Below are 903,498 nucleotides of genomic sequence, written 5' to 3' on the forward strand. Positions count from 1 at the left end.
GGAACCTCTGCTATTCTTTCACCATCCTCGGGGTCATCAAGGCCACTAAACCACACGAGAGCACTTGAGCTGCTTTGGATGACCAACACAGGCACGGAGGGGCTATGCAGTCAGCCCTTGGCCGGAGAGTGTTCAAGGGGCCTCAGGATCTAGTCTTGCATTGACCACTTAAGCGCTGCTTCCTGCCTGCACCCCCGCCCCCAGGGCCCACACCCCAAGCCATAGTTCTCACCATGTCCTCTGCGCCACTTTCCACACTCCTGGCCACATCACTCCTGCTCAGGGGCCAAGTCCTCACCCCTGTGCCTCCTCTCAGAGGGCAGTCTTTCCTCACCCTTCCAGGAGAAGTCCTTATGCCCCCTCATCCTTGCTGCTCCCTGGGCCTCCCTGTGGATTAATGGCTTCGGAGTCTGGGGAAGCCCCTCTGAGCCCCAGGGCAGGTGAGGCCCGTCACGGGGCTGATCCTGTACACACAGGGCAGAGCAAGCAACAGCTACATCGTTTCAGCCCTGCCGTCCTGCTCAGGTCTTCCATGCACTACGTGATGTTTGAAAAGTCGCTCTCCCACTCTGAGCCTTGTCTCCTCTGTGAAACTGAGATTGTAATTGTACCAGCTTCCCAGGAGGCGCTAGTGGTAAAGAAACCTCCTGCCAATGCAGGCGGCATAAGAGACTCGGGTTCCATCCCTGGGTCAGGAAGATCCCCTGGAGAAGGAAATGGCAACCCACTCCAGTATTCTTGCCTGGAGAATCCGATGGACAGAGGAGCCTGGTGGTAACAGTCCATGGAGTTGCAAAGAGCTGGACATGACTGAAGCGACTTAGCATGCACACACACAGCACACACCCAGACAAGGTGAAATAGTGTGTGTAAATGTGTGTGTAATGCAAGTAAAGTTCAGATTATATGCAAACACGAGAGCGTTCAATAAATGGTCAAAACAACAAAACAAAATACAAAGAACAAAGAAAGGTAGAGGGAATGAGGGAAAAGGAGGCCATGGGGCCCTCCTTAGGGAAGGAAGAGGAAGTGCCCCAGGGTGATTCTGGCAGGGTTCCCTGGGCTTCAGGATTCAGGTGAGGCATCTTCAGGGTGGGGGGCGGAGGTCCGGAAGGCTCTGTGAATGGGGATAGGAGGCAGGGTGTTTGCATTAGCCCTTGGAATTTGCACTGGGATGGATGTAATTTCAAAATCAGTGTGAAGGGAGAGAAGCAGAAGGCATTTCAGAAAATGGATGGGGTTTAATGCAAACACAGAATCAGGAAGGTCCACGACATTGGAATGGTTCAGCCTGGAAGACATAGAGTCCAGGAGATGCACAGGGCTGGGTTTGAGCCTGACCTTGTCATTGATAGGCTCTGTATCCTTCTCGGAGACTTGGTTTCCTCATCTGAGAATGGAGATGATAACAGATCCCTGCTCCCAAGGTTGCAGGGGCATTTGATGAGAATGGTGGTGGGGCAAAAACACTTAATGTTCCCACTCTGAAGCCAAACTCTGTCAGTTCAGGCATTGCCTGTTACCAGTTGTGTGACTTTCGGCAGGTTATTTAGCCTATTCTTTCCTCAGTTTCCTCATCTGTAAAATGGGAATGAGAAGAATCCCTACTTCATAGCATTGAGTGAAGATTAAAATGGGGTAATAGAGAAAAGGCTTTTAGAAGTCCCGGGTGCCCAATGTGAGCACTTTGCTGGTGTTATTATTATTTCTGTGCAGATGGCTCCACCATGCGCCTCGCACATAGTAGGTGCTCACTCAGTGGCACCTACTTTACTGCCTCCTCCCCAGGCAGGTAGGAGACGAGGCCAGATGGTGCGGGGCTCAGTTTAGACTTGAGAGATGGTACTGGAGAGTCTCAGAAGGGTAAGGGGCACTGTCGGAGTAGTGCTGTGTGTGAGGCGAACAGAAGTAACGCCATGGCAGGCAGCTTAGATTAGGAGTAGGCCTTCCTACTTCTGGGTGGTAAGATTATCAGGCCACCTGGATACAACCAATCAGCTCAACACTGACCGCTATTTGCCAATTAGGAACGGGGCGGAAACCCCCAGGAAAGTCCCGCGCTCGCGCAAAAGTTTTCAGTGTGTTTGACCAATGAAATTGCTTTGCAAACTTGTAACCAATCCACTTAAACCAACTACCAACGGCGTGTGCTCACCCTATAAGTTTGTGTAACAGCTTGGGCTCGGGGCTCTCTGACCCCGCACCACTGCGTTGGATGCGGCAGGAGCCCTGACTCGAGTCAGCAATAAACTTCCCTTTTTGCGAGTTGCATTGTCTTGGAGGCCTTCTCTCTTCCCGCTCAGGGATTCGAACATCAGGCATAACACTGTGATGTACCTCTGGCATGGTGGGCATAGATAGCCTGCAGGGTGCAGGGCAAGAAGGAATCTCTGACCTGGCAGGGGTTATGGGAGTGCGGAGGTAGTGATGACAGAGGAATGAGAGGAGCCCAGAGAGATGTAGGAGGCCTTGCAAAGGCCCCTGTGAGGGGAGCAGAGGAAGGAGCTGGAGTGTGTGGCCTGGGAGGCTTCTGGCCTCAGGAGGGGCAGCTGGTCTGCAGGAATTCACCATGGCCGTGGCCCTGGGATCTGTGTTCAGGGGGCATGGCCCTTTTGCACGGCCCAAGGATTTTCTACTCTCTGGTTGCCTGGGACAGAGGCCGAGGAGGAAGCCATCCTGGGAAGCCCTTCTCCCAGGAATTCCCAGCCTCAAGAAGAGCTTGGAAGGCCCTTGGAGGAAGGTGGTGGCTGCAGGGCATCCTCCCTTGGGTGTCCTCAGCTGTGGCCAGGGCCTGAGGTCACAGGGAGGCAGTAACATGGCAGTTCAGAGCAGAGACCCTGGCCCAGACTTCCTGGGAAGAAGCCTGCTTTGCCACTTTGCTGAGCCTGTGAGCCTGGGCTTACTAGCTCTCTCTGTACCTGGGTCCCTCAGTTGTAAAGTGGACGTGGTAATGATGAAGTATCTGCTGCCCTGGACTGTTGTGAGAACTCAGTGAGTTAATATCCGCAGAGAGTTCAGAGCAGTGCCTAGGGTGTAGCAGATGCTGGTATCATTAATATTCCTCAGGGCCACCAGGGTGAAGAGAGGGAAGGAAGGCCTCCCACCTGGAGCTGGCCAGATGGTCCTGGGGAGCCCAGGAAGGGGGACAAGGGTGCACTAAGGCAGCGGGGGGGGGGGGGGGGGTTGGGTGGGTGGGCAGAATCAGCCCAGAAGGGGCACCGAGTGGCTCTTCTCTCCACCTGTCCCACCGCACTTCCACCTTTAGGAGAGAGCCCCTGTTCCTCCTCCCATCCTCCCCCATCCTCCCCTATTCTCCCCTCATCATCCCCCCAATTCCATCAGGAGCACAGAGACTCTGGCTCTGCAGCGGGGCCAGGCCCTGAGCTTAGCTTGGGGGTCAGATGGGTTTGGGTGCTCTGTGGCTTCCCAGCTCTGTGATCCCAGGCAACTCATTTCCATTCACAGCCTCACTCCTCTGATATGAAACAGAGCTTAATGAACCAACTCCACAGACAAGGAAACCAGGATAACGCCTAACTCAGGGGTCCAACCTACCCAGCTTCCTGGGAAGCTCTGCTGAAGCCTCCTGGGGATGAACAAATGGACGCCTGGCTCCGAGTGTAGGTGGAGAATCTTTATTCAGCAGCAGGGCTGTTCCAGGAACCAAACTCTTCTCCAACTGTGGGTCCAATTGCTTTGCACCAGTTCCACCTGTCGGGCCCTGGAGGAGGGGGGATGACTGTGGTGGTGGGGACCCCCAGAGCCTGGATGGGAATGGGGGCTCTGAAGGCAGTGGACTGGTGGGGGCAAGGTTCCTGGGTGAGCTCAGGGCACCCAGGCCATCTCAGCTGCAGCCGGTACAGGCAACATTCACACACAGCTCACAGTCGTCATTAGCAATGGTCCCTGGGTGGAGGAAAACACTTGTCAGCTGAACCTGAAACATCCGTGGTCCAGAGAGTCACTGACCAGGCAGCCAGAGAAGGCCTGCCTCTGAGAGGGTCTGAGGGAGGGGCCTGGTATCTGTGTCACAGGTTGAGAGCAGGAAAGTTTAAAAGCAGAGTGAGAGGCTTGGGCTCAAGTCCCATGTCCTGTCCTCCTAGCAGTGCCTGGGCGAGTCACTCAAACCCTGCCCGAGTTTTCCTGCTTGCTCAACAGACAGTGTCAGCCTGGCCAAGGGGTTGTGAGGATAGCAGGCAGGCAAAGGGGCTGACCCAGGTTCTGGTACTTAGTAAGTGCTCAGTAAATACTGGCTGCTTGAGATGATCATGCTAAGTGAAGAAAGTCAGGCTTCCCTGGTGGCTCAGAGGTAAAGAATCCCCCTGCCAATGCAGGAGATAAATGCTCAGTCCCTGGGTTGGGAAAATCCCCTGGAGAAGGAAATGGTAACCCAATCCAGTATTCTTGCCTGGGAAACCCCATGGACAGAGGACCCTGGTGGGCTACAGTCCACGGGGTTACAAAGTGTTGGACAGGACTAAGGGAATAGAAAATGGAACAACAGCCATCAGACAAAGACAATTACCACAGGCTGCCACTTCTATGTGGAATCTAATTTTAAAAAATGATACAAATGAACTTATTCACAAAACAGAAACAGACTTACAGATACCCAAAACAAACTTAGAGTTACCAGAGGGAGAACGAAGTGGGGAGGGATAAATCAGGAGCTTGGGATGAACACATACACACTAGTACATGTGCATGCGTGCTCGGTCACCTCAGTCGTGTCTGACTCTGTCACCCCGTGGACTGTAGCCCAACAGGCTCCTCCGTCCATGGGATTCTCCAGGCAAGAATACAGGAGTGTGCCATGTCCTCCTCCAGGGGATCTTCCCCACTCAGGGATTGAACCCATGTCCCCTGTGTCTCCTGCATTGCAGGTAGATTCTTTGCCGCTGAGCACCACTATATATAAGATAGATAACCAACAAGGACCTACTGTACAGCACAAAGAACTTTACTCGATATTCTGTGATAACCTATATGAGAATCTATAGGTTATAGATTAAGAGGTTATAGATTAACCTATATAGATATAGGTTATAGATTAAGGTTACAGAGAAAAGAATCCGGAAAAGAAAGAATGAATAGATGTATATGTACAGCTGAATCATTTTGTTGTATACCCAAAGCCAACACAACATTATAAATTAATGATACTCCAATAAAATCAAAAGAGAAAAATAAGTGCTAGCCAGTTCCTGCATTCTCCTGATCAGCTGTTTCATCCCTCACATTTCAGCTTAGATGTCACCCCCACTTGGAAAACTTTAAGATCCCCTTATGCCAGCCCAGACATGAGCCATCTCTCTCCTGTGTCCCCACTGTGCCTCCCTGGTCGCCCCATGTATTGCAGTCATTTTTATGGATCCGTTTCCAGTGTCCCTTCCCCCCACCTGTGAAGTCTTGGAGGCTGGCAGATTATCCCAGCCAGGCTGCTGGGGACTGAAGGGGTTCCTGGCATGACTGATTTCAGTGCCCCAGCCAGGAAGGCCAGGGGCTGAGTTTCTTCAATCTCCCTATTCTCAGCCACTAGGTGCTTAACAAACCACACAAGGTAGAGGACCTGGGGCGCAGGGAGGGGAGAACATGAGGGCCAGGGGGCTCTGTGGGGGAGGGGGACTCACTCAAGCCCTGGAAGATGCTAGCTGCATCCTTAGAGGCACAGATGGGCCGGAGGTCCAGCGGCAGGGCCGGGTGGTGGCACACAGAGGGCTGGGGACTCTGGTCTTGCAGGCCGGGGCTGGGCACCCATTGACCCACAAGGTCATTCAGCTTCTTCACCGATTTCAGCTGGACCTGGAAGCCTTGGTACTGGAGGAGGAAGGAGACCTCAGACATCACAGCCTGAGCAGGGAAGGGGGCAGGGTGCTGCCAGGAGATCAGGGAGTGCCCCTGTTCTCACGGAGTTGGAAAGTTGAGGCATGGAAGATCACCTGGCAGGTGGGAGGTGGTGCCTGACACTTCACACCCCCCTGTGCCACAGGCTAACAGGGAGATGAGGTTGAGCAAGGCTGTGATCATGGTGGTTCAGGCATGGGCTTTGGAGATGGTGGGGACTTTGATTCAAATTCCACTGGCTGCCCATCTCTTCCCCACTCTGAACCTCATCTGACAGAGACAGTCAAACTCCACTCCTCCTGGTGCCTGGTACCCAGGCCACCCCCACCCCCCATAACTGTGTGATTGCCCCTGAACCAACATGGCAAAATGTGGCAACACCTAGTCTAGCTGGCTGGGCTTCAAGGCCAAGGCTGCATGGGGAAGCTGACACCCCCCTCCTCAGGATTCCCTTATTCCTTCCCAAGGATGCCCAGTCGAACGTGCTACCCAGGAGCCCAGTGACAGCTTGCCCCACCGCAGGCAGGCTTTGCCTCCATCAACAGACTCCTTCCAGCTTCACAGCTGCCCTCTGAGGAGACCTGGACCACCTGCTGTCTTCTCTTGGGGCCTTTCTGTATGCTTGGGCCTTCCTTTGGAGCAGTATGCCTGAAGCAGTCCCAGTCTCTGTGCCTAGATACCTCCTGCTCATCCTGCAGTGTCAGCTCGAGTTAACTCTCCAAGCAAACTTCTCTGGTGGCCATCATCCCCTCTCCACCCACACGTGGGAGAATACAGAGAGTTGTGGGAGCATTAAAGGAGTTTCCCTCTCCTTCTGGGCTCTTCAAGGGCAGATACTATGTCTAATTCCCCATCTGACCTCTGACCGGGATGGGCGCTTGAGGAGAACAATGCAGAATGACCATCGTTTATTGTTATCATTACTGTCATCCTTGTCACTGGCGTTCCAGCGGCTTCCACCCACCTGCTCTTTTGGCCCCTGTGGTGTGATTGGGTGTTGGGCTGAGCCTTGGGTCCTGGACTGTCCTTAGTGAGTTTCCCAGCATTCCTTCTCCATCCCAGCCTCTCACCATGGGGACCTTCAGGACAAACCTGGATGTAGACTGACTGTGTGCCCTGCAGCAGCACGAGGAAGACCAGGGCAACCGCACACAGCAGGTACCCTGACACCGCCCTGCTGGCCATCTCGCTCTCTCTGGTCCCGCCGCCGTCCACCTGGCTCCCACCTGCTTCCTCATCTGGCAGCTTTTTATAGGCTGGCCTCCAGCACCCTGGTCACTCATTAACTGGTCAGCCCGGGCGGGGTTGACAGCTGGCTGGCACCCTGACAAGCCCAGAGCCCATTCCCAGGAAGGGGGTCGGGGGTGGTGGGGGTAGGGAGGCCCAGAGAACACAGGAGCGTGATGCTGGGGTAAGCACCTGCCTTGTGTGCAAGACATTGTGCAGGTGGAGTGAGGGGGGAGACCATCTCACAGCCAGGGAGAGCGAGGCTCCAGAGGTAGAGTACCTTGTCTCAGGTAACGGAGCCAGTCGATAGTAGAGTGGGGACTCGGGCATCTGACCCAGGTGAGCCTAGGGTTTTTCCTCAGGTCAAAAGGTGCAGGCAGACAGGTGGGCAGATATCAGGCTGACCTCAGGCTCTCCACATCCCTAGATCCTTGTGTCTCCCGCTTCCTCTCCCCAGTTTTATTGAAGGGCCACCCTTGTGATCAGTGCCTGCCCAGCCCCTCATCCTGCCTCTGCCTGCCATCTCCCAAGTGATGGGTATACCCAGGCTCGGTATAGTCCATCTCACCTGTTGATGCCTTTTAGAAGCCAAAAGCCTAACCCGGCCTGGAGGAAAGGGCACCTGCCTTGGGAACAGATTGACCAGGGTTCAAATCCTGATCCTGCTGCAGCTGAGTGACCTTGTCAAGTCGCATCAACTCTAACCAAGCTTAGTTTCCCCTTTCATCACAGAGGCATTGTGACAGGATCCACCACATGAGGCTGCATGAGAGTGATGAGGCTGGGTCCTCCTGAGCTTGTCCTTATCTGGGGGTAACGCATGCTGCTGAAGGCCTCTTGATCTCAGTTGCCATTTGAGGCAGTGTGTGACCTACCATCTCCGTGATTGAAGGTTGGGTCAAAGTCCGCAAGGGCGTCATCACCACTGCCAGCCGAGACAGCTGTCAACAGTGCCCATCCCTCGGCTCTGCCCTGCCAGGCACGGAGCCTGGCATGCAGTAGGTACTCCATGCTTAACACTGAATTGAAGCCTAGATAGCCCATCTGGGTATTCCGGGCCCACTCTCCAACTTGTGGCTGAAATCTGATATCACGGTGTTTCCTAAGGCTGATCTTTTTTGCAAAAGCTTAATCCCATCTCATGCTTTTGAGGCTGCTCCCCACCAGCCTGCATGCTCATCTCCTTCTTTCTTATCTTGGGATGAAATGGAAAAAGCTTGAGTGAACTTTGGTATTCCCATTGTCTTGCTTTGAATCCAGACTTTGGCCTACTCTTCTGAGTACGAAGAATTTGATAGACTCCTACATGACTTCTTATCTGTAAACTGAAATAACCGTCAGAAACAATAACTCTCTTCTCAAATACGCAGGTGCCATGCTGTTCTTTGAGCAGAATCCCCTTCAATCTGTTGCGACAGGTGTCACTGTTGTCTTCCATTTACAGATGAAGTTCATTTTACAGGCCCAGTGAGTTCAAGAATGTGGTGTGCGCAGCACGTTTTCTCTCTGGAATTCTTGTCTCTTCTCAGCTTATGGGAGAAAAAAGGAACACGGGCCTTAGAGGTAAGAAGATCCATGTTCAAACCCAGACCCCAGCACTTCTGAACTGTGTGACCTTGGGCAGCTTCTCCAAGTCTTCATCAGTAAGTGGAGGAAATAACGGACCACCCCCAGTGGCTATTGGGAGGAAAACCTGGACAGTCCCATCCCAAAGGAGCCCATGCCTCTGCCTTTCCCCAGAACGTGCATGGCCCTTGGGGACCACATTGTGAGTCGTGATTTTCCCACCTGCCTCTCCTTCCCCATGGTGGCCTCCCTGACAAGCCCCACCTTTGAACCTGCAGCTGCGACACATCTGATCTTCGAATCCCCCGTCCCCGCTCTCTCCATCAGGCAAGCTCAGCCTCCCTGGCCTGGCCCCAAGAGACAAGGGCCAAGCCTGTAGTGTTTAGAGGATCCTGTGTCTGTGGCCTTCTTCCCTTCTCTGTCTTCCTGCTCTGCCAGCCAGGGACCATCACGTGTCATTCTTTCCCTGGGAACAAGGTGCAACTTCCCCATCTGCCTAGTCTGACTCAGGTTCATATTTCAACCCCGTTCTTCCTAATCTCTTCACCAATCCATCATGCCACAGACGCACACCCCTGCCACTGCCGCCAGTCAGCCAGCATGTGTTGACGTTTCTCAGGGCAATGCCTTCTTGAGGGACATGGGAGGTGACTGTCAGGCCAGCTTGGACTCCAGTCCCTGTGTGGGAGCCTCGAACATGGAGACAAAGTGGGTGACAGTTTGCCTCTGTGTGCTTTGGGGCTGCTCCTCCCTCCACAAAGGATTCCCTGCCCAGTGCTCACGGCCACAGTCCTCCACGCCCCCAGACTGACCGTTTCCCAGCGGCATCTGTCACAGCTGACCATGCCATCTTTCTTGGAATAAAGCATCTTCTTGACTTGGCTTCTAGGACACACACTCTTCACTTTTTCTACCAATTTCACTGGCCCATCTTCTCAGTTTCCTCGGCTGTTTTTTTCTTCTCTTCTCGACCTCTAGAGCTTAGAATCTCCAGGGGCTCCAGAGCTCAGTCCTTGGATTACTGTCCTCTGCCTATAATCACCCCCTTGGGAATCTTCTCCAATCTTAAGGACTTTAATGCCATAAGTACCCTAGCCTGACCTCTCCCCTCAGCTCCAGACTCATTTTCCTACCTCCTCAGCATCTCCCAGAACAGGTGAGGGTACTATCATTCATCAAGTTGCTCAGGCCAAAAGTCTAGAGATCATCCTTGATGCCTGTTTTTGCTTTATTTACAAATTCAATCCATTAACCAATCCAGCTGATTCTATCTTTGAAATGTTTCTGGACCGCAACCTTGTCTCACCATCTCCATTGCTAATGCCAAAGTCCAAACTATCATCTTTGATCATTGGTCTCGTGGATTATTGCAAGTGCTTTGTGTTAAGATTCTCTAGAGAAACAGAACCAATTCTGTTAAATATTTATATATATTCTATTCTCTCTTCTTATCTATCTTCTATCTCTGCTTAGTTGCTCCACCATGCCTGACTCGCTTGTGACCCCATGGACTGTAGCCTGCCAGGCTCCTCTGTGCACTGGATTTTCTAGGCAAGAATAGTGGAGTGGGTTGCCATTTCCTTCTCCATCTTCTATCTCTACCTGTCTAGATTTTATTTACTTTTTAAAATTTTCATTAAAGAATGGTTGACTTGCAATGTTGTGTTAGTTTCAGGTGTACAACAAAATGAGTCAGTTGTACATATACACATATCTACACTTTTTTAGATTCTTTCCCCATAAAGGTTATTACAGGGTATTGAATAGAGTTACCTGTACTATACGGACTTCCCTTGTGGCTCAGCTGGTAAAGAATCCACCTGCAATGCAGGAGACCTGGGCTCGATCCCTGGGTTGGGAAGATCCCCTGGAGAAGGGAATGGCTACCCACTCCAGTATTCTGGCCTGGAGAATTCCATGGACTGTATAGTCCATGGAGTTGCAAAGAGTCAGACACGACTGAATGACTTTCATGCAGGTTCTTATTAGTTATCTACTTTATATGTAGTAATGTGTATACACTGGACTTCCCTGGTGACTCAGCAGTAAAGAACTCGCCTGTCAACGCAGGAGGCATAAGAGACTCGGGTTCGATCCCTGGGTAGGTAAGATCCCCTGGAGAAGAAAATGGCAACCCACTCCAGTATTCTTGCCCAAGAAATCTCACAGACAGAAGGGCTTGGTGGGCCACAGTCCACGGGGTTGCAAAGAGTCAGAAACAACTTAGCAACTAAACAGCCACAACAATGTATATATGTCAGTCCCAATTTCCCAATTTATCCCTCCCTCCCTTTAACCCCCTGGTAACCTAGATAGCATATTAAAAAGCAGAGACATTACTTTGCCAACAGAGATCCGTCTAGTCAAGGCTATGGTTTTTCCAGTGGTCATGTATGGATGTGAGAGTTGGACTGTGAAGAAAGCTGAGTGCCGAAAAATTGATGCTTTTGAACTGTGGTGTTGGAGAAGACTCTTGAGAGTCCCTTGGACTGCAAGGAGATCCAACCAGTCCATCCTAAAGGAGATCAGTCCTGGGTGTTCATTCGAAGGAGTGATGCTGAAGCTGAAACTCCAATACTTTGGCTACCTCATGCGAAGAGTTGACTCATTGGAAAAGACCCTGATGCTGGGAGGGGTTGGGGGCAGGAGGAGAAGGGGACGACAGAGGATGAGATGGCTGGATGGCATCACCGACTCGATGGGCATGAGTTTGGGTAAACTCCGGGAGTTGGTGATGGACAGGGAGGCCTGGCGTGCTGCGATTCATGGGGTTGCAAAGAGTCGGACACGACTGAGCGACTGAACTGAACTGAACTATAAGTTTGTTTTCTACTCCTGCAACTCTGCTTCTGTTTTGTAGGAAAACTGTGTAGATTTGTTTTAAAAGATTGGCTCAGCTGTGTGAAATCTGTAGGGCCGGTTGGCAGCTGGAAATTCAGATGCAGTGTGTGTCTAAATTTTGAAGGTCAAGCCAGCAGGTGGAAAATTCAGGCAGGGTTTCCAGGTTGCAATCCTGAGGCAGGATTCCTTCTTCTTTTTCGGGAAACCTCAGTCTTTCTAAGGTCTTCAGCTGATTAGATGAAGCCCACACACATTATTCACTTGAACTTTACTGACTGTAAACATTAATCACATATCTGACAAAAATATCTTCATACCAACATCTAGACTGATGGTTGACCAAACATCTGGGCACCACAACCTGGCCAAGAGCTCTCCAAACAGTTTTCTTTCCTGTCTTCAGGCCTCCTTGCAGCAGCTGCAGTGATCCTGTTGAAATCTAATTCAGACCACGTCTCTCCCCTGCTCATTGAGCTCACTAATGATTTTCCACTTTACTCAAGGTAAAATTCAAAGACTTCCACTGGTCCTGAAGGTCCCTTTGGCCCCCTTCACACCTCTGAACTCATTGCAAAATTCTGCCCTTCACCCTCTGGGTTCCAGTCACACTAGCTTCCTTGTTGTCACCTAAACATGCTAAAGGTAGCTTACCTTGGAAATCTGCTCTTCACCCACGCACTTATATGGCTCACCTGTCACTTCCTCCATGTCTGCTCAAATGCCACTTCCCCAAAGAGATCCCTCCTGACCATCCTACCTCAGAAAGCCTCCCCATCACTCTGGGTCCCCTTACTTTTATGTAGCACCTGTCATATATGAACATTTCATTTCTTGCATTTCTCTTGCCACTAGAAAGGCATTTGTCTGTTTTCCCCAAACAATATCTGGCACATGAAAGTGAAAGTGAAAGTCACTCAGTCATGTCTGACTCTTTGCCACCCCATACAGTCCACAGAATTTTCCTGGCCAGAATACTGGAGTGGGTGGCCATTCCCTTCACCAGGGGATCTTTCCAACCCAGGGATCAAATCTCCTGCATTGCAGGCAGATTCCTTACCAGCTGAGCCACAAGGGAAGCCCAAGAATACTGGAGTGGGTAGCAGATCTTCCAGACCCAGGAACTGAACCGGGGTCTCCTGCACTGCAGGCGGATTCTTTACCAACTGAGCTATCAGGGAAGTCTATAATTGGCACATATCTGGTACATAATTGGTGCTTAATAAATACCTAATAAGTTGAATAAATGAATAGGATTCAAAGATTAACTCCACCAACCACTAAATGTTTGGCCTTGGAAAATGTCCTACTTCTCTGAGCCCCATTCATCTTGTTAGCATCTTCCTGTCATATGTAAGGGGCCTGGTGACTGTTCAAAAAATGTGAAAACATTGTGAACTAGTGTTCTTAGCTGTGAAATCGTTTATCAAGAAACTAAATCCTTTTTGTGTCATATGTGCACTGCAAATTCCAGGGCATATAATAATTCAATCAGCACATAGTTACTGGTGGCCCATTATGTTCCAAGCACTATTCTAGGCACAATGGATACAGTCACCAACAAACCAGAATAAGCCACGGTCCACAGAGCAGTGCCAGTTGCTTGGATGGGGGGTCAGAATGGAGATGCTGAGAACAGGTTGGATTCTAGATATTCATTGATGTCAGAGCCCACAGGATTTTCTGTTCTTTTAAATGTGAAGGGTGAACGAAGAGAGGAGTCAAGGGCAGTTCTAAGGTTGACCCACATCAAATGGGGCTGCCACTCACCGAGATGGGAAGGAGGGATGAGCAGGTCAGATGAGGGTCTGGAGAGTTCAATTTGAACATGCTAAGTATGAAATGCCTATTTGACCCCTGAGTAGAGATGTGGGCCACTGACGTACATGCTGTGGTTCACCAGGGAGGATCTGATTCTTAGAGTCTTGGAACTGGACTGAGAGAGGAACTGGAAGGAGAAGAGGCCAGGTCCCAGAGCTGAGCTGTGGCAGAGTCCTGCAGCATTTGGAGGTAAAGCAGAGCACGAGGAACCAGCAAAGCAGATGGAGAAGGAGCCCCCAAAGAGAGTCCAGTCTTCAAAGACAAAGAGAGAAGTGTTTCAGGAACAAGAGCCTGCTCCGTGGGGTCAAGTGCTAGGTTAGCTCTGGTAAGATGAAGACAAAACTGCCACTGGATTTGACAACATGGAAGTGGCTTCTAACATGGAAGTGGAATGGATCCTTGACAGGATCAAGTTCAGGAAAGTAGTGGATGTAAACCTGATTGGAGTGGGATCGAGAGGGGAGAGGAGGACAGGAAGTGTACCCAGTGAGAATGGAGGTCTGGTTCTAGAGCCAGAGTTCTTAACACTGACCTTAAATTAAAGCGTGAAATGGAGAGATGACAAATTTAATGAAAAAAACAGTGTATTGGGTCTAGCAGAAGATCCTGTATGGTGAATTGTTTAAACCGAGGTGTGGTGGTTTTCCAGCAGTTTCCCAAATGAAATGTTGGTTTTTTCCTGAAGAATTAGGTGACATAGTGAATGGCTTCATTTTTCAGTCTGGTTAATGGAAGACTCAGAGTAAGTTTGTACCCCAACATTAGTAATGACACTAAGCTCATTCAACCCGTGGCTTCCCTTTTGATCTATTTATCTATTTCCCCGGTCTACCCATATTGTACTGATTTTGCCGCAGCGCCCCTCCACTTCTCCACCTCTTCCCCACCTCCACACACACAGCCCTTTAAGTCATTTTGTACTCTCCGCAGCTTCATTGTCTAGATGGACTGGGGGTTGGGTAATGGTTTTAAAAATGCAAATAAGTGGATCAGGGCTGCCCCCTGGTGACAGTCAAGGAACACTGCAGGCAGAGGAAGCCGACAGTCCTTGTTCCTTAGGGCATCATTCTCTCAGCCACCCCTTGAGAGGTAAAGGGTGAGGAAACAGACTCTCTGATTTGAGGGGCAGTGGGAAGCCCCAGTCGGCATGTCTATACCTGGCTGTGAGGGGTGTCTTGCAAACATGATTATGACAGTCTACGGAATGGGAAGCCTGTGAGGTCATCAGGAAAAAGTCCCTGCTTGCTAGCTGGTGTCTGAGTTCTGTGGTCTCTAGATAGTGGATGCTGAGGTGAACAAGAGGGCCGCAGTGGGGCGAGAGGGAGGAGAAAGTTCAGGCCATAGGCAGGACCCAGTACTGACAGCAGGGCTTGGGGGCAGCCAAGCGACTGCCCGAGGCAGCAAGAGAACCGTAGCGAAGCGGGGGACCCTGGGCCTCCAGGGTCTGGTGTGCTTGAGCTGCAGACAGAAGCTGGCTCAGACAGAAGACTTGGGTCTTTCCCTCTTGGGAGGGCACAGTGTGCTTCTGACCTTGGACTCTGCCGGCATCTCTGCCTTTCTCCCCTTGGGGTCAAAGGTGTGTGCGAACACGTGTGTGCATGCCTGGCAGCTGTGAACATGTGTATATGTGGGTTCTCTTTGTGTCTATGGGGAGCATGAGTGCGCACGTGTGGTAGGTGAGTGTGCATGTACATGTGCATGCGTGTGTGAAAGCACATGATCATGAGTAGGCTGTGCAGGCATCTGCATGTTGGTGTGGGTACATGTGCAGATGTAAGCGTGTAGGCATGTGCATATGAGCGTGCATGTGTGCTTACATCTGTGTGTAAGCGGCAGTGTCCAAGTGTGTCCCAGGTGCTGGAAGGGAGGCCTCTGTTGCCTGGATGTGCACAGGGGCTGGGTGGTGGCCAGAGTCCCATCTGAGACAGGCCTGGGCCCGGGAGTGGGGGTTCAGGGGTGGAGGGTGGAGGCCGGGGCTGGGGGAGCAGCCTTCACACAGCTGCGTGGAAGCTGGGAAACTAATGGAGGACCCGGGAAGGCGTCCAGCCCAGGGCAGCCAGATCGGACTGTTCTCGCTTCTTCAACTCCCCCAGCTCCCTCCAGCAGAAGCCCGGGTGCTGTGGCTTTGAAGTCGGGTAGAGCTGAGGTCACATGGCTGTGGACTCCTGGGCAAATGCTTCACTTCACTGAAGGCTAGTTCTCTCGATAGTGAGATGGAAAAGCACAGCTTGGTGACAGAAGTGGGGTGACGAGGGTGTAGAAAGGCCGGTGAGTGTTCACTGGGGGCTGACGATGAGCCAGCCCTGATCTAAGGGTCTTACAAGTACAAACATGTGGCTTTCTCACACAACCTTCGGTGGTAGAAAACTCTCCTTTTACAGAGAACACAAAAGCACAGAGAGGCTTATTAACTTTCTTGAGAACACACAGCTTGTATGTGGCAGAGTTCCTGAGCTGGTGTCACAAGCACTGTACTGACCTGTATGAGCGGTGAGTGGATATGAGGCATCCCTCAAAGTGCTGGGCACATTGCAGACCCTTGATAGCTGTCTCCTCGTCCCCTCTACCCTCTGTCCCTCCTAAGAGTTCAGGGCAACAACTGAAGGAAAGAGTGAGTCTTCTTCATGAATGCTACCTCACAGAAGTTCTGGGAGTTGTGGAATCCTGATGCATCAAAGAAATGACCCAGATGTTGGTTCCTGTAACCCCACCACCAGCAAGGTGATAATAGCAACATATTGTTATATATGCTGGTATGTAATGGTTAGCTGTAGTCTTTCATTCAATTGACATTTATTGAGCTTCAGGTCTTTGCTGGACATCAGGGCTCAGAAATAAGGGGCTCCTCAGTTGGCTCAGACAGTAAAGAATCTGCCTACAATGTGGAAGTCTTGAGGTTGAACCCTGGGTTGGGAAGATCCCCTCCTGGAGAAAGGGCTGACTACCTATTCCAGTATTCTAGCCTGCAGAATTCCATGGTCAGAGGTGCCTGGCAGGCTACAGTCCACAGGGTTGCAAAGAGTCTGACACGACTGAATGACTAACACTTTCACTTTCACACTTTCAGGGCTCAGAAATGGATAAGATGGTCCCTGATCTCAAAGGGCTCATCATGGTCGATGAGGACAGGTGAGGTCAATACCGTGTGGCAAACGTGGGGAGTGGGAAGGCTCAGGAGGTGGCAGGAACCCCAGGAAGGAACCACTGCTTCCAACGAGGAAGTGGGGGAGCTATCGGCCCCCTCCAGCCCTTTGTTCACATCTCAGGCCTGGGATGCTTCCCCAGTCCTCTCCCATGTCCGGCCTAGCACCCTTCTTCCAAGAAGCCAGCCCAGACCATGTCCTTCCTCTTCTTCTTGGGAATTCCTGCAGTCCTTGTGCCCCCTCCATGGAATCTAGCTTCTGCTACCTTGTTTCTGGTTTGGGTGCAAGGGACCCATCTCCACAGATAGACAGCATCCTCTCCAGGGCTCAGCCTTCATCTCACATTCCTCAGAGACCCGGTGCTCAGGTGGCCTCACACAAGCTCGGGGCACATCATTTTTACCGATGTTCCAGTTGGGGGTTCTTTGTTTGCAGCACCAGGGTTGAGCTGCTGAGGAAATCCTAACTGCTGAGTCAGGGGCCCCCGCTTTGCCAAGCAGGACTGAGTTTCATTAAGTGAGGATGAAATACAAATTCCCCGCAGCATTCATGGGATTGATGTCCAAGGCGCAGCTGCCATTTATGTTTTGAAATTTGCAGTTGGGGATCATTGTGAAACTTGATTGCTCTGTCTTGGGGACTTCTTAAAGTCCAACTCTCACAATAAGGCCAATCAGACTTCACCATCAAATGTCAAATAGGAGCTAATGAACCATTCACGGGCTGGGGAGAGAAATCAGGCAATCTCTTATTTCAGGATTATCCCTTCCAAATATTGAATCTGAACTGTAAGCAGAATTTGCTATAATTGCCTCCCCCTCCTCGCGGGTATGGGGGATCATTGGCATTCGCTTTGTGTCTCAGCTTGCTGGAGAGAGGCTTGACAAGCCGACCCGCTGCTGTCTGGAGGCACGTGCTCCTGGGGGCACCGTTTAGAGAGGGAGTGGGCAAGGCATGCTGGGAGTCTTCGGCTCCCTTGGCTGAGTCGGTGGAGCCTGATGTTGGCTGGGTGTCCCAAGTGCCTCTTTGTAGGAGAGAGTGGTCTCCGGCAAGAGAGGACACCCTCACATCGGTTCCCCTGGGAGCCTGGCGGTGGCTGCAGGAAAGTCACTCCAGCTCAGGGACAAAGGAATGTGTCTGTTGCACTGGGATCTGCAAAGACTACCTGCTTGGCTGCCACCCCTGTAGGCTGATGCCCAAATACGTATGTTGCTCTCTGATGCCCCTTTGAAACATGTGGCTGGTTGACTTGGGTTATAAGAGAGGGTTGCCATCACTTTGACCTGGGACAGTGCTGTGATACGGGAGGTGTTTCTTTTCCTCTTGATTCCTTTTGGAATGGAGGGTAGCACAGTGGTGTGGTGAGCCACTCCCTGTGGCAGAGGTGGCGGGCTGTCCATCACAGTGTCCTCTTCCCTGTCTTACTACACAGTCCTGGCTGGCTGGAAAGCAGCTGTCTGGCCAGCGATGTGCAATTAGGCTTAGTCACATAACTGGCTTTCATCACTAAAATGTGAGAGGAGGCAAGGTGGGCTACTTACAGGTTCAAGGATCTTAAGAGGCAGTGCACCTTGTCCACCCTGATTTCCCTCTTTTACTAAGTGGTGTTTCAGGTGATGACAAGGCTCAATGGGATGAGCTCACGGATGGGGGGAGCCAGAGCCCCTGAATCACCCACGTTCAGACTAGGCACCAGGAAGTGGAGTGCATTTAACGGTTCGTCCCTCCCCATAGCTGTTGTCATGTGAACTTAGAGCAACCCCTGTAAAGGTGGAGTGTATTGGTTAAATCAATGGCCTCACAGCTTGTGGGATCTTAGTTCAGCAACCAGTATCAGACCTGGGACCATAACAGTGAAAGCACAGGGTCCTAACCACTCTGGGAATCCCCTCATTATTTTCTTGAATCAGGTTTGCCACAAAATTAAGAGGAGATTTCCCCTGGCTCCACATGGGCATAGCCTGTCCCATGAACAGTGACACATCCTGATCACCCAAAGTCCACAGTTTACCTTAGGGTTCACTCTTGGTGTTGTGTATTCTGTGGGTTTGAACAAATGTATGACATCCATCCATCATTAGGATGCTGTACAGAGTGTCTTCACTGAATTATTTTGCTTTTCTTTCTTTTTTTAACCCCATCATGCTATGCTTGTGTGCTAAGTTGCTTCAGTTGCGTTTGACTTTGTAACCCTATGGACTGTAGCCCGCCAGGCTCCTCTGTCCACGGGATTTCCCAGGCAAGAGTACTAGAGCGGGTTACCATTTTCTCCTCCAGGGGATCTTCCCAACCCAGGGATCAAACCAGCATCTCTTATGTCGCCCACATTGGCAGGCAGGCAGGCTCTGTACCAGTAGCGCCGCCTGAGAAGCCCCCTTCATGCCGTGAATTCTTAGGACATGGGTTCCAGCGGCTCAGGCTCCTCTCCGTGGGTCTCACAAAGCCTGCCTCTCTGGTGGGAGCAGGCTGGCACTTCCACTAAACACAGCACCTTTCTCCTTGTCTCCTTTCTATCCTAGCTCTTAGCGTGCTTACTACATTCAACACATTCACTCCTTCTCTAGGCAAGTATCTTGTCCTTCACCTGTTTGTTTATAACAATGTCAGCAACACGCAGGCCCATGCCATAGACTCCTCCAGTTTTGCTGTGGCGACACTTACAGGGCATTCCCTTTGGAACAGTGTTGTTCCTGGATGTTGACGACATCACCTTCTCTGTAGAGTCACGTGTACATGGCCGAAGGAGAAGCTTCCTGTTTTCTAAAAGGCCTGGAGAACATTTAGTGGTTGCCTCTCCTCTTTCCCTTCATTACTGGAAGATGGTGGTTCTGGCTAACAGGCCATAAATGCTTTTTAAATGAATGAATGAAAAAAAGAAAGTCTTGAAAATAGTATTGGGAGAAAAAGATCGGAACGTATAGGCTGAAACAGCTGTTCAACAAGGTTCTACTGTACAGCACAGGAAACCATATTGAATATCCTTTGATAAACCATAATGAAAAAGACTATGAAAAACAATATAAATATCTGCATAACTGAATCATTTTGCCATACAGCAGAAATTAACACAACATTGTAAATCAACTATACTTCAATAAAATACAATGAAAAACAAAGAAGCAGCTGTTTAAATCCAGAGTTGGCTCCTGGTCCACATATGGCTTAAATCAGCACCGTTCTCACGATGTTTCACTGCAGCTTATGTGGACCTCAGTGGCACCCCAGCTTGGTCCCTGCCTTCCTTCCCTTGAAGGCTTACTGCTTTCTGAAGAAGTGGCACATGAATGACAGTGTTGCCTAAAATTTTCAAGCATCGTTGATTAGCACACCAGTCCGAGGTGGTACGGTTGAAGGGGCAGTGTTCTTCCATACATCTTTTGGCCTGTTTATTTAAAAATGCACCATGTTACTGAAGCATACATTGTTCCAGGTCCTCTTCCACCATGATTTGGAAGAAGACTTGGCAGCAAATCTGGATGATGGAATCCTTCTGGAAATTGTTGTCATCATATCGTCTGCAGCGGGGGCTGGGCACTTACTCTGAGCAGGCCGTGGTGAGCCCTTTAATCCTCTCAACTCCTCTGTGAGGGCTCACTTCCACTTTGTTGTTGTTTAGTCTCTTGGTCGTGTCCGACTCTTTGCGACCCCATGGACTGTAGTCCACCAGGCTCCTCTGTCCATGGGATTCTTCAGGCAAGAATACTGGAGTGAGGTGCCATGCCTTCCTCCAGGGAATCTTCCTGACTCAGGGAATGAACCCACATTTCCTGCATTGCAGGTGGATTCTTTACTGCTGAGCCACCTGGGAAGGCCCACGCCCACTTTAGAGATGGAGAAACTGAGGCTCTGGGAGATAAAGTCAGGTGCCAAGCTGGTACAGCAGGATCCAACTCCAGAGTACCATGTGGGGCAGGTGTGGTATCTTCTGTGGGCCACAGGTGTCTTATTGAAAAGTTTGGGCAGATGCTGCACCAGAAACCCTATGCATTGACACCCCATTGTTCCAGAAACGTTGGTTGAGTGTCTTCCCTGTGTGAGGAGGTTGCAGGGAGGCAGGCAAGGTGTCTAACAGTTGAAGCTGGAGAAGTGAAAGGCTTCCTGGGAGGCTGGGGCCTTCCTCTCACCTGAGCAGGGCCAAGTGACTGACCTGGTGATCCCCAAAGTTCCTTCCTTCCTGAGCCTATGGGCCGATGTCTGACTTGTATCCAAGTGACCCTTCAGTTGAGTTCAGTCGCTCAGTCATGTCTGACTCTTTGTGACCCCATGGACTGCAGCACGCCAGGCCTCCCTGTCCATCACCAACTCCCAGAGTTTACTCAAACTCATGTCCATTGCATCAGTGATGCCATCCAACCATGTCATCCTCTGTCATCCCCTTCTCCTCCTGTCTTCAATGTTTGCCAGCATCAGGGTCTTCTCAAATGAGTCAGTTCTTTGCATCAGTTCACTAATGTATTGGAGTTTCAGCTTCAGCATCAGTCCTTCCAATGAATATTCAGGACTGATTTCCTTTAGGATTGACTGGTTGGATCTCTTTGAAGTCCAAGGGACTCTCAAGAGTCTTCTCCAGCGCCACAGTTCAAAAGCATCAATTCTTCAAGTGACCCTTCAAACTGTGCCATTTCCACTCTAGAAAGGAGCCATGTCTGGAAGGGGCACCCACAGGGGCAGGCTGCTCGCCCTGAAATGGTCCTGGAGCTGGTTTGCTGTCCTGTAAGCAAGGTCGGCAGTGGAAGAGCCACATGAGTTTAGGAACAGCCTGCTCTACCACTAGGCAAGGAATCCTTTGGTTGATAGCGCAGGTTCGAGGCCCATCAGATCTGAGTTTGAATTTTAGCTTAGTTGTTCCCTAACGAGACTTGGTCCTCCTGTGTAAAATGGGGATAACAATTGTATCTCTTTCTCTGAGTTGTTATGATGGGTGAATGAGTAATGCGTTTAGTCCAAGACTGGCACAGAGATGAATATTTACCAAAACAACCAGAATTGTTCAGGTGTTTTGCCCAAAGTGGTGTCTTTGGCCTTTGTGGAAATCCTTAGCATGAAGTAATAATCTTGATAACATTTGTTTGGCACAGACTAGGTGCCAGACACTGCTGTAAGGGTTCTAGGTGGCCGCCTCGGCCACCGCGCAGCTGCCGGTCCACCTCCGCCACCGCTTAGCCGTGCTCAGAGCCCGGCCGAGGAGGATGCCGCCGCCGCCGCCAGGAGCCCGCAGCCCGCGCCCCGAGCCCGCCGCGCCGCCCTCCGAGGGCGCCCCAGGCCGCGCCATGGTGAAGGTGACGTTCAATTCGGCTCTGGCCCAGAAGGAGGCCAAGAAGGACGAGGCCAAGAGCGGCGAGGAGGCGCTCATCATCCCTCCGGACGCCGTTGCCGTGGACTGCAAGGACCCAGATGAAGTGGTTCCAGTTGGCCAAAGAAGAGCTTGGTGTTGGTGCATGTGCTTTGGACTGGCGTTTATGCTCGCGGGTGTCATTCTAGGGGGAGCGTACCTGTACAAATATTTTGCACTTCAACCAGATGACGTCTACTACTGTGGAATAAAGTACATCAAAGATGATGTCATCTTAAATGAGCCTTCTGCAGACGCCCCAGCCGCTCGCTACCAGACCATTGAGGAAAATATCAAGATCTTTGAGGAAGATGAGGTTGAATTCATCAGCGTGCCTGTCCCAGAGTTTGCAGATAGTGACCCTGCCAATACTGTTCATAACTTTAACAAGAAACTCACCGCCTATTTGGATCCTAACCTGGATAAGTGCTATGTGATTCCTCTGAACACTTCCATTGTCATGCCACCCAAAAACCTATTGGAGTTACTTATTAACATAAAGGCTGGGACCTACTTGCCTCAGTCATATCTGATTCATGAACACATGGTCATCACTGATCGCATTGAAAACATTGACCACTTGGGTTTCTATATTTATCGACAAGGAAACGTACAAACTGCAACGCAGAGAAACCATTAAAAGTATTCAGAAACGTGAAGCCAGCATCTGTGCTACGATTCGGCATTTTGAGAACAGACTCGACGTGGAAACTTTAATTTGCTCTTGAACAGTCAAGAAAAACATAATGGAGAGAAATTTAATACCACAGCATGACCCCACCCTTTGTATTTTGTGCAGTGATTATTTTTTAAAAAATCTTCTTTCATTTAAGTAGCACATAGGGCTTCACTATTTTTTCATCTCATTAACTCAATTAAAACTATTATCTTTAAAAATCTCTTTTTCTTTCCAAGTGTGGTGTCTTTTATCTTGAATTAGTTATATGAAGTCATAGGTAATAGCACATTTCATCATAGAGCTTAGGTATTAGGAAGTGTTTAGATTTCATTAATCCATGTACCCAGATTTTTGTGTTTTAATTATGCATTTTCAAGAAGAGAGGTTCTCTAATAATCACATAGATGCATACGTCAAATGGACCACAGGGACTTCCTTGTAGCTGTTGCCCTGCTACTTGGTTTGTTAGAGCATTTTAGCACACATTTTAATTTTCTCCTCTACTTAAAATGTGTAGTATTTTCAGTGTCATATTTCACTATTTAGAGTATGATTTCCACCTCGATGTTTTAATATTCTAGGCATCTGGTGTAATGATATTTTAGAAACTGTTTGGAATTTAAGGAATAACTTGTATTACTAATTTATATAATCTCTACCTGTGCAATGGAATATAAATATCACAAAGTTGTTTGACTAAAAAAAAAAAAAAGAGTTCTAGGTATATTAAGTCATTTAATTCCTATGTCAGCTTCATAAAATGAGTATTATTATTGTCTTCATTTCATAGATAAGGAAATCGAGGCACAAGAGGTCTGTCCTGGAAATCTCTGGGGAGGTTCCATAAGGCTATAGGCTACTCAACAGGAGGGTGGTTTGGTTTGAGATGGAGAACCCATTCTTAACATCTACCAGAGCAGTCTTTTAAAAACTCTATTATGTTTAAAAAATATTTTTTTTGGCTGCACCACATAGCATGTGGAATCTCAGTTCCCCAACCAGGGATCAAACCTGCGCCCTCTGTGTTGGAAGGTGGGAATCTTAACCACTGGACTGCCAGGGAAGTCCTAGCAAAACAGTCTTAATGATATCCCCAATATCTGTGAGACCACCTCACAGTAAAGTGAGTATTTTTTTAAGTTACAAATAAAGAACCCTTGTCCTTTGAAAGACACTGTTAAGAGAATGAAAGACATGTAACAGACTGGGAGAAAATATTTGCAAATCCTATATATGTTAAAATATTTGAATCCGGATTAAATAAACAACTTGTGAAAGGTCATAATAAGAAAACAGCTCAATTTTTTACAATGAACAAAAGATTTGAACAAATACTTCAACAAAGAAGATAAACAAATGGCAAGTGAACACATGAAAAAAATGTTTAACATCAGTTGGCATGGTTTTAGTGCAAATTAGGACGACACTGAGATATTACTTTACACCCCCTTAGAATAGCTAGAATTTAAAAGACTGACTACACTGTATGTTGGCAAGGTTGTGAAGCAACTGGAACTCTCAAACACTGCCGGCAGGAGTCTAAAATGGTACAATCCCTTTGGAAAACAGTTTGTCAATTTCTCAAAGAGTAAAATTCACACCTACCTTATGATTCCAGCCACTGCTAGATAACTACACCTAGGTATTTATGCAAGAGAAAGGGAAAGACAAATCTATGGAAAGACTTGTATCTCAATGTTCACAGCAGTTTTAGTTGCAACAGCTCATCAAATGATGGATCAACAACTTTGGTACATGCATGTTATGGAATACTCTCCAGCAAATACTATTCAATGTGGATGAATCTCAAAATAGTTAGGCTGAGTGAAAGAAGCCTGGTAAAAAACACAAGGAGATCTCTAAAGTCCCATTTATATAATTCCAGGGAATATAAATGAATCCATAATGACAGGAACCAGGCAAGTGGTTGCCTGGGGGTGAGGGGAGAGAGGGGTGGATTCCCAAGCTGGGAAGACATATTCCCAAGACATAGGCCCACAGGCTCAAGAAGGAACTTTGGGGGCCACCAGGTCAGCTGCTTGGCCCTCCTCAGGTGAGACGATTTCATTTCCTTAAAGAGGAAACTTTAAGGGAGGCGGACATATTTGCCATCTCAAGTCTGGGCGTGGTTTCACAGGTGTATATATTTGTCAAAACCTATCCAATTGTAAGCTTTAGCTATCTTCAGGTTTTAATGTTAATTATATCTCAATAAGGCTTCCCTGGTGGCTCAGCTGTTAAAGAATCTGCCTGCAATGTGGGAGACCCGGGTTCTAATCCCTGGGTTGGGAAGATCCCCTGGAGGAGGGAATGGCTACCCACTCCAGTATTCTGGCCTGGAGAATTTCATGGACTGTATAGTCTGTGGAATCACAAAGAGTCAGACATGACTGAGTGACTTTCACTTTATACCTCAATAAAACTGTTGAAAGTGAGTTCTGAGTGTGATGAATAAGGGGTTGAAGAATTACTAGATACCCTGACTGACTCAATTCAGGTCTGATGCTTTTAAGAAATTCCTTTTTTTTTTTTCAATTTTTAATTAAAAACTTTTTTTTGGCCATACCTGCGAGGCATGTGGGGATCCCCAAGCAGGGATCAAACCTGTGCCTCCTTGCATTGGTAGCACGAAGTCTTAACCACTGGACCACCAGCAAATTCCCTAGGGAATTATTTTTTTTTTAATTAAATCTCCAATGAAGGGCAGGCCCTGTACTAGGCACTTTTACTTTGTTCTCTCAGGACCTGGTCAGAGCGTATGCCAGCCAATGTCCCTCTAAGGGGTATGGGGTGGGGGTGGCTGCTCAGAGCTCACAAGGGGAAAGCTTGGGGAAATCCCATCAAATTTCCAGCTTTCCACTTTCCAAATGTGTAGTTTTGACTCTTTTAGGGCTGGTACTTCCATTGAACTCGGCACCTTTCCCCTTGGCTCACTGCTATCACTGTGGAGCTGTGTTCCTTAAACTTCCTCTTAGAACGATGGGAGGGAAAGGAAGGATCGGTGTGTTTCCAGGATGCTCTCAGTCGGCAGCACCAGCCTCCCAGCTCAGAGCTGAGTGAGGCGAGGAGGGCAGGGCCCTGGTGTCTTCTCTGCCCCAGGCTGCATGCTCATCCTTTTGAAACAGCCCTGGGGATGCTCAAGCATCTGTCTCATGCATATTCCAGCTGTCTCCTGAGGAGGTAGACTCTGCAGGCAGACCAGGAAAGGGAGGGACGGTGCATCTGTTCATGGTCTGGTGCTCTCGTTCTCCTTTCACAGACTCAAGTGAAGATTTTAAAAGATGCCCAGAGATGGTCTGCAATGGAAATCACTGCTGGATCCCACCCCCAGTGTCTTGGTGTGTGTGTGTGTGTGCGCGCGCGCGTGTGTGTGTATACAAACCCAAAGCAAATGCAACTTGGTTCCCCACCTCCTCCCATGATGCAGGTGTGAAAGCCCCTCCTCTCCTGGTTTGGCAGTCTGTTGGGAAGGACTTGCTGGACTGTTGGAAAAGGCTGGCTAACCAGGGATGGAGGCTGTGAATCTCAAACAGGCACAGCTGCGAGTGTAGACAGCAGGAGGAACAGGCTCTGGAGGGAACGAGAGGATGACCAGTGAATAACGCATGCACACAGTTGCAGAGTCCTTCACCTCACCCCGGTCGCTACTGGTGTCTTTGACTGAATTGTTCTTTATTGTGAGGCGCTGCGCTGTGCCTTGTGGAATATTTGGCAGCAAGCCTGGCCTCCACCCTAATATCCCACCTTGGGAAAGTCATGACAATCAGAACTGTCCCAGGCTGTCCCCTGGGGGAGAAATCACCCCTGGCTGAGAGCCATGGGACTAGCCACTTTGGATCTCAGTTACGCCACCTGCGGAATGGCCACACGACCTCCCTGAGGGCGGGAGATTGGACTAGATTTGCAACCTGTCCAATGCAGCGGTCACAAGTCACATGTGGTTTGAATACTTGAATGTGGCTAGTTTGAGATGTGCTGCGCCTGTGAAGCACAGGCTGAATTTTTAAGATTTAGGGCTTTCTCAGGTGGTGCTAGCGGAGCTAGTAGAAAAGAACCTGCCTGCCACTGCGAGAGACATAAGAGACACAGGTTTGATCCCTGGGTCAGGAAGATCCCCTGGAGGAGGGCATGGCAACCTACTCCAGTATTCCTGCCTGGAGAATCCCATAGATAGAGGAGACTGGCAGGCTACAATCCATAGGGTCACACAGAGCGGACACAACTAAAGCAGCTTAGCACAATAGCATGAGTAGAATAAAAATGAGGTCACATATCTCACTGATTTTTGTGTTGCTTACATGTTCAAACGATAATATTTTGGACATAGTGTGCAAAATAAAATATATTATTAAAATTAACTTCACCAGTTCCTTTTTACTTTTTAAAATGTGTCTCTGAGAAAATCTGAAACAACTCATGCTCCTCCCACCATTTCTATTAGACAGTGTTAGCATGGAGAAGTTGTTTAGTCACTAAGTCGAGTCCAAGTCTTTTGCAACCCCAGGGACTGCAGCCCACCAGGCTCCTCTGTCCAGGCAAGAATACTGGAGTGTGTTGCCATTTCCTTCTTCAGTGGATCTTTGCTACTGAAGGATCGAACCCACATCTCCTGCACTGACAGGCAGATTCTTTACCACTGAGCCGCCAGGGAAGCCCCAGTGTGGAGAAGGGACAAATGTTAATCAAAGGATCACTCAGCTGGTGTGAGGGTGCACTGATGAGGAAAGAGATATGGCGGATGACCATGGATTGGGGGATGCTCAAGGGTCAGGCAAGGCTCACCTGAGGCAGTGATGATAGCAGATCTGAGGGAAGAGGAGGGGGAGAAAAGGAGAAAAAGAAGAAGGAGAGTGAGGAGGAGGGGGAGAAAAGGAGAAAAAGAAGAAGGAGAGTGAGGAGGAGGGGAAGGGGAGGAAAAAAAGAGGGGCAGGAGAAGGAGAAAAAGCAATTCGTGCGGAGGAAACAGCTAGCACCAAGGCACACTGTGGTGGAGGGAGGGGCGCTGTGCTCAAGACCCAGCCAGCAGCCAGGATGGCGGAGCACAGGACAGGACTTTGTGGGCTGGATGAGGAGCTGGTCTCCATCCTTAGGGCAGTGGGAGACCATGGGAAGGATTTTAAGCAGTGGGGTGACACCATCTGATTTGCTTTTTAAAAAGCGTGCTTCATCTTTGATGTTTTATCTCCACTCTGAAGTATACATATATATATTTGTGGCTGCAAGGCTTTTAAGGTCTTAGTTCCCCTACCAGGGATCAAACTGGCGCCCTCAGCAGTGAGAGCTCAGAGTCTCAAACACTGGACTGCCAGGGATTTCCCATGTCTTGTATTTTTATGTTTCTCTTTCCCTTGAGCCTTTTTCCGCTGTTAGGAGGGAATCTCAGCTGTTGGAATTTTTGCCTTCTGTTCCTGGTTCTTGACACATGAAGGCCCAGAGAACATGAAGAAAGGAGTTGAGAGTCTGTCAAGAGACACAGGAAGAGGATGCCATTCACACAATTCCAGCTTCTCTCCAGTGGCAGGATCCATTACAGCTTCTCCCAGTGTTGCTTCCTTTTAAAGTCAGTCTGAAAAAGAGGTACTACCCCAGCAGGAAGGAAAAGAAAAGTGAGCTTCCCTTGGCTCCTGCCCATCAGAGAGCCCCAGCTGCTGGGCCAAGGTGGGGAGAAAGTACAGCTTTCACAACTTTATGCACATATTTGGAAAAGTCCTTGATTGTTGAGTTCTTTGACCACCTTCCAAGAACCCAGCAGTGCCTCCTCGGAGGGTGACCCCTGGGAGCCAAGACTGGTCTAAGATATGCTGCAAATTACCCAAAGGTTTATAGCAGCTTTGGCGCTGTGTCAGGTATACAGAGGAGCTAAAAACCTTGAAAATCCATCTGGGTACTGGGCTGGATAAATAAAACTAAGTTCTTCTGCAGCTCTACATTTTAATTCAACTTGAAGTTTCTTAACAGTGCTGGGTCAGGAGCCTGACCTGTCATCAGTGGACAGCTTTGATGACAATCCATTCAACTTGTCTCCTGGGAGGAGGGCGTGCTTGCGTGTGCAGTGAGGCAGGGAAGAGAGGCTCCTGCAGCCAAGACCCAGGAAGGCTGGGACTCGGCCATCCGTCTTCCTGCTCCCGACACAGTTAAGAGCTGAATTTGGTCCAGCTTTCTAAAGAACTTAGCTCACCCTGGGTTAAAGCTTGGGCTCTGGGCCCTTCAGGAATCCCAGGGGATTCTAGATCAACTTCATTCTCTCTAAGGTAGAGCCTAGGGGTAGTATGATCCAGTGTGTTTCTGAAGCTCCAGGCATCACATCCCCAATATGACAGTTTACCAAGTAGAAAGGAAGGGGCTATGGACAAACCTTCTCCTTGCTTGCTGTGATGTAGAAACAGACATATTTGTCTCTGTCTCTGATTCCTAGTACAGAGCACCTAAAAACCTGGTAATCACCTGAGTGATGGGAGACTAGGAGCATCTTTTGTTCTAATATTTGCTCTTTGACCCTAATTCTTGACATAGGACCTTCTAATACCCTTGAAATCTCCAGTGTGATGAGTGTCTTTTTGGACGCTAAGGTGATGACTTGTGACTGAGGGTCCCTTGATAGCTTTAGAAGTCACCAGAAAGATCAAGTCATGATGTGAAGCTTAGAATTTTCAGCCCTATCTCCCAAGTTCTAAGGAGGCTGGGGGACTGCAGGTTAAGTTAGTCATTGATTATACCTACATGATGAAGCCTCCATCAGCATCTCTAAACTACGGAGTTTGGAGAGCTTCTGGGTTGATGAATACACGGAGGTGGTTGGGAGGGTGGTGCACCCGGGGAGGGCATGGGAGCTCCAGTTCAATTCCACATTTACTGTCCTTTGAATGTCTTCATCTGTCTGTTCATCTGGATCCTTTGCAATACCCTTTATAATAAACAGTAAACATGAGTAAATGTTTCTCTAAGTTCTGTGAGATGTTCTAGAAAATTATTGATCCTGATGGAGGGAGTTGTGGGAACTCCTGATTTATAGCTGGCTTCCCTGGTGGTTCAGATGGTAAAGAAACTGCCTACAATGCAGAAGACGCAAGAGACCCAGGTTCTATCCCTGGGTTGGGAAGCTCCCCTGGAGAAGGAAATGACAATCCATGCTAGTATTCTTACCTGGAAAAATCCTATGGACAGAGGAACCTGGCAAGCTATAGTCCATGCGGCTGCAAAGAGCCAGATATGACTGAGCACTTGTCAGAAGGGTTAGAAGAACAGAGAGATTGAAATTGAGTCAGAAGTGGGATGTGGTCTTGTGGGACTGAGCCCTTAACCTGTGAGGTCTGCACTAATCACTGTCATTTAGGGTCAGAATTGAGTTAAGTTGTAGGGCATCCAATCAGTGCCCATTGTGAACTGTAACTGGAGAATTGCTTGGTATGGAAACCCCCACGGATTTGATGTCAAAAGTGTTCTGAGTAGAGGAAAACTTAGTTTTCTTTTACATGCTCTCTCTTATGTTGGAAGTTTTCCCCAAATCCCTGACACACCTCTCTTTCGGTCTTAGTGGAACTGTGTCACAAATCCACCCAAGTCACTAGTGTAGGGTTGCCGTGATTGGCTTAGACCAGCCATGGTTCACGCCCTGGGGCCAGGCAGGCACGCTGGGCTGTTGGCAAGGAAGAACTGAGCTGCAGCTGGGGAGGAGCTCAGCTGTCCTGCGGAGCCTTTATCCTGAGAGCAATGGGGAGCTATTGTAGAGCTTTAAGCAAGGGAGCGACATGATCAGATTTGTGTTTTTCAAAGACGCTCTGGCAGGAGAGTGGAGAATGAGTTGAAAAGAGGCAAGAATAGAAGTGAGGAGATTAGTTCCAAGCTGTCCAAGCTTGTATAACAATGAATCAAGTCAGATAGGATTTCATTCTATTTGCTATAAAGACTTTTTTTTTAAAGGCTTTAATATGTTGCAGGAAAATGCTTTGAAAAACCTCCTGATATATTTTCCCTTCTTAGTAATTTACTCTTTGCTCTCTCATTGCTCTTAAAGCTGAGCCAGAAGACCAAGTTCATTGCCCCAGGAGAGAGGAGGAAGGATGCTACCTAGGACAAAGAAGTCCTCGCAAGCTGTAAATTTCAAACTAGAATTTTTAAATCCACAGACAATAGTCTAGGACAGGAGTCAGCACACTACAGCCTTCGGACCAAACCTGGCGGTTGTTTTCAGTCAAGTTTTATTGGAGCAGAGCCGTGCTCGTTTGTGTACTAACTGTCTGTGGCTGATTGGCGCTTCAGCAGCAAAGCAGAGTGATGAGGACTGGGAAGTCTGAAATGTTTACCATCTGGTCCTTTGGAGAAAAAAGTTTGTCAACTCGAGTCTAGAAAGGCACAGTTTGGAAAGAGGACGTATTTTTAAAAATATATTAATTTTTGAAATTAATTATTTATTCGGCTATGCCGGGTCTTGGTTACGGCCCTCAGGATCTTTGATCTTCATTGCAGCAGGCGGGATCTTTTTTAGCTGCAGCATGTGGGATCTAGTTCCCTGACCAGGAACCAAACCTGGGCCTCCTGCATTGGGAATGTAGAGTCTTAGCCACTGGGCCATCAGGGAAGTCCTGAAAGCAGGCATTTTCTTGGAACGTCTGAAGCAAAATATTTCCTCTCAGGATCCAAAGCTTGGAAGACTCACTGTGAAGTGGGAAGAAAAAGGGTCTGCTGAGAGGGAAGTGTTGACCACATAGGACTGTGGAACCTCCTTCTAGTGCTGAGCAGGAAAGGCAGGGTGGACGTTAGATGTGACTGTCCTGGCTTCCCCTTAAGGTCAGGACTTCCAACTGTCCACGCTCACAGCATTGGGAACTTCGAGATACCCAGAAAAGTCTTGCATTTTCATGGTGCGGTGCCATCGTGGTTCAGTGACAGTGAGTTTTGGTTCTTAGAAAGGTGCCTGAGAGGCTTCCCTGGTGGTCCAGTGGCTAAGACTCCATACTCCCAGTGCAGGGGGCCTAGGTTTGATCCCCGGTCAGGGAACTAGACCCCGCGTGATGAAACTAAGAGTTGGCATGCCACATCTAAAGATCCCCCATGTGGCAAGGAAAAGCCTGAGTACCACAACTAAGGCAAATGCAATGCAGTAAAAAAAAAAAAAAAAAAAAAAAAAGGAAAGCAAAGAAAAAAGAACTTCAACTATTAAAAAAAAAAATGTTGCCCAAGAGCAGCCTCACCTGGTCTCCCACACTCTAGTCTCTGCTTGGACAACTTTGACCTTCCAGGAAAGTCTTGCCCATCTCAATGAAGCTAGCTCCTCCTTTTTTTGGGGGGTGGGGTGGCAAGAATACTGGAGTGGGTTGCCATTCCCTTCTCCAGCAGATCTTCCCGAGCCAGGGATCGAACCCGGGTCTCCTGCATTGTAGGCAGACACTTTACCATCTGAGCCATCAGGGAAGTCTAGCTCCTCCTTTTATATACTTACAGAGAACTCCAGACTTCCCCTTCCAGAACACTCACTATATCTGTAATTATTAATCCAGTATCTATTTAGCTGACCTGATCATTAATTCTTTTATTTTTTGATCATTAATTCTACAAGGTGGGGGCCATAACTATTTATAGCTCTAGTGTCATCATGTAACAGTGATTACACTGAGCAAAGTGGTGAGCAATGAATTAATGAATGAATGAATGAGCATGCACGCACGTTCAGTTGCCTCCGGCTCTTTGTGACCCTCGTGGACTGTAGCCCACCGGGCTCCTCTGTGCGTGGGATTATCCAGGCCAGAATACTGGAGTGGGTTGCCATTTCCTCCTCCAGGGGATCTTCCCTACCCAGGGATCCAAACAGCATCTCCTGCGTCTCCTGCCTTGGCAGGCAGATTCTTCACCGCTGAGCCACCTGGGAAGTCCCAAAGAATGAGGAAGTAACTCTAAAGACCACAGCCTAGCTCATCCTGTCTGGAATTTTATGGTCTAGTTGCTCTTGGCACCATCATTAGGCAAGGCAGGATCCCCATTTAAGAGAGGAGATGAGAAAACCATTAACTTTGTGGCTTCATTTGCAGGCAGCACTCAGAAACCACAGAAGGCCTCAGAGCTAAAATGTGCTCTTGACATTGAAGTGTCTGCATTGACATATACCCTGGATGCTCCAATACGCTCTTGTAGGTACCTGCAGGGAATAAGGCTTCTCTACTTCAGTTTCTAGGTTGGAGAAATGAAACCAACAGACCACCATCTAACTGAACCAATTAACCTAAGGTGTGACCACGGCACAGATGGTTGGAAACAGTATGTTGCAGGATAGATCAGGTGGCAGAGGTGTCCTTAGACTAACAGAAGTGGAGTAGGGGTGCTGCCAACTAATTCAAATAATGCTGTAATTTTACGTATACATGTTAGATTTCAATAACAAGTAAAAAAGTGAAAAAAAGAAAACAAATAATTTTGACAAGTTACTGCCCAAATCAATAATGCAGATAAAAGGCAACATTTGTTTCGCAGTCAACAAGGGTCAAATGCTCCACTAGGCACTTGACATGCCTTTTCCTGTTTAATCCTGATGACCACCCTATGTGATATTCATCATTTATCACAAAATTGGGTTCTGGGCACCTCCTTGTGCCAGGCATTGACCAGCTCCTGAGATAAAGTAGTAACAAGAGAGACAGGTCCCTGCCCTCATGGAGCTAATATTCTAGTTGATAGGGACCACTATTAGCCCCAACTTGTAATTTAAAGACTGAGATTCTGGAAAGTCCAGTCATTTGCCCAAATCCTGTGTCTAGCTGGTAGCTCAGCTGGTAAAGAATCCTCCTGCAATGCAGGAGACCCTGGTTCGATTCCTGGCTCGGGAAGATCCCCTGGAGAAGGGATAGGCTGCCCACCCCAGTATTCTTGGGCTTCCCTGGTGGCTCAGATGGTAAAGAATCCTCCTGCAATGCGGGAGACCTAGGTTCGAACTCTGAGTTAAGAAGATCCCTTGGAGAAGGGAACGGCTTACCCACTCCAGCATTCTGGCCTGGAGAATTCCATGGACTGTATAGTCCATGGGGTTGCAAAGAGTCGGACACAACTGAGTGACTTTCACTTTCATTTTCAGCAATTGATTAGGTCAACATTCAGTTGTCGATATCTCTGACTCCAAAACTCCTAACCATTTCACCATGCATTTTCTTCATGTTGATTCCTCCCAAAAGTTTGGGCAGATAGTCCTCTATACCTGCTCAGGATTTCTTCGGTACATTGTGATACAGACACATTCTTTTTTTTTTTTTTTTTAGTGCATGATACTTTATTGTTAACTCTGGGCACACGTTTCAGAGCACATTCCTGGGACTTATCCATCTTGTATAACTAGCTTTGTACACTTTGAACAATGTCCTATTTCCTCCTCCACCTCTGGGTACCATCATTATAGTGTATACTTCTATACATCTGACTATATTAGATGCCTCATATAAAAGGAATCATGCAGTATTTGTCTTTCTGTGAACAACTTATTTCACTTATGTCTTCAGTGTTGTTGAAAAGAGAAGGATCTCTTTCTGTTTTTAAGACAGAATAATATTCCATTTATGAATATACCACAATTTTCATATCCATTCATCTGCTAGTGCCTATTTGAGTTATTTCCATTTATTGGCTGTTGTGAATAAGGTTGCAATGTATGTGGGAGTGCAGATACCTCTTCAAGATCCTTAGTTTAGTTCAGTCCTAGAACTAAACTAAGTGGGATTGCTGGATTATCTGGCAGATCTATTTTTAATATTTTGAGGATGCTCCATATATTTTCCATAGTGGCTCTACCATTTTACATTCCCACCAAAAGTGTACAACAAAGATCCCAATTTCTTCATATCCATCCTCCCCAACCCTTATTTTTTTTTAATAACAAATTCTTTTTATTGATTTATTATTTTAATTTTAATTTTATTTATTCATTTATTCACTTTTGGCTACACTGAGTGGAAACAGTGACTGACTACTTTTTGGGGTTCCAAGATCACTGCAGATGGTGATTGCAGCCATGAAATTAAAAGACACTTCCTCCTTGGAAGGAAAGTTATGAACAACCTAGACAGCAAAGACATTTATTATAAAACAGAGACATTACTTTGTCAACAAAGGTCCGTCTAGTCAAGGCTATGGTTTTTTCAGTAGTCATGTATGGACATGAGAGTTGGACTATAAAGAAAGCTGAGTGCCTAAGAATTGATGATTTGAACTGTGGTGTTGGAGAAGACTCTTGTGAGTCCCTTGGACTGCAAGGAGATCCAATCAGTTCATCCTAAAGGAAATCAGCCCTGAGTGTTCATTGGAAGGACTGATGTTGAAGCCGAAACTCCAATACTTTGGCCATCTGATGTGAAGAACTGACTCCTTCCAAAAGACCCTGATGTTGGGAAAGATTGAAGGCAGGAGGAGAAGGGGACAACAGTGGATGAGATGGTTGGATGGCATCACTGATTCAATGGACATGAGTTTGGGGAAACTCTGGGAGTTGGTGACAAACAGGGAGGCCTGGCGTGCTGCAGTCCATGGAGTCTCAAAGAGTTGGACATGACTGAGCGACTGAACTGACTGACTGACACTGAGTCTTCATTGCAGTGCATGGGTTTCTGTTCGTGGTGGAGTCTTTTGTTGCAGAACACAGGCTCTAGGCACTAGGGCTTTAGTAGTTGTGGTGCACAAGCTTAGTTGTTTCTCGGCACGTGGGATCTTCCTGAACTAGGGATCAAACCCATGTCTCCTGCATTGGCAGGCAGAGTCTTATCCACTGTGCAATCAGCGAAGTCCTATTGAATAAAAATTCTTTATTTTTAAAGAAGAAAATGTTGGTGTGCTGGAAAGTGCAAGGGAGGCTGGATTGAGGTGCTCCAACATAGTCCCAAGGACAACCCAGGGCCAGCTTCCTACTCCAGCAGGACTCTGCATGGTGGGTGCATGATCACAAAGATGACCCTGGGGAGTGGCCATCCTGAGACGGTCACTGTGCCTCTCTCCTGGACTCTGGGAAATGCTGGGAAATGAAGTGACTGGCTGGGGCTTGTGCCTTTCTGAGAATTGCTCCCAAGGCTAAGGGTGTGGATATTCTTTTTATGACTATATATTATTTTGAGTATGCTATATATTCACATGGCACAAAGTTCAAGAAATTAAATAAAAGGTTTAAGAGAGAAAGGTGCCCCTCCCACCCTGTCCCCCAGACACCCAGGTTTTCTTCCTGGATCTCCTTGTTTCACATGTGTGCAGGTTGGGAAGATTCTAAAGTAAAGGGAGTGGAGTGGCCATGCTTAATAGATAAAGAGGTATGGAGAGACTTACTCTGAGGCTCCAAAGACTGTGCTGCCAAAATGTGAGGGGATCCTAAACTATCTCCTCAATTTGGACTGAACCACCTTTACTTGAGTCAGCTTCTTTCCGTGAGGCCTGCATTCCAGAACCTCTGGGAAGTCATGGTCAGTGACTAGGAAGAATAGTCCCCTCGGGAAACAGACTGATTCTGCACCACATTTTGGGGCCTTGTGAGTTGGTTTACTAAGTGCTACCTTGGGATTGGTGCCCAGGCAAGAGTGTCCACAATAGCGGACAGGACCCAGGGACGGAGTGATCACTTAAAACTGTTATGTCCTTTAAGCTCTTGTGGAAGCAAGTTCTCCTCTCTGTTGGTGTTGGCTTCTGTTCAACAAACAACTTTTCAAAACACTGGAATTCTCTGTAATCCAGTATTTATTCAGGTAAGAGACATTTGAAATATTGAGCTGTTGGTTTTTAAAAAAAGCCAAGGTAGTCCTAGTCAGAGCAACTAGGCAAGGAAAAGAAATAAAAGGCATTCAGATTGGAAAAGAAGAAGTAAAACTGTCACTATTTGTGGATGGCATGATTTTATATTATAGAAAACTCTAAGTTTCTAAGTAACTTGGAAACTCTAAGTAGTGGAAGTGTTAGTTGCCCAGTCATGTCCAAATCTCTGCAACCCCATGGACTGTAGTCCACCAGGCTCCTCTGTCCATGGATTCTCCAGGCAAGAATTTACAGAGTGAAGCTAGTCAGAAAGAAAAACACCAATACAGTATATTAATTAATGAATATGTACGGAATTTAGCAAGATGGTAAAGACAACCCTATATGCGAGACAGCAAAAAGAGACACAGATATAAAGAGCAGACTTTTGGACTCTGTGGGAGAAGGTGAGGGTGGGATGATTTGAGAGAAATAGCATTGAAACATGTGTATTACCATATGTGAAACAGATGACCAGTCAAAGTTCAATGCATGAGGCAGGGCACTCAAAGCTGGTGCACTGGGACAACCAGGGGGATGGGACGGGGAGGGCGGTGGGAGGGGGTGCAGGATGGGGACACATGTACAACCGTGGCTGATCCTTGTCAATGTAGGGCAAAAACCACTACAATATTGTAAAGTAATTATCCTCCAATTAAAATAAATAAATTATAATAATAAAAAAAGAATACTGGAGTGGGACACATTCCCTTCTCTGGGGGATCTTCCTGATCCAGGGATCAAAACTGGGTCTCGTGCATTGCAGGCAGATTTCTTACCATCTGAGCCAACAGTGAAGGCCAGAAAATTCTCAAGTCCACAAAAAAACTATTAGAAATAAAAATGAAATAGTAAAGTTGCAAAGTACAAGATCAACATGTAAAAATCTGTTGTGTTTCTATAGGCTAACAATGAGCTAGCCAAAAGAAAAATTAAGAAAACAATACCATTTATAATGACAACATAGGCAGAGGAGCTGAATATACACTTTTCCAAAGAAGACATACAGATGGCCAACAAGCACATGAAAAGATGTTTAACATCACTAGTTATTAGGGAAATGCAAATCAAAACCACAATGAAATATCACCTCAAGCCTGTTAGAATGGCAGTCATCAAAAGATCAAGAAATAACAAGTGTTGGAGAGGATGTGGAGAAAAGAGAATTCTCATGCACAGTTGGTGGGAATGTAAATTGGTGCTGCCGCTATGGAGAACACTATGGAAATTCCTAAAAAATTAATAGAACTACTATATGATCCAGCTGTCCTGCTTCGGGGAATTTATCCAGACTGTGACAAGACTGATTTGAAAAGATTTATGTACTCCTAGGTTCACTGAGGCATTGTTTGCAATAGCCAACATATGGAAGCAACCTAAGAGCCTATAAAGAAATGAATAAATAAAGCTGTGGCATATGTATATAATGGAATAATACTCAGCTATAAAAAGGTGAAATCTTGTCTTTTGTGACATCATAAATGGGCATTAAGGATATTACGCTAAGTGACATATCAGAAAGAGACAAATACTATATGATTTCACTCATATATGGAATATAAAAAACAAACAAAATAAGCGAACAAGCCAATCCAGGTAAATACAGAGAACAGAGTAGTAGTTACCAGAGTGGAAGGGGCAGAGGTGGAGAGTAAAGTGAATAAAGGGGATCAACCTTATGGTGAAGGATGGAAACTAACTTTTTGGTGGTCAGCACACTGCAGGGTATACAGAAATAGAAATATACATACGAAATTTATGTAATGTTATAAACCAATGTTACCTCAATTAAAAAAAATAGAGTAAAAACTGGAAAAGGGGGCAAAAAAGCCAAGGTACTCTGTCCTCTGAATCTTACATGTTAGAATATACAGATGGATTCCACTCACCAACAATAAGCCATCTTCTGGGATTGGGTGGGCTTGTGTGCATTCCACAAGCTCACGGATGGGGTTGATTTATGTTACTGTCAGGCCATTTGGCAGGACAAAGCAATTATTATTTTCAGCGTCTACTGAACTTATCTCTTTCTTCATTTCCAATAGGACTGAGAATATGTGTTGGGAACAGATATCCTTGACCATCCTTTTGAGATCATGCACAGTATTTTAACTCAAATGTATAATGAAATAAGAAACATTCAACTTTATAAAGTTGGCCTGCTGCTTTGTTTTATCTTTTATTTAAGTAGATGTTTTCCTTTGAAATGAAGTGTTCTGTGGACAATGACCATTTGGCTCTGTTTCCATACCCCCACCGAATTCTCCAGACTCTTGCTAACCCAGACCCAATATGAATAAATCATATATATACTGGTATTCTGTGGAAACTGGGCTCACAACAAAAGCTGCCCATTTTCCTCTCCTGCCAATCCTCGAAACACTCTCTGAGTTCTCTGGCTGTGGCTGCAAGCTATCAGCAAAGGACAAGTGGGTTTTTCCATAGCAAGAGTGGGTGACAGGTCAAGCAGTGACCTATTCTGGTGCTCACCAGGCAAGAAGGCTTCCCTTGTGGCTCAACTGGTAAATAATCCGCCTGCAGTGTGGGAGACCTGGGTTCGACCTCTGGGTTGGGAAGATCCTGTGGAGAAGGGAAAGGCTACCACCTCCAATATTCTGGCCTGAAGAATTCCGTGGACTGTATAGTCCATGGGGTTGCAAAGAGTTGGACACGACTGAGTGACATTTACTTTCACCAGGCAAGAATCAATGTCCAAGTTCAGAATTATTCAGAGACTGGCTGGAGATCTGGGGCTTTCACAGGGCCAGCTGAAAAGTGTTGGTGGTAATGGAAGACGATATCCAATGCTGGGTTAAGAGCTGAGGAACATAAAGATAACTGAAACATGGTCCTATGTTGAGCATCCTACAATTTTGGATGGGAGACAGACATTAACTTGAGAAATATTTATTGCACGTCTACTATGAGCCAGGCATTAGGTAAACAGAGGGAATAAAATGGGAGAAGGCTATTCACTTATAGCCTATAACTTGATGCAGAGACAGACATGTAAACGGAGAACTGTGATTTCAAATGAGAAGTGAACACTATTGTACACATATGCCACATCATCTTTGTTCATTCATTTCTTTATGGTTACTTAGGTTGCTTTCGTATCTTGGCTATTGTAAACAATGCCTCAGTGAACCTAAGGGTACACGTATTTTTTCAACTCAATGTTTTCATTTGTCCTTGTTGTTGCTGTTCAGTTGCTAAGTTGCGACCCCATGGACTGCAGCATGCCAGGCTCCTCTGTCCTCCAATATCTCCCAGAGATTGCTCAAATTCATGTCTATTGAGTTGGTGATGCCATCTAACCATCTCATCCTCTGTCATCCCCTTCTTCTTTTGCCTTCACTCTTTCCCAGCATCAGGGTCTTTTCCAATGAGTCAGCTCTTTGCATCAGGTGGCCAAAGTATTGGAGCTTCAGCTTCAGCATCAGTCCTTCCAGTGAGCATTCAGGACTGATTTCCTTTAAGATTGACTGGTTTGATCTCCTTGCTGTCCAAGGGATTCTCAAGAGTCTTTTCCAGCACGATGATTTGAAAGCATCAATTCTTCGGTGCTCAGCCTTTTTTATGGCTAGGGGCACACATGTATGTTTTTTTTCAAATCAGTGTTGTCATAGTCTGGATAAATTCCCAGAATCGAGACAATTGGATCATAGAGTAATATTTTTTAAGGAATTTCCATACTGTTGTCTATAGTAAAGGCATCAATTTACATTCCCAACAAATGTGCATGAGAATTCCCTTTTCTCTACATCCATGGCTGGATAGGAATTTGTCAGGAACATTAAACGGGAAGGACATTGGGGTGGGGCAGTTGGCAGGGAAAAACATAGAGCAACTGTAAGCTGGAGAGTTGGTGAATAACCGTACTAATGATAACACTAGTTCACACTTATGACTTCTGTAGCCCCATCCTCACACTGTTGTTAGATTTTAGGTTTATTGGCTCACTTCATCCTCACGACAGCCTTAGGTACAGATGAGACTGGGTCACTTACCCATGATCAATGTTTATTGGTGGCAGAGCTGGGATTCAAACCCTGGAAGGCTGGCTCTGAGTTTGTACTCTTCACCACCACACCGTATCTCTGTATGACACAGAGGTGGAGGGAAGCACCATAGATGTGATTGGTACATACGTTGGGCCTGGGTGGTGGAGAGCTTTGTCTGCCTGATTTGGAACTGAAACCTTACCCTTTAGCAAAGCATTCTGCTTAGGAGAGTTTGCAACCAGATCTGGTCTTTGGAAAAATCACCTTGGCAGCTGTGATGATGAACAAGGGCAGAAAGAGCTGGAGGCTGGCTTAAGGCTACTGCAATTGTCTAGGTCAGATTGGTGAGGCCTGAAGGGCAGGAGCCGTGGGCTGGAAAGGAGCAAAAGATTTAAGAGCTATTTAAGGAGTAAAATGACCAGGATTAGTAGAGCAGTTGGATACTGCACGGTGGGGTCAGTAGTGACCAGAATTGTCGATGCCCGAGGCTTGTAAATTGGGCACCATTTGCAGCTGCCAGCTCTGAACTTCTGTTCTGGGCTTGTGGAATGTGGGGATACATTCCTCTACTGAGATATTGCTACACCCGAGGCTGTCTCCATTGTGGACCAGTCAGTTCCCTCAGGGTTGCAGACAGGAGGCTGCAGAAATAACAAAGAAGCAATGCTGTGAATGTAACAGAGAGACACTATAGCACAGGACTGGGCGTGCCCTCACCTAGGGGTCTAAAGCTCTTCTTCTGCCTTGTGCTCAGAGGAATTTTCCAGGCAAGAATACTGGAGTGGGTTGCCATTTCTTCCTCCAGGGTATCAGGGTGTCGTCTGGACCCAGGGGCCTAACGTGAGTCTCCAGTGTCTCCTGTATTACTGGCAGATTCTTTACCTGCTGAGCCACCGGGAAAGCCCTTTCCTACTGCAGAGTCTGTTAAACCCAGAACCCTCCTTCTCCAAGTTCTGGGGCCCCAAATCCCCATTTATTCCCACACAAGAAAGGAAATATTTAGTTTGCATCATTATAAATTCTGCATCCAGGAATATTTTTCATTTGCTTGTAGTGCAGTTATCTCTTCCTTGTCTTGACCTTTCCTTCCAGGTTAATTTCTGGGCCTCACCTTTGCATACTCAAGAGGCTCATTAAAGCATTTTCCCAAACAAAAGAACAGTCTTCTCCCAAAGATGAATTTTGCTGCCACCACTAGAATGCAGAAACAGCTGCAGGCACCTTTGAAAATTGCAACGTTTTCATTCCTCCCATCATATTTAAATATTGCAAAAAGGCCAAGAATGAAGACCATTAAATTTATTCAGTGTCTCATTGAATAAATATTTATTGAGGGAGAGTGTTCACCTCTGGTAATAGAGGGTCAATCCTCTTGCTGAAGACAGAAGGAAAAACTAGAGATATTAAAATTAGCCTGTTGTATCTGAGAGCTAAACCAGCTCTTGCCTGGTTTCTGTAGCCCATCTCTAAGGCTCCAACAATCTCAGCTCCTGCAAGTGAGTTAAGGTGGGCCTGGATTCCAGGTACCCCTCCTCCCTCACCCCTGCACCTGGCGAAAGCAAACATAAATCTTCTTAGTGGAAGTTATCATCATCCAAAATCTTATATTATACTTACAAACAATATTTAGAATGCAACATTCGACATCAAAGGAGACCATCTTTTTTCATCTTGTTGCATTTTTTGCAAATTTCTGCATCTAGTACAGTGAACTAGAGGAGTATTTGGGAAAACCTGATCTAGTCTGGAGAGCAAAGGAAGGCTTTCCTAAGGAAGTGATGCTTGAAGTGAGATCTAGATGATGAAGATTGTTAAGTGAACAAAGAGAAAGATAGAGTGTCCCAGTTGTCCATGACTCACACTTGAGCAGAGAAAGTGAAGACGACAGAGGTGCTGAAAGAAATCAGGAGGCACTGCAAGAAGGTTTAAAACTAGATTAAGAAGGTGGACAAGGACTAGATCATGAAGGGGCACAATCTTTATTTCCTATTCTAACAAATAGAGACAGTACCTTTGATTCTCTTCTTTGTCAGATGAGGACATCAAGGTCTGTACTCTTCCCTCCAACCCCTTTCCCTCTTTCATACCCCACGTTCTGTCATTTATATACTTTAATGTTAATATTGTCAAAGTCACTGATGTCCATGGAAATTTCTTTGATTATAATAACAATGCTTTAGCTCTAGGTTGATTCTAGTTACTGAAGGTCAACAAACTGTTTACATATCAAGGCTTTATACTATTATGACAATGACCTTGTTCTCAGAACAGCTAAGTGATGTATTATAATTTAAATTTTCTCACCTGAATTTAAATATTAAAAATTGCCTTTCACTTTATCTTTTGAAACTATTTATAATAATAAACATACTATCAAGGAAAATGTTTCTCTAGAAAATTCCCTTCTGGGACCTCTGTCCCCTTTCTCCAATCTAGAGTGGTTTTCCTGATATCATTCTGAACTTCTCTTCAATGTATTTATGGGTTATATCATTATTTCTAGAAACTAATATTTCTTCTTGTTTTACTCCTACCTTGCTGAAGCATTTCTTCAAGAAACTTCCTAGACAGGGTTGTAGAAGGTGAATTTATTTTTGTTCATCAGTTCAGTTCAGTCACTCAGTCATGTCCGACTCTTTGTGACCCCATGGACTGCAGCACGGCGGGCCTCCCTGTCCATCACCAGCTCCCGGAGCCTACTCAAACTCACGTCCCTCATGTTGGTGACGCCATCCAACTGTCTCATCCTCTGTCCCTTCTCCTCCTGCCTTCAATCTTTCCCAGCATCAGGGTCTTTTCCAATGAGTCAGTTCTTCGTATCAGGTTGTCAAAGAATTGGAGTTTCAGCTTCAACATCAGTCCTTCCAATGAATATTAAGGACTGATTTCCTTTAGGATGGATGGGTTTGATCTCCTTTCAGTCCAAGGGACTCTCAAGAGTCTTCTCCAACACCACAGTTCAAAAGCATCAGTTCTTCAGCGCTCAGCTTTCTTAATGGTCTAACTCTCACATTCATACATGACCACTGGAAAAACCATAGACTCGACCAGATGGACCTTTGTTGGCAAAGTAATGACTCTGCTTTTTAATATGCTGTCTAAGTTTGTCATAGCTTGTCTTCCAAGGAACAAGCATCTTTTAATTTCATGGCTGTAGTCACCATCTGCAGTGATTTTGGAGCCCCCCCAAATAAAGTCTGTCACTGTTTCCATTGTTTCCCCACCTACTTGCAATTTTTGTTCATATATGTGTGAAAATATTTTTATAATACCCATACATTTGATAAATAACTTGTCTGATTGTAATAATGTAATAATCTGCATTGAAAATAATTATCTCTTAGCATTTTGAAGGTATCACTCTGTTGTATCCAGACTTGCTGGTGGAAAGTCTGATGCTACTCTTTTTTGGTTACTTAATATTATTTAGTATGGAATATAATGCACAAGAAAAAAAAGTACAGAATTTAGAGATTTAATGTAAAGATTTATCACTTGTGTAACTACTGGCTTTGTCAAGAAAACAAAACACCTCTAGTGTCCCCGGCCGCGTGCTCTCCCCAACCCACACCCTCACCAGGGGCTACTCCTTCACTGCTTCCCTGGTGGTTCACATGGTGATGAAACTGCCTGTTACTACAGGAGACCTGGGTTCAGCCCCTGGGTTGGGAAGATCCCCTGGAGAAAGGAATGGCTACCCACTCCAGTATTCTTGCCTGGAGAATTCCATGGACAGAGGAGCCTGGTGGGCTATAGTCCACGGGCTTTCAAAGAGTCAGACACGACTGTGCAACAAACACTTTCACACTTTTACTTTTTCCTTCCACCAAAGGTATCAATTATCTTGACTTTTATGGTAATCGTGTCTTCGTTTCCTTGTAACTTTACCACTTAAACTCATATCTCTAAATACTGTTGTTTAGTTTTGCCTAAGTAAAAAAAACTTAAATGTATAGAAGAAAAGAAAGTTTTCTTTGAGTCATAGCTTCTTTCACTCGGCATTGTATTTATGAGATTATCTATCTTGTATGTAGCGGTAATTTTTTTTTCGTTTTTCAGTACTGGGTAATATTTTATTGCTTGATTATACCCCAAATGCATTTATCCACTCTATTGTTGATGGAATTTAGGTTGTTTCCAGTTGTAGGTCCTTACAGGTAAAGCTGGCAGGAATACTGATTATATATATATATATATATATATATATATATATGTATATATAAATGTAAAATAACCATATATGTTTTCTGTTGGGTACATATCTAGGCAGAATAAACTTATTGAGTAACAGGGCTGATCAGTCAGTCAGTCAGTTGAGTCACTCAGTCGTGTCCGACTCTTTGCAACCCCATGAATCGCAGCACGCCAGGCCTCCCTGTCCATCACCAACTCCCGGAGTTTACCAAACTCATGTCCATTGAGTCAGTGATGCCATCCAGCCATCTCATCTTTTGTTGTCCCCTTCTCCTCCTGCCCCCAACCCCTCCCAGCATCAGGGTCTTTTCCAATGAGTTAACTCTGCATGAGGTGGCCAAAGTATTGGAGTTTCAGCTTCAGCATCAGTCCTTTCAGTGAACACCCAGGACTGATCTCCTTTAGGATGGACAGGTTGGATCTCCTTGCAGTCCAAGGGACTCTCAAGAGTCTTCTCCAACACCACAGTTCAAAGGCATCAATTCTTTGGTGCTCAGCTTTCTTTGCAGTCCAACTCTCACATCCATACATGACCACTGGAAAAACCATAGTCTTGACTAGACGGATCTTTGTTGGCAAAGTAATGTCTCTGCTTTTTAATATGCTGTCTAGGTTGGTCATAAGTTTCCTTCCAAGGAGTAAGCATCTTTTAATTTCATGGCATCACCATCCACAGTGATTTTGCAGCCCAGAAAAATAAAGTCTGACACTGTTTCCACTGTTTCCCCATCTATTTCCCATGAAGTGATGGGACCAGATGCCATGATCTTAGTTTTCTGAATGTTGAGCTTTAAGCCAACTTTTTCACTCTCCTCTTTCACTTTCATCAAGAGGCTTTTTAGTTCCTCTTCACTTTCTGTCATAAGGGTGGTGTCATCTGCATATCTCAGGTTATTGATATTTTTCCTGGAAATCTGGATTCCAGCTTGTGCTTCTTCCAGCCCAGCGTTTCTCATGATGTACTCTGCATATAAGTTAAATAAGCAGGGTGACAATATATAGCCTTGACATACTCCTTTTCCTATTTGGAGCCAGTCTGTTGTTCCATGTTCAGTTCTAACTGTTGCTTCCTGACCTATATACAGGTTTCTCAAGAGGCAGGTCAGGTGGTCTGGTATTCCCATCTCTTGAAGAATTTTCCACAGTTTATTGTGATCCACACAATCAAAGGCTTTGGTGTAGTCAATAAAGCAGAAATAGACATTTTTCTGGAACCCTCTTGCTTTTTCGATGATCCAGCAGTTGTTGGCAATTTGATCTCTGGCTCCTCTGCCTTTTCTAAAACCAGCTTGAACATCTGGAAGTTCTGGTAGGGACATCTTATTGCAATAATTTTCATTTTCCTGATTATCAATGATGTTCAGCACTGTTTCACATGTTATTGCTCATTTTTCCCATTTTGGGATGTGCCTGATAAATTTTGGGGGGTGCCATTTGTTGATTCTAGTTTTTTTCTTATTAATTTGTAGATGTTCTGGATGGAAGCCATTTGGCCACTGATACTGTTGCAAATAATTTCTCCCGTCTTGTTGTTTGCACTCTTAACTTTTCTAATGGTGTCCTTTGAGGATGTGGGGGAGCAAAACTTACCACCCTAAAATGTCTCCTCGGCATTCAGATTATTTTGAGCTACAAACAATCAAAACCCAAAAAACTCAGGGAGAAACTTTCACCTACCCCATAACTGCTTAAAAGAATTTAGATAGAGGGCCTGCCCTGGAATAGAGTTATAACCAGAGATACCTGCTTATCTCCAGGAATATGGGCTAGGTGTGGTGGTGAAAATTTTTAGAGATCAGAGTCCACTGCGTCCCATTGTCTCTGCATGGCCCGGCAAACATTTATTTACCAAACGTTTACTTTTCCACCTTCCTGTTAATTGCCTTCTTCCCTAATGACATCCCAAACCACTACCCCAAATATCCTCTTCTGTCTTTAGCTGGAGATAGTATTTAAAGTGAAGGTTTTGGACATTTTGACAAGTTACTCAGTTTTTCTGGATCTTTCCCGTGTATACATGTTACTAAACTTTTGTTTGATTTTCTCCTGCTGATCTGTCTCTTGTAAATTTAAGTCTTAGGTCAGCCAGAAGAGCCTCAAAGGGTAGAGGAAAATTTCTTCCTCCTCAACAAGGAAAATATGTTCCTAAACAAATGTAACCAAATTATAAATATTTTATTTATTCCTTCTTATGTCCTTTTTCTTAAGCTCTTCTCCACTCAGATATTATGCAGATCTCTTGTATCATCTTCTAAAAGTGCTATTGTTGCCTTTTGCATTTAGATCCACAATCCACCTGTAATACTTATTTTGTATACAATACGATGTAAAGATCAAGATGATTTTTTCCATATGCATATTCAATTAATTTACTTAAAAGCGATTCCTTTTCTAATTCTCTTCTATCATTGTTGCTGTAATTGTCATTAATCACTTGTGTGTGTGTGTGCCCGCGTGTGCACACACATTTGTAGGCATGTGTATTTCTGGGCTCTCTAATCTTTTCCATTGGTTTATCTAGTCTTGTACCAATATCACACTCTCTTCATTACCATAGGATTATAATAAACCCTGTAATCTCATAGAGTTAGTGTTCACAACTTTAAGTTAATGAAATAAGAGTTCTTCCCTTCTCAAACCCTGTCTTAGATTGCAAATTGTTTTAAGGAAAGAATGGTGTAATTAATATTTTACTTGAATTCCTGAAGTTGGACGCATAAGAGCATAAAGAATTTTTGTAGCTTGAGTACATGATGATAAGTTAAAGCTTTCTTGCAGCAAGGGGATGGTTTGACTGAGGTCATACTTTCAAGTAAGACCACTCAGAGGTATGGAATCACTGAATCAGAGGTAGAGAAGCTCTAAAGATGTCGGGGATGAGGGAAACAAGTTTGCATAAAGGCCCACCCTACTCCAAGTTGGTGCAAGGCTGCCGTGTAGTTTTTCATTGCTGTCTTGAGGGGCGTGAGGTGGTTCAGTTCACATACAGGAACACTGAGGTCCAAAGAGGGTCACTTACCCAAAGTTGCTCCTCTAGCGAATGGAAGAATCAGGATTTGAAAGCAGGTCTGAGCTTTTCCCAGGAGACTCATACTGGCCTTGAGTCTTTTGTAGATAAGGAGACTGAGGCCCAGAGAGATGGAAAGACTTGTCTAGGATCAGAGGAAAGAGAAAATCCGGGTGTGGTCACTCACCTCGGCAGTCTCTTAGTCATTTGTCAGAACTTACCTTTCATCCAATTTGCCTTAATTTTTTTTAAATTGTTTTTTATGTCTTCAAGTGCAATAGCACATTATGATTCAAATATTTGATAAATTCACCCCATAAAAAGAGAAAGTTCCCCTTAATTTCCCTTCTAAAGAAAGCCACCATCATCATGAAATAAATCTCCACGTTTTTGCTCTAGACACACTTACATGCACACAAGTCATACTATATGTATAATCTTGTAATCTGCTATTTATACTTCACAGTCTCTTTTGAGAATCTTTTTATGCCAACAAATGGTACAACCTCATTTTAATTGTTGCATTGTATTCCATATACAGATGTACAATGTACCATACTTTAAGAACTAATCTACTAGTGGACATTTACATTTCCTTTATTTTCCTTTTATTTTTTTTTCCATTTATTTTTATTAGTTGGAGGCTAATTACTTTACAATATTGTTGTGGTTTTTGTCATACATTGACATGAATCAGCCATGGATTTACATGTGTTCCCCATCCTGATCCCCTCTCCACCTCCCTCTCTACCTGATCCCTCTGGGTCTTCCCAGTGCACCAGGCCCGAGCACTTGTCTCATGCATCCAACCTGGGCTGGTGATCTGTTTCACCCTAGATAATATACATGTTTCGATGCTGTTCTCTCGAAGCATCCCACCCTCGCCTTCTCCCACAGAGTCCCAAAGTCTGTTCTGTACATCTGTGGCTCTTTTTCTGTTTTGCATATAGGGTTATCGTTACCATCTTTCTAAATTCCCCATATATGCGTTAGTATACTGTATTGGTCTTTATATTTCTGGCTTACTTCACTCTGTATAATGGGCTCCAGTTTCATCCATCTCATTAGAACTGATTCAAATGAATTCTTTTTAATGGCTGAGTAATATTCCATGGTGTATATGTACCACAGCTTCCTTATCCATTCATCTGCTGATGGGCATCTAGGTTGCTTCCAGGACATTTACATTTCTATAGACTTCCAAAATATGGAAATCTTGCTTTTATACATTTTTAAAAATTTGATTTTTGCCACCATGTAGACAAAGCCCATTTCCTCCTACTGTCCCCAATAACGTGTGTTACTGTGGGAAGAGAATTACGACTCTGGGATCAGCCTAAGGTCAGGAGAATCAGGGGACTCACGGGACTCAGGAGACTTGGCAGGGATGTGGGCAGTGCTGGGCAGGGCATTTGAGGCGGGTGTGAGAGCGAGGAGGTGCTGGGAGGCCATCTGGCTATCTTCCAGCCCTCACAGAAAGTGCCCCGCCTCTAACTTTTTCACACCACAGCTCCCAGCGCTCTCATGTTTATAACCCTGCAGGGACCTGTTACTTTGTTGAAAGACACTTTCCTGATAAGAGTCTACGAGGTCGTCTGGTGCAGCCTCTATCGCTCCATCCTTAACCTGCACACTCCTCCAGGCGCTCCCCACCTTTGTGTTTCTCAAAGGGGTGCACTGGGGACAGTTTGGTCATTTCCCACTCCCATCCCAGCGCTGTCATGGGCTCTGCCTTCTACACCTGCCCCAGCCTCTCTGGGAGCCAGGAACACCTCCCTGTGTTTGGGAGTTTGTGTGTGACCTGGGTTGTTGAGCATGGGGCAGCTCCAGTGACACAGCACTACTTTGGGACTGGGAGAGTGTCACTTTTCTGGTTCATCATGGGTGATCTGCAGGAACTGACAATGAGAGGTCCTCTCCAGAGAGTGGTGATGGCACTGCTTATGTGACCCCTCAGCTGGGGAGACACCTCCAGCCCTGGGGCTCCCTGGATGGTGGTCTCTGAGCATTGCTATGGCTTCCACATTGCCTCCTACTGTTGGAGAGAGGCATGCTCTTATCTCCTCCTCTCCTTGCTGTTCCCTTTGCCCAGGACGCTGTCAATTTTCTTTCTGGAGGATCGCTCATCCAATTTCCCCATCCAGTGCCCAGGGGAGGGTGTGTTTGATCTCTTCTATCCTCTGTCCATTTTGCAACTAAGGCTTAAATTCGACATCCTTTTCCTTTGGAGTCTAAAGAGATACTCCTTGTCTCTCTCAATGAAACCTAGTTCTATCAAATTCAAAACTTTGGCTTTCAAAACTATCATTTCTAACATGGGGTTCAACACAGAAGCCTATTTTAAGAAATTGAAAAATAGAACATTAAATATTTATCTTTGCATTCCTCATATGAAAATCCTAATTATGTTTGCAGCAACCCAAGATGCTTTTGACTGATTCTGAAACCTTTACAGGTAAGGACATATGCATAAGAAAAGAAGAAAGGCAACTGTGTTTTGAAGTTATCATGTGATAGGCAACTTTCTTCTCACCACAGGCCCTTTGCATACGCCTCAGCTTCTGGCTTGATCAGGTCTCTATCACTCTACATGATGATGCTTCCACCCAGTGATCGCTCCCTCGGGTAAGCTGACCCTGTCCCTACTCCAGCTGTGTGATCTCTAGGCACCATACACTGCCCCTCCTTAGCATTCATCACAGTTATAATTTTACATCTTCTCATAATTTTATGAGTGAATGTCTACCTCACCACTAGACTGTGAGTTCCAAGAGGATGAGGACCAAGTTTCCTTTTCCTTCCTATTTATCCTCAGTATCTAGCACAATGACTGGCTTATAGTGAGGCTTCCCCAGTAGCTCAGTGGTAAAAGAATCTGCCTGCAATGCAGGAGCCGCAGGAGACACGTGCTTGATCCCTGGGTTCAGAAGATCCCCAGGAGGAGGGCATGATGACCCGCTCCAGTATTCTCACCTGGAGAATCCCCCTGGACAGAGGGACTTAGTAGGCTACAGTCCATAAGGTCGCAAAGAGTCAGACACAACTGAAGTGACCTAGCACAAATGCACGCCCTGGCTTATAGTAGGCACTTGATGTAAGAAAGAATAAATAAATAATAAGGTAGCAGAAACCTCATTATGGTATGTGCTGGAGCTGCTTCATACCTACTCATGGAGCCCATTATCCACAACTTCCCCTGTCTCTGAATTCAGTGATGTCACAATAACTTGAAATCAGCCCTGGTGGCAGCATTTCCACCACAGAAATCAGCAACTGCTCTGAGCCAGACCTCCTTTGCTCCCCTCCCCAGCCCCCACCTTGCCATCTGTCCTTAAGACATTGACCAGCTCTCCCTGGGTGATCTGATTTCTGAGAGTTTCTCCTTAACTTCTATATATTTCTTTCCACCCTTTTGATGCAATGTTATGTAAATTTAACTTATCGATGGTCAGTTCTTTGCCAGATTTTCTTCTTATTAGCATGCATTCTTTAGTTTATGCAGGCATGTAAGGTCAAATCAATAGGAGTTGAAGTGTGTGATATTTAAACTGCTATAACAGCATCTAAAGACTTTACTGCAGATCATTTCACCAAAGCTTTGGCAGGAGTGGTTTTGCTTCCTTTACTAAGAGATCGTGGAGGCACCGGAGAAAATGCACCTATTTGGTGACAAGAGAGAGGCTGTGATCAAGGATGCAGTGATCACTCCCTGTCTTGTTCCACCATGTAAGGGCTGTGCAGCTATAGAAAATCACCTAGACTCTCTGGTCCTTTTCCTCAAGTGATACATGAATGGGAGGAATTTAATGACTCAATGATAGGCTTTACTGAACAAGGTGGGGAGGAGATTAACCACGCAGCCTCCAGGTGGAGGAGAAAAGCTGATGATGGGTTTGGGCAGTTATACTGATGAAGCCACTCCTTCATTTCTGTTTACATCTGTCAGTGTATTTTGTCCTAGGGGAATACTTTGTATTTTGTCCCACTAGGGAGTATATTTTGTCGTTTGAGAGCAGGGGTCCACCTTAGGTATGCTTACTTTTTACATTTTGTGGTATTTTAGTGCATTCAAAGTCTAAGTTAAAGTGTTTGAGAAAAGGGTCCTGGGGCATGGAGGTGGGGTGAGGGAGGCTCCAGACGAAAACCCTAACCACAGTTAGCTCTTGAAGAGTCATGCTCATTCTACAGTGACTGTGATTACCTGTCATATGTGGTCTCAGCCATGTTATGGATTTCTTCCCCAATTTATGAGATTGTGCATGGGATCTGCTGAGCCCAGTTATAGCTATTATTGGCCTCAAAGCAACACAGGGTACATTTCTGCTTTTTGGGGATCATGGTTGATTCTATAATGCTGGTGAAGTATTTATCTTGATAAATTTAGGGGAGACATTTCTAAGTCGTGTAGGGAAGAGAGACGGAAGAGGTGTCACTGATATTTTTAATCATTCATCAATCTAAATACAAAGGAACTTTAAAAGACTTTGTTTTACAGTGAGGCACCTGTGGATGATGGGTGTTAGCTCATGAAGGCCCTGGGAGGTTTAGAGACATTTTAGAAAAAAATACAAATGACACACAAAGGCGTTTCTCATGATCTCTGTGAGTCCTTAGTTTAAAGTAAGAGTCCCTGAAACCTCTGACACTGTTGGCAGGAATGTAAATCAGTGCAGTTACTGTGGAGAACAGTATGGAGTTCCCTTAAAAAACTAAAAATAGAGCTATGGTGTGATCCAGGAATCCCACTCTAGAGCATATATCTGGAGAAAACCAGAATCTTATATATGTACCCCAGTGTTCACTGCGGCACTGTTTATGCTAGCCAAATAAGCAAATGAAATGTCCACCAACAGATGAACAGATAAAGAAGATGGGGTATATATACTCAGTGGAAAACTATTCAGTCATGAAAAGCATGAAATAATGTCATTTGCAGCAACACAAATGGACCTAGAGGTTATCATACTAAGTGAAATAAGTCGGCCAGAGAAAGACAAATATCATGTGGAATTGCTTATACGTGGAATCTAAAAACTGATACAAATGAACTAATTTACAAAGCAGAAATAGACTCACAGACACAGAGAACAGGTTTATGATTACCAAAGCATAAGCGGAGAGGGATAAATTAGGAGTTTGAAATTAATAGGTAAAATTATTATGTATGAAATAGATAAACAACAAGGTCCTACTGTATAGCACAGGGTACTTTACTCACTGTCTTATAATGGCCTACAATAGAACCCAAAAAAGAATACACACACACATACATCTGAGTCATTTTGCTGTATACCAGAAAGTAACACAATATTGTAAATCAACTATACTTCAATAAAAAAATTAAAGGTCCCTAGGTAACGCATGTGAAAGTGAAAGTATTGGTAGCTCAGTAGTGTCTGACTCTTTGCAATCCCAGGGACTCTACAGGGATGTGGAATTTTATGATTACAAGTGGCTATGGAAACCACACGTCCTGATCATTAGCAAGTGAGGCAAGCTCTTTGATAGTCTCCTTGAAAATGATCACCCAGTTCCTCCTTAAAAACGTCCAGCAAACTCACCACATTACAAGGGCAGCCTGTAAATTATCTGAAACTCTCAGAATGAGCTGAAGTCAACCTCCCAACAATTTGCATCAACTTTTTAACTGCTCTCACTCACTCAGCGCTCATTTTCCTCTAAGTTTTAGTAAATCAGCTTTCCTGAACTCACCCTGAACCCTTATTCCAGCTCTGAACCTTCCTGGCATTTACCATCAAGAGCTGTGACTTAGAATTTTTTAAGCTCCAGAAGATTCCAAATTACTTTCCCCAAATTCTGTGGATTCTTCTATCACAGCTGGTTTGTCTGTCTGGCAGCTGAGAGTTGACCAGGGCTTAGAAGAATCATCTCAAGAATGACTTAAGACATCAACATATGTGGTTGTTAGTGTTGTCCATCTCCCTTGGCTCTCCCCACCCCTTTACTTAGGAAACACATGCAAGCCCAAGTGTAGATAATACTAGTTTTACTGTAATGGTGCTCCCTGTCTAGTGAATCTTTAACTTAAACAATATACAACTCAGAGAAATCACACAAAATTCTATGAGACTTTTTAAACTGCATAAGGCACTGTGATTGTTATGCCGTACATTTTGACTACAGTTTTCTGTTTTTCCTTTGGTCTTGGTGCAGTGTTGCATAGTATCTGGACAACAGGTCATCTCTGAAAGTAAGACAGGGCTTCCCTGGTAGCTCAGCTGGTAAAGAGTCTGCCTGCAATGTGGGAGACGCCAGTTCTATTTCTGGGTGGGCAAGATCCCCTGGAGAAGGGATAAGCTACCCACTCCAGTATTCTTGTCTGGAGAATCCCCATGGACAGAGGTGCCTGACAGGTTACAGTCTGTGGGATGGCAAAAGGTTGGAAAGGACTGAAGACTATGCACAGTACAGGAGTAAGGCAAGTGTGTAAAGGTAGATTCTTTTCACTGTGACTGGCTAGAAAAATGGCAGGACACTTGTAATCAACCATTAAATAAGTAGTGAGATAAGGTCTTGCTCTCAAGGATCTTAAACCCAGCTGGGAAAAGAGGCTGGCAGGATTTCTGGGGGGAAAAGTCAATGTAAGCACATTTTTAAAAGTCTTTCCAATTCTTATCTCAAGTTTTGGGGCTGAAATAAAGAGGTCTTAAAATACAGTGGGGAGACTTTTTTCCTTTCTCATATAAAAACACAGCTGGATAGTCCAAAGCTAGTGTATGGTGATTCTGGAGCATCAAGGATGTGAGATATCAGCTATCATATTTTTTTGCATCCTCAACATTCAGATTCCATCTCATGGTCTAGGATGGCTGCCCCAGTTCCTGCCATTGCATCCATAATCAGCTGCACAGTCTTCTGTGTCCAACAGTCTAGCAAAAGGAGAAGGGGAGGGAATGCCCCTTTCCTTTAAAAGCACCACGTGGAAATCACACACTTCTCTTATGCCTATATCTGGCCATATGTATGGCCAGATCTCAGTGACATGGCTACACTCAGCCTCAAGAGACTCCAAGGAATATGTCTTTAGTTGGGTGAACAAATGCTCAGCTAGAAATTGTTGGAAGAGTGGATTAAAGGGATTGGATTCAGGAGGAGAACTGGCATTCTCTGATCCCCACTGACTTTAACAACAACAAAAATTGGAAAAAAAACCACCAGTTAGAGTGGTTAAAATTAAAGTGATATCATCTAATATGGGTGAGTGTGCAGGGCAACGGGCCCTTTGTACACTGTTGGTAGGAGTGTAAAGTAACCCAAGCATCTTAGGTGCAACTGGCAGCACCTAGCATTCCATCCAGATGGGCATACTCTGTGGTCCAGCCATCACACTGCCAGAAACTTCTCCCACAGAAGCACTGTACAACATGCTTTGATAGGATCTTCATGGAAACAGTGTCAGTGACAACTAATGACCCATCAAGAGGGAGCAAGTTTAAAAAATGATGAAGCATCTGTATAATAGAGTATCATGTCATCACTGAAAATAAAGTAGATCAATATGTATTGATGCAGAATATGTCCAAGGTGTATTTGTAAGTACAAAAGCAGGTTTGAGATGAGCATACATAGAAAGATCCGTTTTTGTGAAAAGTGTATATATGTATATATATATATATATATATATATATATATATATACCCATTACTGATGAGGGATCTTATAATACCTAAGAGTGGTCAGAATCTAAAGGAACAGTGGAAACAAAAATTCAGTTGCTTTGGACACAGATCCTGCTCGTTCAACACACTGTTACATAAAAAGCTTTCTACAAATGAGAGCTTTTTTTGCTCCTGGGTCCTAAGTGCCAAGAGCTCAGGGGTGACACCTGTTTTGCTCATTACTGCATATTCAACTCCTGATGCATGGTCTAGCATATGCCACATATTCCATACATATTTGTTGAATGAATCAATGAGTATTAATAAAGCAGAGCAGGCTTCAGTGTGAAGGGGTGAACTTCTTGTGATGAGAAGGATGGAAGCAGGTGGTCCCTGAGGTGGGCTGGCAGAGGGGCTGGCTCCACTTTCTTAGGAAGACCGGGCAGTTGGTGGCTGTGTTTCTTCCCTGACTCCAATTTCATGCTCTCAGCTTTGGCATGGCTTTTCCACCCTCCCAATAACAAATTAACACTAAGTCTAAGATAAACTCAGGGTTTTAGAAAGGATGTGTTTTTGTTTCTACTCTTGCTTTTTGGCAAAAATGAAATTATGAGCAAAGTGCAAATCTCTGTGCTTAGTGTTATCCTTATCTCTTATCCTTGGGACAAACCTGTAACGCAGGTATTATTTTTAATCCTTAACTTCTGTGAGGTTAAGTGATTCACTCAAGGCTACTACCCCAGCTAGTAAGTCATCAAGGTGGGATTCAAATAGAGGATGAATCTGCTTAGGAGATGAGGTGTGGGATCTGCAATAATCTCTCCCTATAAATGAGGTGGGAAGATTTTTCAGGCACATGGACCAAAAAGTTCAGATGGTTTGGGGGAAAATCATGTGTGATTTTAGGATTAGAAGAGGCAGATTTGGGAAAGCAAGAGGCCATACATTCAGAGAGATCTGGGGCAAGGAAAAGAAAGATATCAAATAACAAGCCCCTTATCTGCCTTTGCAGGTAGCTGTTGAGACACTCTGGACAATCGTACTCTTGGGGCACGATGCCCTCCAGGTCCATCCAAGTCCAGCTACTTGCTGCAAGTAGCAAAGTTTCATTCTTCTTTGCTGAGCAGTGTTCCACTGTGTATGTGCATCTATGTATGTATATGCGGTCACGCTTGCTCAGTTGTGTCTGACTCTTTGGGACCCCATAGACTGTATCCTGATGGTTCTTCTGTCCATGGGCTTTTCCAGGCAAGAGTACTGGATTGGACTGCCATTTCCTCCTTCAGGGGATCTTTCCAACACAGGGATTGAACCCACGTTTTCTGCGTCTCCTGCATTGTAGGCAGATTCTTTACAGCTGAGCCATATGCATATACATATACGTATGTATGTGTGTGTATATATATGTATATGTATGTATGTATATATATTTACATGGCTCAGACACAGCAGGGTACAGTCAATGGGGTCGCAAAGAGTCAGACATGGCTGAGTGACTAACACCTGCATCTACAGTCATATAAGTGATATTGGTCTATAATTTTCTCTTCTTATAATGTCTTTATCTGGCTGTGGTATTAGGGTAATGCTGGCTTCATAGAATGAGTTAGGAACTATTTCCTCTAGTTCACATGTTTTTGGGAATAGTTTGAGGAGGATTGGGATTAATTCCTCTTTAAACATTAGGTGGATTTAGCCAATCTGATCACAGGACCACAGTCGTGTCTAACTCAATGAAACTAAGCCATGCTGTGTGGGGCCACACAAACTGGTTGGGTCATGGTGGAGAGGTCTGACAGAATGTGGTCCACTGGAGAAGGGAATGGCAAACCACTTCAGTATTCTTGCCTTGAGAACCCCGTGAACATATGAGAAGGCAAAATGATAGGATACTGAAAGAGGAACTCCCCAGGTCGGTAGGTGCCCAATATGCTACTGGAGATCAGTGGAGAAATAACTCCAGAAAGAATGAAGGGATGGAGCCAAAGCAAAAACAATATCCAGTTGTGGATGGGACTGGTGATAGAAGCAAGGTCTGATGCTGTAAAGAGCAATATTGCATAGGAACCTGGAATGTTAGGTCCATGAATCAAGGCAAATTGGAGTGGTCAAACAGGAGATGGCAAGAGTGAATGTCGACATTCTAGGAATCAGCGAACTGAAATGGACTGGAATGGGTGAATTTAACTCAGATGACCATTATATCTACTACTGTGGGCAGGAATCCCTTAGAACAAATGGAGTAGCCATCATAGTCAACAAAAGAGTCTGAAATGCAGTACTTGGATGCAATCTCAAAAACGACAGAATGATCTCTGTTCATTTCCAAGGCAAACCATTCAATATCACGGTAATCCAAGCCTATGCTCCAGCTAGTAATACTGAATAAGCTGAAGTTGAATGGTTCTATGAAGACCTACAAGACCTTCTAGAACAAACACCCAAAAAAGATATTCTTTTCATTATAGAAATGGAATGCAAAAGTAGGAAGTCAAGAAACACCTGGAGTAACAGGCAAATTTGGCCTTGGAGTACAGAATGAAGCGGGGCAAAGGCTAAAAGAGTTCTGCCAAGAGAATGCACTGGGCATAGCAAACACCCTCTTCCAACAACACAAGAGAAGACTCTACACATGGACATCACCAGATGGTCAACACCGAAGTCAGATTGATTATATTCTTTGCAGCCGAAGATGGAGAAGCTCTATACAGTCAGCAAAAACAAGACTGGGAGCTGACTGTGGCTCAGATCATGAACTCCTTATTGCCAAATTCAGACTTAAACTGAAGAAAGTAGGGAAAACCACTAGACCATTCAGGTATGACCTAAATCAAATCCCTTATGACTATACAGTAGAAGTGAGAAATAGATTTAAGGGACTAGATCTGATAGACAGAGAGCCTGATGAACTATGGATGGAGGTTCTTGACATTGTACAGGAGTTAGGGATCAAGACCATCCCCATGGAAAAGAAATGCAAAAAGGCAAAATGGTTGTCTGAGGAGGCCTTACAAATAGCTGTGAAATGAAGAGAAGCAAAAAGCAAAGGAGAAAAGGAAAGATATGCCCATTTGAATGCAGAGTTCCAAAGAATAGCCAGGAGAGATAAGAAAGACTTCCTCAGCGATCAATGCAAAGAAATAGAGGAAAACAATAGAATGGGAAAGACTAGAGATCTCTTCAAGAAAATTAGAGATATCAAGGGAACATTTCAGGCAAAGATGTGTTTGATAAAGGACAGAAATGGTATGGACCTAACAGAAGCAGAAGATATTAAGAAGAGGTGGCAAGAATACACAGAAGAACTGTACAAAAAAGATCTTCATGAGCCAGATAATCACAATGGTGTGAACACTCACCTAGAGCCAGACATCCTGGAATGCAAAGTCAAGTGGGCCTTAGGAAGTATCACTACGAACAAAGGTAATGGAGGTGATAGAATTCCAGTCGAGCTATTTCAAATCCTGAAAGATGATGCTGTGAAAGTGCTGCACTCAATATGCCAGCAAATTTGGAAAACTCAGCAGTGGCCACAGGACTGGAGAAGATCAGTTTTCATTCCAATCCCAGAGAAAGGCAATGCCAAAGGATGCTCAAACTACCGCACAATTGCACTCATCTCACACTCTAGTAAGGTAATGCTCAAAATTCTCCAAGCCAGGCTTTAGCAATACATGAACCAAGAACTTCCAGATGTTCAAGCTGGTTTTAGAAAAGGCAGAGGAACCAAAGATCAAATTGCCCACAACCGCTGGATCATCAAAAAAGCAAGAGGGTTCCAGAAAAATGTCTATTTCTGCTTTATTGACTACACCAAAGCCTTTGACTGTGTGGATCACAATAAACTGTGGAAAATTCTTCAAGAGATGGGAATACCAGACCACCTGACCTGCCTCTTGAGAAACCTGTATGCAGGTCAGGAAGCAACAGTTAGAACTGGACATGGAACAACAGACTGTTTCCAAATAGCAAAAGGAGTATGTCAAGGCTGTATATTGTCTCCCTGCTTATTTAACTTATATGCAGAGTACATCATGAGAAACGCTGGGTTGGAAGAAGCACAAGCTGGAATCCAGATTGCCGGGAGAAATATCAATAACCTCAGATATGCAGATGACACCACCCTTATGACAGAGAGCGAAGAGGAACTGAAAAGCCTCTTGATGAAAGTGAAAGAGGAGAGTGAAAAAGTTGGATTAAAGCTTAACATTCAGAAAACTAAGATCATGGCATCTGGTCCCATCACCTCATGGGAAATAGATGAGGAGACAGTGGAAACAGTGTCAGACTTTATTTTTTTGGGCTCCAAAATCACTGCAGATGGTGACTGCAGCCATGAAATTAAAAGACACTTACTCCTTGGAAGGAAAGTTATGACCAACCTAGATAGCATATGAAAAAGCAGAGACATTACTTTGCCAACAAAGGTCCATCTAGTCAAGGCTATGGTTTTCCAGTGGTCATGTATAAATGTGAGAGTTGGACTGTGAAGAAAGCTGAGTGCCGAAAAATTGATGCTTTTGCACTGTGGTGTTGGAGAAGACTCTTGAGAGTCCCTTGGACTGCAAGGAGATCCAACCAGTCCATCCTAAAGGAGATCAGTCCTGGGTGTTCATTGGAAGGACTGATGCTGAAGCTGAAACTCCAATCCTTTGGCCACCTGATGCGAAAAGTTGACTCATTGGAAAAGACCCTGATGCTGGGAGGGATTGAGGGTGGGAGGAGAAGGGGATGACAGAGGATGAGATGGCTGGATGGCATCACTGACTCGATGGGCATGAGTTTGAGTAAACTCTGGGAGTTGGTGATGGACAGGGAGGCCTGGCGTGCTGTGATTCATGGGGTCGCAAAGAGTTGGACACGACTGAGCGACTGAACTGAACTGAACTGAACCAGTAAAATCAGTTGGGCCTGTGTTTTTCTTTGTGGGAAGTTGTCTTTTTTTAAAAAAATTATTATTACTAATTTAATGTCTTTACTTATAGGTTTATTCAGACCTTTTGTTTCTTCTTGTGTAAGTTTTGGTAGTTTGCATCTTTCTAGGAATTTGTCAATTTCATTTAGGTTATCCTCAAACTTAACTGATCCTTGATGTGATGGAGTTTTGAGCAGGCATTAACAATGATTCTGTAAACAAGTATTTAGTGAGAGGGAAAATGTTCACAGTAGATTGTTAAGTGAAAAAAATTAGGTTTAAAAATATGATTACATTCTGGTTCTGTTTTTGCAGAAAAAAAACATATATTATACATTTATATATGTTTAGGGGGGAAAGCAGTCCAAAAGAACAGGTTAATAGGGATTAGCAAGGGGTAATGAGATTATTGGTGCTTTGTTTTGTTTTTCTTCTTACAGGGTGATTTTTATAATCTTCTTTGAACCTCTCTGTATTTACTAAATTAAATATTTCTCAATTAAATATGCCACTTAAATAATGTGAAATAAACAGTATTTTTTTTAAAAGTTTTTAAAAAATTCAGCTGAAGTTTGTTCAGTTGGGTAAGACTCTGTATCTTCAGTGTATCTCATGATTTCAACCCATTTTTCAGGCTGTATCACCTTGACAGAACTCTAGTCTATTAGAAAACTAATGTCACCTTGAAAACAAGGAAGTGGGCCTTCTCGGTCCTAAGAGAACTAGAAAGAGCAGGTTGGTTTTGACCAGGTGAAATGGAAAGAACTGTGAGATGTGACTGTCGGGGGTGCTTGACCTTGGTAGTGTCTGGACAGTTAGCGATCAGGATAATGGGTGGGGAGGCAGCAGTTGGAAGCATTGAAAGACGGACTTTACCATTTGTTTATGGTGAGTCCGGATCATCAGTGCACATCCAGAATTTGTGGCGTGCCTGCTAAGTCTCTCAGTCATGTCTGACTCTTTACAGCCCCATGGATTGTAGCCCACCAGGCTCCTCTGTCCATGGGATTCTCCAGGCAAGAATACTGCAGTGGGTTGCCATTTTCTCCTCCAGGGGATCTTTCAGACCCAGGGATCAAACCTGTGTCTCTTGCATTTCCTGCATTGGCAGGCAGATTCTTTACCACTGTACCACCTGGGAAGCCTCTCAACTTCTAGTACCAATTCCAAAAACTTAGATACCTATGCTCACTATATTACTAAAAAGAAACATGAAATCCTTGTATTACCAATAGATGCTGGGAACTTCAGACTACATCCTCTAAGAGGCAGAACTCCATTTGCAAGAGGGCTGTCTAGTCCTTCCACCCTGAATGGATCAGCTCCCTCCTTGCCGTCATGGCTAAGAGCACAGGGGCCATGTGATGGGCTTTCTGAGCCACACACAGCACATGGTGGATCCTCAATACACACAAAGGAAACACGGCACACAGCAGCCCAAGCACCCAGGGAGGTGGAGGGGCCTGGGCTTGTAAAATTTTAGGATGCCCTCGTTAGGAAAAAGGACTTACAAATTAAGTACTAAAAGTACTTTAAAAATGCTAGGTATTTTCTTAGAAGTAAACAAAAATCAAGAAATTACTGGGCTCAGGAGTTCTAGGTCCCTTTCTTCTAAGAGTTCTGTAGGTAGTTGACCAGGGTTGTGTGCGTGCTAAGTCGCTACAGTCATGTCAGACTCTTTGCAACCCCAGGGACTGCAGCCTGTCAGACTCCTCTATCCGTGGGATTCTGCAGGCAAGAATGCTGGAGTGGGTTGCTGTGCCCTTCTCCAGGGGATCTTCTTGACACAGGGATCGAACCCGAGTCTCTTGTGTCTTCTGCATTGGCAGGCAGATTCTTTACTATTAGTACCACCAATACTTTTAAATTGTTTCTGATTATCACCTGGCTTCTGGAACCCTCTACCACTTTTAATACCTCCCAGCTCTCATGGGGATTTACCCATATCAGGGACCTTGAAGTTTAAGTCTCATCAGCTTTATGGTAACTAAGCTTGTGCTGATTTTCTTTCTCATTGCAAGTCTTTTCAGACTTTCTCCTGGTTAACCCTAGGTGATGAAACTCCAGGATGGTAATCCCTCTATGAATTCTTTTTTTAAATTGGAGTATAATTGCTTTGCAATCTTGTGTTAGTTTCTGCTGTACAATGGATTGAATCAGCTATATGTATACATATATTCACTGCCTCTTGGACCTCCCTCCCACACACCCCTTCCCACCCCTCTGGGTCATCACAGAGTATGGGGTTGAACAACCTGTGCTACCTCTCAGACTGTTGGTGGGAATGTAAATTGATACAGCTATGGAGAACAGCATGGAGGTTCCTTTAAAAACTAAAAATAGAGCTACCTTTTGACCCCCTATGAATTCCTGTCGGTGTAGCTTGCTTGTGGGCCCTTCATACCCCGGATGGTTCCACACTCTTAAAGCAGAGGCTTCTATTCCCTTCCTGCTTTCCCTGGAAGAAGAAGGAAAATGGAAACTAGCATTTGCTAGAGAGGAGGTCAGTGATTCTGTCTGAAACAAAAGCTCTGGAAAGTATGTACCTTCTACTAATTCATTATTTTCCCCTCCCTGATATGAATGTGGGTGATTCAGAGCTTATGGCAAGTGTCAAATCTCAATTTCGCAAGTGGCCAAATTTTAAGTCAAGGGGTCACACAGATAGGCCCAGAGTCCTAGTTCATATTTAGGTAAAATATGTAGCTGGGCATTCCAAGAGCTCAAGGAAGGTGTCACTGGAAAATATATTTCCTTGAATGGTGAATTTCCAAGTCAGACCGAGTATGATTTGTCATTTTTTTTTTTAATCTGAGAAATCCAACATGCATAGTAAACATCTATTACTTAAGCCTCTATCGCTTATGTGGGAAAGGTTCAGCAAACACTGTCTTGCTGCACAGGTGCAAAAAAATGGAAGTGTGATGAGGTTACAGGGATATACGTCGGGTCCCTGCAGTGAAGCTAGGAGACCTAGGATGCTCTGCCATTCACTTCCTCTTCTCCCTTCCTTGGCCCATTGCTCAGGGGAGAAAGTGTGAGGATGCTGTGTAACCAACTCCTTTGCCCACTTAAGTCAGGACACCTGGAGTCTTCCTGCTCTTGCTCTTCATGAACTGGAAAATTCAGTAGTGCTCTTTTGGTTGTAAAAAAAGAAAAAATCCAGTTGAGTAAGCATAACTGGGAAAGGGGGACTTTATTATAAATACAGAGGAGGGTTTCAAGGAACTGCTGAGTGGGCACACAGCCACCCAAGGGAGAACTGAAACCAGGCACTGGAAAGTCCAGGTTTCTCTCGGCCCACCCCTCATCTCTGTTTTAGTATTTATCACTGGAGAGCAGCTTTCTCTATTTCTTCCATTCTCTTTCAGCTATAGGCTGAGACTAATCTGCTGGTTTCTCTGGGCTGGTCAGGGAGAATCAGATTGCCCCAGAGACAGATGCTCACCCCTGGTTCAGTCTTACCCTGTCACATGCTACAAACAGGGCTGCCAGCAGCCTGCCCTGGGGGATCAGAGGCAGTTCTAAGACAAAGGGGATGGGGGATTAGGAGCTGGGCCAAACACTCCCAAAATGTTTATTTTAGATGGAAATTTTATGAGAGTGCTGTAGGCCTCATTAAGGGCTGCCTTGGGGACATCAATCTTCACTTTAATCAAAATAGCACAGCAGGCTCTTCCCTCAGAAGACTGCCCAGTCCTTGAGCTGCTTTCTAAATATTCACAATGTGTATATAGCATTAGTAGTAGCTATGCCTTTAAGTTGCCTGGACACCCTTTAAAAGAAGTGGTCCTGATCCTTCAAAGTTCAAGGTAAAACCGCCTTCAGCTATGATGGGACTGGAGAAGCTGGGCAAGATATTCTGAAAAACTTTATAATGCATTCAGAATTTAATTATTAATCCTTCTAATAAATACTGCTGAAGCACTGGGAATACAGTAATGGGTAAAATATCATCCCTGCCATCAAGGAACTCACAGTCTATTGGGGTAAAACAGATGCATAAACAGGAAATTAAAATACAGCATGGCAGGTGCTAGGATGGAAGGGTGTACCCTGGGGAGGGAAGGATTTAATGGGGACAACAGGAACGTCAAGGCACCCCACCAGACTCGGGGTGGGGAGCAGGATTTAGAGAGATGGGAGAGGTAGAGATTACAGGGCAGTCTCTAGGAAGTAAAAATATTTAAGCTGAGCCTTGAAAGGCACAAGGGATTTTTGAGTCCACGAGGAGAAATGAGAAGAGTAAGTCAGAGAAATAAGACTGATCCCATAGAAAGGCACATTCAGAGAGCTTCTACTCTAAGTAAATCTGTGCAGCATACTTAGGACATTTGCTGATATACACACCATTGAGTTCTCATATATGTGCCCACTGACATTTACTCAGCCAAGTTAGTAAAGGAAACTGGAATCAGGGCCAAGTTTCAGGAACCTGGAATGCTGGGGTTATTCTGATTGTACTTTTTAATGTAACTTAAGAGAAAGTGTGGTTGTCTCATCTAGTCCAGTTAAAAATAGTATGTGTGGTGGGTTTGATATTTTTGCAGTGATATTGTTTGTGCCGTGTGATAGTTAATTTCATGTGCTAACTTGGCTAGGCCACAGTACCCAGATAGTTGGGCAAATACCAGGCTGCCTGTGGCCACAAAAGGTTTTTTGTTTGTTTGCTTTTTAAATGAGATGAACATTTAAATCAATAGACTCTGAGTGAAGCAGTGGATAGGTCACATCCAACCAGTTGGAACCTTTCAGACAAAAAGACTTCCCAAAAGGAAGAGGGAATTCTGTGTCCAGATAGCTTTCAAATTCAAACTGAAGCAAACTTGGGCCTTAGCCTGTTGTCCTATCCTTCAGCTTTGGGACTCACTACTAGCCAGCTTCCACAACTGCATGAACCAATTCCTTAAAATTTCTCTCTAAAATATATATATGTTAGTTATAGATCCTATTGGCTCTGTTTCTATAGAGAAGTCTAATACAGTGTGTCTACTTTCATCCTCTAAATTAGTTTGTTTTTATTTATTATTTTAAAAGAGAACTTAATGCTGTCTACTATATTATCTCACTGCTTAGTCGCTCAGTCGTATCTGACTCTTTGCAACAACATGAACTATAGCCTGCCAGGCCCCTCTGCCCATGGGATTCTCCAGGCAAGAATACTGGAATGGGTTGCTGTGCCCTCCTCCAGGGGATCTTCCCAACCCACGGATCCAACCCAGGGATCGAACCCAAGTCTCCCCCATTGAAGGCAGATTCTTTACCGTTTGGGTCACCAGGGAAGCCCACTATACTACCTTCAGTTCAGTTTAGTCGCTCAGTCGTGTCCGACTCTTTGCGACCCCATGGACTGCAGCATGGCAGCCCTCCCTGTCCATCATCAACTCCCGGAACCTACTCAAACTCATGCCCATCAAGTCAGTGATGCCATCCAACCATCTCATCCTCTGTCGTCCCTTCTCCTCCCACCTTCAATCTTTCCCATCATCAGGTCTTTTCCAATGAATCAGTTCTTCATATTAGGTAGCCAAAGTATTGGAGTTTCAGCTTCAACATCAGTCCTTCCAATGAATACTCAAGACTGATTTCCTTTAGGATGGACTGGATCTCCTTGCAGTCCAAAGGACTCTCAAGAGTCTTCTCCAACACCACAGTTCAAAAGCATCAATTCTTCTGCTCTCAGCTTTCTTCACAGTCCAACTCTCACATCCATACATAACCACTGGAAAAGCCATAGCCTTGACTAGATGGAGCTTTGTTGACAAAGTAATGTCTCTGCTTTTTAATATGCTGTCTCGGTTGGGAAAAACTTTCCTTCCAAGGAGCAAGCGTCTTTTAATTTCATGGATGCAATCACCATCCGCAGTGATTTTGCAGCCCAGAAAAATAAAGTCTGACACTATTTCCACTGTTTCCCCATCTATTTGCCATGAAGTGATGGGGCCGGATGCCATGATCTTAGTTTTCTGAATGTTGAGCTTTAAGCCAACTTATTCACTCTCCTCTTTCACTTTCATCAAGTGGCTCTTTAGTTCTTCTTCACTTTCTGCCATAAGTGTGATGTCATCTGCATATCTGAGGCTATTGATATTTCTCCCGGCAATCTGGATTCCAGCTTGTGCTTCTTCCAGCCCAGCGTTTCTCATGATGTACTCTGCATATAATTTAAATAAACAGGGTGACAATATATAGCCTTGACGTACTCCTTTTCCTATTTGGAACCAGTCTGTTGTTCCATGTCCAGTTCTAACTGTTGCTTCCTGACCTGCATACAGGTTTCTCAAGAGGCAGGTCAGGTGGTCTGGTATTCCCATCTCTTGAAGAATTTTCCACAGTTTATTGTGATCCACACAGTCAAAGGCTTTGGTGTAGTCAATAAAGCAGAAATAGATGTTTTTCTGGAACCCTCTTGCTTTTTCGATGATCCAGCAGTTGTTGGCAATTTGATCTCTGGTTCCTCTGCCTTTTCTAAAACCAGCTTGAACATCTGGAAGTTCATGGTTCACATATTGCTGAAGCCTGGCTTGGAGAATTTTGAGCATTACTTTACTAGTGTGTGAGATGAGTGCAATTGTGTGGTAGTTTGAGCATTCTTTGGCATTGCCTTTCTTTGGGAATGGAACAAAAACTGATCTTTTCCAGTCCTGTGGCCACTGCTGAGTTTTTCAAATTTGGTCACATATTGAGTGCAGCACTTTCACAGCATCATCTTTTAGAATTTGAAATAGCTCAACTGGAATTCCATCGCCTCCACTAGCTTTGTTCGTAGTGATGCTTCCTAAGGCCCACCTGACTTCACATTCTAGGATGTCTGGCTCTAGGTGAGTGTGAGTGATCACACCTTCATGATTATCTGGGTTGTGAAGATCTTTTTTGTACAGTTCTTCTGTGTATTCTTGCCACCTCTTCTTAATATCTTCTGCTTCTGTTAGGTCCCTACCATTTCTGTCCTTTATTGAGCCCATCTTTGCATGAAATGTCCCCTTGGTATCTCTAATTTTCTTGAAGAGATCTCTAGTATTTCCCATTCTATTGACTACCTTATGTACAACTGAAGAGAAAGGATGGAAAATGGAACCTGATACCAGTCTCTGGTCATGGTGACATTAAGTGCTTTGATATGGGGGGCCATTCAGAGGAGGTTTTGGACTGAGCTTCTCCCACTCTGGGGGCATGTCTTCTTGCTCCCCCTACCCCCTTTTTTTGGTCTTTTTGCTTCCTTAATGGCCCTTTCATAACTTAATCACCCAAGTTGTCTGTAAGAATGGACTCTTTTTCCTTTTCTTGCTCCTTCTTCCTTCTCCCTTCCAACTTCCTCCTGCCCCCTCCGACCGACAGATAACTCATGTTAATGATCTGTTTATTTATAATTATATACACACATGCTATTTTTGTCTGTTGTTTTTATTATATAATCCCTACATCTTGCTTCCCACTTAGCAGTACCTTATGGAAATCTCTCCAACAAAGTAGGCAGAGAAGCAGCCCATTTTTTATCTGTTGCTCGTATTCCATAGCATGTGTGTGACAACACTTACTCACCCAGTCCCTAATGATAGCCTTTCACTCTATTTTGAGAATTTTTTTTCCTCTATAGTGTTGCAAAGAACATCCTTGTATATATGTCCCTGCAAGAGTTACTACCACTTAATTACTTACAAAATATGGCCCAATTAACCTACTTTGGTAGAAAAGACAAAATGTGTTGTGATTTTTTAAGAAAATTTAATTAATCACCCCCAAATGAACTGAATATTCATGATCTTATATTTAATTTCTCATGTTTTATTATTTTTCAACATGTTCCTTTTATACTTAAGGAAAGATACAGGGCCCCCCAGCACAGTGTTATCCTTAAAAAGTCAATCTTCAAGAAGTTTATTTATAATAATATAGATTGAAATGGCAACCCACTCCAGTACTCTTGCCTGGAAAATCCCATGGATGGAGGAGCCTGGTAGGCTGCAGTCCATGGGGTCGCTAAGAGTTGGACAGGACTGAGCGACTTCACTTTCACTTTTCACTTTCATGCACTGGAGAAGGAAATGGCAACCCACTCCAGTGTTCTTGCCTGGAGATCCGGGGGCAGGGGAGCCTAGTGGGCTGCCGTCTATGGGGTCGCACAGAGTCGGACACGACAGAAGTGACTTAGCAGCAGATTAAAAAGTAAAACCTTCCCATCTTGCCACCCAAATTTTGAACATAGTTTTAAGATGTGCAGATTTAAGGGTATGACCATGAAGTAAGAGTTATTCCTAATTACATAGATGGCATTTGAGATGATATTGTCCCAGATCACCTTTTAGAAAATTTTATAGGTAGGTTGAAAGAGGCACTTTTCAGTTTGTCTGTTTGCAGTAGACACAAAGATTAAGGCTAATCTTTTAGGAAAAAAACAATTAACCACAGAATTCCAGCTTGAGTCCAGGGCTCCATCAGCCACTCAGGGCCTTCAAACATTACCGTAGGGCAATGGAATCAGCAAGGTCACTTTGGGGAAGCAATTTATGGAAAGGATCGTGTTCTGTAACCTAGAAATTCCAGTTCTAAAATAATCCAAAATATATGCATAAAATACACTTAAAGGTGCATAAGCCTTTTATTTACATAAATATGAAATTGAAGGGAATCTACGTATTAAAAAATAGGACAAAAGTTAAATAATCATAGAAAGATTTGATGAACTATTATGTACATATTATAAAGGAAGTTTAGGAAGAGTAGGAAGACTATGTAGCAATATTGATCTGAGAGGATAACACAAGCTACAAAGTTATGTACGCAAACTAGTTACAACTGTATTAAAATATACACAGGGATAAAGGAATCTAGTGAGAGATAAACTTAAATCCTAATTGTTGTTTGTTGTTAAATCCTGACTAAGTCCTATGTGAAGTTTTGGGGAGAGGAGGATTTTGAGTGACTAAAAATTTTATTTCCTCAAATTTCTATAATTGTGTTATATTACTTCTATACTTTTTTTTAAAAGGAGAGAACCAATTTAAAAATTTGATTTCTTATGAGATTGAAAATTCACTTTTGTGAACCTGTGATAATTATCTGAATTGAAGTGACATAAATGAGGTGACAATACAGGTTTTTGTAGCAACAGCATTTTTTGCAAAGAATATTTGAGAACAGATAATACCAGGTAGATTTTATTTTGCTTAGAATCTTCAATTAGCTAATTCAGAATTGATATAAACAGACAACATCACAATCTACAAATAAATGAAAAGGGCAAGTGGACAGAGCTAATTGTGATGATGAAATCTGATGAAATCCAGAAAAGTATGGGAGTAACAGCAAACGCTTGTGTACCCTGAACCCAGTTTGTCAAAACCTAATATTTTCCTTTTTGGCATCTAATTAAAAATTAATTAAAGATTGAGTTGAAGACCCTGATAATCTGTTCTTATCCTTTTTCTGCTCTTCCTTGCTCAGAGATAATCAATAGTTTTGATTCATCATTTCTATGCATATTTTTATACTATTACTACATTTATATGTATTCACAAATTATTGATAATTTTCATCATATTTTATTGTGCCAGGATTATCATCCCAAGTTCCTCATCATACAACTTACTTTTGCATTCAGCATCATGTATTAAGATTTATCCACCTGAATGCATATAACTTTAGTTTCTCTACTTACTTTTGTAGAATAGTCCACTGAAAGAGCATGCCACAGTTTACTTATCATTTCTTCTATTTACGGACGTTTAGGTTGCTCCCATTTTATGCTTTCATTACAGTGCTGCAGTCATCATTCTTGTCTGTTTACATACATGTGTAAGTGTTTCTCTGCAGTGCCTACCTAGAACTGGAATTGCTGGGTTGGAGAGTAGCTCATCTTTACAAGATAAGGTCAAATTATTTTCCAGAGTGGTTGTACAAAGTTGTATTTTCTATACAGAGTTCAGAGTTCTTATAGCTACAAACAGACCCAGTGCTTGGTGTTATCAAAATTTTTAATTTTGACAATCTGTTGTTGCAAAATGCTATTTATAATTTTAACTTTCTGATTTTCCAGTGTGCACAAATATGTTTTCATTGAATTATGGTTCAGTCAAGTTTGCTCTTCTATGAATTGTCTGTTTAGGTCCCTTCTTCATGTTTTTATTGTATTGTTTGTCATTCTGTTATCAAACTGTAGACATGCTATCTGAATGAATACCGATCCTTTGTCAATTATTTGCATCATAAAAAATTTCCTCTCAGTTTGCATCTTATCTTTAACCTTGTTCATGAAAACTTTTGTTGGATATATCAAGTTAATTTTAAAAACAAAATAGCAATCTTTTACATAGTGGTTGGTACTTTTTGCTTCTTATTTAAGGAATCTTATTTTTCTGTCTCCATAACCCTAAAGATAGTTTATATTTTCTTTTGAAACCTTAAAGTTTTAATTTTAAATTTAACATTGACTCTTTGTGCCCTAGGGATTGAATTGTAAGTTTCCCTTTTGATTATGTCACAGCATAAATCATTAAACAACTCACCTTTGCTGAATTGATTATAATGCTGCCTCTGTCATATATTAATGTCATGTTTTCATACCGATGGTAGCCTGTTCCTGCATTCTCTGACCTGCTGTATTGATTCTTTTATTCCTAAGCCAATTTCACATTGTCTTAGTTATTGTGCCTCAGTTAAACGTAAATTTACTAGTAGGTAAGTCCTCCTACCTTCTTTTTCCAAATTATGTCAACTGTTAAGTTCTCTTTGCTCTTCCAAACAAATTTCAGGATCATCTTTATGTATTTGGGTTTTGACTGAATTCACTATCAGATTATTTTGGAGAGAATAGCCACCTTCACCATGCCAAGTCATCATTAGTCTTGAACATGTTATGCCTCTTCATGTACTGTGGTCTTTCTTTATATCTTTTAAAATGCTTTGTAAGAGTCTTCATAAAAACCATGCAATGTGCTAGATTTACCTCTAGATTCTTTATGCGTTTGTAGCTATTATAAGTGATAACTTTTTTCTATTACATATTCTAATTGACCATTACTGGTATTCAGGAAAATTATCATTAGTGTTTGTTATTCTTGTATTTAGAATCTTGTTGACCTCTCTTATTACTACTAAACATTTGTGATTCTCTTAGATGTTCTAAGGAATTAATAAATCAGCTGTAGTTTGTCATATTCAATCTTTCAAATTCATATACCTCTGATTCCTTTTCTCCCTTGTTCGTTGACTTTGACCTGTTGGATAGAAACATCCTAGCTTGTTGACAATTTTTATGCTTCTGTGGTTCACCATTGTATATGCTATTTACTTCAGGTTGAAAAGAATAACTTACTTGTTGGGTACAGAGCTGTATATATTTATAAGATCAGAGCTTTGTGAATTGCAGGTTACAGTCCATTCTTAGGTTGTGAAGTCAGTTTGTGGTTCCATCAACTCAGTGTTGACTGACTCTTTGTGACCCCATGGACTGCAGCACACCAGGCTTCCCGTCCTTCACCTTCACCCAGAGCTTGCTCAAACTCATGTCCACTGAGTCAGTGATGTCATCCAACCATCTTGTCCTCTATTGTCCCCTTCTCCTCCCACCTTCAATCTTTCCCAGCATCAGGGTCTTTTCTAATGAGTCAGTTCTTTGCATCAGGTGGCCAAATTATTGGAGCTTCAGCTTCAGCATTGGGCCTTCCAATATATATTCAGGGTTGACTTCCTTTATTGACTAGTTTGATCTCCTTCCAGTCCAAGGGACTCTCAAGTGTCTTTTCCAGTACCACAGTTCAGAAGCACCAGTTCTTTGGTGCTCAGCTTTCTTTATGGTCCAACTCTCACATCCATACATGACTACGGGAAAACCATAGCTTTGACTACACGAACCTTTGGTGGCAAAATAATGTCTCTGCTTTTTAACATGCTATCTAGGTTGGTCATAGCTTTTCTTCCAAGGAGCAAGTATCTTTTAATTTCAAGGCTGCAGTCACCATCTGCAGTGATTTCGGAGCCCAAGAAAATGAAGTCTTCTCACTGTTTCCATTTTTTCCCCATCTATTTGCCATGAAGTGATGGAACCAGCCACCATGATCTTAGTTTTCTGAATGTTGAGTTTTAAGCCAGCTTTTTCATTCTCCTCTTTCACTTTCATCAACTGGCTTTTTAGTTCCTGTTCACTTTCTGCCTTGCGGGTGATGTCATCTGCATATCTGAGGTTATTGGTATTTCTCCCAGGAATCTTGATTCCAGCTTGTCCTTCCTCCAGCCCAGCATTTTGCATGATGTACTCTTCAGAGAAGTTAAATAAGCAGAGTGACAATATACAACCTTGACATACTCCTTTCCTAATTTTGAACCAGTCTGTTGTTCCATGGCCGGTTCTAACTGTTGCTTCTTGACCTGCATACAGATCTCTCAGGAGACAGGTCAGGTGGTCTGGTATTCCCATCTCTTGAAGAATTTTCCACAGTTTGTTGTGATTCACACAGTCAAAGGCTTTGGTGTAGTCAATGAAGCAAAAGTAGATTTTTTTGGAATTATCTTGCTTTTTCGATGATCCAGCAGATGTTGGCAATTTGATCTCTGGTTCCTCTGCCTTTTCTGAATAAAGCTTGGACATCTGGAAGTTCATGGTTCACAAACTGTTGAAGCCTAGCTGGGAGGATTTTAAGCATTACTTTGCTAGTGTGTGAGATGAGTGCAATTATGTGGTAGTTTGAAAATTCTTTGGCATTGCCTTTCTTTGGAATTGGAATGAAAACTAACCTTTTCCAGTCCTGTGGCCACTGCTGAGTTTTCCAAATTCGCTGGCATATTGAGTGCAGCACTTTCACAGCATCATCTTTTAGGATTTGAAATAGCTCAACTGGAATTCCATCACCTCCACTAGCTTTGTTCATAATGATGCTTCCTAAGGCCCACTTGACTTTGCACTCCAGGATATCTGGCTCTAGGTGAGTGATCACACCATTATGGTTATCTGAGTCATAAAGATCTTTTTTGTATAGCTCTTCTAAGTATTCTTGCCACCTCTTCTTAATATCTTCTGCTTTGTTAGGTCCATACCTTTTCTGTCCCTTATTGTGCCCATCTTTGCATGAAAAGTTCCCTTGGTATCTCTAATTTTCTTGAAGAGATCTCTAGTCTTTCCCATTCTATTGTTTTCCTCTGTTTCTTTGTATTGTTCACTTAGGCTTTCTTATCTCTCCTTGCTATTCTTTGGAACTCTGCATTCAGATGGGTATATCTTTCCTTATCTCTTTGTCCCTCTCTTCTCTTCTTTTCTCAGCTATTTGTAAGGCCTCCTCAGACAACCATTTTGCCTTTTTGCATTTCTTTTTCTCGGCGATGGTTTTGATCACAGCCTCCTGTACAGTGTTACAAACCTCTGTCTATAGTTCTTCAGGCACTCTGTCTATCATATCTAATCCCTTGAATCTATTTGTCACTTCCACTGTATCATTGTAAGGGATTTGATTTAGGTCATACCTGAATAGCCTAGTGGTTTTTCCTACTTCCTTCAATTTAAGTCTGAAGTTTGCAATAAGGAGTTCATGATCTGTCAATTTAGTTGACTGCAACTCACATTTTTAAAAAAGAAATAGAGTAGAATGAAACAAATTGTATCAGAATACATCATTTGTACTAAAGGCAAATTGCTTATAAAATTCCCTCTGCCTCTCTTTTTGCATATATGTGCATTGATTTCTTAAAGGGACTACATTTTAGAAATTTGGAGATTCTGTATTATAATCATAGTTTAAAATTTGATTATTCAAGGGACTTCTCTGATGGTTCAGTGGTTAAGACTCTATGCTTCTGCTGCAGGGGTCATGGGATTGATCCCTGGTTGGGAACTAAGATTCCACATGCCACACAGCACAGCCAAAACAAACAGACAAAATTTTGTTCTTCAAATGTACTCTAACTTTACTAATGTTTTGCCTGCTTGATTTGTCTGATTCTAACTATGTGAGTAAGTGTTTGAAATTTTTGGAGTCTAATTTTGAGTTTGTCCTTTTCCTTGTAATTCTATTTTGTTTTACATATTTTGAAGCTATGTTTTTAGATGCATATAAATTCATGATTTTTATATCTTCCTGGTAGATTGTTTCTGTTATAGTTATGTAATTCCCCTCTTAATTCCTATTAACTTCTTGCATTAACAGCACCTTACTAATTTTATGTGGATACAACTTTTATCAACTCTTTACTTTCAGTCCATTCAATCCAGTATGTTAATCTCTGTTTTGTAATAAATTCATTTACTACAATTGCATTTATTGTGATTACTGACATACTTTAACTTATTTTCTGATTTCTTTTTGTTAGCATTTTCCTTGTGTTCTTTCTCACTCTCCATCCCAGTCCTTTTGGCCTTTTATTAGATTGGCATATTATTTTTCAAATAGTTATTTTACTTTATCCTCTGTTGCCTATAAATCTATTCTTTTAGAGGTTTTCCTAAAATTTTTAGCATATCCTGTAGGAATTTAAAATATTCTAACAAGCATACTGGTTTTTTTAATATTTCTATGCTTCTAAACAGAGCATATGCACAATTAATATTTAATTAATCCTAAAATATGTTTAATTAATTTTTTCTCACCATTATTTCACTGTTTCTTCTATTCTTTAGTAATTTCACATTTTTTTGTATTGAAATAAATGTTTCACTAAGTGTGTAAACATGGGATATATGTGGAAGGACTCATTCAATCTTTTTGCCTTTGAAAATGTCTCTTTTTTGCCCTCACTCTTAAATAATGACTTAACTGAATTTCAATTCTAGACTGACAGCTATTTGACTTTTGCATGTTAAGGATGTTACTACATTGTCTTTTGGCCACAACTGTTGCTGAAAATAAGCCATTGTCAGCCTTATCTTCTGGGTACCTTGCCTTTTCTCTTTGGTAGCTTTTAGGAGTTTCTTCTTATCACGAATGATCTCCACTTTCATACAACATGCTAGATTCTGTCCACAGAGTGTCCTTTCACCAGAGGACACATATCTTTTGCAATCATGAAAATTATCAGCTCTAAACTCTAAATATTACTCTTCCATCAATCCTTTCATTCTTTTCTTTTGGAATATTTCTCAGGTATGGGTTGGAGCCTCTCGGGTATCTTCCATGTCTGTTAACAGGCTACTATATTAAAAATAATCTCATTGTCACTCAAGACTAAATTTTGTGTATCCATCTCACAACTCATTCTTAGTTTACTGCTCTTTGGATCTAATCTGTAAGTTCTTATTTTGGTAACCAATTAATTTTTTTAGTTCCAATGTGTATACCTGGTTTTGTTTCATACATATCTCTCTTCTTTTTCAGAATTTCTTATTGTTAATGGACAAGATGCCTTTGCTTATGTCTTTGAACATTCTAGGCATACTTATTTTAAAGACTTTGTAAGACAATTTCATTAAATTCATTGTATCTCTAGGCATTTCATGCTTCACCGAACGATCCTGATGGCTTTGTAAGCTCTCTTCTTTAGTGTTCTCCTCTTTCATTTGTTCTGGCAGCCGCATTCTGAATGTGAGTGTGACTGTGTGTGTGTTTCCCTCATCTTGTTTGTCTAGCAGTTTGGGGGACTTGCATTTGCTTCCATCTAAGCCTCCTCCGTGTCCCCAGTACAGCATGAGGCAGCAGGTGGCTGGCTCATTTCCTGCCCAGGAAGTTATATCTACAGCCTGCTTTCCTCAGCCAAGAATTCCCTGTGAAACTGCAGTCTCAAGAAGTGAGCTGATAATTGCTTTCTCTCAGTAGACTTCTGTGGAGGGAAGAGCCCCATCTCAGCCTCTGGCTTTGAGCGGTGAGCCTGGTTTTGATTCACTATTGTGCATGCAGCGCATTTAGTTCCCATTCCATAGTAGCAGCCAAAATTTGGACTGTCACCATGTGCCTGCAGATTTGGAACAAAACAGACCTGTGCCTTCAAACCCACTCAACACTTGGTAATTCATTGCCAGGTTTGGTCAATGGAGATGTTTATCTTCCCCCACCTCTCTTGCTTTGTATTTGGAGGAAAGGGGGTGGATCAAAGCATTCATCTTGGATGCTTCATCTTGGCTGGAAGGCCAGCCTACACTGCAAACTTCTTTGTTTTGTTTGAAAATCCATTTAATTTTAGTTTCTGAAGGCTACATTATAGCTGTATAATGACATGCTTGAAGTAACATTTTATTAAATAATTTTACTTATATTTATTATAAAATTTTTCACAAATTTATGAGCACTTTCATTGCTTTAGTGAGGATAAAGCAACTTAAAATCTGTTGTTTTGATGGGGATTTCTCTGCTCTTCAGATTAGCATGGCACCTCCCCCAGCTAAACCATCTAGAAAATCTATGACTCCTGCAGAACTACATGGAGAAAATGCATGATCTACTTGTTGATGGAAGTCAGTCCAATGTAGTGGCTAAGAACCTTGGGAATCTCTGGGAATCCCTTAGTACTGGCCAGTGATTACTAGATGTATGATTTGGGCAGATTACAGAACATTTTAAGCGTTTTTCCCCTTCTTCAACGTTTTGGTGATAATAGAAACTCATAGAACTGTTTCCTGAGGATCAAATGACATAACACACGTGATGTGTTTCCACACAGCACTTGGCACATAGTCAGCGCCCCATTGCTATCATTATGATAAAATCACATGTGTCAGTTAGTTTTGTGAAATAAAACAACCAAATCGTGAAGCTAGGGCATAACTGGAAAATTCACCTAAAAAAAATAACAGCAAAATAAGCTCACTCTTTTACAGCGGATTCTGGATTCCAAACAGTGAAAAAACACATCAATCTCCCCTTGAAAAATAAAATTACATCAAATGATAGTAATGAATTTTAGGAAGAAAGTTTGACTAAATTGAGTTTTCCAGACTAGTAATTTTAATCAAATATTTATGTCCTAGCCTCTAATGACCAAACTATCACTTTCAAATTTTCCATGGCTCTGAATCAAACCCTTGCCAGGGGAGAATTTAAAAAGTTAAGCATCTCAACAATTTTCTACTCTTCTGTTTTTATCAGTAGTTTCTATTAATGAAGAGATCTTCTTTATTTCATCCTTCCTGAGTTAAAAAAAAAAAAAGATCCCAACAAACTGAAGGATGATCTCAGTCTGAGAAGAGCAGTTCAACTATGCGATGATGCAATGCCTATAAATATTGTCCTATTAGACAAGGGCTCGGTGGCTTAAGTGGCCTAGTTAAACAATTAAAGCTAACCTGCTTGGTCTCTCGGGCTCACAATACTAAGAACCTAGGGACTCAGTACAATCCCAGGAGACTCAGCTTTAAAGGCACCTTATTTAACTTGCTTTTAAAAATAGCACACCATATTTTCATGTGTTTCACTTGGCAGACGCACTGACTGGGGGCGGGGTTGGTCTGTCTGCCTGGTTTAGCATCAGCACAACACCTTTTGTTAATGGATGTAAGCGGGAAGTATGCTAAAACAGGCATTGGTGCATGTGTGAAAGCTTGTCACTTGTTAGCAGAGGAGTGAGACAACTGTAGGGGAAAGGAGAGGTCAAGAGCATGGTTTCTGATGAGGAGAAAAAGAGTTGTGTCTCTAGGGCTAAATTCGTACAATACTTGGAATGAGCGTCAATGTTTGAACACAAAACATCTCTTTCTCTGGGACCTGGATAGGAGCCTTGACATACTGGGATTTTAAGGGCATGTTCAGAGGCTTATATATGTTCAGCTTTAAAACTGGCAGCATGGTTACCAGTTCACCATTACTTGTGTCTCCAATGTGAACTCCATTGAAGAGTAGGCATACTCTCCTCTCCTTGTGCTTCAAGTTGGAAGGAATGTACCAACCACCATGGTACATGGGAGACTGGAGTTATTGACCTTCTGGTCTTGTTACTAACAAGAAAGCATATCAGGGAAAAATTAGAGATGTTGTATTTTTTTTTTTTTTTTTGGTATACTTTTGACCATTTAGATGTCTGCTTTGGAGAAATCAAGTCCTGAGCCCATTCAAAAAATTGGGCTACTAGTTTTTTTGCTGTTGAGTTGTAGGAGTTACTTACATATTTTGGAGATTAAACCCTAATCAAATGTATGGTTTTCAAATATTTTCTCTCATTCCACAAGTAACGTTTTCACTCTGACGATAACTTCCTTTATGGAAAAAATGCTTAACATCACTAATCATCAGTGAAATGCAAATCTAAAGCACAATGAAATAGCACCTCACACGTCAGGGTAGCTATTATCACGAACCAAAATACAAGTGTTGGTGAGAGTGTGGATAAATTGGAATACTATGCACTGTTGATGGGAAGGCAAAATGGTACAGTGCTATGGATAACAGTATGGAGGCTCCTCAAAAGATTAAAAATAAAACCATGAAATGATCTAGTAATCCCACTTCTGGGTATTTATCCAAAAGAAGTAAAATCAGCGTCTTGAAGAGATATTAGCACTCCTGTGTTCACTGTAACTGTACAATAGCTAAAGACATTTAGGAAACAGCCTGAATGTCCATTGACAGATAAATGGATGAGGAAAATGTGGTGTATGTGTATACAATGGAGCACCATCAGCCCTAACAAAAATGGACTTCTGCAATATACAACAACATGGATGAACCTTGAAGACATTATTCCAAATGAAATAAACTAGTCACAACAGGACAAATGCTGCATGCTTCCACTTGTATGAGGTATCTAAAATAGTCATATTCATAGAGTCAAGGAGAGGAATGGTGGTTGCCAGGGATTGGGGGAGGGAAGGAGGAAGAGTTATTAATCAGGGGACACAAAGTTTCAGTTAAGAAAGATGAATAAGTTCTAGAGATTTCTACACAGCACTGGACCTAAAGTCAACAATACTGGATTGTAACTGGAAAACTTGTTAAGAGGATTAACAATTCAATTTCTTAAGGTCTCATGTTAAATATTCTTACCAAAATAAAAATAAAATAAGAGAAAATGAAGAAAGGATCCAAAGAGAAAAGCTTGGTGAACTAGAGAACTACCTAAGTTTGGTAGTTGGGTAACTACATTTACCTAAGTTTGTAAATGTGAAAAACAAATCTTTTTATTGTCTGGCATTCCTAACCTTGATGTCTCTGCTCAGACTCTTTCCTCATCTTTGGATTTCTTACCACCGTCTTTAAATGTTGGTCTCCCTGTGTCTCGGATAGAAGTAATCCTTCTCAGCATGATATCTGCCCCTCTTTATTGGTACTGATTTCTGTCTCCTTCATGTTAAGTTATTTGTACCATCACATATATGTATCAGGAGAGTGAAAGAGCTGGCTTAAAACTCCGCATTCAAAAAAACCAAGATCATGGCAACTTGTCCCATCGCTATTTGCAAATAGAAGGGGAAAGCACCGAAGAATTGATGCCTTTGAATTATGGTGTTGGACAAGACTCTTGAGAGTCCCTTGGACTGCAAGGAGATCTAACCAGTCCATCCTAAAGATCAGTCCTGGGTGTTCATTGGAAGGACTGATGTTGAAGCTGAAACTCCAATACTTTGGCCACCTGATGGGAAGAGCTAACTCATTGGAAAAGACCCTGATGCTGGAAAGATTGAGGGCAGGAGGAGAAAGGGACGACAGAGGATGAGATGGTTGGATAGCATCACCGACTCAATGGAAGTGGGTTGGGTGGACTCCGGGAGTTGGTGATGGACAGGGAGGCCTGGCATGCTGCTGCTCATGGGATTGCAAAGAGTTGGACATGACTGAGCGACTGAACTGAACTGAACTGAAAGTGGAAACAGTGACAGATTTTATTTTCTTGGGCTCCAAAATCACTGGAAAAATGCTTGCTTCTTGCAAGGAAAGCTATGACAAACCTAGACAGTGTATTAAAAAGAAAAGACATCATTTTGCTGACAAAAGTCCATATAGTCAAAGCTATGGTTTTTCCAGTAGTCATGTATGGATGTGAGAGGTGGACTGTGAAGAAGGTTGAGCGCCGAAGAACTGATGTTTTCAAATTATGGTGCTGGAGAAAGCTCTAGAGAGTCCCTTAGGCAGCAAGGAGATCAAACCAGTCAATCCTAAAGGAAATCAACAATTAATATTCATTGGAAGGACTGATGCTGAAGCTGAAGTTCCAATACTTTGGCCACCTGATGCCAAGAACTGACTCATTGGAAAATACCCTGATGCTGGGAAAGACTGAAGGAGGGAGGAGAAGGGGGCAGTAGAGGATGAGATGGTTGGATGGCATCACCGACTCAATGGACGTGAGTTTGAGCAAACCCTGGGAGACAGTGAATGACAGGGAAGCCTGGTGTGCTGCAATCCATGGGGTCACAAGGAGTTGGACACGACTTAGCAACTGAACAGTGACAACACTAACAACATATGTGTCAGGGTGTGTGATTTCTAGTGGCCAGGAAACTCAACTTCCTGTTCTGTAGTCCAGATCCTGGCAGCTTGCTTCCTGAAGAGGATGATGCTAGTGAGGAAGAAGATGAAGATCATGATGATGATGGTGTTGCATCAGAGTAGATGTGCAGCTTTGCAAGTAGACCATCCTTGGTTTGAATTTAACTCTGCCATATGCTAATTGTGTAGCACTTGGTAAATTTCTCAACTTAGCTGAACAGTTATTTTGAGAATTAAATAAGTTAACCTACACTTATATATGCTCTATTCTAGGGCACACAATAGATGCTCCAGAAATAGTCAATTCTGTTTTCTTCTCTATACCCAGTACACAATGATTCCTAGTTTATAAAGAAGGTCTATCTTTAATGTACTTGTTAGGATCGTTTCAGTTGCAAGTGACAGAAACTCAGCCTGAGTAAATTAAAAAACAGAACATTCTGCTAGCTTGAAATATGGCTCAAGTGATGTGCTCGGAGCCCAGTTTGTCTTTCTTCACTTGCTAGCTGTGCTTCCTCTGTGATTGTTCACTTCTCAGGCAGGCTCTGCGCCTCATGGCAGACGGCCACCAAAGCTTTGGTTTATGTCCCTAGCAACCTCAGAGGCAGAAAAGCATCCTTTTCCCTAGCTGCCCCAGGCAAATTCCCAGAATTTCATCCTAGTGGTTTTCATTGGCCTGGCTTAGATCCCATGCCCATCCCTGAACCAACAACGGGGCCTGAGGTAGGTGATGTTCTGAGTGGCCAAGCTAGGATCTCTATTTCTTCTGAGCTGAGGGTGAGAACAGCCCCACCCAATCACATGTTCCAAGAGAAGGGATGAGATGGCTTCTCAAGGAAAATCAGGGGACTGTGACCCTAGAAAGGGGGCCAGTGACAGGCAGGCAAAACAACAGGTATTGACTACTTCTACATGACTTTGGTGAGTCTGGACACTTCAAGGGAAAATGTCTCTTCTGCTTGACGGGATTCCTAAAAACTCTGAGAAGTCGTATAGATGCCTCCATACCTCAGTGGTTTGGGGCTTCCCTGTGCTATGCGTGTGTGTGTGTGTGTGTGTGTTCATAGTGAGCTAAGCGACATCTTAGGAATGTGGTGATTTTCTCAGTGTCCTGGAAGCAAGGAGATGGCTCACTCTAAGGGGTTGAGCAAAAGGGATCATTTAGATGTGGGCAGGGTTAGCCAGGGTAGGGTAGTGAGGTTCCCAGGGCTAGCCTGGAGCAGCAAGAAGAAGGTATGGGCTTACCAAAGTCCAGTGAGAGCTGGACCACAGTCTTATGGGGAGCACAGCCACTGCCTGAGCTCCAGCAAGCAAGGAAGGAAAATGAGGAGTAATTACTCCAGCCTCTCTCTGTTCCCAGCCTCCCTTTTCATGCTGCCGCCTCTCATTGGCCAAACCCAAACAGAAGCCAGGGTGGAGGAAAACCCAGGTGAGCAGGGCAAAGAGTGGAGAACTACTTGCTGGCTGGAAGGTTTATTATTTGGAAGGAAATTGTAGTGTGTCAGACACTTAGTGGATGAAAAGTGCAGCTGGGGGGAGGGGGTGTGTAGTCAGCGTCTGGCTAAATTCTGATTTATTCTCTTTGCTTTTGGAAATGTAATAATCTCTCCATCAAAGCTCCATCTATCTGCCAAAATAATGCATGTCCTTTTGTACAAATGAAAGAATTACTGCTATTATGCAAACACTGAAAGGGTACCACATTTGCATGCAAAGGGGAAAAAAAGAAAAATCCTATTTGCAATAAAATTAATTATACCAATGTGGCAAAGAGACACATGAGTATCCATTTAACATTTGGACAGGAGCAGAACTAACTTTCCTTGCCAACCCTGATGAAATAATGGAAGCCAAAAAAAAAAAAAAAAAAACCCTCTGAAAATAGAGGCCCAGGGAGGATATACAGGAATTGGGAATTTCTGGCCACTTTAAGACTTCCCCCCTCAACAGAAAAAAAAGATCGAAATAAAGGCTTTTTACAAATACTAACCATGAATATTAATGTTCTATAGTGATGCCTGAACCGGGCTCCTCATTAAAATGGCCTTTGGGTAGAGGAGTGTTAGCATGCAGAGTTTGTGACTGGTGCAAGATGCTTGGGAGAATATTCCTTGTATCTGAAACCAGAAGGAAGGTAGATGCATTAGGGTTAGGATTTGTCAGATGTTTCTTACCTGATTGAGTTTGATCATCAGGAAATAGGAACTATGAAAAGAAGACAAAGGAATCACTTATTCTGGAGCATGAAATTTGAGGGGCATTCAACTCATAAAATGCCCCCCTGTGTTCCAGGATTCTCATGTTATATAGATGCTGTTGGTTTGCTTGTCTGTCTGCACCAACCAGATGGAGAGCTTCCTGGGCTTAGGGACAGTATCTACCTAGGTCTTATCCACCCTGTATCTCCAGTGCTTGGCACAGAGGAAGTACTCAGTAAATGTTGACTTGAGAAGTATATTAATGAATGAACCACAGAATCTTACTCTGAGCTCAAAGTAGTTTCAGAGATCATTAATTCCAATGGTTCTGAAAGAATAAATGTATTTGGGGTGAGATTTTGGGCAGTGGTGGATGGCAAGGGGGCAGGATAAGGAAGATGAAATACATTTGGGAGAGAATTTTTAAAACTTGAATTGTTTTTTTCTTCCAGTTTTATTGAGATAAAATTGACATGTAGCACTGTATAAGTTTAAGATGTACAGCATAATGATTTGACCTGCATATATATGAAATGATTATCACAATAAGTTTAGTGAACATCCATCCTCTTATAGAGACACAAGATTAAAGAAATAGAGAAAAATTTTTCCTTGGGATGAGAACTCTTAGGATTGACTCTCAACAACTTTCATGTATAACATGCAGCAGTATTAGTTATATTTATCAAGTTGTACACCACATCCCTAGTACTTATTAGTCTTGTAACTGGAAGTTGATACCTTTCATGCAACAGAGTTTTTGAAGCATGTGTCGCTCAAGTTCACTTACCACTTCAGCCTCCACTCAGATATCAGAATCCAATGAGAGTGAACACTGTATTTTGAGAAGCTCCATTAGATGACTCTTAGCCCAACAAGGCTGAGAACCACTGGCTCCTATTCATCACCACCCCGCTCCCGGTGACCCCTCCAGCCCTCTCTGCTTCCAGGGTTCAGCTTAGCGCTGCCACAAACAGATGCCATCAATAGTTGTTGAGTGAATGAGTGTCACAGAGAGACTAGAGAAGCCTTGATCGTTTTCCCAAAGCCACACATGGTCAGAACTTGGTGATTCAGATATTTCATCAACATGGAGGATCACTGCAGAGGGAGACCATCTCTTTTCAACACCTTCCCCTCTGTCCCCAAAGTCAGGATTAAAGTTGAAAGCTTCCAAATGTGAAAGGGGATGTAGGTCAGAACTTTCTGAAGATAGGATGTTGTTAAAAGGTGGGACCAGCCCTCAGAGGAAGTGTTCTCTTGCTAGATCCTCCACTGAAATGTTAAAGTGTGATGAAAACCCATCTTTTGAGATTTATTAAGATTAGATGCAGCCGGGGTTTCCCTGGTGGCTCAGTGGTAAAGAATCTGTCTGCCAATGCAGGAGACATGGGTTTGATCCCTGGGACCATCTCATATGCTGCGAAGCAACGGAGCCTGTGGGCCACAGCTACTGAGCCGGTGCTCTAGAGCCTGGAACTCACAATGACTGCACCAGGCACTGAAGCTTGCGCGCCCTGGAGCCGGGGCTCTGCAACAAGATAGGCCACTGCTATTAGAAGTCCTCACATGACATCTAGAGAGCAGCCGCCACTCACTGCAACTAGAGAGAAGCCCACACAGCCATGAAGACCCAGCACAGCCAGAAGATAAATAAAGTCATCAAAAAAGGGTAGATGCTGCCTTTGTGGAGGCAGAGTGGATTAGAAGTAGAAGCTACCTGATACCATGAATCACACCACAGCTCTGAAACTGTCACTGGGAAATTACATTGCTACCAACAAATTTAGGGAGTGGATGAAAGCATGGACTGCTGCATCTCATAGTCTCTCAGTCTCTAGAACTGAAGGCAAATTGGGTTTGTTTACTTGATGACATATATCGCTTTTAAAAATTAAAATATAGTTAATTTACAATGTTGTGTTAGTTTCAAATGTATAGCAAAGCAATTCAGTTATATGGACACATATGTATCTATCCTTCCTCTTCTACTGTAGGTTATTACTAGATCTTGAGTTTGTTTCTTTGGGCTACACAGTAAATCCTTGTTGTTTACCTATTTTGTATATATTAATGTGTATCTGTTAACCCCAAGCTCCTAATTTATGCCTCCCCACTTACCGCTTTGGTAACCATGTTTGTTTTCTATGAATGTGAGTCTATTTCTGTTTTACAAATAAGTTCATTTGTATCATTGTTTTAGATTCCATACATAAGTGATATCATATACTTGTTTTTCTCTGGTTTACTTCACTTAATATGATAATCTCTAGGTCCATCCATGTTGCTACAAGTGGCATTATTTCATTCTTTTTTTTATGGCTTAGTAATATGACATATATAGTTTTGGCAATATAGTGTCACATTAAAAGCACGGATTCGATTAGTGTACTAAATGCCATTGAATTGTACACCTTGAAATGGCTAAAATGGTGAATTTTGTGTTATGTGTATTTTAACACACACACACACACACACACACACACACACACAGAGCAGTTGGATTCTGGAGCCAGAAGCTTTGAGTTTCAATCCTGGTTCTGTAACTGACTAGCTGTGTGGACCCTGGGCAAATTACCTAACGTCTGTGCCTCTGCTACTTTATCTGTAAAATAGCATTTCCTCCATGGGGTTATCATAGGGATAAGCTCCACGTGAGAACGCTCACTAGTACGATTACTGCAGATGGTCTGCCCCACAGGGAGATGAGACTTTTGTTAACTTCTATTGCTTGTCTGCAAGCCCGTGCCTCATTTAATAGATGAAGTCAAGATTGACAACTGAGGTTGTCTTCACTGTATGACACTGACTCAGATGGAACCTCTTTGTGAGAAAGAATACTTTGTTTTCCCAGGCACACTGCTAATATAAACGATTTCCTTTGCATTTCCTGAATCACAGAATCTTAAGTACTGGAGAAGGGCTCACAAATCACGTCCGCCCGCATAAAGAAGAAGCCTGAGGATGCGTTACTAGTGTGGCATGGTCTTCTAATTGCTAGAGCAATGCTCTTTCTGCCCATCACCATAGTTACAGGCCTGGAAATGCATTTTGTTTTCATATCTGTAATGTTTAAAGTGAAATACACACACTCCTACATACACACACAACAATCAAGGTGCAGAGAGCACTTCGGTTTTGCAAGAAGCCGTCTGCATTTAATTGGGATGCACCATGTTTTCAGTCTGGGAGGGAGGCAGTAAGGCAACATCCATGTTCCAGGGTCCTTAGTTACAAGTAGCAGAAACAAGTCCTGGCTAACTGCAGCAGTCAAGGATTTATTGGAAGGGTGTCAGGTAGCTTGAGAATTGAAGGGAGGCTGGCAAACAAGTCTTGGAAGATAACCATGATGAGAGGGCAGGCCGTGGCTGCCACAGTCAAGGTCACCCTCAAGGTCAGTGTGGTGGAGATGCTGCTAGGTGCAGATGCCCCTGGACTTCAATGCCAAAGCCCCACACTCAGCCCATTGCTGCCACCAATGAATTCTCATCCTTGAGCTTGGTGGTGTGAGTCTCCTACTTTTGTGTCTTTGCATCACTCTCCACGATTTGAAGTTCCAGAAGGAATAGTCCATCAACTGAGCTGAATCAGATGTCTGAGGTTCAGCATGGTTAGCAGGGGTATGGGGCTTTGAGGAAAAGTTTCTGGCCTTCTCAGACTGAGGACTAGGAGGAAGGTCCCTGCCTCTGGCCAAGATTTACAAAGGAGGAGTCCACCACCCACCTCCTGCTTGCTTGGCTTGAATTCTTGCCAGATAAGGAGGTGACAGAATGCTGAGGAATCACAAACAAACAAATGAACAAAAACAACAGAAAATTCTTGACATTAGGAGAATCCAGAAAAGGTACCAGATGTCTGCTCTTCTCCCCTTTCTGGAGTCAGCATCCTCTACTCATCCTGTTCTCTCCCTAACTCTCATTCATCCCTATGTTCAAGGGAACAGATGATCCAAGAAGGACTCCAAGGTCAAATAATTCTCTTACAGCTCTGTTTACTTTGGTCTCCATCAGAGTCACCCTGGAACTCTTGAGTGTCTTCTCTGTCCAATTAAAGGCCAGTAGCCTGTTATTTTTATTGTTGTAAAATTCATGTAACATGAAATGCACCATTTTAGCCATTTTAAAAGTATACAATTCAGTGGCATTTAGTACACTCACAATGTTGTGCAACTATCACCGCTGTCTAGTTCTGGAACATTTTACCACCCTCCCACCCATGAAGCAGTCACTCCCCATCCCTGCCTCCCTGGAGCCCCTGGAAACCGTTCGTCGGCAGGCATTCTTTCTCTTTCCAAAATTGATCTATTTTGGAAATTGCATATAAATGAAATCATATGCTATGCAAACACCTTCCTATTCATCTTCACCTCCTTCTGCTACAGGTTCTTCATGACCTGTCTCCCCACTACCTCTGAAACCTCATCTCAGCACAGGACAGGGAACTAGGACTGGTTACTCAGCTTTTCCCCGACAAAGCCACAGAAGGGAGAGAGAGGATGATGTATCTGAGAAACCATCAGAAAGATAGTGAGACTCCTCTAGGGAAACAGAACATAGTTGGGTGCCTCTGTAGGATTAACAACCATACAGAACTGAGGAGGGCTAGGTAGGAGGCTGGAGTAGGTGAGGAGAAAGCCTTTTAGCTGAGTTGAATTCTTTCTCTCTCTCTGGGCAGATTATTGCCCACCCCTTCATCTGTTCAAGACAGAGAAAGAGCAGGACCCCCGTAGTGCTGGCTGAGAATGGAGAGTCAGTGGACCAGATGGGGCAGGAGTGAGTCAGAGCAGGTTCAAGCAGTCCTACCACCACCTGAGTGTCCCAGTCTTCCCTCCGACATTGAGGGGAAACATCTGAGCAACAGCAGTGCCTGCAACTGAAGCCCAGGGGAGGTTTGCTGAGGCATAGCATTGCCCTGTGGGGAATGTACAGCAAACAGGTGATTTGAACATGGGTTATAGTGTCAGAGGCTCTCCTCTTTCCAAACTCCCTGCCCCGTACCTGCCCCCCCATCACCGCCACCCCTGCAATGCAATCAAAAAGAGCACAAGCTGGGGCCGTGCTAACAGCCATGATTGCTATCTTAGAGCCAAAGTGACCCTCTCTCCCCTGCCCCACAAGGAGAATGGCTTAAAGAACATAGGCATGCATTTCTTTCATATACAATAATTCTGAAATCTGCAGGCAACTCTGCTCCATATTGTCATACAGGAAAAAAGACTGACAGCATCTCTGTCATCTTCAATATAGGGCTTCTGAGGTGTCTGTAGCGAAGGGCCAGAAAGCTATCTGGGATGTGATCCCATGCAAGGCTTGAGCTTACCTGTAGGATGCAGTGTAGGCTTTATATCAGCAGTCAATAGCTGGTGCTGTCACCATAGCAACAAAAAACACATGGGCTAGCAACCAAAAGGGAAGGGTTAGGAGTGGTCCTTCTAAGAATTACAAGGAACACTCTCCTTAATAGAACTTCTTTCTCCATGATCTTGGACTTCACCGGTTTGGGGTGTTGGTTCCAAGAGAAAAGTATTCCCACCATGGAATGCAGCCTCGGTTCTGATGGATTGGAAGCTGAGTTTGTCCTTGACCACGTGGGGACTCCCCATGCCACGGAATCAACAGGAAAAGAAGTGGATCACTGTCCTGACTGTGAAGAGGAAATCAGGTTTCTGCTATGTGCTAGGGCTGAAAAAACTGCTTGGAACCCAAAGGGTTCATGGGGTCACTTTATAGAATCTTTTCCAGTAATAAAGTTCAGTGGGAAACTGGCAACCCAGCTCAGAGAGGATTAGTAAGGGTTCAGTTACTTTGAGATGAAGATTGGGTCTCTTTAACAGATGAGCTGCTGGTACAGGGTAAGATGAACACAGAACGGATAATTGAAGAAGGAAGTCATGATTTATTATGAGCTCTGGCTTCAAGACAAACTACAGAAGTGCTGACTCTAATTGTCATATTTATGTTACTTTATTCCTTTTTTCTCTTCCTCCTTCCCAACTACTTTATATGAAGAATACTGGTGGTACCTAACCACAAAATTCAGATTTCAGGTGGGAGTACACTTGACATCACCAATGATAATACAGTGGCTGATGACACTTGTGTTTCCTTGTGTTTGGGATGAGATTTTCATCACTCAAATGAAAAGCAGAAATGGAAGCTGGATGGTAATTGGGGTAGAGTGAACCGATTATTCTGTATTTATGCTGCTATATCCATTCTCTTGGCTTCCCTGGTGGCTCACTGGTAAAGAATCTGCCTGCCAATGCAGGAGATGCAGGTTTGATCCCTAGCTTAGGAAGACCCCCTGGAGAAGGAAATGGCAACCCAGTCCAGTATCTCCAGTACTCTTGCCTGGGAAATCCCATGGACGGAGGAGCCTGGCGGGCTACAGTCCATGGGGCTGCAGAAGAGCAACAAGACTTAGGGACTAAATAACATCACTATCCAGCTTCTCTGCTTATTCTTTCCCCGGGAGGCTGATCCCTATAAACTGTGTCACCTGGACTCCCTTGCTGATGGGTTTTCTGTTCAGATGAGCCGGTGCTGTAACCTGTCTGATCCAGTGGCCATTTCCTGCCCGAGTTCCTGAGCTCCTGGAGGATAGGAACATAGTCTTAGTCGTCTCAGTATACAAAGGTGATCTAGTCATAAAATGTTAAAGGAATCAATCAGAATTGTGCTGAGGACCTTTCCCCATGAATCTTGAAAAGCCAGAACAAAGGACAAACTTCACTAGCAGCATGCTCTTAATTTCCATCCCAGGAAAGCAACCTGGATTCTTTCCATATCGCCTCTTCCTGAGGTTCCCAGTGCCTTTAGCCCCAGTGCCATACCTAATAAGCACCCAGACAATGCTTTTTCAAATTAGGATGTTGACTACAATTGCATGTCCAAATGCATTATTGTAAATGAGCTACATATCCCGTAAGTGAAACCTTTCACACACAACTGCTGGTGCATTGTACCAAACAATTGGCTCAACACTTTGGGCTTCTAAGGTGCTTGATCTTTTATTAAGTGATTCTCCTCCATTAAATAACCATCCCATCCCAGTCTCCTTCCTCTAGGTCCTGTTTCTACAAATAAATGAATCTGTGCTCTGGAATTGTTGGTTAATATATCACCACTTCCGGCTGATTGAAGGTGGTCAGGCCTGGGAATGCAGAAGTGAGGGAAGGCTGGCAAGTGAAAAATATGACTCAGAGGTCAGATCTGGAGAGGGAGAGAAGGCAAATGGAAGGGTTCGGGTCAAAGAGTTCAAGTAGAAGAGGTTAGAATCTGAACAAGGGTTCCAAGGCCATGGGCGTCACCAACAAGAATCCAAGGTCTCGTAAAGCAGGGCCACCTAGGTGCTTTCTTTCCAGATCACCCCTTCTTCAATAGGTATTCTCAGAGTATAGGAAGAAGTGGCTGAAGTATAGTGGGAGAGGGTGGAGATCAGGGTAACCCTTGGCATAGGTTAAAGGTTAAGGATTTTTGTTTGCATTTTTAGTCTCAGCTATCTTTTGTTGGGTTGAATTAGAAAGTCTTAATTTCCTTAGTGCTTACTAGGAAATTATAATGTACTTACATCTTGATAAATATATTAACCCTTTGGAGACTCAGGATGTGAGAGTTGGCAAATTCCTAGAAATTATTCATATTACCTTTATTTTATTTATGAGAATATGGAGACCCACAGAGGTTGTTAAGTGTTATTATTAGGACAACTTATGTTATAGACAGAGAACCAAACTCCAACAATGTAGGGAATTTATTGACTCATGTAACTGGAAAGTTTGGGCTAACCAGGTGTGGCTTGGTCTAGCTGCTCTCTACTCAACAATGTAGCTGAGGTTTTGTTTATTTTCCATTTTCCTATTATGCATTTCTCAATACTCATCCACTGTCTGGGAATCTAGTCTCCATCCTTGTCGTCACATGTGGTTGCATTAATTCTAGACCTTATATAATTGATAGGAGCTACAGCAGGAGAGGAATCTTCTCTTTTTCAGAAGTCCTTGAAATGGTCTTCTCAAATCTCATTGCTTTGACTGAATTTCATGTCTGCCTTTGAACTACTTTCTGTAGCTAAATGATGTGTAACGATAGATTTAAGTCCCTGGAGTTTGGGGTCAGCTTGTGTGTGCATAGTCCCTTAGTTGTGTCCAACTCTTTGCGACCCCATGGACTGTAGCCCTCCAGGCTGCTCTGTCCATGGGGATTTTCCAGGCAAGAATGCTGGAGTGGGTTGCCATGCTCTCCTCCAGGGGATCTTCCCAACCCAGGGGTCGAACCCACGTCTCCCACATTGCAGGCGGATTCTTTACCGTCTGAGCCACCAGGGAAGCCTGGGTCAGGTTAGGTGGGATCATACGGATTTGAATGGAGAAAAAGTGGTTTTCCAAAGAAATTTTGTGGGTCTGGTGATGGGACAACGGAGGAATAGATACAGGAGAGACTGACTGCAAGCAGCCAAGAGCAATGACTTACCCAAGATCAAGTAGATGGTCATGGCTAAGTTGAAACTAGAACCCAGCTCTCCTCACTCAACAGTTGCATATGGCTGGTTCTATAATTCCTCTTAAGGTAGTACATGTTTCACAGTAGACATCAAGATAGAACTATGGATTTGCTTTTCATGTTGTTTATTCTTCAGCTATGATTACAAAAAACACACCTTGCTATTTAGTCACAATAATGAATACAATTGTCTAAGTTACTTAATTTTGCATCTCATTAAGCCATGAAGGCTTTCAGGAGAAATTGAGTAGATTTTAGAGATGAGAGCTGTATCATTTAAATAAATACCCTTTAACCGAAATGATATTTTAGCCATCTTCTGGAACATTTTTTGGAGTTGGAATACAGTTTGGGGGCAATGGTATGAGGTGCTTTAGGCCTGAATTTCTGCTTTTCATGTCTCTGGGGAAAATGCTTGTTAATGTCCCTAGCGAGATCCATTTCACTTATTCAGCAATTACAGAGGCAAAGAAGAAGAAAGGAAAGGTCTGAGCACCTGCCACATGCCAGGCACTGTGCTAAGCACGAAGGATACGACAGAGGAGGGTATAGCCCTTAGGAATGTGAAGTTTAGTGGTACAGGAAGATAGAAATGGGTAAGTAAAATACTACAGCATGAAGTATAGGAACAGCTGAAAGAATAGGGTGTGTGAGGACATGGAGGAAGCAGAATACTGGGAGTAGGGAAGGCTTTCTGAAGGAGAACTCCTTAAAGAATGGTTGAAGTTAGCTGGGGGAAAAGAGGGAAGGCTCTTCCACAGAGGGCACTCAAAAATGTTGAGGCCTGCAAAGAACTAAACAGACATTTCTCCAAAGAAGACATACAGATGGCTAACAAACACATGAAAAGATGCTCAACATCACTCATTATCAGAGAAATGCAAATCAAAACCACAATGAGGTACCATTACACGCCAGTCAGGATGGCTGCTATCCAAAAGTCTACAAGCAATAAATGCTGGAGGGTGTGGAGAAAAGGGAACCCTTTTACACTGTTGGTGGGAATGCAAACTAGTATAGCCACTATGGAGAACAGTGTGGAGATTTCTTAAAAAGCTGGAAATAAAAAATTAAAAAAAAAAAAAAAGCTGGAAATAGAACTGCCATATGACTTAGCAATCCCAGTTCTGGGCATGCACACCGAGGAAACCAGATCTGAAAGAGACACGTGCACCCCAATGTTCATTGCAGCACTGTTTATAATAGCCAGGACATGGAAGCAACCTAAATGCCCATTAGCAGACAAATGGATAAGGAAGCTGTGGTACATATACACCATGGAATATTACTCAGCCATTAAAAAGAATTCATTTGAATCAGTTCTAATGAGATGGATGAAACTGGAGCCCATTATACAGAGTGAAGTAAGCCAGAAAGATAAACACCGATACAGTATACTAACACATATATATGGAATTTAGAAAGATGGTAATGATAACCCTATATGCAAAACAGAAAGAGAGACACAGATGTACAGAACAGACTTTTGGACTCTGTGGGAGAAGGTGAGGGTGGGATGCTTCGAGAGAACAGCATCGAAACATGTATATTATCTAGGGTGAAACAGATCATCAGCCCAGGTTGGATGCATGAGACAAGTGCTCGGGCCTGGTGCACTGGGAAGACCCAGAGGGATCGGGTAGAGAGGGAGGTGGAAGAGGGGATTGGGATGGAGAGTACATGTAAATCCATGGCTGATTCATGTCAATGTATGACAAAAACCACTACAATATTGTAAAGTAATTAGCCTCCAACTAATAAAAATAAATGAAAAAAAAATGTTGAGGCCTGAAGCCTTATAGCAAATTTTTAAGAAATTCCAATAATTCAGAAGGGTCTGGCAGGGAGCAGAGAAAGAAGACATGGGAAGGGCAGGCAGGGATTGGGTCAAGAAGCTTGGAGTCTATCCCATGGGGATAGGATGCCTCTAGACAATTTTAGGTAGGGAAAGGCATGGTTTGTGTCTTAAACATATTACTGTATACCTTGGGTTCTATGGCTGCAGGCAACTCTGATTAACTTCCAAAAATGGAATTCATTGGAGAGCTATGGGATTTATTCAGAAAACTGAAGGAAAAGCTACAGCACCCAGGCTCTGAAAGGACTTCCCAGGACAGAATTATTAGGAATCAACTGGCAGGCTCCTTGGTCAGGGAAAATCAGGTGCAAACACCTTCATTTTTTTTTTTTACTATTATTTTATTCAAACTTTAGAAGAAGGATGCTGTATTCTCAAGGGCACATCCAGCCAGAACCAGGTAAAGTTGGCATCTTGATTGGCAGTCTCACCAAGGGAGGGGAAGGGTGAGTTCTTAAAGCAAAATCAGAGTATTACCATCATAAGAGGGCTTTCCTGGTGGCTCAGATGGTAAAGAATCTGCCTGTAATGCAGGAGGCCCAGGTTCGAACCCTGGGTCTGTAAGATGCTCTGGAGAAGGGAATGGCAATCCACTCCAGTATACTTGCCTGGAGAATTCCATGGACAGAGGTGCCTGGCAGGCTACAGTCCATGGGGTTGCAAAGAGCTGGACATGACTGAGTGACTAACCACCATCGTAAGAAACAGGAACGCTCACTATGTCAGCTAAAGCAGTGGGCAACTACCTTAACAGCTGTTTGGGAGCTGGATTTGAAGGAGACAAAAGATGAAGAGAATTAAATTATGAGGGAATGTGGACCAGTGCTGTGGTAATAGCAACAGAGAAGAACAGTGGGATTTAAGGACATCTACTGGATAAAGACTGGTGGTTGACTATAGAAGAATGAGGGAAGAATCCAGGATGATTTCCAGGTCCCAGCATGCAGTGATAGATATCACTATTGGAAAGACAGTAGCGTGGGGGATTGGGAGTTGGGGGTTGTCCTAAATTACTAGGATACATGGAGTTTGAGAAACTTGTGGGACATCAGATGGGTGTACAGATTTGAAGCACAGCGACTGAACTCATGGACGTGCATGGTAGAACATAGGAGGGATTTTGTGATGAGCCATGGAAAACATCAATATTTAAAATAGATTTGCCAAGGAAAGGAAGATCAAAAGATAGAATGGAGAGAAGGGGGAGAACTGGGAATGTTCAGAGTCATAGAAAGCTGCAGGATTTAGGGAGAGAGCAGCTTTGAGCTCTAGTGCAGGCAGAAGCCACATTCTATGGAATTAATATAAATGGGAGAAAACGAAGTAGGAACAAAAACATGCAGACCACCCGTGCACGAATCTTGGATGAGAAAGGCTGGGAGAGTGCATGATAACTGGGAGGCGTACAGCCTCAAGGTAGTTAGATGTGGATTTTTTTTTTTTTAAACTGTAGTTCAGTTTTTTAAAAAATTGAGATAATTCACATACCATAACATTCATTCTTTTAAAATGTATTATTCAGTGGTTTTTAATATATTCACAAAATTGTGCCATCATCACTCTTAACTCCAGATCATTTTCATTACCCCAGAAGAAACTCCATGCCCATTTGCAATCACTCTCCATTTTCCCTTCCCCCAGCCTTTGGCAACCACCAACCTATTTCCTGTCTATAGATTTGCCTATTCTGGCTACTTCATACAGGTGGACTTATATACAATCTGATCTTTTGTGCCCGGCTTCTTTCACTTCGTTTTCAGGTTCCTCCAAATTATAGCAGGGATCAGTACTTCAGTTCTTTTCATAGCCCAGAGAAATTCCATTGTATGGATAAATCATAATTTGTTTATCTAGTCATCAAACAACGGGCGTTCGAGTGTTTGACTTTTGGGTTATTACGAATATGGTTTTGGGTCATTACGAATATGCTTTTGGGTCATTATGACATTTCTGTACAAGTTATTGGGTAGATATAAGTTTTCAATTCCCTTGAGTAGTACTTAGGAGTGGAATGGCTGGGTCAAAATTGATTCTTGTTGAGAGAGACTTGGTCTTGTTTACAGGCTGAGGGTGGCACAGAGGGAGCGGTGACAGATACAGGGAGGGGCTGGGGAGAAGAAAGCTGGCGCTGGAGAAGGGCTACCTTCTTCAGCGTCCCTCACTTTCTCTGTTGGCACAATCTTAATGCCCTAACCTCGCTTCATAACTGCTGGACCCTCCGCACAAACATCATACTTGTTGACCAGGGATAGAATCCAGCGCGTGAATAAAGCACCCCCGGACCTGGCGCAGATGCATCCGGGCCAGTGGTACGTTTTTTTTGCAGCAGTTTCTAGTTTGGGTGTCTCCTTTGGTTAGAGTCTGGCCCATTCTGTTTTATTTCCCGTAGATTCCTTCATAGGTGAATAAAGACAATTCACCGTGGAGCTTGAGTCTGACTTCTGGTTCCTCAGGTTACCCACGGCTCCTAGTAGTGCCGGATAAAGTAAGATGCCCAGCACAAGAGGTGGGGGACCAACTACGCCAGCACTCAGCGCTATGCTTTGCCCATCGTAGCCACTGCGCACGCGCCGGTTCGAGCCAAGGATGGGGCGGTGGAGTGGGCGGGGCGGTTACCTTCCGGACCAATCGGAAGCGAAAGTCCCCGCCCCCCCGGGCTGGTGGACCGAGCTTGACCCCGGCGGTGGGCGGAGAAGGCGGGGCCAGCTGCGCGGCCGCGGAGGGGGCGGGGCCCAGGGCCTGGAGGCGGGGCTTGGTGCTGTCAGTCCCGAGCCCGCCGCTGCCGCCGCGGTTCCTTACATGCCGTGGCCCGGTGGCTGCCGGCGCTGCTGACCGCCGTCCGCTGCCTCGGCATCCCGAACCGCCTTCCGCCGTGCCGGGCCGGCGCGCAGGTAAGGCCGGCCGCACTGCCGAGCCATCGCGTCCCCAAGCTCGGCAGCTGTCCGCCGCGCGGGCGCCCCCTCCGGGCTGTGTCAGCTCCGCGGCTCCCCTTGCCTGCCGGGGGCGGTCCCGGGGGGCGGGACGACCGTCTTCCCCATCCCCCTCACACCTCCCGGCGCCGCGCCTGCAGACGGGTCCCCGGGCCGCGCCTCCGCATCCCGGCGTGGGGCTGGTCCCGAGAACCCCCTTCTCAGGTCGATTACACAATCGCTGGGGCTGGGGGCGGGGGTCCCTTCCTGAGCCTCGGCCCCACACCTGTCCCCGCGTCGCGCTCCCAGGCAAAGGACAGACACCCAGCGCGACAGCGGGGGCCCGGAAAGTTTCACTTTGTGGTCCGGGTTTGTTGACATCTGAGCGATGCGGGGAGATGGAGACTGCACCGCGAGGATGCGCCTCTCCAGCAGCTTTGCCTTTGCCCCGGGTGGCCCTGGTCCAGATTTCCTTTCCAGAAGTCCTGCTGAGAGCCCTGCTCTGGGCTGGAGGCTGCTGCAGGGCACACGGGTCTCTCCGCCTTCACGTTAGCTGGCCCTTGGCTTGCAGCATTCTGGGGACAGCTGAGCCTCTAGCTCTTCCCCCTTTCCTAATTGAGCGTTGATAAAACATGTAGGTGAATTTACTTAGCATTTCCCTGACACTTTATATTTGTGAGGCGCTTTGCCATCCCTGATTAGTTAATTAACAAGGTGGGAAAGCAAAATAGATCCTGAAACGCATGGCTGATGCCTTTAGTCTAGCAACTCTTTTAAGAACCACTGAGAGCTTTAAGCTGTTTGCGGTGAGAGATGCTTTTGGCCGAGGTGCTGCCGTGAGAGCTCTTGAGTGTCTTCTGGTTGCCTGAGAAGGCTTTGGTGATCATGGCAAGGCTTTCTCTGCCCCTCCCTGCTTATACTGTTTATTAAGGGTCGCCAATCTATGGTGGGTTATTTGGATCTCTTCACTTAAGCAAAGGAGCAATTAGAAGTGTTGCTGACAAAGCAGTTAAAAAACAAACAAAAATCCTGAGATTCAAAAAAGTTGGATGGTTGTGTGCTTTACCAGGTTACCTCTCTTGCCTCTTCCTGATCTCTCCCCATCTTCTGGGGAGATCTTCCTTGCTGCCTGTGGTTTGTAGACCTGCCTAGGGACATCCTCTAAGAGTGGGCTTAATTAGCACTTTTATCTGCCCATTAAGCAATATAGCTTGAAATCTCTTGTAATCAGGCACTGTTGTAGTGTTGAATCTTTAATAATACCTAATTCATTTTAATAGTGTTTCTTTAATAATCTTTCTATTAGTATGCCAGTTCTGCAACACCAGTACTTTTAGTATAGAAGCAGCAATTTACTCGAAATATTATCATGGCAAAAACAATTCTCCAACAGATTTGCAGTCCACTTTACTTAGATAATTACTGCTAGAGGCTGTTAAGGTTTTTTATTCTTTGGCATGGTAGATATTACAATGCGTTTGATCTATGAGGTCATTATGAGGTCATTCCTCTTTGTAGAAATGATTTCAGTCACTGTATCACTTAAATTTTTGTGGACTAATAAGCATATGAGTTTTTCCCCCATGCTAATTTCTTTTTGAACAAGGAACAAAGTAAACAAGATTTAATTTTGACTTTCCAGACTTAATTTTAAGAAGGATGATATTTACTGTATTTTCTGGGCTATATTAGAACTATAATGCTGATTTTATTAGCATGGGTAGCAGGCATTGTTTTGGGTGCTTTATAGGTATTAGCTTATCTAATTCTCACAACAACCCTGTAAAGGAGGTACTCTCATTACCCCAGTTTCAGACAGTGAAGTTGAGGCCCAGTTGATTGACTCAGGTCACATAGTTAAGTAAATTTTGCAACCCCGTGGACTGTAGCCCGCCAGACTCCTCTGTCCATGGAATTCTCCAGGCAAGAATACTGGAGTGGGTTGCCATTCCCTTCTCCAGAGGATCTTCCTGACCCAGGAATCGAACTCCCGTTCTCCTGCACTGCAGGGGGAGTCTTTACTGTCTGAGCCCCCAGTTAAGCCCCAAGTAAATGACAGCTACCTCCTAATGACAGCAACCTGAGTTCAGAGTCCAAGTACTTAACCACTGTGCTCTCCTGCCTCTGTAGGTTATTTTTCCCCCAAGTATTTATTTCTACTTGCTTCCTGAACGTGCTCTGCGCTTTGTGGAGAAGAGCACTTACAGTGTAATAATGAACACTGAAATAGGAGTTGTTATTCTGATCTTAACTCTGTTCCCAACTAATCTGTGATTTTGAGGTGGGTACCTGATCTCCCTGCCTCCCATTTCCTCACTGGTGGGATAATTGCAATTGAAGCAGATGAACTAACCAGGCTTAACCTCTTGGGGAGCTAGAGAGATGAGTCAATGCATGCAAGAATTAAATCTTTTCCTCCCTAAGGCACACTATAAGATCAAGTATCAAACAAGTGGGGTGTGTATCTGTGTGTGTATGTGTTATGGAAGAGGGTTGGAGGGCACATGTCGTACGCTTGGAAGTAGTCAGCATGGGAGTGCAGTCGTTGAGACACTTCGTCTTAAAATATTTCAGGACTGTTTTATTCTGTTACCCCCAAAACCATTCCTTTGTAATTAAAAAAAAAAAAAAAGACAAGCAGAAAAGAAGTTATCTTATGGAAGTGGGGTACCATGTGCTGGACTACTTCAGGAGCATTCATGGATGATCATTTAGTATCACATTGCAGGAGGCTTGGGGTCAGATGGCAGGACCTGAATGGCAGATCCAGAAGTTCCCAGCATCATGGCAAGTCAGGATTAAAAGGAAACTTTAAGGTCCTTGCATCTAACACCCTCTTCCTTTCCTCCCTTCACCACCTATCCAGTGGATGAATCCCCCATGGGTGCACACCTGTTTCACTCAGTGCTCATCCTGCTCCTGTTTGGACACCTCCTGGGCCATCCATTTGTTGTGCTTCGCAAATGTGCGCCAGAGAAGCTGGGATTGTATCCAGTGATAGGGAGCGAGAAACGGCAGAAGGATTCTGGCCTCTTCTGGCTTGTGCCCTTGAAAGATCATTGTCCGTGTGAAACCTGGGTTTGAAGGGAAACTCTCAACCAGGGAGATCAGTTAGGAGGCCTTGGCCAGAATCTAGGATTGAGGGGATCCAGGCTGAGACAGGCAGTGAAGTGGGATTGTGGGAGGAATGGAGCCCAAAAGACAGAATCCCCTGCGCCCAGCACCTGCCTGTCCATAGCATCAGAGAGGAGGAACATATTAACATCTCTGTGGGGTCAGGAGACACAGCTTTGTATGTAAATCTTCCGAAGCTGAATAATAGACTGACTAGTGTAAGACCTGTGCAGAATATAGAGCAGAGAGCAGATTTTCTTTCTTCTTAGCGGGGGAGTGTACCACGGGAAACTCCCTCTGTGTAATGAAGAAATAGAATAGTATTTCCCCTTGGGTGTTGTCGCCTCGCATGCTGCTTGCTTAGCCTTTTGTTTTGCTTCTTGGCCATGATGGCAATCTATTGGTATTTGAAGCTCTACCGGGAGGATGTGTTCCGGGCACTTTCTTCTGATTTCTTGGGGAAATCTTCTCTGGGGGCTACTGTTCTTCAGTGACACCTGTCAACTAGTGCTGGAAGGCCAGCACACCTCACAGGGAGTGCTCAGAGGGGCATTAGGAGTTTCCCCTCCCAACACTTCAGGGAGGACTTGCCATGAAATGATGTCTGCATTGGCTTGAAAACAGAATAATCTGGAGGAAACAAATAAGATTTACACAGGAAGCCACAAAGACAGAAGAAATAGTTGCAAGCATTATGAGTTCATTTTTCTCTTGTTCCTTTATGTGTTTCTGACTTGGGATGTGATATTTCTTCAGTGTTCTTATTTATAAATATATACTTTGAAATATGTTATCTAATAGTGTATGTGGAAATAAACTGTATATCTCAATTTCTTTCTTTTTTTTTGCCAGGACACTATTGATCTTGGTTTTTCACTATCTTTTGGTCCAGTGGTTTTCAACCAGGGGCGATTTCACCCCCTAAGGAACTCTTGGCAATGTCTTGAGACATTTTTGGTTGTGGCAGCTGGTGACAGTGTACATGCTATGGGCATCCAGTGGGCAGAGACCAGGGAAGCTGCTGAACACCTCACAATGCACAGGCTGGCCCCCCAAACAGGAAACGCTGAGATGCTCATAGGGTTGGGGTTTAAAAACTCCACTTTAAATAGTGAAAACAGTTTCTTATTAGGAGCAAATTGAGGTTAGAAGGAAGAGGAAGAAGAAAATATAAAGTGTTCCTTGGCTTCTTGAAAGTGATAACAGCACCCTTGCTTCTGACTTGCAGGAGGGAGAAGCAGCTTAACAGGCGCTCGTCTGCCACCAGGAGCTATTTCAATAACTGGATTGCTCAACACGGTAGTCTGGAACAGGATGTAGAGGCCCTTGGAGTGGTTGAGGTTGTCAGGGTAATTTGTGGAGGCACAAGGGTTTATAGGCCAAGAAGGGAAGCTGGGTCTTGCCAGAATAATTCTGAAAAGTTCTAGGGAATTTTTCAAAGGTGGTTTGTTGAGGACACTGAGTGTAGTGCCTCGAAGATACGGTCTCTGTCCTGGGAGTGCCAGAACCCTGGAGGCTGTCGATCTGAGCACTTTCCAGATTCTTCTGTGTCCAGATACTGCATGGGGAGGGTTGAGCACCTGATTTTGTTTTCAGGTTGTAGCTGTGTTCTCCTGAAACCTTTGTTTCAAAACTTCTATGTTATGGAAGATTTGAAACATACCCCAAAATGGAAAAAAAAAAAAGAGTATAATGAGCTTCTATTTGCCCAATGCTCAGCTTCAACAATTGCCAATTCCTGTCTATCTTGATCTGTACTCCACCCATGTTAGACTACCCCCCACCCCCACCGTTTAAATCTAGAAAATAGCTTAAATAATTACTGATGGGCTGCCTATCAGGGGAGGCTTGACAGTGAAGGAGATAAGTGATTTTCTGGTGCTTGGTACTCCCTGGAGGAAAGCTGATAATGGACGTGCATGATTATAACAGCCATGAGGGCCTGAGGGGTAGGAATAGGCCCAGGCCGATCTGGGATGGGGGAGGCAGGTTTCCTTGGGAAGCACAGCCAATCAGAGACAGAACTCTTTTTAAACCTCATGGAGGGGGAAACCTGTTTAGAGTCCCCTGCCAGGAGAAAGGTGTTTCTGATTTCTGCAGTCCAGGGTGCTCAGTTCTTGCAGTGAGCTTAATTTACATGTTTCATTTTAGGATGACCGCTTTCCTGGTTCGTGACCCTTTGGGTGTGTGCTGTGCCGCCTTCCAGCCTGAACCTGGCTCCTTCCTGGAGAGCGCAGGGCAGGGTGGACGAGAGAGGCGTTCCTCCTGATGACCTTGGGTTCTCTCCCATAGCAGTTGCTCCCCTGCATTTGATGGTGGATGTTGGATAGTCCCGCTCCAGCACCCTGGCAGCCCACACCAGATGGAGTCAGCACTGCCCTTTACACCTGGCCAACAGGTTTTTTTTTTCCTCCTGGTTATGTCTTCTTGAGCTACAGGATTAAATTTTTTAGGCCGTTGGAGAATTGGCATGCATCTACTTGACTCAATGTTGTGTTGTAAATGCATACAAAACCTGGCTTCAAAAGTTGAGAGAGTTCTTGAATAATAAGATAATTGATGTCTATGAATTTTAATTAGTGCTGGTTTCTGCAAATGTATTCACTCTGAACTAGGTTCACCAGTATTTCCATTCGTGTGAAGACCTGGGCCCTTGCATGACTGTATTTCTCATCTGCATTTTATTTATTAAATGTATCTTTTCCTTCTACTTACCCCACAAAAAGATTTAGGTGATATGAGCTTCTGAACATCCTGTATCACAACTGTAGATTTTCAGCTATCATGCCTTTCTGTGGGAAGACTGGCTCCTACTCTAGAATAAAAGTTTCCTATTCTGTGCCTCTATTATGTACCAGGCACTTTGTTTATATTAATTTCATTCCTTAGAATGCTTCTAGGTAGGAATTAGTATTCTCAGGTTGCAGATGAGAAAACTGAATTTTAGAAAAGTTAAGGAAAGCTAGGAGGTAACACTGGGTTTTAACCCACTTTATTTGATTCCAAGGCTGTAGTTCTTTCCACTAAGCCATGTCTCTCATGGGTAAAAGTTAGTGGGCATTTGTATCAGGACTGGCAGAGAAGATAGGGCAGGTGCTGGAAAAGGGGACCTAGAGTTCTGGTTACTCCAGCTAATGAAATCTTCACATTGAACCCCTTGGGAAACATTGCTCTTGAGTGTGATAAATTACCTGTGTCCTATTTTTGAGCTGACTGTATAAAACAGAATTGCTCACGAGTAGCCCTGAGCCAAATTTGATCAGCAGATGTGTTTTATTTGGTCTGCACGGTGTTTTGTTTTTCAAAAATTGGATTAGTTGTCATCATTTTTTAAAGTGGGAGATTTCACACTACAATTTCCAGATTTCCAAATTTCTTGGCTTCTCTTGAACCATCAGAAGATCTGGCAACTCCAGACCCACATTCCTCCTTGGCAGGAGTTAGTTCTTGTAGCTGCACCTCTCTGGATGTAGCAGAGACTCCTGAGTTTGCCATCTTTACCACCTTGCCCTCTTTACTCACTTATATTACTCGCAGGACTCTGAAGACACTTGTTAGAGGCACCCTTGTATCAATAGAATTCACATACATTCTCTCTGCCAGTGTCAAGGATGTGTTAGTGGAGGCTTGTTCTGCATCTGAATTAAAGATTGCCAGCATTTCCCCCATTTTTAGAGAGTTTTGAGAAGGTGACTCTACTTGGCATGTGAGTAGACATGTCTACCCCCACCCCCAGCCCCCACCTGTTCCTCAACAGTGGCTAATTGGATTCTGGATGGGTTCTTGGACTAAGGCAGACCAGTCAGATATTTGGGATTTAGGCACTGCGCTGAGGAACCTCAGGTGGGAAAGACTTGTAGGCTCAGGCTGAAAGTGAGGTTGCTGGGGGTGGCTGATAAGCAGAGAAGCTGGACGGCAAATAGTGAGAGACAGCGTGGCAGCAGAGATGCAGGAGCTGTGCAATTTCTGCTTTCACTGTACTTCTTGCAATTGGGTTCCTTGGTAGCATAGCATTCATTCAGTGGCATTTATTGGGTGCTTACTATGGCTCCAGGTACCGTTTACATGCTTGTGATACATCAGTGAACAAAAACAGACAGAGGCCCTGTTCTCATAGAGCTTATATTTTGGTTGTAGAAAACAACTCCAAACAAAAAAGCAAGTAAGTATAAGAAAAATAAGGTGGTGATAAGTGCCAAGAAGAGAAACAAACCAGGTAAGGAGACGTGGAGTGGATGTGTGGCGTAGTGATGTGTGAGAGCAGTTGTTCAAGGAAGACCTCCTGCCTAGTTATATTTGAGCAGAGATGTGAAAGAAGTGAGAAGGAGTGAACCTTGAGGGAAATAAGGTTGTAGCAATTTAGCAAGTGCAAAGGTCCTGAGGTAGGTATACGCTTGACCTGTTTGGAGAACAGCAAGGAGGATATTGTGGCTGGAATGCAACAATAATGGGAGAGGAGAGAAAGGAGAGAGGGGATTAGGGCCTCACAGCTATGTTAAATACTTTGAATTTTATTCTAATGAGATAGGAAGCCATTGGAAGATTTTGAGACTAGGTGGCATGATTTGGCTTATGTCTTAAAAAATGTAAATGTTGCTATTTATAGTGGCCAAGACATGGAAGCAATCTAAATGTCCAATAGATGAATGGATAAAGAAGATTTGGTATATAGACATACAGTGGAATATTAGTCATAAAGAAGAATGAAATAATGCCATTTGCAGCAACATGGATGGACCTAGAAACTATCGTACTAAATGAATGAAGTCAGACAGAGGAAGATGAATACCATATGATATCTCTTATATATGGAGTTTAAAAAATAATATGCATGAATTTATTTATAAAACATAAACAGACTCATAAATGTAGAAAATAAACTTAGGGTTACCAAAGGGAAACAGAGTGAGGGGAGGGATAAATTAGGAGTTTGGGATTAGCAGATTCAAACTGCTGTATAGAAAATAGGTTAGCAAGGACTATATACACAGGCAACTAAATTCAATATTTTATAATAACCTACAATGAAAAAAGAATCTGAAATAGGGCATATATGTATTCTCAGTATAACCAAATCACTTTGATGGATGCCTGAAACTAATGCAACATTGTGAATCAACTATAGTTCAATTAAAAAATTTAAAAATGTAAATACCTTATGGAGAATAGACAACAAAGCAACTAAAGTGTATGTAGGACAGCTAGTTAGGAGGCTATGCAATAAACCAGATAAAATACAATGGTGACTTGGACTAGGGTAGAGATGGAGGAGGTCAAAATGAACAAGTTATGAATATATCTCAAAGATTAAGTTGACAGGACTTAATGATGTATTTTTATACTAGATATGAGATACAGGAATCAAGATGATTCTGACCTTTGAGTATAAACATTATTTCAGTAGTTAGCATTTTCCCCTGTCTCCCTTGAAAACATTCAAAAACAACAAGAAAGGTGAAAAAGTAATAATGAAAATCTTGGAAACTCTATTTCCAAATGAAAATCTTGGAAACTCCATTTCCAGCTCAACTAGGAGAGAAATTTAATCTATAGACTTCAAAATGTGTGTAAAGACTGTCCCAAATAGATGAGATCAGGGGGAAGCCAGGTGGGAAGAAGTTAAGGGAGGCAGTACAGAGACAGAGAGAGAGCAGCAACAAAGATCAGATCTTAATAAGTACCATAAACATCACATTCTTTAAGGTGAGAAGTGTACCATGACGTGTAAAAGCTATATCCCTTGCTTGCAGTAATTTTTGTGGAAACTGGATGTATAGTTGGTAGGAGCAGTATCCTGACATAGTTTGATTCAAAGAGGAAGAAGAAGAATGATTGTTAAAGAATCACATAGGAAAGTAGCCATATCTGTAGGAGGTATTCTGTCTCTGTGGTAGCAAGGAGGAAGAGAGGCTTTGGGTTGTGAAAACAGGTAATTTGAAAGGGTATCCTGGTCGTCCTCCCCTCTCCTGCCAAGAGGAGCCTCTTGCAAATACTGTAGCTGTTAAGGAAAACGAATTCAGTGATCATGAAAAAAGGAAATGGTAGACATTTGTTTCTGATAATGATAGGTAAGGTTATTTGGACCGCAGTGCCCTTTGAAAAATATTAAAATGTTGGAGATATTTTTTAAAATTTAAAATTAAGACAAAGACTCTAAAGAGCTGAGAAGAGAAAAAAAAAACTGTCAGGCCAACATGTATGATCAAGTGAAATCAGAGAGAGAGATGTACAAATCACTAGAGCACTTAAGTAGCTTTTATCCTGAGAAGTTGAACGGTTCTGTAAAGACCTACAAGACCTTCTAGAACTAACACCCGAAAAAGATGTCCTTTTCATTATAGGAATAGAATGCAAAAGTAGGAAGTCAAGAAACACCTGGAGTAACAGGCACATTTGGCCTTGGAGTACAGAATGAAGCAGGGCAAAGGCTAATAGAGTTCTGCCAAGAGAATGCACTGGGCATAGCAAACACCCTCTTCCAAAAACACAAGAGAAGACTCTACACATGGACATCACCAGATGGTCAACACTGAAATCAGATTGATTATATTCTTTGCAGCCAAAGATGGAGAAGCTCTATGCAGTCAGCAAAAACAAGACTGGGAGCGGACTGTGGCTCAGATTGTGAACTCCTTATTGCCAAATTCAGACTGAAATTGAAGAAAGTGGGAAAAACCACTAGACCATTCAGGTATGACCTAAATCAAATCCCTTATGACTATACAGTGGAAGTGAGAAATAGATTTAAGGGACTAGATCTGATAGACAGAGTGCCTGATGAACTAGGGACAGAGGTTCGTGACATTGTACATGAGACAGGAATTGAGACCATCCCCAAGAAAAAGAAATGCAGAAAAGCAAAATGGCTGGCTGAGGAGGCCTTACAAATAGCTGTGAAAAGAAGGGAAGCGAAAAGCAAAGGAGAAAAGGAAAGATACACCCATTTTAATGCAGAGTTCCAAAGAATAGTAAGGAGAGATAAGCAAGCCTTCCTCAGCGATCAATGCAAAGAAATAGAGCGAAACACCAGAATGGGAAAGACTAGAGATCTCTTCAAGAAAATTAGAGATACCAAGGGAACATTTCATGCAAAGATGGGCTCCATAAAGGACAGAAATGGCAGGGACCTAACAGAAGCAGAAGATACTAAGAAGAGGCAAGAATACACAGAAAAATTGTACAAGAAAGATCTTCACGACCCAGATAATCTCAATGATGTGATCACTCACTAGAGCCAGACATCCTGGAATGTAAAGTCAAGTGGGCCTTAGGAAGTATCACTACGAACAAAGGTAGTGGAGGTGATGGAATTCCAGTTGAGCTATTATAAATCCTGAAAGATGATGCTGTGGAAGTGCTGCACTCAATATGCCAGCAAATCTGGAAAACTGAGCAGTGGCCACAGGACTGGAAAAGATCAGTTTTCATTCCAATCTCAAAGAAAGGCAATACCAAAGAATGCTCAAACTACCGCACAATTGCACTCATCTCACACGCTAGTAAAGTAATGCTTGAAATTCTCCAAGCCAGGCTTCAGCAATACGTGAACCGTGAACTTCCAGATGTTCAAGCTGGTTTTGGAAAAGGCAGAGGAACCAGAGATCAAATTGCCAACATCTGCTGGATCATCAAAAAAGCAAGGAAGTTCCAGAAAAACATCTGTTTCTGCTTTATTGACTACACCAAAGCCTTTGACTGTGTGGATCACAATAAACTGTGGAAAATTCTGAAAGAGATGGAAATACCAGACCACCTGACCTGCCTCTTGAGAAACCTGTATGCAGGTCAGGAAGCAACAGTTAGAACTGGACGTGGTACAACAGACTGGTTCCAAATAGGAAAAGGAGTACGTCAAGGCTGTATACTGTCACTCTGCTTATTTAACATATGCAGAGTAGATCATGAGAAATGCTGGGCTGGAGGAAGCACAAGCTGGAATCAAGATTGCTGGGAGAAATATCAATAACCTCAAATATGCAGATGATACCACCCTTATGGCAGAAAGTGAAGAAGAACTAAAAAGCCTCTTGATGAAAGTGAAAGAGGAGAGTGAAAAAGTTGGCTTAAAGCTCAACGTTCAAGAAGAATGGAACTGGAGGAATCAACCTGCCTGACTTCAGGCTCTATTACAAAGCCATTGTCATCAAGACAGTATGGTACTGGCACAAAGACAGAAATATAGATCAATGGAACAGAATAGAAAGCCCAGAGATAAATCCACGTACCTATGGACACCTTATCTTCAACAAAGGAGGCAAGGATATACAATGGAAAAAAGACAACCTCTTTAACAAGTGGTGCTGGGAAAACTGTCAACCACTTGTAAAAGAAAGAAACTTGAACACTTTCTAACACCATACACAAAAATAAACTCAAAATGGATTAAAGATCTAAATGTAAGACCAGAAACTATAAAAGTCCTAGAGGAGAACATAGGCAAAACATTCTCCGACACAAATCACAGCAGGATCCTCTATAATCCACCTACCAGAATATTGGAAATAAAAGCAAAAATAAACAAATGGGACCTAATGAAACTTAAAAGCTTTTGCACAACAAAGGAGACTATAAGCAAGGTGAAAAGACAGCCCTCAGATTGGGAGAAAATAATAGCAAATGAAGAAACAGGCAAAGGATTAATCTCAAATATATACAAGCAACTCCTGCAGCTCAATTCCAGAAAAATAAATGACCCAATCAAAAAATGGGCCAAAGAACTCAACAGACATTTCTCCAAAGAAGACATACAGATGGCTAACAAGCACATGAAAAGATGCTCAACATCACTCATTATCAGAGAAATGCAAATCAAAACCACAATGAGGTACCATTACATGCCAGTCAGAATGACTGCTATCCAAAAGTCTACAAGCAATACATGCTGGAGGGTGTGGAGAAAAAGGAACCCTCTTACACTGTTGGTGGGAATGCAAACTAGTACAGCCACTATGGAGAAAAGTGTGGAGATTTCTTAAAAAACTGGAAATAGAACTGCCATATGACCCAGCAGTCTCACTCCTGGGCATACACACAGAGGAAACCAGAACTGAAAGAGACACGTGCACCCCAATGTTCATCGCAGCACTGTTTATAAGAGCCAGGACATGGAAGCAACCTAGATGCCCATCAGCAGACGAATGGATAAGGAAGCTGTGGTACATATACACCATGGAATATTACTCAGCCATTAAAAAGAATTCATTTGAATCAGTTCTAATGAGATGGATGAAACTGGAGCCCATTATACAGGGTGAAGTAAGCCAGAAAGATAAACACCAATACAGTATACTAGCACATATATATGGAATTTTAAAAGATGGTAGTGATAACCCTATATGCAAAACAGAAAAAGAGACACAGATATACAGAACAGACTTTTGGACTCTATGGGAGAAGGCAAGGGTGGGAGGTTCTGAGAGAATAGCACTGAAACAAGTATACTATCAAGGGTGAAACAGATCACTAGCCCAGTGGATACATGAGACAAGTGCTCAGGGCTGGTCCACTGGGAAGACCCAGAGGGATGGGATGAGGAGGGAGGTGGGAGGGGGGGATCGGAATGGGGAACACATGTAAATCCATAGCTGATTCATGTCAATGTATGGCAAAAACCACTACAATATTTTAAAGTAATTAGCCTCCAACTAATAAAAATAAATGAAAAAAAAAAAAAAAAGCTCAACATTCAGAAAACTAAGATCATGGCATCAGGGCCCATCACTTCATGGCAAATAGATGGGAAAACAAGTGGCTGACTTATTTTTCTGGGCTCCAAAATAACTGTAGATGGTGATTACAGACATGAAATTAAGAGACGCTTGCTCCTTGGATGGAAAGTTATGACCAACCTAGACAGCATGTTAAAAAGCAGAAACATTACTTTGTCAACAAAGGTCCATCTAGTCAAGGCTATGGTTTTTCCAGTGGTCATGTATGGATGTGAGAGTTGGACTGTGAAGAAAGCTGAGCACCGAAGAATTGATGCTTTTGAACTGTGGTGTTGGAGAAGACTCTTGAGAGTCCCTTGGACTGCAAGGAGATCCAACCAGTCCATCCTAAAGGAGATCAATCCTGGGTGTTCATTGGAAGGACTGATGTTGAAGCTGAAACTCCAATAGTTTGGCCACCTGATGCAGAGTTGACTCATTTGAAAAGACCCTGATGTTGGGAAAGATTGAGGGCAGGAGGAGAAGGGGATGACAGAGGATGAGATGGTTGGATGGCATCACCAACTTGATGGACATGGGTTTGGGTGGACTCTGGGAGTTGGTGATGGACAGGGAGGCCTGGTGTGTTGTGGTTCATGGGGTTGCAAAGAGTTGGACACGACTGAGTGACTGAACTGAACTGATCCTGAGAAGATTTTTTGATCCTAATAAATATAGGCTTTGGTTTTGACGGCCTTGAAGACAAGGAATTTAGCACTCAAAGTTCAGGGGTTGCTCAAGGTGGATAGTCTCATAGGAGACTGTCTCCAAACAAAGCTGGAACTATTCAGGGTAAAGGTGAACCAGAAGTAAAACCATGTCTCCCCATCCTAAGTGACAACAGGGAAGGTGCTCAGGTACTGAGAAGAGTGAGAGAAAAAAGAAAAGGTAGGTTGCAGTCATTGGCTGGCCTTTGTACAGATTTTGAGGATGGTTTTATATCACCTTGATTCAGAGAACTTCAAACCATGAATTAGCTTTAAGATTGTTCCAGGTTGTTAGTGTTCCCTTCCCCTACAGTCCCCTAATCTGGCAGAAGATGAATCTTCTCTAAAGGAAGTAATCTTTCTAGTTTTCCAGGGCCAGTGAGCAGTAACAGTCAGAAACAAAACATGATGTGTGAACAAAAAGACTCCTAAATTTTTTATGTATTGAATTATCAGGGACAAATAAATAACTATGCTTATTATGTCCATAATAATTAAAGCAAACTTATAAATGTGTTCAGAGAATGATTAGTAGTTAAAAGTTACTTAACAGGTTAGGAAAAGACCAAATTGAACTTCTAGAAATAGAAATACACAACTGAAATCTAAAAACTGAATGGATTACCATTAGACAACATATTAGATCAAAGCAAAGAGAGATAGTGAATTGGATGCTGTATTATAAGAAATTACCCAAAATGCTGCACAGGGAGACAGAAAGACAGAAAATATGGAAGAGATGTTAAAGGACATCTAGAGGATAGATCAACTATACTTCAATAAAATTAAAAAAGAGACATGGAGGATAAAGCGAGGAGTTCTAATGTACTTTTAACTGAGGTTCCAAAAGGAAAGGGTGAATGGATCAGAAGCAACTATTTGAGGAGATAATGACTGACATTTTCCCAGAATTAATAAAATATATCAAGCCAAAAGTTCACAAGAAGAGCACCAAAGGCAAAGCGAAAATTCTAAAAATATCCAGAGAAAAAGACAATTTCCCTTGAAAAGAGTGATTTGCACACTTCCCAACAATGGAAGAAAGAAAGCAGTGGAATGTTTTCTGTAATGAAGTAGCTGATAACCTAGAATTCTATGCACAGAGAAACTATCTTTCAAGATGACAGTATAAAGACATTTCTATGTAAAGAAAATGTAGTTTGCTACCACTTTATGAGTTTGCCTCCCACAAACTTCACTGATTTTTTTCCTTTAGACAGAATGAAAGTGATTCCAGTGGTAAAAGATGAGAGATAGTAAAGAGGTAAACTATGTAAGTAAACATAAGAAAAATGAAATATAAAATAGAATTTTAATATCTTATGCATTAAAACATGGAAAATTGAATATAAGACAATAATGGCATATAAGTTAAGAAAGCATTCTAAGGCCCTGGTATTTCCTTTAAGGAGAGTAAAGATTAATAATTATTCTTAGACTGATAAGTTAACAATGTATGTTGCATTTTCTAGAATAACCAGGGAAAGAATAGAAACAAAGTGTATGATATCCCAGCAATTTGAGAAAGACTTATCTGTAACTTAAAACTATACAAAGAATGAAAGGGAAAGAATGGTAAAATGTATACTGTCAAACAATAAGCACAATATCAAGTGAACCAGATATTATGGTTAAAAACATCACTAGGGATAAAAAGTTATTTTTACAAGGCAAAATATCAGTTTGAAATATTAAATGTATGGTAATAACATAGCATAATATATAAAGAAAAGGATGACAGAACTATAAGGAGCAATAGAAATATCTGCAATCATAACTAAAACATTTTGAAGAAGAACTAGGTCAGAGGACTTGCTCTATGGATATCAAGTCTTATTATAAAGCTGTAGTAATATCAAAAGAGTGGAATTGATTCAAAGATAGCTTATCAATTAGCACAAGGTAGGGTGCCCAGAAACAAAACTGTGCACTTATGGACTTTTTATGTATTGCAAAGTACACTTTACAGGTTAGCATTGAATATTCTGGTAAGTGGTATTCGACCCATGGATATGCATATGGAGAAACACAATCTGACTCTCACTGCATACAATATGTAAAAATAAATTTGAAGGAGATTTAGAAGATCAAACATGAAGGGAAAAACTATAAACATTTTGATAAACGAGAGAATGCCTTCATAATCTCTGCATGGGAAGGACTTCTTAAATAAGATGCAAAGAGTGTTAAATTTAAGAAAGGATTAAGAAAATTGATTAGATTAAAAGTAAGAATTTATTTTAATTAAAGCTATTATGAATAGAATGTAATAATTAATTGTAGCACTGGAAAAGAAATTTTTGAGCTTTATGAGGACAGGCACTATGTCTATATTATTCATCACTATACTCCAGCACCTTGCATGGTATCTAAAACCAAAACTTCAGCATCCAGGGTGCTATGTACCAAGTACCTGCAACCATTCCCAAATGATGAGGTTCACCTGCAGAGCAGAATCCACATCGTAAACCACATGCATTATTTATTACGTTCTTCTATTGCTTTTCTTTCTTTCTAAAGGAAGAGGAGAAAAAATAGGGGTGATAGCTTAACCAGCCCATGGTTTAAAAATATTCAGTGTAGAAACTATGTGTTTAGGGTTGGGCAGATTGCTGAGAAGCCTATATAGAAATATGAAAATAAGGATTTCCTGCTGGATGAATTTATAGTCTAGCTGGGAGATTGACAAATAGGAAAAGATACTTGACAAATCTGGATCATTAAAAAAGTGTTTTTTATGCTACTAAGTACATAGGAAGACAGAGATAACAATATCAGATGTGGTAATTGAGAAAGATATCACAGAGGGGGGAGATTTGATCTGTGTATTGACAGAGGGTCAACTTGTGGTTAGGAAGAGAGAAAAGGAGAAGGTATTCTAAGGGAGGGATGAGGATGAAGCATGCTTGTAGGCAAAAAAGTTTAAGGTGCTTTGGGGAAGCAGGCCCCTATGACAAGAGTGGAAGGAGACAGATGAGAAGTATAGATTCTCTCAGAATAAATATGAGTGAATAGCTGGAAAATTTTTTTTAAAGAACCAGTGATATTAACTTAAAAACTTTACTAGTTATTAAAGGTGTATCCATAGGTAAAGTAAGTAAACCCCTTTGGTGTTGGCAGAGGAATTGTAATTGTGGTGGACATCTGTGGACTCTGTACCCAGCAGAATTCACTCTTTTCCTGCTCATGGGACTCCAGCTCTGTCATCATTACGTGAAACCAAGGATGAGGCCCCCATGGGGGAGAGCATAGCAGACATTATTGGAGTCACACTTGGTTTTTCTTTCATTGCTGATATAAATTTGAGTTGCGTTGTCGTTATTTGGAATTAAAAGAATGAAAACCAGCACAGGAACAGACAAAAAGATCAGGAGAACAGAGTAGAGAGTTCAGAAAGGCTCAGAATACACATGAGAATTTCACCCTACTGGATGCTTCTCTGTCTTCTTTGTTATAGATCCTCTCTTCCTGGTTTCTGAAGCTGGAGTATCCCAGGGTGAAATGTTGAAAGTTTTCTCCTTGGGACATCTGCTATCACCACTTTTATTTAATTTGTATTAGAAGTCCTAGCTATTGCAGCATGGGCAGAGAAAGAAATGAGAGGCATTGGAAAGTAAGAAATAAAACTGTGATTATTAGGAGTAACATGACTGTGTATTTAGAAAAACCTAAGATAAACTGTTAGAATTTATAAGTTTAGCAAGGCTGCTGAATATGAGGTAAATATATAACAATCAATTGTACTCTACGTTTTAGTAACAAAAATAGAAAATGAAAATTAAAAAATGATACCACTCATCCCCCCACATACATTACATTTATAGGAATAAATGTAGTAACGATGTACAAGATCTCTACACTGAATACAAGAAGACATATTGAGAGAAATTAAATGAGACTTAAAGAAATGTAGAGATATACCATGTTCATAGAATGGATGACTCAATGTTGTAAAGATGTCAGTTTCCTTCAAATCAATCTATGAATTACATGCACCATTCAGAATTCCAGTAGGCTTTTAAAATGGGCATTGGCAAACTGATTATAAAATTTGTGTGGAAAGGAAAGGGGCCAAAACAGACATGAAGGAAAAGAACAAAGTTGAGAGAACTATCAGATATGTAGACTAATTATAAAACTATAGTAATTAAGACTGTGATATATATACCAGAATAGACAAATGGCACAATGGAACATGGTGGAGGTTTTAGGAAGAAATTCTCATGGGCTCACTGATTTACAGCAAAGCTGATGCTGAAATGTAGTAGAGAAAGTATATGTTTTCAATAAATTAGTCCTGGTTCAAATTTAATAGCCATGTAGGAAAAATGAATCTTGATCCCCTTCTTCAAGCCATTCATAGAATTCAATTCCAGATACATTGTAGATCTAAATATGGTAGTAAGATAATAAAGCTCTTAGAAGAAAATGTAAAAGAATGTCTGCAACCTTAGAATGGGCAAACATCTCCTGGGTAAGACACCAAAGCACTAACTATAAAGGAAAATATTGATAAACTAGATTAGATTGAAATTAGGAACTCATCATCAAAAAACATCATTAAGAGAATGACAGAACAAGCCACAGAGTTGTAGCTGCTGCTACTGCTGCTAAGTCACTTCAGTCGTGTCTGACTCTGTGTGACCCCATAGACGGCAGCCCACCAGGCTCCCCTGTCCCTGGTATTCTCTAGGCAAGAACACTGGAATGGGTTGTCATTTCCTTCTCCAATGTGTGAAAGTGAAAAGTGAAAGTGAAGTCGCTCAGTCGTGTCCAACTCTCAGCGACCCCATGGACTGCAGCCCACCAGGCTCCTCCGGCCATGGGATTTTCCAGGCAAGAGTACTGGAGTGGGGTGCCATTGCCTTCTCCAACAGAGTAGAAGATACTGCAAAGAACTTCAAATCAATAAGAGAAAGGTAAGTAATCCAGACTAAATAGAAAAATGGACAAAAACCTTTACACAGCAGATGTTCAAATGGTCAGTAAAAAGTACCCAACATCACTAATTCTCAAGGAAATGTAAATTAAAGCTACAATAAGTATCTCTTGGTATGCACCAAAATAGCTAAAATTAAAAAGTCAGGCAATTTCGAGTGTTGAAAAGAATGTGGAACAATTGGAATCTCATGTATTGGTGGTGCCTTTTCCTACTGTTCATGGGGTTCTCCTGGCAAGAATACTGGAGTGGTTTGCTATTCCTTTCTCCACTCTAATGGCAGAAAATGAAGAGGAACTAAAGAGTTTCTTGATGAGGGTGAAAGAGGAGAGTGAAAAGCTGGTTTAAAACTCAACATTCCAAAAACTAAGATCATGGCAGCCTGTCCCATCACTTCATGGCAAATAGAAGGGGGAAAAGTGGAAGCAGTGACAGATTTTATTTTCTTGGGTTCCAAAATCACTGCAGATGGTGACTGCAGCCATGAAATTAAAAGATGCTTGCTCCTTGGAAGGAAAACTATGACAAACCTAGACAGTGTATTAAAAATCAAGGACATCACTTTGCTGACCAAGGTCCATATAATCAAAGCTATGGTTTTTCCAATAGTCATGTACAGATGTGAGAGTTGGACCATAAAGAAGACTGAGTGCCGAAGAATTGATGCTTTCGAACTGTGGTGCTGGAGAAGACTCTTGAAAAAGCCTTGGACAGCTAGGAGATCAAAGCAGTCAATCCTAAAGGAAATCAACCCTGAATATTCACTGGAAGGACTGATGCTGAAGCTCAAATATTTTGGCCACCTGATGCAGTGAGCCATCTCACTGGAAAAGACTCTGATGCTGGGAAAGATTGAAGGCAAACAACGAAGAGTATGGCAGAGAATGAGATAGTTAGACAGCATCACTGAGTTAATGGGCATGAATTTGAGCAAGCTCCAGGAGATGGTGAAGGACAGGAAGCCTAGCGTGCCGCAGTCAAGGGGGTCACAAAGAGTCGGAGACAACTCAGTGGCCAAACAACAAGAACATTATTGGTAGGAGTGTAAACTGATACAACTACTTTGGAAAACTGTTTGGTAGTATATACTAAGGCTGAACACTCTATACCCTACCCTAAAATTCGTTCCTAGCTATGTGCCCAACAAAGATGTGTGTGTGTGTATGTATATATATATGATTACCAAAAACATGTATAAGAATGTTCATAGCATTCATATTATTCACAATAGCTTCAAACTAGAAGCAAGTCAAATGCCCAAAGACTATAGAAAGGATAAATAAATAGTAGTATATTCATACTCTAGCAATATATGTAGAAATGAGAATAAGTAATTTAAGCTACATGTAAAAACTCGATGAATCTTGCAAGTATAATGCTGAGAAAAAGAAGCCAGACACCAAAACAGGCAGAACTAATACCTGGGTATATAAACCAGGATAATGGCTGGCCAGAGGTGATAATGACTGGAAAGAGAAACGAGGGGACTTCTGAGGTGTGGATTGTGTTCCGTCTCTTGAACTGGATGGTGTGGTACATGGGGGAGTTTACTTGTGAAAATTCATCAACCTGTACATTTATGTGTTGCACACTTCTCTGTATGTATCTTGTATTGCATTAAAATTTTTACTGAAAGCAACCTGCATCTTTGCTTCATTTCTTAAACTGAAGGAAATTGTAGCTAGATTCAATATTTAAATATAAAACAAAAGTCACACAATTAAAAATACATGAATGTTTTTACAATCTTGGAACCATAAATTGGGCTGCATACAATTAAAGTTTTCTTTGTAAAGCAAAATTAAAATTATAATAATACCAAAAGTAAGTGTCAGCCTGAGAAAAGCATTTGTAAAATAATCATATGTGTTGCCAATCATATTACATATTAAAAGATCGATAATAGCGAGTATTGCTGACATTTGGCTACTCTGTTATTGGAAATGTCTATTTCCGTAGCATTTTTCGAGGAGTTTGACAACATCCTTTAACATTTAAAATCTGCTTCCTATTTGACCTAACAATTCATTTCTAGGAATTTTATCTTAGGAAATATTTTCATAACTGCATGGAATTATAAATATATATTTATCCATATGTACACACATACATACATATAAGAATATTCATTAAAGCATTTTTTGTAATAGTTAAACCTGGAAATGTTTTAAATGTCTATCAATGGGCACTAGTTAAATAAGATACATCCCATGTAATAAAACATACTATGTCTGGTAGAAAAACTGAGGTTGATCTCTATCAACTGAAGAAATCAGATGACTGGGGGAGATTGATTGTGAAATGGAAAGAGTAAGTTGGTGGACATTTGTGCAGTGTATTCCTGTTTCAATAAACATCTATTTCATTGGAAAAGTCTGGGAAAATCTATACCAAACTATTAACTATGATGATGAGATTATGGGAAATTTCACTTTCTAAGGTATCTGTTTGAGTTTTTTTTAATAATGATGAGAATAATATTTTTGTAATCAGTAAACAATGTAAATAAAAATCACACAAAAGCAAAATAATTACTTATACAGAGTGACCCCATAAAAGTAAAAATATTCAAGTACATGTATTCAAGTTGGTAGAAAATATACCAAAATGAAATCAACATTGGCTATTTCTTGGGAATGAGATCACTAATTATTTTCATATTCCTTTGTATTTTCCAAATCCCCTGCAGTAAGTGTGTGTTAATTTAATAATCAAAAGATACTAATTAGGGCCATCAAATTCTCTCTGTATTTTACCAGCTTCACAATAATGATCAAACTCCTTGTGAAGGCATTTCTTTTCATCTTTCCTGCCTGTCTATCCATCTTTATCTGCCATTCATCTTCCACATGCATCCCGCTTTTCATTTTTCTACAGAACACAGATTCTTTCTCTTTGGAAATAATGTAAAGAAAATAAAGCATACAGAGAAAAAGCCTGGAACTTCCTTTCCCAATTCCGCTGCCCTCCCAAGATCTTTTTCTGTAGCTTTGCTCACGTATGCATGTCCATGTACAAATACAGGCCTTTTTTAAAGCCTGAAGGAGATCCTTGCCCTCGACTTCTTAACCATGTTCTATTGCTTGTTGTCCCTTGAACTGTTCCTGCTGTTTTCCCCGGGCAAGACTAGCCAAATGCCGCCTTTGCCGTTTCGTCTAGCTCCTGTGCAAACAGCAATGACAACACCTAATTGCTTTGATGCTTTCACTAAGGACTTTGAATGGGAGAAGAACAAAGCATGAAAGGAAAGCAGACAGAGCCCTAGCCATGTGGACAGCTGAAGGACGATGGGGAAGGTGGCAGGATACTATTCAAGTTATTCACTGAGGTTTTTGTCCCTCTGGTTTCTCTTAGTCATGGCACATCCCCCTGCCTAGGCAGCTAGGGCATTTCACATTCATTGCCTCAGGGGACAAGTGACATAGTGGAATTTAGAAATCAATGCCTGACTCTTGCTCTTCCAAAGCCTGGTCCTCTTGGGGGCACCAAAGAACTCAGCACGTAGACAACAGATTTCGAAGGATGCCTGATGTGTAAGAGAAGTGCTCCTCAGACATCCCCCCTCCTAGTGGGTTAATTATGCCCTTGGTGAGGGGTGGGGGTGGTGGAGAGGAAGGAGTAGAGGACGATGTTTATGGCCCTTGAAGAGGCAGGCTGTGTCCTGTGTCTAGGATGAGTCCTAAAGGACAGTGAGTACCAGATGCTCACAAGCTTGGGGAACCAGAGTGCAGTGGAAACCCATGCCCCTGTGTTTAGGCAAAGTCTGGAGAGGAGGTATGACTCCAGTTCCCATCACCAATGTGGCCCTGGAGGATTCAAGTAGAAATGGCTTCACATCTTAGGGAGGCAGAGAAGTCCCCCAGCACTTCCCAGGGCCCTTGCTCAGTGCAGGGAAAGGGGCATGGAAGGCTTGGAGGTCGGCTTAGATAGTGGCAGAGAAAGCCCTGTGGTTAGGAGACAAGGTCTCCGTGGTACCCAGAGAGGACCAGTGATCCCACCCTCTGTAAACAGATGGGAGTGGGGGATAAGTTGCAGGACCAGGCACCTCTCTGCCTCTAGCACCTTGGCACACAATAAGGAAGGCCATGGAGTTTGGACGTTACCCTTGGAAGATGGGGTTGGGTAGAGACTTTGAATTGCGTACAATTACCAAATGGAGAATTTCAAAGTACATCAGATTATTAGAGAACAGCAAAGTTGCATTCCTTACACACCTGATTCTGAGAACTGAGAATTGTCGCCATTATAAATAGAAGAGGTTCAGTTTTATTTCTTTGCTTTCGTTTTGGTGCTGTTGGGTTTTGATGTAATTGGCCATGATCCCAGGGATTTCCTGAAGTATGGCCTGGGGAGGCTGTCTCACTTTTTGTCCTGATCTGCTGATTTTAGTGGGGGGAGCTGCCATGGACCTTCGGAGGCAGACACTGATTTGACAGTCACAGATGTCTTTTCTGTCACATCTGTACATGAGCAAATCAGGGAAAGATGAAATCAGTGGAATGGGACTTTTTACGGCAAGAGTATAAAGGAACCCAGCTTGGAACATACTCAAAGCACTTGCTGAATAATCTAAGAGATGCAAATGAAAACCAACAAGGAATCATTTCTTAACTTAGAGAATGTGAAGGACAGTGCTTGTCACAGACTTAACATTAATTCAAGGGTTGGTTGAGTAATTTTCAGAATTACACTTAGCACTGATTCATAGAATTTAATTTTGGAAACCACCTGGCAACTTCAGCATCATCAGTGCCCAGAATCTTCACTCAAGTAGATGTCACAAGACAACAAGCTAATGGAAATAAGACAGAATAGCACCACTGGACACACAGTGGAGGAAATTGTCCCTCACTGTACCCTGCAACTTGTGGGATCTTAGTTCCCCAACCAGGGATTGAACCCATGCCCTTGGCAGGCAGTGAAAGCTGGAGTCCTAACCACTGGACTGCTAGGGAATTCCCAAGGAAGTTGTTTCTTCATAGCAGTTCTGGGCACTCTCTGAGTTCAGGCCGAGGATGTTTTTGCTTGACTCAGCTGCCCCACTACCATTTCAGACTTTGCTGACCTTTGCCACAAAGTCTAATCTACTCAACCCTTCTTCCCGGGCCCTTTCTGCCTTCTTGCATGTGCTTTGCACACTCTGCTGACTTTGCTTTGTGCTGGGCTTTGATTTTTCTTCTCCTTCCTGAACTCTTACCCCATTTGCCCCTGGCCCCTCTGTCCCCTGGTTGGTCCCATTCTTTCCCTGTGATCTACGCATCCTTGCTCAAGAGCAGCTCCATTGTTAATTTGGTGGCTGGCCTTTTTCTCTTCACCTCGCAGACTCTTCCCCCAGCTGGGGAGAAACATGTATCTGCTCTTCAGGAAATGCTGTCCTTTGGTGGAAAAGGACTGGCTTCCTGGCAGTACCAGCATGAAGCTCCTTCTCCACTGGAAACAAACAAAACCCCTTTATCTGTGGAACTTCCTATTTCCTCCACTGAAAGCTGTGCTTTTCAAACATGGGGCATTAAGCCAGGGGCATGTGGAATCATAGGATAAACTGGGCACATCTTCCTGGATGTCACTTGAAACTTTGAGGGAAAATAGTTTTGCATTTTTCTTCCTCATAAAAACAATTGCCACATATGAGTTGAAGAATATTCTGGAGGGCAACATAAAACTCCAATGGCATTTAAAGATTAAACTGAAGATACAAAAATTTCTTACTTGAGTAAGCTGCTTTGGGTTATGTCTTGAAGATTCTTGGGGGTATCTTTCCACTCCTCTACTGTTAAGAAGGACTTCTGTCAAGAATTTTGAGCAGCGCATAAAGCAGTCCCTGGAAGTAGCAGTAGTGAATTTGGCACCTAGGCCTGATTTAATGAAGTTGGGGAAATTTTTGAAATATTAATAGAGATTTCTTTTCTTCCCACCCCTTAAAGTTCCTATGTCCTGCTTATTCTGTTATTAATTTATTGTTTGGGGAGCACTTGAATTGTTATGGGGCTTCCCTGGTAGCTCAGCTAGTAAAGAATTCATCTGCAGTGCAGGAGACCCCTATTTGATTCCTGGCTTGGAAAGATCCCCTGGAGAAGGGATAGGCTACCCACTCCAGTATTCTTGGGCTTCCCTGGTGGCTTAGCTGGTAAAGAATCCTCCTGCAACGTGGGAAGCCTGGGTTCGATCCTTGGGTTGGGAAGATCTCCTGGAGAAGGGAAATGGTACCCACTCCAGTATTCTGACCTGGAAAATTCCATGAACTGTATAGTACATGGAGTCTCAAAGAGTCGGACATGACTGAATGACTTTAACTTTGGATTGTTATGGCAGGAATGTAAGCATAAAGAGACAATCAGAGATCCTATTGAGGTTTATAAATAAATAAGTGTGAATTCATAATGACTTCTGATTTGTAAGAGTTGGCATTTGAACATCAAAAGCAAATCTTTGAAAGAATCATCATGGTTTAAATTCATATGTCTTAACTCCTAGTACCTGAGAATATGACCTTATCTGAAAATAGAGTATTTATAGAAGTATTCAAGTTAAAATGAGATCTTTAGGATTGGCTCTAACCCAATAAGCCTGGTGTCTTTATAAAAGGGGAATTTTGGATACAGAGATGCTCACAGAAGGAAGGTGATGTGAAGGGACATAGAGATAAGGCCGTCTATAAGCCAAAGAGAGAGGCTGAAACAGATCTCTTCCTAATTCCTCAGAAGGAACCCCCTTACTGATACCTTAATCTTGAACTTTAGCTTCCAGAACTGTACAGTTAAGTCACTCATTCGTGTCTGACTCTTTGCGACCCCATGAACTGTAGCACACCAGGCTTCCCTGTCCATCACCAACTCTCTGAGCTTGCTCAAACTCATGTCCACCGAGTCGGTGATGCCATACAACCATCTCATCCTCTGTCATCCCCTTCTCCTCCTGCCTTCAACCTTTCCCAGCATCAGGGTCTTTCCCAATGAGTCAGTTCTTTGCATCAGGTGGCCAAAGTATTGGAGTTTCAGCTTCAGCATCAGTTCTTCCAATGAATATTTGGACTGATTTCCATTAGGATTGACTGGTTTGATCTTGCAGTCCAAGAGACTCTCAAGAGTCTTCTCCAACATCACAGTTCAAAAGCATCAATTCTTCGGCGCTCGGCTTTCTTTACAGTCCAACTCTCACAACCATACATGACTACTGGAAAAACCATAGCTTTGACTAGACAGACCTTTGTCAGCAAAGTAATGTCTTTGCTTTTTAATATGCTATCTAGGTTGGTCATAGTTTTTTTCTCAAGGAGCAAGCGTCTTTTAATTTCATGACTGCAATCACCATCTGCAGTGATTTTGGAGTCCCCAAAAATAAAGTCTGTCATTGTTTCCATTGTTTCCCTATCTATTTGCCATGAAGTGATGGGACTGGATGCCATGATCTTCGTTTTCTGAATGTTGAGTGTTAAGCCAACTTTTTCACTCTCACTTTCATCAAGAGGCTCTTTATGTATTTATTTATTTTTTGGCCCTTCATTGACTTTATTTATTTATTTATATTGTAGTGGGTTTTGTCATACATTGACGTGAATCAGCCATGGATTTACATGTGTTTCCCATCCCGATCCCCCCTCCCACCTCCCTCTCCGCCGGATTCCTCTGGGTCTTCCCAGTGCACCAGGTCCGAGCACTTGTCTCATGCATCCAACCTGGGCTGGTGATCTGTTTCACCCTAGATAATATACATGTTTTGATGCTGTTCTCTTGAAACATCCCACCCTCGCCTTCTCCCACAGAGTCCAAAAGTCTGTTCTATACATCTGTGTCTCTTTTTCTGTTTTGCATATAGGGTTATCGTTACCAAGAGGCTCTTTAGTTCTTCTTTGCTTTCTGCCATAAGGGTGGTGTCATCTACATATCTGAGGTTATTGATATTTCTCCCAGCAATCTTGATTCCAGCTGTGCTTCATCCAGCCCAGCATTTCGCATGATGTACTCTGCATATAAGTTAAATAAGCCGGGTGACAATATACAGCCTTGATGTACTGCTTTCCCAATGTGGAACCAGTCTTTTGTTCCATGTCTGGTTCTAACTGTTGGTTCTTGACCTGCATCCAAATTTCTCAGGAGGCAGGTAAGGTGGTCTGTCATTCCCACCTCTTGAAGAATTTTCCACAGTTTGTTGTGATCCACACAGTCAAAGCCTTTGACGTAGTCAATAAAGCAGAAGTGGATGTTTTTTTGGAATTCTCTTGCTTTTCCTATGAACTGTAAACTACAGTTTTTCCAGATCGTTGGCAGTAACTTTCTGTTGTTTGGGATAGTTTATGGGAACCCTAGCAATTTAAGACAAAAGATGTTATAGTTATACTAGAAGCAACAGATTGGAAATTTCATGTTTCATTGAAGTTAAGATGTCTTCAGTTGGAGGAGCTGTGATAGAGCTTTTCTTGCCATGGATTCAAGGAAGGAGGTCCAGTGTCCTACCTTGATGCAGTAAGGCTGAGCCTTGAAGGTGGCTTGAGGTGAATCCAAGAGCAAGACTATTACTACCGTACTTCCCATTCTGGCTGTTTCCCAGGTAAAAGCCCTGTAGAGAAGTTCTTTGTATCATCACGGTATAGGACCAGCAAGTTACAAAATCCAGCGTGGGATGTTTAAGTCTGACATGAGAATGTAGCTCACAATAGCATCCAAAACTCCTGGTCTTCAAGGTAGTTTTGAAGTAGCAAACAGAGCTGTGGATGGAGTGAGTGAGCCAGTGAACCTGTGAACCTGAAATTTGTGATTGAGATGAAAAGAATGCAGATAACCCCTCTGACCTGATGCTTAGAGGCTAATGTGAAGACCAGATATTAGTGAAGGATTTGGTGAGGAGAGAGACCAGTACCCAAAGATCAGGTGGAAGGAGGTCAGTGTGATGGAGGCCAGAGCAGGCACCATGTTCCCAAATGCTTGAGCCATGCTGGACAGAACCCTGGCAAGAAGGATGATTATGGTGTGATATTTTGAATTGACAAGTAGTAGCTTGAAAGGCTTATTTTTACCCAGAAGTGACTGGGTTTACCTGGAAATAACCTAGATTAAATTTCTGTCTTTGGAGGGAATTGGAGAGAGGTATCTCAAGACAAATTAATTCTGGTTAAAATTTATTTGAGAAAAACATATTTGGCTTTATACATTTGAATCTAGATGAAATTTTTTTTACACAGAACATTAATTTTGCTTCTAACCCGTTACCTCCCACATTATATAAATTTCACTTGCACCAAAAACACTCAGTTGTTTGTCTTATCCATTTCCTCTTGGTTTCCTAATCTGTTTTGGATTACAGGCCACTGAGAATGTGATGAAAACTGAGTGCTTTCCCTAGAAAAATGCACATATGCATGTACATATCAAATTTGGCATACAATTTCAGGGACTTCCCAGATACTCTGAAACCTCTCACATTGTCAGAAATGGGAATAAAACATTGGTTTGTGTTAATAGAAATATATTAATAGTTCTGGTTTAAGATGATAGACTTGAGTGCATTCATTTTCTTTCCCTGCCTTTCTAGGACCCACTGAAATGACAATTAAAGAAATGTAGAAAAAAATGAACCCATGACAGCTCTGAAAATAGGAATGTGTGCCATGGGTAGATAAGAAATTTCGTCAAATTTCTGGTAGACAGAAGTGAGATGGGGTTGCATTCTGTTATTTCACGTGTGCCATGTATAATAGGAATCCATGGCCTAGATCACAAGTGGGAAATTGTGTTGGAGTGGGAGCCTTTCTTCAAAGAGTTAATAGAATTGTTACATGTAGAGGATGAGTAAACTTTGAGGCAGCATCTGGGTGGTTAACTAGAAGGATATCCTCAGGACATTTTGGCTAAGTAGCTCCTTCCTTTCTTAGGTGTACATAGAGCAATTTGAATTCTAAGAATTGTTTTCTGAACTTGTAAAAGATTTGCAAAAGGACAGTCCAAGTAATGAAGTTGGAACAAGGCAGCAAGGCAGGCTGCTATTTGAAGGAGATCCATGGGATAAAATGGAAATTCTGGGGAAGAGCTAGAAGGTTAGAGAAGAAAGTCATCTCAGACGAGGAAGGAACTGCAGTTAAGTGCCCCCTTTTCTTTGACAGTGTTGGGGTTTCCAAATCCATCTGCTTGTTTCCTACTGAGATACACTGAAAAGAAGGACCTCTCTCTATACAAAGGTTCAGTCTGCCTTCACAGTCAGAACAAACAGACCTTCTTAACTACAAAAGGAAGTCAGGCATGTTACTCACACTAGCCCACAAGGTCCTTCACCAGTAAATATAAATGGTTAACTAAGGACCACCAAATGTCTCAGGGAGATCAACATCATAAAAGACAAGGATGAAAATAAACAAGTCACCTGAGAGAATATGAACTTGTAAAAAACAATTCAGGGATTTCACCTAGATGAAACAATGACATAGGAGACAAGAAAAAATGCTCAGAAATTAAAAATATGGTTATTGAAAATTTGAAAGCACAGTAAAAATATCTGAATAATAGAAAGGACACTGATAATTTCCAAATGAATGAACAGGAAGATAAAGTTAAGAAAATCTTTCAGAATCTAGAGCAAAAAAAAGTGGCAAGATTAAGAGATATGAAAAAAAGACAATAGTTATAGTTTGAGAAGGTCTAACATCTATATAATTGATACAAAAATAAATGTTCTCTGAAGAATCAAATTCTTCAATTAAAAGGGGTCATTGGGTATTAAGGGAGAAAAGATCCAAACCAAGACACATTCTGATGAAATTTCACTACTCTGAGAATGAAGGCAAACACTATAGAAGCCCAGAAAGGGGAAAAATCAGATTATTCACAAGGAAATGAGAAACAGATTTGCATATCATTTCAGTAATCAGTGGTAGATGCTAGTATATAATAGAATAATGCTTCCAAAATTCTAAAGGAGAGTGAACCAAGAATTCTCTACCCAGCTGTATTAATCAGGGTGTTTTTGACTGTAAGGAACAGAAATAAAACCTTGAATGGCTTAAACAAGAAGGAAATGTATTATATTACATTATAGGAAATTCAGAGATAGGACAACACCAGGGTTGGTAAATTAATCAGCTTCATAATGGCAAATAACAATCAAGATTCCTGATTCTTCTCATTCTACTGTGTCATCCTTAGCTTGTTAGCTTTGTACTCAGGCTGGTTCCTCTCTGTTGACAAGATGTCCAGTCATTCCAAGCATCACATCCAGAAATAACAATCTCCAGAGGAAGATGAGAATGTTTCTTATTTAGAAGCTCCAACAGACTTTCCTTCATGTTTTGACCAAAATTTAATCACACACTTATTCTAAAACTAATCATTAGGTAATAGGATAGCCATAATTGATTTAGACCAGTCAGGAAGTACCCTTGGTGGATACATGGAGAAGGAGGATACCCTGCATAAGAGAAGAGTCTATTATGAAAAGTGTGGGAGTGGAAGCTTGTGAATACTGTGAGATGCCCTAGTGCATCAGATCTTGGTTTCCAGACTAAAATACATTATAGAAAATTTATTTATTATGGTTTGATCATTTGAAGCAAATGGGGAATGGAAAGACTATGGAAACATCTAGCAATGATCCAATGATCTTTCCTAGTTGGTAAACTTTCACTTTTACCCTGTGGTGACCTTAAAGCTATCTGAGTAGAATAATTTTATAGAAAAATTATTTTCTATAGATCTGGAAATTCCTAGAAAAATCATAAAAAATAAGTTACTTATGAAAGACGATACCCTACGTCCAAATCATTCCTGTTGAACCAGCCAAGAAAAGATCATAGGCATTTGGCACTGTGTCACATTTCCCACTTTAAGCTAGAAGCAAGAGCGTTGAATTTCAGTTAACTCTGATGATTGTGCAATTTAACTAATAGTCTTAACTTTTAAATACTGGAGAATGCTTTGAGAGAAAGTTTTGTCAGATGCATGGTGCATTCAATTGATGGCAAAGCTTTCTACACTCAACACCTCAACTACTGATTCATAGTGTGCTTCCAACAATTCACTCTTTCTTAATATTGGCTGAAAAATCAGAAAGATGACCTTCAGAAAGATACACTGTGGCAGCAACACTGGGACCTCAGGTGAGGTGCGACAGTACCAGTCCTCCAGTCTTCCATGGGAATTAGAAACCTCTTGCATTCATAAAGGTAGCCCCTCACTTGAATCTTTACAAAATAAAAGAAGGCTGTGCACCCCTAAGGTTTTTGCTGGGATTTGCTTGACTTATCATTCAAGAAATATATGAGGGTCTACTATGTGCCTGACACTATTCCAGGCTCTCCTAATAGATAAAACAAACTATAGTCGTGCAACTTACTTTTTAGAGAGTGTATTAAAAGGCAGAGACATTGCTTTGCCTACAAGGTCCATATAGTGAAAGCTATGGTTTCTCTAGTATTCATGTACAGATGTGAGAGCTAGACAATAAAAAAGGTTGAGCGCTGAAAAACTGATGCCTTTGAACTGTGGAGAAGACCCTTGAGAGTCTCTTGGGCAGCAAGGAGATCAAACTAGTCAATCCTACAGGAAATCAAGCCTGAATATTCATTGGAAGGACTGATGCTGAAGCTGAAGCTCTAGTACTTTGGCCACCTGATGCAAAGAGCTGACTCATTGGGAAAGACCCTGATGCTGGGAAAGATTGAAGGTGGGAAGAGAAGGGACGACAGAGGATGAGATTGTTGGATGGCATCACTGACTCAATGGGCATGAGTTTGAGCAAACTCTGGGAAATGGTGAAGGACAGGGAAGACTGGTGTGCTGCAGTCCGTGGACACAACTGAGCAACTGAAAAACAACATACAGAAAACCCTATATAGTAATAAGGAAATTTTTTGTTCTTTGGAAGCAGGTAAGAACTTTGGGACAAGTAGAGCAGGGTGAGGAGAATCAGAGGTCCAGGGGAGGCCTCACTGAGACGGTGACACTGGAGTCAAGTCCTGTGGGGGTTGGGTGGAGAGGGCAGTTCTCCAGCAAAGGGAATGGCCAGGAGAAAGGCCCTAAGGTGGGAGCATCCAGAAGAGCAAGGAGGACTGTTGTGAGGAGGTTTCTCTTCCTCCCTAAAACAGATACTGTTGGAGGTAAAGACTTTAGAACTCTATATGACAGACATGCTTGCAGATAAAGCTAACACTTGAAACAAATGGGTTTCTCAGGTGGCACTAGTGGTAAAGAACCTGTCTGCCAATACAAGATATGAGAGACAGGTTTGATCCCTGGGTTGGGAAGATTCCCCTGGAGGAGGGCATGACAACCCACTTCAGTATTCTTGCCTGGAGAATTCCTTGGACAGAGGAGCCTTGCGGGCTACAGTCTATAAGGTTGCAAAGAGTCGGATGTGCCTGAAGTAACTTAGCACATTGCACATGTTTGCTAAGTGAATCACTATATCAGTGCATCAGGAATCACAGATTACTGGGCTCCATCCCAAGGTTTATGAGCCAGTGGGTCTGGGTGGAGGGCTCCAGAATTTGCCTTTCTAGAAAGTTCCTGGGTGTGCTGGTGCTGCTTCTTTGGTCACTGTTCTTAGAGAACCACTGCTCCATGGACAATGGGATTTCTCTAATAGTGGAGTCTGCAGTATGTTTTAGGTATCACCTCTTGATGATATATTTAGGGATATGTCTTTCACATGAATAAAGTCAATACCTCAGTAGTGTGTACAGTGATATGTTGTGAAACTCAACGGGTCATCTGGCCAAACCATTTTGGGCAATCATTCTTACCATTTTAGGGCATCCCAGGTGGCACATGTTGAAGAACCCATCTGCCAGTGCAGGAGATGCAAAGAGACGTGAGTTCAGTCCCTGGGTCGGGAAGATCCTCTGGAGTAGGAAATGGCAACCGGGACTCCAGTATTTGCGCCTGGAAACTTCCATGGACAGAGGAGGCTGGCAGACTACCGTCTATAGGGTTGCAAAGTGTTGGACACAACTGAGCATGATAACACCACAACCCCATTTTTACTAATGAGGCAGTCAGGACCCAGAGAGGTTATGGCTTGCCCAAGTCACGTACTTAAGATAGAAGTTGCTTATGCAAAAGTAATGAAAATTAAAGTCCCCCCTCTGCCTTGTTTCTAGAACCAGGAGATGCAAACCTACTTAAGGTTTGCTTTGTAGTTGGAGAAGGGACACATTTTGGTTTTAATGGAGAAAGCCACAGTTCCGAAACCCCTGCTCTCTCTTTGCCACATTTTTAGACCTGGAATGCACTTCAGGCTCTGCTGGTTTGGAGCTCACATTCTTCTGGATTTCTCCCTTGGTCCTCGGATTCATTTCCCAGGTTTACTTCTCTCTCCTCCTTGGTTACGCCCTGGGACCCGTCCCCTCACTTGCTTGTCGTCCTTTCTGTGAAGGATGTCCTCTAGGTAGGAGGGGTGGCCAGGCTGTATCCTATGACTGACCTTGTCAGCATTCACAGTATGGAGAGGAAGCCTGCCACACAGGATGCCTTGTCACTCTGCCCAGCCTAGGGTATTGGCATTGATTTGTCCCTTTTTTGGGTGGCAAGATTTGTGAGACAGAAAAATCACATATTTAACAGCAGTTTCAGCTGAGTTCAGTTCAGTCACTCAGTCGTGTCCGACTCTTTGTGACCCCATGAACTGCAGCAAGCCAGGCCTCCCTGTCCATCACCAACTCCTGGAATCCACCCAAACTCATGTCCATTGAGTTGGTGATGCCATCCAACCATCTCATCCTCTCTTGTCCCCTTCTCTTCCTGCCTTCAGTCTTTTCCAGCATCAGGGTCTTTTCAAATGAGTCAGCTCTTTGCATCAGGTGGCCAAAATATTGGAGTTTCAGCTTTAACATCAGTCCTTTGAGTGAACACCCAGGACTGATCTCCTTTAGGATGGACTGGTTGGATCTCCTTGCAGTCCAAGGGACTCTCAAGAGTCTTCTCCAATACCACAGTTCAAAAGCATCAATTCTTCGGCTCTCAGCTTTCTTTATAGTCCAACTCTCACATCCATACATGACTACTGGAAGAACCATTGCCTTGACTAGACGGACCTTTGTTGACAAAGTAATATCTCTGCTTTTTAATATGCTGTCTAGGTTGGTCATAACTTTCTTTCCAAGGAGTAAGTGCCTTTTAATTTCATGGCTGCAATCACCATCTGCAGTGATTTTGGAGCCCCCAAAAATAAAGTCAGCCACTGTTTCCACTGTTTCCCCATCTATTTGCCATGAAGTGATGGGATCAGATGCCATGATCTTAGTTTTCTGAATGTTGAGCTTTAAGCCAACTTATTCACTCTCCTCTTTCAGTTTCATCAAGAGGCTCTTTAGTTCTTCTTCACTTTCTGCCATAAGGGTGGTGTCATCTGCATATCTGAGGTTATTGATATTTCTCCCAGCAATCTTGATTCCAGCTTGTGCTTCCTCCAGCCCAGCGTTTCTCATGATGTACTCTGCATATAAGTTAAATAAGCAGGGTGACATTACATGGCCTTGACATACTCCTTTTCCTATTTGGAACCAGTCTGTTATTCCATATTCAGTTCTAACTTTTGCTTCCTGACCTGCATACAGGTTTCTCAAGAGGCAGGTCAGGTTGTCTGGTATTCCCATCTCTTTCAGAATTTTCCACAGTTTATTGTGATCCACACAGTCAAAGGCTTTGACATAGTCAATAAAGCAGAAATAGATGTTTTTCTGGAACTTCCTCACTTTTTTGATGATCCAGTGGTTGTTGGCAATTTGATCTCTGGTTCCTCTGCCTTTTCTAAAACAGCAGTTTAATTTAACTGAAATCTCAAGTTCACGTCTGCATAATGCACAACAGGTTTTTCTCTCTCCTGTGCTCTTGAGGTACTAAAGGTGACATTTTTTGCCCTAAAAAGACATTTGCCCATTGAATCAGTCTCTTTGCTTCCTTGAACCTTAGGTTCCTCGTCAACAAAGCAAGAAACATGATCTTTCTTTAGAAAGGAGACCTTTGAAGGTTCTGGGGCACCATGGCTTGGTTCCCTGCCAATCTGGGCAGCCTCAGGGGAGGGGCAAAGTTTCAGGATCTGTGCCAGGAAGGAGTGCCTGAAAGACTCACTTCCCAGAGCAGGTTCTCTTCCATCGCCTTGGCCCTGTCTTTGGATCCATTGGCATCAGGGTGTGTCAACAAGGAGCCCTTTGCTGAATTAAGCACAGCGTGCTTGGCAGAGGAGCTCAGAAGACAACAAGGACTCATTTATACTATGTGTTCTTTTCTCCCCTTTTGTATCACATTATCTTTGAGAAGCCTTTTATTTATTTACTTTTATTAATGTATAGTTGATGTACAATATTATGTTTCTGGTGTACAATTGAATGATTTACAAGTTTTAGAGGTTATCCTTTGTTTGTAGTTATTATAAAACATTGGTTATGTTCCCTGTGCTGTACAATATATTTTTATAGCTTATTTATTTTATACATACTAGGTGGCACTTCTTTTTTATTCAGTTCAGTTCAGTTGCTCAGTCTTGTCTGACTCTTTGCGACTCCATGGACTGCAGCACACCAGGCTTCCCTGTCCATCACCAACTCCCAGAGCTTGCTCAGACTCGTGTCCATCAAGTAGGTGATGCCACCCAACCAACTCATCCTCTGTCATCCCCTTCTCCTTCTGCCTTCAATTTAAAAAAAATATATTTTTAGCTGCACTGGGTCTTTGTTGTTGCACATAGGCTTTGTCTAGCTGCAGGGTGAGTGGGGCCTACTCTTCATTGCTGTGTGCAGGCTTTGTGATGGCTTCTCTTGCGTGGGCTGTAGGTCGCATGGGCTTCAGTAGGTGCAGCTCATGAGCTTAGTAGTCTTGGTTCACGGGCGTAGTTGCCCTGAGGCATGTGGGGTCTTCCCGGACCAGGGATTGAACCTGTGTCCCTTGCACTGGCAGGCAGATTCGCAACCTCTGGACCACCAGGGGAGTCCCTAGCTGGTACTTCTCAATCTCCTACCTCTGTCTTGTTCCTCCCTCTCTACATTGTTAATGGTTAGTTTATTCTCTATATCTGTAAGCCTGTTTAGATGCCAACTATAATTTCTGTATAGGTCACTAACATTAAAAAATTAAAGTATTAGTTGGTGGTTAGGGAAAACAGCTCCAAATCCCTGGAAGGCAACAATGAATGATACCTTTAAAATCTGCCATCTCCTCACCCATGATAAGGGCTTCCCAGGTGGTGGTGGTGGTAAAGAGTCTGCCTGTCAATACAGGAGACATAAAAGACATGGGTTTGATCCCTGGGTGGGGAAGATCACCTGGAGGAGGGCATGGCAACCCACTCCAGTATTCTTGCCTATCAGGCTGCAGTCCGTAAGGTCACAAAGGGTTGGATGCAAATGATGTGACTTAGCATGTACTCGTACCCATGATAAAAATCTCTTACAAATTAGCAATAAATGGGAATTTCCTGTTCTTGTAAAAAGTATCTACTAAAACCCTCTAGCAAACATTTTCCTTAGTGATGGGATCAGAAATGTTACAAGATTCAAATGAATTCTTTTTAATGGCTGAGTAGTATTCCATGGTGTATATGTACCACAGCTTCCTCATCCATTCGTCTGCTGATGGGCATCTGGGTTGCTTCCATGTCCTGGCTATTATAAACAGTGCTGCGATGAACATTGGGGTGCATGTGGCTCTTTCAGATCTGGTTTCCTTGGTGTGTATGCCCAGAAGTGGGATTGCTGGGTCATATGGCAGTTCTATTTCCAGCTTTTTAAGAAATCTCCACACTGTTTTCCATAGTGGCTGTACTAATTTGCATTCCCACCAACAGTGTAAGAGGGTTCCCTTTTCTCCACACCCTCTCCAGCATTTATTGCTTGTAGACTTTTGGATAGCAGCCATCCTGACTGGCGTATAATGGTACCTCATTGTGGTTTTGATTTGCATTTCTCTGATAATGAGTGATGTTGAGCATCTTTTCATGTGTTTGTTAGCCATCTGTATGTCTTCCTTGGAGAAATGTCTGTTTAGTTCTTTGGCCCATTTTTTGATTGGGTCATTTATTTTTCTGGAGTTGAGCTGGAGGAGTTGCTTGTATATTTTTGAGATTAATCCTTTGTCTGTTGCTTCATTTGCTATTATTTTCTCCCAATCTGAGGGCTGTCTTTTCACCTTGCTTATAGTTTCCTTTGTTGTGCAAAAGCTTTTAAGTTTCATTAGGTCCCATTTGTTTATTTTTGCTTTTATTTCTGAAATTCTGGATGTGGGTCATAGAGGATCCTGCTGTGATTTATGTCGGAGAGTGTTTTGCCTATTTCTCCTCTGGCTTTTGATAGTTTTCTCTGGTCTTTTTTGATACTTTGTCTATCCAGTGAGTTATCTTTTGGTATGGTGTGCAAGGTTTTAGATGCTTCTTTCGTGGTCTGTACCATTTCAGCATCACGTTCAATGAGCTTATATCTTTTTTCATTGGCATAGTTGCTGAAGCATTGTGAAGGTCACTTCTCGGACATGGATTGAAACTGTGCCCTTGCACTGCAGGCAGATTCGCAACCTCGGAAAGATGGACCATGTACTCTATACTCACCTCTGTCTTGACCCTTTAGTACATTGATGGTATTTATCTATACAAGAAAGCCTGCTATCCACCAATTCTTTTCAACATTTTACTGGAGGGCCTAGCCAGTAAGATAAAGCAAGGAAAAGAATTAGGGACTCCCCATGGTCCAGTGGTTAAGACCCTGCACTTGGAATGCAGGGGCCATGGGTTGGATCCCTGATTGGGAAATTAAGATCCCATATGCTGCATGGCATCACCAAAAAATAAAATAAATAAAAAGAAAAAAGTTAAAAGAAAAAGAATTAAAAGGCATGAATATTGAAAGGAAGCATAAAGACCACCATTATTTCCAGATAATATAATAATCGTATATTTAGATAATTCAAAAGAATTGTAGACCTTTATCAAAGTTACTGACAAGGATAATATTTTAAAAATCAATTATATTTCTGTATGCAAGCCTCAAATAAGTATTGAATTTAAAAAACAGTATCATTTACAATGGTATCAAAACCATAATGTAGTTGGCCATAAATCTAATAAAAGATATATGAAATCTCTATATGAAATTACTGTAAGCATTATTGAAATAAAGAAAACCTAGATAAATGGAGGGTTATACCATGTTCACAGATTATAAAGTCAGTATTTTAAAGATGTCAACTCCACATTGATCTACCGGTTTTTGTTGTTTGTTGTTTAGTTGCTGAGTTCTGTCCGACTCTTTTGCGACCCTGGGAATTGTAGCCTTTCCGGCTCCTCTGTCCATGGGATCTCCCAGGCAGGAATACTGGAGTGGGTTGCCATTTTCTCCTTTAGGGGATCTTCCCAACCCAGGGATGGAACCCACCTCTCTGCACTGGTAGGAGGATTCTTTACCACTGAGTCACCAGGAAAGCCATCTATAGGTTTAGTGCAGTTATACTTTTTAAAAAGAGCTGCATTTTTTAATAGAAATTGACAGGTTTATTCTAATATTTATATAAAAGTAGCCAAGGCAGTCTTGAAGAAGAACAAAATTGGAGTAATTACACTGCTAGATATTGTGCATGCCTGCATGCTAAGTTGTTTCAGTTGTGTCCGACTCTTTGTGACCCTATAGACCATAGCCTGCCAGGTTCCTCTGTCTGTGGCATTGATTCTCCAAACAAGAATACTGGAGTAGGCTGACATGCCCTCCTCCAGGGGATATTCCCAACCCCTGGATCGAACCCGAGTCTCTTAGGTCTTCTACATTGTCAGATGGGGTCTTTACCACTAGCACAGCCTGTGAAGTCCTGTGCTAGGTATCAAGATCTATTTGAAAGCTATCATATGGCACTAGAAAAGACACCCAGACCATTGAAACAGAATATAGTTCAGAGCTAGACTGACACACAAATGATCACCTGCCTTTTTGACAAAGGTGACACTTAACTGCAGTAGGGAATGAGTTTTTTCAATAAATGGTTCTAGGTCACTCACAATCCACTTGGTATCTATCTATCTAGATGGTTGATCTCTACTATGACAATCTAGATTAATTTCAGATCTAAATATGAAAGGCAAAGGAAAACATCTTTATGACCTTACAGTAAGCAAAGATAAGTAAACAGAACACAAAATATACTAACCATGATAGGAAATGTTGACTTCATTAAGAGTATGAAAATATGTTCATTAAAAGATACCATTAAGAGAATGAAAATATAATCCTCAGAGTAGGAGAAGATAACATATATTTGACAAAGAATTTGCATCAAAGATATATAAAGAACTACAAATCAGTATAGAAAGATAGAAAACAGTGGAAATATGGCCAAAATTATTGAACAAGAACTTCAAAATAAGGGCTGTCCCCATGGCCAGTAGACATTAAGAAAGGTGCTCAACGGTATTAGTCAGGAAATTCAAATACCCATGTACCCACTAATGTTTAAAATTTTAAAAAGACAAATAACAGCAAGTATTGGCAAAGATGCAGTCCATGTAGAACTCTAATATACCATTGGTGGGAGCATATAATAAACTGGTACAGCCATTTTGAAAATCCCTTTGGTGATATCTACCAAAACTTAATATATGCATATTATTCTATGACCAAGCAATCACATCCCTAAATACATATCCAACAGAAGTGTGGACATCTGTTCAACAAAATATAAGTACAAGAAGATTTTTAGTAGCTCCAAACTGGAAGCCACCCAAATTTCCATAAACATTAGGATGGATAAATAATTTGTGGCACAAAAATTTTGCACTCTCTTCTTAGGATCTGAATAAATGTCTCTCTTGTTTTCACTGTCCTGCCACCATGTGTGAGCAAAATGTCAGAATCAGGTAGCCTCCAGACCTTGACCAGGCAGAAGGAGGGCACTTCTCATGGCCCATGGCTCAATCTGCTGCATGAGTGCATGGGCAGGATGGGCGGAGAAGACCTGCAGCCAGAATGACACCTGAACACTTTCTATCTGGACTGCAGGCTTGTCTGTAGGAAAGGGGAATTCTTGGGGTATAACTGATCCATGGAGTCAGTTCACAGGTCTGGAGCTCCCTACACCACAGTAGGTCCCAGTGGATTGGTGGTCAACAGGGTGGTGCCCAGCTGTGGCCTGGCCTCTATATTTAAAGCACCTTTAGTTGATTTTATGGACTTTCCTGGTGGCTCAAACAGTAAAGAATCCACCTGCAATTCACGAGACCTGGGTTCAATCCCTGGAAGATCCCTTGGAAGAGGGAATGTCTCCCCACTCCAGTATTCTTGCCTGGAGAGTTCCATGGACAGAGGAGCCTGGAGGGCTACATGGGGTTGCAAAGAGTCACATACAACTGAGCGACTAACACACATGAACACAGGTGATTTTAAGGGGCAGCCAGAACTGATAGCATAGTAATAACAGGGAACCTGACTGCCTTTTGCAGACCTCTCTTAGGGCCAGTCTTCATCTTTCCTGGCACTGGGCAGGTAGGGGGATATCCCAGTGAGTGAGGCTGTCCTGTGAACCGGCAGGTAAAACTCCCTGACAGGTGTGATTTGCATTCCTTTGTGATTGATGTAGCCAGTAGGAGTCTGAGCTGTGAGAGGCCGCTCTGGTTACCTTGACTGCTGGGCCATCTGGGTCTGGCTCACCGAGGTCTCTGTTCTGAAGGTGTCTGTTGAGAGGAGCTGCAGTGGGTGGCCTGGGCGGAGGAGGTAATTTGGTCTCATCTTGGCAAGACGTTCTCTGAATCAACAGGCAGTACTCAGTTGCTGATTGTCACATTGTGTGTCAGATGCTTTTCGTTGTTTTTTTTTTTTTTTCTTTTTAAACATAAAGAACTACTGTTTCTAAAGAGAACTGGCAGTCAACCAGAAAAGTGTGAGTTTAAAGCTTGTCTAGAGGGGGGTGTCTAGAGCTTGTCTAGACACTTTTTGCAATTTGGCTGTTTTTAGTGCATATGAGCAGAGGCATGGGTACCCACCGATCACACTGCATGAAGATCACGTGGTGGAGAGCATCCTGGAGACCCCTGCCTGGCCTGGGTTAGTCCTCTGGCTAATGGATTGTGAGAATATTTCCAGGGGGTCCTGGAAAGGAGGCCAGGTTATGGTGTGCAATGGTGGGGCAGTTAAGAGATTTAGGTAATGGCTATTTACTAAACAGTGAAAAATATTTGGGCTTCCCTAGTGCTTCAGTGGTAAAGAATCTGCCTACAATTCAGGAGATGCAGGTTTGATCCCTGGGTGGGGAAGATCCCCTGAAGAAGGAAATGGCAACCCACACCATTCTTGCCTGGGAAATCCCATGGACAGAGGAGCCTGGTGGGCTACAGTCCATGGGGTTGCAAAGAGTTGGATACAACTTAGTGACTAAACAACAGTAACAAATTCAGTATTTTACCAACTGTATGCCTGTCAGGTGCATACTGTCCAGATCCCAGGTCTGCTTGCAAAAGATGCTAGAAACTCTAGTTAACCTCAGCTAGAATGTGAAGCAAATCAGGGCTAGGTGGAAAGTATTGTGAGGGTGTGGCTGTATCTGTCTGGTCATTGTCCTATGTCCTCAGAACCTAGTCCATGGCTGGCACATAATAGGTGCTCAGTAAATACATACTTGATCCCAGAACCTAGTCTTTCTGCCTTTGTGACTCTCCTAATAATAGGTGCCACAATATTAAGGAGCACTATTACACATGGATGAGCTGCCTTGGGTCCTGTGTAAAAAGGTTATCCCTACATGCGAAGCTGCCTCTGTGGGCCCAGCATCTGCGGCAGGGAGAGGATGTTTTCATGCCTTTGGTGTAGGAGGAGCCCTTAATCTGGATTAGTTAAAGCAGATTGCTTCCAGCTTCTCGTGACAGTGTGTCCTGCTGTCCTAGCCAGCGCTGGGACTGTGCCCGTAGGTTCATGCTGTGGAGCTGACAGTTCTGTGTCTAGATTATGTTATTACATCTGCTTGCTTGTTCTCTTGTAGATTACTTCTTTCAGTGTAGTATTCATCACTGTTTTGTTTTTTCTGTCCCCTGGATCTTCATTTTTACCTTATGATTTGTCTTGAGTGGGGGTGACTCCAGGGTTGGGATTAATAGCACGGACTCTGGAGTTGGACTGCCTGGGCTCATATCCAGGTGTGTGTGAGTGTGGCCTCTCTCTGGTTTGGCTTCCCCATCCATGATGGAAATAATAATAGATCCTGCCTCATGGATCATTGAAAGTATTACTGTATATACACACTTAGGACAGGGCCTGGCACATATGAAGGGACGTGTTGAGACAGGCTGGGACCTGAGACCAGGGACCCTTTCCTGCAGTGCTGCAATGCTTGCATCAGGACAAATGTCTCCTCTAGCAACAAAATATAAACTATAAGGAACTAAAAAAATTGGGTGCCCTGTGTAGTTGGGGAAAATTATGGATGACATGTTACAAAAAGACCAAAAAGACTTCAGCTGCCACGTCTGAAGAGCCAGGAGCAAAACCAGGGTGTCAGGAGGAAAAGCAGGGGTCTATGCATGCCTGCTGCACTCAACACCATATAAGCGTGGGCACATCACCTAAGCCAGCCCTCTGGCCTGACCCCTGATACACTGCTACTTTTACCCCATTTAAGGAACCAGCTCGCCCTGACTCAGGGAGCCAGCAAGCAAGGGAAACTGCTACTTGTTTTCATTCCCCACTGCTGTAGCAGAAGCCCCAAGAAACCCTTGCCTGTATTTCTTATCTGGCCTCTTATCAATTTCTGTTGATTGGGGAAGGCCAGGAACCCTGGTTAGTAACAATATGAATGCTTGTTCAATCTCTGATCTGATTTAAATGACCGTATTTTAAATATTCTAACTGAAGACACAAGAGCTGGCCTTAGATATCTCTTATACTTGGAGGTGTGGTTAGGGAGTGATTGGATCCTTTGGGTCTCCAATTTGCAGTTCAGTGAAGCTTTCCGTTTTGAGTGTTTCGTGAAAATCTTTGCCAGGGGAGTTGTTTGGGTGCTAGCTTGAGTGTGTCTTTCACCAGACTTCCCTGGTGGTTCAGATGGTAAAGCGTCTGCCTACAATGCGGGAGACCTGGGTTCAATTCCTGGGTTGGGAAGATCTCCTGGAGAAGGAAATGGCAATCCACTCCAGTCATCTTGCCTGGAAAATCCCATGAATGGAGGAACCTGGTAGGCTACAGCCCATGGGGTCGCAAAGAGTCCGACACAACTGAGCGACCTCACTTTGTTGAGTAGCATGTATTGTGGGAAGGCCACCATCACACTCAGGGAGGCACACTCACACTCAAGTCTGGGGGACTGTGAAGATTTTGAGAAGAAGAAATCCTCCCAAATATCTGGGAGATAGACTATGATGGTTAAAACTGCTATGTGCTAGACATACTCTCCCATCCTTCTCTTCTTCCATTGGGAAGCTGCTCCCTCACTTCATGTGGTCCTGGAGGGGCTGACTATTAAGGTGACATACACTGCCTCCTACTCTCACATGGGGCATGGGACCTGCAGTTGGCTGGGCTGACTGTAGTGTTATATATCATTTATATATGACATATATATATATATATATATATATATATATATATATATGTCGTAGTGGGTGATTTTAGGAATGGGTCACAAAGATGCCTCCCCAAGGCTCTTCTCCTAGATATAGGGAGGAAGACTGTTCTCTTCATTTGTGCCAGCAAGTGGTAAGGATGTTGGCCTGGGGCTGCTAGAAATTCTCTGTCCTGTGATATGGGAAGAGTCCATTTACAGCCATAAAGAATGGAGCTAGTCTGCAAAGAGAAGCAGAAACAAGCAGAGTAGAGAAAGACTGAAACATGAGCATCATATAAGCACCTAGATCAAGCTTTACCTGAACCAGTCAGCTCACTGAACTTCTCTATATGTGAGTTAATAAATTCCTATTTTTCGATAGTTTGAATTGAGTTTGTGTTAACTGCCTTTAAAATAACCCCATCTAGCACAGTTCAGAAATGTTTGAAGATGCTAGATTTTCTAGAGTGCCCTGACATGGACTGATAAGAAAACATTGAAGAAAAAAAAAAAAAAGGATGGATCAAATTGCTGTCTGGTTTGACTTCCTTGATGATTGAAGAGTAGGTCACCAAGGCATTTCTTCTGTGACTTGATCACTATCCTTACTGAATGTCACAAGTAAGTCTGTGCTTTCCATTGTGTTCCCTATCCTTTGGAGTGCGTTCCCTTAGACTTCTTAGCTTCTTAGCTAAGGTCATCATTCACAGGTCCACTCAAATGTTCTTTTTTGACACAGTTTCTGATCCTGCTAGTCAGATCCCTTTTCTTTCTTCTCTGAGTTCTAATTTTTCTCTATCTCAACTTGCATTATGTTTTAATGAATTTTTCACATGTCCCATTTGTCCTCTGGAATTTTCCTGGCTTTGAGATTCTGATGGTACTGGCTTGAATGCCCACTGATGTGGGGGAAATGCTGATAAGACCCTTGGGGTGGGATTGCTGGGGAGGTACTCATAAAAATCCACCCTCCAGCACTTTTATGAGTTAATTTTTATATTTACCTTTTTGCTCCAATTCTAATTTCTTTTGAATTCAGGGGCTTTAAAAATTATTATGGAGGATTTTTACTTTTTTATTTAGTTGGTTTATGTTTTCTAAATTTTCTACAATGAGCATGTGTTGCTTTTATAATTAGACAAGAGTATTAAAAACATGAAAAATGATTCCCAATTATGTAGATGAGATCAAAATAAGAGTGGCAAAATAGCCTGAGGGAAGTGCTAAGGACAGCTTGTTTGATCCTCTAGCAATCTTCTTGTACTACAGGAGTCATAAGAAAACCATTTATGAACTAATGCATGATTACTTCAAATATTTCAAGTGGTTTTGAATGGTCAGACCTCAGACAAGGGTTTATTTTCAACTATTAGCTTTGTCATCTAACACTCTCTAATGTAGATGCTCAACTTTACATTTGACAGAACTAAGCCATATACCAACTACTTAACTCTCAGGATGATTAATATCTGCTGAGTAGTATACAAACATTCACTTAAGGTAGAAGACAGAGGCCTATTTGCAATACTTAGCATTCTCAAAAATACATAAAATTGAGCAAAAACCATGAAGTCATGAGGGTATACATTTTGCTTGATCTCCCCTTCTCATTTGTGTGAAATAGCCAGGATCAAAAGTGGAAGGAAACAGTGATATTCCATTTAATGGGGCAAAATTCAGTGTCCAGTCTCCTGAAGCTACAATAGTGAGACAAAAATGATTGAATTCCATACTTAATTTAGAGAAAATTAAGACAGAATAAAGACTTTTTTTGATATGAAATGTGAATTAAATGTATTATGTTCATTTTTTATGGTATACTGACTTTCCTTTTAAACATTAGTCTTATATTTTACCCCATTGCTAATCCTTATTTTTAATAGGCAGGCTTTTAACACCCTAAGGAGCATTTTGTTCACTGAAGTTAAGCCAGAGGACCTTAGGATATTTTACAAACACATCCACTGAAATTGCTGACTTCTCCAGTTTTGACAATTTACTAAACTGTTACAACAGGTAGTTCAATTTAACTGCTGTAAGGAGAGCAATTGTTTAGCACAGTTTGATATTTAACACTGCAGCTTAACCATAAAAAATACAATTTATGCTAATATGTTCTATTCAGGCCTGTTTCCAACAAAGCCTACAATTTAGCCACTTCGAGTTCTCACAACTGCTGTTTACTAATAATGCTTGATTTCAACAGCAAAAAACATTCCTTCAATTCAAACAGCATGGGAAACTCGTATTTTGAAGGAAGATAATCATTTGGTGATTCTTTAATCCTTATGCTGAAAGTTGCTTATAATTTTCACATCTCTGTTTTCTTTCTTATTGTCATATTATGTTTTGAACCCTCACAGAATCAAAACAAGTACAGCATGTTCAGAGTTTATGTAAGGGATGCATTCTGAAAGCACTCACATCATTCAAAACTCACACAGTTCAAGTCTGATTCTCACAGAGGAGTACATTTAAACTAGGATTTGCTTGACTGTGCATAAAGAGCAGAGGGGTTAATTGTTTTATATGATGCTGTTTAAAATTAGCCCAAACTGCAACTGCACTGTGTATCTTTTGCCTTCTGTCGCATGCATGTGGAATCGTTATATTGTCCATCTCTTTGCTGCTGCTGAGTGAAGAAAGAAATGGAGCTCCTCCCTGCCCAGGAAGCACGGAGCAGCCACACAAGGGTGGTGGTGGGCTGTTAAAAACATGCCATAGAGTCATTGGCACTCTCTCCATTGAGAGGCTGGTCTGTGCCCCTTCCTCTTGAATCGGGACCAGCTGTGGCTGCTTTGATTACTAGGGTAGAGCAGGAGTGACACAGTGTGACTTCCAATGTTTAGTAGTATAGTAATAGGTAGGATAATGCCCTTCCTCCATCCCTTTGTTGATGTTCACGTCCTAATTAATCCCTAGAATCTCTGAATATGTTGCCTTAGTCACAGAATGGGCTTTGTCAATGTGAGGAAGATTTTGAGATTATCCTGGTGGACCCAGTGTAATCACAAGGGTCCTTATGAGAGGGAGGCAAGAGTGTTGGAGGTAAAAAGAGATTTGAAGATGCTACGCTGCTGGCTTTGAAGATGGTGGAAGGGGCCATGGACCAAGGAGTGCAGGTGGTCTCTAGAAGGTGAAAGAGGCAAGGGAATAAATTCTCCCCTAGAGTCTTCAGAAGAAATTTAGCTCTTCCAGAACCTCAGTTTTAGCTCAGTGAGATCCATTTGCGACTTCTGACCTCTGAAACCATAACCCAACAATTATAATCTCTCTCATCTTTCATTAAATCCATCTCCGTCCTTCATTTTGCTTAAGATAAAGCATATTTCCATATTTTGAATGATGTATATGTTTGCTCTTGTGTGTGTATTTATCTATATCTATATATTGATATCAAGTTTCATTTGGTATTTGAATTATATATTATTATATATCTTTTCCAAGTTTCTTTTTAATTATTTTGCAAATGGCATACATACAGCAGGATTTTTTTGTGTTCGGTCCGACAGTCCGGTTTTTAGCTGGAATATTCAGCTCATTCATATTTAATTTTACCTCAGATCTGTTTAGGTTTACATCTCTTATTTGGGCTTGCTGTTTTTTCTACCTATTTCTATATTTTGTTTTCTTTCCTTTCGTGCCTCATTTTGGTTAGTGGCTCAGATGATAAAGAATCTGTCTGCAGTTCAGGAGACCCAGGTGCGATCCCTGGGTCGGGATATCACCTGGAGAAGGGAATGGCAGTCCACTCCAGTATTCTTGCCTGGATAATCCCATGGACAGAGGAGCCTGGTGGGCTACAGTCCATGGGGTCCCAAAGAGTCAGACACGACTGAGTGACTAGCACTTTCACTTTCACATCATTCCATTTTTTTTCCCCTTCCTGGTTCTGAATATAGGCACTCCATTTATTAGTGATTCCTCATGAAGTTACAACATACATGTTTCACTCATCAAAGTCTAAAATTGATTAATAAATTTGTTTATTCTCTTGAATGGTGCACTGACCTCAGAACCCTTCAATTTCATTTACCTCCCTCCTGATTATAAATCATGTTATCATGCATTTTTTTCCTTAAAAAAAAAAAACCTCACAAGAAATTTTTTAGTTGTAGGCAAATGGTGTTAATTTAGATTTATTTACATCTTTGTTACTTTTTCTGCTCTTCTTCCTTCTTGTAGCTCAGATCTTTTACCTGGGATTACCTTTCTTCTCAAAAAACATCATTTAGAATTTCTTTTAGGGAGTAATTCTTCATAGCAAATTCTCTCAGTCCTTGTTTGAAAATGCCTTTATTTTGTTCCCATTTTATTATTTTACTTATTTATCAGTTTTTGGCTGTGCTGGATCCTTGTTGCTGCATATGGGCTTTCTCTAGCTCAGTGAGCAGGTGCTCCTCTCTAGTTGTGGTGCGAGGGCTTCTCACTGCCCTGGCTTCTCTTGTCGCAGAGCAGACTCTAGGGCGTGGGCTCAGTAGTTGGGGCACACAGGCTTATTTGCTCTCTGTGGAATCTTCCCAGAGCCAGGGATCGAACCCATGTTCTCTGCATCGGCAGGTGGATTCCTATCCGCTGTACCACTAGGCAAGTCCACTCCTATTTTAAAAGGTGTTTTCAATGAGGCTATATTTCTAGATGGGCAATTGTTTTCTCTTAATGCACTGAAGATGTCATTCCATTGTCTTTGACCCCCATGGTTGTTACTGGGAAGACAATTGCCAGTCTTTTAAAGTAATCTGTTTTTTTACCCCTGGTTATATTTAAGAGATGGCTGGATGGCATCACCGACTCGATGGGCATGTGTTTGAGTAAACTCCGGGAGTTTGTGATGGACAGGGAGGCCTGGCATGCGGCAATTCATGGGGTCTCAAAGAGTCGGACACGACTGAGCGACTGAACTGAACTGATGTTTAAGATGTTTTCTTTGTCTTAATCTTGCGAAGTTTCACTATGATGTGTCTGGTAGTGGGTTTCTTTTCAGATTGTATTTCACTGAACCCTTTGAATCTGTGATTGTTCATTTGTTCTGCAAAATTCTCAGTGATTCTCTTAAAATATTGCTTTTACCCCATTCTCTCTTCTCTACCTGGGACTTGAAATGAATTCATGTGGGACTGTATCCTCTCTCTATTTTAATATGTTCTCTGTATTTGTTCTGGTATTTTCTCTCTTTGAAGTATTTTGGGCAGTTTCTTTGGACTTTTTCACTAATTCTCTCTCCAACAATGTCTAATCTATTGTTAAACCCAGACATTGATCTTTTGTGCTTGTTTTTTTTTTATTCTGGAGATTCTCTTTGGTATTTTACAAATCTTTCATGTCATTTCCAGATTCTCGTTCCCTGCAGATATTGTCAGACTTGTGCTTTATTTCTTTAAACAAAGTAAGCATGATTGTTGTATACTTTGCATTTCATAATTACAATAATGGTAGTCTTGGCTTATGTGTTTCTGCTGATATTGTCTGCTTATAATATATCATTTACTAGGGTGCTTAGGTGGATTTTTTTTTAATTTCTCATTGTCCTTTAAAAAATAGTTTGTGGGAGTTCTTTGAGGTGAAGATGCTCTTCTCCAGAGATATTTTTTTGTTTGTTTGTTTCTATCAGGTCCCTAGGATTATTCCTGCTCCAATATAATTTTAAAATAAATTTACAGCTTGATTTTTTTTGGGATAGGGTCCTACACAGGGGAAATACATTTAGGCAGTGAATTCTTGCAAGTACTGCTCTTTTTTCTTTCTCTAGTTCTCCTTTCCACTCATTTCTTAACTCTCCACAGATCTCTGCTCAAATATCACATCAGTGGAGCCTTCCCTAACCACTCAATATAAAATAACTATCCTTGGGACTTCCCTGGTGGTCTAGTGGCTAAGACTTCATGCTCTCAAGGCAAGGGACCACAATTCAATCCCTGGTCAGGGAACTAGATCCCACATGCCTCAACTAAAGATCCCACATGTCACAGTGAAGACTGAAGATCCCGTGAGCTGCAACTAAGGCCCCGTGCAACGAAATAAATAAATAAAAATAATAAAATATAAAAAAATTAGGTTGGTGCAAAAATAATTGCAGTTTTTACATTATTGAAATTTGCCTTTGATATTGGAGTACATTCTGAAATAAATGTGGTTATGTTATATATCATTTTAATGCACATTTCTTGCTTTATGTTTTTTTTGCTAATGAGTTATTACTTATATTTGTTTTAGACTATGGAAATGATGTTAGACAAAAAGCAAATTCAAGCGACTTTCTTATTCGAGTTCAAAATGGGTCATAAAGCAGCGGAGGCAACTTGCAACATCAACAAGGCATTTGGCCCTGGAACTGCTAACGAATGTACAGTGCAGTGCTGGTTCAAGTTTTGCAAAGAGATGAGAACCTTGAAGATGAGGAACATAGTGGCTGGCCTTTGGAAGTTGACAACAAATTTAGAGGCTCTAGAAGCTGATCCTCTTACAATTACACAAGAGGTTGCTGAAGAACTCAATGTCAATCATTCTATGGTTATTTGGCATTTGAAGTAAATTGGAAAGGTGAAAAAGTTCAATAAGAGGGTGCCTCCTGAGTTGACCACAAATCAAAAAATTTGTCATTTTGAAGTGTCATCTTCTCTTATTCTGTACAACAACAATGAACAATTTCTTGATCAGATTGTGACATGTGATGAAAAGTGGATTTTATATGATAGTCAGTGACAACCATCTCAACGGTTGGACTGAGAATAAGCTCCAAAACACCTTCTAAAGCCAAACTTGCACCCAAAAAAGGTCATGGTCACTGTTTGGTGGTCTTCTGCCTGTTCGATCTGCTATAGCTTTCTGAATCCCAGTGAAATCATTACATCTGAGAAGTGTGCTCAGCAGATTGATGAGATGCATCGAAAACTGCTATACCTGCAACAGGCATCGGTCAACAGAAAGGGCCTAATTCTTCTCCATGACAATACCTGAACACGTCGTGCAACCAACTCTTCAAAAGTTGAATGAATTGGGCTATGAAGTTTTGCCTCATCCGCCACATTCACCTGACCTCTTGCCAACTGACTACCACTTATTCAAGCATCGCGACAACTTTTTGCAGGGAAAACGCTTCCACAACCAGCAGGAGGCAGAAAATGCTTTCCAAAAGTTCATCGAATTCCGAAGCACGGATTTTTATGTTACAGGAATAAACAAACATATTTCTCATTGGCAAAAAAATCTGTTGATTGTAATGGTTCCTATTTTGATTAATAAAGATGAGTTTGAGCCTAGTTATAATGATTTACAATTCACAGTCCAAAACTGCAGTTGTGTTTGCACCAACCTAATACTATCCCTGGATAGTGCTACTCTCTATCCCACCTTAGTTTATTCATGGTACTCTTTGCCATAGAGAATGCTTTGGAATTACTCATTTATGTGTTTGTTGAGACTCTCCTTTCCCTATCACGTATGAGTGAATAAACATTCAGATATTCAGAATCTTTTAGACTTGATTTAGTATAATACTGCATGCCTGTGTGCATGCAAAGTCGCTTCAGCCATGTCCAGCTCTTCACAACCCCATGGACTGTAGCCTGCCAGACTCCTCTGTCCATAGGATTCTCTAGGCAAGAATACTGGAGTTGGGTTGCTGTGCCTTCCTCCAGGCCTCCAGGGGATCTTCCTGACACAAGGATCAAACCCGTGTCTGTTATGTCTCCTGCATGGGCAGGTGGGTTTTTTTTTTTTTTAAACCACTAATGCTACCCGGGGAAGCCCATAACATAGCAGACAGAAAAAAAAAAAATAATACAGCAGACAGACTTTTTTAATCAAATAGCATGTGTAATAATGTATTGCCATTTATAGATCTGCTAAGTTAAAAAATAAAGCCTCTTTATCTCCCCACTACTAACTCAGTTTTTAAAGCATTACATTTTAAATATAATTGAATAGTTTGCATTGAATACTCTGCCAGAAGTTGAGTGCATATACTAAAGAATAGTTTGTTAAATGGACAATGGTTAATAAATATATTTGTGCTAAAATTTTCCTATTCATCATAGGAAAGCTATGTCACTAGTTCAACAAATATAGAGCCTCTGTGTTATACATGGAAGACTTGCTATTGTGGAAATTAACATGCTAATGTTTTTGTTAAAATAATATTCAGTATCTTGTGCAAGGAAAAGCCTGAGCAGATTATTTCAGTTTGGCATTAAAATTATCCCCCACTTCTGAACTGTCAGCAATAAGCTGTTTATATATAAGTGGGCTCTCCTCTCTCAGAGATTTCCCGTTTTAAATTCTAAAGGGGGCTTAGAGAACAGGTTGTTCTCTCTCCCCCAGGCTTTACAGATGAGGAAACTGAGGCATAGGTAGTATGACATGAGTGAGGTCATGCTTAAGAGAGGATATTAAGATATAGAAATGGTATAGTCCAGCAACAGAGAAGAGAGAGCAAGACTGGGATAAAGGATCCAGGTCTCAGCTCAGCAGACTTCCCATCTGCTATGGCTGCCTCCTCTTCTATGAAGATCTGAACTTTGAACTAGAGAGACTATGTCTGTGACAAGTTTAGCATGAATAGATTGATTAAAATAAGTAGTTATTGGAGTATAGTTGCTTTACAATATTGTGTTAGTTTCTGTTATGCAGAAAAGTGGATCAGCCATACATATATCCCCTCTCTGTTGGATTTTCTTCCCCATTAGGTCACCACAGAGCACTGAATAAAGTTCCCTGTGCTATACAGTAGGTTCTCATTAGTTACCAGTTGTATACATGGTTGGTGGTGGGTTAGTCATTAAATTGTGTCCAACTCTTGAGACCCCATGGTCTGTAGCCCACCAGGCTCCTCCATGGGGTTTCCCAAGCAGGAATACCAGAGTGGGTTGCCATTTCCTCCTCCAGGGGATCTTCCTGACCCAGGGATCAAGCTCGAGTCTCCTTCATTGGCAGGGGGATTCTTTACCACGGAGCCACCAGGGAAGGCCCGTATATGTCAGGCTCAATCTTATGTGTCAGTCCCAATCTCCCAGTTCCCCGCCCTCCTCTCCCCCTCAGTGTTCATACATTTGTTCTCTACATCTGTTGTCTCCGTTTCTGCTTTGCAAATAGATTCATCTGCACCAGTTTTCTAGATTCCACATATATGTGTAAATATATTTGTTTTATCTTTCTGACTTACTCTGTATGACAGTCTCTAGGTCCAGAATGTATTGCTTTTTAAATTCACTTTTGTATTCACAGAAGTGATTTGATACCTTAGCCCTGGGCTGAACGTTTTGCTAGTGTGACAGTGAAAGTCATTCAGTCATGTCTGACTCTTTGTGACCCCATGAACTGTAGCCTGCCAGGCTTCTCTGTTCATGGAATTCTCCAGGCCAGAATACTGGAGTTGGTAGCCGTTCCCTTCTTCAGGGGATCTTCCCAACCCAGGAATCGAACCCAGGTCTCCCACATTGCAGGCAGATTCTTCACCAGCTGAGCCACAGGGAAGCCCAAGAATACTGGAGTGGGTAGCTTATCCCTTCTCCAGGGGATCTTCCCGACCCAGGAACTGAACTGGGGTCTCCTGTGTTGCAGGTGGATTCTTTACCAGCTGAGCAACCAGGGAAGCCGCTAGTGTTATTAGGAGGCAAATTTACAGCCAACTGTGTCTGACACAGGCAAATGGGCAAACGTCTAACAGGTCCCTTTGAGCCACTATCTTTGGTGGCTAGGTGGATGAGACAGAATCCGCTCCTTCTGCCTATTGCTCATCTCCTGATCCAATAAGCAGGGGAACTCAGCATTTCTCAGAACAGACATTAAGGAGACTGTTCAAGTTCTTTACAGTGGCCTCCAAGATTCCATGTGACTGGGGCTTCCCTGGTGGTCCACTGGTTAAGACTGTGTACTTCCAATGCAGTCGGCCTGGGTTGGATCCTTGGTCGGGGAACTGGATCCCACATGCCACGGCTGAAGATCCCTCATGATGCAATGAAGATTGAAGATCCCATGTGCCACAATTAAGACCTGGTGCAGCCAAATAAATAAATAAATGCTAAAAAAACCCAAACAAACCCCAAAGATTCCATATGACCCGGCCCCTGCCTGTTATTGTTTCATCACTAAGTCATGTCTGATTCTTTGCTGCCCCATGGACTGTAGCCTGCCAGTTCTCTGTCCATGTGATTTCCCAGGCAAGTTTACTGGAGTGGGTTGCCATTTCCTTCTCCAGGGGATCTTCCCAACCCAGGGATTGAACCCACTATCCTGCATTGGCAGATGCGTTCTTTACCGCTGATTCACCAGGGAAGTCTGGCCCCTGCATACTTCTTGCATGTTAACTTAACACTACTACAATCTAACTACAATCTAGCTCCTCCTGGAATTCACCTTGCTTCTCATAGTTCGTAGCCTGGCATTAGCTTTCCATTCTTCCCAGGCCTGGCTCCTTCTCATCCTTCATTTCCCAGCTTAAAGTTGTCTCCTTAGAAGGATCCTCCCTGCTGCTCTGTCAAAAGCAGGCTCTTTTTTGTTTGTTTGTTTGTTTTCTGTCTCAGCACCTTGTTTGTTTCTTACCTGTGATAGTTTGTAATCATTTTATTTATTTATTATTCGTTCATGAATTTATTAATTCTCTGCTCCCTTACTAGATGATGTGCCCCAGGAGGACTGGAACCTCTTGTGTTTGATTTAGAGAGCCTATGGGCTCCTTGCATATAAAAAGCAACCAGTAAACACCTACTGAATGAATGAATATATAATTAAATGACCTCAGTTAGAGTTACCTCTGAACTCTCTGTCCTGTGGCTTGCAGGGAACTTTCCCCGAAGCAAAATCAGATTGATTTGTTAGAGTGAATATACTTTTTCACAATAAACAAAACTTATATGCCATCTTGTCCTCTGTAGTTTCTCTACTTCCTTTATCTCTTTATCCATCTCCTCTGCCTTTCAGGTGATATTTTTTTTCTTTCCTCTGAAGCCAGGCTCCTTACCATAGATTTAATTTTCTGCAATGTTAATTCTGCTTCTGGATGTTTCTCCAGCATTTTTTCAGTTCTGAATTCATATTGCTTTTTCCTTCATTTTTCATTAGCTCTAGCATGTCAACTTTGATTCTACAGCATTGATATCTTTGTTTTTCTTTTCCACTAAGATGTGTGCATGCCAGGTCACTTCTGACTCTATGGACTGTAGCCCTCCAGGCTCCTCTGTCCATGGGATTCTCCAGGAAAGAATACTAGAGTGGGTTGCATGCCCTCCTCCAGGGTATCTTCCCAACCCAGGGATCAAACCTACTGTTCTTATGTCTCCTGCATTGGCAGGTGGGTTCTTTATCATTAGCACCACCTGGGAAGCCTCTCCACTTAGGTGATACTCCTTTTAAATTTCCTTAAGAGAACAAAACATTATTTAAATTCTTTCTTATAGTTTTTCTTGTAGTTCTGAAGAGCCCTTATTTATTGTCTGCTTATTCTTTTTTTTTTTTTTCTTAACCAAAGAGAATTCTACCAAGACCTACCATTTAGTCCAAAAAATAGTTTGAAGTTTTTTTCTTGATTCCTCTACTTCCTTACCTGGCTATGCTGGAGTACTCTACTCGGCATGTGAGAGTCTGTATATTTTTGTTAAGTCCTTCCACTGCCCATGGAAAGTGGGTAGAGGGCTGAGCCTTTAGGTAGGGTAGTCACCATCAGTAAACTATGCTTCTATTTTTCTCTCTTTCTAGTTAAAAATAAAGCTTCCCCCTGCCCCAAACAAAATAAAACCTCCAGGAGCTACTCAGTCACTCAGAGGGAGGTGAATCATGGTGTCCTAGAGATTCTCTTTAGCTCTGATGTCCTGTCTGTCCTGCATGGGGGTGAGCTAGCCACTTAGGAGTATGGAACTTATGTTTCCAGGGCTTGGCTTGGTGTGGCTGTATTTTTTTCTCCACCCAGCTGCACCTCTGTTTGCTGTTGCTGTTTTCCACTGAGACTGTTAATTTTTGTTGGTTATTCTCTCATCCCTTTCCTTCCTTCTCATTCACTTTCCAGATGGGGGTGTATCTATCTATCCATGTGTCTATACTTAAGGAAAAGGATAGCAGTGTGCACCAAGTTTTGAACTATTGAGTGTGTTCCCTACTATACAGTATTTGCATACTATATTAATTTATTGATACATGTGCATTTTTGTTATCTAGATCTTGCTTTTGGTGGGTTATGGTTACATTGTTATAAGAAATTTTACATTGAGTTTTAAATGCATCATAGGGGACATCCCTAACAGAAGCAGAAGGTTAAGAAGAGGTGGCAAGAATACACAGAAGAACTGTACAAAAAAGATCTTAATGACTCAGACAACCATCATGGTGTGATCATTCATCTAGAGCCAGACATCCTGGAGTGTGAAGTCAAGTGGGCCTTAGGAAGCATCACTACGAACAAAGGTAGTGGAGGTGATGGAATTCCAGTTGAGCTATTTGAAATCCTAAAAGATGATGATGTGAAAGTGCTGCACTCAGTATGGCAGCAAATTTGGAAAACTCAGCAGTGGCCACAGGACTGGAAAAGGTCAGTTTTCATTCCAATCTCAAAGAAGGGCAATGCTAAAGAATTTTAAGACTACCACACAATTGCACTCATCTCACATGCTAGCAAAGAAATGCTCAAAATTCTTCAAGCTAGGTTTCAAATAGTACATGAACCTAGAACTTCCAGGTGTTCAAACTGTATTTAGAAAAGGCATAGGAACCAGAGATCGAATTGCCAACATCCATTGGATCATAGAAAAAGTGAGAGAATTCCAGAAAAATGTCTACTTCTGCTTCATTGACTATGCTAAAGCCTTGGACTATGTGGATCACAACAAAATGTGGAAAATTCTTCAAGAGATGGAAATGCCAGACCACCTGACCGGCCTCCTGAGAAATCTGTCAGATCAAGAAGCAGCAGTTATAACCATACATGGAACAACAGACTGGTTCCAGGTTGGAAAAGGAGTATGTCAAGGCTGTATATTTAACTGTATATATAATGCTGCTTGCTTATTTAACTTACATGCAGAGTACTTCATGTGAAATGCCAGGCTGGGTGAAGCACAAGCTGGAATCAAGATTGCTGGGAGAAATATCAATAACCTCAGATACGCAGATGACACCACCCTTATGGCAGAAAGAGAAGAGGAACTAAAAAGCCTCTTGATGAAGGTGAAAGAGGAGAGTGAAAAAGCTGGCTTAAAACTCAACATTCAGAAAATGAAGATCATGGCATCTGGTCCCATCACTTCGTGGAAAATAGTTGGGGAAGCAATGGAAACAGTGACATACTTAATTTTCTTGGGCTGCAAAATCACTACAGATGGTGACTGCAGCCATGAAATTAAAAGACACTTGCTCCTTGGAAGGAAAGCTATGACAAACCTAGACAGCATATTAAAAAGTAGAGACCTTACTTTCCTGACAAAGGTCTGTCTACTCAAAGGTATGTTTTTTCCAGTAGTCATGTATGGATGTGAGAGTTGGACCATAAAGAAAGCTGAGTGCCAAAGAAGTGATGCTTTTGAACTGTGGTGTTGGAGAAGACTCTTGAGAGTCTCTTGGACTGCAAGGAGATCAAACCAGTCAATCCTAAAGGAAATCAATCCTGAATATTCATTGGAATATTTAGCTGAAACTAAAGCTCCAATACTTTGGCCACCTGATTCGAGAACTGACTCATTAGAAAAGACCCCGATTCTGGAAAAGATTGAAGGTGGAGAAGGGGATGACAGAGGATGAGATGGTTGGATGCCATCACCAACACAATGGATATGAATTCAAGCATGCTCAGGGAGTTGGTGATGGACAGAGAAGCCTAGCATGCTGAAGTCCATGGGGTTGCAAAGAGTCAGATACGACTGAGTGACTGAACTGAATTGAGGGGATTTCCCTAGTGGTCTAGTGGTTAAGACTTTACCTTCCAGTGCGGGGGGTGCAGGTTTGATCCTTGGTCAGGGAGCAAAGATCCTGCATGCCTTGTGACAAAAACAAAAGCAAAAAAAACCCAAACATAAAACAGAAGCAGTGTTGTAACATATTCATAAAGACTTCAAAAATGGTCCAAAAGTTAAAAAAAAAAAAAAATTTAAATACCTGCATGGTGGAAAGTGAAAGTGAAAGTCACTCAGTTGTGTCCAGCTCTTTCTGACTCCATGGACTATACAGTCCATGGAATTCTCTAGGCCAGAATACTGAAGTGGGTAGCCTTTCCTCTCTCCAGGGGACCTTCCCAACCCAGGGATTGAACCCAGGTCTCTCACACTGCAGGTGGATTATTTACCAGGTGAGCCACAAATGCATGGTAGTATTTATGAAAACTTAAAGAGTATCATTTCCTCCTTCAGGGAATCACTCATGTTGGTCTTTTGTTTTGTTGGCATTTATTCAACTCAGCCAACATCTATTGGACACCTGCTTTATACCAAGCAGAGCTCTGGACATACCAAATGGTACCTCTTTGTTTTCCAGTTTATTAACACCTATTTTTATTTTAACTATTTTTTTTCTAAATTGACATGTTTAATGATATACCTCCAATTCTATCACCTATTCTGTCAGCAAGTAATTAATGAAAATGTTAAATAGTACTGGGCAAGAACTGACCCTTGTAGAACTACATTTGTTAAATTCCCTCAAGCTGACATTTACACTGACCTGTTAATCAATTTTGCGTTCACTGGATACATAAATTATAGTTTCCCAGTTTCATAATGGGTAGGTCAAAAGAGATAAAACCTTCAACATTAACTAAATTTCTCTCCTTGAAGGACAAGAATTATCAGATTTATTCTCAAGACTATGTTAATTTTCACTCTAGCTGGAGCTGTTTATTAAAGTAAGTAAGAGTCAGTTTTCCTTTTTTCCAGACTTTGAGCGCTATAATAGGCAAGGAATTAGTTCCATTAATGCCTTTCACTGTTGATATTTATAATGAGGATTTTGTTTTCTTTGAATTCCTTTTAAAACTTCCGTTCTGAAAACTTTAGTAGTAGTTATCATTCAAGTCAATACTGACCTTTACAGCCCCTTTGACGTGAATGACATGTTAGGCTCCAATTTCAGTGCTGTGCATTTGTTGTTAATTAGAAATAAGCAAACTAGGAAAGCTTGTAAAATACTACCATGAGGTGATTCACTTTGGAGGTACATGCTTTGATGTATGTGTGGGGGTACTCACAAGAGGAGTAAATAAATTCCCATCCCCTTATCCTTTAGTCCCCAAAGCATTTCTTGACTTTCAGAAATACCTGCTCCTCCCTCTGTTTAAATTTTAGGTAAGAGGCACCTTTGTCATATTCTCCTACAGCTGCTAATTGCTAGAATTTTATGCCCTAAAGTTGGGAGGGAACTCTTTGTTGATCTTGGACCTCCATGCATTTGCCACGTGGAATTAAAGTCATGGTTTACAGTAAAGAGGCCTCCTGGGAGTCTTCCAAAATTAAGATGTTTAAGTTTTAAGTATGCAGTCTCAGCAGGGAATGGGTTCTGTAGCCAGGGACTGTGCTAAGCCAGTTGAGATAGGCATACTCTCTGAAGAAATACCAAGTGTTCAAGATGTGTTGCAGCCCCACACAGTGGGCTTTACCCTCCCTGGACTGTTGGCGAAAGAGTCTTGACTCTTCCTCCAGGGTGGTTGATGTTACTGGACCACTTGCTTCATGCTTACTTTTCCAGCCGTTCCTGGATCTTGGTTCACGATAGTCTGGGAAATATGATATTTTCTTTCCTCTTTTCCTTTCTTTTCCATTGCCTTTAAGGGGATATAGAGGAATGGGAGTCGCAGCATGATGAATCCAGCAGTGGAACTGTGAAAGACTCTCTATTTTCCTTAAGATACAGTGCCCTTTTCTTTCAGTGCCTTACATTCCCTTGTTAATTCTTGCAAAAACTTTTTGTAGTGGATAAAATTTCCATGCACATCTGAGGAGATGATGGAGAATGGGCCCCAATGGCCCTGTAAGTTGGGGAAGGTCTCAGAATGAGTCAGGTGTGTAGGAGGATGCATGGTGGCCATTTGAGTCCCGTTTCCTCTCTCCACATCCAGCCCAGCAGGCCTGACTCAGCCCAGCCTCTGCCTTCTCCTCTCCCCTTCCTCCCCTCTCCCCATAGTCCACGGTCCTGCAATCTTTTGACTTTATTTTCTGATGAGGCTCCCATGAGCTTTCTCCAGGTATTTTTTCAACATCTTACCCACCCCAAGAGAAGTCTGAGGTGGTGCCAAGCTCCTGGAAAGAGCTTGCTGCCTTGGGGGCCACAAGCTTCCTGTCACTTGCTGTTTGCTCTCCACCGTCCTGGCTGCTCCTGTGGGGGAAGTGCTTCCCTTCTCCCCTCACTCTTGGGCCCTGCCTGCCAGGGCTCACCTGCACGTTGTGATCACCGGGTGCCTCCCCTTTTCCAGACAGTGGATCCTGGCTGTGCTTCTCACCCAGGCTTCTCCAAGACTCGCTCAGCTCAGTTGTGCGGTGTGAACCTGGCTGGGCACGGCTCGCCCTGGACTGAGGCTCCAGCAGGCCCGTCCCTACCTTGCTTGTGTTTGTTCTGGAATATTTGCTCAGCCGCAGAGCTTCTGCTTCCGTGGAACTGTCTCCCCCAGGTTATCTTTCAAGGCATTTATCAGAGAAGAAAATGATGACAGCCTTTCCTCTCCCTGGGGCTTACCTGTGTGTTAGCGTTAATATGCCTTAGTTGTACCAAGTCCAACAGCTCACGCCTGTGCACCTCAAGTGTCCCACTGACAGCGCCCTTTGTAAAAACAGCTTTATCAAGATGCAATTTGCATGCCATAAGATTCACCGGATTCAAATGTGCAACATAATGATTTCATCAATTGCGCAGCTATCACTCTTACTAGTTTTAGATTACTTCCATCACCCACAAAAATCTGTTGTGCCCAGTTACACTTAATCTCCATCCCATTCCCCACAAAGTATAATCTACTTTGTGTCTGTGCAGAGGTGCTTTTTCTGGACATTTCCTATAAATGGAATCATACAGTGTATATTCTTTTTCAGCTGGCTTCCTTGAATAAGCATGTGGTTTTTGAAATTTGTCCATGTTGTATCCTGTATCGGTAGGCTGTTTCTTTTTATTGCTGAATGGCGTTCCTCTGTATGACTAGCTGACATTTTGTTTATCTGCTCACCAGCTGATGGACATTTGGGCTGTTTCCACCTTTTGGCAATTGTGAATAATGCTGCTGTGAACATTCATGCACACATCTTTATATGGACACGTCCTCATTTCTCTTGGGTAGATACTTAAGAGGGGGAGTGGCTGGGGTCATAGGATAAGTTTATGTTTAGCTTTTTAAGAAATCACCCAACTGTTTTCCCAAGTGGTTGCACCAGTTTATGTTACTATCAGCAATATAGGAAGGGTTCTGTTTCTCCCTGTCCTTGCCAATATGTTCCCTTGTGTTATAAACTCAGACACATTTTGAAAGCCTGCTACTCAGTCTGTTCCTTTTCTAGGCATTGTTCCCTTGCTGGACTAAAGGTTTATTCATTTGGGCATTTCTGCTCCCTGAAAGCAAGTCTAAAATGGCCAGGGATAATTCCCAACATTTTTATTCTTGCTTCCCTAACTAGTAGTGGATTCTGTTTAGTTTTTTTTTTCTTTATGGTATTTTAATGTTTTTTTTTTTCATTTTTCTCCTGTAAAGAAGGGAAGAGTATCCCATTTTCCTGAATAGTATAGTGAACTTAGTAATATACTGTGCATGAGAAAGGACGTTTTCATATTGAATTTTAGATGAGCATTCTGAGTGTGTAGACATCAATCAGAGTTACTTTCAAAATGCAGACATGGCTAAACCAAGGAAAGGTGAGCTCAATCTCCTTAGGTCACTTGGAATCTGACTGTAGGGTGCTGCAAGAGCCTAAAAAAGAAAGGAAAAGAAGAAAGAAATTTACTGATAGTAATAGGAAGAGAGAACAGGATGGTGAAAGGCCTGAGGAAATGCTTACATTCTGGCCCTTGCATTGGTACCCTGACTGTGAGTCTTTTAGAAAGGAGGAGGCTTCCTTGAACCCCAGTTTCTTCTTCAGGACCTTGGAGTGACTGTATCCACCTTGTGGGCCCTGACAGTGTGGGGCCACTGTTCAGAGTGCCTTGCACAGAGCCTGGCCCTCGGGAAAAGGACTGCGGAGGAGGCAGTAAGGCTGGGTTCTGGGTCAAGGTGAACGCTGTGGAGTGTGGACCAGGGGTTCCCAAACTTCCATGTGCCTAATGATCACCTGGAGGCTTAGGTGGCACCCCTAGTGTTTATGATCTAGGCGGTCAGGGCGGGGCCCGAAAATGGGCATTTCTAGTAAGCTTCCAGTGCCACTGAGGTCATTGTGCACACGCTGCTTTGAGAGCCACAGGTGCGGAGGGGAGGAGCTGCTGGGAACCAGGTCCCTGTTCCCAGGGAAGACAGGGTGCCTCCTGATGCCTTCTACATCCCAGACTGTTTAAAAAGGTGAGGCAGACACAGTCCCTGTCCTCCACCTGCCAGCCTAGTGCTGTGATTTTTTATTAGAGTATAGTTGATTTACAGTATTGTGTTACTTTCATTATACTGCAGAGTGATTCAGTTATATACATCTATGTATATATCTGTATTCTGTTTTTCCACTGTACTTTATTATAAGATATTGAATATAGTTTCCCTGTGCTATACAGTCAGTCCTTGTTATTTATGTGCCTTGATTCTCGGGGGCTGGAGGGAGGACTGTTAAGGTAGTTCCTGATGTCCGTATTAGATCTTTCATGGGGACCCTTCCAAACTCCACCTGTCCACATCTCCCTCCCCTACAGCTTTGTCTCTTTTGTTCCCTGCTGAATTTTGGTAATCAGAAGATTGCCTGGCACCTAGTAGGTGCTCCTTAAATATTTGTTGAATAGATGAATGAAGGTTGAGAATTACCACTTGTTGTTTGTTTACTAGGCTTGCTGTCACAAAATACCACAGAATATGGGGCTCAAGCAACAGAAATTAATTTATTTTCTCACCTTTCTGGAGCCTGGAAGTCTAAGATCAAGGTGCCAGTAAGTTTGGTTTCTCATGAAGCTTGTCTCCTTGCCTGGTAGATAGCCACTTTGTCGCCACTGTGTCCTCACATGGCCTCTCCTCTGTGTGTGCATCACTGCTGTCTCATCCTCTTCTTATAAGGACACCAGTTCTGTTGGATTAGGGCCCCATCCTTATGATCTATTTAACCCAATTATCTCTTTTAAGGCTTCCCTGTGGCTTAGCTTGTAAAGAATGCACCTGTAATGTGGGAGACCAGGGTTCGATCCCTGGGTTGGGAAGATCCCCTGGAGAATGGAAAGGCTATCCACTGCAGTATTCTGGCCTGGATAATTCCATGGACTGCATAGTCCATGGGGTCACAAACAGTTGGACACGACTGAGCAACTTTCACTTCACTTCTCCAAATACAGTCACATTAGGGGATAGGGCTTCAACATGAATTTCAGGGGGACAGAAGTTAGTCCATATCATCATGAACCACAGCTGCAGACTGGAGGAGTCATATTTCTAGCTTGAGGTTCCATAAAGGTTGAGAACCTCCAATCTAGTAGTTTCCTTTGTTTCTTACCAAAATGCTGAGTAGAGACATAAACTTAGGTTTTATTTGAAAAAAAGAAAAGTACCAACAGACAAAGTTTTGGTGGGGAACCACTCATTTAAAAAAAATTATTTATTTTTGACTGCACTGGATCTTTGTTGCTGCATATGGGCTTTCTCTAGTTGTGGATAGCGGGGGCTACTCTTTGTTGCAATGTGCAGATTTCTTGTTGGACTGGCTTCTCTTGGTGCAGAGTGTGAGTTCTAGGGTGTATGGGCTTCAGCAGGTGCAGCTTGTGGGCTCCAGGGCTCAGGCTCCGTAGTTGTGGTGCCCGAGCTTAGTTGGCCCCCCACATGTGGGATCTTCCTGAACTAGGGATTGAACCAGTGGGATCGAATCCCCTGCATTGCAAGGTGGATTCTTAACCACTGGACCACTAGGGCAGCCCCAAACCACTCATTTTTTAAATTCCAGAGCCGTTGCCTATAGGCAGTATAATTCATTTTTCTTGACTATACAGCGTGAGACTGTGAGATGATTCCTCAGCTACACATTGTCACAACCGCAAATCTTCCTGTGCTTCTAACATTTGACGGTAGAGCTAAAGCACTAAGGAGAAGAGTCTTGCCCTGAATGTGGTCAGGGAAAGCCGGCTTCCTGGAGGAATCAGACGATGGGTAGACACAGCAGGGAGTCTTATTGTTTTGCCTTTGGGTGGGGGGAGGAAATGTGGAATTTGTCACTTAAGCTTTTAGTCTTTCAGCATCTAGTCTCCCTACAGCATAGTCCCTGAACATTGCAGGTTTTTATCAAATCCATTAAACTGGAGGCCTCTAGTTTATTTGCAAATGTTATGATTAATGACTTTGGTATCTCTGGGGTGACAGGCTGATGTTTCCGGAACCGCCTGCTCTCCCTCCCTTGTTCATGCTCTGGTAGGAGCATCAGTCCATCTGGGAGCTACAGGAGGGACAGTGCTCACTTCTTTGCAGGCACCTGCTTCCTCCCCAGACTGGCAGATTGGGACCTCCTGAGGCCAAGAGAGGAAGGCAGGCAGGCAGGCAGCTGGGAGGTGGGAGAACTGGGGGTTGCTTCGCTCTCCTAGCGTGGTTATTTCCCTCACTTGGTGGTAGCAGCAGGTGCCAGCTAGGACCAGCTGGCGCCTCTGGATTGTACATTTGCAGGAGCCAAGGACGATGATCGTTCTCATACCGTCCCTGCCAGGCCCTGTCCCGAATGCCCCTCTTTGATTTCTGTTTTTGCCCTGCCTCTTTCTCTCTCCTTTTTCACTTGAGTCAACTCACCCTACTTTACAGACTCCACCTGCCCAAGCTCCCTCTTCCCAGCTTTCAGCTCACCTACTTCCTTGATCCTTGAGTTCTAAACAGGTAGCTCTGAGCACCGTCAGGGTTTTAAAGTTGTAACTTTGACACTCTGTACTATGGTCGTATTCTTTTGCTAGAGCTGCTGGAACAAAGTGCCACAAATGGGGTGGCTGAGCTTTTTAGAACAACAAAAATTTATTGTCTCTCATTTCTTGATTTCAGAAGCCTGAAATCAAGGTGTTGGCAGGGCCATTCTCCCACTGACAGCACTAGGGAAGGATCTGTTCAGGCCTCTCTCGAAGCTTCTGTAATTCCTTGGCTTGTGGTAGTGTGACTCCGCTCTTCACATGGCGTGGGTGTGTGTGTGTCTGTGTTCAAATTTCTTCTTTATTAATGTTTTTAATTTTTATTTTTTAATTCAAGTATGAATGGTTTACAATCTTGTGTTAGTTTCAGTGCATGTCAAAGTGACTCAGTTATATAGTCTATATATTTTTTTTTCAGATTTTTTTTCCCTTATAGTTTACTGCAAATACTGAGTATAGTTCCTTGTGCTATCCACTAGGTCCTTGTTGGTTATCTGTTTTATATATAGTATTGTGTTTATGTGTATCTCAAACTCCTAATTTATCCCCCTCCCCACCTTTCCCCTTTGGTAACCATAGTTTGTTTTCTATGTCTATCAGTCTGTTTTTGTTTTGTAAATAAATTCATCTGTACCATTTTTTTTGGACTCTACATGTAAGTAATATCATATGATTTTTGTCTTTCTCTATCTGACTGACTTAGTTTGATAATCTCTAGGTCCATTCATGTTCCTGCATGATGGTTTAGTCGCTAAATTGTGTCTGACTCTTTGTGGCCCCATGAACTGGGGAAACCCCTCTTGTGGCTGCAGATGGCATTGTTTCTTCTACTTGTGGTTGAGTAATATTCCATTATCTATCTATCTCTATATATCTCTCACATCTTCTTTATCCATTCATCTGTTGATGCCCATTGGTTGCTTCCATGTCTTGGCTATTGTAAATAGTTAAATTTCCCCTTTTTTATAAGGACAGCAGTCATATTGAATTAGAGGCTCACTCTGCTCCAGCATAATCTCATCTTAATTTAACAAACTACATTGTCAATGACCCTATATTCACAGCAGTTTTGATTTACTATGAGAAATAACTTTAGCTAGGCTGAGTCAGGGTTTCTAAGAATATGCTTGTAAATAAGCCTCCTACATGTTTATATCATCCTTACTTTTAAGATAGTAAGAGATGGAAGTTACATCTTATTTACATTAGGAAGCAGAGAAAGGGGCAGTGACATTTGCAGGTGTGACATCTTGGAGACAGAATTAGAACAGATGATTTCAGGGGATGGAATAACAGTGTCTTGGAGAGGAGCAACAGGAAGGAATGTGTTATGTGTTCAGGAGATCCTCCCCCAAGATAAGAGTCATCTAAAGCTCAGAGAGGATAGCAGTTGCCTCAGGTGGAGGCATTTGAAACCAGAAACCCAATTGGGAGCTCCCAATTCATAGCCAGACTTGATGGGCTTGCTTGTTCCAGAATGCTACCCTGAAACAGGCAGCTAAGGGACCACTCAGTCTCTGGTCTGTTCTAATTCTGCTTTCAAGAAGTCACACCTGCAAATGTCACTGCCCTTTTCTTTGCTTCCTAACTGATCTCCCCAACTCCAAACACACTCTCTGCTTCCAGTCCCTCCTACACAGTACTGTGTAATCTCTCTGTAGAGGAACTCTGCTCCTGTCACCCCTGTACCCCTCAAACTGTCATGGGATCCCCACTGCCTAGTAAAATACAAGTTCCCCTCACTGGTATTCAGGAGTCTGCATGGTATGTGCCATCTCAGACAGACATAAGATGCCCCCGGTGATCCCTGTCTCCTCCTTCCCTATGCTGACTGGACCTAGTGACTTGCTTCCAATGAATAGAACAGGGCAAAGTGATGGGTGTTACTTCCATTATTAGGTTACAAAAGACTGTAGCTTCTGTCTTGCTAGCAGACTCTCTTTCTCTCTATCTTGTTTCTCTGATGAAGTCAGCTGTTAGAGAGGCCCATGTGGCAAGAAACTGAGGATGACCTCTGGCCGATAGCCAGCAAGGCGCTGAATCCTGCCAACAGCCTGTGAGTGCCAACAACTTCTGAGTGAACTTGGACGCAGATCACACCCCGGCTGAGCCTTGAGAAGACTAGGGCCCCAGCAAATGCCTTGATGGTGGCCTCATGAGAGACCCAGTGTGAGGACCTTGATTGCAGCCTGAAGAGACCCTACAGCTGATAATGAAGACCCAGCTAAACCTGCCCTAGATTCTTGACCCACAGAAGCAGAAATAATAAATGTGTATTGTTGTAAATTTCTCAGGCTGGGGGGGGGGTGATTTCTTATTCAACAATTGATAACTAATGTATGCTCTAATGTCTCTGTCCTTTCCCAAGGCCTCATACATCTTTGGAAGTAGAGTCCATGCTGTTTGCTTTCTTGCCTCCATGATTTTCCTGTGGACTTTACTTAGAAGGCTTTCATCTGTCTTCTTCACCTGAAAAATTCTTGTTTGTCTTTATGTCTTAAGCACTTAGATCTCATTAGTTATGTGTCACCCGCTTAAGGCACTCTTCTCTGACTCTCAAAATAGATCAGGTCTACTTGTTAGATGCATTCATTGATTTGGAAACATGCCCCTCTGTTGTAATTAAATAATTAATTGTGTGAGTGAAAGTTTAATACCCATCATCCCTCTTGGACTGTGGGCTCCAGGAGGCCAGGGACCCTCCCTCTCCTCATTCATCCTTGAATCTTGACGACTGTCTGGTCCCATGCCTTGCCTCTCATAGGAGGCTAATAAATATTTGCTGGATCACTGTTGACCCAGTTTGCCCTGGACCACGGAAGACCACATTCTGGGTGGGGCGGCTCCAATGGCAGTCCAGCATGACGGCAAGAGCCTTGACGTAGGTCTTGGTTCTGGGTGCAGCGGGGGTCGGGGGACGGCAGAGTTGAGGTATGAAAGACATCAGAGGTGAAATGGTCATTGAACTGGGTTTTGAAGTAGAAACAGCAGTTTGTGAGGTGGAGGAAGGTGGGTTCACTGAGAGTTAGGGCTTTCCTACGTGGGAACAAAGGCAGGGACGATCCTGGTGTATTAGAGCAGAACTTCCCAGCACGATGTGAGTGTGGTGCCCCGGGGTGCCTTGCAGAGGGACAGGTCTGCTTCCTTATTGACCTTTGTCTATTTATCCCCGTGTACCCTCAAAGATTATTATTTTCTGAGTGTGCCTTGACCTGGAAAAGCTTGGGAGGCACTGGATCAGCTTCAGATGAAGCAGAGCAGGCAGGGTATAGGATTTGGCAAAGACGAGCCTAGAAGGCTGTGGGCAGACGGCTAAGTGCGTCCATTCGCTGCTCATGAGTTTGGGTATTGCACCGTGGCAAGTGGTGAGACAGTAGTAGTTGGATTTTCTCTCTTCCAGTCTCCTCCTCAGTCTTCTTAAGATTATTCCTAGACTTTGTATACGTGTTGTAGATTTTAAACTAATGTGGCCAAAATGAATAACTGTTACAAGTTCTACCTCTGAATTCTCAGGGGCACAACACCAAAATCCTGTGCTGTGGCAAATTTCACTCTCGTGTGGTGACACGTTGGTACGTTGGATCGGCTATGATTGCATTATTAACCCAAGTATTGTGTTAGCCAAAAAGTTTGTTTGGGTTTTTCCATAAAGCGATACAGAACTTTTGGCCAACCCAATAATTTACTGCAACGAGTAAAACATTGTTGATGTTTTCACAATATGCCATAATTTTTTTTAAAAGGCTTAATTTTTTCTGGAGCATTTTTAGGTTTACATCAAAATTGAGAGGAAGGTACACAGAGATTTTCCACGTACTCCTTGCCTCCTTTATCAACATCTCCCACCAGAGAGGTACCTTTGTTACCAAGGATGAACTACACTGACACAGCATAATTACCCAAAGTTCATGGTGTACCTTAGGGTTCACTCTTGTACATTCTGTGGCTTTGGACAAACGCATGATGAAACATATTCATCATTATACTGTCATGCAAAGTATTTTCAGTGCCCTAAGAATCCTCCCTGCTCTGCCTATTCATCTCCCCTCCCTTGACTCCTGGCAACCACTTATCTTTTCACTGTCTCCATAGTTTTGCATTTTCTAGGAGAATGTCATATTGTTGGAATCATACAGTATGTAGCCTTTTCAGATTGGCTTCTCTCACCTACCAATATGCATTTAATGTTCTTCCATGTCTTTTCATGACTTAATAACTCTTTTTTTTTAGTTCTGAAAAATATTTTTTTGTTTGGCTATACCACCATTTATCCACTCATCTACCAAAAGACATCTTGGTTATTTCCACATTTTGACAATTATTAATAAGGTTACTGTAAACAACTTTGTGCAGGTTTTCATGTGGAAGTCACTAAATTTTAAAAATTAAGTCAGGTTTAAAATTTTTCCTAGATCAAATCATGTTAGTTTCCTAGGGCTGCTGTGGTTAAGTATCACAAACCGAGTGGCTTATAACAACAGAAATGTATTGTTTCAAAGTTCTGGAGGCTAAAAGTCCAAAATCAAGGTGTCGAGAGGGTCATGCTCCCTCTGAAACCTGTAGAGTCGTATTCTGTTATATGTACGTATGTATGTATGTGTATGTATATGTATATATATATCTCACATCTTTTTGGGTTTTTTTGGCTATACCACATGGCTTGCAGGATTTCAGTTCTCCAACCAGGGATTGAACCTGCACCCTTGACAGTGACAGCAGGAAGTCCTAACCACTAGACAACTAGAGAAGCCATGTTCTTTATCCATTCATCTGCTGATGGACATTAAAATTGTTTCGGCTATTGTCAGTAGTGCTGATATGAACACTGAGGTGTATGTACCTTTTCAAATTAGGGCTTCCTCTGCATATATGCCCAGGAGTGGAATTGCTGTTAATAGGTCATATGGCAACTCTATTTTTAGTTGTTTAAAGAAAACCTCCATAAGGTTTCTTAAAAACCTTCATACTGTTTTCCATAGTGGCCACCCTAATTTACACTCCCACCAACAATGTAGAAGGGTTCTGCTTTCTTCACACCCTTTATAGCATTTATTATGTGCAGGTTTTTTGATGACAGCCATTCTGACTGGTATGAGGTGATACATCATTGTAGCTTTGACTTGCATTTCTCTGATAATTAGTGATGTTGAGCATCTATTCATGAGCCTATTGGCCATCTATATCCACATATCATTTTTTTTTTGAGAGATACTGTTCAATCCATGGAAACAAAATTTTTTTTACCAATTTGCATTTTAATATTCTTTTTTAGTCAGAATAAACTGGTAGAGTTTTGCATTTCACCTAGTCATAGTATGTCAGAATCTGAATATGTCTGAAAGTGTTACACTTGTGAATTTGAATCTATCAGGCAGACAAAAAATTTTGAGAACCAGTGCTGTAATATAACCTTGTCTAACTGATTATGCCCTTAAATCTCAAAGACTTTTTGCTTCTCTTTCATCCATGGGAAGCTGGCCCTTTATGGCTAGGCCACACTGAGACATTGGTCATCAACTGGAGAAATTTTGCCCGACAGGGGATATTTGGCAATGTTTGGAGGCATTTTTGGCTGTGACAACCAGTGGCTGGGGTGAAGGGCTACTGGTGTCTAATTGGTAGATGCCAAGGATACTAGCAAATAAACATCATGCAGTGCACAGGAAAGACCCCCACAATGAAGAGTTGTTTGGTCCAGAATGTCAGTTGTGCTAGTATTGAGAAATCCTGAAACGGTGGGTTTTGTGGGCCTCCACATCTAGGGTGGTCGTAATAAAATGCTTGATCTGAATTAGATCAGGCTCTGGTGATTCCTTCTCTTAGAAATGTTTCAAGGCTGACTTTCTAGGAGACTCTGATAGTATCAATACATTTGCCAGTCTGGTTAGTGTGATGAAGTGAGTTTGAATGTAGACTCAAGTCAGTATCCCAGAGTCAGTGTCTAAAGTTGTTCAAAAATGAGTAAGAGTTTCAGTGTCCCATCTGGTCCCACTTTATGGACTAGAGAAGGATACACAATTATTTTCATATACTCATGGTCCAGTGAAGCCCCAGGGATACTCAGGAAATACAGTTTTGATTAATGACAAGGCTAACGTGAAATTAACATTAACACCAACACATGAGTTGTTGAATAATTTGATATGAAATTTTCTTTCCCAATCAATTTATATTTCATTTTGAAAAGGCATTAGATAATGATTATTCTTTGTATACTGTGAATTATCTTCAAATATTCATTTAGATCACTGGACCCAGGAAAGCTGAGCCCTTTTGGCCAAGACTGACCCTGAATAAGCCCCAGACGTCTGCTTTCATCTGGACACCTGGCCCCTGGTTCCTTTTCTTGTTTTGCATGGCTCTTCACTTTGGTCCTAATCATGTATGGGTAAATATCTATAATCCTTTCTCTTTTAGGTTTATTTTCTATATTCCTGGCTTAAATGAATCATTGGTGCTTTTTACTTATGACAATAATATGCTTCTTGGATGGATCACTATCTGTCCCTTTTTGAAGGGATTTCTGATCTCTTATCTCAAGGGACTTATAAATTAACTTTTGGCTTCTGTTGCCTCTCATTCTAGTTAATTGTTGCTGAGGAGATTTTCTGTCTATCCATTGTCCTCTTTTTGAGGCACTCAGGGCACCTGACAACATTTCATTCTATAGAGGCTGATTAATGAAAGCCCATGAGGTCATTTGTTACATGTCTTTAGGGCCTTAGAAAAGGGACCTATATCACTAATTGGGCTTAGTTGAAATGAAAGGGGAGGAATACTGAAATTTCAGGATAAATGTGTTATTGGAAAACGCTGCTATTTTCACTTTTATATTGATAATCATCATGAAGCCCCTTTAATTATAAATTATGAAGTATCCTGTTCTTGGGAACAGGGAATGCTTTCCTATTTGCTCTTGGATCAGTTATTGCCATCATGCTATATAACAACAACAATAGCAACAACAAAAATCCCACAAAATCTCAGTGGCCTAGAGCTATAAGCATTTATTTCTCATTCATGCATCTGCAAGTCAGTTTGGCTAAAGTTAAACTAATCTGGACTGGCTCCAGGTTGCATGTTTTGTTTATGTCTGCTACACACACCTCTCACTTTTCTTGTATCTGTGGCTTGCTTGCACCCAAGACATGCTCTTCTGATGATGATGGCAGAAGTACAAGATGCAAAATCCCATTGGCCAAAACAAGTGATGTGACTAAACTCAGTATCAGTAGGTATCCTGGTTACTATTGCTATGGAAAAAATTTCCCTAAACCTTAGGGGCTTAAGTAGTAACAATCATTTTATTGTTTCTCATGGTTCCTCTGGGTCAGGAATTCAGGAGCGACTCCACTGGGTGATCCTGGCTCAGGGTCACCAGTATAGTTGCAGTCTCAAGATGCTTGGGGTTGGCATAACAGGGGGCTGGCCAATATTCTTAGGCTTTTCCACATGATCTTCCTCCATGGGCTAGCTCGGCCTTTCTCAGCTTGGTGACTGAAGGGCTGTCAGACAGCTCACAAGGAGGCTTAGAACTCTAGCACAATTGTTCTGGAGAACCAAGTGGAAGCTACGTTGTTCTTTTTGACCAGACTTGGAAGTCACATAGCATCACTTCTGCCACTCTTGTTTGGTTAAAACGGTCACAAAAGCCTGCCCACATTCAAGGGTAAGAGACACAGTTCCCAACTCTTGATTCAAGCAGTGTTAAGGTTACATTGTAAGAAGCACTTGAGGGATGGGAGACAGTGTTGCAGCTATTTTGGGAAAATATAGTCTGCTGCATCGGAGCAGATGGGATTCTCTGCCCACAGTGGAGGAGAGAAAAGTAGATATTTGCTAAACACAGACCTAGACTATCTTATGTCTTTAGGACTTTATGTGGAATGCACAGGGCTTCCCAGGTGTCACTAGTGGTTAAGAACCTGTCTGCCAATGCAGGAGACAAAAGAGATGCAGGTTCGATCCCTGACTTGGGAAGATTCTCTGGAGGACCGCATGGCAACCCACTCCAGTATTCTCGCCTGGAGAATCCCATGGATAGAGGAGCCTGGAGGGCTGCAGTCCATAGGGTCACAGAGAACTGGACACGACTAAAGTGACTTAGCCCGCAAGCATGTGGGATGATGCACAGAAATGTACACTGGATAGCTCTACTAGGTTGAGTACCCAGAAGCATGGTGAGATAGGAGCATGTGCAAGGGATTTATTGAGGGATTGCTCTTATGAAACTCCTAATGGGGTGAGAGAAGCAGTGTAGGACAGGAAGGAACTAGTGGTGGCTTTAGAAGAAGTCTGGCTTCAGCTTATGTTAAGGACTGAAAGTTTGTGTTCCCCCAGTTCATATGTTGAAATCCTAACCCTTAATGTGATGATATTAGGAATGGGGCTTTGGGAAGGGGGTTAATTTAACCATCATCATAATGGTTGGGAATGCATTTATAATGAGATTCCAGAGAGCGTTCTGGCTTTTTGTCCCACCATATGAAGATGTAGGAAGAAAGCAGTCTATAACTTGTAAGGGAGTTACAAGTTGTGTTTCATCAGAACACAACCATGTAGCACCCTGATCTTGGACTTCCAGAGATGTGAGAAATCAATTTCTGTAGTTTGTAAGTTATCAGTCTGTGGGAGCTTGTTATATCAGCCTGAACTAACAGCCTAATTCCATGAGGAAGGAACTCTAGAAAGTGAATTGTACTATAGCGTGTTTACTAGCTTGAGGCAAACGGGTTGAACTTTTACTTCCCTGCATTATTCAGTCACAGGTATCCCTTCGGGGAGCAGGGAAATGCATTTCTAGAAATGGCATCTCCCATTAGCTAAGAAGAATCCCCTAGAGAGGGGTACAGGTGTGAGTCATAAGCAGCCAACACCTGTAGCAGGAGCATGGGGAGACCTGCTGGTGAATGGGGATCTGAGTGGAACACCAATAGCATCTGCTGCACTGTACCATTCAGATCCTTGTACCTTGTACCATTCAGATCCACTGGTTTCTAACTTTAAGTTTTCTCTGTCATCTCACAACTTGTTCAGGATTCTTCTTGGTCAGAATTTTGGGTTAGTGGGATAAACTACAGCTTCCACTGTTGTAGTGGGTCCTGAGACTATAACTTGGACCCACCATCTCCCTTGTCTACTGTCCTTTCTAGAATTTCCTCCCTAGCACATCTGCTGATTAAGGTGGCTTGTCTGGTAAAGTGAGTCAGATTTTCATTCTTGAGGGGTCTGAGCCCCTGGTTACCATGCCCTTATCAGGCTGTAGTTGATGTACTTGATGATGTACAGTTAAGGTTGGGCATTGAAGTACCAAGACACACCCTGTGGATCACCTGTCAGGCTATAACATGTCATCTGTATTCCTTTCTGTCCTGTTATGTGGCAGCATCACTACTTTCTTATGATGGTCATGGTCAAACCCCCTCGCCAGTAAGTTCTTTCTCTGCTATTGGAATGCATAGCCAAGAGTAACCAGGCAGGCAGCAGCTATAGCTTTGTTTATAGCTTTAATTTTAGCAAAAACTGTGTCCCATGATGGAAACATCTGTAAGACCCACAAAGCCTAAACTGTTAAATATCAGAAACAGATTCACAAGTGCCACTGGGAGTTTTATGAGTAGGGTTACTATCACCCTACCTCTCTTGGCTCCCAGACCTATGTATTCTGTTTATTGGGAACAAGCCCCATATTATGGCTCTTATTTAAAGTGTATGTTGTTCAGTTGCTCAGTTGCGTCCTACTGTTTGCTATCCCATGGACTGCAGCACACTGGTCCTCCCTGTCTCCCAGGGTTTGCTCAAGCTCATGTCCATTGAGTCAGTGATGCCATCCAACCATCTCATCCGCTGTCACCCCCTTCTCCCTCTGCCCTCAATTTTTCCCAGCATCAGAGTCTTTTCCAGTGAGTTGACTCTTCACATCAGGTGGCCAAAGAATTGAATCTTCAGCTTCAGCATCAGTCCTTTCAATGAGTATTCAGGGTTGATTTCCTTTAGGATTGACCGGTTTGATCTCCTTGATATCCAAGGGACTCTCAAGAGTCTTCTCCAGCACCATAATTCAAAAGCATCAATTCTTCAGTGCTCAGCCTTCTTTATGGTCCATAACATAACATAACTACTGGAAAAACCATAGCTTTGACTCTATGCATCTCTGCCGGCCAAGCAAAGTCTCTGCTTTTTAATATGGTGTCTAGGTTTGTCATAGCTTTTCTTCCAAGGAGCAAGTGTCTCTTTATTTCATGTCTCCTGTCACATCCACAGTGATTTTGGAGCCCAGGAAAATAAAATCTGCCACCGTATGCTGCCTCCCCCAAAATAGTGTCTCACTTGTGCGGGTATAATGTCTAAGCTTACACCTTAGCTGTGCTTTCAAGGTTACTGCAGTGTTCTATCAAGCCAGCAGTTCTGAAGGATTGCCAAGTAGTAGGACCAGTGGATCACACAGTCCTGTGCCCATGTGCACCTTCTTTGCGGCAGAGTGAGTTTCTTTGTCCAAAGTGAATTTATGCAGGATCAGGCTTTCAACGTAGCAGTCAGTCGGACACTGTGTGAGCCCTTGGATGATGGGGATGGCTGAGGCCTACAGGCAGGAAAGATAAATTCATATCTAGGATATTTTATGATCTGATAGTTGAAATATTACCCTTTTCAAGATAGAAGCGAATCAACTCATTGCCAACTAGCCAGTTGGTCTCCTCTAAGGACGTACCCTGTTGGGGGCCCAGTATCGACCTTAATGTCTGGCAGGTTGAACATTTAGCAGCAGAATAACTAGAGAAGGCTTGGAGAGTGGGAGCCTATATGTTGGACACATGTGTAGCCTATGTCCCTGTCATCCTGGCGGCTCCACTCATGAAACTGCCCCAGCACATTCTTGGGCAACTCTCAAAACTAGCAGCCTTCTATGCCACCCATTATACAGATGAGAAATGTATGTCCAGAGAAGTTAAATAATTTTTCAAGGTCTCGGAGCCAGTGCATGGTGGTTCAGGAGTTTATAGGTGCCATTTTTGCTGCACCGTGTTGCCTCTTCTGTGCTTTCAGACTGATTTCCACACTATCTATGAATAGAAGAAAAAGTCACCTGTGGTTGATTGCATGTGGGTAAATTGGCTTGCCCTTGAAATGCCAGATGTAGATCAGTTTTAGCTTTTCAAAATAGGCTCTGACTCAGGTAACTGTACTGTTCAAGGACAGGGGCGGGTGTTGTGTCCTGCCCTGACTCAGGGAGTGATTCAGACCATGAGCTGGCTAAATCTGGGAGGATTTTTTCATTGTATTATAACCTTTTAGGTATTCATCTTATCCCTTAGCTAAAAATAGATCTGGACCATGAACAAGCCCTTCTGAAATCCTTCTCCTCCACTACCCTTCTGAGTTTTCTTTCTGTGTCCAATCTAGACAATAGGGATGACTGCATCTTGAACTTTTCTCTCTTTGCCCAGTTTGTCCTTGAATGGTGAGTTCTCCCAGGTAATTCCAGATGGACTGGAACATTAAGGGCATGGTTGACTCAGAGAGGTTCATTCACTTGTCTGAGCTGTTTGTATGTGAGAACCAGGACTTGACCCCAAATGGCTTGGCTCCAGAGCCCATCCTTTGTTCCGCTGTATCAGACTAGGGCTGTGCAAAATATATTTTATATTTACTGGCAACTATGGATGAGAAACTCCTACCTACTTGTTTAGCAGTGTTTTATAGAATTAATGACTTTGGGGATTGGATCAAGATTAGTATAGTACAATTTTGGATAGTATTCCACTTGCTTTGATGGAATGGACTTTTAGTTACCTGCATAAAGATTTTTATGGCAAAAATTTAGTTTTTCTTGGGATGTAGGACTGTTTTTTTAACTTTCGTTTATAGTGGCTTACGGATTATTGGGAGGCAAATTTTTAGAAAGGATGGTAAAAACATAAATGATTTCCCTTAGTTTATTGAGTAAAGAAAAATAAATCACTGGATCCTTCCATGCTAATATAATTAATTTCACAGTAAGTTTACCTTCTAAGTGTGTGTGTGTGTGTGTGTGTGTGTGTGTGTGTGTGTGTATACACACATACATGTTTTATTTTTCTTTTAAAAAATGGATATAGGTTTCTTTTGACTAAAAGAAAATTTCAGGCTCCTTCCCTACCCCTTGTAAGGCTTTTTGACTATCTGAGGGATTCACTTCCTGTCAACCTGAACACAGAGAAAGCCATTTGGAAAATGTATGTAAATGAAAAGACACAAAAGCAAGAGGACCTTCCCTTTCCTTCACAGCTGATATTATAGCTTTAGTAATTTGTTTCCAGTACCACTTAAAAACTGTGTCACTTTATAATCAAACAAAAATAAAAATGACTTTCCAACTCTATACATACCTTTTGGGCCCATATCTCTTTTTATTACCATTAGTGGAAATACTTTTGAGTTGTTCTTGCCCCTCCACCTTGCCAAAGCAATTGCTCTGTGTTCTAGAAGAAAAAATAGGGTAGCCTTGACCCTCTATGATCGCCAAGCACACTTGGATGGGAGCAAGACACTAGATATCATATTTAGATCGTTTGATGTTTGGCATGAATTTGTACCGCTTGTGTATTAGCATAGCCGACCTGGAGTGGCTGCAGTTACAGAATCTCCTGGAATAGATTCAAAGGTAGAACCTGCTTTCTGTTGCTTTCATTTTAGAGATCCTGCACAAGGAGTCTTAGAGTTCTTGTTTCGGATCAGCCCACATTTCTCCTAAGACCTCATAGCCCCCTGGACTATTCTGTCTCATCCTGACCATACAGAAATAGATCTTTGGCTGCAGACTAGTGCGTATACTTCTGCCAACTACCACAGCCCAGCCTCCTTCTCCTAAAGGCAGAGCATGGTCATCTTGCCTGGTCTCTCTCCCCAGCCAGGCCTCCACAGATACAGAATATTTCTAGGTTTGAGCTCAAGAGAGAAAAATCCAGTGTGATGCTGCCTTAGCTTTTCACATTCTCCTAACTTATAATTTCCCGCAGGATATTTACACCAGGGAAGTAATTGTTGCTACAGCCTTGTGCTGTTAGCACCAAAGGGATAATGACTCCCTTGGTGAATTCAGTCTTTGCTATTTTCAACTTCTGCTGGAAGTGACTCCTGGCTACCAATCTAGATCATCTGAGGAGGGAAGGAAGGGGTCCCGGCTGGCTCCTCTGTCTCTTCTGAGTGTGGAAGGGTTCCAGAATTTTCCTTTCATTTCCAGATCGTCATCAGAAATAATTTAAGTCCCAGAGGCCCTTTTCTAACCAGCCTAACCCCTGAGTCATTCCTGTGTGCTCCCCATCTCCTGCAATGATTGTATTCCTCTGTCCATTCATAATTTTAATTATGCATTTACTCAATGGGCTTCCCTTCTGGTGAACTTCTCCTGGTAACTCATTAAACCTCTGAGTCACACATTCATTATTAAAGAGGGGGTGAGGTGGGGAAATGAAAGAACGGAAAGGAGCTGTGCCCTGGGAGGAACTTGGGGAGGATCTCTGCAGTTGAGTGTAGTTGAGTCTCTGGAGGCCTCAGTTAGCTCTTCCCCGTTTCGGATGTATTCTGCACTGCAGGGCACTGTACCGACTGTAGGGCGGTCATTGGTCAGGTTGGTTTTATTTTTATTCTTATTTTTTTTTTCATTTATTTTTATTAGTTGGAGGCTAATTACTTTACAATATTGTAGTGATTTTTGTCATACATTGACATGAATCAGCCATGGATTTTCATGTATTCCCCATCCCGATCCCCCCTCCCACCTCCCTCTCTACCCGATCCCTCTGGGTCTTCCCAGTGCACCAGGCCCGAGCACTTGTCTCATGCATCCAACCTGGGCTGGTGATCTGTTTCACTCTAGATAATATACACGTTTCGATGCTGTCCTCTCGAAACATCCCATCCTCGCCTTCTCCCACAGAGTCCAAAAGTGTGTTCTGTACATCTGTGTCTCTTTTTCTGTCTTGCATATAGGGTTATCATTACCATCTTTCTAAATTCCATATATAGGTGTTAGTATACTGTAATGGTCTTTATCTTTCTGGCTTACTTCACTCTGTATAATGGGCTCCAGCTTCATCCATCTCATTAGAACTGATTCAAATGAATTCTTTTTAATGGCTGAGTAATATTCCATGGTGTATATGTACCACAGCTTCCTTATCCATTTGTCTGCTGATGGGCATCTAGGTTGATTCCATGTCCTGGCTGTTATAAACAGTGCTGCGATGAACATTGGGGTGCACGTGTCTCTTTCAGATCTGGTTTCCTTGGTGTGTATGCCCAGAAGTGGGATTGCTGGGTCATATGGCAGTTCTATTTCCAGTTTTTTAAGAAATCGCCACACTGTTCTCCATAGCGGCTGTACTAGTTTGCATTCCCACCAACAGTGTAAGAGGGTTCCCTTTTCTCCACATCCTCTCCAGTATTTATTGCTTGTAGACTTTTGGATAGCAGCCATCTGGTCAGGTTGGTTTTATTTTATTTTATTTTTTTTTATTAGTTGGAGGCTAATTACTTTACATCATTACAGTAGTTTTTGTTATACATTGATATGAATTAGCCATGGATTTACATGTATTCCCCATCCCAGTCCCCCCTCCCACCTCCCTCTCCACCCGATCCCTCTGGGTCTTCCCAGTGCACCAGGCCCGAGCACTTGTCTCATGTACCCAACCTGAGCTGGTTATCCGTTTCACCCTAGATAATACACATGTTTCAATGCTGTTCTCCTGAAACATCCCACCCTCGCCTTCTCCCAGAGTCCACAAGTCTGTTCCATACATCTGAGTCTCTTTTTCTGTTTTGCATATAGGGTTATCATTACCATCTTTCTAAAGTCCATATATATGTGTTAGTATACTGTAATGGTCTTTATCTTTCTGGCTTACTTCGCTCTGTATAATGGGCTCCAGTTTCATCCATCTCATTAAAAGTGATTCAAATGAATTCTTTTTAATGGCTGAGTAATATTCCATGGTGTATATGTACCACAGCTTCCTCATCCATTCGTCTGCTGATGGGCATCTGGGTTGCTTCCATGTCCTGGCTATTATAAACAGTGCTGCGATGAACATTGGGGTGCATGTGGCTCTTTCAGATCTGGTTTCTTTGGTGTGTATTCCCAGAAGTGGGATTGCTGGGTCATATGGCAGTTCTATTTCCAGCTTTTTAAGAAATCTCCACACTGTTTTCCATAGTGGCTGTACTAATTTGCATTCCCACCAACAGTGTAAGAGGGTTCCCTTTTCTCCACACCCTCTCCAGCATTTATTGCTTGTAGATTTTTGGATAGCAGCCATCCTGACTGGCGTATAATGATACCTCATTGTGGTTTTGATTTGCATTTCTCTGATAATGAGTGATGTTGAGCATCTTTTCATGTGTTTGTTAGCCATCTGTATGTCTTCCTTGGAGAAATGTCTGTTGAGTTCTTTGGCCCATTTGTTGATTGGGTCATTTATTTTTCTGGAGTTGAGCTGGAGGAGTTGCTTGTATATTTTTGAGATTAATCCTTTGTCTGTTGCTTCATTTGCTATTATTTTCTCCCAATCTGAGGGCTGTCTTTTCACCTTGCTTATAGTTTCCTTTGTTGTGCAAAAGCTTTTAAGTTTCATTAGGTCCCATTTGTTTATTTTTGCTTTTATTTCTGAAATTCTGGGATGTGGGTCATAGAGGATCCTGCTGTGATTTGTGTCGGAGAGTGTTTTGCCTATGTTCTCCTCTAGGAGTTTGATAGTTTCTGGTCTTACATTTAGATCTTTAATCCATTTTGAGTTTATTTTTGTGTATGGTGTTAGAAAGTGTTCTAGTTTCATTCTTTTACAGGTGGTTGACCAGTTTTCCCAGCACCACTTGTTAAAGAGGTTATCTTTTTTCCATTGTATATCCTTGCCTCCTTTGTCGAAGATAAGGTGACCATAGGTTCGTGGATTTATCTCTGGGCTTTCTATTCTGTTCCATCGATCTATATTTCTGTCTTTGTGCCAGTACCATACTGTCTTGATGACTGTGGCTTTGTAGTAGAGTCTGAAGTCAGGCAGATTGATTCCTCCAGTTCCATTCTTCTTTCTCAGGATTACTTTGGCTATTCGAGGTTTTTTGTATTTCCATACAAATTGTGAGATTATTTGTTCTAGTTCTGTGAAAAATACTGTTGGTAGTTTGATAGGGATTGCATTGAATCTATAGATTACTTTGGGTAGTATAGCCATTTTGACAATATTGATTCTTCCAATCCATGAACATGGTATATTTCTCCATCTATTTGTGTCCTCTTTGATTTCTTTCATCAGTGTTTTATAGTTTTCTATGTATAGGTCTTTTTCAGGTTGGTTTTAAATTGAGTTTTAACCATGGAAGGAGTCTGCTTACAGTTTTGGTGAAAGTCCTTCCCTCCTGCTTAACTCTGCCCTTTGGACTTAGGTGGTCTCAAAACAACGATGGAGCCACTAATTAAAAACGAATTCCAGTCTTAACTTGTGACTCTGAAAGAACATGAAAGGGAACTGATTCATAACCCACAGAGGCACTTCTTAATATTCCCTTTCCTTTCCACTACCATTTTTTAAAGAACCATTCCAACCTCCCTGCCCACTACCAGTCAGCCAGGAGAACTACCTCCTATCTCACCCTCTCCTCAAGGTGAGTAATTTCACACCCTTGGGCCTCTTACACCCCTCCGTAAAATGGGGTCCATGGTAGTACTTGGATGATATATTGTTGTGAGGATTAACCCAGAGAAAATATGGAAATGTCACCTATACAGTGCCTGGAACGTTATCAACACTCCTAATGGTTTGCTATTATTATTTTCATTTCCCATTCTGCATCCTCAGCCTCAGATTTGACTTTCTCTCTCAGTGGAAGCACTGGAGGAAAAAATCTGGAGGCTGAGAAAAAGATTCCTAAATAATAGTAACGATAGGTGTCATTTAGCGAGTGTACCCTGTGTTCAAGTGCTGTCCTGCATCCTTTCTATGCATTATCTGTTTAATCCTCACCACCACCCTCGAGGGTGAATGCTATTATTATCCCCATTTCACAAATGAGGAAACTCAGATTTAGAGAGATGAGGCAACTTGCCCCAGGGCCACATAGCTAGTAAGTGGTAGAGCTGGAATTCAAACTCAGGCCTGACTGCCTTCCAAGTCCACGGCTTAATGGTTTTGCAAAAATCTGCAAGCCAGTGGTGCTGCCAGCCACTAGGAAGGCATGTGTTCTCTCTGTGGGTTTTGACCCCTGAGGACTGTGACCCCTGGCTCAGAGACTCCAGGCCTCTGGTGATGAGTGAACTGCCCTTAAGAACAGCTGTTGGGGTGGAACTGGCCCCCACTCCTGGCATGAAATCATCAGGCCTCAGCCAGGGTAAAGGCCCTGAAGGCCTCTTTGATACTCAGTCAGAGACAGAGAGAAATGTATTTTTTCTGCAAAGGTTGGCATTTATTTCTTAATAATCAATTAAAAATTTATATAGTCTCCCTAATCAGAAAAACAAAGGCTTTCTATGCTTTTATGTGTGCTAGAAACCACCTTTGAGTTCTTGGGGATTTATCACTGAATCTGGAATAGAAGTTCAGTTCAGTTCTGTTTAGTTGCTCCGTCATGTCCGACTCTTTGTGACCTCATGAACTGCAGTACGCCAGGCCTCCCTGTCCATCACCAAGTGCCGGAGTCCACCCAAACCCATGTCCATTGAGTCGGTGATGCAATCCAACCATCTCATCCTCTGTCATCCCCTTCTCTTCCTGCCCTCAATCTTTCCCAACATTAGGGTCTTTTCAAATGAGTCAACTCTGCATCAGGTGGCCAAACTATTGGAGTTTCAGCTTCAACATCAGTCCTTCCAATGAACACCCAGGACTGATCTCCTTTAGGATGGACTGGTTGGATCTCCTTGCAGTCCAAGGGACTCAAGAGTCTTCTCCAACACCACAGTTCAAAAGCATCAATTTTTCGGCACTCAGCTTTCTGCACAGTCCAACTCTCACATCCATACATGACCACTGGAAAAACCATAGCCTTGACTAGACGGACCTTTGTTGACCAAGTAATGTCTCTACTTTTTAATATGCTGTTTAGGTTGGTCATAACTTTGCTTCCAAGGAGTAAGGGTCTTTTAATTTCATGGCTGCAACCACCATCTGCAGTGATTTTGGAGCCCCAAAAAATAAAGTCAGCCACTGTTTCCACTGTTTCCCCATCTATTTCCCATGAAGTGATGGGGCCAGATGCCATGAGCTAAGTGACAAGATCACCTCATTTAGTCTTAGAATTACTCTGAGTGGAGTTCTAGTTTTTTATCCTTTTATCCCTGAGGCTGGGGCAAAGACAGATTAAATAATTGACTGAAGTTACATACCTGGCAAGTCAGAGATCTGACTTGAACTCAGGTAGTCTGACTTCAGAGTTAGCATTAACGCTGCTTCCCACATAGTTACAGCATGTTGTGACAGGTGTCATGTAAGTAGAGTCTAGTAGAAGTGTGATTTTTAACCTGTCCTTGAAAGGTGTTTAAGGATGGAGTGTTTAAGAATGAAGAGGGAAGGGCACTGTGGACATTGGGAATGGTGTGACTAGAGACTGTGCTGACCAGAAACAGGGTGGCTCAGAACTTCTGCATCCACAGGCCATGACCACTGTCCCTTAGGGAGTGGAATAACTTGATCCCTTCTAAGAAGAGAGGAAAATGATCAGATTTGTGTACTAAAGAGAGATATATCATTTCAAAAGTTATAAATAAAATGGTCACATTATTAAAAATCTTTGAGTATTAAAAATATGAATGATGGAATATGAATGATATTCCTCTATATATTTTCCAAATTTTCTTTAATGAGCTTCTGTTGCTTATTTAAACAGTGTGTATGTATTTTACCAATGTGCCCATATTTACATGTATATTGTAGAAGGGTGTTATAAGTTGGTGGCAGTGCAGAGGGAAGATTGAATTGAGGAGGAAGCTTGTTGGTGAGACTGTGTAGAAAGTCTCATCTATGTAGGAAGCAATTAGAGTCCAGGTGAATTTGGTAAAGTTGCAGGTTACAAAATTAGTGCACTGAAATCTGTTGCATATGTATACACTAACAATGAAAGATCAGAAAGAGAAATTCAAGAAACACTTCCATTTACCATGGCATCAAAAAAAATATATGCCTGGGAATAAACCTACCTAAGGAAATAGAAGACTGGTACTCTGAAAACTATAAGATGTTGATGAAAGAAATTGAAAAAGACACAAACAGATGGAAATATATACCATGTTTGTAGACCGGAAGAATCAGTATTGTCAAAATGACTGTACTACTCAAACCAATCTACAGACTCAGTGCAATCCCTATCAAATTATCAGTGGTATTTTTCACAGAACTGGAACAAAAAAAAAACTCAAAATTTGTGTGGAGACACAAGAGACCCTGAATAGGCAAAACTATCTTGAGAAAGAAAAACAGAGCTGAAGGAATCAGGCTCCCTGACTTCATACTATACTACAAAGCTACAGTCATCAAAGCAGCATGGTACTGGAAGAAAAAGAGAAATATAGATCAGTGGAGCAGGATGGAAACCCAGAAATAAACCCATGCATCTATGGACAATTAATCTATGACAAAGGAGGTAGACTATACAAGGTTGAAAGGAATCTCTAAAACAAATGGTGCTGGGAAAACTGGACAGCTACATGTGAAAAATGAAATTAAATCATTCTTTAACATCATGCACAAAAATAAGCTCAAAGTGGGTTAAAGACCTAAACATGAGCCTGAACACTATAAAACTCCTAGAGGGAAACATAGGCCAGGACACTCTCTGACAAAAATTTTAGCGATATCTTTCTCAATTCATCTCCCAGCATAATGGAAATAAAAATAAACAAATGGAACCTACTTAAACTCAAAAACTTTTGCACAGCAAAGGAAACAATAAACAAAATGACAGCTGACAGATTGGGAGAAAATACTTGCATATGATGTGATTGACAAAAGATTAGTCTCCAAAATTTATAAATACCTTCTGATGCTTAAGAACATCAAAACAAACAACCAAATCAACAAACGGGCAGAAAACCTAAATAGATACTTCTGAAAGAAAACGTACAAATGGCCAATATGCATGTGAAAAGATGTTGAACATTGCTAATTATTAGGGAAATGCAAATCAAAACTATAACGAGATATCACCTCACATGAGCCAGAATCAGTTAGTCAGTTCAGTCATTCAGTTGTATCCAACTCTTTGCCACCCCATGGACTGCAGAATGCCAGGCTTCCCTGTCTATCACCAGTTCCCAGAGCTTGCTCAGACTTGTGTCCATCAAGTCGGTGATGCCATCCAACCTTCTCATCCTCTGTCATTCCCTTCTCCTTCTGCCTTCAGTTTTTCCCAGCATCAGGGTCTTTTCACATGAGTCAGTTCTTCGCATCAGATGGCCAAAATATTGGAACTTCAGCTTCAGCATCAGTCCTTCCAATGAATATTCAGGACTGATTTCCTTTAGGATGGACTGGTTGGATCTCCTTGCAGTCCAAGGGACTCTCAAGAGTCTTCTCCAACACCACAGTTCAAAAGCATCAGTTCTTAGGTGCTCAGCTTTCTTTATGGTCCAACTCTCACATCCATACATAACTACTGGAAAAACCATAACTTATGGATCCTTGTCAGCCAAGTAATGTCTCTGCTTTTTAATATGTTACCTAGGTTGATCGTAGCTTTTCTTCCAAGGAGCAAGCATCTTTTATTTCATGGCTGCAGTCACCATCTGGAGTGGTTTTGAAGCCCAAGAAATTAAAGTCTGTGACTGTTTCTATTGTTTCCCCCTATATTTGCCATGAAGTGATGGGACTGCATGTCATGATCTTTATTTTTTGAATGTTGAGTTTCAAGCTAGCTTTTCTACTCTCCTGTTTCACTTTCATCAAGAGGTTCTTTAGTTCCTCTTCGCTTTCTGCCATAAGGGTGGTGTCATCTGCATATCTGAGGTTATTAATATTTCTCCTGGCAGTCTTGATTCCAGCTTGTGCTTCATCCAGCCTGGCATTTTGCATGATGTACTCTGCATATAAATTAAGTAAGCAGAGTGACAATATACAGCCTTGACATACTCCTTTCCCATTTTGGAACCAGTCCGTTGTTCCATGTCTAGTTCTAACTGTTGCTTCTTGACCTGCATACGGATTTCTTAGGAGGTGGGTAAGGTGGTCTGGTATCCCCATCTCTTGAAGAACTTTCCACAGTTTATTGTGATCCACACAGTCAAAGGTTTTAGTGTAGTCAGTGAAATGGAAGTAGATGTTTTTCTGGAATTCTCTTGTTTTTTCTATGGTCCAACAGATGTTGGCAATTTGATCTCTGGTTCCTCTGCCTTTTCTAAATGCAGCTTGAAGTTCTCCATTGATGTACTGTTGAAGCCTGGCTTGGAGAATTTTGGGTATTCCTTTGCTAGTGTGTGAGATGAGTGCAATTGTGCGGTAGTTTGAGTATTCTTTGGCATTGCCTTTCTTTGGTATTAGAATGAAAACTGACCTTTTCCAGTCCTGTGGCCACTGCTGAGTTTTCCAAATTTGCTGCCATACTGAGTGCAGCACTTTCACAGCATCATCTTTTAGGATTTGAAATAGCTCAACTGGAATTCCATCACCTCCACTAGCTTTGTTCATAGTGATGCTTCCTAAGGTCCATTTGACTTCACACTGCAGGATGTCTGGTTCTAGGTGAGTGATCACACCATCCTGGTTATCTGGGTCATTAAGATCTTTTTTGTGTAGTTCTTCTGTGGATTCTTGCCACCTTTTCTTAATTTCTTTTCTTTAATATCCCCAACCAAAATGGCTTTCATCAAAAAATCCACAAAAAATAAATGCTGGAAAAGGTGTGGAGAGACAGGAACTCTCCTACACTGTTGGTGGGAATGTAAATTGGTACAGCCACTATGAAGAACTGTATGTATATTCCTTAAAATAAAAATACAGCTGTCATATGACCCTGCAATCCCATTCCTAGACATATATCTGGAGAAAAAGGTGAGCCAAAAGGATACATGCACCCTGATGTTCATTGCAACACTGTTTACAATAGCCAAGACATGGAAGCACCCTAAATGTCCATTGACAGAGGACTGGATAAAGAAGATGTGGTGTATATATATATATATATATATATATATAGGACTATTACTCTGCCAATTAAAAGAATGAAATAATGTCATTTGCAGCAACATGAATGGATATAGAGACTATCATTCCAAATGAAGTCAGTCAGTCAGAGAAGGAGAAACACTGTGAAATCCTAATATGTGAAATCTAAATAGAAATGACACAAATGAACTTACTAAACAGGAAGAGACTCACAAACTTAGAGAATGAACTTATGATTACTGCCAGAGGGGAAGGATGGTTGAAGGGATAGTTATGGAGTTTGTGATGGACATGTACACACTGCTATGTTTGGAATGGATAACAAACAAGGATTTACTGTACTGCACTCAATGTTATGTGACAGTCTGGATGGGAGAAAAGTTTGGGGGAGAGTGGATACAGGTAGGTATATGTATGGCTGAATTCCTTCACTGTTAACTTGAACCTATCACAATATTGTGTGTTAAGTGACTATACCCCAGTACCAAATAGAAAGTTAAAAAAAAAGAAAGTCAAGGGCTTTGGTTAATGGAGACCATGTCTGACTTGTCTCCACAATCATCAGCACCTCTCAAAGGGACCAGAATGCTCTCCACATTTCACAAATACACAGTAGGTCAATGAATGAATGAATGGACAAAAGAGGAAAAATGAAAGCAATGTGGCTGGAGAAGAGGGCAGGGACTTGAGGAAGGCTTCTGAGGGAGAGCCTCTAGAAACTGCATAATGCTGCCCCGGGGATGAGGCTTCTATTAGGTTGGTGCAAATATAATTGCAATTTTGGACCTTAAATTTTAAATAATTATAACTAGCCTCAAACACATCTTTATTAATCAAAATGGGAACTATTACAATCAACACATTTTCACCAAGAAATACATTTGTTTATTCCTGTAGTGTAAAAATCTGTGCTTCAGGATTCAGTGAACTCTGGGAAAGCATTTTCTGCCTGCTGGTGGTTGTGGAAGCATTTTCCCTGCAAAAAGTTATCAAGATGCTTGAAGAAATGATAGCAGTTGATGAGAGGTCAGGTGAGCATGGCAGATGAGGCAAAACCTTGTAGCCCAATTCATTCAACTTTTGAAGCATTGAAGTTGTGCAATGTACAGTTGGGTGTTGTCATGGAGAAGAGTTGGGCCCTTTCTGTTGACCAGTGCTGTATGCACGCATTGCAGTTTTTGGTGCATCTGGTCAATTTGCTGAGCATACTTCTCACAGGTAACGGTTTCACTGGAATTAAGAAAACTGTAGAGGACCAGACTGGCAGCAGACTGCCAAGCAGTGATCCTGACTCTTTTTGGTGCAAGTTTGGCTTCGGCAAGTGCTTTGGAGCTTCTTCTCAGTCCAGGCACTAAACTGTCGTATAAAATTCTCTTTTTGTCACATGTCACAATCTGGTGGAGAAATGGTTCATTGTCATTGCATAGAATAAGAGAAGATGACACTTCAAAAAGACAATTTTTTTTACTTGCGGTCAGCTTACAAGCACTCACTTATCAAGCTTTTTCATCTTTCCAGTTTGCTTCAAATGCTGAATGACTGCAGAATGGTCAACGTTGAGTTCTTCAGCAACTTCTTGTGTAGTTGTTAAGAGGTTTGATGATTGCTCTCAATTGGTCATCAACTTCTGATGGGCAGCCACTACGCTCCTCATCTTCAAGACTCTTGTCTCCTTTACACAACTTTTTGAACCACCATTGCACTACGTTCATTAGCAGTTTCTGGGCCAAATGCATTGTTGATGTTGTCAGTTGTCTCTGCTGCTTTTTAACACATTTTGAACTCTAATGAGAAAATTGCTCGAATTTGCTTTTTGTCTAACATCATTCAGTTCAGTTCAGTTCAGTCGCTCAGTCGTGTCCACCTCTTTGCAACCCCATGAACTGGAGCATGCCAGGACTCCTTGTCCGTCACCAACTCCCAGAGTCTATCCAAACCCATGTCCATCGATTCAGTAATGCCATCCAACCTCTCATCCTCTGTTGTCCCCTTCTCCTCCTGCCCCCAATCCCTCCCAGCATCAGGGTCTTTTCCAATGAGTCAGCTCTTCCCATCAGGTGGCCAAAGTATTGGAGTTTCAGCTTCAACATCAGTCCTTCCAATGAACACCCAGGACTGATCTCCTTTAGGATGGACTGGTTGGATCTCCTTGCAGTCCAAGGGACTCTCAAGAGCCTTCTCCAATACCACAGTTCAAAAGCATCAATTCTTCGGTGCTCAGCTTTCTTCACAGTCCAACTCTCACATCCATACATGACCACTGGAAAAACCATAGCCTTGACTAGATGGACCTTTGTTGACAAAGTAATGTCTCTACTTTTTAATATGCTGTCTAGGTTGGTCATAACTTTGCTTCCAAGGAGTAAGCATCTTTTAATTTCATGGCTGCAATCACCATCTGCAGTGATTTTGGAGCCCAGAAAAATAAAGTCAGCCACTGTTTCCACTGTTTCCCCATCTATTTCCCATGAAGTGATGGGCCCGGATGCCATGATCTTAGTTTTCATCATTTCCGTAGTCTAAAATAAATATACCCTTAGACTGACACTGCTATAAAGACTCTGAGGCTTGAGACTAGCAAGAGGGGGAGGCCCAATGCCCCTCACCATCCCAGCTCAGAAGTAGCCAGAAGTACAGGAAGTAGCCAGAGAGACCTCAATTCCCCTATTCCCAAAGAACTGGGTCTCCCATCTCTTGAGGGGGAATATTTGGTAGACAGAATAGAAAAAGGAGTCCAAAATGGCAGCTGCTAAAGACAGAGAAAGAAAGGGGAAAAGCCCATGAAGAGGAAACAAAAGAGACTCAGATGTATAGAACAGACTTGTGGACTCTGGGAGAAGGCGAGGGTGGGATGTTTCAAGAGAACAGCATTGAAACATGTATATTATCTAGGGTGAAACAGATAACCAGCCCAGGTTGGGTACATGAGACAAGTGCTCGGGCCTGGTGCACTGGGAAGACCCAGAGGGATCGGGTGGAGAGGGAGGTGGGAGGGGGGAATGGGATGGGGAATACATGTAAATCCATGGCTAATTCATTTCAATGTATAACAAAAACTACTGTAATGATGTAAAGTAATTAGCCTCCAACTAATAAAAATAAATGGAAAAAAAAGAAAAAAGAAAAATCCCAGGGCCGGAATGGGAACCTCAGGTGAAAAAAAAAAAGGAAGAAAAAGCAAACACGCCTCCTTCCTGACGGATGATGGGTAGGGGTACTAGCCTTAATGTGCATAGAGTAGGCTATGGGGTGGAGGAGTGGAGGGGAAAGAGACAAAAAGCATAAAAAGAGGGAGCCGAGATGGTTGAGGCTACTCCTTTGAAGTCAACCCACCCTCACACCTTGGGGGTGTACTATCCTTTGTTGTTATTGTTCAGTGCCTCAGTTGTGTCCGACTCTTTGTGATCCCACGGACTGCAGCATGCCAGCCTTCTCTGTCTTCCACTATCTCCCAGAGTTTGCACAAGCTTATGTCCATTGAGTCGATAATGCAATCCAACCATCTCATCCTCTATCATCCCCTTCTCCTGTCCTCAATCTTCCCCAGCATCAGAGTCTTTTCCAATGAGTCAGCTCTTGTTTACCAAATAAAATTCTGAGCTGTAACCGAAAAAAATAAATAAACAGCAAGTAATAAGTCATTAGCAAAAAAAAACCATAAAGCTGTAAGTAAGTACACATTAAAAATTATGTATAACATAACCATCTTTATTTAAGAATGTATTCCAATGTGTGTTAGTTGCTCAGTCGTGTCTGACTCTTTGTGACCCCAGGACTGTAGGCCACCAGGCTCCTCTGTCCCTGGAATTCTCTAGACAAGAATACTGGAGTGAGTTGCCATTCCCTTCTTCAGGGGATCTTCCCAACCCAGGGATCGAACCCAGGTCTCCCACATTGCAGGCAGATTCTTTACCATCTGAGCCACCAGGGAAGCCCTGTTTTCTTATAGAGAACATCTTAGGTGATACCAAGCATTTTCATTAATATTTTCAGATACTTTTAATTTTTTTCTAGTAATTGATGTCTTAGTATCTTTTATATAAATAAACTTGCTTCACTTAGCTTAAATTGGAGCAGCTTTAGAATCTTAAGTTACCAAACATTTGGAAAGATCATTTTAAGTAGACTAAAACATGATTACTTTAAAGCTTTTATCCAAAAGTCTTTATCTCATTTACCTGGAAGTTTCATCATGTCCAGTTATTTTCTTGCAAGAGGTTAGTAAGGTCTCATTTATTCAAATGACAAAGGTCAACAATGCAAGACCGCAATTACTTTTATACCAACCAAATACCTTCATCAACAGGAAGCTGACGATCCTCACATTTGTGATAGAGACTATGGGAAGGAATGCATGAAGGGAGAAATGATAAATGGTGAAGAGTTTAATCTTGAATATGTTAACTTTGGGGTTAAATTGTTAAAAAATTTAACCACTTGCTGCAAATCCAAATTGGATGTGGAAGACAGGGACCAAAGAGAGAGAGAGGTAAGATAGCTCCAAAGGGAGCTGCTATGAGTGAATCACAATTGAACATTGTATCCAGAGCCTTGTAGTCCAGGCACCCTTTGCCTCGTTGTTATGGAATGTTTGCTGCTACTTCAGTCGTGTCCAACTCTGTGCGACCCCATAGATGGCAGCCCACCAGGCTCCTCCGTCCCTGGGATTCTCCAGGCAAGAATACTGGAGTAGGTTGCCATTTCCTTCTCCAATGCATGAAAGTGAAAAATGAAAGTGAGGTCGCTCACTAAGAGGTCCGACTCTTAGCGACCCCATGGACTGCAGCCCACCAGGCTCCTCCGTCCATGGGATTTTCCAGGCAAGAGTACTGGAGTGGGGTGCCATTGCCTTCTCCGATGGAATGTTTAGTTGTCCAGATAATTTATATTTCTAACTACTGTGAGTGTTTTGGTTACCCTCTGTTTAGGTGCATTATACCTACACAAATCTTAGGTATACAGTTTGTAGTATTCAGTTCACAAAATGAACATACTTCTCCACTATCCACCCAAAAGAAGACTAGAATATTCTGATATCAGAAATCTTGCTTATGCCTTCTCTCAGTCATTATCTGCTTCCATTGAATATCACCACTCTCCTGGGTCATATTCAGTTCAGTTCAGTCGCTCAGTCATGTCTACCTCTTTGCGACCCCATGTACTGCAGCACGCCAGGCCTCCCTGTCCATCACCAACTCCTGGAGTTTATTCAAACTCATGTCCATCGAGTCAGTGATGCCATCCAACCGTCTCATCCTCTGTCATCCCCTTCTCCTCCTGCCCCCAATCCCTCCCAGCATCAGGGTCTTTTTCAATGAGTCAACTCTTCGCATGAGGTGGCCAAAGTACTGGAGTTTCAGCTTCAGCATCAGTCCTTCCAATGAACACCCAGGACTGATCTCCTTTAGGATGGACTGGTTGGATCTCCTTGCAGTCCAAGGGACTCTCAAGAGTCTCCTCCAACACCATAGTTCAAAAGCATCAATTCTTCGGCACTTAGCTTTCTTCACAGTCCAACTCTCACATTCATGCATGACCACTGGAAAAACCATAGCCTTGACTAGACAGACCTTTGTTGACAAAGTAATGTCTCTGCTTTTTAATATGCTATCTAGGTTGGTCATAACTTTCCTTCCAAGGAGTAAGCGTCTTTCAATTTCATGGCTGCAATCACCATCTGCAGTGATTTTGGAGCCCCAAAAAATAAAGTCAGCCACTGTTTCCACTGTTTCCCCATCTATTTCCCATGAAGTGATGGGACCAGATGCTATGATCTTAGTTTTCTGAATGTTGAGCTGTAAGCCAACTTTTTCATTCTCCTCGTTCACTTTCATCAAGAGGCTTCTTAGTTCTTATTCACTTTCTGCCATATGGGTGGTGTCATCTGCATGTCTGAGGTTATTGATATTTCTCCTGGCAATCTTGATTCCAGCTTGTGCTTATATTTATATTTATACCTTATATTTATAAGCTTTATCATCATGGGTTGGGTGAATGAAGTTTGTTCTTTTTCATTTTCTTATATTATTGCATTGGATGTAGTGGAAGAGGCCGTCCTGCTGTTGGTGGACATTTGGGCCATTTGCACTTTGTACACGTGTTCAGTCCTTAAGTCGTGTCTGATTCTTTGCAGTCCAGGGACTGTAGCCCACCAGGTTCCTCTGTCTATAGGATTTCCTGGGCAAGAATACTGGAGCAGTTTGCCATTTCCTCCTCCAGAGGATCTTCCTGGCCCAGGGATTGAGCCTGTGTCTCCTGCATTGCAGGCAGGTTCTTTACCACTGAGTGACCTAGGAAGTCCATATTTGCAATTTAGACTATTATAAATAAGGTGTTTATGAATATTCATATCTATTATCTTTCAGTTGATATAAATACTCATTTTTTTGTTATGTGTATACCCAGGAATGGACTACTGGAACACAGGGTCGATGTATGTTTAGCTTCTGTAACTTCTACATAACAACATTTCAAATATTTGCATCAATTTACATTTACACCAGCAGTTTTTGCAGTGCAAATTAATTTATGTCCTTATCAATACTTACGTATTTTTTAAACAAATCTGGAAGATTTGTAGTGTTATCTCGTGATTACTAATGATACTGTGTTTCTTTTCATATACTTATTGGCCCTTAAAGTATTCTCTTTTTCTTGTGAAGTATTGGTTTAAGTATTTAGGCAGTTAGTGGAAAACCCAAGTCTGGTAACTCCAGGATATGGATCACCTTTGAATCAGTTTATTCTGTCTATTTTTTCTCTTGGTTTTCAGTCATTTGGTTCTGTTTTAACTGAAATGTTTGGTATTTTTCTTTGACTGCTGGACATTATATATGAAAAATTGTAGAGTCTCTGCATAACATCTTCCTTAGTGAAGTGAAGTCACTCAGTCGTGTCCGACTCTTTGCGACCCCATGGACTGACTATAGCCCACCAGGCTCCTCCGTCCATGGGATTTTGCAGGCAAGAATACTGGAGTGGCTTGCCATTTCCTTCTCCAGGAGATCTTCCTGACTCAGGGATTGAACCCGGGTCTCCCGCATTGTAGGCAAACGCTTTACCCTCTGAGCCATCAGGGGGAAGCAAGATATGTTCTTTAGAGGGAGTTTAATTTTCTCAGATAGAGCATGGGAAAATCACCTTGAGCCGGTTGAGGCTGGTCTATTTCTAGATTTTTCTTAGTCATAGGTCATGGCTCTTCTAGAGTCTCAGTTGAAAGCCTCCTGTTTAATGACCCCCTTACTCCTCAGTGGTCCATAAATCCCAGGTGTTATCTTTGTAGCCCAGTGATACTGCACAGTCTCTAGGCTGCTAATTTCTGACCTCCATGCTTTGCACTGTATAGTATTAAATGTCCTGAGGGAAAAATGTGGCTCTTCGAAAGGGTTCCCTTCAGGGAGCATTTCTGCTCTTTGGGATCTTTGTCCCTCTAGTATTGGCTGTTTTACTTGTTCTTCCTTATCTTCAAGCAGTTGGGTGTGTGTGTGTGTGTGTGTGTGTGTGTGATATTTCCCCCAGCTTTTATAGATGTTCTTAGCAGGAAGATTAGTCTGATACCAGTTACGCCATCATAGCTGAAAGTGTAAGCTTGTTATCTACATTTTAAATAACTCTTAGAAGGGCATTTCAATAACTTATTCCTTCCAGTATTTAATTGCCTCTAAAGTCAAGGATTTCAACATGTCTGTTTATATTCTGTAAATGGCAAGAGAAAAGGAAAGCCATGAGTTGGAAATGTGGAGTTTCCAATGCAGACAGGAGCAGAAATTATGGGGTTATAACTTGGGGATTGCATTCTTACAACTTTTCCGTTTTTTCCTTTCCTAATGTTCAAATATATTTCAAAAAATGGCTGACTAGCAAAATATTGCTTAATTTATGGCCAGATATATTGCATATTAAAGGAGAATGCATTTCCTTATTAAGAAAGCATCATTTTACTTACATGGATCAATATGATTATTTGCTATACCAACAGCTCAGGGAACTTAAGATGCAGAGCTCTAGTTTTTCAATTAACAGGCTATGTTTTTAGAGCAGTTTTAGTTTTACAAAAAATTGATTGAAAAGTGCAGAACCTTCCCACATACCTCTTATCCGGCCCCCAACAATGTCCCCTATTATTTGCATTTTGTATAAGTGTGGTGCAAGATGCAGAGTTTTACCTTGTGAAGGTAAATTCTTCCCAAGGGGTTTCTCAACCTCAGCAGTAACTCACTGTTCAGTGATTTTTTTCTGTGGGAATGGAAAGGAAGGATAGAGCATTCCTCTACTCAGAAGCATCAAAGCAAATGTTATGGATCAATGCCAATACAAAGCTTTGATTAGAAACAACTATCAGAGTCTTAGAAACACCTTTTAAAGTAATCAGCTATGTGTAACTTCTGGTTATACAAAGCCCAGGGGGTAAAGCAGTCCACAAGCAGGATGTTTCTGTTGGAAATACTCTTCTAAGGGAGAACATGGTACCGAGTTTAAAGTTGCAAAAAGCCAACTTTCTCTTCCCTGGGTAATCTTTAATGGCCCTGGAGGAGATCAGTTCAGTTCAGTTCAGTCGCTCAGTCATGTCCGACGGTTTGTGGCCCCATGGACTGCAGCACACCAAACCTCCCTGTCTATCACCAACTCCCGGAGTTTACTCAAACTCATGCCCATTGAGTCGGTGATGCCATCCAGTCATCTCATCCTCTGTCATCCCCTTCTCCTCCTGCCTTCAATCTTTCCCAACATCAAGGTCTTTTCAAACGAATCAGTTCTTTGCGTCAGGTTGCCAGAGTATTGGAGTTTCAGCTTCAGCATCAGTCCTTCCAATGAATATTCAGGACTGATTTCCTTTGGAAATTTGGTTAAATTGTTTTTATATTAATATAAGGTATTAAAGGGCTTCCCAGAAGGCACTAGTGGTAAAGAATCAACCTGCCACTGCAGGAGACATAAGAGACGTGGGTTAAATCCCTGGGAGGAGGAGGACGTGGAAACCCACTCCAGTATTCTTTCTTGGAGAATGCCATGGACAGAGGAGCCTGGTGGACTACAGTCCATAGAGTTGCAAAGAGTCAGACACGACTGAAGCGACTTAGCTTGCACCCATGCACAAGGTATTAAGAGGTCACCATTAAAATGTTTTCTCATGGCTCATGTTCTTTGCTTAAAAAAATTTTTTTTTAATTGTGATAAAACATACATAACATAAAATTTACTGTTTTGGCTATTTTTAAGTATACAGTTTAGTCGCATTAGGTATATTCACTTTGTGCAACCATCACCACTATCCATCTCCAGAAGTTTTTCCATTTTGGAAAATTGAAGTTCTGTACCCATTAAATAATATTTCCCTACTGCCTGCTACTCCAAGCTTCTGGCAACTACCATGCTTCTTTCTGTTACTATGAATTTGACTACTCTGGAAACCTCTTACATGTGAATTCATATTGTAGTTGTCCTTTTGAGACCTATTTCACTTAGCATAATGTCTTCAAGGTCCTTCTGTGTTGTGGGAGGTGTCAGAATTTCCTTCCTTTCTAAGACTGAATAATCATCCTTTGTATGGATATACCACATTTTTATCCATTCACCCATAGGACTGTTGGGTTGCTTCCATTGTCTTTGTTTTGTAACTAGAAAGTTACACTTTAGCCAGATATTTGATATACTATTAATATCAAGGAGCTGTGGCTTCCTTGGGTTCTCCAAAATGAATACAAAATTTCCAGCCAATAGCTTTCAGATGCCAGAATTATCACCAATTTATGTTACCATGTGATAATTCTAGAGATTGAACACTAAAGGTTTCCAAAATGGATCAGAAGTGGGTTTCATTTTCAAGAGGTTTATGATCTAACTGGGGAAATAAACTGGGTACTTGGATGTTAGTGGTTAGTATGTGAGTATGTGATGCCAGCGGTGGGCAGGGTAGGAGACATCAGAAAGTAAGATGGGAATGCCTGGCTGGATCAGCCTCAGAGCACTGAGACAAGATTGAGGAGTTTGGACCTAGTGGGTAGGTAGTGGGAAGCCACTGAAGATTTCAGATTGTTTGATGTTTATTGATTGCTTTGTGTTTTTTCTATTTAATTTTATGTTTTGATTATATAAGACATTTTAGTGCTTTCAAAGTAAAAACTATAAAATACGGCACATAACTTCCATGCCTATCCCCTCCTCCTTGTTCTTTCCTTTCTGTTATAGGTAATCCTTTTTTTTAAGGTTTTGATTTATCCTTACATTTCTTCTTTTTGAAAACATAAGGAAATATGTATAAGTATTACTATTCTTTCTCTTCTTAATTTAAAAAGCAAATACTATGTATGCTCTTCTGCATTTTGCATTTTTACATACATTCTTTCCTATCAGTATGTAGGGAGTTTTCTCATTCCTTTTTATGTCTGCATAATATTCCATCATATGAACATATTGTAACTTATTCAGCAGTCCCTTGTTGATGGACATTGAGGGTTGTTTTGAATCATTGGTCATTATAAATCGTGCTACAGTGAATGGGCATGTGTACATAATATTTTATGTGTTGCCAATGTGTCTTTAGGATAGATTCCTAGGTCAGAAGTCAAGGTGTAGGTAATTGTGCTGTATTATTGCAAAAATCCACTCCATAAGCATGTGCCATCTTTAATTCTCAGGAGTAATGCATGTCGGCGAAGGCAATGACAACCCACTCCAGTACTCTTGCCTGGAAAATCCCATGGACGGAGGAGCCTGGTAGGCTGCAGTCCATGGGGTCTCTAAGAGTCAGACACAACTGGGCGACTTCCCTTTCACTTTTCACTTTCACGCATTGGAGAAGGAAATGGCAACCCACTCCAGTGTTCTTGCCTGGAGAATCCCAGGGACGAGGAACCTGGTGGGCTGCCGTCTATGGGGTTGCACAGAGTCGGACACGACTGAAGCGACTTAGCAGCAGCAGCAGCAATGCATGTAAGTCTCTGTTTGTAACAATGATGCTAGCAGAGTATGTTGTCAAACTTTTGGATTTTTGCCTATCAGCTAAAGGGGAAGTAGTATCTTGGTGTAGTTCTAATTTGCATTCACTGAAGTTACTAATACTTTAGGAATAAATCAATGGGTCTTAACAACTTCTTAAATGTGGAAGCCAGAGAGTAAGAAGAAACAACACATTGAAAGATCAAGGAGAAGCAAATATTGAGGGCAATTTGTTGTTTTAATTGCTGGTGGGACACTTACATGGATGTGTCCATTAGGCCTTTGGAGCCAAGAAAGGAGTCATCATATCCACATAAAGACGGCGATTGTAGCTGTGAGATTGTATGATGTTGCCAAGCCTGGAAATGTAGAGGAGAAGAGAGGCAAGAAAAGGTATTTCCAGTACAGACACTCCTCCATCTTCTCCATGCTTCCCTGCTTTTTAGTTATTATCATTTTAATTTAACTTTTTTGTTATTTTGAGACTTAGAGGTGACAGACCTGCTCTCTACTTAAGTGCTTGAGAAGAAAATGACAAAGGAATGGGCTGTAGTCCCTTGTTACTCAAAGTGTGACTTGGTGATCCAGTTGTAGGGGCATCACCTGCAAGCTTGTTAGAAACCCAGAAGCTCAGGCTCTACCCTGGGTCTACAACTCAGAATCTCACAATGCACAGGTGACTTTTGGCTTCTCCATGTAGCTGAACTTTGCTGGAGTAAATAAGAATAGAGTTGACTGATTGTGCCTTAAATTTGTAATCCCGAATCATAGCTGGATGCTCTGCACTTCCTACCATGTTTCTCTGGAGGGATTTCTTCTTTCACACTCCGAAGGGATTATTTCATATCTATTCCTGCCTCTGCCAATTTCTCACTCACCCTCCTTCCTTATTCTCAAACGGTGACCTCCCTTATGTTAGGTAGAAAATAGAAGGCGTTAAATGGGAACTCCCTCATTATTCCACCACCAAATTTATCACCATGTTTTCCTTCTTGTTTATGGGACGATGGAAGAATTGTCCCTCTTTAGATCAACTCTCCATCCCACCGTCCTTTCTTCTTTCCTTCCTTCTTTTCTTCCCTCCTTCCTTTCTCTCTCTCCCCTCCCTCCTTCTCTTTCTCCCCCACTCTTTCTCCCTCACCTTCTCTCCCCTTCTTCCTCCTTCTCTCCCTTCCTCCCTTCCTCTCTTTCTTCCTCCTTCCCTTTGTCTCTCTCTCCCCCTTCCTGCCTCTTCCTCCCCATCTCTCCCTTCACCTCTCCCTCTTTCCTACTCCCTCTCCATCTCTCTGCCTGGATTTCATTCTCCTTCTCTAGGATTTGGTCGATTTGCCTTCTTTGCCCATCTCTTTCTAGCACCATCAATACCTTCATCTTTCCCAGATTATTCCAATCAGTAGGCAAACTTGATCTGATATTAACTGTCTTTTTGTCTTTCATTTTTTATTGTGGTAGAGTGTACATAACATAAAAATTACCATTTGACAATTTTAAGTGTGAAGTTTAGTGGAATTAAATACGTTCAAAATGTTGTGCAACTCTCACCACCATCCATCTCTATAACTCTTTGTATTTATAAAACTGAAACTCTGGCCCTATTAAACAATAGCACATCATTCTCCGCCCCCGCCCCCCCAATCTCCTGGAAACCGCCATTTTACTTTTTGTCTCTATGATTTTGACTACTCTCAGTATCTCATATAATTCGAATCATACTGTATTTGTCTTTTTGTGATTGGTTTATTTCACTTAGCACAATAGGCCCAGGATTCATCCATATGGTAATATAGGTCAGTATTTTCTTCCTTTTTTAAGGCTGAATAATGTTGTATTGTAGGTATTTACCACATTTGGCTTATCCATTCATCCATCAGTGGACACTGGTTGCTTCTACACTGTAACTATTGTGAATAGTGCTTCTATGAAATATGGATGTACAAACATTTTCTTAGATACCTTGCTTTCATTTATTTTGGGTATATATCCTGAAGTGGAATTGCCAGTCATGTGATATTTCTATTTTAAAGTTTTTGAAGAGCTGCTGTTCTGTTTTCCATAGTGGCTGCACCATCCATTTTACATTCCCTTCAATGGTACACAAGTTTTCCATTTTCACCACATCCCTTCCAATATTTTTTATTTTCTGTTTTTTTTAATAGTAGCCATCCTAAAGTGTCTGATGTAGTACTTCAATGTATTTTTAAATTTGCTTTTCCCTAATGATTAATGATGTTGAGCATCATTTCATGTGTTTATTGGCATTTGTTAATATCAACTATCTTTTAAAAACCACCTTACTTGATTACTTGTCCCACTTTAATGATTGCACTTTAATGATTGCCTGATTTCTTTGCTCCCTTCAGAGTAAAACTTCTTAAAAGAGTTGCCTTCATGTTACCTCTATTTTTCTGTTTTCTATCTGCTTTTCTTTTTTTTTTAAGAACAGATCATTTATTAATTGGCTGTCCATCTCACCTTCCTATAATTTTTTTTTCCATTTATTTTTATTTGTTGGAGGCTAATTACTTTACATCATTACAGTAGTTTTTGTTATACATTGAAATGAATTAGCCATGGATTTACATGTATTCCCCATCCCAGTCCCCCCTCCCACCTCCCTCTCTACCCGATCCCTCTGGGTCTTCCCAGTGCACCAGGCCCGAGCACTTGTCTCATGTACCCAACCTGGGCTGGTTATCTGTTTCACCCTAGATAATATACATGTTTCAATGCTGTTCTCCTGAAACATCCCACCCTCGCCTTCTCCCAGAGTCCACAAGTCTGTTCTATACATCTGAGTCTCTTTTTCTGTTTTGCATATAGGGTTATCGTTACCATCTTTCTAAAGTCCATATATATGTGTTAGTATACTGTAATGGTCTTTATCTTTCTGGCTTACTTCACTCTGTATAATGGGCTCCAGTTTCATCCATCTCATTAGAACTGATTCAAATGAATTCTTTTTAATGGCTGAGTAATATTCCATGGTGTATATGTACCACAGCTTCCTCATCCATTCGTCTGCTGATGGGCATCTGGGTTGCTTCCATGTCCTGGCTATTATAAACAGTGCTGCGATGAACATTGGGGTGCACGTGTCTCTTTCAGATCTGGTTTCCTCAGTGTGTATGCCCAGAAGTGGGATTGCTGGGTCATATGGCAGTTCTATTTCCAGCTTTTTAAGAAATCTCCACACTGTTTTCCATAGTGGCTGTACTAATTTGCATTCCCACCAACAGTGTAAGAGGGTTCCCTTTTCTCCACACCCTCTCCAGCATTTATTGCTTGTAGACTTTTGGATAGCAGCCATCCTGACTGGCATATAATGGTACCTCATTGTGGTTTTGATTTGCATTTCTCTGATAATGAGTGATGTTGAGCATCTTTTCATGTGTTTTTAGCCATCTGTATGTCTTCCTTGGAGAAATGTCTGTTGAGTTCTTTGGCCCATTTTTTGATTGGGTCATTTATTTTTCTGGAGTTGAGCTGGAGGAGTTGCTTGTATATTTTTGAGATTAATCCTTTGTCTGTTGCTTCATTTGCTATTATTTTCTCCCAATCTGAGGGCTGTCTTTTCACCTTGCTTATAGTTTCCTTTGTTGTGCAAAAGCTTTTAAGTTTCATTAGGTCCCATTTGTTTATTTTTGCTTTTATTTCTGAAATTCTGGGATGTGGGTCATAGAGGATCCTGCTGTGATTTATGTCGGAGAGTGTTTTGCCTATGTTCTCCTCTAGGAGTTTTATAGTTTCTGGTCTTACATTTAGATCTTTAATCCATTTTGAGTTTATTTTTGTGTATGGTGTTAGAAAGTGTTCTAGTTTCATTCTTTTACAGGTGGTTGACCAGTTTTCCCAGCACCACTTGTTAAAGAGGTTATCATTTTTCCATTTCTATCTGCTTTTCAAAGCGTTTCAGCCTGGTCTGCAGCTCCACCACAGTGCTGAAACTCCTCTTGTCAAGGGTACCAGTGAACTCAGTGTTGTCAGATCCAGTAGATGCTATCAGCAAAATTTGACACAGTTAACCTTCTACTCCATCTTGAAACATTTACACCTTGTGGCTTTTGGGACACCTTGCTTTCCTGGCTTTTCTCCTATCACAGTGGTCTCCCTCTACCTACCTCCTCTATGTGACCTCTCAGGGTTGAAATTCCGGAGTTCCTCAAGGCACAGTCCTGGTCCTTTCCTCTCCTTTCTCTCCCCTCCTCTCTCCCTCCGCACTCTTCTCCCCACCACTCCATCTCTCTCTGCTTCCTCCTATCCTCGCATTCTATATCTTCTCTTTTTTCACTCTTTCTCCTAAAATAAAGAATAACATTCTCTTCTTCACTGCTTGTTGCCTTAAATGCATGAAACAAGCATTTACATTGTCTGCTTGGCTTCTGTATATTGTAGTTATTTAGGTAAACATGTCCATCTATCTGTTGATTTTATGTTCTCTAAGAGTTGTTTCCGTATCTGCTCTATTCTTAACAGTGCCTACCAAAATGCCTGGAGAATAATAGAAGTAAAATTATATGTTGAATATGATAAATAAACAAATGAATAAATAAAGGGATTCTTAAAAAATCTTAAATTGAAAACATTTTTATCCTGAAGAAGATATATATCTGGAACAGTGTTGGCCACCTGATAGTCATTCAAAATGTTTGGTTAACTAATTAAAAAGTAGCAAGGTAGGTTCCTGGTGTGGCAAAAAACTTAATGATTATCATCTTCACCTTATAAAAGTATGCTAAAGTATCTTTATTTTTGAAGATTCAGCTCAATTTTGTGTTTCATTTGAAGTAGAAATAAGATCGAAGAATGTAAGGATGTAAAAAAAGTATGACAGAATATTCATTGACTTTTTATTGAAAGCAGAAATGCTGTTATGAATAAGATAAAATGTTTTGCATTGACATGAATATATATCCCCTTTTTATATACCACTCAAAAGTTATTTTTTATTAATATTGCTAAGTGAAAATGCTGATACTTGGTTCAGGCCAGGTGCCTTAGACTAAAGTAAGATGGTCAATAATGTGACCAAATTTTTAGTAATGAAAATCTATCAATGATGGAAATTGAATAATAGGAAATAAAAATAATGATTTGGAGACTAAAGACATGTGTTTAGCTGCATAACTTTGTCAAGTCCTATACCTGGGTTTTCTCAGCTATAAAATGAGAAGATTGGATTTAATTATCTTTAAAATATTTTCCAGCTATCAAATCTGTATATTTATGTAATAAATAAATGGTTACCAGCTCTATGATCCTGATGTTTGCTTTCCTAGTGCATATCTGATTTTATTAAGAAAAAATACCTAGTAAACCCTAATGAAAGCCAACTGTTAGAAAGGGGAGGAGACAGAATTGCAGGGCTTTGTACCTGCTTCTTCTATAAGTAGATTCCCTGGTCCTTCCAGCAGAGAAAGGAGGTATGTAATTTTAAAAAGTTGAGAAGAGAAAGAGAGAAAGAAGAGGAACACTTCTTTTTTCCTCTAAGAGATGGTAGCTCTCCCACCTTCCTGAAGACTCATCAGCACCTACAGGATGGACAGCACCAAATCTCTTCCAAAGTTCTCACCCCTCTAATCTAAGCCTAGGTTCCTGCAGTTCACTGATTAAGTGGTTTGCATTATTTCAAAAAATATATGAAACCAGGGAGGGCCATACAGAGGACTTCAAAGGTAGTAGTCTAGATCTTAAATTGGGTGCTTGGTTTAAGAACGTCATTTTTCTCTTGTGATTATATCATAACATTACATGAATTCTGTTGTGTCTATCAATTTTCCATAATAAAAGTAATGCATTAAAAATATGGCTCAAAAAATATGGCTCAGGAAACTCAAACAGGGACTCTGTATCAACTTAGAGGGGTGGGATGGGAAGGGAAATGGGAGGCAGGTTCAAAAGGGAGGGGATTGGCTGATTCATGTTGAAGTTTGACAGAAAACAACAAAATTCTGTAAAGCAATTATCCTTCAATAAAAAGTAAATTTAAAAAAATGTATCTCATTAAAGCAAAATGAAGAGACATTCTCATTTAGAGAGATCTCATATCCAAAGGAATAATTAAGAGGCTTATATATCAATCTTAAAGAGTTTCAGTAACTAACCATCCTCCTTCCCTGACAAGTAAAGTAAGGTGAGTAAACCAAGCAAGGTAGATCCCATGGGAGAACAAGAATGTGGACAGAAAAAGAGCAGATATTTCCTACTTTTATGGGCCCAAAAAGGCTGGTTGGGATATGGCCAGGTCAGCATTTCAACCAGGCTCATGAGAAGTTCCACAAGCAGAGGTCAAGAGTGTGATCTCGTCCTTAGAGCAGAGTCAGATGAGAGCTGTTAGAGTAGACCCTAGATCCTTCCATATTTTTGCAGTCAGGTTATAAAAAGGAGCCTAAGAAGCACATTGTCTCTAACACAGAACAAAACCCTAGGTAGAATTTTTATTGTGTGAAGTTCAGGAATGCTTTGTACTGCAAACTACCTTTTGAGTCTCTGATCATTTACTTTTATGCTTAGGGGAAGGTCCAGGGAGCTATTAACTGTTGAAATTCTTCCAGACCTGTTGTTCCTTTGTCGGTTCTCATCCTTACTTTCTTTATGGTTCCACTAGACAGCCTGAATCATAAAGAAACTTTGCTTAGCTTGGTTATACTGGATTATCTAGGCTCCCTTACCACACTGTTTCACCTTCACCTGGCCTTCCTGTTTCTCCTGCTCCCTTTAACATTCATGCCTGGACTTCAGAAAATGTTCATTGAGCACCTAGTATGTGTCCAGGTGCTAGGGATGACAAGAACCACATAGCCATGACATGCCCTAATTCAGGTTATAGTATAATAGGGAGGGGCAAAGTAGATGTCAAACAGACATCTAAGAAATTAACATATATTTTTCCATACACATATAGAGAAGGTGAGGTGTTGTGAGAGGCAAGAACAGGGTATATTCTCTAAATTGAATGACCAGGGAACTTACCTTTGAGGAGATGGCAACTAAATTGCAACCTGAGGGAGCAGGCAAATGAGAGGACAGCATGTTCCAGGCAGAAGGGAAAGTTTGTGCAAAGGCCCAAGACAAAAAAGAGCATTGATGCTGGGGGACCTGAAAGAAAGCTGGTGCCATACACTGGGCACATCCAGTGGTGTTCACAGAAAAAAATGGCTGACTGGTCCACATATGGAAAGCTTTGTGCACAGAAATGCCCATGATCTTCATTCAGTGAAGAGTGGCATCCTGGAGACTACTGGGGTAAGTAGTAGGGTCGGTCCAGTGGTTTAAAACTCTGTGCTTCCGTGCAGGGGATATGGGTTCAATCCCTGGTTGGGGAACTAGGATCCCACAAGCCATGTGGTATGGAAAAAAAGAAGTTTCCTGAATGTGCAGTATGTTTCTTCATATGACTATGCATTATCAGTTAAGACTTTCAAGGGCAAGTCCTAGAAAGCCTAATCAAAACTTACTTAAGCTAAATAATATGCATTAGTTCATATAGCTGAAAAATTCATGGATAGGGTTACCACTAGGCCTGGCTTTATCAGGAATTCAAATATTTTAGATCAGCACTGTTTAGTAGTTCACTATGAGCCACATGCATCATCACTTCATCATGTAATCAACAAAAATTATTAGTGAGATATTTTATGTTCTTTTTTCCTATTGTCTTTGAAGCCCAGTGTGCCTTGTACAGTTACATCATGTCTCAATTTGTACTAGTTGCATTCCAAGGGACTAGTTGGACATGTAATGCGCATGTAAAGCTCAGTCATTCCATGTGGCTAGTGGCTACCATCTTGGACAATGCAAGTCAAGGCCTTAGATTCTTTCAGTTTCAATACCTGTGAGAGTGAGCTAGAGAATGAGTCTTCAACGAAGCCCAGGTAAAAGTTTCTTTGTATCTCATTGGCTCTAAAAGAATTCTGTGACCATATTGAACCATACAGTTGAATCAACTGTATGCCCAGGGAAAAAAGTGATTCACCCAATGGTTTAGACCTCAAATCACCCAAATCATATTCTGAACCCCAGAAGTCCAGGAAAGGGGTAGGTCCTGTCTGAACTCAGTGTATGGGCTAGACATTTTCTATTTTTGGCCATTTGGTACTCATTCATCTAGTCTCAGATAGTAGTGTTTGGGAATTCTGTCCTCTCCATGTGGAGGAGGACTGGAAGACAGACTGTTAGTGAAAGTTATATCTGAGGATGAGATTCTAGGGGTTGTAAAGAGCACACTTTTTATTTTCTGTTTTATATATTTCATTTTTTACTTTCTTGCTATTATTTTTATTTTTATTTTTTTTTTTATTTTTTTATTTTTTTTAATTTTTATTAGTTGGAGGCTAATTACTTTACATCATTACAGTAGTTTTTGTTATACATTGATATGAATTAGCCCTGGATTTACATGTATTCCCCATCCCAGTCCCCCCTCCCACCTCCCTCTCCACCCGATCCCTCTGGGTCTTCCCAGTGCACCAGGCCCGAGCACTTGTCTCATGTACCCAACCTGAGCTGGTTATCCGTTTCACCCTAGATAATATACATGTTTCAATGCTGTTCTCCTGAAACATCCCACCCTCTCCTTCTCCCAGAGTCCACAAGTCTGTTCCATACATCTGAATCTCTTTTTCTGTTTTGCATATAGGGTTATCGTTACCATCTTTCTAAAGTCCATATATATGTGTTAGTATATTGTAATGGTCTTTATCTTTCTGGCTTACTTCACTCTGTATAATGGGCTCCAGTTTCATCCATCTCATTAGAACTGATTATTTTTATTTTTAAAGAGGAAGATAGGTAAACTTAGGTTTCCTTGTTCTAATATGGGAATGTGGTCTCATACCTGAGTGACCAAGTGTTTTGGCTACTTAGGAGTTGTTGTTGTTTAGCCACGAAGTCATGTCTGACTCTTTTGCAACCGTATGGACTGTTATCTACCAGGCTTCTCCATCCATGTGACTCTCCAGGCAAGAACACTGGAGTGGGTTGCCATTTCCTTCTCCAGGGGATCTTCCCAACCCAGGGATCAAACCTGTGTCTCCTGAATTGGCAGGAGGATTCTTTACCACTGAGCCACCTGGGAAGCCTAGGAGAGTCCTGGCTTATTCTTGTTATTACAGAGTAATTACTAATAGAACGCTCTTTACCTCTAAAAGGTCCCAGCATTCCAGCATTGAAGCATATGGTCATTCAATCTAATGCTTTAACTCCGTGGTGAGTACTGATAAAGTTGATTCAGATTTTAAAACAATATTTTGAGATAGTAGGCTGTTTTGACAGACAGCTTAATAAAAGGCAAAGTATTCATATCTGGTGGTTCTGCATCCTCAGGGAGGGACGCATTCCAAGAGTTAATTTTTTTCATAACTGAAAAAAATGCTTGAACATTAACCTCTTTTGATGAAAATATTGCTCTGATGTGTTATATATTCTCCTGACTTTTTAAATAGAGTAACTCAAACATGATTGGAGTACCTGCTGACACATGTTATTGCAGAGCTTCCCTTGGTGGGCAGCCCACTCACTGGTGTGTTGTGAATGGATTACAGATATGTGGAGATGTGATCTCCTCCTCACCCCCCACCATCTTCATCTCTCAGGGAAGCCAGGTGGAGCTTGGGGTGACAGAGGCCCCTGAATCAGTTGCCTCTGGCTGTTTCCCCAATGTGTTGTCTAAATAGACTCATTTTCCATGCATGCATGCATGCAAATTCGCTTCAGTTGTGTCTGATTCTTTGCAGTCCTACAGACTATAGCCCTCCAGGCTCCTTTGTTCATGGGATTCTCCAGGCAAGAATACTGGAGTGGGTTGCCATGCCCTTCTCCAGAGGATCTTCCCAACTGAGGGATCGAACCTGTGTCTCTTACATCTCCTGGACTGGCAAGCAGATTCTTTACCACTAGCACCACCCGGGAAGCCTCATTTTCCATGTGTGTCTTGTGAAAGATCAGGAAGAGCCAGTTACTGCTTTGTGTTGTCACTCAGATTCTGGGAGGGCCACCTGGTGAAGTTCTCCATCGTGGGTGAAATTCCCCTGATGGCTACTGCTCTTTGGTTTTTGGAGGGGAACTCTTCCTCTTTCCTTGTCTGGTGATTGTCACTACTTCTTACTGTTTTGTTTTTTTTTTTTTTGTATTTCACTTGCTATCTTCTTTTACACACGCTTATTAGGTAAAGATGAACTATGCTTGTGTGGAGCTTGCTTCTTCCAGCTGAAGATTTAGTGGTGGCTGTTTGCATTATTATCTTTGTAACTAACTCATTTCTGTGCTGATGCTGTACTCCATATGTCTAAGATAAGTTTAGGATGTCATGTTAGGCCTCCTCATTAGCGATGGTAGATGTCCCGTAAAGAGTCCTTTATTCTTTATTTTTTTATACATTTTAAAAATAATCTACTTATTTTATTTTTTGACTGTGGTGGACTTCGTTGTTGCATTCAGGCTTTCTCCAGAGGTGAGCAGGGGCTCCACTTCTTTGTGATGTTCAGGCTTTTGGTTGTGGTGGCTTTTCTTGTTGCGGAGCACAGGCTCCAGGCATGCAGGCTTCGGTTGTTGCAGCATGTGGCTCAGTAGCTGTGGCTTGCAGGCTCTGGAGCGTGGGCTCAGTAGTTGTGGAACATGGGCTTAGTTGCTCTGTGTCATGTGGGTCTTCCCAGACCAGGGATTGAAAGGGTGTCCCTTGCCTTGCAAGAGGGATTCTTAGCCACTGGACCACCAGGGAAGCCACTTTATTCTTTATTTTTATTATTGAATGAACCAATTGATTTTTAGTTAAAATTTTTATATATTTTATTTGTTTTTGAACTCTTTATTCTTAAGAGATAGTTTTGGTTGAGATAGATAAATATAATTTTAAGAAGACTGTAAGTAAATTACTGATGACAGCATTGTAATGCAGTGTTATGTGGAAGAGAAGAATATTACACACACACACACACACACACACACACACACACACACACACAAATAAGGAGATGGCCAGAGAGAAATTAAAAAAACGTGGAGGACAATTATACCCTCCTTTCAAACTAACCTCATAAAGGTCAGTTGTCATCTTCTCTCAACTGGTCCTTTATTACCATTTCAAAACTGAATAGCTTTCTGATTGGACAACCGCTGTTAGCCTGTATGACATTTCTGATGCTTTTGTGTTTTTATGCAAGGGTGGACCTCTTCCAACCTTTTCCTTGAGAAGGAAATACTCAATTGGCCACACAAAATCTTAACTAGTACCATTCTAAGGCAGTCTCACTCAGAAGCTAAAAACAAGATCTTTGAAGACTGATCTGGGTTTGAATTCTGGTTCTAGCACATATTAGCCCTGTGTAATGGACAACTTTCTTAATCCCTCTGAGTTCTATTTTGCTCATTGAGTTTTTGTGATGATGAAATGAGAAAGAGTTTGTAATATCTCTGGCTTGTCATAAGTGATCACTAAATCATATTGTTCCATTGCCATCATTGTTAATAATAATAATTTGGAGTTAATGGTTAATGGAATGACTCACCTTTGGAGAAAAAATAATAAATAATAAACAAGGTGTGACATTTTTGTCATTGGCCTCATTTTGAGTAATTAGTCACCTGTCATATTTCTCAGTGAATAGTGACATGTATGAAAAATTCCAAAATTGGCTTAGTTGGCTAGAAATCATTTTGAGTTACTTTATTCTTAGATATTCATGCAGTTTGTTGTATACCATCATATTCTTTGCCAGACAATTGCAGACTGCTAGATGCTTTCAGCCAGGCAGTTGTCCTGCATTACTGCTGACTGATCTATAGTTTATACTTCATGAAGAATCAGTACATCATTTGTGTTTTACTTAACCACTATGGGATATGTTCCTACACCTTACATTTCTCAAAAAACAGGAAGTGTTTCTGGGACATATGCCATTTCTAAAGTCCTTTAGGAAAGTTACCAAAAGGATGATGATTTACCCTGACTACCAGCTATATCTTCCCCTGCTTGCTATTGCAGAAGATGCATAAGAACTTCATTAAACAAAGCAGGATTTTGGTTTCTACTCAAAGATGTAGAGAGCTAGAAAGAGAATTACTTCCAAACTTACAATGAAAAAAAAAAATGAGCCAACAGCAGATTCACATCCTTTCCTGAACATATTGAAGTATTGAGGTTGCTGGGAAACCAGAATTTAGGAAGAGACAGGTATCTGCAGGGAGAAATAAGATACGAGCCTTGATTTACCTATACTAGAACCAGCTCAACCCTTGTAAGAATTCAGCTAGGGTTGAGTAGGTGGAGTCTGGCTGAGTGCACACTGGCAAGAGAATATGACTCTAGGGGTCACAAATAAAGGGGGGGCATGCCTTCTTGTAGGCATTTTTCCATGAATCCCACCATGAGCTCCCTGAAGTGACTTGGAACATCTACAGAAAGTCTCCCTTGGGCTGCACAGGGAACGAAGCTGCTGTGGGAGGAAAAGAAAACTCTGCCTGGACCCTTCTTTTCTGTGAACAAAAGCCTTAAATTGTGGTGTATGTGTGTATAAGGGGATGGACACTATTACCCTTAGGGTACTGATGAAGTCTTGTCATTTCTGGAGCAAGGGCACAGGAAAACATCTCTTGACCCCTGGAAAAAGAGCAGATATAAATGCTGGATTCAGAAGTAACCCAGAGGAGGGGTGGGATCACTGAGAAGGCTCAGTGATGCAGTGTTTGTCTAAGACTAAGTCTTAATCAGAACAACAGGCAGTGTTTCCTCCCTTATTCCACCCTTAAACCAGGCAAATAAAAGAATGCAGAAAAAGAAAAGAAGAAAGAACAGATAAAAGAAAGAAAGAAACAACAAAATTAGTAGGTTTTTATCCAACCATATAAAAAATCATTATGAGTATGAATGGTGTAAACATACTTGTTAGAAGACAGAAATTATCAAATTGGATAAAAAACGCAAGAACAAACTATACACTGTCTATAAGAAACTCACTTCAAATATAAAGACAGGTTAAAAGTAAGAGTATAGAAAAGGATGCTGTGCAAATGCTAACTAAAATAAAGCTGGAGTTGTTCCAGTAATATCAGACAAAATAGACTTCAGAACAAGGACTATTCTCAGGGATAAAAAGGGACATTAAATAATTGTAAAGGCCCCAATTTTCCAAGAAGTAGTAACCCTAAATATACATGTACTTTACAACAGAGTTCTGAAACACATAATGAGAAAGCTGATAGAATCAAAAAGCAAATTAGACAAGTTCACAGTTAAACGTGAAAACTTCAGTGCTTTTTTCCTTAGTTAATTATGGAATAAATGGGAAGAATATCAATAAAAGTATATTGATCTATGTCGGAGAGTGTTTTGCCTATGTTCTCCTCTAGGAGTCTTATAGTTTCTGGTCTTACATTTAGATCTTTAATCCATTTTGAGTTTATTTTTGTGTATGGTGTTAGAAAGTGTTCTAGTTTCATTCTTTTACAGGTGGTTGACCAGTTTTCCCAGCACCACTTGTTAAAGAGGTTATCTTTTTTCCATTGTATATCCTTGCCTCCTTTGTCGAAGATAAGGTGACCATAGGTTCGTGGACTTATCTCTGGGCTTTCTATTCTGTTCCATTGATCTATATTTCTGTCTTTGTGCCAGTACCATACTGTCTTGATGACTGTGGCTTTGTAGTAGAGTCTGAAGTCAGGCAGATTGATTCCTCCAGTTCCATTCTTCTTTCTCAGGATTACTTTGGCTATTCGAGGTTTTTTGTATTTCCATACAAATCGTGAAATTATTTGATCTAGTATAACAAAAACTACTGTAATGATGTAAAGTAATTAGCCTCCAACTAATAAAAATTTAAAAAAAAAAAAAAAAAGTATATTGATCTGAACAGCATTATCAAGCAACTTTACCTAATTGGCATTTATATAACACTACCCAACGACACATCTTTCTGTAGCGCACATGGGGTATTCACCACTGGATACTGTATTTTGGGTCATGAAACAAACCTCAACAACTTTAAAAGAATAGTAATTTCAGAAAGTATGTTTATGAACCATAGTGGAATTAAACCAGAAATCAAAATATAAATATGTCTGGAAAATCCCCAAATATATGAAAAACAAACAACGTTGGTCTAAATATCCTATGTATCAAAGAAGAAGAATTAAAAATATTTTGAACTGAATGAAAAGAAAATATAACTTGTCAAATTTGTGAGATGCAGCTAAACAATGCTTAGGTGGGAAATGATAGTATTAAGTGATTTATATTAGAAAAGAAGACAGGTCTCCAATTAGTATCTGTCTTAAAAAAAAGCAATACTAGAGAAATAAGAAAAAATTAAAACTAAAGCCATCAGAAGGAAGGAAATAATAAAAATAAGTTCAGCAATCAATGAATTGAAAACAGAAAAGCAATTCAGAACTATTAATCAGACCAAAAGCTGGTTCTTTGAAAAGATAAATGAAATTAATAAACCTCTAGCCAGACTGACAACCACTAAGATGGCCTAGAAACAGTGCATTCTGGTAGCAGTGAGCACACTCAGTGCTTCAGTCTCGGTTTCTAAATGCCATTATCCAAGAAGAGGAACCAGGAATTCTTGGAAAAATAAACTCCAGGACTGAGCAGGCAAAATACAAGATGATTGTGGAGCATCTTGTGGTGCTAATCAACAGCAAAATAACCCACAGCAGGATTGTGTCAAATACAGGAACCAACATAAAACAGCTCCCAATGGCCAAAGTTGAGACAATTTTAGCTGAAATAAATTTTAAAAATTTGGTCATAACTCAGAGAATAAAATAACTATCCATGAGTCCATATTTGATAAAAATAAAAGTTGAATGAACTTGTTATTTTATATGTAGAAAGGATAACTTTTCCTTACAGAAGAATTCCAGTTAAGTACAGAGGGATGAGGGAAATAGAAAATCACATTAGGATACCGTAGGCATAACTGTTGTAGATAGCTCACCCGAAGGATGCTAAAATTAATGGGTGACAGTTTTAAGGAGTAGCAAGACCATTTCCAAAGTTTTAAAGTACCCTCTCGCTGTGTTTATTAACTACAAAGGGAAAAACATTAACTTTACAGTGGAGATACCTGGCAGATGCTACTTTACCAAAGGATCATGGTTAACATCACTGGTAATAAGACATATTGACATTATGCCTCCTTTCCCCAGTTTGATGTACTGAGAAGGCATATCACTTCTATGGTACTCTGGCAAAAACCCTGTAACTCCAGTCTAAACATGAGAAAACATCAGACAAACCTACTTTGAGAGCCTACAAAATACCTGATTGGTGCTCTTCAAGTGTCAAGGGAAAGAAAGACAAGAAAAGACTAGGAATAGTCACAGATCAGAGGAAATCAGAGAGAAACGACAACCAAATGTAGTGTCAGATCCTGGATTGAACCCTGGAACAGAAAATAGGCATTAGTGGAAAAACTGGCAAAATTAGAGAAAACTCTGCATTCTAGTTAATAGTATCATATCCATTTTCTGGTTTTGATCATGATACTATGGTTATGTAAGATGTTAACATCAGGGAAAGCTGGGTGAGGGGTATGTGGGGATTCTTTATGTAATTGTCACAACTCTCCTATAAGTCTAAAATTATTTCAAAATAATAAAAACCAAAAGTTTGGAGAGCTTTTGATGAAATAACCCGAGGAGTAAAGGCTCCTTTATGTTATAAGAAAGTAGTATTGAGACAGTGTAACTCAGATTGATACTTGAAGCCATTGGTCAAGACTCAAACCCAGCCAAAACCCAGATTGGGACTTGAACCCATAGTCTTTTTTTTTTTCTTTTAAATTTATTTATTTTTAGTTGAAGGATGATTGCTTTACAATAGTGAACCCACAGTCTTTTAACTGAGATCATACACCTGGTTTCAGGACTTGGTGAAGCTCAGATTCTTAATGTCTTATCTCAGAAAGGGTTCAATAAGAGACAAAGTGATAGGTAAGAAGTGGGTTCATTTAGAGAGAAATACATTCCACAAACAGAGTGTGGGTCAGCTCAGAAGGTGAGTATGGCCCCAAAATATGACACGGTTAGTTTTTATGGACTGGATAATTTCATAGGCTAATGAGTGGGAGGATTATTCCAACTATTTTGTGAGAAGGAGTGGAAATTTCCAGGAATTGGGCTACCACTCACCTTTTGGTCTTTGATGGTCAGTCTTGGAACTGTCATGGTGCTGGCAGCTGTGTCATTTAGCTTGCTGATGTCTTATGAAGAGTGCATCCTGAGGGTTCAAGGTCTGGTGGAAGTTGACTTGTCCGCCATCTTGAACTTATTTTGTTCTAATCAGTTTTTTTTTTTTTTTCTAATCAGTTTTTAGCATGTCCTTGGGCTATGTCATTCCTTGTGCTCTGCTCCTTTTCCTTCTGTTTCAGTGTGGAGACACCTTTAGACTGTAAATGAGACTTGTAGATGAACATCTTTCATTGCTATGTTGGCCCCCAGGTGATTCACTGAACTGTTAGTCTGAGAGTTGCTGATCAGACCATCTAACTCAACTCATCTGGAGACATTCAGTTTTGAGGGGTGTTCTTTAACTCTTTCTATATCTTACTTTGGCTTTTTATCCAGTCTTAACTAGGTCTTGGAAGTGATGATGACCTAAAAATCTCTTTTAGAAAACTGCTTTGTGAGAAAAGCTAATTTTCTTTATCCTTCTACGGAGGGATGAAAATTTTTTCCTTCTCTTCTTTCTTTTACTGACTTGATCATTGTGGGGAGGGGCTGCAAACCAGCAGTCCATCTTCTGATGTCAATGCTAGCCTACATGCCCTTTGTCTATTTATATTGAAGTTGGATTTGCAAGGAAGCCTGATCTCTTATTACCGCACTGTTTCACACACTTATGTTGTTTGCTGGGCCCCTGAAGGCATGTGAGTTTTTCACCCCAGGTGAATGTAATAAGTTGCATATAATTTCTGGTATTTACTCATGATCTGTGCTAGTCAGAGTTCTTTCCAGTCTAAACAAAATATCTCATCCTGCTCCTATAGTTGGTTAGATTCCTTTGTGTAGTTGTAGACTCTGACTTGCTTTTTATTATGACTTTCTCTTGTTTGTTCTTGCAGCATTCTTAGGTGGGCTGTGAGTTGCTGAAAGACAGCCTTTCCCCCACCCTGTACCCTGTACACACACGTAGAGTTGATGTTGCCAGGATATGCAAACAGAAGGCAGGTGGTCACAGGGAATGGGAGCTGTGAGGTCTGTCTCAGTGCTGAGTTGGCACTCAGAGTACCCGTTTGGGGCCCCTGGATGCCTTGCCACTGGCTGCCCGCAGTAGGGTCTCACCAGGTCTGAGAAGTTTGTTTTGTGCTATACTACACTCCTTTTGCACTAGAAACTTTTCCGGTATTATTCCCTGGTTACTGAGGCCCTAGATAGTGTCTTTCATATCTTAGGTGTAAGAGGTAAAAGAAAGGTTAAGAACCAGTACCCTAAGGTTTTGTTTGTTTTGCCTGTGTGTTTCTTTAGATTCTGAAAAATGCACTTTTAGGTAACCAGAAGCGAGGAAGAAGATGCACGTTGACCTTGGCTGGTTTTTTATGTATTGGAAACCACCCTACCAAGATCCCCAGACAGGGTGAATGATTGTAAAAAGGGAGTGGGTCTTGAGCCAGCACTTTGTTTTTTAAACACCATTCTAGGGTGTTGTTCCACTCTAAGCAATGAAAGCTCTGAAGGAATTTAGAAGAAAACCCCCATTATCCTCAGTTGTCTCTCATCTCAGTACCACATTAAGAGTTTTCTGACCTTCCCTCTGGTGGGAAGGTCATCTTTTTCAGCATGATTCAGTAACTTTATTTTCTATCTTTCTCTTTGATCATATGGGCACGAGGTGGGAACCAAAAGGACCTAAGGTTTAAGCCTCATGCTGACATTTTACTGGATGATTACCTTTGGACAAGGACATATTCATGATCATATTCATCATCTGCAAAAAAGGGGGTGGAAATCTGCCTTGGAGATTGTTTGGTAAGAATAACATGTCCCTATTTTGCAGATAAGGAAACCTGAGGCAGGAAAGGATTAAGCAGTTGGCTCAAACCCAGAGGGTTTGAATCCATATAGTCTGACATTACTCAGAGCCTGCACACTCTCTTTCTGCCATCCTGCTTTGCAGAAGGCCAGCGTGTACTTACTTCTCACCTGTCTTAAAATTGTAGAGGTTTCTGAAAATACTGTCCACTGTTCTACACTGAACAGTTCCTGAGTTTTGTGCTTGGGGTATTTTTATCTTTGACTCTAAATCTTGCAAAGAAAGCCAGCAATAAACCCTTTAGGTGTGCAAAGACAGGGTAGGTGCCCATGGTCTTAGATAAAGAGAGGTTTGGATGGGCTCTGTTTTCATCAGTGTTTATGGATAATAGTTTTCTGCCTCATCTGGGGTATTTGTAGTTACTGTTTCAAAAAATTAAAATTAGTACTTTAAAAATGAATGAGTGAATGAATGAATCAGTGAAATATTTAATAAATAACACTGAGGAAGTTCACAGAAGAGTGCCTGGAACACAGTAAGCTCCTCATAGCTGCTTGTCTCCATCCTCCACACCTTCTCCTTCATTGGACCTTAGTTTAATCTGTTATTTTCTTCCCCCACAAACTGAGGTCACAGTCTTCTCCATTATATTATACTTAACAATGATCAGGTACTTTGATAAGCATTGTGTTTAGTTAGAGTGCCACACCTAAAGTGCTTCTTGAAAAATGACATGAAATTAGACAGGACAGTAGCTACTTTGGATGACAGAATTGGGTCCCAAGTGTCAGGGTGAAATGATAGACTGATTCTTACAAGGTCAATGCAGGGTCTTGTGATGGTGTCCAGAAAATTAACTGCATGATTGCAGAATGGAGGAGATGTGTGTGTTAGCGGCCACAAATATAAAAAATACTCGGGAGTTAAAATTGATAGTTGTATTGGTTAGGGCATAGATTCACTTACTGTCACAAAGACCTAAAATAACAATGGCTTAAGTAAACTACAAGTTTATTTCCATTGGGTAAAATGGTAGCGCCAGAGACCCTTGATCTTCTCTGTTGTTGCTCTGCTACCCTTCATCACAGGACTGTCAGATCCACATTCCACCCAATGGCGAATGGGAAAGGGAAGGGCATGGTCCTCCCCTTTAAGTGCAGGACTAGAAGATCACACTAGTCAAGTCTGGTTACATCCCATTGGCTAGCACTTTGCCTCCTGGCCACACCTTATGACAAGGGAGACTGGGAAATGTAGTATTAAACTGGTAGCCATATTCCTAGCTAAGATTTTTATTACTAGGTAAGAAGGGGAGAGAGAATGGGTACTGACTGAACAATTAGTAGCTTTACAGTTAAGTTGGTATGATACAGGAGTGCAAAAGACATTTTTGTTTGCACAAATGTCTTGGGTAATCTTACACTGTATTGATAGATGTATAGGATCTTCTAGAACAGGAATTGGTAAACTTTTTCTGAAAAAGGCCACATAATAAATATTTTCAACTTTGCAGGCCATATATAGTTTATATTGAAAATTTTCTTTTTTTTTTTTTTTTACAATCCTTAAAAAATGTAAAAACCATTCTTAACTCATAGACTGTTAAAAAATATAACCTGCATGGAGGGCTAGTTTGCCAACTGCTGTTCTAGAACAAGAATGGTGATAAGTCTGGGATCTTATCTAAAGATATACAAGATATCTTGTATATAAAGATATACGAGAATATGTCCAGATGAGAACATATGTCTAGATGAGAAAGGAACTTTGATGAATTCACAAGAGCAGTGATTGAAGGCATTAGTTACTTTCAGTCTGGAGAAGCTGAGACTCTTAAAAAATTTTTTTTAAAAATTTATTTACTTGGCTGTACCAGGACTTAGTTGTGGCACACAGGATCTTCAGTCTTTGTTGTGGCATGCGAGGTCTTTTAGTTGTGGCATGTGGGATCTAGTTAGTTCCCTGACCATGGACCGAACATGGGCCCCCTGAATTGGGAGTGTGGACCACCAGGGAAGTTCCCAAAGCTGAGACTCTTAATGAAATGATCATTATCTTTAGATATTTGATTGATAGTCAGGTGGTTTGGAGAGACCTTTGTTCTATAAGTATCCAAAGGGAAGAACTAGAATCAATGAGAGATGCTCTGGGAGACAGACTGCTGCCCGGCATAAGGAAGAACTTTCTCATTATTAATTATTATTTGTGGAGTCTTTATTGCCAGGCAGTGTTCTAAGACCTTTACATATATAGTTTCACTTTATCTTCAACAACCCGACAGTTAGGTACCACCTCTACTTTATGGATGAGACAAAGCAGCATTAGAAGGTTATATAGTTTTCCCAGGTGTACATGCTACTAAGTGGTGGAGCCATATTAACTACAACTCTCTATTGCCACCTTGCATGCAAATTAAATGAGATTAGATTTGTATATAATTTAGCAATGCCAGGCACACAGTAAGTATTGTTGCTGGTAATAATTATTATAATCTCTAGGAAGTACTGTCTCTCATCATGGTGAATGTGTTAGTTTCCTATCACTCCTATAACAAATGACCACAGACTTTGGGGCTTAAAACAATATTTTATTTCCTTAGAATTCTGGAGTCCAGAAATATGAAATCAGTTTCACTGGGCTAAGATCAAGGTGTCAGCATGGCTGTGCTTCCTCCAGAGCCTCTAAGGGGGGGATCTGTTCCTTGCCTCTTTCAGTTTCTGGTGCTTCTGGGTTTCCTTGGTTTGTAGCTGTATCATGCCAATCTTGGCCCCGGTGGTCACATTTCCTTCTCCTCTTTTTCTTTTTCTTTTTTAATTATTCATGTGCTTTATGTATGTTTCAAACTTTAAACTTTTAATGTTATATTGTGTGTGTGTGCACTTAGTCAGTTGTGTCTGACTCTTTGCGACCCCATGGACTGGTAGCCCACCAGACTCCTCTGTCCATGGGGATTCTCCAGGCAAGAATGCTGGAGTAGGTTGCCATACCCTCCTCCAGGGGATCTTCCCAACCCAGGAACTGAACCCAGGTCTCCCGCATTGCAGGTGAATTCTTTACTCTCTGAGCCACTAGGGGAGCCCATGTTATATTGAAGTATAGCCAATTAACAATGTTGTGGTAGTTTCACGTGAACAGCCAAGAAACTCAGCCATACATAGACGAGTATCCATTCTCCCTCAAACTCCCCTCCCATCCAGACTGTCCCATAACATTGAGCAGAGTTCCATTGTTCCATGCGCTATACAGTAGGCCCTTTTGGGTTATCCATTTTGAATATAGCACTGTGTACATGTCCATCCCAAATTCCCTAACTATCCTCCCCACCCAGAAACCATAAGTTCGTTTTCTAAGTCTGTGAGTCTCTTTTCTGTTTTGCAAGTAAATTCATTTGTATCATTTCTTTTTAGATTCCATATATAAGGAATGTCATATATTTTTCCTTCTCTTCCTGACTTACTTCATACAGTATGACACTCTGTAGGTCCATCCATGTTGCTGCAGTTGGCATTATTTCATCCTTTTTATTGGTTGAGTAATATCCCGTTGTGTATATGTACCACATCTTTATCCATTCCTCTGTTGATGGACACTTAAGTTGCTTTCAGGTCTTGGCTATTGTAAGGAGTGCTGCAGTGAATATTGGGGTGCGTGTATCCTTTCTGATCATGCTTTTTTCTGTATATATGCTCAGGAGTGGGATTGAGAAATGTCTATTCAATTCTTCTGCCCATTTTTTGAGTGGGCTGTTTGTTTTGATGCTGTTAAGTGTCATGAACTGTATGTAGATTTTGGAAACTAATCGCTTATTGGTCATGACATTTGGAAACATTTCTTCCCCATCTGTGGGTTGTCTTTTTGTTTTGATTATTGTTTCCTTTTTCTGCCTCCCCCTTATAAGGCTACTCATATTATATTTAGTACCTTCCCAGATAATCCAGGATAACTTTCCCATCTCAAGAGCCTTCAGTTAGACACATCTTTCACCATAGGTAATATTTACTTTCCATAAGTGAATGTCTTTGGGGGGCCGTTATGTAGCCTATCACAATGGTATTTAAATAGACTGAATAACCACTATTTTTCTATTCTTTCCACTATTAGGAAAAAAAAAAAAACCCCAGCAACTTTATAACATTCTATGATTTATTGGTCAGTCATAGCACCTGTTTTTCCTTGCAGTATTGTTGTGTGTGTGTATGTGTGGAAACAGAATATATTTTGTATAAGGTATGAGTTAGAAGCAATACTGAACACCACACTGACACTGTTTATTGAACAATACATTTTTTCCTCCTGTTGATTTAAAATTCAGTTTTTATCACCTATCACATAGCAAACACTATACTTGAAGCTGTTTCTTTATTCAATTCCATCATCCATTTCTAGGTTTCTGCAATTGTGCTATATTATTTTATCTATTGTAGCATTTAAGTAGATACTCATAGCTGATAAATTCAGTTCCTCTCTATTCTTCTTTTTCAATTTTCTTGGCTAATGGCTCTTCTACTGTTTTCTTTCTCATTGTGTATTTGAACTTAAAAATTCTTTATTACATTTTAATGTGGTCTTGGGAAGAGAGGTGATAAATGGAGTTGTAATTGCCTTCCATAATGATCCTCCCACCCTATTTTTTTATTCTAGCGATTTTACTTACCCATCTCCATTGAGATTTTCAGTTTTTTGGATGAAATCATATGGAAATTTGATTCCAGATTTCTTGATTTCTTTCTCTAGTCCTCTCTTTATTTCTACCTATCTTATGTTAACAATTAAACTTTACTACCACATTATCAATTGTATTTGTACTTAACCATACATTTTATTGGCTTTATTCATTACATTTTCTTATATAATATCTTTTTTCTTGAGTTTATTATTCTGGCTTATTTTTTCCATTGGCTGGAACAGATATTCAAGTAATCTTTTTTCTTTAATTTAATAAAGGATATTTCTGTGTCTTTGAACGTGCCTTTCTTTTGTCATCACATGTGAGAGAAATTATAATTTGGCAGATGGTTGAATTTTTGAGTTACAATAAGATTTCCTGAGAATTTTATAAAAATCGTGCCACTGTCTTTTAGCCTAGTGTTGCAGATGTGAAGTATGTTGTCAGTCTGATTTTATTTCCTTCTAAGCAACCTGATTTTTCTCCTCTGTCAGGAAGCCTGTAGTTGTTTCTTTTTGTTCTTAGAGTCAGAGACTGCATCTAGAATTGTGTATTCTTTCAGTAATCCTGCTACTCAGCACTCGATAGACCCATATGATCTAAGGCCTCCAGTCTCATCAGCTCGAGGAAATGGTCTTCTATTTCTCCCTTGATTGTTGCTGTTCCCCTTTCTTAATGATGTCATCTCCTTCCAGTATTTCTATTAGACTAATATAGGCTGTTCTGGATTTCTCTGTTATGACTTGTGTCTTATTTGATTATAAATATTTTTCTTCTGTTTTTTTGTCTTCTTCATCATTGTGTGTGTGTGTGTGTGTGCGTGCGTGTATGTGTAGGATACCTAAATAAAATGGGGTGCTGTCTCTATTCAGACTTTGACTTTTTCCTATATTAGGGACAAACTTCCCACTTTCCAAAGATGTTAGGGAATAATTGCTGTTCTGTGTGGAGAGAATCTTCCTAGTTCCTAATGTCCTCTGAGCTGATGTCTGTGACCCTCATGTGACCTTTGATCCTCTGAGCTTGGGGTTTTCCAGGACCCTTTTCTGGCAGTCTGTGCACATTCTTCTTAAGGGGCCTAGGCAGAATCATGCGTGGACTTATCAGCACTAATCAGCCTTTCCTAACAGATCTCTCATCGACTTCATATCTTCCCCATATTCTTCAAAATTTTGGCTTTGTTGATGGCATCTTTCTCTGGGTCCCAGCACTGCCACTATTGTTTCAGTCATGTACATATGGGGTTTTGTTTTGGTTTGGGGTTTTTTTTGGAGGAGAAGGAAGGAGTAAATATCTAAGCCCAATTTTCTCTCCCCCAAACGCAAAACTCCAGAGTAGAAACAGCCGACAGGAGTGAAGCATCACGTGCATGGCTTAGTGGAATAACCTTTGAACTACATCAGCTCTGGGAGGCTTGTCTCTGAAGTCTAAAGAATAAAGCAGCATAATTAAAGGTTTGAGAAACAACTTTTACACCACAGTCCAGAGAGATGGGATTTAATTTTAGCCAGGAGAACAGAGTGAGGTGAGACTGAAATGGTGAGTCACACTGAACCTGCTAAAGATACAGCCAGAGAGACTATGCTTCAATTACAGTCAAAATGATTCAGGTTGGTCACTACAAAGACCAGTTAACTCTGAAACACTTGGGTGGCATCACAAAGCATTGGGTAGCCAAGTCAGGAAGCCTCTTTTTCTGGGGAGTTTTCTTGGAGGGTTAAGAGCTGTTCTATTTAAGGGAAGAAGATGGACTAATTTGTCTTCCGGTTTCCCTTGGGATATTATGGTTATGATACCTTAGTGCCTGTGATATTAGATGGGGGATAAAGAGCAGCAACAGATAAACTGCTGAGGAAAAACAATTTTGTTTTCCCCAAGCCTTACTGATAGTTTTTATTTTTCAGTGTGAGGAGAGATGGTTTTGTATCAGGAACACTTTCTCCAAATCTTTAAAACCGAATGGAGACATCTTCCTGCTGGGAAGAACAGGAATTTCAGTGGTTCCCTTCCTCCCTGCAGTTGGAGGCAGTTCAGCCCCTAGCCTGGCTGGAGACTGGATCCACATCCCCTGGCGATCCCCTCCCCCAAGGCGGGGTAGGGAGACCAGCGGGGAGGAGAGTGACGAGCTCCCGGCGGCAGGTCTTCGCCTTGTCACAGAGCCTCCTGGGCTCAGGTCTGGGGTGGCCGCGGGAGAGTCAGTTCCAAGCTGTGTGGCTATTGACATTTCCGGCTGCCGGTGCCCAGCCAATCAGTGAAAGGCCCAGCGAGCTTGGGTGATGACACATGAAATATGATAATTTTCTGCTAAAGAGCCCTGGAAGCTGGGAGAGAAGGGAGTGTGTGTGTGTGTGTCTGGGAGAGGGCAGTGCAGGCAGTGGCTGTGATGAGGTGAGAGGGTGACAGTGCATTGGTTTTAGTGCTTTGCCCAGGGAGGGTGGGCTCTGAGACCAGGGCTAGAGGGACTGCCCAGGAGTGGCTGTGGGGACATCGGGGTGGCTTTTCAGGTAAGCTACTAGTGTTGCTGCTGCTGGGCGGGAGCCAGGGGACCAACAGTCAGTGCTATTCTGAAGCCCTGGGGTTCTTGGGGTGAAAAAGAAACTGTAAAAGGCATTTTCCTTCCTTCCAAACATACATGAGGTGGGGAGTTTTGGTTTCTTCTCAGTGCTGCTTCTTTAAAAGCCAAAACAAAACTGGACTAATAAACACCAGCTGGGTGGCTAAAGTACTTAATTAAAAAAAAAAATTAGGGCAGGGTGGGGGTTGTTTATCCTCAATCCCCAGCCCCCATTTTTCTACCTTAATTCTTAATCTAGCCCTGGTGGGGGAAAAAAAAAAGAAAAAAACCCCAACAACCAAACAAAACCCTGTTAACAAAATCTTGAAGAAGGACCTAAGTCTGGATCTTAGAGATGGTGAAGGTTCAGGCGGTAGTTTTGATTCCAGATTCTGGTTGGAAAAAAAAAGTGTGTTGGAACAAGATCTGGTTCTAGATTACGTTATAAGTAGTGCTAGAGGATTCTTTAATTTGAGGACATGGCAGTGCCCTGTGGTTAATTTTGAGCTGGCAGGGCCCCCCACTTCCTTCAGCTGCCCTGCTAGGCTTCCTGGTCTTTTATCAGCAGGTAGGGGCTTCTGAGGGGTGACACTCATGCTGACAAGTGTCCCTGGCATTGTCTGACCCCATGAACATGTGTGTTCCGAAGTGAAGGATGGTAGCGTTTACATAACATGCTGATTAGTCACTGAGGAACTCCTCACTGCAATAAATATGTGTCTAGTTTTATGGCTTGCCTTTGCTAGTTCTCTCTCTGTATATATATATATATGTTTGTATGTTTGTAAAAAGGCACCAATGAATGAAATCATTATCTCTGAGTGCAAGCCTGCCCTGTGGCTTTAGGCTTGGGACTGGCTTCCTGCTCTTGGAGTGACAGCTATTCAGAAGTGATAATTGGTGTACTGTATCTTTAAAAGGTTAAAACCCCTTTCAAAAAAGGTCTGAACTCGTAGTGGAAAAGACAGGGTAGGCAGGGGTTGGCTCTGGATTCAGAAAACAGCTGCTGATTAGATGCCGTGTCTCCGGGCTGCGTTTATTCCATGTTTTTCAGCAGCAGGAATTCAAGAGGGATGCTGCTGTTTGGGTTTCTGATCGTGATTTATATTTATTCAGAGGAATAACAGAGGGTGGATCTGTTCCCGGCGCGAGCATGCTCACAACCAGCCGACTCTCCCATTATCCAACTGCCTAGTTTGGTGCTTCAATGTACATGTATATTTCGTGTGCATATGTGTGTATACAAACACGCATGCATGCCTGGATGGACATATGTGTGCACAGCTTATTTTTTAAGGACAGTTCTTTCAATAAGGTCTTTACCCCTTACTTGAAACAGGTGTTCAGGAAAAAAATGCACAAAATCCTGACTGACCGGAATAATTCATGAAGAAGGGGCTGGATCCGTGGGTCAGAGAACACAGGACCAGTGTGCCATCCCAAGGCCGAAGGTAGGGGACTCTGGATTTTTATTCGGCTGATGGTTGCCTCGCATTTTATTTATTGTTTTTTGCCGGCGGCCGCCACGGGCAAGTGAGATAGCGAGCTGCGATTCCATGTTGTCTTGGCCCTTCTTGGGCGAGGTGTCCGCGGGCAGAGGCACGGGGAACGACCGGGTGGGCGGCCGCGGGGCGTGCGTTGCCCTCGGTGGGCTGAGCGGGCTGCCCGGCCGGGTGCCGGGGGAGCGGCTGGAGCCTCAAGTGACCCCCGCGCGTCAATCACGGCGGCGGCGGCGGCGGCGGCAGTAACCCTGTGCGCGCCGCGCGCTCCCAGCTCCTGGCGGCCCCGCTGCACCCGCGCACTGGCGGCTGGCTCTGCTCTGAACCTCAGCGGTCAGGCGGATGCCTAGTCCGCCGCAGAACCTGCAGTTTCTTCAGCTGCCCTGGCTGCGGCTCCAGGATTGTTCAGCAACCCCCACCCCCACCCCCAGGCCCCTGCGAGCCCTATCTGTTGCCGAAAATGAAATCCGATCGGAGGATGCTAGGTGCCCAGGCAGATGGGAGATCTTCTCCAACTCCATGAAATCCTAGCGCCCCTCTGCAAATGTTCCCAAAGCAAAATCACAACCTCGCGCCCACCCCAAGAAAACCAAAGCAAACCCAAACTCTTCGTCTGTTGGGGAGTCTTGCCTTACTGCTAGCAAAGCAAGTACCCCCTCTCCCAGTTGTGTCCCACATTTTACCATCCTTCAAAATTAGAAACACCGCTGGTGTTGAGTGGCTCCCGCTGAGACGGTAGGAGCTGCTGGAGGACTCTTTTCCTGAGTGTGTCAGACAATCTGAACTCGCCGGGACTTGGAAGGAAGTTGTGGCAAGGCGCTGGGGGCCAGGCTTAGGTTTGGTTGGTCGCAACTTCTTTGGTTCATGTTTCAGCTTCGCAGGTCTGGATGACTTCTTTGGGGGTCGAGGATGCAGGCAGGAGGGTCTTCGGGGTCTGGTTGCTGGGTGAGCGGCCCCTGGGCCCTCTTTCTGCTATGCACCTCAAGTTTCGGGCCACCATTGGAATTGTAACCTCAGCAGTCGGCTGCTCGCCACCCCCCAGCCATGTCTGGTGCTTCGGTTGTGGTTATGTTAAAACTTGCTTGCTTTCGGGCTGTTGGGGAAGGGGAAGAGGGGCGAGTGAGGTGTGCGCTAAACTGATCTCCATCTGAGCAGTTCTCCAGCCCTTGTTTGCATGATTATGTAATTTCAACTAATGATCAGACCGTGCACCCCAGCAGCTCCCACCATCTCCTGGTCCTCCCCCAGACTGAAGAAGTTGGGTCCTATGTTTAAGATGCTTTTATGTAACTGTGTGTATTAGGGGGCAGGGAGAGTGTGGGAAAGAGAGAGAACTATTTGAGCAATTTATGTGAGGAACCGGAGTGGGGTGGGAGGCAAAAATCACGTGTCCATTGGGATGAGTTTGGAATTGGCTTTGGGTTGGTGTTGATCTAAAAATCCTCCCACATCCCTTTTGGCCAGTCACTGGTTGTCTGGACTTTCATGTGGTCATTTCACCCCTGCTTGAACCAGGGAGAAGGTTGACCGTCATCCCTGCAAGAACCCTGGGTGACTAGCTCGATGCACAACCGGAATCCTGAATCCAGGGTGACCACCAGGTTCATTTGTTTTAGGTCCCAGCTGTTTCTCATGCTTCCTGCTAAGGGAAAGAGTTTCTGCCATTCTTAGAGTTTCAGTTTTGCTCTAGGGTTGGACCACAGTGTGTGGCTGAATAGCAGAACCCAGATGCTGGCTGAGCTGCTTGACATATGCTCTTTAAAGTTCTGATAACTTGCAGATGCTGGAGGCCCTGTACATTCTTGCATTAAATACTGTGGGATTATTACTAGTTTTTGCAAGGTAGGAGAACAACTGTCCCACGGAGATATCTGCAGGCAAAGGGGGAAAGGTGGGTATGACACTTAGCTCTCTCTCCTTCCATCTGTTTAGCTAAGGCACTCACAGGACACAGAACTGTTGCAAGTTCTTATCACACCCCTTAGTGCCTCGGCCTAGGGCTCCTGGGCAGACATTAATTTCATGGGAAGTCTGGCCCCTTCAGGGGCTTCCCAGGTGGCACAGTTGGTAAAGAATCCACCTGCCAATGCAGGAGACTCGGGTTTGATCCTTGAGTTGGGAAGATTCCTTTGAAGGAGGAAGGAAATGGCAACCCACTCCAGTATTCTTGCCTGGGCTATGTACAGAGGAACCTGGCAGGCTACAGTCCATGGGGTCACAAAGGGTCGGACATGACTGAGCATGCACATACACACACACATGCACGCGCGCACACACACACGCGCGCGCGCACACACACACACACACACACACACACACACACAGGCCTCTTCAGCCTCAGATGGTTTTACTGTCCTCAACCCCTGCTGTATCTGCTCTAAGGGCCCATGACAAAGGGCGTGCATTTGGCAGTGGATGATGTGCCCCACGGGCGCTGTTATTGAACTGTCTCCACCCACCGTTACAGTGGCAGCCACCCTCCTTAGAGTGGAGAAGCATGTGCTGCCTTTGGGTTCTTGCCAAGTGAACCATTGAGGCACTCAATGTGTGAAAAATACCGGCAAGCAGAAATCCTGGCAGATTCCAGGCCCCGACTTGATGGAAGATAATGTTAAGAAAGCTGTGTGACAACTGGATAGCTTTTAACTTGTCTCTAACTTGCCCTGTGAGTTCCCTGATGCCTTTCAGGTCCTTTTCTGCTCTCCAAGCTGCCCATCAAGGAAGTTCAGACATGTTGTTCTTCATTCTCTTTCTGATGAAATCAAAGCATATTTATAAATCAGCAGATACACTGGGCAAGCAGGGCAGGAAATACTGGCTATATGAATAGACAGCACTGGTCTTTCAGACCAGACTTAGACAAAGCCCTTGACCAAAGTCATTCTTCATTCTGTAAAGTGGGTGTCACCATCATAGCCTTACCAAATGCACTGAAATATCTTGAGAAGAAAATGAGTTGGGCTAAAAAGAAACATGTCTCCCTATAGTTGCTGGGTGTTAGGATGATACCATGACCATCTGGAATGCACATTGACAGAGTGTCACTTTTCCAGTTGGGACCTAAGTGATAAAGCAAGAGAGATATTGTAAGTCATGAGCTCAGGTCATGTATTATAGCCATTGGAAAATTTCATATCCTCTTTCAGGATTCATTTATCCAAAGTTCTAAGAGGCTCTGTGATTAGTTTGCAAATACACCCAGCAAATTGGATAAGATTGATAAAGTAGTGTATAAGGTTCCTTATATAGCTCTTTTGTAAAATATCACTAAGAAGTATTAGTAATGTAAGACAGAAATACTAAACAAGTTTAAAATAAAATTTAAAAGGCATGGGAATTCAAAGCATGGAATTTAATATAAGTATTTAATGGGAGCAATTCAGTGAAATTTTATGCATTTTGATGGGTCTTCAGAACTCTGTTTTGTAGCTTAAAAACTGATGCTTACAGTGACCTTTATGCACGAAGAGGAGTTTAAATGACTTTTTGTATGCCAGTTTCAAAAAGCCTAAGAATTTGAAGTATACCCCAAATGACTTTTTTCAACATGATGCTAAAAGAAAAAACTTCATTTATGCAGGACAACAGAATACCTGAGTTTTCTGGACAGCCAAGGACTTACTGATCAAAATTATGTTATAACTATAAGCACCAACACCCCCACTGAAATTAATTGAGAACTGTATGATATTTTGCTGAAATTTGGCAGGGAACTATTATGCTAGAATTAGTAGTGCTTATGTTCTCACATTTGAAGTTGTAGAAAATTCTAAGAAGAAGGCATGGGAGCCTCAGCCTGTCTTGTTGTGACCAGAGACACACTTAGAACCTTCTAACTTGGCAACTTTAATGCTAAATAATTGGAAGAGTCTGGATAGTGGAAAAGATGAGGTAGGAGAGGTATGTGTTTCTTAGGTCAGTGTAGGGAGTGTGGACTCCCCCCACCAGTGTGCTGTTGAAAAAGTTCAAGGTGGCATGACAACTCCCTCATGTTAAACTGTGGTGTTGGCTCAATGCAGACATGGTGCTCAAAACTGGAAGGATGTGTGAGGTACACAAGCAATGCTAAGCTTTGTCCAACCCTCTGCCAATTTGCTTAGTTACAACGTGTTCCAAGACAAAGGCAACAGGAAAAACACAAGTAGAAGAAAATGAATGCTGACACTTTTTAAAGAGTACTGTTTTTAAAGTTTAATGCATATGTTGAAAATGTGAAGACCCTAATTAAAAGGACCAGAAGAATCTCACTCAGTTTCTAGACACACAGAATTTCATCATTTTGGTAAATTATTTGAAAAAAGTTTTGAACTTGATAAAAGAGACTGTCGGTAGCAGGCCTTTGAATATGATCAGAAATGTTCAGAACTATCCAAAGTTTCTATGTATATTAGCAAAAGGATACTGATGTAGAAAGATGGATAAAAGACTATTCTCTGAAATTCCAAGGGGCTTGAAAGGCAGAGGAGGTAAGAGTTGATTGTGGTTGGTGGTGGTGGGGTAACTGAATCACTGTCTCCAAGGGGCTGCCCCTTTCGGAGGATCACATTTGGGAACTGGGCTTGGGCTATTGATCTGGTCTGTCCGTGAAAAACATGCATGCATGAGTGATGTGATTCCTCTATTTTTTACTTTTACAAAATACCAGGTGTGGCTGGCCACCATCTGAAAAAAAAAGGAGAAGGGTGGAGCTTTACATCTAGATGTTCAGTAGAGGTGAACTGAGACTACATCTTAGATTTAAGTAGCCAAAGCCAGGGAAAAGCCTACAGAAGCCAATCTCAAGAATCTTGGAGCTCTCTGGATGTCCATGGGTCCTTGAATTGGAGGTCAGGGCCAACGTTAAAAAAAAAAAAGAGTACTATACATGACTGGGATCCAAAGAAAAACTGGTAAACAAATAGTAGAGATGGAAAAAAAGAAAAACAGTGTTATTAATACATGGGATGCTCTGCTGAGCCTCTGTTACCAAACTTGGTCTGTTCAGGACTTGCAGGCTCAGTGTTAGATGCTGAAGCTGTCTTTAAATCAGAGGAGCCCTGATAAAAATGAACCAACAATTTTATTAGAAGAAGAATTCTGAAAATCTCCTCAATCAAGATTCTATACAGTGGATTCTTGACATTCTTGATGGATGCACCTCAGACCCTTTTCAAACTCCCAAATTTTCAAATGCAGAAAAATTTACATAGGCTCTTGACTTCCTTCTGAATCAGGTTTCTGTCCAGAGAGGAGAGGTTCCCATAATTATTCACAGCCCTCCAATGATTTGCCTTTTCAGCTTGCACTCAAGGAACTAATTTCACATCCATAGAGTTTCTGTTTCCCTGGTGGTGTGTTGGGAAGGGGAGCTTTGACAAGACTCCCTCTCTGACTAAGTATCTTGCTCTTGTGCTATGTAGTTTTTCTACACAGTTCACATTTGTGCTTTAGAAAAAAGAGAGTTGCCATGTGGTGTGGCTCTTAGGAGTGGTTCACAAATAACTGAAAATAGCGAATGGTGAGTCTACAGATGCCAAGCAGCTGTTGGAGTTGCTAAAAAATCACACATGTCTGCAACCTCCCAAACATACTCTTTGGCCCTCGATATAGATTTAATACACTCTTAGAAAGTTCCCCTGATTGTCAGCGTATTTCAGGAGGAGAACTGGGGCATCACACAGCTGAAGCGTGTGGTGAAAGACAAAATGAGAGCATCACCATTTGAAATCTAAGCAAGAGAGACAGAATGTAGTCATTTGCACCATGCCCTCATTTGAAAGATTTCAAAATTTGAGAAGATTCCAGGAGATTAAAAAAAACAAAACTCACTATGCTTATGATTATATTAAGTAAAAGAGCCAGAGCAAGATGTACTCTGGAGGTTGGACTTTGCTGCTTCTTATTGAAGGGATTCTTACAAGAATGTTTGTGGAGTGATTTGGGGAGAAGCTCATAGAATTTTCAGTGGGTTTAAGAGTTCCACCAATTACTATTACAATTGAGGAGATCATTTTTGCCAAGTCCCTAGAAGAGTTATGGCAGGAACCATAGAGATATGGTATGAGAGTTTCTTATTAAATTTTTCCTAATGAATTCCTTTTAAATAATTTTAATGAAATAACCACTGAATACAAAAGAAAACTTGTATACTATATATAAAGGTATAAAGAATAATCATTCTTTATATTATATTAGGACCAACACTCATGTCCTTGCCAGTCAATTTAAGAAAAAAAAGACTGTTACTTTTCCATTGGAAGAGTGGTACCTTTCTCCATCCCATCCTACTTCTCCCTTTTTAGGGATAGTCATTTTCTGGACACGTTTGTATCCTTTCCCCATGCTTTTCTTTATTGTCTCACCCTTTATATTTGCATCTCTAGACCAGATCTTTAGTTGTATTTGTTTTTAAACATTACATCAGTGGAATCATACTGTTTATATACTTGTGTTTCTAGTTAGCCCATGCATACCAGAGGCTGCACTGGGTGGCAAATAACAGAAATACTGAAATATTTCCATGTTAGTTGGTGGGGAATTGCTGCTTACCTGAGGACTCCCATGAGACTTCAAGTCCCTTCACCTTCCTAAAAGGATTACACCTGGCACAGCAGTGGGTGTTGGTCATCTCTAATATTATGTTTGGAGTCCCTTCTGACTATCAATCCCTGTGCCAACTAGTTGTTACATATTTCACTCCTAGATTTGTCCATATTGTTTTTTGTTTGTTTGCTTGTTTTGTTTTATTTTGTTTTTCCATTTATTTTTATTTGTTGGAGGCTAATTACTTTACAATATTGTAGTGGTTTTTGCCATACATTGACATGAATCAGCCATGGATTTACATGTGTTCCCCATTCCGTTCCCCCCTCCCGCCTCCCTCTCTATCTGATCCCTCTGGGTCTTCCCAGTGCACCAGCCCTGAGCACCCGTCTCATGCATCCAACCTGGGCTGGTGGTCTGTTTCACCCTTGATAGTATACTTATTTCAATGCTGTTCTCTCTGAACATCCCACCCTCGCCTTTTCCCACAGAGTCTAAAAGGTGGGTGTAACTCATTTGTTCATTTTGCTGAACTGTAATTCCATGGAATGAATCTAGTATGGTTTATGTATCTATTCTGTTATCAATGAACACAAATTTTTATTATTTCCAGTTTTTTGCTGCTGTAAATGGTACTGCTGTGAACTTCCCCCTGTGAGCATATATATAAGTTGACTTAGGGAATATACACAGGAGTAGAATTACTAGTCTCAATTATGGACATCTTCAAAGCTTCCAGAATAATTGAAAATTAATTTCCATCATGTTATGTGAATGTCACCTTGATAAAAAATTTCTTATCAGTTTCTCAGCTTGTGAATCATTTTAAAAGATGTTTTTTCTGTTATCTAGTTTTCTTAGTTGTTTTCAGTAGAGCTGGCTATATACTTGACCCACCATAGTACTGAAAATAGAAGTCTACAGTTTTCTCAAATACCACAGTAAACCTTAACTCTTGTTAATTATGAAAGACAATGCTGAGCCTTTTTACAGGATGTATATATTTACACATGTAGACCCCCTGAAGAAGAGAATGGCAACCCATTCCAGTAATCTTGCCTGGAGAATCCCATGGACAGAGGAGTCTGGTGGGCTACAGTCCATGGGTTCACAAAGAGTCAGACATGACTAAGCAACTAACACTTTATTGCAATGATTTGTTCAGTTTATTCCATGATTCATTCCAAGAATAGGATGGTGTGTGCTTAGTAGTGTAACTTGGACAGGTTTCTTCCAGGTTTTTTTTCCTAAGGTAGAAGATGAGTTGGTGCTAGTGGACTGAGTGTGAATATTCTAAACCTGCCAGTAAGAGTCTGGCAAAGTAGAAATGAGTGATATCGAAGAGATGACAGATTAGTCCTGTAAATGCAGAAGCACATCAGCTACTAGGGACTTCTTTCTTCTTTCTTGGTCACCTGGGGGAGCTGATGGGTTTTTGGTTGCTTTCCAGTTCCATGCTGTGACAGTCCTGTTTTGATAGAACAGTTCCCTGAGATCCAGTTCTGTTCCAAACCTAGAACAGAGTGAATTAGGGTTAGAGACTGTCTCTTTCTTCTTTCATTTACTAAGAACTAGGTGCCTAGAGTCACTCACCTCTTCTCTGGATGCCTGTTTGTGTGTGTGTGTTTTCCCCATGTGTTGGGCTGGAGTTCTACCTTCATGCCACCCTTATCTCTTTATTCTTAGCTTGTTGTTGAATGATAGGTTTCACCACCTGGAGACCAACACTCTTTGGGGAAAAATAAAAGTGCTGTCATTTTATTCTCTAAGACTGGCTCGCTCCATTTCCAGCAAAAGGCTCAGATGGCAGCTGGCATCCCCTGCCCCTCCCACTGCCCGTGTGGCTGGTTGTGCTTCGCTGAACTCAACTTTCAGGCCTTTTGGCCAAAGGCTTTCATAGCTCTCTCTTGCTGTGAGGGGTTCGTCCAAGAGTCCTGATGGATGATTGAGATGTGATTCACCCTAGGCCGGTGGGCCCTGCTTCTCACTTCCTGGAGTGACTTCTGAGCAAAGGGCCTTCAGGTCATCACTGTCCCCTTCCCTTCCTGGGAGGCTGCTAGTGACAGGGCACAGCAGATGGGCGTTCCGGCTGCCTCAAGCCTCCTGCGGGCCCGGGGAAGGGACCCGTGCCAGTCTCGTGTTTTGTTCCCATGCCCGCTGCCTGCCTGTGCTGTCGATGTCTTGGGTCCTTTCTCGTCCAGCCTGGGGAAGGGGTACCCTGATGTGGTCCTGCCTTACTTAGGGAGCCAGGTGAGAACGGGGTGCGGGCAGCTTTCCTCCTCTACCTCCATCCTTTTCAGGGTTTTGGATGCTAAGAGCTCATCTTGTTGCCACTTCAGAGCAGTATGACCCTCTCCCTTGCTGCATCCCCTCAGCCCTGCCCCCAACCCTGAATGTTCTGGAGAGAACAATTCAAGGGTGAGTGAACATTTTTTCTTGGACAGAGACAAATGATCTCCCTCCCTCCCCAGGCCAAGTGAGTCTTGGAAAGGTGCTTCCTCTTTTTCATCTAACATATGCATAGTTTCTAGCTGGGAGGCCAGAGTCACAGAGGAGCCCAAGGAGGGCCTCGTGGGCTTGCCAGCCTTCTCTGTGGGTCACTGGCCAGTTTTGCTGAACATCTGCCCCTCTGAGGTCAGCTGCGAATCAGTCTGCCTGGGTGTCTGATCGCTTCTACTAATTTGTAATGGCAGCCCTGGGGATGCTCAGAACTCAGCAACCTGCCGCGAGGCTCGGCTTGGAAAGGGCTCTAGAGAGTAAGCTTTCAGGAGAGAGAGGAAGGAAGGAGAGGAGGAAGGATGGAAGGAAGCAAAGGTGGGGAGAAGGAGGGAAGGAGAGAGGCAAGGGGAAGGGGAGGGAAGAAGGAAGGAAGGGAGGGGGAGGAAGGAGGGGAGAGAGGAAGGAAAGTGGGAAAGAAAGAAAAGAAAAGAAAGAAGTGAAGGAAGCAGAACATATACACACTCCTAGCACCTCAGAGGGGGCTGTATCACATCAGATCTCTTTTTAAAATTGAGTATAATGTACATAGAATAAAATTTGCTCTCTTATGTGTCCAATTCAGTGAGTTTTGAAAAATGTCTTAACACCCATGTAGCCACATCACAATTAAGATATAGAACATTTTCATCATCTCCCCAAGTTCTCTTGGACCCCTTTCATTCATTTCTTCCCTCCTCCTGTCTACCATTGGCAAGCACTGATCTGTTTCCTGAAACTGGAATTTGCCTTTTCTAGGACTCCATAAATGGAGATGGGAATGGCAACCCACTCCAGTATTCTTGCCTGGAAAATTCCATGGACAGAGGAGTCTGGTGGCTACAGTCCATGGGGTCACAATGAATTGGACATGACTGAGTGATTAACACACACAGAACTCCATATATAGATGGAATCATAAAATAAAGCCATTTTTTTTGCTCTTAATTTTGTTCCCTACATGGAATCATAAAATAAAGCCCTCCCCCCTTTTTTTGCTTTTGATTTTGTTCCCTCAGCCCAAGGCTTTGAGATTCATTCATGATGGGAGCATCAGCTATTCATCTTCTATGTAGCCAAGTAGTGTTCTGTTGAATGGATATACTGCAAATTGTTGATCCATTCATCTCTCGATTGAAACTCAGGTTGCTTCCAATTTTTGGCTACTGTAAAAAGAACTGCTGCAAACAATCACATAAGATCTTTTTGTGTACATATATTTTCATTTCTCTTGGGTGACTCAAGTTTCTTTTCTTCTTTATCTCTCTAGCAATTGGAAGGTTCATTTCAGCTGCCTTTGTGACTGTCAGGCTGTCACCAGGTGGCTCCTTCCATTTTCTTTCTTATGAGTGAGCATTAAATAATGGAATTTTGGACACCATCACCTATGCTCATCCTTAGTATATCCTGTAGACATGTTATTCTGTTTGTCTGTTGACACCCTTACTAGGCTAGAAACAATGTGGCATAGGGGTTGAGAGCACAGGCATTGGAGCCAGGCTGCCAGGTTCATATTCCAGGGTTTATATTTCACTCTGTCACATGTTAGCCGTATGACCTTGGACAAATTACTTAACCTCTACATGCCTCAGCTTCCTCATCTTCAAAGTAAGGTAATCAGAGTACTTATTGAATGGGGCTGTGAAATATTGATCAGTTGATAGATAGATAGATGGATATGCTTGCTGCTGCTGCTGCTAAGTTGCTTCAGTCGTGTCCGACTCTGTGCGACCCCATAGACGGCAGCCCACCAGGTTCTGCCGTCCCTGGGATTCTCCAGGCAAGAACACTGGAGTGTGTTGCCATTTCCTTCTCCAATGCATGAAAGTGAAAAGTGAAACTGAAGTCTCTCAGTCATGTCCAACTCTTCGTGACCCCATGGACTGCAGCCTACCCTGCTCCTCTGCCCATGGGATTTTCCAGGCAAGAGTACTGGAGTGGGTTGCCATTGCCTTCTCACATGGATATGCTTAGCCTATAGTAAATACAGTGTTCAAAATTCCCCAATGTACAATGGTTTGAACTCCATGCTTTCACTACTGAGGGCTGAGGTTCGATTCCTGGTTGGGGAGCTATGATCCCACAAACCATGCGGCCAAATAAAATAAAATAATAAATAAATACTGTGTTGTTGCATGGTTTGACAAAAAGGGATCTCAGAATCTGGGACACACATGATCAGATCTCTTTTTTTTTTTTTCAACTTATGGTCAGATTGGAACAGTCTCCATCAAGCTCTGTTGCCTGGCACCCTGGCATCCTAGCTCACATTGAACCACAAACACTGTCTCTCCATCATTGGGCAGCACTGTTTTCCCTTGTCACCCACCGGATCTTCTTCCAGCTAGGATGCTGGCTACCCTTTTTCACTCCTTGAATTGGAGCTCTGTTCATTTCTCCCAAATGTTTATTACAAAAAAACGTAACTGTGTAACTACTGAGTTCCTTTTCTGGACACATCAGTAAGGTAGGAAATACCGCCTGGAAGGGAAAGGCCCCTGCTACACTCTGAAATTCTCACACCCAGGTTTGCACACATCTTCATTTACAAGGTTTGAAGTCCTTGTGTTGATGAATGATATGGCAGGGGAGCCACAGGCCCAGAACTGTTTTTCCTACAACTCTATTAAGGATGTAACTGTACAGGCAGCCTCCAGGGCAGCCAGGGCTGTGGATGCCCATCCCTGGGCCCTGTCACCCTGTAAGCCAAGGACTCAGGCTTCCTTTGGCTGGTGACTCTCTTATTAGGTTGAGGGACAAGAGGCCATTGAGTGCGTAATTGGAAATGAGGACTTAGCTTCACAACCTTACATCCAGAGAAACTCTTTCTGGGTCTGACTTTTTTTTATCTCTTGAAGAATAAGATGATTCAGGGCCAGGATGATCAAAGAACTAGAGATATCAAAATGTGGGTTTGATCCTTGATCCTTGCCAAAGTGAGGCATCTGAACAGAAGTTTCCTGTGGAAAGAATGAAGCTCCCAGAGTATGATCCTCTGTGGGTCTGTGCAGAGAACTCTGAGTGGTATGATGTGTTAACCATCTTTGCTCAGACACTGTGTAAAACACGGTATTAAACATTTCCATGATTAATCTCAGTTGATTCATTCCGATGGGTAGATGATGACCATTTGCCCTTCAACGATGTTTTCCATCTTGGGAATTCTGACTTTATTGGTCTGGGGTAAGTCCTGGGCATTTGGACTTTTAAACACTCCTGCAGTGATTTTAAAGTGCAGCCAAGTCTGGGAACTGTTTTACGGACTAGGGACTCAAGCCTCCAGTGGTCAAAGTCACTGGCCCGAGGTCACACAGCTGGAGTGGAGGTGCAGGATGGGAACACATGTGTGATTGCATCGCTTGGGCCTGAACGACCCATTCTGTTGCTGATCAGGAACCTGTCAGCACTGGCTCCCAGGTGCTGGGCAGGAAAGCATTGATAAGAATATAAAGATGCTGATGACTTTCCCAGTGCTTCCTTGCTGACCCAATGCTCTCTAGAGTCTGAGCATGTGTTTCACGTCTGATAGGCTCCCAGGATGGAAAGCCACTGGCCTCCACCCCAGGCCAGCCCAGGAGAGGTGCATGCCATGTCCCAACTCTTGATCCTTGCTTAGTTTTCACTTGTGTCCAGGAAAACAAGGATGGATGTTTCTCTTATTAAATTAATTTATTTCTTAATTGAAGGATAATTGCTTTACAGAATTTTGTTGCTTTCTGTCAAACCTCAACATGAATCATCCACAAGTATACATATATCCCCCTCCCTTTTGAACCTCCCTCCCATCTTCCTCCCCAAGAAATGGATTTATTTTTAAATTTACTTTTAATTGGAGGATAATTGTTTTACAGTTGTGTTGGTTTCTTCAGGGCAACAATGTGAATCAGCCACAAGTATACATATATCTCCTTCCTCTCGAGCCTCATTCATTTCTTGATTTCTTGTCTGGTATGGCCCCTAGCCAGACATAAATGTCTGGGTCCTTCTTGAACAGAGCCAGATATAAGACAAGTCAGGTAATTTTTCCATTCCTCACCTCTGATAATGCCTGCAGCAGTGACACTCCCAAGGACTGAGTGCTCACTGTATGCATAAGGCATTGCTCTAAGGGCTTTACACAAATGACTTCATTTTACTCTCAATAGAATCTTGGGAAGGAAGTACTATTATTACTCCATTCTGCAGATTGGAAAACTGAGGCAGAAATTCAAGTACTCCCAAGCAGTCTGACTCTGAGGCCCCACTTTTAACCATCAAACTCCATTGTCTCCCACCCATCCTATCTTGCCTTGGTCTTCATTTCAGGAATATCACCTGCTCCCTGGCCTGATGATGATCTTCTAGCTCAGAAGTCATTTTTCCACATCACCTTTTCTGACACGGAGCTGGATGTAGAGCAGGTGTTCAGTAAATATTAGTTTACTAATATTTACTAATATTTGGTTGATTTATCTTATTTTATTTCAATTGATTTTATTTCTGAGGATGCCACAATATCACATTCTGTGATAATAGTAAATATGTCCCCGGATTATAATACAGGTTCTACAGTTTCCTCCTTTTCGACTTTTAAGTATTTCTGAACAGTCTACATACTTTCTTGAGAATTACACATCACATTCAGTATTAATAGCAGGACTGATTCACGCCCTTATCATTTTTAAAGAAGAGCACTTTTGTGTGCTCTAGCAGCCTTGATAAGGGCTTCTTGGTGGCTCAGTGGTAAAGAATCCACCTTCAATGCAGGAGACGCGGGTTCAATCCCTGGGTCAGGAAGATCCCCTGGAGAAGGAAATGGCAATCCATTCCAGTATTCTTGCCTGGGAAATCTGATAGACCGAGGAGTCTGGCGGGGTTTCAAAGAGTCAGATATGAATATGACTTAGGACTAACAAGAACAGCAACAGCAGCCTTTATATCTTTCTTTGTAGGATTGTTTTCCAGAACAAAAGTGATTCTAACCGGTAACTAGCCCTGTGCCCTCCAGCCTCCTGGAATGAAGTTGGTTGTTGGGTGGATCTTCTGGGGTGATTAGGACAGATTTAATAGACATTGTTGGTGCTCTGCCTGGATACCCTGGGGTCACTTTGACCAGTTTTGTGCTCCCACCCCACAGCTTTATGGCCTTTGCTGCCCCTTTAAAGAACTAACATCTTGACATCTCGGTATCGCGTTAGCCAGTATTAACTGGTGTGGGAATGAGAAACTCAGCTGCCTCTGCTTGGGGAGGAGGCAGCAGATTCAGGAGGAGGCGAAGTTTGTACCCCAGGAGTCTCCTGGGGTCAGGCTGAGGCTGGGACTTCACCTGAGGTCAGACTGGCTTGGCTTCTCCCCCCACTCTTTTCCTGAGTCTCTTGGGAGCATTTCTTTAATGAATCACCTGCCCAGGAATCTTTGTCCTACTCTGGGGGAACATGTTCTCAGGCCAGAGCTATGGGTTAGATGTCATTTAGACCCGAAAGATACCTCTCAGTCTCTGTTTTAACTCTCGGGTAGCTGAGAGTGAACGCAAGGTACTGTCTCCCTACACCTGGTACCCCACCGTCTCAGGGTCACCCATCCATCTCTTTTCTCCTCACCGAAGTCTCATGCCATCAGTAGCCTCTGCTTGCAGCCCACTCATTTTCCAGATGCCCCTCTCACTTTTTATTTACCAAACTATCAACTACTGTCTGTTTCTATCTCAGTCTTTCAATATTCAAGAAGTATTTCTCGAGTCCCTGTTTTGCACCAAGCATTCTGCTAGGTATTGGGGATACAACTGTGCAGAAAACTAAGTACTTGTCCTAACAGAACTTACCCTTCTGGGAGGGAAGAAAACAGCAAGCAAGTAAACAAATCAATAAGCAGGATAATCACACATTAAGATCAAGGATGGGAGGGAGATGCTGAGCGGTGCTGAAGAAGGGTAATGTTGGGAGCAGCTGCCTCAGGTCTGAGTGCCTGTCTCCCCTCCCACTCCCTCTTCAGCCTCTGTGTGAATCACACCTGCTCCTCATAAGAAGACCTCTGACCTGCACGCACATCACGACCGGTGGAGTTCAGACTTCATCTTTCTTACTTTCTGAGCAGCATCTTATTAAGTTTCATTAAAATTCTGCATCTTTTTTCTGCCCTTGACTTCTGAGCCACCATCCCCTCCTGGTTTCTGTCCCATTTTCCTGGCTCACTCTGCCTGGTCTCTTTTGCCGTGGCTCACACCCCCTCTGCTTGGCCATTAAGGGCCGAAGTAGCCCAGGACCTCTTCTTCCTGTGGACTCCCCGCTGGGTTCAGTTTCCGTACATTCCATCTGGACCACTCTTTGGAACACCTGACTATCTATACAACTGTCTTCTTGACATCTCTGTTTGCATAGCACGTGTGCACGGCATGGCTCAGTATCTGCTCACACCCACTCCCCCACCCTGTCAGCCCCACCCTCAGCCTTTGAGTCTCTCCTCTTTGACGTCCCCCTATCAGGAAGGTGCACTCCAGCCGCTTGAGTCAGAAACCAGACTTCCTCCTCTTGTCTTCACTGCTTATCACACCTATCACCACGTCCTCTCCATTCCTCTTCTTGAGTCCATGGGTTTGATCCATCCACTTGTCCATTCTGACTTCCACCCCTTTGTCCAGGCTTGGCTTTGGCAAAAGCTTCCTAACTGGTCCCCCAAGCCCTACCTCAATCCTTCCAGACTGTTCTTTGCCCTGGCCCTGATCCTGTCTGTGGTTTCTTGCTGAATGAAAGATGATGGAAAATTCTTAATACGAGCTACACAGCCCTAGAAGGTCGACCACTGACTATTTCCCCAGCCCAGTCCCTCCTTTCCCACCCGCCCCCCTACCCTGTCACCACCAGCCTTCCTAACCAGCATGTTCTTTCTCAGTGATGAGCTTAGCTTTGCATGTGTGTCTCCCTCTTCCTGGATAGCATTTCAGGGAGGCCCTCTGTGGACAGGCTCACATGTATATGAAGGATCTGCTCTCTTTATCCCTGAAGTGCTAGGATCACCATGGTGGGTGGGGGATATGGCCACTGTCTCTCTATTCCCTCTCTGGGGAAACTGGAAGCCATCTAGGCTGTGGCATGTGTCCGGTGGGGAAGGAACTTGGAGAGGGAGGGAGGGGATGGGAGGAAATCTCCCACAGGTGCAGGCAAGAAGGAGGTACATTGTCTGTAGAGAATTTAAAAGCAATAATAAAACCCATTAAAAGTCTGTTTGCTTTTTACTCTTACCATGCACCAGAAATTCTAAAAAGTGCTGATGACAAAATGCTCTCCCCCACTGAAGAGGGCTGCTCTCCTCTTCCCTCAGGTGGATCTAGAAATAAATCCGGGACTCCACCAAGAAATAATAGCAATGATTGCATCGTTTACCAACCAGCATGTGCCAGGCATCTTGTCAGATGTGGAAGGATTCCTAAGACACTGACTCTTCCTGGCGGCCCTGTAGGACAGGCATGATCGTGTGTTTAAAGGCAGGCACACTGAGACAGAAAAGGCGAAGTCGATAAAGGCCCCTCTGGGACTGCTGGTGAGGAAGCCCTGAGCAGGGGCAGTTGGTCCTGAAGCAGGTGGCTGCAAAGTAGGCTTCCTGATCTTGTTCTGTTCTTTCTTCTCATGGGTCTCACAAGGCCTGCGCTTCCAAGAAATCTGCTCTAGGGAAGGGCTTTGTAATTCAGAACTAACCCAGAAATACTCCTGACACGGCCCAGCCTTGCCAGGATGCCAAGGTTCTGTTGACCGGGCAGAGGACTATGGTCTGGAAGCTTTCTGGTACAGGGACAAGACCCTAGATTTGGAGAAACTTGGGCTGGATTAGAATTCCAACCCTACCGCTTTACAGGACCTTGGGAAGACTGTTCTTAGAGCCTCACTTTCCTCATCTGTAAAATAGGGATAATAATAAAATTTACTTCATAGAGCTCTTGGGAGAGCCAAATGGCTCAGTGAGGGTGAAGCCTTTACCACTGTGCTCATTAGATTTTAGACTCTATTGTGTACGTCAAGCTCAGGGTAGAGTAAATGATGTGTAAGGGGCGTGGGACATACATGTTTTCCTTCCACACAGAGGTCATCAGGAGGAGTTTCAACATCCATATTCCTAGGAAGACACCCCCTTCTCAGTGGGGCCGTGAAACAGGCAGGAGGGGACTAAAAATGCCCAAAGATGCACAAACCCCATCAAACAAGCAAGCAGATTTCTGGTTGAAGCAGTCTCCTGGTGGAGAGAGGGCCTTTCTGTAGGAACAATCAGTAAACAGATGTGTTCCCTGAACATAGCACTGTTAAAAAAGGAACTCATTGATGCAAATGAAGACATCATGGCAGAGGTTTGATTTTGCCCAGTTTTTATTTGTATCCCCTCGCCAGTGATACAAGGAAACATCCACAATGACAGGAGCTGTGTGCTCACCGTCCCAGTCTTGAGAGGTCTCTGTGGCGAGGACGCCACCCCACGGGATTGCCTGGCCCTGCGTCTCTGCAAAGAGAGCATGGCTGCTATATTAATTAAACAGTGGGTATTTAATGCTTGTTGAATGAATAGATCTGGTTTGTCTTCCAGCCTGGGAACCAGGGCTCTTAGATTTTATGTTATTTTCCCCAAACTGTCAATTCTTACAGCACTCCAGTGAGAAAACAAAGCCTCTGTTTGCTCCAGCTGGAAGGCAGCTTCATTTGTGCCTCTTCTTACCTGTGGAGACAGTTACTTTCAGAGTCAGACATACACACAGCTCTGTGCACCCCTGCTGATGGTGGTCCAGTGCCTTTGTAAATTCTTAGAGTGGTTCTGTTGCTTCTCTTGTGCATCTTCAGCATGCAGAGATGTGTGTGTGTGTACGCATGTGCATATGTGCATGTGGGCTTGATTGTGTGGGCAGGCTGACCTGAAGACACAACTTAACCCTGGATCCCAGAGGGTTCTCCTCTGAGCCCAGTCTAGGATGTGGGGGAGAATGTCAGAAATCCTGTGAACAGTTCTGAGCCTTTGCTCTAGGGCCGTGGAAAGGCACTAAGCTGAGACAGGTGCAAGGCGATGCTTTTTGCTGACATGGTGTCAGCAGTTCTGGGGTGGAACTCCAGATCACTCCTTCCTCTCGCTCCCCCTACCCCACCCCCTGCACCACTCCACTGCAGAGAAAGACCTTCTGGGGAGGAGAGGCCTTTTCTCTGCCCCCTTCGCTTGTGTCCATTGACATTAACTCACTGGAAACCACATTTTTCTTTCTTATGTTGGATTAGAAGAGCCTGAATTAGTTTGGTATCCATACAGTGAAAACTTTGATTCCACTGTGAACCAAGAAGGAAACAAATAAACATGAAAGCAAAGGATGAAACCAACCTGACCTTAGGATGCTGGGAGGCAGAATGACTGCTTTATCCTATACAGGAGTTGAACCATGTTAAAAGCAAAATTGTGTCCCTGCCGATGGAAGCACTTAGGCTCGATCTTTCCCCCAGGGCTACACCCCTTCCCCCCATGGCCATGCCCTCCCCCCTTCTTCCACACCCCCTCCTTCCCAGCCCCTGTGTCCTCCTTCTCCCAGCACAAAAGTGGCTCATTCAAAGACTCATTAAGAACGTGGGCCTCATTCGCAAGCACACTGTTCTGGAGGCAGGGCCTGACAAAGATTCTCTTGGTGACCAAACTTTAGGCAGGCCCTTCTTTTTCAATTAGTTTTTGCCTTTCGAGCCTCTGTGTTTGTTTCTGCATTGTCCAGTTTTAGCCAGAGTCCTGCTAAGTCAGAATCCTCCATTCTGCATGCCTGATCACCCTCAATATCTGATCAGGCTCCTTTTCCTCCATCCCCTTCCCCTGGTGATATCACCCCAGCCTGTCTTCAGCAGGAACCTGTTGGGTTGGCTTAGTCAGAACATCCCTGACCCTTGATGTTTCCTCTTAGTAATTCTCCATCCACTAACCCATGCCTTGCCCTGTGGTTATAACTTTCCCCTTTTCTCTGTTGTACTCAGAGTTGAGCCCCACCTCTCTCACTACTGCAAAACCCCATGACAGTCATCCCTACATCTCTCATGATGGCCCTCTAATAAAAATTTGCCTTTTATGCTTTAACAGGTGTCATTAAATAGTTTTTATCCAACAGGCCCTGCAAGGGTGCTGTCTGGATCATCTGTTTGAGGGACCTTGGACAGAACAGTAAAATGTAACTAAGAGGCCTGACTTTTGTAGGAGTATTCAGAGGACTTGAAAGTGAGACTGGAGGGGAACTCAGGTCTAGCAGAATAGATATCAGAGGAACAGTGAGCCAAGCAACTGATATGATTGCCACCACAGACAGACAGACAGGAAAGGCTGTGTCTCTGGATGTAACCCAAGCTCACCATGATCAACGAAGAACAAGCTAATTCAGCACTAACTTGAGAAGAAAAGGAATCGTCATAAACTGGTTGACACCCCATGTCTTTCGCTCATCTATTTTAATCCTAAGGCTTTTTTAAAATAAAAGCTAACATTTATGGACTTCCCTGATGGCTCAATGGTAAAGAATCTGCCGGGCCAATGCAGGAGACATGGGTTTGATCCCTGGTCCAGGAAGATCCCGCATGCCTGGGAATAACTAAGCCTGTGTGCCACAACTCCTGAAGCCCACTCGCCCTAGCGCCCACGCTTTACAACAAGGAAAGCGTCAACATAGCAACTAGAGAGTAGCTCCTGCTCACTGTAATTAGAGAAAGCTCACTCATAGCAACAAAGACCTAGCACAGCCCCCCAAAATAGCTAATGTTTACTGAGAGTTCACTTTGAGACGGGCATTGTTCTTGTCTCCATTTTACAGAGGGCAAAAGTGCTGCACAGAGAAGTTGAAGAACTGGCCAAATGTCACACAGCTGGAGTGTTGCAGAGTTGGAATTTGTATCCAGGAAGCCTGGTTCCAGAACAAGCCTCCTCTTTTGCCACACTTTATTTTCAAATATGTTCAAATATATTAATAGTTACAGGAAGCAACTTTTGACATTCAGTGTATAATGAACTATATAGTCAATGTTCACTGGGGCAGTGCTATGATTAGTGGTATGCTGTATATTAACAATTAAGGGTACATTTTGACCAATGAACAGTCTTTCCTTCGGAATGTTTGCCTGTTGCTGTCCTTGACTTCTGGAAAAATCACTCCAGAATTGGGAGTGGTTTTCTAAGGATCTGCTACAGGCTTTCTTGTCTTTCTCATTTTACCCAAACCCAGTCTATCTTTAGCCCTTTTTCTTGCCCCAGCACTTCCATTTCCCTGCCCACCATGTCCTCATTCTCCTAATCTAAGACACAGTACATGTTTATCAGTCACATGCAGTGTCCCTTGAGGATGGTCGCAGCCACACCCTGTCCCGTTGTCTGACTTTCTATGCCCAGAACTTCCTCAGCCTTGACTTCCACCCCCTCCTTACCATTGGCCAGAACAACCTTTCCTTGAGGCCACTGGCTGCTCATGAGGCCCCCAGGGGGTGGGATCAGCAGTCACACTCAGCTGGCTGGCCCCTTCAGCATCCCAGGACACTATCATTTGTCAGTGGGCAAGGGTAGCAGCCCCTCATCCAGTATGTAAACCACCAAGAACCACGTTGTTATTCTAGCCTTTTCTGTATCCCAGAATGAAAGATTCTCATCCAGTTGTACTTCTAAACCAATTTCAATCTTCCAAGTCATTTTAAAAAAGAGTATATTTTGATTTAATCAGAGATATGCCTTTCTGCCAGTCAGCACTGCTGATTGGCCTGAGCTGGCCTGTGCTAGCATGCAGTGGTTGCCAACAGTCCAACCCTGAGTATTGATTCCTGTGAACATCTTCATCACAGGTAAAGGTTGGGCCATGTGAAATATTCAGAATAACTACTGGACCTTCAGTTCGGTTCAGTTCAATAACTCAGTTGTGTCAGACTCTTTGCGACCCCATGGACTGCAGCATGCCAGTTTTCCCTGTCCATCACCAATTCCTAGAGCTTGCTCAAACTCATGTCCATTGAGTTGGTGATGCCATCCAACCATCTCATCCTCTGTCATCCCCTTCTCCTCCCGTCTTCAGTCTTTCCCAACATCAGAGTCTTTTCCAGTGAATCAGTTCTTCACATCAAGTGACCAAAGTATTGGAGCTTCAGCTTCAGCATCAGCCCTTCCAATGAATATTTAGGGCTGATTTCCTTTATGACTGACTAATTTGATATCGTTGCAGTCCAAGGGACTCTCAAGAGTCTTCTCCAACACCACAGTTCAAAATCATCAATTCTTTGGCATTCAGCTTTCTTTATGGTCCAACTCTCACATTCATACATAACACTGGAAAAACCATAACTATTTAACTTTGACTAGGCAGACCTTTGTTGGCAAAGTAAAATCTCTGCTTTTTAATATGCTGTCTAGGTTGGTCATAGCTTTTCTTCCAAGGAGCAAGCGTCTTTTAATTTCATGGCTGCAGTCACCATCTGCAGTGATTTTGGAGCCCAAGAAAATAAAGCCTGTCACTGTTTTCATTGTTTCCCCATCTATTTGCCATGGAGTGATGGGACCGGATGCCATGATCTTATTTTTTTTGAATGTTGGGTTTTTCAGTCTCCTCTTGCACTTTCACCAAGAGGCTCTTTAGTTCCTCTTTGCTTTCTGCCATAGGGTGGTGTCATCTGCATATCTGATTAATAATATTTCTCCGGGCAATCTTGATTTCAGCTTGTGCTTCATCCATCCTGGCATTTTGCATGATGTACTCTACATATAAGTTAAATAAGCAGGGTGACAATATACAGCCTTAATGTACTCCTTTCCCAATTTGGAACCAGTCCATTGTTACATGTCCAGTCCTAACTGTTACATCTTGACCTGCATACAGATTTCTTAGGAGGCAGGTAAGGTGGTCTGGTATTTTCCAGTTTGTTGTGATCCACACAGTCAAAGGCTTTAGCAGAGTCAATGAAGCAGAGTAGTTGTTTTTCTGGAATTCTCTTGCTTTTTCTATGATCCAACGGATGTTGGCAATTTGATCTCTGGTTCCTCTGCCTTTTCTAAATCCAGCTTGAACATCTGGAAGTTCTTGGTTCACGTATTGCTGAAGCCTGCCTCGGAGAATTTGAGCATTACTTTACTAGCTTGTGAGATGAGTGCGACTGTGTGGTAGTTTGAGCATTCTTTGACATTGCCTTTCCTTGGGACTGGAATAAAACTGACCTTTTCCAGTCCTGTGGCCACTGCTGAGTTTTCCAAATTTGCTGGCATTATTGAGTGCAGCACTTTCACAGCATCATCTTTTAAGATTGGACCTTACAGATCTAAATAGTGTGGGAACTGTTCTAATGAAAGGGGGTAGAATGAAGGCTTGGACTAGATTTGGGATGTGTGTGTGTGTGGGGGGGAGAGTAAGAGAAGATGGAAGGAAAGCCAGATGTGGAGGAGAAGGAGGTAGAGTCCCGGAGCATCCTTCCCATGGCTTAGAGCTGGGGAGAGGAGAGCCTTCGTGGGAGGGGTCTGTGGGGGCGGGGGGACCCTGTGCTCCTTTCCCACATGAATCAGCTGAAACTGTCTGTCCTCTCCTAAAAGTATCCACTTGTCCAATGTTTGGCTTGGCTAATTACTCATTTGCTGTGCTTCCAGACCTGGCCATACTCAGACTTGTTCTGGGTTTTTTTTGTCGCAACTTGCTGTTGCAAGCTAAATTTCTGCTTTTGTGTAGTGGCTGGCCTGGGTGCCCTGACAGTGTGCTCCTGAGAGCATATTTTTCAGATTGTTAAGGAAGGACTGCTTGTCTGTTAAATATAGATGGCACCTGACAATGTGTTTCCAAAGAGGCACACTTGGGACCTTCTGAGGCCAACGTGTGGTGGAACCAGGGGGCTGGCAGAGAGCAGTGTCATGTCTGGGATGTCGTTCTCAGTGACCCTGCAGTGCTGACCCTCCTGGAGCCATGACAATGTTTGGGAACATTGTGTTGGAGTGTGTTAATGCCAGCCTGGCTAGAGCTCAGTTTGCATTTCTGAATAAACATCTTGGTGTTGCTGGCGTTGGGGAAATGGGAGTGTTTGAATGTTTGCCATTTTTTAGATGCTGGAAGGGAAAGAGAAAAAGCAAGTGTCATGATCCTTGGTGTCAGTGTTGAAGACAGTACAAACAACATGGAGGAAATGCTGAAGGAGGGCTGGGAAGCCCTGCTTGCTGAATGTCTTTGTACCAGGGACTAAGTTAGATGAGCTCTAATCTATAAGGCAACCTAAGAGTGGAGTAATGTGAGAGTGTAGGCTGTGCCTCCACATTGTGAATCCTGGTTCTTTCACCAACTAGTTGAGTGATCCTGGCTTCAGTCTCCTCATCTGTAAAATGGGGATAAGGATGGTATTGTGGCATGGAGTGGTTAGGAAGATTAAATGAGTTCTGATGTGCAAAGTGCTTTGAACAGTGCCTGGCATTTAAAAATTTCTACATAAGATTTATTAAATATATATGGTACTGGGGCTCTGAGAGGAGAAGCAACTTGTCCAAGACCTCTGAACTAGTAAGTAGTGGAGTTGATATTTGAACCCAGGGCTCACTGGCCCTACAGCAGGGCTTCTCAACCTCAGCGCATTGGACCAGATTACCCTTTCTTGTGGGGGCTGGCCTGTGCATCTTAGGGCAAATAGCAGCATCTCTGGCGTCTGCCCCCTAAACACCAGTAGCAGGAGCCTGACCCTAGTTATGACAACTGTAACTGTCTCCAGATTCACTCCTGGCTGAGAGGTGCTGGGTGTGAGGGTCTAATGCCCCAGAGGGAGCAGCAACAGTCTGATCTCTCAGTTAAAAGTCCAATTCCCAGCTATCATTTTTTTTTTTTTTAAATAGACCAGTGGTGGGAGAAGGCGTGGGACCCTGATGGCTGGTGTCTACACACTGCAGCCACGAAGCTCCTGCATCCAGGCCCAACCAGCAGCTTCTCTGGCATGTTTTTGAGACGTTTGCTGTTCTTTTGGCTATATGTGTCTGCACCAGACCGCAGGGTAGGCTGAGCCATGCTGCTGGTTTGAGTTTCTCTCGGCGGCTGTCAGCGCCAGTGTCTGTGCTGGCAGACTGCTGGAGGCAGGCGCTCCTCGGAAGCACAGCTGGTGGGTTTAATTGGAGTCCGTGTGCAGGTTCCAGAGGGGAGAGGGCCAGCGGACGAGGAGAGGAGAGCTGACGTCCATTCCTGCCGTCCTGAAGCCACCCCACCCCGCTCCGGCACGTGCTTCTCCCTGTGTCGTTTTCTGCACCCCCCCCACCTTCTCTTTCAGTTTCACAAACTTGAACGTGTGGCGGGGATGGGCTATGCTTCAGAGTGTCAGGGCAGATGCGGGCTGTGAGTGGGGCTGTCGCGTTCTTGGCACACAGCTGCTGATTCCGCTCTCTGAGCCTCATTTGCAAGAAATACGTTGGCCAGCCACTCGGGGTCTCTGACCAGCTTCTTAGAAAACTCTGACTTAGCAGTGTGTGTGGCTTTTGGCGGGTGCAGGGGAGGCCTGGGGGGGAGGGCAGATGGGGAACAGATAATTTTTTTTTGTTTGTTTAAGTAAAGCTCTAGTGTTTGGGCCACTTAAAGAGAACTCTGCTGGGTCCTATTCAAATACTTGTTATTGTAGGTTGATGGTTTTACATCAGTATTCATAGCTTGGATGGCCAACATTTTTTGTGCTGATCCAGATCTTGCTTGCCCCTCATTTTAATGCAAGCTATCTCCCCAGCCTGCTCTTGACCTGTCAGTGGAAGGACGATGTTTGCCCTTGTGTTGAATTGCGGTTGGGAGGCAGGCAGTCCTCAAGCGTTGACAGGTCTGGAGGTGCCATTCCCTTGAAAATCCCTCTCCAACACTGGCTTCTTATGAGTTTGACTGCTCCTCTTTTCCCATCGGAACCCGTTGCTTTTTACAAGCTATGAAATCAGGATGCAGGAAGACTTCACTGCGGGCTGGACTGTGGAAGACAGCTCCACAGTAGACACAATTAACCCTTGGTCTTCTCTAGGGGGGAGGGGGCACCTTTTGAGTGAGCTTGTAGGCTAAACCAGCCCACAGGGATGCTCAGAACAGAGAGAGAAAGTGAATTACCAAGGACTTCTGGAGGGTTCTGTGAGCAAGAGCTTCCCTCTCTACCTGGAGGAAGACTCATTTGTCAGACTGCCAGGTAATATTTGCTGAGTCCCAGCTGGACACTGTGCTGGGGGCACACCCAGGACAGCTTGCAGGAGCTCCTGGGCCTAGGGACCCAAGTGGAGTGAGTGCCCAGAGCAGGAAGAGGGCAGAGCCAGGCAGTCGGTGTAGGCACACACAGCATCATGGTTTCTGTCCCCTTGATGTCATCTTTTGGGGTTGGGATGCACAGTTAGGGGAAATGAGTTTTGTGTTTTGATGACATTTAATTAACACTCTCGGTCCCTCTGCTTGAATGTAAACTCTCGTCTGTGAGTAGAAATAAAAGTGAAATGCAGGGTTGGGATTTACATTCGGGGCTCTGAGTGTATGGCCTGCCTACTGTTTCTTTGGTTTTCTCTGTGATTCTGAGCCTTTCCTGAAATTCTTGTCTCTGTTAGCCCAGGGTTGAAGTTGGGACACATAAATCAGATAGCAGGCGAGTCTCCTGGAAACGGACCAGGTTGGGTCTAAAGCGGGGGCCCTTCTTCTGGCTAAATGCTGCTGTGAGGTAGGGTGGTGTGCAGTCTGGGGAGCCTGGAGCCTCCGGGTGAAGAAAGTGTACATGTCAGCCCACGTTTCCAACTCACCTGCGCTTTTCAGGGCTCCCCCACTCTCTGGTTAGAACAGAGCTGTGGGCAACAGATAGGTCTCCAGGCTGGCTAATAATTCAAACCTCCTCCTTACAGATTATTCAGTAATTACATAGTGAGGAGCAGGAGATGTGCGAGAGTGGACTGTTTATTTCCAGGTGAGGGCACTGACTTTTTGGGCCCATATAGGACCACTGGGCGGAGAAGGCAATGGCACCCCACTCCAGTACTCTTGCCTGGAAAATCCCGTGGATGGAGGAGCCTGGTAGGCTGCGGTCCATGGGGTCGCTAAGAGTCGGACACGACTGAGCGACTTCACTTTCACTTTTCACTTTCACACATTGGAGAAGGAAATGGCAGCCCACTCCAGTGTTCTTGCCTGGAGAATCCCCGTGGACAGAAGAGCCTGGTGGGCTGCCGTCTGTGGGGTTGCAAAGGGTCGGACACGACTGAGCGACTAAGCACAGCACAGCATGGCACAGGGCCCACTAACATTTCATTTTGTACCGGCCAGTGTTAACTAGCCCCATAGTTCTCATCTCTCCCACCCTGTACTGCTCTAGCGCCCCTTAGAGAGCTGTCCTACAGGCAGCTGCCTGGCTGCTCCCCACGCTGAACATGGACTTGAATCCTGGTTCCATCACTTACCAGCTGGGTGACGGTGGGGAAGTGCCTTAACTTCTTGGAGCCTCACGCTCTTTGTCAAACGGGCCAAGTATTCAATGAGAAACTGTGTTAAAAGGGCCTGGAACAGTGGCTGTCTGTAGTCCTTTGACACTTAACAGAGTTGTTGCTTTGCCCAGAAATCAGGCCGTTTCTGGCTTCAGGGTTCCTCCTTTGTGCCCCCAATCACCCTTTGCCCACTAGTCCTTGTTCATCTTTCTCTTAAACTGCAAGTTCCTCGAAGGCAAGTACTGTGTTTAGCTGTCTTCCTGTTGCCAGTGCCTGGAACATGGCAGCAAACACTTCAGGGGTGCTTATCCCACTCCAGGCTCAGTTCTCTGGACTTCAGGGTGCTTATCCCACTCCAGGCTCAGTTCTCTGGACTTTACATGTATACACTTAATCCACACAGCAACCCATGAGGTAGGTGCTGCGATTTTGACTCCCATTTCACAGACAAGGAAACTGAGGTTTGAAGTAAATGAATAACACGCCTAGTGGCACACAGCTAGCAATTGGCAGAGCCAGAATTTGAACCCACCGTGCAAGCTATCTCTTAGGAGTTGTTTGTTGGGAAGTGAATGGCTGAGCAATACTATGAGGAGGAACTGGGCTGATGATTGGCAAATAAATGTTGCCACCGTATCCCAGGCGTGGCGAACTGCTGCTTTTGCAGTGCCACCATGGAAATGAGAGCTCTTTCCTTTTGAGAGCTCCATCTGAGAGTTGCTCACGAGGGCACAGTTTGTTACCATCATCCTTCTCAGGACTTATCTGCATCTCCATCCCCGCACCCTGACATAGTGGAGAAATGTGGGTCCCACACTCTGCCAGGCCCTCTTGCTCTAGAGTTCATTGCACATGTGCCCCTGGCAGCCAGTGAGAGGAAGTGGGGGCCCCCAAGCTGTCCTTTCATCTCAGAAATAATGGGAGACTGGACGTAGGATTTATTCCCTGCGTCCAACCCAGCAGAAAAATTGAAGTAAGGGATCCCTTCAGCCTCAGGAGAAAGGGGTGCCACACCTCAAATCTCTGCCGAGGCCTGGAGTTGGCTGCAGCTCTTTGGGGAGTGGGGTGGCGCTGGAGGGAGAGGCCTGAGGCATAGGATGATGTCCTGCCAGTAACCCTGCGGTTCACGCCTGTAGATGTTCCAACTGCACAAAGCTGTCTGAGTCCCCAGTAAAGGCTCTCTGTGCTAAGTACACTCTAGAAAGTGTGTGTGTGTGTGTGTGTGTGTGTGTGTGTGTGTAAAGAGAAAAATAACCATGATCCTGGAGCTAATAATAATTTCCACTTCTTACTCTTTCTCGGTTGCGGTTTGAGTCATTTTCCTGGCGCATGTATCTACTGATGCCATCCTCTGTTAGAGTCTGCACACCTCGGCTGCTCTGGGTTGCCTCTCCTCTCTGACTCTTCCGTGGCCCTTCTCTGCAAACAAGCTGCCCCACTTTGCTTTTCTTTGTGAAGAGACTTTCCTCACATGTCTGCCACACTTACCTGAAAACACCCTCTGCTTAAGAAGGAGCCCTTAAATTGTCTTGGTAATGAAGATTTAAAGCAGTTGAGCAGACAGTAGGACTTATGGGGGCGATGGAAGCAGTCCATCTCTGAACTGTCCAATACAGTCCCCACTAGTTACGTAAGGCTGCTGGGTACTTCAAGTGCAGCCACTGCAACTAAGACAGATTTTTTATTCTATTTCATTTTAATTAAATTTAAAGAACCACACGTGGCTAGTGGCTGCCATTTTAGTACATATCTAGGGAATACGACACCTAGAAGAGTCAAATCATGTTCAATGAGGCGGTGTAGGAATTCGGAATTATTTATCCTTAATCTGGGTGCTTGGTTCTAAAAGAGTCAGATTGCACACTCAAGTCCTCAAAATGCCTCTTGCCCTTGCCTGCCTACCCAGGTGAAGTAGAAACTTTGTGTATTGGGTATGGTAATAAGGGTTTCCCAGTGGCTCAACAGTAGAGAATCTGCCTGCAATGAAGTGGGTTCGATCCCTGAGTAGGGAAGATTTATATTTGCAATTAACAAATACAAACTTAGATATGATCACATAAATTTCCTTAAAATGAGAGAAGAAATCACATCCAACATGAGCCTTAAAAGCCTGATATATGTCACAAATTTTACAAAATCCAGAAAAATAAAATATTTTTATTAGTTATTTGTCTATAAAACCTCTATACTTTTTCCCCCGTAACATCTTTTGGCTGAAAACTCATTGATCATCTCTTCATGCAATAATGATTTTGTAATTTTTCTAAATGGAAGCTGAAAAGATCATTTAATTTTCTTCTGGCATGGTTGATGAAATTGTTTTTTTTTTTTTTTATTACTGATAGCCTTAATGCATAAAACATGACTTTGTACACAGATTCACTTTTTTTGTTGTACAGCTATGGGTTTGGGTCCTGTAGTACATAAATTTTGATAAAACTTGTTTCATAATTCCCATCAAAAAGGAAGAAGTGTCTAGTATGTTTATAACCATATTTGATGTATTATCAAATGTATTTCTGACAGGAGAAAACTTCCCTTTTTGAGTAGGCATCACTGAGTGACAACTAAATTCTCCTACAATTCCACATGTCTGATGAATGGGAGAAATGTCCACTGACTAGCTTCTGGCTCTGTATATTTCAGTCTTCATCTTTCCTCCACTTTGCACATATCTCAGGTACCAGATGGTGCACCTTCGAGTTTCCATGACAGTGAGTGGGCCCAGTAGGTGGATTCCTGGAAGCCATGGGGACAGCTGCAGAGGCAGCTAGCAATAACCTGCCCCTGTATTAAAGTGACTAAACCGCAGACCTCAAGCCCACTGCTCCCAGACTAAATTTATCCCCAAGTCGACTTCCACTTGGCTGGATCCCCAGTGCCTGTAGCTGCCTTAATATCACTTGACTTGTAGGGAAATGCAACAGGAAGAGACATCAGAATGGAAAGAGACAGTGCTCCTAATAAATTGCAGCTAAAATACCTTAATTTTATAAATTAAAAAAAAGATTATATGATTTTGCAAATACATTGCTAGGTTCTTGGAAGAAACCCATCCAAGAGAGGCCTAAAGCTTTCCTCATTCACCTCCCAGTAAATCTGCATCTGTTCATTGCTCTGAGCCACAAAGTTTTCATCTTTAAAATGGGGAGAATGAGGCCCATTTCATAGTCATACTGAGTATTAAATGAGTTGTATTTGAAAACCCATTAAGACATGTTCAGTGTGGAAGAATGAATGAATGCATGAATGAATGACAGAACTAATGTTTGTTAGCATCTGTTGCAAGTCTAGTGGCCTGCTTTATTATTTTTTGTAATTATTTATTAATTTTACTTTACAACATTGTACTGGTTTTGCCATACATTGACTTGAATCCGTAGTGGCATGCTTTGATTCACAGTGTGCCCCAGACTGCTGAGCAGTCCTAGGCGAGCCCTCACTCCAACCAGAAATGGGAGTGGAGAGGCAGAAGCTGAAACCAAACTCTCGTGAGTGGAAATACTCAAGGTATTTTTTAAGTGGGCAGAGTTTGATGATTTTTCCTCAGCCAAGTCTTGCTGTTCATAACTCTTCCATGTGTTGTGGTTCGGGGGCACTGTGCCTGCATTATCACATTAAGGCTGGAGAACAGTCTTAAACAGCATGAGACTGGAATATGGTTCTTAGCTGGTTCAGAGCCTCCTTTGTATAAAGGCTGTTTGGCCAACAATGTGGGGACCTGATGTTTTTGGAATTCAATAGCCTTGGCCAGGACACTCCCCAGCAAAGTTCTATGGCCAGACTTTGATACCCTTGGATCTGAAAATTGGTTGTTGGATCAAGAGCTGTGGTGATGATATTGAGAAACGTTTGAAATTTGAAAGGTGTTTCCTGGGGCCTTGATCCCCACCTGGGCCTGCCCTAGGTAGCTGCTGCCCTCTGTCAAGCCTGGCAGGCCGCGAGGGGAGGGAGGCTGGTGAACAGAACCCAGGCACAGATGGCAGGCCTGGGGGACCCTGAGTATGCTGAGGAGGCATCATGAGAATCCAGCTGAGGCCAGATTTGTCTTGACTCTGGTTTCCTTATTTACAAGTGAGGAAATTAGTCCAGCTAGCCTCTAAAATTTCTTCCTCTGCTAACCTTTTAGGATTAAAAAATATTCAGGTATGTTGGAATTGACCCACCTCCAGGTGGTACTCGTCTGAGATTGGCAAGATGGCTAATATCAGCAGAAACACATTTTCAATCCTTGGCACCCTGACTCCATTTCCCCATCCTTCTTCTGTACCAGTGCCACTTGCTGTCATCCTCTGGTGGTCAGTGGCAGCCACAGAGAACTGTAGGTCAAGGGCCTGCAGGGACACCCGTGTATCTTTTCAGGTGGCAGAGTCATATGTGGTCGTGCTTGGCTGCATAAGAGAAGCAGGCCTCTGAACAGTCCAGTGTAAGGCTGTTGATAGGAAAACTATATCTTTGTCTATGTGCATAGAAAAATGCCAGAAAGAATTAATCCAAAATGTTAGCTGTGCTTCTCTCTATGTGGTAAAATGATTAGTCACTTAATTTAAAAAAAATTTATATTTACAGCTATCTATAATTTTTAAATGGATTTCTTGATTTTTCAGATTTGGAAACTCAGATAAGAGTTGAATAAAGAAAAATTATTTGATGTGGACTCTGATTTAAAAATATTAAATCTTTTTGTAACATTAAAAAAAATAACCTGGATGGGTAAAGAACTTGAAAAAGAATAGATACATGTATATGCATAGCTGGATCACTTTGCTGTATACCTAAAACTAAGACAACATTGTTAATCAACTATACTACAAGGTAAAATAAAAATTAAAAAAAATTAATTAAATATATTCCCCCAAGTTTTCTCTTAAGTATGTACTCTTATAATTTTGGAGATGGGGGATGAATGGAAGGTGTTCATGGGGACTGGGGTTGGGAGACCCCAGGACAGAGCCGCTTCCATGTTAGCTGGCATAAGGATCATACAGGGAACTTGTTATGGTGGCATGTTCCTGGCCCCACTTCTAGAGATTGTGACTCTGTGGGTGTGGGGTGGGGCCCAAAATCTGCCAGTTACACAACCATCCCAGAGACTGCTCTTTGGGGAACACTGGTCTAGGGACTCATCCTTTATGTGGAACTGGGTTAACAGAAGTGTCGGGAGAGATCTAGCTAGAAGCAGGCAGGTGAGCTGAACATCCAGTAAATCAAGCTGAGACTCCAATAAGATGATGTCTCCAGATAGAGGTGACTCTGGGACAGAGGTCAGGACAGGCCTGCCAAGTTCTCCAAGGAGCAGGCTGTGCCAGCAGCATCTTGCTGTCAAGTTCTCCACCCCATCAGGCTGCCTCTGAGGCTGGGAGGGCAGGCTGGATCCCGTGGGGCCAGAGGTTCTCTTTTGATCCTGGCTAAAATGAAGAGTTCTGGTTCTGCCGCTTCCCAGTTGTGTGCCTGTAGGTGAGTTACAGTTCTCAGCTGAGTTTTGTGTAAAGTCAGTGATGCCACCAACTGCACAGGCATTTCATGGGAGAAGGAAGTGGTCCATAGCAGGAGGTCATGAACATTCGTTGTCTATCCTTTCTTATTCGCCATCTGCTTGGGAGAAGGAAGTACCAGAGACCTCTTAGTCAAGGGGAAGGACCCAGCCCTGCCAATAGTGTGCTGTGGTCAGATTGTCTGCCCGGGTCATTTTCACAACAGCTCCTTCATTACAAGGCACAAAATTCCTGGAGAATATTTACTGGCAGGACGACTAAGTAGCTGGCCCAGCCTGACCCAACAGCTCCCTTCTGGCTCTATCCTAGTCTGTCTGTCTCTGTGCATCCTCAGAGCTCCTAGGTGGTCTGGACACTGTCCCTACTATTGTCTGTGTGCCTCAGGGTCCCCTTGGATGGTCTCCCTCAGACCACCTCCATTAGGACTTTGCTTTACCCTCCATGCCCGCTAAGCAGCCAGCTGGCTCCTTTCTCCCAGACAGTTCCTTATTTTAATCAGAAACTTCCAGCAAGCCAGTTCAGCTCTGCTCCTCTTTGGTATTTTTCAAAGTCTGCCTTATTTATTTAACCCTGCTTACATGACAAACCAGAGCTGCAATATAGGGAGTCTTATCCAGTGCCAAGCATTTAGCAAGAGACTTTCCAAATGGAAAGTCATGTTCTTTCATTCCTTCTGTTTCAGTCATTCAACAGATATTTCTTGAGGGCACACCGTAACAATGAGAATTATGTATTATGCTATATTTAAAATGGATAACCAACAAGGTCCTACTATATAGCACAGGGAACTCCGCTCATTGTCATGTGGTAGCCTGGATGGGAGGAAAGTTTGGGGGAGAATGGATACATGGATATATATGGCTAAATCCCTTTGCTGTCTACCTGAAATGATCACATTATTGTTAATCGGCTATACTCCAATATAAAATAAAAAGTTAAAAAAAAGAATTATCTTGTATTGGGTATCAATGCAGGGGACTTGGGTTTGATCCCTGAATTGGGAAAATGCCCTGGAGTAGGAAATGGCAATTCACTCCAGTATTCTTGCCTGGAACATTCTATGACAGAGGAGTCTGATGGGCTCCTCTGTGACCCCCTTTCCATGGGGTCACAAAGAGGTGGACACGACTGAGCCTGCACGCAACAGAGGCTGTTTATGTGCCCAGGATGGGTAGTCCCTGACTTGTAGAAGATCACCTTCTGCTGAGAATACAGACAGGCAGGTGGTTATTTACAGGATGGTGAGTGGTGTGAGAAGGAAAGAATGGGCTGCCTTGGAGCAAGTAAAGATGGCCACTCTTTCCCACCCTCTAGCCCCACTCCTCCGGAGCCTGACTATTGTGTAATATAGCTAATTGCACAACGATCTCTTTTCTAAGTGAAGTCTACCTCTCCTGCAACTCCCAGTTTAGTCATCCTCTCACCTGCCTACCTAAAGCACAGAAGACCCGTGAGGCCGCCATCAAGAGTTGGGGTGTTGGAGCCCCAGCCCCCGCAGGTCCTGGGATTGGCCTGTCTGCATAGGTGTAGACTGCCTTCTTCCTTTTCAGTTTAAACAGAAAAACAGAAGTGCCAGGCAAACACAGGGACAGTCCTGTGGTTCCTTTTCCCCCTGTAAGGCAGCAGGCGGTTGTTTATCGCAGAGAAACAGGTTTGCCCAGTGGAACGTTTATTTGGTTTCTTTGGCTGATCCTGGGAACACACCTGCCACTTTGCAACTTCCTGAGAATCAAGCAGTTTCTTAGAAAAGAGACACATTCCTTAAAATATATTGTGTGGTTTGGGGGTATGATATGGTTTCTTGGATTTTTATGATTTAATGTGTCTGCAAAAACATTAAGCCACAGATAAAAATACATTGACTGCTCTTTATGAGAAATTGGACTTTCCTTAGCATTAGGGGACTGGTCATTTTAGCTTTTATGCTGGCTTTTTTTTGTTTGTAAGTTTTCATTTGCTCCTCCTCCTGCTTCTCAACACTTCTTTTAGACACATTATGAGGGGGCAATCATTGGTACAGTTCACTGTTGTGAAACTTCTACTGATCAACCAAAATAATTTGGGCTGAACTTTTACAAGAGAAAGGCAAATCATGAAATCAGTTTTCTTAGATATATTTTTTAACATGCTATGAGGATGCTCTGAAAGTGGGATATTAAAAAATAGGATATAATATAAATTGTAAAAAATGAGATATGATATAAATTATAAAAAGATGTGAGTTATAAAAATAAGATATACAACAAATATATGAAACAATATTTTAAAAATATATTTTATATACTATTATATAGACTTTTCTTGGAGTTTCATCTTGATAAAGCCATCATAATGTGAAGATATTATACCTTGAAAATATATTTAATATACCTAACCGACTGAACATCATAGCTTAGCCTGGCCTATTTTAAACATGTTTAGAACCCTCACATTGGTCTATGGTTTGGCACAATCATCTAACTTAAAATCTACTTTATCATAAAGTGTTGAATATCTCATGTAAATGATTGAACACTGTACTGAAAGTAAAAAACAGAATGGTTGTTAATGTATTGGTTTTCTACCCTTGTGATTGTGTGACTGACTGGGAGCTGCCGCTGCCCAGCATCATAAGAGGATTGGTCAGCATATCATAGCCCCAGGCAAAGATCAAAATTCAAATTTTGAGATATGGTTTCTACTGAATGCATATTGCTTTTGCACCACTGTAAGTCAAACCATTATAAGTCAGATACCATGTGTATGTATTATATATATATACACACATACATATATATATGTGTATGCGCCTGCACGCACATATATTTATACATACATATATTTATACATACATACATATGTACAAATATATGTGCGTGCATGTGTGCTAAGTCACTCCAGTCATGTCTGACTCTTTGTGACCCTGAAGACTGAGGTCTGCCAGGCTCCATTCTCCATAGGTTTCTCCAGGCAAGAATTACTGAAGTGGGTAGCCGCTCCCGTCTTCAGAGGATCTTCCCTACCCAGGGATCAAACCCAGGTCTCCTGCATTGCAGGCAGATTCTTGACGGTCTGAGCCACCAGGGAAGCCCATATCTGAAATACTGTACAGTCAGACCTGGTTGTTATGGCAAATAGCAAGGAGATAGCCCTGAATGTATCTATTCGTAAAGTACAAGTACATTTATATTTAGTATACTATACTCGTTAAGGCAGGAAAGAGGACCATGAATGTTGTGGAACATTTTTCAAATGAGTATTTAGAACTGATTGCACATATATTTACCAGAAAATGTGAGTAATCAGCATACCCTGTTTCCAGAAATTTCTACAGTAAGTTTTTTTTGTAGAAAGACAGCCAAACATTAGATAAGAATGTGAAATTATAGAGGCAGCTTGGCCCAGGTTCATATTGTGATTCCAATCATGACACCTTGATTTCTAGGACCTCTCTCATCTGATTCCTCATCTTTTTTTTTTTTCAAACAATAATTTTATTTTATTTTTTTTGAATTATGTTCTTTTTGGTTTTTTTTTATTTTTCATTTATTTTTATTAGTTGGAGGCTAATTACTTCACAACATTGCAGTGAGTTTTGTCATACATTGACATGAATCAGCCATGGAGTTGCATGTATTCCCCATCCCGATCCCCCTTCCCACCTCCCTCTCCACCCGATTCCTCTGTGTCTTCCCAGTGCACCAGGCCTGAGCACTTGTCTCATGCATCCCACCTGGGCTGGTGATCTGTCTCACTGTAGATAATATACATGTTTCAATGCTGTTTTCTTAAAACATCCCACCCTTGCCTTCTCCCACAGAGTCCAAAAGTCTGTTCTGTATATCTGTGTCTCTTTTTCTGTTTTGCATGTAGGGTTATCATTACCATCTTTCTAAATTCCATATATAGTATGCTGTAATGTTCTTTTATCTTTCTGGCTTACACCTGCTCCAGTTTCATCCATCTCATTAGAACTGATTCAAATGAATTCTTTTTAATGTCTGAGTAATATTCCATGGTGTATATGTACCACAGCTTCCTTATCCATTCGTCTGCTGATGGGCATCTAGGTTGCTTCCATGTCCTGGCTATTATAAACAGTGCTGCGATGAACATTGGGGTACACATGTCTCTTTCAGATCTGGTTTCCTCAGTGTGTATGCCCAGAAGTGGTATTGCTGGGTCATATGGCAGTTCTGTTTCCAGTTTTTTAAGAATGCAAACTAGTACAGCCACTATGGAGAACAGTGTGGAGATTCCTCATCTTTAAAATGGGTGTTGTGACAGTATCTGCCTCTCATGGTTGCTCTGAAGATTGAGACAGTGCAAGAAGAGTCCTCAGCACAGTTTCTGACCCATATTAGATGTGGCACTGATGCTGGCTCTCATGATTGTGGCTGCCACTGTCTTCTCCATCATCACCATTGCCAGCACCTTTTCCATGATCGTCCTCCACCTGTCAGGGCCTTTGCCGCAGTCACTTCCTTTCTCCAAAGGGGCCTGGGTTTGCGGCACTTGCATTGCTCAATGTTATGATTCAGTGTTTCTAGGAAGTTGGGATAGGATAACAAGCAAGTTTCTGAGTCTTAGATAGAACTTCTAGAAATAGTTAATTGACCTTGTGTGTCTTAGCTTGGTTATCAGTCCATTTAGATGGATGCCACCGTGTTAGCACTCGGCAATGTGACGTCAGCGGTCACAGCCTTCCAAGGCCTAATGGCACTGATACTTGATCCGAGATGAGCAAGATTTTGGCTCCTCAGCTTTCCTATTCTCTGTCAGATCTGAAAGCAGCGTCTTGAGAGCAAGGAAGCCACTCAGAGGTCAGATTCCTGTCATGCTTCCCCTTTCAGATGACCGCCTCATGTCTGGAGACCTTGAAAACCTATCTTGAAATCCAGGGCTGGATCTGTTCAGTGTTGGTTTCTTTTTAATTAAAATAGGATCTTTCAAGGGCAGAAGTCTCTTCCCGGTTCTCACCCTGAGAAACCCTGCTCTTCCTGAAGGTGACATGTAAATACATACAAATGTAGCTTATCTATAGGGCTTGTGAGGTGTTCATAGAAGTTAATGCTGCATTTAATGGGGCATAAAAGTGCCTTTGTTGTCAGGCCAACAGCATCCCCTTCCTGGTGAGCTGCACCACCAAGATGGATGACAAAGGTTCAAATCCTGGCTCCGCCAACTATTAATTGGATGACTCTAGGCAAGTTAATTTCTCATAACCTCTTTGAGAGGTCTCATTTTCATTACCTCTAAAATGGGGATAATAAATAAGACTGCCTCATAGGGCTGCAGTGAGTTTTAGTGGTTAGTATATGTAAAACACTTGGAACCCTACCAGGCACATAAACAAGGCTATGTGAGAGTTTGCTGTTGTAGCTGATTTCACTTTTACCAAATAACTACTTAGGCTGTGACCTTCCCTAATTTTCTAAAAACTTCAAATACAAGCTGTAGAAAAGGAAATAGAAGCAGAGATTTCGCATGGTGGTACTCCTTGGTCTGAAGGATGTAAAATATATCAGATGTACTCTTTCAAGTTGGGGGAAACAAGAATTTGACAGGGAGCAGTGGGCTGGGGAGACCAAGAGGGGACCCTTTGCCAGAGTCCTGGAAATGAAGGGAGATTGGTCTGAGAGGCTGTGGTCCGGAGACCAGAGTGCTTCTGCTTTATTTAAGGCATGCTGTCAAGGGCTCCAGGGTATGTTAAAACAGAATTGGTTTTCATATACTTCAGTTGAGAAAGCCATGATATTATCACAGGAAGAGGGGAAGAAAAGGTTGTAGGTAACAAGCAGCCCCAAGCTGACAGATGTGATGGAGGGTTGGGGTCTGTGTATTGTGTGGTCCATGAAGCTGTTAGGTAGTTAGAATAGGGAAAAGGAGTCCAAAATGGCAGTGGCTAAAAGACAAGGAAGGGAAAAGCCCGAGAAAATAGAACAAAGGAAGGTCAAAGAAAGGTCCGAGGAGAGAGAGAGAAAAGAGAGAGAGAGAGAGAGAGAGAGAGAACATATAAAAGGAGGAGCCAGGTTCTCTCTCTCTCTCTCTCTCATGCATACGCTCTTTCTCTCTCTCCACCCGCCTCCCGCCCCATGTGCTGGCGCGCTCCTCCACTCCCTTCTCTTCTTCGAGGATGGATTCTCCTGCTATCTTCTAAATAAAATAGAGCTGTAACACTGATTTGTCTAAGAGCTATGACACGGTTTGTCCAAGACCCGAGAGCTGTGATGCGCCGAGGGCTTTAATGTCCATCACTCCAAATCATTGTTGTGACGAGACAAAGAACCGAGGAGCATACACTCGCCTGACAGAGGGAGACAAGCCTTACAGGGCTTGAGAATCTTACTTGAAACTTGGCCCATCAATGGGATGCCCAGGCTTCCTGTGGTGAATGGTGCATCCTGTCCAGTTAGGAGAGGCAGCCCTTCTTGCCAGGGTAACTGGTAAAGGGGAGGACTCCCCTAGAAAACTTCCAACACATGGAATAGAGCATGTGAGCAAACTATGATCCCCCATTGAACCCAGAGTGCTTTTTCTCCCACTGAGCTGCTCATCCCCCGAGGACTTGAGAACAGATAGAGTCTGGGCCTTCTCCATCTCTGGATTTCCAGGAGGGCTCAAGAAATGCTTAGGGGCTTGTGTTATGCATGAATTACACATTTGGGATAACCTCAGAAGGAAAACTTTCAAGTGGGATAGATGCTGGTAGAGGCATTCCCAACCTTAGAAGTTCAGTCACTTGCATTCTCGCACAATCTACCCCCTTGTTACTTGAAGCAGGGTGAGTGTGAGGTGTTTCCACAGTCACCTGACCTTATTGATGGACTAGAAAAGGTAAGACACAAAGAAAGGGGGGAAAGACTGAAGGTAGCAAGGAAGGGAGGGAGGAGGAGGGGAGGGAGGGAAAAAGGAAGCAAGGAAGAGGGAGGGAGGGAGGCAGAGAGGAAGAAATGAAGGCAGAGAAAGGAGGGGGGGAGGGAGTCTTGTGCACACATTCAGCTTGGACCAGTTCTGTGTTCACCTCTGCTTGTTCAGTTTGGGTCCTGTGATGTGTGTGCATCTTATGTGTGTGTTTGTGATGGATGTGTGTTGTTTTCCTTTCCCACCCTCTCCCCATCAGTCAGTTTAAATCTCATCACTTGCAAAAGTGGTTGTAAAGTAAAACAAAATGACCACTATCACACATTCAAATTTATGCTAATAGAGTGATTGTTCAGAGCTAATCTCACCCATTTTACTTCTGAAATGGTGTCCTTCAGAGCCTTAACCCTTTGGTTCCATTGAAACACAGCAGGACGCTGATGCACTTTGCGGGAGAATGAAGATGAATCCCTACAGAATAGAATGTCCTTAAAATTGGTAGTTGGGGCCACTGTTTTCTTGTATTGTAGGGTAAAGTTTCACAAATTGATTACTCTGTGAGGGCAGAGACCTAAATTCTCCACAGTGCCAACTAACTGGTGATGCTTAATTCATATTTGTGCATTGCTCGATGTGCAGTTAATTAAAAAACACTCTTAGTTGCTAGATTCCACAGGAACTTGCCTGGATTCCCTGGTGTATTTTACAAATGAAATTAGGCTTTGTGGGAGTTGTAAAATTATAGATGTATGTATATTTCTTTTGATCTCAAATGCAAGAATATTATTTCGGAAGCCAGTTCTGCTTCCTGCCTTTGGTTTATGCTTTTATCTTTTCTCTGTAGCAGTGCTGTTTATTTGTATGTATTCTCCAGGACTTGTTTAGAAATGAGGAAATTTTGTTGACTCTAGTCAGAAAGTTTATTGATTTGGTTTTCAGGTTCTATATAATGAACACCATTAAAAAATTACAAAGACTCTTCTATTTTCTCATCTTTTTATCTTAGCCTTATTAATACCTACTTAACAATATTATTTGATTTAATACAGGCCCTCTTTAACATGAGGCATTGGCTGTATACCCATGTGCATTTGCGTATTTGGGATGTGGGTGTGTGATATTATTGAGGGTGGGAAGAAGGGTTCTGAGCCTCAGAAAGTCAAAATTCTGAGTAAGAATTCAGTGGAATTGACTCTGCCAATCAAATGCTAGAATCCATTCACAAATATGGTTTTCGTATCTTCAAATGGCCTTGTGTTGAAAGGAAATAGAATTCAGTTAAAATTGCTTGAGTCAGAGTGTAAATGGCTGTGAGGAAGAATGGTGTCTTTGTCTAAGGCTAAATTCAGAAATATCACAGCTTCAAAAGCCAATCCTGGCCTCAGGAGCAGCCTGCGGGCGACTTGCCCTGTAGGTCATGTGAATACCCCCCAGAGAAGAATTCCCTCTGCCCAGAGTGTGAGGAGTTGGTGCCCCCTGACATATTAACCCCACTCTTCTAGGCAGGGGCTTGAGTGTTTGACAGATCTTTAGGAAGAGACAATTCTGCCAGGAGACCTACATTAAGGTGTTAGGTGAATTATAATATAGATGCATTATGATATAATTAACCAAAAAAGAAAGGAGTGTTTGAGGAGCTTGCAGTGTGTGCACCTGACTCATTAGGACCACAGTGAGCTCTCAGCACATGTGACCTTCCCACTAGCAGACAAGGGGAGTGAAGCTCAGCGTGTTGAGTGAGGACAGAGGGCTGCACTGGGGCTGCAGGGCCTCAGGCCTGTGGTGTTTTCATTGTGCTGTTTCTGGGATCTGTAGCACCATTCCTTTTTGTGATGATGCTCGTTTCATCAAAATTGGTTACGAAGTAAGAAAGAATGATATGTTTTACAAATGTGTTATTAAGGTGGGCACTTAGATATCCAGAAGATCTGGTTGGCTGGAATACGGTAGTTTTCTAAGTGCGAATTTTGACCTGACATTTAGGGGTGGTTAGATAACAGTGGGGCAATGGCACCCCACTCCAGTACTCTTGCCTGGAGAATCCCATGGACGGAGGAGCCTGGTCGGCTGCAGTCCACGGGGTAGCTAAGAGTCAGACACGACTGAGCGACTTTACTTTCACTTTCACTTTCATGCATTGGAGAAGGAAATGGCAACCCACTCCAGTGTTCTTGCCCGGAGAATCCCAGGGATGGCGGAGCCTGGTGGGCTGCCGTCTATGGGGTCGCACAGAGTCAGACACGACTAAAGTGACTTAGCAGCAGCAGATAACAGTTGAAGAGAAAATGTTGGGAGATAACATTTTAAAGAGATAACAGTCCTGGTGGGGGATTTAGAAGACCTGGTTTGATGATGATGATGATGGTGATGATAGTGAGGGTGATGGTGATGATGGTGATGATGATGATAGTGATGACGATGGTGATGGTAGTGATGATTATAATGATGCTGCTGGTGGTGGTGGTAATGATGATGGTGGTGGTAATGAGCATGGTGGTGGTGGTGATGATGGTGATGGTGGTAGCACTAATATTTGCTGAGCATTTTTGTGCTACAAATTTTTTGTTCAACATTGATTGAACAGCCCAGTGCCAGGCACCATTCTAAGAACTTCACAAGTATTAATTCATTTAATTCTCACAAAAATCCTCTGAAGTAGATTCTATTATCCCTATTTTACAGAAAAGAAAACCAAAACACATAGCAGTTAAATAATTTGCTCAGAGTTTTTTTTTTTTTTCATTTATTTTTATTAGTTGGAGGCTAATTACTTTACATCATTGCAGTGGTTTTTGTCATACATTGAAATGAATTAGCCATGGATTTACATGTATTCCCCATCCCGGTCCCCCCTCCCACCTCCCTCTCCACCCTATCCCTCTGGGTCTTCCCAGTGCACCAGGCCCGAGCACTTGTCTCATGCACCCAACCTGGGCTGGTGATCTGTTTCACCCTAGGTAATATACATGTTTCGATGCTGTTCTCTTGAAACATCCCACCCTCGCCTTCTCCCAGAGTCCACAAGTCTGTTCTATACATCTGAGTCTCTTTTTCTGTTTTGCATATAGGGTTATCGTTACCATCTTTCTAAATTCCACATATAGGTGTTAGTATACTGTAATGGTCTTTATCTTTCTGGCTTACTTCGCTCTGTATAATGGGCTCCAGTTTCATCCATCTCATTAGAACTGATTCAAATGAATTCTTTTTAATGGCTGAGTAATATTCCATGGTGTATATGTACCACAGCTTCCTCATCCATTCGTCTGCTGATGGGCATCTAGGTTGCTTCCATGTCCTGGCTATGATAAACAGTGTTGCGATGAACATTGGGGTGCCTCATTGTGGTTTTGATTTGCATTTCTCTGATAATGAGTGATGTTGAGCATCTTTTCATGTGTTTGTTAGCCATCTGTATGTCTTCCTCGGAGAAATGTCTGTTTAGTTCTTTGGCCCATTTTTTGATTGGGTCATTATTTTTCTGGAGTTGAATAATTTGCTCAGAGTTTTACAGCTAGCAAATGAGAGTGGGGACTTGAACTCTAACCCTGAGTCTGACTGCAGAGCCTACCTCTTCTCCGTCACTCAGTTTGCCTCTCAGGGACCCAGCACTGTGACCTTTGAAACTTTGCTTGATCTGGGATAGCATACGTTGTTGTTTAGTCGTTAAGTCATATCCAACTCTTTTGTGACCCCATGGACTGTAGCCCATCAGGTTTCTCTGTCCATGGGGTTTTACAGGCAAGAATATTGAAGTGGGTTGCCTTTTCCTTCTTCCTGGGATCTTCTCAACTCAGGGATCAAACCTGCATCTCCTGCATTGGCAGATGAATTCTTTGCCACTGTGCCACCTGGGAAGTCCATGGGATATCATAGACTCATAAAATTTCAAAAATATTTTGAGACAACTTATATAAGGTTGCCATTTAATATTTTTGATAACTGTCATATATTTTTACAGTCATATCATGAAAGAAAGGACCATATTAACAACCTGTCAGCAAAGTAAGGATATAATCTCACTTTAAAGGACAGTCCTTCCATTTATTGAAACATGCACTGAGTTGTCCATCTGGCACATGTGCCTGGAGTACCTCTTCTGGGTGAGGAGCAGGGTTTGAAAGGCCGACCTAGTACCCACCCATGTGGAACTTCTGTTGTTAGGGTAGGGGAGTTAGTCATTTTAAAAGTAAACAAAAAAATTACATAATCCAGCATTTATGAATTTGTTAAGCTCTGGAAGGATGTGAGCACAGCTCAGGGACAGAGAATAAAATGCAAGATGTTCGCTGTTAAGGAAGACCTCTTCCAGGAGATGAGGAGACAGTGGGGGCGGGGGGGGGGGGCAGGTGGCAGAGTGGCAAACATCAGGCTATCAGGCAGAGGGACCAGAAGGTATTAAGTCTTAGTGCTGGAAAACGCCTGTAGTAGAAGGAAGGAGAGGAAGCCTTGCGGCTGCTCAGGGTTCATGAGGAGACTGCTCAGAACAGCCTGGGTCTGGTGTGCCCTTCAAAGTCAGGGGAAGAGGTTTGATTCTACTGGGGGCCACGGTGGAAATCATTGCGAGGTTTGCAGGTGTATGACGTGATTTGATTTACATTTCATTGATAACTCGGCCTGCTCCAGGGAAGAACAGTTGAGGAGGGGCCAGGAGGAAAGCTGGGAGCCTATTCAGGAGGCTTTTGTAGCCATCCAGCCTGAAGAGGCCAGGGCTGGAATAAGGTTAGATGGGGACATGGAGGGGGTCCCATTTAGGTGGGAACAGGAAACAGCCTTCTCATAGGAGAACCGTTCAGGAAGGACCGTCTACGAAGGCAAGACCGTGGGGGAACCACAGGGATGATGCTGGGCTGGTAGGATGGAACTGTTATTGTGGAGGCCTGAAGGACCAGAGAGAGGGGGAAATTACTGGAATCCTGAAAGAGGGGCTGCCTTGAAGGAAGCAGCGGCCGTCAGGGGAAGGTCGAGCCAGGCCAGTGTCTGACTCTCCCTCGCAGGCAGGGAGATGGGGAATTAATCCACTGGCCTCCCTCCACCTCCTGTGATCTCCTGTGGGGCCGCCCCATTGGCTACGAGCCAGACTGCAGAGGTTGCCCATTGATATGGTCCTCCCACGTCAGCCCATGGGCTGAGAGCAGAGAAGAGAGGGAAGAAGGCAGATCTGGTGGGAAGCAGGACATAGCCAGCACCAAGATGACTTCCAGACCTGTGTCTGAACAGGCAGGTGGAGGGAAGGCCCTCTCCTGCGGTGGAAAGATTGGGAAAGGCAGTCAGGGAGAGGAGTCAAGGTGTCCTGTCCCCGTGGAGGGCTGAATCCCTCCAGGGCTCTGAGCTCTCTGTAAAAGCAGTCACTGGACTGAATAACTGGACAGTCCTTCCAGCTATCTTCCTAGAGGACCCTACAAGGTCTCTCTGAGCATTTTTATTATAGGGAGTCTCTCTGAGTCTCCAGAATCCAGCCCTCCTCGCCCTCTACCCATCACCCAGAGAAAGGTCAGGGAGGACAGTGATGGGGAGTCTGGGCCTGGCTTTCTGTCAGAGCAGAAGAACATTTGGCAGCAGCCTGACTCGGGAAGCCTCATGTCAAGTCTGTTGCCGTGTGTGGCCGTCCTGCTGGTAGAAACCACATCTCTGAGGCTCTGCGTGGTCAATACAAAAGCCAAGGAAGAGAAAGACTTTTGTCATTACAGATTATGTGCAAGTCAGCCAAGCCCAACTCAGGCAGAATTCTCTGAGTGAGAGGGAATTAGTGGGAAATCTTCCGCCTTTATTTTGTTTTCCAAATGAACAGCCCATGAAATCCCAGCAAGTATTGGGTTGGCCAAAAATTTCATTTGGGTTTTTCCATAACATCTTACATGGGCTCAGTGGTAAAGAATCTGCCTGCACTGTAGGAGACCCAGTTTCAATGCCTGGATTGGGAAGATCCCCGGGAGGACAGCATGGCACCCCACTCTAGTATTCTTGCCTGGAGAATCCCATGAACAGAGGAGCCTGGTGGCCTATAGTCCATAGGATCACAGAGTTGGACACAACCAAAGCGACTGAGAACAGCACAGCATATTCTCTTCCATTATACACACACACTCTCTCCCATTATAGGTTTTGAATATTGTTCCCTGTGCTATGTATTAGGTTCTTGTTGGTTATTTATTTTATACATGGTAGTGTGTATATTTTAATACCAAACTCCTAATTTATCCTTCTCCTGCCTCTCCTTTGGTAATCACAAGTTTGTTTTCTTTGTCTGTGATTCTCTTTCTATTTTGTAAATAAGTTCATTTGTACCTTTTTTTAGATTCCACTTATAAGCAATATTATACAATACTTGTCTTTCCTTTGTCTTACTTCACTTAGTATGATAATCTTCAGATCCATCCATGTTGCTGCAAATGGCATTATTTCATTCTTTTTTATGGCTGAGTAATATTCCATTGTATGTATGTAACATATCTTCTTTATCCATTTCTCTGTTGATGGACATTTAGGTTGCTTCCTTGTCTTGGCTGTTGTAAACAGTGCTGCAATGAACATTGGGATGCATATATCTTTTCAAATTATGTTTTTCTTTGGGTATATTTGGCTCCCTTTTAAAAACAGTGAATAAGATGAAAATTGCAAATAGGCACTTTGCAATCTGCTCATTTCAGGGACAAGGGAATTTTAAGGCACCTTAACTACATTTCTGGTTACTTAGCAAGGCAAGAAAGATCGGCTTTGGTGAAGCCAGGGGGAGTCTGCTGTACAAATAGTTGTTACAGGCTCAGGAGGAGGTGAGTTGGGGAAGGGGTAGCAGAAGGGAGGGGAGGATGGGAAAGGGGTTCCTGACCCCAGCAAAAGGCCAATATGAGGCCTCCAGAGCCAGCAGCTCTGAGAAGCTTTTTTACATTCCAAGGGGTCTTGGATCTGCAATTGATCTCTTTGATCCCTGAGTATCCTGACTTTTCAAGCTTCAAAGCTCCAAGGCTCCCTGCCTTTGGGAAATTACAACCCACCCCCTTATCATTTTCTCTTCTTTCTTCCTTTCTGAAGGTGATGGGAGTTCTGGTAGGATTTTAAGAGGAGTTTATTATCTCTTAGAAAACAAGATAAAGCCTGTGTGAAAAATATATGTCAGTGAACAAATAGAAAACCTACAGTTATCAAATTTCAGTTTGGTGTCTTTGGAAGTTATCTTGTATAGCAGAATGAATGCCTCTGAAATAATGAAAACAGGCACCTGATTGTTAACATATAGGTGTTTGTAGTTCAGATGCAATTTTTGTAACATGACATTAAATGAGACATTTTCGGGCCTGTCTAGGGACAGTAGTTGTTGGGATCCCACATGTTCTCAAGAACATGCTAGGTTGTGGGCAGCCCTCGCTGACAGGTGGCCCATGCTGATTTCAGGCAGCAGGAAGTGCTGGAGTCGCCACTGTGAGCTTTGCCTGGCCCCTCTCAGAGGGGGAGAAGTGGGGGAATACCCCTTGCATATGCCCAAGACTAATGAGAGGGCTCCATGGCCTGATGCCATTATAGCAGTGGAGCCGGGTAGGAGTTCCTGGGTGAGCTGATCTGATGGCCCCTTCAAGTCCTGACTCTCCTAGAAGACTCTGTCAGTGACATACCAATCAGGACTTCCCCTGAAGACAGAGTGAAGAGACAACGCTGAGGGGGAACACATGTCCATTGAAAGTGGGGCAAAATTAGCCTTTGTCCTGGGGTGAAGTGGGCACAGGGGAGGTGGCCAGTAGAGGTGTCCAGAGAAGACCCTGCCAGCTCCCCCAGCAAAGCAGCTGAATTTGTTTCTGGATGCTCTTCTTGGCCTTCCCTACTCTAGATTCCTCTCTTATTTTTTGTGTCCAACTATTTGCGACCCCATGAACTGTAGCCTGCCAGGCTCCTCTGTCCATGGAATTCTCCAGGCAAGAGTGGGTAGCCATTCCCTTCTCCAAAATCTCTTTAATTAGAGCTTTAAAGAATACATTTGAATCAGTTCTAATGAGATCGATGAAACTGGAGCCCATTATACAGAGTGAAGTAAGCCAGAAAGATAAAGACCATTACAGTATACTAACACATATATATGGAATTTAGAAAGATGGTAACGATAACCCTATATACAAGGCAGAAAAAGAGACACAGATGTATAGAACAGACTTTTGGACTCTATGGGAGAAGGCGAGGGTGGAATGATCTGAGAAAACAGCATCGAAACATGTATACTATCATAGTGTGAAACAGATTGCCAGTCCAGGTTGGATGCATGAGACAAGTGCTCAGGGCTGGTGCACTGGGATGACCCAGAGGGATGGGATGGGGAGGGAGGTGGGAGGGGGGTTCAGGATGGGGAACACATGTAAATCCATGGCTGATTCATGTCAATGTATGGCAAAAACCACTATAATATTGTAAAGTAATTAGCCTTCAACTAATAAAAATAAATGGAAAAAAAAAAAGAAACCATAGGTTAAAAAAAAAAAAAAGCGTGAATCTATTGATGATTTCTGTTACTCAGGATAAATTTGGCATTTTCCTATGAAGTTAAACAGCTAACAGCTCATGGCCCAGCAATTTTTCACCTAGGTATTTACCCAAGAGAAATTTATGTTGGCAAAAAGACTGGTACATGGATGTTCATAATAGCTTTATTCACAATAATCCAAAATTGGAACACCCATCAACTAGAGAAATGTATAAGCAACTTACTATACACTCACATGCAGGAATAAAAGGAATAAACTGTGGATACAGGCAAGGACAGGCATGGGTTTTCTTTTTGTTTAAAAAGCTGATATAAAAGAGTATATATTGCATAATTCTAGTTATATGAAATCTCATAATAGTCAAAACTACTCTGTGAGGGGAAAGTGGAAGAATGGTTGTCCTGGTGTAGGGTGGGGGAGATAGGACCAGGGGCTCACCAGGAAGGGCTATCAGGGAACTTTCTGGGATTATGGAAATTTCTGCATCTTGATTGCAGATAATGGTTTCCCCAGTGTATGCATTTGTCAAAAACATCCAACTGTTCACTTGAAATATATAGATTGTATTATGTGTAAGTTATGCCTCAGTAAAGTTGATTTTTATGAAAAGACCCAATAAGTATAATATAAAAGTTTTCTTTAAAAGTTTTTTAGTGTATAGAGATTTGCTGTTGATAGTCTGGGTTCACTGATTTGCCTGGGTTTTGCCATATTAACAGTTGAGGATTTTGAGCTTCTTGACTTTGAGTCTCTCCTGTCTGTTTACAATATTTTCTCCTATCAACCCATTGAAGTTGTTCTGAAATCATTGATAAGACTATTATTTTGTTGCTTGAGTTGTCAGATAATGCACAGATTCCAGAACAATATTTCATAGAAATGGTAAAGTCATTCCACTGAAAGCTGGTTATTTCAGAAGGTGAGACTGATGCTGTTCTCTGTGGGATTGTGTTCATCATTGGATTAATGTCTGAAGATCTCAGAGATAATTATGTATAGTTAGCTTCAGTTTCATCAAGCAGCTCTTCCTCACTACTGCATTTTGTTCTCCTGGGAGTGTGTGTGTGTGTGTATCTATACACACACCCACATATACATATATGGTGAACAATAAGATGTATAGACTTTGGAAGGTACACAGTTTTCTCAGCCTTAAATAGTGTTCATTATAGATTAATTCAGTGAGTATTTCCTAAACTTTAAACATTTGCTTGTCATTGTACTGGGCACCTTGGGATGTACAAAATAAAATCTTAGACTCTAGGTCTAAAAACACCTTGAGGAGGTTATTTGGTTCAGCTCTTATTTTATATTTAAAAAAAAATTTTTTTTTCATTTATTTTTATTAGTTGGAGGCTAATTATTTCACAATATTGTAGTGGTTTTTGCCATACATTGACATGAATCAGCCATGGATTTACATGTGTTCCCTATCCTGAACCCCCCCTCCCATCTCCCTCCCCATCCCATCCCTCTGGGTCATCCCAGTGCACCAGCCCCGAGCACTTGTCTCATGCATCCAACCTGGACTGGCGATCTGTTTCACATATGATAATATACATGTTTCAATGCTGTCCTCTCAGATCATTCCACCCTCGCCTTCTCCCATAGAGTCCAAAAGTCTGTTCTATACATCTGTGTCTCTATTTCTGTCTTGCATATAGGGTTATCATTACCATCTTTCTAAATTCCATATATATGCATTAGTATACTGTATTGGTGTTTATCTTTCTGGCCTACTTCACTCTGTATAATGGGCTTCAGTTTTATCCATCTCATTAGAACTGATTCAAATGTATTCTTCTTAATGGCTGAGTAATACTCCATTGTGTATATGTACCACAGCTTTCTTATCCATTCGTCTGCTGATGGGCATCTAGGTTGCTTCCATGTCCTGGCTATTATAAGCAGTGCTGCAATGAACACTGGGGTGCACATGTCTCTTTCAGATCTGGTTTCCTCGGTGTGTATGCCCAGGAGTGGGATTGCTGGATCATGTGGCAGTTCTATTTCCAGTTTTTAAAGGAATCTCCACACTGTTCTCCATAGTGGCTGTACTAGTTTGCATTCCCACCAACAGTGTAAGAGGGTTCCCTTTTCTCCACACCCTCTTCAGCATTTATTGCTTGTATATTTTTGGATAGCAGCCACCTTGACTGGCGTGTAATGGTACCTCATTGTGGTTTTGATTTGCATTTCTCTGATAATGAGTGATGTTGAGCATCTTTTCATGTGTTTGTTAGTCATCTGTATGTCTTCTTTGGAGAAATGTCTGTTTAGATCTTTGGCCCATTTTTTGATTGGGTCATTTATTTTTCTGTAATTGAGCTGCAGGAGATGCTTGTATATTTTGAGATTAATCCTTTGTCTGTAGGTTCAGCTCTTATTTTAGATGAGCATAGCATTCTTAGGGCTTCCCCGATGGCTCAGTGGGTAAAGAATCTGCCCACAGTGACATGGTTTCAATCCGTGGGTTGGGAAGATCCCCTGGAGGAGGAAATGGTGACCTGCTCCAGTATTCTTGCCTGAAAAATCCCTCGAACAGAGGAGCCTGGTGGGCTGCAACCCAAAGGGTCTCAAAGAGCCGGACATGACTGAGTGACTAAGCACACACAAACACACATGTGGCATTCTTACCATTTCAGCTGTTATGGATTAGATTATGCCCTCCTCTCAAGTTCTTGTGCTGAAGCCTTAACCTCTGTGTGACCGTATTTGGATATAGGGCTTTGAAAGAGGTAATTAAGGTTACATTAGGTCATGAGGGGGAGGGGACTAGTCAAATAGGATTGATGTTCTTAAGAGGAAGGGACAGCAGGGCTGCAGCGCTCAAAGGAAAGGCCACATGAGGACACAGTGAGAAGGTGGCTGTCTGCAAGCTGAGGAGAGAGGCTTCAGAACAAATCAAACCTGCTTGCACCTTGATCTTGGACTTTCAGCTTCCAGAACTGTGAGAAAATAAACATCTGTTGTTTAAGCCACTCAGCCTGTGGTATTTTATTATGATAGCTTGACTATGACTGCAACTGAGGCTGGAAAGTTGAAGTAAATAAACCATCACTTGCCCTTGACTTACTTAAGCAATAGGGTATCTTGGAGATTTGTTCTGAGTGGTTTGCAGACTTAATGAAAGCACATCAAACTCATTGGTTTTAACCTAGCTTTCTGCTCATTCTTCAAAAGCATAAAAATAACTAACATTGTATGTACTTAGCATGTGCAAGGCACTGTTCTAAGCAGTATATGTTCAAACCCGTTTCATTATTAATTCAGTTATCTGAAGATAATATTCTTATTATTTCCAATTTCCAGTTTGGAAACTGGAAGACAGAGAGGTTCCATGGCTTGCCCAGAGTCATACAGTTAGTCAGTGGTGGGGTTAAGACCCTATCCCAGGCAGTCTGGCTCTTTCCATCTTACCCTTAACCATTACTCTTCACTACCTCTCCCAATCCCAGGAGAACACCTATAGTCCTGTTTTCTAGTCTTTCACATGGGGCTGCCTATCAGGGAAAATAACCTTCCACCAGTTGCTATAGATCCTATTGTTTTCCTTTATTCCTAAATTTATACATAAATTAACCTCTTTTAGTAAATTTGAAAGTCCTGCAAAAGCAGTTCTGAGGGGGAGGTTCATAGCAATACAAACCTACCTCAAGAAATGAAGAAAAACATCAAATAAACAACCTAACCTTACACCTACAACAACTAGAAAAATAACAAAAGAAAAACCCCAAAATTAGTAGAAAGAAAAAAAATTGTTAAGATCATAGCAGAAATAAATGAAAAAGAAATAAAGGAAACAATAGAAAAGATAATAAAACTAAAAGCTGATTCTTTGAGAAGATAAACAAAATTGACAGACCACTAGCCAGAATCATCAAGAAAAAAAGGTAGAAGACTCAAATCAATAAAATTATAAATGAAAATGAAGAGGTTACAACAGACAACACAGAAATACAAAGGATCATAAGAGACTACTAAGAGCAACTCTATACCAATAAAATGGACAACCTGGAAGCAATGGATAAGTTTTTAGAAAAGTGCAACCTTCAAAAACTGAACCAAGAAGAAACTGAAATCATGAACAAACAGCAAAATTGAAACCATGATCAAAAATATTCCAACAAATGAAAGCCCAGGGCCAGATGGCTTCTCAAATGAATTCTATCAAATGTTTAGAGAAGAACTAACACCTATCCTCAAACTCTTGTAAAAAATTGCAGAGGGAGGAACACTCCCAAACACATTCTATGAGGCCACTATTATCTGATACCAAAATCAGTCAAAGATACCACAAAAAAGAAAATTACAGGCCAGTATCACTGATGAATATAGGCACAAAAATCCTCAACAAAATACTAGTAAACAGAATCCAACAAAACATTAGAAGGATCACACACCATGATCAAGTGGAGTTTATCCTCGGGATGCAAAGGTTCTTCAATATGCACAAATCAAATAATGTGATATGCCATATAAACAAATTAAAAGATAAAAACCAAATGATAATCTCAATAGATACAGAAAAAGCTTTTGCCAAAATTCAACACCCATTTATGATAAAAACTCTCCAGAAAATGGTCATGGACGGAACCTACCTAACATAATAAAGGCCATATATGACAAATCCTCAGCAAATATATTTTCAGTGGTGAAAAACTGGAAGCCATATATGATAAATCCACTGCAAACATTATTCTCAATGGTGAAAAACTGAAAGCATTTCTTCTCAGTTCAGGAGTAAGATAAGGGTGCCCACTCTCACCACTACTATTCAACATAGTTTTGTAAGTCCTAGCCACAACAGAGAAGAAAAAGAAATAAAATGAATCTATATGGGAAAAGAAGCAGTTAAATTCTCACTGTTTGCAGATGACTTGATACTATACATAGAGAATCCTAAAGATGCCACCAGAAAGTTACTAGAGTTAATCAATGAATTTAGTAAAGTTTCAGGATACAAAATTAATACACAGAAATCCCTGGCATCCCTATACACTATCAATGAAAAATCTGAAAGAGAAATTAAGGAAACAATCCCATTCATCATTGGAACAAAAAGAATAAAATACCTAGGTATAAACCTACCCAGGGAGACAAAAGACCTGTATACAGAAAACTATAAGACACTAATGAAGGATATTAAAGAGAACACAAACAGATGGAGAGATGTATCATGTTCTTGGATTGGCAGAATCAATATTGTGAAAATGACTATACTACCCAAAGCAATCTACAGTTTCAATGTAATCCCCATCAAATTACCAATGGCATTTTTATAGAATTATAAAACAATAGAATTAAAAACAATTTCACAGTCTGTATGGAAACATAAAAGACCCCAAATAGCCAAAGGAATCTTGAGAAAGAAAAATGGAGCTGGAGGAATCAACTTTCCTTACTTCAGACTATACTACAAAGCTACAGTAATCAAGACAGTATGGTACTGGCACAATGCCAGAAATATAGATCAGTGGAGCAGGAATGAAAGTCCAGAGATAAACTCATACACCTATGGGCACCTTATCTTTGACAAAGGAGGCAAAAATATGCAATGGAGAAAAGACAATCTCTTCAGTAAGTGGTGCTGAGAAAACCAGACAGCTGTATGTAAAAGAATGAAATTAAAACACTTCCTAACACCATATACAAAGATAAAGTCAAAATGAATTAAAGACCTAAATGTAAGGCCATAAACTATAAAACTCTTAAGAGGAAAATATAGACAAAAACAGTCTTTGACATAAATCACAGCAATATCCTCTTTGACCCACCTCCTGCTGCTGCTGCTGCTAAGTCACTTCAGTCGTGTCTGACTCTGTGCAACCTCATAGACAGAAGCCCACCAGGCTCCCCCATCCCTGCGATGCTCCAGGCAAGAACACTGGAGTGGGTTGCCATTTCCTTCTCCAATGCATGAAAGTGAAAAGAAAGTGAAGTCTCTCAGTCATGTCCAACTCCTAGCGACCCCATGGACTGCAGCCTACCAGGCTCCTCCATCCATGGGATTTTCCAGGCAAGAGTACTGGAGTGGGATGCCATTGCCTTCTCCAGACCCACCTCCTAGAGTAATGGAAATAAAAACAAAAATAAATAAGTGGGATTTAATTAAACTGAAAAGCTTTTGCACAGCAAAAGAAACTATGAACAAGATGAAAAAACAACCCTCAGAATGGGAGAAAATAATTGCAAATGAAACAACTGACAAAGGATTAATCTCCAAAATATGTAAGTAGCCCATGCAGCTCAATACCAGAAAAACAAACAACCAACCCAATCAAAAAGTGGGAGAAGACCTAAACAGACATTTCTACAAAGAAGGCATACAGATGGCCAACAAACACGTGAAAAGATGCTCAACATTGCTTATTATTAGAAAAGTAGAAAGTATTAGTCACTCAGTCGTGTCCAGCTCTTTGGACACCAGGCTTCTCTGTCCATGAGATTCTCCAGGTAAGAATACTGGAGTAGGTTACCATGAACTTCTCCAGGGGATCTTCCTGACCCAGGGATTGAACCCAGCTCTCCCACACTGCAGACAGATTCTTTACTATCTGAGCCACCAGGGAAATCCATTCATTATTAGAGAAATGTGAATCAAAACTACAATGAGGTATTACCTCACTCTGGTCAGAATGGCTATTGTCAAAAAATGTACAAACAGTAAATGCTGGAAAGGATATGGAAAACAGAGAACCCTCTTGTACTGTTGGTGGGAATGCAAATGGATACAGCCACTATGGAGAACAGTATGGAGAATCTTTAAGAAATTAGGAATAAAACTACCATGTGACCCAGCAATCTCACAAATGAGCATATACCCTGAGAAAACCATAATTGAAAAAGACACATATACCAAATGTTCATAGCAGCCCTATTTACAATAGCTAGGGCATGGAAGCAACCCAGATGTCTATCAACAGATGAATGAATAAAGAAGCTGTGGTACACATATCCAATGGAATATTACTCAGTCATAAAAAGGAACTTTTTGCATTTGAGTTGGTTCTAGTGAAGTGGATGAGCCTAGAGCCTGTTATACAGAATGAATAAGTCAGAAAGAGAAAACCAAATTTCATAAATAAAAGCATATATATATGAAATCTAGAAAATGGTAATGATTAACCTATTGGCAGTGCAGGAATAGAGACACAAACATAGAGAATAAACTTTGGCTACAACAGGGGAAGGAGAGACTGGGATGACTTGAGAGAGTAGCATTGAAACATATACATTTGGACTTTCGACTCACATCATAAGCAAAGCTTTCTTGTTTTACTGTCACCCATACTCATGTTCTACTTCTTTTCAAAGCTGTTTAGATGTTGTTTGGGCTGTCTCCTCATTAATTGTTCTCTAAATTTCTTACCTAAAATGTCTATTCCTTAATAATTCACGTTGTCATAACATCTGAGGCCAATTGTCTTTTTCTCCAGAAGGAACACATTTTCAAATTTATGATCATGGCACTAGTACAGTATAAAAATTTACTTTATAGGTAGGGTTGTGGAATTTTTTCCAGTAGTGATGTATGAATGTGAGAGTTGGACTATAAAGAAAGCTGAGCGCCAAAGAATTGATGTTTTTGAACTGTGGTGTTGAAGACTCTTGAGAGTCCCTTGGACTGCAAGGAGATCCAAACAGTCCATCTTAAAGGAAATCAGTCCTGAATATTCATTGGAAGGACTAATGGTGAAGCTGAAGCTCCAATACTTTGGCTACCTGGTACGAAGAACTGACTCACTGGAAAAGACCCTGATGCAGGGAAAGATTGAAGGCAGGAGAAGGGAATAACAGAGGATGAGATGGTTGGAAAGTGTTGCTGACTCAATGGACATGAGTTTGAGCAAACTCTGGGAGATGGTGGAGGACAGAAGAGCCTGGCATGCCACAGTCCATGGGGTTGCAAAGAGTCAGACCTGACTTGCCAACTGAACAGTGATAACAACAACATCTCCATTTAGCAGATGAGAAAACTGAGGCCTGGATAGCTTGGTACTGCCTCCAGAATCAGACCACTTGTACAGGCAACTCTAGGATTTGAAATCTAAGCTGCCACCAAAACCAGAGCTCCCCTTGCTCTTTCTGGGCCTGCTGCATGGTTATGGTGAGTGAGGAAGAACCACGAGCAGGTGTGTTCTAAACCTTGAAGCAATCATTTGTTTTTTCCTGTGGATAGTTGGTTAGTCTGGCTGAAATCTGAGTTTGTTGCTGCTTTAGGATTGAATATAAACAGTTTGAGACTGCTGGCTCCAGGGTGGATCTGTTTTCATTGTTTTGTCCTGAGGGGGCTTCAGAGCCAGATGTTTATTTGCATAAAGGTATCCAAGTGCAGATGAATACATAGTGTCATGGCAATGCTGCCATCTCTCCGCCATCAGCAGGGGACCTGTCCCCTAGCATTCTACAGATATTTGTGTATTTGTGGAGCCCCTATTCTGGGGTGGACACTTTGCCCTAGGGTACCACATTGCAGAAGTTAAACCTCTTGCTGATGGAGCTTATATTCTAGTGAGAAAAGCAAAAAGTAAGACCAAAGAGGGAAAAAAAAACATGAAAAATTATGTGAACGGTTGGTGATCAGTGCTAAGAGGAAAAAGAAAACCTGGGTAAGGAAGGAGGCCAGTATGGTTAGAGTTGGCATTAGCCAGGAGGAGATGGAAGGTGAGGCCAGGCAGGTATCCATGCAGACCCAGGGGACTTAGTGGGCCAGTGGAAGGACCTCAGCGTTATTTTCACTGTTCATGTGTGCAAGCTAAGTCACCTCAGTCGTGTCTGACTCTTTGCGACCCTGTGGACTGTAGTCCACCAGGCTCCTCTGTCCTTGGGATTCTCCAGGCAAGAACACTGGAGTGGGCACCATGCCCTTCTCCATGGGATCTTCTGGACCCAAGGATTGAACCCACATCTCTTATGTCTCCTGCCCTGGCAAGCAGGTTCTTTAACACTAGTGCCACCTGGGAAGTGCCTTCATTGTTGATAGGCATTGACTTTTACTCTGAATGAGATGGGAAACCCTTGAAGGCTTTAAGCAAGGGGGAGGGAGAAGGGCAGGGATGGAAGGAGTGGGCTTAGATGGAAGCTTGGTCTGGGGAGCAGTGGTGTGGCCTAGGTAACAGCAGTGGACACGAGGAAAGTGATGGATCCTGACCTTGTTCTGAGATGGAACTGGTGGGATTTGCCATCCTCTGGGTCTGCCTGTCCTATACTGTATAGGAGGCAGAGTAGAATGGACCCAAGTTAAGTCATTTACTAGACGGCACCACCGTGGCAGGGAGACAGATGAACATGGGTGATCAGGTGAGGCCGCACAGTGCAGGATGGGGCTGCCTGGGCCTTCAGCATCTTGGTGTTAACCACGCGGAGGACAGAAGAGCTTACCATCTGCATCTGTACAGTGTGCTTTCTCAGTGAAATGTGTGCTGCAGAGAGGCTGCCCTAGGTCTGAGCACAGATGCCAGGTGCAGCTGGAGCAGTGTTGGGGCAGTCCCTCAGCTTGGGGGAGGGTCTAGAGACATCAGGGCAGGGAGGGAAGGTGGCAAGGGGCTGCTGGGTGGAGACCAGTAAAAAAAATGTTGCAGCTTCTTCCTGTTTGCCAGGGGTCTACAGACTGCAGCCTGCCTGTGGGCCAGATCTGCCTACCGCCCACTTTTGCTCAGTCCCTCAAGCTAAGAATGGTTCTTACATTTTTCAAAGAGTTGTTGTTTTTTTTAAAGACCCTGAAGGAATAGAGTATGCAGTAGAAGTGGCATATGACCCTGCCAAGTCTAAAGCATTTCCTATTGGCCTTTTACAGGAAAAGCTTTTTGTAGGCAGATGATGGCTTGGAGAAGTTGGGATCAAGACAAGAATGCCCCATTTATTCCACTTCTTGCAGCTTCTAGGAAGATAGTGTTCCAGGATGCTGGGGGGGGGGCATCTGGTCCAGGAATACCCAATACAGAACAATGTGCTCCCTGGGGTCTCCGCTGAGCACCCCTCTCTAAGAGGGAACATCTTCAGTAGCCATTTAAAGACTGAATGATTCCCTGGTGGTCCAGTGATTAAAAATCCACCTGCCACTGCAGGGCACACAGGTTTGATCCCTGGTCCGAGAAGGTCCCATAGGCCATGGGGCAACTAAGCTCATGTGCCATGACTACTGAAGCCTGCGCCCTAGAGCTTGTGTTCCACAGCAAGAGAAACCACCTCAACGAAAACCCCGAGCACCGCAATGAAGAGTAGTCCCCCCCAGCTGCAACTAGAGAAAGCCCAGGAGCAGCAAGGAAGCCCCAGTGCATCCAAAAATAAATAAATTAAAAAGACTGAGTGATTAGAAAAACCTGTCCTCGCTGTCCGTCAGGGTGGCTGTGAGGAATCGAATCTGGAGGGAGATAGTGTTGGAGAAACTCTGCAGGTCACAGTTTTGCCCATTGTGTTTGAAATATTCAGAGGTTGCCCTTCCTGTCATAGGTCTCCCAGCAGTGATCACCCTTGAGAGAGAGCCTGCCTTTAAGGCAGGACGTATATGGTGAGTCAGGACTTTTAGGGTCTTGTCCAGCTCTTCAAGTGACCTCTGAACGACCGTAGCACATCAGGAACTCACTGTGCTGCTGACTGTCCAGGGGTGGTTAGTTAGCTGGGGGAAAAGACCAGCTTCCTGCCTCTCCGAGTGCCTTATGCATCAGCTGTGTTCCTCCAATAAATACCCAGCACCCCAGAGGTCAGTCAAAGTCAGAGAGAAACTGATCGAGAAGAAGGCTGATTTGGAGCTGAAAAGGTAGTGGGGGAGGGAAAAGTTAGGAGACAGGGGTTATCTTGTTGAACCTACTTGACCTTCTACCTCAGGCAAGACAGACGGGTTCTGGGTCCAGACCCAGTGAATCCCACAAGGAGTGACTGCTTGGCAAGTAGCCTGCCATTGGGACCAGCCGTGCTTCAGAGGCCAGGAGGCAGGCCAGGCAGCAGTCGGTCTGGGTTGGACCCAGAGCTACAGACCCGCCTGTCCTCTTTGGTGTCCTGCTCTGGATCGAGAAGGGAGGGTCTTTTGTACCTACTACTGCTGAGGCAGTGGCACCAGTGGTTTCTGTTTGTTTGTTTTTATTGGAGTCTATTTGCTTTCCAAGGTTGTGTTACTTTCTGTTGTACAATGAAGTGAACTGGCTATATGTATACCCATATTCCCTCCCTCTGGAGCCTCCATCCCACCCTCTCACCCCGCCCCTCTAGGTCATCACAGAGCAAGAACTGATCTTCCTGTGCTATTCAGCAGGTTCCCACTAGCGATCTATTTTACACATGATAGTGTGTATATGTTAATGCTACTCTCTCAATTTGTCCCGCCCTCCCCTTCCCCTCCCCGTGTCCACATTTGCATTCTCTACGTCCACATCTCTATTCCTGCTCTGCAGGTAGGCTCATCTGTACCATTTTTTTAACTTCCATATATATGTGTTAATATATGATACTTGTTTTTCTCTTTCTGACTTACGTCACTCTGTAGGACAGACTCTAGGTCCATCCACATCTCTACAAATGACCCAATTTCATTCTTTTTTTTGGCTTGGTAATAGTCCATTGTATATATGCACCACATCTTCTTTATCCATTCCTCTGGTGATGGATATTTAGGTTGCTTCCATGTCTTGGCTATTGTAAATAGTGCTGCGGTGAACACTGGGATACGTGAGTCTTTTGAATTATGGTTTTCTCAGGGTATATGCCCATGACCCCCAGCCCTGAGGACTGGCCAGAAAACAAGCCTCTGAAGAGCAGTGGCCTAGATGAAAGGGCTGGGATCTTCATCCCCTCCCCTGACCAAGACATGCTCACCCCCCATTCCCCCAGTTCATTGTCCACAGACTTAGGGCATCTGCACCCCATACTCTGAGAACTGTCGGTATTAGTGGGACTGAAGATTCCTAGAAAGTTGGCCTTGTATCTTCCTCTGATGGTGAACTTTGACTGAGCTGGGTAGCTATCCGTCTTCCTGTCTGTTCACAGGCAGCAGGGCTGAGATGCCAGCTGCAGTCACAGCAGGGAGGCGGGCAGGCACAGAGGGGCTCAGATTCTGACTATCTTTTCTACCACAGAAGCCTTTGTTAGCTGACTTGTCAGCTCCTTCAGACCTATGTGAGCCCGAAGTTCTGTGTTATGTTTCCCCCCACATCTTGAAGTGACATGTGATAGGTACTGTCAGCATCGGCAGTCACCATAGTAAAAGCTCTGCCTCTGCTCATCCACCTCCTTCTTGCCCCAGCTGTAACTTTTCATTTTTAAGACTATTTTCTCCTAGCACATATAAGGTTCTACCAACTACTCAAGACTGATTTTACTCCTGTCTGATAATCCACAAGGGCTTCCCAGGTGGCACAGTGATAAAGAATCTACCTGCAGTGCAGGAGACAGGAATGTGGAATCAATCCCTGGGTCAGGAAGATCTCCTAGAGGAGGAAACAGCAACTCACTCCAGTATTCTTGCCTGGAAAATGCCATAGACGGAGGAGCTTGGCAGGCTACAGTCCATGGGGTTGCAGTCAGACAACTGAAGCGACTGAGCACACATACAATAATTTACAAACTGAATTCAAATCTAAAGTTTCCTGGTCATGTCTTACTCTGCTTTGAAATAACTCCCATCTCTCCAGAGTACAATCCAGAAAATGTTCCCCGGATCATTTCTAACAGGGAACACAGCACCCAGAGTTGCTCTATTTTAAAGGCAATTGGAGGAGACAGCGTCAATGCCCAGAGCAGATCATTCCTGCGGTTTAGGGTGTGGCAACTCTGCAGAGCATCCTCTGAGGGCAGGGCCCAGGTGACAGGTGTTGGCTGCACTTCTATGAGGCCATAGGATTCTGGGTTCCAGCCCCAGCTTCCCTACTACCACTGCCTAAGAGGGCATAGCCAGAGAGCTTTTGGTGGGAGGGTTGCAAGGCAGGTCTAACTCATTGGTTGTACCCTTGGTCCCACCAGATCTCTTCTCTGTCACTGTCCTTCCTACCATCTTGGCTGCTAATCTTTGTTGGTGTCCAGGAGGGTATGAACCAGGGCTTTAATTTCCCTGGATACCAAGGAAAAAGTGGATTTTAAAAATAGATCCAAGTGTTTAAATGGAAAAGATACTTGACCTCACCTCTCGTGGAGTCAAGTCCAGAGGTGAGGAAGTCTGGCACCTATGACACATCCTTTCCCTTCTGCTGTTTAACTGCCCCAGCTTCCAGAGCTGGCAGGAGGCACACTGCTCTCATTAATCTCTGCAAGACTTCTCTGGGAACCCAGATTAAGTAGCTCTGTGAAGGGAATCTGCTTATCAAAATACTGATGAATGGTCTGGGTCAAGGGTGAGAGTCAGAGGCAGCCAGCACTGAAGCATAAACCCCTTGGATTAGTGTGAGTTGTTCTATCTTTATGCCTGTGTTAGCTGCTAAAGCAATTTGCAATCTGGATCTGATGCTCCTTTGATAGTTTTTCTTATATGGAGTTTTTCCAGGGATCAGCTGCCACTCAGCTATGTCCGAGGGTAGCTGCTATCAAGACATCTTCTGGGAATTCCTTCCCATCCTGACAGAAGCCATTGCTCCATCCTGTATATCTGAACTCTCTTCCCACGTCTCAAAGTCCTTCTGCGAACAGAGTCAGGTGAGCTGCATAGTCACCTGGATATGCTTCAGTGCCTATTCATGGTTGATCCAGTCCCTTTGTCCAGAGGTCACCCGTTTGTGGAGTAAGAGATGCAACTCACTGTGAGAGGACCAGCCTGAGGTTAGCCAGAGGCTGCTTCATTGTTCTGTTCTTTTGGGGTGGGGGGGCTTTAGAAATGGTAAGAAGTGATACCACTTTTCTGGGCCTTCATTTTCTTATCCATAAGAAAGGTGATAGGGATATTGGCTGGCTGGTTCTCACATCCTCAAAGTCTTTGCAACCATCCAGTTCTCTCTGGATGCTGTCTGCACCCAAGCATGAATCATTTTTCTCCTCCCTTCCTGGGACGAGCCCTGCTGCAGGCACCTGGACATCACAAACCCAGAGGGAGTTTGAAAGCAAGGGAAGAGAACTGTGTGCCCCAGCCTGAGGCCACTAGGGAATTTCAGGAGGAAGAGGTTAAGAGAGCCTGTAGGGGCAGGTGATACTGTAAAGGGAGTGATTGTTGGCCTCTTTCCTTGATGTGGAGGATGGCATCTTCACCTCTATCCACATTTGGTTCCAGGATGGATGATTTTGGAGGAGTTTTCTGCAGGCAGCAAATCTCATTCATAAGTTCTTCTTAGCTTTGATTGATGATCGTGGTGCTTCTTAATCTGAATGTACTGTGTGCTTCTTGCCACAACCAGCTCTTACAATTATAAATTTTATAGCCATGTGACACTTAGATGCTGGCTTCTTAGTTTCAGTTTGACAGATGGGGAACTTTGGACCACAGAAGGTTAAATGACTCATCCAAGGTCACATAATCAGTTAATTGGGAGAGCCAGATTTACTGGTATCTAAGGAATGTAGAAAAGACCCTGATGCAAAAAAAAAGAAAAAAGAAGAAAAAAAAGAAAAGACCCTGATGCTGGGAAAGATTGAAGGCAGGAGGAGAAGGGGATGACAAAGGATGAGATGGTTGGATGGCATCACCGACTCAATGGACATGAGTTTGAGCAAGCTCCAGGAGATGGCGAAGGACAGGGAGGGAAGCCCGGCATGCTGCAGTCCATGGGGTGGCAAAGAGTCAGACATGACTGAGCAACTGAACAATAATAACACGGAATGTACAGTGAAATGTACAGATCAGTTTGGACAAATCTATGCACCTGTGTAATCTACACTCTCAGCAGCAAACTAGAATTAGAATCATTCTGTTGGCCACAAATGTAGGAATACTAAAAGCATGAACCTGATGGGAATTCAGTTTCCCTTTAGGAAAACCTCCCGCTCTCTGCTTGTCCCCATTCCCTGAAGTGGCATGTGGCATCATCTTCTTGCCTTTCTTATTTTGTCCCTTTCCCAGGACCTGTATTATTCTCTGAGCAGGAGTTCCAATTTCTACCTGGTTTAGGCAAAGTTGTCTAGTAAACTAGAAATAACAGCAGGTTCCAGGCTGTGCAGTTCAAGTGATGCTTGGCCCCTTCAGAACAATGTCAGACCAGCCTTCTCTGCTTTTTCTACTGCACTCAGCTCACCTGCCCTCAGGTCCCTGGAATCATCCCCACGTGGCCTAGTTTGTTTTCAACGCCCCAGTGGCAGTGGATCTGTCCCTCCAGCTGAATTTACAAGGAGGCGGTGGCTGGTAGCTCTCGATGCTGGGTGACCTGGGGACGGATGAGTCTGTGTCTGGGAATGTGTGTGACGAGCGGAGGAGGAAAGCCTGTGAAATTAAGCGTCTGCTTGACTCATCTTTGTTTTCCAGGAACTGGAGGAGGTGTGCATTTCAGACTGTTCCACCTTAAGCATTGCCCTTTTTTTGCATTCATTGTTTCCTTCCCTCCCAGTGTCTTTCAGAGCAACTGCAGCAGTGAGCACTGTGCTTGGGGTTAGCTCCCTGAAAGGGTGCTGCTTATCCCCCATCTGTATCTGTGGAGTGAGAAAACTTGTCTACGTCAGCAGAGCTGGGTCATCGTGAGCCCCCTGGTCCCTAAGGATCTTTATCTGATTCCCTTGCTTGACTCCCCAAACTCAAGTCTCCTGACTTGTCTCAATGCTCTTTTCACAACAAGCTGCCTGTCTTTGTTGAAATCTGCGGTTCTCTGTCCTGTCGAATCTGGAGTTCATCTCCTACTAGACTCCCAGAATTTCTAAAGAAGAAGACAAGCTTGGAGGGGATGGGAGGTGCACAGGGTCACAAAGCAAAGTGGTGCAGAAAGCCATCTGCAGGGACATTAGCAGGGGTTTAGGGGGTGGAGGAGGAGGTGGTGGTACTGGTGGGCGGGGAAGAGGGAGCCGAGAGGGGAAGGGAAAAGGAAGAAGTGACTCAGTACTTACACATTGAGCTGAAAGCATGTGCCTAAGTGTGAAAATATGGCATGTCCTCATCTACTGGAGGCATAGGCTGAACTTTTCTTTCTGATGTAATGTGGCATCCTTATGCAGAGGCTTCTGGTGGAAGTTTAGGTATTAAATCTATCCTGGGAAAGCATGGGGACCACTGATCTCAGAGGGGTTTGTCAGCAGAAGAGAGGATTAGAAATCTGGATTTCTGCATTTTCTAGGTCCTGTTCTCTAAGCCCGATCACTGCTTCTAGTCTGAGAAACAGTCTGGGGAGGCTTGCGGGCAGGAGAGGCAGAAAGAGTGTGCAGAATCCGTACCAACTGGTTATTTGTTTGGACAGACAGCTGTTTTATTGACACTGGATAAAACTTCAGTGATATTTTTAATTCCCTTGAACAGAAATTACAAAGCATTATCTATGGCCTCCTGCTTCCAGTTTTGCTGCCTGTCTTTTGGATGTTTGGGCCTTTTTAAGTTCTTGTAAGACGGCTGTTACTGTCAGAGCTGAATCCATCACTTCTTACCTCCTCAGCTGCAACCTGTTTCTTTGCCTTTGACAAGGCTACCTCTACTTCACAGCTACCAAGTTGCAAAATTCACAACTGCCTCTGACTCATCCTTAAGCCCTCTTGCCAGACTCTTCTCCCTTAGAGATTTACTTTGTGGTACCTTTCAGATCTCTTTCTCTCCCATGGTCCAGCTCCATCACAGCCACTGTGAAAAAATTTCTAGCATGCTCCTTACCCTAGCCTGTTCTGCAGCCCCACAGAAAGCTTGAAGCCTTTAAGATTCTCCTTTAAGTGTGTTAATCTGCTATTCACACGTCTCCAACTGCTCCCTACTGCTTATTGGATAAAGCCCAGACTTCTCTGTGTGGGATTCAGACCTCTCTGAAATCTGGCCTCCTCCCCACCTATCAAATTCTCTGTGTCTGCCTTGCAGGAACCCTCCTCCAAGGGCGGGGAATGCAGGCAGCTTGTGCCTGTGCTCAGCTGCTCTCCCAGTCTGCGCTCTCCCCCACAAACCAGCTCACTTCTTATCAGCTGGCCTAAACTCCACCCCGCCAGCAGTCCAAGGTGAAAGCACCCGCTTTTGCAGAAGGGCCAGGCAGCCTCCTCCTGAGTCTGCCAGCTTCCCTCAGGGGTGTTTAGTGGCACCCACTGCTGGGATCTCTTTCTGGCACCTGACTTGCGAGCTACTGCTACGAACATCATCTCCTTGGTGAAATCACAAACCTTTAGAGCGACTTGATTTCTTATCAGCCCCAGCGCTTGGCCCAGTGTAGCGCATTCGCCGCCGGATATGGCTTTGGTGGATTAGCATGCATTGCTCAAGCAAGCTACCAAGTGACTGTATCCTCTGCTACAATGTGATCCCAGACTGAGGATGGACAGGGGTCTTCTTTGGGGTCATCAGCCAGTCTGCCCATCTCCGAAGGTCACATGCACAGCACCCAGCTCCCCCAACCCTGTCCCCCTCCAAGGGGTGTGCTAAGTAAGAGGCTGGCAAGAAGCACTCCCCTCCAAGTTTGGGGTTTCACGCATGTTGCCAAGAACCTAGTCCTGGCTTTGCCTCCATTGGATTCCACCTCGCTCCTGGAAGATGGTCCTCTTTTTGCTTTATGTTGGCTGCTGATTTTACTACTCTGCAGCTTTCAGGTTTGTGGGCTTACCATGTGCCCGCAGGAAAATTCACCAGGGTTCTCACCCCACACATGACTCCTTCTGCACGTCAGTCATTTAAGAGATGCGAGTGTTCTGTTTCCAATTGCCATTAGGCCAGTGGGGCCAAACCCAGCAAGAAACTCCAACTGTGACAGAAGAAATGGGGGAGGTTTTACAGGAGGAAAGTCCCCTTGGTGAAAATGAAGACGTCCTCTGAAAACAGTGCAGAATTCTGGCTGGAGGAGTCAGATACTTTCAGGCCCATTTCTAATCCAAGAACAGTAATGCTCTAAGAGCAGACAACTAGCAAATCTGGGTCCAGGTGTCTGCTTACTGCAAACACAGTAGACTCTCCAAGTCTGGTGGAGTTTTGGCCAGCTTAGGAGAAAATTGCTGTGTAAATATTAATACCTGTTGGTGGGGTGAGATATGGAGGCAGTTTTATGTCAAATTATTGTCCCAAAGCCAATACAGAACAACAAGGAAAATTATACAGATATGGCTTGAGATAAGCAGGCCACAGCCACACCTTGGAAATCTCGTGTTCCATCAACCTGGAGTGTGAAGGTGTGTGTTGTAGCAAGGTTTGGTCTGTGGCCCTCAAAGTTTTCCATCTTGGCAAGGGGGAGAGTTAGGGCGTTTTCCCCACTGTGGCGTGTCCTCATCTGCTCGAGGCATAGCCTCATCACCTGAACTTTTCTTTCTGATATAATGTGGGCATCCTTATGCAGAGGCTCCTGGTGGAAGTTTAGCTATTAAATCTATCCTGGGAAAGCATGGCGACCACTGGTCTCAGAGGGGCCTAGAGTCCAGCTGTTGATTTGCAGGGATTTTTTTCCTATCAGGCTTGGTGACTCCCCTTGCTGGTTTGAGCCAGAGTTAAATCTCAGGGTTAGGGAGGACTGCGGAGCTCACCTAGTTCGGCTCTCCACAAGATAAAGAGATGTGAAACTTCCATAGTATACAACCATCTGGCTCAGTGTGACTGTTCCCTGTAGCAGGGAATTCACTTTAAGCCACCTATTCTGCTGCTTCTAATTACTAGAATGGACTTTCATTTTAAACATTAGCAGGCAATTCACAAGAGAAGCAACACAAATGAAAACTGTTCCACATTTCTGGTAATTTAAAAAAAGGGAAATTAAAACAATAAAATGTCCTTCTTTCCCCCAACAAATTGGCAAAGATTTTCTTAAAGGTTAGTACTTAGCATAGATGAAAATTTGAGGAAATTTGTCCCCATACTCGTATTTTGAGGACAGTTTGGCAGTTGTGTTAAAAGCCTGAAAATCTGTATCACCTTTGATTTAGTAATGCCATTTCTAGTGCTTTCTTTTGAGAAGAGAAATCCTGTTTACGTTATAAGAGTTTAGCTATAAGGATATTTCTAGTATGATGTTTATTATAAAACCTGAGAAGTAGTCATGCTTCTAACAAGAGGGGATTGGTTAAATCAGTGGTGCCACAGTCCAAGAAGTACTTAGGCATTTTGTATCAACTCAATTTTCATGATACTACTACAAGGTTGGCCGGTTATTAGGCGGTTTTACAGATAAAAATAACTGAGCCATGAAGAGTGCAAGTAACTTCAGTGAAGTGATATAGATGGCCAATGATGGGGGCAGGATGTACAGTACATCTCGGCAGTCTCTCTAGAGCCCACACATTCTTAACCCATATGATCTACTACCTCTCATATCAACATATGAAGCAGAAAATACATCTTAAGTGGTGTGTAGAATATGCTTCTATATTTGTTTCAGATATCAAAGACTCACAGAATATACATGACATTATTTTTATAATTAGAAAAAAGTTTAGTTAAAACAAAATCTGTCTTTTGTATTCAGCCAAGGTCTGATATTCTATAGCCTTTATCCATTTTTCAACTCATTCATTTAGTAAATTTTCATTGAGCTCTTTCAATTGGCAAAGCAAGATGACAGCTGCTCTGGATCAGCAGAGTAGAAGACTGTGCCCAACTGGTACAGAACTTCCATGCTATGGGGAGATCAATGTTAAAGAAGTGAACAGATACCAAAGACTGCCATTTATTGACATAAACTGTGTGCTGTGCATGCTTCTAATTGATATTGATGTTTCATATGTTTATTCTTTTCGTCTTTTACCTGTGTGTATTAGCCACTCAATCATGTCTGACTCTTTGCAACCCATGGACTGTGGCCCACCAGGCTCCTCTGTTCATGGAATTCTCCAAGCAAGAATACTGAAATGGGTAGCCATTCCCTTCTCTAGAGGATATTCCTGACCCAGGGATTGATTGAGCCTGGGTCACCTGCATTGCAGGCAGATTCTTGATGGTCTGAGCCACCAGGAAGCCTATCTTTTACAGAACTCCTTTTATAACCCTGAGCAGCTTGCGGCATTAATCTCTAAGTTCACTCAGTTAGTGGGCATTGTGGCTAGGATTTGTCTCTGGCAGGGACTTCCCACCCTTAGCTTCTAACTTCTCCAGCCTCTCCTACTACACTCATACTTTGAACTCCTACTACAAACTCATTATAGTCCAGCCACACTGGCCTCCTCTCCTGCCCTAGGACCTTGCACTTGACATTCTCTCTGCCCAGGGCACTTACTCTCCAAGTAGACCTTAGCATGGTGATCTCCTCATCATGCAACTCACAGAGATCTTCCTCGAGGTCCCTATGTGGCTTCCCTCTCACTCCCACAGTCACTCACTATCGTTTTCTATCACATAACCTTGTTTTATTTTCTTTGTGCCAGTTATCAGTAGCTAACATTACCTGACATTGTTTCATGGACTGCATTGTAAGCTCCATGGAAAACAAGCTCCTTGTCCTTTTTTTTTTTTTTCTTTTTTGATATGAGAGGTCTCATTTTATTTATTTATTAAAATGTATTTATCAATGTTACATATTTAATACCATGTATTACAATATAGTACATGGCAACCCACTCTAGTGTTCTTGCCTGGGGAATCCTGATGACAGAGGTGGGCTACAGTCCATGGGGTCATCAAAAGAGTCAGTCACAACTTAGCGATTAAACAACAGCCTGGTGTTATTAGTGTTCCTTGACAGTGTGAGCATGAGGTGTTGTCAAGGCAACATGTAGAGGGATTACCTAACTTGTCTTGGGAGATTGAATAATTGTGAATAGTTGACATTTTCAAAAGTTGTTTTGTTAATATTAGTAATGATTGTTTTTAAGTCTTTATTGAATTTGTTACAGTATTGCTTCTGTTTTATGTTTTGGTGATTTGGCCATAAGGCATGTGATATCTTAGCTCCCCAACCAGGGGTTGAACTCACACCCCCTGCATTGGAAGGTGAAGTCTTAACCACTAGACCACTGAGGAAGTCTCAGTAATTATTGTTTCTAAAATTATTCAAGAATACATAAGCTCTTAGTTCTAGACCATTAAAGCAACATGGTCAGTTGCAGAGTCAGACATGACTGAATGACTAAACAGCAGCAGAGCAACAAGTGGGCCTTATGGTCATTTTCCTAATAGATGGCGGGAGAGTGACCGCCTAAGAGTTCACAGTTGACTAACTAGAGCGAGTAGTTTTCAAGGAGTTTAAATATAGCAGTGGATGAGTGGGGTTAAATATCCAAGTTGTCCTTGCTTTCTGAGCTGCAAAATTAACCTGAAGAATAGAAAAATAAACATGGCTTCAGACTCTGGTCCCCCAGTTAGAGAGGCAACAGGGCATTGCAGTGGAAGAATGTGGGCTTTGGAGTCTGGCAAACTTGGGCTGGAATCTTTCCTTCTGTATGACTTCAAGTAAGTCTCTTTTCTTGGGTCACTCATCTACAAAATGGACACAGAGATGCCTGCCTCCGAGACACCATGCTGTGAAGATCAAACAGAATAATGAGCAAGTAGGACCCAGCATAGTGCTTGGCACATGGTGGGTCTCCCTGAATATCAGTTCCTTCCTAGTTCCTCTGTTTAAAGAGAAAGTGCCATGCACTTAGAAAGGACTTCTCCATTCTTTCAAACACCACCAAGAACATACTTTTTTCTTTTTGTACTTGATTAAACTGAGTCATGCTTGAATATGTTCTTCTTTAAATAATTTAAGTTGACTTCATGTAAACCACAGCCATCCTTCCTGGGGCTGTATTGACCTTTGATATTTTGCTGGTGATGCTATCAGGCTAACATTCTTTTCCTTCCTGGGCTGAAGTTTGGATGCTGCAGCAGCTGAGCTTCTGTACAGCAAATAACTCCTGTCTTCTGAGCATGGAGGACTGCTGTTGGCTTGAAGCAGAGTAAACAGGGAGAAGCTGGGACCTTGGCCTGGAAACCACCTGTGTCCAGGCGGCGAGGCCTCTTGTGGAGTGGGGGTGGGGGGCTGAGTGGCCTGTTTGGAGGAGAGGAATTGGATCGGGAAGGGGAGGACTGAGTCGGGCAGAACTCAGCAGATTCCTTGGCATGCACTGCAGAAGGATTCCCTGAAGGGCTGCACAGAAAAGAAATGTGCTGTGTGTTTGGCAGGCCAGAAACCACAGAGAACCTGGCAGTGCTTCTGGAGGATTTGGGAGCAGAAAAGCAGCCTCCCTGGGTGGTTATTTATAGAGCCGGCAGCAGTAATGATCGGTTAGAAAAAATAAATTATAACTCAGTTGAACCTGAAATAACTTTTCTCTTGCAGCCCCAGGCATTCCACCCGGGCAGCGTGCACACCACTCCCTCCTGATAGAGTTCCTGGAGGCTGAGGGTCCACGCCAGGCTCACGCATGGCCACCCCCACCCAAGGCTTCAGTGCGGTCCACAGGAGCAGAGAAGGAGTTTCTAGCTAGAGACAGAATTCTGGCTGGATGACTCTTTTCTTTCCGCCTTGCTCCCCTCAAATTGCAAAATCATCTCTTCTTTCTTCCCTTGGCAGAAGGTGGATGTCTCTGGGATTGTGGAATCTGTGGCATGCCTGAGCCTCCACTTTTGCACACCTTGTACAAGTGAGTGTGCGCACACCAGTTTGTTTGCTGTGTCTGTGTTTTGCCTGCAGTGAGAGTATCTTAGCATAGTGCCTTCTGAGAGCTGGATGCTGACTCTGAGTTCACAGGCTCCGAGTCTCTCATGCCTGCCCCCCAACCCCAGTCAGCCAGCAAGACCACCATGATGTTCACACTGACAGCTTGGCACTGGGGTCACCTTGAACTGCCCGACCTGCCACTTGGCATCTTGACTCTTGGGCATCCATCCTGTTTCCCCTCTCCCAGCCATCTGCTCCTTCTTTTCTATTCATTCATTCGTTTGCTCATTTGCGTTTCAATCAACAAGCATTTATTGAGCGTCTATGATGTGCCAGGCACTGGCAATATACAAAAAATCTAGAGGCTGCAAATGGGTGGCACTCAAGTCAGTCTGGCCTGCAGATGCATTCATTTGGCTCACAATGTGGTGTCTTAAATTTGAATTTACTGCTGACACTAAAGATGTGGTGATTTCACATGAGAATGCTGATACTTTCTTCTCCCTGAAAATCTGAAGTTCTGGCAATATACACCTACACCCCCACATGGTAGTGTTTTCAAGGAGAGCAGCTACCCCTTTAGGTGAGGCAGGTCCCCTCCCCCATTCATCACAGATCTTAAGACTCCCAATTTTCTGGTCCACACCAGGATAAATACCATCCTGGTCCCATAAATGAACTGCATCACCCATTTATGGGATCGGCCTGGCTGCCTGTGCATTTGAATCTGATGTGGACCCTCATCCAAGGGATTTTTTCTGGTCCAGTGGGGGAGATAGCCAGATCCACAGGTAATTTTAGGAGATGAAGAGTGTTATAAGAACTGTGTCCTTTGGGAGAACGTGGAAAGGAAAGATTGTTATTGATGAAAAGAGTCAGGGACTTGATGGGGAGAGTGAGTTTAGACCCTGACTTCAGGCTTTCCTGGTGCCTCCAATGGTAAAGAATCTGCCCGAAGTGCAGGAGACCTACCTGGTTTCGATCTCTGGGTCAGGAAGATCCCCTGGAGAAGGGAATGGCAACCACTCCAGTGTTCTTGCCTGGGAGAATCCCATGGACAGTGCATGGCAGGCTACTGTCCATGGGGTCACAAAGAGTCAGACACGACTGAGTGACTTTCACTTTGAAAATACAGTAAGAGTATGCCAAGATGTAGCTGTGAAGGGCCCCCCCCACCCCCGACACAAGGATTGGTCTGTATAGCAGCTCAGAGAACGAAGGAGCATAGAAGTCCAGTGTGGGATGCTCCTCAGCCAACCCTGCCTAACCCCAAACCAGAGACCCCAGGGCCCTTCACACCTGTTTCTGACTAGCAGACACCTCTCCTCCAGCACCTGTCCCAGACAGCTGGGTGACCTGTGAGCAGGTCCCAACCTGCCCGCCAAAATTTGGAGTAAGAGTGGTGCTGTTTCTCTCCACCCCAGACCAGAACTCAGGGAGGGGAGGGAGAGAAGGAGAGAATAAGGCAGGCCTGTTTCCACCTTCAGGGGCAGTGGATGGCCCCGGGTACAGGCCCAGGAAGTGGACAGGCTGACTCAGCCTCCATGGTCCCCTCCTTCTCTGGCACCTTTTCTCCTCATCCCTTGAAAGCCAGAGATCCTCAACACGCGCATTCCGCTGGTCCTGCCTTGGCACTCCCACATTCATCATCACTTATAGTAGTCTGGTGTCTCCCCAGCTGGCATCCTCAACCTAGAGTGGGGAGGGGTGGGGGAGACTTGTATCAATAGCTTCTGTAGATTCTCCTCAGAGAGTTCATAAGAGCCTCTCATTCTACTAGCTTTCACCCCTCCACATCCCAGTCCTGACTTGGCCCTGGGCACACTCTTTGCCCCATCTTTGCTTTGCTCACCTCCCTCTGCCTGGACCTCCCTTTCTCACCATTTTGACTTGTTGAAATCTTTCCTTCTTTAAGCCCCTTGATGCATGATGCCTCCCTGAACATCTCTGATTTGGGATCCACCAGCATCAATCACTTCATAACATTGCCAGAAATAAAAGAACTCACCTGTAATCCAGATGACCCAATCAGTGCAGCATTTCAGAGCCAGAAGAGGACTCAGCCACTGAAGATGACCCCCGGCTTTATTCCCCATCCTGTGTGGTTTTTCCTGGTGAGGAACATAGGGGTTCACAGTGAGGGTAACGAATTCTGTGCCTCCAACCAGGTCATGTAGTGCTCCAAGGTGGGAGCTGGCTGTTGTGTATGTTTTCCCGAAGATGTACTTACTGCTATGTGACGACTGTGCCCAGTTGTATGTGGTTGGTAGCCAGTTGCCCCATGAATTGTATTCTTGGTAGAAGGGATGAGAAATTACTCTTTGCATGCAGATTTGTCATTAAGGTAATCACTGGAGGAAGAATGATTAATGATTTGGGAGTGACTGGGTCAGAGGAGGTGACAAGTGTAATGTGAGGGCACCTTGTGGCCAAGAACTTCTTTGCCTGCAGTGTGAAAATTTGACTCTGTAATGATCTGTATGGGGAAATAATCTAGGAAAAAAGTGGATATATGTATATGTATAACTGATTCAATCTGCTATACACTTGAAACTAACACAACATTGTAAATCAACTATTTTCCAATAAAATTTTTTTTTAAAAATTGGCTTATGGGAAATTGGTTCACGTAGCACCCAGGTTACTCTAGGGTTGGGGGAAGGGAAGGAGTGCAGACCCTGTACCCACCCAATCCCACCCTCCACCAAGGATGTCGAGAAATCAGGGTGATAAGCGGGAATCTTGGCTACTCTGAAGTCACCAGCTATGGGACTCTAGGTTATCCAGAGATTTTGGCCAGGGATCTCAGACTATTTTCTACCACTTGCCCTGGTTCAGTTCCACTGACGGTTTCCCCAGGCTCCTCTGCGGCTTCCCACAGTGGTCTTCTCCTGGGCCTCCTTCTGGCCGCACCATCTGTGGCTGTGATGCTGCTGGCAGCTGCACCAGGGCTTTGAGTGGCCTGTGCCAGCACCCCAAGGCGGCTACTGTTGGGCCAGGGTTTCCACCCAGCAGCCTGAGACCTGGAAGTGCTGGGGAGAACTATGAGGGGGCAGAGCAGGAACCAGTGGACATTCCTGCCCTGATACGTTTCATCAGCTTGGATCCCTCCAGAGACTACCTGGTCTTATTACTGATTAGCGAACAGCAAGTTATAGTCTTTTACTGTTTACAGAGAGTTTTATTTATGCTAATTTCCTTGAAACTCACAAGTACCCCATGTCTTGGGTATTTTTTATTTATTAAAAAATTTGAAAAAAAATTTTTGGCTGTACCATGCAACATGTGGAATCTTAGTTCACCAACTAGGGATCGAACCTGTACTCCCTGCATTGGAAGCACAAAGTCTTAACCACTGGACCATGAGAAAAGTCCTGTCTTGGGTATTTTTACTATTCCTATTTAACAGATGAAGAAACTAATGAAGCTCAGAGAGATTGAAATGACTTGCTTCGGGTTGGAGCCCAAAGCCCTTGACTCTAACGTGTCTCATCCTTCCGTTACATCTTTTACCTCCCCAATCCTGTGCCCAGACGGACCTGACTCACCAGCATCCCTTCTGTGTGAAGGGGCACTGGCACTGGGAAGTGATTCAGTACCACTCCGATCCCTGGAATTTCCCGTCTTTTTGCTCTTGTCATCGAGGACACCAGCCTAAGGGGACATTTTCTCCTTCCACATCCTGTTGAAGCACAAGGGGTCCAACTCCTGCTGTGCAAAGGGAGAGAAAAGGAAAATCTCAGATTCCAACTTTGGGAACCACTTGGGAAGAAGATGCTCCTGGTGCTTTAGGGTCTTTTTTCTCTGTGCACTTATTTAACAGATATGTATAAAGAACTGGCTCTGTGCTAGGCACAGTTGCAGGAGCTGGGATCACAGTGGTAAGTGGGACAGGACAAGTCCCTGCCCGCTTGGAGCTCACGTGCTAGTGAATGATGAATACAATGTTTCACACCATGCTGGGGCCTGTAAAGAAAAGAGAAGGTGATGGGATAGGAAGAGTGGGAGTGATATCTGCTTGGATTAGTTTCTCAGGAGTGACTCTTGAAGAAGAAACATAAAAACTAGACTTGGGTGACAGGAGGAGCCGGGCATGAGAAAAGCAGGCCAGGAAGAGGGACCAGGAAGGGCAAAGACCCATGTGGGAGTTCAGAGTGAGATTTTAAGGAAATCATATTCCTCATGGTGTTAGATCACTGTGGTTCAGTAATACTGTGCCTACTGGGAGGAGTTGTCCCCAGGCCCTACGCATGTAATAAGGGGATTTCTGTGAGAAAACCAGTCTAAGTGCCAGACAGTGAACTCATGGTTGACCTTGGAGACCCAGGAACTGCTTCTATCATAGGTTTACTGAGAAATGACCATGGCATGGAATGAGTGCTTTGTTGGAGAGGACAGGAAGAAAGCCCAAATTCACCGATTGTAGAAACTCTTGATCCTTGTCGTCTAGGTTTTCTAAGACTCCATGTTTATGATTTGACCTTATGCTGTGGGGCTTTGGGTTCTGCTATCGATTATCTGTGTTTTATTGTTTTGTGGGTGAGTCATTTAATCTCCTTAAACTTAGAACTATTAAATTAAGTGAGGGAGAGAGATGAAATGAACTCTAAGGTACTTCTTTCCCTTTTAATGCCTTAAAATGAATACATTGACCAGCAGTTAGTTTTCTCTTTGTCGCAGGCGTTTCTGTGCCTCTGCTTTGAGTGAGGTTAGCGTACTAAGTCTGAGTCATTTGTGATGGTAGTGATTCCTTAACATAAGCCGGGTGCTACTGTTGATTTCTCTTGGTATAGACCAGTGGCTCCCAAAATATAGTCCCTGGATCATCGGCCCCTGGGAATTTGTTAGAAATACAGATTCTCAGCCTCCACTCCAGACCTACTGAATCAGAAACCCTGGGTGTGTCACCCCGACATCTAGATTTAACAAGGCCTCCAGTTGATTCTGATGTATGGTAACGTCTGGTATAAAGTGTGTACTCTAAGATTTGGGAGCTACCAGTGATGGATTCTTATATTTCAGTCATTCTGGTGGCCACAGGAAATGCTTGCATTTGTAAGATGTTTATCCAACTTGGCTTAGCAAACAGTCCTGTGGCTGAAAGGCAGAAGGAAAGCTCATGGCTTTTGCTGGGCTTGGGTCCAAGGTCTTCTGTTGGCATTGTGTCCTGTCCACTACTCCAGGCAAGGGCCTGCTAAGAGGAGGGTGTTGGCAAGGGGGCATGCTCATCCTAGAGGAAGCCTTGGCAGAGGGACTGCTGGACCTGCTTCCATGGAGGCTGATTCAAACTGAGCTGGTTGTTGATTACATTAGTGTTCACATGGTTTTAAAGCATGAAACTGTCCTGCTTGCACCTGTGAAGATCCATGGTGATGAAAGGTCTTGGGTGCCAAGTAAAAAGTACGGGGTGACCCCGTACACTGCTGTACACTGGATCTAGAATGCTGATCCCCCTTAGTCTCCTTGTCTAAATGTCTACTCGTAAAACTAGAATGAGGTGACCAGATGGTCCAGATCACCCAGGACTGTCCCATGTTTCCCCTTCCTGTCCTCTCAGTCTGGTGTCTCGGATTTGACCCCGCGTTGCCCACTCCTGCTGGATCTTGTCCTGTTGAGGGACAGAACGTGCTGACGCCCTCCTGAAGAATGAGAAGAGAGGAGATTTTGAAAGCACAGATTGCAATACTCTGCCAGAGGCCAAGGAAACCGATGCCTGGAGGGATTGCCTCCACAGAAAGAGGAGCATCAAGGATACTGGAGCTGGAGGCACACAGGCCCAAGAAGGGCAGAAGTAAGTTTATTTTCCTGGTAGGGCATAGAGGAGGGTTAGTACTAGGTAGGGGTTGGGAGTGGGGCTGGGATGGCCTCTACCGACCAGAAGGCAAGGAATGGGAGGCAGATGGGCAAAGCAGGAGGTGACAAGGGCATGGCAAGGAGTATGATGAGCCTTCCAGCCCAAGCTGGCCTTGCCTCTCTCCTCCTGCCTTCTGCCCCTCTTCCTGATCCTCCTGCCTTCTGCCCCTCTTCCTGCGTTCTTTCATCTCTGACCATGTCATTCCATCCTGGGTCCTTCCTTCCTCCTGCTATCCTGGCAGCCCTGGCACCCTTGTTAACCTCCTGCCCAACCCCCTCCCCAGGCTCTTGCTGTACCCTGCCCACTGCCCACTCCATCCTCCTTGTCCTGCTCCTGTGCATCATTGACGTGATGGAAATGGGAGAATGGTGGAGTCCCATCGTGATAAGCACTCTCCCTGTTCACAGATGCCAGCAATGACCAAGGGCCACCCATAACAGTTCCCTGGCTGTCTACCCAGGACCCACCGAATGGAGGACACGTAGTGACTCTCACTTTACAACCACAAAAGCTGGAACAAAGGCCAGAGAAGCCGAAGAAGCAGCAGGAGTCCAGAAGCTTTCAGGAATAACCCCGAGAAAAGTATCTATTGACTTACAACCAGTTGTGTGGATGGATAGTATGAGAAGAGATCTTCCCTCCACCGCTTGGTTCCACCCTACCTGGATGCCCTTCTTTATGGACTTTGATCTCCCATCTACCCTGAAGCATGCGGTTCCTGCTTCAGCTGTGGTAGTTCTGGTTAACCATCTCTATGAGAATATGTTAATTTTTTTTCCCCTCCCTCCACATTCTGGATTGAACTGTCTTCTTACCTGAAACTGGGTTATTTTAGGTGAGAAGCACCTCTGGCCATTCATTCCTGTTTCTCAGAAGTTGCCAAGTGCATGTCACAGTTGTTTCATTTGTGAACAGGGGTCCCTTTCTGACAGATATTGGCTGGTCTGGGCAATGTGTCTCCTGTCAGTTCCCTGGTACCTTTCTCCCCTCCCCGGCCCTGTCCCAAGGGAGACTCAAGTGATCCTGCCACTCTTGGTGAGGACCACATGTGTGGTAGATGTGCTTTGACTTGAGGTGTGAGGGCAAGTGTGGTTTGGTGGAACTGCTATCTTTGTAAATTTGGAGGTGACTGGAGCGGGGCTTTATCTCTGGGAGAAGGCAGCTTCAGTGAGGCTGGCTCTTATTTCCATGTTCCTCTTAACTCTTACTCTCACCTTTTAGTGTCTTTCTTAATCCAGGGTGTTGTTCTTTTCTTTTTTCAATTAGAAGTGACTTTGGTTGTTGTTTTTTATTGTTGCAAAGCAGCACATGCTTATTACAAAGGCACCAGAAATGTAAGACAAATGAAAGAAGGAAAAATCAGGCCCAAATCCTATTTACCCCAAAGACAACCATTGAGCTTTCTAGATCCCTCTCTAGACATATAGTATCATATATATTAATATATATCATATATCAATATGACTTCTCATATTGTGATATCATGATACCACATATATTCTTTAATAATATATATTGTCATTTAATGTCTTATCATGAACAGTGTTTCTGTGTCAGTGAACTTTTTTTTTTAATGATTAAGTAATGCCTTTAATTACAGAAGAGAAAATGTAGGCCAAAATGTAAAGTAATTTACAAAAAAATGAGACTATTAAGTCATTTGGTATCAGGGAATAAAACCAAGCAGATACAGCTCAAAGAATGCACACCGCCAGTTTTTGGGCTGTGAATTATATGAGTCTATAGCAATTGTAATGTGAGAGTACTCAATTATAGAGTTATCCTAATATTTATTTACTTAATCTCATATAGTTTCATGTTTAGGTTATTTCCAGCTTTTCTCTATTTTAAAATGTTCTTTAATGAACATGGTTCTGGTTTAATCTATATATAGTTATTTCCTTGAGGTGAATGCCCAGAAAGAGATCAAAGGACAGTTAGTGAAAGTTACTAAAACCTCCAAGCATGAAACCAGCATTAACTGCTTGGCATCCAATTACATTAAAGGCTGGGCCACTAGAAGGCTGCACACACACTTTCTTAGAGGATGTCACATACCCATGCTTGAGTAGCTCTGGCTTCCTTTACCTTGCCCAGAACAGAACTCGCCCATGAATGATGGCGAAAGTGAACAGATGGTGAACAGAGAGTAGGCACTGGCTCTTCAGGTTAGGTACTGGGGTATGTCTTGCAGTTCCTCACTGGGAGCTGAGAGATAGTCATTCATTCATTCATTATCCAGTTATGGAGTAGCCACTGTTGCAAAGTGCCAAGTTGGAGTCTGAGAACACAAAGATGAGTTAAACATTCTCAGGAAGGTCACAGCCTAGAGACCTTGTTTCCATGTTCCTCTATTAACTGGTACTCTCACCTTTTAGTGTCTTTCTTGATCCAGGGTACCTGTTCTTTTCTTTTTAAAATTAGAAGTAACTTTGGTTGTTACTTTTCATCTCAGCTCACAGCCTAGAGAAGGTCAATGATGAATAACATATATTTACTCCACAGTATATGCTTTCCTGGGAAGCTTAAATGGTAAAGAATCTGCTTGCAGTGTGGGAGACGTGGGTTCAATCCTTGGGTCGGGAAGATCCCCTGAAGAAGGACATGGCAACCCTCTCCAGTATTCTTGCCTGGAGAATTCCACGGATAAAGTAGCCTGGTGGGCTACCATCCATGGCACCCGCAAAGAGTTGGATACAATTGAGGGACTAACACTTTCACTTTCACTCCACAGTATAGTAAGGGAGAAAAGTTGTAAGTTCAGTTGTACATCTCAGGGCAGAACATTTGGAACAATTCGAAAATCCCAAAGGGAAAACATGAAAATTGCACATAATCCACTGGCCTATTCATGACAGCTGTCCTTTTCAAGTGTGTCCTTTGAATCTTGCTTGCTTGTGATTGTCCTCACTGGGTGAAACCTCCATGACGGCATTGTCTGTTCTTCATCTGCACCTCCAGAGACTCTGGCACCGTCTTAGGCAACTTATTCAGAAATCTGTTCATGTGAAATCCAAATGGGAGGAAACGAAATTAAAGGTAAAGGGATTCATGAATTGAAACAGAGTCTCAATGTTTTATGTATGCAGAGAAATTTGCATTAATTCATATCCTTCTGTTGATGAAAACTTTTTCAAATATTTCATTATAAAAGTAACAATCTCATTTAAGAAAATATGGGAACTAGAGAAAAGGACCACTTTCCACCCTGTCTCACCATCCTAACCCATGGCTGGTGGTGTTCGGGTCAGCTTCACCCCAAAAAATGTGTATTAAGATGGTATTGAGGATAAGAGTGGAGGAATATGTGAGGGTTTTTATTTTTTTAGTTTTTTTAATTATTTTAATTTGTAATTTAATATGTTTAAAAGTTAATTATATTCATGTAGTTTAAAGTTCAAATAATACAGAAGTATAGGGAATGATAAGTCTATGCCCCAGCCACCTAGGTTCCTGGAGAGACCCAAGAGTATCAGTTTCTTACATATCCTTCTAGAGTTTTTTCATGCATACAAAACCATGTGAGTGTGTGTGCTCAGTTGTTCAGATGTGTCTGACTCTTTGTGACACTATGGACTGTAGCCTGCCAGGCTCATCTGTCCATGGGATTTTCTCAGCAAGGATACTGGAGTGGGTTGCCATTTACTCCTCCAGGGGGATCTTCCCAACCCAGAGATCAAACCCACATTTCCTGCATTACAGGCAGATTCCTTACCCCTGAGTCAGTGGGAAGTCCATACAAAATGATATATCCATATAAAATATGAATTTCTAATGAAGGACTTGGTAATATTAGTATCTTTACTGACTGTTGTAATTTAGTCTAAACTATCCTGTGGCTCTTAGTGACAGGCCTGAGATATAGCTGGCAAAGAAGAGAAAGGGGTGGACTGGGTTATGTGTGTGTGTGTGTGTATGTGTGTGTGTGTGTGAGGGAGAGAGAGAGAGTGTGTGTGAGGGGAGTAGGTGGTTGTTGCTAAAGGAGAAAGGGAAGGGACAAGGAGCAGAGGGAAAGAGTGAGCATTCTTTCATTTATTCAACCAGTATTTATTGAGCATCTACTATATGACAGATACTATTCTAGACCCAGGGGAATCAGGAGTGAACCAAAAGACAAAATTCCTTTTCCTCATGCATATTTATTAAAAATGGAAGGTGGTAGATAATAAACATAATAAATACATAAGTTGTATAGCCTGGTTAGAATGTGAAATTACTATGCGAAAAATTAAGTAGGGTTCAGAAGATTGGGAGTATCAGGGAACAATTTAAAAGTGAGTAGTCAGGGTGGGCTTGAGAAGGCAGCTTTTGAGTACAGACTTGAAGGAGGCAAGAGAGTGAGCCCTGTGGATATCTAGGGAAGGAGCACCTGTAGAGGGAAGAGGCAGTGCAAAGGCCCTGAGGCAGAAGAGTGAGTCCTGGCAGTTGTCAGCAGCATTCACTCCCAGGCTGTTCCTGGGGACCTCTGCCCTAATGCTGGGTTCCCTCAGGTCCTGAAGAAGCAAAAGTCAGACTTGTGGGTTCTGTCTGCAGTGCTGAGATTATTGTATACTGGATGTTGGCTTTTCCTTTATCTAAATTTTGATCCTAATGTTTAATTTTACCCCTTTCAAGATAATTCTGTGGTTTGGGTGTTAATTTAGTCCAATAAAGAAAGAAGGGGAACAGCATCATTGTAGTAGAAAAAGCAAGGTTAAGACTCCCAGGGTCCTAGGTTATATAAACAGATCCTGCCACATAGTTAAAAGCCTTTGGGACACACTTCTCTCTCTCTCTGATCCTCGGTTTCCTCATTTAGAAATTGAAAGGGGCATACTTAGATGGCTTTAGGGCTGTCCTCAGACACTGTACAGTTAAGATAGGAAATGGTGTTGGGTGATGTCTAGTGATACTGCAGGAGAGGCGGTGGGGGCTTCTGCCTGCGGAGGACTCTGTGCATGTGCTAGTGTGTGCTGCCACCCGATTTTCCATCTTGGACTAGAAGAGCTCAACTTCACCCTTAAAATAGAATATTCCATCTGAGTAAGTCCAGAATCCCTGACGATAACAGGGGAGATACAGCAACATTGCTAATTGCATTCCTCTCCTTGTTTCCTCTGTGCCCTTGAAGGGTTGCTTTTCCCTGTGCCTCTGAGCTGCACTGGGTCTCCGTCTGCAGTGGACGTGACCGTGGCAGGGTCTGGGGCTCCTTCTTTTGTTCTTTCTGACCTCAGAGGTCCCCTCTCCATCTCACTCTCATCAGTTTGGATGCCTGGAGTCTTTCGTCTGTGCTGCTGAATTAGGCAGTGGGGAGGAGAGGGAGTGTGTCATTGACATCACCGTTGTTCCATGTGGAGCAAAATCGCTGTGAATTTCAAAGTGGGAATGTGTGTTAAAGGTTGTGGGGGCAGAGCTGGAGTCTTTAGCAATTTTAGGAGCAATCTTTCCTCCTCACTTAGGAGGAAAAATGTTAAACATGAATAGGAGCCTTTTCTCTTTCACTCTTAAAATGTGAGTCACCTTGGTCATAGTTCCTTCCTTGCTTATTCTTCAGTGCTACCTGTGGTTTTTCTTAAACTGCCCATCTTTATTAGCATCCTTGGCTGCTGTTAAACAGAGCCACAGAAGAGTGGCTTCCAAAACTGGGTTTCTCTTCTCTTGTGCGTGTGTGTGCTAAGTCTCTTCAGTTGTGTCCAACTCTTTGTGACCCTATGAACTGTAGCATCCCAGGCTCCTCTGTCCATGGGATTCTCTAGTTAAGGATATTAGAGTGGGTTGCCATGCCCTCCTCCAGGGGATCTTCCCAACCCAGGGATTGAACCCACATTTCTTATTGGCAGGTGGATTCTTTACCACTAGTAAACCCATTGGCAGGTGGGTTCTTTACTAGTGCCACCTGGATTTTTTTTTTAAGAGGGAGGACTGTGTTCCCTCCTCATTGTGTGAGAAATACCCACGTGCCTTTCATTGAGGATGGATTCTGAGATTGTTTAATTTGTTGAACTTCGGATTTATGCTATTTTCCCAATGCCTGTTTAAGATATATATGTATGTATGTATACACATACACACACATAAATACAAAAATCCCTCTGTCACTTCTTACATTTCCTGTGATGCCCTTTGTCTCTATCAACTGTCGTGGAGAGAAATTTTATTTGGAATATTCATAACAAGTCTATCGCTAATTATCACTTTAACAATGTGTTATGGAGTGTATCCATGCAGTCATCTGGAAAGGCACATATGCCATGAAATTTGGGATTTGCTGTGTAGCGCGTGTGCCTCCTCTTAGTGTTTCACCAGCTCTTTGGTCTGGGAGGAAGTCGAGGTGCTTTGTGAGTGAGAACAGAGTCCTGACTTTGTAGCTGAACGCACGCATCCTCCCTTCCTGTTCTCATAGCAACAATTTCCAGGGCGAATCGTTTTCCAGTGTAAGAAAAGCCTTAGCTTTCTTGCACCTAAGTCCCATTCTGGAGAGCCACAGAGATCAGGTCTGAGGTCACCACCCAGGATCAATGCTGGGCGGACTGATCCCAGCTGTAGTTCCTATTGCAGGTGAAGGAGAGGTTACTGGCCTTAATACCTTCTTGATGCTCTGGCAAGAAGGATGGTGCCAAAATCCCCATTCAGTTAGCAGACCTCAGAAGCAAATGCAAAGGAACATTACCCTCTCAGGAAAGGACAAGAATGAATGCTCCTCTTTTTTCTCTCTTTCCTCTTGGGAAGAATGAACTCATGCTGGGTTGCTTCCTCAGGATCCTTAGTGGGTCTGAGCCTTGGGAATTGAGAATTATATTATCACGGGGCGCATGGAACTCTTCCCACCAAGACTTCCTGATGGAAGTGGATGAAGCCCCAGAGGCTGCCTGCAAACGAGGCTGAGAGTAATGGAGCGTAATGGACCTGAGCTCCTGGTCGAAGAACTCAGTCCTAGTGTGGTAATAAATCAAGTGGCCGGTATGAGGGGCCGGTAATGGGACGGTAGGGAGCGATCTGCCAAACCTGGCTTCCTGAGACTCTGTGGATCTTTGCGGGTCCTGCTTTTAACATGAGTGGGAGATTCAGTCTCAGTCTTTTCGGGGTATACTTGGAACGTTTTTAGGGATGTAATTTAGATGGTTGCTGAGTTGAATCTGTTATAATGAGCTTTTTATTGCACTTGGAGCCTGGCTTTGCTAGATGTTACTTTAGAAATAATAATAGTAATTATTGTTTTTGCTGAGTACTTACTGTATGCTGGGCACATTATTCATCAAAATCATTAACAAGCAACATTAATGGAGCATTTATGATGTAGCAAACTTAGGCACTTTAGATACTTACCTTCCTAGGTATTCCTAGAAGGAAGGTCCCATGGGAGTCATCATTTCCATGGGAAGAGTCTGAGACACCAAGCCTTTGATCAACTATCCAGACCAGCAGTGCTAGTAAGCTCCAGGAAGGAAAACAGTGGTTCCAGGCCTGTCTGTTCAGAGCAGGGCCCTTCTTTTCCATTTTAAAGCAGTGGGGAAAAGCGCTCCAGAGAATAGCCACAAGAAGTTAGGGTGAGGGGCAGAAAGAGCCAGGGGTGTTTCCTGGCCCCGTGTGGTCAGAGGGCGATGCTGGATCAGGGCTCGGCTTACCCATGCTGCCCAGCATTGGGCTCTGGGGGCCTTGCACCTGTTTACAATGTGTTGTAAAAACTTAGGGCTGGCTGCTTCCTTAAAGGATGAATTCAATAAACCCTGGATTTCTGGATGTTTGGTCTCTTTGTGTTTGTTTGGGGTCATGGAAGAGTTGGGTGGGAGTGTATTTGAGAGCGATAATTCTGGGTGTATTTAAAAAGCAAGCCAAAGCAAACAGAGTCTGCTGCAGCCTTCACAGGCAGGGGGCTGTGGCAGGTGGAGGGTTTGTAGGTGGAAATGCAGGCCGGCTTTGTTGTGGTCCGGCCTAAGCCCAGTCGGGTCACATCCATTAACCACGGCAACCCCACGCTAATAGGTGGGTGATTCAGCTCCTTCCTGAGTTTTATTACCGGACAGAGACTCTAACAGCCCTTTGATTTAGCAAGTTAATAAAGTAAGCTATCAGGCTCCACTGTTTAACCACCGACTGGATCGCCTGGGGCTTTTTGCTTTCTGGGAACCTTGTGATATTGTTTTAGAATGGAAAAGAGTGAGCGTGTGGGATTTGCAGGCTTTGCAGGAGTCTCCTGGCTCCTTCTTGGGCAGCTCCTGCCAGTCCCACCAGCCCGCGCCCCTCCAGTGCCAGGCTTCCTCACCTTGTGCAGCGACTGGCTGGCTGGAGTGGTGGAGGAAATGTTTGACTCTGTGGGTGTCATGTCTCGAGGTTAATATCCGAAGGAGCCAGTGGTCTGAGATGTCTGGGAAGGAAGGAGAGTTGTATGAGAATGTGGAGGTCTCCAGGGAGAGTCCAGTGTTAGCTTCCCGTGGCTGCTGTAATAAATTACTGCAAACTGGGTGGCTTTAAACAAGGAGTTGATTCTCTCACAGTTCTGGAGGCTGAAAGTCCAAGGTCAAGGGTGTCAGGAGAAGCATAGTCTCTTCCTAGCTTCTGGTGGCTGCAGGCAATGCTTGGCTTTCCTTGTAGATATGTCCTCCAGTTTCTGCCTCTGTCATCACATGGCCTTCTCCTGCTCTGTCTCTTCTTCTTATAAGTCCTCTTGGATTTGGGGCCCATTCTAATCCACTGTGACCTCATCTTAACTGGTTACATCTGCAAAGACCCTCTTCCAGAATAAGGTCATAGTTTGGGTGAACATGAATTTAGTGGGGCACCATTCACCCTAGTCCAAGCCCTTTAGGAACAAGTGGTAAAGATGTGGGGACCATGGTGGTGACGGAGTCATAGGAAGAAATCTGGAGAGGGCTGAGCTCAGGCAGCACTATCCAGATGAACTTTGGGTGATGATGGAAATGTTCTATAACTGTCTACTAGGGTAGCCACAATTGAAATAGGCCTAATGCAACTGGGGAACTGGATTTTAAATTGTATTTAATTTAAAATAATTTAAAATGACAAGTGGCTACCCTAACAGACTTGGGCAGTCATTTGCATTTGCATCTGAGCAAGATGGACTGTTTCTTCTTTGCCCCCCTGGATTAGGAAAGGGTGTCACACAAAGTCCTCTGCTGTGACTATGTCACCAAGTAAGCCATGCTACAATTCACGTGGGGTCCTCTCACCCCCAGTGGTGCCATTAGTCAGGGCTGGTTGGCCCCTTTCGGGTATTGACACACACAGAGCATCCCCATCACCTTGCTGTTGGGGTGCTCAGGCTCTGGGCATTGAGATTCCTTAGTTCTACCCCTGGAATGCTCCAGTGGGCAAGTTATTGCCATGCATGTGGCCACAACTTCTTTATCCATTTATCTGTCGATGGACATCTAGGATGCTTCCATGTTCTAGCTATTGTAAATAGTGCTGCAGTGAATGATGGGATACATGTGTCTCTTTCAATTTTGTCTTCGTCAGGGTATATGCTTAGGAGTGGGATTGCTGGGTCATATGGTGGTTTTATTCCTTGTTTTTAAGGAGTCTCCACACTGTCTTCCATAGTAGCTGTATCAATTTACATTCCCACCAATAGTGCAAGAGTGTTCCCTTTTATCTATACCCTTTCCAGCAATTATTGTTTGTAGACTTTTTTTATGAGGGCCATTCTGACCGATGTGAGGTGATATCTCATTGTAGTTTTGAATTGCATTTCTCTACTAATGAGTGATGTTGAGTATCTTTTCATGTGTTTGCTAGCCATCTGTATGTCTTCTTTGGAGAAATGTCTGTTTAGGTCCTTTTCCCACTTTTTGATTGGGTTGTTTGTTTTTCTGGTATTGAGTTGTATGAGATGATTGTATATTTTAGAAATTAATACTTGTTCAGTTGTTTCATTTGCTATTATTTTCTCGCATTCTGAGGGTTGTCTTCTCACCTTGCTTATAGTTTCCTTTGCTGTGCAAAAGCTTGTAAGTTTAATTAGGTCCCACTTGTTTAATTTTGTTTTTATTTCCGTTACTTTAGGAGGTGGGTCACAGATGATCTTGCTTTGATTTATGTCATCGAGTGTTCTGCCTATGTTTTCCTCTAAGAGTTTTGTAGTTTCTGGTCTTCCGTTTAGGTCTTTAATCCATTTTGGGTTTATCTTTGTGATGGTGTTAGGAAGTATGTTCTAATTTCATTCTTTTACATGTAGCTGTCCAGTTTTCCCAGCACCATTTTTTGAAGAGGCTGTCTTTGCCCCGTTGTATATTCTTGCCTCCTTTGTAAAAAATAAGGTACCCACAGGTGCATGGGTTTATTTCTGGGCTTTCTATCTTGTTCCATTGGTCTATAGTTCTGTTTTTTTGTGCCAGTACCATACTGTCTTGATGACTGTAGCTTTGTAGTGTAATCTGAAGTCAGGAAGGCTGATTCCTCCAGTTCCATTCTTCTTTCTCAAGACTGCTTTGGCTATTAGGGGTCTTTTGTGTTTCCATGTGAATTGTGAAATTTGTTGTTCTAGTTCTGTGAAAAATGCCATTGGTAATTTAATAGGGATCTCATTAAATCTGTAGATTGCATTTGGTAGTATAGTCATTTTCATAATATTGATTCTTCCTACCCAGGAACATGGACTATCTCTCCATCTGTTTATTTCATCTTTTCATCTTTCATTAGTGTCTTATAATTTTCTGTATACAGTTCTTTCATCTCCTTAGGTAAGTTTATTCCTAGATATTTAATTCTTTTTGTTTTAATTGTAAATAGGATTGATTCCTTAATTGCTCTGTCTGATTTTTCATTGTTAGTATATAGAAATGTAAGTGATTTCTGTGTATTGATTTTGTATCCTGCAACTTTACATAATGTCACTGATTAGCTCGAATAATTTTCTGATACTATCTTTAGGGTTTTCTTTGTACAGTATCATGTCATCTGCAAACAGTGACATGATAACTTCTTCTTTTCCAATCTGGATTCCTTTTATTTCTTTTTCTTCTCTGATTGCTGTAGCTAGGACTTCCAGAACTATGTTGAATAATATCGGTGAAAATGGACACCCTTGTCTTGTTCCTGATCTTAGGGGGAAAGCTTTCAGTTTTTCACCATTGAGAAAAATGTTTGCTATAGGCTTATCATATATGGCCTTTACTATGTTGAGGTAGGTTCCTTCTATGCCCATTTTTTTGAAGAGTTTTAATCATAAATGGGTGCTTTGACAAAATGAATTTTGTCAAAGGCTTTTTCTGCATCTATTGAGATGATCATACAGTTTTTATCTTTCAATTTGTTAATATGGTGTATCACATTGATTGATTTGCATGTATTGAAGAATCCTTGCATCCCTGGAATAAACCCAACTTGATGATGGTGTATGAGCTTTTTGATGTGTTGCTGAATTCTGTTTGCTAAGATTTTGTTGAGGATCTTTGCATCTATGTTCATCAGTGATATTTGCCTGTAGTTTTGTTTTTTTGTGTTGTCTTTGATTTTGGTATCAGGGTGATGGTGGCCTTGTGGAATGAGTTTGGAAGTGTTCTTTCCTCTGCAATTTTTTGAAAGAGTTTTAGAAGCACAGACATTAACTCTTCTCTAAATGTTTGATAGATTCCTCCTGTGAAGCCACCTGGTCCTGGGCTTTTGTTTTTTGGGAGATTTTTGATCACAGCTTCAGTTTCAGTGCTTGTAATTGAGTTGTTCAAAATTTCTATTTCTTCCTGGTTCAGACTTGGAAGATTGAACTCTTCTAAGAATCTGTCCATTTCTTCCAGGTTATCTATTTTATTGCCATATAGTTGTTCATAATAGTCTCTTATAATCCTTTCTATTTCGGCATTGTCTGTTGTAACCTCTCCTTTCTCATTTCTAATTTTGTTGATTTGATTCTTGTCTTTTTCTTGATGAGTCTGGCTAAGGGTTTGTCAGTTTTGTTTATCTTCTCAAAGAATTAGCTTTTAGTTTTATTAATCTTTACTATTGTTTCTTTCATTTCTATTAAATTTATTTTTGCTTGAATATTTATGATTTCTTTCCCTCTACTAATTTTTGGGTTTTTTTCCTTCTTCTTTTTCAGTTGCTTTAAGTGTAAAGTTAGGTTGTCTATTCAGTGTTTTTCTTGTTTCTTGAGGTAGGATTGTATTGCTATAAACTTCCCTCTTAGAACTGCTTTTGCTGCATCCCATAGGTTTTAAGTTGTCATGTTTTCATTGTCATTTGTTACTAGAAATTTTTTTATTTCCCTTTTGATTTCTTCAGTAACCTGTTGATTATTTAGAAACGTGTTGTTTAATCTCCATGTGTTTGTGTTTCTTACAGTTTTTTTCTTGTAGTTGATATCTAGTCTCAGTGTTGTGGTTGGAGAAGATGCTTGATATGATTTCAGTTTTCTTAAATTTACTGAGGTTTGATTTGTGACCCAAGATGTGGTCTATCCTGGAGAATGTTCCATGTGCACTTGAAAAGAAGGTATTCTGCATTTGGATGGAATGTCCTGAAGATATCGATGAGATCCATCTCATCTAATGTATCATTTTAGACTTGTGTTTCCTTATTAATTTTCTGTTTTGATGATCTGTCCATTGGTGTACTATTACTGTGTTACTGTCAATTTCTCCTTTTATGTCTGTTAGTGTTTGTCTTATGTATTGAGGTGCTTCTATGTTGGGGGCATGGAAATTTACAATTGTTATGTGTTCCTCTTGGATTGATCCCTTGATCATTTTGTAGTGTCCTTCCTTATCTCTTGTAATCTTTATTTTAAGGTCTATTTTGTCTGATATGAGGATTGCTACTCCAGTTTTCTTTTGCTTCCTATTTACCTGGAATGTATTTTTCCATCCTCTCACTTTCAGTCTATATGTGTCTTGAGGTCTGAAGTGGGTTTCTTGTAGACAGCATATATATGGGTTTTGTTTTTGTATCCATTCAGCCAGTCTGTGTCTTTTGGTTGGAGCATTTAATCCATTTACATTTAAAGTAATTATTGATATATATGTTCCTATTGCCATTTTCTAAATGTTTGGGGTTGATTTTGTAGATCTTTTCCTTGTGTTGTATTTGTTAACTATATAAGTCTGTTTAACATTTGTTGTAAACCTGGTTTGCTGGTATTGAATTCTCTTAACTTTTGCTTGTCTGAAAAACTTCTTATTTCTCCATCAATTTTGAATGAGATCCTTGCTGGGTACAGTAATCTTGGTTGTAGATTTTTTCCCTTTCAGTATTTTAAATATATTCTGCCATTCCCTTCTGGCCTGCAGAGTTTCTGCTGAAAGATCATCTGTTAAGCTTATGGGGTTTCCCTTGTATGTTACTTGTTGCTTCTCCCTTGCTGCTTTTAATATTCTCTCTTTGTGTTTAGTCTTTGTGAGTTTGATTAGTATGTGTCTTGGCATGTTTCTCCTTGGGTTTATCCTGTATGGGACTCTTTGTGCCTCTTGGACTTGATTGGCTATTTCCTTTTCCATGTTGGGGAAATTTTCAACTATAATTGCTTCAAAAAATTTCTCATACCCTTTCTTTTTCTCTTCTTCTTCTGGGATCCCTATAGTTCGAATGTTGTTGCATTTTATATGGTCCCAGAGATCTCTGAGACTGTCCTAAACTCTTTTCATTCTTTTTACTTTATTCTGCTCTTCAGAAGTTATTTCCACCACTTTATCTTCCAGCTCACCGATTCGTTCTTCTGCTTCAGATATTCTGCTATTGAGTCCTTCTAGAGTATTTTTAATTCAGTAATGTGTTGTTTGTCTCTGTATGCTTATTCTTTAATTCTTCTAGGTCTTTGTTAATTGATTCTTGCATTTCCTCCATTTTGTTTTCAAGGTTTTCGATCATCTTTACTATCATTATTCTGAATTCTTTTTCCAGTGATTTTCCTATTTCCTCTTTATTTTCGATCATCTTTACTATCATTATTCTGAATTCTTTTTCCAGTGATTTTTCCTATTTCCTCTTTATTTATTTGGACTTCTGTGTTTCTAGTTTCTTCCTTCATTTGTGTAGTATTTCTCTGCCTTTTTTAAGTTATTGTGTTTGAGGTCTCCTTTTCCCAGGCTTCAAGGAAAGTTGAATTCTTTCCTTGAAGGTTGAATTCTTTCTTCCTTTTGGTTTTTGCCCTCCTAAGATTGGTCCAGTGGTTTGTGTGAGCTTTGTATAGGATGAGATTTGTGCTGAGCTTTCGCTTGTTTGTTTGTTTTCCCTCTGATGGGCAAAGCTGAGTGAGGTGGTACCTCTGTCTGCTGATGATTGGGTTTGTATTTTTGTTTTGTTTGTTGTTTAGATGAGGCGTCCTGCACAGGGTGCTACGGGTGATTGGGTGATGCCAGGTCTTGTATTCAAGTGGTTTCCTCTGTGTGAGTTCTCACTATTTGATGCTCCCCAGGGTCAGTTCTCTGCAGTCTAGGGTCTTGGAGTCAGTGCTCCCATTCCAAAGGCTCAGGGTTTGATCTCTGGTCAGGAATGAAGATTCCACAAGTGGTTTGTTATGGCATTGAGGGAGAGTAAAACAAATATTCAAAAACAAGAAATCAAAGATGAACCCCAGGCCAATGGCCGTTACAAAATCAGGCAAATAATAATTAAAATAATGGAATATACACATATACATATACACCCATGAGCAAAGTGAAAACACTCCAACAAAAATAAAGTACAGTAGATTGATCTGGCAAACAAAGGAAATCAAAAATTATATTTACCAGTTAAGAACAAAACTAACTTAAGCACAAACTGGAAAACAAAACTAAGGCAAGGTGCCAAGTCGGGAAAAGAGCAATGAAAACAAAACTAACAAATATGTTGAAAGGAAAGGAAAGACAGGAAAGAAAGAATAGATATGCAAAGGTAAATAGAGGTAAATGAGGAAGATTTATATACATTAAAGATTAACTGCAAGGAGAAAAGAACAGTAGGAAAGGCAAATGAAGGAATAAATGTAGAAAAAATATAATAGGTTTAAAAAATTAAAAATACAAAAAGAGAAAAAAACAGAAGAAGAAAGAAAAAAGGGGGAGAAAAGGAAAACTCCACAGAACTGCAGAAACCCAATGTAGAGGCAGAGGTTTATAACAACAATAGGAAGTGTGACTGAATATACACATATACATATACACTCATAAGCAAAATCAAAACAATCCAACAAAAATTACATACAATAGATTGACCTGGTGAACAAAGGAAATCAAAAATTATATCTACCAGAGTAAAACTGATTAAAGCACAAACTGGAAAACAAAACTAAATCAAGGTGCCAACTGGGGAATAAATCAGTGAAAATAAAGCTAACAAATAGTTGAGAGGAAAGGAGAGAAAGAAAGGAAAGAACAGATATGCAGAATTAGATAGAGGTAGATAAAGGAGATTTATATATGCTAAAGATTAACTGCAAGGAGAAAAGAGCAGTAGGAAAAGCAAACAAAGGAATAAATGTAGAAAAATAAATGTAGAAAAATAGGTTTAAAAAATTAAAAATTAAAATTAAAAAAAGAGAAAAGAAAAAAAAAAAGAGGAGAACTCCGCAGAACTAACACATAGGTTCAGTAATAGAAGGCTGCTTCAGGTTGGTGGGGGAGGGGAGGAGGGGACCAGAGTCCTTCGTAGGACCCTGCTTCATCCTCCCCGGTGGACTCTGAAGCACAGGCTGAGGAAACGACAGGTCAAGGCTGGCGTTCCCCTGTGGCAGACCAAGAAGTGGAGGTTCAGAAAAGTAGCGAAACTTGACAAAGGCACACAGCAAGTTGGGTGATGAATGTTATTTATTGGTAGATTTCTAATAATCCATTCCTTTCCAAAATCTTGAATACCCTTTTTGAGAGAAGATAACTTAGCCCAATTTTCAGCTATGGTGTGTAAACTGTAGGAATTCTGCACCAGGACAATCCTTTCTGACTTTAGTCCCATCAGGAAATGATGTTCTGTATAGTTGCTATTTCTGTTTTGCAGACTGGCTGAGATTTGTAAGTGTAATTTGTAAGTTACATATTTACAAATATGTAAATATTTGTGCCCCTCCCACCTACCAGGCATTAAACGCCCACTGTGTGCTAGGTAATGGGAAGTTCCTTCCTTATATCATTTAATCTCCATGGTTCAGTCATTTAATCTCCATGGTCCAAGGAGGTTGATATTACTGACCCCATTGTACAGATGGGGAAACTGAGGCTGAAAGAAGTGGAGACAGTATTCAAAGTTCCTGCTTTTTATACAGAGATATACTGTCCACCCAGGAAGATGGAGATACATGTGAAATACCCTGAATACAGTAGAAAGAAGTTGCTAAAAAAAAATCAGAGTGCCATTTAAGGGTGAAGATTGGACAGTGTGACTCAGGAGGAAGAGGGGGCCAGACCTGAGGCTGACCACAAGCGGATGCGAGACAGCCAGCATCCAGCAGCAATGACGTGGGGTCTGAAAGTGTGGTAAGAACACCAGGAGTGAAATGACAAAATTACAGAAAAAGGGACCTTGAGTGGTTGTCAGAGTCAGAGAGGGCAGTGGTTGTGTTCTGAAAGGGCCGCCTGAGCAACTGTGTGGTGACAGATAGGCTCCATATCGTGCAGTATTGATGACAATATCCAGACACTGAGATATTATGATGTAGCTTTGCAGGATGTTACCACTGGGGGAAACTTGGTGAAGCGGATGTGGGATCTCTTTGTGTTATTTCTTTAAGCTCCCTGTGAATCTACATTGATCTCAACATGTTTAATTAAAAATGTATCTACTCAATACTCTTGTGATGACATACACGGGGAAAGAAAAAGAATGGGTATATGTAATGTATAAATGATTCACTTTGTTGTACACCTGAAACTAACACAATATTGTAAATCAATTATATGCCAATAAAAGTTATTTTTTTTAATATCTATAAATCCTGGAACAAAGAAAGCAAGGAGTTCATGGGGCCATCTGTGTCAAAGGAGCAGAATCCTGATGCCTTTCATGCCCCGGCAGCAAAACCTGATCATTGTGTTCTGCAGCAGAGACGTCTTCACATGTCTGTACCAGAGGCATTAAGGCTTGGTTTGGGTGCTGCAAAGCCAATGGAGCCACCCCTGAGTGGAAGCTGTCATGACCCAAAGAAGTGAATAAGACAGTGATGAAGGCCGCTCATAACCCCCAGCAGTGGTGGGATGTTTGGTTAATACCAGTAAGGCAGGTAACTAGCCCTCACTGAGTACCTTCTGAGGCATCAGGCCCTGTTCCAGAGCTGGTGACTCAGCAGTCAGAAAACCAGCATGCCTCTCTGTAATTCTTATATTGTAGAATGGGAGAGAGGCACTAAACACAGAAAAAGTAAATCCAGCTTGTCAGCTGCTGACAGGTGCTTTGAGGAAGATGGAAAAGCAAAGTGTGACTAAGTGACTGAGGAGCTGCTTTAGCTAGAGTGGTCAGGGCAGGCTCCTCGGAGGAGGGGACATTTGAGGGGAGACCTGAATGAAGAGGTTGAAGAGATGGGCAAGGGCCACATCCTGAGGTTCTTGTAGGCTGGGCTAAGGAGTTGGTATTGGGAAGCCCCTGGAAGTTTCTAAGTATATGAGGGACATGCTCTGCCACGTGGGGATGGATTTCAGAGGAGCAAGAGTAGAAAAAAGGAGAACATGCTATGCTACTGGAGTAGTCCAGGCAAGATGGTGATTGTGTGATAGGGCTTTGGCAGTGGAAATGGAAAGAGGTGTCGGTTTGAGGATACTCTGGAAGTAAGGCCATCAGAGCTTTCCTGGTAGTCTGAACATGGGTGGAGTGGAAACAGAAGACTCCAGGGTGACCTCCTAGTTATGCCAGTCACATACACAGTGGACTCCAGGGACCTGGTCGTATTCTCCTGGATCTTATGAGTTGCCGTCAGGGCACAGCACAGGAGGAAGATGAGGATCAGCTGAGAGACTCAGTAAGTTTGCAGTGGTGTGGGGATCTCTGCCACCAGTTTCACTGGTCTCGGTTCTTAGGCTCATTCTTGCTGCAGAGAACAGAAAACGCACTCAGAGTGTCTTGTTGATGGGGTTAATTGTAACGACCGTGAGGTTTACTGAAAACATCCTGGCAGCTGCCCCTTGAGCACCAAGGAGAATTATAGCACATTTCTCATCACCTAGGGCCATCAGCAGCTCTCCAGACCAGGGCATCTCTGCACGATGGCTCCTGGGAGCATCTGCTTGGCTTGGCTGGTGTACCACAGGGCGTGTCTGTAGGGCAGAGGGCTCAGGCAGCTGGAGTCCTTGAATTTCTCCTGAAGGTCATTGTCTATGGCTTCTTCACATGTTCTTGGCCGAGTCCTGGGTAGAGGGGAGTATGGTACATGAAACATGGCAGCGTGGGTGCCAAGGTCCAGCTCTGACCCTGTGAGGACATGCAGGCACCAGTGTTTGTAGACTCACTGGGTCATGGATTATCCTATGTACAAACATACAATCCAGAGAGACAAGTGTCAGGTGGATGAGAAGGAGTTAACATGGCAGGTTAGGTTAAAGCATTTTTGTAGAAAGTATGAGGGACACAAAATCACCTTTTATTTGCATACTCTATCTCTAGGGACTTGGAATTAGCTTTATTTTTGGTGCTGCTTCTTAGTGTGGCCCAGGGAGAGTTGTAGTCATCCGCCATCCATCAGTCCATTGAGGGTGCTGGTTAACATGTACTTTCCCTGGGCTCTTGTCTGTGCTTCTGAATTAGAACCACCCCAAGGTAGAGAACTGCCGCCCTGGGGTTACTGCAGAGATCTGCTTCCTTTCTCTCTGTATTTGGCTGACTCTGACTTTAGCATTGATTTTCTCCATCAGCTCTTCTGAAGCTAACCAGGAAGGAGCAGAAAGGATTTTTTTTCCTTCTAGTTCTTTAGGAGTACAGTTGCCATGGGCTGAATTGTGTACTCCTCAACTCCCATTGTGACTGTATTGGAAATAGGATCTTCAGGAGGTAATTATGGCTAAATGAGGTTCTAAGGGTGGGGCCCCGATCTGATAGGATTAGCATCCTTAAGAAATACCAGACAGGTTGCTTTCTCTCTCTCTCTCACCCACTGGAGTGCATGCACTGAGGAAAGGCCATGTGAGGACACGGTGAGAAGGCCACCATCTGCTCTCAGCAGAAACCAAATTGGCTGGCACCTTGATCTTGGACCTTTCGACATCCAGAACCATGAAAAATTAATTTCTGTTGTTTAAGTCACTCAGTCTGTTATGTTTTGTTATGACAGCCTAAGCAGACAGTGACAATTTATTTTCAAAACAAATTGCTTTCTGTATAAGGGTTCCTCTAATGTCTCTAGATGTCCTTGGAGCTCACACGGGAGATCAGTTATTCTGGTCCCCAAACCTTGTGGATCGGGTAGTATCAGTGCTGTGCTCAGAGTTCTCCAGTATCTCCCATGGTGCTTAGAGTAAAATCCAGAGACCTTACCAGGGCCAGTATAATCCTGCCTGCTGCTCCAGCTTCACTTCCCAACCCTTCAACTTTTATCACTGCTTTCTGGCTCCAAGAGCATTCCCACCTCAGGGCCCTTTGCACTTGCTTTTCTCTCTGCCTGGAATACCTTCTCTGGCCATCCCATTTCAAATAGCATTCCTTAAAACTCTTTATTCTCATGTGTGCCTAGTCACTCAGTCATGTCTGACTCTTTGCGACCCCATGGACTGAAGCCTACCAGGTTCCTCTGTCCATGGGGATTCTCCAGGCAAGGATACTAGAGTGGGTTGCCATGCCCTCCTCCAGGGCATCTTGGCAACCCAGGGACTGAACCCTGGTTTCCTGCATTGCAGATGGATTCTTTACCATCTGAGCCACAGTATCACTTTATTACCTTTACTACCTTCCTTTGTTATCTTTTCAGAGCATTTGTCACTACCTGACACTATATAACATCTTTGTCTGTCTCTTCCACTAGAATGTAAGTGCCATGAAGATGAGGACTGGTGTCTGTTTTGTAGGTTGCCAAGTCCCCACATAGTGCCTGCTCGTAGTATATGATCAGTAAGTACTTTGCACGCCCCCGGTAGAATTCTCGCCTGGCTTTGTGAAGGAGCTCCAGCATCATTGTCTTGTGCTGTTAAGACTGGAGAACTGTTCCTTCGCCAGTGTTCTCCTGAGTCAGACTCTTCACACTGTTGCTGTCATTGAGCCAGCACTTACTGAGCACTTGTGCCAGAGAATGAATACACTAGGTGCTGATGAAAGCTGCATTTCGTTCTCTGTATTTTATAGGGTAAAGAGGTAAGGGGCAGCCAGGCAGAGCCCACAGAACATTGGCAGTGACACGGCCCTCCGGGGAAGGGGCCAGGGAGCTGTCGACTCAGTGCAGGGCCGTGGGGGTGTTGGTGAAGAGTCCCCATCTCTGCCGAGAGCCGAGCAAGGAGCAGCTGGTTCTAGGTAGAACAAGAGAGGGTTCTGATAATATCAGAAGGCTGACAGGGTCCCAGATGGCCACCACTCAGCCTGTCCTCCATGGCTTCAGGCTTTTCTGACCCATTTGTGAGAAGGGTTAAATGAGGGGACATGTTATGTAAGGTCCTAGGGCTTCCCTGGTAGCTCAGCTGGTAAAGAATCCACCTGCAATGCAGGAGACCCTGGTTCAATTCCTGGATCCAGAAGATCCCCTGGAGAAGGGATAGGCTACCCACTCCAGTATTCTTGGGCTTCCCTGGTGGCTTAGATGATAAAGAATCTGTCAGCAGTGTGGAAGACCTGGATTTGATCCCTGGGTTGGGAAGATCACATGAAGAAGGGAACAGCTATCCACTCCAGTATTCCAGCCTGGAGAATTCCATGGACAGAGAAGCCTGGTTGGGCTACAGTCCATGGGGTTGCAAAGAGTTGGCACGACTGAGCAACTTTCACTTTTCACTCTTTGTAAGGTCCAGACACAGGCCCAGAGGAACAGGGTCAGCTGGTCTCATGACCTTCCAGACTCTTAACCTTTCTTATTCTGTGATTGTACTGGGCCTGCTGGCCATACCTCTGACACAGAGGACAGCAGACCCCCAGGAGCAGGGTTCTTTCTGGGGTGAGATCACTGCTTCCCACTCCCACTGTTGTGTCTCCATCTGGGGCTTATGGCCCCACCGGTTCATGCGCTGGACGCTCCCACACTGAACGGGTTTGGCAGCATCTCCTCTGAAGTGATTTCCTTTGAGGGTTCATCAGGTCTTGGACTTCTCTCTGTGGCCAGCTTGTGTTTAGTCATTGTCCATAGGTGCTGAGGGCCACCAGCAAAAGGAGTCATAAAAGTGGAAGCACCTTTTCACTGTGGCCGCAGGTGAGGCACTGGTCACCATTATGCTTGAAGCCTGCAGTGTTTGGGGGAGCCTCTAGAGCCCCACCCAGCTCTTGCCTGGGCTCTGGGGTCCTACTGCTCTTTTACAGATAGAGGGAGACAGAGGAAAGGACATAGACTTTGGAGTCATGTGGTCCTGGATTCAAGTCTCACCTCTACCATTCATCCCTTTGTGCTTTGGACTAAACTCCTTAGCTTCTCCGAGCATCCATTCCCTGCCTCTAAGATAAGGATGGGAATGGCTGCCCATTGCAGTATTCTTGCCTGGAGATTTCCACAGACAGACGAGCCTGGTGGGCTACAGTCTTTTGGGGTCACAAAGAGCCGGACGTGACTGAATGACTTTCACTTTCACACACACAAAAAATAAGGATAATGTCATCCTCTCATATTACTTTCTTCCTCCCTTAAGCCACTGGGCCTCAAATATATTTGGTTAGTGGATGATTGGCCTCAAAAACCAGGCTTCCCTTGTGGCCTTGTCTTGTGTGGGAAGCTGGACTCAGTGACCTCTACATTTCCTGCCAGAGCCAGAGCTTTATATCAGTGTCAAGGACAAATATTGTGGACATTGGGCCCATCAGGAGACCTTGATGGACCCCACTTTAAGAACAACTGTTTCAAGCATTTGCTCCTTTTAACCATTTAACTTGTTAAACTCTCACAGTCTGGACACTGACTTTTGGGGTCCCTGACAATAAGAAGCCTTTGACTTGGTTTCTCATTGCATAATACTTAAAGAGTTTATTTTAACCAGATAATTATTCCATGCCTTCTCCAACCCCTAAAATGAAAAGCCTCAACTTGTATTTGTAGGATCTGTCCCCAGGCCAGAGCCCACCGTTTAGGGTCCTCATTTATTCTAAGTGCCCAAGTGACTTAGACGGCAGAAGTAAAATCTGACTGACAGGGGCAGAAGTAAAATCTGGGTCCATTGGGAGAGCTCAGCCAAGCCTCTCAGCTAAAGGAGTAATAGGAGTGAGGGTGTAAACCGCCTTGGTATAGGAACCAGGAAGACCTCAGTTTGAATCCAGGGTTCAGCATTTGATGGCATGGATGGTTTAGGGTGTGGTCAGTAATGTCTGTTTCCTTATCTGTAAAATGGGCATCAAAGATGGTTGGGAGATTAAATTAGATAATCTCTTAAAGTGCTTGGCTCTTTGATTGAACACTAATTACCTACTATGTACCAGGCACTCTGCTGGTGATCCCTCAAGGACCTGTGTCCTAGGGGACTAGAGACTAGTGGACAAGCACATTCTTGCCCCTAGCTTATTCTTATGAGTTTTCTGGTTTATGATGTGCTTACACACACAGACACACACACACATACACACACACACACAAACACACCCTATGCTTTGGTCACCAGGAGCATCTTGGGCTGTAGGTGCAAAGGTGAGTTCATCTCTGCATTGTAGGCAAGGATTCTGAGTCCCAGAGAGGTGAGGTGCTTCCTGGCTATGGTCTCATCACCAGGGTTTGCCTGGGCTGGGCCAGCAGCTAGTCTCTGACTTTTAGAAGGAGTTCCTTCTTCTACACCTTTGCTACTCAAAGTCTGGTGCCAGTGGCATGAGGGGCACCTGGAAACAGTTAGGAATGCAGGTTTCAGTCCCCAAATCTTCTGACTTGGAACCTTCCTTTTGAGAAGATCACTCAGCTGATTCGTGTGCACATAAATGTTTGAGAAAGTTGTCTCTAGAACAGACCCATTACCCGTAGTTGAGAGTCAGGTGGTGACTTATCTCCAGGCCAGGATTCCCATCATTAAAGAAGAGAATAAGCCTCCTGTGGCTGACAGCATTGTTCTGGTGCTAAATGGCAAAGCTCTGGACCCAGACTGTCCAGGTTCGAACCCTGGCCCCACTGCTTAGAGGCTGTATGACATGGATGACCGTGCTTCAGGCTCTGTAACTCCAGGGTGCCTAATAAGAGTCCCTGCCTCGACGTGAGTGTTGTTTGCCTTCAGAGAACTAGCCTTTGAGAGCCAACATCCCTTGAGGGCTTGCTCCGGGCCAGGCGCTGCTCCTAGGGCCTCTTGTGAGCACAGATTCCCACTGGCTCTCAGGCAGCCTCCCGCACTGTTTTCTTTTTGCCACTGCCTCGTAGGACTTGAGAAAGAGACTTCACACTTTTCCTGGTGTTTATGGAAAGAGGAAAATAGTTATTTCCTGGTGTTTAATGCTTTGATGACCCATATGTTAAGTATATTGTTTAATGCAGGGTCTCCCATGGAAGTTTCTCTAGCACTTATATATAAAACCATGAAATTGGCATTTGAAAGCACATAGTCATCAGATATGGTGAAATGCTCTGGGAAGCTCCTTTCCAGCTAAAACATTCTATGATTCCCATGTAATTTATAGACAGAGTAATTCCAAGTTGCATAATCATATAAAATTATAGCATGCTAGAGCTGCCAGAACCCCCAGTGATTACCACATTCGGCCAGTTTATTCTACAGATGAGACTGTTGGGTTTCAGAGAGGTCAAGGCACTTGACTAAAGTCACACAGGTGGTTAATGGCAGAAACAGAGCTGAAGGTAAGGGCTCCTCACTCTCAGCCCAGTGCTTTCCACTGTGAATGTGTATACATCTTCTCATTCATTCATTCATGCAGCAAATATTTATTAATGGTTTACATTGTGCTGGGTGTAGCTTAGAAGTTGGGCGTGTGCTGGTGAGCAGCCTGGCAAGGTTTCTGTCCTCTGGAGCTTACATCTGGCAGGAGAGCAGGGGAAAGACCATGGTCAAGTAAGAAAGCCAAGAGTAAGAACAAGGCAATTTCAGATGTGATGACTGTAGGGGAGATAAAGTGGGATAATGTGCTAACAATTGATTTGAGTAGGGGAGCATTAGACGGGATGTCAGAGAAGTCTTTCTGAGATGGTGCATCTGAGATGAGCCATGAATAAAGTGAGGCAGTCAGTCCTGTGAGTATGGGGATGAGAAACTTCCCGTAAGAGCCAACCTGCTCCCACCTCCTAGCTCTTAACCCTGGTACCAACTGTCACAGGCCATGCTCCCCAGGAAGCAGACTTGGAGATGAAGATCTGTGTGCAGAAGGCTTGCTGGGAGTGAGGGAGCAGGGTTAGGCCAAGGGAAAAGTTAGACTGTGATGCATTTGCAACAAAGGTCAATTCTATACAGTTCGTTCTGGAGCTGAAACGGAACTTCACAGAGTTGGTCCATGTGGAGGACAAGGGGCCAAGCTTTGTCCCTGTGCAACTGACCGGTCACTGGATTCAGGCTGCTCGTGGGGGAGGGTTGTGGTGGGTCATTTTAGGTAATGCAGTTCCCTTTGGTGAAGGCAGTTCCTGGGGAGAGGTTCAATTGTGAGCTGTCAGCTGGCAACACTCCTGGCATCTGAGAGAATGAGTACCTTTATCTTTAAGGGGCATCTGAGCAGTGTCACAGCCTGTCACTCAGGCGCCAAGGCTAATTGCTGGCAAGATGATCCCACAAACCAAAATAAAGAATCTTTATCTTGATTTATATCTGCCTAGTCTGAATGTTCGTTTCTGTATCTCAACATTAGCGCTGTTTAAGGACTTCCAACTTTGGGGCTGGACACTGAAGGTGCAGAAAGGAATGAGGCACATTTCCCATCCTGGAGTTTATGGGCGTTTATGGGGAGAGAGAAAAGTAGACAGAGAGAGAGAGTTAAACAAGTATCTCCATGTAGCTCTTCCAACCAGTGAATTGTACACAAATGCTTCTTCTGCAATAGACATTATAGTCACTTAAACATTGAAACCTGTGAGTTCAACAAGAACTTTGCCCAAAGTGTGCCACCTCTGAACGTGTTCACCTTTACTTAATGGACAGAAGTCATGGGCATTCCATAGACCCATTTGATCAGCTTCTTTTGGTCAACGGAGGGAGAAAAGGGAGAGCTGCGTTGCCTTGGATACCTGAATAATAACAATAATTGCAGAGAGTAATTGAGCCCTTTACTCTGTCCCAGTGCTCTTTTCACTGTTGCATATGCATTAACTCCTTCAGTTCTCTCAACATTTCTGCACAACAGATACCATTCTTATTCCATTGTACATGGAAAACATGTCAAATGTGAGCACAGATTCCCACTGGCACTCAGGCTTGAGTCATTATTTTTTTTTAATTAGGAACATAAAGGCAACATTTTTGAAAGAGGCTAATTAACAAATCTTAAAATTATGTGGATCCCTCAAATTTCCTTCTGACTTTTGTTGAATGTATATGAATATGTTTCATGGTTTCTATCTGTATGTTTGAGATTACATGCTGCCCCTTGATATCCTTATTATATGTTGGAATCGCATTTTCTCTTTTAATTCTGCATCTCTGAGGATTATTCTGAAAAGCAATAGGACCAATGCTTCCTATGCTCATGGGTTTCTATTTTGACTGTCTAGTGGCCACTGATCTGGATTTACATCCAGACCATTTTCAGGATGTGGTTAAGCAATAGAGTTAGATGGAGACAGAGAGGGAAGGATTTTTCTAACTCAAGTTAAGGTGCATGAAAGTAGTTTGAGAATGATAAAACACTCTTGTCAGTGTGGTATTTTCCTTCTGTCATTATAATCTAAATTTCTGTGTATCGGGTCTCATTCCCATTTCTTTAGGTAAAAGCAAAGACTGATTTTTCCAGAAATCATGAAGTGTCTAAGATATCTTCCCATTTTGTGAAGCGTCACCTCTGTTCATGATATCAAGCAGGGGTCACAAAAGTGGATGTGACATGAACAGACTTGTCAAATCAACGGCCGTGCAGGGTGGGGAGAGGGTAGCCTTCAGAGAGCCTCAAGGAGTGGGGGAAGCGTCCGTGGAAGGGCCCCTGCAAGCCAGCAACAGGTGAGCTCTGCCTTGTGGGAGTGCTGCATGGCGGTGGCCTCAAATCCAGAGTTTTAACGTAAAATCTTTTTATTCTGAGCCAACGAATTCAGACTTTTATAAAAACCATGAATGTCAGATAAAACAGATGCACAGACTAGATTGCCCAGGTGCACTGGATATAAACTCTGGTACTGTGGCTGGGATCCTGGTTTGGGATTAGGAGATTGACCAGGGTATAGGTGCTCAACAGATACCCCTGAAGGAGCCTCAGTTGGCACGTTTAGTTCTGAGATCTTGGGCAAGTCATCTATTCTTGATCAGCTTCTACGAGGAGGGCTTTGCAAATTCAAAGAATTCATAACATGCAAGTAGGCATCTAATACCACCAGAGTGGGGTACCCTGCTTGTGTGTTTACAGTCCCAGTTCTAAACAGCAGTTCCCCAACTTGGCTACACATTAGAATCACCTAGGGAGTGAAAATACCTCCATCATACAGTGCCCCAAATTTCTTACACCAGAGTCTCTGGGAGTAAGATTTTGGACCTTTTTTTTTTTTCAATCTTCCCAGTTGGGCCAATGGTGGCCAAGGTGGAGAGTCACTGCCTTAATTACCTCCCAGAAATGCCTTCAGAGTCTATGGTTCATTCCTAGGATTCCCCAGGGAAGGCCATTCTATATCTTTTAAGTAGAGGTCATGTTCTGGAAATCGTTGAAAGGTAAAAGTCCATCAAATTGGTAAAGCTCTTTGGATTGTTTCAAAACATGAGTTAGGAATTCTTCTAAATAAGGAGAGTCAGTCCCTGGTGTGGTTAAGAGTTAGCTCTGATGAAGACAGTTCCTTCCAAAGACCTTTGTGAGCATCTGTGGATTGCAGGCCTGATGGAGCATCAATGAGGGGCCTTGAGGAGTCCCCCAGTCCAGTGGAGAGCATGGTCTATACCCACCCAGTGGGTGCCCTAACCTCCAGAAAACCCTCTGAGCTCCAGAACATACCAGCTGCCTTTATCAGAGTCCAGAGTGCACTTGAAAGAATTAAAAGCATTCTTTCCTGTTATGTACAGTGGGGTGAGAGGTCTGGGATATAGAGAAATTCTGTGAAGTGGAAAGAGCTTTATGAAAAGGGAGTGTGATCTCAAGGAGGGCATTATGCGGACAGGGTGAGTTTTGGGTAGAGATCACCCCCCTGCATTCATTTGCCCCCGCTTCCCATCCTTTCTCACTAGCTTTACAGCCTGGGACTTCTGCCCCTCCTGGGTCTCAGCAGTCTTGCCAGATGGTTGGGTTGGACCAGGCAGGATCACATGTTAGTGAGGACTCCCTCTTCAGAACTGTTGTCTGGATGGAGCTGCCTGTTTTCCCCTGCACTTCTAGTCAACACTACTTCCAAGAGGACCATAGAGCCCAGTAGTGTTTCTGAGACACACAAACTGGCTGGATGGGAGTGGCTGAATAAATTATGAATCTGGAAAATGCTATTCCTGCAGTTCAGTCACGAAGACGTGTCCGACTCTTTGAGACCTCATGGACTGTAGCCTGCCAGACTCTTCTGTCCATGGGATTCTCCAGGCAAGAATACTGGAATGGATTGCCATTTCCTTCTCTAGGGTATCTTCCTGACCTGACCCAGGGATCTCCTGGATTGCAGGCAGTCTCTTGTATTACAGGTGGATTCTCTACTAATTGAACCAGGAGGGAAGCCCTATTCCTGTGGGAATCACTTTTTTTTTTTTGGAGCAGTTCCTGTTATTGCTCTTCTTTTTAAAATTTTTGCACATTTTAAGCTTTCTTTTTCTTTTTATTATGGATTTGTGAGAGTTCTAATTTGGGGATCACTTTTTAAATTTTATTTCAATGTGGTAAGAACACTTAACACGAGATCTGCCCTTTTAACACTTTTTTGGTACACTATAGAGTGTTGGTGATTATAGATACTGTGTTCTGCAGGAGATCCCTAGAGCTTACTCATCTTCACTGAAGCTTTGTTCCCATTGAACCACAACACCCTGTACCCCGCTCCCCAAGTTCCTGGCAACCAACATTCCATCCTTTGAGTCTATGAATTTGACTATTTTATATGTCTCATATAAGTGAAATCATCATCATCATAATAATCATAATAATGTTTGTCCTTCTGTGACTGGCTTATTGCCCCTTAGCAAAATGTCCTCAAAGTTCACCCATGTTGCCGCATAGGGGAGGATTTTCTTTTTTTAAGGCTAAATAGTAGTCCACTGTGTGTATATATCACATTTTGCTTATCTATTCATCCACTGATGGACATGTAAGTTCTTTCTACCTCTTGGCTATTGTGATTAATGCTGCAATGAATGTGAGTATGTGTATATCTCTTTGAGATCCTGTTTTCAATTCTTTAGGATAGATATCCAGAAGTAGGATCACTGGGTCATATGGTAGTTCTATCTTTAATTTTTCTGAGGAAACTACATACTGTTTTCCTTAGCAGTCATACCACTTTGCATTCCCACTGATGGAGTGCAGGCTTCTGATTTTACATGGGTCACTTCTAATTGCTCCACCAACTTCCTCTTCACTCTTCTGGTGACAGTCAGCCTGTGCTGGGGAACCAAAGGGTCATTGGCTAGAACACTCTCAGTCTTCTTTGTGAGTACAGGCACAGGGTCAGGCATTACTTGAGGGGCTGCCCATGTATATATTCAATCCATTCATTCATGCAACAACATGTATGGAGCACCTACCAGGTGCAAGTTCCTGTTGCATGACATCCCTGCCTTCTTGTGAGGGAAAATAGGCAATAAAGAAACAAGATCATATATAACTTATCATATGGTGATGGGTGCTGTGGAGATAAATAAAGGTAAGGAGGCCAGTCAGTCCCCCCAACCACCCTCTGATACATGGCATTATACCCATTTTATAGGTAATGGAGCTGAGGCTCTGGGGGGTTAAGCAACATTCTAAGGTCCCAACCCAGTGAGTAACTGAGCCCAGACTAAAAAACGGGACTGTCTGACTGCAGGAAAACTGTGTGGCCAGGTGTCAGGCCTGGATCTGGGCTTGGAATGCAGAGATGACAAGGAGGACTCATGTTCTCAAGGGGACTTCAGTCTAGCATGGAGGAGGCATCCAGCTAACTGTGACCATTTCCAGTGGGGTTTGCACAGGGAGCTGGCTCCCAGGGGGTTGGGGCTGGGGCTGGGAGGGAGGATCTGAGCCAGGTGAGGTCTGAGCAGTTTACAGGCTGAACCAGTGTAGAAAGGGCTTCCTAGGCAGAGGAAATAGCACCTACAAAGGCAGAGAGGCCAGAGTCATGGCTTTTTGAGAAATTACAAATAAAAATTATGGACCTTCTTAAAAGTGCTCTTTGATAGCAGTGTTTGAAGAAGCTCTCCTAGGTCCCTGACTTCCCTCCTGTCCCCTCCCTCTTTTCTCCTCTCTCCTTCCTGGTCCTCTCCACCCTCCCCCTCGTTTTACTCACCTGCCATCCCCCATGGGCTTCCCAGGTGGCGCAGTGGTAAAGAATCAACCTGCAGGAGATATGGAAGACGTGGATTCAATCCCTGGGGTGGGAAGATCCCCCGGAGGAAGAAATGGCAGCCCACTCCAGTATCCTTGCTGGGAAAATTCCACAGACAGAGGAGCCTAGCGAGCTACAGTCCATGAGGTCCCAGAGAATCAGACACGACATGCACGCACACACCCATCCCTCCTACCCCCCACACACTTTCCCCAATAAGCCTTTAGAAAGGGTAGGCCTTGCTGTAATTGTCCAGTGAATTAGAATCAATGAGGTTTAAGTGCAACCTTGAAAAGAACCATCCTTATGTTCTGTACTGTGATTTAGTTTTACAGGAATAGTCTTATTACTGGAGTGTTTACTGTATCTATTAATGATCTAGACCTGTATGTAGCCTCTGATCACTCTCAGGTCCCTTTTGCAAACAAAACCCAGTATTCTCCCAAAGATGGATATTGGCGGCTCTGCTTGGGTGGGGGAGGGGAGAGCAGGCCCAGGCTGGGCCTTGTGTCACTGTCCCCAGTCCATACCTTCCCAGCGGTGCCTTGGATGTCCTATGTGGGACCTGCATGGTACCCTGAAACAATGTAAAAAATGGCTTACCTAGGATTAGGCAAAAGTGGGTATTTGTTTGCAGGTGATGGTAAATTCATAAAGTTGGCAACAGCAACGAGGAAGAGGTGTTACAAAGCCAGCCAAGAGGGAAAGGCATGGACACTGATTCAGGAAAAAAAAAAATCGAGTTGTTCTTAGGTTTTAGGTGTTGTCAGTGAGGACATGCAGTGAAGTGCTCCTAGTCAAAAAGCTAGTGGGGGACTTCCCTCGTGGTCCAGTGGTTAAGACTCCACACTCCCAATGCAGGGAGCCTGGGTTTAATCCCTGGTCATGGAGCTAGATGCCACAGCTAAGAGTTTGCGTGCACAACTGAAAAGATCCCATGTGCTGCAATGGAGATCAGAGATCACATGTTGCAACTAAGATCTGTGGCAGCCAAATAAATGAATAAATAAAATATTCTTTAAAAAGCTGGTGGAAAAGCTGAATGTCATGTGGATTTTGTCTGAGACAAGACAGCACTTCTACATCCATCCAGGCTCATGTCTCTTACTTATTTCTGGAAGAATTCCCTAATCTTTGCTGTCAGCAGCACCTGAGCTTTGGGGCACCTTCACTGGTGACACTTCTCCTTGCTAAAGTGATACATATTCACCATAGAATATTTGAAAAAGATACACATGAGTAAAGAAGAAAAATTTCCCCATTGTCCAACCACCTAGTGACAGCTGCTGTTAGTGTTTTGGTGCATTTCTTTCTACTGTTTCTTGTGTGTATCCACACATATACTTATAAATAACTTTTTACTATATATAGTTTTAGATTCTTGTATCACAAACATTTTCCCATGTCACAATCATCTTGAAAATCAGAGTATTAGTGACCACATGATTATTTGGATCCACCGTAATTTACTTGGCCATTTCCCCAGTGGTCATTTAAGATGTTCCTTATTTTTTTTGCCATTCTCAATTATAGTTAATAACAATATCAATGATTAATGTTGTAATGAATTTCCCTCTACATATTTAGGCCAGTCTCATTATTTTATTGGAGTAAATTGCAAGGAGTATATTACTGCGTCAAAAGGAAAATACGACTCCTGCTATTTGTTGCCAAACAGAAAGCTTGCGTCAGTTCACACCTCTGAGCTGGGTTTTGAAGGAGGAGCCGTTTTTGGAGTTACGTTTCCTCCCCTGTAAAATGTGGACAGTGGTATGAACTAGGCAGTGTTTCCTTTGGTGTTGAATGGTTTTGAATGGCACATGGGTAGTGAAGTCCCTCTCCTGGTGCCTTCTCCCTCTGTCTTCTCTAATGCTCAGCCCAATTATTGTGTGAGATAAACCACACTGTAATTACGTGTTCCTTAAAAGCCTAGGACAACTCATACCTGTGCACACATACTGAGTAAGAGATGCTACACATCCAAGGCCATGCACTCTGTTTAGAATCTCCTATTTCTTCAAGTCCCTAAATTCCCCATTCATTCTTTCCCAGGGGGAGTGAACCCTCATTGCTGTGATGATGACTCCTGGGAAAGCAACTGCAAAAGGGAAATAAGGCTGTTACAAAATATTTATTAATGAATGATAAAATATGCAGATGGCTCACAGACTGGGAAAGAAGGGAAGCAGCCTCATTTGTGGGAGAGAAGGCCTAAAGTAAGCCCTATACCAGGGCAAGGAGGGTAACAATGGCATAGGCCAGCAGGGTGATCATGTCCAGTTGTACAGGCTGTGCACTGCATGACAAGGTGAATCATTCACATTACAGTCCATCACTCTTTTAAGGTTTCAGGAAGGTGAAACTGCTATAGGACCAAGGGGCCTCTGGAGGTCACACCAAAACTAGTGAGATTTAAATGTTATTACATGTCAAGCATTTGAAACAGGGGACACAGAATCTGGTGATCACCAATAATACATGTTAACTCTGATTTGTGTGAGTTACTGTTCCTCATGTTCATGAGAAGGACTAGCTTGTTGCAAACAATATAGACTGGTGCAAAAGGTCTTTTCTAGTTGGTTAGGTGTGAATGGACTTCCCTGGTGGTAAGGTGTCTGCCTACAATGTGGGAGACCTGGGTTCAATCCCTGGGTCAGGAAGATCTCCTGGAGAAGGAAATGACAACCCACTCCAGTATTCTTGCCTGGAAAATCCCATGGATAGGGGAGCCTGGTAGGCTACAGTCCATGAGGTCACAAAGAGTCGGACATGACTGACTGACTTCACTCAGGTATGAGAGGGTTTTTAATGAAGGTTGGGGGTTGCTGAGGTTAATCGGAAGGTGGGTTGTATGGATTGCACGGGAAAATGGCAGGACTAGAGTCTAGGCCACTTATAACATTAGCTGTGTGATCTTGGCCTCAATTGAAAAGGGGGTATTACTTTTGCTTTATTGACTATGCCAAAGCCTTTGACTGTGTAGATCACAACAAACTGTGGAAAATTCTTCAAGAGATGGGAATACCAGACCACCTTACCTGCCTCCTGAGAAATCTATATGCAGGTCAAGAAGTAACAGTTAAAACTGGACATGAAACAATGAACTGGTTCCAAATTGGGAAAGGAATAGGTCAAGGCTGTATAATGTCATCCTGCTTATTTAACTTATATACAAAGTACATCATGCAAAATGCCAGTTTGAATGAAGCCCAAGCTGGAACCAAGATTGCCAGGAGAAATATCAATAACCTCAGATACACAGATGACACCACCCTTATGGCAGAAAGTAAAGAGGACTTGAGTAGCCTCTTGATGAAAGTGAAAGAGGAGAGTGAAAACTCTGGTGTAAAACTCAACATTCAAAAAAAACTAAGATCTTGGCATCAGATCCCATCATGGCAAATAGATGGAGAAACAATGGAAACATTGACAGACTTTATTTTCTTGGGCCCCAAAATCACTACAGATGGTGACTACAGCCATGAAATTAAAAGATACTTGCTCCTTGGAAGAAAAACTATGACCAACCTAGACAGCATATTAAAAAGCAGAGACATAACTTTGCTGACAAAGGTCCATCTAGTCAAAGCTAAATTTTTTCCAGTAGTCATGTATGGATGTGAGAGTTGGACCATAAAGAAATCTGAGTGCCAAGGAATTGATGCTTTTGAACTGTGGTGTTGGAGAAGACTTTTTGAGATTCCCTTGGACAGCAAGGAGATCAAACCAGTCAATCCTAAAGGAAATCAGTCCTGAATGTTCATTGGAAGGACTGATGCTGAAGCTGAAGCTCCAATACTTTGGCTACCTGATATGAAGAACTGACTCACTGGAAAAGACCCTGATGCTGGGAAGGATTGAGGGCAGGAAGAAAAGGGGACGACAGAGGATGAGATGGTTTGATGGCATTACCTACTTGATGGCCAGGAGTTTGAGCAAACTCTGGGGGTTGGTGATGGACAAGGAAGTCAGGTGCAGTCGACCATGGGGTGGCAAAGAGTCGGACACAACTAAGTGACTAAACTGAACTGAACTGATGATGAAGTTACAAGATGGTAGGTGGTAGCTTTGATAAAGCAAGATGATTAGTGGAAAGTAGTAGAGATTTCTATTTGAAGTAGTTAGGAAACAGGTGATGACCATCTCAATGTTAGAGCCTTCTGAGATGGAAAGAGGGTTGCACTCTGAATGAGAGGCTCTGGGGTGGATTCATGGTGCTTTCTTGGGCTATTAATAGCTTCTTACTTCCTATGTCTTCATTTCCTCACCTATGAAATGGGGATCATAATACTCATACTCACCCGACTCATGCCTGATGTGAGCATAAAGCTCAGTTGGTATAAACATGCCCTGAATACTGAAAAGTCTTGTATAATGGTGGTTTTTACTGTAGATTAAATCTGTCACTAGAACTCACAAACCACCTTCTTTGCTTCTGCTGCCTACTTTGAAATAGCAAGTAACTAGACTTTTATGTGCCAAAAGAGAAATAAATGGATCTTAAAAATATTTGGTTCCAGGGCTTTTGAATCACTGACATGAGTGTGTATGCTGGTGTCCTAGCACCCTCTTGGAATGACCAGGAACTAGAAAGAAGCTGTGTGTGTACTTCCCCAGAAGGGAAGACAAAAGCTGCTGTCTCCCCGCCCACTTACATACTCCGTGCTAATTGGGCTTCTTTGTTGCCTTCCCCAGAGGCTGGGAAGGAATGTGCCGCCCAAGCAGAATTCCTCTTCTCTCTGTCCCCCCAAGGTCAATACTCTGGGATGGCCTGTGCCTAAGAAGAGGGTAGAATGCAGCAGAGGGCAGGGCCAGGAGCAACCAGCCTCCAGCCGCACAAGTCCAGGGCTCCACCTCCTTCCCCAAACTACAAGTTACCAGGAGATGCACTGGAGGCCAGAAGGTGACGCTTGAGTCTTGGGACCAGGCTTTCTGGGTTCTGATCTGTCACTCACCGGGTGACCTTGGTCAACTTACAGTAGTTAAAAACAGGTCTCATTTCTCATCTGTGAGATGTGATACCTGTCTCGTTGGGTCCCTGTGAGGAGATTTAAGCCGCTGATGCAGTGTTGTAGTCTGCTCAAGCTGACTTAACAAAATACCACAGACTGGGTGGCTTAAACAGCAGACATTTTCTTCCTAGAAGTTAGGGAAGCTGGAAGTCCAATGTTGGAGTGCTGTCATGGTCGAATTCTGGGGCGAGCTCTCTTTCTGGCTGGTAGACAGCTGTTTCACATGATGGAGAGAGAAAGATGTCTTTCACTTCCTCTCCTAGGAATACCACCAGTCCTACTGAATTAGGGCCCCACCCTTCTGACCTGGGTTTCCCTGGTGGCTCAGACGGTAAAGAATCCAGCTGTAAGACGGAGACCTGGTTTCCATCCCTGGGTTGTGAAGATCTCCTGGAAGAGGGCACGGCAACCCACTCCGGTATTCTAGCCTGGAGAATCCCTATGGACAGAGGAGCCTGGTGGGCTATACAGTTAATGGGGTTGCAAAGAGTCAGACACGACTGAACAACTAAGCATGGCACTTCTGACCTCATTTAACCTTAATTACTTCCTAAAGACCCTATCTCCATATACAGTCCCATTGGGGGTTAGGGTTGTTTTTATTTTTTTTATGAATTTTCGTGTGTGTGGGTAGACCATTTTATTAAGTCTTTATTGAACTTGTTACAATATTGTTTCTGTTTTGTGTTTTGTTTTTTTGGCCACAACGTATGTGGGATCTTGGTTCCCCAACTGGGGATTGAACCTTCACCCCTTGCATTGAAAGGTGAAGTCTTAACCATTGGACCACCAGGGAAGTCCCAGTGGTTAGGGTTTTAACACATTGATTTGAGGGACATAAATCAGTCCTTAGCATCAGGGAAAGTGAAACTGGACAAAATCATCAAAAGGATGTGAAAATGGCGAAGAATAGAATATAAATGCTTGAACTAAAGGCAAGTCTCTACTGCATTCTGCAAACATTAGCAGGCCTCTTTCAGGCTCAGAGCAGTGTGGACCAAACAGTAGGAAGATGCTTGGGTTGATGGAGAGCTTGCTCTTCCACAAAAAGCAGTTTTGTGTGATGAAAAGTAAGTGCAGGAAATTTTGAGAAAACCCCACTGTTACTCCCAAATATGGGGACTCTGGTGGTGTAGCTGAACTGGGAAAAATGCAGAGCAGCCTTCTTGGAGCTCCTCCTCCAGTTAATATTAGCATCCTAAGGCCTAGGCCAGGTGAACCTCTAACCACACCATTATTTGCTTTGTCCCATGCAAAGGGTGGGAAGTAATCTCTAAGGAGTTAGCAAGGAGTATGAACCGAAGGCCAGCACTAATTCTAGCTGGCTGTCCACACTTCCTCCCAGCCCCCTATGTACCATCCAGAAGCCAGTCCTATGAATCCTGACTGGCCTTGTGACGTGCTTTGCTCAATTGGATGTGGTAGAAGTGAGGCCTGGCAACTTCTACCTTTGTTTCCTCAGGACTCACCTGCAAGGTGAAGAAATCCAGGCCCTCTTGCTAGAGAGAAAGGCCTTGGAGGAGAAGAAACCCCATAGAGAGAGAGGCCACACAGAGGAGAATCCCGGGGCCCAGGGTTTGTGGAAAGGGCTCATCAACAGGAAATGCTGCTGCTTGCTCGGCTGCTGCTGCTCATCGCTCAGTTATATCCGACTCTTTGCGGCCCCATGGACCCCACCAGGCTCCTCTGTCTGTGGAATTTTACCTGCAAGAATACTGGAGTGGGTTGCCATTTCCTCCTCCAGGGGACTGAGCCCACATCTCTTGCTCTCCTGCATTGAAAGCGGATTCTGTACCACTGAGCCACCGGGAAAGGCAATAGGAAATGAGAAACTTAATTCCATTCATCAAGTATGTATGGAGCTCCAAGCACTGTGTGGTGCTCGGGGGATACCAAGAAAAATGATTTGGAGCCAGAGCCTGTCTTCATGAATTGTGTTGATATTAAACATGATTATAGTACCCACTGAGTGTTACTGTGGGAAATAGACAAGGTGCTCTGGAAACACATTGTAGGGAGAGATTGGGGAGATGGCCAAGTCTCGAGGTCAGGGAGCATTTCCTCCCTACCCCACCCCCATGAACACCCCTCCTGTCCATTTGCAGTTCATCTTTGTTCCTACCCCCAGCCCCAGGCAACCACTAACCTACTTTCTGGCTCTATAAATCTGCCTTTTTTGAATATTTTGTTTAAATGGGTGCATGCAGTACATGCTCTCTGGGCTGGCTTCTTTTAGTTAACATAGTGTGTTTGGGTCATTTTCATTCTTAAAGGATATTTTCACTTAATACAGAGTTCTGAGTTTAATTTTTTTTTTCCTTCAGTATTTTAAGGATGCTGTTCCATTATCTGGCTGCCATTTCACATTTTTCTAATGAACAGTTACCTGAAATTTGAAGTTTGACCCTCTGTATGAGATATGCCATTTTTCTCTGGCTCCTTTTAAGATTTTCTATCTTTGGTTTTCAGCAGGTATTCTATGAACTAGGCATCATTTCCTTCATATTCTACCTACCTGAAGTTCTGCCTGAGGTTCCTAAGTCTAAAATGTATGTCTTTTACAAAATTTGAGAGTTGTTTAAGCCAATAATTTTTCAAATTTTTTTTTCCTACCCTGATTCTTTCACTTCTGTCCTTCCTGGACTCCAAATATATATATGTAAATCTTTTCATATTGTCCCTCTAGCCCGTGAGGCTCTCCTTTTTTGGCATTTCTTTTATTAAATTTTTTTAAAATTTCAGCTGACCATGGTGGAATTTTTTAGCTGATTTAATTAACATATTATATTTGTTTTAGGAGTACAACATAATAATTTGTTGTATGTATACACTGTGAAATAATTATCACAATAAGTTTAGCCAGCAGTTAGTTACAATTTTTTCCCTTGTGTTGAGAACCTTTAGGTCTACTCTCTTCGCAACTTTCAAATAAACAATGGAGTATTGTTAACTATAGTCACAATGCTGTACATTTCATTCTCAGGATTTATTCATCTTATAATTGAAAGTTTGTACTTTTTTGACCACCTTCACTCATTTCATCACCACCACCACCACACCCCCACACCCCCACCCTATGGAAACCAATCTATTCTATCTGTGAGCTTGATTTTTTTTTTTTTAGGTTCCACGTGTAAGTGATGTCATACAGTATTTGTCTTTCTAAATCTGACTTATTTCCGTTAACATAATGCCTTCCATTTTTATCCATGTTGTTGTGAATGGCAGGATTTCCATCTTTTCTGTGACTGAATAATATCGCATTGTATATATTCACCACATTTTCTTTATCCACTCATTCTTTAATGAGCACGTAGGTTGCTTCCATGTCCTGGCTATTGTAAATAATGCTGCAATGAACATGGGATATAGATACCTTTTTAAGACAGTGATTTCATTTCCTTTGGATAAATACCCAGAAGTAAAACACTGGATCATATGATAGTTTTTTTGTTAATTTTCTGAGGAAACTCCATACTGTTTTCTGTAGTGGCTGCACCAGTTTGCATCCTCACCAACAGTGCGCAGAGTCTGCCTTGTCTCCACATCTTTACCAACACTTGTTATTTCTTAATGTTTTGATAATGGTTTGATTAGCGTTTCCCTAATGATTAGTGATGCTGCACACCTTTTCATGCACCTGTTGGCCACTTGTATGTCTTTATTATAGAAATGTCTATTCAGATCCTCTACTTATTTTTAAATCAAATTGTTTAATTTTGCTATTGTGTTGTATGAGTTCTTTTTATATTTTAGATATTAACCTCTTATCAGATATATGACTCGTAAATATTTTCTTCCACTAAGCAGGTTACCTTTTCATTTTGCTGATGATTTTTTTTTGCCCTACAGAAAACTTTTTAGTTTCATGTAGTCCCACTTGTTTAGTTTTACTTTTGTTTTTGGTATCAAATGCAAAATATATATATATATATATATATACACGGCCAAGTCTGATGTCAAGGAACTTACCCACTAAAATTTTCTTGGAGTTTTATGGTTTCAAGTTCTTATATTCAAGTCTTTAATTCATTTTCACTTGATTTTTGTGTATAATGTAAGAGAGTAGCCCAGATAAGTTTTTATTGCATGTAGCTGTCCAGTTTTCCCATTCAGTTCAGTTCAGTTGCTCAGTCGTGTCTGACTCTTTGCGACCCCATGAATCACAGCACACCAGGCCTCCCTGTCCTTCACGAACTCCCGGAGTTTACTCAAACACAGGTCCATCGATTCAGTGATGCCATCCAGCCATCTCATCCTCTATTGTCCCCTTCTCCTCCAGCCCCCAATCCCTCCCAGCATCAGGGTCTTTTCCAATGAGTCAACTCTTCACATGAGGTGGCCAAAGTACTGGAGTTTCAGCTTCAGCATCAGTCCTTCCAGTGAACACCCAGGACTGATCTTCTTCAGGATGGACTGGTTGGATCTCCTTGCAGTCCAAGGGACTCTCAAGAGTCTTCTCCAACACCACAGTTCAAAAGCATCAATTTTTCGGCGCTCAGCTTTCTTCACACTCCAACTCTCACATCCATACATGACCACTGGAAAAACCATAGCCTTGACTAGATGGACCTTTGTTGGCAAAGTAATGTCTCTGCTTTTTAATATGCTGTCCAGGTTGGTCATAACTTTCCTTCCAAGGAGTAAGCGTCTTTTAATTTCATGGCTGCAATCACTATCTGCAGTGATTTTGGAGCCCCAAGAAATAAAGTCTGACACTGTTTCCACTGTTTTCCCATCTATTTCCCATGAAGTGATGTGACCAGATGCCATGATCTTAGTTTTCTGAATGTTGAGCTTTAAGCCAACTTTTTCACTCTCCTCTTTCACTTTCATCAAGAGGCTTTTTAGTTCTTCTTCACTTTCTGCCACAAGGGTGGTGTCATCTGCATATCTGAGGTTATTGATATTTCTCCCAGCAATCTTGAATCCAGCTTGTGCTTCTTCCAGCCCAGCATTTCTCATGATGTACTCTGCATAGAAGTTAAATAAGCAGGGTGACAACATACAGCCGTGATGTACTCCTTTCCCAACTTGGAACCAGTCTGTTGTTCCACGTCTGATTATAACTGTTGCTTCTTGACCTGCATACAGGTTTCTCAAGAGGCAGGTCAGGTGGTCTGGTATTCCCATCTCTTTCAGAATTTTCCACAGTTTCTTGTGATCCACACAGTCAAAGGCTTTGGCATAGTCAATAAAGCAGAAATAGATGTTTTTCTGAAAGTTTCTTGCTTTTTCCCATTACTATGTATTAATACTATCCTTTCCCCTAGTGTATATTTTTGGCTCTTGTGTCATAAATTAATTGACCATATGTATATGAGCTTATTTCTGAGATCCCTAACCAATCTTTGTGTCTGATTGTTCTATCAGTTTTGATGCCAGTACCATATTGTTTTGATTATTATAGCTTTGTAATATAGTTTGAAAGCAGGTAGTATGGTGCCTTCAGCTTAGCTGCTTTTTCTAAGACTGCACTGGCTATTCAAAGTCTTCTGTGATTCCATACAACTATTAGGATTATTTTTTTCTATTTCTGTGAAAAATGTCACTGGCATTTTGATAAGGATTGTATTGAATCTGCAGATTGCTTTAGGTATGGATATTAATTCTCCCAGTTCATGGGCATGACTATCTTTCCATTTCTTTGAACCTTCATTTTCTTTTATCAGTGTCTTGGAGTTTTCAGGTATTTTTGCTCCTTGGTCAAATTTATTCCTAGATATTTTATTCACTTTTGATGCAATTGTAAGTGGATTGCTCCTTAAATTTTTCTTTCTGATAGTTTGGTAGTAATGTATAAATGCACATCTGATTTTTGTATATTGAATTTTTATCTTACAACTTTACCAAATTCATTTATTAGTTCACTCTATTCATTAAAAAAATCTTTTTCTCTTTATTCTTGAGATTTGAATATTTTCTGTTGATCTGTCTTTGAATTCACTGTCTCTTCTGTCATCTCCATATGCTGCCAAGTTTAGACAATGAATTTTTATTGTAGATATTGTGTTTTACAGTTCTAGAGTTTTCATTTTATCCTTCTTTTATAGCTCATGTTTCTTCAGTGATGTTCCCTATATTCTTCACTGTGATTGCATTTTCTTTTACATTATCAAATGTAGTTATAAAAGCTGCTTGAAAATTCTTGTCTGCTGGTTCCAGCATCTTGTTTATCTTGATGTTGATCTTGTTGATTGCCTTTTCTCTTGAAAATGGATCATTTTTTCCTGCTTTCATATATCAGGTAATTCTGAACAAGTATCAAGAATCCTAAACACTGTTAATGTTTTACAGACTTGGCCTTTCCATATTCTTCCAAAAAGTGTGTCAATTTTATTTGTTTGTTGGGTGGTTTTAGCAGGCAGTTAGCTTGGTTGGATCCAAGCTAAAAACTTAATATCTTGGGTTGCAGTTTACATATCCATCTTTTGAATATCTGGCAGAAGAATAGAGCTAACTTAAGTCTTTTTGTGCATAAAAAATCTTAATTTATTATGAGGTACTTAGAATACTCAAATTCATAAACTCAGAAAGTACTTTGGTAGGTGCCAGGGGCTGATATGGCAGGATGAGGGTGGGTGGGATGTCGACTTAGAGTTTAATGGGGACAGAGTTTCAGTTTAGGAAAGTGAAAAATTTGGGAGATGGATGATGGTGAGGGTTGCACAACAATGTAACCACTAAAATGTACAGTTAAATATGGTTAAAATAGTATGTCTTATATCATGTGACTTTTACCACAATAAGAAAACATTTTAAAAATCTTAAGATAAACAATAAAAAAAGGCATTAGGAAGTACAACTCAAATAGAATGTTAAATGGAAGTTTTGACAGAGGCACCAAGATGTAATAATCTGCTTCTTTCAAAACAAGGTGCTTGATCCAGATGAAGAATTTCCAATGGAAACATTGATCCCCCATTCCATAACTCTGAGACCCAAGAACAAGACCCAGGATTCACCCAGAGGGTGAAGATTTAGAAGCGGAAATCTTGTGAGGCAACTTTGAAGTCCATCCCCTAAGGACCAATTCAACCTGAGTATCTTTGGTGCTGGAATGGGGTTGGGGCGGAGACTTCAACCAGACAATCAGAGAGTCTGACTTTGTCTCTTGCAGGTGGGAGGCACCTGCTCTGATGTCTGACATTGGACTGAGACACCAAAATAGAGTTTGGCAACTCCAGAGAGTGTAGAGGATTGCATTTGGGAAGAACTTCCCTGGTGGCTTAGAGGATAAAGCATCTGCCTGCAATGCAGGAGACCCGGGTTCGATCCCTGGGTTGGAAAGATCCCCTGGAGAAGGAAATGGCAACCAACTCCAGGCAACTACTCTTGCCTGGAGAATCCCGTGGACAGAGGAGCCTGGCGGGCTACAGTCCACGGGGTCGCAAGAGTCAGACACAACTGAGTGACTTCACTCACAAGACACTACTACAGGGCTGAGGATGGCTTCCACGGATGAGATACAGATCATGCAGAGAGATGGGAGTCTTAACATTTAAGACCCACTGGAAAAGACAGAGTGAGATCCTGTGACAGGGACCTCTGGAGGCCTGGGGGCAGAGGGGTGGGGCAGTCAGAGGGACGGGATGCAGCCCCCACCTCAGGGGACTTGCAGCCAGAGGAACCCAGCTGTAACTTCTGCTGGACTCAGAGAGTTTCAAGTCTCTCGGACCACCTAGTAGCCAAGTAAGAGATTCACTGCCCCTACTTCTCCCCTCGGCACCCTACTCCTGAGACTTAAAGCCCTGCTTAATAGACTAGGGGCAAGAGGGTGAGAGGAAATAGGAGCTCATCATACTTTCCTTCCCTGGTTCCAAATTCCCACCTGTCACAGGCCCTGTTTAGGGAAGGGAGAAGTTACCTTTAATCAGCCAATCTGGGGACAGAAGAGCTCTTACTTTGAAATGGAGATTCAAGAGTTCAGTCTTGCAATAAATATGTATTGAGTGCCTATTCTGTGCCAGGTATTGCTCAACACTGGGGATTTCTTAATGAACAAGATACATAAAAATATCTTCCTTCATGGAGCTAACAATTTAATGGATTAATATCTAGGACTAGAAATTTTAACGTTGATACTTGATGTTGTGATTTAAAGTGACCACAAAACTCTGTTACCCACAACAAAATAGAAATTTGAGGGGGGTAAGTAAATATAAAATAAACATTTGAATTTTAATGGATGGTTATTTACCAGACAAATACTGCCAAAAGAAAGTATATTATGATCAGAAAACAGTCTGTAAACAAAGAATGTTGTTAAGGACTTTTTAAAAAGTTCATGAAGCTAAAACAATTCTAAACTTGTTTGTACCTAATAACATAATTTCAGCATACATAAAGCAAAAATTTGCAGAATGACAAGGAGAAATGAACAGATCCAGTATAATAAAGGGATATTTAAATATCACTCATAACTCTGTAACTGACAGAGTAAACAGACAAAAAATTTATTAGAGTTGGTTACAGAATATTTTAACACACATCTGACAAGCTTGATCTAAAGTAAAGATTGACAAATTATGACCCGTGGGCAAATTTCAGCCCATTGCCTGTTCCTATAAATAAAGTTTTATTGGAAGAAGCCTTGTTCATCTATTTAGTATTGACAACACCTGCTTTTGTGTTACAATGGCAGTGTCAAATAGCTGTGACAGACAGTATTTGCAAAACTGAAAATATTTACTAGCTGGCCCTTTACCGAACATTTGTTGACCTCTGATAGAAAACATTTAACAAAATCCTGCCTCTAACAATTGAAGAATACATGCTCTTTTCAAGCATGCATGAACATTTGTAAAAATTGATGATGTAGCAAATATTGACTAATAAAAAAGTGGCATATATATCTCTAACCACAGAAAAAAAGCCAGTATCATATATATCTCTGATTACAAAACAATTAAATCTGATAATGAAAAGATAACCTACCCTGTCAAGTTAGAAATTTTCAAAAATTTTCTAAATAGTGAATCAAAGAAGAAATAATAATAGAAATTATATGTTTAAACTGAATGATTGTGAAAATGCTGTGTTTTGAAAGTGAGTGGGAATGGCTGAAACAATTCTGAGAGGAAAAAGTAGAACTATCATTATTTATATTTGAAAAGAAGAATCCAAGTCCAAAAGTAAGGAAAAGAACAGAAGAGCAAACTCAAAGAAAGAGGAAAGGAAATGTTAAAGACTGAATTAATAAAATAGAAAATAAAGAACCAATAGAAAAGATCCAGTAAATCAGAAAACAAAAGATAAAGAATCCTTCAGTAAGACAGACCAAGTTGGGGGGGGGGGGGTGAAAAAAAGACAAGAACAAATAAACACTATTGAGAATGAAACTCTTTGTAGTCAAATGGCTGTGGACTGGCTAGACCCAGGAGATAGGCACAATGTATTCTTTTTATTAGTCTCTGTACATTTCTGTATGTTTGAGAGGTTTCCTTATACACATGCACACACATAAAATGTGTAAACAAAGAGAGTGCGGAGGCTCTGGATTCAAACTGCCTGAGCTTTAAGACCAGTTCTAGAATTTCATAGTGAATGCCTTGGGGCAAGTTACTTAAATCCTGTCCATCCTCTCCTGTTTCCTGTCTGTAAAATGGAGATAATCCCAACATCGGCTCACATGCCCTGCTTGAGATACTGGAATCTCATGCCAAGGTTACACTGACATTGATTTTCAAAACTCTTTCTCTAGTCTTAAGCTTGCCCCAGAATCACTTAACCCATCTCCCTCACCTCGAGACAAGAATGTTTAAACTACTGTGGAGACTTTAGGAAGCTCTCTTGTGCTCGACCTGACCTGGGAGGAAGGGAAGGGCTTGTCAAGGGAGGCTGTAGAAGGAGAACCAGAGCTGGGAAGTTGCCAAGAGCTTAGCTGCTCAGTCGTGTCCGACTTTTTGTGACCCCATGAACTGTAGCCTGCCAGGCTCCTCTGACCATGGGGTTCTCCAGGCAAGAATGCTGTGGGTTGCCATGCCCCCTCCAGGGGATCTTCCTAACCCAAGGATTGAATCCGGGTCTCCCACACTGCAGGCGAATTCTTTACCATCTGAGCCACCAAGGAAGCCCAAGAATACTGGAGTGGGTAGCCTATTCCTTCTCCAGGGGAACTTCCGGACCCAGGAATCGGACCAGGGTCTCCTGCATTGCAGGCGGATTCTTTACCAGTTAAACTACCAGAGAAGTCCAGGTGAAGAAGCAGTATTTACTAAATCCCCACAGTGCATCAGCTGGTGTGCTAGATGTGAACACCTACTTCCTTCTATGAAAGGTGATAACTGTGTTATCTACCACCGGCTGTATTTGTTTTCGTCGGCATTACTCATCAAGTTATCTCTGTGCAGCCATGCATCTAGTTAGGGCCTCTAATGACTGTGTGATACTTCAGTGGTGAGCCAGATCCCGCCACAACCTCTTCTTACCCTTTCCCTTCTACCCTTTCCCTTAGTCTCAGGAACCTAGACTGCCTTTAATTCCTGGCCACAAGAAACAATACTTGGGAATTTCTTCATGGATTACCTCTTATGGAACCCTGGGTCACAAGAAAGATAAACACTGACTTAAACTAAGAATTTTCATGTTGTTTTCCAGAATGTCAGCAGGGGACACGAGCATCTGCAGATATGGGTATCCTCAGGGTGTCCTGCAACCAAGACCCCACAGATACTGAGGGCTGATATTGCATTGCCAATAAGTGCTGTAGGGATGGATGTTGTTAGTTGTTTGACTAAAAATTTGCCTCTAGGGTTTGTCTGAAGTAAGAGAAATGCTGGACTCCTGTCTCACCAGGTTTGGGTGGCCTGCTTTCACGTACCCACCCCAACTGTACATAAGGAATGTGCTATATAAGACTTCACTTTGGATTCAGTGTTGTGATTCCTTTTTTCTTATTATCTTTACATGTGTTCCACGTCTAAACTTTACATGGGAGCCTGGAGCAGAGAAAGACTCAAGACTTTGGAGTCAGGCTGATGGGAGGTCAAATGATGGGTGTGTCACTTTCTATTAAACTTACCAGTTCTGACTCTGCCTCCAAGGCCACCTTGATTAGTTTGGGGTGCTTTGCAGTTCTTTGAGTGCTCACTGCAGGAACCAACAGGTGGCTGGTTACATCAATTATGTGCAGGTTTTATGGTTTAATTCTGAAGATGATTTTATTCCTTAATTCCAGGGGCACATGCTGCATTTAACTAAAAGAAAGGCCAAGCCTCTTCCCTTGGCCCAGAGTCTTATGTGAATGAGCCTACCTCAGCTTCCACTGCTTTCTCTGAGCTCTCCAAGTCCCATTATCACTGGCCAAGATCATTGCTGCCTCAGGGATTCTGTGCTTACTGTTCCTTCTGCCTAGAACTTTCTTTCACCTGATTTTTATAGGATTTGCTTCTTCTCCATTATCAGTTCAAATGTCATCCCTTGCTGCCCCCTGGTCACCTGTTTTTATTGTAGCATTACTACCTGAAATCATCTTATTTATTTATTTACTTGTCTACTCTGCTAGAATGTAAGTTCTGCCTAAGCAGGGATCTTATCTGTCTTGATCACTATTATATCCCCAGAACAGTGCTGTGTACACACTATACATTCAATAAATGCATAAAATTTGAATGCGTGGGTGATGGAGTAAATAGACTTACTGAAAGAAGAAGCAACTGTCCATTTAAAACATATGGAAACTAACTTCTTCAGTGCCTATCAATATCTGTGGAATTGAAACAAATATTTGTGGAACTGAAACACATTAATGCTTAATAAAGCTTTTGGTTGAGAGCACCATGGAGAGTGATCATAAATGAGTAATAATTACCAGATTAGCATGCTGTGGGAGGCACTGGGGTTTGAGCCTAGCATATTTTAGGACAACTCTTGATTCTGAAATAGAGTTTGAGAAAGTGTTTCAGCCAGGTTATATAAGCTCCGTGGCTGCAATGTGGTGGGAGGCACTGGCCTTGGAGAAGAAGGGCCGAGTTGAAGTTCTACTTCTGTATCTTCTTAGCTGTATGGCTTTGAGCATTTCCCTGCAGCTTTGGGGGCCTATATTTTCTCATCTGTGAAATGGGAGCATTCTAATTTGAATTTCTGCCAAATTCAGAATTTGACATTCTGAACAAAGTGATGGATATGGTGCATGTGAAACAAACATAGGGAGGGAACAGGGATTGTGATCACATGACCCTGCTCTGGGCAGCTCTGGCCCTGGCAGTGTGAGCTCAGAGGTCATGCCAGAGAAGTGTCTGCTGAGTGCTGGCTGAGGGCAGTCTTATCTAACCTCTGAGGTCAGAAGCCAGCTTTCCACAACCTCATAGACATGACATCTTGGGGCTTGAATTTTATTCATGGCTGAAAAAACAATCCAGGTCAAGAAGGCTCTTGCTGTGTCTTCTGGGGATTTTTCTGAGAACAAGGTTGTCAAGAAATGAAGCGCCACCCCCCCCCCCCCCCCCCCCCCCCCCGCCATGGGAGGATGAGCTGAGTGTGGATCAGCAGGGGGCTGCCATGGGTTGCTGCAGGAAGGCACAGGAGCCCCAAACACCCCTTAAGTGGGGAGGCCCAGGTCACCATCCAAATGGTTAAGGAATCTGGGAAACAGATACTGACGGTTCTTTTCTATTTGTGCCTCTTTTGCGGGACAGAGGTAGGGGCTGACTAGGAAAGACCCAGTGTTCAGATCTGCTGCTTTGACATAGAATTAAAGGGAAGGTGTTAAGTGGCCTGATGTCAGCTTTCCAGTTTTAATATCATCTCTCATGTGTTAGAATTACTTGTTGGACATCATGCACGGAATTGGAGGGCACTTGCCGACTTCTGACAGCCATTCCTATTTGATGGCTCTGTAACTCTAAGCATTTCCTTTTGGCCTAGAAGATACGTTCTTTAGGGTCAGCAGCAAAGAAGAGATTTCCATAGCAGTTTCTGTTCACCATGGTCCTGGGGAGAGAAATAGCAGCTCGGTTCATGGCGAGAGGGAGATAGCTGGGAGAGCATCTCTGAAGCTCCTCCGGGTCACTGAGTCTTGCCTGCAGTGTTCGGGAGGAGGACCGGCTGGTGGTGACTGCCCGGCAGATGTGTGAGTCACTCTTTGGGGATGCCATGGCAGTGCTGCTTCTGGGTCACCAGAGAGACAAGATGTGCTTGACATATAGTGGCTGCCCCTGCCGGTAGAGGCTACAGGCCAGACGTTAAGAAAGTGCTAGGTGGGGGTCTCAATGACTGAATTCCAGTCCCACCTCTGTCTCTTACTGTCTGTGGGGTCTGAGACCTCAGAGTCCTCATCTCTGGAATAAGGACGTTGGACTAGGACCTGGACACCCTGAAGGCTTGTGGTTCCTCTAACAGTCTCTGAGGCCCTGCAGAACACAGGCTCATGTGCATGGCCAGGCTGATTCAGGTCCAGAAAAATGCTGCTGGGGATACCCTTCTCCTCTGCCCCCATCCTAACAGGCTGCATCTGTACTGCAGAGAGCCTTGTTCTGTCTCATCTGTCTGAGGTTGGGGGGTGGGGGCGTAGGCGCATAGGGGTGGGCAGGGATGCCTCTCATTCTCAGATGGGGCACTGGGTTCCTAGGCCAGTGGTTTGCCTTCTCTGAGCTGAGGAACCACAAGTCCTCCCAGCAGCCCTGGTATTTGCTAATTTCCCTTCCTGGGGACACTCATCACTATCACTCCTGAAATGAGGTGTCCAGATGGGAACACAATACAGATGTAACCCAGCTATTACCGAGGCGATGCTCGAAAGCTGCTGAGCGGCGTCTGGAATTGAGACATTTCCCCAGCTGGCCTTATCCTCTGTTTGTGCCAAATCCAGGGCATCCTATTAGACATCTGCCCATTTCAGGCTGAGACAGTTCTCCGTTTGTGTTTCTTACGTTTGTTAAGTGTGTGTGAAGGCTCCACTTAGAGACTAGAACTGACTCTGGCTCCCCCTGGAGGACAGCTGGCTGCGATTAGGATAGGTAGCCTCACACACTGCCTTGGCCCTGCACTGTCTGTCCTAAGGCAGCAGATATTTTTATGACCTGGGTTGTTTTGTTTATTAAAATATCATCTTGGGGGTTCTTTATACCCTCATAAGGCAGGTTTGACTGAGTATCTATCTGTCTTCTTAAGCAGGTGCCTCTGGGTCTTTCTCTTTGTAACTTGGCACTTAGGAGCTTCTCTGGGCCTCTGCTTACCCAGCTTTAAAATAAGGCAATTTGTCTAGCTCTAAATTATATGATGCTCGGGGAGTTAGATAGGATCTGCGTTTATAACCACAGTAGCTGCTATTTTTTTGGACTATTATTTCTCTTGGTAGAATTTACTGTGACCCTAAGAAAAAGAAAAAGGCTTCCCTGGTGGTCAGATGGCAAAGAATTTGCCTGCAATGGGGGAAAACTGAGTTCAATGGGTATGGCTACCCACTCCAGTATTCTTGCCTGGAAAATTCCATGTATAAAGGAGTGTGGAGGGCTACAGCCCATGGGGTCCCAAAGAGTTGGACACTCCTGAGCAGCTAACACTGAGAAAAAGAACTCACCCTTTCCCTAACTTTCTACCTGTTTATCACCTCCTCCTGATGGTTTGCCACTTCGCACCCCCCTGACCTGAAGATGCTCTGAGCTTATCAGGAAGAGAAACACAGCACAGTGGTTAAGGACAGTGTCTCTGGAGGGGTCCAGCCTGGATGTATGGTCTGGGTCCATCACTGACCATCTGGGTGACCTGGGGTGCATCACATAATCTTCCTGTGTCTACTCTGTCATCTTTTTAAAAAAAGCGGTGTGGGTGGGGACTGTGGATAACGCCAGCACCTTATAAACAAATGCATGTAAAGTGCTTAGAATAGTATTCCAAACATCCATTTGTTGTGATTTTGTCGTGGCTGCTTTCTTATGGGGTGAAATGGGAAGTGTAACCCCAGGTCACTATCAGCCTCTTTTTGTCTAGAATATACAACAAACAAACAAGCAAATAAACAGAAAACGTGGACCCTGAAGTTTTCAGTGATGCCTGTTCTGAGTGCAAAACCAATACAGGCCACTGTCCCCACCATAAGGAGAGCCCAGCTGTCTGGTCAGCAGAATGGGCCACAGAGAGCAGGTCAAGACAAGGGCTTAAGAGATGGGGTCACAGCCAGGAGGTTATTCATTATCTGTCTATAAGGCAGTAAGCACTAACTGAGGATCCTGAGGAGCGCTCCCTACAGTGGGGATGAATAAGCATCTGGTCATTGAAAGACTCAAACCAGTGGAAGAGATAAATGGAGTGCCCTTAAAGGGCTGAAAGCAGCATCCTAGGAATTTGGAGTTCCTAGGGAGGGGGTGCAAAGTAGCCAAGGCCAAGATAATAGAACAGGCAAGATCCAAAAGAGTGAAAGCTTGGTGAAATCAAAGGCAAATTGCTCAAGGCAATTTTAGGCAAACCCATGGTCCACATGCCACATGGGCCTCCTGGCTTCAAAAAAAGACCCACACTATAAATGGAAGATAAAAAATTAGAAAGCTACTTCTCAAAGTGATAAGAATATATCTTTTATTCCCACTATGAGACACACAGGGCTTCCCTGGTTGCTCAGCTGGTAAAGAATTTACCTGCAATGCAGGAGACCCCAGTTCGATTCCTGGGTTGGGAAGAGCCGCTGGAGAAGGGATAAGGCTACACAAGTGTGGGTGCTCAGTTGTGCCCGACTCTTCATGACCCCATGGACTATGGCATGCCAGACTCCTCTGTCCATGCAATTTTCTAGGCAAGAATGTGGAGCAGGTTGCCTTTTCCTACTCCAGGGGATCTTCCTGACCCAGGGATCAAACCTGCATCTCTTACATCTCCTGCATTGGCAGGTGGATTCTTTACCACTGTACCACCTGGGAAGCCCATGAGACACAAATAGGACAGCAATTAAGCTAAATTTATCTTAAATTGATTCCTTTTTAAAATAATATAATCATTTAATTGTACTTCACCTTATTGCATTTAGCAGATTCTGTGATTTTTACAAATTGAAAGTGTATGGCAACCCTGGATTGTCAGATGATGGTTAGCATTTTTTAGCAATAAAGTAATTTTTAATTAAGGTATATACTTTTTTTTTAGACATAATCTTATTTCACATTCAACAGACTACAGTGTAAACATAACTTTTATATGTAGTGGGAAAACAAAAATTCACTTCACTTGCTTTACTGAAATATTTGCTTTACTGCAGTGATCTGTAACCAAACCCATAATGTATCCAAAGTGTACCTGTATATTACATAAACTTTGAACAACCATTGTTCACCAGGGCATGGGTTTTAGGGGCCCAGCCAGGAATGAGGGTCAGTACCTTGGAGAGTTCCAAGGGGGTTCCAAATAGCTGAGGAAGACAACTTAGTTCAGCATGAGGCAGAACCCTGCTGTTGGACCGCCTAGGTACTGTGGGCATTGATTTGTGAAGGCTGGTGCTTCTCTAGGTGGAGACCCCAGAGCCGGGATGGTGGCAGATGGGGAGCAAGATGGGGTTTGAGCATCTGCCCTCTTCCTGGTTGCAGTCTTCCTGTTCCCAGGAGAGATCATTGCCCTGCCTGGGGTCAGCTGTTAGTGCCTGTCACTAAGGTGTTTGTAGCATTTTGCTGGCTTAAAGGCAGCTGGTAGCATTTCTCCTCTAATGGAGGTGACTTGGTTATTTGACATAAGAAATTGAAAGGATTGTTGCCCCCTGAAGGCAGAACCAAAGAACTGGGACAAGCTCAGCGGTAGTTGTGCTGTTTCAGTCTCATGGATATGTGGATTTCTCCAATGAATCCATTCACTTCTCGTGGGTGGCCGGGACTGTCTGCGAGATGCAGGGTGGAGCTAAGCTTTCACACGTTGTGATTGACTGCTGGCCCTGAACAGTGGAGCCTGATTAAGTTTGGTATAAAGCTTGGCTGACTGCAGTTTGGGAAGATGCACCCACACGCATCTGTTGTATGTGTGCAGATGGGCGTGCGGTTTGGATATTTCTCTTCTGAAACAAGGTGTTAAAATATAATTTATAGGTTCAGTCCACAGCCAGGTGTGGACCCTGGTGAGATGGTGATGTCCACGGATTTTATCCTCACGGTTCCTCCACTTCCTCTTCTCAGTTGGTTTCCCCTTCACTTTTCCCTGGGCATTTATTGTCTTTTCTGCACAAGGCTGAGGTATGCACCCATGGTCACCTGTGGCAGCCATATGACCTAGATTTTCAGGGACATTTCTGGTTACGGGTACTTTCATTCTGTTCATTAAAAGTGATTTGCTAAGTGTATAACTGAATGTGATTTCATTTTATGCTTTTATAAAACATAAATGAATTAATAAATCAGGAAAATAACCTTCAGTCAAACCACACATCCGAATTTTGCATGTAGGAAATATGGTCACCATATGTCGTAGACTGAGAGGAAAATTAAGTTTCATCTCCTGGGTCAGTTCAATACACTGGAGGGATCACCTGTGTTGAGAAGGAGCCTGAAGCTCTACTGGGAAAGAGGGTCGTGATTGATTAGTGATGTCTACATCATATGGCCTCTGGGAAAGAGGGTCATGATTGATTAGTGATGTCTACATCATATGGCCTCTGGTGTTGTCTTTGGCACCAGGCATTTGTGTTCCAAGGTCCTCCTGCTCTCAGGCTGTTTCAAGTCTCTCTTGTCAACAGAAAAAAGCTGGCTTAGTCATCAGTGGTGAGGAATTATTACCTTAATGTGTAACCACAACCAGAGGATGGAAGAGACTCATGTCTCAACTGAGCCTCCAGAGATAGACTTGGAGAATGGGATATTTTGTAGCTTCTCAGCGCTCATTGCCAAGCACATAGCCAGCCCTGTTCTGAATCCTAAACTGCGTTCTTACCTCGAGACCACTTAGTTTGGAAGCACACAGACTTGGCTGTAAATGTTCCAGGTATGCTGTATGACCCTAAAAAGATGACTTAACTTTTCTGGGGCCTTCCCAGGTGGTGCAGTGGTAAAGAATCTGCCTGCCAATGCAGGAGACACCAGAGATGCATGTTCAATCCCTGGGTCAGGAAATCCCCTGGAATAGGAAATGGCAACCCACTCCAGTATTCTGGCCTGGAAAATTCTATGAACAGAGGAGCCTAGCGGGCTACAGTCTGTGGGATCGCAAGGAGTCGGATAGGACTGAGCATGCACACACACACACACACACACACACACCACTTTTCTGGTTTTCAGCTCATTCTTCTCAAAGAAGGAAATAATCTGTATTATGATCTTATTATTATAAGAATTAAATCATATAACAAATTTAAAGCACCTATAGTGGTTCCTGGCACAGAGTAGGTACTCCTTAAATAGGAGCCCTTCTAACAAACTGTAAGGACCCTGGACTGTATCATTTGCTCCTGATTGGCTAGTTGAATAAACCTGTTTTAAATAATGGATGTCACTTGTACTTTGGTTTCACTGCTACTCCCAAATCCGAAAAATAAATAAAGGAAATGACCTTTACTAAGTGATTTGGAATTTCAGCGGAAGGTTCTATAATTGCTAGTTAACAGGCCCGGGAAACCGGCTCTTGCGCAGTAATTGGAGGTGTGCAGGTTGGGACATTTAATTACGGCCTGGCCTCCTGGAATAGAAACCTTGCCACCATGACAACACCTTTCTGCATCTGCCTGATTAAGTCAACAAATTGTTGGTTCCCAGCCCCAACCAGACAGTGACAAGGGCTTTCTGCTGCTGGAATCTTCAGGTCTGGACATGCCAGTCAAATTCCTTTAGGAAGACCAGACTCTGTCAGGGGAGAGAGCCAGGAGGAGGCGGAGACACAGCGCCTGCTGCAGAGGTGCCTGCAGCCTGGGTGGATGAGACTAGCAGAGATGGACCTGTCAGGGAGAGGGAAGGCAGGGCAGGACTGTGGAGGCAGCAAGGCAGCGTGGTCCACAGAGCTGCCTGCTGGAGCCTGCTGGTCAGTCCAAATCTGGCCCCACCACTCACAGGGGCGTGTGCCTTGGACCTTACGTAGCCTCTTTGGCTCAGTTTCTTTTCTTTAAAAAACATCAGTTTTATTTATTTATCCAACTGCTCCAGGTCTTAGCTGCAGCATGCAGGATCTTTGATCTTCACTGTGGCATGCAGATCTTTAGTTGCAGTATGTGAATTCTTAGTGGCAGCATGTGGAATCTAGTTCCCTCACCAGGGACCTGACCCCCTGCACTGGGAGCTTGGAGTCCTAGCCACTGGACCATCAGGGGAGCCTCAGGGCCCAGTTTTTTTTTTTTAAATCTGTAAAGTGGGGAAAATCATCACACTTAACCTTTGAGTTACTGTGAGAATTAAACAGGATGGTGTTGATTAAGTGCTGAAGACCGTGTCTAGCAGATGGTGTACATATTTGATATTATTATTATTGGAGTTATAGCTCTAATGATCTGAAAACAGAATGGCTTCTGGGTTCCAGGTGAGCAGGGAAGACAGCAGGGAACGCTGGAGGCCTCCTCCACCATCTTGCCCTGGGCTGCAGCCCTCACTGCTGGCCACCTCTGGGCCTCTGCTTCTGCTGTTTGCCCTTTTGATCTCCTGACCTTTTCCCAGGCATGCAGCCTTCAAGACCCAGGCCAAACATCAGGACTGTCATGAAATCCTTCGGGTCCTCTGCCTCCCCCCATAGGGCTTGTCCACCCATCTCCAAACTCTCCAAGCACCTCTCACCTGCACTGTGAACCCCTTCACTCCTGCCCCAGTAATATGCTCCTCTTGTGTATCCATCAGCCACCACATTGGAGGCAGTAGACCTGGATGTGCATTCTGACTCCCAGCTCGTTAGGGGTGAGACACTGGGCACCTACCTACCCCCCACCCCTGTGTCTTTGCAGGTGGGCGCAGCCACCTGGCAGGCTGTGTGGAGACTGTGTCTGGACCATCACTGAGCCCCTTCCCTCCCTCCCTTCTCACCTTGGTCTCCCTGACCTAGCAAGAGCCCACACACGCTGGTTTCTAAGCATCCTTCCCCTTCTATGCTCTGGGCTTCTGGGGTCCATCTCCAGGTCTAAAGCATGAGGGGTGAACTATCTTTGTATTTTTTCCCTTCTCCCCTCATTTCATGTCTTCATTCTCTTGTTTGTGTGTGCTTGGTCATGTCTGACTCTTGGTGGCACCATGGACTGTAGCTGAATTTCCCAGGCAGAATACTGGATTGGGTTGTCATTTCCTATTCCAGGTGATCTTCCCGACCCAGGCATCAAACCCGTGTCTCTTGAGCCTCCTGCTTTGGCAAGCAGATGCTTTACCTCTGTGCCATCTGGGAAGCTCTCATTCTCTAGCATCGGGCTATCAAATAGTGGGGAGGGGGCCCTCAGTGTGAGGGTGAGGAGTGGGGGAAACAGAGGCCAAGCAGCAGGGGGAGAGTTCTGGGGGCCAGGCCCAGACCCTGTGCTTGGCTGAGCCTTGCTCTACAGTGGGGAGAATTAAATGCCCTCTACTTTTAATTTTGAAGCATTTCAATGGGCATGATCCCTCCCACATCACAGCACAGGAAAGGGACAGGGGTTGAGAGTGGGAGGGGAGCTGGGGGGTCCGATACATCAGGAGGAAGAGAGGAAATTGAGCCCCAGTAGCCTGAGCTGCTGGCTCAGTCACCAGGTGACCCGGGGGTGACTCATCCTGAACTCTTGGGGGTGTAGGGGGTGTGGGGGTGGGAGGTGGGTTGAGAGTGGGGGTGGTGAGCATATCACAGTCTAGATTCTGTCGGGTTGACCTTTCTTGGGCAAAGTAGCAAAGGCGCTGAGCTGGGAGTCCCCCACCCCTGGGTTCCCCTCGAGACTCTCCTTCCCTCCAGCATCTGAGTCAGGCCTGAGCCATCCTGCTGGCCCCGTCCCTGCCCCTTCTTCAGAAGGGAAGCCCAGACGTGTCCCTTCCTGCTCAGCTTTTACTCAGAACCATGCTGTGATGGAAGCCGCCGCGCGCTGGCCTTGGCTGCGTGCCAGGCGCAGCGTAAGCATTTCACATTCTCACCACAACCCTTGGGGGCAGGGGCCCTCCAGCCCCACCTAACATGTGAGGAAACAGAGGCTTGCGGGGGTGAACTCATTTGCCCCAGTTCTGAAAGGGCCTTGACATAGTGGGGACTCATTCCTGAGTCTGTGGGCCCCCAGCGCAGTTAAGCACCATGACACTCTCTGAAACTGATGGGGCTGGGCAGTGATGAGGGGAGCAGAGGAAGGGATACATCGGAAGATCCTGGGTCATTTGTCCTCCCGTGTGATCAGATTGGTCACCATGGCTGGGTTTCCTGAGGGGATGGCACCCAAGGCTATCAATAAGAATTGGGGAGACCTGAGTGGGGCAGATCAGTCCTGAATATTCATTGGAAGGACTGATGCTGAAGCTGAAACTCCAATATTTTGGCCACCTGATGCAAAGAGCTGACTCATTTGAAAAGACTCTGATGCTGGGAAAGCTTGAAGGCAGGAGGAGAAGGGGACAACAGAGGATGAGATGGTTGGATGGCATCACCGACTCAGTGGGCATGAGTTTGAGTAAACTCCAGGAGTTGGTGATGGACAGGGAGGCCTGGCGTGCTGCAGTCCATGGGTTCGAAAAGCAGACATGACTGAGAGACTGAACTGAACTGAGTGGGGCAGATGTGGGAAGTACAGCTGATCTGGGCTGAAACAGCTGTGGGACAGTGAGGGAGCTAGCCCAGAAAACAGAGGGGAGCAGTCTGAGGCCCCAGAACCTTCAGGAAGGGGGGGAGTGGGCAGGTGCCCGGGCCCTATCTGGTAGGGAGGAGAGAAAACTGACATCTGTTGAAGATGCCTGCCATGTGCCGAGCTATGTGCTGGGAGCCGGGCACCCAAATCAGGATATATTTCAGCCTGAGGAAGCTCAGTGGAGTGGGGGAGGCAGGCGATGGTCCATAGCATTGGGGTAATACAAGATGCACTACCAGAGACAGACATGTATAAGATGGACTGGTAGCACAGAGGGGTGGTGGGTGTGGGCTGGGAAGGATGTAGGAATGGCGAAGAAGGGTGCCTATTTGAGCTGAATTTTGAATGGCGAGCAGTAGTTCACCAGGCAGCATGGAGAAGCTGCTTGGAGGTGGGGACGGCACCTGGGCAAAGAGGAGGAGGAAGACAGACAGGCTGGGCCTCTGGAAGGAGCAGCAGAGGGTTAGGGTTAGAGTCCAGTGGGGAACCACCACAGCGTTCATCCCGTGGCTCACGCATCAGTGGAGTGTGAAGCTGAGGAGTGACTGAGATAAACCCTTGATAGGTATCCGAGAAGTGACTCTGGCAGTCAGTGTGGGAGATGGACAAGTGTGGGGGCTGGGACTGATGGGGAGGCTGGGAGATCCTGTCCTGAGGATGACAGATGGAGCGCCCTGCCAACAGTTACACCTGATGCCCAGCCCACCACGTGGAATCTGGGCATCTCAAATGGGCCAGGTGGCACCCCCCGGCTGCCTGATCCTGGGTGCTGACCAAGGGAAAGGTGAAGCTGGGTGGCCCAGGATCCTGCAGATGGAGGCAGGAGGACACAGGCCAAACTGGACTTGTCAAGGGCACGCTTTGTGCCAGACACTAGGCTGGGCGCTTTGCTTGCCAGGCAGATGTCTTATGCTCACACTTAAGATGAAAAGCTGGAGGGTCAGAGAGAGTGAGTAAGCTACCCCCAGGGCACCTGGCAGATGAGCTGAAACTGCACACTGAGCCCCTCTGACCTTAGAGCTTTTGGACTCTGCCAGGCTTGTGGTTTTCCCCAGCTCTGAGATAGCTGCTGCTCTCATCGATTCACTCAGCAAATAATGATCTCAATCGCGTGCCAGATGCTGGGGGTGGGGGTGGGGGGCTCTGGGTGAATTAGGCATGGCAGCTGGGTGCATAGACTCCACAGTTCCACACAGGAGAGGCACTACACACACGCACGCGTGCGTGCACGCACATGCACACACACACACACACACACAAGATATAAAATGGCCCAAGGGAAAAACAAACATAACCCTTGGAAGAGACAGTCTCCACTGGGACTTGGAATGCTGCTACAGAAAAAGTGGCTCAGAAACCCTTTTCCTCCCTGTCTATGCACATCTTATGCCGTATTCCCTTCTCTTTCCAACTTTGCTCTCACTTTAAAACAAGGGAACACAGGGTCTGAAAAGAGGCTCCCCATTCTTGCTTGCATATCTTTTGCCTGGAATGCAGTGATAATTCCCCACTGTGCTAGCCCATCCTCTCTTTGGTCCTGGGAGGCAGTACTATTCTCATTCCCTCGAAAGTGAAAGTGTTAGTTGCTCAGTCGTGTCCGACTCTATGACCGCATGGACTGTAGCCTGCCAGGCTCCTCTGTCCGTGAAATTCTCCGGGCAAGAATACTGGAGTAGGTTGCCATCCCCTTCTCCAGGGGATCTTCCCAACCTGAGGATCAAACCCGGGTTCTCCAATATGGCTGGCATATTCTTTACCGTCTGAGCCTGCAGCTTAGAGGGAGGAACCTGGAGTTGTACAGGTTCATTTGGACCCAGACCCAGGCAGCCTTCTGCCTTTCTGCCTCCCAAGTTGAATGAAAATGCACTGGTCTATGTAGTAGGCATTTTAATTTAAAATCATCAGACCAATTAGGTTCCCAACTGGAACATTAACTATTTAAAATTCTTTCATAGAGTTTAGTTACAGTCTGGCCACTGTAGAACTGAGGAGTGAATGGCCTCATGGTTCATGTGCACCTACTCATCAGGAAAGTTGGCCTCACTTTCTTCTGGAAGCTTCTTGCAGAATTAGCTCTTGCTTCTGGTTTCATTTTATTCTGTAACCACTTCCCAGAATTTAAAAATGTGTGTGTATGTTTTGAGGGGTGTAGTAAGGATGCGGATGCTCGAAAACAGTCAAGCATGTGATTAAATTCTCTAATCTATTTGTTCTAAGCAGCCTATGGGAGGGTAAGCATGAGGAAACCACAATTAAATGCATGTAAAATTTTCCAGACAGTTGTAGAGAATGGATTTTTATAATCCAAGCCATATTTTAAATGGTTCAAGTGGTGTGGATGAGTTCGGCGTCCATAGTAAATTATTTAATAACCTAAGGAAATCTAATTTCCTTCCCTCTTTCTCTTTTCTCTCTCTCTTTCTTATTTTATTTTATGTAAGGTTCTTCTTCATATGTTGGGTCAACTTAGGGAAATGAACCCAAGACGAGGTTAGAACACCACCGTTTGGTGTCAGTTCTGCCAGTCAGTGGCCTTGCCTAAGCATCTTGTGTTGCTGACTCTTGGTTTCTTCAGTTGTAGAATGGGCACAACCTTCCCTATCTGGCAGGTTTATCTTAAGGAGTAAACAAGCTGACGTATATGGAGTACTGGGTACCAGATCTGGCAGAAGGTAAGCTCTCAGGTTTTACATCCAAGAACCTTCTAATCTGGTGGTGGTGAGAATGGGGAAAACAAGAAGTACAGAACTGTGGCTGAGTGCCAGTCCAGGGAAGTCCACACAGAGACTACGGGGTCCCTGGGGAGGGGAGCCCCACTTTCATGGAGTGGTTAGGGAGAAGTCAGAGTTAGGGACATTCTAGGTGGGTTTTGCAAAGTAACTAGGGGCTGTTTAATTGGTTATTTATGTATCCTCTACCTTATTCCAGTGCTTCCCTGGTGGCTCAGAGGTAAAGAATCTGCCTGTAATGCAGACGACTCAAGACACCCAGGTTTGATCCCTGGGTCGGGAAGATCCCCTGGAGGAGGGCATGGAACCCACTGCAGTGTTCTTGCCTGGAGTTGGATATGACTGAAGCAACTGAGCATGCATGCACACACATCTTATTCCATATAAAGATTTTAAATGATGTACAGATATTCTACATGAGAGTAAAATAAGGTAAATGAGGAAATGGGGTACAAGGGAAATAAGGAGAAAGAACTAAAAAACCATGGGGTAGGTTAAGACATAAAACTGATGGAAGTGATTAACACATTTGGAACTAAGCTTCTTAGCCATGGAAACAGAAAAGGAACACGATCAGGTTGGCAGTTCTTAATCACTGTGTTCACAGAAGAGAAACAGATCAAGAGCCCAGGATGTGCACAGCTTTCCAGAGGCCAAGGACGGAGACTCTTTCCCCTCAGGACCACTGGATAAAGGAACGCTGTGTGATACAATGTCATTGTTGTTGTTTCGTCACTAAGTCATGTCCGACTCTTTGCAGCCCCACGGACTGTGGTCAGCCAGGCTCCCCTGTCCATGGGATTCTCCAGGCAAGAGTACCGGAGCCATTCCCTTCTCCAGGGGATCTTCCTGACCCAGGGATTGAACCCAAATCTCCTGTGTTGGCAGGCAGATTTTTTACTGCTGGGCCATCTGGGAAGCCCAGTCCTTGGTGATATTACTGCAGCAATCGAGTCATCATTCCAATGTGAATGTTTCTGAGGGGGAGTGTATCAGGCCGGGAATAGTGTTCTTGGCAGTGGGAACAGCGTGAGCCCAACTCCATGGCTTTATGGGTCTTTGGAGGGAATGTCTTCTGGCCAATTCTCAGCATGGTTCTCAGATGGGGTGACCCAGTGGGGCCTCCGGGTACCTGTGGAAGAAGTGGGTGGATGGGATTGCATGGGAGGATGCACAGGAGGTGCACTGCTGGAGTGTGGGGACCTACTTGGACAAGATGGGGATCTGGGCTTCTCTGGCCCTCTGGTCTGACCATTTACAATCATGTAGGAGACTCGGAAGGCGGGGCCTTGGCGATGGCGCAAGAAGCCTGATTGCCTGGGCTGCCTCCTGGCTTGGGCCCCCAGAGGTTAGCTGCCTTTATAAAGACATTGCAACGCTTTTCTCGGATGAAATTTAAAAAAAAAAGAAACACATTCTGCAGGCTGTCAGGAAGCAGTGTGAGAAACCTGAGCTGCCCCGCTGTCGGAGCCTCATATTTTGGGGTTTTTGTCTGTTCTATTTTTGAGGCTGGTAAACTGGTTTCCTGTTTGTTGCAAAATGGGTGGTTGTCACTGTCTGTGCCTGGCCTGGAGGGAGGTGGCCTCACCCACTGAGGCCTTCATTCTCCCTCGAGCCAGTTACCTTCTGAGCAAGAGCCAAAGAGGAACCCAGGATTGTGGGAGCAAGGGGCCGGGGCACCCTGCCAGCTACTTCCTGGGACACCCAGAGGTTTGAGGTCACCACGCTCAGTTCTGCAGGGTCCCTCTCTGGGAAGACTAGCTCTGTTTTACAAAAGGGGAGGCAGTTCAAATGAGAGACTCAGAAAGAGAGTGAGGGTGGGACTTGGAAGAAAGAGCAGCTATCATTAGAAGGATCAGGGAGGAAGAGAGAAAAACTAACGTTAATTGTGGGAGTCTGTCATTTTCACAACTCCTCTCTCACTTGTTACATTTGATTCCCATTTGTAGGTAAGAAGACTAAGGCTCAGAAACATTCTGTTGACTAGAGTCACTTACTCAGGAGCTGGCAGTCTGACCTCCTTGGGAAGCAAGTTCAATATTCTCTCCTATTCCCACCTTCTCCCATCCCTTCTTACTGAAGTTTCAAGGGGCAAAAAAAAAAAAAAAAAAAAACCCACACAACCACCTCGTAGAAACTCACATAGCTAGTTAGTAGCAGAATCATAAAGTTAATTCATGATTTCTAGACTACTGGTTTTCTAGACTGCCTAAGATACTTTCTACACTGACAGGGAAATGATGCTAGTTTGACCTGGAACAGAGTTGGAACTCCTAGCGAGGCACCCAGACCAGCCTGTGTGTGCGTGAGGGGTGCCTTTGTGAATATTGCCTCTCAAAGCAGCTTGATGGTGACAGACCTGGAGGGGATAGGGTTCTGTTTCTCCCTGCCCCTCCCCCCACTCCTTCACATGTCATCCCAGACCCTGCAACTCCGCCGCTGTCTTTTGGGGTAAAATAAGGATGGTCCTTTTAAAAGTGTGTGTGTGTGTGTGTGTGTGTGTGTGTGTGTGTGTGTGTGTGTGTGTATGTGTGTGTATGTTAGTCCCTCAGTCTTCTCCAACTCTTTGAGACCCCATGGACTGTAGCCCACCAGGCTCCTCTGTTCATGGGATTCTCCAGGCAAGAATACTGGAGTGGATAGCCGCCGTTTCCTTCTCCAGGGGATCTTCCTCACCCAGGGATCAGACCCACGTCTCCTGCATTGCAGGCAGATTTACCTGTTGAGCAACCAGGGAATCCCTTTGAAAGTGTGGGTCTGTTTTATTTGCTGGCTGTTTTCCTTTTACTGGTTTTTTGGTTTTTTTTCAACTTCCCTCTTGACTCCTGGGGGCATTATTGTAAAGAGGATTGAAAGCTATTTTCACAGGTATATTTTCTCAAACAACAGATGCTAACAGTTACCCCCGATTTCTTGAAGGAATTCTTAAATTCCCAAAACTAGAACCAGTACCTGGGGGCATTCTCAGATTCTTCTCAAATGCTTAGTTTTCCAGATTAACTCAGCCCAGAGCTGGGCACAGGGTGGGGTGGAGGCAGAGTAAAATCCATCAGCGGAGAGGGCATTGCCTGGAGGGGTGTTGGAGAGGGAAGAAGGGAGACTAGCTTGGGGGGACGAATGACCTGGCAGTGTCCCCTACTTTTCTGCCTTTTTCCCGCTCCCTCTGCCTTGGATAATGTCCTGTCTCTGAGACCATGTAACTCAGGTTGGGACTTGAACCTAGAGACTTTTAACTAAGATCACACACCTGGTCTCAGGAAGCTCAGGTTCTTGATGATTCATCACAGAAAGAATTCAGTGAGAGACAAAGTGATAGGCAAGAAGTGGATTTGTTTAGAGAGAAGCACACCCCATAGGGACTTCCCTGGTGGCTCAGAAGGTAAAGAATCTGCCTGCCATGCAGGACACCTGGGTTTGATCCTTGGGTTGGGAAGATCCCCTGGAGAAGGGAATGCAACCCACTCCAGTATTCTTGCCTGGAGAATCCCATGGACAGAGGAGATGGGTGGGCTAGAGTCCATGGAGTCACAAAAATTTGAACACGACTAAATGACAAACGCTTTCACTTTCACACTCCACAGTCAAGAGTGTGGGCCATGTCAGGAGGCAAGAGTGGCACAGGGTATGGGGTTGTCAGTTTTTATAGGGGTGGGTGATTTCATAAGCTAATGAGTGGGAGGAGTATTCCAGCTATTTGGGGGAAGGGATAGGGATTTCTGTGGGCCACCGCCCACTTTTTGACCTTCATTTTCAGCCATGGAACTGTCCTAGCACCTGTAGGTGTGTCATTTAGCTTGCTGATGTGTTGTTGTTCATTGTTCAGCCGCTAAGTCGTGTCTGACTCTTTGCAACCCCATAGACTGCAGCACACCAGACTTCCCTGTCCTTCACTATCTCCCAGAGTTTGCTCAGATTCATGTCCATTGAGTTAATGATACCATCTAACCATCTCATCCTCTGTCGCCCCCTTCTCCTCCTGTCCTCAATCTTCAGGGGCTTTTCCAAGGAATCAGCTCTTCGCATCAGGTGGCCAAAGTATTGGAGCTTCAGCATCAGTCCTTCCAATGAATATTCAGGATTGATTTCTTTTGGGATTGACTGGTTTCATCTCCTTGCCGTCCCAGGGACTCTCACGAGTCTTCTCCAGCATATACTGAGGCTCAAGACCTAGTGGAAGTTGACTCATCCTATACCTTGGACCTTTTTGGTTCTAATAAGTTTATGTCATGTCCTCAGGCTGTGTCATTCTTTTAAAGGTCGTGCCCTGCCACCTTCCCTCCTGTTTCATCTCCATCTCTTCCCTGAGATGAGTTTTCCCTTCCTTCCATGCTTAGAACAGAGGGAAGATGCCTTCTATCTTCTCTTTCCTCCAAATCCTGCTAAGCCTTTGGTTATACTGCCTCTCTTCTGACCTGCCTTCATTGTATTTACTTTTAAGTTATTTGTGACTTTAACTCCACTTGGCAATTGTAGCTCCTTGCATGTAAAGGTGTTCTAATTAGAGTTTATTCTCTCCACATCATGGTTCAGACCCTGAGAATGTAGCAAAAAGGGCGACAGAGCATTTAGGCAGGTAGGTAATTCATTCCTCCTTTGCCTCAGGGTAAACTCTGGCTGGAACATTATGGGAGAGGCAGAGATGGACAGGTCAAGGTCAAGGTCAAGCCCTTCTTCCACATCTGGGCCTGTCCTCTCTCTCTTTGGGGAGGCAGTCTTGTCATTTGGGTTTCTGATACCTCGATTCTGTGAAAAAGGCGCACCTACCTTGCTTTTGCATCTTCTCCCCTATGGTTGGCCACACTTGTGCTCCATCCTTCCTCCTGAACCTTCCTTCCATTTTTTGCTATCTATTGCTGCCTAACAAACTACCCCAACACTTAGTAGCTTGGGGCAGTGATTTCTTATTCTCACAGCTGTGGGTGGGCCGTTCTCCCCTGGGCTTGGCGGGGCTCACTCCTGTAGCTGCGCTCAGCTCACGGTGGGGTAGGGAGGGCCGAGAGAGCCTCACCTCCATGCTTAGGGTCTCGGTGCTGGCGGTTCTCCTCCATGTGGCCTCTCACCCTCCAGGAGGCCATATCTGGCTTCTTCACAGTGCAATGGCCTCAGGGTTCCCAGAGTTGTGAAGGCAAAGCTGCTAGGCTTCTGAAGGCCTAGGCCAAAACTGACGCAGCAGCACTTCCGCCACATTCTTTGGGTTAAAGCAAAAATCAAGAGTGGCCATATTCAAGGGGAGGGGAAATAGACCCACCCTTTACTGAAAGGAGCAGCAAAATCACAAAGACTCGGGGAGTGTTTAGCAATGATCCACTGTACCCCGCTTCGTTTGCTTTGAAAGATAAAATCCCCCTTTTGGAAACCTTTGTGAAATGATTTCTAGGGGAGCATTCTGAATATGGCATGGCAGGTTTAGGAACTGATGCTCTGGTCTCTGCCTGCTGCAAAGCTCTGCAAGAGTCTATTTGCATAGTGGAGCTGGGGATGGCCGCTTCTAAGGAATGTGGGCACCCACCTTCTTGATTAACAGGAGCAGCATCTTAGGTCACATCCCCCCCACCCCACCCCCAACCTGCACTGGACAAAGGGCTTTCTCAGGATAAGAGTCACAGTGGGGACCTCGGTCACCACTCAGATCATGCTGAATTTTCCCTGGAGTCCTGTGAGCATTAATCCCCCTGTGAAAATAGACCTGAATTTTTTTTTTTTTTTTTTTTTTTTTTGCCATTTTCAATATCTGTTTCTTGAGCTCAATATATTTTAAAATTCTTCTTCCTGGATATAGAAGTTAGTTTTGCTTTTTTGTTTGTTTTTTGTTTTTAAATCATAAGCAACAGAACTAATTCTCACTAACTTGAAAAAAGGGAGTGTATTAAAGTGGAATGGGGTCTCATGGAATTGGAGAGAGGCTGAAGAATTGGGCCAGGAGAGAGCAAGAAGCAAAGCAGAGGACTGATAGGTTCACTTCAGTCACTCATTCATGCCCAACTCATTGTGACCCCATGGACTGCAGCATGCCAGGCCTCCCTGTCCATCACCAACTCCCGGAGCTTGCTCAAACTCATGTCCATTAAGTTGGTGATGCCACCCAACCATTTTATCCTCTGTCGTCCCCTTCTCCTCCTGCCTTCAGTCTGTCCCAGCATCAGGGTCTTTTCCAATGAGTCAGTTTGGAAATATACATATACAATCTGAGGGCATGCTCACAGGGGGCCAGCAGATAGCTGCTGGAACATCAGGGCTGGTATGTCTATGTCAGCCTGAGGGAGCTGGGGGCATTTCACAGAATGAGCAGTGTCGACCTCAGAGGACAAGCAAGGAAAAGGATTTAAGAAAAGCATTTCAGGCTGGTGGAATAGCATATGCAAAGGCACTGAACCTTGAAGCAGGGTGATCTTGTTTAGGGACTTGCAGGTAGTTCATGGGTGAGTGGCAGGAAAAATATAGGATAGAAACAGAGGATGAGCCTGGAATGGGAGGTGCTCACCAGATAGGGGAAGGCCTTTAGTAACTATTAAGGAATTGGTATTATATCCTGGAGGCCAGTTTTCCACACTGGATTTCTGGAACCATAGTGACCTGAGAGATGCTAATAGATACTCCTTGAATAAAGGATTCCATGAACACATAAGTTTGGGAAACCTATATATCATTATGTGTTAATATTTCTCTCTTGGCTTGATCATCAAGATACTAAAAAACAAATACAAAAACACAGGAGGAGACTAGCTGAGAGGCTGAAGTGGTGCTCCAGGTGAGAAATGCTAAGTGCTCTCCGTCCACAAGCTAGGAAGGAGGCCGTTTTCCCTCCCTACCCTTGTCCTGTGGGATGGTACAAGAGCAAAGCACTTTCATTCTTTTGAAAATGGAAGGGGCAGCAGAGGGGAACTTGGTTGTAAATCCATTCGAAAGGGATAAAGCTCATGTGGAGTGTGAACCCTCTGACCAAATGCTTTTTTTTTTTTAAACGAACTGAGTATTTCCAGATTTGTTTTCATGACAAGCTTTCAGTTCCCTTTGGCTTTTGCTGAAAACAATGCATTTTCTCTGACTTGCAACCCTTGCTGGTTGAACATTTCTGCATTCTCGGTTCTAAAAATTCAGAATATTTCCTCTCCTTTCGGGTGATTCTCTTTCATTTTTTTTTAAATAAAAAAAAGGTATAGAAATTAAAATACTCTTTCTTCCCTCCTCTTGGACGAAAGGAAGGGAGAAGTTTCCCAGAGGAATTCATTGAGGGTAGAAAGAGAAATAAGGACATGTCACCCGGAGGTTGGGTACTTTGCTGTGTTTGCTTGGAGTCTGCAAACCCTGTGACCCATAGTCTTCCAGTGCTGATTCAGGAGAGTGATGGCAGCTGAACCCTGGCTTCAGATGAACAGAGGAGCCTGGAGTTTTAACCACAGGCATGGGCCTTGGGAGTGGACCCTCTATGTCCTCAAGAGTATTCCTACCAGAGACCTCCACCATGGGAGTGCAGTGATAGGAGGATTCCATGTGATGAAGAAAGGGGCTCATTTAATTATGATCATCCCTGCTCAAACCTGGAGAAAAGGAGAGGAAGACTTTTTTCATCCATTTCACAACATAGCATCTGGAAAGATCAGCCAAGATAAGAAAGAAAATGGCAGCCAACACCTATTAAATGTCTACTTTATGCCAAGAACTTGCAGCTCATGTGTTTTCATCCACACATGCATACTGTCCTCAGTGCAAACCTTTGAAAAGCTTATTAATATTAATTGTAGGGAAAAGTGTGAGCGATGCTAAAAAATAATTGTTTTTTAATTGTTTTCTCTTATTGTTTATAAAACATATTTGTTTTAGACAATTTAGAATTACCAGGAAGGAAACAGCAAGTGCTGAGACCTGGAAAGAGTATTTCACCTGCCCATGTGAGTAAGTGATGGAGTGTGGATTTGAACCAGAGAGAGGCCACAGCATGTGCCCAAATCTACTCATTCACTCAACTGCCAGTGATCAAGCACTTTCTGTATATCATAGAAAACATTATCTAATTTAATTTCACAAGAAAAGAATCTGTCAGGATATAAAATTAATGGTAGGGCTGGGATCTTTTTTTTTTTTTTTTTTTGAGCATAAGTACTTAGTTGTGTCTGACTCTTTTCGACCCCATGGACTGTAGCCCACCAGGCTTCTCTGTCCATGGGATTTCCCAGGCAAGACCACTGGAATGGGTTACCACTTCCTACTCCAGGGGATCTTCCTGACTGATGGATCACGTCTCCTGTGTCTCCCTCATTGGTTGCAAATTCTTTACCACTGTGCCACCTGGGATATATTTTTAATGTAGAAGGCTGAGTGCTGAAGAATTGATGCTTTCAAACTGTGGTGCTGTTTCCTTGGACAGCAAGGAAATCAAACCAGTCATTCCTAAAGGAAACCAGTCCTGAATATTCATTGGAAGGACTGATTGAAGAGCCCACTCACTGGAAAAGCCCCTGATGCTGGGAAAGATTGAAGGCAAAAGGAGAAAGGGGCAGCAAAGGATGAGATGGTTAGATGTCATCACTGACTCAATGGACATGAGTTTGAGCAAAGTCTGGGAGATAGTGGAGGACAGTGAAGCCTGGCATGCTTCATGCGACTCCATGGAGTCGCCAAGAATTAGACACGACTTAGTGACTGAACAACAACAAAACACAGAAATAAATAGAGATGTGTGTTTATGCTTGGGTTAGGACACACATACCCACTCCAGTGTTCTTGCCTGGAGAATCCCAGGGATGGAGGAGCCTGGTGGGCTGCTGTCTATGGGGTCGCACAGAGTTGGACACGACTGATGAGACTTAGCAGCAGCAGCAGGACACACATTTTTTTTTTCCTAGCTTTGACTGTTAGTAATGATACTCCAGTTAGAAATGAGCACACTCCACTAACAGAGCTTAGTTTCTGAGTACCATTCTCCAGTGAAAGGAACCAGAGCTCTTTGGAGAAATGGCTGATTCTGGAGTTGGGCAGGGAAAATACACGAGCCGGAAACATCTTATAGTTCTAGAAAGTAAGACAGTTCTTAAAACCAAAACTAAACCAAACAAAAAATACAAATATGTCTAAAGGACTTACAGGCCAACTAGAAAGAACTCTCAATGACCAAAGCCGAGCAATTGAAGCAATAAAATAAATAATAATAGTATCGAATTGTAACCAAAAGAATCCTTGAATCCATGTGTTACAGATAAACAAGTGAATAAATAAATAAGTAGGGAAGAAAGCGCAAATCTTCTTTTTGAGAATTTCAATTAATTTATGCTACTCCCCTTCCAGTAGATGGAGCTTAATTCCTTTCCCCTTGTGGGTAAGCTAGACTTAGTGACTCATTTCCAAAGAATAGATTGTGGAGAGAAAATAGTAACTCACGGTTGATGAGCCTGGTAGACACCACCTTAAGCAAGTGACTAAGGTTAGCATCCTCAGTTCTAAGTCATGTTGCTATCACGTGACCCCAGAACTGATGTAAGGAGGAGGGCACATTGCTTCTGTGGTATTCCTCTCAAAGGCTTATAACCCAAATCCAACCGTGAGGAAACATCAGACAGACCTACACTGAGGGACATTCTACAAAATACTACACCAGTGCTCTTCAAAAATAGTATGGGCATGAAAAATAAGGAAAGCTGAAAAACCATCACAGATTTTGTCACATGAGTGGGGAGGTATGACAGCTATATTATAATGTAGGATTCTGTATCAGATATTGGAACAGCAAAAGGACATTAGTGGAAAAAACTGGTCAAATCCAAACAGAGTCTGGAGTTCAGTAAATAGTATTGTATTGAAGTTAATTTTTCAGTATTGACAACATATAGCTATGGAAGATGTTGACATTATGAGAGCTGGGTGAAGGGTATAGGGGAATGTTCTGTACCATTTTTGCAATTTTCCTGTATATCTAAGATTATTTCAAAATAAGTTTTGAAAATTCTTCCCTTATAAAATAGGTGGTGCACAAAAGAAATATAAAAGCCCAATAAACAGAGAAAAAGTTGAGTTTACCTAATAATAAAAAGGTGCAAGTTACAATAATGAGAGATAGATTTTATCTGTCACATTGGCCAATTTTTTGTTATAAATCCTAAACACTCATAGTGCTGTGTAGGGTACAAGGTACCTGGGCATTGTTGCCAACCACTTGTAAGGGTGCAAACTTCCACAAGCCCACAGCTGATATCATGCTCAGTGGTGAAAAGTTGAAAGTGCTTCCTCTAAGATCAGGAAAGAGACAAAGATGCCAGCTCTTGCTACTTTTTTTCAACATAGTAATTGAAAGTCCTAATCAGACCAGTTAAGCAAGAATCAACGATAAAAGATCAAATTGGAAAAGAATAAGTAAAACTCTCTTTTTGCAAATGACATGATATTATACATAAAAAGCCCTAAAGACTCCACCAAAAAAAAAGAAAATAATAATGTTAGAACTAATGAACAGAGTCAGTAAAGTTGCGGGATACAAAACTAATATAAACTGTCTGTTGCTTTTCCGTGCTCCTGGGCAGTAGGTAGCCCCAGGAGGGTAGATTTCAAGAATCTGGGTGTTTTCCCCTTCACGTCTTGAGCCTCCTGCCTTGGAGGGTGAGTGTCTGCAGCAGAGAAGGAACGGGGGAGAGGCAGATGGTGACAGGCAGGGCCACCAAAGGTAGAAGTCAGAGCTCTAGACAAAGTTTCTGTGAGCACCAGAGAAACTGGAAGGGAGGTTGAGCTGCAAATTCATTCATCCTCTCAGCACACATTTTTGGGGTCTTGTGCTGGAGACCTGGCCCTGTTGCCCAGCAGGGACCCCCATTCTCCCCCAAGGACACAACTCTGCCCCTGAGCCCACATCCCAGGCTTGAAGTGATGAATCCTGTTTTGGAGAACGTTCCTTGAACAACTTCATTTATGCCTGGTGTTGCCAGGTCCTGGGCTAGATGCCAGAGACAAAGATAGATGATGTGGCTTCTGCTTCAAGCAATCCAGGACCTGGGATGGACAAGAAAATGATGACATGGTAGAGGTACCATAGTGGTGATTTGGGAGCATACAGACAGAGGAAGTGCGTACTTCTGCCCAGCTAGGGTGTGGCAAGCTTTTCTCGGCAGGCTTCGTGGAAGAGGTGTCCCTTGAGCTGGGTCTGGAAGGCTGAGGGACAAGTAGCTGGAGGAGGGGCATTGAAGAAAGGGCAGATGGTGTGGTACCTGAGAAAAGCATGATGCTGGAGAAAACTAAAAATAAATAAGTAGGTTTACACCAGGGAAGGGAAATGTGTGTCTGGAGAGAGGGGCTTCCTGGAGAGAGGAATAGGAGCCAAATCAGGAAATGGCTTGTATGGCTGTTGTATTGAATAAGATTAGATTTTCTGCATATAAAACAATGATAAGAAACTAAAATGACAGTGGTTTAAGCACATAGGGTTTATTTTTCCTTTCTCATAAAAGAACCAAAGGTAGCCAGCCTAGGCTTCCTGTATGGTGACTCCACAATATAAACAGAATCCAAGCTCCTCTCTTTCAGGCTTTCCATCCACAGAGCCTGGCTTCCATCCTGAAGGCCACCTCATGTTCTAAGATGGGTACTGAAGTGCCAGCCATCACATCCATTTTATTTAAATGAACAAGAGAAAGGCAGAAGGGTCACGAAGTCATCTGTGCTCCTTTCAAAGAAACTTCTTAGAGATTTGCACCTACATCTTATTGACGAGGGGTTAGTTACCTAGCTACAAAAAATGAGGGGAGGTGGGAGTTTGTAGAACAGAAAACTTCAAATTTCAGCAAGGTGTTCAAAGGTCAGTAGGAATTTGCCCATCAGAGAAAGGGAATAAGGTGTTCCAGGAAGAAGCAGCAGCAGGTGCAAAGACGTGCACATATAAAGGAGCATACGCTTTTGGAAGACAGTGGATAGGTATGACCGGCTTGAGGGTAGACTGTGTGTGCGTGTCTACACAAAATGTGTATGTACATGTGTGTCTGTACATATTTGTGTCATATATGTGGGGAAGGATTAGGAGGGGTTCTGAGAGGGAGGATAGGGCAACTATGAGGGACTGGAGGGAGTTTGGACTTGATTCTGCAGGAAAGGGCAAATGATATAGACTTTCAGAGGGTATGTTAACCACATATGGGTTTTAGGAAGGTCAGTCTGAGCACTCAGGACAGGGAAAGAAAGCGGGGGATGGGAGTACTGGTGTCAGAATGCATGCCTCTTATTCAAGGGGCAGTGAGGGAGCGTGAGACGAACTAGGATGGGTGCTGGGGTCAGGGGAGTGAAGCTGGCTTGGAGGGAAGGGTCCATGTTGTCGAGCCCAGAGACCTGCTGTGGTAAGCAACAGGGAGCCACTACAGGTTTGGGAGGAGGATTTTCCAACTAGTGGGGACACGTCTTCAGCAGGGGTGCTTGCTCTGGCTTTTGGGGGAAAGAAAAAAGGAAACTCCCTTTTTTTTTTTAACCAAGTATTCTGTCTCCTGGGCTTCCCTGGTGCCTCGGTGGTAAAGAATCCACCTGCCAATGCAGGAGACGTAAGTTGGATTACTGTGTCAGGAGGAGCTCCTGGAGTAGGAAATGGCAACTCACTCTAGTAATCTTGCCTGGGAAATCGCGCGGACAGAGGAGCTTGGAGGACTACAGTCTCTGGGGTCTCTAAAGAGTCAGCCATGACTGAGTGACCAAACAACTCTCTCTACTAGGCTTACTGCCTCTTAGCTCCTTTTGCAGGTCTTCAAATGAAAACACAGGGAGGCTAAGCAACAAATCCATAGTCACACAGCTAGGAAGTGGCCGAACCAGAGAAGCCAGTTCTGCACCTACCTCTGACCCTGGAGGAACCTGATTCTGTATCACGGATGGGTGGCTTTTACTCTGCGGGGTTATTTTGTTTTACATGACATGGGATTTGACCCACATGTCATCTGTGATCCAATCTGGTGACAAGCCTTGTATTCAGAGCTTCCTTTACATACACTTATTCAGGTGAGCGCAGGTGAGTCTCCTGTTGAGGCAGTGTGACCTGGAAGACCCGGGGGGGGGGGGGTGGGGGGGGGACAGTCTGGTTCCAGCCTGTGACTACATGGGTGGCCTAGGAGCCAGCTTCCTGCTCCGAGTATCCTTTCCAGTAAACTAGAGGGTTCAGACTAGAAGAATATTTCCCAAATTGTCTGTGTTTTCCACCATCACAATTCATGTCGCATTAGCTTGTCCCCTACACTGTTTTTTAAATTCTTCTTTGAATATATTTACATTGATTTTTTTTTTTTCCCATCCAGTTTTGACCTAAACATGGGTCTGTAAAGGGCTTCCCTGGTAGCTCAGACAGTAAAGCGTCTGCCTGCAAAGGGGAAGACCTGGGTGTGATCCCTGGGTTGGGAAGATCCCGTGGAGAAGGAAATGGCAACTCACTCTAGTACTTTTGCCTAGAAAATTCCATGGATGGAGGATCCCAGTAGGCTACAGTCCATGGGGTCGCAAAGAATTGGACATGACTGAGCAACTTCACTTTCTTTCTTTTCTTTTGGGTCTGTAAAATCATGGGTTTATTTTGATTTGATTTTCTCTGAGTAACATTAAAGTAAACTCATAACTATAAATAAAACACAAAAGTTTGCCTTCCTAACAACCTGACTCTTTGCAACTGCATGGACTGTAGCCCTCAAGACTCCTCTGTCCGTGGAATTTTACAAGCAAGAATACTGGAGTGGGTAGCCATTCCCTTCTCCAGGGGTTCTTCCCTATCCAGAGATCGAACCCAGGTCTCCCGAATCGCGGGCAGATTCTGTAGCATCTGAGTCACCAGGGAAGCCCAATAGTAACAATAACAGCTAAGAAAAGTTGAGCTGCACTCGCCTAAGCAGAGTAATCTGTTAGCTCAGTTTGTCTTCAGTTTATCTTCAAAATAACTCTGTGAGGTCAGTAACTTTTTAGTCCCATTTCACAGATGAGGAAACTGATACACAGAGTGACTGTGTAATGTACCGAAGATCACATAGCTAGATCAACCTCAGATAATCTTATAATTGGCCAACAGTACCTGATCCCCATCTTAGGAAGCTCAAGGCAAGGTCTGGCTCTGTCTGAGGAGCCACAATACTACAATAGATTTTGCTGCAGTGGGATTAGTGATGTGTATGTGAAGTGAGCAAGCCCTCTGTGACCACAGTCCAGGAAAGGAGGCGGTACCTTAAGAGGCAAGGAGCGGAAGGATGACGAGGGACAGGGAGCAGAGAGGTGAGGTGGCTCCAGGGTTTTGCTCTGGTGTCCTTCTGAGAGGAAAAGACTGGATTGGCAGAAGATAGGGGACTCTGCTGACATGAGAAGGCCGGGCTCAGCTGCAGAGCGAGTTGAGGTGAAGGACAGAGAAGCAGCTGATTGACATTCCCTCCTTTCCACGGGCACGTTTATAGGCACTTACTTGGAGTTTTCCTTATGCCATTAGCCATCCATTGCTAGCAGAATGATTTACACCATTCCAAGCTTTTTCACATTTCACTTCCATGGATGAGATATAATATGGAGAAACCCTTGTGCCCAGGGCACTAATTACCTGGACCACGTCCCAGGACACCGTTGCAAGCAGGAGGCCTGGTGAGTCACCTGTGCTTCCCTGTAACAAGTGGACCTGGCCGGGCCCCAGAGCGCATCAGAGCTGCAGGACCCACTGCACTTTGTCACCAGCTGGGAAGGGGAACCACCTGGTCGTCCCGCTCAGGCTTCTCTATCCCTCGTCCCCACGGGGTCCCTGGCTCCTGACCTGTGAGGGGTCACTGGCTGGGTTACTCTGCCTCTCGGGGTCAGTGCTCATCTGGTAGCAGCACGAACAGTCTCCTAGTGATTTTGAGGCGTTCTCCAAGGGGTCTCCCATATACCCACCCTGCTCATCAGCTGTGGTCCCCATAGGCATCTGTTCCCTTCCTCCCTTCCTGCTCCGGCTCCCACTTACGCACATCTACCCTCCTTGAAGCTGCTCAGAGAAACTTCATTCTTGCCTCCACCTAGCAGGTGGCGGCCACATGTTGCCAGGGAGCTTGGTCTGGACAGTCCCAAGGCCTCCAGTCCTCAGACACAGGACAACCAGGACATTGGACAGAGATAAGAGGCTAGGGAGAGAGAGAGGTGGCACTTTATCCCCTGAGTCCCAAAGTAGTGTTGCTTGGGCCCAGAGTCACAGGAAACCTCTCTCGAGTAGTTCTGTTGTCTTCTGTCTCTGACCTCTCTCTCTGCAGGAGCTCAGAACTGGCCAGAGGACCTAGGGGCATCCACTCTGCCCCTTACTTATTTCTCTCACTACCTCTGCTCTGATCCTCACCCCAAATCCTCCTTTCCCAGCTTGAAAATCCCCTTGCATACGGGTGGAACCGCACACGAAGTGGTGTGCTGTGTCTGTGGAAGGGTCGTAAGCATATGTGGGGAGAGGTTACTGTCCAGGTCTGTGCTGTCCAGTATGGTAATCCCTTGAAATGTAACTAGGGCAACCATGGGACTGGATTTTTAAGAAACTTTCATTTACATTTGAATTTAGAAAAGAGAGCAGCATAGGAAGTTCCCTGATGGTCTGGTGGTTAAGAATCTGCTTTCCAATGCAGGGGATGCTGGTTCCATTGCTGGTTGGGAAACTAAGATGCCACATGCCAAGGGGCAGCTAAGCCCATGAGCTGCAACAGAGAGCCTGTGTGCCTCAACTAAGACCCAATGCAGCCAAAAATATATAAATAAATAAATATTTGAGAAGGAAAAGAAGAAAAGAAAGCAGCATAGAACACTTTCTTGTGAAATACAACTTTATTATTTTTGAAGTATTACAGTTCACTTTTTAACCTCCGGTAAGATATTACTATTGTGTACAGTGCATATGTCAGATGCCAGAATTGCTTCTGGTGCCTCATTAATCATTTTTTTATTTCTCAATGAAATGAGAATATTTTGGATATGTGAGTTCAATGAAATATATCACTAACATTAGTTTCACCTTGTTTCTTTTCCCTTTTTTAACATGTCTGTGAGACATTTACTTGTATCACTCATATTGTATTTTTATTGGACAGTGTGGATCTGGAGCAGAAATTGGCATGCTTTTCCCATAAAAGGCCAGATAGTAAATATTTTGGGCTTTGTGGGACATCTGGTCTCTGGCACAGTTACTCAGCTCTGCTGTTGTAATGCTAAAGCAGCCATAAACAATACAGAAGTGAATGAATAAGCTGTGTTCCAATAAAGCTTTATTTATAAAAGTAGGTGGCAGGTTGAATTTTACCTGGAGGCTCTCACCTGCAGACACCAGCTCTAGAGTCATAGTAGGCAATAGGAAGTGAAGTGTAAATGTGAAACTGGAACTGGTAAGGGTTAAAGGAGCATCCTAAAGAATGGGCTGAGAAGGAAGGACAGGCCCTGAGCAGAGGATGGAGTAAGAAAAGTCCTCCTGAAAGATAATGCGGGAAAGGAAACTCACAGCTGCTGAGTGCCAAGCGTGTGCTGGGCATTTTTCACATATTTACTTGTATTGACTACGTTAATCCTCTCAACAAAACTGTAGGGTGGATTTTTATTGTTTTCAGTTGCTAAATCTTGTCCAACCCTTTGTGAACCCATGGACTGCAGCATACCAGGCTCCTCTGTCCTCCAGTGTCTTCCAGAGTTTGACCAAATTCATGTTCATCAAGTCAGTAATGCTATCTAACCATCTTATCCTTTGCTGCCCCCTTCTGCTTTTGCCTTCAGTCCTTCTCAACATCAAGGTCTTTTTCAATGACTCAACTCTTCATATCAGGTGGCCAAAGTATTGACGCTTCAGCTTCAGCATCAGTCCTTCAAATGAATATTCAGTATTGATTTCCTTTAGGATTGACTGGTTGATCTCCTTGCTGTCCGAGACTCTCAAGAGTCTTCTCCAGCACCACAATTCAAAACCATCAATTCTTTGGCACTCAGCCTTCTTTATGGTCCAACTCTCACATCTGTACTTGACTACTGAAAAAAATCATAACTTTGACTCCTCAGACCTTTGTGAACAGAGTGATGTCTCTGCTTTTAAATATGCTGTCTAGGTTTGTCATAGCTTTCCTTCCAAAGAATAAGCATCTTTTAATTTTACTCACCATCCTCAGTGATTTTGAAGCCCAAGAAAATAAAATCTGTCACTGCTTCCACTTTTTCCCCTTCTCTTTGCCATGAAGTGATGGAACTAGATGCCATGGTCTTAGTTTTTTTAATGTTAAGTTTCTAGTCAGCTGTTTCACTCTCCTCTTTCACCCTCATCAAGAAGCTCTTACCAGTACCATAATTAGTTTTCTAGATGAGGCACCAGGATGCATGCCCAGGCAGCCTGGCTCAGAGCCTGTGCTCTCTCCTGCTTCTTATGTGCTGTGTCCTTTCCTCACTGCATCTCCCAACATTCTTTTTTTTTTTTTTTTAATTATTTATTTATTTTGGCTGCATTGGGCCTTCGTTGCTTAGTGTGGGCTTTCTCTAGTTATGGTGAGCAGGGGCTGCTCTTTATTGGGGTTCATGGACTTCTCATTGTGGTTTCTCTTGTTGTGGAGCACAGTCTCTAGGCATGCAGGCTTCAGTAGTTGCAGCACTTGGGCTCAGAAGTTGTGGTTCACAGGCTCTAGAGTGCAGGCTCAGCGGTTGTGATGCACAGGCTCAGTTGCTCCGCAGCATGTGGGGTCTTTCCAGACCAGGGATGGAACCTGTGTCCCTTGCATTGGCAGGCAGATTCTTATCCACTGTGCCACCAGGGAAGTCCTTCCAAACACTCTTATGAGGTGGGTGTTAGGAACCTAATTTCAGATGAGCACCTGGGACTGAGTGGGGACCAGAACTTGCCTGACCTCCGCATCTGTACCTGAGCCTACCCTTGGTCCTAGGTCACCTGCCTTCCAGGTGTCCATACTCCTTCTGATGTGTGTCTCCTTGCAAGGAATGCTCTTGTCTGTGAAGCCAGGTCTTCATGCCTCCTTGTTCAGGGCTTTGAATTCCTGGCCCATGTGATGAAGGTGATGTCTTTTGGTGGGGGTCAGATGCTCTTCCTGCTCCTGCTGGATGCTGGTGGGAGCCCCTGGGGGATTGGGACCTGGCTGGGCTCCTTGTCACCTCCTGTCCTCATCATTGGCCAAAGAAAGGAAGGTCGCACCTTGATAACCCACTTGAAAAAGTCCCTTGACTTTATGCTTTTCAGTTTTCTCCTGGATTCTTACTGATTCAAAGAAGCCACAAAGAGCCTGGAATACATGACACCAGAGAAGCATTTTTCAATATACATATATAAGTCAAACAAAATTGGTATCACAGTTTGTATACAGCTTTAGATTCTAGTTTTTTGTCTCATTTAATGTTATCAGGGGCAATTTCCCACACCAATAAATATTTTCAAAAACAGAAGTTTTCTCATCCTCTTAGTATTCCAGTTTGTAGAGTTTTTATCATTTACTTAACCACGACTCCTTGGTGGATATTTAGGTTGTTTCCAGTTTTTTGCTGTTATAAATAATACTGTGGTCTCTGTCTTTGAACCCGAATCGTTGATCTCTTCTGCTGTTGATCCATTTTAGATGCCTAGGAATGGAATTGCCTAACGGATGCAAAATTCTGAATCTGGAGCCCCGTCTCCTCAGTCATTCCTTACTTCCTCAGTCAGTCGTAGGGCCCCTTGGCTGATCAGATAATGGCAGATGACATGCTGGCGAAGAGAAAGCAGCAGAAGGAGCTGAACTGCTCTTTATGCAGAAGGGTCTGGAGGTGCGGCAAGAAAAGAGAGGTCCCAGAGGAAAGACGAGCTGAGAAGAGCTCGACTAGAAGGAGGGGGACTGAAGAAGAGTTGGCAGGTGTAGGACACAGGAGGGAGCCACCTGAGCGGCTGCCCCATGGAACGATCCTTGCACACGAGAGAAGGAGGGCTGCAGGTGTGGAAGAAACTTGGCTGTGACTCATGCTGGGCAATTTCCATTTGCTGCTTTCTTGGGAGAGCTCAGTCAAGAATGAAGAATACTTCTCAAAACTTGGGGAGCTCAGTTTGCACTTCTTTTGGATGGAACACCATGCCGAGATGGGCATTCAGATCCAGTTTTATTTAAGTTACAGGGCTTTGATAGAGATTATTGAATTACCAGCTCTCCCCCCAAAATTGTAAAAACTTGAGCTCTAATCAGGAGCCTGTTTCATGACACCCTCCTTAAAATGACGAATAATTTCTCAAGAGCAGTTTCTGTGTAAACTAGGATGTGATGGTAAGAAGACTACACTAGAATTTATGAAGCTTAATTGTAAGCCAAGATCTGATTAATTTACTTGAGCAAGTCATGGAATCACTCAGGTCTCTGTCCCATTATTTATGTCAGCAGCTGGCCTAACCTAGCCTTTCTCAGTGTGGGGTGCTGCTACTGCACCCCTCAGCATCCCCAGACTGCCCCCACCCAGCCAGTGTTAAGACAGTAAGTCTGGAGTGATCTCTCTGCCTATTCTGTGTCCAAGGATTCTTTCAGAGTGGCGCCAACTGATGGAAACATGATGTGAGCCTCCAGTGGGAATCACACATATCATTTAAAGATTTCTGGTCACCACATTAAAAAAAGTAAACGGAAACAGTTGAAATCAATTTTAATAATACATTTTCTTTAACACAACATATCCAAAATGGTATCATTTCAACATCATCAATATTAAAAAGTTAATACGCTATTTGACAGTCTTTTTTTTTTTTAATACTATCTCTTCAGATGCCAGTGTGTTTTTTACATTTAGAGCAAATTGCAATGTGGACCAGCCATGTTTCAATAGCCACAGGTGGTTTGTGGCTTCCATATCAGGCAACATAGCCCTACAGCCTGGAGTTCACCCTCCCCAGTAACAGCCCAAGGTGGGGGCGGGGGGGCAGGCATGGGGGGTGGGATCCGGGGCTTCCTGATAGAATGATGCTCTCCAGAAGCACCGCTGCCTCTGCAGGCTTCAGGTTGCCCGGGGCAACTCAGTCTGATTTGATCACGTGTCTCTCGGCCCCTCTGCAGACCCAAAATCCCCATCCTTCCTCTGCAGGAACATGCAGACCCAGGCAGCTTTTCACTCTTAAGCCCTGGAAGCCAAAGGATCAGATTCTATGCCCTTCCCCAGGTAATGGGCTACTTGCCACATCCTGCACCTCTGTTTGCAAAGAGCTTCCTTCCAGAATTCTGGCCATGCCCATTTACCTGATTGACAAATGCAAGGACAGTGATCTTCATCAATTCTGGAGGGACTTACATCCCCTCACCCCCCCCATTTTAAAGGGATCTCTGTCCTCAATGGATGATTTTCATTTTTTTTATGTATGTGTTTATTGGCTGCTCTGGGTCTTTGATGCTGTGCTCAGGCTTTCTCTAGTTTTGGGGAGAGGTGGTTACTCTCTAGTTGTGGTGCACAGGCTTCTCCTGTTGTGGAGCACAGGCTGTGATGGGCGGGCTCAATAATTGTGGCTCAAGGGTTCTAGAGCAGTAGAACCCTGTGGCTCACTAGTTGTGGTGCACAGGCATGGTTGCTCCGAGGCACATGGGATCTTCTCAGACCAGGGATAGAACTGGTGTCCCTTGCACTGCAAGGCAAATCCTTCAGTCGCTGGACCACCTGAGAAGCCCTCAGTGGATGATTTTCTGGTCCTGTCATTCTGAAGAACAACCATAAACACCACCTCCAGCAAGGCAGCCTGCTATATTTACAAAACAGGGCTGAAGCCGATGACCTTGAGGGTCTCCTCCATCCCTAGCCATCCTTATGCTGTTATTCTCATGACCCCCATGCTCTCAGGAAGCTTGGGGGAAAGATGATCCTGTATTTTTTTGTTTCCTTTGCGTTAAAGAACAGTGACTGGAGAGTGTCCTGAACATGCCTGGTGGCTGCAGGATTGACCCCCATCAGCATATATTGCTCTGCAAGCCCCTCACCCTGCAGTGCCCAGCCGTCCTCCTTCCCACTCTCCTTTTGTCATGTGGCACACGGAGATATTATTTATTGTAGCATTCTGACAAATAAAAGCCATTCTTCTGATTTACAACCCTGCAGCCTCCTCTCTTTGAGTCAGTGTGTGATTCATCTCTTTAATGCGATACTTCCGAAGTGTGCGGCTCACCCAGGGGATGAGTGTGGAGTGAGCCCTTCCTGCCAGCAGCCTGCCCCCTCAGGCTCCTCTCCGCTCTCCTGACCCCAGCACCCACGCCACACAAACACCCAGCCCGGGGCAGCTGCTGCCAAAGCGCTTAAGTTTTCCTGCCTTGATTCTGCCCTGCGTGTTATTCTATGCTGGGTCCTAGGAGGAGGTGGCAGGTCCCTGAGAACAAACACTGATTCACATCCAGCTGCAGCCCCAAAAGTTCAACTTGGTTTGGGAAGTCTAGGTTTAAAAACTGTGTCCTGGGCACTGGGAAGACCCCTTGCTGGAAGAGACAGTGTTAGAGAGGAGGCCACCCTTGTCCCCCACCAATGTCTAGGCTTTTCATTCTGACCTGGTTACATAATCCCCTAAGTGCTTTGTGGGGGCTCAAATGATTTCCCTTGGTTAATTACTCATTCACTCACTGATTCACTCAATAAACAGTCATTAAATTTCTCTCTATGCTCACATTGCTCTTTTTTAAAATTGTGATGAAATATATATAACCTAAAATGTATCCTTTTAACCACACTGAAGTGTACAGATCAGTGGCATTAACTAGATTCCCACTGATGGACAGCCACACCACTGTTCATTTCCGGAATGGTTTTCATCTTGCATAACCAAACTCTGTCCCCATGGAACACTGCCTCTCCCTCCTCCACATCCCTTCAGCCTCTGGCATCCACCATCCTACCTTCTGCCTCTATGTAGGACTTTAGGTATCTCACATAAGTGGAATCACACCATATCTGTCCTTTTTGACTGACTTATTTCACTTAGCACAGTGGCCTCGTGGTTTATCCATGTTGTAGCAGGTTTCAGAATTTCCTTCATTTTTAAGGCTGTACACTATTCCATTGTATGGCTCTGCCACAGTTTGTTTATCTATTCACCCGTCGATGGACACTTGGGTTGCTTGCACCTTTTGGCTGTTGTGTCACACGGTTCTTGATACTGGCTGTGTCTAGATGCACAGATATTCTTTGCCCTTGATGGGTTTCCACGGTAGGGGAGGAAGGCTGAACACTCATGGAACAGGAAATGGCTGCAGCAGAGAACATCATGGGGCCAGAGGAGAGGGCTGAGCTAAAACACAGCAGGAAGGCAGATGATAGCAGGAAAAGACCAGAGAACTGAGATTTAAAGGGAGACAGAAGGACATTGCAGCAAAAGGAAGAGCATGTGCAAATGTTCAGAGGCAAGAAAATCTGGATTTCTTCCAAACTTGCCAGTTGTGGGGCCTGGCTTCAGGCAAGGAGGAATGGGGAGCAGCAAAGGAGACTGGGGTCGTGGGTGGAAGGGGAGCCCATCACTAGGGGCTGGCATACTTTCCTGTGTCCCATTGACCTTGAGAAACCATGGGAGGGTTGTCAGGAGCCCTGAGGAGGTGGAAGCGTCCATCCTATGGCTGGTGGAAGATGGCCTTCGTGTGAAAAAGACCTTGGAGGCTGGAGAAAAAAATTGCTACCATAGTCTGGTGAAAAAAAAAGAGTGTGGAATGGAAGCAGTTAAGTGGGGAGGATGGGGCAGCCTCTCTTTAGGAGGAAGAGGTGGAAACAGGAGTCACTGGATGGGTTCTCCTTTCAGGTCAACAGCATTTATTGAGCTGGGTGAAATGGCATTTATGGTTTAGTGTGGAATGGGCAGGAGAGTGGAACCGAGAGTGAGTTGGTATCTGACTTGGATCATCCATTGTCATGAGGGTAACTCTCCCTGCCTGGTTGCAGGGACTCCCTGGCTATCAGGGACCTTAGGCATGGTATGGCTCAAGTTCTGGTTTTTTTTTTTTTTTTTTTTTTTAATTTTTATTAGTTGGAGGCTAATTACTTTACATCATTACAGTAGTTTTTGTTATACATTGATATGAATTAGCCCTGGATTTACATGTATTCCCCATCCCAGTCCCCCCTCCCACCTCCCTCTCCACCCGATCCCTCTGGGTCTTCCCAGTGCACCAGGCCCGAGCACTTGTCTCATGTACCCAACCTGAGCTGGTTATCCGTTTCACCCTAGATAATATACATGTTTCAATGCTGTTCTCCTGAAACATCCCACCCTCTCCTTCTCCCAGAGTCCACAAGTCTGTTCCATACATCTGAGTCTCTTTTTCTGTTTTGCATATAGGGTTATCGTTACCATCTTTCTAAAGTCCATATATATGTGTTAGTATATTGTAATGGTCTTTATCTTTCTGGCTTACTTCGCTCTGTATAATGGGCTCCAGTTTCATCCATCTCATTAGAACTGATCAAGTTCTGGTTTTACAAAAAAGAGAAGAAAAGCTCAAAGAGGTGTCTGATCTACCCAAATGCGCACAGCCAGCCCATCTCCTCCCTCAGTTCAGCTCTAAAGCCACATGAAATGGCTCTCTCCACTACACACCCCTTCTGTTTTAAGAGCTTTTTATTGCCAGTAACCCCTGGGAGGTCCAAAGTCTTTAGCAAAATTACAAACAATGGGGAAGCAAGAACTTGTAATTAAAATTCTCAGTTTTGTTATCCTTGCTCTTCATTAAACCTTGGTGGATCTCAGCCAGCCAGCACACTTTTCTTGCACAGGCACTTGCCTTGGTTATCTCTGGGGAGAAGGCCCCTGCTTCTGTCTTGAGAATCAACCCCATGCTATCTTTTTCTGCCTTACTTAACCCAGAGCTACTCCTGACTCATGGGAAGCCCTCGGTGTGTGTTCTGGCACTGTGGTTGCTGATTCAGGCTGTTCAGACCCCAGGGACCCAACAGGATCAGGTTGATCTCTCTGGGGTCAAGTGACACCTCCAGCTCCTTTCTTTTTATCATTATTATTTTTGTTTATTTTAAAATTTTATTGGAGTATAGCTGATTTAACACCGGAGGAGGGCATGGCAACTCACTCCAGTATTCTTGCCTGGTGAATCCCCATGGACAGAGGAGCCTGATGTGCTACAGTCCATGGGGTCGCAGAGTCAGACACGACTGAGCGACTAAGCAGAGCGCAGCTGAGTTACAATGTGTTAGCTTCAGGGATACGGCATTGTTGTTCAGTTGCTCAGTTGTGTCCAACCCTTTGCAACCACATGGACTGCAGCACGCCAAGCTTCCCTGTCCTTCACCATCTCCCAGAGCTTGCTCAAACTCATGTCCATTGAGTCAGTGATGCGGTTCAACCATCTCGTCCTCTGTCATCCCCTTCTCCTCCCTTTCCTCCTCTATACAGCATAGTGATTCAGTTACGTTGTTGTTGAGTCACTAAGTCATGCCTGACTCTTTGTGACCCCATGGACTGTAGCCTTCCAGGTTCTTCCGTCCATGGGATTTCCCAGGCAAGAGTACTGGAGTGGGTTGCCATTTCCTTCTCCAGGAGATCTTCCTGACCCAGGGATCCAACTCGTTTCTCCTGAATTGGCAGGTGGATTCTTTATTGCTGAGTTCCTCCAAGGAACGGAGTCAAGTATATATTCACATATATTCATTCTTTTTCAGATTCTTTTCCCATAAAGGAATCCAGCTCCTCTCTGCATCTGCACCTGCTCTCTGCTCTGGTTTGATTTTGGGTGGGAGGAAGATCTCCATACTTCCCCCAGCACCTCCTGCAGGGGTATCAAAGGGACATGCTTTGATACAGACTGTTAGACTATTATATTGACGCCTGATTTCACTACTTTAAGAAAGACACAGAAGAGCCCCAGAGTCAGTCTCAGACCTGCCCTGGCCCCCTGGCCCTCACCTGGTTTGACTCTCACCTGGCTAAGTTGTGGCTTGTCTGGGTCCCTCCGTAGGTGCCCTGTTTCCTGGGATTCCTAGTGGCTGCCGCTCCCCCTTGGCATTGGCCTTTGGCACCTGGTCCTTTTGGCACATGCCTCCACTTGGCAGACGGTGACCTGGCCCGGCCTCATCCACCTCCCCGTCACCCCAGGTCCTGTGACTGGCCTGGCTCTCTCTGCCACTCGGGGGAGCCTCTCTGCACAGTGTGAGCTGGTTGCCGTCTCCTTGGGCCCCTCCGTCGAGATTCACGGCTGCTGCTTCTGCAGTCTGGTTCTCTCTGTCCTGATGGTTCTGAAACCTCGTCACTGGCTCCAGAGTCAGGCTGGTTCTCCATCAGGAAACTGTCCTGAGTGTGTCTCTGGGCCCACTATGTCATTTCACTTACTCTTTTCCAAGACCATTATCTCCATATTAAGATGAGGAAAAAGACTCAGAGAGGGTGTGTCATTTGCCCAAGAGCACCAGCAGGGGCTCAAACCTACATCTGTCTGACCCCAAACCTGGGCCATTTTCATTTCCTCTCCATGCAGCAAGCAGAGGAGAAAGTAGGAGAAAAGACTTCCTTACGTTAGTAATTTTCCACTAATACTTGCTGAGCATTACTCCATGTGCTCTTTGCACGTGTAATTCATTTGCTGTCACAGCAGCCCCTGTGATAGATACCACTGTATCTCCATTTCCCAGTAAAAGACACCAAGTCACAAAGAGCCATTTGCCCAGGCTTCCCAGGTAGGAAATAGTGGAGCTAAAATTCGAATCCAAGCAGTCTGACTCCAAAGCCAGCAAGCCCCTCTCCTTGGCACTAGGAGGACATGGGGATGTGGGGAAGAGTCAGATGCATCTGGGCGACCCATGCCCTTCGGGAAGATCCCAGCAGGTGGGGGTGGGAGGAAGGCCAGCCAGGCAGCAGGGTCAGGGCTGTGACTGGAGTGACCCTGGCAGGTGGGCATCATCTGGTGTCGGGGAGTCTGAAGCAGGGCACAGCAGCCCAGGCGCAGGTGGGAGTTGACGGGCTCAGCTGTCAATATGGGCGTATTCCTCGATAGACCAAGCACCCTTCTGCCTTGGGTCACGTGCCTGTCCTGTTCCTTCTTCCTGTGATGCTCTTCCCCCAGACATACACCTGGCCTGCTCCCTGTCACCCTTTCTGTGTCTTCTCAGGAGTCTCCTTCTCCAAGAGGTCTTTCTTACCACACTGACATGGGGCTTCCATCACATTCCATCCCCTTTCCTGTTGTGTTTGTCTTCTCACCACTCACCACCCATTGACATTTATTCATTTGTCTCTTTCACTAGAATATAAACTCTCTAAGGGCAGGAGCCTATTTTTGCCCCCTAGGGTATGCCCAGTCCCTAGAGTAGTGCCCAGCTCCTATTCCCGCTCAGGCAATATTTCTTTTCTTTTTTTGAAAAAAGAGCCATTTTCCAGGCTTCTTCCCATGTAGGAAATGAGGTCCTACCTTGACCTCTGGCCCTGATTTACAATATTGTGTTAGTTTCAGAGTACGGCAAACTACATATGTATATCTCTATATTTTTTCTTTCCGATTCTTTTCCATTATAATCACAAGGTATTGAATATAGTTCTCTCTGCTGTACAGTAAATTGGGCAGTATTTCTTGTACGAGTGAATGAATGAATGAGTGAATAAGACAAGTCCCTAGAACTGAGATCGAGTGTCAGAGCAGGACCTGTTGTCAGCTGACCTGCCTCACCCCGAGCAATGTGGTTAGATTCCTGAGCCGGGAGCAAGGCTGAGCCCATATCTGGGGATTGGGGGGCTCAGCTACACTGTCACTTCAGAGGTGCTTTCACCAGTGACCCTCAGCAGCCAGGCCAGTGTGAGCTCAAGAGGCTGGGTGGTGGGCATCTGGGACTCCCCACAGGGCCTGCAAGGCCGCCTGCGCCTCACTGCGTATCTGGAACAGTACCAAAGGGAAGTGTGTTCTCCAATAGGCTGAGACTGGCCAATCAGGGGGAGCTCTGGTCACTATGGGGGCGGAACAACCCCAGTCCGCTCAAACTCCAGGGAATGACAAGCACCCCCTTGGCTCTGCTCCTTTACTGGACTAGTTATGGGAGATGAGGGAAAAGTCATCTTTTGTGTCACTGCCTGACTGACAGCATCATCTGCCATCTCTGAGCCTTTGCTGAATGTTCTGGAATGTGAGCTTTAGGGGGATAGGGATTCTGTGGGCTGTGTACAGTGACTGACATGCAGTGGCTGCTCTGGAACCACCTGTCAAATGAATGGGTTGTTGAATGGTGACGTGGTCCTCAATGAGGCTCTCAGTAACCCTGGCGCCCACTGCTTTTGTGGGGCCACTTTCTACCCATGCCCAGCATCTCCGGGTTCTTCACAGAGGGTGAGGGAAGATGCACGTGGTGTGTAGTACAATGTCTGACATGGAGGAGTCCTCAGCAGACTCTTGTGATGAGCTCCTGCTCCCATTTGGAGGATAATGACATTGAACTTGGTGAGGTCTATAAGTGACCTGCATTGACCTCTAGCCCAAAGCTCTTTCCCCTGCATGTCCAGAAAGTGCACACATTTGAGTGGTGACCTGTCATTTGAGCTTACTTGATCAATCCCCAATGGAATGTTCGGCTACATAATATTAATAGTGAACTATCAGGGACCAGGGATCCGGCTTCCCTTGGTGATGGGTTTGGGGATTAACAAGCAGGCTTGTGGCTTTGTTGGCCTGTCCCACTGGGCCTGGAGTCGGGGGTGAGGGGCCGGAGAGAGTCCTGGGCACACAGCCGCGATTCTGCAAGCAGACAAACACCCAGTGTTCCTGCAGACAGGCCACAGAGATGGAGCTGCGTGGCCAGAACAGCTGGGCGGAGGCTGGTGGCAGGAGGCAGTGTGAGGCCCCGCTTTGTTCCTGGAAGGTCATGGGGACTATCAGAGACATAGAGAAGCCCCTTTCCTTTCCCTCTGGGCTGCAGCCCAGGATTCAGAGCTTCCTGCTTGCCGGCCAGGGAGAGCCACCGGGAGAGCCCAGCTCAGCTTTTGCACCGAGACTGGCAGGCGACCAGCAGCCCGGACTGCCCAGCCTGAGTCAGGGCCTCTTCACTCCCACAGCCCTCCAGAGGGCTCAGGGGTGGCTGCAGGGCAGAGAACCCGAACCAGGAGTCTGAGTCCCCAGCTGTGGTCCTTGTGCTGCTGCTCAAAGTGATGTGGCCTTGGGTGGGTCACCTTCCTTCTGCCCCCTGGGTGTCCTCCCAGAGCTGCCCTGGAGCTCAGAGAAGGACTTAGTTCCACATCTGCCACCTTGTGTACGTGCCACACACAATAAGGTTTCGGGTTAAGAAAGAAAGAGGGGAGTGAATAGCATGCGCTCCCTAATTATGTGAAGCAGCTGGGGGGCTTTCCAGAAAGATGGCAGAGTGAGTGCCTGATGGTCTCTGAATGAACAAGAGTCAGAAATGGAGACGGAAATACCTAATACCAAGCAGATGACAGCCTCATGCCCCAACCCTAGAGGCTATCTTGAAGCAATGGAATCTGGGCGAAGTGACAAGGCCACCGAAAGCCAGCACCCACCTGAATGACAGTCACAGCCTCACCTGCACCCTCATCTCTTCAGCTGCTAAGGACAGGTCACCTTTCAGAAACACACAGGCAGAAAGACTCAAAGACGGGCCCCGGTCCCCCAGGGCCAGCAGTGGGAGGGGACTACCTCTGGTTCAGATCAGCCTGGCTGGTCCCCCAGCATGTGCTCACACACCCACGAGGGCACACCCGTTGCCCTCAACTCTGGCTCAAGTGGGGACACAGCCCAGTGATGCCTAGCGCAAAGGGCCTGCTCAGGAAATGTCCGCACACCTGAACTCATCACCTCTCAAGGCTCTGACCTTTTCTCCATGGACATGTGGCAGGTGTTCTGGGTCCCCAGCATCAATGACAGGAGAGTTCTTGTCCTTGGAAAACTCTAGAGTCCATTAGATTTTTCTTTGGTGAACCATGTGGGCAGAGCCTGATTGGGCAGCCTCTTTTCTTTTGTCCACATTCTGACTGAAGACTTTGTTTAAATGCCAAGGGGCTCATCCCTTTTTCGTTGTTACTGCGACTGCAAGAAGCCTAAACATGTAGACTTCCCCTGGCACCACATCCTCTGTGATCTGTTCATCACTGACAATGAACACTTGGCACTGGGTGCAGGACACACGGGACACAGGTAACTGTGTCCCCACGTAACTCCTGGGACAGTTCCAGGAACTCTCCAAGACCAGGCAGGCAGAGTCTGGGGATGTCAGGTTATTTGCAGAGCAACCTGCTGGTCCTTCTGGTGGTTTGACGTCAGGAGCAATGTGGCTTATTTTGCCACACTGCAGATCCATGAAATCATGAAATGTCCATGTTGGAAGCTCAGGTATCAAAATTGCTCCCTTCGTTCCCTTGGAGTCCTCAAGTGATCTGAAAGAGTGCCAGTTTCTGGTAACTTAGATTCTGAAGCCAACAACTCTGCCTGAAAGAACAATATAATGTCTAAATCTCCTCGTATGGGAATCTGTCTTAACTCAGGTTTATATGCTCCGCAGAAATTTCTTCTCCCACAATGACAACTAATGAGAGGGGTTTGATGTTTGTCTTGTATTAAGACCACTATGGTTGGCTGGCTGGCTAGCTGACTGGGTGGGTAGGTGGGTGGATAGAGAGAGAGAAAAGCAGTGAGTGAGTGTTTCAAAGTTTTTATGCTTCAACACCTGAAAACAGAATGTGCTTTAGTTATTCTATTTACCAAAAATAAGTAATTGTGAAACTTAACTATGGGAAAATTCACACATGATCTGAGTTGGATGCAGTGCTCCTAAGATCCCATCTCTAAAATATATTCTTTTATCATTCTCTGAATTGAATCATTCCTTTTATTAGGCAAAAAGTGTTTTTTCCCCCTATTTCTGAATAATCTACCCAGAAACTCTGGAGTCCATAATATATACAGTCCATGGTTTATCAATTATAAGACTTTTTGAAAACTTTATATAAAAATATTTCAGGAAAATCCAAATAGCTGCTAAGTAAGTGTCCATTATGTGCCTGAATTCTTTCTCAGAAATGGTGTTTAACTGGAAGTAACAGACCTTTAAAATCTAAGACTCAATTCGTTTTTATTCTTAAAATTTTCAAAGCATTCTTTCTCCTAGTGTATCAGTCAGTTTATACTGCAGTGACAAGCATCCCAATATATCGACATACAAAAGTAAACATTCATTTCTTGTTCCCTTTACATGAAGACTGTGGCACCTCTGGGCCCTGAGGCCCTTCAGGGCGTATCTTCGTGTCCTGGGACCTGAGTTGAAGGAACAGCAGAACCTGAGACATCCTGTTTTCCTGCTGCAGAGAGCAGAGAGGCCCGCTCATTTGAAAAGTTTCTGCTTAGTCCCAGAAAACGTCACATTCCCAGTCATCTCGGTGACAAGTCATGTCACAGGACCAAGCCAATGAGGCAGAAATGTATGTTTCTAGAACACTCAGGCAGGTCACATGACAATGGGCAGAGATGTAAAACCTGGAGGGAGTGCATTGTGGGGAATATTAGTTGCATCCTCTACAGTTGCTTGTGTATGTAATATGTTCTTGATCTTTCAATTAAGTCTCAGACCTAATGAAGCTTTGCCAATAGCACTGAATTTATTACCTAACAAGTCTCTTTCAAAAAGACTCATCCATAATCTGTGACATTTTCTAATTTAATCTATTTTTTTTTAAATTTAACTCTACATAGTGTAAAATTTTCTAGTTGAGTGACTAAAGGCCATATAATACAGAAAGAACTTGACCAGGAGTCCAAGGATTTAGGCTTAGGCTTGGCTCAACTCTTAACTAGCTAGCCAGCCTTCTCTGGCCTTAGTTTTCTCATCTCTGCACATCAGAGGTATTGACCACAGAAGTACTTAGGACAGAAAGAGCATCAAAGAAACAATTAGCCAAGGCTGATACAGGCCATGGCACCAGAGCAGCATCCCAGAGACCCCCCTTCACTCTTTAGAATCTGGATTGTGGGGTATGTCTTGGCAAAAAGAGATGGGGTGGCATTTGAGGATGCTCAGAGCAAGGTTGGTCATCAACTGATACAGAGGGATGTCAGCCTTTTAGCAACTGGCAGAGCCATTTCAGTGCACCTCAGCTGCATGTGAGCCCTGTGTGATGTTTTTTCCACATTCCTGCAGATGAAGCAAGGCAGGATTGCCATGCAGAAAGAGTATTAAACTAGGAGTCACAAGTTCTGTGCTCTAAGCTTAACTCTACCAGTTACTTGGCAGATTATTTAACCCTTATGTGCCCAGTTTCTCTGGAATATAGGAAACAATCTCTACCTGACATAGTTGGCATAAGGATGAATGGGGTAGTGTGAGTGATGTGCCTGGCACAGCATCTGGATCACCAGTAGGTGTCTGAATCTGCACCTAAACCTGATTAGACCATGACCTGAATCTGGGTCCCAAATCTACCACTTCATTGTTTCTGTGAACCCATGTTCCTATAAACACCATAAAATGTGTCCATTTATGGGACAAATGAGCGGTGCTTATAAAGTGTTAAGAACAGCTCCTTGTATGTAGTGAGCACACAAAGAAATCCTGTTTTTATTCTCTGTTGCGCTGAGCTCTGTACTAGTTTGCTGAAACCATCCCCATTTGTCTCTGTCATTTCTGATATCTTTTGCTCCTGATGGCTACCATCTTCCTTTTTCTTTTCTTTTATTCTTTTCCTTTTTATGTCTTCTGTACAGAGTAAGACTGGCTTTGAGAACAGTGATATGTTTGACTGCAGATAACAGAAACCCCCTTTAGCTGGCTTTGCTAACATGGAAATAGGACACGTTACACAGAAGGGAGTAAGGGGTGTCATGGTCCAACCAGTCAGAAAGGCTCTGTTTCCTCCAGTCTTTCCTCTCCTGTCAGTAGGACTGCCCTTATAATTAGAAGAAGGAGGATGCCATTTCGCAACTAGGATTAAGTGTTCCAGGTGTGGCTAGATATTGGCAGACAAAGAAGGCACAAGCCAGATCCCAAGAATGTGGCCTAGAGGAGTGAGCATGGAGAACCAGGTGGTCACACATGGCGTCACTCGTAGCTGGGGTCTGCAGGAAACACATGGGGGTCTCTGAAGAATCTAAATCAGCCCAAGAGAGGAAGAGTCAGCTTAAATATCTGCCAAGCCCAGAAGCTCAGATGGTAAAGCGTCTGCCTGCAATGTGAGAGGCCAGGGTTTGATCCCTGAGTTGGGAAGGTCCCCTGGAGAAGAAAAGGGCAACCCACTCCAGTACTGTTGCCTGGAAAATCCTGTGGACAGAGGAACCTGGCCGACTACGGTCCATGGGGTTGCAAAGAGTTAGATACAACTTAGTGACTAACACTGTTAAGCCCAGAGAAAGGCACCATCAGCTCTGAGAGCATGGGGCAAACAACCTTTCCTCCCCTTACCTTGTCCACCGACCCCCACCCAAACCAAGAAGGGGCCAGAGACAGCCAGCAAGGAGGGAAAATAGACACATTGGGCAAAGAGGAAAGCAGATGGCAACCAAATGGCTTGCCCATCGCCTGTGGCTATCTTGAAGCAGGCCTGAACTGGGGAGAGGAGAAGCTCCAATTTGGTTTAAAATTATTTATTTTTATTATTATTGGCTTTATTAATTACCTAATTGAAACTGTTTTATGTGTACAAGTGACCAGAGGATGGATAGATGATCTATCTATCTATCGTGGTAAGGACCTCGCAGACCTACTATTAGTAACATTTAAAAAATATTTTGAAATATTCTTACATTTACAGAAGAGTTGCAAAGATAGTACCTCTAGAGTAGAATTTATCAACCTTCTTTTTCGTTTTTTAAAAGATTTTGAATTGAGGTACAATGGACATATAGCATTATGTTAGTTTCAGGTATACAACATAATGGTTCAATACTTGTGCATATCTTGTGAAAGGATCACCACCATAAGTCTAGTTGGCATCCATCACTGTACATAGTTACAGTTTTTTTTCTTGTGATGAGAACTTTTAAGATTCAACCTCTTTCTTCATTATCACCCTACCCCACCCCAGGAGCCTTTGTAGATCTTCATTTCTGTAATTGTTCCCTCATGAAATTTTAATACCACAAGTGTGTTGTGTATCTATGTATGTGCTGTGCCTTTTAGAGGGCCACCAACCATGGTAATAGCTAAATTTTTTTTTCTGTACAACAACCAATTTTCACCCTTTGAGAGCACTCCTTCCATTGCAAATGCATGCTCTGGAGAGTTTCAGCACACTCTTCACCCAACACCTCTGACGTTAGTATGTTACATAACTATAGTATGTTTGTCAAGCCTGCAAGACTAGCATTGGTGCAACACCATTAACTAAACTACAGAGTATATCTTGATTTCTCCAGTTTTCACAAAAGTCCTTTTTCTGATCAAAGATCCCATCCAGGACGCATATTGCATTTTGTCATTGTGTCTCCTTCAGTTTCCTCCATTCTCAAGCTTTTCTAGACAATATCTCAAGCTTTTCTTGTCTTTCATGATCTTGACACTTTTGAACATTAGTACTGATCTGGTATACTGTTGAATTTCCTCAATTTGGGTTTGTCCAAGGTTTTCTCATGATTAGACTGTGGTTATGGATTTTTGGGGAAATACCATATGGGGGGAATGCCCACTTCTCATTGCATCATATTGGGGGTACATGACAGCAACATAGCTTATTGCTTGTTAACCTCAGTCCCTTGGCTAAGGTGGTGTCTGACAGCTTTCTCCACTGTAAACTTACCTTTCGCTTTCCACACTCCCTTGATGAGAAGCAAGTCCCTGAATCCAGCTCAAACTCAAGGAGAGGGTATTGAAGCCCCAACTTAAAGGAAGGAGGAATATCAAAGAATCTGTGGACCTCTTTTAAAGTCACCACAGTAATTTAAAAATAATTGGGGGGAGATTCTTTGAGGCTATGCCAATGTCCTGCTTCTCCTTTGAGTTTTACCTACCAGTTTTAGCATTCATAAGGTGGATCTTGCCTGCAGCAGTTATTACTGTGGTGTCTAACAGTGATTTTTATTTTTCTCATTTGTTCATTTGTTATTTGGAATCCTTTTGTGAAAAAGAAATAGCCCTTCTATTTGTTTATTCAGTAAATTATTTATATTAGCATGGGCTCCTGGATTTTTTTTTTTTTTTAGTTTTAATACAATACTATCATTATTTGTTTTGTTATTCATATTGTTCTAGCTTTGGTCATTGGAAGCTTTTTCATATTGGCTCCTCTGTCCTTCTGACATGCCTCCAATCCTTCCTTTCTTCCTTTCTTTTAAAAATCACTTTCTTACTTTCTGGCACTACAAAATGTTGCAGGCTCAACTTGTATTTTCTGTACCCCAGCCCTAGCATCAGACATTTCTCCAAGGAATCCTGGTTCCTAGAAACTTTTTTAAAATATATTTATTGTTTATTTATTTATTTGGCTGTGTCGGGTCTTAGTTGTGGCACGTGGGATCTTTCATTGTGGTGCACAGACTCTCTAGTTGTGGCACGTGGACTTCAGTAGTTGTGGTCCCAGGGCCCAGTTGCTCCACAGCATGTAGGATCTCAGCTCCCCGGTCAGGGATCGAATCCATGTCCCCTGTGTTGCAGGGCAGATTCCTAACCACTGGAACATGAAGAAGTCTCCCTAGAAACTTTTAATTACCCAAGAGTGACCAGAAAAATCATGGAATATGCTCTAGATTTCTTTCAAAGGTCAAAGAATAACCAGCTCTTCAGGACAGGTTTGATAGGACAGTGGGAGATAAAAATGAAGTTGCTTCTTAATTGTATGCTGCATACTCCCTTGCCCAATTTAACAGTAACCCTGAGTCACTGTCCCTCCTAGGGTTGACCAGTTGGACTGATGGATGTGACATGCTTTGGAGCGTGGACAACACTTAACAAGTGCAAAAGCTGAGACATCTGGTCAGCTTTGGATACTCCATTGTGTCAGGGCCTGAGGTCTCTGAATATCAAGTAGAAGAAAGGATTCTTGCTACAAAAGGGAACCGCTTGCTGTGTTATTTGGCCTCTTGGGGTCATGGTGCTGAGAGGTGCTAATCAGAAAGGGCTGGCATTGCAACACCCTGGCCAAGTGCTTCAGCAGCAGAATGGACATGAGGTCAACGGGACTTCCTAACATCACGAGACTGCTCTTCATGTAAGAGCCAGAACAAAGAGTCTTTAGGGGAGATCTGGTGGACACCTGGCCATGACACTGGCCCGTAGCCCTAAGGAAAAGCCCTGCGCTCAGAGATCAAGTTTCCCTGTCACCTCTTTGCTCAGGCGCAGCAAAGCCGATAGGAGAGGTTTTAGACTTCCAGTGAACTGTCTCAGTTGTGTTTGTAATGGCGTAAACAGAACCCGCCACCCCCACCCAGCTTCCTGTCTGATGACCAGAAGCAGCAGCTCTTTGTCTGAGATGAGACAAAGACAGTTCCTTCTTCTGAACTGGTGGGTTTCCTCCTGGCCCCCCAGAGGAGTTCCTCTCATCCCTGAGAAGAGGATTTTCCACTTCACAAGAAGGGAAGCTGATTAACAAGGGTCTGTACATCAAAGAAGACAGATGATTTGACTGTGAAGATTAATTCCAGCACCCATGTTTTATGATTCTGCCAATGTACAGATTGGTAGCATTGCCCAGTTGGTCTCCGTGGGAAGTTTACATGAGACAAAAGCAGTGTGAGAGGACAGAGAGAAGCGTGGCTCAGAGTCGGGCCTAGTGGGCAGGTTGTTTTAGTCTTTTGACCTCAGTGTCTCTGTCTTCAAAGTGAGAATAAGTGGAGCGGTGTTTGCTATTTTCTACTTGACTTACCCTCGTGAGGAAATTCAAGAACATATGTTGAGCTAAGAAGAAGTAATAATGAATCCTGAGCAAACTTTGTCTGAAGCTTCCTGCTTATTGCCTGACAAACATAATTTAGTGAAAAGAGACTTCACTAAGGTTGGGAAAATTGAGACTGGATGAACAAAAGTCTTACCAGCTCAGGGAATCTGTGATCCTGGCTGTTCTTGGGTTCCTGACACACACCAGGCACTCAATGAAGATGTGTCAACTGCCTGAAGGAAGTGAGAGGGGAGCCAGTAAAGCCGTATTTGAAAGGGAGATTCCTTCAGTTCTGGGAAGGTCAGCAGACAACACTGGCTGAGATGCCACAGGTCCTGAGGCCGAGTCTAGGGACAGCCAGGCTCACTAGACAAAAGACAGGGAAACAGAGCCTGGAATGGAATTCTGCAATATCAGAACTAGTAGGTCCACCCCTCCCCGCAGTTCTTCACAATTTGGGGAACAAATGTAAAGTGTCCCCCCTCTGGGAAGCCTGTACTATGTACAGACCCACACTGCTCTCTGCGCCCATCCCTCTAGGAGGGCAGGGAAGGACTCACAGTTCCCTAGTCCCTTTGTTGCCTCTTGTGTGTGTGCATGCGGTGGGGGTGGGATATGTCTGCTTTGTCTGTGTGTGTCTTCAACACTCAGCACACAGCTTCCTTCCTAGTGAAGGCTCAGTAGAACTTTGTGGAGCTGAGCATAAAATCTGGAAGGAAATCGAGTCTGGAAGGAGCTTAAAAAGGAGAGGGATCAGAGTGTATAAGGATGCCCTGATGAAGCACTTAATATCGTGTGGGTGTCAGGCCAGAGGTCAAGGGGCTTGAATGAGAGCCATCATCGACCCCAGATGGCTGGTGTGGAGGAGGTGGGATCTGGAGCTGAGTAGGACTGAGGCTGGGATCTCAGCCAGGTGTAAAAGCTGCAGCCACAATTAAAGCTGGTGGGTGGGTTGGTACAGAGTGTCCATTGTCAGAATGACTTGGGGGAGCCTTTTGTACCTCTGGGGGGTTGGTTGAGGGCAAAACTTGGCAGCAGGAGGGAAACCACAGGTAACCCAAAGTCAGCAGATGGGAGCTCCATAACAATTCCAAGAGACTGTTCATCCTGACATGGCCCTAGCAAGGCTGAAGGTGTATGGAGATTCCTCAGAGTCAATTAAGCAGATCTGGCAGGACTTCAGAGGATGGAGTTTTGGGCAGGAAAACCAGAGTAAATGTCCTGCCCCACCCTATTCTGAGCCAATACAATGGAGAAGGAGTTGGGAGCACCAAGATACAAATGCTCCAGGTATGCCCAGGTTGGCACTTAAGAGCATGACCAGTTCAAATCCTGGCTCCACCATTCACTAGCTGGGAATTGCTGTGCAAGTGACTTCACCTTAGGTGTCTCTGTTTCCTCATCTATGCAACAGGAAACCACCAAGCCTGTCTAACCTGATGGTGGTGAGTGTAAATGAGAAAGTGCATGTAAAGTGCTTAGCACAGCCCCTCACACACAGTACGTGCTCAATGAATGTCAAGTCTTGTTTTTTAAATTGCCATTGCCCACAGTTTCCCAGCCTTGCACTATTGACATGCTGGGCAGGATAAGTCTTTGGTGTGGGGGATGTCCAATGCATTGTAAGATGTTTAGCAGCAGCATCCCTGGCCTCTACCCACTAGATACCAGTAGAAAATTTCAGTTATGAAAATAAAAAATGTCTCCAGACATTATCAGACTTTCTGATGTCTGGAGCAAAAAAAAAAAAAAAAAAAATCCCTGGTTTGGAACTACCACGCAAACTCTGGACCTGCCAGGTGCTGGTCTACAGATGGTATTTTTCTGATGGGGCTACAGTAGTGAGTATAGACCACACGTGTCCTGGTCAAGATTGCTCAGATCCTAGGGTCTCCTTGATCTGGCTGAGGGACTCATCACAGGAGGCCACAGGTGCAGCTGTGGCCACGCCACACTAGTGGTAAGTGTAGAAGCGAACTGTCACCAGTCCAGGAGGTGCATCTCAGCTACCATGGATCAATGCAGGTTCAGAAGGATACTTGGAAAGAAAGAAGCAACAGGCACTGCCCAGGCAAGGGCATTCCCCCAAAGGAGAAGCCATAACATGGGTCCTCACTGCCAAACAGGTGAGGAAAGGCAATGGGATGAAAAAAGGGAAGGGGTTGTCATTATGAGCACCCACTGTATGCCAGGCATTGTACCAGGCATTATCTCACTGACTTTTCAGATAGCCCCATGACACCCATTTATTTAGTCACCAATAAATGTTTACTGAATGGCTGTGACACGGGGAACTGTCCGAGGTGCTGAGGATACAGCAGGAAACAAACTCCCTGCCCTCATGCAGCTTACATTCTAGGGAGAGAACCTGACAACACCAGGAAGAAAATGAGTCTGATGTACAGCCTGCCATATGAGATAAGAGCCCTAGGGAAGATGGGGAAGGGAACTGGGGAGCTGTGGGGTTGTGATAGTATATACGTGTTCAGCAAGAGCCTTGAGATCTAGTGCTAAAGGTTCAATTTCAGTTTTCTCATTGCTTAAAATTTATTGGCAGAGCATTTGAGACTCAATAACAAAATGAATCAACACTAAATTTTAACTCCCCAGCAAACAATATGGTGGAGAACTGTATTGTTCTTAAGGGTACTGAGGCTCAGAGACCCACCCAAAGATACTCAGCTACCAGGTGGAGAAGCCAGGTGTTGACTGATATCCAACTGACTCAGAAGCTTAGGCCCTTCCCACAGGGCTAAGTTTCAGGGCTTGTCATAGTTTAAGCAACATGGGATGATCCAAGGGTTGGATGATGGGGATCTCCCTCTCTGGGGAGAACTTACAGCAGGAAAACTCAAGAGTGAGAAAGGAACAAAGGTGTTGACTGAGGGAAGAAGGGTTTATAAACATCTGGGAGGATGAGGAAGGCTGAAAAAAAAAAAAAAAAAAGAAACAAGGCTGTCAGGACCAGGGAGGGAAAATAAACAATTAATTAAAGCAAGCCAAACTGCTCAGACATACTTTTTCAGTCCTTAGAAGCCTGGAATCTTCCTCCCCTGAAATTTCCAGGTACTCCCTAATCCAGAAACAAACAGGGATGTCCAAGAAGCCTGAGAGACAAGAGTGGAGGAGGACTGTAAAATCCAAAAGCCATGGCACTGCACACTCTGAGGCTGGCTTACTTGGCAGAGGGTGACACAGTTGACATCATGGTTCCTCTGAAAAATGCAAGGTCATGGGCACCCAGCACCCATGCCAACTCAGTCACTGCCCCCTGCCACCCACACCTGTGATGATGGTCTAAAAACTGATTATGCTGATGACCCTGAGTCATGAAGAAAGGCTGAGGTTGTTCTCAGGACATGACTGTCTACTGAGCCAAACACAAGTGTAAAAGGCCACCTCTGTACAACCTCTTCAGGCCTCATGTTAGAGCCCTCAGCCAACTGCTTGTCAAAGACTTCTTCATGTGGTTGTCTCCCTACAGAGCTGGGGATCTTTGAGGACAGGAACAGAATTTCTGCTTCCTCTCTCTGTCCTTCCTGCCCAGCACAGGGTCGTTCCCGTAGGAGGGATGCAAAGGTATTTATAGAATGAAGATGGAAACCTAGTCCCATCAAAAAGGTGCATATGAAAGCTTTAGCCCTTGTAGAATTCATCTTCTGCATACAAACCACCAACTCAGACCTTGTAACCTGAGAATTGTCCTCCAAGACAACAGAGGCTATCCTGCACCCGAATTTTCTCTCAAGAGCACCCCCTACTGTCATCCCTCTGGTTTACTCTGCACTGAATGTTGAGTCATCTCTTGCCTTTCCTGTCCTCACTTCACTCCCACCTTGTTATGTGTTCAGTTGAATTGGCTTCTCTGGTATTTCTGACACTTGACTCCTTCTTTCCTATCTCTGTTCTCCCAGTTTAGTTCAGGCCCTCTGGGTCGGGTGTGATGCTCACCTTACATCTTCCAGTTGTTATCTAGTCTCCTCAAACAATCTTTACATTCCCCTTCCATTCAAATTCCAAAGCCCAGTAGGATCGCATCTCTTCTCTTCTTGGAGCCTCCATGGGTTCCCTCCTGTTGTCTCCGTTTCAGTACATTCCCCCAGTCCCTGCACATCCCTCCTATTCCGAGCGCCTTCTCTGTCATCTGCCCGGACCACCCTCCATCTCATCTCCTACTGCTTCTCCTGTGTGTCCCCTGGACACTCAGGTCTGGGCACAGCGCCCGCTCTGTGCTGTCCAGCTCCTGGGCCTTTGTTCCTGCAGTGTCCTCTGCTGGGCATGCCCTTCCTTCCCGTGGCCACAGGTCTCATCCTGTCCTTCAACACTCAGCCCCAAAGCCACCCCTCCTAAGAAGCCCTCCTGCCTTCTCCTGGTAGTGATCACGTCCCTCCTGAATGTCCACAGCATCTAACTTTCACCCTTGTTGTGACATTGGTCACCAAACACCAAATTATAGCTGTTGTTGTTCAGTTGCTAAGTTGTGTCTGACAATCTTTGCGACCCCATGGACTGCAGCATGCCAGGCTTCTCTGTTCTTCACCATCTCCCAGAATTTTCCCAAACTCATATCCATTGAGTCAGTGATGCCCTCCAACCATCTCATCCTCTGTTGTCCCCTTTTCCTCCGGCCCTCAATCTTTCCCAGCATCAAGGCCTTTTCTAATGAGTCAGCTCTTTGCATCAGGTGACCAAAGTATTGGAGCTTCAACTTCAGCATCCGTCCTTCCAATGAATATTCAGTGTTGATATCATTGTGTATATGTTACCTCCTCTAAAGTAGTCTCCAAACTTTATTGATTTTCTTACTCCACTAGTAAAAGTTTGAGAATGCACACCAACATGTACATTCTTTATTTACTTATAAATTGGACCATTGTGCTAATATATTTTGTACAACCTGAAACACAATAGGAATAGGAATTTATGGAAGGGTGTGATAAAAATAGTTGATAGAGAAGCCTGGTGTCTTCTCCCTGTGCCCCCAGAACTCTGGTGTGCTGCACTTTGGAGACCACTGGTCTAGTGGGGGAAGGACTCAGACTGCAGAGGCATGAAGTCGAGGCTGTTCATGGGGTGAAGCATCCAGTGGGGAGGAGAAGCAGGTGGGAGAGCCAAGCAGTTCTGGGAGAGGAGAGGTGCTCTCTGGATGGGTGCTCCTGCCCACTGGCTTCAGGAAAAGGCTCAGCAAAGCGTGGCAACCCAACCAAGCGTGGCAGTTGGAAGCAGATGAAGAGGATCTCCGGGCAGGAGAGGAACAGCAGCTGGGCAAAGTGGCTGCCTGGGAATTCCAGGCTCTCTTTAGATGCCAGGCCATGTCCTTGGGGAATAGAGGCCTCAGAGGAATGGAGCAGGCTGTCAGCACTGTGTCCCCTTGAAACTTGCATCTCAACCAATAATGGCAGCTCTAAGCAGAGATGCTAACACAGTGTGACTCCCATGGTATTTGATGGACAGGAAACTAGAGCCCAAGGGAAGGTGCCCAAGGTGACCGTGGCGCTGATGATGTGTGAACTCTCTTCACACTTGGCCTCTAGTTTGTGTGTTAGCCTTCACACTCTCGTGGAGGCACCCCTGTCACCATCGACAGGCCTGCAGCCCCAGCTGCTCAGACCAAGCTGCTTCTGCAAAATGGAGCTGGTTGGGCTTCGAGAACAAGAGACAGCTTCTGCTAATGCCCTGGCCCTAAACACACCCATGATCACACACACACACACCAGGTGGGACCTCTCTCTATTAGTACACCTTCAGCAATGTTTTTTTCCAAGTGTCCCTATAATGCCCCCTGCCCTGTCCCTTCCCCCATCAGAGTGGCTTCAGTGCCTCTATGTCTGGTATGTACACAGCCTCTCAGAGCATCTTTTATCTTCAACAAAAAGCATGACCTTCCCTCTCAAAGGGAGGTAACGGGGAGGCAGATGCAGCAGGGCTGAGGGTGGGGGAGGAGGGCCCCTGCCCGCTCCTCACCATCTTCTGAGCCACAGGAGAGCTGAGGAAGGTCGGGGGGACAGTTGGCTCGGCCTTGTCACTGGTCTGCTCTGCGTGTCCTCCGCCCATGACTTTGACTATGCTGTTTGCCAGGTTGCGAGACTGGGGAGAGGCATTGTGGCAGGATTCTGGCGCATTCCTGGTCCAGCTGCGGAAGAGAACCCCCAAGCCTCCGGTCCCCTTGCCGTGACCAGCCCCTGGGGCCAATGCCTCAATGGAAAGGAAATCCATTCTTTCCTTTATTCAATCAACAAGCATATGATATGTACCTACCATATAATAAGCCTTTGAGAAGATGCACAAAAAGAATAAGCTAGAGTCTACACTCACATTGAATGTAGCAATGTTTGTTAGGGGGAGGATTAATCTAGGATTAATTAATCTATGTGCACCACCTTGTCCATTGGGAGAGAAAGGTCCCAGCAGAGACGCCTAGAGAGAGAAGAAAATAAGGGGAAGAGGGGGGAGAATGAATGGGTTCAGACAGAGAAAGTGAGTGCACACCCCTCCCTACCAGTATTGCTAAGTGGTGGCAGCATTTTATCACAGCAGCTAAACTGGTATGGCTTTGTAGCTAATGTTTTACTTGAATTGACTAATTTAATACAACAGTCCTATGAGGTAGGTACTCTTATTCACTTGCCCCATTTTTTGGATGGTGAGACTGAGGCTCAGAGGGGCTAAGTAGATCCTGCCGAGGATTTACAATGCCTGAGTGACAGGGCCAGGTAACTCTCATCTCCACTGCTCTGACACGTTGCCTCATTGCCTCTCCTCTCATCTGCAGTCTCAGTTAATGTGATGACCCTGTTCAGAGCACCCTATGAGATTGTACACAAAGAACTGAATGACCAGCACAGAGTCTCACAGCTCTTAGGTGGTCACAGTCTGACCTACACCCAGGTCTCCTAATTCCCCCACATACTTTTTAAATTCTGTCACAGTCTCCCAGGTTGCCAGGGCACAGGCTAGGATGCCAGGTGCCTTATAAGAGAGAGTAAGGGTGGAAAAGAGTTTGGAGGTTCGTGAATACGTTAAACATAGAGTTATCATGTGATCTAGCATTTCCTCTCCTAGACATAGACCCCAAATATTGGAAAACAGGTGTTCAAACAAAAATGTGTACATCAATATTCAAAGCAGCTAAAAGGTAGAACCAGCCCAAATAGCTATTAACAGATGAGCAGATAAACAAAAAGCAGTATACAATGGAATATTATTCAGCCATAAAAAGGGATGGGATTCTGACACATGCTACATGTTGTAGCATGGATGTAGCATAGATGAACTTTGAATACATGATACTCAGTGGGAGAAGTGAGACATCAAAAGGTTATATATAGTATGATTCCAGTCCATATGAATTCATGTTCCATATGAAATATTATTCATATTCTATATGAAATATCCTGAACAGGTAAATCCATAGAGATAGAAAGCAGACTGGTGGTTAACAGGGACTGGGCAAAGGGGAGAATAGGACATGACTGCTAATGATTACAGGGAACTAGATAGTGGTGACGCTTGCTCAACACTATGAGTGTACTTAATGCCACTGAATTGTACACTTTAAAATGGTTAAAACTTGTATGTTGTGTGTGTTTTGCCACAATAAACAAAGAGGGAGCTCTTAGAATCACCAGGGACTTCTTTCTGAGAAAGCAGAGGGTCATAGTACAAAGAGGAGCGATGGAGACAGTAGCCCAGGTTCTCTTAAAGCAGAGGTGTCTACACCTCAGAGGATGCCCTTAAAATTCCCTGAGCTCTTTAGAGAAAAGGCTTCTTAAAATCAGTAATCATTAGGTCCCAGGTCACTTCATCACAGATGGCATTACAACTAACCATTTGTCCAGGGTGATTCTGTTTTGGATTTCTGCCCCCAGCCTGGAGTTTCCCAGACTCCACTGTGCATCACAGTCACTAAGGAAATTTTGTGAAATGACAGATTCCTGGGCCTCATTCCCAAAGACTCGGGTTCAGCGGGCTGAGGTCAGGAAACTATGTTTTACGAAGCTTCCTGGAAATTGTGGTGCAGCCTGTTTTCAGTGGGTATTTGAGACCCACCGTCCTGACCCACTGAAGTGCACAGCGCCATGCCCGAACAAGACGCTGCTGGAGAGATGTGTTCTCAAGTTGCCATCCTGCATCCACCCTCAGCCTTCTGGAGAGCAGACTTGCCCGTGGACCCCATATCCAGCATTGGTCCTGCTTTGAATGTCATCCCATCAACTCTCTGGCTCTTAGGGTCTTCCCTGTTGTTCAAATGTCTTATGAGGGTCCTCACTTTACACACAGTGTCCCCCCAGTCCTTGGGAATGGTCCTGGGGCCTCACACAGCCTGTGCATTCTTGGGCAGGCAGCCCTGGCTGGAGCTGGCCCAGTTGCATCCACACCAGGTTTGTCCACTTCAGACTGGAGGGCCTCACAGGACATTCTACACTTTGTTTACTTTAAAAAAATTTATTTCATGAACAATACATAATTGTTATTAAAGATAAGAATATATAAATAAGTGAAAGGGGATTTAATTAGTTATTCCTAATCCCTCTACTCCCACTATTAGTATCTTCTTGTATAACTTTCTAAACTTTTTCCTATACAAATGTGTGTGTGTGTGTGTGTGTGGGTGTGGGTCATTATGTGCTCTATGTGTTTATTCAATAAATATTTATGGATTGCCTACTCTGTCAGATACTGTACTGGGAGCTAAGAATAGTGGTCAAATGATACACACAAAAATCCCTGCCTTTAAGGAGTTTGCAGTATATACATTTGTTTAAATGTAAAAAAGAAAAAAGAACTGTATGCAACTTTTAAGGGATCTTTTTTTCCTTACAAGTATATTGCAAATATCTTTCCATATTTTATCAATGAATGTAGATTGATATCATCATTGTAATGATCATACACTATTCCATTTGGCTATATTTATAATATTTAGCCAATTATACATAAAGTGACTTGGTCTAGTTTCTCACTGTTATAAACCATTTTGAGATGATCATGTTTGTCTAATGATCTTTGATGCCTTTAGACATTATTAGATATTACTATTTACTTAGCATAAATTCATAAAAATGGAATTTTGAGGTCAAAGGGCATGTACTTCTTTTTCTGTTTTCAGGACAGTTAAGACTTTTCATTTTGAAATATAAATACAGATTCACAGGAAGTTGCAAAGATGGTGCAGAGAGGTTCCATGTACCACTCATCCAGTTTCCCCAGTGGTTGCATCTTGCGTAACTATAGTACAATGTTAAAACCAGAAATTTACATTGTGACAATGTGTGCATGTTGTTCTATGTGATTTTTATTACATGTTGATTCCTATAATCACTGCAAATCACCCTACAGACTATTCCATCACTCAAAGTCCTCCCTCATGCTAATCCTTTATAGTCATTCTCATCTCTCTTTCTTCAACCTTCCCAGATGCTGACAACCACTAATTTGTTCTCCATCTCTAATTCAGTCATTTTGAGAATGTTTTGTAAATTGATCATACATATGATCTTTTGAGAAACTTTTTACTCAGCATAGTGCCCTTGAGAGCCATACAAGTTGTTATGTGTATCAATAGTCTCTTCCTTTTTATTGCTGAGTAGTATTCTGTGGTATGGATGTACCACTGTTTTAACTCTTCACCTATTGAAAAGCAGTTGTTGGCGTTTTAAAAATAAAGCTGCTATGAATATTTGCATACAGGTTATGTAGCTAAAAGTTTGCATTTCTCTGAGATAAATGCCCAGGAACACTATTGTTGGATCCTATGTTAAGTGTATGTTTAGTTTTTAGAAACTGCCAAACTTTTTCACAGTGAGTCTTCCATTTTACATTCCTACCAGCAATGTCTGAAAGACCAGTTTCTCCACATCCTTGTCCGCATTTGGCATTATCACTATTTGTTATTTCAGCTGTCTCAGTAGTTGTGTAGGGATATTTCATTGAGGTTTTACTTTGCATCTGGATAATGGATAATGATATTGAGTATCTTTTCATGTGCTTGTTTACCTTCTGTATATCCTCTTTGGTGAAATGTTCATTCATATCTTTTGCCTGTTTTTAATTGGATTGTTTATTTATTTGTTTTTACTGCTGGATTTTGAGAGTTCTTTATATGTTTTCTAGTCCTTTGTCAAATATGTGGTTTGCGAATATTTTCTCCTGGTCTGTAGCTTGTCTTCTCATCTTCCTAATAGAGTCTCTTGCAGAAGATAAGTTTTTCATTTTGAAGAAGTCCAGTGTATTGATTTTTTTTCTTTTATGGATCATGCTTTTGATGTTATATCTAAGAATTCTTCACTGAGCTCTAGGTTTTGAAGATTTTTCTCCTATGCCATCTCTAAAAAGATTTATAGTTTTACAATTTATTTTTAAATCTGTGACCCACTTGGGGTCAAATTTTGTATAAAATGTATGGTTTGTGTTGAGTTCCACAGTTTTTGCCTATGGCTAGTCAATTGTTCCAATGTCACTTGCTGAAAAGACTGTCCTTTCTTCACTGAATTGCATTTTATCCTTCATCAAATGTCTGTTCTCGTGTGGAACTATTTCTAGGTTTGCTCCTCCATTCCAGTGATGTATGTTCTGCCAATATCACACAGTCTTAATGACTCTAATTATGTAATAAGCCTTAAAAATCAGGTAGAGTGATTTCTCGCACCATAATTTTTCTCAAAATTGTCTTAGCTGTTCTAGTCCCTTTGGCATGTACTTTTGAAGGCCCTTGATAACATATTGCCCAAGTGCCCCCAAAAGGTGGTGCTCATTTAAACTTCCGCTAGCAGTGTGGGGAGGTGCTGTTTCCATACACCCACACCAGCCCTGGCTGTTATCATTCTTTTTAAATCTTGGCCTATCTGATAACTGAAAAATTATATCACATCCTTATTTTCAATTGCATTTCTTTGGTTACCTTTCAATCTAGGAAGGCAGCCAGGGCCCCCAGATCTTAGGTATAAACATTTGGTATCTTTGTGACGTGAAGCTTCATGTGGAAGATTTCAGACAAGTCCATCAGAGAAAGCAGACGGGTTTGTGTGGCATCCATTGGTGACGCCGTTTCCTTCAATGAAGGCATTTCACACCCTCTTCCTAGCTTGTTCTTGTTCTTCTAACTTCTGGAGAGGAAATCATCTGTTGAGGCAACCATACATGTTCATCTTCAGGCAGGCTTCCCTCTACTGAAAAGCCCAAATGTCCCTTCAAACCAGTCAGAAGTTGACCATGTATTGATGTAGAGCAGAAGCTAACAACATTGTAAAGCAACTATACCCCAGTAAAAATCAATCAGCTAATAAATGAATCATAAAGTAACCCCCCCCCAAAAAAAAAGTTTACCATGTCTCACCTCCGTCATTCCTGCTGTGGTTCATATGCTGCCATCTCTAGCGTGGATGATTGCCAATAGTCTTCCAACCGTGTCCTGACTTCTACACTTGTCCCCCAGCATCTGTTCGCAACCCAGAAGCCAGAGGGCTGTCTAAAATACAGATCTCTCCTATGGTCAACCCTCTCTTCTCCCCCAGGGTAAAGCCAAAGTTCCCAGATGACCTGCCCACTCACCGTGCCCCACCCCCTCCATAACCTCTGCTGGGTCCCTCTGCTTTAACCACCACGGTGTCCCTGCTGTTTCTCAAACACCCAAACATGCTCACATACAGTCATGATTATTTCCTCAGGATTAATTTCGAAAATCCAATTGCTGGGTTGGAGGATGTACATTTGTAAAAGCTTTTGGCAGTTGTTTCTGCAGGGAGGCAGTATCCATTTCCACACTTACCAGAAATGTGTGAGTGTGCCTCTTCCCCTACTCACCACCACGGGGTGTTGTCATTTTTAGAAAGCCTTTGCCAAGTTGTTTGTTGCTACTGTATTCTCCGTGTGAGTTTTAAAGAAAGAGTTTTGTATGACTGGATCAAAACCCGCTCTTTTACAGCAATTCAGAGACAGTCTTCATATGGAGGTTTCTTGTAACCATCCTTGGTATCAGCCAAGGGCAAGAGCCTAGAGATGTAACCAGTGGAAGCGAGACAAGCTGTCCAGACACAGAGGTTTGCAGGAATCTGACACATTGTAAAGGGGGCACTTAGGAGTCTGGAGGAGAGGATGGGTGTCATATATTTTACATGCCATTTTTCTGAATTGTGGCGTTTCCCAGCCAAGCTCTGGACAGGACCTAGAGAGCCGACATTTCAAACTTCTGCTGTTCTTCCAAAGGCCTGCCTCAGACCAGTGGTTCTCAAACTGAGACAGTCTCAGAATCACCTGCGTCAAACAGAGACCACCAATTTAATAGGTCTGGGATGAGGCCCAAGAGCTTGCATTTCTAAGAAGTCCCAGATAATGTTGATGCTGCCAGTCCAGGAACCATACTCTGAGAATTGCTGGCCTAGAGTTTATTTTATCTTTTTCTGCTGGTTCTTTTCCCTTCAGGCTAGATAACCACCAGCCCCATGGCACCCCCATTATGGCATGGACCACATTATAAGGCTATGCAGTCTTTCCTGGGTCTTTCTCCCCTATTTGGAGATGGACCCTAGAATGGGGGCCATATTTTAACTCAGCCTCTCTGGGGCTTGTTGAACTTCTCAGCACAGAGGCCTCATTGAAATTTCCCAACAAGAATGAAGAGGGACCGAGTGATCTCTGCAGGTGATTATGTAAGAATCCTGTGTGCTGGTCAGTAAAGAGGCGAAGGGTGGAGGTCCCCCTGTGGTGCGAAAGTTGGAGAATTATCCCAGGATTCCGTCTCACTTCCTCTGACAGTCAGATTCTGATGTCATCAAGAAGATACTCAGACATGAAACAGAAAACGAGGACAGTGGACTTGTTTTACAAGTGAGGTCATGAAGACCCCTAGAGGGGAGCAACTAACTCAAGGTCACAATCCTGAGTGATGACACAGGTGAGACTTGAGCCCCTGACTTCCCCAACGGCCCCCTGTAGAGGAGGTAGGGTGGGAAGGGAAGGGTGGTCTGAACTCGGAGAATGAACTTGGAAACTGGCCAGGGTTCCCCACCCATCACAGGCTTCTTACACCTCCCTGCAGCCCTCTGGGCCTCGACTTGCTCACCTGTAGCCTGAGTATGAGGCCATGCCAGTGATGCCTTGGCCAACTATTGTGAATGAACCTAGCACTGTACCTGCCACATAGAGGGCGTCTGAGACTTCCCTGCCTCAAGGAACTTCTGCTGGAATTTCCAGAGGCCCCTCACCCTCGCTCAGTGCCGTAATTCTAAAGGGCAGTGTGGTCTTTGGCTGCACTTTGACCCTGTGAGTGTTTTGCTCCATGAAGGGGACAGGGGAGAAGCTGAAGAACCTTTCCAGTTCCTTCCAGGAAGAACACACACCTGAAGGTGCAGATGGGACCTCATGTGATGTCAGCCCCCGATCACATTTTGTCAACTTCCCTTCCCGCCTCACCACATCCTCCTGGGGTTTTCGGTGTCAGAGCTCAAGTGGAAGGTGCAGGCAGAAGTTAAATATAGAAAGGCACCTACTCATGGTGAAATGCGTGGGCCGAGCCTCGGGTGAGGGGGCGTAAGCACATGCTAAATTTAGAGGCCTGACTTCCTCTTCTGGCCCCTTACAAGCCATTATGCAAACACCGATGCTTGTCAGTTTCCCGCTGAGGAGGACTTCAAGGGCTGAAGACGAGAACTTGGCAATGAAGCCTGCCGGTTAATCATGGCCCTCCGCCCCTCAATGGTCCCATCTGTTATCACTTTTTACCCTCCTGGCAGTTGTGAGAGCTGGGCACGGAGGGTGTTGCTGATCTCAGTTCGCAAATGAACAGGCTGGGGGACTTGCCCAACATCGTGGCCCGGCAGAGCCCAGACGTAAACTCAGGGTTTCACCCTGACTCCCCTCTCAGTTCCTGAGAGCCCAGCTCAAGAGTGCTCTGGGCTTGGTGGTCCAGCGGCTGATAAACGGCATCCCAGTCTGCAGATGTTCCCCAGGGCCCTGAGCAGTTTGGTAACTACGGGTGGAAAGCCTGCACACTGGAGTATGTCCAGGGATGGACCAAAGCCTTGCTCCTCAAAGTCTGGCCTGTAGCCCCGCAGTGTTGGCCTCACCTAGGAGCTCAGACCCCAGACCTGCTGAATCAGAGGCTGTGTGTGTTTTAATAAAGTTCCCAGGGCACTCGTGTACGTATTTAGGCTTATGAAGCTCTAGCCTAGTACTTTGGGTGGTGCCCACTTAAAAAATTCATGGGATTTTCAGACTCTAGAAATGTGTTCTTTTACTGTCTCATTTATTCAGGGGCCATTTATTGATTAGCTTCCACATTTGAGGCCCTGTGTTAGAATCTGGGGGCTTCCCTAGAAGCTCAGAGGATAAAGAATGTGCTTGCAGTGCAGGAGACCTGAGTAGCTGCTAACCCTTATGATTACTTGCTGTGTGTTTGGAGAGCTGTTTTGATTTTTTGTTTGTTTTTAATTGAGATATAATTGACACATAACATTGTATTAGTTTCAGCCATAAGACATGATTCAATATTTGTATATGTTGCAAAATGATCACCACAGTAAGTCTAGTTAACATCCATCATCACGCATGGTTACAATTTTTTTTTCCTTGTGATGAGAACCTCTAACAACTTATTGACCAGAGACATATTAATACATCTTATGTTACTTGAACATTATTGACCAGAGATGTATCAATATTCACTTACATAACAAATTGCCAGCCACAGGCATTAGTTTCTGCAAAAATCGTTAATATCTTAAGATCTACTCTCTTAGCAACTTTCAAGAATACAATATAGTATCATTAACTATAGTCACTTTGCTGTACATTATATCCCTAGGACTTATTTATTTTATAACTGGATGTTTGTATCTTTTGACCACTTTCACCCATTTTGCCTGTCCCTCTATCACCTGCCTCTGATAATCACTGATCTGTTTTCTGAATATATTAGTACCATTTGAGTTGTTTTCTGTCTTTTTGATTCCACATGTAAGTGACATCATGTGGTATTTGTTTTTCTCTGTCTGGATTATTTCACTTTGCATAATGCTCTCAAAGTCCATCCCTGCTGTCGAAAATGGTATCATTTCCTTCTCTTTGAAATATTCTGAATAATATCCCATTGTATATATCACACTTTATTTATCCATTTATTTATTGATGTATACTTATATTGCTTCCCTGTCTTGTTTGTTTTGAATAATGCTGCAGTGAACATGGGGGTACATTATCTTTTCGAGTTATTGTTTTCATTTCCATTGAATAAATACTCAGAAGTGGAGTTGCTAGATCATATGGAGGGTCTATTTTTAATATTTTGGGTAACCTCCATACTGTTTTCCGTAGTGGCTGCACTAATTTACATCCTCACAAACAATGCATAAGGGTTTCTTTTTCTCTACATCCTCATCAACACTTGTTGTCTCTTGTATGAGTTTATTTAATCATCACAGTGGCCTATGAGGTAGGTGTGTACAGCTCGTAGATGGGCGGCAGAGACTTTAGGCAACATGCTTGATGGTGCTTAGTAGGTAGCAGAGCCAGTATCCACTTGGGCATCTAGCTCTTAACCAAGAGGCCTCTCCACATCTATGGATTAAAGAAGACTCAGAGCAGCATGGCCCAGCCAGAGCCCAGATTCAAAGTCAGGAAGGACCTGAGCAGTCAGCTGTGCTGGGGCTTTCACTGAATTTTGGCTTTAAGCTACAGAGCCAGTTACTTGAGTAACCTCTCCTGCAGGTTCTATGAGAGATGGAGCTGCTCTGATTGGGTGGGGGTGGCCCCCAAGTCATGCCTCTCTTCCTCCCAGGCCACCACCCTTGCCTGTGCCCTCTGGAGTGCCACAGAGTGCATGGTAAAAGCTGCTCATGGCCCAACTTCTTCATTTTGTAGATGCAGGAACAGGAGCAAGAGAGACAAGATGCCTTGTCCAATCGCATAGCTAATAGAGACAAAGTGAGCCAGGGCCTGGTGGGGTAAAGGTGAGCTCTGTTCCACACAAGGGCCAATCTGTTTCAGAGAGCACGTGGCTGACTTCTGTTGGAGCATTTCTGAATTGCATTAGAAATTAAGGAACCCTAATGAGATCATTAGACGTAAATCAAATCCCTTATGACTATACAGTGGAAGTGAGAAATAGATTTAAGGGACTAGATCTGATAGACAGAGAGCCTGATGAACTATGGATGGAGGTTCGTGACATTGTATAGAAGACAGGGATCAAGACCATCCCCATGGAAAAGAAATGCAAAGAGCAAAATAATGGTTGTCTGAGGAGGCATTACAAATAGCTGTGAAATGAAGAGAAGCAAAAAGCAAAGGAGAAAAGGAAAGATAGTCCCATTTTAATTCAGAGTTCCAAAGAATAGCCAGGAGAGATAAGAAAGCCTTCCTCAGCGATCAATGCAAAGAAATAGAGGAAAACAACAGAATGGGAAAGACTAGAGATCTCTTCAAAAAAATTAGAGATACCAAGGGAACATTTCATCCAAAGATGTGTTCAATAAAGGACAGAAATGGTATGGACCTAACAGAAGCAGAAGATATTAAGAAGAGGTGGCAAGAAAACACAGAAGAACTGTACAAAAAAGATCTTCACGAGCCAGATAATCATGATGGTGTGATCACTCACCTAGAGCCAGACATCCTGGAATGTGAAGTCAAGTGGGCCTTAGAAAGCATCACTATGAACAAAGCTAGTGGATGTGATGGAATTCCAGTTGAGCTATTTCAAATCCTGAAAGATGATGCTGTGAAAGTGCTGCACTCAATATGCCAGCAAATTTGGAAAACTCAGCAGTGGCCACAGGACTGGAAAAGATCAGTTTTCATTCCAGTCCCTAAGAAAGGCAATGGCAAAGAGTGCTCAAAGTATCACACAATTGCACTCATCTCACATGCTAGTAAAGTAATGCTCAAAATTCTCCAAGCCAGGCTTCAGCAATATGTGAACCGAGAACTTCCAGATGTTTAAGCTGGTTTTAGAAAAGGCAGAGGAACCAGAGATCAAATTGCCAATATCCACTGGATCATTGAAAAAGCAAGAGAGTTCCAGAAAAACATTTATTTCTGCTTTATTGACTATGCCAAAGCCTTCAACTGTGTGGATCACAATAAACTGTGGAAAATTCTGAAAGAGATGGGAATCCCAGACGACCTGACCTGCCTCTTGAGAAACCTGTATGCAGGTCAGGAAGCAACAGTTAGAACTAGACATGGAACAACAGACTCGTTCCAAATAGGAAAAGGAGTACGTCAAGGCTGTATATTGTCACCCTGCTTATTTAACTTATATGCAGAGTACATCATGAGAAACGCTGGGCTGGAAGAAGCACAAGCTGGAATAAAGATTGCTGGGAGAAATATCATAACCTCAGATATGCAGATGACACCACCCTTATGGCAGAAAGTGAAGAAGAACTAAAAAGCCTCTTGATGAAAGTGAAAGAGGAGAGTGAAAAATTTGGCTTAAAGCTTAAAATTCAGAAAACTAAGATCATGGCATCTGGTCCCATCACTTCATGGGAAATAGATGGGGAAACAGTGGAAACAGTGTCAGACTTTATTTTTGGGGGCTCCAAAATCACTGCAGATAGTGATTGCAGCCATGAAATTAAAAGACGCTTACTCCTTGGAAGGAAAGTTATGACCAACCTAGATAGCATATTAAAAAGCAGAGACATTACTATGCCAACAAAGTCCATCTAGTCAAGGCTATGGTTTTTCCAGCAGTCATGTATGGATGTGAGAGTTGAACAGTGAAGAAAGCTGAGCACTGAAAAATTGATGCTTTTGAACTGTGGTGTTGGAAAAGACTCTTGAGAGTCCCTTGGACTGCAAGGAGATCCAACCAGTCCATCCTAAAGGGAATCAGTCCTGGGTGTTCATTGGAAGGACTGATGCTGAAGCTGAAACTCCAGTACTTTGGCCACCTCATGCGAAGAGTTGACTCATTGGAAAAGACCCTGATGCTGAGAGGGATTGGGGGCAGGAGGAGAAGGGGATGACAGAGGATGAGATGGCTGGATGGTATCACCGACTCGATGGGCATGAGTTTGAGTAAACTCCAGGAGTTTGTGATGGACAGGGAGGCCTGGCGTGCTGCGATTCATGGGGTAGCAGAGTCGGACACGACTGAGCGACTGAACTGAACTGAACTGAATGAGATCATGCTGACCACTACAGGCCCTTCTCCCAGAATTATTCTGTCTGTCTGTCTCTCTCTCACACACACACACACACGCACACATGAGATATATCTTAAGAGTAAGAATGTTCAGAGAGCCCCTTAAGCCCAGAAGCAACCCGGAACTCTAGGGTCAAGAATCTTTATCTGGGGTTTTTGTCTTCGCTGAAACCTGTGCAGAGGGACATGAGAGGGGCTCAAACAGGCACAGGGTGAAGGGCCAGCCATGGATCTGGAGGGCGGCTAACACCCCAACCACCTAATAGCGCCAAGTGGAAAGTCACATTTCCAACAAACCTCTTTTTGCACCCACACCTCCCAGATGATGCCATTCCTTGCCTCAGACTTGTTGGAAGGTTGGAAGGAGAGCCCTGCGGGCCTGAAAATAGAACCCTCATTCCGTCTCTGGCCTGAGTGGAAGAGAGAAGGGCCACGTGTGTTGACTGGAGCACATCGCCTTCGCACGAACATCAGGTTTTGCTAAAGCAGGCAGCCCTCTTTACTGAGCCCATCATGGGTTCTCTGCTGGGAGAAGAAGCAGCTGCTCTGTGCAGGTTGAGGGCTAAGCAATGATCCCCCCACCCCCGCCTGGGATGCTCCTATGCACATCAGCCCACAGAGAGTCCTCACCGATCAGTATCCATGAATTACAGATAGAGAAATTTAAGTCTCAAAGAGGCTGAATCAACAGCCCAGAGGAGCCAGCTGGTAGGTGGCAGAGGGCATGTGGCATTCGGATTAGTGGCCCTGGCAGACACCGGGTGTAGACCCCAGTGATGCAGCCAACCAGCTGTTGGGTCAGCTATGTGACCTCTCGCTTCATGTCTTCATCATCCATGCCATGTAATAGCATCAATGCCAGAGACCTAGCATGAAGATTAACATAGCCAAAACACTTAGAACAGTACCTGGTGAGTAACAAAAATGTTAACAGCCTTTACTAAGGCTGCTGTGATGATGAGGCTGATTCTGTTACTTTAAAGTCTATACAGGTGGTCCCTGACTTAGGATGGTTCAACTTAATGATTTTTTGGCTTTACAGTGAAACAAAGAAATATTCAATAAACACTGTTTTTCTCATTTTGAATTTTGATCTTTTCCCAGGCTAGCATACATAGCACATGCTCTCTCATGATGCTGGGCAGGGACAGCCACAGCTCCTAGTCAGCCATGTGATCACCAGGGCAAACAACAGATACACTGCAGATGACCATTCTGTTTTTCACTTTCAATCCAGTATTCAGTAAATTACATGAGATATTAAACATTTTATAATAACGGGCTTTGTGTTACATGACTTTACTCTAGGCTCATGTAAGTATTCTGAGTATGTCTTAGGTAAGCTAGGCTAAGGAATGACGTTCAGGAGAATAGGCTTATTAATTGCATTTCAATTTACAGTATTTTCAGTTTACAGTGGGTTTATCAGGACATAATCCCATTGTAAGTTGAGGAAGATCTGTCTTCAAATGTTACCTTCCTGATGGCTTTTTGTAGGTAGGTGGACCACAGTTTCCCATTCAGCAGTTGAAGGAAGTGGGGCAGGGAGAGGGGGAATGACTTCTCAATGATCAGGGACAAAACAAGGATGTATTTGGTTTTACTGTGTTATTTTTCCATAAAGCCAGGGCTTCTGGTCACCTGCTTGGCCTTTATTGCTCTCCTTGAGACTAAAGGCCCCTTGGGACCTTAGACCAGTATATCTTGGTCTTGCTGTTATGTGAACTTTTGCAAAGACTCAGACTTTTAACTAGGTGCCTCCCTTGCATTTGAAACCAATCTCACACTTTATTCCAAATCCATTAAGTGCCAACTCTATGTCAGGCACTCAAGGCAAGAATACACATGATATTTACATAGAAGCCCTGTTCCTACTCTGGCCCTATCCTCAAGAATGGTATATCCTTCTATTGCTGCATTGCTCCCCATGTTGATAATGTGCTTGGTTTTCCAGGTCTTCTGGCAAAGGGTTCTCTGTGCCAGAAGCCTTCTCTCATCTGATTACCTCCTTAAGATGGGCAGACACTTCTGAGTGGAATCATTGGATCAAAGGAAATGATATCTTTTTAAGAGTTTTGATCCATGTTCTTAATTGGCCCCTAGAAAGACAGCATCTTAAAGATGTTTGTTCCAGTGTTGTTTGCTGTGCACCCAGCAATAGTCGATCAGTAAGGGGTTATTTGCATTAAGTGTGATCAATCTACACGATAACACAGAGCTGTTGAAGGGGGGTGGACATATTGAAGACACAGGTTGGACATTCAGTGACTTCAAAAGGCGCTGACATGGATAAATAAATGATAAGTCTAATAGACAAAAAGTAAACCCAAACTGCACCAGGCATAGAAAAGAGCATATCAAGAAGGACACCAAGTATGAACCGTGATGATCAGATCTCTAGGGTAGGATTATAAGTCATTTTAATCTTCTTTTTATACTTTCTGAGATACAATATGTACTGTTTTGATAATTAAGAAAAGATGGATTCCATCCCTTTTCCTAATCCGCTTGCCATTTCTCCATGGGTGGGAGTTGCCAGTGGCCTTGGTGGCAGGCAGCTGACTGATGAGTCTTCGGTAAGCGGTACCGACATGGGTACTTGGTGGAAGCTCGTGAGCTCAGACTGGGGTTGGGGTGCCCTGCACAGTGCCTTCTGGGTCCCAGCTAGCCTATGTGTCCTGGGATCAAACGTTTTGCCCGCTCAGGGTTTCCTCCTGACTGGCCCTGATTCTGGTGAGCAGGGCTGGCACCTGAGGAGCTGCCCAGGTCTTCCTCCTCACTTAATCTTCCCTCCTCCTGCTAACCCTGAGGTCTGCACTTTGCCTTTCACTGCTCATCCTGGTCTGCGTTGCCCCTGGCCCATGGTTATGCCATTGCACCAGGTCACGTGCTGGCCCTGCATGACCTTCTCATTACCTGGTCTGAGGGTCTGTGAGGGAGCCGGGGTATTTGTCCCCTGCATCCATCAGCCAATAGACAGAAGCTGGCCCCTGGGTGGGAACGCACCAGCTCCAGGCCCTTCAGCCCGCAGTGCAGGTGGGAAAGTGAGATCCAGAGACTGAGGCGCAGTGCTGGCTGTGGAGGTCGGGCTGGTGTGCAAGGAAGTGACCAGGGGGCCAAGTAGGATGGACAGAGCCCTGATAGCATCTGCTGCTGGTGGGCATGGCCCAGTGCATCACCCCCATGGAACATGGCCCCCCTACATGAGATTCCCTGGGTTACAGCAACCTAGGGACAGGTACCCTGAGTCTGGAGCCAGTGCAGCCCGACTAGGACCTGCCACTTCCATGCATAGCTTCCTTGGACAGCTTCTGTGCCCCATGTTCATGGGCTTAAATAGTACTAAGTCCCTTAGACTCTTCTTATCAGGAGGACCATGACCAGGAGGCTGGAATGGGAAGGGGAGCCAGTTCCATTGCCTTGCTTCCCACAGAGGACAGACTGAGGACTTCACTGCCAGTTCTGGGCTCGGTTTCCTCAGCAAACATGCCACCTCGTGAAGTCCCTGATTTCTAACCTCAAAATGGTGTTGATGACAGGTTGGTGTGAAAAATAACTGGATAATGGATGTGAGGAGATTAGCAGAGGCCCAGGCATTTGGTACCCATTATTACTGTTGTTTTTATGGAAGGTGATTTTTGTCTAAATATAATTAGTGGTTTATAATCTATTGCTCTTTTTACTACTGCATTAGCCACAGAGAGAAACCATGGGGCCGGCAGGCAGTACATCAAATTACTTATTTAGAGTGGGGACAGGAGGGGTGGTATGGCCACCTCAAATATGCTATTTAGGGCCAGAAAGGATTAGCATCATCTAGGCTGGCAGGAGTCCCTAGTTCTTTGCGATGTAGCTATTTATTCATTCATTCACCATTCATTCATCCATCCATTCAACAAATGTTGATTAAGGATTATTATGTGTAAGGACTATGCTAGGTACCAGATCTCTTAGAAGCTACTGGCAGATGTTGATCCCCAGCTAGGAGGCCTTTGACACAGGTTCTACATCCCCCTTCTTAGGGGGTTTAGTATGTTCCTTCTGGTGGAGAGGGGAGAGCCTCTGGCCAGAACATTCTTCCCAGATCCCCATTCTTGCACCCGCACCTCTAGCTCAGGTTTTTGGTCGTCCACCTCATGCTTCCCTCCACTGGGATCCTTGGCATCATGAGCTGCCTGGAAAGGTGGAACCGAGAGCCGCAACAGCCCCTCTCTTTGTTCAAGCAACGACACACAGTGTGTTCATTGCAAGTGACGATTAGAACCCGAGGCCAGGCTTCCCTGCTTTGTGCTTCTCAATTCTGGGTGCCCATGTCCCTAGAGTCTATGCGGGATGCCGAGGCCCGGGGAATCACATGTAAACTTAGCTCATCTTTCAGGAGAAGGATTGGGTGCAGTCATATTTCATCACATGGAGAGACACACGCATAGGTCATGAAGCAGAACTGTATATGTGCATTTTAAGGATAAACAAGAGACTAAAGGCATTTTGGCTTGTGGGACCTGCTTTGGCCCATGTCGCTGGACCTCCCCAGGGGAAGGTGTCCTTCCCTTCTTAGGGTTTCTCTGATGGAAAGATTTGAGAACTTCACCAGGGTGACATTCAGGTGATGGTGACCCTGTGCTCCACCTCCTTGTTGGGGTAAGCATGGAAGGAGAGTGCCAGACTTGTGAGAGGATGGAAGGGAATCAATGTCTAGGGCTCATTTGGGCTGAAAGTCCACAGAGAGGAGACACAGGAAAAATATCCATCTTCTTTGGTGCTGAGGCTTCCCAGGTGGCGCTAGAGGTAAAGAACCCTCCTGCCAATTCAGAAGATGTGAGAGACACAGGTTCGATCCCTGGGTCAGAAAGATCCCCTGGAGAAGAGTATGGCAACCCACTCCAGTATTCTTGCCTGGAGAGTCTCATGGACAGAGGAGCCTGGTGGGCTATGGTTCATGGAGTTGCAAAGGGTCGGACATGACTGAAGCAACTTAACATGCAGCATGCATCCATGGAGCTCCCAGCTTTTGACCAGAGCCCAGTACCTCCCAAAACTAGGACTCACAAGACTCTGGCTGATGTTGAAGCTCTTCTGAGATCTATGCTGCTGGCTCCTTCTCTTTCTTCAGGCCCCTGCTCACATGGCACCTGATCAGAGAGGGCCTCCCTGGCCACCCTTCCCCCTTCACCCTGCCCCGCTGCCATCTTCCCCATTATCCTCAAACAGAGCTTCTGGCACTTGGCAGGACCTGACAGGTTAGGTAGGCATGTGTTGGGATTTGAGCTCAGGAGGGCATGGACTATCTTCTTGTTCACTCACTGAGCGAACATACCCTATAAAACCAGGATTATCCAGGATCTTACTGATCAATACCATCTATTAAACAGAATTTGCAGAAAACCAAAATCAAAATGAACAAGAAAAACACAACTAAATGCAAGGACTTAAGTGCCTATTAAACTTTCTACCCATAAAGCATACCTTCCAAGCAGTGTCAGGGACTCATTTGACATAATCTCCCAGAGCTTCTCCATCCTGCCTGTCTGGCCAGCACATTCAGATCATGGCTTTCTTGGCATCTGGCTGTCTCCCTAAAGACTGGGAACCTACAATATCAGGGACCTCTTTCCACTGCATCAACAGGCACTTAGCAAAAGCTCATTGGCCTCTGAGCTCCACATGATAGGGAAGGAATCTATTTGTTACCAAGGAGGAGAGGGTACTAAGGATGGGAAAATGTTTGATGGGAGTTTTCTGGTTAATCCATCTCTGCTTAGAATATTCAGTGGCTCCCTCCTCTCATCTCTACCCCTTCCATTTCCTAAGGACTCTGCTTGATCAGGTGTGTCCACGTTAATGTGATGATGCCTGATTGCACACATGCAGGGAAGAGAAGAAAAATGCAACTGCTCAGATATCTGCCAAGCCTTACTTAGGATTAGGTCCTCTGTGCCCCGGAAGAGAGGAAAGTAAGGAGGGCCCTACTCCACATTCTGGTTGGGGAGAAGGCAGGAGCCTTTGTGAGCAGACAGTATTCACCAGTGAAAGGCAGCTGCCAGCCCTCCACGGACCATCTCTAGCAGGCTCAGGCCTCGAAGGAGGCTGGGAGAAGATGTGCAGGGAGGGGCAGCTGTTCCTCCACCACCTCCCCTTTTCCTGTGGTCTGGAGCTGCTCTGAAAACACAAATTGTGATTGGAATTGATGTGTTTCACCAACCGGCCACTCACCAGTTATTGATCGAATGCATACCATTCCTTCGTTCGTTCATCCGGTGTCTGCCATATGTTGGGCCCTGTCCTAAGTGCTGAAGATTTGGCAACATGGAAGGAGACAGACCAGGTCCTTCCCTGCTCTCACAGAGCTTCCACGGCAGGGGACAGTAAACAAGTCATAGCTCACATCGTGGTGATGGCTACCATGAACTTCCCATACAGAGTTTCTCAGTGGGGTGCAGCTGGCACTTTTCAGGGCAGTTGTTTCTTTGTTCAGGCTGACTAGCATGTTGCAAGCTTTAGTATTTCTTGTTCTGTGCCCTACTGTCAGTGACACTCTTCCCCATGCCCCACTCCAGTCATTGGAACACCCAAGTACCACTCACAATTAAATATGCCTTATCAGGATGTGATCCTGCCCCCCAGTGGAAATATGACATGATCTCATTTCATCCTCACAACAACGTCATGGAAAGTGCTGTTACTGATCCCCATTTTTACAGGTAGTGAGACCGAGGCACAGGGATGCTCAGCAACTTCTTCAGGGTCACACAGTTGGAGGGATGGATTCGAGACCCAGGAGCCTGGCTTCAGAACTGTACTCTTGACTACTCTATCACATAGCCTCTCAAATAAGCACAGAAACTGGAGATCCTAAGCTGGGAGGGAGGCTATGCTGAAAATAAATGAAGATGATATAATAGCAGGATGGAGTGTTTCCTCTGTGAAGCATTATTTTAGCCCAGTGGGGTGATAAGGAGGAGTAATGAGAACCAGCGGCGGGCCCCTGACTGTGCTTTGCACACAGGTACTCTGGATATACCACTGAAAATTGGGAACTGGTAGGTTTATGTGGTGTGTGTGCGCATGCATAGTGATGTTTATTTTAGTGAAACCCTCTCCCTTACAGGGAATATCCTGCTCACTGAGAAATAATTATTCACGTGAAAGACACTTAACAGGAGACTCACATGTGGAACAGAAGAAAGGCCATGTTGAGCAAGCCAGATACTGGGAAAGGAGGCAGTCCTTTTTCTGTCTCCATATCCAATCAGTGGAAAAGTAATTATTGAGTGTCCTATGGTGTGGGTCTGAGCCAACAGTAATGGGGAAGCTTTGGAAGCTCCTTTTTATAGCCTCCACTGTGACTGGCATGTAGTAGGTATTCAAATGTTGGGTGGATGGATGAGTGGACAAACAGATGGGAAGATGGATGGACAAATAAATGGGTAGATGTAAGAATGGGTGATGGATGGATGGGTGGGTAAGTGGGTGGATGTGTGGACAGGTAGTTAGATTGATGGTCAGACAGTTGGATAGATTAAATTTGGTGCCTGTACAGAACTTCTGATTTCAGAGGCCAGATGTGTTCAGGGACCAATTCAAGATGATTTAGAATTAAGAGCTAAGTTACAAATCAAGATCAGTTCTAAAAAGTGTTTGTTTATCTTTTCTCAAATAAAATCAAGCATAAGGAGAGCATTTTTCTATCACTTTCCTTGGATGGCCAATGTAAATGAATGCCTAGACCCCACAGTCCTTTTAGTACATCTCAGGCAGTTGAAGGAAAGATGTAAGACTTGCTGAGGACATGCTATGTGTCTGTCATTTAACAGACATCGTGGCTATTAGTTTTCAAAGTAGCCCTGCATTTGACATATTAGGAGTTTGAGGCTGCTCAGACAGCCCAAGCAATGGATGCAAGGTCACACCATCAGGTTGAGCTGCAAATCAAAACCAGGGTTGTCCATTTCTACAGCCTCACCCCCTCCCCCAGCATGCACAGGAAAGCAGACAAATAAGGCAACGTTTCTTCAAGCAGCAGACCCGTGTGGTGTGGTTGCAGCCTCTTGTGACTCACCTGTATTGTGGGTTATCTCCTAGCGCAATGCAGGGCCTTGCCAGAGACCCAAGGTCAAGGAGATGGGGGTGAAGATTAAAGAGGAAGGAAGACGCTTGGGTTTGTTTCCACTGGGGAGCCCAGAGAGGGTGGCTTTGTCAGCCCCAGGGCTGGTTAGTCACTGAGGCAGGGGTGGGTGGGAGGCTGTGGGGGTGAGCAGACTCCCCCCACGGAAAGCCAGTCGGGGACCCAGATTCTGCTTGGAGAGTGCAGGGGCGGCGGATAGGTGGGTTCCCTTCTGGTTACTCCCCTGCTCCTCCAGTTCTGTCTAACACAGTTTAGCTTTAGAGAGGGAAGAGGGGGAGGGCTGGGGGACAAGGAAGAAGGAAAGAGAAGAGGCGGCTTACATTCTTTCTTTGAAGGCGAACAGACCTGTATTCCTACTGCAGCCCCTCCCTGTCCTAGCTGTGTGATCTGGGGCAAGTCACTTTCCCTCTCTGAGCCTCAGTTTGGGTCTCCCTGGGTTATCTTAGTAACTAGACAAGATACTCTGTGAAAATGCTTGGCTAGGGCTGACTACCCAGGGTAGTCCCAAAAGTTGGTTCCTCTTTCTCCTCTCCCTTCTCTGGCTGAGTCTGATGAAGAGAGAAAAGTGCAGTCTTTGGCTGGGCTCGGGGAGAATGAGCCCTCTCTCCGGCCGGCTGGCCCTGTTCCTTCTTTCCTTCTCATGGGCCTGGCTGTCCTCACCAAGGATGCTTCTGCCCACCTAAGGGCAGAGACCACGAGTCATGACAGGTGACATCTGAGAAGGGGCTACTTCATGCACTCTGAAGGTGAGCCTTCCAGAAGCCTCAGAGATGAGACCATGGCCCCATGAGGGCACAAGATGTATGTGGATCACACAGCTAGCAATGAGTGGCAGAGCCAGGCCAGCCCCAGGACCACATATGCCTCCCTCCTGCAGCACTTGCTTCCCAAGTTTCCCCCCCCGTCTGCCTTCTCAGCTTCTGTGCGGTGGGAGGTTTCCTTGGTGCTGCTTGCAGGAATCAATGAAGGAGGAAATGTGAGAGCTCCTAGCCCAGGGTGTTTATTAATATGTGTAGAATAAATGAATGAATAAAAAGGATACCTCATCCAGAGCTGAGCTCTCTGTCCATTTTAATTTTTGTCCTTCCCCACCCCCTGCCCCCTAAAATGCCGTTGGGGTGTCACCCTGCGGGAATGGAGAGACAAGTGGGCAGTGTCACTCCAGAACCTTGTTGAACATCCGAAAGTCTCTTCCCGGTTCTCTGGGTGTGGCTACCTGTGGGCGACAGCCAAGCTGCAGAGGACAGGGAGTGTTGTCGATGGTCCTGCCCACCTGAGTGTCTTTGCAGGCTCCCTAGTTGCCCTGCCTCCGCAGGTCTTGCGGAAGTTGCTTTCTGGATGACCTTGGGGATAGCGGCTCCAGACCGTGGGGCCTGGGAGAACAGGGGACTGGGGCCACACTGTCACCAGTGTCCATGTCCTCATCCCACTAGTATGAAGATGGCCAGGAGTATGGTTTGGTGCACAGAGGATGGGGGATCTGGATGATGTAGGTTTGAGTCCCAGTTGTTGTTGTTCAGTTGTTAAGTTGTGTCCGACTCTGCAACCTTGTGAACTGCAGCATGCCAGGCTTCCCTGTCCTTCACCATCTCCTGGAGTTTGCTCAAATTCATGTTCATTGAGTTAGTGATGCCATCCAACCATCTCATCCTCTGTCATCCCCTTCTCCTTCTGCCCACAATCTTTCCCGGCATCAAGGTCTTTCCCGGCATCAAGGTCTTTCCCGGCATCAAGGTCTTTCCCGATGAGTTGACTCTTCACAGCAGGTGGCCAAAGTATTGCAGCTTCAGCATTAGTCCTTCCGATGAATATTCAGGGTTGATTTCCTTTAGAATTGACTGGTTTGATCTCCTTGCAGTCTCAATTCTTGTCCAGGGACTCTCAAGAGTCTTGCCCAGCACCACAGTTCTTAAGCATCAATTCTCAAGCACTCAGCCTTCTTTATGGTCCAGCTCTCACATCCATACATGACTACTGGAAAAACCATAGCTTTGACTATACAGACTTTTGTTGGCAAAGTGACGTCTCTGCTTTTTAATATGCTGTCTAGGTTTGTCATAGCTTTACTTTCAAACAGCAAGTATCTTTTAACTTCATGGCTGCAGTCACCGTCTGCAGTGATTTTGGAGCCCAAGAAAACTAGACCTATCGCTTTTTAGTTGTGTGACCTTTGGTAAGTCATTGTAACTCTCTGATCCTTTTTGTCATCTTTACTATGGGAACAATTTCATACTTACATGGGGATTGTGGATCAGAAAGGGCCGTCCATGACTAGATGTTGGGATGGCTGTGAAAACACTTTAGAAACATTTGAGTCATGGTCATGTGGGAAAGTGGCTTTGCTGCCATCGTGCTCTTGCTCGTGGCCCCTCTTCTGAAGTGACCTGGGTGGCTGGACTAGACAGCCCGAACTTGAATTTTGGCCTTAAACAAGTCACAGAGTCCCTGAGAACCTCAGGTTTTCTCATCTATCAAGTGGACATGATAACCCTGTCTGCCTTCCCAGGGTCATCTGTAACCATGTGAGATAAGATTGGGCATCTGTGGTTGAGAAGTACTTTCTAAAATAGTAGCTGGAAAAAAATTAAAAAATAATAAATAAAATAGTAGCTGGATTTCGGCACAGTTGTGGAAGAGTCTGAAGAAGCCTGGACTTCCTTCTGAGAAAGGCAGATGGAGGAAGGGGGAACCCTGACTCTTTCCCTCAGAGCTGGTTAACTCCTGAGGTTCCATTACTCACGCACCCCGAGCCTCCCTGTTCCCATCTGACAAGACGGGGCACTTACGGGTGCCCAGTGCTCAGGAGGGCGGTCTCTAGGACAGCCTGTCGTGCTTGCCTGGAAGTCCTGGAAGGAGTGGCTGGCTGACTCTGGGCTGGCCTCTCTGGCCACCACCACCCAGACAGCAGAGCTTTTCTGACCTCACTCAGCTCTTGCTAAAGTGCTCCCTCAGCCTGGTTTTCAGGAGTTCCCTGGTCACGACCGATGCTCTGCTCATGTGATCTCCAGCTCAAGATGTCGAAACCCTACCCCAGGCTCCCCGGAAACCCCCTGTCGGCTGGGCCAATGGCACAGGGGCCGTGAGCACTCCTTGGGTATTGCCACATGGGGCATCTCTGTGGATACTGTAATCAGAAGTTCCTGTTTCCCCCACCAGGAGAAGTGGACAGATGGCTGAGGGAACTCAGGTTTCCGGTGGCTCTGAGATTATTCCGAGCACAATATCATCCTAGGGAGGCTGTATCTGGGGACCCACACGGAATGCTGTGGTGTGATGGTGCCACAGTCCATTACAAATGGAGGCAAGATGCCGGAATCCACCTTCTTGGGCTGATGCCTGCACTTTTCTGCTCACAAGTTTCCTTACATTGTTCACAGGGACAAAGGAGGACAGGGAGGCTGGCTGTTTGAGGCGAGACTATGAATCCTTACAGGGTTAGCACACATGCCCCTGTGGCCCCACTTTACTGATGAGGAGACTGAGGCATGGGGGAGAGAATTGACCAAGCCCAGGCAGGACAGTTCATAAGCAGCATCACCCTGCCTGGAATCCAGGGCTCTCTGGCCACAGATCCACAGGGCTCAGTGGGGGCTTGTTTTTCAGGTCCTTGTCCAGGTTCTGGGAAAGAACTGGCTCTGTGACTTTGAGCCCATCACCTGACATCTCTGGGCTCCGATTTCCTTCTCTGTCTCATGTGAAGATTGGAGTAACTCAGTATTTCTCAAGCTTTTCCACAGAGAAGGTTAAAATGAATTTCTTGGAAGTTTTGTGTTTTCCCATAAGCATTCTCATGTTTTGTGTTTTTTGCCCTGATTTTATGAGTTGTTTTAATTTTTTAAGATCTTGTGTTTGTTTCTTCGCTAAATGGCCATGTCGACATGGTGCTCTGAGATGCATCATATGCTCTGGGCACAATGCCAAGGTTCCCTTTGGGGTTGACCAACTTCTTCTCCTAGAGGGAAAGGCCTGAGGCAGATCTGCTCCACTGGGCATCCCAGCCATCAGCAGTACAGGACTCAGGCCTGGGCCAGAGTGGGATGGGAGAGGACCCCATATGAGTGTCAGTGTTACCAGTTTTGAGGTAGTAGTAGTGTTAGCTGCTCAGTCATGACTGACTCTTTGTGACCCCATAGACTGTAGCCTAGAAGGCTCCTCTGTCCATGGAAATTTCTAGGCAAGAATACTGGAGTGGGTAGCCTTTTCCTTCTCCAGGGGATCTTCCTGACCCAGGGACTAAACCCGGGTCTCCTGCATTGCAGGCATATTCTTTACTGTCTGAGCTACCAGCTATGACCTTGGGCAAATCACATGCACAAACTTCCTGGTCCTCTGTAGATATGCTCATCGATCCAGAGCCTTCGTCACAGGATTACAGTGACACAGAAGAGAGCAGGGGTGTGAGAGGTCCCATCACGGCCTGGCATGAAGTGATGTGCCAGGACAGGTTAGGATGCCCATTGTATTTTAGGACTGCAGAGTCCCACAAATCTGTAAACCCTTCCCCCATAAAAAGCCCCTTTTTCAAAAACATCTCCCTCCCCAGTTCTGTCAACAGTCTGGGATTCTTGGGGTCACTGAGGCCTTGGGTTAAGGCCTGGACAGCTCTTGTTAAAATGCAATCGTGACAAAGAAATGCTGGGGCCGAGTTCCATGCCCTGCTGTCCTTGTGATTAACCAGGTGACCTTGGCAAGTCATTCCCTCCTCTGAACCTCTGCCTCTTCATCCATAAGCCGAAGGTACTAGAGCTAACAAGCCACTATAAACTAGGCTGTTTTCAAGATGCCCAGAGATTAGGGGCCAATGGATGAGTCTAGGCTGCTGCAGCCCGGGACAGAAACTCCAATGAGAGGAAGTCCAGGGGTATGTCATGGGCCCTTTGGGGACACAGAGATGTACCAACCAGGCTTGAAGACTCAGAGACCTTTCAGAGCTGAGATGGGGTCTCCTCTGAGATGGGTAGGATGGCAGGAGGCAGCCAACTGAAACAGGGCTTTGGGACATGGCAGACAGGGGACACAGAGGAAGTTAAGCTGAGGCACCGCGCTAAGCTCTGCCTTATGCACACAGCATCTTAGTTAAGGCTGCAGACAACCCACCAGTAGTTACTTGCATATGAGAAAACTGGGCTGAGATCCATGAAGCAGCTTGCTTGAGTCCACCTCGCCTGTGAGCGACTCCAGTGGGCTTCAGAGCAGACCACTCAGATCCCAGATGCTCCAGAGTGGGGGGCCCCTGCGAGCTGGGGAGAAGGGACTCGGATTTCTCAGCAGATAAAGGAAAATGTGAAGAAGGCCTCACTCGGTACTTGGTGCCGAGAGTGGGGAGAGTGCCTGAGGTCTGAGAAGCAGAGGGTGGCTGCAGACTGGAGGGGCTGGCCCTGGGGGGACAGAGGGCCTCAGGCCGCCACGTTGGCCTCTCTGTGTAGAGAAAGAACCGGAACTCCTTCTGGCCCTTCACTGCTCCCCTCAAGGCCTCACCTCTGACGGGCTGTTGTGTCTGAACTGCTAAAGTACACATGTGTGGTCCCCACTGTGTCTTACCCATGTGCCTCCAGGGCAGTCAATGAATGTTTCATGAAGGAAGCCACAGGTGTGTGCAGTGGTTTCCAGCACTGCCTTTGCCTGTGGTGAATGCTCACAAAATTGGGGGGTGGGGGGTGTGGCAGGGCATGGAAGGATGGCATGTCGGTGGTTCATCCCTTACCTTTCACAGGTGAGAAAACTGGGGTCCAGAGAGATGAATGTTTGTTCCCGGGGGTCACGCTGCTTCCCTGGCGGGGAGAAGGAGCTGCGTGAGCAGTGGAACCACCTTCTTCCTCTTGAAGCCAGGGTGCCTTGTTATCCCAGGACCCCACCCCTTCCAGGAGGAGCTGAACGTCTGGCACTTTGCCCAGGGAGCTTGGCCTGGTCTCACCCGTGGGAGATGCATCTCCTGAGGTTCTGTAGGAGATCTAGGCTCTGGGTACCATGGGGGTGGGGGCAGCCCAGAACTGGACAGTTCTAAGGCATTGAGCCTGGGAGCTCCTTACTTCTAAGCAGGATGGGAACAGAATGGGGGAACCCTCGGTTTGCCCCCTATATGGGAGCATGGGGGCTGGTGTGATAACCACGGGCTCCCAGACACTCTGGGCAGGCACTGGCTGTGGTGCTGCCTCATTGATCAGGGAAAGGTAGGTCCTTGGAGGCAGCATCTCCCCCGCACAGCCTACAAATCATTTTTAATGAGTTGTCACTTGGACAATGGGGCTGAGTCTTGGCCCTGATTCAGTGTTGTTGCCTTTCTCCCGCCTCCTTTCTAGATTTTTTTTCTTCTTCTTCCTTCTCCTGCTTGCTTTCTTCTCTCTCCAGCCTCCACTTACTGGAAATGAAATCTCTCAGCCCATGAATGGCAGGGAGGGAGGGAGGCGCCAGGACAAAGAGAAGGCTTTGTCTGGCAGTGAATTTAGATAGCACGTGGGTGGCGGGGAGCGCGCAGACTTCCTTCAGCCGCCTGTCACCGAGCTTGCCTAGTGTTGGTGGAGAAGGGGAGATGGGTTTGATCCTCTGGCGAAGCCTGGGTCCCCAGGTATGGGGCTGGGAAGAGAAGGCCCCAGCAGGCAGCCCCTGGTGAGAGCAGGGCACGGTGGGAGCAGGCTGCTGGTTGTGGGAGGGGATGCTCCTATTTTTGAGCAGGGAGCAAGCCCCAAAGATGATGCTGGTCCGGGCTATCTGAGCTCACCTCCTCACGATCCATGATCTCACATGCCTTTGCTGCTCTTTCCTCATAGTTAGGGGGCCCTCACCCCTCTCCCTCACAGGATTAAATCAAATGGAAGAAGAGAATTCTCAGCTCTCCCCCATCAGCACTGTCTTCTTCTTCACCATCATCATCTTCGTCTTCTTCACCATCATCATCCCCAACATGGCAAGCATTTATAGATCACCTACTGTGTGCCAGACACTGTTAAAGTCCTTATAAAATGAAAGGATTTCCCATACAGTAGGTGCTCAGTAGAAATTATTTGTAACGGACTCCAGTTTTCTGCTTGGTCAGTAACTTATTGGGCAAGGTCACATCACCTCTCTGGGCCTTGAGTTTCTCATCTGTCAAATGGAGATAATAATAGTGCTTTTGGCAAAGAGTTATTGGAGGTTAAAATGTGTTGAAACACATAGAATGCTTGAAAGAAGTCAGAGAGCTGACGAACTATTCACTGGTATCAGAGCCTGTTGGTGAGGCAGTCACTTGAACTGGAGAAGGAATGCATTATTTGGTGTCACAAACATTGTGCCCGCAGGCCAAAACTCACCCTGAATGGCCCAGGAACATCCTGTTAACACTCCCAGTGCCAAACACACCGTTGCATCATTTTTGCTGCCCACAGCCCTCAATTTGCTTTTCTTCTACATTCTGCATCGCACCTGGCAGTATCTGCAGCCACCCAGGTCAATGGATATTCTCCTCTCTGCTACCCTCGACCCATCCCAGACCAAGGGGCCCAGGTACCGTTGCTGCAAAGAATCTGCCTGCAATGTGGGAGGCCCAGGTTCAATCCCTGGGTTGGGAAGATCTCCTGGAGAAGGAAATGGCAACCCACTCCAGTATTCTTGCTTGGAGAATCCCATGGACAGAGGAGCCTGATGGTCTAGGGTCCACAGGGTCACAAAGAGTCAGACACAGTGGCTTTGCATGCGTGCATGACCAGCTGCCAGGCAGGGAGGAGTCAGGGTAAAAGCATGAGCTGAAGGGGGGGTGCTGTAGATTCTGTACCCACCAAAAGCCAGGATCAGGATGGAGGGGGAAGCTGGAAATGATGAGGATAAGTGTACTTGTGGGACACCGGCTTGGTGGCCAAGTAGGATGTGACAGGATAGTAAAGAGACAAAGAGAGTGAGGTGCCACAGAGGTCTCTCCACCCTTCCCCACTTCCGTGTCCTCTGTGAAGCATCCCTCACAGCCACTGTCCTTCTTCTTCTTTCATTGGCTGCATAAACTCACCTCTTGGAAAGCCTTCCAGCTGTTGCTCAATCGCTCAGCCATGTCTGACTCTGCACCCCCATGGACTGCAGCATTCCAGGTTTCCCTGTCCATCACCAACTCCCGGAGTTTGCCCAAACTCATGTCCATCGAGTTGGTGATGCCATCCAACCATCTCATCCTCTGTCATCCCCTTCTTCTCCTGCCTTCAATCTTTCCCAGCATCAGGGTCTTTTCCAATGAGTTAGCTCTTTGCATCAGGTGTCCCAAGTATTGGGGCTTCAACCCTCTCTGCACGCACAAGCAGCCCTGTATCACTTACCCTGTAGTGGCCAGACTCTCTGGGCACAGGCTTGCCTCCATGCTGGGGCTGAGGCCGAGTCATAGGTCCCAGTTCCTGGCTCCATCTATGTTTGCTGGGTGTAGACAGGAGACAGGAGTTCCAGCTTTCACATCTGGCTCCACCACCAATTCTCACATGATCTTTGAGAGCCTCTGCCCTGGCAGGGCCTCAGTTTCCTCTTGAGTTCAGAGAGAGCTGGGTGGTCTGGCCCAGAGGGCCCTTCCCACCAGCACAAGGCCTGTGATGTTAAAGCAGGGGCTGGGGGACACAGAGTAAGGCATTCTAGTCCACTGTTCACTGTCAAGCTCCTGGCTTTTTACAGTAGTGACCACTTAGTACCTTGGTGTCAGGCAACTGGCTGTTAGTATTGGGGTTTCAGAATCAAAGGACATCCCATCCCTTGGCTCCTCCTTGGCTATGTTCTCATCCTCCACATTCCCACCCCCACCACTTGGTCTCAGCATGGCCCGTATGGCCTGTTGCCCCATGCAGCCAGGAAGATACCAGTGGTCCCTGGGGGAGATGACAAAAGAGACTTGGATCACCAGGGTTCAACATGAAAATGCATTGCCACGGCATTTCCTCCCTGTAATTTCCCAGAATGCTCCGAACACCTGAACTCGGCCAGCTGGAGCGCTCTCACTTTCTATGGGGGCTGAAAACCTGGGTGTCCTGTGCTCTCCTGCCCATCCCAGGACCTAGCTTCATCTAACCCCCCAGCAGGGGCTCTTTGGTGAAGACAGGGCTCTGGACAGTGTCTCTGGCTTTGTATGTTTGTGGTTCTGTTGAGGGGCAACCAGGCCTGAACTGGGGGCCAGTCCTAGAGGGTGGAGCTTCCTGGTCCAGCAGCTGGATGATGGGGACTGGGCGGAGCTTGAAGAGGCCTGTTCAGCCTTGGCATAAAGCTCCGCAGGAACAAATGGTGGACATCCTCCAGAGAAGTGGGGCTCAGCCCGCAGGCGAGGGTGTGCTTGGGGACAAGGCCACCCCGCCCTTGGTTCCTCACCCATCTGTTCATGGCTGCAAAGCTCACAGGGGTCATGGGGCCCTGCGTGGGCTCAGGGCTTCTGGTAGGGATTTTGCTGCTGCGGTCGGCCAGAAAACTGGCCAGGTTGTTGGCCTAGATTTACTTGAGGACAAAGAGGACCCTCAGGAATGGGACTCAGGACCCCTGTCTCTCTCGTCAGATTTTACCCGGCTTCCTGGCTCAGTCAATCAATATCTAGTGGCACTTGCGCCCGGACTGAAGTGTACAACGGTCTCTGTTTCCACAGTCAGACCTGCTCAGAGATAGGCTGTGTGATGTTCTTGGAGGTAGTGAGTGTCCTGGGCCTAGGGGTATGCAAGCACGGGCTGCAGAGCTACTGGGCAGAGGGGCCACCAGGGGGAGATTCTGGCAGGGCTGCCCTCAGCCCTGATCTCTAAGACTCCTCCCTCTCTTTGTGACCTGTGCACAGAGGTTGGGCTCCTTCCTCCTCTTCATGAACAGCCTCCTGTGGGAAGCCTCAGCTCACCCCCTTTGATCTTCTGAATGGAGCTATGGGCTGTGGAAGCTGCCCTCTTACACCCCCCGCCTCCCACCTGTAGGATCTAAGTGCCCGGAATCCTGGCTTCCCGCCCATGCTGCCCACATTCCACTTGGGAGCCTTCCCCACATAATCAGGACCATTAGGAGCCTCCTAATGCCACCTGACCTCAGGCCTGTGATGGACCCACGCCGGCTGTGCATGCATTATTAATGTGCAGAGAGCAGAGAGAACCACGTGCATGTATTACACCCTGGCGTCCCCCGTGCATTAGTTTGCAGCATTGGTAGCATCCTTTTGGTGGTCCAGCAATGCCCCCTTCCTAGATTGGCCCCAGGAGTGAGTGCTGATGGGGGAACTAGCTTTCTGGGTACCCAGTACCTGCAGCAGCAGGAGCTGGGATCATTGACACCAGGGATTGCAGCCTGGGCAGGCCTGGCACATCCAGATCTGCAAGGGGAGCAAGTTGAAGGGTCAGCTCATCTACTCCTCACCTCTGCAGGGAAGGAGGGCAGAGGCTCCAGGAGGGAAGCAGTCTGTCCAAAGTCTGGCAAGGTGGGGTAGAAGCCAGCCTCCTGGCGCCTTTCCCACACTAAGCCTTCCTTGAGCAGAGCCTTGTCAACTTCCGAGCCTTAGACCAGGCCTCCTCAAGTGGACAAAGGGGAATTTTGGGCAGGAGTGGGGGGCTTCCTCCTCTCCATATGAAGAGGTAAGATGAAAGCACCTTACTCTGCCATTGGATTTTCTAAGGTTAAAACCAACTGGCTGTAGGACCTTGGCCTAATCACTCTCCCTCTCTTGGCTTTAGTGTCCTCATCTGGAAAATGGGCTCAATAATTCCTGCCTCCCTCCTCGGGCTGGTGTGAGGCTCAGGAGTGGTGAGACTGGAGGCTCATGTAACATATGATTACACATCAAAAGCAAGAACACATCTTCTCTTTCTTGGTCTCCAGCGCCTTGTACCTTTCAATGCAGAATCAACTGATGGGCTAGTTGGCTTATAGTTGAACTGAAATGACAAGAGGAGTAGGCACAATGGCTGTGAGTCTACAAGGACTGTAATATTTGTGAGGCCTTGGTCTCAAGTGCAGACCTGCTATTTACAAGCCACCGACCCCAGTCACAGCCTTTTTTCTCCCCCTCTTCTCAGTTTCTCCTTTTGTGAAAGGGGTCTGGAGTTGGGAGGGAGATTAGAGTCCTTCTAAAAATATTCCAATTTAAAAGGTACTGGAGGCTTATTTAGACTAAAAGGTAAGTGACTAACATCAGGTCCTTTTCTAACAGCAAGTTTGGGAAGGGGGATCAGAGTCCTGGGAAGCACCTGGTTCCTGTGGAAGTAGAAGGAGGGGTTGAAGGGATGAGCTTTCCAACTGTCTGTTTTTGCCTGAGGACCTGTTGCTCAGTCTCTTCTCTACTTTACAGGTGAATAAACTGCTAAATAGACAATGGACATATAGTTGCCTCAAGTCACAGAGTTGGAGCGAGGGAGAGAATGGGCCTGGGTCTGGCCAGTCCCTCTAATGTGGTGGAGGAAGTAGATGGGGGAGAAAGGGAGGGGGCCCCCAGTGACTGATCCCCTCTCTGGGTTCTCTGCAAAGTGCATTTCCTTCAAGACCTCTTTTCATTCCTACAACCCTCCTGGGAGGTAGGTCTGGTTATTATCTCCATCTCACAGATGGAGACCCTGATGCTTGGGCAAGTGAGCAGAAGGGTGAAGAGCCAGTGGTCTGATTTCTGGTTGTTCCTGGATGGCTGTGTGGAAGGCCACATGGCCAAGGCAGCCTGAGTAACCCCAGGCCTTCAGTGGGGGCTGTGACAGAGCGAGAATGTGGTTATATGGAGGCAGGTGATGTGACCCCAGAGGGGCAGCTGTCCTCTATGCAAACAAGGCCTGGAGCACTGAGCAAGGGCATGGCTGAGAAAGCCCCTCCTTCTCCTCCCCATGACCCCAGCCTTGTGACACCTTCACCACAGCAGCTGCCCTCATTCTTGGCCTTGAATCTCAGGCCAGACCAGTTCACAAGAGCCATGTGCACCCCCTGGGGAATTCCCCGGGTCCATCTGGAGGCAGTCACAGCCCGAGCAAACGTCTGGCTGGATGAACCAGCCCTAGAAGCCTCTCTGACCAGAGCATCCCCAGCTGCATGTCTGTTTCACTTCTGGGGCTGGTCTGGGCACTGTCGGAGAGCCTTGGATTAGAGAGCTTCTCACCTTGGACAAACCCAGCCTCATCTATCACCGCTCTGCCCAAACGCTTCACCTTCTGCCTGGCCTCCAGGCCTTTGCTTCTGCTGTTCCCTTTGCTGGACCCTTTCGCCCAGCCAGCTCCATCTCATCTCTGTCCATTCTGACACCTTGGCAGAGCCGCGCATCCCTGCCCAGCCGTGAGTGCTCCAGCCCTCCGTGGTACCTGCCGTTACAGTGCTGTCCCTGCATAGGACCCCGCTCCCCACTGGGCTGGGCATGGCCCCACTGAGGCTGATGGACTGTGGCTGGCTCTGGACTAAGTGCTTTCTGAGTCTCACTGAATCCTCACCACCTAGTAGGTAGGTAGGCTTCTCATTCTTGCTTTACAGATGAGGACGGGTGCTCAGAGAAGTCAAGTCACTTGCCTGAGGTGGCACAGATAACAAGGGGCAGAGTCGGGAGAAGGAGCTGGGAGTCCCTCTGCAGAGCCTGTATTTGGGAATAGACTCACCCTTCTCAGCCTTTTACTCCCAGAGCCAACAGCGCGTGGAGAGATTAAGGACCCATAGGCGTCCAATAGATAAATGTTCAAAAATGAGACAGTGGATCCTCCCTCCACAGCGCCCCCTCCATGCGCTCCTCCCAGGAGCACCGATGCACATCCTGCCACCCCTGTCTCCTGTGTGCTCCGCCAGGCGTCAGCAGGACCCCCCCGCCTCCGCCCCCCGCCCGGTGCCATTCTCCTTGCTCCGGGCTGTGGCTCAGTGAGCCCTCCTGGCCATGTTGTGGGCTTAGGAGGCTGTACCCGCTTTATAGAGAGGAGGCAGGCCCGGTGAGGTCTAATCAGTGTCTCAGAAGCGGCCAACAGGACGTGGTCAGTCCAGCCCCTGCCTGGGGCTCTGGGCTTGGTGTTGCTGCCCTGTCTCTGGGCTGGCGGGAGAAGGCCTTCCTTTCCAAAGCTGCCTGGCAGCCTCTGACCCAAGGTGTCGCGGTGACAGCACCGTTGGCCAGCTGCCCCCCCACCCCCAGTCTCTGAGAAGAGAGGAAACACCAGGCAGTGGGGGATTCCTCTGGCGGCGCCACGCCCCCTGGCCACTTCCTCTGGACACTCTCGTTTTCTTTGTCACTTGTTTTAGTTTCTGCTTTTCTTCCCTCCTTCCTTTTTTTCGAGGCCACTTTCATTTCCGTCTGGCAGTGTCTCCCCACCCCACCCCCATCCATCCTTTCTGCTCGGCAAACCCTCCCCACCAACCCTCCTACCACCATGGGATCCCCAGTGGGAACACCGAGGTGGCTCTCGGGTGCCCTGGGCCCCCCAGGCTCTCTGCTCAGCCTCCCTGGGCCTCAGGCTCCTCTTCCGTGTGATGAGAGTAAGAATATCAACCTCGGAAGATGTGAGGAGAAAAGGAGGTGACACATGTAACGCTCAAATAACTAGTACTTAGAAAAACTCAGTAAATACCAGTTCTGTGTCTCCAAGGTCTGCCTCTGAGTTCACTCCCCTGTGTCTGTGGTCATCTCTCCCACAAACACGTCTTCACTGGGGCCCCACATCTGGCCAGAGGCAGAAATTACCATCTGTGCCTTCTGTATGAGCTACTGAGGCCTGCGCAGAGGAAAAGTCTGGGAAAGGAAGAGGTATTATCAGTTTTGACCTCTAAGTACAGCCCTCTTTCCAGTTCAGGAATTCCCTCCACCCTGCCCAGCACACAGGCCTCCTTCCTTGCCAACTGCCTATGGCAAGGAGCTTGGTCCTGCCCTGGGCAGCCCATCCACTGCCAGACAGCTCTGCTGTTAGAAAGTTCTTCCTTCCAGTGAGCAGAGACCTGCCTGCCTTTACTTCCATCTCCAATTTTGGCCATCCCCAAGAGACCACTCCCTTCTCCCCTCACTGTTCCAGATGTTTGAATGTTGCCCTTGGGCTGCTTCAGTCTTGCCCTCAAATCCCCCTGCCCCAGCCTGAGACACAGTGTGGTAGCGTAGTTAAGATCTTGAACTCTAGAGCCTGGCTCTCCCAGTTCAGATCCCAGCATGGCCCCTTGCTACCCATGTGGCACTGTGAATGTCTACGCCCCAAAGAGACAGCTGTGAGACTCCATCCTCTGGTCATCGTCTCCCATCTGCAGAGTGACTGTTCTTCAATGGGCAGTTTTATTCACTTTGTGTGTTAGTCGTTCAGTCATGTCCCACTCCTTGCGACCCCATGGACTGTAGCCCACCAGGTTCCTCTGCCCATGGAATTCTCCAGGCAAGAACACTGGAGTGGGTTGCCATTCCCTTCTCCAGGGGATCTTCCCCACCCAGGGATGGAACCTGGGTCTCCTGCAATGCAGGAAGATTCTGAGCCACCAGGGAAGACCTCATTCACTTTAGTTGGCAGCAGTTGTACCTCATGAAGAAAAACAGCCCATTCTTTTGTTCATTCAGTCCTAGACCTTACATGTGAAGGCAGCCTCTTTCTCCCAGGGGGAACCAGTCTCCCCCTGCCCCAGCAGCTGTTCTCAGAGGAAGATCTTGCAGGCAGAGTTCTGGTGGAAGTGAGAGCATATTGATTTATCTTGAAGCTGCATTTGCAGAGTCAGCACACTTTTTAACCTAGATTTTGTGTTTGTTCCATAGGTTGAATGTGTTCCCCCAAATTCCTATGTTGAAACCTAATAAATGTGATGGTATTAGGAGGTGGGGCCTTTGGGAGGTGCTAAGGTCATAAGAGTAGAACCCTCATGAGCAGGATTGTTATTGTTTAGTTGCTAAGTCATGTCTGAGTCTGCAATCCCATGGGCTGTAGGTCCTCCAGGCCCCTCTGTCCATGGGATTTCCCAGGCAAGAATACAAGGGTGGGTTGCTATTTCCTTCTCCAGGGCATCTTCCCAACCCAAGAATCAAACATGAGTCTCCTGCGTCTCCTGCAGTGGCAGGAGGAATCTTTACTGCTGAGCCACAGGGAAGCCCCGTGAGCTGGATTAGTGCCCTTATGAAAAAGATCCAAAGAACTCCCTTGTCCCTTTCACCATGTGAGGACATAGCAAGAAGGCTGCTTTCTGTGAATCAAGAAGTAGGTCCCCACCAAACACTGAATCTGCAAGCTTTTCCATCTTGGACTTCCCAGTCTCCAGAACTGTGAAAAATAAATTTCTGTTGTTTATATGCCACCTGGTCTGTAGGTTTCTGTTACAGTGGTCTGGATGAACCGAGACAGTTTGCTTTCTTGGAGTAACTTTGGAAGATGACAGTGGTGATGGAATGGAAGCGAAAGTCCTCCCCAAGACATTATTTGATGCTACCCCTGCAAACTTGGAAAGGAAGGTTCATGTTGGGGCTGCCCTGAGGGTGCTGTAATCCCAGGAGAAACTAAAGGCTGTGTTCTCTGGGTGGACAGGCCGATGATGGCATTAGAAGAAGTGGGGAAAGCTACTTGCCCTCCATCCCTTAACCAAGCTGCTAGTACCTCCAGGAGGGGTCTGGGTACCGTGCTGGTCATTCATTCTTCAGCATGAACTACTTAATCAGATTGCTATCCCATGCTGACCAGGAGAAACCTACAGGAGGGCTTCACCTCATGCTCTGAAAACTGTGCTGAGGTGTTCCACTACTAAAGTAAATTAATATCTGTCTGTTCCCAGTTTGCATTAAAGAACAAAACTACTACTTAGAATTATCTCAATTATCTCAATTTTTCGGTTTTCTCCTGTTGGTTTTTCTTAAGCTCCTGGCACCTGCTTGACAGCTAATGAGTGCTCACAGGAAGTAAAATGAAATGTACAAATAGCAAACAAATATTAGTGGGAATTATCAGAATCAGCCAGTTCTGCTGAGTTTCACAGCATATTTTTATGGTGTATGTGCATATGTGGGTTATGATTTTACAGTGTGGGTACATTTTCTGCTGGTAAAATTGTTCCCAGTTCATGGGAGGGAGCACATGTTTGGTGCTTTATGGAGTTCCCCCAAGAATTCCATGACTTCTGGTTTGGGCAACGGGATGAGGATAGACATAGTGGCGAAGAGAAGATGGGGCCCCCAGAAGGGATGGGGTTCTCCAAACTCAGGACTTCACCTGACACACTCTCTGCCCCATCCAAGGCTGTCTGGGCCTGATGACTCGAGATCTTTCAGGTCTATCCCCTCCCTCCATCTCCTACTTCTAACAACCTTGTCTTACCGAGATTTCTGTAACTGTTTCTATCACCACCACTGTGCCCCTCCAGTCTTTTCTCCACAGCACACCAGGGGAATCTTTCAAAAACACCAATCTGGTTAAATTGTCCCTTGTATAAAATCTTTTTTTAATTTAATTTTTATTTTATCTTGGAATATAGTTGATTATTAATATTGTGTTAGTTTTAGGTATACAGCAAAGTGATTCCGTTGCAAAATAGAAACAGATTCACTAACTATGAAAACAAAGTTATGGTTCCCAAAGGGGAAAGGAAGGGGAGGGAGATAAATTAAGAGTTGGGGATTAACATATACATTCTATAATGTATAAAATAGATCATCAACAAGGACCTACTGTATAGCACAGGGAACTCTATACTCAGTACTCTGTAATTGCCTATATGGGAAAAGTATCTGAAAAAGAATGAATATACGCCTAAAATCTTTTAGTAGCTCCCTGTGGCCTCCAGGGTTAAACACCAGATTCCTTTTTAGTGTGATTTGCAAGGGCCATTGGGATCTTATCCCACTGTTTCCTCTCCCTCTCCACCTCTGTGCTATACCCACCCAAAATGTGATGCCACTGTGTCTCAGGGCTTTTGCAAATATGATTCCCTCTTCCTAGAAATTTCTGGGCTTAGCCACTCCCCCCATCTGGCATGCATTGCATGTGTGTGTGCATACACACACACACACACACACACACACACACACACATGCACACACACAGGCACTTAGACTAATTCCTATGGGTCTCAGTTAAGATGCCCAGTGGCTTGACTGCCTCCCAACACCTGACATTGCCCATCCAGTGTCCTCCTATGCCCTCTGGACTCCCTCATGCCAGAACTAGTCACACTACCATTGTCTTTTGCTGGTCTCTCTTCTCCACTGGACTGTGAGTACCTGGAGAATAGGACTGTCTTGCCATATCCCAGCTGCTTCATGTAGTGGATACTCAACAAATACCTCTTAAAAGGAAGGAAAAAAGAAAGAGGAATTCAACTTTATTTGGCTAATCTCACAGTCCAGTCAGGGCCAGCCTGGTCATTTGTAAGAAATTCATGTCAGTTCAACTTATAGTTCACAAGCACCAGCTACATCCCAGGTCTGTGCTGGGTGCTGGAGGAGGGAGAAGGGTGTGGGACAAGGGGTCTGCTCTGGAGGGATTTGAGACAAACTTACAGCTACAGCAAAGCAGACTATGTCTATGCTGCAAACTACACACACCAAGAGCCTTGGGAATTTGCATCTGGAGGAAGGGGACCCAACGTCAGGGTGGGGACGGTGGGGATTGAGGGAGCAGAGGCTCCTCCTGCACTCACGTGTCTCTGCTGGCTCCATTAGTCTTCAGAGCTGATGGGGTTCTGTTGAGAGTCCTGATCAGGCATCACTCCCTGGATGGAATCATTCATGCATGCCTCTATACTGCCCAATGCATAGCCCTGTTTGGGAATATATACTTACCAAGCCACTGCCCAGTGTAGGGCTAGGAGCATGGCCTTGGAGTCGACTGCCTGTGTTCCGATCCCAGCTCTACACCTGAAAGCAGAGTAATTGTGATGATGGGCATGTTCCTCAACCTCTTGATGCCTCAGTTTCCTCATCTGTACAATAGAGATGATAGTAATCCATTCTTCATGGTATCATTGCCAGCGTTAAATGAGTTAATACAGATAAAAACTCAGAACTATGCCTGGCACAGGATACAGATCATATAAATCTTTGCCACCAGCATTATTAATTACATATAAATCTCTTGTTCTAGTTTGTGAGCTTTGTTTTTCACTGTCGTAAGAGCTCTGCGTGCATATGCTCAGTCATTCAGACTGACTCTTTGCGACCCCACGGACTGTAGCCCACAAGGCTCCTCTGTCCTTGGGATCTTCCAAGCAGGAACACTGAAGTGCATTGCTGTTTCCTCTTCTAGGGGATCTTCCTGACCCAGGGATCAACCCCGCTTCTCTTGTGTCCCCTACATTGGAGTTGGATTCTTTACCACTGCACCATTGGGAAGTCCTCATAAGAACATTTAGTACATTTAACAAAATTTTATGCATGCAACACATTACCATTTACTACAGGCATGATGTTGTCCAACAGATCCCTAGAGCTTATTCACCTTGTTGAACCAAAACTTTATACTTGTTGAATGGCAGCTCCCCCACTTCTCCCCTCCCCCTCCTCCTGGCAACCACCATTCTGTTCTCTGCTTCTGAGTTTGACTATTTTAGTACCCTGTGGAAGTGGAATCCTAAATATTTGTCTACTTGTGACTGGCTTTTTTCTCTTAGCATGATGTCCTCCATGTTGTTGCATATGGCAGGATTTCCTTTCTTTTTAGGGCTGAATACTATTCCATCGTATGTAGATACCACCTATTTGTTATCCATTCACCTATCTGTGGACCCTTAGTTGTTTCTGCATCTTGGCTGTTGTGAATAATGGTGCAGTGAACATGAGAGTGAGATACCACTTTGAGATCCTGATTTCAGTATTCCTGGGATAAATACTCACGTGGAATTGCTGGATCATATGGTAGTTCTATTTTTATTTTTTTCATGAACTGCCAATCTGTTTTCTGTAGTGGCCATGCCATTTCACATTCCCACCACCAGTGTACAAGGGTTCCAGTTTCCCTACTGATGAACTTCTTGGCATCAGAGCCTGATTCTGGTTCTGCTTGCAGGTCCTTCAACACCTGGCATAGGAATTGCACATAATATGCTTTGGAAAGGTAGAATAGTAATAATAATAATTCAGTGCTTGAATTGGGTGAGCCAGGACTGAATGAACACAATTTTTCTAGATGGACTCAAAGCTATTCTGTGTGTGTCCAGATGGAATCAATCTATGAACGAACCATCCTATTTGTGGGATGGTCCCAGTGAAGAAAACTGCAGCATCTCCCTTCCTCTTGGCCTTCAAGAGTTTCTGTCTGGAACCTGGAAGTGGCCCCAGGGGACTGCACAGAGGTGATGTTTCGAGTGCATGGGGTTTAGCAAGCTGCTCTGGGAATGGAATTTCCTGGCTTCTCTGGAGACTTTTCAGCATCTGGGCCATAGAGGAGGGTCTGGGAGGATGAATGAGGGTGGACAGGTGCAGCACTGGAGGGTCCACGGTGGCTTGGAAAGGACACTTGACTGAAAGCAGGGCCAGAGTCCGCCGTCTCAGAGAGGCTGGGCCTCCAGCATGGCAGGTGTGGCTGGGCCCGTCAGCCTGCAAAGTCCAAGTCTTGTGTGACTCAGAATAAATTGCTTCCTTCCTTAGCTTCTCCTCTAAGGGAGAAGGGATGCTTGGGTATAGATATGGGGCTACTCTGTCTGTACGTGGTGGGTGCCCCCAACCTGGGCAGCTTAAGGCAAGAGACAGCCTGATATGATGGAAAGGACTTGGGGGCTGGGAGTCACATTGTCCTGGGTTCTTCGGTTCCTGACTCTGCCACTTAGCTGGGTGGAAGACCCAGGCGAGACATGGAGCTTCTCCAAGATTCCATTCCCCAGTGTGGTACAAATGTAAGTCGTTGTCCCAACTGGGGCTGCATAAGGTTGAGATGAAGCTCAGGAAGGATTCTGTGTCCCCCTGAGTCTGAGCACTGCCTCATCCTTCTCTGATATGTGGCTTTTGCTCCAGGAAGATGGATGTTGCAGCTAGTCCAGAGCTTTCAGATGAGCTAAGACTTCCAGTAGGGACTTCGCTGCAGGCCTCCTGAACAGTGTGGGCTGGTGAGGTCCGTCCTTTGGTCAGGAACAAGTGCCCTAGGGCAGTCTCCCTCCCAGGACAAGGACACGCCCATTTGGGAGATGGAAACACTGAGGAACCGGAAGGAACAATGACTCACTTAGACTGCCTCAACTCTTTCTAGGTAGGTGAGTTACTCACATGAATGAAAGAACTACTGTTCACTCAAGATAAAGGTGAAAATTAGGGGCAAAAGGTCTTCTTACTCCACCTTCCCCCTCACATTTCACTTCCAACTTAGAAAAAGTCTAGGTTGTCAATGGAGCCTCACTGTTGTTCTCTGCCCTGAAATTTCCAGCCTCTGTGCTTCTGTACTTTTGTCTAATTTCATTTTGTTTTCTGCTTATGACCCTGTTTTCCATATTGAGCAGCGAAGTCTGTTTAGCCAAATCCTCCCCATTCTTTAAAGCTCAAACAAAACCCTCTCCTTTTCCTCCTCCTCCAGGAAGTCCTCTGGATTTAGGCCTGATTGCCCTTATGCAGCTACTTTCCATGGCTGCTGCAGCACATTCCGAGCCTTCTGTTGCAGCTGTCTGGCCTTGGTCTCTCACCATGCCAAGGGTATGTTTCTTATCAGTTCACTTAGTTATATGCTCTTGCCCTCCCAATCTTTGGATAGGTCCTAGTACTATCAAGGCTAGTTTCAGCATAGTCAAGAGGGAGGGTTGGAACACGCACCTAAATCCCTAACTAGAATCCACTGGAAGCTTCTTTGCTTCCCTTTGGTCTCAGCTCCCACTGTCCTAGGGTGGGTCAAGGTCTATGGTTATAATTGCAGCACATGCATCTGTGTGTGGGGGGGTGAGAGGTAGAGTGGAGGGGAGAAAGAGATACAGAGAAACACAGAGACAGAGGAGAGAGTGGAAAGAGAGGGAGGGGAGGGACTGGAACAGTGGAGCAGGGAGCAGGCTGGTGCCAGGTCACACACACCATGTTTCTGTTTCGAGGTGAGAGTGAAGCAATTCTTCTTCTCCATCAGCTAACGCGCCCTGCAGGTCCTCTGTGGGATGCTAAGTTTGTGAGCTGAAGCAGGCCAGCCATTCTGATTCCAGCAGGGTCCAATCTCTGTCACCTATAAAGACAAATACCAGTGTCCTTAAAGGTTCACTAATAATTATAACAACAGCTGCAAGCATCCAGGGCATTTACCATGCTAAGCACTTTACATGTGTTATTTTAATTTTTTCAAGATCTATTTGAGGTAGATGCCCTGTTAGTCTGATTTTTCAGATGAGGAAGTCAGGGTTCAGAAAGATTCCATGCCACAGCAAGCAAAGGGTTCAGACCCACAGTAGTCTGTGTGCCCACCAAGTCTATGCTCATCGCCATTGCCCAAAAGAATCCTGTGGCTCAGGAGGCTGGACTCCTAGGCTTGAGGTCCTGGCTTTCCCACCAGTCTCTATCTGTGGAACAGTCTCTGCACCAGGCCTCAGTTTCTCCCACCTTAAAATGAACCAAATGCTACTGAAGGGCCCTGCCAACTGTCACATGCTGAGAAGCTGATTCTGAATTCTTGATGCTAAGATGCAGTCATTTTCATTCTGTGATTCGTGGATTCTGGCCGTAGACTTTAAGATCCTGGAATCCTGTGATCCCCGTATCCTTCAATGTTTGTTAGAATATAGGTTCCATGAGGACATTAACTTCTGTCCATCCATACATGCCCTGCTACAAGTCAGGGTCCAGCACAGCCAGCACTCGACATCAATCAATATTGGCTGAATGACTGACCCTCTCCCAGTTCTGCCTCCGCCTATGATCAGTAGTCCATGCCCACACTCTGGCTGGAGTCTATATCCTGAAATGTGGCCAGTTAACCAGTAATGCACTAACTCTGGACCAGCAGGCAACAAATTTGCCCTCTAGCCCTGATTGGCCACTAACCAGCAACATGACTCCAGGCAAGTAACCTAACCTCTCTAAGCATCTCTTTCCCCCATGAAGTCTAGACGAAGAGTCAGAGAAACACACCAAGCTCATTCCTGCCTCAGGACCTTTGCATGTACCACTCCCTCTGCCTGAAATACTCTTCCCCATATTCATTTACTGTTGTCTGTTTCCCCTATTGGAATCTGGACTCCAAGATTGGTTTTGTTTACCTGATTCAGTGCCTAGAAGAGTGCCTGACACATAATAGGTGCTCAACAATATTTGTTGAGGGAAGGAGAAAAGGCAGAGACCAAGATTTGTGGAGTTGCCCTGGCCCTGAGACCTCTGCCCAAGTTCTGGTCCCCAGATGCTGAGCCACTTGGGACAGCTCTCTGCCCAGGGGCCAACTTAGCCTGAACTCCCATGAGGCCCGGGTAGAAAATATACCCATTTTTTTATGGTGTGTTGCTTGAGGTCTGGTGTCTGTTGCTGTTGCTTACATAGCCAGAGAAGAAGGAGGATCCTATATTTGAGAGTCAGGAGAGTAAGGAGGAATAAGATGTCTGACCCTGCTGGGCTTCCTGAAACTGCTTTGCTCACATCTTCTCATCCTGCCCCAACTCTTCTCAGCTCCACGCAAGTCTTCACTGCCCATAGGAGAATGCAGACTCAACCTGGACTTCATGGCTCTCTGTGACCTAACCCTGCTGTGATCGCCAATCTGATTTTTCCCAGCTCTCCTAGGAGAGGTCTCAGCTGTAGTGGGGTCCAAGAGATACTTTCCCCAGTGCACTAGACCAGTCCTCTCTCCAAACTCTACTTATTTGTGCCATATTGTCTGCCCAGAATGCTCTCCACTGCTCCTCCTCCAGGAAGCCCTCCCTGACCACACCCACCCAGAGACCTATCCCTTGTCTGGGCTTCTCCAGCTCTCCTGGACTTGCTTGCTTCTAGAGAATGCTTGAGACTCAATATGTAGCTATCCCCTACATGGTGGGTGCCCCTCCCCTGTGGGAAGCCCCATAGGGCAGGAAGGGGAAAGGACTTGTTCCCTCTGTTCATCCTGGGCTTGATCAAATGAGGTCATGGGTGCACCTTGTAAACTGTAAAATCCTGTCCCACCTTGGCCCAGGCCCCTTTATCTCTTGCCTTAGCTCTTCCACCAGCATCTCTGTGGGCCTCCCTGCCTCCAGTTCACCTGGCCCATCTAGCATCCCTGCTGAGCTAGACACGGGGCCCTTCTGGAACATAAATCTGATCATTTCCCTTCTCTAGTGACTCTCTTTGCCAGTAGCTTCCAGCCCCATGAGCTTGTCCCCTGCTCTCAGACCCTCCTCCTTGCCTTTGTTCAAGTCATCCGTCTGCCCAGAATGTCTTTCCTTCTCCCTCTCCTCCTTGCTCTATGAGACCATCCCCTTCCTCCAGAATTTCCTGACCCTCCAGGCACATCCAGCCACTCTGAGGGCCTCCATGACCATCTCTGTGTGATCGCACCTCCCCAGCTGTGCCTCATTCCTCATTCATTCGCACAGATGCCTCCATGGTCTTCAGAGTTGGCTTGAAGAGAGAAGTGCTAAAGTAAGAGTTTCTCCTGGTGGGAGGTGTGATCCACTGAAGATATTCTGTGAGCCAGGCCTGGTGCTGTATAAACTCTAGTTTACTTAGGCCCACCTGCTGTCCTGAAAAAAAGAAATCACTGTCTTTTTACCTACGGCAGGACTGAGGTCCAGAGATCCTGAGGGCCTGGCTCGAGGTCACACAGCAGATGTGGCACAGGGACCCTGGTTGACTGATTTCACAGTTCCCTCCAAAGTGCGTGATTGTGATAGAGGTAAAAACAATAGATCTCTTTCCAAAACGTGACTGTTAATGAACTGCCCTGGGGATTTGGGCTGTCTCGTTCCTCCATGTCTCCCATGGGCGCGTCCATCTCAGCCCTGACAAGCATCTGGCTGATGTACAAGGGGCCACAGTCCCCGTCCACCTTCCTGTCCTTGGTCAGGCTTGCTCTGGGACCCTCCAGGTCACCTGGGCCCAGGCTCCAGACCAAGGTTAGACCTAGGGTTTCTCTGCAGGACTCCTCAGAGAGCCAGGGCCACCCTGTGCCCACATCTGCCCAAGCCTGACATCCATGTTGCAGATCAATAAATCTGTCTCTTGCTCTTCTCTCCCGAAGAGAGACCATCTGTTCTCCCTGGTGGTCCCCAGGGAGTCTGCCAGGCTGGCTGCTATCTCTCAGGTTGGAGGGAAGAAGCTATTTTGGGGCCATCTGTTTGAGAGGTGCCTCCGGCTGGGGTTCCACAGCTGAGGGAAGCTGCCCAGGCAGTGGGGGGCTGTCACGAGGGGACAGCAATCTGGGAATGAGAACCACCTTTATCTTTAGGCTCGGGGCCAGGCCGTGCCAGCTCTTCTTGACTCGGGCAGACCAGTGAGATCCCAGGCCTGGCTGCATCTTGGACATCTCGTGGGGGCAGCTGGTGCCAAAGGGAGTGGTGAAGACAGTGTAAATGCTGTCTCCCCTCTCCTCCCCACCCCCTCCCTCTTTTAAAACACATACACACACCCTTAAAATTGGGTTGCCAGTGACAACCTGGCATATCATCTTCTTTTTATATTATTCTTAGCCCCTCTGTTGCCATAGCAACCGAACAATGCTTTTAAATATAGCAGTTAATTTTTTCAGCTCTAGAAACAAAGTTCTGGTGCTGTCCAGAAGGCCGACGCCTGGTTTCTCTCCTTGGGACAGGGTCCTTCGGACTCATCTCACCAGCTGTCAGCCCCAGAGTATAAGCTGGGGCTGGCTGTCCTCTAGCTGGCAGGGACCATCACTCTGTGTTCCCTCACCTGGTGACACTCCAGAGTCAAGGTGTAGCAGACAGAACCCAGGTTCTTTCTATAGCCCCTCAACCCCTGAAACCCTCACACTTCCTCTTTATGCCTCAGTTTCTTGATCTGGGTAATGGGGATGATGGTATATGCTTCCCAGATTTCAGTGGGGCTTAGAAGGAGCTAAAGGAGGTGAAAATGGCTCTGGGAGACACTCATTAAATCATCTGTGCTTCTTTTCCTTTCTCCTTCCCTTCCCCCATCCCTTTTCTTCCTTTCTCTGTTTCTGTCCTTACCTCCCTCTCTCTTTTGCATTTTTCTCAACCCCTACTCTCCACTGCTTTGAATTATTGATGTTAAATTCCCAGCCAGTAACATCAGAGGGTTAAAATCCATAACCAGCCTTCCTTTGGCCTTCCCTCCGATCGACCCTCCCTCCGTGGGCTGGTGAGCTCATCAGAGTCATTAATCATACATCATGGCTTGAGAACCCAGGGCCCTGTGGTCCAGCCGCTAAACAATCCCAGGCAGGAGGCAGTCCAGGCAGGATGTCTTATAGAAGGGGTGGGGTGGCTCTGAAGCCTTGGGCAGAGAAAGACACTGTTAGTGGGAGTTTACCTGGGAAGGGGAGCTGACCTCCGGTGGAGGGGCTACATGAGAGAGTGCTCCCTGGCCCAGTAGCAGGAAGTATTATTTCCAGGTGCCCTTGACTCCTGACTCGCTCCCACCATCATCTCGAACCTCTCCCCAGACCCTCCCCCAGGCTTGCTCACCACCCACTCACCTCTCTGTATTCCAGAGCTCAGTATGGCAGGGCTTTGAACAACAGGAATCAATGTTTCTGATGCTCAGAAGCAGTCAAAATATGGTAGGGACTGCCCACCAGGGAGTAAGTTCCCCATCATTGGAGAGGTCAACTAGAAGAGGTTACCCAGGCGGCAGGACGTTGTAGAAAGGATTGTAGTACCAGGTTACAAGTAGAATAAACTCTGGCCTCAACCTATAATCCTATAGTGAAAACAATAATATTAAAATCACCATATAATTTTGCAGAACCTTGAGCACTGATTATTATCCTCATTCGTAATAAAAAAAAAATTGACTTGCCCAGTGTCATTAGGCTGATAAGAAGCTGACTCTGAATCTGCTTGTCTATCTTCGTCATGATTCTTCAAGTTCAGTTTTCCGGGCTGGAAGCTGCATGGTGGGGGAGCAGCTGAGTGTGGCTTTAAGCTGAGTCCCCAGCCGGTGCCTTGGAGACATGCAGGAGCCAGAGGCTGATCCGGGTGCTGGAGATGTTTTTCTCCAGCTGCGACCAACAGCAGACACAGGAAGAGACCATGAGTGCTCTCAGGGTTGTGGGAGCCTTGACGAGGGAGAGGTGCTCTGGGACGCAGCCCAGGCACAGGTCGTGAGGGGGCAAGTGCAGGAAGGGAAGGTGGCCGCCCTCTCTAGCCCCCGTGGGCCACAGATTCTTGCGGACACTCAGCACCTCACTTTATTTAACCCCCCTCTGCTCTGTGAGTGCAGCACAACACCCAGTTTTGACAGATTCTCTGCTGAATTTGTCAAGGTCATACAACTCAGAAGGGAGGCCCCGTGTGTGTCTGACACCAGGGCACCACTGACGTCAGAGGGAGGTGACGGGGGAGGGACAAGCCGACGACGTCTGGATGGCCCAGGGTCTGGCTGCCAGTCTTCATTGTCTCAGATGTGGGCGACTGGTGAGGCAGGAGGCGGCGACTGGAGGGGCCTGGCCCCCACCCAGCAGAGCTGCATGGTGCTTTCCCCAACCCCAGGGGAGGATAGAGGTGGGGAAAGCAGTTGTGGGCACAGCGTGTGCCATGCCCTGGAGAGGAGACCTGGGGCAGTTTCTGAGTCCATGGCTGGTCCTCTGTGACCCCTGAGGCAGGTCATCTCCGGCCTTGGTTCCCCTCTTCACTCCGAAGGCAGTGTTCACTACCCTGCGTATGTCTTGTGCTCAAGCCCATTTTTCATGGTCAGCATCAGTCTGACTGTCTCTACCTGAAACATCAGCAGGTGCTTACTGCTCCCTTATCCTAGGGTTGTTTACTCTGTAGCACCCTGACATTCTATCATATTCCTCTTCATTTATCTGTGACTACCTTTCTCTGCCATGAAACTGTGCATCCCACGAGGGCTGGGACTGAACTTTATTCAGGGCTGTGTCTCCAGCACCTAAGCAGCGCCTGGTGCAGACAAGCCCCCGGCACATAGCGAATGAATGAACGAATGCTTGACCACGTGATGAGGGTGGCGTCCCTCCTTCCTGCTTTGCCGGCTCTGTCCGTGCCTCCTCGCGCAGTTGTCACAAGGCACTGGGTTTGCACGTGTGCCTTCTGTCTCCCCTACGCTGTCGGGTTCCTGGGGCTGAGCACAGAGCCAAGCCTAAAAGCAGTGCTCGATCAATGTTCGTGGAAGCGGTGAATGGAAGCCTCCCCCCAGCCCAGGCGTCAGTTTCCCTATTTGTAGACTGTGAGGGTGCTCAGAGGCCTTTTAGGCGCCCTCCCTTGGTGACAGTCTGGGATTTGTCACCTGTTGGCTGGCATTTCTGCACCTGCCCCTGGGTGTGTTTGCTGCCCCAGTGCTTGTCCTGACCCTCCAGGGTTGGTCACTGGCCAGAGCCTGACTTCCCCCTGATGAGCAATTAAAACCCCAGAATAGCCCTTTGTTCAGAAACAGGTGCCTGGACCCTGTATTTATCTCCAGCGTGCATGCCCAGTGTTCTCGGGGCGCTGCCAGCCATATGGTGGGCATTGCTGGGACCACGCGGACTTCTCAGCCCCAAGAGGCCACCCCTGGCATCAGCAGACAGCCAGGGCCAAGAGGAGCGGGCGCCCCTGAGAGCCAGGCGCTTGTGGAAGGCATCTCACATCTCTCAGGAAGGCCTCGCAAGGTCGGTGTCATCAGCCTCATGTCACAGACGGGGGTCGGACGCTGAGAGCGGCACCCTCCCTGTGGATGCGCCTCAAGCTCGCAGAACACGAAGGGGCAGGACTGGGGTCCAAACACAGGGCCGTCAAGCTTTTTCACTGTCCTGCTCAGCTTTCCCTGGTTGGTGGGTGCCATCAACACCCTGAAGCTATAGCCCAGCGACTACAGGTGAGTGGGTGAGAGAGGGGACCAGCTCATGGATATACTCGTGGCATCTACATTTGCAAGTAACCAGACATGATTTTTGGTCTCACCTCTCGCCCCACCTCCATGCTTTCTGTGTGTTCTTCCAGGTCCTGTGAAATCTCACGTCCTCTCTGAAGGACATGACAGCAGTCTAAAATGCTGGGGAGAGAGAGGCCAGGAACTCTAGATCAACCACACGCATGGGGCGGGGCAGGCACTCAAGACCAGCCCAGGGGGTGGCAGAGGGAAAACCCTGTCCAGGCCCAAAGCTGGGACCAGAGAAACCGCCGACGTGGGCTGTCAGGGGGATATCCGGGCACTGCCACTTACCAGCCAGGTGACGTTTGCTAAGCTGACCTTCATCTCCCTTTTCTATAAAATGGGAGGAATGATAGCAACTGCCAGACGTGGCCCTCTTTGGGGACTTGAAAAAGTGATCCCTGCAAAATGCTCAGATGAGCACCTGGCAGGGAGCACATGCTTTACCACCACTGCCAGCCGCCGCTGTCTCCCCACCCTGCTGAGCAGTCTCAGCACTGGGTTCGTGGGGCTGCAGCTGGGAGCTGAGCCAAGGCTGGGAAGTAAGGTGTGTCGGATCTTGGGAGCGAGGCGGAGACAGTTTCAGAAACAGTGCCCAGTATTAGGGCGGGAAAGTCTGAGCCGGGGGTTCCTTAGATGATACTCATGATGGGGTGGAACAAGGGGTGGGACTAAGCTTTCAGGTGTTGCTGGGGACCCAGCTGTCGGAGGAGGAGAGATGGGGGGCGGAGAGTCAGCCCTCACTCCCGGCTGAGGTAGGGGCCATTCTATCTGACTCTGAAGAGTTAAGTTACTATTTCACACGTGCTTGTCCTTTTGAAGCTGAACCATGGAATGTGCAGGCTGGCAATGTCGTTGACCACCCAGGGTCACAGAGCAGGTTAAGAGCACGCCCCTGTTCTCTGTACTTCTGTTTCCCCTTTGGCACTCCAGATGACCTTTTTAGGATTTTTGCAGCTGGGAAAATGGCCCCTAAAGACTTTCTGTGGTTTGTTCAGTGCTGGGTCGGGGTGGTGGGAGCTCTGAAGAAGCAGATGAGGATGCAGCGGGGGGAAGCACCTGATCCCTGACTGATGCATGAGGAACAGGATGGAGGGAGGAGCATGGTCCAGCTGCTGGGCCTTCAGACTAGAATAGGGTTGGCTCTCCGAGGCACGGAGAGCTTACACACTGTCAGACGCAGAGTGGCATAAGCTGGACCTCTCGCTGGGGCTCTCCCAGCTCCTGATGGAAGTTGCTTCCTGAATTCAGCCTCTGTTAGTCCCTGACTCCCCGCTTCTCCTAGGTGCCATCCCTCCAAGGTGCCAGTCCAATGCCTGAGCCAAAGCCAGTAGGAGTGCCCAGGGGGCTGGCCTGGAATTGGCATGGTTTCCTTGAGCTCTGCATCTGGCGTTCCTGTGGGTGGAGGTGGTGAAGGGGGAGTGTTCACGGAGTTTCAGCCTCCACTAAACTCTGCCCTGCTGGTGACTCTACATAACTGGGTGTGTTTTTTACTGCCTCTGCTTCCCTGTCTTAACCTTCAATTCCCTGCAAGGCTCAAAGCCCCATATTAACTTCATACCATGAGATTCTGGCTAGTTCTTACTATTCCACCCAAACCATACGTTGGGTTGGATCTTATTCATTCTGTCCTCAAGCTTCTGGTTGGGTTCTTACCCCCAACAAAGAAGATGGCCAGGAAATGGCACTGCCATTCTTTTAACTTTAGAGACTATCACTGCCAGAGGCTACCCATATCTGCGCATGAGTGGCCCTCCTTGGACCTACCCACCCTCTGGATACTCCCTTTCCCAGGCTTCTTTCTGCCACTGGTCCTTGATGCTACAACCCCAGCCCTCTGGTAGGTACATGCTCCCAGATCTGAAGCTCTAGCTGGGTACAAGGATGCTCTGGGCTGCAGATAACAGAAACCCAACTGCAGGTGGCTACCAGGGAAGCCCTGGCTTACTAAAAGGGTTTATTAACTCCAGAAGCCTAGAGGTGGGGGCAGTTCCAGATTTGAATAACCCAGAAACCCAGTGATGACACGGGCCCATCCTTTTCCAGCTTTCCCTGCTCTGCCCACCTTCCTACCGACTCAGCATTCTCTCACCCAGGTCATAAGATGTTCCCAGGGGCCATTTGCAGGCACAATGGTGGATGGTGCAGAAGAGAATCATCTTTTCCAAAATCTGTTTCTTATCCCAGAGATCCTTCATTTAGCTATAAAATGGGAATAAAAGGCCCCATTAGCCAGAATTGAATCACATCAGTTCAGTTCAGTTCAGTAGCTCAGTCGTGTCTGACTCTGCGACCCCATGAATCGCAGCACGCCAGGCCTCCCTGTCCATCACCAACTCCCAGAATTTACTCAAACTCATGTCCATCGAGACGGTGATGCCATCCAGCCATCTCATTCTCTGCCATCCCCTTCTTCTCTTGCCCTCAATTCCTCCCAGCATCAGGGTCTTTTCCAATGAGTCAACTCTTCGCATGAGGTGGCCAAAGTACTGGAGTTTCAGCTTCAGCATCAGTCCTTCCAATGAACACCCAGGACTGATCTCCTTCAGGATGGACTGGTTGGATCTCCTTGCAGTCCAAGGGACTCTCAAGAGTCTTCTCCAACACCACAGTTCAAAAGCATCAATTTTTTGGCACTCAGCTTTCTTCACACTCCAACTCTCACATCCATACATGACCACTGGAAAAACCATAGCCTTGACTAGACAGACTTTGTTGGCAAAGCAATGTCTCTGCTTTTTAATATGCTGTCTAGGTTGGTCATAACTTTCCTTCCAAGAAGTAAACGTCTTTTAATTTCATGGCTGCAATCACCATCTGCAGTGATTTTGGAGCCCCAAAAAATAAAGTTTGACACTGTTTCCACTGTTTCCCCATCTATTTCCCGTGAAGTGATGGGACCAGATGCCATGATCTTAGTTTTCTGAATGTTGAGCTTTAAGCCAACTTTTTCACTCTCGTCTTTCACTTTCATCAAGAGAGCTTTTAGTTCCTCTTCACTTTCTGCCATAAGGGTGGTGTCATCTGCATATCTGAGGTTATTGATATTTCTCCCGGCAATCTTGATTCCAGCTTGTGTTTCTTCCAGCCCAGCGTTTCTCATGATGTACTCTGCATAGAAGTTAAATAAGCAGGGTGACAATATACAGCCTTGACGTACTACTTTTCCTATTTGGAACCAGTTTGTTGTTCCATGTCTAGTTCTAACTGTTGCTTCCTGACCTGCATGTAGGTTTCTCAAGAGGCAGGTCAGGTGGTCTGGCATTCCCATCTCCTTCAGAATTTTCCACAGTTTATTGTGATCCACACAGTCAAAGGCTTTGGCATAGTCAATAAAGCAGATATAGATGTTTTTCTGGAACTCTCTTGCTTTTTCCATGATCCAGTGGATGTTGGCAATTTGATCTCTGGTTCCTCTGCCTTTCCTAAAACCAGCTTGAACATCTGGAAGTTCTCAGTTCACATATTGCTGAAGCCTGGCTTGGAGAATTTTGAGCATTACTTTACTAGCATGTGAGATGAATGCAACTGTGCAGTAGTTTGTACATTCTTTGGGACTGCCTTTCTTTGTCACATGCCTATGCCTAAACTGGTCACTAGAAAGTGAAATGAAACTACCATTACAGGATTGGACTAATGGTTTACCCTGTGGGCATGGGGAGGGGCTGGCCCCAACAAAGGAAGGTTTCTGTATTCCACTTGAACTTTTCCTGTTTGTATTTGGTGCCAGAGCCCCTGGTCACAACCCTTTGTAGCCAGGGAAGCCATTTTGACATCTTCCTCTCTGCATCTTTTAGGGCTCATAGGTGTAAGTGACAGAAGCTGACCTTAAACACCTCAAGTGAAAAGGGGTTAAGTTGGAAGGATAGTGAGACTCTCACAGAATTTGTAGGAAGGCTGGAGAACCAGGCTCAGAAAAGGATCCAGGGCCCCTCAGAGGAGCAGAAAACAGGAACAAATCACTGGCAGTCCTGTCCTGGCTGCAGAGATGGAAGATTCAGAGGCGTGGGAGGAGCATACAAAATAACCTAGCTCAGCCTCAAGGCATCCCTTGGGCTGCAGGGAGCCTTGCCTAACTGTCCATCAACAGTGGGAGAGCTCATTCCTCCAAAATGAAATCACAGTGCTAGTGCAGAAGTAGGGAGTGGGGGAGTTGAGTGGCCAAAACCCAGCAAATGTCCACAGTAGCCTGTGATGCCTGACCCAAAGCCAGTGCAGAGATGGCATGCTTCATGTCCCTCGTGTGGAGTAAAAGCTGCAGGACCTCAACTGCATGGGAATGGCCACTCAGAGTAGGAGACACATGAGCACCCCGTCAGGTCCCCACAAAGGCAGCCCCCTCTGACGTCACGCTGACAAGCAGAGGATTCTGTCAAGTCATTCTAGAGGCAACCTGAGACACTCACCTGAGGGATGGCTGCTCCTGGCTCCTCCCAGCTGCTGTCCAAATTCTTCTACTCATCAATTACAGGGAACTGGTGACAGCCCCAAAACATCCCTGAAGCTTTCCTCAAGACTGCATGAATCAGAGGTCCATGCCCGGGTTGACCATACCCTGGGAAGGATGGGTTACAGGCTTGGCCAGGCCCCTTGGGCCAAATAGCAAACCGTTATGAAGCATCTACCATGGGGCAGGTAAGGCGGTAAGCACTTGGCAGATAGTATTTCATTTAATCCTCGCAACCGTTCTATCATATGGCTACCATTTTCCTTTTCTGCAGGTGAGGAAACTGAGGCTTGGGAAGAGTTGATTATTTTCCCATGGGCAAGTAGTCAGTAGCAGAGGAGGATTCAAATCTGATCCAGAGCCCCCTCTCAACCACTTCACTGTACTGTCCCACATCCCATTGCTAACTATGTCTTGTTCTTCAGGCTTCAAACAGAAATGAGACTGTAATCTTGGTTTGGATATTTGTCCTCTAGGCTTATCCACCCACCAAAGGCCCTTCTCCTCTTGGGCATCAGCCTGCCACCTGTCAGAGCCTCAGATGGCCCCAGAACTGCCTTTCCAGAATGCCAAGTCCTTTCCTACCCAACCCAACGCCCTTCATAAAAGCACAGTTATGACCTGTACTTTTCAACATCCACAGTGAAACCTTGTCTTTGCCCTCATAGTTGTATCTTCCACAGGACATGGCTCTGCCTTCTGTGAGCACAGAACATCCTTTCTGCTGCTCTCACCAGTGCCCTCAACCTGGCAAAGGACCAGAGACTCTATAGGTCTCCAAGGGTTGGTCGAATGGAGCCATTTGCCAGCTGGGCTCCAAGAACACCTCGAGGTGACACAGAACCCCATTCAGGGGCAGTCCTGGAGAAAGTTGTGAGGGTGACCTAAAACATGCCCTACTCAACGTGTGCCAAGGCACCTCATCTTTATCTATTTTACACACTGGTCTTCAATGTAAGTTTTGTTTTCTGAGAAAAAATTCTCTGCAGAAAGCGTATGGGTTTATTGGATACATTGATGCTTTTCCCCACAAGATTCCACAAGTTTTTCCTTGAGCTATAAACTCCTTTATCACCCTGGCCACTAGAATTGTCTTATGGAATCATAACTTAATATTTTCTCTTTGACATCATTCGAAGGTCAATACTTGAACAGTAGTCATATATGCATGGAATACCTCAGTGCATTAGTAAAGAGTTAAGTTGTGCGCTGTGTTTTTTGATACCCTTGAAGCAAAGACCATGGTGACCAAGTCTTTCAGAAGTCTGGGCCAGGAGGATTGCATTTCTGTAGTTCTCTGGCTCTTTCTTAACCACTGACAATAAAACCCATCTTGTTTCACTCCTTACCTTGGCTCCTAGGATGTCCAGAGCTGAGATGTTCAACTATGCATCTCTCTTTTTAAAACATGATTTTTCAATTGTATAATACTTGTTTGTTTCCTAAGAATTAGAAAGTAAAGACAAGTACAAGGAAATAAAAAGCATAAATCATTACTGTGTTTCTATCCCCCCCCCAAACTGTTAATACTTTCGTCTATTTTTCTGAGTTTTTTACGTTCAGTTTTCATGTGGTTTTGTATATAGAGTTCTTTTTACATAGGCAAAATCATCCAGTATATAAAACTGTAGCTTGCTTTTATCAACCTGAAATATAAAGATAATCATGTTTTTAAAGGATGCAGAATATTTCATCGAATAGGTCAGTTCAATTCTCAGTGGCTGTTGGCAATTTAATCTCTGGTTCCTCTGCCTTTTCTAAATCCAGCTTGAGCATCTGGAAGTTCTCAGTTCATATACTATTGAAGCCTAGCTTGGAGAATTTTGAGCATTATTTTGCTAGCGTGTGAGATGAGTACAGTTATGCGATAGTTTGAACATTCTTTGGTATTGCCTTTCTTTGGGATTGGAATGAAAATTGACCTTTTCCAGTCCTGTGGCCACTGCTGAGTTTTCCAAATTTTCTTGCATATTGAGTGCAGTACTTTCAAAGCATCATCTTTTAGGATTTTAAATAACTCAGCTGGAATTCCATCACCTCCACTAGCTTTGTTTGTTGTGATGCTTCCTAAGGCCCACTCCCCTTTGCATTCCAGGATGTCTGGCTCTAGGTGAATGATCACACTATCATGGTTATCTGGGTTTGAAGATCTTATTTGTATAATTCTTCTGTGTATTCTTGCCACCTTTTCTTAATATCTTCTGCTTCTGTTAGGTCCATACCATTTCTGTCCTTTATTGTGCCCATCTTTGAATAAAATGTTCCCTTGGTATCTAATTTTCTTGAGGAAATCTCTGGTCTTTCCCATTCAGTTATTTTCCTCTATTTCTTTGCATTGATCACTGAGAAAGGCTTTCTCCTTGCTATTCTTTGGAACTCTGCATTCAAATGGGTATATCTTTCCTTTTCTCCTTTGCCTTTAACTTCTCTTCTTTTCTCAGCTCTTTTTAAGGCCTCCTCAGACAACCATTTTGATTTTTTGCATTTCTTTTTCTTGGGGATGGTCTTGATCACTGCCCATTGTACAATGTCACAAACCTCCGTCTGTAGTTCTTCAGGCACTCTGTCTATCAGATCTAATCCCTTGAGTCTATTTGTCACTTCCACTGTATAATCGTAAGGGATTTGATTTAGGTCATGTCTGAATGGTCTAGTGATTTCCCCTACTTTCTTCAATTTAAGTCTGAATTTGGCAATAAGGAGTTCGTAATCTGAGCCACAGTCAGCTCCCAGTCTTGTTTTTGTTGACTGTGTAGTGCTTCTCCATCTTTGGCTGCAAAGAATATAATCAATCTGATTTCAGTGTTGACCATCTGGTGATGTCCATGTGCAGAGTCTTCTCTTGTGTTGCTGGAAGAGTATGTTTGCTCTGACCAGTGCGTTCTCTTGGCAAAACTCTGTTAGCCTTTGACCTGCTTCGTTTTTGTACTCCAAGGCCAAATTTACCTGTTACTCCAGGTATCTCTTGACTTCCTACTTTTGTATTCTAGTCTCCCTATAATGAAAAAGACATCTTTTGGGGATGTTAGTTCTAGAAGGCCTTGTAGGTTTTCATAGAACTGTTCAACTTCAGCTTCTTTGGCATTAGTGGTCGGGGCATAGACTTGGATTATTGTGATATTGAATGTTTTGCCTTGGAAACAAACAGAATTCACTCTGTCGTGTTTGAGATTGCACCTAAGTACTGCATTTCGGATTCTTTTGTTGACTATGAGGGCTACTCCATTTCTTCTAAGGGATTCTTGCCCACAGTAGTAGATATGATGGTCATCTGAGTTAGAGTCACCCATTCCAGTCCATTTTAGTTCACTGGTTCCTAGAATGTCAGTGTTCACTCTTGCCATCTCCTGTTTGACCACTTCTAATTTGCCTTGAATCATGGACCTAAGATTCCAGGTTCCTAGGCAATATTGCTCTTTATTGCATCAGACTTTACTTCCATCACCAGTCACATTCACAAATGGGTGTTGTTTTTGCTTTGGCTCCATCTCTTCATTCTTTCTGGAGTTATTTCTCCACTGATCTCCCATGGCATACTGGGCACCTACCCACTGGGGAGTTCATCTTTCAGTGTCCTAGCTTTTTGCCTTTTCATGCTGTTCATGGGGTTCTCAAGGCAAGAACACTGAAGTGGTTTGCCATTCCCTTCTCCAGTGGACCACGTTTTGTTGTAACTGTCCACCATGACCTGGCCATCTCGGGTGGCCCTACACAGTATGGCTCATAGTTTCATTAAGTTAGACAAGGCTGTGGTCCATGTTGCCTGCTTCAGTTCAGTTCAGTTCAGTTCAGTTCAGTTCAGTTCAGTCGCTCAGTCGTGTGCGACTCTTTGCGACCCCATGAATCACAGCACGCCAGGCCTCCCTGTCCATCACCAACTCCAAGAATTTACTCAAACTCATGCGCATCGAGTCGGTGATGCCATCCAGCCATCTCATCCTCTGTCGTCCCCTTCTCCTCTTGCCCTCAATTCCTCCCAGCATCAGGGTCTTTTCCAATGAGTCAACTCTTCGCATGAGGTGGCCAAAGTACTGGAGTTTCAGCTTCAGCATCAGTCCTTCCAATGAACACCCAGGACTGATCTCCTTTAGGATGGACTGGTTGGATCTCCTTGCAGTCCAAGGGACTCTCAAGAGTCTTCTCCAACACCACAGTTCAAAAGCATCGATTTTTTGGCGCTCAGCTTTCTTCACAGTCCAACTCTCACATCCATACATGACTGCTGGAAAAACCATAGCCTTGACCAGATGGACCTTTGTTGGCAAAGTAATGTCTCTGCTTCTGTTAGGTCCATACTATTTTTGCCCTTTATTGTGCCCATCTTTACATGAAATTGTTCCCTTGGTATCCCTAATCTTCTTGAATAGATCTCTAGTCTTTCCCATTCTATTGTTTTCCTCTATTTCTTTGCATTGTCACTTAGGAAGACTTTCTTATCTCTCCTAGCTCTTCTTTGAAACTTTGCATTCAGATGGATATATCCTTCCTTTTCTCCTTTTCCTTTCATTTCTCTTCTTTTCTCAGCTATTTGTCAGGCCTCCTCAGACAACCATTTTGCCTTTTTGCATTTCTTCTTTTGGGGGATAGATTTGATCACTGCCTCCTGTACAATGTCATGAACCTCTGTCTGTAGTTCTTCAGGCACGCTATCAGATCTAATCCCTTGAATCTATTTGTCACTTCAAGTAGATCAGAGGTCAGCAAACTTGTTTTATAAAGGGCCAGATAGTAAATAACTTAGTCTTTGGGGGTTTAACTGTTTCTGTGCCACTGCATCATGAATATTTTTTATTTCTTATTTATTTTAGTCAAACTCTAAGTGGTTCTATTTTATTATTTCTTTAAAAAAATCTACAAAAACTGAAATAAAGAACAAGCAAAAACTTTATTAGAACCTATCAATATAATTTTATTTAAAGATAAAAAATATATTGATTTCTGTTGAATCACTGTGGTTTTAGAAAATTAAAAATATAGTTTCAGTATAATATCATAATACAATCTATGAATGCTTAAGAGAGGTAGTTTGGATCCAGCGCATAGTACTGGGTGTGCCTTCAAAACAGAATTGATAATGAATGAATGGATGGATGGAACTGTGAAGTCATACTGCTCCAGCTTCATCACTTGTTAGTTATATGACCTTGAACAGAGCACCTCCCTTCCTGCAGTGCTTCAACATCCTTCTCTGCAAAATGGGTTTATTGCATAAGGATATTTGCCTAGTGCTCACAGATGAGGAAACAGAGGCATGGATGATTGAGTAGTTTGTTCAGGGTTTTGTAGCTAGTCCATAGAGACCTCCAGGTGCCCACCTGCAGGCTTGCTGTGAGGATTACATGAAACCAAGATTGTAAAGTTTCTGGCTCAACAAATGTTCATTCCTTCCCATAAGCAGGCCAATTGGTGAGTCTGGGGGTCTTGAATAGGGAAGCTGAGCACAGCAGGGTCTGCACCCCCCATAGGGACTGGGACTGCTCTGGAGGCTTTTGCATGGTGACTGTGAGATGCTTGCACTGGTGCTTGGGAGGGACGTCCCAGTTGGATTCTTTGGAGACCACCATTCCCAGGGGGACAGTTTCCCAAGGAGCCATGTCACCTCCTTGGAGTCCAATCTTTGCTGGGGCCAAATAGAGAATTTGCCTTTTCTCAGCAGCCTTTTGGCCAAGGGTGCAGCTTAGGCATTTCTAACATGTCACAGCCTTAGCAGAGGAACGCAAAGCCCACATGAGGGAGAGCATGGTAAGAAAAGCACTTGGCATAGGATGAACTGGCCCATGGGACGAGTTCCATCATGGCCAGCTGCTGTTGACCTTGTTAGGCTTGTCATCAGTATTTCTATGAACCAGGGCTGGGTATAGGAGGGTTTACCTCCTCCATAGGATATCTGATCACCCAACTTTCCTTCAAGGTAGGCATCCCCATTTTATAGATAAGGAAACTGAGGCGCTATTAGGAAGTAAGTATACAACTAGTAGTAACAGAGAGTGAGGACTTGAATTTAAGTTTCTGACTCTAGAGCCCATATTCTTAACTATTATTCATCATATTTACTGCTCTTCATAAGAGGTTCCCTGGTGGTACACCAGTAAAGAATCCACCTGTCAATGCAGGAGACTCCGGTTCAATCCCTGGGTCCGAAAGATCCCCTGGAGGAGGAAATGGCAACCCACTCCAGTATTCTTGCCTAAAAATTGCATGGACAGCGGAGCCTGGTGGCCTACAGTCCACGGGGTCGCAAAGAGTCGGACACGACTGAGCAGCTGAGCGCACAGCACGTGCACAGCCTGACATGCACTGGACATAAAACCTCCTGAACCAACCTCCTTCCTCCTGGTTTTGTCTGACCTAGAAACTCGGGGACCCTAGGCTCTCTGAGACCAGAACTCCAGCTCCCTTTGTGATGGACTCATCTACACTGGAGGCACAGCTGCCGACCTCTTTTCAGGGAGTATTTCATGCATTAAACCATCCAACAAATGTTTTTTAGGGATCTTCTCTGTGCCAGGCCTTGTTCGAGGTGCAGAGCATGCATCACAAATAATAATGATTACAGGACTTCCCTGGTGATACAGTAGTTAAGAATCCACCTGCCAGTGCAGGGGACATGGGTTCGATCCTTGGTCTGGGAAGATTCTACATACTGTGAGGCAACTAAGCCCACATGCCACAACTACTGAAGCCCACACACCTAGAGCCAGTGTCCTGCAACAAGAGAAGCCACTGCAATGAGAAGCCTACGCACTGCAACTAGAGATTAGCCCCTACTCACCACAACTAGAGAAAGCTCGTGCACAGCAACAAAGACTCAGTGCCATCATAAATAAATACATAAATAATTTAAAATATTAATATGTAAATATGTATAACATAAAAAGTATTAAAAAAAAAATAATGATTACAACTAACCCTTTCTATGTACCAGGTACTATTCTAGATACTGCAGATAAATTAGTTCGTTTAACTGTCACAGTCCCGCAGAGAGCTGGAAAGAGTTTTCCTTATAGATGAAGAAATCAAGGCACAGAGAGCTTAAGTGCTCTGTCCAGTGTCCCACAGCTAATGAATGTCAGAGTCAGGATTTGAACCCAGGCCATCTGGGGTCAGCACCCATTCATTTAATTGCCCCTACACTGTTGTGGTTCTCATAATCCCTTGACTCATGGAACTTCTCGTCTTTCTTTTCCAACAGGCATGTTAAAATAGCACCAAAATAACTTAATTCAGTTTTGTTTGCTGAGAAGCAAAGTGGGCAGTGGGAATGAGCGATTCCAGATTTGTAAAGTGCTTGACATCATGGGGCCAGTGGGAAGGAGTCAGTGTCATGAATGGGACCATGCTCTACTTTCCACTGTGGCCTTGACTGTTATGGCCCTTTGGCAAGTTTCATCACCTCTCTGAGTCTCTAGTTCTTTATTTACAAAATGGGTTGTTCGTACCTGTTCTAACTGCCTCCAAGCATTTCTGTGAAGACCAACTGGTGTGCCAGATGGAAGCAAGATTTAAAATAGGGGGAAAAAGGCACTGGGCAAGGATTTGTTATTGAACCAAATGAGATCTTGGTCAGCTTGATGAATGAATGAATGGCTGAAGGTCCTAGCAGATCTGCAGATTGGCTCCCCGGGTAACAAATGGCTCCCTTCAGGAGGTCTGTTGGAAGTTTTCAGAGTCTCATCAGGGCTCTATCTTTCTCCCTCCTTGACCATGTTCCATGCTCCTGTCCCTTGAGTTATTTTGCATCTGATTTTGTGTAAGCCTCCAAGACTGTTTTAGCAAACATTCATTAGTGTCTGTTGGGAGAAAAGCCTTGTGCTAGACTCTGTGGGGAGACTGAGATGAATTTGGCATGGTCTCTGCTCTCAGGGGCTCAGAGGCTAGGAGAAGTGTAATAATAACAGTAATAATGACCAGCAATTATTAAGCATTTACCACATCCCAGATATTGTGTTGAGTTTTTATATGCATTTACATTGCAACAATTCCATGAGTTACTAATCCTTGTCCCATTTTTACATGCAGAAACAGATTAAGACAGGTTAAGTACTTTACCCAGTTTCACACCGCTCTGAAATTATAGAGCAGGGCATGACTTTGAGAAAGAAAATGTGCATACACATGACTCTATTTTAAGGTGGAGACTACAGTGTATCCTACTGGAGGGGCAAGGACAGGCCTCTTGGGGTTCAGCAAGAGACGGGAAGAACGATGTGGCGGTGGCAGTAGTGGTGATCTGACGATGAGGGTATTCACAGCGATGGTGGTGGTGGTGATAATAATGACAATAATGATGATGAGGGTGATGGTCAATGATGATGAAGATCCTCTGGTGCCCATTTGTTGAGCTTCTGCTTTATGCCAGGCTCTAACCTGGGTGCTTTCTATCTCATTTCATCCTATTATGACTTTCCAGTGTCAGGGTGATCATCTCCACTTTACCGTTAAGGATTTTGGGCTAGAGAGAGGCCAAGTGGCCTGCTGAGGGCTCCCTACCAGTCTATGCTGGGTTGGAGCCTAAACACCCCACCATGCAGAGCCACTGCTCTTTCCCCTACCTGGGCCCTGAACCTCTGACCCCAGGGCCAGGCATCCCAGAGATGCCCCTTAAATACCCATTGAACAAATATTGAATGAATGGATCTCCAAGGGGTCAAAGCCTTAAACATGGAAGACAGAAATAACAATGTGTCCAATGTGTATAAACATTATTTAACTAGATGTAGTGGTGCTGTGATCACTAAAATACAAGTTAATTGTAAAACATTATGTTCTTGTAGGGCTTTCCAGGCGGTGCCAGTGGTAAAAACCCACCTGCCAATGCAGGAGACATAAGAGATGCAGGTTCGGAAGATACCCTGGAGGATGACATAGCAACCCACTCCAATATTCTTGCCTGGAGAATCCCATGGACAGAGAAGCCTGGCAGGCTACAGTCCATAGTGTCTCAAAGAATCGGACATTACTGGAACAACTTAGCACATTCCTGTAGCTTTTGTATTTTTTTCAAAGAAAAGCTGCTAAGTGCGCAGTGGGGGGCAGTTCTGAGGAATACTTTCGAATGAAAAGGAGTCCTCATGCTAAAATCGATGGAAGCATCCTGTGGTCCTGCGTGGAGTGTAAGGGCTTTGCCCAATGTCTAGCACAGAGATCAGTTGGAGAGGGGAGCCCAGCAGGCTGGGGATTGGGAGCTGGGCATTGGCCCTGGGTATACAGGGACCTGGGCTGTCCCTTTCCGTGACTGCTTCCATAAGACCTGACAGCAGCACCTAAGAGATTTCCCAAGTAGCTAGGGAATGCTGGCATGAATGAATGGATAATGGAAGAAAGAATGAATGAATTACAATGATTCGTGCTCTGGGAGCCTATGGGGGAGGTTTTTCTTAAGGAGTGCTTGAAAGTGAGAGTTCCTCCACTGGGAAGCAGAAATAGAACACAGAAGCTCCAGCGGGGGCTGTTGACTCCGGACTTCCAGCTCTGGGAGTGGGGTCAGGAGGCTACGATGGCACCCCCGGGGAGTCTGATCTTGACCCTGGGATGACCCTGTTGGAAAAGGGGTGGTAGCTGGAGCTCAGCTGTGAGGCTCTTCTCAGTGAGGCTGTGCTCACCATGTGGGGGTGCGTTTTTCAAACTCAAGTGCAAGTTGACAGATGGCGGTGGTATAATATTCTCACATTCTCTGCTTCCCACAGGCCTCCCTCCAGCACAGCCCTGCAAGCTCTTAAAAAACTCTGACATATCTCGACCATGAGACCACGGCTGGCCCTTAGCAGGTAAGCTCCCCATCACTCCCTCCCAGCATGGGACGTGGAGCCATTTCAGCACAACCCTAAGACCATGGGCGCGTGTATGGCTAGGAGGGAGGTTGGGCTGCCTCCAGCCTTGGCAGGAGAGTGGAACCCTGCACTCTACCAAGACTTCAGGAAGACACTGCCAAATGTCCAGAGTCCCGCAGCTGGCATTTCTACCCATGGCAGCATATGGCGCTAGGAATGTGTCCTGGGAGAGGAGCCAGGGAACTGGTTCTAACACCATGTCAGCCTTCACTACTCAGGAAAATCTCAGACAGGAACCTGCCTTTCTTTGTTTCTGTGTGAATGTGAGGGAATAGGATTCAGTGAATGGGGCAGGCCAGAAGTCAGCTCTTCCAGGCTCTGATCAAGGCCTTGGGCTGGGAGGAGGGACCAAGGGCACAGCAGTTGTCTGCCACCTCCTATTTGATGGTTCCATGGACCTTCCGTCCACGGAGAGCCTGGATTGGGCTTTGTGTGTGCCCTGTGTGTGCATGTGTGCATTGGGGGCCAGGACCTGTGTCCCTTCCAGCCAACTGTACTTGAAGTCGAATTCAAACATGGACAGTTGCCTTGCATGGGCCCTGTCATGGCTGCATAGCACACCACGGTCACTGTAGACTGCAGTGCCCAGATGGGAAGGGCAAAGGTGGCCCACACATGCTGAGAGCATGGGCAGGCCCGCAGCAGAGTGTGGGTGTGAAGATCTAGCTGGGTAAAAGGAAACAAAGGGTGGGAGAGCAGGTTAACCTAAGAGCAGGGCCTTTCTTTGCGTGGGAGTGAGTGCAGGGCCAAAGCTTATCAGCTGATCTGCGAGGAAGCCCAGGAGAGCTGCGCAGGAGATGAGACCAGAGGGCGCTGAGGTTCAGAGAAGAATAAAGCACATCGTTGCTCTGAAAAAGTTGCCCATCTGAAGGAGGAGGCGATGTGTAAATAGCCACAGTAGAGGAAACCTGTGAAAGTGGGAGGGGTCCATCCTGTCTGGGTTTGGTTGTGGCGGTGGTTCAGGGAAGACCATTGGAAAGTGAAACTTAAACTGGGCTTTGAAGGATGAATAGGAATTCACTGGGCAAAATAGGAAGAAGGGCCTTCTAGGCTAAGAGGACAGCATGTGCAAAGGTGGAATAAGTAGGATTAGTAGGTGCAGAGAAAGAGTGGATAGAAGTGAGCCTGAGAGAAGCAGGTGGGGCTTTGAATGCTAGGTTAAGGAGCCTGGGTTGGGCCCTATATGATTGAGGAAGGAAGGCAGATGGTCAGTCTGGGATGCCAGGAGAAGACTCTGGGCCCCAGGGAGAGGCTGAGAGCAGCACGGAGATGCTTGTGTCAGAACCTTGAACATCAGTCATGGGAGGCCCAGGGCAGGAACCCCTCATTGAGCTATCTGTGCCCCACTGGGGCCCTTCAGATCTCCTAGTTAAGGGCAGCCACAAGGCACCCTGGGGGCCTCTCTGGTGGAGGGCTGCTGGACTTGCCATCAGAACCTCTCTTCCCACCCGACCCGGTTCCCCTCCTCCCCGGCCCCTGAAGAACGCTGGGCCACCTCCCCCCAGACAGCAGTCCTGGAAAAATGCAGTGTTGGGGCTTCCCTGGTGGCCCAATAGTTAAGACTCCCTAAGTCCAATCCAAGGGGTGCTGGCTCGATCCCTGGTTGGGGAACTAAGATCCCGCATGCCATGCGATGCGGCCAAAAATATAAAAAGCAAAAATTTTAAAAATGCAAAAAAGAACTGTTTGTTTAAAAAAAGAATTCAGGGACTTCCCTGGCGCTCCAGTGGTTAAGAATCTGCCTTGTAATGCAGGGGACGTGGATTTGATCCCCGGTCCAGGTAGTAAGATCCTACAGGCTGTGGGGTAGCCAAGCCCACAAGCCATACCTAGAGAGTCCATGTGCCAAAACAAAGAACCCCACGCAGCCAAATAAATGAATAAATATTTAAAAGAAAGGAAGAGAGAAAGGATGCAGTACTGTTACTAAAGCCCTTCTTCCTCAGCCCTCCCGCTCCACTACACACCCAGGTGGCTCCCGCCCTAGAGTCGTTTTCTGTGTGGCGGGTAACACTCTGCAATTGTGTAGTTTTGCAGTTTCCTCTCTTGGCAGGACTCAAAACGCCTTCACATCTGTTGTCTCCTGGGACAGACGGAAGAGTAGGCTCTGGGGGCCAGAGCGCTGGACTCCAGCCCTGTCTTGTCACTCCCTCGGGGAGCAGTGTAACCACCTCTGCCTGGGGGTCTTCATCTCCCACATACCCACCTCCTCGGGTGGTTCCAGAATCAGGGGCCAGAGCTCCGTGAAAGGCCAGCCCACTGCCCGTCACACAGGACGCTTACGTTCCCGCCTGCTCCCCCTGCTCCTGTCCCAGCGATGGAGCAGGTGTCCTGGGAAGGCCTGTGGGTTTTCTTGGTCCAAGTGTGGCAGTTCGCACCTGTGCCTTCATGGGCAGACAGACCAATGGACTAGACTTTCATTTGAAAATTTAGGTTGGCAGAACTGTCCTGACAACTCCTCTGTTCCAGGCACTGGCAGACCCTGGGGGCCCCGACAGGAATAAGAAGGTCCCTTCTCCAGAAGGGATGTGTAAACAAATAACAACACACTGTAAGAAAGGGAAAGCACTGTGAAAGAGGGGGTGTGGAAGGATCAGTAGGAGTTCGTCAGATCAGGAGGACTGTGAAAGGCAAAGAGTGCGCTCTAGGCAAAGGGACCAGTAGGTAAGACATCACCATGGGAGAGATCCCGATTGGTGGGGCGTCTGTGTTGGTGTTTGGGATGACCTGCCCTGCAGAGCTCCCCAGCTCCCCAGCACAGAGAAGCATTCTAGGAAGCCTAGGACCTGCTCCCTTGTCAGCTCAGGAGGGTGGGATCCAGGTCAGGCTTCACAGTTAGAGGAACATCAGTGAGCTCTGAGATAGGGCCAGCTGCGGCTCCTCTAGGGCCCAGGGAGCGAGGAGCTTCTGAGACTTTTCTTGGTTGGAGTTGAGGGCACGTGTTACCCACCAACTTGACAGTAGTCCTGGAGACACTGTTGCTGGGTTTGTGCCAGGACCTGGGATAGAGATGAATAAATATGGTCCCTGCACCACATACAGGAATATGAGGACAAATAGTCCTCAAAGGCCCGTATCACACAGCTACTGATGCTCTAAGGGACTGTAGAGGAGGGGCAGCTAGAAGGCAGGAGCAGGGGCCATCATAAGGAGGGAGTCTGAGAAATATGCTAATACTAAGAAGAAGAATTATAATAATGAATGATTATTGAGCACTTACTATGTGCCAGGCACTGCTCTAAGAATATTTTTAAGAGGTAATCCAAGTTTATTTTTTATATTAATTAATTTATTTTAATTGGAGGATAATTACTTTACAAGATAGTGATGGTTTTTTCATTGACATGAAACAGCCACGGGTGCACATGTCCCCCCATCCTGAGCCCCCCTCCCACCTCCCCCCCACCCCCCGTCCCATCCCTCTGGGTTGTCCCAGAGCACCAGCTTTGAGTGCCCTGCTTCATGCATCGAACTTGCACTGGTCATTTATTTTACATATGGTAATGTACACGTTTCAGTGGCATTCTCTCAAATCTTCCCACCCTCGCCTTCTCCCACAGAGTCCAAAAGTCTGTTCTTTACATCTGTGTCTCCTTTGCTGCCTTGCATATAGAATTGTCATTTTCATCTTTCTAAATTCCATATACATGCATTAATATACAGTATTGGTGTTTCTCTTTCTGACTTACTTCATTCTGTATAATGGGTTCTAAGAATTTTATATGGATTTACACTCCACCTACACAACAGTGCTATGAGGCAGGTAGTTATCATCCTCTTTTACAGATGAGAACTGATGCTGAGAGGCCGAGTGACTGTCTTGGGCACACACAGCTGGAAAGTGGCCAAGCCAAGCTAAACCTGGGCAGTCTGACCTAGAGCCCTCACTTGAATGACCTGGTGCAGCCTGAACACTAAGCCCTTTCTAAGAACTCAGGGCACCAGCAGGATTGGGACTCTGTCTGTCTTGCTCTAATGCATAGTATCAGTGTTAGTCGCTCAGTTGTGTCTGACTCTTTGCCCCATGGACAGTAGCCCACCAGGATCCTCTGTCCATGAAATTCTCCAGGCAAGAATACTGGAGTGGGTTGCCATTTCCAGTAGGCACTCAGTGAAAATGTGTTTGCTAACAAGAATGCATAAATGCAGGGATGTGTTGAGCTCTGAAAGAGCAGGGACAGTATATAGACAGGGACAGGCATTGCAGACAGACATTGTAGCTGGAGCAGAAGGCTCAGAATCTAGCACTTGCAGTGGCTTCCAGATTTTTCCAGAGCTGGAGCACTGGAAGGCTGGAGGGGGCCAGTTAAGGAAGGCAGAGCTTGAGAGTCAGCTTCCCTGGCTGATTCTTCCTGTTCCGAAGATCTGGCACCTGCCTGCTTCCCCTGCAAACCTTCCCCACCCAACCTGATCCACATGGAGAAAGTGGGGGCACCATGACCTTTGTGTCCTCACACCATTCTTTGCACTTGTTCCTTCAAAGGCTCCCAGAGGCAAAGAGGGCCTGCACCACCCAAAAGATCTCAGGAAAGACGGTCAAAACATGTTTCTGTGTGGGGTGGCTTACTGAATACTTGAGGCTTCAGGGAGCTAGTTTTTTTTTTTTTTTTTAATTTTTATTAGAGTATAGTTGCTTTATGATGTTGTGTTAGTTTCTACTGATACAGCAAAGTGAATCAGCTATATGTCTACATACATCCCCTCTTTTTGGACCTTAAATCCTTCCCACCTAGGTCACCACAGAGCACTGAGGAGAGCTCCCTGTGCTATACAGTAGATTCTCATTAGTTATCTATTTTACACGTAGTCCTGTATATCGGTCAATCCCAATCTCCCAATTCATCCCACCCTCCCTCATTTCCCCCTTGGCATCCACACATTTGTTCTCTACCTCTGTAAGTATGCAAATATGCATATTTGCTTTGCAAATATATTTATCTGTACCATTTTTCTAGACTCCACATAGTTGCATTAATGTACCATATTTATTTTTCTCTTTCTGACTTACTTCACTCTGTATGACAGGCTCTGGGTCTATCCACATCTTGGCAAATGGCATAATGCCATTCCTTTTTATGACTGAGTAATATTCCATTGTATATATCGACCACACCTTCCTCTAATGATGGACATAAAGCTTCTTTCCATGTCCTTACCGGTCAGAATGGCCATCAACAATAAATCTGCAAACAATAAATGCTGGAGAGGGTGGGGAGAAAAGGGAACCCTCTTACACTGTTAGTGAGAATGTAGATTGGTCCAGCCACTATGGAGAACAGTGTGGAGGTTCCTTAAAAAACTAAAAATATGGAGAAACAGGCATAGAGAATAGACTTACGGACATGGGGAAAGGGGAGGAGAGGGTGAGATGTACGGAAAGAGTAACATGGAAACTTATATCACCATGTGTAAAATAGATAGCAAACAGGAATTTGCTGTATGGCTCAGGAAACTCAAACAGGGGCTCTGTATTAATCTAGAGGGGTGGGATGGGGCGGGAGATGGGAGGGAGGTTCAAAAGGGAGGGGATATATATATGTATACCTATATTGCTGATTCATGTTGAGGTTTGACAGAAAACAAAAAAATTCTGTAAAGCAATTATCCTTCAATAAAAAAAGTTTTTTTTTTTAAGAAAAACTAAAAATAGAACTACCATATGACCCAGCAATCCTAATCCTGGGAGGAAATCATAATTCCAAACACATGCACCCCAGCATTCATTGCAGCTCTACTTACAGTAGGGAGCCAGTGTTTTCCACAGGTCCTTCCTTCCAGCTCCCTGGGTTCTGGATAGGAAACCAGGGCTGAGACTTCACTCTGTGGCTCCCTAGCTGGGTACTGTGAGGTGAATCAATTCTGTGCCTCAGTTTCCCTCTACATAGAGTGGGAGTAAAAACAACAACAGAATTAAAGTGGGCAAGATTTGGGGAAACTCCTATCAGAATGAAGATCAGTGAAAAGTAATTTCTCAGCATCCTGCTTTGCTTCTGGGACTTCAGTTTCTTCCATAAAAGGAAGACTTGGAGAATGTTTCTCGTTAATGCCAGTCAGGCTTGATATTCTGGAATTCAAAGCGATGAACATCAGTGGACTAGATATCTAAACACATTTACGTACACATATATGCTATATGACTATGTGTGTGTGTGTGTTAGTCACTCAGTCATGTCTGACTCTCTGTGACCCATAGACTGTAGCCCACCAGGTTCCTCTGTCCATGGGATTCTCCAGGCAAGAATACTAGAGTGGGTTGCCATGCCCTTCACCAGGGGATCTTCCTGACCCAGGGATTGAACCCGGGTCTCCTTCATTGCAGGCAGATTCTTTATAGTCTGAGCCACCAGGGAAGCCCTCGCTATATGACTATAAATGTACACAATTTAATCACTTTTATCAATTTAAGATATATGCAAAATTATATTTAACATATATAATGGATGGCATCTTTTATTGTGTTTTCTTTTTAAAAAATTTTATGTATTTATTTATTTATTTTTTGGCTGCACTGATTCTTCGTTGCTGTGCGTGGGCTTTCTCTAGTTGTGACAAGTGGGGGCTACTCTCTAGTTGTGATGCACGGGCTTCAGTAGCTGTGATGCACGGGCTTAGTGGACCAGGGATCAAACCTGTGTCCCCTGCATTGGCAGGTGGATCCCTAACCACTGGACCACCAGGGAAGTCCAGTTGTGTTTTCTTCTGATTGAAAAAGTAGTATATATTTGTTGAGAATGTTTTGGAAAGTACGAGAAAAGAAAAAAATTTAGCCACTATTCCATATTTGATACTGCCTCTTGGATATTTAGTGAATTCCTCTCCCACCTTTTTTTCCTATGAATGTACACAATTTTTTTTTTTTAAAAAAAACATGTTTGGGATTGTACTCTGCATCCTATTTTTCAACTCAAGCCAAGCTGTGGAACCAGGACTCTGGGCAGGGCTGTCGTCCCCATGCCCGAGAGGAAGCCGAGGCCGATGCTGCCACAGCTGTTCCGTGCCCGCTCCCCGGCTCCTGCCCGGGTGGCTGGCTGCAGGCATCTGACCTTCGGATGTTCTATGTCTCTGGCGGGTACGCATTTTTGCACTAATTTTAGCCTAGCCTCTCAGGCCCACTGGCCTTAGGGGCAGCACATAATGGATGCCTTATGTAGACAGCTGCCAACGGTGCAGGAGGAAGCGTCCCACCTTAAAATGTTCCTCCTTGCCGGCCAGTCTTCTGCTCTCGGAGAACAAGCCGGCTCCCTGTTCCTTCCCTCACCAGGAAGGGGCCGATGTTGACGTTCCCAGCCCAGCAGGCCGGACCTGGCGGGCAGGTGGCCCACCGAACACATGAACGATTGCTTCTCTGGACAGGGCCATGTTTTCACAGGACAGGCTTGAGTTTGAGCTGAAACAGCTGAGAGAGAGACTTCTCGAGAAATGGATGGTGGTAAGTTTGTAGCAGGGTATCTGAAACGTCCATGGGCATGTAGAGAGAGACTTCCAGAGCCTTACTTTACTGTTTTACCTTTGTCAAATGTGTACAAACGTACAATGTCCTCTGACATCCCATTTTGTCCTGATGGCAGCCTTGTGGATGAGGTGAGAGAATTCCCATTTTATAGGCAAAGGAACTGAGGTTGAGATGAGGAAGTAATTTTGCTCAAGGTAATCCAGCATGTCAGCGGCAGGAGCTTGAATGTGAACTGTAAGTCCAGGGTTCTTTCCATTCCCAGGCACCATATGGGTCACCGGTTCATCTGGGTTCATAACCATCTGCTCTATGTTCTCTTAGGTTTGGTATTATTTTTACAAAATGGAGATGCTTTAATTTTCACCTTAAAAACTATACATGTTTGTTGAAAATAAAGATCAAGTGTAGAGGCATATACAAAAATCCAGCTGTCTTTAAGACATTACCAAAATATAAAATAATATATAAATATAAAATAATGCCACTCTCTAAAGTTTTGTTAGAAAATATAATTGTTTTAATTTAAAATAGGTAATTTATGTTAAAAAGGAATCTACACACACACACACACACACACACACACACACACACACATATATATGCACACACACACATGTACCTGGTTGGTGTGTTTCTGAAGCACAAAGCTGTTTGTGGGAGGCTCTTGCTTCAAAATATGGGACGGCTCCCTTTGTCCACAAGGTGAGGTCCACGTGCCATAGCCTGACATCTAACCTTCACAGCTTGGTACCTGCTGAACAGTCTCCCCACTCTCTCCCCATCTAGGCTCCCCCAGCACTTAGATATCTCTACCGTGGCACCAAGGTGGGGCTAGAAACTTTCCGCACACTCTGCCTCATGAGCAGAATGGAGCCACAAGGGAGGAAGTCAGTGGCTTACTCATCTCCACGTCCCTAGGGCCCACATGGGGTCAGACACAGTACCAAGACAGTTGAATGTATCGATCCCCAACCCACGGTCCTTCATGAGAAACCGGAGCCTTGATCCAGGCTTAGAAGTGAGCTGAGACTGGCCCAGCAGCTGCCAGCCCCATAAGGAAGTGGCTGCTTGGCTGAACTCCCAGGAGGGGCCTGCAGGGCCAAGTCGAGAAACACCAGCCCTGGGCAGACTGGGAGGAGGGAAACGGAAGGGCGTCCCCATAGATGTGTGCTGGAGACCAGCCCCTTCCCCCGTGGCGAATCTTCCACCTCCATCCCAGCTCCCCTCCCCAGTCCCAGGGTGACAATAGAGCTGGTGTAACACATCCCCAGCCTGGACACCGGCTCTTAGACTGGAGTTCAGTGCTCTTCAGGCACAGCCCATGGGCATCACTGCTGCTCTGGAGGAAAAAAGTGAAGGCAGGACCCTGTCTCTCCAGCCCCATGTGGGACTCTTCTCTGGGCCCCTTAGCCTCTCAGACTCTGGGCTTTGGACATTATTGTGGGAGACGCCAGGCTTCCAGGTCAGAGTTCCACAGCTTCATCTCCTGCCAGTCTTGTCAGTTACTAGATCAGGGCTCCATCCCTCTGAGCCTCAGTTTCTCCATCCACAAAATGGGACTAGTGATACCAACCTTTCAGAAGTTTTGTATCTTCCAGGAAAGTGCAAGCAGGCACTTCATGAATGCCTGTGCTCCTCCTTCTGGAAAGTCCTCAAGGCCTTGAGAGCCTCCCTGAGAAGTGCCTAGGCTGCTCGGCAAGGGTGGAAGTCTCTGGGGAGAGGTGCTGGGGCAGGCTGCACTTGGCATAACACCCTAGCAGCCACCACTTCTCTGATTCTGGCATGGTCTCAGGAATTTAGCTGAAGACAAAGCTTCTGTTTTCTAATGAAAGTCTATGGAAAAGTAGATTTTTTTTCGATAGAAAATCTACTTCACTTTCAGTTTTCTAGGAATATGTCTTTCCTTCATTTGTTTTTTTAAGAATAATTTTGTTTATTTGTATTTGGCTGCATGGAGTCTTCAGTGCTTTGTGTGGGCTTTTCTCTAGTTGTGGTGAATGGGGGCTACTCCCTAGTTGCCTTGCACGGGCTTCTCATTACGGTGGTTTCTTTATGGTGGCTTCTCTTGTTGCAGAGCAAAAGCTCTAGATACACAATAGCTGCAGCACACAGGCTCAGTCGTTGCGACATGTGGGCTTACTTGCTCTCCAGCATATAGAATCTTCCTGGACCAGGGATCAAACCGGTGTTCCCTGCATTGGCAGGTAGAATCCTGTCCACTGCACCACCAGGGGAGTCCTCATTCACTTATTGATTCATTCATTTACTCATTCTGCAAATACCTCCATGGTCTTGACCATCTACCAACATATGGCGATAGGTGCACAAACAGGCCATGCAGGGACCCTGCCTCCCAAGAGCCTGCTGTCTCACTAATAATTGTCATTCGGGGTGAAAACATAAGAATGACATGGGAAATGTTGGGGGACAGAGTGGTTGCTTCCTGCAGGGTTGGCTGGAACAGGGTCCTTGAAGAAGGTGGCATCAGAATGAGCCAGCTGGGAAAAGCATGGAGGGAAAAGACTCCAGTCTCCAAAGACACAGAATTCCAGGAATAAACTTGGGAAGGCATTGTGAATTAGTCTATAAGTTAAATGAAATTCCAATTCTAATAAAGTGTTTCCATTAAATGATTATAAAGTATATCTGAAAAGATAAACTTAGAATAAATAACCTAGAAAAAAAATCAGTGTTGGTAAAGGAATAGGCTTGTGGATCGATGGACAAGAACAGAGCACCCAAAAGGAGATGTAAGTGAGCATGGTGTTTAAAATTAGAGACAAAAAGGCAAATGATTCCTAACATACTATAAGATAACAAGTTAGCTGTTTTAGGAGAAAAATAAAAGAATAAAACTAGATCCAAATCTCAGTCCTTGCATCAAAGTACTTCCAAGCTAAAGAAAAAGCATGAAACCAGAAAGGTATTAGAAGAAAAACAGTGAGGGAATATTTATACCCTGTTGGGATAGAGAATGCCTCCTTAAGTAGAAAAATAAATCCAGAAATCATGAAATAAAATATCAATAATTAAAGACCCATGGGCAAAAAAAATCCCACAATAATCAGGGTTAAAGAATAAAAATGAACTAAGGAAAGTGTGTATGATGGGTGAACATGTGTATGATGGGTGAAGGGTTAATAGCACTAAGACAGAAGAGCTGATAAATCGGGTAAAGACAGATCAGTAGAAAAATGGGCAGGGATATGAATAAGCAGTTTGCAAAAGACAAAACACAGGGCATGGCAAGCATATGAAGGGTAGCCACCCGTAGTCAAAGGATGTGCATTGAAGAGTCAAGATGGACTTCTGGTTGCCTATTTCAAAGTGTGAGACTACCTAGGGAAGTGAGCAGTAGGACACAGGGGCACGGGAGGACTGTTGGTGGATTGTGAATTGAACTTAATATGTATCAACATTTTCAAATGTGCATAGCCTTCAACTCATCAGTCCGCTTCTAAACAGATATCCTAAGGAAACAGTCAAAAAGTGCCTGGAATCGTATGTATAAGAAGGAAGCAGAGCGTGCTGGTTAATAAAGAGGCATCAGAGGTCAGAGAGACCTGGTTTTAAGCCCTGTGATCCTGTAAAGTTACTTAACTTCTCTAAGCATCAGATCCCTTATCTGTTAAGTGGTTATAATAATAAGACCACCTTCATAGCCTTGTTGTGAGATAATAATCAATGAGATAATACTTATAAAAATCATAGATATAATTTATATATGTATATGTAAATTTATGTGTATACTTATTATAAATAAAATTCAATGACATAATACTTATAAAACTCATAGCAGAGTGCTGGGCCCAGAGTAAGCACTGAATAAATGTTGGCTATTTTATTATTACCAATAAGACTGTTTATCATAGTGTTGTTTATAACAGTGAATAGTCAGAAGCAATCAATTCGTCCATCAGTAGGTTAGTAAGTAAAAGAATGCCCATGGAGATGCAGCCATCTAGAGACCTGTATGTCTTTATGGGTTCAGAAAGCTGGGTTTTCACATAATAGGATGTGGTTTTTACATTTTATTTATTTATTTATTTTCGGCTACGCTGCGTGTTCACTGCTGCGTGCAGCCTTTCTTGAGTTGCATCGGGTGGGGCTCCTCTCTGTTGCAGTGCCTGGGCTTCTCACTGGGGCGTCTGCTCCTGTTATGGAGCACAGGCTCCAGAGCACACAGGCTTCGATTGTTGAGGTGTGTGGGTTCAGTAGTTGCGTCTTGAGGGCTTAGTTGCCCTGCAGCATGTGGAATCTTCCCAGACCAGGAATCGAACCTGTGTCCCCTGCATTGGCAGGTTGATTCTTCACCACTGGATCACCGGGGATGTCCTGATTACTATTTTTTTTTTAAGATGGTCAAAATCATGTGGAAAGTATGGTCCAAATGGTATACATCTGTGCATCTAGAAAAGTTCTATTGATTCTTGTTATTCACAGTTGTTAAGTTCTATAAAATTCCACAAACACTGGCTCAGTGAGCACTGAACCATCACTCCTAGGGGAAATATAACATTAGGTGCCTGGGAGCCTCTGGACATTTTTGTCAACCTGTCAATACATAACCTTGTTTTATGTGTATTTCTATCAAATACACCTTATTTTATATATATATTTCAACTATATATATATATAAACATTGAACTCATGGCAAATAGCCCTGTAAGTCTTGCCTGGAGGAAGCTTATCTAACACACGTGTTGTCTCTGTAAGGCACATCACAGTGAGATCACTGACAAAAAGCATAAAAATGGCACTAAATAGACTGTAAAAAGGACACTTGTTGACACAGGGGAGCTGAAACAGGCAGTGTCACCTTTCTGACCTCAGCTGGGAACATGCACGTGGAGAGGCTCAAATCTGTGTGTGTCTTGTTCTGTGTGCATCTGCAAATGCACAAAAGCACTGTGAGTGTTGATTTCGAGGTTATAAACCAACTTCAGTGAGTCAGTGAATTTGCAAATGCAGAGTCCTTGAATAATGACGATCAACTGTATCTTAAAAAGTTAGTCATGTTTTAAGAAAATATTTATGTATTTATTTGGCTGTGTCATGTCTTAGGTGCAGCATGTGGGATCTTTTGTTTCGGCACATGGGAATCTTTCGCTGTGATACTGGGGCTTTATCTAGTTGTCGCAAGTGGTTTACTTGCCTGAGACATGTAGATCTTAGTTCCCCTATCAGGGATCAAACCGGAGCCCCCGACATTGGAAGGTGGATTCTCAACCACTGGACCACCAGGGAAGTCCCTAGATAGTCATGTTAATGACAGTTATCTGCGGGTTAGCATGAAAGATAGTTTCCCTCTTTCTTCCTTGTACTTATAACGCTTCAAATTTTATGGTAGACATGTGTAAGTAAAATCAGGCAAAGCAGGAAACTTATTTTTATTTTGGAAAGAAATCCTCTTCCCTGATGGCTTTCCATTGTCAAGATAAAAGCCAGATTCGGTAGAATAATAAAAACAGCTGATAATTTTAGATGTTTCTTACCTGGCACCCCATAGAATTCTAAGCCCTTTACATATATTAATTCATGTACTTCCCACCAAAAGAGATAGGTACTGTTATTATCCTCATTTTAAGGTGAGAAAACTGAGGCAAAGAGAGGCTGATAACATGCCCAAGGTCAGAGCTAGTGAGAAGCAGAGCTCAGATCAGAACCCAGGCAGTCTGGTTCCAGAATCCATGTTTTCAACCAAAATTCTGGGCATTTGCTCAGTGCCTAGCCCGGCTCTGGGTTGCATAGATGACCAGGAGAATCTGTCCAAGGGACATCCGGTCTGGATTGAGGGCAGTAACAGGGGTGTGCCAGCGCTGTAGGCTCAGAAGGGAGCCTTCCTGGCCCAGCCGGGGGCTCAGAGACAGTGGCATGCTTTAGCTTAGCACTCTAGGCCCCCACAGTCTTGCTCCCCTTTCTTTCTCGCCTTCTTACAGGCACACCCTCCCTCCCACCCAGAACTATATCCAACCATCCCCCCCACCAAGCCATCAGGAAGAAGTAAGGGCCCCTTCTTTCAGTCACCCCTCTATTTAGGAACCACAAGGCCGTCGTCCCCACTCACCTGTCCATCTACCCCTCAAATGAACTTGTCTCATTTCATCTACCCATAGAAGTGTGTTAAAGGAATAAATGAACAAATACAGGCCAACTGGATTGTAGCACGGTTGTGGTTGAAGGCTGCCAAGGCTCTGAAGGACTCTGGAGGGCTGAGCTCTCTGGCCTGGAGCCTCCGTGACCGCAGGATCGGGAGGCAGAGCTGACAGGGCTGCTAGACCAACATTAGCCCAGGTGTTGTTTCTGCGGCTTCTGAAAAACCCCCACCCCAGTGGGAAAGACTAAGAAAGGTCCCATTCAGCTCCTCTTGGCATTTCCAAGGGAAAGGATGGGGTTTGGATTGGCTGGGCTGGGCACATCTTTTCTAAAATAGCTTCATGCATATTCAACTGCTCCCTGAAATAGTCGGGTGGCTATTTTAAGCAGCTTCTACTTAGATGCCCACACATAATGGCATCTACCTTGAGCGTGTAAACCAGCAAGAAGCAAAGAAAAGAGTATGAGAGGACAATGCTAGGACGCCTTTGATGGATTCCTACCATTCCTCCCCCACCGCTTGGTGTGTTTTCCTCTCAGGGACTCGCTTGCATGAAATTGAAAGTCATAGTTACTATGACAACTGACTGGAGGAGTTTTCCCATCCAGTGACCTCACCCACTGGGTCTCAGAAGGCACAACTACACCAGAATGGCCATCACTTAAGGCACAATAACCGAAGTCCATGACAGAAGTCCATCAGATTCCCCCTAAGAGAATCCCTTAGTACCTGTTTCCTCGTGGTTTGCACACAGTTCTAACAAGTTCCCAGCAGAGTGGAAATGGAGGCAGTGGGAGGGCAGGAGGTTGAGATTACAACAGACAACCCAGCTCTTAGGGTAAAGAGAGAACAACTTACAAAGGACACATTTATTAACAAATATGTACTGAAGCATCACTGTGTACCCTGTGCTGTTTGCTGGGGAAATAAAGATAAATAAGACACAGGTCACAGGATGAACAGGTAAACAGTTGTGTTTATCCAAGCTCTCCCTTTGTTTCCCCTGAAAAAGTTTCAAAACAGAGGTTGGAAAGACATTGTTAGAAGGGCTGAGTTCAGAAATACAATGTCACAGGCGCCACGGTTGAGGTAAGGACCCTGGATTTGCAAAGGAAGGAAACAGATCTTCTGAGGAGGTTGGGAAGGTGAGGCTTGCGCAGAGGGATGGGAGCTCTTGGAAGACTAGCAGGTGGTGGCCTCCGTGTGAGGTGGCAGGCACCGCGCAGGCAAAGGAAGAGCTGGGAAACAGCGGGTTTGTTTGGGGACTTCCCAGCTTCAGGTGGCCAGAGCCTGGTGCTCAGGGGTGGGGTGGGGTGGGGGGAAGAGGAGGGCGGAGAGGGAGACCTATGAGAGAAGCAGTGGGAGGCGCCTCAGAGCTCTGTCTCTGGGGCCTTGGAGACTCTGCTCTAGCACAAGAGCTCTCTGGGGCTATTGCCAGTCACATCTGAAGGTCTCCCTCTGTCATAACATAGTACAGTGAGTGGAAGAAAAGGAGATTATGTTAAAAGCCTCACAGGGAGAGGTGCAGCTCTTAAGAATGAGTTGAAAGTTCATTCCAGCATCTCAGGACATGTATCAGAAAAATAAAATGAAGAGGGAGGCTGGAAGCCTGGGTCCCAGCAGGAGGGTGATGATGGGGAAGGACTGACTTGGGGCTCCAGGTCTCAGCTGGCTCAGCTGTATATCAGGAAGAAGAAATGGCTTACCTATACGTGTCTGAATTTATGCTTACCCTGTTGCCCCGTAGTTACCCAGAAGAGATTCTGCTTTGTGTAGGGCACCCTGGGAGTGGAAGGAAAGTGTGTGATACCTTTGAGAAAGATGGTCACTCAGAAGGGCTGGATGAGAGTGATAGGTAAAATTTAAGGAAAAGAGTCCATGCTGCAGGCCATGGGGTTGCAAAGTGTCAGACAACACGACTCAGCGACTGAACAACAAAGGAAATGAGGTGCTCTCTCTGGAGGACACCTATCCAGTAAAAATTCACCACATGCTATTAATACATCTCAGTTGGCTTCTTTGAAGCCTATAGGAACCATCAGCAAGAATCCAGCTGTCCAGAGGTGCTGCATGTCTGTCCTTGTCCTGCCTTGAGTTCCTCCAAGCGCATGCAAACTCTTTATTCTTCACTTGTTCATTCATTGCATCACTCATTGATTCTCTTGGCACTGCAGACTGAGAACCTGTCAGCATAGACGTTAGTTTCATTGCTGAATTTTCAGGGATCTGTGAAAGTTCTGAAGTCACAAGAGAATGAATGCATATTCTGTGTTCATTTTCTGAAGAGACAGCGCATAGCTTTCAGCAGATTCTCAAAGGGGCAGGTGACCCACAAAAGGTTAAGAACTGCTGATAGAGATGGGAATTGTTTCATTTTAGAACAATTGATTTCACCTTTTGGTAAACAAACAGGGCAAGGAAGTACTAAATGAAATTCCTAGTTCTGTGCCGAGCTGTCTCAGATGATGAAGTGACAATGGGGATTCCGCCAGTGTCCCCCGCATCACTGGGCACCCAATGTGTGTGCTTACTGAAGCCAAACCAGGCCCAGAGGCATTCCAAACACCGAAGGAGAGCAGGATCCCCTGCTTAAGGCTTCTCTCTGTTTCTCTCTCTTTCCACCTACAGTCTCTCTGCAAGGCCCCTTTCCAGCCCACATTTGGCAGAACGTGCAGAGGTCCTCCTGGTTCAGGTCGATTTAGAAAGCTAGAAGAATGTGAGAAAGGAGAAAGCCTATGAGCTGGAGTGGCAGAGGTCTGAGTATTGAATAAGGCTTTGAAGGGAAGATGCGGCAGAAAGGTATTGCTCAGTTATAAGAGTCAGGTTGTGTCAACCTGGAAAGCCTCCAGTGACTTCCTTTCTCTGAGTAAAAGCCAGAGGTCTTATAAATGCCTCCACAGCCCCAGTGATGCAGCCACCAATAACTTCCGATACCCCATATCTTCTGGCCCCTATAACTGCTCTTCAGACTGGCCTCAGGGCCTTTGCACTTGCTGTATCCTCTGCTGGGAAAAATGTGCACAGGGTTCACTCCCTCATTTCCTTCAGGGCTTTACTAAAATGTGTCCATGGTAAAAACTTCTCTGGCCCCTATTTAAAATGGCCATGCCTCCTGCTGCCCCCATCCTATTCCCTGCTTTGCTTGTCTTAGTGCACTCACAACGGCATTGTCTGTATATTATTTCTGGTGCCAGGAATAGCACGTGGCCCATGCATGCATGCTAAGTCACTTCAGCCCTGTCTGACTCTTTGCTACCCTATGGAGCCCACTAGGATCCTCTGTCCATGGGATTCTCCAGGCAAGAATACTGGAGTGGGTTGCCATGCCCTCCTCCAGGGGATCTTCCCAACCCAGGGATCAAACCTGCATCTCTTCCTCCTGCATTGGCAAGCAGGTTTTTTACTAGCACCACCTGGGAAGCCCACCTGGCCCATAGTAGATGCTAAATTAATGTTTGTGGAATGTCTAAATTGATGCTTACTGTGCTCTGAGCTAGTTGTTTGAACTTCCTATCATCTCCTACTGGTCCTGTAGAAACTCTGCAGGAAGGGTTTGAGTTTCCCTCTTCCCAGGTGAAAACCAGAGACTCTTAGAAGCTTGGAACCACTTCCTGGCTCTGGGGTCTAAGAAACTCCTGCTCTCTGCTTGGTCTTCCCATCCCCCACCCCTGGAAGCCTTTGATACTGCTTTTCCCAGAGTTCCTTGAGTCAGACAAGAAGCAGGGTCTGTGCATGGTACAGTCAGTGGTTAAAAGGCCACAGCAAACTCTCATAATCCAGCTGTATGCAGGTCAGACAGTGTTTGGTATGTCCTAGAAGTGGCCAGTCATTCTTCTCAGAAGCAAAATAAAAGAGAAAAGAAAACTTTATAGGGCTTTTGATGAATCCCTACTCCTTGTTGTTTAATTGCTAAGTCATGACTGACTCTTGTGATCCCATGGGCTGTAGCCCACCAGGCTCCTCTGTCCATGGGATTCTCCAGGCAAGAGTACTGGAGTGGGTTGCCATTTCCTTCTCCAGGTATCTTCCTGATGCAGGGACTGAACCTGCATCTCCTGCATTGGCAAGAAGATCCTTTACCACTAAGCCACCAGGGAAGCCCCTACTCCTTATTGCCATCCCATAATGGATCTTTAATATCAGCTCACTTTTCTGCAAAAGATTACTTAAACAGGACTTTGCTCCTTGAAAATATAGCCCAGAACCCAAAAGTAAGCCCAGAATGTGTCAAGATAGATATATATAAGCCATCTCTTTTGCTAGTAGTGGAATCTATCAGTATCTGTTTTATTCATCATTCTGATACATGCCCAGCCTGTGGGAGTTGGGGGTATGGGAAGATGGTGAAACAGGACACAGGCTGCGTGGATGAAGGGAGAACCACACCACAAACCCCCACAGCCACCCTGTGCTGGGCTTTGAGAATTATAAGTATGACACAGAATGAGCCTTCAAGAGACTTGCAATCCAGCAAGAGAAACAGATGGAAAACAATTAAGTTTAGTGTATTTATTTATTCACATCCTCCCCTTGCTCCAACAAGAATTCTAGGTTGAAATATGCTGCAGTTAAGGTGGGGACGGGGGCTCACAACGGAGGGGATGCTGTCTTCTGCCTGGGGAGTCAGGGGATCTTAGAGGTGGTGGTGATGGCCTGCTTGGTGACCCAGCAGGTGGCCCATGTGGCTGGAGCTTGGGGGCAGACAGTCCTGCATCCAACATCCAAGGCCTGTACTGTGAGCTGGTCCTGCCCCTTGGGGAACTTCTAGTCCAGTGAAGCAGAGAGACTTGTGATGTATCTACAATCTGTTCCTCCTTGTTCTCGGAGGCCTGTTCTCAGCACATGGAAAGCCCCCAGGCTAAAGAAGCTGTGGTATTTTCTGTTGGTGACCAAGATAGACTCTTCTCGAGGCTTGGTCTTCCTGAACCCCCAGCTTCAGGCTGCACTGATCACAGTTCTAGTAGTTGTTCTGGTTGCAGGAATAACACTGTGCGTTCAGACACCATGGTTTGCAAGCTTGGGGCATTTCATTTGCTCCTGTGTGAAGAGGGCCAGGAGAGAGCCAATTTCCAGGCAGTGGATGGGACCACAGAGGCTCGGAGACTCCCAGTCTCACTCTTAGGAAGTGGCAGAGCCAAGACTCTAGTCCTACGGGAGGGGACAGAGGTCCTGCCCACACAAGCCTGTAGCCAGGAGTGCAGATACCAGCAAAGGACACCTAACATCAAGAGAAGGTGCTGTAACTGGTGGGGAAACACTCGGGCCCTGGAATCAGATTGCACCAGATTCAAATTTTATCTCCACCAGCCTTGAGGTAGGTGCCCACTCCTCCCTGAGCTTCGGGTGTCTCTCCAGGTAACTGAGAATAATTTATCTACTTCTCAGGCTTGCCATGGGAATTAAATGAGATGATGTGTGGCAATCTACCTAGCAAAGGCAGCAATGACAGGGGCTTCCATGAATGGTTTAGTTTATGGTAGGCTTCATATGTAAGATCTCAGCTAATCCTCCAAGAAACTGACAAAGTAGGTGGGATCACTTTTTCTTAACAGATTTACAAAGAAACTGAGTTAACCAAAGCACCCAGAGGCAGCAGCCGATGAGCCCAGGATACTGGCTCCAGAGCTCCAGTTACGAAACCCGAGGCTGTAATTCCTCCTGGTTTCATTTCATTCATGAGCCTTTGACCCACACAGGCTCGGCCACTTGCCAAGTTTGTGGAAGTGACCCCCTGACCTAGCAGAGGGAAGCACCACGGGAGTCCCTGGAGACCCCAGAGAGGTCAAGTGAGTCTCACCCTGGAGGAAATGGTCAGCAGCTGTGGCCTTGGGAAGGAAGGGCTAAAAGGTCACGGACACCAGGCAGAGCCACATGGCCAAGGTGGTTGGTGGCTTTGGACTAACAGAGTGGTGACCTGGAATCCAGCGGGCTGGGCTTCCCTTTCCCACTTCCTTCCTGTGCCGACTGTCTTGCTGAGTCACCTCCAGGAAGTCGGGGTGGCGAGGTAGAGAGTGAGGAGCCCTGGGTCCTCCTGCACCCTCACAGTCTCCTCACCGCGTGACCCTTAGGCAACCACTTCCCCTTCCCTGGGCTCAGTTTCCACATCTGTCACACAGGAGGCCTGATTGGGTCTCCGGAGTCAGGAAAAAGGCTTTTTCAGAGGGCATTGCCTCCTGGAAGACGTTTTAGGACAAAGGGTCACTCAGCTGGTGATCAGTTAAGGATTGGATAGGGATTGGATAATCACTGTCTGATTTAAAAAAAAAAAAATGTGTATGTGTGCGTATAACTGAATCAGTTTGCTGTATGCCTGAAACTAACACAACATTGTAAATCAACTATACTTCCATTTTTTAAAAAGAGGAACTTCCCTGGTGGTCCAGTGGCTAAGACTTCACCTTTCAAGCCAGGGGTGTGAGTTCGAGCCTTGATCGAGGAGGTAAGATCCCACATGCCTCATGGCCAAAAAAAGCCAAAACATGAAACAGAAGCGATATTGTAACAAAGTCAGTAAAGACTTTTTAACAATGACCCACATTAAAGGTAAGTAAATAAAATAGAAAAAGGAAAAAGGAGCCACGGGGCCTCATGGAAACAGTCCTTTGTTCGCATACAATTTGCTGGGTTCTGCCATGGGTCCCAAGTGTCACCATCAGGTGCTGGGGCCAGGAGGGCAGTAGTGGGCAGCCCCTCCAAAAGCTGGGATGGCCACAAAGCTACCGAAGCCTCTTCTTCCTTAGCTCCATCCCTTGCCAGCCTTCCGTGGTTCATGCTTCTGAGTTTTTACTGAGTCCTGGAGCCTGGTAAAGGTCCAAGTAGTTCCTCCAGGATTCTTGTGTAGGCACAATCTTGTAGGGAAATGCACGGCCAAAGTGGGCCTGCTTTCAGCTCCAAACAGTATCCCCTTGGAGCTCTGGTCCATGCAGTAACCCTTTCATTCGCTCCGACCCAAGAGAAGCTGCTTTGGCTAAAGTTCCAAACCTGTTGATGAGGGCTTATCCCTAGCCTTCCCTGGTGGCTCAGATGGTAAAGAATCCGCCTGCAATGCAGGAGACCTGGGTTCAATCCCTGGGTTGGGAAGACCCCCTGGAGAAGAGAATGGCTAACCACTCCAGTATTCTTGCCTGGAGAATCCCAGGGACAGGGGAGCCTGACAGGCTTATCCCTAAGAACACATATTCTGAAGTCAACTCAGGTCTCCAAGTAGCAATTCTTAGCATAGCACAGCTCCTCCAGCATCTATGATGCAAGGCTCTTGTGTGGCCAAGAAGAGGGCCTGTGAGTTGAGAAGAGCTTATTCCAGGGCCCTGAGAGACTGCTTGGGTAAATGACCGAGTAAGGTTATAGCATCCTACCTCACTGGAGACGGTGGAAGGACAAAGGAAGGGGGATTGCGGGGCACATGGACTCCAGAGATAAGGCTTTTTACCTGCAAACTGGAGTCCAGTTGGATGAGCGTGGCTTTCGAACCCCTCTTGATTTGGCCTTGACCCCTGTGCCAGCCTCCGAGCGCAGGTTCCCTCTGTACTGAGGGCTTCAGCCTCACTGCTGGGCTTGCGCAGTTCCCCATCCTGCTGTCTCATTTTGTGTTTCTGTGTCTTTGCACATTTCTCTCTCACTGGACTGCCACTTCCTCTCCTCTCTCTCATCTCCAACTGAGTCCTCCTCGTCAATTCTCATGTAAAACTCAAATTGGATGTCACTTCTTCTAAGATGTCTCTCCTGACCTCTTGCACCCCCCCCCCCGGGTGGTCCCTCTATGAATTTCTGTTACTTCCTTTTCACCCGACTTTGCAGATCTTTAGGTACATGTCTGCGCAGCAACCTGAGCACCAGACTGGGCCTTGGTGGCGTTTGTGTCCCAGGTTGAGCCCAGGATGGTGGATTCATTGCTGAGGAGATGAATCCCCCAGAGCCTGTTATCAAGGTTCAAGGGCAGCATGGTAGTACGGAGAAGCCTGGGGAGAGCTGGGTCGAGTCCCTGGCTCTGCCACGAACAGGTGGCACCCTTCCCCAGCTGGGCTTCGGTTTCTGAAGGTGGATCGATTTCTCAATTTCTCTAGAGCTGACGTTATATGGTGCTTCTGAGAAGTCTGTAAGGCTGCTTTTACAGTGCTTCCCAAGCCACCTACTACAGGGCATCCTTCTCTTCATTCACTGACCCCTTCATCCACTTCCCCAGTGCCCACTCAGGACCAGATTCAGGTGCTGGGGGCACAGCGAGGAATCTGACTTGGCCCCCTCCCTGGAGAGGTCATAGCCTCCTTAGGCAGACAGATGCAGCCACGGGGAGCACACAGTGCTATGGGAGCCAGGAGGAGACCAGCCGTGAGCCAGTGGTCAGAGAGGACTTCCTGGTGCGAGTGGGCCTGAATGACCCAGGGCATCGTATTTCACCATGAGCACAAAGCATGTTAGCTACTGGGCATGGCCGATTGCGTGGACAGAAGATGTGGCCTCGGCTGCTCCAGGGTGCCTGGGTGTGCCTGTGTGTGTGTGAGAGAGAGAGAGACCACAGTGGGGGTTGAGATGTAGGAAGGCCTGGGCTGGCACAAGTTTCCCCAACGCCCTTGGGAAAGAGCTTTCCAATTAAAGACCCGGTGGGTGGGGGCTGGGCTCCCCTGATTATGTAATAGCTCGGGAAATAGTGTCTGGGAGAGCCTGAGAGGGAGAACTGATGTGTCTGAGCAGGGCTCCCCCGTTCCCAGAGGTGAGCTGGGAGCAGATTCATAAATGAACCAGATTTGCAGATAGTCAGAATATGCAAGCTGGGGCAGCCAGACCATGTCAAGAAGAGCATACTCATCAGCCACAGGTTGTGACAATGGGATTCGCATGGAGTGGGACACAGGATCTCTCTCTTGGTTCATCCTTCTTCAGGTGCCCCAGCCAGCTGGAGCCTCTGCGCATCCCATTAGGGTGGTCTCTGGGAACAGTGGGTGGGGAGAGGCCAACTCAGCACCAGGCTGGCCCAGAAGATGTGTGCTCAGCGAGCTGTGTCTGTGGCAGAAGGCAGTGCAAGGATGCCTATGTCCTGTGGCTCCTAACCTGAGCCCAGGGTCGAGTGGGCAGGAGGCCTGAAGCAGGTGCATGCTGGCTGAGCACTTCTGCTTTGCTTGCTGGGGGAGAGCACATCACGATTTAGCATCATCACTTTGAATCACCACCCGGTTTCCAAGAAACAGCTCCTGAAGGCCACTGATAAAACACACAGTTTAGTGCTTGCTCCTGGGGGGTGGGCAGGACTTCACAGTTTTAAATATGGACTCTGAGCTTTGTTTTCCTCACCTGTAAAGTGGGAATAATATTAGTACTGCTTCCTGGGATTATTATTGTGAGGGTTCAATACAGGTGAAATTTTGGTGTGGAGCTTGGCATATAGTAAAGTGAAAGTGAAGGTGAAGTCGCTCAGTCGGATCTGACTCTTTGCGACCCCATGGACTGTAGCCCACCAGGCTCCTCCATCCATGGGATTCTCCAGGCAAGGATACTGGAGTGGGTTGCCATTTCCTTCCCTATAGTGTTCCCTAATTGGTGCAGTGATTATTTCCATAAAAGGCAAGCTTCCATGAGGGGTTTGTCCTTTTTGACTTACACTCTGCATACTGACATACTGTTTTAAAAAACTGGGGTGGGGGTAAGTAACCAACCTAACAGTGAGGTTGCACAAAGCCATTTCTGGGCAGAAGGGCAAGTTGTACCTCCTGGACCAGCAGAAAAGACAGGCTGGGACTCAGACAGCCCAGCAGTCAGCTCAAAGAGAAATAAGATGGAACATGGCCTTGACCTATAGGCTGAGCCAGACCAGGTGGCTAGGCTCAGACCCTGTACATTAGATGCCTGGGTGTAGCTCAGTGCCCCACTGTTTCCACCGTGTTGCCGCTCTGAGTGACACCTTGCTGCAGTTAGAGTTTGGAAGGTGGGAATTAGAGTGCGGGGCCAAGGCCAAGGCCAGAGTGACCCCTTTGTCGCTGCAGACCTGCTCAACACTGAGGAGACCCGGTGGGGAGGGGGGTCTCCCCCTCCCCAGGCCAGAGAGGCATGGCCTGGTCTCTGGCCTGCTCCCCAAGATGGCCTGCAGAGAAATGCTGGGGTCACAGCCATGGCTGTCAGGCCTGTATGTGTTCTTCGGGTGTGACAGGCAGTGCCTGTTAGGAGGGGACTCAGCAGTCCTGGCCCCTCTCCCTTCACGGCAGCGTCCAGACCTCATCGCCATGAATATGAGGCCCAGGTGCCAGCCTCTCGTGAAGTGAGCTGGACTCAAGTTGTGATGAGGGCAGCAGGACCAGTCTCAGGTCAGACCCCCAAGGCGCTAAAAAAAGACCATGACAGGTGAGCCGAGGCAAGCCCAGGGCACTCACAGGGCATGTGGCTTATGGTGAGAAAATTAATTCTAGCCCTCAGTGGAACTGGGTTTCCCACATCCTCCCAGGCTGGGGCAGGATGAGCTCAGCGAGGGGCGGGGCTGGACCTTCAGGTGCTGAGCCCGGAGCCTGGGGCTGAGTGGTGCTGGCGGGGAAGAAGTGACATTCCTCGTCTGCACAGCGCCAGCGGAGCATCAGTGCCCTGTGGGCTGGTCAGCTCCCTGCCGTTCCAGGGGTGCAGACTGCCCCTGCACCCACCAGCCCCCTTCTTAAATGCCTGTAGCTGGTCTCTGGGCCACTAGGAGAAGGTGGGGAGAGACCAGCAACTTTCACTGCAAGTACAGGCACAAAAGAGTCCCAAGGCACCCAGCTGGGGAGACAGACTCTGTCTTTTCTCTGTTTGACAGCAGCCATGGTACCCTGGCAGGAGTCCTGGTCTAGGGGTTCTGATAAATGAGTCCAAATCCAGGTTCTGCCTCATGCTACTCTGGGACCCTGGGCGTAAACTTTGGTTTCTGGAAGCTTCAGCTTCTCAACCACAAAATGAGGTGGAGTTCTAAAAGGTCCATATCACAGTAACTCTTGGATCATCCAGAAATGGATGCATGTCAAAGGAATTGGGGAGTGGCTTTGGAGAGGTAAAAAAATTAGAGGGAGAAAAAACAATATCCACCTAGCTTCAAGGATGCCTCCACCACAAGGGTCTTTAACATTCCAAATGCCTAGTCCTGGCATGAGGTCCCCTCACCAGGATCCTCATGGTCCATCTCTGGTGGAGCATCTTCTCCCTGAGTCCCGCGTACTGCAAACGCCTTACTTCATGCCCCGAAATGTCCCTTCCCCCCATTTTTGTTGCTTCTCTCTCTTGATTGCCAGACACTGATCCTACGAATTCCTCTCTCCCCAGAAATCCAGCCCCAGCAGGAGCAGGGAGCAGGCCCTAGGGTAAGCTGGCACAGAAGCGGGCCTGGTGCCTCCACTTTTACTTACCTGCTCTTTGCAATTAAAGATGACTTCTTGGCTGGAGGACTTCGTGATCTGAGCTGGCAGAAACAGGGCATGCAGAGTCTCAGCAGCCCTAGGAACCTGGCCTCGGAGGGGTAGGATAGTTGTCACAGTCACTGTAACCAAGAGACATGGTATGTTCTGGCCCCTTGGGGATGGATTTTCTCTCAAGAGGCCTCAGATGGGTGGGGGATGGGTGGGAGACAGTGGCCTTGCTCAGACTGCTCGGTGCCTGCTCTGTGGTTGTGGCTCCAGGGAAGAGGTGAGTGGGTGGAGAGGAGCAGGAGCAGGAGGCCACCCTGGGAAGAGGAAATGGACGAGGCCACATCTCTAGGCCCGCAGGAATTCCAAGCCCCTGGCCCAGAGCAGCTCAGCTAATTACAGTTTCCCCCTAGTTGGTGGGAACGAGGCTCCTAGGAGAGCACCAGCCTTGGCCAGCACTGGCAAAGGAGGGCAAGGTGGAACCGGAAGGTAGGGAGGGTCTGGTGGCTGGTGCCTAGGGCATCTTTGTAATTTGACCCCCAGGAAGGACCAGCCGGTACAGCCTCTGTGAGGAGGAGTGTCCAGGTCCCAGCGGCCCAGGAGTGCAGCAGACACAGCTGCTTGCCAGGAACCAGCCGTGGGGATCTCGGGGAGTAAACAACTGAAGAGAATTGCCTTGCAAACCACATTCAATGGAAATCTCCCCCACAGTCACATCGCAAAATGCAACCAAAATATTTATTCTGAGCAGCAGTTTTCAGAATTGCTCTTTGGAAGGAGACACAGATTGTCCAGCTTCCCAGACAGCCCAGCCCAAAGGGGCATATACCCTACCCTCACTCCAATAAAGCCGACAACCCATTAGATGGGCAATCAGGGTCAATCCAGCCTTTGCAGAGCCCTGGACCATCTTTTTCCACCATCCAGAGAAATGGAAGCAGCTTAGACCCATGTGGAAGCCATAAACAGGCTCCTTGCCTTGGCGACCGGTCCCCTCTCAGCTGGAGCTGCCACCACTATGGACACATCTGAGCGCCCAGCATGTGAGGAAGGAGACCCATCGGCCAACCTTGTGTCCCCACACAACTGACAGCCAGTGGCCAATGTCAGACGTTCACCAGATATTGAACTCTAGCTGGGAGGGTCTCACACATTTCTTTCCTCTTTGACCCACGGCCAACACTATTTCTTATAAGTGAAACATATAGAGCTATCCTTCTAGAAACGACTTCTGGATTTGCCAGGCTCAGCTAATGTGTATGAAGGCTCTCCTAGTCAGAAAGGCTGCTTGTTTGTTTTGTCTCTCATCATTCCTCACGGCAGCTATTCACACAGGCATTGCTACCTATTGGGGAGTAAAGGTAAACTCAGAGAGTTTAAGAAACCAGCTCAGCATCACACAGTTAGTGCCTGCCAAAGCCAAGATTAGAGCTGAGGTCTTTAACACCCTGTTCTAGTGTTCCTAATGCCCATCACACCATTGTGTTTCTCTGTTACTGTGTATGCTTATTGTGAAGATTACACAGGATGACACACATGAGGCATGTTAGAGTGGTACAAGGTTCTTCATGCATGCTCGTCTTTGCTACTACCGTCCTTATCAGAGAGTGTTTGTTTAGTACTATGGGATGACTTTGGACCTGGGTGTATTAGGCAGCGTTCTTTCAAATGTAATAGAAACAGAATTCCATCTGCCTAGAAAATACAGAGTTGGGAGAGAGGAGGAAAGAGATTCATTATGCCTCACCGTCTCATTTTACTGGATGGATGAGTGGGTGGACATCAGGCATGGCTGGATCCAGGAAGTGATACAAAGTCATCAGTTCATCAGACTCCTATTTTCCCTACGTTTCTCATATTTACTCTTTCTCATGCTGACCTCAGTCATATCTGCTGCCGCTGGGCTTCTTCCACATAGCGTGACACAGTGGGAGGCAATGAAGGGTGATAGGCTTCTGGCATTCACTATCCCAGCCGGTGACCCCAGATAGAAACATGACCTTTCCTCTGAGTGGTTACAGGTGGAATCCCAGGGAGGTGCTCTGACTGGCCCTGCTTAGGTCATCTGACTTCTGGTCTAGCGGACAATAGTGTTTGGCCAAGTAGATAGGCTGCTGCCTGCCATGGACAGGGTGGTGGGGTCCTGTGATGGGGACCCCTGCCAGAATCACGACTAAAGTTGAGGAAGACAGTTCCCTGAGGAGCTCTTAGCGGGAGAAAGGGAAGAGGGGAATACTAGACAGATACCCAGCAGTGGGCCTCTTCCCCTGGGACTGGAAGAAAGAGCTGAATTAATAATGTGATATAAAAATGGGAGTCATTCCCCACTGGCACATCCTTTCAATCTTGCCGATTAGGAAATAGGCTCAGAAGCATTCTGTGACCTTGTCAGTCTCTCGTGGTGAATTTCTGAGACACCTCAAGGCTGGAGTCTGGGTCCCCTATTCTTCCACCTCACCCAGCACGGGGAGAAGACTGAGGTCACTGTGACCCTCTCACCATCCCTTGCTGCCCTCAGGCCATGCTGGGAAAATCTGTGGGCCAGCAGCTACTGGGGCAGGTTCTGGGGATTTAGTGATGAGCAGAGTACACACATCACCCAAATCATGGCACTTATATTTCAGAGAGGGAACTGGTCATCAGACAAAAACTTACAAAAATAAAAAGAAGTTACAAATGTTGATACTTGTTGGGCTCTGAAGAGGAAGCATGTGATGTTGAGCAAGTGTGTGCAGGGTATGAGAGTATACAGGTGTACTGGATGGACACGTGGGTGAACATTAGGCATGGCTAGATCCAGGAAGTGATAGTTTGTAATGAGGGTGTATACTCGAACATAGGGTCAGGGAGAGTTTCCCTGGGGAGCTGATGTGCAAGGTGAAATTGGAAGTTTGGAGAGGAGTTAACTGGTAAAGAAGGGATGTTCAGGAAGAACATCCCATGCCATGGACATGACATGTGCAAAGGCCTTGAGGCAAAGGAGACTGAAAGAATACCCCTATGCCTTGAGTAAAGTAAGGGGGAGATGAGGCAGCAAAGGCAGGTGGAGTCCCTGAAGGAAGGAATGTAGTCTTGGTCTCAAGAGCAAAAGGAAGCCACTGAGAAGATTTAAGCAAGACAGGCCTGGGGGCCATGAGGGATGTGGATTAAAACCTGGAAGAGAGAACATTTGGGGTTTTGGTGGGAGAACAGGGATGCCCGTGGGAAGATGGATCTCAGAGGGGCCTTCTAGGCAACTCGTGCCCAGAATTGCCAGAACCCTATGTGCTTAAAAATCAGGTGCAGAGGATAGAACCTCTGGTAGGGGGAAGAGGAATCTTTGTTCTTTTCTAATAAGAGTGGATTAAAGATGAGCTGTTTTCTTTACCTGCTCCCTTCTGGATTTTCATCTGTCAGTGGGTGTACACTGGGAATCTCCAGGAGGTCTGTGTAATAATCAGTTTTATCATGTTTCCCCAACATATTTGACCATGAGAAGGGCTGAGGGCAAAGATAGTCCCCAGAGGTACTTGGAAAGTGACTGATCTGATCCCAAGAGGAGGACACAACCCTTGTGGCCTGTGGCCAGGTCAGCCTGAGATGAGACAAGTTATAAAGATACCTGGTAACAAGCCATTATAAGAAACCCATCAATAAACAGACCTTTCTGCAGACTTTCCAGAGAGTGCTGGGTATAGGAGAGTGAGGAAGCTCCAAAGTGGAGAGTTGTACCCTCTCTGCCCCATCCGTGTGCCCTTTCTCGTTTTCTCCCTGGTTCCTGCCCTGAGAATTTATTCCACATCCTTAGAATATCCTAAGCTTAAAATCAGCACCCCCAGAGCTCTGGACAGGATGTTAAATATGTGTCCCATTGACGAGGCTGAAGTGTCACCTGAATAAATACATCAGTGTGAAGGCCTTCACCTGTATCCACATAACAACGGTGTGAGTGAGGGATGGAGAAAAGAGAAGGGGGGAGGATCCCTCCTTCCTCTCCACCCACTGATATGTTTAATGCTCATTTAACAAGCATTAGGAGCTATTTTTTAACTTATATGCAGAGTACATCATGAGAAACGCTGGGCTGGAAGAAGCACAAGCTGGAATCAAGATTGCCGGGAGAAATATCAATAACCTCAGATATGCAGATGACACCACCTTTATGGCAGAAAGTGAAGAGGAACTAAAAAGCCTCTTGATGAAAGTGAAAGACGAGAGTGAAAAAGTTGGCTTAAACCTTAACATTCAGAAAACTAAGATCATGGCATCTGGTCCCATCACCTCATGGGAAATAGATGGGGAGACAGTGGAAACAGTGTCAGACTTTATTTTTTGGGGCTCCAAAATCACTGCAGATAGTGATTGCAGCCATGAAATTAAAAGACGCTTACTCCTTGGAAGGAAAGTTATGACCAACCTAGACAGCATATTAAAAAGCAGAGACATTACTTTGCCAACAAAGGTCCATCTAGTCAAGGCTATGGTTTTTCCAGTGGTCATGTATGAATGTGAGAGTTGGACTGTGAAGAAAGCTGAGCACCAAAAAATTGATGCTTTTGAACTATGGTGTTGGAGAAGACTCTTGAGAGTCCCTTGGACTGCAAGGAGATCCAACCAGTCCATCCTAAAGGAGATAAGTCCTGGGTGTTCATTGGAAGGACTGACGCTGAAGCTGAAATTACAGTGCTTTGGCCACCTCATGCGAAGAGCTGACTCATTGGAAAAGACCCTAATGCTGGGAGGGATTGGGGGCAGGAGGAGAAGGGGCCGACAGAGGATGAGATGGCTGGATGGCATCACCGACTTGATGGGCAGAGTTTGAGTAAACTCCAGGAGTTGGTGATGGACAGGGAGGCCTGGCGTGCTGTGATTCATGGGGTCGCAAAGAGTCGGACACGACTGAGTGATTGAACTGAGGCGCGAGCCTGGACACATGGGACCTGGCCGTGCACGAGACAGACTCGGTGCCAGCCCTCTTGATGCTGGGCCGGGCTTGTGTCTGTGTAGCATTTAATTCTCCTGACAAGCCTGCTTCTGGTTAAGCCCTGGCTGGTTTGGGGGAGGTAAGAGGAAGAGTTTAGGACAAGGGCATTGGCCTACTGTGGGAGGGGCCTGGGTTAGGAATGCAGCGGTGTACTCTTGGGAGCCTTACCTCGACTCTCTGCACTTGGGTGTCCTTCTCTGGGGAAGAAAATCAACTCTGCCTTCTAGACAGGGTGAGGGTCCAGGGAGGTGCCACGCTCCTGGCATCCACCACAGTGTGCAGTGGCTTTCCTTCTCATCCTCTTTCTTCTCCCCTAGAACCAGACCTGGCATTTTCTGATGGTCTAATTTTTCCCCACTTGAGCATCACAGACCCTCTCCCCCCCAGCTCAACACCACGTGCAATTTAGAGTCACAACCAAACCTGATATATTTGTATCTGGGGAGTCCCCCAAAACACCCTTCAACTTTAAGCAGCTGACACAATCAGGGTTTGCTTTTTTTTTTAGCTTTCAGAGTTAAACTGGACCCAGGCGCCCGTTTTTGGTTTGCTTCAAGCAGCGAGGTGCAGTGGGACCAGCCCTGGGTGTGTGACAAGGAACTCCAGGCTGCGGTCTGGTTTCCTGCCTGCCAGCTGCGTGGGGCACCCAGCCCTTCCGAGCCTCAGTTTCCCCTCCTGTGAAGTGGAGGTGGGAGAACTGAGTGAGATACAGAAGCATTTACGAACGGAAACCTCACCTCAGAGTGCCTGACTCCCCGGCGCTTCACAGCGTCTTCTCAGAAAGCACTTACAGTTTTCCCTCTTGGGAAACTGGCAACCCCTCTGCCTCCTGCCACCTGTGACCACCCATCTGGTCTCTGGGAGACCCCAGCCGCTCCCGGCCCAGCTGCTTGGCACCAACTGTCCTGTGGTTAGACCAACAGGCTGGCTGTTCTGGGAAGCCTCTTTCTCGGGCTGGGACCCTAGGGCAGGACTGAGCCCTGTTTGGGCGGGGAAGACAGAAGCTGGGGAGGGCAGGCGGGGAGGTCCAGCTGGGGAGCTGTTAGGTGAGCGCTGTGTAATGTTTTGCAAATACCTCCAGGTCCACAAAGCTAAAAATGTGGTCTGGCCTTACATATTGTGTGTGTGTGTGTGTATGTGTTCCTAGTACATTTCCTTCTAATTTTTAAAACCATACGTAACGTCAGGGACATTTAATCCATATGGTTCTGATTCCTTAACACTTAAATCATCCAAATGTTGTTTTGTAGATTCTATTTGCAAATCTCTTTACATAAGCTCTTAACTCCTTCTTTCTCAAGGGCATCAAGGTAGGATCTCTGAGAGAGGCTTCCTTTAATGCCAGCTTTCCATTCTCCACCCAAGTTGGCCAGAGGTCTTGTGACCGCCTATGCTCTGGGTACCGGCTGCCCAGGTCCTGCCCTCAGGGCTGGGAGGAGGTTGGTGGGAAAGGAAGAAGGACAGACTGGGATCTGTCCCCACCTCCCCCACTTCCTGGCTATGTGATCAGCTGCTAGTTCACCTCATCAAAGCTTTTCTTCCTCACCTACAAAAAGGGATATGTAATAAACATCTGAAAGGGTTGTTAGAGGACTTAAACAAGGAAATGTACAATGCCCATAGCCTAGAGAGCATGGTTTGCCTTCCCCTGCCACATCGCATTGCTGAGGTTAGAGCAGGCCATGTCAGACTGCAGGGTCCTGTAGGAATCTCAGATGGCAGCACTGGGTGGCAAAGCTGAGTCCAGAGAAGCCAAGGGACTTGGGGGTAGAGGCAAGGATGGAACAATGACCATAGTGGCTGGGGAATGGAGGAGGTAAATGATGCCTGGAGACACTCAGCCCAGCGCTCAGGTGGGAGTCTGGGAGGGGAGTAGGCATGCTGAGCATTCCCTGCATTTGCTGTGTGGAGGGGGGAGGTGGTAGGGGAGGACCCTATAAGCCGTAACAAAAGGGGACAAGGAACACGGCCCTCCCAGATTCGAAGGCCCTGGGTTTCACCCCTGGAAGATACCACACTCATCTGTTGGAGCCCAGGCTCCAGAAGCCCCTTCCAAGTCTCTTCCACATGCTCCACATGCAGGCACCAGCCCAGTTCCTCAGCCTGGAGTTCAGTCCAGGGTCCCCAACATGCCTGGAATCCCCACTTTCCCCTCCCTCTCTCCCTTGGGTCATTCCCAAACATTCAATGCTCTTTTGAGCTTTTTTTCTTCACCTATTTCCCCTGTTGTGGTGGCCTTTTCTCCTGATAAACACCTACCCATTCTTCAAAGTCCAACTCAAAAATCACCTCCTCTGAGAAGCCTTTCTGGGAAGATTTGCAAAACAATAGCACCTTCCTTAGTGCTTTTCCTGGTCTTGATCTTCCTAGGCTGTACCTACTTGGGATGAACTCTTGAGGGGGCTGGGAGCAGGTGGTGGAGAATGGCCAGGAGGCCTCAGGAGGTCGGCAGACTCCACACTTGATGCACCTGCTGGGAGGCAGACTGGAAATCCAAGATGGCACTCACAGGACTCCACGGCTGTCGGTGTGTGATGTGAGACCAGCAGGAGGACAGAGATGCCCTGGTGTGGCATAGCTCCTGGGGCCTCCCCATGGCAAGGGCCCATTGGCCAGCTCTGATCTGGACGCCACCCATGTCTGCACCTATGGAACAGAATTTGTTTCTCTGGCAATTCCAGACGGAGTGAATCCCAGACAGAGCTGAGTCTCTGGGACAGAAGAGCAGATGCTCCGTCTAAAATTAGGCTGCTGACTGCGACTCCCATCTAGGCTGCATGCATGGATCTGCTTCTTACATCTGTCATTGTGTAGTGGAGGCAAAGCGGAGCCCCTGCCTCCCTGTCGAGGCTGAGTGGCGATGTGACAGCCAGCCAGGGGCCAGCATTGTAAGTCTACCCAGAGTGCTTCCTGCCCCTTCGCGGGTTAACTTCTCACACATCCCCTGAGAGGGCTGTGTCCCTTCGCAGACAGCCCTCAGAAGCTGGGTTCTCTCTGACTTTGGTTCTGAATGCTTCCCCTAGGAGGTTAACCTGTCCAGTACCATCCCCACCAGGGAGGGTCCAAGCTGCTCTGGAACCCAACATCAAATTCCAGCAGCAAGAAAATAAGGCCCATAGGAATGATGCAAGTAAAGTCACTAGCTGTCTGGCTGAAGCCGAGGAAGGTGATAATCAAGGAAAAGCTCTTTGGGCCTCTTCTTCGTTGTTCCCTCCTCCTTACAGACATCCTCAAACTCTTTCATTGCCATCCTAAGCTGGGTCCTGCTCTCTGGGAAGAGGGGTACCCATTGGAAACCTGCTGAGGGGGCCCAGTCCCCAGCCCTAGCCTTTATTTCTCCAAAAGCTATGGTTCTCACAATGGCCTACAAGGCCTCTTATATGCCTGACACTCTCTCACCTCAGGGTCTTTGCATTGGCTGTTCTCTTTGCCTGTAAAGATCTTCCGCCAATATGTACAGGACTCAGTCTTCACCTGCTTCAAGTCATTGTTCAAATGCCACCATCTCAATGAGGCTTACTTTAACTACCCTATTTAAATCCGTGACCCATCTCCCACCCCTCCATTCCTGATTCCCTAACTCTGTTCTACCTTGTACTTTCCACAGTATATACTTCCTGCTAACATGTTATATGATTCACTTATGTATTCAGTTTCTTTACTGTCTGGCTCTTCCTTCTAGAATGTAAGCTGTACAGAGCAGGGATTTTCGTCCGTTTTGTTCACCGAGGTACTTATTCTTAAGTCCCCAGAATAGGGCCTCGCCTGTATGAGGTGTTCACTGAGCATCCGTTAGAGGCTGCGTGTGTTCAGATGAGGTCCCACCTGGACCCAGGGCTGCATCCTTCCTTGGCCCCTCTACTGTTGGGGCTACCTCTAGGCCCTCTTTGGGCCTCCATTTGCCCATCTGGCAACAGGGATTGATGGTCCCTCTCCTGCGTCTCGTAGAGCCTTGGCGATGACATGAAGGACCAGGTGTGATTGTGCCCAAATCTATCAAAAGTTACCCAACAGACGCTGATCCTGGGAAAGATTGAAGGCAGGAGGAGAAGGGGATGACAGAGGATGAGATGGTTGGATGGCATCACCGACTCGATGGACATGAGTTTGAGCAAGCTCTGGGAGTTTATGATGGACAGGGAAGCCTGACGTGCTACAGTCCATGGGGTCACAAAGAGTTGGACATGACTGAGCAACTGAACTGAACTGACCCAAATCAGTATAAGGTGTCTGTTTTGTTCAGCTAGCACACGAAGAACCCATCGGGCTCTAGGCCCGTACTGAGTGCTGGGGGTCCCCAGAGGAGTGACAGCTTGTGTCCCCAGCTGCAAGGAGGCTCTCCTAGGATAATTAGGCCAACTCCAATGTGAGGAAGGTAGGAAATGCCCATTTATTAGAGGGTTGTCGGACAAAGAGAAGCAAATGTGGGACCCTCCTGAGATTTGGGAAATTTATATCTTCACCTTCTGTATTAGTTAGAGTTCACATAAGATATACACACATATACACATATATATCAGAAATAATGTGGTTCAAAGGATAAAGAATCTTCCTGCAATGCAGGAGACTGGGTTCAATCCCTGGGTCAGGAAGATCCCCTGGAGAAGGAAATGGCAACCCACTCCAGTTCTTTTGCCTGGAGAGTTCCATCAACAGAGGAGCCTGGCAGGCTACAGTCCATTGGATCACAAAGAATCGGACACAAACAACTGAGGGAATGCCTTTCTTTCATATAAAGTACAGGCACACACTAGAGAGAGACTGAGACTTATTATAAGGATTGACTGTGTGATTACGGACACTGAGGAGTTCCCGAGATCTGCTGTTGGCAACTTGGAGACCCAGGAGAGCCGCTGGTATAAGTTTCAGTCTGAAAGCCTCTAGGCTGGAGACTCAAAAAGAGCTGATGTTTCAGTCTAAGTCCAAAGGCTGGAGGAAACCAGTGTCCCAGTTCAGTCAGTCAGGCAGCCAAGGAGTTCCCTCTTCCTCAGCCTTTTTGTTCTATTCAGATTTTCAGTGGATTGAATGAGGCCCCCCACAATGGAGAGGGCAATCTGCTCCATCCAGTCTGTCAAATTGAATGTTAATCTCATCCAGAAACAGCCTCATAGAAACACCCTGATGTTCAGCCAAATTCTGGGCACCCCAGAATTTGATGGCCCAGCCAATCTAACACATAAAATTAACCATAACATCATCCTCCCCACTTCCAGATTGCTGTTGACCCCACCAAATCCACGTGCCCACCTTTCCCTCCCCATGTCCCCAGTACTTCTGCTCTGCCACCCTTGAAGACATTGCCTCGCTCCCACACTCCGCAGACTCAGCTCCTTCTATGTGGTACCCACTAGGTGCCCCAGGATACTCTGGGATTCTCATCCAGTCAGATTCAGGGTAGGGTTGAGGGCGGACTGCACAAAGTCAACAGGAAGTCCTGGGGGAGACAGTCCTCAGAGGGCTCGTTTTCAGGCTAGCAGGAGCATGGTTGATTGCTTTAAAAGTCTGGAGCTCCCAAGGGATCAACAGGGCTCCGTCCACACACCCAGGCAGAATAGAAGATGCTGCCATGTTCCCCAGTTCTGGGAGGTATGGGAGGAAGCTGTCCAGGTGCTCTATATATCAGGCATTTCCAGGCACAGACCCCTGGAGCTCTCCCAACCTAGTGGGGGCGTGAGACACAAATGCTTTGTTATTATATGATAGATGCTCTGATGATGTGTGCAAAGCAAGTTACAGGAACAATTGAGGGAGGTGTTCTTTTAATTCTACTGAGGGTAGGAGCTGGTCAGGAAAAAAATTAAAAAATAGAATATTCGAAGGAGGCCTTATAGGAGGAGTTCACTAAATAGTCAAGGAGAGTTAATAGGAGAGCTGAAGGGGAAGGGTGGATGGCAGTCTAGGGGAAGAAGGAAGGGCATTTCAGGTAGAGGGAACAGTATGAGCAAAGGCATGGAATGTGAAAATTCCTGTTGCATTTAGGGAACTAGTGAATGATCTAGATCGGACCAGACCCTCCTTGTAGGAGGACTCCAAAACCAATGGATGGAGGTTTGGGGTTCTCACCACCTGCCCTGAGAGATCAGAAAGACCACAATGGGAGGGAGCCTGAACAGGGGTGGAGCGAGACCATTTCTAGATTTCTTTATTGTTGTTAGACGGAGACTTTCATCTAACAAAAATTAGCTTTCAGGACAGGCCCCAGGCTTTCTCATACATATCTCTCTTTCTCATCCCTTCTGCATCATCCATTGCTTTTATTCACTGTTATTACAATTATTTTCTGAGTGTGCAAGTCCTCTCGGGAACCAGACTGGCAGAGGCACAGGCCCCATCAGGCTTGACCACCCCCTGCCCATACCCAGGCCCTCAGATTCTGCTGGCCATATAGGTTGGATAAAAGTCACACAAGGGGAGATGTTTTTATGACCATCCCAGAACTTTCCTATTCTTCTTGCTGCTCTTGAAACTTTTTCTTGTCAGACCTGCTACAAGTTATCTTGTCTTAATGTTTATGGGGCCTGATTAAATTCTCATTTCCTTCCTTCCCTCACTTTATGAGCTACTATCAATGACTGAGTCTCATGCATCAGGATAACCTCCAAAGAGCTTGAATGGAGGTGGGGGGAGGGGCTCCCTTTACTGAGCATCTACTACAGGCCAGCTGCTTGATACTCACAATACACTGACTCTAATTTCATCAGCTCTCATTTGCTCTTCATCATCCTTCCCTGAGATGCGTTATCCTCCCCATTTTACAGCTGTGAAAACTGAGACTCAGGGGAGTTAAGCAGCTAGTAAGTGTCAGAGCCAGGACTTGCACACAGACTGTCTTAATCCAAGCCTCAGAAGCTGATGTACCTCCCATTGGCAGACATGAAGCCATACTCAGAGTAAATAGTACCTGTTATTGATGATCTTGCAAGTCGGCCCCTAGGCTTGGGGAAAACCTGTTCTCACCGCTGCCAGGGGGAGTGACTAATCTGATTTCCTGGAACCAAAGGCCCCACCCTCCCCACCTGGGATTCAATGGGCCCGGCGGGAGTCCCCGGGAAATGCTGGTAGAAAGCCAGAATGAGGCAGACCTGGGGTTCAGGTTGAGTCAAAGCCTCAGTCTGAAGTGTAGGAAAAGAGGACATTTTTGTCACCTGGGGAAGACCAGTCAGTGGCCTCTTGTAGTTGCCTACTGGATAGGAGGGCCAGTGGCACATAAGTCTATCCTGGGTGTGCTCTGCGTACCTGAGACGTTCCTGGCACTGAATAAGAAGTGGTTGTGCATGGAGCTGCAGAAACTAAAGGGGCAAGAGATACATCATTGAAATGACTGCATATAATGGGGCACAAGCCAGAACATCTGTTCCACATGCTGGAGGTTCATGGAGAAGGAAGCAGCCAGTGCCAGCTCGGGGACCCAGGAGGCTTTCACAAGGGAAGTGGCCTCTGAGCTGGCCTGGAAGGCTGCATGGGAGCCAGCCAAGCAATATGAATGAGGGGAACATTACTGAGGACTGCATGCGCAAAATGCACTCGGCAGGTTTAGAAACAGTGAGCAGTTCTGTATGATGGGAGCATGGGGGGTGTGCAGAGAGAGGTAGGCTTGGGTAGGTGAACTGAAGCTGTTAAAAGAGGCACTAATAGGGTAAGTTAGCTGAACAGGTACCCACTTGAATTTGTCTTAGAGAGTTCTGCCTATGTGGAGAATGGATACAGGGGGCAGGGGGAGGGCAGGAGATGGGCAGGGGGACCAGGCAGAAGGCTGTTGCAGCTGGGAGGTGATGGTGGCCTGGACTGGGGCAGCAAGAATGGAGAAGGGATTCTGGTTCAGGCTTGGGATGATGGGTGTCCCCACTAGTGAGGATAAACAATAAGATAATAAAAAAAAAAAAAGGAGCAGGATTCTGGGTGACAATATAAAGCAACCATTACTTCCATTTATTGAGCACCAACTAGGTGCTGGATACTCCATCAAGGGCTCTATTGTGGTTTCTTGTCACATCTTCACAGCAGTTCTTAGGATAAGGAAGTCAAGATCAGTGACATCAGGTAAACATACCCAAGATCACACAGTAAGTGTGGCTGGGAGCTGAAGCCAGATCCACGTGTCTCCGAGGCCCATGCTGTCACCCACAGCATCAGATGAAGGATGAAGTGAGTACCTGACTGAGACAGAAAGCCGGAAACACAGCTCTCAGGCTGGGAAGGGAGGTTGGGGCTGAGTCCTCTGGGACCCCTGGAGGTGATCTCCATAAACTGTAAGAGTCCCTCAGCCTCTGTCCCAGGAGAGAGATGACTACCTCTGTGAGAAGTGAGGACTGATGTAACAGATCTATCAAGAGAGCACCCAGCAAACACACACACACACCAGCAAACAGTAAAACAACACAAAGCACGCGAGTCCAGGGAATCAGAGCCATGGAGGAAAGGAGGTGGAGAAGGGGTGGCTGGTAAGTAAGTACAAAACTCAAACATAAAGTACCTGGAGAGCCTGCTGGGCAGGTTGCTTAGCTCCACCCTGAAAGCTCTCCCAAGACCACGGCAGTCCCCAACCTTTCAGAATCGTGGTGTGTTCCAAAACTGTGTCTGTAATTTGGTTGTTAGGAGTTGGAAAGAAAATTTCACAGAGACAGCCTCTTAGACGACAGATCCAATGCCAACCATCTCCTCTGCTCCAATCTCTTTTAGTCTATAAATTCTCTACAGCGTGATATTGGCTTCACAGCAGAACCAAGCCCAGTGTGTGTGTGTGTGTGTGTGTGTGTGTGTGTGTGTGTAGTGTACTGTTTCTATGGAAACAAGCATTCAGCAATCTAGCCTGGGACACCTGGACCACAATCTCCCTGAATTGTAGCCCCAGAAGTAGAATAAATCTTATCTCTCACCTCATGTGCCCCTGCTCTGCCCCAGGCTTGGCAAACAGCGCTGTAGCATTTAGCAAGTTGCACTGGGATGATCTGTTTACCTGCTAGTCTCCATCCTTGGATGGAGCTCCTAGCACACAGGTTTGTGTGTGTGTTGCACGTTCCCAGAACAGAGAAGGAGCCTGATTCATGTTTGAGGAATGAAGGAATGTAGGAAAGCCCCCAGGGCCAGGCTCTGGGAATTTCTCAAGACCTGGCCCAGCTATATGCAGGGGAAGCGCTGATAGGAAGGAATTGGCACCTGGCACCACCTGCCTTCTCACCTGGGGCCCATCCAGCTGCAAGGTGGGAGAGGTGCCTGGGGCCCCAGGGCAGGGGAGGTGGCTCACGGAGCAGAGTTGGGCTCAGGCTTCTTACCTTGAAGCAGGGCTGCCTGCCTGCATCCCATATCCCTGAGCTCTGAGGCTGGAGTCTTGCAGACCCTGGCCTTTGGTGAGAACTGGCACCAGAACTGGGATGGAGACTGAATCTCGAGACAGGAGACTGGGAGCTTTGATTGAAGGAGAAGCTGAGTGAAGGCTTCTCGGTTGACACTCCTGGCCTGGAGGATGGCTACCAGCTGGGAAGTGTGACTTGAGGGGTAAAAAGCAGGGTCTTTGGGGGGAGTTTCAGAAAATCCAGAGTGACTGTGTCTGGCATGATGAAAGTACTCAATAAAACACCTTTCTCATGCCTTCTTTTCTACTTCGCTATAGCCAGTCTGGACTATATATTTGAAGGTTGGGATGGGAATGTCCCAGCCTGCCTCGATAGGGTGGCACAGAAGTTTATCAAGAGAAGGGAGGGGGAAGACAAATCCCAAGCCACAGAAAACCGGAACAAAGGAGCAGTCCAAGGAAAGGGCCTTGTCAGGGCAGCCTCTGCAGGGCTGGCCCACTGGCCCAGTTTCCAAGCATCCAGTCCAGTTGAGAACCCACCTTCCACCCCAGGCCCCTAGCCAGGGCCCCTGAACCTCAGTTGCAGCTCTGAATTGGATCATTCTGCCACTCCTATGGTTAGTTTATCTTTCCATTTGCTCCCCTCGGCCCCCCAGAATCATTCATTCACTTAACAAACATTTGTAGACTTCTCAGTCTTGGCGGGAGAGAAGAACGAAGATGGAAAGTTCCTGGCAGCTTCCAGACTGGAAAGAAGGGAGGTCTCTCAGCTGACTGCAGCTTGGGGTGATGGGCACGTTTCTAGAGGCAGGAAGCATTGAGCTGTCAGTGGCAACAAAGGAGGGTGACTAAATCCACTGGGAGCTTGCAGTGGGGTCAGGGCCATCTCTCAAAGATGGAGAGGGTACTCATCCTGGGGTAGGAACAAGCCTGTTACCTGAGCCTTTCTGCCTGTTACAAAATGTCACCCCTCCAGGCATATGAATTATAATGAGACACCCTCTTGTTCCCACCTGGAGCTGCTCCCAACCAGGGACAGTAAGCAGGGCAGAGAGGGAAGGACAGGAGTGAAGTGAGGGGCAAGGTCTTGTTCCATGGGGTACCTTGTCTCACTTGCTCTCATTAAGAGGAAAGTGAAGTCGCTCAGTCGTTTCTGACTCTTTGCGGCCCTGTAGACTGTAGCCTACTAGGCTCCTTCAACCATGGGATTCTCCAGGCAAGAATACTGGAGTGGGTTGCTATTTCCTTCTCCAGGGGATCTTCCTGACCCAGGGATCAAACCCAGGTCTCTCTCATTGCAGGCAGGTGCTTTACCCTCTGAGCCACCAGGGAAGCCCATTAAGAGGAAGACTGTGTCAAAGGCAGGCTTGATTCAGGGTGTGAAGGACACAGGATGGGTAGAGAGGGCATTTCAGACAAAGGAAAATCTATGCAAAGACCCCCCAAAAGTGAATGCTGGTGGAAGGTTGGACAGAGTGTTGGAAAAGGACATGGAGGGTTAAACCACGGGAGATGCAGCTGGTTGAGGGGGCCTTGCGTGCCAGATCAGAGTGTGGTCCTTCGCTTTGGAGCTTTGTCAGAAAGAGGATGACCCAATTGGAGCTGAGATGGAGCTCTGGGCACTACTGGAAGATGCGGGGGGCGGGGGGTGGGGTGGTGGCTGAAGTGGTGGTGATCAACAGAACAGCTGGGAGCCTTGGCAACTGGCCAGCCGGTGTGCGGTTGTGTGCATGAGTGCGCAGGCACAGTGAGTGTCCAGCTGTGATCACACCTCCCTCTACCCCCTGCAGGCCATGGAGCTGTGGTTTCCTCCTGCAGGCACCTAGGAGTGAGGTTCCCCTGTGGAAGCTGCCGTTCCTCTGTTAAAGCTGGTGGTCTGGGAGGGGCTTGTTTGCTCTACCCTGGCTTTGGAGAGAGGGAAGAGACTCTGCTGAAAGCTGTTGTATGAAGAAGGCACAGAAATCCCCAGGGCCACTAGCTTGTCCCCTGGGCCTAGAGGAAGCCCACTCCCTGTGACAGGCAGGGCCTTGAATTTAGGCCATCACTTCGGTGCCAGAGGAAGCCTGGGGCCTCAAGGCCTTTTGGAAGCCCTGGTCAGCTTTGCCCAGGTCAGCTTGTCAGTCACCCTGTGGGTCCTTGAACTTCTGTGACCTGGAGAGGGAGTGCCTCTTCAGCTGGCACTCTAGGCACTCAGTTCGCCTGACTCTTGTCCTAACTTTGGTCCCCGGCCCCACAACCTTTTGAGGCTATTCCAGGGCAGCAAAGGCCAGGCCTGGAGTCAGCCAAACCCAGGGTGAGTCCAGGTTCAGCAGAGTTAACCTCCGGCAAGTCACCTGACGAGTCAGAACCTCAGTGTGCTGCAGCAGTAAAATACAGATCCTGGTGGCCGTTCTGCTCCCTCGGGAAGCAGGCCAGCGGGGGCCCTGGTGGGCGCTGGCGCAAAGGTGGGCCAGTGTGACTCAGGTCCCAAGCCTTGGGATCCGGTAGCTTCTGGCAAAGTCAGGCCACTGGGAAGCCCCGGGGAGCCCTCATCCCCACCCCCACCCCCAGGCGAGAGCCCAGGGAGCCCGGCCAGGCCCGCCCCGCCCAGCACTAGAGAAGGCATATTCCCGCCTTGGGAGGCACGGGCTTCCCGGAGCGGGGCTGGCACCCGGGAGCAAGGCGGGGACCCGGCACTTTGGGGACGGCAATGGACGCCCGCCAGGCCGGGTGCAGCCGAGACGGGGCCCCGAGGGGCACGGCCCCGGCGGCGGCGACGACCGGGGTTCCCTGACTGCCCTTCCCGGAGGGCCTGGGAGGAAATGACAGCGCGGGAGCCGGGGCGGGCGCGGAGGGAGGGGCGGCGCCCGGAGTGACACGGCCTGTCACCGCTGAGGCCGCTGCACAGACCCTCCCCGCGGCCGCTGGGAGCCGGGGATTCCCCAGACGCAGACCCTCCCGGGCGGCAGCCTGCCCGACCGCCCTCCTGGGCCCGGCCACGCCGGGACCCCCAAGCGGCCGACGGCGAAGCCGGGTACGCTAGGGCCAAGCCGGCCGGAGAGGCGCCTGCTGCGGGCGCCGGGGTCCCCCGAGCTCGGCGACAGGAAACTCTGGGGAGTGAATGGAAAGAAGTGGGTGGTCCGGCCCCTGCGACTTCCCCTGACATCACTGCCCAAATAAGGAGCTTCCAAGCGGCCGCAGGGCGGCCCAGAGCCGCGCCCGCCGCCGGCGCCCGCCCGCCAGCCCGCCCCGCGCCCACCCCGCGCCGCGTGGGCCGCCAGCGAGAGCCCCGGGCACCGCCGGGCGGAGCCGAGCCGGGCGGAGCCGAGCGAGCGGGCGCTGCCGAGCCGCGCGGAGGCCGGGCGCGCAGCCCAGCGCAGCCCAGACCAGCCCAGCGCAGCGCAGCCCGGAGCCGCGGAGTCGCGGCCGCCCGCAGGTAAGCAGCGAGCGCCTGCGCCCCGCGCCCCGCCGCGGCCTGGCAGCCGGGAGCCGGGCACCCCCAAGCGCGTCAGCAGCCCGACCGGCCCGCAGCGGGGCCACCCTCGGGAGAGGAGCGGTGAGAGAGGGCTGGACGAGGGCGCGTGCAGGAGCGCGTCGGGCCAACTCCCTGGACCTCCGGGACTCCTCCGCAGCCTGGGGTTGCCTGGTGCACGCGCTCTCCGCCTGCGTTTCCCAGACGCTACTTCTGTCACCAACCCGGGGTGACACCAGCGTTCCCGCGTTCACACTTCTCTCGCACACCAGCGCCTGGCACAGCCTCACTCGGCCCCTGTGCCCGGAGCAGCCCCGCAGCCCGCCCCGCCTCTCGGGTGTCTCACTGCCGGACAAGGCGGGACAAGGCACCCCGGTGTGAACCGCTGAATGGCTTTGGCCGTCCTGGCCACGCTTCCCCCTGGAGGCGCTGGCAGTTTCAGACTGTCAGAGCAGATCGGACTTGGGCTCCTCCGGCTTATTGGGAGTGAGTGAAACTAGCGTTGATCTGGCTCTTCTTGCCCTCTTGCAGAGTGGCACCTGGCGCGGGGGGTACAGCCCTGAGGGGAATGTACCTGGCAATCGGGAGGGTGTGGCCACCGGCAGGGAGTGACTCCCGGCCTCCCAGCCTGGGTGTTTCCAGAGTGGCTCTCATTCCTTGGGCTTTTCTCTGAGCGCCCTCCCCTCCCCTCTCAACGGGGGCCGCGGCCGGGGATCCTGGACAGCAGCGGTGGCTGCCGCAGAACAGGTGTGGTGTGTCAGCCTCGGCTCTGGCAGGGGGCTCTGCAAAGTGGCTACAATCGCTTACCTATGAAATATAGAATGGATTGATTGACAGCTTGATTAAGGTCATAGGGAAAATTGATAAAGGCAAGTACTGGGTCCATCATTTAGTGGCTCTGGGCAGATTCCTTAATCTCTTTTGGGCTGCATTTTATCATCTGGAAAATGGGGATGAAGGTTCTCAGCAGAATGTTGTCAGGGAAGACTGAGATCATATAAGTGAAAATGTTCTGTAGATATAAAACCTTGTGTACAAGCCAGTTGCTGTGGTTTGGATGATTCTAGGCTGATATTTGCCATGGCTGTGCTCTCTGATTTAGGGATACTAAACACCATTTCTGTTCCGTCATCTGCAAGAAAGGGGGCATTGAGAAATGTCCCATGTGCCTACTAGCAGATCCCCCAAAGTAGGTTCTGTGGAACATTAGTTCTAAAAGTTGTGCCACGGGTTAGATTTCCCTGTGCTGGTAAGTCTGGCAAATTCTGCAAGCTTTCTATAACCCTTCTAGCCAGTCACAATTCATATTGGCAAGTTAAAGGCTCTGAGAAGTGCTGCAATAAAAGAACCTGTTTAACTTTGTCAGACCCAGCATTTCTCTGGTTGATCCTGTTGCTCTTTTTTGGTCACACATGCTCTCCCAGGAAGCAGTGCTTCAGTAGCTACCAGTAGACATGATGTGTTTTCATCCAGTCGCTGAGTTCTACTTGCCTTCTTGAGTGAAGAGTAAACAGAGGCCCAGAGGAGCTGAGTGCCTTACCTGAGATCACAGCTGAACAGTGACCCAAGATTACCCAGGAGTTAGCAGCAGAGCAGGGAACAAAACCCAGACTCCTCATCCAGTGCTCTCATTCCATTCAGTTATGTCCAGAAGTTGACTCTTCTCTTCTGGAACCAGTCTTGCTGCTTTATGTGGACACCCTGTGGAACATATTTGGCAAACATAAAGACTTAAATGGATTCAATGATGATCGGGTCCCTACCATGTGCCATTTGCGGGGTGGAGGGGAGATCTTGAGCAGGTAAAGTTCTACCAGATGTGGAAGCTGTGCTGAAGAGTAGTGGCCCCAGAGTCCACACGTGCACACACACACATACACGCACACACATGCACACACGTGCATGTGCGCACACACACATGCATGTGTACTCCCACATCAACCCGCCCACACACTTACACACTCGACCCCATATACTCACACATGTGCCACTGCACATGAATACACACTCCTACACATGCATACACACCCTCACTCGCTGGTCTCACCTCCCTCACACCCACTCCTGTCCGTGCTCTCATGCCTAGCTGTCCTGCTGTGTTCCAGGCTGCAGCCAGGAGGCACTTGCGGAGATGGGCGTGTGCCCTTGTCCTCATGTCCCCAGAGCTGGGGTGGTGGGGGGTGCCTGGCACCAGCTCCCCAAGATGAGTACTGTATCGAGCATGTGGGAGGCCCTAGCAGGGCCAGTCTATTTGCATTTCCCCAGTGTTTTCTCATTTCTCCCGTTTTCTGCCATACTTCTCCCCCAACTTTCTTTTGGTCAACTGTCATCTGGTCACACATGATGTGACCAAAATAGCTCTGGTTTCTATTGTGTTGATTGTTTTAATCAACTGTCAAAGCTTGATTAGGGCAAGGGCTTTGTCTCAGCTGGATTGGAATCCCCAGCTCCTAGGAAAATGCCTGGCACAGAGGAGACATTCAATAAGCATTTATTGAATGAGTGAGTAAGTGAGTGAGTGAGCAAGCGAGTGAAGGACTGCTGGCTGCTAGAATGCCCGTGACCCAGGCTGATATCCAGGGGGACTCGCTGAGCATGTTTGCTAAGTGCCTGCTGGAACCTAGGCACCATTCTGGGGACTAAGACAATGAAAGTGAGTGAATCCTCTGTTCATGGAGCTTGCATTCCAGTGGGAAGAGAGAATGAATAGTAATGGACAAGATAATACTCACCGGTGATACACACCGTGAAGACACCATGAAGACAAGGCCGTGTGGTGGGAAGTGTCAGGGAGGACCTGGGAAAGTCAAAGCTAGGGTCTAGGGCATCCTCTCTGAGGAGCTGACTTTTATCCTGAGACCTGAATCATCAACATGTGATAGCCGTGTCAAGATCTGGGACAAGAGTACTCCAAGCAGAGGAACAACAGGTACAAAGGCCCTGCAGCTGGGTTGATAGTCAGTGGAGAGGCCCCACTTACAGCCACTGCTGATTCGCTTACCAGCACTCTTCGGAGTGGTCAAGTGCTGGTGTCAGATTATCTTGGTGGTCAGTCACAAAAGCCAAACTCGGAACACCCTGGACTTTGGGATGCAGGGCTGCCTCATCTGTCTCAGAGGGCTGCCCTCCCATCTTGCCCACTCCCCACCCCTAAAAACGAGGAAAAGATTGGACTCCTAAGACCCCTCCCAGCTCTGCCATGACAGAATCTGATGCTCTGTGTGTGGGAGGTTTGCAACAACTCAGGTGGCCCCTCTGCAGGGCTGGCGAATTTGTCGTGCCTCTTCCATTATTAATAACCATGATGTCATACATCTGTGCGGTTCCTGATGGACTGAAGAGCATTCTCTCCTGTTATTCACTCACTCTGTGGACTCATCTGCCAAGTGGAGAATGGTTACGAAGGGGGGCAGTGGTGGTGGTGGGCGGAGAGACCACAGATAGCGCCGCACGCTGCTGTAGGATCACCCCAAGCCACTTCACCCGTGAATCCCTGCTTCCTCACCTGCAGAGCAGGATACAGGACAACCTGCTTCCTGAGGCCCTGGGGCTGTGAGTGAGAACCCATCAGCATGTGGGGGCCTGCACGCCGTCATATACACTTGGGAGCTGTTGGTTCCCATTTTACAGATGAGGAGCTCAGCGCTAAGAGCATTATGTCTTTTCTGGTCCACTCCTGTGTCTTCATTATTTCAGCCCAGAGCCTTGAATAACTATTTTGTTGAACTGATTTGCCTAAGGCTGCCTGGCCAGTAAAGGGCAGAGCTAGGACTCAAACTCAAGGCTCTGGGCTCCCAAGTCCTTTTTGTCAGCATCACACTCTTTGGGAATAATTGTCGTGGTTGACAAAGATCTTCACACCCCATCTGTGGATGATCAGAATTATTGTTGCTTTGTTGAGAATTCTAGAATTGTAAGGTCTTGGGTTCTGAGTCATGATATCCTTTGTAAATAATGCAATGAACAACTTAAGAATCATGTTGGAACCCTCTGGAAGAGCATGTAGATGTGAAAGCATGACCCCCTGAGAACTGAAAGCAGTGGTTTAACTATGGGTGTCTTTTCCTGTCACCCGAGGGCTTGTCACATAAGAATTCCTAGCTATACCCGCGCTGTCTGATTGAGAGGTTCTAAGGGTGGTTTCTGGGCATATGGAGAAGCCCCCGGGCGCTCGAAGTTCAGCCTGGGGATGAGAAGCCTGGCCAGCTGTGTGTCTGGGAGCCCTGGCAGGCCCTGCGTCTGCCTCCCCAGCTATGGCGCTAGCCCCCCAGTCCCCAGCTCACATCAGCCACGTGGGAGGAGCACGTGCTATGGCGCCCACAGGCCTGAGTTTGCATCTCCTGTCTTCTAGTATGTACCTTGGCCAAGTTCCTTTACCTCTCCCAAGCATCAGTGTCCTCATCTGTAATATGGGAATCCTCACCCTTCCCTACAGGGTGGCTGAATGGGTTACTGGGGACCATTTACGTCAGATATCTTATGAGATATCTATGCCTGGCACATAGTAGGTGAACAGGAAATAGTTTCAGTTTTTATTATGATAAATGAATTATAGTAATAAAAACAATTGCAGTATTTGTGAATTGGTTGCTACTAAAGGGTTCACTTGGCTTCCCCGGTGGCTTGGTGGTAAAGAACCCACCTGCCAATGCAGGAGACACAGGTTCCATTCCTAGGTTGGAAAGATTCTCTGGAGAAGGAAATGGCAACCCATTCCAGTATTCTTGCCTGGGAAATCCTATGGACAGAGGAGCCTAGCGGGCTACAGTCCATGGGGTCACAAAAAGAGTCGGACATGACTCAGCGACTAAACAACAACAATAGAAAGTTTCACTAAAATTAGACCAATTTACTCCAAATACCAGACTTTTGAGAAGAGGGTCCAGTCCATGTTGTAAACACCAGTCCTTGGGCCAAAGAATGACCAGTTCGGCTGTCTTCCCACCCCGCTTTATGGCTCAGTTCCAGTTCTGGTGGGGAGCTGCAGTCTGCATGGGAACCAGCACCAGCATCACTAACCATGCCTCTGATAGATCCGTGGGTTCAGACAGGGGTACGTGGGGTTTGAAAGTCATTGTTGAGTTCAGGTGGCGCTTGCCTACATCAGCCTGGTCTTGAGCTCCTGAGGTCACAGTTGAGGGGCAAGCACATGGCATGTGGGAGTCACAGAACGCTGTGCTTCTAACCAACTCTGTCATTCATTCATGTATTCACAGACAGTAGGCGGAATCCTTCCATGGGCTCAGCGCAGGCCTAAACTCTAGAAGTGTGCCTGCATCCACCCGAAACTCAGAGTCTAGCTGATCCAACCACTCCCTAGCCACGTGGCCACAGACAAGTTGTATTTCCTCTCCAGATCTCAATTTCCTCATCTCCAGAATGGGATTGCTCTGGCTACTTCACCAGGGGCATAGCTGGCTATTTTGAGGCCCTGCCCCTCTCTGGAGTGCTGTCTAGGTTTTCAGGGTCTCTCCTAGAGCTGGCGGGCGAGGGACAGGGCTTCGGAACTAAGAAGACCTCCACTCTGCTTCTGGTTCTGCCATGTGCTTGCTGTGCAGTTCGCTGCCCTGTTCAACTTCTCTGTTTCCTTTTCCCTGCTTATCTCATGTGGTTATGACACTTTTGTCGCAGGGCACTGTGAGAATGAGGTGAGACGATGATAAAGAGGACCTGGCTCTCAGCAAATGTGATCCCCATTTCCTTTCTGTCTGGCTGTTGACTGTCTTGTGCTTTGCTGCTTCTGGAACATAACCTCCACCCACTGCTGCCCATGCTCATCAGGTCCCCAGGGTCAGGCAGGGGCAGGCAGACAGCCAACCTTGGTGCTCAAGGAAATAAGTACCTGCCCCTCGTGGTGATTGGGGAGGTGGTTCCAGCCCAAGAGGAAGCAGGACCAGGATGCAAAGCCAGGAGTCCTGGCTTCTGTCTGGAACCTGCCACAAGGTCACACTGTGTGTCAATTTCCAGTTCCCCCCTCCTCGCTGAATCTCATTGTCTCCACTGAGCCCAGCCTTCCAGATCCCCTGGCATCTCCCTGCCCTGACAAGCCTGTGGGCCTTTGATGTGCATGCTGAATAGCCTCAATAATGGAGCACCACAGCGGGCTGTGGGGGTTTCACCAGCTTCTTCCAGCCTGGGCTCCACAGGAATTGATTGTGTGGAGAAGCCAGCAGACAGACTCTGGACAAGGAAGAGACTGTGGTTTCTAATTGGCAGAACTGCTCATGGAGGGGGAGGTAGGTGAAGGGACATTAATGGCATGAAATTATATTAAAGGAAGGGCATTACTCCTTTTTTTCCCCCTTAAAGAAGACCCAGAAGGCTCTAAGCCACCTGCTTCCCAAATAGCTTTTCTCCCATTTGAATTCAACAGTGTGTTCGGATGGGGACCAGTTTGTTTACAGATGATCGGGATGGAGGCAAAATGTTGCAAGGTAACCCTGGAGATCCAGTCATTTACTGAATATCTGTCAAACGCTTCCCAAGTCCTCAGACCAGGGATGAAGCAGTGATCAAAACAGATGACGGTCAGTGCTCTCCTGGAGCTTATAGACTAGCAGAGGGAGGCATACCATGAACAAAGGAGTGCACGAATGTGTAATATGTCACATGGGATAAGTGCCGTGAAGGAGAAACCAATAGGTTAAGAAGAAAGAGAATGCCAAGGGAAGGATACCAGGATGTATGTAGGATGGTTGGAGAAGTTATCACTACGGTGACATTTGAGCACAGCTGTGAAGGAAGTATAGAAATGAGTAGACTAATTTAAGCAGAATTGTCTTTCTTTATGATGTACCTGAGAGCCTATGGAAAGATCTCATTTGTAGCTGAAATGGTCAGCTCAGCCAGGCAGCTCAGACTCTGGACCATCCTGCTTTAGATACAGGATACCAAGCCTAATTCATGATCCCCGCATCAATGATCACAACAGTAGGCTGGATAGGACTCTAAGTGAATTGGGCTTTAAACCTTCAAAACACCTGTCTACATAGACTGTCAGCCTTCTAACAAGGAAAAGGTTCCATCTCCATGTTGCAGCTGTGGTTCGAGAACTCTGTATATGGAGTGACAAGACCAGGATCATTCCCCAGGTGAGGGATAAAGTGGGCACTCAAATCTAGACATTGCTGCCCGGCAGATCTGTGTTTCTCCTGACAGGGCATTTGGGCACCTTGCATACCACCTTGCATGTGGTAGAGAATGATATTTGTTTTTTTGAAAACAAAAGCAAATCCATAGACTAAGAAGGTATGATGACTAAATGCAATTTGGGATCCTGAATTGGATCCTGGAACAGAAAAGGAACATTAGCCAAAAAACTGGTGAAATATGAATAAAGTCTGTAGCTGAGTTAATAGTAATTTATGAGTATCAGTTTCCACTTGACAAATCTACATTGGTTATGTAAGATGTGAATGTTAAAGGAAGCTGGGTGAAGGGTGTATGGGGACTCTCTCTGTCTTTGCAAATTTTTGGTCAATATAGGATTATTCCAAAGTGAAAAATGTATAGAAAAAAAAGTGAGTAAATCCACATATACTCCAACTAGCTGGCCTCCTCAAGGTTAATGAGGAGAGGCGTAAAGGGTCATCGGGTAATTGAATCCCTAAGGCCACTCTCATCCCTAGAGTTGTGTGTGTGAGAAGGAGCAAAATTATAAACCAATGCAAATAACCATGATGAAGGAGGAATTTTCCCTGGGAGGTATCTCCCCTGGAGACTGTTCCCAGGTGAACGTCTCCTGTACCACATAAGATATATTTTAGGCTTTACCAAGTATGCCCTTTACATGTGGTGAAAGTTCACTAACTCATTTTCAATTGATGCTGTAGCAGACAGATGGAAACCTAGTTTTATTTGTAGGGCTACCTCACGTGATTTTATGAATCGGAGTGACTAATGGCAGTGAAGGAGTGTGTGAGGCAGTGAGAATAGAATCGGAGAGGGAAGGGGTAATCCTAAGCTAGTTTTCTCTCATGGGAGAAAACATCAGGGCCAAGGAACAGTGTCTTTTGGAATGAAGGAAAGAGACCAGGGTCAAGAGCTTCCTTTCAGTGATTTTGCACTCACAAAGCAAGCAACCTAACTTAGATGAGTCTCTGGGGATCCTCCAGCTGAAAACCACTGAGTCCAGAACAAGCGACTGGGCTAGCTTCTCTATGCAACTGCTTGGGAGACACAGCTTAGCCTGTCTGGGTGACCTGATCTCCTTACAGTTTCTGGAGGGCCTGTGCCTTGGCATGTGGGCATTTGGTGTTGCCCTGAAATATAGGAAAGGCAGAAGATGCTCAAATGAACAGGAAACCATCACCATGAGTCTGTTAGAAAGTATCTAATGTTCAAAAGGGTGGGGCAGTCACTCCAAGATAGACTCTTTATTTTAAGCAGGCTCCAATCTTGTGAAGTAAAGTCTGGTGTTTCCTGTAGTGTGTTTTCTAGAACACAAGTGCCATGGATGGAAAGAAATAAAAGTGCTCTAGCCAAATCAATAGACCCTTATATACTGCAGGACTTCTGAGTCTTTAATATGTGACAGAGCATTGAAAATCTCCCAAAAAGTGTGTGTGTGTATGTGTGTTTGTAGAGGTAGATATTGTGTGCAGTTTTCCAAGCTTGATTAATCAAAGAACTCATATATATACGAGTATGTGTGTGCATGTTCAGTCACGCCTGACTGTGACCCCATGGACAGTAGCCCGCCAGTCTCCGCTGTCTGTGGAATTTTCCAGGCAAGAATACTGGAGTGGTTGCCATTTCCTACTCCAGGGCATCTTCCCGAAACAGGGATTGAACCCATGTCTCTTGTATCTCCTGCACTGGCAGGTGGATTCTTTACCACTGCACCCCCTGGGAAGCCCATACATATGAGTATATATACGGTTTTTTTATATGTACTTATATCAGTACATATAAGGGATAGATTTTATCTGTTTGTGTGTATATAAGGAAGATGTACACATACATAATATTGCTGAACTAGAGTCTGATACAAAAATATTTTGGGAACGATAAAGTTATCTGAGGTCAAAGCTGAACAACAGTAACAATAACAACAAAAAAAGAATGCTAATTTGTGCCTCTAAAACTTGTTTCTGCATGTTGGTTTTAGCAAGTCAGTTTCCCACATTTTTTCCTATTTCGTTAACTTAATTTCTCTTTTCTCAGAAGAAAAATGGCAAATGGCATGCAAATGATCCTTCTCTCTCCACTATGTGTTGTGTCCAAGGAAGTCAAAAGTATTGCGTGTGTTCCTGAGATGAGGGTAGCCAAGCCATGTGACAGCTTGGTGGTAGGTCTCTAACCCAGAAACCCACATGCAACATTGGTGTTTTGGGAGCTGAAAAAGAACCTCATTAAAAGTGCCACTAAAACCCAAAATTCTGCCTCTGTCAAGTGTGGATTTCACACAAGGGATCCCCAGCACTTCCACATACACAGGTATGTCTGTCACCCTGAAATATGAGCATCTTTACTGTTCCGAGTGCCAGGTCACTGGCCGTGCTGGGCTGGGTGAGATGGCCCTTTGATTAGGTGATGAGTTCTAGCTAAGCTAATCTCACCCTATTCCCTGGTCCCAGACTTCCTCACCCTATGTTGCCCCCGGGGGAGAGTCCTGGAAACTGCCTGCCTGCCCTTTGAAGTCCTTCACAGAAGGGGGTCCTGCCTCAACCTCCACCTCCCCTGATACTTAGCCCTATGCATAAATCCTGACCCCACCCAAATCCTGCTCCTCACTTCAGGCTTGTTCTCAACATTTCCCTGTCCCACCTGAGGTACATGGTCCAATTCCATGTTGTTATTGCCTCTGTTAGAAAGTGAACTTCAGTTTCCTACCTGGAATAGTAAATCAATATGCACTTAGATTCCACAGATAAAGTGAAGAACAAATAACAGAAAGAGGGAAAATTTAAGGAGGGAATTTTCTTTCTCTGTAGGTTAGGTAGCAGCTTTTCAAATATCTCGTTTGAGGATGAAATGGTTGGTTCAGCTAGTTCCTCAGACTGGCCTGTCCCTCATTGGACGTGCATGACCTCAGACGTCATTTGAAGTCTCCGAGCGTCTCTTTCCCCCGCCGTAAACATGGACTGACGCTACCACTTCCCTATTGGAGTTTTGATTCAATGCTGTGAAGCTTGCAGAAAGCCTAGAGCAGTGCTGGGTGCATAGAAAGTGTTAGTTGTTATTCTTATGATGAGAATTCCATAATCAACTAAAAATACAGCCAAGTTTAAAAAAATGTGCAAAGATGTAAACAGGTAGTTCAGAGAAGTGAAAATAGCTCATAAACATATGATTGATGCTCTACCTACTAAAAAACAAAGGCTTATAAATTAAAATGGTTAGAGATGGCAAAAATGTGAAAAAATAGAGATAAGCTAGTGCTGGCAACGGTCAAGGGCACTTTGAGCCTAATTTGGTGTCAATGAAAATGATAAAGGCACGTATTCAGGTTTGATTCCTGAGTTGGGAAGTTCCCCTGGAGAAGGAAATGGCAACCCACTCCAGTCTTCTTGCCTGGAAAATCCCATGGATGGAAGAGTCTGGTGGGCTATGGTCCATGGGGTCACAAAGAGTCAGACACGACTGAACACACATGTGTATATGTGTATATGTATATACATACACACACACACACATATATAAAGGGTGTTCCCTTGCACGTTGTTTGCAATAGAGAGAACTTGGAAATGACCTCAATGTCCAGCATTGGCAATGCTTAAGAAAATTATGGTGAATTTGCACCACGGAATACTTTTCAGCCATTTAAAAAGTGAATCTGTAGGTCCTGACATGGGAGGACATTTACAATATATTCTTAACTGGAAAAAGGGTTTTCTGCGTGATATGTGTTACCTGATCCCATTTTAATGCAGAACTTGTTAAACGTTGTATATGTGTGTGCATGTGTAGATGAGATTCTGTGTTCATGGAAACAACATGGGAAAATACCAGGGAACTCTTAGTGGTACTTTTATCTGGGGAGGAGAAATTGGGAGGATAAAAGGTGACTGGTCCATGTTTTACTTTATGTACTTCTGTATTTTTTTTAAAGTTATTTTTGAACAAAGAGAGCAAAAAAGAAAGCCCAGGAAAATAAAGAGCAAAGACTAATCTTTATAGCACAGGATTATTGAGAAGATGAAATGAGGTCATGCTTGGCAAACGTCTACCATGGTGTCTGATGCTTACTAAGTACCCAATAAATGCTTCTATCCTCTTGGCCCTCCCTGCATAGACTCTGTGCCACCCCTGCCCGTCCAAGTCCATCTTGGTGTTTTCTGCAAACCATGAGCTCAGTTAACACACAATGGTGATCACAGGTTGCACAGCACACAGGGTGCTGTGTGCACCACCCCGGTGCCTACCCTCCTGGGACCCCTGGTCTGGGGAACCCAGCCTGTCTTGTTTCCTAGCCATTCCCTGGGTCCTTTCTTCTTGGTCTTCTTGTGAAAGGCTGCTTGCCTTTACTGGTTGCTACCGGCCATGCCTTCTGTCTCCTAGAAGGAGCCTCTCACCACCTCGCAGGATGGGGCTGGCTTTGTCACCGAGCACATTCCAAGGGTGAATCTAATCATCTGAGTCAGGTCTGCTCCCAGGTTTGTTTCTTTTCTATTTCCTCTCACTGCCAGGCTTTCCCACCCTAAGGTGGATGTGTGGGCTTTCCTGGGTCCCTTCCCCCACTAGCTTCCACCTGGCTCTGATGAATTCCATCATGTCTGCTTAAAATCATTTTACTTCCAATTTGCTAATTTAATTCTAGTCTTACAGAATTTTGGCAACCCTGCCAAATTGGGTGCCAGATGCAGATTTAATGAGCATATTTTCAGTTCTTTCTTTCCTGTCTGCATGGAGGTGCTGAAGAGACCGGGCTGTGGAATGAGTCCCTTGGGGGCCCCCGGGATCACCCCTCCCTACTTTTGACCCTGAGCATCCCCCCAACCCCCGCCTACCCCTACTCCACCCCAGCCTGACTCTCCAGCCAGGTCTCTCCCGTCTGACAGGAAGCACTCAAGTCTGCTCCTCGGGGAAGGGAGTTATTGCGTCATCTTCTCAGTCCTAGAATCCTCAACCTAGTTCCCATCATTTGGGCTTCACAGGAAGTGTATTTGGAGAAAATTACTTATTTCCTCCAGCCCATGTCTTCCAGCAGCCATGTGCAGCTCAACAGATGTTCTGTTGAGATTACTGTCTTCTACAAACACACACTGAGCACTTTCTAGACCGATTTCTCCAGTGGAGAAAAACCTGCAGTGGAATTACTGTAGGGGTGGAGGGGGCGGGGAAATGCATATTCCTGGGCCCTGCCCCACAGCTGTAGCATCACCGGCCGGCATTCCACCACCAAGGGAACGCATGTACCTCCAGCATTACCACATGTTGTCTCATTTCAAACTCCTACCGACCCCTTACCTAGACACTGTCGTCTCCAAGAGTTAAGACTCAGCAAAGTCCGTCTTCTCTGTGTGGGTGGCTCAGTAGCCACAGTGGCGAGTATCAAAGCTGGGACTTGGCTTGAGGCTTTTGGTTCAAAGTGAAGCAGCCAAGAGCTGCTTCTCCATCATGATGGGTTCACCGCAGGCCTGCGCCTGCCCTCGTGCTTCCACACACGCCCTGCTTCCCAGAAGAGGGAACGGAGACCACGCTCTCACCACCCAGCCAGCAAGTCTGCCACGTTGTCAAAGCAGGGGCCATGACCCACACCACATCTGGTTGTAAATTCTGTGCCAGGAGGGCGGGGGGCTGAGGGGAAGAAAATGGATGATCCCCCCCAGGATGGGGAGAAACGTGGACCTCTCTGGCTTCAGTTCGGAGGCCTGCCTTGCTTCTGGGCAAGTCGCCGCTGCTCCTGAGCCTTGGGCTGGCCATCACTATGGGACAGGGTTGGCTACAGTCAATGATTTCCCATGGCACCTCCCTCACCCTCACTTCTTCATGGCCCCAATAAAATCTTATTGAATATGTACAGAGAGACAAAACTGGAGCTGCCAGGAGTGGCTCAGAGCTTTCTAGGAGGCAGTCTGGGACATCTCATGTAGCCTTAGCGTGCATCATCTGGGTGCTTCCTCTGCTCACCCCACCCCTCGATATGACAAGTGGCTACATTCTAGGTTTGAGGTCTGACACCTTGGGCTCAGACTGGGCCCTACCACTTTCTGGCTTTGTGACCCTGGCAAATTGTTTCCCATCTTTGAGCCCCAGTTGCTTCCCTGTAAAGTGGGGGTGATAGTAATTGAGTTGAGGTGAGGATAAAATGAACTGGCGCACACAGATTGCTTAGCACCATGCCTTGCAGGTAGAAGGTATGGTGACTTTTGTTTTCCTTTGACAGGATAGGACCTAACACATGAGAAATTAACCAGCATGGCCGAGAATTCCCAGGGCCCTAAAAATACCATGTCGTATGAGTGAGTGGTGTGGATGCTGAGGCCTGAATATTTGCGGGTCTGTATATTTCAGCAAAATGTTGAGCCCGTGCAGGGGGTGAGCTCTTCTTAGAGGGGAAACTCCCTGGGGGTTGAGGCATTGGGTTTCGATCAAGATTCCCAGGTGGGAGTTGCGGAGCAGGAATGCAGAGCAGCCTGGCGGGGCTCGCCCTGGAGCAGAGGCCAGGCTGGTGTAAGTAGCCACTTGCCTCTGTGGACCCGGCTATCTTGGGGCAGGGCCCAGCACCGTCCCGGAGGCCTGAGGACGGGGCCAGATCAGAGCACCATGGGCTTCAGGCCCAAGGGGGTGCCCAGTGGCTCGTGGTCACAGGTCAGAGAAGGAAAGATTGGGACGCTGCAGGGAGGGGCCTGCTGGAACCTCCTGTGCCCATGGTGCCGCGGGGTGGGGAGTGAGTATGAGAGAGCAAGTGGCTCTAAGGGGATGTTTTCCATCTCAGTGGGGCTATTTCTGGCTCTGCTTCTGCAGTCACTGTGGAAACTGCACGTGCCCGGTTCAGTGTAGAAACATGACGAGTTTTTCAAGGGTGATGTACACTAACCAGCCGGCCAGGAAGCTGCCGCCACCGCTGCTGGCAGGGTGTGAGTGTGTGTCTGCCCGCCTCTTCCCTCCCCCATCTCCTTTTCTCTCGGTCTCTCGGCCGGGGCTGCCTTTCTTCTGGAGCTGTATTTAGGGGAGATGTGTTCCTTGCAGCGTGATAGGTAGACAGAATAATGGCCTTCAGAGGATGTCCGCATCCTCATCTCTGTGCACGTGTGTGCTCAGTCATGTCCGACTCTTTGCAACCCCATGGACTTTAGCCCACCAGGCTCCTCTGTCCATGGGATTCTTCAGGCAAGAATACTGGAGGGGATACTGGAGTGGGTTGCCATTTCCTCTTCCAGGGATCGAAACCACATCTTCTGCAGCTCCTGCATTGTCAGGTGGATTCTTTACCACTGAGCCGCCCTGGGAAGCCCGTCCTCATCCTAGAACCTGTGGATGCATCACTCTACCTGGCAAGGAGGATTTAAGATTGCACATGGAAATACAACTGCTAATTAGCTGCATTTTGGGTACAGAGATTATCCTGGCTTCCCTGGTAGTTCAGATGGTAAAGAATCTGCCTGCAATGTGGCAGAACCCAGGTTCGATCCTTGGGTCAGAAAGATCCCCTGGGGAAGCGAATGGCTGCCCACTCCACTATTCTTGCCTGGAAAATTTCATGGGCAGAGGAGCCTGGTAGGCACAGTCCATGGGGTTGCAAAGAGTCGGACACGACTGAGTGACTAACACACACACTCCACCTGAGCCCAGTGTTATCACAAAGGGCTTTAGGTGTGGAAAGGGAAACCAGAGGCTCAGTGTCGGATGTGATGGGAGGAAGGCTCCACTGCCCTGGCTGGCTTTGAGGGTGGAGGAGGCGGCTGTGAGCCCAGGAGTACAGGCAGACCCCAGAAGCTGGAAAGGGTGAGGAAGTGGACTCTTCCAAGAAGCTCCAAAAGAAACAGAGCCTTGCTAGCACCTTGACTATAACCCAGTGATCCATTTTGGACTTGTGACCTCCGGAACTGGAAGAGCAGACACTGGCGCTTTTTAAGCCACTGATGGGCACATGTTATGGTGGCTGCAGGCAGTGACCTGGGAAGCTGACTGAGCCTATCATGGGGAGAGGTCCTCAGAGAGAAAAGCTGCAGGCATGATCTTTTGTTTTCTTGGGGTCTGATCATTGCCTGTTGCCTCACTCTAGATGCAGGTCCCCTCTGACTAGCTTGCTCTCTGAGGGGAAAGTGACTGTCCCCTCAGTAAGCACCCAGCTCTTCAGACCCCAGAGTAAGGTCTCCTGCAAGCAGCCTGTGCAGATGCCCATCTGTTCAGTCTGGAATGCCACCCCCATGTCCCTCCATAAGCCCTCCAGTTCCTGAAGGCCCCCTATCCTGTCTTCTCTAACTGACTTCTCCTTCCTCTGACATTAGTGCCACTCATGGGCTTTCCTGGTGGCTCAGATGGTAAAGAATCCATATGCAATGCAGGAGACCAGGTTCAGCCCCTGGGTCGGGACAATCCCCTGGCGATGGAAATGGCAACCCACTCCAGTATTCTTGCCTGGAGAATTCCAAGGACAGAGGAGCCTGGCAGGCTACAGTCCATGAGGTTGCGAAGGGTCAGACACAACTGAGCAACTAACACACTTTAGAATTATGTTACTCACTTGAGGACCTTGCATTGTCTGTTTTAACCACCAGCAGGCTGCTGCCCCTCCCACCCTCTACCCTCCCCTCTCCCCGCCACCACCCATGCCCCACGACAGCCACAGGCCTAGGGCATCGCTAGAACCTAGGTGAAGAATAAGTGACTTCTAGCCGAGTTTCAATGTTACATGGAAGCTTGGATGGGAGGGGAGTTTGAGGGAGAATGGATCCATGTGTATGTGTGGCTGAGTCCTTTTGCTGTTTACCTGAAACTATCAGAAACTGTCACAACAGTGTTCATCAGCTATACTCCAATACAAAATAGAAAGTTTTGAAAAAAAAAAAGTGAGTGACTTCTGCCTGTTGAAATCAGTTGTGCCCCCTACTGGTAGAAGCTGTGTTCTGTGCCACGTGCTGAAAGGGCCCAGACTTGAACACAAGATGCCCGGGGTCTGGTCCTGGTTGTGGCGCCTGGTACCTTCTGCCCTGGTCAGGTTACTTCCCTCCTTCCTCACAGACGGGCTGCGGGCAAGCAGGGCTGGTGGGAAAGCCTTTGATAACACTGCTGTCTCGGTGTGTGGCTATCCATGTTGCTTTTCTGTCCCAGGCAAAGTCCAGTGGGAATAGCTCCACTCCCCACTGTGGCATCTGTCTCCACCCTGCCTGGAGCCCTTGTCCCCTAAATTTAGACATTTCTTGCACTCCCGGACCTGGGGGAGCCCACGCAAAACATAGAGAACCAGGATCAGGACGTAGGTGAGGCGAGTGAGGTGCCCAGGGTGCGAAATTTCCAGAGATCCTCACCTTCAGTATCAGGCGAATGTGGCAGAGACATCTAACCCCACCCTCCCTTAATAGACAAGGAAACTGAGGCCTCACTCAAGGGCACATGGGGGCCAGTGGTAGAGCTGGGACCAGAACGCAATTCTCTCACTTGCAGCTCCAAGGCAGGTCTACTCTTCTTCTAATTAAATATACCAGCGAGTGGCTGAGTGACTTGATTACTCCAGTACCTATCTATGGAGAACTTACTCTGTGTTAATAGGATGCTAGGGTCTGAGCTTCAGCTTGGGAACAAGACAAACAGAGTCTGGTCCTTCCCTGAGAATGTATATTCTGTGAGGAAAGAATAAGTAATGAGGGAGTTAGGTCTTTAATTATAATGATGATGAATGCTATGCAGGGACTGATTGGAAGTTGTGAGCTGTGGACGGTTGTGCAGGTTGTATACTGCACAACTGCACATAGCAGTCCTTCCATGGGGCCTCCAATAGGGAGTTTATAATTTGGAAGACCAGACCAGTATATCCTTAAAGCACCAGTACAAGATCATGGATGACAAATGGGAACAGGCTGGAAGAAGGGACCAGAACTGCCGCACTTGTTCCTTCTTCCCTAGGACTCTAGGCCCCCACATTTTCCCCTGCCCTGTTTGATAATCAGATCACATGCAGTCAAGCTCTCACTGGAAGTCTCAGGTGAGGAGCCCTGCATCCAAAGGGCCCGGAAGACCAGGAGGAATGAGGTGTTGCCCGATCTTGGGGGGCATAGATTCTGTTGTCCTGGACAGGGTTCAAAGGCATGGAGGCCTGTGATAGCAGGTGGGACTGGAATCTTCAGAAACAAAGGCTTTTCTGCTTGGAAGAGCTGTCTGACCAGCTCTCAGCATCATCTGTTTTCTAGAATAGTGGGTATGGAAGGAACCTGGCTGCTAGACATTCGGTGTCTTCCTCCCACCAGCGTTCTGCGTGGCCTTGTACTCCACACATCTTTGAACGTGTCCACATGTATGAAGAAAGCACGTGGAAAAGCATGGGCAGCTGGGTGTTGCTTTTCTAGACTGTCCTGCCTGTCGGGCGAGGCCAGCTCCCTGGCAGCCGTGCTGTGAGGTCCCGGGGGCCAGTGCCACCCCTCCCCCACACAAGTTGGGGAACTTTAACCATCCCCTCACCTCTCTGAGCCTCACTTTATCTGTTAGATGAGAGTAAGAAAGATCCATCTCACCAAACTGTTAAATTCAAAGGGAAGGACCGATGTGTGCAAGGGCGTTATAAGTACCTGGTTTATATGGACATTGAAATTGCCACCCAGTGAGGGCTTTCCTTCAAGAATCAGAAGACCATATAACATATTTCCAGAGTGAGAGGTCCATCCTGGCTTACAGGAGAAGCAGAGAAAGACACATGGTTTTCTCTGCTTATTTTCCTCTAATTGGGAAGAGTTATTCTGACTAGTAAATACATCAACTCCTTGGCAGGGAGTTGAAACAGAAGGGGACCTCAGAGGTGGGCCTGTTCTAATCTTTGACAGAGGGGGAAACTGGGGGCTCGGGGGGTACATGACTTCTCCTCGGTCACATGGCCAGTTAAAGGCAGAGCTGAGGTCCTGCCCTCCTCCTGTGCGCCCCACACCCTCCCCTATATTCTGGGAGTTTAGCTGTTTAGAGAATGGGTAGGTAGACTCAGTCTGGCAGGGATGGCCCCTGTGAGGAGTAAGAGGACTAGAAGGTGGGCACAGTCTGGACAGGAGTGCTCAGGCTGGGCAGGAGGGACGCAACAGTGTGGAAAGTCTTGGTTCCGAGTAGCCAGAGGCAGAACACACTTTAGATTCTCCTCCTGGAACTGCCCCAAAGCCTCAACCCATCTCCAGGTTCTCAGGATATGCAGCTGCCACAAAGGCAAGCCTCAGGCTGTCCAGGGCCTGGGGCTGCAGCAGAGATGGGGATGTTGGGGTCCCCAGGAAAGCCCTTTGGCCTCGGTGGACCCTGAGCCTGCCGCTTGGGCAGAGTCACCTGTTGCTTGTCCTGGAGAGGGAGTTCCTGAATGTGATGATGTCAGGGGCCACACCCTGGCAGGCAGGCCAGGAGGGGTTGTTTACTGGCTGTTACTCATCACTCATTCACCCCGCACACCAAGCGCTGTGCTAACAGGCACGGAGGTACAGATGGTACACGTTGTTCTTGCCCTGAAGGCACTCGCTGTCTGCAGGGAAGACGGACTCACAGGAAGATAATATCACAGTGTAATGGGGTCAGTCTTGCACCACAGCTCTGGGTGGAGGGTCAGTGGCAAGAGAGAAAGAGGTTCCAGCCCAGTGCCTGCATGTTGGAAGGGCTAGGGGAAAAGAAGGAATTGCCAGGGCTGAGCTTTCAAAGGGTGGGTGGGAGTGTGCCTGGCGGACAGAGGAGGGAGGACCTTCCTGAACAGAGCTTGGAACCTGGGTAGAAGGTGGCATGTCCAGGTATTAGGTAGCTGAAGGGTAAGGAGTGAGCAAGAGTGTCATGTGATGAGTGAGGCTGGAAGGCCATGGTGACCATATGGAGAAGAGGGTCCGACACTTTCTTAAGGAATCTGGATTTCTAAGGGTGGTCAGCAAGCATCAGAAGTGGTTATGGCACAGTGTGATACCCACTTACTCTGCAGTGTGGGAACACCATTCTGCATGGCGTGGAGACTGGAGCCAGGGGCAGTGGGTGCGCAGGAGCCCAGGGGCTTGAGAGACTCTTACGGAGTGAATTCACTGCGAACCTGGGGGAAATCGGGGATGTGGAAAAGGAAGAAGTCAGCCCCGGCTCCTGGACTTCTCAGGATGCCTTGTGGGGTCCCTGTGCCGAGGTTCAGTGTCCCGTCCAGGACTATGGGCTGCTTACTTGGGACTCAGCAGTGGAACTAGGGCTGGGCTGGAGCTGTGAGCCCATGGAGGTCCTGACTGACAGCGCGTCAGCTGTTTCCCTCAAGAAGAACATGTGGATGTTGTGGCGCTGTTGATTCATCTTCACCAGCACACCTACACCCAGGGGCGGTCAAGTGAGAGAACTCAGAGTATCTCTTCTCATTCATTTTCATGAATGATGCTCAAAGCTCTGTGTGTGATACAAAGATGAATCACACACATTCTCGTCCTGTCCCCAAAGGTCGTGTGGTTTATGTGTGATGCTGACAAACATTTGTATAAGTATTATATTCCACAAACACAAGGGAAGAAAGGGAAAGGTCACAGGAAAGGGACCACTTGCTGTAAATGAGAAGTCATTTCTGGTCAGAGAGGGAAGGTCATGGAGGGCTCCATGGAGGAGGTGGCATACGAGCTGGGCTCAGTTGGGTGATTGTGATTGTATTTGGCCACAGTGAAATGGAGAAGAGCGTTCCAGACAGACAGCTGTACGAAAACAGACAAACTGTGAGCATAGTAGTTTGGCTGGAGCAGGGAGAGCATTGATGTCAGGGGCAGCCAGGCTATTAGTGGAGGAGATCCCAAGTATAGACTTTATAAGAAGAACCATTGAGAACTTTGGGACAGGAAAGAGCATGGTCAGAGCTGAGTGTTGGGACAATTTATCTGACCTTATGGAGAGGGTGACAGTTCAGAAGCTGCTATGTATTGGTCCAGAGGAGGGGATGACCACTGAGGTCTTTACAGGGTGATGGAAAAAGAGGACTCTATCCATATTTATTGACTTCCATTGAGGCTTTAGGCTGGGCATTGTTCTAAGCACTTTATGTGGATAAACTGAGTCTCCCCTTAGTACAGTCATGCAGGCGCTACAGTTTTTCCCGTTTTACACATTAGTTCACCGAGACTCAGAGATGTTAGGTAAGTAACCTATCCCTAGGAAGGTCACACAGCGAGGAAATGGAGGAGACAGAGATTCGAACTCGGGGCCTGTCCTCTTAAATTCCACCTTAGAAATAGCTTCCCAAGGGGACTGAGCCATGAAAGGTGACCCAGCTGGGGCTGAGACAGGTCCTCCCACCTGTCAGGCCCCCAACCCCAGACCAGTGGGGGTCTCCGGCTCTGAGGGCTGACCCTGGTGCTCCCCATCCCTCTGTGGGGGGCAGGGCAGAGCCTGGGCTTGGGCGTGATTTGGTTCACCGATTTGAAACAGCCTACGTATATAGGTGGTGACAATGTAAATAACTGATGCAATGGAAACTTTCTATGGAAAAAGGTACCCGCTCAAACAGCCACAAAGTCCAAAAAAAGGAAGAACAGCAGAGCAGACCCAGAGGGCTCTGTAGCAAACAGCTTCCTTTGGCACAGCCTTTTTTCTGTCGGCCTGAGCTCCTGAGCTGGTGGGGGGAGGGGATCAGCAGCACTGGGCAGGTGGAGAGCTGGACCAGAGGCTCGGCCCGATCCCTGGAGGATCTGGGGTCATCAGGCTTCCCCTCTTAGCTTGGGAGGCAGCCATGTGGATGCAGAAAGCAATAATTCCTCCAAATACACACCCTGGTTCTCATTGCTGCCCCGAGGGCCTTGATTGTGATGCCTTCCCACTGTGGGCCAGTGGTTGGGGTGTTGCAGTCCCCAGGTCTCCCAGGGCCTCAACCTGCTTTTCTTTTACCCCTCCTGTGCCATCCCTGTCAATAAGTTGCAGTAGTCTTGGAATCTGAAATCTTAATTTAGCACACAAAGTTTTGTCAATATAAGTAAAGCTAAAAGATCAGTAATAACCGAAAGAGGAAGAAGAGAAGGTCATTTTTTGGAAAGTTGACTCGGTATTATTCAGCTCTTACACCCACCCGGGCTATGCACTATTGCCCCCATTTTAGAGATGAGAACACTAAGACCTGAAGTGTTAAGTGACCTTCCTGAAGCCGCACAGCAGCAGAGACCAGTGGTGCCTGGTTTTAATCTAACACCAAAGCCTAGGACTCTCCTTCTGCTGCGCAGGACTGTCCACATGCCTGTGTTTCCTCAGCTGTCAGATGGTAGCATCAGTGAGACGATAAGGTAATAGGACTAATGCCGGCCCATGGTAGGCATTCATCAAATGTGAGTTTCCTTCCCTGCGCCTTTTTTCTGTCTCTGCCAACTAGAAGTATGTAATGGGCCTTCCGGGTGGGGAAGGGGTAGGAAACAGCCCGAGTTTGGGGCTCCCTGGGAGAAAGGGTGGTAATCACTGATTTTCTTGCCCATCTTCCCTACTGGTTGGAGAATACTCTGTGGCAGGGGCCAGTCCTTCTTCACCTTTGCACCCTAGGGTCTAGCCCAATGACAGGGAGTGTCTTGTCCGAGGTGGCTGGATGCAGCTGGCCCTTGAGTATGGACCAGTCCAGTGGGCTATCTGTTGTACCCAGCTGCAGGAGACTTAAGAGGGCCGCCACTAGGTGTGGCCTGGTATGGCAGGAAACGAGTCCTTTACCCCTCTACCCCTGGCAGCTCTCAACACCTCAACCTCACGTGCAGTCCCTGGGGTTTCATCTGCACCTCCTCTTCCTGCCACTTTTTATTCTCTGAGACTCCTGGGCTGAGTGTCCTCCAGGTGCATTCATTCAGTGTCTCTCTCTCTCCCCCTCCCTGCAGTGTCTGAAAACCATGGGTGTTTCTCCTGCCTAATCTCCATATACTTTGTGGGACCAGATAGTCTCACCTATCACTAAACGGACTCCATTACCCTGCACTTGAAGTTCCTCTTTTTCTATCCTCAATACAAGTGGAAACATATCACCATCCTCTATTTTTATAAACTCTGCTTTTACTGGAAAACATTTCCCAGGTCTTCTCAAAGTATGTCCTGTCTATCTCAAAGGCTCTGAGCTCCCTGCCTTTCTGCTCATTTTCCTTGTTTGGGTCACCTCGTTACTCCATGAGAGAGAGAAGCTTCTTGTCTGGAGAATGGGGTCAGGAACCAGGAAGGATCCAGGGGTGGTCCCGTGCATGTGGCAGTGTTCTCAGACTGGAATGCAGGTGTTTGAAGCAAAGGCGTGTGCCTCAGCAAAGGGAGCTGAGCCTGAAGCCTGTCGGCCTAAAGCCTGAAGCCTGACCGCAGGGAAGGAGGCAGGAAAGCTTGCAGAGCCCATCCCAAAACAGGATCCAGAACGAGGAGAGGTGGACACCAGGGAGGACGGCTTGGAAGGTCCCCCAGTGTAACTGAAGAAGAGCACAGGCGTTAACCGAGTGCCTCTCGTAAGCCGGGTCCACACTACATCTCTCACACTTTGTCTCGTCCAGTCTTCACAACAAACAGGGGGCGGGGGGAGATGTTCTTCAATTTTTTAATGACGAGGAAAGAGGCTCAGAGAGGTTAAGTAATTTAGCCGAGGTTGCACAGCTATTAATGAGTGAAACCAGGGTCTGTCTGAAACCAAGCTCCTCTGATATCACGGCTGGCTCTCTGGGCTTTTCCTGTGCCACTTCTCCGGTGTTAGGTAAATGAGGCAGTAATTCTCTCCATTTCCCCTCCCAGTTGCTAAGTAGCCCTTCATGATCTCCCAAGATTATTCCATGGGATTCTGCATGTGTGTCCCAGTGTCCTAGATTTTGGGGTTTTCTTATTGATTTACAGACCACCATAACAGAAATAAAAATAAAAATGAGAAAGATCCATCCTGCAGTTCCCTGCCCCAAGCAGATCAGACTCAGCTTATCCATGTGCCGGCCCTGTCTGCAGATTCACAGTGGAGGACAGGCTATGTGTCAGGAGGGTAGCTGAGGCTTCAGAGCTGGCCTTATCTACTTCCTCTGGGATTGGGGTCTGAGGCCCCTTGCTGGAATCCCAGGCCCCCAGGCTTCCCTGCCAGCCCTTAGAAAGTGGCTTTGTTGTGATCTAGTGAGGCTGGCCCCTGTGGGCATCCGGGGTTTTTCTTTAACTCTTCATCAGCTGAACTTCCCCTGCAGGGATGCACCTCCAGTGCCCAGGCCGGATGTGGGGCGCCTTCCACCTGCCAGCAAAGGCCATGCTCTGATGCTTTGGTTCCACAAGGAGGGTGGGGAGGGGAGAGGATGGGCCTCCCTCCTTGTGGTTTTTGGGTGGGGCCGGCAGAAGAGCTGGCCCTGGTCGTTCCTGCCCTGGGTGGATGCCACCTTGCAGATGGGCCCCTCTTGCCTTAGTAAGACCTGCCCTGTTCAGCTGCTTTCTAAAAAGAAAACAGTTTTATATCATCTTAAAATTACAATTTTTAAATTCTAAAAGCCATATGTGATTTGTTTTTTAAAAAAAGGAAAAGAGTATAGGAATATGTAAGGAAGAAAATGCACGCTCTGAGCCCCATTCATGCAGTCTCACCCCTAGGATGTGCTGACAACTTCATCCTGCAGGTCCTCTGTAGCATTAACAGCTACACAGATATGTGTGTGTCTGTGATGCTGCTTTCCCCCTTTTTGCACACCATCCTGTTGGTGCAGTCGTAAAGAATCTGCCTGATGATGCAGAAGACATAGGAGATGCAGGTTCAGTCTCTGGGTAGGGAAGATCCCCTGGAGTGGGAAACGGCAACCAGCTCCAGTATTCACATCTGGAAAATTCAATGGACAAAGAAGTCTGATGAACTATTGTCCATGGGGTCGCAAAGAGTTGGGCACAGCTGAGCATGCACACACACACTCATTGAGGGAAAGTGTGTGTAGCAGCTAAGTGTGTAGGCTCTGGAGTGAGACAGGAACCAAGGTTCACACCTGTCAGGTCTCATTTCCTCACTAAGTCTCATGTGGAAAGTGGGACCAGCAATAGTGCCTTCCATCCAGCAGGCTGTGAAAAGTAAGGGAGGTCACCCAATACTCAACACATAAAGTCACGATGAATCTCTATTATCAGTCAGAGTATGTGTTTATTTTTAATTAGGAAAAAATATTGTCCCATTATTATACCATTGGTGGATTTATCATCATTTGCTTATAGACCAACTCCTTGCTGATGGATATTAAGGTCGTTTCCATGTTCACTGATAAAAATGGTGCTGCCGCCATCGTGTGTGCATCTGTGTAAGATGATTTGTGTATTTGTGTGTGTGCAGTCGTGAAGCTGCTGGGTCTACATAAGTTGTGATCACTGCTTTTCTCCAACACTGGATGGTGGCGGTCATTTTCCTCTTTGCCTGTCAAATGGACGAAAGGTGATATTGATTTTTAATTTATGTCTTTTGATTATTAATGAGGCCAAGCATCTTGGCATATATTTATTACACATTTTAATTTCTTGAATAATGATCTGTTTATTTCCTCTCTCCATTTCATTAGCTGTTCATCTTATTGTTTTATGGGTGCTCTTTACGTATTATAGATATTGACCCTGTTTTATATATGTTGCAGACATTGTCTGTCATTTACTTGGTATCTGTCAGCAGGGTCCTCTGTTATATGTAGTGCTTAATTTTTTTGTGTGTAGTCAGTTTTGTTAATCTCCACCTTTAAGAGCACTGAGATCTGCTTCAGGCTTTGAATGTTATTTTCCCACACTAAATTATACAAATATTCTAATAGTTTTGGTGTTTTCATGGATTTGCTTATATATTTTGTTTTTATCTTTAATTCTATTGTAAGTGTGTTGCATGTACTCTATTTAAAATAGAATTCTCTGTCCTCCCTCACTCTGTATCCCACTTTGTTGTCATACCTTTTATTTTACCTACATGTTTGTTTCCTGCTCATCTTCCCTGGCTAGACCCTCAGCTCCTCCAAAGGCAGAGACCTTTACTGTTTTGTTCATGCTGCGGTGCCAGAATAATGCCTAACATATAGTAGGCACTAAGTAAATATTTGTCAAATGAATATACAACCAGCCAGTTGTCACCATTTTCTTATTTAAATATTCCATTCTTTCTCACTAATTTGGAATTCCATCTTTGGTAGCCTTTCCTGTTTCTTCAATTGTTACTGGCCTTTCCAGATTTCCTCCCTCTTCTTTAGTTATACAATTAATAATTTTCTAAGAAGTAACCAGTTTTCAAATTCATTGGCATCAAATTATGTATTTAAACTTAAAATAATTTCTCTTAAATTCCCTTAAATTTAAACCCATATTAATATACATGTTAATAATGTCTTTCTTGATGCTTATTTGTGATTTACTGTTCACTGCTAGTCAGATTAACCTGTGGTTTGTCCGTGTTGTTTGTCTCAGAAAACCAATTTCTTTCATTGTGGTTGCTGTACTTTTCTCATTCATTCGTTTTTGCTTTCAACTTTATTCATTTCTTCCTTCTAGATTATTTTGCTTTATTTTATTATTTTTCAGCTTCTTGGATTAGATGCTTGATTCATTTAGTTTCAGTCTTCTTTTATTGTGAAAGTATTTAAGGTTTAAATGCAGCTCTGGTTACATTCCACAGGTTTTTTAAGTAGGATTCTCAGTCTTGTATTTTTATAAATATTCTGCACTTTCAGTTTTGCTGTCCTCTTCGACTCAGATTTAGTTAGCAAAGCATTTTAAAGTTGTCCTGTGTAATTTGCTTTTTTATTTGCTACTTGTTAGTTTCTAATTCTATTGTATTGAGAACTGAGTTTGTGATATCTATTTTGGAATTTGAAATTTTCTTGTAGTCTAGTACAAGAACATTTAAGAAAAAAGTGTTTTGTTTCTTGAGTATATATGAAGTTAAGCTTACTATCTGAAAATCCTCTGTATTTTCTTACATAAGGTTACTTGTACCATTAAATCTTGAGTCATGAGCTTGTTTTGTTTTGTTTTTGTTTTGCCTTCTCTTTGTAGTGCTAAGAATGTGTTATTTCATATACTTTATGGTTCTGTTGTCCATGGTGAAGGTAAAGGTTCATGATTTTTATTTCTTCTTGGAGACTCATTAGCAATATAAGATGCCCCATTTTATTCTAACATATTCACGTTTTGTCAGATATTAATACTGACTTAACTGAATTCTTTTTGCTACTATTTTGCCTATTCATGTCTTTTTGCTGTTTCTTTGATTTCAACCTTTATTGATTTGTATAAATAGCATATGGCCAGATTTTTTTACCCAACGTAATCTCTTGTCTTAAAGTAATTTAATTTGTTTGCATTCTTGTATTTATGATATTTTGTCTTACTTTATATCTTTTGTTTATTATACTTTTCCTTTCTTGTTTTCTTTTCCCTTTCCCAACTCTTGCTGGATTAATTGAATTTATCTCCCCTCCCCCACAGTGGTTTAAAAAGGTCTGTATCTTATCTTCCTTCTAAAAATAGTTACCCTTAAATAAAAAACTAAAACCCTTGTTTCTATGTCAATGTCAAGAATTAAATGAAATCTAATTTCCAACAAAATGAGACCATTATTACCCACATTTGTTTAGATTCAACTGTACATTTTTCTACTCTTACTGTTCATCATTGTTTCCTACATATCCTGCCTTGACCTTTCTTGAATTACTTATTCTGATACAGTTTTTATTTTGTTGGAGTAATTCCTTGAGTAATTTTTTTTTTTTAAAGAAAAGATAAGTGGGTGGCATACTATTTTTAGTGCTTCTCTGTTTGGCTTTGAGACTAGGCTGAGTAACAGTTCTCAGGGTTTTAACTGTTTTCCCTCAGATCTCTGTAGTCTTGACTCTGTTGCCCTCTAGCAGTTAATGATGTAGATGTCAAGCCCAAAGTCACTTTGATTCTCAAAATTTGTATAGACACTGTCAGAGAGGAAGCTGAGTTCATCGCTCACTGGGTAAGGGGGAACTTCACTTCTATAGTGTCTTGGCATGTCTGGAGGAAAGAGGCAAGATCTGGATTTGTTGATGGTTAGAAGTCTCTAAAACAGGTATGTCAATGTAGGGCTTGACTAGGATCATGTAAGGAATACAATACAGTAGTCCCAGACCGGTGGAAACAGTGAGGAGGAATTTTGAGATGAGGCAAGAGAATCAGAGAAGAGCTGATGGAGCCTTCAGCACGTTTCTGTAATGAACAGTCAATCCATCTGCCAGGGCTGGAGTCTCGTGGAAGTAAATCATGCTCACGGAGGCAGTAAGGTGTCTGGGCTGATGGTTTCTGTCCCCTGCCCTGTGCCCCAACTTTGGTGTTTCTGGCAACCAGAGGCATTCACTCATTATCTTTGGCTCTCAGGAATCCCATCCTTCCCGCCCTGTCCTGGCTCCGCTGCCTCTGTGCCAGTTTCCTGGGTGCTAGGCAGGTGGGCCGTCCCTTGTCCATGCTGGGTGAGACTGACTGAGCTCTGATTAGATTCTCTGTCCTTCCTTCTCATCTGCTTTTCCTCAGACTTGCTGGCCAGCTAATGCTGCTATGGATCTGTTCTTTCTTGTACATGTCTCTTTTCATCCCAGTGGTGTTTGAGGGAGAGGAGGTAGATGGATGAGCCTGGTTTGCCATGTAGAACCTCAGGCATGTGTGACATTCCCGGTGACCCGGATGCAGGTGTGTCCACCTGGCTCTCCCACCGGCCACCAGAAGCCAGAGTGGCATTGAGGTGATGCTGAATGAGGGAGAGGAGAGCTGTGGCTCAGTCCTCCTGCCTCCTCCCGTCTTCTCTTCCAGCCACACCCTTGGGCCTGACTGCATTACCTCACTGACTAAAACAGTTCAGTGACCTCACTCCCCTACAAGATTAAGGCCAGACTATCATATATACCAAGTTCCTTCCCTCCCAACTCTCCCCTCGTGAGTTATCACTGCCCCTCACCTCTAACCAGAGGGACAGAGTGCAATTTCTCGAACATTCGGTCAGTGTCGGGGCACGCCCTGTGTTTGAAACGCCCTCTCTCTTTCTCACACATTCGACACCGTCAGAACTGACTGCTTCCTTTACACCTTTACCACACAGCAGCTTAGAACCAGGGATGCTATAACGCATTCCTTTGATTTCTTGCCCCTCCCCACGTCCTCACCCCCAACTGTGATCCCCTTGAAAGGAGAGACCGAATCTTTGCTGTCTTTAATCTCCAGGATCTGCTCCCCAGCCTGGCCCCAAGTAGGCACTGAATGCACATCAGTTAAATGAAGGAACAGCCAAGTTAGGTTCTAAAGAGAATTGTTCTGTGCTGACTGTGTGTGACACACCATGCCAGCTCTAGGGGTAGGGGGATGAGTCTGATGACCCGCCCCAGGTGTATGCTGTGTGTGTGTGTGTGTGTGTGTGTGTGTGTGTGTGTGTGTGTATGCTGTGTGTGTGTGTCAGTACTGTCCAACTCTCTGACTCCATGGACTATAGTCTGCCAGGCTCCTCTGTCCGTGGGATTTTTCAGGCAAGAATACTGGAGTGGGTTGGCATGCCCCCCTCCAGGGGGGTCTTCCCGACCCAGGGATTGAACCTACATCTCCTGTGACTACTGCATTGGCAGGCAGGTTCTTTACCACTGTGCTGCCTGGGAAGCCCTACCAAGGCTTTAAGACTCCTGGAATCTGTGGGCATAGAGGGTGCTGTTACATATTCTGAGAGGCCAGCAAATGTGCTGTGGGTATTCTGGGGTGAGTCCAGTTTGGGGTGAGCTAGCTGAGCTTTCTGAGAAAGGTGGGTAGGATTTGGCCAAGTAGACATGCTTATAGGGGAGGGGAGTAGATGTGAACAAGGTTCAGAGTTGGGAAAGCATGGGCTATGTTTATAGGATAACATGTTTGGAGACCTTGGTGTTTCTATACTGGGAGGGATAGAGATAACTCTTTTTATTAATAATTTGAGATCTATTGGAGGCTGTGAGGTCGGATCTGGGGATGGTAGAAAAATGTGAAGTTGTGACAAGTTTGGATGACTTGGACAACAGAATCAGGTAAGAATAGACAGGAGCCTCGGAGCAAGTTCCATTACACTGCTGTGTGGTGCTATGATGCTGCTCTGGAGTGTGGGATGGGGTTGACTGGATTTGAGAACAGTGGGTAAAGCAGAGGGACTTTGGTTAGCTGTGCCTTCATAGGAATCAGCAGTAAGATGTAGTTGCCAAAACATGAACTATTCCAAAGCTGGGTCAATAAAAACATGGTGCCCGAAAGAAGGAAGGTGACAGTGCCCCAGACCTGCATGCGGGTTACCCCAGACCTAGATTACTAGAATAATGAAACAGTATCCATAGTATGACATGGGCCGAGCCACGTGCCAGGCATTGGTCCAGACCTTTTAGGTGTATGGAATCATTAAACCCCTGGGAGGTACTTGTCATTCTTAGCCCCTCTTATTAGGCACAGCAAGGCTCAGCAACTTTGCAAAGTGGAGGTAATGAGGAGAAGGCCTTAAGTAGAACCCAGGTATCCTGGCCCTAGGAGCCAGGACACCCATTCTCAGTCGCCACTCCACATTGCCTCCAGCAGACACACCAGAGTACAGAGTGGTGACTCTAGATTCAACTAGAATGCCTAGGCTTTCTTGATCATGAAACACGTTCCTCTGCATATTCTTGTTTGATTCTTAAATCAGCCTGGTAAGTTGGTTATTAAAAACTGATGCAGTAAACGTTGCCTCCCTTGGCCCTCAGTGCTCTGTTTTGTTTAGAGATTTGGGGAATACAGTGAGCTCTTATGTCTATTATTGTGTTTAATTCTCACCCAGGCCCCACTATGAGTCACTTCTGCAGGTTGTCTTGGTTTTCTCTTGCTGTGTAACAAATTACCTCCAAGCCAGTGGCCAAAAACAAGCCTCCTTTGTAAGCTCGAAGTCCTATAGTTCTGAAGTCTGGCACAGAGTGGCTGGGTTCTCTGCTCAGGGCTGCAATCAGGGTATTTATAGCCTGAGTTCTCATCTGGAGGCTCAGAGGGAAATTTCACTTTTCCAGACTCATTCACTTGTTTGAATCCATGTCCTAGGGAGTTGCTGGGGTTCAGCAGGGGCTTGTTCTCAGCTCCAAGAGGCTGCCCTCAGGTCCTTACCAGATGGCCTCCTCCATCTGCAAGTCAGCAAGTGCATGGCGAATCCTTCCCCTGATTCTAAGCCCTATGACTTCCTCTTTTTGTGACCAACCAGAGACAACTCTGCTTTTAAAGGATTTTCTCAATTAGGTCAAGCCCATGGAATAATCGGACAAGGCAATGGCAGCCCACTCCAGTACTCTTGCCTGGGAAATCCCATGGACAGAGGAGCCTGATAGGCTGCAGTCCATGGGTTGTGAAGAGTCAGGCACAACTGAGCGACTTCACTTTCACTTTTCATTTTCGTGCACTGGAGAAGGAAATGGCAAACCACTCCAGTATTCTTGCCTGGAGAATCCCAGGGACGGGGGAGCCTGGTGGGCTGCCGTCTTTGGGGTCGCACAGAGTCAGACACGACTGATGCGACTTAGCAGCAGCAGCAGCAGCAGCAGCATGAAATAATCTCCCTATTTTAAGGTCAAGTGTGCCTATAACATAACCTAATTGTAAGAGTAAGATCCATCATATTCACAGTCCTGAGGATCATGCATTATGTGTTCACCAGGGAAACAGGAAACCTAAGCGTCATCTTAGAATTCTACCTGCTTGCTGATAAAGAAATAGAGGCTCAGAGAAGTTCAGTGTCTGATAAAAGGTAGAACATGGTAGGCACCCGGGCCACCACACCACACTGTCTCCCCAGGCCACTTGGGAATCTGTCCCTGCCCCAAGACAAGCAGCCTGGGAGGAGCTGGGGGCCTGGGCCATCTGGGACCAGGCGGACATTGTTCTATGTGTAAAGAAGTTGACCAGGCAAACTCTCTGATCACGTTTCTTGACCATCCCCTGCAGGATTCAAAGCACGAACCCAGCAGCCTCCAACTAGTTCATGGAGGAGCCTCAAGAGATACTGGCCAGGCGAGCTCTCCCTTGCAGAGGGAAGAACACAGTGTGAGAGGAGGCAGCTGCCACAGCAGTGGACATGAACACTGGTTTTCAAAGAGAACAGCGTTTTAGTTTTGGTCATCGCAAGTGGTGCCTTCAACACAGGTAGGAAATGCGTGGTCCTCAAATACGCTTGCTGGGGGCTCCACCTGGTCTTTCTTGCCTGAGCTTGCTAGAGTCCTTCCTCTTTATAATGGATGATGGTGATGATGGTGGTGATGATGATGATAAAATGGATGATGATGGTGATGAGGTTTGATAATGATGCCTTCCTTGAGCCTCTGTGAAAGCTGGACCTCCTCGGGACTTCCTTGGTCGGGAGTACAGTAGAAACCTTGAAAATCAATACTCTTTTACTGCCGCACACTGTCTCCCCTCAGATGTAGTTTTGTCTCTCCAGTCCCTCAGTTTCCAGCCTGTCCTTGGCAACAACTCTTCTTAAGGGACCACAGTCTCCCTGCAGACCAGCCTCACTGTATCTCCTGCTGGCCAGAGCTCCACCCACTTCTCTGTGCTCCCCTGCCCCGTGATGGTTCTTGCCTAAAAAGCCCCCTCCCTAGTCAGAGGATCACAACAGAGCAGCATCTTTCTGGGTCCTCCTGGATGTGAAGAAATGAAAGGATATTGGGTTCTCGGTTTGGCCTGCATATTAGAATCACCTGGAGTTTTAAAAAATTCCAGTGGCAGGGCCCCACCTTCAGAGAGACTGACTAAATGGGCCTGGGAAAGGCCCCAGTATGGCTAATCACACGCTCTCTCTCTCTCTCTCTCTCTCTCTCTCTCTCTCTCTCTATGTATATATATATATATGTATATATCCATTTAATTCATTTTTAGCTCTTCAGGTATGAGTTGTGGTTTCAGGTTATAAGTTCAGGCTGTGGTTCAGTTTAGGTGTGTAGCGTTAGAAGCTCTTTGGGTCAGGAATATAAATCTTTGGATGCTTTGTCTGGCCATGGAGTATATCAGAATCATCCAGGGATAATGAGAGGGAGGGAGGGAGTGCCTGGGTTTAAAAAAAAAAGGAAGAAAATAGATTTCTTGGCCCACCCAGACATGCTCTCTGCATCAGGCTTTTGGGGGCTGAGGACACAGGGATCTGTATTTTTATGTTGGTCTAGCCAAGGTCTGGGTGCCTGGGGCTTCTCTCTGGGGCCCCTGGAGATGCCTGTCCTGTATCTGAGTCTGTGGGCTCAGCTGTGAGTCTCAGCGGGTGCTTCCCAGCCTGGCGTGCCATGCACGGTGCTCTTTGTCTTCCTCTGGGCAGAAGCTTTCTCACCTACAGAGAGGAGGATAGGGCCTCTGGCAACGCTCAGAGACGGCCTCTCTGTAGCTGCCTGAACTGTGGGGGGCCTGGGCCTGGGCCTCTGCGCAGCTCAGCAGTGCCACGTGGACCCCCTGAGACCCAGGCTATGATCAGGGTTCTCCAGTAGAGGTGGAAGAATCACCCCCTGGACTCTAAGGAAGGGTGCCCTGGCATTTGAACCTCAGTTTGAGGGGATGTGTAAATGTGGAACTTAATAGTAGAGCCTCTGGATCTTCCCAAGTTCAAATCCCAGCTTCAGCATTTACTGGTTTGGGAGGCAGGTTGCTTGGTTTCTGCCTCGTGTTTCTTGCTTGGAAAATAGGAGAGTCGAGGCCCTTGCCACACAGGGCTGCTGGGGAGGTACCAGTGAGGCCCTGGAGTGTTGCCAGACACCTAGCCAGGGCTCCCCAAAATGGGCAGCCCTCCTGCAAGCAGGCTGGCTGCCGCTGCTCCCTCCTCACTGCCGCCCTATGTGTCAGCCAGGCTCTGCTGCCTGGTCCCAGTGCCTGAGCTCCTCAGAGAGAGTCAGGGCGAAATTAAGGGCCGATGCTGCACACAGGGCCTGGGCACACTGCAGACAAGATTCGTCCTGCGGAAACCCCAGCGAGGCTGGTCCTATTGCCTCTTTTGTACAGATAAGGAAACTGCGCACAAAGAGGTCCAGTAGTTTAAAGACAGTCACACATCTAACAAGGAGCTGAGCCTCTGGCTACAAAAGATCCAGTACTTTCTTCTCCACTAACATGCTTCCTGAAGAATGGCAGTAACAGCTGCAAGGATGACTCCTGCTCCAGGGATGTCCGTGTTTTAACAGAAATCAGTAGTACCATAATACATATGAATGGGTCCCCCTTCCTCGGCATCCTGGGATACCTTGTGGTGCCCTGATTTAGCATTTGTCTCTTTCATACCCATCGCAGTTAGCTGTACATGGTCTGCTCCGCTGGCAGTATCAGGGCAGGGTCTGGATTTAGGCAGCTTGGTGTACAGGAGATATCTGAAGTAAGCTGAAAATAGAAACTTCTGAGGGTTGCAGGCAGAGACATGGGACACTGTCGTGGGGAATCAGATGGAGAATCCTCCCCAGACCTGGCACTAGCCCTCTCTTACTTTATTCTCACAGTCTCTTTTTCTGTCCACGGAGTCCCTGCCAGCTGCATGGAAGAATCTAGGAGATGGGACTGACCCAGAGGCAAACGAGCTATCAGTTTCAGCGAGAAATCTGGTCCCCACCCCTTCCCGTGCTCCCTCGGGGGAATACAAGCATATGTGACTAATGGGGTGCTGACTCAGCGCTTCTGGAGTGCCCAGACTCACAGGGCCCACTGCTGGCACAGCTTGCCCCAGTCACCGGCGGGGAAGCTGGAATACCTGGCATCTGAGTGAGGTGGAGGGCTCAGGCCCAGGCTGGCAGGGGTGCCAGGCAAGAGCCAACCATGTGCCAGCCTTCAGTGGCCTTGCAGAATCCCTCATGCTGGCGGCGGGGGTAGGGGGTATGGGGAGTGGTAATTAGCACCATTTGAGGCTTGGAAATGAATATGTTGGATTATGTATTTGTGGAGTCGTGGCCCCTCACATTTAGTATGGTCCTGGACTGGGGCTCTCTCCAGAATAAATGTGATTTCTGAATGAGTGATTAGAGGGGGGATCTAATTTGGAAATGGGTATGAAAGCATTTTCTCAGAAGCAAAGCTTTCTGCTAGTAGTTTTCAAGCTTTTAGAGTTTTAGGAGCCATTTAAAAAAGTCAAATCCTGCACTTTGCCAAGTTAAAGTGGTAGTTTATTAACACCCATTTATTTTCTAAGTTCAAATTTTTTACATCTATTTATTATGAGCATCCATTAACAGAGCAATGATTCAGCTTTGATGCATAAAAACATTAGAAGCTCAGGGTCTAGATCAGGCATCAGCAAACTACAGCCTATGGGCCTAACCCAGGCTGCTGCCCGATTTGTGTAAATGAAATCTTTTTGGAACACCGCCATGTCATTCGTTTAAACATTATTTATGGCGACTTTCCCACTCTAATGGCAGAGTTGAGGAGTTGTGACAGAGACTGTCTGTCCCACAAAGCCAAAAATATTTACTCTTTGGCCCTGTATAGAAGAAGTTTGCTGGTGTCTGTTCTAGATGGTCGTTGAATCAGTATATCAGCTGTAACATCCAGGATCACTTTGTCTTTTTTTTTGTTTTGTTTGGCTTGGTTGCATGGTATTAAGAAAGTTCTAAATTGTATCAATAAAATGATGTGAATTGGTAACAGATTTCTCACAGCTGACTGTGCAGCCCAGGATGGGCCTTTAGTTTAATGTTGTGTGGACATTTGGGGAGGAGGAGACAGGGATTCTGGTCTGCATCACTAACAGTATCAAACATTTGCTTGAATTCCTTCTTCTTACAGGAAGCATACAGTCATTTGTGACATCTTTGTGGTAATTCATGTAATCCATTCTCATATCACTGAAAGCTTCAGCATGTACTTGTTTGTGTGGTTTTACAGAAGTGTGTATTGTCCTGAACTTCAAAAACAACAACATAAAGATGCCCTGTAAAGAGCTCCGATCTTTCTAGTTGAAGACACTTTTCAATCCTGAAGTTTCAGATCCACCAAGATCTGCACAAACCACAGCTGGCCACACCCGTTGTGAAGTGTGCCATCAAACACCTTTGAATGTGCAGGTCCGTTTTCCCTAACAGTTTTAACAGGCGTCAAACTATATTTTTAGGATAAAATTCTCACATGACATTTGAAGAACCTCTGAAACACCTCTGCGGAACATGATTTGGAAACCGGTCCTTCAGCAAACATTGGTGGTTCTCTTTTCTGTGCTCAAGGACAATGGTGGAGCCAAGGATGCTGAGGGTTGGGGTTGGGAGGCTCAGGAGAAAGTAGTGAAAGATGGCAGAGGACAGAAGCGAGGTGATGCTGTCAGTGGCGGAGAGGCTCATGGGGCAGGGGAGGGGCATCAGTAATGGAAAAAGTACTTGGGAAGCACAGAGAAGTCCCAGGAGCCCCTGCTGAAGCTGGGAGGTGTCTCCTAACACTTGATGACCTAGCACAATTCCCCAGGGCTCCTCTAACAGCGTCCAGCCATAGGCTCGGAAGAAAAGGTCCAAAAGATTAAAATATACTGAAAAATGGTAGGGGAGGATGTGGAAGGCACATACAAATCGCTTCTAGTCATCATGCTGAAGACCTTTGAGGCCAGTCAGCAGATCAAGACAGGGGAAGGGGGCAAGGGAGATGAGAAGGGGTGACAGAGGGGTCCTCTGGGTCAGCTCACTAAATCAGTTCACGCAGGAGGCGGAGCATGAGCATGGGCGATACTTGCCAGTGACCTGAATGGGGACAGATGTCAAGGCCCCAAGGAGGGGTTGACTGGGGTTGGACAGTGGCTTTGGGCATTCGAGGCAAAGCCCACACAGCCAGGAATAAAACCCAGGAGTCCCAGCTCCCGGGCCCCCTGCCTTCCCTTGGTGGGCTGGAGACGGGAGGGGCAGGCCGGTGGCTTCGAGAGGCTGTGGGCTGGAGAAGGCCTCTCACAGATAAAAAAGCATGAGTTCTTTCTGAGGTTTTTGCTGCTCACCCCATAGAAAAAGAACATTTTTAGATTTTAAAAGGATGACCTCATTTTTTTTTCTTATTTACATAGCCCTGTTTGTTTATATAGCCCTTTAAAAATAGCCAGCGTGTGCTAAGCTTAGTACTCCCTCCCACCACCAGCGGCAGAGCCACTGTGTGGTGAGAAACACCTTTTCATCTAAGAGAGGGGCAGCCTTGTTTCAGAGGACAGATGGGAGCAAAACGGGACAGGTAGGAAGTTTCGTGGTTTTTCGTGTCGCTCTTCCAAAATAGCCACACGCCTGCCTCCCACTTCCTGCCTGACTCGACTCAGATCGATTTTCTCCTGCCGAGGACTTGTGTTCTCAGCTAAGCTTGAAGGGATCCGTCAACCAGCAAACAGGCTGGAGCCCAGAGACCTTGAGCTTGGCATTTTGCATCCCAACTCTGCTGCTTCCCAGCTGTGTGACTTTGGGCAAGCTGCTTCACCTCTCTGTGTCCCATCTGTGAGATGGGGATAACAACACTACCTGCATTGGCTGTGCAGATTAAATGAGGGAGTACATGTGAAAGGCTTAACCTGAGGCGGGCACGCAGCAAGTCTTAATAACCCTCCTAATCAGCAACAGCAATTGTGAAAGCCACCCCCTCACCTGGACAGTTTGTTACAGCAGCTTCCCAGCCGTTTTCCCTTCCTGTCGGCTTAACAGCTCCAGCCCATCGCTGTGCTGGCCCAGAGTAATACAAAGATGAAGCACCAATCTGACCATGCTGTCTCTTGCTTAAAATCCACCCACAGTTTTCAGCCACTATGGCCGGGATCTGCAGAACTTTCTCAAAATGGCCAGATGTAAATCTTTTAAGCTTGGCCGCCTGTACAGTAGCCTTTTGCTACTGTACATTGTACAGTGAAAGTACACATTGTACATCTTCGCCATTGTAACGTGAAAGCAGCCATGAACAATGTGTAGCAGAATGGGCGTGCCTGAATGCCAGTAAAACTTAGTGGACAAAACAGGCAGCGGGTTGGTTTTGCCAACCTCTGACCTACAGGACGAGTCTAACTCCCTCGCTCAGCATTCCCAGCCCAGCGGTTCCTGTCTTCTCCATCCCTCTTACTCCTCCTCCCAGCTCTGGGGGAACTCCTCATGCTTGACCCCTTGCACATTCTTTCTGGACTTTCCTCCTCTGCCTCCAGGGTGACCCTCCCCCATGGCATTAGGAACCTTTGCTCTGGGATTCTGTGGCCCCCTGTCTTCACTTCCACACTGTTTTTACTGTTAGAGAGGTATCCCCAGGCAGGGACTCTGCCTTCCTCCTTCCTATGACACAGCAGTGAAGCTTTGGGCTTTGTAGATGCTCAATAAGCATTTGTGTTTGAACACAAATATCTGTGAGACAGATGGGTACTCTCGGGGAGCTTACGGGCTGGTTAGGAAGCTGGAATGTGAGCTGGTGAAAAGCCAGCCAGGGTACCGATTACAAATCAGAAGAAGGAGAAGGCATTTGAGTTGGACCCTACAGTGTAGACAAAAGACTATCAGAGATAGGGAGGTCAGGAAGGCTTTCTGTGCTGGGGAAATGGCAGGAGAAGATCAGACCCAGATTTGGGCTCAGGGTGATGAATGGACAGACCAGTAGGGTGAGGGTCTGATCAGGGGCTGGGGTGGATCACGAGGGAGTTTGGACTTTCTCCTGTGAGCCAGAATTTCCCTAAACATGATCCACAGCTCTTTCTCTACTCCAACAGAATTTCCTGGGCTGTTACTTTAAAATGCATCTTCTGGGATTCTGTCTCAGACTGGAGTCTAGGAGCTACAGGGAGTGGGGGGGGGGTGTCTATAAGAGGCTGTAACATGTTTGGGGGTGATGGTCATAAACTGATGATCTTCGCATGAACATCACCTGCGGGTATCACCGCCAGGCTGAGGAGAGGCAAGGTAGGAATTCTTATCTTCTCCCAAAGCAGAGGAGGACACCCAAGCTCAGAAACAGCAATTGACTTGCCCGAGGTCACACTGCAAATTACTTGAAGATATGGGCCTGACTAGTTTTGGGACATGGTCTGGGGTGGTCCTAGAGGTTTCACAGAGGGAGGAGGACTCATGGGGACTGTCCCCAGTGCCAAGTCAGTGAGAAAGTGAAAGTATTAGCCACTCAGTTGTGCCCCACTCTATGTGACCCCATGGACCAGCCAGCCTCCTCTGTCCATGAAATTCTCCAGGCAGGAATACTGGAGTAGGTACCATTCCCTTCTCCAGAGGATTTTCCCAACACAGGGATTGAACCTGGGTCTCCTGCATTGGAGGCAAATCCTTTACCATCTGAGCCACCACGGAAGCCCCCAGATGTTGAACAAATGAGGGAATGGGTGGGGCGGGTGGATGGATGGACAATATAGGGGCAGAGGAAAATGGAATTCTGAGGTAGTTCTGATGTTGTAAGCCTGGAGGTTTAGGAGAATGGTAATACCAGAGGCAGAGGAGGAGAAAAGATGAGTTGGTGCTAAGCATATTGAGTTTGAGAGGTCAGCAGGATGCCAAGCCAAGATGTTGGCGGCTGGAAATGCAGGGTTGGGGAGTTCCAGGAAGAGGGCTGGTGATCTACTCAGCTGTGGAAGCTGCTGGTGGGATAAGGTGAGAAATGCCGAGAGAGACAAGTAGGTATTAAGGACCAAAGCCTGAGCAATGAGCACAGGCATCCAGGAAGAAAAGGCTCGGGTGAAAGAGTCAGAGAAGAAGTGCTCAGAGGGCCAGGAGCAGAGTCAGGATGGGCCAGGACAGACAAAGAAAAGAGAGATTTCAACAGTCAATCACCTGGGTAGCTCAGCTTGGGCCCCTCTTTAGAATAAAACCAGCCAACCTCAGAGAAACTGTGCCATAGGTAAATAAAAATGTCAATCCAAATGAAACCAAAATCACGAGTTTCTGTTTGCTTGGGATTTATGCTCCCGGCCAGCGGAGCTGCAGGTATGGGCGAGCGAGTGAATCCTGGGCCCGCCTGTCCCACCTGTCAGGACAAGCCCTGCCCTTTGGGCTCTGCCCGGTTCTGGTTGGCATGCTTCCTGGGGATTCCTTTGTTGCTCGGAGCCTTCACCTTCTTCTCCTATGCCAAACTACTCCCCTTCCCTTCCACTTCCCTCTTTATTCATTCAACAGATTTTTCTTTGGGGGAATAGAGCTCTGTGCAGGGGATCTTAGCTGAGGCCCCCAACCCCAGTGGGACCTAACCACTCACCCACTGGAGAGCTTCAGGAAACAGAAAGATTCCTGGGTTTGCAGATTCAAGTTGCCTCAAAGCAGGGAGGAGCCAGTCATGCCTGGGCTCTCACACCCCTGTCTGGGCAGCCTCTGTGCGGCCGCCTCTGTGAATGAGCCATTCTGGGTCAGCTCTGCCTGGGCTGGGTTGGGGAAGCACTGAGGCCCGGGTGTCTGGGTGTTTCCCCCATAAGTCCCTGTAAATATAGCATCTGGGCAGTCTCCCAGCTGGCCTCCCGGGAGCCTTCAGAGTCTCTCATTTCGCTGATCCTGCATGTGCCCCTAAACTCATCCCCTCCCCCGACTCCTAACACGCGCACACACTCACACACGCTATGCCACAAGGACACCAGGACCTCCATCACCGTTATCCACCCTAACAGGGGTATATCAAACTTAAAACCCACCCTGCCTGGACAGAAGTTGCCACGTACGGTTCTAAGAGTCACCTAGTCATTAAGACACACACAGAATTGGACATTACTGAGAGACTGGACCAGAACAACAGCAACAACCATTTAAGGTGACAAAACACACCAATGCCTGCCTCTTGCAGGGGGAAAATAGACAAATACATTGTCACCTTATCACACACTGTTTTATGAGATATTAAAGATAAGAATCTATTATCTATATAAGAAGTGTAAAGATATTATCTTTTACTTATATAAAGTGTGTGGTGGCAGTGACAAGATGGCATCAGGAAAGGAATCAGGTGGTCAGGATGGACCTGCCTGAGAAGTGGCATCTGAGCAAAGACCTGGGCATGAACAGAGGAACCTGGCAGGCTACAGTCCCTGGGGTTCCAAAGGAGTTGGACATGACTTAGTGACTGAACAACAAACAATAGCAAAGGAGCGAGGGAGTGAGCCCTGGGGCATCTGGGGAAGAGTGTTCTGGGCAGAGATGGGAACCTGCCAGGTGGGAACAGCAAGGAGGCCAGTGTGACTGGAGGGGTAGGGGTAGGGGAAGAGGAGGAACAGAGGCTGGAGAGGTGATGGCAAAGGGTGAATGTGTGCAGGTAATTGAGAAGCTACTGGAGGTCCAAGCCCTGGAGTGGCCTGGCCTGCTGGATATTCTAGAAAGGTCACCTGGCTATGTGTGAAGACCACACTGCATGCAGGAAGCCAGGGTAGCATGGCAGGCTGGTGCTATCATCAAGAGGTGATGATGTGGCCAGGGTGGCAGCCTTGGGAAGTGGTTGGATTCTGCACGCAGTCTGAAGGCAGAGCCAACGTGATCCACCAACAGATGGGAGGTGTAGTGTGAAAAAAAGAAATTAGGCAGGAGAGCCCTGCTGGTGCTCACATTTGCTCACACTGCTCTCAGGCTTCTCTAAGCCTCAGTTTCCTCATCTGGAAAATGGGGCCATCGGATCGATGACTTCCAGGTCTCTTCTGATTTGAAAACTCACAACTTCAGCTTAAGTCACTAGTGGCTAGGGTGATCAGGGAAGGCTTTGAGAATGTGAGGTAGGACTTGAGCGTTAAAAGAGGGACTTAAACTAGACACAACTGACTGAAAAAGAGAAAGGGGAGGGGAGTTCCAGGCAGAAGAAATGACCGGAGCACAGACTAGTAGGCATGGTCATGAGGCCAGAGAGTGGTGCTGGGGCCCAGGACCACGTGAGGAGGATTCCAGGGCTACGGGGATGGGCAAGCTATGCCCTCTGGAATAAACCAGCAGGTTCAGGGCCCAAGCTTTTTCTGCAAACACTGAGGCCCTCAATTTTGAGCCTGTTCAGATGGATACACTCAGGCAGGAAGCAACAAGGCTTGGCTGCTGTCCGGGGAGAGTTCACCTCCTGGCCCGGCATTGCATAACCGCAGAGTCTGCTGAGCGCAAGGAGACTCTTCTGTGTGGCAGCCAGAGTGGCAAGCCTGGTGGCTCCGGGCTCTGGCACCGACCCGTAGCGGAACAAACAGCCTCCCTTCCCAGATAATGGCCCTCATTGAGCATTGTGTCCATGGCCAGCACCCAGCGCAGGGCAACTCAGCCTGGGTAAGTTTCCTCTCTTGGCTGCTTAGCAAAATATTTACACTATGCCTTTCTAGTAAGACGGTTCCTAGGAACCAGCAGGCAGACAAGCTAGAGAAAAGTGCCCCCCAGTGACCTTGTTCCTGGCTCAGAGAGATGCTTTTGCACACCCATTGTGTGAACCTGGGTTGGTCATTGCCCTCCAGGGCTCTTTCATAAAATAAGGTATTGAGCTGGAAGATATGTGAAGTTCTATCTGGCTCCAAAATTATTGGCATTTTCTTTAAGCGAAGAATAAATCCATTTTCTCCTTGGGTGGGGGTAGAATTGGTCTGTTCTTTAATGTTTCACAAAGGGCCTCTTTCTCAGGAAGGCATGTGTGTGATTTGGGGGAAACTGAAATAAGAACTCTGAACCCCCACTGACTTGAATCTCTCCTCCTGCACTGTTCACACCAGCAAAAATGCTGCCCCTCTGTGTGTTTGTGTTTTCAGAGGGGAGGAGGTCATCCTAGAGGATGCTGCACTTTCAGAGGTATCTGGACCAGCCATAGGGGACAACCAACCATGTGATCAGAGGGACGCTTGGGAGAGCTGGGAAAGAGGACTGTCATCAACCATCCCAGGGGTCATCTTGGAAAAGAGAGGTCAGAGGTGTGAGGTGGGCACAGAGCATTAAATTAGCAGAGAGAAGACACATTTGCTATAAGGCTGCTGCTGCTGCTAAGTCACTTCAGTCGTGTCTGACTGTCTGTGACCCCATGGACCGCAGCCCACCAGGCTCCTCCATCCATGGGATTCTCCAGGCAAGAGTACTGGAGTCCTGGATTTAGTACTGCCATTTAGTACTGGATTTATTGATGTATCAATATTTAACAAATATATTTAATTTTTAAAAAATATTTCAAACAACAGCAAAGCACACAATAGGAAAAACAGCAGTAAACCCATCATCCCACTTAAAAAGACTTCCGCAAACACAGCAGAAGGTACTGCATACCTCTTCGCAATTGCAGACCCTTCCCTGCCCAAACCCCCTAGAGAAGACGACCATGCAGACCTTGGTGTTAACATCTCAGGGTTGTTCCCTGAGCACTTACTATGTGCCCAGCAGACTTCACCATGGGGAACAAAACAGACACAGGGCTTGCTGTGGAGTTGGGTGAGACCCTGGTCCCTCTTATAGAGGCCTTCAGTGAGAATCAGTCTTTGGTTATGTAAATGGTCACCTGTCCATCTGAGGCAATGATAAAGGTGAGGCTGGAAGAAGTCCTGACAACTGCTGTCACCAGCCTTGTGATCGGGGGCAACTCTTCTGCTCCCTGGGCCCCTGCATGTCTGTCTGTCACACATGGGCTCATAATAGGATTACACTCTTGGGTCCTTCCAGCTCTATATTTATGGGATGTGATGGGGGAACCTAAACCACATCTGCCTGGGGACTGGCTCCATCACTGTGGAAGGCAGAGGGGGTAATGGGCAGCTTTGCTTTTCATGAAAGGGGTGCACCCCAGTGCATTGGGAGTGTAAAGGGGGGAGGGGCTCTTGTGCAGGACACAAATCATTAGTAGAACGTGAGGTGGTTTTAGGGAAACACATGTGGAATCCTTATTTTTTTAAAATTTTTATTGGAGTACAGTAGATTTGCAGTGTTATGTTAGTTTCTCAGTTCAGTTCAGTTCAGTCAGTCAGTCTTGTCTGGCCCTTTGTAACCCCGTGGACTGCAGCACACCAAGCTTCCCTGTCCATCACCAACTCCCGGGGCTTGCTCAAACTCATGTCCATTGAGTCGGTGATGCCATCCAACCATCTCATCCTCTGTCGTCCCCTTCTCTTCTTGCCTTCAATCTTTCCCAGCATCAAGGTCTTTTCCAATGAGTCAGTTATTCGTGTCAGGTGGCCAGAGTACTGGAATTTCAGCTTCAGCATCAGTGCTTCCAATGAATATTCAGGACTTATTTCCTTTAGGATTGACTGGTTTGATCTCCTTTCAGTCCAAGGGACTCTCCAGAGTCTTCTTCAACACCACAGTTCAAAAACATCAATTCTTCAGCACTCAGCTTTCTTTATAGTCCATCCATACATGACTACTGGAAAAACCATAGCTTTGACTAGATGGTCCTTTGTCGGCAAAGTAATATCTCTGCTTTCTAATATGCTGTCTAGGTTGGTCATAGCTTTTCTTCCAAGGAGCAAGTGTGTTTTAATTTCATGGCTGCAGTCACCATCTGCAGTGCTTTTGGAGCCTAAGAAAATAAAGTCTCTCACTGTTTCCACTGTTTCCCCATCTATTTGCCATGACGTGATGGGACTGGATGCCATGATCTTAGTTTTTTGAATGTTGAGTTTTAAACCAACTTTTTCACTCTCCTCTTTCACTTTCATCAAGAGACTCTTCAGTTCCTCTTCACTTTCTGCCATAAGGGTGGTGTATGAAACAGTATGAACAGTACTGTTCCTACTGAACAGTATGAAAAGGCAAAAAGATATGACACTGAAAGTTGAACTCCCCAGTTCGGTAGGTGCCCAATATGCTACTGTAGAAGAGTGGAGAAATAGCTCCAGAAGGAATGAAGAGATGGAGCCAAAGCAAGAACAACACCCAGTTGTGGATGTGACTGGTGATGGAAGTAAAGTCTGATGCTATAAAGAGCAATATTGCATAGGAATCTGGAATATTAGGTCCATGAATCAAGGCAAATTAGAAGTGGTGAAACAGGAAATGGCGAGAGTGAACATCAACATTTTAGCAATCGGTGAACTAAAATGGACTGGAATTAATGCAGATGGCCATTATATCTACTACTGAAGGCAAGAATCTCTTTGAAGAAATTGAGCAGCCCTCATAGTCAACAAAAGAGTCCAAATGCAGTTCTTGGGTGCAATCTCAAAAATGACACAATGATCTCTGTTAATTTCCAAGGCAAACCATTCAATATCACAATAATCCAAGTCTATGCCAACCACTAATGCTGAAGAAGCTGAAGTTGAACAGTTCTATGAAGACCTATAAGACCTTCTAGAACTGACAACCAAAAAAGATGTCCTTTTCATCATAGAGGATTGAAATGCAAAAGTAAGAAGTCAAGAGATACCTGGCGTAACAGACAAATTTGGCTTTGGAGTACAAAATGAAGCAGGGCAAAGGCTAACAGAGTTTTGCCAAGAGAATGCACTGGTCATAGCAAACACGCTCATTCAACAACACAAGAGAAGACTCTACACATGGACATCACCAGATGGTCAATACCGAAATCCTATTGATTCTATTCTTTGTAGCCGAAGATGGAGAAGTTCTATACAGTCAGTTTCTGTTAGTTTCTGGTATACAGCAAAGTAAATCAGTTATACATATACATATATCCACTCTTATTTTTTTAATTCTTTTCCCATATGGGTTATTGCAGAGTATTGAGTGGAATTCCCTGTGCTATACAGCAGGTCCTTATTAGTTATGTATTTTACATATAGTAGTATGTATATCGGAGAAGGCAATGGCATCCCACTCCAGTACTCTTGCCTGGAAAATCCCATGGATGGAGGAGCCCCGTAGGTTGCAGTCCATGGGGTCGCTAAGAGTTGGACATGACTGAGCGACTTCACTTTCACTTTTCACTTTCATGCATTGGAGAAGGAAATGGCATCCCACTCCAGTGTTCTTGCCTGGAGAATCCTAGGGACAGGGGAGCCTGGTGGGCTGCCGGCTATGGGCCCACACAGAGTCAGAAACGACTGAAGCGACTTAGCAGCAGCAGCAGCAATATGTATATATCAGTCCCAGTCTTCCAATGTATCCCGCCCCACCATCCTTTGGTAACCATAAGTTTATTTTCTACATCTGTGCCTCTACTTCTGTTTGGTAAATAAGTTCATTTGTACCCTTTTTTTAAGATTCCACATATAAGCAGTATCATGTTATTTGTCCTTCTCTGTCTGACTTACTTCACTCAGAATGACAATCTCTAGGTCCATCCATGTTGCTGCAAATGGCATTATTTTGTTCTTTTTATTACTAATACTCCATTGTGTATATATACCACATTTTCCTTATTTATTCATCTGTTGATGGACATTTAGGTTGCTTCCATCTCCTGGCTATTGTAAATAATGCTGCAGTGAACATTGGGGTGCATGTATCTTTTTGAAGTATGGTTTTCTCCAAGTGTATACCCAGGAGTGGGATTGCTGGGTCACATGGTAGTTCTATTTTAAGTTTTCTAAGAAACCTCCATACTGTCCTCCATAGTGGCTGTACCAGTTTACATTCCCACCAACAGTGTAAGAAGGTTTCCTTTTCTCCACACCCTCTCCAGCATTTCTTATCTGTAGATTTTTGATGATGGCCATTCTGACTCGTATGAGCTGATACCTCATTGTAGTTTTGATTTGTATTTCTCTAATAATTAGTGATGTTGAGCATCTTTTCATGTGTTTTTTGTTCATCTGTATGTCTTCTTTGGACAAACTTCTGTTTAGATCTTCTGTCCATTTTTTTTTTGATTGGGTTATTTGATTTTTGGATATTAAACTGCATGAGCTGCTTTTATATCTTGGAGATTAATCCTTTTTGATTGCCTTTGCCAGTACTTTCTCCCATTCTGAGGGTTGTCTGTTTGTTTTGTTTATGGTTTCCTTTGCTGTGCAAAACTTTTAAGCTTCATTAGATCCCATTTGTCTATTTTTGTTTTTATTTTCATTATTCTAGGAGGTGGATCAAAAAAGATCTTGCTGTGATTTATGTCAAAGTGTATTCTGCCTAAATAGATCTTTAATACATTTTGAGTTTATTTTTGTTTATGGTGTTAGAGAGTATTCTAATTTCATTATTTTACATGTATTAATAGCTTTCCAATTTTCCCAACACCTCTTATTGAAGAGGCTGTCTTTTCTCCATTTTTCATAGATCATGTGGCCACAGGTGTGTGGGTTTATCTCTATCTATCTTATTCCATTGATCTATATTTCTGGTTTTGTGCCAGTAATATACTGTTTTCATTACTGTAGCTTTTGTGCCAGTAACATGCTGTTTTGATTACTGTAGCTTTGTAATATAGTCCAAACTCAGGGAGCCTGATTCCTCCAGCTCTGTTTTGTCTTTCTCAAGATTGTTGTGGCTATCCAGGGTCTTTTGTGTTTCCATACAAATTGTAAAAATTTTTGTTCTAATATTGTGAAAATTGCAACTGGTAATTTGATAATGATTGCATTGAATCTGTAGATTGCTTTGGGCAGTATAGTAATTTTGATTCTTGCAATATTGATTCTTCTAATACAAGAACATGATATATCTCTCCGTCTGTTTGTGTTGTCTTTGATTTCTTTCATCAGAGTCTTATAGTTTTCTGTGTATGGGTCTTTTGCCTCCTTGGGTAGGTTTATCTATTCCTAGGTATTTTATTCTTTTTGATATAATAGTAAATAAGATTTTTTCCTTAATTTCTCTTTCTGATCATTCATTGTCAGTGTATAGGAATGCCAGGGATTTCTGTGTGTTAACTTTGTATCCTGTGAGTTTACCAAATTGTTTAATGAGCTCTAGCAGTTTTCTGGTAGCATTCTTAGGATTTTCTGTGTATAGTGTCATGTCATCTGTAAACAGTGACAGTTTTACTTCTTTTTCAATTTGGAGTCCTTGTGTTTCTTTTTCTTTTCTGATTGCGTGGCCTGACTTCCAAAACTGTGTTGGATAATAGTGATGAGAGTGCACATCCTTCTTGTTCCTGAGCTTAGAGGAAGTGCTTCTAGTTTTTCATCATTGAGAATGATATTTCCTGACATTTATTGGGTATAGCCTGTACTCTGTTGAGGTGGGTTTCCTCTATGCACAGTTTCTGGGGAGTTTTTAATCATTAATGGGTGTAGAATTTTGTCAGAAGCTTTTTCTGCATCTATTGAGATGATCATACAGTTTTTATATAATCTCCCAGGACTGACCAGGAAGAAATAGAAAATATGAACCAACCAATAATAAGTAATGAAATTGAAACTGTGATTAAAAAATCTTTCCAAGAAAAATCTTTCAACAAACAAAAGTCCAGGTCCAGATGGCTTCACAGGCAAATTCTATCAAATATTTAGAGAAGAGCAAATATCTACTCTTCTCAAACTCTTCCCAAAAAGTTCAGAGGAAGGAACACTCCCAAGCTTATCCTATGAGGCCACCACCCTGAAACCAAAACCAAACAAAGATATCACAAAAAAAGAAATTGCACTGATGAACACAGTTGCAAAAATCCTCAACAAAATACTAGCAAACAGAATCCACCAGCACATTAGACAAATCATACATCACAAAAATCCCTTATTTTTAAAAGTAATTTCTTACTATTATTAAAACAGTTCAGTAAAAACCTCGAGTTGGCAGTTACACCTATGATCCCTATTGCTATGATGAGGCTGTGTTTTAACAAGTCAGATTCAAGTCAATGTAAATTAAAGTTTTATGTAAATAACAGTACAGATGGTATGTGTTTCTGGAGAAATGTGGCACAGTGGACACCAAATGGCACAGAATTTCCCAAACAAGAGCTAATGATGTAAAGGGTGGGGCCCACCTGGCATCTTTAGAGACCAGCAGAGCCAGCCCGGAGCTGGCACGTCACACCCCAAGAAGTATTAGAGGAATGACTCCATGAATGGCTCCCTATTTGAAACAGCACGAGAGAAATTCCCTTCAGATCTTAATGCCAAGAAGGGCTGCGCTTTTTCTGAGAAACTCCTGTGCTTGTCGTCAGGACGCTGTAAGGTACAACTCACTGTGTTGTCCTTACTTCTTTTACTGCCAGGAAGCCCTGCCCTGACCTGGGGCCCAAACAGAGCCAGCACATGGGGCTCCTGTTTCTCATCTGTGTTCTTCACCCCTTCTGCTCTAGACCTTATATATCCCATTTTCCCTTAGTCCATGTGTCAGTTTTAACTTAAGCTCCAGTTTTGTTTGTGTAAACTACCTCAGGTCCTCTGTGAAATAAAGCAAGTTGAAACTGGGGGCAAGTTAAAGTTGAATGAAACAACTAATTAATGAATTAATCAATTCCTATACAAACTGCTTAAGACCAAATCACTGTTGGCTCTACCTAGTCTGTTGGGATTTCCTGCCAGGAGGCGCTGATTCCCAGCTATGCCTGGGTTACGCAGAGACAGTGGCCACTGCCAGTCCTGCACCCCTAGATCTGAACCAGCCAAGCCCCGGGGATTCACACCTTAAGGAGTTAAGCTTTGAAGCCACCTCAGAAGTGAGACTCTCCTTCCAGACCCAGGGCTGAACACCCCTCTTTCCCTACCAGGGAATGGAGTTTGCAGGCAACTGTTCCCTTTAGGCATCCCTGAGTACACTGCAGGGCTTCGAGCCCCCTGTGTAACTGGCTCTTTCCCACTGGTTCTGCTGCTGACCCCAGACTGTGCAGGCTGTGACACCATCTCCTGTCTGACTCCCACACTTCTGGTCTCCATAGATCTGTTGCCAGGCCCCATGCTGTCCTGATGTTCCACAGTGCCCCCTCCAAACTGCATAATCTCCCTGGCATTATGGCCTCAGAACTTCTGGGGGCCAGGATGTTCTGAGAAGCACCATGGACTACTAATATTTTTTAAGCAATTGGCTAAAAGCATTATGCTGGTGAAAGAAGCCAGACACAAATGACCACATACTGTATGGTTCCATTTATATGAAACAGAAAGTAGATAAATTAGCAGTTGCCAGGGAGTGGAGGGGAGGAGAATGTGGATTAACTGTTAAGGGGTATGAGCTTTCTTTTTGGAATGGTGAAAATGCTCTGAAATTGCACAATGATGGTTGCACAATCTCATGCATGTACTAAAAACCACTTAATCGTACATATTAAAGGGTGAAATTTACGGTATGTGAATTATACTAGACATCATCTGATAGAGTAGGTTCCAAAAAGCAAGTCCCAAATAGAGCATGTTCATGACGGAGACACTCAAAGTTTAGAAAATACTATTTATTAATAGATTAATATATTCTCTGGGCTTCCCAGGTGCTGCTAGTGATAAAGAACCCCCCCCCCCCCCTGTCAATGCAGGAGACATAAAAGACATGGGTTCTATCCCTGAGTTGTGAAGACCCCTGGAGGAGGGCGTGGCAACCCACTCCAATATTCTTACCTGGAGAATCCTATGGACAGATGGGCCTGACTATATTCTCTAGCCTTGAAAATGAATATACCCCCTTTTCCAGAAAGGAATCAAAGTGACTTCTGTAAACTATCCATTAGCTAAGGTTTTCCATGATTAAAACTTCATTCATTCATTCATTCTTTCTCTTATGAACACCCATAAGTGTCTACCATTGGGCAGGCACAGAGAACATCAAGGGGATTAAAACACAGCTCTGCTCTCTAAAATCTATAGCTGGGGATATGACATGTGAAACTATCAATACAGTGAGGGATACAACAGAAACTGTCTTGAGCCCAGCAATCAAGAATTGACAGCAGTATTTGCCATAGGCGAAGGGAGCTAGGAGTGACCTGGGCAGGGAGACAGGGGTATGATCCTGTTTGAGAAAAAGAAATCACTCACTTGTGCCAAAACCAATTATGAAACTCATCTGGAGAGGTTTGTGGCGCATTAGAAGGACTTGGAGTTCTTGGGAAGGGAATGGGGAGTCCCAGCAGGCCAGTGAGCTGGACTCTGTCTTGCCTGGAACCCTAGGAGGTGACTCAGCAGTCAGCGGTCCTGGCTGACCTCCACCACTCCCTCCCCAGGACACCCCTGTAGTTCCCCCTTCCAGGCACCCCAGAGCCTCTCGACCTGAGTCCTGGAAGGGGACACACTCTAAATCCTGCCAGACTCAAGGGAACAACAAACAGAAGTCGCCCTATTTCTGCATGACAAACAAGAAATGCCACTAGGTCTCCTGAAGTTCTGGGTGAAGGAAGAAGGGACCAGGATGTCCGACTCTGAAGGTTCCACCTTTGCCCATCTTCTCAAGGCATAAAGAGAAGGGAGGGAGTGGGGCTGGCATTATAGGGCTCTGGGGTGATTCTAGGCACTCATGAATTAATTTTTCACATCAACATACTGCTTCTGGTTCCCGAGTTCAGAACACCAGATCTTTGTCAGAGCTAAAGGGATGGGATAGGAATATGGGACTGAGTCAGATCCTGGGTGCATATCAGGGAGTAAGGTACCCTCGAGAAGTATTGGTCTGAAAAGGAGAAGCCTGGGCTCTGTATCCCTCCTGGTTACTTTCCAGCCCAGTGGTCTCACTTAACCTCTGTCTCCTCATCTGCAAAATGCGATGATAAGGCCCTAACCAGAGGGCGCTCTTGAGGAGCTCTTCCATTGTGATGTGATGCTCAGACATTGTGCTTACAGTCTAAGCTGGGAGAGGTAGCATAAACAGTAGGTCATCTCTGCAAGGAAGAACCTGGTAAAATCAGAAAACAGAATGACTATAAAAATCTTTACTGAGCTATAATCATGGCACCCATACAAGGGGGCATTATTCATATTATTATCTGAAGTAGAGGTGTAAGCACAACTCAGAGGAAGGGGGATTTGGTTGTGTCAGGGACCCTGGAGACCCCAGGGAGGAGCTGGCAAGTGACAAGTAAGATTTGACCGGACAAAGAAGGGAAGAAGGGGAACCAGCCAGCAGGATTGAGAGAGGGCCTTGAACCCAGCTAGGAGACAGAAAGAGTTGGGGGAGGGGGACGCAGGTGGGAGGGAGTGGAAGTAGGGGTTTGGGAAGCTGAAGAGGTGGAAGACATAGGGCTCAGGGTGGAGCATCATGGCCAGCAGGAGGGTCAGGTGCTGTAAAGAAGCTAAGTGTCCAGAAGGGGTGGGGCCTGGTCTCTATCCACACAGGTCTTGTCAGAAGGCTCGGGAAGGACCAGACTCAGACCTTCTGGGAGAGTGGGCCTCAGAGCAGCTGGCAGACCCAGGCTAGGGAGCAGAAGCATCCAGAATATCAGGGTGGGTAAGGTCCCCGAGCCCAGCTATAGTCTATATCCTCTTTTTCAAATATGGGAACAGATAGCACAGATATGGGATGACTTGCTCTGTTAGCTCAGAGAGATGGGGCAAAGCCGGGTCTCTCAATCCCCTGGCCTGAGCAGAATTCTATTTTTTCCTTATTTCCTCAATTAAATGTGCTGGTACCACATGTGAAACTTGGAGGTGGTTACAAGCAGAGCACACACTTGGGAGCCACCTGTCTGCCTGGACTCCCAGCCCACCCTTTGTTGAATATGTGCCTCTTACTTGCCTCATCTGTCAAATGGACTTAAAAGCATTCCTACCTCATGGAACTGTGTATTTCAAGTGCTTAGCAGAGTGCCTGGTACATAGCATTTAGTAACATCAGCTTTTGAAGTTATCCCAGTTGATCCCCAGTTTGTCTGTTTGTCACAAGATCTGATTCATCTTTTTTGAACCACCAATCCCTTTAATAAGATATCCAACTTATCTTTTCTTCTGTCTCTTTTCCTTTTTCCTGAGTTAAATGCTCTCGACCTGAACTTGTTTTATGGGGAGGAACTTGGGACATGTTATAATCCATTCAATTTGGCATCTTTCTGTTCTATACATTCACTTATTTGTTTGCACCTGATTCACTGAGGATCCAACAACCTGTGCTTGGACTTTGGGGAAGCACAGAGTCCAGATTCCCAAAGAATCCACCTCTGTCTTGCACACTCAGTCCATGATCTTCTGCCAGGTAGAATTTTCAAAATCATCTGGTGCAGATGGAGAAAAGGATGTATAGATTGCAAGAGCCTTTTTTTTCTGTAATGTGGTCTCAGAAAATTATACCTGACTACATCTTCTTGCTTGGTGAGGACAGAGCATGAGAAATCTAGGGGTGGGGCTCAGAGAAGGTTACCCTCCAGGACACAACAGTGCCCCTCCACCAGTGCTTGCCTGGTTCAGCTGTCGTAAAAAAAAGGAAGACTCAGATCAGGCCCCAAAGTGAGGATTCCTGCCCAGAGATTAAGTTTAGAATTCGTCAGTATTAAATTAAGCCGAGCTCCCTGGGACTGGAAAAGCTTGGCTGGTTGTATACTGGCATACAGAGTCCTCCCATAGGTTAAACTCATAGAGACCGTCATGATGACCTATGATGATGTATCTAAGAGTGGTGCTGTGAGCCTGGTTTTCAAACTAGTTATCTTGTCCCTCTCTGGCCCATCTTACAAGAGTCTGACCTGATTCCCTTATCCAGTAAGACTTCCACCTGCCTTGACCCTCTCTTGTTCTCACTAATTTACCCACACTTTGCCCAACATAGTTATTAAGAGCTATTTATTTGTATGCCTGCCGCTGTGCTAGGCACCAGGGATACAATGGTGAATGAGAAAGGCTCTTGGCCTAAAAGAAGTCTGTCTCTTAGGGGGAGAAAAGCTCATAAATAAATTACAACATGGTGTGAGAAGTATAAAAGTGTTTGACTGAATGCATGAGGGTCACAGAAAGCTTGCTGAAGGATTTGCTGTCTGGGGTGATGTATTAGTCAGACTTCTCCAGAGAAATAGAACCAATAGGACTTAAATATATATATAGAGAGGTTTACTTCAAGAAATCAGCTCATATGATTGTGGAGGCTTGGCAAGTCCCAGATCTGCAGGGTGGGCTGGAAGAGTGCAGACCCAGGGAGCTGCAGTTGGAGTCCTAAGACTGTCTGCTGGCAGAGTTCCTTCTTACTGGAGGAGGTCAGTCTTTGTTCTGGTTGGCCTTCAACTGACTGGATGAGGCTCACCCACATTACAGAGAAGGCAATGGCAACCCACTCCAGTATTCTTGCCTGGAAAATCCCATGGATGGAGGAGCCCCGTAGGCTGCAGTCCATGGGGTCGCTAAAAGTTGGACACAACTGAGCGACTTCACTTTCACTTTTCACTTTCATGCATTGGAGAAGGAAACGGCAACCCACTCCAGTGTTCTTACCTGGAGAATCCCAGGGACGGGGGAGCCTGGTGGGCTGCTGTCTATGGGGTCGCACAGAGTTGGACACAACTGAAGCAACGTAGCAGCAGCACCCACATTATGGAGAGTAACCTGCTTTATTCAAGGTCTATAGCTTTAAATGATAAGCTCATCTAAAAGAGACCTGCATCTAGAATAATGTTTGACCATACATCTGGGTACCATGGCCCAGCCAGGGCACCATTACAGTGGGTTTAGAGGACCTCTGAAGGAGTTTCTCACATCTAGAAGGGTCAGGGCATTTGGAGTGACAGAAAAGGCATGTGTTCTGAGAACTCTTCAGCTCCCTGTAGCCAGAATACATAAAGGAGAGAAGGAAGAGAAGAGGCTGGGGATGCAAGCAAGAGCCTGCTGAAGGGAAATTTGAAGCTTACATTTTATATAGAGTATCTCTTCCTAGGATGGGGGTTGGGCTTTCTGGTATTATCAGAAAGGCAAGAGAAAAAAGAATGGAATCACAGTTAGAACTCAACTGTTGTGTAAAGAATTTTGTAATCAGCCTTCCAGAAACGCCACATATAGTAGCTGACTTTGTAGAAGGAGGACCCAGAAAGAATTGATGCTTTTGAACTGTGGTGTTGGAGAAGACTCTTGAGAGACCCTTGGACTGCAAGGAGATAAGACCAGTCAATCTTAAAGGAAATCAGTCCCAAATATTCATTGGAAGGACTGATGCTGAAGCTCCAATACTTTGGCCACCTGATGCAAAGAACTGACTCATTGGAAAAGACACTGATGCAAGGAAAGATGGAAGGCAGGAGGAGAAGGGGACAAACAAGGATGAGATGGTTGGATGGCATCACTGACTTGATGAACATGAGTTTGAGCAAGCTCCAGGAGTTGGTGATGGACAGGGAAGCCTGGCAGTCTGCAGTCCAAGGGGTCACAAAGAGTCGGACATGACTGAGCAACTGAACTGACTGACTGACTGAACACATACACTATCTTCACAACACAATTCTTCATTTATAAATCTATATCTCAGGTAGTTCAGTGGTAAAGAATTTTTCTACCTATTCAGGAGACACAGGAGACAGGGATTTGATCTCTGGATCAGGAAGATCCCCTGGAGGAGGAAATGGCAACCCACCCCTGAAGGAGGAAATTCTTGCTTGGAGAATTCAATGGTCAGAGAATCCTAGAGGTCTACAGTCCTTAGGGTTGCAAAGAGTCAGACCAACTGAGCAACTAAGCATGTACAACCAAGGTCACCAAGCTTTGGAAGAAAACCAAGAAGAAAATGGAAAAAAGAAAAAAAAGGAGAGCTCACACCAAGGGAAACAGAGACTTTAAATGTAAGAGAAACCTAAAATAAATTATCATTGGTATCTCATCTCATTTAATAGAAAGGAATCAGTTGCTATGAAGATGGAGCAATCAGAGAAAAAGAAATAATTATTGAAAATTTAAAATACGACTTTTACAAAAACACAGTGGGTAAACTGACTCAATCAATATAGACGAATGTACTATACAATCCATGGACTTCTCCAGGCCAGAATACTGAAGTGGGTAGCCTTTCCCTTCTCCAGGAAATCTTCCCAACCCAGGATCGAACCCAGGTCTCCCACATTGGAGGTGGATTCTTTACCAGCTGAGCCACAAGGGAAGCCCATATAGAGGAATACCAAATTGATAATCTAGAAGTTCCAACTAGGGAAATATCCCGGAATGTAGAGCAAAACATCAAGGAGAAAAAGTTGGTGTGTGGATCCAGAATGTTCAGTATCCACTAAATAGGACATCTGGAAACACAGATGACAGACAATGACAGAGGGAGAAGAATGTTACAAAGATGTAACAAAAGAAAATTTCCCTGGGTTGAAGAAACATGCACAGATTTTTAAAATGGAAAAATCACATTGAATTCAGGACAGGAATCAGTGAAAAGGAACATTTAGACATTCAGTCTTTTTGACATTTTAGCACATCAAGGATGAAAAAACAAAAAGGTTCCAGAGAGAATCAAAACTTACATCAGAGTTTTTCATATAAAAAAAAATGCCCAAAGAGAGTCTACCAGTGCTTTCAAAATTCTGGAGGACAATGATTTTGAACTAAGAATCCTATCTCCTCAAACTCTGAAAGCAAAATAAAGACTTTTTATGTATAAGTGTTCAGAAAGTTGTTCACTCAGTCATCCGTATTACTGAAAGGAAAAAAGCTGAAGTTATTTCTGTCAATCAAAAAAGCAATCCAAAAAGATGATGTTGTGATTTCAAGAAGTGAAGGAAGGCATATATTACTGTGTAGGAGGATTGCTTTGTTCTTAACTTGTGGAAGACTTTTCTTCTTATGACAAAGTCTTAGTCATGTGGAATTACATTTCCTTCTCTGGGGACTGTTCATACTAAGTGGTTCCTCAGGAAATAATATCTTTGCAATTGTATTGTTTATTAGCTTCAATTTTTAGAATTAACCTGTTGTTGTTGTTGCTGAGTCATTTAGTCATCTCGAACTCTTTGCCCCATGGACTGCAGCATGCCAGGTTTCACTGTCCTTCACCATCTCCCAGAGTTCACTCAAACTCATGTCCATTGAGTCAGTGATGCTATCCAACTGTCTCATCCTCTGTCATCCCCTTCTCCTCCTGCCTTCAATCTTTCCCAGCATCAGGGTCTTTTCCAATGAGTCAGCTCTTCTCATCAGGTGGCCAAAGCATTGGAGCTTCAACATCAGTTCTTCCAATGAATATTCAGGGAAGGACTATAGGAATTAACCTATAGACTAGACTTAATCATAATATAGAGGAGAATGTAAATGTTATGAAACTTGACAACATAAGAATAATAACTTTTAAACTAACAGGAATTTAAAGGTGGACAGAAGAAAGCAGGTAGAAAGGAGGGATTATGCACAAATTTCTTCATTGTTCATAGAAATGAATAGATACTATCAAAAGTTGACAGACCAGGAAATAGCAATTTAAGTATATTGTTGGAAGATGTTAAAGGCAACTGCCAAAACAACCTAAAATATATAATTATCAAAAATGGCAAGATGGTGTGGAAGAAAGTTGGTGGAGAGGGTAAATCATAAAAAAATAATTCCTCAACATTCACAGCAGAGTCAGTACTATTAACTGAGTGATGATGTTTTCTAATTCTGGGACCTAGAAGATATTGAACTTCGGGGAAGTTAACAGTCTTAGAAGAAATGGGCTGCACAACTGCACCGGGGATGTATCTCATCACTACTTGTTGCCACGCAAACATGCCATGCCTGCTACCCCAGGCATCAGATGTGCTGTGCCTGTGGGAAGGCTCATTCATTCACTGATTCACTCAGCAAGTGTTTATGGGGAGCTCGTTTAAATAAACAAATCTGAAGACTAACTTGATTCATGTCCTCAGCTTCCTCTCCCACCACTAACGATGCTGTACACCCCCAACCCTCTAACCACACTGAGCTACCTTCTCACACACTCAAGGTTCCCCTCTCATCGTCCTGCCTTTGCTCACAACTACAACCCTTTTCTGCTTGGTGAAATCTCCTGTGTCCTTCAGAGCCTAGTGTACCTCCTCTAAAGACTCCCTGCAATGAGTCCTTCCTCCCCATCCCCAGCCCATACTCAGAAACTCTTTCTATCACAGCGCCTACCATACCTTATAATCCATTTTTATTTGTGTCTCTCTTTTCATAGACTTTGTATTTTTCAAGAGCAAAAGTCCATGTTTTTTTTAAATTGAGGCATAACATAACTCTGAACACATATTACAAGGTTACAACTCAAATAGATTTTACATATATTTTTGTTGTTCAGTTGCTAAGCCATGTCTGACTCTTTGCGACCCCGTGGACTGCAACATGCCAGGCTTTCCTGTCCTTCACTATCTCCTGGAGCTTGCTCAAACTCATGTCCTTTGAGTCGGTGATGCCATCCAACCATCTCATCCTCTGTCGTCACCTTCTCCTCCTGCTTTCAATCTTTCCCAGCATCAGCATCTTTTCCAGTGAGTAGGCTCTTTCCATCAGGTGGCCAAAGTATTGGAGCTTCAGCTTCAGCATCAGTCCTTCCAATGAATATTCAGGGTTGATTTCCTTTAAGATTGACTGGTTTGATCTCCTTGCAGTCCAAGGGTCTCTCAAGAGTCTTCTCCAACACCACAGTTAAAAAACATCAATTCTTCAGCACTCAGCTTTCTTTATGGTACAGCTCTCACATCCATACATGACTACTGGAAAAACCATAGCTTTGACTATATGGACCTTTGCTGAAAAAGGTCTGACTCATGTAATATATATAACCAAATCAGGATGTAGAACATTTCTATCACCCCCAAAAACTCCCATGTGCCTCTTCCTCATCAATACTTACCTGCCCCACCAGAACTAATCACTATTCTGATTTCTAGTACAATAAAATTAATTTTGCCAGTTCTTAAACTTAGTTAAATGGAATCATACTGTATATAGTTTATTGTATCTGAACTCCTTTGCTTATTATTTTATCTGTGAGAGCCATTTGTATTTTTGTCTGTAGCAGTACTTCATTCTTTTTAATTACTGTGTGATAATCCTTGTTTAAATATCCCTCAATTTATTTATCTACTCTGTTTGTTGTTGGCATTGGATTGGTTCCAGATTTTTGCTGCTTCATAACGTAAAGCTACTATGAGCATTCTTGTGTTTTTTTAGCAGATATATATATATATGCGTTTCTGTAGGAAATATTCTTAGGAGTGGGATTTTTAGGTCATGGGGTAGGTGTGTGTTTGCCATTGAAGATTTTGCCATTCAGGTGTCCAGATGGCTGCATCTACTTACCTTCCCGCCAACAATGTACGGGAAGAGGTCCATTTGCTCCACATTCTTCCTGACATTTCGTGTCATTTTGTTTCCTGTTAGTCATTCTGGTGAATGTGTGGTGGACTTGATGTGTATTTCCCTAATGAGTAATGGTGTCAATCACCTTTTCATATGCTTGTGGACCATTTAGATAACCTCTTTGTAAATTACTGTTGAGAAACTTGCCTGGTGGTCCAGGGGCTAAGACTTTGCCTTGCAGTGCAGGGAGTGTGTGTTAGATCCCTGGTCCGGAACATGCCTCATGGCCAAAAAAACAAACAAACAAACAAACAAAACAATACATAAAACAGAAGCAATATTGTAAAATACACAATAAAGACATTTTTTTAAAAATATGGCCCACATAAAAAATCTTTTTAAAAAAAGTGCCTGTTGAAAAAAAAAAAGTGCCTGTTGAAATCTTTTGCCATTTAAAAAAATTCTGGTAAAATACTCGTAACATAAAATTTACCATCTTAACCCTTTGTAGCTTCCCTTGTGGCTCAACTGGTAACGAATCTGCCTGCAATGTGGGAGACGAGGGTTCAATCCCTGGGTTGGGAAAATCCCCTGGAGAAGGGAACGGCTACCCACTTCAGTATTCTGGCCTAGAGAATTCCATGGACTGTATAGTCCATGGGATCGCAAAGAGTTGGACATGACTGAGCAACTTTCACTCAACCCTTTCTAAGCTCAGTAGTTTTAAGTATTTTTGCATGGTTGTGCAATATCAGTGAATCTCGAGAACTCTTTTCATCTTGCAAAACTGAAACTCTATACTTATTAAACAACAAATCTGCATTGCCCTTTCTCTGCCAACCACTGATAACCACCATTCTTTCTGTCTCTACAAATTTGACTCTTCTAGGTACTTCATATAAGTGGAATTGTTTACTATTTGTCTTTTTGTGACTGGTTTATTTCACTTAGCATAATGTCCTCAGGATTCATTCATATTGTAGCATGGGTCAAAATTTACTTCCCTTTTAGTCTATGCATGTATATACCACATTTTGCTTATCCATTCATTCATCAGTGGACACTTGGATTATTTCTACCTTTGGGCTACTGTGAATAACCCAAAGTTGTACAAGTATCTTTCTGAAAATCTATTTTGTAGTATGTATCTAGAAGTGGAATTGCTGGGTATTATGGTAATTGTATTTTTTTAAAAATTTTTGAGGGACCACCAGACTGCTTTCTGTAGAGGCTGCACCATTTTGGATTCCCATCAACAATGAATAAGGATTCCAGTTTCTCTATATCCTTGCCAATACTTATTATTTTCTGAGTTTCTTTAAAAATTTATAGTAACCCTTCTAATGTGTGTGAGGTGGTATCTCATAATTTTGACTTGCATTTATATCTACTACTGTGGGCAGGAATCCCTTAGAAGAAATGGAGTTGCCATCATGGTCAACAAAAGAGTCCGAAATGCAGTACTTGGGTGCAGTCTCAAAAATGACAGAATGATCTCTGTTTGTTTCCAAGGCAAACCATTCAATATCACAGTAATCCAAGCCTATGCCCCAACCAGTAATGCTGAAGAAGCTGAAGTTGAACGGTTCTATGAAGACCTACAAGACCTTTTAGAACTAACACCCAAAAAAGATGTCCTTTTCATTATAAGGGACTGGAATGCAAAAGTAGGAAGTCAAGAAACATCTGGAGTAACAGGCAAATTTGGCCTTGGAGTACAGAATGAAGCAGGGCAAAGCCTAATAGAGTTTTGCCAATAAAATGCACTGGTCATAGCAAACACCCTCTTCCAACAACACAAGAGAAGACTCTACACATGGACATCACCAGATGGTCAACACCGAAGTCAGATTGATTATATTCTTTGCAGCCAAAGATGGAGAAGCTCTATACAGTCAGCAAAAACAAGACCAGGAGCTGACTGTGGCTCAGATCATGAATTCCTTATTGCCAAATTCAGTCTTAAACTGAAGAAAGTAGGGAAAACCACTAGACCATTCAGGTATGATCTAAATCAAATCCCTTATGATTATACAGTGGAAGTGAGAAATAGATTTAAGGGACTAGATCTGATAGACAGAGAGCCTGATGAACTATGGACAGAGGTTCGTGACATTGTACAGGAGACAGGGATCAAGACCATCCCCATGGAAAATAAATGCAAAAAGGCAAGATGGTTGTCTGAGGAGGCCTTACAAATAGCTGTGAAAAGAAGAGAAGCAAAAAGTAAAGGAGAAAAGGAAAGATATTCCCATTTGAATGCAGAGTTCCAAAGAATAGCAAGGAGAGATAAGAAAGCCATCCTCAGAGATCAATGCAAAGAAATAGAGGAAAAGAACAGAATGGGAAAGACTAGAGATCTCTTCAAGAAAATTAGAGAAACCAAGGGAACATTTCATGCAAAAATGGGTTCGATAAAGGATAGAAATGCTACGGACCTAACAGAAGCAGAAGATATTAAGAAGAAGTAGCTAGAATACACAGAAGAACTGTACAAAAAAGATCTTCATGATCCAGATAATCACAATGGTGTGATCACTCACCTAGAGCCAGACATCCTGGAATGTGAAGTCAGTTGGGCCTTAGAAGGCATCACCACGAACAAAGCTAGTGGAAGTGATGGAATTCCAGCTGAGTTATTTAAAATCCTGAAATATGATGCTGTGAAAATGCTGCACTCAATATGCCAACAAATTTGGAAAACTCAGCAGTGACCACAGGACTGGAAAAGGTCAGTTTTCATTCCAATCCCAAAGAAGGGCAATCCCAAAGAATGCTCAAACTACCGCACAATTGCACTCATCTCACATGCTAGTAAAGTAATGCTCAAAATTCTCCAAGCCAGGCTTCAGCAATATATGAACCGTGAACTTCCAGATGTTCAAGCTGGTTTTAGAAAGGGCAGAGGAACCAGAGATCAAATTGCCAACTTCCGCTGGATCATCAAAAAAGTAAGAGAGTTCCAGAAAAACATCTATATCTGCTTTATTGACTATGCCAAAGCCTTCAACTGTGTGGATCATAATAAACTGTGGAAAATTCTGAAAGCAATGGGAATCCCAGACCACCTGACCCACCTCTTGAGAAACCTATATGCAGGTCAGGAAGCAACAGTTAGAACTGGACATGTAACAACAGACTGATTCCAAATAGGAAAAGTGATATGTCAAGGCTGTATATTGTCACCCTGCATATTTAACTTATATGCAGAGTACATCATGAGAAATGCTGGACTGGAAGAAGCACAAGCTGGAATCAAGATTGCCAGGAGAAATATCAATAACCTCAGATATGCAGATGACACCACCCTTATGGCAAAAAGTGAAGAGGAACTAAAAAGCCTCTTGATGAAAGTGAAAGAGGAGAGTGAAAAAGTTGGCTTAAACTCAACATTCAGAATACTAAGATCATGGCATCTGGTCCCATCACTTCATGGGAAATAAATGGGGAAACAGTGGCTGACTTTATTTTTCTGGGTTCCAAAATCACTGCAGATGGGATTGCAGCCATAAAATTAAAGGACTTTTACTCCTTGGAAGGAAAGTTATGACCAACATAGACAGCATATTAAAAAGCAGAGACATTACTTTGCCAACAAAGGTCCGTCTAGTCAAGGCTATGGTTTTTCCAGCAGTCATGTATGGATGTGAGAGTTGGACTGTGAAGAAAGCTGAGCACCAAAGAATTGATGCTTTTGAACTGTGGTGTTGGAGAAGACTCTTGAGAGTCCCTTGGACTGCAAGGAGATCCACCCAGTCCATCCTAAAGGAGATCAGTCCTGGGTGTTCATTGGCAGGACTGATGCTGAAGCTGAAACTCCAATACTTTGGCCACCTCATGTGAAGAGTTGACTCATTGGAAAAGACCCTGATGCTGGGAGGGATTGCGGGCAGGAGGAGAAGGGGATGACAGAGGATGAGATGGCTGGATGGCATCACCGACTCAATGGGCATGAGTTTGGGTAAACTCCGGGAGTTGGTGATGGACAGGGAGGCCTGGCGTGCTGCAATTCATGGGGTCGCAAAGAGTCGGACACGACTGAGCGACTGAGCTGAACTGAACTGAATGATTAGTGATGCTGAGCATCTTTTCATGTGCTTCTTGAACATTAGTTTATCTTCTTTGGAGGAGCTCAAGTTTTTTGCTTATTTTTCAATTTGGTAGTTTGTTTTTTTTATTTCCTTGAGTTGTAGGAGTTCTTTATATATTCTGGATATAACCCCTTATCACATATATGATTTGCAAATATTTTCTTCCATTCTGTAGACTGCCTTATCACTCTGGATTATGTCCTTTAGTACACAAAAGTTTTAAATTTTGACGAAATCCAGTTTATTTTCACATTGGTTGCCTGTGCTTTAGTCTCATAGCCAAGAAATTGTTGGTAAATTCAATGTTGTAAAGATTTTCCCCTATGTTTTCTTCTAAGAGTTGTATCATTTAGCTCTTATGTTTGGGGTTAACTTTGGCCATTTTTAATTGGGTTGTGTGCCCTCCTAAAATTAATTTTTAGGAATTTTTTTTTATTCTGGATGAGTCCTTTGTTGAATATGTATTGCAAATATCTTCTCCCAGTCTCTGGCTTGTCTTATTACTCTGTTTTTGTTATCTTCTGATGAGCAGACATTTTTCATTTTAATAAAGCCCAGTTTACCAATCCTTTCTTTTATGGTTATATGAGTTTGCTTTTTGTGAACTATGCAAGAAATCTTTGCTGGCCCCAAGTTCATGAAGATATGTTTTGTGTTTTCTTCTACAAGCTTCATTTTTTAATCTTTTGTATTCAGGCCAATCATCCTTTTCACATTAATTTTTTTATATGGTATGCTGCTGCTGCTGCTGCTGCGTCGCTTCAGTCGTGTCTGACTCTGTGCGACCCCATAGACGGCAGCCCATGAGGCTTCACCATCCCTGGGATTCTCCAGGCAAGACACTGGAGTGGGTTGCCATTTCCTTCTCCAGTGAATGAAAGTGAAAAGTGTATATGGTATAGCCAAGGTTTATTCTTTTCCATATAGATCCAATTGCACCAGCACCACTTACTGAAAAGACTAACATTTCCGTCGGCAAATGCAATCATATCTTAGTTATAAATCAGGTAACTGTGTATATTGGGGTCTGTTTTCTTACTCTGTTGTTTCCATTGATTGCGTTGTTGTTGTTCTCTCTCTTGTGCTGATACCACACTATCTTGATTACTGTAGCTTTATATGGATAGTGAGGTCTATAATTTATGTCTGTTTTCGTATTACTGGCCTGGCATTGAGAAGGTCCATATAATGTTGAGTAATGAATAAATGAGTTTCAAAGCAATCATTATAACTGCTTTATCATTACTAGTACTGTTATGGCCATCTTGCCATGTGGGCAGGAATGATGGAGACCATAGGTAGTCCCTATTTTGTCATTGTCCACTTTGGAATACACTATGTATATCACCCAGTCTCTCTGGTCATTTGTCCTTGTAGAATTTATTCTATAATGTGTATTATGTGTATTGTAGTGTGTTCTATATATTACCCTTTAGAGTGAACCAAAGGACCTTAACTACCTAGGAAGCTTGTAGGCAGGTGTTTGTTTTGTACCATGGACATCTGTGTAGAAACAAGAGGACGTCAAAGGAATAGCTAGACCTGCTGGACACCAATGAGATAGAGGTCACTGGGACAAATGTGGAGTGCAGGTGTTTCTTAGGCAGCATCCATGAGCGACTGGCAGGATGTGAATGGCTGGAAGGCAAGTCTGCCTGACTGTGCCCAGCTTTCATTTCAGGCTCTTTCACCCATACTTCCTGGACCATTTAAGATAAACAGGTCAAGTTAAGTTCAGAAGCTCACGAAGTTCTCACAGGTGTCCAGGAGGCTCTCTTAATCTTTACTGGAACAAGGAGGTTATAAATAAATAACAAGATAGGTGGGTGGATAGATAACTAGACTTTTGACAGTAGATATCTCCATAGATTAATTAACTACAATCAACTAGATTTCACTGGGCCCTTGTTGAGTTCAGGCTACTGTTCCTGACCTTAGTTCATTTTTAGTCTCAGTGGGAACAAGAGTTAAACACAGTAGATACTTTTTTTAAGTGAAAGGGGAGAAAAAAGCTCTTCTTAAGGCTAGTCCACAGGATGGGAGGGACTTGCTGGGAACACTGTCTGGTGACCTGAAGTGTTAGGAGTGATTCAATCTTGAGTCCTGTCCGCAAGGCTGGCTTGGCCCCAGCTGCCTTGAAGTTCTCCATGGCAGAGGTCACTGATGGCCGAGGCTCAGGTTCCAGTTCTGCCATTACCAACTTTGTGATTCTGTGCCTCAGTTTTCTCATCTGTAAAATGTAGATGATAATGATCCCTGCCTGATAAGAGTTATTGTGTAAAACACTAAGAATGGCCCTGACACATATTAAGAGTTCAGTTGTTTGGTTTAGATACAAGGCATTTGTTAGTACCATCTTGGCGTTACTTATCACAACCACAGATAATCAGCACTAAGTCTGGCCTTCCTGAGGTCTGGCAGAGTGGAGTTCTGACTGCACTGCTGTTTGGTCTTGACTGTCAAACCTGTTTCTCCTTTCCTGGGGATGTCTCTGGAGACCAGTGCCTCCCCCATGATGTTAATTCCCACTCAATCCCTGGGCTTTCTGACAGGAAGACAAACATTAGCCAGGTGTAACTCACCTGGAGTTACCTAGGTTTCTCTTTGCTATAAATAGAATTTGCTTCTCAACCAGTGTGCTTAAATTTCAAATCTCGTCTGGGTCTTGGAGTTGGAAGGGAGGAGGAGAAGGAAAAGTAGAAACACAGACAATCATCCAAGGGAAATGATTTAGGAGCTGCCCAGACAGTGAATAATCTACCACTCATAGCTGATAAAAAGCATGTATCAAGAAACTCAGCCCTGAGGTTAACAGGGTCATGCAGAGTGATTGCACATAGGGAGGAGACTTTTGGTGCAAGTGGAGATAGCTGTGGTTAACTGGGAAGACTTCCTGGAGGAACTGGAGTGCTGGGAAGGAAGGCAGAACCCACCTGGGCCCTTCTGACCGAGGTCAGCGCTCTTGGGGGTTTTCTAGGCTGTGGTCTAAACTCAAGGTTCATATCTTACCTCTGCCCTTTCTTGTATCATCTGAAGCAAATAGCTTCATCTCTCTGAGCCTCAGGCCTCTCCTCTGCAAAAGGGAACCTGTATGAGGATCAATATGTTAATGTTTAGTATAGCTTAGGCATGTAGCAGATACTCACTTAAGTATTTTTTAAGTATTTTAAATATTTTATTCAGGTCCAGTGCCCAGCACTGAAATACAAAAGTAAATAAGGCCCAGCCTTTGCCCAGTCCAGAGAGAGACAAATTTTCCAGGAAGGTGCTGATGAACTGGTTTAGACACAGGTCTGATCCAAGGCAGATGTCTCAGGCTTCTCAGGGAAGTAGCCTATTTGACCTGTTGGATTAGTGGAAAACTTTCTCTTCCTAGCACAGACAATCCATCAGACTCGAGGCAGTGCCTGTTTTTACATGAGTGAATCCAGGCCAGAGAGTTATTGTGAGGGACTGGAAACCTGATCCAGCCCAGCAACCTGCTCCTGGCCACCCCATAGGACCAGACTGTGCCTTCTACCTGCTTTCTAAGGGTCAGCACTCACCCCAGCTCAGTTGGAAGATCTGTTTGGCAGAACCAAGCTGCCATAGTTTGAGGCTTTTTCTTGTCATTCTAGGGCCTAGGAGGGAACTTGTGAAAACTTCTGCCCATGCCCTGAGCCCCACCTCTAGCATAGTGTGGGGCCCCTGCCTGCACACGTGGAGCCCCAAGCCTGGGAGGGAAGAGAGGCTGCAAACGCAACATTCCCTGTGACCACATCCCAGCCTCCTGAGCTCTGCAAGTGTTGTGCCTCCCTCTGAGACTAGAATTCTTTTCTTTCAAGTCTAACCATCAACACTGTCCCTATCTTTCAAGGCCCAGTTCAAGCACAGATTCTTTCAGGAAGCATTCCCTGACTTCTCTGTGGAATTAGCCTTCTAGGCTCCTTTCTCTGCCTGTTCTCTGGGGAACAACAATGTGATCAAGCAGAGAGGTCCAGAGCATGTGGGTTTGAGTTGATGCAAAGTCAAAGTGCAAGGTGGAGAGAGGAGGCTGGGAGGGGCCTGACTGTGATGAGGCTGAAACACCATTGGCTGCATCTCCCTGTGCTTGGGAGCTATTGAGAGTTCTTGACAGAGGGAGAGGCCTGGTGAGGTTGGCAATCAAAGAGATTTCGCTTTCTGCAATAAATGGTGGGGTAGAGTGGAAGAACATTGAGGACCTAGAGGCAAGGTGATTAGTTAGAGGAGATAATTAGAGGAGTTCCATCAGTTTCCCCAAATAGTAGACTGTAGAGAAGCTTATGTCAGATTTTTACATAGGGAGTTTTGTTAAAAATATAGATTCTGGGGCCCTTTTCCCATAATTACTGTTTCAGTGAATCTGAATGGGGCTGGAACCTGTGCTTTTAGATGCCCCAGGATATTTCAGCAGACTGAGGGTGGACTATTCAATAATACTCTTAGGACAACTGGTTAGCTATATTAAAAAAAAAAACTAAGCTTTATCTCTACTCACTCCTTACACAAAAATAAATGCCAGATGGAGCCACGATAGAAATGGAAAGGAAGGGAGGGAGGGAAGGATGGAGGGAGGAACAGAGGAACAAAGGGGTGGAGGGACAGAGAGAGAGGAAAGAAAAAATAAATCATAAACGGACTAGAAGAAAAGTGGGCGACATTCTAAAAAAATAATCTTGGACACAAAACCTAAAAGTCATAAAAGGAAAGATTGATGATGCATTTGACCACATAGAAACAAAATTTTCCTGTTCAGCAAAGTTAAAGACTAATGATAGGAGTATTTGCAGTTCATATCAAAAAGATTAATATCCCCAATATTGAAAGAGTTTGTATAAAGAAATAAATATATAATTCATTAGGAACATAAGCAAAGGATATGAAAAATAATTCCCTGAATGAAATAATTGCTTAATAAGCTTATGCAAAGTTCTAAGCCTCACTAGAGAACAAGAAATACAGATTTTAAAAATGCTGAGATATCACTGTGGTAAGCAGAATAATGATTCCCAAAGATGTCCAGATCCTAACCCCTGGAACCTATGAACATGTTCCCTTTCTTGGAAAAAGGCATGTTGTAGATGTGATTAAACCAAGGATGTGGAGGCGGTGAGATTTTTATAGATTATCTAATTCTCCAGGCCAGAATCCTGGAGTGGGCAGCCTTTCCCTTCTCCAAGGGATCTTCCCAACCCAGGGATCGAACCCAGGTCTCCCACACTGCAGGTGGATTCTTTACCAGCTGAGCCACAAAGAAAGCCCAAGAATACTGGAGTGGGTAACCTATCCCTTCTCCAGTGGATCTTCCTGACCCAGGAATCAAACCAGGGTCTCCTGCATTGCAGGCAGATTCTTTACCAACTGAGCTATCAGGGAAGCCCTATAGATTATCTAGGCAGGGCCCAACATAATCACAAGAGCCCTTATGGGTGAAAGAGAGGCAGGGCAGTCAGTGTTATTTAGTGTGAAAAGATGCAGCCAGCCACTGCTGACTTTGAAGATGGAAGGGGCCAGGTGCCAAGGAGTGCAGGCAACCTCTCGCAGGTGGACAAGGCAAGAAAATGCTGAGTTGTGTCAGGGGCTTCCCCTATGAGTAACGGGGTCCCATGGCAGACATATTGACTCTAGGCCTCTTCTTCTGCCCTTGCTGGAGGGAATTCACAGACCCAGAGAAAGGTGGGGAATATCTTGGGAAGCAAGCCAGCCATGGTGAAGAGTCCTGGTGTTCTGCCCCCTGGTTCTCTTCAGGTGCCCTAATTGCCATCCTCCCTGCAGCCCTGATCTGTCTGCCCCTGCGGAGCTCCCAGGGAAGCTTAATCAGTGTCAGGCCGTCCCTGCCATTCAGGGTGCCTGGCCCCAAACAGAAAATTGGAGGGTTCAGAAATTTTCTCCAGTTTGGCCCGAACACCTCCTAGCTGGCTCTCCATGAGCAGGTTATGTCTTTCCTCTGGGCCTCAGTTCCCTCCCAGAAGCAAATGAAGATGATGGGTACAAAATGCAGTGAGTCTGAAGACAGGATGTGCTTATGCAATTCATCCTTTTGACTGTAATGGAAGCCCAGGGTCAGGCACCTTGAGAGCTTCCCTGCCCTGGGCCTCACTGACCTGTCATCATTTCACAGGAAACCAGTGACCACGAGGTACACTGGAGCCTCCAAAATCTCCAGCCTCAGCAGGAGAACCATCTAGTGCAGCATAGAGGCAGGGGGATGGGCCAGCTAATCTGTGTGTCAAGATTGTAGTGACTTAATCCATGAGTGTCTTCAGTTCTAGCTTGAGCCCTCGGTTGATAGGAAAGGTTCAATCAGAAGGATCCCCTGGAGAAGGAAATGATAACCCACTCCAGTATTCTTGCCTGGAGAATCCCATGGACAGAGGAGCCTGGCAGGCTGTAGTCCATGGGATCGCAAGAGTCAGACACGACTAAACCACCACATGGTGTAATCTACTAAGTATGCAATAGCATTATGCCAAAAAAAAAAAATCCATGTATATAACTTGATTAAAATATACTTTATTGCTAAAAAATGCCAACCCTCTTCTGAGCCTTCAGTGAGTGATTCATAGTCTTTTGCTGGTGGAGGGTCTTGCCTCAATGTTGGTGGCTGCCAACTGATCAGGGTAGTGGTTGCTGAGGGATAGGGTGGCTGTGGCAGTTTATTAAAGTAAGACAGCAATGCCGTTTGTCACATTAATTTACTGCTTCCTTTCACAAACAATTTCTCTGTAACATGCAGTGCTCTTTGAAAGGAATTTACCCTCAATAGAGCTTATTTCAAAATTGGAGTCAGTCCCCTCAAACCCTGCTGCTGCTTTATCAGCTAGGTTTATGTAATATTCTAAATTTTTTATTGGTGTTTCAGCAGTCTTCACAAAATCTTCACCAAAAGTAGATTCCATCTCAAGAAACTACTTTCTTTGCTCATCCCTAGGAAGCAACTCCTCATCTGTTAAAGTTTTATCATGAGATTGCAGCAATTCAGTCACATCTTCAGTCTCCACTTTTAATTCTAGTTCTCTTGCTATTTCTACCACATCTGCAGTTACTTTCTCCATAAAGTCTAAGCCATCCACGAGGATTGGAATTAACTTCTTCCAAACTCCTATTGATATTTTGACCCCTTCCTATGAATCACACATGTTCTTAATGGCATCTAGAATGGTGAATCCTTTCCGAAGGTTTTCAACTTACTTTGCCCAGATCCATTAGAGGAATCACTATGGAAGCTGTAGCCTTATGAAATATAGTCAGGTTCACCTCCACTACTGCCTCCAGGTTCCTTCCTGAGCAAATGAGGACATGGAGGGCAGACACTGTTCTTTCTGGCGTGACCTGCAAGCTACAGCTGTTGACCAGAACTAGCTGCAAAGGATGCTGCTAGATGCAACCTACATGGGTGACAAGAGACTCAGCTGATGCTCAGGGGCTTCAGTTGCTAAAACAAAATGGGGAGTGGCTAGTGGGAGATGTTTTCAGGCTGTGCCCTGTTCCCCATTACCAGCCAGAGCCCCACCAGTGGCTTTGGCCGCTCTCTGTCCAGACTTCCTTCTCTGGCTCTCTGACAACCTCTCCTGTTAGGCTCCAGACCCACATCTTCACACTTACTCTCTCTTGCCACCATCTGAGCCCCCAGTCACTTTCACTTTTATTTGCTGCATAAGAATTCTACCCCATATCGTACACACACAGACACAGTGTCATACACACAGATTCTCAGAAGGGCCACTCGTTTCATGCTGGGTTCTTAATTGAAAACACTACTTGCCTCCCATCTAGGCTATGGCCTTCTGTGCTGGGTTTCAGCTTCTGAAATAAGCAAAAGGTTTACTTTCCTGGTATTTTTAACATCAGTGTGTTTTATTACTTATAGTCAGTAAAATTTTTACCACATTTTGGCATATTGGTGTGCATGCATCCATGGGTACGTGTAACTAAATTATAAGAACTTTATGCCCCAGGTCTAGGATGGATTGACCTAATAGCCCTCTGAACTCCAGGCCCCTGTCCCTATCTTGCCTGAGTCTCATCTATCTTGGCTGGTGATTCAAGCTCCATAGTCTAGAGCTCATGCAAACTCAGGCTGGCCTCCTGCCAGGACTAGTGAAACTGACCACCTGATAGAGCCCACCTCCTATCTTCCCTCTGTGGGGGTCCACTCTGGGCAACGGCCTTCTCGTCCCCATGCCTTGGATCCAGAAGAGGTATCCAGTTGGTTGCAGAACTTCAGGCCTCAGCCCTGTTGCCTGCCCGTCATCCCCCTCCCCTGAGGCCTTCGTGGCTCTAGCCCCAGCACCCTACTCTCTTCCGTGTTGGGATATCCTACTAGCTAGACCTATGGAAGCTTCCAGAAGTGAGAGTCAAGTTGTCTGATATGTTAGCCAGCTGGCTTTTAAAACTCAGATTCTTCTCATGGTTCCAAGCTGGTTTCTAAGCCAGAGCTCTGAGGGCTGTGACCTTAGTAGCAGGCAAGGTGGACCCCAAGTCCATTTTGCCACCATCAGCTAAGGACATCCATCCTTCCCTGGCCTGAGGCTCAGACTCCTGTTGGCCCAGCTTCTGGGCCTGTAAAGAAAGCCCCCTGCCTCTGACCTCGTGTCACTGGTGATTTTTACAGGTATGCTCACCAGTTTTCTGCAGAGGCAACTTTTCCTTTTGTTACTTCTACCTAATATTAAAATTTTACACATACCTTCAGAAGTACAGAATGTAGAAAAGAGCCATTTTCTTAGCATCACTTGGTCACAGAGATTGGAAATGGTCCTTCTAAAGGAGTTAAAGAGTTAAGTAAAAGAATGTTGATGCCAGTGTGAATTGTGACCCATTCCAAGGCTGAAGCCTTCTTAGTTCTTGTAGGTTCTCCCCTGTTCTGCACCCAGTCCCAGCTGCCCCCTCCCAGTGCCTCTTGTATTAAGGACCTCTGACGTGTCACGGGGTGTGGAACAAGGCAGCAGAGAGCACTGGCCCAGGAGTCTGAGCACCTGTGTTCTCTGGGCCCGTCATTGTCTCTCGCAGCTCAGGGGCCCTGTGTGCAGAGTGAAGGGGTGGGCCTTTCGGCTCTCGGGCCTCCCTGACTCCATGATCTGGGCGGCCGATGGTGCTGATGTGTCCTGCCTGCTCCTGCCCCAGAGGCTGCCAGCAGGAGGGCCCTCTCCAGAGAAGTGCCAGGCCCTGCTCACAGGTACAGCCTGGGTGCTGACCCCAGGCAGGTGGTGCTGGCCCAGTGAGTCACCTAATGACACAGCAGTCACCTGACTGTCTCCCTCATCCTCCCCGCCCTCCTGCCTGGCCAAGGAATTGCTCCAAGCCCCAGCCTCTGGGCGCTTCCCTGCCCGCCTTTGTGGCTCAGTGAAGAGAGAAGCACCATGTAGGGTTCTCCTTGGCCAACTGTCACTCAGACTGATCACTCCCCACTCAGTCTTTCATCCATCGGGAGAAACAAAGCTCACCACTAGCTAGTATTTTGGGGGTACATTGAGACCCTTGCCTGAAAGGGTCAGTAGACATAGTAAGTAGAGTCAATGCTTTATTATCCACCCACAGCACCCAGGGGCCTCCTCCCCTCACACAGGTACAGCCAAGTCCAGGAGTCACAGACCAGCCCGAGCACAGTTCTCTGTCTACCCTGCAGGTGCTGGCTGCCTCATCTGACTTTTCCATGACTCGGCGCCTCTGCCCACATTAGCTTGGATAAGCAAGGCCTGGGGTCATGCCACCAGGATGGACTCCCCAACCTCAGTCTTCTCCCCATTTCTCCCATCCAGCAGCCACAGCCAGGTTAGGACATAAGTTGAAAGGCCTCCGGTCACCGCAGTCATTCCTCGCCAGGGATACAGCCACCTCCTGTGGGACCAAGCCGGTGCCTTCACAGAACAGGGAGCCATAGACTATGGTGCCCGATGTGCCACAGAACCATAGGCTGTGGTGCCCAGTTATTCACAGAGACGGGGATGAACTCTGGCCAGCGAGCGGGTGGCACAGGGTGGTTTGCCTTGGCCACCATCACTCTGCAGTCTTTAGGGAAAATCACCTTATTTCTCTAGGCCTCAGTCTCCTCATTTGTCAAGTAAGGGGATGGGACTAGATGCCCAGTCTTTAAGGATCCATAGGAGACTATGGTGTCAGTTTGGTCCTCATAGCAGAGATCAAAGTTTATGCCAGACTCCCAGATATGGCGCTTGTGCCTGGTTTGAATCACAAGGTAAATATTGATTGGAAGAGTAACCATTCGTTCTGGTTTGCCTGAGATGACGTGGTTTATTCATGTTGCTCCTCCAGAATGGTTAGTTGTACCCCTTTCACACTCCAAAGTGCCCTAGTTTGGATGACATCTTACATGGCCACCCTATTTACAGTAATATGATGAAATGAAGTTTCCCTGCCTTTCCCAGTTTCATCCTGCTTTGGGAGGATGCTCTCTACCTAGGTCAGAGGAGGCCTTTGACCACTCAAAGAATAGCCTGTGCTGAGTTGTGACCTTCCACTGAGGAAACTCAATCATTGCATTTGCTCAGTTCAGTTCAGTTGCTCAGTCGTGTCTGACTCTTTGCGACCCTATGGACTACAGCACGCCAGGCTTCCCTGTCCATCACCAACTCCTGGAGCTTACTCAAACTCATGTCCATCAAGTCAGTGACCCATCCAACCATCTCATTCTCTGTCGTCCCCTTCTCCTCTTGCCTTTAATCTTTCCCAGCATCAAGGGCTTTTCCAGTGAGTTAGTTCTTCACATCAGGTGGCCAAAGTATTGGAGTTTCAGCGTCAGTGTCAGTACTTCCAATGAATATTCAGGACTGATTTCCTTTAAAATTGACTGGTCTGCTCTCCTTGCAGTCCAAGGGACTCTCAAGAGTCTTCTCCAACACCACAGTTAGAGAAAAAAAGCATCAATTCTTCGGCGCTCAGCTTTCTTTTTAGTCCAACTCTCACATCCATGCATGACTACTGGAAAAACCATAGCTTTGACTAGATGGACCTTTCTTGACAAAGCAATGTCTCTTCATTTCAATATGCTGTCTAGGTTGGTCATAGCATTTGCTAGAGGGATGTTATTGGAAGACATAGGTGATCTCATGCATCATCCTCTGCCCCTGTCTGAAGTACCACATGAAAAAGTTCTTTTCAAGTAATGCTTTGCCTCCTGTAAGGAATTTACGTATTTTCTTCTCTGGCTATAATGACTCTACAATGGACCATATCTCCCTTTTCTCCTTGGCTGCCCAGAGTCTCAGATATCAGTGTATAGCTGAACTGTGGAAGCACTGTAAGCCCTTGTGATTGTTATATCAGTGCTCTTTCCATCTCACCAGTCCTGACCTCCTGCCTTATCTACACTTTCCTTTGTTCTGATTTGTCATTCTTATTTACAGATTTTTTAATCTGGATTTATAGCTTGTCATTCTTTTAAAAATATTTATAAAATTTTATTATAGTGATATTGAAGTTTTTATAGAACCAAGATGAAAATGAAACAAAAAAGGAATAAATTTCTAGAATATACTTTTTAGCTAGTTGTTGAACTCCCTGCCCTTCCATGGCATGTCAATATGTCTGAGGTCCTGCCATTTGAGCAACCATTATTTGAGTCTTTCAGAGTATTCTGTGAAAGTAGAAAGTGGGAACTTTTTAAGACTGCATCAGCAAACACCCAGTGAAAATTAAGGTGAGGTCATGAAGGGTGCCTGCGATCAGTATGCCAGGGGCAGAGCACGCCTACAGGAGAGGGCTGGTCACTCTCTCAGACCCTCACCCAGGGTATGGACACCTGCGAGGTGGCTGGGGAATAAAATCTGGCAGTAGGGAGCCTGGATTCAAGTGCAGGCCCTATCTCTTAAGCACATAGGACCGTAACAGGCCACCCTCCCCCTGCAGTCCTTAGTTTCATCCACTGGAAAGTAAGATGGCTGGCGGGACAAAGTTCACAGTGACGTCCAGCTTTGAAGTCCTGTCTGTGCTCTTGGGGAAAAGGGCCCTGCAATGCCCTCAGAGCCCAGGAAGCCTTGGCTTCCCAACTTTCAGCTGACCCTGGCAGGGCAGACATACTTGGGGCTCCACTCTGACCAGCTTTGCCCCTCAGTTTGACAAAGACCTCTATTCTGAGCCCCTTCTAGGGTATCCCTAGGCCACTGACTGGACAAAAAAAGGCTGGAAAGTGGAGGAAGCTTCCAGAATGACCTTCCAGGTATTGCTTAGTGGCTCTGGTGGTCACCCTGTGTTAGACTGTGAACCACCGCAGGGATGGTGGTTTTAGCTTTTTCATTAAACACCAGGCTTGGGAGGTAGGTTAGCAACAGTTTGCAAAGCCATAAGCCTGGATACCTTCAGAATTCAGGGCCAGAGAGAGAGAAATACTAACCTGAGAACAGACCCTGTCATAGAAAGCTCATCTCCAGATAACCGACCAGCTCCAACTCTTGCACTGGCCACGGGACCAGCTGGCATTTATCCAGTGGCATCCATGTCCATTTTCATGTTGGATGCACTGCAGCTCGAGATGGAGCTGAGCCAGGAATTGCTATTATTTCATAGATATTATTTCACTTCATAGGTGATGCAACTGAGGCTTAGGGAGCTGAAACCATTCAGAGTGGCTCTCTGAGCAGAGACTGGAATCCAAGCCTGTCATCCCTGAGTGCCCCCATGGTTCCCAGAGTCTATTCTGCTCCTGACGCCCCACAGAGCCACAGTCTTCAGAACCACAGTGGACATTCAGAATCACCGGCACCTCTGGAAATGTGGGCAGAGGAGGTGCCAAGAGTGCTCTGGCGCACAGGGTCCGGGCTGTGGGTTTGGGTTGCGTCTCCCTGGTTAACCTTTAGGTATCACACCAGGTCTCATCGGAGCTGCATGAGCTGTGGATGAGTTGCAGTAACCCTCTCTTCTCTTCTCTTTGTGTGTGTATTTCTGTGTGTGCTTTGGTCAAGTAGAAGAGCGTGAATTCCTCTCCGTGACCATTCACCTCCAACACCAGACGAGAGGGCAGAAGAGTTGGAACGGAGCTGCCCACGGCATCCAGCGTGGCTTCTCTCGTGCCAGGACCAGGGATGCCTGGACCATGCTCACGGCCATCTCTAGCCGTCCACAGATCGCATAGCACACGGGGGACTTGTGGGGGGCCACTTGCCACTGCCAACTGAAACAATATGATGGCGACTCTGACATCCTTCATGACGTTTCCACAACAGACATTCAGGCAGAAAGTGCTGGTGCATTTTCTGTCTGTGAAGTAGAGGGCCATGCCTCACCAATGTGAATAGCCTGGGCCCTGATGACCTGACCTGAGTCCACTTGTAGCCAGTGACACTTGGAAAAAAAAATTTTAAAAACTCCCCAAACCACCTTGGGTTTGACTTCCGTAGCTCTTGACCAATGTTACCCAAGCCAGACGCCTCCTTGGGACGTTTGGATTATTCATAAATGTGGCCTGCTCTGACCCTCCCTGAATAGCATCTGAAGTCCTGTGGAGGTCATGGATCCTGAACAAAGTGTCAAGGGCACCAAGAAGGCTGAGGGAAGTCCCCGGAAGCGGCTGACCAAAGGAGAGGCCATTCAGACCAGTGTCTCATCCAGCGCCCCGTACCCTGGCAGCAGCACGGCCGCCACTCAAGAGGGCCCCCTCCAAGAGCTACTAGCCCCGCAGCCCTTCCCTGGCCCCTCGTCGGTTCTTAGGGAAGGCTCTCAGGAGAAGACAGGCCAGCCGCAGAAACCCCCCAAGAGGTCCTCCATCGAAGCCTCGGTCCACATCTCCCAGCTTCCGCAGCACCCTCTGACACCAGCATTCATGTCGCCCGGCAAACCCGAGCATCTCCTGGAGGGGTCCGCATGGCAGCTGGTCGACCCCATGAGACCTGGACCCTCAGGCTCTTTTGTGACCCCTGGGCTCCATCCTCAAAGCCAGCTCCTCCCTTCGCATGCTTCCATCATTCCTCCCGAGGACCTGCCTGGCGTCCCCAAAGTCTTTGTGCCCCGCCCCTCCCAGGTCTCCTTGAAGCCCACGGAAGAGGCGCACAAGAAGGAGAGGAAACCACAGAAGCCCGGCAAGTACATATGCCAGTACTGCAGCCGGCCCTGTGCCAAGCCCAGCGTGCTCCAGAAACACATCCGCTCACACACAGGCGAGAGGCCCTACCCCTGCGGCCCCTGTGGCTTCTCCTTCAAGACCAAGAGTAACCTCTACAAGCACAGAAAGTCCCATGCCCACCGCATCAAAGCCGGCCTGGCCTCGGGAATGGGTGGCGAGATGTATCCCCCAGGGCTGGAGATGGAGAGGATCCCTGGGGAAGAGTTTGAGGAGCCCACCGAGGGAGAAAGCACCGACTCGGAAGAGGAGACGGGCACCACGTCCACACACCCCACAGAGCTCTCCCCGAGGCCCAAGCACCCACTCCTGTCCAGCAGTTTGTACAGCTCCGGGAGCCAGGGCTCCAGCCACGAACGCTGTTCCTTGTCCCAGTCCAGCTCAGCCCCATCGCTCGAGGACCCCGCTCCCTTTGCGGAACCCTCATCTGAACACCCCCTGAGCCATAAACCTGAAGACACCCACACGATAAAGCAGAAGCTGGCCCTTCGCTTGAGTGAGAGGAAGAAGGTGATCGACGAGCAGGCGTTCCTGAGCCCGGGCAGCAAAGGCAGCACCGAATCTGGGTATTTCTCACGCTCTGAGAGTGCTGAACAGCAGGTCAGCCCCCCAAACACCAATGCCAGGTCCTACGCCGAGATCATCTTTGGCAAGTGCGGGAGGATCGGGCAGCGGACTGCCATGCTGACGGCCACCTCCACCCAGCCCCTCCTGCCCCTGTCCACCGAAGACAAGCCCAGCCTGGTGCCTCTGTCCGTGCCCCGGACGCAGGTGATTGAGCATATCACCAAACTCATCACCATCAATGAGGCCGTGGTGGACACCAGCGAGATAGACAGTGTGAAGCCCAGGAGGAGCTCGCTGTCGAGGCGGAGCAGCATGGAGTCACCCAAATCCAGCCTCTACCGGGAGCCACTGTCCTCCCACAGCGAGAAAGCGAAGCCCGAACAATCACTGCTGAGCCTCCAGCGCCCACCCAGCACCACCCCCCCTGTGCCTCTGCTGAGAAGCCACTCAATGCCTTCTGCCACCTGCACCCTCAGTACCCCCCACCACACCTTCCGAGGCAGCTACTCCTTCGACGACCACGTCGCCGACTCGGAAGCCCTGAGCCGCAGCAGTCAACTGTTTACCTCCCACCCCCGGATGCTCAAGCGCCAGCCGGCCATCGAACTACCTTTGGGCGGAGAGTACAGTTCTGAGGAGGCAGGGCCCAGCAGCAAAGACACAGCCTCCAAACCTGTAGATGAACCGGAACCCAGGGAAAGTGACCTCACCAAAAAGACCAAGAAGGGTTTGAAAACGAAAGGGGTGATCTATGAATGTAACATATGTGGTGCTCGGTACAAGAAAAGGGACAACTATGAGGCCCATAAAAAGTACTACTGCTCAGAGCTTCAGATGGCAAAGCCAGTCACCGTGGGTGCTCATGTGTCTCCGGAGGCCGAAAAGAGCCAGGTCGAGCATGAGCCCTGGTCCCAGATGATGCATTACAAACTGGGGACCACCTTGGAACTCACTCCACTGAGGAAAAGGAGGAAAGAGAAGAGCCTTGGGGATGAGGAGGAGCCGCCCGGCTTCGAGTCCACAAAGAGTCAGTTCGGCGGCCCTGGGCCTTCAGAGGCTGCTCGGAACCTTCCCTTGGAGTCCAGCAAGTCACCAGCAGAGCCGAGTAAGTCAGTGCCCTCCCTGGAGGGATCCACAGGCTTCCAGCCAAGGACTCCTAAGCCAGGGTCCAGTTCAGAATCAGGGAAGGAGAGGAGAACCACCTCCAAAGAAATTTCTGTCATCCAGCACACCAGCTCCTTTGAGAAATCTGACTCTCTGGAGCAGCCTGGCGGTTTGGAAGGGGAAGACAAGTCTGCGGCCCCCTTCTCATCACCCCCTCCCGCCCCACATGGACGCTCGGCCCACTCCCTGCAGCCCAGGTTGGTCCGCCAGCCCAACATTCAGGTTCCTGAAATCCTGGTGACCGAGGAGCCTGACCGGCCAGACACAGAGCCGGAGCCGCCCCCGAAGGAGCCGGAGAAGACAGAGGAGTTCCAGTGGCCCCAGCGCAGCCAGACGCTTGCCCAGCTCCCAGCTGAGAAGCTGCCACCCAAGAAGAAGAGACTGCGCCTGGCGGAGATGGCCCAGTCATCGGGGGAGTCCAGTTTTGAGTCCTCCGTGCCTCTGTCTCGCAGCCCGAGCCAGGAGAGCAGTGTCTCACTGAGCGGGTCCAGCCGCTCTGCCTCCTTCGAGAGAGATGACCATGGAAAAGCTGAAGCTGCCAGGCCCTCGTCAGACACACGCTCCAAACCCTTGGGCACCCACATGCTGACCGTCCCCAGCCACCACCCGCATGCCCGTGAGATGCGGAGGTCAGCCTCAGAACAGAGCCCCAACGTCTCCCACTCCACCCACATGACCGAGACACGCAGCAAATCCTTCGACTACGGCAGCTTGTCCTTGACAGGCCCTTCGGCACCAACTCCAGCGGCTCCAGTGGCCTCGGCAGCCCCACCAGAGAGAAGAAAATGCTTTTTGGTGAGACAGGCTTCTCTGAGCAGGCCTCCTGAAACCGAGCCAGAGGCCACCCCCAAGGGAAGACAGGAGAGTGAGGAAGCGAAACCCTCATCCAGTAAATCTTTGGCCAAAGGCGCATTGCCCCAAGTTTCCTCTGCGGCCACCTCGCACAGCGGGCACCCGGGAGGCAAGAGCCAGGTGCAGGAGAGACCAGCGCTGGGGGCCACTCCGCCCTACACAGAAGCACTGCAGGTGTTCCCCCACCCCATTGCTCAGCTCCCGTTGCAGGAGAAACCCTACCTGCCCCCGCCTGTCTCCCTTTTCTCCTTCCAGCACCTCCTACAGCATGAGCCAGGACAGTCTTCAGAGTTCTTCCCCACCCAGGCCATGTCCAGCCTGCTCTCCACACCATACTCCATGCCCCCCCTTCCTCCCTCCTTATTTCAAGCCCCCCCACTTCCTATCCAACCTACTGTTCTACACCCAGGCCAACTCCACGTCCCCCAGCTCATGCCTCACCCAGCCAACATCCCATTCCGACAACCCCCTTCATTTCTCCCCATGCCTTACCCTGCCTCCTCAGCACTTTCTTCTGGGTTTTTCCTGCCTCTGCAATCCCAGTTCACCCTTCAGCTTCCCGGTGAAGTGGAAAGCCACGTGCCCCAGATCAAAACTAGCCTGGCCACACTGGCAACAGGAACCCCTGGCCTCTCCCCCAGCACAGAGTACAGCAGTGACATCCAGCTGCCCACTGTGGCTCCCCCGTCCAGCTGCTCAGCACCCACATCAGCTCCTCCGCTGGCCCTGCCTGCCTGTCCAGACACCATGGTGTCTCTAGTTGTGCCCGTCCGCATCCAGACCAACATGCCGTCGTATGGGAGTGCCATGTACACCACGCTCTCCCAGATCCTGGTTACCCAGTCCCAAGGCAGCTCAGCAACTGTGGCTCTTCCCAAGTTCGAGGAGCCGTCATGCAAGGGGACGTCTGTATGTGGGGCAGATGTCTACAAGGTCGGGCCCAGACTGGCTGGAGTAAGTGAAGAGCAGAGCAGAGGTTTCCCAACTCCATTCCTGAGAGTGCCTGTGACATTACCTGAAAGAAAAGGCACTTCCCTGGCATCAGAAAGTGCCTTGAGCCTGGAGGGGAGTTCATCAACAGTGGGAGGAAGCAAACGTGTCCTTTCACCAGCTGGCAGCCTTGAACTTACCATGGAAACCCAGCAGCAAAAAAGAGTGAAGGAAGAGGAGGCTTCTAAGGCAGATGAAAAATTTGAACTTGTGAAACCATGTAGCGTGGTGCTTAGCAGCACCGAGGATAGCAAGAGATCAGAGAAGTCCCACTTGGGCAGCCAGGGCCAGGGCAGGAGGGAACTAGAAACACTCCCCAGCCTGTCCTCAGATCCATCTGACCCAAAGGAAATTCCTCCCCTTCCTCAGCCCTCATTGCCCCATGTGACAGCCTCAGGCTCAGAGGCTTTGAAGGAATATGCCCAACCATCTGGTAAACCTCACCGAAGAGGATTACTCCCATCAAGTGTGAAGAAAGAAGATTCCAAGGAACAAGCTGACCTCCCTCCACTGGCACCTCCCAGCTCACAACCTCTGTCAGAAACACCCCCCAGACCAGCCAAGTTGCAAGAAGGTACGGACTCAAAGAAGGTACTGCAGTTCCCCAGCCTCCACACAACCACTAATGTCAGTTGGTGCTATTTAAACTACATTAAGCCAAATCACATCCAGCATGCAGATAGGAGGTCCTCTGTTTACGCTGGTTGGTGCATAAGTTTGTACAACCCCAACCTTCCAGGGGTTTCCACTAAAGCTGCTTTGTCCCTCCTGAGGTCTAAGCAGAAGGTGAGCAAAGAGACATACACCATGGCCACAGCTCCACATCCGGAGACAGGAAGGCTTGTGCCATCCAGCTCCCGCAAGCCCCGCATGACAGAGGTGAGTTCAGTCTTGTTTTTCCTCTACTCACTGATTGTAAAAGCCTTTGCTGAGCTTTTAAAGCCACATTCTCCTCAAGGTCCATTTACAAAATGAGAGCCAGCCGAGTGGGCAGATTTCCTCTCTATCAGCTGTGACTGGCCACCTTATTTATTGGATTTCTTTGTCAGTGTCCCTCATATCACTGGACTAGATGCATTTCAATAAAGTGAACTTTAAAGTGACCCACTTTCCCATTAGCTTCTATTGAAATATCAAAGAAACAATCTCATCCAAAAGACTGAGCTGGAAAACCTTGCTGATGGGAATGCCTGCCACAGTTTGAGAATTTTATGCCACTCCAACATATATTTCTTCCTTATAGTGTTAGTCTTTTCCTGCTTTTCTTATTCTCCACATCTACTATTTCTGTTCTCTGGTGCCACTTGAGATTTTCTCAGAGAGTCTAGAGTTTGACAAAAAAGACTCCTGAAATATTCTTTTTTTCTTTTATGTGAGTAGACGAGCAAATAGAGCTTAACTGTAGTATCCCTCTTTACCAGTAGGTGACAGTTCCACAGCTTGACTCATCTATGCTGGTGGTGGTGCACAACACTGGCTATGCTCATGTTTTCTCCTCCATGGCCTCTGACTTGAGGCTGCATTATGAGGTATAAAATCTTGATCTCTGTAAGTTCAGGGAAATTGATATTTGATAATTCCAAGTTTGCTTCAGACTGGTGACACCTCCCTATCCTGGTGTCACCTTGTCAGGTGACAAGGCCAGCATAAGGATTCAGGCCATGATGTGCTATGCTGACTTGATATTTGTGGAATAACAGTTGGTCTTATTGGTTGAGTAGCCTCACTGTGCCAGGCATTGTTCTGGGCACTTGAATCCAGTTGATGTTCATCACCGCCTGTGAGGTAGCAGTACCATTTCCATTTTGTAGATGAGGGAACTGAGAGTCAGAAGGTGAGAGGGGTCCAGGGCACATGGCAAGTATTTGGCAAACCCAGAATTTGAACCCAGATGTGTCTGACTCCAGAGAGTCTATTTTCTTCTTTCAATTATTCGAGGAAAGAAGACTGTAAAAGTGACTACAAATTTAAAGATCTTTGTTAGTAAGTCTTTAGAACAGATCCTTTGACCAAATAAATCCCCCTAAACTAAATCCTGATTGTAGATAAATGAACAAACTATGTTCATTAACTTCTATATTTGCATCCTTCTCTTTTATTGAGTGATGCTTGTGCATTGACTTTCTCCTTAGCTCGCCTAAATATTCTTCACCAAACTGTTTCCCAAATTTATTCTCTAAATATCCTTGTCAGTCTACAGACATCCTTAAATGAGGTTTCCACTTTTGCTATAAACATCATGACTAATCAGTCTCCTATGTCTCTTACTGGCTGTGTCTACTCCCAAGATGCTGTGGTAATTATATTCATACTTAGAACTTATTGTGCACCTACTATGTACCAAGTACTATGCCCAACATGACTTTTTTCCTCACAACCACACTGATAGGGTTCTATATCATTATTTGATGGATAAAGAGACCAAAGCATAAAGAAGTAAGGTAACTTGCACAAGGTCCAAAACATAGTAAATGGCCTGGATTCAAAACTAGATCTCACTCTAAAGTTCTTTTGGATGATCTGAACTGCTCCTCTATTTTAATGACTGAACACTGAAAGGTGGTGTAAGAAAAACAAAGAATTAATTTGGCTTAACTGGGTTTGACAACCATTTGTTTAAAATGCTGCTTTCCTAAAATGCAACCTTTTCCTGGAATGTATCATTTGGTTCACTTGGATCAGCTGGTAAAGAATCTGCCTGCAATGCAGGAGACCTGGGGTTGATCCCTCGGTTGGGAAGATCCCCTGGAAAAGGGCATGGCAGCTTACTCCAGTATTCTGGCCTGGAGAATTACATAGACTGTATAGTCCATGGGGTCACAAAGAGTCAGATATGACTGAAGACTTTCACTTAAACACTTAAACTTACCATGTTTCCTACCAGAAGCTCACCAGTCTGGTACATTACTGTCACTGCATAGCTCACTGCTTGATGCCTTTGTACAATCATCCCTCTCTCTGATCTCTGCTTGCATATCTCCAGTAATGGGGTGCTCACCACCCCTTAGTACAACCCAACCCATCTTTGGATAGTGCTTTAAGAAAGTTCCCTATTATACTAACCTGACATTTGTCATCCCATAGCTTCCGTTCACTGTTAGTAGCTCTGGAAAAGCCCTTTGGGCAATATCAGCATTTCAAAGCTCTTCCTAACCATCTTTATGCAGGTCTAGGCCACCCAATCAGGTTTGAGTTTGGTCACATACATTTTTTTTTTTCATGTTTAAGTCATGGAAAATCCCAGGCTTATACAAGAGTTCACATTGCAGCCACATTTCATTCCCCAAGTTTCTCCTTCCTTTTTTCTCCTTGGAGATAATTTTTACAACTTCATGCACTGTTGCAACTTAATATAGACTTAGAACAAGGGCTTCAGTGCCAGATTGCCCAAATTTGAGTTCCCCAATCCAACCAGTCCATCCTAAAGGAGATCAGTCCTGGGTGTTCATTGGAAGGACTGATGCTGAAGCTGAAACTCCAATACTTTGGCCACCTCATGCGAAGAGTTGACTCATTGGAAAAGACCCTGATGCTGGGAGGGATTGGGGGCAGGAGGAGAAGGGGATGGCAGAGGATGAGATGGCTGGATGGCATCACCGACTCGATGGACATGAGTTTGAGTAAACTCCAGGAGTTGGTGATGGACAGGGAGGCCTGGCGTGCTGCGATTCATGGGGTCGCAAAGAGTCTGACACAACTGAGCGACTGAACTGAACTGAACTGAACTGATCTCACTTACTAATTGACTTTGGGTCAGTTACTTAGCCTCTCTGTGCCTTGCTTTCCTCATCAGTAAGACAGAGATAATAAGCTATAAGATACAAAATACTTAGCTCATAGGAATGCAGAGATAATTAAATGAGTTAAAATATGCAAGGTGTGTTTAGAACAGTGGTTGGCACGTTGGCACTTGATAATCACTATCTGTAGTTACTCACATTATTATCTTTAAAACTTAAAGTGGACCCCTGGTCCCCTGCTCAATTCCAACCACGTTTCCTGGTAGTGTCTGATGCCACCAACACCAGCCGCCTCCAGCTTGGCTCTGACATCACAGCTGGTTGTAAGACAGAAGGCATCCATCAACCTGAGGGAGGCCTCTTGGTCATTCCATGGATGGCCCAGATGGCAGGCTGAGATCGAAGTTAAAACAGCATGCTCTGAAAACCCATGAATATTGCATAAAATCAGATACCTTCTGCCAAAGCAGCAGACCATACCCTCACTTGGTTTCCACTCCCCATCTCCAATTCTGAAGAGATTGTTCAGGGTCACTGAATCATTGAAATTGACCCTGGAATGAATCTCTAAGATAGTCTAATCTTGACTCGGAGCCTCAGAGAGGTGAAGTAGTCCACCTAAGGTTGGCTCAGCATGCAGTGGCCTACATGATGCTAGAACTCAGATTCCTTGATTTCCAATCAGCTACTTTTCTGTTCAGCCTCTTGTAGGATCAGGTGTGGTGGCTGAAGCAGGGACTTCAGTCCTTAGGTTGTCCCAGCACCAGGAGACACAGTTGCTGCTCCTACTGGCTGTAAACAGGGCATTTCCTCCTGACCTTAATGAAATGGCATGAAGTAGGATGAGATTATCACTACCGGCCCCAGCCTCCAGCCCCCAGCCCAGCATCACTGCTCCCTATTAAAGGTGCACCCACCCCTGCCACCATCAGAGGATCTAGGGGACAGGTTATCCAGCCAGCTCTTAACACCAAGGCCTATAACGCATGGGGAGAATGGGTTTCCTAAAATGCTCACCTCCCCCAGACACATGCCCATCAGTGGGCAGCACAGCCTCTCTCTGTCCAACTCTGGCAACAGTGTGGGGTGGAGTCAGGACCTTCAGGAGACCTGCTTTCTGCTCCTAGAAATGCCCTTGACTTGCTCTGTGGCCTTGACATTCTGATGTATAAAGGAGAATTGGGTCAGTTAATCTTCAAAGGTGAAGCCTTCATTTCTGTATGCAGCATTCCTCACATGCCTTCTCTGAGGTTGGCATGACCCGGGAGACCAAGATGAGGACCTGTACCCAGAAGCCCCTAGACTAGTGTGAAAAAAGAGAGGAAACACAGCTCTCGTGGGAAGGCCTGGTCTTCCCCTGAGAAAGGCCTGGGAGAGTCCCGGTTCTGACTTCACCTCTGGGGATTCGTTTCCCTTCTTATGTAAAGTGGGGCTAGTAGCACCTCGTCAACGGGTAAGGGGAGGATGAAGTGAGCCACTGTGAAGCGTGGGCATCATTCCATGACGACGTGTTAACCAGCCGTGATTTTGTCTTTCCTGCGGTGGGCCAGGTTCGCCTCCCTTCGCTGGTTTCCCCGGAAGGACAGAAAGAGATAGCTAGAGTGGAGAAAGAAGAGGAGAAGAGAGGGAAGCCGGAGGAGGACGCTCCCGCCTCCAAGAGAGGGGAGCCTGCGAGGATCAAAATCTTCGAAGGAGGGTAAGAATTGTGTTTGGTTTGCAGTGTCTGCTCTCCATGCAGTAAGCGCTCGCGCCTGCGTTCAGAATGGTGGTCTGTGTTCAGAGGTGGTGAGCATCTCATTGGGCAAGGCTGTGCCCACAGGAGCCCTGGGCTTCCCGCCTTCCAGGAAGTGCCATCTTTGTGGGACTTGCTGTCCACCTCTGTTGAGGAACATTGGCTCCTTGGTGGGGGGGTGGGGGACATCAGGTGTATGCTGGGGACTGGAGCTGCCTGGGTTTTCCCCCAGCCCCTCTTGCCTCAGATGCTGGCTGGGTTCCTAGACCCCACATTGGGGTTGATAGTGACCCTCCCGGGTCCTATGCGGACTGCCGTCTGCCTTGGTGCGTGTTCTGCAGAAGTCACCTCTGTCCTGCCGAAGCAGCCACGGCGACAGGTCTGTGTCCCATGGGCTCTGCCAGCTGGGCTGTTTCCAGGGTTGATTGTACACTGCACTCATCGGTCTCTGGGTCTCTTCTCGGACTGGCCGGGTCCAGGGCTCACCAGTTGGTAAACATTTGCACTCATCGGTCTCTGGGTCTCTTCTCGGGCTGGCCGGGTCCAGGGCTCACCAGTTGGTAAACATTTAGAGTAACACTCCCGGTTTTTCACCTTTGGTGCTTTGTGTTTGCAAGCCTAATGACTGAGACGTCTCAGAACCCTCAGCTGTGGGGCTCTCAGGGCTCCCAGCAGGGTGCCTGCTTCCGGGCCTGCTCTGTGGACGTGTCGTGCGAGCTGTGTTCTGTGTGACCACGTGTGTGCTCCCTGGGCTGTGGGCGTCTGTACGCAGGTCCCGTGGTGTCTGTCTCAGGGTCCTTTGTCTGTGTCCCCCGTGTAACCAATGAAGTCCTCTTCCTACCCAGTCCTGAGGGATAACGGCATGGAGGAAAACCTGCCTCCCAGGGAGGAGGGTCCCCAGGAACCCATGTCCTCAGGAACATGCAATGTCACTGGGGCCTACAGTCCTCCAGCACTTGCAGGTGCCCAACTCACAAGGTCAAAGTGGGAGGTGCCAGGTTCCTCTGGAGCACTGGGAGAGGAGACAGTGCCCAGCTCCCGAGGTCACTGGAGGGCATCCTTTGCTACTGACCTGCAGGGTCTCCCAGGAGAAGGGGTGTTTGAAAACTGAACTTGGGGACTTGTGTTGTCACAGCAATAGGGAGGGGAGTCAGGGATGGCAAGCGTCCTGCAGTGGCAAGGACACGTCCCCAGAGGGGAGAAATATCTTGTCCAGAGTTCCCGTAACTGCTCCATTGAGAAACACTAGACCAGCGGGTTTTCAAAACACTGTCTTTCCACCTGGGGACTGGCAGGTTTCCTCTTCTGCTACTTGGTTAGAGCGCCCCCGTGTGTCTCTGTGTTCACACATCATCAGATCCTCCAAAGGCCACCTAAGACTTCACCCCAGGATTGGTGGATCAGTCACAGCCTTCTCCCCGCAACTTCAAGGACCATCTGTGGGGTCCCAAGGGCGGCTGAATGTCAGCTGGTGTGAACAAAGGGGTTTGCTTCTGCCGTGAGAGGCAACAGTTCCCAGACTGGAAATCTGGTTCCCCGAGGCTGCTCCCTGCTGCCCTTGTTCCCCCGGAAGCCTGCGCCCCGAAAAGGCAGCTGGCAGGAGCTTCTCCCCAGCCCAGTTAGTTCACAGCTCCAGTGGCCTCCCAGAGTCTCTGCCACACGGTCTACCTTCAGCTGAGAGGTGAAGGCCACGTCTGAGTCCTCTTCTGCTCTTCCTGCGGTCTGGCCAGGGGTCCCCACTCTAACCCGCCCCCACCATTCCATCCAGGTCATCAGTTAGTCCTGTCTGCTCTGTTCAGAATCCCCCTGTCTTGCCAGGTCCAGCATCCCTGCCCCAGAGTGGCTCTCCCACTAACCAGTTCCACTGGGACAGTCCCCTCACCTCTCTAGCTCTGCCTCCCATCTGCAAAAGGGGATAATTACATACTTTGTGGGTTGCTGGGGGATCCTGTGCTGCCCTGGGTAAAGACCAGCACAGTTCATGGTCCACAAATGGGTATCGGAGTATTTTTTCATTTTTGTGTCCATCGTTTTGATCCCCTCCAGGATAATCTCACCCTGTCGGCTGTGAAGAACATCACCCACGCTCTCTCCACTTGTCACATCTAATTTCAGCACTTTGGTAGGGGGAATGGGGTTATGTAATGCCACCAGTCAGGTCACCTTCTCCCACAGCCCCACTGTCCCATCTGGGCCCCCACTGTACCTCCCACCCTCGCTTCTGGTGACCCCTCAATATTTATGGTTCTTTGGGGGCTGGTGTCACCTCCAGGAGAGTTTGCAAATGTGAACTTGAAAGTGTGGGGTTGTCACAGAACTTATGAGTGCTCCATACCAGAAGATAACCAGAGCCAAGAGGGTCAATTGTGATCCTGCTTTCAAGGAGGCTGGCTCAGGGGTAGCAGAAGGCCTGGTGCCGAGGTATGGACCTTCAGTGTTCAGGTGCTCAGAGCAGGCAGGGACGCTTGGGCCCAGAGTAACCAGAGAGGGCTTCCTGGAGGAGGTAGGCTAGGCCTAGAGGGTGTGAGACCAGGACAGGCAGAGAGGAAAGGTGAGTCAGTCGGCAGTCTGGGTGTCCTAGTGACTCATGCTCCTGGTTAGTCGGACTAGTTTCCTGTGACCTTGAGTGGTCTCCCTGGCCAGTGTTGTCCGCCTCCTTGGCTAGACTTCGTCCCTGCACCAAGGCTACAAAATCTGAATCTCCAGCTAGGACCTTACTCCTGAACTGTAGACCATTGCTTCTGATGCCTCATGGGCACCTCTGCCTGCAAGACTAGGGCACCTCAAACTCAGTATGTGCTGACCAAGCTCTACAGTTACCACCAACAGCTTCTCCTTCCACCTTGGGAACCAGATCCTTAGGCCCGAAACAGCTCTGTCTCACCTCCATTAGTAAATCCTGTCAACTCACCCTGTGAAACCATATCCAGAAACTGCCCATTTCTCCCACGTCTCAGCTCAGACCACTGCTGAGTTTCATCTGGATCATCACAGTCTCCTGCTAGAATCTCCCTTCCATTCTCACCCACTATCATGTATTCTTAACCCAGCAGCCAGAGCGATCCCGTTCCTGCCACTCCCACTCTGCACCCTCCACAGCCCTCCAGTAGCCTGTGTGTGCTAGCCCCAGGTCCTCCCTGACCTCTGCCTGCCCCTCTACCCCTTGCTTCTCCTTTTTCTTTTAAATATGTCTTAAAATTTTTTTTTTATTTATGTATTTATGGACTGAGCTTGGTCTTCACATGAGCTTTCACTAGTTATAGCAAGCGGGGGCTACTCTCTAGTTGCAGTACTTAGGCTTCTCACTGTGGTGGCCTCTCTTGTTACGGCTCACGGGCTCTAGAGTGCAGGTTCAGTAGTTGTGGTGAACAGGCTGAGTTGCCTCAGCGCATGTGGAATCTTCCCAGACCAGGGACTGAACCTGTGTCCCGTGCATTGACAGGTTCCTACCCCTTGCTTCCTGTGCTCCAGCCAAGGATCTCTTTGTCTGACCTGCTGCTACCTTAGGGCCTTTGCACTTGCTGCACCCTCTGCCTTGAACACTTTTTTCAGAGTCCCACAGCTCGCTCACTTCCTTCAGTCACCCTTCAGAGAAGCCTTACCAGATCATCTTCCCCTGTGTACCCTCCTCCAGCATTTCTTATCCAGCTTCCCTTCCCTGCTTTATTTTTCCCCAGTCACTAGTTTCTTCTGTCTCCCCCTCCAGAACATACACCCTGTGAGAGGACAGGAATTGTGCTTTATTCATTGCTGTATCCCCAGTGCTGAAAATGGTGACTGGCATGAGGGCAGCGCTGGTGAATGTTTATTAACTAAAGGAATCTCCCTTTACCTGAGACCTCAGGTGAGGGGCTGTGTCCCTGAAGTCAGCAGCTCTTAGAATCCATGAGCAGTGGAGGCTCTGGGTCTCAGAAAGGAGGAAAGACAGAGTCAGGGCCAACCCACCAACCTGAAGTCAGACTTGGCCTGGGAAGGTGAAGTCAGGTGGTTTCGGCTATGGGGCAAGTACCTGGGGCTGGGAGCCAAGGTTGTCTGCTTGCTGTCCTGCCCTGCAGGTGTTAGAGATAAAAATGAAACAGGATTCCAAAAAGGGCTGGCTCATGGGTTACCAGCTCTTTGGCCAGTGCCTGCTCTGAGTAGATCCCTTGTGTGCTGGGGGCCAGAGAGGAGTGGTCCTGGGCACCCAACTCTGGAGACAGGCTGCTGTCCTTCCTGGGTGAGTCTAGGCTATCAGGACCATGTCTTCTTTCTGACTCAGTGCCTTGATCTCTCTTGAATTCTCAGGCTTCTCCCTGGAGTGTAGATATGCAGCTTTGAGTGTGGCCCCTGTGGGCCAGGAGCAAGTTGTCCAGCTCCTATCACATGTGCCCACACTGGGTTTTGTTCTATTTCTCCCAAACCCTGTTGTTCCATCTCTCCTAGGGAATATGACCTGGGCTTTTGTGGATGCAGAGGAGGGTGGGATATTGCAAAGTACAGGTGTGACATTCAATGGCCCAGACCAGGGAGATGGTGGTGGATATGGGGGTGGAGCTAGAGGATATCTGGTGAATTGAATACAAAGGGTGAAGATGAGAAGCTTGGAATGGAGAAAGACTGCCACGTTTCTGGCTCAAGGATATTTGAAGCCGCCATTTACGGAGATGGCCAGGGGTGGAAAGGAGACTAAGAATGAGGTTTGGGGAAGGAGAGACCAAAGCTTGGTGGACAGTGTTCACTTTGAGATGGCAGTCAGACATCCAAGTGTTCAGGAAGTCATGTGGCAATTGGATATCTGAACCTGGCCTTCAGAAGACAGGAAAGATACATTTGAGATATGCATAGATATATGTAGATATGCACATTTTTCAGTGCATAGATGCTATTTAGGATGATGTGACCGGATCGCAGATCTCTTAGGGAGATGGAGAGAAAAGAATAAGGCATCCAGGACGGAGCCAGGATATGCCAGAGGACAGGTAGAGCTGAAGCTCAAGAGTCTGAGAAGGAAAAGCCAAAAGAATAGAAGAGACCCGGCAGAGTGAGAAGTCCTGGAAGACAAGGGCAGAGGGAGTTCAAGGTCAGCTATGCTGAGGGCCATTTAAAGGCCAAAGACAGGGAGGCCAGGCAAGTGTCCATGGGATATAGCCACATGGGGGTCACTGGTGACCTTGATGGGAGCTCTTTTGGGAGATGGAGTTCTGAAGGTGGCACATGTAAACCTGGCCCAAGAGGCTGGTTGTGGAGGGAAGGAGGGAAACACAAGGAGGTGAGGGGCGGGACCTGGACATGTGTGTGTGAAGCTGAGCAGGCGGTATTTTGTGGAGAGATCTTCAGTAGGCTTGTGCTGCTAGGAATGATTGACAGTAGTGGTGGGCGGGGGAGGGCTTGGCAGATGATGATGCTGAGAGAGAAGGGGCTGAGGGCAGGCAGAGTCCTAGAGGAGGTGCACAGCGTGGGGCCTGATAAGGGGGTGCTTCTCCTAGAGTAATGGTGCCGGGCAGGGGGAGACAGATGCTGGCACACTGCAGGCAGAACTGATGGTTTGGGTGGGGGAAGAGGGGAGGGTTCTCTCGGCCCCCATCCAGACCTCTTCTCACTGTTCCTAGATACCTACAGTCTCAACAATAGATCTGTGAATGGCTGTTTTGAAAAAAAAAAAACCAAACAGAAAATGTCTGTTTCTAGGAAACCACTTAGATTCTTGGGAAAGTTATTCCTTTGTAAAGATTATCCTCCAAATAGATATCTCAGATGTTAAGCAGTCTAGTTAGATCAACTCTCCGTGCTGGCCTAGCATCTTTCTACTGAGCACTCACAGGACTTCCCAGGGAACACTCACTCCAGGCATTAGACAAAACTTATTATGTCACTGTGAAACCCAAGTCACCGACAGTTTAAAAAAAAAAAAATAGAAAAGAAAAGACATATTGATCAAGGGGCAGACTGAGTGTCTGAGTCTGCTGAGGCCAGAGTCTCCAGAGTCTTGAGGATGGTCAGGGAAGACCTAAATGCATCCTATTAAAATTTAAAGGAGAATCCATTTCTCAAGCTGATTTGGCCTCTGGTTGCTATACGGTCTAAGGCAGCAAGGGGCTTAGCGGAGGGGGTGGGGGTGGGGAAGTGGAGTCCCCAGCCCAGCATGCGATGGCCCCCGGCGGCTGCATTGAGAACCCGGCATCCCCTGGGCCTGGACCACATCTGCACGAGTCTCCACCTGCCTCCTCCCTGTCCTTGGGGATCCCCTCTCTCCTGTGGGGGAGGCAGCCTCTTAGCAAACAGTGGCACACCCTCTCCCTCTTTCTTTCAGTTTTTTTTTTTAATTTATTTTTTTAAAATTTATTTTTATTCATGTATTTATTTGGCTGTGCCAGGTTTTAGTTGTGGCATGCAAAATCTTCTGTCGTGGCCTATAAACTGTTAGTTGCCCCATGTGGGATCTAGTTCCCTGACTAGGAATCGAACCCAGACCCCCTGCACTGGGAGTGCTGAGTCTTAGCCACTGTGTTTATTTTTATCTAAATTTTAGATGCACAGAGTTGAAAAAGCCAAACGTCTCTATAAATTTTGTTATGGAAGATGATAGTACCCTTCTTTCCCCTGCAATTTCTGTCCTACCCCACCCCCACCCCCAGAAGCAATAACTTTCATCTCTTCTAGTTGTTTATCTTGGTTGACCTTTGTATTTCTGAAAAATGTGCCTGGGTTGCTACTCTTGGGCTTTTCAGCTTTAGGTGCTAGCTAGTGACTCACGAGCCTTTCCCCAGTCCACACATGACCCCTCATCCCCTATCCTCTCGTCAGAGTCGTACCATTTATGCTTCACAGCTATGTTACATGATACTTTTGCTTTCCTATCCAACTTTTATTTTCTCTAGGAATAAAAGTTGTATGTGTGTTAACTTCATTAGTTTTCCATATGCTGTGCTGTGCTTAGTCACTCAGACATGTCCAACTTTTTGCAAACCCCATGGCCTGTAGCCTCCTCTGTTCACGGGGATTCTCCAGGCAAAAATACTGGAGTGGGTTGCCATGCCCTTCTCCAGGGGATATTGCCAACCCGGTGATCAGACCCAGGTCTCCTGCATTGTAGGCAGATTCTTCACCAGCTGAGCTACCAGGGGAGCCCCAGTTTTCTATATATTTATTGTTAATTCAGCCCCCAAATTCTCACTTCACAACTCTCCCCTGAAGATGTTCAGATGCATCGGGTCCTCTGTAAATCATCTTGCGGACACAGTCCCTCCCTGAGGGATCCTGCGGGACGGACTGCCCCCTCAGCCTGGAACACAGCTGCCACCCCAGGGCTCCCTCACTCTCACCCGAGAGATTCTCTTGCCTCCTTTGCTGGATCGCCTCATAGCTGTACATCTTCCTTTTTCCTGGTTTACTTCCTCGCTTTCACAGAGACCATCCTTCAGCACGATCTTCTTGAGAAAGGGCCCGTGAGAGGTGAGCTTTTTCAATGCTTTGCATGATTGAATTGACCGAGGTGAGCTTTTTCAATGCTTTGCGTGATTGAATTGGCCGAATTGTTTTTATTGTGTTCCTCCGTTGACTCAAGTGTCAAATTCCCGTGTTGGAAGTCACTTTCCTTTAGAGTTTTGAAAGTATTGCACCCTCATCTTCAAGCTTCTGGGTTGTTCTCAAGAATTCCAGATCGGTCCTGATTCTTGTTCCATCCTCTGCGACTGTCTGAGGGTCTTCTCTTCCTCCTTAGAGTGGTGACTTCTCAAGCATGGGTCTCGGTGTGGAGCAGTTTTCATCACTCGCTGATGCTTTCAATCTGGCAAGTCAGGGACTTCTGCTTTAGGAAACTTTCCTGAACGGTTTCCTTGAGGATTTTCTCTCCTCTGGTTTTCTCTCTCCTCTCTGTGGTACTCCTGTTATTCAGGCATTGAATAAGTCCTGGCTCGTTCCTCTAATTTCTACACCTCTCTGCCGGAGTGCCCATCTCTTCATATTTTTGCTCTCCTTCCTGGGAACCTCTATTTTGTCTTCCAGCCATTCGTGTTCTCATTTCTGCTACCACATTTTTAATTTTCCGTGCATCTTCCTCTTACATTAATAGTATCCTATTCTTTTTTATTGAGAATATCTTCATTTATGTACTTTTGTTAGTTAAAATATTCTCTGTTTTTTAAGTTGAATGATGTTTTAAAATGTTTGTTGGAGTATAATTGATTTGCAGTGTTAGTTTCTGCCATACAGCAAAGTGAATCAATTATAGGTATACATATATCCGCTCTTTTTTAGATTCTTTTCCTATGTAGGCCTTTACAGAGTATGGAGAAGAGTTCCCTGTGCTATAAGTAGGTCCCTGTTAGCTACCTATTTTATACAGAGGAATGTGCATGTGTCGTCCCAGTCTCCCAATTTATCCCTCCTCCTCTTTGCCACCTTGGAAGCAATACGTTTGTTTTCTGCATCTGTGACTCTATTGTGTACATAAGTTCATTTGTACCAAGTATCCTATTCTTATTTGACTGATTTCAGGCCTCTCGGAGGCTATTAATGTTAGTTGTTTGGTCTTTAGTGTTCTTTTCCCCTTGATTTCTGTTTCCATTATGTTCCCTTCACCCTTGTCTTTGTTTAGTCTCTTCTCTCAGGTATCTGATAACCTCTGGTGTCTTCGCATGTTGAGAGCCGGAGGCTCAAAGATGGCTGGGCACCTGAGTGTGAGAGCAAGGCTTCCCCGAGACTAGGCTGTTCTACTGGGGAGGCTGCAGTGGCAGAGTCTATGTCTTTCTTCTTGGATGAAGACTCCAGTCTCCCACCTGAAGGTGGCAGGGTTCATTTCCTATAGTCTGAGAGCCACAGAAAGGAAAAAGGTGGGAGGAAGAGTGAAGGGGAATCTCAGCCTCCAGTGATGCATTCACCCCATCCCTTCATTTGTTTGCGATTCCCCTGTCCTGCCATCACCTGGCCTGAAGACCCCCTCAAAGGCCGTCCATCTCACCCTTTGCCGAGAATAAACCTCCAGGATTTTTCAGGAGTGATCTCCTGGCTGCTGGAGTTGAGGAAGGGGTGAGGTCTGACTGCTTCTAACAGGGCTTTCCACTAGTTGTCCTTATCCTGGTTCTCCCCGTATGCACCTCCAGAGTCCTTGAGGGACCCTGTGGCATAAGTCGAGTTTATTCTCATATAACCTGCTGTCAACTTAGATTCCATTCTGTTGAGTCTGCAAAGTCTTGTTCAGCCATCCATCTCTTTCCAGCCTCCAAAACTGCATTGCCAGTTTCCTCTCTTGCTCTTCTCTTCTTTGTGTGTTTATTACGCCGAGAGAGAGAAGGAAAGGGAAGGGAACCATAAATAAAGACGGTTTCCCTACCATCTTTAATAACAGACGACTAGTAGGGTTGTTTTTAAGTGTGTTTTAGGCACAGAACTCTTTCTTCCAAATAACTCTTCAGAGAAGGTCACCTTGCAGCCTGCCCCATAGGTCCCTGGGGCTCCTATGGCACTTCCCTGAACTTCTGGGCTCAAAGGAGCACAGGGGGGAAGTGTTGGTGTTCCAGAAAGTCTGAGAAATCTTTGGGCATTGGCCTAAGATAGAATGATTCTAGGCCCACCTCTGGCAATTACTGGCTAGTCCCTAAAGTAGGCTCCTTAGTGAGAACTAAATGTAAGATTTTATGGGCTCTTTACTATGAAGTGTAGGAAGTGCTTAGCAAAGGGGCCGCTGCCTTCCTTGCTTCCTTCCCCCTTCACTGTTCTTTCCTTCCTTCCATCTTCCTTTCCTCCCACCTCCTTCCCTCTCCAGCATGGCTGTGATCTTCCCCGGGCTCCGGTGGCCTTTCTCCTGAGGCACTAGAGAGCTGCTAAAGGTGTAAGCCAGGCTGTATCTCTAACGGCTGTGTGTGAACAGCATATCAGGAAGGTGAGAGTTGGAGACTAATCTGTGGACAATGAAAATGAAATCAAAAAAGAAAAATGACACATGGGTTGGACAGATGAAAAGTCTGACACTGGGTTGAGCATGGGTCCACCTGATTTTATTATCTGCAAATCATAGGAAATTTTACCTTTTCCATCTTTGGGCATTGTTTGAAATGAGGCCTCCAACAAGGAGGGAGGTAAGTGGGGTGAGTCCTGGAGCTGGAGACTTTGGGCAAATCATCTTTTCTCTCTGGATTGCACTCTTTCCCTTGGTAATTGGAGGATGTGGGAAAGGGCTGGGGTCTTGAGTCTGGGCCTGGGGGCTGCATCCTGACTCTGCCTTTACTAGCACTGTAGGCCTTTGCTGTTTGTGAGCCTGGCTTTCTCATCTGTAGCATGAGTGGTTGCCGTGTGGCTTGGGTCAACCATCTCTGGCTCTCATGACGTGATGTGTGGGATCTTTCCAGCTCTTGTCAGTCAATGAGCTGTTTCAGCTCTGCACTCAACACTTGAGGAAGATGTTGCTCAGAGACAGTTTACAGGGAGAGGTCTGAGGGAAGGGCCTATGCGGGCTGCTGCAAGTCCTTGTCCCTCCCTCAGAGAAGCTGCCTTCTCTAAAGGTCAGGAAATCTAAGCCGAGCTCATCTGCAGGGTGCCCTGCCTGGGCAGAAGCCCTTGACAGTGTGCCTCAGCCTGAGATGAGATGTCTGTTGGGAAAAATTTCCTCTTGGAGCCCAGAGTTGGGTGTTGTGTACTGCTTGCCTGGACACATACAGGTGAGGAGATGAGGGGGCCAATAGACATATCAAATCTCTAGGACCTGCCAGAAAAATGAGGAGCTTAGAAAAATTAAGACAGAGTTGGTCTGGAGTCTCTTGAAGGAGGGGTCCCTGCTGTGGTCTGTCCCCCAGAAGCATCAGCTGCTCCTTGCTGCCCACAGTGGGGAAGGCCCAGCCTCTGGGATACCCTCCAGAGGCCACATCCTGCCACCTGTGCCTGCCCACCTGGGTATCTTCAATCATGCTCTTCAGTGCCTCCCTGGAAGTGGAGGTACCTCTCTGTGCCACCGTGAATGTTAAATAGAATCAGACACGTTAAATAGAATCAGCTGTCCAGGGTCTGGCCCACCCCCTCCCGCTGAAGTGTCAATCAAAGGGGATGAGTGGAATCTTTCAGTCCCACCCTCTGAGCAGAGCCCTGTATCTCAGTTGAGCAGAACATGGTGACAAAAGCATAACTTTGGCATTAGCCAGACCTGGGTTCAAATCCTGTCTCTGCCACTGATTAGAAAATCACATAACATCTCTATGGCTCAGGTTTCTCATCTGAAAAATGGGAATAATAATAGTACCTGTTGAGCAAAGCTGCAACTTAAAGGAAATGATGTTTGTACATAAGGTACCCAGCATAGTGTTGGACCTCTTAGTCTGCCATGAATGATCAGTGTTTACTTATATGACGACGGCCTCTTCCAGTAAGGAGTCAGCTGGTGTCTCCCCCTTCTGCAAGCACACATGGTAGAGTGTGAACGCTGCAGCCAGACCCCCTGCGTGGGAACCCTAGCTCTGTCCCGGCGAGCAGTTGATCATAAGTGAGTTAGGTAATTGCTCTGTGCCTCAGCTTCCTCATCTGCAGGATGAAGACGGTAACAGCAATTACGTCTCAAAGAGTTCGTGTGAGGCTTAACTAAGATGCCACATGTAAAGAATTGACAGTGCTTGGTGCATAGTAAGTACTTAACCAAAGTCCACTGTTCTCATTATTTCTAAAGGGTCCCTAGAAATTATTTGACCCAAATTCCTGACTTTGCCAATGAGGAAACCACAGCCCAGGGAGGCATTAACACAGCATAGGAATAATGGAAGCCAGCCTCTTGGGCTTCACTCAGAACATACCAACGGGAAGAAGGGAGGAAGGCTGTGTGGTTGAGTGTGTATGAGGGCACAGGATCTGTGCCATGTCGCCGTGGCCATGCTGATGGCAGGGAGGTGGCATTGTGGTGAATCAGGCTGGGATTCTGACGCACTTTCAGCTCCCATGAAAAGAGACGTTTGACTCCAGAGAATCCCCCGTGTTCAAGAGCTAACAGGGTGGCCTGGTTGGGGGCCACACCCTAGTGGTTTAAGGAGGGCCTCCCCCCAACCATCGGGTGGACCCTACATGGAGAGTTAGAGCCCGACCAGACAGAGAGGCCTGATGTGGCCTTGGATAGAAGCAGCATACCCTGGAGAATTCAGGGCTGATGGTTCATGGGGTTGGCAATTTGCTCTTAAATAGTTCCGGAAAAAAAGAATTTTTTTAGAATTATACTTTCAACATGTTTGTGATTGTTTCAAAATAAAAACTTAAAAAAGAGAACGAACTAGTTTGGCTCAGAAGAAAGGAGACTAGGGAAGCCAGGAACTGAGGAAAGAGTTTAAAAGGGCAGAGGCTGTCAGGGGCCGCTGGGCCGATCTCTGATCAAGCGGAATCAACCTAGGCCAAGAAAGGAAGCTAAAGGCATCAGATCAGAGAAAGAGCCAGGCCTGAACTCCAAGCAGAATGTTGGATCTGTGCTGTGGATGGGCGTCCTCTGTCACCATGGGCGGCTTGCAGACCAAAGAAGGGCAGCCCAGCTGGTGGGAGGTGTGTCCCGAGGCATAGCAGCCAGCAGAAGGCAGACTGGTCTGAGCCTGGGTACCAGGGGGCAGGCGTGTTGGGCAGGCCGGTTCCCAGGAACACGGTGAGAGCAGACAGAATGGACACAGGAGGCAAAACAAACCTAAGGCAGTCAGGGAAAAGCCAGGCTGTGAGCGAGGCCTTATGACCCACTGGCAATGCAGCTGGCAGACTGGGGCCAGGAGGTGGCCAGCCAGGGGCCAGGCCAGGCTTCTGGGAACTGGAGCCGGGAGCAGATAGGGCCCTTCCCTGGGGAAGGCTGCGAGGAGTAGAGACGGCCAGCAGCGCAGAGGGTGGAGAGGCTGGTCCGCCGGCTGTGCTGTTCAGCTGGGCAGCAGGACCTTTAGGGGCCCAGGGGGACAATGTGTTCACCCAGCGGGTCCAGTTGGGCCCAGGCTGATTCAGAAAGAAGGGGAGCTGCCCCCTAGCAGAGAGGAGGAAACCAGTTGCCATCAACTTTCTAAACATCAGCAGATGCAGCAGTCAGGCTGTCTCTTGGAAGTGTCTGAGACTGCTTAACTCAGGAGCTCAGGCCCAGACTCTACAAACCACGGTTTTTCTGAGCTTTGTCACCTCCCATCATCTGCCCTCTGTGGGTTCTGATTTCCCCGAGAGTGGTAAACCCTTCCCGTGAGGAGGGCAGCTGAGGACATGTGTCCTCCTCCTCCTCGGTGGTCAGGGGTCGGGAGGGGGGAGTGGAGGGGCTGAGAGGAGGTGGTGGCTTGGATGGGTCTGCACCAGGGGACAGAGTGTCCCTGGGGAGCCAGCCATATGCTGAGTGGGGACTCAGGAGCTCCGGCGAGGCTGAAGGAGCCAGCGTGCTGTGGATTTATACAGGCTGGGCCGTCCCCCACCTGGACTCCAGCAGGGTGCCCGTGGGGTCTTGTTGCTGCAGGAAAGGGCCCAGCAGTGACCCACGGATGCCCCCACACTGGTCCAGGCTCTCTTTCTTCCCCCCTCTAGGGGCCAGAGTGCCTTTAGTCAGCCAGCCCTTACCTGAGGCGGGGGAGAGGCTATTGTGAATGCACTCGGGCCTCGCCTGGGGTCCGGAAGGACAGGGCATCCATCGTGTTTGCTCAAATCCTCACCAAAGAATCCTCACCTTTCACCCTCTTCCTTGGGTCTCCTCTGCCTGGTGTGCCAGGAAGGGCTGTCCCAGTGGAGACAACACACTAAAAGCAGCCAGCTGGGCTCCCCAGGTGTTGGACCTTCTCCCTAGTACAACCGCGAGACTCCTGAATGGAGTCAAGCACTGGGTTCCTGCAGGAAATAGTAAGGAGGAGGTTGGGGTTCCAGCAGGCTATGCACACAGGCCTGGCCATGCGCCTTGGGGAACCCTGTCTACACCCCACCTGCTGGGTGGGCCTAGGTGCCGTCCCTCTCCTCTCGAGGAATCAGGGTGCTTTCACCCACACCATGCTAGGAAGGTTGCTTCCGTCCTCCCAAGAATCCTTCATGTGTCTTGTCCCCTCCTTGGACTCTTGAGCCTTTGGCTCCCACCCACTTCGGCCCACTGCATAGCACCTATCCGGTGAGAACCTCCTGCAGGCTGTGATACAAACCGTCGGGGTGATTTCAGGCAGCTCCCACAAATGCTCCTTATTACATTTGTCATGTTTTATGCTAATGTGTGTTAGGAAGACGTAACCACGTAACCAGCATGTGAAACCTGTGATTTTGTGACTGTGAGCCCTTGGGGCAGGAACTTTGGGCTTCTGCTCAGGCAAGCCTGTCTCTGAGCTCAGATGCCTGGAGGGCCCGAGGCACCTGGCTCGGAGAAGCGTCACTGCAGGCCTTTATGCGATTCATGGGAAGATCACTTCCGGTGGGTGGGTCGGGTTGGGGGATAATTGGGAGGGAGGCTGGGCACACTGGTCTGGGTTGTCGTCTACAGTCTCGAGGAAGATCACTGCGCCTGGAGTCACCCTGGCTCTGCCCCGATGAGCTGTCTGATCTGGGATGAATTATTAGCCCACCTGTGCAACTGCTCCTCTTCTGGGGGGTGACTGGAACTCCGCTTCCTGGGGTTGAGGTGAGGATTAAATGAGAAAGCCTCGATCATGTGGCCCCAGTGGCATGGAACCAGTGTGTGTCTGGAGATGGAGTCTGGCATGCTTGGAAGGACGCTGGTCAGGCAGGACAGAGGCAGGGATGGCGGCGGCGGGGAGGAGTCAGGAGTGTGGCCTCTGAGGCTGGGTCCTTCTCCATCACTGCTGGGTGTGTGACCTGGCGCAGTCACTCAGTCCCTCAGTGCCCCCTTTCTCATCTGCTGAGTGGGGAGAGCTCTGCTGACACAGCCAAGGGCTGTTCTGAGGACTGAACACACAAACCTGGCAGCTCGGTGAGTCCCATTGCTCTGCTCTGGAGCCTCCTGGCTGGCCTTGCACACACAGCTGTTGACCAGGAGGCTGGGTGGTGCGCAGGAAGCACCTCTGAGGGTGCAGCGGTGAGCTGAGGACCAGGGGCGGGTAACAAAGGCAGGGGGCTGGAGAGGGAAGATTCTTCCAGATGAACGAACTGGCCCAAGGCTAGAGGCTTGTGGTGCTGGTGAGGCTGGAGGGGGACAGGAGGTGCAGCGAGTGGGAGATGAGTAAGCTGTGGAGGGGCCTGTGATGGGGTCATGGGGTCACAGGTGTCAGTGGGGGTGGAGAAGGACCTCTGTCACTTTTCCATTAAATGGAGAAGGCCATATTATGCATCCCAATTTTTTTGTTATGGGAATGCACAAATGAAAATAACTCTTAAATTTTATAGACACTTCATGCACTAGGGCTATTTTTAAATCCCCTGTTATTCCTATAACTCCACTAGACAACTGGCCAGAAAGCCTGGCTCAGCAAGAGCCCTGACTGGCTCCCCAGTTCCCTCCAGAGCACCCCATGTTTGAGAGCATTCCAGTGGCCCCAGACCACTTCCCTAGGTGCCTCTCTCTGCCCCAGCCCAACCTTCCAGACATCCCAGGCTTCCCTGCCTCTGCTGTTAATCTTGTTGTTCCCTCCGCGTGGGCCTCTCCTCTTCTTTAGCTCCACATCCCCACAGTGGACTGTCCTCAAAGCTTGGGTCAAATGGCCCTGTTCCATGGAGGCTCCCAGTCCTTTCCCCAGCCTGCTGCTGCCTGCCATACTTCACCTCCTCCGAAGCCCCCAGACCCGCTGTCTCACCTTATCTTGACTTGCATTATTTTCTGTTTGGTTCAGACAAATACATGTTCCCCTTCATGGCCAGCCTTAGAGCCCACAGGCAGGGGAAATCCTTTTCATAAAATGCACTTAGAGTTCACAACTGTACATTTTAAAATGTAGGCAGTGAGCTGATCAGCATGATCTTTGGCAGGCTGAGGGCAGATCTCTGCATCTCTGGTCTCAGTTCCTCCATCTCTGGAGCACAGACAGCCATCTCTGCCTCCCAGGCTGTTGTGAAGCCAGAAGGCTGGAGGACATGTGCGGTACCTGCCTCCGAGCTCAGCAGACACCGAGGAGAGCTGTGGGAAACCTTAGCAGGCTCCGTTCTCATCCAGCCGCTCTGAGCTGATTCTACATCTCATCCGGGTGTCATTCTAACCACAGGATTGCCTTCTTGGCGACGATTGCTCTGGAAGGCACTTCACCTGCTGTGAACGGCAGATGTAAGTGACGCTCCAGGGCCAGTGTGCTGAAGAGCTGTCCTCAGGCCTCCTGGAGAGGCTGTGCGCTGATTCAGCTCTCTACCTGCGTGAGGCCTGGTGCGGGGAGATGTGGACTCATGGGGATGGAGCAGCCTTTTCTGAGGAGCTCACACCCAGTCTCGTCAGCCCCAGCCCCACTTTGGAGTTGGGAGTCTCTGGCCGACATAGTCCTGGCTCCGCCGTCAATGTTAGTCACTCAGTTGTGTCCAACTCTTTGCCACCCCACAGACTGAAGTCTGCCAGGTTCCTCCGTTCGTGGGATTTCCCAGGCAAGAATACTGGAGTGGATTGCCATTTCCTTCTCTGGGGGATCTTCCTGACCCAGAGATAGAACCTCTGTCTCCTGAGTCTCCTGCTTGGCAGGCAGATTCTTTACCACTGAGCCACCTGGGAAGCCCTCTGCTGTTAATGCCTGTGTGAATTTGAGGCGGGGACCTCAGGCAACTTACTGACCTCTGGTGACCTCTGATTGAAATGCAGGATATGACCCCCTGGACTGAGCCCTGTCCCCTCCAACAGTCCCCTTGCAATCCTGTCCCTCCCCTGCACCCTCCTGCCCTCCCATCAACCTCTTCCACCCCCTCTGCAATAATAGCAGCCGTGGCCTATTGAGGGCTTGCTGTGCCCCAGGGACAGAACTCAGCACTAAGCCCTTCACAAATATAATTTCTAATCCCATCACCCCTTGCTGAATAGTGTACACACACACACACACACCCATTCTTCAGATGAGGGGGTTGAGGCTCAGAGAGGCAAAGGAACTTGACATGGTCACTTGGGTAGTGAGGAACAGAGCTGCAATTCAAATTCAAACCTCTGTGGCTCCAGATCCTGGGTTCTTCTCTTCACAGCCCCCTGCCACTCACTGGGGACCCTGCTTTGTGCATCTTCTGATTCTCAGTCACCTGCATGGCAAATCCCAGTTGAACCCTGTCCCTGCCCCTCCACATGCCCCTGGCCAGGCCCTGAGTGGACCCCACTGGATGTTTGTGGATAGAGATGATGGTGCTGGTGGTGGTAATGCTACCCCAGGGCCCGTGGTGATGGGTGGAGCTGGCAGGGGGAGGTATCCTCTCTCCTTGCATAAAGAAGACTCTTTGGAGGCTGTGTCAGAAGCTGTAATCTTTTGAGGCTTGCATCCCCAGGGTGAGCACTGGAATGAACAGAAGAAAGGAAACCAGCTCCCAAAGGTGAGGGCTGGGAGGGGCCGAGAAGAGTGGAACATGACGAAGGCCACAAGGAGATGGCCCACTGTGTGCTTGGGGTGTAGTTCCCAGTCCTTGAAAAATATCTTCAGGGAGGTTCAGAAGCTTCTACTTCCCTTTACATTAGATGATTCCAAAAGAGCCGTGTCCCTGGAGGCCAGCACCTCATGTTCATTCTCTGGGTTTGCTTTTTCACGTCCAGTGCCTGATCATGGCCAGGTTCACTGGACTGGAGGCAGATGGGATGTCCTCTGCTATCTGGTCAGCACATCTTTTAATTTCTGACAAGATTTCATAGACATGGCATTTCTGAAGGATAACTGAGCCAGTGGTGGCAACAGTCTGAACTAAATGTACGAGCTCTGGAAGATTTCAACAGCCACGTTGCTCACCCTGCCTCCCTCTATGCAAAGTGCCCATCTCTTCTATCATGCTAAGAACTATTCAAAGTATTCAAAGCTTTTAACCAAAGAGAGGATGAGATGTGATCAGCCAGCAGGAGCTCAAGCCGTCCAGGGACCATTCCTGCTTGTGGCTGTGCGAAGACCTCAGCCCCATCCTCCAGTAGTGAGGACCCTCATTTGGCTACAGCTTCGGTCAGTCATTTAAGGTGATGGGTTGGTGAAAGGCTACCTGTAAACATAAAGCTCACATGGTCCAGTCTGCCAGGCCTCCAGGGAAGCCTTGTTTTCTGTTTTTCAAGTGCAAATAACCAAATCTCTTTATTCTTAAACTCAGAATTTCTTCTAAAACTGTTGGCCATCTCGCACCTCTATCATTCTGATATAAATCTGACAGTTTGGTTAACTTCACTGAGGCTTTTATTGACCCTGCATTTTCTTTATTGGGTCTTGATCTTTCATCACACTGATTTCCATTTCAAAAGCTGTCTCTCATGGACTGCTGGAGTATAAGTGGTACAAACTCCCTGTCTGGTGGATCATGTGTTGTAGGAGGAACAAATGATGGCTTCAGCCATGTATTCAGTATCCAAGTGTGGATGCTGGAATGCTTCATGTTCCAAGTCAGCAATTCCATCTTCATCACTGGAATTTGGTCCTCACCATCATCCCCTTGCCTATAGTCTCAGAGGGCTTCCAAGGGCTTCAGCATCCTCATCAGCATGTTCTGAATTCCTTTGCAAATTTGCCTGTGGCCGGGGAGGAGGAGGGGATGATGGAATTTCAGCCCTACTGCTTCCTGTATCAGCTGGTTGGTATATGCCAGGGATTGACATTCCACTGGCATCTTAGCCCCAAACCATGGCTTCCCCTTTGAGTTGGGAGGGAAGGATGTTTCTATGCTTCACAGTCTATCAAAACTGGGGACACTCGTTTTCCTTACTTTTTTTTTTTAATCTTTTGTCCGTGCCACACAGCATGTGAGATCTTAGTTTCCTGACCAGAGATCAAACCCAGGCCCCCTGCATTGGCAGCACAGAGTCTTAAGCACTGGACCACCAGGGAAGTCCCTCCTTACATTGTTAAAAATTAAACCTAATTGTGATGAGCGCTCTCAAGGCAGAGTGCTAGACAGCAGATCAGATACAGATTGATCCCCTGCTATGTGCTAGGCACAGTTCTAAGCACATAACATAAACTAACAAAGTTAACCTCACAATAACCCTGTGAGTATATACTACTACTTTCAGTAGTTTTTAAAATTGAAACAGACCATACATACAAAAGCTGTCCACATCATAAAAGTACAGTCTATGAGCCATTACAAAATGATGTATAATTTTCTATAATTACACAAATTATGTCCAGTTACCCCCAAGTCAAGAAACAGTACATGATCCTCATTTTACAGATGAAGCAACTGAGGCACAGAGGGGTTAAGTAACCTGCCCAGGATCACACAGCTAAGGGGTTCAGCCAAGAGGTATAATAATAAAGCCATTCCACAGCCACAGTGAGCTGCTTTGAGTCATCAGCACCAACCCTGCCATGGGATAGCAGCATGCTCAGGGCCACACACCTGGTGGGAATGAGGCAGGATTTGAACCCCAGCAGTCTGACCCTACCAACCCCCCAACCCATGCCTAACCACTGCACTCTGCAGCATCCCAAACTAAGCAGGTGGATCCCAACTTCACCACGCTGTAGCTGTGCAACCTCAGACAGGTCCTTTCACCATCTGAGCCATGACCATATCCTTCCTTCCTGTTTTGTCACCCTATCCCCCTGCAGGCTGTTTGCGGCTGGAGCACCAGATTGGGTACTGTGTCCATTTAGATTCCAACTAGACCCACCTCAAATCCAGCCTCTCTCCCATAGGAATCTATTTTGCCCCAAACCTGACTTTTAGTCTGTGCTTACACACTATCCATGGTGGGGGCTCATTACCACTCAAGCTTGCTTTGCTCCAAGTTTGTAGCTCTGCGGTTAAAACATTCTTTTTTAAAATGAACCCAGATCTTCCTACCTGTCTTGGTTTTGCCTGTGGACTGAGCCACCTCCCAGGAGACTGGCATTGATTATACTTGTGACCCGAGGCATCTGTGGACAGATTTTCTATGAGCCTGGTTTCTCCTCTACTCCCAGCTGGTAGAGAGCAGATCTGCTCAGAGCAAGAGCCAAGAAGGTCCCTGCCATCATGGGACAACTAGAATGGAACTCTCTTCTCTTGCCCTGTAAGATCTGAGTCTGTAAGTCTGGGGCCCGAACACACAGCCTCCTTGTGGGTTCTGCAGGTTGAAGCAGCCAGTAATGCCAGCCGGCCCCTTCATGAAAAGAATCAGTAGCTACCCTGGTGCCTTCATGTATTTGGGAAAACCTTGCTGTCATTGCTGCGGCTGCTGCTAAGTCACTTTAGTCGTGTCCGACTCTGCGACCCCATAGACGCTGTCACGACCTCACAGCTGTTCCCCAGCACAGAGACACCCGGCGTTCATTGTGTGAATCTGACATAGTTCACAGCCTTTTCTTATTTGCATCTTGAGGCATACGTATCTCTGAGCATTGAGGAAACCCTGAGGTTCCCCAGGGCATGGTGGCACAGCGCCTCATAGCCACTGGCCTATAGGCATTGATCAGGCACCCAGTGTCTGCACATATTTCATCAGCTGCTATCATAGATGGCCTTGCCTTGGTCAGGCTCCCCTCAACTCACCCTTGCACGCCAGCCTCAGGGGGCACTTCCAGAGCACAGCTGTAACAGAACACCGTCCTCATCCCCTCTGCCTGCAAGACACAGGCCAGGCTTCTGTACCGGCCCCTGAGGTTTGTCCATGCCAAGGCTTGATTATAATTCCTATAATAAATGCCTACCACAGAGTAAACACCCCACAAATGCTAGCTGTTTCTTTTTCCCTGACAAAAGAAACACCTCTGATCCTGGCTGACTTTCTTTTTGTGCTTTTTAGTAAAGAGTAAAACATGGATCCAATCTCCAGGATCTGGTCACTTCCCCATTCTTGACCTGTTTCCTGTCTGGGGAACAAGGAAGTGAAGCTGGGAGAGCTAGCCAACCATAGTCCTGCGTCAGGCTGGACTGGCTCCAGTCACAACAGGGAGCCTCTGGGTGCTCTGGGGCATCCCATTTTAAGAGGGACAACCTGGAGGGGTTGGGAAGGTCTAGGGAGGAATCTGGAATCCATCTTGAGCACATCTGTTTGGGGCTTGGAGCAGAGGAATCTTGGGTGGAGCAGCATCCTTTAGGGACCATCATGTGCAAGAGGGCTTGCGCTGAACTGTGCTCAGACCACAGAAGGTCCGCTTTAGCTTAATTAAGGGGAGATCTGCCCGGAGTGGAAGGTGCTGCCTGGGACACCATGAGACCCCAGGTGCCAGAGGTGGATGTGCCCAAGAGGGGGTGTGGATGGGCCGCCCTAAGAATGACCTCATCAGAGGGGGCACGAGACCCCTCCCACCCAGGAAGTTGAAGATTTTTAGATCATTCCCAGCATGAATGTGCTTTCACAGTGATTTTCAAATTGATTTTAAATTCACGTAACTCTTTTTTACAAAGTTCAGTTTATATAGATTCCTATTCTGAAAAACAGCTGAATGTGATGGGGCACATGGGGGCCCAGAACCCTGCTGCTCAGCCTCCCCTTCCATAATCCTGAGCACAGTGTGAAAGGCCCTGCAGGTCAGGGCCTGTGAAAGGCTGGGGCACCCCCATGTAAATGGGCACCTTTAAGAAGTCCACTCCTTGTTGGCAGTTTCACTTCTCTGAACACGACAGGCCCAGCTTCTGGCATCCTGCCTCCTTCCCTAATGTCACCGTCTGGTCGGAAACAGGGCCTTGGCTGCATTCTTTGGGCCTGAGCTGGTTTCAACCCAGGCTGGGTGCCTGCTCTCGATAGTTCTTAGGCTTCTGCACTCAAGTCATTCACCGCACAGCGTCTCAAGTTACCGTATTGATTCCTTTGAATAAAAGCCACCTCCTCTCTTTAGACCTGAGTGCTGTGTGTCAGACACCTGAGCTGCTGTCTTCAGGGCAGCTGATGCTATTTGCTGATGTCCCCCTAGAATGAAAAATCACACCAGAAAAATCGAGAAAACAGCCCCAATGGCACAGATGCAAGCCTGCAAAATAGTCATGGCCTCCGTGGTGGGAGTGCTTCTAAAAAATGTAAAGGAAGGCTTCTTGACCTGCCCTCCCCTCCTGTCTCTGTTAGGCAGCATGGACTCCGGGAGTCTGTGTCCTCTTTCCTCTTACCCTTGCCTCTGCCCCGCCTTGGGCTCCATACAATTACAAAACCATCCCCCAGCTTCCAGGCCTCCCAGCGCACTCCATCCCCCACCCTGCACCAGATGGGGACTCCCAAAACAGGAGTCTCCCCAGTCAGATCCGATTCACCCACAAAAGTCACCTGAGACCCACCCGATCCTCCATGGCACTTTGTGAGTTGTCTGTGTTACGGGTTCTCTGTCTTTATTTTACCACCTTTTAAGTACCTGTTATTCATTCTGGAGACCAAGGTCAGAGTCTTATTTAGCTTTGCCTTTCTGGGCCAGGCTCAGACCAGGCCTTTGTAAGTATTATTGAGTAAATACACGGAATACTGCTTAAAATAGACCCTGCGCTGTCAGGCTCTGAGCCTATGCTTGTGTTACACATGTGCCGAGGAATTCTTGGCACAGCAGGTCTGTCCCTGCACCCCATGTTAAATGCCCCGACTCCTACTGGCTCAGTGGTAAAGGATCTGCCTGCCAATACAGGAGACCCTCAATCAATCCCTGGGTTAGGAAGATCCCCTGGAGAAGGAAATGGCAACCCACTCCGGTATTCTTGCCTGGGAAACCCCATGAACAGAAGAGCCTGGCAGTTTATAGTCCATGGGGTCGCAGAAGATTCGGACATGACTTAGCAACTAAACAGCAACAACCCCAGATGTCATGATGTGACAAGATTTCTGCAGAACCCTGACAAAATGAGAGTCTGTAATGTGCCCAGAACCATGTGAACTTCCCCCATGACCCACAGCTCAGCTTCCCTAGTATACTTGTCACCAAAGGGTGTGTTCCCAACCTCTTGGCAACAGAATATTTTTAGCAGATACACAGCTCAGTGCCACCTGGCACTTGCTTCTCTTTCCACAGACATCCCTTCCTTTCTGAGCCTCACCCAGAGAGCAACAAGTCACTGCAGACAAGCTGGTGGGCTCACTGTGGCCAGACCTCCAGGGGGCCAGTGACCACCGGGAACCAACCCTGAGCCTCGCTTCATGGGACACAGGCTGCCTGCAAGCGTGGGTTGCCTCAGAGGAACAGTGTGCACATTTCTGTTCGCATCTTCCTCTCCTTTTACATGATTATACCCAGGCTGTGTGCCCCTGGGGGAAAGTGTATTTGGCTACAAGATCATAATAAAATCAGAATTTTGACAAGACTTTAAAATGTCCAAATCTGGAGAAGAGTTGAGAATTTTTAGGATAAACTATTAACAATATATGAAAACGTCAATAATATACATTCAGAACAGCCTCCTCAGAGCTCAAATTAGGAAGGTCACACTGAGGTCATTGAATTTATCCCCCTCATTCAAGAGAAAAATGAAGTTTGGTGGAAAGAGAAGTCATGAGTTTAAAGGTCAAGACAGGTATCTACTAGCCACATGACCTTGGGGAATTTACTTTGAGCCACAAGTTTAGCTCTGGGCTAAATCTGCCTCTCCTATTTTGCTTGCCTGAAACTGTTTTTTTTTTTCCATTTATTTTTATTAGTTGGAGGCTAATTAGTTTACATCATTGCAGTGGTTTTTGTCATACACTGATGGGGAATACATGAAACTGTTTTTTTAAAGAGGAGATTTTAAGTCTTAGAATTTCATAGCAATTAAGTGCTTGAGCTTTGTAACATGTGACCTTGGTTCAAATTCTGATTCTGTTAACTTGCTGTCTATGTGACCTCAGGCAGGTTACCGAACCTCTCTGTGACTCTATTTTCTTATGGAGGATGATTAAATTCCCTGTGGCATGGGGCTACTTTGTGGTTTAAATGAGGAAAGGTATGCCAAGCATTTAAAATAGTGTTTGGTACCCAGTAAGAGCTATCTAAGGGTATGCTAATATTATTATTATTATTTTTAATCTGGATTTGTGGTTTTCTTGAAAGCCCAGAAGATCTGACAGCCTCATACAACACTTGGCTGGAAAGGTGTAGCCACTCTCCCTTCAGAGAGAGACTGTGCCCTGCCTTCTAGCTCACTTCAGTCCCAACCTCTCCCTCCTCCTTGTACCTCCTCCGTTTCACCCAGTCGTGTGGCCAGCTCACCGCTCCTCCCCAACACACTCCCACCCTTCTAGTGCCCTGAGCCCCCAGTGGTCAGGAATCAGTATTTCTGTTTATTGGATAAATTTAGAGGATAAACAGGGCTTCCCTGGTGGCTTAGACGGTGACGAATCTGCCTGCAATGCATATGACCCGGGTTCGATCCCTGGGTCAGGAAGATCCCCTGGAGTAGGGAATGGCAACCCACTCCAGTATTTTTGCCTGGAGACTCCCATGAACAGAGGAGCCTGGCAGGCTACAGGGGATCACAAAGACTTGGACACAACGGAGGGACTTTCGCTTCTTTTCAGAGGGTAAATATACCCATTTTACAGCCCTGAAAGCCCCTCTGTCTCTGAGCTGCCATAACCACTCATTCTCTCCTGCTACAGGGCCTCCCAGCCTGGCTTCTGGGTGAACAGCACTAGTCACAGGGCGCTCACCACCTCACAGGGCAGCTCCACTGCTGAGTCTTCATCTTATGCAGAGTCTAAGAACAACTCACCTATCACCTTGCCCAAGATGCCATTTAATTTCCTCCACACCCCCTCTTCTGGAATCCAGAGCAGAAGGGATATGCCATCTCCTTTCAGAGCTGTGCGCTGAGTTCCCAAGTGCTTGGGGAAAACTTCAGGTTTCAGAAATGCCTCCAAAAAGGCTGGAGCCACAACCCAAGGGGTCACGTGCTGAATGGCCAGAGTCAGGCAGCTCAGCATCTCCAGTGGCAGGACTGGAGGGGAAGCTGCTGAAGGCAGGGGGTCAGACTGTGTCATCCCTAAGAGCACTGGGGGTCAGAGCTGGGTTCCAGTTCCTGCTTCACCACTTTCGAGCTGCCTTTGTGACTTTGGGCAAGACACTCAACCTCTCTGTTTCTGTTTCCTTCTCTGTCAGATGAAAATAATAAGACTCTCCTGATGAAGGGACTGTGCAAGATTCTCTTTCTTTTCCTTTGAATCTGTGAGTCTCAGAGCTGTAGTATAAGAATGAAAACAGACCCAGAAGATTCTGGCAGTTCCACTCCCCTCCTGGCAGCCTCACTCCCCTCCTGACCCAGGGCAGTGGAACAGAAAAGCAGCTTCCAGGCGAGGGTTCGGGAGCCCCGGTGCTGAGTAGTGATCCCAGGCCCCCACAGCCCTGGGCCTCAGGCAGTTGAGCTCAAGGTCTCTCTAAGACATTTTGGAATCCACAGAAACAGCTTTTTTTTTTTTTTTTTTTTAAAGACAAAACCAAGCATTTTCCAGACTGGCTGACATCCCTGGCTCATCAGAGCAGCAGAAGACAGGCAGGTGGTAGGGATCAGACAGCCGTGAGTCAGCTATACCCAGGCAGTGAACTGTCTTGCAGGCTAGGCACAGGCAGGGGGCCGGGCGGGCACTTCCTCTGTGGTTGAAGGGCTGCCTCAGCTGGAGGATGGAGAGGCCAGCAGACCTGGGAAGCAGGACCATGCCCCTGGGCACCCCACCATGCATTTCTGGCTTCCTTCCCTGGCTCTTTGCAGGGCATTTTTCTGCAGCTGTCAACACCCTCAGTCCCACCCCGAGCTGGCAGCCTTTCAGGAAGACTGCAGGAGAGCAGTGCTGTTCTCCGCTGTCTGCGGTCTTACAGGCCCCTGGGCACCCCAGAGAAGGAAGGTGCTAAGGAAACCTTGGTCAGCATCACCTAAAAGCATCCAGGCAGCGTCTGTGCAGGGACAGGGGACGAAGTGGAAAAGTTGCTGATGGTGTGATCTTGGTCACATCACTTGAACTCCCTGGGCCTTGGTTCACATTTGTATAAATGGGAAGTGGCCAAGGGCTGGTGGGAGGACTGAATGACCTCAGGCCTGTGGCAGTGACTGGTGCATCTAAGGGCAAAGTTTGACTGTTTTCGCTGGAAGGGAAGTGATTTCACCAAGGTCGCCCAGCACGTTCACACAGGAGCCGGGACTCAGACTCGGTTCTCATGCTGACCTCGGAAATGGCAACCCACTCCAGTATTCTTGCTTGGAGAATCCCATGGACAGAGGAGCCTGGTGGGCTACAGTCCACAGGGTCGCAAAGAGTCGGACACAACTGAGCGACTACACTTTCTTTCACTTTCTCTATGCACAGAGGGGTTCCTACCAGAAAGTAGGGGGTGTTCTGCCAGCCAGTCCACCATAGTTGGGAGGGACTGCTCATGTGCCGCGTCCATGGGGAGCCCACAGTGTCAGACTGAACTTGTGCTCAGAGACTCGTGTTGTGGGAGCTTCTTGACTGAGGGTCTCTAGTAGACACGAGGAAAGAAGGCCCTGGCTTGGCTCCCATCTGTCCAGCAATGCCTACCGAGCACTTGCAGGGCATCAGGCTCTGTGCTAGGCCCCGGGGGATGCACCAGTGGATGAGGCAGACGTGTCCCCCCCCACACCCGTGGGGCTAACAGGGACTACCCTGTGAGAGTCCACGACAGGACACACAGCTTGACAGGTGCCGTGAAGGAGGAGTGAGTGGGACCCCCAGGCCCATGGGGGTGTGAGAGAGGGCTCTGAAGGAAGGGGCCTATTGGCAGATCCCTGAAGGAGACAGACAGACAGTAGCAGGTGGTGGCGGGGGTCGGGGGAGGGAGGGTAGGGGGAGGTGGAAGGCCAGAGGAAAGGGACTCGGAGGCAAGGGATGACATTTGGTGTGGTTGGTGGAGAAGTGCCGTGAAGGGAAGAGCTGGAGGGGTAGCTGGACCAGGAGGTGCGTGAGGCCTTCAGCACCCGCTGAGTGAGGGGCGGGGCTTTATGGAGCGCAGTGGGAGGAGCATTGAGTGGACCCTTGGGCTGGGAGGAGCCGCAGGATGGGCAGTGTTTGGGGAGAGTCCCCTCTGGCTGTCTTGAGAAGAAAGTATGCAGTGGTGCAGGAGAGAGGACTGTGGCTGCTGGGAGGTGGGCCTCCCTGGAACACATGTCGCATGTGGCGTTGACAGGCCGTGGTGATGGACTGACCGAGAAGACTGAAGCATGTGGAGGCACCAGGGACGCTGGCCTGGCCACCACCGGGTGTGCATGCTGTTTACTGACGCGGGGACCCAGGAGGCAGTGGTCCAGGTGCGGGGCGGGAAACAGGGTTCTGGGAATGTGGGCCGTGAGGTGCTTGGAGACCCCCGGGGAGACGCCAAGAGGGCAGCTGGATGTGCAGCAGAGTGGTCAGGGCTGGAGAGACAGAGGAGCCATGAGCATCCAGGGGGAAGGTCAGGTGTGTGTGGAGGAGCTCACCTGGAGGCAGGTGTGAGGGGAGAAGCGTGCAGGTTGGTACTGGCGGGGAGGGTGGGGGTGCAGAGAAGGAACTTGCCGAGGAGACCCAGTCACCAAGCCAGCAGGTATCTCCAGATGGCAGGCAACAGGGCTGACAAGATAAAGCTACTGTCACTCAGATTTAGCAGCCCGTGACATTGACAGGAACAGTCAGCAGGGGAGCTGGGCTGGGCTGGTGAGGAGGCGTGACTGCCAGCAGGACAAGGGAAGCAGGTGGAGCGGCGGCTGAGGTCTGGGGGGCGGGGGCTGCAGTTGCTGGGTACCAGGAGAACTGAGCTCGCATGCACAGTGGTGGGATGTGTCCAAAGGTGGAGGCCTGAAGCTGCTGGGGAAGGGGTGGGATCTCATAGGGAGATCCCTCTAAGGGACCATTCAGCCTCCAGCACAGACTGGAGGGACTAAGCCTGGGCTGGGAAGGGGAGGAGGGCCCAGCCCACCCCAGATAGCTGCCCCACACCTGTCCCTGGACTTGGTCCTTTGGGAACCAACAAGCTGCATGACCCCAGGACTGGCCTCTGAGGAGCAGAGAAGTCAGAGGCTCCAGGCTGGCCAACCAGAACTGCCCCCTCCCAGTCCTGGGACCCCAGGGGCCACCCTTCCCCTGATCTCCATCGCCTGGACCCTGTTGACTGCCTCCTCCTCTCACCTCTTTTCTCTGGCTCCCAAATCACATTTGCTCCTGGCTCCTTATCAGGATCTCTCTGCTTGGGGGTGGCTTTTGGCACCATCTTTCTACCCACCCTTACCTTTGGGTGCTTCCTGGGCCCTCTCACTGTCCTTTTTCTGTTTTCATACTCTCTTGAGTAGTCACCTGCCTCCTCAAAAAGCTACACGTCCCATCCTGAGTCCCATGGAATTCTGGTTGTGTGTGGACATGTCTTCAATTCTCTCATGAGCATCTCACATTCAGTAGTTAAGGACTAGAATCCTGTACCGTTTCTCTCTAAGCCCGTGGCTGGTACCACTTGAGCTAGCTAAGTTGAAATCTTTGTTACCCCTGCATGGTGCCCCCTGTATCATCCAGACAGCCACCAGGATCTATAGATTCTACATCCAGAAGGCTTCGAATCCCTGTCGTACAATACGTGTGTCTTGTACCCAGATTCTGTTTCTCCTCTTGCAGACCATTCCCCATGGCACCAAGGAAGTATCTTCTGTTGAGACTTTATGTTTACCTTTAAGACAACTTTAACCAAGTCTCGGCTTTTTGGCATGGCATTCAAGGCTGATGATGATCCAGTCTGCCCTGCCCACCAAACTCTCCAGGCATCTTAACACTTGTGCCTTTGTTGCTGGGGTCCCTGCCTGGGGTCCTGCCTTCTTGCCTCCATCTCTCAGCATCCTCTCTAGCCCCTCTCAACCCAGGCTCCTCCCTTGTGCTCCCCAGCAGGTTGTGCACCTTCCATGGAGTGTGACAAAGCGGTGTCCCGGGTTGCATACATGCCTTCTCACCCCACCCCCCGAGTCACGGCACCATCCTTGGAGGCTCGAGCAGAGTCCTTTCTCTGTGTACGTGTGTGTCTCCATTTGGGCACCCACCTGTGGTTTAAACTCGCTATTGAGGGAGAATGAAGGGGCTGAGAGTAGCCAATTTCGATGGACTGTCTGCCTCCTTCTGAGTTGTCTTATGTACAGAGGGAGGCACATATGCGGTAGAAATTGGGGCAGCTGTAGGCCTGGGTGGGAGGGGGTGAAAGACAGGGACCCAAAGGCTCCATCGTGGTTGGAAGTGAGAGGGGAGAGGCTGTCATGGAACCTGCAAGCAGGGCAGAGTGGAAGTGGTGTGGTGTGTGCTTGCGTCTGAGCGTGAGTGTTGGTGATCACTGTGCCTCTGCCCACCAGGTCCCTCCCTCAGAGTCCCCTCCTGCAGGCCCATCCTGGTGACATTCTCTCAGCTGTGAGCTGATGGTCCCAGCGGAGCAGGACTGAATCCCAGCCGCTGTCACTTCCTCACCTTCCCCTACCCCAAGTCCCCTCCCTGCCTCTCTGAACCCCCACCCAGAATCTGAGCGCCAAACCTCCTGGGTGGGAGGGAGATATACAGGTGAGTGTGGACACAGGCAGGCCTCCTGCTGGGCATTGGCGGCAGACTCTGCAGGCTGAGAAAGCCACACCTCTCCTAAGGTGCCTATGCCCTCGGATCCTGGGCCTCACAATCAGAAAGCTCTTCTCCTGGAATTATGCCAGGATTTCCTCCATGGGCCCTGCCACAGCCTTCTCATCCCTGTCAAGACACTCACACATCTACAGCATTAGGTCAACATGGCGTTCTGAGGAGGACGGTATCGAGTGAGCTTGTGGGACTCATGTATTCCTTCTAAGTGGAAATAAGAGCATTCTGATTCATGGCCAAGAGCACAGTGGCCCTGAGGCCCAGCAGGCAGGCCGGCCGCCCCAGGAGGCTCCTGCAGGCTGACGGTACTTCCTGCTAGGACCCCAGGTGATCCCCGGAGAGAGGCCAGGTGGCTGGAATCTGGGTCCTGAGAGCTTCCTGCTCGGCTCAAGACGGAAAAGACTGGAGAGAGTGCTTTGGGCCCCGGCTGTCTTGACTCTGAGGACCAGGAAATAAAGCGCCTTCCGCTCTCCCATCCCGTGCACGTCTGGCGGGCCTCTGAGCGGACTGTCTTGGTGCTGGTCGCCCCTCGTGGGGGATGGACAGGCTCTGGGGCAGGCAGATTCAGAAGTTCTGTCCCTTTCTAGCTGTGGAAGCCTCGGGCTCTCCGTGGTGGTTGTGACTGAACGTGGGCAGGTGTCCGGCAACAGGGTGAGCACTGGCTCAGTGGTGGCTGCCGGAGCTGTGGTTGTCATCTATTATAGTCTTTCTGTTACATGGTGGCCCGGAGCGGCTGCTCTTTGGAAGCAGAAGCTGGTGATGAGGCTGGATCTGGGCCAGAGACCCTCTGTGCTCCTGTGGCTTCCCTCCCGGCCAGGAACACCAGGGCCTGCTGCCTCTGAGGGACAGGAAGGGGGGTGCCCCCACCCCCCCGTCTGAGGACAGGGCAGGTGCAGGGCTCCATGGTGGATCCCCCACCCCTGGTTCTCTCTGCTCCGCGTCCCCCCTCCCCCCGCCCCTAAGAGCTGGATGAGGCCAGGAAGCGCGTGCATCTTCTGAGGTGGGAACCTGCCTCCTCTCCTCCTTTTTTGTTACTTTACCATGACGCCTGTTGCTCATAGGTACAAATCAAACGAAGAGTATGTATATGTGCGAGGCCGCGGCCGAGGGAAATATGTTTGTGAGGAGTGTGGAATTCGCTGCAAGAAGCCCAGCATGCTGAAGAAACACATCCGCACCCACACTGACGTCCGGCCCTATGTGTGCAAGCACTGTCACTTTGCTTTTAAAACCAAAGGTAAGAGACGGTCAGCGGAGCACTGGCCCTGCCCGCTGCAGGGAGCTCCCCTCTGGGAGCTCCAGCACAGAGCCCGGGGCCTGGACCTCTCTGCCTGGGGCCTGAGCAGCCCTGATTTCTGGGCTCCCCAGTTACAGAGCAGCCCGCTGCAGACGGGGCAGTGTCACCGTCGGCTGCCCAGCCTGTCCTCTTAGATCCCACACTGGCCCCATCCACCCTCCACCCATGCGATTCCCACCATGGCCAGGCGGTGGCACTCTAGCGCACAGCTCCTGGTTTTGTATTTGATCTCATCACCCCGCTTCCTTTTGCATGTCTCCTTAGCCCTTTATCCACCGACCTGATGAGTTCCAGCATCCACACTGGTCACTGCCACTCTTGAGTTTGGAAATCCATTCCACCCCGAGCCACTTAACACACTCGCATGGTCACTTCTCATGCCAGACTTTGCCTCCACCTCGCCTCACTACTCAGTCCGTGTTCCTGCTCTGCCCAGCTTCTCCGCAGCCCTCAGCACTGGGCTGGGCTCTCCCCTCACCCTGACTGGCAGCCCCTGTCATTCCTGCCCTGGCCACGCAGCACCTCAGGGTCAGCTCAGGCTCTGGCAGTCACCTGTGAGAGGAAGGCGGACTGGCCGGTGAGGGTGTGAATCCAAAGGGCTGTGTTGGATGATGCGGGCAGCCACGGCCGCTGCAGCCACCCAGGACCCAGGTGTGAACCAGTGAGGCTGAGTCCGTGAGACTTGGACCGAGCTATTCTCTGCTCCTTCCACGGGCTGCTCCTACAGGGCAGGAAAGGCATGGTGACCCACTTCTTCTTTCCTGGTAACCGAGCAGACCAAGGTGCCTCCAAGGAAGGCCTGGGCTCTCAGCAGCCCTGGTGGCTTCAGCCTCTTGTGCTTGGCAGATTTCTGGCTCAGGGTTTGAACACGAGGGTCCTGCCTTCTCCTTCGGGCAAGTTGGGGGCTTCCACGACAGCTCCCTCCAGGGCCACATGTTTTTTCAGTGGATGCAACTTGAGAGCAGGTTTGGCTTTGGTGCCCGTTAGCCTTCCTTCTGTGGGTATAGCTGCTCCCAGAGAGAGAGGCTGGGTGGCTTTGAGGAGGCCGCTCTGGCCTTTGAGTCTTCCTTCTTCCTCCTCCCGATCCCTTCCCTTCTTTCAGCACTAGGTTGGGGGCACTTTATCTCACCCCCTCGCTCACGGCCCCCTCTCCGACTAGGTGCTCGTCTCTGGTCTCCTGACCCCGTCAGCCTGTCCTCCTCTGTCCTCGGCACCATCATTCCCAACTGGAGCTCGAATTTTTCCGCCAAGGTTTTGATTTGGAAACAGGCGACCATCCTCCTTCCTTGCCCTGACCCTCTTCTTTCTTGGTGTCTCATCAACAACAGTTCAGAGGGCCCAGAGAGGACCGATAGGCCTGCAGCCCGGCTGTGTGCAGGACACTCACCTAGCAGGCCTCAGCTCTAGTCCTGGGCTCCATGCCCCACGTACCTGCCTCTGGCCTTAGGGGGCCATTTGGGACTTTCTGGAGGAGAGAAATGGAAATTCAATAATTGGATAGCCATTCACCAACAATTCAGATAATGGTCTTTGACTCTGAATGCCAAAAACCTTTTGTCCAAGCCCCCCCCATGAAAGTAAAGAAAATGAGTCTCCCCCTTCCTGCCCCGCAAGCCAGAAATGACTGTTAAAGCTGGAGCTATAGCTATCAGCTAGGACCCCTGCCTCTGGGGCATAACCCCGGCCACCTTCTTCTCTTCCCCTTGTCTGGAAGGACTGGCAAAATCAGGTGGCCAACCAGGTGGCCTCCAGAGTGGATCTCTGCTGACCCAACTCCCAGGCCATCCAGGGGACCACACCATCCTATCCTCAGTGTTAGGAGCCCAGTCCTGAGAGCACCCCCTAACCCCCCAGCCCAGGGCCACGCAGAGCTGCCCACCACCTCGGAGAGCCATCATCCTGCATGTGAGACTAGAAAGATCCACTGAGCCGAGTCCCTGGCCAGAGCAGTCTCCCAGAGCAATCTCTTTTCAATTCTCTCTGGGTTTATTGAGAGCAAAGGCCTAGTCTTTTTCCGGCAAGTCTGAGAGAGGTCTAGGTCCCTGACAGGAACACCCCTTTTCCAGGAGACTCCTGCATTGGAAGCCACACAGCTGAGCTATCTGCAGTCCCTTCCTGGGTCCCCCTGAGCCTTGGAGGGTCCAGAGCACATAACCTGCATGGAATGTCAGCAGGCCCTCTGAGTGCCAGAGGGCGGAGCCTGGGATGAAACCTGGGGGCGGAGCCCTGAAGGCCCCGCCCAGGAGGATTCCCTCTCACCCTGCGATGGGGCATGTGCTGAGCTCTGCCAAGGCTCCTAGAACCTCTGAAAGACAAAAACCTTCCAGAGCCAGAGCAGTGAGCGCATCTGAGATAGTGGAATCTCAGACTCTGGGAGGTAGAGAGCGGCTAGTATGGGCGGTGACAGATGGAAGCAGAGCCAGCTCACTCTTGGCTGTCTCTGCACGAAGCAGGAGAGTGAGGGAAGCCATGAGACACTGAAGCTCTCCTTACTCCCCGGACCCTTCAGCCATCAGCCCAGATACCAAAGGAGATAGCCTTCTCTCAGGGCTCCTGCCTCCATCCAGCTGCCTCCATCTCCTCCCTCCCCTCATCCTTGGGCTCAGGCTGCACGAGAGATGAAGCTGGGCCCGGCGGTCCTCAGGGCCCTCCGTCACCACTGCCTGGCTGCACCGGCTAGAGAGCCTTCCTGTCCGTCTCTGTCTGCCTGTCTGTGTCTCCGTCTCTGTGTCAGACGTTGTGACAGCAGCTCCGGTTCCTGGGTGCTCGCACCAGCTTGTCTCAGTGAGTGAGGCCGGGGAAGGCCCACTGGGATGTCCCTGTGGAGGTCTGGGGTCCTGTGTCCTCTTCTGAGAAGGTTCCCCGAGGCCAGCAGAAGGGCTGTGCTGGGTACAGGCCCTTGCGCCGATCGCCTGCGGACCGAGCTGGCAGTTTGGAGCAGCCCTCAGTGGCTGAGGGAGGGTGGTTGGTCAAAGCCCAAAGCCAAATGGGGTAGACACGGTCTTCAGCTGATGCTCTTGGTGGAGGATCCACCTGTGTTCCAGACGTCCATCATTTCCATCCGCTTGCCTTTCCTCCTTCATTCCAGGACTGTCAGGTTTGGGATGGGGGAGCTGGGACGATGGCAAAAAGTTGTGAACTCTGCTTGGATAGCTGAAGCTCTGACCCTTGACAAGGAAATGGTGTCCAGACCAAAAAAGGCACCTGCGGCCATTTGGTTCGCCTCCCTCAATTCGCAGAGGAGCAGGCAGGCCTACAGAGGGGATACTCAGGGAGGGTGCTGGGTAACACTTAGGGCTGCACATCCACCCCTGTGTCCCCATGGCCTATCCCAGCAGCCACTCAGACTCCCAGCTCTTCTCTACAGCCTCCGAGGCAGGGGCAGAGGAGAAGCTGGCATCCAGGGGCTGCCTGGCACCCTCTCCTGGGGTTGCTGAGCCCAGACAGACTGGTGAAAACATTTACATCACAGCCATCATCTCAGCATCTCTCTCTCTTCCACAGCCAGTGTGTGGCTGTGGCAGTCTCCCAGGTGCTCAATAAACACTGATTGTTGGAGGCGGGGGGTGGGGGAGCACACAGTATGGGAAGGAAGGAGGCTCCACGCAGTGGCATCTGCTCTCTGCCAGGCACGCTCTGCGGCCACTCTACCTGTGTTTGTTCGTCAGCTTCTCCCAGCATCCCCACGAGGTAGGTACAGCTTTACAGTTGCAGAAACTGGGGCTGAAAAGGCTAAGACACTTGCCCAAGAACACATAGCTAGCAAGCGACAGAGCCCAGAGTAAGACCCAAGGCCACCAAGCTCCTCCATGCCTTGGTCTGTTTCACCAGTATGGAGCACGCAAGGCACCTGCAGTCCTGAGACCTGGCTCCAGACAGGCTCTGCAGTAACTGGTCTCGTGGCTTTGGCTGTTTGCTTCTCCGTGATGGTGAGCAGGAGCTGTCCCAGAGCATCCCATCTCCTGAGACAGCTGATTATCTCATCCAGTGGCATCATAGCACCAGGGCCAGGAGTCAGAACAGAAGCAGGAAGACCCTGGGCCTGGTAGGGGGTGGGTTACATGGTCTGTGAGGTTCCTCCCAACACTTTACTTCTTTCCCACTTACGGTTACTATGCACCCATAGTGTGCTCAGCACCTGACTTGGTTAAGTAAGAGACCCAACCCTTCCAGACAGAACAGGTCCAACAATAATGTCATAGCCAAGATGAGCAGTGTGGCTAGTCCCCTGGGGTCTGGGGTAGTCAGGGAATGGCAGGCTGGTCTCAGAACCTCAGGGGACATTTGATCTCTCTGGCCTATGGAACACCCCCCGCTGCCTTGACCGCCCCTTGACATCCTGCTCAGGCTTTGCCTGCTCACAACAGTGGGGGCAGAGGCCCATGATGTTAGGCAGGGACGTTGGGGATCCTCTGGCCCTGGGATGACTCGAAGTTATGACTCTGCTCCCCATTTGGCCAGGAGTAGTCCTCTTGCCTGCAAAATCCCACGGACTGAGGAGCCTGGTGGGCTGCAGTCCATGGGGTCGCTACGAGTCAGACACGACTGAGCGACTTCACTTTCACTTTTCACTTTCACGCATTGGAGAAGGAAATGGCAACCCACTCCAGTGTTCTTGCCTGGAGAATCCCAGGGACAGGGGAGCCTGGTGGGCTGACGTTTATGGGGTCGCACAGAGTCGGGCACGACTGAAGCGACTTAGCAGCAGCAGTAGCAGCAGATCCAGGTTTCTGTCCAGTTAAAGGAAGAAAATCTGAGGGAAGGATGGAGTCACAGACTTAGGACTAGCAGGAGGGAAGGGGAAAGAAACAGCTTCTCTCCATCTCTGCTGCCCTTGACCTGCACACCTCAGGCAATCTCAGCTTAAGGCTCCTGTTACCTCTGAGCAAAACCCTAAGGTTCCTTAAAATTCTCCAAATAATTAAGAAAAACACTTTCATTCATGCATGGGTGCTCTCTCCCTAGTCACCCATCCATCCTCCCATTTATCCGTTTCTGCCATCTTCTCATCCTAAGAGTTTGTCTTCCTGTCCATTTGTTTTCCCATCTTCCCCTCTCATCTGCTTCTCCACCTCTCCCATTTGTCCTCCCACCAGTCCATCCTTCCATCCACCTTCCCATTCTTTTATCCTCCTGTCTGTTTGCCTTCCCATTTGTATGTGCTGCATCCATCCATCCATCCAACCAGCCCTTCTCCCACTTGCCCAGGTCTCCTTCTTTCCCATTCTCATCTTCTCATATGTTTAGTGATCTATTTTCCATCTATCCTTCTATTTATTTTTATCCTCCATCTGTCTGTCCATCTGCTTATCTGCTTGAATATCCCACCCATCTGTCTGGATCCTTCCTCTTCATCCTGTTTGTCACTCCATATTTCCTCTTACCCACTTCTCCATCCATCCATATATCTGTCCACCAATCTTTCTTCGCATCTGTTCCTGGAGTCCATTCTTCTGTCTTTCATCCATCTGTTCAAACCTGCTAATAAGATGAGTGAGACAGAATACCTGACTCAAGGGCCTTGTGATTTATTATATGAAGGACCACATGGAAACACAGCAATCTCTAGAGCAACAGTGAGCACATCACAGCTGGAGGCGATTGCTGAGCCCAAAGGAACATTCTGAGGCACCTGGCCTGCATCCTGCGGCGAGCGGGGGCTCCCCTGCTGGTCCTTCGTGAACGCTCCTGCTTATAGGGATTTGTGGCCTGTGAAGCGCCATGCACACAGTGGGGAGAATTGGTGTCGTGGTGTTTCTCCTGATTCCACACAGCTGCTGTCTCTGCCCTTCAGCCCACTGCGGACAGAGACAGCCACCCCCCGAGGGCTTTGTAGTCATGGGGAGGACGTAGGCTTTGCTCAGCCTTCCCCGTGTGCACCGCCCTTGGCCATGTCTGCATGGCAGTGACCTTGGAGGCCCAGGAAGGGGACGTGATTCTCTAAGAAAGTCAGGACTTGGACCCCAGCCTTGTGGCCCGCAGGTCCCTGTCTAGCAGACCTCGCTATGCCTTCTGCCCTTTCTCCATGTCTGTTAATAGCAGTAACTTTGTCCTGGTTCCTCCTCCCAAACCCTAAGATCCCTCCCTGTGGGCTGGCCCAGCAGACGGATATCCTCAGTACCCACTCCCGTGCTAGTTCATGGGCTGGCTCCCTGCTCTCATCCCAGCACTTGAGATGGTCAGCAATCCTGTCACCAGCTTCTGGGCCCAAAAGGCAGGAAAAAAACTATTGCATATGACTTGTCTTTTAATCTCCTTTTGTTTTTTTTTTAACCAGCATCTCACTTCCTCATTGTACTCTCTGTCCCCTCACAGCCCCTCACCCACCCTACCCTACTCCTCTGTACCATCGTGCACGGCGGCCATGGCTGCACCCCCACCTGAGCTCCTGGGCAGAGGGATGTCCTGGCACCTGCCCCGCCAGGCGCCACCCTGGCCCCCTGCCCTCCAGCCATGCCTGAGTCTTCTCATTCCTTTCCAGGGAATCTGACTAAGCATATGAAGTCGAAGGCCCACAGCAAAAAGTGCCAAGAGACGGGGGTGCTGGAGGAGCTGGAAGCCGAAGAAGGTAATGAATTGCCAACTCCCTTCTCCCCCTCCCCCTATCTTCCCCTCCCTCTCCTAGCCCCCTGGCCCTCCCCCTCATTTCTGTCCTCCTTGCCTCTGCTTCCCCTCCTCCTCTCCTTCCTCACCCTCTTCTCCAGTTTTCCCAAATACAAAGAGACAAAGGTTAAGTTCACAGAACAATGGCACCCACGCCCCTCCTTCTTATAGCACATGCCTGGAGCCAGAGCACTTGTGCATTGCTGTCTGTCACGCATTGGAGCACCCAGCACCCAGTGGGTGCTCAGTGAATGTATGGTGGTTACATTAATACTTGAGTAATTATAGTCAACATTGATTGAGCACCCACTCTGTCAGGCATACTCTAGACACGTGCTGTGGTTATCTTGGCAAATCCTTACAATGACACAGTGAGGTACATACTCTTATATGCTCCACACCCACACTCACACCTCCACACCATGGACATGGGCTTGATGCCCAGGTCTTTTAAAGCTAGGGGCTTTAAAAAGACTCGAAGCCAGGCAGACCTGACAGCCCCCCTGTCACCTCTCAATCCCATCCCATGTCCCAGCACCGCACTCCAGCCTCAGTCCCCCAGTAGCAATATTAGAGCCATATTAGGGCCAGTTTCTGTGAAGACAAGGCAGAGGGGAAGGCGAATCCAAGTCAGCATGTCTGGCTGGGCCCTGCCAGGCCTCAGCATCCAAGAAGGAGGCCAGTGCAGCAGCTTTGGGGGGTAAATAAGCAACCAGAGATGGTCCTTCCGCAGTGAGCAAACCTTTGACCAGATCCCCTAAAATCAGAGTCAAGAGAGTGTGAAAAGGAGAGGTGTGTGTTCCTGTGTCTTATTTCTTTCTGTTTATCTGATTTGGGAATGTATGTGCAGTCTTAAAAACAAGTTAGGTCATATTTCCTTTTAGGTGAAATGAATCAGCTTTATTGAACAGACAGTGAACTCGGAGCTGTGGCCTCCAAAATGAGAATGTGGGGTTACCAGGTTTATCAAGAAAGTACATCAAGCCATTTACAGATGTCTCATTAAGTCCTCATAACTGTGTTAGAAACTTGTGTCACTCCTTTTTAAATTGAAGACATTTAGTAAAGCTCAAACAGGTTATGGAATTTGCCTGAGGTCAGACAAAAACCCTGGGTCCATGCCACTCCAGTGCCTGGTGGGCTGGACAGGGGAGCTGCACCCAAGCCCAGAGCCCTGCGTGGGGGACCCTGAACTGTCTCTGCCCCTCTTTCAGCTTCATTTTCCCAATGAGGCCAAAAAAGATGACCTTATTTGAGAATACATGAAACCAGTGCAATCGTTCTAGAAATAATTCCTGCCAGCACCAGCCCTATTCTAAGTTCTACTCTAGGTGCTAGAGATTCTTCAATGAATGAAATATAGTTCCTGTCCTCAGAAAGCCTGCATTCTAGAGGGGAGCCGGGTAGTCAACAAATGTGGGATAGGGCAAGAGCCTTGAGTGTGAACCAAAGCACCCATGACAGGTAGGGAAGTGTGGGGAGCGGCCTCTCTGTTCAGGTGATGTGAGCCGCGAGCATGAGGCAGGGGTCAGGAAGCCATGTGGAGCCCGGGGAAGGGCTCTCCCTGCAGGTGGAACAGCAGGTGCAGAGCCCCTGAGGGCAAGAGTCAGAGAGCTGTGGCTGTGAAGGTCAAGGGATGGATTTAGCCGCGTGCTGGAGCAACTGCCCTGACTCTGTATGCAGAGGACGGCCGGTGTGGGGCGCGGCTGGAGGCGCTGATGCAGGCTGAGCACGTGTTGGACTGGGTGGGCGGAGGGAGGTGGAGAAACGTGCGGTCAGGTTTTGCTGGCACATCAGGGCGAGGGGCGGGGGGCGGAGGGTGAAAGCATGAGAATAAAAGAGCCAAGGATGATTTCCGAGGTTTATGACCTAGGAAACTGGAAGGACGGAGTTGCCATTTCCCGCGATGATGAAGATTCGGGGAGGAGTTTGTCTGTTAGACGCGAAGTGGTTGGGAGGTGGCCAGGCCGGCGACGCAGCCCCGCCCCTGAGGGTGAGGAGGTTGAGCACCAGCGCCACCGTGTGGCCAGACCCCACCAGCGCCCCGGAGCGCTTCGTTCCACCCATCCCAGGCCCCAGAGAGGCGGGACTTTGTGGAGATTGACAGTGAGGGGCATTAGGAATAGTCGATAGGCAGGGGCCTCCCGTAGAGCCCTGCAAGAGCCCAGATGTGGGGGGCCTGGCGAACCTTGTGCTGGGCAGGGGATTCTTGGCTTCCATCACTCCTGAGCTGGGTGCCTGGGGCAGGGCACCAGCCCTCTCTGTCCCTCAGCTTCTTCGTCTGTTACGAAGAGACTTGAGGATCTTTCCTGCTGAATATGAGGAGCCGCTGATCCTGACTCCCTGACTAGTAGCACTACCCTTCTGACCTTCAACTGCAGCGTGAGATGCTGGCTGTGCTGCCAGTGTGTTGAGGTTGTGGGGTACTTGGAGTGAGAAGAGCTGAGGTTTATTGGTTACTTCCTAGGTGTCAGACCCTCACAATCCTCCCAACAGCTTCATAAAGTGGCTTTTATTACTCTTACCCCCCCACCCCCCCCCCGCCATTTTACAGACAAGGAAACTGAACCCAGAAAGAAAAAGTAAATTATTCAACATTACACAGTAAGGAAGGGGTGGGACTGAGATTCAAACCCAGACCATTTCCTGCTTCTCGGTGCATAAAAACATTTTTAAACTGGCAGCGTAATGATGCAGGGGTTATAAACCTTAGGCCTGACTCAGCCATTACTTTCTGGGTGACCTTGGGGAAGCATTTGCCTGCTCTGAGCGTGGGTTTCCCCACAGTTGACAAGAGGTGAGGCTAGGTGAACTCCTGGGGCTAAAGTCTTAGGGCAAAGCTTTAAGGTATGTTTTGCTCCCCCCTCACGACCCCTGCTCTCTGGTCCCCAGCCCCTTCCCCCACTCTGGTCATTCTGCTCCCAGCTGCCAGGAGGTCATGCCCTTGGCTGCCCTTCACCTGACAGCTCCAGCTCCTCCACCCCATAGTTTTTGATCTACATCTTCTTAAATGCCGACTGTCATCCACTGTGTGCATCTTATTGATGAGTGCTGAGCTGTTTGAAAGTACAAATGCTGGGGTTTCTGGTCCCGGTGCAGCTTGGCATGGTGGGGTCCAGAATCGTGGTTGTACCAGTGCCCTGAGTCATCTCTCTTAGTAGTCGAGGGGGGCTGACATGAACTTAGTGTTGGGCCAGCAGGACCGAAACCCTCAGGAGCCTGCCAGGTGGGCTAGATGTTAGCAGAGCTCTCCCCAGAGTTCTGATTGCTGCCACCTTCAGAGATGCCCAAACTAGGCCTGTGTCCTGTTAGAGCTGACCCCGCTGGTGGGGCTGCCCCACCCGAAGTCGGACCAGGAGGCTGGTATTTCAGAGCTCCACTCTCCTCCCCAGCTGGGAGCACCAGGAGTTCTACAAGCACCTTCTCTGGACATGAGTGGTTGGGAAGAGGCCCTCTCTGCGGGCTGAGGTCAGCTTAGCCAAACCTTCCCAGATAACAGGGCCTGCCACCTGCTGTTGTATCAGGCATCAGTAGCCTGGTCACAGGGGCAGGTGTGTATGTAAAACTGACTGTGCCCAGTGCTGCTGGACCCGCCAGCAATGGCTGCTGTGTCCCAGAATAATAGATGTCTCCATGAACGCGTTGAGTGACTCCAGTTAATAGAGCCCTCGCTGTGTGCGGGCATGTGTCTCCTCCTCCCCGTAAGCCCTATGAGATGAGACTGCCATATTCATTTGACAAAGACGGAGACAGAGGCCCAGCAGAGTGACTTAACTTGCTCATGGTGAAGCCAGCACTGAATACTAACCAGAAAGAAAAAGAAAGAAAAGGGCTGTCTTGTTTGCTGTGGTTCGATACCAGCCCTACTACTTACTTTACCTGGGCAAGGTAAGGTAAACTCTGTCATCTTACTTCCCTGTCTGTAACATGAAGATAGGATTAGTGCTACCTGGCAGGATTATTTGTGGGTTAGGTGAATTAACGCACAGGCAGGTCCTAGAACTGAACCTGAACATGGTAGATCCAAGGTCATCTTTGCTGTCTTCACAAAGTGCTCCCATAGCCTCAGCCGCCTTGGCTGTCAGGTGGGGCCTGTGGCCCGAGCAGCAGGTGAGAGGCTGTGACCGCGGCTCTCCTGTGTCTGTCCCTCAGGAACCAGTGATGACCCATTCCAGGACTCGGAAGGGCGAGAGGGCGCAGAAGCCGTGGCCGAGCACCAGTTTTCAGACCTGGACGACTCGGACTCGGACTCGGACCTGGACGAAGACGAGGATGAGGACGAGGAGGAGAGCCAGGACGAGCCATCAGGCCCGTCCTCGGAGGCGCCCCCGCCTGGCCCGCCAGCCACGCTGCCGGCAGACTCCTCACCTGTTCAGGGCCCTCAGCCCACAGAGGCCACCCGGGGCAGCTCGGTCTCAGAAGCTGAGCGCTCGGCACCCGGCAGCTGCTCCACACCCAGCCAAAGCATCCTGTGCCTCCCCCGGCTGGCACCAGCCCCCCGGGGCCCCGTGGAGAAGGACACAGGCTTGGCCCTGAGCTCCCAGGCTGTGTCCCCGAGGAGGCCGTGGTCCCCAAGCAAAGAAGCAGGCAGCCACCTACCACTCATCCCAAAACACTCACTAACCAAAAGCGACTCGTCTCCCCAGCGACATTCACCGGCCCGAGAGCCACTGGCCTCAGCCCCGAGCCCGCCTGGCCCCCAGACGGGCCCCTTCCCCTGCGGGTCCCCTAGACTCGAGCTGTCTCCTCTTGCCCTCCACCACCTGGGAAGGGAACTGCCTCCTCGAGCACGCCTGCCCCCCGAACGCAAGGGCGCTGCAGACCCAGGCCCCCCCAGACACTCGCCCACCAGAAGATGGTCTCCAGGCCAGGCCGAGTCACCACCACGGTCAGCGCTGCCAGGGAAGTGGGCCTTGGTGGGGCCGGGCAGCCCCTCGGCAGCCGAGCGTGGCCCAGGCTCAGGGCTGGCCCCCCGGGCTCTCTACCCACCCGCGCCTCTACCTCACAAGCTTCTCGGCAGAAGCCCAGCGGAGACCTGTACCTCCACGTGGGTGAGTTCCTGTCCCCCAAGTGGCTGATGGGTGGGGGGCCGCGAGCTCACACCTCCCTGAGCGTCACACCCGGAGCTGCACCCCTGCCGGTTCAGCAGTTACCAGTAAGGCATGCATTGGGCGCCTGTTGCCCCAGGCACTGTGCTGAGTGCCTGAAGCCAGTTACTTATGTGTCAGAAGCAGCAGAGCATGGACTCGAGCTGGACTGAAAGAAAGTGAAAGTGGAAGTGTTAGTTGCACAGTCATGTCCAACTCTATGGACTGTAGCTGGCCAGGCTCCTCTGTCCATGGAATTCTTCAGGCAAGAATACTGAAATGGGTTGCCATGCCCTTCTCCAGGGGATCTTCCCAACCCTGGGATTGAATCCAGGTCTCCGGCATCACAGGCAGATTCTTTACCATCTGAGCCACCAGGGACGACCGGTGGTTTTTTAATTCTGGACTTCCCAGAATTAACTGCAGGTTCTGTCACTCACGAGCAGTGTGGCCTTAGATGTGGGTATAAATACTCATGCCACTTCCTCCCACCCCATTTCCACGTATTCTTTGAGCAGATGGCAGAGCCCAACCAAAATCTCCACATCGCCAACATGACTGCCACCAGCACCCTCCGAGTCACTTCAGCCAACTCCATCCCATCCTACCATCAGCACCATCACTGTCGCATCACCAGTGCCATCTGCCATCAGTACACTCCAGCCCCACCCCCACCCTCCACCCCCCCACCCCCCCCCGCCCCGCGCTTAAGTTTGATCACCGTTGTCACATCACTGTCACCACCACGGTCACGATCCCCAGCACTGACACTGTTATCATCATCGGCTTACTTTTCCCCTCCCAACACCTTTTCTGTCACTGGATTGTCAGCACCCAACACCTCTGCTCACTGCCAGCAGCATCAGCACCATCACTCAGAGATTCGAGCTCCAGGGGTAGCACCATCGAGGAATCTTGGTTTTTAATTTGGGGCTCAAGTTAAAATTCCTGGTGGTGAAAAAGTGAAAGTCGTTCAGTCATATCTGACTCTTTGTGACCCCATGGACTGTATAGAATTCTCCAGGCCAGAATACTGGAGTGAGTAGCCTTTCCCTTCTCCAGGGGATCTTCCCAACCCAGGGATCAAGCCCAGGTCTCCCACACTGCAGACGGATTCTTGGTGGTGGGAGGAGGTTAAGAGCCTGGGGTGGGAACTCACGTTCAAGGGTAAAGTTGGGTCAGTCTTGTCTGAGGAACAGGAGAGGCAGCAGAACCGACAGCGGCATGAGAGCCGACAGGGCATCCCCATTCTCTGAAGACCGGCCGGAAGCGTGGGGACCTTGGTTCCTGAGTGTGCCTGTGGTCACTGCAGGGCTGGGGACGGCCCATTCCAGAGAGGGCACCCACCCAGGGCGACACCATGGGCAAGGGTTGGGACTCGGTGGTGGCCTCGTTCAGCCAGGACCTGCTCTGTGATCTCACCAAGTCCCCTCCTCACTCTAGTCCTCAGGGTCTCCAGGTGCCCAGCAGGTAACCCTCGCCTCCCTCTGTCTTCTTTTCTGACCCTAGCAGAAGGCCGAGTCGCCAAGTCCGTCCTGTTCACCTGCCCCCGCTCCTCCTCTCTTCTCCCGACCCTTCTCGGCCCCCCACGACTTCCACGGCCACAGCCCGGCCCGGACGGAAAACATCTTCAGCCACCTGCCTCTGCACTCCCAGCGCTTGACCCGCGCCCCATGCCCCCTGATTCCCATCGGCGGGATCCAGATGGTGCAGGCCCGGCCGGGGGCCCACCCTGTCCTGCTGCCCGGGCCCCGCGAGGCCTGGATCAGCGGCTTCTCGGGGGGCGGAAGCGACCTGACCGGGTCCCGGGAGGCCCAGGAGCGAGGCCGCTGGAGCCCCACCGAGAGCTCGTCGGCCTCCGTGTCCCCCGTGGCCAAGGTCTCCAAATTCACACTCTCCTCGGAGCTGGAGACCAGGGACTACCCCAAGGAGAGGGGGAGGACGAGAGGGGGCCTGGGCAGACCTCCCGACTGGGAGCCCCATGCGTCCCAAGTGCCCACAGAGCCCGCGCCGACGCACAGCCCCCGCACCCCACCCGAGGCCTCACCCCGGGCACCCCCGGGCCGCCGGGCAGAGTCCCAGAGCCCCCACCTGGAGTCACCACGGGTGCCGGCCAACCCTGCGGCCTCCGCCACCCCGCCGCTGGACCGCAGCAGTTCTGTGGGCTGCCTGGCCGAGACCTCTGCTCGCTTCCCAGCCCGGAGGAGGAACCTCTCTGGGGAACCCAGGACAAGTCAGGGCTCCCCCCAGCCCTTGGGAAGTGGGGGGCCCGGGGCACCTCCACACCAGCCCAAGGACCAGGGGCCCCGGAGCACTTAGCCTCTCCCTGACCGCTTCAGCATCTGGCTTCTGGTGTTTGGCAACAGACATTTCCAGCCGACTTCCTCGAATCATCTTGCTGTCACGGGCTCCGTGTCCCATCTGTTGATCTTTCCAAGCAGCTTCTGCTCAGCGCCCCCGTCTGTCTTATCTTCCCACCTCGTATGCAGTTACCTGTGCCTTTTTCTATGACCTTTTGTTGCTTGAAACAAACAACACACACACAAACATAAAAAAAAAAAAAACCCACGAGGAGACTGAGGCTGTGAATATTTAGATGGGGCCTCACCCTGGGCCACTGCGATCAGCAGCCATCCACAAAGCTGGCAAGAGGCAGTCAGTTGCTGAAAGAAAGGGGATGCACTGAGGGAGAGACAGAGGGAAAAAAAAAAAGAAACTTTTAAAAATATATAAGTAAATGTAAAAGCAAGCACTCCTATGTACAGATGTTTATGGTTCCTATTTATTGCTGCTTCATCCCACCCCAGCTAAGTGGCTTCCCCTGGCTGCTAGCAGAAGGGTCAGCGGCCCAAGGCAGAGGGACAAGGCTGGGAGACTCCATGGGCAGGCCCAGAAAACTCCAACTTTCTTTTTCCAAAGAAAAAGGTAAATTTTCCTAGGAATTCAACACAAACTATTTGGAGCAAGTAGAAGGTAGTTGCTGGTTGGGTCCCCACGGCTCCCAGACACCCTGGTGGTCTGAATCGTGATCCCATTCTGGCATCTGACCCGTAGACAAGTCCCTCCACCCCAGCACCTCTACTCCACACCCCGCCCTCAACCTTTGGACTGGGAAAGGAGCCCTGACCACCCATCTCCCCTTTCCTAAGAACCTGACCTCAGCCTCGCTATCAGGGCCCCAGCCACTGCTGCGTCTTTGTTCTAGAAACTACCCACAAGGCTGAAGGGACAAGGCCTAACCCCTGGGGGTCAAGATCCAAGGTGCATTGCCTTGCCATTCCCAAGGCCAGGCTTGGGCTTCATTTCACATTTGGTCCCTGGGGTACAAAGGGCTCTATTTCCTCCATGACTGGGCTTTTCCGGTACTTGGCACTGGAAGTTTCCAAGGACTCATTTCTGGACCTCTTTGCAGCAGGATCGGTCCTCCTGTTTCTGTATCACACACTGTCAGGCCTCTAATATCCCCAGGAAGTTCCCAGAACCATGACTGGTGGGAACTGCCCAGGCCTCCTATTGGTTGGCTTAAATCTCTTTTAAAAAATAAAATTATATATGTATATATATACATATATATACATATATATATATGTAGAAAGAGAATGGTGTTTGATATTTCCCCTAGCCTCCTATTGTCCAAGGTCATTTCAGTTCTTCTCCAAAGCAATCAAGAATAACTAGTGCCTCATCCTCATCCCCATCTCCTCCTTTAAGAAGCTGCCCTGTATTTTCTGGGGCAAAAGCCTGCTTTGTAAAAAACAATAATAAATAATAATAATATGACTAAAAATTAAAATCCCAAGTTGAAATACGGAACTTGAACTCTAGCATGTTTACCCAGCCCTGGGATAGGTGGGGTTTCCCCAACCTCCAGAAATTATTTTATTTTGTTTCTACCAGGGGGAGAAAGCACAAGGACCTGGTCATAGCCCAGCCAGGCTAGGTGCTAATGCCGTGGAGCAGGGACCTCCTTGGCCCGTCCCCATTCCTCAGCCAGGCTGTATGAATCCTGTGGCCAGAGGGGGCTCCTGGGCTGTTGAAGTTATTTAGACAGGACACCATAAGGTGTAGAGAGCTACACCATGCAGAGGCACCTCTGTGGGCTCCTACCCTTGGGCATAATTCCCTCTTCCACCATTTCAGGACTTTCCCCTCCTTGGACTCTGCTGCCAGGACAAACTAGCCACAGTCAGCCTCCAGCCAGACCACCTGGTTCATTTCCCTCTGGCTAAGACAAAAAGGGAACAATAGGGAAGGGCTTCTTTAGGAGAGGCGATGGCTGGGCTCCAGGGTGCTGGGGCTAGGGGTTAGCCAGCACTTTCTGGCTGCCTGACCCAGGGTCTGAAGCTCTTGGTCCCCCTAGAAGAAGGCTAACAAGCCCAGCCTTGGCTATCCTGGCACTGGTGGGGCCTGGCAGAAAGCTGGAAGGAGCCCCGGGCCCCAGTCACAGCGTAAGCCAGAGGCTGGGTTTTTCCTCACCTTTGCTTTCCAACCTCACCCCAGGGCAGAGGTGAGGGGCATGGGAAGGTGGCTGCCTAAGGACCAGAGACTTCAAGGGCTGAGGCCTGGGAGCTGGATAAAGGGCAGTGCTTCAGCCCATGCTTGAAATCTTCCTGGGCAAGATCTTCCAGCTCCAGACCTACAGAGCAGCAAACAGGGGGCTCTGCTAGAGTAGCCCCTGACCTTGGGGGTAGCCAGGCCCCTCCTCCAAGCCCTGCCCCACAGCTCTCCCCTGACATCATTTCTTGGGTACTCAAGACAGCCCAACTACTAAGGTTTCCTTCCTGGAGCCCTAGTCAAGGCCGGTGGTGGCCAGCAGGGGAGAGTCAGGTATAGGCAGAGGGGATGGGGGCCAGGAGTCACCAGAGACCCATTTCTCAATGACAGACACAATGTCCAAGCAATCTGGCCAAAAGGTTGTTGCCCTACACAGGCACCCAGAGAAATGGAATTGATGCCACCCGCCTGGGCTATGTGTCCCTGGGCCTGGCTCTCACCCCCTCTGCCACACTCCACTCCTGGTCCCCCAAACACAGAGCTCCCAGCCCGCACGCACACCTGCATGATAAGGGAAAGACTCTCATGTCACACCCTCCTCTCCTCCTGCCCTGCTCCCAACCACTTGCACCTTCCCAGCTTGCCTGTGACACTGTTGTCCCTGTTAAGGGACACAGTGGAGAAAGCAGTGCTAATTATTGGCATAGACACCTGTCGCTTGTTCTGCTGAAATGTCCAGGACAGTCATTCCTGGGTACAGGCCGGCTCTGGTCCTCGGGTGTCGGCAGGCTTGGGGGCCAGAAACCAACTTGCTGGGGTTTCCAAGCCAGCCCTTGTCATGGGGATTCCAAGCCAGCCGGCCCCCAGGTCTATCCTCCAGGATGCCCTTCACCCTCCGGACAAGCTCAGGGTCATTCTGGGAACTAACCTGTTCCTCTCCAAGGCACCTTTTACAAGCCAACTCCCCCTGCCCCACCACCCCCCAAGCCCCCGACCACTAAGACCCTCCAGGAAGCCAACAGCAGCGAACTGCCCACTCTCCCATCTCCATCACCTCCAACTTCCAGACCCAGCAGTCCCTCCACCTCTCTCTGTGTTAACAGGTCTGAAAGATTTAATTTCTGGATCCCTGTAGCCCCTGCTCCATCCTCACCCAACACTTTTGAATAAGAATAAGCAAGATAACTGAGCTGAATTGCTTTCTAGTCCCTTCTCCAGACAAAACCTCTTCAAAGTAAAAGTCCTGTCTGGGCAGCCGTCCTTGGAGACAGATCTGCAGCACTGACCAAGGGGAGAAATTTCCCAATGACCTGTTCCACCAATTCTGCTCCTGAGTCGCGAATCCTGTCTGCTTTCCATCAGAAAACCGCTTCGGCACTTATGATCACTTTACTAAGCCTAGTGTTTAAAAAGGAAGAGAAAAGAAACAGAAAAAAAGAAATGTATAGGCAAATGTAAGATAACATGCTCTCTGTAAGATACAAATTTGCCTTTTTTTTTTTCCCCTAAAAGGTGTATGTATTCCGTATGTGAAATTGTCTGTAGAGAGTTTCTATGTTCTTATATGGCAATACATTCCAAAAATCGTACTGTAGATATGTACAGCAACCACACTGGGATGGGGTAGTTTTGCCTGTAATTTTATTTAAACTCCAGTTTCTCTACTTGCATCTTGCAATGTCGGTATGGTATATATATCAGTGCAAAAGGAAAAAACAAAACAAAAACTCCCACAGGTCTAAAGCACAGAGTCTGATGTACAAAAAGAAAATACTGCTCAGTATTGATGTGTGACCTTTGTTGTAAATTACATCTGTACTGTGAATGAGAAGTTTTTACAAGTATAATAATTGCCTTTATTATAGCTCTGGCTGAGTGTTCAGCCTGAGGATATTTTTTAAAAAAAAAAAAAGCACGTTGGAATAAATTTGAAAATCCCAACAGAGGCCTGCTTGCCCGGCTCATGATTTCACTTAGGGCTGTAGAATGTCAGAGCTGGAGGGACACTCAGAGCCCCAAGTGTTTCTTTTGCTCCAGAGGAATCAGGGCCAGGGAAGGCGAGTGGCCAGGCCATAGTCACACAGCCTGGGATTCCAAGGGCTGCTCCCTTCCAGGCTTGGCAGGAGGCACGGTACATGGCCATGTGGTTTGGGGTCTATACTCATTTCCTAGGGCTGCCGGAACAAATGAACAAACGAAATGGCTTAAAACAGCAGAAATGTATTCTCTCACATTTTTGGAGGCCAGAAGTCTGAAGCAAGGTTCCTTGGGAGGCTCTGAGGGAGGATCTGTCCCAGACCTCTGTCCTCACTTCTGGTGGCTGCAGGCCATCCTTGGCCTTTGGTTTGTCGTTGCATCACTCTTATCTCTGCCTCTGCCTTCATTCTCGCTACCTTCTCTGTGTGTCCCATCTCAGGATCCTCACCATTGGACTTGGGGAACACCCTCATTCAGTATGATCTCATCTCTAGATCTTTAACTTAAGTATATCTGCAAGCACTCCTTTTCCTTTTCGAAAGGAGGTCATGCTTACATGTTCCAGGGGTTAGCACATGGACTTACCTTTGAGGGGCCACCACTGAGCTCACTACAAGGTAAGACCTGGAATCTGATCGTGACAGTTATTCACTGCCTCTGTGACATTGGGCAAGTTACACAACCTCTCTGGGCTTATGTTTCTTATTCTGTAAAGTAAAAGTTTTCCTGTGAGGATTAAATGAGAGAGTCTATGTGCTAAGTGCTAAGTCACTTCAGTCGTTGAACCCTATGCAACCCTATGGACTGTAGCCCACCAGGCTCCACTCTCCATGGGGATCCTCCAGGAAAGAATACTGGAGTGGGCTGCTGTGCCCTCTTCCAGGGGATCTTCCTGACCCAGGGATCAAACCTGCGGCTCTTACGTCTCCTGCATTGGCAGGCAGATTCTTTACCACTAGCACCATCTGGGAAGTGTGTATACTGCATGGTTAACAGAATCTTGAACACAGTAAGGTTTCAACAAATACTCTCTGAGCAGGCCTCACACAGGGTGCTGTGGTTACAAGGATGAAAAAGACAGGTATAGGTCCCCACCTTTTGTATGCAACAATGACTTGCTCTGCACCAGTGAGGGACTAATCATCAGACACAACAGTGAGCAAAACAGACAGCCCTGCCCTCAAAGAACTTTCATTCTAATGGGAGAAGCCATCCTTAAGCAAATAATGACATCATTAATTCCTCAGTCGCAGTGGCCATAGTTATTGCTACAGGAGAGAACAAAGCTCTCATACAGAGTAAGTCCTAAAACTCCTATGGGCTCTGGAGCCTGGGTGGGTTGTCGGGAGGAGTGCAGGTGGAGGTGGAATGGAGGAGAAACCATGATAGGAGCAGCCAGAAAGAGGTACATGGACAGTCAAGAGAGGTCTTCGGGGTAAAATGCTGGGGTAAAGTGCTTCTGGGTAAAGTGCTATCACAAGTTTAGCACTAAAAACCTAAGAGGGCCTGCTTGTTTCAGCCACAGAAGGATCATTGCTGACTTGGGGAAAAGCCGGCCTAGTCCAGCGCCTGGCCTGCAGGCCCTTCGTAGACACTGCCAGTGCTGAATGAATTGTGGAGGCAGGGGGTGGTGGTTGGGGAGTAAGGAGAAGAGGGAAGTGGGGACGGCGGACCCAGACATCCTCCCCAGGACCTGGGGGGAGGGCAGGGGAGAGCTGGGGCAGCAGCTGGAGGGCGGCAAGGAGTCCAGGGAAGAAGGGAGTTGGGAATGAGGTGGTGAGACCCCAGCCTCCTTGATTAGGAGGAGATGTTAAGTACCAGATGCAGAAATTTCTCCCAGTGTGACCCAAGGGAAGGGGTGCAAGTGACAACAGAGACAGGAAGCTGAGAATGTTTCTGCCAAGGAATTTTCTCTGTTACCTGCTGAGAGGGGAAGAGGCAGCTCCAGTATGGGGTTGGGGGGCGGGGGGGGGGGGGGCGGCAGGGGTGTGGACCAAAGACTTGAGAAAGTGTGAATGGCCTGAGAAGGGAGCAGGAGAAAGCTGGCCAGGGAAAGAGAATCACCAGGGTGGCACTGCTCCTGCTAAATGGTGTCGTTTGTTCAGCAGTGCTCAAAGGCTTGACGAGGGCAGCCAGGAAGGTTCATTGCAGGTGGAGGTTTTACCCAGCCACGGGACAGAAGCGTGGAGTGTGGGAAGTGAGAGAACTGGCCAGGGAAGAGGTGAGGTTACAGAAAGTCCCGAATTCACAGGCTGGGAAGGATGCAAACAGGGGTGGCTGACACAGAAAAAGGCCAGTGGTCAAGTGACTGGATGAGATGAGAACAGAGAAGAAAAGGTCGGAAATTATCCTAGTTCATTATTCTAGAGGCAGGACAACTGTGGATGAAGGCAGCGTGGACCACACAGGCGTGGGTGCTGGGCACAAGAGATGAAAAGGCTGGGAAGTGAGTAGCCATGAAGCCAGTGACCTGTATGTTCATCTCTGTTGACTGCAGGGCTGGACTGGAGACCCAGGCTGTGAGCTAGGCTTTATAACCCAGGATATGGGCTGTCATGCTGCAGAAAGCAGCAACCCAGAAGCTCAGGAACTGAACACAGTGAAAGTTGAACTTTTCCCTTCTGCCATATGTCTGATGTGAGTCAGCAGCTGAATTGTACTCATCCTCGTCATTTGGAGACCTAGGCTGATGGATGCTTTATTCCCTGTTCCTGTGACCTCAGAGGCAGAAAAAAGGAGAGAGCTGTGAAATGTTGCATTGACAACTAAATGCTCTACATGGGAAAAGACATCTCTCCTTTCAAATTTCACCTGCCAAGGCCGGTCATATGGCTGTGCCTACTGACAGAGATGAGGAATATGTGTAACAGTCACACGAGGATATGACTTCTCAGTGTCAGAAACACCTAAGGGCTGAGCAGATGGGATGGGGGGAGGGACAGTGCCTCATGGCACCAGACTCAAAGGTGCTGGGTTTTTACAGGGAGTGAAAAAAGTAATGGTATGGAAGGAGGCCCGGAAGGAAACATGGCCCCTAGCATTTTGATCATGGGGTGTGGAAGGCAAGGAGCAGCTGTCTGGGAGCGAGTCCTTGCGGAGATCCTGAATTTCAGCCGAGACCAGTGGGAAAGTGGAATCCCACACAGGCCCAGAAGAAGAGCACAGAATGCAGCCAAGCCCCGCCTCCGGCATTTTACAGGCCCAATTCATAGTCCTTGGGCTTCCTTGGTGGCTCAGTGGTAAAGAAGCCCCCTGCCAATGCAGGAGAGATAGGTTCGATCCCTGGGCTGGGAGGAACGCTTGGAGGAGGAAATGCCAACCCACTCCAGTGTTCTTGCCTGGGAAATCCCATGGACACAGGAGCCTGGAGGGCTACAGTCCACGAGGTCTCAAAAGAGTCAGACATGACTGACTAAACAACAATTTATAGTCCCTAACGACAACCCAGGGAGATGAGAGTCACGGTCCGCATTTTCAGAGAAGAAAGTGGAAGTTCCAAACAGCCTCCACCAAGGATTTCCCTGGTGGTCTAGTTGCTAAGACTCTGTGCTCCCAATGCAAGGGGTCTCATATTTGATCCCTGTTCAGGGAACTAGATCCCACAAGTCCCAACTGAGAGTCTCCATGCCACAACTAAAGATTCCACATGGCAAAACTAAAGATCCGACAAGGTGCAAAGAAGATCCAAGATCCTGAGTGGGTCTTGGAAAGATCCACTTTTCAAGTTACAGCGAAGACTTGGTGCAGCCAAATGAATAAAAATAAATAAAGAAATACTAAAAACAAAAGGACCCCCACCAACCCAAGATGCAGGGCTGGTTAGAGGATATGTGAGACTGACTCGAGTCTGACTCCAGTGCAGTGCCTCTGGGAGCCCCGAGTTCATCCCTCTCATCTCCGCCCTGCACTCTGGCCCCAGGGGAGCCCTGGATCTCAGACTCTCCACCTCCTTCTGCCCAGGAACCCAAGGGAGGAGGTAGACCCAGGCCAAGGCTTCTTTCCAGCAGTTGCCTGGCTTCTCAGCAGCCATCCGGGGTAGCCCCGTGGGTCCCCATGTCTGAGGCTGAAGGTGCAGGGATGGAAAATCAGACACAGGGGCTGGGATTCCAGTGCTTGAGAGCATGCCAAGTGCATGAAAATTCCCTGAAGAAACTGACTCCCCAGCCTGCTGCTGGTGCCCAGTCCCACCTGTCACTCACACCAGGCCTCCCATGGCCTCTCTGGAATACACAAGGCAATTTCCCTTTTAGAGTGAGCGAGACAGGGCACCTACCTCCACTTCACAGCAGAATAGAGCCCAAGATTGCACCCTGGCAAGTGGCAGGGCCACTGACCCTGAACCTCAGGAAGGCTCAGGCCAAGCCTTGCCACTCCCCATCCGGGGCTGGGCCCTTTCCCTAGGCCTAGACCCTCTCTGGGCTTAGGACCTAGGGACCATGCTTACTCCTAGAGATTCCCAGGGACAAACCACGGCTGGAAGGATGGCCTCAGAAAGCAGGCCAGCCTGAGATGGGCTTGAGCAGGGAGAAACAGGAAGTAAGAAGAGTCAGGCGAGGATGGGGGCGACTGAGGAGGAAGCAGCCCGGGGCTGCCCTGCATGGGGCTCATCCCTGCCATCTGGTCCAGGGACAGACTTATCACCTTGTCACTTTGTAGAGGAGGAAGGCTGGGGCTCAAACAGGTGATGCTGCTCATAAGGCCACAGTGGTAAGGGGCAGAGCAGAGACTTAAAACCAGGCCCACACATTCCGGGAGTGGTTGGTACTATGGAAAGAGAATCTGGGCCTTTCAGCTACCTCGTCGTCCTAAAACCTGGGTCGAGGGACCCCAGCAGATATATCCTTTAATCCCATCACAGCCTCAGCCACTTTACAGAGACCCAGCTACCAACCTCCCCCTTTTATAAATGAGAAAGCTGATGTCCAGAGCCGGGAAGAGCTTGGCCCAAGGCCAGAGCTAGGATTCCCGAACCCTCAGCAGAGCCACCTGGACCACTCCGCCCACCCCTGCTTACCCCAGGCCCAGGTTCACCTGCCCAGCTCTGCCTTTTTAGGAAAGGAAAAGAGCAGCCCTGGTGGCGGGCAGGCGGGTGGGCAGGCGGCCATGCTAATCCACTAGCTCCCGGCGGCTCTGGTTACCGTGGTTTGGGGCCCGGGCAGCCCTGGCTGGGAGTGCCAGCCCAGCCAATCGGTGCTGCCGCTGAGCTACTCTGCCAGAGCCATACAAGGCTTTGCTGCAGCCCTATCTCGAGCCACCACAGGGCCGCCCCAGCGTCGGCAGCCACCCCGCCCGGGAGCCTGCCAGCCCGGCACGTCCTCGGACTCTGCCTAATCCAACCTGGAAGCAGGCAGGGCTGCGGTGCACGTGCACCTGGCCCAGGGTTCCCCAAGGTCAGGAAGGTAGCACCGCCAGGGCAGAGGCCAGAATCGGGGCAAAGACTTAGCCGGCCATCATCCTGGCTGGGGTCGGGGATGGAGCCCAGGTCTGGTCCAGGCTGAGCTATATCTCTCCGTAAGATGCTCTTCTGTTCCCATCATCCCTTTGGCCTGACTGACTGCTTGTCCTTCCCCATTCGGCGTGGATACGGGGTTCAACGCAGTAAGTATCTGGTTCCTTCTGAGGCCTTCTCAGGGTCCAAGTCCCAACTCATCTAATCCATCCGGGGTCTAAGGTTGCGTGCACCTCTCAGAATTGGGGCATCCATGACCAAGTGCATGTTGTGACAGTCAGGCACATACAGCCCCCCTTGTGGTCTTTTGTGGGTCCACTGTCACTGCCATGGATCTGGGCCTTGGATGGTGGAAGCAGGTGGGGACCGGTGACCCCTGCCCAGTGGAGCCCCTCCCATCTGTCAGTGCATAACACTTAAGTGTTATGAATTCACAGGACCCCTGAGGAGTGGAAACTATTGGCCCTGTTTGGCAAGCAAGGAAATCAAGTCCCAGAGAGGTTATTTGTCTGAAGCCAGAGTGCCAGGATTCAGCCCCAGAATGGTCTGACTCTAGACCTCTAGAAATTTAAGATCCTGGAGGGACCAGGGGCTGCCATTTACACTGAAGTGTGAATGGAGGAGAGAACATCATTGTCTGAGACAAGAGGACCCTTTCTTTAAAATATGTATCTTTTTATTCTTTATTTTTGGCTGTATTGGGTCTCCGTTGCTGTGCACAGGATTTCTCTGGTTGTGACGAGTGGGGGCTGCTCTTCGTTGTGGGGCACGGGCTTCCCATTGTGCTAGCTTCTCTTGTTGTGGAGCACGGGCTCTAGAGCACATGAATTTCAGTAGTTGTGGTGCCCAGGCCCAGCTGCCCTGCAGCATACAGAATCATCCCGGACCAGGGATCGAACCTGTGCCCCCTGCACTGGCAGGCAGATTCCCAACCACTGGACCACCAGGGAAGTCCAAGGGGGCCCTTTGTTCCTGAGTTGGGCAGGGCTTTCCCAGGCCCCCAGTGCACGGCCATTGCCCAGGCCCTGGTCAAGGTTGCCCACGCATGCAGTGGCCGCCGCAGAGCTTCCCAGGCCACTACTGTCAATTAGATTCATCACGGAAGTCACTGGGTTCCAACATCCTTGTGTGTCCTACGTGGGCCAAGACAAGCTCAACGCCAAGACTGCGGTACTCCCCAGGGCCACCCGGCAGGTGAGAGAAACGTGCCGGCCTGGGGGGTGGCAGGCCAGGCTGGCATCAGCCTCTGTTTGCTCACCCAAGAAAGGAAGAGATAAATATAGACACAGGATTACTCAGACACAGCCTGGGAAAACCGGCTCCGAACCTCGACTTCAGCCCTGGCCCGGTCTCACCTTTACCCGCCTGCCCCCTTCGTGTCTGCTGCCAGGCCTGCCCCACCTGTTCCCAGGACGCCCCGCCTGCAAACTTCAGGACAGCCCTTCCTGCCTGCCCTCTGGGGGCAGGGCAGAAACTGAGGCCCAGAGAGAGCAGGGCACCTGCCTCACATCCCACAGCAGGTTAGGAGCCGGTGACGCTAGGGCGGCACTGGGGGAGTCAATTTATCAGGCCCAGGCACTACACCAGCCCAGACTCAGTTTCCTTATTTGTGAGACAGGGACCTGGTACACCTGGCCCTCAACTCCCTTGAGCCTGCATGTAGGGTAGAGTTGGAGACCACCCAGCAGAAAGGGGACGAAGCTGGTACCTCAAGCACTAGGAAATGCTGGCCCAAGCCGCATATGTAGGGCTTCAGCACTGGGACTCTGGAGCCAAATTGCCTGGGCTCAATATCCCCCTCCACCATTTTCAGCCATGAGATTTGGGGTAAGTTTTTTAACATGTTGGCACCACAATTTCCTCACCTCTAATATTAGAATAATAAGAATTATTATTCTATATAATAAATATTATATACAGTATTATTTGGGCTTCCCTGGGTGGCTCAATGGTTAAGAATCCACCTGCTAATACACGAGACATGAGCTCGATCCCCGAGTCAGGAAGATCACCTGGAGAAGGAAATGGCAACCCGCTCCAGTATTCTTGTGCTTAGGCACTCATTTGTGTCCGACTCTTTGCAACCCTTTTGACTATAGTCCACCAGGCTCCTCTGTCCATGAAATTTTGGGGGCAAGAATACTGGAGTGGGTTGCCATTTCCTCCTCCAGGGGATCTTCCTGACCAAGGGATTGTATGTCTCTTGCGTTTCCTGCATTGGCAGGTAGGTTCTTTAGCACTACTGAGCAGCCAGGGAAGACCAAATAATACTGTCTATAATATTAAAATCCCATGGACAGAGAAGCCTAGTGGACTACAGTCGATGGAGTCACAAAGAGTTGAACACAAATATGATGTTATATGTATGTACATGTATATGTGTACATATATACATGTACATATATACATGTACATATTAATACACATGTACATGTAGAATGTGTGTCTACCCACATTTGGGTTTCCCAGGTGACGCTAGTGGTAAAGAATCCGTCTGCCAATGCAAGAGACATAAGAGATGCAGGTTTAGTTCCCTGGGTGGGGAAGATGCTCTGGAGGAGGGAATGGCAACCCACTCCAGTATTCTTGCTGGAGAATCCCATGGACAAAGGAGCCTGGTGGGCTATAGTCCATAGGGTCATAAAGAATCAGACACGACTGAAGTGACTTACCAGGCATAATCCCAAGGACAGTGGAGCTTGGCGAGCTACAGTCCACAGGGTCACAAAGAGCCGGAAACAACTTAGTGACTGAGCACACAGCCACATCGTATTATTTACATATAGTTATAACAATAATAGACTAATAATAATACCAGCCTCTCAGAGTGTTGGGGTGGGTTAGGTGAGATTAGTACAAAGCACTTACCCAGGGCCTGACACAGAGCAGTGACTTCACGTGCATACTTATTATGTTTCAGCCACTGGAGCAGGTGGGGGCCTGGGTACAAGAGGCATGGGTGGGCATCTCAAAGTCTACTGCCCTCCAAGGGAAGAGTTCAGCCCTGAGCTGTACGGTGCATTGGTCTCTCCTGTGCTATGACCCCTGCAGCAGCTCCCTGGCCTCCCTGCTCTGCCTGAAAGCGTCAAGAGTCAGGCAGACATGGATTTGAAGGTTGGCTCCACCACTTATGGGCTTCCCTTGTAGCTCAGCTGGTAAAGAATCTGCCTGCAATATGGGAGACCTGGGTTCGTAAGCCTGGGTTGGGAAGATCCCTTAGAGAGGGGAAGACTACCCACTCCAGCATTCTGGCCTGGAGAATTCCATGGGCTATAAGAGTTGGACACAACTGAGTGACATTCAGTTTTCCACCACTTACAGACTGTGTGACCTTGGGCAAGTAACTGGCCCTCTCCAAGCCTCAAACTCCACTTTCATCCCTCCTGGGATTGGTGTGCAGGTTAAATAGGGGAACTCTCAGCTCAGCCAGGCTAATAGACCCTACGCTTGAGCTCACCCTGAGCCCCTTCTCTTGTCTCCTCCAGTTTCTTTCAGTGGCTATGAGCTGAGCCCAGGAGAGGCCACTTCTGGGTGCATGACCCTCACACATGCAAGGGCTTTCACTTATGGGAAACACACACCAACCCCCACATCATGCATGAGCTCATGTCCCTGCCCATGGGTCCCTGAGGCCACCGGGGATCCGCAAGTTCCCCCTGAACTCCTCATGCACTCATGCATATCCACACAGGTGTCCGTGCCCCTTCTCCACATTCCTGCACACACACATGCATGCATACATGGACACACAGGGCACAGCTATGCACAAGCTCAGCGAGGCCGGTGCCCACAGGTGTGACCCTGCACACCTACCAGCACGCACGCTCCCACAGTCAGTGGTGTCCTAGCCCGGCCTGGCCCTGAAGTAGCCGTCTTCACAGCAGAGGAATGCAGACAGCTGGGGATGCTCTGCCAGCGGACGTGAGGGAGAGGCCCAGGGGAAACCACACGGGCAGGAATCCAGGCAGGCGTTCCAGGCCGAGGTGGAGCCCTAGGGTGCCAGGAAGTGTGGGGGGGCACGTGCAGACACTAACATGCTCCAGTCTCCTCTCTCATCACCCCGCATCCTCAGCCTCTGGGACCTGGAGGCCAAAGGGTTGCACAGACCACTGTTCTCCATCCAAGGCAGCTAGCCGGCTCTACCTGCACAGCCTTGCTGCCTGGCAGGGCACTGGGTCTCTGGGCTGCAGTGGCCTGGTCTCAGCTGGAAGGGGTCATTCTTGGCGTGGGGTCTTTCATCCTCACTGGGGAAGAATCTATGACCACAGAAGAATCTATGAGGAGAATCTATGACCCAGAAGAATCTATGACCTCAGAGATCAACAGGAAGGAGTGGAGTTTTTGTTTTGTTTTGTTTTTTCCTAATTTTTATTAACATATAGTTGCTTTACAATGTTATATTACTTTTTCCGCACAGCAAAGTGAATCAGCAATATGTATTCATATATCCCCTCTTTTTTGGACTTCCTTCCCATTTAGGTCACCACAGCGCACTGAGCAGGGCTCCCTACTCCCTCCTACTGACGAGTAGATTCCCATTCAGTTCAGTTCAGTTCAGTTCAGTCACTCAGTTGTGTCCACCTCTCTGAGACCCCATGGACTGCAGCACGCCAGGCCTCCCTGTCCATCACCAACTCCCAGAGTCTACTCAAACTCATGTTCATTGAGTCAGTGATGCCATCCAACCATCTCATCCTCTGTTGTCCCCTTCTCCTCCTGCCCTCAATCTTTCCCAACATCATGGTCTTTTCCAATGAGTCAGTTCTTCACATCAGATGGCCAAAGTATTGGAGTCTCAACTTCAACATCTGTCCTTCCAATGAACACCCAGGACTGATCTCCTTTAGGATGGACTGGCTGGATCTCCTTGCAGTCCAAGGGACTCTCAAGAGTCTTCTCCAACACCACAATTCAAAAGCATCAATTCTTCGGTGCTCAGCTTTCTTTATGGTCCAACTCTCACATCCATACATGACTACTGGAAAAACCATAGCTTTGACTAGATGAACCTTTGTTGGCAAAGTAATGTCTCTGATTTTTAATATGCTGTCTAGGTTGGTCATAACTTTCCCTCCAAGGAGTAAGCATCTTTTAATTTCATGGCTGCAGCCACCATCTGCAGTGATTTTGGAGCCCAAGAATAAAGTCTCTCACTGTTTATACTGTTTCCCCATCTGTTTACCATGAAGTGATGGGACTGGATGCCATGATCTTAGTTTCCTGAATGTTGAGCTTTAAGCCAACTTTTTCACTCTCCTCTTTCACTTTCATCAAGAGGCTCTTTAGCTCTTCTTTACTTTCTGCCATAAGTGTAGGGCCATCTGCATATCTGAGGTTATTGATATTTCTCCCGGCAATCTTGATTCCAGTTTGTGCTTCCTCCAGCCCAGCGTTTCTCATGATGTACTCTGCATTAGTTATCTATCTTATACATAGTATCAATAGTGTATATATGTCAGTCCCAATCACCCAATTCTTCCCCCAACTCTTTCCCCTTTTGGTGTCCATCTTTTGTTCTCTACATCTGTGTCTCTATTTCTGTTTTGTAGATGAGATCACCTACACCATTTTTTTTTTTTAGATTCCACATGTATGTGTTAATATACGATATTTGTTTTTCTGACTTCACTCTGTATGACAGCCTCTAGGCTCATAGTGTCATCATTGGCTCAAGTCAGAGATGACGGAGACAATGTGGAAGTCACTAGAACTCTTCAGGCAGGATTCATACTGACTCAGCAGCCAGTGTATATTAGGTAAGGCACTTGCTTCTAGCAACTCCCTGAGTGCTTACAAAAGGGCCCCTGCTCCCATATACAGATGGGGACTCTGAGGAGCAGAAGCGGCGTAACCTACCCAGGTCCCCTAGCTGGCTGACTCCAGACACCAGTACCTAACCACTAGGCCAAGCGGCCTCTGCCGAGGGGCACATCTCACACCCTGATGGAGAGGTTTGCAAATGAGGTTGAAACACTGCTGGAACAAGAAAACCACTGCCCCACATGCAGGGATCTCCAGCCCAGGTTGCAGAGAGGGCTCTCCCAGGTCACAGCTCCATAGAGACGGCAGGCGGAGGCTGAGAGCCATCCAGGCTTTGGGCCTCTTCTGGTAGCACCCATCCCTGGGGAACCAACTGAAGCTGGGGAACATGTCAGGGTTCCAAGAAATGGCAGGCATGAAGGTGGGACATGGCCTCTGCAAGTTCAGCCCTGGGGTGGAGAGAGGTCATTCTCCATCTTCAGATAGAAAACATGGCCTAAGAGGGACAGAGACCGAAGTGTTCCAGAAGAGACTGAGCAGGAAGAGGGGCTGGCAAGGGGCCCAGCGCAGACCTGCCTCCAGTTCCTGAGTCTCTGAGGCCAGGGTGACAAGTGGTGGCCTCCTGTGAAAGGCCCCCGAGCCAACTAGGTCCCTCACCCTCCAGCTCTGGCTATTTGCTGGGTGGAACTGCTGGGGAGGAGCAGGCTAGGCCCTGGTGCTCAGCACCTCATGGATGAGGGAAGGAAGAAGAGAGTCAGTGCTTGAAAAAAATCCATCTGGGGACCTTCCCTATACTCCACTGGCCACGCTGCCTGCCCCCTGCAGGTTCTGTTTACAGACTTGGCCATTTACTTGCTGGGGAGTGAAAATGGGAAGATGACAGTGCTGTCATGGGAGGACCAGGAGGCAAGTGGCATGCCCAAGGTCACAGAGGGCAGAAGGATTCTGACCCGTCACCACTGCTGCTTCTGGGACAGCCAGGCATGCACCTTCAAGGTGTCACACCACACTCACCAGGGCTGCCCCGTCAGAAACCTCGAGAGGCCTGGGGAGCCGAGCCTGCCCTCCAACTTTCAGGAAGAAGAGGGGCCCAGTCACACTGTCCCTGGGGCAGGTGACTGCGCCTCTCTGTGCCTCCAGTTCTTCAAACAGCAGTGCCTTCCACTCAAGGCTGTTCTCATCATCCGACAGCATTGCACTTAGATCAAAGCATGGCCTGGCACAAAAAGCCTCACGGGCGCCTCACGGGCACCCCCGGAAGTTTCCAAAGATTTCTCAAGGCCTCTGCTCTCCTTCCCAAGGCACATCTGGACTTGAGACCTCATTGTCCAGCACGGGACACAGGGGAGGAAAAAAAACAAGAAGCCAGCGTCACCCCACTTGTCAGCTGGACAGACCCAGGTCCAGAGAGGGGGAGTGACTTGGGGGAGACACAAAAGGAGGCAGGACTTCTCCCATACCAGCTTCATGCAGAGAACAGGCCCTGGACCCCAAGCAGCGTCCCCAGGGGACCCTGGGGGTCTCGCTGTAGCTAAGAGACCTCTCCTCCCATCCACCGACCCTGCCCCCAGGGGTTGCTGCCCTGTGCCCCACATAGGGAGCTCCGGCCACCAGGACCTTTTAGAGTCAGAGCCGCTGAGACTTGGGAAGGGGGCTGGCCTCTCTGAGGTCTCCTGGGGTCCCCAGTAGGGCAGCTAAGACCTGAGTCCCCGGCGGCACGTGGCGGCGCTGCCCGCTCGGTGATGTCAGGCCTGCCGCACCCGGGCCCCAGCACGTTCCTTCGCAGAGTCGGCAGAGCAGAGAACAAAGCGTCCTGCGCATTCCTGCGCGCTGACTCATCGCCTGCACGTAGCGCGCCGCAGCCACAGCCGCTGCTTTGCCCAAAATTGGTCGGGAGGCGGGGGCGGGCCAGACTCGGCCGCCTGCGATCCTCTGCTCACTCACCTGCTCCGCGCTCACCAGGGGCCCCCTGTCCCAGGATTTCCCGAAACAGGCAGGAAAGCAAGAGGCACTGGGGGGACACGTCGGTCCCCGCGATAGCCAGGGCCACCGCATGGGGGGTGGGCGCGTGATCGGGCACGGGTGGCAGGCTGGGGATACGGCGTAGATGCAGGCATTGCGTGTCTTTGAGCCTCAGTTTCCCCCTCTGCAAAATGGGGATGTGCCAGTTACCATTTTAAGTGTTAGATACAAGTTCTTTTCCCATATTCTTACACCAACCCTATGAGGAAATACTATTATCATCATCATTTTACAGGCAGGGAAACTAAGGCACAGACACTGATTTGCTTGAGGTCAGGTGCTAGTGGGCTTCCCTGGTGAATCAGTGGTAAAGAATCTGCCCACAGTGCAGGAGAGGCAGGAGACATGAGTTCAGTTTCTGTGTGGGGAGGATCTTCTGGAGGAGGGCATGGCAACCCACTCCAGTATTCTCACCTGGAGAATCCATGGACAGAGAGCCTGGTGGGCTACAGTCCATGGGGTTGCAAAGAGTCGGACACAACTGAGCATGCACCCAGGCACAAGTGCTGGCCAGCTGCAGAGCTATGAATATGAATTGTAAGGTTCCAGAATCTGCATGTATCCCCTATATGCTAAAGTGCGGATTGAAATGTGTGGTGCCCAGCGGGTGTTCTCACTGTGCCCTGACCCTTGGTGGTTGAGCCCAGGTCCCTCACTTCACCTCACTAAACCTCTAATCTCTCACCTGTAAGGTGGGGTGACTGTGAAGGACGCCCTCAAGGGATTGTCAGGGAAATTACACTGAAGGTTCAAGTGTGATCTGTGGAAGAAAAGGCAGATTTGGTTTACCAAGCCTTCAAACCACCTTTGGCCATCTAGGCCAATACCAAAGTACAGAGAGCCTGGGGTAACCAGCCAGGCCAAGCCACACTCGTCTGGGCCTCCCCAGGGGTCTGGGGAGCACGGAGTTGCCTGTACTCCTTGGGAAAGTGAGGGAGCAGGAGGGTCCCTGCCGTGTTCCCTTTGCCAGCCTGGCCTCTCTCCCCCAACAGCCTGATTTCAGGGAAGGTGGAGTTCTTTGGATCTGTCCTGTGTCAGGGTCAGAGGCTTGCCCTGACTCAGGCTTGCCCTGAGTGTGTAGGAATGAGGTGGCCACCAGGTGGCTTTGTTCTCAGGTTCCAAAATACACTGGGCAGCTCTTCCCCAGGTTGTGGTGTCTGCCATCTGAGGCTTGTCTGATAGTCCAGAGAAGCCCCTAGAAGGAATTCAACGCCCCCACCCCCACCCGAGCCAGGACTGATCTGAGTCCCGGTGGGTCGGGGACACCACAGCACAGATGCAAATGGCTCCCCTTTGTGTGCTGAGTTGCTCAGTTGTGTCCGACCCTGCGACCCCATGGACCGTATGTAGCCGTTCAGGCTCCTCTGTCCATAGACCTTTCCCGGTAAGATTACTGGAGTGGGATGCCATTTCCCACACCAGGTTATCTTCCCATCCAGAGATCGAACCCATGGCTCCTGAATCTCCTGCATTAACAGGAGGATTCTTTACCACTGCACCACCTGGGAAGCCAGGAGGTGACTCCACTTTCAACTCAGGAAGAGGTCAGCTCTGGCTGGGTGTGCAAGGCCTGTACGCTGGCCTCCAAACTCCTTTCATCTCTGGGTCCTTCACACTCTTCGCTCCAGCTCCTAGCACACGTCATGCTCTTTCAGGCCTCCCAGCCTTTCCCCACGCCATACCACTGGCCTGGAATGCCTTCTCCACCTTCATAGCCTCTTTTGGATGCCTCTTCTGCTGGAAAGCCATCCTGACCTTTCAGGCAGAGGCAGGCACTCACTCCTCTGGGGTCCTGTAGCTCTCTGTCTGTCCTCCCCTTTTGGCCAAAGCAAAGACTGACACAGAACACACACTGGCCCTTATCCCACAGACACTCCCAGGTCCCTATTCCAAGAAAATGCCTTCAAGGGCCCTCCCCTCAAATCGCAGCTGGGACGGAGACCCACAGACCCATCCCGGATCTTGCAGAGCAGGTTCAGTCTCTCTACTGCATGACGACCAAAGACCCAGCGTTGGGGCCTGAAGACCCTTCTCTTCTGCTTCCGGCTGTGTGGCCTTGGGCAACTTCTGCAGCTTCTCTGAACTTCTTCATTCCCAGGCCTTGCCTTGCCTGCTTCCCAGGCCTGTTCGGAAGATCAAATGAATGAAGGCAGAGAGAATGCTTGGCGCGTGGGCACAGCTCCCCATACAGCTGTCATTATCACCGAGTCATTATTACGGACCTGCCTTGTGCCTGGGGCCTGGGCTCCAAGGCTGGGCAGCAGGCGGGCAGGCAGGCGATGAACTCAGAAGCAGCCGCAGCCCCGGGCTGACTCAGGCTGAGGAGGCACTGGGAGAAGTGGGTGCTTTATGGTCAGCCTGAGCCAGCCCAGCTCTGGCCCTCTCCTCCTACCCCCAGGCGTCACCCAAATCTGAGGCCACAAGGCCTCCCAGGCCCATTCAGGGCCTCTTATCTGGGGAGATAAAGGCCCCCCCCCCCCGGGTGGTGGATCCATTCAGATGGCTTCTGTGTGACCTTGGCACCCCTCAGCCTCTCTGGACCAGCCTTGGGGAGTTCCGGGGTGGGGGGCAGGCAGTGACCTCACAAGGCTACAGGTGTGTCTTCCAGGGGCTTAGTGGGGGAACTCCCCCACTGCTTTGGGCCCCAGAGGAATGGTTCCTGTTCTTTCCCTCGCCGATACTGACCTAAGGTGGTGGAACTCCCAGTATCCTCCCTAGAGTCTAGGGTTATTTTTTTTATTTGACACATGAGGAAACTGAGGCCCAGAGATCAAAAGGCCCTCAACTAAGGCAGCACAGTCAATAGTCAGGACACAGGCGTGCAGCTCTCCCACCAGCATCTTCAGGGCCCCCTACTACAATCCTCCATTCTTCTGTGGCCTCCTGGCTGGTGATGGCTGTCTCTCTCTTTCCCACCCTGGTGGCTCAGAGGGTAAAGAATCGGCCTGCAACGCAGGAGACCTGGGTTCAATCCCTGGGTGGGGAAGGTCCCCTGGAGAAGGAAATGGCTACCCACTCCAGTATTCTTGCCCGGAAAATTCCATAGACAGAGGAGCCTGGTGAGCTACAATCTATGGAATCACAAGAGTTGGACACAAATGAGCTACTAACACTCTTTCCCTATACCCTAGGACACTAGCTCTGTGCCAGGGCTTGGACAACAGTCACCAGCTTATGAGATCTTCACATGAATGAAGACAGAGGAGGAAGTCAAAGCTCAGAGAGCTGGAATAGCTTGGCCTGGTCCCACAGCACAGTGGTGGTGTGAGGCTCAGTCTCCCATACCTCTGCCCTGTGCCCTGTAACAGCTGCTTCCCAGGATGGTAGGGGCTCTGGGTTCCAGCAATACCAGGCCTCAGGGAACCTGCAGGGCAGCCCTCTGGTTTCACAGACGCCCCCTGGCTATGGGTAGCCAAACAGGAAGGGTACCCATCCTGCCAAGATGGACCTACCAGGCCCACCTGGGCGCAATGCTCCTTACCAGGCTCAGATGAAAGCGTGAGGTCATTGGACCATCCCCGCTCCCTGTCGGCTCTCGCTGCTGTGACTCAGCCTTGCCTTCCCCAAACCTCCTCCTCCAGGGAACTCCAGCGATGGTCTGACCTGGCCGGGCTGCTCCCGCTACCTGCCTACCCTCTCAGGGCCTCCCACCCTGAGTCATCGCTCACCTCACCACTTGACACAGTGCTCACTGCATAAACAGACTATTCCCCTCCCCCAAGCTCCCAGGGTTCTGCTCCCTACGGCCCAGAAGCCAGGCTGAGGGATGGGGGCACTTTTCCTGCTGTCCCCAGACTTAAGCCCTGAGGTCGATCTCCAGAACCTGCCTTCAGGGACTCTCTGGTCTTGACAGGAAAATCTAGAATTGAGATTGAGGCCTCAGGCCAAGGGCTCAGACTGACCTGGGCTCCAATTCAAGCTCCTTCCTTGTTAGATGAGTGACCTTGGACAAGGTACCTCAGTTTTCCCATCTGAAGAAGGACAACAGTAAAACCAGCTTCATCCCATGAAGATTTCCTACAGCATCACCGAGGCCAGGATCCTGCTTAAAAATTCAGGTGGCTCTGGATTCAAATGGTTGTATGGCCTCGCATAAGCCGCTTCGCCTCTCTCAGCCTCAGGCTCCTTGCCTGTAAAATGGGAACAAGAAGAAGAAAGCCTTCCTGCTGTGGTGACTAAATGTCATAAGACATGTAAAAGGTCAAGCCGTGTCTGGCACCCGGGGACCAGACATGGGTAAATGTTTATGTGGATAAACAGTGAAAGTGAAAAGTGAAAGTCAAGTCGCTCCGTCGTGTCCAACTCTTAGCGACCCCGTGGACTCTAGCCCACCAGGCTCCTCCGTCCATGGGATTCTCCAGGCAAGAATACTGGAGTGGATTGCCATTTCCTTCTCCAGGGGATCTTCCCTACCCAGGGATTGAACCCAGGTGTCCCACATTGCAGGAAGACACTTTAACCTCTGAGCCACCAGGGAAGACGTGGATCAATTGTTTGTTTATGTGGATAAACAGTAGCTGTAGTTAAATCTTAAAGTGACCTGTGTATAACAGATAGCTCACGGGGAGCTCAGTTCAGTGCGTGGTAACCTAGATGGTGGGATGGAGCGGACAGGCAGAGGGAGAGCCAAGGAGGAGGGGATGTATGTATACATAGAGCTGATTCACTTCACTGTACAGCAGAAACTAGCATAAGATTGTAAAGCAATTATACCCCAATTTAAAAATTAAAAAAAAAAAAGAGTGCCAGGTGTTAAGTGATCCCAGGATGGTTTTCATGAATGATAGGGAGATGGGGAACAATGGTCTGGCTCTTCGTTGGATGATGGAGTAGCATCAGGGAAGGGCTTCCCAGGTTGGAAAGTTCCGGGGTCCCCTCTGCAGGCTGACCACCCCACTTCCCTCAGTGGGTCCAGAAGGCTCTCTGAAGAGGTCTTTCTGGCTGGGGCTGGCCTCACAGTTTACAGTTTCCAGGCCAGCCAAGAAGCACTTCATTTTACAGAGGACAAAGCTGATGCTCAGACAGGGAAGGGGCTTGTCTGCAGCCACCCAGCTGGAAGCTGAGCCCAAGCCTGCACCTCCGCGTCCCCCTCTTCCCAGCCTGGGAGCTGCCTCCTGAACTGCGGGTGTCCTCACCTCCCAGTCTCAGAGAGCACTCTGGGAGATTCTCAGAGCTTGTCTGAGCACTGGAGACTCTTTATCTTTGTCTCTGTCTTCCTCCGCAATGCTCGAGAGGCAGCTCCTTGGGCCATGGGGACCCGGCAAGCCTGGGCTGGGGCCAGTGGATGAGGAGCGGAGCCAGGAGAAAACTTCTGTGATCTCCTCATTTCCAATTCAACCAGTGATGTGTTGAGCATGTGATCTGAATGAAGGAAGAGAGGCTGGGGGAGGTCAAATAAGTGAAGGGTGAGGGGATAGAAATAGCACTGACCCTGGGATCAAACAGACCTGGATTCAAACCCCAACCATTACATGTCAAGCTCTCTAACTTCTCAGAGTCTGAAGTCAAATCTGAAAACAGATGCATTGACATGCCTCAAAGGGTTATGCTGTAAAGATGAAGTGAGAGCAAAAGTGTAACCAGGCTCTGTAAATAGTTATAGTCAGTAATAATGATGGCTACCACTGATAGAGCTCTCCCTCATTTAATCCTTACACAGCTGTGTTACTGTGATTATACCCATTGTACAGGTGAGTGAACTGGAGCTCAAAAAAGGAGGAAAGGGCATATGTGATGGGGAAGAGGGATTCTGACACCAGAATCAGAGCCCTTAGCTACTAGCCAGCCCTCAGAGACACAAAATAAAGCATAGCCAGAGGTGGTTATGTGCATGTGCTAAGTCGCTTCAGTCGTGTCCGATTCTTTGTGACACCATGGACTCCTCTGTCCATGGGATTCTCCAGGCAAAAATGCTAGAGTGGGCTGCCATGCCCTCCTCCAGGGGATTTTCCCAAGCCAGGGAATCGAACCTGCATCTCTTATGTCTCCTGAATTGGCAGGCGAATTCTTTACTACTAATGCCATCTGCAAAGGTAGCTATGGATGAGAATATTGTGGGTGTTCAGAGATGAGTTAGAGCTCATGTCTTGGATAGAGTTGGGAAGGCTGGCTACAGTCCACGGGGTCGCAAAGAGTCAGACATGACTGAGCATGCATGCACGCACCTGGGGGAGGCAACCTTTGTGATGGGCCTTGAGTTTGGGCAAAATAAATCAACTAAGAATGGGAGGAGGAGGAGAGGCCCGCCTTGCACAGAAGCTGGGAGGCAAGAAAGTGTGCAGTGTATTCAGGAAGTGACAAGCCTCTTGGGCTGGTAGGCTGTGGGCACCCTGGTCAGCATTGGTGGAAAAAGGAAGGAAAGATAGGTCCAAGTCAGGTCCCAAGCAGGCCTGATGCCAGGGTGGGCATTTGGAGTGAACGAGATGCTTCATGCTGACACCAGGCCAGATCCTGCCTCCAGAAGCCTGGTTTTCATAGGAAGGCAACATTGACCCAACTCTCAATACCCCTCATGTCTGTTGTGGCATCAGGTACTGTGCCAAGGCAAACGTGGGTGAGTGGAGAAGTCAGGCTGGCCTTGGGCACTTGGAGGGACTGTGTGACCCAGGGCAGTGGAAGGGAGGCTTATGGTGCAGCTGGCTCATGGTGTATGGATGCACACAGTTTCTACTAACATCCCTCCAACACACACATGCACACATCACTCTTTTGCAGGAGTGTGTCCACACCAAGATGCCCACACACACCCTACAGCCAGAGGTGAGGGAGGGAGGGATAGCAGAGGCTTGCTGACAGAAACCCCTATGCCAAGCAATGGGCTGAACCTTCCATGGGCTCCGCCACAAAGCCTCCTTGCAGCTATGATGTAGGATTTTTCTTCTTAGGAGCCTTGGATGGATGTGACCTCTGACACTCGGGAAAATTAAACAGTGCTATACCCTTAGTCACATGGTTGGTGAGCCCCAAAATGAGAGCACAGACTGGCAGCCCCAGCCCTGAGCTCCATTGGGCCCAACACAGTGCTGGGCACTGGGGGTAAGTGGGGGATTGGAGTCTGAGTCACAGGGCTTTGAAGCTGGCAGCCAGAGCAGTGGAGCCTCAGAGATTCCAGGGGTGGGCTGGCCCCTGACTCACCCCCACACCCTGAGCCCGCCCCAGGCAGTGGCTTCAGCTCCTGGCCGCCCTCCTGCCTGCCAGAGCCCAGCGAGGCCCCTCCTGGGTCTTTCATGGCTCAGGATTCCCAGGAGCTGGGCGGGCAGGGCCTAAGCCTTGAGGCAAGGAGGTATCCTAGGCACACCTCTGCTCAGGAATGTAGGCCTAGAGTCACAGTGGGAACCCCAGACCTCACCAGCCTGATGTCAGAGGCAGCTAGGCACTTGGGCTAGCTGTTAAATGAAGAATGAAATACTGTATTTCTGCATGGCCCGGCCTCCGGGTGGCTCACCCCTTCCCAGAGGGAAGACAGCCGCCTGGTGGGGCTCTGGGTGCGCCCTGCAAAGTATGGGTTCTAGGCAACAGGGTGGGTGTGACTGCAAAACCACCAGCTGCGTGTCTTGGCTGGTGGTAGTGGAGGGAGGAGAAGGCTCGGGTTCCAGCCCCTCCAAGTGCAGGGGCCTCAGAGAGGTGAATGCAGGCATTCTGGATCCCCAGGATCTCTGGTGGGCTGTTCCTTCTCTCTGGACCTCAGTTTCATCATCTAGGTATAGGCCAAGGGACTTTCCCTCTCTGGCTGCCTGTCTTTTGCTTTTAGAAATGATGTCCAAGCCTTCATCAATAGAGCATTTTGAAGATGTTATCAGGCAGAAAAGGGGACATAAATGTTCGTCGTAAGTGGTGTCCCTGCAAGGGCAGTTTTGTCTGATGAGATTAAGTCATCTTGTACATTCATTCCAGCTTTGGGCCTGGACCGTGTGCCCAGGCCTGTGTGCTAGGCCCTGGAGTTGGGATTCCAAAGAAGACTGTGTCTCAGTGATTTCATCATTTTGGGGGAGAGACACCTCTCCCCTGGAAATAACCAGATGTTTCCAGGACAAGTTTAACATGCCATTCAAAGCTCTTTGACCTTTCCAATATCTCTAGCCACATCTGTCATGACGGAGGGTGGATGGGTGAGAGATTGGTTGTATGGATGGAAGGATGGACAAAATGTCAGATAGTGGATAAATGGATGGACCAATAGTAGGAATGATGGATGGAAGGATGGATAGATGGCTGTGGACATGGGAGGTTGAATGGATGGATGGAAGGAGGGATGAATGGATGAGTAGGTGAATAGATGGTGGGGGGAGGCAGGAATCATTGATGTGTGATTTAGGTTCTTGGTCCCACAGCAAATGAGTATAAGGGAAAAGTGCCAGTCCTGCCTCTTGTTCATTGTGTGACCCTGAAGAGTTCACTTCTTTAGCTGTAGAGTGAGAATCTTGTCTGGAAAGACCTCACCAATCAAGTGAGAGCCATGAGCCCAGCCTGCATCCCAGGTCTGTTGTGGGTATCCTGTGAAAGTGGTATGGACTGCCCATGCCTACATAACGGTTGTGACTAGTCCTCAGTCAGTGGCCTTACAGGCACAGGCAACGTGAGGTGTTTTTGCTGTGGGAGAGACACCCCTCTGTGGATGCAGTATGTTCCTAGGCTTCCCACTTCCTCCAGGCTTCACAGAGTTCTCTGCCTGGTTAGGAGCAAAAGAGGTGACCTCTACAGAAGTGTTGCTGCCGGAGGCTCCCCAGATGCTGTACTTGTCAAGGAGTAATTGATGTGTCCTGTTTGTTATTCATCTTAGGGTAATTAGAATAGGCTCAGCAAGGGGACACCCGGGGCTCAGGATTAGGGCTTGGAGTTACACAAATCTGCCTTCCAGCCTTGGCTCTGCCACTTCCTAGCTGTCTGACATTGGACAAGGCATGAACCTCAGTTTCCCCATTTATAAAATAGGAATGAATTATAGTACCCACCCCTTAGGTAGGTTATAACAATTAATGGACGTAATGTATGTAACCACCTAACATAGAGCTCAGAATATATTAAATGCATGTGTACCCAAGTGCAGAATTGGGCCCTTAGCACTTTGAAGGAAAGTGCAAAACTTCAAGTCTAGAGACCTCCATCTTGAATGCTCAGTCCCTGGATTAGTTCTTATTTCAAAAAGTTCAGTGGGACTCACATTCTTCTTGACAAGTGTGCCTTGATTGAACAGTGTCTGGTTTTGGCTGCAATTCCAGCAGTTCCATGGGCCTCACTGACCCTGTTCTGATTACACTTAGGTTAATAGCAGACTGGGCACATGAATTATTCCTTTAAACGTAGTTCATGTGGGAGCTACAAATCTTTCCAATGGGCTGAGCTGGAGGGAGGAGGAGAATTTAGAAGAGGGTGTCCTCCCAGGGAAGCCGCGAAGACCAGGAGAGCTGGCCCCACAGGACCGAGGCTACTCTTGCAGAGACCCAGTGTGCGGACGATGCCGTGGGTGGTGACAGGCCCTGCTGGCTCAGGGTGATCTGCGGCCGATGGCAGGAGGCCCAGACCACCCACCAGAAAGAGGCCCTGAGGCTGAGTGGCCCTAGGCTTGAGTGGGGGCAGTCCTGACCCATAGTCCTGAGGACATAACTTGGGAACAGGTCATTATGGGAATGTCTAAGCTCCCTCAGTCCTGAAATCCCCAACTCAGGCTGGCTCAGGGGCCAAACCCTCCCCAGACCCCTATTCCTTGCGGGGTCCAGACATCCCCCATGGTCAGCCTCGTCTGCCCAGCTGCTCGCTCTGCTATGCTGCCTGCATGGTATGTGCCTGCGACTGAGACTCTGTGTCCCTTCCATTGGGGCTACAAACAAGAGAGCTTCCTGAAACCTGGTGGGGCCAGGTGACAACAGGGAAGTGACTGGTTTTCCGGAAAGTGAAAGAGCAAAGGGTTCCAGGCTGGGAGCAGGAATGATAGCAGTGAACTCACAGAGTCTGCAGAGCTTGCATTTTGGGAGCTGGAAACCCAGGGCAGGTTGATTATGCCTGTCACAGGCTATCTGAGCTGAGCAGGCCCCTCACAGTCGATGGGAAGAGAGGAAAGCTGTCCAGGGAAGCCAAGGAAGGGACAGGCCTTGCCCAAGGTCACACAACATGAATAGCAAAGCTGGGGACAAAGCTGCCCACTGCTACAACACCAGGTAGCTACTCTAGCCCATTCCTGCCCTGTTGGACGTCATCAGAAGGATGTTTAATCTTCACTCCTGTGCTTCCTCCATCCCATGCCACTGGACAACTATTCGATGGGACCAAATTTATCATTCGTACAGGGGTGATCAAAGAAGCTTTGGGGTCCCCAGGAAGGTGGCCTAGGCCCATCCCAGTGTCCCTGCCTTCTTGCTAGTGGGATCCTTCCTGACAGCCCTTCTCAAAGGGACCCATGGGGGCTCAGCTTGGACCCCTGGGAACTACACTGGTGTGCAGGAAAGGGCAGGTCTGGATTAGTATCCCAGAGAGCATGTCCAGCCCATCTCTGTCTTGAGCAAGTTGCTCCTCCTCTTGGACCTCAGTTATCTCATCGCCCAATGGAAGTGGAAACCAGAAAGAATTTCTAGAAGGCAGTTCCTAGCATGGGGTATTTCTTCACCCAAAAATACACCCCAACTGTCCTCTTTCGCCAGCCCGCCCTCCCCACAAATCTCTGCTTTTTGGATTAGGCTGGTGCCAAACCTAAGTGGAGCAAATTATTTTGTATGCAAAACAATTCCCCCAGCTTCTGACAGGGCGACCTCCCATGAATCCCTGCCCCTCAGTCTGCAGCCTTTACCAGCCCAGGCAGGGAGCGGGGCCAGGTGGGGTGAGGCTGTGGAGCAGAGCAGCTGGCGGGGGCCGTCGGTAGGAGCCAGAGCAACGGGGTTAAGGGGTCCAGCCAAGTCAGCCAGGAGGCATAGAGGTGACTGTCGGGGCCCAGGCCAAGAGACCTAGGAGGCTAGGGCTGGATATTCTTCTTGTTCTTGTTGTTGCTTAGTTGCTAAGTCATGTCCAACTCTTTTGTGACCCCATGGACTGAAGCCCGCCAGGCTCCTCTGTCCATGGGATTCTCCAGGCAAGAATACTGGAGTGGGTTGCCATTTCCTTCTCCAGGAGATCTTCCCAAACGAGGGATCGAGCCCATGTCTCCTGCACTGGCAGGCAGATTCTTTACCACTGAGCCATCTAGGAAGCCCACGGGCCAGGAGCTAAAGGAAATTCATGTGTGTATCGGAGCAGTTGGCTTGTGCAGACAAACCATGCTCATGTCAAAGGCAAGGGAAGACGGAATAAAGAAAACTGTTGTTTTTAACTCAGCTTAATTTCCTCCACCTGGAAACCAATCTTGCCAGTGAGGTAGTGCTGTTCCCGGAACACTTTCACCCGCTAAGACCTGGGCTCGCTCAGGTTCCCAGGTCCGGCGTCTCCATTTCACAGGAGCCCTGCTTGCCCAGCTCGAGCAGAGGGCAGGAAGGAGGGAAACTGGAGTCGGGCACAGCCCCTCGAGCTGACCCTGCAAGGCCCGGCTGTGGCCCCTGTCCTGTCGTCATCCTCCTTTCACAGCAGAGAGGGATCCTGTCTCCTGGTCTCTTTAATTCTTCTATTATGTTTCCCAGACTGGGAGCCTCTGGTTGCCTATTGTCCTGAGTAGGCACTTTGCATTTGTGTAAAGATTAGACAGGTTAGAACCTTCGCTCTCACTCCGATGGTCTTTCTCTTTTACTTTCTCAAATCCGAGTTCTTTCTTTCTCGCTGCGCTCTGCTTCCTTATTCTCTCTCTCCCTACCTGTCTTTATCAGCCTCCCTGTTTATTTTCTTCCCCTCCCCGACCCCCTCCTTCTCCCCGCTGACCTGCTTTTCCTCTGTCATCTCTTCACAGTTCAGTAGTTTGAATCCTCTTTCTCCCCCCTCCACCACCGCCACCACAACCCTAACCTTGCTTAATTCCGTATTTATATTCTCCTGGAGCCTCATAGAAATGACTGAAAGCATTGCTCACCTCATTCCAGAAATAACTCTTCTAAATTCTTAGAGAGGCAGCACACGGGGGAGGGTGTGAGCACTGGACGGGGAGTCACTATGGTTTACTGGAGAGAACAAGACCCAAGTTCCGCTGTGGACTCTTGCGTACACCAGCTGTGTGACCTTGACCCAGCTGGCCTCCGGTCAGAGTCTCTGTTTTCTCCTGGGCAGCCGTGGAGCTGGTACCCAGATGAGAACAGCTGCGAGCGAGGTTGTGAAGGAGAGAGGATGGTGCTGCCCTGCACACACATGCTCTGAAATGTTTTTCCTGCTTCCACTGCAGCCTGAGCCAGTCAGAGGGAAGGAAGGGGGTGCTAACCAATATCTCCCCCCTTGGTTCTTCTCTTCTCTACAAGGATCACACACACACACACACACACACACACACACACACACACACCCTGGGAAGAGACAATGCTGTTTCTTCACAATCATCTATTCCTCCCTCCCTAAATGTCTAATGATAAAATTCCAACTGAACACAGGAGGTAAAACTTAGGCTTTAGTGGGCTCCTGAATTTCTCCAGTTCAAATCCAGGCCTTCATTCTTTCACCACCCTCTCCCTCGGACAGCACTCACTCAGAGTCTCCTACTGTGTGCCAGATGGGCTCCAAGGCCGGCCTTCTCTGGAGTTCTGGACCTCGAGATTGTTGGGGAGATAAGCCCAATGTCATGAGTCAGGCATGAGAGCACGGGTTCTGGGAGTTCCGAGAAATGAGAGGTCCTTTCCTCTTATGCCTGGAGAGAGGGTCCCTGAGAAGAAGGGACTCTGAGCCAGCAGACGGGGAGGAGCAGGATGCTGAACCCCAGGGAGCCCCTCCATCACTATGCCTTTTTTTCAGAAGGTAAGCCAAGACATCCTGTCCTGGCCAAGATGAGAGGTCTTCCCAGGGGCCTTTGGTGTATATGGCCACAAGCCACCTTTCTGGAAAGGGCTCTGAAGGCCCCTTCTTAGCATCAGGGAAGTCTGTGGGCCACATAGGTTAAGAAGAAGGAAAGAAGGGCACTTCCTGAAGGAGGGGGGGAGGAGGCGGCTCCAGGCTGGTCAGAGGTCAGGGGTAAACTGTGTCCTTCACTGGGGAAAGCAGGCCCAGAGAAGGCTCTGATTCTCCCAAGTCCGCCCAACCTCCCACACAGGTAAATGACCTACCTCCCACACAGAAGAAGGGACACCCTCCACCTGGTTGGCAGTAGGCAGGCAGGAAAGCAGGGTCTCCTCCAAGGAAAGGGAGGGTTTTGCCCATGGGACCTCTCCCTCCCAAAGCTGAGTTCTGGGCAAGACCCACAGAGAGTCGGGGAGGGGCTCGGGCATTTGGAGGATGACCTGAGGGGGTCCAGTGGGACGGGGAGGGGTCCCTGGGGACAGCAGGGGAGCCTCAGGACTCCAGGAGGTGCTCCAGGCTCAGAGGGAGCATCCTCCCCCCTTTTTCCGCCCTCATCCTGCCCTCCTCCCTACCGCAGAGGCTGGGGCGGGCCGGGCGCCCTGGGAGGAGGCGGTGTCCCTGGCTCCCTGCCCACCGGTGCAGGGCTGGACGGGCAGGGGGCGGAGCCATGCCTGGCGTTATAAGAGGCAGCCAGGGCACCGAGGCAATGAGCTATCGCTCAGCTTGGCAGCAGGACGCTGGCAACAGGCACACTCCGCACTCCAGCCCAGCCTGCGCGCTCCCTCACCGCCATGGTCGCCATGCCCACCGCCTTGTGCTCCATCGCTCTGGCCCTGCTTGTGGCCCTGCACGAAGGTGAGCTCCCCCGGCCTCAGCAGCTGCAGCAGCCCCGAGGCTGTTTGTCTGTGTCTCCTGCTGGGGCTCCGTGCCCTCCAAGCCAGCCAGGGAGCCTTCAGGGGCAGGAGTCAGGCGGCTTGCGGGCTGCAGGAGGCTGTGCTGTCAGAGGTGCTGCCGTCCCAGGGCAGCCACCGGTCCTTCCAACCCAGAGCTGCTGGGGCTTCCCCAGGCTGGCCCAGGGCTCCTGAGCCCTGAGAATGCCAACTTCCTCAATTATGCGAGAGGAGGAGCCCGGCGGGTCCCCCATCCCAGCTGTGCCAGGCGTCCTGACCCACCTCTCCACTTTTCTCTCCCTCCTGTGCATGCAGGCAAGAGCCAGGCCGCTACCACCCCCACCCCAGAGCAACCAGCGCCTTTGCCCCGGGCCCGAGGCTCCCACCTGCGGACTCGACGTTGCTCCTGCAGCTCCTGGCTCGACAAGGAGTGCGTCTACTTTTGCCACCTGGACATCATCTGGGTGAACACTCCCGGGTGAGCTACTGGAGGGATCCAAGAGGGGTTGCAGGGGGCAGGGGTGGGGGATGCTGGCATGCTGGGGAACCCCTAGCACACTGCAGTTCTCCCTTGGAGTCGGGCTAATAACAATAGCAATCAGCTATTGCTTCAGTTCCCACATGGGGGCTGCCTGAGCAAGACAGAGGGCTGTCTCGTGAGAATCCTGACAAAAAGCCTGGTCAGAAAGTGTTGGCTCCATTTTCCAGATCAGGGTACTGAGGCTCAGAGAAGTTAGGTGCCTTTCCCAAGGTCACACAGTAAGGAGTAAGTGGTAGGTAGGAGGCTCCAGCCTAGGACTGCAGATGCCAGAGCGCACAGCGGCTCTGCCACGCTGCCTCTGCATAATCTTCCAAGAATAATATGATTAATGACAGCACCCATGTCTTGATTGTGCCAGGCCCTATGCCAAGCACTGCTGGTGTGTTATCACCTCGTGAACGCACCCCCATCCTCCCTGATGAAGCAGGGGCTGCTGCTGTCCCCAAATGACAGACAAGAAACCTGCCCCGTGTCACCCGGCAGAGCTGGGGTGGGGTCCCAGTGCTGTCTGTTCTGTCTGCACCCGCACTGCCTCCGGGCCACTGCATACTTCAGGTTGAAGTTTCTCTGTGTGTTTGTATTTTTTTTTTTTCTTCTCCAAATTGCAAAAGACAAGAGAAGCCCGGCACGTAAGCGTGTGTGGAGCTAATCCGCATCCAAACACTGGCTCAGGGCGGGAACCCTGCCAGTCCCTGCGTGCTGGGTCTACCTGGAGCCTCCGCAGCTTCAACCACACCGTCTAAAATTAGCTCGGGCGTCCGAGGTGCTGGTCCGACCAGCCACAGGGCCCTGCCCTTCGCCTGGCCCGCCTCAGATAGACTGAAACTGAAATCGATCTCAGCCGATCTAACAGGCCTGTATACACACACGCACACGTGCAGGTCAGGCACACTCACCATTTTAAAGTCAAAACTCCAAAAGACACTTGTGTCACCCTTCCAGGCAAGTGGTGATGGGATGGAGGCAGCTTAGCTGTGAGCTTGAGTGTTCATTTCTATGAGAGGGCACTCTCTCCCTTCCTTCCAGACTAGCTGGGGGTCTTCTTTGAGAACAGGGGGACCAGCCTGACTCCATCAGCTCAAATTGCTGCCTGGGAGTGGAGAGGGGCAGGGAGGACAGCTCCCACCCCTCCTCCCCATGCTGAGAGTCTTACTGAGCAGAACCGGGGTGGGGGGGTTGGGAGGGAAAGAGGTCCAGAGAGGGTAAGGGTCTTGCCCGAGGCTCCCTGGCACGTAAGGAGGAAACTGCAGTGGGAATTCTTGAGGGCAGGAGCTGGTTACTTTTGCTGCCACCCTGGCGGCATGGATGGCTGTCCCAGTGTGCCGTGTGGACAGTCCCAGCTTGCCAGTGCTCCTGGTTTATCTAATCCTCTCTCTGTCTCTCTCCACCCTACACCACTACCTTGCTGGCGGCCCGCCCACAGACAGACAGCTCCTTACGGCCTGGGAAACCCGCCAAGACGCCGGCGCCGCTCTCTGCCAAGACGCTGTGAATGCTACAGTGCCAGGGACCCCGCCTGTGCCACCTTCTGCCATCAAAGGCCCTGGTAAGTGGGCACCCAGCCTGCAAGGGGCCAGAGGTGACTTCTGGCCTGGACCTGCTCTGGAGGGCAGGGCGTCTGGGAGGCCAGCAGTAGTGTAGTGTTAGTCACCCAGTCATGTCCGACTCTTTGTGATCCCACGGACTGTAGCCTGCCAGGCTCCTCTGTCTATGGGATTCTCCAGGCAAGAATACTGGAGTGAATTGCCATTCCCTTCTCCAAGGTGTCCGGGAGGCCAGCAGAGACGTGGCTAAATGGTGGAGGGGGGCGAGGGGAGCAGGGTCCTGGGGGTCCAGAGGCTGCCCTGGATTGTGGGGCAGCCTCCCTTCCTGCAGGGAGCCAGTCACCCTTGAATATTGCCCCCGCCACTACCCCCAGCCCTGGGGGCTTCTGAAAGCATTGCGTCCCCACTCCTGAACAGGAGGAATTCTCCCTAGATGACGGCTGAGGCAGCACAGGCTCAGAGAGGAAACGGGACTTGTCCTATCAGGCCACACAGCTAGTCAGACAGAAAACTGGGCCTTCTGCCTTAGTCTCTGGGCTTTGGGTTCGGACCTGAGGCTCGGGGAACTCTAGAGCTTTCTCAGTGGAGAAGCAGTAACGAGTTAGGAGGCCATGGCACCATCCCCAAGATGTCACAAAGCCTTTGCCAGTCTCTGAGCTCTCCGGACCTTCCTCCCTCCACACGGAGCATTGGGAAAGCAAACAGTGACGTCACGCTCCCCTTTCCTCCCGTTCCCATGACGGTGCATGAGAAACTCCTCCCTGGAGACCCCAGCCGTGGCTGCAGCCCTGCCTGTTTCCCTGCCGAGGGCCCTGCTTGGCTGCAAGTGGCTAGATTCTGGGAAGGCCAGCCACCCCGCTGCCTCTTTCTGAGCCTGAGAACGCATTCCCAGTAGCTCAGTTTTCCTCAGGCCCCACCCCACCTGGGAAAAGAAGGATGCCAGATGCACAGGGTGGAAATGGATCTGCTCCTGAGGGCGGGTTGGGGTGGGGGGCTGGGTTGGGCCTGCAGCCAGGTGGCCTTGGGGCCCTGGACAGCCCCCCACTTGGGTCCTAATGATGTTCACTCAGGACTGAGGCGGTGGCAGTCCCAGTCAGCGGGTCCCCTGCAGCTGTGTTCCAAGATAGCAAGACTCGGGCCACGGCGGGAGAGCTCCTTCAGCGGCTGAGGTGAGGGGCGCCTACACCGACTGAGTGCCTTCTGTATGCCTTGCACATTTCCCTTATTCTCCATATGATACCTTGTGTCCTTATGGGGCAACCAATAGGAGCTCAGAGAGGTGAAGGTGTTTACCCAAGGTCACACAGCAAGCTATGGCATCTGGCTGACTTAAGAGCCTATGTTCTTAACCACTAGACTCTTTGTTACCACCAGGCCTGGAAGTGGACTTTTATTGAGGGTTTCAGGGTTTGCAATTGTGGAAGGTCCCCAGGTGTTCATTCCAGCTGTGTCTGAATCAAGCATCTCCCACACGCTGGGGTCCAAACGGACTCTACCCAGACTGTTCTCTCCCCGGGTCCCAGACTGGCCTGTCTCCCTGCCCTGGTAGCTACAGCATGGCTCATCTCAAGGCTTGGCACCCGGGAGGTGCCCATGAATGTTTGTCCAGCCAAACTGACTCAAGAACAGAAACCCACAGCCAGTCATGTGGCAGGGTGGCTGAAGGGGCAGCGTCTGAGCTAGAAAGTCCCAGCCCTGCCACGAGCAAGCTTTGTGACCTTGGTCTGTTCACTGACCTCTGTGCTTCTGGCTCCTGTCTGTGAGGCAGGGACAGCGGTGCTATCCATCGCATCGGCTCGTGGTAGGTTAGAGCAGTTGACATACATGAAGAGCCTCAAGAAAGCCCAGGCCCTATGGGAGCTCTGAAGGTTTTAGCCATCCCCAACTTTTGTCCCTGAAGGTTCCTCAGGGCTGCCCAGTGCTGGGGTGCAGCCTAGCCCCTCAAAGGTCCACATCTCTGTGAGGAGGCGGAAACATAGGCAAAAAGACAGGATGACGGGCAAGGCAGCACCCAGGATATACTGAGGAACTGTCTTAAAAAAAATAAATAAATAAAGTGAAAGTGTTAGTCACTCAGTCGTATCCAACTCTTCGCGACCCCATGGGCTATAGCTCACCAGACTTCTCTGTCCATGGAATTCTCCAGGCAAGAATACTGGAGTGGGTAGCCATTCCCTTCTCCAGGGAATCTTCCCGGATCCAGGGATCAAACCTAGGTCTCCCACATTGCAGGCAGATTCTTTATCATCTGAGCCACTAGGGGAGCCCAGGAAATGTCTTAAGATGAAAAAATTCAAGGTAAGGCTTTGCAAGTAGTTGGCATTCTATAATCAGCAAAGAGTGTTTTTGCCAGTCTGTACTCAGCCGCACACCATTTCAGGCCTGCGTTTATTTTACAGACCAAGAAAGGGGTTCAGAGAGGTTGAGACCCTTGCCCAAGTTCCCAAAGCTGGGAACCAGCCTCCCAGTTCCCAGGCTAGAATGCCTTAAGCCAGAGTGAGGCCACCTAGACGATGGCAGAGTCCCCACCAGGGTCTCAGCCAGATTCAAAGGACTGCTAGGATCCATACATATCTGGATTGCACCACCTTGATCTGGACCTTGAAGAATGGGAATTTTAGGACATGGAGTATGGAGTGAGCGGACGGCCATCAGCCTGAGGAGCTGCAGGGACAGAGGTGTGGAGGGGAGAGGGCAACCAGGGGAGGGCCACCGGGCTGCTCTTGGCCGTCCAGTCACCCTGGTAGCTCTTGATGTGGAACATCAGTTTTATCAAAGCTCCTCGTGGGCAGAAAAACTTCTAAACTGCCCCGGCCTCTCCTTGATGTTCAGACCTTGTTTTCAGGGTCAGCTGTGGCCACCCTCTGACCTCCTGGCCATGAATAAGGGATCCAGACCCTATGACCGATGCCTCTCACAGGCAACTCTCAAGTGATCTGTATCTCCAGAGATGCTCAATTGACCTCTTTCCATTCCAGGGTTATTTCTGCAACCAAGATCCACTTTGCTAGGCAACAGCAGAAGACGACGAAGGAGACCAGACCTACACACTCCAGGCAGAGGAAGAGATAGCTCTCGACTCTGGGAGAACTTTGGGAAGGAAGCCTGTGTGGATACAGGAGGAGAGGGGCATCCCAGAGCTGGGTTCCGACCTGTTTCCTAGGCCAGAAAACCCAGCTGCTGGAGCAGGCACAAGCTCTGGCCTCCTTGCCCTGGGGAGGGGGCCTCACTCAAGGCAGCTCCGTGACACCAGGAAAGCTATCAGGCCCCGGGCTGCAGCGTGGCCTCCCACACTGGCTCCGGTTCCAAGGCCCTGCAGAACGGAATGGCATGCGGAATGTGCTAACCTGGAGGTGTCCTGTCTGGTGGCTGCGAACCAGGAACAACGTGCAGTGGCGGGCACTCACACCTCAGCCAGCCCCAGAGGCCGAACAGGCCCTCCCAGGGTTGAAGTCCCGGCCGCCCCCCACCCCCCGCCCCCGGTCTGTCCCGTCCAGCCCTCCCTCTCCAGTGTCCTTATTCTCCACTCATACCCTCGGGACACTCTTGGTGAGAAGGGCCTGCACCGCTTCACCTGTCTGTATATAACTTATTTGCTCTAAGAAATTTGATGATTCTGATTATTTATTTTAACGTATTTTTTTAGACTCTCAATTATTTACCTGCAAACTTGTGTTTGTAATAAACAACAAAATGATGCTCTAGCATTTGGTCTTGGTTGAGCAGGAGGTGGGAGGCACTTTTCAGGAAGGGGCTGCTTAGAAGTGAAGGGTACAAAGGAACAGGGGGAAGAGAGCCTGAGGCAGGTGTGGAGCCCTGACTTCCACACCCCTGTGCCCGGCTGGGCACCGCTGGCTGCTGACCCACCCTCTCTGGACTTTTGCCTATCATGTGCATGGACAGCCACTTGCAGCTTTGATATCCAGGGTTCCAGGACCTGCATTTCTCTCAGGCCGGTAAGTGTTGGCCAGGCCTTTCCCCAGAGCATGTTTCATAGGAGCCAAGACTACAAGGACCCACTTCTGTTCTAGTTGCCACCCCTGAGATTCAGAGCAAACCCGTCCACTGAGGGCTGTGTGCTATTCCAAGGCTGTGTGCAGCCCTACTGGCCGGGGATGGCTGTTGTGATGGAGTCATAGGCTGGTCCTTGTCCCTCACCCTGGACTTGGACAGACCCTGCTGGGGGCGCTCAACACTTCTCTCACTAAAGAAGCCCAGGGCTCTAGCACTGGCTTGGCCGATCCTGCCAAGGCCCCAGGAAGCTGCTCACCTGAGTCCCAGGGACAGCCAGAAGCCAGGGCTAACCCCGCTGGCAGCTCCTGAGACCGACAGCCTCCACTGCTGCCAAATCCCCCTGCGAACAAGCTGTTCCCTTTCCCCTGGCCGGCCTCTGCTGGGAATGGTACGCTGTGGCCTGAGCCAGTTATTGAAAAATAATTATTTACACACTACTCTAAGCCTGCCTTGTCCATGGAGCCAGACTCCCTCCTGGGAGAAGAACATGTTGATGCATATTGGACTCCTACTGTTTACTGGCATTTTATGAAGATAAACTCCCTTCATCCTCACAACATGACAATCTCATGATATAGGTACTTTTATTATCCCCATTTTACAGATGAGGAAACTAATGCACAGAGAAGGCAACTAATTTTCCTGGGGTCACGCAAGTAAGTGGCAGCATCAGGATTTGAACTCGGAGTCTATAGTACACATGTCTGTATGTACCGACTAAATATTTGTTCATTGAATTCATGGATCCCCATTGTAGTATGACATTGAACAAATCTTCCTCTGTCTGAGCCTCAGCTTTTTTAATGTATAAAATGGGGAACAATAGTCTCCACCTTGTAGAGCTGGTTGTGAACCCTAAATGGATGAGTTATGGTGCTGGGCTCAGTCCTGGGCCTCACGAGAGGCAAAGGCCGAGTGTCAGGCCATTAGAAGTGATGATGTAACAAGAGGACAGCCACAAAGACGCAGGCCCTGAGTTTCGGGGAGCCTGGAGCTAGCTGGTGTGGAGAGACAGGGTCAGAGAAAGATGCATGACTCAGGTGTACTCCATGGCCTCAAAGAAAAGTGAGACTCACATCAGTAGAAAGAAAATGAAGAGGGAGCCCCAGACAGAGCAGACAGGAAGGATAAAAGATTGGCAATGGGAGTAACAAAGGCATTTCCCATGGAGGACCCCATGTGGCTGGAGCATGGTGCAGGGAGAGCAGCAGGAGATGAGACCAGGACTCCCTGGAGACCAAAGTAGGGAGCCTGGACTTTCTCTCATGGGTCATGGGGACCCTCGAAAGGTCTGTGGGCAGCAGGACCTGGTAAAGCTAGACTTTGAAAAAATACCACCAGAGGGCCACACAGGGGGCGCCTGAATGGGGAGACAGAAGGCAGGGAAGCAAGTCAACTGCTGGTCCTTAGGGATCCAGCCTGGGTGGCTGGGGTTGGTGATGGAGCCGCCCAGTCACTTCCTACCCAGGATTCCGGCATACCTCTCCAATCTCACTGAGTCTGACTCCAGGTGAATCTCACTCCCCAGCATCCTGTTCAAAATAACCCTGCCCGCATGGAACTCCCAAAGCAACAGTCAACTGGCAGGCTAGGCAGTGGTGTGGGGCAACCCCAGCACGGCAGGAGTGATCAAGACCAGGTAGAGGAATGTAGGTTGAAGGTGTGTCAGAGGCCCGGGGAATTAGGCATTCACTGCCCCGGTCAGAGTTCAGAGATCAGCGACCAAATGATTAAGTAAGAGATGATTAGAGGGAGGCCCAGAAGGCAGGTAAAGCCCAAGTGAGACCATAACCCCCAGGATCCTTGTCCTCAGGAAATGGGGGCCCCTGGTTTGGGCCACTCTAGCCCTCTAGCCCTCTGCCAGCCATATCTTTCTCCCCAGATGTGAAGTTTGCAGGGTGAGGGGTCATGAACATCTAAAGTCTGAGCCTGCTTCTAAACCACATTCCTGGTAGCCGGGGCCTCAGAAGTGTGGGGGAAAGTGGGATAGAGTTTGGAAGAAGCAGAGGAAAATTTATGAAGAACTGTTGCCAAATCAAACTGAACCCTGGGAAGAAAGGCGTCAACATTTTAGAAGGCGTATCTGGATTTTATGGGACAAAATTGTCCCTTTTTCCTGCCTTTTTCTGCCTTTTCCATAAATACTTACAGGTTTGGTAAGGCTTTCTGAGTTAAACTTGTGTTCCTTTTAACTGGAACACCAGGCAGAGATAGGCCAGAAGGGGGCACAGGGCGACCCAGATTTATTCGGGTCATGTGCGTGCATGGAAGCAGAGTCAGAGGGGAGTGGGGGTCCCACGTTCAGGACTATGCAGCCTGATGCATATCCAGGCTGCAGACTGGCCCTTTCCTGCCCCGGACTGCCTCTCCCTCCACTCTCTCAACAAAGAACCCCAAGGAATAGTTTCACTCTTGCCATCTCACTCTCTCTCTGAACCTCAGGGACTTCAATTGAGAAAAGTCATTTGTCTATCAGGGCAATGAATGATTGGAGTGTGGCCATCCCGGCGTTCAACAATTATGAACAATCACCGTTCAGAGACTCCTGTAAACAAGACAGACACAGCCCCTGCCCTCACAGGCCAAGAGGAGAGCCCTTCAGGAAAGCACTGTTACTATAAAGGTAGAAGTGAAAGCAGACATTCATTGAGTGCTCATCAAGTTCTTCTTGCACATGGATTCTTGCAGCAACCTTATGCAGCAGGTGTTATCATTGCTATTCCCATTTTAGAGAAGGTTAAGAGGTTAAGCAGCTCACCCAAAGTCTCATGGCTAGCATGTGGCTGAGTTGGGATTTAAATCTCAGGCTCTCAGTCTGCATGCTGTCCTGCTGCTCTAAGCAGGTAGGTCCACAGTGTGATTGAGCCCCTGGTGTGAGGGAGTCTGAGAGGCTTCCTGGAGGAAGTGACGGTGAGTCAAGTGAAGGAGGGGGTGGACAAGAGTGTTCAGGCAGGGGGAATAGTGTGTAGGAAGGGAGCTATTCTCTGTGCTTAGTCATTCAATCCCATCTGACTATTTGGGACCTCGTGGTCTGTAGCCCGCCAGGCTCCTCTGTCCATGGGATTCTCCAGGCAAGAATACTGGAGTGGGTAGCCATGCCCTTCTCCAGGGGATCTTGCCAACCCAGCAATTGAACCCACGTCTCCTGCATTGCAGGTGGATTCTTTACCAGATGAGCTACCCAGGAAGCCCATTCTCAGCCCCTATCAGGGAACAAAAGACAGAGGGGCATGGGGAAGGCTGGAGAGGGGCTGCTAGCAGAGGTGGGTGGGGGGCTACAAGCAGGGAAATCCACAGCTGCTGTCGCCCCTCCCCCAATCCCGCAACAGCCTCAGACAACGTCCCCCTGGAGAATATTGCCATGCCTGAAACATACCTTTGGATCAAACCATGCTTGCGCCCCTTGGGGTTTACCCAGGCTGGCAAGGAAGACAGCCAAGGCAAAGTGAGGGGACAGGAGGTGGGTAGGTTATGGGCTGCCCTTCCAGCTGTGTGCCCTTCCTGTCTCCCTGGGATCTCTGCTCATTTCATCCCAATGGTGTTGTGGGTTCACAGGGACAGCTTGGGAAAGGAGTAGGGTTTGCACACGCTGGGATGAGGGAAAGGGCCGGCGCATAGAAGAATCTGAAAAAAGGCAGCAAGCCTGATTGGCAAGGGCCAGGCTGGGAACAGCATCCAGTGCCAGGAATTTGAACTTGAGTGATGGGGAGCCAGTGAAGGTGGCTGATCAGGGGAGAGAGCCAGGACAGGAGCTGGCCTTGGGCAGCTGGCTTATCCTCAGCTCTTCCTGCCTCCCCGGCCAGTGCTTCCAGCTCAAGGGGGCCCTCTCAGCCCCTCGCAGGAGAGAGCAGAGTGTGGGCCTTGCCTCCGCCTGCCAGGGACCGGAGCCAAGAGCCCTCAGCAGCTCGGAAGGGGGCCATGTGCGGGCCCGCCAGGAACCCTGGAAGAGGAATGTGGCCTAATTAATTCTCCAAAGCTCAGAGGGCCTCGCCTTGTGGGAGCAGCTGCCAGGACAGGCCTGCCAGGACGCCACGGGCCCAACCCGTCTATCACTCAGAGCTCGGGGACAGCAGGCTGGAAGCCTGGAGACAGGGGCCCAGGGGGCCAGCCCCTTGCCTCCAGGTACACACGTGTCCTCCAGCCCCTTCACAACAAATAGTGCAATAATAGTAATAGTAATAGCCAACAGGCCTCGAGGGCTTAACGTGTGTCAGACTCTGTGCAAAGCCTTCACTTCTCATCTATTCACTACAAAGGCCCAGTGACAGGGGAACTGTTATGATCTCCATTTTGCAGATGAGGAAACTGAGGCTCAGATGGGTGAATTTCCCTGGCCGGGATCCTGCAATCAAAAAACATAAGCAGGGAAGCTAGGATTGGGATGTAGGCAGCCTGGGCCCCACAAGCATGTTGTCATAAGCACTGCTGAGCCAGCCCAGCATGGACATGGAGGCCCAGGGCAGAGTGACACCTTTCCCGGGGACAGCCGACTGAAAACAGGCCCTGGGACATTGATAGGGTAGGTACCTGCAGGAAGAAAGACCACACCCCTGTCCTCTGCTTGAATTGCCTCTTCCTGAGGTTTCTCATGAGAGAGGTTTTTTCCTCTCTCAGCCCGTAGGTCATCCTCAAAGACATGTGACTCGCTACTCCAGGCAGATGGGACTGGAGGAAGACATCCTGTCTCCCTGGGATCTCTGCTCATTTCATCCCAGTGGCGTTGTGATAGCACAGCCGGCTGGGCGACACGCTCTCACAGTTTCCTCCTAGCCTAGCCCTCCTATCCATCCTCTCCACTGGAGGACATCCCCTCCAAGGGAGGCTCAGAATGGTACAGGGGTGGCTGTACCAGGGCTTTCCAGCTAGAAAGGGCAGACCCAGGACAAGATGGGCACTCAGACTGGCCTGAAGCCAAGACTCTGCCCTTCCTCGGCAGCAGACCAGAAGAAGGGCAGTGCAGCCACACCCCATCCCCTCTCTGGGCCTCAGTTTCTCATCTGTTATATGGGGATAAGAGCACCAACTGTATAGTCTTATCCTGCATTCATGCATGCTAAGTTGCTTTAGTCGTGCCCGACTCTGTGTGACCCTGTGGACTGTAGCTCACCAGGCTCCTCAGTCCATGGGATGCTTCAGGCAAGAATACTGGAGTGGGTTGCCATTTCCTTCTCCAGGGGGTCTTCCCAACCCAGGGATCGAACATATGTTTCTTATGTCTCCTGCATTGGAAGGCAGGTTCTCCACCACTAGTGCCGCCTGAGAAGCCCCACAGTCATGTCCTGGAGTTCATTAATAACAGCTCTGACTATGGCCACCTCATGTGTCAGGTACTGTCCGAAGCAGTTTATTTAATTTTTAAAAATTTTCCAAAGCAAGGTTTTATTCATGGCTTTATAACATATCACCATAAGGCTGTACCATAAGCATCTGTTACTCTGTAGGTGTGTATTTTAGTTTGTCCCATTTCCCTTCAATGCAATAAACACTGTGTGCTACATTTATACACAAATTTTATATTCATTTCTAATTCTTTTTTGCTGCATACTTTTTATTGAGACATAATTTACACCCCATAAAATTCACTCCTTTAAAGTGTGCAATTCAGTGGGGTTTTTTGTTAATATATTCACAGTTATACAACCGTCACCACTATCTAATTCCAGAACATTTCCATTACCCCAAAAAGAAATACCTCACCCTTTAGTAGTTGCTCCCCAGATCTCAATTCCCTGGCCTCTGTACACCATGAATCTACTTTCTGTCACTATGGATTTGCCTGTTCTGGACATTTTATATTAATGGAATCATACATATGTGGCCTTTTGTGTCTGGCTTCTTTCACTTAGCACAATGTTCTCAAGGTTTGTCTATGTTGGAGCAGGTGTCGATACTTCATGCTTTTCCATGACTGAATAATATTCCCCTATAGAGACAGATCAGGCTTCTCAGGTGGCTCAGTGGTTGAGAATCTACCAGCCAATGCAGGAGATGCAGGTTCGATCCCTGGCTTGGGAAAGACCCCTGGAGAAGGAAATGGCAACCCATTCCAGTATTCTTGCCTGGGAAATCTCATGAACAGAGGAGCCTGGCAGACTACAGTCCATGGGATTGCAAAGAGATGGACATGACTTAGCAACTGAACACACACACACACACACACACACACACACACACAGAACACATCTGTCTGCATTGTTTCCACTTTTTTGGCTTAAGCACTTTACTTTAGCCTTCAGTGACCCTATGGGGAGGTGCTCTCTTATCATCATATAAACAACAAGACTGACGTCCAGAGAGGTCAAGTAACCCATGCCAGGTCACTTAGCTAATGAGCGGCAGTGGTAGGCTTTGACCCAAGAGTCTGGGTTCAGAGACAACAGCCTCAACCACTGAGCATCAGTCCCTCTTCAGTCAAAGTAAGATAGTGTAGGTCAGCACCCACAGCAACTGTGCCAAAGGTGGCACCCACAGGGCACTTAACAGAGGGTGGCTTTTCTCAGCAGCATTTCTGACAGTGGCAGAGCCAGGGTCTGCCAGGCAGGGCCTGAAGCTGGAACAAGAGTGTCTGGACACCCAGTGATAAAGAGTGACTATCTCAGCACACGGGTGGTTCTTCCAGCAATGGGGACATCTCTCCACACCTGGGGTGGGGGTGGGCACTGACCCCTCTGCTACACATCTCTGGCCTGCACCCCAGAGCCCATCTCTCCTTCCACTCCCACCTACAAAGTCATGGCTCCCCTCCTGGCCCCAAGGCCCTGACTGAGGCAGCATTCTTGGGTGAGGTCAAGGTCAGAGCTGCAGTGGAGACTGCATGGAACTTTGAATGGGTCTTTGCCTCCTCAGGCCTCCATCTACGAAATAATTAGATAAGAAATCTTAATACTTCCTTTTTAAATTACAAAACAATTTAAATAGGACAATATATACACAAAGGCTTGTGACTTTAAAATAATGAAAAGGCTATAGGGGCATCTGAAGTAAAACGTCTCCTCTGGGCCTCCCACTCCAAGGCAACTACTCTGAGAGTGGGGTAAATAGCCTTTTTCTATGTGTTCAGATAAATGTTTTCTATCTAAAGTTTTAGAGGTATTAAGTCTCTCTATTTTACAACCTTTTCTTCTCACACCAAAGGCATCTTTCCAGACCAATACAAGGCTTCTACCCCATCTTAATTTTAACAGCTCCACGTGGTCCTTGTTATGGACAGACAGTTGTTACTTGACCATCCACCCACTGAAGCCTTTTGGATGGCTTCCATTTCTTGTTTTCATAAGCACACTACAGTAAGAACCTTGTTTATACATCTTTGTCTGCAAAGGACAGATTTTTAGATGTGAAATTTCTAGGTCAAAGGATGAGCACATTTAAAATATTCTGCCAAGAATGTGATTCCAGTTTGCATTCCTGTCCCCACTGGGTATGAGTGCCGCTTTCCTCACAAGTCTTCCAGCAGTGGGTTTTATCTGTCTCTTATTGTTTGCTGCTCTGATAGCAAAGCCACTTCTTCATAAGGAATACGATGTGCAAAAGAGGTATGCTTGATGCCACCCAGGATGAGGAGGGTGAGGGGCCTGGAGATGCTCCAATGTCTCACTCTGTCCCCTGGTGCAAAGAACTCCTCTAGGGACTTCCAGCACTGCTCTCCAGTATTCTGTTTGGCTCTAGGCCCCCGTCTCTCAGTCCTACTCAGGGGTTGGCCCTCAGGGAGCTAAGAATGGAAGAGAGGCTGGCCAGTCTTCTTGCTCAGTTGACCCCAGCCTCCCCTAATAGATGTGTCTTTGAGTAGGCGCTCCTGAGGATAGTGTCATCATGGGAAAGCATTTGTCGGGGGGACTCTGGGCACCTGAACCTGCAGATGTTCCAAATGGGGGAGCCTAGGGCATCCTGGTTCCCTCTCAGCCTGCCATCCAAACTCACCTCTTGGAAAAGACTTGATCTTGATCTCGCCTCTGCCCAGGCCTAGCCGTGTAGACCCAGGCAGGTCACTGTTCTCTCGGGACTCCGGGCCCCCGGCTGCCAGGCTGGGGTAATCCCTTCACAGGGTAGATGCCGAATGTGCTCCCTCTGGAGACTCCACACGTGCCACACCATGCACATGAGTCACCCCCAAGTTGGCAGGCTGAAGGCAGGGGAGGGGCACGGAGGCAGGAGAAGGGAGGCTCCCTCCGGACGACTTTGCTGCCACATGGTGAGTCTGGCACAGTGGAGTCCTGCCTGGCTAATGTGAGACCGTGTGAGCACAGACACACAGGGCACATCGACGTGTAACATGTATTCGTGTATACCGACCGGGGATCCTCCTGCTTAAGTCCTGGCATTCAGGTTTGTATCTCAGGTGATGAGCGTCCGTACACAATCCATGTGTGTGCACGTTCTTGTGCATGTCGACACAGACAAGTACGTGTGCCTGAGTGCCCCTGAGCTTGTAAATCTTCACCTGGTTGTGGCTGCCTAGATGTGTTTGCATGAAAGTGTGAAAGTGTTAGTTGCTCAGCCATGTCCGACTCTTTGCGACCCCATGGACTGTAGCATGCCCGGCTCCTCTGTCCATGGGATTTCCCAGGCAAGAATATTGGAGTGGGTTGCCGTTTCCTTATCTGGGGGATCTTCCTGACCCAGGGATCGAATCCTTGTCTCCTGCATTGCAGGTGGATTCTCTGTCTGAGCCACCAGGGGAGCCCAGATGTGTGTGCACACATGTGCCTAAATCTGTGTGCATGCATGAGGGTGCAGGAGAGCCTGCAGGATGTGCACGCAGGTCTATGTTAGAGATTACGGGTGTGTGGGTGCACCAGAGACACAAGCACACACGCTAATGTGTGCATTTGTGTCTGAGCACTTGTCGAAACACATGCATAGAGTTAGTGAAGATGGAGTGCATCCACATGTATGGGTCTAGAAGGGCTTCAGTGTGCATATGGGCATACCTATGTATGGAACTATTACAGTGTAACTCTGTTGAGGTGAATACACATGTGTGTGCATTTGGACCCAGGAGGGGCCACTTCAGCAACTGCAAACCATGACTTCTCCTCCAGGGCCCATCCCACCTGGCCTGGACCTTTCCCCTCAACCCACACTGAGGAACCAACAGAAGGACAGTGTCATTGCTTTAATTACAGGAAGACTAATTATTTTAGTAATTAGTAAGTCATTATAAAGCTTACTGCTTTTAAGAACAAAAATGGCTATATCACAGATGCAAAACGCATATGGAATCTGAACAAGAAGCGTGAGAGTGCAGGATTTTCCACTCCAATCTGGGTGGGAGGGCTTGAATCCCGAGTACGCACAGGGCCCAGGAAGGCAGAGGAGGGAGAGGCCAGAGCAGAGAGCCCCTGCCCCTGTTTTCAAGGCTGTCCACCCCTGACCTCCATCCCTACCTCCATCCAGCAAGATATCGTTCTGGGCCCAGAGGCCCCCAACTCTGGCCTGAGTGGAAGTCAGGGTGTGAGGGTGTCGGACCAGCTCTGACAGCAACCAGTCAAGGCAAGGCCTTCTCAGCCTCCCTTCCACGGCCTATAACTCTAGGATGGTCATACCTTCCTGGGGTTTCTCAAAGAACCTCAGAATATAACCGGCGACATGTGCCTACCCCCTTCCTCCTCCCAGAACGATTTCTACTTCCCACCCCCAGCTCCTCTCCTCCTCTCTTGGCCTGCACTGCCTCCTTGCCACAGGCCTGACCCACAATCTTCTACCCATTTGTCGAAAACCATGCCTGTGTCATCACCCAGCTATACAATTGTCATTCCAGCTGGACTGTGAACTCCTGGGGTAGGGAAGGCTCAGGCATTCTTGGGTCCCCAGAGCCCACCCCAGCCTGGCACGGCTTAGATATCACTCACTATCTGATTTTAGAAACTGAGATAATAGGAGAAGGAAGGGAGAGCCCCTGGGCGCAGCAATGTTTGGTAAACACGGCAGGTCGTTGGGTGCCCCAAGACTGGGTGAGTCAGCCTGACCCTTGCCCTGGAGGAGGAAGGAAAAGCGTCATTTATCAGTCTCCACCTGGTGCCAGCATCAGCCACGCACTTCATCCCTACCACACACCTGAGAAGTAAGCAGTATTTTTATTCCCATTTTATAGATGCAGAAACTTACCCTCAGAGAAGGTGAATCAACAGCAGAGCTGGGACTCAAGCCTTCCTGACTCAGCACTTCCTACGGGCTCCTCCCCCCAGGGTCTTTCTCTCTGTCACAAGCCCTGCCCACATTCTTGGCACTTAGGAGTCTGTGGCTCTGTCCCAGGGGCTTGGAAGATGCCCTCAGAGCCTCCCTCAGGAGCAGCCCTTAATCTAAAGGATTGGGGTGGTGGGTAGATACGCCAGCTCACTTGCACCATGGGTAGGGCAACTCCAAGGCTGCTTCCACACCCTCTCCCGGAGGTCTCTGAAGGGGCTGAGTCCTGTTTCCACCTGCTGCTCATTAACTTGTCTGTGTTGGCTGCCCTTTCTGTCTCCCTTCCACATATTTTATGGGTTCCTAAAATCACCTCGAAAACAAACTCCAGGCCCTCGAATCTTAGTTCAGGTCTTCTCTGGGGACCCCAACCCAAGACCAAGGGGCAGCAGCCACTTGGACTGTGAGTCCTGGAAATCCAAGAGGACCTTCTTGCAAAGAGGCCTCGGCCACAGAGACACGTGCGGGTCCAGAGCCGTGGGAGGAGCCCGGGCAGGCGGGAGGCCAGCCTGACTGCAGTGCCAGCGCTGTGCACAGTGTCAGGCTGGCGCTTGAGGATGCGGGAGCAGCAGCATAAAGAGGGCACAGGTGTGAGCACAGCAGCTGATGGGAGCAGGGTTCATCTCAGGGCCCAAGACCACACCCACACCTCCCTCCCTTCTGCAGAAGTGGCCTGGAACACCCGTGCCCTGGCAAGCCCTAGGGTAGACCCCGGCTGGAAAAGCCCAGGGCCCCCGTCTGGTCTTCTCCTGCTCAGCACGTCCGGCCTGGGTCCTGGCAGAGCAGGGAGGTTGCCGGGGGGAGGTCCTAGACAGCAAATCTGTGCAACTCTGTGCCTCTTCGTCCTTCCCATTCAAGAAAACGCACAGGGCCCTGGTAGGGCTGAGGAAGTGAATGGAGGGATCCCAGCACCTCAGAGGGCCCCTGTTCTCTGACTCTGTCAGGAAATCGTTTGCACACAGAACATTAGATGTGACATATCTTGCTTCCCCATGCCTTTCAGAAGAGGGTGGGCTTCCCTGGTGGCACTAGTGTTAAGGAACCTGACTGCCAATGCAAGAGATGTAAGAGATGTGGGTTCAATCCCTGGGTCGGGAAGATCCCCTAGAGGAGGACATGGCAACCCACTCTAGTATTCTTGCCTGGAGAATCCCACGGACAGAGGAGCCTGGTGGGCTATAGTCCATGGGATCACAAAGAGTCGTACATGACTGAAGTGACTTAGTATGCACGCACACTACTTAAACCAGAGGAATCAGGTTCTAATGGCGGAAATTCAAGCATTGGAAAAGACATGGCTTGATTTTAGGAGTTGGTCCTCCCTCAAATCATACCATGTCAACTCTCAGACATCACAAAGCAGAAAAAGCACAGGCTTTAGAGCCAGACAGACTTGGGCTCAAATCCTTGGAGACAGAGAAGCCCCTCATCCTGAGCTTTGGCTTCACTGGCTGTGAAATAAGTTGACAAGGTCCACCGGCAGGAGACCTGGGTTCAATCCCTGGGTTGGGAAGATCCCTTGGAGAAGGGAAAGGCTACCCACTCCATTATTCTGACCTGGAGAATTCCATGGACTGTACAGTCCATGAGGTTGCAAAGAGTTGGACACAACTGAGCAACTTTCGCTTTCACTAGCTCCAGGTACGCATCTTCAATCTCCTTCAGTCCTCAGTCTGGTGAGGAAGTAACTCCAGAGATGAGCAGATGGGCACTAAGGAGGCCAACTCCTGCTCAGGTGGGTCCAGAGTGATTCAGGACCATGCTGCCCCCTGCCAGGGGCCCCTGAGGCTGGGCTGTGCCCTGTCCATTTCACCCTTCCCCTGTTTGGCCCAGCCCTGACCCGAGACTCACCCACTGCCCGGTTTCCACACCTGGCCCATGGGTTAGCCAGGGCTGGGTCTTCAGTATCAACATTCCTCTGGGATAAATACCTTTGGCCTCAGGAATGCTGGGAACTGGGCCAAGAGGTCAAAGGGCCTGGACTTTATCCTGAGAAGCTCTTAAAGCCTCATAGCACCTGGGCAAGGCAGGCATGGCCCAGCCACAAAGAGAAACTGAGAGCCACTGATTTCACCCAGGAAAAGAAACCAGGGGCCTCCTTAGTTATCCTCCATAAGAATCAGGACAGCAGAGGATGAAAAATGGACGCAAAGCAAGTAATGGACTGGCAACTCCACTTCTGGGTATTTATCCCAAAGTAATGCCTAGATATGCTCATCTAAAGAAATATACAAGGTTGTTCATAGCAGCACTATTTATAATAGTCTCAAACTAAGCGAAGTAAGTCACAAACAGAAAGACAGATATATGATATTTCTTATATAGGGTATAAGAAATACCCCACATATCACTTATACAAATGATAAAAATGTACTTATTTGATGAAAAAAAAAAGATAGAAATGAACTTATTTGCAAAATTGAAACAGATTCACAGACTTAGAGAACAAACTATGGTAACTGGTGGGGGGAATTTGAGATCAACATGTACACACTGCTGTCTTTAAAATAGATAACCAACAGGGACCTAGTGTATAGCACAAGGAATTCTGCTCAATACAGTAATAACCTAAATGAGAAAAGAATATGAGAAAGAATAGATACATGTATGTGGACAACTAAATCACTTTGCTATACACTTTAAACTAACACAACATTGTTAACTAACTATAGGTAGGGAGATTTAGTTGCTAAGTCGTGTCTGACTCTTGCCTGCCAGGCTCCTCCATCCATGGGATTCTCCAGGCAAGAATACTGGAGTGGGTTGCCATTTCCTTCTCCAGGGGATCTTCCCGACCCAGGAATTGAAACCGAGTCTCCTGCACTGCAGTCAGATTCTTTATCAACTAGCTATGAGGGAAGAAAACTCATTAACATAATTAACTATAGTTAATATAATTAGTGAGTGAAGTGAAAGTCGCTCAGTCATGTCCGACTCTTTGCCACCCCATGGACTATACAGTCCATGGAATTCTCCAGGCCAGAATACTGGAGTGGGTAGCCTTTCCCTTCTCCGGGGGATCTTCCCTTAACTACAAGTTAATTAACTATTTAGAAGTAAATATAATTAACTATACTAAAATATAAAATTTAAAAATTTGAATATATACTAGAATGTTCATAGCAGCACTGTTTGTAATAGTCTCAAACTGGAAACTATGCAAAAGGGCAGCAACAGTAGAACGAATGAGTAAATTGATCCCTGGTAGCTCAGATGGTAAAGAATCTGCCTGCAATGCAGGAGACCTGGGTTCAGATCCCCTGGAGAGGGGAATGGCAACAAACTAGTATTTTTGCCTGGAGAATTCCTTGGACAGAGGAGCCTGGTGGGGTCCTTGGGGGTTCCAAAGGGTTGGATACAGCTGAGCAACTAACACTTTCTTTCTTCAAATTGAACTACAACTAATAAAATCATATGGATGATCTTATAAACAAAATGTACAAAACAAGATTCCATCCTTTAAGTTTCCATATGTCTGTATCTATATCCATATATTATCTATATATCTCCAGTTTTAGTGGTGCCAGAATTCTGCAAGGTGGTTTCCCTTGGGGGAATGAGGGCAAGCAGTGACCAAAAGGGGACTGGGAGGGAGCCTCTGGAGTAGCAGTCATGTTCCATTTCTTCATCTAGCTACAGGCTGCATGGGTGTTCTTGTTTTGGGAAAGTTCTTCAAGTTGTACATTTATGATCTGTACACTTTTCTATATGAATATTATGCCCTTGAATCTTGCGTTGGGATCTTAGTGATATACCCTCTTCTGTGTATGGCCTCTTTTGTGCAACATTGTATTTCTGACATTCACCCATGTTGTGACAGGTAACAAGATTTCTTCTTTTTCACTGCTGTGTAGTATTCTACTACCTGAATAGACCACAATGTGTTCATCCATTCTACTGTTAGTGGAAGGTAGGTTGTTTACTGTCTAGGAGCTATTATAAATTAGTGCTGCTTTGACCATTTTTTGCACCTGAGTTTTGATGAACATATGTACATGTTTCTGCTGGGGGTATACCTAGGGGTGGGATGGCTAAGTCATAGGATATACACATCTTCAGCTTTATTAGACCCTAATGATTTTCCAAAATGTTTTACCATTTTGGGCTTCCATCAGCTGTATATGATGGCCTCATATTCTCACTAGCACCAGCAAAAGCATGCTTTGTCTTTTAGCCATTCGGGCAGGTGTGGAATAATTTGCATTTCCCTGCTGCCTAGTGAGGTTGAGCACCTGTCTTAGTTTGGGTTCCCTAGGAGGCGACCCTGAGACAAGATTTTGAGAGCAAGTAGTTTCGTTGGCAGGTGTGTTCATCTCCTAAGGCTGCCGTAACAAAATACCATAGACTGGTGTCAAAACAACAGACCTTTATTTTCTCACGGCTCTGGAGTCTGGAAGTCCAAGGTCAAGGTGCCATCCAAGTTCGTTTCTGGTGAGGCCTCTCTTCCTGACTTGCAGATGGTTACCTTCTCACCGAGTCCTCACGTGGTTGCTTCTCTGTGCATGTGTAGAGAGCGGGAGCAATATTTCTGGTGTGTCTTCCTCTTCCCTTCAATGTAAGGACACCATTAGGGCCTCGGGCTTATGACTTGGTTTAAACCTTAATTATGTCCCTAAAGGCCTGATCGCCAAATACAGTCACTTGGGAAGGTAGGGAGACACAATTTGGTCCATCACAGCAGGCGATCCTAGGAAAACTCATAAGGGAGTGAAGAAGTAACAGCGTGGGGAGGAGGCTCTAGAAGTGTGTGTCCACAGGCAAGCACCACCCTGGGCATCTCGAGTGGCATCCCACGGGGAGATTCTGAGAAACCACATGAACCACAGCCTCGAGAGTTATCCCACTCAGGGTGCCAGGGAGGTGGGCTTTTATACACTGACTCCTGTCAGTCATTGGTGGAGGCCTATTTCAAGGTATGGGGGTGGGGGGCGGTGGTGTTAACTCCCTCCTGCCTCCCAGGCTCACGGAAGCCCTGAGGCGCAGAGCTGCGAGTACACAGGCTACAGCACGTCCTCACATGCCAGTAACGGTCGAATCCTCACTTGAGTGAAGTGGTTACTCTTTTGAAGCTGAGTTTTGAAGGATGTGTACTGATGGAGCCGGCAGGAGAGGGCATTCCAGCAGAAGGAACAGTGTGGACAAAGGCCTGGAGAGAGAAACCGTACTGTCGAGTCTGCGGCTGTACGGGGAAGCAGAGGAGGATGAGCCTGAGGCAGGGTCAGCAGAGACTGTGCCCTGAAGGTCCAGTGAGAAGAGGCACCATCCATATGCATATCTGCTCAGACACCCAAGCTGGGCCGTGTCCTGAAGACCATCTCAGAATGCGGTCTTCCAGGGCCCCCAGTCCTCTGACTCTCCCAAATCCTGACAATGCACTGCAAGCACCACTGAATGCCAGGATGCCTCCTGTAGCCAGAGACATAGATGAGGTTCCCAGCAGAGAGGCTGCAAGCCAGGTTAGGGCCGGAGCAAGGACAAAGGGACCAGCGTTCCCAGGGCAACAGAGACCTAGGCCACAGGATGGGAATCAGAGGAGTCATGGCAGATCTCAAGGTTGACATTAACAAAGGACCTTGAGCTAAGGTATAGGGTCCTGAAGCCCTGAGAAGGGCCCACTTATACCTACCCTCATGCCTCCTGAATTCAGACTGTGCTGCTCCCCTGCAGTGCCCTCCCAGGTCAGAAAAGCTGTGAGTGTTTGCACTGCCCACAGAGCCTAAACCAGGAAGGCAGAGGGTCAGGGAGAGGTGGGGCCCATGGGTGTGGGCTTGGATGAGAACCCCCTAACCACCATTTTGACCTGAGGGGAACTGGGAAGTGGGAACCTAAGACAGGTCTGAGCAGGCTCTGACTGCTCTGCAGAGCTATCAGTTTGGGGTCCAACCACATCCAGTTCTGTATCCAAATAACAGGCATCTCATCTACAGAAGTGTAAGCTGACAGGGGCCAGGCATCATGAGCATCTGTTTGTCAGTCCAGCCATACTTTGGCAAGTCATATCTCCCCTACCAATCCTGGTTTGTGTGGCTTGGGTGGGGCAATCTCCCCACACCTGGGCGGGGGCACTTGTGAACCATGCCTGGCCAGCCATGTCCCCACCCCCAGGTGCCGTGATTGGCTCAAGGATAAACACATAACCCAAGCCAGGCCAATAGGAGTCTCCCCTGAGACTTTTACTAGAGATGTCTGGAAACTCTCTCATCTGCTGAGATCCTGAGCTGTAAAGAAGAGATGGGAACAGCTGGTAGACAGCTTGCAAGATAGAGAAAATCTGCCCAGAAAAAAAGAAAGGAAAAAAAAAAAAGTAGGCCTAGCTGGGAGATGGAGAGAGTCTTTGTGGTGTCAATTAAGCACCTGGGTGCAGCATGTCTGAAGTTCCTGGACTTCTCATTTGCATGAAACACATTTCCTGCTGTGTTTATGTTTCATCAGGGTTTCTGATGCTTGCAGTCTGAAAGGATCTGATGAAAATACTGGGTGAGAACACAACCAAGCCCTTTCTGCACATTCATATCTCAGAGATATGCATCGAGTTTCTTTAAAAAGGGCCTTTGCAATTGGAATGTTGCAATGAGGCCAAGATCCCTGTCCTGCTGCCCTTCTTTGCCAAATGACAACTGACTGACTCAAAGTGGAGTAAACACCCCCAGCAGCTTACATTCAAGAGTTCAGAATGCTACTCCCCCTGGAAGACCTGTCCTGGCAAGCCGGCCTCTGCCTGACTCCCCAGAGCACTTTTCTGCATTTTTTCAGAAAAAAGATGCATTTTGCTAACCAACAGTCAGTATTAATTACTTTTTCATTTGTTGAAATATGGGGGTCAGAGTTATATAGATTTAGGAGAGAGGGAAGAAAATAGTGCATTTTTGCAACTCCAGCCTGAGTGGGCAATATTGCACATTGCTCGACTTGATCTGTTTAATTCAATGAAGCTCGACAATCCACCCACATGTATTTAACCATAGGGGTTTGGTTAAATAAATTATAATACATGGATTTAAAAAGGAGTAAGGTAGCTCTAAAATATACCATCATAAATATATGTCTAATGTATGAAGTGTTAAATGCATTTTGCACAATCATACCTCAATAAAGTAATGTTTTTTAAAAATCAATTTGCAGAATAATATGTATAACATATGCCCATAATACCTGACAGTCCTATAACTTGCAAAAGTTTGTCATTAATATGATTAGGTGGGGGAGGTGGGCAGGAAGGAAAGGGAAAAATAAACTATTTGCAATTAAAGTAACTCACTCTCCTTGGGCAATCAATCCATGCAAACTTTAGTTCCCTATCAGAGCTATTTCCCCTTCACAAGCTCTTTCCCAAGAAGGGAAGAAGTACAAGCTTGGGAGTCTATGAACTAGAAACTTGGGGTCTAAGAACTAGAAGCTTGGGTGTCTTCAGGACCTCAGGGAAGAGCCCCTCCCTGGCCTCACGTCTCTCTTGTAAGAAAGTCTTATCCTATTGGTTCTGAGTCTCAGTTTTCATCCCAGATTCCATTGCCTGTACAGAGCCCAGGGCTGGTTTTAACCTGGCAAAGACTGCAGAAACTCCAGAAGAGGAGGGTTGATCAGGATGCCTGCAGTCTAGCTAGGACTTGGGGACATTGTGACCCTGTCCAGGGTCCTGACTGGCAAGTGACACACCAGAACTCTAAGTGGCTTTCTGTGTCCCCTGAGGGGCTGGGAAACCAAGGCAGCCCTTCCACATCACACAGGAGACGAGCGTGAGACTGGAGGGCACCATTCCTGGTCTTCTCTCTGCCTAAACACTCTGTAGTGGCTGGAGTGCTGACCCCTCAGAAGATACATCCACATCCGAACCCCTAGAACTTGTGAATGTGAACTGGCCAAAGGGTCTTTGCAGATATGAGGCTTCCCTGAAAGCTCAGTTACTAAAGAATCCACCTGCAATGCAGGAGATCCTGGTTCAATTCTTGGGTCGGGAAGATCTTCTGGAGATGGGATAGGCTATCCTGGGCTTCCCTTGTGGCTCAGCTGGTAAAGAATCTGCCTGCAATGCAGGAGACCTGGGTTTGATCCTTGGTTGGGAAGATCCCTAGAGAAAGGAAAGGCTACCCACTCCAGTATTCTGGTCTGGAGAATTCCATGGACTGTATAGTTCACGGGGTTGGAAAGAGTCACGCAGGACTAGCAACTTTCACTTTCACTTCCTTTGCAGATATAATTAAATTAGTTCTCAAGATGAGGTCATCCTGAATTATTGGTGGGGGGGCGGCCTCTAAACCCAATGGCAAGTAGCCTTTCAAGAGAAAATCCAAGGAAGATGTGACATAGAAGAGATGACTCAGCAGAGGAGAAGATCATGTGAAGACAGAGGCAAAGACTGGAGTGATGGAGCCACACAAAATGCCAACAACTACCAGAAGCCAGAAGAGGCAAGGAACAGACTGCCCCCTAGGGCCAGAGCATAGCCCTGCCAGTACTGAGATTTCAGGCTTTCTGCCTCCAGAATTGTGAAAGAATAAATTTCCGCTGTTTCAAACCACTTGTTACGGCAACCCAAGAAATTCATACACATTTCCTGCTCTCCTTTCTACTCTACTGTGGACATAGACCAAACAACCCTCCAGACAGCATCCTACAGAGTTTTAGAAGTGGGCAGAAGTCCCCTCTGGGGTTTCTAGCTTTTCTACAACCTCTCCCAGGCTGAGTCTCAGAAAGAAGGCTGAGGCACAAGCATCCTCTTGGCATCACTCTTTCCTCCTACAAATCTGTTTTTCCAGTTCTCTAATGGCTCCTCTGAGAAATGGAAGCACTGCCCACATTATCCTGAGCCAGGAAGGCATTTCACCCTGCACTGCACCATAAATTCTTTCTACCCATGCCTTACAGTAAAACTCTGTGTTCAGTCCTCTAAGTTTGCTCCTGCCAGCAGCAGAAAGTCCTGGGAACAGACAACTCTGCTTTATCTCTCTTATGGTAGGTGCTGCTGATTCTCTACCCACCTTCTGTTTCCTTCTCCATCTCTTTAAAATGTCCCAGTTTTGATTCTGGAGTCCATCTTGCCCTCACATTTCAGGTGAGGCTAACCCCAACCTCAGCTCTGGAGGCTGCTCTAACTGGTTTCATGGAATCTCTCCCATGCGGTCCAGAAACCCAAGCCTGAGTGCCAGTGCAGGGCGCATCTCTGGCCACAGGAACAGGCATTCAACACCAGCCATGATGCAAGGGGAAATATACTGAGAGCTGCTGGAAAAAGGCATTTCATTGCTGTTAGAAGGATCCACCAGAAGGGACATGTTCTCCTTTTCCCTTGGTGTTCTGGCGGTGAATGTGTGCCTCAACTATCTGGCAATTCTGAGGGAAGCCAACCCATGGATGAAGCCACCAGACAGAGCATAGCCAAGGGATTGCTGAGTACTGGGCCAGAGTTGCTGGACTAAGCCAGTCCTGAAGCCCACCCTATCTCTGGAATCTAATTATCTGAGCCAATACATCTCATTGTTGAAGCCACTGTGTGTTAGACTTACTGTTAATCTGTATCCCAAAGCATCTTACCAATATACCACTTGCCAAAACCAGTCTTTTAAGACTATTGTCTTGTTATGGATTTTGAGATCTTATTTTGGGAGTCAAAAGCTAACTAAGCATTGTTCTTTATTCCTCTTACATTACTATTCTAGCAATTTTTAATCTTCCCTAAGGCAGATGTATGCCTCTGGCTCAATAGGAGGAAAATCTCCCATAAGGAAGCTTGAGAAAAAATACACATTATTGTATTTCAAAGAAATTATCCACATTACCCTAACATTCATACAAAAAACCTGGGGGAAGAACTTCTAAACTATGAGCAGGAGTAGCTGAAGAGAACTTGGGGGATATGGGTCTCCCTTTCTAGGCTGGTATCACTGTAATGTTTGAATTTCTAGAGTAAGCATGTATTACATTTGTAATTTAAAATCCTGAGGATCAGAGTCATCCGAGGCATCCAGAATCCCCAGGTGCCTTCTATGGCCCAACTGTCAATCCTGCAGAAAGTTTATTTGTAGAACAAAGCAATGACTTAAGAAGAATAGTAACAATATTTCTTTACAATTTAAAATTTTGTTTGCAACAACTTACACTGATCTAGCAGAGTGAATATTCCCCACCACAGGAAACCCTTGCCAAATCTTTGCCAAGTGGTAGCTAGCAGGACTTTGGTGTTTCCTGGGGTCAGGAGAGGGGCTGCAGCTCTGAGTCAGCCAAGGCCTGGCCCTGCCCTTCCATCCCAGAATCTCTGGCACAAAGTGCCCATACTCTCTGAAGTCTGAAGGGCCTCCTTGCAAACTCCAAGTCTGGGCTTATGCTCCTCCTGCAAGAAGGATGCCACATCCTCCTTGGACAGAGATGAGGACCTTCAGTATCTCCAGAGGGGTCTACAGGTTCTGGGAATCAGAGACCACAGCCCAGACCCCAGTGCCCCAAGAGCCCCCTGATCTGCCCCAGGGTCCCCGTCCCTTCCTAGGAGTTCTTTTCTCGGCTTAGTCCTAATGCAACGTCCAAGCTCAACTGGCCTGTCTCTGGCATTTCTCCCAAGCTGGTGAAGCCGGGAACCTCAGAGTGAGTGGAAAGAGCCTCTGCCCTGGCCAGGAGAAACCCCAGGGCTGACCTCGTACCCACCAGTAAGAGCTGGAGAGGCTGGGCTCTGGGTTCAAAGCCTGGGGAGAGGAGGAAGAAAGATGAAAGAGCTGAAGAAGAGACAGTTTGCCAGCACCTGCTCACTCCTGTCCACCACCCTCTCTTCCCTGGATCTTGTCCCTGTGCTTGCGCCCTGAACTCCATCCCTCTCTAAAGCCTGTGGCTCCAGGATCAGAAAAAGCCTCAGTGCGAGCCTCAATTCTAGAATCTCAACTCTCAGAAAGGCTAGAATAGGGGACCTCAGCGCTCCCCTGTCCAGACGTGCCTGGGGTAGGTTTGGGATTCCCCCATGCTCACCTCCTCCGTGAAGGGCTGGGCACCCACCAGAAGACATTCTGTTCCCTATGGGTATCCAGACCCCTCAAATGCCCCAATCCTCCTTATCCACCCCAACCTCTGCCTGGATAGGCCACAGGTACCCTGAGTCTCTTGCCCAGTCGGACCCTTATGCCCCAGGCCCTGTGCTGGGCATCAAGTTCAGAGATGAGGCAGGTTCCTGCTGGGGACAGTTGGGGGAAGAGGACAGGGGGTGGGTGAATGCCCAGATGAAAGCAGCCACAGTAACTGCCATGGGTTGCACAGCTGCTCGGCCCAATGCCAGCTGGGGATGTGATATTGAATGCTCACCAGCCCCTTCCCCAACAAGCAGGTCAAGTTCCCAGCAGTGGTCTGTACAGATGTCCTCGCCAGATGCAGCATCGCTCAGAGAGGTCCTCCTTGCTCACAGGATTTAACAAGCAACCCCTGCTCCATGGCCCTATCGCCCTCTAGCATTACATGCTCGATTTGCTATTCCAGTCATTCGCTCCCGGCACTGGAGTATAAGCTCTTTGAGGGCAGTATCTGTGTCATTTGTACATCCCAGCCCCTGGGATGCTGTCTGGGCACTGACAGTGTATTTGTGGGTTCACTAGATGTGCATGAAATGTGGTTGTTGGATTCTTGTCCCTCCTTCTACCCTGTCAGTCCCCTAACAAAACCACCTCCAAGGCCTGCAGAAGGTGTCTCTTTTCCTGCTCTGTCATCTCTCCTCCTCGCCCTCCCCAAACTCTAAGCCCAGCCTCCCCAGCCCTTCCTTGGTATTTCTTAATCTCTAACTGCTGCTGCTGCTGCTAAGTTGCTTCAGTCGTGTCCGACTCTGTGAGACCCCATAGATGGCAGTCCACCAGGCCCCCCATCCCTGGGATTCTCCAGGCAAGAACACTGGAGTGCGTTGCCATTTCTTTCTCCAGTGCATGAAAGTGAAAAGTGAAAGTGAAGTCGCTCAGTCCTGTCCGACTCATAGCGACCCCATGGACTGCAGCCCACCAGGCTCCTCCGTCCATGGGATTCTCCAGGCAAGAGTGCTGGAGTGGCTTGCCATTGCCTTCTCCGCTTAATCTCTAAGGCCCAGTTCAAATGTCACCTCCTCTGTGAAGCCAGCTCAGATCCCTTTGTGGGCACATTGCCTATCATGTGATCTTACTGGGCGCTGCAGTCACGTGTTTATACATCTGTGGCCCCTGCTCCCACCACCACCTCCACCGCTGAACAGAAGATCTTCAGAGCTGGGCTGGGGCCCAGGTCTCTGTGTCCAGGGCTTCGACAGAGAGCAGGGCTGGGTATACTATCAGAGCTCAGGAACCGTCTGTCAGATGAATAAAGGAGTGAGTGGAGAAATGAATGGATGAGCTCGCCGTTAGTGAGGGATACGTGAAGGAGCAGGCGGATGCATGAATGAGCAAGGGAAGACGCTATCGAGTGAATGAGTCAGTGACTTGGGCTGGGGGGGAGGTGGAGTGAGCCTGTGAAGGAGAGAGAGCCGTGAGGGTTTCAGTCCGTTCCAACAGCCCTGGCAGCAGCCAACCCCCGCCACCCCTAGGCCTGAGCTCCGTGCCAACCAGACCTCCCGATGCCTCCTCCCAGAGCCAGCTGCCGTCAGCACCGCTCAGCACACGCTCCCGATGCTGGCCAGCCCCTGTGCTGGGCTGTGAATCAGACAGGGCACTGCCCCAGGGCTCCCGGGACCCAGGGCAGACAGACAGCCTCATAAATAAACCCAATGCCATGCTGGGCAGACATGTGTTCCAGCAGTGCAGTGAGCTCAGGGTTGGCTCTGGAGCCTGGGCTGGCAGGGCAGAGCCTGAAGGAGGGGCCTGAGAGGGCCTCAGGAAGAGGGACCTCAGGGCCAGGCCTGGAGCAGAAAGGGGCCCCGGGGCAGGAGGGCCGGCAGCAGTCAAGGCACAGCGGCTTCGATGGACGCAGAAGTGCAGGGGGAGGGCGTGGTGGAGCTGGGACCATGGGGAACGCAGGGCCTGGGTGGTGGAGTCGAGCGGTTGGGCTTGGCAGAGGCGGGGATGGGGACGCGGCAGGATGTAAGCAGAGTGGGGCGCAGGGACTGTGGGTTGGCAGCGCTGTGTGTTTCAGAAGGAAAGATGGGAGGCTACGGGGAACATGTCTGGGAGTTTCTAGGGTGCTCAGGGCTGTGTCCTGCTATAGCTGTTGCATGATTGAGCTTCTGGCTTCTCTCCACAAAGTCACCATCATTCTCCCAGCCCTAATACTCACCATCAGCAGCGTGAGGCTTTGGAGCACCCAAAGTAGGGAGGTTACTTTGGTGGGAACACTTCCAAGTGGGTGTTTTTAAGCCAAGATTGTTTTATAATGGTTCAGATCATGGGGGAGACCCTGGGGTTTCTGAAGCAAATCAGGGAATTTCAGAATTTGACAGGAAACCTCCCAACCAAATAGGTGGAGGCCACCCATTCAAAGATGCTGAGCATCCTAGAGTGCACAGGACAGCCCTTCACGACAAAGAATGACCTGGTCTAAAAGATCAATCATGCCACAGTGTTCGACTCTTTGCGACCCCATGGATTGTAACCCTCCAGGCTCCTCTGTCCATGGGATTCTCCAAGGAAGAATACTGGAGCAGGTTGCCATTCCCTCCTCCAAAGGATCTTCCCAACTCAGGGATCAAACCAGGTCTCCTGCATTGCAGGCAGACTCTTTACCACTGAGCCATTGGGAAAGCCCAGTGTCGAGGTTAAGCAACCTGCTTTTGCAGATGGGAGGACTAAGAATGTGAGGATGCTGGATCAAAAGGTGGTCTCCAATAATTCGAATAGCTCTTCATACATGCCAGGAGCTGTTCTGAGAACCTACCCCAATTCACTCACGTCATCTCTTCCTGCTTTGAGGATGAGGATTAAAGACATATGTGATTTTCCCAGGGTCACACAGCTGGTGGGTGGTGAAGGCAGGATTCCCACCCAGATTGTCTGGCTTTAAACGCTGTGTTCTTGATCATGACACCCCATGGTCTCCCACATCTCCCAGCGGCTGGGACAGAGCTGGGCTTGGACCCAGAGCCCCCCTCTCCAGGCAGATGCTCCTTCTACTCTGCTCTGGGCCCCAGGTCCATGTAGGAGTCTTGGACTCCTCCACCACCACAGACGTGGAGCTTAGCAACCGGGACTTCGGTTTGTGAGGGATGCAGTGGGCGGGCAGGAGGCAGATCCCAGGGACAGAGGGCCTTTGTCTGCCTGCAGATGGGCAGGGGCCAGTTGGGTGCAAACTCATTAGGCAGCTGTCGAGGCTGCCAAGGAGACGGGAGCAATTAGAGGGCTTGGCTGAAGCCAGGAAGTGGAAGCCGCTCTGTGAGAGCTGCTGAGCCTCCCTGCCCTCCACCAGGGCCCAGCTCCCTGGGAGTCAGCTGCCAAGTTTATGTTCAGTTTGATAATGGCAGCTCCAACCATCCTTACAGTTTGAACCTACTACGTGCTGGGCTAAGCACATTTCACATCTTGTCTTCTTTCATCCATAACCGCCCCCCACCCCAACGACCTTGGGAGGCTAGAATGACTAACTCCATTGCATCCACTTAGTCATCCCTCCATTCATTCAACAGGCATTTATTTATTGGGTACCTACTATGTGCCAGCGCTGTGCTAGATCCCAGAGATGCAGCAGCCGACACAGCAGGCAAAAATCCCCGCTCTAGTGGACCTTAAGTTCTGGAATAGGAAGACAGGCAACAAAAGAAGAAACAGACAGGTAACTGCAACTGCGAACAGTGCTACAGAGGAAGTGAAGGGGTGATGGGAGGAGGCTGGGGAGAAATGAATCAGGGAAGGTCTCTCTAAGGAAGTGACAGTTCACAGGGGAGGCACTTGGGCTCAGAGAGGAGAGGTGACTTTTCCAAGGTCACACAGCTGGAAAGCAGAGGAGCTAGGGCTTGGCCCAGCCCTGCTTGCCTCCAGCCTTGACCTGGGCACCTGTCTCCCAGAAGCCCCCACCGCCACCCCCCGGGCCACCATCCAACATGTGTGCCACACACCAGCACAGTGTCTGCACCCCTTCCTCATGGCGGCCTCATGAAGTTTGTGGGGTTATCACCTCCACCCTACAGGTGGCCCAGAGGGGGCCATCACAAGCCCAGGGCCCTGCAAAGGAATGATAGACAAGGGACTTGAACTTGAGTCTTTTGATCCCCAAACCTGTGTTCCTTCTGCCACAGCTCCATCCTTCCTGGCCAAGCACTTGACCTGCACTGAGCACTTAGTAGGCCAATAAGAAACAGATGGATGCGTGGACTATGGGGCCTTGGGCATCATCTCCTTTCAGTGCTTCCATTTCTCCACTAGAGAAAACGATAGGGTCCAGACCAGCTTCAAAATGCCCAAGTTCATTCTACTCAGGTGACATTCCTTGAGAAGCATAGTGCCTATGGAGAAAAAGATGAAGGGGACTCTACCCACCACAGACCATTCTGGGTGGAACAAATTGCAGGCAGCAGCATGGAGGTGGGAAAGGAAATGGCAAGGAGTCAGCAGGCATGTTTAGGACATGGAGAGCCACTCTTATCTAAGTGTCCCCTTCCTTTTCCCGAATTCCTACCACCTGCCACCTGCATAGGGTCTGAGGCATCACCTCCTCTCAATTCCAGCCCTGGCTTGAGTCCCAGAGAGCCTCCCAGGGAGGGGCCGAAGCAGACCCCAAACATGTCTGTGCCGCCAACTGTGCCTCCTGTGATCTTGGTCAGGCAGCTGGTCCCCTCCCTCAGCCTTGGCCTTCCTATTGAACTGGGGAAACAGTGATCAGAGCAATTCGGTAGCACAATAAAAGGTGAGGTTTATGAGCACATTCTCCATGTCAGGCAGTCATCTCTTGAGACAGGCAATTTTATTATCCCTGATGTACAGATAAGAGATCAGAGGCTTAGGGAGGTGAAGTCACTGGCCCAGGGCCACACACTAGGAAATGGCTCCCCCGGGGGATCCACACCCAGGTCCATCTGATGCCAGAGCTCTGCTCATAACAAAAAACTCATAAGAGGCATAAATGCCCTGCCCTTTGACCCATGCAACACTAACCCCCAGGACTTTACTTGTAGGAAATAATCCAAGAGGGCCGAAAACCTGTTCGCAGCGGGCCTATTTACAATATGGTGGATCACGGGAAGAAATCTGCGTGCCCAACGACAGGGCTCTGTTCACTTTAGAAATTAGGCAGCTTCAGATAGATTGTGGCTTACTGAGCATCAGCTCTTGCCAGTTACTCCACTGTAACCCCCACCCTAACCCTGCAAAGTGGATGTTGCTTTCTGCATCCTGAGTGAGGCCCCTAAGTGCAGAGTGTGAAGGATTGGCTGAGGGCTCACAGCCAGTGATGGGCCAGGGCGTGAGTGGTGTGGCCAGGCCTGTTCACAGCCACACCCCAGGTAGCTCTGTTCTACAAGAAAGGAAGCTAAGGCAAGTAAGTGACCCAGCACCACACAGCTGATAAACAGAGAACTGGAGTTTGACCACAGGAACTGGGACTCCACGCTCTGGGACCACTTCCCCCCACTGCTACCTACTGACTGGGAAACTGCAGGTGAGTCATTTACCATTCCCAAGCCTCCTGGGTGCCTCATCTGTAAAATGAAAATAAAATTGTCTGTTGCACATGATGTCACCACATAAGCAGTGGTAACAATAATAACAATGACAACACTAGTAATACTACTACTAATAGTTGATAGCACTGGGACAGCATTCTGCTGTGAAAGGAAACCTAGCCGGAATGTTAGAAGGACTGGCTGCAAATCTCAGCTAGGACACATCTTAATTCTCTCTGGGCCTCAGTTTCTCCATCTGTAAAATGGGGGAAGGGCACACTTGAAGATGTTTCTGGTTCTGGTGGTCTCTGAGTCCAGGAACACTGCTGTCTCAGGTTTTTCCCTGTGCAGGAAGCAACCTGGGGCTCTGCCTGCTGACCCCTCCTCACACACTGGTCTGGGGGGACACAGTGGGTCTGAGCTTGAGGACTCATGTACTGGAGGAGGACAAGGGGCCCTGGGGCAGGGAAACAGAGGTTAAGTCAGGAAGCCCCAACACTCAGTCCCCCAACACACAGCCCCTGCTCCTGGCCTAAGGGTCACTCAGGCAGCGTCTGCTCTGGGTTTCTTGTACCTCTGCGTGGGGCCTGCCTCTGCCCCATGGCCTCAGTCTCTCCCCTCCCTGCCAGCCCCTCAAGGAGATGTTGAACCTTGGTGAAGAGAAAGCAGCAGAAGGAAAGGAAGGAAAGGCTGGGAGGACCAGGAGAACAGGAGATAACACCCCAAGAAGGAGGGGTGAAGAGTATGGTTTTACATAGTGGATGGTGGGGGAAGGTGATGAGAACGAGGCTTGGGACAGGGTAGGGAGGAAGGAGAAGAGGTCAACAGAGGGGCTTAGGGGGTCTCTGACATTTTTCAGAGTCCCCTTTACCAACCCTGGTGACTTTCAAGTGCCCCCTCTTTGTGTCCTGTGACTGGATACACTGGGCGCCAGGCCTTTCGCAGAGGTCATGCCAGCCCTAAGGGCAGGTCTGCCACAACAGGGCCCCCATAGGTGGCCACACAGAAGGGCCAAGGGATGTTTGTGGGACAAAGGCCTTGGTTCACTCTCCCAAAGGCTCTGCGCTGAAAAGAATGTAAACATCATCCAATCCACCTTTCCTCACCTGCCGCCCCACCCCCACCCCCACCACGGGAGGAAGAACTTTCTCAGGGTTCCACGGTGGGGATGTCAGGGCCAGAATCGGAAGCAATGTCCCATGTCTCAGGCCTTTCTCCAGCCCAGCCCTGGAGGGTCCCTCCACCCCGAGCAGCAGGAGGAAGCCCTGCCTCTGGTTCTGGCTTAAGAACCAGCCCTGAGACGGGGCTCAGGGCCTGCGGCTCAGCTGCCAGTCTCCCCAGGTTGGAAGAGCATTAAATGGCCTCAGTGATGCACAGCTTTGACTCCTGAGCAGGTGAGGCTGGTGGCAGGGAATACAGATATGGCATCTGGGGGCTCCAAGGAGCCTGAGCCCAGGATAAGCCTCCACCAGGGTCTGAGGGACCTCAGGCTCTGCAGAGTCAGTGGCACAGAGGCCCACAGCATCCTTGGAATTGAGGCCTGGTGTGGCAGAAAGAGGAGAGGCCAAGTGACCCACCGAGATACCCCAGAGGCAGTGAAGCTGAGAGACACAGCCAGCTGCAGGTTAAGACCTTTCAAAAACTTTCAGCTACAGCCAAAGACAGATCAGTTTGTAAACAGACAACAAAATCCCACAACACCCTCAGACATGTCCTAACTCATCTCTCTGATGGGCTCAGAGCTGGAGCTGGCCTGCTCAGATTCCTCATCCCTTTCCAAGAAAGGGGCAGCTTAGCCTTGGACCTAGAGAGGCCAATGCCTTCCTCAGGCCAGTTCTTCTATTCCCTCCCCATCCAAATGCATCAACAAATCCCCTCTGGGCTTATTTTCTTCCCTCCTTCCTTGCAGGACTCCAGCCTCATCCCATCAGTTGTACTCACCCTTCCTCCCAAACCCTCCCTGGCTCCCCATGTCAACAAAGTGCCATTCAGACTACTTGACTTGACATTCAGCATCTCTGTGATCTGCTCTCTGACCTCAAACCCTGCTGCTCCTCTGCCACAACCGTGACTCTCAGTCTTGGGATGTTTTTACCACGGGAACTGCTCATTCCAATCTGGATTTGGTCTGTCAAGCCCAGTTTGGTCATTGCCCTTAGCAATGTGGTCAAGGAAAGAGTTCCAGGTAGTGGGCATGCTTTTCCTTTGAATGGCAGGCGACTCATGTGTCTGCCCCTATCAGTGGAGGCATGGTAGAGGGGAATCTCAACCCTACCACTTCCTGGAAGTGTGACCTTGGGGAAGGGAGTCTTGATTTCCTCATCTGTAAAATGGGAATGGCAATCCCTTCATGGGATTCAAAGATCTGGGCACAGTGCAGATCACAGAGCTATTATTAGCTATTATTTATCTATTATTGGATTCCCTGATAGCTCAGTTGATAAAGAATCCGCCTGCAATGCAGGAGACCCCAGTTCAATTCCTGGATCAGGAAGATCCGCTGCAGAAGGGATAAACTACCCACTCCAGTTTTCTTGGGTTTCCCTTATGGCTCAGCTGGTAAAGAATCCGCCTGCAATGCAGGAGACCTGGGTTTGATCCCTGGAGAAGATCCCATGGAAAATTCCATGGACTATATAGTCCATGGGGTCGCAAAGAGTCGGACACAACTGAATGACTTTCACTTTCACTTTATTATTTATCAGGATTAGTGCTCTTATTACTTCATGCAGTCCCACACAGCAAACATCCTAAGCACCAGGCCACTGGCAGGCCACAAGTCTGTCAAACCAACTTGACAAGATAATATTAGAAACACTCGCCTCCATCTCAACTCACATATGGGAAACTGAGGCCCAGGGGCCCAAAGCCCAGCTAACAGCAGAACAGACCAGAAGCCACATCTCCTGATTTCCAAGCCAGAACTCTTTCCCTACAAGCTGCCACTACTAAAAGCCAAGTTCAGATGCCAAACTTTAATTGTGATAGTCTCAGTGTATACACGAAGAAAAATCTTCACTCCATATAACAATCTTTATTATTTATTCTCACTTTTAATGTCCCCCCTTGAATACTCCTACGTACCTTCAGAGAACACCCCCGCCTCCTCCTGGGCAAAGCTCACTCCTCCAGCTGCTCTTTCTCCCCACCTCTTTTCCCTCTCCAGCCCTGGAGAGGCCTTTATCTGACCTTCCCTGGCGGAGCCAAAGGGCAAATGCTGGCTTGCCTTTTTGCTGCTCAGCTAAAAAGCTGACTGCCTTTTCTCGCTTTCTAGATTGTGTTGTTGTTCTTAGCCTCAAGGGTCTACTCTGTAAGAGAAAACCAGAACCTCCCTCTCAGCAGCCTTTATCTATTCCCAGTTCCTCCCATCTTAAAAAACAACCAAGGAGCAGACAAAGCAAACCTTCTTCCACCCTCTTCTTCAATCTGGCCCCGCTCCTTCTAGCCCCGTTCGTTGATGGTGACCTGTTATCTCCAGGCTCCATCTCCTTGGCTCCATTTCCCACTGGCCAACCCATGGGGCTGCCTCTGCTGTGTAGCCTGTTCAGGTCCGCAGTGACTCCATTTCCCCCAGGTCTGCTGGGCTCAGGGTAGCCTTCAATCTGCCTGATCTGTCTGCCTCAGTTTCGCCTCTGAGCGCTCTCTGCTGGGGGTTTTCTGACACTGTCTCCCCATGGCCCTGCCAGTAACTTCTCAATGCCCTTTGTTGGCTCCTCCTCCATCCAAACCTTGACGCTCTCTCTTGGGTCCTCGTGTCCTCCCCTGCTCCTTCCCTTGGCCTTCCTATAGGTTGAATTTCCATCTTTAGCCAATGATTGCTAGAGTCCGTCTCCAGCCCAAACTTGTCTCCTGAGCCCCAGGCCTGGGCACCCTATTGCCTCTACTAGATGTCTCTTGTCTTTTTAATGTTTACTTATTTGTTTATTTGACTGCATTGGGTCCTAGTTGAGGCATGTGAGCTCATAGTTGCAGCATGTGGGATCTAGTTCCCTGACCAGGGATCAAACCTAGATTGATTGATTGATTCAGGGATCAATGCAGGGATCAAACTCTCCATTGGGAGTGCAGAGTCTTAGTCCCTACTGGGTGTTTCTAAGGCAGCACCAACCGAGCACATCTCAAATCATCTCATGATCTTCTTTTGTGAAATCCACCTCCCCTCCCGAGCCCCTCTCTCTACATCCAGCCCCACCACCCACCCTGTCTTTGAAGTTGAACACCTGGGAGTCCCTGGTGTGTCCTCTTCCTCACCCCCACACCCAGTCTGTCACCACGTCCTGCTTAGTCCATCTTCCAGAAGTCTGTGCAACCTGTCCAGGCCTCCTGAGTCCACCACCTCGACCTACACCCACACACCCCACTTCTCCCCTAGTGGAGAGTCCTAGCGGGTCTCTCAAAGCCACGCATACCCTACACTGCATTCTCATAGCAGCCAGAGGGGTCTTTCTTGAACACAGATCTTTTTATGTCATTTCCCTGCATAAAACTCATCACCGTCTGCCAAGTGTTCTCCAGTGAAACCTCCAGATGTTTGGCGTCTGGTCGCGCCATCCCCATCCACCACCACCCCCCCTCCCCCCCACCCCCGCCAGCTCTCTGAGCGCAAACCACTCTGGCTTTTTAGCTTTTCTTTCAAATTGTTGTATTTCTTCCTGCCTCTGAGGCTTTGCTCTTCTGTTTTCTCTGTCCAGACTGTTTTTCCTTCAGCACCCCCACCAGCCCATCCTTAGGAGATGAGGCCAAGGGTTGCTTCCCACATTTCCCCCAGGGCCTCTAGGATTTCAGCAGCTGCCAGATTGTTTGCGCTCACCCTTGGGTGCTTGTGGTTGCTTGATTCATGTCTGTCTCGGCTCCTGGACTGCAAATCATGAAGGCCAGGGGCCATGTCTGTCTTGCTTATCCTAAAGCCACACTGTGCCGGGCCCACAGCATCCCAGAGCCCCACCTGCCCAAGCTACCCCCAGTCCACAAAGCCAGCACTGACTGGCCCAGAGACCAACTCCAGGCTGGAGTACAAGGCTTCACCCTTCCAAAACTCCCCATCCTTAACCCCTCACATATACCTTCCCCATCCACACTGGGGAGCCTCCCCTCTCCTCCCTTTGCTCCCCCCATTTTCCCCTCATCCTTCTTTCTCTAATGATACTCATCCAGTAACAGCCTCAAGTTCACCATTCTCCAATGATGCTTCTGTTCCCTGACCACACAGCCCATCTTCTTCTGGATTGACAGGCATCTTCCCTAGCTTCAGGATGAAATTGCAAGGCGCTTGAGGTTCTCCATAATCTGGCTCCAGCCTACACCCTCAGATCTCCACCGCCCACACAAGAGGAGTCTGGCACAAGAGGACTTAGCCTTTAACGGATTCTTGGCCTCCCTGGATTCAAGCGTTGCTTGCACTTCTTACAAACTTCAGGATCTTGAGTGAGTACTTTGCTAAACCCCAATTCCCTCACATGTAAGATGGGAACAATTAAGAGTCTCCACCTCATTGAATTTTGTAGGGATTAAAGAAGGAAATCCACAAGAAGTATTTAGCCCAGCACTTGGCACCAAGAAGCTCCAAGCTGCTTTCCTCTATCATGGCCCTAATTGGTTAAGAACCTGTCCTTCCCATGGGTCCTGTGTTCAGAGGGGAGCCTGGGTGCCTTTCATCTCTGTTTCTCCTTTGCCTAGCTCAGTGCCTGGTCCCAAGAAAACTCAATAAATGCTTATTAATGCATAGATAGACCACACACTTGGCACAAATCATCTCATTGTTCTTCACTTTCATGTGTATAAATCTTATCTCTCCTAACAGAGTTTGAGCTTCAGGGTATGGGGGAGGTGGTGCCGGGGGAAGGTGGTGAGGTGTCTTCATGTCAGAGCATCCAACACTGGGAGGGATCTCTGAGCTCTTGACACCCCTGTACCCCCCATGGTGCCCAGCCCGGAGCAGGGAGTCATGAAGGCCTTGTTGACAGATGGGCCTGTCATATTCCCCAAGAAGAAGGCAAGTCTCCCCCTCCGAGATACCGCCCTAATTACTCCCTGGTCCCTCCCCTCCACACACACATCGGCTTTCTCAGGCAAGAGCCTGCTTGACTTACACACATGGAGTTCTTTTGTCTGGTGGTTCTGAGCCAGCTCAGCCAGTTTCTTCGGAAACTGCAGCAGAAAGAGAGGAAAAGTTTTCTTAAAGCCGTAGGGCACAAAAGCAGGGCAAGGGATGGGTCAGTTCTCCCCAGCAAAAGGCCAGCAATGGGCCAGCTTTGGTCAGATCCTCTCAGCGCTGTCCCAAAGGCAAACCTGATGGCATAGTAGAAGGATTAAGTGTGCCGGGCTCTGCACTCAGATACTCTCAGGTTTATTCCAGGCTTTGGCCCTAACCCACTGGGTAACGCTGCATAATTGACTTACCCTTCAGAGTGGGGACAGTATTAGTACTAGGAGGATTTAATTAGACAAGATATCAAAGGGTTGGCTATCACTATGATTATGATGATTTTTGTTGTTATTATTATAATACCATTGAATATAAGATCCAGAAGGAACCTCAAAAGTCATTTGGGAGGAGAGAACACTGCAGCCAGCAGAAGTGGCCTGATTTTGCTAAAACATACAGCAGATCAGTGCTTTTTTCTTTATCACTTTCCCTGACATCTTTCAGAGAACCAAGAGGAGTTTGCTTACTAACCCTTGGCCTTAGAGATGGGCCCCTACCTTGACTTGAAGAACACAGATTTGGGGGCCTTGAAGCCAAGAATGACCCAAAAAATGGACATTTTTTTCACGAGTGGGCCCTCTCCAGTTGGGGGTGGCCCAGCCACTGCTGACACCATGCTACAGGGTGGAGCATGGCCTCTACTTGCTATCCATCCTCGAGGAAGGGACTGTGGGCTGGGTTCACTATGGGCACAGCCTGGAGTTGGGAGGCAAGACACTGTCTGCTCCCCTTTCTCCAGCTGAGTTCAGCACTCTGGCCTCTCCTTAGCCTGGCCCAGGGGCTCCGCCTGCCCACCTGCCTGCCAGATGGAATGCCCGCTTCCACCTGTCCCAGATGCCTCTTCCATGCTGCCCTCCCTCTCCCTGAGGCTGGGGAAGACCTGGCTGGTCCATCTGGAGGATGAACACTGCGCAGGGGGCAAGGCTCAGGGAGGTGTGGAAGGCTGCTGCACCGGGTCGAGAAGGCAGGTCTCCAGCAATCTTCACAGGAGGTGTGCTCTCAGGGCTGAAGGGGAGCCCAACAGCACTGGGAGAAAAACAAGAACAGGAACGCTTGCCATCCAGCAGGCAGCCACTCTCTCCTTGGCTCAAATCACACGTCATTCCAGGCAGTCTTGGCAAATCTCCTTCTCCACTGGGTGGTTTGTGAGGACGGAGTGGGGAGCTACATTCACACCAGAGTACCTGGAAAGAAGGAGCTTGTGTTAGGGGTGCACGGTGAGAGAGACTGCCAGCTAGTTCTCTGCTGAAGTACAAACAGAGGTGCCCATTAGAACAGACCTTCCTTGTCCAGGTACATGTCCCTTGGCCAGGGTGGAGGAAGCATGCTCCTCTTAACTCCCCAAACACAAAGCCAGGAGGCCCCCGTGGCCTGACGAAGGCTTCTACCACTCCCATTGGCTCACAGAGCTGGCCTCAGAAGCATCGGTGGGCAAATGTGCATAGGGCCCAAAAAGCTTCCATGATCAGGGCCTGTATGCAGCATGTGTGCTCAGGCACTTTAGTCGTGTCTCTTTGCGACCCTGTGGACTGCAGCCCGCCAGGCCCCTGTGTCCTTGGGATTCTCCAGGCAAGAATACTGGAGTGTGCTTCCATGCCCTCCTCCAAGGGGTCTTCCCGACCCAGGGGTCGAACCAATGTCTCCTGCTTTGCAGGCAGATTCTTTACCAATGAGCCATCAGGAAAGCCCTTCTTCGATCAGTACTGTGTCTTAAAAGCTGAGATAGCCCACTGTCTAGAAAAGACTCCAAATACCTGGCCCCCTCTCCATGAGGGAGGGGAGGGTCTGAAAGGATGACCTGACTCGGCACAAGGTCTGCGACATTGGTAGGAGAACTGGTTCTGGCTTCCCAAGTGGCTGAAGTAGAAGCCTCTCTTGGCCTGGCGTGGTGGTTTGCTTTCAGGCCAATGGCTAAGTAGGTTCTAATCTTGGGCCCAAAGTGTGATCGCAGGAGCACAGGCCCCACTGAAAAGGAGGACAAGGGTCCATGAAGCTGAGCAGAGCATGTCTTCTGCAGCGCCCCCATGTGTTAGCAGCAGAAGTTAGCACTGGTGGCCTGGTGAGAACTAGTTTCTCTCTTCCTGACAGAGTAGGAGTCTTCTCTTGGGACAGAGAAATCTTCTGGGTCCTTTCAGACAAGGGCCAGCAATGGCTTCAGTCAGAAGACACTGAATGCCCACTAAGTTGCACAGGCAGACATTTGAGCAATTAACTGGAAAATTAAAAGACTTGTGACCAGTCCTCCCAAACTAGTGAAGTGCATGGTTCTGGTTGCAGCATAGAACTTGACTATCTCGTTGGTTCCTTTTAACAACTCAACAAGTAGGCATAATTATACACATTAAATATATGAGAATATTGAGGTTCCAAGGAGTCAAAAATACGTGCAAGTTCACTCAGCTGGGAAGTGTTGGACCTGGGACTGGAATGATCTCGACTCAGTGCCCCACGAGATTGACACACCAGAGTCAGCCCTTCTCATGCGGACCTTTCCTATCTTTCTGATTACAGCTTAACCATCTCTACCTCAAAGAGGCCTCTGAGCTGCAGAACCTACACTGTGTTTCCCCCCATGACATCTATACATCTGGACAATATTTCTTCCTTTCTTAGAAAGTTATCATAATGATCATAACCTCATTTTTACTTGTAGTTTTAAAATTCCCTTGATCTGCTTCTCTCTGGAGAACATCTGCCCCACCAGACAGCACATAATGTGCAATGTGCACCACTGAGACCCAGGGCCCAGTACAGTGCCGAGCACATAGCGGAACCCAATACATATTGTTTGAAAGAATGACTGAGTAGATGGTTAACGGGTACTTGAAAGCATGTCCTCTTTGGATGGCATGAAAAGTCGAGATGATCATAAGAAAGAGGAGAAAATCCAGGAGAGACACAAGACCCCATCTCCAAATTCTAAAGGGCTGTCCTGTAACTATAGGAGCAGGTGGGGTGGGAGGCACAAAACTGGGGTTGCTGGAAAGCAGGACTCTCCATGGTTGGGGAGACGGAGATCCTTGCAAGGTGGCGAGCTCCCTGTCCTATATAAGCACACCCTGACCATCTATCCCTTCCTGCCCCACCTGGGCAGGACTCCAGCCACAGCTAAAGCAGGCTTGTCAGGCCTGAGTGGTGGCTGCTCAGGGACTCAGAGCAAAGCAGGTTGGAGGAGGGCAGGCTCCAAGGAAGAGGTGAGCTGCAGGGCTTCCTGGGGGATTATCAGGAGCAAGGATCTCTGGGCAGAGACATGGGTCTGTCTGCTGAAACTTGCTCAGAGCAGCTTCTGGGCTTCCTGGTCAGATAATTGCAAACAAAATAGACTGGGGACTGGGCAGCAGCTACAAACCCCTCCTATATAAGAGAAAGGCCTGGGATGGGGCGTGCAGGAGCAGGCAACAGGGCCCTGAGTCATACAAGGAACCAGTCCCATTCAGAACAGCTAAGATTTTGGCCTCAGAAGCTTTCTCAGTATGATGCTGATGGCTTTGCCTTTCTCTAGCTGCAGGCTTCCTATTTGCAGACTAAGAACCCACTGGACGTCCACTCTGTACCTGGCCAGCACTGGGGAGAAGGAGGCATCGACACGACCTCCCAGACACCCAGGAAGGAGGGCACGCTCTTCACCCAGTGGCGCCAACTGACACACGCTGGTTCAGACCCGGGGTCAGGGAAAGACAGTGGGGTTGGGGGGTCAGCAGAGTACTTCCAGAAAGAAGGTGGAGGATCCATGCTTTAAGCTCTTTCTCTGCCCCTGTTAAGGAAACTCTGACCACCCAGAAGAGACTGGAATGTGGCCAAAAAGGATCTAACCGCAACTGGCCAGCAGCACCTGGGACTCAGGTGCCTGGGTTTCCCAGGAGAAGTGCACATTTATGTTCATTTGTATTATGCTGCAATGTACATATATATATATGCAAATCACATGTTTGTGTGCTTGTGTATGTGAATCTCTATACTCCTCTGTGTGTGTTTGCTTTTAACTAGGTTTAATTCCAACTCTATGTGCCCATGCATATATGTGTGCCCTTGTGTGTGTGTGTTTTTAGGTATAGACAGGAGTCCAAGTGATTACGTAAGTTATACACATTTATTCATTCCAGATATTTATAGAGTGCCTATTATATGCTACGTGTTGTTCTGGGCTGAGAAAACAGAGTAAGAAATTCAAGGTCTCTTTCCTCATGTAGTTTACCTGCAGCATAAAAGATAAGCAATAAATGAGGGAATAAACAAATGAATAAATAATCTCAGATTGTGATCACTTACATGAAGGGGAAATAAAGCAGGATAATTAGAGAGTGACTTGACTTTACATAAAGAGGTTAGGAAAGACTGGTTGGAAATATAGAAACTCAGGCCTCAAACAAGACCTCCTAAATCAGCATCTGCATTTTAACAAGGTCCTTAGAGGATCTGCACGGACGTCAGATATTAAGAAACTCTCATTAACATATACATGACATGGAGGGACAAAGGGAATAGAGGCAAATGCCACAGATCTCCTTCTGCTACTTGTCACGAGATAACAGTTGGGATCAGTTGGGATCAGTTTCTTTCTTCCCTGGGCAGAATTCTTTACCCACAAAAATCACCCAAGGATCTGAAACCTTGGAGGCCCCACCCAATAAGGCTACTGCAGTCTTCAGTGTTGCTGTTCAGTCGTGTCCAGCTCTTTGTGATCCCATGGCCTTCAGTAAGCCAGGCTTCCCTGTCTTTCACTATCTCTTGGAGTTCTCTCAAACGCATGTCCATTGAATCAGTGATGTAGTCTTCAGTTAACTTTTAGCCTAAGACATTTTCCACCTCTGTTACTCACTGCCCCCACTGAGAATCAGAAGGCTGATTTCCCCATGACAGAATCAGTAACCCCCGTTGCACTGAAACCCCCTTTTCTAGTTGCTTGCCCAAAAACATAAGGAATTTTCAATGGCCAGCTGGCATTCTTAACTTTCACCTGAGTGCAAATATTCTTGCATCCTCTAGTGGAAACAGTCCTTCCTTGGGTACCAGAGCTTCTAAAGCCCACGTTTCAGGAGGGTCATTAGGTGGAGTTGTGAGCACTGCCACTGACGCTTCTGCTCCTCAGCCCCTGGCCACGTGCTCTAGCTCTGGGAGAAATGGTACCACGGATAGCCAGCTGATTAAGAGTGAATATAGCATCTTACAGGTTGCCCCCTCCCCACCACCAACATCACAGTGTCTTTTAATTCCCTTTGGCTCTGGAACCAAAATTTTCATTAGGTCATTTCATAATTTTATAGGTCCATTGATTTCTTGGTAATGGGGTACCTGGGATGACCAATGGATCCAATTATCTTCAGTCCATTGGCTTACTCCTCTCGCGGTAAAATGGATTTCTTGATCTACAGCAATGTTGTACGGGATATCAAGACAGTGGATGAGGTATTCACAGAGTCTGCAGATAGTTCTGCTGGAAGAATTACGGCAGGCAGGGGAAGCAAATCCAAATCCAGAGTAAGTAGCTGTTCCAGTGAAGAAAAATTGCTGTTCCTCCTATGAAGGAGAGAATCTGATGTCTCCCCACCACCACGTGACATCCACAGCTGCGTTGTCACTGAGTCCACTGAGCAAGCACTGGGGTGACCAGGAAAAGACACTAACAGGCATCCCCAAGGAGGTCATCTTGACCACCTGTTTCTTAAAGCCCTTTCTTCCAGGGACTTCAGGCTTCATTAGAGTGAGTGTTCCTATAGGACACAAGTAAACTCGTGATGTTGGATCCATTCTGAGGGTCCAATCACATGCCTTTTCCCCAAGTTTCTCTTTCACCGACCCTTCAATCTTGTCTCTTCCCAGTCCCTGTGCCTCTGACCAAATCATTAGCCACTTCCTATAAGTCACTGTAGAATGTAAAGTTCTGTTCTTCCAGGCCAAGACAGTGAGATGCACCAAAGTGCTGCTCGCTGGAGGGATTTCTCTATTCTGTCCTCCAGGGATACCTCTAAACGGGGCTATAATCACACGGCATCACACTCCACCAGCATAACATGCAGAGCCATTTGTTAACCAGGCTCAGAATGCTCTTTCCTCCATACATTGGCTGTAGGGAATTCCTGTGAGAGCATAAGTGTCGGCTAAGATATAGCATCCAGTAAGTGTGAGCCACCCCTTAGGCAACATGCGTGTGTTTTCAGGACCTGCTTGGGTCCAGACCACTTTACCATCTCCACTGAAGGAGGGAGTACTGTTGGGTGTGCTCAATTTAGCGGGTAGGTGGACCTGATAACACGGTAGTTCTCTTGGACTGAACAATTGCATCATAGTCCATGGTCAGGTGGTTAGCCTCTGTCAGTGCCAAGGGGCAAGCCAAGAGTTGTTTCTCAAAAGGTGAATATTTGCCAGAGAAGGCATAGTCTTGCTCCAAAAATGAAGCATTTCCAACCATGATGTTGCTCTCTGGTCTTGCCAAAAGACTCCATGCAGCATCTCAATCTGCCACAAACTTTCAGTACCTTTGAATCTAGTGTATTATAAAAACTTGGCTTGAAGTCTTAATCAGCTCACATCCCATTTAAAGCCAACAGCTTTTTTGCTCACTCAGGAGCTGGCTTGAAGTAGTAGACACAAGTGTGGTAGATGTTGCCTCTAAAATCAAAGTAGCCCACCAAGTGACAAGTCCCTTTCTTAGTGATCTGCAATGTAGAGTGTCACAGCCTATTCTTCACTTTGAAGGGGATATTCTGAATTCCCCAGGTTAATATTTTCCCAGAAGCTTAATTGAGTTCCCTGTATTTTCTCAGACTATTTTTCCTTCACCATGCCCCTCCAAATACAACTGTATTTCAAGATACTTGCAATCTTATGATCTCCATGTCCTATGAACAAGATAGCACCAGGACTTCTCTGGCAGTCCAGTGGTTAAGACTCTATGCTTCTACTGCAGAGGGTATGGGTTCCATCCCAGGTTAGGGAACTAAAATCCCACATGATGCACTGTGCAGCCAAAAAAATCACCAATGTTCTAGATGAGTGTTATGTCCTATGGAATAATGAATGATCAATGTCCCTATGAACTAACTTGTTAGAGGACCAGATATGAATTTAGAGAGTTGACATAGCACCATGGCAAAGTGAAAGGTGTACTGCTGTCCCTGCAGTGAGAAGTCTACAGACTTCTGATGTCCTCTGATTACTAGGACAGAGGGGTGAAAGTATTCTCTGAGTGTTAGGTATGCATTAATTCGTTATAGCCACAAAACCATATTTGACGCATCATGGAACTATAATTGGAGTTACCAATATATATTAATGATAATAATTCCACATTCATTTTTAAGACATATCTATCTTTTGCACTGGTCAAACTAGAAAATTAAGTGGAGTCACCATCCACACATCTTTCTTTGACCTTAGCTTTAAGCTTTGTGGTTCCACCAAAGAAGTATTATTGTGCTGACTTACTATTTTGATGTTGTTTGAAAACCTACAGTGACTTTCTCTTAGGCTCCATGGGTCAGGGAGCCAGTGTAGTAAATCTGCCAGTTCTGATGTTATCTATTCTAACAATACACTTAGAATCTGGGTAAATAACCACAGATAGTACTCCTGTGTGCTATGGAAGAGACTCAGATCAACATTCCATTTATCATCTAACCCAAATAAATCCCTAATCTAATCGGGTCAGTCTCAGGGGTAACTGATTTCTTTAGAAATCAGCACTCATTCAGGGCTCAGTTCAGTTCAGTTCAGTCTCTCAGTCCTGTCCGACTCTTTGCGACCCCATGAATCACAGCACGCCAGGTCTCCCTGTCCATCACAAACTCCTGGAGTTTACTCAAACCCATGCCCATCGAGTCGGTGATGCCATCCAGCCATCTCATCCTCTGTCGTCCCCTTCTCCTCCTGCCCCCAATCCCTCCCAGCATCAGGGTCTTTTCCAATGAGTCAACTCTTCGCATGAGGTGGCCGAAGTATTGGAATTTCAGCTTCAGCATCAGTCCTTCCAATGAACACCCAGGACTGATCTTCAGGATGGACTGGTTGGATCTCCTTGCAGTCCAAGGGACTCTCAAGAGTCTTCTCCAACACCACAGTTCAAAAGCATCAATTTTTTGGCGCTCAGCTTTCTTCACAGTCCAACTCTCACATCCATACATGACCACTGGAAAAACCATAGCCTTGACCAGATGGACCTTTGTTGGCAAAGTAATGTCTGCTTTTTAATATGCTATCTAGGTTGGTCATAATTTTCCTTCCAAGGAGTAAGCATCTTTTAATTTCATAGCTGCAATCACCATCTGCAGTGATTTTGGAGCCCCCAAAAAATAAAGTCTGACACTGTTTCCACTGTCTCCCCATCTATTTCCCATGAGGTGATGGGACCAGATGCCATGATCTTAGTTTCCTGAATGTTGAGCTTTAAGCCAACTTTTTCACTCTCCTCTTTCACTTTCATCAAAAGGCTTTTTAGTTCCTCTTCACTTTCTGCCATAACGGTGGTGTCATCTGCATATCTGAGGTTATTGATATTTCTCCCAGCAATCTTGAATCCAGCTTGTGCTTCTTCCAGCCCAGCGTTTCTCATGATGTACTCTGCATATAAGTTAAATAAGCAGGGTGACAATATACAGCCTTGACGTACTCCTTTTCCTATTTGGAACCAGTCTGTTGTCCCATGTCCAGTTCTAACTGTTGCTTCCTGACCTGCATACAGGTTTCTCAAGAGGCAGGTCAGGTAGTCTGGTATTCCCATCTCCTTCAGAATTTTCCACAGTTTATTGTGATCCACACAATCGAAGGCTTTGGTGTAGTCAATAAAGCAGAAATAGATGTTTTTCTGGAACTCTCTTGCTTTTTTGATGATCCAGTGGATATTGGCAATTTGATCTCTGGTTCCTCAGCCTTTTCTAAAACCAGCTTGAACATCTGGAAGTTCTCGGTTCACGTATTGCTGAAGCCTGGCTTGGAGAATTTTGAGCATTACTTTACTAGCGTGTGAGATGAGTGCAATTGTGCGGTAGTTTGAGTATTCTTTGGGATTGCCTTTCTTTGGGATTGGAATGAAAATTGACCTTTTCCAGTCCTATGGCCACTGCTGAGTTTTCCAAATTTGCTGGCTAGTATCTACTAATTCCCAGAATATCTAGGTCTTTGCCCATACTCTGTTACCTTGAAACATGACCACATATCCCTTTGGGGAAGGACAAGAGAAGTTTTAAGGAATTAAATTAATATCCAACATGTTATTACAGAGTGTTTCTTCAAGGGGGTCCCCTCCTCTTTTATACGACAGACTGTTTCTGCTTATTGACTAGGGGAGGTTCTGAAAATTTTTCATTGTGATAGTTCAACTTATTTTCTACTCATAAGATGCACATCTATTTTATTATATGAATCAATATAGGACTTTTAGGGCTCTCCACCTCTTCTGGCCTTAAACCCATGATCATTAACTATGTCCAAAAAACAAAAAAAGCCCGGTTGTTTGAACCATTCTAATTACCACGAGGCTCTGCTCACTATGATGGTCACCACACACCCAGCCTCTAACCTCTAAGTGCTATCACATGGCCTCGGCCACACTATGATCTTCCCATTTCCATTGACACCAGGGACCCATTAAGCTATGGCAGGCTCTGCCAGGATGCCTAGCTCACAGAGCACAGTCATTGGAGGAGTTTTTCAAAGGGGTTGGCACTTCCTTCATCAGTGTTTTTTCCCCCAAGGTCTTGCTAAAGGGAGTCCTAGGCTTTCTTAGGAGTCAAAGTTTAGAGTGGGAGGACTCTTCTTTCTTCTGAATTTCTTACATCAAGAAATTCTTTCAGCTCCTCAAACCAGAACATTGGATCCAGAGCTCAGCAACATCAGGAAATTCATCCAGATTGAGAATTCATCCCCACATATATTCCCTAGAAATTTGCCAAGATAAATTAGCAAAGTCTTATAATTCTGTCAGCGAGTAAACTCTCTCCACTAAGGTTTACCTTTATAATTTGTCCCCAGGAACATGCTGGAATCTGATCTAGTCATAAGCCTGGGGGACTGTGAGGAATGTTGGTTTCCCTTTGTAAAGTAACACCCTTAGGCAAGGAGTCTTTAACTACGGCCAGACAGTTTTGTCTACTGGGGAGCAGGGCCATTTAGGCCAACATGGTGGACTTCACGGGGTTTGGGAGTCTGGATTGTTGAGTCTGTCATTCTCAGGCTTAGCTCCATTTTGATTCTCAATTCTCACCTTTTTCAGATTAATTTTTTCAGTTTTATGGAAGAACCCTGCAAAGGTTGAGGATTCAACAATTAGACTTCAGGAATCTACCAGAACAAACCTTTCCAGGTGTGTGTATTCTCAGTCAGTTTACACATGTCCGACTCTTTGCAACCCTATGGACTGTGGCCCACCAGACTCCTTTGTCCGTGGGATTCTCCAAGCAAGAATACTAGAGTGGGTTCCCATGCCCTCCTCCAGGGTTATCTTCCCTACCCAGAGATCGAACCCACATCTTCTGTGTCTCCTGCATTGCAGGTGGATTCTTTACCCGGTGAGCCACTGGGGAAGCTCCTGTGGCTCAGAAGGTAAGAATCTGTCTGTAATGCAGGAGACGCAGGCTGCAGGTCAGGAAGATCCCTTGGAGAAGGGAATGGCCACTCACTCCAGTATTATTGCCTGGAGAATTCCATGGACAGCGGAGCCTGGCAGGCTCCAATCCTTGGGGTCACAAAGAGTCGGACACGACTGAGCAACCAACACTTTTCACTTTCACCAGAAGAGACCAGCCCTGCCTCGATAAAAGATGAGAATCTTTCTCAGTCATAGAAAGATAAAGACCATTACAGTATACTAACACATATATATGGAATTTAGAAAGATGGTAACGATAACCCTATATGCAAAACAGAAAAAGAGATTCAGATGTATAGAACAGACTTGTGGACTCTGGGAGAAGGCGAGGGTGGGATGTTTCAAGAGAACAGCATTGAAACATGTATATTATCTAGGGTGAAACAGATCACCAGTCCAGGTTGGGTGCATGAGACAAGTGCTCGGGCCTGGTGCACTGGGAAGACCCAGAGGGATCGGGTGGAGAGGGAGGTGGGAGGGGAGACCAGGATGGGGAATACATGTAAATCCATGGCTAATTCATTTCAATGTATGACAAAAACTACTGTAATGATGTAAAGTAATTAGCCTCCAACTAATAAAAATAAATGGGAAAAAAAAATAAATAAAAAAAATAAAAATCATTGTCAAGGAAAAAAAAAAAAAAAGAAAGTTCCTGAATTTCAGCCCATGCCTTCAACCACGGCTCTAGGGACTTTTGTTCATTATTTTCTTTCCTTAAGCTATCCGATACCATTAAAAACAAACATCCCACCCCACAGTCCTCAAATTCCTCCTGCCCTTTATTCTTCTCTGTGGCACAGGTCGTCCAAGCCCCTGATGGCTTGCCTTCCATGGGTACTGCATTTTAGATGACCACAAGGGACACTTTAATTAGCTGTTTCAGCACTGGGGACCATGGGCTTCTGGATCTCGTCCCTTTGTGCTAGCTGTTATCTCCCAGCCTTCAGCCCTAAGTAGGGCAGGAGCCAATCCCAGATTCCCAGGATTCCCTCGAGTCTGTGCCTGCACCCCAATTATGGCACCAAGATTTGTACTAATCAGGGTACTTGTTTGCAAACAACAGAGAGAAATTCTATTTGACATACACCGAAAATACACTTATCACACAGGCTTCAGGACATTCATCAAATCTGTGCAGAAGCTGGAAGACCAGCAGGATCCAGAGAGACACAGACGAGGTCTTGCCACAGGAATGATGCCACAGGAGCCGCTCCAGGGCTGTCGCCACCAGCCTCCTATCCCACCACAATGATCCCCAGTGACGCTGCACCTTAGGCCACTCTTTCTGTTGGGCAGTCAAGTGTGTGTGTGTGTGTGTGTGTGTGTGTGTGTGTGTGTTTGTGTGTGTGTGTGTGCAGGCGCATGCATGCAGGTAGGAAGCAGAGGAGGACCAGTGAGTAGCTCTCCTATGGGATTTGTGGGATAATTAGCACTAAATTATATGTGACCTATGCCTATCCCATCTCTACCATCAACTTGACCCAGTTGTGTGATCTTGAGCAAATCTCTGACCATCTCTGGATGGGCCTCAGTTTCATCATCTGGAAAATGGGAACAATATCCATTCTTCCAGCCTCACTGAAGTGTCGTGCTCCCACACCCTCCTTTTCTCGTGGATAGGACTTAGTTCAATGTATAGTGAGACTTTTATTTGTGAAGGTACTACTAATGTTCCTCCAGTAGATGGTAGGCTCTGTGAGGTCAAGGACTACATCTACCTGCTTAGTGCTGTTTCCCCAACATCTAGAAAATTGCATGAAATGTACCATGGGCCCAAGAAATATTTGAATGAAAGACTAAAGAAGGTAAGGGATCAGGAAGGGGCTTTGTAAGTCGTCAAGGGCCGACATGTGTGAGTGCTAGTGCTTTGGAGCCAGAGAGACCTTGAAAGTGAAAGTGAAAGTCGCTCAGCCATGTCCAACTCTTTGTGACCCCATAGACTACAGTTCATGGAATTCTCCAGGCCAGAATGCTGGAGTGGGTAGCCCTTCCCTTCTCCAGGGGATCTTCCCAACTCAGAGATAGAACCCAGGTCTCCTGCTTCGCCGTGGGATTCTTAACCGGCTGAGTCACAAGGAAAGCCCAAGAATACTGGAGTGGGTAGCCTATCCCTTCTCCAGTGGATCTTCCCAACACAGGAATTGAACTGGAAACAATATCCATTGCATTGCAGGCAGATTCTTTACCAACTGAGCTATCAGGGAAGCCCTAGAGAGACCATAATTATCACTATTATTGCTGTTGTTATAACCCTTGAATTATATGTATTCGGACAAAGAATAATTTTTTGGTGCAGTAAATGCACCGTTCTCTCTCTGTCCCTGCCTGAGACGCTCTCCCTTGCTCTCGTGTCTTCTTTGCCTCTACACTCGGGGCAAGTCGCCCAGCGTCCCCGTGAGTCCCCGCCATCACCTGCACACCAGCCTCGGCAGGGGCTCACCGCACTCAGACTGTCTGGGAGTCACCTGCCCACCCCCTCCCTCCAGCCGCTCCGGAATTACCCCAGGGTAGCAGTTATGCCTCCTGTCTGGAACCTCAGGACCTGACCCAAGGCCCAGCCTACAGTGGAGGTTTAGGAAACGAATGGATGAATGAATGACTATCTGTTTTCAAAATTATAAAACCAATCTCTGTCTTTGCTTGAGGACAGAGTCTGAAGAAATGACCTAAACCCACAGAAAGATGCACTAAAATTCAACCCTAACAGAAACTTCCCAGCCGTGTTATTTACTAAGTCCTACAGGGGAGAGACAGAGGGAGGCGGGAGGCTTTCCTTCCTCCTGGGGAGAAGCGAGGGGCTAGGGAGGGGAAGTAAGGCCCTTGGGAAAGTATACCTCCATTGACAGGGAGCTCATTACTTGTTGAAACGGCCTCCTCCATTACCAACTTCCTTCAGCAACCAGAGTCCACTCAGTCCTCATGTTTCTGACTCCCACCCCTCACCTCTCCCACCATCCCCTCTCTCAGGAGGGTGTGATTTTACAGAGTTGGCAGTCAGGAAGCCTGCCACCACTCCCAAAAGAAGATAGACCTTCCTAATGGCAGTGGAGCAGGCTAACTCAGTAGGGAATCAACTCCTCGGTGGTGGAAACACACACAGACCCGACAAGAGATCTGTCTTTGTGACACAGCTGCACTTATGCGAGAACTTTGAGGTGAACCTTCTCTCTTGTCCATTTGCGCTGGGTTTTGAAGCCATTTTTCCAGGTAAAAGCTGAAGGAAGGGCATTCAAGACAGAAGGAATGGCACATATGGAAGCGTAGAGATGGAAAACAGCCCCCATGTTTGCAAAAGGACAAATCATCTTGACTTTCAAGGCCAGAACGTGGGGCCCCAATATTTACTGAGCACAGACTCTGCACAGACGTGGGGGTAGGACCTGGAGAGATACTGCAAATAAGACAAACACACAATCCCCACTCTCATGGAATTTATAATCTAGTGGGGAAGCAGAGAAGAAACAGACAAACAAGTGTGGGCAGTCTTTATAGATGGTTCCACATGCTTTAAAAAAACCAGGTGACACAGTGGAGAATGACTGGTGGTTGGGGAGCACCTCTCTGAGCAAGTGACATGTGAGCTGAGATCTGAAAGTGGCAAAGAGATAGTCATGCAAAGAGCAGGCTGAAGAAGGTCCTAGATAGAGTAAACAGCAAGTGCAAAGGCCCTGAGGCAGGGACAAACTTGGAATTACAAAGAAACATAGGAGGCCAGTGTGGTTGAAGAGCAGGGGGAGAGGACCTGGTACTCTGCTGGTCTCACCTGCCAAAATCTCACCCTTCTGCTTGGACGCTGGGCCTCCAGGGCCAGCTGAGTGTTCAGAGCAAGAGCCTCACTCCCTGCTCCCCAGCCCCCACTGCTTCAGGATCCTGGTTCATTCTGGCAGCGAGTCTCTGCCCATCTCAGTCAGCTCTGCAAACTCAGCCTGCTGCATCCTGCATAAGCAGCCCAGCCTCTCAGCCCCTCCTCCCCCAGTCAAGACCCCAGCACCCACTCCAACCTCAACCCAGAAGCCAGGATTCTAGCCTGGTCCAAAGGGGCTCCAGTCACCAAGCTGGATTGCCCTTTAGACCCAAACCAACCGAGAAGCCAGTTCTGGGGGGACAGTGTGCGGGGCAGGGGGTGTCAGGAGCCGCACAGGGCACAGAGATGGCAGAGCCAGACACGAGATCCCAGACTAGATAGAGCTGCTGGGAACGAGGAGGGGGGCTGGGCTCGGCGTTCCTGGGCGGTGATGCCATCTCCCCGGGAGTGGAGGGCGGCAGGCAGGAGCCTCCCGTTCCCCCAGAGGACTCGTCCTCCCTGCTATCTGATGAGGGAGCTGTCGGTTACAGGAAGGCAAGACTGTTCACAGGACAGCTCCAGGGAGCAGGAAATTAACCCACCAGCCAGAGACAGGGGGAGGGGGGCTGGGTGGGGCAGGTAATTAAGGGGCCCTGCAATTACTGTGTCTTCAATCTGGGCCAGAGTTCTCAGGAAAGGGATGGAGATGCTGCTTAGTCGGAGGCCCCAGCTGACTCTGGCAGGGGTATCAACTCTGTCTCCCACTCTTCCTTCCGTTTCTACTCCTGTCTCCCCTGGGCCCCATCCCTATCTCTGTCCAACCACATGTGATTCACTCATTCTCATCTTTGCACAACTGTTCCTCCCACCGTGAAGGTCTTTCCCACTCACTTGATCCTGCCCTTCCATTGGCCCCTGCAAAGGACTGCTCTCCAAAAAGTCTTCCTGGACCAGTCACGTGGAAAGGGATTGCTCTGAGCTCGCACAACGCAGCACCTTTGTGTTACAGTAAGGAAACAGACTCAGAAAGGGCAAGGATTGGTCCAGGGTCACACAGCAGAATCAGGACTAGAACTTGAGACTCCTGCATCGAGGACTAGGTTTTTTAACACCATCCTGTGAGCTAATTAACCAATAACCAGTCCAGGCATCATCACATACCAAACCAGGGACACAGACTGAGGACCACAGAAGGGTCAAGGAGCCCCCATCGCATTTATCCAGCATCTTCATTGTTCCAGATTCAGGGTTGAGGACTAGGAATGCTGTGACCAGCAGACACAGACATGGCCCTGCCTTTAGGAAATTTACAGTCTCTGTGAGCCAAGGACCCTCCACAGGATCACCAAGATAAACCAAGAAGAACGTTCAAGAAAGAGGCCCCAGGCTGGTGAAACCTTGTGACAAAGACCTTTAACCCAACCTGGGACCCAGGACGGGCCTCTCTGGAGATGTTGGGCCTGGGCTGCAATCTGGAGAGTGGAAGACAGCAACTAGATGAAGTGGGGCAGGGAAGAACATTCCAGACAAGGTGTCTGGCATGGGCACAGTCCAGCAGAGGAAGTCCAGAATGGCTGGAGCTCTGAGTGAGGAGGTAGCCTGAGATCCAGCAGGGAGGCCATAGGGCCCCAGTGATGCAGGACTTCTGGCTTGGGCATTTGATCTTTATCCTAAAACCACTGCAAAGCCACAGTAGAGTTTTCAGCAAGGGAACTGTGTACATAGGGAATGCCACCGGCTGCAGTATGAGGAAAGGGTTAGAAGGGAGCCAGTATAAGTGGGGCCTGCCAAGAGGCTCCTCCATAGTCCAGGTGATGGTGGCAGGGACCAGCACTGTGCCAGCAGGCAGTCAAGGAAGAAGTGTTGAGAAAGGAATGTGTTGAGGATGGAATCTCCCAGAGCAGAGCTAGGACAGGGATGGGGGACAAGCTGGGGAAGGAGTTGAGGGAGAGGAAGGGGTCAAGGTAACCCCCTCCAGGCTTCTGGTTTGTGCAATGATATGGGGGTTAGCCACCAAGCTGGGGGCAGTGTCGGAGGAGGGGAAAAGGCTGCGCTGGAGATGCTTTTGAGAGACTGGAGTCCATTGGAACTAGAGACGCCACCTGGATTGTGTGGTGAATGCAAGTATGAAGCAGCTACTCTGAGCTACACCTTCTCTGTAGCTCCTTTAACATAACAGGTGCCACTGCTCCCACTTTCCAGAAGAGGAAATTAAGGCTCAGACTGGAAAACTGTTTACATAGAGTTCCACAGTGAGGACCTGGCAGAACCAAGATCTGCCCTCCCTGAGTTTTTCTCACTTCAAGCTGCCCCAGGATGCCTCTCTGGCTTGAACCTCGCCCAGGGGAGAAAGCTGAGCCACCCACATACACAGCTGGGACTACAGAAAGCTTGTAAGCATCTGACAGGCACTTGGTGGGAAGCTTCCCCTGCAGACGAGAAAAGGGCTAGGAAGGCAGCCTGGAGATGAGCAAGGGCCCCCCCCACGGTCAAGGCCACTAATCTTACGGCCCTCCTGTGCATTACACGAGCTTACTCTGCTGGGCCTTCATACCCCAGAGGGAGTGCTGTTGCTGTCCAGTCGCTCAGTCTGAACTGAGACCCCATGGACTGCAGTATGCCAGGCTTCCCTGTCCTTCACTATCTCCCAGTTTGCTGAAGTTCAGGTCCATTGCATCAGTGATGCTATCCAACCATCTCATCCTCCGCCACCCTCTTCTTCTTTTGCCTCCTGTCTTTCCCAGCATCAAGGTCTTTTCTAATGAGTCAGCACTTTGCATCACATCGCCAAAGTATTGCTACTGCCCCCATTTTACAGCTGGGGAAAGAGAGACCCAGAGAGAGGATAGTCAAGGTGAGTTCGTGGCAGAATGCAGAAATAAGCCACAGATGTCTGGCTCCAGGTTCCCAGCTCGCTCTCTCCAAGGACTGGAGGAGTTTAGTGAGCAGCTTGGGGAGGCAGAGAGTGAGAGGCCCTGGGCTCAAGGGCTACCCAGTCCCTCCTATCCCCTATCAACGCCTCAGTGGGCCCTGGGGACGCTGTGGTGCAGACCCGAGGGGATGGGGAGAAGGGATGGGATTGAGTCTGCCAGGAAGCTTATGAAAGCCTTTGTGGCCATCTGAGCATCCCCACTAGCATCTCTTCACTCTTCCACCTGCCCTTACCCCCAAAGCCAGGCAGCCTCTTGAGCCCAAGCAGTGGAAGGAAGAAGGCTAACAGAAGTCTTTCCCTACCCCTCATCACACCTGTCTATTCAGTTATCCTCCTGTCTTTGGGGGCAGTCCAGCCGGTGCTGGACCCTCTGGTCCCTTTGTTCAGAAGAGACCTGAACAAAGGGGATGGAGACCAAGAAGCAGCATCCAGTTCAGGTGGGGAGGGAACAGGAATCCTGTGGCCCATGGGAGGGTGATTGCTGGCCCAGCCTGGAGAAACTACACCCTGGAGAAGGCCAACCCTGTCCTGTGAACCTTGTGATTTGGGGGTGTGGTGGGAAGGCCCAACTGCACAGAAGCGGTTGCTTCCCTGCAGATCCCAAGGGATAGCAAGGAGAAGGCAGAGCTTAGAGGGTCAAATACGTGTGTGGGGGATGCTGGGGACAAGGACAAAGCAGAAGGGGTCCTGGCCAGCAGGGGGCGCCGGTGCAACAGAAATCCAAGCAGGTGGTTTGCAAGGCGCCTGCAGGCCTTGACACAGTCTGAAGGTTACCAAGGCTAGAACATGACCCTAGAGCAGGGAATGAAGAGGCACCCACTCGTCAGGCCTGGCTGTTGAGGCACGACCCCAGCACACGGGGCCCAGTATGGTGTCATAAATAAGAGCTCAGGCTTTGGAATCCACAAGGACAGAAGAGTTGGAATCCTGGTTGCTGATGGAGTCCTTTACCTTCCCATACAGGTTGGGGTGGGTACCCACTTCCTTCAGAGCCAGAGGGTGTTCAGTGCAGGAAGAAGGGGTCTCAGGGACAGAATGCCAGGCAAAGCACCAGGGATGGAGCTGGGATCTTGGCCACTCGCCAGGTTAGCTTCATTTGCTCAACAAATTTATAAGCCCCCTGGTAGGCTCTGTATCAGGCACAGAAGTTTCAGGAGAGAAGACACACAGACTCAGGCAGTGACACCTCCTGCTGACCCCAGGCAGGTGGGGCCAGGTTCTGCCTGTCCTGGGTTAGCACTAGTTGGACACAGCCTGGTGCCACTTGACCTACAAGGCCCCGCTATCACCACAGGTAAGATGACCTGCGACTCAGCAGTTAAAGGCTCCTGAAGGCTGGAGGTCAGGGAGTGGCCTGAAGGCAGAGGTGGGCATCTCCTGCTCTCATGCAATCTTCCCTGCAAAGGCCGCTGCTCACAGAGACTCTGCAGCTGACAAGGCTTGGTTTACATCCAGGCTTTCTACTTAATTCCTGGGGCCCCTGAGGAAGTCACTTTCTACCCTCTTAGCCCCAGATGCCTCACTCATAAACCCTTGGTCCACCTACTAGAATACAGGAAACACTTTAAATGATTTACTATATGATTTCTCTCTCTCTTTCATAAAGAAAGCTCCTCTGCTACAAACTAACCCTGTGAGGTTGGTATTGGTACCCAGCTACAGCAAAGGAAAGGCTCAGAGAGGTTAAGTGACTTGCACAAGATCACACAGTATAAATCAGGTCCATCAAACTTCAAAGCCTATATTCTTTCTAGAGCACATACTCCCTCAGGGCAGATTGATTGCTCCTTCTTGATAATAGGCTCATCTGAGACCAAAAGAGTCCTCAGTTCACAGAAAGCTGTCAGTGGTGAAGGACCCTTCTGGGGTCCTGATCCCCTCCATCAGAAGCCTAACGTCTTGGTTAATAACCCTGGCACTGCTGCAGACTGGATGACCTCAGGCAAGGTCAAGGTCTAAGGTGCATACCAAGCCCCAGGTTCCCTCTCCTTAAATGGGGGTGAGGGAGTTAAGCATCGGACACAGAGCATTCTGGGCCTTTCTCTGCTTCTCACCTCCACCTGCTCCATCGCAAAGACTGACCCCCACGCTTCCCTCTCCACGGAATCCATGCGACTAGCCCACACAAACACGGCAAGAAGCTGCTATGCTAAAGGGGGCTGTAATTTCTCAGAAGCACAGTCCCTGCCCGGAGCTGAGGCTGTGGGAGCTCAGCTGACAGGCCCTCCTGATGTATCTTGAGTTTCCCCTCAGGATTTCCTGCAGGTCCTTGAAGCAGACCTTCCAGCTGAGGAAGCTCTGCATCTGGGAACACAAGAGACCCTGCGTCTGTCTGGGCAGGCAGACACAGTGGGCTGAAGTCTTCCCTGGCCTGTTCTGGGCTATGTCTTGGTCTCTGGCACTGCTGGATTCCCCTGGCCACAGGGGAGGTCAGAGGCTCAGCTGAAATTGGAAGGGACTCCCAGACCTGAGATGCCCAAATTGTAATTAAATTCCCTGATCCAGCCATCAGATAAACTGGACTGCCTTCACAAGAGCACAGAATCAGCCAGCTATAATGCCAGACTCACGGCTCTCCTTCTCCAGCCTGCAGGATGATCCAGCAGGGGGAAGGTACTGTCATTAAAAAGGACTTTGGGGAGAGAACAAGAAGAGTCAGATGCAGAAGAGAACTGCCAGGATGCCCCACGGCCAAGCCTGAGGTAAGACCGCAAGTGCCGGGGAAGGAATTTCTGGCAAGCCTGTGTCCACATGTTTCACCAACACGTCCAGTGTGCCTCAGAGAAGGACAATATCAGTGACTAAACATCTCTCTGCCTGGTGGGGTTTGGCAGCTGGAAAACCTGTGCTGTCGCCAGAGTGGTGCCCTGGGTTCTTGTTTGCAACCGGAGCAGTTTTTGTTGCATAAACAGGAAGGTGTGCGTGTGTATGTGAGGGTGTATTTCCCCCTCAGTATAAAATTATTGCTGGTTAACAGAATACATTTGGAAAATGCAACTACAAAGCGAAACCACACAGCCCTGTCTCCCCTAACACTTTCTGCCTTCTAGTGACTTCCTTTTGTCCTCGGGCTTTAGAACACTCTCTGCTGTCTCCCTCAGCACAGTTAAGATTTCGTGAGCATTTTCCTCTTGCTCTGAGTCCTTCCTCTGCCCAAAGGCCGCTCCCTGGTTCACAGTTTTAAGGTTGCTTCCATCTCCTGCTATCTAACTACACCTACCATGAATGCCTGTGTGTGTGCCGGAAGCTCTTCCCACGTTCTGAACTATCCCCTTTGGATGAAGGCTCTCCATCTGAAGATCCTCTTTACAGGACGATTCTTGGAGCCTGTGAGAGGAGACCACGCCTCCCAACCTGGGGGTCCTCCACGTTCTTTGTCCCCGAAATGGCCAGAGGACATACCCGGGAGACTTTCCCTTCTGCTCAAGGCCCACAGGATGCGGGTGTCACCCCAATGGACCTGGAAAGAGGACTGAGACTCCTGAGCAGACAGAGGTCCACGTTTGCTTCATGTATGAAAAAGCAGCCCATCGGCTGGAGATTTCTCTTTGGGGTTCACAGTCAGACAGATGGGGGTCTTGTCGTCTCTATCACTGATTAGCTGTGTGACTTTGGGCAAGTTACTTCCCCTCTCTGAGCCTGTATTCTCATCTGGAGAGTGGAGATGATAATGGCACCTACTTTTCTCAAGTGGCTATACACATGAAGTGAAATGATGTATGTAAGGCCTTCAGCCCAGAGTTGGCTACAGCACTGTAAGTGGTTAATGCACTGGAACCGTTGTTGTTCAGTCGCTAAGTCGTGTCTGACTCTTTGTGACCCCACGAACTGTTGGTTGGAACCATGGATGGCTACTTTAGCTGCATAGCCCTTTCAGTCCAAAAGGGGTCCTCTGACTTCTCCGAGTCTTCATTTCTCCAGGGCTAAATGGGACTGAGGATGATTTCTGCCTCCCAGAGTTGCCAGGGAGCAAGTGAGCCCGCTGGGATGAGAAGGAACTCCTTGTCAACTGCAGAGGGCAAGGCAGTCATTTACTTTGCATGGTGTTGGAATCTTCTGGTGGGAACTCACTGTCTATGGATGGGGCCCCGGGGCAGCTCTGAGTGATACAGCCTCCTCTAGGAAGACAAAGCCTGTCTCTGGCTCTACACAACAAGCTGGCTCCAACTTCCACAGAAACCTCCCATCCCAACCCCCAGGATCTGGGTTCACACAGCACTGAGGTCCAGCCCTGGATTCATCACTCCCACTGGCCACTGGCCATTCTGTCCCTCAGCCTTCTCTCTGTAAAGTGGGGGCTCCCATTCTGCCTCGTGGACTTGTTACACAGAGCAAGTGAACTATGGTGCACCCGTGGGTGCTCATTCTACGTAAATTTCCTTTTCCCCGCAGATCCATAGCCCAGAGGGCCCCTTCTCCCAGCTGCCTGGGTGCATCCAAACTCACCAGGCACCTTCCTGGTGCTCTGCCCACCATGCCCGATGTGACCAGAGTCGGGGGACAGGCTGGTCTGTGAAGGTCAGAGGTGTGGATGGGCTAGGGATCCACAGAGAGGGGGAGAGCAAACGGGAACCCAGACATATGCTGGTGTGTCCAGGCCCTTCCCCAAGATGAAGGAGCAGCCTGGGGTGAGAGAGCTCTCAGGGGGGTGAGCAGGAGGTGGGACGCACAGCCCTGCCCTGTACAAGAGCTCTCATGGTGGAGTGGTTGTGGTGTGTGCGTGTGTGTGTGTGTGTGTGTGTGTGAGTGTAAATGCACCCAGTTCAGTCGCTCAATCATGAGCGCTCTGACTCTGCGACCCCATGGACTGCAGCACACCAGGCCTTCCTGTCCATCACCAACTCCCGGAGTTTACTCAAATTCATGTCCATTGAGTCGGTGATGCCATCCAACCATCTCGTTCTCTGTCGTCCCCTTCTCCTCCTGCCTTCAATCTTTCCCAGCACCAGGGTCTTTTCAAATGAGTCACCCACGTGCAATTATAAAACCAGATGCAGTCAGGAATGTTTCAGGGGTACTGGGGGGCTGTGGCACGGGTGTGGGCAGTTGCCTCTGGGGTCAGGGTGCGGAGGCAGAGGTGGCCTACTGGAGGAGGGCATACCTATCTATGGGAGCGGGTGTCTTCCTGGGCCCTGAGAAGCCCCTCCCAACACTCCCCTTGGTGGTGGCTGCACAGCTCCCTTCCAGAAGCCGGAAACTGACCGGAAGGGCTTAAGGCAGCCTAGACTCCCTCCCAAGGAGCCCGACTTGGCCTGCTCCTGTCTCCTGACCCTATGCCTATCACCTTACCAGAGCCTGGGGGGCCCTGGGAGTGTGGTCAGGGAGCTCTCCCCACACCCCAGGGCCAGGGACCACAGGGAGACCCCAGGCAAGACCCAAGCAGGCAGGTGTGGGTGAAAGTCAGGAACCCCAGGACCCAGGCTGCTAGGCAAGGCTCTTCATGGGCACCTCCTCCCGACTTGGCAACTACTATGACTGAAACCTCACAGCACCTTCCAAGGTCGGTGTTGTCATCACCCCCATTTTACAGAAGAGGAAACTGAGGCCCGCAAAAGTGACAGAACCATTCTTTCAAGCCAGCGCTGAGCCCTGAGCGCCATCTGTGTCACAGGGTGGCACACACAGCCCCTCACCACGACGCTGCTGTGGGCCAGCCTGTGGTTCGGTGAGCCCACCCCCCCCCCCCCCACTGGCCCTGTCAGGCTGGCGGGCTCAGTTCCCACTAAACAAACAGGAGCAAGACCCACCCCCTCCTCCCCAGGTGCACAGCCCTCTCAGAGTGGAGCTGGCTGTGGCAGGTAGGGACTCAGGGCTTTTATTGCCATTTCAGACACACAGGAATGTTGAAGCAGAGAGATGGGAACGGCCGCAGAGGGGCCTGGGGTCTTCCCCACTGGGATGTCTCAGCTTTGACCTCACCCATAATGAGAGCCGTGTGCCCCTTCTCAATCAGGAGGGCTGGCGTGGGAGGCCTCCAGGACGTGGGATGGGTCAGCAGACACCCACCTGGCCTGATGAGCAGGTCCGTCCAGGGTGGCCTCAGCCTGGCAGTCACAGCCCAGTGCCAACAGGAAGGCCTGGGCTCGCTGGCATTTCCGGAACTGCCGGGCACCAGGGTGGGGGCCGAGGGTTGGTACCCGTCACAGTTCTCAGCCAAAGGCTGAGATGTCAATCCACCCTCCAAAGCCGGTCCAAAATAACTTAATTAGCCTGAAAGAGCTGCTGGCAGCCTGCCGGGATGGGGTGGGGGAAGGGTAGCAGGAAGAGGGCCCCCCCACACTGCAGGGAGGGACCTTGACAGGAAGACCAGAGCACCCCAGTTCTGTGGACTGTACCCTTTCCTCATCACAGGGACTCCACCCTCCATGGCTCTGCCAGGTCCGGCCAACTGAGCCCGCTGGACAGATGAGGAAACTGAAGCTCAGAGGGGCCAGGATGCGCTCTGCTGTATTCATGGCAGATGGGCACTTGGAAAGTGGGGTGATGCTAGTTGGGGGTGGGGAGAGTTCAGCCCTTGAAAAGCTGGTGGGGTCTCTTAGGGAGAGAAATTAAGGTGCCAGCAACTTACCGTCTAGCCAGAGGGATCCCAAGATGACATCGGAAGGGACTTGAGGCTGCAGGAAAAGACCTGAGCCTAATCTGGAAGGACAGAGCAGGTGGCATGAGGCATAGAGGTATCCACCTTGAGAGTCCCAGCGCTGGGGGTCCTTGCCCCTCTGGCAGAGGGGCTTGGCCAGAGCCAAGTCTCTGATAGGGTGGCACCTAGGACCCCCTGCTCCCCGCAGCCCCCAGGACACTGGGAGCCCAGGCATAGAGGTGATTGGGGGCAATCAGGGTGAGACAGCACATAGTCACTGCTTTCCAGACCCTGATGCTGCCCTGTCAGTGCCAGGCTGGGCACCACCCCAGGAACACAGGCGAGGGATGGCTGTGTGTGCGGCAGCCCAGAGAGGGACATGGGACTCCCAGTGAGCTGGAGCTCTGCCCCTGTGTCTGCTCCAAGGCTGAGCTCACCACTGGTCTCATCGGCTTGCTCCTCCCACCTCAGAGAATACGCTCCATCAACCACCCAGGTTCCCAAGCCAGACACTGGCTGCCTCCCTCCTGCTCATCCCCTAGTCCTGCCCAAGTCACCTCCCGAACCTTTGTAACCTATCTGTCCTGTAACCCTGTCCCCCATCCCACCCAATCCAGGCCACCACTGCCCCTCTGGATCGCTGCCAAGTCCTTGTCACCCATTTCCCTGGTCTGCACACCACTCTCACACACACACATATGCATGTGCCCCATGAATTGTCAAGGGAATATTTCCAAAACTCAAGTTTGACCAGGTCAGCCCCATTGCCCTCCCCAACCTGGCCTTGGAGACTGGGGGGATTTTCCCACTCACCTCACTGAGGTTGGAACAGAGCAACTTAAACCCTGGCCTCCAGATCAGCCAGGTCTGGGTCTGCATCCTGGGTGGGCCGTTTGGTGACTGTGTGATCTTGGATGAGTCACACCACCTCCCTGAGCTCTTTCTTCATCTAGGAAGCAAGGCTGCCACGACCTTCACCCATGGGGCACCAGGGTGGGGCCACGCTGAGCGCCCGGCTCAGAGCAGCCGCAACATGTGGCACCGACTGGCACTGGCCAGCTCCCACCGCCTCTCAACACCCGCCTCACATGCTGCAGGCTGCCTGACCCGGCAGTGGGTCGTCCCTCTGGCTCCAATAACCCCGCAACACCTTGCTCTCCACCTGTCTGCTCTCTGGCCTGTCTCTACCTGTGAGCAGGAATAGAGCCTGGGACAGACTCGATTTACATTTGATGAATGAATGAGAGTACGAGTGTCTACAGAGGGACACGGTCACGTGGAGAAGCACGCGACACACACATGGCACCCTCTTAGCCATCTGTGGCTCAGATGCGCTGAGGGTCAGAGGGGAGCCCCTAAGTTGGTTCATCACTACACACCCCTCGGTGCAGCCCAACTCAGCTTGAGCCTAAGAAGAAAGCTCAGGACCTGTTTTCTAAGTTTCCAAGAGGGTGTGTGTCCTGCCTCCATCACGAGGCATCTGAGCCTAAGACACTCGGGACTGCAGGGAGCAGCCCAGGGGGCCACAGCACCCCCCTGGGCAGGGCTGCCTAAAGTGGGGGGCGGTGTGGAGTGTGGTGGCTGCCAGCTGGCAAGCGCCTGGGCCTGGCAGTGCCGCCGATCACCCACTCGCACCAGCTGTTGGTTTCCAGGGCCTGCCCACCAGCTAGCGCGTATGCTGGGCCCGGGCTGCCCTGGGGTGTCCTGCCAGGAAGAGGCAGCCTCTAGGAGGGTGGTCTGGGCAGAGGAGGGGCAGGGGAGGGTGAGGATGCCAGTCTGGAGGCGGCCAGGGCCACCCTCCGCTCAGAGAGTGGCCTGGAACAGGCTGCAGCACTTCCAGCGCCTCAGATGCCTCTTCCGGGCAGTCCACGCTGGGCGGGAGGTGGGGATGGTGCCCAGGGCTCCTTCCTCCGCTCAAAACACCCAGCCACAGGGATTCTGGACCCTCTGGAGGGGCGGCGCTCCGAGGTCTGCGGCCACAAGAGGGCGCCCGAGCTTCACCTTGCAGGGAGCCAAGGCCTGAGGCCCGCGGTGGGGCTGTGCCTGGGAGGGGGCCTGGGAGCTGGAACTGAATCCCGGGGCGTGGGATGCAGCTCCCTGCGTCCATCCCCAGGCAAGGACCCATCCACACTTCAGCTCTTTTTTCATCTGACGACAACACTACCTGCTTCAGTATACGTCTGCAGAGTAAGCACACGAATACACTAATTGAATGATAATGATGATGTATTTTACCGATGAAGAGAATGATTCAGAGAGGTTCAGTGATTTGCCTAAGTCACACAGCAGTAGGCATGGAGCAAGTTATTCCCTCTGGTGCTGGGTGCTGGCAGAGCTTTGGAATGTCCTGGCATCAACTCACAGGACATTAGTGGCACTCAAGCCCTCAGGGACCAAGCCTGGTTCTGGCTCCCCCAGGTCGCCCTCTGCCACGAAGGTCAGACCCTTCTCTGGGCAATCACAATAGTGAATAATAAGAGGGCCCAGCCGTGAGCCCTTTACACACCCATGGGGCATCCTCCTCCTCTGACTCACAGATGAAGGAGGAAGGCATGAGAGAGGTTAAGAACTTGCCAGAGGTCACAGAGCTTTGTTCCAGTATTTTGGCCTCAGAATCCACTCTCCCCTCACCACGCTATGTCCTGGGGAAACTGTTTTCCCCAAAGGAGCTTCTGGCCACTTCCTTCCCTCTCCTCTTCACCCAACAGCTTTCCCACCTGTTCAGTTGGGGCAGAGGTGACTTGGCACCAGGCCCAGCCCCATGGACCGACCTCCCCAAGGAGGTCTGTCTCAGACAAGGTGCACACGATTCATTCAGGGCAGGAGGGCCCCTAACCAGTCAGGGGGCATCAGGGTCTTCTGGGGGGAGGTAACGACTGAGCTGAGTCCCAAGGAAGATGCAGCACAGTGGCCCTTGCTGGCTTCCCATTCTGGGTCCAGGGGGAGCTCGTGAGTTGGGAGAAACTGGCCCCGTGTGGGTAGGAGGAGTGGGCGCCCTGTGGGCGAGTGCAGGCCGGTTCCCAGCACCCTGCAGCACCCGGTCATCACAAAGTCATGGAGGGGCCATCAAGGAATCCCACTGGGTTGTGGTGGGTTACGGGTGTTCGTGGAGCCAAGCCCTCCACCAGCCTTCCCACCCTTTTTCTCAGGATGGGTACCCCCAAGGGCTTCCTCGATTCTGTGGGGACAAGACACAGACCTCCCGGGGGCACCACCCTCCGGGCACACCGGGCGCAGACCGTTGGGCCACCCACCCAGCACCTGGAGCCCAGAGCTCAAGGACTGAGCAGGGCCTGGGTGGAGGGGCTGGGGGCACCAGCCAGGGTCCCAGCCTGCTGCCCTCTGCGTCGCCAGCCTGGAGCCCAGTGCAGGGCTGGCACCTGTGCCTCGGCACCTCGAGGACCTGCTGCGCCCCCCTGAGACCCTCTTCCCCTAATGGGGCAGTGAGAGGCCAGCCCCAGTGCTCCCCTGACCCTCCTGGCCTCTCGGGGCCCCTTGTGCGGTTCTAGAAGCAGGACTCAGGCCACGGCAGCCACCTCTCTCCACCAGCAGCCACTGAGAGCGGGGTGCAGAAGGGGCCTGGGGGCATGGAGGAGGCTTCTCCCCCACACTCGTGTCAGCAGTGGTGAGAATCAGACCTCCCCCAGGTAACGTTCTTCGTACCCCTGTGACCCAGCCACCCCCTGCCCCTCAGTTCTGGGGTCCATCAGCACCAACAGCCCTCTCCTCCTCCACACTCTCCCAGCCATCCCCACCCTGATCATTGCCTGCCCCCAGAAAAGCCCCCTGATATTTCCCCCCCTCCCACCAAGGACTGGCTTCTCTGTCCACTGTCCTCCACCCTTCCTGATAGGGCCAGCCTCACCCTCCTGACCCTGTTCTCTGACCTCATCTCACCCCCTTTCCTCCTCCTGGACTCCCTCCCTATCCAGCCTACACCCCAAGGGAACTTTCTGCACCCGGAGTCTTGAGCACACCGGCCCTCAAAAATCTCCCACCCCATTCTGCAAACGCCCAGCCTGGGGCAGACCCACAGCGCTCCTCCTAGAGGATCCCAGCTGTCCCCAGTCCCCAGGGTCCCCCTCCCTTGCCTCGTCTCTCCCCACTTCTTCCTTCCATCAACAAACACACTCACCTCTTGATAATGATCTTTCAAGCTACTCTCTTAGCCATGCATAGGGCTCCAAGTGGACCCCATTCCTTCTTCCCAGCCTGGTGGAGCCCTTCAATCATTACTTGTGTGCCCGTCTCTGCCTCCTCCGCCCCCTGCCCTCTGCACCACAGTCCACCAATACTCTTCTCATCCATCACTCATGCTACATCCTGAGAGCTTTGGGTTCCCAGCCCAGGCTGGGGCCAGGTAGCTGCGCCCTGCTCTCCCCCTCCTCCCTGCCCCCTGCTCCAGTCCACGGCCCCACGCCCTGGTGAAGGTCCTCCTGGCTGCTCCTTACACCCCCCACCCCCAGTAGGTGCCTCTGCCATCCTGTCCCACAGAGGACAGAGCTCTCTCCTAGCCCCACATGATCATCCCACACCACCCCCACCCCCAGGTACCAATGCTCTCCAACTCACCAAGGCCAATCTCCACACCCAGGGATCCAACTGCTTCTTCAGTGTGGGTCAACCCCATCCAAGTCACTTAATCATGACACAGTAACCCCACGAGGGAAGTACTATTATTATCCCCATTTTGCAGATAGGGCACCAAGGCACAGTGAGGATAAGTGAGTTGCCCAGGGTGAACAGCTGATCAGCCTCTGAGCCAAGATCTCCTTTCTGAAGATCCCACAAGAGCCTCAAATTCACCATAAACAGAACAAGCTCATGGGCTCTGCCCTGAATGTCTTCTTCCTGGCCAAGCTGGCCTTTGGACTGGACAGTGACAAGCATCTAGACCGTGGGAAATTTTACTTTCTGTCTGCAAAGTACTTAACCCAGAGCTCAATCACAGTAAGTGGCCAGTACAGGCCAGCTGCCATTGTCACCATGGCCCAAACCTCAGCTGCTTCTAGGAGATGGGACTATTGGAGGAATGTCCGGCCCCAGGGCCTGGCCACACAGGGGAGCAATACAGCCGTGGCCACTCAGCATGAGAGCCTTTTTGCAGTTAGTCAAAGCAGCATCGATTTTTAACACTTCACGTTTGGCATAAATGCACTATTTTTCTTAAGCCAAAATAAAGCTCCAATAAGCTGGAAAAGCCCTGGAGTTGGGAGGACTCTCTGCAGGGTCAATTAGGGTGAGTTAGAACCTGCAGCGGTGAACTCCTCAGCCACACATGGCAACCTGGGTGGGTACACTCCAGAATGCTAATGAAGGCAGCTGCTCAGGGTGGGGGAGCCAGCCTTGCCCTCGCTTCAGGCCCCAGGGAGAGGGAAAGCCGTGTGGGGTAAGACAGGACAGGACCTTGGCCACCCTGGGCCATGTGATCTGGGCCAAGCCGGGGCCCCACTCTGAGCTGCAGCTTCTTCCGATGGGGTTCTGAAGCATGACTCAGAAGAGGGAAGTTCAGGGCCTGGGGTGGGGACTTCGAATGATGTGTGCAGACAGTTTCATTCCTTGGGCAGAGATCTCAGGATTTGTAATAGTGTTACAGGAAAAATGGGATTAAATTCGCCAATATTTGCTTGTGTACGCCACCATTTCCATTAAGCAGGATTGTGCCCCATCTCAAAGGAAGCAACCCCAAAGTCCTTCTTGTTTGGGGCAGGCGAGCGTGTGGGAGGCTGGATCTGATCCCAAGCTCTGCCCTTTACCAATCACGGCCTCCCCAAGGGAGGGTTCCCCCTTGCTCATTCCACAGGTGAGGAGACTCAGACCTAACTCCAAAACGCAGCATCTTAACTTGTGTTTATGCATGTGACCCAGGTCCCAGTCTCTCTGACCTCTGGCTTGGTGAGGTCACACTTCTGCCCATGGCCCTGCACCTTCCCCCAATTCCCTAGTGCCCGGCAAAGAACACAGATCTTGAAACCCCAGGGCTCAGCTCTGCACGTATAGGTACACGATCAGGAACAAGCAGGTACCCTCTCTGTGGGCCTCCGTTTCCTCCTCTGAGCCTCAGCAAAATGAGGGTGATGACGGTAGCTACCCCAAATGGTTAAGATAATTCGTGTAAAACACAGCACGGTGCCTGGCACAGGATAAGTGCTCAATCAGCATTCAATCCATTCAGGAGATAGGATCTATGACTTGCGCTCTGAAGATAGGTAAACAGAGAATCCGAGAGGTTTGGCCGCTTGTCCAAGGTCACAGAACTCAGGAGCTGTGACGTCAGGGGAGGGTGTGAGGGGGGCACAAGCTGAGGCTCAAACCAGGTCTCCTTGCCCCCATGGGGTGCAGACGGAAGGGGAGTCACCTCACCGAGCCAAAGCCCCCAGGGCAGGGACAGGGCGAGAAGGGAAGGAGGAGAGAAAGGGGGAGGCTACCAGGACAGAGACAGGACCAGGAGCAAGCTACTGCCTGGGGCAGAGGGCCCAAGCCAGCCGGGGTCAGTGGGCACAGTGCCCGGGCTGGCAGCGTGCTCGCTCACCTTCATCGTGTTCTCTGGTGGCCGGTGACCTTGACAGCTCAACCTGCATCACTCACATCCTGGTGAGGTCCTAAAGGCAGATGTTTGGGGGTGACCCATCTACATGACAGCCTCCCACACCTTGGGCCAGAGCCAGGGTCCTGCCCCCTCCCCTGGAGTTCAGGAGCACCCTGCCCACCCAGGGGCTCCATTCTGGGCTGCAGGGGCAGGAGGTGAGCCGGAGCCCTGAGAAGCCAACAGCCCACCTACCTGAGGTGACCTCCAACCCACCTCAAGACCTAGGGCACCTGGAGGGTGGGGGGAGCCCCCATCCACGGCCGCCAGCCTCCGTGTGCCCACCCACAGACCTCACCCATCTCTCCCGAGGCCCCTGACAGCTGGGAATTCCTGCCGCATGACCCAGCCAGCCTCTCAGGGCTGGGATCCTGGCCCAGCTACCCAGACACGGTTATGGCTCAGGCCGTGAGCTACCCGTGAGGCCAGGGCAAGTGATTCCCATCTCTGGGACTCAGTTTCTCAGGTCAGGAGGGGTGAGCTGCGAGCTGAAACAACTCTTCCCACCCAGAGGATCTCGGGATCTGGAATCCCAGAAGCCAAGTGTTGGAAAGAATTTGGGGCTGTGATTTCCTAACACTGGCCTGCAGCCTGACAAAGTCAGGGTCCCCAGGGAGTCCTGTGACCATGTACAAGCGGGGGCTCCCTTCCACCCCCAGCAGATCAGCAGATGGGGAGCCAGGCATTCTGCAGATTTAGCAAGTGCCCTGAGTCTGTGTCTTCCTGCCACTGCTGACTTCTGGGGGGTGGGGGCGGGGGAAGGAAGGGGAGGGTGGGGCTGGGGGTTCTCCCCGAGACAAGGGGCCCAGGGATCCCTGAGCCTTCCCAAATCTTTACTGCTTCATCCCTTGAGTGTCCTCAGACTCCCTCCCCCAACCCAGGGCTGGAACAGGCCTTCACTCCCATCAGCAACTCCTCCGTGGAATTCTCCACCAGCTTCTCCCCGTCCCGGCCCTCTTCACCCAGGAGAGGCCGCAGCTACGGGCCCTTCCAGCTTCCCTCGCACTCAGAGCAGGGGCCTGCTTTTTGTTTTCTTCCTCTCAAGTCTGCATAAAGAACACCGGATTTATGTGAACAGCTCTATGCACAGGCCCTGTGTGGACCCCGGGTAACTGCCACCCTGTTAAGCTCCACAACATCTCCTTCACCCCAAAGAGCCCCCAGTCGAGCCCCCCACTCACTGCATCTCCCGGCCCCACGCAGCAGACCTCTAGCCCCACAGATTAGAAGGAGAGGCCTCTTTCTAAGCGGCTCTTCTGTGCTCATCAGGTTGGACTGAAAGCTCCTTGAGGACAGCAGCTGGGCTGTCCTGTTGGCACAGAGCGGATGTTCGGGAAGGGCTGTGGGAGGAAGGACAAGGTGGCTGGAGGTTGCACCCCTGCTCCAGCTGCTGCCGTAATAAGTCTCCTTGGCTCATCATTCCAGCTTCCTCCAATGTCTACCACACCCTCAGCCCCCAGTCCCCTGACACGTGGGCACGCAGGTGCAACACCCCCACCTCCCCTGGCCAGGCCTCTGTCAATGCTCAGATACCTCTTCCCTGCAGGGCTGCTGCCCCACCACCAAGCCTCAGCTCCCAGAATCCTGGAATCACAGGCACACAGGATTCCCGGATCTGCACTCTCTCCCCAGTGCCTCCAGCCCCTACCCACTGTGGCCTCACTTGTCCTGGAAGGCTGTCTTCTGTCCCTGTCCCAGCACCACCTCAGCCCCCACAGCAACCCAGAGCCTCCGCGCTGAGCTCTCAGCAGGAGGTCAGCTCTCCCTCATGCCCGCAGGCTCCCCCATGTGACCTGCGACGAGCACCCTCCCCTCTCCAAGCCTCAGCTCCTCCGGCTGGGCTGTAAGACAGCCCCATCAGGCTATGTGGATTCAGTGGACTCTTCTGGCTTTGCTGTTTCCTGCAGATCACTGCCCACGGTTAGTGTAAATAAAAATTTATTAGACAAATAACTAGCCCCAAAGAATGAGTCATCATTGATGGTGGAATGGTAGACATCAGCTGCAGGCCATTTAGAGGCAGAATTCCAAGAGTGGTGGTGAAAGCTGGAAACCTGAGTTGGAAACCCTGGTTCACGACTTCCTCATCTGTAAGATGGAGATCACAGTAGGGCAGGGTGAGGATGAAGTGAGGTAGTGCACAGAAGCAGCCAGAAGAGTGCCTGGCACTTAACCAGCGCTCAGGGGAGCTTAGCTCCCGTTGGTACCCCCAGCGCCACTGTCCCTCAGCAAGGCTCCAGAGTCCACATCAGCGACCTGCGGGTGGAGCCAAGCGTAGCAGCAGTGCCTGACTAGTGCCACCAGAGGGCGCCATGACGCAGCCAAAGCCGCCCAGCGGAGCCGAGGGTTCCCTGCTTCATCCTGAGCAGCAGTGCCAGCCAGCCGCCTGCCAGCCGGGAGGGCGAGGGTGGGGCCCGGATACCCGAGCAGTTCTTCCTGCAGGAGATGCCCGCACCACCTTGGCTTGATATTCTGCCCATCCTAGCACAGTCTGTGACCAACAGCAATCCAAATGATCCCTAATCCTTCCCTCCAGAGCCGTCAGACCCATTTAAAAGATGGGGAAACTGAGGCCTGAGAGAGGCCAGCTCCAGGTCATGAGATGAACTCTGGCCTTCCTGCTCAGACTGACCTCCTAGTACACCCCACTAAACCCCATGGGTGTGACGCCCACCCCCACAACCAAGGCTGGGAGCCAGCACCCCTGCCCATCCGACACTCCTTGGGCAAGCGGAGGGACACTAGGGGAAGAAGCACATCTAATGGTGGGGAGACCTCAAGGATGGGGGGCCTGGAGAAAGTGCTGGAGGTGAGAGAAAGAGACAAAGAAACATGAGGTGAAACAGGGTGGGGCGGGCACGGAAGACAGGAGGTGCAGGAGAGACATTTGAGAAAGTGAATGGGGTAGAAAGAGGCAGACAGGCGAAGGAGGCACAGAGACAGAGAATCCTGAGGGAGAAGGAAAAGAGAGAAGCAGAGGCAGAAGGATGGAGACAGAGGCAGAGAGAGTGATGGAGGAAAAGAGAGATGGGGATGGGGTCGGGGTGACAGAGAGAGACGGGAGAGAGACCCAGGAAGGAAGAACAGAGGGCAGGGGAGCAGACAGCCATCCTCCTCCAAGGCCACCGGAAGCGGCTTCACTCTGGTCTGGAGCCCCCATCCCCTCCTCCAGGGCACTCAGCCAGAGCTCTTGCCCTTGCATTTCTGTCACACCCCCTACCCCAGCAGGGCTTGCCAGACAGACACCCCCTCTTGGGGGGGGTGGTTGAGCTGGGTTCCCTAGGGCACCTAAGGCAGACAGGCGGGGTCCCCGGGGCCGTGTTGCTAAGAGATCCAGCCCAGGGCCCCAGCCTGTCTCCTGAGCCTCTCCTAGGGCAAGGCTCAACACTCACCTGGGGGCTCACCTGGGACCTGGATTCCCCCCAGCTTTCACCCCTCCTGGCCCTAGACAGCCTCTGCCCTGCATCCTCTTGGCAGAGGGAAGGCACACCTGGTGACCCAGCCAGTTGCCAGGCCTCCCTGGCTCCTGCCCCAAGGCCCCGGGGCCTGCTGTGTTCCTGAGACGCACTGGATTCCCAGGCTTGGGTGCAGGTGGCAGGGAGGTTGTTCAAATCTCAGCCTGCCTTTTACCAGCTGTGTGCCCCTGGGCAAGTCACACTCCCCCTCTGAGTCTCATCTTTAAACAAGGATAATAACAGTATCCATTGCATAGGGTCCCCTAGAGGAGGAAGCGCCATAATGAGGGCACAGCGGCCGGGATAGGAGACCGGTTTTACGCTCCATCCCTGAGCCACCCGGGCTGCAGCTGGGCGCATCTCCCTGCAGTCCCTGGCTCCCCTTTGCACCTCCTTGAGCAGTCTAGAGTCTGATTCACAGCAGCCTCAGGGGAAGGGGCTACCCAGAGTCCTCCCAGGGAACTCAGACACCAGGAGACATGAACACTAGGGGCCCAGGCAAAACCACACCCACATGGTTGTTCGGGCCTGTGTGCTGCTTTGGGGCCTTAGGTAAAAGCAACCTCAGGGCTTCCCAGGTTATGCTGGTGGTAAAAAAAACCCACCTGCCAATTCAGGAGACATAAGAGACGTGAGTTTGATCCCTGGGCTGGGAAGATCCCCTGGAGGAGGGCACGGCAACCCACTCCAGTATTCTTGCCTGGAGAATACCATGGACAGAAAAGCCTGGCAGGCTACGGTCCATAGGGTCACAAAGAGTCAGACATGACTGAAGCACCTTAGCAGGCATGCATGTAAAAGCAAATTAGCTTCCAGGCCCAGTTCCAGGCATCTTAGAAAACCCATTGACCCTCCCAAGGGCCCATGGGCAGGTCCAACCATTGTCTCCATTTTACATATGAAGAAACAGAGGCAAGAGTTTTGCTTCTGCCCAAGCTCTCACCAACAGGTCTGACGGAGCTGAGGCAAGTAGGTGGTTTCCAGAACCCATTTCTTAACTTCCAGCCCTGGTGTCAGGCTTCCCACGGGGAGAGAGAGGGAAGGCAGAAGACTTGGGCTCACCCCTGATGCCCCCATTCCCAGCTCCAGGGCCAGGCCAGTGAGGAAGTCCTGAAGGCTGCGGGCAGAGCCAGCTCAAGGCCAGGCTGCAGCTTGGGCCTCCCAGCTTTGATTTACTGCCTGTCTCTAGGCTGCGGCTCACCTCAGTCGTAAATCTGAGGCTGCAGTGCTGGCCAGGCCCCTGGCAGGCGGCAGGGGCAGCTCCAGGGAGCATTGGAGCACATCAGCAGGAGTCCCTTCCCCAGCCAGCTGGAGCTCCCGCTTGGGGGGGTCTAAGAACTCGGCCCCCAGTAAGGCGGGGCTTCACCAGGATATTCTGGGGTTCCAGGACCTACACACAGGCATCCAGCCCAAAGTCCCTGACCCGGGGCCTGTTCTCTGCCTGTGTTGCTTCATTGCCTCGGGCCTCAGCAGTGTCGGTCTGAGGTGGTGTGTGGGTTGGAGCGGGTGGGAGCATTTCTGGCTTCAGGCCTCCCAAGTCAGGCCCATGGTTTTGTGGAAATAGACGCTTGAAGTCAAGGCCAGCCCTCTCCCACCCTGGCCCCCTGAACCCTGCAAACTCCTTGACCTTTCACTTAAAAATGTAATGAGATGAAAGAGGCCAGCACCATGCCAGGCTGCCAGCAGGAACCCATCCACAGATGCCAGCTCCCTTCCATTCCCCCTCTCCCCCCCCATGGGCACTGTGCACAGAGTCAGGCTGGTCAGAAGCCTTCTGGATACTTTTCCAGGGACCTTGGGCCCTTGGCCGGAAGTGCCTTGCCTGGGCCTCAGGAGATGGGTCCTGGGAGCTGAAAGAGAACCAGAGGGGACCTTGGGTGGGATGGGAACAGGGGGGCCACCTGGAGTAGGGGGACACATGTTGTCAGCCACGTGTCTGGATGGCTTCCTGGTGAACTTTCTTTTTCTTTCTTTTTTTTCTGGGTGAACTTTCAACCAGCATCACCCACCCTCCTGCTCCCTGGCATGTGGGCCTCAGGGGCTCCTGATTCACCTTCCACTGCTTTCCCTCCCTGGCCCCCAGACAGGCACACTCTCAAAGTGAGCTCAAAGCCTGGCTCCAGCTCCTTCTAGCTATCGACATTGTGCAAGTCACAGGGCTGTGCCTGGGGCTGATGTAAGACAAAGGGGCATCTGAGATGCAGGTATGATCTGGAGACTGGTGTGGTCCTAGGTCTCAGGCTATCTGTGAGAGACCGTGGGAGAGTGTGGGAGGCCATGGGCAGGCCAGCTGGGGGAAGAGGGATGTGAGTATGCAAGTGTGAGTGCATGTTCTCACGTGTCTCTGTGCACACTTGTGTGTGGCATGCTTGTGTTGTGTGTGTTGCTCACATGTGTGCTCATACATGTGTGCACACGCACACATGTTGCATGTGTGTGCACACATACGTGTGTGGGCACACAGCATGTGTACATATGCTTGTATCCACGTCATATGAGTACACTCTGGGTGTGCTCTGTGCACACGTGTGTGAGTGCAAGCACACACATGGACGCGTGCAGGAACGTGTTGGGGGGCACCGCAGGTGGGTCTTCCTGGCTCCTCTGCATCCTTCTCCACCTTGATTCCTTGCCTCCTCCCTCCCTCCATCTTCCTCAGCCCCCACCGCGTCCTGCTTCCTTCCTTCCTCAGAAGGCCGAGCTGCCTGGTCTCCAGACAGTGGCCTGGGCGGCAGTGAGTGGGAGCTGATCACACTGTGTACTCACGAGGACCCTCCAATCCTCTTAGCTCCCACTGAACCCCCTGGCCCCTGGGTGGAGGCAGCCCCTGCCCACACTCAGCTGGCCTGGGGGCACCACAGCAGAGGCTCATGGGCCCCCAAGCCGGCCCTCAGCAGGTTAATTAGTAACTATGAGCCCCAAATCCTCACTGGGGCTTGAGAGGGACACTTCCCCATCAATAAGGCCCTTTCCTGCTGTGATCCCTTTTGATCCCAACAATCTCTTTTGAGGTGGGGATTTGAATTGCACATTTGATGGTGAAGGGCATTGAGGCCTTGGAGAGAGAGGGGGCCTTTCTGGAGATCACACGGCAGGTCAGTGGCAGAATTCACTCAACTCAGACCGCTCCCACACCTAAGGCCTCACGGAAAGCTCCTCCTGGAGCCCCAACGTCCCAAGGGGTCCCCGTTCCTTGCCTCCTGCCTCCACCCACCATCCCAGGTTTCCTGGAATCTGACTCTTGGGAGGCCTGCCTTGCCTCCATCCACCCCTTGGGACCACGGGTGCTGCTCAGAACCACCTGGGTATCAGTGCAGCCTGCACGCCAGTCCCCGTGTTGCCTTTCCAGAGCCCCTGTGGCTCGTTTGTTACACAGCAGTCAGACCTACATCCATCTGCTCTTGCAGTGGGAGCACAGAGAGCCGGCATCACCCCCAGCACCCCACACTCCCCCGCCCTCCCTGTCCACGTAAGCACCTTCTGCCTTCTCTTCACTCATGGCGCCCAGACCGCTCTTGGTCTCTTTCTGACTTCTCATCACTCCCACGGTTTTCTTCTTGTAAATTTTGCGCCCTCGGATCCCTGGGCGTGCAATGTCTGCTCCAGAAACTCTAGGCTGCCTGACCCCTCAGTTCTGGATCTCAGTGTCCCTGCCCCGGAGAACCTTCTCTGACTCCCAGTCTAAACTAAGCATCCCTGTTATTCGTCTCCAAGGCACGTTTCCCAGTTTGCCTGAACATAGCCCTTTATGTCTTTATTTGCCTCATATAAGTCTCCCCACTAAAGCAGAAGCTTCTTGCCTGAGGTCACAGAAACTCATATGTCCGTGTATGTCCAACACGGGTCAGAGAGATGCTAGGCACATAGTAGGCACATAGGGTAACTCCTTGGTGAATAAATGAAGGGTGGAGAGATGAACGAGCAGAATGTTCCTCCTACATGCCTGCATGAACGAAGAGCTATGGGGTAGAGAGTCAGGAGAGCTGCCAGGTCTGGCAGAAGTAGCCCTGGTTTATTGCTCATCCTCCAGGGGGAGGTGGGGGATGGGGGTTCACACACACACTCCCAACCATTTCTCAGAGAGGTCGCTTGGCCTCACGTCTCCACCCTCTGCCCCCGGCTCTGGGCTGGATGCGTGGCATCTGCCTCCTGAGGGCTCTCCTCCTTCCCCTGGGCACCCCCAGGGGACAAGGCCCCTTTCCCCTGGGCCTATGTAGACTCTGATTCTATCCCAGGCTGGGGTCCTTTCTTGTTGTGTGGCCCCAGGCAAGTCCATGTCCATCTCCACCTCAGCTTCCTCACCTGCACTGCAGGGAAGTTGAAAAGGATGATCTCTGGCTGGCTGGCTTCCAAGGAGGCCTCCAACTGTCACCTCCTGGTATTCACACCCCTGTGTAATCGCTGAAGAGACAGAATCAGTGTAAAAGATGGAGCGGCACGAATATGAGAGTAGGGCTCCTGAAGCACAGGACAGGGAGGCTACTGCTTCTCCTCTGATAGCAGTCTCTGGGGAACCCAGTCGCCATGTGGGAAGGACTCTCAGGCAGCCCAGTGGAGAGGAATGGAGGCTTCCCACCAACAAACAGTACCAACCATCCAGGTGAGGGAGTTAGGCACCTTAGAAGCAGATCCTTCATCCCCAGACAAATATGCAGACGACCCCAGCCCCTGACCCCAGCCCCAGCCAAGATCTTGGCTACATAAGAGACCCTGAGCCTGAACCACTCCGCTAAGCCAATCCCAGACTCCTGATCCCTAGAAGTTCTGTGAGATAATAAATGCTGGTTGTTCAAAGACACAAAGTTTTAAGGTTACTGGCTACACAGAGTAAAGTAATGAATATACGTCCACCTTCTGCTGCCTACCCCAAAGTTCTGGTCTGAATCACTGGTCTTTCAGAAGAGCCCCAGATTGGTGTCACCAATGTCAAACTCATAAGTTCATGGAGGAGCTCATCATATCACCCCCATTTATTTCCACAATTAGCCATTGCCAACTGACTTCCTCTAGAATCAAAGATAGACACGTGGTGTGTATCGCTGTTCAGTCCCTAAGTCATGTTCGACTCTGCAACCCCATAAACTGCAGCATGCCACGGTTCCCTGTCCTTCACCATCTCCCAGAGTTTGCTCAAACTCATGTCCATTGAGTCAGTGATGCCACCCAACCGTCTCATCCTCTGTCACCCCCTTCTCCTCTTGCCCTCAGTCTTTCCCAGCATTAAGGTCTTTTCTAACGAATCAGCTCTTTGCTCCAGGTGGCCAAAGGATTGGAGCTTCAGCTTCAGCATGAGTCCTTCCAATAAATATTCAGGGTTGATTTCCTTTAGGATTTATTGGTTTGATCTCTTGCTGTCCAAGGCTCTCAAGAGTCTTCTCTAGCACCACAGTTCGAAAGCATCAATTCTTCGCTGTTCAGCCCTTTCTGTGGTCCAATTCTCACAACCATACATGACTACTGGAAAAAACCATAACTTTGACTAGACAGACCTTTGTGGTGTGCATTATTGCCTTCCTTATCCCCGGCATCCAGCCACTGACAAACCTGGCCTCTCTTATCTCCTGCCCATCTCTAGAATCCTCCCTCTCTTTACCAAGCCCAGGTGCCCTGCCCCAGCTCAGGCCACACCCTCTCTTGCCAGTTCAGCAGCCGCTCTCTGTTTTCCCTGCCTCCATCCTTGCCGCTCCTACCACCCATCCATCCTCCACACTGGCCGCTAGAGGGAGGGACTTCCTAAAACATAGATCTGATCATGATGCTCACCTGCTCATTAATCTTCCATGGCTCCCCTGTTGCCTAAGGCCCAAACTCCTTGGCCTGTCTTTGAAGGCCTTTTATCATCTGCTCCTACCCCTTACCTCTCCAGCCTCATCTCTAGTTTTTCTTTGTCTCAATGTTCCACTGATACTGAGCCACCTGCAATTCTTAGAACACAAGAGTTTCATGCTTCCACATCTTTGCTCACACTGTTCTCTGCACCTGGATTCCCCTCCCCTTCTTTACCTGGAAAATTCCTACTAATCTGTCAATCCCTAGCCATCTGATTCTCCATGAGGAGCTGGTCTCTCACTGTATCTTATTGGACTACAACAAACTGTTTATGTGTCTGTTCGCCCACAAAGTGACAACCTCAAAAGCAGGATGTGTCTTTTTCATCTCTGTATTCCTAGTACCTTGCTCAGTTCCCAGCATATAGAATCCATAAAGTTCTTAAAATGGAAGACCTTTAGATTGAACTTTAAGGTCAACTCATTTAAAATCCACTTTGGATAGGAATATCTCTAAAAGGTATTACAGACTCCCCTACCTTTTTAAACTAGTTTATGGGACATGATTGGACCTTGTTGAATGTATGGTTTGTGTCTATACAGACCCAGGGTTTTTCAGAAGGAGCCTTGGAGGTCATCCAATAGAGGAAGGACCTCAGGTCTGGAAAGATCAAGTGACTTGCCCAAGCACTTTGCATGACGAACGCTAATGAACATCTGGGCTGCAAGACTGTGACCTCCTTGCTTTGCTGAAGGATTTCAAGCCCTTGCCTTGCCACAGCACTCAATGGCCCCTTTACTGAGTGTCCTTTGAGGTTTCTGTATATTTTACAATCATCCCATTTCAGCACTAGGCCAGTGTACCTGTCCCCCAGTTCACCCTTCTAGTTTGTTACTTCTGGTTCACAGGAGGCAGGAGGATCAGGTAACCAAACTTGATGGAATCACATGAAAAGGAAGAGTTACAGCCCTGGCCTAAGACCTGGGATCACTGTTCCCCGGGGGAGTGTGGCGGGACGATGGGACTTTGTGGCCCTCCTGCCTCTGCTGTGCCCCAGATATGACAGTTGTCATGAAGAGAGACTGAAGGGTTGGGGTGGTTCTGGTAGAGGGAAATGTCAGCATAACCAAGAGATCCTGCAGGCAATTCATGCCCAGGCAGATGAATCTGCAGGGGAGGACAAAGACATAGCTCCTGGACCCTGGGCTCCGTAAGCCCCCTTCCCACACTCCTCTGTTAGAGACAAAGTGCATGGTGTAAGACGCAACAGGAAGCAGGACCTTTGGGGTGGGGTGGGGAGAGGGGGACTGGATAGGTAGGAATAGCTCTGTTTACCTTATCCAGCGAGCAAAGAGATGAGGGTGGAATGGGGAGCAATGAACTAAGAGATGAGGATTCTGGTCCAGCTTCCACTACTAACTGGATGCATGTCAAGGGGCAACTCAACTAGTCAATTTAGGTGTCAGTTTCAGAATCTGTGAAATGGGGATGTGTGTGAATGTTTTAGGTGCTTAGTTGTGTCCAACTCTACACCACCCTATGGACTATACCCCACCAGGCTCCTCTGTCCATGGAATTCTCCAGGCAAGAATACTACGGTGGGTAGCCATTCCCTTCTCCAGGGATCTTCCCAACCCATGGATCATACCCACATCTCCCACACTGCAGGCAGATTCTTTACCATCTGAGCCACTGGGGAAGCCCTGAAATGTGGATAGTCCCTACATCATGGGGTTATAGTGGATTAACAAAATAATGTAAAAAGAATAGTGTAAAACAAGAACTTAGTTCTAAAGTGTGCCCAAAGGAACAGAGCCTTCATTCACTCATTGCACAAACACTTACTGCTTACCTACTACATCCCAGCTGTTCCAGGAACTGGGGCTGTGGCCATGAACATGACAAAGCCAGGTCCCGTGGAGCTGACTTTCTGGGGCGGGAGACACATAAATGAATAATAATGTACTAAGCGGTATCTCAGTCAGAATGGGCACAATTATGCTGCCATCAATGACTCTTAAAGCCGCTAAGAGTCATTTCTCACTCACACTGCATGTTCTTGGAGAAAATCCCTGTAAGCCCATTCCAAGCTGTCCCCATCTGGGGACCCAGGCTGAATCAGGCTCCATCCCGAACAAAAGGGCACATGGCAAATAGCACCAAAGTCCAAAAGCCCCGACCCTAGCCCTGAAAGTACACAGGACACAACTGTCCATTTCACTTCCCACCACCTAGTCACATGGTTACATTCATCTTCTGCAAGGGGTAGGGGAGTGCAGTCCTACTCTGTACCCAGAAGATGTATGTAAGTGAAGTGTATTTGGTAGAAAGCACTAATGCCCATTATGGATAGAATCTTGGCTAAGTACCATGAAAAAAAAAGAAATAGTGTAAAGATGTGTGGCTGGGGATGAGGGAGTCTGGGAAAGGCCTCCCGAGGAGGTCACATTCAAACAAATATGTAAACAAAATCTGGAGCAATCCCAGAGAAAGAGCACAGGAACACAAGGGAGGAGCTAATGTCCTGGGGCAGGTGGAGAGCAAGGAGGCCAGTGGGCTGGGGCAATGAGCCAAGGGCAGTGTTGGAAAGAGAGAGGCATTCAGAGAAGGAAGCAGACCATATGGCTACTGTGTCAGCCAGGCCTTGGCCTTTCCTGAGTGAGATGGGATGTTCTTACAGGGGCTGCAGATGAGCAGTACCTTTAGTAGATAAAAGACAAACAGTCCCTGGTGCCAGAATGCCTGTGGCCAAAGCCCAGCTTCATCCCCTACTAGCGCAAGACCTTGGGCAAGTTACTTGATCTCTCTGAAGTTCAGCTTCCTCTCCATAATAGCTGAGGTTAATGCAAAGACCTACTCCCAGGGTTATTGTGATGGTAAAATGCTTAAAACAGGGCCAGTGACAGGAACAGAGACTCAGACATAGAGCGGACTTATGGACATGGTTGGGGGGGTGGTACAGAACTGAGAGAGTAGCATTGAAAAATATACATTACCATAGGTAAAATGACTGTGGCTCAGATCATGAATTCCTTATTGCCAAATTCACACTTGATTGAAGAAAGTAGGGAAAACCACTAGACCATTTGTGTATGATCTAAATCAAATTCCTTATGATTATACAGTAGAAGTGACAAATAGATTCAAGGGATTAGATTTGATAGAGTGCCTGAAGAACTATGGACAGAGGTTCGTGACATTGCACAGGAAGTGGTGATCCAGACCATCTCCAAGAAAAAGAAATGCAAAAAGGCAAAATGGTTGTCTGAAGAGATCTTACAAATAGCTGAGAAAAGAAGAGAAGCTAAAGGCAAAGGAGAAAAGGACAGATATACCCATTTCAGTGCAGAGTTCCAAAGAATAGCAAGGAGAGATAAGAAAGCCTTCCTCAGTGATCAATGCAAAGAAATAGAGGAAAACAATAGAATGGGAAAGACTAGAGATCTCTTCAAGAAAATTAGAGATACCAAGGGAATATTTCATGCAAAGATGGGCACAATAAAGGACAGAAATGGTACAGACCTAACAGAAGCAGAAGATATTAAGATGAGGTGGCAAGAATACACAGAAGAACTATACAAAAAAAGATTTTAATGACGCAGATAACCACAATCATCGTGTGACCATTCACTTAGAGCCAGACATGCTGGAATTTGAAGTCAAGTGGGCCTTAGGAAGCATCACTACAAACAAAGTTAGTGGAGGTGATGGAATTCCAGCTGAGTTATTTCAGATCCTAAAAGATGATTCTGTGAAAGTGCTGCAGTCAATATGCCAATTGAAAAACTCAGCAGTGGTCATAGCACTGGAAAAGGTCAGTTTTCATTCCAATCCCAAGGAAGGGCAATGCCAAAGAATGTTCAAACCACCACACAATTGCACTCATCTCACATGCTAGCAAAGTAATGCTCAAAATTCTCCAAGCCAGGCTTCTACAGTATGTGAACTGTGAACTTCCAAACGTCCAAGCTGGATTTAGAAAACGCACAGGAACCAGAGATCAAATTGCCAACATCCGTTGGATCATAGAAAAAGCAAGAGAATTCCAGAAAAACATCTACTTCTGCCTTTTTAACTACTCCAAAGCCTTTGTCTATGTGGGTCACAACAAACTGTGGAAAATTATTCAAGAGATGGGAATACCAGACCACCTGAGAAATACCTGAGAATACCTGCCTCCTGAGAAATGTGTATGCAGGTCAAGAAGCAATAGTTAGAACTGGACATGGAACAATAGACTGGTTCCAAATTGGGAAAGAAGTACATTCACCCTGCTTATTTAACTTACATGCAGAGTACATCATGCAAAATGCCAGGCTGGATGAAGCACAAGCTGGAATCAAGATTGCTGGGAGAAATATCAATAACCTCATATACGCAGATGACACCACCCTTATGGCAGAAATCAAGGAAGAACTAAAGAGCTTCTTGATGAAAGTGAAAGAGGAAAGGGGAAAAGTTGGCTTAAAACTCAACATTCAGAACACTAAGATCACGGCATACGGTCCCATCACTTCATGGCAAATAGATGGGGAAACAATGGAAAGAGTGACAGACTTTATTTTGGGGGGCTCCAAAATCACTGCAGATGATGACTGAAGCCATGAAATTAAAAGATGCTTGCTCCTTGGAAGAAAACTATGACCAACCTAGACAGCATATTAAGAAACAAAGACATTACTTTGCTGACATAAGTCCATCTAGTCAAAGCTATGGTTTTTCCAGTAGTCATGTATGGATGTGAGAGGTGTACCAAAAAGAAAACTGAGCGCCAGAGAATTAATGCTTTTGAACTGTGGTGTTGGAGAAGACTCTTGAGAGTCCCTTGGACTCAAGGAGATCCAACCAGTCAATCCTAAAGAAAATCAGTCCTGAATATTCATTGGAAGGACTGATGCTGAAGCTGAAGCTCCAATACTTTGGGCACCTGATGTGAAGAACCAACACATTGGAACAGACCCTGTTGCTGGGAAAGATTGAAGGCAGGAGGAGAAGGGGATGACAGAGGATGAGATGGTTGGATGGCATCACTGACTTGATGGATATGAGTTTGAGCAAACACTGGGAGATGGTGAAGGACAGGGAACCCTGGTGTGCTGCAGTTTATGGCGTCACAAAGAGTCTGACATGATTGAACGACTGAACTGACAGGTAAAATGGAAAGTTGGTGTATAACACAAGAAGCTCTACCTGGTGCTCTGTGACAATCTAGAGGAATGGGAAACAGGAGGGAGGTTCAAGAGGGAGGGAACACGTGTATGTGCAGTGCTGTGCGTAGTCACTTAATCATGTCCTACTCTTTGTTACCCCAGGGACTGTATGTAGTCCAACAGGCTTCTCTGTCCATTAAATTTTCCAGGCAAAAATACTGGAGTGGGTTGCCACTTCCTCCTCCAGGGGATCTTCCCAACCCAGGGATCCAACTCGCATCTCCAATTCTGCATTTGCAGGTGGATTCTTTAGCACGGCACCACTTGGAAAGGGCCCCCACCAGGATCCAACTCCAACATGGATTTCATCTTCCCTCTCTTGAGGCCCAGAGCCTGCCAGACATGAGTCTTTCCCCACCTCTCCTCAGACTCCACATCTGCTAGGAGGGACCAACCCTCCCCAGCTGTCTAGGCAATGGAGCCCAGAGCTCCCTGGTGAGCACAGTCTCCCACCCTGCCCCGCGCAGCAGGTGGGTGCTCCTACACTGCAGGACAGATTCTTAATTGCCTGCACCTTCTGTCCTCTATCCCAGGATGGGGGGCTGGGGAGACTCTGGGCCCCTCCCTGACAGTCAGCCCCCAGCTTCGCTCTGGCAGCCAAGCTCTCTCTCGGGCAGGAGCTGGCACCTCACCCAGGAGGGGAGAACAGCTGCAGAGATGGTGGGAGAATTCCTCCCGCTGCTGGATTTGTAAAACAATTGATTAAAGACAATGCAATTAATTATTCCTTGATGAAATAGTGGAAATTACCCCAAGAAAATGAAGATTTCAGCAGCAGAACATTAAATCCCTCTAATTATGTCATTTCTAAAAAAGCAGGGAGGGGGATAAAAAGGGTTGAAATGGTGGGCCCGAGGGAGGAAAAAAGTGTAAAAATAGATGGGGTGACTCTGGGGTTCCTGCAGGGTGAGCAGGGGCAACGGAAGGGGTCACTGCCCTGGTCTGGACCACATTGTTTGAGAGGAAAGTCTGAGGTGACAGAGCTCTCGGCGGGGGACGGCAAGCAGCCTGGCAGGCCAGACACTGGGATACGTGCCTTGGGTGCATTAGCAAATTATCCTCACTCTGAATCCTGGTGCTTTATTCCCGTTGTACATAGGAGAGAATGAGACTCGGAAAGGGCACATGGCTTGTCCAAAGATGAACTACTAATTAGTAGAGACAGGCCGTGAACCTAGGTTTAACTCCAGAACCGGTGCTTTTTCGACCCCACCTGCTGGAGTCTGCCACTGCAGATGCGCTTGGCAGAAGCGGCTGTGACCACTAGCTCCCTGAGGGTCTCAGTGGCTCACTGAAGGGCTGGGTGTGGCAGGGAGAGTAGCTGCCAGGTGTTGACATCTCTGCCAATTGGAATTGGGCTTGAGCTCCCCTGGGAAGGAACTGTTCTAGCCCTTCATCCTCTCTGACCCCCCTGGGTATACTTTTGGAAGCCAGGGAGGGGTGGCAAGTGGGATCTGGCCTCTTCCTGGGAGACCCAGATGCTCCACTAGGGTGCTGATGGCCTAGATCCCAATCTGGCCCTGCTGGGGTTGCCATGTGGACTCGGGCAAGTTCCCTTGCTTTCCTGGACCCCAGTTTTCCTGTCTATATTAGGGGATATGAGATCAGTGGATGTATGGGTCCATTTGAGTGTACCGGATCCAGCCCTTCCTCAGCTCAGTTTAAAGAAGCCAGAATCGGCTCTAGAGTGAGCAAGGGGAGGAAACAGACAAGGAGAAGTTCGAGCGCCAGCAGAAGAAGAACTGTGGGTTCTAGCTTCTGGGGCTAGGCTAATAGGAACCAGGAGGAAGCCAGGAGGTCTGCAGGGGGCAGTGAGTGGGAAGCCGTCACAGGAGGGAACAGAGTTCTGAGTGGGAGGAGAGAAGAAGAGGGGCCTGGATTGAAGTTAGACCACTACCCCCCCCATTCCTGCCTCAGGACACCAATCAAGGGGACCGGTTGCCTGGGATGGCTGGGCCTGGCAGGCCCTAAAGCAGAGGATAATTGATTCTCGGCATTGCTGAGGTTCTTTTTAGAGCTTGCTTTGTTGTTTCCCTCCTCCTGGACCATATCTGAGCATATCCCATAATTTTTCTGGACACTCTCAGGCACTATCAGTCTCATTTTTATGAGTTAAAATTTCTAATCTAATCTAGCATCAAGACTTCAATTTCTCATTCAATCTAAAGATTTTCTCTTTCCCTCTCTAGCTCAGGCCCATCCCAGGCTAAGAAGCATTCAAAAGGGATGGAAGGCCTGGTCCTCCAGGAGATTGGGGCTACCAGATCCTCTCCGTGGAGCATTTTTGGTGGGACTTTGGAGTCCCCCTTGCTGGGATCCCTCAGCTAGTAATTCCCTGACATGTGCAACGATGCTCCTGCTTCTGGGGCTCATCCCACTCAGTCTCCAAGAGGTCACCTGGCCTTGACAGGCAGACCCTTCCTGCAGCATGCCTTGCTGTGGCCGCTCCGACCCACAGAAGAGCCTGGGCTTGCCAGACTCTCCCCCACCATCCTAGACAGCTCCAAGTCACCACCCCCTTCTAGACTCTTTGCAAGCCAGAGTCAGGCCTTGGCCACTGTGTCAACCCAATGCTTAGGGATACATCTCACCTTTTCCAAATGTTTCCCCTGAAGCTCCCACTGCTCACCCAATCAAGGAGAGGGTAGCAGGGCACACTCCTCACTGCCCATCTCCCCCTGCCTCCCCCTCCTCACTCTCACTTCCCTTTATGTAGCATGGAGGTGGGTACTGAGGGTCACAGAACCAACTTGGGGGCACCAACCTTGCAAGGCCTGAAGAGATCTACATCCCCATTTAAAATGTGGGAGTTCTGGGCACTAGTTACTCTCCAAGCACTCCAAGTACGCCGTGTCCCATTTGGACAGCCTATTATGAAAGCAAGCCCCTGCTCCTCCAGCTGGTTCTGACTCCTTCTTTGGCCACACCCCTGTCCTTGTCACCTACCCCAGGTCTGGCCCCAACCCTCTCCCTGTGGCAGGACCCTACAGCCTCATGTCCACTGTTGAGAAGCACATTCGCTCCAGCCATCCTGCAGTGCCTGGATGGAGACTGCGGCCCCAAGCAGGCTGGCTACAGAGCCAGGCCTCAAACCCGGGTGCCGATTCACAGGCCAATGCTCCTTCCAGCAGCTCAACCCTTGGCCATCCTCTGTCCAGGAGGGGTGAGCTGACTGATGGAGCAGCTGGGGCAGGGAAGAATCCTTTCCCCTCTTGACAGCAGCAGCAGTTCCTACAAGAGCAAAGTTGGGAGTTTGAATCCTGGTGCTCCTACTTTCCAGCTGGCTGATTAGAGGCAAGTTGCCTCATATCTCTGCAACTCAGTTTTCCCCCCTGTAAAATGGTTATGATAATACTGAACCCAGAGGGTTGCCAGGAAGGGTAAGGCAGATAAGGTCCTAGTCAAGCACCGGCACAAAGCAGGCTAGTCCCCTTAGGACTCCTCTCTTGCAGTCAGGACACCAGGGTTCTATACCAAACCCAGAGACCAATTTCCTGGCAGAACTGGGTCTTGAACTTCCCATTTGTGTCCAGGAAAGAAAGGCCACAGAGTGCTGAGGCGGAGGTGGGAGTCTGAGGGGTTAAGGAGGGGACCCTGGAAGAGAGTCTTTAGCATTAGGGGTGGTGGGGGCACAGCTCAGATGGGAAGGGCTGTTCCTCCCACCCATCTGCTCCCAGACCCCTCCCACCAGAGATGGCATTCTAGCCCCTCCCCCAGCTCCAGCACAGATGGCAGGAAGGAAATGCCAAGGCATGGAGGTAGGGAGGGGCCGCCCAGCCCCCGGAGGCTCCAGCCCTTGCCAAGTTTCCCACAGGAGGAGGAAGCAAAAGCCCCCTCCCTCGCTATGGCACTGCCCTCCAAGAGCCACAGCCCACTGATGCCCTGGTGCCTTGTATCCTGTTGCCATGGTAACCAGGACTAGCTGACGTGCCGACAGGCAGACCAGGAGCCGCTGCCACATGAATCACTTGAACTTGATGTGACAGACACAGGCGGGTGGCCTGCACAGAGGCAGAGGGATGTGGTGCCCTGTGGGCACGGACAGCTCAGGCAGAATCTCTCCAACTGTGACAGGTTTAGGGGCTCCAGAAGCTTATGAGACCCTAGAGGTCTCCACTGAAGGTGAGGCTGGCCCTTGAACCAGCCATGAGTTGCCTCCAAGCCCCTATTGCCTCATTTACAAAACTGGGAGAATAGATTGGATGATAAAGATCAAATAAAATAATGAGCAGGGACTTGCTTTGTAAATTCAAACCTGACACAAATGGATGTTTGGGAGAGCTTGAAGGCTCAGTTCTCACGCAGACTTGAGCTCCAGTCCCTCTCTGCTATTTGCTGGTTCCGTTCCAGCACCAACTTTCTATTCTGTACAATGGGGATAGTAGTGCCTCCCCCACTGAATTCAACTCTTCACTTAGCCATTTAATATTTATCAACTCCATTTTTGTTCCAAGCACCAAGTTAGGTCCTAGGGACACAAGAGTAAATGAGGCAGACCCGTTTCCTGCCCTCACTGAGCTTATGTTCTAGTGGGAGAAGCAGACCCAAAACAAGTACACAGACCAACAAAATACCTCAGGTTGTGATGAGGCTCTGACGAACACAGACAAGGAACTGGGCTGCAAAGCAACTGGGCCAGGGGCTTATTTTAGGAAGGATGACCAGGATGGATTTTCTGAGAAGGTGACATCTCAGCTGAGACCTAAGTGATGAGCAAGGGCTGAACTCTTAAATGAAAGAGAGAGTTCCAGGCCAGGGACAGCAAAAGAAGAATCCTGAGATGTGGCTGAAGCGCAGGAGGAGGACCACTGTGAAGACAGTAGGGCAGACAGGTTAAGTATGAACGGTGATTTTATCCCAAATGCAATGAACAGTGAAGTCAAGGAATTTTGAGTAAAGAAGCACCGTGATTTGGTTTCCGTGTACATGCTACAAAAGCTCTAGCTTCCCAGTGGAGAACGGGCCTTCTGCAGCCAGCCCAGGAAGAAGCCCACTGCTGAAGTCCAGAGCATAGAAGAGGATGCTGTGAATCCACGGATAATAACAGAGAAGGAGAGAAATAGCCATCTTCAAGAAAATTCTAGGAGATAGAAACCCCAGGACTTGTTTCTGGTCCATACAAGAGAGGTAAGGGAAAGGAGAGAAAGAAAGATAACATGTGGGCCTCTGGTTTGAGTTTATGGGTGGTTTGCTGTTGTTCAATGGCTAAGTTATGTCTGACTCTTTGCGACCCCATGGACTGCAGCACACCAGGCCTCCCTTCTCCTTCACTATCTTCTGGAGTTTGCTCAAAGTCATGCCCATTGAGTCAATGATGTCATCTAACCATCTCATCCTCTGTCACCCCCTTCTCCTCCTGCTCTCAATCTTTCCCAGCATCAGGGTCTTTTCCAATGAGTCGCCTCTTTGCATCAGGGTCTTTTCCAATGAGTCGCCTCTTTGCATCAGGTGTCCAAAGTGGATGGTTAGTGGTATCAATTTCCAAAATCAGGAGAACTGATTAGTTTGTAGATCATCTGTAAAGATGGGGCTTATGTTCATGAGACAAGTCCAAGGGGCTGAAGTCCTCTCTCCAGGGTAGAAACCTTCAGGATGAGCCACTTCCTCTCCACTGTTCCCAGGCAGTGCCTCAGCCTTTCCGGAAGAAGTGTTTGGAGAGGCTACACGGCCATGGCCCTCAGTGAGAACTCTGTTTTGAAAGTGACAGAAACATAACTTTGAATTTCATAGGCACAAAGGAGGATTTAGTGACTTGCAAAATGGGAGGAATTAACCCACGGGAATGGACCAGAGAGCAGCTGGGCCTGCCCTCTTCTCTGCCTCTCCCCACATCCCAGCTCTTCCATCCCAACCACAAACCAACTTCTTTCCCAAGGCAGGAAGCACTGAATCCTCAGGATTTTTAACAAAGAGAAATCAACTTTTAAAAAAATTGTTTTTCTCTTCAATAGATCACCTTTGGTCTAAAAATACTAAGAAATATGACAATGAAGTTTGTGAATGAAACTGCAACACAAGTGGAGTAGTTTGTATACTACTCCAAAAGTACATTTAGTAAAAACTTTCACTCTTCTAAAAATGATTCACATACAAAAGTAGTAAAATTAGTCTAAAACAGGAAAAATATAATGTGAAAAAATTTATAAAAGCATCCTCTCAATTTTTACATCCTGTAACTTCCAATGACTCTCATTTCCAGTTGAAAAACTTAGAGAAATTTAATTGGCTAGTGTTGAATTATATGCCACTATTGGGCCAATCAGCTTTGCCGGGGCGGGGGGGAGGTTTCTATAAGAACATGACAGCTCACACCATGTCCACAGGACAGCTCACACTATGTCCATAGCTCACACTAAGGAAGGGCTATGATGCCCAGGAGACAGAGATGAGTAGATAATGCTTTCAATGTCTTTTACATGGTATGGGTCAGCAGAATTCCAAGCCAAAGAGATGAAAGGGAACCATGAGAACAAGGAAAAATTTGCAAATTTTGGAGAACTGAGCAGTTGTTACTTGGAGTTCCAGGATGGACAGCCAAAGAAATGCCCACGCCCTCAAAGCTATCTACTGAGAGAGACGATAAAAATCATTGTCCTGATGGAGTTTGTCTGTGTGTGTGAGAAGTCAGAGGAGCAGTGTCCAGACTCAAACTGGTTGGGTCGGGTTCTAATGATGCACAACTGTAATATCTGGTAAACCCTTATCTAGCCCCAAGACACTGGCATTGCCAGGCAAAGAGCCTGCAGATGGAACCTGAATTGGCAAAGCAGACAAAAGTGGAAGGTAGTCAGTTGCCTTCTAGTGAGTGGGAGGCTCTCGAGCCCTTCACTAGCCAAGCAGTCTTGGACAAGTTAGATTTCACATCTCTGAGCCTCGGTTTGCTCTGGTTTTAAATGGTGAAAAAACCAAATGCTCTGGTTTTAGAGTGCAAAAATTAAAATAAAGAAAATGGCGAAAGTGTAAAATTAAATAATGTATGAAGGAGAGTGCCTCTCTCATACGGTCAAGTGAAGAGATGATTATATAATGCAAGGAAAATACCTGCTACAGAGCCTGGCACATAGTATGTGCTCAATAATATCATCTAATAGTTTCATCACTGCTAAGAGGTGGTATATGAAGTGGGTAGGTCTGAGAGCTTTCCGTTAACTTTTTTAAAAATATTTATTTATTGCTGTGGGTGAGCTTTCTCTAGTTGAAACAAGTGTGGGCTACTCTCTAGTTGTGGTGCGCAGGCTACTCATTGCAATGGCTTCTCTCATTGCTGAGCAAGGACCCTAGGGTGCACTGGCTTCAGTAGTTGTGGCCCACAGGCTTAGTTGCTTCGAGGCATATAGAATCTTCCCCGATCATGAATTAAACCCCTGTTCCCTGCACTGGCAGGCAGATTACCAGGGAAGTCCCTCCATTAACTTTTGAGTGCCTCCTAGAAGACAGTTTCAAAACAGGAGGCTTTCATTTCTGGCATTGACTCCACTCCACGCAATTGTAATAGCAACTTTACTCTCTGATTCACCTGCTAAGTGCCAGGCACTCGGCTAGGTACTTTACCTCTATTATCTCATTTTTGAGCATTATCAGCAATGACTTGTATCAGTTAGCTTTTGCTGCATAATAAACCACCCCCACACTCATAACTTGTAACAGCAACCCCTTACAAAGGTCATGATTCTATGGTTGGGACATTCAGCTGGGCTCCTCTGGTCTTGCCTGGGCCTGCTCATACATCTGCAGTCAGCTGCTAGTTAAGTGGCTCCACTTCTGGGAGTTGCCTGGCTGTCATCTGGGTGATGAGGATGATTGAGCCATGTGTCTTTCTTCATCCAGCAGAGTAGCCCAAGCTTTTTCACAGAGCAGCTGGGCAGGGTTCCAAGAGAACATATGAAAGTGTGCAAGATCTCTTGAGGCTTGGGCTCTGAACTGGCACTGGCACTTCTACCACATTCAGTTGGCCAGAGCAGGTCACAGGGACCTCCCAGATTTAAGCTGGTGGGGAGAAGCTTCAAGTTTAGATTGCATTGGGTGGGCTCAGAAAGGGGTGGAGAAATGTGGCTGATCTTGCAGTATCAGGCTTCCCTTGTGACTCAGCTGGTAAAGAATCTGCCTGCAATGCAGGAGACCTGAGTTCAATCCCTGGGTTGGGAAGATGTCCTGGAGAAGGGAAAAGCTACCCACTCCAGTATTCTGGCCTGAAGAATTCCAAGGACTGTTTAGTCCATGGGGTCGCAAAGAGCCAGACATGACTGAGCAACTTTCACTTTCCTTCCTTTGCAGTATACCACTGGTATAATACCAGATAGGCACTGGTATTACTGCCATTTCACACGTGAGAAAATTGAGACTCAAAGGGGTAAAAATGTCTTGCACCAGTGATGCTGCTAGTAAGCATGGCAGAAGCAGGATTTGAACTTGGCGGGGGGGTGGTCTCCACACTCGACTGCACTGTGACATGCAAACTCCATTCTCTCAAGGGAAGGGCCCTTGTCTGGCACAGTCCACAAGGGCCCAATCTAACAGGCACCAGAGGACTTGACTGAGATGAGGGCGGGGCGGGAGCAAATAAAGAGTTGAATTGGAAGAAGGACAGGAGCAGGGGATTCAGACAGAGCCCGTGGCCATGACAAGGATGCCAGCTTGGAGACATGGACTTCAGCCTGCCTCCTGAAGCCACAGAACTGGACAGGCCAGGCCAGGGCTGACCTTCTTCCAGGCAGAAACCCTGCCTGCACCTCATGCTGACAGTGCCCTGCGGTGAGCCTGCGGTGAGGGAGCTGCCTTTGCTGACTGCTACCGAGGTCCCAGACCATGGGTGGTGAGAGTGCCGGCTGGAAGATCAAAGAAGAGTCACAGGTGAAAGCAGAGATCTGTCCTCCTGGGAGCACTCGGAGCACTTGGAGCTGGTCTGTGTCTGTGCCGAGGCGAGCAGAGGGGCGCCGGGCTGGCCGTGAGGCCCACCCCCTCCCACCTCCCCTGTGACCGGCCCCTCCCCCACAGAGAAACCCACGCCAGGAGCACAGCTGTGCCCAGCCAAGCCGCCGGGTGCCAAGCCGGGCCTGGCGGGCTCCCTCTCATCTGTCTCTCTTTAGCAGGAACAAATGGGAATGAGGGAATCAATTAACAAGGCTCCTTAGCCAAATGACTGCTGCTCCCTCCTTCCCCAGCCTGTTAACCCTTCGCTGCCAGGGCCGGGAAGGGCTGCCCCGGCTGGCCGACCGCACTCAGCCCTGAGGCCCCCAGCTGGATGCCGGGCTCCTGCCTTGTCTGTGCCAAGTGCTGGCAGCAGCTGCCAAGCTGAGCAACCAGAGCCAGAAACACAGACACCTCCATTCAACCTCGGTGGAATCTGGGGTCAGGCTCAAAGGATCCTCAGGGCTTCTGGCCTGGCCCGCCCTTTTCTCTCCAGAGACCCGGGGCCCCCTCCTGAATCAAATACCACTGAGAAGAAGGTTCAGGCCAGGAGGGTGAGTCACAGCCAAACCTCCCCTGGGGCCCCCACTGGATCTAGGAAAGGGTAGGGGCCCAGGGGACAGGGCAGGACGCCTTGGGCCACACTCAGGAAGCCCTGACACCTTGAACATCAGAAGCAAGTCAGTCTAAGAATTCTCTCCAGGGAATTTGGATAGGCAACCTTGGGAGCCTGGTGGTCAGGAATCCTGGGTTCAAGTTTCGACTTAACAGCTGACATGGGGTCTGATGATATTTTGAATGATTAATCAATAGGCCACTCTTTCTCCCACCCACTCTCACCAAATGTCTTTACTTATCCTCCAAGGGTCTTTCGTCTTTCACCATTCCCACTATTCTCTTCCCCACCCCACCCCCACCCGCCAGCCCCGCCTCAGCAGTCAGGCTTTGGTTTGAGCCGCTGCATCACCCGATTCAGGACTGCCATGCATAGCCTGATCCACCATATGCTTCGGCACTGGGGTCACAGAGAAACAGGTGTGTGCTCTTGGCCTTTTTTATATTCAAAAGATACTCAGGTTCTAAGTTCAGATCAAAAAACTCAGATGCAGCTCACATGGAGAGAGCCACCCACACCCACCCCCTGGGTTGGAAAAAAGACTCTAAAGGCTAGAAGAGGGTGGCGAAAGGGACCAGAGAGGACAAGTCAGCAGGGAGGACTGCCTACCCAGCCCTGATACTGGAGAGTGAGCTCTGGGCCCAGCAAGGCCTGAGACACATTCATCCATCCATTCATTCCTTTCACAAATGGACAGTGACTGCTTTCTGTATGCCAGACACTGTTCTGGGCACAGTGGACGAGTGACAAGGACCCTGGCCTTGGGCAGAGTGAGGCTGAGGACATGAGAGTCACTCAGTGATGGCCCTCAGCCATTTATCCAGCAACTGTCCAGCAGAAGGGAGGCTGTTGGTGCCCTGAGTTTTGCCTCAGCAGGCCCCTAGGTCACCCAATGGGCACGGCACCATCCTGCCTAGCCTCTATCCCCAGGACACTTGTGAGCCACCTGGGTGGAGATGGACCCCTAGACAACTTGTGAGCCCCCCGGGTGAAGATGGGTGGGCCCCAGCCAAGCAGGGGACGATGGAGGAAGGGAGGAGAGGCCTGAGAGGAGACTGCCAGCAAGTCAAGGTCATGCTGAAGCCACAGGGCTGCCAAACTCCCTGCCCCTAACACAGTGGTCAGCCTCCCTTCTTTCTAAAACTTACCTTGGGCCCAAGTTCAAAACTCCAGCTGGCACTCCGACTGGCCATGTGAATCAGAAGTCCATCACTAAGCCAATCAGCGCTGCCCAGGAAGAAGTAGGGATCTATAAACAATGACAGCTCCCATTCCCAGAGCAGGGTGAGCATGGGCGGGAAATGGTTCCCTGAAGACAAAATCACCTAAGTCCACAACGCTGACCTTTGTTGGGCAGGTGGAGATAGGTTGAGCCTCGCTTTTCTGACCTGTAAAATGAAGCTCCTGAGAGTGCCAGCCTTACTGGGCTGTCTTGAGGATTAAAGGAGCCCATTCAGAGGAGAATGCTTTGCACACAACAGGTAGAGAAGGAATGCAAGTCAATTCTCTGGCCTCGGTCACTCCCCTCTCTAAAATGGGTGAGTGTCCTGATTCATCTCCCCAGCCCTGATGTCCCAGGATCCCACAGCCCCGAGCCTCCATGACAGACATGAGGGATCACAGACCCTCCTCTCAGAGGTCAAGATCCCCTTCTGTTCCTCGGGGCTGGGAAAATCTTCTGCCTGCTCTTCACCTTCCCCACTTCCCCTAGCCCCTGTGACTGTCCCCCCACTCCCCCCAAACCCTCTGAGTCTCTGCCTGGAGAAGAGGATGTGCCACTGTGCAGAGCTTGAACCAGAGTTCAGATCCCACTTCCGCTGCTGTCTTCAAGCCTGGGCGATCCTGCTCAGGCTCCTTCACTCCTCAGTGCCTCTGCTTCCTCATCCGTGACAGAGGGCTTGATCACAGTAGGCACTCCCCCGTGGGGATGCTGTTTCTGTGTCCGGCCCTATGCACTTGTGCTAAGTCACTTCAGTCAGGTCCAACTCTGCTACCTTATGGACCGTAGCCTGCCAGGCTTCTCTATCCGTGGAATTCTCCAGGCAAGATCACTGGAGTGGGTTGCCATGCCCTCCTCCAAGGGATCTTCCCAACCCAGCGATCAAAGCAGGGTCTCTTATGTCCGCTAGCATCACCTGGGAAGCCCATAGGGCCCTATAAGTATCTGCTATTCAGGTTCTCACCTCTGCTGGTTCCCAGACCACCCCACTGGGAAGTAGCTTGGATGGCAAGAGTAAGCCAAGCACTGGGGAGAGAGGGGTGCCCCAGACTGACTGCTGCCACCCTGGTCTCCTTGAGTTTCCCACCCGGTGGAGGCAGACACATCAGCAGGCAATCTCAGGGCAGGGAGACCAAGACCACTCTCTAGGGAAGCCAGGGGTGGAGGGGAAGTGTGCTCAGGACTGGCCCAACCCAAGGAGGGAGACCAAGGCCTGCTGCTGGGGCAGGTGACAACTGGAAGCTAGTACAAGTGGGCTGGGTGAAGGGGGGTTCAGGGTAGGGGTCCAAGGAGAGGGGGCAACTGTATAAGAAACTCAGCCATGAGGGCAGGCCAGGAGACTGCAGGGAGGACCCAGGGGTTTGGCGGCTGCACTCCAGGGCAGATGGTGGAGCCGCAGGGCCTGCCTTCCGCAGGACTGTGTGTCTGGGTGTGACTTCGTGTAACTGCCTGGGGCTGTGTGTGTATGTGTGTGGCTGTGTGGTGGATAGTGTGTTTGGGGATTTGTTTCTGTGAGGGACCGTGTGTGACCGTGTGAAATAGTGTGTTTTGAAGAGGGCGGAGCTTGGCATGCCTATCTGAGATGGTTTAGGGGTTGATCACTGTGGCTGAAAGTGTATGTGTGTGACTGTGTGTCCATGGGTGTCCCTAAGCTGTAGATAAGTAGGCGGCTGACTGTGAGCAGGAGTATCTGCATGTGTGGTATGTATAGGTAGCTACGTGTAAGTTGCATGTGTGCATATCTTTGTGTAGATGTGTGTGTGTGTGTGTGTGTGTGTGTAGACATGTGTGTACTGCTGTCTGTGGAGTCCAGGGCAATGAGAGCTGCTCCTCTTTCTTCCAGCCCTGCAGGCAGCACAAGACACACGCACGCAGACACACACACACACACACACACACACACACACACCCACCGCTCACGGGGCTGGGAGGGGTGGCTGCCCGTCGCTGCCACAGCCAGTCAGAACTTGCTAATTTGCATGTTAATGAAGCTCGGGAGCTCTCCAGCTCGAGACTGACAGGAGCCCCCGGCGCCCCCCCACATCCTTCCCTGACGGGCCTGGGAGGAGGGGAGTGGGGAGGGCTGAGAACCGGCAGAGGGAAGAAGAGGCGGAGGAGGCTCTCACTGAAGCTTCCCTCTCTCTCTCCCTTTCTCTCTCTCCCACCCCTGTGCCGGCCCCAGGCCTTACCACGTGTCTGCCTGCCCCTCAGCACCCCTGCACTCTCCCTCCTGGCCAAGCCTAGGGAGAGGGGCTGGGGCAAGGCCCCCGGGGCAATGGCAGAGGAGGCTGCCAAGGTTCCCCGTGAGGCGAGGCTGGGTTGCCTACCCTGCCTCTCAGGGAGCACCCAGCAAATCACCCATAGGCACCCACCCAGGAGCAGATACCCTGGGATGGGACATCTGAGAGTGGGTGGATGCCAACAGAGCCAACAGGCCCCCATCCTGTCCCCACCCCCAGCAAGCTTCAGTGTGACCAAGGGGGTCACTATGAACTCTTCTGCCTGCACCCCCAGAAAAAGGGTCAGTCCGTGTGAGATCAGAGTTCCTGCCCAGGAAGGGAGAGAGGAAGACAGGGCAGGGGTGTCGGGTAGGGATGAGTATGAGGACTCTGGAGATAAGATGTGGGGGTGGAGGGACTGGGGTACACATGGAGGGTGCCTCCCTTCCCGCAGGGCTGTGCTCTCGGGGAAGGAAGGCTGGGTGGGGTGGTGGGTAGGAGATGGGAGCCCTCACAGCTTTGATCAACAGGTCAGTCCTGGTTGCACGGCTGTCTCCTGCTCAGTCTTTCTCCTACCACATTCTTGTCTGGTCCCAGTCCTTCACCCCTCCCATCCCCCTACCACTCCTGCCCCATCCCCTCCTTCCTTTCTTAATCAGCCACATCCCACAGGAGGCTGAGCTCTCTGGGGAGCCCTTGGCAGCCGCCTCCTAGAAACACTGTCTGGTTTTGTCTCAGAGGTGTGTCCCCTGCCTTGGCAGAGAGCTGGTCTGGGCTGGGGGTCCTGGCTCCTGCCCCCTCAGCCTGGCTCCCAATGGGCATTTTCTCCTTCCCTTCCCCCACATTGCTCTGGGCACTGGGTCGGGCTCCCTGCCCCTCTGTCTCTCCCTGAGCCCAGGTCTCTGTCTCTCTCTCCTTTTCCCCAGATGCTCAAATATCCATCTTCTCTCCCCACCCCCAGTCTCTCTCTCTGCCTTGCCCTGTAGGTCTCTAAGCACCCACCCCTGCCGCTCCTCCCATCTGCCCCTGTCCCCCACGCCCCGGTGGCGGGCCTGGCCCCCAGGCGTGTCTCTGCCAGAGAAGGGAGGCAGAGAGGTGAGGCCCCCTCAGGCCCTGAATCTCTGCAGGTGAGAGGGGAGCTGGGCAGTTGCTGGTGTTAATTGCAGGGAGGATGTCTGGCAGAAATAAGGTGCTTTTTCTGCTTCAGTGACGACTGTTACAATCAAATTGTCCACAGACAATTAGCGGAGTGGGAGAAATAAGAATTAGATTTCTAATTATTTTCCCAGTAAAAGCCGCCCTGGACCCCGTGGGTGAGGGGGAAGGGCTTCTCGGTGGAGCCAACAGGCACTTTTGTGGGCCCCACTCCCTGGGGTGGGGGAGCCTCACAGGAGCTCGAAGGGGCTGGAAGGGGTAGAGACTCCGGACACTTGGATCTCAGAACCAGCCGCCATGGGACTTCCTGGCACTTCTCGTTTTTTGAGCCTTAGTTTTCTCATTCCAGAATGGGGGAATAACTGTTCCTAAGTAGAATTGATGTGAGGAGTCAAGGAGGTGAAGCAACCCCCAGTACAACTCACGACTCACACAGGCCTCTGTGGACTTGCAAGCTCACACACTCACACACTGGGGAGGTCTCTCCTTGCACCCCCTCTGCTGCTCTGGGTCTGAGTGTGATACAGGGTGGGGACTCAGGAAAGGGGGTCTGAACCCAAGTAGAGCCTCACTCAACAGCGTGTGTCTCCCTGATCTGTGAGCCTCCATCTCCACATCTCTCAAATGAGGTTACCGATGGTGCCTCCTGCCTGGGCTGAAATGAAGGTGCAGTGACACCCACCTTGGGGGCGAGCCTCAGACCTGGCCCCACGCCAGGTGCTCAGTAAAGTGAAAGTACTATCCAAGGGGGCCCGCCCAGGCCTGCAGGGCTGGACAAAGGGCTCTGTGCAGAGTGTTCTGGGCCCACCAGACTCAACCTTCCTCTGGGGCCTAGTCACTCAGAGAAGTGAACAGAAAACCAAGCAGAGAAGGACACACCCTATGGATCAGATAGTTCTGGGTTGTGTCTGGGCTATGCCCTTTCTAGCTAGTCAGGCAGTGTCTACATCCCCTCTCTGAACCTCAGTTTTCTCTTCTGTAAAGTGGGACGACAGCAGTGGCTTCCTCTAGGATTGTTCTGAGGCTGTGACATTAATTTGCTCCTGGTAGGTGCTTTAGTAGCCGGAGGAGCTATAGGCACAATCACCCTGACTAGAACACCATCCCCCACCCCCCACTCTTGTCGGGCACAGAATCAGGGACCAAGGGCGGGAGCCTCTGGGCTGCCCTGGGCCCAGGACTTACCCCCCATGGAGCAGAGGGAACACCCAGCTCACTAATGTCCTCAGGGCCACGGCCTAGTGACAGTCAACACTCCTGCACACAGAAGAGCCCATACAGGTGCCACACCTGATCACACTCTTGCCTTCATGCTTGTACGGGCATCTCACACGCTCACACACACACATACCCTTCCTGGTGAGGCCAGAATGTCCCCATGTGAACTGAGGGGGAGCTCATGACCGCACCCACCAGGGATGAGCTGGGGGAAGCAGCTGCAGGCCAGCTGTGGGGTCTGGAGTGGGCGAGGGGAGCTGCTTGGAGATCCAGCTGGGAGAAGGGCAGGATGGCTTCTAAGCTGTCTCTTGGCTTCAGGCCCCCTTCCTTCCTCTAGGGCCAGCTGGCACAGCTGGGCAGGGTGGAGGTCACCTGCCTGGAGGTGGCCAGAGCCTCTACCTGTATCTTTCCCCCTCCCCCTGCCCTTCATTCAGGAACAATGCCTGGGACCCCGCCCACCTTGTGCGCCATCTCCCCGCTCCCTTCCCGTCTCTCTGTCTCTGTCTCTCTGACTCCCTCCGTCTCTCCATGGGTCCCTGGATTTTTGTCTCTCTGGGCCTGGGTCTCCCCGCCCCGGTGCTGGGCTATGTAAATGTGGTATTTCCCGTGTCTCATCAGCAGGACTGCCTGCTTGGCTCACATTTAATTTGATCCGTGGCGGCGCCTCTGCGGAGCCACTCATCAAAGCGGGAAGACAATTAGGTGAATGTCAGGGTGGCCTAGGCCCCACGGGGTGACCAGGCCTGGGGCTGGGGCCATGAAGGGTGAGGGGCAGGGGCCTGACTGCCACCTTCATCTCCCTCGGGGCCTGTCCATACTTGGCCCAACGTCTGCGGGCTGGCCAGCCGCCTGGACAGCCTCTGTGAAGATCCAGCTCCTCTCTGCCCAGGACCTGCAGCCCCGAGGAACTGAGGGGCATGGCTGGTGCTCCTGGACTTGACAGAACCCCCTCCCCATCAGGTGGACTCCTGGGCTGGGCCCTCGTCAGGTCTGGTAGAGGGTCTGAGCTCTGAGCTAGCTCAGAGTCCCCTGAGAAGGGAATACATTCTTTCCGCTGGCCCCGCCTGGCGCGCCCATGCTGGCTCCAAGCCAGCGGTCCTCTCCTGAGCCTCAGCCTGGCCTTTTATCCTCCCTGCTCTGTGTTGCTTCCTCTCTGTCTGTCTTTCTTTCTCTGGCTGTTTTTGTGTCTCTTCCCTCTCTCTACCTCTTTCCTCTTCTCATTCCTTTATTCCCAGCCTCTCCTTTTCTGTAACTTACACCACACCCACCCACCCCATCGTGTCCTTGGTCTCCTGGGACCCTCTAGCCTCAGCTGTAATTCCTCATCCCTGTCCCTGGCTGATCCTGCCCCACCAGGCCACCTGAGGCTGACCTGGTAGGTAAATCCCAACTCCCTGCCCCAGCCTGACTTCCTCCCCACTTCCCCCCACCCTCAGGGATCCCCGAACCTCTGACATCTCCCTCCCTACTAGCTTCTTCATGTTAGCTGTCAACACATTCAAGTCTCTCCCTTTTAAAAAACGATAATAATAATAAAATGCATGTTAAAGAGATGCTCTCCTGATGACCCCACTGCTTCTTCCACAGCTCCTCTCTCCTCGCCCTCTAGGGAAGCTTCTGGGAGAGCAATCTACTCTTGCTTCTTGACCCCCTCCAAGCTGGCTTTGGTACCTCCCCTCAAGCCCTAGAAACAGTTCTCAGGAAGATCACCAGCAACCTTCTCATCATCGGATGCCCGGACAGTGTCAGAACAATTGACTTCTCCTCTCTTCTCGACTCTCCCTTATTCCCAAGATGCCTCCGGGTTTTACCTCCACCCCTTTGGCCTGTCCCTTCTTGGACCCCACCTCTGCCCTGGCCTCACATCTGCCCTCCAGAGCTGTCCCAGGTCCTCTTCTCCGTTCATCCTTCGCAAAACTCCTGAAGTAATTTAATCCATGCCCTGCTCCCCCGACCCAGGCTTCAGTCATGTGTGTGTCTACACCTCTGGCCTTCTGCTCTAGCCCAACTCTTTCTCCTGTGCTTAGGACGCAACTATTAACTGCCTTCTGGCCCCTCCCTGCATGATCCATGGCCCTCCCGAACCCAGAGCAGCCCAAACCCTGACCTTTCAACCATGTTTCTTCTTTTGGGTTCCTCAACTGGATGACTGGCACTTTCATCTCTCAGTTTCCCAAATCAGAAACCTGGAGGGCAAACCAGAGCCCTTTTCCCCCACCACTTCCACACAGTGGGTGATAACAGACGACAGAGTCTGCCGCCAAAATATTTCTCTTCTATAAGGCCTTGAAAGTCCACCCTCACTTTCCCCATCCTCCCTAGGCAGACCTGCTCAAGCCAAGATATTCTCATTGTTCCCTTGGAGACATCTTAATGCTTTTCCACCTGCAGGTGTTTACTACTCTTTATCCCCACATGGAATGCCCACTTTCTCTTCTTTGCCTAACCCATGCCAAATCCATCTTGCCCCTCTTCTTAACAGCCTAGCTCCAGCCCCCCGCAAGGAAGTCTCTTCCCTCTGCCCCAGCTGGCAGAAGCTTCTCCCACCCTAAGCTCCTGAACCTTTCTTGTCTGATGCCTGGACACACAGGATCATCTCCACTCTTCCTCCCACATCCATGGTCTCCTGCATTTCCCAGGCTCCTTGGTAAGTGGGCCATGTGACTGCTCCTGGCCAATGAGCTATAGATAAAGGTGAAATGGTCACTTCCCAGCTAAAGGATACAAGAGCTAGTGTGCCGTCTTCTAGCTGCTACAGCAACCAACCTCTTTTGAGATGGGGAGCCTCAAGATCAAAGCAGCATGGAAGCTGAGTCCCCTAACGAAGGACAAGAGCCCTCAGACGCCTGATCCTGCAGCAGACTTTGTATAAGCAAGAAATAAATTTCTGTTGTGTTCATCCACTGTGATTGAGGGGTTGTTGGTTACCGCAGCATAGCCTTTCCTATCCTGACTAATACAGCCCTTTTGGAGTGTTATTTTCCCATCTCTTGTCTGAGGATAACCTTCTGCTCCTTACAAGGTGGTAGTGAGAATTAAAGGATTAAAACATCCTCATTCAGCTTCTGAGTGCCTGTTGCATGTCAGACTCAGTGCAAGTACCTGACTATGAGATCTCCTAGCTGGAAAAGTATTATTAACTGAACTTTTGTGTCCCACCCCCGCCCCCCAAATTCATATGTTGAGACCCACTACTATGGTGTTTGAAGGTGGTGGACTTTTGGGAGATAATTAGGTTGATATGCAGTTGTAAGGGTGGAACCCTCCATGATAGTGTCCTCATGAGAAAAGGAAACCTTAAGGAAGCCATTGAAAGCCAGGAAGTGTTCTCACCAAAAATCAAATTTGTAAGCACCTTGATCTTGGACTTCCCAGCCTCCAGATGTGTGAGAAATAAATGTTTGTTGTTTGAGACACCCAATCTATGGTATTTTGTTACAGCAGCCCAAGCAGACTAAGACAGCAGGGCTCCATTTATCAGAGAGGAAGAAGATAGCTACATTCAGCTGCTCAGGTTGGGTACTGAACAATCCCAGCGGGGAGGGGCACTGTCAAAGATTATAATGTGGAAGTCACTCCCTGGAGCTGTGAACTGTAGTAACCCTGTTGTACTCCTAGTTATAGTGTTGTTTTAAATCACTGATAAACATTGACACTAATTTTGCAGTTATAAAGAGGAGGCATTGGGGGTGGGGAGGAGGCTTGAAAAAGGCACAGGAGAAACAGCAACAATGCTTATAATTTCATAGTATTAATAAAAAATAATAATGTCAGGAAAATTTCACATCATGCTGCTATGTGCCAGGTACTACTCCAAGCCTTTCATTTACATTTATTCATTCATTTCTCACAGCAGCCCTATGGGATAAACATCATCATCCCCCATCTTACAGATGAGGAAATTGAGTCAGAGATAAATTACCCAACAGCATGTGGCTTATAAATAGCAAAGCTAGGATTTGAACTGGGGCTTCCAAAGTGGTGCTAGTGGTAAAGAACCTGCCTGCCAATGCAGGAGACATAAAAGACGTGGATTCAATCCCTGGGTCGGGAAGATCCCCTGGAGGAGGTCATGGCAACCCACTCCAGTATTCTTGCCTGGAGAATCCCATGGACAGAGGAGCTTGGTGGGCTGCAGTCCATTGGGTCACAGAGTTGGACATGACTGCTAAGTGACTTAGCACACATCCACAGGATTTGAATTGGGGCGTTTTGGTTTCAGAATTGCTCTTAAGCTCTCTCCTGTTTGGGCTCCTAAAATGAGGATAATGTGCAATCCCTTCCCCACCTAGGACCTGGCCTGGATTTGAGCTTCCAGGGTTAGGATGAGGGCAAACGGTAAAGAAACTGATTTTATGGGGGTGTCTGAGAAGACATGCGCACAGCTCTCTGGGGCCCAGGGCACAAGGCACAGAGCCGAGAAGGAACTCAGCCCCCTTCACCACTTCCATTCTTGTAACCCCCACTTCCTGCTACCTTGGCCTTGGTACAGACCCCAGAAGCACTGTGGCATCCAAAGGGCAGGGCATTTGAAATATTCAGAGGCTACCCCTTTGGCCTGGCATTGATGGTAGGGACAGAAGGGAAGATTCTCTACCCATGTTGAAGGGTGGCAGATGGGCATAAATAGGAGTTTGGGCAGGACAATTCTGAGCCTGAATCCTTTGAGCATCATAATAAATGCAAATGTGACCTCTCACCTTCTCAAAGGTCCTTCAGCTTGACATATCATGCTACAGACAGAAACTCATTTAATTCTTATATCAACCCATTTCACAGATAAAGAAACAAAGCATCAGAGAACTTGAATGCCCAGAGTCATTTGGCCATTAGGTAGCAGAGTCTGGCAGATCCAGGGTTCACACAATGTCCACATCTCCAGCTGCCCCCAGAAGTGCCAGTCCTCTTGAGAGAATTCCCCATGTCCCCAAGGATACCTCCTACTGGGAACCAGGGTATCCAGGTCTCCGGCAGCCTGGCAAGGGTCTATCTACTAGGGTGAGCCTCTGCTTCACCCGCCCACCCGTGTGCTAGGGACAGAAGGGGGACTTTATGTGCAATCTGCCTGACTCTCCAGAAAGCACTTAGGTTTACGATGTGCATGAAATTGATCGCCAGTTGGCGCGGCCCCCGCGCGCTCAGTGCCAGCCCAGCGCTGGCAGGAGGCTGCCCCCCCACCCCCCTCTTTCAAGGAGCATCAAAGCCGCCTGCCAAGGCCCCTCGTGAGGGTCCTTCTCCACTAACAAGTGCTGAGTGGAGGGGGGAGCTGCGCCCAAAGACCTTTCCACAGCACACATACCCCCGCCCCACAGCAGTTAAATAGCTCCATGTTTTATGCCAATTTCTGCCTCTCCTCCTTCCTCTCTAACGAGCTGATGCTTTCAAAGGCCCCACTAATTGGTGTTTGCACCTCACACACCATGACACTTTGATAGTCACTTAGGACGTGGGTCCATCCATCACACCCTTGGTACACAGGGTGGCTCACCTCACTGTAGCAAGGTGCCCAGCCTGGGTGCTCCTGCTCCTGTGTGCACATGGGAGAGAGCCCGCGTGCCTTATTTTATATGTGGAGGACATGTCTGCACATATATGGGCACATGGGTATAAAAACTCCTTTGGAATATCTCTTGTATATCTTCCTGCTTGTATGTCAGTGCATGTGCATGGGTGAACACTACCATCTGTGCATGTGGGAGTACGCACTGTGTGCGTGTACATTTCCTTGGGCGTGTTTGTGTACCCACGTAATAGAGCTTGTATGTGTTTATGCATGCACTCGTATGCTTTGCATGTTTGTGTGTGGATATCTGCTTGCAGGGAGGCCAGTACATGTGAATTTTTGCAAGTTGACTAACAAAGTACATGTTCACGTATCCATGGGTGCATGGGTTTGCATGCCTAAGTGCAGGGGAGGGTAGACACGTGCATCTGTGTGCATGGAGGTAGGATGCAGGGATGAGGGAATCTCTGGTTGGGCGATCTACATGGCATGCATGTACTTGAGCATATGCTGTGTGAAGGAAAGGTGTAATACAAAAGTCAAGGGCCCACAGGCTTTGGGTTTGAGACCTGGCTCTGCCATTTTCTAGCTGTGTGACTTTGCAATGACCACTGAACCTCTCTAATCACCAGTCTGCTCATCTGTAAAATGGAGATGATAAAAGCATCTATCTCACATTGCTGTTCTGAGAATCAAATGAGATAATACACGTAGAGGGCTAGTCCGATCTTCCCTCACTGCTGGGGATACCCACAGTGTATAGACATACACACAACCCCGTCTGGCCTCAACACGGAGTTGACTGCCCAGGAGAGACCCTGCGGGCACTTGGGGAGAGAAATGGCCAGGCCCAAATCACAAAGTAACAGTTACAACCTCTGAGATATTCATCACATCCAAAGTGATTTCACACTTTTATTACCTACCTTTGACAGGTGGGAAACTGAGGTGCAGAAGTAGGTGGGAGTTGGTGGCAGAGCAGGAACTTGCTGTCAGAAGACAGCCTACTGCTCAGCTGCAGGAAGCTGGGACGTCCCTCATTTCCAAGGGAGAGGAGGCGGCTTCAGAAGGATGGAGTAACACACACATCCGTGCATCCTATGCACCAACACACGACTCAGAGCAAAGGGGTTTCCTTACCTGTCCCAGCCTGGGATGACTGCCTTGGGGGAGCATGCCTGCTGGGGACTCAGGCTGAGGACTGCCACCCCCAAGGTGCCCAGCCATGTCCCTTCTGTAAACCCAGCTCTAGTTGTGTTTGATCTGTGTCATCTTCTCACTGAGACACTGAGGCACAGAGAGGGGAAGAAGCTTGCTTAAGGACACAGGACAGGAAAGAACAGAAGCCCCCAGCAGGTAGGCCAGGGTTCCCATCTCTTGCTTTCCTCCTTCACCACACGGCCTCCACTGGCACTGACCAGGGCTGGGGCATCAGGGGTCGGGGCAAGTCCTTCCCACGGGCAGGTCATAGGGCCTTCAAACCCACCCGGAGGTCAGCCCCTGGGTCCACGGCGTCCCCATTTTGGGGAACATCCCCTCTAGATCTGGGCTCCTGCAACCACTATGTATTACTTCCCCCCCCCACCTCATATTTTGCAGGGTGATTTTTTATGCTACTTTTTAAATTTTAAAAACATGAAAACTTAAATAAAAAAGAAAAATCACAACCAGTAGCACAAGCAGCCCTCCTCCCTTGCCAGTCAACATTGCCTCTGTCATTAACGCTGCCTTCCCCCAGAGCCATCACCATCTTCAGCATCAATGACTGTGCCCCCACCACCAATTCCCACCCCTTACGCTGTGGTTACCCCCAGCCCTTCATTAGTGTCTCGGACTTGGCCCCAAAACCAAGCAGAAATGGTCTTCTGCCACCCTTTGCATTTCATTTCTCCTCCCACCCTCGGGGCTTATTCCAGGATCATCTGACCTGAAGCCTTTCCCAGATCTGTAACCCTCCCTGCTCCCCTGAGCCCCTGGCCTCGCCTGTCCTGCAGAAACTGCGGGCTGGGCTTTGGCCCTGAAGGCCTCACTGGGGGCTGGCAGCCAACAAGGGAGCCAGGAGGGGCAGGAGGGCCAAGCGGCCCCCTCCCCAGGCCTGGCGCCCCACCCACCCAGCCGGCGGCCTGTCTGCCTTCCTGAGCTCATTAACTGCAGGTCACCGTTCAGCAGGAAAGACAAGGCGTGGGTTCTGCGGGCGTTCATTAGCCGTGAGAGGAACAGTGTGTGTGAAATTAGCAGTCACCTGAGGACCTCGATAATTTCATAATTAGGAGGCCTAATGGCTCCAGCTCTGGATGCCAAATGACTTAACCCCTTGCCTGCTGGGTGCCTAACCCCCAGTCCAAGGCTGCAGTCCCCTCCCCTTGTGCCTCACTCCTGTCCATTTCTGCCACCACGGTGCCCAGCACCAGAGTTGGCACAAAGGGGCTGTGAGAGCAAAGTTGATGGAGCAAATGAATGAATGAATGAAGAAGCATCTGAATGGGAAAAGAGCTTCAGCCCCCACTGCAGGTGATCAAGGGAGGAATGACTCTCCAGTTGTAGGCATAGATGTGTGGTTGTGTGCGTGACTGTGTGTTTGTGTGCGTGACTGTGTGTTTGTGTGCATGCACGCACGCCTGTGTGGGCATAAGGGCACACACATGTGTGGATCTGTGCTGTCTGCTTCTAAGAACCTTGTGTGTGTCTGGGTGCACACTCACATCTATGATACTCATTCTGCTGCCTCCTCTGCTCTGCAGGTGCTCTGTGATGAGGCCCCACATGCCTCCTTGAAGGCAGCCTCCCTTGGCACCACCTAAATACTGGTGACTCCATAATTTCTATATGGGGCATTTGGTAGGAAAAGCAGGCCTCCGCAGCTTAACTTGGACCTGAATTTGCATAGCCAGTACACCATTTTTATTTAGACTGAATGTTCATTTGGGGGGCTGGGGCTAAAGCCATATCCTTTAGTATGGGGAGCTATCCTGACAGCCTCCAAAAGCCCCCAGCCTCTCTCAGCCTGCTCTTCTTCCTCCCAACCGTTCCGTGGCCCTCAAGAGGTGGGGGCTGAGGGGGAAGGCAGGTCACACTGGGGTCCAAAGCCTGGATCAGGCTCTCCCTAATCTGGGAGCCACTGATTCTGAGGCTCTGGTGACCCTGTCTCCCTCTGCAAACTGGGGAGTGATGGTTGGGGAAGAGGTGAGTGTGGGGAAAGAGGAGGGGAATGAGAAGAGGAAGAGGAAGAAGAGGTGTGGGGACAAGAAAGGGATGGAGAACAGAAGGGGAAGGGGGCAGAAAGGATGGGAAGTCCCAAGGAGGTGAGAGAGAAGAGAGGAGAGAGAAGAGAGGAGGGGCGAGGAGGAGAGGCAAGGAGGCTGAGAGCATTATCAGCACTTAAAAAGCGAGCAGCTCAGTTCTTCTTTGGCACAAATAATGGCTTTTTATGAATAAATCATGTGTCAGACGCCTCCCAGGGAGTGGGCATGGAGGGGGGTGCGTCTGCTGGGCTCCGAGGCTGGCGGGGAAGGGCCGGTTGCAGACCCCCAGCTACAGGGGTACTGCCCGCTTTCTCCTCATGGGGCCCAGCAGGACAGAGCTGTCTCTGGAATTACCACTGGCCTGAGCCAGGAGGAGCTCAACCCTTCCTCTGAAGTGGTCCCGCTGCTCCCCGCGCAGGAGTCCAGCCCATCCCAGGGCTGGGAGTGTCCCTCTGCTCCGCTCCCCTCCCACCGCAGAGCTGCCCAGAAGACGCTCCTGGCAGGGGACACCAGCTGTCATCCACCCAGAGAGAGGGGTGCACCGCCGAGACAGGCAGACACACCCAGAGAGAGAGGTGGGCAGTGCACACAACTCACACAGGCATGGTCTCTACCACCTGGGGCACACATGTGGGCACACTCGGAGATGGAAATACTGTCATTCCTACCACACACATACAAATGCTCAGACATGTGCACACTCAGATAGGGAGACCCCAACCATCACTCAGCGCACCCCCTCTCCCAGCACACTTTACACACACACACACACACACACACACGGGCCCACACCGACAGATGCATATGGGGCTTCATGGACACACACAGACCTGCACACCACAGCAGCCGCCCACCCTCCACCAGCCTAGGGTGGGGGCAGTTTTGCAACCCATATGGAGCCCAGACCCAGCTGGGCTGTCCCTGAGTCTGGGTGTGGGGTGGGGCTCGGGCATCAGTCCCTGGAGAGAGCTCTGTGGTCCCCACCCAGCAAGGATGACACCTACCACACCCCACAGGGAGGTCCTGCCTTCCTGAACCGAGACCAGAACCAGTACAGGTTCTGCTGGCTCCGATCTCCTTTACTCTCTGCTCACAGCCACTGCCACAGTCAGTGGGGGGTGGGGGTGGGGCACAGGACAGCCTGGGCAGCTCTGCCCCTTGCCAGGAGTTTGACCTCAGGAAATAATTCCAATTTCATATGCCCCTGAAAGCAAATCTAAGATAGGTGCTACTGCCCCATCTTCCAGACCTAGAAACTGAGGCTCCAAGAGTAAGCGCATTGGGCATTCCTTTCTAAGACCACGCCCTTTCACAAACTCTAGGAGCCCACAGTGTCCTGGTCTCCCTTCTCTCCCTGGGCTGCTCCTACCCAGCCAGTGCATTTCTCTCCCTGTGCCAAGGTGTTCTGAGGTGTTCATCTGAGCAGACCTGGGTAGCCAGCTCCTCCCACTCTGCACCATCCCCCAAGCCATTCCCAACACCTCCGTGACAGCCTCCATGCTCTTGCTTCTCTGACCTCCCTATCCAGCCCACACCTTCCCAGCTGGACATCACTGGGTCAGCATGTTGCCCAATGCCAGGGAATGCCATTTGCGCAGTACATACGTTCCCAAACATCCCCCCCAAATCTCAAGGGGTCCCCTAGGACGCACTGAAAAGTCAGCCAATGAGGCTGAGCCCACCGTCTTCCCCAGGACACTTCCTGCGTCAGAGTTCTCAGGGGAAGAGCCCTGTCTGCCCAAGTGCCCAACCAGAATCAGGCATCATTTGATCCTCATTCCCTATGTCCAACTCACAGCCAAGTCTCAATGACTCTAGAGCCAAAATATATATGTTAAATTATCCTTTCCCCTCCAGCCCCACTGCCCTCCCCAGTCCCTCCTGGTGTGAGTCACCGCCAGCACCTCTGGCCTGGCCACTGGCCCTCTCCCATTGTTGCCCCTTCTGGTCCACTTGCCTCCCCATCTTTGATCATCTTTCTATTTCTGAGCTCTGGCTATGCTAAACTGCTTTTTGTTCGGGAACCCAAATGATCTCTTGACTCTGGATCTCTGATCAAGCCATTCCCTCTGTCTGAATTCTTTCCTTTTCCAGTGACAACTCACCCTTTAAGGCCCAACTGAGACAGCACCCCCTCCAAGCACTTTCCCTGAGTCCTCAAGCCCAAGATGCATGCAGCTGTGTCATTCGATTCTTCTCCATTCATTACATCGCTGATCTAAAATTGCCCATTAACTCATCTCTGTCCCCCTCAAACCTCTAAGTTCCTTCAGAGCAGAGATTGTGCCTATGCTGCCCTCTATGGCAGCCCCAGTGATTGGTATAAGACCTGGCACATAGCAGGTGCTCACTAAATCTTCCATGGATGAATGGATGGATGAGTGGGCACAGGATCTGTGCTGCCACTTTACATATCTCTTCTCATTTACTGCTCACAAGGTATGCCAGCCAGGAAAGCAAGGTTACAGAGGTTGAAAACTTGCCCAAGGTCACACGACTGGAAAACAGTAGGGGATAAATTCAAACAGAAGTCTGTGTGCCTTCAAGGGCCTCCTTTCCACCATCCCAGCCTGCCTTGCCAGGCCATTTTCCTGCTCTGACCCTGTTTTCTCATCTGTACAATGGGAACAAAAATTACACCTAATCCAGGATCTGACACAGACATGCTCTCATTTAATATCTGTGCCTTCTCTTCCAACTCTAGCTTTTTTGGGACAGAATATCCCTAGACCAGAAACTTCCTGCAAGGCACATGTTCACAGAAACAGGTGCAGAGTCCACACAGGCACATCTCCAGCATCCAGAACTCAGTAGGCACTTAACCAATGTGTGTTGAGCAGACAGGCATCCGTGAATGCTGACACAGATGCAGACACAAAGTCACAATAGGCTCAGGCACAGGGACCCCCGCCTCCGCGATCCTTGCCAATTATCTGCCTCCGCCGCCGCTCTCCTACTAGCCCAAGGCGCGGGAAATATTTAAAACAATTTTATTCATGAAAATATGCTGTACAATGCACTCTACACGGCCTCGACACGGCACACACGCACACGCACACGCTGACGGCACGGCCACGGTACACTGCCTACGATATGCGCCGGGGACACCGCGCCCAAAGCCCGCCCCGACCGGACACTTATAAATATGGGAGAGAGGAGCCAGGACTAGCACGGAGAAAGGGGTGGTGGGTTGGGGGGCGGATCCAGAGCTGAGGCTAGCTGGAGAGGCTGAAACCAGTACTGGGGGATGGGCAAGGGTGGAATGGGAGAGGGACTTCCACCTGCGAGGGGAGAAACTAGGGCAGGCAGGATGGGTGGGAGGGGCTGAACCGTGGGGGTGGAGGTCGGAGGGTGGTTCAGGACTTGAAGGACAGCTCAAGGTGAACAGCCGATAGGTAGGTGTGGGTGTGTTTTTAGGAGAGGGGTTCCTGGCTTGGGGTGGGTGACGCAAAGACCAGTGGGAAAGTGTCAATAGGGAATCAGCTCCGAGTTTGGGTGGGCGATTAGCCACACGAGAGCCCTGCCAATGAAACTGAGGATTCGGAGACGCCCCCCTGTCGCATCTCCCAGTTGACTTCCCAGACCAGCGCGTCCCACCTCATTCCTCCCCACTCCCACCCGGCGGGGAACCCAGCTTCCACCCCCCAGGCTTCCCATCTTTGGGAGCAGGCAGAGCGGGCCTCTGGGGGTTGGGCAGGAATACTGGGGTGCTCCAGCGCCTCCCTACCACTTCCCTCAGCGGTCAGCTTCTGAGGGCTGTCTCTAGCTGGGTTGGGGCTGCCTCCTGGATCCCCCCGTGGAGCGGGAATGGGAGTGGGGACCCGGGGATCAGGATGGGAAGACAGAGGCCCCCGGGGGGGGGGGGGGGGGGCAGGGCACCTGGGGCGCGCGGCCGGCGGCCCTCAGCCTGGCACCCAGCTCTGGTTGGGGGGCGGGGCCCCGGCCAGGCCGGGCGGCGGCGGCGGCAGGGCCGAGTCGAAGTTGAAGTCCATCTCGTCGCTGTCCATGAAGTCGTTGAGGATGATGGACTCGACGTCGCACTCGAGGCTCCCGCTGAACATGTCTAGGTCCAGGTCGGCCGGGAAGCGGTCGGGCGCGGCACCCAGCGGCCCGGCGGCGGCGGCCGCGTACGGCCCAGGCAGCGCGTCCAGCAGGAGGCCGCCGGGGGGGCCCCCGAAGACGGCCGCGTGTCCCGGTGGCGCCAGGCCCGTCGCTCCCGCCTCGCCGGGCAGCGTCATAAGGCTGATGGGGTGGGCTAAGGCACTGCGCGAGGGCGCCGGCGGCGCGTACGGGGCCACTCCTTTGCCAGGGTAGGTGGCGGCAGCAGCGCCCGCCAGCGCCAGCTCCCCGGGTGCACCAAGCAAGGGGCCGGGCCTGGGTGCGGGTGGCGGCGGCGGCAACAGTGCGGGCAGCGCCCCCGGGCGGTAGGGCGCGGCAGCCGGCGCGAAGCTGGCCTGCTTGTTCTCTTGGATGGTCTGCATGGGCAGGCGGCGCAGAGCGCCTAGCGCCGGCGGCCCGAAACCCCCGCCCCCGCCGTAGGCACCGCCCTTGCAGCCGCCAAAGTAGGCGGGCGTCCCGGCGCGGGCCCGCGGCCCGTACGCGTCCTGCGAGCCGTCCAGCAGCGCCTCAGGCAGCCCTGCGCTGCCGCCGCCGCCGCCTCCACCGTGCAGGCCCAGCGGGCCCCCCAGCTCGGCCAGGCGGGGCAGCTCCCCCGGGCAGCGGGCACCCAGCGCGGGCGATAGCGCGCTCGCCGGGCTTGGGTACATAAGCGGCGACGACGGCGCCAGGGCCTCCAGGGCCTCGTCGTCTTCCAGTTCAGCTGCCTCCCCAAGCAGGGGTCTCCCACCGCCGCGGAAGTCGGCCCACGCCTCGTAGTCGTCGCTGGCGTGCGAGGCTGGGCTCGTGGCCCACTTGGCCGCGGCAGGCATGGGCCCTGGGGCTGGCGCGCCCGGGGGGCTGTCGTCGGGGCTTCGCTCGGGTGCCTGCAGCTGCTTCTTCTTGCTGGCCTTGCCCTTAATGCGCAGGAATTTGGCCCCGTTGTCCATGGACACGGCCCTGCGCCGCGGGGTCTTGCCCGTCTTTCCGCCCTCGGGGTTCAGCATCCACCAGGAGCTCTTGCCTGTGCCCTCGTTCTGCACGCGGATGAACCGGGTGTGCAGAGACAGGTTGTGCCGGATGGAGTTCTGTGGCCAGAGACAAGGACAGGGGTGGGGGAGTGGGCAGTGAGGGGTAAGTGACGGGAAGAGGAGGGGGAGAAAATCGAGGAGAGGAGGAGAAGGCGAGAAGAAACGCCAAAAAGCAGAAGGGGAAGAAAGAGGGAAGATGAAAGGGTAGAGCGGGGAAGAAGGGGGAACAGGTGTAAGTAGCAGGTAGGACAAACTCAGAATATCCATCCCCCACCCCAGAACTGCCCCACCCTCCCTGCTCCCAGCCATCACAGGCACTGTCTGTAGGGTAGGGCCGGAGCTTTGGGTCTAGCCCTGCCAGGGAGGCTACTCTTGAGGAGCCGCCTGCAGCAGGGGAGCAAGATCCCCCGTCTCCAACTCAGCCAAGCTTCACCAGGGGCTAGCCAGGCTGCTAGGGCCCCCCAACAGATTATGTAAGGGCTCATGCCGCTGCGGCTCATTTGTCCGCCCCCCCCCCCCCCCCAGCCTGGCGTGGCGCCAGGAGCCCGAAAACCCAGGGCTCCAGAAATCAATCTCGCGGTGACTGATTAAGCCCTGTTTAGAACTAATTGCTCTTTCGTGTGTGGGGAGAATAAATTACCTGCTTTAATTTCGTGTCTTTAAAATGCAACTGCAGGTAGAGAAGACTGTTAACCCTTTGCTTGGAGGGTCTGGCCAGGATAAGCAGAATCGGCTGGGGGTCCCCAAGGTGGGCAGAGGCCCAGATTTTCTCCCAACTTTTCGGAGCTTCTGCGAACTCCACAGAGGCCTCCGATCCCAGTAAGCCCCTCAAAGCACATCCATCGGCCGTGGAGACCTCAAACCCCACAGCTGCTCAGTACCCACCTTCTGGTCAGCCCAGTTCCTTTCCCTCCCCACCCACCTGATGCAAAGTAGCCTTGCCCTCAAGCCCCTTCCTGGTGGAAACTGCACAAAATCCTCACAAAGCAGGTGACATCATGTCCATTTACAGACAAGGAGACTGAGGCTCAGAGAGATGAAGTGGCTTGCTTGAGGCCCCAAAGCTCTCCTGCTGTCTCTGGTCCTTCCACAGGCTTCACCTTAGTCACACCTACACATATTCTCTTGTAAATTTCTGTTGGGCTCCATATCACTGCCTGCTTTTGCCAGGCCTGGCCTGGGGACAGAGGGAGGCAGGGGAGTCCACAGCTCCACTGACCTGGCTCCTCACAGAGAACGTAGAGGACTAGAACTACTGCAAAGCCTACCACGCCCCACCTCTGGGGCCTCCCTGCTGGTGGCCTGGACTTCCTGGTTCTGGCACTGTTGTGGAAATAGCAGGGGTTTGGGTATCTGAAGGGCTGGGCAGGATGCCTAGCTCTTTTCAGCCACTTAGCTATGTGACCATGGCTGTTGACTCAATCTCTAGGAGCGCATGCCTCAGTGAGCTGCTCTGAAAAAAATGGGCAACATACAGTAACCACCTCGGAAGGCTATTAGATCATTACCTGAGATAATGTTCGTGCTAAGAGTTTGGTGAACACACCAGGTGTTCATAATGTTGGTTAAATCCCTCACTCTGGCTAGAAGACCTCACTTCTCAGATCACTCCACAGGTTTACTCCTTCTCTACAATCCTTAATATCAGGCCCTGAGTGTACCTGCACTGGGCACAAACAACTCTGGGGAGCTGGCATTACCCCATCTCCTGTACCAGGGAATGGAGACTCAGAGGCATGATGTAACTTGCCCACGGTCCCACAGGCGGTCATGCCAGGTACCACTCCACGTCTGCCCAGCATAGGGACCTGCTATCATCCCCCCAGACCCAGAACCTCTGATCCATGAGGGCTCTCCCTCCTGCCTCCTTCCCACCTGATTCCAGAAGGAGGGATCCTCTCTGCTGCCCAGGGCACCCACTCACCCCTTACCCCCAGCGCCAGGTACACACCTGACTTCTTCAGGGCCCCAGGTTCCTTATCTCTGGCACTTTCTGGTCTTGGGAGACAACAGCTGGGGCCCCAAGGCCCCTCCCAGCATTGCCCTGCCCGGCTCCTCCTGGGGCCCCCTGAGAGGAGGGGAGCCGGACCCCCAGGGAGTGGTGCTCCCTGGAGTAGAAACCCCCTTTCCTGCTCCCGCCCCTGCACCTGGCTCCCCAGCCCCTCCCCCACACCTGCGTTCCAGGGCCTCTCAGGCCTCAGTTCTCAACCCCTGTGGGACTGACTGCTTAGCCAGAGGCTCCACCTCCCAGCCTCTCCAGCTGGAGGTCAGTCAGGCCTCATCTCTGTATCCTTGTCACTACATGCCAGCCCAGCTCTGAGCGCTGGAGGGTGGGGGGAGAAGGAAGGATATCACCAAGTAGGGCACCTCCTGAGTACCTGCCAGGTCAGCCCTGGCACTGGGAGTATTTGATCTCATTCTCAGTACTTTATGATCATTCTGTCAGTGTTCATACAACTCAGGGATTATGAGCCCTATCTCAAGATGTTCTAGGGAAGGGAAATGGCAACCCACTCCCGTATTCCTGCCTGGAGAATCCCACAGACAGAGGAGCCTGGTGGGCTACAGTCCATGGGGTTGCAAAGAGTCAGACACAACTTGACAACTAAAGCACCAACCATCTCAAGGTGAGGTGACTGAGGCTCAGAGAGGTTAAGCAAGTTGTCAAGATCACACAGTTTAAGTGGCAGAGCCAGGCACTGATTTCAAGTTAGACTCACTCTGAGTCTAAAGGACCTCACATTCCACCATGGGAGAGAGAACAAGTCAGAGAATTTCCAAAAAATCTTAGGAAACCAGTCCTCCATTTCTTCTCAAACTTTCCATGATGTAATCAACCCTAGAAGCTGGTAGCATGGGAAGCTGGGGGCATGTTAAAAGGTCAAAATTCCCTAAGAGTCTTGTACTTCCTTTTTAGAATTCAAGGGAATCTTGGCTTGTACTCCACGAGACTTCCAAATTTTCTGAATATCAATAAAAATGTTTTAGATCACGGTCAAGAACACACGTTCCAGGCCTATGAAGGTCTCTATCCTTCCCCACTCTGTTCCTTGCCCAGCTAGGTACCCCCGAGCCCCAGCCTGAAACCACAGCTGGTTGGACCCAGAGAGAGAAAAGGACTTGCCCTCCGTCACCCAGGACCTGGTGGCAGAGCCGGGATTCGAGCCCAGGCCTCCTGACCTGCAGCTCAGTGCTCCCCCCTGTCCTCCAGCAAGCCTGACCTGGGGCCAGTCCCTCTTCCTCTCTGGCCTGTTTCCCTCCCCAGAAATTGACAAGATGGGCCACTGCACTCTAGGCACCTTTGCAGTTGACAACGAAAAGTTCTTGGAATTGTTCAGTCCAGGGCTTTCAAACTTTTTTTTTTAAATAGTGGAACTCTTTTAGTAAATGGAATCTAACACAAAACATGAATTTTCCACACTCAAGCCACTGGGGCTGGGGGCGGGGGGGTGGTAACCTGGAACCCTTTCTGCTCAGCGCCCTCCCTTGGCGCTCACAGAAAATGGCCCTTGGCGAGGAATTTCTGCAGACCACCTGGATGGGGTTGAAGCTTAGAACGGTGCCATGCTTTGCCCAAGGTCACCCAGGGAGGTGGCCCAGAGCTAGGTGAGGACTTAGGCTCGGTCTGCTGAGCAGGGCTCTTCACCAGATGTGCACCAGGGCTGTGCCCCAGGAGGCCAGGCCAGGCCCTGCAGCTCAGCTCCTCAGGGCCCAGCCACCTGGTACCCGTCAGAGCTCCCGGCCAAGATCCTGTGGCAAGCACTGATCACATCTCACCCACAAGGCCTCCTGGGAGGCCAGAGGCCACGGAGGAGGTGAGGGAGGGAGGGCAGGGAGACGTCTCTGCCAGGTAGCAGTAACCAGGGTTCCCTCTCAGAGTTGCCTAGCAACCCGCCACCACAGCCAAGGCCCCGGCATGCCCAGGCTCCCCTGGTGCCCAAGTTGGGCTTCTGGGGCCTCACACCTCCCACATCTCCATGCGGGCCTGGGGCAGTTTCCCAGGGAAGATGGGACCTCCCTGACTTGGTGCCTCAGACAGATCATCGGGGGTGGGGGCAGAGGGAAGGGACAGGGGTTACATCCCAGCCCCTCCTACTGTCCCTCAGAACCTGGGTGAGAGGCCAGCCTCCCGGGGCCTCAGTCACCAGGGCGAGGAGGCTGATGCAGGACAAAGAGCAAGGGCTCTGATGCTGGATCCAGATTCCAGTCTTGGCTCCGATACCCACAAACAATCGAATGCTTTGAACTTCCACCACCTCAAACAGGTTACCTGCCTCCACTCTTGTTTCCCTCTAGCCTTCCACCAGGCAGCAGCCAAGGGATCCTATAAATAACCTGGATCATGGTCCAGTCCTGCCCAGAACACTCGGGTGCCCCCATCTCACTCAGAGCAAAGAACAAAGGCCTTACCATAGCCCGCAAGCCCCTCTGTGACCTCCTAGGCTCCTCTCCTGACACTGTCCTGCTTGATGCCTCCCATTCTTCAAACCTTCCAGGAACCTGCCAGGTACCATCCCACCTTGACCAGATACCCACATCCATCTCTCAGCTCCCTCAAGTCTCTGTTCAGATGTCACCTATGTAATGAGACCTATCCTGCCCGCTCTTAATAGATGTTCCTCTGCCTTGCCATTTCTTGGCTCCCTAACCCTGCTGTGAGTTTTTCTAAAACAATTAGTGCTTTCTAAAGTACTGTATAATTTATTTATATTATGTTCATTAATTTGTTATCTGGGTTCCCTTATATTAGAAACTAAGTTACATGAAGCATTTCTGTCCCTTTCATTTTCTTACCAGACCCCATGTGTTTGGTATATGCTGGGCATTTCATAAATGTTTGTTGAGCGAATGAATGAGAGACAGCAAAGGAGGGTAACATAGTCTTGCAGGGATAATGAATGAGATTGGCAGAGTGGCTTGCACAGAATAGGGGCTTCTCCAAACTGAGAGAACACAGAACAGAATGGGAGGCAAGCAGGGGGTGAGGAAAGGCAGGAGCATCCTGGGCCACAGAAGGAAGCAGAGAGAGGAGGAAGGGCTTCGGTGAGAGGGAAAGTAGGGCTCCCAGGGTGAACAAGGCAGCTGTCCACCCTGGCCTCCTACGCTGCTCGCTCCTGCTGCCCGAACAGATTTGGGTAACCCAGGGCTTGCTGCGGTCATGGTCTCTCGCAGCCTGGACCATCTGAGCCAGAAGATGCTCCAGGAGCCCCCAGGGGAGCAGAATAACCTCGTCCTTGCTGATGGTGCCTCCCCCATGGACAGGGTCTGAGCTGTTTGGTGGCAGCAGCTCATCCATCCAACAGGACACCCTCATCTATTCCCAGGACACCCTTCGCCCACGAGCAGTAATGCATTCATCTGACAACACAACCCTATTTATCCAGCACACCAGTCCCATTTATCCAGCAAGTACAACCTCATTTGCTAACAGCACTCCATTCACCTGACGGGCCCCCTTATTTATCCAGCAGGACACCCTCATTTATCCTCCAAGTCGGAGGCTCTCCTTCCTCCTGTGGTGTGGCTGTGTTCTCTGATGGTGCAACCCGCCTGATCCAGCAGGACGTCATCGCTCCTACAAGTACACTTCATCCCCTGATAGTACAACCTCATTTATCTAATAATGCAGCCTCACCTTGCCTCCAAGTACCACCTCATTCCCTGACAGTACAACCTCGTTTATCTTCCAGCTCAGCTTCATTTCTCCTCCCAGCACAGCTTCATTCCCTGATAGCTCAACCTCATCCAATCTTACTTCTCCAGCCAGAGCCCAACAGATCTCAGGGATGGGGAGTAGGGGGAAAAGAGGAGGGGTTTGGAGCAAGAAGAAGGGTCCCACCATTTGCTGTTTCCAGCCTATGGAGGGCTGCCTGGCACTATGACTGTATCCAATCTTCCCAGGCCCCTGGACTTTGAGTTCTAGGTTGCATGGTCCAGCTAGTGCTCCATCATTGCCCCCACCTCCTGTTTGGTCCCCTTGATGGCTAAAGAGAACCCACAGGATGGAATTTTTTTTTCCAGCTCTCCAGCAAGGAAAAAAACTCCACCTGATTGGATTTGTAGCATTTGCGGATTTCTGTGGCCTGGATATTCCCATCGTAGCCAATTTTAAGCTGGCAGCATGATGTCACTGAGAGCAGAACTGGGAAGAAGTTCTCCCTGATCAGCTCTCACGAGCCAGTGCAAGCCCACTCTTGCACACCACTGGCACACACTCACATACCAAGGCGGGAGAAGGGCAGCACCTACCACGAGCCAGATCTAAGCTAGGTTCTTTAGATATGTTTCTTCTGTGAATTCTAAAAACCATCCAAACTGTGGGTAGGTAATGCTATTTTACAAAGTGGGAGTAGGGGATGAACTAAGGCTCAAGTAGGTTAAATGACTCCTGAGACCACAAAGCTGGGAAGTGATGGAGCTAGGTCTGGGTCTCAGGGCTGCTGTATTCCAAAGCCAAGGTTCTTCTCACCCACATCCCTAATGAGGTGGGGAACGCTGCCCTGCTGCCCACCTCAGTGGCCATCCCTGCCTTGATTCTCAAGCCCAAGCTTCCTGACTTTCATCGAAGACAGGAGACCCAAGTGTTGTGCTCCTCACCCATAACAAGCCCTGTGCTACCCCGTGGCCTCTGGCACTGAGGGGATTCCAGGACCCTCCCAGTTCAGTCCTGGATCTCGTGTCCATCCATCCAACCTAAAACCAGGTATGGATGCCTCTCCAGGTTTCATTGCTGTCCAAGGTTCAGCGTGGCCCCACCCTCAGGAAGCTGACCCCACCTACTCAATGGGGATGGTGACCCAGCTTCTCCCTGTGGTGCCTCCCAGAGCAGAGATCACCTGTGGGGCTGCATGAGTGTTCTGATTCCCTCTGTGACTCCTGTTTCCTCTCTCCCTCCTTCCTTCCCTCCCTTCCTGCATGAAGAAGTACTGAGGGCTAGAGTTGGAATCCCAACCTCATCCATGTGACCTTGAGCATCTCCGGTAAAAGACAGTAACTATCCCAACATCCATGGGAAAGAGGGTGGGGCCAGGAACTGCACGACATCCCACATCTTATGGAGTCCCTGTCTCAGGCCCAGGAGCAACCCTTTACCACCCTAAATCCCCACCCACCTCTGGCCCAGGAACACACCTGACTGAGGAGTGTCACTTGCTCCGCTGCCTGGAGTACTCAGTCCAGACAGACTTCCTGGGAGGAGTGACCTAGATGACCTCAGGGCCCTGAGGCCACATGCAAACCCTTGGTACTAGGGTCTGCAGGGAAAGAGGGGTGGAAGGGCAGGCAGGGGCATCAGAGCCACAGGTGTTGACAGGTGAATGGCTTGGAGTCATTAGTGGAACAGAAGTGGGCAGCCTGGGGCCAGGAGGAACCACGTAGCCAAAGCAAGGCAGGAGGTCAAGAGACAGGCCCTGGCATCCCCCACCCCTGAGACAACAGAGCCCACACAGCCAGCCTGGACAGCAAACGAGCCAACAGCAGAAGTCCCAGCTCACCCCTACTCAAAGACCCATGGCTCCTCATCCCCCAGGGCTTGGGTCCAATTCCAGACTGACAATCCAGGGTCTCTGATGTTCTCCAGCCTCGTCACCTCCATTGCTTACACCTATCTGGAACTCCAGCCACCCTGGATATCTCACATTTCCTGCCTTCACACACTCTGTTCCCTGTGCCTTTCTCTCTCTCTCTGTGCAACTGGGTCCTGATCCATCAAGGCGAGCTTTGTGGCGTCTTCTCCCTCTGCAAGCCCCAAAGATAACTGTTTCCTCCCCATTTCTACTGCAAAAATCCACCTGTGCTCTAGAATGTAATTGTGGATGAGTCTGCCTCCCAACTTGAACTTTGTGGGCAATCCTTGGCTCACAGTAAGTCAACACATAGGTTGGAACTTTCAGCAGCCATGAACCACTCAGGCCTGGCAACTCTGTGCCATTTCTGTTCCACCAAACCTCAGGCTGAAGTTCCGGGTATTGGCTCCTCCTCCTCCTGGTTTTTCCTCCAGTTCCTGGTGCCTCTGCCACCTCCCCACTCTCTCTGCTGACTCCTTCAGAGACTTCAACAAGTGGAGAAGGAAAGACACTACGATTTGCTGAGCATTCATGCACATGCTGGCACTCAACAGTTTAAGTCTTACTGAGTATCTGTAACAAACCTCTGAGTTGGTTTACTATTCTCATTTTACAGAGGAGAAACTGAGGCGTCAGGAGACAACTGACCTGCTCCAAAGGGCGAGTGTTGAGGCAGGAATTCACACCAGGGTCTGTGCTCTTCCGCCTACCCTAAGACACCTCTCGGAAGGAGCCTAGGCCACACAGAAACTCTCCTGGGGAAAGGGCGCCAGGAGCTGTCACGCTGGCTCAGCAACCCCTGCACAGACCTCCTCTCTCTTCCAGGATTAAAGGGGATCCCCAATTGCCAAGCCATTCAGGCCTCTCCGAGCCCCTCCTCATTCTGATCCCCTCCCTCACTCTGCCGGCAGCACCTCCCACACCCCTGCCCCAGGCCTTGGGAGCAGCTGCAGTGACCTCACCCAGCCCTGCCCTGGGCCCGGCTCTGGGGAGGGCTCAGCAGCTGTGCCCCAGCCCTGCAGGCTGGCTGGGGGGTGGGAGGTGGAAAGGAAGAGTGGGCATGGTGCCAAGAGAACCATCTGCTCTCTGAAGGGGCATGGCCACCCGCACAGACACTGGCCTTACCCCCAGGGGCTGCCCTTGGCCCTCTGTCCCCATGCCAAGGGGCTCCAGGAGGCCTGAGCAGCCCACCCAGACTGGGACACCAGCCCTCATCTGCCATCTGTCTCCTCCCGGAGCCTGAGAGGTCTTTGCAGGGCATGTTGGAGCACGAATGTCCACCGAAAAATGAACAAGTGCTCGGGGTAAGTTCTCAGGGCAGAGGCCAGAGGCCAGGGCTGGGTGTGCTGAGCACTGCCCGCCCAACCCCAGCCTTGCCAAGCCAAGAGCAGGCAATCCCCTGGGGGATGGGGGCCTCCATCCCCTCACATCTGCTCAGCTGGCAGGTGCCGCTGGCAGAGGGCAAGCCCCTTCCCCCACAGCCCCAGCTCAGGTTACAAAAGGAGGCAAGGCCAGCTGAGGACAGGGGGAGGGGACAGAAGGGGTGGAGGCTTCCCAGCGTGTTGGGGGAGGGGAGCTCGGATCCCTAGATGGGACTTAGAGCCAGAGAGGGAAGTACCATATCCAAGGTCACACAGCCTGCCAGTGGGCAAAGAGGAGCCAGCATCTAGGGGCAGGCAGCCCTGAGTTCAAGGGTGACCTTGGGTAAATCACTGCCCTCATCTGTAAAAACACAGGGCCTGAAACCTGCCTGTTTGCCCTCAAGGCCTCAGGGAAAGCTCTGTAGGCTAGAGAGCAGCATATGGAACCTCCTGATTCCCTCACACCCCAGGGACAGAAAGGGAGGGACTAGAAGTCTCGCCCCCAGCCCCAACACACATACAAGTCAGTGTCTTTCAGGGATCAGGGCCCAGGACCCCCACCCTACACAGGGCATGGAGAGTTATCTCCTTTCCTTTGCCAGAGTGATGAACAACAGTAACAGTATTTGCTCAGATTTCACTGGGGACTTAACCTGTAACTCTCCTCAGATGTAATTCTCACAGCAAAGCTTGGACATGTCTTATTATTATCCCATTTTGCAGAAAGGGAAACTGAGGCTTGGATGCTCAAGGCTACACGAGGGTGGAAAACTAGGACTGCTCCTCCCTGTTTGCCTCAAGACTCTTACCCACACCTCTGAGATCCTCAAGGCACCAAAGGGTGCTGCCTGGCACTTCAGGCCTGGCATCTTGGAGTCTTGGAACCTCTACTTTCTCAGATTCATCTTCTCTCCTGGATCCCAGTATGAGGCCCACAGTGGACCCCTGAGCCAGTCTCTTCTCCGACCCCAACCCTCCATACCATCCTTTCCGCCCATGTCATCCTCATTCCCCACAGCTTGGAGTGCCAACTTCTTGGTGTGGCATTCAAGGCCACTCACCAGTCGGCCCCTGCTCGCTTCTCCAGCCTCAAGCCCTGCTGGGGTCTGGCTAACATAGCCAGACCCTGTGAGGCTCCCAAAGAATCCTGAGGCTTTAACTTTTTTGCCTCATTCTCTTTCCTCACCTCCAAATACACACAGCACATTATCTGTCCCTCCATCATGACCCTGGGTCATTTTTATCCTCATCTTCTTTCCCCAGCTGGACCTGCAGGCATTTCGAGGGCAGGGAGCCAGTCCAGTTCCTCTGAGCAGCACTGCACAGTGGGTGCCCAGTGGGTGTAGGCCTGAATTAAAGTGAGTGGAGGAAGTAGCCATCAGCCCTGGGGCCTGCAGATGGAGAGGGGGGCTGATGTCAGCTCCCTCCCTCTGGGAGCTCTGGGTTGGAGAAAGGGAGTCAGGATCGCAGAGCCAACACCCCAGACTGGAAGCCTCAGGGCCAAACTCCAAGGGAAATCAGAGAGACAATGTTGCTGGTGGAGGCCAGCCTGCACTAGCCTGGGTTAGGGAGGAATGGCCCAGGGGAGTTTCATTTCTGTCACTGCCAGTGGGATACTATGACAGCCTACTTTGTGTCTCTCGGCCTCACTTTCCTCATTTGCAAACTGAGGACAGTAGCGGTACCAGCTTCACCGTTTGCTGTGAAAATTAAATAGGAGCATGCCTGTCATGGCACATTGTGGTTGAATCTCCAGCTGGAAGAGTTCTGTGTGTGGCTGAAGCAAAGGTCAGAAGACGAGAGGGGTGAGTGATGTGGCTGGAGAGGTTGACTGGGGCCAGGAGGCCAAGACCTGGAGTGGCTAAGGCCCCAGGACTGGTCCCTGTAAGCAGAGAACACGTGGTCTCACCTCCCCCACCAGACAGAGCTAGCAGAGAGCAGGGACTGCGACTTTCCAGTTCCTCATGGGCCAGCGCCAAAGAGGCCTGCCGAGGATTCATGCCGATGACCATTCCCCTCCCTCCTGCAGCCAAACGCTCTGTGGCAGAGGACAAGAGACACGGAGGGTGGGTGAATGTGTTCCGGGGTGGGTGGCTGGGAGTGGTTTCAGTCCCTTGAAGCTGACTGCATGGGGCTCAATTCTCTGCAGGACCCAGACAGAGTGAGGAAGAGAGGTGTGGGCTCAATCTGGGCAGGCTGCTTGGAGGAGAAGGTGGTCCACCCTGGGAACAGAAGACGGGAGGGACAAGCAGGAGTCAAGGAAGATATCATCTAAGGCATCAGTTCAGAATCTGACCTGTCAGCCCACATCCAAACTTTAACAGACAGACCTGTTAAAATATAGATTTCAAAGCCCACCCGCTGGCAGTCTGACACAGAGGGTCTGAGACAGGGGCTGCTGACTGTACCACCTAAAAGCTTCGAGGTGACTCAGATCATCAGCCAGCTCTGCCAACAACTAAGGACTTAAGGCAGGATTCTCAGAAAGACACATTGGGTTTCAGAATCACCGAGTAGGTAGGTTTTTGTTCAAACTACCCAAGCACCCACCTAGTTTCTGAGGGGTGTCCCCAGGGATCAGCCCCTGAGAGTTGACAGCAGTCTTGGCAAGCAGGTGATAAGTCCAGTGTTAGGTATAAAGATGGCAGCGTGAGGGCAGCATGGGATCAGAGGCAGCAGGGAAAACGGGAGAGAGGGCAGGGCCTGGACAAGGACAACAGAGGGCCCAGGGGTTTGAACAGAGCAGTTTGGGCTTGGTTGGCTCCCAAGGGAACTGAGTAGCCCTGGAGGGTTCTGGAGTGAGCATGAGAGAGCCCTGGGGCAGGAGGACTAGTTGGGATGTGGGCTGACACTGCACTGGCATTGGGAGATGGTGACACATGGTAGAAACAGACAGGTCTGCAGCTAAACCCAAGCTCAGCCTCCTTCAGCTATGCTGCCTTGGCCAAGTGACTTCGTCTTTTCCTCAATTTCCTCAGCTGCAAAATGGGGCTATTATCACATACCTGGCAGGACCCAGAGAGGATGAAATGGGAAGATTTATGTGAAGTGCCAAACTGACTGCCTAGCACCCAGGAGTTAACTCCCTTAATTCTTGTTCCCCTTCCCACGAGAGGCAACCCTCTTAGAGACCAGAAAGGTTTCTCTGCAAAGACGGAGGCCCTGGGGGGGAAGGGTGTGGGAGGCCCCTCCCCCACATGCCACCTGGCCCCCCTCCCACCTCCACATATGGGTTGGAGGGTGGGGAGAGGCAGCAAACAGCCAAACCCTCCCAAACAGGAGTTGGTTTCCATGGTAACCAGGGTGCCAGGAGGAAGGGGGGTGCTCCAGATCCAGCTGTCCCCCCTGAGCACCCTACCCGGGCCCCAGAGCCTCTGCTGATGCCCACCTAACACCCTGGACCCCCATCTGTCTGCTCTGGGGGGACAGCTGGGAATGCCACGAGCACTCCCTTCACTGTGCTCAGAGTATGTCTGCCACCTGGGTACCGCCAGGGGCTGGGTAGGCAGCCCCAAGCAGAAGTCCCCAGTTCAAGTGCATCCACACTGTTACTCATCTACTTCCACCCGTGAGAAGCCCCATCAGCACTCTGCGCCCCCAGGCCCAACTAACCCATCACAGCTCCTAGAACCAGAGGGTTCGTCCAGTTACAGCCCCCAAAAGGGCCAGAGAGTGGGTGAGTTAAGGCCCTTTGGCTATGGAGGAGAACACAGAGGACCAGATCGGGAGAGAGCTTTGCTCCAGTTCAACACACTCAAGATCAGGGTCCCCTACAGGGGCTCTCCCCACCCCTCAGCCACTCCCAACTCCGTAGCTCCAACAGACCCTGAAGGGCTGAACTAGGACACCTGGAGCAATGCTCCAGAGAGATGGGTCATGGCCAGAGAGAAGGAAGAAAGGCCTAACAACCCAAAGGTCTGTCTAGCAACAGAATGGGCAGTGCTGGAGCTTGCAGCCTCCAGCACCTAGGAGTGTGTGAGAAAGGGAGTAATCTAGGAAGGAGGCTTGACAGCAGGTGATGGGTTCCATGACTCCCCGCCTCTCCTGGAGATGGAAGTCAGACTCGGATGTGAAAGGAGTAGGCACCAACGTGAACCTGTTTCTCGGGGACCCATCCAGAAGATGGCAGGCAGGCCACAGGCTCAGATAGGGGAGGGGTGCTGAGGAGTCAGCTGCAAGGTAAGGGAGACAGTTGGGGTGGGGTGCTCCCTGCTACAGCCATACCCCAGAAGCCCGCACCCCCGCCTGAAGCCCGCAACCACACCTGCACTCCTCACAAGACACAGAGGGGCTTCCATAGCTCTTTGGACCCCGTTTAGTGGCCACCACCAGCTGCCACTCAAAGATGAGAGAAGGTGGGCTACTAGAAACAAGCCTGCCCCCTTTCCAAACCCCTCCCCATCCCAGCCCTAATGGCACAGGAAGAAACACATGAGTTTGGGGTGTATAGGGGGTTCAGTTCCCAGGTCTGCCAGTTCTCAGGGAGGTGATCCTAAGACAAGTCACTTCTCCAGCTGGGAAAGTGGGATGCTAACACCAGCCTGGACCGGTGGGCGCTTGCTCCCCAGCCCTCTGAGCCCTTCCCCCTCTCTGGCAGAGCCCCTCCACTCCTCAGTCCTGAAGCTGGGTCCTCAGGGCCTGCAGGCAGGGGAGCCCCAACCCGCAGAAAGTGGGGGCTGGGGGGGCGCTGAACTTTCGAACCTGCACACCCCCCCTCCCCGCGCCGTTCATTACCTTAACAGGAGTTAAAAATAACCGTCTCATCTCTTTAAATTAGTCTGTCTGCAATTACCGCCTGGCACGGCGCTGCCCGCCATCGTCCCGCTGGAGCGGCGCCAGGTGGCAGGCGGGGGCCCTCACCCTGTCTGTCGGTCTGTCTGTCTGCCTCCGGGTCCGCCCCTCCTTCTCGCCGCATTGGTGCAGCTACCCCCGGGGCCTCCTGGCGGCCCTGCCTCTTGAGCTCCCCAAGTTGCTGGGGAGGGGCGGCCGGGGGGCCACGCACGCGGCTGGCAGAAGTGAGGGGCCTTCGTGGAGCAGAGGACTGGGAGGGGATGGGGGGGGCGAGGTAGCGGGGGAGGGGCGCCGGGAGGCCCGGGAAGCCGGAAGGGCCCGCCGCGCGCCAGCGCTCGTGGGTGGGTGTGAGCAGGTGGCCGTGGGAGTCTGCCGGGCGTGCCAGCAACTGTGCCAGGAGCGGCTGGCACGGGCTCGTGCCCAGGAGGCGGGCAGCTGCCAGCCCCCCGCTCGTGCAGCGCGGGGGGTGAGGACACCCCCCAACCCGGGCTCACACCGCCTCCTCCCACACCCCCACCAGCCCTCGGGGCTGGGGATCCCCGGAGGACAAAGGAGGAGGAGGGAGCCCTGCTGGAACGGGGAGCCCTGCAAGCAAACCACTGCTCAGCCGGGCTGTCTCAGGACCCTCCTCGTGGCCTCAAGGAGCAGCCCCTTCCTTCTAGACCCCACCCCACCTAGGACCTACTGGCCAGCCTGGGTGGTATGGGGGGGGGCACCACCCCTCCTGATCCCACCCCACAACAGCCAAGCTGCTCCAGGCACTGAGGGAGAAGGGGAGTCCCCCTCCACTGGGCTCCAACCCCACCTGTCCTGGGACAGGAATGGGAGGCACCCAGGCCTGGCCTGAAAGCTCCCAGGGGAGTTGGCAGCCAGGAAACACAAAAGCAGGCAGAACTCCAGGGGTGCTAAGTAGAAGGAGCACCAGGATCCAGAGCAGCCTGGAAGGCTTCCTGGAGGAGTCCAGCACTAGGGAAGGAGGGACAAGAGTATCTGAGAGGAAGTGGGAGACCCTACTTGGATGGTGAAGGACAGGGAGGCTTGGCACGCTACAGTCCATGGGGGTAGCAAAGAGTCGACATGACTTAGCGGCTGAACAACAGTAACAACCTGGATGTGGGACAGCCACACTTCCGGGCCCTGCGGAGGGAGGGAGACTTCCTGTCCAAGCCCTCACCCCGGACCTGGAGACTCTACGCCCTGACGGCAACTCTTCCAGCCTCTCCCACCAAGCCCAGTCTGTCTTCGGGCTTCAGCCTGCTGGGTGCCCTGCGCCTGCTGTTGATCTTGCCTCCTCCACTTCCTCTCTGCAACACCTCTGAACTGTCATCCCACAGCCCGGGTGGGGCCACAGGGCAAAGGTCAAGCCCTTCCTGATCTGGCCCGCTCGGCCTTTCCCATGACACAGCCCTGCCACCTCCAGGAGCTCTTAGTTCCAGCCTGGCACGCCCAACAGTCTCCCAAACCCAGCGTATGAATTCCACCTCCCTGCCTTTGCATACGCAGTCAGTATCCCTTGGAAGACTTTCCCCCAAATTCTACCCACCCTCCCCACCCAGTGAAGACAGACCAGATCGTGTGCCATCTTCTCTGGGAGGGCTTGCCTGGCTCCCCAGGGGATCTCCCCGCCTTCACCACACCCCTATCCCCCCCAGTGCCCACCCCCAAGCCCTTCCTGCCTATAGAACACAGGGCTTGGGTAACCCCGATGCATCCTGAAGGTAGGTTCAACGCCTCCCCCACTGGTCCCCCACTCCATCAGTCACAGGGTTCAGTACACCCCACGGGCTGAAGGGTAACACTTATGTGGGGGAGGGGAGGGAGGAAGGAACAGTGGGTCCCTGGCCCCAACCCTGGCACCTGAAGGGTCCCACAGGCTCTGTAACCAGAGGGTGGCTGGGAGTTGAGAATGGCCCCTCCACCCAGCCCCTGGAGGGACTGATTGGGAATGGGGGAACAGGTGGTGGGAGGGGTGGGAATGAGAGAGGGGAGGAGGCTCCCTGGGGAGCTGGATGTGGGTGGGATAGGAGGAGGACAGCCACTGAGGGGATGAGACCGGAAAAGCCAGAGGTCTCTCTGAACAGCCCTCCTCTGGTGCTGCAGGGGTCTCTGCCAGGTCTAGGTGAGGAGCCCATGCCTGAGGACCCCTCACTAATGCCCCAGCCCAGGGCAAGCCTTCCTGAACCCAGGGACAGGGAGAAGCAGTGTGTCCCCAGCAGTGTGGTGCAGAGGACACCGCATCCAAAGGGCAGGCGGGAGGCCTGGGCCATCATCCAGGGCCTGCTGCTGATGACCTGGGAAGAGTCCCATTCCCTGCCAGGGCCTCAGTCTCACAGTCTGCAAAATGAACTCATGGGACTATATTATCTCCAAGTACCTTCCCAATCCCACTCTCGGATTTAGATCCATCCCTGTTTGAAAGCTGTCAGTGTCCCCCTCCCACGCCCAGGGCAAGCAGGACACTATTCCAGAGGCTCTGGGTCCCTGGAGGGAGACACAGCTAGATTGGAATCCAGCTTTCCCATCTACTGGCTGTGACCTTGGGCAGTTTGCTTCTCCACTCTGTGCCTCAGTGCCCAGTTCTGTAAGTGATGACAGTAAAATCCACCTCAGGCAGTGCAGAGGGCATTAAAGGTGACACCTGGCACAGATGCCTGAAGCTGCCTGGCAGAGGGCTTGGCCCTGAGACCCTCAGTTCACTGTAGTTTTCTCTCGGGTTCAAGCTTTATGTTCCCTCTTGCCATCTTCCCCATCATCCCTAACCCTTCAACCCCATTTGGAGCTCCATCTCCTGCAGGAAACCCTCCTGGCTTGCTGTGACTCACAGTATCCTCCCTGGTTTCAGCACCCTCTGCACCATCCACTCACTTCTTTACTCTTTTACCAGACATGCACTGGTAGCTCCTGGTGCCAGGCGCTATGCTTGGTGTTGTGGGCACAGAGATTGAGCTAACACTGCCACTGTTTTCCAAAGGGGGTGGGGAAGGGAAATGAGACAGGACACAAAAGACTAAGACTTATGACAGGTAGGGAGAGGACCAGAGATGAGGGAATCCTGAGCTAGCTAAAAGGGGTTAGGGAAGGCTTCCTGGAAGAGGTGTCTGAACTCTATGCCCTTGAAGACAGGGACAATCTACAAGAAGTGAAGGGTGGGACAGTGCAGCAGGGGGAGGTGGGAGCAAAACACAGCACCCACTTAGGAGGAACAAGTGTTCTGCTGAGGGCTGAGCCCAGGGGGACCAGCTAAAGGATGCAGAGGAGGACCCAGGTCTGCTACTCCAGCCTGCATCCCCCACCCAGTAGTGGCCAGAGAAACAGAAGCGCTGCCAGCATAAAGCCTGAGAGCCATGGGCTCCCAGGTCAACGCACTGTGGCCCCTACAACGCAGCCGCTGGGCACCTTGTGCTGTTCACGTCCACAAGCCTCCCCTCCTCCACTGGCACACCTCCTTCCCTTGACCCTGCCTACCACCACCAATCGCAGCCCCTTCCCTCCATTTAGGCATGTCTCCCTCATAGAGACCCCCTCTTGCTGAAAGCTTACAGGCCCTAGGCCTGGCCCGACCACCCCACCCCCCCCAGCCTCCTCTCCTCCAAAGGCATCAACTATCCCCATTCCCCAACAAGTTAGCCAGGGGAGGGTCTGGAGGCCACAATCCAGTCAAGACCCCGTCCTTTCCCAAGATGGCTCCCCCCCCTTTCCAGTGGTTGGTACTGAGACCTCCCTGGGGTGCCCCTCCCCCTCCCCCCACCCCCAAATGCATCTGGGCTCAGAAAACCAGGGAAGTGGGAGACAGACAGCCTGGGGTGGGCACAGACAGATCCCCGGGTCTCAACACCCTGCCCTCACACCAGCAGGGGTCATCACCAGCCCACCGTGCTGATCCAGGCAAGGGGGGACAGCAGCTGCCCCATGGAGAACTCAGATCACCTGACCAGTTCCCCACCTCAGACTGGCTGGTGCCCTAGGGTGAACTCCTGGCACTACAGAAAGAACTGTGGGCCTAGGGTCGCATTCCTCACCCTGAGGCCAGCTTCAGGGAGGGCAGTGGGAAAGATTTGGGAGGAAAGCAGCCACTGGCCCCAAGTCATTATTTCAGCTCTTTAAGGAGGGTGCCCTGGTGGAGAGGGTAAAAAGAGAGTAACACAAAGCAGACCGGGGCGGGTAAGAGAGGGGTCCCCAGTGTCTGAGGCCTGAGCACAGGTTCTTCTGCTATGCCCCCAGGGATGGGGTGAGGCACCCTCAGGGGTGCTTCAAAGTGGCAGTCCCTTGTCACCCCACCAGACCTCCCACCCTGCATCCAGAGCATGCACACAGCTGCTCCCAGCACGCCCCCGCCTGTCTGCCGGCCGGCCCCACGCCCTGGGCACACACTCTGTGACCCCCGGGGGTGCCCCAGGGTCTCCCTCCAGACCGCCCACCGGGTGCCCAGAGGCATCTAGCAGCCCTTGGAAGCCCCAGCCGACGGCTCCAGCACCCCTCCCCAGCCCGACGCCCCCACCTTCCAGCCGGCCGAGCTGTTGCTGTCGCCTTTATCCTTGAAGTAGGGCACGTAACGGACCATCCAGTCGTAGATCTGCGAGAGCGTGAGCCGCTTGTCCGGGGCGCTCTCGATGGCTTTGGTGATGAGGTCGGCGTAGGACAGGTTCCCCCACGCGTTCCGCCGGGAGCTCTTCGCTTTCCGCAGCGGTCCGACCTCCGCGCCCAGCGGCGGCGCTGGGGCCATCGGCGGGGCCGTGGCCCGGCGCTCCGGCCCGCAGTCCTCGGCGCCCTCGGCCACCCCAGAACCCAGCGCTCCGTCCTCGTCGCCGACCAAGTCGGGCTGCGGCAGGGGCCAGGTACACGAGCGCGGCCGGCTCTGCGGCGCGAAGTCCGGGTCCACGTCCACCTGATGCGCTCGCAGCTTCGCAGCCATGGTCCCGCCCGGCTCGGGCGAGGAGGGGAGGGGGGCTCCGCGGAGGGTGGGCGGGCGGCTCCGGGATCTGCGCGCCCCTGGGAGGCCCGCGGGAGGGGTCCCTGGCGGCGCCCGCTCAACCGCGGGGCGCCATGGGCCAGGTCGCGGAGACAGGGGGCTGGACGCGCTGGGAAGCCCGAAGGGAGGAAAAGAGGGGGGCAGTGAGAGAGCGGCGGCCCCGGAGCCCAACGGGCACACACCTCGCCCAGCCCCGCTTCTAGCACCTGCCGCCTGCTTGTGCCTGCAGCCACCACCGCCACCGTCTCTGCCGCCGCTCCCCCGGCGCCGACCCCGCACGCGGGCCCCACTCTCCCGGGACTAAGCCGGACTGCACCATGCCGGAGCCCGAGCCCGTGCCGGAGCCCGCGTCGCCGCCGCCGCCGCCGCCCCGTGAATGCCGCCGCCGCCGCCGCTCCGGCTCCAGCGCCAGCTCCCGCGCCTGCCGCGCTCAGCGCCGGCTGCACCTCAGATGGGCGGGGGACAGGGAGGGGGGCGGGCCCGGCGCGGGAGAGGGCGGGGCGTGCCCGCCCGCGGCCGCGGAATCCTCTGGCGGGCCAGGTGCCCCGCCCGCGGGCTGGAGGCGGAGGCGCGGGGCTCCCGGCCGGGGGCGACCCCGCCGCAGCCCCTGCATGCAACAGCGCCGCCTACGGAGCAGGGAAGACGCGGCGAGCGCGACCCCGCCCCCTGCTTTGCTCTAGGGGCGGGGGCGCGGGGGCGGGGCCCGAGCACTCTCATTGGTCCGTAGCAGGGCTGTCCCGCCCACGGACTCGGCAGGATTCCTCCCCTAAGCGCGTCAGCGGGTTATTGTTACAACCCGGGGTTTCCCGGGGCAACAGAAATGAGGCGGGGCTCAGAGCACATGGCCCCTCCTTCTATTCCCGGGAGGAATGCCCCGCCCTCTGTTTCTAGACCCTTGGTATTTCCAAATCTTCGTTCCAGAAACCTGGTGGGGTGGATGATGGAGTTCTCTTCTTTCTGCCCTGGGCTGGGGGAAAGGAGAGGGTCAAGAACACCTGGGTTCTGAGTCAGGCTTGGCCACAATTTTGGCTTCTCCATCTGCAAGTTGTTTTTCGTAGGCATTCAGAGTGCCTGGTTTAACGTGTAGTAGAATCAACCTGGAGAGGTTGTTAAAACGTTTTACTGGGCTCCAGCCAGGTTAGTCTGGGTTGCGGCTTGAGACTTTGCATTTCTGACAAGTTCCCAGGTGATGCACCCTGGACCACACTTTGCAAATCACTATTTTAGAGTCTGTTGGAGGCTGTTGCCAGGGTCGTTGGAACAAACACTTGCCTCAAATTTCATCCTGTTTGGGGAGAAGTTTCTCGTTTCTCTTAACATATTTATTGAGCACCTTTGATGCATGTGCACTGTTCCGGATATTAAGGCAAGAGCAGCAACGGAGACAGATGAGGTCCCTACAGCATAGGCTGTGGAGAAGTCAGATGTTGTCAGATCACTGTATGGCCTCAGAAGGAAGAGAGGCCAGCTGAGCAGTTGGGCAGCCTATGATCTCATCCCACAGGGCCCTAGGCTAGGTTTCCAGCCAACACTCCACCTGCCAGCCTTTGCTTTGTGTATCCCCTCTGCCTAAAACACCCTTTCCCCAGCTCAGATGCTGTCATCAGAGATCCTCGCATCCCTCAAAACTCAGCTTAACTCATCCCTGATTCCTTCTTTAACCCAACTCTCAGCACTGTCCTTGTCCCTTGCTTGCACAGATCACTTTCTTCTCTGCCAGTAATTTCTGTGTTCCTCTAGGACAATATTTCTCTTTTGCCAATCAGGAAACTGAGGTCCAGAGTGGGCAAGTGAGTTGCCCAGATGGAATGGCCAGGATTAGACTCAGGCTCACCAGCCAGTACCACATTCCTGGAGAGGCTGGACACTGCAACTTGCAGAAAGTTCTCTGTGCAAGACTGGGCCCAAGCCACAGGAGACAGCCCTCTCCAAAATTCCTTCCTTTCAGCCTAGGTCCCAAGGAGTAGGGCCAAGGGTGAGGATGGGGGTGGGACTGGAGAGGCCCCTCCTCACCAACCCCCCCAGGGTGGGAGCAGGTCCAGCTTGCAAATGCCTGGCGTGGCATTTGCCTGAGTCACATTCCGAAGGCAAGGGTGGGCATGGGAACCATTGGCTGCCCCCCTTCTGCTTACGTATACACACCCTCCAGGTGGTTCAGTTTAGAGACACAAGGGCCCTGAAATCACTGTTGGACTCCCTCCCACAGTTCTCATATGCCCTCCGTGCCTGGCGAGCCCATGCTGGGGGCTGCCCCCTCAAGCTCCCTGGAAGCCAGGCAGGCCTCCTGCTAGTCTTCAGCTCTGGCTTAGCCTGCTCTGTGAGACGGGGCCTGCTGGGGGCCATACCAGAGCAGGGAGGATCCTTAGCTGGGGGCCCTGGCACAGGCTGCTGCGGGGCTGGGAAGCCAGTTTGGCAGAGATGCCCTAGAGGCTGACTCAGGCTCTGCTCTGGCCCCTGCCCTGCCCAGTGTCCACAGCTTCTGCCTGGACTCTAGTCTGGGTCCCACACTGGCACACTCAGTCCCCACTCCACATGACACACACACATCCCCACCGTGCACACAGACACTCATTTTTCTCTACTCACAACTTGGTTCCTGCTCACATGTTCATCGTGAGGTCGTCTAACATTACTGATTAAAGTATGGACAAGTTCCTTAACTGCCCAAATCCAAATAGATTATTTCCTAATCTATAAATGAGTATCATCATAGCACAAATTTCAGAGGCTATTTGGAGAATTCAGTAAAATCATGAATGTTAGCATTAGGCTCATAGTAAGTGCTCAATAATCCTAGCATTTTTTTATTACTGTTTGGTGTTACCTTCCCTCCCTGTTTGTCCCAGGTCACACTGTCCCACCTGCTGTCATCACACACACGATCGTGTCCATTCACACACTCGGGCTTGCTCGCAGGCACACCTGTCTCTGTCCCTCACACATGTGTCCCAATTACACAGACCCTCAAGTTCCTATGGTCCCAAACCCAGGTCTCTCTCCCACTCCCCTCCCCTCCCCCACACCTGCTCTCAAGCTCCCATTTACCTTCCCTACCACTCCCACATTCATTTCTGCTCACAGACAAGCCCCCACTTGCTCACGCTCGCTCTCCTCCCCCTTCTACACACAGGCACGTTTGCTGCTTCCCTTGGACTTAACTCACTTGCATTCCAGTGCACACACAGTCACACTCAGACGCCTGCTTTACCGGGTCAGCTCGTACTTGGATCACAAAACTTGTGTACATACACCAAATAATCCCAGGGCATGTCTTGTACCTCAGCGGGTCCATCCCTCCCAGCGATGAACACGTACTACCCAGCTCTCCCAAGGCACACTGCCCTTGGCAGACCCCTTCTCAGGCCACACAGTGACACTCCTGTCACCCCCACAGGGCCGTGTCTTCCCAGCTGCTTCCCCTCCTCCAGTCTCAGCTCCCCATGCCCTCCCAGCTCTCAGAATAGCCCCTGCGTCTGTGGCTACCGCCACCTCCACCGCTGCCACTGCTGAGCTGTCAGGGCCCGCCGGAGCCTGCTTCCCTAGCGCAGTGCCAGCTGTCCTGGCTCACTCGGGGCAAGTGAGGACAGAAGGACAGGCTTCGTTGAGGTCTGACAGGCATAGCTGCTCTGCGCCCCCGGAAACCCTCTTCCAGAACCCACCTAGAAGACAGTCAGCTCCCTGGAACCCACTGCCACTCACCCAGCACATTCCCAGTCCCTGAAGGGTTTTGCCTGTGTCCCCTTTTATCCTTAAAAGCCCAGAGAGGACTGCCTCCGCTTCGTGGCTCAGAGAAGCTGAGGTCTGGGGAGGAAGGAGTTTGGTCAAGGCAGAGCAGAGAGTTGGGAGCAGAGCCAGACCAGGACCAGCCCTTCCTAGCCCCTCCTGGGGGACCCCCTCCTAAACCACACAGTTATCAAGAACTGCCCCCCTGTCCCCGCCTGCTGGTGCTGAGCAGAGCCTGGTTGACATTTGATGCCGCAGTTGTCAGGAAAAGAGAATAGCACAGGGGTGATGTCTGGGGATGCCTCTGGAGGGGGTGGGGCTGGTGCCCAGCTGAAGCCTCCAGGGGTGGAAGGGGGAGCGTCTGCAGAAGCGAGAGGGGACATCAGGACAGCTGGGAGAGCCTCCAGGGCAGGCTCGGGCCTGGCCCAGGGACGGCGTCAGAGAGTGGGTGGGGCTGAGCTGAGGCTGTGTGGCTGAGGGGGACAGTGCAGCCGGGCAGGGCTCTGTGACAAGACCTGGGACAGAGAGTTCTGCTGGCTTTAGGGAGGCAGCTTAGACCAGCTCAATGCCCCAAAACATGAGCCTCCAACCAAGAGGACCTTGTGTCCTCCTGGACCAGGAGGCTGGACCACCACCGACAGTGGCAGAGAAGTAGTGCTGAAGTGAACTACTCTTAGAGGCCAAACCTGTCCCACCCACTGTCCCCCTTCAATCCTGTATCCTTATCCCCATCAATTTTTTTAAATTTATTTTTTTATTGAAGGATAATTGCTTTATAGAATTTTGTTGTTTTCTGTCAAACCTCAACATGAATCATCCATAGGTATATACATATATGAGTATCTGTGCCAGCCCCTGCAGAGACCCTGCCAAGCATGATAATCCTTGGGGGCGAGAACTCTGCCTATCTTGTTTGCAGCTGTACCCCCAGGACCCAGAGCAGGGGCTGGCACAGAGGCTTTCAATAAACATTTGTTGAATGACAGGATAAACTCATTTTATTCTCACAAGCACCTGAGAGGCAGACACTGTTATTCCCATTTTCTAGATGAAGAAAATGAGGCTCAGAGAAGGGAGGTGAGTAGCCTGCTTCCTTGGAACTCAAACTGGAGCCTGGATTTGCTCCTCATCATGCACTAGAGATAGGGGAAAAATGAGCTTTAAGGCAAATCATTTCCCTTCTCTGAGCCTCATTTTCCTCATCTGTGAAATGGGACTATATTTACATGTTGGGGATGATTAAGTCCATCTGTGTAAAGTCAAATGTCAGACAAATATATGCTCCTTTCATCCTTCTCCTCCTTGGGTTAGCCTTGATATACTAAACTTCTACACAACCACACCTGGGACCCATGATGATTGCAAGTCTCCCCGCTTTCTGTACAACAGGAAGGAGGTGCATTTGTTTGCTGGGGATGCTGCAACAAAGTGCCAAAGCAGCTTAAAAGAACAGAAATTTATTGTCTCACAGTTCTGGAGACTAGCAGTCTGAAATCAAAATGCTGGCAGGGCCACACTCTCTCTGAATGCTCTGGGGGTGAGTCCTTCTTCGCCTCTTCCTGTTTCTGGGGCTTGCTGGTGATCCTGGCAGTCCTTGTCATACAGACACATCACTCGAGTCTCTGCCTCTGTCTTCACACAGCAATCTTTCCCGTCCCTTCTCCCCATCTTCACATGGCGTTGTCCTCTCTGAGGCTGTCTCCTCCTTACGATGACACCAGTCACACTGGATTTAGGGTCCACCCTACTCCACTATGACCTAATCTTAACTAATTACATCTGCAAAGACTTTGTTTCCAAAAAAAAGAAAAAGATCCAAAGCTAAGGTTTCAGGAAGAGCGTAAACTTCAGGGTGGGGAGCACTATTCAACCCACTACAAGAGGTGTACTAGAAAAGGTGGGGGGTTCGGAGACCTGCAGGAACGGCTTCAGAGTCTGCCTCTTTCACCAGGAGGCTGGACTGTAGACTCCTCTGAGTCTTGTTTCTTACCATGTAGGGTGAGGACAGCAACTCTGACCTCCCAGGGATGTTGAAAGGAAAAGATGAAGTGAGGACTTGACGGCAGTGCCCGGCAGAAGACCCCAGCATCTAACGTGGCCTCACTGCCCCTCCTGCCCACGTGACCTTCCTCGGGACTGCCCTGACCTGGCCTGTCATCCTCCTGGTCCAGTGATCTGATCAGATCACTGGGCGACAGTGTTCTGCTCCTGGCCCTGCTAAGTCACTGCTCTGGTCCTCAGATCAAACAAGTGAGAGGCCTGGATCAGATGATCTCGAAGGTTCCATTGGAAGCCGATGTTCACAGTGCCCTGATATCTCCTCACAAAATACTAAAGTAGTCTGGAATTCTGTAGAGCCATGGCTGGTCAGAGGAGTCCTAGGGAAAGGAATGCGGTTTCTAGGAACTTCCAGCTGCCCCCTCTCACCAGGTCCCCTGAGGCCTACCAGGCCATGGAGGCAGCAGATTTCCCAAGCCAGTGAGCCTCTGCCTGTGAGGAGCCCCCAGACATTCACCCAGAGCCCCCTGGGTTGACTGCTTCTGACCTCGGCTGCAGCCCCAGCCCCAGCCTCGGAGGACAGGGAGCTGTGGTCACAAGCAGTGAATGCCAGCTCCATCATGGACTCCCTATGTGACCTGGACCTGGTCTCCTACCTCAGTTTCACCATCTGCAAAATGGCGATGCACCTACCTCGAGTGGGCAGGAGAATGAAAGAAGATGACATGGAGGAGGAACTGCGTAACCTCTGGGGCACTGTAACGAAGTCTCTCTCTCTGGCCTTCATCATGGCTTTGCCCTCTGTCTCCTGGGCCCATGGGGCCCTGGGCCCATCACTGCCTCCCCAGCCTTACTCTCAGACTGAGGCGCCTCTGGAATGAAGCATGCTGGGAAGAAAGGCCATGGACTCCCAGCAAATTAGAATAGTGAGAGCAACCAGTCCCACTGATGTGCCAGCTAATAGGAGGAGGGGGGAAGCTAAGTAACAGAAGGCCTCCTGTATGCCAGGCACACTGGGCCATGTGCACCTGCTCATTTCATCCTGATGGCCACAGTCTGGAGCCATTGGTGTTATTGCCATTTTACAGATGGGGACACTGAGGGCATCTGCTGAGGAAATTAAGGCAGTATCTGCTGGAGAAACCTTATGGGGTTGTTGTGAGTATGATAACAATAATAATATTTAATAAACATCACCATCATTATTATCAAGTGCTTCCTTATCTTATTTATCAAGTGTAGCCTCTATGCTAATTGATTCCATGGTTCTCTCTTGATCCTTACTTAATCCTAAGAGGTGGGCATTATTTTAGAGGGGGCAGCAGAGGCTCAGAGAAGTCAAATAACTTCCCCCAGGTCACAGAGGAAAGAGCTAAGCCAGAGTTTTCCAACCCCAAAGCTGATGCTTTCCCCACTGCAACTGTTTTCTCTCACCTGGTTGCTGGCTGCATAGATGAGTGATGTCACTGGGTGGTACAGACTGCCCAAGCTAAGTGTGGCCAACACGGCAGCAGATGGGATAAACCATCATCTGCATCCATGTTTTGTGAAACATGTTCAGTCCACACCCTTAATTTCTACTTATTTTTTGGCCATGCTCCATGCAGCATGTGGGATCTTAGTTCCCTGTTGAAGGTCAAACCCTGTGACCCATGTAGCAGAAATCTTAACCACTGGATCATCAGGGAAATTCTTTAATTTTTACTTTTTAATCATTGTAATGTGATACTTAGATAAGAGTAAGTGAGAACAAGTAAAAAATGTGATCCATGCAAATGATAAAGCTTTCCTAAGCTCTCATCACCCAGGTACCAAGAGATGGGCCCTTCAGGTGACCTGGCTGTACCATGCCCAGCACCCTGGGACCTGGTTTCAGCCCCATTCTGTCTTGCAACTTTGTCTGTACTGGTCCTCTGGGTACTCTGCACGGCCTGAGCATGGCCTACATGAAGTGGCTGTAACTGTGGCTATAGGCCGAGGCCAGCTGACTGTATCCATGTTCTCTACACCTGCCTTTCAGAGGCCTCCTCGCTCAGTAGAGGGACCTAATGCCATACACACTTGCCCCAGGCCTGGCTGCCTTCTGTGTACTTCTGAGCCTTCATTTTTTATCTCCTGGCCTCTCCTTTATAGCTCAGCATGAAAAGAGCACAAGAGCTGAGCCCAACAGTCCTGGGTTAGTGTCCCGGTGGTGACCTCAGGTGCTTCTCCCTGAGCCTCAGTTCCTCAGGGATAAGGCAAATTTGGCAACATCTACTTCACAGAACTACTGTGAGAATGGTGATAATAATGACAAAGATAATAATATTTATCAAGGGTCTGACAAGGGCTAGCTCCGTGCTAAGTGATTCCATGGCTGTCTTTGATCCTTCATCAACTGGAGAGGTTGCTTTTATTGTCATCCTCATCTCACAGGTGAAGACGTAATAACAGAAGTTTCTGGCACATAGGAGGCATTTGACAAGTACTAGCTCTGTCTCACAGCTTTGTGGGTTTTTTTTTAAACAGGTGAAATTCATAAACTAAAGCAGCTACACTCAAGTCATACCAGGGTTCACAGCCGTTGTTCCCACTTGGGATATCTATATGTCCAGCTTGCTGTATGATTCCTGCTTAGCAAACTTCAAGTCCAGGCTGCTGTCTTGCTCTGAAGTATACCATTCTCAGGCCAGCTTAGCTGAACCTGCGAAGAGGGTGTGCTGGGATCAGGAGACGTGGTCCCAGGGCCAGCCCTGCCAATGTTTATTTGAACTTTTCTGCACTTCAGTTGCTTTGTTTGTGTCTCAGAGGGGGGTAGGTGGAAAGGAGTGGCAGATAGTAGACACTCTGAAACTGTTGGTCCACAACCTCTCCATCCAGTTTAGTCATGTGGATGAGTCAGAGTTAAAGATCAATCCCAAATCCTGACCAGCCCAATATACAAGAGAATCATAAACACAGGGAACCAACCAAGGGTCAGGTGTGGAGAGGAGAGAACATAGGCTCTACTGATGGGGCTGGACAGGTCCCCTCTTGCCACAGTGCAGCAGGTACGACCCTCTTTGCCTGCCAGGAAGCATAGTTACCCCTTGTATTCTATTGCAGTAACTAACTAACCTCAGTCTAGGTTTATGGTTCATCTCTTCATCCATTTTATAGCAAAACTCTTACTCCTTTTCTTCAATTAATCATGCTGTTGTTGGCATATGAGCCATTTTATAAATATGGGGATATCCCCCAAGTCCCTTTTTTGGAATCAAGGTGATATGAATGGTGAATGAAAGAAGAACAGATGCAGGAAGTAAGTCACATGAAGGGTAAAGACAGCACCGGAGCATCATCTACACACACCTGACAAACTTCCAGCATCCCTTCTCTGAGAAGTCTCCCAGGCCCCTGAAGCCATATCAGTCCTTCCTTTCTGTTCCTGGTACCTGTTTGTTGTTCTATTCACCCTGGACTGTAATTATGAACATTTGTTCCCACATCTGTTTACCGGTCTGTGAGGTCCTCTAGCACTGGGTTTTATCCCACTCATGTCTCAGATCCTGCACAGGACCTGAATGGGGGACTGGACGGGGTGGGGAAAGAGGGCAAGAGAGGCTTCATGAAGGTCAAATGCTTGATCTGGGTCTCCTGATAACTTCCTGAGCATTTGTTAGATGCCAAGCGAGGTTTCCAAGAATGACATATTCAGAAAACATGTACCTAAAGGGCCTCCTACAGAGACAGGCACGTGACAGTCACTGAAGTGACAGCCATGGTTTTAATAGGGAAACACTGGAGGCCACCTGGAGGAGATTATGTTATGCCTCAACCATGCAGAGGAAAACTACGCAGCTCTTAAAAAGAGTAAATAGACCTCCGTGTGCTAACACAGAAAGGTGTCGATGATGTAACATTAAGTGAAAAGAGAAGTGACAGAAAAGTAGTAGTGCCTACAGCATGCTGGGCATTGTGTATAATATATGATTCTGCTTCTGTCAATGCCACACATGTGCATTATATTTGCATGTATGGATCCACGTATATAGAAGTCCTATACATATATATGTGTGTGTATATATGTATATGCATGCGTGTGTGTGTGTGTGTGTGTGTGTGTATGAAGGATTTCCCCAAACTGTTAAGATTAGTTAGTTCCAATCAAGAGCTAATAATGAAGGTTAGGGAGAGCCTCCTCTTTTACTTTATATAATTTTGTATGGTTGAATAACTTTACAACAAATGAAGAACAATAAAGTAAAAAAGAGGTAAATGCTGTCATGAGTAATGAGTGCCCTGGGAAGAGTTCAACTGACAAGTACAGTGACTCAGTAAAGCAGTCCAGCGACCTGGTCTCTTTGCCTCCATCACCCCAGGATAGGCCTGATGAGTGCACAGCCTAGGTAGACAGAGTCTGATGGGGAGACCCTTGGCAAAGTTTCCAGAAACCAGGAAAACCAGGTGACTTAGCCTCCACTGAGGAGGGATGACTGGTAACCCCTCTGGAGACATAGGGGTCATCTCCGATCCCTGAGTATTGGGACTGACCCTGTGCTGGAGCTGAGCCCCATTCTCTCTGTGGGCCTTGAGATGGAGTCTTGTGGACAAGACCCCATGCTCTCAGACCAGGAAGAGCCTTAGAAATCATCAAGCCCATTGCCGCCTCGTCCTCTTGGTCTGGGACTGGACGGGAACCAAGTCCCTGAGACATAGTGAGACATCTGGGTAGGGGCAGAGCTGGCCAGAATGCAGACATCATGATGCGAAGTGGGAGATTTTCCAGGCTCCCTCAGAGTCTCCCCAGTGGGAAGGTCATGGTGAGTAGAAAGAACATGGGTCTGAAAGACACACACACCTGGTTCTAGACCTAGATGCCCACCCTTGAGACCCTAGAGCCTCAACCACCTCCTCAGGAAAATGAAGACAATACTACCAAGCTGAGGGCAATTGTGAGAATTGAAGACTTGGTACAACAAGCCCCCAAGTTAAGTAGAACTTTATCTGTGGCATTCAGGCTGAGTGGTATCTTTAAGAAGATATGGGAATTTATGTATAGGGACAAGGGTAGTTGCAGATTTGGACTCTGGTCTTTAGGGCTTGTGGCTTTATATATCTCAGAGAGTGAACTTGACACCAGTCCAGGCAAAAAAAGGTGGAGGAAGGTAGCAGTTAAGAACTCAGGTCTGGAATAAGTTGCAGACACAAATTCCAATTTTCCTCATTTCTAATCATATGCCCTCTCTAGGCCTAACATTCTTCATCACAAAAATGAGGATAACAGTAATTCTAACCTTTCAGGATTATCATCAGGTTTCAATGAAATAATACAGGTAAATTACCTAGTACAGTGCCTGGCACTCTTTGGAGTTACAAGATAGAGGCATTCAAGGCCTTTTTACCTGTGAGAAAAGGATCCAGAGTTCCTAATGGACCTCAGGGTTATCACTGGGAGAAGAGATCATCAGAAAGAGGAGGTATGTGGCTTTGGCAACCACAATGTGGAGTGGAGCAGAGGGCCAAGCCATAAAAGTCAGACAGATCTGAGTTGAATACCAGCATCACTACCTTAGCTGTGTAACTTCAAACAAGTTATTGCATTTCTCCAAGCCTCAGTTTCCTTATCCCCCCAAATGGATTGGTATACCTATTCCTGCTCTACCAGAACATATTAAAGTAAACTTCCAGACTACTTTGCCTAAGGCTCCCTCTCTCCATCTGCTTCCTCCCCAGCTTCTCACTCCTGACCACCATCTCACAGTCTCCAGAACAGAGCACTGGACTTGGAGTCTCAAAGACTTTCCTTCCAGACCCAGAGCATCACCTGCCTGGGTCATCCCACATGTGGGCCTTTGAGCAAATCACTGTGCTTGGCAGAATCTCTTCCCATGTTTGGGTTAGGGAGATTCCTGCATCCTCACAAGATTGAAGCAATTTTGTGACAACTTAGTAACAACTAAGGCAATAAATGTGAACATATGTGAAGGAGCTTTATCCACTACTTTGAGTAAATTTCACTGACTGAATCTTAACAGTCTTTTTTTTTTTAATACCTACATTTAAAAGTCCTTTTAAGAACAAGTCAATCTTACTCTCCTTAACCAACTAATCACCTTGAAACTGAACATAGAAAGAGCACATATGTTGAGTCCAGGACCTGGTTTAGATTTTAGCTCTAACCCTGTAGCCTTGGGCAGGTCACTTCATCTCCCTGAGTCCCAGATCTCTTAGCTATAAAGAGGCATTGAATTTATCTGAGGGAAACCAAAGCACTGTTTTGAAAAGACATCTGCTCTCCCGGGGCTTCCCTTGTGGCTCAGCTGGTAAAGAATCCACCTACAGCGCAGGAGACCTGGGTTCGATCCCTGGGTTAGGAAGAGCCCCTGGAGAAGGGAAAGGCTACCCACTCCAGTATTCTGGCCTGGAGAATTCCATGGACTCTATAGTCCATGGGGTTGCAAAGAGTCAGACATGACTGAGCGACTTTCACTTCACTTCACTTCTGCTCCCTCATGTTCACTGCAGTATTATTTACAATAGCCTAGACATAGAAACAACCTTAGTGTCCATAGATCGATGAATGGATGAAGAAAAAATGAGACATACACAGAGTGGAATATTATTCATAAAAAGAAGGAAATCCTACCATTTGTGACTACATGGATGGATCTTGAGGGTATTATGCTAAATGAAATAAATCTGATAAAGACAGATACTGTGTGATCTCATTTACGTGTGGCACCTAAAAAACCTATCACAGATACATAGAACAAACTGGTGGTTGAGCACGTAAGGGTAGGCAAAATGGATAAAGGTGTTCAAAATGTACAAACTTCCAGTTATAAGATAAATAAGTCCTGCACATGTGATGTACAGTGTGGTGACTATAGCTAATACTACTGCTGTATATTTTTTAAGTTGCCAGGAGTAGATCTTAGCAAGTTGCTAAGAGTCAATCTGTCAGCAAAGAGATGTCACTTTGCTGACAAAGGTCCATAGAGTCAAAGCTATGATTTTTCCAGTAGTCATGTACAGGTGTGAGAGTTGGACCATAAAGAAGGCTGAGCGCCAAAGAACTGATGCTTTCAAACTGTAGTGCTGGAGAAGACTCTTGAGAGTCCCTTGGACAGCAGGGCAATCAAAGTAGTCAACTCTAAAGGAAATCAACCGTGAATATTCATTGGAGGGATTTATGCTGAAGCTGAAGCTCCAATAATTTGGCCACCTGATGCAAAGAGATGACTCATTGGAAAAGACCTTGATGCTGGTAAAGATTGAGGGCAGGAGAAGAAGAGGGTGATAGAGGATGAGATGGTTGCATGGTATCACTGACTCAATGGACATGAGTCTGAGCAAAATCCAGGAGATAGTGAAGGACAGCAAAGCCTGGCATGTTGCAGTCCAGGAGGGTGCAGAGTTAAAAATGACTGAGCAGCTGAACAACAACAACAGAGAGTAGATCTTAAAATTTCTCATCACAAGAAAAAAGTTGTCACTAGAGTGGTATGGATGGTAACTAAACTTCTTGCAGTAACCATTTTGCAATACACACAGATATCATATCATTATACTGTACACTTAAAACTAATATGTCAATTATATACTGTTTTTTCAAAAGAGGCATTAATAATACCTACTTCACAGGGTTATCATGTGAATGATAATGACAACAATAGTAACAGCAGACATAGGGGAGGACAGGGACCTGGCCCCACAATCACCCACCAGATAGACCCACTCTGGAGGGGTAGACCAGATACTCAGGCAAATGGAGTCACTTCCATCAAGCAGACTATCACCTGTAAACACACCTGAAAACATTGCCATCACCTGTGCCTTCGCTGTAACTTGAGGTGAGAAAGGGAACAGGCTTGGGGTCTGCCTGGCTAAAATTGGGTTCCTGGGTAACCTTATGCAGTCTCTTCACAGACCAAAGCTTCCACTTGAAGAAAGGTCTGGGGCTTTTCTGGGAGGATCTGTGGATGAGATATTTCGGGACAAGGAAGCAGCCCAGGCATGCAGTTTGCCAAGCTAGAATCACAGAGCAAGTTGGACATGTGAAGATGTCCCAGGTGGGAACAATGGCTATGTACCCCAGCATGGCTTGAGCATAGCTGGTTTAGTTTATGAACTTAGATGGCTGAAAAAACAAAAGCCGTGAAAAGGAACCAGCACTTGTCAAGTGCTTACTTTGTGCCAGAAACTCCTATTACTACATCTTCACCTGTGAAATGGGGATGACGATAAAATATTGGCAACCTCTCTCGGTTGATGAAGGATCAAGGAGAGCCATGGAATCACTTAGCATGGAGCCTACACTCTGTAAGCCCCTGATAAACAGAAGCCCATGTTTTCATAAAGCATAGCACAGCAGGGAGGGGGCTCACTGAGCCAGGGATCACAAGTAGGTGTGGGCACTTGAGAGGAAGGGATGGATTTTGGTTTGGAGGCACTGAGTTGGAGATGTCTGTAGGACAGCCAAGGAGGACATCTGCTTGGCAGACATTGATATGAAGTCCAAGGCTCTGAGAAGAGGTGTAGACAGGAAATGTGGTCTTGAATCCTTGGCACCAAGATGGAGAAACTATGGGAGCGGCTAAGACCCTGAGGTGATGGGTGATGTGGAGCAAGATGCGAAGAGAGCAGAGAGTCCAAGGGGGTGATGATGGACACGAGCACATTATGGGGAGCAGAGCATGGGCAGACTGCAAAGGATTGTGGGAACTTCAAAGGAGTCTGGGAAGGAGCAGCCAGGGAGTTAAGAAAAGGTGGACTCTGGAAAACCAAGAGAAAAGAGAGGTTAAAGAAGAAGGAACTGGTAAACAGTGTAGATATAGCACACAGGTCAAGAAAGCCAACTTAAAGCATGTCTGCAGTATATACTTTTTCAGACCAGGGCAGGCCAGAAAGCAAGGCAGCAACTACTCCCAGCATTCACCACCAGTCCGCAGCCAGAGCAAGGCTAACCTCTAAAGCTCACATAAGAAATCCTAGGCATTCAAGGACCTCAAAGTGGAGCCCAAAGGCCCTCTAGAGGCAGTGTAGACACAGGAGGGCTGAATCCCTCTGCATGAGGCCCCTCCACATCTCTAAACAGCCGTGAGCCTCCATTTCCTCATATGCGTAAGGGGGATAATACGCAAACTTTATATTCAGGGTTGTAAGAATTGGATGACATCATTTTACAAGAGACTTGGTAGAGCGTGGCCACTCAACATAAGTTTGTACTCTCACTCTTTATTTTAATATAAAAATGTCTATCCCTGATGATGATCCCAAATCAAGAAAAAGTTAAATTCAAGTCAAGTCTCCTCTTTTAGAGAACACAGGGAATACTTGAGAAAGATTCACACTGTCACACCTGTCTTACTTTTGAAGACTTGGTGATGGGCTACCCCAGGCATGACCTCCAAGATCCCCTTCAGCCCCCTCATCCCTTGTTCTTCCAAAAGAAGTGGCCATTCATATATGACCTCTCCATTCAGAGAAGAGTTGGGAGCCTGCCTGGCCAGGCCAAAAGGCCCAGTGGCTTGAGGGAGAGGGAAGAAAGCCATGCAGAGTATAACAGAGGCACTCAGGCGAGGACAAGTTTATGAAAGTGAGTTAAGTCATTCCTAAAATGACCTGTAAAGATTCGGTCACAATTAACATTTACATCTATTACTGAGAGAGACACATTACATATGTTATCTCAGCCATTACTCCCACCAACTCGGGAGGAAGGGACATGGAAACTGAAATTTTGTCCAAAAAAAAGTGATTTGTTCAAAGTCCCACAGATGACAGATGATAGTTCTAGGGTTGGAAGGTGAGTCTGTGGACAGGAAGGAGGAGCCAGCTGGATTTGAGAAGCTAGGAAGGCAGTGGATGAAGGGAGGGAGCCATGGGCCATGTGATGTCTGGGTTTTACCCTAATAAATCCTGGTGCAGCAGGAATAAGCACTGGGAGGGGCTGGGACCTGACCACACAGCCACCTACTGTTGGTGGGACAGCTCTGCAGAAACGGACCAGACATCAGAGCAGATGGAGGCTTTCCATCTAGCAGACCGCCACCTGCAAACACACCTCCAAACACTGCCATCACCTGTCCTTCGTCTGCTCCTTAGGGAGGGAGTCATGACAAGGAAGGAGGCAGGGTTGGGAGCTGCCTGCCTGAGACTGAGCCCTACTGGTATCTATGGTGGCTAGGAAGCCAGGAGCAACCAGCCCACCAGTCAGGTGGATACACAAGCTCTCCAGAGTGGGGAAGAGGTCAGAGCTCTCTGAGCTTCAGTTTCCTCACTAGGGAAACGGAGATAAGAAAACCTACACTGAGACTTCCCAGGAGCTCTAGTGGTTAAGACTTCTCCTTCCAGTGCAGAGGGTGCAGGTTTGATCCCTGGTCAGAGAGTTAAGATCCCACATCGCAGCCAAAAAATTAGGACACAAAACACAAACAATATTGTAAAAAATTCAATAAAGATTTTAAAAGTGATCCACATCAAAAAAATCTTTTAAAAATAATAATAATGAAAGTAAGAAAACTCACATCACAAAGGTTTTCCCAAGAACTATGTAAGAGAACACATAAAGGGCACCTGGAGACTTCCTGGCATAGAGCACATGATTCTCCTTCTTCTTACCTCATACTTGTCAGATGAGGAAACTGAGGCTCAGAGAGGGGCAATGACTTGTCCACAGTCACATATCAAGTGAGCTGGTGATATAGCCAAGACTAGAACCCAGATCTCCTGACAGCCAGAGGCCCTAGCCCTTGACCTTCTTTCCTCCTGGGTGGGGGTGATGCATTAGATACAACACCCAACCCATTCAAACCACATTAATAGAGGTGAAGTCTAGACCTGCCTCACACCTGTCTAACACCACAGCCACTAGTCACAGGCAGTTACTGAGTACTTGAAATATGACTTTTCCCAAATGGGATGTGCTTTAAGTGTGAAAACACCAGATTTTGAAGATTTCTTTAATTTTAAGAAAAATTTTAAGATATCTCACTAATGATTTTAATGCTGAATGGTTTATGTTGAAATAATACTTTGAATATATTAGGTTTAAAAAATATCATTTTAAGTTCATGTTACCTATACACATTACTTTTTTATTTGGTCTTGTGGCTTGCGGCATCTTAGTTCCCCAACCAGGGATTGAACCCTTTAGCAGTGGAAGTGAGGAAATGCAGAGTCCTAACAACCAGGGGACCTCCAGAGAATTCCCACCCTCTCCTTTTTAAGGTGGCTACTAGAAAATTTGCCCACCTTATACTGCTGTTGGACCACACAGGTCTCTAGTGTAGGAGGAGATGGGGTTGCTTCTCTCTGGGCAGAATTCTAGACTGCACATCTCAAGAGGCATGAAGGCAGGGAGGGGCATACCCAGAGAGAGCAGGGGCCACAGGAGAAGGCCACAGCTTTGCACAACCCCAGGGGCATTGCTGACGTCACAGTTTGGTGCGACTATATTCAGTGACTCCACAAAGTATGTCACAGAAGGGACAGTTGAAGGATCTGGACTGGTTCCACCTGGAGAGGACTTAGAGAGGGGATCTGATCCCTGTCTCCAAATAGCAAAGGACAGTCACGGGGCCAAGGGAGCAGATGTGCTCTGTGTGGCATGAAAGAGGAGAGCTGAGGTCTCAGGAAGAGCTCCAGGAACACAGACTTCTCCTCCCAGGCAGGCCAGGACTGTCCTCAACTGGGCTGGATGGCCTCTTCCAGGGATGCAGAGGGTGAAGGGAGCCTGGTGGATTTTCCTAGAAGCAATTTAGCATGCAAGGAAGAAATGTTCAGTGACCTACAAAGAAATGTGTCCTTGTACCTGGAGGCTCTGGGGCACCTCTGGGCTGGGTGGCAGCTCCAGAGAAATCAGGACAGAGGGGTTCCTGGGCTCCCAGCCTAATAAACATAGCACTACAATAACGGCTTACTGAGCATCTACTATGCACCAGGGTACTGTACACACGTTATTACTTTCCCTCTCACCCACCCTGATGAGGTGGCTACTACTTGCTCCATTAGGAGGGTAGGGAAGCTGAGGCTCAGAGAGGAGGAGTGGACAGGAGCCTTGTCCAAGGTTACATTGCCAGGGCGAGCTGGGATTTGAACCTGGTCTGGCTGACGGCAGTGCCCACCGGCATGGGGTGGCCTCCCTGGGGAGCCAGAGGGACAAGGGCCAGCGGAGCCGGGGGACCGGCTCCTCGTTCACGGGAAGCCAGGGCCCCACTGGGCTCTCCAATTAGTGAGAGCAGAGAAACCGAGACGCAGCAACAAGCTCTGCTAATGAGCTGCCACATTAAACAATGAGTCACACTTCCATACGGTGCCGCTCCAGCCCTAACCCGGAACAAACAAGCTGTGAGAAACAGTTTACAAAACAGCGAGGTGTGACTGTCTCCCTGCTGCCGCCCGCCGCTGCCACCACCACCGGCCGGGCAGCCACCGCCGAGCCCGCCGCCCACGGGCAGGCTCAGGCGCAGAGACGGGCCTGGGAGGGGCTCCCAGCCTGCCCTGGCTTCTGAGCTCGGGGGAGTCCCCGTCTCCGAATGGTCCCAGGGCACACCCCCAGGCCCGGCTTCCACCACCATTCTAGCTGTCTCCAGAAACACCAGGGGCTCTGTCATTGGCCCACTCTGTGACCTAAGGCAGAGGACGTAATCTCTCTGGGTCTCAGTTCCTTTTTCTGTATTTTGGGGGTAATAATAACATCCAGCTCATTTTCCAATTGTGGTGCTTCAATGTGATCATCACATGGACTGCCTGGCACCCAGTAGGTATGCAGTAAATCCTGGGTCCTTCCTCTCTCTTCTCTGTGTAGGGAATCCAGCTCAGAGCCAGCCTCACAGAAGTTAAGATGTTAAGTTGCTTGGTCATCTCTGACTCTGTGACCCCATGGACTGTAGCCTGCCAGGCTCCTCAGCCCATGGAATTTTCCAGGCAAGGATACTGGAGTGGGTTGCCATTTCCTTCTCCAGGGGATCTTCCCAACCCAGGGATTGAACCCGGTCTCCCACACTGCAGGCAGCCTCTTTACCATCTGACAAGCCCTTACATAACCTCACAGAAAGTTCCCGATAACAGTGACTGCTTTCCTTGTCCTACTCCATATTATACTTCTTTCTGTCCCTGGTCTACTCCCTCCTGAACTGTGGGGAGGAACTCCTCTGCTCATTTCCACACCCCCAGGTCCAGCACAGGTGAAGTTGAAGAGGTGAAGTTGAACAGGCTTTAGGGATAGATTAGGCCTCCGGCAGTTAATAGCTGTGAGGTCATGAGCAGCTATGGTAAGAACCATTCCTTGAACCCCACCCCGTGAAAGACAACGTGCCCAGTGCTGCCTGTGCATTTTCTCATTTCATGCAATGATGAGTATTATCCCATCTCACAGGTGAGGAACTTGACTCTCATAGAAGTTAAGTAAACAGCGTGAGGTGGTGGCTTTGCAATGCATCGACTTGCCTCAGCTGGACTACATTTCCCAGAATCCCCTTTCCTCTACAGTCCTGGTTAGAATCTTTTAATGGTTCTTTATTTGAACCCTGACTGATACACATGGCAAAGGTTCCATAGTATATAGCAATAGAGCTGGAATTCAAAATGTTTGTCTGTCACTCAGCTCTAGATTTTTAACTATTCTACTTGATAACAATAGCTTTAATGCTTACATAGTAACTATAAGCCAGTTTTATCTCATTTAATTCTCATAACAATACTATAAGGTAGCTTTTATTATTATCCATTGTTACAGGTGAGGAAACTGAGGCACAGAGAGGTTAAATCATTTGTCCAATATCACACAACTAATAACTGGGTAATCTGAGAGTCAAAGTCAGAAATTTGGTTACATAATCCATCTTTTTATCTATTATTCTATCTCTCAGCTCTACTATAACTCATTCTTTAAGTCCCAATTCTCCTCAATCTGTAAAATGGGGATAATCATACTTAATATATAACATTATAGTGATAATTAAATGTGAAAATGTAATTATAGGGCTTCTGGGAAGATGAAACAACAGGGAGTGGATTTACCCTCTGTCTCGAGCAACTGAAAAGATAGATAAAGTAAATAAAACCACAGTTTTCAGACACTGAACATCAGGCAGCACAAAATAGCAATCCCTGAGAGAGGAGAAACTAATGAGGTGAGCCCTACGATTGCCAGCTTCTGCCTGGGGAGTGTTTCCAGGCGGCAGCACAGGGAGCAGGGTCCCAGCTGTCTCCTTGCTTTGAGGAGGCAGAGCAAGGAGTCTGGGGAAGCCAAAGCAACCGAGGTCACAGGGCAGAGAACTGCAGAGAAGAGAGCTTCAACCATCTGTAGAGAGTGCCCCTCAAGCCTTCAGCTGAATACTTAATAGCACTTGTATGTGAAGAAACTACCTGAGTTTGAGGAAAGAACATCTCAAAGAAGCAAAGGAAACAATTTCCAAAGTACACACAAGACCTGGAATGGTTTGTATTCCTACCAACCAGAGTGGAAAGCCTCATAAATTGTGGGGCATCAAGTTGATTCCGCAGAAGAGTATTGCTTCAGTAGTGGAAAAAAAAGGTAATTGTCTTGCCTGATAAAGTTGAAAAGCAAGTCTCAGCAGAATTGAATTCTTTTTTAGTAACTTCACTGTATCCTAGAACAAAGCTCAGGAATACTAAATATACAATGCTAAAATGGCCAGCACACAACAAGGTAAAATTCACAACATCTGGCATCCAGCCGAAAACTACCATGCATGCTAAAAAGCAGGAAAATGCAACCTATGATGAGGAGAAAAGTTAATCAATAGAAACAGACCCACAAATAACAGGAGATAGAATTAGTATACAAGGACATTAAAACAATATAACTATATCCCACATGCTCAAGAAGCTAGAGATTGATCATGTTAAATAGACACTAGGAAAAACAGCCCAAATCAAACTTCTAGAGATGAAAAAATACAATGTTTGAAAAAATATATACACAGGATGGATTAACAGCAAATTTGATCACACACAAAAAAAAAAAAGATTAGTAAATTCATAGACATAGCAATAGGAAGTATCTAAAATGAAACAGAGAGAGGAAAAAACCTTTTTAATGGACAGATTATCAATGAACTGTGGAACAACTCCAAGAGGTGTTACATAACATGTTCCCTGATAGCTCACTTGGTAAAGAATCTGCCTGCAACGCAAGAGACCCTAGGTTGATCCCTGGGTCAGGAAGATCCCCTGAAGAAGAGATAAGCTACCACTCCAGTATTCTTGGGCTTCCCTTGTGGCTCAGCTGGTAAAGAATCTGCCTGCAATGCAGGAGACCTGGGTTCAATCCCTAGGTTGGGAAGATCCCCAAGAGAAGGGAAAGGCTACCCACACTAGTATTCTGGACAGGAGAATTCCATGGACTGTGTAGTTCATGGGGTCACAAAGAGTCGACCACAACTGAGTGACTTTCACTTTCATTTTTCAAAGGAGGAGGGGTGCAGGAGAATACTCAAGGAAATAATTTAAATTTTTCCAAATTTGATAAAAGCTATAAACCATGGATTCAAAAATCTCAATGAAAATCAAGCACAAGAAACATGAATAAAACTTTGTCAATGAAAGTTTATTATTATAACTTTATAATAATAGAGTTTCTTAAAACGAATGACAAAGAGAAAATCTGAAAAACAGTCAAAGAAAAAGACACATGATATACCAGGGAATAAAGATAAGAATGACAACAGACTTCCCATTGGAAAGAATTCGAGTCAGAAGACAGAGGTACAACTATCTTTATAATACAGAAAGTAAAATAACAAAATAAAACCAAATCCATTAATCTAGAATTCCATATCCAGTGAAAATGTATCTAAAAACAATGGTAAAATACTCTTTACAAAATGAAAAAAATGAAAAAAATTAATCACTAGTAGATCTGCACTGTAAGAAATATTATAGGAAGCCCTTGAAACAGAAGGGAAAATGATACCAGATGGAAATATGAATCTACACAAAAGAATAAAGACCTCTGTAAATGGTATGTGGGAAAATATCAAATACTTTTCTTATTTAAAATAAGAAAACATAATTTATTGGTTTAAATTTAAGCTAATACATAAACATAATTTATGGTTAAAACAAAGATATTTTTATATTATAAACCCAAAATACATAGAAATAAAATGTGTGACAAAAATAGCATAAAGGCTGGGAGATGGGAAATCTCATACTGTCATTAGATTCCTATTCCAAACATGAAGTGATATAATATTAACTGAAGGTAGAGTAGGATAAGTTAAAGATGTATACTATAAACCCCAAAGTAACCACTTTAAAAATACAGCTAATTAAGCCAGTAAGGGAAATGAAATGAAATTTTAAAAAAAACACCCAATCAGAAAAAGAACAAAAGGGATTGAAGAACATGAGACAAATAGAAAACAAATACTAGAAGACAGATTTAAATTCATCATATCAATAATCACACTAAATGTAAATGGTCTAAAAACCACAATTAAAAGGCCAAGATTATCAGACTGTTTATCTAAAGCAAGATCCAACCATGTATTGCCTGTATAAACCCATTTATAAATTTATATAAAATATAAACTTAAATTCTATAAAAGCTGGTAGAATTGCAAGGGAAATTGGGAAAATACACAATTATATTTGTAAATATTTCAATATCCCTTTCTCAATAAACAGTAGAACAAGGAGAGAGAAAATCAGTAAAGATACAATAAACTAAAACAACCAATTTAGCCTAATTGACATTTATAGAAACTTCACCCAACAACAGTAGAATACATATTTTTAAAGTGCATATAAAACATTTATCAAGATATGTCATATTCTGACCATAAAAAAAGTTTCAATAAATTTACTATTAGTCAAAGTATGTTTTCTGACCACAGTGGAATTAATTTAAAGATCAGACTTCCCTGCTGGCTCACTGGTAAAGAGTCCACCTGCCAATGCAGGAGATACAGTTTCAATCCCTGAGTCAGAAAGATTCCCTGGAGCAGAAAATGGCAACACACTCCAGTATTTTTGCCTAGGAAAATCCCATGGACAGAGGAGCCTGGGGGGGCTATGGTCCATGAGGTCACAAAAGAATTGGACCCACTTAGCGACTAAACAACAGCAAAAAGCACTTAACCAGATTCCTTCTGAGGTGCCTTCCTACAATATCTCATGTCTCTCATCAACCATTTAACGAGAGGAAATTAAAAGGGGCGTCCCAGGTGGTGCAACGGTAAAGAATCTGCCTGCTAATATAGGAGAGGCAGGAGACACAGGTTCAGTCCCTGGGTGAGGAAGATCCCCTGGAGTAGGAAATGGCAATCTGCTCCAGTAGTCTTGCCTGAAAATTCCACGGGCAGAGGAGTCTGGTAGGCTACAGGCCATGGGGTGTCAAAGAGCCAAGCACACATGCAATGAACAAATGCTGTTGGAAAAATAGTGGCTATGGACTTGCTTGATACAGCACTGCCACAAACCTCAAATTGTAAAGAAAAGTACACACATGCACAACAATTTATCTGGAAAATCCCCCCAATATATAGAAACTTCTTAAGATATACCTAAATAAGCCATTAGTCAAAGAAGAAATCAGAAGGGACATTCATATCATGAACTGAATGAAAATGAAAATGCAATATTTAAGATTTTGTGAAATCACAGTTAAACAGTAGTTAGGGGGAAATTTATAGGACTAAATACATATAATGAGAAAAAGAGAAAGATTTCAAATCAGTGTCATTATCTTCTACCTTAAGAATGATAGAGAGAAGGGTAAGTTAAACCCAAATCAGCAGAAGGAAAGGATAACAAAGAATAGACATAAATCAATGAAATAGAAGACAGAAATATAATAGAGAAAATCTATACAAGCAAGAGTTGTTGTTTTTAGAAGATCATTTTTTGAAATGATTGTTGAAAAAATACCAAATGAATAGGGTACAACAGAGCACAAGCTTTGGAGTCTGATAATCCAGATTTCACCTACAGTTAGGATATTATTAGTTATATGATCTGGGATTGTCCATATCACAGTATTATATACTTGAGGAGTAAAATAAAAGAGATAATAGCACTTGCCTTACATTTTCATGTCTAGGTATACCTTGATTTGTTGTGCTTTACATTCTTGCACTTTTCTTTACAATTTGAGGTTTGTGGCAGTGCTGTATCAAGCAAGTCCACAGCCACTATTTTTCCAACAGCATTTGTTCATTGCATGTCTCTGTCATATTTTGGTAATTTTCACAGTACTTCAAAGCCTCCACCAACAAAAAGGTTATAATTAGCTGAAGACTCAGATAATGGTGCAAAGAGTCAATTCATTGGAAAATACCCAATGCTGGGAAACACTGAAGGCAAAAGGAGAAGCGGACAGCAGAGAATGAGATGGTTAGACAGCATCACCTACTCAATGGGCATGAATTTGAGCAAACTCCAGGAGAGAGTGGACAAAGGAGCCTGGTATGCTTTTTATCACAAAGAGTCAGATAAAACTTAGCGACTCAACAGCAACAACAACAGATAATGGTTAGCATTTCTTAGCAATATTTTTAAATTAAGGCATGTACATTATTGTTTTGACATACTAATAAACTACATACTTAATAAACTACAGTAAAATGTAAAAAAAAAACTCATATGCACTGGGGAAACAAAAAAAATTCATATGATTTACTTTATTTCAATATTCACTTTATTGTGGTGATCTGGAACCAAAGCCATCATATCTCCAAGGTGCACCTGTATTGCTAGTGGTAGTCAAAAACGTAATATGGTTGGCTCTTCACAGCTTCCAATCCACAGATGAAACAAACTGCAGAGCCTGTTTATGTTTATGGTCTGTGATTGGTTGAATACACAGATGTGGAACCAGCAGGTAGGAGGGCCAACTATAGGACTTGAGCATCCTCAGATTTCCAGGTGGGTCCTAGAATCAATTCCCTGCTGATACTGAGGGACAACTGTAACCTCATAGAGCCAAATTAGTCAGTATTTATAAAAAAAAAAAACAAATGCATTTACCCTTTTGCCAACAATTCCAGTTCTGGAACTCTGTTTTTCAATGGGTTTTTTGAGGTGTGATTTCCTGTATCCCACAATCACCATTTAACATGTAAAATTCAATGACTTAGTTTATTCACAGAGTTGTGCAACCATTACCACAATTTATTTTGAAAGATTTCTACCTCCCCCCAAAGAAACTCTATGCTTATTAGGGTGTTCAGTGCTCAGTTAGGTCCATCTCTTTGTGACCCCATGGACTGTGGCCTGCCAGGTTCCTCTGTCTATGGGATTTCCCAGGCAAGAATACTGGACTGGGTTCCATGCCCTCCTCCAGGGGATCCTTCTGAGCCAGGGATTGAACCTGCATCTCTTGGGTCTCCTGCACTGGCAGGCAGATTTTTACCACTAGCGCCACCTGGGAAGCCCATGCCTATTAGTAGACACTCCCATTTCCTACCATTTCCCTCAGCCCTAGATAACCACTAGTCTAATTTCCCTATACATAGATTTTCCTATTCTGGACATTCCACATAGGTAGAATCATGTAATAGTTGAGCCTCTGTAACTGGCTTCTTTCAATTACCATGATACTTCCATGTTTCATCTATGTTGTAGCATGTATCAGTACTTTATTGCTATTTATTGCTGAATAATATTCCATTGTGTAGCTATATGACATGTTTATCCATTATCACTTGATGGACATTTGGATTATTTCTCTTTTGGGGCTATTAAGAACAATGTTTACTCTGTAATGGCCTATATGGGGGAAAAAATCTTTAAAAAAAAGAATTATTATTCAGTTGCTAAGTTGTGTCTGACTCTTTGATACCTCATGGTCTGCAGCATGCCAGGCTTCCCTGTCCATCACCAACTCCCACAGCCTACTCAAATTTATGTCCATTGAGTCGGTGATACCATTCAACCATTGCATACTCTGTCATCCCCTTCTCCTCCTGCCTTCAATCTTTCTCAGCATCAAGGTCTTTTCCAATGAGTTGGTTCTTCATATCAGGTGGCCAAAGTATTGGAGCTTCAGCTTTAGCATTAGTCCTTCCAATGAATATTCAGGATTGATTTCCTTTAGGATTGACTGGTTTGATCTCCTTGCAGTCCAAGGGACTCTCAAGAGTCTTCTCCAGCACCACAGTTCAAAAGCATCAATTCTTTGGCACTCAGCCTTCTTTATGGCCTAACTCTCACATCTGTACATGACTACTGGAAAAACCATACCTTTGACTAATATGAACCTTTGTTAACAAAGTGGTGTCTCTGCTTTTTAATGTAATGTCTAGGTTTGTTGTAGCTTTTCTTCCAAGGAGCAAGCGTCTTTTAATTTCATGGCCGTGGTCACCATCCGAGGTGCTTTTAGAGACCAAGAAAGTAAAATCTGTCATTGCTTCCACTGTTTCCCCTTCTATTTGCCATGAAGTGATAGGAATGGATGCCAAGATCTTAGTTTTTTGAATGTTCAATTTCAAGCCAGTTTTTCACTCTTCTCTTTCACCTTCATCAAGAGGCTCTTTAGTTCCTCTTCACTTTCTGCCATTAGTATGGTGTAATCTGAATATCTGAGGTTGTTGATGTTTCTCCCTGCAATCTTGATTCCAGCTTATGCTTCATCCAGCCCAGCATTTTGCATGATGTATTCTGCATATAAGTTAAATAAGCAGGGTGACAAAATGCAGCCTTGTCATACTTCTTTCCAAGTTTGAACCAGTCAGTTGTAACATGTCCAGTTCTAAATGTTGCTTCTTGATCCTCAAACAGGTTTCTCAGGAGACAGGTGAGGTGGTCTGGTACTACCATCTGTTCAAGAGCTTTCAACAGTTTGTTGTGATCCACACAGCCAAAGGTTTTAGAATAGTCACTGAAGCAGAAGTAGATGTTTTTCTGGTATTTCCTTGCTTCTTCATGATCCAACGAATGTTGGCAATTTGACATCTGGTTCCTCTGCCTCTTTGAAACCTGGCTTATACATCTAGAAGTTCTTGGTTAACATACTGCTGAAGCCTAACTTGAAGGATTTTGAACAAAACCTTGCTAGTATGTGAAATGAACACAATTGTATGGTAGTTTGAACATCCTTTGCCATTGCGCTTTTTTGGGATTGGAATGGAAACTGACCTTTGCCAGTCTTGTGGCCACTGCGGAGTTTTCCAAATTTGTTGACATATTGAGTGTAGCACTTTAACAAGCAGCATCTTTTAGGATTTGAAACAGCTCAGCTGGAATTCCATCACCTCCACTACCTTTGTTTGCAGTAATATTTCCTAAGGCCCACTTGACTTCACACTCCAGGATGTATGGCTCCAGCGGAGTGATCACACCATCATGGTTATCTGCGTCATTAAAACCTTTTTTGTGTAGTTCTGTGTATTTTTGCCACTTCTTAATTTCTTCTGCCTCTGTTAGGTCCTTACAATTTTGATACTTTATTGTGCCCATCTTTGCATGAAGTACCCCCTTCATATCTCCAATTTTCTTGAAGAGATCTCTAGTCTTTCCCATTCTGTTGTTTTCCTCTATTTCTTTGCACTGATCACTGAGGAAGGCTTTCTTATCTCTTCTTGCTGTTCTCTGGAACTCTGCATTCAGTTGGGTATCTTTTCCCTTTCTCTTCTCTCCTTTTCTAAACTACTTGAAAGGCCTCCTCAGACAACCACTTTGCCTTCTTGCATTTCTTTTTCTTGGGGATGTTTTGTCACCACCTCCTGTACAATGTCACAAACCTCCATCCATAGTTCTTCAGGCACTCTGTCTATCAGATATAATCCCTTGAATCTATTCATCATCTCCACTGTAAAATCATTAGGGATTTGATTTAGGTCATACCTGAATGGCCTAGTGGTTTTCCTTACTTTCTTCAATTTAAGCCTAAATTTTGCATTTAGGATCTGATGATCTGAGCTACAGTCAGCTCCAGGTCTTGTTTTTGCTGACTGTATAGAGCTTCTCCATCTTCAGCTCCAAAGAATATAATTCATCTGATTTCAGTATAGACCATCTGGTGATGTCTATGTGTGAAGTCATCTCTTGTGCTGTTGGAAGAGGATGTTTGCTATGACTAGTGCATTCTCTTGGAAAATCTCTCTTAGCCTTTGCCCTACTTAATTTTGTACTTCAAGGCGAAACTTGCCTGTTACTCCAAGTAGCTCTTGACTTCCTACTTTTGCATTCCAATCCCCTATGATGAAAAGGACATCTTTTTTGGTGTTAGCTCTAGGTCCTGTAGGTCTTCATAGAATGGTTCAATTTCAGCTTCTTCAGCATTAGTGGTTGGAACATTAACTTGGATTACTGTGATGCTGAATGAATTGCCTTTGAAATGAACTGATACCATTCTGTCATCTTTGAGACTGCACCCAAGTACTGATTTTGGACTCTTTTGTTGACTGTGAAGGCTACTCCATTTCTTCTAAGGGATTCTTACTCACAGTAGTAGATATAATGGTCATCTGAATTAAATTCACCCATTCCCATCCATTTTAATTCACTGATTCCTAAAATGTCAATGTTCACTCTTGCCATCTTAAAAAGGAGTGGATATATGTATATGTATAACTGATTCACTTTTCTGTATACCTGAAACTAACACAGCACTATAAATCAACTCTACTCCAATAACTATTTCAAAATAAAGCAAGTAAAAGCAAAAAAAAAGAGAATAATTCTGCCATAAACATCATATAACAAGCTTTTGTGTGGACATAATGTTTTCATTTCTCCTGAGTATATATAGCAGCAAAATTTATGGGTCAAATGATAATTCCATGTCTAGCACTTTGAAGACCTTCCAAACTGTTTTCCAAAGTGGTTGCACCATTTTACTTTTCCACCAGCAATGTATGAGAGGTCCAATTTCTCTACATTTTCACCAACTGTTAGGGATTGAATATTTGTCTCCCACCCCCACCCAACTCCAATTCCCAAGTTCATATGTTGAAGCCCTAAGCCCTGCCGCTGCTGCTGCTGCTAAGTCGTTTCAATCGTATCCGACTCTGTGCGACGCAAAGACGGCAGCGCACCAGGCTCCGCCGTCCCTGGGATTCTCCAGGCAAGAACACTGGAGTGGGTTGCCATTTCCCTCTCCAACGCATGAGAGTGAAAGCAGAAAGTGAAGTCGTTCAGTCGTGCCCAACTCTCAGAGACCCCATGGGCCGCATCCTACCAGGCTCCTCTGGCCATGGGATTCTCCAGGCAAGAGTACTGGAGTGGGGTGCCATTGCCTTCTCTGGCCCTAATCCCTAGTATGGCTATATTTGGAGACAGTCCTATAAGGAGGTGAAAGGTTAAATGTGGTCTTAGTGAAAAAGTGAAAGTTGCTCAGTCATGTCCAGCTCTTTGCAACCCCATGGACTATACAGTCCATGAAATTCTCTAAGTCAAGATACTGGAGTGGGTAGCTGTTCCTTTCTCCAGGGGATCTTCTCAACCCAGGGATTGGACCCAGGTCTTCGACGTTGCAGGCGGATTCTTTACCAGCTGAGCCATAAGGAAGCCCGAGGGTAGAAGACTAATTATTTAAGACTGCTAAGTATTCTTAGAAGAGACGGCAGCATTTTCTCTGTGTGTATGTCTATGCATATGTACAGAGCCCATGGGAGCACACATAAAAGACAGCAGCTATCTACAAGCCAGAAAGAGAGGCTCTCCAGAAATCAAATTGCCCAACACTTTGATCTTGGACTTCACAGCCTCTAGAACCCTGAGAAATAATGTCTATTGTTAAACCAACCAGTCTGTGATATTTTGTTAAAATAGCCAGAAGGACTAAAACACCAATGCTTGTTATTGTCTGTCTTTTTTTTATTATACTATCCTAGTGAATGTGAAGTGATAGCTCATTGTATTTTGATTTGATTTCTCTTATGGCTAGTAGTGGTAAACATCTTTTCATGTGCTTATCTGCCATTTGTATATCTTCTTTAGAAAAATGCCTATTCAAATACTTTGCCCATTTTTTAAATTTGGTTATCATTTTATTGTTAAGCCTACAGATACTCTTATATGAAATGATGCATACAAAACCTGTTTGTTGTAACAGTTTGGAAATAATCTTCGGTATTCATCATTGGGAATAGTGTAGTTCATTCACATTATGGAATATTATGCAGCTATAAAAAAGAGAGGGTCACAGAGTAATTCATGAACGGTACCCTAGGATATATTGTTAAGTTAAAATAAATGATATATATATATCTTAATAAATATATATATATATCTTATTTATATGTATATTCTTTTTTAAGAAAAAGGAAGAAATAATAATATATATATTCTTAGCTTATACTGCAATAAAGAACCACTGGAGAAAGATCAACTAGGAATTTTTTAAGTGATTACTAATATGGTGGAAGATGGGTAATGTGGTTGAAAGGAACAGGAATAAAACTGATACTTATTGTATAGTTTCTACATTATTTTGACTTTTGAAGGATTTAAGTGTGCTGCTTACACAAAACAGTAAAGATTGAAATACAAAAAGTTAAAAATTTCAGTATAGAATCTGGCCCTTAGCAGGTGTTTTCTTGTGATGTAGGCCTCATTCTGTTCCCTACAAATGGACGTCTTTTATAAATGGGAGGAGGGTGAGGCATGGCCACACAAAGTTCCTGGCTTATATCATTCTGGATTCTAGAAAAAATAGAAGCATGTTCTCACCTAGCATTTTTAGATAAAAAGCCAAAAACCTCAAAGAACGCTATTTGATTCGGCTTCAGTCACATGCTCATCCTGGTGGCAAGAAGCAGGAACTGCAATTTGATGTCCCATCAGAAAAACGAGTGGAGTTACAGTGGAAATGTCATTTTTTCAAAGATGCTTTTATCAAATGAGGCAAGGGACACTGTACAGATCAAAGCAACAGGCATCCACCTGAGCAGGGGAGACAAGCAACATAAAAGAACAATTCTTAGAGTGTGGTCCTTGCCGTGAGGTAGGCAGGCAGAGTGTGTTATGGGAGCCCAGAGGAGGCGGCAGTCTAGCCAGGAAGACTTCTTGGAGGTGGTTATCCTCTGGTCGAGTTTTAGATGATGAGTAGGATGTTTTCAGTGAGCGGAAGAAAGAATGTGAAGTGTTCCAGGCAGAGGGAAAGGCAATATGAGCAAAGACCAGCATAGGAGGAGAGTATTATGAGCTGAATTGTGTTTCCCCCAAATTTACATGTTGAAGCCTTAAAACTCAGTACCTCAGAATGTGGCTGTATTTTGGAGACAAGGCTTTTAACGAGGTAATTAAGTTAAAATGAAGCCATCAGGATGGGCCCCAATCCGACCTGACTGGTTTCTTATAAGAAGAGGAAATTTGGACTTACAAAGAAGCAGCAGGGATGGGTGGACACATGGAGGAAAGACCATTTGAGGACACAGAAAGAAGGCGACCGTCTGCAAGCCAAGGGGAGAGGCCTCAGGAGAAATCAAATCTGCTGACACCTAGTGCTTATCTTGGACTTCAAGCCTCTGGGACTGTGAGAAAATTAATTTCCAGTGTTAAGTTAGAAGCACAGCTTTGATCTGGGAAGCATATATTTAGTGGAATAAAAAGGACTCATGTTTCCTGTCTATTCTGCCAGACTTTGTGCTCAGTTCTTTACATGCATTCACTAGTTGAATTCTCCCCATAATCCTTTAAGAGCTATTATCAGCCCCTTGGTACAGTACAGAAAACTAAGGCACAGAGAGGTTAAGTGACTTGCCTAAGATCACACAGCTAACAAGTGATGAAGCTGTAACTGGGACCCAGGTTGGTCTGATTCCATCCCTAAGGAGCAAAGATATTTAGAATCTGGTGCCTGCCTGTAGTGGTGGATGGTAGAGGAGGATGTGGATCACGGCAGATTTTGAGCCATAGTGCCCAGCATATGGTAGTGTCCAGGCTTCCGAGACCTGGGAGGGAGTGGCTTGAGATTTGGGAAGTAGTATAATATGAATTTGGGAAACAGTATAATATGAATAGGTCAGTAGATCAAACTTAAAACCAAAACCCTGGGTTCAAATCCCAGCGCTGCTTCTACATGGGGCTTTGGGCAAGTGCCTTAGTCTTTCTGCACCTCAATTTCCTCATGTGGGAATCATCTAGTGTAAGCATGCTCAGTCATATCTGACTCTTTGTGACCCCATGGACTGTAGCCCTCCAGGCTCCTCTATCCATGGAATTTTCCAGGCAAGAAATACTGGAGTGGGTTGCCATTTCCTTCTCCAGGGATCTTCCCGACCCAGGGATCGAACTCAAGTCTCATGCATCTCCTGCCTTGGCAAGTGGATTCTTTACCACTTGTGCCACCTGGGGAGTGTGGGAATCACAGTGATGTTTATCTCAAAATACTCTATAAATGATATCTAACATTAGTGTTTTCTGAAAATTCACAATAATTGTAGCTACTGCTGCCATTACAACCACAGAGAGGGTGTAGGAGGTGATGTGCTCTCTTGGATGTGCATTTGACCTCCAGGAAGACTTGCTGCTTCCCCTCCCGCTCACTGTGGCAATCCTGTGCCTCAGGGCCCAGGCCTGCCTCCTCCAGGAAGCCCTCCCTCCCCCAGGAAGCCCTCCCCACTGCTGCTGCTCAGGGCCCTCTGACGTTTCAAAAACTTGTCTCCAATAACTGTTCTGCCCTGGTTGGTTACTGACGCAAGCGACAAGAGAGTCTCCATTCACGTCCACGGTCTCCCGCTCTCCCTCCGGCTCTTCCGTCCCTCCTGCTTGGTCACTCTTCCTCTAGAAACCCAAGGCATCCTTGCCATCAGGTCCTGCGAAGTGATCACCTGGGTGACAAGAAACCCCAGTCCTCACTTCTAAGCACAGCTGCTTTCCATGACAAGTTGCAGTGATGGGGAGCAGTGAGTGTTGGAGGTGGGCCACCAAGACTTGGTTGGGGCACAGAAGCCCTTCCCACACATGTACTGGCCCGATTAGCCATCTCAGCCTCAGTTCGGTCCCCTTCAGACCACTGCATCCTTCATTTCTGGGGCCTGACTCCTGCCCCAGAAGTCAGGGGCTCTCATTTCCTCCATGGGAGCTTTACAAAGTAAGGACCAGATGAGCCAATGAAGAGAAGGCTCCTAGGGTTTGCCTTGTCCTCTGAGTAACAGGGACTGATCAGGCACCCGTGGAATGCCCAGCCCTGTACTAAGCACAGCCAAGAGAAAAGAGAAGACCTGGGGAGACTACTCATTCTTGGGTGCTGAGGGTAGGGCAGGGAGGTGGGCTGAGAACCTGGGGAATAGCTCCTGACCTTCACACCCCTTACCTCCAACAGTCTCCAGAGGGTGAGAAGATGGAGGGCCCTCTGCTGGGGTCGGGGGAGGTGATATGCCACCAGGGCTTCCAGGCAGCAGCCTCCAGACCACCCATCCTTCTATGCCTGCCTCCCTCACCCTCTCTCACACGCTGTCACACTTATTAAATGAGATAATCTGAGCAAAGCACTTAGCATCCTGCCTGGTTAACACTGCGCCCTTGATAAATGCCTGTAGTCACACCCCTTCCCCCACACCCTTTCACACACAGTCTGTCCTGCACACACTTCATCCATCAGCACTTTCAGGGGCTTTAACACTGGTGTGCCATTTACTCTCTGGTACACCCCGCATCTTCCAACTATACACACACACACACATACACACAAGCACACACTCACATCTAAACACACCCTCCTGCCTCACCCCACCCAGAATTTCTTTTTGTCCTGAGCCCAGCAGGCTGCTGGGTGTGAGCCAAGAGGCCAAGTGGCCATTGCAGGGTGGTGGGGAGAAGCCTGTTCCCACGGCCCAGTCCCATCACAGAGGCCTGAGTCTGGAGAAGCCTGGAGAAGGGGCCCTGAAGCTGGCAGGAAGGGAGGGAGAGGAGGCAGGTGATGGGGAAGACTGGGCCAGGCCCACCACAGGCTTTTCAGGTGAGAAGTCTGGAGCCCCAGACCAGTCTCTGACAGCAACCCAGGGGGTGGGGGCGTAGGAGATGGCACAAGGCATACTGAGCCTCCACAGGACCAACCCAAGCTGGATGCACAGGTTTGGAAGGGCCATCCCTGATTCACAAGGCCTCGCCCGCCTCAGGCCAGAACCAAGACCCTGCGCCTGAGCGGTCTCAAGGCTGACAATGGCCTGGGAGGATGAGCAGGGGAGGGAATCAAGGATTTTGCCCTCTTCCCATCTCTACCTCCAAGTTTCATGTGCAAGAACTGTGACCCTAGGGCCAAGTGATCCCTAGGCCTGGGACAGACAGACAGTCTATGGAAATAAACAGGAATGGGGACTTCTCCGGCAGTCCGGTGGTTAAGACTCCATACTCCCAATGCAGGGGGCCCCGGTCCCGTCCCTGGTCAGGGAGCTAGATCCTGCATGCCACAACAAAGAGTTCACGTGCCACAACCAAATGTTCCATGTGCTGCAACTACAAGATCTCACAGAAGACCTGTACGCCACACTGGAGATTGAAGATACCACGTGTGGCAACTAGCCAAATAAATAAGTAAAAATAAATATTTTTAAAAAGGAAATAAATAACTAGCAGAATCATTTATGCTGGGCTTATAAATGAATAGAAGTGTGTTCCCCACTATTTTCTGAGTTTGTGTGCAATTGGTATCCCTTAGTCCTTAAATATTCGATTGAATTTATCAGTGAAACCATCTAGGTGGAAATTTTTTATATTATGAATTCAATTTCTTTAATAGATTTAGAGGTATCCAGATTTTCTGATTTTTCTTTAAAAAGAATGATCATTTTAAATGTCAATAAATAACATCACTTCCCTTATGGAAACCTCCAATGCCTTCTCCTTGCACTAAGAAGAAAATCCAAAGTCACTTTCATAATCTATAAGGCCCTTTAGGATCTGGTTCCTGCCTGATTTACAGATCTCACCTGGATCCACATTCCTGATACTTACTAGGATGATTCCTTAACGTCATTTAGATTTCAGCCCAGGTGTCACCTCCTTGTAGTAGTAGTTCAGTCGCTCAGTCGTGTCCGACTTTGCAACCCCATGGACTGCAGCATGCCAGGCCTCCCTGTCCATCACCAATTTCCAGAGTTTGCTCAACCTCATGTCCATCGAGTTGGTGATGCCATCCAACCATCTCACCCTCTGTCTTCCCCTTCTCCTCCTGCCTTCAATCTTCACAGCATCAGGGTCTTTTCAAATGAGTTAACTCTTCGCATCAGGTGGCCAAAGTATTGGAGTTTCAGCTTCAGCATCAGTCCTTCCAATGAATATTCAGGGCTGATTTCCTTTAGATTTAACTGGTTTGATCTCCTTGGAGTCCAAGGGACTCTCAAGAGTCTTCTCCAACATCACAGTTCAAAAGTGTCAATTCTTTGGCACTCAGGTTTCTTTATGGTCCAACTCTCACATCCATACATGACTACTGAAAAAAACATAGCTTTGACTAGACAGACCTATGTCAGCAAAGTAATGTCTCTGCTTTTTAATATGCTGTCTAGGTTGGTCATAGCTTTTCTTCCAAGGACTAAGCATCTTTTAATTTCATGGCTGCAGTCACCGCTGCAGTGATTTTGGAGCCCAAGAAAATAAGGTTTGTCACCATTTCTATTGTTTCCCCATCTATCTGCCATGTAGTGATAGGACCCAGATGCCATGATCTTCGTTTTCTGAATGTTGAGTTTTAAGCCAGCTTTTTCACTCTCCTCTTTCACTTTCATCAAGAGGCTCTTTAGTTCCTCTTCGCTTTCTACCTTAAGGGTGGTGTACCTAGAACTTCCAGATGTTCAAGCTGGATTTAGAAAAGATAGAGGAACCAGAAATCAAATCACCAACATCTGCTGGCATAGAGAAAGCAAGAGAATTCCAGAAAAACATCTACTTCTGCTTTATCGACTACACTAAAGCCTTTGATTGTGTGAATCACAACAAACTGGGAAAATTCTTCAAGAGATGGGAATACCAGATCACCTGACCTGCCTCCTGAGAAATCTGTATGCAGGTCAAGAACTGGACATGAAACAACAGACCGGTTCCAAATTGGGAAAGGAGTATGTCAAGGATGTATATTGTCACCGTGCTTATTTAACTTATATGCAGAGTACATATAAGGCAAAATGCCAGTCTGGATGAAGCACAAGCCAAAATCAAGATTGCCAGGAGAAATATCAACAACCTCAGATATGCAGATGACACTACTCTTGTGGTCACCTCCTTAGGGAGGTCTTTTTGCACAACAAATCAAAATAATCTCAATCATTCTATATTATCCATTAAAAATGTATAGCATTTATCACAATCTGACATTATCTTTATTATTAGTTAACTCATTATTTCTACCTGATATCTACCACGTAGAATTTCAGGTCTTTTGTGGCAGTGACCTTGTTGGACTTATTCACACCTGTGTCCTTAGAGAATACCTTGTCATAGATAATACATATACTAAATTGTTGATTTGTTGGCCTGGAATCCCTAGCCGTGACCTGAGTGTATGTGTTGAGAAATTTTTGGAAAAAGTGGTTTGGAGAATCTTGGCCTCTCCTCTGATTGGTCCCTGGGATTGGCCAGCATCAAATATAAGAACAGGTAATTTCCAGTGGCTACTCTTGCCCATGGGTTTTTTTTTCTCTCCTACCCAGGTCTGACTCCAGCCTAACTCCCTCTTCTATCACCAGCAGCTGGAAGGTAGCTGAGGGGTCAGCTACCTTAGAAGAAGTAATCCAGATCCAGGCCCTGGTATCAAAGAAGTATCTACTCATTCTAGGTAAGAAGCTCCTCAGTTTGTCTTTGAAAAATATCACTTCCTCCCTCTAACTTACACCTGACACATTGTAGATGCTCAATCATTCCTGAATATCAACAATCCATTCCATGCCTATGTTTCTACGATTCTATCTTGGCCCACGCCCTTGTTGCAGATGAGAAAACTGAGTCACAGGGAGGCTCTGTGGTCCTCCCACACCACAGAGAAAGTTCTTGCAGGTGCTGAAGCTCATAGATTCCTCCCCCCACCGATTTATGATCCTACCAACAAGGGCATCAATTTCAGAGATTAACAGCTGCAAATGATGGCATCAAGTAGGCTGCCCCAGCAGCTCTCCGAAGTGCATCTCCAATTCAGGTTTATCTTCATTAAGCAAGTAATTCATTACCGGGCGGCAAGCATTCACATCAGAGTGAGAATATTAAAAAAGTAATTATATTTTTCACAGTGCAGCTTTCTGGGTAAATTGTATGCAAATTGCTGTCTAAATCAGGCTGGCAGAACCCTGGTAGGTCTCGGCGCTCTTTGAGGGGATATTTTGGAGGCTGGACCAGTCACCTTCTGCTCACCTCAATGAGTGTCCAGTGTGGAATCTTGCATTGAGTCAAAGAAAGCTCAAATATAGTAGCAGTTATTATTTCTTAACTCCATTGAGACTCAGTTTCCTCATCTGTAAAATGGGGCTCCTAGCAGAACAAAATAAAGGAATGGGGAAGACAGTCTCTAGCATAGTATCTGCCTGGCGTGGACATGAGAGGCACACAACCTTAGGAAATGGTAAGATCACTTCAGGGAGGGCAAGTTGTATCCATGAGACACTAACATCTACAGTCCCAGACAGAGGGTGGGACACCACTGGGGAGGGGTCAGGAGGCCTACCTTCCTTCTCATCCTGGCTCTGCCATCAATTCCCTGTGTGATTTCAAATTCACCATTTCTCCCCACTGGTCTATACTTAATACCCAGATATAATTAAGCCCTGAGTAATGTTCACCCAGCTGGTGCACACGATCCCCCCAGATTGCACTGACCTCCAACCTCCAGCAGTGAGAAGTTTCATGCTGAAATAGGGCATTTGAAGTGCAAACACATCAACTCCCTCAGGTTACAATTGAGAAAAAGAGGCCCAGAGAAAAGTGTGAATGACCCAAGGTCACACATCAGGTAAGTGATGAAGTTATGACCAGAATCCCAGGCCAGGGCAGTTCTAACACATACTGTTAATACCCATCTGTCAAATGGGCACTTTAAGGCCTGCATTGAAAACTGCAAAGTGTAGTTTGCCCACTTTATTGCAGGGTTGGCATGCAATTCTGGTATTAGATCCCAGGGCAGATTACTTCCTGCCGAACCTCAGTTTCTCCATTTGTCAAATGAAGCTGTTGCAGAGATATTGCTATAGGCTCCTCCCATGAAACTCAAGAGGGAGGATTTTAATGACATCTTTTCCCATCTCTCTCTCCGAGAGAAGCCCTGGGACGTCCCAGGGATCTAGAGGCAGAAGTGGCTGGGCATGCCCAAGGGAGTCTTGGGGCCAGTTCCCAGCCTCCCCTGCCCACACACTGGAAACCTGCTGGCGGTGCGGTTTGGGAAGATGAATGGTACCCTTGTGATGGGGGACCACCTGCTGCAGACCCTAGCAGCCCAGAGCCCCAGGCCTCAGGGCTAAGGCTATCCCAGAGACAGTGTCAAACTGGGCCACACAATTCCATGTAAATGAGGCTGCAACTGGGTGCAATTCTATGTTGCATGCCAAGACACTTCCTGGTGGGTCTTGTAACACATAATTACAGTCAGACACATAGTCAGGCTGGTACTCACAGCTACATGCATGTGTGCTCAGACAGGAAGATATGGCAAGGTAACACCTTCACACACTGCTAGAGGCACCTAAAAATACTGGGCCACAACTAAGTCCTGGATAGTGGTCAGCCAGCAGGGCACATCCAAGCATATAATGGTATTGCAGTCATACTAGAATACCAGTGACATCTAGACACAGACCTCTCTGGGAGAACATATGGCTCCTCTCTGACCCAGCTCTTATTCAAAAACCCTTACCTGTGCAGACCCCCAATCCTATACCCACGAGCCTGCTGAAAAGTCTTACCGTCACCCCCAGACAGCAGGTTCCGGACCACAGAGGCGAGTGCCCATCTCTGCGCATGCCCAGATGTGTTGCTGCAGCCCGTCTCTGTGAGGTCCTTCTGTTCTCATGTCTTCCTCGAGCATAATTTCAGAGCATCCAGAATTTTCGAGAAAAGCAAATCATGGCTCCTGCCTCTTTCCCACCTTGACATCTCTGGCACACAGGCCAGGCAGCAACCAACCTCAGGCTGAACCAATCAGGCCTCCTACATCCTTCATGGAGGCTGCGGTTGGGTGGGTTTAGGGCTGGCATGGACTTTCAGAGCTTTCTTTGGGCTGTGAAAATCCTCACAGGCTTTGATAATTTCCTCACTGGCTGGAAATTAACTCATCTTTCTAGAAGAAACTCAAAACTGCCCCTGAAAGCCTTTTATGACCATTCCTGGAATGGTCAAGTCTCGACCCAAGAGTCAGGAGCCCCAGTCCCTAATTCTTGTTCTGGTGCTTAGGCTAAGACACCTTGGGCCCATCTCTTCTCTCTAGGCCTCAGTTTCTCCTACTGCACCATGAGGGTGGATGGGGTGGGGTGGGATGAGGAGGAAAGTGTGGAGCAGAGCTTAAAGCCCCCCTCTAGTCTCACGTTTCTTGGACTCTGCTTTGCCCCAGGGCCAGGGCTCGTGGCTGAGAACCCTAATCTCCTACCACCTGCTCTAAGTGTTCTTACTTCCACTCCAGGCTGGTGACCCCAGGCCCTCGGCAAAGGCAGAGCAGAAAGAGCAGTGATGTTTGAATGAGAAAGAGAAAGCTGTGGGCACACACCAAGTTCAAGGGCAGGGGTTTCCATTTGGATCTGAAGCATAGAGGATCTGGCACACAGGAGTCGCTTAACATACATTCGTGAAAACCAATCCAATCCACCCCTTCCTAGCTGTGTAGCCTTGGGCAGGCAACTTGGGGTCTCTGAGTTCTGTCTTCCATTGTAAGACCGGGATAACTGCTTGCTCCTGGTTGCAGGTAGTCATGAAGACCCTGCAAGGTCATGCATAAGAAGGGACAGCACTCACCCCAGGGGAGCCCCAGCAACAGGCATCCCCACCCCTTTGCCTTTCTGGCCTCTACTATGAGTGGGACTCCTTGGAGCCTGCCTGGCTTATGGAACAAGTCTAGCCACAGGAACTAGATGGGAGAGTGGTCAGGGGGGCGGAATGCACACCGGCATCCCGACAGAGCTGGGGCTGACCAGAGCAGCTTGCTCCTCATTCTTGCCACACTGAGGGTGCGGTGAAGTCCCGAGCAAGCAGTCGGCCTGGGGGAAAACGAGAGGGAGATACACACATGCACTGACTTACCCACAGATAACAGGGAAGCCAAGCCCTGGAGCTCATGAGCCATGAAGCATCCACCAAGGAAAGGGATGCTTTCCCTAGCAGCCCTGGCAGCATCCTCCAGAACAAGCTGCTCACTTCTTTCTTCTTTTATTTTCTTTTTGACTATGCCATGCGGCTTGTGGGATCTTAGTTCCTTCATCAGATAGTGAACAGGCACAGGGAAAGCGTGGAGTCTTAACCACTGGACTTCCAGGGAATCCCAGAACAAGGCTGCCTTTTCTGTGCCCTGGCACATGCTGAGCTAAGCCTACCTCCCTGGGGATTCCCTCTCTAGGTTCCAGCTCTGCCCTCCAAGTTGCATGAATGCCTCTGCTTTTCTTGCCTCATGACAGTCCCAGGACCTGCAGGCCAACCCAGTGCACCTCCTGGACCGTCTTTGCAGGACAGACAGCAATTCAGCTGTCGCATCTATAACAGAGATCTGAATACTCTCACCTGCTCAGACATGTCTCTCTGTATCTAGGCACGTGCTCACGTGTGCACTCACATATATGCATTCCCACTGGGCCCCCCTCCCCAGATATAGCTCAGCCCAGAAGGGCGCATCAACAGTCTTCAGCACAGAAACTGTTCCCCCTCCTCTCCCGATTCCCCACCTACTGTGGCTAGAACTGCCCTGGACGATGAGGAGCAAGGAGAGGTGAAGGCAGCCGGAGAGGACAGATCTCCCACTGGGAACACTTCCTCTCCCCCGCCATCCCCTGCCTTCTGCCACTTCCCTATGTCAGGGCCATGCTGATGACACCAGAGAATCCATCAAATGCCACCCCCGTGTCAGGTCATGTCACAACATAATTAAAGCATTAGATCTTCGTGATGAAGCCGTTGCCATCAATTCTGAGAGTGACTGATCCAATCTAGAGAAAGGGGGAATTTTTTTCCACCCGCCACAACTGCCACAGCTGTCTTCCCTCCCCAAGAAGGGAGATAGCATTGCTTGTGCTATTTAGGGCTCTAGACCTCAGGCTGGGAGTCAGGGACTGAGCTGCATGGGCAGAGAGTCTGGTCTGTTTGCCCATCCCGCCTGTGGGTCCACTGGGGACAGCAGAGCCTGGAGACCTGGGACCTCCTCCCGGCTCAGTCACTGAGTCACTCTGTGACTTTGGGAAAGACATTCCCCACCTCTGGATCTCCATGCCCTCTCCTGCAAATAGGCTGGGCTGGGCTGAAAGGACAGGGGAAAGGGTGACTCGATCTCTAAGGATTGTGGAGGGGAGCAGGCAGGAGCACTGGTGTCAGATAACTCAGGTTTAGCTTAAGTTTAGATCTGGGCCAGCTGTGCAGCTGTGGTCAAGTGAGTTCTCTTTCCTCCTTCTCCTCACCTCTGGGAAGCGGAAATTACTCATGCCTCACGGGATTGCTGAGATGCTTAAATGAGAGGAATGTAAGGGTCCCCTACCCCTGTGCTCTTGGATTCAAGCTATTGATCAAGGGACTGGATTAGGCCTGGTCTTTCTTTCCTCTGGCTGCTAAGTATGGGCACAGAAAGGCTGGGACCACAGTGCTAGAGTGCAGAGAGAAAAGATGGAGCAGGTGGGAACAGAAGGGTTCCATTTCAGCTTAGACGACGTCACCATCCAGCAGTTGGATACAGGAGGAATCTGAGTCAGGCTGATGGGAATGAGGGGTTGGGATGACACAGGGAGAGAGAGAGGTACTGGCGGGTCAAGGCCATAGCAGTATGATTGGCATGTCAGGAGAGGGGGTAGGTAACCAAGCAAGTGACCAAAGCCTTGGGAGTTGGCAGCAAAGACAGAAGCAGGGAAGCAAGTCTGAAGCCATTGCAGTGATCCAGGCAAGAGATGAGGGTGACTCGGACTGAGTTTGAGCAGGAGTCGAGGGGTGACTCCAAGGTCCTTGGTCTGAGCAACTGGAAGTGACCATTGATGGAGTTATCACTTGTCAAGTTCGAGTAACTGTCAGGGGAGAAGGTTGAAAGTGGTAAAGAGTAGATTGTTTAAAGTTGAAGATGCCAAATAGATGTCCAGGTTGAGCAATGCAGGTGGATACACAAGCCTGGAGTCCAAGGCAGAGATCTGGGCTGAAGAAATACACTGAGACTTGAGAGCTGTCAGCAGATAGATAAAGCCATGAGCTTGGAGGAGACCCCCTGGAAAAGAGAAGAGGTGCAGGGACTAAACTTGGAGCACAGCAATGTTAAGAAATTGAGGAGATGGAATAAGGGGACCAACACTGCAGAGTGAGCAGGGGAGTTCAGTCTAGAAGGAGGAAAGCCAGGCCCGCATGGTGCCCAAGAAGATGAGTGAGGAGAGTGTCAAGGAAGAGAAAGTGATCATCTGCATTAAGGGTAAGATGAGGCTTGAGAACTGGCCAATGACGATGTAGACTAAATACTTGTTGGATGAATAAATCAGGAATAAACTAGAGTGCTAGATGGGGTTCTGGGGTACAGACTGACCTCATGGAGAGTGAAGGAGTTGATGATGCCAATTCAGCAGTAGCCAAAGAGGCTTGGGGGTCAAGCCTCCAAAATCCAGGCTGGAGGCCCTAAACCCTTCCAGCCTCAGGTCAGGGAAACAGGAGGAGACCACTGCAGGTAAATCAGGTGATGGAAGCTATGGCAGGAGGAGGACTCAGAGGCCAGGCAGGGACTGAGAGTCAAGTCTAGACCACGGTTTCAGAGGCAGAGGCAGAATTCAAATGTCACAAAACCCTGCAGAGCATGTGTTCTCTGCCAAGCACTGTGCAAAGCACAGAGGGAAGAACCCAAAGCCATAAATCACAGTCTTTCCTGGAGATGCCCCCCATCTAATGGGGGAGACAAGTGGACAGATGACCCAGGTGCATGATAGATAGTGCCAATCTTTCATGACTCCTTTAAGGGCACAGACAAGCTCCTGGAACCCAGGGCCCTGAAAAGATCTTCCTTCTGAAGGGCTCCTCTGAGCCCTGGAGGTTTTGAGTCTCTGATTTTGGATGAACTTTACTTCTTTATTCTCTTGCTTTTGACCTCACCCTCTGAATACAACCAATAGGGTCTGTGTAAGCCATGACCTTTTGAGGCCATCATCCCTACAGGCTCCTAAAGGTGGGCTGCAGGCATCAGCAGAGCTCCTGGCCAGCCTCCCGGTCACAATGGCTTTGTTCTGAATCTGCTCACACATGAGTCCCATCTCAGTCATGCTTCCTTTGTGTGGGGCAGCTCAGGACCTTGGCTTTCTGGGTCACACACAAGCTCCTCCACTTCAGCCAGCTTCAGCTAATGGACCCCACGCTAGCCAAGCCCCTTCAGGCTCAATTCCCAGCCCCCACCGCCCCCCATCACACCATAATTGAATTTGACCATTGTTTTCCTAACTAGGCCTTTGAGTCTGTTCACCAAGGAGCTGATTCTCCTTCCTGTCCACTCAGCTCTGAGGCCTTCCTGGCCCCCACCCCTTTGAGCAGCATTCGTACTCTACTTAACCCCACCCCTTGGGTGGATGACAAATGGTACAAGAATAAAACTGTGGCTATAGGAGCATGGAACGGTGGCAGAATAGATTCTAGCCCAGGGCTTCTGAGACCTCTTCTTGAGTACGGTACATTCAGGCTGGGAGGGTGGGTCTGGGGCAAGTGCAGATATCACGGCAGGGTCTGGGAGAAGGCATCTCAGACAGAGGGTTGAGCATAAGCAAAATCACACAATATGAGGGAATGGTCTTCTCAGGGAGAAAGGTGTAGTGAGATGTCACCCAGGGTAGAGATGGGTGCCCAAGGAAAGGAGGCTGGAAGGGGAGTGGGCTATAGCCACTAGCTATAGTCTGGAGCCTGCCAAATGCGGCGTTACGCAGAGAGTCCTCTGATTTTTCTAGAGCCTGTCCTGAGGCTGGTCAGCTGCCCAAGATCCTCCTAGGTGCCCAGGTCTGGTGTTCCTGGCTCTGTGAACTCAGCTCCTTCCATCCAAAAGACACTCAAGTCAGGCTCAAAGGCCCTGCCGGGTCCCTTGGGATAAGATGAAGGTTGAGTATCTGAGTAATTCCCCACGTTACTGCACCTGCATCTCTCCTGGAGCCTTAAGTCAGGGTCTCAGAGGTTTAAAGAAAGAGGTTGAGATCATCAACTTACAGGTGATCTTGGAAGAGAAACCGTGTCAAGAGAGAGAAGCAGACAGTCCTATCTGGAGAGCTGGGCAGAGGAAGGGAGTCACTGATGGGACGGGGATTGGGAAAAGAAGACACACAGAAACTTGGGGGCACAGAATCAGGATTGGGCGGGACCTTCAGAGCATCCTTTTCATCACAGTACAATGCAGGAGTCCCTCCTCCTCATCCTTGCTGCCTGCACATGGCACCTCCACTGACAGAGCACGCACCACCTCCTGAAGTAGTCAATTTATCCTTGGACAGCTCTGAGTTTTCCTACGTCTAAATCCACAGTTCCACTCAAGGTCAGGGCTCTATATCTTAGGTGCCACAGAAATGATTCCACGTCTCCCTTCACGCTACGGCCTTGCAGGGATTGGAGAAGGCAGAACCTGGGGCCTGCCCCCTGAGCACTTTCTTGCTCAGGAGGCCACTGAACCAGCTCAGGAGGCAGCGCATGGCTTGTAGTCAAGGCTTCCATCCTGGGTCACTATCTGGAGCGTGCAGAGCAGTGTCTGCACCTGAGCGTGTGCCTGGATGTATACTTGACTTGTACTACGTATACTTGCAGCTGGGGGTTTGCAGGGGTGCAGACCAGCTCTGCATCTGCAGGTAAGGAAAAGCCTCCTTTCCTAGGTGCCCAGACTAGGGTCGTGTGCAAGCCCCTGACTGCGTGTGAGTATTTTGACCACGGCTGTATGCGGGTAGGAAGGCTCATGGCCATTGCCCATGTGTGTATGACTGATTCTGATCACAAGTGTGATTCTGCACGTGAAGAACTTGCTAGGGCTCTGCTCTGTGTGGAGGCATCCAGCCAGGTATGGGTTGGTCCGTGGCTCTGGTTAAATTGTCTCTGAGTGTGTAGTTGTGACTCTGTGTGTGCAGAGCGTGTGCGTGACAGATTGGAATTTAATGCATATGTGAGACTATGTTTGTGACAGATTGTAATTTAATGTGTGTGAGAGACTGACTGGGGCCATGAGTGTGTGAGACTGTTCCACGTGCGCCTGTGCGTAAGGATGTGGTTGTGTGCGTACGTGCCTGGATGCCTCCGTGGAGCTGTGTGTTGGTGTCAGTGGCTGCGTGTGCGACTGTGGCTCTGTGTGTGTGTGTGTGACACTGCAGTGTGTGTCTGTGAGTCTCTTCTGCTAGTCTGGGTGTGTCTGAATGGCCGTGGCTAAGTGCAAATGAAGGTGCCTCTGCGTGAGGGTGAAGGTGGGAAGGGTGAGGACAGTGCAGGATAAAAAGGGGACTTGCTCGAAAAGGTCTCCCCAACCCCATTTTAATCAGAAACGGAGCAGCTGTTAGTCTGAATAGACACTGCACAACGGCAGACGTCTTAATCTCTTCTGCATTGTGATTCACTCGGCGAAGCCCTATTACTCAGCTTTTGATAGGAGCTTACTTGTCTCAAGTGTTTTCATTATTGCCCTAATACTATCTATTAACATACTGGAGGGAGCTCGCTGCTGTCTGGAGCTGGCATCACTGGGCTTTTAAAGATTATGGGCCTTGCAAATACATAACATTTTACTGCCTTGCAGACGTAATTCACTGGGAAAAAAAAAAAGTCTCACGTAAATAGATAGGTAAATAGATAACCAAGTTGGGGAGAGATGGTGCTGGAGGGGGATGGAGAATGTATGATCCGAACATGCTGTCAGCTCCAGCTCAAATAATCACCTTTTGGTGGGGTGGGGGGAGGAGTCAGACAGACATCTGTCTCATTTGGGGCACCTCTAGGCTCAAATCCTTCATCTCTGGGTATTCTGGGGTGGAGGGACCTCCTGGGCTTCTCTTAGGGGTGCTCAGAGGTATAAATGGGGGCAAGATGCAGGGAAGTGTGTGGTGGAATGATTGTAGGTTAAGTGCCTGGGGGACCAAGTTCGAATCCCAGTTCTGCTTTTAAACTGTGGGACGACTTTTGTTCCCATCTCTGTGCCTTGTTTCTGTAACAGCAAAACAGCAGTCTGAATTATATCATTTAAAAAGCCAGAGGCAAGGTCTCAGTCCTAGTCCCAATAGGGCCTTGAATCACAACAATCAGCATTAACTCTTCAACCTCAATTACTGACAAAGACAAAGCTGAAGTATCTGCAGCATCTCAGAACTGTCAAAAGGCAAAATGGTCATGTATTCCAACCACCACTTCTCTTCCTGTCATGTGAATGCATACCCATAGTGACAGGAATCTCACTACTTTCTTTCCCTTTTTACAAAATGAATACACCTTGCAGGGTTTTACTTGTTCGTGTGACCCAAGATGGTTTTTGAAGCACATACTAATCCTCCCCTTTTTCTTCAAGTTCCATTGAAATAGTAGAAAGATATGCAAAAAGAATACATCCAATATCAACCTAAGAAAACTAGAAATTATGGCATCATAGGAGATCAAAAAAAAAAAATGGAACACTTTCTGGAAGATAAAAAGCAGATAGAATCAGATTTATGGAGAAAAAGAGAGTGATTAAATCAGTTGAGAAGAAATTGGCTAAAGAGATGTAAACTGTTCTTTCCAGCAGAGCCTTGGAGAGACTCCAAGTGCAGGGGGCAGGGAGCAGGCCACGGTGCAAACATCAGATAAAGAACTGTTGAATTAACAAATGGCTGGCCAGCCCCTTCCTCTCCCAACATAATATAGAATGATTTGCTGTGGATTTTGCCCCTGATAGGAAGTTTAGTGGACTGCTTTCTAAACAACATGAAAGATCTACCTTAGGAGGCATGATAAACTATTACCTTGGTGGCAGTGAAGCGTCCATCTCAGTAGTCATATCCTTGTGGAGTTCCCTACACACCGATTTTGGACTTGGCACTATAACTTGCTTTGACCAATAGGATATCAGCAAGCCTGATGCAATTTTGGGGGCTCCTCTGCTTAGAATGCTCCCTCTTGGACCCTGGCCACAATTCTGTAAGGAAGTCTATCCTATCCTCCTGGAAAGAGGCTCTGGAGGATTAAAAACCATGTAGAGAAAGAGGCCACCTGGTGGAGAAACTAGGTGCTTCAGCAGACAAGCAACGCAGCACCAAGGCCCCAGACACGAGACGGAGGTTTTCTGGGGCCTTCCAACCCAGCCTAGCTGCTGGCAGCCATGGGAGTGGATCCAACCAATGTCCTGTGAGTAGAAGAATGACCCAAAGCAACTCATGGAGTCATGAGAATTAACAAATCATTGTTGCTTTAAGGCACTGAGTTGTGCGGTGTTTTGTTATGTGGCACTAGATAACTGATACAGGAAGGATGACTATGTTGATATTGAGGCCAGAGAAGAAGAACAGAGTCAAATCTCTGCAGTGAACATGAGAAGGGGAAAGAAAAGACAATCAGGCAGCCATGCTCAGCAATAAAGTCTGTTAAAGTACTTTACACAGAGAATAATGTCTTCCTTACTTTGGTAACCACATGGTCACCAGCCTGTCTATGGTCTCCTCGCTCTTCCTAAAAGGAATTCAATAGTATGCAAGTCCCTCCCACTCTCTCACTTACACAGAACTGCAGAGAGTCTCCCTTCCAGGGAAGGCCTATCCTGGAAGCAAGACCACACAGCCAAAAGAAATTCATACCAGTTTCCTGAATATATTAGACAACCTAATTTTAAATTTACAAACCTGAAATGACCAACATGAATCACCATTGAGGCAAACCAAGAGTATGAGGGAGAAACAAAATGCATAATCAAAATAATTCATCCTGGAGGAACTGGAGATAATGTAGGAGACAGAGGGGAACTTGAAAAGAATTCCAACTCGTATCCTCATTTCATCGCTGATGCAATCCAACCATCTCATCCTCTGTTGTCTCCTTCTCCTCCGGTCTTCAATCTTTCCCAGCATCAGGGTCTTTTCAAATGAGTCGGTTCTTCCCATCAGGTGGCCAAAGTATTGGAGCTTCAGTTTCAGCATCAGCCCTTCCAATGAATATTCAGGACTGATTTCCTTTAGGATGGACTGGCTGGATCTCCTTGCAGTCCAAGGGACTCTCAAGAGTCTTCTCCAATACCACAGTTCAAAAGCATCAATTCTTCAGCACTCAGCTTTCTTTATGGTCCAATTCTCACATCAATACATGACTTCTGGAAAAATCATAGCTTTGACTTGACAGACTTCTGTTGGCAAAGTAATGTCTCTGCTTTTTAATATGCTGTCCAGATTGGTCATAGCTTTTCTTCCAAGGAACAAGCATCTTTTAATTTCATGGCTGCAGTCACTGTCTGCAGTGAATTTGGAACCCCCCAAAATAAAGTCTGTCACTGTTTCCATTGTTTCCCCATCTATTTGCCATGAAGTGATGGGACTGGATGCCATGATCTTAATTTTCTGAATGTTGAGTTTTAAACCAACTTTTTCCATCTCCTCTTTCACTTTCACCAGAGGCTCTTTAGTTCTTCGCTTTCTGCCATAAGAGTGGTATCATCTGCATAAGTGAGATTACTGAGATCTCTCCCAGATATCTTGATTCCAGCTTGTGCTTCATCTAACTTGGCATTTTGTAGGATGTATACTGCATATAAATTAAATAAGCAGGGTGACAATACACAGACTTGACATACTCCTTTCCTGATTTGGAACCAGTCTGCTGTTCCATGTCCAGTTCTAACTGTTGCTTCTTGACCTGCATACAGATTTCTCAGGAGGCAGGTCAGGTGGTCTGGTATTCTCATCTCTTCAAGAATTTTCCACAGTTTGTTGTGATGCACACAGTCAAAGGATTTGGCATAGTCAATAAAGCAGAAGTAGATGTTTTTCTGAAACTCTCTTGCTTTTTCAGTGATCCAAGGGATGTTGGCAATTTGATCTCTGGTTCCTCTGCCTTTTCTAAATCCACTTGAACATCTGGAAGTTCCTGGTTAGCGTACTGTTGAAGCCTGGGTTGGAGAATTTAGAGCATTACTTTACTAGCATGTGAGATGAGTGCAATTGTGTGGTACTTTGAGCATTGACATTGCCTTTGGGATTGGAATGAAAATTGACCCTTTCCAGTCCTGTGGCCACTGCTGAGTTTTCCAAATTTGCTGGCATTTTGAGTGCAGCACTTTCACAGCATCATCTTTTAGGATTTGAAATAGCTCAACTGGAATTCCATCACTTCCACTAGCTTTGTTCATAGTGATGCTTCCTAAGACCCACTTGACTTTGCATTCTAAAATGTCTGGCTCTAGGTGTTGTATCTCTGTTGGCTCTAGGTACTGTATCCTCAGAGATATCCAAAAGAATTTGCATTCAAGAAATAAGAGTAGATTTTATAGAAAAGAAGCAATCAAATAAAGAGAAATTATCCTTGAAAATTAAAAACATGAAGATAAAGTTAAGGAACTCCTAGAAACTAGAGTGAAAACACAAAGAGATAAAGAAAAATAAGAGACAATATTAAACCTTATATTTGTCTTATAAGAATTTTAAGACTGAGATAAAAGACTAGAGGTGATCTAATCATTAAAGATATGATTTTTAAATATTTTAAATTATAGGAAAATTGAGAGCTGAGTCCTCAAACTATAAAAGACCCAGCAAGTGGTAAGAAGAAAACATACATCCTAGTGACATTTCTAAATATTACAAAATTAAAAAGAAATTCTCTATGCTTATAGATTATCTAGAATGTGCAATTCTATACCAACAAAACTATCAAGCATTAAAGTAAATCTAACATATTTTCTGATAACAGAGGACAAAGGAAATTTACCACCCATTCGCTCCTTCTGAAAAAATAATTATATACTATGAAAGAACAACAAAAAAAGGAATTCAAAAAAGAAAAGTTAAATTTTTTTTTAATTTTAAAGAAGAGAAACCAGTAAATATCTAAGAGTCTGAATAAGTGAAAATGAATTTATAAAACATCATCCACTTTTTAAGAAATTATTTATTTTAAAAATGTAGAAATAAAATAAACTAATAACACTTGGAACTAAAGTTTCAACAAAATATAAAAGACAAGAGTAGGTTTAAGATACTATTGGAAGAAAAAGTCCTGAAATAAATTTATTAAAAATTTAGAACACTAGAATAATAGCAATAGTACTTATAGCTTGCAAAAAAAAAAGAAAAAAAAATAGAAATAAAGGAAACTTGATCAATCAAACAGAAAGCAGGGAAGAAATCCAAACATCAAAATTCACATTAGTAAATGTGAATGGGTTAAACTGCTCTATTAAATGACAGAGACTGTAAGAATGGGTGAAAGAAATCTCAACAACATACATAAATATACATACACACGTGTTCACACAATGCAATTATTTTAAAGAGTCGCATTTTTTAAAATATAATGCAAAAAAGACTAAAAATAAAATAATGGAAAATGAATAATGCTAATAAAACAAAAAATGAAGCCACAGAATTATTAGTATCTGATTAAATAGAAGTTTAAAGTACTCATAAAAACTATAATCTACCAAGAAGTTATGACAATCAAGTAAATTTTGTACTAAACAGCTGAGTTTGAAAATATAAAAAGAAAAAAATTTATAACTACAAAGAGAAATTGACAAACTTGTAATGATACTTGATTTTTACATGCATGTTCAAAAATTGATAGGTCAAGTAAAAATAAGAAAAGCTATAGGAGAATCTGAAGATTGTAATTTAAATTTTGGCTTAAGAGTTATATAAGAAAATTTACTGAAATGAGATTTTGATTTGAGAGTTATATAAGAAATTTTACTGAACTGAGAATACACATTTATACATTCTTTTTTAGTATCTGTGGTATATTTAGGGCTTCCCAGATGGCACTAGTGGTAGAGAATCCACCTGCTGATGCAAGAGACATAATGAGATGCTGGTTCGATCCCTGAGTCAGGAAGAGCCCATGGAGGAGGGCCTGGCAACCCACTCCAGTATTCCTTCCTGGAGAATCCTATGGACAGAGGAGCCTGGTGGGCTACAGTCCATGGGGTCGCAGAGTCGGACACAACTGAAGCGGTTTAGTGCACATGCAGGCGCGTGGTACATTTACAAAAATCGACCATCCCTTAAAATTAGCTTAGAAGCAAAATCTTAATTCCACAAAGCAGAAATCATTTGTGCTACATTTTCTGACTACAATGTTAAGAAAAAAAACAAAAACAAGAAACAGACAAAAGGACAACAAAGCAATATAGCAACAGCTCAGCAACTTGGAAATTTTAAAACACTGTTATATATAATTCCTGGGTTAAAGAGAAACTCAAAATTGAAATGGCTGATTAGTCATTAATGACACTGAGAGCATCATATAATGAAACAAATTCTCAAGGCCAATGCAGTATTTATAGAAAAATGTATAGCCTTGAACACATTTATCACAAAACTGGAAAGAGAACTGAATCCAAGCAGCTGGGAAAAGGAAAACTAGGAGGAACAAATTAAACCTCTATAGAAATAAGGAATTAATAGAGATAAAAGCAGAAATTAATGAGATGAGAAACAAATGTAGACTTAGTAAATAAAACCAAATGCTGCTTCTTTCATTTATTTCCTTAATGGCTCAAGAAGAGGTAAAAATGCTAATACCCATGGATGAAATCAGATCATCAAAGATATACTTCTAAAAATGGCATCAGGCCCAGAATGGATTTAACAGTGAGTTATATCCAACCTTCAAGGAATAAATAATTCCTGATATTTAAATGGTTATAAAGCATGAAACAAAGAAGGAAAACTTCCCAATCCATTTTGTTGGGTTTGCACAACAAATAGAGGAGGCATCTGTTATTTTGCTCCTCAGAGTTCATTCATCCTTCTAGTAACCACATCCTGATTTTCCTCAGAGGGAGCCTTCTCCACCCTACTCTAAATCCATGTATTTCCGGGGAAGGTGACATCATCCTTAGTTCCAGGCCCGTGCCCACATGTCATCAAGCTTTGTTTCTCCCTAATGGCTGAGACCCAACTAGTCCATCCTAAAGGAAATCAGTCCTGAATATTCATTGGAAGGACTGATGCTGAAGCTGAAACTCCAATACTTTGGCCACCTGATGCAAAGACTGACTCATTGGAAAAGACCCTGATGCTGGAAAAGACTGAAGGCGGGAGGAAAAGGGGATGACAGAGGGTGAGATGGTTGGATGGTATCACCGACTCAATGTACATGAGTTTGGGTAAGCTCCAGGAGTTGGTGATGGACAGGGAAGCCTGGTGTGCTGCAGTCCATGGGGATGCAAATAGTCGGACACAACTGAGCGACTGAGCTGAACTGAACTGAGTGGCTGAGAATGACTTGGGGATGGCCATATGACCCAGTCAAGGACAAGGAAACACAGGAGACTTTCAGTCACTTCTGGGAAGAGGTTGTCCTTGATGCTAAGTCTGCAGATCCTACAGCAATATGTGGACCCTGAGATTAAAGCTGACACAGGAAGAAAGTAGAACCAAGAGATGGAGAGAAAATAAGTATTGATTATCAAATTTAAGCCCTGAGTGCAGCCACACCTTCAGGTACATCTTCCCCCTGTACCCGTCAGCTCTTTGAACCAGTGTTTCAATCAGCTAGAGTTGAATTTTCTGTCATTTTCTGCAGAACTCATTAATCTTGACATACCAAAAGTGAAGGAAGACAACATACCCAAACAAGTATGCATGCCTGAGTCCTAAGTTGCTACAGTTGTGTACAACTCTTTGCAACCCTATGGACTGTAGCCCACCAGGCTCCTCTGTCCATGAGATTCTCCAGGCAAGAATACTGGAGTGAGTTGCCATGCCCTCCTGCAGGGATCTTCCTGACCCAGGATCCAACACCTCCTGCATTGGCAGGTGGGTTCTTTACCATTAGTGCCACCCAAGTAAGTATTAGTGCCAGCCCAACCACAATTATGTGATGTAAAACTCATAAAGAAAATGGGAACAAATTTAATCTTGCTATATATTACAGACCAATATATTATAAGAGCAATAAATCATGACCAAATAGGTTTTACCCCAAGAATCAAGCACAGATTTTAACATTACAAATTAAACTTTAGTTTTTAATTCACTTTAGTGGTACATTAAAGAAAGAAAGCTAAATGATCATCTCCATAATATAATAAAAATTTGTTGTAAGCTACCATAAGCTGCCTTAATCAGATAAAGAATCCTGCAATGGTCAGTTTTACTGGCCTGATTGGCTAGGCTATGGTCATTCCAATACTAATCTAGGTGTTGCTGCAAAGGTATTTTGCAGGATAACTAAAGTCCATAATCAAGTGACTTTAAGGTAGATTGTCCTAGACAATCTGAATGGAACTGATTCAATTACTTAAAAGTCTTTAAGAGCAGAACTGAAACTTTTCAGAAGAAACTCCACTTGTGCATACGGGTGTGCATTGAAATCATGTCCAAGAGTTCCAGCCTACCCTTCCTGACAGCCTTTCCTTTAGTCTTTGGCCTTGCCTCACCAGCTCCCACAATCACATAAACCAATTCCTTGCAATAAATCTCTTCATATGTATGTATCTCCTGGTAGTTCTGCTTTTCTGGTAGAACTCTGACTGATACAGGTTTCTAACCTCAGCAAACATACATATCTGTGGACCACAAGAAACATTCCTTCTCAAGCAGGGACAAGACAAGATGCCCACTATGTCCAACATTTCAAAAGGATGATCAGAGAGGGTCTTAGTGGGACGGTGCCATATGCAGAACAGTATCCCTTTCCCCATAAAGATATCCATGTCCTAACATCTGAACCTGTGAATATGTTAGGTTACATAGCAAAAGGGACTTTGTGATTATATTAAGGTTCTTGAGGGAGGAATGATTCTGGATTATTCAAGTGGGTCCAATATAATTTGAAGGATGCTTACAAGTAAGAATTGGTCCTGCCATATCAGTAAACAAGGATGTCACAGTCATCAGTGATTCCAGCCCTCCAGTGTGAGCTGGTGAGCCCTGAGGGAACTCGGGAAGATGAAGAATACCTGTGGTCTGGCAGCCATCAGGGCCGCAGCCACTCCCTACAGTGAGCCCCAATGGAGCTCAAGATGTGATCAACACAGGATACTGGCCCCAGATAGCTGAGATACATATAAAAGGAATGATTTCAGTGAGCCCAGACTCTTGCATCTTCCCATATATAGAAAAGCACTAAATTCCTTAACTTGGGATATCTGGTTTTCTTTAATTAACAATAATCTTTTGCTGTTAAGACTACCTGCCCTTTGTTGTAAAACTTCTATATAACCTGGTTCTTTGCCTTGCCTCCTCAGAGCAATTCTCTCGGGGTCACTTGAGATGCTCTCTCCTGGGCTTGAAGTCTTAAAAATTCCCACCAAATAAGACAGAACTCTCAACTTTCAGTTGTGACTATTTTTTAACTTGACAGATCTGAGGGAAGAGAGGAGGTTAAACAAGCATGTATCTGGGAGAACTGAGAACTGAGCAATAAATAGAGGGAAAGCAAGAGCGAAGACCCTGTGGTAGAATGCTAAAGGAACAGCAAAAAGCCAGAGTGTGTTGGGCAGCAGAAACCAGAGCTAGGGGACTAGGAGATGGGTCAGTGAGGAGTGGTTGGGCCTTGTATTGTAAGGACTTTAGCTTTTACTCTGACTGAGATGTAGACCCTCTTGAGCTCCCAGAGCAGTTGTTTAGTCACGAAGTCATGTCTGACTGTTTGCCATGGGCTGTAGCCCACCAGGATACATGGGATACACCAGGATACATGGGATTTCCCAAGCAAGAATACTGGAATGGGTAGACATTTTCTTCTCCAGTGGATCTTCCCAACCCAGGAATCAAACCCATGTCTCCTTCATTGCAGGCAGATTCTTCATCATCTTTACCACTTATTCTTTGAGCCAGCAGAGAAGTCATGATTCAACTTACAGTTCAAAATGACCACTCTCTCTGCTATTGGTGACCAGGAATGTGGTCAAGGTGATCTGCTTTATCATAAATGAAACTCAAACTTTAGAACTCTATACTTGCAACGGCCCCTGCCAAGACCCCAGCAATTCATCACAGGGTCATACGCTTTGCAAAATTACGTAAGTGAGATGCTGTAACCACAATCATGGTTAAGACCACTTGACCTCTTTCTTGATTTTACTACCATATCAATTCTCGGTGCTAGAATGGCCATGGGAATTTGGGGGAGCCAGCTAGGGAAATTTGGGTTGGCAGTACCTTTAGTTTGAGCTTAGCAGAATATGTTTGTGTGTTTCACAGTTCTTTTCATACTACTGGGAGTTATTGCCAGCTGTCCTGGGCGAGAATGGCTTCTAGGAATCAGACTACCACCCACTGTGTTAACTTACCAGGATCTTGACATTAGAGGTCTAACTGAGTATTGTCAGCTCACAGAATTTTTAAAAATTAGTCACTGCACAAAGAAAATTTGAAAGACTCGGAAATCTTAGAGTTCATATATAAAAGACATTTTATAGAGCTTTCTCTAATTTAACAATTCTAAAAATTTACTCTACCAATAACAAATTATGGAAAGTGGAGGAAGCTTTACTAAACTATTGATAACTTTAAAAAATAATCAGCTCTAGTAGAGAAGACTTATGTATTCTGTCTATGAAAACATCTTGTCACGTGAAAAGATATGACAAAGATTATGAAGCCAAAACATATAGCAGAAAAGATAATATACAAGTATGCCAGGCAATTAGTTAATAATCATATTGCTATTGTTTTCTGAATTATGTCAGATATTTGTGGTATTTATCTGCCTTTTAAAAATTTATACTTTAATGTAATTTTTTCATTTAAATAAAGATTTACTCTCATTCCTAATTTAGTGTATTTCATCTGTTAATTTTCTTCTTAATGAAAACCCCTAAATGTCTTTTGCTCCACAGGACCTGGATCTGTCCTGGGGGTGAAAAGGCAAAGGGGGCAGGCCTATGCTAGTCCTTTACATCTTTGTCTTATATCCATTTCTTGCCACTGCTCTGCTCTGCAGGGAAGAGCCCTACTGGCTGTTTCCAGGGATCCTGCATCAGCTGCCTTCTAGCAGGATCTAGCCTATGAGAGGTTTCAGTTCAGTTCAGTTCAGTCGCTCAGTCGTGTCCGACTCTTTGCGACCCCATGGACTACAGCACTCCAGGCCTCCCTGTCCATCACCAACTCCTGGGGTTCACTCAAACTTATGTCCATTGAGTTGGAGATGCCATCCAACCAACTCATCTCCTGTTGTCCCCTTCTCCTCCTGCCCTCAATCTTTCCCAGCATCAGGGTCTTTTCAAATGAGTCAGTTCTTTGCATCAGGTGGCCAAAGTATTAGAGCTTCTGCTTCAGCATCAGTCCTTCCAGTGAATATTCAGAACTGATTTCCTTTAGGATGGACTGGCTGGATCTCTTTGCAGTCCAAGGGACTCTCAAGAGTCTTCTCCATCAAAAGCATCAATTCTTCTGCACTCAGCTTTCTTTATAGTCCAACTCTCACATCCATACATGACTACTGGAAAAACCATAGCCTTGACTAGATGGACATTTTTTGGCAAAGTAATGTCTCTGGTTTTTAATAGCCTGTCTAGGTTGGTCATAACTTTCCTTCCAAGGCATAAGCGTCTTTTATTTCATGGCTGCAATCACCATCTGCAGTGATTTTGGAGCCCAAAAAAAGAAAGTCAGCCACTGTTTCCACTGTTTACCCATCTATTTCCCATGAGGTGATGGGACCAGATACCATGATCTTAGTTTTCTGAATGTTGAGCTTTAAGCCAACTTTTTCACTCTCCTCTTTCACTTTCATCAAGAGGTTCTTTAGTTCTTCATTGCTTTCCACCATAAGGGTCATGTCATCTGCATATCTGAGGTTATTGACATTTCTCCCGGCAATCTTGATACCAGCTTGTGCTTCATCCAGCCCAGCATTTCTCATGATGTACTCTGCATATAAGTTACATAAGCAGAGTGATAATATACACCCTTGATGTACTCCTTTTTCTATTTGGAACCAGTCTGTTGTTCCATGTCCAGTTCTAACTGTTGCTTTTCTGACCTGCATACAGATTTCTCAAGAGGCAGGTCAGGTGGTCTAGTATTCCCATCTCTTGAAGAATTTTCCAGAGTTTCTTGTAGTCCACGCAGTCAAAGGCTTTGGCATAGTCAATAAGGCAGAAGTAGATGTTTCTCTGGAACTCTCTTGCTTTTCCATGATCCAGTGGATGTTGGCAATTTGCTCTCTAGTTCCTCTGCCTTTTCTAAATCCAGCTTCAACATCTGGAAGTTCATGGTTCACATACTGTTGAAGACTGGCTTGGAGAATTTTGAGCATTACTTTACTAGTGTGTGAGATGAGTGCAATGGTGTGGTAGTTTGAGCATTCTTTGGGACTGGAATGAAGACTAACCTTTTCCAGTCCTGTGGCCACTGCTGAGTTTTCCAAATTTGCTGGCATATTGAGTGCAGCACTTCCACAGCATCATCTTTTAGGATTTGAAATAGCTCAACTGGAATTCCATCACCTCCACTAGCTTTGTTCATAGTAATGCTTCCTAAGGCCCACTTGACTTCACATTCCAGGATGTCTGGCTCTAGGTGATTGATCACACCATTGTGGTTATCTGGGTTGTGAAGATCTTTTTTGTACAGTTCTTCTGTGTATTCTTGCCACCTCTTCTTAATATCTTCTGCTTCTCTTAGGTCCATGCCATTTCTGTCCTTTATTGTGCCCATCTTTGCATGGAATTTTCCCTTGGTTATCTCTAATTTTCTTGAAGAGATCTCTAGCCTTTCCCATTCTATTGTTTTCCTCTTTTTCTTTGCACTGATAGCTGCAGAGACTTTCTTATCTCTCCTTGCTATTCTTTGGAACTCTGCATTCAAATGGGTATATCTTTCCTTTTCTCCTTTACCTTTCACCTCTCTTTTATTCACAACTATTTTTAAGGCCTCCTCAGACAGCCATTTTGCATTTTTTTCCTTGGGGATGGTCTTGATCCCTGCCTCCTGTACAAAGTCATGAACTTCCGTCCGTAGTTCATCAGGCACTCTGTCTATCAGACCTAGTCCCTTAAACGTATTTCTCACTTCCACTGTATAATCATAAGGGATTTGATTTAGATCATACCTGAATGGTCTAGTGGTTTTCCCTACTTTCTTTAGGGAAAGAAAGTTGTCTGAATTTGGCAACAAGGAGTTCATGGTCTGTGCCACAGTCAGCTCCCGGTCTTGTTTTTGCTGACTACGTAGAACTTCTCCATCTTTGGCTCCAAAGAGTATAATCAATCTGATTTTGGTATTGACCATCTGGTGATGTCCATGTATAGTGTCTTCTCTTGTGTTGTTGGAAGAGGGCGTTTGCTATGACCAGTGTGTTCTCTTGGCAAATCTCCATTAGCTTTTGCCCTGCTTCATTCTGGATGCCAAGGCCAAATTTGCCTGTTACTCCAGGTATTTCTTGACTTCCTATTTTTGCATTCCAGTCCCCTATAGTGAAAAGGACATCATTTTGGGGTGTCAGCTCTAGAAGGTCTCTAGGTCTTCATAGAAGCGTTCAACTTCAGCTTCTTCAGCATTACTGGTCAGGGCATAGAGTTGGATTATTGTGACATTGAAAGGTTTGCCTTGGAAATGAACAGAGATCATTCTGTCATTTTTGATATTGCATCCAAGTACTGCATTTCAGACTCTTTTGTTGACTATGATGGCTATTCCATTTCTTCTAAGGGATGAGAGTTCTGGTGGGAGATTAGAGAGCTGGAAGAAGGGAGAACCCAAGTCCTAGTCCCACCTTTGGAGGCATCATTAGCCTCTGCTGTGTACCTCTATCGCCTGACAAACAAGCTTACCTTGGCTGCAGCTTCTTTCAGAGCAATTCTGGCCCCTGGGTGCAGATATCACCATTTCCTGCTGTCTCTTACAGTCTATGGGTGATCACAGCTTCCTGCTGTTGACAGCCTCAGGGCTGCCTCCCAATGCCCTATCTGTCTTCTCAGCTCTTTTATCACCTGTGTAGCCAGTTTCTAGTATCACCTTTCTTCATAGAGTGGTTTCTGTTGTTCTGAGTAGATCTTGCCTGAAAGAAGGAGATAAGGACAGAAACAAGGAAACTTGTTTTGGGGCTAATGGAATCATTCAGTTGAGAAATGAAGGGGCTTTCTCCAGAGTAATAGTTTTGGAGGAAATGGAAAGCGATAGAGACAAATAATTTACTTATAGATGGGATTTGGAAGAGAAAAAGAGCAGTTGAAGATTACTGGGACATCTTAGATCTGAACACCTAGAATAGGATTATCTTTTCATTAGAATGTGCAGATTGAGGGGATGGGAAGAGACAGGGGATGTGTTAAGTTTGAGATTCCCACTAAACATCCTAGCAACTATATCAAATTGGCAGTTAGATATATGAAGCCTTTCAGGAAATAGACACAAGAGGCAGATATAAATGTGGGAATCATCAGTGTATAGGCAGAAAAAGCTGAGAAACCCATCAGTGAACACCAGTGGAGTGAATCTACATACAGAAGAGAAGAGTTCTATGAACTAAATCCAGGAGCACATCAGTGTTTAGAAGGAGATGAGGAGGGACTGCCAAAGGAGTCTGAGTGTTCAGAGAGGTCACAGAACCAGAAGCACAGTGTCCTGGAAGTGAGTTGAAGAAGATGTGCCTAAGAGGAAGATCATAGATGTCAAATTCTGCCTGCAGGTCAAGTACAATGAGGTCTAAGACTGACCATTGCATTTTGCTATATGATGTCACTGGTAACTCTAACAAGTGCAGCTGCAGGAGAATGTTGGGGTTAAAAACTTGGAGATCATAAACATTAAAAAAAACTTTTTTTTTTAGTTTTGCTAGAAGTATAGGAGATAAATTGTGTAAAAGTTGGAGATAAAAGTGGGGTCAAGGGAAGAATACATATACATTTGTACACATACAGATATATATATATATATATATATATATATGTATATATAAGTATACACACACACACACACACGCACAACACATGACAACTTTTTGTGAAAGTATAGATACATTAAAAGGGGCGTACAAATGATGAGTGTAAAACTCAGTAGGTATTCATAAGTTCATTGATCCACAGATTAGGAAAGAGAACACTGCCAGCACGTCAGAAGGTTCCTCATGCCCTGGGATTACTCACTCCTTCCTCTCTCAGGTAACCACTAATCTAACCATAAATTTGTTCTGCTGTTTTTAAATCTTATTTACTAGAATCACATAGTATGACTTCTTTCACTCAAATGGTTGCAAGATATTGAATGTAGCAACAGTCTATTCATTTCTATTGACATATAATAGGCCCTTTTATGACAGTTTCACAATTTCTATATCCATTCTATTCTTGATGAGTGGGCATTTGGATTGTTTACTGTTTGTGTTATTATATTAATGCTACTATGAAGATGCTTGGGCATGTCTTTTGGTGCACAAGTTTGAGCATTTCTCTTTGGTATACACAGTAGGTAGAGAATTGCTAGATCATAGTGTAAACTGTATGCTCAGCTTTAGTAGATATTGCCAAGTAGTTTTCCAAAGTGGTTGTATCAATTTTCACTCCCACCAGTAGGGCAATCCAATTGTCACATATCCTTGTCAATACCTGGTACTATCACGTGTCTTTTTAATTTGAGCCATTTTCATGAGTATGTCATGGTGTCCCATCAAAGGTGTAATCTTCATTCTCTTGATGACTTATATGACTGAGCACCTTTCCATACATTTAATGGTTATCTGGGCATTTTCTTTTATGAAGTGGCTATTCAAGTCTTTCGAAGAGAAATGAGAAGGTGTTAAATGGGAGAGAAAGAGAATGAATGGAGTAGGATGTTCACTGTCACCTGCAACACCAGAGTCCACTTGAGCTTAGTGTTCATGAATTGGAACTGAGAATGGCCAGCATGTCTTTGGTTTTTCTCCAGACTCATCTGTGGCACAGGGAAAACAGGGAGCACGAGGAGAACTGGAGTTTGTCAGGGTTGAGAGTTGCCTACGGAGGAGCAAGGGGGTTGAGAGGGTAATGATGATGAACCACAGGCTCTAAGCTGGGCAGGGTGGGAAGCAAAGACACTGAAGATTGTAGGTCCTGATGAGTTGTAGAATTGTTGAAGTAGAAGAACATGAAGTATGAGCTAGAAACCTTACAAGTGGTAATCAGAAAGGTGAATGGCTTAAGCTGGGTTATGGAGATGTCAGTTGTTGATCATGATTAGGTGTATGGCATGACCAGAGGCAGGAGTGGGTGAGGTAGGTGGAGTACTAGATCATAGCAGAAATCGAGGAACTGAGAGACTGATGTATTGGAAAAATGATTTAATGTTGAAGTCAACAAGGATTAGAACTGGGAAGGAGTTATTAGAATTTATCAGTAGAAAGTATTATCAGAGGAATAAAACTGCAGTGCAAAGGGCCTGATTGGAATTGAGAAACAGAACTGTTTGTACATGAGAATTTAGTATTTAAGTCAGATGATATTTCAAATTAGTACAGAAAAGATGGGTTATGCCATAAGTAGTATTGGGATAGCTATCTATCCAGTAAGGGGAAAAATAAAATTTTAGCCTTGCCTCAAACCGTCTGGTAGCTCAGTTGGTAAAGAATCTGCCTGCAATGCGGGAGACCCCAGTTTGATTCCTGGGTCAGGAAGATCCCCTGGAGAAGGGATAGGCTACCCACTCCAGTATTCTTGGCTTCCCTAGCAGCTCAGCTGGTAAAGAATCCGCCTGCAATGTGAGAGACCTGGGTTTGATCCCTGGGTTAGGAAGAACCCCTGGAGAAGGGAACGGCTACCCACTCTAGTATTCTGGCCTGGAGAATTCCATACAGTCCATGGAGTTGCAGAAAATTGGGCATGACTGAGCGACTTTCACTTTCAAACCATATAGGAAAGTAACTTTAAGAGGCCTAAACATTAAAAACTATATAACTGCTAGAAGAAAATAGAGTATTTCTGTAATAATGGGAAGAAGAGGCTTTTCTAAGTAAGATATGAGATTCCAAACAATGGTAATAATTAATATTTATTGCATGATATCCTGTGATGGTTACCATTCTAAGAACATTTAATACATGTTAATTCATTTAATCTTCACAACAACCTTATGCAGTAGGTACTCTTAGCCTCATTTTATATAGAAAGGCAAGGTAATTTGCCTAAGTCACACAGCTAAGATAACTCCAGACCAATATACAAATAAGTGACACATAAAACTTATGCATGACCAGGAGGGACTTCCCTGGTGATCCAGTGGCTAGGACTCTGAGTTCCCATTACAGGGAGCCCAGGTTCGATCGCTGGTCAGGGAACTAGATCCCATATGCCACAGTGAAGACTGTAGATTCCATGTGCCTCAACTAAAACCCAGCACAGCCCAATAAATGAATAAATATTTTTTGAAAACTTACATATGATCAAGAAAATAAAGTTGAAAGAAAAGAGGACAACTAGGAGAAAATATATTACTAATTATATAACTTTCTTTTTTAAACAGCTTTTTTGAGGTATGATTGACATACAATAAACTGCACATATTTAAAGTGTACAATTTGATGAGTTTTGACATAAGTATACACCTGTGAAACCATCACCACAATCAAGAATGAACATATCCATCACCATCAAAAGTTATTTATAACTTTCAAAATGGATTATCTCCATATCATACATATACAAGGAGTTCCTACAAACCAATAAGACAAAAACATATGAGCCCATAAAAATGGGCAAAGGATGAAACCAAGAATTCACAGTACAAAACAGACAAATAGCCAACAATTATATGAAAATATGCACAACCTCAGTAATGATGCAGGAAATGTAAATTTAAGTGATGAGAGAGCATGTTAATCTGTGTTGACAATAATAATTAATAAATAGTCAATAATAAGAATAAAAAAGAGTTTTATCTGAGCCAAAGTAAGGACGTTAGCCCAGAAGCCAGCTTCCCAAATTATTCTGTGAAACTGCTCTAGAGAAGCCTGGTTTTCAGCACAGTTTTATATCTTGTCAGGACAAAGAACATTAAACAAATCAGGGATACATTCCTTCAACGTTTAAAAAAAGAAAAGCCAGCACATACATACACAGTGAGTCACTATGGCCTCGGCACCTGGGAAGGGAGGCTTATCATTGAAAAGAGGACCAGTACTGGCATCCCAGGAAGGGAGGCATCTAATCTATGTTTTTAACACAGACATTCATTACTTCTGGTCAATGTGCCCTTTTCTTTAATAGTGAAAGCAGATGTATAATGTGTGTTTGACAGGCCACAAACAGGCTGTTTTAGTGAGAATAAAATTCAAGTTAAGTCATATATAAGCCAGAATGACTTCCCCATACCTCAATATGTGAAAATTTATTTTATCACCTGACTGGTGGAAATTGGCATGGTTGATGCTATCCAGGGTGGTTGCAGATGTGGGCAAGGGCTCGCTCATAGACTGTAGTGACAATATGTGCTTGCATGCATCTTTTTGGAACAGGGTAGACATTCCCTACATCTAAAATGCATACAGCTTCTCTCCCAACAGCTCAAATTTCTAGGAATCCATCCTCCAGCAATACTCACATATATGTGTTGCTGTATAATTCAGCGTTTTAAATAAGAAAATACTGAAATATGAAAAAGGGAAATCTTTACATGCCCATTTATGATTAAATAATATTTAAAATAGTATAATCATATTGTGGAGTATTATATGGCTACTAGAAAGAATAAATGCAATTTACATCTCCAATGAGGGAAAAAAACAGGACCTTATTTTTATTTTTAAAACTTTGTATACGGAAGACTTCCACCTTTTAGTCTATGTACTTTCATATTCTATTAATTCTTAACAAGTAGGTTAAAAATACATGAAACTGAAAAAAGGAGGGCATACTTTTGAAAAGACAAATTTATCGGGACTTCTCTGGTGGACCAGTGGTTATGAATATGCCCTCCAATGCAGAGGATGTGGTTTCAGTCCCTGATGGGGGAACTAAAATTCCACATGCTGCAGGGCAGCTAAGCAGCACATTGTAACTAAAGAGAAGCCAGTGCCGCCAGGAAGAGCCTGTGCACCTCAACAAAGGATCCTCCCACATGTGAAAACTAAGACTTGACACAGTCAAATGAACAGTAAATAAATAATTTGAGGAGACAAAAAAGGTTTATTGTTTTTTTTTTAAAAAAAGAAAGAAAAAATAAATTTGTGCAGCACAGAGCTAGGATGTGAAAACATTCTCCTCACGTTTATTAAATCTTGAAACAAACAAAGGTCTAACTATGCATCAGAGGAAAAAAAAACATTGTCCTTGTCCTTATAGAGCGTAACTTCTATTAAAAAAAGAAGAGCAAGTACATTATCTGCAGGTTAAAAGGATGCCTGATTTTGATGCGAGAAAGAGAAAGGCCTCTTTGGGAAACTGAGATTTAGTGGGAATCCTGAAGCATCAGAGTTATCCAGGCCATGAGAAGAGAAAAAAGCGTTCACAAAAAGACACAGAGATGGAAGATATGACCAGGGTGGAGTGCACAAGTGACTGAAAACAGGTTCAGGGAAGTGCTTGGGACTGATGGCAGGAGAAAGAAGAGTCTTGCATTTTCAAACTGCTAGCCTGCAAGATTTATGTTCAGGAAAATTCACACTTTTTACATTGGCAGTTGATGAATTTTGACTAATATGTACAGTTGTGTAACCACCACCAAATCAAGTCTTGGAACACTTCCATCACCCAACAAATTCCCTGGTACCCCTTTGTACTCCATCCCTTTCCCTCACTGCCAGCCCCTGGCAACACTAATCTGCTTTCTGTCACTATTAGTTTTGCCTTTTCCAGATTATCACAGTGGACTCACACAGTATATAGCCTCTCTGGCTACTTTCTTTTACTCAGCATAATGCTTTTAAAGATTCATCCATCAAGCTGTGTGTATCCATAGTTCACTATGTCTTATCAGATCCATTGTACACATGTACCACAATTAGTTTATTCAATCACTAGTTGATAGACACCTGGGTTTGGGTTTTTTCCCTGTTTTGAGGCTATTATGAATAAAGCTTCTGTGAAAATTTATGTACAGGTCTTTGTGCAGATGTATCTTTTCATTTTTCTAGGATAAATACCTGAGACTGAAGCTGCTAGATTCAAAACAATGTCTTTTAACTTCATAAGAAACTACCAAACTGTTTTCCACAGTGTCTATACCATTTTGCTTTCCCACCAGCAGTGTGTGAATTCCAGCTGGTCTCATTCTTGTTAGCACTTGATATTATCAGATTTTTAAAAATATTATTACTTAAGGCGTTTTAATAGGTGTGTGGTAATATCTCATGTGATTTTATTGTGCATTTCCCTAATGATTGATGCTGTTTAGCACATTTCCCTATGCTTATTTACCATCCATATCTCTTCTTTGGCAACTGAGTCTCAAAACTTTAAATTTACATTTAATTGTTTGCAAAAGTCCAAAATTCAGTTCAGTTCAGTCACTCAGTTGTGTCCGACTCTGTGACCCCATGAACCGCAGCACACCAGGCCTCCCTGTCCATCACCAACTGATGGAGTCCACCCAAACTCATGTCCATTGAGTCGGTGATGCCATCCAACCATCTCATTCTCTGTCGTCCCCTTCTTCTCCTGCCCTCAATCTTTCCCAGCATCGGGGTCTTTTCGAATGAGTCAGCTCTTCGCATCAGGTGGCCAAAGTATCGGAGTTTCAGCTTCAACATCAGTCCTTCCAATGAACATCCAGGACTGATCTCCTCTAGGATGGACTGGTTGGATCCCAAAATATTAAATGACAAAGATGAGATTCTAAAGCTGAGGGCATGGAATCCTAGTGGCTCGGTTTCCTTCACTGCTGCCACTCTTGTCCCCTCTCCCAATCCCTGACTTTCAAGAGGACTCCATGTTGCAATGTTCCTGCCTGGACTGGGATCCTGCTAATATGTCTCCCCAGTAAGACACCCTGCCCCAGTACCTAGCCCTTGTGTATGCCCCTCCCACACCCATTCTGGCTCCATAACCAAAAAGTGACGCCTCCTGACTTCTGTGGCTAGGTCAGAAGAAGCCATAAAGCTCCACCTGGGTCCTTTAGAACACTCATTCTTGGAAAAGCCATGTAAAAAATCTACCTATACCATTACCACTCTGCTATGAGAAAGCCCAAGATAGAGAGGCTACATGAAGAGAGAGATGCCTGTTGATTTCCCAGCTATTCCAGCCCTTCCAACCCAGACACCAGACATGTGAGTGAAGGAAGCTGTCTCAAATGTGCCATCTGGTCAGGCTTTGGAAGACTCCCACTCCTGCTGCCCTCTGACTACAATCCTCCCAAAGTCCACAAGTTAGAGCTACCTATCTGAGTCAACCCTCGGAGCCATGAGAGATCATTGTAAATTGTTGTTTTAAGTCATTTAGTATTAGAGTGGTTTGTTACACAGCAACAGCTAACTAAAACATGGATGATGCTCGGACAGGGGTCTGACTGACTTAGAAAGGCAGTGAGGTCATCCTTGAGTCAGGAAACAAGAGAGGGGGCTGCTGGTTGTTGTCGCGTTTCTTCTTTTTCCTTCTACATTCAAACTCCCTGGATGTCGTCTTATATCTCTATATGATCAGTGCCAGAATCGTGGGTGGCTACAAGAAAACGGAGACTGAGCAAGAAACAGGAACTGGGAAAGTCAGAGCAGATGCCAGGACCAGGAACGAGCCCAACTCCAACAAAATAATAAGAATAGTAATTCCTTACATGTTCACAGTTCTTTACGGTTTCGAAAGCACCCTAAAGTGTGTTATCTTGCTTGACCCTCACAACAGTTAGGTGAGGGGGCATTGTTAACACCTATTTAACCGGAAGAAGAAACAGAGGCTTAGGAAGGTCCAGCATAGTAGAGAGCACAGCTCTGGCACATCTCATGCGGAACCCCTTGTTGGGATGAGAAAGAGGACTAGGACTAAATCAGAACTGGTTTGGAATGGGGACTGGGGATAATAGATTATTTAAGAAGCTGGTAAAGGCAAAGTTAAGGCTTAATTATTTAGGGAGCACCTACTGGCACTCCAGGAGTTGGTAAGGGACAGGGAAATCTGGCGTGCTGCAGTCCATGGGGTCACAAAGAGTCAGATACAACTTAGAGACTGAACAACAACGACTGGCAGTAGACTAAGTTCTTGATACACCTCATCTTGTTCACCCTTTCTAATAACCCTGTAAAGCAGATAAAATTTCCCTCCTCATTTTGCACCAGGTCTTTGGCACCACGGTTCAGAACAGTAACCCACAACTGTAACCCACAACTCCAACCCTTCTTGTGTCTATAAGGTCATTACCAATTCTCTGGACAGTGGTACTGTGGCTAGAATCTTGTGTCTGGATGATGAGCTCAGGGCCCTGGCTGGCCTCCTTACCCATCCTGTGCACATCAGTGTCCTCCCTGCCCTTGAGCCCATGGAGATCTTGCTGTTTCTGTGCTCTGAAACCATCAGGAGTTTCCAGTAGACCAGGCTTCTTATCAGTACTCCACCCACCCACCCTGCCCAAAGTTCAGGATAATACTTAGTTGTAGGGATTCATTTGTTCATACATCCAATGAATATTTATCAAATGCCTACTTGTGGGCCAAGCACTGTGCTAGGGAAAAGAGCACAATATGATGGACACTTTCCTGGGCCACAAGGAGCCTGCAGTCTAGCAGTGTAGATGGACAAGCTCCCTAAGGGCACCAAAGAGGTTTGTAGGGAGTTATGGGAATATATAAAAAAGGAAATGACCTAAGCTAAGAGTAAAATGAAGGAAACAGGCAGTGAAAGGGGAAAAGTGGAGGGAGAGCAGCATGTGCAAAGGCCCTGAGGCAGAAAGGAACACTGTAAATGCAAAAAGAGGACAAGAACTCCATATGAGGCTTAAAAGGCAGAGATTAGATCATGTAGGACTTTTCCCTTATGAGGAATTTTGGTTTTGAAGTAGGCATGGGGTGTATTAGAGCAGAAATAGTGATGAGGAGGTTTTGAATAGTAGCTTGACCTGTCTGCTGATTCCATTTGGACACAAGGTGTCATCTGAAATAATCAGCCCCTAGATTGGTCTCTCATGTGAAACTCTTACCTTGACAACTGACTTGCAGCTCTGTCTGGTACCCATTATCCTTTGGAACTGGTGGAGGCCTGTTGGAACTGACATCATTGATTGCCTACTCAACATTCACTCCCTTGTTCCTAATTAAGCCTGTGTGTGCTCAAGGAATCCCCCTTCTTATATGGGGCCTGTGCTTCAGAGAAGTTGGTCCCAGGCCCAGGGGAGAATCCTGAGTGCCATGAGTCAGTTTTGGCCATCCCACTCCCCTGCTAGTGATCAGCTTAGGAACAGACATGTAAGGAGGAGCCTGATGGGAAAGGTTTCTCACTCAGAGACCCCCAGGAGAAGAATGTCTCTTCTTTCACTGGCCATTGTGGTGTCTGGATGAAGGGCCTGGATCTGGGGCAGCCCTTTTGTGACTATAAAGGGAGTCATTCTGAGGACAAAATGAACATGCTCAGGATAACAGCAAAAGATAGAAAGAACCCGAATCCTTGAACCACTGAACAAGAGCTCATCCTCCATCTCTGGAGGGGGTTCCTGTTATGTGAGATAATGGGTTTTCATGTCATTGCTGACTTTGAGGTCTTCTGTTACTAGTACCCCAAAACATGCTAAACCTCGGGTCACAGGCACCCCCTCTGTCTCTGAGGCTGACCCTTGTCGATGTGCACCTGTGCAGCTCCCTTACCTACTAGGACACCCCTTTGTTGGCAACCTGGTTATGGCACTATAGCCCTCTTTTCTTCCAGCCCCAGGAAGCCAGTTTTAGGCCTTATACCCTGTCCTAGACCTTGAACCCCTCAAATATAACTTGTACCCTTTTGCATTAAATCCACATCCTTATAACTGAGGCTTAACAGGCTCTTCCCATATTCTGGGTATTCTCTAGCTGAGCTGCCCTTTAACTGGTCCCCTGGCCTATTGCAGCAAAAGATCAGGCAGAACCTGTTAGAGGCGTTGAGACTGGCAAGGCTGTAATCAAGAAACTGAGTCCAGGTCAGAGCTTGGGATGATCAGGAAGCAGTGAGTAAGGGGAAAGAAAGCTGGTGGCTTAGGATCAAGAGCATAGGTGGCAGGTCATGAAGGAAGCAAGTGTTCAGAGGCCTGTCTGGACAAAAAAGAGTGCAAAGTGTGTAAGCAGATCTGCCAAGTTGAGAGTTGGGCAGGGCTGGGCACCCCCTTTAGCATCCTCCTCCTTGTCCGATCAGTCCTCACCCAGGGTCTTGTGTAGATTCCCCTGCAGTAAACTACTTGGACTTTCCCTAGATACAGTGGTTGAGGCTTTGACTCCAAGTCAACTCAACATTCCTACTCCTACACAGGGTGCTAGAAATACCATGATAAATATACAGCAACTCCTGCCATCCAGGAGCTCACTGTTATCAAAATCGTCTGCTGTCCCAGCCCCTAGTCTTGGAGAATGTGTCCCTAGGCCCCAGCCCTAAAGACAAAACATCTTTCATCTGCATTCCCTTTCCCTTATGATTTCGCTGAATAGTCTCCTTCACAAGGGTGTTTCCCCTGACTTTCACCACTAGGCACATTTTATGCCATTCCAGTGACCCTTGGAAATCTCCTATTGAACTCTGTCCAGCTGGGATTAACACAGTTAATCCTTTCGGCCTTGAGAGGTAGGGGTGTGTGTGTGTGTGCGTGTGTGTGTGTATGTGCATGTGAACTCAACTCATTCTAGCCAAAAAGCCACATCTCCCAAAGCACTGTCATCTGAAAATATTTGGAAGACAGCCTGAGCCAAGGCCCTCCTGCCCTTTACTCTCCCCTGAGCCTCAGTCCCGCTTTTCTAGAGGTTTCCCCTTGATGTTTTGCCAAGACTGCAGACTATTCACACCCAAAACCATCCTTTCCAACCTACTTTCCTTCCTGTTTCCCCATTCTAGGGCTGCAGCCCAATAAGCCACCCAGGCTCAGAGACTCAAGACCCCTGATTTGTCCCCCAGCAGCACCATCCGACAGCCACACACAAACTCGAAGATCCCACAGCTCCATGAGAGCTGCCTCCTTCTGAAGAGTCGCTCAGCCACATCACACAAAACTCCCACAAAATCTGGAGGCACAGTCAGTCACTCAAGAATAAAATCAGAACACCCAGAGGGGGACTTCCCTGGTGGTCCAGTGGTTGAGAATCCATCTTCCAACGTAGGAGACGAGGTTCGATCCCTGGCCAGGGAAGTCAGATCCCACATTTGGCGGGGCAACTGAGCCCTACTTAGTTGCGACTAAAGTGGCAATTACTGAGCCCACACCACTAGAGAGAAGCCCGCACCACAATGCAAGATCCTGCATGCCACGACTAAGACCCAATGCAGCCAAATAAATAAACATTTTTAAAAAGAGAGAACACACAGAGTTATGCAGAATCTCAAATCCTCCTGGGAGGTGACATCAAGTCATGTGTTATGATAAAGACATGCACACACTACGCAGACATGGTCTCAGGTGACAAGCATTTCACCAGGAGCATTCTGGAAAAATGGAATATTGTAAAGTCTAACCATCTTGAACCCAGACCCAGGTCCTGTGCCCATCAATCCTGCTGGGGGAGGAGGGCAGTTGTTGCTTTTCCCCAGACCTGACAGCCTCGTGATTTGTGCCTGCTCCGTGGGCCCTGGGGCCATAATTCACCCTCAGTGCCCACAATGTGACTGCCCAGCCTGGCATTTTGCCTGATACACTCCAGGCTTGCCTGTGCCTGTTCTCCTGGCCCCAGAGCTAAGTTGCATCTATGAGGTGTGGGAAGTGGAGGTCACAGAAAAGCTCTGTCTCTCAGACTACAAGATGTTTCTATCACCTCTGTGTCTTCCAGTATACCTGAGGCTGAGCAGTTGGCCAGGGGCTCCAGGACAAACATCTCTCTTCACCCAGACCAGAGTCAAATCTTACCTGCCTTAACAAATTGGCAAAGAGGACTCCAGCAGCCTGAACCTGGGGTATAGGCATCAGTGGTGAGAATCCAGGCTTCCTGCCATACCAGCAACCTGGAAGCTGCTGCTCCCATCACCGGCATTCCCTACTCCCTAGCCCCAAACACATACTCACACACACACACAGACACACACACACACACAGACTGCCCCAGGTCTGGGGCGATCTTCCTGAGGACAGGCAGTTCCTAAGCCACCCCTGAGGCTGATGCTCACTGCCAGGGCAGTGGCGGTATAGATGAAGAACACAGATGAATTACTTATATATTAGCATGGTAGTGATGAGGATCTGGGTAATGATGGGAGGAGAGGAACAGGAGGGGAGCCTGACAATGATCTGAAGCTATAAGACAACTTACTGTTAACTTCAAAACAAGAAAGATTTTTTTTCCTTGATTGCTGAGAGCTGGGAACAAGGCTGTCTTGCACATGTGGAGCCTTCTAGAAGGAGGTCTTTCTAATAGTGCAGGCTCTGGCTCCATCCCTCTAACATCCTGCCTGCCTCTGCCCATAAGGAGCAAGAAGGACCACAGTGAAGAGTATTCCCCAGGGATTAACTGCTAGCAGATTCTGGGGAATCCTGTCAGAACTGCTCTTTTGACCTATTGGCATCCCTTTCTGTCTTGGGAGATTATTTATTTACCCTTGTTCCCTCATGGGTCCTCATTGGGAGAAGGATAGAATAATCAAATTTTGCTAGGATAGCTGATCAACCATTTAGAAAACAATAGAGGTTGGAGTCATACTTCACTCTTTACACACAAATAAATTCGAAGGGAGAAAAACATAAAAGTGTAAAAAGTGAAATGACACAAATACTAAAGCAAAGTGAATATTTTTATTATGTAAAGAAAAGGTGGCCTCTCTATGAATGAAATAAAATACTGAAGTTATAAAGGAACAGCCTGGTAGACTTAACCACATAAAAATCAAGTACTTATGAAGGACAAAAAATAAATAAGATTGAAAGTCACGATGAAGTAGAAAAACATTCGGGATATAATCTCTAATATATATAAAGACTCCTACAATACAAAAAAATAACCATTCCAATAGAGAAATAAGCAAAGAACATAATGACAACCCACAAAAGAAATATGAATGCCCATTAAGAATTAAGTATATGTTTCAGTTTAATACTGATCAAAGACTTTCCAATGAAAAATAGGTATGAACTGTCACCTACAAGGTGGGCAAAAGTTTTCTATTTGTTTTTTTGTTGTTGTTGTTTAGAACTGACAAGAGGGTGTAAGGAAAGAGGCCATCTCTTATACTGTGTTCATGGATTGGAAGACCTAATATTGTTAAGATGTCAATACCAGCCAAAGTAATCTACAGATTCAGTGTAATCCAAATCAGATTCCAAATGATGTTTTTGAAGAAATAGAAAAAGCCATTGTAATCTCATGGGACCCCAAGTGGCCAAAACAATCCTGAAAAAAAGAACAAAACTGGAGGACTCAGACTTCCTGAATTCGAAACTTACTATAAAGGTTTAGTAATGAAAACAGAGTGGTACTGGCATAAAGACGGACATATAGACCAATGGAACAGAGTAGACAGACCAGAAATAAACCCTCATGGATAAGATCAAATGACCACCATGGTGCCAAAATGATTTAATGGGGAAAGAACAGTCTTTTCAACAAATCATGCTGGGAAAACTGGATATCTACATGCAGAAGAATGAAGGGAGACCCTTACCTAACATCATATACAAAAATTAACTCAACATGGGTCAAAGGCCTTAATATAAAATCTAAAACCTTTAAAACTCTTAGAAGAAAACATGGGGCAACATTTCATGACATTGCAATGGTTTGTTGGATATAACATAGGCCAAAAAGGAAAAAATAGATAATTCAGACTTCATGAAAATTTTAAAATTTTGTACATCAATAGACAATGTCAGCAGAGTAAAAAGGCAATCCACAGAATATGCAAAACCAAATATTTTCCAATTGTATATCTGATAAGAGATTAATATCCAGAATATGTAGAGGACTCCCAAAACTCAACAACAGAAAAACAAACAGCCCAATTCAAAAATGGACAAAGGACAAATAGACATTTCTATAAGGAACATACACAAATGGCCAATAAGCACATGAAAAGAGGCTCAATCTCATGAATCGTTAGGGAAATACAAGTCAAAACTACAGTGAGATACTTTCTCACACCTTTTAGTATGGTCACAATCAAGAAAGCAGAAAATGACAAGTGTTGGCAAGGATGTAGATAAACTGGAGCCCTTTGTCGCAGCTGATAGAAATGTAAACTGGTAGAGTGACTGTGGAAAACAGTAAGGTGGTTCCTCAAAAAATTAAAACTAGAATTACCATGTGATCCAGTAATTTTACTTCTGTGTATATACACAAAAGAATTGAAAGCAAGATCTCAAAAAGACATTTGTACACTAATGTTCACAGCAGCATTATTTACAACACCTAAAATGTGGAAGCAACCCAAGGGTTCATTTACCAATGAATGATAAGCAAAAAGTTGTATATACATACAAAATATATTATTCAGCCTTAAAAAAAGAAAATTCTGATATGTGAGGACATTCTACTAAGTGAAATAACCATTCACAAAAAAACAAATATTATATGATTGCACTTATATGAGGTACTTAGAATAGTCAAAATTATGACAATTGAAAGTAGAACGGTAGTTGTTGGAGCTGAGGGAAGGAGGGAGTCGGAGTTATTGTTTCAAGGGTATAGAGTTTCAGTTTTAAAGATCAAAAGCATTGTGGAGGTGGATGATGGTAATGGTTGTACAACAATATGAATGTACTTAATGCTATAGAACTGTACACTTAAAATGATAAAGATGATAAATTTCACCTATTTGTCATAATTTTTAAATTGAGAGAAAAATCTAAAAAAAACTTACCAGAGTGTCTATCATTGGCAGTGATATGAGAAAAGGAGGTTCCCCCTACACTGCTGGTAAGAGAGATGTGAACAATTTCAGAGTGTCTGGAGGCCAGAGAGACAATGCATCCATAGCAGTTGCTCATATATACAGCCCTTACTGCCAGGCACTGGGCTTTTCTGGTGGCTCAGACAGTAAAGATTCTGCCTGGAAAGCAGGAGGCCTGGGTTTGATCCCTGGGTTGGGAAGATCCCCTGGAGAATGGAGTGGCAACCCCCTCCAGTAATCTTGCCAGGAAAACCCCATGGACAGAGGAACCTGGTGGGCTACAATCCATAGGGTCACAGAGTTGGACATGATTGAGTGACTCAGCACAGCACACCAGGCATCATTCTAAGTGCTTTGCATTTAATAACTAATTTCCTCCAAACAGCACTCCTGCAAAGTAAATTGTATTATTCTTCCCATTTTACAGATGAGGAAACTGAAGCCCAGAAAGGTTAAATAGTTTACCCAAGATACCTTTACTAGGGAAGGGCAAAACTGACGTTGATATTAAATCCTAGGCATCTAAACTCTACTATGTCATACAAGAATAAAAATGCTAATCATACAAATCCTTTGTCCCAGAAATTTCACTCATGGGAATCAATCTTAAGGAGTTAATTAGGCAAGTACACAAAGATGAATATACAAGGATGTGGTTCTCTTTGTCAAACATATCAGAGGGAAAAAAATGGGAACAATATAAATGTCCATCAGTAGGAGATCTGTTGAATAGATTATGTTCCTTCCATAAAACAGAATGCTATGCAACCATTAAAAAGTATGATGTATATTTATATTCACTGATACAGAAAGATTTCGACAACATATTGTGGAGTGGAAAAGCAGGTTGCAAAACAGCATGCATAGTGGGATCCCATTTAGGTAAAATTATATATATATCACTCAAGATCTGAGAGGATGCTCACCATAAACGTTAAAGGTTATTATGTTGAGATGGTGGGGATTTCAGGGAATTTTTATCTTTTCCTTTCTTCCTTTCTTGTGTTGTTTGGATTTTGTACAGTGAGCATATATTATCTTTGTAAACAGAAAAGACAATTTTCAAAAATGAGCCTCCTGGAATTGGCATATCCTTATTTGTATCTCTCCATACTTCGTTCAGCCAACCTGTAATGAGAACCTATGAGTCATTAGGCTCCAGATTGGGAGGAAAAAGAGAGAAATGAACACTTAGAAGGTTTCAGGGGCAGAGATAAGGCCACAGTGCATAAGAGGGGGGACAGAGACATAGGCATTCTGCTTGACTGAGACAGAAACTGGCCAGAAGCTGAAAGGCACCAAGAAGAGAGGAGCTGGGTGAGGAGGGGAGCTGAGAAGGTGCAGACACGGGTACTTGGTATGGGCGCCATGTCTCGCTCCCAGGTTGGCTAATGCTGTCCTGTTAATGAAGTGAGTGATTAATAGCCAAGGGGATAGAGAGCTGGTATATGAGATTAATCCCAGTTAATGAATCCATTGTTAACAGCATTAAATAGCAATGGGGGGTGGCGAGGGGGGAGCCAGCCTCCTCTCAGCACAGCCAGGCCTGGGCTGGCTCTGAAGCCACCCAAGAGGGAGGCTTTGGCACGAGGCGGGGAGAGCGTGGAGAGAAGGACGGACAAGGAGAATGCGAATCTGGGGCTTTCCCCATGCTCTTTTCTCTTGTCCCCAAGCTGCCCTTGGCAGACAGCGTCAGCACCCCCGGTTCCCTGGCCGTGGAGATGACAGCTTGCCCCTGGCCCTGACCGCTGTGCCTTCATCCGCCAACCACACTCCGTTTCAGGGGAAGCTGAGTGACAAGGTCCAGGGAGCAGGGCAGAGAGTGAGGAGCAGAGCTCACTGTCCCTGGAGACAGGAGGAGGTGAAGGGAAAGAAGAGCTCGCCAAGAACAGGGCAGTGAGGGCCGCTCCGCGGTGTCCCGGAAGCACAGGAGGAAGGGACGGTGGAAGTTCCCGGGGGACAGCGGAGTCCGGGGGTGAGGTGGCCTTCAACGCGCTGCCCACTTCCGAGCCACCCACATCTCAGGACCATCCTGAGGCAAAGCATCGAAGCACAGAAGTCTGTCACCCCGGCTGTCTTTGCCCTGGTTCCAGCAGACTACCTGGAGCCGTCTGAGTCCAGGAGCCTGGCTCCCTCTGCCTGTCCCAGGGCTTCCCCAGGGTAGAGATGATACTTCCCGGACCTCAGCTTGTCCAGGCTCAAATCTAGAAGCTGAGCATATGCTAATTTGTCGGACCTTCACAATAACCCTGAGTAATAGCTATTATTGTACCCATTTTACAGAAAATGACACTGAAGTTCAGGGACGACACTCTCCTGAACAAGATCACACAGGTAGAACCTGGATTTGAAACCAGTTCTGCCTGGCTCCAGAATCTATGCTTTCACTGTAAGCTGTAAGTCTGCCTTCCTCTTAACCAGCAGAACCTCACAGTGTGGTCTCCATGCCAGCAGCAGCAGGGGCAGCATTGTCACCTGGCAATTTATTAGAACTGCAATTCTTAGGCACCACTCCAGACCTACCTGGGGGTGGGGTCACTCTTGCTAACAAGCCTGAAAGACTCTGAGAGCCACTGGACTGTAGAGCGCTCTCATCCTGGGCAAGGGAGAAGCTTTTCCAGGGTGATGCCAGGTGAGCCTTCTGGGTCCTCCTGCTCTTCCAGCCCTGCAAACGCTGCAGCAACCGGGGACACTTGCTCTCCTCCATCTACACACTCTCTCTCTGGGTGATCTCATCCTATCCCCCAGCTTTAGACATCTCTATGCTGGCAATTTCCCAATTTACATCTTCAGTCCTGACATCCTCCCTCCCATCTCATACATCCTGCTACCTACCTGACATCTCCAATTAGATGCTCATGATGTCTCAAAATTAAATGAGTCCTGATTGTCTCCAAGCCTGCCCCTCTCCCATCTTCCCCATCCCAGTGAATGGCACCAACATTGACCCAGCTGCTTAGGTCCACAGTCTTGGAGTCAGCCTCTGCTCCTCTTGTTATTTCAAGCCCATGTTCAATCATGTACATAGAAACTCAGTTGGTTCTATTTTTAAAATATATTTCAAATCTGACTGCTCTTGACCACCTCCACATTTGCCACTGAGTTCCAAACTGGCTTTGTCTTCTCACCTGGACTTATACAGTCACTCCCACATATGGCCCTACAGTCTTATCTACACTCAGTGGCCAGAGTAGTCCTTTTAAAACATGAATCTGAGATTACATCACTTTCCAGGTCAAACCAATGGTTTTGCAACACACATAGAATTAAATCCTAGTGCTTGCTTGACCTCCAAAGCTCCATACAATCTATACCTTCACGTTCCTCATTTCTCTCCAACCTCATCCTCTCTCTCATTTTACCTGCCTATCATATCACGACCTCATCAGCCTTCTTGCCCCGACTTGATTACAGCAAACATTCTACCACCTCAGGGCCTTTACACAGGCCGTTGTGTCTGCTCAGAATGTTCATAAAATTGCTTCATTCCATTCTCTGCTTAAAAGTCAGAGCAACCTGGTATCTACACAGCTTTTTCTGCAGAGCATTCATTATCACTTGACATTATGTCATAGATGTATTTGTTTTTATGTCTATCTCCCCTACCAGGCTGTAAGCTCCATAGGGACACTGAGTTTTCATTTACTCAGTAAGTAGAATGGTGTCAGCCACAGGAGTCACTCAAACAGTATTTGCTGAACAAATGAATGAACTTCTCATAACTTCTGTTTCCCCACCTATAGAAATAGATGTGCTCACCTTATAAAGTACTTGTGAAGACTGAATAAATATATTAAAATACATAAGTCATGGTTGGTATAATGTGAATCCTAAAGACATGTAGTATTTTTGGAATTCACCTTCCTTCCCTTGCTTAAGAATCCGTGCTGGCTCCAAACTGCCTACCACCTTGAGTGTGAGCCTTCACCAAGCTAGGCTGGTTCAGGGTCGACCAGCGTTTGTCAAGAACTGACAAACAGCCTGACTGCAACCTAGTCTGCCTTCTCACTGTCCCCTGAAGGAAACTGCAACAACACACTCCCATCTGTAGAATACTTTACAGTTTCCCCTATACTGAGATCAAACAGACTTCACAGCCATCCAGCAAGGCTGTACCAGCACCTCTATTTACAGATGACGATACAGACACCCAACAGTGAGAATGACCTACTAACCACAATTGTAGCTTCGGGGTGTGGCCAATATGGGAATCGCCCGAAGTCAGGTGAGGACAGCTCCCCTGTTCTTTCTCCTGTTTTGAGACACCTCTCCCCTGAACACACACCCCCTTTCCTGCTCTTTTCAGCTGTGCCTGGGCTGCCCTCCCCTCTGCTCTAAGTCTCAGCCCTACACTTGCTCTGAAATCCAGCTCGCCTTCTTCTGGAAGTCCTCCTGACTTTCTCCCTCTCCTCTGAGCTTCTCCAGTCCTGGAGTCTGTGCTCTGATGTTGTATGTGTTTTCTCTCTTCAACTCCAACAGCAGAGACACACTATTTTTAAAATTATATTTGCCATATCAGCAAACAGATCAGAGATAAAGAAGCAAAAGTCAAACTTCCCCTTTCCTGTCCCCTCCCCTCCCCACTCATCTTCCAAGTAATCATGGCCAACAGTCTGGCCTGACCACAGGAGCCCCTTCCAGGCACTTACACACCAGCACTTGCTCACACACTAACAACATTGCTAAATAGATGGGATCAGAGCACACCTATCCTTCAGCTTGATTTTTTTTTTTTTTTTTGGATTGTGCCTCGTCAGCACTCATAGATGCCCTTCTGAAGAGCTGTAAGACCATGGACACCCCACGATTTATTTCACCACTTCTCTACTGATGGACGTAAGGGTTGTTGTCAATTTTTCACTATTACAGGGCCCCCTCCCACCCCGTGTGCACCAAGAGCCCACGCACATGCGTTTCTACAGGAAGGCGGACTAGAGCGGAGTTGCAAGGGGGAAGGCCTTCCCTTCGAAGAGGCTGGGCCAATCTCTACTCCACAGTGGCCCACTCTGACCCCACGCTCTGAATTCACAAAGCACTTCCACAAGCACCATTTTAAATGCTCCTCACAAGAGCCCTGAGAGGCAGTAACAGGAGGACCATTTTACAGGCGAAGACTGGAATTCAGCCCCATCCTGTCACTCTCCAGAGCTCGTGCTCAGATCCAGTTTGTGCAGACAAGACAGGTCCCCAGACCCTGAGAGCGGTGGGGGGTGGGGGGGGGCAGGTTGGTGCTTCCGGAGTCCCAGTGGGGTCAGGAGCACCAGATATACGGGGTGGGGAATGTAGAGCTGAGGCATTTGGTGGGGGCTCAAAAGCCCAAGGAGGGGCTTTCTTCCCACTTCTTCCATGGCTCAGAGGAGCCTGGGCTCAGGCTGAGAAGCAGGGCTGCTATGTTGCCATGGAAACGGAGGGTTCCTCTCTCCCTCACAGCAGGATTCACGGTGATTGGGGGGTGGGGGCGGGAGGAGGATGTTTCCCTGGCAGCACCAAGGGTTGGGGCTAGGAGGCCCGGTCACTCCTCTCCTCCTCCCTCCCTCCCTTTCTCCTCCCACCCCACCGTGGAGGCCAGCAGCCAGCAGGAGGTGTGGTGGGGGTACAGGGGGTGCTGGTATAGATCGGGGGGAACACAGGCAGTTGGGGTGAGGTGAGTGGGGAGTTCAGGGCTCCCGCAGGAAAGTCCCTCCTTCTAGACATCCCCATGTGTCAGGGCCCCTCCTACACCGAGCCCTGTTCTTTTCCAGGACAGAGCCTCCTCCCACACCCACTAAGGGGGTCACGCAGTCAGCCTCACTCTCTACCCCAGCCTGCCCACGCTGACCTGAGGCACACGTGCATGTGAACTACTCATACACACACACACACACACACATTGCCAGCCACTCACATGCAAAGTCACACGATGATATGCTCATACCTTGACGTGTCCGCACACTCATTCAAACACAGTCACGCCCAGACACGCCGACCACATGCACCTGCTACCTGATGCACGAGTCTGGTCGCGTATTCATGCACGCGTGCAAGCACACACCCGCCCTCCGCCTCTGTGATTGACTGTCAGTCCTGGAAGCTCCTCTCCTTCCTCTTCATATCTCCTCCTGCTCGCTCCCCCTCTCCCCTGCCTCTCCCCCCAGCCCTCAGCCTGTCCTTGGCGGGAGCCCTGCCCTCTGGGCTCGGCCCTGGGAGGAGATGCTGTCATTGCCAAGGGAGCGGACTCTCAGACACAGGGAGCACTCAGCCTTGAAAAGGCAGGAAGGACTGGGGCGGGAGGTGATACCCCATCTCCCGCCCCCCTTTTCCAGCTGATACTCCTGCCTAATCCTGGCTGGACTGAAGAGCAGCAAAATCTAACCCCCTCCCCAAACAAAAATCTCCAACAGTAAATAAAATTGGAAATATCCAAATAACCATGGTTAATGATAGTAGGCAGCTAGTGGCTAATTACTGAGGACTTGAGTAGTAAGTACTAGGCCAAGTTCATGGTCCCACTTACTCCTCATGGCTACCTCCAAGGCAGGAATATTATATCCATTTCACAGAAAAGGAAACTGAAGCTGAGAGCACGCGTGTAACTGCCAAGTGATGGAGCTAGGCCTCAAACTCAGGTCTGCCAGACTCCAAGGACCCCTAACCAGGGGACCTCTAACCTTCAACTGCCAGGGTTCCATGAACTGAGCAAGGCCACTTTTGGTGGGAGGTGTGGGATATCAGCGGGATGACTGGCACAGGAGACCAGACACCTGCTGCTTGAAATCAAGTGCTAGACATCTCTCTCCTTGGTGAGTGCTGGTCGGTCTCTGGTTTCCATGCAGGGAACTGTCAGCAGTGGTCTCTGGAACTCGAGTCCCCTGCTCTGCGTCTAGATTTCTCCATTCAGCCTCTCCTCATGGGGCTTCCAAACCACTGACTGTAAACCAACTCTTTTGTAGTAAATTATTCTGGTTCCATTTCCCTCTCAACCTACTCTAGGCAGGCCCGGAGAACTAATGGGTCTTACTCCAGTGGCTCCTCAAGGTGTGAGGCTAAACACAACTTAGTTAATTCCTTAGAGGAATTCTGTTCTCAGTTACATTTTTTTTTCTCTCCCTGCTAGTAAGATTATATCTTCCTAGCTTTTTGAACATAAAATGTTCTTTTTTAAAGCATTCTTATTGGACAAAATTTTAAGTTGCAAAATTCTATGAATCCACAATTTTTAAAAAAATAACAGGGTCTGGAAACTACTGATTGCCTACTATTAATAATTTGATCCAATCCTTTATTGTCACAGACTGGAAAAATGAAGCCAAGAGAAGAAGCTTGGCTTGTCAAAGAATCAGCTTTCTTTATGAGTTGCACAGACACCAAAGGGGCAAAAGACCTGACTGAAAGCCAGCCCAGCCACTGTGTGAACACAGTCGGGTAGGCCACTAGACCTACACAAGTCTCAGCCTCCTCATCTGTACAGTGAGCTGATCTGAGAATCAAACAAGACTCTGCATGGTTAACACTTGGAAACTATAAAATGCTATCAAGGTTAGCTGTCACTTAACTATAAAAAGTTGGGGCCAGTGTCCAAGCCTGCTGACGCTGGCTCTGTTACCCCTCAACGTGTTCGAGTGACACCAGTCTCTGTGGGCTCAGAGACCTGGATCGGACCCCCACTCCTCCATTCACTAACAGTGCAACTGTGGGGAAAATGACTCATGTCCTCAATGGTTCTTCATCTGAAAACAGGGAATTGTCATACTGAATTTGTGGTTGATGGAGTTAAATTAAGTATTATATGGGAAAGGGCCTTCACCTGGCTGGCTGACAATAAATCAGTGCTTCTTGACTTCCCCCCAAACTCTTCCCTCCAGCTGTCATTCTCTGAATTTCTTCAGTGGTGACCAACCTCCTGCTTCCTTTGAAGGAAGATTTGATTTTGGAAAGAGCCCAAGGTCACTGAGAGGCTTGTCTGACCAGGGAGTCAGGATGTTAGTAATCAAGTTCCAGAAGGAACACCCTTTGGATACGTAGATGGGTTTCAAGCCCGTGGAGGGGAGGAAGAGCTTCTCTCCCTCATGCCTCCAGAACTATTTCTGAAGGAGGAAGGTCCTGCTGGGGAGCCCACAGTCCCAGTCTGCAGGGTCACTCCCGGAGGCCATTGAGGGAAGAAGGCATGACTTCCCAGGATGGAGGTGGTCAGTATGTGTTGGCATCTCCGAGGGCATGTTTCTGGTCTCTGTGACCATCTCTCAACCTTGCCAAGCCAGACATCAGAGCCAAGATGACATGTCACCCAGTCCACTCCCCCATGTTTCTTAAATGAGAGAGATGGAGCCCTTCCCTCCCCGACCTGATCCCTGATGGACAGGAGTGAAGCCTCCAGTACAGCTTAGAGACTGACCTTGGCCACATTCAGCCCAGCCTTCTTTCTCTTTCCCGCCCCACTTCACAGATACGAGCATAGAAAGCAGAGAGAGGAGAGCCGTGTGCCCAAGGCAGCGACAGAGCTACTGCCCGAGACCCCTGCCCCTTGGCCAGTGTTCTTCTACTACCCAGAGACCAAATTTTTTATAAGAGGAGCTAATGATTGCTCTCTCAGCCTTTCCTGAGAACATCCACGGAGGCAGAGGAAGGAGGGCCAGCCCAGGAAGAAATGCTGGGAGGAGTGGAGGCCACCCCAGAGGGTGGCACCACAGGCTTTCATCAAAGGTCCTACCAGGGAGCATTTAATCAGTAGAGGAGCCAGCTGGCAGCAGCTCTGTCCCTGACTCCCAGGGTGACCAAGCAAGCCCCCTCCTCTCCACCTTCAGCTTCCTCATCTGGACAAGAGAAAAGATGCATACACCCTTGGCTCTTCGACCCACGACCCCAAGGGCTGCAGCCTCCAGGCTCTCATAGCAGGATGGGTGGCTGGGCCTCCCTGCCCGCTAACTCCCATGGCGCCTTTTGGAGGAACAGCAGCGATCAGCAGTTGCAGAATCCTACCTCCGACTCCCACCTCGTTGATTTCCAATATCATCTTTGCCCCTCCATCTCCCCCAAATCCTCCTATCCGCTTCGGCAGCAGCAGCTGGGGCTCAAATTAGGAAGACTGCGCCACCTAGGGGCACTCGGCCTCCACTGCAACTTTGCGAGGAAGGCAGACCGGATGTGGGGGTTCCCTGTGTGTCTATCAGAGCTGCTCCTGATCTTATCTGTCTTCTCTGTCCTCGCTGCTACCTTGAGGAGGGCAGCTCAGGGATTTTCAAGACCAGGAAACTAAGAAGATCAAGTAGCAACCATATGGCAGAGTCCGAACCAGAGCTCTGGCCCAGCCTCCTGATTCTAGCGAGCTCTTTTTGTCTTTTTTTTCCCCCCAAGGGCATGTCTGGGTGGCATGACCATTAGCACCTAAGAAACGAGTAAGTCTTCAACAACCCCTCTTTAGGGGCAGAAATAGTCTTAAATCGCTGTGACCCTTAGAATGGAGGGGGTCTGGCCGTGGGCTGTGGAATGGTCTGGAGGAACCCTGGGGGCTCAGACAGAGAGGGGGGTCAAATCCTGGCTCTGTCAGGGGCTCAGCTGGACCATCCCAAGCCCCCGGTCTAAGAGAAGCTCTGAGCTACCTGCGAGGTGGAATGAACTTTTTAAACTGGGTTCTTAGGGAATGAGCAACAAAGTATGAGAAACACCTGATACCAGGCGGGCCTGGTCTCAGCAAGGCCTTCAGAGCAGTCCCGACGCTTCTGCACCAGAACCCAGCACTGGCCTCCAGCCTGGAGGAAGAGCAAAGCCCACACAGCGGCCTCCCTCCCCCGCCCCTCCCCCACCGCACTCCTCCCCCTCCACCCCTGCCTCCCCCCACACCACGTTGGCCTCCCTCCCCCGCCCCTCCCCCACCGCACTCCTCCCCCTCCACCCCTGCCTCCCCCCACACCACGTTGGCCTCCCTCCCCCGCCCCTCCCCCACCGCACTCCTCCCCCTCCACCCCTGCCTCCCCCCACACCACGTTGGCCTCCCTCCCCCGCCCCTCCCCCACCGCACTCCTCCCCCTCCCCCCCCCCCCGGCCTGCCCCCCCACCACGTTGGCCTCCCTCCCCCGCCCCTCCCCCACCGCACTCCTCCCCCTCCACCCCGGCCTCCCCCCCCCACCACGTTGGCCTCCCTCCCCCGCCCCTCCACCCCGGCCTCCCCCCCCACCACGTTGGCCTCCCTCCCCCGCCCTTCCCCCACCGCACTCCTCCCCCTCCACCCCTGCCTCACCCCCCCACCACGTTGGCCTCCCTCCCCCGCCCCTCCCCCACCGCACTCCTCCCCCTCCCCCCCCCCCGGCCTCCCCCTCCACCACGTTGGTCTCCTCACTGTTTTCGAACGTCTGGGTGTGGGGTCTGTTGTTCCCTCTGTCTGGAATGACATTGGCATAACCCGCTCTCTCCCTGCCTTTGAGTTTTTACTCAACTCTCACCTCCCACAGGGGTCTTCACTACCTAAAATTTCAACCTCCCCCCGCCACTCCCACCGCACCTTCCCCACAGGATTCTGTTTTCTCTCCTCTCACACTTTGTTACCCCTAACACACCTGACCTACTCCTCTCAGCCTTTCTCCTGCTCCATGCATCCGCTGCTGAGTTCTTGGGATACAGTCAGGGCTCGATAAATCTGTTAAATGTGTGGATGACTATTCAAATCACAATTTTTAAAAGAAAGAACAAAACCAGGACACTGGCCCTGCCTTGCCTCTGGTAAACTCAGACAACAATGAACATGGAGAAGACTTTCCTATTAAAGGTTTTCCTAGGAAGCAATGTTACCCGCAAAGGTACCACTGGGAGGAGCCTGGGTGGAAAGCTGGCTGTGCCCGCTTGGTAGATGAAGAAGCAGAAGCTCCGCAGAAGGAAGGGCTTGCCTCTGGGTGGTCACACAGCTGCTTCCAGGGACGAACTTGGCGAGCCCAATGTGCCATGCTAGCTCGCAGGCCGCAGAGCTTTCTCCTTCCCACGTTTCAGCAACTCCCAGGGAGCCAGGGACCTGGAAGTCCTTATGCTGAAGCACTTGTTGAAGGGTTGTTCTTAGCATAAGCACAGTACTTAAGTGGCCACCCAGTCAGCTTGCGGAGGGCTATCCCAGGGGACAAGTTGAGTCTTTCTTAACATGTGTGAAAGCTTATGGGGCACCCACTCGACAGCAGGACCATGAGAAAGCCAGACTGCTCAGACCAGTGTGGCCGCTTCCCAGAGCCGAAGCACTTGTGTCAGAGGAGCCTGGGGGAGAGGAGCCGTGAGGGGGCGGGAGGGAAGCACAGAGCCGGACACAGGGATCCTGGGCGCTTGCTGCACGACCTTGGCCTTGCCACCGTCAGCTCCCGTTTCCCAGAAGCCTTTCCTATCTCTGGGTCAGAAGGCACTCACACTCACCTCTGGCATAGCAGCCAACACACTGTCTTGATATGTCAGCCTCCCTCTCTCCTTAAGCCAGTGGTTCTCAACCAGGGGGAACTTGCCTCCAAGGGACATTTGGCAGTGCCTGGAGACATTTTTGGTGTCACAATGAGGAGGATGTTAGAAGCTTCCCCAAATCTGCCTGGAATTCAGGAGACACGGGTTTGATCCCTGGGTCAAGAAGATCCCCTGGAGGAGGGTGTGGCAACGCGCTCCAGGATTCTTGCCTGGAGACTCCCATGGACTGAGGAGTCTAGCGGGCTACAGTCCGTGGGGTCACTAGGAGTCAGACACGACTGAAGTGGCTGAGCATGCACATGTACTGGCATTTAGTGAGTAGAGACCAGAGATGCTGCTACACACCCTATAATGCACAGCCTCCCATGAGAATTATCCAGCCTCAAGTGTCAAGAGTGCCATGGTGAGGAAACTGAGCTCCTGGAGGGGTTAGAAGTGTCAGATTCTCCTCTGCACACCCAGGGCCCACCGTGCACATGTAAGGCCATTCAGAAGTGTTTGCTGATGGATGAAGACCAGACCAGGAACCTCTGGGTCCCCCTGACTCTGGAAGGGTATCATTTAAAACCCTTGACTCCACCCTGCAGGCCCCACCCTCCTCCTCGCTGGCAGGGCTGATGGGGCTGGAGGTCAGAAGGCCCCAGGAGAAGGGGCTCAAACCACCTTTACCTGGGGAGCCCCTTTTCCCTTTGATCCAAAGACCACAATCACACCTGTATCAGAGCTGGCCCTGGGCTTTAGAATCAGACCAATGTGGGTTCAAATCTTAGCTCTCTACTCACTCCTTGTACCCTGGGATATGTCCCCTCTCCTCCCTCCCTCATCTGTAAACCAGGAGCACAATCCCTGACCAGCCCCCACTGGGCTTTTGTGAACACGTGTAAAGTACTGGACAGACATAGAACAATCTTCCTATTGAAGGTGACAGATTGGCTGGTTGGAGAGTCTTCAGTTTCAGGGGATCTATTGGTGAGGATGGCTTGCTGGAAAATCTCTGTCAACCATGGCCCCAGTTGGGCCACAGCCAGTGGGATGCTGGAGGAGCAGGATCTGGCCCAGATGAGCAACAGGCCATAATGATTGGAGAAGATGTGCAGGGTGAAGAAGCAGCTCCTTGGGAGCAAAGCAGTGCCCATTCGTGCTGTTTCTGCCGCATCCCTGGTGCTCGCCATAACCTCTGGCACCCGGAAGCTTTCGGTGAACACTGACAGAACAAGTGTGTGCTCATTGATTCTCCTGAAGGAGCCCCTCTGTGTCTGCGCCCCGTCCTAGACTTGACAGACCCCATGGGATCCCTGTAACAACCCCACAGGGAGGACCTCCGTCCTCTATTCACAAAGGAGCCAAGTGAGACTCAGTGTGAAGCCTTGTGTCCAGAATCACCTGGCTCATAGGTGGCATCTCTGTGATTCGAGCTCAGGTCAACCTCTTATCAGAGCCCACGGCCTCTCCACCAAACCATCCTGTGTCCCTCCTGTCCAGGATTCAGAAGCAGTTCTAGAAAGTCGCTCCAGCCCAAAGGCCCCCCAAATTTCCCTGTGGAGAGAAACTAGGAGCCAGCTGAATTCTCACTGTTCCCCCCTGTCCCACTCCAGCCCCTCAGCCTTGCCCTAGCCAGTGCGGGTGGGGAGTCCCCAGAGCTGGGAGAGACCTCAGCCAGCACCCATCACTGTTCCCAACAGGGCATTCCGGAATCCAGGTTCAGAAATCTCCCGGTCTCACCAGCGATCTCTGAACCCTATTCCAGAACCTCTGCAGTTGTTTCAAGCCTAAGCTGAACGTGCACGTAATAAGGCCTCCAAGCCTGTGTGCTGCCACCCAACTTATCCTACTCCAGCTCCTGCCAGTCTTTGCAAACACCCAGTGTCCCACCTCCCAGGACAACGTGCCCCTGCTGCAGAGCGCTGGTGCCCTCACGCCTCTGTGAGCATGAGCTGCTCCTTCTACTGGGCGTGCGTCGCCCATCTGGTGAGCTGAGCCAATTCCTTCTCAACCTGGACCAGCTGGTCTGTTAGGCACAGCAGGCACCGTCATGTCTTACAGGGACAGCACTTATAGGGATCCACGGAAATGTTTTCATTTCTCTTACAATGAGAAGGAAAGAAATGAACTTCTAGGTTAAAGAAAATGCTTTAATATGTAGCATTAATAATTTGTGTTTGTGCCGGCAAGGTCACAAAATACACTGCTTAAATTGTATGTGTGTGGGCATCATTTGTGCATTATTTAAGTTTAGTAATATAGGGACCTCCCTGGTGATGCGTTAGTTAAGACTCCGTGCTCCCAATGTGGGGGACCCGGGTTTGATCCCTGGTAGGGGAACTAGATCCTACATGCCACAACTAAGATCAAAGATCCTGTGTGCCACAACTAAGACCTTGTGAAGCCAAATAAATAAATAGTTTTGAAAAATAATGTTTACTTGGCATTTGTTCATGCACGCACATGAGAGAGAGAGAGAGAGAGTGTGTGTGTGTGTGTGTGTGTGTGTGTGTGTGTGTGTGTAGGAAGAGGCACATGAAGACAAAAGTGCCTAGGACCCATGAAAGTCATAACATGGGCCTGTCCTCAACCTTCAATCCACCTGTTGAGTCATTCCTCTAAGAAGTTGTACCCTGAGCACACCCCCAACAGAACTGTCTCTTCTCTGTGTCTCAGCTATGCATCTTCATGTTTAGCACATAGTATTACAATCGTTTGCTAACCTGTCTTTCCATTGGATGGTGAAGTTTGTAAGGGAAGACGTGTATCTTGTACATCCTGGTACACCTAGCTTGGGGTTGGTACTTGGCAGGTACTCAGCAAATGCTACCAAACTCTGGTGAAGCTCCTCAGTACCAACAAGGAACAAAGGCCTTACTTCCCTGAGTCACTGGTAATATACATAGCAGAGCTATTTCTGAACAGATATTCATTCAGATATGCTCACTGTATGCAGCTACTGTCCTAGGCAGCAAGAGTTGGTCAGCCATGGGGACTTCCCTGGGGGTGGTCCAGTGGTTAAGAATTCACCTTCCAGTGCAGCTGATGCAGGTTCGATCCCTGGTCGAGGATGTCGCAGGGCAACTAAACTGGCACATGCAACAAAAAAACCCCATGTGCTGCAACCAAGACCCGATGCAGCCAAAAAAAAAAAAGATCCGTCAGCCATGAAGAAAGCTAACATGGCCTGCCCTCAGGGAGCCTGTCTCTGGAGACCCCACCCGCCACTCTCTACCCTGCTACTCCCCCATCATTTTCCCATCCTGCCCCCCAGTGTCAGGCCGAGGAAAGAAAACACTGGTAGGGCAACCTACTTCCCCCACCTGCTCCAGCCCTGCAGCGCCCCTCCCCCCGCCCTCCAAGGGACTGCAGTCCTCAGACTCGCCCTCCCGGAAGGTGACTCCTCCAGCCCCATGTGCTCGTTAATTTCACGCTCTGTCTCCTGTGTGACTGACCTACTTTCTGCTCTTTCCCCCTGTGGCTGCCCAGCACCACTCCTGGTGCTGGGTTTCCCCCGCCAGGTGTCCCCTCTCAGACCTCAGACCTCAGCCCTCCCCACCCCCACCCTGGAACAGAGGCTTCCTTGATCCAGGCGAGGGCCAGCAAAGGTCCACATAAACTGGCGTGGTCCTGGATTCAAATCTCAGCTCCAGCCGTCCCAGGTGCAGGGTACAGAGCAAGTCATGGCCCAATCTGAGCCTCCTCAGTTTTCTCCCCTAATGGGAATCTGCCCTGCAGGGTGGTATAAGAAAACAGCATCTGTTAATGGACAGGCATTGAAAATTATCTCTGTTCCACCCCCATCCATGGACTCCCTACCCTGGCTGGGATTCCACCATTTCTGAAGAAGCCTGGTCCATTCTCCCTGCCCAGCTTGTATTTCTTTATACCCCACCCCACTCAGGAATGGATTGGAGGCAGAGCTTTTCGTTGGTAATCCTCATTTGGCATTCATCACAGAGACTTACATCTGGGTCTTCCTGGGAGAGCCCCGATGTCAAATATTCCCATGCATGGCAGGATAATAAAATAATAGCTAACATTCACTGCAGCCTACTCTGAGGCAGGCACTGTTCTCCGCCTTTGCACGAATCAGCTTCTTAACCTTGACAATGACTCTAGGAAGTAGGTACTATCACTACCCCCGCTTTTCAGTTGGGGAAACTGAGGCACGGAAGAAACTTGCCCAAGGTGGTGGAGCGGGGATTGGAACCAAGGCAGACTGGCTCTGGAGCCCAGCCCCAAGCCATTCCTGTGGCGGCCAGACTACAGGTGACAGTTGTTTGCCCTCAGAACTGACTCAAAAAACTGTGCCCCACACAACTGTAGGTAAATTTCCATATGGCAAATAGGACTGATAGCCTTCTCTTGGGTTCTCTTCTCTCAGGCAGGAGTTGATGGCAGAGTTACAGGTTTCTAGAACTCTGTGTTCTTTCCAGTACAATGAACTAGAACCAGGGAAACTCTGGGCTACCTATATACTCCTGGAAGACTCATGTCCCTGCCAGCTCCCAGCTGTCAGGTCAAGACTGCAGGGCTGCTCTTCTGAAGGGTGTGTGCTGGGTACACAGGGGCCATGGGGGTTGTCTAATCCACTCTGAGGAGGACCAAGGACACTGCATCCAGGGAGTGGGGCAGCACCTGACTTCAGAAGTGCGATGCAGAGATGCAGAGACATCAGGCAGGACCTGCCCACTCTGCAAACTCCATTTGTAACCACAGCTGGGAGTGGGGACAGAGCAGCCACACAGTTACAATGCAGACTGTGCTTCACCTCCACTCCCACCGCCCCCAACCCTGGCGCAGCAGGGGAGGCGTGAGCTGGAGGAAAGATGCCTGGACAGGGGTCTGCCCTCCCCTCGGAGTTCTTGGGGAGGATAGACACAGAAGCCCTCCAACACTTGAGCAGAAAGCTGTGGAAATGACTTTTTATCCAGCAGAGTTCATGTAGTTTTAATAATGCATATTTGTTTCTGATTATAAAGATAAAATGTGCTTACTGCAAACATTAAGAAAAATTTTAAAAGTCATCTATAATCCCACAATCCAGAAATAAGAGCTGTTAACACTCTGGTATCTTTTCTTGAAGTCATTTTTCCATGCCTGTGTATCTTTACATCGTTAGGACTGTCACAGCGTATCATGAGTATCGTCCCACTCTGAAAACTCTCCAAGCTATGACTTTTAATGATTTTGTAATTGTTGTTCCTTTAGGATATCTTATAACATATTGAGTTATTCTCTTCTTGCTGGATATTTAGGTTATTATTTACCAACCTGTTTCAGAACTGTGATGGCTACTGGAGCAAGAAGCTAGTATACTGCCCAGCCTTTCTGGCTGAAAGAATAAATGAATAGGTTCAGTCCAAATGTTAAAGGCTCTAAATAGCAGAGAGGGGAGTTTGAATCTGATGCTGTGGTCACCGGCAGGTGGAAGCTCTGGAGCTGGCCATCAGGATGCTCTTTGAACTCTTCCAAGGACTGTGCTACAGCGGAAGCCTTGGTCTTCTCAGAAGCGGATAAAGGGGCCTCCCTCCCCCAGGACTGGCCTAAGGGACAAAGCCCAGCAGGAGCCCCGGGGGAACTTGCCAACCAAGCTTCCCTGGTGGCGCAGGACTGAAAGAGGCACTCACTCTACTTTTTACAGCATTCAAAGGCAGAACTGTCAAAAGCTGGCCCCCAAATGCTCATATTATGTGGGAGAAAGTCTTGGGGAGAAAATGAGGAAGGAGGGGAATTATGCAATTGAAAACATGTACGAATCCAGACAGAATAATGAAGTACAGACACAAGATTCTGCACTCAATGGAAATTGCATTTAGCCATGTTTTGTGGTTTGAGAAAAAGAGGGAGAATGACTCAGAGACAGATGGAGACACACGGGGCGAGGAGAAAGAGAGGGGAAAAAAGAAAAGAGACAGAGATGCAAGGGGAGAGTCAGCAGCAGCCAGATGGAGTCCCACAGAGCTGAGGAGAGGGAGCAGCAGGGCTCAGGGCAGACGGCTCGTCTTCTCCCTGCCTCATCTTCCACGTCTTGGCCTCTGCGTCTGCAGACGGTCGCCTCATCTTCCACGTCTTGGCCTCTGCGTCTGCAGACGGTCGGCCCTGGGTTTCTGGGGCTGTTACCTGGGCAAAAAGGAAGCCAGGAGACCTCCCCCACCACCACCCTAATCTGGGTGTTTGGGGTTTTTTCTATATATATATTTGTATATCTTGTATATAAATGTTTGCATATTTTCTGTATTTGCAATTTTTTTTAAAAAGACTGACCACGGATGGAATACTACTTAACAATAAAAAGGAACCAACTATCACTACGTATAGCAACTGGATGGATTTCAAGGCATTTCACTGAGTGAAAAAAATCAGTCTCCAAAGGTTACGTACTTCATGATTCCATTTATATGACACCATAGAAATGACAAAATTGTGGAAATGGGGAGAAGAGTCATAATTGCCCGGGGTGAGGGATCGTGGGAGGAAAGTGGATAGGAGTGATTCTACAAGTAGCTGAAGAGATTTCTTTGTGGTGCTGGAATAGTTCTCTGGCTTGAAAGCAGCAGTGCTTACAGCAATCTGGACCTGTGATAAAATGACACAGACTACACACACGCACTCTTAGTGTCCTGACTTTGATATGGCAACACTGTGGGAAACTAGGCGAAGGGCCATGTGACCTCTTTGTACGATTTTTGCAACTTCCTATGAATCTGTAATAATTTGGACATAAAAAGCTACCCAAATAAAGTTAGCAAGAAACAGATCACATATTATTATTCTTGTAGTCAGAAAAGTTATCTCAAAGTGGTAAGTGTCATTATGCTGTCACTTCAGTTGTGTCAGACTCCACAACTCCATGAGCTGTGGCCCGCTAGGCTCCTCTGTCTATGGGATTCTCCAGGCAAGAATACTGGAGTGGGTTGCCACGCCCTCCTCCAGGGGATCATTCTGACCCAGGGATCAAACCTGCGTGGCCTGCATTGCAGGCAGATTCTTTACTGCTGAGCCACCTGGGAAACCCTAATATGTCATTCGGTCAGTTCAGTTGCTCAGTCGTGTCCGACTCTTTGCGACCTCATGGATGACAACACGCCAGGCTTCCCTGTCCGTCACCAACTCCCAGAGTTTGCTCAAACTCATGCCCATTGAGTCGGTGATGCCATCCAACCATCTCATCCTCTGTCGTCCCCTTCTCCTCCCGCCTTCAATCTTTCCCAGCATCAGGGTCTTTTCCAATCAGTCAGTTCTTCACATCAGGTGGCCAAAGTATTGGAGCTTCAGCTACAGCATCAGTCCTTCCAATGAATATTCAGGGTCAATTTCCTTTAGGATTGACTGGTTTGATCTCCTTGCAGTCCAAGGGACTTTGACTTTCAAGAGTCTTCTCCAACACCACAGTTCAAAAGTATCAATTCTTCAGTGCTCAGGTTTCTTTATGGTCCAAATCTCACATCCATATATGACTACTGGAAAACCATATGTCATTACCTACAGTTTACGTAATTACCTACGGGTTGCAATCCACATAGAAATTCTTGCATAAGCAGAAATCCTCCTGGAGAACAGAAGCCTGAACAGAAACCAATCGGAGGATTTGGAGAGAGTATGACTGAGAGGGTAGTGCTTTCTGCACTTCAGCTGTGTGGCTGTGAGCAAGTCACTTTACTTCTCTGGGTCTAGAGTTCTCATCTGTAAAATGGGTCCCATACATATTACAAGAGATAGCACTCTGAAGCATATAATGCCCCATAAATTTAAAGTCCCTTCCTTTCTCAAAACAGCCATAAGTACACTGGCCTGCAAGGAACCCAGCCTTCACCTGCTGGGGCCAGTAAGGGAGATTAATGCTAAAAAGGCCCTTAAGAAAAGTCCCTTAAATGCCACCAATCATGCAATAAAAGTCTCTGATATGCTACCAATCATGCTATAAAAGTTTTTGAGCCCCACAATAACTGGGGGGGGGGGGGGATGCATAATTTTTCCCCCAAGAAAGTCTTTCCGGCATTGTATTTACCTTTTAGAGTAAAATTTAAAGGCATCACAAATGTGGTAGCATTGAGAAAAATGCTGTGACTTTAAAACACAGACCAAAACAGCAATTCTGTTAGTATTTTAAAATTATAAAAGAAGAGAAAGCAAATCTCAGTGCTATGGTAACTGTAAGACACTAATGTTAGCACAGGTTTTGAAGCGCAGTTGTTTTGGCAGGTGGGGTCACCTGTTCAAAATGGGTCACACAGGTGGGTAGACCTGAGGGGGTGCACGGGGTGACTGAGAAGGAGGCTGAGGAGGAGGCCAAGGTCTCGCGAGCCATGTGGATGCCCCACATCGCCTAGACTCTGAGCTCTCTCTGCTGGTGGAGCCTCTAAGAATCGTTAGGGTTGAGTCCAACCGTTTCCTCCACAGATGAGACCCCCAAAAGGGGAATGAGACACCCAGTTCTCAGGGCGCACAGGTGGCAGTGGAAAGTGTGCTTTTGGAAATTCATGAGGATGAGGAGGGAGGCTGGCTTTTGGAGCAGCAGTGTGGCTTAGAACAGTAAGAACGTTTTAGAGATGCCTCTCTGCACGGGGAGGTTTCCGGAGCGGTTGCCTTTGCTTCTCCCAGAATCCTCCCCATCCAGGGCCCCACCTGGTGCCCAGGGGAAGGTCAGCCGTCCCCCGCTTGACTTCCCTCAGTGACAGCAGTCCATTCCTTGTTGGACAGCTCCTGTCGTCAGGAAGCTCTCCCCGCCAGCCAGGTGTGATGCCTCTGACCCAGCCGATCGACCCCACACACAGCCTGTCATTCTGCCGTTTGAATTCCATTCCTGTACGTTTCAAAGATGAAAACATCTTTATGAGTCCCTTGTTGAAATTCAAATATAGCTGTGAACACCTCAAGCCCCACGTCAGTGGAGACCTTTGAGGTGGAGTGTTGGCAGGAAGCCCCATGATGGAATGACTTGGGAGGGTCAGGACGCAGTGAACCAGGAGGCAGGGAGGCCAGGAGGCCCAGTGTGCCTTAGTCAGGGGTGTTTGGGGTCCTCCAGGGCCTGTGTCTCCTTGGGAAAGAAAAAGAAGCATCTAGAAAGGCAGGTTCCTTCCTTTCCCATATCTGCATTTCTGGCTGCTGAAAATGGTCCTATCACAAGTAGACTGTCTCCATGCTACGGGGATTCAAAGGGCCCAGAAGCTTCTCATCAATATGGTAGTGTAGGTTTTTGTTCTGAAACCCACCTATATGCACTAAATTCAGAGCATGCGTACTAAGCCACTTCAATCATGTCCGGCTCTTTGCGACCCCATGGAGCCTGCCAGGCTCCTCTGTCCATGGGATTTTCCAGGCAAGGATACTGGAGTGAGTTGCCATGCCCTCCTCGAGATAATCTTCCCAACCCAGGGATCAAACCCATGTCTCCTGCGGCTCCTACATTGCAGGCAGGTTCTTAACCACTGAGCCGCTGGGGAAGCACTGCTGTGAAGCCCAAAACTCAGAGAAATGACATAAAAAGATTCAAGACAGAAATAACCATGTCCAAACCAGGATAAACATCTTTATGGACAAGAAATGCAACAGGCACACAAAGGGCTCTGTAGCATGAAAGCTACAGGTCTGGGCACAGAAGCAGGGGGAGCAGTCAGGAGTCAGGACTTTGGCTCCCTCGGAGAGAAAAGGCTAAATGAGGCCTGTGTGAGGCCAGGACCAAGGTTCACGCTGACTCAGTGACTGGGTGTGACCAGCCCCTTCAGCATCGAGGATGAGAGCCAGACTCATCAACAGAAGCCTGATTCTGGATGGGGTCCCAGGAGTCTGGGGCTCCTTTGTAGCAGCTTTTGTGTCTTTTCCTTTACCCTTGATATGCTATAGTTTCATTACAGCATGACTAGGTGTGAATTTACTTTTATTTGTTCTGTTCAGCATGGAGTATGCACTCTGAATCTGAGCTCTCATATCTCTCTTGAATTCTGGAAAACCCTCAGCTTTTATTCTTTCATCTTGCTTCTTTCGCATCCCCTCTGTGCTCCTGGAACTCCTGTGTAGCAGTTCGCCAACTGATATTCCATGTCTCTTAACTGCTTGGGGCATAGAATATCAGTTATCTCTCAGTGTCCATTTTCCCCTTTTTCCCTAGTAATAGAATCTCTGGCTTTTAATTAGGCAATGACCACTTGGAATAAAAGCTACACTTCTCAGTCTTCCTTTTAGCTACAGACTCTGTCCTGCTGTGGGGCCTATGGGAAACTACGTGAAGCAGTCTATATAATTACCCAACCAAGGAACAAGGAAGCCAGAGCATTTATCCTTGAACTACTGTCTCCTTCTGGTTGAGGGTCTCTTCTAGGGCTAACTCTTCCTGCCCCTGTGTCAGCATGCCCCTGCAACCAGAAAATGCACTCAAATGGAGACGCAGGGAGCTGTTATTTTGCACAGGTTTGTTTTCATGTAACTGCTGGTGTTGGTCAGGCACCAACAGTGTCTGCAACATGTCTGTTGTGTTAAAACCCTTCTAACTTCTATACTGTTTGTTCCCATAATTTATCTCTTTATCTCTTGCTGCATCCTGGGTGAAATCCCCAGTTCCCTCCTCCAAATAATTCATCCTATCTTCTATCATATCCAGTCTAGATGTAGTCTGTCTCTTTAATTTATTTCAATAACTTTATTTCTCACTCCCAGTATTTCTATATGGCTTTGTTTCATTTCTGCCTATTTTAATTTGTAATTTATTATTCTCTTTTCATAGATGGATGTTACTCTCAACTTTATTCACTAGTTTTCCCCTGCATTTCAGAATTTTAGTTTGTAGTCTTTTCTCATGTGGGATCAATTTTTCTCTGCCTACTCACCCTGCCTTGTGGATGGCTGGTTCCTCTCTGGACTCCTGGGACCCCATCCAGAACTGGTTTGATGCTCATAACTCAAGGCTCTCATCCTGTGATGTTGGTGGGAGTTTCACATGTCCCTTCACTGAACCGTATGAGGCTTGGCCCTGGCCTCACATGGGGCTCATCATATATAGAGGAGAGGTAGCTATTCATTTACTAATCTAACAAATATTTGTTGAGTGCCTTCTTTGAGCCAGGCCTGTCCTACGGGTTGCACTGATGACCTAGACAACTACATATACATTGTTGTTACCATTCAGTTGATAAGTCATGTCTGATTCTTTACAACCCCATGGATTGCAGTAGGCCAGTCTTCCCTGTCCTCCAGTACCTCCTGGAGTTTGCTCAAGTTCATGTCCATTGAGTCAGTGATGCTATCTAACCATCTCACCCCCTGCCGCCCTTTTCTCTAAAGTATAAATAAGTCTATCATTTATTATCAGACAGTGATTGGTGACCTTAGAGAACACTAAAGCAGAGCAAGGGAGTCAAAGTGGGGGACTTTGCACAGGTGGGGTTTGTATATCTTAGGCAAGTTGATGAGGGAAGGCCTCTGTGGAACATTTGAGCAGAGCATGGAATGAGGAGATATAGCAAGTTATGCACAGATCTGGGGGAAGAGCTTCCTGAACAGGGAAGAGCAAGTGCAAAGGCCCAGAGGTAGAAGTGTGCTTGTTATGTTCAAGAAACCAAGAAAAGGGCAGGGATCCAGCAGAGTGAGCCAGGGCAGAGAGGCCTTGGTGCAGTGTTGGGTGGAGCCAGCTCAGACTGGCCCTGGAGTGCTTGTTGTTCAGTGATGCCATGTTAGAACTTTGATACTGGCCGTGGAAGGAGAACATATATCACAGTTAGCAAATGTTGCAAATCAGGGCTCCACATCCCTGAGAGCCCATTGTCGAGCATTTACCAGCACACTGCTGCTTGTCGGTATGGTGAGAAATTTGCCCAAGTTGGAATGGGAAGCCATCAGAGGGTTTTGAACTAGGAAACAACGCGATGTGGTTTCACTGAAATAAGATCAGTGTGGAGAAGAGCCCTTAGCGGTGCAAGAAGGGAAGGAGGGAAATAGATTAGGAAGAAATCGCTGTGACGAGGTGAAAAGGGGATAGGAACTGGTCTGCAGGTCACCGGTAGGAAGCAGTTTTAATTTATTCTTCTATTTTTCTGGTGTGATCTCCTTTAACATCCTGGTTAACCTCTGTTGATAGAGTGATTCCACTGGCTGGGAGAAACTGATTTTCCTAGGAAAACAGTGGGCTTTTGGAATCAATGGGCTCCATTTAAATCCTAGATTCACAATTTGTTGTTGTCGTTGTTACACTGGGTCTTTGTTGCTATGTGTGGGCTTTCTCTAGTTGCAGAGAGCAGACGTCTCATTGCAGTGGCTTCTCGTTGCGAAGCACAAGCTCTTAGCACATAGGCCTCAGTAGTTGTGGTGCACAAGCTTTACTTGCTCCACAGCATGTGGAATTTTCCTGGACCAGGAGTAGAACCTGTGTCCCCTGCATTGGTAGGTGGATTCTTATTCACTGTACCACCAGGGAAGTCCCTTAGATCCACTTTTTAATAGCATCCCTCAGGGAGATGATTTAACCTGAGTCAAGATGCCTTGTGGGAGGAACTGACATAATACCTGAAAGTGTGGCTAGGATGAGTAATGAGGCGCAGAGTGTGAAATTCCTGTTCACCCTTCTTTCTGGCGCACAGCGCCCTGACCCTCTGTCCCAAGACTGAAGCAAAGAGTGAAACTACTTTTCACCCAGGTCCCCAGGCTGTTTCCCAGGCGGGCTGCCGGCGCCACCTAGTGTCCAGTCTGGTTCCTGCAGGCCTGCCTTTCCTGGATGGTGTCTTGATTGTGAATCAGTCACCTCAAGGTTAAAGACTCCTTTGCCAGATGGAGCCAACAGCACATTAAGTGTCCTGACATTCATTGTCTGACCGGCCAACAAAGCCTACTCTTTGTTATCTCTGAATCCCTCCTGGCATGACAATCCTGCCTCCATATTCAGATTGTAGAAGGCAGGACCTAGGTCTTCAGAATCCCTTCCTCTTTCTTGAGCAATTACTTTGTGCCAGGCACTCTGCTTTAATCCTTAAGGCAATTACATCCTTATTCTTTGGTGAAGAACCCGAGGCCGAGACATTAAAGGTGACTTACTTAAAGTCACAGGGTAAACGATCAGGGTAAGATTTGATTCCAGGACCTCTCTGTGCAAGAGCAAGTATTTTCCATAAAAGCATCCAGCACACAAGATGCTCAGGGGGGTCATTTTATTTATTAGGCTCTTTTAAAGTACTGAAGCAAAAAACACTGAACAGGAGTCCGGAGACCCACACGTGGGTTCAAGATCTGCCATGAAAAGTTTGTCAAGTCACCTTGGGCTCAGTCGCCTTGGCCCCTCTGTGGTCTTTGGTATCCCCACGATTAAAGACAAGGATAAGACGACATGGTCCCAAAGCCTCCCTCAAGTTCTGATGTTCGACAGCTGCCAAGCTGAGAGGGCTCTAGGTGAGGGCTAACATTCTAGGCTCTGACGTCACTGTACAGGTGAGTCCTAGCTCTGCCACACAATAGCTGTGGGGTCTTGGGTGAGCCACTTATCCTGGCCCCCATTTCTGTGTCTGTAAAGCGAAGATAAAGAGACTGCTCACCTCCCGACCTTGAAGGGTTATTGTTTGTTAGGCTCTCTCAAAAGACTGCTTGGTACAGGATACTTAATATTATCCTGTTCTTTTAAAACCACTATCCATTCTATCTGCTACCTAATTATTTTTTGCTAAACCATTAAACCAGATCACATGGCAGTCTTGTGCATCACAAACAAGATTTTCCATTGTTTAGTTCCTGCGAGCTCCAGGACACAATCATACACGCAGCCACCATTCAGACAATACTAATGGTCATTTGTCTGATGCAGTGGTTTCTAGTAGGATTGTGTGGGCTACAACTTAAAATCTGAACTGCTTCAGACGAACTGAGGCCCAAAGACCGTTATTATACCAAAAGGTCCATCATTCAAGATATCCTGAGTCCTAAACTGGGCTACTCTGGACTTGTTTCCTTATGAGGGAATGGTGGTGGGGATAGACTAGCTGATCATATACAAAGTTACAAGTCAGGTGCTGCAGTATGTTTTCCTGTAGCTAAATCAGAAAATAGCAGGTATTGCTGCAACTAAAGATACCATATGCCACAACTAAGATCCAGCACTGAAAAATAAATAAATCAATATTTTTAAAAACGAAAATAGCAGGTATTGACAGAGGGACGAAGGACCCTATCCTTTCCCACTAGGTCACTGTGAGGCAGGAACCAGGGCTGGGCAGTGGAACAGTGTGTCCTCTCCATCATCTTCTCAGGGAGCTCCTGAACAGGCTGGTGGGGAGGCCAGAGAGCTTGCTGTGTGACAGATCAGGATAATTTCCCTTCCCCTGTCAGGATCCCAGGGCGCTGGAGCACCATGGCCCAAAGAACTTCCTGAGATAATGGAAGGATTTGACATCTGTGCTAGCCAACAGGGTGGCCACTTTATCAGTAGCTTTTGGGCCCTTGATGTGTGCCTAGTACAACTGAGGTGCTGAATTTTAAATCACATTTCATTTAAATGAATTAAAGCGTAAATAGTGTCTTGTGGTTAGTGGCTACCATATTGGGTAGAGCAGCTCAACAGCTGCGAGGCTTGATGGGTGTCCTTCTGGCAAAATGAGGAGGTGATTGAGACACTGAGACTAAATGATCCCTGCCTAAAGGCATCCCGTGACTGTGGAGGGCTGAAACCAGAACCTAAATCCTTCTTATTCTAGACCATTTCCTCCCCAGGTCATGCTCGGTAACTTCTGCCATGCTCCTCAATGGGCCCATGCTTTCTTCAGGTTAGGTAGCTCCTCTCGACTGCCGTGCTCTTCTACTCCACACTCACCCTCTCTGCTTGGTAAACTCCTACATATACTTCAAGACCCGACTCAGATGTCGTGAGCTTCTGTCCATCCCCGACAGTTCCTTGTTACTTCCCCATCTTCCTGCAGCATTCTGTCTTCTTAGCTACCAGAGCACTTATGATGCAGTTATCTATTTATTTGTCTCCCCACTTGACTAGGATCTCCTTGGAAGCACAGACAGTGTTTTCTTCTTCTTCCCATCTCCAGAACCCACGACAGGAGACAAGTCAACAAAGGTGTGTGGAATCAACGTACTGAATGTACAAGGATCTGCAGGTTTTAATTAAAAAGGACTGCCCCAGAAGACAAGGGGCTGTAACTAGTGATCAGGATGCCTGGGTTCTATCTGTGGACTCATGCTCAGCTGCCGTGTGACTATGGGTAAATTGTGTGCCCTCTCTGGGCCTGATGGGGTTGGATGGGGTCAAATCTAAGGCAGGCCCCAGTCTCCTCAGGACTCTCTCTCTCTTTTTTTAAAATTATTTTTTAAATGAAGGATGATTGCTTTACAGAATTTTGTTGTTTTCTATCAAACCTCAACATGAATCAGCCATAAGTATGTCATACATATGCCCCCTCTCTCTTGAAACTCTCTCCTATCTCCCTCCCCATCCTACACCTCTAAACTGATACAGAGCCCCTATTTGAGTTCCCTGAGACATACAGTACATTCCCATTGGCTATCTATTTTACACATGGTAATGTAAGTTTCCATGTTACTCTCCATATATCCCACCCTCTCCTCCCCTCTCTCTCCATGTCCAGAAGTCTGTTCTCTATGTCTGTTTCTCCATTGCTGCCCTGCAAATAAATTCTTCAGTACTATCTTTCTAGATTCTGAATATATGCATTAGTATATGATATTTATCTTTCTCTTTCTGACTTACTTCACTCTGTATAATAGGATCTAGGTTCATCTACCTCATTAGAACTGACTCAAATGTGTTCCTTTTTATGGCTGAGTAATATTCCATTGTGTGTATGTACCACAACTCCTTTAGACTCTTGGCTAAGCAACTTGGGCAGGGTTGGAGGGGGCTGCAGGGGATGGTGGTTGGAGCTGGCCACAGACCCATGGCTGGAGCAGCTTGACATAAGGCCTGAGGTCGCTGAGGCTGAGGGGCTGCTGGGGGATGCAGTCGTGTCAGCAGCTACTACTGGGCCAGCAGGAAAGGAGCATCGACAGCGGAGGGAGGTCTGGGAGAGCAACAGAGGTAGAAACCAAGCAGGGGATAGAACCAACCAAACGAGAAAGATGGGAAAACAACAAAACACTGACTGCAGAAGATCCATTTCTGGTTAGACTCATTCATTCATTCATTCATCCACGCGTTCACTCAAAAACACTTATTCATAGGCTTCCTGAGCTCCGGGGCTGTTAGATCACTAGATAAGGCAACCAAGGACCTGAGTGGGGAAGTTACTTATCCGAGGTCACACGGGGGAAAGAGTCCAGGTGCCCACCTTCTCCACTCTACGAAATCCAGGCATGTGCCCCGCTGCTGTGCCCAGCACTCACTTTGAGTGGTCAAGGCCTCGGGCTGGGCAGGCCAGTCCTGCCAGGAACAGCAGCCACTTCCAGATAGCAAAGGGAGTCTTGTGGTAACCTTGGCCTCCCCAGAGACTCACTCCTGGCAAAGTGGCTTAATAGCTCCTGGATTCAGAGTTCGGAGTTCTGGATTCAAGTCTCCAGAAACATCTGTGTATATATTTTTTTAATGGGTGAATTTGGAAACTCACTCACTTTTTGGTTTTCTTACCTATAAAATGGAGATCGTTATCCCTCACAGGATTATGAGGTTTCACTGAGATAGTATATTGACTGTGCCTAAAAGACAACAGTAAATGTTTTGTGAATAAATAAAGTCAACAGAAGCCCTGGGAACTGTCAGCTAGCCTGGTCATTACAGCTAGACTGCGTGTCCTCCTACAAATATAAAATTCATAGAACACCAACACCAGATGAGGTCACCGTAATAGTGATGCAGTGAGACAAAAAGTACACCACCACCTTCGATTACAGGTGAAAACAGAATCATAAGAGCGACTGACATCCCCCTCTCCCCAGGCAACACGAGTGACGAGTCTCTGCACCAATCACAGCCTTTGCCCTTGGCCGGGCCCTCTCTCAGATTAAAAGTGAAGATACCCAATCAGCCCATTTTCCTCTGCTGTCTGACAGCACCTAACCCAGAGCAAACTCCTGTTTATAACAAGCCCCCCACTGCTGGCCTCTTTCTGAGACACCGTGGGCTTCCACAAGGAGGGCCATGGCCTTTGTGCAGCAAGTAATAAACCTAACTCTGTTGACTACAGGTATGTTCCTGGCGGTCTTCTGTTGTGGTGCATTGACCAAGATTTAAATAGTACAAAATTTCAGCCCGGTGATAGACAGAATGAATAACAGAGGAATGCACACGTATGTATGTATATGTACATGCATTTACATCATTACATATAAATTTTTGTCTGAAGCATCTTTCCCTCAATTATATAGTATGAGCGACTTACTATTCTGCTTATGAACAAAACTGGCCCTTTGGTCTAACTGGGCTCAAGAAAAATTTGAGAAATTAGTGTCACGGGCAAGGAAGAAATGGAGAAAGGATGAATGTTTACAGAAATCTAATCATGTGCCAGACTTTACCTCATTTAATCCTCACCACCATTCTGTGGGGTAAAGGTAACATTATTCCCCCCAGTTGACAGGTAGGGTAAATGTTTGGGCCAGTATTTGAAGCAGTACTGGCTCCAAAGCCCATGCTCCTTCCACCAGTCCATGAGCTCCTGTACTCTCCCAGGAAAGAAGGGATGAACAGAGCTGGGCCTGCTCTCGGCCCTCCATCCTTGCACGCCTTAGCAACCTGGCCACCTGAATTCATCCTCTCTAGCCCCAACATTCCAGGTAAGGCCTAATAACTGAGTCATGAGTAAAGCATAATCCATCAGAGACCAGAAACCCTTCGTGAGTTGTCAGTTTCTAAGAGGCAAGTCCCCTCTCCTCTCTGGGCCTCCTCCAGTGGTGGCTTGAGCGGGCTCCTCCCGATTTGCGAGGGTCAACGGTGTGTATCTCCAGTGGGGTGTATCTCCTCCCAGTTCAGGGTCCAGTGCTGCCAGTTTGGTCCTTGAGATCGGACACAGTGTAAACATTTACACCACAGATATTGGCAAATGCTGTAAATCAGGGATTTTTTGTGTGTTTGATTTAAATTTTTCTCCAGAGAACTAGTGGTTAAGACATTTACCAGCACACCGCGGGCTTCCCCTCTGCTGTAAGGAAATTATAAACATTAGTGGGGTGATGATCAGGACCAGCTCCCATCAGAGTCCAGGCGAACAGACCCTCTGGCTTAGCTGTGATTTTATCGTCGAGGTCCATGTGCTCTGTGATGTGTCTGTGTCAGCACCAGGAAGGATCTTGTTGAAGATATTTCCTGGGCCCCACTGAATCAGAATCCCTGGAGACAGGACCGTAGAATCTGCATTTTACCAAGTCGCAGATTCTTTTGGTTCCTGAGCATCACTGCTCTGCATCCTTATCACCACAAAAGGACTCCAGACAGAGAGGGCCAAATTTAGGTCTTTTTTTTTTTTTTCCCCCAAATTTAGGTCTTTATAAAAAATGCTCTGAGTGCTCACTGGGGGTGAGTGACAGGCCTGGGCGTGCTTCTGTTTTCCTTCTCCGTCCCTGAGGTCGTGGTGGAAAGCTCACTACTCTATCAACATTGGAATCTGACAGAATTCTACCACATCACCTCCCAGAGAGTTCTAGGGAAGTCCCCCCACTAGACATCCCAGTGGAATATGGTAACACACAGGAAATGTGTGTGTGTGCTCAGTCCTGTCCGACTCTTTGAGACCCTATAGACTGTGGCCTGCCAGGTCCCTCTGTCCATGGAATTCTCCAGGCAAGAATACTGGAGTGGGTCACCATTTCGTCTTCCAGGGGAACTTCCCAGCCCTGGGATTGAGTCAAACTTGAGTCTCTGAGTTTCCTGCAGGGCAGACGGGAATCTTTACAGCTGAGCCACGAGGGAGGCCCAGGAAATGTGTAGTTAATGCTTAATTATCCGAACGATTTGAAGTCAGAAGAACTGGGTTAGAGTCCTGAGTCTGACCCGTACTATGTATGTGACCTAAGGCAAGTCCTTTAACTTCTCTGGGGTTCAGTTGCCTCCTCTGTAAAATCAGCACCTACCCTAGAGGTTTACGAGACTCAAATGAGATGACACTGGGAAAGCAAATTCATTTATACAGTGCTAGATGCACATTTATTTCCTGAGCTCTCTACCCGTCCCCCAACCCCCTTGCAGGTGGACCCTCCTCAGCTCTAGAACCATGGACTGTTCTCCCTAACCAGGCTGTGGGCAACTCAGAGCAAACCCTGGACTTACCCATCTCTGTGTGTGCTTCATACATAATAAGTATTTCCTGAAGATCTGTGATTGAAAATGAATGTATGATTGACAGGTAGGTAAAACCACCCACACATAAATACACATAGATATTGGTATGGGATTACTCACAGACAGGTGGCATGCAGTTGTGAATAGATCACAGGGCCTGAGGTCAGGAGTTTTAAGCATTAAGAATGGGAAACTGTATCTACTGCGGCACAGTAAATTACTACAAACTTAGAGGCTGAAAATAACACATATTTATTATCCCATGGATTCTATGGGTCAGGAACCCAAGCCCAGCTTAGCTAGGTCCTCTGCCTAGAGTTCCACAAAACTGCAGTCAAAGTGTTGGCCGGGGCTGGAGTCCTATCTGAGGTTCAATTGGGAAAGGATGTTTCCACACTCACTCAGGTTGTTAGCAGAATTCAGTTCCTTCAAGTTCTAGGACTGTCACTTTCTTGCTGCCTGTCAGCTGTCAAAAGTTGCCTGCAGTTCCTTTTGTCATGTGGGCCCCCCAAGATAGGCATCCCCCATCAGGGCAGCTTACTTCTTCAAAGCCAATCAGGGAGTAAGAGAGAGACTCCAGGAAGATGGGTGCTATAATTTTGTCATGTGTAACTATGTAATCACTTATGAAATAACATGCCTCCATCCATCTGATCATCTTTGATATATTCTGTTGGTTAGAAGCAAGTCACAGGCCCTGCCCACAGTAAAGTGGAGAGAGCTACATGAAGCCATGAATACCAGCAGAATGATAGGTGGCCTCAAGGGTCTGTACACCACAAGACCTGATTTGAACTTTGTGAAGGAGTTTCCTTGTGAAACTGGCTGACAGACTCATAGAATAGTAGAGCTCTGAAAAATCTTCTAGCCATTTTACTTAATATATGAGAAAACTGAAGCCTAGAGATTTGAGTCACCAGTAAGAATACAGCAGAATCAGACTAGATTCCAAGTCCTCTGACTCCTAATTTTCACCATACTCTACTTCTGCTTTCCTGCTTATTGTCAGAACTTTGGGGTCAAAAGACAAAAGGTAAGGAGACTCTGAAGATGTAGCTTATTGAACACTAGAATGTCTTAGAATACATACAGAATAAATCCAAGTCCTTAGCAGGTACTCAACAAGACCCTTTGCCTACCTGGGGACTCACCTCTTGCCACTCCCACCCCGCTGCCAGAGAACCATCTGCAGCTTCCTGTGGGGTCTCTCCCTTCCTTTGCATAATCTCCATCAATAATGCCTTTCTCTTTCTGTGTCTAGAAAATAAATAAACCAACAAATACAGCTACTTATCCCTTGAGTCCCAGCTCAAATGCCATCTTCTCTGTAAAACCCTCCATTCTTTCTTTTGAAGTTTTTTCATTGCCCCCTTGATTCTTACAGGCACAATTAATCACGTTCTCCATTCTGCTCTCTCAGAATCTTGGACAGCCTTTCATAAAGCCCTTTTTGTATGCCTTATATTAATAGTTGTTTTTGAGTTCTGTTTCTCCTATGACACTAGGACCTTAAGGCAGCGTTGTTAGAAAGATGTGAAACTAATTTGGTTTAAACAGGTCTATCCTGCCAGCTGGCCTTGTCAAGAGACTGCCACGGCATCTCCTGCTGAGCTGAGACACCTCGAAGGCTAATGAGAGTATTTATTTCAAAGCAGATGTCTCCAGAAGCTCACAGCAAGTCAAGGAAAGGCCAGCTCAGTTCCACCCAATTACATTCTCCTCTGTAGCTCCATCCCCCGCTTCCCAAACCCGCCCCCCAGCACTTGGCTCCATTCAGTAAATAGTTACTGACTGATTGACCAGAATTGGATGGATAGTCATTTGACAATTGCAATTGATGTATACCCAAGGCTGGGCCTCTACTCAGAGTTCAGGCTACAGTGATGAGTAAGACAAGGAAGGGCATGGCAAATCTAAAGCACCTGGGCTTTGGAGTCAAAAAGGCACGATTCAAAGCCAGACTTGGTTATTTCCTAGTCGCATGATATTGAGAAACTGATTTAACTCCTCTGACCCCCGTTTCCTCAGTTACACTGGGGATAACGGTGCCTGCTCCATAAACGTTGCTGTGTGGAATGTGAGAGGATGTATACAACTGGCACGTGTCTGGTCCCCATGCCTAGACAACTACTGTCATACAGGCAACACTTAGCATACACTGAGATGAATGCCCTCTGTGACAGACACCAGGTGCTGGGGGAGGAAGCGTAGTGAGGGGAGGGGACCTGTTCTATTGACCAGAAAAGGAGGAAGGGGAAGCTTCAAACAGGATGAGCAGGGGTTGGTCAGGAGGATATGCTGGTCAGAGGGAAGGGCACATACACAAGCACCTGATCTTCATTTTTGTCTGTTGCCAGATGAGGCTGTGTCAGAGCTCTGAAGTTAACACAGAGATCAAACAATCTCTTCCTTCGGTGACAGATGACTGACGTTTATATTTCTGTGCCATACTGGTGAATGCGCCTTCTCTCTCAACCAGAAATATGAAATAATCCAATTTGCAGCTAAGTTAATGCCGAGCATTAAAATGCACTGAATTCCAAAGTTCTTATTCCAAGGAGAATGTTAAATGAGTCTCACTCCCAGTGCATGTGACACTTTTTCGAATAGATTTTATGGAGTTTGATGCTGCTAAATTGAGACGTGTATAACCTGTGAGTGATAGAGCTGCTGTGGGAATCCTTAGACTCTCTTAATATTTTTATATCCATAATTTTCACTACCTTAATAACTCAGACTCCAAGAATCCTAGAGTGTTAGTAGTAGAAGACCTCTAAGAGGTTCAACCTCTACATCTTCTTGATGAAGAAGCTGAGGCCAAGACATAGGGAATGAGCTGCCAAGGACCATAGAGCAAAAGCCTTAATTTCTGATATTGGAACCTAGACCTCTAAGGTTCATATCCCGTGCGCTTTCTCCTACTTTCTCTTTCTCCTATGGCTACCTACTCCTTCTGTTGTCAGTTGAGGTTGGGTCTTTTCAAACTGCACACTTCAGTTAATAGATGTTCATTTTAAAGACTCATTTCCAGTGCTTCCCTGGTCTCTCAGTGGTAAATGAAGGAGACACATCCGCCTGCCAATGAAGGAGACACAGGTTTGATCTTTGCTCTGGAAGATCCCACCGCCGAGAAGCAACTAAGCCCATGCACTGAGCTTGTGCTCAAGAGACTGGGAGCTGCAACTACTGAGCCCATATGCCTCAACTACTTAAGTCCGCGCGGTCTAGAGCTCTGCAACAGGAGAAGCCACCGCAATAAGTCCGTGCACCGCAACTAGAGTAGACCCCCTCTCCGCAACTGGAGAGAGACCGAACAAAGATCCAGCACAGTCAAAAAAAAAAAAAAAAAAAACCACCAAAAACGCATTTCCTTTGGGTCCGATGTTCTGCTTTCCATACTAAAAGGTTATGTCAAAACTCAGGTTCTGGACCAAATCCTTAGTACATCAGCTCTGACGGTGACAGAATCTTAGAATAGAAAGGGATTTTAGAGTTTTATCTGGTTCAACTCCCCTTCCACCAAAGAAATAGCCTCTGGACATATCCAGGGAACATATCTATTTCTCCCGAGGGAATTTATTCCATTGTTTGACCATGATTTCAAGGTTCATTGAGCAGAATTGTTTCTCTATCTACTCTGTCCTTTAAGAGAAAGAGAAGGCACTTATTGATATGACCATCCCAATATAAGAAAAAAAAAGTTTAACGTGCCCAAGTTCACCCACAAGTGGAAGAGTCAAGCCAGTGTGTAACTCTCCGGAATGCAGAGATGCCCCATCTCCCTGCCTTCTCTCTTCCGCAAAGCCCTTTCAGCACACTACTCTGGAGCTTTCCTTTTAAAAATCCCCTGCTTAAATGCCTTTGATGGTTCTTCAATACCCACTTAAGGTAAATAGTCCAAACTCTTTAGATTAATATCCAAGGCCCTTGACAATCTGGCCCTGAGAGGAATTCACAAGCTCACTTCTCTCTCCTCTTCCTGCTCATCCCAGCTTCTTCTGGAGGAAACCTTTCTGTCTTTGCACACGCTGCTCTTGCTGCTTACATGCCCCTCCCCTCTTTCTCTGCCTGAAGAAATCCTAGTTTGCTTTTACCGTTCATTCCAATGTCACCTCCTTGGCGAATCCTTCCCTTGCCTCTCTGCAGAATCAGTTCTTCTCTACTTTCTCAGCACCTTGAACACCTCTTAAAACAGCCTCTTTTGCACTGTCATGATCCTTTGTAGTCCCAGATCCTTGAGGCAGGCATGGCATTTCTTTGCAGTCCCAGATCCTGGCATGTAACAGGTGTTCCATAAATATTTATGGAATAGAAATGAGGTATAACCCTTTTCCAAATGTTACCTGCATGCTAAGTTGCTTCAGTTGTGTTTGACCCTTTGCGACCTATGGACAGCAGTTAGCGAGGCCCCTCTATTTGTGGGAATCTCCAGGCAAGAATACCAGAGTGTGTTGCCATTTCCTTATCCAGGGGATCTTCCCGACCCAGGGATCAAACCCTTGTCTCATGTTTCCAAATGTTAATCCTTCCATTATTTGAAGACCCATCTACAGCCTTGCCCCATGCCATTTTAGGCCTAGTTATTTCTTTCCTAGGCTAAACATTCCCAACTTCTTCAACTGTTTCTTACATAAAGTCTGATTTCCAGATTCTTATCATCTTGGTTGTTTGCTTCTGGGTGATAATTTGTCAACAAATCTGTTCAAAAATATGAGTCCCACCGACAAAACTTAATAGCCCAGATGAAGTCTGACCACAGCATAACATAGGAAGGGGGTCACAACCTTTGATTAAGATGTAACATTTCTTTAACCATTGCTATTGTACCCAGGTGGTGGTAGTGGTTAAAGAATCCACCTGCCAATGCAGGAGATGCAAGAGATGCAGGTCCGATCCCTGGGTTGGGAAGATCCCCTGGAGAAGGAACTAGCAACCCACGACAGTACTCTTGCCTGGGAAATCCATGCACAGAGGAGCCTGGTGGGCTACAGTCCACGGGGTCGCAAAGAGTCGGACACAGCTGAAGCAATTGAGCACACGTGCCAGGAACCTCTGCCTATCTTATTTGCTTTCACTCTTGCACTAATCTGGCAAGGAAGGTGTTATTCCTCTCATCTTTTACATGAGGATACTAGCCATCTGGTAAAGTACTTTGAGAGTAAGTTAAAGTCACAAGCCCAGAGCACAAAGTGTGCTCGTAGCCAACTGATACCTTTAGATCATTTTTACATCAACTGCTGTCAAGTTAATTTTTTTTCCAGTTACCAGGCTTAAGGGCAAATGAGGACAAAAAGATTCAGTGCCTTTAGAAGGATGTGGAACTAAAGCACAGAGAGAATGCAGGTTGGATTAATGACCAACTTCCTAACAATAACAGCCTTTATCTAGGAGCTCAGACAGAGCCTGGAATTTCTCAGCCACATAGTTCCTGGAACTATTTTTATTTGGTATTTTACAAGAGGAACAAGAGCAGAAGTGTCTTAGATAAACAGTGAGGTTTGAGGCTCAGCACTCCTCTGCAAAGCCGTCGCACCATTAGAATCTGAGCAGCCAGTCTGGGCCCTGTGAGTTACTGAGAATGATAAGGAGGCTGCCTCTCCGGTCTGGGGCCTGGGCCTGGATGGCCCCTCTCTGTGCCTTCATTCTATAAAGATCTACTGAGCACAGCTATGTTCCAGGAATGGTGTGAGGTGCTGAGTGTGTTCCAAAGAATACACGGAGAGCGCCAACCTTCTGAGTTGATCTTCAGGGGGCA

At 47.0% G+C, this 903,498-nt stretch overlaps 4 protein-coding genes and 1 pseudogene across 6 annotated transcripts; 3 read left to right on the forward strand and 2 right to left on the reverse strand.

Annotated features, from left to right (window-relative positions):
- Nucleotides 1-3,619: 3,619 nt before the first annotated feature.
- On the reverse strand, nucleotides 3,620-7,741 carry GUCA2B (guanylate cyclase activator 2B). Of its 2 annotated transcripts, XM_020914747.2 has the most exons (3): nucleotides 6,937-7,147; nucleotides 5,631-5,817; nucleotides 3,620-3,906 (listed from the first exon to the last, which is right to left on the reverse strand). In XM_020914747.2, the coding sequence occupies exons 1-3, from the start codon at nucleotides 7,027-7,029 to the stop codon at nucleotides 3,845-3,847; spliced, it is 342 nt and encodes a 113-aa protein (XP_020770406.2). In that variant the 5' UTR covers nucleotides 7,030-7,147; the 3' UTR covers nucleotides 3,620-3,844. The 2 variants fall into 2 exon arrangements, 1 of the variants encoding a protein (XP_020770406.2); XR_011487589.1 differs by lacking the exons at nucleotides 3,620-3,906; nucleotides 6,937-7,147 and adding an exon at nucleotides 7,640-7,741 and having other exon boundaries at nucleotides 5,733-5,817.
- Nucleotides 7,742-21,613: 13,872 nt separating this feature from the next.
- On the forward strand, nucleotides 21,614-22,979 carry LOC110151348 (integral membrane protein 2B pseudogene; annotated as a pseudogene).
- Nucleotides 22,980-95,543: 72,564 nt separating this feature from the next.
- Nucleotides 95,544-630,547, forward strand: HIVEP3 (HIVEP zinc finger 3). 2 transcript variants are annotated; one of them, XM_070468342.1, is made up of 10 exons: nucleotides 95,544-95,719; nucleotides 219,225-219,336; nucleotides 457,833-457,913; nucleotides 531,547-531,744; nucleotides 575,472-581,074; nucleotides 585,486-585,631; nucleotides 616,205-616,380; nucleotides 622,922-623,008; nucleotides 627,196-628,094; nucleotides 629,640-630,547. In XM_070468342.1, the coding sequence occupies exons 5-10, from the start codon at nucleotides 576,014-576,016 to the stop codon at nucleotides 630,447-630,449; spliced, it is 7,179 nt and encodes a 2,392-aa protein (XP_070324443.1). In that variant the 5' UTR covers nucleotides 95,544-95,719; nucleotides 219,225-219,336; nucleotides 457,833-457,913; nucleotides 531,547-531,744; nucleotides 575,472-576,013; the 3' UTR covers nucleotides 630,450-630,547. The 2 variants fall into 2 exon arrangements, with proteins under 2 accessions (XP_070324443.1, XP_070324444.1); XM_070468343.1 differs by having other exon boundaries at nucleotides 629,643-630,547.
- A 30,967-nt stretch (nucleotides 630,548-661,514) lies between these two features.
- Nucleotides 661,515-667,402, forward strand: EDN2 (endothelin 2). The gene is made up of 5 exons (XM_020914776.2): nucleotides 661,515-661,578; nucleotides 661,929-662,091; nucleotides 663,578-663,700; nucleotides 664,769-664,867; nucleotides 666,677-667,402. Exons 1-5 carry the CDS (start codon nucleotides 661,515-661,517, stop codon nucleotides 666,768-666,770), a joined length of 543 nt encoding a protein of 180 aa, XP_020770435.2. The 3' UTR covers nucleotides 666,771-667,402.
- Nucleotides 667,403-772,563: 105,161 nt separating this feature from the next.
- FOXO6 (forkhead box O6) lies at nucleotides 772,564-794,036 on the reverse strand. Its single transcript, XM_020914748.2, has 2 exons — nucleotides 792,931-794,036; nucleotides 772,564-774,772 (listed from the first exon to the last, which is right to left on the reverse strand). Exons 1-2 carry the CDS (start codon nucleotides 793,342-793,344, stop codon nucleotides 773,492-773,494), a joined length of 1,695 nt encoding a protein of 564 aa, XP_020770407.1. The 5' UTR covers nucleotides 793,345-794,036; the 3' UTR covers nucleotides 772,564-773,491.
- Nucleotides 794,037-903,498: the final 109,462 nt, after the last annotated feature.

This window comes from Odocoileus virginianus, chromosome 5, assembly GCF_023699985.2.
Source record: "Odocoileus virginianus isolate 20LAN1187 ecotype Illinois chromosome 5, Ovbor_1.2, whole genome shotgun sequence".
Taxonomy (NCBI): Eukaryota; Metazoa; Chordata; class Mammalia; order Artiodactyla; family Cervidae; genus Odocoileus; species Odocoileus virginianus.

Excerpts from the sequence above, each read along its gene's own strand:
- GUCA2B (XM_020914747.2), bottom strand. The coding sequence starts at position 7,029 with ATGGCCAGCAGGGCGGTGTCAGGGTACCTGCTGTGTGCGGTTGCCCTG. Across the intron at positions 5,818-6,936 it reads CACAGTCAGTCTACATCCAG|TACCAAGGCTTCCAGGTCCA; the intron begins GTTTGTCCTGAA and ends TTCCTCCTCCAG. Across the intron at positions 3,907-5,630 it reads TAGCATCTTCCAGGGCTTGA|GGACCATTGCTAATGACGAC; the intron begins GTGAGTCCCCCT and ends TCCTCCACCCAG.
- HIVEP3 (XM_070468342.1), top strand. The coding sequence starts at position 576,014 with ATGGATCCTGAACAAAGTGTCAAGGGCACCAAGAAGGCTGAGGGAAGT. Across the intron at positions 616,381-622,921 it reads CTTTGCTTTTAAAACCAAAG|GGAATCTGACTAAGCATATG; the intron begins GTAAGAGACGGT and ends ATTCCTTTCCAG. Across the intron at positions 623,009-627,195 it reads GGAGCTGGAAGCCGAAGAAG|GAACCAGTGATGACCCATTC; the intron begins GTAATGAATTGC and ends TCTGTCCCTCAG.
- EDN2 (XM_020914776.2), top strand. The coding sequence starts at position 661,515 with ATGGTCGCCATGCCCACCGCCTTGTGCTCCATCGCTCTGGCCCTGCTT. Across the intron at positions 662,092-663,577 it reads ATCTGGGTGAACACTCCCGG|ACAGACAGCTCCTTACGGCC; the intron begins GTGAGCTACTGG and ends GCCCGCCCACAG. Across the intron at positions 663,701-664,768 it reads TTCTGCCATCAAAGGCCCTG|GACTGAGGCGGTGGCAGTCC; the intron begins GTAAGTGGGCAC and ends ATGTTCACTCAG.
- FOXO6 (XM_020914748.2), bottom strand. The coding sequence starts at position 793,344 with ATGGCTGCGAAGCTGCGAGCGCATCAGGTGGACGTGGACCCGGACTTC. Across the intron at positions 774,773-792,930 it reads ACAGCTCGGCCGGCTGGAAG|AACTCCATCCGGCACAACCT; the intron begins GTGGGGGCGTCG and ends CTCTGGCCACAG.